Source organism: Spermophilus citellus, assembly GCF_964194105.1.
Source record: "Spermophilus citellus genome assembly, chromosome: 16".
In the NCBI taxonomy this organism is placed as follows: Eukaryota; Metazoa; Chordata; class Mammalia; order Rodentia; family Sciuridae; genus Spermophilus; species Spermophilus citellus.
This window is the reverse complement of record NC_138196.1, coordinates 47,717,821-48,871,253: the sequence shown is the minus strand read 5'-3', so window position 1 is coordinate 48,871,253 and position 1,153,433 is coordinate 47,717,821. Positions and strand designations below refer to the sequence as shown.

General features: G+C 35.1%; 1 pseudogene across 1 annotated transcript; it reads left to right on the top strand.

Moving 5' to 3' along the window:
* Window positions 1–126,201: 126,201 nt before the first annotated feature.
* LOC308635315 (palmitoyltransferase ZDHHC4-like) lies at window positions 126,202–140,768 on the top strand (annotated as a pseudogene). Its single transcript has 2 exons — window positions 126,202–126,368; window positions 139,929–140,768. The product of its transcript is annotated as a palmitoyltransferase ZDHHC4-like (transcript).
* Window positions 140,769–1,153,433: the final 1,012,665 nt, after the last annotated feature.

Below are 1,153,433 nucleotides of genomic sequence, written 5' to 3'. Positions count from 1 at the left end.
TGTGGATTCGTGAATTCTTCAGATAAAAAGGGCATTTTATATTTTTAAGTTGCCAAGCTTGATATACATCCATTAGAAAAACCATTTAAATATGTTATTTAAGTTTGGTTCACTGATGTTTTTCAGTAGTAGATTTTTAAGCACTCTTGGAAACAAAGTTCTCTTATCTTTGAAAATTCAAAATCAGTTTATGCTGCATTTCTGCTTGAATAAAAGTATGGTTTGGTACAAAATTCCTGGGTTGCTCTTTCTTGCTGCAGAAATTTCATGGATATCAACCCAGCCAATGTTGAATATGGCTAACCCACTGCCCCTGTGATTACAGATTCAACTTAGGCATCAGACTAACATGAAACAGACAGGCTTTCATCTGACAGGCATTTGGTTAGCTTTGAAGAAGGATAAAGGCTAAGAGACATCAGCTGTATCTTGGGATTCCTAGCAGCAACTTTTTTTTTTCCAAGTAGGGCTCATGGTCCATAGATGGCCAACTCCATTACTCTGACCCCATGGTGAGGCAGAACATCATGCCAGAAGGGTATGGAGTAGGAAAGGATCTCAGGACACAATGATAAAGAAGCAGAGAGAGCTCTTTTTTTTTTCTTCTGGTTGTATATAAAGTTTATTCGTACCATTCATGTCTTCATACATGCACTTAGGGTAATGATATCCATATCTCATTCCACTATCTCTTTTACCCCCATGTCCTCTCCCTTCCCTCCCACCCATCTAGTGTTCATCTAATCCTCCCATGCTCCCCCTCCCAACCCTACTAGGAATCAGACTCCTTACATCAGAGATAACATTTGGCTTTTGTTTTTTTGGGGGATTAGCTAACTTCACTTAGCATTATATTCTGCAGCGCCATCCATCTACCTGCAAATGTCATGATTTTATTCTCTTTTAATGCTGAGTAATGTTCCATTGTTTATATATACCACATATATCCTTTTGTCTCTTCCCTCCTATTTTCCAGTTTCTTTTTTCAATCCTTCCTTTTTTGAGGATGGGTAGAGGTAGAGAGTATTGCCAGAATTGTATTTTCCTAAAGCCCTTCCTGTTTCTTCTTTTTCACCCTGGATCATTGCATGTGTATTTATTAATGTGTGTGATATAACATACGTGTAAAAGAATTGCAAAAGTTGCATGTACACTTTAGTAAGTAGATGGCCAGCCAATGCTATGTAACACCTGTACAGGTGAAGTAGAGATGGTCCTCAGCTTATGTTCAACTTTATGATGCTGTGAAAACACACCCATGCAATCATTTTGGTTTTCACTTTCTGTACAGTGTTCAATAAATAACATGAGATATGCAACTTTTTATTATAAAAATCAGCTTTCTGTTAGATGATTTCTCCTACTGTAGGCTAATATAACATATCTGACCACCAGGCTAGGCTAAAGTAGGATGTTTGGTAGTTCAGGTGTATTAAGTGCATTTTTTTACATCAGATATTTTCAACCCCTGATAGATTTATTCAAACACAACCCCATCATTAGTCACTGAGCATCTGTATTGCCAACACCTCAGCATCTTTGAAGGGATCCCTCCCCAATTACATCATTCCTCTTGCCCTCCAATCCCAAAATCCCCCATGGGCAAACACTTTTCTGTCTGAAGTATAATCATTTCTTAATTTTTCCACTTATATTTTCATTACTAAAAAAGGTTGTCCTCCTTATTTTCTTGTTCTTATTGTAGGTATCTTATTGTATCTTCAAGGATATTGGAAAAAGTTTTTAAAAATGTAACTTCTGTTTCTGCAATTTCTCTTTTTCTACTGGGTACCTTACATCTCTTTGATCCTGTTCCACTTAACTAAAAGTTTGTCTCAGATGCCTATTGATTTCCATTTATAAGAGGGATGAACCAGCACATCATTGAAAGTCTAGTATGTGTGTGGATTTTTTGGTACGTGGACTCTTAAGTGGAGTGAGCCTTTTCTATAGGGCATTAGCAAACTTCAGTGATAGAGGACAATCTCTTTCTTGGGAGGTCATGTCTGACTACACCTTTCTGGGAGGAGACAGGAAAAGGCTTGTGTTCCGCCACTTAAAATGCATGTTATCTGGGGCTGGGTTGTGGCTCAGTTGTAGAGCTGCTTGCCTAGCATGTGCGAGGCCCTGGGTTCGATCCTCAGCACCACATAAATAAAAATAAAGATATTGTGTGCAACTACAAGTAAAAAATAAATATTAAAAAATAAAATAAAATGCATGTTATCTGTAGGGCACAATGATGCATGCCTGTAATCCCAACAAATCAGGAGACTAAGGCAGGAGGATTGCAAGTTTGAGAGCAGTCTCAGAAATTTGGACCCTAAACAACTTATTGAGGCCCTAAGCAACTCTCTTAAAAGCTTCTTAGCAAGAACCTGTCTCAAAATTAAAAAAAAAAAAATAACAAGAACTGGGGATATGTCTCAATAGTTAGGTGCTCCTGAGTTCAATCCCCAGTACAAAAAACAAAAAACAAAAAACAAAAATATAAAAAACCAAACCCAGCATGTTATCACTTAAGTCCTCAACTTTAGCTTCATACTTTCATAGTTCAACCATCTACTTTGGTCCTGTGAAAATCAAAGGAATGTTACAATGAAAGCAACACTGAAATAGCTTTTCAAAATTCCACAGTAGAAGGCACTATGGACACAGGACTTCTGCAATATTCTAGCGCTTACTTAAAATATAAACTTTGGTCCTTTTGCATTTTGCTAATGGTGTCTGGGAGGACATAAAGGACCAAATAATTACATGGTGCCCAGAGGCTCAAGATACACAGCAAAAGCTATCCAACTCCTTTTCTTATGGACATTGTCATTCTGTTTGAACATTCTTCTCTTTTTTTCAGGCATCTATCACCTGTTTCTTGCCAACAATCAATAGCTTGTGCAAGCTCCCACTATTTCTGCCTTCTTTGGAACACTGATTTAGAACTATCTGAAACTGTCTCTTGAATCACAATTCTTGAGTCCCCAGATAAAGTCCTTTTTACTTTTACAGTATCTGAGTTTGGATTGAGTGTCAGTCCTGGATATTTGATGGGCATCTTCTGTCTAATTGCTTCAGAGATGGAACGCTGGTACACTTGCTTGGAGAACTGAGGGTGGGACTTCTTTCATACAGATATTCAACCAACTCCCTCACAAAGTTTAGCTTCATATTTGCTGATGTATCAGTGACTCCAAGTTATAAAACTTTCTGAAATTCTCTGGGTGATTATGTTTTTCTTCTAACACTTATAGTTTCCTTTATCCCGCTAAATCAGCTACCATTAATCTTTTAAATGTCAAAGAAATATTCAATTTCTTGCCTGCTAATTTAGCCTCTAATTCTTTTTCTCCTGTGTACTTATATGTTTGCAAAATCTCCTTGCTCCCCCTTTAGTTTATTTTCTTAAAGGAGAGTACATTCACAAATGTGCTCAAACTACCACGCTTGACCCCAGTTTTAATCAGGGTAGTTGAAAAGGAAGTCTGTGAAGAGATTTCACCTTTTCATCTATTCTCTTTGTAGAATTGCTTTAATATTTTTATTACTGGTAATGTTTTGTATGCATGCCAAAATGGGACATTAGGAGTTGTCGAGTTCCAGGGTGGTGATATTGGACATTTATTTTAGTAGTGAAGCTAAATGTTCACATTATACTGTCTCTTTAGAAGGTTTCACTCATCCTTTTTTTCCCCAAATTAATGCAGAGATAACATTTATATCTCCAATTTTATGAGATTTTGCAGATGACATATGGTAGAAGAGACACTTTCAAAGATAAAGGAAGGTTATAAAATTGTAGAGCTCGGTTACCTTATTCATGAACACGGTTCTTCTAATCTAATAAACTCAATATCTTAGCATCAATAGGACTTTGAGATTTACCCATGACCAGTTTCTTCTTTCTTCCTTAAAGCCTTTGTTTTACTGTCCCATTTTTATTACTTTCAATTAATGAAGTTAAATTCTAAGACCAAGAACTCCTGAGGTGTTGGCCAATCACCGGATCCTCCCTACTGCCATTCTATTCTATCTGTTCAACCACTCCTCATGGAGACATCTCAAGTTAAGGTCATTAACCTCACATCATGCTCCCTATTTCCCTTCCATTGTCCTCATTTTTCCCAGTGTGGGTAATTCAAATGTAAATTGTCTTGGTCACAAAATACAAATTCCTTGTTCACTGAATGCCCAGTGATCTGCTTTTTGCCATCATCAGTTCTTTCTGGAGGGCACATTGACATCCTCGATTCCAAAGGCAACCAGCTCTGCCATGCTACAACCTCCTTGTAGCTTTAAACTGCAGTCTCTGAACTCCAAGGAGGCCACCAAAAAAAAAAAGGTTTTTTGCTTTTCCTTGTTTGACTACCTCTGCATCTCCTAATTATTCTAAAGTTGAAAGAGAATGGTGGTGTGAAGGACAGAGACAACTTTTCTACATCTTGATTTTATTTTTATTTATTTATTTTTTTGGTGATTTTTTTTATTGATTATTTAAAGCATTACATAGCTCATGATATATCATCTTTCATACATTTGACTCAAATTGTGTTGTGATTCTGCAATCTGTTTTTGGGGTGAAAATGGGAGTTCAAAATACATCTTGATTTTAAAATGTTAGTCCAGAATGTTTGAGATTAGAAGTGATTTTTTTTTTCCTAAACAGAGCATGGTTCCTTCACCATAAGCATCACTGCCTAGGGGACATCTTAAGAGATGCTCCATTGTAGTAAAAGAACATGTTCTCTTTTTATTAATTTTTTATTGGTGCATTATAATTGTACATAATATAGGTCATTTTGACATATTTGTCCATAAACATAACATAATTGAGTCACTTTCATTCCACAGCACTTTGAAATCTGATGGTGCTGGAGTTAAACATGGTCCTACCTCTTATTAGCTTTATATTAGGATGGTAGGAATCCTCTCTTTATTTCTTCACTTGTGGGAACCGGATCCTATCTCCAAGAGTTGCTGAAAGGATTGAATGAAAACAATGCACTTCATATTCCTGGTAGATAAGAAGCACCTTATAAAGAGTGATACTTTTTATCATCCATGGTGTAGACATTAGTTTGTGAGGATGCTCTAGGATTATGTACTCTATAATTCAGTAGTGGCTTCATACCCTCTGAAAAACTTCTCTAGGATACTGATAAAAGAGTTTTCAGTGATAGTTTACCCCATTTTAGATATTTATTTGAGCTGTCTAGCTCTGAAGAAAGAAAAAGATAGTTTAGATTTTTTTTTAAAAAAATTAGCTCATTTATTTTTCCTGTTCATATTCCATATCTGAGGGGAGACTCCATAAATCTCTCACCCTTGGCTTCCAAAACCCACAAATACACTTTTATTTCTAGGGAGGAAGAGAGTAGTAGAAATTCAGCAGAAAACTCAGGTCTTCCTGTTTTCCAAAAATTCCAGGCATCTATTCTTGTATAAAATCCCCAAGTATTTCAGTTAGTGTTGAATATTGGATTTGGGCCAATCAACTAGATCATATTCCACTGAAAGGTCACATCTTCTAATTTCAATGTTTATGATGCCAAGTGAAATCTATAAATCCCTGTTCAGAGTGTCATAAAATTGAAGATCATCTTCTCCCAGATGGATCATCAGGATCGTCACAGTATTTGGACAAGTCAACAGTCAACATTAAAATAGTAGGGGTGTGTGTGTGTGTGTGTGTGTGTGTGTGTTGAATTTTAGGTACAGCTTAAGACATTTTACAGAAAATATTCTCATGTATGAAAAACTTTTCTTCCCTTGAGATTAAAATAGTCTATTTTCTTGTAAGACATAATCTATCTTTGGGCCTTTAAACAAAAAGATTATAAATTAATGCAACCACTGTGGAAATCAGTATGAAGCTTCCTTCAAAAACTAGGAATGATGGGGTTGGGGATGTAGTTAAGTGGTAGAGTGTTTGTCTCCCATGCACAAGGCCCTGGGTTCAATACTCAGAACTATAAACAGGATAAAAGTAGACTAGGAATGGAACCACCATGTAACTCAGTTATACCACTCTTTGGTGTTTATCCTAAAGAATTTTTTTTCTTTTTTTTATTGATTATTTAAAACATTACATAGCTCATGATATATCATCTTTCATACATTTGACTCAAATTGGGTTTTGAACTCCCATTTTCACCCCAAATACAGATTGCAGAATCACATCTGTTACATATTCACATTTTTACATAATGGCATATTAGTGACTGTTGTATTCTGCTACCTTTCCTATCCCCTACTATCCCCCCTCCCCTCCCCTCCCCTCCCATCTTCCCTCTCTACCTCCTCTGCTGTTGTTCAATTCTCTCCCTTTTTTTCCCTCCCCCTTGCCCCTCATAACCTCTTATAATTTTATGTATCATTGAAGGTCTCCTACCATTTCCATATGCTTTCCCTTCTCTCTCCCTTTCTCTCCCCCCATTCGTCTTTGTTTACTATAGTCTTTTCCACATGCTCTTCCTTCCTGTTCTGTTCTTAGTTGCTCTCTTTATATCAAAGCAGACATTTGGCATTTGTTTTTTAGGGTTTGGCTAGCTTCACTTAGCATAATCTGCTCTAATGCCATCCATTTCCCTGCAAATTCTATGATTTTGTCATTTCTTAGTGCTGCATAATACTCCATTGTGTATAGATGCCACATTTTTTTTATCCATTCATCTATTGAGGGGCATCTAGGTTGGTTCCACAGTCTAGCTATTGTGAATTGTGCCACTATACTCATTGATGCAGCCGTATCCCTATAGTGCGCTCTTTTAAGGTCCTCAATCAATCAACAAGTACATGAAAAAATGCTCACCATCTCTAGCAGTCAGAGAAATGCAAATCAAAACCACCCTAAGATACCATCTCACTCCAGTAAGATTGGCAGCCACTATGAAGTCAAACAACAACAAGTGCTGGCCAGGATGTGGAGAAAAGGGTACACTTGTACATTGCTGGTGGGACTGCAAATTGGTGCGGCCAATTTGGAAAGCAGTTTGGAGATTCCTGGGAAAGCTGGGAATGGAACCACCATTTGACCCTGCTGTTGCCCTTCTCGGACTATCCCCTGAAGACCTTAAAAGAGCATGCTACAGGGATACTGCCACATCGATGTTCATAGCAGCACAATTCACAATAGCTAGACTGTGGAACCAACCCAGATGCCCTTCAATAGATGAATGGATAAAAAAATGTGGCATCTATACACAATGGAGTACTATGCAGCACTAAAAAATGACAAAATCATAGAATTTGCAGGGAAATGGATGGCACTAGAGCAGATTATGCTTAGTGAAGCTAGCTAATCCCTAAAAAACAAATACCAAATGTCTTCTTTGATATAATGAGAGCAACTATGAACAGAGCAGGGAGGAAGAGCAGGAAGAAAAGATTAACATTAAACAGAGACATGAGATGGGAGGGAAAGGGAGAGAAAAGGGAAATTGCATGGAAATGAAGGGAGACCCTCATTGCTATACAAAATTACATATAGGAGGTTGTGAGGGGAATGGGAAAATAAACAAGGAGAGAAATGAATTACAGTAGTTGGGGTAGAGGGAGGGGAGGGGAGGGGGGATAGTAGGGGATAGGAAAGGTAGCAGAATACAATAATTACTAATAGGGCATTATGTAAAATTGTGGATGTGTAACTGACGTGATTCTGCAATCTGCATTTGGGGTAAAATTGGGGGTTCATAACCCACTTCAATCTAATGTATGAAATATGATATGTCAAGAGCTTTGTAATGTTGTGAACAACCAATAAAAAAAAAATAAAGTCCTCAGGGAATAGTCCGAGAAGGGCGATAGCTGGGTCAAATGGTGGATCCATTCCCAGCTTTCCCAGGAATCTCCATACTGCTTTCCAAATTGGCCTCACCATTTTGCAGTCCCACCAGCAGTGTACAAGTGTACCCTTTTCCCCACATCCTCGCCAACACTTATTGTTGTTTGACTTCATAATGGCTGCCAATCTTACTGGAGTGAGATGGTATCTTAGGGTGGTTTTGATTTGCATTTCTCTGATTGCTAGAGATGGTGAGCATTTTTTCATGTACTTGTTGATTGATTGTATGTCCTCCTCTGAGAAGTTCTGCATATCCATCTATATAGAAGCATAATTCACCATAGTCAAGTTATGAAACCAACTTATGTCCATCAGCAGATGGATGGGTAAAGAAATGAGGTATATATACACAATGGAGTTTTATTCAGCCATAAAGATGAATGAAATTGTGTCATTTTGCTGGCCAACAAATGAAACTGAAGAAGATCATGCTGAGTGAAATAAATGCAACTCAAAAAAGTCAGGGGTCACATGTTTTCTTTTATAGATGGAAACTAGATATAAAAAAGTAAAAAAAAATGATGGGGTAAATAATGGAGAGACCAGTAGTGTAGAGGAAGTAGACAAGAACAAGGGGAAAGGGAGGGAAAAAGGAGGTATTGGTGAATGAAACTGACCAAATTAAACTCTTATATTGTGTGCATGCACGAATATGTAACAAAAAAAATCCCACTGTAATTTGTAATTATAATGTACCAATAAAAAAATCCTTTTTGATTGTTATTTTCTCCAAGAAAGTTTTTATCTTTCAAATCAGAAGAGCTGATGATTGTTTTTCCTTAAATTTGTCCTTGGTGCACTGATGTTTTTAAAAAACTCCTCAAAATTTGAAAATTTATTTAAATCATTAAACTGCCTTATTCAAAATGAAAACTTTCCATGTTCCCTATTGTGATTTGATATGTTTTGCTAATTTCTGTTAGTAGTCTCGGATGTTTTCTAAACTTGTAAGTAATGTGCACAAACTTGTCTGGGATAGTTCTGTTTTTCATAGCTGTTGTCATTGTGCCACATATTTGCCTCCCTGTCTTTTTCCAAAGAGCTGGGTAGATCTTGGCTATCCTCTAAGATTTATTGTCTTTGAACTGCCACTTATTCTGAGCTGCTCACATCCATTAATCAGTCTGACTTACTGACTCTGGTGTTATCTACAATTGTGTGCTTATCTCAGATAGGTTGTGGCTAAAGTCCATTCATTATTTCTAGACTCTAACTTCTCTGCACAATACTAGTTTAATCATGCTGGCAAATATCTAGGTAGCACTTATTCTTAAGGGGTTCTGTAAGAAAAAAAAATTCCATTTGGGCTCAGACTATACACTCTAATTCAGAGTCAAATCAGTAAAAAGGTCAGCTGTCATTTACAAGCTATAGGCATTGCAGAATTGTACATTTTAAATGGAGAAGAATATATACTGATGGCACTCTTAAAACACGAAGAATGAAAACAATGAACACACAGATTCAGTGTATCTTTGCCTTGGAAAAATAGGTAGGCGTGGGTGGTTGCTTTTTTACCTGGTCGTCTATGGTTCGTTGATTCTGACGCCTAATTAAATTGATCAGCCACAATGCTGATCAATTGCTACTAAAACAATTGTTTGTCAAATATGCTGGAAAAATAAACTTATCATGTACTTCTGATTTATTTTATGGTTTCTGTCCAGAATTAGAAGCAAAAAAGACATTTGTTTTGAATTAAAAAATGGTTTACAATTTTGCATCATGATTTATGCTGCTATAATAACCACTATATATTTGCTTGTTTCTTACTTTGATAGCCTTCATGGTATTAATTTCAGGGTTTTCCATTTTTATCGTTAATTCAATTTTGCCAATGTTTTCTTTCAACAAAGCTTGCAATTGCATTTAATTGTTTTTAAGAAAAGAAACTAAAAGTGTCAACTTTTGAAAAATGTAATGCTTTTGTTAAAATCAATCTTTGTTAAAGCAAATATCATTTAAAAAATCAAGCAATATATAACTTGCAAACATTTGATTAAAATAGTTTCAAAAATGGATTTTTGGCTTGAATATATCAAGATTATAAATCTATACATTCTCTCAAATTGTAATAGCATGTGCTAAAAAATGTCCTTCAAAATAATAATAAAAATCAAGTAAAGCCAATCAAAGAAGTTACTGATGACTTTGATTCCTAGTTGACCTCAATTTAAAAAGCAGATCCAGTAGTTAAATTCAAATAATTAGAAGGAATAAAAAAAGGGGGATTTTAATTTTTCTCAAGAAAATGCTTTCTTAGCATTGGTTAAACAGTGTGTTCATTTACATGTATTTTTATTCTATAATTCTGTGTGTTAAAATTGAGGGCTTCCTGTTTAGTTTTTGTTTTATTGAATGACATTATATTAGAATAGCCAAGATATGGTTTTGAATATAATTAAATAAATATCTGCAATAATTATCAAAAAGGTAGTCTGTCCATCAGTCAAAATGATTTTATGTGGCAGAAAAACATTTTATGTACATTGCCCTACTATCTTTATTCAGTTACTTTGGTAGAAATGTTAAGAAAGTATAAAAATGCAAGAAGAGACTTAGCTGGTATAGCACATATTAATCCCCAGACAAATTTCATGGGTGAAAAAAAATACCCATTTGTTTCTTGTAAAGTTGAATGTCATGTTTATTTTCTGTGTTCTTTTTATCCTATTGTGAAAACTTGGTCCCAATTTAGAGTCTTCTTTGACAGTGTAGGTGTCCTCTTTGTCCAGATGAAATCTAAATTCTTGAAGTCGTTTCACAAGCCACATATGTGAGGTAGAGAGGCTTCTTGTCCTTAGCCATGCTCATCTCTGCACAGTGACATCCACAGAGATGTACATTATCTCCTTTGACCTCCTCAGTTACCAATTCTCAGCTGAACCCTCTCTTCTTATCATGACTCTTTGAACCCATTCTATATCCATATCTTTCTTTCAGTTTCTTCTTTATCCTTCTTAGACAAACCAAAGACTTAGGCATTTCCCTGACTTAATAGGGTTCTCTGGTAGAGGCCTCCAAGAGCCTATACCTGGGAGCTCAGACACAACAAACAGATATTGTCATGTAGTAGAGTCAAGATAAGATCACAGAGTGGCTGCCATTTGCCCAGACTCTACTAAGGGTGAAGGCACACCATAGGCTCTTGTACCTACCAAACCTTTCTGAAGTTTCTAGTACAATAACTGGAGGAATGTGATGCCATTTTGTGGCACACAACATGGTAGAACTCATTAACATCAAAGAGAAGGAAAAACCATAAAACAACAGGAAATGAATAGCAGTGTCCATAGAAACATATGTTCTCATGCTCATTCACCATAATAGATCGTCTAAGGACAGAGAATCTACTTCTGATGAAAGTTAACTCAGGTTTTGTGCCACAGTTTGCACTCAAATTTTTTTTGGAATTGACTGTAAGAATTTTTACATTTTTTTCTTATAAAAGAACAAACACTTTTGGGCTGGGGTTGTAGGTGAGTAGTAGAGCGCTTGCCTAACATGCATGAAGCACTGGTTTCAATCCCTAGCACCACATTAAAAAAAAAAAAAAAAAAAAAAAAAAAAAAAAAAAAAAAAACCTTTCAAAATCAACATGTGTAGCTGAGCTGAGTATATGTATGTGTGCAAATACGTAAATAAATGAACTTGTTTTTCCAAATTAGGTACTTTAAGATAGCTAATTCTAAAAAACAAGTACAACTTCATTAAGTTCATTTAAATTTGTCTATATCACATATGAATATACACATATGTTATGGAGCTGGAGCCTTCCAAGAAACTGAGGCAACGTGAAGACCCCCTGTTCAAATCCTGATTCTTGCAACCAAGTCAGAAAGATTTCATACATGTTGCTCAAAGTAACCAGAATGAATTTATTGAAGGAATAGGGAAAAAAGGAAAGGAGACACTTTTAGGAGAGAGTAAGTTGTTTCAGAGAGGAGAGGGATAATGTGCCTCTCCTGCACTCCAGTGTTATTGGGGGGTCCAGAGATTTCCACCCAGGTCCACTTCTTGATTTATGACTGACAGCAGGGGATATCATACTTTCAAGTCCCCACTGTCATGACAACTCTAGGTCACCTTGGTTCATGCTGACTTTCTACTTAGAGTCTTAACCAAACAGATTTTATGGTTAGGAGTAACTATCTTTATCTCCCAGAGTTCAGGATGTGGTCACAAAAGTCTCCTCCTTCAGAGTAACTTTGGGTTCCTCTTATTAACCTTATTTTGGGCCTGCATTTCTTGTGCAGTGAACAGGTAGTTTGCTGAGGAATGTGACATCTCCTGTGTACTAAAGCCAGACAAGACAGGGCTGCAGGTAAATTGCTTCTTGAACAAGAAAACATGTGGGGTCAGCACAGTGGGCCCATTTTATAGAATTATTCTGTTAACCTCGGTTCCCACCAGTTACACCTGATATTAATATTATATTAGTAAGGATTCTTCAGAGAAACAGAACACCCCCAACATACACACAGACCCAAATATATGTATCCATGTTTCTATCCTACCCTGAATTTCTCATACTCTTATAGTCACAATTATTTTTATATTTACTTGGGAAGAGGGTAGTTATCAAGATTCCTCTAGAGGAACTGTCTGTGTGCTCCTGACTTACAAACCTTGACTCTATCTAATCCAAGTTAAACCCAACAGTGAATGCTAAACCCATTTGTATTATGTATAATATTTTAGCAGATCAAAAATTTCACTCCAAAACATTTAGTGAACACATACTATATGTTCATACATTTTTGGCTTTGCAATACATAAACAACATATATCCCAATGTGAAAAGAAAACAGATAATAATAGAGAATTATAGAGAATTTCAAAAGAGGGTAAGTGTTATGGGCAGAAAATAGGATAGGAATTATAGAGATTTGTTCCACAATTTTAAACAGTGTACATGGCTGAAAAAATTTTTTAGAGTGTTGCTAATACATTCAATGACATTTTAGAGAATATTGGACAGTCATATAAATCTAGAATTAGGAAAATAGCTATAAAGAACAGAACTGAACAGAACTGAAAATTCAAAATTAATGTACTGAGAAATATTTGAAACTTGTAAATTATGGCAAGGTCACTAAAATATATTATTTTCACAAAGACATCAATTTCATTTTGTTTTCAAGTATCAGGCCAAGGCTATTTAAATCTTCATCAGTACAGCTCACCTTTGTAGAAATGAGAAAGTGCTGCAGCTATTGGTAAGCAGGATGGAATGCTGGAAGAACAGGGATGTGAGCCAGCGCTGCAGTGATCCCAAGTGGCAGATCGATTTCGACAATGGCTTTCAATTTGCTCATACCTCCCAGTACCCATTCACTTTGGTAGTATCCTCTCAGACAGACTCTGGGATTGGATAGCTAATTGCTTTGACAAATGGGACATTAGCAAATGTGATGCATGCAGCAACTTGAAAAAGAAGGTGCATTGAGGCTTATTTGTTGCTACTCATAGAGTCCTGAGACTATTAAAAACAAAATATAAGCCCAGAATGGCCCACTGGAAGATTGCAAACACTGGATCCCAACAGCCCAGCCAAGCACCCGTCATCCACCTGGTATCTGAGAGGTCAGATTGCTGACCCACCAGCTGACCAAGGTAATCATAGACATGAGTCTACCTGAGACTGAAACAGCCAGTTATTCTCCATTCATAGAATAATGATCTAAAAAATGATTGTTATATTAAACTACTAAGATTGGATGGCTTTTTACACAGTAAAAGCTAATTGACAGTGTATTTCAGTTCTGATAGCCTGCCATTGGCTATTTTATTTCAGAACTATTAATCTTATTCATGGGCTTTTATATTTTCCTCTGTTGAAAATATTTCTTAGAAGTAAACTAGACCTATGGAAGCAAAATGATACATCATTATGCACGCCTTTTTGTAGACTATATAGATAATTAGGCAATATGATTGTTTTGAAGTCCCAGGAACACTTACAACTTCTAGGTTGACATTTATCAAAATTTATTATGTCTAAGCAGTCTTTCTCACCTTCTCCAAATAGCTACCTACAAGGTACCTATCTATCATATGCATTTTCAACCCTAAAAAACAAGGCCAGCAGTAATGTTTAATTATACAAAAGAAATACATATATGTCAATTGAAATGAGACAGGCTCGTGATAAAATGTGATGATTATTTTCATTCAAGGACAAAAATTTAAAAACTATCAATAAGAATTGAACTTGAATTTGCTAAGGTTGGAGGGAGCTAACTTCTACCCAGCAATATTTGAAGACTGAAGCTGGCAAGGCCAATAACCTGTTTGTCACTGGTGACAAAATTAAAAAGAAAAAAAGTCAATAAATTACTTTTTACTACAGGAGAAGTTTCTCCTTTATATGCCAACAAAGAGTTGAAATGCCAGAAGCTGTTGAGGACTAAATTACTAAACACTTATTTTATCACAACAGAACGCTAATGCCAGTGCTTGATTACAACAAGCAATCCAATTGCATGAATTTGGATTGCAAGGCACCCAGGCTTTTATATTCATTAGAAAAGTTATTGATTCTGGAAAGTTACCACTAATAAAACTACACTATTTTCTCAGGCCTGTTATATGAGCACAGACAGATTATTTGATCAATGATATTGAGCAAAAGGAAAAGCATTCATTGCTTCTGATCTCTTTTTCCCTCATTTCTAAATTGTACATTGATAACAGCAGAAACATGGAGAGTAAAACGTGCATCCCACCACAAGTCTAACGTCAGTAGCACTGTGCACAACAGAAATGCCTTCTCTGGATTCATATACCTATATATAATTTTTGATAAATTTATATTATTTGGATAAAAATTAGTAAACAATCTAGTTTTAAAAATGACACAATAATGTGATATGATAATAAAAATGCCTTCAAGTTTATAAGAGGGCATAATTCTCTACTGTAAATTGATTGAGCAGAACCATTCCTGAGACATACAAGTTATTTCAATTGGCAACAGCTTGAAGTTCTTTCTTTGCAGGTTAGTGTTTTGTCTGTTAAGAATGTAGTTCTATAGCTTCTATAAAACATTATTAAATTAATTTTAATCAAATAATACTGTTTCACAGTTTTCATACTGAAGGGGATTTTCATTTGTAAAATTAACGAAGATGTAATTTAAGTCACTCTTTAATTTTTTTAAAAAATAGGATGTGAGCTATTCTGTAACTATTCATGTTGCCATTTAAATACTAGAATTACTTTGGCAATTTCTACAAATAATTTTGCTGGCATTGTATCAGTTTAGGGAATCTTAAAAATACTGATTATTGAGTTTTATAATCCATGAACATAGGTACCTCACTATTTATTTAAAAATTTTATTTCTCTCAGCAAGTTTTTTTGGGTTCAGTATGAACAGTTTATACATTTTTTGTTAAATTTATCTCTAAATATATACTCTTGATGTCTTTGTACAAAGTATACATTAAACTTTTATTTTCTAATTGTTTGTCACTAATATATACAATGTATATTGACTGTTGTATTTTGGCATTGTGTCTATTGATCTTGCTAAATTCACTCATTACTTGTAATATCTTTTTTCCAGAATTTTTAGCATTTTTGTGCATAGAATAAAAATTAAAATATTTGTTCAGAAAATAAGTTAAGAAGATGAAAATTCAAACCACCATTTGGGAGACAATGTTTGCAATACATGTGTCTGACAAAGGGCTTGTTTCCAAAAGGTACAAAGAATTTACAATTAATAATAATAATAAAAAGAACAATTGGAAATAGGCAAAAGTTGTGACACTTCACAATATAAGACATATGAATTACAAGCTGATGAAAAGCTGCTTAGCATTATTTGTTTTCAGGCAAGTGCAAATTAAAACCAAAATGAGACATTAATACAAACATTAAAATGACTGGAATTAAAAACACAATAAGACTAAAATCTGGCAGAAGTGTGGGGTCAGGAGAATTCTTATATATTGCTGACAGATTTGTAAAACAACACAAATACTTTGGCTCCTTTTCTTTACTCATAGGTATTTACCCCAAGAAATAAAACACAGGCCCACAAAAGTACTTGGGAAAAGTATGCATAGCATAATGAGAGATAACCTATCTTATCCCTCACATCACAAACATGAAAAAATAAAATACAGTATGTGTGTGGGGGGGGGGGAGAGAGAGAGAGATGCAGCAAAATAGAGATTATATTATTTTAGATAAACCTCTTTGAAGCACATATGAATTTTTTTTTTCAATTCAGTAAGATAATCTTTGGTAGAAAACTGAAAAATTCAGTCAATTTATTTATGTGGTTATTTGATGTAGTTATATTCAATTCATGTTGTGATGATATTTAAAAGCAATGAATCTTAAGTAAACTGACTGATTTGACTTTTGCCTCTTTTGTTGGACAATCATTTAACCCATTATGGACTGAATGTTGCATCCCCCACCACCTCCCAAGTTTGTATGATGAAGGCCTCACTTCCTAAGAGATGGTATTTAGAGACGGCACTAGGGAAGTGATCAGAGTTACATGATATCATGAAGGTGCAGCTCTTATGATGTGATCAGTTCCCTCAAAGGAAGAGATACCCTGAGTGCTTGCTCTCTCACACACCTCGCCCATATGGTCACCAGAAAAGGTCAAGTGAGCATAGAGACGGCAGCTGCCTGTGAGCCAAGAGACAAGGCCTCACAATGAAATCCATCGAGCTGGTGCCTTTTTCCTGGACTTTCAAGGAGTGTGGGAAAAAAAAGGTTTTTTTTTTTTTGTTATTTAAGTCACCCAGCTTGTGGCATTTTGTTTTGGCAGCCTGAGGAAACCAGGATAACCTCTCTGTCTAAGTGTTGTATCTATAACTCCTAGTAATGCTGGCTCAGTGTCTGTTGTGCGGTAAATGACTTGGTACGTTTAAAAGTGATCCAAAGATTATTGAATTCAATCCCAGTGTGGGTCTTGGTTACTAGTATTACTGAAACATTTACATGCCTTGCTTTCCCTGTGTCTTGTCTCACTGCTCCTCTTATTTCTGGCTTCTTTTGAAAAGCTTGTTTAATTTTCTTCTCCTTTATTATTCAGAATTCATGTCCTATGCTATATTATTTTCATGGTTACTTTTATGGTTTGGATGTGAGATGTCCCCAAAACTCACACATAAGACAATGCAAGAAGGTTTGGAGGAGAAATGATTGGGTTTTAAGTGTCTTAACCAATCATCTGTGATCAGAGTTACATCATATCATGAGGGAGCAGCTCTCGTGATATGATCAGTGCTCTCAAAGGAAGAGACACCCTAAGGGCTTGCCTTGATAGTTATTAAGAGACACCCTAAGTGCTTGCCCTAAGTTATTCCCCTGATAGTGATTAACTGAGTGGTAACTGAAGTGATAGGGTTGCGTGGAGGAGGTGGGAGTTGGGGCATGTCTTTGGGGTATATATTTGTGTTTGGCCAGTGGGGGGTCTCTCTCTCTCTCTCTCTCTCTCTCTCTCTCTCTCTCTCTCTCTCTCTCTCCTTTGTGATCATCATGTGAGTTGCTTCCTTCCACCATGATGTCTAGTCTCACCTCTAGCCCAGAGGAATGGGAGCCAGCCTTCTATGGACTAAGGCCTCTAAAACCATGAATCCTCAAATAGACCTTTCCTCCTGTAGAGTTGTTCTGATCAGATCCCTTAGCACAGTGGTGAAAAAGCTGACTGCAACAGTTATCCTTAAAATCTAAAGATGTGCATTTGACATAAATCCTGAAGTTAATCTGTTACTTCCTTTCTTCTTGAATTCAAGATGCTTAGAACACTTTATTTCCCATCACCTCTTTCAAAGCACATTTGCAATTAACATATTTTTAAAATGTCTATCTTGTTTTCATAACCGACAAATGAAAGTTTCACATTTTATACAAAGTTCACTACACAAACCCTGATGTCTCTTCCTCTCCCTTTCTTGGTGCATTTCAGATTGTCCAGGATCCCTTTCCCTTCTTTTTTGAAGGACTCCCTTAAGGAGTTATTTAATTGGGGGCTGTTTAGAAGCAAATTCTCAAGTGCTGCTGCTTTGTTGTTATTTTGTCCTCATTCTTGACAGACACTTTAGCTGTGCAAACAATTCTGGGTTGACCGTTATTTTCTCTGAAAAAACATATTTCACTATATTCTTGGTTCATTCATCATTTTTTTTTTTTTTTGTGGACAAGCTAGCTGTCACTCTAAATGCACCTTAGTAGGATTTGTGCTTGTTTATTCTAGGTCTCCATGAGCACTACAGGCTCAGATCCACTTTATATCATATTTGGGGCTTGGAACTGAGGTCCACATAAACAATATGGATTCAGGCTGCAAGCCAAGGGCAGACCAGTGGACATCAAATTAGCAGGGAAGATGTTTGTTTTTCCTCCACCCTCATCCAAGTCGAGACAGCAGTTAGCTGGATTATTTTTCCATTTCCCTGGGTTCTGACTTTATGTAGATGGCCTCAGATCTGAACCTCCAGGCCACAGGACTCTGGATGTGGTCCAGGGTGCCTGGTGGCTTCCTTGCCCACTGTCCTTCCTGTGCCTGTGCTCCTACTTTGCTCCGGCCCATCTGGACTTCCCTTACTTCCATGCAGGCTTATCTGTTGCTTCAGAAGTTATATCTGCCGTGTGTGTCTTCATTGACCATTTTTATTTGTTATATAAACAAAAATTAGGAAAGGTGTAAAATCTCTAGTCAATCATATTTGTAAAAATAGAAATCCCTACACAAATCTACATTCATTCAAATTTTAAGTTTATGGGAAAATAATGACAAGAAAGCAAGTGTAGTGGATCTTAAAAAGTGTAGCTTTAACTTGGGAGTTACTGTGTCAATTACATAGTTAAGGGAAAAAAAAACGATTATTATCTTTTATCTTTTATTTATTTATTATCTTTTTATATTATAAAAGATTTAAAAATAACATCTTCATGTCCATTCCTTGTATATCCATGAGGCAAAACAGACAATGGAGTATTATTTAAATATTATTATCTATGAGCAAATTGAAAGAAGGATGATTTTGATATGAAAAATGTGATGAAAATAAAATCTCACCTAGACTGAGAAAAATATATTATTTTCTACATGTTCTAAGATATTCTTTTATATAAAATACAGCTAAACATCAAAGGGCCATTGACTACTGCATCAATCATTTTATTTGCTGAGGCTTAAAATGGCTACTGAATTGTTTCTGCTAATTAAATATCAAAAATATCAATGATTTTCATATTTTGTATCTTGTACTTTTCTCCTATGTCCTATGCCAGATGGGAAATCTTACAGATTGTCTCCTGACCAGATTCTTTTGTTAAATCACTTATGTTGGGATTAGCCAGTTATTAAATTCAGTAACCCCTAGTGCATCCAAAGGCTTCCTCATATCAGAATCTCATCAATAAGTTGAGGAGTAACGATGTCATTGCATGCCATAGATTATCACTGCTGAAAGTACCTTCAACAAGGAAGTCATCCACACGTGGTCTAATATCCACACAGGGGCTTTTGAGTTACCTAGGGACTAGCAACAAACACCATCACCATGCTTAAGGGATGCTTGTGGAAATGATATCACTGAAGTCCTGTGAAGTCACAGCTGAAAGAAACACATCACCACCACCAACACCATCACCTTTGCAACAGCAGTGCTTTTTATTTTTTAGCACTTTAAAGACTACAGATCATCTCACATAGATTAATAAATTTAACCTTCAATGCGACCCAGATACTTCAGTCTTAAAAATATGAAGTTTGAGGCTTAGAAATAAGTTATTTACTCAAACAGACTAGAAAGTAATCATACAAACCTGGATTCTAAATCTATATCAAGTCAATTTTTCTTTAGTATCTTAGTTTGTTCTAGTTGATTATAGTAATCTTGGGAGACTAGAAAAAATTAAATCTAAAAATAATACAACTATTCTTTCTCTATATCGAAAACTAAATAGATATAAAGATAATTATCCAAATGAGCCAAGTCAAATAAAAACATACTTCAATTCTCTAGATACTGTAAGAAAATAGGTAAGAGAGAGCTTTGTGTGTTTAATGAAGAGTGATCGAGCATTTGTAAGATATAACTAATGACATAATATTCATCACTTCTTGGGCGTCTATTGCTTGGTGTTCAATAGTCTTGTAAGATGGTTATAATTATGCCTTATTTGCACATGAGGAAACTGACTCAAAAAAGTTAAGCAATTTGCTCAGAGCCATGCAGATAGCAAGTGGCTCAGGCAGTATTTGAGCCCAGATCAGTCTCACATCTGACATTTCCTGTACACAATTTTACCTTGTCTCTGTTTGCCTTCCTTCAGTTTCACTCCCATTGTCCTATTGATTTATCTCTTTTAAAAAATATGTATGTACCTTATTTTAATAAGTACATAAAATTTGTTTCTATACATGGCATAAAGTATGCTATTTTTAATACACATGTATTATAAAATGGCCAAATCAAGGAAATTAGCATACACTTTACTTCACATGCTTATTTTGTGCCTGTATGTTGAGAACACTTAAAAATCTACTCTTTTAGCAATTTTTAAGTATATAGCATATTGTTGTAAACTATAATCACCATGATGTGCACTAGATCTCTCAAACCTATTTACCCTAACTAAAGTTGTGTATCCTTTGACCAGAGCACCTTGATTAATCTTGAGTATATTTTATTGCTACATTGCAGCAGGCAGAATTTTTGCCCTCATGACACAGCCCCTTATTATCCCATCCTTAGTGAGGTTATGTTACAAAACAAAGGATCTTCGTGGCTGTAAATACTGTTACTAGTCAGGTCTTAAAACAGGGAGATTATATTAAATTATCCAAATGGGCTTGATCTAATCCCATGGCCCTTTAAAAGTCAGATGAGGATGGCAGAAAGGGAAATAAAAAAGATTGATAAGTAAAAGGGTTACTCATATCATTACTGGTCTTGAAGACTGGGGGAGCTTTGGGCCTTGGAATGAGTGGTGACCTCTAGGAGCTGAGAATGACCCCCAATCAATAGCCAACTAGAAAAGAAAGAGGTGAGTGCTCCCACAGCAATATGGAACTGAACTCTGCCAGCTATCTGAGGGAGGCTGGAAGCAGATTGTCACCTATCCACCAAAGAGCCTAAGCCAGCTCACAGTTTGACTCTCACACCACCACAATACACACATGTACACATGTGCACATATGCAATTTCAGAGCTACTCCGACTGTAGTCCTTCAGAATATGCTCTTTTTTGTGTTTAAATCTGTGAGTCTCTGCATTCTGACTAAGCCATGTTATTGCTTTCATACCATTTTGAACAACTGTCTGTGTTGTCACCCTCAGTTTGTTTTTCCATTGTTACCTCTATTTTCCCCCCTCTCTTCTCTGTTCTCTATTAGTGTTTCAGTTCCTTGTTTATTTTACTAATTCTATGACATAATTATATACACAGCCAGTTGATTAACACATGCATATTTTTTTTCTCTTAGGAAACCAAGGAAACTCTTGGCAATATGTAAAATGTTTGCTTTCTTAATTTTCATTGTATACTTACTGAAAAGTGGTACGTGGATGCTTCTTTCCTGCTAGATATTTTAATAGAAAAATTCCTCATTCTAGGACTGCATGACACTTGAGATAGGAGAAAATTTGGCCTTAGGAAAAGTGAATCATTGTCATATTTGGTTTTAATTAGATTTGATATGGTTTTGTTATTTTATTACTATCTGGAGAAAGATTATATTAAAATAAACATTTATGATTTTAGTTAAGAGAAACAAAACTGCAATTCATCAGTCTGCATATTAATACAAATTCAACAACCAAAAATTCATGCTATTTTTTTTGTTGGTGGTGGTGTTAAATTAACCTTTCTTAGTTTCATTTATAGGTAGGTCCCAACTTACCATTGTTTGACTTATAGTTTTTCAATTAGATGATGATACAAGAGTAATACTCATTCATATATTAGATGTATATGCACATATTGAAACTGTATTTATAATTTCAGTCGCCAATCAGCCACATGATAAAAGGGTGAACAACAAATACTTGGTAGTGTATGATATGACTAAGTCATAATGCTTCATAGGTTAGGTGTACTAAGTGCATTTTTGAGCTAAGATATTTTCAATTTATGATAGGTTTATCAGGATGTTACACCACTGAAAGTTGAAAAGCATCTACACAAGTAAGTAATCAATCTTGGAGTCCCCCTGGATTCCACTCTCTCCTTTACTTCCAATGTGTAGTCAGTCCTTGAGATTAGCCCATAGTTTTTATAAATGCTTCTGAATGACTCTAAGGAGTAGAAATAGAATTGATCAGTTGGGATTTTATGATTAGCTACTGCACAGGAAAATTTTTAATCATTGACACTTTATAAAAGTCTGATTTGTCCTTTGGTGGAAAATATTTTTCCTTTAATTGGCATTTTCTGACCAGATAGTAGGACTATCCTAGGAAATGTGTTGCTCTCAAATTGTTGAAAGGTCCACTGCAAACAGGGGCATTTCTACTTCTGCAATCAGTTTCATTCTCCCAAGAGCATATTGTATGGCTGCTCTCGGGGTAGGGTCTGGACTTTGTTCAGAACTTAATCAGTTTTCATGAAGAAAGGGTCCTTAGGAAATGCTTTTGGACAAATTAAATGGATTTTAAGGCATTTTATTGATTTTTTAAGAGAATTTTTAATCTGTTGAATTACTTTGATGAAACATAATAGTAAACTTTTTACAACATTTAAACAGAATCTAATTTGTAGCTTTTTGTCACCTTGAAATTATGGTCATTACATATATATTTTCAGGAGGAACAGCATCTGTTTTTACAAAACAAGAACTTGAATTTATAGCACAATCAATGCATGATTGAGGTTGACTTAAAAAAAAAACAGCCTTATTTAAACCTGTCTAAATTTGGCTACTAGCATAGTGTGAATGACCTCATAAAATGCAATTCTGTGAACCAAAATATTTTTATAAAAACTAAATGAAGTCAAAGATGTTTGATGATTATTTTTTCCTTAAGAAAAATAATCTACTGAAATCTATGGACCTAAAATGTAGTATCTCACAGTATCAAAATAGGCTATTTTAAAACACACACACACACACACACACATCATAGCATAATTTTTCACCTAATATTTACTATTGTATAAGAATAACTCCATAGAAGTCAAGTTGTTTTATGAAAACAACTATGTAAGGAGTCAGTTTTTTCTTTCAGACAATAGTTAAATGTTGGAATCCATCTTTTTTGAATTCCATTCAGCGGGTTGCATTTATGAAGTTAATCTGTGAGATTTAAGAAAATAAAATGGAGTATATGTATTCCAGCCAGATATGGTGGTGTACACCTAAAATCTCCCCAATTCAGGAGGCTGAAGCAGGAGAAGCACAAATTCAAGACCAGTCTTAGCCACTTAGACTCTCCACAAATTAGCAAGACATTGACTCAAAATAAAATAAAAAATAAACATTAGTTTGGCTGTATCATTGAAGTATGCTAATATCGGTTCTTTGGGATAAATACCAAGGAGCAGAATAGCTGGGGATATAGTGATTCCATTCATTGATTTTTGAGAAATCTCCATACTGCTTTCCAGAGTCATTGTACTAGTTTGTAGTTGAGTGTACATTTTCCCCCACATCCTCACTGGCATTTATTATTGTTTGTATTATTGATGTTAATAGTAGTGCAACTCATAATAAGCAAGTTATGAAACAGCACAGGAACCCTTAATAGATGAATTCATTAAGAAAATGTGGTCTATATTATACACAACAGAGTTTCCATAAGCCATAAAGAAGAATGAAGTTATGGCATTTGCTAGGGAATGGGTAAAAATGCAGAACATCATGCTAAGTGAAATATGTCAGACTTAGAAAGTCAAGGGTTAAAAGTTTCTCTCATAGGCAAAAGCTAGAACAAGGTAAAGGAAAAGACAATAGGAGTTAGGTATCTTAGGGTAAAAGGAAGACCAGTGGAAAAGAAGGAGACTGAGGTAGAGAGAGGAGCAACAGGAAAGAGGAGGAGACGCAGAATGAACTTGCCAAAATTACTCTATGGGCATGTGTAAATACACCACCGTGGATTTTACTTTTTTGTATATCTATAAAACACCAATTAAAAATAGATAGATAGATAAATAAAAGGAAGTCCAGTAGAGTAGAGGAAAGGGAATAGGAAAAGAAGGTGGGGAGATGAAGAGGAATACCAGGAAATAAAATAGAGCAAATTATGTTAAATTATGTTAAAATGACTCCATAACTATAATGCACTAATAAGAGCATTTTAAAAATAAAATAAAATAATAAAAAATCAGAAAATTCCTGGTATGTCACTCATTGGTACAGTACCCCTAGGTTCAATCTCCAGTATCTCAATAAATAAATAAATAAACAAACAATCAGAAAAAAGGGGACATATAAATGTTATTAAAATGACATCATTAATGAAACCATTGATATAGTAAAAAATTATATAGATGTATTAAGTAGGTTATTATACTTTAATTATGCCCAACTTTTTATTAAACAGTATAACTGTCAATACTTTTCCCCCAAATTTACTATTGTACTGGATTCCTCTCATCTGAACATAATTTAGATAAAGCATTAAGATATTGGGTAAAAATGTCTTCTTTGATATAATGAGAGCAACTATGAACAGAGCAGGGAGGAAGAGCAGGAAGAAAAGATTAACTTTAAACAGAGACATGAGATGGGAGGGAAAGGGAGAGAAAAGGAATATTGCATGGTAATGAAGGGAGACCCTCATTGCTATACAAAATTACATATAAGAGGTTGTGAGGGGAATGGGAAAATAAACAAGGAGAGAAATGAATTACAGTAGATGGGGTAGAGAGAGAAGATGGGAGGGGAGGGGAGGGAGGATAGTAGGGGATAGGAAAGGTAGCAGAATACAACAATTACGAATAGGGCATTATGTAAAATTGTGGATGTGTAACTGACGTGATTCTGCAATCTGCATTTGGGGTAAAATTGGGGGTTCATTACCCACTTCAATCTAATGTATGAAATATGATATGTCAAGAGCTTTGTAATGTTGTGAACAACCAATAAAAAAAAAAAGATATTGGGTAAGATATCTCTTCACCTTATTCTAGGGAATATTTTCCGAAATAAAAATAACCCATTGTATATTAATTATTCTAATAAATAAATGTACATATTCTAAATTGTTACAAGGCATTATTTCATTCAACAAACATGTATTAAATGTCTATTGGGCATCAAGATCTAATATTCTGTTCTAAATATTAGAGAAAACAATATTAAAAAAAACTGTCAAAGTCCATAATATAAGAGTTCATATTATAATGAAATAAATAGATATAGTAAATACAGACTATACTGTCAAATGGGGATAATATTTTAAAAAATAGTAAAATAACCCATGGGAATGGAAAGTGATGGGGGAAAGGGTAGGAACCTGGGAGTGGCTGGGAAGACATCTTTAACGAGACACTATTTGTGTAGAGAACTAAAATGGAAGTGAAAGTCCTGCAGATATCTGGGGAAAGAGGATTCCTGGCTGGAGGAACAGTGGCATCTTAGTCTGTTGCTATGTTTGAAGTATAATAGGGCAAAGGTCACTGTGGCTGTTGAAGAGGAAAAATGTTGGCATGCAGAAGGAAGATGAGGTCAGATGAGGCCGATCAGGCATGTGAAGTTTGGCTAATCATGACTAACTAGGCTGTTGGAACTTATTTTGAATGTGTCTAGAAGCTATGGAAGGATTTTCAGCAGGAGAGTAACATAATCCTGTCTACATTTTGAAAGGACCACTTTAGTTCCTCTAAAACAGAAGCAGAAAACCCAGGTAGCAATTATTAGAGTGTCAGGCAAGAATGGGTGTCAATGGAGGAGTGAAAAGTGAAGACACTTTGTAGAGAGAAACAATCTACCTGAGTTTTTCTTTGAACCTTTTTTATTTTCTATTTTTCTTTCTTTTTCTTATGTGTGTGCACGTGTGTATATTTGTATGCATGTGGTACTGGAAATTGAATACAGGGCCTTGCACATGCCAGGCAAGCTCTCCGCTACCGAGTTACATCCCTGGCCCTTTTCATTTTATTTTGAGTTAGGTCCTTCCTAAGTTGCCCAAGATGACTTCAGAATTGTAATGTGCAATCCTTCTGTGTCAGCCTCCTGAGTAACTTGACATTACAGGCATGTACCACCATGTCCAGTTAAAATTACAGTGTACTCTGGAAACTGCAGAAATCCAGTGTGATTAAGCTAATGGAACAGGGTGGGGAGGGTGGAGCAGAGTAGTATGAGATGAGATTATAGTAATAGGTAGAATTAGGGGCTGGGGATGTGGCTCAAGCAGTAGTGCTCTCGCCTGGCATGCGTGCGGCCCGGGTTCAATCCTCAGCACCACATACTAACAAAGATGTTGTGTCCGCCGAGAACTAAAAAAATAAATATTAAAAAACAATTCTCTCTCTCTCTCCTCTCTCACTCTCTCTTAAAAAAAATTAAAAAAAAAGAAATAGGTAGAATTAGATTACAGGAGGCCTCGTAGGCCATGGGACAGAGTTCTGTTGTATTTTTTATATGAGAAGTCATTGGAGGATATGGGTGCAGAATGATACAATCTGACTTAACTTTATACGAAGTTTATTCTGTCTAGTATATGAGGGGAGGAGAGAGTAGCTCACAGGGAATGAGGAATAAAAACTGGGACCAATTTAGCAGTCACTGCCAGAAGTTAAGCAAGGGATGATGATAGTGATGGTATGGAGGTAGTAACAATAGAGGTGGAAAAAGTGAATTTATGCAAGGTTTGAAGTTGGAACAGATTAGATAATTGGACATAAGGGAAAAGGGAAATAGAAGAAAAAGATGTTCCAGTTTGGGTAACTGAGTTATAGTAGTTCAGATAATAACAAAACTATACATATAAACATAGACATATACACTTCTAAAGTCCTTTATTATTATTTTTTTTTAATTTTGACTGAACAGTATTGTATTGTACTGTACCTGTTACTCTAAAGCACACCTTTATCACTTAACATTTTAAGTGCATGGAATGTAGTAACCTTAAATAATATTTAGTTAACTGAGCATCCTATACATCTTATGCATTGAGGTAAAATCTATTTCTAGTCTATCCTTTGTGGAGAGTGAACTTCAAAAAATTTTTAAAAACTAAGTCATGCTCTTTCTTCAAAGCTGCCAGGGGCTCTTCTCTGCTGCCAGAAAAAGAACCAGGGCTGCAGCAGAACATACAGGCCCTTCTTCCACTAGTAGATTTATTTTTCACATTTTTATGATTCAACTTTTCCTTTTCCCCTTCATTCAATATTGCTGTTAAAGTGAACTACACAACTGAATTATAAATTCTCAAATGTGATGCTTTTTTAATTAGTAATTTCCTGCTGCCCCTCTTTATGCTATTATCACACTCTGAAGAATTTCTTCCTAGAAGTCTCTCCAACTTGACAAGTCGAAGTCAGGTTCCATCCTATATAGACCGTAAGCCACCTGCAACCCTCTATTATAACAGTATGTCTTTGACTTGTAATTGCTTATTTCTTTTGTGTTTTTTCCATTGAACAATAAATTCCTTAAAGCCAGAGATGTTTTCCTGTAATTTTATTCTCAGAACGTAGTACAGTGTGAAATGCTCAGAGCTTGGTAAATACAACATTGCATGAATAAATTAGAATTACTATTATAGAGCAGAGAATAAATTTTCTATGGAAAGAATGTAGAGTGTAAAGAGTATAGGCTAAGAAAAAAGACCTGGGGAACAGCAATATTTGAAAATTAAAACAAAAAAAGGAAAGTTAAGAAATAAATGGCCATAAGGCATGAAGAGAATATTCAGAGTGTTGTATCATAGTCATCCAAGAAAAATAGAATTTTAAGAAATGATCAGCAATGTCAAACATGTATAAAAATCATGAAAAATGACTGTGGAATGTTTAATAGATTTGGCCATTAAAAAGACTTTGATGCCTTTATGGTACCAATTTAGCACATTGGTGGAGACAGAGCCAGATGATAGGGTGCTCCATAATGAATAGAACGCAGTGGGTCAATCACAGCCCAGCTCCAGCGTGAACTGCAGGAACATGATGTGTTCAATGTTATCCTCACTGTCCTCTGTGGATGGTGAGTCCTGGTAACTAGTGGGTATTTAACTTCCTGAGTGTGAACAGTCATGGCTTTTCATACACCTGAAAATACTGATGGATGATGCAAATTTGCATTACCTTGCAGAAGAGAGAAGGGAAGAAGTGTAGAAAAATCACTGGAGATGATGTCTTCAGTGAGTGAAGTTTGAAAGACCACATCAAAAAGAGGTTCCTTGGGAAAGCAGGTGGAATCTCCAGTAGATTCCAGAGCAGAGACTGTGAAGGGACACTTGTGGTGGCCAACTGAATACACCTCACCTATGCAGACCTCCAGAGAGAAATACCGTATCTCACTGTTGAGCTCTCAAATGCTGTGGTCACGTTTCCCATGGGCAGCTCTCCAGTCTGTGACTAAAGGAAGCAGAGATACTGAGGCGGTTTTGGGCTTCTCTGTTGGCCCAGGTTGACTCAAGGACTCCATAGTGGCCTTGCTGACCCTTCCTTAGGTTGGGAAGTAGTTTGAGATGCTTTTTTTCCCCAGCCTTCTCCAGGCTTCACAATTTTATCTTATAGGAATTTTTCTTTTTTCTTTCTTTTGTGTTGGAAGTGGAAGGATTGTGTTTTTGATTGTTCTTTATTTTATGTTTAAAATTCATTTTTAACTGACACAAAACTATTTACGGGATGCAGTATGATAATTTGATACATGTATACAATGTATAATGATCAAATCAGGGTAATTAGCATTTCCATTTCCTTTTCATGTCATTTATGGCAAAATGGATGGAACTAGAGGACATTAAATGAAACAAGCCAGGGGCAGAAAGACAAATACCTTATGTTCTCATAAGTCAAAACCAAAAAAATGCATATCATAGAAAAAGAGAGTAGAATAGTGATTACTAGCAGGTAGAAATTGTAGAGAGATGGGGAGAAAGGGGGATTGGATCACAGGTACTATCGTTTGCAACTACCTGTTACATATTGTATGAAGAACTAGAAGAGAGGAGTTGGAAGACTCCAAACACAAAGAAATCATTACTGTTAAATATTTTCTTAATAAAATCCTTCCATGTTTAATCTTGCATTAGTACCTACTTCTCGGAGCACCCAGACTAACATAATATCTAATGGATACAGTATTCTTAATATTTGAAGAGAGGCGTATTACTGGGCTGTTTGTGATGTACCCCTGTTTCTCCAAGACACATTCAGTAAAAGATCTATTTATCACTAACACTTACTGGAGTATATTTTCTTTCCTGGGAGAAGGAATACAGTGAAATGATGTTGACTGTTCAGGGATGTCATAGGTCAAATACAGAAGCTGCCCACAGCGTACAGTCACATGTGTATATTGGGTCATGATTAAGTAGCAAGTTGCTCCCATAACATAAAACCAAGCCCATCAAGGTGAATGTTAATGCTGATGTGTGTCATTTAGAAGTTTTGCATTGTACCTCAAACAACAAACAAGCAAAACTTGACACAAATACAGGTTCCTGGCTTTGGAACATCTTTGGACATAGAATGCAGAGAATAATTATATAGAAATAAAGCAAAAAGAACAGTATAAACCAGGCTCAGGGGCACATAACTGTAATCCCAGCAGCTGGGGAGGCTGATATAGGAGAATCGCAAGTTCAAAGTCCACATTAGCAACTCAGCAGGACCCTGTCTCTAAATAAAATATAGAAAAGGGCTGGGGATATGGCTCACTGGTTAAGCACCACTGGGTTCACTCCCTTGTATAAAATATAAAAATATATATCATTATATAGGATAGAGTCTCAAGGTTTCATAGAATATTAGTGCTATATGGCATGTTAAAGATCATCTCCATTTTTTTTTCCTGAGTTTAGTTTCCACTCTTAGTTTTAAAAGTTTTGAGGGGCATACTGGTGAGAGATACTGCTGTCTGTCCACATGACCCAGGATCATATGTATGAAAAAAATAAATATGTGTAGATGAAGGCAGAAAGAATATCCCCCTGTTCTTTCCTCTTTAATGACAATTCTGTTATTAACTGAGGAAGGACTATATGCCTTATGCTTGTTTTATATGGATTTAGGAAATCTTCATAAGACTCAAGGGGCAAATAACAAAATTCTATTTTTATAAATGATAAAAATGAAGGACACAGAGAGGTGAAGTACTTGATTTTACATAGCTAATCCCACTTCTTTCAAATACCAAAACTGGAACTGTTTATTGAACCTTAAACATCTTTTAAATGCTTATAATCATCTATCTGAAAGCCCATCTAAATTGGCTTTAGATAATTACATGTACTTATTTTCTCATATAATTTGTTTATTACAAAAGAAAAAAGTAACAGATGCATTTGAAAGCTTTAAAAACATTTAAACAGGTGGACCTGAAAGTATAGGAAATGAACATATTGCTGTTTGTTTATCATAATTTTCCTTCCTTCTATTTTTTGCTAAAAATCCCTCAAGTCCTTTCAACACTGAAAAAAATGAGCATTTGTTTTATTATGCTAATATAAGCAATTTTTTAAAAAGTGTTAATTTATGCAGTGGTCAAAGTACGAAATCTGAACATCAGCAACAAAAAAGAAGATATTATAAATCCTGAGCAAATTCTGGAAATGTGTTGTGCTCTCTGGCATATGTGCTGTTCTTATATACATTTCTGATATGTGTCACCAATAAATATTGATTTTTTTTCTATTGGTCTTAATTTCACTTTATCAGCTCCTTTGATTGATATATTTATTGAAGCATTCATTGCTATCAAGAGAAAAAAAAAGGATTTAATAAACCACATATACAGAAAGGTATGGCCATAGGCTAAAAAATTAAGAAAACTAAATTTGCTTTTGAATTTTTTCCCCTCCTTCTTTGTATTATGGGTTTTTTAAATTTTAGAACTCCATTTTTCTTTTTTAAAAAATTTTTATTGGTTATTCTAAGTTATACATGACAGTAGAATCCATTTTGATATAATTATAAAAGCATGGAATATATCTTATTCTAATTAGGACCCTATTCTTGTGGATGTACATGATGGTAAAATTCACTGTGGTGTATTCATATATGTACATAGGAAAGTTATATAAGATTCATTACACTATCTTTTTGTATATAATTATTTTTTGGTTGTAGTTGCCACAATACCTTCATTTTATTTATTTTTATGTGGTGCTGAGGATTGAACCCAGGGCCTTGCACGTGCTATACGAGCACTCCACTGCTGATTCACAACCCCAGCCCTCATTACACTATCTTTCTATTATTATTCCTATTCGTCTTCCCTTCCCTGTATTCCCCTTTTGTGAATGCACTGAACTTCTCTACCTGCATGCCGCCTTATTGTGAGTTAGCTTCCAAATATCAGGGAAAACATTCAACCTTTGGCTTTTGAGACTCACTTATTTCACTTAGCATGATAGTCTTCAGATCCATCCATACACTGGCAAATGTCATAAAATCATTCTTCTTAATGGCTGAGTACTATTCCATTGTACATATGTTCAACATTTTTTTTTATCCATTCATCTGTTGAAAGGTACTTAAGCTGGTTTCATAATTTAGCTACTGGAAATTGAGCTGCTATAAACATTGGTGTGGTAGCATCACTATAGTATGCTGATTTTAAATCCTTTAAATATATACCAAAGAGTGGGATAGTTGGATTCAATGGTGGTTTCATTTCTGTTTTTTGAGAAATCTCCATACTGCTTTCCAGAGTGTTTGCACCAATTTACAGTCCCACCAGCAATGTATGAGTTAACTTTTTCTCCTGCATCCTTACCAACATTTATTGTTGTTTGTAATCTTGATGATTGCCATTCTGGCTGGAATGAGATGAAATCTCAGTGTAGTTTTAATTTGCATTTCTCTAATTGCCACTGATACTAAACTTTTTTTTCATATATTTGTTGATCAGTCATATTTCTTCTTTGGAGAAGTGTCTGTTCAGTTCCTTTGCCCATTTATTGATTGGGTTATTTTTTTTGTTTTGTTTTGTTTTGTTTTTGGTGTTAAGTGTCTTGTGCTTTTTCTATATCCTGGAAATTAACACCCTATCTGAGGAGCCAATGGCAAAGATTTTCTCCCATCCTGTAGGCTCTCTCCTCACACTCTGGATGGTTTACTTTGCTGTGAAGAAGTTTTTTGGTTGATTCCATTTATTGATTTTTTATTTTACTTTTTGCAACTCAGGAGTCCTGTTGAGGAATTCAGTTCTTAAACTAACATGTTGGAGTGTTGGGGCTACTTTTTCTTCTAGTAGGTACAGGGTTTCTGTTTTGTTGTTGTTGTTGTGTTTTTTTTTTTTTTTTTTGTCCACTTTGAGCACTCTTTCATTCTTACTTTTACAATTTGTGACATAGTCAACCATATTTACATTTTGCAGTGAGATTGGTCAGAATTTTCTTTTCCCACCTCTTTCTTCTTTCATGACCTGTTACTTTGTGTCCTAAGTTACAGATTTAAGTTAATGAATGAAATGTTTCAGAAGATGAGGGGGAAAAAAGCTAGAGAGATGATGATACCCTGAGACTATGCTGTGAATTCTGGTCCAAATTCACAAGAGGAAGCTTCTTTACTTGGTAGATATGTTGCTGTAAACTTTCAAAGGAAAGGCAGATAACTGTCACATTCTTTTCTACTCAGGATGTGAAGTTTTAAAACCATCTTCCAGGCACACCACAGAAAAGCCCACGTGAAATTGAATGACAAGCCTGATTAGATAGATTAAGAGAGAAAAAAGTAAGACCCCACAAAGGGCCAAAGAGGCTGAGGAACTCTGAACTATGGAAGCAAGAATGTAGGAGTCTAGCCTATGGTCAGTCTAGTAGTTAAAGAAAACCAGGAAAGGTCATTTTACATTATTTTCTAGATTCTATGTGTGCATTTGATCATATTATAAGGATGTATTTTTTATTCTTGGTATGGGATTTGATCTTTCTTTCCTTTAGATGTAATAGGCTGAGCTACAGAAAGTTTTCAAAATTAATAAGAAAAGAATTGGGTATTTTAAACTGCTGAATTTTGCAAACCCTCATGAAATTGAGTAGAACAAGAATTTCGATATTGCCTTCAACCCCTTGATTTTACTTGTGAAGAAACTGATGCTCCAAGGCAAAGATTTTTCCAAGACCATATTATTAATGATTAGAAAATCTAATATCGGAGCCATTTCCTGATCTCTCATTCTTATTGTCTTACTGTGATAAGGTGAACATCTTATGAGGAAAGCAACGAGATAAAGGGAAAACTATAGTTGCTTTAATGATCCACATGCTTCCTTGACACTGGAATAAGGAAAAACAGCATGGAACCACTGAACTGTACAGGTGCCTTGGAGTGGTTGTCATAATTGGTGATTACTAGTGGCTGTCCAGGAGGCATGAGGGAATTGAAGGATTGAGAATGGTAGAGAGAGAGAGAGAGAGAGAGAGAGAGAGAGAGAGAGAGAGAGAGAGAGGATGCCCACAGAAACAGGAAAGCCATTAGCAGTTGGTCTGAGTATAAATCTTGAAGGAGTGGAAGAAGTGTCCAATCAGCTTCTTACAGAGCTTTCTACTTATAGAACTTTCTGTATGTAGCTCTGGGTCAGTGATTTGTCTGTTGGTGTTCAGGCTCATTCCCGCCCCCCCTTCTGTGCTCTTTATCGTATCACAGGGGGCTGGATATCTGCAAACTACATGTTTCCCATTCTTTTGTGTTTGATTTCAAGTAAGCTTCTGACATTGGGAGTCACTGGCAAGAGATTGAAAGGTGAAACGAAGGACAAACATTTTTTAAGTTTTTATTTTTTATTTTTCTTTGCAGTACCTCAGGAAATAGTAACCAGAGTGACAAGTGAATCTGTGTCCAGGTTCCTGCTTAGGTAGCATAGTTCCAAAAGCATTAGCAGCAGTGTATGCTCCAGTAGCTTCACTAGCAGCAGGACTCCTGGGCTCTGACTCCTGCAGTATCCGGCGAGTGGGCTCCTGGCTTCCTGCATCATCAACAAGAGGGTGACGGCTTCTCAAAAAGTACAAGTGGCAGCGCTAACTGAGGCAGTGGTTGTAGGAGAAACTCCAGCATCCTCAGCAGCACCACTGTGTGGATTTAGGGTTACACCATTCCCCTACCGATTCTTTGGCCCAAGGAACAGTAGTACAGTTCTGCTATTGCCAGTCTCTGGGGGACCTCAGGGGACCTCATCTCCTCTTTGTTCCTACTTTGCTCATTTTTGTTTTTACTTTTACATCAGTTTTCAAATTTAATGTTTTAAATGCTTAGAATTGCTACTGTTTTCCTCATAGTTATGGTTAAAATATCAAGTGTCCCCTGAAAGCTCATGTGTGTGATAATACGAGAAAGTTCAGAGGTGAAACGATTGTGTTATGAGAGCCTTAACCTAATCAGTGTTTTAATCTGCTGATAGGGATTGACTGGGTGGTAACTGGGGGCAGGTATGGTGTGGCTGGAAGAGTTGGGTCACTGAGGTTGTGTCTTTGGAGTTTATATTTTGTCCATGGTGAGGGGAGCTCTGACTCTCTGTCTCTCTCCTTCTTTCTCTCTCTGCTTCGTGATGCAATTTGCTGAGTTGCTTTTTTTCTGCCAAGCTCCTCCAACTATGATGGGCTACCTCATCTTGAACTCAGAGTAATGGAGCTGGCTATCTATGGACTAAGAACTCTAAAACTGTGAGCCCCATATAAATTTTACCTTCTCTTGTCAGGTCTTTTGGTCACAGTGTCAAAAAAGCTTACTAAAACATTAGCTGAATACAGATTAATGAAAGCAATGTGTGATATGCCTATGTCATGCCCATTAAAAAAAACTGTAGAATATTACATTATTCTTCAAGAGTTCTGCTGGTTTTTGATTTGTTTTATTAAGTAACTGTGTCCAAAGTCTATTATATGTGGCTCCTTGATATCATCCTATATTTCTATTGTGCCTATGTTTTTAGAATATATAAACAGTGAGTATAAATAGCACTGTTAGGATTAAATTGCAGTGTGATTTTGTATCAGAGCTCATTACATTGCTTTCTTAGTCCCAGTTCTTTCTGTGTAAAACTTGCATATATATATGAACCAAGTGGTCATCTATGCAGTGAGATTAGTATCCAAGTAGTAATTAAATTTAAAAGGTATGTATTCTCTAGTAAAAGAAATATATATATTATATACATAGCATTATTATATTTGCTTAAATATTTGTTATAAAATTATTAGATCATAATGACAATCAAACAATTATGTGATTTACAGAGCAATAGATGGTTTCCATCTTTAGTAAATATTATAGAGATAAGAGACAACACACTTGGTTGGTGAAGAAAACAGCCTCAAACAATTCTAGCGAATGAGAACTCTGTAGACAAAATTTGAAATGGGATAATGGCAGTTACAAGGCAAATAATGGTTAAAAATATGGAGAAGAAGCAATGTAGTTTGAAATATACCACCAATCACACTGCTTTATGTTTAAAGTTATATATTTCAAGAGAGCTCTTGTTAAAATAACAAAATTTTATATTGGAAGAGCAATGTACTATCTTTATTAAATTTTATACAGAGGTAATGTTCAGGTAAACAATGTTGGACTGATTGCAAGAAATAATAGCAACCAATGAGTCTTGAGGAGTAAACACTAAAGGAAAAAAATAAATGGAAAAAAAAAGAACTAAGAAAATACAACACAATCTGATGGCTAATTTTCTTTGGTTTTGAAAGGCATAAAAGAAAATAATTTTGGTGTACTGAGAGGAAAGAAATGATGGTAGGTGGGTATTTAATTGTTTTCTAGTTTAAGATGATAGAGTAATTCTTGTTCCTGTGTTAAATTGAGAAAAATGAGGAAAGAACATTTATAGAAAAATGAGCATTGAGCATGAGTTGCAGGAGACAATAAGGAAAGCATTCCTTGAAAGCATAAAAACTATAACAGAGCAGAAAAGAGCAGAAGTCTCTTCACAGGGTTTCAAAGACAAGGAAGAATCTCTATCACTTTACTGACCCTGAGCAATATTCTCAGGTCACTTAAAAATTGAGATTTGATTTACTAAAGTGCATGCGTCCACATGTACTCAACACATGCAATCTTTATAATATGTATGTATATTTTCAGTAGTTACAAATTCCCTTTTAGCATAAAATTAAATGTGCTCGCAAGGTGTGCAAGCATGTGTGCGTTTGCCGCATGGGGGCGGATGCTAAATGAACATTGTCTTTTCAGCATAGCAGATCATTCCCAGGTGTGTGGGGGGGGTAGCTACATGCCATATGAATGTAAGGAGGTTCCTAAAAGTGTTCACATGGTCCAGACGTACACTGTAGATGAGCAGGTTGCACATTTATTTAGATACACAAATCAACCTACATCAATTAGCATTTTCTGTTGAGCCTCAGAGCAAGACAGAGTGAAGGACACTGAGGGATGGTAAGAAACACAGAGGAGGCACAGAAGGAGTCATGAAACAGCACCCAGGACAGTGGAGAGGATGAAGGAAGACTTGTTAAAGGGGGAATGATAGTGATAGTCAGTGTCTCTGTTCAATTACTATTTGGGTCTTAGCCAAATATGCACAAAAAATGTGATACATTTAAAAAAATCTGTTAGTATAGATGATAATGGTGATGTTGATGAAGATGATTTTGAATAAAAACATATCATGATTATAATTATCTATTCAAAGCGTATGTTATACAAAATTTTAAAAAAATCTGATGTTCTTCATCAATTTGAGGTTAAGAAAACTCGGTATATTTTCCAGTTTAGTTTCTCTTGATTGAACGATTGAAGAGCAATCAGTGTAAAACCTAATTTCAAAATCCTTGGCAGCTATAATGATATTTTAAATCTCACACGAGGAAATTTTCATTCTAAATTGTATTCCCTTGCTTCAGAGGAATGTACTCAACCGGTTTCAAAGATCAATGAAAATAATGACACATTTGTCACTTGGATATATAGTCTTATATTATTGTAGTTAGTCATCTTATTTCTAAAAACAAACAAAAAGCCCTAGGTGAGAGTACGTTTTTAAGCTGTTCTGAGGGACCAGGACCCTGTCAGAGACAAGATGAAACGAAAGTAAAAGGATGCATCTCAGCATGGGACACAGATGTGCCAGGAGGTAACAGCTGTCTACTAAGGACACCCACAAACTCCTTTCCTTCAACCCTGCTTTGTTCCCTTCTCCCAAACCTCTATTTCTAATGGAAAAGGTAAGAAAGAACTGAGGCCGGGACTGGTTCATATGGTAATATCAAGCTTCTTTTGTTCCCCAATCCCACGTCTCCATTATGTAATAAGCATGGTGAGTGGGGAAAACTAGAAGTGAGGAGCATGCCCACCTGTGTGTGGAACTTCCCCTCCTCCCCTGCCATCCCAGGTTATACCCAGGACCTTTCTTCCTCAAATCTACTCCTCTTGCCAGCTGTATTTTCTTTCTTTTTTGTGTGTGTGCAAATGTTGGTAAGAGTTAAAAGAGAAATTTCAAAGGAGCAGTATGGAGCAGGTTTGGGTAAGGAGTGGAAAGCTGAGATGGAGAGTTTGATTGTTCTGCCTTGGCAGAGGTCAGAGATTTCATTCCATTGGGTCTTTTAACGGATCGGGTATGGAAGCCAGCCTTCTTTGCTCCACTGTCTACTGTCCAAGTCTTTCTGTATTCTCTGAGTCCTGCAATAGTTGTGCTCCTAGAGAGTAACCACCGTATTTATCTGCTTGACCATTTCTGTCCACACCTTGTTAAAAGTGAGGTTAAAGGGCCTAATGCAGGGGTGCATGCCTGTAATCCAGCAACCGAAGAGACCCAGGGGGGAGGATCACAAGTTCAAAGCCAGCCTTCGCAATTTAGTGAGGCACTAAGTAATTTAGTGAGACGCTGCCTCAAAATAAAAAAATAAATAGGGTTGGTCATGTGGCTCAGTGGATGAGCACGCCTGGGTTCAATCTCTGGTACCGGAAAAAAAATGCGATTAAAGATTAATGTAAGACAATTAGAACCATTACATCCAGAGTTGTAAGCCTCTGGGTTTGGATGAACATTTTCTTACATTCGTCAACTCAGAACTACTTAATTTCTTTCTTTTGCTACTTCAAAATATTTCCAAGGCCAACAAAAGATCAAGAGCCTTGACTTTGTATAATATGAAATAAAGGGGGAACATTTATGTATAGATATTACACGTAAATGTTATAGGTAACACTACATTAATGCAACATTTATTTATAGGGTATTTTATGTAAAAATATACAAATGTGTATATTTATATTTAAATATATATATAAATATATTTATATTTACATGAATAATATAAATAGGTAACTATAGTTATATTTATATAAATGCATACTAATGTATCAATATATGAATTATAAAGTGTATATTTTAATAAATATTATAAAATATAATATTTGTGCATAGAGATTATATATATATATAAATATATATATATATATACACACACACACACACAATATAATATGTTTTATTTATTGTCCCTGTCCAATCTTATTGTCAGAATCAATGGCACAGCATCTCTGAAAGCTCTCACAACCATGTTGCCTGCCAAGGTAACTCACAATATACTTCTTCCATTTGTTATTCATATAGTCAGTTATAGTTGCAATTACCATTTACTGATTCCCATCTGTTAGAGGTTTTTCTTGTACCCGATGGCAGTAGAAGCAGATTGGGAATGTAACAGAAAACATTTTCTTGGCATGGAAAAGGAATATTTGTTTTAATTGACAAGGTGTAACATTTATGGGCCAAAAATGAATTTTAGCCATCTCATTTGTTTTATTTCTGTCTATTCAAGACAATTATTGCCTTTAGGTGTATATACAGCAACCTCAGGAAATTATGGGAAAGACAGAAAAAAAAACCTCCCAGAAGAGTCAATTCAAGCTCTTTGATATTAAAACTTTCAAAGCAACAGCAGATTTGGAGGATGGGGAGGAAGGATTAGGGTGGTGGTGGAAGTTCTTAGTATCTTAGGTGCTACCGTAATTATTCATTTGTACAAAGTAAGGAGTATTATTACTTTTTAAAAGCAATTTACCCTGCTTGGCAATGATAAATAAATCATTTTACTATGAATGAATCTGAAGTCAATGCTTTCAAATGAGAAAAAAAATCAATCCACTATTTATTCTTAAGAAGGATCCTATATTTGATGAATATCTTTCATCTCATATTTTTAAAAATCTTATTTCTTTTTTTTATTGGTTGTTCACAACATTACAAAGCTCTTGACATATCATATTTCATACATTAGATTCAAGTGGGTTATGAACTCCCAATTTTACCCCAAATGCAGATTGCAGAATCACGTCGGTTACACATCCACAATTTTACATAGCCATATTAGTGACTGTTGTATTCTGCTACCTTTCCTATCCCCTACTATCCCCCCCTCCCCTTCCCTCACATCTTCCCTCTCTACCTCATCTACTGTAATTCATTTCTCTCCTTGTTTATTTTCCCATTCCCCTCACAACCTCTTATATGTAATTTTGTATAGCAATGAGGGTCTCCCTTCATTTCCATGCAATTTCCCTGATCTCTCTCTTTCTCTCCCATCTCATGTCTCTGTTTAAAGTTAATCTTTTCTTCCTGCTCTTCCTCCCTACTCTGTTCATAGTTGCTCTCATTATATCAAAGAAGACATTTGGTATTTGTTTTTTAGGGATTGGCTAGCTTCACTAAGCATAATCTGCTCTAGTGCCATCCATTTCCCTGCAAATTCTACGATTTGTCATTTTTTATTGCTGCATAGTACTCCATTGTGTATAGATGCCACATTTTTTTTTATCCATTAATCTATTGAAGGGCATCTGGGTTGGTTCCACAGTCTAGCTATTGTGAATTGTGCTGCTATGAACATCGATGTGGCAGTATCCCTGTAGCATGCTCTTTTAAGGTCTTCAGGGAATAGTCCAAGAAGGGCAATAGCAGGGTCAAATAGTGGTTCCATTCCCAGATTTCCCAGGAATCTCCAAACTGCTTTCCAAATTGGCCGCACCAATTTGCAGTCCCACCAACAATGTACAAGTGTACCCTTTTCTCCACATCCTGGCCAGCACTTGTTGTTGTTTGACTTCATAGTGGCTGCCAATCTTACTGGAGTGAGATGGTATCTTAGGGTGGTTTTGATTTGCATTTCTCTGACTGCTAGAGATGGAGAGCATTTTTTCATGTACTTGTTGATTGATTGTATGTCCTCCTCTGAGAAGTGTCTGTTCAGGTCCTTGGCCCATTTGTTGATTGGGTTATTTGTTATCTTATTGTCTAATTTTTTGAGTTCTTTGTATACTCTGGATATTAGGGCTCTATCTGAAGTGTGAGGAGTAAAAATTTGTTCCCAGGATGTAGGCTCCCTATTTACCTCTCTTATTGTTTCTCTTGCTGATAAAAAACTTTTTAGTTTGAGTAAGTCCCATTTGTTGATTCTTGTTATTAACTCTTGTGCTATGGGTGTCCTATTAAGGAATTTGGAGCCCGACCCCACAATATGTAGATCGGAGCCAACTTTTTCTTCTATCAGACGCAGAGTCTCTGATTTGATATCAAGCTCCTTGATCCATTTTGAGTTAACTTTTGTGCATGGCGAGAGAAAGGGATTCAGTTTCATTTTGTTGCATATGGATTTCCAGTTTTCCCAACACCATTTGTTGAAGATGCTATCCTTCCTCCATTGCATGCTTTTAGCCCCTTTATCAAATATAAGATAGTTGTAACTTTGTGGATTAGTCTCTGTGTCCTCTATTCTATACCATTGGTCCACCCGCCTGTTTTGGTACCAGTACCATGCTGTTTTTGTCACTATTGCTCTGTAATATAGTTTGAAATCTGGTATCGTTATACCGCCTGATTCACATTTCCTGCTTAGAATTGCTTTTGCTATTCTGGGTCTTGTATTTTTCCATATGAATTTCATGATTGCTTTATCTATTTCTACAAGAAATGCTGTTGGGATTTTGATTGGTATCGCATTAAGCCTATAGAGAACTTTTGGTAATATCGCCATTTTGATAATGTTAGTTCTGCCTATCCATGAACAGGGTATATTTTTCCATCTTCTAAGATCTTCTTCTACTTCTCTCTTTAGGGTTCTGTAGTTTTCATTGTATAAATCTTTCACCTCTTTTGTTAGGTTGATTCCCAAGTATTTTATTTTTTTTGAGGATATTGTGAATGGAGTGTTTTTCCTCATTTCCGTTTCAGAAGTTTTGTTGCTGATATACAGAAATGCCTTTGATTTATGCGTGTTGATTTTATATCCTGCCACTTTGCTGAATTCATTTATTAGTTCTAGTAGTTTCTTTGTAGATCCTTTTGGGTCTTCTAGGTATAGGATCATGTCGTCCACAAATAGTGATAATTTAAGTTCTTCTTTTCCTATTTTTATGCCTTTAATTTCTTTTGTGTGTCTAATTGCTCTGGCTAGTATTTCAAGGACTAAATTAAATAGAAGTGGTGAGAGAGGGCATCCCTGTCTTGTTCCAGATTTTAGAGGGAATGCCTTCAACTTTTGTCCATTCAGAATGATGCTAGCCTGAGGCTTAGCATAGATAGCTTTTACAATGTCAAGGTAAGTTCCTGTTGTCCCTAGTTTTTCTAATGTTTTGAACATAAAGGGATGCTGTACTTTGTCGAATGCTTTCTCTGCGTCTATCGAGATGATCATATGTTTCTTATCTTTAAGTCTATTGATGTGGTGAATAACATTTTTTGATTTCCATATATTGAACCATCCTTGCATCCCAGGGATGAATCCTACTTCATCATGGTGCACAATTTTTTTGATGTGTTTTTGTATTCGATTCACCAGAATTTTATTGAGGATTTTTGCATCTAGGTTCATTAGAGATATTGGTCTATAGTTTTCTTTCTTTGAGGTGTCTTTGTCTGGTTTCGGAATCAGGGTGATGTTGGCCTCATAGAATGAATTTGGAAGAGCTCCCTCTTTTTCTATTTCCTGAAATAACTTGAAAAGTATTGGTATTAATTCTTCTTTAAAGGTTTTGTAAAACTCCGCTGTATACCCATCCGGTCCTGGGCTTTTCTTGGTTGGTAGTCTTTTGATGGCTTCTTCAATTTCATCCATTGATATTGGTCTGTTCAAATTGTGTGTATCCTCCTGACTCAGTCTGGGCAAATCATATGACTTAAGAAATTTATCGATGTCTTCACTATCTTCTATTTTATTGGAATATAGGTTTTCAACATAATTTCTAATTGTCTTCTGTATTTCTGTAGCATCTGTTGTGATATTGCCTTTTTCATCCCGTATGTTAGTAATTTGAGTTCTCTCTCTTCTTCTCTTCGTTAGCATGGCTAAGGGTCTGTCGATCTTATTTATTTTTTTGAAGAACCAACTTTTAGTTTTGTTAATTTTTTCAATAGTTTCTTTTGTTTCAATTTCATTGATTTCCGTTCTGATTTTAATTATTTCTTGCCTTCTGCTACATTTGCTGTTGTTTTGCTCTTCCTTTTCTAGGGCTTTGAGATGAAGTGTGAGATCATTTATTTGTTGGTTTTTTCTTTTTTTGAGGAATGACCACCAGGTGATGAATTTTCCTCTTAAAACTGCTTTCATTGTGTCCCATAGATTCCGATATGTTGTGTCTGTATTTTCATTTATCTCTAAGAATTTTTTGATTTCCTCCTTTATATCTTCTGTAACCCATTGATCATTCAGTAACATATTGTTCATTTTCCATGTGATGTAGGATTTTTCCTTCCTTCTTTTATCATTGATTTCCAGTTTCATTCCATTATGATCAGATAAAATGCATGGTATTATCTCCACCCCTTTATATTTACTGAGGGTTGCCCTATGGCATAATATATGGTCTATTTTTGAGAAGGATCCATGTGCTGCTGAGAAAAAAGTATATCCACTTGATGATGGTTGATATATTCTATATATGTCAGTTAAGTCTAGGTTATTGATTGTGATATTGAGTTCTATAGTTTCTTTATTCAACTTTTGTTTGGAGGATCTGTCCAATGGTGAGAGAGGTGTGTTGAAGTCACCCATAATTATTGTGTTGTGGTCTATTTGATTCTTGAACTTGAGGAGAATTTGTTTTATGAATGTGGCAGCACCATTATTTGGTGCATAAATATTGATAATTGTTATGTCTTGTTGGTGAATGGTTCCTTTTAACAGTATATAATGTCCTTCCTTATCCCTTTTGATTAACTTAGTCTTGAAGTCGATTTTATTTGATATGAGGATGGCCACCCCTGCTTGCTTACGAGGACCGTGTGTGTGGTATATTTTTTCCCATCCTTTCACCTTCAGCCTGTGTATGTCTTTTCCAATCAGATGTGTCTCCTGGAGGCAGCATATTGTTGGATTTGTTTTTTTAATCCATGATACCAGCCTATGTCGCTTTATTGGAGAGTTTAAGCCATTAACATTCAGTGTTACTATTGATATATGGTTTTTACTTCCATCCATGTTTGATTATTTATCCTTTTTTTAAAAAAAATTAGTTTGTTTCTCCATGATTATCTTTCCCCTCACCCTCTGTCTTTACCGAGGCACTTCCCACTGATGGTTTTGGTTATTGTTTTTCATTTCTTCCTCGTGTAGTGTTTTGCTCAAAATGCTTTGCAATGCTGGTTTTCTGGCTGCAAATTCTTTTAACTTTTGTTTATCATGAAAGATTTTTATTTCGTTGTCAGACCTGAAGCTTAATTTTGCTGGGTACAGAATTCTTGGTTGGCATCCATTGTCTTTCAGTGTTTGAAATACGTTGTTCCAGGATCTTCTTGCTTTCAGCGTCTGTGATGAAAAATCCGTTGTTAACCTTATTGGTTTACCCGTGAATGTAATCTGCCTCCTTTCTCTTGTAGCTTTTAATATTTTCTCTTTGTTCTGTATATTGGATATCTTCATAACAATGTGTCTTGGCGTTGGTCTACTGTGATTTTGTGTGCTCAGTGTCCTGTATGCATCTTCAATTTGTATATCTGTTTCCTTTTTTATTTCTGGAAAGTTTTCTGTAATTATTTCATTCAGCAGGTTACTCATTCCCTTGGTTTGCATCTCTGTACCTTCTTCTATCCCGATGACTCATAAGTTTGGTTTTTTTTTATGTTATCCCATTATTCTTGGATGTTTTTCTCGTGATTTTTTACCAGCCTTTCTGAGTTGGCTAGACTCTTTTCAAGATGATATATTTTGTCTTCATTATCTGACGTTCTGGCTTCTACTTGCTGCACTCTGTTAGTGATACTCTCAATTGAGTTTTTAATTTGGTTTATTGTTTCCTTCATTTCTAGAATTATTGTTTGATTATTTTTTATAATCTCTATCTCCTGATAAAGATGCTTAACTTCTTCTTTTATCTGTTTATGTAATTCATTCTCAATGTGTTCTTTTGGTGCTTGAATTTGCTGTCTCGTATCCTTTTTAAGGTTCCATTCCATCTGTCTAAGGTGTTCCTTGAGTTCTTTATATGACCATTTTTCTGATGACTCTAGGTCCTCCTGAATATTTAGGCTGTCCTGCATTGTTTGTACTCCTTTTCTTCCTTGCTTTTTGAAGCTGCTCATGTTACTTCTTGTTCTGTTTGACTGCTGAGTTAGTGTTTACTCCTATAAATTTATTTGATGCTTGGGAAGAAAGGTATTAGAAGGGAAGGGAAGAAGTCACTAAAGAGAATGAGAGTAAGCAGGTAGAATTCAAGGAAGGGGGAATAAGAAAATTGAAGAGAAATGAAAAGACAAAAGAAGAAAAAATAATAGGAAATAAAAAAAGAAAAAAAATTAAAAAATATTAATAATAAAAAAATTAACATTAAAATTCGAAGAAAAAAAATTTTAAAAAATTGTAAAAAAAATTTAAAAAAAACAACAAGAAAGGAAAATGAAAATGAAAGAAAAAACCCAAATAAAAAAAAAAAGTGAAAAAAATACTAATAATGCAGTCTTAGAGTTTGATTAACTTCTCTTCCAGTAGGTGGCGCTGTGCCCACCAGGCCAAGCTTCTCCTGTCAATACATGGGAACCAATCACTGTGCAGCAGCTCCTCCTCCCAGACTGGGCGAGTCTCCAATCCTGAGTGCCTAGGGTCTCCTCTTGTGTCTAGTCACTTCCCACTTTTCCTCTAGCCAGGCCCCTCTCACGGGTGCCGCTCACCACAACACTGGCTACACGCCAGGTCTGCTGCTCCCCGGAGCCCTGTTTTCATGAATGACTGGGCACACTCTCCCTGTTTGCCATTCCCTCAGACCCTAAGTTTGTAGAGCTTGGGGCTGAGAATCCTCAGCGAATTTTACTTGCCCTCCGGTAGCCACGCCCCCAGTAACTGGTACAAGAGACCTCAGTTGTCAGCACTGGTGGGAGTAGTAGCCGGGAGTTCCGAGCCACGGTCCCGTGCCATGTCTGATTCCCTTGGTCTGGCTATCGCGCTCATGGGAGAGCTGGAAGGGGCCCTTACGGGAGAGCTGGGAGGGGCCCTTAAGGTTTCCCTGATGTGTGGAGAGGGAAAGCTAGGGAATTACACACCTGTAGCCGCAGGTTTCAATGAAGTTATCTCCTCTGCCGCAGTCTGGTGACGTCAGTTCTCTGCCATGGTGGTATCTCTTGCAAATGGCGACAGTTTGTTTCCCTTTGCTGGGTGACCAATGCAACGGGTGGGTCCTTACTGTCTCTCCCAAGCCCCGTTTCAAACCTGTGGCCACTATCTATGAAGGCTCAGTTGGCATTTACCTCCATAGGAACAGAAGGGCCAACCAGTTGTTTCAGCCGGATGGATTAGTGCTGAGTCACAGCTGCTTGTCTGCGGGAAGCAGGCGAACGGGAGCTTGAATTCTGCCGACCTGGGCTCAGTGTGTGTTCTGAAAGGCCCAGACTGATTGCCCCAGATCCACGTCAGTTCAGCATTGCCTAGTGATCCTGAGCAAACAGAATTTAGATTGTTTATGACTCCCTATGCCCACACAGCCGAAGAGGTCAGAGACTTGATCTCTATGCGCCCGCCGCCATGTTGGAATCTCTAAAAATCTTATTTCTTAGTACTCTCATGAGCAGTAGAATATATCGAACAGTGAAATGCTAAACACTTTTTGAGATGAAGTTGCTGTTTCCATTAAACTTATCACAATTAATGAGTGAACTGAGGATTTCAGATACATACTAAATTAGAGTAGTTTAAAGAGATATTAGAAAGGTGCCAAAGAAAAGTGAAGCTGAAATTAGCTATTTTGACCAGTGGAAAGATACTATATAATCCCCACAGGAACCAAAAGTGTTGGCAATGTTCTCATGAGATCATTTTATCACAGAGAAAAAGGAAATAAAATGAAAATATTCTATCCCATTTGTAACCCAGTCTCATTAAATTGTTGTACCATACTAAAAAAAAAAAAAAAAAAAAAAAAAAGGATTGTCTGCAAACTGAATCCCATTTTTCACCTGGAAAACTATCAGGTGTAATATGAAGTATCCCAAGGGTAAATGTGCTATGGAATAGGAAGGACAATTTTAATTGATACTAGTAGTTTTAAGCCCCAAGGGACACATTAAGTATTCCTTTAGAGCCACACTGTAAGAAAAGCACTTACACTACATTCCATCTTTTTTGGATCCGTGTTATCCCTTTGAGAGGTAATTTGCCCATAACTGTTTTCCTATATTTTTAATTGATTTAGGAGTCAGGGTTAAAAGAGGAGCAGGAGAAAGGGCAATGTTTAGAAAGTGCTAAGGGTCCCCTCGGTTATCGCTCCATCTCTTGACCAAGCAGAAACATGAACTTGTGCTTTCATCTTTTCAAACTTGCAAAAGCAAAACCTCTTATACTAAAATAATTTTTGGATAAAGGTATATCCAAGTTCAGAATTTTTTTTTCTGTCAGTTTGATTAATGCTGTGTTGATTCTCATCAATTTCCTAATAAATGACTGGGGTCACAGTGTCTATAGAGATGAACTTGTGCATTCCCAAGGGGTGATGGTATTTAGAGGATGCTCTTTAAAATCTGTTTCCCATTGACCTTTCAAATCCTGTTAATTGCTTATATTGTGAGCATTAAAAGTCAAGCCTGGCAAAATAAAGAAAACTGAAGGGAACAGATGAAGTTTTCATTCCAAGGAACACAGCCCGGAAGAAGCAAGGAATAAAACCATGTCAAATGTGGGCCAGGTGGAGACCTGGATTGGGCTGTAGAGAGGAAGCAGATTTGTTCTGCTTGACCTCAAGGGTAGCTGAGGACATAGTAGTCATCTGTAGGAATCTTTTTTTTCTGAAATTACTGAGACTTCTGGACATTTCAAATATGTAAATACAGGATAAGCTATTAAGTGATTGGTATACATCTGAGAAGATTCAAATACCAAGTGAGGATGAACAAGTAAAAAATTATTTCCAATCCCAAGGTTCTGTTTCCCAGTCTGAAATTTGCATTAATTAAAAATTTATAATCTTTAAATTTCTATCTTAAAAAATAAGAAATAAGGTGAGATTTTTGTTTACAAGGAAAAATGAGGCATGTGTGTCCTTTAAAAAATCACACAGCTTAATTCATAATTTTTGTTACATAATAATTATAATATTCTTTTCTAGAGGTGTTCTTCAGTACTTTCTGCAATTAATGGAAAGATAAGCAAATTTTCTACTAAATTATTTTGGGCTTCAAGTCTATTCTGCCAAATTTAAAAAAATGTGGACAAAATTAACTTTGTCCTTCTAAAATACTTAGTTAGCTACTGATGTAAGATATGAGAAGTCAGGAAAATTCACTGGGCAGAAAAGTTGTTCTTCTTTTTATTAATAATTATATTAAAGCCTGAACTGAGGCTAATGGCCCTTTTCTCTGTGCAGGAAATAACATTTTTGTTCATGTTTTGCTTTTATACTCAGTAACACTTTCACAGTTGCTATGTGACTCAAATTGGACAGAGGGGCCTCTGGCACAGGGTCTTTCAGTCTGAAAATAATAAGTAATGTGTAGTCTTCCAAAAGTTAGTAGGAATTTCTCATTTGCATGGATGAGTGTGGCACATAAATCAGATAAGGGGAGGTGGACCAAAATCTGAAGAGGAAACAAGGGGAAAATTTCGGAAAGTTTTAATCTATGTCTAGTTCTATTAATAGTTTATCATATCATGCATGCAGACTGAGCACACATTTGTTGAGTCTAGTATTGCCGCCAAGAGAGCTGTCAATCTGATATGTATAAAAACACATAGAACCTCTACAACATGATAGAGCAACTAGGCTTGATTGATACTGCAGTTCACATAACTGCAATTATGTTCCTATTGAACATCCAAACCATAATTTTCAGTTTGGTCTTTTTGCCTTGCTATAATGATTGAGCTTTAATAATGCAAATCTACTCTTGTTATTCCCCTTAAGCACCTTCTGATGGTCTCCTAACTCCTTGAGGATACAGACGAAATCCATTCTAGAAAAGCTCCCATGTTCTAGTGCTACCCCCTGTGTTAGCCCTTTTATTTTCTGCCTTAGCTATAATAAATTCTAATGCCTTATCAGTCACTGTCTGCAGAGATCTTCTATACACTGTATTTCTCTCCTAAAGTTCCCTTTAAAGGTCTAAAACTACTTATCCCTCAATTTTCATCTTTACAGCTTTTTTCCCTCTCACAGCAGACTAATGTAGACCCTGGGTATGTACTCCTAACAGTCTCGTTTCTTTTCAACACTAATCATATTTATTTAATATGTGGCTTTCTTGCCTTAAAACCTTCAAGTTGAATAAGGGCAGGAATTTGGTAAATGTTTTTTGGGTAAATAAATGCATGGTAGATCCATATCACTTTATAACCACAGATCTAGACACAGTCTCAGAACCAGATGAAGATCCTAGTTCCATTAAATTTATTGAACTTTTTATTTTCAAATATGTGCACATTTCACTTTCAACTTCCTAAAAATAAAATTCCAGAGCTGCAGATTGTATTTTCCAACTTGTCCCATGTTCTCATATTTATCATGGCTTCCCATTGTGTGGGGATTGTGAAACAGCATACTTAGATTCACTGTTCCAATGCCAATGGAACAGGAGTTATTGTGTCACAAAGTAGATTGCTTTGTTCCTGCCAGAGAGAGGACAGACAATATGCTCATCAGGATAGAGAAGAGAATCTGGGCATTCAAACGAAGGAGTGCTATTCAAGTGGAGCTCTGAAAATAACACTTGTTGCAGAGTTATACCCTGAAGATTCTGCTGTGCATCCTTAGTTAATAATTAGTGGGACTTGTGACCTATGAAAATTATTGTGGAAAAACAAACTGTAATAACAGAACCTGAGCTCCTTGTTCAGGAAGAATGCCTTTATCCAACTAAAGTTGAACAAAATAAGAGCGAATAAGAAGTCATGGGACATTATTGTGCACAACTCACTGTTTGTCTTGAATACTTGAAAACCAGATTGAAGTTTCCTGGGGAGAAAAATTAAAGATTCAAATGTTCAGTAGATTGCAGCTACATCAGCCTTCAGCCAGGTGTGTAGCATTAATGTCTACCCTGCTCTTACCTGATGGAAGGCACCATGATAGGCATTCAGCAAATAAAGAGGAAAATGGAAACAAAAATATCAGTTTTCAATGAGTTTCTGATTAGGTGGAGAGGAGAGGAAAAACAAGACAGTAAGTGTAAGAACCAGATTAGAATGCATGCGATGATACAGGCACAGAAATATGCTTTGGGAAGTCAAAGGAAGAAGACTCGTTTGACCATGGGGAATGGTGGATACTTCAGTGACAACATGCACCTGAGGTGGTACTGGCAAGCTGATATGGAAGAAAATAGGTAAAGATAGAAGCAAGCAGGAAACATGAGCAAAGGATAAGAAGTGAAATTGTCTCAAGAGTTAAAGAAAATCAGCTCAAGGAACAAAATAGCTCTCTGTGGCCTAAGAACAGAATGTCTAGACAGAAGAGTTTGGAATGAAAGAGGTAGATTTGAGATAGATAATACAAAACCAACAGACCTTGAAAATAAGGCTAGAAGTTTTAATATTATACTATAGGCTTTTAGTTTTGATTTTGGTTTTGGTTTTGTTTTTAGGAAGATATATTTAATTTTTTTCAGATTATGTAATCTACCCATTCTATGACCATTTTCTTTTGTATGAGTATTATGGATCAGGTACTTTTCTGAGAATATGGTCTCTTCTCTCGTGGATCTTACATTCTGTGGGAGCTGACAAATAATAAACACATTAAAGGGGCAGGGTGATCATATACCATGAGTGGGGTAGTGGGTGGGGGGCAGATGGAGTCCTAGGAAAATTTAGACACTGGTTAAAATATCTTTAGGGAAGGTGGTTATTAATGGTACTTCTTTTCTACTTCACAGATCCATCGGATGTCCACTATTCTTGCAGCCATATTATTTCTTTTTATATTTACCCTGCATCATGGAGTCAGAACCACTTTAGATAAATTAGAGTAAAGCACTGTTTTTCCTTTTTGACCCAGCTTGCCTAATGTTCATAAAACCTTTTCTCCTATTTCCTCCCTACAATGAGCTATTCAGATATTATTTGTTTTTGAGAGTTTGTATCTGAAAATTAACTAAGGTCTTAAATTTGTAGTAAGTCTCACTTAAGTCAGGAAAGTATAGAATGCTTGATTCTAGTCTCAAGAAAAGCTAGGTTTTATGAAATCTTTGTGGAAACTAGTAAGGGCTGCCTACTCTCAGTGGCCAAGTCTTCTGTCCTTTGAGAGGTTAAACATCTAGAATTTCATGCTAAACTATTGAATTTCATGTGTTGTTAATCACTGTTTTCTTTTCTTTCTTTCTTTCTTTCTTTCTTTCTTTCTTTCTTTCTTTCTTTCTTTCTTTCTTCCTTTCTTTCTTTCTTTCTTGTATTGGGGATTGAATTCACATGTTCTCTGCCACTGAGCTCTGTCTCCAATCCTTATATTTTATTGTGAGACAGGGTCTTAGTAAGTTGTCAAGGCTGACCTTGAACTTGAGATTCTCCTGCCTCAAGCCTTGGTTGGTTATTTTTAAATGTAAATGTACCATGATTTTCAAAGGAACAACACAAGGCAATACAAGGCAAGCAAACTAACTTAGGGCCAGGAAAAGCCCACACTAGAGGAAGAATAGAATTGAGGGATGAGCCTAAGAAAAGATATTGGGGAAGTATTACAGTAATAGTTCAAGTAGGGTGGATGAAAGCAATGACAATGTGAGCACCAAGGAGGAAGTCAGTATCAGGCAAGTTAGAGCCAATGACATATAGGTCCAATGGGGAAGAAGTAAGGCTGAGCCTGAGTTTAACGATTGGGAAGTGGTGGTTTCCATGAATTATACCACTGAAGTCAAGGAAAGATTAAGATCAAAGAGAAAGATAACACTAAGCCCATTTCCTTCACATGATGGATCCATAAATGTGTTCAACTTCAGGTTCTTCAATTTATTGTTACCCCTAGGCAATGTGCACTGGTATTCTCTGTCAGTACGAAGAAGAACAATGATGTGGGACCTATACTTTCTGATTAATGTATGTACAACTCAAGAACCTTAGAGAAAAATGCTATTTGATAATTTGAAGGAAGAATATTCATCTGATAGAAAAGTACGAAAGTGTCCTTAGAGTGATAATACAGATGACAAAATGAGGTTGCAAATTTGTTGTTACTGAGAATTTTTAAAAAGACTATATCAAAATGATGGGCAGATCACTTCAAAGCAGAACAATAAAATGACTAAACTTCCTCCTAATAAAGCAGTTATATGATTTTATGAGAGAAGATTGAGTTTTGCTTCTAAGTAAAATTTCTGGGTAATACGAACATGAACCAATATGGAGGGTTTGAAATAAAAAGGATTAATATTCTTGTTTTTATTAAATTTGCTTCAAAATTAAATTTGTTTCATAATTACACATGCTAAGATGATTTATGCACTTTTAAAATAAGATAATTGACAGATGTAACAACTATTGTCAAATGAGTCACATTTGCATTTGGTTTCCAATTTTCAGTTCTCTTTAAAAAGTGCAATTATTCTTAGCAGTGAGGAATATAAATCTCATAAGATACATGTAAATCCTCACTTTGATTTATAGGTTTCAGTGTTAATTATACTAATGCCAACTATGCTAACAGTTTGGAAATTCTTTGACAAATACCAACATAAATGACAGGTCTAGCACATACAAATATGGATGAAAACTTGCCTGATTTTTAAAAATTATTTTACAGATATGGCCCTATAATACTTAGTCTATAACTGCTCATTTTGTTCTGGAAAAATGCCATCTGTAAAATTCTGGAGGGAAAATTATTCTGTAGAACAAATTGGATTTATACAAGAATAAATCACTTATTGCCAAAAAAAAAAATGTGGAGGATGGAGATGCAAAATGGCCAAGGCAAGCTCAGCCCCATCAACTTCACCCATCCACCCACATACACCTTGTGTAGATATGAGTCTTCCAAAGAAAGGCTTTACTAAAGTCCTTTCAAACTTGTGAGTTTCTCCTCTTCCTTGAAATGAATCAGAGTATTTTGATAATTCCTTTTATTCCAACTTTATCTTAAAAATAAACATACTTGGTAAGACTTGATTTTACTTTTCAACCTTCTACCCTATATGCCATCAGTTATATTAAATATGATATTTAAGTTTCTAACATTGGTTTCAGAAAACAGTATACACCAAACATTGGGTGAATATGTAAGTGAAATTTATGTCAGAAAATCTTGTATTTATTCCTAGGTTTATCATTTACTAGGTAATTTATTTTAGTCTATTAATGTATCTATTAATTTTAATGTATTTTAAAGCTAACAGATTTGAATTAAATCATAAAATAGTAATTTTAACATGTATCTTAATAAAGTTTTGAAACCAGGAGTTGATTCTTCAGATCATCTTGTAAGGATGTGATAAGGAATCATTCATATTCTGTGTTTATAGTCACTGGAATAGCATGTAGCTCTTGATAGATTTGCAGCAATGATTATTTCTTTACATTCGCCCCAGGTAATAGTAAAGTGTAATTGACCACAAATAGGTATCTATGGATTTAAATGCAATGATCAAATTATCTTACATGGACTAATACATTTTTATAGCATATTATGATTTACACAGGGATTTTATATTCTATTTTATTTTTAATACCTCTGGAGGTGAGCATTATCAATTTTATTTTACCAATGGATAATTTGAATGTGTGATTACATGCTTTGCTTAAAATCACATATTGCTGTGATTCAATACAATATTTCCTACTTCAATTTCATTGTTATTTATATTGTACAATCAGGAAAAAATCCAATCTTTATACTTAACTACCTCTGATAGTTTCAGAATCTTTTTAATTCTCTTTTTAAGATCTTAAAAAAATAATAGAATTTATTTGCTCATCTGGACGATTAAGCAGTTTGAAGTCAGGGATTATATCTCAGCTGTTTTTCAGTCTTACAGTTAGTCCATAGTTCAAAGCCCTGGATATATTAGGCAATAATATATTCCTAAAATCAATAACATTTGCTCAATTCGTATGATGAAAAATGAAAAACAAGAGTGACACAAACTATTAGCCAGAAATATTACATGTCAGACTTGATTCTTATTGCATCCTGTTCATATCATTTATTCATACCATTTATGTAGTATTTTAAATTTTTTTACTTGGAATCTTATGTTTTCATAAAAATTCATCCAAATGCTAAAGTTTAACATTGATATATCTTGGGAATAGAATTCAACAAACTTGTATTTGTATGGTGTCATGATCACAGCTGCATAATCTTTGACAATATGATATAATTGAAACATATGTTGGACACCAATCAAACTGACCATTCATTCTGGATTCCAAGATTAGCTCTGCTCCTAACTGTGATGGTACCCTTGAGCGAAGAACACTTAAATGCTTTCTGTCTAAATTTCTACATATGCCCAATGGAGATGATAAAGCTTATTCTACTCTTTTTCCAAATGATAAGACAGTAAAACAGTGGTTCTAATCACTTACCAGTGTTGTAATCGTAAGCAAATCTTTATCTCCTATAAATATAGCTAATAATAGTACATGCCTTCAAGTTTATAATGAAGATTAAATAAGTTAATATTTATAAATTATATAGAACTGTATGTAGTACATAATAAGCACTATGTAGGTGTTATGTAAAAATGTGTGTGCATAGTTTGAAAAGTACAAAAAAATGCATGTTAAGTCAATATTAAATAAATAGATGAATAAATCCCAAGCCTCTTCACTTGAGGCAAGTATTATTCCCCCAAAATGTTAATCTAGATAGACCATATATTTCCAGGACTTGAGTCTCATTTTCCTTATCTGAAAACTGGATTAAATGATCTTTCATTTACTTATATTTCAGATAATATATAGATTTTGTATCTCCCATGTTCAAGAAGGTAAAATTAAGAAAGCACACTTTTTTACATCAAGAACAATTTTATTTTTTTAATAATTTTTAAAAATTTATACATGACAGCAGAATGCATTACAATTTTTATTACACATTTAGAGCACAACTTTTCATATCTCTGGTTGTATACAAAGTATATTCACATCAATTCATGTCTTTACACATGCATTTTGGATAATAATTTCCATCACATTCCACCATCATTTCTAACTCCATAACCCCACCCTTCCCCTCCCACCCCTCTGCCCTATCTAGAGTTTGTTTATTCCTCCCACACTCCCACTCCTACCCAGCTATGAATCAGCCTCCTTATATCAGAGAAAACATTCAGCATTTGTTTTTTAGGGATTGGCTGACTTCACTTAGCATAATCTGCTCTAATGCCATCCATTTCCCTGCAAATGCCATGATCTTGTTATTTTTTTAGTGCTGAGTAATATTCCATTGTGTATAAATGCCACATTTTTTTTATCCATTCATCTATTGAAGGGCATCTAGGTTGGTTCCACAGTCTATTAAATTAAACCTCTGAATTTAATTATTGTGAGTTAAATTAATTAATGTGAATTAAACCTCTGAATTTAATTATTGTGAATTGTGCTGCTATGAACATTGATGTGGCTGTGTTCCTGTAGTATGCTCTTTTTAGTTCTTTTGGGTATAGTCCAAGAAGGGGAATAGTTGGATCAAACTCAAAATGGATCAAGGAGCTAGGAATCAAACCAGAGACTCTGTGTCTAATAGAAGAAAAAGTTGGCCCTAATTTCCATCTCGTGTTGTCGGGCTCCAAATTCCTTAATAGGACACCTATAGCACAAGAGTTAAAATCAAGAATCAACAAATGGGACTTACTCAAACTAAAAAGTTTTTTCTCAGCAAGAGAAATAATAAGTGAGGTAAATAGGGAGCCTACATCCTGGGAACAAATTTTTACTCCTCACTTCAGATAGAGCACTAATCTCTAGAGTATACAAAGAACTCAAAAAGTTAAACAACAAAAAAACTAAATAACCCAATCAACAAATGGGCCAAGGACCTGAACAGACAGATATACAATTAATCAACAAGTACATGAAAAAATGTGCACCATCGCTGGCAATCAGAGAAATGCAAATTAAAACTACTCTAAGATACCATCTCACTCCAGTAAGATTGGCAGCCATTATGAAGTCAAACAATTACAAGTGCTGGCGAGGATGTGGGGAAAAGGGTACACTTGTACATTGCTGGTGGGACTGCAGACTGGTACAGCCAATTTGGAAAGCAGTATGGAGATTCCTTGGAAAGCTAGGAATGTACATTATCTTCTGAGAAGTGACGGTTCAGATCCTTGGCTTATTTATTGATCAGGCTATTTAGGGTTTTTGTGTGTGTGTGTGTGTGTGTGTGTGTGTGTGTGTGTGTGCTTAGCTTTTTGAAAGAACGATTTTAATTAAGAATGAGAGAAGGCATGAACAAACTACTGAAATAAATTGTTTATTTATAGAATGTAAAGTGCAAATAATTCTCATTTTCAAGTCTTCTTAGAGGCCCTTGAAGAAGAGGAAGGGATTAATGAAAAGCTACAGCCACTGTTATGGTATGAGGAATTCTGGCAAAATCTCCCATGTTAGTGTAGGAATATTCAGTGGTAAAGTGATTGGAGGGCTGTGACCTCATCAGTTCATCCTTGTTTGAATGGACTGACTGAGAGGTAAGTGTAGGCAGGTGGGATGTGCCTGGAGGAGGTGGTCACTCAAGATCTTCCCTGCAATCCTTTCACCTTTCTCTCTCTGCTTCCTAGTTGACAGGAAGAGAGCAATGTTCCTTCACCATGCCCTTCCGCCATGATGTTCTGCCTCCCTTTGTGCCCAGAGCAATCAAGTCAGTTCATCATGAATTAAACCTCTGAAAACGTGAGCCAACATGAACTTTTTCTCTCTAAATTGCTTGTCAGGTATTTTGGTCACAGTGACAAAAAGCTGAGGAAAACAGAAAATAAAAAAAATCCACCCCATCCTTTAATTACACTCAGCCTAACTCCAGTTGCCAGTTCTTTCAACGTAGGGAAGTATTTCAGTATGGCTCAGGGAAAAGGGGCACTCTAGAGCAGAACAGAACTACCACAGCTAAAAACTGACTTCCCAGATGCTGGTAAAATGTCACCATTAGCAAATACTGAGAACAGCCACAGTGATGAACTTTTAGTAAAATTTCTGGTGGCCTGGAACCAAAGACTGGGATCATGTGAAGAGGCTTGGGATTTATTTACCTATTTATTTACTATCAAAGTACAACTTTATGGTAAAATGTGCATTTAATGAGTTTAGATGAATCAATATTAATTTGGGTGAATCTCAAATTGTTTTGTTAAAGGGTATTAAGATGGAGCTAAGTTTTGAAGCAGTCTTCTTGTGATTAGACCAAAGATGGAATGTACTCCATAGAATTCTCCCACGTTTTCAAGTGTGTCCCAATATTCTGATAAATATTCATAAAGCATATTTTGATGTTTAGTATTTTAAGTGAATATTTGGTGGTTTAAAAGAAGAAAACACAAATAAAGCTTCACTATGTAAAAATTTACAGTCAATGCTCAACACAAAGTGTGTTAAATGATACTAATTAGTAATTGAGAGGCCCAGGGTGATAAAGTGCAGGATAGATCGTGAAGTAGCTAAAGGAATAGCCATGATGTCTCTGAAAGTATGTACAGTGAAGTAGGAATAGAAAATAAAGGCAACGAGGGCTTGGTTTGTGGTTCAGTGGCAGAGCACTTTCCTCCAACATGTGAGGCACTGGGTTTCATCCTCAGCGCCACATAAAAATAAATAAACAAAATAAAGGTATTGTGTCCATCTATAACTAAAATAAATAAATAATAAAGGCGACTAAAGTATGCAGTTCCAGCAACAATGAGCATAAAAATGCTTTCACAACATATTTTGAAAACAAATTCAAATTATGTTGAATGGACCTGAAGAAAAATTAAACAGATTTTTTTTTTTTTTGTGTGTGTGTGTGTGTGTGTGTGTGGTACTGGGGTTGAACCAAGGACCTTCTGCATGATAGACAAGCACTCTACCTCTGAACAACATCCCCAGCCCTGAACTGAAATATTATTAAGTGATAATTTCATGTCCAGATTTTTCTAATTATGATATATTTAAACTCATAAAATTATCTTACTATATGAAAGAGCAGACTAAGGGACCATTAAGAAAATATCAGACACAGTTTAGATGGACAGGGATTATAGTTTGAGAGACACATACATTTCAAAGATTGAAAATTTTTCTATAATGATACTTGTTATCCAAAAAGAAAAAAAAAATCACGTGGAAATCACACTGGTCATTTACACTTAGCTCAGTTGCCAATGATGTGTATACACTGGGTGCTTTATTCATACCAAATTGCTTAATATATACTTCAAGAGAAGCATTAACTGTTACTTTATTAAAACAGTGTAATAAATTCTGATTCCCAGAAATAAACAAGTAAGTCTTTGAAGTAATAAATTCATTCTATTAAGTCACATCTAAATAGGTACTTTTTGAGAAAATCACATACCATTCACCTTAACATTTTTTTAAAAATTTTAAAAATTTATTTAAAAATTTATTTACTCATTCTAATTTGTTATACATGCCAGTAGAATGCATTTCAATTCATAGTGCACATGTAGAGCACAATTTTTCATGTCTCTGGTTGTACACAAAGTAGAGTCACACCATTTTTGTATTCGTACATGTACTTATGTCCATCTCATTCTGCCACCTTTCCTATCCCATGCCCCCTACCTTCCCCTCCTTCCTTTTTGCCCTATATAGAGTTCCTCCATTCCCCCATGTTCCCCCCACCCCCATTATGGATCAGCATCCACATATCAGAGAAAACATTTGGCCTTTGGTTCTTTTGGGATTGGCTAACTTCACTTAGCATTATATTCTCCCACTCCATCCATTTACCTGAAAATGCCATGATTTTATTCTCTTTTAATGCTGAATAATATTCCATTGTGTATATATACCACAGTTTCTTTATCCATTCATCTATTGAAGGGCATCTAGGTTGTTTCCACAATTTAGCTGTTGTGAATTATGGTGCTATAAACATTGATGTGGCTGCATCACTGTAGTATGCTGTTTTTAAGTCCTTTGGGTATAAAATGGAGGAGTGGATAGCTTGGTCAAATGGTAGTTCCATTCCCAATTTTCCAAGGAATCTCCATACTGCTTTCCATATTGGTTTCACCAGTTTGCAGTCCCATCAGCAACGTATGAGTGTGCCTTCCCCCACACATCCTCACCAACACTTATTATTTGTATTCTTAATAGCTGCCATTCTGACTGGAATGAGATGAAATCTTAGAGTAGTTTTGATATGCATTTAACATGGTGATATCAATATTTATTCATGGAACATAGAAATATTTTGTTGCAATAAATTCATACAGTTTCCTTAAAGGGAGGAGTAATAATGGACTATTTAAAGACTATTACCTAATATTCCACGATTAGGACTCTTTAAATATAAAAATCAGTGTGGATTTTGGGTGTTGATCAACAAACATGATTAGTTCAGAATTATACAAACTTTTTAGATAATAAAGTTTACTTGGAACAAATGCAATTACTTAAAAATTAGGATTAGTTAGAAATATGATTTAAAATTTTTCTCTAATTTATGATTACAATTGCATTATTACATACAAACATGCCAAAATGTCAACATCTATACTTTATTTATTCTTAAAAAAATGTAAGGCATAGTAAATAACATAACCAATATTAGAACATAAGAGACAAAAACTGTCACCAAATCAAGGAAAATTTTCTTTAAAAAACTATTAAAAGGTAAATTCATTTAGTGAATGATCAGAAAATATGTGAACATTTTAGTTTTCTTTGTTTTCATATAAATGAAAGTAGAATCTTACTGGTTTGCAGACAGAGGCTCCACCTCCATGATCCAGTGATTCAGAACATGGGTTTAGGGTCAGACAGACCAGTGCTACTGTCTATTCATTGCTATAACATTGGGAACTTGCCCAAACTTTGACTTACTTATTTTTAGGAATAGTAATAATTATTAAGACTGATGAGAAAAAAATAGGTATGTATGAATGGAATAGGAATAAATTCTAAAATGCCTTCAGTTCTCCCATATTCCTTAATAAATGTCTCTTTTGTCAATTTCAGCATTCAGTTAGTGCAGAGACTTAGAGATGCTTGTTGCCCTTGGGAACATGCAGCACGTTCTCTCATACAGCAGTTGCTGCCTAAGCCAGAGAAGTGGGAGTATCATTTTTTTTGCATCTTCTAATAACCAAAAGGACCACCCTGGGGGTTTCACTCAGCACAGCTCTTCTTGATTCTTCCCAATTCTAGTCACAATGAAAATGGTTTTAAAAAAGTAGAGGGAAAAACAAAACCTTAATCAACTACAAAAAGCTCTTGTGGCTCAGATTTCTAAAGTAATCAAGTAATAATGTTAAAGTTTCTAAAATCACCTAGCAAAGAGAGCAAGACTCCCCCGGCCCCAGCAAATCAACTGTTTTAACACCCCCCTCCCTTTAAAGTAGTGGTAGTTATTTAATGAAAGTAAGTATTTTAATTTTATGTAGTTTCATTTTCTTAAATATTTTCCTATTGAGATTTTATGATTTCACAGTAATTCATCATTACTCTGCTGTTTCCAACTTGTCCAAGCTCTACATCTGATTTTGTTTGTCTGAATATTATTTTCATGATGAAATAAGAAAACAGGCTTGTGATTGGTTCCACATTTGCAGGATATTCTAAAAAATAAAATCTTTCTTTTTATTTTTTGTTCATAGTTAATATTTTTCTTTGAGAGAAAAACATTTCTCATTTAAATGTTATCAAATGTATCCCTTTAGTTATTTACATACTTTAACCAAATTCACATGAACCCATTATTTAAATAAAGATAATTGAGCTAAACTAAAATTAATATGTTTTTGGATAAAAACTGCAACAGTGAAAGATGGTAACATTAAATGGTGCTTTCTTAAAATTTTCTTAAGAACATGAAATATTTCCAAAAAAATATTATTATTATTATTTATTTTAAGGCTACTCCATGTTGGTAAGAAATACTTGTTGAACAGAATAGAGAAAGGTTAAATGAAAATTAAATGTCCTCTTTCACTCTTGTTCTACTTGTCATAGGATTCAGCTTCTTGAATAGATTCCAGTTGTTTTCTACACATAGAAAGTACATTATATAATAATGTAAAATCTATCACAAATGAAATATCACAAACACACTTGCTGAAGGTTATTTTTAAATTAAAATATCTTTTATATCATGAATACCTACTCACACTGCTGCTTATATATTTACCTTATTTTTGGTGACATTTTACATACAATTGTAGTATTTTTTTTTTAAAGTGTCTTTGAAAGGATATCTTTCTTTGCAAGGACATCTGTATCTACCTATCTGTATATATGAAACCAAGTAGTCTCCAAAGACCATTTCAATTTGCATTCTTACATGATAATATCAGTGGGATAATATCAAGAGGCTCTTGTTACTGCAACTTGTTTAACGTTGTCATACAGCAAAATTCCAACTCTTGGTCAAACGACTCACTTAAACTAACCACAGTGGTTTCAAATGGAAATAATCATCTTTTCACAAATTACTTTTACATGTCTTGCCTCATTTTCTCCTTTGCCCAGGTTTGTAACTATTTCATTGGTTTTTCTGCAATTTTAGTATGTCAGCACATTAGTCCTGTTGTTCATATGTGTTGTACATATTTTCTCCAGTTTATCATTTTCAAAAATGCTTTTGTTTTTCACTAGGTAGTGGGAGAATTTTAGTGGGATACTTTAGAGCCCTTTATTTTGGGTTCATTTGCTCAGAACATCTCTCTCTGTAGATTTCTGCATCCCTTTTTGGTTTGTGTACATCACTCAGAGAGGATGTAGGCATGTTTCAAAATGAAGCTCTTGAATTCACAGATTTTTTTCTTTCATATCTCTCAGTTTAACTATATTAGGCCAGTACAGACTTAGATGCACTTTTCTTCTTTGTTTTACTTCTATACAATTTTCCTTCCCTGTGTTTGACCACCAGGGTTGGGATTTGTGCTGAAGTAAATAATGATAATGAGCCAGGGATCTTTCCTCTTAAATCCTAATAATCCTCTCTCCCCTCTCTTAGAGAATGTTTGAATGTTTTCTACTCCTCAAACAAAATGTTCTCCACTTCCCGTGGCACAATCACATCAGCTCGTATCCTCTCAACTTTAATCTCCCAACCAGGATCATTTTTCTTAAGTCCTCAGGACACTGAATTTCTCAGAGACACTGACATTATATTCAGAATCTAGAAGTTAGTGTTTTTTCTCTTTATCCTTTTTTAGTTTTTTCCAGAAGTCTCTGTATTCGGAAGATATCTTCCGTGTTCCCTAGATCAACTTTAACCCATCTTCATATCTGTTTTTCATTTTGCTTACATAGGAGATATCAAAGAGAGGAGATACATAACAATAGTTTAGTCTTCCAGAGGCTATAAATATATTTAGGTTGTTGGGATTTATACAGATTTCAAGGAGAAAAAATAATTTCACGACTTATGATAATATATAATCATAAATAGATATTTGATTTGGTTGCTAATATTATCACTAGAAATTTACTCATTTAATTATTGCACTTTTGGTCTTTTTTGTGATGAGATGATTTAGGAAACTAAGAGGCATAACTGGTCAAGCATGTAACTACAGTAGCAGGCATAGCTCGAAGGTGCTGGTTAATTGGTTATACTCACTTCATGCATTATTGTGAAATAACTTCTCTTTATGAGCTTGTTACATGCTGAGCTTCTTAATGATCAAAGAAAACAGGTGCTGGCTCGAAATGCTGACCCAAGCAGTGCCTGTTTTCCTGTTTTACCATATGAAGCCATCATTTAAAATGCTGTCTTCCTCTTTCAATAGTGGAGAAGCCAATGGATATATAAGCAGGAGTAGAGTTCACATAGTGTCAAATTCCAGAGGATAATAGATGATTTCTCCTCCCAATTCTGTTACTCTCAGCCATTCATGCTTATGTCAATCCATGAAGCAGGAAATGAGGGCTGCAATTTTCATTATGATCAATAATCCCTCAAAAGTGCATTTAGAGGATTGTTAGCCTTCCAGAGTCATGAATTAAGTAGAATAACAGAAGGTAGCATGTCAGAAGACCAACAGCAGCCCCCAGGCTACATTTGCAGTACCGATTCTGCATAATTTTCCAGTTGGTTTGCAATCACGCATGAACCTAAAAGAACAAAAAGCTAGAACTTTTTAACTGTAATCAAAATTGTATCTGCAGTTTCTATGTACCTGTCTTTTAAAATGGCATTTTAAAGACCCCAGATGTACATAATGATCTGTTTTCAATACACATAAACAAGTCTTATGACTGTAAATGAAGGCCTTACTGCTTATCTGCTACTGTGGGTTATGTAAACCCTGTAAAATTATATAGATGTCATCTAAACTTCAGATGTAAGATTCCTATTCCCAGAAGCAAATACACTCAACTACTCAAAGTGAATGTAACAATCATTAGAAAAGAAAAATATATTTTCCAATAAACACAGATTCTTTAGAATTGGCATTTACAGAATCAAAAAATACCAGTTGTCTAAAGTTATTTGACAGTCAGGGTTATGGGACCTAGAGACATCACAATGCTTTGAAGGTTCTCCTGATAATCTTTATGAAATACATGTCCACCAAACTTGCTGAGGCTACAGAATGCTGACAAAGGGTAAGGAACTGGAGAAGGAAAAGCTTTGAGGGCTAGAAATGTAGCTTAGTGGTACAATGAGTGCTTAGCAAACCCAAGGCCCTGGATTCAATCCTCAGCACCAAAAATAAATAAATAAATATTGAGAAAATATATGAAGGCAGGAGATCAGATGAGATGGTAACAAATCTAATGAATATTTTATTCTCAGTTTCAAAAATGCATCCTGAAAACAATTCATTTACAATAGCATTGATAACCATAGGGTGTATGCTTTGCTCTGCTTCGGCTTAGCATTCTGGAAATTAAAAAAATGAAGTAGAAAAGTGTTATTGTTTATTGAAAAGCCACCATGTGTCAGACACTTTATAATGTGTCCACAAACTCATCACAGTAATTATTGACAACACGTCTTGCAATCTATATATTATAGTCACCATTCTATGAGAAAATCAATTGAGGATCATGACAGCAAATTGTAAGACAGGTATAATCCCGGTCTAAATAAATCAAACAGCTCACATATTTTATCCACCCTGTGTTAGCTCTATGACTTGGAAATTGTCAGAAGATAGACAGTGAAGGACTAAGGACATCAATGTTGCTAACGTGTGTTTAGATGTAACTCTGGTCCAGGCAGGGTGGAGGAAAGAGTGAATCCAATATTAACTTTCCTTTCTGGATAAAATGGAGGGAAAGGGAGAGTGGAAAATTCAGTGGATTCATGGAAAAAAATGAGAATGTGGATGTTAGAAAGAGAGAAACAGTTAAGAGGCAAAGCAATAACAGGTGATAAAATTTCCAAAGTATGTTTCAGGGTTTGAATTGCTGAGGCCGAACAGATATAAAGATCTTTAACCTATATTGGGGTGAACAAGTGCTTATCCCTTGTGGCTAATTAGGGATAGAGCCTGGAAAATTATAATTTGAGTCTTTTGCATTATTTAGTGTGTCATGCCATTAAAATGCTCCGTGTCTCATAATCAGTTATGTTCATTTAATAGAATCCATTATGTTTGTTCATTAAAATGGAATTTTACATGTATCTTGTTATCTGAGCACTAGCTTATAGAATGAACATGTTATTAATAAATTATAGTCTCATCACTAATTTGGGATGGGTTGCTTTTGTTCCCAAATTTGTAAAATGGAAATCTTGTTTTTTGTTGATTAAATATTTTGGAAGATATAATGATCCAATGTAGAAAATTACAGTTCTGAAGCAAAAGTTCCTCAAAAATAACTTATTACAATTTCTTAATGAAATATTATGTGAATAAGATAATTTAAAATGAGTGATTTTTTCCATTTTGTTCAATTTATGTTTGTTCCCTAAAGTATCATTATTCACATTGAAAAAGATCACAGAAATATGCTTTAAAGATTTTGTTCACAAATATAGGCTTGGAGCATCTTATTTGCCTTAGAATTTAATGTTATGCTTGAAAAACCAGTTTTTGGGGGGTTTTTTAAGAGCTCAAGCCAATTATTTCAATTTTTTAAAATTATTAGACTAAGAAATATTTTATATTAAAATATATCTGCCCTTAGCTATTCAAAATAATATTGAAGAATAAAGTTTACATACATCTTTTTCTGTGTCAGACATATGAGTTATAAATAAGTATAATTGTTAAAGAAATTAATTCTTCTTCTCTGCAAGGGACAAAGTATACTTATTTCCATGTATAAAATATGAAAAATATATAATGTAGATTGCTATTAAATGGGGGAAATCTCACTTTATATAGTATTTTTATCTTTTTTGCCCTAAGTTACATAGTTTTTCTTCCATTCCTTATTGTGAAGTTACTTTAAAGCAAAACAGAGCAATCAGCCATAATAAGAAAACAAAGGCATAGTCTCTTCTTGATCATTTCTTCTTCACTCCATCTTGTTTTCACAGTACTTTTGTCTCCAAAAGAAGCCAAAACACCTTACATATTTATGTCAAAGGACCATGGGTCTTGCTAAAGTTAAGTTTTTTCTTTGGCCAAAGTCAGTTGTTGCTGAAAAAAAATTTCCTAATCCATGCTTCTTAGAAAATTAGACTTCTCTTTCAGGAAGTGAACGATACCTTTCAAAACATACCTAGTTCAGCAAACTTAAATATCATCAAATATCTATTCATAATGACCTCAATCATAGAAGACTATCTTATGAGACTTGTCTTCTAGATAATGAACAATGAAATTCTTCATACAGGGAATTTGTTAATCTGTGTGTATTTAGATGCATGGAATGTTTCCCACAAAATTATTCTGTAATCTTTCAGTTTAGTTTGTACCCTGATATCCTACTGGTCTTGAGCTTTGCATCTTACCTTTTCAGAACTCATATAAACATACTTTAGGACCTCTCAATATTTGCTCCTTTTGCATGCCATAATTTTATATCTTCATTTTTGGAGACAGGAGATGTCACTGATGTTTAATTGTATTTCATAAAAATCAATCAAGTTACCATTGGGAAGTCATAATGACCAGACTGTAAATACATGTGGCACATATTTAGTATTTCCCTAGACTCTGTTATTATTATTGCAAGTATTAAGACAGTTTTCTGGAGGATACACCAGTGTCAACAGGTTCTTACACATTCAAATTTCTGGGAGGACCTTCTCCTTATTACCATTCAAAAAAATCCACAAAGGACAATAACATTTTCTGACCCTGAGAGAATGTTATTATAAACTAATGTGCACCACATTGCAACATTTTTATTAGTACCAGCACCCACAGAAGAATAGCTCAAAGTCTATTTGTACATTATATAGATTCGTAATTCTTTATGCATTTAAAGGAATGATTTTTAAAGGAAAACTTCATTACTTACTGATTTTTACATTTTTGCAAAGTAGTCAACTTAACCCATGTTCTGCTTAAATCATTTTTTCCTTTTCTATTAAAGGATCCTAAAATTTCCAAGCATGCTATTTATACATGGGCTTAATTTTTAAAATGGCCATTTTAAATTCGAACTTTTTTGTCCATACCTAATGTTAAAATTCAGGATAATATATTTAGCACTTTTTGAATAATTTCTCATGTACTTTTTTTGTCTGAATATAGGCATATTTTTCATTTAATGCAAAGAAATTTCAACCTACAATAGCATATTTAATATAACAACTCTAATTTCCAATGTTTTCCTTTTGGGATGCAATTTTATGTAAAGGAATGCAGCATTTATCTCTGGCTAAAACCACAATTTTGCTTCATCTGTGGTCAGTGTGTTTAAGGAATTCAATTTATGATACCTTGTGGGATTTTTTTTTTTTTTTAGGTGAACTGTATATCAAGTAGTTTTGTGGTTTTTGAAGGAACTTCTTGGCATTCAGGGCCATTTCTTGTGCTGTACAAATCCTTCGTGCTTTCTGGGGAGCAGACTACTTAAAATTCATATGGAAACATTCGATGCAATACGTGTATTTGGAATAACCACTGAACTATTTCTCTATTTAATTGAGGTGGTCTGTGCTCATTCATGGTGTCACACTGCCAGCTATTTTCAGTCTACCAATTATTTCTTTGGGGACATGGTAAAATCTTTGCTTCAGTAAATGTTTCCACTTTCTTAATACAGCAGTTTTCCCTTCTCCTTCCAGCTTCTAGTGGGCAGACAGAACAAGAACTGCTAGCTGTTGAAACACAAGCGCAGCTGGAGATCTCACACCTTCCCCCAGGAACTGAGTGAAACTTGATGCTCAAATTCAGTGATTGCTGAATTTTAATAACTGCACCCATTCTTTTTTTCTATCATCACATTGAGGATATGTCCTTGAATATTCAGGAAATCACGGGATTGCTTACATTCTGGTTATTGTGCTAGAAATTCAGGGTTGTATCCCTGGGGCAACCATTTGCATTTCTTCCCTTAGCTCCTAGGATTCTGCTGTTCACCCTCTTCTTGCATAGTGTTTCCAGGTAGTTCCCCCAAGGGAAGGATGAACCCTGAACTAGCATGTTTTCTGTTTCTATGTTCCTCCTCCACATCTGGGATCACAATGAAAAAGGTACCACTGGCAAGAAGACCAAATGCATGTCCAAAGGTCACGGTCATGAGTTCAATGAACAGGTGTCAGCAGGTCACAACAAAGGGCTGAGGCTAATCTGCCCACCACAGTGGACACTCCAAGACTCCTGCAGGGAACCAAGGACCCATTGTCTCCTGAAAAAGACCTGGGGTGAATTCCTCTTATGTATCTTTTGGTCCCTAGAAAATCTCTGGAGGCATACAAGTAAAACAAAAATATGCTGATATCTTTCCTATTAAAAAAAAACCTCTTTCTAATTTTCTCTCCAACATTTTATAAAAGGACAGAGGCAGGTGATCTTTTAAGGGTCAGAAAAATTATTCCCAGTGACCTCCTTCGCAAGATCTGTGTCGGTGGGTTCATATCCCGCTTTGTGATGTAGATATACTTGGCAGTAACTATCTTAGAATTTCAGTCAAAACTGAGAACAGGAATACCCATTTTAACATGTACTATAACTGAAGTCTACAGAAAAGAGAGGTTTGTTATTTTCTAACATATGCCAGCTCTTCCTAATGAATTAACATTCCAGCAGAGAGGAGGATGATTTAGAAATTCTGATTAATATTTTATTTTCTTCCAGTCTCAACTGTCTCCCTTTCGTTTAAATATTGAGTCTACTTAAAATACAGCTCCCTATTACATTGTAAAAATTGCTTTGGAATAACTAAGTCTTCTTAGATAAATCCTCAATGTTTCACTTTTCTCTTGTTCTTCTTCCCCAAACAGTGGGTGTGTCTAGGAAGGGGACTCTCTCTACCTCTGCAGCGGGAGGTGAGCATGTCCTTGGATCCAAGAAGCACCCTGGGATGTCATTCTGGAGTTGCCAAGTTGGTATCATTTAACCTTTGTCACAATGTGCTGGTGCTGGCCCCTGGAGCCCATGCCACACATTTGAAGTCATTACCAATGGTACTATCTTCATCTTGACTGCCGGCTTTTTTGATTCAAAAAAAAAAAAAGCCTGGTCTCCTCTGGTCTGCACCTCTCCCTAAGATGTATGGGATTATTATTATTATTATTATTATTATTGTGGTAAAAAGCACATCACATGACATTTGTCATCATAACCATTTTCAAGTAGACAGTTTTTGTAACATTAAGGATATTCACATCAATGGGAAACAAATCTCCAGAAGCCCTTCATCATGCAAAACAGAAACTATAAACTCAGTAAACAAAAATTCTCACTGTCCTCAGATTCTGGTAACTACCTTTCTCCTTTCTGTTTCTATGGTTCTCCCCTACTTCAGATTCCTCATTTAAGTGGGATTACACAGCATTTGTCTTTCTACTGATTTCAGGTTACATGGTGTATTCAATGTTCAGGCACGTTAGAGAATATGACAGAATTATCTTTCTAAGGCTGAGTATAAATTGTATATCCTACACCAGTTTGTTTATGCCTTCAGCCATTGGAGGACATTTGAGTTGCTTTCACCTTTTGGCTATTATGAATAGTACTGCTATGAATGGGTTTAAAATATCTCCTTGAAGGCTTGGTTTCAATTCCTTAGAATCTACACCCCAAAGTGGGACTGCTATATCCTAGGTAGTTCTACATTTAATTTTTTAAGGTGCCACCATACTTTTTTGTACAGCTATTGCACCATTTTTACATTTCTACAAATGGTGTACATGGATTCCAATTTCTCCACATTCTTACAAACTTGATATTTTAAAAATAAATTGGAATTGTTTATATAAAGCAAAACCATGATAATAATACATAATGGCTATGCCATAATCTTTAGCTCACACATTTCTTTGTAGGTAAACCTCATTTAAGCATACAGAGGATAAGCTCTTTGACTATACTGCCTATTTCTTAATACTTTAGTATCTGCAGAAATAGCTTCAACCTATAATATAAGCAAATATCCTATTTAAACATTCTCAGCCTGGACTTCACATCTATACAATAAGGATTTGTAATATTGGCTTCAAGGATAATTCTGCTAGATTTTCTGGGTATTACTATTATTATCAATAGAGAAATTCAATTGCCCTGACTTCTTACAAGGACATTGTCGGAAAGTCTTAGGTCTTACAGTCTGAATTTAAGACACTTTTGCTTTAGAGCTAACAATTCAGACGTGATATCGCCTAAGCATTGGGCATTCCATGATTGCAAATCTGATGTGAAACACCACCTGATCTCTGAACAGGTCTCCACTAACTACAAAATCTATCAATATGCCAACAATGGTACCTAACACAGCCATTTTGTGTATTAGAAAAGATTCTTAAAATTATGACTTTTCCTAATTTTCATAGTACATAAATGAGACAATACCACTACATGAGTGTTTTGATTCGTTATATGGTATTCTCCACTATTTCCTACATTATACATATTTTTAAAAAAATTTATGATTGTTACTAGAGTATAAGAGTATCAATGGTACTACATGGAATATAGTACCAGTGTTTCATTCCACTGAATAAATCAATATTTTAAAATATGCATTAAAATAACCAAACTAAGAAACTTTCGTGCTTTTTCTGTTTTTCCTTTTATCAACTTTTTATTATGTGAGGAGTTTGTGGTAGGCAGAGGATGGGCCCCAAATATGGCACCATACTAAATCCTGGAATCCTGGAATACATTAGTCTACATGTCAGGGAGACTTTCATATATGAAGTTAAGGTGCTTGAAAGAGGAGATTATCCTGGATTATTTGGGTGGAAGTAATCCAATCACAATTTCTGACTTTGAAGGTGGAGAGTCCATGAGCCAAAGATTCCAGACAAAGGAAAATTTGTTTCTTTTGTATTATTACCAAGAAGGGAGTTGGAGCTCAATATCTCTACCTGCATTGTGCCTTGAATCTTCAAGTACAATGAACTTGTACTTGAAGATTCTCCCCTAGAGCCTCCAGAAGCACAACCCAATTTACTCATTCAATTTTTTTTTTTTTTGGAGGATCCCAGGGATTGAACTCAGGGGCCCTCAACCACTGAGCTACATCCCCAGCACTATTTTGTATTTTATATAGAGACAGGGTCTCATTGAGTTGCTTTGCACCTCACTATTGCTGAGGCTGGCTTTGAACTCTTGATCCTCCTGCCTCAGCCTCCTGAGCTACTGGGATTACAGGTGTCTTTCACCACACCTGGCCACTCATTGATCTTTGTTGGACTTCTAACTTACAGAACTGTCAGATGATAAAATTTATAAATTTGAGCCACTAAGTTTGTGGTAATTTGTTGTGGTAACAATAGAAAATGAATGCAGTGAGCATTACCCTAAATATCATTACATACAGGCATAATGACTTAATAGCATTTTGTACTCAAATTGTACTTCTAAACAAAATGACTCTTTGGTTTTTCAGTGCTATTGTGGGAATTCCCATAGATTCATTAAGGATTTTTTTTTTCCTTTTACTTACCTGAGAAATCTAAAGACACTGGTGTGTGATTTAGGACATATCCTCAATGCATAACCCATCAGATAAAGTACAAAGTGCTTTTGAATAAAGTAAGATTTACTGGAGGAATTATCTTGTTGACAGTGAGCTAAATGAAATTCTCTCTGAAAAGCACTAGAGTGGGCACCCTTGGGTTAGGAGCTAAAGCCTCTGATAATCATAACCTCTGGCATATAGTTACACACTAGTAATGGAAATATCCTCTTGGGAATTTCAGACTTGCTACCATGGATCTTGTTTGCTAACACTGACTGTTTTGCCTAGCTGCTTATAGAAACTCCATGCTGCAACCCATCTGTTCCCTCATCAAAGTACTTTAGGACCAGCAACTATTTCAGACAATTTCTATAACTTGTGATGTCTCATTCCGCATGTGAATGTTCATTGTACTTGAAGATTCAAGGCACAATGCAGGTAGAGATTCAGCTCCAACTTTTCCCTTCTTGGTAACAATCCAAAAAAAAAAAAAAAGATATGAATTATTTTTGTTCATTTCAGTCATTCCACAATGTGTACATGTTTTAACACATCATGTTGTACATGATAAATATATGCATTTTTGTCAATTAATAACTGTTAAAAAGTCTGATTTCTCAGACCTCGTTTTTTAGCACCCATCACACCAAAGTTTATTCCTCATTATTAATTCCTCATTAATTTTATAGGAGATATTTAATTGCTATATCCAATTGCTATATACTATCTGGTATATGAGAGATATCAAATGAATGCTATTTGAATTAATTAATGGTATGCCTCTCATCAGATCATTTATTTAGGTTTAAGACTGACAAAGCATGTATTGTTTTATCCCATATTACTAAAGAGCAGATCCTTGTAAAGATCTTATCATCCTCCTATGCATTAATGACAGATTGTTCCTCTGGTCTGATGGGGGTTGTCATCCTTCATTCTATCTTTGAGTGAGTCCTAACTCCTTTTCTCTGGTTATCTCATCTTGCCTTCCTGAGAAGTTTACCTCATTCATTACATTCTCTTTCTTCCAAATCTTCTGTCCCTGTCCCATAGCTATATTGTGCTTCTCAAAATAGAAACAAGATTGTTTTTTAATTGGTGCATTATAATTAAACAAAATGGAGGATTCATTATGCCATATTCATATATACACATAACATAGTTTGATCTATCCCATTCTGCTGTGCCTCCCCTTTCCCTTCCCTCCTCCTTCCACCACCCCCTTGTTTTACTCTACTGGTCTCCCTTCTAGTATTGTTATTGTTACTCAATGCATTACAATGATATATAAGTTTGATATTCACTCTAGTATATTCATAGATGAACCTAGGACAGTTTGGAAGACTTTGTTCTTCAGCATGGCCCCATCACCCCCACCCTCCTTCCTACCTTTCAGCATTCTTGCCTTATCATAAATGCAATCTAATCTAAAGAATAACCTTAAGGTCTTCTTCTGTCATTCCCCAGTTCTTCTAACTAAAAGAGCCCTCTTCTTCTCTGCAATTGACCTAAACCCAAGTATCAACTACTGCTAACATGCATTACTACCAATTCCCTTTCTGTAGCTTCAATATTTAACTGTCTTTTGTAGAGCAGCCAAAGGTACTTCTTTCTATATCAAAATATACAAAACTGATTTTTACAAACATTAGATTATGATGCTTATTCCTTCTTATATATTTGTAAATCAATAAATGATAGCACTTACTATCCTGTTGTTTGGGGCAGAACGTTAAGAGATAATTTCTTTCTCTGTCCTTCCTATAAAAATCATTCTCTCTCATTTACCACTACCCCCAAATCAAAATTGTGCATATATTTTCAGTGAATCATTTATTTTTCTGTTGTGTCATTTACCTATATTGTTTCCTTCCTTATTTAGATCAACAAAATCATTCCACAGATAGGTCTTTGGGTAAAAGCCAAAATGGAGAGCCAAGAGCAGCCAAATAAAACCCCAGAAGTCCTGGGCAGAGAAGCAGACACAGCACACAATATTATAGAAAGAATCACATCAAGTGGGTATTGACTGTCAGACTAAAGTCCACTTACCTGTAGCTCTGGAGAGCCCAGATGATCCACTACAGAATGTCTGCAGCCTCCAAGGAGCGTGGACCCTGTGTCCAGCTCCTGGACACTGGTAATGTTCTAACTTATCTCCTTGCTTTGTTAACTAACCTTAACTTTTTGATGTATACTCTCCCATTATTCTTTTTTTATTGGTTGTTCACAACATTACAAAGCTCTTGACATATCATATTTCATACATTAGATTCAAGTGGGTTATGAACTCCCAATTTTTACCCCTAATGCAGATTGCAGAATCATGTCGGTTACACATCCACAATTTTACATAATGCCCTATTAGTAATTGTTGTATTCTGCTACCTTTCTTATCCCCTACTATCCCCCCTCCCCTCCCCTCCCATCTTCTCTCTCTACCCCATCTACTGTAATTCATTTCTCTCCTTGTTTATTTTCCCATTCCCCTCACAACCTCTTATATGTAATTTTGTATAGCAATGAGGGTCTCCCTTCATTTCCATGCAATTTCCCTTTTCTCTCCCTTTCCCTCCCACCTCATGTCTCTGTTTAATGTTAATCTTTTCTTCCTGCTCTTCCTCCCTGCTCTGTTCATAGTTGCTCTCATTATATCAAAGAAGACATTTGGTATTTGTTTTTTAGGGATTGGCTAGCTTCACTAAGCATAATCTGCTCTAGTGCCATCCATTTCCCTGCAAATTCCATGATTTTATCATTTTTTAGTGCTGCTCCATGGTGTATAAATGCCACATTTTTTTTATCCATTCATCTATTGAAGGGCATCTGGGTTGGTTCCACAGTCTAGCTATTGTGAATTGTGCTGCTATGAACATTAATGTGGCAGTATCCCTGTAGCATGCTCTTTTAAGGTCTTCAGGGAATAGTCTGAGAAGGGCAATAGCTGGGTCAAATGGTGGTTCCATTCCCAGGTTTCCAAGAAATCTCCATACTGCTTTGCAAATTGGCCGCACCAATTTGCAGTCCCACCAGCAATGTACAAGTGTACCCTTTTCCCCACATCCTCGCCAGCACTTGTTGTTGTTTGACTTCATAATGGCTGCTAATCTTACTGGAGGGAGATGATATCTTAGGGTGGTTTTGATTTGCATTTCTCTGACTGCTAGAGATGGTGAGCATTTTTTCATGTACTTGTTGATTGATTGTATGTCCTCCTCTGAGAAGTGTCTGTTCAGGTCCTTGGCCCATTTGTTGATTGGGTTATGTGTTATCTTACTGTCTAATTCTTTGAGTTCTTTGTATACTCTGGATATTAGGGCTCTATCTGAAGTGTGAGGAGTAAAAATTTGTTCCCAGGATGTAGGCTCCCTATTTACCTCTCTTATTGTTTCTCTTGCTGAGAAAAAACTTTTCAGAGCCCGACCCCACAATATGTAGATCGGAGCCAACTTTTTCTTCTATCAGATGCAGAGTCTCTGATTTGATATCAAGCTCCTTGATCCATTTTGAGTTAACTTTTGTGCATGGCAAGAGGAGGGGATTCAGTTTCATTTTGTTGCATATGGATTTCCAGTTTTCCCAACACCATTTGTTGAAGATGCTATCCTTCCTCCATTGCATGTTTTTAGCCCCTTTATCAAATATAGTTGTAACTTTGTGGATTAGTCTCTGTGTCCTCTATTCTGTACCATTGGTCCACCCGCCTGTTTTGGTACCAGTACCATGCTGTTTTTGTTACTATTGCTCTGTAATATAGTTTGAAATCTGGTATCGCTATACCGCCTGATTCACACTTCCGGCTTAAAATTGCTTTTGCTATTCTGGGTCTTTTATTTTTCCATATGAATTTCATGATTGCTTTATCTATTTTACAAGAAATGCCTTTGGGATTTTGATTGGCATTGCATTAAACCTATAGAGAACTTTTGGTAATATCACCATTTTGATGATGTTAGTTCTGCCTATCCCTGAACAGGGTATATTTTTCCATTTCTAAGATCTTCTTCTACTTCTCTCTTTAGGGTTCTGTAGTTTTCATTGTATAAATCTTTCACCTCTTTTGTTAGGTTGATTCCCAAGTATTTTATTTTTTTGAGGATATTGTGAATGGGGTGTTTTTCCTCATTTCTGTTTCAGAAGTTTTGTCGCTGATATACAGAAATGCCTTTGATTTATGCGCATTGATTTTATATCCTGCCACTTTGCTGAATTCATTTATTAGTTCTAGTAGTTTCTTTGTAGACCCTTTTGTGTCTTCTAGGTATAGAATCATGTCTTCCACAAATAGTGATAATTTAAGTTCTTCTTTCCTATTTTTATGCCTTTAATTTCTTTCGTCTGTCTAATTCCTCTGGCCAGTGTTTCGAGAACTATATTGAATAGAAGTGGTGAGAAAGGGCATCCCTGTCTTGTTCCAGATTTTAGAGGGAATGCCTTCAATTTTTCTCCATTCAAAATGATGCTAGCCTGAGGCTTAGCATAGATAGCTTTTACAATGTCGAGGTAAGTTCCTGTTATTCCTAGTTTTTCTAATATCTTGAACATAAAGGGATGCTGTACTTTGTCGAATGCTTTTTCTGCATCTATCGAGATGATCATATGGTTCTTATCTTTGAGTCCATTGATGTGGTGAATAACATTTATTGATTTCCGTATATTGAGCCATCCTTGCATCCCAGGGATGAATCCCACTTGATCATGGTGCACAATTTTTTTTGATGTGCCTTTGTATCCAATTCGCCAGAATTTTATTGAGGATTTTTGCATCTAGGTTCATCAGAGATATTGGTCTGTAGTTTTCTTTCTTTGAGGTGACTTTGTCTGGTTTCGGAATCAGGGTGATGTTGGCCTCATAGAATGAATTTGGCAGAGCTCCCTCTTTTTCTATTTCCTGAAATAACTTGAAAAGTATTGGTATTAATTCTTTTTTAAAGATTTTGTAAAACTCCGCTGTATACCCATCCAGTCCTGGGCTTTTCTTGGTTGGTAGTCTTTTGATTGCTTCTTCTATTTCATCCATTGATATTGGTCTGTTCAAATTGTGTGTATCCTCCTGACTCAGTCTGGGCAAATCATATGACTTAAGAAATTTATTGATGTCTTCACTACCTTCTATTTTATTGGAATATAGGTTTTCAAAATAATTTCTAATTGTCTTCTGTATTTTTGTAGCATCTGTTGTGATATTGCCTTTTTCATCCCGTATGTTAGTAATTTGAGTTCTCTCTCTTCTTCTCTTCGTTAGCATGGCTAAGGGTCTGTCAATCTTATTTATTTTTTCGAAGAACCAACTTTTAGTTTTGTTAATTTTTTCAATAGTTTCTTTTGTTTCAATTTCGTTGATTTCTGCTCTGATTTTAATTATTTCTTGCCTTCTGCTACATTTGCTGTTGTTTTGCTCTTCCTTTTCTAGGGCTTTGAGATGAAGTGTAAGCTCATTTATTTGTTGGTTTTTCCTTTTTTTGAGGAATGACCTCCAGGAGATGAATTTCCCTCTTAAACTGCTTTCATTGTGTCCCATAGATTCCGATATGTTGTGTCTGTATTTTCATTTATCTCTAAGAATTTTTTGATTTTCTCCTTTATATCTTCTGTAACCCATTGATCATTCAGTAACATATTGTTCATTTTCCATGTGATGTAGGATTTTTCCTTTCTTCTTTTATCATTGATTTCCAGTTTCATTCCATTATGATCAGATAAAATGCATGGTATTATCTCCACCCCTTTATATTTACTTAGGGTTGCCCTATGGCATAATATATGGTCTATTTTTGAGAAGGATCCATGTGCTGCTGAGAAAAAAGTATATCCACTTGATGATGGTTGATATATTCTATATATGTCAGTTAATTCTAGGTTATTGATTGTGATATTGATTTCTATAGTTTCTTTATTCAACTTTTGTTTGGAGGATCTTTCCAATGGTGAGAGATGTGTGTTGAAGTCACCCATGATTATTGTGTTGTGGTCTATTTGATTCTTGAACTTGAGGAGAATTTGTTTTATGAACGTCGCAGCACCATTATTTGGTGCATAAATATTGATAATTGTTATGTCTTCTTGGTGAATGGCTCCTTTTAACAGTATATAATGTCCTTCCTTATCCCTTTTGATTAACTTACTCTTGAAGTCGATTTTATTCTATATGAGAATGGCCACCCGTGCTTGCTTACGAGGACCGTGTGTGTGGTATAATTTTTCCCAACCTTTCACCTTCGGCCAGTGTATGTCTTTTCCAATCAGATGTATCTCCTGGAGGCAGCATATTGTTGGATTTGTTTTTTTAATCCATGTTACCAGCCTATGTCGCTTTATTGGAGAATTTAAGCCATTAATGTTTAGAGTTACTATTGATATGTGGTTTGTACTTCCTGCCATGTTTGATTATTTATCTTTTTTTTTTTTCTAATTTAGTTTGTTTCTCCATGATTAGCTTTCCCCCTGTCTTCTGTCTTTACTGAGGCACTTCCCACTGATGGTTTTGGTTATTGTTTTTCATTTCTTCCTCGTGCAGTGTTTTGCTTAAGATGCTTTGCAATCCTGGGTTTCTGGCTGCAGATTCTTTTAGCTTTTGTTTATCATGAAAGATTTTTATTCCGTTGTCGTACCTGAAGCTTAATTTTGCTGGGTACAGAATTCTTGGTTGGCATCCATTGTCTTTCAGTGTTTGAAATACGTTGTTCCAGGATCTTCTCGCTTTCAGCGTCTGTGATAAAAATCTGTTGTTAACCTTATTGGTTTACCCCTGAATGTAATCTGCCTCCTTTCTCTTGTAGCTTTTAATATTTTCTCTTTTTTTTGTATATTGGATATCTTCATAACAATGTGTCTTGGTGTTGTTCTACTGTGATTTTGTGTGCTCAGTGTCCTGTATGCATCTACAATTTGTTTAATTTAGATTGTTTCTCCATGATTAGCTTTCCCCCGTCCTCTGTCTTTACCGAGGCACTTCCCGCTGATGGTTTTGGTTATCGTTTTCCATTTCTTCCTCGTGTAGACTTTTGCTCAAGACGCCTTGCAATGCTGGTTTTCTGGCTGCAAATTCTTTTAGCTTTTTTTTATCATGAAAAATTTTTATTTTGTTGTCATACCTGAAGCTTAATTTTGCTGGATACAGAATTCTTGGTTGGCATCCATTATCTTTCAGTGTTTGAAATACGTTGTTCCAGGATCTTCTCGCTTTCAGCGTCTGTGATGAAAAATCCGTTGTCAACCTTATTGGTTTACCCCTAAATGTAATCTGCCTCTTTTCTCTTGTAGCTTTTAATATTATCTCTTTGTTCTGTATATTGGATAGCTTCATAACAATGTGTCTTGGCGTTGGTCTACTGTGATTTTGTGTGCTCGGTGTCCTGTATGCATCTACAATTTGTATATCTGTTTCCTTTTTATTTCTGGAAAGTTTTCTGTAATTATTTCATTCAGCAGGTTACTCCTTCCCTTGGTTTGAATCTCTTTGCCTTCCTCTATCCCGATGACTCTTAAGTTTTTTTTTTTATGTTATCCCATATCTTGGATGTTTTTCTCGTGATTTTTAACCAGCCTTTCTGAGTTGGCTAGACTCTTTTCAAGATGATATAATTTGTCTTTGTTTTCTGACGTTCTGGCTTCTACTTGCTCCACTCTGTTAGTGATACTCTCATTTGAGTTTTTAATTTGGTTTATAGTTTCTTTCATTTCTAGAATTATTGTTTGATTTTTTTTAATAATCTCTATCTCCTGATAAAGATGCTTAACTTCTTCTTTTATCTGTTTATGTAATTCATTTTCAATGTATTCTTTCACTGTTTGAATTTGCTCTCTCGTATCCTCTTTAAGGTTCCATTCCATCTGTCTAAGGTATTCCTTGAGTTCCTTATATGACCATTTTTCTGATGTCTCTAGGTCTTCCTGAATATTTAGGCTGTCCTACATTGTTTGTCCTCCTTTTCTTCCTTGCTTTTTGAAGCTGCTCATGTTACTTCTTGTTCTGTTTGACTGCTGAGTTACTGTTTACTCCTATAAATTTATTTGATGCTGTTGCCGCTGGTTTCAATGAATTTATCTCCTCCGCCGCGTTTGGTGACGTCAGTTCTCTGTCATGGTGGTATCCCATGCGAATGGTGACAGTTCATTCCCTTTGCCGGGTGACCAATGCAACGGGTGGGTTCTGACTGTCTCTCCCAGGCCCCATTTCAATCCTGTGGCCACTGCCTATGAAGGCTCGGTTGGCATTTACTCTCTCCCATTATTCTTGTCAGAATAATGTTTGATGTAAATTTCACTCACTGCTGATCATATTAGTAAACATTTTAAAAGCTTTGAATGACTCACTAAAGGTAAAGGCCCAAATTCCTGTCTGGTGAGAAGGGTCTATGGTTTGGCCCTGCCTTTATTTCCAACATGCTTAGCTCTTCTGAAGTTATTCTGGAACTATCTCCATCCAGATCAAAGGACATTCGGTGTCCCTAGTATACCATATTTTCTCTATGTTCCTGCCATTTCTGTTCCCTTTCTCTGCAATAGTGTCATCACTGATCCTGCCAGAATCAATTCAGAAAAGCCTTTAAAGAAAGCCACTTCAATACACTCCTTGACCCCCAAGTTCATTCCCATGAGTCTGATCCCTCACTGTGTAATCTGATCTACTTATCCTATTACACTGTACAATATTTGAGCACACAGATCATACCTCATCATCCACTTATCATCCATGGATCTTATCTCTCTTTCTTTCTGTCTCTCTCTCTCTCTCTCTCTCTCACACACACACACACACACACACACACACACACATCTGTTTTGTATTTCTACTGTCCTGCACAGTACCTGGTGCACAAAATACACTCAACATGTTATTTGTAAAATGATAAGCTAACATCCTGAAGATTTTTCTGTGGAGTTCAGTCCACAGGGCATAGCAAGTTGAGCTCTTGGAAGGCAGAATAAGCCCTACTTAATTTTCTCTTTCCCATAAAGCTTGATAGCATGCCATGCTTGTAAATTACTAAACAAAAAAAGTCAGAATGACACAGATACTAAGAGTATGGGTTTTCGTGAAATAAATTTGAGTTCAAGTTCTCATTCCATCCAGTTCATGGAAAATGAACTAGAACCACAAGTTCACCACATGATTCTCTCCATGCACTTACTTCTATGTGAGTTTCTTTCTTCTTATTTATTCCTCCCTTCTTATTAGTTTTTTTTCTGTTTTATTGCTTATTTTTTCGTCCCTTTTCTTGTCCTTTCCCTTCATCTGACTGAGCATTCTGTAAATCCATATCATAGATGTTTGGGAGTTTTAAAGTGTGGATGGTTTGACAACCACAGAAACTCTTGAATATAGCTGAAAAAACACCAGAAACCCAAACTAAGGAAGAGAATACAAATTCAGGCCAATAATGTCAACATTAATTAATCTTATATGTCATAAGAACCATGAAACACAGACTAAGGCTAAAATTGTTATAATTTTTCTTTTATTTTTTGTAGATGCTTGTTCTATTTTATAATTTCCTCTTTCCTCTTTTTTTTCCTCCCTTTTCTCTTTCAAAAATCATATTTCAGTACTATTTTAGCTTAATATTTAAAATACATTTATTTTATCCTATAAATTATAAGGGAAATGGAGATATTCTCTGGAGTAGGACAGGTACAAGAAGTTCATAAAAATGTACCCAGGTCAAGTGGTCTGCCCTTCACCTTTATGGGAGCTGCAGAAGTACACAGAAGGCTAATTTGTTGTGATTCTCTTTGTAGGAATGGGAAACATGTGGGAGAAATTTGAGTTTCTCTCACTGGGTCAAAAATCTTTTCTTCTATTATTTCATCATCCCTACATTTTCTTATTTTTGTTGACTGCTCTTTAAAGCACAGCAATCCAATAGAGAATTTATGCTCCTTTTCTTCTTACTACCTTGAAGCCATTGGGGAAAAAAGTAAGAAGCCTGCTGTTGATTGTTCCCACAGGTTAAAAAAGTTCAATTGCAAATATTTTTCAGTGCATTTAGGAATCCATAAGAATTTATAGGTTTCCGTGTAACAAATGACTGGTTAGTTGAACCAATAAGATGACAGGGGAGACTGTTTCAGCAGAAGCAATCCTGGCTCATTCTGTATCATTTTCATACACTGTGAATCCCAATGTTGAGGACCTTGGAGTATTCTGCTAATTTTTTTTAACTACAACAAAATCTCCTCAGGCTATTTCTGAGATGGTTTCAGCTCTCTTATAACAATTGGTATCAACTAACATTGTTTTAGATTTAACTAATAGAATGGGGGTAGCAACATGTATCATTATTTTTTTTAACAAAGGTCATTACCTATATAACCTTTATTGAAGTCTATTTTACTTACTTTTTAATAATAATTTAAATCCCTTTCATTTCCCATACAGGTCATTTTAACTTACCACTAAATTAAAGAGTCTAAAACTTGCAGAGTGTTTACAATATCTAAGAAAGGAAGTTATTTGGAAGCACATGAGAGGTGTTGAGAAATCCTTTTCACATGAAAATCAAGTCACCCTCACTGAGAAAAAAAAAGATGTAAAAAATGAAATTTTCTACTAAAGATGAACAGAAATTGAAAGTCTACTATCTCATGACAGAACATTACTTCAAAATAAAATAAGTTTGTGGTATTCTTATATACTTGCCTTCGAGTAGCATTTTGAGCATTTGGGCATTTTCATTAAACATTGGTTCTAAAAAGAATATGGATCATCATGATGTCAGTGCTCTGAGACTTTATTTTCTTTTTAAAAATAAAGTGTATCTACAGTATATGAGCTAGGAAAGACACTAGTCCCTGAACACTTCCCTAAGATGAATGTTTCTTTGCATTTTATAGATTAAAAAACAAATTATGAAAATATCATTGAAAGAAACAGATAAAAAGTCAATTCTTCCAAGTGTATTTCTTTCTTCCTTTTTTTTAAAAGAATAAAAACAACCACTCTTATAGAGTGGAGTGGTTGCTAATTCCCTAGCTCTTCTGCTGTATGCAAAAGAAGGAAACAATTTGGTTGTGTGAATCTATTTATGAATATATTTATTCAGAAAACCTATCTGAATCCTCTCAAGAGAATATCCTGTGAAGAAGAAAGTCCACATGTATTGTCATTTCTCCCACAGGAAATTTGTCTTTCTTCCTATTAATGATAAGAAAATAGAATTGTCAATTGCTTAAAACTTTCCCCTAAGTTCAAGTAGAGAAATAGGTTTTGAGATCAGATGAGATTAGGTTGTACATTTTCTTCAATTGTAATTTTATTTGTAAGCTATATTGAGGTGTAATTTGTCAACAAAATTTTCACATATTTAACTGTATATTGTAATGAGGTCAGACATATACATATGCTCAAGTTTTACATCATTTAGGTTTTACATATTTAGTTTGAATGGTCCTTCACCATTTATTTCCATCAACTAATAGAAATAAAAATCGCACTTTCCTTAAAGTTGGTGCATTAAAATGTCACATTCAAAACAATGTCTCCTAAAACAAACAAAAAACCAAAGCCTCTCTTTCCCTGTGTTTTAATTCTTTTATTTTGGTAACATTTAAAAGACTTTAAAAGTTTCTTCTTCATATCTTTTACATTAGTGGGCTATCGGTTTAAATGAGGCAAATTGTAGCTGTTAGTCATTAGGAATAATATTTCAATTGTTAATAGTAGCAAAACATTTCCAAAATACATAGATATAGACATAGATTTGTGGCATTTTATCTTGTGTTATGTGTATTACTCTTGCTTCTCTAGCCCAGTTTTTCAAACTCACAGAAGAGAAATAGAAATGTGTACAAACCTCATGTAAGTTACAAGCTAATACTTATTTCAAATACCCCCATGTAATAATGAAAGGAAAATTCTACAACAAAGGAATTTACATAAAGCCTAGTCAAACTGAAGACATAAAAACACATCTGCTTTCATCACTTTAATTTGGAATTACTAGTCAATATTATAAAAACAGAAGTACAACGTAAAAATATTGGGAAAAAAGGCATACATTTATGATGGTATATAGGTGTGTTGAGTATGTGTTTATAAAAGTTCAGGGAATCAGTTTTTAAAATCTCCTGAAAGTAAGAGTTTGGTAAAAATAGCAATGTTGAAATAGGATTACCAAAATCAATAACTGTGCGTGTGTAAATGATTTGCTTAATATCTGTTGAACTGCTTTGTGATAGTCACCTGTACTAGGTAAAAGAGAGAGTTCTGATCTCATTCAGCTTGTGGGAGGAAAAAGATGATATGCAGGTGAACATACGATTATAAATTCTGAAAAAAAATCACTGTGAAGAAATAAATAGAGTTATAATTAACCATTATTGGGGGATGGAATTTAATGTAGACAGATGATCAGAAGAGATTTTGTTAATGGTTTACTTGTAAATTGGGACATAGTGAGAAAGAGCCAGGCCCATAAGAACTGGGAATGATCAACCAATTCAAGGTATGCCAAGTGCACAGACCCTGAGGCAGGGAAGAGCTGGACATGCCGTGGAGCCTTTGGAGGGTCACTGTGCTTGGAAGTGGTGAGCAAGAAGGGGGCAGACATCCCATGAGCATAAGGAGGTGGCAGTGGACATTTTTTTTTTCTGTAGAACAGAAACCATGATAAGGTTTTAAGAAGATAATGATGATTTTGTGGAAAGATTTAGAAAATACAATAGAAAATGTAATAGGAGATATCAAATAGATTCCATTTTCACAATAGTAACAAAATGATAAAATACACACAAATGAATCTCACAAGAAATATGTGAGGCTTACATGAAAAATATTGTCTTTTAATAGGAAATATGAGTGAGATTTGAACAAATTCAAGAAACATCAAAGTTATTGCAATGACATATTTTAAAGACTTCAGTTATTTTCTAATTAATTAATCACTTTTATCCAATTCTAATCAATACTTACACTAGATTTTTAAGATGACAAAATAATTTGAATATGATAGTAGAAAAAATAAATAGGAAAGAGTGACTGAGAAAAATGTGAAAAGGATTAAAAATAAAACAAAAATTGTTAGACATATAGGTGAAACATATCTAAATACATATTATTTGAAGTGTGACATTAGTGGCAAACTAGATAGAGTAATAGAAAATAGGATATATTCTAGGAAAAGATTAATATGTGAGTCTTATATAGAGAGATTTTACTAGAGGTGGCATTTTAGATTGATGGAAAAATGATGAAAATTTGAATAAAATATAAGTGGGCATTGGACAAATATTTGAGAGAGAGAAAGAAAGAGAGAAAGAGAGAGATAAAGAGAGAGAGAAAAGAGATACAGACTTCAAATTCCTTTCTTTATTTCACACACAAAACTAAATTAAAATCTGAGTAGCTTACAGAATTAGATATTTGTTCAACAAATTGAATAACCAAATAATATCTATGTCAAGACAAATATTATTTAGACACAAAAGAAAAAAAAACAGATGGATATAGCTAACAAAAATCATTAACTAAACTGAGTGTCTATATTCTAATCATAAAGAGCCCTTCTAAATAAATATACAAATAATTATTAGAGACTAGAATTTCCAAATCACAAACTCTTTATATGAGTTTTTTATAAATGTTGAAAAACACAACTGCATGAGAAATGAAAATAAAGCTTAGCTAAAGTGACTTCAGTTTTTACTGACACAGTTGACAAGAGCAAACCCAAATTAAAGTACACAGGAAAAAAACAGGGAAAGAGGGACCCTCATAACTGGCAATTTTGTTTCAACTACTAGAACATAATTTGTCAAATTGGTATTTCATCAAAATGCTCACTCACTTTGTAACCATAATCCCATTGTTAGAAAACTATATATAGGCAACTATTTCTTTCTCTCTTCCTCCCTCCTCCCACTTCCCTCCTCCCTCCTCCCTCCATCCTCCTCCTCCTCCTCCTTCTTTTTTTTTCCTTCGTACTGAGGATTGAACCCGGGGTGCTTAACCACTAAGCCACATCCTCAATCCTTTTCTATTTTTTTTTTTTTATATTTTGAGACAGGATCTCACTAAACTACTTTAGAGTCTTGCTAAATTGCTGAGGCTGGCTTTGAATTTAAGATCTTCCTATCAGCCTCCCAAGCTTCAGGGATTTCAGACATGGGCCACCATGTCCAATGCAACTATTCTATAAAGAGATGTTAATTACAATATTAAATATTATAAAGTTGGAAATATACCAAATGATCATTAATAGCAGCAAGGCAAAATAAATTCTGGTACTGACAGTAAACAGAACATTATATATTTATTAGAAACTGAACTGTTAGAAAATAAAGTAAATGGTATGGAAATACATTCATAATTTTTAAAAGTGTGTATTCATGATTTGTGAAGAAAAAGTTACAGAAAATGGTAATGATAATGGTGCCAGTTACCACTGGCTTTTGCAGCCAGAATTAATTCTGGAGAATTATCCTGTAATAAAACATGTGATCTACACAGGGGAAGTTCTAGTGTGAATGCTGGAGTTGGAGAAAGATGAAGCAGAGATTCAATTAATGTGGGACTTATCAAAAGGCAGAGAGAACGAATAAAGGATAATTCAAGAACAACTTTCCTCCCAGAAAGACTGCATGCACTAAAGCCCTTTATCCACAGCATTCTCATGAAATTGGAAATTACATGGACTCAGCATTGTGAAGGCTCTTCCCCAAGTCACCCTATGGCAAGACCTTCCATGATCTCCTTTACAGAGAGACTGCTAACACCCTCATTCTGCAAAGGTCCTGTGAGGAAGGAAACCTACTCAGTTGGCAAGGAAACCTGTCAGTGACAAATATGTCATTTTTTAATAACTTGGTAATAAACGTGACTGGCTAAGGCAGGAAATACCAGATGATATAGGAAAAGCAAAAGAATGAAGAAAAAAAAAGCATCACAGTTTTCTTTCTTCCTTTCTTAAGGAAATGGTGTGTGTGTGTGTGTCTTCATATATTTTTGTTTTTAATCTGTATTAAAACTGAATAGTTTTATCTAAATGTACATTTCTTGCATTGAGAGGAGGAAATACACCTTAATGACCCTTTTTCTCTTACATTCCCTCTTAATTTTTGGTCACAAGTTTAATTCCATTCAGGCTCCAAAAGTAGGTGCCAACTTCTGAGTTGCACAGATTTGGGGCAATTGGGCTCATAAGATAGTTCATGCCCATGGATTTTCAGTTTAATGCCAACTAATTGAAAAGTAAAGGGTTTTTGTTATTGTTGTTGTTGTTTCAATTCAATTATTTATTATTAACTTGACAAAAATTAGGAATTGTAAGATTTATACAGCATTCAGCCATCTCTACTGCTATAAGACACGGGCCATATATAAACCCCACACTGTAATCACTAACATTTATCTTTGTTATTGTTACCTGGTGTCTTTATCAATGTCAAAATAAGAATCTTTAAAAAAAAATGAAGCCCCACAGTTGTCCTGGACCAAGAACAGAGGTTTTACTAAATGAACCATATCTCTGCATGACAGAGAATGGGCAACAGAAGCATCTCTGACAGCTGTTGCATGATGGAGTGGGATAAAGGTCACTTCCTGCAAATGTTAGGGTTTTTAAGAATCCCAAGGGCACTGGAGGGACAATTCAACTCAACAAGAAATCAATCATATTTGAAGCATATGAAGTTTCTCCAAGGACCAAAGGTCAGCATTTAATGGCCAAATTCACCCAATTGTTCAGATGGCTTGGAATTAAACAGACTTCATTTCAGAAAGTTTACATGGATTAATTTACTTGGAGCTGAATATGAAGTCAAGAGGATTTTTCTGCTTCCTTTGAAAATCTTTAAGATGAACACTAATATGATGAATTAGAATATTGGGAATAAAAGACCCCCCCCCCCTTAAATTTGATGTCTTATTATCTAAGTAATTAATGTAGATATATTATTTTTTTTTCTTAAGAAATATTAGTTTTACAGAAGCTAAAAAGTATTTAATAATGTACTGGCTTTAAGGAATCTATGTTAATAATTTTAAGTGCTAAAGAAGTAATAAAAAGTGACATTATGATAATTACTATTTAGCTTCCTACTAAGATACTTAGTTGGCAATTTAATTTTAAATTACCTGGTTTTCTCCTAGATTCATGTATTATTAAATGCAATTTTGTTTAAGCTACTGTATTAAGTGTTAGGAAAATACGAAAATAAAAAAAATACAACCTTGTTCTTCAAGATACTAAAATACTTTTATTGAGAATGGCAGGCTCTTAATTGACCTTAAGTACTTATCGTCCCTCCTTTTTCTTAATTCCAAATGTTATTTTGAAATACGTTGCCTACAAGACATTGCAAGATGATAGAGTTATGTTTGCTCTAGTTTTAAGTCAGTGTGTCCTAATGATAGGCACAGTACACGGTCCAAATCAGGAAAATGACCTTAGGACAATAACACTGACTGATGCACACGTGTTATTCAGATTTCAACAGCTTTTAAATGCATACTTTTCTTTCTGTCTTTTGTTTTCTGTGTATATAATTCTTTGAAATTCTCTCATGCACACGCATATGTTTAACCATTATCACACAAACTGTATTGCAACTAAGATACAGAATTATTCCATCTCCAGAAAGGTGCTCCTTTTAATTACATTCTCCTCCTAACTCTAACCTCTGGCAACAACTTATTTTCAGAGGTCTCCATCACAGCTCAAGAAGGTTATATGAATGAAATAAGATAGTAGGCAACATTTGGAATTTACCTTTTCCTATTCAGTATGAAACCTTTGAAATCCATCTATATTATTGTAAGCTTCACTACTTTGTTTATTTGTATTAGAGCACAGCTTTTTTGTCTATTTAGTTCTGGAAGGATTAGAGGAGTGGCTTCCTGTCTTGGGCAGTTACAGATAAAGCAACTATGAGAAGTGGGTACATGTTACTGTGTATCGCATCTTCATTTCCCTAGTATATATACTCAGGAGGACTGAGATCTATGGTAAGTCTATTTTTAACTTTTGGAAATTTCCAAACTGCTTTCCAAAATGACCATGCCATCCATTTTGTATTTATATCAGCAGTATATAAGAAATCCAATTATTCAGCATCTTAGCACATACTGATGTCAGCGCTTTTGTTTTAGCCACTTATAATGTGCAATGGCGTCTCATTGTATGTTTAATTTGCATTTTCTTATTGCTAAAGATGATGAACATTTTGAGAGTGGAAAATTCTTTTTACATTCTTCATGAAGGTTCTCTCTCAGACATGTCATTTAAAAATATTTCTCCCAGTCAAGGGCTAGTTTTTAGTCTCTTAATAGGATTATGCACAGAGCAAAACATTTTAAGTTTGATGAATTCCAGATTATCAATCTATTTTCTTTGATTGTCTGATGTCATGTCTAAGAACTCTCTACGTAACCTTAACACTGCAAGATTTTCTACCTGCTTCCTTCTAGAAGTTTTCTATCTTTACATTGTACATTTAGACCTACACTGTGCTTTGAGATAGTTTTTGCATAATGTGTGAAGTTTAGGCTTTGGTTTTTAATTTTGGCCTGTGATGTTTAATGTTTTAAAAAACCTTTTGTTGAAAAGGCTATCCTCCCTCTGTTGAATAGTTGGACTTTTCTGAGGGTCTATTCTGGGCAATTCATCCTTGTCCCACTGATTTATGTGTCTAACCTTCTGCCAAAAACCACAGTGATGACAACTACGAACATTTGGGTTGTTAAACATCAGCTGAACCTTGGGTTGTTTCCTCAAAGTCCTCCCTCTCCACATCTCCCTGGCTGGGGTTCTTCTTTTTGGTCCTTTGGCCAGAAATCTGGGCATTTAGTTACTTTGCCGTTCACTTCCCGAAATTGTGGCTGCTCAAAGCAATAGACAAAGAAGAAAAACAAAGCAGGGGTTTTCTTCACTCTCTTACCTGGGAGGAAAATTCCCCTGCCTCATAGTTTCAGGCTCCATCACAAGCAGCAGCTTTCATCCCTCATCTGAAGAATTGCCAGAAGCTGAGAGAACAGAGAACACTGGGAAAATGGAGGCTGTCCCCACTGTCTCTGAGCTTCAGGGGTCCACTTTCCCATCCCTCAAGCCAGAACCAGAAGATCCACCTGAAGCTCTTTCTGATGTTGCAGTACCTGGTGGTCACTTCCTGTTTCTAAACTACTTTAAGCCCAAACCAGAAGAACCTGGAAGAGAAATGGAACTCTCACCACCACTCTGACACCAGTGTGTCAGCTGCTACTTAGTTTACAGAGCCTCAAATAGCTGCTCCATGCATTCCTTCCAGAATTAAAGTTTGAAATTCACAGGGAGAGGCAGAATAGGGTGTGCTTACTCCAGCTTCCTGGAGCCAGAACCCAGCACTTGTTTAATCTATCATCTACCTTTCATAATAGAGATTTGGGTTTTTTTTTTCTTTTTCCTTTCTGTATTCCCAATCATTCAAGCCATAGAAATTTAAAAAGTGAACGTGAGCCATGGGACTTAATTGCAAAAAATTACAGATTTTCAGGACTGGAGAGAAACTTAAAAGAGTTTTATAATCAAGCCTTTCAGTGAACAAGCTAAGATTAAATGACTTGCCCTAAGTCATTCTTAGCCCTATGATCTTTCTCTTGTGTCAAGTGCAATACTGACGAGACACAAGAAGTGCCATCAATTTCTCCTTTTTCATTATACTTTTTTCAACATGCTATTGAGGGAGACTTTTGCATTACCTTGACTGAGTTATATTCACAAAATCTGCCTGTTTTGCTGAGTTTATTTTTGAATTTAGATAAATCTTTATGTAGAAATATTAGTGATATAAAAATTACAAATAGTATTTGTACTCCGACATTGATTTAGTTAATTCTGTTGATATTTTGGACAGATAGGCTGTTTCTGTTGTATTTAAATTTAAATTTATATTATTTAAAACATTTTGAAATCTGAATGAAAAGATGTGAATCAGAATTAATGATTTTTTCCTTTTTGCCTCATAATTATAAGATTAATGTGAAAGCAGTTTTTTTTACAAAGAGTCAAAAAAGAAAAAAATATATTACTCTATGAAAAATAATGAAACAATAGCCCAAATGCTTATATTTTCTATTTCTCTATCTATGATCATTTGGTGCCCTTTGGCTCACTAATTAATGTACACATGTACACATACAAACACACACTGAACATTTGATATAATAATATAAATTGTACATGTAAAGTAGTAATAAGGCCGGACATGGTGGCACACGTCTATAATCCCAGCCACTGTGGAGGCTGAGACAGGAAGATCACGAGTTCAAAGCCAGTCTCAGCAACAGCGAGGCGCTAAGCAACTCAGTGAGACTCTATATCTAAATAAAAATACAAAATAGGGCTGGGGATGTGGCTCATTGGTGGAGTGCCCCCTGAGTTCAATTCCTGGTAGCCCTCCCAACCCCTGATTAAACAAAAAAAGATATAGTAATGAGGTAAGCAAATGTACTGTTGTTTTTAGCAATGAAGATGCATATTCAAAATTGTGCTGGGTAGAGATGAGATTTTAATATACAAGAAAAGTTTTCAAATTCAGAGGAGGATATAAATAAAGTGCCTTTTATATTAGATAATTTTGGATTAATGTATATAATAGTAGGGATCAACTAAGCAGAATTGACACATGATGCTTGAGTTGCAACAATGGAAGCTAAATAAATGAGCCCAATCTAAGGAAGAACTTTGAAGAAATAAGCAATAGAGGACATTAAGAACTGGAAAGTAAGCAAGAAAGACAAGACAAGCCCAATAATATATAAAAAATCAAAAATTATTGGTCAGCAAGATTGCAACAACCATAGAATTATTTTATATATATATATATATATATATATATATATATATATATATATATTTATACCTTTGTTTTATTTACTTATTTTAATGTGGTGCTGAGGATCGAACTGAGGGCCTCTCACGTGCTAGGTGAGCACTCTACCGCTGAGCCACAACCCCAGCTCCAAGAATTATTTTTTAAAAATAGAGAAATTTGAAAGATGAGATGTAAATGGGAAGGAAAAAACATGAGTTCAGCTGAGCTAGGCTAATTTAGATATATCAAGGATACGATTGCAAAGAGGCCCAGATAAAGGGTAGGATGTAAACTTATCTTAATGGGAAAGTGATTTAATTTTAAAAAATGAGTGAATTCATAGCCAAAACAAAATAAAATATTAATGATTGAAAAAAAGGGCACCTGACCAATGCCTCTGAAATTTCTCTGCATAGATTTTTGTTCAAGTGATTCTGACCCAGAAGCAAACAAAGGATAACATTCTCAATTCTGTTCTGAATCTATTAATAGCAGTGTGAAGGCAGAGAGTAACTTAGAAAACATAGGCTAAAAGGAAGTCTCTAACCATTCTTTTCATAATTTTGGAAAATGCAATAATGATGATTTCCTGGGTCAGATCCTATAAGGTTTTTAATGGCAAAAAAGAGGGCAGAACTAGTGAAATGACAGACAGATGTCAATCAAAAGCAAAGTGAAAAGCACAAAGTTCCTGAAACCAGGAAGAGAGTCATGTGTCAAAGGAGCAAGTGACTAGCCAAGAGACCTGGAGAAAGCTGGAGGTGGGGGAAAGCCCTCTCCAGGAGAGCACTGTTGGGTCTGGGAAAGTAAGAGTGACACTCTACAACAGGTGGCTTGCTGCATAATGACAATTAACTCAATGACCAACCATGTGTGTGCTGTTGGTTCTATAAGATTATAATGGAGCAGAAACATCTCTGTCACCTGGTGACATTGTAGCCATCATGATGTCATAGCACAATGCATGACTCATGTTTGTGGTAATGCCGGTAAAAATAAACCCACTGACTACCAGTCGTATGAAAAGCACATACAAGTGTGTGCTTTATGTTTGTAATACTTGATGATGATAATAAATGACTGCCACTGGCATTTACTGTACTATACTGTACTATACTATCCTAATTTTAGAGTCTACTTCTTCTACTTAAAACAAAAACATGCTAAAACAATAGGCTCATACAATAGGTGATGATCAGGCTTCTTGATTGCATAATTTTCTTTGCTTGATTTCAATTCATGTTGCTTTGCTTATCATGGCCATAGGAGACATCGGCCATGCCATATGTATGTCCATATATCCCATAAAGCTTGGGTATGTAGCAAGCTGGATTGTCTAGGTTTGAGGGAGTATATTTTATGATGTTCACATACCAATGAAATTGACTTAAGGATCAATTTCTCAGAATGTGTCCCTGTTGTTAAGTGACAACTATATTTGGAGATGGATGCGACAAATGGCTAGACCTCAGGATAAAGAACAATGGTGAATGAAGAGTGACGTCGTAGTGCACAGAGAACAAAGTTCCAAAGCAGTGACAGTGGAATTGAGGAGATAAGATGACACAGGAAGAATTGAACATTATAAAGGATGAAAGGAAAAGTTGAAGAGAGAAAGACTACCTTTAACAAATCAAAATTATAAAATTTTAAAATTCGTGTTCAAATTATCAAAAAAGTTTTTTTTTTTTAAATTCTTAGAGTTCTTCACAACTGGAGTATTCTATCTTGATTATTTATACAGATATCCCTATTATATTATCTGACCTAAATAAGAACATTCAAGAGATAATATCTCCTGTTTTCTCAAAAGCCCCACACCAATGGTGAAATTACAGACATATGCAGCAAGTTATTTTAGCTTCAAAACCACAGTAGGAGGGGAATATATTTGGGTTTCAGGATCATTTTTGATGCCTCTGAAATTTCTCTGCATAGAGTTTTGTTCAAGTGATTCTGACCCAGAAGCAAATGAAGGATGATAATATTCTCAAAACTGTCCTGAATGTATTTAATAGCATTGGGAAGGCAGAGAGTAACTTGCAAAACATAGGCTAAAAGGAAATCTCTAACCATTCTTTTTATAATTGGGGGGAGGGGAATGCAGTAATGATGATTTCCTGGGTCAAATAATCTCAAATGCAATTCATCTGGAATAAGTATAATTCTCATTCCTATGGACAATCAAGCAAAGAGATGTTGATCTGGCATCAGTGGAAAATTAATTGTCTAGAAGTTTAAGATATATGAATGTTAGCAGCTAAATTAAGAACGAGTGACATTTAAGAAGCATCAAGGTTAAATAGCACTGCAAAAAATCCTAATAAATTTGTTAAAATAGTAACAAATGTAGAAGTAAAATAACTATTTCATTTGAATTTTAGGACACACTTTCCTAAGAACCACTAGTGAATTTAAAAGTATAAAGTGAAAACTGATTAATTTGCATGAGAAATATGACAACACAATTTCTCCTTTCACCCCTCTTTCCCTCAGTACATTCATGTGTGTGTTTGTGCTTCTATGAACAGTTGCTTATCTAACAAGTTTTCTATTGACATATTAGACAGGAACACCATAACATCAGTTAGTATTAGCCCATTTCTAGAAGCTAAAACAGATAAAAATTATTAAAATTTATTCACATACCCCCCAAACACACTAAGTTTTTAAGGACTAGGTAATTGTCTTTCTGCCTATATTTTTCAGAAGAAAGAAGAAGAAAAAAGAGATACATTCTTATGAAAGAAAATCTCCTCTCTGTCAGAGCAGCAAAGAGTCAATTCTCAACCTGAAGACTTCCAAGTATCTTAAAGCAAATGATTGAAGTGGTTTCACAAAATTGCTATGTCCTATTTTTGAGAATCAAAAGCCTTTTCCATCACTTTTTTACATTTGTAATACATCTGAACTTGATATCATCCAAACTTACTGGAGAGCTAAAAGTGTAGTAGTCAAATCTCTAACATGGGTAAGTTTGAATGAATAGTTCTCCTAAGACTTTGTAAAATTTGTCCTTCTCATGGATATGAAGTCTTGAATATGCTGAGTGAAGCATAAATGCTAACAAACACTTTTCAAAATACTATTTCAGTAGGTTCCAGAATAGCTGCAATACTCAGAATTGGTCTCTTCTCGGCTGGATGTGGATGTGTTTCATGTTACTTGATGTTCTGACTTTGTCAGATTTCTGAATTGGGTCTCAGATATGTCGAGTACCAGTGACATCAATTTTATTGCTATGTTGCCCTCAGATATGGAGCACACTCCTAGAGTTGACAATAGTATAAAAAGAGATAGGAAACTTTAAAATGTTTAGTTTCCCACATTAACCAAATTTTGAAATGGGTGTTTCCCTATGTGAACTCAAATTTCCCAATGCTGACAAGCATTATTTTGGAGCAGCATTCTCCAAATAATATGGAAATGTTGTCTGTAAACGTGTTTAGTTGAAAATATCCTAACATATACTGTAATTCAATGATTGACATAAAGAGAAATCCCAGAATTTTTATTTCAGGTTTAAGTTTTCTGTTTGATAAACTTAGTTTTCATAACATAATTAAGATTCTGCCTTGACTGTATATATGACTTATGGATAGGTTGTAAACTAAATATGAACGTTGGAAATATGGTCTTTTTTGCTCACTTTGAAAAGATTTCAAGTTTTCTTCTAAAGGAATAACAAATCTGAAAGATCAAGTTATTCAAGGCAGGTACATTATTATTTTCTGCTACAGTTTATTCAAGCAGGTAGTAAGTACTCAAGAACCTGAACATTCTTTGCAAGGGTAGCTTCAATTTTCATCAGCAAAGGCCCAATTTGTGTCAGAGGGTAAAACTTGCGAGATTAGATCTGTTCAACAAAGCCATTAAACAACTTTCAATATTCTTGGTCTCTCACATTTACGACACCAAACTTTTACAGAGATAGACTGTTTGAAGGTTCCCTAATTATTTCCATTATTATCCAAGAAGGATTACTAAACCTCAACCTCTCTTGTAATTCTCAAAGTCTAAGTGCAAATTATGAGGCAATCTAAAATGTCTTTCTCTGGCTTTATGACTTATTGTTATTTAGAGTCTATCCAGCAGTGAACTTGAAGATCATGTAAATGGGTTCTTTGGGAAAGTCACTGTGTAGCCTAATAATTTGTTTTATACAAAGCCAGCTAAAATTTATCATCATTCATGAAAATTTTTATCAAAGCTTTTCAAAAGCAGGCATATTATTATACTAGTTCCACTTTAGCTCTGACAGAAAGCTTATCAGGAATGCTATTATTAAGCCATACATGCCTTCTGTAAAATACGTTGTCTTATTTATACTTCATTGTGCCATCAATTCATGTATTATTTCCCTTGGTTTGGGTATCTTGTATGTCATAATCAAAATTGAAATAACTCTGGTAAAATGTATAGCAAGTACCTAAGTTCAGACTCGGAATAAAACTACAATTTAATTTGCATAAATACATACAAATTTACATGGACAGAAGTGACCTACATTCACTGTATGCATTATCCACAATGTTGACTGCAAATGTATTTGTCAAGATATTCACAGTTCATAACATGGTGAGATAAAATGTAACTAAAGGCATTCGTTCACTAATGCAATATTTATTGAACACATTTGTTAGGTCCTAAGACATATTGATGAACAAGTCATGAGGAGTTTATAGCTCAATGGGAACAAAGACAAGCAAATAATTTCAATTAATTAAATAAATCATAATAGAATTTATTCAGGGTATTACTGGCACACCTTACCCAGCCTATATTGCCAAGGGAATATACTAAAGATTGAGCAATTCCTAAGTCAGAGTTGACAATTCCATAATGTCCTGGAAGAAAGAGTACCAGTCAGAGGAAGCCATTGTTTTAGGACTGGTGCAAGGTAGATTTAAGATCACATCATATCAAACTTCATATAGAGTTTGGTCTGCACCTTGATGTTCAGATGTATCACTGAAGAAAGAAGAAAGAATAAGATTAAGGAGGCTTGATTAGAGATGAAATGATACTGTGTTAGATTATGCTGATGGATGAAGAGGAAAAAACATAAAATATTAATACCTAAACTTATTTCCAATAGTTTTTACATGTGTTACTTTAAACATATTCTGTGGTTTGTAGATCTATGATTCGTAGCAAAGTTATATCTAACTGTTAAACACAAATTGCTCACATCACCTCATGTTCCTAGGTTGTTTGAGCTGATCACTCATTTCTCTTTGTCTTTGAAAATGTGACTAAATAGTATCCCTAATCACACTCACATAATATTCACATTTGTGCAAAAGTTTATGTGTGTTTGTGTGTGTGTGCACATGTGCACCAAAAGATTAATAAAGACAATGAATAATTTCATTAATGTTAGAAATGTGTAAGCTGCTGGATGTGGTGGTCCAGGCCTGTAATCCCAGCAATTTGGGAGGCTGAGGCAGGAGGATTGCAAGTTCAAAGCCAGCCTCATCAATTTAGCAAGGCCCTAAGCAACTTAGCAAGATCCTGTCTCAGATAAAAAAATAAAAAGGGCTGAGAATGTGAGAATGTGGCTTAGTGGTTAAGCACCCCTGGATTCAATCCCTGGTACCAAAAAAGAAAAAAAAAAAAAAGAGGGAGACAGAGGCCAACAAAATAGTGTCATTGTGAACACTAAAAATAGAGATACTGAAGGAGAACCTTGTTGTTATACAGAATACATATATGATGTTGTAATGAGAAAAAGAAAAAAAAGTGTGTCACATTAGATTGGATACAGAGAAAGGATGGGAGAGGAGGGGAGGAGTAGGGAGGATAGGAAGGGCAGCAGAATAGAATAGACAATATGATTGATGTATGTACATTCCATGTATGTATTATATATCAAAATGCATTCTACTGTCTTGTATGACTAAAAAAAATAAAAATTTTAAAAAAAAAACAGAGATACTAAGAAGTGGATCGTTAAGGGGACATTCCTGTACAAGGGAGGATGTATGATAAATGCAAGAAGAGAGAGGTGATTAAATAAAAATCTAAACTATTTAAGCTGTTGCCTATTTGTAAAAACATAGTGTTCCTATGGGAAGGCAAGAGTTCAAATAGTGAGTATGTGTGTGTGTGTGTGTGTGTGTGTGTGTGTGTGTGTAAAATGAAAAGTGGTAAAGTGTTATTATAGAAAGCAATATAACCAATGGAAAATTTATTTAGTTAGAAAAAGAGAAAATGAGGTTCTAATACCAATATTAGTGCCTGAGGCACGACATGCAACCTCTTTGGGGACCAATTTCCATATCTGTAGAATGTTCTAACACATCCTACCATGTATCTCATGTGGAAATGTCTAAAATGAGATAATAGTTTGAAAGTGGTTTTGGAAAAAATATACATACCAGGGATTCTACAATAATTCATTGTAGAGAGTGACTTTTTTTTTCTTTTTCTTCTTCTTTTTTTTTTTTTTTTAGGAGTCAATGAAAGGCAGGGGGATTAAAATTCATTTCAATTACATGGGGAAAAAAACTGTAGTGGAATGGGAGGCTTTTAAAATTTAAAAAAAAGCAATATTATATAACTACTATATGTGACCCTAAGAAACTTTATTAGATTACAGAAATCCATGAAGTTATATATTCTAGAGACTTGTAGTCAAAGTAACTCTCTTAAATGCTTCTTTCTCCACACATATGCCTCACAGATGCTGTATTTCAGACAAGGTCAATGTTTTTGTTATATACTTTTACATTGTTATTGTGACTGTTTTTCTAGGTCTGTCAATAAAATTTGGCCTCACACATTGATAGCACATTCTTGCAATTATATTGTAATTCTCACATAGTAATTCTAGCCTTTTTGAATATACAAATCATCCAAATTTATTATATCATTGCTACAGCACCTCATGCATGTCTTGAGACCAGTTAGGCCACATAAAATGAGATTTAATATTCAAAGAGCTAAATGTAAATAATGCTGAACTGTTAATGTGAGAGAAAAAAAATAATTGAAAATATGTTTTTACCGAATCCTTCTGCTATCGATATTTCCACGAGCTGCAGCTAGAAGGAGAGTTTACAGTGATGTGCTTATTTTCCTGTTTATCCTCTTGTCCAGTTGTTGACTAAATACAAAAGGATTAAAAACTCAGGGAGGACCAGTGGTTGATAACAGAGTGCCAGGATAATTCAGAAACTGAAAAAATGTGACCTTGACAACATATTAGCTGGGCTTAGTAAGTAATGTGAAACATCAATATTGGTTTTCTCTACTCACTGTGGGGTCAAACACCAAGAGAAGTAGGAACCAGCAGAGCCAGAAACATCATTAGTCAGGGCAATTTAAAGTGTGGGAGGACTCCAGGGCCAGGCAATGTCTCTCCACATTGGCTGTAATTCCCTGCCCTGTCTCACTGCCTGGGAGCTCACCCTAGACCATTCTCCTGGGCTACTAAGTGCAAGCATTCTTAGGAGGCTGCAGCAGGATACAGTCAACATGGCTACTTCAAGGAAGCTTTGTTCCCAGCTCTGGTCAAGAAGAGAGAGGTGGAGGTTACAATAAAACTAGAGAGGAATTTGGAGCACAGTAGTGTTTTCAGACACAAGGAGTTAGTAATCCATGGACAACATGAATGCATAGGTGTTTTTCAGCTTTGCAAGAAAGAATGAAAAAGGTGATACCTGGAAAAAAGTAGCAGCCAATAAACATGGAAGAGTATAGAGATATTAAACAAACAAACAAACAAACAAAAACAATCACAAAACTTCCAGCCTCTCAATGTTGCCGAGAATAAATCACACTATTATGTTCTTGGTAGAGAAAGTGAGCCCCATATGTCTGGAGATGAATTCTCCCTCCATAGAGTGCCACGATCTTTCATCCTTAGAAGTTAAAAGAATCTTTGAATGCATTCTGTTTCAGGAGGACATTGTTGTGGCACATCAGATAAGCAACATCTTCCAAACCCAGAACCCAGTAATGGATCTAGAAAACTTTTCTCTGTTACCTCCACTTTGGTCCTATTACCAAGCTCTACCAATACTGTTGCCAGAAATAAGCACAGAGAATTAGGTCAGCATCCACTCTCCATAAAAGTGGAAAAATGTGACAAAGGGGGGCTGGCTGTCAGAGTAGATCACATATCTTTATAGCTTGATGCTTTGACTCATAGTGCAACCTTGCCTTCTAGCAGGGGATACCAACTTTATGGAAAGGGATATGATGGGAAAGAGAATTAATACTATTGGAGAGAAAACACTTAAATTTATGCACAAACACAGCTTTTCTTAACCACTGTGTCATTAATAAATTAGTTATGAGTTGAGACCTTAGCCCTCAGAGTAACCAGGCAGGGACTATGGTCGACAGAGCACCCATGTCATCTCACAGGACATGAGAGCCTCTTACAAAGGTGGCAATTTTCTGGAAGCATCATAATACCACCAAAATACAATTCTGCTTCTCCCATACTATTAAAATAGGAAAAAAGAATCAATTATTATGTATAATAAACGAATGACAAATCATTGAATAAATAAATACACAAATAGCGAATTCACAGATAAATCTATGCAATGTGTCAAATTTTTTTAAAAACTTACAAAAGATGTTTAGTCTCACTAAGAAATAGAGGACTGTATGTTATAATAGTAATTGGATGTTTTTTTGACTATGAAATTACTAAATATTATTGTTTGATAATTTCAAGTATTAGTGAGGGTAGAGAGAAATGGGCACTTGTAAACTGGATAAAAATGAGACCTGACACAACCTCTGTGGAAGAGAAACTGATAAAATCTAAAGGAATGAAATCTGCATGCACTCTATCGCTAAGGATTCCATTTGTTAGTACGCATGACAGAGAAAAGAACCCTACATTTTCAAATAGTCAGAGATAGCAGGCTCTAGAGGACTGCCTGCAGAAGGATATGAATACATTTTTTAAAAAATACACCATGGAAGAAAAAAACATCATTTTAAAATAGCAAATTAATCTATATGTACTGACATGGAGTCATAATAATTGCCAAAATCAAGGTTCAAGGTACAAATGATTCAATGCCATGTAAGTGAAACACACTTTTATTTTTTGGTACTGGGAATTGAACACAGGAGTGATTTGCCACTAAAATACATATTCAGCCCTTTTTACATTTTGTTTTGAGACAGGATCTCACAAAGTGCTGAGGCTGGCCTGGAACTTTCGATCCTCCTGCCTCAACCTCCCAAGTTGCTGGGATTACAAGCATGTATCACAGTGCCTGGAAAACATTCTTTCATATACATTTCCACATAAAACAATGTAATATATTCCTAATTGTCCCTAAATTAAATAAATTTAAAGAAATTCTGGAGGATGTATGACAAATTGTCACCTGTCATCTGGAGTGAACAGAGATTAGAAAAGTTGAACAGAGAATATTTAAGCTTTATCTATAAGGTTCCTTTTGCATGTTAGTTGTTTAAAGTTAAGCTTTATTTCTCAACTGAGTTATACTTTTCATAATGAGACAAAATTTTATTTTTTTGTTTTTAATCACTTATTGTCAGATATTGAACATCCACACATTTAATATAGTGAGGGAATCTATACTGAGCTGATAGCTAGGATTATTTGCTAGCTGAGTGACTATCTTACAAAAGTCAAAAAGAAGTCAAGATTTAACGTAAAAAATTTCCACAAGACTTTAGGATTGCTGACAAAAAATGAAAAATGTGTTTATTAAGTAAGGTCAAGTGATGACTATACATGTGATCCTGCATGTTTATGTGGGTGCATGTGGTATATGAGCACTTGCTCATATTTGCAAATGACTTGCTCATCATTTACAAATTATCAAGTGAGGTCATATGTAAACAGCAAAAGAATGATTATTTTTAAGTTCTATAATAACAGAGAGAAGGATGCTGTATCAGATCTAAAAATGCACAGGACACCATAGAATTTTAGAGCCCAAAGGATATTTGATGCATAGTTTCTTGGTAAGAAAAAAAGAGACAAATAAAAAGTTCAGTACTTTGCTAGAGGTGACACTGATATTTGGTGGAAGAACAAAGACTTAGAGTCACCTCAGAAACTGAAATGTTATGCAAATATCAACCTCAAAGCTTTGGGAATATTATCAATCTTCATAGGTTTATCAATCTTTATAGGTTATAGGCAAATGGACATTATACCATTTGATAATGTTAGTTAATTAGAGTCTCAAAAGATTCATGACTCACAGAAGATACAACTGCTTAAGCTGAATGATAAAAAATAATATTAATTGTTATATTCACCTTGATTTAAAAATTAAAATTCCTTTTCTACTTTTCACAGTCAACAATGAAGTCTATGATGCAAAGAAAATTTGGATAGTATTGAAAACTTTTACCTCATAGGTTATTGTAGTAATTTCTTGTGATAATATATGTAAGTGCCTAACAGAAAGTGACACATAGGGTTGGTCTGTGGGAGGAACTCATTATATTAGTAAGTTGTACTAGGTTTCCAGTGATTCAGCATATGTCTCTAAAATAATGGTGTTTATGAACTCAAGACACTCCTGTCATGAGTAGCAAGAGTTAACCATTTAATAGCAACATACAGATAACATGTCCATGTCTCAGTTTGCTTTCTGTTGCAATAACATTTTACCAGACACTGGGTATTTATAAAGAAAATAGGTTTATTTTGGCGATAATTCTGGGTGCTTGGAAGTGCATGATTTGGACAACCATGTCTGGTGAGGGCCTCGTGTTATTTCATCTCATAGGAAAAAGTGATGGAATAAGTAGACACATGTGAAAGAGGGAGAATATGAGAGGTGAACCTGCTTTATAAAAACCCATTCTCATGTTACTAATCCAGTCCTCCACCAAAATAAGCAATTATTCATGCAAAGAAAGCCTAATCTACCTATGGCCTCCCAACATTGCTGCATTGAGGAATTAAGCTTCCAATACATGGATTTGGAGTCACAAACCATAGCATCCTTGCATCTGTTTAACCTCAACACAGTTCTTCATTCTCATAGTATGGTTGAGAGAAGAGTACACATTCATTGTGAGAGATGGCTAATGGTTCTAAGGATTACCTGGATTCTCTAGGTGAATCTATTCTAGATCACTAGAGTGATTAGAAACTAACCTGTAACATTAGATGATGAGCACAGTAACAGAAAATAAGATACAGTAGTTTGGGTAAGCAAGCCATCTGTGATCAATCAAAATTCAATAATCTAAATTTCAGGGATCAGCAACTACCACAGGAATCAGAACCATGTTTTCTGGGACAGGGTCATGCTTTTCATGTAGGATTATATAAAATAAGTGGGAGGTAAAAAAAGGCTAAACTATTCTAATCCTCAATTCCCTTTCCCTTCAAGGAACAGTTTAGCTGTATCTCCAAATATCTCTAAAATTAAATCACATAAATACTGCTTTGTTGAACTTTCTGACCTGGTATTATTTAAAGCAGTTGGATCACCCACATAAAAACGAACTAAGTACATAGCTGTAATTAGCATATGACTTCCATCATGACTGCGTGTGAAGTAGGTGAAGTGCTAATGTTAGCACTCCTGCTTTTCAGTTCTTGGACCCAAGTCTAATTGATCTCAGTGCAGGTCAAGTCACCTTGCACTTGGACACCATCACCTATCCCATCCCCAAGACTCTATCATTCTGCCCAAACAAAAATGTCATTAATCAGAGAAATGTTGCCAATCATGAAAAGTACAAATTGAATATTTACATTTCCCAACATTAATGTGCCTGATCAGTCACGTTTATTCATTTCTCAGATATATTGCTCTTCTATCTACCGAAAGTTCTATTATAGGGATTTCATTATAAACCTGCCTCTACTCACAAATTTCTATTGTTCTAAGAAAATATTCGAAAATAGTGGAAGTTGTGGTGAGACAGTGAGGCCTTGATAATATGTTCTGAATTGAAAAAAAAATAGTACAAGCAGTGTTAAAACTTTCCCTAATAAGCACTGCAAAATCACTTAGATATCATTTTATTTTAAAGACTGTGTGTGGCTTTCTCTCAGCTCCAGTGCCATTTCTAGTAAAATGAGATCTTTATGAAAGATATTAAAAAATCATGTTGTATTTAAATCGTGATATTGTTTCAATCTTTCGTCAGACTGGGTCATTTCCATTTAGAAAATTTGATATTTGCGAAGAACATTTTTGTATCAAAAAATGACACCATTTGCTTCAATTTCAAAACTTAACTACATGCATGCCAATGAAGTTTCTCTTAAGTCCCTTAAAGTAAGCACACATCTTCCTTTATTCTTTAAGACTATCCTACCTTGCTGTGAGAGGTGGTACACCCTGAACCCCAGTGATTTAGGAGCCTGAGGTGGAGGATTGCAAGTTCGAGGGCCATTAAGCACCTTATCAAGATCCTGTCTCAAACTATGAAGGACTGAGGGTCAGCTCAGTGGTAAAGCACCCCTGGGTTCAAAAAAGGCTACCGTACCTGAAATATCTCCTGGGAAAGTCGGATATAGCTATAGAAAGAACCAGAAGGTGCCTTATTAAGTGATTCAATCTCACCATCATGGATATGCACATAAATATTCCCCTAGGGTATTGAATTAACCCATCATATTTTTTCTTAACCCAGAGGGAGATAGTCTGTAGAGGTTTGAAAGAACCACAGAGGTAAAATTAATTGATTAGTAGAGCTCTTAAGACAGAAACAGGGAGAAAAAAGACAAAGTTAAATTTTTGTCTGATGCAAAACTGGTATAAGGACATTTGTTCCTATAGGCTGAGATAGGGAATTATGAAAAAGGAAAATCTTTATCAATGTTGCTGATGGTTTGTTTTAAACACATGATTCATTAAAGTTTCCTTCTTTAAAATTTACATTTTTATAGTAGTAATTTATATTTGTATGCATTTCTTTTCATCTTACAAAGAACTTTGTATACACTATGACTTTGAACTCTCATAATTTTGAGGGTAGAGAGCAAGTTTTACCTACTTAACAATAAGGGAAATTGAGTTTAAATAAATATCACAGATTAAGACCTCAGCCATGTGCCCTGTATCATGTTTTACTGAGCTATTTAGGCCTTATGTTACTGTTTTAGAAAAAAATGACTCACTATTCTATAAAAAATTATATTCTTTGATACATAAGGCTTATTAGCATGAGAATGCATCAAATTTTCTTTCCCTGTATAACAAAATAACTTTAGAACAGTGAGGATAACATATTTAAATTCTTATGGGCAATGTTTAGCAAACAATTAAAAAGAAGAATTAGAAATACCACTAAAATTCATACACAGACACATGCACACACATTCTCACACACTAGCAGCACACACTTGTAAAGACTCAAAAGCACAGACTTGAAATGTATGTTTCCCATTTATCTCAGACTGATGAGTGATCCAGCCCAGCTAGCTGATATGTCTCCCTAGAGAATGCATCTAAGCATGATTCCCTTTGTTCTCATCCTACATGCTAGCTTCAGTTTTTCTTAGCTCCACAAACAAGGACAAGCATGCATAACTACTCCATGCTTTCTCTCCTTTTCTTTACATCAGCCCTGAAAGACCTACCTCTTTTTAATGGCTATAGGAATTTAATTTTATTTGATCGATTGGACATTTAATTATTTACAAGTGAGTTTTTTTTTGTGCAGATACCATTTAGAATGTGGATGTTATGTCCATTGCATAAATTCTTAGAAGCAGAATTATTAGGCAAAAAGAATTACTTATTTTCAATTTTGAGAAATATTGCTAAATTGCTTCTATGGACATTGTATACCTTCATATTTCTACCAGCAATATATAATAGTGCATGCTTTCTTCATCCTAATAATACATTTTATTATCAAAAATTTTAATCTATACCAACCTAGTAGTTAATATATATTATATGATTTAATTGGTTGAATTTGAACTTGTATCTTTTCCACTTTGAGTGAGGCTGTGATTTCACACAGGCATATTATCTTCCAGATTGGACTACTGGTCTTTTCCCAAATGATTCATATGAAAATCTACATAAAGGCATTAATTTGTTAGCTCTTAATGGAATTATAATTTTTTTTAAGTTTTAATCTTTCTTTTGTTTATAGAATTATTTTTATGTGGATTTTTAATTTTTATGTACTTAAACTTGTTTATGTATTCATTTTGGATGTTTTTGTTTTATTACAAAAGCCTTTTTAAATACCCAAATTTAAAATTATTGTTTTATAATTTATTTCATATTTCACATTTAAATTCTGTAATTTATTTTGGTGTAAATGTGAGATATGTATCTTTGTTTTTTTCAAAGATAATTCTATTACAGTCTATCTTAAAAAATAAACCATTTCTCCACAGTGACTTAAAAAGACACCTTGATTATACAATAAACTCCCATACAATAGACCCATTTTATTGTTTATCAAAACTACATTATAATTTTTCTCTACATTTGTTCTTATCATAATATCAATCTTACTATCTGTTGTCAGCTTAATATTTCAAATTTTTTTGAGTATGCACTTTATATAAATATAATCTCTCTCTCTCTCTCTCTCTCTCTCTCTCACACACACACACACACACACACACTCATGTTTCCATAAGGTTTAGGAATCAAGAATTACATTGTATATGTCCATTTCCTAGAAAATATTAAAGTAGATTGAAAAGTTGACAGCATATATCTGAAATAATAAATAATTCATGAATGAAACAAGAAAATTTCTTTTCAAAAAAGTAGATAAATAAATTATTTTTTTGTGATTTATTACCTCATTTCATTTCAAACTAAGAACTAACATATAAGGGGAAATATGTGGAAATATCTAGGCATTACTTTAAGAGAAAGGAATTTTATTTTCTAGCAATTAATTCTAAGTAGAACAATGGGGCTCTTTAAGGGATAATAAAAGGTATAAATAAATTAGCTTTTCCTGAAAATTAAATGTTGAGAAATATTTCTAAAGGTTTATAGTTTTATGTGTCTCCTTTATGTAAGTTGAGGAGTTAACAATGAAACAGCCATTAATAAACGTTTCTCAGGCAAAAAGAACAATATGTAGGTATGTCACTTACTGATAAGAAGATGACATTATGTTTAAACTTTCCCCCAAACTAAAAAAAAAAGGGAACACCTTTCAAATATAAAATTGTGATAAGGTTCACAGAGTCTATAATGCTTGATGATTAAAAATGTAACAGCATGGCAACTTCTCCCTTAGCAGATTAATTTTATTTTTGCAGAGTGAACTATAAAGCTGCCTTCAGGTACATTCTTAAAGATTACGTAAATTTTCTTAAATGAATATTTGAAATGATGATCAGCATATGAAAGAAAAAATGCTGTCTAATAATTTCTGTTTTGGGAAAGTTTATAAATAGTTATCTTTTTCTGGTCAGTTATAACTTATTGGTTGAATTATATTTTTAGTTGAGATTTATCTTTTTAAATCACTTATTGGTATAATACAAACAAAATGTATCTTCGAGCAGATGAATGAATTGTGCCATTGGAAAACTTAATATCTCCTAGTTAAATCCGAGGGAAATTAACATTTTACTTTTTTGCATGGTCAATATTTATGTACACAGACATTAGAAAACTAGCCTATTTTTTCCAAGATTTTTCCTTATCTAAGTGATAAAACCTTGACATTGGCATAAAAAAGACTTTGTTCTCATATCTAATGGTGTAAATCCAGGTCACCTAATAGCAATGAACTCAACTGGATTCAAGAGGTAGGAGATTCAGGTTACATCCTTTTGACCAAGATTTAGAACCATAACTTTATTTGTTAAAATACTTTTCTAATGTTTATTCTGGATGCCATATTATGAAGCAGACTTTGCAAAAGAACTTGAGGTTTTGATGAGACTGTAAAAATTTCTTACAATTTCTTTGCAATGAAATCCTCATAATTAAACTATACATTAGAAAAATTCATCCCAGCAGTTTGGGAAGCCGAGGCAGGAGGATCATGTCTTCAAAGCCAGCCTCAGCAAAAGTGAGGCACTAAGCAACTCAGTGAGACTCTATCTCTTAATACAATACAAAATAGGGCTGGGGATGTGGCTCAGTGGTCAAGTACTCCTGAGTTCTATCTCAGTACCTAAATAAATAAATAAGAGCCATCACAGTTCTGAGGAGATAAGAAAATCCAGGCTCACTCGAGATAGGGCAGAAGGGTAGGAGGGGAAGGGAAGGGGCATGGGGTTAGAAATGAAGGTGGAATGTGATGGACATCATTATCCAAAGTACATGCATGAAGACACAAATTGGTGCGAATATACTTTGTATACAACCAGAGATATGAAAAATTTGTGCTCTATGTGTGTAATATGAATTGTAATGCATTCTGTCATACAAAAATTTAAAAATTAATAATTAAAAAAAAGAAAAAAAGAAAAATTCTCTATTTTCTTGCTGACATGAAATAGCATATATAAGTAATCATAAGGGAATAGCTGTTCGGAAATCTGCATGCTTTTTTTATAAGATATGAATAATATATAGATTTACTCTAAAGAATATTAGGAGAAGTATGAAACCAATGTTTTGAAGAGATATTCCACAGATTCACTGATTCGTTATTTTGTGACAATAGGTTTTCTTTTATAAACGGACTCGCACTTCCCTCTAAAAGAACTCATTTGAGCTATTAAATCAGGTAAGAACATTTGGCGGTTTGGAAAAATCATTTAGGATAGACCCTAAAATATTTTTATAGTGGCTAATCTCATGGGAGATGTTGGTAAATGTGAAACAAATATTTAAAATTCAAGAACCTAATGTGAATTTCCCAAGCAGGTTGATGCATACAAATACTTGACACAGAATAAAATAGAGAGGTTGGATTTGTCTGTTCATTAAATAGTCAGATTTTTAACATTCCAATTTAGTTATCTAAAAAGCCGGCCTGAATTAATTGAATTCTATTACTTAAAATGTGTAATTGTATCTGAAAGATAATTATTCCTGATAATTTATTGAAGTAACATAGTTTTCACCTGCCTCTGAAATAATGTGGGAAAAAAAGAGAAAAAAAATTAGTTCATTTAGTCCACATGGACTGCTACAGGAAAAATGAAAAGAAGGAATTAAAATGTCCTTTTATATAATTAGTTGCTTTAAATGAAACAAATTTCAAATGTCAGAAACAGATATAAGAAAATGTTCATTTTTGTTTCTATTTTTATTTTTTATACATAGAAAACTTTAAACAACAAAAAGGATACAATCAAATAGTTTAGAAAATGTGGAATACTGAGGAGTAATTGCAGATGGCATTGTTTATAAATTACATAGCGAAAGCAGATGAACAGGTGAGGTCAGGAGAGAGAGTTGACTGACAATTTCAGGGCAAACCCCACTCTGTGATTAAAAACTTTCAATGCAGTGGAGCTTCACTTTAACATTACATACTGTCCTGGGGCATTCATTTCAAGTTAACTTATCTTAGATTCATATCAAGAAGGTTAAATATGAATCCAGAGGAACCTTACTAGGTAGTATTTGTTAGATGATGACGATGAAGCAATTTTACCTACTTCTTCGTCACATACTTTTTATAAGCAAAATTCTCCCGAACTCTCTCCAAAATCTCCCAGGCATACAGGAGCTCCTCTATCTTGTAAGCAGCTAATAAGTTACACAAGGACAGGCACTGCATCTATATACCCTATAAATGTCTGTGTTAGCTTTCTGTCACTGTGACAAAATACCTGAGATAATCAACTTAAAGAAGGAAAGGTTTATTTTGGCTCAGGTTTCCATTCCATGGTTGGTTCATTCATTATGTGGGGGCCTGTGGTCAGGTAGGAGTATATGGTGGATTAAAACTGATCAACTCACAGTGGCTTGGATACAAAGACAGAGAAAAGATGGCAAAGGTGGATTCCCAATATTCCCTCAAAGACATGCCGGAAGGACCTAACTTCTCTCCACTAAAGCCCACTATTTAAAGGTTCCACTACCTTATAGCATCACAGGTGGCTACCAAGCTTTAAACATGTGGGGCTTTGAGGACATTAAGGATCTAAAGCATATCAGTATCCTATCATACATAGTAGACTCAGTAAATATTTGTCAAATGAAAGAATAAACTCAAAATAATTAACTTAAAGCATTAACCAAATGAAGATTAGTTTTCAAGCTGCTTAGTCCTCTTTTCATTAGGTATTTCTATGTAGTATTCTGTCATAAAATTTTTCTAAAGTATTCCAAGTAGTAGAATTGAGATAATATTAGCTAACATAAATTGAGGGCTTATTATGTCCTGGGTATTTCTCTAATAAATTTCCATAAATCTCATTTAATCTCTATAACATATGAAGGATTCACTATTAGTATTACTATTTCACAAATGAGGAAACTGAGGCACAGGAATAGTACTAACTAGAAGATCACAGCCTTTGTAAATGGAATAGTCAATTTAAAAATCCAGGAAGTTTGAGCTGGCCAAAACTACACTGTGCTACATGACACTTTCATAAAACTCCTCAAAGAAAAATCTGATTTTAAATACCAGAAAAAATCATTAATGAAAGGATAGATATATTAGATTTTTGAAAATATACCAAATGACGTTTTCCTACTATTCCAGTTCACAATACCATAATAAAGCTATATTTAAATAAAAGTAATTTTCATAAAGTCCTCCTAAAGTGAACTTCTTAAATAACCTGAGCTAGTCATCCTGTTTGGTCACTACCAGAAATCTCAATTTTAACTCATGGAAATTCTGAATGAAAATACATGTGGAAAGACACATAGAAATGAAATCCTTTGATAGTAGATATATTTCATGTTCTCTTTTTCATGAAATACCAGAATATATGTGACATATGTATGTATATGCTGCCCAATAAAAATGTTTATTTTTACCCATAAAGGATGATCATCAATATCTTTCTTCCTTTCTGTTTCTTTTAACCGATGCCCCTTTGTGGCACTAATTGAACAAATTCTGAATTACCATCGCTTGTTATCAACCACTTTGGCATTTTTACTCCTCCATCTCAAACCTCATTGTCTTTTACTGATGTCTTCTCAACTTTGCTTTTATCAGGGATCTGTAAATCAAATGCTCTAACACCAATCCATGTGAAAAAAACACAAAACCAGGAGCATGAAAAGCCACCGTAGATAAGGCTATGCCTTTTGGAAAAATAAAGGAAGGTAGGGCTGGAGCAGAGGTAGATGACAGCTACCACCCCTATTCCTTCAAATGGGAAAGATGAAGTGAGAAATGCTGTCAAAAACTATACAGAAAATTTAAAACTGTTTTAGACTGTTAAATCTTATTTAAAACATAACAAGATCCCATTAAAATTTTTCTCTTGAGAAGCCCCTGCATGTTGAAGCTCTGCCACTTAGAATTGTTAATGGAAGATGTGAGGTTGGGAGGGGTCAGGTTTACCCAGGAGCAGTCCGAGTAAGGACAAATGAACCTTGGGATAAACTAAAAGGAGACAGATTGAGGGAGATGGCAAGAAATTGCTGGACTTGTCATGGCACGTCAACTCTAGCAGGTTCAGTTTTCATCTAATCATTACTGATTTTCCCACATTTCCCTTTGCCCTGTCTTTTGTGGCCTCACTACCCATCTTCCATCCTCTAAATCCAGCCAATTTGATTGCCACACTTTCCTATTTAACCATTTTTGCAACTTCTGAGCTCTTAGACCATAAATTCAGCTGGGTAACTTCTAGATTCTCCAGTGCCCAATTGAGCCCAAGCTCCACCCGTGCACATTCCAACTTGAATTGATTCAGATCCTTCAATTCATTTTCCTGGACTTTCTAAATTTCCTGACTTCACCAATACCAAGAGAATGATGCTCTCAGAATCAACTTCAAATTAATCTCATTCTAAATCTCCTCTTACATAAGCACTTCTAGGGAACTATGGCAAGTTCAAGGGCCCAAACCATCCCAGACTCCATTTTACCTCTGAAAGGGACCTTGACCTCTCAGTAAACAACTTGGCCACCACTAATTTCAACTTAAGGATCAACAAAATTGTTCTCATGCTTCCTCTGTGTTACCTTAACCCTACTTAGTCACAAACACATATTTAAATCATGGGAGCACTTAATCCCATGGCAAGGTAGTCAACTGTAGAGAGAGGTTATACAATTTAGGGGGCCCAATTACTGCCTCCCTCCAGTTTTCCCTCTTGCCATATTTCTTCAGGTTTATTAATTTATATATTTTGCTAGCTCAAAAGTCTTTTATAATTCAAATAGTAGGACACAGAGACAAAAAATCATGAAATACAATGTGGTGAGTGTATGTACATGATGTATTTACATTTATATGCATACATTATATACACACATAAATTGAAATAAGTTGCAAATGGGGATATAAATTAAAAATAGGCTAATAGAAAGTAAATTTTCACTATGTTGGAATTTTGTCAGGAACCAACCCTGAATTTAACCATAGTGCAATATTGGTAGAAAGAAAAAAGAGAGAGAGACAGTAAAGGCAGTTCATTAGGCCCCAGGGTTCCTCAGTGAGAAGGTCTTTCAGGATTTACCTCTCACACTCTCCTTATGCATGTTAATCATATGCTACATTCTCAGACTTGCAGAAGCAAGTAATATATAGATGAAGTGGGTCAAGGAAAGAAAAATAGCAGTTCCTAACATTAGTGATAAACTAATGTGTACTTGCCAGGGGTCAGTCATTGTTCACAGCTGGAAGATTCCTGCCTTATAGAAAGTGGATTGTGTTGCCAAATCTCAAAAATGTTCAGAAGAAGCCACGTTACTGTTTGATATTTCAAAATTTTTAAATGTGAAGTATTATGGTTTAGATGTGGTAACTCCTGAAGGCTCACATGTGAGACAATGCAAGAAGGTTTGGCGGAGAAATGATTGTGTTATGGCCTTAACATGATCAGTGAATTAATCCCTGATGGGATTAACTGAGTGGTAACTGGAGGCAGCTGGGGTTCATTCATTTTAGGCAGCTAGGATTCATTGGGGACGTGGCTGTGGGGTATATATTTGTATCTAGCTAATGGTGTCTCCCCCACCACTTCCTGATCTTCATGTGAACTGTTTCCCTCTGCCACACTCTTCTACCATAACGTCCTGCCTCACCTCTACCCCTAGGGAATGGAAACTTTTGTCTATGGATTGAGACTTCTGAAACCGTGAGCCCCCAAATAAACCTTTCATCCTTTCCAATTTTTCTTGTCAGGTGTTTACTCGTAGCTGCAATGAAAAATCTGACTAAAACATTATTTGATTAAAAAAATTATACTTCAGAGGCAGTTGGCTGTGGCGGACCAAGCCTGTAATCCTAGCAAGTAATCCTAATCCGGAGGCTGTGGCAGGACGATCACAGGTTTGAGCCAGCCTCAGAAATTTAGCACAACCCTCAGCAATTAAGTGAGATCCTGTCTCAGAATAAAAAAAATAAATCTTTAGGAAACTGGGAAAGGAAAGATTCATTCTGAAGGAGCCTCCTGTAGTTTTGTAGTTTTTGAGTACACATTCAGAACATTGCCCAAGTGAGAGAGAGAAACTAAAATATATTAAGGTTAATGGCCTAGGAAGGAAAAGTTTCTCATTTGCCCTCACACAGATGTACACACATGTGGTGACTGGGTATAAGACCAAATCAGGCAACCAGAAAGAATAAATGTAGAGATACCCAACAACTAGGTCAAGAAGGGTAACATCTAATATGCACATTTTGAGTTTTTTATCAGACATGTACTGGGTACCTAGTAAAGATGATTAAAAAAAAAAAAAGGCACCAAACTTTCCTAAGTATCATACAGCAAACTTGGGTGTTAACCGGTTTCACATAAAACTATAAAAAAAAAAAATTGTAGTTTTCCTATAATTATTTCCACACTGACTGAGATTTCTATGTCTTTTTTTTTTTTTTTTGGTACAGAGAATTTAACCTAGTACCTCATTCAGGGGCACTTAGTCACTGCACCATACCCCCAACCCTTTTTATTTTTAATTTGGAAACAGGGTCTCACTCAGTTGCTTAGGCCCTCACTAAGTTGCCGAGGATGGCTTCAAACTTGCAGTACTCCTGTGTCAGGCTTCCCCGTCACTGAGATTACAATTGTGGACTACCACACCCAGCTGCCTGATTTTTTTTTTTTTTTAATTTTTTATTGATTATTTAAAGCATTACATAGCTCATGATATATCATCTTTCATACATTAGACTCAAATTGTGTTTTGAACTCCCATTTTCACCCCAAATATAGATTGCAGAATCACATCTGTTACATATTCACATTTTTACATAATGCCATATTAGTGTCTGTTGTATTCTGCTACCTTTCCTAACCCCTACTATCACCCCTCCCCTCCCCTCCCCTCCCATCTTCCCTCTCTATCTCCCCTGCTGTTGTTCAATTCTCTCCCTTTTTTTCCCTCCCCCTTGCCCCTCATAGCCTCTTGTAATTTTATGTATCCTTGAAGGTCTCCTACCATTTCCATATGCTTTCCCTTCTCTCTCCGTTTCTCTCCCCCCATTCGTCTTTGTTATCTGTAGTCTTTTCCACATGCTCTTCCTTCCTGTTCTGTTCTTAGTTGTTCTCTTTATATCAAAGCAGACATTTGGCATTTGTTTTTTAGGGCTTGGCTAACTTCACTTAGCATAATCTGCTCTAATGCCATCCATTTCCCTGCAAATTCTATGATTTTGTCATTTCTTAGTGCTGCATAATATTCCATTGTGTATAGATGCCACATTTTCTTTATCCATTCATCTATTGAAGGGCATCTAGGTTGGTTCCACAGTCTAGCTATTGTGAATTGTGCCGCTATAATCATTGATGCAGCCGTATCCCTATAGTGCGCTCTTTTAAGGTCCTCAGGGAATAGTCCGAGAAGTGCAATAGCTGGGTCAAATGGTGGTTCCATTCCCAGCTTTCCCAGGAATCTCCATACTGCTTTCCAAATTGGCCTCACCATTTTGCAGCCCCACCAGCAGTGTACAAGTGTACCTTTTTCCCCACATCCCCGCCAACACTTGTTGTTGTTTGACTTCATAATGGCTGCCAATCTTACTGGAGTGAGATGGTATCTTAGGGTGGTTTTGATTTGCATTTCTCTGATTGCTAGAGATGGTGAGCATTTTTTCATGAACTTGTTGATTGATTGTATGTCCTCCTCTGAGAAGTGTCTGTTGAGGTCCTTGGCCCATTTGTTAATTGGGTTATTTGTTATCTTATTATTTAATTTTTTGAGTTCTTTGTACATTCTGGATATTAGGGCTCTATCAGAGGTGTGGGGGGTAAAGATTTGTTCCCAGGATGTAGGCTCTCTATTTACCTCTTTTATTGTTTCTCTTGCTGAGAAAAAACTTTTTAGTTTAAGTAAGTCCCATTTGTTTATTCTGGTTGTTAACTCTTGGGCTATGGGTGTCCTATTAAGGAATTTGGAGCCCGACCCCACAATTTGTAGATCGTAGCCAACTTTTTCTTCTATCAGACGCAGTGTCTCTGATTTGATATCTAGCTCCCTGATCCATTTTGAGTTAATTTTTGTGGATGGCGAGAGAAAGGGATTCAATTTCATTTTGTTGCATATGGATTTCCAATTTTCCCAGCACCATTTGTTGAAGATGCTATCCTTCCTCCATTGCATGCTTTTAGCCCCTTTATCAAATATAAGATAGTTGTAACTTTGTGGATTAGTCTCTGTGTCTTCTATTCTGTACCATTGGTCCACCCGCCTGTTTTGGTACCAGTACCATGCTGTTTTTGTTACTATTGCTTTGTAGTACAGTTTGACCTCTGGTATCGCTATACCTCCAGATTCACACTTCCTGCTTAGAATTGCTTTTGCTATTCTGGGTCTTTTGTTTTTCCATATGAATTTCATGATTGCTTTGTCTATTTCTACAAGAAATGCCGTTGGTATTTTGATTGGCATCGCATTAAACCTATAGAGAACTTTGGGTAATATCGCCATTTTGATGATGTTAGTTCTGCCTATCCATGAACAGGGTACATTTTTCCATCTTCTGAGATCTTCTTCTATCTCTCTCTTTAGGGTTCTGTAGTTTTCATTGTATAAATCTTTCACCTCTTTTGTTAGGTTGATACCCAAGTATCTTATTTTCTTTGAGGATATTGTGAATGGAGTGGTTTTCCTTGTTTCCATTTCAGAAGTTTTGTTGCTGATATATAGGAATGCCTTTGATTTATGCGTGTTGATTTTATAACCTGCCACTTTGCTGAATTCGTTTATTAACTCTAGCAGCTTCTTTGTAGACTCTTTTGGGTCTGTTAAGTATATTATCATGTCATCCGCAAATAGCGATAGTTTAATTTCTTCTTTTCCTATTTTTATGCCTTTAATTTCTTTTGTCTGTCTAATTGCTCTGGCTAGTACTTCGAGAACTAAATTGAATAGAAGTGGTGATAGAGGGCATCCCTGTCTTGTTCCAGATTTTAGAGGGAATGCCTTCAATTTTTCTCCATTCAGAATGATGCTAGCCTGAGGCTTAGCATAGATAGCTTTTACAATGTTGAGGTAAGTTCCTGTTATCCCTAGTTTTTCTAGTGTTTTGAACATAAAGGGATGCTGTACTTTGTCAAATGCTTTTTCTGCATCCATCGAGATGATCATGTGGTTCTTGTCTTTAAGTCTATTGATGTGGTGGATAGCATTTATTGATTTCCGTATATTGAACCATCCTTGCATCCCAGGAATGAATCCTACTTGATCATGGTGCACAAGTTTTCTGATATGTTTTTGTATTCGATTCGCCAGAATTTTATTGAGAATTTTTGCATCCAAGTTCATTAGAGATATTGGTCTGTAGTTTTCTTTCTTTGAAGTATCTTTGTCTGGTTTTGGGATCAAAGTGATGTTGGCCTCATAGAATGAATTTGGAAGAGCTCCTTCTTTTTCTATTTCTTGAAATAGCTTGAAAAGTATTGGTATTAATTCTTCTTTGAAGGTTTTGTAGAACTCCGCTGTATACCCATCTGGTCCAGGGCTTTTCTTAGTTGGTAGTCTTTTGATGGCTTCTTCTATTTCTTCTTTTGTTATTGGTCTGTTTAAATTGTGTGTGTCTTCCTGTCTCAATCTGGGCAATTCATATGCCTTAAGAAATTTATCGATATCTTCGTTATCTTCTATTTTATTAGAATATAGGGTTTCAAAATACTTTCTAATTATCTTCTGTATTTCTGTAGTGTCTGTTGTGATATTGCCTTTTTCATCCCGTATGTTAGTAATTTGAGTTCTCTCTCTTCTTCTTTTCGTTAGCGTGGCTAAGGGCTTGTCTATCTTATTTATTTTTTCAAAGAACCAACTTTTAGTTTTATCTATTTTTTCAATGGTTTCTTTTGTTTCAATTTCATTGATTTCTGCTCTAATTTTAATTATTTCTTGTCTTCTACTACATTTGCTGTTGTTTTGCTCTTCCTTTTCTAGATTTTTGAGGTGTTGTGTGAGTTCATTTATTTGTTGGTTTTTTCTTTTTTTGAGGTAAGAACTCCAAGAAATGAATTTCCCTCTTAAAACTGCTTTCATTGTGTCCCATAAATTCCGGTATGTTGTGTCTGTGTTATCATTTGACTCTAAGAATTTTTTCATCTCCTCCTTTATGTCTTCTATAACCCATTGATCATTCAATAACATATTGTTCATTTTCCATGTGATGTAGGATTTTTCCTTCCTTCTCTTATCATTGATTTCCAATTTCATTCCATTATGGTCAGATATGGTGCATGGTATTATCTCCACGCCTTTATATTTACTAAGAGTTGTCTTATGGCATAATACATGGTCTATCTTTGAGTAGGATCCATGTGCTGCTGAGAAGAACGTGTATCCACTTGATGATGGTTGCTATATTCTATATATGTCGGTTAAGTCTAGATTATTGATTGTGCTGTTGAGTTTTATAGTTTCTTTATTCAGTTTTTGTCTAGAGGATCTGTCTAATGGCGAGAGCAGTGTGTTGAAGTCACCCATAATTATTGTGTTGTGGTCTATTTGACTCTTGAACTTGAGGAGAGTTTGTTTTATGAACGTTGCAGCTCCATTGTTGGGTGCATACAAATTGATGATTGTTATGTCTTGTTGGTGGATGGTTCCTTTTAACAGTATATAGTGACCTTCTTTGTCCTTCTTGATTAACTTAGGTTTGAAGTTGATTTTATTTGATATGAGTATGGCCACTCCTGCTTGCTTCCGAGGGCCATGTGAGTGGTATGATTTTTCCCAACCTTTTACCTTCAGCCTGTGTATGTCTTTTCCTATCATATGAGTCTCTTGAAGGCAGCATATTGTTGGATTTGTTTTTTTGATCCAGTTTACTAGCCTATGTCTCTTGATTGGTGAGTTTAGGCCATTAACATTTAAGGTTACAATTGAGATATGATTTGTATTTCCAGTCATGCTTCTTTATTTATTTATTTTAGTTTGGTTAGTTTTGCTTTTTGGTTATTTTCCTCCCCCTTTACTGAGATACTTCCTGCTGTTAGTTTTGGGCACTATTTTTCACATCCTCTTCTTGTAGTGTTTTGTTCAAAATGCTTTGCAGAGCTGGTTTTCTTGCTGCAAATTCTTTTAGCTTTTGTTTATCGTGAAAGATTTTAATTTCATTGTCAAATTTGAAGCTCAATTTTGCTGGATATAGTATTCTTGGTTGGAATCCATTATTTTTCAGCGTTTGAAATACGTTATTCCAGGATCTTCTCGCTTTCAAAGTTTGTGATGAGAAATCTGTCGTTAACCTAATTGGTTTACCCCTGAAAGTAATCTGCCTCTTTTCTCTCGTAGCTTTTAATATTCTCTCCTTGTTCTGTACGTTGGCTATCTTCATAATTATATGTCTTGGGGTTGGTCTATTATGGTTTTGAATGTTTGGGGTCCTGTAGGCTTCCAGGATTTGGCAATCCATTCCATCTTTCATCTCTGGGAAGTTTTCTAGAATTATTTCATTTAATATGCTGTCCATTCCTTTGGTTTGAAACTCTGTGCCTTCTTCTATCCCTATGACTCTCAGATTTGGTTTTTTTATGACATCCCATATCTCTTGAATAGATTGCTCGTGGGAATTAAGCATCTTTTCTGTGTTGACTATATTCTTTTCAAGTTGATAAACTTTGTCTTCATTATCTGATGTTCTGACTTCTACTTGATCAAGTCTATTTGTAATATTCTCGTTTGAGTTTTTAATTTGGTTTATAGTTTCCTGGAATTCTAGGATTATTGTTTGATTTTTTTTTAATATCTCTATCTCCTGGTAGAGCTCGTTCTTTGCCATTTGAATTTGTTTGTTTAATTCATTTTCAAAATATATTTTTATTTCTTGGACTTGCTGTCTCATGTCTTCTCTAATATTCCTTTCCATTCGAGTTAGGTATGCCTTGAGTTCTTTCCCTATACCTGTTTCTGAAGTTTCTATGTCCTCCTGTAGAATTGAGTAGTCTTGCATTGTTTGTAATCCTTTTTTCCCTTGTTTTCTCATGTTGTCCACGTTACTTTCCAGCTCTTTTTGATTGTCGTGTTTCTGCTCTCCTCTATAGATTTGTTTTGTTTCTGTATTACTCTGATGTCTCTCCTTTGTGTTGTTGAAGTATGACTGCTAACGTGGATTCCGCTGGGAAGGAATTCCGACGTTCGAGCTCCAGTGACGACACTACTCTGCTATGACGGGCCCCAGTCTCCTTGCTGGGGTGCCCTAATGGGGGGGTGTGACTGGACTGTCTCTGTGTGGTTTCAGCTCCCGGTCGTGGCAGGCGGGTAGACTCCAGCCGCCCAGTATCACAGGCCGCGGGCAGGTGATCCGTCACCAACGGGAGGGCGTTCTCCTACCGCCAAGTTACGCGGGCAGTGGGTGAACTGTCGCCGGTGGGCCTGCAGTTTACAGCTGCCCAGTCGCGAGGGCCTTGCCTCTAGGCTCCTGGTTTCTCCTGCTAGCCTTGGTTTCTCCTGCTAGACCAGATTTCCCCTCAGTGATGATTCTCGGCAGTTCAAACTGTACTCTGTGCCTGTTTTGTTGTTGCAATCTGTCGGACAGTGGCGGTGGATACTTCAGCTGTCCAAGATGGTGGCCGCTGGTTACCTTAGTGGAGTGTCCCTTGTGGGGGGTGGGGCTGTACCGCTTCCGTCCCCGCCAACAATCCCGAACTCAGCCCGGGGGTCAGTGCGGGCTTGGGCTTAGCTGGTGGGATACCACCGTGTCGCAGCCACTTAATTCCCTGCTGACTCGTTAACCCCTTCTCTGGGGCGCCACGCCTTCTGTAGCCTCGGGGCAGGCCGCGCGAATCAGACAGCCTGGATCTCCGGGGTCACACCGTTGGCTTTTGGGATCCCCAGCACTCTATGGTTTTGATTTTTTCTGCTTGCCCCTCCCCAGCGCTGGCTAGACAGGTTTTGTTTTGGCCGCTGATGGGAGGGGGGCGGGTTGAGGGTCAGGTGCCTCTAGCTCTCCTTTAGTCTTTATGCAGGCTCACTCTGATAGTCCCTCCCCCTGAAAGTCTAGGAGAGATTTTAAGCGAAATCCCCCTATGTATGGGGGCTGAGCTGGGTGACACACACCTGTTTGTTGTTGCAATCTGTCGGCGAGTGGCGGTGGTTACTTCCGCTGACCAAGATGGTGGCCGCTGGTTACCTTAGTGGAGTGTCCCTTGTGGGGGGTGGGGCTGTACCGCTTCCGTCCCCGCCAACAATCCCGAACTCAGCCCGGGGGTCAGTGCGGGCTTGGGTTTAGCTGGTGGGATACCACCGTGTCGCAGCCACTTAATTCCCTGCTGACTATTTAACCCCTTCTCTGGGGCGCCACGCCTTCTGTAGCCTCGGGGCAGGCCGCGCGAATCAGACCGCCTGATTTTTTTAATTAATGTAAGTAACACAAATTATTTAACTTATATATATCCTTGCTTTAAGAAATACATGAATTAAATGTAACATTACATTTGAAAAGCAAATTATGCATGATAAGTGTTGATCATATATTTGTGATTTTTATTCAAAGAGACATAGCAGAGGCCACATGAGAAATATAAATATAGTTATTGACCTATTGTGTTGGTGACAAAAGAAGATTAGTCTTTTCTCTAGGAGGTTGGAATTAGACTTGCTGAAAATATTCATTGCATACCAAATTAGGCCATACATTGTATTTCTGTCAGTGAATGTTTTCCTGGGTTGCTGTGTGAGTAAAACAAATTGAATGTGGGTTCAATGTATATCATTCAGGAACCTTCTTTCAAAAGTAATTAGGATCTTACTCACTTGAGACCAGATAATTACATTTAATGTAATCTTCAAAGAGCCCCTAAGGACTGTTCTCCATTGGTAAATGCATAAGTAGTAGAACAAATTGACTTTCACAATTACTGAAAGTTAGGAGAACTAGGGATAGAGAAAAGAATAATGAACCAAAAATTAATCTCATAATACTGATAAAGATGAAATATATTTTTCTAATCCAGCCCTTAAGGGAATTTTGTCCACTGAAAATGTTGAATGGCACATAGAAGGATGTTCCACAAAGATCCAGCAAATATTAGAGCTGAACTCCAGCTGCAGTGGTCAGAACAGGTTAATTGGGTGACCATCTCAGCCTGGCTCTACATTAAACCTTGCATAGATGACTGAACTCTACTTCATTCATGGAAAAATACGTGTCTCTCTGAGCATCATCTTGTGCTAAACGATAAGATCAGGATGTACAGCACATCACTTCTGGACTCAAAATATAGTTGCAGTCTCAGTAACGTCAGATCCAAGCCCAACTGGCTATCACACACTCATAAATTAACTACCAGACCCCACATTAAGTAAGTAGACACAGAAAAATGTTAAGAGTAATATCATAAAATTAGAACAGAAGAGATCTTGGAAGGAAAAAGAAAAACTTTGAAATTATAAATGGACCAATTTTGCTAATAATAATCAGAACAAACAAATCTAGTAATTTCTAAAAGTGAAATATCTCACTTTTGGTTATACAAAATATTTCTCAGAAATTATGCCCAGATAATGTTTGATACATATTTTAAACTGAATAACTTTGAAATCCTGTACTTAATCTATTTTTATTGTTATTTCTCCATTTTTTTGGTAACAGATAATTGATTAAATCTTTCCATGTTGTGTCTAATAATTCACATTCAATGACACATTTCACTGTCATTCTCTGAATGCACCCTTAAAAAATCAGAAATTTCGATTGAGTAAAAAACTCTATTTTAAAACTTTACTCTGTCAAATTCTAAAATGTATTAATAAATTTATATAAAATTATGTTAATGATAACTGTAACTTAACCGTTTTTATTTTCTTATTTTAAATCAAATTTATATTGTTGTGCTGCAGATGTTAATCTTTATAAATTGACCCATGGTAATATCTCTTTTATGTAGTTGTTTGAAGCATATTTCCATGCTCTACAATGACCTTTAAAATTTGAGCACATGGAATATTGTTTTGTGCTTTCAAAACTTGGGTATGTGACCCATTTTTAGCTGAGAATTTTTCAAACAGTAAGCCTGTCGTGCATCACACATGTACGTGGACACCCCATGGACAAAATCATGATGCTCTGTGTCTTCCTGACAGCTTTCTCTCCTTCCTGAGGGAGCCTTTAATGGGGTCAGTCTCTTATGAACTGTCCTTTTTCAATTTCAATTTCTTCCAGATGATGCACATACTATTCTTGTATTGTTTTGTGTTTTTGTTTTTTAAATTAGATTTAGAGTTGGGACTACTATTGTGTATTTTGCTTCTAAGAACTGTCTCCCTCCCCCAATTCTTTTTTTTTTTAAAGAGAGTGTGAGAGAGGAGAGAGAGAGAGAGAGAGAGAGAGAGAGAGAGAGAGAGAGAGAGAGAGAGAGAGGAGAGAGAGAATTTTTAATATTTATTTTTTAGTTCTCGGCGGACACAACATCTTTGTTGGTATGTGGTGCTGAGGATCGAACCCGGGCCGCACGCATGCCAGGCGAGCGCGCTACCGCTTGAGCCACATCCCCAGCCCTCCCCCAATTCTTAATTGTTTTATTGAGGTTTGGTAAATAAATCAATCTATACATGTTAGAGTGTACAATTTGATGTTTTGACACATGTAAACATAATTTTTTAAATTGATTTTTTTCTAAATACATGACAGTGGAATGCATTACAATACTTATTACACAGATAGAGCACAATTTTTCATATCATTTCACCAATTCATGTCTTCATACATGTACTTTGGATATGATGTTCATCATATTCCACCATCCATCGTTGCTAACACCCTGCCCCCTCTCTTCCCCTCCCACTCCTCTGCCCTATCCAGAATTCGTCTATTCCTCCCATGCTCCCCCTCCCTACCCCACTATGAGTCAGTCACCTTATTTCAGATAAAACATTCTGCATTTGTTTTTTGGGGGATTGGCTAACTTCACTTAGCATTATCTTCTCCAACTCTATCCATTTATCTGCAAATGCCATGATTTTATTCTCTTTTATTGCTAAGTAATATTCCATTGTGTATATATGCCACATTTTTTTAATCCATTCCTCTACTGAAGGGCATCAGGTTGGTTCCACAGTTTAGCTATTGTGAATAGTGCTGCTATACACATTGATGTAGCTGTGTCCCTACTGTTTTTAAGTCCTTTGGGTATAGACCAAGAAGAGGAATAGCTGGGTCAAATGGCGGTTCCATTCCCAGTTTTCCAAGGAATCTCCATACTGTGTCCTCACCAAAAGGTGTGTTGATCCTTAACCATGGGATCTTACTTGAAAATAGGACACGTATCTGGGAATAGGGTAATTGCAATTGCAATTTATTAAGATGAAGTTGGACTGAGGTGGACTTGATACACTCCAACCCCACTGGACATAATTTCTTTAATAGGTGATTCCTAAGTATTTTTATAGTCTGTGGCTCATCTTTTCTTTCTCTTAACAATGTTTGTGAGAGGTAGATATTATTAATTTTAATGAAATGCCTTTTTTATTTTAATGGATTACATTTTCTGTTTATGTGTTCTTTCCTACCTCAAAGTTATAACAGTATTTTCTTCTAAAATTTGATGTTTTTTGGCTTTACATACAGATATATGGTTTCCTGGAGGTTTTTTTTTAATGCTGTGCAAGTTATGAAGTGTTTTTTTGTTTATTTGCTTTTGTTTTATGTATGGATCCCAATTTTTCCCATTTTTTCTAAAGATATTATTTTCAGTAAAGTTACCTTTATATATTTGTAAAAAAATCAAGTCATGATACATTTATGAGTCTACTTTTAGACTTTCATCAATGTCTTTGTATACATTGTTGCAAACATCACAGTGCTTTGGTAACTATAATTTTATGTTCTTTATTGTTTTTTCTTTTTTGGTACTGAGAACTGAACCCAGTGATGCTTAATCCCTGAGCCATATCCCAGCCCTTTTTAATTTTTTTTAAATTTTTGGACAGGATCTCACTAAGTTACCTAGGGCCTCTCCAAATTGCTGAGCCTGGCTTTGAACTTGCAATCCTCCTACCTCAGCTTCACTGGTTTACAGGTGTGAGCCTCTGCATCAGACATAATTCTTGATTTCTATCAGTGAAAGATCCACTCTGTTATTTTGCAAATTTATTTTGACTCTTTGCATTTTCCTATGAGATCTATTTTCATTTATATAATTTTGACAAGGGAATGTTTAAACTTTTAGATTTTTGTTACAAGTAAAATGTAATGTCATTTAATGCTGTCCCATGCAAAAAATCTCATCCAACCTCACCATTCTAGAACATCAGAAATAGCACATTGTATCTCCATATCCTTATCCACCCTGATGCAGCTATACATTCTGGAACTAATGCTATAGCAGTCTTGGTATCTGAATATCAATACGTTATAGTTTAAAATATATCTCTTGATGGATGATCATTGGCAAATGCTCTTGCTTATCCACTGTCAACTGCTTCTTCCTCTAATCTCCAAAATGAGGTAAGTCCTTTGAAAGCAGCAGAGATACCTGCATTGCTGGATTAATACTCTGTTTTATTTATTTATTTTTCCCCAAAGACTTTCCTGTTCCCATGAGTCTTTCTGCCTCATTCTTCCTTGATACGAATAGAGATCTCCATCAATAAGTAGGTTGGAAGTATAGTGCCTGTCTTAGTGTACTCGAAATGGAAAAGCTTGAAAATCAATATTTAGACATTTATTTTTCTCAAATACTATCACTGTTTTATTCCAAATCTTTGAATTCAGAATGAATTTCTTTGTGATTTACTCCTTCCCTTTCCTTCCTTCCTTTTTTCCTTCCTTCCTCCACCTCTCCCTCCTTCCCTTTCTTTTCTTCCTCCCTTCCTCCCCTTATTATTTTTTCATTTCTAATTCCACAGCAGATCTCTGATGGCTTTCAACTTGAAGTAAGCTTTATTTTTAAAGTCCTATTTGTTCACTGAACTGTATATTCACACAATTATTATAGATAGATTCAAGCCATAACCCGCATGTTTTCTTCCAGAGTTTTTATTTTATTTTTCAAAATTAGATCTAAAACCTAGCTAGAATTCTAGTGTGTAGGTGTTGGGGAAGGGGGGTGGGCTCGTTTTTATTTGTTTGTTTTTTTCACATGGATATATAATTGACCTGGAACCACTTATTGAAAATACTATTCTTTCAACCACACTCAATGGACCATTTTAAACTTCCTGATATTCCTTATTTCGCTTTTCTATCTTTTATCAGAGTCTTATTGGGAGCTTAACAAAATTTATTATTTTCATACAAACAACTTTGGTCCTTGAGTTTTTCTATTGCATCCTTTTCATTTTGTCAAATTTTAATTTATTTTTTGTATTTCAACTTGTGTTTGCTTCTAATTTATTTCATAATTAACTTGTTGCTATTGTTCTAACTTCTTTAAAAAATACTTTCTTTTAGTTAACATGTGCATGTGATGTAATACCTTTGTATAAAATATAATTTTACCTATTTTTCAATACTTCAAGATGTATTTTTTTAAATTAATTTTTGGCACATCATAATTATACATAATAAAGAAACTTATTTATGTCATATTTTTGTATGCCTATTAAATAATTTGATCAACCTCATACTCTAGTACTTTCCCTTTCCTTCCCTTCTATCCCCCCTCTGGTCCACTTATTCTACTCTATTGATTTTCCTTCTATTATTATTATTTATTATTATTTTAATTGGTGAATTTTTAATTATACACGCACACACACACACACACACACACACACACATATATATATATATGTTTATGCATATGTGTGTACATGATTCATGTAGTATATTTGTATATGGGCATAGTATAATTTTTTTTTTCACCATACCAATATTTTTGTTTATTGCACCACAATCTAAAGACTATCTCTTACAAGTTTTGACACAAAAATCCTTGGCAAAATATCAAACAAAACCAAAACAAAACATCTGCACATCTAACAACATATAAAAAGAATTCTAAGTTATGAACAAATGGGATTTATTCTAGGAATGAACTGTTAGTTTAGCATTCTGAAATCAATTACTGTAACATACTGTACCAATAGAATAAAGGGCAAAAACCATGTTTATTCCAATAGACACAGGAAGGCATTTAGCAAAAATCAATACTCCTTTATAATAAGAGGACTTAAGAAACTAGGAATCACAGTGAACTTCAACTTGATAAAGTCCCACTCCTGCTCCTGGCATCAGCCAGTGTCAACAGTATCATCAGGGTGCCTTGATTCAGTCCTGGATCTTTGTCTCTGTTTTTCATTTTTTACCTCCCTGGTGTTGTCCAGCTCTCTCACCATTACCACTACAGTGCATGAAGTGGACTATAATTATCCAGTTTCAGGAGGGTGACCTGGTAAAAGGATTGTTCTCACTGGCTAGCATGGCATTTTGTTCTTGTTATTACACAATCTGGAGCTGCCAGGATGGCACTGAAGTGCCCATATTGAATGATTCTCATTAAGAGCAAGCACTTATATAGAACAAGTTCAGGGCTTTAAGCTACAAAGGTCCCCCCTGGCCACAGAGCTTGATCCACACCTATAGTTCCCCAAATTGATTCTCACTCTTTCACATTTCAGCAGCTGATGACTGCAGGTTCCATTTCTGGTTTACAGCACTCAAGGACAGTGGTAGTAGTTTCTTTACCCTGAGTTCCCCTACTGCTGGCACCTAATGCAGTCACCCTGTACTCTCTGCAGGCTTTAAGCCACGAGTCAGGCATTCCCCTCAGTAAGAATGCCCTTGTCTCCTCTGAAGCCTTTCAATGTCACTGGTTCACAATAGTAACAGACCCTTCTGATCAATATTCTCTCCTGCCTGTAATCCAAGTAACAGCATTGTGCAGTTCCTAGTCAGCCTTTAACTACACCAGAAAAAAAATGGATAGATATTTCTTGCATAAATGGGACAGTTCTTGTCTATATCTTCCCACTGTGGTGCTGTGTGGAAGGCACACTTGCAATCAACATCGAGAGAGATCACGTTCTAGGAAAGCTGTGGTTACCATCTAAAGTGTTCTAGAGAAGGTATTACCCAACATGAATACTATCAAATTATGAACAGTGAATTTAACATGACCAGGAAACAGATTATTATTCACACTTTCCTGAGTGACCCAAGAATTGTATTTGTGGGTGTAATAACCTTTGAGACTGTCATTGGAAACCACTATTCATAAGCAGCATGGCAGGGAGATGAGACGTCCTTGGATTCTTCAGTGTTCCTGGCTCCATTGCTTTGCATCTGAGGTGAGGCAGAACATTGGGTGGAAGGGTGTGGCAGAGGAATGATGGGTGCTCAGCTCACGGAAGCCAGGAAATTTGCTGCTGTGACCACATTTCCCACTACCCAGAAGATGGTAGTCTGAATATTTTTTTCACCTCTGGGGCTCTAGGTAATGACCCTGTCCTTCAAGATCTTTGTTGGGGCAGCCTGGCCCACTGAAACCAAGGATGTCAGCTCATCCTCTGCAGACAAGAAGGAAATATCTTTGCTTTTGGACCTGTGATGGAAGTGGCAGCACTGACAATCTTCAAATTGCCTTCAGCATTGTTTTCCTCCTCCTCATGCACATGCAGCTTCTTCACAGAGATGATAAGAGTGTAGCAGCCAATGAAAAGTGAGTTTCCTGTTCCCAACCCTACATCTCCTGTGCAATGATGCAGAGATCTGCTTAGGGGAGGGCCAGACCAAGCCACAGACACTGGCAATACTCTGCTTCTGCTAAGGGGCTGGATTGGGCATAGTATAATTTGGTAGATTTCATTCACCAGTACTTTCTGATGCCCTTCCTTCCTCTTAATCCCCTTCCTCTACTCTATTGGTCTTCTTTTTATTTTCATGAGGCTCTACTTTTTTATGCCATTTTTTGTCCTCTCTGTATAGCATCTACATATGAGAGAAAACATTTGATCCTTGACTTTCTGAATCTAGCTTATTCCACTTAGCATGGTGTTATTTTTTTTTCACCCATTTACCAGAAAATGACATAACTTAATTCTTGTCTATGAGTGAGTAGAACTCCATTGTGTACATATACACTGTTAGATGGTTACCTAGAGTGTTTCTATAACTTGGCGATTGTGAATTTTGCTTCTAAATCTTTCATATGCACATAGTAATATAGTATGCTGATTGTAGAGCTTTTGGATAAATACCAAGGAGTGGGATACCTGGGTCATATAATGGTTCTATTCTAGACTTTTGAAGAAGGCCAAATATTTTCTCTGATATGAAGACGCTAATTTATAACAAGGAGAGGGGGCTAGGGAAAAATAGAGATACTTTGGATTAGGCAGAGGGGAGTGAAAGGAGAGAAGGGACATGGGAGTAGGAAGGATAGTAGAATGAATCAGAGATTATTACCCTATGTACATGTATGATTACATGACTGGTGTGATTCTACATCATGTACAACCAGAAGAATAAGAAGTTATACTCTATTTATGCATGATGTGTCAAAATTCATTCTACTGTCATGAATAACCAATTAGAATGAATAAAAAACATAAATAAATAAAAAGAATTTCCATACTGTCTTCCAAAGTGGTTGTATTCATTTGCTGTCCCACCAACAATGTATAAAGTGTACCTATTTTCCAGTGTCCTCACCAGCAATTATTGTTATTTGTGTTCTTTATGATTTCCATTTTAATTGGAGTGAAATGAAATCTCAGTGTGGTTTTGATTTGAATTTTCCTGATTGCTAGCGATGTTTAGCATTTTTTCATATATTTGTTGGTCATTTGTATTATTTTGACAAATGTCTGTTTAGTTAGTTCCTTTGCCATTTATGAATTGGGTTATTAGGTTTTTGGAGTGTTAAATTTTGTGAATTTTTAAATATATTCTGGATATTAATCCCCTAATGGAAAAGTAGCTACCAAAGATATTCTCCCATTCTGTTGGCTCTCTCTCTTCATCATCTTGTTTCCTTTGCTGTTCAGAAGACTTTTAACTTGATGACATTTCACTTACTGATTTTTGGTTTTATTGCCTGAGTCCTGGAAGTCTCATTAATAAAGTCATGCATGTACCAATATTTTTGTGTTGACCCTATGTTTTCTTCTTAATAGTTTTAGTGTTTCTGCTCTAATACCAAGTTTGAACCACTTTGTGTGAGAGATATGGATCTGGTTTTATTCTTTTACATATAGATATCCTGTTTTCACAGCACCATTTTCTAAAAGACTATCTTTTTTGCAACATATGTTTCTGTCACCTTTTTCAAGGATCAGATAACTGTATCTATGTGGATTTGTTTTTTATCTTCTATTCCATTAGTCTTTTACTCTAATAATGAATACACTTAGAAGGAAATCAAGAAAACAATTCCATACAGAGGGGTTGGAGGGGAAGGGAGGGGGCATCGGGTAACTAATGATGATGGAATGTGATGATCAGTCCTATCTAAAGTACAGGTATGAAGACACAAATTGTTGTGAATATACTGTGTATACAACCAGAGATATGAAAAATTGTGCTCTATATGTGTAGTAAGAATTGTAATGCATTCTTCTGTCATATATAAATTTTAAAAATACATAAAAAAGGAAACAATTCCATTCACAACAACCTAGAAAAGTAGCTGGGAATAAATCTTTTTTTATTATTTATATATGACAGCAGAATGCATTAAAATTTTTATTATACTTATAGTGCACACTTTTTCACATCTCTGATTGTATACAAAGTACATTCACACCAATTCATGTCTTCATACATGTACTTTAGATAATAATAACCATCACATTCCACCATCATTAGTTACCCCATGGCCACTCACTTCCCCTCCAACAACTCTGTCTTATCTAGAGTTCCTCTATTCCTCCCATGCTCCCTCTCCCTACCCCACTATGAATCAGCTTTCTTATATCAGAGAAAACATTCAGAATTTGTTTTGGGGGGATTGGCTAACTTCACTTAGCATTATCTTCTCTAGCTCCATCCATTTACCTGCAAATGCCATGATTTTATTCTCTTTTATTGCTAATAAAATGATATTTCATTGTGTATATATGCCACATTTTTTTATCCATTCATCTATTGAAGGGATCTAGGTTCCACAGTTTAGCTATTGTGAATTGTGCTGCTATAAACATTGATGTGGCTGTATCCTTATAGTATGCTGTTCTTAAGTCCTTTGGATATAGACCAAAGAGAGGGATAGCTGGGTCAAATGGTGGTTCCATTCCAAATTTTCAAAGTAATCTCCACACTGCTTCTGATATTGGATGCACCAATTTGCAATCCCAGCAGCAGTGTATAAGTGTGCCTTTTTTTCCCCACATCCTTGCCAACACTTATTATTGTTTGTATTCACAATAGCTGCCATTCTGACTGGAATTAGAATGGTTTTGATTTCTCTAATTGCTATCAATGATGAACATTTTTTCATATATTTGTTGATTGTATATCATCTTCTGAGATGTGTCTGTTCAGTTCCTTGAGCTATTTATTAATTGGGTTATTTGGGGTTTTTTGGTGTTTAACTTTTTGAGTTCTTTGTATACCCAAGAGATTAATGCTCTCTCTGATGTGTGAGGGGTAAAAATTTGCTCCCAAGATGTAGGTTCTCCTTGTTTATTTTCCCATTCCCCTCACAACCTCTTATATACAAGGAGAGAAATGAATTACAGTAGATGGGGTAGAGAGAGAAGATGTGAGGGAAGGGGAGGGGGGATAGTAGGGGATAGGAAAGGTAGCAGAATACAACAGTTACTAATATGGCATTATGTAAAATTGTGGATGTGTAACCGACGTGATTCTGCAATCTGCATTTGGGGTAAAAATTGGGAGTTCATAACCCACTTCAATCTAATGTATGAAATATGATATGTCAAGAGCTTTGTAATGTTGTGAACAACCAATAAAAAAAAAGAAAAAAAAAGATGTAGGTTCTCTATTCACCTAACTGATTTGTTTCATTTGTAGAGAAGAAACTTTTTAGTTTGAATACATCCATTTATTGGATCTTGATTTTATTTCTTGCACTAAAGGAGTCTTATTTAGGAAGTTGGGGCCTAATCCCACATGATGAAGATTAGGGCCTACTTTTTATTCTATTAGACACGGATGTTTTGGTTTTATTCCTAAATCCTTGATCCATTTTGAGTTTTGTGCATGGTGAGAGATAGGGGTTTAATCTCATTTTATTGCATATGGATTTCCAGTTTTCTCAGCACCATTTATTGAAGAGGCTATCTTTTCTCCAAAGCATGTTTTTGGCACCTTTGTCAAATATAAGATAATTGTAATTTTGTGGGTTAGTCTCTGTGTCCTCTATTCTGTACCATTGGTCTACCAGTCTGTTTTGGTGCCAATATCATGCTGTTTTTGTTACTATTTCTCTGTACTATACTTTGAAGTCTGGTATAGTGATGCCATCTGCTTCACTCTCCCTGCTAAAGATTGCTTTAGCTATTCTGGGTCTCTTATTTTTCCAGATAAAGTTCATGAATGCTTTTTCTATTTCTATGAGGAATGTTATTGGGATTTTGATTGGAATTGCATTAAATCTGTACATTGCTTTTGGAAGTATAGTCATTTTGATAATATTAATTCTGTCTATCCAAGAGAAAGGTAGATCTTTCCATCTTCTAAGGTCTTCTTTGGTTTCTTTCTTTAGGGTTCTGTAATTTTCATTATATAGATCATTCACCTCTTTAATTAAGTTGATTCCCAAGTATTTAATTTTTTTCAGGCTATTGTAAATAGGGTAGTTTTCCTTATTTCCTTTTCTGAAGATTTAAAGATAAGCATCATATGATAATCTCAACATTGTAAAGGCTATCTATGGAGGATTTATCACTTATATACAGAAATGCCTTTGATTTGTGGGTGTTGATTTTATATCCTGCTACTTTGCTGAATTCATTTACGAGTTCTAGAATTTTTCTGGTAGAATTTTTAGGCTCTTCTAGGTATAGAATCATATCATCTGCATATAGTGCCAATTTGAGTTCTTTTTCTATGTGTACCCCTTTAATTTCTTTCATCTGTCTGATTTCTCTGGCCAGTATTTTAAGAACAATGTTAAATAGAAGTGGTGAAAGAGGGCATCCTTGTCTTTTTCCAGTTTTAGAGGGAATAACTTTAATTTTTCTCAATTTAGAATAATGTTGGCCTGGAACATAGCATAAATAGCCTTTACGATGTTGAGATATTCCTTTTATCCCTAGTTTTTCTAGTGTTTTGAACATAAAGGGGTGCTGTATTTTGTCAAATGCTTTTTCTGCATCTGTCGAGATGATCATATGATTCATATCTTTAAGTCTATTGATGTGATGAATTACATTTATTGATCTCCGTATGTTGAACCAACCTTGTATCCCTGGGATGAATCCTACTTGATTGTGGTGCACAATCTTTTTTATATGTTTTTGTATTCTATTTTCCAGAATTTTTTTTTGAGAATTTTTGCATCTATTTTCCTTAGTCTAAAATTTTCTGGTTTTGGAATCAGAGTGATATTGGCCTCATAGAATGAGTTTGGAAGTGCTCCATCTTTTTATATTTCCTGAAATGAATTGAAGAGTATTGGTGTTAATTTTTCTTTAAGGTCTTGTAGAACTCAGCTGTGCATCTGTCCAGTCCTGGACTTTTCTTGGTTTGTAGACTTTTGATGGTATCTGCTATTTTGTCATTTGAAATTAATCTGTTTAAATTGTGTATATCATCCTAATTCATTTTAGGCAAATTATATGACTCTAGAAATTTGTCAATGCCTTTGATATTTTCTATTTTATTGGACTACAAATTTTCAAAATAATTTCTAATTATCTTCTGTATTTCTGTAGTGTCTGTTGTGATAATTTCTTTTTCATCATGTATGTTAGTAATTTGAGTTTTCTCTCTCCTTCTGTTTGTTAGAATGGCTAAGGGTCTATCAATTTTATTTATTTTTTCAAAGGGCTAACTTTTTATTCTTTGAATTTTTCAGTTGTTTCTATTTCATTGATTTCAGGCATGATTTTAATTATTTCCTCTCTTCTGCTGCTTTTGATATTGATTTGTTTTTCTTTTTCTAGGCTTTGAGATATAATGTTAAGTCATTTATTTTTTGACTTTTTCCTCTTTTAAGGAACGAACTCCATGTAATTTATTTTCCTCTTAGAACTGCTTTCATAGTGTCCCAGAGATTTTGATATGTTATATTTGCATTCTCATTCACCTATAAAATTTTTAATCTCTTCTTGATGTCTTCTGTAACCCATTGTTCATTCAGCAGCATATTATTTAGCTCCACATGTTGGAGTGTATTTTATTTCTTATTTTATCATTGATTTCTAATTTTATTCCATTATGATCTGATGGAATGTGGTAGTATCTCTACTTTTTTATATTTTCTAAGAGTTGCTTGTGTGTATATGGTCTATGTTAGAGAAGGAACATAGACCATATACACACAAGAAAGTGTATTCTCTTGTTGAAGGGTGAAATATTCTATATATGTCAGTTAAGCCTAAGTTATTAATTGTATTATTGAGTTCTATAGTATTTTTGTTCAGCTTTTGTTTGGAAGATCTATCTAGTGATGAAAGATGTGTGTTAAAGTCACCCAAAATTATTGTGTTGTGGTCTATTTGACTCTTAAACTTGAGAATTGTTTGTTTGATGAATGTAGATGCTCTATTGTTTGGGGCATATATATTTATAATTGTTAAGTCTTGTTGGTATATGATCCCCTTGAGCATTAGTATTTAGTGTCCTTCTTTATCCTTTTTGATTGACTTTAGACTTTTGGTATTAACATGACTTGGTTTCTCCTATGATCAGATTTTCCTTTAGAGTAATACCTCTGCTGATTTTCACATGCTTTTTATTTCCTCTTCTTGAAATACTTTGCTTAAGATGTTCTGTAGTGCAAGTTTTCTAGTTGTAAATTCTTTTAACTTTTGTTTATCATAGAAGGTTTTTATTTCATCAATCTAAAGCTTAGTTTTGCTGGATATGAGATTCTTGGTTGGCATCCATTTTCTTTCAGAGCTTGGTATATGTTGCTCCACAATCTCCTGGCTTTGAGGATCTGAGATGAAAAATCTACTAAAATACGAATTGGTCTCTCCCTATATGTGATCTGATTTCTCTCTCTTGCGGCTTTTAAGATTCTATCCTTATTCTGTATGCTAAGCATTTTCATTATAATATGCCTTGGTGTAGATCTGTTGTAATTTTGCACATTTGATGTTCTGTAAGCCTCTTGTATTTGATTTTACAATTTGTTTTTCATGCTTGGGAAATTTTCTGATATTATCTCATTGAAGAGATTGTGCATTCCTTTGGTTTGAAAATCTGTAACTTCCTCTATCCCAATAACTCTTAGATTTGGTCTTTTGTTGCTGTCCATAATTCTTGGATATTCTGTTCATGGCTTCTAACTTTCTTCACTGTATGATCAACTTTATTTTCCAAATTCTGTACTTTGTATTCATTATCTTTCTTTGAAGTGATCTAGTCAGTTGGTTATGCTTTCTATTGAGTTTTTTATTTGATTTATTATATGCTTCATTTCAAGGATTTCTGTTTATTTTTTTCAGAGTCTCTATCTCTCTTGAAGTAATATTTTGCTACCTGCATTTGCTATCTTATCTCATTGTTGGAGTGGTCAAATTTTGCCTGTATTTGCTCATTTAGATCATTCTTTAATTCACAGATCATTTTAATTATGAATATTTTGAACTCCTTCTCTGACATTTCATCAACTTCACGGTCCACGGGTTCTGTTATTGTAGTATCCTGGTTTATTTGGGGAACTTTGCTCACTTGTTTTCTTCATGTTGTCTATGTGTCTTCCTTTCTTGCAGTGTGGATCTGAGATATTAGAGTTTCTTCCCTATATTCGTGTGGAACCCATGAAGATTGTCTGTACCTCTCCTTGGTGTTGGGCTTCCAGACCCTGCGGGGTGTCCCTCAGTGTATGCTACTGCATCTAAAGGTGGTGGCGGCAATAGCTGAGGTAACTGGAGATAATAGTTAAGATGGGAGCGATGTCTTACAGAGATGGAGCTAAAAGTGTGGGCCTCACACTCCCTTTGGGATACCTGTTCTGAGATGCAGCTGCTTCTAGGCCCTGTCGTCAAAATGTTAGGGGCTACTGCATGGGGAAGGCTATGGTGATGACTGCAGTGTCCTAAGATGGAAGTGGGTTAGGCTTAGGCTTCCAGGTGGGGATGGGGACTGTATGAACTCAGACCTACCCTAGACCTGGGTTCTGTGCAAGTCAGTGTGGATGGATCTGGGCTGCGCCTGGGCTCCCACAGTAGCCTACTGGTCAGAAGAGGTGGTCCTGTGCTGAGGCTAGGCTCCAGAGGGTGCCTGCCGGTGGAGGGGTGGACCCTGGCCTACTGTGAGCCTGGATCCCGCTCAAGCTGGTGTGGGCCATCTGGGCTACGCCTGGGCTCCCATGGTAGTCTCAGGAATAAATCTTAAGTAGGTGGAAGACCTCTACAATAAAAATTATTGAGCACTGAAGAAAGAAATCACAAAACACCTTAGAATATGTAAAGACCTCCAAATTCTTAGTGGCAGAATTAATTTTGTCACAATGACCGTATTGCCAAAAGTTTTTTAGAGATTCAATGCAATCTGCATCAAAACACCAATAATATTTTTCACAGAACTAGAAAAAAATCAGTACTAAAATTTATATGGAACAATAAAAGGCACAAAATAATACTGAGAAATAAGAGTGATGCTGGAGGCATTGTAGTACCTGATCTCAAATTATACTAAAGGGCTAGCGTCACAGAAACCTTACGTTGTCATAAAAATAGATATGAGATCTATATTTATGAAATTCAGTTCAAGGTTTCTTATTTACATTGGGTTTTTCTTCTTTTACTGAGGGGTTATTTAGAAACATTTTGCTTAATTTTAAGAAATATTGGCCTATTTGATCCATATTTTATTGTTGCTTTCCAGAGTAACCACACTGTAATCAGAAAACAGGTTCTGAATTATAGTACTTAAATTTTGTGGACCTTGTTTTATTGCTCAGATTACAATAAATTTGGATAAATGTCCACATAAATTTCAAAAGCACTTATTATTTTTCTACTTTGTGCTTTACTGCTTCAAATGTGTCACTGAGATCAATTTTCTTAGACCTATTTTGCAGATCTTCTATATGTTTGTTAAAATTTTTTTGGTTGGTCTATTATTTATGAGAAATGTGTGTTAAATTACTCCTATTACTGTGGAATTGCCCATTTCTCCTTTTACTTTGTTACTCTGTTATATGTACATTTGGAAGTTATACCATAAGTTTTATACAAATTTATAACTTTAAAACTCTTCTTTTGGGTTATATCTTTTTAGTTAAAAAAAAAAAGTCACTATCTCTGGTGATGCTTCTTGCCTTAAAAATCTTCCTGGTTTGGTATCATCATAGCTACACAAGAATTTTTTTTGGGGGGGTAGTGCTTAAATGGTATATTTTCTGTTCTTCTCTTTTTAGCACTTTTACTCTCTTTCACATTTATTCTTAATATCATTTCTCTTCTGTTTGAAGAACTCCCATTAGTATTTATTTTGACATAGGTCTTCTGGTGATGAATTCTTTTCACTTTAATTTTATAAAAGTGCTTTTATTTCCATTTACTTTTAAAGGTGTTTTGCCAAGTACATAGCACTATACATTAGTAATTATTTTGTTTAAAGAAGACATTCACATATCTTCCATTTTTATTCAGTATTCACTTATCAGTGTTACATAAGTCTTCTATATTTCATCTGTGGAAACTTGAATTTGTTATTTATATAATTACTAAAATTTGACTACTAAGAAGAAAAACTACCAAAATGAATGAAGAGTTTAAAGTGAAGATAAAATAAAAGATAGATATAAATTAAATTAGAATAAAATAAACTACAATTATGGACAATAATTGACAATTACGTGACAATTAATTTTTGCCAAAGTTTCAACTCCAGCTAAAATGATTTTTGGTGGATTAAAAAGAGGCAGTGTTCCACTCTAAACTTATTTATAAAAATGTTTCAGAAAATGATCTTTAGTAGAAAATTACTATCTCATATATAATGATGATTGCAGATGTAAAAAAAAAAAAGATATTAGACAAGTTTGCCCCAAATCTTCTATTTTTAAAATTAAAGTCTCTTAATTGATGGAGTTTGGGATGATTTATAGCCACGTGTTATAAATAGATTTTGCTCTTAAAGAACAATTTGAAGTCAGAAGCCAAGAACAAATATTTAATAAAAGTAGCATAATAATACATGTAGTCAGTTACATGTATGAGTACTTAATGATATTATACATATGATGAAAATTATGCTATAACTTAGTTTGAGTAAAATTTAGTACAAAAGTAAATTTTGATTCATATTTAGATCAGAAGTGAGAGAAAAACTTTTTAATAATGGCTATTTTGAGGAACATAATTACTTAATCACTGACAAAATATTTATTTCATACCAATTAGAAGAGGACAATTTACTCTCTTTATAGTTTATTTAGTAAAATTTATATTAAAGAAATTCTGAGGGATGTTTATAATCTAAACCAATGAATATCAATATAATTTGACTAACAAAAAGATATGATGTAGACATGGGTATCACACAAAATTATAAGCCCTATGAGAGTATTGAATTATTCTCTCTTGTGTGGTATTTCTTGTATTCAGACTAAGGCTTGTCTCATTGTTGGTGTTTGAGTTAGTAAGTTTTCAATTACTATAACAAAATCCTGAGGTAGCTTATAAAAACAAAAGATTTATTTTGGCACACGATTTTGAGGTTTCATCTATGATATCTTGGCTTCATTAGTTTAGGCCTGTGGGAAGGCAAGAGGGGGTTCTGGAGAAAAACCTCCTTTTTATGGCCAGGAAGTGAAAGAGAAAGAGACTAGGTTCTCACAATCTTTGTCCTTAATGACCTAAACACCTCCCACCAGGCCCCAGCTCCTAAGAGTCTCCACCATATCCCAACATTCCCAGGACGGAGGCCAAGACTTCCATGAAACATGGGTTTTGAATGTTCATTGATGTTGGCCCTATCAGTAATGTTGATAGATACATCACCACGTGGTGTGATCTCAGATGTCTGAAGATCAACTTTGCTCTACACATTACTAACATGTTCAACGTATGAATCATCTCTCAATAACTTTGAACTCTTCATCATTTGCAGCACTTCTGCTTAGGCTACTAAGGTTTGTACATCTTCAACATACTCGTGAACATGACAAAAGTTTGAAAATAAAAACATGGAAAATAAATACATACCCTTGGGAGGGCAAGGTTATCCACTGTTGGGATATCTGAGCAGCCTATATTTCTCAGCAAAAACATTTCATAAGTGTCTTCACTTCCTGCTTGGTTTGAAGTCCATTAGTGTTGAATTATTTGGTTCGTAGAATTTTTGGCTACACACAATAAGAAACTTACCTCCATATTTAGCAAATATTGTGTGTTTACACTTAGCATAACATTAAATTCTGCAGTAGTAAAAAAGTGATCAATGCTGTATTTTTTTTTAATGGAGATCACATTTTTGTTTTTGCAGGGAAAAATTAGAGCTATCTACATTTGGTAAAAGATGTGTTTAAAATCTGTGTCTGAAATCTCATAACAGGGTTATTTTCTTGAGTTCTAAATCTTCACCTGCTTTTCTAAAGATGCCCCAATTGGTGGAGCTAGATAATTCTGTTACAACATGAAGGCTTCCTGATCTTCTGGCTTTTGATTAAATTGAGAATGAAATTACTATTGGAAAAGAGGAGTCCCCCCCCGCCCTCAGAAATTGTTTTTCATTTTTTGTGTGTTGGTTTTGTCTGTTGAGATAAAATACCTTTGAGGATAGTGATAGTTTCACTTTTAAAATTAACACTAGTATTTAGCCAGTTAAGACACTGTGAAGTCCTGTTTAGGCTACTCCTTGTCTTGAGAAATAAATTCATCCTCTCATTTGCTGGTTTATATTGTCATCTGTAACTACCTACCCATCCATTCATCCTAGATTTTCTATTTATATCCATGATATGAATAGAAGTAATCATTCATCATTTCTGTATTCATTGTAATAATTGGTATTTTATTCCTTAAATACTGTGACCAAAATAATAATGCTATATACATAGCAGAGGCTGTTTATTGTAGCTCATTAGATAAACACTTTAGCTTCTTTTCACAATGATTAATTCAGTCAAGTAAATTATAAAAGGTATAAATTTCTTCTAAAACCACAGTCAAAATCAAAGTTCAAGTTCTAAGCTGATAACAACCTCATTAATAGCAATAAAACCTACAGCAGTTATTCAACTTGAAAAGTAATTGACTCATCCCAGAAAGGCTTTTATTTGTACGGTTTAAATGTCTGTTGTATCCAACAACTTGTACTTCACTTAATTACTTAGATAAAGAGACTTTCAATTTCCTTTTTATAAATGATAGCTCTAACTACTATTTAAAACAAACAAATACTACCAGCATAATATTTTATGGTAAGCATCTCAAGGTAGTTTTAACAAAATTCTTATCATAGGTAAAGTCAAAAGTGGTAAGCTAATGTTCCTAATGATGCATAGTTCCAAAAAAGGAGATAAATCCAAGGTCTTTAACTGTGATCATGGAATGGTAATGTGCTAAGTACCACCTGTAATCTAAGATTGGAAGGAACTCAGCTTCCTAAATGGCTAAATTAACATACAGTGACGAGCAGAAGACAGAAGGTGCTAATCACAGAACAGGGAACAACACTTCCCCAACTCCCCTTACCCCAAACCAGTAATCCATATTGATCAGAAAGTCATGGAAATCTTTTAGAAAGCATGTTTTTTATCCATTTTAACTTAATTACACTGTAATCTATCTATATTATATATATATATATATATATATATATATATATATATATATGATTTTTTTTAAGTTTCTGGAAGAAGAAATATGTTTACATGAATATATTTTTTCACACATAAATAATACCTACAGTGGAATGGAAATAGTCTTGTTGGTAGCATTGAGAAGTTAAATATTTTTAGTAATTTGGTAAATTTCTAAGTTAAAAATAATAGTATAGTTTCTGTGCTAACATACACTCATTATTCTCATTTTTTCTTTCTTCTTTTCTTGACTATTGAGCCTTTGCTAACTCCTTAAAGAAAGAAATATACTGTATTAGTAACCTTTTCATCGCTATTCAAAGACTTGACAAGAACAATTAGAGGAGAAAAAAATTATTTGGGGCTCATGGATTTAAACATTTAATTCATGGTCGGCTTCATTGCTCTGCACCCAAGGTCAGACAGAACATCATGGTAGAAGGTTGTGGCAGATGAAAGCAGACACCAAAGTCATATCCCCAGTAACCTATCTCCTCCAGCCACAGTCTATTTGCCTACACTTACCACTGATTAACAACTTTTCCTATTCTGAAAATTTTACCTATGAACTTCTTGTATTGTTTCACACATGAGCATTTGGGGAAGATCTCATAGCTAATCCATAATAAAATCATACAGTAGTTTCATCTTAGACTTATTCTAATAGATACATATGTCTACTGGATATCTTCACTTTTGTCCCAAGTACACCTGCAACATATTTAAAACTGAGCTCCACATCTATTCTAAAACTCCACCTGGTGCTGTACCTCCATGGAAGTGGATGTCAACAGGGCCACCTATTCATTCAGGCTAGAAATTTGAGATTTACATTTGTTCTGACATTCTCCACTCTCATCCAAATATTTATTCAGTGCACACAGATTTTACTTCCATAGATTTTTAAACTACTTTTGTTCTTCTCCTCCACTGATGACAACCCTTCTGGATCTAGCATGGAAAAAAAAAAATTCTGCTCAGCTCTTTTTTTTAAAAAAAATCTCTGGCTTTGTTTTCTTTGAATTCACTTTCTAGATACGTCATATTTATTTTATAAACTTAAATTTAATGATATCTATCTTTTGATGAAGTATTTTCATTGGCTCCATATTGTCTTCCAAATTGATTCCGATCTCCTGTACAAGAGAGAAGAACATTGAGGCATGACTGGAGGGATGGCAGAGCCTGGGTCAGACCCTGTCTCCTGGAGAAACCATGTCTCCTGCCCTTAGGTGCTGCCTATTGTTTCTGGAGCACACTGCTGCCCAAGTGGATCTTCTCTGTTAATTCTCCATGAATTAAGAGGAATTCCTGAAAGAGCATATCCCCCAGGATGAACTTCCTGGTTCTCTTCTTGTTCTACCTGGTGTTTGAACTGATTTGTGTTGTTATGATCTGCATCTGCTAGAAAACCCATTGTTTGCAAGTCTGATCCAGGAAGGAGCAAAAATTTGTTCCTGCATAATTCTAGGATGCCTTCAGAGAGCCATGCAAAAATTCCTTCATTGCCCCTGTCAGACAGGTAACATTATCTTGCACCTGATCTTTCAAGGGATGGTTTATACGGAATACACCTGGGAAATATTTGGCTACTGTCAAGAGTTGAAGTTCTCCTGGTATCACCCTCTTCTGTCCTATCAGTTGCTGACCATGAGCCTGTTTTCCCCACCCTAATTGTTTAAACTGTCTTGGCACCATAACAAAAGCAAATGGATTACTATATTTTCAACTTTATGAATTTGATGAAGTGATGTTTCCCCAAAATATGAGGTACTCAACTGTGACTTGATGAAACCAGATCCATCAAAGCACAGTTATGTGTGTAACTGTTTGCAAATTGTTTTGACCATCACTGTGTTTGGATGAACAACTGAATCAGGCTGAAGTACTGGGTACTTCTTCTTCTTCATTAATATTGAAGTCAGCTCCACCATGGCCATTGTGAGTACCACATTTCTGATCTACTTGTTGATAGAGTCAGATCTATACCAGGAAACTTACATTGATAACCTTGAATACCCCCGGGGTTTTGGACATGGTCTTTCCTACTTAGTACCTGTTCCTGAACTTTGCAATGATTATCTTTTTGCTGGGCTTTTTCGTGGTCCTGAGCTGTCTCTTGGGGGTGTTCTTTGCTCTGTACCTGGCAGCCACCAACCAGATCACAAATGAGTGGAACAGTTGCAACTGGAGCTGGTGCCAGTATTGCCATGTTGTGGCTTGGTCCCAGTTGGTGGACCCCACATCTACCAGGACATTCACTCCCCTCGCCGTTGGGGCAATCTTCAATAGATCTTTCTATCTTCTGTCCCATATGATAAGAAAAAGAAGAAATTAAATGGACAGAGTATCACTGTCTTTTAAATATAGTGAACCACATCTCTTTATACATATATTAAAAAAAGAGAGATAAGTACCTTGCATGCCCTTTCCCTCAACTGTATGCACAAGGGTAGAGGGCCAGGGGAGAAGTTTTAAATTTAAATCATACTGGGAATTTGGGGATATGGGATTGGACATTAACGAAAAGGACTGTCTAGGAAATTCATGAGAATCATTTGAGTTCAGCTATGGGCAGAGGAAGATTTAGACTCACAAAAAAAAAATGGAAAGAATATGAGAGGCAAAGTTGGACCGTGCTATGCTCTCATTGAAAACAGGATTGATTCAATATACTGGTTACATTTGTGCTTTTCTATAGCTGACACTGTTTCTATACTCCAAGTTCATGGGATTTAAAATGTCTTATCTCCCCTGATGCCTTACTTAATTCTTCATTATCATTTAGCATAAAACTAATCATCTCCCTGAGCAATTCCTGGTACTTCAAATCTTGGTTTGTAGTCTTTATCTTTGTTCATATCAGACCCATTGATTTACGATTGCCATCATGCTTGCAACAAAAGATTTTGGTCATGCGTTTTGGACTGATTATCTCATAGCTTACAAATGCCTTAAACTCAGAAAATGTGTCTCATTCATCTTTGTGTTTTTCACGGCTGAGAACTGTAAGATGATCAATAAATGAATGAATTAAATGATGCTGTAGAGAAGGAGAGAAATGGAATTGTCAAAATCAATAATAGAGAAGTAGGCACGATTATTTTCCAGGGTGGATGAGGAGCTCCATCTTGGAAAGTCCGTATTGAAATGGCAATAGACATTTTTATAGAGCTTTCCCAAGGATGTAAAGAACACAACTGTTGACAAAGAGCACAAAAGTTCAATTAGGATAATATCCTTAGAATGTTTTGAATTGTGAACACACACACACACACACACACACACCCATATATGTGTATGTATGTATATATATGAATGAATCTGCACAGGACAATCTGGGAGTTAAGAAGAACAAAAATATGGGTCCCTGTGTTTCAGAATAACTTTGTACCCATACACCAGCTTTGGGGAATAATCAACTTCTGAGGTGATTCATTTGATACTGAGATACAGAGGAGACAAGGGATTCTTTTGTGTTCTTAATAATAAAATTAAAACAAAAGTGGTCTTATTACCAACCAGGCCCATTTTCTCTAAGGAAAAAAAAAAAAGCTTTTTCTCCCAATATTTCATGTGAAAGAAAATAAAAGTGAGTTAACTGTTGTATTGTTTCAACACAAAAATAGAAAATAGAATGATTTTTGGCTATAGACAATTAAAGTATGCAGATTATTTCAGTTCCTTTAAAAAATTAATGATATCTTGATATGATTTTAAGTATTTCTCTTGAGAAAACTTTAAAAACTTTAGTTGAATATGTTTTTCATTTTTTTATTTTTTGAAATGATATCTCAAGCTAGAAGACAGAATTTTAATGATATTATTGCCAGTCATCCCTCCATATTTATGGGAATCACATCTATGAATTCAACCACATGTGGATTGAAAATAATTTTTTTTAATTTTATCTGTACTGAACATGTACAGGTTTGTTTCTCTTGTAATTATCCCCTAAACAATATTTTATAAGAACTATTTACATAGCATGTATGTTGTTTTAGGAATTATAATTTAGAGATGACAGAGTAGATAGGATAATGTCCATAGGCTATGTGGAAATACTATACCATTTTATGTAGGGACTTCAGCATCCATGAATCTTATAATCTGAGTGAGTCCTGAAACCAATCCTCTGTGTGTCCTGAGAGTTGTCTGACTGCACAAATATGTTTATATGTGTAAATGTGTCCATATAAGTATCTATCAATGATCACTCCTTTCTTTTTATTTTCTTATAGTATATATTAGTTATTTCCTTTGAACCTTATAAGATTATCTAAAGTTTTAAGAATTTCTTTCAATAAAAAGTCTCAAGTTTATCATCCCTAGTTGTTAACATAAGTATGAAGAACAAAAAGCATCTAGAGACTGATTGTAATAACCATTATATGGTCACTAGAAGGGAAATGGAATAAGAAAAGATAGAATTAGCAGTGCTTAACTAGTGTTTCGTGTTATACTAAAGGCACTAAGCTTAAAATAAAATTAAGGGGCTCAACTAACATAAAAGTGCCACCACAGTTGAGTAGCAAAATATGAGAGTCAGATTCATTAGAGCTGGCTGGGGACTTACATCTTCAGAGTTCATCTCCAAAGCCATTGTCTATACCACCTTAGTTTTACAATGACATTTTCATCCTGCAGTGCTCACACACTGGATCTCCAGCTTCTCACTGAATGGTTTACGGCAACAGGAGTCAATAGCCATGAAATTGCAGGTCCCCTAATAATATTACCACTTACTAAAGGAAACAGCTGCACACAGTTGTACAGGTTTGTACCATACCTAGTGTAAGAGAGGGCATTTCACTGGATTTGCTGAAATTCTCCTTACCCATATCAGTTTTAAAATGGAAATATTCTTACCTGGAGAGGCAAAGGGTGGATATAACTTCCTAAGTGAAAGCAAGTGTTTGTGTGAAGTCTATTTATTTGTGGAATCACTGAAGATATTAAAATATGCTCATGTGCACACCCATTTCCTCATCCAAAATAATTTTCACTTACAAGAGAAAAATTAAAAGGTTGAGCGCATGTGTACTTAGGCATGCACACAAATATAGATAGACATTCATACATACTTATATTTGCATATTTAACAAACTTAGTTGAAATCTTTTTTTTCCTTCTAAAACCAAATCTGCCTTAGAAATGAAGTCTGCATTTTGTGAATGAAAATAAAGCACTCCTTGAATATTGCCTCTTTACTAATGAAAGAATTCTGTTAAAAATGAGAAGAATGGTCTTTTGTTGGGGACCTTTTTTCTTCATTGTTGTTTTCTCTTTTTTTTAAAGTTTTGGTTTATTTAAATTTTCAAACTAGAAAAAAATGTAATTTTTTTTTTCTTTTGGGTTTCTACTTAGCTTACAAATAAGTTCTAAGACATTGTTTGAGTAAATTATGACAAACAAAAATCATCCTGATACAAACTAAAATCAATATTCAGTCATGTGCAATTGCATTTTATTTTAGTGAATGTTAGAATAATGATATGTGTGTGTTAAACCACAAGCATCTAAAGGGCTTTAAAATGTGTGGTTGGGGGATTTTCCAGCTGCTACATATCCTGCCAGATGCTTCAGTGTTTTGGTCTGTTCCACAGTTCAGGAATGGAGTAGCTTATTCTGCAGAAGTGCTGTCGCCTGCATTCTGATGGTTTCCTACAGCTGCTGCATTATGTGTGGCTCATGTCCAGGGGACCTCTGCCCATCAAGCACTTTGCTTCAGTTCAAAAATACTAATCACAGCAACAAAGCCAAGAATAGCTACTCTTTGTTGCACAAATTTATTGCTAATTTATTGTTTTTTGTTTTGACAATTCAGCTGAAATTGTATCACACACTTACCAAATTCACAAGATTAAAATTTAAATACTAAAATAATTGGAAATAAAGCATAAAACAATCATATAACCACAGAGTTATAGGCTAGTTTCCAAATGTCACCACAGAATACTGATCTCATTAACTTAAAAATAATGCCATATATATAAAGACATGCATGCACAATAAAAACTTAGATATCTCTACCACGAACATTTGTATTACAAATAACCTTTTCAGCAAACGTGTGCACAGGGGATATTTTGAAACTCATAACACTTGTCAAGAGGAAATTAATTTCGACTTGAACTAAGCTAATGTGAATGTCAAAAATGCCCTTTGGAAATTTAATCACAACATTGAAGATCATGCCCAAGGAGTAAATTTGCATAAATAAAAACAATCTACAACATGTCCTAACTGTTGTTTTAATACAACCTAGTTTAGTAAATAGCCTACTTGTGTGAACTTGGGTATGTCGTTGAACCTCAGTGTCCTCATATAAATGATTGAGTGTGAGGGTAGAGTGAGGCATGTGTTCAATGTATTTTTGAAAATAATAAAATCTGTGAGTCATTAAAGATTATTAGAAATGTTTAGATCATGCACACATATATCACATATATAAATATGAATTAGTTGCATTTCTAGTGACAGTAATACTTTCTTACATTCCTATTAAATGTATTTCTATATGTTCTTATGAAAAACTCAATTATTTGAATTGGTTTTATGAAGTATTCCTGAAATCAAAGAAAGAAACATACCACAGCATCTTTCTCTCCATCATAAGTAGAAGTGAGAAATTTGACTGAGTGTTTTCTAAATGACTGCTAAAAATGTTAAAATGATAGGAGGACTGTCACAGTAAATAAAACAAGTTAGAACATAGAGCTAGATCTCTGGGATATGTATGTAAACACAATAAACTTCTGTATTTGGGTGTCAAGCTGATGACTTCCAATAATTGTTTCTTTTTTAGATTTCCAGAAAATCATGGTTAAGAATGGGTTTGCTCATGTACATATTTATCTTTGAATACAGATCAAGCACACAGTTAGGAAAAACCAAATGAAAAAAAGTTTGTCAGGATTTGTTAAACTGTAAAATAAGACATAGTCCCAAAGAGCAGAAGAAAAATTCCATTTTATTTCAATTTGCCAAACATCTTTTCTTTCCTTTTTCTTTTTTTAAGAACTTCGTTGCAGCAGCATTCTTGTGGCAAGTAAAATCAGTATGTTGTTCAGATCTCTAGTTGGAAACTCAGAAATGAATTCTGGACTTAGCCCAATTTTAGAAGCATCAGAAAGAAAATTAAAATTAAACTTTAAAGCTGAAAGTTTCCAAAGCCTTTTAAAAAAACTGAAGTAGATTTATACATAAATTTAAAAAGATTAAAATAAGTGCTAAATTTCATGGGCATATGAATTGCATTGGCTCATCCTGACTATAATTTTGTAGAATGATAAACAAATTAATGTTATCAATTATGAGATTAATTCAAGCTATAAATATAAACCACACTGGGTGATCATTTTATGATTTAGCCCTTGGTTTCTCATTTTAAATTTGTTACCAAGTTTAACAATAACGATTGACAGTTAATGCTTAACAAAAATGAATGTATAGCCCAAATATTATTTTCTCTTTAAAAAAACCCCAAGAAATGAAAAAAAAACTTGCTTTTTTATTCCTAACAAGGTCATGCACATGGTTTATTCTCTTATCCCCTCTTTTGAGGGGAAGGCAATACCAGGGATTAAACTCAGGGGCACTCAATCACTAAGCCACATCCCCAGCCCAATTTTGTATTTTATTAGAGTCAGGATCTCACTGAGTTGCTTAGTGCCTCACCATTGCTGAGGCCGGCTTTGAACTACTGATCCTCTGGTCTCAGCCTCCAGAGCTGCTGGGATTAGAGGCGTGCGCCACTGCGCCTGGCTCACTTATCACCTTTTTAAACATTGTTTTAATATTGTCACAATGTGTCTATTTCTCTGATTTTTTGATGTTCAAGGCCATGCTTTTTATTGTATTTTTATTCTCAGCATAAAATTTTGTCTATGGCAAATAAGATTGTGAACAGTTGTGAAGATGTGACAAGAAAATTAATGAGTGAAGCAATAAGTGAATGCAGAGAAACATGCAATTGTTGTCAGTATCAATTAGATTATCAAAAGCTCAAGATCAAGTCAATATGTGAGATAAAGGAAACCACATCTGACATTGTACATGTCAATGTGTGAGGCTCCAGACTAAAGCTCAGTAGGTAGGAAGGATTTAAGGTTATGGACTCTGAAGAAACCAGCTATGATGGCCTTGTCTGCTTAAGCTTTCTGGTTATCAGTCTCCATGTTTGTAATATAAAAGGATTATTTTAGTTATCTTTATATTCCTTCTGTGTTTAGCAACTTATTATGATGGTTGATGTTTGTACTGTGGAGCCACAAGCTTTGTAGGCTCCTCCTCACCTACTGCTTTGAGGCACAGGCACGGAGTCACACAGAAAACCAGCACAAACTTCTAAAGGTGTGCTACATGCCAATTAAAGCAGAAGCAGCAGAGACACAATAAAGAATTCTGGTGTAGTCTTGGTTGATGGTGATGGTGGGGAGTGTGCATGAGAGAAACAGAGAATGGGAGAAAGTGTGAATGTTCAGGAGAATTAATTTTTGTTTTTTTAAGTGACACTAAAACTGGATTTTTTAAGGATGAGATTTGCAGGGGCACTGTAGGGGGTGTAGTGCTGTGAGTCATTCCAAATATCAGGAAATAGCACTCACAAAGAATAGAGCTTCAAAGCAGTGGGAATATAAAGGAAATTGGAAGTAGTTCAGGTTTTGTTGGAGAATTAATTTATATGACAAGTTGGACACTGGAGTTGTAGGTGAGAGCCAGACTTCAGAACCTCAGGGGTTCCATGCCTAAGGGGGTAGACTTTATTCTTTATGCAGTAGCCAACTCCTTGGTAACTTGAACAGAGGAGGAACATGACAGATGTTTACTTAGAAATGTCATGACACTTGCTGAGTAAAGTCTACATAAAGGGAGAAAAACCAGAGGCTGTGGTTCTTTAAAGAGGAAAGTTTAAATGAGATTCTGGTAAGAGAAGGTGGGTTGTAAGCTGGAGCCATGTCAGTAATACACAGAGGAGCCTGTGATGAGAGACACTGAGAAAAAAGGATCAATCAGTAGGACTTGGCAAGTGACTAGAATTGGAAATCATGGGAGAATTACAGAGAAGAGCAGAAGATCTTTTAGGAGAAGAGATGATTTTATAAACAAAGATGGACAACAAAGAAACATTAGTTTGTTGGTGGAAGGATGATGAATTTGGTTTGAGATATGCTGTATTAAAGTACTTTTGGAACATTCAGGAGGGAATAGCCCATTGAATCTAGAATAACATCCATAAATCTTACTGATCTTGCATGAGAACTCCGACATGATGCTACCACTTGTCCTTTACCTTCTACCTTAGTCACACACCACCCTTTCTATATTCTTTACACCTGAGCTTTAGCATTTTCTTCTGGCTCTGTTTGAAATACTTGTCCATGCACCTCTATAGAGCTGGTTTATGTTTATTAGACCTTAGCTTTTTATACATGTTCTCAAAGACTCCCTAGTATGGTTCATTACCCCAGTCATTTCTATCATCACCTATTTTATTTTTTGCAAAGTTTATGTGACTGCTTAAAATAGTCTTGGTTACTTCTGTATTTATTTGCTCTCAACTTGAAAGAAAATCCCTCTTAGAACAGGGATTTCTTGTTCAATATTGGGACCTGTACACCTGGAAAAGGGCTGATATTTACTAACTTCACTGATGAAATTTGTTGAATGAGTGATTGTGGGTATGGAATTACAGAGCGAGGCTGGGCTGCCACTCAGGTGTTGTGACAAAGGATTCATATAGGAAAAAATGCACATAAAACCTCAGAGAATTTCCATTACTCAAGCTCCTTCCAGGATGTTACAAACCGTCCATACTAGCAAATCATTTGCCCAATCAAGTATTTGTATAAAATTCACAAAATAAGCTATTTGAATCACAATGGATCAAAAGCACTTTTTCTACTCTGTCTTCCCTCCTCCACCCACCTTGTGTTATATGATATTGAAAAAGATATATGTGGGATCTGGCTCAGGAGACATTGAGTCAGGATACATTTATTTTAATAGGAAGAATTTATGCAGTTTTCAAACTGCAAAATTATACATAAAAATTATATACAGAAGGGAATATTTATTTATAATGAGAACTATAGTAATTAAAAGTAATTAAAAGAGAGAGAGAGAGAGAGATAATTCTATTTCTCTACTCATGTATTTGATTTTTTCCCCTTTTTTGTGGTGCTGGGGATTGAACCCAGGGCCTTGTGCTTGCAAGGCATGTACTCTACCAACTGAGCTATATCCCCAGCCCCCTCATATATTTGATTTTTGTAACAATGTTTTCGTTGTTTAGCAAATTATTTTTAGCATTGTAACTTGCTTAAGAAAAATGTAAATTTTAAGGATTATTTTCAGATTTGGGGAAAACCTCAACTTTTTTTAATATGGAAATTATTAATGTCTCATTCTCTGTTTTTTAGTACATCTTCAGGTTTGTGCTCTACCAATGTGAAATTTCTATGAATGTATAAATTCTGAGAAATTCTATTTTATGTAATTGCCTCTGAAAAAAATCGGTTCATATGTTTATCTTTGTATATTCTTCTTTACATAATATATTCCTGAAAAGAGAATTTCCATTCCTTGTGAGATAAGTTTTCTATTTATATGCTATTTATTCAACATTGGAAGATTCTTCAATTGTGTACATTTCACAGCTTTTTATTCTCCTGTTTTCCTCAAAAGCTTCTCTTACCTGGCCCCATGGAGTACAGTCATATTTTAATTCAACCTCTGACCCTGCCCCTCTCTCTCCACATTCCATTGGCTCAGGCTATCTCTTCTCCAGGAGAATTAGCCAGAAATTGACTATGTTACTACAGAGCTACATGTGACATTCATGGAGGATGGTCACAAGGAAAAGGAGATGAACAAAAAGGGCATTCCCACATGAAATGCTGAATGAAAGAACTCAGTGGAAGAATCAGAGAACAAGTGGCCAGAGAAGAAGAATTATAACAGGAAAAGACTGAGATCCAAGAGAAAATTTTCATTCTGAAAATAGATATGTTTAAACATAATGTTTGTACTGAATATTCATTATTAATTCATAATTTAAAGATTAAAATGGTATTATATTAAGGATTAGATTTTATAGCTAACAGTTTGAGCCCCCCCACCACTGCACAAATCTTTTAATAAATGCAATGAAACACTACTATTAAAGTTGGGTTTCCTTATGATGCCTTCCCCAATTTATTGCCTTTATTCTTTTTGCTTCCCGGAGGCAGCTATCATCAAGAATTTAGTGATTTTTTTTTTTATTTCAAGCCATATTTTATTACATATATAAATATCCACAAAATACATGTTATGTGTACATATGTGAATACATACATATTATTAATGTATATATGTGTAGTTGTGTGTGATTTGATAATGTACAAATGGTATAATAATTTCTGCCATTTGTGTTTTCTTTAGTTAATATAAAAATTTGGATTGATCCACATCAGCACATATAGCTCCAGTTCACTTAAATTACAGTACAGCATTCAATTTTATGAATATACCACAGTTGATTTGCCCAGTTCCCTACTGACTCCATCTTCAAGCAAGGTTACATTCTAAGGCATCAGAAGTTAGGACAACAACTTACCTTTTCTGGAAAAACAAAGTTCAACTGATAACAGAGCCAAATTTAAACTTATTATTTCATGGTATCAATGGATAATGAGTGAAACAGTACAATGATGGGAGGATTTGTCATGATTGTTTCTAATACTTTGCCTATATTTTTGTTGAGATGGAATACAGGTCACCAGGCAAGTGGCTATTGTAAGATAATACATGCATGAAAAAAAAATCCAGAAGAAAAATCTTCTACACTGTTGGGAGAATGTAGATCAGTATAGCTATTATCGAATACAGCAGGGACAGTCCTAAACGAGTATTTCACCATTTGCAAGAAGGAGCAAATGGTGAAATACTGGTTTAGGGGTACAAAACTTCAGTTAAAAGGAATAGTATCTGGAGCTATATACTGCATGGCAGCTATGGTTAATAATAACCTTCTATGACTTGAAAATTGCTGAGAGTGAATTTTCAATGTTCTACCACAAAAATACTGTAAGTATATGAGTTGATAGATATGTTAATTAGCTTAATCATTTCATAATGTTTTTATAAAGAGAGAAAGAGAATTTTTAATATTTATTTTTTAGTTTTCAGTGGACACAACATCTTTTATTTTTTATGTGGTGCTGAGGATCGAACCCAGCGCCCCACACATGCCAGCCGAGCACGCTACCACTTGAGCCATATCTCCAGCCCCTCATAATGTTTTTATATATAAAACATCATGTTATGCCCCATAAATATACATAATAAAAATAAAATTAAAAACAACCCCCCAAAATAAAGCATACAAAATTGCAATAAAATATAATATTCATAATATAAATATAAAATAGATATTTGTAAAACATTGTCCTATGTCCAAAGATATGCATTCCTTTGAATACCTCCTGTCTATCTTTCTTTCTTTCTTTTCTTCCTTCTTTCTTTCATGGTAGCCTCTAAAATAATAAGAAATTGTCCAAGCAGTAAACTCCTATCTGTATCAATTATTGTTGGATTAATAGCAGTAAATGTAAATGCTTATGGTATGGGAATTTGGTGGTTCTTAAGGATTCAGCAATAGTTACATATTCATATAATATTCATATTCACATATATACTTAGATGTATGTGTATGTGTGTATACAACTTCCAAAAGTATGTACTCTGATTATATTCTAAAACTTAAAAATCAGAGGAAAATAACTTCTGTTTAAAATAAATACATAACTACAACAATCAGATAAAAATCATAACCATTATGTGCAGAGTTAAACATAGAATTAACAGCATTGATTATAGGTTGAAAAGTTCATAGGCACTTGTATTAATATGTATATATTTAAATTAAATTATTGTAAAATTACACAGAGTTGGTAAAAGCAAAATTAGTTTATTCTAATTATGATCCTTTCAACTAGATATAAATAAAGACATAATTTTATAACAATGGCACACATTTAAAAGTAATTTTATTCTGCTCCTCAGAGTGCTCCACACTGTAGCTATTTTCTCTGTGAAATTTTTTTGGCTCTAATTCTATCACATGGGCAGATTACATTGAAAACAAAAAGAAAGGGTCATGACCTTCTACCTCACCTTTGCTATTTAGATCCAAGGCCCAAGGATTTAGAAAATGTAAATTGTCCTGGCCTGTCTCCTGACAAGAGAAGAACATACATAGATGAATTATTTTTCTAAACCTAAACCTTTTTTTCTCCTTAAGCACTTCTCAAATGTTAAATTTAAAGACAGTTAATTACCAGCTATTCCTGGAAAACAATATTGTACTCAGTAAAATGAGCATGCAATCTAGGCTATTACTTTTTTTGATTGGTGAATGAACATATATATTCATGTCAAAAGGCAATAACTTTGTATTTTTCAAAAGACCATAATAGTATGGAGGCTAGCACTTGTCAACTCAGTCTCTCTCTCTCTCTCTCTCTCTCTCTCTCTCTCTCTCTCTCTCTCTCACACACACACACACACACACACACCTGTAGATATATTTCTGATTTTCCCCTGATGAATAGTAGTGAAATTGCTAAGAAACTGGGGAAAAAAAACCTTAGGAAAACAATAAACAAAAAAACCAAAACTTAGCACCAACCATAACATTAACTTTTAAATGACACATTGGTTTATCTAACTTTTCCTGATCTATACCAAGTTCATCAAAAAATATTTTCACAAAATCCATTTCTACAAAACTAACAAGTTCTGTAAAAATATCAATAGTGTGCAAACTTATAGCTGCAAATCAATGTCCAACTCCAAAAGATCCTATTTCCTATACATTTTATAAAAATTGTAGTATTTTAAGTTATTGACACTTCTTGGAATGAGGTGTAAAACCCCACCAAACAAATCCCTGAAGGGGTAGGATATTGCAATTTCTGAATATACCTATGTATTTTACATGTCCTTTCTTTTATTTTTATAGACTTTATTTGTAGATCAGCTTTAGAATCACAGCAAAATTGAGCAGAGGCACAAAGGCTTCTCATATACCTCTAGTCCCTCTGCAAGCACAGTTTCCCTCATTGCTCATAATCTCACCAGAATGGAACATTTGATAAACTGATGAACCTACACTGACTGATACATCTTTAAAACCCCAAAGTCCATAGTTACATTAATATTCACTCTTGGTGTTATGTCTCCTATGATTTTGGAGCAATGTATGACATATATTCATTATTGTATTACACAAAATAGATTCACTTCTGTAAAAATTCTCTGTGCTCCATCCATTGATTCCTTCTTTCCCTCTAATCTTTGGTAACCACTGATCTTTTTATTGTCTCCATTGTTTAGCATTAAAAATGTCCTATATTTGGAATCATATGTAGCCTTTGCTGATTGTTCTTTGACTTAGTAATTTTCATTACTAAAAATAAATAAAGTATCAAGCTATGAAAACATATGGAGGAAACATACATGCAAGCAATGGAATTGTTTGCATTTACAATTTTTTCATCCATTTACCTCCTAAAGACAGCTTGATTGCTTATAAGTTTAGGCAATTATAAATAGAGCTGTGCTAAATATTATGGGTATAGGATTTTATGTAGACATACATTTTCCTATTCTTTAGGTAAATACCAATGGATGTAATTCTTGGCAAGAGAATGTTTAGTCTTAGAAGAAACTGCCTCACTGTCTTCTAAAGGAACTGTACTATTTTGCATTCACATGAGTGATGCAAGGCCATTCTGGTTGTTCCACATCCTCACCAGCATTTGGTGATGTCAGTTTTCTGCTCTTTGGCCATTCTAATAATGTGCAGTGATATATCATTGTTGTTTTAATTTGCATTTCCCTAATGACATAAACATCTTTTCATGTGCTTATTTGCTATTTGTGTACTTCTTTGGTTAGGTATCTATTTAGATCTGTGTCCATTTTATAATCAGGTTGTTTGTTTCCTTATAGTTGATTTTTTAAGAGTGATCTCTATTGTTTGATAACAGACCTTCATCCGATGTATCTCCTGCAAATATTTCTTTACCACCCTATGGCTTATCTTCTTATTTTACTGACAATGTCTTTCATGGAGCAGAAAATTTTAATTTTCATAAAGTTCATCTTATCACTGATTTCTTTCTAGATTGTGCTTTTTGGTGTTACATATCTAAAAAGTCATAATTAACTCAAGATCATCTAGATTTTCTCCTATATTACCTTTTAGAGTTTTTAGTTGTTCACTTTACATGTAGCTCTGTAATCCATTTTGGGTTAATTTTTCCAAAGGGTGTGAGGTCTCTGTCTACTTTTGCATGTGGATTTCTAGTTGTTTCAACACCATTGTTCAAAAGATTATCTTTGCTCCATTGTGCTGTCTTTGTTTCTTTGTCAAAAATGAGCTGATTACAACCAATCCCCAGCTTATGATGGTTTGACTTAAATTCTTATTAATTTGATGATGATGAAAAAGTGAATGTGCATTTAGTAGAAACCATACTCTAAATTTGAATTTTTGCATTTTTTTTCTTGTACTAGTTATAAACAGTAAGATACTGGAGAGCAGGAATAAGCTGTAGCTTCTAGTCAACCACTTGTACCTGAGGTTAAAAACTTGATGCTCTACAATGCACTATGTCGATAATTAGGTATATTAAGTGCACTTTAACTGACTTGTGAAATTTTCAACCTACCATGGTTTTTTTTCCTGAATTTAATCTTATCTCAGAATCCTAAGTAGCAGCTGTATGTTTGTGAGTCTATTTCTGAACTCTTATTCTGTTCCATGGATCTATGTGTTTATTCTTTCACCAGTATCACACTGTTTTGACTATTGTAGCTTTATGGAAAGTCTTGAAGTTAGGAAATATCATCCCTACTTCCTCAGTATTGTGATTATTACTATAAAGTTTTTGCTTCTTATAAATTTTACAGTTTTTCAACATCCAAAAAATAACTTGTTGGGATTTTGATTGAAATTTCATTACATCTGTAATTCAGTTTGAGAAGAATAGAAAATATTGAGTCTGTCCTTCTGGGAATATAGAGCATCTCTCTAATTATTTAATTCTTTGATTTCCTTCCTCAGAGGTCATAATTTTCTCATATAGATCTTGCATATGTTCCCTATATTTATATCTACATGTTCTATTTGTGTGTGTGTGTGTGTGTGTGTTTTAATGCATCTAGTGCAGTGTCTATTCATGTCAGGATGATATTTCCAAATACTTTCCTAGGCCTGCTCTCCATTTCATGAAGTGTTATTAATCAATGGATATAGAATTTCAATTAGCAAGGTAAGTAAATTCTAGAGAACTTTTATACAACACTACACCTAAGGCAACAATACTATATTGTATACTTAAAATTTTATTTATGGAGTAGATTTTATATTAGGTGTTGTTACAACAATAAAATATATGTATTTTTAAAAACAAATAGCTTGTAAAGTTTTTTTTTTCCCTAGTGCTCTGCATACTAACTGCCAAACATTAAGATGAATGATCTAATTTTCCTTGTCATTTAACAAGTGAAGTGGCAAGTGTTAGTATTTATGTCTAAGAAAAAAATTATGACATCAACATAGAACAAAACATTGATCCATTTCTTCAACTTTAATCTCAACTATCTCGCTGTATCCACACTGACACATTCCCACACCCATCATAAGGACTGCTACTCTGTATATTGTCCCTGGGCATGAATTTCTTGATTGTGAGTAGGACTGTGTTTAATGTCAAGCCATTCCCAGCCTACTTCATTGCCCAGACTGTCTTGCCAATTAGCTTTGGTCTGGGCTTAACTATTGTGGAGCACTGGGGACAGTTGGAAGCAGGAAGAGTGACTCCTACCTTCTCACTTGTCCATCCTGTCCCAAACTCTTTCTCAAAGAGAGGCTCAGATATTGGCTATATTTTGCTGTGGATCCCTCCAGAAAAACCCAATGTGGGTTTCGGTTTCCACCAGCTGACCTGTGCCTGTGAGCTCTTTGTTTTCAGATGCTAGCCTAGAGGGAAGCCTGCCTTGCAGCTCTTTCTGATCTTTGAATTTCCTCTTAGTAAATTGATTGGCTTCTTGGTTTATTTATCATTGTGGCAAACAATTAACAGCACTAAATTTTCTTTGTTTGAAATACAGTAAGTGGTTTCTGGGTTTTTTATTGTTGTGTTTTAGTTGGACTGTGGCAGATAAACTCTGTCGGATGATATCATAGGAATCATATTGAATATATATATTTCAGTATTATTTCTGTGCCTTGTAGACTATGATTCCTTTTATTAATTGATTTATTTTCTTAATTTAACTGATGGGAAAATTTTAAAAGTTGTACATATTTGATTCTGTTTTAGACTGAAAGTACTAAACTTATGGCTTTTATACTGGTTTAAGTATTTCTCTAAGAAAATAACATTTTCTTTAATAAAAATACACAGCAGCATTACTTTGATAATTAGTTCTAATATACTAGGAGAATATACATATAGGTAGATGACAAATTTATCATGATGTTTCATTTATATATATATATATATATATATATATATGTATTTCATTTATTCTTGCAATAATTGAAAAGGGATATTATGGACTGGGATGTAGCTCAGTGGCAAAGCGTTTGCTTTGCATTCGCAAAGCCCTGGGTTCGACCCCCAGTTCCAAAAAAAAAAAAAAAAAAGAAAGAAAGAAAAGGGATATTATGTGACATAACTTACTGTTATGTAGTTTAGAAACAAGGTACAAGCCAAATCTAGGACTGCCTGAATCCAAAGTCTAAATCACAGTTTATATTTATATAAAACTAGCACTTCTTCAAAGAAAATAGTTGAACATTAGTGAGAGAATATGAATGTTCAATATGCATAATATGGAAATTTGTCTCTTTTTTTTTTTTGCTAAATAAGAAAAACTCCTTGTAGTGATTTAAAATTAACATTTCCTTTCCTTCAAGGAAAAAATGTTTTTATTAATGATAAATGAGTTTTTGGATATAATAAGTTTAAACATACAGCATGAAATTAAGAGAAGAAAAAGATGATATATTTGGGATTAGGTTGAATCCCATAAAGATGAAAGAAAGAAGTGGGAAAAGCATGTAGTTGAAGCAGCAGCTTGGGGACTGAGGCTGGGAGAGGAGAGGAGCAGTAGTGAGTCACCTCCATGGAGCAGTTCTAGTGAAGAACAATTTACATTAGAAAGGAGGTTCCAAAGTAAATTGTATTTTCATGGTGAGGACAGAAGTTCAATTTGACATATCATATTTCATACATTAGATTGAAGTGGGTTATGAACTCCCATACATTAGATTGAAGTGTCAAGAGCTTTGTAATGTTGTGAACAACCAATAAAAAAAAAAAAAGAAAGAAAAAAAAAAAAAGAAAAAGCTATTTAGTTTGGAAAAAAAAACCATAATATTGTTTCCCACCATATATACAATTATTTTTTGCCAACTTAAAAATTAATAATAAAAGATTCAGTATTGTGGCCTTCAGTTGAGTACTCATTGCCTGAAAGAATTAACATTTTCCATACTGTTAGGTTGATATTTATCATAAGTAACTAAGTTGTGGGAAAAGCTGATTGAATTAAATCCACTTCTTTTTGTTTTAAAAATTTATTTTAGGAAAACAGATTATGACATACATATTGAGTACTATGCAAATCTTTCAATAAAGGAGATTCTTTTCTTTTGATTTAAACCTATACCAAAAGGATTAATGAGATAGGAAAGCTCAGTTTAAGAGTGTTTATGTGGATATGAGAACCTAATGAAGTAGATAAATAATAGGCAGGTAAACACCAGAAGATACATTCTAGTTGAATGATAACAGACTACAATTAAAAATAGTACTTTTCTGCAGTGCTGGAGATGAAATCCAGGTGTAAGGCATGCTGGGTAAGCTCCCTACCAATGAGTTAAACTCCACCCCCTAAATAAATTTTGAATTTGTTGATGTTTATATAGCTGCCATTATTTTGTCATCTTTATCATTATTTAATCATGGATCTTTAAGGAATAAAACATCATTTAAAAATAATTTTTAGAAGTAAAAAAGAACAAGCTTCTAGGATTTAAATAAAGCATGTGCTGAATAGAAAATTTAAAAATTTTAAACTGCCTAGAGCTTTGTTTTTTGGTGGGAAGTGGGGTAGTGGGAATTGAACTCAGGGGCACTCAACCACTGAGCCACATCCCCTAGATCCCTATTTTGTAATTTATTTAGAGACAGGGTCTCACTGAGTTGCTTAGTGCCTCGCTTTTTCTGAGGCTGGCTTTGAACTCGCAATCCTCCTGCCTTAGCCTCCAGAGCCACTGGGATTAACCCTGTTTTAAACTGGTAAAAATGTCTTATTTAGGATTTGTTGTGTTCTTGGTGGCAGGGGGAGGAGACAATGTTTTAGAAAAGAAATACAAGGCAGGAGATGCCTCAGGATCAAAGATAATAGTATTGTTACTTATATTTTAATTGTATTATTTGAATATTGGTTATCCCTCTGTGTTATACATTGATGTTCTAACTTAAATATTTAAATACCTGTATCACAATTTTCAATGTATCAATATTAATTAAAAAATGACTTAATATGTACATTTGATTTCATAAGTGGTTTTCAGCTATGGATATAAATGTTACATTTATAGAGCATCCCTTCAATATAAAGGAACTGTTACCTAGAAGTTCAATTTGAAACACATTCAATGGACTCTGTTAACTATCCTGCTCTCTGAATAAAATTTATAGAGACTTTGGCTATCTGAACATTAGACAAGGTATTGTGTTTAACTGTAGGCAGGAAGGGTATGCCTGAAAAAGGGGGCCATTTTTGTTTCTGTTTTTTATTGTTTGACCCTGGTGTGAGGAGCTCTCTCTGCATCCTTGTCTTGTCCTGGGTTGCATTCTTATGCCACATGCTTCCACTTCGATGTTTTGCTTCAACTTGGGGCCCAGGGAGTTGGCCATCTGTGGACTGAGATCTCTGAAACCATGAGCACCAATAAACTTTTCCTCCTATACATTTTTTTCATCAGGTTTTCTTCATTTATTTTTTTAATTTTTTAATTTTTTTTTTATATTGAGACAGAGTCTCACTATGTTGCCTAGGTTGGACTTGAAGTGATCTTCCTGCTTAATCTCCTGAGTCATTAGAATTATGGGCCTATAATGCCATGTCCAGGTAGAAATCCATCTTTGTTCTTTAACAAGAGTGTGGGGCCACGAGTCCACCTCAGCAGGTATTCAGCTCACAATAGTGTGGACATTAACCAGACCCAGTCCTGTGCTGGTAATGGCAGGAGACTGGGGTTGGTCCTTCCATCATGATTCTGCCCAGCTTTAAAATCCTGCGGTGCCCAACTACAGATTGGTGACTATGGACAAGGTGTCCAGTTCTGCTCCAGCTTCAGAAGAGGTTTGCGGGGACACACTGTCCTTTTCAGATACTTCCCCAGTTTATGCTGAACGGCATAGCAACTGTCTCTTTGGATGTCGGAAACATTACTAATGGGTAACTTGGATGGCTTCCAGTTTTAAATGGGGCCTAAATAGACAGAGGGCACTGCAGCACTATCTGCTCTGTTTCATGGGGCACATGAACCCCTAAATTAAATGGTGATAAATATATCTATAATTTATAGTGATGCCATATGGAATCTCTGGAAGCCCAAATATAAGGGTGACAGCATAGTAGCCTAGGGATCTGGATATAAGCCATTCCTTCTGTGGTATACAACTGCACCCCAGGAAAGATTGCGCATTTTACCATGAAACTTCAAGTGATCATGCAATCAGATGATCTGGCTTTGAGTTAGATATATTTTCAGGTTCTCCAATTTATGACACTGAGAATTTGCAACATTCGTTCATCACATAATGGAATGCACTGTGTTAATTCTCATTTGTTGTTTAACAAATCACTACAAACTTAGTATCTCATATAACACCTATTATTTCAGTTTCTGTGAATCAAGTGACTGGGCATGGGATAACAAGTTCCTCTGCTTAGGGTTTCACAGGTTGTGATCAAGGTGTCAGCAGGACTGTATTATTATCTGGATGTTTCTAGGGGGAAAAAATCCACTTTCAAATCCACTCAGATTGTTGGAAGACTTCATTCCCCTACAGTTGTAAGGAAGAGGGTCCCAACTTCTTGCTACCTAGAGGCTACCTTCAGCTTCTGGAAGTTGCTTGTAGTTTCTAGAAGTCGCCTGCAATTCCTGTCTCACAGTCATTTATACTTCATCTAGCCATCAAAGAAACTCTCCATGGCAAGTCACCTACCAAGACAAAGAAACATAATCGTGGAAGCTGCCTCCCATCTCATTTGCCAAATTATATTAGAAGCCAGTAATGGGTCCCATTGGCATTTCATGGGAAGAAATTATGCAAGGCATGAGTACCAAGAGGGAGAGGTCATTTTTGTTTTTGTTTTTCTGACCCTGGTGTGAGGAGTTCTCTCTCTGCATCCTTTCACAGGGGATAAGTAAACTACTTGCATTAGTACTCTTGGAGCTATAATATACACCTTGGTAGTACCAATACCTTTTCCTCAATTACGAAGGTTTCAGGGGAGATACCTTATGATCAAATAATAGATGAAGAAAGAATCCATGGTATTGTACAAGTTAGGAGTAAAGGAAGCATGACAACATGTGCAAGGTCATAAAACACATAGGGCAAAGAAATAACTTCTAGAAAGGTAGATAGAATAGCTGAAAATGTATTAACAATTGTGGAGCTTGGGAATGCAGCTCTGTATATTTGAAAATCTCTACTCCATTATTTTATGAAAACTATTTTATGATCCAAAAGTTACTAAATTATGCCAAGAATATGCAAGTTTAGAATATATATACATATGCACACATATATAATATGTATATGTCTCTCTATATTACACATAAGCTTTAAATAATGTAGTTCTAGCCTATATAAGTCTTAAAGCAATGGGGTGAATGTAGAATGGTACCTTCTTGCCATCATAAATAATTAAGTCACTTGTAGAATCATTTGTGCTTCCTATTTCCACAATCTGGATTAGAGATAATGGTTACCAAGGAAGACATTCTTCCATAGAGGACAAGGAAATAATTCCATTGAATTTGAAGTTGAAACTGCCAGATTATTACTTTGGATTTCTCATACCAATAACCTACAGGCAAATAAAGGAGTTAGTATAATAGAGAGGTGTTATGGTTTGGGTCCAGACTGTCCCCCAAAGTTAATGCATTGAAACCATGATCTTCAATGCAGTAATGTTCAGAAGTTAGGCTTTTAAGCAATGAAGAAAGCTATAATTTTATTGGTGGATTAATCCATTTGATGAATTCAAATAGATTACCAGATGGTAACTATATGCAGATGGGGCATGGCTGGAGGAAGTAGGTCACTGGGCATAGCCTTGGACTATACCTGTACCTGGACCCTTGTTTTTTTTTTTTTTTTTTTTTTTTTTTTTGCTCTCTCTCTACTCCCTGGCTGCCATGACCAGAGCAGCTTTCCTCCACTATGCTCTTCTGTAAGGATGTTCTACCTCATCTTGGGACCAAAGCAATAGAGGCACTGATCATGAACTGATCCTCTGAAACCCTAAGCCCAAAATAAACTTTTTCTCTTCTAAGTTGTTATGTCAGATTATTTTTGATCACAGCAACAAAAAGCTAACACAGGAGGTAATGGGGTCAGAATACCATCAAGAATTAAGGTTGTTTTTATATGATAGAATCTGTGACAAATATAGAGTGCAAATGATTAACAAGGTCATATCCCATTGCTTCTGTGCTCAATGATAACAATGAATGGACAATTACAGCAGTTATGTTCCAACAGGAAGGGAAAACTGGCTCAGATTTTTGGGCATGATGGTTTAAGTGAAACCCACAGAAAAGAAGTCCAGACCAGCCATGCATTCTGTTGTATTTCATATAACACATGGAATCTTACCTTCAATCTTGTACTTCTCACCAATTCTGGACTTGCCTATTGGCACATGGAGATGTCATGGAGAGCTATTAGATGCCCAAGAATGTGTTACCTGGAAGCATAGAGAGTTGATCCTATGGAGAAATTTTTAACCAGAGGAACTTGGGAAAACTTGGATAAATATTTTCTTAAATCTTTTCCAGACAGTCTTGAGACATTCTGTATACCCCTTTAGGAAATCTTATAGAATGGAGAAATTGGTTACCAATAGCTATACCTAAACTGAGAATCTACCTTTGTATTTGCTCTCTTTTTTTCCCTATATTCTTCCCCCACCTCCTGGATCACACTTCCTAATAAAATACTTGTTCTTAAGCCTTTGCTTTAACTCTGGTTTCTGGAGAATTAAGGCTGCTGTTCTGCTTACTATGTGAATGTCCAGACACACGCCAAGTCTGCTAATTCTAGATTATCTAAACTTTTATGGTGCTTAGAGATCCAGATCACTGGAAAATTCTATTCAAAGATGTCAAGTAAAGACATCATTGAAGCTACAAATCAATTTTGCTAATTGGGTACAGAAGCCACTGTCCTTCACAGAAGGTCTCACACATGTCCTACATAATGTGTTGGTTAGCACTTGAGGAAAATATAGCCCATCACATACCACTTTATCCTTCTCTACCCAGTTAAAATTAACACTCTGTCCTAATTATGTAGTAATTATCCCAGGTATTTGGATGAATTCAAATGACAGTGACTATCAAACATACTAATATGTATATTTACTAATCTGTACTTCACATATACTTCTCCATGTATATTTTCTCCCTCTCTTCCAAAGTTACATTTAAAGGCATGGATAACTTCATGATGTAGTAATATTGTAAATGAAACAGACTTGCAAGCTTCTCATTTGTCAGTGACACAATAAATCCTTATTATTCACTTATTAGAAAATTTTACTGCATTTTTAATTTTGAAGGCATTCATTTCATATTTGCTATAGAAAAATATGTCCACTTGAAAAAAATGTGAAATACTGAAGATGATGAAACAAATAAAAAAATATAAATGAACAATATCATTGTCTTAGAACTACCTCATTTATTATTGTTATTATGTTGTTATGACTTTTCAACTCCGTCATTAAAGTTTACCTGTAACAAAAAACAATGAATTTCGTCCTAGTTTGTAATGAATTCTAGATGGTCATTACCATAGATAATAAAGAGCCAGCTTTGTGAAAAACTGAGACAGTTCTGACTTGGCATATTTCGTGTTTTTAACATGCCTCTTCCATTCTAACAAGTATCAACTCTTCTCCTTTTTCCTGGTGAGAGTCTACTTTTTTTTGAACTCAGGCCCATGGAATTGGGATCCTTTTACCAGGTAGATAGTTTCTATCCAAAAGAAAAAATGCTCATTATTACCTGTGACCAGCATCCTCTGAATTTTCTCCTCTCCATGCACATCATATTATTATTGGTGCTCTTCTGCCCTTCACCTGACATGCTGATCTTACGACAAAGCAACTACTGAAGCCGCCATTCCTTCAGTCTTCACTAATAGGTGTGAGTTAGTTCCTAGGCTCTGCTTCCCTAGATTCTGCACATGTCCCGGTGCCTTAAGCCGAACTACAGCCTCTTAAGACCCATACACAAATGCTTTCTGTTTTGCCTAAGTTTCACTGATGTTTTCACCTTTTAATCTCTCATGGGGTTTTATTTTATAATAGCTTAAGGTGCTAGTAGTCCCAAAGACATTTATATTTTGATAGGTTTCTCCCAAATTCGAAAAACTTTCCAACTCATAAAATAAATTTCTAATGCAAGAATCTAGTAGGTATTTTCAAATTGGAGTGCATGCATCTATGTATGGGTGTCTATCTGTCATTTTTCTATTTATCATCTACCTATCACCCATTCTAAATAGATTAAATTAATTCTAGAGGAAGACAGAATCATAATGTTTAACTGAATGGCATAAAGTAAAAAATGGAGTAAAAATCCTGTTATAAGCTGAGAAAAAAAAGTTCCCATTACTGTGAAGAAAGTGTGATAGAATAGAGGTAAATTGGTTAATAAATTTTCTTTCTTTATGATCGTATTATTTTCACAGCACACAAGAGAATTTTTTACTACCCTTTACACTTTGAAGGACTTGGTTGCTTTGTTAGAAATTGGGATAAAATAAAAACAATTCATGTTTTTAAAAGCAGTCTGAAGGTGAACTGTTTAGTTCTTTGCACCTACTACTTCAATGGCCTTCTATTGCAAGTTCTGGAATAAGGTAAACATAATGTATTTGAGGATAGCCGGGTTCTAAATCTACATGAAACAGTATTGGTTTGTTTGAAGTTCAATGTGAATAAGTGGGGAAAAAATCAACAAAATCTAAGTAGCAGAGACTGTATTTTGAAATAAGATAAATACTCACTAAAATATGAATATAGCAATATTTCTCCTTCTTCACTGATATTTTTATCAAATTATGGTCATGGTAACTTCAGAATATAGTTAAATAGAGGGTACTAAAAGTATCTTATTTGATGTCACCCTTACTACCACTCCACCCCAAATCCAATGTCCAAAGGCAGTGACTTTCATTTTTGCAATATTAATAATAAAGGTACAAGAGAGTTTTCTCATTTAACAACTTAGACATTTATCCATTATGTAAATTTTGATTTTCTGTTACAGTGGATAAGGAATTCATCTCTCTTGATTGGAATTTCAAACAAACAAAAATTAAAAAAAAAAACACATCTCCCAGCCATGAGTAAGATTTGTTATTCCATAAATTTCAGTGTTGGATAAGATCTAACATTTATTCTAGTTCAGCAATCCAACTAACGCTTGAATGATGCTTGGAGTTTTTAAATACTCATTCTCAGAGGATATCAGCTTTTTGCATGAATTCCTCCAAGTTCTGTGAAATGATAATTCTTAAGGTTGTCAGTTGTCTGTTTCATAATTCCATATCGCTAAGATCTCTCTCTCTCCCCACCCTGCCCCCTGCCTTTCAAAGTAAAATCTATATTCCTGGGATTTCTCCCTCTTGATCTACAATTCCACATGCAATTACCACTATTCTACCTGATCGATCTATAAATATTTTAAGACACTATTGATTTCTTAGTTCCTTCTCTACAGTGTTAAACATTATAAATTTCTTATATCAACGTTTTTTTCAAGTGCTCTTTCCATCCTCAATGCTTCATATATATATATATATAATATATATATATATATATAATATATATATATATTATATATATATATAATATATATAATATATTATATATATATTATATATATATATTATATATATATATTATATATATATATAAAAGCATGGCATCTAGAGGGAGGCTAGTATAGTGTTATACCAAGAGGCCCTATTTGCTCCTTTTGTCACTTCCAGTCGATTTGGGGGAAACCAAATGGCCATAGTTGAAGTTATATGCAACCAAAATATTTAAAAAATATATATATTATTTTTAGTTATACATGACAGTAGAGTCTATTTTGACATCTATACAAACATGAAGTATATTTTATTCTAATTAGGTTCCCAGTCTTGTGGTTGAACACAATGGTGAGAATGGTAAGATTAACTGTGGTGTATTCATATATATGCATAGGAAACATGTCAGATTCATTTCACTTTTACAGAGTTGTGTTTGTTGTTGTTTTACTCAATTAGGCTAGCTTCTGCTGAACTCTTGAAATTGATATCTTATACCCCAAAACAGGGCCAAAATATTTTATCCCTGTTATATTTTCTATCCATTTTTGATCAGACATGTTATTAAGTTTGAGAATTTTTTGAATACTTATTTTTATCACCTGCTATTTTTAATACTTTCATGTTTGCATTACCTGCAAAAATCCCCCTCTCACCAATGTTACTCTTACTGTAGCCATTAATAAAGAATTTTAACTGGAGAGAGCCAAAAGCAGACCTCTAGACATCTCCCTTCAGGATGACATTGGTTATTTCACAAATATTTCTGGGAGTTGGATTGTCTAACTGGTCATAACATTTGTGATTTTATAAAAGGAGACATAAAAAGAGTCATATTAAGTGACATTCTAAAAATATTATTCACATAAAAAATAAGTAGTATCTGAGAAAAGTATTTTTCATGTACTTAAAAAAAATTATTCAAAAATAATTTGGTGGGGGCTGGGATTGTGGCTCAGCGGTAGAGCCCTCGCCTAGCATGGGCAAGACCTGGGTTCGATCCTCAGCATCACATAAAAATAAAGGCATTATGTTGTGTCCATCTACACCTAAAAAATAAATATTAAAAAAGTCAAAAAAATAATTTGGTGATTTTCTTACACATCAACAATTTTCTATAGGCCTTAAGAAAGTGAGTCAAAATAGAACATATTCACATTCCTATAGATAGCATAGCTTATCTATAACCCTCGGTGGATAATGGTCTTGCTTTGTTCTATACATAAGTGTGCTAAGGGTGATGAGGTCAGAGGCTTTGGCATAGAACACACTCAAAAGTGTTGTTATTATTTTTTTTAACAGAGATGCATGATAAATAAAATAACCAGAAAATAATCACATTTTGAGGTCTGTTAGAAGATGCTTTATTGATAGAGAGTTGTTGAATGGTTATACAAAATTATTTCCAGAAAACGTGTCATCTAGGTAACATCTGATTTTGTTGGCAAAGAGGTTTCCAGTCCTTATGAAGTTATCATAACAAATTTTGGCAATTTCATAGAAAGTCAATGTATAAGTTGGCATGTTTCTTATTTCTTCCTATTTCAGATGCTATTTTCATCTTGACTCGAAAATAAAGATTGGTCAAAGTCTTTGTGGTTAGAAATAGACAGCAAAACTTTCCTGGTATCCTGGGGACACTGCAGGAAAAGTCCCTTTCCTCTGGACATTTTCCTGATGGTTGCTTCATTCTTAAATGTATGCTACTAAGCTCTTGTTTCTATTTTGTGAGTAAACTGGGACAGATTTGGAATAAACTTGTGCTTCTTTGCTTATTAGCAAAATGAAGAGTTTGTATTTTACCCTTTGCTAATTAGTAAAGTTCATTGGTTACTTCTTAAAGGGAAATCACCTAAAATTGTAAAAGTTCATGAATATTAAAAACTGCAAATTATTATTTCTTTTAGGAATTCTCTTTAACTGATTTTAGAATGTAAAAACTGTGTTATTTTACCTCACTTAAGTTTTGAGACACAAACAAAGCAATATTCTGGTTGATGACAGAAAATGACATTTAAATCTCTTGATGTCACATGTAAAACTCTTGAATTTTTAGAGTTTCAAAGCCAAAAGAATATTTTGCACAAGGTATGTGGTTAAACAGAAATGGACTTCTCGCATGACATGGACCTGAAAGGCCGGAGGGTTTGTGTTAGCAAAGTGAAATGGAAAGAATTTTTGAGTATCAAAAGAATGGGTAAAAAAATTCACAAGAAAAAAAATAACTCACATGTTACTTTATATAGAAATCATTTTGAGGAGGCAAGCAAGAAAAAAAATTAATTAGGTAGAAAGGATCCTTAGAAATGTTTCCAAGACAAAGCAAGCATGCTATAGTAGAAAGGAAATTAACAGTCTAACCCAATCACACAAAACAAAATAACAAGCACCCACCTGTAATCACAGTGGTATGGAGGCTGAGGCAGGAGGATCTCAAGTTCAAAGACAGCCTCAGCAACTTAGTGAGGCCCAACCAACTTAGCAAGATCTTGTTTTAAAATAAAATATAAAAAGGGCTTGGGATATGGCTCAGTAGTTAAGTGTCTCTGGGTTTAATACCCACTGCAAGAAATAAAAAATAAAATTAAAACAAAAATACATTCACACACAATAACAACAACTTTGTGACCTAACAGTCTATTCCCAAAATGCAGAACTAATGAAGAATGTTATCAAAAGATTTTTCTCCTAATAAATATAAATTGTTTTCTAAAATACAGACTTCGTCAGATTAAAACACTCTTAGAGGTGACATAGTGTCCGTTGTCCATAAAATTTTGTGGACGGAGGCCTGCCTTATGTGCTATCGGTAAACTTAGTTCAAATTCACTTTACTTCTTACTTTTCTCTGAAATATTTTAGACAGTGCTGCTGACAATCAGTTTTGTAAGATCCCTCTATTTGAAGCAATCCAAGGGTTCTTTCAGTGGCCTGGTTTCTACTTTTAGCAAATGTGACCCTGCACAGAATTGTTGTCACGGAGGTAATCAGGAAATACAAAGTCATATTAGTTTGTGTTTTCAGGGTTACCTTTGTTAATCTCTAATGCATAGGGAAAAATACTTAGTCTCAATGAAGCTGTGTAGAAATCATAAACAAACCACACAACTTTTGTAGTTTCTATGCTATTGATATCACAGATCCATTGGGAAAAATAGCATAGTATATCAGGCTTTGACTAATATTTATGAGTCCTAAGTGTTGACTCTGTGCAAGTAGATTCTATGTTGCATATTACAAGTAAACAGGGCTTATAAAATATATATGAATAGGTTTGCTCAATAACAGTTAATGATTTTACAGTGACCACAAGTTGAATGTATATTTAAATATAAACAAAACTTATTTCTTTTTTTCTCTGCTACCCTATCATTATAGTACCTTATATGTATTTGTTTTTTATTTCCCTAAGAAACCTTTATGGAAACACTAAGTAACATAAGTCAACTGTTTAATTTCTCATACTGTTGAAACATTAAGTAGGCATAAAATCAAGTATTTATGTTTATAGTACAACAGACTCTTTAAAAGTTCTTATATAAAATCTTTAATTATGGCTTTCTCTGAATATAATGGGTTCTATTATCATAAAATAAATTACTTAACTTTACCATCTCTGAAAGAAAAGTCAAGTTCACATAGTTTCCAGTCTATTTTTTTTAACCAACAAAAAGAGTAAGCTATTTTGTAACATTAAATATAATAGACTTTAAGAACTTGGAGTTCTGTAAACAGTGGTTCATTTGAGAATACAACTGAATTTTCTTTATTGCACAGCTTTAAACACTGCAAAGAAGCAAAACCAATTCAATTACTGGATAAACATTTGTGAAAGGGACTTAACTTACTAAATCCAGAAGTTACCATAATTCTACACTAGGTTGCAAGCCAGCTAAATATCAAGAGAGATGTTGTAACTAGCTAATGATTAAAAATAATATGTGAATACTAAGTAATTTATTTTTCATGTCTGTAAGAAATCAGTTCTGTAGAAAAGTAATATGAAATTATCTTTGTCAAAATCCTTTGACTCTGAAACCTAGATAAAAGGACTGTTCATATAAAGGGAATTATAACCCAAGAGCTCACTATATGCACAGTGAAGAAAGGCAATGAATAACATTGGGGTTAAGTTGCCTTCTGAAGCTGGAGAATTTAAATCCAATGTAAAATTACTATTCCTGAGAAGAGTGTGAATGAATAGTGAGTTGGTGGTTTGACTGAACCATCCAGGAGTAATGGCCCAGTAAGACCTGTAGTGCTTTGTGCATTGAAAAGCTTCATAGATACCAGTAAGATTCAAAGAATGAGACAGCATTCTCCTGCAAGCTAGTAAGTCCAAGACAATCTGGACTACTTCACACAGAAATAACCATATTTATACTATGTTTTACTGTTCATTTACACAGTGTTTTCATTCATGATCTTTTTAAATCCTCAAAAACAATCTTGGAAAGATAACCTTTGAGGGTTGATAGAAGTTTGACTTGATGAATTCATGTGGAAGATGGTTGAGAATTATTGTGAACCAGCTATGTAACATGTCTAAAAATATGCTCATTTGTAAAGGTACTATCAATGATATTTGTCATTTGTTTCTCATTACTATTATAATCATAAAATATGTACCAATATATCTAATCAAGCAACATAAAACCCTAGGATCAAGCAGAAGCTTGGAGATGTCAGAGCGTTCCCCAAAGGTTTAACCTCCTTGAGAAAAGAGAATAATTTGATAGGAACCATCTCAATTTCACATGGGACTTTGGGTAGAGTTTCATGAAAGATCTACCATACTTACAACACGGTCTATGACTTGGTCCAGACTGAGTCTTCTATACCCAGATGAAGTAAGCCTTAGTATAGACTTAGGGAATCTAGACCTCCAGAACAAGTACTGGCCTCATCAGGTAGTATTACACCACCTCCTTCCAGAGATCAATATTGCAACCCCCACAGAAATACGAAAAAGTAAGGGGCCTTTAAGCTTTTAGCATCACTTAGTTCCTACAGCACAAATTATTCCCTTTTACTGGCCTTTTCAGTGGCAACAGGGGCTCTGTTGTCTACCAATGCCAAGAGATATAGAGGTAAGGGTGATATGCCATAAAAATAGTTTAGTGTGTGTGTGTGTGTGTGTGTGTGTGTGTGTTATCAAAAGATGTTAAGATGAACTGAGCTCCAAAATAATGTTTTGCACAAGCCAACTGTTTATCATTAAAGACTTAAGTGTTTGCTAACTTAGAGCTCAACAGAAAATATAAGCAAGCAAAACATGGACAGGGTTAGTTGTTGCTTGTGGCTGGGAGGAGTGGGTAGGGATAGTGTGTAAGCACTAGTGAACATAAAATATCTTTGGGGGTTAATAAAACATTCTCAAGTTAGATAATGGTGATAGATATACAACACTCTAGATACACTCACAGCCATTTGATTGCACACTTTAAGTTAGTGTACTTTGTGGAATGTCAACGATATCTCAACAATAGCTAGGTTGGTTCTGATGAATCAAGATGAAGTGAGGTTTTTACAAAACGTGTCATACTCTCTTTCTGTGGAATAGTTTAGATTTTGAATGGCCCCCAATGGCCCATGTGTTGAATGCTTGTTCCCCAGGATGTGTTATTAGGAGGTGGTACAATCTTTAAGAGGTGAGGTCTAGCTCATGGGGGCTATGTTCTGGAGCAGGGATTATGGGGCTCTAGCTGCTTCTTTTTCCCTGTCTTTTGATTCCTGGTCATGAGGTGAGAGCCCTTTTGTTTTGTCATGCACTCCTGCCATGATATATTGCTTTTCCACAGGCCCCAAACTAGGAGGCCAGTCAATCAGAGACTGGAATGCTACAAACTGTGAGCCAAAGTAAACATTTCTCTTTATAAGTTAATTATTTCAGGTATTGAATTATAATTATAGAAAACTAACACTCTGCAATACCTTTCCAGTCTTTTTCATTCTTTTATCCAGTATGTCTCTATTTTAGTTTAAATCATCTATTTCCTTATATAGTACTTACACAGTGATAAGAATATGTTTTTTACACTTGGTTTCTTGTTGGTTTATGGTGAGGCCTCTTACCAGGCTACTGCATTGACTTTGTAATGATTTTTCTACCCTTACTCTCTTCTAGAGAATGCACAAGTCTGTTTCCTAAAGCATGGGTCTGATCATGTCATATTCTTACTAAATATTTCACTTGGGTCAACAATGCCTACAGAATGAAATGCAAATTTTTACTTTGATCTATGATTCTCTTCTCTTATTTTTTTTTTTTTTTAACATCATGCTACCAAGCCACAATTCAGTTTGGGCATAAAAAGCAACTTGTCTTTTTTTAAAGAATACTCTATTTTTCCACTTCTATGCTTTTTTGCCCTTCTCCTAAATTCAGGCTGTCAAAATTTCACATATTCAGCTCAAATGCTTCCTCCTACATAAAATCTTCATTCACACACATCAGAATTACAGCCTCAAAAAATTATACCCTACCTTGCATTTTAATTACCTGTAGATCTGCCTGCCTTCCACTGTCCTATCTATTCAAATTATTGTTGTTGAATTTTTAAATTAATTTCATGTCATAAACCTATTATTTGCAGTAATAGAGAAAAATATTTCTGTAGAAAAAAATATTTCTGTAGAAATAATATAGAGCAAAATGCCTTCAGAGTCCGTATTGATCTTGGCCTGTAGGTGGGGGAAAGTAGTACCTTTTATTTGCTGGTCACAAATTTGCACCTGGGACCCCACTAAGAGAAGACAAAGTATAAGAAAAAGCCTTCAGGTTCTTGGTTTTAATTCTTGCACTATAGGAGTCTTATTAAGGAAGTTGGGGCCTAATCCCACATGATGAAGATTAGGGCCTACTTTTTCTTCTATTAGACACAGAGTTTCTGGTTTAATTCCTAGGTCCTTGATCCATTTTGAGTTAAGTTTTGTGCATGGTGAGAGATAGGGGTTTAATTTTATTTTGCTGCATATGGATTTCCAGTTTTTCCAGCACCATTTGTTGAAGATGCTATCTTTTCTACAGTGCATGTTTTTGGCACCTTTGTCTAGTATAAGATAATTATAATTTTGTGGGTTAGTATCATTACCCAAAGTACATGTATGAAGACACGAATTGGGTGTCAACATACTTCACATACAAACAGAGATATAAAAAATTGTGGTATATATGTGTAATAAGAACTGTAAATGCAAAAAAAACAAAGTACATGTATAGAGACATGAAGTGGAATGAACCTACTTTATATATAAAGATATGAAATATTGTGCTCTATATGCATAATAAGAATTGTAATGCATTCTGCTGTCGTGTATTTAAAAAAATAAAATCTATTAAGAAAAAACCTTCAGAATTAAAGAATAGAGAAAAATCTTGTATTTTTGTGGATAGTTGTGCTGAAGTAATGATTGCAGAACAATAACAAAAAAGATCTAATCCAGTGGTAATAAACTGAAGGGAATTTAACAAGTCTTGTTGGTTCAGATGCTTTTGAGCATTCTATGTGACATGTCTTCCTTCTGGGATTAGGGAGAATCTTCAGGGGATGTGGGGGGAGAAGGTTAGATGGCGGCCTTCCCTGCTCCATGGTCGGCTTCAGGGAAGAAGGGTAAGGAGAAGGAGGCCTTCCTGCTTCTGCTGTTTTTTCATTATATATATTTATACCCAATTAGGCCCACATTTTTTGAGACAAAAAAATGACATTGCCCCTTATTCAAATTTTGAATTAAAATAAACTGGTTTATAAAACAATCAGTTCCATCTTTCTAATTTTTGTCATAATGACTCCCTAGTGATATCAAACATCAATTTTTTTCTGATATCTATATTGTTATAACTGTATTTGTGTATCCATTTATCTATGTGTATCTGTGTCTCTCTCACTCTATCTCTATTCCTTTGATGGTAGCCTCAGGATGTGCTTAATTGAATAATCTATCACTGACATAACCTCAAGCAAAAGAGATAAGAACTGATTCTGGTGTATTTTGTTCTTCCCTGAAGGATGGTGGGGAGAAGGAGCTAGAGAGAAATCTACTTTTAGATTTCACTTTTATTGAAAAAGGCAGGAAAAAAATTCTCAATAATGAAATAGAAAATTGAATATGGGAGTCGTCATTTTGTGTTTCTAAACAATAAATATGGACTATTAAAATTCTAAATCATGTGTTGTCAGGAAAGCTTGCAATAGTTTTGAAGAAAAAAATATCTTTCTATTCACAAGAGAAACTATGATGCTTCAGAATCTATAAATTAAAAATATTTGAAAATTCTCTGTTTATTTCAATTTGGAGATCTTATGTACTACATAAATATTTTGACTAATCAAAAAGGGGCACATATTTTTCCTTTTACACATTATAAAATAAACTCACACATAAAACCAATTATAATAATCACCAAAGATTCATATTAAATAAAGGAAATCTAGACTAATTAATGGTAGGAATGAAAATTAAGTCTAAAGTCAAACTATTCTGAGTAGACTTTGGTTGTATTTCTTTTTTGATGAGATATGGTCATCTAAAGGTAAGGTGGAAATTGGTTTGGAAAGTTCATTAATTTGCCCATAGTCCTATAAGAGTTTCATATTCTAGAGGAAAATAGATTTATAAAGTATAAGTACCCTTCAATTATAATATAATACTTTAATTTATGTATTTCATCCCCTTTATTATTTTTAGATTTATCTCTTTATTAGTTAGTTTTCTCTATAAAGCAGTAGACACTAAGATACATAAAGTTGGAAATCACATTATTATCCCATCATTAATGAGCAACAGAACAACATTATATCATCAATACTTTCGTATGTGGTAAACATTAAAATAATGTAATTTTCTGAAGAAAGTATTTAATTGTGATTAAAAATCATTCCTACAGGGGCTGGGGTTTTAGCTCAGGGGTAGATCACTTGCCTAGCTGGCATGTGTGAGGCACAGAGTTCCATCTTCAGCACCACATAAAAATAAATAAATAAATAAAGGTATTGTGTCCATCTACGACTAAAAATAAAAAATAAATTTAAAAAATCGCACATACAATATACTAGTTTGTCCTTACTCCAATTTCCATATTGATTTGCATATTGGTGTGTGTTTGTATATGTGTGTATATGTGATAAGTAAGGGCATGAATCATTTTTAAGATATTTTGGGCCAGAGATTCAGGATACCACTTGATTAAAGTTCATTGTAGAATATCTATGAACCATCAAATTATTTTAGAACCCATTAAACTACATTAGAATGCCATCAAACTATTCTCTCTTCTCTGAAACTGTCAAAGAACGTGGTCCAAATCCTGTCTCTATGAAGGTTTCACTCACAAGAAATATTGAGAAGTTTTAAAATTAGTTTATGTTCCCTAATACTGGAAATTCTGGAAATAGTTGTAGAACTCAATAATCTGTATTTTAAAAACATATACAGCATGATTCATGTGTACTACTAAAGCCTGACCTTCACAAGAATCAATCATGATGAATGTGGGGATATTTAAGAAAACAAATAAATAAAAACTGTTGTTTGAACAATAGTTCTTTCTTTTTGGTAATCACTTCTCGAGCTGACTCCTCAGAAATATTCACCGTTTCCTTCCGTCATTGAACAGCAAGAGTGGAACCCAGACTCCGGATGAATTTGATGAAAGTGCACCTAGAAGGGGTAGGCAAAGGTGTCTGAGTTCTACAAACCAATTCCTTGAAGAATTTTAATACTGTGTAGTTTCCAGGGACATTTTACTTTCCAATTTTTCATTTATCCAATTTAGTTTTGGATTAAGAGTTGCTCTTGAATGGGGTAAGTTGATAAAAAGTGCATCGTATTAGATTATATTAAAGCTTTCTCAATGATGAGGACTCTGGGAGAAGAGAAACTGGTGTGGATTTGAAATGCTTAGGGAAGGAGGTAAGGATGTGGGGAGGAGGGAAAAAAAGAAACAGAAAAGTGAGGATGCATGTATTGTGAGATGAGATATGATTTTATATATATACATATATATATACACACACATATATATGAATATATGTATGTTCATTTATAAAATAAACTGGACCGTTGAAAATATGATGTCTAAAAGCATTCTATATACCTTATATAAAGCATGCCTCATTATTTCCCCTTGCCCCCCAAATTGAAATCCAAGTACTTAGCAACTTTCTTTCTTTCTTTCTTTCTTTCTTTCTTTCTTTCTTTCTTTCTTTCTTTCTTTCTTTTTTTTTTTTTGGTACCGGGATTGAACTCAGGGTCACTCAACCACTGAGCCACATTCCCAGCCTTATTTTGTATTTTATTTAGAGACAGGGTCTCACTGAGTTTCTCAGCACCTGGATTTTGTTGAGCCTGGCTTTGAACTCTTGATCTTTCTGCTTCAGCCTCCAGAGCTGCTGGGATTACAGGCATGTACCACCACGCCTGGCCAAATCTATACCTTTTAATGAAAGTATAATCTGAGTCCAGACATGAAAATTGGTTCAGGAGGCAATACAGTGATATCTGATATATCTAAGTTTCTATATTTGAAAATTGATTGTGAAATGATTTTTCTAGTAAAATTTGTTGAATAAATGTCTAAGGTTACATACTGTATGTTGTGCCAGGGACTAGAGTAACCATGCAGCAAGACAGATTTCTTCCCCTTGAACATCTCATAACTCTGTGCTTCCTTATTCTCTTCTCCAACATCAAGGCAAATTCAATTGAGACGAACACTATAAAAACATCAATTTTATGATGTTACTAATTTTATGAACGTAAGCAATCATTGTAAGAACAACCTGGAAAGCTCTTGAATAAACTTAATTATTTTTCTTTCACTCACTGAAATTATTAACTGCCTGAAAAAATAATGTATGCTCAGAGGCGGCAATATAAAGAATATTGCATTAAGTGTATATTATTAGACCAATGAGCATTAATTATCACATTTCTAGCAGTGAGGAGAATTATGGATTAGGTGCAGGTGCCCCTTCAAGAAAACTTATACTAATATTTCAGTCTCAGCAATAAAATAAACACTTCAAGTGTTACTTAGAAAGGAAGATTTATTACCTTCATATCCTCTTAATAATTTATTTCTTCCTTACATCTGATATAATCCCACACCGCAGTCTTTTGTCCTAACGAGTAATTTAATCTATTAGTTCAAAAAACCTTTTAAGTCAATCTTTGACACCAAAGAGAAGAAGGTAGTTTTATTAAGAGTCTGGTGTAATTGAAGGTCAGAATCCATGCTACACATGAGGTGCAGAGTGGGTAGAATCAAACTCCTTTGGGTTCCAATCTCCTGGTGAATAGACTTCCTTTAAATAAGCAGGAGTCAAAAGAGACAAGGCCCATACCAGGGCTTGCTGCTCAGGAAAATGTTTTTAAGAGGAGCTTCCTGTGGTCCTTGACAAAAGCCAATTTAGGTTCATTTGGGGGATGTCATATGGGAGGGGCATGCAGACTTATTTTTTTCACAAGCTGATTAAAGTAGAACACTGTGCTGTTACTAACAGGGATTCATCTTTAATTTGTCACAATCGTATTTTTCTTGAGACAGAAAGTGATAATATTATCCATCCTTTTTCTCTGTATATTTATTATGTTTGTTTAAATTAAGAGTTATACTACAGAGTTTCTCGCTGATAAAAAAAAAAAATCTGAAAAACAGTTACATTGCAAAAAGAAAACACAAATGTAACCTCCTGAAATTTTCATGAAAACTCACCCAGAGGTACTTCATAGGCTGGAATCAAATCGAATGGATGCCTTAGGACACATAAATCACATAACTGAACCAAAGAAATTCCATAAGCCTTACATTGTTACTAATATTTTTTGAAAAGGTCTGTTGAAGGCAAATAAAATTACAAAATTTGCATGAATTGAAAAATACAGTGGAATGGAAGCATAGACAGTTTATGATTATTCCTAATAAAAACCACTAAATAAAGTCTAAAAGAGAAGCATATGAATCCACTATGAGAAGATCTTTCAAAACAGGATTAAAAAAATCTTGAAGTGCTTTTTAATTTTTTTTTTTTTTTGCCTTACTTTTTTTGCAGTACTGAGTGCAGGCAAGCACTCTGCCACTGTATTACACCCTTAGCCCTTGAAGTGTTTCATCATTCATTTATTCATTCATTCAACATGGATACGTGTATATATACAGAAAATACAACATATGTGTTTTAGGCACTTCGGAGGATGCAATAATAAAGAGGTAAGTTTCTTACACTCAAAGAGATTAAGGGAGAGCAGTGGGGCTGGAGACACAGCTCAGTTGGTAAAGTGCTTGCCTCGCATGCCCAAGACATGGGTTCAATCCCCAGCACCACAGATAAAGAGAGAGAGAGAAAGAAACAGAGGGGGAGAGAGAGTGAGGGGGAGAGAGAGTGAGGGGGGGGGGGAGAGAGAGAGAGAGAGAGAGAGAGAGAGAGAGAGAGAGAGAGAGAGAGAGAGAGAGAAAGTGTAGAAATGAAAGGCAGATGTTTTGGAGGAGATCATCTTAGGCAAGAAAAAGCAGAAACAAAACTAAGAGTATACACACTCACAGTGTATGTGTAAAGAAAGAGCAAAAGGCTTTAAAATTAAAGTAAATGTAGACAAATAATTGGAAATGAGATGGAAAAGTGAATTTCTGCCAGAAATTAGTAGTCTGAAAGATGTTTGCTCTCTATTGAAAATCCACAGAAGTGCTTTCAAGTTACGAGTTAGGAAGAGAATGGCTAAAGGAAGGAGATTGGATGGGAAGTTTGGATGCAATTCAAATAAAGGAAAATGAAAAGAAAAACTTTCAGGGCAGTGAGACTGAGAAAGGAGAAAGGCTGAAAGGAAGTCATCCCAAAAAGAAACAAATATTTTTAACTCACTCATGTAGAGGAAGAAAACAAGAAAGGGGAATGAAGGATAAATTTTAAGTCGTAATTGCTGAAAGATTGTGCTGTGGATGAAAATAAAGAGAATAAAAAACTAATTTGGAGACAAGGACTCCATAGTGATGAGGTTTGTTTTGGCTGTGCTGGTCAGATCATAATACTTAAATATCTGTATGGAGCATGTTGGCAGGAGATATGTGAGTTTGGAGGTTAAGAGGCCTCTTGGGATTAGATAAAGAAAAAAGATTGACTCAAGTCATGGCAGTCCCCACTCTGTAGAAAACTGGTGGAAATTTTTCAAGTTATTACTGATGCATATGCAACAGAGAAGGGGGTGAAAATGGGATGTGGCTACCTTCATCAAATATTCAAGAGAAGTTGATAAAAGTGATGAAAGATGCTCTGTATATATTTACATTAAGTAAAAGGCTATGGGGAAAGCAACACAGCTACTCTTCAAGAGGGAAGAAGTCAGACAAAATGCCATCTTGAGAAACTTCCAGTACAAGGAAAGACTTTTTTCAGAAGTAAAAATGTAAGCATGTTTGTAGACAGAACAAATGCAGAAAGAACGGGGAAACACAGGAAATGGCTACTCAGTTGAATGAGTTTTCAAAAAAGGAAGAAAGAGTTAACATAAAAGTTCAGGTAAAGTGCTAAAATATGGTGGAACTATGTCTGTCTCTTTTTTCATTGAGAAAGGAAAGGACAAATGAAATTTCAGATGTATGAAATCTTTGTATAGAGGACAGTCAATACGTATCATTTGGGGTGGTGTTGATTAACAGACGGAAGGTGAGAATTTCAATATGAGAAGGAAAAAATACAAGCAAAGGGTTGAAATGCCTTTAGAAAATGGTGTGATACTAAACCAGGAAACAGAAAGTAGTGCAGGGACTTAAGTAGGGTTGGTAGGTAGAGATCTGGAGTTAGCACTGTTTTCGCACTGTCTTCAGCAGTGCTAAAATGATCTGAAAGCCATGGCAGGAGTGGGGTGAGGGGAAGACTCTAAGGACTGTTTAGAGTAGGGGTTCATTAGAATACAGGGAGCAAGAGTCAAATGGGTGAGAGATTAGAGAATCATTAATGAGTAGACAATTTAAACAAACTCAATAAGGACCTCACAATCTAAGTTAAGGAGAAAAATGAAGACACACAGAGGTTGATAAATCAGAAATATAAGAACGGTTCAAGGGGTTAGACCTCACAGTGAGAACAAAGTTCAAGTTAGTTGCTAATGAAAGCGTAGAAAAGGTGAAAAGTTAGATGGCTTGTTAGAAAGGAAAATCTTAAAGTTTAAGATCAATAATATTGATCAGTGACCCAGAGTGAGCAGAGTAGGCTCTTATTGATCTAGAATGGTTGAGGAATGAGATATCTGATTAAGCAAAAATGCTGACTTAGAATTAACAGTGTGTGTACACCACTCCACACACATATATACTTATTTCTACAAGTAATTAAGTTCATGAGATTCTTCCAGATGAACTGTTATTTTATTGTTAATAGTCATGAGAATATCTAAAATGTTGGACATTTCTTATTCTAATTCAATATTTTGTGTATGTTTAAGTAACAGAATATTTATATCTATTTCTTTACCTATTTTCTATAAATACCTATGCCAATCTTCCTATATCTATTTACTTATATGTATATATAGTTTGATTAATTTTTATTAGTGCATAATAATTATATTTAGTAGTGAGATTCATTGTGACATATTTATACATGCACATAGCATAATTTGGTCAATTTTGTTTCCCAAAACTTCCCCTTTTGTCTCCTTCCTCAATTCTATTGGTTTCTTTTATTTTTATGAGACTTGTCCCCTTCTCCTTCTTTTTTCTGTTTAGTTTCCAAATATGAGAGAATATACATAACCCATTACTTTCTAAGTCTGGCTTATTTCACTTTACATAATGTTCTCAAGTTCCATATACAATTTCATTCTTCTTTGTGACTGAATAAAACTCCATTGTGTATATAAACCACATTTTCCTATCCATTCATCTTTTTAAAATTTTTTTACGAGTGAATTATAGTTATACATAATATTGGAATTTCTTTTTATAGAATCCTACATGCACGGAACAGTGAATTTCATCTTTAGGTATGTCTATACTAACAATTTAAAAAACTATAAATGAATGGAAAGAAAGCTGGTAGAGTATAGAAGGGGGAAGAGGAGAGGGAGCAGAGTGCGAAAGAGGAAGTTCTAGGGACTGAAGTCGAGCAAATTGTATTCCATGTATGTATATATATTTATTCTTTATCTATAAAATATTCTGGATAGATTGTGTAGATCTTGATTTGTGACATCTCTTCTCAGATATCAACATCTCCTCTGTGTTAGACTTTACTGGGGAGTGGGGAAAATGGTAAATTGAGTCTATATTCAATATATATATATTTATATTATAATATATATATATATATATATATATATATATATCCATTCAATCGCATAGATTACATAAATTTATGCAAAACAAGTTGTAGACTAATAGGTTGTTGGGAAAGCAGTAGGTAGAAGGGTCTTTTGGGTAACCACATTAATTGGGAGAAAAAGAGACAAAAGGATAATCAATGGAAATGTTTGCTTTTCTTTCTATGAAGAGTGCTACTTCAAACATAGATGGAGTGTCAGGTAAATGCAAAGCTCAGGACCCCTCTTTTTGTCTCCCAACTATATACTACGGTGTTTTTTGTATTATATTTTTGATATACAAAGTGATATATGCTATGAGTTGAGAGTTTTTACAAGTAAATAAAACACATATTTTGAATTTTACTGAATAAATGCATTGTTTTTAATGATTTAGAAGGGCATTCATCATTTGGTTACTATTGAACATAGATTGCTTCTTAGATAACTAGAGGAAGTAACTTATTTTAATCTATTCATAATCTCTGGTTCAATTTGGCACTTAAAACCAGACACTTATATACAAAAAAAAAAAAAAAAAAGTAAAAGGGAAATAATTGAGAGCTGTGTTGGGCAAAGAAATAAGTAGCATTAATGACTCATTTTTTACTTATTTTATTTATTCTAATTAGTTATACATGAAAGTAAAATGCATTTGCATTTGACACATCATACATAAATGGAGTAAAACTTCTCATCCTCATGTTGTGCATGTTGTAGAATCACACTGGACGTGTTGTCATATATACATAGGGTAATAATTTCTGATTTATTCTGCTATCCTTCCTACTTTCATATCCCCCTCCTCTCTTCACTCCCCTCTGCCTAGTCCAATGCACATCTATTTTTCCCTAGCCCCCTCTTCTTGTTGTGAGTTAGCATCCACATAGTGAGAAAACCTTTGCCCTTTGGTTTTATAGGATTGGCTTATTTCGCTTAGCATGATATTCTCCAGCTCCATCCATTTACTAGCAAATCCCATAATTTCATTCTTCTTTAAGGTTGAGTAATATTCTAGTGTGTGTGTGTGTGTGTGTGTGTGTGTGTGTGTGTGTGTGATTGTCACATTTTCTTTATCCATTCATCTGTTGAAGGGCATCTAGGTTGTTTCCATAATTGGCTATTGTGAATGAAGCTGCTGTAAACATTGATGTGGCTGTGTCACTGTAGTACACTGATTTTAAGTTCTTTGGTTATAAATGGAGGAGTGGAGTAGCTGGGTCAAATGGTGGTTCCATTCCAATTTTTCTGAGGAACCTTCATACTGCTTTCCATAATGGTTGCACCAATGATCCATTCTTTATTACAGTGGTACATGTATTTTATTACATGGGATCTCATGCCAAAAGATGTGGTGGCTTCTCTATTAAATCACCATTTGGGTGCCTTCCCTACTCTGCATCTAAGATGTCAATCTTTCTCTATTTTCCTTTTGTTGAGAAACAGTAGCAATAGGGTTCAGTTTGGGGTGGCAACTTGGTTAGATGGCAAGCTTCAGTTATGACTATAGCAAAAAAATATAAGGGAAATATATTTCACTCTCATGGAGCATTTCAGAAAGAAGTGGTCAAATCTGGTGGGGAAATTCATCCATCTTCAACAAATGGCTTTCAAGATTTCTCACATCATCACCAAATTTAAGCCAGAGAATGAGAAGAGACCACTCAGGGGAAACATCTTTAAAGAGAGAAAGAAATTACTTAGAAGTAGCAACTGTCACTTCCATTATTGTCTCACTAGCTTTAGTTAGGTTTAGCTGCAAGGAAGTCTGGGAAATACAGTCTTAAATACAGTTCAGATTGATAAAATGACATAAAAAGAAATGATGAGAACAGGTGGCTCTTTTACTACTCTTTTACTGATTGGCCAGAAATGTGCACAAATTCTAGCAGCCCTATTCCATATTTATGCCTTGAACATATTCGTTTTGTCTTGGTTTAGTTTTTGTAGTGTTTTTTTTTTTCACTCATATTCTTTTCTGTGGGAATGGCTTTTGGTGTGATTCATTTCTATAAAACTTGTTCCATGAAAAGTTCACAATTATATTTCATTGGTTTGTTCATGCCTAACACCTATTCACACAAGGGGAATAGAAACTGACATTGACTTACCTCCTCAAATTCACCTAGGGGGAGAAATTCCCTGTGTACAAGGCATTCCGATTTGTAAAAATGATCTGTGTGTCATTTACTCAAATTAATGCATATCACTAAAATTACCCAGAAACAAAACTGAAGATATTTATATCATCTATAGTTTAAATCCTAAACATCACCCAAAGGTCTAGGTGTTGAAAATTTAATCCCCAGTCTGTAGCACTATCGGAAGGTGGTGGAATCTATAGGAGGAAGGACCTAGTGAAAGGGAGTGAAGTCATTGAAGGGGATATGGGGATTCTGGCCTTTCTTTGCTTCCAAGGGTGCCATGAGGTAAACAGGCTTTCTCTGTCACATGCTCCCACCATGATGTACTGTACCAACACAGGCCCAAAACAAGAAAGTCAAGTTACAATGGACTAAAATCTTGAAACTATAAGCCAAAATAAACCTTTGATCTTTTAAAATTTATTTGTCTCAGGTTTTGTCATGGTGACAGAAAGCTGATTCACAAAATATGACTACCATCTCGCAGTTTTCCAGTAATCAATATTTTTCAGTCACCATTTTAAAAATATTATATTGATAATCTCATGCATATGCTAGCATATAGTGTGAGACATTCAGATTGATAGATAAATAAATTTATTTTAGATACTTTTAAAGTTTTATTTTTAAGTACTCATAGAGTAACACATTAATTATATTATTTTATTCACATTAACCTGTGAGATAAATATGGGAGCATGCATTATAATAAAATCTCCATCTTCCAGAAGAAGCAATTGAAGTTCTGAGAAGGTTTAAGTGATTTCCAAGACCATCTCTCTAGCAAGAATGTAGAACTGAGATTGAAACTTAGTTCTTCTTATACCTTCTATTGTCAAAGTAATAATTTCCCTAAAACAAGAGATCTCTATCTCTATTATCTACCCTCAAAGATGATAATTTAATCACTTTCTATGACGATTTTTACTTTGATCCATTCTTATTTGTAGAGCATGTAAGATATACTCTTGTGCTCGGTGCAGTGGTACATATCTGTAATTCCAGTGGCTGGAGAGGCTGAGACAGGAGGATCACCAATTCAAAGGCAGTCTCAGCAAAACTAGGTTCTAAGCAACTGAAGGAAACCCTGTCTCTAAATAAAATACAAAATAGGGCTGGGGATGTGGCTCAGTGGCCGAGTGCTCCTGAGTTCGATCCACGATTACCCCTGCACCCAAAAAAGAATATACTCTTGTAATTAATGGAAATCTTTAGGTTGTCCAGAACCAAAATTTAGAAGATTTTATTATTTTAGTCCCAAATATATGGAGCACAAGCATTCAGATATACTAATGATATAGTAACAAGTGACTTTTAATGTTACATTCTCTAGTCAATAAATAACTCTATGCCAAAATAAATGAGATAGTTCCTAGTCTCAAAGTGCATGGTTAGGAAACCTCTATTAATTAGAACCATATACTACTGTCGTAAAATATTGTCATTTAATATTTCCACAATTCTAACAATTCCAAGCATTCCCTTACCTTTTCTTCAACTCAAAATAATCTTGGAATAAAGTGGATAGACCTTATTATTTGTAGTCTTCAGGAGCAGAAGGTTTTTCATAGCAAACATTCAGTCTTCAAACACACATTGAGAGGTCACCATCAGGTGTGATTTTGAGGTGCACTGAGAATGGGAAGCTAATACAAGTTTTGTGCATCTCAAGGGCTTCAAAAGCAGTGAAAAAGAAAGAAATACAATTCATCACTGTAATGCTGTGGTAACTGAGATCACGGGTTATACAGTAAGAAAGTGGAGGAAGAAACACTTTCAAAGCTCAACAATGGACAAGCATCCAGTTTATTTGAAAGTGTTCTTGAAATTCAGAAAAGTAAGGAATATTGGGGATATGTTGAAGCTGTCAGAGTAAGCAAGATTTAAATTTGGCTGTAGACAATGGGTCAATAGTTGGATAGGTGCAGGGGAGCAATAGAGTATACTTGCAAAGAATGGGGTCAGCAAGAAACTATGTTGATGTGATGGTTAATTTTGTGTGTGAAGTCCGAAAGAGACTCAAAGATCATTGGCAACACGCTGTCTGGATGTATCTTCAAGGATGTATCTAGAATATGTAAAATATATGTTGTCCTTAACTTGGAATGACATCCTCCCATTATTAGAGAGCTATGAGGAGAAAAAAAAAGTGGAGGAAAGATGAATCATCCTTCTTTTTGAGCTGTGACAGCCATCTTCACCTGTCCTTGGATATTGGAGATTCTGGCGGTTGGCTTCCCAACTCCAAGGCTCTCCTATCCCTTTCCCCTCATTCTAAGTCATTCTGGGAATTACATCATCAATTCTCCTAGTTCTCAGACCTATGAACTCAGACTAGATTTCCTTTTTTCCTCCAGCTTGCAGATGGTAGAAATACTTAGCTTGGTTCCATAATTCTGTAGACATCTCTCATAATTAATTGTGTGTGTGTGTGTGTGTTGTTGTTGTTGTTGTTGTTACTACTCTGTAGAACTCTGAGTAACACAGTTGGGAAGAAAGTGAGTTGCTGATTCTGATAGAGGCAAAGTATGTAGACTGAGAAAAACTAGAAAATAAAGTTTTGCTAGTAGAAGAGCCCAAGGTTACAGTAGCATTAATAATAGCTAGAAGAGTTTGGTCTTCATACAGAAGAAAACGGTGAGTTTCCTGAGAAGAGGAGCAGATCAACTTCAGTGTTGTAAGAAGATTATTACAATGGAAGCAAGGATTAAAGAAATGCATAGGGACAGGCAAGTCAGTTGAAGAGTTATAGTATTTTAAGCATGAAGTGATGAAAGTCCGGGCTTCAGTCTTGGTAGTCAGAATTGAGAAGAAAGTTACATCTGAGAGACATTTTAGAAGAAATTATGACTGAATATAGTGACAGACTCCTTCTAGCAAATTTCAAAATGGAAAGTGTCAGAATACTTTTCTCTTTGTACTTATTATAATTTTCAAATCATTCTACTCCCCATTAATTCTTTATGACCTGCCACTTAAGCAACAAATAAGCATAATTCAAACATGTAAGAGGAAATGTGTCTATCATTTTCTGAAATGTGCAATGAGTTGAAAGATGCTATGAGTAAATCGCATATAATATGTGCTCAATAAATGTTCACGAAGAGATTAGATTTTAAAATCAATATATAAAGCAAACCCTACATTCAGAAATGAGATTTTGGATCTAGGGTTGTCACAATTGAGCTATATGAAGCATGAAGTCTAGAACAAAGAGATAGAAATTTTTAAGTTTTATGCAGTGAAATGCCATCAGAGACTGCTTCAGAAATTCAAGAAAGGAAATTGACACAAGCAACTTGAAAGGTGATATATTGAAATACAAATGGGAAATAACCCCATCTAATTTTTATAAGCAAAATACTGGATCAGCAAAAGTATAGATTGGTAGTAAAAGAGTTCACTCAAAGGAGTCCAGATGTGAAATCATATCTGTTTAAGTGACAAGAAAATGAAAGGAAGTTTTATCTCTGATAATCTTTAATAACAGATCATAGTTGTCTTATTATTGTTATTATGAATAAGGAGTAGATAAGAATAAAGACACAGGTCATTTCATGTAATTAAAATTTTGAATGGCAAAAATAAATTAATTTTACAGACAAATATTCCAAAAATTTTCAACCCAGTGAGAAGTGAAATCATAGAGATATTGCTGGAATGTTAAGTATGTCATTTCACTTATTCAGAGTAACGTGCAGCTCAGTATCATCTGATATTATTACATTTGGGGGGCAGTTTTCCAAAAGCAAAATCAGCCCAATTGGTCAATAACATAACAATTTATTAATTTTATAAATAAAAACTTTGCCACCTCCTCCACACACACACACACACAAAAAAAAAAAATCCCAGCAAAATGTTTCTCTTACATTATGTATCATAAGAAAAAAAAGAAAATGTTTTAAAACATATGACGTGTGCAATGATTCTCAGGTAAACCTAGTTTATTTGGAAGATTTCAATTATGTTATTCATATGGATTACAAAATTGAGTACAGAAAAAATCCCATAAGTATGCATATCTCCACGAACTCATTAATTTTCTTCATTTGAACGCTCAGCTGAGTACAATTTTGGTGAATTGCCCAGGTATTTGCTGATGAGTGCATTCATGTCATTTCCTACCAAAACCCTTTCAGAGATTCATGGCTGAGCTTAATCCAATTTCATTTTCTTCCAGGAGCCCATTGTTTATATCTCTTTTAGGGCACTTACATAACCATTATGCTACGGATTTGTCTTCCTTGACATGTGTGAGGAACTTATTCAGCATTTGTTGAATAAGTACACCAAAACTTGCATCTCCCTTCTTCCTGCTCTGGTACCTTGACTATGAAAGGAACTCAAGAAAATTTTTTTTGAGTCTCATCAAATTTTTGCAGCTCCCTCACCAAAATTAAATAACCTGCCTAAAACAAGACACATAATTTAAGCTTTTATTACTGCAAAGTATCTCTTTAGTCCTTGAAGCAGTCCTGAGAGTTAGCAAGAGGAACTGAGTCCAAGTTGGGTGATTGACAAAGGGCATACAAAACAGCAGTGTTGAAACTTATTAAATGTCCATGTTTTTATGTTCTCAAGAGCAATTATTATACCTATATAAAACTATTCAAGCAGATTTAGTGCAAAGTTAGTGTTCAATTCCTTTAAACCCTTTTCCTCTTATGTTCGTATACACGAAGTGTTTCAAAGATGAAACAAGATGCACCTTTCAGTTATCATTGGCACAACTATCTCATTTTAAGATGGACCAAAGAATATTCAGGAGGCTGTTTCTTTATCAAAAATAGGTAGCTAGGCAGTATTGAAACCAGGGCTTGATTTTTTTTCTAGGCCCCATTGTTTTTTCTTCAATGAAAAATTCAAATTGTAATGTATTGTCTTGAATATACTCATCAATACCTTGTCTATAAAGAGAAAAAGAAAATAGAACACTTAATTTGTCCCCCAAACAACAGACTTGTTTAATACAATAAAATACACACAAAAGGTGCAATAATACAATTTTGCCCTGAATACATTCTTTTCCTATTTAAGATGAATTCAGAACCTTCAATAATTCATTCGATTGTCTTTTTTATCTTTCTTTCTTTCTTTTTTTTTTTTTTTTTTTTTTTTGGTACTGGGGATCTAACCCAGAGGAGCTTTACCACCACTTAACTACATTCCCAGCCCTTTTAAATTTAATTTTGATACAGGGTCTTATTAAATTGTAGAGGGTCTTGCTAAGTGGCTGAAGCTGGACTCCAACTTGCAATCCTCCTGTTCCAACTTCCCGAGTTGCTGAGATTAAACACATGTGTCACCAAACCTGGCTGTCTTTTAAATTCATAAATTTAAAAAAATTTAAAGCACCAATTTGATCTATAGTTTGCTTGACCAGTGAAAGAAGTAATGACTGATTTTTTTTCTCACATTTCCTTATCTCTATTTTCCTACCCTAACAAATAAATATGTACACCTACAAACAGAAATCTGCTGTTGAAACCATATTTCAAGAGTTCTAGATATGACTTCCACAAACATGTAATTTTAGATACACGCTTGCCAATTCACTTGTTATACTTTTTTCCCCAATTAATTGACAATAGAATTCTACCAGAGTCCCATCTAACTAGCCTTTATGTGACATTTCTTAACATTTCAACATTTCTTAAACTGTTTGTGATCATTTTCATCTTCACTCCTTATTATAACTTATTATGTTTCACTCAATGTCAGAGATGTTACATTATCTCACCAAGGTGGCAAGACTGTCTGCTCTGTGCCTTAATTAGAAATTCAACTGCGTTTTCTGATTAAGATCATGTGGTATGAGCAGTACTCTTCGCCAACTCACCTGTTAAGGTAACAAGAATTTGTAACTTTCCAAAAAAAAAAAAAAAATTCTCTCAAGGAGAAGCATTTAAGTTTCTAGATGAATAGGAGGTTACATCTTAATAACCTTCAAAACATATCACTGCTCCCTTAAAATAAGCCTGCAATTGTCAGACTCCTGTTGGTTAATTTCCTTTGCTGGGAAGACTTGATTCCATTTTCATTGCTTTTCTGCTAGCAAAAAGCTGCTCATGTCAAATCATATATATTAGAGGGCTTTTGATTTTCTCTATAATTCATCTATTTTTTTAATGATAGCAGTATGTGCCTATGATAAAACAGTTTCCTGTGAAATAGGAAATCAATTTGAGAACAATTTAAGAAAGCCTTTTTCTATAATTAGAGTGCTCTAACAATAGATTAGGCAATCTCTTGTATTTATTGCTGTGCTGAAGCCACAGTTGTGTGACCACAGGTCAGAAGGGCAATGAAAAATATCCTGCATAGACTTGGAGGTGGGGGGCAAATTAGTCTTTTCCAAAGTTTTTTCATCATATGAATCTTAGGGAGTTTTATTAAAAGATCTATTTTTCTTTTTTCCTGGCAGCTTTGGAAACACTGACTGCTTTAGATGGTCACTGATAAAACTTTCAACTCAGAGTAAGCGTTGGCATCAGAGCTAAGAATGTATCAAGTGAGAGAATTTTCTTTTTTTGGTTCTGCTTGGGGCATTTATTTTTTAATTAATATTAATTTTAGTTGATAAATGATAACTGTATACATTTATGGGGTACAATGTGATATTTTGATATATGCATACAGTGTGGAATGATTAAGTGAAGCTAAAATATCCATCATCTCACTGACCTGTTGTTTTTTTATGGTGAGACATTTGAAATTTGCTCCTTCCTATTTTCAAATATAAAACACATTATTTTGACTGTGGAAATTTTGCTGGGCAATAGGGGTGGCCGAGAGGGCATTCAGAGTTCTTGATCAAAGTGTAGGTAGGTAGTGAATAAGACCTATAAGTTGTGATTCAACTACGCTTCGTAAGTTGAATGTTGAAACAATTGGTGAAATACAACGAACCTATTTTGTGAAAACAAGAAAGAAAATGTAGGAAAGGAAGAAGGGGAAGGATAAAGAAAAGCTGTGCTTAAGCACAAGAGAGACATTCAATACTCGTTGAGTTTATGTACTAAGTTTCAGAAATAACTAGGAGGGAGTACAACAGAAATTAGATTTAAATTCATAGTAAAATACATACTGGGTCTCTAGGCAACTTTTTTCCCTTTCCTCTACCATCAGAAGGTGTTTGTAGAGAGAGAGAGAAAAAAGAGTTTTACAAATCTCCTTTAAAATTCATGAATTTTTGAGTTTAAAATTCATGAACTTGGAGGCCAAATACCAAATATCTAAGTCTATTTGCAATATTTTGTTTGGATCTAAGCCCTCTCTCCTCCCCCACCTTTTTCTTTTCTTCATGTCTTCTTTGTTTCTTAAACTAAAGGCATTGTATATATAATATTCAGGCCGTGTGTGTGTTGTGTGTGTGTGTGTGTGTGTGTGTGTGTGTGTGTGTATGTGTGTGCGTGTATATAAAGAATATACATGTATTTCTATTTGGTCATGACATCTTCATTTTGATAAAATCATAAGTCAGATAATTTAAATTTCAAATAATAATTTCTGTTTTTAGAGATTCCAAACAGATTTTAAAAATGATTCCATGTTACAAGAATGATATGATTACCAATCTAGAAGCATAAGTACTTAGTGTGAGTGGCTTTTAGAATGACAGTCATATAAAATAATCTGCAGGACCCTTTCTCTTTAGATACAGAAAAATGTACCTGTAAGACAAAAACTTGAAGTTGTTTTGCTCAACTTTATTATTTATGCATACTACATCATAATACAGTTTGAGTTGTGTCATTGATACAAACTTTATATTTATAGTGAATTTCCCTTCTGAAAAGACTTAATTTCAATGAAAAAAATCAGTTATCTATATACATATAGTCTCCACTTAATGCAGTTTTTCTATGCATAATTATAAAATATAATAATAATTTATTTGGCTCAATGACCTTAAAATACACCTAACTATATTATTGTGCATGAATATAAAAATTTTCAGGCTTTGCATGAGAAGATTTTTATATTAGTACACTTTTATTATGTATATATCTTATTGTACACTTTAAAAGTCAGTGCTTACCTAAAATATCCAATATATGTTACAGGCAAATAATAAAAGAAATTCTCCAGAAAATAACATCTTATTAAATGCTTTGTGATTTATAAAAACATTTGAATGGCTCTTCATAGAAAAGCTGTCTTTTCTATGTTGATAGTACTTAGGAAGTCTAAAAAATTTTCTAGTTCTCCAGGAAGGATTATTTCATTTTGTGACATTTTCCCAGATGTGGAGTGCCTATAAAAATTAAAAAATAGTATATAATATATAATATAATTATACAAATATAATTATGTTAATTAATATAATACTATACATAAGCTCTAGATTATCATTTTCAACCTATTTTAACACACAAGTGTTAATTTCATTGAAATATTTACAGAATTGAAAACTTAGGACTTATTTTGTTAAGATAGCATCTAGTAAGTTCTCTGATTTAGATATAAATACTGGAGAAATCACAGTAAACATCCTGTGAACAGCCATTTACACCAATATCTAAAATTACAGTAGATCCAAGCCCCTTAAGAATCTTTTCTCAATGGAGGTTATTCCCTTTGCAGATGGCTTTAAAACCACCTAAAGATGTTTACAGTGGAACTGGGCACCTACACTTGTTATTGTCAACATCAGGTCTAACCTCCATTAAGTAGGGTCAGGAGTTGGCTAGCAACTTCAAAAGATGTGAATTGTATCAGACACACTCTTATTAGGTTTGTAGCTAAAACTCTCCATGCACAGAATGTGAAAGTTTTCACGGTCTTGTCCCCTCAGTATACAGAAATGCATGTATCTCTAATATATGACAAAAGAAGGCACTGGGAAAAAGTACAAAATAGGTGAATTTGCTTTCAGTCTTTCTGTGCCATCCCTCTTGTTCTAGAACCATTTCTGTCCTCACATTGCTATCTAGAATACTAGTTACTTTATTTCTTATTTTTACAGAGAACTTCACAGTTGATGAAGATAATCCATATGTTAATTCATTAGTCAATGAATTAATTTACAGCTTTATCTTCATGAGATAAGGGTACAGACATGGTCAAAATGGTGAATATTTTATCATATTATATTTTATAACCATAACAATATTTAAGGTTTTAAAGAATTTATCATTGACCAGGTATAGCCATAAGTAGGTTACATTCATTGTTCCATTTATCCCTAAGGAATTCTCCTTTTTATGATGAGAAATTTCTCCTTTAAATTTCTCCTCTAAATCATTTTTCTCTATAGATAGAAAAAGCAAGGCAAAGAGATAGTAAACAATAAATAAGGCATATTACACAAGAACTCATGTGAGAGCTCCTGCACTCTGAGCCACATCATCTCCCTTGGCAAATTTTCAGGTATTGATATTTTTGTGAGGGCAATTGTATTGGACAAAGGAATGAGTAGGCTCCAAAAAATATCAGATGGGTGACTGCTTGATATTAAAACTAATTCCCTGGGAGACATTCAAGTCTTTATAACAAATTAAGGCTAACTTATTGAAACTTAAATCAATAAGAGACAGACAACACAGTGTCTTACATCAATTTAAGGAAAATTAACTAATAAAAACAATTGATCATTAAAATCATTGCATGCTATGAAAATTAGGAAATGGTAAAGGGACATAAATTACAAATATTCTATCTGAGTAAAACATATTGTAAGATTTTTCTCCATACAAAATTCCTTTACCAATGTCCACTTGCAAAGAAAGAGTTATCTTATTGTTATTCTTTTAACTTCTTCTAATACATTGTTTTCTAATAAGAATTGAAAGAAGTATTAGTTTTCCAGACAAAGTCACATATAAAAATTGGGTTCATGGTCAGTGTTTCTTCTCTACATGTTTATTGTACATAATAATATTACTCTTGGGAGAAATGTGTTGCAATATCACACTGATTTATTTTCTTGTACATATTGTTAGTGCAGGGATTCTGGTATTCAATGAAGTTGTGGCAAATCAGGATACACAGAGTATTTCAATTTTGAGTATTCCAAAAAGTTCAAAGGGAGAGAACACAAGTGAACAAAAATACAAAGCCTTCAAGGCATGACTAAATTCCTATTTTGTTATTTGGGTTTGTATTACCATTAATTGATACTAAGCCATTGCAATTAGATAGAAGAAAGTAACTAAAACTTAGAGTTGCTGAAAATAGAGATGGGAAAAAACACATAGAAAGGAAATGAATTTATTCTCTATGATCAGATAATCAAATCCCCCTGACCATTTTCTTTTCATTTATTACCCTCTTCATTAAGATATGTTCACTTATTTTGATTTTTGAATCTTCTGGTAAGAATCTTAAATGGTGAATTTATTTTAGTGAATTATTTTGCTCAGTACTCTATATACAGAGATGAATTCCTATCTTAATGAGTGTTTATTTTTTTAATTTACCATCTCCAAATGCAAATAACCAGCAGACCTCTTTAGCTCATTCTAGAATTAAGCACCCCTGATTCTTCAGCAAATTCACTCTGTTGACAGTATAGTATGTAAAATAAGTAGAGCACATAATTCTTGCTTCTTACATCTTAAAATCAGGAAACCAAGAAGGAAGACACAAGACAAATAGAAAATAATAATAAAGGCCCCCAAGTTATGTGCATCAAATGGATGTTAGAAACACTAATGCTATGAGATTAAAGGTAGAAAGGGAGAATTCATTAGGATTCAGGGAGTAAAATAGGTTCAATGAAGAAGAAGTGGACCTTCAGTTGTAGTTATTTACAAGACAAGATTTAGACAGAGAAAAAGAAAACATCTTTCCAGGAAGAGAATGTGAGAATATTAAAGTGGAAGTGTGGAGACTAGAATGCACACAGTGTGTTGTGAATACAAAAGCCCTCTGAGCAATCAGTTTAGAGGAGTTAGATTGACTCCATTCCATTCTATTCATAAAATAGAAGAATAAACCCCTCCCCCTCTCTCTCATTCAAGTTTAAAGTATCTGTGCTTTATGCATGGCAGATGCTTAATAAAAATATTTAAAAAGGTAAAAGAATTCACATGCACATACTCAATTTGAAAGACAAATAGAATCACAGAGTTGAGGACCATGACAGGCAATAATTGCAATTTTATCTTGCAACAATAGGAAACAATAGTTCAACTTAAAGTCCAACTGCAATCTTATTTTACTTTGTAGGAGGTTAGAAATGATAATAATTATTCATCTACAAAGTTTACTACACATTTATTATGTACAGGCACATATTTATTTTTTGTTTTAAACAATACTTCATTTTATTTATTCATCTTATGTGGTGCTGAGGATTGAACCCAGTGCCTCATATATGTGAAGCAAGTGCTCTACCACTGAGCCAGCACATATTCTTTATATATACTCCAGTGCCAGCACATATTCTTTATACATAGTACATGTGTGTCTGTGTTTACACACAGATACATATATATCCCATAGTTAATAAGGGTGATATTAGAGATTTGCATGGGTTGTAAAAAGCAGATGCACTAAATTTAATCTCTGTGGGAGTTGTTAGGGATGAAGTGTGATGAAGATTATATAGTTGTATGAAATGAAAATAAGAAATCTGAAGAAAAGGTACAACATCGTGTTATACGGGCAAAAATGGTGTTTATGAACTTCAGATTTGGTATTATTGAATATAAAGCAGGTGGGAAAAAGAATAAGGCAGAACTAGACAGGCCAATGAAAACCAGCTCAGGGAAACCTTTATGCAGCAGTTGAAGAGATATAACTGCTGCTAGTGGTCAATGCCTAGTCACTAAGAGAGTTGAAAAGAAGGGAATCATGATGATTTGAGTCAGAAAGGGGATGAGCCTTAGGGCCATTAAGAGAGTAGAGAGGGACACAATTGGAAATAGACTGTTTAGAAGTCAAGAAACAACAATGGTCTTGACCTGGGCCATGATCTGCTTCCTCCCTCTTGACTTTTTATTCCTCCATCTACGGAACAGATCCTGAATTGTCTGTGGTCTCTCTGAACAGATCCTGAATTGTCTGTTGCAACCAACTCTTGCATAATATTTAAGTATTTGCCCAAATATCACTTTACCAGTGAAGTTTACTCTGGGAAGCCCATTGAAAGTGTCGATTCCCTCACCCTCACATTCCCAATCCTCATTATTGTGTTCTAATATTAGTCAATAGCAGGTACCAGCTTCTGATAACTAATTTTTTAAAAAAATTATCTCCCTACCACAACTAACGTAAATTCTAGAAGGGGGGGGGAATTATTTTGTTGGCCAAAGTAATTTAGTTTGAGGAGTGCTAGCATTAGCTAGGTACTTAGTAAATATTTGCTTAATAAATGAAGGAGATAAAGATGAAATGCCAAATTTAAGAAATACTGAGACCTGATGAATTATTGAATGGTGGAGGCTGAGCAGAAAAGCCAAGAATTGCATCATTTTTCAGCATGGGTGACTAGTGGATTTTAATTTTCATAACAGAGAAAGAATGCTGGAAGAGGAACACTTTTACTGTTTCATAAATAGTAAAGTATCTTTCTCTAAGTTGATTTTGGGGATTAACTAGTAGAAATGGAACAATCTGGAGCAATTCAAAGACAGCGGGTAATTAGTTTAATTACCACACCATCATAGAACTTCTCAAAGGTTAAATGAGAACATCAACAATTATCCTGTAAGATCTAAAAAGATGTACTCCCCTGCTATGACTTAGACTGGTCTTAGTGGTTTTTTCCTGTTTTTCCAGGGCAAGGTTACAAACTCTGATTCTTTGTATTTGTTAGGAAGCATGAGACTCCATTCCTAGATTACATTTTTCATTAAATTATTCTGGCTCTCACTTATTTGATAAGCAATTGATGAATAGTCTTAAAATGACTGGGACTGTGAGACCATGTAGTAGTGTTGTGGAATATTATTATATCCAAAGCTTCATTGTCCTCAGAATTGGCTGCATTATTTTGGGATGTGGAAGAGGCTATCTATGGTTGAAGATAAAAATGAAAGTGTATTTTTTAACTTTATGGAATATTCAAAAACTAATTTACACTTTTGCTCTAATTTAGTTTGGTGATTCAAATAAGATATATTTGCCTGTAACTATTCTGAAATCAATAAGCATTCAGAAATCACTGGATTATTTTTTATTTTCCCCAATTTTTTTTTCTGCTTTTAGGGGAATATTATGACTTTCTACTAGATGTGGTTTTGACAGAGTGAGAGTGAATTCCAAAAACAATAGATAATGTGTGAAATATTAGATTTGTCTTCTTTCTGAAACAAGGACAGTGGCTACTCCCATTTGAATGAGAGCCAGTTCAAATGGTTAGATCCTGGAAGACAAGAAAGAACATGTGTCCTTGGATTAAGTAATTTTTCTATTTAATCGGACCCAGTATGTGATCTCCATCACTCCTTGATCTTTTCATGGAGGTAAAGAATGCTGATAAAAGGTAGGGCAGATTGATACTCAGTATTTTCTTATATAAAAAACAGAGGCATCCAGAGGGAAAAAAAATAAACCCAGAACTATTTGTGCCTGCAAAGAAAAGTGCGAATAAGGGTTACTTTTAGAGCTAATACCAAACTTTTGAAAGCCTGTATTTAAGAATAGACCTCACTGGGTTTTTAATATTAAAGGAATCTCATGGAAGGATGCCATCCTGAGAGCTTTTCCCATCCCCAAAGTAAAGGAACTGAGTTTCAGACTTGTGGGTTCCAAGCAGCAGAAAAGTTAACATATTCAGGACACAGGGATATGAACAGCCTGTACAGCTGTAAAAGGTTGAAAAGTCACATGACTTAAAGGGAACATTATGATTTGTATAAGTAAAAGTCTGTTTCAATCCAGTGGAGATGGCTCTGAGAGAAAGAGTGCTGGGGAGAGAACAGAACATGGGAGGATGGACCTGTTACTCCCCATGATTTATTGTCCTACCCAAAATGAGGCTGGAGCTCAACCTTAGAGTTTGATGGGGCATTGATGGAACCACCCGAGAACTCATGCCTGGGATTCACAGAGACTGTGCTGTCCCTGCTATTTTTTTTTTTTTTTTTGGTTAAGAACTTCCTATCATGGCAGCCAACAGACTGGGGATATCTCTCTCTGTACCACTTCTCAAGAGGCTAACCTAATCCAAACCTCAACAAATCCCCTCTAAGTTTTCAGAATAAAGTACTAGAAAACTTTTGCTAAACACATGAAGAAGTACATCAGCTTTCCACTTATCCTAAGTGATATGATTGAACCACTAAAAAACCACAACCAGATAATACTTGAGTTGTAGTAACCAAGCATCACGCATTCTTTACCAGGTAATAAAGAATGAGTGGATTAGAAGGAGACAAAGAGCAATTTTCATCGTGCCTCTCCTTGACCTGAGACTAAGTTATTGGAACAAGGATGATCTTTAAAATTAGAAACTGAAGTCAAAAAAGGCATTGATTGAAATATGAAGACCTAAGGTTAGCTTAGCCTAGGAAGAGAGAGTGGGAAGTAGTTACCACTTTCTTGCTGAGCAAGTAAAAAAAAAAAAAAAAAGATACCCATATTAAAAAAGCAATGAAAAAGAATCCTATAAAAATGTTATGCAATATCAGACCGATGAGATTGTTGTGTTTCTTAAACTGAGTACAAGTTGGAATGCCAGAAATAGGTCAGAATTCTGCTGAGAATGTGCTATATTGTTTGAGGTCTGTCTTCCTGGGGTTTTACAAATTCTTCTGCTTAAAAACTTTTAACTCATGGATGTTTATTGATAATAACAGTCAACCCTACCTACCATCAACAAATACTTTTATAATCAATTATTTTAGGGTTTTTGTTTTTTGTTTTGTTTTGTTGTTTTGCTGTCTCAAGCAGTGACTCTCAAATTTCTGATCACAATCTGCAACAAGACATAAATTTAAGTCCTGACAAATAAATACATTCATATATAATTTAGGTGAAAGAGTCATAAGACAATACTACTTTGGAAAGTACTTTGATATGTCCTTTTTCTATATTATTCTGTTTTATTTTAATGTTGGTCATAACTCACTCTGTTTGTTTGTGACTAACTAAAATTGTGATCCGTAGTATGAAATACACTGGTTTAGATAATTTTTTTACTTTGAATTGAAACAGGATCTCTTTATAAACTTATTTCTTATGAACAAAACAATAAAATAAAAATAACTATAGAAATATAAAATAAAACAGCCAAAGGATTTTTTCAGCATTGATCATTTATGTAGGTCATATGAAACTCAGGTTTAAATGGATTTATCAATAACCTAGTGGATAATCTATACTTAGAGTAATAGGAGGGGTCAGTCCAGCTGAGAACTTCTATTATTCTGTACTATTTTATTCTGTTTATTCCTTGTTAGTATGTTGATATATAAAATTAACATTCCTAGTATAAACTTTCTTGCTTACTGTAATTTTACATTAGGAAGGATGTTATATTGGCAGATGGACAAATTTGCTTCTGTGTACATAAATATGACAAAGGTTTATGTTCAAATAAGAATTATTTCTGGAACTCCTATGGTTTTTGCCTATAATCTCTGAAGCAAATTTTTGTGCAGTTCCTATTGTACCCGAGATACAGAAAAACACTGAGAGCTTTTAAAAATCTATTTAGCTATTATGAAATGTTTTTGTGTGCAAATTGCCCAGGGAGAAATCAAAGTATTATTTGAATAATTCAGAAAATATATTCAATTAATAATAACTGAAGAAAAATGAAATTTGAATTAGCTTTTCTTAAGTTTTGTTTGCTTGTTTTTTTGTTTTTACTAACTAGAAGCCTGAATGATTTGGTCAAGTTGCCTGGACTTGATTTATGCTAAAATAACATTCAGGGTTAAAATAAGGCTTAGTCCAAATTCCATAAAGTGGGGAAACCCCCAAGCATAACCGGATTTAAGAACCATTCCCACATACAAAACAACCATTATGGCTTCAGAGAACCAGAAATTATAGGGTAATGGAAATAGATATATAATTTACTAAGAATCTAAGGATATTTGTAATTTCTTTTTTATACTAATTAAGAGTGTATCAAAATATAACATTCTGAATCAAATTTTTCATTAAGTCATTTTATTCACGAAGAGTTAAGTGTGATTAAGTGAACTAGAGTTCATAGACAGGAAGAAACCACATAATTGAAGCAAATTAATAAATTTTGAATAAATTAAGTTAGAACTATCAGGGAAAACAAGGGCAGGAGATACTAAGACGGAATGAAAGGGGGTTGGGGGAAGCAAACAGCCCTAACATTAATATACACTAGAAAGTAAGACTTGAGATGAAAAAATTCCAGTGGTATATTCTGGTACAATTTTACATTTATAGTAAGATAAAGCCAGGAATTTGCTTGTTATTATTCAGACAGTGTCAAGATTTCTCTCCAAATGTGTTATATTGGTGATGAGAATCTCGCCTTTAAAATACCTGTGATTGTAGTAGTTTCCTGAAGTCACTGGGTATTTTCGTTTTCTCTGCACTCAAAATGATGTCCAAATTTATAAGAGAAGACTAGGTAAGAATATGCATCTAAAAATAATTGCCTTTGCCTGGATCATATTCGTCAAAGATTTTTGACTGAAGCTAAAATCAATACTTGACCTCACCTGAATTAAATTAAATATCTAATTTGTTTTTTTTTTCGTGTACATATATTTTCAAAAACAAATTAATATTTATGAAATAGAAAATAATAAAGGTATACACAAAATCAAAATAGAAATTGATACATTTTCAATGAGCTTTGCAAAAATTCAAAAATCATTTTAAAATATTTTAATTACTGTCTTCAAAAGAAAGAGAAGAAATTTTTGAGAGATAAATTGAAAATTAGTAAATTGACTAGGTGCATTATGAAGAGAGTATAACATTCATATATGACCTCAAATTTTCAAAGCTGAATATCACAAAGGAATGAAGAGTTAAAAATGAGATTACTGACCTATTAAAGTATTTAAATATAGAATATTTAGCAAGAAATTTGAATGGTTTTATCTTTGTTTTGTGTTGGTTTTCCTTTTGTAATGATCAGATTTGTCAAAAGTTTGCAGACTCAGAATTTAAGAACAGAACATAGGAAAGTTTATTGACAAACCTCATGCACATTCTATTTCTTTTTCATAAAACAAGGAATAAAGTCTACAATGAATGTCTTAGTTTTCACTGTAATAATCAAATACACTGTCATACCTTCTCTTATGAATAGAAAATATATGTCATGAAATAGAAAATAGCCAAGTGGAGAAGATATATGTCATAAAATAGAAAATATAAGATGTGTTACTTCATATACTAAATATCTGTCTAAAGACAATGCAGGAGGTTTAATTTAGTTACTAAGGTTACAGTGTTGACATTTCTATCCAATCAAAATAATTGAAATATGAATTCTATATATATTTTCTTTCAAAGTTCATGGTCATGAAAAAAAGGATAAACTATGTTCACTAATATTTTTAAAAACAAAGAAGAAAAACTGATTCATATATCCCATCCCAGATTCCAATTTTATACCCAAGAATAATATATCATAAGTTTCTTAGTTATCTTTACTATTTATAAGAATGTTAAACCATTTCTAAATATTTTATTTATTTTTAACGTTATATATATATATCTTTATATATGTATGTATGTGTGTGTATGAACACACACATCACATGAAAATATTTTCCCAGTAAATTGAAAATAGAGATTATAAAAACTCATGTATTAGTTTCCATTTAAATTTTATTTGTCCTTCATATCTTACCAACTTCTCATCAGGAATTTCATAAAATAAGCTTAGAATTTTAGTGAGTTTGTATTCAAGTATAAGATTACTTTGGGCAGAGCTGACATCTTTACAATGCTGTCTCTCCCTCTTTAGGGATGTTAGTGTTATTTTCCACTTGTTCAAGTCTTACTATATGATCAGTATGCCTTTATAATTTTCTAGATATAAATTCCAGAAACCTAAAATCATTGTATTATCAGTTCTGGGTGCCTTTAAACTTACTGCATTCATTACAAACTATAGAACAGGAGATACCTATATAAAGAATTGTGACTAGTCTAAGAGTTTACACTGCCTACAAGCTAAAAATTTAATCTTTTCCAATTTCATGAATGCTGCTAGACAATAGGAATCTCCTGGGGTCAGAGACAAAGAACAGCTTGTTACTCCCAAACATAGCCAGTCTGGACATCAATTCTAAGTCCCAGAAGCCCAGTTTCCACAGGGTGTTTTGTGAGGGAGCCAGATGACATCTGAACATGATGTAGATCACCTTACAACAAAACACTGAGCTTTGGGGTCTGTACTTTTTATTGTGGACATTGTGCACTCCTGCTCTTTGCTTTTGAAAACGGAACTCTATCTTCCAAGACTATAAACAAGCCTTTTTCACTGGAAGCAGATGTTACCTGTATCTTCCAAGACTCCTTGCTACACTAACACCCTTGAATAGATCTTCCAGAATAAAATGCAGTAATGTCTCAAAATATGTTTAGAAATGTGAGTTTTAGAATTTCCTAATTAATACCATATAGTCATGAAATTAAAACTTCCAGTTTTTAATTTTCTGTGTGTGAAAAAATATTAATTTTTTTACTATGTATGAGTGGATTGATTTCCAGGTATAAATGAATGCTTGTCTTTTGGCTACTGCTAAATCTCTAGCACCTATCATAATGCTTGATGTGCAGTAGACACTCTCTTGAATAAATATATGAATTAAACAAGTTATCCATTTTTTTCTTGCTTTCCCATTTTTTACCTTCACAATATTTTTTTAAAAAGATTTCCTTTGAATGGCCTATAACCTGGAGAGAGGGCGATTTTCAGGAGTCCGTGGTACAAGGCATCTTTCACTATATTATTATAAACACATACACACACAAATCATAATGAAAGTATGTGATTAGGACCATCACAGTTGGTATGGGGTACCATGACATATCATGGTAACATCATAATCTTTCTCAGATCATTTTACATGTAGGATAATGTAAAAAATCTAGATCATGTGATTTGTGATTTAACCTCAGATGCCATTTTGGTAGTCTATAATATAATTCTACCAAACTTCTTCTCATTCATTGAATGTAACACACCTCCTTTCCTCCCTCTCAGTTACTCATGCCTTATTTCTCTCGTTTTGTACCTTTATCCCTAGTGTTCCAAATCTTTAAATTATCTGTTCTTCAAAACCATGTTACATGTAATTCAATTTCTGAAAATCCTTCCTTTAATCCTCAATCAAAATGAGAGGAGCTCACATACCAACCCACAAATTTCCCAATCACAAAACTCACACAGTGATCATTATTGATCTGTTTGTCATACACTCTCTGGAATATTAAACACGTTTTACATCTTTAGCATTTAGTCAGTGCTTAAAGTATCAGAAGTGGTGGTCAGTATTATGAAATAAATAAATGATTTCTTTTGATAATAACATTAATACATTATAACATTTGACAACTACTAGTGACTCTTTATTGTGACTCCTCTCAGCCTAAGAACATTTACTGGGATTGGGAATGAAATTCACAATGTTTTTTCTTTTTTCCAATAATTCAGGAGACTGACACCTTAAAAGCATTTCCTTAACATTTATTAGACATTTTCCAATTACAAACTACTATGGAGGCAACAAATTGAGTAAGATTTGCTCCCTTAGTACAAGTATAAGTAAAGGAAATGGGTAAGAGGTAAAGTAAGGGTAGAGAAATACCCTGAATATTTTATTTGAGTTACAATATAAAACATCTGATGCAGGGAGAATTACAGTACGTTGATTTTATAAAAGCTCAATTAAAATGAAAATTAAAAAAATAATATAAAAATTAGATATTTGATTTGAACTTAAAGTATGATTATAAATTCATTCTTTAATTCTTATTTATTTTTAAATCAAGGATTTTCTTCTAAGGGCCCTGCACTATTTTATGGCATAATTCACAGCCACTGCAACATCTAGAATATTTCAGCTTTTTAAGAAAGATTGAGAAGTTAAAGGCTTTTATACAAATTTGTGTGAAGAAAAAAATAATTCTATCATTTTATCTCCGCCATTCCTAGAATATTAATTCCTCAATCTAGCATACAGAAATTTATTCATACATATGTTTGCTAAGTGCTTTATAGTTTTTACAAAGCACACAATGTAGCCTTAAATAAAAGTATTTCTGTTCACATTTATATTTCATCAATTTGTATACTACTTAATTGTACAATTATAATAATCAATACACTACACAAACAGATTTGGGGACATATCCAACTTAACAATGATAAGCAATATGTTGTTCCATAATATTTTCTTCTCAACCTCAAAAGAGGAAGGAAAATGGAAAGGAAGTAGAGAATAAGGAAGGGAGGAAAAGAAATAGATAAGAAGAAAGGAAAAAATAAAGACTAGGTAGTTTCTTATAAACAAAATAAATTCTCAGATCATGATGATTGTTAAAACAGCTTTCTTCATTGATACATTATAAAGAAGTTCACAACATCCAATTCCAGAGTATAAGTATTTTCCCTTAAAATTTCTATTTCTTCTTCTATGTAAATTAGGTTTTTTGTTTTATTACAATGTTGGAATTAATTAGTGGATTATCATAATGCTTTGTCCAAGGCTCTTCTGATAACACAAGATCTTTTTTCCTATATTAAACTTGTTAATTTTTTGTCCACTGAAAATTCATCCATATATGCAGAAGATATATTGCTTTCAATCCATATAGAAAAATTGTAAAATGCTGGGAGTGGTGGCACATGCCTATACTCTCAGTGGCTAAGGAGGCTGAGGCAGGAGGATCATTTGTTTGAAGCCAGCTTCATCAACCTAGTGAGGCCCTATGCAACTTAGAGAGACCCTGTATTCAAATAAAAAAAAATTTAAAAAGCTGAGGATGTGGCTCAGGGATTAAGCACCCTGGGTTCAATACCAGGTGAAAGAAAGAAAGAAAGAAAGAAAGAAAGAAAGAAAGAAAGAAAGAAAGAAAGAAAGAAAGAAAGAAAGAAAGAAAGAAAGAAAGAAAGAAAGAAAGAAAGAAAGAAAGAAAGAAAGAAAGAAAGAAAGAAAGAGAAAGAAAAGAAAAGAGAAGTGAAAGAAAAACTGCAAAATAAATACAAGTACCCACATTTTGTAGCTTTTAAAAATGAGAAACGATTTAATTAAGTAATTTAAGTGACTTACATAAAAACTGTTTCCAAATGTTGTTTTGAATCTAAATTACGAATTTTTAATTTTTTAATTTGTTTTAATTAGTTACACATGACAGTACAATGACCTTGACGTATCATACATTTGAATCAGATGGGATATAATTTCTCATTTTTTCTGAGTTTACAGGTTGCAGAATCACATTGGTCATGCAGTCACATATATACACACAGTAATAATAATGTCTGTTTCATTCTACTATCCTTCCTATCTCCCCATCCCCCCCTCCCCTCCCAACACTTCTCTCTACCTAATCTAGGGTAACGTTATTTTTTTCCTCACATCTTCATACAGGTATTTTGTATAACAATGAGGGTCTCCTTCCACCATCCATGCAATTCCCTTTCTCCCTCCATTTCCCTCCCACCCCTTTTCCCTATGTAGAGGTAATCTTCTTCCCATGCTCTCCCTCTCTTCCCCATTTTGAGTCACCTCCCTTATATCAGAGAAGACATTCGGCATTTGTTTTTTGGGGATGGCTAACTTCACTTACATAATCTGCTAATACCATCCATTTCCCTACAAAAGAATTAAAACCAAGAATCAGCAAATGGGATGAATTTAAACTAAAAAGTTTTTTCTCAGCAAGAGAAACAATATGTGATATGAATAGGGAGCCTACATCCTGGGAACAAATTTTTACCCCTCACACATCAGATAGAGCTATAATCTCTAGGGTATACAAAGAACTCAAAAAGCTAATCACAAAAATAAATAAATAAATAAATAAATAAAATAACCTAATCAACAAATGGGCCAAGGACCTGAACAGACACTTCTCAGAAGAGGATACACAATTAATCAACAAATATATGAAAAAATGCTCATCATCTCTAGCAATCATAGAAATGCAAATTAAAACTACTCTAAGATACCATCTCACTCCAGTAAGATTGGCAGCCATTATGAAGTCAAACAACAACAAGTGCTGGTGAGGATATGGGGAAAAAGGTACACTCATACACTGCTGGTGGGATTGCAAATTGGTACAGCCAATTTGGAAAGCAGTATGGAGATTCCTTGGAAAGCTGGGAATGGAACCACCATTTGACCCAGCTATTCCTCTTCTCGGACTATACCCAAAGGACCTAAATACAGCATACTACAGGGACACAGCCACATCAATGTTTATAGCAGCACAATTCACAATAGCTAGACTATGGAGCCAACCTAAATTCTGCATTTTCTTCAAAATACACCACCTCTTGAAAAGATTTAAGCAGAAACTTAGAGGAAAAACCAAATACATCAGAAAACATAAAGGCAATTACATTAGCAGAAATATAATGTGATATGAACTTCTGCCCCTAAAGGATTAGCAGCCATAGGAACTGATTTTGGAAAGTAAATGATCAGAACTTGGGGGGGGGGTGAAAAATAACAGTAATTTTCAGATTACAAAATGCCTAGGACAGAAACATCTCAATAAAAATGAAACAAATGAGGTAAGACTATGGTTGCTTCTTTTAACACCCAGAGGAGTTTTCTAGGTGATAGCAAAGCAAAGGGAGAGAAACTTGAAATAGTTCCCAGTAGTGAAAGAGTCCAGCATTTCAGGATGCTGCAGTATCTGATATGAAGAATTTGAGAAACAAAAAGGCTTTTCTAGAAGGAAACACATACAGAGAGAGCTTCCAAGATCTTCAGAGGAGAAATTTCCAGTTTTGTTTGTTTCTGTTTTCTTTTCTTTTCTTTTTCTTTCTTTTTTTTTTTTTTTTTTTCTGAGTATTGACACCGGTCTTGGAGATCTTGAACAAGTTCTTGTTTCCAGATGTTGGAGATTAAACAGACAGGAAACAATGAGGCAAACACAGAAAGCAAGTTTTAATTAAGAAAGATACAGGGACAGACTTCTCCAAAAGAAGGGGCTCCAGAGCTGAGTGTCTGTGGGGGGATGTGTTTCTTGCTCTTTTATAGACCCTAGAACCTCTCTCTTTAGTTACTGTTTCTCTTCCCTGCTTACTGACCAAGGGCAGGGATGCAAGGTTAATTGTTAGCAACTCAGAGTGCCCAGGAGCACGATCTCAGAGGTTAATAATCCATCGTTCTTTCTTTGATAACTAGTCCTCATCCTCTCTCAACCCCCATCATTCATTACCTACAATGACTGCCTGACCTTCGCCCCTGCCTAGGCCACGTGGAGCTGCAGGCAAATTGCTTTTGGGCAAAGAAAGCATTGTAGGGGGGTCAGCACAATGGGCCCATTTTGTAGAATCATTCTCTTAACCCTGTGTTCCCACCATTCTCACCTATCTGTCCCTTTACAGTATTACTCTATAAAGACATGAAAAGGAACATCATGAAGTTAGTAAAATAATTCTGCAGCATTACTGGCATAGAAATATTTCATTTCCTACCAGAGAGCATAGAACTCATACGGAAATGTTGCAAATCCAGGATAAAATCATACTTTAGTAGAAGGATTAAATTAGCAAAAATACAGGTGTTCTGGACCCATGCTAAAAAGCTCAATAAAGAAGGGTAAAGATCTTACATGTGTTTCAAAGCAAAATTCAACACTCTTTAAAATAATGTAACAAAACTTATCAAAATAGCATAAAATTCACAATGTTCTGTCATTCGACAAAAATTTACCAAGCATGAATGCAATAGCAACTTATGGTTCATAATCAGGAGAAATATGAATCTAGAAAAACATATCCAGAAATAATAAAAATTACCAAATCAGTAGAAAACAATCTTTAAAATATGTTAAAAATCTTATAAATATGCTCCAGGATATGAAAGATAGGTGAACAGGATGAGAGATTAAAGACATAAAAGATTCAAGTGGAATTTCTGAAAATAAAAAGTACCATGTTAAAAATGAAATAACACTGGATTTCATTAAAAGTATTTGACACAGCAGAAGACTAGTAAACCTGATGACTTAGCAATAGTAATTATGCCATGTGAAGTACAGAGTATAAAAGATTAAAAAAAAGTCTTCATTGAACAATATGACATGATCTAACACACATGTAATTGGAGTTCCATTAAACAAATTCAGGGATAAGAATATTTAGAGTTTATGTCCAAAATGTTATAAAATTTTTTCTAAAGCCATAGGCAGTTCTCAGAAGCTTAAAAGAACACTCACTAAGGAAATATTCTAAGATATAATTATAAAAATAAATCAAAACAAATATATATGTATATAAAAATCCTGAAAGTAATACAGAAATCTTTAAAATGACATTTATGTACATAGTAATAGGATAAAAGTCAGAGAAAATTATTAAAAATCACTTCTACCATAAGGTCAACCGAATAAGATTTTCAAAGTGGGAATAAAGCTCAAATTGTTAAGGTTAAATTCAATACCTACTGAAAATACCTTTCAAAAAGGAAAGTTTAGATTTTTGTTGTCTAGCAAAATTAATGGAACACTACTATCAATATAAACACACACTACAAATAATGTCAAAATATTTTGGGGGGCAGAAGAAATGATAATAGATTGACATTTTCATCTACACAAAGGAATAAAGAGAACTAAAATGTGGTAAGTGTGAGTTTTAGTCTGTTTAAAAGATGTTCATGACTTTCATTCTGCATATAAGGAACTTGGAGGGATCCTAGATCCTACAACAAAAGCTGAACAAACTGAAGAATCAACCACTCTTCCTAGATCCATAAGAGAGATGGAGATCACAGGAAAACCACCGCTCTCAAATCGGAGGGACACACAGGTAGGTACTGAGAATTACAACAGAACAGACACTAGTGAGGAAAAACCTCTGCACACACTGCAAGAAGTAAGGTCTCCCAAGGTGTGGTAGTATATGCCTGTAATCCCAGCTGCCTGGGAGGCTGAGGCAGGAGGATTGCAAAAATTTTAATGCCAGCCTCAGCAACTTAGGGAGGCCCTGTCTCAAAATAAATAAAAAAGGGCTGGGGGTGTGGCTTAATAGTTAAATGCCCTTGAGTTCAATGCCTGATACCAAGAAAGGAGAGAGGGAGAGAGAAGGAAGAAAAAGTAGGAAGGAAGGTAAGTAGTAAATGTCACTCATGGGTTCATTATCTTACTAACAGCATCTGTAAGAAGCAGTGGTGGGTAGGAAAGACTAAACTATAACTCTGAAATCACAGGAGGATTCATGTGGACAAATTTGACAGTTAAAATATCCCAGAAGGCACACTCATAGGCAAGCACCCCAAGTTTGTATGCCTTTTACCTCCAGGAGTTTCACCAGGTGCTGACAGTGAAGAGCAGAGAAAACATTTCCTTATACTTGCAGCCATGATAGGGCATGAGTAAAGGAATCCTTTCCAAATAAAACAAAGCATTCATTCTTAACAACATCTGCCCTCAGGAGAAGCTATTTTTTTTCCATTTTATTTTATTATTTTTCTTAATTGCTTTTAAGCCCACTCTAAAGCTACCCATCAAGGCAGAATTCATCCAATTCTTATTACACATATCGAACACAATTTTTCACATCTGTTTATATATAAAGTATATTCACACCAATTCATGTCTTCATACATGTACTTTGGATAATAATGTCCATCACATTCCAGCAATATTGCTAACTCCCTTCCTCCTCTGTTCCCCTCCCACCCCTCTGCCCTATCTAGAATTCGTCTATTCCTCCCATGCTCCCTCTCCCTACCCCACTATGAGTCAGCCTCCTTATATCAGAGAAAACGGTCACCATTTGTTTTTTAGGGATTGGCTAACTTCACTTAGCATTATCTTCTCCAACTCCATCCATTTACCTGCAAATGCCATGATTTTATTCTTTTTTATTGCGGAATAATATTCCATTGTGTATATAGGCCACATTTTTTATCAATTCTTCTATTGAAGGGCATCTAGGTTAGTTCCACAGTTTAGTTATTGTGAATTGTGCTGCTATAAACATTGATGCAGCTGTGTCCCTGTAGTATGCTGTTTTTAAGTCCTCTGGGTATAGACTGAGGAGAGGGATAGCTGGGTCAAATAGTGGTCCCATTCCAAGTTTTCCAAGGAATTTCCATACTGCTTTCCATATTGGCTGCACTAATTTGCAGTCCCACCAGCAATGTATGAGGGTACCTTTTCCCCCACAACCTTGCCAACACTTATTATTGTTTGTCTTCATAATAGCTTCCATTTGGACTGCAAATAACCCAATAAATAAATGGGCCAAGGACATGAACAGACACTTCTCAGAAGAGGATATTCAATCAGTCAACAAATATATGAAAAAATGTTCATCATCTCTAGCAATTAGAGAAATGCAGATCAGGAGAAGCTATTTAACCAGAGCTTAACCTGCTGAGTGTTTATGAGAATCTAATTGACCTATATGAAGATAAATAAATAGGGCTGGGGTTGTGGCTCCCCTAGTACATTGGAGATACTGATATTGATCCTTAGCACCATAAATAAATAAATAAATAAATAAATAAATAATAAAAGTATTGTATCCAACTATTATATATATATACATATATATATATATATATATATATATATATATATATATATATATATAATTTTTTTAGGTTTAGATGGACATACACACAATGCCTTTATTTTTTTATGTGATGCTGAGGATTGAACTCAGGTCCCATAAGTTCATGCATGCTCTACCACTGAGCCACAATCCCAGCTTTTATATATATATATATATATATATATATATATATTTTTTTTTTTTTTTTTAAAGATAAATACCAAATATCAGCCTATTGTAGCCATCCTGCCCCGCTAAGTAGGAGAAGCCCTTATGAGGCTCCTAGTGTAGCTGCGTAGCTCACCAGAAGACTAAAACCCAATCACAGAAGGGGAGAACACTCAAAGCCCATTCTAAAGCTACCCATCAAGGCAGTGTGACACAGCTGTAAGGATGACATAAAGAACAAAGGAATAAAACAGAGTTCAAATAAAGGCATATATATGGTTAATGTACTTTTGAAGGTGTTGCCTAGGTAATTAATGGGAAAGAATAGTCTCTTCAACAAATGATATAGGAACATTGGGGTGTTCACATAAGAATTATTTAACCCTTATTTCATACTATATAAAAATTAAATTAACATGGACTCTAGATGAAATATATGAACTAAAACTAAATAATTCTTTGAGGAAAATATGGTGGCCTTAATTTGGCAAGTATTTCTTCAGTAGGATACAAAAAGAACAAATAGTAGGAAATAGATTTGTCAAAAGCTATAACTATTTGCTTCTTAATAATTGCTTTTGGGTAAATGGGAAGACAAATCCCAACTGCTGCTTAGAAAATATCTGATAAAGGATCATCTTCAGAAATATAGCTAGATTACAAGAAGAATCAACTCAATTAAAAAATGAGGAAAATGCCTGAATAGATGTTTCATCAAGAAAAATATATAAATGGCAAATGAGCACAAGAGAAGATGCAGAGCATCATTAGTCTTTATGGAAAGGCACATCCGAACCACCATGGTCATCACACATCCATGTGAATGGGTAAGTCTGACAACTCCTCTCTGCACAAAGTGGAGCAACTACTACTTTCAGACAGTGTTGTAGGAAATGTTTCAGCTCCTGGAAAAAAACATCATGGTTCACAAAGAGTGAAATATTACAGAAATGTACAGATTATATTAAAGTCCCTTAATAAACTCTATATTCCAAAGTGCCAAATACTAAAAGTTTTCTTTAGTTTTGTGTGGAAAATCTGCATTCTTTAATTTAACTTATAATTCCAATATATGATATCTTCCAGATCACCACTATATTAAATATCAAATCTTGGTCAAAATGCTAATTTTTGTTTCTTCTTTTTATAATAATATGAAGTTCACTTTTCCTCCAGAATGGTTTCACTCACACCTTGTCATATAAAATTTTATGTGAAATTATATATTCTGAGAATATAGCTGTCTGAGAAATGTGCAATTTTCTTTTGCATTAGTTCTTTAACTATGTTTTTTTGTACTATGATGTAATTTATGTGAAGATATATTTCATATGTAATTGAGATTATAGTTAATAATATTATCAAAAGTCTAAAGAATCTTTATTAGTGTTTCTACATTAAAATAATATTAGACATATACATAAAATTTTCCCTTCTTAATAGTCATTTTAAAAAATATTTTCTTTAATCTTTGCATTTCTGTCTCCCCCTTTTTCTCATTTATTTATTTTAATATTATTTTTAAATTTTGTCTCCAATCTTAATAAGTAGATAAAACTTTAAAAACTGTCAGCAGAAACAAGTGACTATTATCTTCCAGAAGCTTATAAAAGAGTTTCTGATCATCATGAGATTCTTCACCATGTCATTTTTTTTGATGAGAGCAAATCCATGTACAATACAAACCACAGTAGTTCTGAATTTTTTATGAGGAATAATCAAAGACACTTTGCCAATCAATGTATCTTAAAACAAGAAAAAGAGTTGTTTCATGTCCTTTTTGTTTTGTAAAGAGGCTTTCTTAGTCATGTGACAACTAGGAACTTGGTACCACCTTGCTGTCATTTGGATCCTGAATGTCCCCCAATGGTCCACGTGTTAAGAGCTGGGTTTCTAGTCTAGGCCACTTTTGGGAGAGGGGTGGGATGTTCAGCAGATAAGAAATGGAGGAAGGAAGTTGGGTCACTGGGTATGCTCCTGAAGGGGATATTTGGACCTGGCCCCTTTCATTCTGTTTCATAGCTGCAATGAAGTCAGTAAATCTCCTCTGCCATGTGTCCCAGCCCTGATGTACTGTGAGTGACAAGGTTAAGTGGACATGGACTGCAACTTCTGAAATCATGAGCCAAAATAAACCTTCCCTCCTTTTAAGTTTTTAATCTCAGGCTTTCTGACGTAGTAACAGAAAGCTGATTAATAAGCATCCTGCCTTTTGTATTCTTCTACAAGGCAAATTTAAGGATTATTCTTTTATTGCTCATCTTTGCCCAGAATTTCTGTATATCGGATATTTATTGTCTACAAATAAAGGGAGTTAAAATAAGCAGTGAATTCTTCAAAATGATATGGTCAGATAGTCACAAATTTGGAGTAAATTCTCCACTCTTTAATTCACAATAAGCTGAGTATTATTTTATAAGATGTATAATTAATAATAAATTATAGGTGACACTGTATATATAAAAATCAAGCAGGTACAGAAAAGATAATATTATGCCCTCTACCCAATCTTGTTCTGATTATAAGGAAAGAAACCCCATGTTTCAAAATGAATAAAAAGTATTAACCATTTTTTAGTTTGTAAATTTCTAAATAAATTGGTAAAATATCTAAGTTTCTCATTTTCAACCTAGGCAGAGGCATACATATAGATATTTTATTTATGAAATGAAAATGTTGAGCCAACAAGCCAATAAGACTCATAGACTATTATGAAAAATACTGCAAGCTAAGACAAGAGAAAGAGCTTTACTACCCACCTGTTAATACAGGGAAAAAACATAAGAATAATGATTTTTGAAAATTTCTTCTCCCTCTCAACCTTTACAAAAAGCAAACAAACAACAACAACAAAAAAAAAACACTGAAACTAATTGAGAAATTCAAGGTAAACACAAACACTTCACAATCAATACAGAAAAAGTCAAATTTATAAATGAGCAAAATTTGATAGAGAATTATATTATATGATGAATCAGAATTTTCTTCTTCTTCATGGTTTTTGTCAGAGGAAGAAGGGATGTCAGGATGTGAACATAAAAAATAGACCTTTTTTTTTTCTTTTAAGATGACAGTATCTGTGACTCATTAGAATTAGAAAACAGTGACATTAACCTTATGACAATTAGAAGGGGAAAGAAAGAATGGGAAAAAAAAACTTTTACTCTCAATAAAAGCTGTTGGAAGGAGATTGACACCCGGGAGATAAGGCTGGACTTAGCAAACCCGGGCTCACTGCTATGATTACCTGCAGTGTCTATTTTTGATCCTGTCTACTTTGTGACACTCGATATCATAATGAACTGCTGATTATGTTTACAAACATTTGCAAGACGCTTATTTGCTGCTTCCTTCCAGTTGGAATGATGTGCTATGGTACTGAAAATGACTTGACCACCTGAAAATAATTCCATATCATTTTAATTTAATAGAAATAGACTTTACCTAAATACTGGTCTATAAAGATATGTTACAACTTGAAAAACACATCCTGGAAAAGAAAAAAATAAACAAAAGCCCTATTATGTATATAATTTCCTTTAAGCACTTGCTATCTCTGTATACTTGTTACTACAATAAGCTTTATAATTTGTGGTTAACAATAGCATTTGGGGGAAAAATTTTACTACTAAAAATTTCCAATAATGTTTTATCCTAAAATCTGTGACCAACTTTTTGAATAGTTTGTCCAATTTCTAGTATCTTCTCAATAAGAGTATGTGGAAAAACTATAAGTGAATTTGTAATCAAGAAGTTTTGGGCATATTCTCTTTTAAGAAAGTCCATAATAGAATAGAATAGTTATACTCCTATAGTTAACTATTTTAATTAAAATTACAATTGTTGATTACAACAGGTTATTATTAGTAAGTGATTACTGCTCTAGATGGCTCTCTCAGTCAACAGCCTTCACTCAGCAACATGTATGAAGTTTAGGAATTGTTTAAAATTTATCCATGATGAAGAGTAATATAATCGCAACAACTTGCCATTTGCTATTTACCTGACCATTAGAAACATCATATTAATAATTTATTTTTTTTCAAAAATTTGATGAGAAGTTTTTATTATGGTATTTTTATAGATGAAAAAAAATAGCATCAGGGAGATTAAGAGATTTGGCAATTGTCAAAAAAAATTAGCAAGCATAGAATAGGACTTGAACAATAGTTTATTTGATGATAAACCTACAGAACCTTCTTTTCCATTGTATTTCATTTTATCCCGGAGAAATAATAAGTAAGTATTTTCATATTTGGCAGCTTGAACTAGCTATTCCTCAAAACCAGAAAGTCCTGGAATGTGTGCTGAAAAGAACTCTAATAACCAAGCTTTGTGTTCTAGGTTTGGCCTGTTACTAACAACCCTGTGGCACTGGGCAGTTACTTCTCTTTTCAGTTTTAGTTGCCCTATTGTTTTTATTTTGTTTATTATACTTTGTTATATATGACAGCCGAATGCAATTCAAATCCTATTACACAAATACAGCACAATTTTTTATGTCTCTCTGTTGTACACAAAGTAGAGTCACACCATTAAGTACATGAAAACACACGTGTTTTCATACATGTACTTAGGGTAATGATGTCCATCTCATTCCAACCATCTTTCTTACTCCCATTCCCCCTCCTGTCCCTACCCTCCCCTTTGCCGTATCTAAAATTTGTCTATTCCTCCCATGCCCCCCCCACCATTCCCATTATGAATCAGCATCCTTGTATCAAAGAAGACATTCGGTATTTGGTTTTTTGGGATTGGCTTACTTCACTTAGCATTATATTCTCCAACTCCATCCATTTACCTGCAAATGCCATAATTTTATTCCCTTTTAATGCTGAGTAATATTCCATTGTGTATATATGCCACATTTTCCCTATCTGTTGTTCATCATTCCCTATCTGTTGTTTAGAGCAGCACAATGAACAATTCAGCTATTGTGAATTGTGCTGCTCTAAACATTGATGTTAGTTGCCCCATCTTTAAAGAGAAAATTTTGCATTAAATCTTTCTAGAACTTTTAAATATTGTCATTATTAATAATAGATAAAAGGCCAATAGCATCATCAAGAAAAATTCATTTTTTTTCTAGGTTAGATGCATTTTATCCCATAGTTTATAATGATTTTGTAGTAGTCAATATTGTGGATCATCAAAACTTATTTTATAGATCTGTTTCTCTTAAACACTTAGATTGGTTTTCCTATTTTTACTTTTATGTTTAACACTGTGAGATTATTTTCTTATACATACATCTTTGCATAATTGCTTCCTTAGTTTATTTATATTCCTACAAAATACATTATTAAAGGGCATGTTCAATTAATTTTTTTATATAAATACCTTCTTGTAGATGATATTATGAAGAAATTTTTTTCAAAGCCTTGAAAACACTGAAATCTATCCTTTATAAAATTTTCTAAAATTTTAGGTCAAAAAGAGTATAGACTATATTTGAATAGCATTTTAAAAATTTCTATTGATGACCAATTTTCATATATTTGTTACTCATTTTCCTTGGTCCTTTTAACAATTTCTTGATTGTGCTTTTGGTTAATTTCAGTTATTTGCTGATAAATAAGGTTTGAAGTATTGATATGTATGTACAATGAATGTGTGCATATATACACATGGACACACACAAAGCACAAATATAATTACATGGCACAATGACTACATTGGTGATTTATAGCTATGTAAAAATGACTTGAAAACTAAATGGCTTAAAATAACCATGTTTATTATCCTGAACTTTCTGTAGGCATTCAATGGGGCTCACCAGGATAGTTCTGGCTGAGGGTCTCCATGTGGTTGCAATCAGATTGTTGGCAGAGGCTGCAGCCATCTGATGGCTTAACTGAGGCTGTACATCCACTCACGTGGCGGTAGCATGGTGGACTCAGTGTTTTGCTGTTACCTTATTGTGTTAGCTTCTCCACCACGCTGCTTGAGTGCCTTTGGCATATGGCTCTGGCTTCCCTCAGAGTGAGAAGAATCAGAGAAAGAGGACAAAAGGCTCTCATGACCTAGATTTCCAACACTCTTTTACCTTATTCCGGTCATTAGAATCAAGTCATTAAGCCTGGCTGACAATTCAGGGTAAACATTAGCTTGTAACTCTTGAAAGAAGTATCAAGAGAATTTTTAAACATATTTTAAAATCATTATATTTTTTTTTACATATATGCGCTAGTATATCACTATGCTGATACCAGTAAAATGTTGTCTGCTTTCGTTTGGTTATATTTTTTTGGTGGGGGGGGAGTACAGGGAATTGAACTCAGGAGCACTCAACTACTGAGCCACATCCCCAGCCCTATTTGGTATTTTATCTAGAGACAGGGTCTCACTGAGTTGCTTAGTTCCTTGCCATTGCTGAGGTTAGCTTTGGACTTATGAGCCTCCTATCTTAGCCTCCTGAGCTGCTGGGATTATAGGTGTGTGCCACTGCACTGGCTTTCTTTTGGTTATTGACTGGAAAGAATATATTTTATTAACTATAACTTAACGTACTTGTGTCCATGTATTTATTTGTATCTTATAAATGGTGTACAGTCTTATTATTTTCTGTTGTCCATTACATTTTAAAAGATTTGCTAATGAAACTTAGAATAAGAACAGATTAATCAGTCACCTGTCTAAATGTTAGGGATTTTAATGGACTCTGCTAGCTTCTCCTTAAAAGTTTGTTATAAAATTAATTAAGGTGGTAGTTTTGTTGCACAAAGACTTATGGCTAAACCATTCCCTACCTGGTATTTAGAAGTGGAATTTAAATTATATAAGTCAATATACAAGTGACATATTTAAAATTCCTCAGAAAAGTAACAAAATTAAAAGCTGTATAAAATAAAGAGGTAAAAGAATGGAGTTCTTTGCAAGATTTAGTTTCATATTTTATAATCGAAAATTCTAATATACTGGTCCTAAGGTGGATATCAGAATTCATAAATTCATCCTTTGTGCTTTTTAGGCAGGGTTAGAATCTGTTCTTGAGTTCCATAGGCTGCTATTATTTATGCAACAGTTGGAAAAATTGTTTTTCAGTCCTGGGTACTTATAAAATATTTTAACCTGAAGAATGTTGGGACCTGTCTATGAATCATTCTTCTACTTTGGCAAACACAAAAATCATCAATGTAGAATTTAGTATTACAAAAGTTTGGGAAAAAAGGGTGTTTTGGTAATACTTTTACATAACATGAGCACTAGTATCAAATAGACCTAAATTAAGTATTTGAGCTATGATTCATTAGCTTAAAGCCTTGATGCACATCACCATACTGAGTCTTGGTGTCCTCATTTGAGTATAATCAGAACATATTTTGCAGCTTTATTATGAAGTTTAAGTTCATTTTATATACCATGTGCAGGAAATAAGATCTGACACATTGTAAGCATTTGATAAATAATCTTTATTACTATAATTTTCATCAACAAAAAGAAAAATCACAGTCTTCGCCTGGATTCTACATTGCAAAAAGTTGAGCATCTGCATTGTTCCCACAGGGCGAAAAGACAAGCAGAAAGTCAATTCCCATCTTTGGTATTCTATTTATTTTGAGTATTCAACAGAGGAAAGGAGTTAATGAAATGAAAAGGCCTTGGCCAGGGGAATTAACCTTTCTTAGAATGTGTCTTCTTATTATAAAGCAAGAAGGCAGCCACCTTCCAGAACTACCATAAAACAATTAAATAGCCATCTATTGTTACTGCCAGTTATTTCCAACTCTCTTCTGCTAGTCCCATATTCCATCTCCCAGCCCTGTGGGGAAAGGCTAACCCATTATAAATGTGTTTCCTACACCTGAGAGGCCACACAGGTATTCACATTTTACAAGGAGTAATATTTTCTTTTGCAGTTTCTCCCCAAGGTACTTTATATCCTTCTAGTCCATAGCAGAAATAGTAAAATTCTCAAATTTAATGAACTAAAAAAAAAAAAGTCTAAAAGCTTGAGCACTAGGTAGAATCATAAATATACATTGCTATACCATTTAAAATTGCTTTATAACATTTAATATTATTATTACATGGTTGTATTTCATAAATCCATCTATACCATGAATAAAATCACATACATAAAAATACAGGGTATATTAAATATCCTACTGATTTTTTTATACAACCAATTTGTCTGATGTTGTATTTTTCTAGAACACAAGCCAAAAATACTTTTAAAAATTCAGTGCATTCTCACAGGCGTGATGCCTAACTGAATTTCACAAATTGTATTCATTGTATTCAAAATGAAAAAAATGTGTATGTGCAGTAAACAAATACCAACGACGACAGTGATTTACCTCAGACAATTTTTGTTGTTGTTGTTGTTGTACAAATATTGAGCCTGTCAGGGAGAAAAAAGTAATATCTTTTCTTCATTCATCGCAAGGTTCATGACTGACATTGCTATTACAAAAGACAGATTAGCAAGAAGGAAGTAGTCCAACTTATTTAATGTAATTCTCATGTGACATGGTAGCTTTCATAAATGGAGATTCAAAGATGCAGGGAAGACTCTATTTTTATGGACAGTCATGTGGAAATATTTTTGAAGGAAAAAAGAATATGACCTACTTGTAGTAAACTAATGAAACCTTAGGAAGAACTTCTTTTTTTTTTTTTTTTTTTTTTTGAGTCTCTGTGCAACATTCAGCCCACTGGATATAGGTTAGAACACTTGTCAGAAGAAGGTCATTAGGAGAAAAGGGGAAAGAGAAAGTGATAGTTGCCTTCTCTCCTCTGCTCTTTTCCCAAATGTCAAGGTGCCTTATTTTGGTATATTGTATTCTGAGTCCCAGGAAGTCTTTGCTGAAATACAGTGTACCTAACTCTTTGATCCTTAACCTTTTTATATCACAGGACATTTTGTAATATAGTTTAATAAAATGACATATTTGCTAAAACTTAATAAAAGAAGTTATAGTAAATTTTTATAAATTTATTTCAAAAATAAACCTCACATTTTCCAAAATTATACATGAATATCGGTTTCATGATATAATAACAATTTTAGACAGTCTTCCTGTAGGCAAACAAAACATTGATTACTGGTAGTCTGTGCTATTATTGTTTTCTGTATATGAACAATAAATTTGAATTTTAAACAAATTCCCAAAGTGATTTTTCAGGAAGTCTTCAGATAACTCAGAAAGATGGGCTTTGAGAATTAAAATTTTATTCTGCATTTTCTAATTTTAAATAATTAAAAATGTATTTCTCAAAATTGAAATATCATGCCAGGTGCATTGGTGCATGCCTGTAAGACCAGCAGCTCAGGAGGCTGAGGCAGGAGGATCGCAAGTTCAAAGCCAACCCCAGCAAAAGTGAGGCACTAAGCAACTAAGTGAAACCCTGTCTCTAAATAAAATACAAAAAAGGACTAGGGGTGTTACTCAGTGGTTGAATGCCCCTCAGTTCAATCCCTAGTACCAAAAAAGAAAAAAAATTGAACTATTAAATCATCATAACCCCAGACTTTGGAACCAATGATCTACTCTTTTGGTGTAGTTTAGATCTTCAATATCTCCCAAATGCCTGTTTGCTAAAGACTCGGTTGTTAGCTGATCATGCTATGGAGAGATGGCAAATCCTTTAGAGGTGGGATAGTGGAATGAGGTTAGGTCACTGGACACAAGCCCTCACAGATGATATTGGGACGCTGCCACCTTCCTCTCTCTTTGTCACTTCTTAGCTTTTATGAGCAGATGCTGAGTAGCTCTCCTACCTGGCACTAACACTATGATATTCTGTGCCTCTCAGGCCAAAAGCAAAATGGCCAAGTATCCATGCACTGAAACCAGAAGCCAACATAAATCTATTCTTCCTTTAAGTTGATTTATCTTGGGTACTTGTAACAGTGACGGGAAAGTGACGAACATAACTATATTTGAATAATGGTCTCCAACATGCCAGAAAAGGTTTGGTAGGCATTATGACAATTACGTATTGAAAAATACATTTTATTTTATTTAAGTGGAACAATTACTATAAAGAAAATATATATAATTCGTTAAGAACCTTGGTCTAAAAACTACGTCTTCTCACATGGATTACTAGGCACCGAAACTTCATAAGTTAGAAAAAGAGAAAAAAATTTCCTAAAATAATAGAATTGCCAGATCTTACATGGTATGTTCACTAAATTCTATTCAAGTTATCAAAATTCAATATATTACCTAAAATCTGAAGGACTTGTTTTTCCCCCCAAAGAATAAGTACAAACTGAAAAAAATCTAAAGAGATATTTAAAATTTTGACTATTTCTGGGTGACAGGTTAAAAATGGGATACTAAGTAAAACTCAAGACATTCATTTATTTTTCAATAAATAATTGTTTGGCAATTATTATGTCTTGGGGAATTGGTAGAGGATATAAGACAAACTTTTTTTAGTCATGGAACTTCTTTTTCTTTTTGGTGGTACTAGGGATTGAACCCAGGACCTTGTGCATGTGAGGTAAGCACTCTACCAACTGAGCTATAGCCTCAGACTGTGGAGCTTCTTTTTATTGCTTCTTTTATTTATCCATGAAAATAGAAAATACTAAGGCATAATTATAAAAGCATGTAATATGGGGGCTGGGACTGTGGCTCCAGTGGTAGCGCACTTGTCTGGCATATGTGAGGCACTGGGTTCAATTCTCAGCACTGCATGTTAAATAAATAAATAAAGGTCTATCAACAACTAGAGGTAAAAATTAAAATAAAAAACATTTTATTCTAATTCAGTCCCCCAAATTTCCCCTTCCTCCCTCTTCCCTTCACCCCCTGTTCCCTTCCCACTACTCTATTGATGTTTCTGCTACTTACTTATAGTTTTTGTTTTAAATTAGTGTCTTTGGATATACATATGGTGAGATTGACTGTGCTTCATTCATAATTGTATGTAGGAAAGCTAGGTCAGATTCATTCTACTCTTTCTCTATCCATCCTGCCACCTTTCCTTTCATTCCCCTTTGTCTACTCCTCTGATTTTACTTCTGTTCTCATTTTTATCCCCCCCCAACCTTATTCAATCTTTGACTTTGGGGTGACTGGCTTATTTCACTTAACATGATAGTGTCCAGTTCCATCCATTTACTGGCAAATAAATGTCATTCTTCTTTAGAGCTGAATAATAACTCCATTGTGTATACATACCACATTTTCTTTATCAATGCATCTGTTGAGGGGCACCATAGCTTAGCTATTGTGAATTGTGCAGGTATAAATATTGATGTGGCTGCATCGATGTAGTATATTAATTTTAAATATTTTTGATAAATACCAAAGAGTGGGATAGCTAATTCATATGATGGTTCCTTTCCTATTTTTTTGAGGAATCTCCTTATGCTTTTCAGAGTAGTCATACTAATTTTCAGTCCCACCAAAAAATGTATTTTGTACCCTTTTCCTTACATCCTCACCAACATTTACTTGTATTCTTCATAATTGCCTTCCCAAAGAGCATGAAGAGAGAAACTACAGAATTTGAGAAAATCTTCACTACCTGCCTTTCCAATAGGACATTAATATCCAAGATATTCAAATAACTTAACAACTTAACACCAAAAAAAAAAAAACTACAAAAAAGCAAATAAACAAAAACTACAAATAATCAATAAATGGGCAAAGGAACTAAACACACACACTTCTCAAAAGAAGAAATACAAAGCATCAACAAATACATGAAAAAATATTCAACATCTCTAGCAATTAGAGAAATACAAATTAAAAGAAAAAAAACTTTTGAAGTCCCTGGAATTTGAGATTATTTGGAGACTGGAGACAAGAGATTTTTTTTCTTAACTATGTTATTGGTGTGTTAAAAAGACTATAGGATCTTATGGAATACAAATTTGAGTATAATTTAAATAGAAACATTATTTACAGAATAATTACCAGATTCAGACCTTAAACGTTTTAAGAATTATATGAGAATGTTAAGAAGTGTGTTTTTAAGAGAAAACCTTAGTGAGATCAGGTTACAATCAGATCAGATGTCAGAAAATAGAAGACTCTAACAACACTATAAATTACTTGGACATAATAAACATCAAGAACACTCATCATTAGCAGAATACAGATTCTTCTCAAGCAAGTATACATAGGCATTCTCCAAGATAGACCATCTGTTAGGCCATAAAAGAAGCTTCAATAACTTTAAAAAGTTTGAAATATAGTGATGTGTCACCTAATGGTGGGGATACATTCTCAGAAATGCATTATTGGGTGATTTCATCATTATCTGAACATCATAGAGTATACTTGCACAAACCTAGTGGCATAGGTCAATCACTCAACCTAGCTTCTTGCAATCAAGAGACACAGTAAACACAAGATGTATGAGGTTCTGCCAGCATAACCTAGCATACTGCTTTATAGCAAGCTTTGTTTTCAAGTTAAAGGAGTACACTGAAAGTATAAAATATAGAATAAAAAATATATGAGCCAGAAACATAGTCATTTATTATTATTATCAAGTATAATAATAAATGTTCATAATTATAGGTGCTATACTATTTACCCTGGTAGTACAATAGGCTTGTTTACAGCAGCACCACCATACATGGTTATAATGCATTGTGCTATGACACTATTGTGACTGCAACATCATTAGGAGATACTAATTTCTTCTACAATTTTTTATTTATGCATTATAATTGTACAAAATAGTGGGATTTGTTTTCACATTAGTATCTGCACACCATATAACAACATAATTTGGCCAATTCAGTTCTCCAACACTTCCCCACTTCTTCTTCCTCTCCCACTGAATAAAAATAAGAAAACTGAATAAAACTTAATAATACCACATTTTCTGTGTGCATTCAAATCCATTGATGAACACCTGGGCTGGTTCCATAGTTTGGCTATTGTGAATTGTGCTGCTATAAACACAGGTATGCACATATAGATGTTAATAATTTTTCACCTCTATTATTATCTTATAGGACCATAGTCACACATGTGCTCTTTCATTAACTGAAGCATTGCTATGAAGTATGTGATTGTAAAATGAAGTATGTTGTCCAGCAACAATGTGATGGAATTTAACCAGAAGTCAATCACAGAAACAAGTTTGAGAAATTCACAAATACGTGGAATTTAAATACCTTCCTGAATAACCAATAGAACAAAAAAGAAACCACAAGAAAATTTTTAAAAATTAAAAAATACTTTGAGATGAATAAAATCAAAAATTTACAAAATTTATGTATTATAAATGGAATATAAATACAATGTGCATAAGAGAAATTTAAAGTTCTAAGTGCCTATGTTATAGCTCAGACAAGAGATCAGAGAAGATCTATATAGATACTACATAAGAGCATCAGTATACAGGTGAGAGGTGTTTATCCTTGTGGTCTTAGGCTTGAAAGAATTTGTGAACATTCTAAATTTGAATACAAAATTTAGAGTCTGTGTGCTTTTTGTTTGAAAAAAATGCCCTTACTTTTCATCAGAGTCTTAAAGCACTCTATAACCTCCAAATTATTTAAAATATTAAAAACTCCTGAAACATAATAATTGAAGCTATCGGAGTCAACAAAGGTCATTACTTATCTCCACATTTGACCAAGAAAAATGATTAGAAAATAGTACTATAAAGAAGAAATTTTTTTTTCTTCTCCCCTTCATATTTCTCAGCTAGTGATCCTTGCAACAAAAGAGTAATTAACAAAAGAAAAACATACAGAAGTTTACTGATATGAATAATGCATGTATATATGGGAGACACCAGAGAAATGAATAAATCTCAAAGAAGTGGCTTAGAATTTAAGAATCTTCAGGAAGGTATAGTAAATTTTTAGAGAAGCAACAATAGCAAGAAATTTGGGATTCCAGGTGTGGTAATTGATGGGAAGGCCAACTAAGGGGGTTTGTTTTGTGGGTTCCTCTGGTTTCTTCCTGATGGAAAGAGGAGGAGGTATACCTTTGTCTTTGTAAATTTATAACCTGCTTTGAGGAAAACAGAGATATTTCTTGTATCTTCACCTAATTTTTTTTTTTTATGTCAGTGAGGCATACTTTGGGGTGGGTGGCACAGGCAGGTCTCCTACAACACTAAGGCAGATTAATGGAACACACGAAGCTTTAGAGCGGAAAGAGAGGGAGATTTAAAGTAGACATGTTAAAACTGGAGTAAGGGTTCAGCAAGTGGATCCAGTTATCTCAAAATGAAGGAAGAGAACATCAAGACCTCAAAGAGAATGGTCCATACTAAAACCTTCCAGAGTGAAAGAACTTAAGGATGGCAAGTCTAGATTGGAAAATATCCATTGGCTTTACCAACAAGGTGATCATGGAGGTAGCTTGGATGACAGGTATGGAAGTCACACCATAGTATACTGGGGGAAGAGGAAAGTAACAAAGTTGAAATTTGATGATTAATATATTCTTCAAGATGTGTGGTTGAGAAGAGGAGAAAAATAATAAGCAAAAACAAACAAAAAGTTGAATGAGAGCTCATAGCTTACTCTTTAACATTGTCTCATGAGTGGGCAATGGCACCCTTAATAAAATGTTCATCTGTATTTGAGGTACCACCAAGCCCTAAAATTAAGAGCAATTTCCTCATGCTGAGAGTGGAGACTGAGGGGCAGCCCCCCAGCCTACCAGATGCCAAGGAAGCTCAGAGGGGAACTTGCCCCGCCCCATCTGTCTAGCACAGGTTCACAAGCTGTGTATGTACATTTCCCACCTTTTTTCCCACTTCACTGCCTGCTCAGAGATTCTGGAGATGTAAACTTTTTGAAATGTTTCTTCTCTCTTCCCTCAAAACTGGCTTCCAATGAAATATTTTCCTTCTGATTTGACTTCAAATATTTCTGGAGCAGTGAGTGTTGTTGGTTAATCTCTTCCCTGGGCCAGTATCAGTGCCTCCCAGACACATACCTAACTGGGTGACAGAAATAAAAATGACAGAAGTGCCATGATTCCTACCTATTATGGAAATTCTCATCTTCCTTTCTTACATAAAGATGATTACAGCCTTCAAAGCTGGTGAACTTTTACAGAAGAATGTGTTTTATTTTACTTGTCCCTTGAGATGTTTGTGCCACAGAGGAGAAAAAGAAAATTCCACCAATTAAAAATATATATATAGAGAGAATTGTGTCCCCTTTTTAACTTCATTTTACATGTATGAGCCAAAATGTTGCTTTGTCCTAAAAGATATATATGCTGTGGTCTGAATGACCAGTGACCACAGGTCAAGAGGCTTTCCACTCACATTAACTAACAACTTTGAGATTCTCCTGAAATAGATTGAATAATCAGAGTGCTTTGCTTCTCATCACCTCAAATACTTAAAATTTATTCCTCTAACTGAAACATTATGTCCTTTGACCAATCTCTCTATCTCTCTATTCTCCCTATTCCCTGTCTCTGTTAACAATCATTTTGCTCTCTGCTTCTATGAGTTCAATTGATTTGTTTTCCATATATATATATATATATATATATATATATATATATATATATATATATATCATAGCATGTATCATCCATGGAAAAAAAAGGAGGACATTAAAAACACCCTGAGATCCTAAAATGTTTCTTTCTATTCATAATAAGTTAGCTAAGTTGAAGGAACAATGAAAGTGGGTCTGGATTGAGGTGATCAGGTAACTATGACCCTGAAGTACACTGACTCTCTCTCACACACATACCGGTAACTAGGAAAAACTTACATTATCTATAGAAATTGCTTTTGATGCACATATGCCAAAGCAAATGTTCCTTGGAATTCTGGTCATACAATGGAACAAAGCAAGCTAATGGTTTTACTGATTAGGAGACAAAGACTACAAAACCCTGTAGTAACTCAGTATAGAACATAGTACCATGGAGAAAATAAATGCTACTCACCTAGCTGGCTCCTGATGGAAATTTATGGAAAAGCACCCTGAGTAACAGAAGTGCTGTTTATTCATCTTATTGCCACTAAATATCCTGCATAACTAATGTTAATAAACCTTGTGTCTTGCACACCATCTCTGGGTATCTTCTTTGGTTTCTCAGCACACTATTCCAATGAACTAGCACAACTGGGCTGGGAACAGTACATAGAATCACTTTGTACTTTATAAATAAACACAATTATAATTTTCCAACATTTTAATAAGATAAATTGAAAGAGAAAAAATATTTTGGTTTCAGGAATATTTAAAATCTCCTAATTTCCCCTCCCCAAGAATTCAAATGTTTTTCTTTGGTAGGGACCATTGAAATTTTATTTGTAATTATTTCCCTTGGGCTTATTATTTTCTATCCCAATGTCCTTTCAAATTTAACAGAGAGTAGTTGATGAAATATTCTTGCTTGATTCTCTATACTGGAATAGCATGAAAGAACCTTAAAGTAGAACATAAGTGAAATTAGAACTCAACCCAGTAAAGTAGTGGGGACCACAGTAATTTCTCTTAATTCTTAAAGTTCCCAGGGCGAATTATGGCAACAGGTATAAGCATTCTGGAATGAATGAATAAACTAGCATTTGAAACTGATTTTGATTCATATGCATTTAGGTACATTTTTCAGAGGCAATATTGTTAATGACCTAGGAAGGAAGCATTGCAGTTGAACAGCCCAAGTTTAATTCTACTTGGTTCTTTATTTTCTGTGTAATGTTGGTCTGGTTTCTTAAGGTCCCTATATGTCTCAATCATCTTATTTGTAAAATAGAGATAATAATGACATCCACCTCACATGGGTAAAAATAAGTGACGTGAAGATTTGTAACAGCGCCTATGCAAACAAAAAATAACTGGTAACTAATAGGTCACAATTGCATTTAATCTTAGAGCAACCCTCCAATTAGTGCATTTTTATCTGGATGGCACAGGAGGAGACCACAGAGGTACACAAAGACTCCCCTAAAGCTTTGTAGCCTATACATGGCAGAACCAAGACCAAGCCATTCTCGTGCACTTTCTGCTAGATCTCCTTGCCTCACATATGATGAATGTGGCTTGAGCTTACCTGTCTAATTTTGTAGTTCTGATTTATGTCTTTAAGTTTCATGATGAGTTATAAGTTTAAAGAGAGTCAGAAAATTATAGCATCGAAGTAAAGCAAACCAGAAGTGAGGCAGTCAGGTGGATAAGACATATAGCAAGATATTAATGACAATTTAGCTCAACAGTTCTGCAATAGTTCCCCCATTGAGACAGAGCAAAACTTCTCATAGTTAAAAGTTGAAATCCAAGGGATTTCCAATTTATTCCAGTTTTAAAATGAGGGATTTTATCAGTGTCATATCAACATAGGCTGTCGCGACCCCCTTGCCCGCAAGGAAGACGCAACACCGGGAATCTTCTCACAGCTGTTTATTCAGGCTCTGCAGAGTTCTTCCTTCCCCGGAAGCCCCTCCCAGCCTTAATAAAGTATCCGAACACCCAATGTGAAGCTGCCACGTGGAGCTTTCTCATAGGGTGTCAAAGAACCAAGTGCCAACTCTCCCAAAGAAGGAGTTGTTTGTCACAGACCACAACGAGGCCGGCGCCATCTTGTAATGGCGACCGGTCTGAAGAAACGGCTCACCACAGTTCCCCCTTTTGTTTTCTAAAAACAACACAGGCGAGAGTAGAGGTCCTATCCCACTGTGCAGAAGTGGCTGCATAGTATGGCTCAGCACATACTTATATATTTCTTGCAGATAGAATGGAAAGTTACCAGTAGGCGGGAGCAAGGGCGGGGGGAGACAGAAAGTTCTTGTTAACTCATACCAAGCCTTCAACCAGGAACCTTATCGGACCCAAGCAGGTCAAGACGTTCCCACATGACCGTTATAGGCTGAATAATATGAAAACAGACACCACAAGTCCTTCAAGGCCTGGTGAGCTGCCTCAAGGCCTTGTGAGCTGGCCTCTTTGACATGCACAACAAGAAACCAGGGCTGGATCCAAGCCCTGGGGGCCGGGGGGAGTCCGTGCCAGCAGTTCCCCCTCTTTTGTTTGTGGCACGTCAAAGGGAATCAAGTAGCCCCTGTCTTAGGTCGTTCACTGTCCTTACAGTGCTTACCCGTCTTTGGGGAGGCCCCATTCCCCTGTCTTAGGTTGCAGTGCAAGCGTGAAAGTTGCCCGTCTCTGGGTACTACAAGATCAGCTCGTTGTTGCCAAGGCGTTTAGTGGTATCTATTCAGCCAGTCATTATTAGGTCTTTAATTGGTTCCGGTTCAACAGGGCATAGAGTCAGAGGAGAGGAATAATAAAAATAAGGAAGAAAAGGGGGCAAAAGGAGAAAGGCATGAAGCAGGAATCATTGTAGAAAAATCATCTTCGAATTGGTCGGAGACAAACTTCAGTAAGATCATCTTTGGTTTGTAGGCGTTGATAATGGACCTGTATTGGCTTAGAAGTCAGAATGTTAATTTGGTCTTTAATAAATTGTGTCATTCTCTTGACAAGGCAGGGGCCTACAGCAGCTACAAGAAGGAGACCGAAAAGCGGTCCCATTACAGTGGACATCAAAGGAGTCAGCCATGGGGTATTTTTAAACCATTGTTCAAACCATCCTTGTTGTGCTTCAAACTCCTTTTGTCTTTTAGCCAATCTTTCCGTGACCTTTTCCATAGTTTCACGGATTACCCCAGTGTGATCTGCATAAAAACAACACTGGTCCTTTAAGGCTACACATAGTCCTCCTTCCCTTGGGAATAATAAATCTAGTCCCCTCCTATATTGTAACACAACTTCTGAGAGGGAAGTGAGGGACTTTTCCAAAGCAGTAATAGACTTGGCCATGGCTGTTAAATCCTCATTCATAGCCATTTGTAGATTTAATAATTGACCTCCCTGCACATAGGCGGCTGTCCCGGTTCCTATTCCAGTTGTTATTCCACCTATGCCCAATAGGAGGGCAATAGTCATAGTTATGGGTTCTCTGGGGAGCCGAGTATGTCCCTCAAGGCGTCCCAGGACGTAGTCTGACCCATGATAAGATATCCTCGGCCATAGTTGTACCAACACACAGAAATCAGTAGTTGTATTTAAGACTGCCATGGAAACACAGGGAGTTAACCCAGTATTGCAAGCAAAATAGGACCCTTTGGGACCCCACAAATAATCAGATTGAGATTGATTTATTGGTCGGGTGATGTTGTAGAGATGTTGGTGTGAAAGCGGTACCTTTCCCAAGCAAACCCCTTGTCCCATGACCTCCGTGATAGTTAACTTACAGCTGGGCAGAGAATAACATTTAGGATCTGTAGTGGTATTAGAGGATAAATTAGACAGTATTGCTACCCCCTCATAATAGGGCGGCCTGGAGGTCAAGTATAGCCAGCAATCTTGGGTCCTGTTAGGATTAGTGGCCTTGAGAGCGAAAAAAGCTCCTCGGACCAAATTAAGAAGACGATCTCCAGTTCCAGGGTGTATGGGCTCAGGGGTATAATCAAAGGTTTGATAGCCCATAGTTATTGTTTGACCACTGGGGGAAGGTTTTAATGTTGGGGCTATGGGCTGTTTGGGTCTAGATGAGGCCTTTTGGTCTCCGAGCACCTGATTAGGTCCTATTAGACTTCCAGTAGGCTGTTCTGTGGTCAATTTGAGCCGAAAAAGCAGGCCAGGATTGTACTGTCCGGGGGTGTAAATACTCAGCCCCCAGAGATATCCTTAAGTCCAATCTGGTTGTTGTCTTCCATTGGAAGTAAACTGAATAGTAATATTTGTTTGCCAGAAATGGGCATAGTCATTCCTAGGTGAATTCTTAAGTCAATACCCATTACTAGAGGTTTCACATCCCCAGGAGGCACAATAATAGGCCTTAGGTCCCTGGCAGCATCTATATATTTTCCCCTCCTTTATTTTTTGTAGATAAATTTTTAAATGTTGATGGGCTCGTTCCACAATAGCTTGTCCCTGGGGGTTATAAGGAATACCTGTTTTGTGTTCAATCTCCCATTGGGTGCAGAACCGTTGAATTGTTTGGCTTATATATGTGGGTCCATTGTCTGTTGTGAGACAACGTGGACTGCCCATGCAAGAGAAAGCTTTTAAGAGATGTCCAATAACATCTTTGGCCTTTTCTCCAGTGTGTAATGTAACAAAGATATAGCCAAAGTATGTATCAATAGAAACATGTACAAAAGACAGCTTACCAAAACTAGGGAAGTGGGTAACATCAGTTTGTCAGATATCATTGGGGTGTAAGCCTCTAGGATTAACACCCAAACTGGGGAAATGAAGAAATGGAGCACATACTGGGCACAGGGAGACAATTTGTAAAGCTTGATCACGCGAGCATCCTGTGCGGAAGCGTAAAGATTGTGAATTTAGATGGAATTTAGCATGGAGTTGTGAGGCCTCATCATACTTGGTTATAGTGTATACTAGGCCCATATTATGAGTGGCAGCATCTGCTTTAGCATTATCCTCCGCCAGAGGCCCAGGGAGCTCTGAGTGTCCTTGGATATGTCCAATGAATAAAGGATCTCGTCTAGCCCAAACAAGGAGCTGAACTGTTTGTAATTGTTCCATAATAGTAGATTGCCTGCCAATATAAGGGGCTGTTTCAATAACTAAGGCTAAATTGGCAACATAGAGATTATCAGTATACACATTAAGTGGGATGGAATTGTATAGTTTAAGGGCCATAATTAGAGCCTCAACTTCTGATCTTTGGGCAGACAGTTTAGGAACAGGGTGTCAAATTACTTGAGATCCATCAAAAACAACAGCAAACCCCCCTTTTTGCTCCGTCTGTATAAACAGTTTGAGCTCCCGAAATAGGCTCTCTTTTAATAATTTTAGGAAAAATGATAGGACATCTCTTAAGGCCTTCTAGAAGTTTATGTCGGGGAAAGTGATTATCAATTTTACCTTTGAAAGTACAAAGAAAAAGACACCAAAGATCATGTTCTTGTTGTAATTTTAAAATCATATCCTGGGTATAAGGTTGAATGAGAATGTCAAAAGTTTTTCCAAACAATGCATCACCCAAATATTAGGCTTTCCAGATCAGATTTATCACTAGTTTATAAAAGGGAGTTATCACCCGAGAGTTAGAAGCGGGTAAATGGACCCAATAGATGGGACCTGTTTGCCAAAACACTCCAGTAGGAGTTAATTTTGAAGGCAGGATTATAAATGATAGGGGTATAGAATAATCTATCTGGGTAACCTGCATCTCTTGTAAGGCTGTTTCCATTAACCTGAGTGCCTTCAAGGCTTTTGGAGTAGGTTTTCGCAGGGAGGTGGGTGAGGGGCCTCCTCTCAAAAGGTCATACAGGGGTTTAAGTTAGTAGTTTAATATACTTAATGTTTAATCAACAATGTGAATTTATTTACCAAAATTAATCCCTATCTTAAACAGTAAGAATTGTTAGGCAACAAGGATCTTTCTGTAAAGAAATAAACTCACATTCCAATAGGTGTTTGTCATGTCAAAATATGGACAAAATTTTAGCTCACATTAGTATGGTTAAATTAGGAAAATAAACTGAAATATCTTTAAGTTAATTATAGTCAGTTTAGTATATGAAATTTTTTCTCTCTTTTTTGTTTAGATAACAATATAAAAATCTTTTTACTTAGGGAAATGAATAGAAAGACCTTATTTTACCCAAAGATGATTTCTTTCTTCTTCTTAGGATCCATGTGTGCTTTGTCTTTGTTGGAACATCTTGTTCTTTAAAAAAAATACACTTTGGAACAATTTCTGAAAACCTTAGGATCCATAAACAAATTATTATACTTTGATAAGAAATATCAATGAAAATATAGTTAAAACCCTTAGATATTTTGTAGAAATAATTATAATAATTTATCATCTTATGAGTTTAAACAGTAACTTTGAGAAGGAGAAACTACGTGATTGCATTTTCACTTAAAAGCAAATTTACAGTAAACACATTTATCTCAAATATCTGTAACTGAAAAGGCAGAGTATCTGATAAATGTAAATATAAAACATAAATTATGGGTTTCCTGTTGAAGAAAAACAATTAGGCAAATATATATTAATTAATCAATTAGGCATGTGCTAATTAATTTATAGATTAACAAATATAGGTTATTTAAATATCTAAAAAATATATATTAAGAATAAGAACTTAACTTATAATTGTATTAACTTTATGTAACCACGTGGTCTTAAAATATTTGGATCCATGTTAATTTATTTTTAACTAGGAGTGCACTCTTCTATGTGACGTCACTTGATGTACTGAAATAAGATCCTTGAGTATACATTTTTATTTTTATAGTTAGCAATGAAAATAAGGATTTTTTGGTCATCACAGGAACTTTGCCGGCTTGTTCCTGTGGCAAGCAAATGTATCCTCATAACTTCCAAAATTAAAAGTAAAATATAAAGAAGCATATTTGATATCTCTCATCAATAGAACATTATTTAGTAACACAACTACAGAGAAAAGTCAGGTTATTTAACTTGGAACTAGCTTAAATTTAGGACTGTAACATAGAAAGCTGTGGAATTAAATTTTGTCTGAAAAAGATATCTTTTGTTAGCATTGATAGGCAGGCATGTTTCAAAAATATAGGCTCTGAGTAGCTCCGGTAGAAATCTGAAACACAGCAAAACAGGTCAGTGGCTGGAAGGCGGGACTAGAAGTCCTGTCTGAGTGACTGTGGAAGAACCAATCGGCAGCCCCCAAAAGTGTGGGAGGTGGGACCAGGAAGCCGCTCTTCTGGCTAGGCACCCCATGGTTACCATGGTGATGCAAGCAACATGGAGTCCGCTGCTCATTTTGGAGGCAAAAGTTCCCCAAGGTTTCCTAGCCGATTGCATTTTGTTTGATTTTGTCTGCATTTGTCCCCGCCTGGCCAAGATCTTACTGCGGTAGCAGCTTGTTCTGTCTCTGGACCGCCCCGTACACTCTGGCTTCCGGGGCCCGGGGTGGGCCCCTGTTCCCGTTTCCCGGCTGCAGTGGGCGTCCCTGAGCATCAAACTTGGAATTACGCTCGCTGCTGTAGCTATCTGAGCATAGACCCCAGGACCATAATTAATTTGCTGATTTATGATAGCATATTGTCCTGAGCCTGTTAAAATTTCAAGGTTACACTGTGGGAAGCCGGCGTCCTGATTGACTCAGGCTAGCTCACGACACCTCTCTTGATTTTTACTTGTCCACAACAACAACAACAACAACAACAAAAAAAATCCCTCCGGACAATACAGCCCTGCAAAGTTGTTGCCAGTCACTAGGTGTCAGCTGATTGGCAGAGAAAAACTCGAAGAGAGTCAATGTAAAGGGGGCATGGGGTCTGTAATTAGTAATTGCCTCCTTTAGTTGTTTAATGTCCTTAAAGGCTAAAGAAACATACACTCTGGCCGGCTGTCCATCGGCATCCAGGTTTTCAATTACTGGAAAAGTTTGGGATATCTTAGGCTGCCACTGAACACCCCCCCTGCCTTCTGGGGTTGTCCTCGTTCCAATCGGGGTTATAAGGAGGGAGCGCAACAGGGATCGGGGCCGTAGATGCTTTAAATCTTGACTTCTTCATTCGACCCTCCAGTTCCTCTATCTCCCTTTCCAGTTCCTCCTCCTGCCAGCTGTTACCATGGAGCCCAGTTAGTAACTCCCTTATCTTAGAAATGTACTCAGCACTGTGAAGCCCAGCTCAAGGCCAGAGGCCTTGTTACATATTTGTGTGAAAAACTAGTAAGGGAGTGTCTAGCGCCTGGAGTGCTGATCTTTTCAGACAGTAGCCAAATAAAACAGGACACAGCAACAAAAGAAACACAGAAAACAAAAGTGAAAGTACACAGTGCAGCTGCAATAAAATATGAGGCTCTCTCTTTCTTAGTAGAGGAGCTGATTCCGCTTTGGTCGCGGGTCCCACTAACCGGGACTATCAGGTCCCGCCCACCGGGACTATCGGGTCCCACTCACCGGGACTGTGGGGTCCCACTTACCGGGACTGTTCAGTGCACCACCTCTGACGACTTGCAAGTTTTGATTTTCCCGGGTCTCGGCACCACTTGTCGCGACCCCCTTGCCCGCAAGGAAGACGCAACACCGGGAATCTTCTCACAGCTGTTTATTCAGGCTCTGCAGAGTTCTTCCTTCCCCGGAAGCCCCTCCCAGCCTTAATAAAGTATCCGAACACCCAATGTGAAGCTGCCACGTGGAGCTTTCTCATAGGGTGTCAAAGAACCAAGTGCCAACTCTCCCAAAGAAGGAGTTGTTTGTCACAGACCACAACGAGGCCGGCGCCATCTTGTAATGGCGACCGGTCTGAAGAAACGGCTCACCACAATAGGCTATATGGTTACATATATTAATAAATAAAATGGAAAATGCAGCACAGATTTTTTATAAACTATACTTTGTGGGGAAAATAAAATTAAATTAAATTCTCTTAAAAAATTCTTGTGTACTTTGAAATTCAAATTGCATAGTGAGCTTGGATTGCAAAGATTTTTCATACTGTTACTTTCCAAAGTGATAGCTCCTTCCATTCATTATATATAGAAAATGACTATGAAGTCTTAGAAAGTTAAATGCAGGTGCAGAGCTGTTGATCCCAGCCTAGAAGATAAAGTTTATACATTCGTGAAGGCTGTCCAAAAAATTCCAACTGTGACACCACAGTTCTAGAATAGTTTAAGAAAGATAAAGAAAGGGAGTTTCATTTTTTTTTGTATGTACTGCCAATGCTCATGAAGGTTTTAGCTGAGCAAAGCCAACAGAATAAAAATAATTAAGAAGAGATCTGAACCCAGATTTGTCCAACTTGCCTCCCAGAATAGTTAACATTGATTTTATGTTCAGATTCACTTACCTTGGCAAATGCTATGAAAACTAAACCACATAAGCTTTCATAGCCTAACACTTTTCTCTGGGCTGGGAAAAACTGAACCTAAGAAATACTTTAAATTGGGGAGTGCTTCACAGACTATGAGAAACTTAATCTTACACACAAATGCCAAACATTCTCTTTGTGTTGGTAAAAGAACCATTTCAAGAAGTAATCAATTTTAGTAAAATCAGCAACCATAACTACTAAAACCAGGCATCAAATCAATTTATTTTTGAATAAGGTAGTAATATTTAGTGCTTATTTTTGGAAAGAAACAATTTAATACACTATAATGCTGACAGAATCTAAAGTTATTGATTATGAATCAAAAATTCAATGTTTGTCTAAGTATTTATATTTTATCTCTAAGTTTTCTTATTAGAATGCATGTTCTGACACCAGTGTCCAACTGAGTGTACTCAATTCAACTTAATTCTGGCAGTAACTACACAAAGTTGGCTCAGACCCCACCAGTTAAAGGCAAAGTCCCTTCCAAGTCTTCAGACATCAGCGACAAGCTTTGGATGTCCCCAAGCCATCTACGCATGTTCCTATCTAAATGACTCATGGTATTGAGAAAAGTGCTATGTTTAGTGTTACCATTTCATTGTGAAGTATACAAACAGCCAAATAAAGAGGGGATAGGGCACGTTCTGCACACAGGAGTTTTTGTTCCTGTGGAGTCATGATGTGCCACCAATCTGGTTCGTCTATATGTTCACCAACCTGGAAGCTTCTCTCAGTCTCAATGTTCAGAGTTTCATTGGCATTTCACTCACCCAGACATGATTAATTAAACACTTGATGAGATGATTGAATTTAATCTCTAGCATACCTCCTTTCCTTAAGGTTAAGCTGGCACCCATCCGAACCCTCTAATTAAGTAATTGGTCCCTGGTGATTCCCACCCTGAAGAAGCCACATAGTCATCCCCCACCACAACCACCAGGAGTTACCTCCTTAGCATAAGCAAGACCCTCTTATTGCTCAGGAAATTCAAGCTCTGTGTCAGGAAGCAGGGACAAAACTAGATATATCATTTTATTATTCCATAGAGGACCATTTGGTCTTTATCTAGTGAAATAATTGATATAGAGTTTTAATATTTTGTTCTGCCATTTGCACTTTAACATTCTTCCATTTTTTTTAATTGTTGTTGAAATGATTTTCTAAGGTAATAAACTCCTCGTGTAAGGTTCATAAGTTTGAAATGGACAAGAATTATTTTCAGCGGGAGTCTTATCATTCAGTTCTGCCAACGATGGTTGAGAAGTGAGATGATTATGAAACTTGGTGAAGACCAAGATTCCAGGAATCTAAGTCTGTTTCAACCCTTCTGTCTCAGCTGGAAAAGCACAAGATGAAGCACCCTGGGGTGTGTCTGCTGGGCTGCTGGGTTCTTAACACACTGAAATGCTAATTCAGGACCCCATGGAGAGCATTTCAAAGCAGAAGGATGCTCACAGGCTGGCTAGTGAAGCTGGGGGTCAGGGCAAAAGGACAGTCAGTGTAGGTGACAAATGATTGGGTCAGAGAGATGGGGGCTGATTAAGAGGAAATAAAAACCTGATACCTCCAGAGCAAGTTCCTTCCCCTAATCTGTTGTCAAGAATACCCGCCTCCAGGGGATTATTCCTCCCTGTAGGGAGTTGTAGAAGTTGTTACTGCCTCTATCCTGGAAGGCTACTTCCCCAACTTTTGGCTCACCTTTTGGTTATTAGTCACATAGGCAGGATGGGGAGGAGAGAGCATGAGAACAAGGGAAATATAATATCTATAAAAGGGTCAGGATACCCATACTTCTTTGGATACCCAGCTTTGGAGGGCCCCTTTTCTTCAGCAAGATCTCTCTCTCTCTCTCTTCTATCCTTTAAATAAAACTTTTTTTTCTACACTTGCTTCTGCATTTCTCAGGTGTTCAATCTTCACATCAGGGAAACAATACTCTGCCCTGATTCTCATCACCTGTTTCCATAAGAGTGTGGGCTACTTACCAATCAGAGGTATGAACTGCCTGTGGCTAGAACTTCCAGAATAGAAGCCCTCAGTCAATCCCCTGGTAGCAGAGAAGAGGTAGTTTCTTACTGGGCTCTGTACACCTGCAATCTGAAATGTATGAGGACTGACTGATGGACCACTGCCTTCCGTGAAGGCAACTGTTCATTGCCTGGTCTTGTCTGAATCCTTCCTTCCTCTCTTCCTTTCAGTTTTTCCTGATAACTGAAGTCTTCTCTGATCCCCACATTGTCTGATTTCAACTGCCTGGTACATGGTCCTGATATATTCATGACCTACGCCATGGTACATAATTTTAGCTACATATTGGAATCCATGGGTGAGGCATTAAAAATGGACATGTCTGAGTCCACCTCTGCAGCAATTAAATCACAATCCTTGGAAATGAGTGTTGTGTGTGTGTGTGTGTGTGTGTGTGTGTGTGTGTGTGCGCGCGCATGTTTTAAAAGCTCTCTGGTATTTTAATATATGTCACTGTGCTGAAGTGACAAGGTCAAACTTTTCATGTAGTAATTATGAAAACAGCAAAAGTCAATAGCAGTTTTACAGTTAGTTTGCATTTTGTTGCAAGGTACTAAATTTAACCTCACTATTACATCTGCAGCATTTGAGAATTGAATGACCAGAAATCATCTTTTGAAAAGAACTGGATAATCTCCAAGTTGAAAATTTTTCCTTCCTTAAATTTAGGTAAAGCTATACAACATTATTTAAATCACTCTCATAAGATGTTTTATTGATGATAGGAGCAGAGAACATTTTCAGATGCCCCTACATTGCATAAATTAGTACAAAATCAACAAAGAAGAAAAGAATTAGAGCAACAGAATTATAGTTGTTAAGATCAGAGAGTCTTTATGTTATTCTGAATGATTTTTTAACAGGACCAAGACATAGAATGTTTCTCAATTTTTTGTATCATCTCTGTTAGAAAGTTGAACCAGTTTTGTAAGGTAGGAACTGGATAGGCCAATCAGGGATAGATCAAGAAAGAATGCAGATTGATTCATTAATCTTATTAATTATTCATTCATTTGAACATCTTTATTGAGTGCTTTCTGTTCCAGGGTGATATTCGTTAGCATTCTAGGCAGTGAGCATGTAATGGTTAAGATTGGAGACAGAGTCCCTGACCTTGTGGAATCTACATTCTTTTATGAAAGTTAGCTGAGAAACAAAGAATGTGAAATATAATGTTAAGTTGCAAAAAATAATATGAAAAAAAGAAAATTAAAGGGTAAAGAACAATGGAAGTAAGTGCTAATTTAGACAAGCAACTACATCTGAGCTCTACCTCTCCCAGGAGATGATAATTTAGACGCTAAAGCAGAACTGCCCAATCAATGTTCAATAGAGACCTAATTTAAATAAGAGTAACCATACAAGTAGCCAACAGAAAAGCATGTGGAGCATAAAAAGCTGTAAGTGCAAAGGTCTTAAGGGGGAATGAGCTTGGAGTAGTTAAAGGGCAACAGAACTCTGTGACTAAAATGTAGTGAGCAAGGTGGAGATTGCAAGACGTAGTTTGAGAAATAGGCGAAGGTCTTTGGGACCACATAAACCCTAAGAAAAGAAGAAAGGGATTTAGAGAATAATCAAACTCAAAGTGACTCATTTTTAATATCATTTTTATCAATTTTAATAAATACTGTGCAGTAAAAATAAATACGTGGTCAAACAGATCCAAGAAGTACTAGGTTAAAAAACATCAAGCATATATATTGTAGAACATTCTACAATCTGATTTGTGATTAATCTATAACAGTTATTGTAGTCATAATTTTTCAAACTTATTGTCCATGATAACCTTTTATTGTAGAATATTTCCCAGGATTCAAGTTCCTCATGACACCCTTAGAAATAATTGTTCTTGGCCACACACTGTATAAAGATCTGTGTAACGTGAAATGAGTAACTCACACCAAAACTAGAACTTCAGTTTCTATGTCATTCATCACCATCAAAGGAAATTACAGAGACAAGGGCACTTAGAAACTAAATTAGATTATTCAGAGGGAAGTTGGGTAAGGAGACAGGCTCTAAAGGAACTACCTTGCCAAGCAAAACAGTTCAACAGGTATTTAGCTCTTCAAATGAAATATTCTGTCCTTCTTTCTCTGGGCTTTTGATTGTATGTGTATTAGACTGTTTGGAATTATCTCACAAATTTTGGATACAGTACCCTCCCACACAATTACGGTTTTACTTTCTGCAGCTTCAGTTACCTGCCATCAACTATGGTATAAAATATTAAATAGAAAATTTCAGAAATAAACAATTTATAAGTTTTAAATTGCATGCTGTTCAGAATACCAGGTTCTACTCTGTCCCATCTGGATATAAAGCTTTACCTTGTCCAGTGTATCTGTGTTGCATACACTACCTACCTGTTAGTCATTTAGTAGCAGTCTGCTTATTAGATCAACTTCTATGGTGTTACAGTGTATATAGAGAGGGTTTGGTATTATCTGCAGTTTCAGCCTTCTTGGAAATATATCTCCCATGGATAAAGAAGGATTATTGTACTCTGTTTTATTTATTTTCTCCCTCTTTGAGGGTAATTTCTGGGATCTTTTCAAGTTTACTAATTATTTTTTAGCCATTTAACCCCCTTAATGACTAATCTTTATTTCTTTTTAGATTTTCATTTGTAGTATCTCCATTTGATTTTTTCCCCTTAAAGTCTTTACTTTTCCACTAAAATTACCCAACTGGTCTTGCATGTTATTTTTTCATTTGAGCTGTAAACAAATTAATCACAGTTATGAAATTCCTTTGTCAGATATCCCAAGATGTGTGGTATAACTAAGTCTAGCTTGAATGATTGCTTATTTCCTTGGGAGAGTTTAATTTTGTCTTGTTGCTTTCAGTGCTTACTAATCTGGGTGGACAGCAGGAGAAGAAAGTCAGACATCTCCTCTCGGGCTATGTAAATTGAAGTGATTTTTAATGCTAGGAGATAGTCATGATTTTTTCTTGTAGGTCTTTGGTGTGGAGAGATGAGTTAATCCAGCTAGGACTTGAATTGGCTTTATTTTATTGTACTATAGTTACATTTAGTTACCAGAAATATAAATTTTCTCTAGAGATACATTTTGTTTAGGGGGACAGCATGTTTATCAGAGGTCTTTTTTTTTTTAACTGTTTACTCTCTTGCTTTTGATTTTCCTGTGAGCTACAGTACAGAGAGAATCAGTCTTGATTTTGCAATTTCCACATTGCTAGACTTCTGCTAACCTGGTAAGTGGTATGCACAGGTACGTGTAATAATATTTGTTGTTCTGAACTAAGTTGACATCACATTCCTGTGTCTTGGGGTTGTAATCCTCAGTGCTTCTCCTCCAGCTGCTCTGTGTGCATCCTGCACACCTACTCCTTCCCAGCCACCAACACACAAAAATCTCTTATTCCAGAAAGTGGATAAGAAATACCTCACTTCCACAGTGGTGGCTGCATTCCTTCCCCTGACTCATCTAAGGGGCTACATCTGGACCTGGTAAGATGGTGCTGGCATTTCATATCTCCCAGCAGGTGCCTGTTTCTTCTTAAGATTTTAGGGCAGTTTGCTGTCTAGCTCAGCTCAACAATACTCTTTTGAGTTAAAGCAACACCCATTTCTGCACTGAATATGCTTATGTGATACCACTCAGCAGGCAAGGAAAGATTAAACATTGATAAGGTTACTAAGGTTCTTCCTAATTTTCTCATGGCAACAAGGCAATAGATTTTTTCATATGATCAATATTTCTGGAAGTGTCATATCATAATCATTATTGCAAAATTCAAGAATAAAGTCATTCATTTTCTTTATGGAGTCAGTATTGACAGGACTGATAGATCCAGGCCTCATCTATTTTGTGGACTAAAGCTAGGCAAGTTGACAATTTGCTTAGCTACCAGCACCTAGTAGGTTCCCCACTGCTAGCTGCGAGATGTGATGTCACATTTACTTAATTAAAGCAGGAGAAGGCAAAACATTTACTTTGACACACTTCTTGCTTCTATATAAGTCTGTGTTTTTATTGAAGATGATTTTTTAATTAACTGTTCTTATTTTATTAAGAAGTGTTAAATTCAGTTCCCTACAATCCACCCTTTCTTTCTGTTTCTAATGGGCTACAAAATATTCTGTTCAGGTTTTAAAGAAAGAGACCTATTATGGTTTAGATATGAGATATTCCCCAAATGCTTATACAGTATAAGAAATTTTAGATGTGAAGTGATTGGGTTTTGAGCCTTAACCTAATCAGTATATTACTCTAATGAATAAATTAACTGGGTGGTAACTGTTGGCAGTGGGGTGTGGCTGGAGGAGCTGGGTGATGGAGGGGAATGCCTTTGGAGTATATATTTTGTCTCTGGAGAATGGAGCTGTCTCTCTCTCTGCTTCTTGGTGGATATGTCCCTACTGCTTTCCTCTGTCATGCCCTTCTGTCATGAGATTCTTCCTCACCTCTGGCTCAGAGCAATGGATTTTCCCATCTATGGACTGACACCTCTGAAAGTGTGAGTGCCAAATAAACTTTTTCTCCTCTAAAATTGTTCTCATCAGGGCTTATGGCCACAGCTGCAGAAATACCTGATTCCTCATCATCAATCTTGAATCTACCTAAAACTGGGAAGAAAGATAAGCAGGTCAGCCTATTTATAAAGTCTCTTTGTCTCAGCTTTTCCATCCATAAGAACATTCCCAACCCATTCATTAATGAATTTCTTTATGTGGTCACAGAACTTCTCAGTGGTTAGATGCATACACTTCAAGCCTCCAGGGCAGCAGCTCTCATTAACAGAGACAGTATTTGCAGAGGCTGCATCTGCTTTTCTGTCCCACAGGCATATATGAGGCAGGCTAGAGTCCTCTTTATCTCTTCTCTATGAAAAGTCCCACCTACCAAATGCATTGTGCACTACCTCCCTCCCATTCACATCTGCTTCTTCCTTCATGGTGCATTTCTTGTTTTATGTTTTCTTTTGTACCTGTCCCATGATCTCCACCTTTCCTGACCTTCAGCAGCACTTGTTTCCTCTAATGCATCCTATGACACTTGATTATATCCTGTCTTATATCTTTCTCTAAATATTTCATGGATCATGTCTTTCCAAAATTACCAGATTCCCTAAGGGACGAAGCATGTCAGTCTTATTTTGTGTCCTCAGATTCGCATGCTCCCTTGCACACTGACAGACATAGAGCAAGCATGTGACAAATAGAAACAAGTTGGCATTTCTTTTTTGAAGAGAGAGAGGAGTGAGGCTTTGGTGACAGGTGTGGCTATCCTTTGAATATTTTTGCCTTCCCAAACTCATACTAAGTTTAGTCGGTATTGTAACAGTAGTAGAAGTTGGGGACCTTTAAGAGATGATTAGGACATGAGAACTATGCTATCATGGGCAGGATTAATGACATTGTTGTGGGGTAGGTTTGCATGTGCTTGTTCTCTCATTTTCTCTCCCTTTGTCTCCTCTCCCATCATGTGATGATGTAGCAAAAATACACTAATTACAGGCTGGAAGCTTGATATTGGGCTTCCCAGGCTCCAGAACCAGGACTCCATAAATTTGTCTTCATTGTAAATAACTCAGTGTGTGGCATCCTGTTATAGTAACACAAAACCAACTGAGACAGGTTTCAATTACATCAAGTATAATGTGGGAGGTGAACCTGCAGACTGTCAGCATTTTGGAGTTAGACTGGATTATCTGAAATTCCCCTAAGATTCCCCACCTCTGATTTCCATGCTCCAGGGTCACCTGTCTGCCATTCTGATTTCCAGAAGTCAAGGTCGTCACTGTACATTACTGATCCTGTGCTTCAGTGTCTCGTCCTCATTTCTGCGCTGCTAGTTATTGTCACAGAGCTGCTACATGTTCCTTTTCCCATCAAATCTTTCACCAGTGCTCCCTTGATGCAACAGACACCTTTACAGGGTACATAGAGCCAAGCAGAATCAACTTCAAGTGCATAATTCCATCACCAGGGAATCAACAGGCTTCCAGAAGCATTCCGTTGGTGAATGTATTCTACTATTCGATGGTAAATGTGACTCACCAATGATATGTTGGAACTGTTTGAAATGACAGATGTGACATCTGCAGCAGATCCCACCACACAGCTGTCAGTGTCATATCAGTCCAGGATGCTCTTGTGGCCAGCCTGGCACCCTATGATGCCCACCTATTAAATAACACAGTGGTTTTATCAGGTTTACTGCTTCCTGTTTCAATCAGTGCTTTATTAGACAGCATGTCCCTATGATAGTAGAAGCTGATGATAGCTTTTGACACTCTTCTGCCAGTGAACATATGTTAGTATAATGGAGGATTTGCGTATTGTAAATTGCTACATGACCTCAGGCTTCTGCAGGTTTATGATTGTTCCTAAAGTGATTCTCACAGCAATGTGGCTCAAAATTGCTGGGTGGGTAAAGTGAACATGCAGTTCTTGTCCAACACTCTTCCATGGACTACTGCTAAAATACCAGCTGATATCACAGCCCCAAACACTGAAGAGTAAAAAGTGTTATGAAATAGTAGCTATTTATCGAGGTAAGTGACCTTTTCGTTGCATATAAGAAGAAAACAAAGCTAGATCTAATTTATACCTGGCTTCGGTTTATTGACCAGAACATTATCAAGTATATTTTGATAAACAAAATCATCCATCCTTTTCAAAATATCTCTGACAAAGAAAGAAACAAAACAAAATAAACCAAAACAACAAAGAAACCTACCTGTAGCTACCAGATTTTAGGTCTAGTGCTTTTTATTAAAAGATGTGAAATTTGGCCAACTGAAACTAGATTGCATTAGTATGTATTGGAAAGAATAAAATAAATATTTCTGGTAAAAATTTGGATATGATTAATTTTAAATTGAGCCACAATTATAATACAACAACTTCAATTGAATTTTTAAGAGTCCCTAATATTTTTTGCTATTTTAAACAAATCTCCAAATATTCGTATTTTAAATAAGGTATACAATTAAATATAACAGTTCCCCAAAGAAAATGTCAGCAAGCCAAATCTTTGAAATTCGTAACATATGGTGTTTTTGAGTAGTTATAGTAGTCAGCATGTAAAAGTAATTTATGATTTCCATTAAAGCAATTTGAAATTTACTTGTTTGACACTAATATCCACATTCAGGAAATTTTAAGCCTGGAGAATAAATTATTCTTTTTCCAAAACCTCGGGCTATTGACAACCCTGCTCTACTGCAGCCATTGCTGTTATTCCATCCCTAGTGGGTGGCTGGGATGCCAAGTAGACCTTTCTTCTCGGCACACTCACTCCTTGTTGAGTCTCCTGCTTTCTGTGCAGTGGCTTTTTCTAGAGGATTCTTTCTTCCTCTTCTCCCCTCTCTTCCTATTCTTTTCTTCATATGCCCATATGTTTATTTCTGTAAATTTCATTTCATTCATTCTTTCTTAACAATATACTAAAACTCTCTCTGCTTCTACAAATGCTGTGTTATTTTCATTCACTTCATCTGCAGGACTGTGTTCCACTGAATGGAGGTGCATAATTTAGTTGCTGTTCTTTATGGAATAAACATGTTTGCATTTGTAAAGTAATGCATATTCTTAGTAAAAAGAATACTGACTATACAAGAGGAAAATGGAAAGCAATAATTTTCACTGCCAGCTGTACTTTTCAGAGACAACAAACAGTGTTAACAGTGTTTAGGTTTTATGGTAGTCAGTACTATAATAGAAACAATTACACCTGTTCATCTGTTTCCTCATTTGTCAAACTTATGCAGTATCTGTTCACCTTCAACAGACCCTACCGGGACGAGGGATTTAACACATTCACTACCTCCAGTCTCTTTCTTCTGCCTCCTGAATTTTTGCCTTTGTTATTATTATCATCATCATATTTAGTGCTTGGTTTAAGACTTTAAATTGCCCATTTAATCACTTCTGCTTGAATTATCAAATTATCTAGTGTGTTTTTCCATTAAGACAACAGTAGCTATTATTAGAGGCAAATCCCAAAACTTAGTGACTTATTACAATACAAGTTCACTTTTCACTCCCATCATTGGACAGCTCTCCTGAAAGGCATTTTTTTTCTTCTCTTTTTTGCTTTTCTATTTTATATCACAGTGTTGAAAGTTCATGATAATTTCTGTAGGAATCTTCTTTGTCTCTTGAGAGTCTTTTTTTTTTCTTTCTTCAATGGAAGCCTGTATCTTCCTTCCACTTGAGAAATATTTTTCCTGTTATTTAAAATTATTTCTTGTATTAACTCTATTTTCATTTTTACAATTTCTTGTAATTCTGGATTTTCTAAGTTTGATGGTCTTATTTTTTCTAGGTTAGTACTTTGCAAGTTTACTAAAATTTAGTTTATAAATTCAGAATTTTTAAAATAGTTTCAGAAATTGCACTTGTAAATTTTAAGTAACCGTTTTCTGACCTTTGCGTATAGTATCTCCGTTGATGTATAAAACACCCTTCTCGATCTCTGAATTGCATACTTTAAAAAATTGCTTCTTAATCTCTCATTTGTCTGATTCTTTTGGATGCAGTTTTTCTGGTGGCTTCTGGTGAATGTTCCTCACAGATCTACTTTTTTTTTTTTCTGGAATATCTGTTGATTCTCATAGTTGTACTTGCACCAGTATGAATTAAAATAACTAGATTAGTATCTATGGATTATGCTACTTACCCCCATTCTTGGGAAGTCTTAGTTTCCCAATAAACCTCTTCTTTTAAATGGGAGAAACAATCAGAAAATTAAGGTAAATGTTTTATAAAGTATGTGGCCACGGCACACTGTAAGTAAGTTTCTCATAAAGCCAATGCTGACACATAACCATGAGAAACTTTGAGGATTTCTTTTAAGATCAACTCCTGTGGGAGAAGGGGGGGGGGCAGAGCCAGAATGGGGAAGGAGGAGAAGTTGGGCCATGATACAGTCAACATAAAGCCTCGGTCAATCCCACGGCGTTTTAAAGCTAAACAGGCCCTTCACAGTTGCCTAACTTGACTAAAAGGATGAGGCTTTATACCCTTGCGGGCACCAGTTATTGGAGGAGGCGGGCTCCTGGAGGAAGGGAGATGTGACTTTATTTATTGTCTGTCTTCAATCAAATGTGATTTCTAAAAGTCCTGACAGCTGAGGGCTAATCCTGGTTAATACTTCCAGCACTGGAGGTCTAAGTCCTTCAGTCCAGAAGGGATTGTGTTAAACATGGTGTCCATGAAAGGAGCATGCAGGCTATTTGGGAGCTTTGGTATTGCCAGGAAAGGAGGGCTGGGCTGGGGATGTGGCTCAAGCGGTAGCGTGCTCTCCTGGCATGCTCTCGGCGCTGGGTTCCATCCTCAGCACCACATACAAACATACAAATAACAAAAAAATGTTGTGTCCACCGAAAAAACTAAAAATAAACATTAAAAACTCTCTCTCTCTCTCTCTCTCTCTCTCTCTCTCTCTCTCTCTTTCTCTCAAAAAAAAAAAAAAAGAGGGCTTTGGTTTGGTGTGAAACTTTTCTTTTTCTTTCCATTTATTCTGAGGAGAACTAGAGCTTTGTTAGGCTCTGCCTGTTTCTTGGGACCCATTATCTTCAGTTGGGATCTTCCTGGACAGGTAGCCTCCTTTCTTTAGACAACAAGTACTGGGCTCCTTTCTTGAGGTACTAAGCACAGCCCATCAACTATACATTCCTGGTACATGGAGAAAAGGGAGACAACTGTCTCTTTATTAAACCATCCTGTGATCACCCCCATGTCCCTCTTGCTCCTTTTAATGATTGACTCCAGAATGGGAGAAAGACGCTTTATTGCTTTTGTTTTGTGTTTGCTAATGACTTGGCTACACTGTCATCTTTTCTTTAAACATCAATCTCATCTACTTTGTCAGCTATTTTTCCTGGAAACTTTGAAAACATATAGGCTATTCCTAACACCTTTTCTTGTTTTTGTGATGATTTTTACTTTGAAACCTATATTTTCTTCTTGAGCAGGAAGCTTATGTATTAAGTTCTGACCTTGGTTGCAAATGCCAAGTCAGTCTGGTAAAATGGCATGGACACTGGTTAAGGCTTCAGGCATAAATCCCACCAAAGTCTTCAACACACCATCTGTGTGACTTAAGGTCAATAATATGTCCTCTCTGAGCCTCAGTTCTTTTTAAAGTGGAAATCATACTATGTACTGTATAGATGTAAAAATCCTTTATGGAGACATAAAAAATGCTTAGCACAATCATGGCACATAACCAGCACACACACAAAAAAATGATTGTTCTTTTATTTTGTTCACATTTTTCTTGTATTCTCATGAAAAGGCACAAGTTTGATACTTTAACAAAATCCAAAATTAATCAGGAAACTAGAGCGCAAAGAATGTTGAAGGGTGCAGTGAGGCCTAGAATATTTTTAAAGTGGTTTAGCAATATGACAGCTTAGGAAATGATGCATATAATAGTATCACCGCTGAGTACTACCTTGAGATTTTACAAAATGTCATCTGTGATGGTGACAGCATTTTACATTATATCTTCCTTGTTCAACACCTTTGCTTTTAATAATGTTTTAGCTTTTATTCTTTATAAAATTGATTGACTAAAGTAAAGATAAACTAGTTATTATCTTGAAGCAAGAGGTCAATCACAGAATACTATAAGATGTATTGAATTCAATTAGTTACTCAGTCACTGAGTTTCCTGGCATGAAGGAAGTATAATAGGGCAAGGCCTTCTATGTGCCAGATTTGACCTTGGGTTGAGCCACTTACTTTAACCTCTAGCCTCAGTGACCTCGGCAATAATAACCTTACTTCCTGTATTTTCTTCTTAGGGCCGCCATAACATAGATCCACAAATTGGATGCTTTCAACAACACAAACATATTCTCATGCAGTTGTACAGAATATGTCTAGTAACCAAGACGTTAGCATGGTCTGCTCCTTCTGGAAGCTCTGAGGGAGCATCATGCCTTATCAGCCTCCCAGCTTCCAGTGATCGCTGGCTATCCTGGTGTTCTTTGGCTTCTGGATGCTTTGCTACAGCCTCTGTCTTTGCCCTCAGATTTCTGTCCTCTCTCTGAGACTCGACTCTGTGTTTACATGGCACTCTCCTCTCTGTTTGTTCAGGTCCTACTTTCCCTCATCTCAGACAGATACTAGATGTTGGATTAGGACCCATCTTCAGTCAGTATGACATCAGCACAATTTGATGGCAAAGACCTTGTTCCCAAATTAGCATCACAGTCACAGACACTGGGGATTAGAACTTGAGCATATCTTTTTGAAGAACAGAATTTAACCCATAATGTTTCCTAAACTTTGATGTTTTTACAGTTATGGTAGTTAAGATGTTTTTGTTCATGTATCAGAAACCCGCATGAATGAAAGGTGAATTATCTTTGGAAGAATTCTGGAACATCCTGGAGTTGAGTTGAACATGCTGAACAAAAAGAAACAGATAGCAATGTTGCAGGGAGTTGGGGAGCATTTATCTTCTCATCTCTGCTCAGCTATGCGCTTCTGCTCTATTTTTCTCTCTAGTTGCAAACTAAATTTGGTTTTCATTTTGTGCAAGTTAAAATGGCTACCCACATCTTCTCAGTCCTGAAGAGAAATGTCAGTCAGAAAGGTATCTATGTGAATCCCTTCTTAGATAGGGTAGGGATGGGAAAGTAGAGAAGCCCCAGGAAACCTAGGGAACCCTGCTCACTGACCTTATTTTTTATCAGTGGAGGAAGCTGGCTTATTTTTAACAAGAAAAGAGATTAAGATGGCATTAAAAAAAGGTCAGTCATCAAGAGCTGTGGAAGTTGTTCTGGGGAAGAAACAGTATGGATGGTAGGATGATAAAGTATATATGATATATATGCTAGAATTAAGAGTGTCCTAGGCCCCAGACTGAGCCTGACATGTTTGGTGGTTGGATTCATATTCTCTTTGTATGGTTTTTATCAGCAATTGTCAGTAACTCCAATGTATCTTATGATTCTAAATTAGTGTAATAACTATCAAATGAGTCAGCATCCTTCCAGAAATAATTTGGAGGACATTTCAAGTCCATTAAGCTTGCCTGCCTTAGAATATTTTTATGGTAAAAAGGTTCATTACAAAGCTGATATATACAACTTTATCAATTTTTTTTTCACTTTTGTTTGTAGATATTTTTAACCCTTATCTTTTAAAGAAAACCAACATTATTTGTTTTGGTTTTTGTTTTGATGTCAGGGCTTCTGAGTAAATGCATTTTGAGGTAGTGATTTTACAACTTGAAATCACACAAGAAAAGTACCTCTTTAGTTTCTAAATATGGGTTTGTGTGCTTATTTCATCATTGGAGAAAATTAGGCGAAGATCTTTTGCTTTTTTATAAATCTGCTGACTTCTGCAGAATCATTCAGAGCAGGAAGTAGCTCAAATTTGCCTCACTAGTTCATTATTTTTAAAGAAGATATTTAAAAGTTACTTTCTGCCACATTGAGAAGTACTTTCTTACCAAAACTTTAGGGTTTCTTCTTCCTCCCTTTTTGTTTGTTTGATCTTTTTCAGTGGACACTCTAAATAGAATAAGGCTTAAAAATCAATTTGAAGAAAGCAGGGACATTGTAAAAATACTTTCCTTATGACCCTATCTTCTACCTCTTCTTCTTGCTTATTTTTTCTCTTCCCCTGAATGAACTCTTCTCCTCTTAAGATTTTTTTAACCTACCTACTTTGATACCATCTCCTTTTTTTCCAACGTTTCCTCTTTTTCATTCCCCAAATGGAGCTAGTTTGAGGAACATTCTTTGCAAAAGCTCTCCCACAAGTAGGTAATAAAAATCGTAGAGTTTCCTGTCTTCCTTTTCAGTGGGTATTGGTGTGATCACTGACAGTGAAAACAGTTCCCTGTTCAATGTAGTTGTTGGGAATGGAGAGTTGGAGGAACACTGTCCATTTGATAAATAGTTTTCATTGTTTTTTATTTATGTTCCCTAAAGCAGTGTTCTCCAGGCAGAATATTTGATTGCAAAACCAGGAGACTTGCATTCTTCTCCTAGATTTACATTGATTTCTTGTTCTGCTTGAGGGTTTTGTATTTATGAATATAAAAAAAAATTTAAGAGGGGCTGGGAATGTTACTCAGTGGCAGAATGCTTGCAGAGTGAGGCCCTGGGTTCAATTACCAGCAAGGAAAAAAAATATTTTAAGAAAATCTGCCTTTATTTTATATGATTATTTTGTGTCTGCCTCTTGTGACAGTTGCCTGTTTTATAGGACAGAGTTTGGATGTAGTCTCCACTTATAATTATACATGCTAAGCTTCTTAAGAAGTCCTCAGCCTAAGGATATTAAATGGAGTTATAATCATGGGAATTACTGGATTTCATTTGCCTGTGATCATAGTTTGCAGGTGCTGGAATTTTATGTAATTGTGGTCAGCTGTCATGCTACCTGTCCCGTGATATGCACCATTTCTTTTCTTCTCTTCCAGCCATTCATTAGTCACTAGATACCACTGTGTCCTCACAAAATACAACTGTTCCCTGCATTGGCCATGACTCCAGCTGCTTAAGCTGCAAAGTGTGGCAATGTGTTTGGGGAAAGTGAGGGAAGAGCCTACATTTCTTCCCTGTGTTTCTGTCAGAGCACCCTCAGTAAGGTGGCTAGGGGACCAGTATCACAGAGTGTTCTGGGACATCTGCTTTAGGTTTTTATTGGTGGCATCTCACCATCTCCCTGACCTGTCAGACCTCTATATCAAATACTGCTACAGTTTAAATAAGGTTCATCCCAATCAAAACTTACATTGAGACTCCATACCTAATGTAACAGTGTAGGGAGGTGGTGAGACCTGTAAGAGGTAATGCAGGAGGAGATTAATATAGTTCCTGCAGGAGTGTGTGAGTTATCACAAGAGCTGGTTGCTATAAAGGGAAGTTGGCACTCTTTTCTAAACTGTGACACACATGCTTCTCTCTTGCACATGCTCACATGATTTTTCCACCATGAAGCTGTCATCAGAGAACCCAAGTAGATTCTGGCATCATGCTTTTGGACTTACAGAACAATGAGCTAAAATAAACCTCTTTTATTTTAAAATTACAGTCTCAGGTATTTTGTTTTAGCAATAGGAAACAAGACGAAGACATACACCATTCTACATTCAGAATCCCTTCACAGTTTCACTTGTTAAAACTTTGTATCACTCTAAGGTTTGCATGTGCTTAGGATAAGTTATCCTCTAAAATGCTTCATAATCTCATGATATAATTTGTCTAACAGTCAAAACAGGTATCTCTTTTGTTATTGTCATATGTACAATGCTGATTATTATTAGGGGAAAATAAAAATAAATGTAAACATTTATATTGTGAATGGGTTTCCAAAATATGGTGTCCAACAGAAAATGGAAATGTTTTATTTGAAAACGATATCAAACTTATAAAGAAGATTTAAAAGAAAAAACTATATACATTTGTCTATTTTTAAAGTCTTCAACTATCATAGTGGATTCATGTATATCTCCTTGTGATTTTATTAGTTTTTACCTCTGTATCTTGATTCTCTGTTGTTAAGCACATACATGTTCAGCATTATTACATCTTCCTGAAAAACTGACCCATTTATCATTATCTAATATCTTTCTCTATCATCTCTGACAACTTCTCTTGCTCTGCAGTCTGTCCTGTCTGATTGTAACATGGCCACTCCTGGTTTCTTGGATTAGTGCTAGTAGATCTTTCTCCACCCATTCACTTTTTTCCCTCCATAGGCATAAGCAGAGGTTAATTTACGAAAGCAGACACATGTTCAAGGAAGAGTGGGGGCAATTTCAAGACAGATGCCTTTGGTGGTAAAGCAAGGAATACATATTCAAGGGAGACTGTGGGCCATTTCTAGAGGGAAAGACATCCTCTACTCACTTACTTTTAATCTACATGTGTCTACTTAAAGGAGGTTTCTTGTAGACAACATACATTTTGGGTCTTGTATTATTTTTCCCAATCTGACAATCTGGCTTTAAATTGGTGCATTCAGCTACTGATTTTCAAAGTGATTAAAGATATGGTGGGATAGATATCACCCTACTTTTACTGTTTTCTATGTTTCCTGTTTTTTTTATTTACTCTATTCTTTTTCTAACTTTCATGGTTTTAATTGATTATTTTATATGAGTATATTTTATCTCCTTCAAGTTTGCAATATATATTCACAACTGATGCATGTCTATCTTCAAACAGCACTATTCTATCTCATGGATATTGTGAGCACCTTATAACAAAATATCCTTAAATCTTTCTTTGATTCCTACATCATATGTGATTCAATTCAATTATGTGCATACATGGTCTTATGCATATGAATAACATAGATGCAGGAGAATACATTCTAAAATGCATTACTGCTATTGTTATTTTGAACAAATTTTCATTTTTGGATGAAATTAAAATTAAAAAATTAAAATTTTTCATTTGAATAGTAAGTATTCAAGATACCTAAAGCTTCTCTCAATTTGTATTTCTCTGAGAAAGTCTCCATTTTTCCTTCACTTCTGAAGGGTAATTTAAAAACATACAGAAGTCTAAATTGGTGATTTATCTCTCAATTTTCTTTAAATATGTCACTCCATTCTCTTCTTTCTTTCATGGCTTCTGAAAGGACGTTGATTTAATTCTCATCTTTGGTCTCTATAGGTAGGCATTTTCCCTCTGGCTTCTTTTCAAAATCTCTCTTCATCTTTGATTTTCAGTGATTTTTCTCAAATGATATGCCTATATGTTGTTTTGGGTTTTATATCTGTTTGTTTGTTTGTTTGTTTACATAATCCTACTCGTTGTTCTCTGAGTTTCTTCTATCTGCAATTTGGTTCCTGACATTAATTTGGGGGAGAATCTCAGTCACTATTATTTCTTTTTTTCCCTATCTCTTCTCCTGGTTTGTGTTTTTATTATAAATTTGCTACACTCTTTGTAGTTATCCCACAGTTCTTGGATATTTTGTTCTTTTTAACTTATCACTCTTGGTTTTCTTTTCTTTTTAGTTTTGAAGGCTTCTATTAATATACCCTCAAGTTTTGGAATTTTCTCCCGAGCTGTTTCAAGTCCTCTAATAGACCCATCAATGTCATCTTTCATTTCTGTCTCAGTGATCTTGATCTCGAGCATTTCTTTTTGGTTCTTGGGATTTCTATCTTTGTGCTTTCATTACTCGTCTCTTCTTTCAGGCTGTCTATTCATGAACTGTCTTAGCACACTCTTCATAATTTTTTAAAAGTTTGAAAGTTAGTTTTTACTTTTGTTTTGTTTTACTTTGTTTGTTTTAAGGTAGTCAGACATGATGTCCTGAGTATAAGAGCTTCTGTAAATGACCTTTAACATATTATGTCATGGTGTTCAGGGAGAAGCAGTGTTTTATAGTCCAATGATTAGGTCTCAGTGCTTGGGGTGAGCTTATGCTTCTAGACTATAGACTTCAAAAGTATTTCTAAGTGTTCTTTCCACCTCTGAGGAGACAGAGAGGCAAGAATGAGCTGGAGTTGGGCATTTATTTCTTCCCTGTGGAAGTCCAGGGTGAGTGGAGTTGAGCATGTCCTCTCCCCTAAGTCAATTAGGCCCTAATAAAACCCCACAAAGTTAGAATGTAGTTAACTTGTTTCTCATAGGTAGAACACAGTGTTATGGGATATTGTAAAATAATTCCTTTTCCCCTACCCCTGCTGGAAGTTTGAGAGTAAATTTTTCTCCAATATTTACTCTGAGAACCTGATCTATAGCCTGGAGGTAAAACACAGCGGAGGCTCCTCATGTCTGGGGCCCCTGGAATCTTGACACAATCATCCACACCTGCCCTCCAGCAATTCATTAATTATAGTTTAAGTTTTCTTTCTTTGAAAATAGTTGCTGCAAAGAATTTGCTCCAGTATATTGTGATTCTCTTTCTCTGCCATCTGTCTCCAATTTGGAGGCTCTGGTTTGACCTGTGATTTTATTTCCCTTGTAGATTTAAACATGGGTGTTGACTTTTCAATTTTTTTAAATCTTTTTACTTGTTATTAGAATAAAATGGTGACTTCCAAATGTTTTTTATGTGGAATCAATGGTTTATCTTGTTTTAATCATTTTCATTTTCCATTTTGTTCTTCTTTCTCTCTGAATATATGCATAATGTATATTTTATAGCACCCAAGAAGTTCTCTAACTGAACCAGCTTGTACTTCTCAACATCAGAAAACTTAGCATTAGTATGATATTTTAGCTTAATCCACTATCTGTCTTAGTCCATTTTCCATTGGTATAACAAGATACCTAAGGCTTGGTAATTCATAAAGAAAACAGGCTTATTTAGCTGTTAGTTCTGGAGCTCAAAAGCATGGTATCAGCCTCTGCTTAGCCCTGATGAAGGTATCACAGTAGGTGGCATCATGGAGGAATGGGTATGAGACAGATCACATGGCAAGAGTGTGGCCAGAGTCTTATTCTTTTATAACAGCACTGTAGTGAAAACTAGGTCATAAAATTTACATTTATTCCTTCAGAAGGCAATGCCCCCATTGACTTTCCAGGAGAGTTCACCTGTTAAAGGCTTTGCTACCTCTCACATCACCACTTTTGGACCAAGCTTCCTGGACAAGAACATTTGAGGAACACACTCAAATCATACTCCCCAAATAGCATCTATTCTAATTTTGGCAAATGACCTGTGAATGTAATTTGTGGTATTTTTCCTCTCCCTTATGAAATCTAATCTACGACCAGATATTATTATTGTTAGTTTTCACATCTCTTTACTCTCCTTTAATCTAGAATAATTAAGAATATTTCGGGGCTGGGGATGTGGCTCAAGTGGTAGCATGCTCGCCTGGCATGTGTGAGGCCCGGGTTCGATCCTCAGCACCACATACAAACAGAGATGTTGTGTCCGCCGATAACTAAAAAATAAATATTAAAAAATTCTCTCTCTCTCTCTCTCTCTCTCTCTCTCTCTCTCTTCGCTCTCTCACTCTATCTTTTAAAAAAAAGAATATTTCCACAGAATTATTTGTGTCCCATGCCTTTAGCTACTTAAAAATAGAATGTTTCTTTGGGTTTGTCCAGTGCCTTTTCATATTAGATTCAGACTATGAATTCCTGGCCATTATCAAATCTAGAGACAGATGATGTCCACATGTGCCTCATTAGTGATATTACCATTCATTACTTTATCAAGATGCTATCCCATCTCTCCACTGTGCATTATGTTTTCCCATTCAGCTAATAAGGAATCCATATGAGTATACTTTAAGCACATGCAAATACCTACTTCTCATAAAAATTGTCCTGGATTTAATATCTATTGATGATTCATGTCTTAACTAATCTTAAATGATTGTTATAAAAGGATTTTTCAGTCCAGAAATTCTTATACATTGACTAGCTGACACTCAACATCTTATTGTAAGCAAAATATGGACCTTAAATCAACTCATGTTATTGTACTGAAATGTTTGTTTACATACAAACACATATGCAAAAATGCATGTTAAAGAATTATATATCATTAATGGATATTTATATAGAGAAATGTACACATATCTATTTATACTGATAAGACTTTAATTTTTTTGGATTATATGTGGAGAACTTCTTTGTTCTTATATTGCTGTTTTGAAAATCTCAGAACATTCCTCCCAGCAGATTGACTCTAATCTTAGAAAATACTCAATAATGAAACTCTTGTGAAATTTTTATTCTTAAAACACATTAATTTTTAAAAGTTCATTCAGTTGTGGAAATGAGTTGTGGGCAGAAAAAAAATGATTAGAACTTAGATTCATCTGTCACCAGAACTAAAGAAAAAATGGCAAAAAAAAAGGTTTGTCTCTGCATCACATTCACATGAGACATAAACATGACTAATATTTGGGAGAACATTGCATAAAAAATGTAGCACTTGAAGTTGTAAAATTCTCATAAGTCAACATTCTTTTATTCATCAACTTAATTTATATTGGATCTACATGAAGGAATTTAAAGACTGATTTTAGCATTAAGTGTGTACAAGAAGAGGTGGGAAAATTACCACTAAATTAAAGGAAGTATTTCAAGTACTTGGATATATAGTGACCTCTCTCTTTTTGGTTGATGACATATAGATTTGCCTTCTGTCTTTTATCTTGTTCTTTTTTCTGTTTACCAGTCATTGAATTAAAATCAAAAGGAGGCTCTTAGTTCTACTTAATTCTATTGAATGTTTTGCCTTCTGACAGCTCAATGTCTCAAAAGACTATAAAGCATTAAGTTTTTAGCTCCTCCTGTATAACTCTTATAGCTCCAAATGGTCTCCTGTCTTATGCACATGAGTCACATAAAAATCATTGTCACAGAGACAAAAAGGAAGAAAACCCTTTTCTCTGTACATATTAGAGTTGTTTACTAATTTGAAAGTGCTTGATACCATAACTGTTTTAAAGCCAAAGAGAGAAAACATGGTGTAAAGTTACTAAAATAATCTTCATGAATAATTTAGCTAACTAGCTTAGTGGAAGTTTGGACAGTTATCACAGAATTGTACAGAAGCTCATACTCTGCATATGGTGGTGTTTTAACAGAGCACAACTGATTTTGCCTAAAGTGAGAACATGAATTCTTACTAAAAGGCAACAAGATATCTGAATCCAGTGCTATGGGAATGGGAGAAGTCAGGCAGAAGATTATGGTGAGAGCATCAGTTGCCATGAATGAGCAGCTGCATCTCTTGCCTGGTTCCAGCAAGCCGGGGAGGTTCTACAGCTGCAGAAGCCCCTGCAGCAACCTATAAGCACTGGCGGAGGAAGTAAGGAATGCTAAAGCTATTCTTGGACTTGAACAGGACAGAGGTTCTTTGTTCTCTAGCTGAACTCCATTTTCACACTGTAAAGCTGACTCTGTCCTCAGAACTCCTCAGAATGGGATCCAAGGTTTACCTTGTGTAGTTGTTGGGTAGATTCGAAAGTGTATAGTGAGCTCTCTATTAAGGCACTGTCTGCCAAGCCTGAGTTTTCACTTCTAGGCAAGTTGCTTGGTTCTTGCAGATGTTGCTAAAAGCAAGAGAAGTTTGCTCTCAGCTCACTGAGCTTGAGTTCTGATGAACTATGGCCTTAAAGATTTTTAAACATTAACATGGTTGCAGAAAAAAAAAAGAAGAAGATGATGATGATAATTTCTATGTTACAAGAGTCAAAGACTTGAAGAGAGCTTTGAAGAGAAGATTCTGCTTTTGAGGGAGTAGAGGGATGTGCCCCATGACCAAGTCCACGGGTATGCATATATACCTTAGAGACCACAACAAAAAAGGCATCTTTCTGAAATTCTCTGGTCTCAAGGAAGAAATTGCTCTGTGTAATAATAATAGAAAACAGTGTATGTGTATCCCACTGAGCTTCATTTCATTCCATTCCCTTAAGAGAGCTTTTATTTTTTCAAAAGTAAGGATTGAAATTGTTCTGAGTCTGAAAAGGGTGTTTTGAAGACATGTATTCTTTTTCTGTCAGTTGCATATAAGTGATTGGGAACAGGGGCCTGAAGATAAAGGCTCTATTTTTATGAGCACCTGTAAAACTCTGGTATTAGAAGTTCTGGGCCAGGCCCTGGTGATGAAGGCAGGCCCAAGCCCAGGGTGGGACAGCTTCATGGCATAGAAGCCATCCCCCTGGGTACCCACGATGGCCCTGGGGTCACTGCCTGCAAAAACATCACTGATCCTGCTTCTGCTGAGCATCTTCATAAAAAGTAAATATCAAACAGATGAGGACAGAACAAAAGAGTAACATAGAGGGCTTCTGCCCAGAACAAGTGTCGCAAAAATCCTGGGGACTCTAGCAATTTCAACAAAGGCACCTGAGGGCTTGAAGGCATTATAACCCAGATGTGGTGGGATTCCCACTTCCTCATTCATTAGCCTAATGCTTAAAAAGTTTCTTCTAAATGTGAACGCTTTGTCAATGTGACACCCAGAGTGAAACGGTTTACTTTAAAATTGATGCTTTGTCAACATAAGTCAGGTACCTGCTGTTTTAAACAAGTTTAAAAGTTTGGTTGAGCTATAACCTAAGAGAACTCCCAATGGATGGGACATAAAATAAATTATAAGGGAAATTAAGGAATGTTGAGGAAGAAGCAGGGAAAATATGAGAATGAAAATCAGGGTACTACAGTGAGGGAACGTCAGTGTCATAACTAAGGATTCATGTGGCAAATTAGAAAACCGAGTGGGGGAGGTTTAATTATAATATTTGGTCTTTGACTAATTTGGAATTTACAGCCACCATTAGTTTTTGAGAAAAATTCACATTTGACATAAATAAAAAACTAATGAAAATAAAGAAGGCCCCATCCACTGTAAACCTTGCAATATTTCAGTTAAAACTTAGTTCAAAGTCAAAGACACGAATATGCCTTCAGAGATATGGCCCTGCTAAAGCAGGGCAGGGGCCAAAGTGATGCTGATGCTTATGGCAGCTGAGGTGATGTTGATGGGCTTTTTGAAAGAGATTGCCTTGCTGGATCAGACCCCTGCCAGCCATAATTTAAAGGGACAGAAGTCATTAGTTTTCAATGTTACTCTCTTTGTACCAGTAAAACTTGTATTTGCCTTTCTTCGCAAGACTCATCGCTCTGTAACTCAGTGTCAGTCCGTGAGTGAGACCTGTCTTAGTCACGGTGACAACTGCAAATTTTAGCAGCATGAATATGATACACATGCATCTGGTCTTCTTAAGGATAATTAAATTGGGGCTGTTTTCCAAACTGTGCCTTTATTCTCAGTTCTGTTTGAGAAAGACAAAATATTGATGTTCTTTTATAATCCAGAAAGTTTAGACTATTTATGTTTTTTAAATAAAAGCCATCCTAAATTTAACTCAAAAAAAAAGTGAAGGTGAAGCTATAGACTCTTATTTGACCGAATCAATGATTTGAAATTAGATCACAAAGCAATCAAGCAAATCTTCCATGGATTTGTTGAGATTTAATTTAGCCATCATCTGCTAAAACCCTGGACTTTGGAGAAGAAGTTATTTTAGCTTAAAATGACTGGTTCCACAGCTTGCGCATACCTAATGGTCTCATCATGAGTTCTGTGAATCACAATGGACAAAATTTCCAAGGTCCATTTCGCCTGACTCTTGGGACTTTGGGTGTTGTTTCTGTTATATCTGATAGAACCATAATGAGAAAAAAATATTCATTAAAAAATCCACCTTCAACAAGCATTCGATGAAATCTGTGTACTTTACCAAGAGTAACACAGTACCTGATGTTCAGAGGACTCACACTGTACATACCCCTGTCATTCAGTGTCCTGATACTCTTCTGTTTTTTCTTGCCCTGTGAGAACCTTTGTCCTCACCTCTCTTTCCCTTCCCTCCCTTCTTCTTGTAAAAAACAAAATAAAATCTGTTCTCAATAATAATGCATAGAGTCCAGTAATCACCTCTTAAGATCTGAGCATTCAGTTCAGATCTCACTCTTCTTCTGATGGCTGATAAAAATATTTCACACCAAGAGCTAAACATCATGAGCCAAGGCAAATCTCTTTCCTAAGATATCCTAAAAAGCCAGTTAAGAAAATTAAATTTTCCACCTTCATATTTATATAATAATTCATATTAATTCAGTACTTGACACATTATAAAATTCTTTATATAATCTTATTTAGTCATCATAACCACCCTGTGAAGGAGATTTATTTTAGAGCTGGAGAAAAGAAAGTTTAAAGTTTAAAGCGTTGAAGTCTTTGCTTGAAATTGCCCATACAGTGGAATAATTGGACTTGGTGCCCTGTGTTTGATCTCTAAGTTCTGTGTTCTCTTTTCTGTGCCACCTGCCTCTTGTGTTATCATGGACATCACTGTTGTGCCACATATATGTGGCCACAACCCCTTCTCAGCTCACCCTATCAAGAAATGAAAAACACTTCTCTACCCCTTAAATTTGGGTTGTTCTTATAAATTGTTTTGTTATCTGCATATTTCATGATTTCCAAGTTTCAGTATCAGGATGTGTCTTCCTATTTCATGTTCTTGGAATGTTGGAATTTTATGACAGTTTATGAAGGACCCTAGAATGAAAGATGAGAGAGAGAGAGAGAGAGAGAGAGAGAGAGAGAGAGAGAGAGAGAGAGATATTAAACTGTTTCAGCCCAGCCTTCAAACAGACTCAGAAATAGGACAGTAACTCACGGAGGGCCTTCCCTTTCAACTATGATTGCTGCTCTGCTGCAGTAAGCCCAGGTGAGACCAGCCGAAGTGTGTGTTGGAACCACTGGAATTAAAAAAAAAACAAAACAACAACAAATATATATATATATATATATACACACACACAAACACATACACACATATATGGATGTATAAACATATATATATACATATATATATATGTATATATATATATATATATATGTGATATAATTTGTTACACAGCAATAGATATCTGATATAGCAATGTTATTATAAATCACTGCAGGAATGCATAGGTATATTTAAAATTTATTATACTGAAAGAAAAGAAAATTCATGTTGAAGTAGAGGAATTTTGGGTTAAGAAAGGTTATTTCATATGTTCAAGTATTATTACTTTTGTTTCCTGAATGCTATATGAATCATATTATGGGTCATAGTTTTAATAAGGTCAAAAATAACTTATTTTTCTAATATTTCAAACCACACATAATTTTGGACTAAGATAGGATTTCAGCTGCATTATAAGAATTTACCAAGTCCTATAGAATGGTTTTCTATTAATTTTCTACTGTAACTTACCATAGCTATTCTATTAGTATGAATAGCATGCATTCTTTAGAAGATTGAAACTAATAGGAAAGCACTTGGAAAATGAGAAACCAATTTTGTAAATAGCTCAAGCTTTATGCAGTTAACTGTTTTCAGTGTGATTTCAGTGCCTGTCTGACCTGGGTTCAAATCATGGCTCTAGCAGTCATTAACTTTGTGATCTTTGGCAAATTGTTTAACCTCTCTGAGGCTTGATTTTCTTAAGTGTAAATTTCTTAGTATAATGTCAAACCAGTGAGATTTATTTTTATTTAATGTATCTCTTATTTTAAAACATCTACATACCAGTGTCTCAAAAATAAAATAGTGCCAAAACCCAATCTTGGCAGTTAAGATCATAAAAGAGAAAATATTTTGCTTTGTATATAGAGGTTTCCATTATTCTCTTGGTTTTCAAAGTAAATACCAAAGTTATTTTCAAGTAATATGAATTTATTTCTTCTTTTCTAATTGTCATACTTGTTATCTTACTATGATGCTACCAAGTTATGGCTTTGATTACAATTCAAGTTTTTTAATGGTAGCTACAATGATGAGAAGAGCTTAGAAGTGGAATATCTAGAAAAATGATTATCTGAATCAAAAATCTAACTGTGAGATAATGGCAATATTTCAGGAATGAGGAGCTGTGACATGATGATGGTGACAAGTGGAAATTACTTAAGATATTCTGTTGGGCTGCCTCTGACCCACTTGACAAAAATCTTAGGTTTTTCCAGATGCAAACTATAGATATTCTAATGCACTAGTTTTGGATGGGCTTTGAAATCTGTATTTTAAAAAGCTTCTCAGATAATTCTTTGTTCAGCTCAGCTGGAAACCAGTGGTCTACTTGGCAATGGCCAGGGAACAGACAATCACTTTCGTAAATATTGAACTGCATTTTATCTTTAGTTTAAAAAGGATCCCATTTACTGTTCTCTATATGAAAAAGTTCTAATAATATGAATTCAAGAAAAATTATCCCAGGGTTTTATTTCTACATTGCTCCCTGATTTGAAAAAAAAAACTAAATGTGTATAAAATATGTTAAATATTTGTTCATCAGGTTTGAAGTTTACAGAATAACCCTACCTATGGTTTTTGATCTGCTCTTTACAGAAGCTCTCAGGAAAGAAGAGAAATGCATAGCAGTGTTCTAGTATTTTGCAGCTGGCAATGCCCCTTGACTTCCTTGACCCGTTCAATCTCATATTGTCATAATTTGTTCTCTCACAGTTCAAAATACACACTGTTTCTAGTTGCCCGGGTGTACGATGTTGAATTACATTTTTGTGTTTTTTTTCATGCTATCAGTCCCTCTGCTGAGAATTTCAGTCCTGGTCTTATTCTCATAAATAAAGACTCATCTGATAGTTTTCATGGTTTAATTGATGAGCAGAACAAACAGGGAGCCAACCACTGGGTCATGCTGCCTCCTCCAATGTCTAGGAAAGAATTTGACAGTAGTCAAGTACAAAGTATCTATACTCACCACCCCCCTCTTCCTCTGTATGGGAGGTTTCTTTATCATATTGCAAAGGAATGAAGGACTTCAACTTGACATAGAGGTCAATTTGCATTTTTAAAAAACTGATAAATTTCTTTTAAATGTTCTAGGCTTGTGCCTGGTTCTTTTGATGCTGGCACAAACTCTATCCATTTTGCCCTCTCTCTGTGTGCCCCCAAATATGTCAGTGACCATGAGTTACTTCCTAGGAACATCTTAAAATTCTCCTTTAATTAATAATTTCTAAAAAGTAAAGCACTAGCAAATTTCAGCACTTCAAATATTACTAGTGACAAATTCTTTGCTACCTCATCTTAGATCTCACAATAAGTCAGGACACCCCGGTGTGTTGTGTCAACTCACATCCCTTAGCAGTCCTTTATTCCAGATGGAGCCAGGAAAGGGCAGGCCAGCCACATTACAGGCTGCAGCTTGGGGCATTAGTTCAATGACTTAAGAACACCTCATGCAGAGTGCACCAGTTAGACTAACAATTAGTGATGGATATAAAAATAGTTGCTTTTCTCCCTGCACTGAGGTGAGGACACTAATGTCATCTAGACGGGGGCATCTAAAGATGCTATCAATGTAACTTCTGTTAAGTCATATTTCCCCTTCTCTAGAGCTTTCTCATCTGTGAAATGGAGATATATCATCATGTCAATGTGTTTTCATGATGATAAAAATCACTCTTGAGGGTAGCATACAGCTGCTCAATCTTGCTGTACTATAAATAATCAGGTCAGATGTTCCTGTTCATGTAATACTAAAAACACCTACTAATTTTATTTTCATTTTTTTATTGACAATATTAAAAAAACATTTGGTTATTTTTACTGGTTTCAATATTTGGATCCTCCTATTTTAAATTTCCATGGGGGATTCTAAATTTTATACAACACGTCACAGTATTAAATAGTATCAAATATTTCAGGATAAAGTTCATTTTCTAATTTAATAAGACCACCTTAAATGTTTTTATTTGTATAGGTTTTGTGATTGAATTGGAACAAACATAGATTCCTGTTAAATAGCACATGAGACATTTTGCCCTGAGATGTGAAAGGAATTCTTTCCTTGCTGTCCATAAGTGTTGGTGCAGCCTGCATGTGAGATGGCTAGTGGTAAACTGAGTACCTTAAATAGCTTCAGGATGAGGCTGGTCACCAGAGAGATCAAGGCACAGTAAGAAAGATGAGAATTTCATTCCCATTCCCCTAATCTCAAGGAATGGAAGGGATGTCACAGGTTGAGTGATTGCCAATGGCCAATGATGTAATCAATTAAGGCTATGTAAAGACACCTCCATAAAAACCCAAAGAATGGGGATTGGAGAGAATTCAGATGGTTAAACACTTGGAGGGGCCCAGTGAGTGGCATGCCCCTCGAGGACACCGTGGTTCCACATCCCATCTCACATGCCATGCCCTATGCATCACCTCCATCTGGCTATTCATCTGTATCCTTTGTAATACATGGGTCTATTAATTCGAGTGTTTCCCTAAGTTCTGTGAGCCAGCCTACCAAATAATTGACCCAGAAGAGATCATCATGGGAACCCCAAGTTACAGCCAGTACATCAAAAGCACAGATCCCAATTGGAGCTGTGACTAGAACCTGGAAGGCAGGATGACAATTTCTGAGACTGAGTCCTTAACCTGTGGGGTCTGATTCTATCTCCAGGTAGATAGTCTCCTGATTGAATTGAATTAGAGGATAGCTAGGCTAAAGAGTCAATTGGCCATTGGTGAGAAAAAGCCCTCACGTACATTTTGATGATCAGAGATTAAGTACTCAGGGTTGTGTGTTGTGTGTAAGAGTAAAGAAAACAGTTCATCTTTTCTTATAATTCTAGAAAACAGAGACTCCTTAAGTCTCCTAAAATTTCTGGGGTAAGTACATTAACTAAACAGCTTTATTTGATCCATCTGGTACAATGTGGCACTAACCCCAAGTAAACTATTTCAATTAAAAGTGGTGTGGTATTTTGAGCATGTTAGGGGGGAAGAGGGGAATCTCAGGACATCTTTGATAAAATAACACTTTACACTTTGGCAGGGTAACATTTGGGGAAAATTGTGGAAAAGAGGCATCCTCAGGCCACCAGGAACACTTTTCAGGCAGATTTATTGTACCAGTTTTCAAGGTAAACCAGTTTTTGTAGCTAAACAATTTGTGCAAACATATGCCCACAAAAACATGTGCCTACTGTTTATGCAGTATGTGGGATACTGAGATAAAAACAAACAAACAATAACAATCACACAATATGGTCGGCACACTGAAGGGATACATTTTATTCCCCTTTGTTGAGAATAAATGGCTTTCTCAATGCAGCCCAAACAATGGATCTTTTTATTTACACCTTATTCCTGGTCACTACTTTGAGGGCTGACTAGAGACTTGGGACTCTCTTAGGTGGAATTAAAGTTTACAACAGTCCACATTTCACCTGTCTTATAAGGAAGTCAAGAAAAAGTGGTCTTCATTAGAAACTAGCCCTAATTCCTAGAGAAATAAGTCCCCCCAAAGCAGATAAACAGAATACAGGAAGATAAAAGAGCATGAAGACGTGAGACTACTTTTTTCTAAGCTTGCTAATTTAGAGCTTGTTCTGGTATCTTATCATTGTGTTCTCCACCCTACATTCTCTCTCTCCTTTATAAAATTACATAGCATCTCTCTCTTCAGACCTCCTCTCCCACCCAACACTCCTCTCAACTCCATTTCTCCAGAGAAAATATTTTGAAGTGTAAAAGTAAATAGAAAATATACTTCAAGTTTCTTCTCCATTCAATGGTGCCTTTCATTGAACTATTATGTGGGATAGAAAACAAAATTAATGGTGTTAGGTTAGAAAGAGAGTGACCTTTCTCAGCTCTGGCAGGCCCTTCCTTTTGATAGACATTTGCTGGCTGATTCAGAAGGTATCTTATCTGGTGACTGTTGCCATTGAAATGTTCAGAGTAGAAGATCAATAAGTTGCCGAAGAAAAATGCTTGCATCCAGATTCCAGAATGTACAGGATGACATTTAAAGTAAAAAAGAGTCTTCCTGTTGGATGGTGGCTTTTTAAAGTGAGATGACACTTAGAGGTGGTTTGATACAATTTAAAAAGAGCATTACTTGCTATGTCTGTCTCCTAAGAAGGGAAATTGTAGAGACCAATAGTATCTTAGCTTTTCCATTAAGATTCAGGTGCTACTTGTTTCCTTATCTGGTTATTTGTGACCAAAGTCTCAAATTCATTCAGTAAAGAATGAATCTATTCATTTTGGGCCCTCAACATTATTTGGCTGTATGTGACTATGGCTTCTATCCAGGGTGGAAAGTCAATGTTTCTTCTTGTCTCATTATCTCAATTACACGACTAAAAATTTAAGTGAGTGGATGGAACTTTTGCCTTTTGGATTCTTATCATGGCTTAATTTTTCAATACCTCTCATGTATAGAAAATAGCATATCTATTTAAATTGCATTATAATGTATTAAAATTAAATTTCCTATCAAAATTTTGTCAAATATTAAAATTACTGAAGCTAAAACAATAGGGTTAACACTTATTTTTCTCTGTTGTTTAAAAGCAAAAATCTTAACTCATTTCATCATCTCCAACTTAATTATAAAACATGGACATTTATGTACAAAAAAATGCTTAAGCAGCATTTGGAAACAATCTAAATGTTTTTTTTTAATGGAGGTATAATTACAGGACCAGACATTTATTATTTTTAATAAGGAATACAATAAAAATCACATAGTCAGTGATAATGTTTTGGTGGTCATTTTTTTTCCTAATAACTTCAAAAAATTTTATTTTTGAAAAAATATCCACACAAATATAAACTATTAGACAATTGAGATAATGGTACATGGGGGTGGTATTTTACATTTTTTAGAAAACCTTCACTCTCTCTTCTAAATTTCTCCTTTCATCAATTAACATTTACCAGGTAGCTAGTGTAGATGATTCCTGGCTTATCATGGCTCAACTTAGGCTTTTTCAACATTTCAATAATAGGAAAGTGATATGCATCATAGAAACTGTATAAAATCAGAATGCTACAGAGTGCTGGGTTCCTGAATTAGGATGTTTTTTAGGTTATGTGAATTAAATGCACTTTTGACTTAAAGTATTTCAAGTTGTGTTGGTTAATTGTGTGCAACCTCACTGCATGTTGAGGAGCACCTGTGTTGTCAACTAATTGTGATTCTTTTCTTTCCCCATGCCAACATAGTCCTAAGAGTAAAATGTTAAATCAAAGATATATATATATATATATATATATATATATATATATATAAAAAAGATATATATATATATATATATATATATATATTATTTTAATAAACATTAATTGCATTTCAAAGCAACCAGTAGAATGCATTTTCTCAGAAAAGAGAATGTCTTTCAGTCCTCACTAAAAGTAAATATTTTTCTATTTAATGTTGCATAATCTAATGCATGGGATAATAACAACGATTATATTTGAGGATCCTTTCAAATATATACTAGAAATTAATTTTTCTAGTTTCTATGTTCTTATTTGTATCATTTTAATTTTTCTGTAGTATTCTGAGTTTTTGTTAAAATTTGTGAGATTAATCTTTATTTTAATATAAAAAATTTAGAGAAAAATATTTTACCCTTGTATCCTTGGTATCCCAGAATATAAAATTTTATATATACAATGAAAGCATTTTTCTATGCAAAAAAATTAATATTGTGTGAAAATTGCATATTACTCTTGGAAATTGAATTTTATCAGGAAGTAATAGGAACAACTTCTTAAAGATAGGAAAGAAGATGTGGCAATCACAATTTAAGAAATTTGGAAATACATCAAGATTGTCCAAAGTGAGACTCTAGAACTGAAGTAAGGGAAACATTTTTGAATGGTTTGTCCTGCATTCATAATAATATAACAAAGATTTTTTTCCTTGAATTGTAAATATAGGAAGAGCTTTCATTTATTATTTAGCATAGAATTTTTTTTTCTCCTGCAACAAGCTGAAGTTTCTTCCTTGACTAAATTCTTGAGATAAATATATCATGGTACCTCAAAGAAAAAACGAGATGCCTTTCAGCTAACCTTACTGAAGAATATCAGTGAGGAGGCCGTATACAGGTGGTACAATTTTACCCTTTAAACACTGTCCTTAATGTACCTATAGAACCATTGTACTTAATGTACTTAGAAAGAAAACGTGGGAAAACCACACAAATCACAGTTGTTGTTTTTTTCATTCCAGGCAGCAAACAAATGGTGCTTCAACAGTCCTTCTAAAAGACAGTTTCCATGAGGAGATTAAAGTCCAGGGCCATGAGGCTGTTATAAAGGCTTCATAATTTCTGACACCTATACATTTCTGAAGAAATGTACTTTTTAAAAAAGTAACAGTTATTAGTCTGATTTTTCTATTTAGGATCCCTGATTTATGGCTGGTAGGGGTAGTATACATTTATGTAAAGAGCCCTAGAATCTATTGGGAGAAAAGGAAAAGAAAGTCACCTTCTATAAAGACCATGACCCTATTTTTCTAGCATCTCTAGTACTTCAGTGCTTCTAGGATCAGGCAGCTATTTCTGCCTTTGCCTAATATTATATTTTCCTGCAGAAACGCTGTCATATTTAATGCTATGACTATGTGTAGAAGATAGTAGGTTCTCAATAAATGCATCTAGAATAAATAAATGAACAGATTGTCACATTAACTTATTTATTGAGTTAAAAAAAAAAAAGCTCAAGCCAAAGAATTTCTTATAAACTGAATTACAGATAGAAGAAAATTCTGGAAGACAAGAGTCATACCCAGGCATTATACCCTCACTAAAATAATTTAACAAATTTCTTCTACTTTTTAGCTCAGGATTATTATTTTGGACTTTCATAGTTTATAGTCTAGGCCTTCATTTCATATTACTAGAAATACATTTCATATTACTAGAAATACATTTCATATTACTAGAAATACATGTTCCTTAAGTCTCTCAAAATTTTTTAACTGATAAATTCCAGATATTACATCAGCCATATTTTAAGGTCCTCCTCATATATTTGTATTTTCCTCATATTATTTGCTAGTTTTTACAGTTGAATAGCCCAGATGCCATACTCTTATAAGGTTTCAGAATCTTTATGGTTTTAAAATATTTATTCAACTAATATTTTTGCTTGCATATTATATCTTAAATACCAAAGACATTGACATATTTACAAAATTAAAAGTAGTTTTTTGTACATTTAAATTTACCCCTAAATTCCCACTTTGCATGTCGTGTATTTTTTACTTTTATTTTTAAATGTATTTTAAACTTTAAATGGTTCTATATATTAAAACTTTTTAATAGTTTTACTTATTAAAAGTAACTTAGGTCTCATGTCTTCATAAGCCTTTTGAAAAAATTAAGAAATAAATTGCTATTTTTGTTTTTTTGAAGTCAATCAAGAGCAGATAGATAAATTTTATCAATTTTATGGAGCTAATTTTTTAAAGATCAACCGTATTTAATAATGCAGTATCAAAATTGCCATAGAATGCAGTCTTAGGGACTGGTTTGTCTTGTTTTTCTAGGCTTGGTTATTTTATCTTAGCTATTTTTGGAAAGCTGAAGAAATCCCTGTGAAAAACTATATCTATTGATTATGATTCCTACATCTTAAATTTCCCATAGGGATCTTATAATCTAGTTATGAAACCTCATCTTTCTTATTCACCTGGTCCTTGAGGACTCAAAAGCAGTCAATTTCCAGCAATTTATAGCCAAGTCTTATTGCACTTGGCTCGACAACTGTTAGCTCAGGATGTTTCCCAGAGGCATAGAAACCAACTATAGAAAATCCCAATGAGCCAAGGCAGAAGGTTATTGGAATTCAACCACTTAACTTCCCATTTCTTAAGTAAGATTTTTATTGAGCCCAATTCATAAAGTGAACTTTGTGATTGAGATAACCAAAATTAAATCAGGTTGGCTGTACTGGAAACCATGTTCATTTGCAGAAGGCAAGACAAGATTTCTGTGTGGTAGTTGTCATGCTACACCATAAAAGATGCACTTTGCAAATTTTTATTTAATATAGACTTAAAATCTGAGGCTTTAGGGCTGGGGTTGTCGCTCAGTGGCAGAGCGCTTGCCTAGCATGTGTGAGGCACTGGGTTTGATCCTTAGCACCACATAAAAATAAACAAATAAAATAAAATCATTCTCTCCATCAACAACTAAAATTTTTTTTAAAACATCTGGAGGTTTAATATATTTTAAATTACTACAGAAGCAAAGTACTGAGTCATAATAAATTTCCTGTCTTTGAAAAACATAGCATGAGCTACTTTCAGACCAAGTGTTTAATGATTAAAAAAATGAAATTAAATTTGGCAAAGAAAAATTGTACCCTTACAAAATGAGATGGTTGTTTGTGCTACTACAATCAGGAATTAAAAACTTTTATCTGAAAGCTGTAGGTATCTATTTATCTACCTACCTATCTACCCATGATTTTGTTTTCACATGTCAGAATCATTTGCTCAAGAAACTTCTTAGAACCTTGTTAAACTCCACTAAAAACAACAACAACAAAACACCTTGGGAAACATTTAAAATGCATTAAATTAGAAAATATTCCTATAGACTGCTAAGAATGAGCAGTCACGTAAAGGCAAACAGTTTAAACATCTTTTGTGTCTCCAAGAGAGCATGTTGGTGTTAAACCTTTAATTATTTCTAGAAAACCCTTTATACATTGTATTCTGTGTATTAACCCTTATGTAGACTTTATTTAAAGTTGTCATAATACTAGAGTTTAAATTATTTTAAAAGTCAACAAGAAATTTTAAATTTAATGTTTTATTTTTTTTCTTTTTATTGGATCTTTTTAGTTACCCATAACATTCAGATTTATTTTCCCATATTTATAAAATAATGAAATATAATTTGTTCTAGTTCAGTCCCCAGTACTTCCCTTCCCCACCCCCACCCCCATTCCTTCTCCTCTACTCTATGGACCTTTTGCTATTATAAGTTTTATTTTTTTTTAAATTAGTGTCTTATGGATGTACATGGTGGTGAGATTCACTGCAGTATATTCATATTGGTACATAGGAAAGTTAGGTCAGATTCATTCCACTGTCTTTTCCTTTCCCATCCTTCTTTCCTTCTCTTCATTCCCTTTCATCTACTTACCTGATCTTTCTTCTGTTTTGATGGAATTCTCATCTTTTCTTTTCTTTCAATTTATTTCAGATTAGCTGCATATAAAAGAAAGCATTCAACTTTAACTTTCTGGGTCTGACTTATTTCACATAGCATAACAGTCTCCAGTTCCACCCATTTATGGGCAAATGCCACGATTTAATTCTTCTTTATGGCTGAGTAGTACTCCACTGTGTATATATACTACATTTTCTTTATCTATTTAACCTGTTGAAGGACACCTCTGTTGATTTCATAGCTAGGCTATTGTGAATTGTGTTACTATAAATATGGATATGGCTGTATTCCTATAGTATGCTGATTTTAGACACTTTTGATATAATACTGAGGAGAGGATAGCTGGGTCATATAGTGGTTCCATTCCTAGTTTTTGAGGAATCTCAATGCTTCTTTCTAGCATGGTCATACTAGTTTGTAGTCCCATCAACAATATATGAGTGTACATTTTTCCTCAGATCCTCACCAACACTTATTATTTGTATTATTGATAATTGCCATTCTGACTGGAGTGAGATAAAATCTCACTTAGTTTTGATTTACATTTCTCCAGTTATTAGAGATGTTGGACATTTTTTTCATATATTTGAAGGTCTTTTGTATTTCTTCTTTAGAGAATTGCCTGTTTAGTTCTTTTGCCCATCTGTTCTATGGGTTGTTGTTGTTATTATTATTATTATTACTATTATTATTATTTGGTATTTAAGTTTTTGGAGTAGGTGACAAAGATTTTCTCTCTTTATGTACGCTCTAGCTTCATGCTCTTGTTTCCTTTGACATGCAGAAGCTTTTTAATTTGATGGCATCTCACTTATTAATTTTTGGTTTTATTTCTTAAACTTTGGGAGCATTATTTATCAACTCCTATGCCAATATATTAAAATATTGAGCCTACATTTTCTTCTAGCAGTTGCAGAATTTCTGATCCAATTTCTAGATCTTTGATCCTCTTTGAGTTGACTTTGCTTCAGGATGAGAGATAGGGGTCAAATTTCATTCATCCACATATGGATTTCCAATTTTCCTAGCACCATTTGTTAAAAAGCCATCATTTCTCCATTGTATGTTTTGGCACCTCTATCTCGTATCAGTTGACTGGATTTGTGTGGGTTTGTCTCTGTGTCTTCTATTATAGTTCATTGGTCTTCATGTCTGCTTTTGTGCCAGTACCATGCTGTTCTTTTTAGCTGTACCTCTGTAGTTATTTGAAGTTGGGTATTGTGATGCTTCCAGCATCACCACCGCCCCACCAACATTTTTTTTTTTTTTTTTTTTGGTACCAGGGTTTGAACTCAAGGGCACTCAACCACTGAGCCACATCCCCAGGCCTTTTTTTGTATTTTATTTAGAGAAAGGGTCTCACTGAGTTGCTTAATGCCTCTCTAAGTTGCTAAGTATGGCTTTGAACTCAAGATCCTTCTGCCTCAGCCTCCTGAGCCACTGGGATTCCATGCATGCACCACCGCACCTGCAGCATCACTCTTATTGTTCAGGATTACTTTCACTCTTCTGGGTCTTTTAATTTTCCAAAGAAATTTTAGAACTGCTTTTTCTAGTTCTGTAAAGAATATTATTGATATCTTGATGGAATTACATTGCACCTCTATAACACTTTTAGTAGTATGATCTTTTTGACAATGTCAATTCTACCTTTCTATAAGGTTTTGTGAATGGGATAGTTTTCTTACTTTCTTTTTCAGCAGAGTATAGCAGAGTGATTGATTTATGTATGTTGATCTTGTTTCCTGCCACTTTACTAAATTTGTTATGAGATCTAAAAGTTGTTTAATGGAGTTTTTTGGGGACTTCTCAATATAAGATCCTGTCATCAACAAACAGAGATCATTTGACCTCTTATTTTCCTATTTCCATTATTCTATTAATTTTCTTCTCTTGCCTGATTGCTCTTGCTAAAGTTTCAAGGACTGTATTGAATAGAAGCAGTGAGAATGGGTATTCTTTTCTTGTTACTGTTTTGAGAGGAAATGCTTTCATTTTTTCCCATTCAGTATGATGTCAACTTTAGGTTTGTCATATAGAACTTTTACAATGTTGAGGTAAGTTCCTTCTATCCCTAGTTTCTCTAATGTTTCCAACATGATTTTTTTTTTTTTTTTTGGTATTGACTGTCAAATGCCTTTTCTGCATCTGCTGATATAATCATGTGAATCTTATTTTTAACTCTATTTATATGGTGAATTACATTTATTGATTTCTGTATGATGAACCAAACTTGTATCCCTGAGATAAAACCCACTTGATCATGGTGCACTAACTTTTTATTGTGTTTTAGTATATGATTTGCCAATATTTTATTGAGAATTTTGTGTCTATGTTCATCAAGGATATTGGCTTGAAGTTTTTTCTCCTTGATGTCTCACTATCTGGTTTGGTGTCAGGGTGACACTGGCTTCATAGAATAAATTTGTCAGTATTTCCTCCTTTTCTATTTCATGGAATAATTTGAGGAGGATTGACATTAGTTCTTTAACGGTCTGGTAGAATTCAGCTAAGAATCCATTTGATCCTGGACTTTTCTCTGTTGGAAGACTTTTTGATAGCTCCTTCAATTTCATTACTTGATATTGATCTGTTTAAGTTTTCTATATCCTTCTATTTCAACTTGACTAGCTCATAGGTCTCTAAAAATTTGTCAATATCTTCATGATTTTTTAGTTTATTAGAGTATAAATTCTCAAAATAGTTTTTAATGATTTCAGTAATGTTTGTGGTTATATTTCCTTTTATATCTTGTTTATGCTTTCAAAGAACCAATTCTTCGTTTCATTGATCCTTTGTATTTTTTTAAATTCTCAATTTCATTGATCTCAGCTCTAATTTTAATAATATTTTTTTCTACTGATTTTGGTGTTAGTTTGTTCTTCTTTTCCTAGGACCCAGAGGTGTAATGTTAAATGATTTATATGTTATCTTTCTATATTTTTGATATATAAACTCAGTGCTATAAACTTTCTTCTTAAAAAAATGTTTTCATACTATCCCAGAGATTTTGACATGCTGTATCATTATTCTAATTTGTGTTTAAGAATTTTTAAAATTTCACCCTTGATTGCTTCTGGAATCCATTAATCATTTCAAATTGTATTACTTGACATCTACAGATGTTGGAGTGATTTTGTTGTTGTTTATCTTGTCATTGATTTCTAATCTCATTTCATTTTGATCTGATGGTATCCAAGGATTTATCTCTATTTTTTTTGCTTTGTTACCTAAATATAATTTCTTAAAATTTGCTTTGTTATCTAAATATAATTTCTTCTAGAAAGTGAATTCAGTTGTCAAAAGATGAAATATTCCATAGATGTATGTTAGATACAATTGATAATTAGTGTTTTTTTAGTTGTCAAGGATTTTACTTAATATATGTCTGGATAACCTATCTAGTGGCGCAAGAGGTGTGTTGACATCACCCAGCATTATTTCATTGTGATCTACTTGATTCTTAATATAGAGAAGGGTTTGTTTTATGTGTGTAGATGCACCATTTTTGAGGACACAAATATTTACAATCATTATATCTTATTGTTGGATGATATTTTTAACCAGTATGATATGACCTTCTTTGTCTCTTCAAATAAATGTTGGCTTAAGTTCCACTTTGCTTAATATAAGGTAGCTATCCCTGCATACTTATGGCTACCATTTATATGACATATATTTTCCTATCCTTTTACTCTCAATCTGTAGTTATCTTTGTCTTTAACACGAGTCTCTTGCAAAACATGTTATTTGATATATTTTTTTTTGTAATCCAATTCGTCAATCTATGTTTTTTGATTGAAGAGTTTAGACTGTTTACATCCAATGTTATTACAGAGAATATTTTTACTTCCTGCCATCTTGATTTATTTCTAATGTTTAATTCAAACTTGATTTTCCTTTAATTGATTGGTCTTCTAGTGTAATTAATCCCTATGCTGGTTTTCATTTTTATTTTTATTTCTTCTTTATGAAATATTCCATTAAGTATGTTTTCTAATGCAGGCTTTGTGGTTATAAATTCTTTTAGTTTCTACTTCTCATGTTAAGTTTTTATTCTATCTTCAATCTGAAGCCTACTTTTGCAGGGTATAGTAATCTTTGTTGGCACCCATTTTCTTTCAGAGCTAGGTATATATTATTCCAAGTCCTCCTGGCTTTTAGAGTCTGGGTTAAAAGATCAATTGAATTCTGAATTGGTTTACCTCTAAATATACCTGCTATATTTCTCCTGAACCTTTTAACATTCTATCCTTATTCTGTATATTAGGCATTTTTATTATACTATGTCTTGGAGATCTATTCTGATTCTATTTGGAGATTTGTGTGAATCTTATATTTGAATTTACATCACATTCTTATGATTTGGCAAATTATTAGCTATTATTTTATTGAAAAGGTGTTTCTTAATTTTGTATTTCAGAGTTTTCATGTACCCCAATGATTCTTAAATTTGGTCTCTGGATGGTATCCCAGCTTTCTTGAATATTCTGGTCATGGTCCCTTAACATCTTTTTTTATGGTTAGCTTTATTTTTAAGATTATATATTTTGTACTCAAGGCAAGAAAATCCATCATCAATGTGACATGATCTATTGGTGATGCTTTCCACTGGATTCTTAATTTAGTTTATTGAGTCTTTCATTTCCAGTGTTTTCATTTGGTTCACTTTCAGAATCTCCATTTCTTTCTTAAAATGAACTTTCACTTCCTGTATTTTCTCTCGAATTTCACTACTTACATCTTCCTTTAGATCCTTGAACATTTTAACTATGAATTTTCTAAATTCTTTCTCAGATGTTTCCTCCACTGTGATATCAATGGAGTTACTTATTCAAGTGTTATGGGCAGTTTGGAGTATGTGTTCCCTTGATTTTTCATATTAACTTATGTCTACCCATCTACTGGGATGATTATCAGTTTTTCTTTTATGTAAGGGACTTTTCATGAGCCTCTTTCTCTTAAGAGCCCGGAGATGGGTGAATATCCAGGTATCAATAGTTTAACTCGATATTTGGCTTCTATTGTTCCCAGTATTAGCACCACTTTGAGAGAAATCACTGAACCCAATTACTTCAATCACTTCAGAGCCATGCCACATACTATTCAACCTTATGAAAAGTGAAAAACTTGTTGATAATGTTCTACACAGTTTTTCTTATCTACATATAAACTTGTAGTAAAGTTCTAAATAGGTCAAAATCAGTTTTAAACACAGTAAAATTGCTCTAACATTATGTGGGGGCTGAAAAGGGAAAGAGAGAAAAATTGGGCAAAAGAGAGAGAGAAAAAAGAAAAACCAGAAAATAATGATACACACCAAGGTAAAAAGAAGAAAAGGATGGATGGGGAGGAACTGAGTTAGTAGAAGATAATGTGAGAGGGACAAAAGAGAGCAGGAGGAGTAAGTATAAACCTGAGTTAGAAAAACAAAGAGGGAATGATTCCAAATAATACTTTAAACTACTGGAAGAAATACATTCAAATGCTTTGAGGTAATAATGTGGGCTATTAAGGTAACAACTATCAAATCAAGAAAAATGTTATTTATGATTAAAGTTAATGTTAGAGTTTTTTAAAATAATAAACCATGCCAAGGAGAAGAAAATGTTTACTGAATCTTGGTTTGGATTTCATTAGGATTTGGGACATTCAGAAGATGTCTGTCATTCTTTGGCTTTGGATGCCTCTAGAGGTGCTGAGGCACAGGAAAAACCCCTCTAATTTCTATGAACCTTCTGCCAGCAGATTCTGGTTTGTCATCTCAGGGGCCCAGGTCTCACTGCTCAGAGGGTTATGAAGTTGTGTCCATCGGTTGTGGAATTTGGGATGCAAGGCTCTGGGCAGTCAACTGTGATTGCTTCTCTTGCTGACTGTGACTGAGGTAGTTTCTAGCCAGTATCCAAACTGTGTCCAAATATTCACCAGCTGTGACCATAAGTCAGGCTGGGTGCCATTGGTCTCTGTTTTCTTGGGTCCAGGCAACCTTCTTCTTGACCAACCTCTTGCTGGATATATTCATGATGCCAGCACTTTCCTGGAACTCCTGCAACTTATCATGACCTGCCTTCTGCTGGCTGCTGCCATGATCTGGGTACCATCCTTTTATGACCCTGGGAATAAAGGGTAGATTCCCCTGGGGGCAGACACCATGCAGACTGCTGCCACAGTCAGGAAGAAAGTCTCTCTAGGCTCCCTTCTACAAACATCAGCTGTAGCAATGATCTTGATAGCTTCCCTTTCTTCTGCTTGGGACCAAAACTGCCTTCCTGCTTGGATCCAGGGTCTCCTTTCACACTGCTGTGAATGGCAGGCATCTGTTCCATGTCAGCCTCCTGCAGAGCTGTGTGGAGTGCTGCATTAGGTAAGCACTTTCTGGGTAAGTGCTGCTACACCCCACCACTCTGGTTATGGCATGAGGGGAGGGAGGGGTCAGTGACTTTGGGCTAGTAGCAATCCCTCTACAAATCCTTTCTAGATGGATTCTTAAGAGATCTCTCTGCAAGGATTCTCCCTCTGGTTTAATTTGTTGCTGTCTGTGGATGGTAAGATTTCATGTTCATTTAAGGGGGTGACTGCTCAGCTGTGGGCTCCAAAAAAATGGCTGTGGAGCCTGGCATGGCTTTCTATTCATGATTTAATTTTAAACTGATTGATCCACTTCAAAGACACTGCTGTTCCTAACACTTTAATTTTCTCTATTTTTCTTTCCAGTTGTTGTTAAGGGGATGAGCTTATGTGTCTCTCTCCCGCCTCTTGCTCTCTCTTATTTTGTTGTCTCTTCCCTCTTTCCTCACTCTGGTCCAAGTCTGGAGTTGGGAAACTCTGGACTTATTTTTTTTACTCCAGTATTCAAACTTCAACTCTCTTCCAGGTCTCAAATTTTGCAATATTACATCACATCATAGAGTGTTTATTCTGGCACCCTCCTCTCAGTTCAGCTGTTCCATTACCACCTCCTTTCCCTGTTGTGGGGAGACTGGGAATCTCTACCTAGCTCTGTTCTGCCATCTTCCTCTAACTTAACATGTTTTTAAAAATGTGTATGGCTGAGTATTTCTTGCTCTTAATATATTTACAACATAATATATAATTTTTAACACTCAAAGAGGAGACTATTTCTTACCTAGGCACTGAAAATAAGGTGGTCCCCCACCCCCGCCAAAGTTTTAGCAAGTCTACATTTGAATGATTTTAAAGGGGAAAAAAAATGGAGAAGAGGCGATAGCATCTCTTAACCAGTATTAGAAGCAGTTCTGTGTTCTAAGAAATTTCAAAACTTATTTGATATGGAGGGAACAACCCGGCTCTGGCTTTTCTCTTGACTTTTATTTATCTTTTAATACTAATCAAATTTAGTGCCAAAATAGTCTAAGTAAGTCAGCCTTTATCCTATACTCATTCCATACTAAATATCAAATATTTACAAGCTAAGACAAAACTTTGACCATGTCTACAAGGCCGAAATGAATGTAGCATCTTGGAGTCAAGTTGGGTTGCCTGTCTTAATGTGGCTTTGCACTATTTTACCTTTAATGCTGGCCAGTAAGTATTTGGCTGCAAAAACACCTTTGATATCCAATAGTCTCTTTAGGCTCTGCTTCTTCCTCTCTTTGTTCTATTTGTCCTTTTTTTCTGTTCTTTTTCTTTCTTTAACTAGATTACACATTCACATTTTACAGGTTTCACAAGTGAAAATGAGATCTCAATCCTGACCTCCACATGTAAACATACCAGAAGATAAATTTCAAAATGTAAATTTCAAAACCCTGGACTAAATGCATATACATTCTAACTCTTATAGATGTTGTTGAATGTCCCCATATAAGATCTACTAATTTATATTCCTGTCAATAAATTATAAAACTGCTATCTTCTACACTCTTCAAGGCAAGTTATTTATTTTTTTAAGAGAGAGTGAGAGAGGAAAGAGAGAGAGAGAGAGAGAGAGAGAGAGAGAGAGAGAGAGAGAGAGAGAAAGAGAGAGAGAATTTTTAATATTTATTTTTTAGTTCTCGGCGGACATAACATCTTTGTTGGTATGTGGTGCTGAGGATCTAACCCGGGCCGCACGCATGCCAGGTGAGCGCGCTACCGCTTGAGCCACAACCCCAGCCCTTCAAGGCAAGTTATTAACAAACATTTTGGTGTTTGCCTAACAGACAAGTGAAAATTTTTCTTATATTATTATTTTGCTTTCTTGTTATAATCAGTGAGATTGAGCAGTTTTCCATATCCTCTCATTCTATTTGCATGCTTCAATATTTTTTTAAATTCAGTATCATGGAACATACTTAACTTCTCTTTAATCCCCAAAGAATCATTGGGCAGCAATTCAACTACATGACTTCTTTTTTTTTCCCCCCTTTTTTTCCTCTTAATGAAATGAATGCACTGGCCATTATGGTTTGGTACAATCCATTAACTTTCTAATTTACATTACTTTATTAATTTGATTTCTTGCAGACTATTCCATTGTCTGAGACCACAGAATATTTGCTTTCTTAAATGTACTGCTAGTTCTAAGAAACATATCTATCTCTGTGAAGATGTTGTTTTGCAGAGCCTTATGTGATGGGGAGTGGAAAGAGAAGTCAAAAGAATAAAAGTGCAAAGAAAAACTCTGATATAAAGTCAGTGGTTAGCAAATGGTATATGCCAACATATTTTACTTAAATATTTTAGAAATGACTCCACAGAGTCTTCTTGATTAACAGACATAGACACTTAGGCACTGAGGCTTGAAGGGTCTGCCAAGTGCAATCGGCTGTTTGAAATCGAAGCAAGGAAAAAGGCCGCCTTCTCCACATACTCACCCACAGATTTATGCTGATTTACAACTGAAATAGTAAACTTTAACAATACAACCTGGAGAGGTCAAAGCCTTAACATAGATTGAAAGGTAAACTATAGGAAAATTATTTTACATGTAATTCCTTCATATAATTGATTATATCACATAGTTACAAAAGTAGACAGCTTTCAAATTTTATTATGATGAGTAACTACTGATTAAACTGCATGAATCATAGCTGCAACTGAAAATGAACTATATACTATCCTATTCTTATAGGTAATTGTGTTGAAAATAAGAGAAGTGTTTCAATATTCCAATACTTATTTTTTAAGGGGTGGTAATATTACAACAGACTAAAGATTTGAACAACATGAAATTGCAACATTTCAGAGTTGTTCTGCCTGGGAAAGTGAGTCCTCTGGAACATAGTATCATGTCCAGGGAACTGAATTTGGAAAAGGTCATGAGCTGGAAATGTATCTTTTATCAATAAAAGTTCAGGAAAGTGAAATACTTTTCCACTAATATGGATCATAATTGTAGAATTACATTACTGACATTAAAAGAAATCCTCATTATAAAAATATAATCTGTATCTAAAAATTTCCTATAACCAAAGACTCAATTAATATAAATATTCTAAATGATTGTAAAAAAATGAAATAATAATCAAACTCCAGATTTGATAGTTTGAATTGGAAAAATTGTACTTGAAAAATAGAATTTTGAGGAACAACTTTTAACTCTTAAACATCATTTGTTACAATTATCTAATATTGTTTTTACCTTTCATATTTTTAAGTTCTTTCTTTCTAAGGTCTACTTGTTTCTTTTGGTCAAAAGGAAATTCTGCTTAGCCTTGAAAATTTCTGCTATTTAAAAGAATCTTTGATAAGAAGGGAAAAACTTTCCTTTTTTCTCAAGAACTGCTGGAAAAGTACTACTTAATATATATTAGCTACTTATCAGAGCAAACCAGTATATTGCTCTTCATGCTTCCTAGAAAAGTACTCAACAGATCAATCATCCAAAGGTTGTTATGATCTCTTCCTATTCCTTCTCAATAGCTGCTCTTAGAGAATAGAGCAATAATTTGGGGGTATCAAGTATATGTCAGAGCTAGATTTTATTGAAATGGGTAAAAGCTCTACTTTATCCTATGCTATATATGAAATAAAATGTAAGGATTAAAAATGTTTAGAAAATATTAAAATTTATATGTATTTTTGAAAACTATTATTTTACCTTTCAAATTACCAGAATGGCATTATTTATAATTTTGGCATAATCTATAATATAATACCCAGAAAATAAATAATTTTATTGTTTTATTATGAAGAAATATTTTTATGATGAAATGAATTTCTTTCAACTTATAAAAGTGAACTCTATTGTTATCTTTAAAAACAATAAATTGCAAATTTTGTAAACATAAAAACAAATTGGAGTTCCAAGGGCTATTTCAAAATTTCTGCTTCTGTTCTGATGGATGATATTATCAATATTAACATAAATAAAAACAAACTTTTCAAATAAATTGTTCACAACTGCAAGACAGATGAAGTCTAATTTTAATTTTTAAATACTCCTATATCTTTTGGAATTATATTAAAAATTAATCCAAAAACCATAGTAGTTTCTAAGACTGCAATCCATGCCCTACATTTACATGCTAACAAAAATATGTTAAAGTGAATCTTTTCATTTGAAAAACTTAACTTTGCTTACATGAAGTTATTCATTTGAACATATATAGAAGATACTAGAAGTTCAATGGTAGAATAAATCTATAAAACAGTATTACATCACAAACTTTTGGAAAAGACACATATTTTCAACGGCATCAGAAGTTACATAATGTTTAAACAATATGTCTGTATCTATGTGTATCTGTTCAACTTTTTAATGTGGACTTTTACTTCATTACTCATCTTATTCCTCATTTCTAAAATGGTAATGATATTCATTCACACCTCTGAGTAAGGATTAATTGAGTTATCACATTTTGAATAATGCCTGGCATATAAGAAGTACTCAAGAAAGATTTGGTGCTGTAAATATTATTTATAACATGATAAAAGAGTTCTCAAATCAATAGTGAGGATGGAGTTTCTCAAATCAACATTATAATTAAATGCATGTCAACATTTAGGCTTCTTCAAACTGCTTTACATGTGAGAAAGAAATAGCTGTATTCTTTCAGTGGTGGATTTTACTCACCACATTCAGTGACTTTCCATTGTAAGGGAAATAGCATGGATTTTTGCACAAGAAAATACAACATGTCCTCAAGATCTAGCATGCCTTGTTGCATTTTCTCAAACGCACCTAATGAAGGAGAATATGATAATGTGAAAGACATTTCACGCTTTGTAAACATCTTAAAGTGGATTTTACAGGAAGGGCTGCATGTTAAATCAAAAACAGTCATTTGAATCAGCAACCACTCAGTGAGCCATTCTAGGTGGAAAAAAAATAATTTTTGGGAAAGGCTTTGCTATGACTAATGGAGAGCACTAATGTGAGAACAAAGCATTCTCTACTTTATGATATATATATTTTAAAAGGTGTTAATATTATAGACAAGTGGCTCTTTTATAACTGTTGTCAATGCTGATAGGAACTTGGCCATATTCACTTAGATACGCTGCATTAGGGAAGTAATTCATGAGCTTTGGGATAAAAGTTGAAATTATTTGCTTTATGAAATTTTTTTAAATATGGTTTTAATAAGACATAATTTTCATGTAATAACATTTATCCATATACCATTTCATGGATTTTAAAAGTGTAAAATATGTCAAAGGAATTCTGTATTCTGGACATTGCACACAGTGAAATTATGCTATAGGTGGGCTTTTGTGACTGTTTTCTTAGCATAACATTTTAAATGTTTTTCTAAATAGTAGCATGCACTTATACTTCCTTATTTTCATTACCAAATAATATTTGGTTGTATAAATATTCCACATTTTATTTACTATTTTATTACTTATTTTATTATTACTTATTTTTTACTTATTATTTATTCCTTATTTTATTATTTTTTTACTATTAAGTAATAGTTGATGGACATTTGGGTTGTTTCCATGTTGTGCCTGTTATAAATAATTTTTATTTCTTTTGGGTGAACACCTAGGAGTGGAATTGCTGGATCATATCATAACTCTATGTTTAATCATTTAAGGAATTTGCAGAATATGCTCCAAAGTGACCACACAGATTTGTATGAGCACCAGCACTGTCTGAGGGATCCAATTTTCCATCCTCACCAACAGTTTTAAATCTTTTAAATGATTGTCACTGCAGTGGGTGTGAAGGAGTATTTTATTGTGTGTTTGATTTGCCTTTCCCTAATTACTAATGATGTCGAGCATCCTCCTCAGTGCTTTTTGGTCATTTGTATATCATGTTTAGAAAAATACCTGTTCAAAAAATACTTTGTCCATTTTATTGGGTTATTTTTCCTTCATTGTTGAATTAAAAAAAATTATATGTGGTACAAAAATTTTTTAAAAATAAGATACATGATATCAATGACAAACCCTCTGAAAGGGAAATCAGGACACCACCTCATTCACAATATCCTCAAAAAAATTAAATTTTGGGAATCAACCTAACAAAAGAGGTTTAAAGACCTTTACAATGAAAACTACAGAACCCTAAAGAGGGAAATAGAAGAAGGCCTTAGAAGATGGAAAGGTATACCTTGTTCATGGATACGCAGAATTAATAGCATTAAAATGGCCATACTACCAAAAGTACTCTATAGGTTTAATGCAATACCAATCAAAATCCCAATGGCATTCCTCGCAGAAATAGAAAAAGCAATCATGAAATTCATCTGGAGAAATAAAAGACCTAGAATAGCTAAAGCAATTCTAAGCAGGAAGAGTGAAACTGGTGGTTTAGCGATACCAGATTTCAAACTATACTATAGAGCAATAGTAACAAAAACAGCAAATTACTGGTACCAAAACAGGTGGGTAGACCAATGGTGAAGAATAGAGGACACAGAGACCAATCCACAAAATTACAACTACCTTATATTAGACAAAGGTTCTAAAAGCATGCAATGGAGAAAGGATAGCATCTTCAACAAATGGTGCTGGGAGAACTGGAAATCCATATGCAACAAAATGAAATTGAATCCCTTTCTTTCACCATGCACAAAAGTTAACTCAAAATGGATCAAGGAGCTAGGAATCAAACCAGAGAGTCTGCATCTAATAGAAGAAAAAGTTGGCCCTAATCTCCATCTCGTGGGGTTGGGCTCCAAATTCCTTAATAGGACACCTATAGCACAAGAGTTAAAATCAAGAATCAACTAATAGGACATATTCAAACTAATTTTTTTTTTCTCAGCAAGAGAAATAATAAGTGAGGTAAATAGGGAGCCTACAACCTGCAAACAAATTTTTACCTCTCACACTTCAGATAGAGTGCTAATCTCCAGAGTATATAAAGAACTCAAAAAGCTAAACAACAAAAATACAAATAACCCAATCAACAAATGGGCCAAAGATCTAAACAGACACTTCACAGAGGAGGATATACAATCAATCAACAAGTACATGAAAAAATGCTCACTATCTCTAGCAATCAGAGAAATGCAAATTAAAACCACTCTAAGATACCATCTCACTCCAGTAAAAATGGCAGCCATTATGAATTCAAACAATAACAAGTGCTTGTGAGCATGTGGGGAAAAGGATACACTTGTACATTGCTGGTAGGACTGCAAATTTTTGCAGCCAGTTTGGAGGGCAGTATGGAGATTCCTTGGAAAGCTGGGAATGGAACCACCATTTGACCCAGCTATTCCCCTTCTCAGACTATACCCAAAAGACCTAAAAAGAGCATACTACAGGGACACAGCTACATCAATGTTCACAGCAGCACAATTCACAATAACTAGACTGTGGAACCAACCCAGATGCCTTTCAACAGATGAATGGATAAAAAAAATGTGGCATTTATACACAATGGAGTATTACTCAGCACTAAAAAATAACAAATTCATGGCATTTGCAGGGAAATGGATGGCACTAGAACAGATTATGCTAAGCGAAGTTAGCCAATCCCTAAAAAACAAATGCCGAATGTCTTCTCTGATATAAGGGAGATGACTCAAAACAGAATAGGAAGGAAGAGCATGAGAAGAAGATTACCACGAAAAAGGAAAAGAGGTGGGAGGGAAAGGGAGGGAGAAGAGGAATTGTACAGAAGATGGAAGGAGACCCTCATGGGTTCACAAAATACATATATGATTGTGTGAGGGGGAAGGGAAGAAGAGAGAGAGAGAGAGAGAGAGAGAGAGAGAAGTGTCACAGTAGAATGGGTAGAGAGTAGTGATGGGAGGGGAGGGGAGGAAGAGGAGATAGGGAGGGCAGCAGAATACAACTGACATTGCTGTATGTATACACATAGATGTATAACCAATGTGATCCTGCAATTTGTACAAGTGGAAAAATGAGAATTCATACCCTATTTGAATCAAATGTATGATATGTCAAGATCATTGTATTGTCTTGAGCAACTAATACAAAAAATAAAATAAAAAAATTTAAAAAATAAGATACATGATTTGAAAATATTTTCTCCCATTTTGGGGTTTTATTAATGTTTTTGTATGTAGCACAAAAGTTTTTAATGAATTAATTTATATTTTGCTTGTGTCTTAATGTGATATTAAAAAATAAATATTTCTTAATCCAAGGTCAAGAAGACTTCTACCCAGATTCTTTTATTTCTAAGTTTTTTTATATTTTTAACTTTTACATTTAGTTCTTAGATCTGATTTAATTTTTCTATATAGTGTTATGTAAAATTTAACATCATCTTTTGCATGTGGCTATCCAGGTTATGTCACGTCATTTATTAAAAACAAAAAAGACCTTTTTTCCCCCCAATAGAGGCCCTGGTATCTACACTGCTATCTGCTGTTTTGATTATTATAATTGTGTTTCTCTCTCTTTCTCTCTTTCTCTACTGGAGGGATTGAATCCAGGGCTTCATGCATTCCAGGCAAGTGTTCTACCACTGATCTAAACTCTCAGCCCACTGAGTAGTAATTTTTAAAATGAGTACTGTGACTCTGCTAACTTAATTCTTCTGGCAGATAGTTGAAGCTATTTTAGGTCCCTTACACCTCGATATGAATTTTAATATCAGTTTATCAATATGTGAAAAAAGGAAGTGGGATTTTGATAGAGATTGGATGGATCAGCAGATGAATTAGAAACAATATCCAGGCACCCATGAACACATGTTGTCTTTTCATTTATTTAGAACTTGATTCTGTTTCCTTGTTGAACCGTCTTGTTATTCTGTCTATTGTTGAAGTGGGGTATGGAAGCCTCCGAAAAGCCTACTTCACATGACGTACATATTTTCTCTACACTAGAAGAAGCTACAAATTTTCATAAAAGGTTTCATGTTAATGCTAATACTTTACAAAAGCATTTTAAAATAACTAAGGAACAAGCCAGGCATATAATAAAACAATGTCAAAATTGTGTGACCTTTTTACCACAAGTTAATCTTGGAGTCAATCCTACAGGACTGATACCTAACCATATTTGGCAGATGGACGTCACACACTTGCCAGAATTTGGAAAATTAAAATATTTACATGTTACAGTTGATACTTCTTCTGGATTTTTGATGGGCTCCCTTCATGCCGGAGAAAAAACTAAAGATGTTATAGCTCATTGCTTACAAAATTTTGCCACTGTGGGCATTCCAAAACAGTTAAAAACAGATAATGGTCCTGGTTATACATCTGCCTCTTTTAAACAATTTTGCTCATCTTTTGGCATTACTCATATAACAGGAATCCCATATAATCCACAGGGACAAGGCATAGTTGAAAGAGCTCATCAAACTATTAAAATGTACTTATTAAAGCAAAAAGAGGGAATTGGAAAGGGGTATATATCCCCCAAAGATAAACTTAAAATAACCCTTTTTACTCTAAACTTTCTAAATTTGGATTCATCAGGACTTAGTGCTGCGGAAAGACATATGTATCCGAAAAATGTACATAAGCCTAAGGTACTTTGGAAAGATATTCTAACAGGACAATGGAAAGGTCCCGACCCAGTTATTGTCTGGAGTCGGGGTTCCGTTTGTGTTTTTCCACAGGGAGAACAGCAGCCAATTTGGATTCCAGAGAGATTAACTAAAGCAATTTCTACAGAAAAAGAAGATGATTTGACTCAAATCCATAACAGCTGATATCCAGAGCTCCAGCTTGGCTATTCTTACATCTGCAACAGTGATTAACCAGGGTGCTTTTTTCAATATCTATTTTATTATTGCATTTTTTCCACATCATAAAGTTATATTTTATTTTTGAGCGCATACAAACCTAGGTTAATGTTTTTCTGATCAGTTTTATTTTTTGACTGGAGTTTTTAAACATTGCAATGGAGATTTCACCTAGGTAAAACTACAAGGCCTTTATCATTGTCTTATGTGTTGTACGTTTGTGTGCACATTTGTGTTTTGTGTTGTATGTCTGTATGTGTGTATGTCCATATTTCTTATATGAGGAGTGCTCATGAAAAAATGGATCCTTTAATTTTCTTAACCCTCCAACAACTTTTACAGTTTGTTTTTTTGCTATTCAACCCTACTGAGCTTTCCTCAAGTTTAGCACATGAGTCTTGTTGATTTTTCTGCTATCATAGTTAATTTAACATGCATATACTCTTGTAACTAATTATAGGAAGAATTCTTGGAAAAATTATAATATAGTGTTTTATTTTAGAGGCACTATGTTGTTTTTTCTTCCAATAACTCTAAATGTATAAATTATTTATTTTTCAGTTTACCTTCTCTCTTTGAAATGTCATAGTTTTCACTTATTATTATTTTTATTTATTCTCATTTTGCTCTGCTTTTCCCCTTTAAAACTTTCCTCAAAACCTGGAGGGTTTTGGTCCTCGGTTTATATTTAAGAATGGGATAATGAAACAACAAAAACAAATGTGAACTTTGAGTGTAAGGGAGAGGCTCATAGAAGGATGAACTTTTGTATAAAGAATTTGGGAAAGTTTATACCATTGTGTTTTTGAAATCACAACTGGAACTATCTGTATTTTCTCTTGGACACGCTAATTTATTAAAGTTAAATATTTTTTCTTCTAGTATGGGGTCCTGAGTGTGGCTTCAGATACTTACTGTCCACAGGAATAATTAACTAAGTCCTCCTCAAATTTCTAATCCATCTGGCTCCAGCCCTTGAGAGAATACATTTCCAATCTTCCATGGATGTAGTTTGGTACTAGATGTCTATGAAGGAGGATAGGGATTGAGAACTCTAACTGTCTCCATAAATTTTTGAAATATTCAACTTATTCAATTCAATGAATATTCTGTGTCCAAGGTAAGGGCTCTTCCATTGTCTAAGTCCTGCTGTGATGTGAAATGGACTGGGCCAGCATCCTGGATTTCCACCTCCTCTTTTCCATTTGTTTCACCTTCTTCAGGCTTGCCAAATAAGTTACTATTTCCAACTGTTATTGTTTTATAGGTTTTATTTTTTGTACCTTCTTTCTTTCTGTCCTTATAAGGTTATTTTTTTTTTCACATTTTTGTTATAATTTCAGTAAGCTTTGATGGCTCAAAGGTAATGTGTGAGTCCAATCTGTGTTTATTACAAGTTCCTCACACTAGTATTTAACCATTCAAAAATATTTGCTATCATGCATTGAACTATTGAATTGGAATATCTTTAACTAGTAATCTAGGAAGAAGACACATGCAACTAAAATATTAGTTTACCTACAATTACTATTATTAGGAATAATACTGTTATCTTATGTGAGCTGGACGTGATTCAAAGTGATTTAAAAAATATTTAATAATTTGCCCAGATGGTACAAAGGTTTAGCATCATGTTACTCATATTACTTAAAACCTCTCTGCCTCAGTTTTCCCATTTGTATGTTTGGAGTTATTAGTAGTTCCTGCATTAAATGACTTTTAGTGATTATTATAAACTTCCTAAAGTTAATAAACTTAGGGAAATCAAACAATGTCTGATAAAGATAGAACACACATTCATTAAAAAAGAACAAAATAGATTGGGATTTTTGTTTTATTGGTTGTGGAGGCCAGGGTCTGTGACTGGGGTCCCTGATGACTTCATGGCTGTGGCATACTTGGTGACTGGGAAAGTTTCTGTGCAAAGGCATAGGATGCCTGGTTTTACTATGGAGATGTCCTCCATGCTAGAGTTTAATCAGCCTCGACCTTATTCTCAGGCACAGCAGCTCCTGCCAATGAAGGAACTTCCTCGCTAAGATAACAGCAATGTTTCACCAGTTCTGCTGCTCCTGAATCTGCCCACAAATTAGTAACTTTAAACAATGGACTTTCTTGAGAGCTGCAAGATGCTCCTAACATTGCACATTGCAACTGTAGAATGTAACTGAGGAAATAGCTGCATACTGTTGCTAACTCTGTACCTTTCATGAATGCAAAGAATAATGCTTGCATACTCTTTAATCTGATTTAGAGACATATATAATAAAGACTGCTGGTGTAATTCTTTAAACCTGCTTCTACATCAGAGAGCAGCACTCCATCCAACCCCATCTTTATCTTCAAGATCTGTGTAGGTTGATTCTTTATTTCTTCCAATCTCCTATCACCCCCAGCAGAACCTGCTAGTTTGGCCACACTGGTAGCAGCAATTGGTATTAAGTTCTTTATATATCCTGGAAATTAATGCTCTATCTTAAGTTCAGGTGGCAAAGATTTTTCTCCCATTCTGTAGACTGTCCCTTCACTATCTTAATTGTTTCTGTTGCTGTGTTGAAGCTTTTTAGTTTGATACGGTCTCATTTATTGATTCTTGATTTTACTTCTTGTGTTTTAGGAGTGTTGTTGAGGAAGTCAGTTCTTAAGCTGACATAATGGAGTGTTAGGCTGACATATGGATGATCAACAAATAAATGAAAAAATGTACAACATCTCCAGCAATTAAAGAAATGAAAATTAAAACTACGTTGATATTCCATCTCACTCCAGTCAGAATGGCAATTATCAAGAATACAAGTAACAATAAATGTTGATGAGGATGTGGGAGAAAAGGCACACTCATACATTGCTGGTGGAACTGCAAATTGGTGCAGCCACTCTGGAAAGCAGTATAAAAATTTCTCAGAAAATGTTGATTGGAACTAACATTTGACCCTGTTATCCTACTCCTTGGAATATACCCAAAGGACTTAAAATCAGCATACCACAGTGACACAGCCACATCAATGTTTATAGAAGCTCAATTTACAATAGTAAGCTATGGTACCAAACTATATGCCCTCAAGATATAAACAAATAAAGAAAATATGGTATATATACACAATAGAATATTACTCAGACACAAAAAAAGAATAACTTTATGACTTTTGCCAGTAAATGGATGGATCTGGGAACTATCATGTTAAGTGAAATAAGCCAATTCCATAAAACCAAAGGTTAAATGTTCTCTTTGATTTGTCAATGCTAACACACAATGGAGGCAGAGGGCAAGTAGTAAAATTCAGTGGATTAGACAAAGGCGAAGTGAATAGAAGGGAGAGATGACAGGCATAAGAAAGATAGTATAATGACTCTAACATAATTTTCCTATGTTCATATATGAATACACCACCAGTAAAACTCCAATCATATACAATCACAAGAATGGGATACTAATTAGTATAAGTCATAGACCATGTATGTATAATGTATCAGGATATACTCTACTGTCATGTATATTAAAAAGAACAAATAAAAATTTTTATAAAAAAAATAGAACAAATAGAAACACAAATACACAAAGTCCTACTGAGACCCCTGGGAAAACCATTTTATAGTAACCTAAAGGATAAAAGCACTCATACCTTCTCCTCAATAGTGCTACTCATTCAATGTGTTTGAAAAGATTGAATTCAACATTTCCTAGCTCTTTTCTCTTGCCTCCTTATTAACCTCATCATATCAATTATTTTATTTATATTTTAACATATAGGTATTACTTTCATTTAATCAATAAGAAACTGAAGCCCTGAGATGTTATGTGTCTGGTTCAGTATCACAAAGAGAAAACAGGATATGCATTTGTAATATTGAGATCAATTATTATTATTTAAGTACTTAACTGTAGAAAACAACCTAAAAATCACCAATACTTAGGGAAAACTAACATTGTTTCAAATGCATCAAACATGATAAAAAGAATCAGAAGCAGAAAAGACATAAGGAGGGAAAATGAAACCATTAGAAGAAATTACCTACCTACAGTTGGGGTAATTAACTGAAAAACTTGCAGAACTTAAAGAAGTTAGACAAATATTACATTAACATGTACAAACAAATAATTTCTTCTATTTGAACAAATTAATTGGGTAACATGATGAAACATTATCCCACTCACTAGAGGAATCAAGATTTTTTAAAAAATGACAATAAGCCTAACATAAAACATACCAGATAATAGAAAAAATTATGAGCACTACAAAAATCATATACATTATTGAAAGGAAAACTAACAAAAGACATTCCAAAATGCTTGGATAAATAGAGAAACAACTATTTTCTAGTTGAGAAGAAACTGTCACATCTTTACAAATTGAAATATAAATTCAGTGCAAAATGAAGGTGAAGTCCCAACAGAATATTTTATGGAACTTGACAAGCTGATTCTAACACTTATTCAGAAAATAACAAAAAGTAATGATTTTTAAAGCAGTCCAGTGAGTGAGTAATGACCCTACACGTTATTAGATTATACTCCAATAATTAAAGCAGTTGGCTTAGGTGCATAAATGTAGAAGTAGATCAAAACAATAGAACGTAAAAAAGAAACAGCAAACAAAGAAATTTCAACTAAAAGGTTTCTGAGAACTTTTTGAACCCCCTGAAGTATGTGTGCCTTGGCAGTTCAGAAGTTACATAGAAGAACTTATTTATTATTGGAAGAGCACAAAACTCAAAGAAATAGCTTCTTGTCTTGACATTTAATACTAGTGACCCTGAATTGGTCATGTAACTTCTTAGTTCTACTAGTTTTATTAAAAAATAAGAATCAATTTTTTAAAGTCTAGAGTTTTTTTCCAAATTTTCAATGTTTTAGGCAGATCAAATAAAATCTTCTATTACAATATTTTAGGATACAAAATATTAACTTCTCATATAAACAAGAAAACTGGGAGTGCATGAGAAGTAAAGATGCTATAGGAGATCATTGGCATTTGCAAGGTAAAAGTAGTTACATTTTTGTAAGCTTCCTAATCTATATATAGTGGTATGAAGTTATTTTTTTTCCAAATATGCAAGTTATTTATATATACTATTTGGGAGAGTAAAGGTAAGGCAGTTAAGAGCATATTAAGGGGCATATTAAGATTGAGACTTCTTTGGGACAACAAAGTAAAATGTTGAGAAAGAAAGTGGATATAAAACTTTAAATTAGAGATGAAATACAGTTTGAAGATATGACATTTAGGATTTATTAATATATAAGTTGGGATTGGAAGAAAACATCTAGGAAGTGAGTGTCAATAGAGAAGGAAAGATGTTGGAGGACAGAGATATAATATTTAGAAGTTGAGAGGGAAGAGATGAACCAGCAAAGAGGAAACTAATTATCCCTTAAGGTGAGAGGTAAACCAAGGAGTTGTGAATACCAGAACGGCAAATTTAAAAAATGGTTTCATAAGGGAGATCAGTAGAGTCTAAATTGGAGGACCAAGTGGGAGAAAAGATGAGAGAAAAAGGGGAACAGCTGGGTAATTAAGTTGACCAAATTCTGCTCTGTATATATATATATGGATATATCACAATGCATTCCAATTTTATATATAATCATAATGAATAAATAAGTAAGTAAGTAAATAAATAAAAGATCAATATAATAGAGGAAGGGGACCAGGGGAGAAAGGAGGAGAGGGACAGAGGAAGTAATGGGGATTGAAATGGAACAAACTGTTCTATGGTTTCACTGTGACAGAAATCATTGCTGAGTCAACTGTTGCTTTTACTACTTATGACTTGGATAAGATAATGAGGCCAAAAAAGATCTTTGACCTAGAAGGAGGCACTTTGATATGCTCACCCTTACAATTGAGGATGCTATATTTAAGATCCAGTTTACAGCTATATACACTCACTTTAGTGGGTAATCTAATTATTGATCACATTATCACCAAGTTCAAGTGTAAATTGCAAGAGAGCATCTCTGACACAGCAATGATTCTCACTTTTGTGCAGTATATAAACATGTAAACATATTTACATTCAGACTGCTATTGAGACAGATTTCCCCTCTGCATAAATCTATGCATTCTGTAGATTTCAAAACTGATTTGAACACTGGGACCAGGGACTTTATTTAAAGAAGGCTTCCTGCTTGACACATCATAGAGACAGGGTATTTTGCACATTCAGAAATTTCTGCAGGACTTCTTTGAAGGCAAATAATTAAACAAGGGCATAAATCCTAATAAGATGTGTGGATAGATCAGCTGATCAGGGGATAAATAAGAAAATGTTAGACTTTTCTGTCTCTGGGTGTCACTCATCCTTCTCTTGGTACTAAAATTAATAATGAAGATGTAGTTGCTCTGATTAAGAATAATGTCCCATTTTTCACCAAGAGAGACAGGCTTTTACTCTCCACCTGACACCCATTTGGATTTGTGAAGATGAGGAAACAAGGATGAAGGGTAAACCATGTTTTGGAAAGTTGGACATCTCAGGCTTCATTTCTCATAAGCCACATGGCAGTCTGCAGATTGAAATCACTCTTGATGCTAATACCTGTGGCAACCTTAAAGTGTCTATTGAGGATCACAGCACAGGAAATAAATCAAGAATTATAATCACTACTGACAAAGTCGGCTGGAGTAGGTAAAACATTGAGTGGATGAATAATCAAGGAGGTTGAGAAGTACAGCCACTAAATATGAGAAGCACAGAGATGAGGTAACTTCCAAGCCCTGATTGAATCTTACATATTCAATATGAAGGCCACAGGGCAAAATGTGAACTCTCAAGAAAAGAGCAATGATGAGAATCAGGAAAAGATGTTTGACAAATGCACTAAATTATCAACTCTCTGGACAAATATCAAACTTCAGCGAAGGATGAATATTAACACGAGAATGACCTGATAAAGGTCTGCAAACCTGTGATTATCAAGCAGTTTCAAATTCGGAGAATAGGTCAGGAAAGATATTTAGCAGTTTCCTTGGGAACAGAGCTCCTTCTAGTTAACTCTCTGGATCCTTTATTGATGATGACACGACAGTGTGAAAGTAGTTCTGGGAATGAGGAAATTTAGGAAGAGCAAAAAGCAGATTTATCTCTGCTTTTTAAAATAATAACATATATTTTTGGTTGGAAAAATAAATGCTTTCTACAAGCACTCCTGCAACATAATTTAATTTTTAAGAACAGCAATTACTGAGATTAAGTTATTAAAGAGAGTTAAATCAAGTTAAATACCTGTCTAGAAACTATCATGATAAATGGATGTAATATTTTCTTTCTTTTTAAGTATCAAGGAATAAAACGCATACTGTTTATTTGATACTTTCTAAAAACTATCAAGCTACATGAATGTGAAATTTACTCTTTTCAAGTATTAAAGAACACAATAATGCATACCATTTATTTGGTAGTTATTTATGGCCATCAGGTTTTGGACTTTAAAGCATCACTTAGTTTAGTCTTAACAACCTGAAGAGCTGGCTTCAAGTATGATTTCTATTTTTGAGGTGAGCACACTAAGACAAAGATTATGTGGTGCTTGATGAAAGTAACAGCTAAGAAGGATTAGTTTTATTTTTTAATTAATTTTCATTTATTTTTAATTGAAATATGAATATTGTACATTTTTATGGGGTATGAAATGTTAGCTTTAGAACATAAAATCAGGCCGCTTCATTTCCAAGTGTATACTTAATCAATTTTCTTCATTATTTCTTTTTATATCATAGCATACTTAAAAGGAGTTTTCAATAGTCTGCTGTTATTTAAAAACAGATGTTACATGATGAACATTACTATTATGGTTTGGATCTCAGGGGTCCCCCCAAAAGCTCCTTTATTGATGCAGGAATATTCAGAAATAAAATGAATGGATTATGAGAGCTGTAACCCAATCAACCATCGTAGATTATATGGACTTAATGGGTGGTAATTGTAGGCAGGTGGCATGTGGTTGGAGGTGGGTCTCTGGGGGCATCCCCTAGAAGAATTCATTTTTCCCTGTGGCCCCTTCTCCTCATTCTCTGCTTCCCAGATACTATAAATTGAGTAGCTTTCCTCTGTCACACACGGTGATGCTTCACTTCATCTCAGCCCTAGAGCAATGGAACTGGTGGACCATGAACTGAACATCAGCAACCTGAGTCAAAAACTTTTCTTCCTCTAAGTGGTTCTTGTCTGGTATTTTGGTCACAGGGACAAAAAACTGACTGATACAATTGCATTTACATAACATAAACATCTGCCATTTTTTAGATAATAAAATTGCTTACAAATCTTCAGTAGATTCATCTATGATAGTACTACTAACTACAATATAATCCAACTGATAGGCAATCACGGTTCCCTCTAAATTATTAAAAATCAAAATATCATCTTTTATACTAATGTTCTTTAAAAAGTGAGTCATGTCACATTCAAATGTACTTTATGATGACATAACCCTTATAATTTTTCAAGACATTCTTGAGAAACAGACAAGACTGAAATTAGATTTTTCCAGCAGCTCCATCCTATCTTAAGCTTGTAAGTGAAATCAAAATCATTAAATAAGTTCATGTTTCTACTGTTATTTGGAAAGACATTTTTTGTTGTTTTAATTTTTTAAAAAATTTTTAGTATGGCACAATATCACAGGATTAATAAAAACACCATGGTGAATAAAATGTTTGGAAATAATAAAAAAGATGCTCTGAATCTTAGGGAGGATTCACAGGACAATCGAGGGGCTGTCTTTTGGATAAGATTTGTAATTGAGGTCTGAACACTCTTCATTAAATAACCCTCATCAGCTATTGAACAATGTTGTCACTATTTTCATACATTTACCTAAAAAACTATGTGTATGGATGATAATATAATATCTGCCATGAGAGACATATCCTTTAGCTCACATTAAGATTAACACTCTAAATAATAAATCTACCAAGAGATGTGATTTACATGCCCAATACCTTGGGCATTATGCAGTTTTCTTTCTTCCTATGTTCTTGGATGTGAAATTAAAGTGCAAAGATATTTCCAATAAATAAGTAAACACTGCATAATGAAAACTCAAAATGTTATTTCATGTCTCGGGACTATTTTATGAAAAAAATACAAGAAACTACACAAAATTCTCAGATAAAATCATTCACTGCAAATATCAGTTATTATTAATGCAATGAAAATATTCTGGATTAAAAGATGATAATGATTGCTAGAGCTGTAGAAAATCAATGTATATATGCAATTTAAATGTAAATAGGGCACACACTTGGGACCTGTCCAGGGATACTGACTTTGTGAAAATCTGTCACTGGCTTTAAAGAAAATATGCTAGATATGGTAATGGTGAAGGTATCATCCAAGCATTTGATTTTAGGCTTTTCACAATCTATTAATTCTGAATACGGTTTAGCAAAGGAAAATGGTAATAATATCAGTATTAATGCTAATGAGGGTTTCTTTAAAGGTGACAAAAATTGCTTGAAGTTGAAAGTCTTGCTTTGTGGGTATGGCAATTAATTTATTTGAAATTACAAGAAAGATTTTCTGATAACACTAAGGACCCATATTGAATCTTTGGAAAATAAAACTGCCATTTTAGAGAATGGTCTGCTTTTAAGGGCTATTCTCTTTCACTTAGTTACCATGCATATCAATTTATTTATCTTCTAGACTTAAATGTTTTAAAATTATCTGCATTTGAAAAAATATGCTTATTGATTATATCAAGTTTTGATTAATTCTACTTAATTTCATATTTGTGTTCCTACTCATCCAATTCATTTTTGAATGGCTTCCTTTTTTTTCTTAGAACTTAGAAAGGTTTGTTTTTAAATTATCTGGGCAAATAAAATAATAATATATAATTTTAATAAAATTAACTATCACAGTTGCATTATCATTAGCTTTCAAAATTTCCCTAAAGAAGGGTCTGTCTCACACATGTAAATCCATCAGTATTGGGATTATGCCTACTTAATGGATCATAAGGTCTTACAGACTCAGACCTTATTTCTTAAAGGCTAATCAGTACTCTGCAATAAGTGTCTCTATCAACCAGACTTTGTATCTGTGGGAAATTTCAGAATGTAGAAAAAAACATGTAGCAGTAAAATAATATCATTTTTTCCTTTCTAATTAATAGTAATTTGTTTCATAAACTTAAAAGATAGCATCTTTAATAAATCAAAATGCACTCTGCTGTCATGTACAACTAATGATAACAAAAAAGTTTTCAACTGCTATAGAAGAAATATACAGATAAGCAAGAGAAAAGGGCTATAATAATCTAAATTCTTAAAATTTTTATTGCAATGAAATTTAAATACCTCATATGCAAAGACCTTAATGTTCATTTGGCTAAATTTAGATAAATATATAAAATCATGCAATCAGCAATCCAATCAAGAAGCAGAGCAGTTTTATCACCAGAGAAAGGTCCTTAATGCCCCTACTTGTCAATTTCCATCAAAGCAGCCATAGCTTTGATTTTTCTCACCACAGATTTGTTTTGCTGATTCTTACCTTCATTCAATCAGCATCAAAAATATAAGGCAATTGCTTTGAAAATAAGTTTTGTAGTTCCATTTGTCCATATTACTGAGAAATATTCCCTTGTATGAAGTACAACTATGTCTAGATAGTCTTCTATTTATCAATTTTGCAACCACTTTTAAAAAACATGAATAAAACTACTATAAACAGTCTTGAACGATTTTTTATTTTTTGAGTATCTGTATATTACTTCCTTTTGGATCAGTACCTAGGAATAGAATTGTAGGATCACAAACTAGGTATATATTTAACCATAAGAGACTACTTGCTTTCTACAGTGATTTTACCATATTATTTTCTCACCAGGAAAGTGTGACAGTACCTGCTGCTTTGTATTCACACAGCTTTTGGGGTTTTTAGACATTAGTCTTTAGTTATACTAGTGAGTGTAATATGATGTATTTACAGATTAATTCTTCGTTTGGACATTTTTAGAACAACCCACTTTAGGTTGCTATTGTGATCAGCTAGAAATATGAAATTTTATCATATCATATTGGTTTAAAAGTTTAAAGTGATAGCTAGACTTTATATTATGAATACTTTATGAAGATTTTAAATTCAAAGAATTTAAAAATTTATGCAAATAAATTTTAGGAAAATATTTAAGGACAAAAAACAACAAGGAAATTAAATGAAATAGAAACAATTGTACCCTGACTTTGAGGACATTTCCATAAATTGTGGTCTTGATAGACCAGAATTGAGGAATAAGCATGAATGAAACATTTCTGAAACAACATGAAATATAAGCCAAAGATCAGATGGGAAAAGGAAGGAACTGCAGAATGAAATTGACAGAATTATGCTATGTACCTATATGAATAAACCGCAGTGAATTCCACCTTTATGTATATCTGTAAAGCACCAATTTAGAAAAAAAAAAGTAAAGAAATAGAAGAAAGACCAGAGGAAGGGAAAAATGGGGTGAGAGGAGCGCTGAGAAAAAGGAAGTACTAGGAACTACAGTGAAGCAAATTATATTCTAAGCATGTTCATCAAAATGAACCTTTATGTTACATATAATTCACTAATAAAAAAAATTATAAATAAATAAAATAAAAATATAAACCAAGATCAGAAAATTCAGTATTCATATATGAAGAATTTCCTAAGTCCAGAAGAACTACTCTAGATGGATGCTGGTGGACAAGAAAAATGAAACAGAAGTGGGCCTGGCATTCTGAACTTGAGGTCTGGCCTAAGATGCTAAATATTGCAAAAGCTAAGTGAACTGTGAGCACAACACAGGATATTAACAGTTGACTAAAACGTGTTGTGAATAACTCACTTCCCCCCTTCGCCCCGAATGAGTATAGAAGAGAATAAATCAGCCTCTCAGCTTTTGCCATCTATTATAGAAAAAAAGTAGGAGTATCTTCAATACTCAAAGAAGCTAATATATCTAAAATATATTTTCTACAAGAAAAAGGAAAGGAATGAGAATGAGAAGAAGTTATTGTTCAGAAATCATCTGAATTACACAAGCTTCAAAAGAAACCCTTCTTACCGCTATCAAGAAGAATGAAAAAATGGTCTGAGACATATTGAGAGTCTGAATTGCCTATTAAAAATAACAGGTGGGCTGGGGTTATAGCTCAATTGGCAAAGTGCTTGCCTTGCATGCACAAGGCCCTGGGATCGATCCCCAGCACCACCAAAAAGAAAACAAAAAAAGCATGACTTTTTGGGGGCAGGGATTGTGGCTCAGCTGTAGAGTGCTCGCCTGGGGTTCGATCCTTAGCATCACATAAAAATAAATAAGTGAAATAAAGGTATTGTGTCCAACTACAAGTAAAAAAAATAAATATTTAAAAAAATAAAAATAATAGGCATTATAGGAAAATCAAAGGAGGAAAAGAAAAAAGTTTGAAGGTAATAAGAGGGCTATTATACATAAAATCAAGAGAACTGATCATGCAAAAAATCTAGTGGTTTATCAATAAACCCAGAGAAGAGCCAAAAGAGTGAACTATGTCCTAAATTATGAGATTTAGTTTCTGTTACCTGTCTGACTTCACCTTCTATGAGTCTAGTATTTTCTCTTTTTTTTTTTTTTCCTGATTTGTTAACTATGCTCTCGCCTCAGTGCATTTACATGCTGTTCATTCTGCCTTAGATACCCTCTTGCCGGATAATCCCACTGCTGAGTTCCTCATTCTTACCAGTTTTCACTCAGATTTTTTCCTTCGTTATTTCTTAAAAATCTCTAGAAATCACAGGCATCCCACATACATGCCATTTTAATTTTTTTTCTTTTTGCCTTAGTTCTTACCACTGTCTAGTAGACCTAATATTTTATTTTTTTTTATTGTCTGATGGAACCACAGTGTCTATGAGGGTAGAAATTTTCATCCTTAGTTCCTAGAAGTGAATCTGACACACAGTAGGTATTCATTAAATAAATATCAAGGAGTGGATCAATAATAATACAAGGACCCTAAACATGAATAGTAAAAACTAGAAATAATTAACTCACTCATTGGAATGTTTCTACATTCAAATATGCTTTTTGTTCTAACATTTCTTCCTCTTGCTCTATGAATCATATTCTGAAAGGAATTACGCTCTTACTAGGGGTGCTTTCATAGTAATTCCAAGCAGCAAAATTCCCGAATCATGGTCACTTCTTCCTATCCTTAAAACTGTTTGAGAAGCACTGGAAGTATGTTCTCCTCCAAAGTATCAAGGTCCAGGCCTTGTAGACACTATTAAAATAACTAAGAATATGTCCTAAATTTGTAATAATATTTTATATTGTAAGACACTGAAAGTATTCATTATGTATGGTTTACTTGGAAACTATAGCAGCAGTTAAATGCATTCGAAATTGTGTCTCATTTCATTTTTTCTCAAGCCAACTGTGTCATCCTCCACAAACTTATTCTAATCTCTCGTCATTGTATTTGTGACTGTGCATGTGTGACACAGAGAAAAAAGGAGAGAGAAAGACAGGTTGAGAAGAAACCACGCTACCAGTTGTAATTTATTCTTATAAGATTTTGTTCTCTAAGAAGCTAGTAGCATATCTCTAGGAAATCAAACATTTAAGGTTAGTTATTCAAGGGACTACTTTCAATTCTAAAATGTTAAGTATTCATATATATCTAAAATGTTTGGCCTGGCATTGAAAGCCCACATAGCAGGAGAAAAGAAGTTGAAGAGCAAGACTACTTATGGGTCACTCCTACTGTTTAAAGATTATTATTCTTTTGTACATTATGATGGTGGAATGTGATGATCATTATTATCCAAATTATCTGTATGAAGACGCAAATTGGTGTGAATATACTTTGTATACAACAAGAGATACAAAAAATTGTGCTCTATATGTGTAATAAGAATTGTAATGTATTTCACTGTCATATATAAATAAAAAATTTACACAAATATACATAAGTGAGATCATATATTGAAAAAAGAAATTTTAAAGTAGGAAAATAATCTTCAAACAAAGCATTTGCAAAATAGTAAACAGGTATTGTAGTTTGAAGAGTTCATTTTAAATGCTCAGTAACCTAAATGTATGAAATTTCAAAAAGAAATTTTAAGAGCACCATCTGAGTAACTAACATTGAAAGTTTTATTTCTTACAATTAAGTTAACAGCTTCACAGAGAACATGACCTTGTAAAAATAAATTGCAATGGATGGTATCAATCTCCCTCCCTCTCTCTCTCTCTCTCTCTCTCTCTCTCTCTCTCTCACACACACACACACACACACACACACACATTGAGAGACTGACCAACAAACACAAGAACGAAACACTAGAATAGGTTATATGGAAACTTCTTTCTTAGTACAATCCTTAAAATTTATTCTTAAGCAGATACAAGAATATAATATGTGACTTTCTGTATTACATTTACTAAAAAATCTCTAATGCAAAATGAGATACAAACTTCTTACTGAGTGGTGGTATCAAATAAGATGGAATAATTTTCAACTAGCAGAAAGACCTAACACATCATAGTTTAAATACTATGGAGAATTTATTGGTTCAGAAAACTGACAAGTCCAGAGGTTATTGTAATCTTCAAATGTGGATTAATTTGGTCTCCAGTGGCTCAGTTTCTTTGATATTTTCTTGTCTGATTCTCTTTATTCCAATAGCATCTTCAGTCTACTTTCCCCACTGATGTAAAAGACTGCAGCATTAGAGAAAAGTCTGGGTAGGTTAAATAGGTCCAGATAATTGAGTACCTTGAAAAGAACTTTGGATTGTATAATAGGTGTCAAGCATAGCACCATTACCAAAGCAGCAATCAAATAATGTTATCCTTGTTGCTTTTATTTAATGTAAGAAGAAAAATTTAAATATACATATTCTGTGCAATGTTTTCTTGAACATTTATACACACTCGTGTATTTTGGAGTTATATATATATGTGTGTATATATATATATACGCAGTGTATTAAATTCTCTTTACACAGCTTAACAATATTTATTGATGTGGATAGTAAATTTTCCAGCTGCATGCTGAGCATGGTGATTAAGTATGTAAGCCAAATTGTAAATTACTGTTTTCTAAGTTACAAAACATATATTCTCTTTTTCTTCCTGTAAAATGCTTATACAACAGTTGTTATATAGCATAGAGCCTTATGAACCCCCCCTCCCTCTCTCTCTCTCTCTCTCTCTCTCTCTCTCTCTCTCTCTCTCTCTCTCTTTATCTTGCATAGAACATTATAATTAAAGAATTATATTTCAGCTTCGGAGACTACCTAAATATTAAATTATCTTTTTAATTTCTGACTGAACCAAATCTCTGTAAGAGCAGTGACTTTTACCCTTAGCTCCTAGAAGTGTATCCAGCACGTCCTAGTGCCTCATTAATGATTATTAACAATACTAAAAGGACCCTAAACATGAATTGTCAGAACTGGACTGAATTAATTCACTAGGTGAAATGTTTTTGCATTCAAATGTGCCTTCTTTCTACCACCCTATGTCTTGCTCTATGAACCTTATTTGAAAGAGATGATTGAGTTATATTTTCATAATGTGGTGCGTTCTCCACATCCTCTTATTATGAGTCATAAGTGCCAGTTCACCACCTCTGACATATACAGAGAAGAATTAAAAATGGCTGAAATTTACCCTAACAAAACGTTTCTATTCCAAAGAAGAAACTTATGCAGAATATGAGTTGATCAGTTTTAGAAGGAACTTGTAAAGTATATAGTTCTACAACTTCATTAAGATGAGAAGATTGAGGTGTAGACCACATGCGACATTTCTGAAATGGCCCAGCTAAAATGCTTACTCAAGATTTAACCTCAGTTTTTAACTCAAAATCCTGTTGTTTTTTTTCCACTCTGTAGTTCTGCACATAGACAGTAAATGTAGATTCCAATGAGTTCAGTGAAATAAGTATCCACATTGTCTACTACAACTTTTATTGAGTACAAAGTTCTTCACGACTTATTCAGACATTCTGTGTGTAATCCCACAGAGCTGAAGGGGATATGAATTTTGTTAAGAAGTTAAAAATAGCTATGATTAGCAAGAGCCTTGGAATCCAGCATCCAGGACCAGAGCAGCTCATTAGGAGACCACACACCAGGAGGATTACTGACATTTCTTCCTCATACTCTAGGGCTCAGGCCTGTAGCACTTCCCAAAGTTGCTAGGGAACAGCTACATCAAAACAAAGCTGGCCTGACCATAAATAGCTCCACAGATAGTAACAGTCACTTATTAATAATAACCAAAGTAGGGAAAAGGCAAAATGTCTTTCCCAAAACTTAAATTTAATATCTTTTTAAAAACAGAATTACTAGTTTAATCGTTGTGAGAGAAATATTGTCTACTAGGACTTTAATTTCATTTTATTTTTTCAACTACTTTAGAAATATATTATACAGAGTAATTGCACTAATTGCAGTCCCAACAGCAATGTATGAATATAGCATTTTCACCACATCCTAGCCAACATTTACCATTACTTGTATTCTTAATTGTTGCCATTCTGATTGGAGTGTGATGAAATCTCAGTGTTGTTTTAATTTGTATTTATCTAATTGCTAGAAATGTTGAACATTTTTTCATATATGAAAAATTCTTATTTATTCTCCTTTGAAGTGCCTGTTCAGTTCCTTTGCCCATATGTTGACTGGGTTATTTTATGTGGGAGTTGTTTTAGTTCTTTACATTTCTTGGAGATTAATGCTCTATCTGAGGTATAGATGGCAAACATTTTCTCCCATTTTCTAGGCTCTCTCTTTATGCTCTTGAAAGTTTCCTTTGCTGTGAAGAAGCTTTTGAGTTTGATACCATCCCATTTATTGATTCTTAACTTAAAAAATCTAGGAATGGAACCACAATTTGACCCAGTTATCTCACTCCTCAGTATATATCCAAAGGAGTTAAAATCAGCTTACTACAGAGACATAGCCACATCGATGTTTATAGCAGCTCAATTCATGATAGCTAAACTACAGAATCAACCTAGGTGCCCTTCAACAGATGAATGAATAAAGAAAATGTGGTATATATACTCAATGGAATATAACTCAGCCATAATAAAAATGACTTTATGACATTTGCTGGTAAATGGGTGGATCTGGAGACTATCATGCAAATTGGAAGAAGCCAATTTTAAAACAAAACAAAACAAAACAAAGGTTGAATGGCCTCTCTAGTATGTGGATTTTAACACAACAAGGGGGGTGAGGATATAGAATTTCAGTGAAGCAGACAAAATGGAATAAAGGAAAGGGATCAAGGATAGTTATGGGAAAGACATTGGAATGAATCTGACACAACTTTGCTATGTACTTATATGAATACACCACAATGTATCTCCACCTCATGTACAACCTCAAGCCTAGGATCCTAATTAGAATAAGAAAGACTCCATGTTTGTATAAGTATGTCAAAATTTACTTTACTGTCATATATATCAAAAAAAGAACAAACAATATTTAAAAAGAAATGTATTATACACACATGATAGGAAGGGCTTTCAACATAGAAAGAGAATCTAGCACAAAAGATTTTTAGAAACACTTTTCATAAGAATACAGGTTGCTTGTGCAGTGAAATGACTTTTCATCATAATAGCATTTATATGTTGAATGTGTTTTATTTGCACTATAGTTGGCTCATAATTTTACTTTATCATAGCAACCATGAAAATAAACTAAGAAAATACTGTAATCCCTTGTATAAGTGAAAGTAACCAAGTCCTAAAGCAAGTGACTAACTCAGGGTACTATAGATAGAAAGTGGGAGATCTAGGGATAGGACTGAACTATTTTGGCTTAAGGTAATACTAGACTCATTGTAGTATTTTCCTCCTTATAGCTAATACTCACCCAGGTAAGTATATTTTGTCAAAAAAATTTTTTTCTAGCTAAATTTAGGGGGGAAAAAAAAACTACTAGACGGAGTTCTTTTGTGAATTTTATTCCACTTGTTGATGTATTTTTATAATAATTATATATTTGGGAGAAGTTAAAAATTACAAATTTTAAATAAAAGAGAAATTTGGTGACATGAGAGTTAACAAATATAAGCCAAGAGCGTGGTGGCACATGCTTGTAACACTAGCTACTCAGGAACCTGAGGCAGGAGAATCACAAGTTTCATGTCAGTGTCAAAAATATAGCAAAATATATCAAGACCCTGTCTTAAAAACGAAACAAACAAACCAAAGTTCTGAGGATTGAGCTCAATGGCAGAGAACCTCTGAGTTCAAGCCCTAGTACCATTAAAAATACAAGCTTCCCAAGTGATGACTTGTATTTTGCCTTCGAAAACATGTTTTAAGTTCATTCAAATCATTTTCATTTCAGTTTTAAATTTTTCAGAGAAGACTACTAAAAATCTCTTTGCAAAATCAAGGTAACTTTTTTTTCTCTAATTAAGTCATTACAAATGTGTAAAGTTTTCTGTCTAGTCCTTTCTTGCTTTCCCTTCCTGGAAAAAAAAAAAAGGTGAAAAGTTTTATCTGGTCAAAACCAGACAGTTAAAAAAAAATCAATCCAGAAACTGTGTGCTTCTATAAAAATAAGAAAATTAGCTTGAAATATTTTTAAATTCAAATTTAATTTTAATGGCCAGAGCACACATTATTTATAGTGCTATGTAGACAGTGAGGTATTTCTGAAGTCAGTTTATGTGCAAGTCGACTTAAGTCTGGATTTTGCTTTGTGTTATTTCCAAGACATCAAAGTTTAAGTATGTGGAGGATGGTGGTGAGATGCACGTTGCATTTACATCTAGGCTTAAGCCAGTGCAAATAGATTAAGTAGTTGAGGTACAAAAATGTCTAGAATCTGCTTAACAGAATCTATGAATTATTAAAAAATCATAAACTTTTTAAATGATATTACACATGTAAATAATTCTAAAATTTTCCTTTGTTCACACATTAATTCTAGTTAGATGAATCATCTTTTTCAAGATGTAAACTATATAACTAACTTGGAAAGTGTAAAACCAAATATAAGTATTTCACTTAATATAAATACTATCAGTGAAATTCTAGGCATCAAAAAGATATTTGCCAGATATAAACATGAACTCTTGTATAATTCCACTTTCATGTTATGTACTTACTTGACAGAAAGCCATTAAAGAGTACTTAGATGGAGCCGAGGAATTATGTTTTAAAGTTTTGGCAGCATTGATTATAACCAAATATCTCTAAACAAATTGAATTGATATGATTAGCTCATTCACTCATTACTGTTTCAAATGGGATTCAAATAAAATTATCTCACTATTTCCTATAGAATAACAGAAAACCAAATCTGGAAAATATGGAGTTTAGTGATTCAGCAAACATTTTAACTTAAACCAAAACCTTTCAAGATAAATTTACCTGTAGTGAATTTGGATTTCTGACTGTGATTCTCCTTCAGTTACAAGGTGGACAAACTTTTATGAAGAAAAAAAATATGTTTGGTCCAACAAGATTATGAAATGAAATTGTCTCATTGCAGAGATTCGATTGAAGAACTACTTGGGTTTTTTCATTATTTTGTTTTGTTTTGTTTTTTACACCTACTGGTGAAAAAGAACAAAAACATTTAAGAGTTGAATTTTCTTGAGGGGTTTCCTTTAGGAAAATATGGAGAGAATGTCATGGTATGACAGTATCATAAAGGTCAGTGAATCCAACTTCCTACAGGAAGTATAAAGTCCTACTATGTTCCAGACAATGATTTGTTTTCTTTGTTACTTTCAACAACGTAATATTTCCAGTTTGGAGCCTTCATTCTACATTCTCATCATCATCATTTTCTTGGTAGGTCTAGAAATCTTAGAAGCCATTTTCTAGATAATCTCTACCTAATTTCCCAAAATGGCATGCAAAACTGAACATAATATTCTAAATGAGCTCACAACCAGTGCAAGCACCAAATAACAGCCTTGGGGGAGTGGGGGGATGCATAGAATATTCATTGGTTTATGATTAACATATATACCTTTGGCATCACAATGAGTGGCTAACACCCCCATTCTATGCTTGTGTAGTTAAATTTAAATGGAACCAGAATATTTTCTATTTGCCCTAATTCAAGTTCATTTTATTTGTATATCACATTAAAATTTTATAACCCTGCTGTCTTTTCCTCATTTAGGTTTTTCCAGACAAGATCAAAAAGGATAGAAAATAGGAGATTTTGCTCCAAATTAACATTAATCCCTCAGTCATCACTCTTAGTATTAATTAATCCGTACAACTGTCTAACTCACAACTTTGATCACAAGGTTATTCATTAGTTCATTCAATAAATATTTATTTTGGATTTATTCTCTGCCAAAAACATTTATAGTTGTGTTATGTGACAATGGAAAATACTAGACTAATCCTTTATAGATTTTATATTTGAGTAAAGTTAGCAAATAAATGCCCTTATCAGCTACAGCACACAGCATATATTGTATCTGTAACATTTTTGTCTATCAGAGATCCATTTAATACTACATATTTTTACTAAATGTCAGTTCATGCTCATTTCATCAGAATTCTGTTTCATAATATTTTCTGAATTTTTAAAAATTGTATAAATCAGTATATATTTTACCTGTTTATATACTTGGTTTGCTTATTTGGGCATCTCTTGTAATCTCCTGTAAATACCAACTAACATTATTCTTCCTTTATGGTAATGCTAAACAGAACTTTTTAAAATTGAGCATATTAATACTGCTATGCTACCATAAATGCACCCTGTAACTTCCATTTAATTTCAGTATGTTTCCTAAGTTGGTTTGCTGTTTTTTTGTATGGCTGCTGTTTCAAACATTCTCTCCTCCCCTCAAACCTCATATGATCACTGCTTTACTTCTATTTCTCAGCTATTTCTTGAATAAAATAGAAGACATAAGCTGAGATGTCTTTGCAACCAATTCTATAAACTTTTCTGAATCCAAAGCTATCTCCACTCTTCCTCTTAATTCAATCTGGTTAAAATGGAAGAGGAACCGATGTGACTCTGCAATCTGCATTTGGGGTAAAATTGGGAGTTCATAACCCACTTCAGTCCAATGTATGAAGTATGTTATGTCAAGAGCTTTGTAATGTTGTGAACAACCAATAAAAAAAATAAATAAATAAAATAAAATAAAATGGAAGAGGAACATCCCCATCCATTTTATACCAATTTTCTCAAAAACTCCTGGATTCTTTCTTCCCTACCTAGAAGACATAGCTCTATTTACCTAATGTTACTTCTATATTTCAATCTTCCTTTGTATATTAAATTTTTTCTTATATATGCCAAAATTCTTCATATTGTTTTCAGTCTGGGGAATAATTCTATTCTACCTGTCTTCTCATCAACACACCAAGTTTTCCTTTACTCTCTTCTGTAATCTTGTGCAATCCACATTCTGACCTGGGACTCCATGAAGCTGCCCCACTATGGCTGTTAATGACCTCCCTGCCATTGCCTTCAGGGGAAAAGTTTCATTTTCTTTTCTAGTACTAACTAACACCTTCATCCAACAATCTCACCTTCTTAAGACATTTTCAGGTACTAGCTTCCTTGCTACTTACTCACTCTGAAATTTTTTATTTTCCTACTAAAAATTCATGCTCCTTTCCCCTGCCTCATTGCAGTATCTCTCCCTGAAACAAACATTAATAGTGACCTTAGGTTTCACTCTGTTTTAGTCAACTTTTTTGCTGCCGTGACTAAAGGACAGGACCAACACAACTGTAAAGGAGTAAAAGTTTATTTTAGAGTTCATGGTTTCAGAGGTCTTAGACTGTAGAGGGCTGGCTCCATTCCTCCAAGCTCCTGGTGAGGATGAATATCATGGTGGGAAAGTGAGGCAGAGGGAAGCAGCTCACAAGGTGATCAGGAAGCAGAGAGGGACTCTCCACTCTCCAAATACAAAATATATACCCAAAGCCACACTCCAGTTCCTGCTCCTCCAGCCACACTTTAGGACTTTAATTACCACTCAGTTAATCCCTATCAGAGGTTAATTCCCTGATTACTTTAAGATTAGAGCCCAATCATTCCTCCTCCAAACCTTCTTTCACTGGCTCACACATGATCTTTTGGGGGACAGTACATCTGAACCATAGCACACTCCTTACTTTATTTTCTCCCTTTGCTATTGAAAAAAACATTAAAAACACTAGTCTGTGAGTCTTTTTTGCATTTTCATGTCTTATAGATAATAGTCTGGTGGATTTTTCCATTTAGAATCACATAGAAATCTCTCAGATTTCATGTGCTCAATACTGAGCTCATTATCTCAACTGGGCCCTTGCTGCTGCTCACACCACACACACACCACAACTGTTTCACTTTTTATTTCATTCATTTTCGTGAAAGATATTGCTATTACATTAGAATTCTTGGAAACTTTTTCATCCTATGTCATTCTCTATCCAATATTAAGTCATACCCATTCTCTTTTATAGAAAAAGAAAAAACTTGGAATTTTTCTGTTTTACAGCTCTAGACTATCAAATCTTACCTGAGATTTTTGTAGCGACTTTTAATTAGTCCCCCATTGTCAATCTTTGTCTTCCTTCTTTCTTTACAATGATGCCAGGGTGCATGAATGTACGTGTGTGTGTGTGTGTGTGTGTGTGTGTGTGTGTATGTGTACTGTAGATATAAATTTGTCACTGTTCTATTTAGCCTTTCAATGAGTTTCCATTATAAATTGGATAAAAATTCAAATTCTTTAATGTGAACTTACAAACTACAAATTGGGAGGGATAATAGAATAGATTTAGACAGAAGATGATCAGTATATTCCAAATTTTAAAGAAAATTAGTTTTACTTATTGTTTTAAAATCCTTATTACATTGGACCACATTATCAAAAAATTCTTATGAAATAATCTCATTAATTCATTGTAGTATGGAACAAATTTAAGTTATTGTTTTTTATCTTTCGCAAAGATGGTTGCCTTTAAGCCATCTCTACTGGCACCAACATTAGGATTTTTTTCAGGAGTAGTTATAATGTTCATGAAATCACATTACGTTCTATTCTTGTTGCTTTAGAAATGAAAAAAACCATTGAACCCTGTTTGGAATGATTTGAGCCACCATAGGTCTGCAACTTCAATACCTAAAAGCTTTCTAAGTTTTTAATATCTTAATATATTTATAGTAAATCATGGCAATAAAACATTGTGATTTGACATTAAGCTATTCTTGGTCTTTATTTATCCTACCTACCGTGAATATTCATACAATTCACTGCATAAATGTTAATGTATTTGATAATGGGGTGCTGTCCCAAACCCTGGAGTATTACCTAGCACATGATATTTACACAGTATTACCTTTCTAAAATGTGCAAACCTCTTAAATCTAAAAGACACTGGCCTCAAGCGTATTAGATTAGAAATTGTGAACTTTCCCTAACCTTAATTAAGTCAATTAAAGTCTACAGAACTTCAGATTTACAACTTTTTGTTTCTATAAGAAGACTGTAGATCTTTTTCTTTAACATGGGACTCACTGAAATAATGCATTTAAAATAAATTTTACTTTTAGACCATATATAAAGGCCCACATATTCAGAATTTCTATTTTATACAGTTGGGCTGGTTTTAATGCCTTCAAGGATTTAAACTTCTCCTAGCTTGTCTTAGCCTGGCATTTGTGACTCATACAATTAATGTTGACTGTCTTAGCAAAACTCTTGTATGTACTAATACCTCTGAACAATCCAGGTGATTCTCAACAATGACCTCTCAGTTGCTAAATTACCAAAGATCAACTTATTTTGAAGTCCAGAAAGTTCTGGCTCAGTGAGGTAAACTGATACATGTGGGGGCTGAGGCACTGTTCTTGGTGCCCAGCTGGAATAACAGGGCCCTGTGAAAAGTTCATAACCCCTCTGTGTGTGGTCTCTCAGACATCAACAGATCTGCCTCTCAGTTGCTGCATTTCACTCATTACAGATAACTTTGTATATCTTGGCCCAACTTATCCCAATACACACTTTATTCTGCCCTGATGCTTACACAGCAGTCAGAATTTCTCAGGGTGATTCCTTCTATTTCCTTGACACCAATGCCACCCCAACCTCATTTTGCTTTGGGCTTGTTTTCAAGGATCTTCAAAACAACAGACATTGAGAAGCCCACAGAGATTAGCAGAGCACTTTAATAACATAATCCCCAGTAACCAAAGACCCTTAAGAAATTTGTGGGTATTGATAAAAATCCATGTAGACATTGCTGAAAAGATTTTAAATTCCTCCAATAAAAGCTTTTTGGACTTTTTTGCTTTATGGGCTTTCTTTAAAACTTAAAAAAAAGCAGGAAAATTTGAAGTGAAATCATCCATAAGTGATGTGTTTTATGCTTCTGCTTTATTTTCAATGACTTTTCTTTAAATTTAAATTAATATTCCCTTTTAAGAAAATAAAGACATTGAATTATGTAATTCTCTTATTCCTTAAATTTCCAAACTGAACTAATTTTGCTCTGATAAGAAAATCTACACACAAAAACGTTGGACTCTGACCTTAGGAGTCTAGACTTGATTTTTATGACATCATATAATTCCTTGTCCTATGAGGACTAATTAATTGCAATTATTTGTAATATATAGCAATGATTTTTTTTTGCTATTAATGAAATAATATTAACTGGTGTTTTAGGTTTTGTTTTGTATTTGTTTTGTATTATTAAGGGGAGTCAATTCCTAAAATACAAAACAACAAAATACTATGTTTCTTATGTAATGTTGCCAGTTTTATGTTTAATGAAAGAGTTTAGACCATTAATTAAGAAACATGATGTAAATATCAGAAACTGAAATGCTTCAAATGACTTAGAATTTCTAATTAATTAAATGTTCTCTGTATGAGAACACTATATGCCTCAGTTCTGAGCTGTTTGTGTCTTAGACACTTCAAAGTTTGACCTTAAAATTTTAAAATGAACTGAACTCACATGAATTTTTAAATAAAACTTAGATAGATTTGGATTCAACATGGAAAGTGAACATGGAGAAACCTTCAGTACACTTTGCCGCAGTCCGGCTGCAGCAAAATAACCGGGGGGTGATGAGCAACTTGTGTAGATTGATACAGCAGGAGTAGGAGCCGTTTATTGTAGGACAACAGAGGTATTTATACATTCCACATAGCTTATCTTAATTAACATAAACTAGATACAGCAGTCAAATAAGGAATCTCCACACTTAATAGCTCGCTGGCGTTACTTTACAAACCACTCCCTCTGCAAATGCCAGGCGCCATCTTGACTTGTTTACAGACACTTGTGGAATACTCCAAGAGATATCTATACAATTGTGTTCAGATTCACTTATTTCTACATTTGGCATCAGTTCTTAGCCCACAGTAGGATATTTAAAGTAATTTTAAAACAATTTAATTATTGTGGAAAAAAAAGTCAGATCATCTTCTTAGCTTGAAAGAGATGCAAAAATGCAAATTTAATCACATAAGGTAATTTTGTAAATATTTCTAGTTGCAGCAATCATACAAATTAAGATCAATTAAACTTCCATGATAACTGTAAGTAAAAAGTGAACTCAGGGATATAATAAAAATAATGTAAGGCTTGTGGATGAATATTGTTGAAATCAGATTTTACGTTTCAGTGATACTGGATACTGATTTAAAGAAACATTAATTGAGGAAAACCTAATCAATGGGACTAAATGACACAATCAAATTAACATAAGACCTTCAGTGTTTGTTCATAATCAACGAGTACCATATTCAAGGATTTCAGAAGCCATAACATAGACATAGTGAAATGTTTGCAAAAAGGTTTAAAATATGTTTAAATCATTTAATTATGATGAATAAATTTATATTAGGTAAAAAAGATTACATCTGTACTTCTCCCACTGACTAATTTAACCACACAAAGACAAGTAAATAGACCTCTTGCAGGTAGCAGCCGTTATCTCAGATGATGGCAGCTCTCATGGTAAGTCAAGGAAATAAGTTTTGTGGTCCTTCTTTTTTAAAAAAAATTAAGTCTATATTTTGACTCCCCTGTATAGCACTAGGAGAAAAATACTTGAAAAGGTTATGCTAGAAACTGAATAAATTCCTTATTGTTTATGCATAAGAAATCACAGGAGGAATAAGCACTATATACAGTCTAAGTACAAACAAATTTGAGTCAAAAAATAATAACAGAGAATATTGTTTAGACAAACTCTCAGTTATGAAATTTGGATATAAATGTAAAACTAGGTACTTTATCCTTTGGGGTTTGGAGCTTTAAAAATACGAGTTTATTGTATCCAGATACAGGAGTATCCAATGAGAGAAATGTTATTCATTGAAAAGCTTTGTAAAGAAAAAATATATTATGAAGCAAAAATCCCATCCATCCAAGAACCAAAGGTCAATTTCAATGACAAATGGTGTTAAAAGATAAGTTACAAAGCTTCCAAAGAGAAACAGAAAGTAAAAGGGAGATTTCCTCGTTAAAATTTCCAGGTCTATTTATCTTCTCTTCTCTAGGTCATAATTGCCACATGTGTAAAATGTACACAGCCAAAAAGATATTCAACTAAATAGAGATTTTCTGAGCAGATATACTGAGGTCCCCTTCAGTCTAAGCTATGTAATTATAACTAGGTTCTGGAATCTAGAATAAAATGAGTATTGAGGAGAGATGAATAACTGAATGATTGTTTCTGATAAAAACACAATTAAGATTAGACTGAACTGAATTCATAGAGAGAATCTTCAACTAATACACTTAAGGAGAGTTTATTCCTATCTGCCTATAAGAAGAGTTTACATCCAAGACAAAAATAAGGTTTCTCAAAATCAATGTTGCTCAGAACCCAATCTTGGGAAGCTATTAAACTAAGTCACAAACTCAAGACTGAATGAAAAATAAAGTAAGGTAAAATAAAATGAATGTACCTTTGGTTCATAAAGTTTCATTCAATTAAAGTTTTGAAATTTCATTATCACTGAAAAGAGTTATAAGCAAAAATCTGTTTACCAGTACATGCAATATTAATAGAAGAAATTGAGATGGTTAGCAACAAAGTCCCCATTCATTCCATTTGTTCTCTTAAGGGTTTAGGATCATGCCGGACTCTGTCCTAGATGCCAGGGCTTTTGGCCTTAGGGGATTTGCAGTCTCCTTAAGGAGATAGACATTTTCTTTGATAATTCAAAGAAATGTGTACTTACAAATTGTGCTAATTACTTAAAGTATAGAAAATCATAACAAAAGAACATAACATAGTCTAAGCTTTATTAAAGATGTATCATTGACATTGAAATATAGATTAAATCTGCTCTAGTGCCAGATTATGCTTAGTGAAGCTAGCCAATCCCTAAAAAACAAATACCAAATCTCTTCTTTGATATAATGAGAGCAACTATGAACAGAGCAGGAAGAAAAGATTAACATTAAACAGAGACATGAGATGGGAGGGAAAGGGAGAGAAAAGGGAAATTGCATGGAAATGAAGGGAGACCCTCATTGCTATACAAAATTACATATAAGAGGTTGTGAGAGGAATGGGAAAATAAACAAGGTGAGAAATGAATTACAGTAGATAGGGTAGAGAGAGAAGATGTGAGGGAAGGGAAGGGGGGATAGTAGGGGATAGGAAAGGTAGCAGAATGCAACAATTACTAATAGGGCATTATGTAAAATTGTGGATGTGTAACCGACGTGATTCTGCAATCTGCATTTGGGGTAAAAATTGGGAGTTCATAACCCACTTCAATCTAATGTATGAAATATGATATGTCAAGAGCTTTGTAATGTTGTGAACAACCAATAAAAAAATAAAAAAAATTAAAAAAAAGAAATATAGATTAAAGAGGTAGGGTTATGGTTTATTCCATGTTCAAGGACAATCTCATGAGAGAGAGAAGAGAGAGCATGTCTTTGAAGAATCTAAAAAAAAAAAAACATTGCAAAACACATAGTGAACACAAAGTGCTAATACATCTTAAAGATATTACTTTATGGAGAAATCAGACTTAAAATGATGTAAAAATTTAATAGAACCTAAGTGACAAATGATATATACTTTATGTTCATAGACTATATAAGCTATGCATATATGTATGCACAGAAAGACTGAAAGAACATGTAAGAAATAAAAAGTTGTATAAATATAAAATTATGAACTCTACCCACCATTTTCAAATACATTGCCCAGTGAGCTTGATTTGCAGTAATCTATACTAAAACAGGAATGATACAAAAAAGATTGGCATGACCATGCTCAAGAATGCCCCAGAACTTTGGGCACAGTGGTGCACACCTATAATCCCAGAGACTTGGGAGGCTGAGGCAGGAGGATAGCAGGAGGATTGCAAATTCAAGGTTAGTCTCATCAACACATTGAGATTGTGTCTCAAAATAAAAATAAAAAGCTCTGGGGATACAGCTCAGTGGTGAAATTCCCCTGAGCTAAATCTCTAGTACCAAAAAATATAAAGCAATTCATGAAGCATTTCATATTTTGGATTGATTGTATTAGAAAATCACCACTTGACAATCATCACAATAAAATTTGATTCAAGCAAGAATCACCCAAACATAAACTGAAATTATCAGATGAAAGTTGAAGGAATAACAAGACATTTGCACAGTACATATAAAATGTAAAGCATCACTTTACATGATGCTTACTAATAACAAAGGGGGAAAAATGTGTCTTTACCACTTTATTTTTTTTTGTTTTAAGTCAGTGGGACTTTTAATATATATATATATTTATATATATATAATTTATAAACAATTTCTGTTACATTTTCAAATATTCTTTCTTAATTTCTTCTTGATTACAGAGCAAAGAGATTGCATTTCAACTTCATGAAGATTTAATGAAAGAAATGGGAGTTTATAACCCACTTGAATCAAAGTGTGAAATATGATATGTCAAGAACTATGTAATGTTTTGAACAACCAACAATAAAAAAAAAAGAAAGAAACAGTCTTTACCACTTTAATGCAGTGATCACAGTTAACATTATGAGTAAGGAGACAAATACATATCATAAGTCTCTTGATATGATGCACTGAAAACACAGTATCACTGTATTAATATAACCAAAAAATACATGATGCTAATCTAATCAAAATGAAATATCAGTTAAAATTGAGGAAAATTCTAAAAAATACCTGGTTTGCACTCTTCATAATGTCATTTTTGTTAAATATACAAAAAGATAAAGAATTGTTTCAGATAGAATAATTATAGAGACATTATAATACATGATGTTGGATTTCCTTTTGCTAGAGAACACATTCTTGGAACAGAGTGGGAAAAGATCCTTGAAGTCCATATTTCTGACAAAAAACCCTCACATACATGATATATAAGAAACTCATAAAATTGATTTAAAAACAAGACAATGCAATAAAACTTGTGAGGAAAAAAACAAATGGGCACCTCAAAAAAGAATATTCTCTAAAAGCCAATAAAAGTGTAAATATGCAAAATATCAGAAATCAGGGATATTAAAAAAATTAAATTTAAAGTTGAATTATGACTAGCCACAATTATATTGGGGGAAATTTAGTTTGGTAATACTAAAAAGCACTGGCAAGTATTGGGGCCAACAAGGACTCTCATTCATTACTGGGAGGACCTTAAATTAATAAAGCCAGTTTGGCACATTAGAAACTGACAATGTGGACCCAAACCAACCAACACAAAACCTTTGATCCCAAAAGATTTTCCCATGTGTGTATGCAAAAACAAAAAGTGTACAAATGTGCATCAAAAGATCTGTACAAAAAAATGTTAGTTGTAGAATTACTCATGAATAGTTACAAGTCATAAATAAATCAAACAGCATAAAACAAACAATGGATAAATAAATAGCAGCATTTTCATATAAGGAAATATCACAAATAATGGATTATGATGTTGTTTTGGTCAGCTCTTTTGCTGCTGTGACTAGAAGGATCTCAACAGAACAACTGTAGGGGAGGCAGAGTTTATCTGAGGGCTCACAGTTTCAGAGGTCTTAGTCCATAGGAGGCTGGCTCCTTTCCTCAGGGCTGGAGGTGAGGCAGAACATCACGGTGGAGTATGTGGCAGAGGGAAGCAGCTTACATCATGGTGATTAAGAAGCAGAGAGAGAGAGAGAGACTCCACTTTTTGGGTGTGGGGGAGACTCCCTGCTGAAGTTAACTTTCCATCTTGGGAGAACATCATGGAACTCCTTACCCCTCCCACTCCTCTCCAAAGGGTGCCAAGCAGAAGAGCGCCAAATTCAAAGGTTTTCTCCACCAATCCCTGCAAGACAGTGTCAACTCGCTGTTCCTGAGTCACCCTGTCAATCAGCACCTGCCACGTCACCTACGCAATTCTTCTTAAACCCAAGCTTGCAAGCTCATACTCTTTGCCCTCTGCCCTCTGCCCTCTTCCTCTTCTTTCTCCCCTCTCTCTGCTCTCCTCCTCTCCTCTCTCTGCCTCTCCTTTTCTTCCCTGTTGGGCAGCCCCCCCACACACCAAAAAATCTCTTGGTTGAATCTCCATCTGGGTGATTCACTCTCCTTTCATTATATACCCAAAGACACGCCCCAGTTCCCACCTCCTCCAGCCACCCTACCACTTCAGTTACCACTCAGTTAATCCCTATCAGGGGATTAAATCACTGATTGAGTTAAGACTCTTACAACCCAACCATTTCTCCTCTGAACCTTCTTGCATTTTCTCACACATGAATTTTTGGGGGACACCTCACATCCAAACCATAACAGTTGATTCTTCAATGTTTTCTTATATTTATGAATTTTCATTCATGATTCAAGCATATTTGGGTTCCTAAATTTTCCAATCTTATTTTCTCTACCCAATCCTTGCCAGTTTGGCTGCTTTATTAAGCAAATTAACTTCAAATTTGGAATGTATGGCGGGAAAATTAATGTTGAGAATAAAAGGTAACATTGGGCTGGATGCCGTGGTGCATGTCTGTAATTTCAGTGGCTCTGGAGACTGAGGCAAAAGGATTACAGGCTCAAAGCCAGCCTCAGCAACAGTGAGGTACTATGCAACTCAGTGAGACCCTGTCTCTAAATAAAATACAAAGTAGAGCTGGGCATGTGACTCAGTGGTTGAGTACCCCTACGTTCAGTTCAATCCCTGGTACACCACCCCACATACACAAAAAAAGTAACATTGCAGTTTAATGTAAGATTGGATATAACTGTTATTTTAAAAAGATTGAATAGCAAATTTAAAATGCTGATTACTTTTGATAATCATGGTTTATAGGATGAAACATAAAACTTGATGTTGTCTAAATATATTGTATTACTTATTCATTGATGGCAATAGTTTTCCTGTTAGAGTGTCTTGCAAGAGATTTATCTATTCAATTTCCATATACTCACAAGTATTTATTTAATGATTATATTTTTGGCACTAATCAAGGTAACAAGAATATAGTGAAAAACAAAGAAGACTCCTGTCTTCACAAAATTTATAAATTAGCCAAGTGGTCTGACAATAAGCATAAAACAATAACAATAATAATAGTTTAAGCTGATTTTTTATTAGTTGCTCAAAACATTACAATGATCTTGATATATCATACATTTGATTCAAGAGGGGTATAAATTCTTTTTTTTTCCACGGATTGCAGTATCACATTGGTTTTACAGCCACATTTATACATACAGCCATATTAATGTTTAAACTGATATTGAATGATTTTCCTTTTGTGTACATAGCTGGGAGAAAACAGAAAGAATGGTGAGCAGTCCAAAGATCAGAAGGAACACAAATATATTCAAGAATGAGAAATGTCACTGTAGTCAATAGGGATACAACAAAGGGACATTGGTATACAATAATGATAAGTAGCTGTTGGGAGTAGCTCATTTCAGGCCTTATAAGACATAGTAAGAATTCAGGTTTTATTTTGAATACAGTGGAAAGTCATTTTTTAAAGTTTTGATGAAAGCTGGGCATGGTGGCACACTCCTATAATTCCAAAGGCCCAGAGGCAGGAGGATTGCAAGTTCAAGGCCAGCCTCAGCAATTAGCCAAGACCTTGTCTCAAAATTAAAAAATAAATAAATAAATAAATAAATAAATAAAAAGAGCTGGGGATATAACTTAGTGGGATCAATTTTTTCTAAAAAGATTACTCTGAATGTTGTTTGAAGTGCAGATTATAATCATGCAACTTTTAAAACAGGGAGATCCACCCACTACAATTTCTCTATTATTTCTGGAATGTATTCCATACAGATTTCTCTTTTCTACTCTAAGGAAATTTCTTTGGCATGGTCATTCATGGCCTGTACATAGCAAAATTCAATGATCATCAATCAGTCCAACCTAGCTGGACTCTCAGAAACATCATTTAACTCACCCTCTCCTAGCAACCAATTCTCTAATTGGTCTCAGGGTATTTTTCTCTGTGTGTACTCATTCTCTTGGTGATCTTATCTCATCTCTTTTAAAATAACCATCTGTGTACTAGTTATTCCTGTATTTAAGCCTCCAGCTTACACTTCCTCTTTTCCTTCAACCTCCAGTCTTGCAGATCCAAGAGCCAATAGCCACCATCTTCCTCCAGATTCTAGAATGCCTTGCAGACATTGAAATCATGACATGCACTGCTGACATCCACTTCCTTCCAAAACCTCCTTTCCCACCAACGTCTGTGCCTCAACTGATGGACATTTTAAGTCCCCAGTCCAAACTCCTACACCTGTCCATTGTCTCAGGTCCCTGTCCATTACATTATCAAGTCTAGTATCTGACATCTTTCCTCTTGAATTGGTGATAACATAACCAAAGCCACCACTCTCTCTCACTGGAGTTATGGTAATAACACTCCCAGGAGAAGATTTCTGTTCCTATCCTTCATTCACTTCAGCTTGTGCTCAGAACAACTACAAGGATCCTTTTAAAAGGAAGTTTTAATCACAATGCTTTGTTCAAGTCTTCTGAGATATCTCATCTGACTCAGAGTAGGGGAAGTCATTATGTTGGATTTCGTGGCTTCCTCACTCTGGCCTCACTGTCTTCTTAATTAACTTCCTACCAGCCAAACAAGACTTTCCTCCCCCTTTTTTCAACAGACATCACTACTTGGCACCTATAGTGTCCTCTACTTGGCATGTGACTTCCTCTTGTCTTTCAGGTCTTTGGACAAGTAATACCTTGTCAGGGAAGGACCTTTGCTGATGGCACTATTTAAGTTTTCTCACTCCTCTAAAATTCACTGTCCCTCTTTTCTACTTTATTTGAATTGTTAATATGTATTATCACATAACAGGTCACACACACACACACACACACACACACACACACATACATTGCTTGCTCATTTATCATTTATTTATTTGATATCTGAATCCATCACCTAAATCTTTGGCTTTTTAAGAAGAAAAATTTCTACTTTATTCCATATTATATTACCAGTGTTCTGAACAGTGCCTAGAAAATAGCAGGTGGTGATAACATATTTGTTGGATGAATGAATGGCTGAGAACTAAAATGATAACAGTCAAGAAAGCATTGATTAGACACATAGGTGCTATCCATCCATTGTCATGATGTCTTGTAGAAGATGAGGGGGCAGGAAGAAGAATGAGGAAACTGCCTTTTGATACTACCACTCTTTTATGAAATAAAAAGGAAGGCGGGAGATATAATCCCAAATGTAGCTATGTCTATGAATTTGGAATAGAAGGATAAAGGAATATTTCTCTGATCACTACTATTTCCTGGGGAAGTGTATGCCAAAGTCATCCTTTCAGAGAAATTATATGTAAAGCTTTATAAATCAGAGACTTGCTATTTTAGAATCGAAAGGCATGGAATAAGAAAAATTTAAATCAGTGGAGAGAATGTATTTTTAAATGAATATACTGGGGCTGGGGATGTGGCTCAAGCGGTAGCGCGCTCGCCTGGCATGCGTGCGGCCCAGGTTCGATCCTCAGCACCACATACCAACAAAGATGTTGTGTCCGCCGAGAACTAAAAAATAAATATTAAAAATTCTCTCTCTCTCTCTCTCTCTCTCTCTCTCTCTCTCTCACTCTCTCTCTCTCTCTCTCTCTCTCACTCTCTCTTTAAAAAAAAATGAATATACTGGCAAAAACTAAAATCTTTGATAACTACACACAGACTCCCCTACTTAGATTTATTATAATCACAATCACGATTATGTTTGTGTTTTTTAAACTCAGTGTGAGTATTTTGTTATTAAGTCTTTAGCTGCCTGAAAGAGAGTTTTATTTGGGATGGTATTATCTTCATAACTTTGCCAGGTATTTGGTTTTAAGACATTTATCATTCCAAGTCATGGAATACCAAGGCTTCTTCTAGGAATAGACAGGCTGCTTTCAGATGGTCTAAAATATGTTGAGAAGAGGTTAAAGTAAATGTGTTTTCAAAAAAAGAAAGTGAATAGTGTACATGTACAACTCAGAGGCTAATATTAAAATTGTTAATTATTTTCTTCATGAAGAAAAATACTTTCACTATGACCCTATGATCATAATTTGATATTGTACATAAAATGCTTTCAAATGAAATTTTTATGGTTAGATTCTTTTGACAAAATATTTTAGAATAAAAATAAAGAGATAAGTAGGAGACATGTACTAAGGAATTTTAACAAACATGACCATTGACATATTTGCTTCAGTTATTTTAATAAAAACTCAGGTATATTTCAAATCTCCTTTTCATTTCTCTCTGATCAAATTCCCTCCCTTTCTTATATTTTCAAAAGTCTTTATCAAATTGCTTTAGAAATAGTTTTATATATAGCACCTCTGGGGACTTTTACTTTTTTATTTCATTATCTTTTACTATTTTCATTTTTTAAATTAACAAGTATATTGTATATACTTACAGTGGACAACATGATGTTCTGATACATATATACATCGTGGAACAGCTAAATCAAGGTAATTTGCATATGCATTATCTTTAGTAGTTATGATTTGTGTTTTGAGAACCCTTAATCATTTTCAAGTATACACTGTGTATCTATAGTCACCATGATGTCTGATAGATATCTTAAACATATACTTCAGCAAAAGCAAGGCACTAAGCACTCAGTGAGACCCTGTCTCTAAATAAAATGTAAAATAGTACTGGGGATGTGACTCAATGGTAGAGTGCCCCTGACTTCAATCCCCAATACCAAAATAAATAAATAAATCAAACGTATTCTTTCACATGAAATGTTGTAACCTTTGATCAGCATCTGCCCAATTCCATCCTCCTCCCTCTGATGGTCACCATTCTTCTCTCGAGTTCTCTGAGTTTGACTTTTTTAGGTTCCATATGTAATTGAGATCAGGTAGAGTTCATCTTTTTACTCCTGCCATATTTTACTTAACGTATTTTTCAAATGGTAGGACGTTTTTCTTTTTGTGTCTAAATAGTATTCCCTTGTGTATATCTAACACATTTTCTTCATCTATTCATCTGTTGAAGGGCATTTAGTTTGACCTGATATCTTGGCTATTATGAATAATGCTGCAGTAAACACAGGAATGCAGATGTCTTTTGGAGTTACTGATTGCATTTTCCTAGAATATACAGAGAGTAGCAGTTTTAATTTTTTTTAAGAACCTCCATTCTTTTTCCAACAATGGGTATACTATGGAGAATTTTCTTCTTTGAATTGTGATCCCAATGTTTTGTGTCAGCTACACACATTTATGATTTTGCTTTTCTTAAAACCATGAGGGGGCTCTACAAAGGTGAGATCTTGATTCATATTGGGTCACTTCTTGATCTTTTGATTTTTTTTTCCATCATATCTTTTGGACAGGGAGCAAAATTCTTGTTGCTTGCCCAAGCCATTGTGCAGAATTTTTCTCTTTCATTTTTCACAAATTGTGAAGTTTCTTTTCTTTCTTCCTTCCTTTCTTCTTCATTTTTTTTTAAGAATAAACCTTTGGACTTCTAGAATGGCAGGCAGCATGCTGAGCTGTATTCAACCACTCCTCAGCAAAACAACTATAACTTCTATGAAAATTGTAAGAAAAAACTCAGATATTTAAAGTCTTTGAATGTTGTCCTAAAGCAAACAATAAATGAAGAAACAATATTCATTCAAGAATATTGATTCAATGTTCTTCAATATTTATTCAAGAATTTATTCAACATAATAAATCTCAGCAAGAATAGCCAGTGTTTGTTACACTTGAGCCATGATCTCTCTACCTACCCACTAATTTCCATTTCCAAATTGGTATGACTCAAGGGGCTGGGGATGTGGCTCAAGCGGTAGCACGCTCGCCTGGCATGCGTGCGGCCCGGGTTCGATCCTCAGCACCACATACCAACAAAGATGTTGTGTCTGCCGAGAACTAAAAAATAAATATTAAAAATTCTCTCTCTCTCTCTCTCTCTCTCTCTCTCTCTCTCTCTCTCTCTCTCTCTCTCTCCCCTCTCTCATTCTCTCTTTAAAAAAAAATTGGCATGATTCAAGATTCAGTCCTGTTGATGTAGCCAAGTTTTGATATCTCCCCAGGAAACACAGGCCACCAGCATTTTAAAGTGGTCACTTCTAGCTTCTTGCTGCAGAGGGCAAACTCCAAGTGAGTACAGCCAAATGTTGGTGACTCTTGTCCTCTTATCCCCAACCTAAGTTTGAGAGTATATTTCAAGCACAGTGGGTCAAAACTTTAAGGTTCCTAATTTCTCTTACCCAAGATTACTTATTGGGTAGAATTTCAAGGTGGACAAAGAAAAGTGTAGGAGACCAGAAGCTACTACTCCTACCCAGGCTCTTATTTTGAAGCAGAAATGTCACTCTAAGGCAGGTAGATCTCTGTTCTTAGCCTCAGATCAGTAGTTCACAGATTTTGCCCAGACAGTAAGTCATTCTTAAGAACTCTGGAGCTCTCTTTCAAGAAAATGATTTTATTCAAACACATCATAAATAAATTGAATCCTAAGGAAATTTTAACAAGCAGTTAAGAGAGAGGTGGCAACTCTATGAGAGCAAAGAGCTAAACTATAAGCCAATTAGTTCACTAGGGGTCCTATGGAAAGAGACAGCTCAAAGAACCCCTCCTGAAGTCAGAACAAAACTCAATAGCTGTTTTCAGCAGTTGAATCTAGAGAACTACTGGTTAATAAAATATTATTAATGAATGACTAACCAACTCTGACATTTAAGTCTTTTAATTCAGTATGCCTATTTTCATACAAATATGGTCATGTAAAACACCAATTAACTGCAACTTAAAATTTTACCTTTTAATGTAAATTACTTCTAACAAAATAAATTACTTATATGTCCAGGATGCACAAGAAGCTCAAATGAAATGGGAGGCTGCGATCAGTGAAGCAAGAACCCTGTCTTGGCAAGGATGTCCCTCTTGGCTTTTGAAAATATATGGAGTCATTCATCAGATTAAAGACTTCGTGAACAAGGCAATGCGAAAGCCACCATCGTTACCTTAGTGTCTCCAGATATTAGGAATCAGTACTTTGTGTTCAGATGCTATACTTTTATCTTGTCATGTTATCTGAGTATCCTGGTCCATTGTGTATCAGGTAGAACTACAATATGAAATTTTAAATAAGATTCAGATAGTTATCTTAGGAAAAAAAGGAAGAGGAATCACATAACTATGTTCTAAGAGTGTGAGAAATGAATTTTGCTACTAGGGAAAGTGTTTCATTTTTTTAAATAAATTAATGGATGTAAAATAGGGGAAGGTATTTGCTATATAATGTCACCTAATGTTGCTACATCATTCCTTGGAACTATGTTATTTATGTGAAAAAATATTCATATTCACCTATACATCTAAATTACTACAACTTCAGTGCTCAGCAGAATTAGCTTGATCTTTTTTTAATGGCAACTCTGTGTGGAATCAATTTAATCAGTTTGATTGAGTAGGGCCACAGTTTAGGGTGTACAATTAAAACCATGAGAATATGCCCAGCAGTTGAAATACCCTGTCGGCTTCCCCACATATTATACCAACTGAATTATGAAGGAAAGGTAGATTGTTTGGAAAATACCAATTTGCAAATTTATCACTTAAATTAAATGTAATTAAAGATTTCATGCAACTTAGTAAGTTTATTGTTTTAAGAATGAGGTAATTTGGGGTAGTAGATATCGAGTTGCCTAGATATACACCTATAATTATGAAAACACTGATGTTAAATTTTAAAATATGTGACAATAAAATTTGGAAAACACCAATATAAAATATATATTTTTTAGGGTTGGGGTTGAGTAGAGTGCTCACCTAGCACATGCTAGACCCTGGGTTTGATCTTCAGCAACACATACAAAAATAAACAAGTGAAATAAAGTTATTGTGTCCAAATACAACTAAAAATAAATATTTTTAAAAATATATTATATATATACATATATGTATGTATGTATATATATATATATATATATATATATATATATATATACACACATATATATATATATATATTTTTTTTTTTTTAAATAAAGGGCTAGTGAGAAGAAATCAGTACTGATTAATCCCATGGGGAACATTAACTTTCATATCATTGAGACTGGTATAAGTATGACAGTAACATACAGAAAAAATATTTTTACTTACTCAAACATTCATTATTATAATAAGAAAATTTGAGATGCTTGTTTTTCCTTGACGGATAAATATTTAAGATATATGAACTACTCTAGATAAATTTTAGCTTAAGAAATATTAAAAAGTGAATTATTTATAGAAGTAATTTTTTTTGATCTTTAAATATAGCCAATGGATTATTATTTTTGAAAAATAAGATTTAAATATATATGTACAGATGATTTTATATGTATATATGTAATTAATATAGAGCCTGAAATTATCATATGCTAAGACTATGGTTCAATAAACAAAATCATCTATAAAGATGACTGCAGAAATAATTATTTTAGAAAACAGTATCTTGTATAAACATTTTATTAATATAGTTAACTTAAAAATTCTTTCTGTTTTCCCTCAGGCTCTACATTCTTTTTAAAGTCCATTAACTGCTAAATTCCTGAAATTGCACAGGACAAAGTTAATTTCATTAAGAGCTATTTATTTCTCTCCAGAGTACTGGTAAAAGTCCAAGTAAATGAGCTAATGAGAGTACATATAATTTATTTCTAAAAACACAGATGCTATTTCAGATAACTTCAAACCATATAGCTTTAACCTTTATTATTTCTGGTTTATTCATTTACCAAAAGTATAATGATAGATAGTAAACATACTGACATCAATTAATAATACATAATTTGACGTCTGAGGCAGAAAAATGGACACTTTTTCTAGAGTTTGCATTGAATTAAAGTGAAATACATCAATCAATATTATTTTAACTGAATGTAAAAATTCTGAAGTAAATGTGTACTAAATTATAGTTTAAGTTTGTAAAAACACAATATATTGACAAATTCTCTAAGTTTTATACAACTTCTGGTCCTTTAACTGAATTGCTTTTTAAATCACATAGACAAAAATGTTATTTTTATTGAAAGATCCCTGGGAGGATTTTATTTTCTATGGGTATGTGTGCGGAGTACTCTCATCTCACTTGATGATCATTTGATGAAAGCCAAATGAAAGTCAATCTGAATGTTTATTAAAAATTTCAAAGTATTAAAATACAGGAGAATAACATTTGGTATAAGTCTTCTGGGGAAAATACAAGTAATTAAAATAAACTGGCTCATGACTTAAGTATAGCCAAGTAAAAATTAATGCTTACATGTAATTTGACTGGGACAATCTGTGAAAGTACCGAATACAGGTGATGACAAAACTCCTCACAACACTTCTATTCTTGAAAGCTTTCAAATTCTCATTAAACATCCTGTTGCAACTTTTCAGTTTTGTTTATTAATAGTAATTATAAAAATCATGAATCTTCAATTCATTGTATCAAGTGCTTTTTTCCTCTACAGGAGTGATTTTTCCTGACAATACAATTTGCACTTATTCTATTTTAAATGTTCAATTATTTTCCCCCTCTCTGGAATACATTAAATTTGAACATAATAGCTTACATCTTTAATTATATTTGATGAGTTAGTAAATTATTTAGAATTCTCACATACATTTTTATGTGAGAATCAGTACTATAATTTTCTTGTAATACCCTTGTTGGATTTGGATATAAAAGCTATGAATTGGGAAGTATTATGGTTTAGATGTCCATAAAATGCTCATATGTGAGACAATTCAAGGATGTTTAGAGGTGAAATGATTGGGTTATGAGAGCTTTAACCTAATGGGCACATATCTGCTCTTATGGATTAACTGGGTAGTAACTGTAGGCAGGTAGGGTGTCGCTGGGGTATTTGGGGTATGCATTTGGGGTTTATATTTTGTTCATGGTGAGGGGAACTCTCTCTCTCTGGTTCTTGCTTATCATTTTCGGAGCTTCTTTCCTCTTCCATCATGATGTTCTGCCTCATCTAGGGCCCAGAGCAATGAGGCTGGTCATCTATAGACTGAGACCTCTGAAACCATGAACCTGAAATAAAATTTGCCTTTTCTAAATTTGTTCTTGTCAGGTCTTTTGGTCACAGCAGCAACAAAGTTGATTAGAACAGAAAATATTTTGTTTCTTTTTTCCTGGAAGAGTTTGTCTACATTTATATTATTTCTAGTTTGGAAAAATTTCACCAAAAGAGGTTGCAGGCATTGTCTTGGTGATAAAACTTTTTGTTTTGAAATAATGGTCTTAATTCTTTTAGCATAAATCATCCTATGACAATTATTTATTTTTTATTTTGCCAAATATATTTTTCAAGGAATTTCTTGTTTCTATACTGTCAAGCGCATAGAAATACAATTGTTTACAAAATCCTCTTATCATCTTATTAAAGTCTGTATGTTTGCTTTTTAATTTCTGATCTTATATTCTTGATTAGAATTCCTCAACCATTTTTTTTTTAGATAAGTCTTCCTATGGGGTTATCAATTAAATCTGTTCAAAGAGCCAACTTTTGGCTTTGTTAACTTTATCTGTTGTATACTTTTTTTTTTAATTTGGCATTTTCTGAAATAATCTTTATAATTTTACTTTATTTTTGGCATGAATTTGCTCTTCTTTTCTCTTAGAGATATGGCTTTCTTCTTGTATAATAGATACATTTGATGCTACAAATGAACTTCTGAGTATCGTTTAATTGTGTATCAAAAGTTTGTTTTGATGTATCCTTAATATAATTCAGTTAAAAATATTTCTATCATTGTTTTTCTCTATTTCAGGCATCTGCCTGGGAACTGGATGGGAGAAGAGGGAAAATAGATGTCCAGTGGTTAAAAGGGTGGATTGTGCCAGGCTAGAATTTGTATAACCTCAGAATCTTTCCTCCACTCCTCTGTAATGCCCTGAGTCACTGGTATCCTGATATTATGAGTTGATTCCCAGGCTTTTGCAAGATTTGGATTTCAGCAGGTACTAGTAGGATTTTAGAGGGTGGAAAGAAGAACGAAGTCACTCCTCTTCTCCTCTCCCTGTAGTGGGGTTCCATCTCCTCCATGGTTCCCTCCTCCATCCATGCTTAGCCCTGGGGAATCACAACCTGCTTGTCCACACAGTGGCTCCCAAGAACTCTATGTTCTGGGTTGTTTCACCGTCTCTTGTTTTCTCGGCTGTTCCTTCACCAGTATACCCAGTGCCTTTCATTAAATTGCCTCTGTTTTAAATACCCATAGTGATACATTACTAATGTTTTAAAAAGCAAAGATCTCTCATTGAGGGAGAAATTAGGTTGACCTCAAAAGAGTAATCAATATAAAGAACAACCATAAGGATTATGAAATCAACTCTAGACTTTACACCTGTCAGACATATCTGGTTAGGACAGGTGTTGATTTTGCCCTTTGACTTTTTGTGGTATTGATACCACTTGAATATGGTTAGTGCCCCACAAAGGTCCAGGTGTTGAAGACATGGTCCCCAAGGTAATGTTATTAGGAAGTGTGGTGGATCTTTAGAAGATGGGGCATCCTGAGAGGTCCTTAGTTTGTTGGGTGCATGACCCGGAAGCATACTGTGGATCCTGGTGTGTCCTCACTCGGCCTGCTCCCTAGTTCAAGATGTAAGTGGTTTGCTCTGCAATGATTCTCATAATTTCTTCCTCCATGACTCATCAAAGGCCCAATGCAATAGGGTTTCCTGATCTTGAACTAGAACCTCTAAAAACATGAGCCAAAGTAGGCCTTTTCTTTTAGTGTTTATTATCTCAGATATTTATTATAGTAATTTGAAACTAATATTGGTGTTCTCAGTGAGCCAGTTTCCCAGTTACTTTAACTGTTTTCCATATTCTCAGTAATGCAAGAGGATGCAATCTCCTCAGCATTTACTAGTAAGTACCATGGTCATTCTAGAAGAAAAATGTTTTCTCAAGAAGAGGTGTCCACTTCCTTTTTATTTTATTTGACCATATTCAGTGTTACAATTCAAACTTTTCTTCCCTTTAACAACTAAGTCATAACTGCACTATTTTTTCCCCAAAGAAATTTTAACTCCTCTTTTTACTTTTAAAATCTTACCCTTGTACCTTAGGTATACATCCACTATCCTAAAGGCACTCCTTATAAATTATCTAAGAAAATTTAGAGGTCCTCATGCAAGGAGTCCTTTGTGCTCAACTCTCCTATTTCAAACCTCAGCATAGACAAATTTCAAGGTAAATTTGCTGACTATTCCATTTAGCACATTTTCTATAATGTACGTGGTTTTTCAAGTGATGAAAAAAGTATTAAAATTATTTTAACATCCATTTGTAATGTTTTTTTTCCTTCTCTTTCTATTCAATGAAGATGAATTCTGAGGTGATGGTGCAGATAAAATCACAGTAACAAAATGTGGTTGAATTTTCCACCCTAAATAATGAAAAAAAAAAAAAGAAATGCAACCAACAATAAAATAATTTAAAAAAAAAAGGGTTAGAGAAAGCTTAGAGTAAAAATGTGAGGTCAGGGAGGAGTATGGTGAATTAGAGTGAGGATCATAGAAGAAAACTCATTTTTAATGGAAGACAGATTAGAAAGTTGTTTGGCACCTCTTAAGGGTGAGGGACTTTTGTAAATGAGAGAAAAGGCTAAAGACATGTTTGGGATTTTTGGTGTAGTTTGAAGTAGAGAATGTTTCCTTTTTCTCACCACAAAATTCTTGATAAAAGATCTATGACTTTTTATCAGTTCTTTGGGAATTATATTTATATTTCTTTCTTTGTGTGATATTCTCAAAGGGAAACTAATTACATTGTCATTTCTAAAAACAGGTGCTCTACTTTTCCATTCCAACTGGTATATCTCTAGGAGCGGGCTGTTTGCCAAATAATATATTTTTTATGAGTTACTTACAAATTTCTCTTTTTTTCACTTATTTATTTAACTTATTTATTTTTTTATGTGGTGTTGAGGATCGAACCCAGGGTCTCGCACATGGAAGGCGAGTGCTCTACCACTGAACTACAACCCCAGCCCCTTAAACATTTTTTTTCATGTATTTGTTAACCATTTGTATTTCTTTGTTGAACCAAATCTTGGATAAGGAGAAATCTCTCAACTAGATTTCATTCAACAGAGAATTATGGTTAAAATATACTAATCCTTGACTCCTCAAATGCTATTGGTGATGTTTATCAGGGTATAGTGAAGCTTGGTATCCCCAAGCAATGCCTATATCCCTTATGAGAATGAAGTCTTAACATTAATTTTTAGGTATTGAGTAAAACTACACAAGTATAATGAACTTGTTATTGTTAACACCTATTTTCTTTAAATAGGCTCCACCATGCCACATACTCCCACCATGATCTACTGCCTCATGGCAGATAGCATCTTTACGTTTTTATTAGTGCATTACTGTTACATATACTAGTTGGGTTCATTTTGATATAATCATAAATGCATATAGCAAAGTTTGTGCATTATCAATCCTCAGTACTTCTGCTTTTCCCGCTCCTCTTCTTCCTCTGATCCCCTTAAATGAATAAAAGACAAATAGTATCTTATTTGTCATGACAGGAGCAATCCATATGCAGAAACAGACTTGAAGTATCGTGTCAATGTGTTATCTTATTTTCAACATAAAGCTGCCCCATATGTAACTTAGCTAAAGGAAATTTTTAGAATTAGAGAGACCTTTTCATCCCTCTGATGCCGGTTTGCCAATGTCCATACACAGAATGCTTCACTCATCAATGAAGATGATTATGTAACTTGGGTTATAGGTAACATCACCACTAAATGTTTAAATAATGAAAGCTAAAATATAGAGTAGCACAAGCCAGCCCTATGAAAAGTAAATGACTGATTTGAAGAAATATTATTCAGAAAGACAGGAACAATTTTAAAGAAGCAATTCATTTGACAACCTGATAATGAATAGCAGTGGCCTCCTCTATATTCTTATAAGCTTACAGATGCTAGTTCGCATGAGCTAGGAGAGTGTGCTGCTAGACCAGAGGAATAACTGAGAGGGAGCATTCATCCCTCTTGAGAGAATGAACTAAAAGCATTTGCATTTGGGAAAACTAAAACTGAAGCATAATAGCATCTTACATGTGTTGGGAAAACAACACTGAGAGAGTAGTTAACGAATGAAAATTAGAAATATGAGTTCTGCAACATCCATAACATTTATATTAGGGCTAGATTAATTTATTAAAACTTGCACTCACTGACAGATGTAAAGAAAAACAGAACATTATCTGTGCATGGTCCTGTATTTTCTTGCCCTGAGGCGCAACAATTTTACTTATTTAGAGATCAGCCCAGCACTTTTCCACTGCAGATCACAAATTGCTTTATAAACTTTCATGTTTATTTTAACTGGATTGCCAGATTTTCTTCACAGCTTGAAGCAAATCACATCTTCTAATATCTGATGAACAGAGGATTTTTAAAAAATAGTACATGTCCCATTTAAGGAAAATAAACATTTGCCTCAGAAACTGTCTGATCCATCTGCTAATTAGGTGATGGCATGAAATTACGAGAAACACTGTGGTTGCTTGTATATAAATGGTTTTGAGAAAATAGTCCTATAGGAGTGAGCATATTAGCTTATCAAACTTTAATAATAGAGAAATTGCAATATATTATTAAAAGCCAATTTTACATTTGAGGTCTGCTGGTTGCATATTTTTATTTCAAAGGTTTTACTTTTTTAGGACAAAGGGAAGACTATCTCCACTCAAATGTAGGATGATTTTATAACTACAATAGTAAAAAAAAAAAAAAAAATCCTATTTTTTTTTTTTGTGTGTGTGTGTGTGTGTGTAGCTTGTGAACGCACACATGGTCAATTACATAAGCACATTCTTTTTTTTTTCCCAGACTGGGGATTGAACTCAGGGACACTTGGATCACTGAGTCACATCCCCAGGCCTATTTTTGTATTTTATTTTGTATTTTTTGTATTTTATCCTTTGAGGTTCCCCATTTCCTGTGAGATACTTCTCACTGAGTTACTTAGCACCTCACTGTTGCTGAGGTTGGCTTTGAATTCATGATCCTCCTGTCTCAGCCTCTTCAGGCTCTGGGATTACAGGTGTGGGCCACTGCTCCCCTCCACACAAGTACATTCTAAAAGAAATTTAAACAATGTTTCAGTCTGAATTACAGGTTTCTAAAAATTAATATTATTCAGAATAAATTTATTAAGTAAAGTATGAAGTTCAGTATTATAGCACTTGCCTAGCATATATGAGGTTCTAGGTTTAAACTCCAGCACCAGAAAGAAATAAAGAAAAAAATAAAGAAAGAAAGAGAAAGGGGGAGGAAGGGAGGGAGGGAAGAGAGAGAGAGAGTAAAGAAAAGCAACAAAAAAGAAATTCCAAGAATGACTGTGCTTATTCTACTAACACCCTTATTTGACTATCCATGAGAGATTATTATGATAATTCAGTATGGCTAAGGACAATGTCTCCTGAATGCTTCTGTGCATTAGCAAAGAGAACTTTACATTTTATTCACTTTTTCAAGCTTGTTGCTTATATTCAAAATAACAAGATTAAAACATTTCTCTCCATAAGTTTATATTATTGAGGTATCAGTAAGAAGAGAATTAAAAATAGTAATTTCAATAGATAGATAGACCATTGAATTATACATTCATACTGTATTATGTAAATAAAAATTCACTCTGTTTCTTATGCATATTTAAATAAATGAGTTTAAAAAATTCTGTCTACCGAAAGAACTGTGGAAAAATTAGACTCTTTATCTTAAGAAATCCAGATCCTAGTGATGAAAATATTTATATTAAAAACAGAAGAGATACTACATTTCTTTTGTTGGAAAAGCCAATGATTTAATAATTGCAAATTTTACATTTATTTTCTAACAGCAAATTGTATCTGAAGTTTATTTGTCCTAAGTCATTTTGGATTTTTGGCTTAGAACTCCCTCTCAAGAGAGGGCATCAAATTGGTAAGGAACATGGCTGCTAGTGTTGCTATAGAAAAACCTTGGTCCAGTCTCAATTCAAGGAAAGGACCAGATGAGGAAATAATTTGCAGTAATGCAGAAAGTTGACTTCTTTTACCCATTATTCTCTTCTTCCTATTTCCCCTTCCCTGACCATTCCTTAATCTTCTCCAAATAATGGAAGAAAATCAAAATGCCCTGTATATCTACCAAGTGCTGCATGCTTTGCTAATCATTTTAATTGAAATATCTCCATACAGTTTTAACATACCCCATGACTGATAAAGTAATAAGTGACATTAAAGAGAAAAAAGAAAAAAAAGGCCAATGTTTCTCATCTAACACAAACATGTTTTTACATGTCTATTATTGTTCTCAATGACAGCATATAATCTAAGAGAACTGAAGTAGCTGCTCTTTGTTGAATTTTTGATTCCTTATAAGAAAAAGATATATATTTTAAATGTATTACCTTAATTAAGTATATCCTATGAGGTATAATTTTTTATTAAGGCATTTTGGACTTTTATCAAATCTATTATAGATCTTTTCAATTCCCACCCTAATAGTCCACAAAAGCAAGATGCTGAAAACACAAGATCTGCTGATCACTTCTAAACACTATGCACTGGTAGCTCAATCCATCCCAATCTGGCTCCTGAGCTGTCCTCTCTCTAGAGCTGAGGAAATTGTGTGTGTGTGTGTCTTCTTCAAGAGAGGAAATCTAAGAACATGCAGAATCTTCATCTCACTCACTCTTGGCTGCTATAGCATCTATCCTGGATAGTGCCTAGACACAAACATTTTTTTAGTTATTTCATCTCAGTTGATGTGTAGTTGTGGAAAATTCCCCATTTCCTTTGAGGAAAGGAGGGATGGAGGGATGGAAGGAGGGAGAGAGAAAGAGAGAGAGAGGAGAGAGAGAGAGAGAGAGAGAACTACAGACCTTATTAGGTTTATTAATTTCAAAATAGATTTCTGCTTCTGCTTTTGGAAAATGAACAAGATTTTCTAAAGTCTTGAAACTCTTTGTTCTGAAGACAGGTAGAGACTGACTCTAAAACAAAATGGCTCCACTTTTTCTCTGTTAAAAATAATTGGTTAATGACAAATACTAATACTTTCTTTTAAAGCACTGTCTTGATGGAAAATGTAGTGGATTTTTCTATTCACAGGCCAGGTCAAAATAAATTATAGCAACTTCAGTATTGATTTCCTTTTGTGCTGAAAATAGCTTTTGTGAAATTGAGGATCATATGATTTTACCTGAAACTATACCCGAGCATGAGACATATATTAAGACTCTGCATGTTAGAACTTTTACATCTCTTCTATAATTTTATGTTGAACTCTTTGGAAAGAAAATGATTTATGCAAATTAAATACCATATTTTTAAAATTTGTAACATCTTTCTAACTTAAATTCAGGATATCAGGATTCAAGGCTGAATTACTTTGTTTAGGATGAGCTTTGGTTCCATGAACTTGTGTCTTCAAGGCAGGGATAGCGAATCCTCCTCTTCCTCTACTTAGACTTAGTTAATTCTACATATGGGTTCCAAGAAGTTCTCTGAGAACCATGTGGAACTGAGACTTTCTGGCAATGTCCAAGGGCAAAGATGTTTGGGAAGTGCAGCTCTCTGAGGAGTCTCCTCAGAACCTGAAGTCACATCTTACAGTATCCACAGATGCCTGTCTTTCAGTTCATATTTTAGAATGATTACCCTGGGATGAAAACAGGCAAACAGCTCACTCTCAATCCAACCTCTTACAAATGACCATCAACTTCTCTGCTTTAAATCCCAGGAATGAGAATTCAGACATGGTCATTTTTTCATATCTTTCTATAAAAAAGAGTGAAATAAAATTTTTCAACTTAAAGTCACAGAAATACAACCACAAATACATTTTTCAATTAGGAACCACACAACTCTGTCAACAATGTTAATATCATTTAGATCAAATTCTTTGGCTAACTGAGCTAATTTGCATGGGCTCAATTATAGGTGTGGTACAGATTCTGATCTGGTTTTGATTACCAAGCTTTCTAGACTTGGTTTTTGTGTTTAACTATTACTGTAACTTTGACAATGAGTGTTTGCCTAACCTCTGCCTCATGAACATCGAGTTTCAATTCCCTTACATATGTCTATGCTTGTAATTTTTGTGTTATAGCTCCTTGCCAGAGTCTTGCTGTTCCTAAACCCACTCTCTAGGGTGGTGTGCCTGCATGAGGTGCTTCCATATGGATGCGTCAGTCATACTAAACTCAGGTAAGAGCCATTTTGGATGGTTTAAATTCGAGCAAAATCTCTACTATTTAACATCTAATTGTACAAGTAACACTGACTTGTAATTAGGAACAGACTTCAGGATATCCAGTATTATACATGCTGTTAATTTCTTCCAATCTGTAATTTATGTACAATAGCATTGAACAAAAAGTTAATTATAAAAGTGGGTTATTCAGAACCAAAATTAGTACCTTTACAAATATATTCTTTTTATAGTAAAAGAATTCTGTTTTTGCGAGGACTATTTTTCTAAGTTAGTATGTTGTATGTATGGAACTGGATTAAATAATTTCCTGTTGAATGAAAGATGCTTTAAAATAACAGCCCAAATTGCTTATTATGGCTTTCTAAAGTCATACCTGTTCTGCCGTAGGACATTTAAAACTACAAGTATTGAAATTAAGCATAAGCAAAGAAAATTGCTACTTGTTGACTTTGGATGATATAAAAACATAAAATTCTACCAATTGACAGATTTAGAAAAAAATTCCTTTTTGGAGGAATTTCAAGCAGTAGAAAAAATGTTTTGAAAAAAAAACCCATTAATATTAGCACCTGTTAAACAGAAATAAGACAATCTCATCTGTAATAAATGTAGAGGTAAATATTATGTGTCAGACAGTGTGCTGTTACAACATGCAATTAAGGCAAATTTGACTCTCTTTTCATTCAAGTTGTCCCTTTGCAAAAGGTAATAGCATATTATCACTGTGAATAAGAGTTCACTCTCTTCCTCATATTTGAAGATGTGCTTTATAGGTACATGTGTATTTAGATAGAGATACAAATATATAGATGTCGACACATAAAACGTTAATATCAGCTTAAGTGATTATTCCAGCAATGGCTGTAAAAATATGTAGACTACAGTAAGAAACAACAGACATAAAGGTGATTCTCCCCCTTCTAGTGCCACGCATGAGCAGCCCAGATAGACTAATTCTTTCTAAGCAAGGAAACCAAAGTAGAGTCATAATTAATAGTGAGAACTAAGACCAATTAATAAATCCACTGTGAGAACTTTAATTCTTACACAGTGAGTATCTATGTCTATCTTAACCTTGTTCCTAGTAACCAAGATACTGGAAATTCAATGACCAAAGCAGCCATTGATCAGAACAGTATTTAAGTACTTCTTACCTATGTTTTTGTGTTTCTTCTCACAGAATGTGAAACCACACCCTTTCTTCCACCTTAAGATCACTTACTTTGTTATTTTCTATCAGGGAAGAGGATATTTTTGAAGAGAGAAGTGAGAAGTAGCAGATACAGATGACTTATCTCCACTGGGGGGAAAAAATCTGTAGTTTACATGTAAGTAAATTAAAGCAAATTAGAGTAAGATTTCAAATCAGAGGTTTCTCACAATATCTTCCAAAAAAATATTAGGATGGGAAGACTTACAGAATATTTCTCACAAAATAGATAGTAAACCTCTGAGGATCATGTAGCTCCTGCCACCTGTGTTCACCCATTTTGAGATTTTTCCTTCTCTTCCTCATAATTTTGCCTCTAGCTCAAGCCAGAGGACTCTTTTCTTCTCACACTTCCTGGACATCCTGGTTTCAGTGACACAAACCTCCCTCTTCTTTGTTATTTTTTCTTTTACATTTTTGTTAAAAAAATATCCTTTATGTGGTTTTTGCTTAGGAAGAATTTCCAGATGCTGATATACTTTAAGAGTGGGATAGAAGAGGGAACAAAGAAAACAATGAGAAATTTAATAATTCTTAGTAATATACAAATACATTATGCGTAGGCATATATTTTTATTTAAGATGTGTTCTTATTTTTTAACACAAGATAGGATGATTTAAATTTTTAGACATTTTGAAGGATTCTTAAATATAACCCTTAGCTCTGTGTCTCTTGTTTTCTAAAGAAATTAATTACTAACTGTATCTTAAAGAAGCACTTTAACTATCTTCCCACAAAAAGCAAATGAACATATTTTTCATGATACTTTGAAGATGCAATAATGTGTCATCAGACTTGTAGAAATGAAGGAAGGATTTTTCATCAATTGTTCCATGAAATAAAATTGTGAGAAGGAAAAACATATACTATAGAAATAAAGAGGGAAAAACCTTCAGAGAAAAGGCTGAGCAGAAATTAATACATAATTAGAAGAAAATAATTTATACTACAACCTCCTTTGAAATAATTTATTTGGCAATATTTTGTGGATTTTTAAGTTATTTGTATTGTTGTTAAATCCATTTCATTAAAATGATTTTACACTTTTAAAGTGGCATAATGACATAATTTATATGATGCCACACTGATCAATGTCATCTAATGTTTCATTTACCTGTGACCAAGTGTTTGTAAGAAATACAAATTTCTTATGAGTGTACTAACATTTAATTTCCATTAAAATATATAAATGCTATAAAATTATCAAAAAATCATGCTGAAAGGAATCTCAATTTCTATTTCCCTTGAGCTATAACTCTCCATATAGCAGTTCATTTGAACTATGTAAGGTTTCGAACTTTTACCTTCACAATAAGGAAAGATTTAAAAAAAACATCTCATGCTATTTCTGTAACTGAATATGTCCATACAATAAAGTGATTAAATTAGCATTTCTTCAAACATTGCAAATATTATATTATCTAGTCTCTGAAACACCTACAAATTCCCTCTAAATAACTATGCATACTCTCTTTCCGTAGATGGATAGAAATTTTAAATATAAAAATCTTCAATCATAAAGCATTTTTACTGTGTTATATTATCGCTTACCATAACAAATTACCATACACTTAGTAAAACAACACAAATTTATCATCTTATCACACTGGAAGTCGGTAATCCACAATGGATCATCGATGGTGCTGCCCTCCTCTGGAGGTTTTAGGAGAGGATTGTTTCCTTGGCTTTTCACATCTCTGGAAGGCTACTGCATTCCTTGGCTATCGGCCTCATATCATGCCAACTTTCTAACATTACATCTCCTTCACTGACTCCTCTGTCTCCTCTTTCCCTTAGAAGGACCACCATGATTAGACTGGGTGTGCCCTGAATCCAAGATAAATTCCCTTCTCAGTCATATCTGCAAAGTCATTTGTCATGTAAGGTAATATATTCAAGGATTCCAGAGATCAGGATTGTCATCTTTGGGAAATTGTCATTCTTCCTACCACAATAGTGTTCTCAGTGCCCTCTTAAAAAAAAAAAACAGATTGTCAGAGCAAAAATAAGCAAATTATTAAACTGATTTTGAAAAGAGCTGTTCAGAAATCTTTAAGAAGCACCTTAAATACAGAAGAGCATTTTTATACTGCCTACATGTGAACAATATATTTCAACATCATAATAAATATAAATAATCAATCTGTATCTTGGCACTTACGAGACACATGAGAACATGACAGTAGTTACTGTACCATACAGGGATTCAGGGATTGCTCCTTATGGGATTATAGGAACTGTCTCATTTTTGTTAATGGCTGGAATTCATTAGAGTAGTGTGATACCTTTTTTTTTTTTTTTTTTTTTTTTTTTTTTAGTGTGATACCTTATACCCAGAATTTGATGATATATGTGTCTGTCAAATTCTTGAACATCTACAGGTACACAGGAGCCATTCAAATACTAGTTGTATGAGTTTATTTTTGACTGCTCTTTATCTGCAAATTTGTTTGCCTTACTAAAAGGATATTGAAGAGCAGGAATCAAATTCAAACATGATTAAGGCTTTCATCCCTCTGCAGTACAAATTGGCAGATATAAATGCTTTTTTACTCCTTACGATTTATCTACCATGACTTAACATCAGAAACACACAGATGCCAACATGTGGGAAAAAAATTTCAATATTAACATGAATGGAAGAGTCTTTTATACACTGTCTCTAGGGGAAAAGAGTGGAAACAAACATTTTATATTTCTGTGGATTCTTTCTTTTGAAAGTTGTTAATATACCCTTATTTTTCTATTCTGCACTGATTCCTAAAAGTATCCTGAGAATAGACTGCATAATCTAAAAGAGTTTTAGAAATAAACATTATGTATCTCTTTTTGAATGCTTAGGATACTGGATAAATTTTAAACTTCATGTTTTATCTAAAAGATAAAATTTTGTTCCATTTCCCAAAAGCCAAAGGACCCTCTTGTGGCCTCCTTTTCTGAGTTCAGATCAGTCATCTTGGTCTCGCTGGACTAGGTTTACTCTTAGTCTGAGGTTTTCTTGTTCCCCTTCCTCTCACTGTCCCTTAAGGAATCAAAACCATTCTTTGAGCTCACTCAGATTAACATGATACTGTAGATTCAGGATTACATATTCTTCCCAACTGAGAAGCTATTACTCATCACAAGATTGTGTTAAACGTTGAAATTGCAGTGTTTTATGATTGATGATATCCACCCTGAATCGGGGTTGAAGTAGAATGGTAATTTCATATTATTAAATAATGAACATAGAATCTCTTTCAGTCTTAAAACAACTTCTATTTTAAAATAGAACAAGTCATGTTGTAGCTGATGCAAAATCACCACATATCTTGTGTTTGTTGCAGTTGGTACAAAGTGGGCTGAAGACAAAGGAAAAAGAATGGCTTGCTGGCTGGGTTGCTTAGTAGGTGGTGGCATTTTAGCCCACAGACAGGCTTAACCTCAAGTCACAGGGCAGCATGGGGGACATTGGGTAGCTGGAATGAGGACAGGGCTATAATATGTGCATTGCAATCTTGGACCTTAGGCTCATGTTTTTTTCTCGCTCTTCTTCTTGGATATGATTTGTGATAATAGAATAATAATTTAAGTCCTTCAGGTAACATAAATTGCTTATTAAACTATATGAGATTGATGATTCTAGCCTTTAGGTCTAATGTGCCAAACTTCTTCACCAGTTCAACAATTGTGTTCCTTCCTATTATACTTTAAAAATTCCTTTCTAAGATACTTTAAATGAGCAAAAGAATCCCTAGAAGGAAGGGTCTCTTGGAGACAAATATGTATCATTTAAATCCTTATTTAGTTGTGTTTTTGTTGTTGTTTTGTTGTTGTTGTTGTTATTGTTTTGTGGTGCTGGGTATTAAACCCAGGGCCTTGTGCATATGAGGCAAGCACTCTACCAACTGAGCTACATCCCCAGCCCTAAGTCCTTATTTAAAAGTATCATTTAAAACTTTATGCATCGACTCTTTCTGTTTTTTTTTCCACTGTGTATTTTCTTTTTTTCCAAATCAAAATGAAAAGGCAGAATATTTAACATTTTTTATTTGTTTTTGGCAGCACTAAGGATAGATCTCAAGGCCTCACACCTGCTAGGCAAGGACACTACCACTGAGCGACAACCTGACCCTTTATTATTTTAATTTGAGACACAATCTCTCTAGATTGTCCAAGCTGTCCTTAAACTTGCCATCCTTCTCCTCTGGCCTCCCAAGTATCTGGGATCACAAGGCCTGCACCAACATCCCCACTTGGATCCACATGTATAAATATTTCCTTGGCATTATGAGAAATGGAATTTTAGGTGTGCACATTTCCAAGGATGTGCTATTTTGATATATGTCCCTCAAAAAGCTGTGCTAATTTACCCTCTTCCAGCAATATAAAAGAGCACTCATGTTCTGACCTTTACTAACACCAGGTATTTATTATTATTATTAAAAAAAAATTGCTACTTTGATACAAAAAATACGATAATTGTTTTTATTTGCATTGACTCTTTCTTAACCTGCTGTGATTAAATAACTTATTTCTCCCAAATCTATCACTGATGCAATTAGGAGTGAGACTACTATACAATTTCTGACCTAGGTGTGTTTTTGTACAAATATGGAAAAGCAGATTTTTTCCCTCATTTTATAGAAGACTTCAGGTCTTTTAAGAGGCTCAGTGAAGGACCAATGCTGTATCAAAAAATCATCATATTCAAATGAAAAAATGATACATTTTCAAGAAAAAAAGGCCCTGGCTCCTCAGGGGTTGACATTAGAAAACACTTATGAAATGTGGAGGTCATTTTAGTTCCAGAGGTTTAGTTCCAGATGAGCAGCAAAACATGTTAGAAACTTGACTAACTCGTTTGTATTCATTTATTCACTCTTCTTAAATGGAGACCAGCATTTACTCCAGGTGATAATCTGATTTTTTAAAGTCAGAATAAGTTCACTAATCTGATATTCTATGCTTCATCAAACATTGCTGTTATGTGGGAGAATAAAATAGTGTATCCCTCATTTCTATCCAGTAGAGTTTCTAGGTAATTCCTTTGGGGCAAGGAATGAAGAGCAGCATGAGTGTGTGTGTGTGTGTGTGTGTGTGTGTGTGTGTGTGTGTGTATTTAACCTTCACCCAAATTTTACTTTTTAAAATAAATTATCATACTTATCAGTGGTTTCCTAATCTTTTCTAGAAATAATTTCTTTTTATTACATTTTTTTGGAAAAATATATTGGTATAATTCTGGTTTAAGAGTTGACAATGTAAAATTCCCAGAGCAAAAGATCTCTCCTAAAATATATTTTATTTCAATTTCAGTTTCTGGGTTCTGGTTTAATATGCATGCTGAGTTTCAGAGCATTTTTAGTTAATTTTGCTTTGCTTAAAGCTACTAATTGGAATTATATATAGACAATTATTCATGCATTACATTTTACCTGTAGGGAGAACGGAATACTATTTTGAAGTAAGAATAACTCAAGTAGCAAACTGAAACAACCCACAGAGCACTCTAATATTCAATTGGCACTTCATTAAATCTTTTCACAATTACTTAGAATTTGTTGGATGAAACATTTGCTACAAATCATTGCTAATGCAGCATCTTAAATAACTTCAAAACGAGCTGGTACATTTCTATTAAGCAGTCTTGATGAACAATTTTAGAAGGAAAATACTACAGCATTTTATATTATTTTCTTCTTCCTTCACATTTTCTTTCAATTGTTAATAATTTAAAAAGTGCGAATTTTTACACTAGGGAATTGCTGATAATAGGATAATTTCTTAAGAGAATTTTGACCACCCTGAGGTCTCACTGGCCACACAGAAAGGAGCCTTTGTCATGCAAAATGTTCATGATACTTTCTGTAGTGTACTTTTCCTCCCTCCCTCTCCAAATATCTTCAGCACATTTTTTTGGATAACTGAGGACTGCTCAAATATAGTACAGATCTTTATTGCCTTTACAATGCCCAGTCACCCAAAGGAAAAAGGAAAAATATATGAAATAACACTCCTTTAATTAAAACATACTTTGGAATACCTACTTGATTGAATTATGTTCACTTATATAATACTGCTACCATATATGTGTCTCCAAGAGTAATTCGCTAGTCTTTATACAGAACACAAGAAATTTGATTAATTTAATTTCATTCACTTGGTTTCTGTGTACTCCAATATCAATTGAAGAAAAGCAGAACTCAATATTGTGTTTGTGTGTGTGTGTGTGTGTGTGTGTTTCATTGCTTTTGAAATTGTGTCTACAATGCAATGATCTTCACAGTTATACAAAATAGAACAAAGAACTCTAAAAGAAGCGTTAGGAGCATCTTTCTATAGGAATAGAGAAAGCCAACTAAAGGGGTGCAGAATTCTTGGGTAGAGATAGTCTCGCTGGTCTAAGAGACTCAGAAAACTTCCAGGTGAGTCTCAGTCTTCTTGTTTGCTTCAAGTAGAAATGTTACATTCTTACTGAGCATCGACTGAGGTGGTCCTGCCCCATGTCTGAAGAAAAACAAGATAGAGATTACACTCAACCCTATAATGAGTTGGAATATACAAGATCAATAGACCAATTCTGAGATGAGGCATTGTATTGGGGTGGGAGGGGGTCCTCTGTGGAGGTAGGGGATGAGTGATTGGGGTTTGGGATCAGGGAAGGAAAGAGTGTCTCAAAATCAGGGCAGTGTTCCATGCCACAAAAATGAAGGCTCTGCACTCAGAGGTAGAATTGTGTCCAGCAAAAGGAATTCTTTCAGTAGAATAAAAGACCAAGAAACTTGAATCTCATCCCATTTCCTCTAACATTGTCTCATTTGGAGCAACCTGAATCTTACTTTCCGTCATTTCTAGGATGCAGCAATTACCTGTCCTTGAAGCTCCTAGTGAGAATCTCTTGAGGATGTTCTTTCTAAAATGCTAAATACTATCCCCGAACTTGTAATCTTGGGGCTGCCAAAAAGGTCCCTAAATTGTTCATTGTATTCCTGAAGTCTCTAAAGGATCTCATGAAAAGAATGCCTATTTATGTTCCTCACTCCAATCTTAAAATACACTAACTATTGCATGAAAATGGTTTCATTAATTTCTTGTTTTTACCCTTGAAACAACCAGGGACCTGGAACCTTTTGTCTCCCTTGTAGTTAAAACATGTTTTGGTTTCCCTCAAAATGCATCTTTTCTTTTTTTTTTTAATTTTCTCAAGCTATTGAGAGAAATAATTCTCTAATTTTTTATTTTTAAAGTCTTAATGTTTGCACATCTAAAACTGCATTTAAATGTCTTCCTTTGAAAATAATTGGTTTAGTAGTTAAATTTACATTCTACTATCTAAAGCATAAAATCCCTAGATTTTAAATAATAATGTATACTCTGTGAAAATATTATTGTTACATTAGTTAAACATCATGCCTACCCTATATGGAGAACAGTTTGTGTGTACCTTCTTATTTTTTATTTTTTTCAGTACCAGGATTGAACTCAGGGTCACTCAACCTCTGAGCCACATCCCCAGCCCTTTTTTGTATTTTATTTAGAGACAGGGTTTCACTAAGTTGCTTAGCATCTCTCTGTTGCTGAGGCTGGCTTTGAATTCGTGATCCTTCTGCTTCAACCTCCCAAGCCATTGGGATTACAGGGGTATGCAACTGTGCCTGGCTTGTTTATGTATATATTTGAATTAAATAAAAGCACACTGGAAGGTACTCTGTCTGAGGTATATTTTGGAGAAGAAATGGTAATTCTATACTTATGAAAATAATACTGTTCAAGTTTGAATAGATCTGATATGTAGACTTCAGAATCTAGTATAGTCATCAAATCCATAAGAAAGAAAAAAAACACACAAGTAAGAACTTGTTTGCAAGCCTGAAATTGTGGTACAGATTCTGTAAAATAAAAACAGATAGTTTATTCAAATGCTGGTTTATTATCAGACTTTTACACATAGATTTTATAATTTGCTCCAATAATATTTTTCTCTAAGAGATTCTGCTGTGTTTATAATCACTGGTGGCCAATGATAAACTAAAATTCAGACCACATAAAAGTTTTTATTTTACACGAGGGATTGAGGATAAGTTGAATACTTCTTTTAGAAAACATACTTGGGAAAAAAGGTAAACGTGTTTAAAAATCTAAAACAAGCATTTAACTTTATAACCAATGCATGTGAGTTCTAGTTAGCTTCTTACATTAAGGAACAGCTCATAATATAGTATTCAGTCATATCCAAGTTGGCAAATCTAATGAACACTTACCATATTGGCCTCATTTAACACTTATGATTAGCACTGTGTGTTTTAAACTTCTTTGATAGCGGTATTTTCCAGACCTTTCTTATACTGGACTACTTAAATCTCTTTTGCAGACATGGGAATTTACCATTATTATTATTATTATTTTGGTACCTGGGATTTTATTCAATTGTGCTTAACTATTACATCCCCAGCATCCCCAGCCCTTTATTTTTATTTTTTATTTTGAGACAAGGTCTTATAAAGTTGCTTATGGCCTCAATAATTTGCTGAGGCTTTAAACTTGTGATCTTCCTGACTTAGCCTCCTGACATTCTGGGATTACAGGTCTGCACCACCATGCCTGGGTATCTTTATCATTAAAACTCTGTCTTTAGCTGTATTTTTAATTTTCTGATATTTTTATTTGGCTACAATGATCAATTAATTGCTGACCAATTAATTGCTTCATATTCCATTCCAAAATCTAGACTTCTAGCCTATTCTGCTGAAATTCATATCCCCATAGCTAACTGATCTCAGGTTATGTTCATTTGCATATCCTGCAAGGTTTTCAGATTCACTACTTCAAGTCTGTTCTTGACTCCATCACCTCATGTTTACATCTACCTATTCTGTCAGTATTAACAATTTTCAGAAAGTTCTCTTTCCATATTACCATTACCTTAACCATCCATTCAAATAATTGCTAATTCCCTCCATTGTGTTTTCTTGCATCTGGTGTAATACTTCCTCTCCATTCTCCCAGTTGCTGACAGACTGACTTTTTTAAAACAAAAAACCTGTGTCATTCAATGTTTTGCTTTGAAACCTCCTGAAGCCAACCTAAATGAGGTCAGGCTTTGCTAATCCTATCTGTTTTTAAACTCTTTAGATATGTGCTTTCTTCAGTAGTGTGAAGTTATCTGCAAATCTCACATCTCAGTATAACTTCATGCCTCTCTGTGTTCACAAATACTAATCCTGGTATCCACTTGTCTAGTGATGAAAAATCTCCAGTGATTTCACATAGTCCACTCGTGTCTTTCTTCAAATTCAGCTCTAGTGTGAGATCCACTCAAGGACCTCCCTATTCTTCAGTAAGTACCTGTTCATTTAACTCATCTTGCATCATATCCTGTGCATGCCACTATCACAGCACCAAGTTTCCCTGTCTCTGCATCTATTGCTATCTTCCAAAGAGTGAGGTTATATCTAAATAATACTAGTTAAAATATATAGCACTGTATTTAATCCTCATAAATTGCATATGTAGATGTTACCCTTATCATTGTGTCCCTTTTACAGATGGGGCATGGAATAAAAAACCAAAAAGTAACCAAAGCCTCACAGTGAGAAGTGAAATTCAAACACAATAAATTAGACTCTCAAAACCCCACATTCTTTTTTTTTTTTTTTTTTGGAGTGGGGCTTGAACCCAGGGGCACTTTACCACTGGGCTCCATTTCCCACCTCTTTTTGTTTTCACATTTTACCTTGTATTCCTGATACATAGCATCTGTCATATTGTACCAGCTTTATAAGTGTTGGTTAAAGAATGCGTGAACTCTCATTAGTATCACTTACAATAAATAAACATTACAATAAAATATTTTTTAGGAACTACAATGGGTAGAATCAATACCCAAAACTCATATAATTATTCATTAAATAAATTCATGAAGATTCTCATATCCAATAGTGCTGTTTATATAAAAGGTATTCATTATTCCTGGGTATACAGGTAACTCTGATCACCTACTGAAAGTATTCTTTTGGGCAGCATATAAGGGATTGAAGCCAGGGGCACTTAACGACTGAGCCACATCCTCAGTCCTTTTTATATTTTATTTTGAGACAGAGTCACACTCAGTTGCTTAGGGCCTCACTAAATTACTGAGACTGGCATTGAACTCATGATCCTCCTGCTTCTGCCTCCTGAATCAGCAGGATTACAAGGTGCACCACATGCTCGGCTACTTACTGAAAGTGTTCTTAACCTCCAAATTTCTCATGATTGTTGTTGCTGGTTAGAAAACACACAATCACTATATACGAATTTTGCTTTCTCCCTTGAATAAATAAACTGGTCCGCCATCCTTTCGTAATAATCTGCTCTGCAGAAGACAAGAATTGGTCCAGGTAAGTCACTTCTTATTTTTGTGTCTTAACTTTTTCACTAGAGAAACAAAGAAATATTTAGGAGAGAAACACTTGCCTAACACTTCAGAAGAGATCTGGGGACAGGCGGTAATGAAATAATGATTTCTAAACCCCTAGAAGGTTTGCAGATAAAAGTTGCTGTGAGATGCAAAGATGATAAGAATTTTAGGCAAATAGCTCATTTAATAGCCATTTACAAGAGAGGTTTAATTCTAAGAAGTGCTTAAAGAGTGCTTCCATTTAGCTCTTAAAGTTTAAGTGATTATTTTAGAACTTTGAAAAATGCAACTTGGGTAGAAAACAAATAAACAAGTCATAAATATGTCACCTTTGCTAAAAATCAAATTCTATTTCCTAAATTTAAAAGGTGGTAAGATTGGGTACTCTGTAAGGAAGTAAACAAAAAAGTGCCAAAGAAAGCAGAAATAAGCATGTTCATAAAAACAGAAAGTATAGTTATAGAATCATAAAAACAATCTCATGAAACACATTCCATTTTTCAAATACTTCAACATAGCTTTTAGGTAGAAAACAACATAGGTGTCAGAGATATCTGTTTCTACAGTAATTATTAGAAAAGACAATTATAAAGATGGGTAAAAAATTACCATCCTGTGTTTTTGTCATATTAGTAAAATATTGCGCTCTCCTAAATTTTACTCCTACATTCCATCAAATTACTTTTTAAAATCTAACATTAAGGCTGGGGATGTAGCTCAGCAGTAGAGCACATTCGAGGCCGTGGGTTTGATCCTCAGCACCACATAAAAATAAATAAATAAAGACATTGTATCCAACTATACCTAAAAAAATACATTATTCTTATCACTATTATTTGTTCTATTTCTGGCCAGAAACCAGACACCTTCTTTCCCTGTCACCATCTTGCTGGATGTCCACATCCTCTTCTCTGTTAACTCACAGCTAGCATTACTTCAATAACCAGCTCAGGGTCCTCCACCCCAAGAATAATTCCTGCCTGCCCTCCTACTATTCAAGTTAATCATTTGGTTTTGTATTTTATAGCACTGATGCATACATTATATATTTTTCTTTTATCACTGGAAGTGTCTTCTATTACTTTTTTGCATATTCATCTGACTTCGTGCAATAGATTAAAAACTGCAAAATTATAGGGACCATTTGTGTAATCACTTTTGAATTCCCCTTACTGCACAACCAATTACGCAACCAATTATGGTGAGCCCTAAAAATGTCTGCTGAATGTGGCCTCCTTTCAGCATTGAATGCAAATAAGACAATCATAAAAGGACATAGATGCTTATGAACCCATTTCAAGAAACACATACTTAATTGGAAATTTCAGGAACAATCTGAACTTATTTCAAAAACATTTCTCTTTAGTATAGGTTTGAAGTTAAAGAAGTAGAAAGTCAAGGAAAAAAATATAATTTTAGGAATCTGGAAGATTTGATTCTAAAACTTAAGTTGCTAAAGAAAATTAAAATGCAAAATAATATATCATGAAAGTAATAAAGTACAAAAATTTTTGGTTAAAACACAAAAATAAAAACTCTCAAAATATTCTTCCTAGTAACCCTGATATACGATGCAAAAAAGTTTACCTACTAGAATGTCATTTGATGGGTCACATGAAGGTGTTTCAGCTAATAGCCCCACCTGGGCCCAGCCTCCTATCTTCCCTGCCATGGCTTCTGACCAATGAACAGTGTTATTATGGACCCTTCAGAAGAGTCCATGCTCCAGATAAATATTCCCAGGTGATCACTATCAACATCATGTGACAAGAATAGTTTTGCTTAACTGTCCCCAAATTCTTGCTCACAAAATTGTGACAATGAAATGCTTGTTGTTTTAAGCCACTAAAATATGAAAAATAGTGGACATCTGTTTTAGCATGAGGTAACAACACAGTTTTTTCATTAACAACAAACTGTTTAAACATAACTCTGTGAATATTTCAATATTATGGTAAGGACTGGAACATGAACATATGTGTGTGTTGGTTTTTGGAAAATAATTTTAACATTGCTGAAAATCAGAAATCCTTAGTTGAAAGATTTGATGTTCAGTACATTAAAAACACAATGCAAGACAGCAAAACATTGAAAGGGTTGAACCTAGATAAGTAAACCTAGAGAAGGAATTCAAGAAAATATTGATAAAAATTAACAAATAGACATCGTGTGAGATGATCTGGTTTTAGACTGGTCTAAATGTGTATTGTTACTGAATTCAGTGAGACTGATTATTTTAATGATTTTTATATTCATAGTATACCCTATACACATATTCATATAGACTTCAAGACATATTTTGCCTTTATATGTATACACCCACTCACAGAGAACTAGAGGTTCACTGACCTGTTTTGTAACTCATGGTCTCCAGTGTTTTGGGAGGATTGTGTAAACGAGGGTTGCCAACAAAATCACTGGCTTTTCCAGGAACCTTAACTTTAATCTGATATATGTGTGTGTGTGTGTGTGTGTGTGTGTGTGTGTGTGTATAAATTTTGCCCAAATGCAATGCCTCTTGTCATTACTCTTATTTCTTTACTCAGATGGTGTCACCACTGATATGTGGCTATTTCTTCTGAGATAACTGAATCTTTGAATTTGTTTATCAATTGTCTTGCATGATAGAAATTCTATTTTTTTCAAAACACAAATATTGTTATTATAATCAACATAAATGTTTAATCATTTTTATTCAATATCAGATTATCAGTTAGTCACTGAGTCTGCATAAAAATTTAGAAATGACAACAAAGACCATTGACGTATAGAAGACAATCAAAGGACCTGAAAGACTTTGTGACTTGTCAAAGTCCAAGCAATGATAATGTTATAATTTTTAATTGAACTTTTGAAATTTTAATATCCTTTGTATATAATAACACAGGAAATAATATTAAAACCAGATATATACAAATTACTAAGGTTTTAACAAATTTATAAGAGTTTTTTACATTTATTTCACATCTGTCCTTAAGAAGAAAAGAGAGAGAAGAGGAATACTGATTTTCTAGATCAATATTCTTTCTCCATACCTTATTACTTGTCTCACAGTTTGGAATTATTGCTGATTCTTGTTTTTGTAAAAGTTTAATATTGAAGTTTCATCTATTAGCACATTCGATTCCCTCCAGATATTAGAAGATAGTTAGGGCATTTATTACTCTCTGTATTTTATAGATGAATTTAGCATAAAAATGTTCCCTGATTTGCCTAAATTGTCAAAGTCATTAAAAAAGATCCAGCCAAACTCTGGCAATCAACTAGTATGTGTCCTAAAATACCCTGCTGCATACGTCATAAAGATATAACTTGATATCAGAATATGAGAACAAAATACAGATTTGGAGGCATTTTTTTTAAGAATTCTAATTTATCAATATCTAGTCATAGTTGCAAACCTACAAAATTATAATAATATTTTTCAATTCTTAAAAAATTAATAGTTAATTCTTTATCTTCCAATATCACTTCACTCCTTTCCAAATGCATTCATACTCCGTTTAATCATCCTTACCATCTCTTCAAGGCATGCATTTGTCAGTAATTCTTTTATCAATAAGAAAGTAGAAAACTGAAAATCCACGTTATATAGTGGCTTAGGCCAGTAGTCTCCAGCATTTGGTGTACATTACAATAATCCAAAGAGCTTCTCAAAATATTAAAGCTGAGATCATGTCGTATGCCAAAGTAATCAGAATTTGAGGAACATGTTCCAGGCGTTAGCAAGTTTAAAGAGTCTCAGATTATTTCAGACTCCTAAACCAAGTTTGGGAACCTCTACTTTAAGCAGTATCTACACTACAATCATTTGGGCTCCTAGTCTACTGCTTTTTCTGTTGCAGTTTGAAACTGTACTCACAGATAGCTTTGCTACCTTTCCTTGGGGCAGCAGCTAGCAGCAGTTAAGTAATCATTTTATAATTTAAAACCTATTGGTTTAAGTTTGATTATTTTTTCCAGCTGTGTTTAGAAATATACTTTTAAATAATATTCAGTGACCATGACATTTTTTGACCCTCCATGGACTTTCAGATGAAGTCTCCTAAGCTGTCTAAGGTGCTATGTTAGTTTTTCCTCACTGTGACCCAAATACCTGACAAAAAAATTTTAGAGGAGGAAAAGTTTATTTTGGCTCATGGCTTTGAAAGGTTCAGGCCATGGTCACCAATTTCACTGCTCTATGCCCACGGAGGGGCAGAACCTCATGGTGAGAGGGCATGGTGGAAGAAAACTGCTCTGCTCACGGTGGCCAAGAAACAGAGGGTAAAGGGGACGCAGGGAAGATGTCCTTCCAGGGCACACCCCCAGGGACTCACATCTACCAGCCATGCCCCACCTGCCTGCAGTTACCACCTCGTTAGTCCATTCAAACTAGTATGGATTGAGTAGGTCTCATCTCTCATAATCTAATAATTTGAACTCTGAATATTGCTGCAATAAGAGGAGCTTTTGAGGGATAGCTCATGTAACCAAATAGTAACTGGCACTGCCCTTTAATAACCTTGATTCTACTTTTAGTTTATGGCCATAAGTATATTCTTATTCCAACAGTAATTTCTCTCTCCTTAATTTGGATTTTTAAATCAAATGAGAAACTTGGAACTCCTTCTCTACTTTGAAGTATGGAAGCAGTAAGTGGGAAGAACCCTGGAAAATTTGTCAGTGTGAAAATTATACAAGTCGTCCCTTATAGGAGCATTCATACAGTAAATAGTGGTGTGATCGCCCTCAGGTTATAATGCAAGTTCAGGAGCTGCCCAGAAATCCAGGAATCCCCAGACGATTGCTGGTCCCTTAGGGGAGACAACTCTCACACATGGGAAGCCACTGCTTATCTTTCAGTTACCCATTTAGACTTAAGTAAACATAATAGGGAGATAAATTATCACATATAAATATAATAAGACAACCCTAAGACCTTAGCATTGGAAGAAAATCAATACCAAGAATAGAATTATTAATTGAAACAGAAGAAATAATGCCCAATGAAACAAAGCCAAAAGAGATGTGAAATAAAAGATGTCACAAATCTTTAGAGATATATAAATGTATAATTTACTTCCTAATAAAGATTTAATAAAAACTGCTTTGGAAATTAAAATTTTCATTTTTAAAAAAACTTGCAGTAGAAGAGTGAATAGCAGAATGGACCAGCTAGAGAGAAATTTAGTCAACTAAAATGATTACATTTAGAAATTTTCTCAGAATGTCAGGAAAATAGTGAAAGAGACATCACATGTAAGCAATATTTAGAGATATAAAAACTCTGTCTAAATGTCTGTCATCTCAAACTGAAGTTTTGGAAAGGAAAATAGAAAAGAATGGGGGAAGACAAGAATAAAAGAAAGAATAGAAGGAAACATAGCACAAGTCTTTATTTCTCCCTTTTCTCACATTCTGTATTAACAATTTTAGCATAATTTGAAATGTTCATATAATATTTCTTCGTTTTCCTGATTTTTAAATAGTCATGTGCCTGATGAACACTATGGTAGAGCTAACATTTAAATAAACTTCAGCATTTTCATTTGCTTTCTATGAACATGGTACAACTAAAGTTAAGGAGGAAGAATTTGTTATTCAGCCAACATAGAAGTTTTCATAAATTTTTTTCAAATGTCATCACAAATGTGAAATTCTAGGTGGATTAAGCCATCCATGGAAACAATAGAATGACTGAGATCTCATTATCCAACATAAACAAAGTGTTGAGCACTGAAACGTGCTGAATGTGGGAAGCTTGCATGCCATAAGGAATGAAAGAAATTTTTTCCCCCGCATCATGTAATCTTACATTCTCACAGCATTAACAAATTAGTATTTGTCTATGGGAGGCAAATCTTCTTTGTGACTCTTAAACCTGTTTCAAATATATGTGAATAATAAGCATCACAGTTGTTTTCCCTACAGCAAAGGTAATAATTTGTTGTGCCTTTTTCCCCCTAATTACTGACATTATGCCTAATATTTCATGAACTCTATGGCAAATACTCCATATGGCAGAGGAGAATCTCGCCTGCATTGGTGGTGTTAGTACTAGAAATGCCATTTCAAGTGTGTGCACTAACGTTTACAGCACAATCAAGATTTATTAAAACTACTCCACTGAGCAACATTGTACAAAATTTATGAACTGTAAAACTGCTATAAAGGTCACTTGAGATGCAAAAGTTTAATTTGGAATATCATGTTAGGGTACAGAATTGCTACACCCAATGCTTGTTAAAATAAATGGTTTAAGGATATTTGTCTCACTCTGTGAAGTTTATGAACTTCAACAAAAATAATTCCATATTAGCTAATATTTTACAAAGCTTTGATTTCTTTAAAGTTTATTCACATATCTATATCTCATCTCACGTGTAAAATAGCAAAGCAAACAGATAAAAATTTGATCTCACTTTCAAAATTCACTGTTGTCTCATAGAGCACATTGCCCAACTTTCAACATTTATTCATGCTGTTGTCTATTCATTCCTTTTCTGGTGCCAAGATCTGGAGAAACGAGTAGCATTTCAAAAGGCATAAAGAAAGTAAACAAAACTTTAACTACCAAATATTTGTAACAGGACCATTTGTTTGTGGAAATCCCTTGATATCCAGTTTTCAAAACACCATTTACTAAAAAGGCTTTTTCCAACATGTTTTTGCCACTTTTGTCAAGTATAAGATGTCTGTATTTGTGTGGGTTTGTCTCTGTGCTGTATAGTCTATTCTATTGATCTTCGTGTCTGTTTTGATGGTGATATCATGCTGGGTTTTTTTGTTATTGTTATATTTTTTTTACTTGACCCCTATGGTATAATTAGAGATCAGGTATTAATAACTATATATATATATATATATATATATATATATATATATATCCAAGTAATCCTTGTTTTTAGGGTCTGGCTGGATTGAGGAATCAGTAGAAAGTAAAATTAGCTTATCTCTGTGACCTCGCATTTTTATAACTGTCTTTAAAATTCTAGCTTTGTTATGTATACTAGGCATTTTAATTATGATGTGCCTTGAGAGGATTCTTTTTACTTTTTTCATTTTTACATTTATTCTTTTCAGTTATATGTGAAAGTAGATCAAATTTTGACATATTTATACAAACATGGAGTATATCTTATTCTAATTAATATTCCACTCTTGTAGATAAATATGATGTGGAGATTCACTGTGGTGTATTCATAGATGTACATAGGAAAGTTATGTCAGATTCATTCCATTGTCTTGCCTATTCCCATCCCCCCACCCTTAATTTCCCTTTGTCTAATCAAGTGAACATAAATTCTTCCCCTCCCTTCCCTCTTGTTGTGTGATAGCATCCACATATCAGAGAGGACATTCAACCTTTGGTATTTGGAATTAGCTTATTTCACTTAGCATGATAGTCTCCAGAGCCATCCATTTACTAGCAAATGTCATAAAATCATTCTTTTTTATTGCTAATATTTGGAATACATACCAAATTTTTTAACCTATTCATCTGTTGAAGAGTTCCATAGTTTAGCTATTGTGAATTGATCTGCAATAAAGATTGATGTGGTTGCATCACTGAAGTATGCTGATTTACACTCCTTTGGACATATATTAAGATCAGATAAACCTGGGTCACTCTGCAAAACTTCTTAGATGCTTATTCACAGGCAACTGGGACAGTGCAAATTAGTAAATACGAAGACAGACAAATGAAACTAGAGGGATGGTAAAGAAAACACAAAACAAAGAATAGAAAGATCAAGAAAGGGGACAGAGGAGGAAAATGTTTTAAAAGAAAATTATAGTGATATAGTGATTTGTATTGTAAAAAATCAGTATCCAAGATATTCTTTTTTTTCCCATTCTACACCAAGGTTTTATTTTCATATAAGAAGAGGAAACAATAAGTAGATATCTTTTTTCACCCCAAATTTCTTTCATGATAAAAATTCTACTGAATAAATGCAAAAAAGTACTCAACTCTATGGGGTCCATGCAATTTATTTAGCAGAACCTTGAGCTTATGATATTGAATGTATCAAGATAAGGTTTATCATTAGATACCTGAAACTGCACAGATTTTTTTTTTAATTTTCATTTTATTTTTAAAATTTATTTATTTATTTTTATGTAAATTTTAAAATTTATATATGACAGCAGAATGAATTACAATTCATATAACATATATATAGAACACAATTTTTCATATCTCTGTATACATAGTATATTCACACCAATTCATGTCTTCATACATGTACTTTGGATAATAATGATCATCACATTCCACCATCATTAATGACCCCATGTCCCCTCCTTTTCCTCCAACTCCTCTGCCCTATTTAGAGTTTGTCTATTCCTCCCATGCTCCCCCACCCTACCCCACTATGAATCAGCCTCCTTATATCAAAGAAAACATTCCGGCATTTGGTTTTTTGGGATTGGCTAGCATTACTTAGCATTATCTTTTCTAACTCCATCCATTTACCTGCAAATGCCATGATTTTATTCTCTTTTATTACTGAGTAATATTTCATTGTGTATAAATGCCACATTTTTTTATCCCTTCATCTATTGAAGGGCATCTAGGTTGGTTCCACAGTTTAGCTATTGTGAATTGTGCTGCTATAAACATTGATGTGTCTGTGTCCCGGTACTATGCTGTTTTTAAGTCCTTTGGGTGTAGACCAAGGAGAGAGACAACTTGGTCAAATGGTGGTTCCCCCATTCCCAATTTTCCAACAAATCTCCATACTGCTTTCCATATTGGCTGCACCAATTTGCAGTCCCACCAGAAGTGTATGAGTGTACCTTTTCCCCCACATCCTTTCCAACACTTATGGTTGTTTGTATGCATAATAGCTGCCATTCTGACTGGAGTAAGATGAAATCTTAGAGTGGTTTTGATTTGCATTTCTCTAATTGCTAGTAATGATTAGCATTTTTTCATGTTTTTGTTAATGATTATAGATCATCTTCTGAGAAGTGTCTCTTCAGGTCTTTGGCCCATTTATTGATTGGGTTATTATTATTTTTTTGGTGGTTATCTTTTTGAGTTCTTTATATACCTAGTGATTAGTGCCCTATCAAATATGTGAGGGGTAAAGATTTGCTCCCAAGATGTAGGCTCTCTATTCACCTCACAGATTGTTTATTTTGCTGAGAAGAAGCTTTTTAGTTTGAGTCTATCCCATTTTTTGGTTCTTGATTTTAATTCTTGTGCCACAGGAGTCTTATTAAGGAAGTTGGGGCCTAATCCCCCATGATGGAGATTCAGGTCTACTTTTTCTTCTATTAGATGCAGGATCTCTGGTTGTATTCTGAAGTCCTTGATCCATTTTGAATTGAGTTTTGTGCATGTTGAGGGGTTTAATCTCATTTTTTTGAACTTGGATTTCCAGTTTTGCAAGCACCATTTGTTGAAGAGGCTATCTTTTCTCCAATGCATATTCTTGGCACCTTTGTCTAATATAAGATAATTGTAGTTTTGTGGGTTAGTCTCTGTGTCCTCTATTCTGTACCATTGGTCTACCAGTCTGTTTTGGTGCCAATGCCATGCTGTTTTTGTCTGATACAAAGAAGAGGAGTGTTATGCAAATATTATTAAACATTGCACAACTATATTTTCCCACTAATCAAAATTCTTCACTTTGAAAGGACACCGAGTTTCCATGATAATATTTTTTTAAATACCAGTTTATAAGCAAATTATGAAATTTTTGAATTATTTATGATAAATTTAAAATCCTACATTTTTGCAAGGATTGGGAGGGTTGGAGGCATATGTGAAAGAATGAGAAGCAATAACAACCAGATATCTCACCAGCATAATTGGATTCTAGAAACTGAGAGAGACCAGTGTTAAATCCCTAGAGGAAACTCTTTTCAATCTAGAATTCCATATCTACCTATCTTATCATTTAGGTGTAATATAAGAAAAAATATTTTCAAATATCCTAGGGCTATAATAATATAGTTCCTTTTATTATAGGCTATGCTTTATAGCAATTATTAAGACAAGTGGATTAGAGGAAAGAAAAAAGTCCAACAGAATATGCATGGTTAGAGTAGATTATTCTGGTTTGTTTCATCATAACTATAGTTTCTTTTAATGAGGTTTAGGTATGCTGTACTCAGTAATGTTGTGTAGAGATAGAAAGCTTAGAATAATTTTGCATTTTATTTTCTCCAATTTTGCCTCTTAAACTTCCCATTGTATTTGTTGTTGTTATTCTAATTAGTTATACATGGCAGCAGAATGCATTTTGGTTCATTATACACTAATAGAGAAAAGCTTTTTATTTCTCTGGTAGTATACCATGTAGAGATGCACCATATGTGCAGTAATACATGTACCTAGGGTAATGATGTCTGTCCATTCCACCATGTTTCCTACCCTCATGTTCCCTCCATCCCCCTCCTCCCCTTTGCCCTAAGTTCCTCCCATGCCCTTCCCTCCTGATTATGGATCAGCATCCACTTATCAGAGAGAATACTCAGCCTTTGGTTTTTCAGAATTGACTTACTTTACTTAGCATGATATTCTCCCACTCCATCTATTTACCTGCAAATGCCATAATTTTATTATTTTTAAAGTTCAATGATATTTCATTGTGTATATATATGCCACAGTTTCTTTATCTATTCATCTGTTGAAGGGCACTTAAGTTGGTTCCACAGTTTAGCTATTGTGAATTGACCTACTATGAATATTGATGTGGATGTGTCACTATAGTATGCTGATTTTAAGTCCTTTGGGTATAGACTAAAGAGTGGGATAGCTGGGTCAAAGGCTGGTTCCATTCCATGTTTTTTAAGGATTCTCCATACTGCTTTCCAGAGTGGTTGCACCAATTTTCAGTGCCACTAGTAATGTACAAGTGTACCTTTATCTCACATCCTTGTCAACACTTATTGTTGCTTATATTCTTGATAATTTCCATTGTGACAGGAATGAGATGGAGTCTTAGAACAGTTTTGATTTGCATTTCTTTAATTACTAGTGAAGTTGAACATTTTTCCATACATTTATTGATTGATTGTGTATCTTCTTCTATGAAGTGTTTATCCATTTCCTTAGCCCATTTAGAATATTCTGGACTATAGCAGAAGATTCAGGAGGTAGATCTCTAGGAAATACAAAATATACAGATAGATTCAAATATTGAGAGTAGATTGATGGTGACATGTGTAACAGTAATGAACAATTTTGAGGTATATAAAGAACTTATGGATATCATTAAAAAAATTCTCAAAAAGAAATTAAAAGATAACATTTAAATTTATAATTATTGCTATAAGCATAAGAATAATATGGAGTTAACACACCTTGAACATTTAAAAATATTTAAATTTCTTTTTAAAAAATATGCAAGATTTATTGTAGCACAGCATAGAATGATGAATGATTTTGCAGAAAGGAATCAAAATTTTGATTAATGTTTCCATTTATATGAAAGTCAACTCATTTTCTTTTCCTCTTAAGTCACTACTCAGTGATAGTGGTGAATTCCAGAGAAAATCATTTCATAAAATTTTTCATCTGGACAATTCTTTTTTAGTAATGATAGGACACATGGTCATAAATGAGATCCCCTGGTTTTGGTTTTGCCGAGATACTTCTCTCCATTATGCTTGTCCTGGTCATCAAGAACATAAAAATGAATTCTCATTACAGTCTAATCACTCCATCTTTCTGATTCATCTCTACTTTCAGTAATCAAAGAAGACACTTTTAGGAAGACAACAGTCGCTTACTGAAAAAGACTAATAGTTCTTCCTCCCAAATGTCTGCCTGATAAGTATAACTGAGTTGTGTTGTGGTATTATTAAAAATGGTCCTTTTAGACAATCTCTAAGAAAGTTACTGATTCGAGTAAAATATTAATTTAGTAATGTTTGAAAATGTATTTTGATGAGAATAAGCTTTACATTTAATATATCTAACCACAAAGCAGATTGTTCTCAGTTGTCATTTGACATGTTTCACCAATAATTTTGGTTATTTTGAAAGATCAGAATTTGAAGAAATGTAATTTAAAAATTATATTTCCTTGAGTAAATGCTGATATAATTTGGTTTTCAGTGCTGATATAATTTCGTTTTTAGTTTCTAATATAATAAGTGATGGTAAGAAGAGTCTGTATATTTTATCCTTTTTTCCTACACATTTTTAATATAATTTATTTTAAAATAATCAGAAAAGTAAGGTCATCCTCTGCCTCTTGTTCATTTTGAAATCAAATTTAAATGAAAGATACATGTTTGCAGATTATCTTGACTTACTGTATTTTATTTTTACTAATTTTAGCACACTTATTTGCATTTCTTATCTCTCACAGAGCATGAAAATCTCTTTGGGGAAGATTTTCCTTCTTGTGGATTAAAATATTTCCATTTAATGTTATAGAGTAGAAATTGTGGCTTCATTGAAACAGGTCAGTGTGAAAGAAACATCAGGAAATACAACAGTACTGGTAATTAATTTTCTCTTCATTTAAATCATTTTATTGCAAGGAAATGTTTCTTCCCTTGTTTTATGTGTTGTTTGGAGTTTTGACCCTTAAAAGTGATGAAATATATTAACAATAAAAATAAAATATAAAACAAACTTTTTTGAGAAATGGTAATATAACTGTATTAATGCCTATGAGTGACTTGTAACAAATGAGAAATTACATATTTATTTATTTTTAAAGTTGAGGAGTTTATTAAAGAAATATGAGAGTGACAGAAAGAAAACTCCGAAAATGTCGGTTTAGGCCAAAAAAAAAAAAAAATGAGGGGTGATCAATCCCCCATGCCAGGGCAAGATTGTCAAAGCCAGGACTGCCCTCCACCACTCACCAAAGATGAGAAGGAGACAAGGCCATTTACAGGGTCCATGTGGAGGCAAGGAGAACCATAAGGAAAGTTTGAGAGAGAAAGAGTGAGTGGCAGGAAGGACCTTAACAAAGAGTCCCAAGCTTTTGGCTCTGAACACATCAAATACATGGACAAATAGTTCCATCAAATGTTACTAAAAATATAAAATGATAATGTTGCTTCCAAGACTTCCAATGAATTTCTCCTATGCCACATCACATGCCCAAAGGTCTGAGGCAGAGTCCAAAGGCCATACCTTTGCAAACAGGAAAAGAAGGAAAAGTCCTGTTATTGTCTAAGGAGAGGCTTGGTAGCCAGCAGACACTGGGGCCTGTCCCACTGGTCTGGGCTCTGTAAAGCAACTTCCCATCAACAGCATGGTATAGCTCCAGGTGAGTCTCACCTTCTGTTATCTATGTTTCAATATATTCTAATCTCCATTCAAAGCCTGCCAATTTTTTTTTTTCATTTATTGTTGCAAGTCTTGAATGACAAGGCATATCTAATGAATTGAGGACATTTTCTGGGTACAGTGGTGTATGCCTATAATCCCAGTGGCTCTGGAGCCTGAGGCAGGAGAATCACAAGTTCAAAGCCAGCCTCAGCAATTTAGCAAGGTGCTAAGCAATTTAGCAAGACTCTGTTTCAAAATAAAAAGTAAAAGGCACTGAGGATGTGGCTCAGTGGTTAAGTCCCCCGGGGTTCAATCTCCAGTACCAAAAAAAAAAAAAAAGTTGTAATAGTAGTGAATACAGGGGCAATATAGGTAGATTAAAATTAATAGAGGATGGTCCAGAAGAATCTGAGGATCACAGAAAATAGGAAATTGGAGAACAGCCTGGGAGGAAATGAGAGCTCCTGTGGACACCTGAAACCCAGGGAAAGGGCTTTGCAGGCAGAAGAAATGGCAAGAGCACAAAAGCTGACCATGAACATTGTGGGTGTGTTGGAAAAAGAGTGAGGAGAAGGATGTGCCTGGAGCAGATCAAGGAGGGTGGAGCAAACAGGAGATCTCACCAAAGAATCCGTGGTGGCCAGTCAATGATAATTGGCCAGCACTCCCTGTCCTGCTCTGGGTGACATCAGAGGCAATCATAGAGTTTCAAGCAGAGGAGTCTCAGAATGGGCCAGGTTTTATAAGGCTCTGTTTTACATAATTTAAAGATTTTACAAGATTCTTCCTAGTGTTATTAAGAATGCTATAAGAAGCAATGATAAAAGAGGACCTTAGAAAATTATTGTGTAGCTATCTATGCTGTCTAGTTTGGAAGCTCCTAGCTATATGTGGCTACTGACCAATGAAACATGGCAAGTCTGAACTGAGACAGACTCTGTGTGCAAAAGTCACACCAGTTTTTAAAGACAATACAAAGAAAGGGCGAAACAACTCATTGAATTTTTTTTAATGTGGGAATGTGAATACGATCAAAGTATGCTATATATATATATATATATATTTTGGATATGCCACAGTGAAACCCATTGCTCTGTATAATTAAAATGCACTAATTAAAAACCTTAAATGGAAGAAGACAATCATTTCCATTTTTATTAGTGCATTATGTTTATTTAGAGTAGTGGGGATTCATTGTGGCATATGCATATATGCACATAATTTTCAAAATTGAGTACAGGTTAAATGCTATTTTGTGTACTTTGAGTTAAATAAAATACATTATTAAAATTAATTTGGCCTCCTTCCTCTTTTTTTAATGTGGTGTCCCCCAAATTTTATAGTTTATGTATAATTTGCAGTATATTTCTACTAGATAACTGTGGTCTACTGGGAGGTTAACAGACTCTTCATGTATTACAGTCATCAGAAAAAAAGGAGAGACAAAGATGACTACAAGGTGTTTTATCTGAATAACTTAGAGGTTGAAGTTGACATTTCAAAATCAAGAGAGAAAGGGTCTGGGGATATGGGTCAGTTGGTAGAGTGCTTGCCTTGCAATCCCCACTACCAAAAAAAAAAAAAAAAAAAATCAAGAGGGAAGATTAAATGACAGTTTAAAGAGGAAAATCAGAAGTCTAAGTTTTGGAAATCCAAAACATCCTGAATGCAAAATCAAAAAAGTCAGGACTGTATTTTATGCACATCTCTAGTTCTTTTAGAAATTGACAATTATGTAAGGAATATTTGAACCCTTAACCTTCACAAATGTAGGTACAAAAGAGACCATATTGATATGTAATAATTCTAGGTCCCCACTTTTACAGCAGGGAAACTTCATATCCTCTCTCAGTGTACTCAATTAGTTTCAGCTGCTTCAGCTATGTCGCAAAAGTGGCAAGTTAATCCATCAAATGCATGCGCCATCCTGCTGTTCTGAGCCAAAGATCGCCCTCACTACCTGGGGGATCATGGTCTGTGGAGCAGTGTGACAAGAGCACATCATTATATGTGTCAGAGCCTCACAGTGACTCATGAAAACTGTACTGTGAAATACAGTCCTGATTCCTTTTTTAATGAAGTTCAAAGTTAATATAACAGGCCAAGCAGAGCAGAGTAAGGCCACCAGAAGGGACATAGGACAGGCTCAGGGAAACAAAGTTCATTGTACTCACAGGACCTAGCGACAGGAGGCATTGCAGGCCACACAGGGTCATATAGTAAAGCCTCAGGATGGTCCAAAAGCACAAAGCTGGGGTCAGAAAAAGGGAGTTTGATCATAGATTGGTCAATTGCCATGTGACAGGAATGAGCCCAGCCAGGTAGCTCTACTGGCTATCCCCGGGAGGATTTTGTTTTGTTTTGTTTTAATGTGAAAGCAACATAACATAGGAAAAACCCAACCAATTAGATAATATAAACCACTGTAATATACTCATGCCCTCTGGAATCCCTGAGCAGAAGGCCTGCCTTCCAGTCCCACCCTGAATCCTATGTGTATCAACACAAGGAAGTACACATTGCAGGGGAGATACACCCACCAGTTCAGCAAACTGCTAGACTCTAAATGATAACGTAACACTCAATTAATACACTGTGTATTTCTTCTGCTTTTTAATTTCTTTTTTCTTCCTACATTTCATCCTCTGCTGCAGGAATTTCTCTCTCTCTCTCTCTCTCTCTCTCTCTCTCTCTCTCTGAGATCTTCCCTTCTCAGTTGTTTTATGCTCCAAATGCACAGAAGATGCATTTGAACTGAATTTATAAATAAGCATGAAGCTGAGAATTTGGGAATCTCTTCCCAATGCCTAAAAAAACTACATCCAAGAAACACATACCTTTTCAAAAGCTCTATTTGGGTTTTTAACATATTAATTTCCATTTTGGTTAAGAACAGCAAAAAAAAAAATGACTATTAAGAATGGTTTGTATCACAACATCTTGGTAACCAAAATATATGAGGTATATTTCCATTCATATGTCACAGACTTTAAAAACAGCAAAATGTGTTATAATTGAAGCTCTGATTTAGCTTCCTTGTCAACTCTGATTTAACATTAAGGGGGCCTGCCAACTTTGGGTTAGCATGGAAATTAACTTACCTTGAAGCTATTTTCCAGTGAAAGGAATTAGAATGCAAATAGCAAGCTGAATATTTAGTTCATCAGGGGTAATATTGTTTGAAATAGTTGCTCTTCGGTTTTCATGAAGTCTTGCCTTATTTAAAATACAGTTCAAGAAAATTGGCAAAAACATTTTAATTTTTTCAGTTCACTTAATTCATACTCATTTTATAGTCAAACCCCTTGATTTCTGAGGCCATTATTTGCTCATTACAAATATTTGAGTAGATTGTAAGTTTATGGTTGATATTTAATGTTTTTATTTGAATAGACTTCCCTTGTTTAGATGTTTGAAGTTCACAGCAAAATTGACAGAAAAGTACAGGGTTTTCCTATATACTCTCTGCCCCTTGTCATATGTAACTTCCCCCATTAATATACCCCACAAGAGTAGCACATAATATATGAACCCAAGTTGACATCATTTTCACTCAAAACCACAGTTTACATTAGAGTTCATTCTTGGTGTTTTACAATTCACGGGTTTGGGAAAATATGCAAAGACATGTTTTATCACCATAGTTTCATAAAAAGTAGTTTCACTGTCCTAAAAATTCTCGGCCTATGTATCTCTCTTTTTCCTTCAACCTCTGGCAACCACTGATCTTTCTACCATTTCCATAATTTTGCCTCTTTCAGAATGTCACATAGTTGTAATCATTCAATAGGTAGCTTTTTGAGATTGACTTCTCTCATTTATTAACATGCATTTAAATTTCCTCCAGGTCTTTTCTTGGCTTAATAGCTCATTTCTTCCTAGGACTGAATAGTATTTCATTGTCTGGATGTGCTAGTTTATTTTTCTATTCCCCCACTGAAGGACTTGTACGTGTCCAAGTTTGGGCAATTGTGAGTAAGTCATAAACATCTTTCAGCAGGTTTTGTATGCACGTAAGTTTTCAAATCTTTCATGTAAATGTCAAGAATCGTGATTGCTGGATCATATGATAAGAGCATGTTTAGTATTTATAAGAAATTGCCACACTGTTGTCAAAAGTGGCTGTTAGCATTGTGCATTGTAACTACGAAGAATGAGTGTACCTATGTTCCACATCCTCTACACTGGGATGGATCCTCAGTGTTAAGGATTTCAGCCATTTTAATAGGTGTGTAGAGGGATCTGATTTTTATTTATTTTGCATTCCCTTAATGACATATGATACGCAGTATCTTTTCATATCATTTTTCACCATCTGCTTATTTTCTTTTGTAAGGTGTCTGTGTGTTTATTTTTTACTCTTCTGTAAATCATAAATCTAAATCAACTTCTGTTTTAAATTCACAATAAAATTATTGTAGAATTATTACCTGTCTTTATTCTTACATCAAAACTTCAAATAAATAACAAAATCAGTAAAACCCTAGTCAAAAATAATTTGCTTAGTAAAACATAATAGTTTTATGTTACACTGTGTGATAAAGTGTGAATAATTTTACTTTTTTTCAAAACAGAATTTGCCATTCAGCTATTTCATTAATAGACATTTGTTTCAACTTAAACTTTGTGACTAATATAGACTATTTATGTAAAATATAGCATTAAGAATGGGCAGTTTCCTTTTTAAATTACTGGTTTAAATAATAGTAATGGCTTCAGAATAATAATTAATAGCAATATAGAATTTCTACAATTTTGACAATACCAGTATACCATCTCCATGGTTCTCAAGCCCTTTAGATATTTTAAGAACATTGCTTATGATGACAGATGTCTATTATAATTTATGTTTTCCATATGCAAACATGCATTTACATTTTCCAATAGGAAGCCATAACATTGGAAATTCAAATGTGCTAATAAGTAATATCTACTTTACAGTTTGATAATCCAAATACATTATTTTTTATTTGATTCCATATTAAACCACATCCCTGGAAGCTAATATATTAAGAGTTTCTTAGTTATGCAATCAGAATTCTCAACTTCATATTTTGAAATAACATCTTGGATTTTAACTTTACTAAACCAATAATGGGGATCTCATGACATTAGAGACAAATTTTTTATTGTAAGCAATACTCCACAACTCCAGATGAGCTCCTATTGTCTGGTGAAGCTGTACCCTTAACAGTTCCAGCTAGTAGTTTTTTTTCCTTTTGATAACTAATGCAATGATTAGGTCCAGGTGATCCTGTTGAGATCTCTACTTATCTTGGGTCTGGTGCTCTTCTTTAATTTCCTTGAACTAGTATTTCAGGGAAGATTTGGCAGAGAAGCAAATCCTTAGGCATCATAGTGTGGAGAAAAAGTTAGATACTTTATGTTAGCCTCATATTTCATGTATTATGCATTCTATTTCAGATATCAGTTTAGAAACTTTTTACTGAATAATATTTTTACAACGTTATTGAAGTATAATTGATATGTAAAGAACTATACCTCTACAAGGTGTATAATTTGAAGAGTTTTTGACATCTGCAACCATGACAATCAAGGTAGTAGAACTATCCAACTCTTATCAAAAGTTTCTTGTGTCCCTTTGTTTATATTTGTGTGTGTTAATAGCTCTTTTATTAAGAGTTTGACAATTTAGATATTCCATATAGATGGGTTCATACTGTATTTGTCCTTCTGTGTGTGTCTCGTTTCACTTTGCAAAGTGTCCTCCAGGTTAAGCCTTGTTGTTGCAAATAAGCCTCAAAGAAAGCTATAAGTAGAATCTAGCAAAGCCCCCTAATAGAGTTCTTGCCCTCTATAACCTCACACATCTTGTCTTCTATAGACTTACTAACAAATTTCCTTATACTCTGCTCTTTATGACACTCACAAACTCCTTGGCTAAACCAGAGAAGCTCATATCATAAGTATCATATAGCAGATCCTTATGCTTTGCTAAAATATCTTTTGTGACATTCTAGTAATTGATAGATAAAAATTGAGTTAAAGTCTTTGTTAATTTGCCTTAAAATATTTTATTTTTAAATGTAGAGTGATATTAAAATGAATTTTCAAATGAATAAAATAGTGACGACACACACACACAAACACACTTATAAACCTTCTTTTAGGAAAGAGGTGCTATAGAGTAATTTAATACACTTTCAGAGTATTCATTTCAATTTCAATGCATTCAGTTTGGATAGGTGGTATAAGGAACATTCACTTAAGGAAATTATCTGTTTTTAGTAACCTACTTTGATATTTCAGTAATATTTTCCTACCCTTTCTATTCATTTAAAGTTATACCAAAATTAATATTCTAGAAAAAGTGAATAATTGAAACTTAATATCATAAATGAAATATTTGGCCTTAGTATAATATACAACTTTGAGATCTAATAAATTATAAACAAAGATATAAGCAAGCAATAAAAGTATATGTCAAAAATGTCATTGAACTTATTTTACAAATTCAAAAATTAATTTTAAGTGTCCTATTAAAATTAAGATAAAAAACAAAATTTACTTAGTATACCAAAGAAAAAATATACTGTTGTTTGGGGGGTTCTGGGATTAAACTCAGGGGCACTCAAACACTGAACCACATCTTTGGCCCTAATTTATATGTTTTAAGAGACAGGGTCTCACTGAATCACTTAGCTCTTCATTTTTGCTGAAGCTGGGTTTGAACCTGTGATCCTCCTGCCTCAGCCCCCTGAGCATCAGGGATTACAGGCATGCACCACTGTACCCAGCAATAATTTATATTTAAAAGTATCACAGTGGAAATCTAAACCTTTACTGTATTTTGGAGCTTGAATTTCAACATAACCAGTTTAACTTATAAAACTTCAAATAATTTAATGAGAAAAATATCATTAACTTGTTTATACCATGAAAATATGTATTCACCAAGTTTTGAGGATTTCACTTTATTATCTATATTTTCCTTGTTTCACAAAAATATTAAAGTGAATAATACAAGTTGAAAATAACTAGTGATACTGAAAATTATATATGTAGATATGAAGAAAATTTGGATCAGTGAAAATGTAAACAAGACTTGAAAGGTAATACCAAAAGAAGTAAAATGGAATTGGTATATTTGAAACTTAGACTCAGCCCTGAGAATTACTAAGTTAAAGATACTCACCCAGGAGCAGTAGTCCATCAGCTAATCCCTTTAATCAGAAAAAAATGACTGACATTCTTTTCTTAGCAACTTAAGAGCTTTTCCTACTTATAAGTTCTAAATGATACTTTCCATCCAGGTCTTATACTAGAAGCATTGATCAAAAAGTAGATAACAATTTTAATCCCTTTTTTCCCACTAAATGTGGTTGGAAAAAGCCTAACACTATATCTTATCTTTCCATAGAAGACAAGAATTCTAATTGAAAAGGCAATTCATTAAATAAAATTCTGTGACTGAAGGTTCAAGCAATTTGTCATAAATATGTACTTTTTTTATAAACTAGGTTGATCCAGAAAACCCAAGATAATGGACAAAATGCTTTTTTCCCCAAAAAAAATTAGTTGTACATTGCTTGAAAAGGCCCAGGGCTGAATGGAATTCCACAGTACCTGACCTCAGACCAGTGGCTGTGGATAAAGCATGTGAGTCTTCCCAGCTCCAGACAGGCTGATAGGTTTAGCAGGGATGGGCTACTCTTTTTTGGCACTTTCATAGTCAAGCCTGAACAAGATGCCGATTGTGAATTTGTTATAAACAAATAGTGACAACCCACCAACTACAGAGTTTCCACAAACATGGATATAGGGTGTCACCCAGTAATAAAACAGTGGAATTGACTACAGACTCAGAGAACTTAATAGATACCCTACCTTAAATTGTTAGAAGCACAAGTACAAAAAGACAGGTGATGAAGACTGGAATAAATATATAATGCTTTAAGAGGAGATGTCATTGCATATCAGCAAGCATCAAGAATTTACAGGGAACCATGACCTTACCTAATGGACAAAATAAAACATTGGGAAGTCACCACAAAGTAAATCACATGTATGATCACTTAGAAAACTCAAAATGGCTATTAAGGAAACTCAACAAGCACCAATAAGATACAGAGAAAAATAATTCAATAATTTAATGAAGAAACGTATTAGAATGATTGGAATTTTTTTAAAGGGAAATGTGAATTCTGGAGCTTAAATATACAATAAAGGAAATCAAAAAAGGTGATAGAGTGCAGTCAAGTAGAATCAATCAAACAGAATAAATAATCATTGAGCTTGAAGACAAGGTATTTAAAAATATATTGAGGGGCAAAAGGAATGAAAAAGGAACAAAGTTTATGGGAACTTTGGGACAACATTAAAAAAGCAAATATTCATGTCACTGGGGTTCAAGAGAAACTTGAGAATGAGAAAGGAGTAGAAAGGTTAATCCAAGAGATAGTAACAAAAAACATCCTGAGTCTAACAAAGGATACAATTATTTAGATACAGAGAGATCAAAGATTACCAATCAGATTTGGTTCAATCAAATCTACATCAAGATTTACCATATGTTTTCAAAGCTTAAAGATAGAGAGGATTCTCAAAGCAACAGAGAATAGAAACAGCACATTAAATTGTTCCAATTCACTGACAGTTTGAGTTCTCAGAAAAAAACCTTACATACTAGGAGGAAGTAGGATAAGACATACAGTACCAATGTAAAAAAATCTGCCAATCAAGAATACTTCACGAAACAAAGCTTTCCTTCAGAAAGGAAGAAAAGATAGACGTTGACAGTCAAAATTAAAGCTGAGAGAATTTATCACCATGAGACATGTCTATACAAAAACTGTTAAAATGCATTTTTTTATATCTAAAGAAAGAAAGATTACCAAGTAAGAAGAAAATGTTGGAAGGTGTAAGACTCACTGGTAAGAGCAATTATTCAAACATATTCAGAATGCCTCAATAATATAAACATGCTCTGTAAACTACTTATATCTTCAGCATGAAGACTTAAAACCAAAATAAATATAACTATGTTATGAGATAGACATTATAAAAAGATGTTAAAGGGGATCTCAAAAAAATTAAAATGTAGGGAGGAATAGATTGCAAGTAGTTTCTTATTATTTTTCCTTTTTTTTTACTAATTTTATTGTGAAAAATTTCTCCATTAAGAATAGCTTTTTATAATCAAAGATATTTTTTGTAAGTCTCATGGTAACTACAAAGCAAAGCCTGTATTATATACCCCAAAAGTAATAAGGAATCAAACACAACCCTGTGAAAATCTCCTACCTACAAAAGAACATTGTAACAGAGAAAGAAAAAGGAATTACAAAACAACAACAACAACAACAAAAACACAACCAACCAACTATGGAAAATGACACTAGCAAAACCTTATCTACCCAAATTACCTTAAATGTAAACACATTAGATTCTCTAATTAATAAAGACATGGAATGAATATTAAAAATAAGACTGAAATATGTTGCTTAAGCAAAACTCATTTCACTTGTAAGGACATGCATGGGCTGCATTCAAAGGTATAGAAAAGGATAATACATGTAAATGGATTTTTAAAAAAGCAAAAGTAGTTATATTATTAGCAGAAGAAAAATTAGACTTTAAATTACAAGGAATAAAAAACAAGGCCAAATCAAACCCAAAATGAATATAAGTAAAGAAATAATAAAGATTGGAGAAATAAATAAAATAGAGACTATAGGAAAAATAATCCAAAGCATCAACAAAACTAAAACCTGTTTTTAGAAAAATAAACAAAATTACTAAATCTTTATACTTATGAGGACAAAAAGAACACTCATAAATAAAATAATGAAAAAGGAGATATTATAACTAACACCACAAAATTATAAGGGATCATAAGAGTAATTATAAACAACTAAATGGCAGTAAATTTCACAATCAAGACAAAATGAATAAATTCCTGGACATACCAGCTAAGTGTGACTGAATCATGAAGAAAAAGGAAATTGGAACATTGGAAAATAAAGAGTAACAAGATTGAGCCAGTGATAGACTTGCTTCAAAACAATGATTAGGACCAAATTATTTTACAGCTAATATCTACCACATATTTCAGGAAAACCTAATACTATAGTTTCCTCAAAATATTTCAAAAATTGAAGAGAAATTACTTCTTCCAAGTTCTTGCTGTAAGTATAGTACTTACTCAATAAAAAGTCAGATTAAAGCACAACAAAAAGAAAGCTATAGGACAACTGGATGAACATAGATGTAAATATTTTCAACAAAACACTAGAAAACAGAATTCAACATCACAGCAGAAACATTATTCACCATAATCAACTGGGATTATTACCAGAAATGCAAGGATGGTTCAACATGCACAAATCAATAAACATGATCACCACACACCACATCAACAGAATCAAGGAAAAAAAATCACATGATCATCTCAGAAGATGCACAAATAGCATTTCACATAATTCAATATTCTTTCATGAATAAAAAAGAAACTGCAAACAAATTTGGTACAGAAGGAATGTATCTCATCATCATAAAGGCCATATAAAATAAGCCCACAGTTAACATCAGAAGAAGTCTCCATGACCTTGTTAACTCCTGCAAAACCAGCATCAAATGGATAATGCCAAAGTCTTCTACCAGTCCCTGAGTGTCTGGTTGAGCATGGTAAAACAAATTCACTTTGTCAAAGGGAACTGAGTTTTAAAATGAGCTGAAATCTGTATATTTTTATTGGAGTTAAAAGTTTTCATATATTATACATGTACATATATATGAAAACCAATGTGACGAAAAAACACATGGTACGTGAATTCGGTGCTAATTTCTTCCCTTGATTCCATCTTTCCTTGGACATTTTAAAGAGAATTTACTAGTAGAACTGAATTTACCTAGGTACTTAGCTACTGCCTAAACTCTGTCTAAATAAATATAGTTTATATCTTAGCCAATGGAATACAAATGAATACCGATATCAATTTGGGATCTATTTTTATATCAAGAAAGTGTATCCTTTTCCTTTTGCATGAACTTAAAAGTGGTAAAAACTGTTGTAATCACCTATGGTAGTCCCAATTAGAGGTTGGAGAATTACTTTACTAACCTGGATCCCTGATTTACCTATTGGGTGAGAACAATCTACCAGGTCTTGATTACCATTTACTCTAGACTTGATATATAAGACAGTAAAATATTTTCCCATTTAAATCATATAAAATAGCTTGCTATAGCAATTAATCCTATATTGTAGGGTTAATTTTATTATGCTTTTGCTTTTTTACTTTGTTTTCCTCCTATTCCATCCTCACTCCATATCAGCACTTCCCCCATGCCATCTCTTCTACAGAATGCATGCTTACAACCTTGTATTTATTTTCTATAAATAGACTCAAACATGCAAAGACTTATATATGCAAATAGAAACATAAGCTCATATATAAACTTATTACCATTTTTTAACTAAAATAACATATAAATTGGTATCCTTTTCCAATTTTATATTTTTTCATTCAGAACACAATATGAAATTCCTCCAAGTTCAGTGATATAATTCTTTTTAATTGCACAATGATATTTGATTTTAAAGTAACACATTCTTATGATTGCTAGTTGCATTTTTTCCACTGTATATTTTTGCTACTGTAAGCATTATACAATAAATATTAAATAAATATCCCCATGAAATTGTCAAGATGGGGATCATTGGGCAAAAATATAAAAGTAATAAAGATATATTGATATAAACATATATATATATATATTAATTGAAATTGGTTTTGCCAATTTAATTTTCCAAAAAGATTATGATGATGAACATTTTTCCGGGCAAGGTATGATACTCTCCCTTTGCCACATTTTCACCAACAGAAAGTATTTTTAGTTTTACTAACATTCTAATAGGCATAAAGTAATATTTCATTGTGACTTTAATTTGCATATCATATTTACAAATGACATTTGGTATATGTCATTTTTTGTCCACTTCAATTTGTGCTTTCACACACTGAAAATTCACATACATTAACCCCTTTTTACTGGGTGATTTTTATTTTTATTAACAGTTTGTATGAGCTCTTTGTAAATACACACATATATACATGCACACTTTTGGTCAATCTTTTTTTTTGTTATATTTTCCCCAAAAAAGTATGTTTGTCTTTAACTGTATATACTTTTTAATTATCCAATCAAAAACATTTTATGAAATGTAATGAATAACATTTCCTTCATATTTTCTGAGTTTCTAGAATTATTCAAGAACACTTCTAAAAGGTTCATGTGATCCTCTAAGATTGTCATGTAAAAGTTTATTATTTTATTTTTTGCATTTAAAATTTAATGTATCTAAAATTTTTGTTTTCTTAAATGATGTAATGTGAGTATCAATTTCTATTTTCTAAACATCACAGCATCATTAAATAATTTTTCCAAAGTCATTGTTACTACTTTTTGTGTATAAAATTCTCATATAAAATTTAATCACACTCGATTTCCTTCTTATTCATTTCTTATAATTTCTATATTACTATCATAATAAATTTTAAAACTATTCTAATACCATGTGGCAAGATATTACTTTTTATGTCAATTATGTTTTCAAAATTGTCACTCATGAAAATAAATGCAACAAAAGTATCATTGATTATTTTACTCTGGCTAAATGACATTATATACTAAAGTATAAATTCTGTTGCTACAGACTTTTAGATGAAATTGCACAATTACAACAACAACAACATATATATGTATATGTATATATATGTATATATGTATATATGTATATATGTATATATATACACATATATATATGTATATATGTTTTAAAATATTTTTGTACCTGCAAAAAATAAAAAAAAAGTGAAAATGCGAGAAAGATGAAATCCCTATGGAACTGACCAAAGTCGACACAAATTGGAAAGAATCTGATTAAATAGTGTGACAGTTGGAAGAATATTGGTAGAAATAGGTCTGGAAATATTCCCCAATAGCTATGGGCTTTGTCTTTTATGGCCATAATGCACAAAAAGCAAGCTCTTGAGGCTATTTTAGGCCAAGAGCTGGAAATCAATCTCCCATCAAAAGGCAGAGCACTCAAAGGTGAAAAAAAAAAAAAGATATTCGAAAATACTGTCTTAAATACCATGAAGATTATTAAAAAAAAAAAACTTGTTTTTTCTTTATTGTAAGTGGGATGAAATTCAATTCTATCCTAATTCAAAGCCCCAGGCTATATTTGTGACTTAAAAGGGGAATGTGGTTGTTATGAAATGTGAATCAACACAATATCTTACACAAATAAATAAATGACTCTGTATCACGATCACTGTTGGGATGCCTGACTCTCCAGCAAAGAGTAAATTACCCTGAGGGATCAATTCCTCTACAAAGACTGCATGGGGTTTTCACATGACTAGCTATGGCACAGTAAGGCCATGGTGAGGTTGTGATATAGACTCTAGTGTAATAGACTGTAACATTTCCAAAGCCTAGAAGCATATCAAAAGCTCCTAACTTTATTTATCAGTGAAATATAAAACTAATGACAAGCTGAAGATGACTTTTCCATTAAAAATATATGTGTTTTTTTAAAACTATTTTTATGTCCTATTTTCTACTCTAACTCCTGCCCCAAAGACAGATAAAGTAGTCTATAATTTTCACAAATAGATCTTGTCAGTAAATGTTAAAAAATAATGCATCAGCATCAATTAAATTTAATTGGAGTCATAATTATATTTTAATAAAAGGTTTCCATTAATAAATTGCAGAATATGTTGGAAGTGGTCAATAAGGTAAGTTGGTTAGAACATGGACTTGAATGTTAAATGCCTGCTGGATCAAGCCCCAGCTGAGCCATGTCTGTACATCTATTTGAGTTCCTCCATATTAGAAATGGTATAAAACGGAATCAAAGAATTCTTTCTTAAAATAGTGGCGACCTAAAAACTGCAACCATCATTATATTCAAAGATAATTTCTATATATCTTTCCTTACAAATGCAGTAACGCAAAAAGAATGCAAACCTTTCAAATTACCAGGAGGGAATTAACAGTTTGATAAAACAAGAAATGAGTTTTCAGAAGAGTCAGATTTATCATTATTTTTGAGTAACACTTATACACCTCAGAAATTGTCCTCTCACCCAAAATACACAACAGGAAGGGACAATAAAGAGAGTCCATTTACCATAGCACAAGTAACAGGTTTGTACTATCTCAAAAAACTACTGCAAGATGTTTAGATTAAAAAGTAATCTCTACAAGAAATTTAAAAGAAGATTGTGGGCAATAAAAACATAGTATGTTTCCTACTATATTTTACTCCTTTTAACAATTTATAGATGTAAATGTAGATTTTTAAAAGTTCCAGAATTAGTTTTGGATATGGACACAATTATTATTTGTATTTTATAAAACAATAAATCTAAAAGTATGAATGGCAATTCAAAACAAATTTTTATAGCATGCTTTTGGAAAAATAACAGAGAAATACTAGATCAATCTATATAAAGATGATAGATCTCTATAACAAAATAGTCTGTATAAAAACCCACTATAGCAATTTAATATCTGGGAATATACCCAGGTAGAAGAATTAAAAGCAATTAGATGATCGAGAGTTTGGGAAAACTTCAATTTTGCTGATTTCTCCAGGCAACAGGATAATAAACAGCTAGATTAAATAACTGAATGAGTAAAAGAGTATTAGGAAAGTAAAAGGAACCTCAAACATTTTAATTAAGCATAAAAAAACTGGAGGTAAATAGCTTTTATCCATTAATCACAAGAAAAACTAACAAAGATTAGAAGACTTAAGGCATATAATTATGACCATCTAAATGAAAGATGGAAATTAAGAATTTCCACTCTGAAAAGGTAGACTAGAAGTGTTTCCCCTTATTCTTTTGAGTCAGTACAACCAGAGAACATGAAGGTTATATATAATGCACACATGAGATGATTGAAAGAAGAATTCTAACCAATTAAGAACTTCAAGATCTGACATTGTAGTGAGTAGACTGGGTTTTGTTCCCTACTACTTGACCCTAATGGAAGACCTGTCTAACCTGTGGGAGTGGTGTCAGATGGCAGAGAAAGGAGCTGGGACATTCATCTCTGCTGGAAGGCATAAAAGCCATAGTACCACCACCACCCCTAACTGAAACTATATGAAGAGTCTACATTTCCACCCCACTCAGTAGTAATGAGACATCCCTCCTGCACTTCGCTGGGAAGATTCAAAGGAGCCCTTGTAGAGAGATAGGAGTTTTAATGGGGCCAGTAGTCTAACTGGACTACCTTCTTCCCATGTTGTAAGCAAAAGTCACCTGGGGAGCATTAACAAGGCACTCCTATCAATCCCAGCCAGGGTGGTACCAGTGGTGGGCAATGGAATGAGCAGTCATGCTCACCTGATCATCGTTAGAAGCGAGGGTAGACCTTGGACTTATCCACTGCCTAATAGTAACAAGCTAACACCTACTCCCTCCTGCTGAGGCAATGTCAGTGTTGCATTATGCAATATTCACTATACTACACTGCATGACAATTACTATACTACATTTTTAAATGAAAGCTGAAAAATAAGATTTTTTTAAAGAAAATCTTGAGTCTTCTAACATAATATTCAAAATAGTCAGGTTTCAATTATAAAGCTATTTTTCACCAGAAATGAAGATGGTCTTAAAAATTATATATATATATATATATATATATATATATATATATTTGTGGGTGTGGGTGTGTGTATATACATATATATAATCAATAGATAGCAATAACAACATGACAGAGATTTTAGAAGTATCTGACAAAGATTGAAAAACAGCCGTCATAAAAATACTTCAATGAGCAATTATAAACCGTCTTGTAAAACAAAATAAAAAAATAGGGACTCTCAAAGAAAAAGTCCGGAAAATAAAAAGTAGATATAAAGAAAACCAAATGGAAATTTAAAAACTGAACTGAAAATAAAATAGCTGAAAATTAAAAAAAAAAAACAATTAGATTGAATTATAGAATAGAATGGGCAGAGGAAAAAATCATAACTGGTAGATAGAACAAAATAACAGTGTAAACCATGGAGAGAAAATTGAATTAAAATAACACAATCTCAGTGGCTTATGGGACTTCAGAAAATTATCTAAATTCATGCTGTAGAAGTTCTGGGAGGACAGGAATTAGGTAATGGGCTGAAAACTTCCCAAATTTGGTAAGAGAAGTTCATTTCTAGAAGCCAGGAAATTTGAATAGGATAAAAATAAATAAATCTACATCAAGTTGTGTCACTGTCAAACTTCTGAAAACTAAGGACCAAGAAAACATTGAAAGTAGTGAGAGACATGACACTTGACCTATAGTGGTAAATGAGAATGGATCGTGTTCTCTAGGATATCAGAAGTCCTAGAGAACAAAAGAAAGGATACATCATTATTCAAGTGCTAAATCTTATATTCAATGAAAATATCTTTCAGAATGTATCTACAATTAAGAAATTCTCAGATAAAACTGAGAACCTATCCTAAGCAGACCTATAGTAAAAAAATGCTTAAAGAGGCTTTCTTACCATAGAGGAGGTGATTTAAAACATAGAATCCTGGAACATCTTAAGGGATAAAAGAGCTCAGCAAGCAAAAATGCAGATACACACAGTACCCTTCCTGCTCCTCAATCTTCCAAATAATTGACAGTTGAAGCAAAAATGGCAACAATGTTGCCATTCTACATCCATGTAGTAAAAATATTAAGACAATTATTATGTGATGTAAAGGGAGGAAAAATTTCTGTGCTTCACTCACACTGATAAAACGGTGACACCAGGTGACACTGTCTACTGTTATGGATTACATATCAATATTTACAGCAACCATTAAAAAGGTATTCAAAAAAATTAAAATACTATAAAAATCAAAACACTATAAAAAATGAAAACAGAATCCTACAAATGTACAAGTAACCCACAGGAAGGCAGGCCAAATGAAAACAGAAAAAGAAAGAACACAGACAACAGAGGGGAAAAAGTAAACTCTAGAATATCAATAATTACATAAAATTTAAATTAACTGTCTATACCAGTTAAAAGGGATGGATAGAGTAAATTAAAAATGATGACCCAAGTTTATGCTGACTATGAGAAAATAACTTTGAATGTAATGATACTGTCAGTCTGAAATGAATGTATGGAAAAAGATATATCTTATAGACATTAATCAAAAGAGAGTCAGGAATGACTATTTTAATATTGAATAAATACATTTCAGAGCAGAGAAAATAGCATAGATAAAGCAGGGTATTATACAATGATAAAAGAATCACACCAAGTACATATAACAATACTGAATGCATATAGTCATAACAGAGAGTTTCAAAATATATGACAGAAAGAAGATAGAAGACATAAATCACCAATATCAGAAATGCAACAGTGGGTATAATTATAGACCTTACAAACATCAGAAGGATAATAACAGAATCCCATAAACATGCATAAATTTGACAACCTAGATGAAATAAGTCAGTTTTTAGAAAAATATAAACTATCATAACTCAATATAAAAGAGATCATTTGAATAGCTCTAAATTACATAAATCAAATTTAAAATAAAAACTACCAAGAAAAATATCTCCAGGCCCAGATGATTTCACTGGACAATTCTAGAAAAAGTTAAAGAACTAGCATCAGTTCTTCACAATCTTAGAGGAAATAGAGCAAGAAATACTTCTAAATTCATTTTAGGAAGCTAGTAATATGCTGACATGAAAACCAGAAAAATACAGTACTAAAGAAATGCCTTCCCTCTTAATATAAACATCATAATCCTTAACACATTCTAGCAAACAGAATTCACCTTTACATACAAAGACTTATACATCATGAGCAAGTGAGGCTCACGTGGAGGCTGGTTCAACATTTGAAAATCAAGCATGTGTTCTGCCATATTAGCAGGATTATAAAATCACAGCATAAAATAGATCAGACCAGAAAAACATTTGGCAAATTTCAACATACATTTATGTTTAAAAAATTTCAAACTATAAAGTGGAATGACATCAGTTGGTAGAGAATATATAAAAATACCTACAGTTAATGTTATGCTTCATGGTGAAAGCAATGCTTTCTCATGGACAGGAACCAGGCAAGGTTATCTGTTCTCATGTCTTTAATTCAACATGGTTATACAAGTGCCACAAAGATCTAAGGCAAAAAAAAAAAAAGGCTTGCATATAATAAAGGAGTAAATAAAAATGTCCCAATCTGCTGATGACTTAATTGTCTATATACAAAACTCAGGAAAATCTACAAAAAAAATCTTCTACAACTAATCAGTGAGTTCATGAAAGTTGCTGAATACAAGGTAAGCACTAGCAATGAATACATAGCCACCCCAGTTAAGACTGTATTACAACTTACAATTGCTCAACAAATGAAATTATTAGTATAAATGAAATCATGAGATTATTTTTCCTATTTTTAGGTTGCTTTTGCTTTTTCACGAAAGTGTATTGAATTTTGTCAAATATTTGCTCTACAATAGTCATGATCATGTGGGGGTTTTTAAACTGTCATTTCATTAACATGGCATATTATGTTGATTGATTTTAGTATGTTATGCATACTGTATGATTCTATTTATATAAATTTTATGAAATCACAAAATTATAGGAATGGAGAAAAGACTAAGGGGCTGCCAGGGGTTGATAGGAAATTGGAACGGGAGTACGATTATTAGTGGGCAGTATAATTATCCCGTGTGATGCTGTAGATGTCATGACTGTTTCAAATTCCTTATCCTGCTTCTGTGAGATGTTATAACTAAGGAAACAGAATAAAGGGCTTATTGAGTTTCTGTATTATTTCTTGTAATCTCAATTAGTTTTCAATGAACTCAAAATCATTTTTAAATAGTAAAGGAAAAACCATTGCAGGAATTTTTCTCAAGAAAACTAGGAGCACAGGACATGTAGAGCTTCACGAGAATATATTTTTGATGTACATATACACAGTAGAAATGAGTGAAAATATAAGTGATCAGATTATCTTTGTATCTATTATTGTTAGAGTCTGTAAACAAGTCAGGATGGCGCCTGGCATTTTGCCAGAGGGAGTGGTTTCTGAAGTAACGCCATCGAGCCATTTAGTGTGGAGATTCCTTATTGGTTGACTGCTGTATCTAGTTTATGTTAATTAAGATAAGCTGTGTGGAATGTATATATACCCCTCCTGTCCTACAATAAATGGCTCCCACTCCTGCTGTATCAATGTACACAAGTTGCTCGTCACCCCCTGGTTATTTTGCTGCAGCCGGACTACAGCATATTATATATATAAAACATTATATATATTATATAATATGTTTAATATTATACATATATAATGTAAGTTATGGTTCTCAGGGCTATAAAGCTAGATAGTGAAATAATGCCTTAAAATTTATTTCAATACAAACTTTGAGTCTTGCAAATATGTCATTTGGCAGTTTGGAAAATAAGATTTGGGTTGATAACTTTTGTCTTTGCTTTCCTAATTTTCTTTAGTGTTCTTTTACTTTCTTTTATAATTATTTAATTTAATTTTGATTTTTTAAATATTTGGCATACTTTGAGTAAAACTTCCCACTCTAGCTTTACTTTAATGAAAAGTTATGCAATACATTCCAATCTATTCAGTGTTCCTTATTATTAGCTACTAAGTTCTCTAGGTAACCTAATTGGTTTATTAAATAAATCTAGAGAATTACTTTCTTCTACAAATAATTACTCCAACTCTTACAAAAGAATGAACAGTTAGAGTTGCAACTACATAAGCACCAGGGCAGGCAGATACCAGAGTGATACTAAATCATTTTTCATGGCCATGCATTTCTAAACATAGTCACTACATGGGGAATTTGAATTAGCAATGGACTAAAGCCCTGCCTAGCAGAGCATAGCTTCTACCAAAGAACAGATGTTTTTAAATACACATTCCTTCATCAAAATCTTTGTAATCATCATTGGAAAAAGCTATGGGTCCTTTACTATGTATGTGGGAGAACTTTGATCTAAGAAGTCAAAGATTGGAGAAAATTGAGGAAGACACTATGACTTTCAAAAAGCAATCACAATCGCAACCTTATATCATGGTATAATTCTTTTGAAATTATATTCTTGCTCAACAAATGTATTAAATGAAGAGAGTAGCTGCATGCATTCAAAATGTGATATGAAAATAATGCTTTTGATTTGATAAACAGATCAGAAGAAGTTGAATTTATATCATATCAGATTTAAGCATTAATATACAAGACACTAAACATTACTTTTGGCTGAAAGATAATAACTAAACCCATGATAATTAATTATTCAGGTTTATCTGTATCACACATGTTCACTGATACGCATTTTAGCAAAAATTTTTGGTGGTGACTACTACTACACATCAGACCCCAAGAGTATAAACTGTAGCATCTGCTTTTGACTATGTACATTCACTTCAGGGAAATAGGGAACAGAGGCAATTATCTGAAAAAATTTCAAACCAAAACACATTTGTGATTTATTTATTCAACCATTCTTATACTCAACAGTGCATTTTTATAAACTATTGCTTTATTTTCCCCAGGATAGAAATAGATTACCTTATGGATTAAAACTCTGAAACATCACAGATTAAATATTATATACATTACATATAATATATATTAAATACTATATACATTTATACATATTTACATATATAAATAGATATATATTTATTTATTTCCTTCCTGGCTATTTATTTTCACAATGGTATTTCATTATATATATTTTTAGATAAAAAAGAATAATGTAATTGTTAAAATCTTGCTACAAGTAAGCATAAGATCATACAATATCTTGAGAGAAAAATATAAGTAAAATGTGAAGAAAATAAAGGAGAGAATCTTATTCTTTTTAACAGGGAAATTTGTCACTGAAATTCTGGAACAATGACAAGCCAGAAAGATATGGGACTTATCCTTTGCTCTATAGACTTGGCTTCATTGTAAAGGCAGAAATTCTTTTTTCAAATGCAAATAAAATGGAGGCAAATAACTCAGTTAAATTAGTAGGCTTCAAGCTAGAATTAGTTATTGTTCAGCTTATGCCTCAGTATAAAAGTGAAATTTGGGTCTGAAAATTGTAAATCCATGCTCTTGTCCTTTTTTGTGTATTTATTTATTTATTTTAGTAAGCACAAAGGAATAGTGAGGGAAACAGATTCTTCAACCTTTCCTGGTATTTCTCACATTGATGCTATTCAAAAATGTCAAAGTATTTTAGCCATGCTGACTCTTATGATATTTGGTAGAGAAAAAAAATGCTTTTTCATCAAACATTTTCATAATCAATGACAATGTCACATGAGTCCTGACAAGCCTTTCTGAGAAAGGTCTCATTACATTTCTAAGGCATTAAACATATCCTGAAAATACTCAGTTACCTACCTGCTCTTCAATAAATGTAGTTTAATAAATACCAAAATGAACCCACCATGCCATCTGTGTTCTTCCTGCTTATAATAAAAAAGGCATTTATCTGATAATGACAGACTTTTCTGAGTGCACCAAGTACTTTATTTTATGGTGGTGTTTATGCTGCTTCCTCTAAATGAAATAATGCAAGATGTTTATTATTTCAGCATCTGTTCCCATAATCTCTTAGCCACTTCACTAGTGACTTGCATTACTCCAAAAAAAAAAAAAAGAAGAATCCATTTGATGGTTTCATCTCATAATTGCACAGGTAGTCCTGCTTTCTTTTCCACACATTGTTCTCTTTCAATACACAAATGCAATAAAGAGAAATGTTGATTGTATGAATTAAGAGAATGAGAAAAAGTGAAGTACATATTAATGAAAAGTATTTATAGTGTTTATAATCAAATTCTGGAGTATTTTTCTTCTTATTATTGAAACAGCTACTCATAGCTCTCCTTGCTTTAAAGAATTTAATGTGAATGCCCTGAACTGTATTTTATATTTCATCTCATGTCATGAAAAATGGAATAGAAACATGAATGTCCGTAGTTGTTGTTATTATTTTATAATCAGAATCTCCAAACCTCAAATGCTTTACCTAAATTTATGTATCAGAAGTATGTAGTGACAAGTATTGCAAACATTTATTTTAAGACCCTACCCACAAATAAATCCTTGATTGTTCTATTACCACTTCTATATCATCTAGCCTATTACATGTATTTGTACCTACAGATTTATCATAAAACTTCAGAAAAGTCACGTCTCCATCACATGGCAAATACCAAATACAGAGCTGAGGGAGAATAAATTAATGAAACCAACTACAATTAATTGGAGTGGGAAAGATGTTGATATTTATTAAATAATACAAAAGAAAACAAATGCCATTTGAGACTATTATATATTATGTACCTCACAAGTTGGGAAGATATGCAGTTAACTTGAATGTTCAGAAGCTGGTTTGCAGGATTCTAGAGACAGGTAACGATATCACTCCAGTCTGATCTCATGGTGTCCTTGTTCCCCTAGTTGTATATCACCTTGACTTATGAGAGTTTCATTTCCCGAGAAAAAACATTCATCTTAACAAATTAAGCAAATAATGTTTTAAATTACACTCTGCTAATCCCAACTTCCATCTTTCCTTTTTTTTATTAACATAAGCTTTTCCATGTTAATCAGATACTGCTATATTCCTAGTTGTTTTACCTAGGCGATAATATTAGAAAGAAAGAAAATAAAGACTTGCTGTTTGAATGGAAAAGAGATATGTGCAGAGTTGACATTTATTTGGGGAGAATTGAGATTAAAAATTACATGTTGAAATTTGTTTAATGATAAGGCTAGTTTCTTTTTTTATTTTTTAAATTTTTATTGTTGGTTATTCAAAACATTACCTAGTTCTTGATATATCATATTTCACACTTTGATTCAAGTGGGTTATGAACTCCCATTTTTACCCCGGATACAGATTGCAGAATCACATCAGTTACACATCCATTGATTTACATATTGCCATACTAGTGTCTGTTGTATTCTGCTGCCTTTCCTATCCTCTACTATCCCCCCTCCCCTTCTCTCCCCTCCCCTCTTCTCTCTCTACCCCCTCTACTGTAATTCATTTCTCCCCATTGTATTTTTTCCCTTTCCCCTCACTTCCTCTTGTATGTAATTTTGTATACCCCTGAGGGTCTCCTTCCATTTCCATGCAATTTCCCTTCTCTCTCCCTTTCCCTCCCACCTCTCATCCCTGTTTAATGTTAATCTTCTTCTCATGCTCTTCGTCCCTACTCTGTTCTTAGTTACTCTCCTTATATCAAAGAAGACATTTGGCATTTGTTTTTTAGAGATTGGCTCGCTTCACTTAGCATAATCTGATCTAATGCCATCCATTTCAAATTCTATGATTTTGTCATTTTTTAATGCAGAGTAATACTCCATTGTGTATAAATGCCACATTTTTTATCCATTTTATCTATTGAAGGGCATCTAGGTTGGTTCCACAGTCTTGCTATTGTGAATTGTGCTGCTATGAACATCGATGTAGCAGTGTCCCTGTAGTATGCTCTTTTTAGGTCTTTAGGGAATAGACCGAGAAGGGGAATAGCTGGGTCAAATGGTGGTTCCATTCCCAGCTTTCCAAGAAAGCTCCATACTGCTTTCCAAATTGGCCGCACCAATTTGCAGTCCCACCAGCAATGTACAAGTGTACCCTTTTCCCCACATCCTCGCCAGCACTTGTTGTTGTTTGACTTCCTAATGGCTGCCAATCTTACTGGAGTGAGATGGTATCTTAGGGTGGTTTTGATTTGCATTTCTCTGACTGCTAGAGATGGCGAGCATTTTTTCATGTACTTGTGGATTGATTGTATGTCCTCCTCTGAGAAGTGTCTGTTCAGGTCCTTGGCCCATTTGTTGATTGGGTTATTTGTTATCTTATTGTCTAATTTTTTGAGTTCTTTGTATACTCTGGATATTAGGGCTCTATCTGAAGTGTGAGGAGTAAAGATTTGTTCCCAGGATGTAGGCTCCCTATTTACCTCTCTTATTGTTTCTTTTGCTGAGAAAAAACTTTTTAGTTTGAGTAAGTCCCATTTGTTGATTCTAGTTATTAACTCTTGTGCTATGGGTGTCCTATTGAGGAATTTGGAGCCCGACCCCACAGTATGTAGATTGTAGGATAAGGCTAGTTTCTATTAACTGATTAATCCAATGATTCTCTCACACACACATACACACACATACACACACAATACTGTAATGACTATGTATTTCATGTAAGAAAGCAGTACTGTTTTTCACTAAGTAAAAACATAAAAGCTAATTTTTAACAGTTTATTATGGGGAGAAAGGAAGAACCACAAAATTACCATCTTCTTATCATGTTTATCATACTGGCATAATTGGCATAAAATGTCCAAGTCAGGTACTTGGCGTTTTTCTCATTTTAAGAATTAAGAGCACAAGAATCCCCTCAGGGTGGGTCTAGATTAGAACAAGCTAAAACTTGAAACCAATTTTAAGAAACTCCCTAATTCTGTCAGGCCAGGGAAATGTGTTGCAATTTACAATTTGCTTTGCTAGTTCACAAAGGTCCCGGATATGAAATTGCTCTTATAGTATGTAAGCCAAGCTTATTCAATTGCTCAAGAAGAATACTTTCAAGCAAGGCTGACAAGAGTTTCTGGCGACCTTTAAGCTAATCTAAAATATGAAATGAAATAAAGAGAGCTAATTTGGGTAATAGAGCAAGTCCATTCAAACTCACAAGCTGTGTGCTTGTGTTTGTTCTTACTTCATTTCATTTTGGTAATGGAAAAAAAAGGCTTCAGGCAAATATACGAGGCTAATGCCTGTGTTTCCTTTTAGGTCAAAGCTAGACTCATTGTTTTAGTGAGCTTTTTTTTTTTTTTTTTTTTTTTTTTTTTTTTTTTTTTTTTGCTGCTGTGACTAAAAGACCTGACAAGAACAATTTTAGAGGAGGAAAAGATTTGGGGGTTCACAGTTTCAGAGGTCTCAGTCCACAGACAGCAGGCTCCCTTCCTAGGAATACCAGGTACGGTAGAATATCATGGTGGAAGAGTGTGGCAGAGGGAAGCTGCTCACAAGATAATCAGGAAGCAGAGGCAGACTCCACTTGTCAGATATAAAAGATATGCCCCAAAGATACACCCCCAATAATCCACCTCCTCCAGCCACCCCCTACCTACCTTCAGTTACGACTCAGTTAATCCCATCAGGAGATTGATTCACCCATTGAGTTAAGATTCTCTCAGTCTAATCACTTGTCCTCTAAACCTTCTTGCATTGTCTCACACATAAACTTTAGGAGTACTCCTCACATCCAAACCACCAAAACCAAATTCATCTCAACTTCAAAAACTGATTATTTTACTTTCAGGAAAAGATATCATTATTATTCTTCATTTATAAAACTCATCAACTTTCTAGAAAACCATCAAATTGTAATCTCAAATCTCAAATCAAAATACTATTTCTGAAATAATGAACCATACTCCTTAAATATAAATGGAGGATTAATTTTCAGAAATCCTCTTCCCAGTTTGCTGAGAAGTCTTTTACAGCTCTCATATGCTTTTCTGTCAATGTGTATTGAGAGCAAGAGGGGAAAAAGTATGAAAAAGGGATAAATATAAAATGTTTACCAATTTTGTGCCTTTTTGATGTATGTGTTCTGCAATCCTGAGAGCAGAGAGAAAACTCTTTCAGACAATTCAGTACTGACCCATGTAATAAAAGGCTGTTATTAGTGACAAGTTAAAATTGAATATAACCTATAATTACCTTAGCAGCATGAGAGACATGCTGCTTGTGTCTGCCCACTAATAATCCTAAATTACAACAAAAGCTGCTATTTTAAGTAAGCCACCCATTGTTTCACATATTGGGGCGGGGGAAGCAAAATGTGTTTAGAATGCCTTTTTCAAAATGTTGTTTTCACCCCTCATGGAGATGATAATCTAAGACACTTGACTCAAATTCATTTCTTTCAATAGTCATGCTTGAAATGTTAATAATTAACAGACACTTTTTATAAAAAATCAAATTAAAAATCTCCAGAGATCAGAAAAACTAACATACTGTAGCTCAACTACATCTACCAAGGGAAAAGGGAAAGTACTTTATCACATTTCTAATTAAAATGCTCCAACAGAGAGCACCTTACTCCATTATGAGGCTACTTCCTAAGACTGAATTTGACACTAATGTGTATTTACTGAGATAAATTATGATGCTCTAACAAATCTAACTAGGAGTGCATAGGTTAGGTATCAGGATAATTATATTCTATAATATTAATGACTATTTTTCATGATCATTCATGGAAATTACTTTTTAATTGTTTTCCTAACATTATTACCCCTTACTTATTCTGGTAAATATCTATCTACTGTATTCTAATTCTGATGGCTGGTTAAAAATAAAACTGTACAACTTAGTGAGACCCTGTTTCAAAATAAAAAATAAAAAGGACTGGGATGTGGCTCAGTGGTTAAATGCCCCTGGGTTCAATTCCCTGCTACCAAAAATAAACCAATTAAAAAAAAATGAAACTGTGATCATCTATCAGAAGACAAGTATTAATTTTTTTCACTCTTTTTTACCAGAATCAATACACATAAGCTTTTTTCATTTTTAATAATAGTCTTGTCTACATTTTTAAAAAAAGGTCCAAAATACTATTTTGTAGGATAGGTAAAGAATTCATTAGAAAATTTTCAGGTTCATTAGCAATTTTCCAAACATACTGGATGAAAATGTACCAATGTCTCATTGATTTGGCATACTCAGTGATTTTAGAATGCATGATTTTTACATAGTAGGTGTATTTTAGGGCTTTCTGTTTTGCTTTGCTAGTACTGTCTTATTTTGAATATGCTCACAGTATCTTTATATATGAGGACTTTTGATATCTTTTACCATCTCATATCATGTTTCTCTCATTGCTTTTTGTTTTTCATGTAAATTTTTTAGTTATTGTTACCTGTTTTCAAGTGTAGGTCAACATTAGAACCATTTTTGTAAATTTTTTTTTACAGCATCCAAAGGGAATATATTTTGTTTATATGTTAACTTGAGACAAATTAAGGCTTTCAACAATATTTCTTATTCCCATTCAAGACAATGTCATGTGTCTCCACATGACATTGAAAATAATGGAAATAATTTCAAATTTATACAGCATTTCAAAACTAAAATTAATAAATAATACATTTGTACACTTTTCCACAAAATTTAATATTGTAATGTCAGTATTTTCTTGCATTTGCTTTAAAATTTGATAAAGCTCTTCTCTAAATTTTTTTCTCCAAATTATTCATGAACCATATTATGGCTCTTTTCCCCTAACTTCTTTAATTGTCATTACCTAATAATAGGGTTATTATCTTGCATAATCGCAATGCAGTTATTAGCTTCATAAGTATATATAATTAGAGTAATTTTATTTACTATTTATATTTCTTTTATCCCAGTAATGTCCCTTATAGCATTTTTTTCTTTAGAATAAGTACAACTGAGGACAAGAATTTCATTTAATTGTCATTTCTCTTTAACCTCCTCAACTGTGAACATTCTCACAGTTCATTTTTACTAATTACATTTTTAGTTTTGAAGATCAACTGACCCACTTTTTAACAGAACATTCCCTATTTAGAGTTTCTCCAGTTTTTTAATTGACTTTATTGGATTATTTACTTTTGGTCCAAATATTGACTGACATTATGTCCTTCATGATGTATCACATCTGGAGGCCTATCATTTCCATGTGTCTTTGGTGATGCTATTTTGTTGGGCAAAGTGTTGCCAGATATCTCCACTATATAATTACTGTTTGATTTTTCTTCCTTGCACCTATTAGTAGACTAAGGGTAGATATTTTACAGCAATGCCAATATCCTACCCCTCATCAAATCCTTTCCCTAGGCTTAGCATCCATCAATGAGCTGAGTCTTGTACTTAGCCAAACTTGCCCCCCCTGGTTGCTGAATGATGATTTTCTACCCAGGAATTCTTCCATATTTTTAGTCTAAAAATTTCAATTGTAAGCAATAGCCCTCCTTTTTCCCCTCTTGTATTTATTATCAATATGACCTCAGGAATTTTTTTAAATACTTCTATAATTCTTATGTACTTACACAGTGAAGTCATATCCAGATTTGGCCAGTGGTAAGTCATTTGATTAGACTCCTGAGATAACCTTCTAAGTTTCAAAAAAGCCTTCCTTGTTTATTTTTGTTTGCTTGCTTTTGTTGTTTGTTTTTCTAGAACTAGATATTTCAGGCTTACATTGCACCCAGCATACCCAGTCCTGGAATTACCATTTTTGTTTGAGAAACTATGAATGTGTTATATGTGTTATGAAATGTATGCATTGGTGGCCTTTTCAGAAGCAAGACCTAAAAAATAAATATATGTATATAAACATAAACATATGTGCATATAACACATATATAAGCATAAACACACATATTTTAGAAATCATTAGTTAATAACAATACTTCCAATACCAGTTCCAATCAGGATTTTCTTTGCCTTCCTGTGTTTCAGATTTTATTTATTTATTTATTGCACTTGAAACACCTGGACTGCTAGCCCTGTCAGCATATTTTTTTATTTGTTCAATCCTGTAACATATCTCAACCAGATTTACTATTGTTTCACCAATATTGTTTTAGTAACCTTTTCCACTGCTGTGACTAAAGGATCTGACCAGAACAACTGTAGAGGAGGAAAAGTTTATTTGAGGGCTCATGGTTTCAGAAGTCTTAGTCTATAGAAATCCAACTTCATTCCTCAGGACTTGAGGTGAGGCTGAATATCATGGCCTGAAAGTGTGGCAGAGGGAAGCAGCTCACATCATGGTGATCAAGAAGCAAAGAGAGAAACTCACTCTCCAGATATAAATATATACCCCAAACTATGCCCCAATTCCCATCCCCTCCAGCCACACCTTACCACTTCAGTTAATCCCACCAGGGATTAACTCACTGATTAGGCTAAGGCTATAACCCAATCATTTCTCCTCCAAACATTCTTGCATTGTCTCACATGTGAGCCTTCAGGGGACACCTCACATCCAATCCATAACAAATATCTATATAATAATCCAATTAAATTGTCTTTATTATTTATAATTCCCCCATCACACCTCAAATTGTGCTTGTCTAAGACTGAGATAATATAATCAAGTATTTTTCTTATAAATTACTTGGTTTACTTCTCTTTGTGCCTCTGGTTTTCTTTTTCTCCTTAAGTGCTTGTAAGAATTTGAATTAGAGTTGATTGGTTTAAGTTGCTCTCATTTTAGTTTTTGCTGCTTCTTTTTTATTTTTGTTTATTTTATTTTATTTTTAAATATATGTAATATTAACATGGTATGCAATGTCAAACTATACAACAAATATACAAAGAGAAGTTTCACTCTTCCAAACATATTGTCCTCCTCAACTCTTTTTTTTTTTGTAACAAAGATTGAACCCAAGAGTGCTTAAACACTGAGCCATATCCCCAGCCATTTTTTATGTTTTATTTTGAGATAGCATCTTGCTAAATTGCTGAGACTGGCCTTGAACTCATGATATTCTTGACCCAGTGTCCCTAACCACAAGCCACCAGGATTACAGGCTTGTGCTACTGTGCCCTCCTCCTCCTCAACTCTTTAAACAGATTCATTATTTTTAATTGTATCTGTTTTTCTTTTTTTCTGCAATGATAAGAAGACATATCTGGTTTCCTTCTTTGTTACACAAGACTTAGAACACTAGATAGGGTTTTTCTTTTGTGCTTTGATTGTTTCATCTAATAATATCTCCTAAAAATAATCCCTTATCTGTTCATAGAGTGCTTTTTAATTCTTTTCTACAGCTGCAGAGTTTCCTGAGAGGAAATATACTAAAGTATATATAACAAACCTGTGGTTAGGCATTCCATTGCAGTTACAGATAATACTGTGAGGAGCAATCTTGTGCATATGCATATTCATGCGGTTGGAAGTTTGATTTTAGGATATATCCTTAAAAGTGAGAATGCTAGGTGGGAAAGTATGTGAACATTGAATTTCATTGGACATAAAAAAATTCCCTTCCACGGATATTTCATTTTGCATTTCTACCAGCTCTGTTTGTGAATGCCTATTTCTCCATACTCTAACCATCAGAGCACACTACCAAGCTTTTGAATTTGTGTTAATCTGATGAGACATGAGTAAAAAAAATGCTATCCCAATATTGTTTTAATTTATATTTCTCTTATTGTAAGTTGAATATCTTTTTACATCTAATTATTTATTTGGAGTACTGGGATTGAACCCAGGGGCACTCAACTCAGCCACATACTCAGGCCTTTTTTAATATTTTATTTAGAGACAGGGTCTCACTGATTTGCTTACTGCCTCACTTTAGCTGAGACTGGCTTTGAACTTGCAGTCCTTCTGCCTTATCCTTACGAGCAGCTGGGATTACATGCATGCACCACTGCTCTGAGCTATTTCACATCTTTAAAGAATATTTTCCTATCTTTGGGAAATTAATCATGTTTTTGTCTATTCTCTTTTTATTGGTTCTTTTAGTTATACATGACAGTAAAATTCATGTTGATACAACTATATAAGCATGGCATATATCTTATTCTAATTAGGACCCAAGTACGTAATAGCAAGTTGCCTCTGATATGGAAAGCAGTACAACAATTCAAAATGTTAAATGTAGAGATTACCATATAATTCAGAAATACCAAATTCTTAGAAGTTGAAATCATGCCTGTAAATCTTTTACATATCAAAAGAAGTATAATTGCCAAAACATGCCAACAACCCAAATGTCTATAAACTTACAAATTAATAAACAAAATGTTAAATGCATGTAATGGAATATTGTTCTTCAATAAAAGGAACAAAATACTGATACATGCTGGAACATGGATAAACCTTGAAAACATGTTAAATGAATCCAGTCATAAAATATATATTGTATAATTTCTAATATTAAACAGTCCAGAAGTCTAATAAATAATTAAGTCTAAAAGAACAAATTTATGGAGAAAGAAAGCTAATTAGTTGCTGCTTGCGTTAATGGGCCAAGTTTAGAGGAGGAAAAGAGAATAATCACTAATACTGGGGATCTTTTTGAAATGCAAAAAAATTTTCTAAAATTTATTATGAAAACTGTACTACTGGCACATTAGAAAATATTAAATTATATGTTCTAATATGATATATTTATGGTCTGTGAACTATACCTCAGTGAATCCATTAATAAAAACACAATGAGATAGACTATACCAAACAAAATGGCAAAACAATAATGACAATAAAATAAATGATACAGTGATTTTAGGAAACAGTTTGAAAGTTCCCTATTAAATTAACCAAATACCAGATTACTAGTCAATTCATTCTCTCTCTCTCTCTCTCTCTCTCTCTCTCTCTCTCTCTTTATTTTTTATTTTTTTATTTTTTTTTGTCATTTCACTCTTTTAAAAAAAAGAGAAAAGTTTTATTGGGCTCCTAGTTTTCCTAGTTTCAGAGATTGCAATTCCTGGTCAGTTGGCCTGTTGCTTTTGGGGCTTGTGGAAAGGCAGCACGTCAAGGATGGCACATGTATCAGAGGAGACTGATCAATTTTTTGCAGTTGAGGTGCAAAGAAAGAGAAAGGGCAGGGGTTCCAATATCCCCTTCAAGGATATGCCTGCAAAGACTTAAATTCCTTGCACTAGGCCTCAGCTACCAAGTGTTGTGTAATCATATATGCACATAGGGTAAGAATGTCTGATTCACTCCACTGTCTTTCTTACCCCTAAACCCTCCCTCTCTTCATTCCCCTCTTCTAATCCAAAGTCCCTCTATTCTTCCCTAGCTCACTTCCCCCCATCTTATTGTGAATTAGAACCCACATATCAGAAAACATTTAGCTTTTGATTCTTTAGGATTGACTTATTTTGCTTAGCATGATATTTTCACTCTTAAATGTTTATCCAGTTCAAATGAAAATCCAGATTCATGTAATAACCTATGTGTAAATGTTTATGACACCTTTTATTAATGTGTAACTGTCAAAACTGGGAACAATTCAAATGTGCCTTGATATGAATGAACAAACTGAAACTGGTACATTCATACAATGGGATACTGCTTTTGAACTACGGAAACTCACAATGACATGTATGCACATCAAATTAATCCTCCCAAATAAAAGAAGTCGAAAGCAAAATGCTGCATATCATATGATCCTTTTATAATGTCCTGGAAAATCCGAAATTACAGAGAAAGAGATGAAATCATTGGTTTCAGGAGATAAGGATGGAGAAAAGGATTTGATCAAAAAGAAGTAGCCCAAGAAAATTCTGTGAAGATGGTGGAGCATTATACAGTATTAGTGACCACATTACTGTTTTCATTTTTTAGAACTCATAAAACTATGCATCTAAAAAGTGAATCCTTGGGTAAAGAGGGGAGGGGAGAGGAAGGGGGGATAGGAAGGGCAACAGAATAAAATAGACACTAGTATTGCTATATATGTGTCTGTATAACCAAAGTGATTCTGCAACCTGTACACTCAGAAAAATGAGAAATTATACCCCATTTGATTCAAATGTATGATATGTCAAGATCATTGTATTGTCATGTGCAACTAATAAAAATAAATAAATAAAATTTAAAAAGTGAATCTTATAGTATGAACACTTAAAAAATTATTGTTATTTTTTAAACTGCAGGATAGATCTCTGAAGGGCCACAGACTGACCCAGTTCTCTTCCCTTTCTTACCTACAGTTCTAAAGAATCAATGTAGACTGTGCAAGCATAGTGACACATGCCTGCAATCCTAACAACTTGGGAGGCTGAGGCAGGAGGTTCGTGAGTTCAAAGACAGCCTCAGCAATTTAGTAAGGCCCTAAGCAAGTCAATGAGACCAAGGGCTGGTGATGTGGTTCAGTGGTTAAGCACCCCTGGGTTCAAACCCTGGTACCAAAAAGAAAAAAAATATATAGACTGTGCTGAAAATTCAACATTTTGAGATAAGGAATGACTGATTGGAATAGAATATTGTGTTCATATCTTCCCCAGCATATAAAACTCAGGATGGGCTGCTTTCAAGATCCTTCAGCTGTGGTATAATTGGAGCAGAGACAGACAACATTCCACTCACTGCAGGCGGCTTTGTTGAGCCTTGGGAGATTGGCTCACAGTGAACCCCAGGCTTCTGTTGTCCTCTCTTGCTAAGCTGTAAGGAGAAAACCCAATTCTTTCTGTGTGCATGGTGTTTTGCCTTACTGGAATTGGAAAAGTTGGTTACTACTGCACAGTAAAACTTCCTCATGTAAACTACATCAAGCAGCTCACACAATCTCATTGTGGATTGAGAAGATAAAATCATTAACTACAAGGAAGTAGATTCTGATTCATAAGTTGTCTAGTCCATATAGGTGTTATAACTAAGTACCACAGATTCAGCGATTTATCAACAACAGAAATTTATTGCTCAAAGTTCTGAAGGCTGAAAGCCAGATATCATGGTGCCATCTTAGTCAGGTTCTGGTGAGAGCCTAATTTGTGGGTTACAGAGAACCAGTTTACTGTAGCTTCACATGCTAGAGAGCAAACTCTCATGACTCTTATTAAAGCACAAATCCCATCCATGAGAATGCCACCTTCATGAGGGTATCTAATCATAATTCCTTTTCAAAGGCACCAGTTCTCAATACCATCACATTTTGGGTAAGGTTTCCAACACAGATTTTTTGGGGGACATAGACATCAGTCCAAATGGCATTTCTGAAATTTGAAAGAACGCATAGAATAAGTGCCTTAAAAGAAGGACAAATGTCCCCTAACATTTGTGTAAGGAACTTTTCCAAGTACACAAAAGGAATAGAATTTACAAATGCACATCAGAGTATATTGATAAATAGGGAGATGGGAAATCATGTTTTCATTAAAATGCTACTTTGTTTCATTTTAAGATGTTTCTTGAACTCCATTCTCAAATGTTACAAGAAGCTATGTGAAATCACCATATACAATAATTTTTGATGTTTCAAAATGGTAATGTCATTTGCTTAAGTCTGTACTTATATCAAGATTAATTATTCAATTTAATCTTCAAACAATCTCTCAAACAATTTTTCTACATTTATATAAAGTGTAAATTGTGTACTTGATTAAATTATTTTAAGTCCTGGGATCTATAATCTATAAAGCAGTGTTGTATTCTTTGAGACCCTTTAATTTTTGTATGTCCTTGATTTCCAACCACATAAGGGACATTCTAAATAAGCTTAGTGGTATTCTAAGAACTACAGGGGTCCATTAAACCCTGTTTTGTGATCTTCCTCAACAAACTTGAGAAAATAAATCAAGAGTTGCCCTCAGTCTAATGTTAACCAAGTTGGTTATCTCAAGCAATATTCTCATATTGCAATAGACATAACATGTCTTCCATTGTTTAATTTCTGGCAAAAGAGACCTTTTTCTAGTTATTTTCACTGACTTTTAAGGTTTAAATTATTTTCACAAATGAAATATTCTTAGTTTCATTTTTTTGACTGTGTACCTTGGTTAATCTGACTTTACATCATTATGTTGACTATAATTCATCTTAATGAGCATGAATTTACTATAAATATTTTAAAATTCTTGACTTACTTAAGACAAAATTACATTACATGAAAAGGTACTAAAATTACCATCAGCTGTCATTTATTCATTAACAACCTCATTACAAAACTATTATAATGTATAGTTCACTATAAAGATGATCAGGGCATCTTTACAACTGAGTAATTGAAAAGATTTTTAAAAGGGCCTTTAAAAGGGCCTTTGCCAAGAACAAGAACTTAGATTAGTTTTATGTTGAAATGTATGCCCATTTTAAAAAATAGTTTTATTGATGTATAATTTAAATATAATAAATGATGTATATTTAAAATGTATAATTCTATATGTTAATCATGTGCAACAACACTACAATCAAGAGAATGAAGGTTTAGCTACTGTATTTTAATATTATTTATTTATCTTCTAAGAAAGTCATAGTTATTTTTATCTTTTATTTTAATCTGCGAGTTTTAAGGGTCCATTTGAAATTGGGTAACTTTTTCAAGAATGATGGTTTATACAGATTCAGTAAGGTAAATACCACTGACCCCATCACACCATCACAGTGGCAAAAGCAGCAACACTGAAGAACCCAGAGGCCTTTGCTTGGATGCTTCTGCTCCCTAGAACAAACAAGGGCATCTTTGCTGGTAACCACAGGACGGTCCTCACAGTTAGTAAAATTGCACTGCTGCAGTTAGCTGACATTTCTCAGTGTTTATTTATAAGCAAAAGTATTTTGTGTCTCAGAATTTTTACCTACTCTGTTCTGTTCCCCAAGGTTCTGTTTCTGATGTTTTCTCATTTGTACTTTTGGGAATTGTTTTATTTAAAATTTAAAAATAGATTTAGGTAGATCATAACTTAAATGTCTCTGGTAGTTAAGTAAATAGGAACCTGGACAAAAGAATTTCAAAAAAGCTTAGAATTCTCTAGAATAATGTTCCTTACAATAAAAATACCAATATATTGAAGGCTTAAAATGAATTTTTCATGTTAAGAAAATGAAAGTTCTTGTGGTCCTGTTGAAATTAAAATATAGGTCACAGGAAATTGTATTTTTAACTTGTATGGCTTTACATGAAAAATGAACTTAATTGAAACAACTTGGAGGTGAGTCATTCCCTTTGTAGATTAGAATTAATTAGTTTCAATAAATATTTTTTTATTTTGAAAATATTCTATTGATGTAACAAATTTCTAATCTGATATCAGAGAAAAATATGGGAGGAATTATGACTGTATGCTTAGCCCATAACTTTGAGATATATTCATACAGATGTAATATTAAAAAATAAAATATCTTTTTAGATTTTTTAAAACCTCTATTTGTTCCTAGACTGCAAAAGATATTCATTATAGTGTATAATTACTCAAGAATGCTAAATTACTATCAGAGGGCAATGGGGGCAAGTTTTATTTGAAAACAATATATAATTAACTTACCAATGGATTCCCAGTAACTATAGCATAATATTATGTAATAAAAATAATATATGATATAGTATAATAAATCATCATAATAAAAAATCACATATAACACATTATTTAATAATTTAATATATAATATTTTAACATATGAATATTTATAAAAATATGTATATATTATATATTATTACATATAATCATATTGAATATAAGAATAATATAGGATAATTATATGCTATTTTATTTGATGGATCCCTAATAATTCTAATAATGCTGGGCCATAGCATACATGCATTAAATAGTCATTAAATGAGTGATATGCTAAAACAAAAAATAGATCTTAAGTGTTCTTACTATAATAATGTAAACTTTATTTTAAAAAGAAATAACATATTTTAGAGTAGTTTTTCTAAGCTAATGACACACAATGATATATTATCCAACTTGAACTTTTAAAAATATAGTATCAGTATTTGAGAAGATAAAAGTCTCGGTAACAGAAAGGTAGAGAAAAGTAGTCATTTACTATACTTTCCAAATACATCAATAATAGATGAATACATAGGTGAGTGCCAAAGCAGGAAAATAATGCAGAACATCGTATTTCGATTTCATCAAATTGGTTCTTTCTTAGAATAAGTCTTAAAATCATCTCTTTCCCCAAACGCATACTTTTTCCTTTGCAAACATTGCTTCCTCTTTTTGTCTCCCTCTTCTTTCTTTTTCTCTTTGTTTTGTGTCCTCTCCTATTTATTCTCAAAGATGTTTTTGTAGTCAATGAGTTCTGATCATGGCAGAATTCCCCAGAAAGGACTGACAGAGTTTCAACTTTCATTTTACTTTTCTCTGACCCTTTTTCCTTGTCTGTGCTGCACTTCATGGCAATTTTCTGGGATGCTGCTCTCTATCACTCAGTTTCAGAAACAGACACAGGGGAGTGAATAAAAATTGTTCTAGAAGTGGTGTTGAGGAAGAAAATGGTGATCCTTTCTTTTATTGCACAAAGGAAGTTTGGTGGAAAATGTAATCCATGATAAACTTTGAAATTTTTTAAATTTTTTTCTTTTTTTCCCATTTTATTTTATTTTATTTTTTTAAATTTTTTTATTGATTATTTAAAGCATTACATAGCTCATGATATATCATATTTCATACATTTGACTCAAATTGTGTTTTGAACTCCCATTTTCACCCCAAATACAGATTGCAGAATCACATCTGTTACATATTCACATTTTTACATAATGCCATATTAGTGACTGTTGTAGGGGATAGGAAAGGTAGCAGAATACAACAGTCACTAAAATTTTTTCTTTGTTTATCAAGACTGATTGTCTTCCATTTGGTTTTTTTATGCTCTTTTATTTAATCCTGATAGCTACCTCAAATATCATATGTTTTATTCAAGGCCAACATCATTGGCAAATGAGGTATCAACTTCCAGGATCTTGTTTTAAAACGTTTTTTGTTTTTTCAGATTTCATAGTTTTGTGACTTTATGATTAATGCGTAATTTTCTAGGTTTATATTATGCCTAGACACATATTATGCCTAGAAAAGGCATATATAAAACAGTTCAATGTTTTTTAGATAATTAGTGTCTTTAAAGATATAGAGTATTGAGTCTGCCCTTAATCAAAAGTTGATTTCGTAAATGGCCATTTTCCCCTGAAATTTGGATTCTCTCACAATAATTTATAAAGGATATGTTTGCAAAATATTTTTTGAAATATTCTAAGCTTACAACTCAAAACATTGGACTAGTAACCAGGAAAAATAATCTATACAATACACTGGCTAGAAATCTGTGGACTTTGTAATCATATAAATATGAATTTAAAAATTATTCTTTGTGGGCTAGGGCTGTAGCTCAGTGGGAAAGCGTTTACCTTGCATGTGTGAGGCATTGGGTTCAATCCTCAGCACCACATGTGTGTTCATCTACAACTAAATAATTTTTTTTTAAAAAAATCATTCTTTGATTTGTTTTCTCAAAGACCAACTACTCAATTACTACATGCTTCAGTTTATTGCTTTGTAAAAACAGGAAATCTACGAATAACTCCCTCATAATACAATTCTAAGGATTACATCATGCAACAGGAAAGTCACCATCCATAGATGTTGGCTCCTCTTAAGGGTACAATAGGTAACAGTCAATATTGTTAGTTTGGGTAGCCTTGCAGTTTAAGTTCACCTCTGGATATCTGCATTTGGCCTGATGGGTCAGTTCCTGTTAGACTAAATCTCTGATTAGTATCAACAATATATTATAAACAATAGAGACATAAAAAAGATTATGAAGAATTCACAAAAACAAGACAAGGTTTCATACTTTCACCAGTTTATTCAACAATTTACTGGAGATTCTAGCCATGGTTATAAAGTGATTAAAAAATAGGGCTGGGATTGTGGCTCAGTGGCAGAGCACTTGCCTCTCATATATGAGGTACTTGGTTCAATTCTCAGCATCACATAAAAATAAATAAATCAAATAAAGGTGTTGTGTCCATCTACAACTCAAATAAATAAATAAATAAATAGTAAAAGGAAAAGAAGTAGTGAAGTGTTTATATTTGTAAATGATATATTTATTGACGTAGAAAATTCAAATAACACATAAAACAAGCGCTAAAATACTGAAAAAAATAACATTTTATTTAAACTGATGTCAAAAATTAATTCCATTAACAATATCAATTTGGAATACATTTGTTAAAGTGTATGAGTACCTATATTCTGAAAACTACAAAACATTTTGTAGCTGAATAAGTGAAGAAGACTTAAAAACCTTCATGAAGTGGACATCTTAAGAAGGCTAAAATATATCTCACCTCAAAATAATATATGGGTTCAATTTCATTCCAAAAAAGTATTTCAGGTATGTTTTGGTAGAAATGAAAAGATAACTATAAAATGTATATACAAATGGTAAGGTCAAGAGTATCTGGAGCAATTTTTGAAAAAGAACAAAACTGGAGAATTTTTACTGCTTAATTTCAATCCTCTAAGGCTACAGTTGTCATAACAGTTTGATGCTGGTATAGTGACTGACAGATAAATAAAACAGAAGAATTAACCAGGAATGGAAACTCGCATTCCTATGGTCATTTGATTCTTGACAAAGAAAGTAATTCAATCCAGTGGTAAAGGGAAAGTTTTTCAACAAATAATGTTGGAATAACTGGATATCTATATGAAGGAAAATAAAATTCAATTCCTTCCTCCCACAATATGAAAAAATCAATTCAAGATGGATCATTTACCTAAATGTAAAAGTGTAAAAGGAGAAAAGGAACACATAAATAATAGTTTTATGACTTTGCATATAAATGTCATAGAAGCAATAAATTATATATTAGAATATATAATATTAAACAATCAAAATGTTATAAAAATAACATTCAAAAAATAAATGAGCAAGAAACTCACACTGGAAGATAAAATATCTTTTTCCAACAAATATGTAAATAAATAGAGACACACATAGTCATTAGGTGCATGAAGATGGTTAGTTTGGTGGATGATGAACTGCATAAAGATAGTAGTCCCATAAGATTGTATCACCTTATGACAGAGCCATCTTATTTCATGTAAGTCCTCATTATGATGTTTATGCAATGATGAACTAGCCTAACCATGCATTTTCTCAAAGTGGGTATCAATCATTAAAATGACAATTTTTAATATGAGCCACTGATTTACTAGACATTTCTGAAAAGAGTATGTAGGTGTCACTTAACCCAAATGTCAAAAAGACCAGTGTTGTTAGTATCAGAATGTGGTTTGGCTTCTCATTTTCTTAAAGATGAAAAGGAATTTTAATCGTGGGGAAGCTTAACTTATTGATTTTTTTTTGTAATTTTCGTGAGTTTTTGCATCATCTTTTTTTCACCTATTTCTAGTTCTGATTTGCTAATATTATTACTTCCTGATTTTTATTTTAATTGTTTATTTTAAATGTTCCTGGTATTGGAAAAATACTTGTTGGTTTACTTGGAAAAACTATGAATTTTGACATTGTTGAGTGGACTATTTTATGTTAACATGTCAAACTTATTAAAATAGAGTACAAGTCTTCTCAATGCTTACTGATTTTCACTTGTTTACCAGTTACTAAGAGAATGGACATCTTCAACTATAATTGTTTATTCATCTTCTTCTTTATTTTTCTTTTTCAAAACCAAAAAAAGTAGAAAAGAAACACAGATAAATATATCTTGAAACTCTATAATTTGATTCACACACATTTAAATAGCTTGATCTTCTTTATGCATTGATCTCATTTGACATGGCTCCTTTAATCACCAGTAGTATTACTTTTTCTGAAGTTTAGCTCATCTGACATTAGTATGGCTGATACAGTTATATTTGATTAATTTTGCATGATCTATCTTTAGAATCCCGCAACTCTTTATCACTTTAATTATGCTTAAATGATTTTTTTAGGTAGTTTATAATTGGTGCTGCTTTATATCTAGTCTTGAAAATTTTTAATTTTGATTTGGGTTAGATGATTTATACTCCAGTACTTACCAATATATTGGTATTTTCCCCTACTATCTTGCTGGGGGTTTTTTTCCTGAGCTTATTCTTCATTGTATTTTTTCTCTCTTAACTTCTTCTCCCCCACACTTTTTTTTTGATGATAACTAATAACATTTTAGAATTAAATTTTATCTCTATTATTGGCTTATTTTTTCATTTTTGGTGGTTGCTTGTTTTGCATATAAGATAAGAGTCTCACAAATAGCTTTTTCCATTTTCAATTTCTGTGTTTGGCTGTTTTTTTCCTTATACATTATATCTATATCAGAAACTTCAAAGTATATTGTAATATATTTGCTTTCAATAGTTATTTACCTTTCAAAAAACTCTAACTATAAAAAATATATTTTTATACAAAATATATATTTTTATAAAAAATATATTGGGATTCTTTAGTATTTTTAGGTCTTTGAATTTATAATTTTTGTCAGATTTGGAAAAATTGGAAGCATTATTTCCTGAAATATCTCTCTCTTCCTTTGTCCCCACGCTACCCTTTCCTTTGAGGATTTCAATTACATGTCATGTAAAACCTCTTGACATTTTACCACAGTTTACTAAGATGTTGTGTGTATTTGTTTTTTCTTTTATTTTCTGTGCTTCAGTTTGAGTGATTTCTATTTCTATATTCTTTAACTAAATAACCTTTGTGTCTCGTAGGGTCTGATTTGCTAAAAGATCCATGAATTTCTTCTTTTTTTAATTGTGTATTTTTCAACTTAAAAATTCCATTTGCTTCTTTCTCATATCTTCCCTTTTCCACTCTATATTCACATTTTTTTTGTATATTAAGACATTAAAGAAATATGAGCAGTATGAAAAATAATTGAAACCAAAGATCTCAGCCAGCAAGAGGGGAGCTGTAGACACTTTTTGGGTGAATGATGATGTTATTCTCATGATTCTGAACTTGACAGAAAGAAGGATATACATGAGAAAAGAGTTTTGTTTCAGCATTTATAGAGAAAGTAATTAAATTTGGTATTTATTTACTTTAATTAAAAAACAGTGATGTGTTCATTATCTTGTACATGGCTTTGGTCAAAACTTTACAACTGTGTATATGTTCATATATTTTTGAAAATATTAATATAAGTAAACTCCAGAGAAGCATTAAACAAATAAACAAATAATACTATATAAATGGAGGAGACTAAACTGAAAGGAAAATCAGCTTGTAGTTCTCAGTTGTTGAAAGGAACATTTGGAAGAAATGAGCTTAAAGTTTAGCTTGGGAGATTGTGTTGCTTTAGAGTCTCTGAATAGAATTAATAAAATAAGTGAAGAAATTCATTAATTATAATTTGAGAAGTCTTACAATTGAGTTTTAGGAAAATATCCTTTAAAAAAAAAAAAAATATATATATATATATATATATATATATATATATATTTTTTTTTTTTTGTACCAGAGATTCCATCCAAGGGTGCTTAACCACTGAGCACATTCCCAACCCTTTTAAAAATATTTTATTTAGAAACAAGGTCTTCCTGAGTTGCTTAGGGCCTCACTAATTTGCTGAGGCTGGCTTTGAACTCACAATCCTCCTGTCTTAGTCTCCTTAACTGCTGAGCTTACAGGTGAGCGCCACACACCCAGCTCCTCCTTTAAGTAATTTATAAAAATGTTAGGTCTAGGCTTTACCTCATAATGACTGGAAACAAGTAGAGATCAATTATTTTTTAAAAAAATCTCTGAAGGAATTTTCCAAATTGAGAATAATGCATTTTCACATTTAAACTATGTTCAACTGATTAACTCGGATATAGAAATATAGGATATAATAAATCAACAATGATTCTACATATAAAATCAGAATGTGCCCTCAACAGCAAACTGTTTGGTCCATCTTGTCCTTCAAGTCTTATTGACTTATAATCGGGGATAAGAATCAAAGGTAAGGAGTGAGATTTAGTACCAATTACCCCAACAAACACTATCCCCACAATCCTAAGGGCATGCATGGTTCCTGTTTACCTTTGCCTTGCCATATTTGATTGTTAATTAAACTTGCCTCTCTTCTTTCTTTCACATTCAAGATCAGAAATGGAGTTCTACTTTCCATTCATTTCATTTCTCTAGATGGGTTTTTGGTACCTGTCAAACATTACGTGGAGCCAAGAGGAAGAAGCTGCAGGAGTATATACACTGCCTGCATGATATACCCCCTAAATATTGCTATGCCATGTTCCAAAATCAGAGGTGACAGAGGATTGTGTATGCATGCACTTATATGTTGAAAACATACTAGATTGTGAAGCACTAGATTGATAACACATATCAAAATCCATGTATCTCTGTGTTCTGATAGTGTCACCATTGTAAATTTTGAATGTACTAATTAAAATCAACTGTTAAACCATGAACGCCACCTTGTGGAGAGATCTACTACTACTATATTACATTGTGTCACCTTGCCCACCCCAATCAGCTTCTTGGCACTTTGTAATTTTCTTTGCCAGATCATGGGGCTGTCCTCATAAACCTCAATCATCGATAAAGATGTTTTCAGTTAGAGAAAAACTGGAAATATAGGGCTCCAGATAGAATTTCACAAATTGTCAACTCTTCTATATTTTATCTGTGCTTCACATCACCTTATTCTAACTACTTTGAAAATGAACCCTCCCTATAAAAGAATTTTCAGAAGGCCAAATATCTTAAAAACCAAAATATAAAAGTATTATAAGAAAATAAAGGCAAATACTTGTGAGACTTTTAAATAAGCAAGACATTCTTCTGCTAAGGCACAATATCAAGAGAATTAGTGACAGACAATTTTTTTTCTTATTGGCAGAAGATAGCCTAAAAAAGTATCAGAAAATAATTGATTGAACATGAAAAATTGTTTTCTATATTGTTGAGATTGTTGCACCTTTCCGACATTACTTATATATCAAATAGCAAAGGGTTGACAGGGGAGGATTTGTGAATTCTCAAGTCACTTTTTTGATTCTTTCATAGAGATTTTCCTAGAAGATATTTTCATAATAAGTTACACTTATTATGAAAATATCTTCTAGGAAAATCTACTCTACAGTTGGTTGACATTACTTATATCAATAATATTTATATCAAATATCAAGTAATAAGAAGTGAATATAATATCACTTATCTCTAATCTAGAGCCAATCTGATCCTTCATCCAAGCCTCTGGGGTCAGCCATTCAGCACAGACCTAAGTTAATTCTCTTTCATTTTCTCCAAATTGCAGTGGTCCAGCAAGCATTATATTTAGCATTGATTAGAGAGCATGTCATTATATTGCAAATTGCAAATGCCAAAGTCTGATAAGAAGATTATCCAAAGTTCTGTGAATAACACTCAGGGATTGTTCTCAAAGATAATGCAGAAATAATTGTATGAATACTCTATCAGATTCTGGAATCTTTTGCTAATTTGTGTCTATGATGAACTTTTTAACTAAATATATAATTACTTATAAGAGGATTTTCAGAACTAAAGGATAAAGCAAGTGAAGCCACTTCAAATGTACTGATTTTGTTATTATCATTTTACATTTCAAGCACTTTCTCAGATTTCTTTATATTTTATGTTGATCCTCAAAATGTTCCCAAGTGAGAAGAGGAACATACTGCTCATTTTCTTAGGCAAATTTTTTTCTCCATTTAGTTTCTCCACACATAAAATACAGGAATCATTACAACTACCTACTTCATTGGAAAAATTGCAAAAATAAACAAGAAAACATGCTTAATCTGAAAGAAATAAAGGGGACCTGATTTTTATTCATATATCCTGCTTCACAAGGAATGCATTTAGTTTTGTGAGGTTCGCTAACATAGCACAGCAGGCCTCTGGGAATTTTGACATGTAGAATTCAAAACAAAGGACAGAAAACAGAGATTTTTGAGGTCAAGAAATTGAACCAGATGTATATAATATGTATTTTAAAAATAGTTTAAAGACCTTTAATAGTGGTCATATTTGATACTGTAAACTTTGTGCATTGTGATTATTACCTCAACAGAAACATGAAATATTCTTTCTCCCTTTTGTTTGTTTGTTTTTTTCCTCTTCAACATTTATTATGTCTATAGCCTGTACTGTAATGTGTGTATTTCCAAGTAATGTATATGTTTGTATCATTAGCCAATGAGTACTTAAAAGCAGAGAAGTGATGATCTAACAAAATGAAAAAAGGTTTTGAGAGGGGAGGGAGGATTTGCCACTTGTTTTTTTGTAGATTTTCTTGAAAAAAATGCTGATTTAAAGTAAATGGTATTTTCATAATAAATGTTACATATACTCTACAGTTGGCATCTGAATTTGACTTTTTATTATAGAAAATTTCAAATATATAAGAAAGCAAGTAGAATAGTTTAACAAATTGCCATGTACCAATTACTCAGACCTAACAGAATTCACAGCCATTGTGTTTGATTGTGTGATTCCTAGTCTCGCTTTCCCTACTCCAAGACAGCATAGCATTTCATCAATAGATAATGTCTTGCATGGTTTTAAGAGATAAACACAAAAAAGAGAAACACTGAAACAGCATTTTAAAAATGACTCCTTAATAAGATACCTAATTAGTGTTCAAGATTCTAAAAGCTTAGCTGGGCACAGTGGTGCACACTTGTAATCCTAAGGCCTCAGGAGGCTGAGGCAGGAGGATTGAGAGTTCAAAGCCAGCCTTAGCAATGGTGAGGCGCTAAGCAACTCAGTGAGACCTTGTCTCTAAATAAAATACAAAAAGGGCTGGGGATGTGGCTCCTTGGTTGAGTACCTCAGAGTTCTATCCCTGGTCCCCCCCAAAAAAAATAGATTCTAAAAGCTTAATATTTTATTTAATACACATTATTTTCACACAAACACACACACACACTCACACATACACGGTGTTCAATTCATCCCATTGAATCAGAATCAAATTATAGTCTATGCATTATAGTCTTAATTCTTTGCAATTTATAGGTTGCTTTCCACTGACCACCTTCCTCTACAATTTGTTTGTTGAATACATTGAATTTTTTGTTATGTGATTTCATTCTGCACTTTTTCTGATTACATCTACATGGTTTTTGTTTGGTTTCTGTTGTTGTTTTTTTTCTTTATTTACTGTGTTCCTCTATCTTCTGTATTCCCCACAAACTGTTGATTAGATCTCAAAGCTATGTTAGACATTTGATTTTAGAGAATAGTTTTGAGTACTATATTTTCAACTGATTTGATCATTTTCCTTGCAATAGAACTCTTTCTGTCCAGAGTATGTTCCTCTGGCATATTCTCTAGATGCTTTACCTACATAAAAAATAGGATGAAGAAGTATTCCTACTTGAGGAGTTCTGAATTTAATTGGATTATTAGAAGAGGATATTTCAGAGACTAATTCTTTATACTCTTAGTTCCACATGGATTATCTCAATCTTTGCTTTGATGCTTATTTTTAACTATTGCATTCTTTGAAATATACTTATATTGTATTTCAGAAAGAAGAGATGATGAGATGTTAGACCAGGTATTATCAAAGAAATAGGTTTATGTTAAAAAAAAACACTTTAATCTCAAAAAACTCATTCTAGATTTATTTCTCTTATTTAAAAGAATTATATTTTGAGAAAATTAAATTGGGTCATAAGTGTTGGAAGAGTTATAAGCTCTGGATCATGCATTTGTATGAATTACTGGCACTAGTGAATTTTCAGTTGTATGCATCTAATATTTCCTTTCATTCTTTGGAAAGGTCTTTATCATTTTCAGAGCAACCCCACCCGCCTTCACACCAGACCTGACACCTAGACTCCAATACGTACTCTCACTCTCCGTTTCTCTAGTTTAATTTTCCTCTGCGTAATAACTCATGTTTCAGCCTTTTTGCCTACTACTTTCTTCATGCAAAATACTCTGCTCTCATTCCTTATTTCTCCTTCTACTCATATAAGACCACATTAAAGAAGCAGAAGCCAGAACTTTAACTCAAAGGAATAACCAAGATTATCTTTCAGATTCTGCAAAAAATAGAGAAGACCTTATTGCCTTTACTTTTTGTTAATCAGCCTATCTAACATGTCCTGAAACCATATAAATGGTCACCATTGTTCAAGAATTCCCAAATTCCATTTAAGCTTATAGATCTTATATTCGGAATTAAAATTTTACTTTCAACCAAGCACTTGATCTGCAAAAGGTGAGAAGAAACTTCAAAGTGATTGCACTGAGCTTCCTTGGCTATCTCATGGATATTACTGAAAGCTGATTAAAGGCTGACAAGTGCTTTCATAGTTTCAAGTGTGATCTACATTCCAAGTCCCTATTAAAAAGTCATTTTTATATGCTGAACACAACCAAAATTGTGGCTAGAACAAAGAAGTGTTTAAGACCAAAGCTCATATGTTTATCCAAGTGACAATTCCCTTTGATTTGACTACCTGTCTTCTCTAATATCTGTGAAAAAGACCAGAGAACTTAGAAAAGGACATTTATGTGACGAGTCCTTCAAAGTTAATTTTAGTTAAACCACACCAAACATAAACTGTAATGGTGTTCCTGGAAAGGAAATTTATAACCATTCCACCTCTTAACGGAATTTTTAAGAAGAAAGAAATTTAGGCAGAGTCAGGGTACCACAATCACAAAAAGAAAGATTGGAAAATACCTATGGGTTTAAAACCAAAACAATTCATTCATTTAGCATGTGAAAGCTTAAAAACATGCAGTTGTCCTGAAATTTATGCACACTGATGTTATACTACAACGTAAAAGAGGCAGAAGAGAGACTGAAGTCTGATGCTTCTGCGTACACATAGAGATTGCAATGACTAAAATGACTGTTAAAAATAAGATTTGGGTATTCAAAGACAGAATAGTGAGCTTAGAAGATAAGTGGGACACTAGGAATACCATGAAAAAAAAATCTTATATTACCTGAGTTTTGAGATTAAGAAGATTTTGGAGAACACAAATCAAGCACAAAACTTTATGCATGACAATGATAAAATGGCTTTCCAACAGACACCAACTGGACAGTAAAACCTTCTGTTTGTGAATCTGTGGATAATATGCATAGTGAGGGAGTTGGCTTCTAGCACAGGAGTTGCAGACTATGTTAATACAAGCAAATACATATTGCTGAGAAAGCATGGCAGGGGGAAATAGCACAAAAGAGTTAAATACTTGAAAAGATAAATAGGACAATAATTCTCAAAAGCTATGCTATAATAAGAATATAATTATGATGGAATTATCACAAATGTACATTTTATTAGTGGAGATAAAATAAAGCTGTAACTCTCATTTTGAGGCTGCTTAGGTAGCATCATGCTAAGTGACTTGCATGTGTCAATAAATAGGATCTGAGCAGAAGTATGTTCTTGAAGCCCAGTGAGGTCTTCTGTGTTAAGAAAAAGGAGAAAGGAAAACCTGGTCATTTTATAATATAATCATTAAAATGAAATTGATTATTCACATTCACTGTTCATTCAAGAAACATATTTCCTTCAAGAATTTAGCATTGAGTCATAACTGAACAAAATATAGAGTTCAACTTGCTACTGATTAGCACAATTGATTAGAATGTAATATAAATCAATATTCCTTTGTAATAGACTGTGGTATTTCACTACAGACCTGTCAATCAATAACAGAAATAAACAGTCACTATTTATTTTTTCACACTTGACATCATTGAGTCCTGGTTGATTTTAAAGATTGTTTGCATTATATTTTCAGGGTTCCATGCCAAGTAAATTAGAATAACTTATTTGTGGCCTCAAAAAGTGCATTTTCTTGATGATAGGCTAAGTAAATGTCCATGTTTAAACCATTTCCATTTTTTGTCTTTTTCAATGATTATTTATTGCATAAAATTTTTCTCTATGTATACATTCATTGGTTCATTGATAAAATGATGTCAATTAACATGGAATTAAGGGATACTCATACTCTTTCAATTTTCTACATTCCATAATTCTTGGAAGACTTTCATGTGAGTGGCTAAGTATAGAAAGTATAGAAATAAGCTCTTTAGCCAGAAAATTCTCCAAGGCAGTCATTCTACTCTCTATATTATGGAAGGAGCCTATAGAGAGTTCCAGAATAGAAAACCCAATTTACCCGTTCATTACTGTTGTCTTGGGGAACTGGCATCTTTCGAAAATTTAAGACCCAATGAATCTCTTACATTTCCCCAAAGAAATAAGATTGAATTTTATGTAAATGTACTTTTAAGATTACTCCATGTGCCATAAAAATATAAACTAGGGTCAAATGCCTGTATTACTTTTTAAAAAGTTTTCCATACTAAAAATGAAGCAGTATCTTCTTTTTCCAGAGAAGTAGCTATTGCAGCAAAGTTATAATAAAAAGACAAGTTCTTATGACTTAAAATATTAGCATGTAGACTAAGAAATATGCAAAGGACATGTCAAAGACTAGAACAGCTCACCTTAAAGGCGATTCTATCAAAAATCTTGAATTACAATTGAATTCAGCTTTTGAACTCAAAGATGGAGATACACAGTGGACTTTGCATGTTGTTAACTTATATTTTTAAAGAAAGTCTTATTCTTTTTAAATTTCCTTCTACATGAACTTCTTGCCCTTTAGCACGCAGTTCAAATTTTTTGTCCATGATAATCTCTCTTTATTAAAATCAGAATAAATGGGGCTGGAGTTGTGGCTCAGTGGTAAAGGGCTTACCTAGCATGTATGAGGCACTGGACTGGATTCTCAGCACCACATATAAAATAAAGGTCCATCAATATATATATAATTATATATATATAATTATATATATATATATATATATATATATAATTTTTTATATACAAAAAAAATTTGCATATATATATCCAAAAATAATTTTAAAAATCAGAACAAAGTATTCTGAAATAATTTCATAACCTACAGATTCATTAATAGGTATTGGCATGAATATTATGGATAGAAATTTGGCAAAAACAATTAACTGATAATTTTAAATGAGTACTAGGTATACTACTACTTTGTTTTTAGCTTTTCTTCCTAAACTCTCAATTTATCAAAATCATTTTTATATGATATAATCTGATTTCTACAATTCTTTCTCTAAAAAATTGCTCTTTCAAAGATTAATAATGGCACTTAATTACCAAAGACAGTGACCCTTTCCTTTATTATTTTCATTAATTTATAGCATCTGAAACACTTGTTCTTCACTCTTTCTTGGAGCACTTTGTCTTCCCTTTTTGATTTTGCCTTTGCTTTCACAAACTTCCTTGAAGTCCAAAAGATCAGCAAAGATCTACATGCAAGTTGTTTGACCTTGAGCATGATACCTCATCTCACTAACTAGTGTGATATCAGATTGTGCTTCTTGAGCTTAATCAATTTAAATGCTTCTGTCACTTGAAAAAAAAAAAAAGATTGAATACAGAGAAGACAATAATGAGACTACTGCTGGTACACTCCTGGCCACCCTGAGAGGCTCCCATACTGGTAAGATGGCTCTGGGCAAGAAGTCTGGACCCATCTTCATAAATCAGTTGTCAGATATGGATCAGTGTGCAGTCTTGCTTCCCTTCCAGATTCAACAGATGACTTCCCAAGGGGTATCATCTTATGACTATCTTGCCAGCACTGTAAACTCAAAATATCCAAGAAAGCACTCTTTTCTTATTTATTTATTCCAGAAAATTTAAAGTCCTTTTTTGTTCCTCTTTGTCTTGCTTGTTGGATCAGTTACCACATCTTGCAATGCTCCTCCTTCCTAATTCTACTGTTACAACACTCACACCTGTTTGCTCTCTCTTGCACAGCTATAGCAGTAGCTTCTGGATGGTGTCTAGCCCACCTTGAATCCAGGCTCTTCACAACTAGGAGAAGGAAGACTCCAGCTTCCCTCTCTCCCTCAGGGATGCCTGCTGCCCTGGCTGAGGAACTGATCTAGTGACCTTGTCTGTCAGGCATGCTTTCTATGATATGGCCTCAAACTGTTTTCTCATCTTAATGACTTGGTCATTTATTAAATTCATTAAATGAATAAGGATCAAGGGCTCTCTGATGGCTATAGTAGTGAAATATGTAAAGGACTCCTACTCTTATTCCATTTGCAAGCAAGGAGGGTTGTTGTCAAACAGTTAAAAAATAATAAACAAAATGGTGTGATATGACAAAGGATATGTGAGCAGAGAAGGATCCATTTTACATAGGGAGTCAGGAGGAACCTCGCTCTGCTGCAGATGCTTGAGCTAAGATCTGAAGGATAAGAAGAAACCAGCCATGGGAGGTCTGAGACTTCCTAGCAGAAGGTTAGCAAAGACAAACCCAAAGCAAACCAACCTGAACACACTACATACATGCAAGTCAGAACTTGGCTTCTGGAAGATTCCTAACTTTTACATGGCAGTGTTTTTTTCCCACATTATAACCCTTGTTCATGATGGTTCCTCTGCTCTGATCTTTGCTGAAATAAAATTCATCCTTGAAGTCTTGATTCAAATGCAGTTCTCGGGTTTCCATGATAGTAATGGCTTCTCTTCCTATCCTTTAGGGCTTGTCTCTGAGTGCTTTGACTCTATTCCAACCATTCTTGAACTCATTTGTGTATTTAGTTCATGCCTTCTAATAAGTTTTAAATTTCCCAAGGACAAGATTTATAAGAAATTATGATTCTGTTCTCCACAGTATTGCATGTAATGTTAAGAACACAAGAGCTGCACAAAAATATTTACAAAATTTCAGAAAACTTACACTTTCATGTAAGCCCCAGTTTACTAACGTTGGCTCCATATGAACCATGGCTTCCAGTTGCTCCCTAGAAAAGGACCAAACTGCTTCACACATACACAAAGCTCTTTGAAATCTGGCCTCTGCCTTCCACTCTTCAGCCTCACTTATTAACAGAGAAGCCTTTTATTTCTCTATTATCTGAACTACTTTCACTCCAGGTAAAGGATCATGCCGTCTCTCAGTATTGCACACAGCACTGGTCTCCTCACTTACCCTGTGCTCCCTCCCACCTTTTCCACGTCCCACCTGCAGAGAACACTGCTGTTTCCTGTGTCAATGTAAATGACAGACCCTCCAGGAAGCAGTTTTTATTGCAGTTTCTGCCCAGATGTAAATTAGGGACCTATTTCACGTGCTTCAGCAATCTCTGTGTTTACCCCTATCAGAGCATTGAGGCACAATGGTGAATTTATTTATTTTTCCTAATATCCTACAACATCCTTGAGGTAAGAAATACTCTCTTCAGAATTCAAATACTTTCATTTGTAGCACTTATTCTTGATTCTGTGTAGACAGTCTAAAACTCATTAAAGATACAATCCTTGCCTGCTAGCAAGCATGTTTGTTTTGAGTAATAATTGGAATACTTTCAATTTCATATGAGTTAGGTGCCTTTATCCGATAAATCTTCCTTCAGAAATTGTAAGATTATTGTAATAAGGCTGCAAGGAAACAGAATGAACTACAGAACAGTATCATCTCCTTTTCTAAATATGAACTATTATTTAGATTTAATTCTTAAACAGTTGCTTATAGTTATTCTATATATGAAAAACAGAATTAAGAGATTTTAAAAAGGACTGAATGAGTGTATAGATGTACTAGGATTCTCTAGAAGAACAGAACCAACAAGAGGTGTGATTATAAAAAGGGAATCTATTACATTGGCTTACACAACAAGAAGCTGGATATTCCACAAGGGCCATCTGCAGGCTGGAGGACCGAAGGCATCATTCAAGATGCTCAGAACAAGAGGGATCAATGATGCTACCCCCAGTCCAAGATCAAAGACTTCTGAAAATTCCCTGGAGAATCACTGGCAGAGTCTACTTTGGAAGACTGAAGTAATTGAGAGTCTGATTATCCTCAGGTGATTGCAGGAGCAATCAAGATCCCATTCAAGAAGAATTGAGCTAAATCTACTGCTGCTCACCTGTTCTTCCAACTTTTATTCCATCTAAGCCACCATTCTATTGGATGGTGCTGCCCACACTTTAGACTCTCCAATTCAGTTTGCTATCCCACCTGCCAGTCATTCCTAGACACATTCTCATTGACACACCCAGAAGCTTCTTCATCTTCAGTATCTCTTAATACAATCAAGTTGACAATTCAAATTAACTATTACAATGAATGAAAAGCAATCATCCAAAGAAAGCTTGCAAGTGCTGGAATAAGCCTAGCACCTCACAAAAAGGGGCACAGTTTATTTATTCCTGGTCAATTGGAAATGTTCTAAATGACGTTATGTTATTCCTTTTTGTTTTCACTACATTTTAATTCATCACTACATATACAGGCTCAAAAATTAAGGCATGGGGTATTGTTGTTTTATTTAAGTACATACTTTAACATACTTTAAGAGTCAGATTTCATTCCGTAAACTGTCCTTTGAAAACACCTTTTATACATTATGATACCCCAAAACAAATCTTGCTCCTGTTAAGTAGTGGGGATGCTCATCAAATTGGAATAATAAAATGGCTTTGAAAGATGAATCACATGAATGTTGATTGGCAATAAAATAGGGCACTTAGAAGTATTTTTTCTTCTGTAAATCTGTTTAAAAAGTGAACATCTACTTTAAGGAGAAAAGGAATTACATGTAAATATCTGTACTTCCTATGTTGGTAGTTATGACCCATGAGTAGGAAGACTCTCTGTAGACAAGCCCAGGCAGCCAGGTGGTAGGGGGTGTGGTGACCTCTGGGTCTCAGGTCATGAGGTTGAACAGGGAGAGTTTCCACACAGCACCATCACAGAGGAGCATTCTCTACTCTTAGAATTTCTGACCTTCTCAACTGAGGCAGGTTGTTTTTATCTCTGCTGTTCTGGGCCTGCCTCCTGGCTTTCCCTGCCGTCAGTAGTCAGGGTCTCCTTTAGTGACAACCTTTCCTTTCCCCCCCAAGTTCCAACCCTCTCTTGTGTGCTGCCTCTGTGATGGGACGGGTGCAATTTTCTCCTGACTATCTTTTGGTCCATGCCATTCCTCACTATCCTTGCTAAAAAAGGTCAGTTGAATCCTATTTCCTACAGACAACATCTGTCATGTGAATTTTAGCCACACTCTGAGGAATCTTTTTTGGGGGGCAGGGTGGGTACCAAGGATTGAACTCAGTGACCACTGAGCCACATCCCCAACACTATTTTGTATTTTATTTAGAGACAGGGTCTCACTGAGTTGCTTAGCACATCACCACTGCTGAGGCTGGATTTGAACTTGAAATCCCCGTCTTAGCCTCCCCAGCTGCTGGCATTACATGCGTGCGTGACTCTGAGGAAGCTTGATTACTGCCTATCTACCCAAACAATTTGTGTAACTGTCTTAAGAGAAGAAAATCATCTCCTTCATCTCATTAGATGGATAGAAAGTATCTCAGAAGGATAATTAACACCTAACATTTTCTCAGTTTTGTCAAAAATCTATTAAATCTTGACCCCGCAAATTATAGGCATTCAGCTCGGTACCAAAGAACTAACCTGTAAGCAATATTTAGGAAAAATGGGCACAATTATAGTATTATCAAAATTTTTTTTGAAAATAAATAATTTGCACCTGAAGAATTTAGCATAACCAGCATAGTAGTGCTTACCTATAATCCCAGCAATTCAGGAGGCTGAGGCAGAAGGATCAAAAGTTTAAGGCCTGCCTCAGCAATCTATTGGGGCCCTAAGCAACTTAGCAAGAACTTATCTCAAAATAAAAAATAAAAAAGGACTGGGGATTGGGAATGTAGGTTAGAGGTTAAGTGCCCTTAGGTTCAATCCCCAGAATACCCCCCCAAAAAATTATATATGAAGTGATTATAATTAGTTTAAGACACTTTAAAATTATTATTAGTGATAGAAATCCCAGGCAAAGTAAAAGTAGCACTTATACTGCTCTCTGGAGTTAGGATATGCAAAAGTAATGTAAACCACTCATCCTGTTTTGCTCAGGACTTATCAAATATGTATCTGTAGTCCCAGAATAATTAGTTAATAATGCACACTTTCATGCACAGGTCTAAGAGTTTGCATGATATATGAAAGTTTGTTGTCTTCCTAGGAGACAGAATCAAGGAGAAAGATCCAGGGAATCTAATAATGAAGAAAACATAAATTTACTCTCATGGAAATCCAAGCAGGTATAAAAAGTGATGTTTCCTTTAGTATAGTACTGAGTAAATTGAACAGGAATGGGCCTCTCATGATTCTGGGCTTTGGACCTTCCACTATAACATGTAAATATCAGACATGGGTAAGAGACCCCAGGAATTATGATGGGGCTCTGGGAGAGGGCTGTGCACCATTCTTTAGAACAAGATTAGACAGCAAAAGCAAGGAAGGTAGGCTTCCCAAGGGCTAGACTTCTGAAGTCTATAAGGTCACAAACAAAGTATAGAATATTCAGAAGGGAAGACAGCATATGTGGTAAATTTAACAAAAACAATTAGCATTGAAAGCTGTTTGATTTAAATCTAGTATTTCTTTCAATTTCTCTTTGGAATGTAGTTTCTGTCTTGAGTTCAAGTTTCATATATCATGCAAACTACCTCATGTCACCTTTCCCAACTTAATCATAACCCAATTTCCTGATTTTTAAAGTAGAAAAAGAAATATCTCCTTGGGTAAACACAAGCATTAAAGGGGATAAATAGAAACACCTTCCCCCACACACACACACACACAGAGCCATCTGACCTGAAGTCTTTAAAAACTGCCCATGCAAATTGAAGGCACATAGTTTGGGATGAGGCTTGGGTGGTGGAGGAAAGAGGTTTTGTTTCAAATATGGGTTAAGAAGAGGCACAGAAGGCAGGCAATAAATAATCTTTGATAATATTTCTGACACATGGAGTACTTGTACTCTAGAAAATCCCTGATATTCATAGGGTATTGGTGTAACATTAAATTTTCTGTGTAATGAGTTTATCTGAAAAGCTGAAAGATGAAGCGTACACTTAAATATTCTAGAATGTCTATTATTTTCTTCCCCGGAAGCCTAATATGCTTTTAATGTGAGAAACTTGTCTAGTATATGAAAATAAAACTAAATGAATTTAATAAAATTAACAGCATCAATTTGGGTTTCAAAGAAAACTTTTTCCTTTCCTAGAAAAAAATACAAGTAAAATGGATCTGGAAAGAATATATTTCTGACACCAAATTTACTTTTAGTACACATATTGGCTTACCATGTTGAATTCTTGCTATTAAGAAGAAACTAAGTTGAATCTCATTTCTTTCCATGTTGGCAAACTCCTAGTAAGACAACAGTAAAATAAAGTATAACAGTGGTTGACTGGTCTCCAACAGACTCATAAGACACCCATTAGTTGTTGCCTGTTATCTGAAAATAAAGTTACATCTCTAGAGTCATGGTTCCAGAGACTTACACAAAGACATAAGGAGAAAATTAATTATCTTTAGAATTTAATACTTCTCAAATACTCTGTTAAGGTCAGTGTGATGTGGGATCAACCAGGGAAACTTCACAACACTAATTTGAGATGGACCTGTTCTTATTTCCCTTGGTAACAGTAAATTATTCCAAGCCAACATATTTAAACTTCATAGTAAATATAAAAATTCTTGAACTCCAACTTGAATTTGGATAGGAATTGATTTAACCATCCCACCCAGTGACCAAAGTTCTGAAACTCATTCAATAAAACCATTATTGACCAAATACATGTGCTTATTATGTTCTATGCCCAGTTCACTCTCTCGTTTCTGGGACTTGCCTTGCATTTTATTGCTGTATTTACATGTTACATTAAGAGCAGTCATGCTTTTATAAGATGACCTTATCTCTCTGGTCATGGGCAATTTGCCTAGGGATGGATCCAGACTCAATTAGTCCTTTCCAAAAAAGTGTTACATAGGAGACGAGCAAGATTTTATTGAGTGTCTCTCCAGAAGACTGAACAAAATCATGCAAACTTGGAATTTGTTGCAGCCATGTTTTCAATCATGTGGATGAAAAAAAAATGCCAATCCTAGACCTGCAGAAGGAAAAGAAGAGATAAGGTGAATCTAGAAACTATTATTCTGCTGTCTGAGTTTCCTTTATTCCTGACACACTGCAGAATTATCATCCCATCCCTTTTTTCATGTAAAACTTTGAATGTCTGTTTTTGCTATCATGTCTAAAAATGAAGGGAAGAAAAATGTTGGAAATAAAGAGAATGCCTAACATAGGAGAATGGCTATATTAACCACAGTGCATTTACACCACGGAATATTATTCTATTATGAAAAATAATGAATCAGTTCTCTCCAAGTTAACTTGGGGGGAGTTCCATGATGCATTTTGGAGTGAGAAAACCAAAATACTAAAAACTATGAGTTTGAGCCTAATTATTGTAAATTTGACAACAAAATTCATGTATAACCATCTGCTCAAGTGCATCCTATATTCTATACGTTATTTATAAATTTTATGACAAGTAATTTAAAATCTTTCTCAAAATATTGTGCTCTTTTAGTGATTCAAATACAATGTTTTCTTTTTTAATTTTTAAATATACATGACAGTAGAATGTATTTTGATATATTATGCATACATGGAGTATAACAGTCTTATTAGGATCTCATTCTTGTGGTTGTACATGATGTGAAGTTATGCTGGTGATGTATTCATATATGAACATTGGAATGTTATGTCTGATTCATTCTACTGTCTTTCCTATTCCCACTTCCCACCATTCTCCTAATTCCCCTTTGTTTAATCCACTGAATTTCTATTCTTCCCCTCCTCCCTTGTTTTGTGTTAGCATCCACATATCAAAGAGAAGATTTTTTTAAAAAACAAGATGAACATAGCTGAACGTTTTCCTTTTGGACTTCTCAGAGCCTTTAAAATGTCCCATGCATTGTGCATTTTTAAGAGACGGTATATTGTGTGATATTTTACACCTTTATATGGTCATGCCATTTTATTTACCCTAACCCAGAAGAGAACCAAGACTAATCTAGGTTTCATACTATCTTCTTCATTATCATATGCTGCCTTTCATCATAGCCAAGAGAAAGGAAAAAAGTAAACAATATAAAAATAACTTTCAAACTATACAAACCCTTTTGTATATCCCAGTCATATTCCCTAGGACACAGGTCCCTGTGAGCCCCTGCAGAGACATCTCAGGTACATGGTCAGACAGTAGACTCAGGAGCCAACGTACCCAAGATTCAAATTCTGGTTCTACTTCCTGTGATGTTGAACAAGAATGTAAACCTGTCTTGCCTAACTGTCCTCATGTATAAAATGGGGATACTACTAGTATCCATTTCTTTTGATGGTTGTAATGAGTAAATGATTTTATAACTGTACAGTAGAAACTCAGGAGTTGATCACTTGTCCTCATTTCCAACCACATCCTCAGGAGTCTTCCTGCACTCTGAAGGTAGCATTGGCAATACCGTATTTCCCAAATCCGTTTCCAGCTAACTTCTGGATGTAATTCAGAGTAGAAAGACAGAATAGTGCACTCTTATGAGTCTTGGATTTGAAACTGAGCTATGTGGGAGAAGGGTAACTTGAGGATTACCCATATTGCTGATCCATATTTTGCAAGAGATGACATAATGGTGCAGGTGGTGACCCAGTCAGTGGCTTCTCAGCTCAGCAGGCAATGCTTGAGAGTGGAAGGAGCAATAGTTCCTGCAGAGAATCCAATCTGCACTGAGTTTGGGGTGTTCCCAGAAGCAAATTCTAGTCCTCTAATGATCTTGTGATGCCTTTAATTATCATAGTAAATCCCTTTCTTCTTACACTTGCCACAGAGGATTGCATAACTGAGAAAGTAACTGATACACTAAACTATAACCCCTCCCCAAATATTCTTACAATATTGCATGGTATGAAGTGCAAAAGTACTCTTATGATTATTATTTGTGGATAACATTGCAGCAAAACTTTAGGATGTGCTAATTGCCACCTAAGTATCCCATGTTAAAAAAATGTGCTTCCCAAAATGGGAAATTTGAAAAGCAAGAGTGTGTAATACAAAGAAATAAAATTATGTGTTTGATCTTGCCATCTCTTTATTAAAAGAGCTGTGTTTCCTCTGTATTTAAGTTTGTTTACCTGAACAGTGAACTGATATTTCCAGAGAGAGGGACAGAGAAACAGATGGAGAGACACAGAGAGGCAATATGCACATGGAGCTCATAAAGAAGTTGTTGGCATGATGCAATAATATTTCTTTGTTAATTTCTACAGCATAACCTACACTGTGAATCCTACCAGCTACTTAGGCATATAGGAATCAATTTCAAAGAAAGAAATCTGTTCATGTCATCTGGAAACCATAAGAAGTAAACATTTATGGGAATCAAATTACTCTTGACTAATATGCCCTCAACTTGTACTAGATTTTGACAATATCATATCAATAGACATAAGCTTACATTGAAAATTAACTTCATGTCCTTTTTTCTTTAATATTATGATGATTTAGCTAAAAGATTGTAGGATTTATCATTATTTCTTAAAGAATACATGAGTCTTTCAAGTTTATAGAAAACAGTCATCACAATTTCTACTTGTTACTATGTTATGCATTTATTTATTTATTGGTACTAGGAATTAATTCCAGGGGTGCTTAACCACTGAGCCATATCCCCAGCCCTTTTATATTTTATTTAGAGCAGGGTCTTGCAGAGTTTCTTAGTGCCTCACTAAATTGCTGAGGCTGGCTTTGAACTAGCAATCCTCTTGTCTCAGCCTTCAGGGTTGCTGGTATTACAGGCCTGTGCCATCATATCCAGCTCCACATGCAACTTATATTCACTAAATTGGTATGTAATTATGAAGCAATTATTATAAGGGCCTAAAAGTTTCAGGACATGAACTTTAGTAAAAGCAACAAATGATAAATTTACATCGATGGCTACTATTAATCACTTTGAGTCTTCCAAAGAAAAATCATGAGAAATAAAATTATTATTTTTTATAGACACTTCTATGAAAACTTATGTATGATGTCACAAGTTTTAAATAATTTTACTAAAGTAGTATTTCTAGTTGATCATAGAAGGGGTGGCACAATGCTAATCAGAATTTGGTTTCTCTTGTTTTGTATCATTTCTTCCCCTCATACCAACCAATCAGTCATCCTATCCCAGAGTTCTACCTGCAAATTCCACAATACATGCTCCGATTAGAATCCAGTGGTCTCCCGGCAAAGACTTTTGTAAGACTCTCCTTTAGTTTAAACCTAGAAGAACTGTGATTTTTAATCTTTGTAATATTATGACAACCAGAGTAGGCACATAATAACTTCTAAATTTTCTAAGTTATGCTTTATTGAATAATGGCTATAAGCCAAGCTCTTAGTTGCAATGATTCTGAATTTGGTATCCTTTACCACACACATAGTAAACATCAGAGCCAGAATCTCAAACAAATCCTGCATCATTTTGAAATCACTTTGTAAATATTTGATGAAGATCAAATTGCTTTAATATGAGCTCACCAGTGCCTTAAGTATGCCTGAACCACGAAGTGAGGGGAGAGGAAGGGATGTGTTAACCAATATTTGACCCAGGAATTTGTTTTTCATTTAAAATCTCCATAAGGAATCAGAGAAGCAATTTTGTAGATAACAAAGTACTTTTAAAAAATAAAAAGAAACAAGAAAATGCATCCTAACCACTGGCTTAAGGCAATAATCTTAAAAGGCATGCCATCAGAAAAATCATAGTGAGAATAGAAAGCATAAAACAGTTTTCATTTATCTCTACATTGTCAGCAAAGTATGCTACGGTTTTAGTCATCTTAAATTTTAAATTTGTTTTGCACATTTACATCCATTAGGAAATGGTCAAGATGTGCTTGAATACAACCAAAACCAAAAAGAACATCAGTAACCATATGTTATTATAAGTGACTGCAGCTACTTGATGTGATATCCCATCATCCCTAGAACAGAACGTTCCAATGACCTCTCAGTAGGGATATTGGTTCACCATTATATATTTATAAGTGTTCAAACTTATACTTATTGAGGAAGAAGAGTAATTCAGTTTTGAAGAAAGTCTAGGAAATGACAAGTATAACAGTAGGGACAGAGTTTCTCACACATCCACACTGATATGCCATGGATTATGGGAGTGTGAAGGGATTTGGAATAGCTTAGCCCTTGGAGTAGTGGAACACAGCACTGCAAGAATAGAGAATGGTATCACGGGCCTCATTTGTATATCACAGAATGTTTAACAAGCTGTTCTTTCCTGTGAGTGCCAGAACATGGAAAAGATTGGAACCACTGAGTTAGGGTTTTAGTTACCGGAAACAGACACTGTTCATTGATAAAAACGATCCAAAAAATGAACTCGCTTTGATAGTTCCAACAAACTTACATATTGTATCATCCTTGGAAAAAAGGAGGAGAGTAAAATACTATATCCCTGAGATGGCCCCTCCGTTCCCAAGAGCCTAGCCAAGTCCAGGGAACAAAGAAAGTGAGTCTGGATCAGAATGCTCAGATAAATATTATCTTGAAGGACACTGACTTTTCCCTCATGGTTGCTGGAAATTAGTGAAAGTTAGTATTTTCTGTAGTTTTGCATGCATTCCAGTTATTTGGGTTCTTGGTCGTAAGATGGAACAAAACAAGTTGAGCTGGTGTTGCCACTGATTCTGTAGTATAACTTATAAAACCCTGGTCATTAAGCACCATGAGGGAAGAGGTGCTATCTGTCCAGCCTGTCACCCCTGAATCTTCTCTGTTAGCATTTTTCAGTAAAACTTATGTCTTGAGCACTACCTCCCAGTACTTGCTTTGGTCTCTATTCCAAAGCTCTAGCACAACTGGGCTGTGGACAGTACACACATATGGGTACAAATACACATTTTCAAAGGTCACTGGAGTTTTACTAGAAGAAATGGAGGCCAGGTGGTCACAAGCATCCAGATTGTCTATACTCTGGTTAAACTAAGTAAATAGGATTTTAGGCTTGTTTATTGTACTTAATTCACAGAACTTTCAATTTTCATTATAAACCATAAAAAAAGTAAGGATTTCCTATAGATGATCCAACACAATAGCTCCTGGCCCACAGAACCTTAATTCACAATTCCAAATCAAACATCTAGTATTTTTGAATCTGATTTTGTTAAACTTAACTTTGTAGTTAAATTTGCTGAAAGAATTTGGTCTTACACATTTCAAATGCATCTAAATAAAATAAAAATCACAGAGGGAAGTAGAAACGATTAAAATTTTTAACAAGTTGATGTAAATTATCCAGTCCAAAATTGGTAATTATCAAAAGTTCAATTTTGTATTCGTGTAGCTTTTTATTTCAACTTCAAGTGAGAAATTGGAGTGCAAATGAAAAGAGATGAAAACTGTAGGTGTTTGCTCAAAGTACAGCAGATGTTTCACAAATGAAACGGTTTAAATCCATTAATTATCTGAAAGACTGAGAATTCAGGTCCTACTGGAAATGACCTCCTATTTTAAACATTTATTAATAAATAATGTTCAAACACAATTGAGGTGATAACTACTTCACTTTGGCTTATGTTCCTTCCTGGTTTTTCTCATCTATATGTATGTCACCACCTTCATCCTAAGTTCATCAACTGATCAACCAATGCTGGGATGTGCTAATTCCCCCCAGACCACTCAGACATGAAGTTCCATGATGATTCCACCTTCAGTAACACTTTAAACTCATCCAGTTCCCTCTATTTCTACTTTACTCTCTTAGTCCTGAACCGTGGTGGTAACTCACTAGTTTCTTTTTTTTTTATTTATTTTTTTTATTGGTTGTTCACAACATTACAAAGCTCTTGACATATCATATTTCATACATTAGATTGAAGTGGGTTATGAACCCTCAATTTTACCCCAAATGCAGATTGCAAACTGTCTTTTAGAACATAATCGCGAAAGAAGCATCAAAATGGCAAAAACAAACAAACAAAACAACAACAACAACAAAACAAGCAATAGAGTTAAACATCTTCCTATTGTCAAACTTTCAACATCATTCCAGTAGAAATTTTTTGAATTAAATTCTGGACTTTTAAATGTGACCTCTACTGCCTTCTGTGACCCATTTCCCTGTCACATCCTTCACTTCAACCTATTGTCCTCATTCCATAATATAGAAAATTCTTTCCCACCTTAGGGCTTTTACACAAGTTCCTTACTGATTAAGAAGGCTCTTCACCTGCTGTTTGCAAATCTCTTCACTTCTCAGGTGTCAGGTCTCAACCTCAATTACTCTTCCTTTGAGAATCTTGATAGTAAATCAAAACACCTGTTCCCATTCCTTCAGGCCTCAGATATCTCTCTCGTAAGGCCCCTATTTGGTTTCCTTTATAGAATATCAGGTTTGTCGTTTATATAAATGCTTCTTTCACTTGTTTGTCTCCCATGGTAGATGACGATTCTTATGAAGAACAAGTACCTTATTTGCTTTATTCACAACCATGTACCCAGCATCTAGCAACTTGCCTTTCACATAATATACCTCAGTACATATGTATTAAATGAACCAGTGAATGATCATTGATTCTCTGTTGTCCTCATAACATTTTCAAAGGAGAATGGGCTTCTAATCTTAATGCTACTTCCTTTATTCTCCAAAGAAATGAAAAATCTTGAGAAATACATGTTTTGATCGTATCATTGACTCAAATGAAGAATTTTTTGCTAGGTGCTAAACTCCTGAGGGAGTAGGACTGTGTATCTCATGCCTTGCTATTATGTAGTAACAATGACAGCAAGGGATTTGGTGTTGTCATGATTTCAGGCTTAGAAGTAATTTCTAATGAAAAGTATTCTAGGAGAAAAAACCCTCCATTCAGGTCATATCAATGCTATATTTCAGTTGGTTTTAAATATCTTATAAAATACATATAATAAAACATGAGCCCCTTTATTGCTTTTCGTCTTGGAAAGATGTTGACATTTATACATTTGAGAGTATTTCCCTGTTGTTTTCCCCATAGCCTAACACCACTCAATTGAGAAACGTTCCCAGCTTGCATAGGCAATAAGAACTTGACTTTTTTGCTAAATGTTTTTTGGCATCTTTCCCTAGCCCCAAGGCCTCCAGTTTTAAAAATATTGCAATTCAAATGTGAGGTTCTTTTCACAGCCTGAAGTTTAGCAAAATAAATAGAATGTACATTTTTAAAATATCATAATTTTCCAGAAAGAATGTGTAGCAAAAAAAACTTACAAAGAATATGTCTTGATATGACTCAGTAATCATCTTGAAAATGTTTATATTTAAATCTATGTTTTGAAAGACAGATAGATGAGAAAGTCAATTAACTTCAGTTATAAATATTCATTCAAATTAATGAGTTGTTATTAAAAATACAGAATATCATTTCAGTTTCCATTAAAACATAATAAAGTTTTTCTGCTTGATGCTGGAGACATCTTTTCAGATACAGAGATAAAACATAAGTAAGATAGTAACATAAGAATGTAGAAACAAGAAACAAGGAGCAAGTGGAAATTCCATTGCATATTAGCAACAAACTTCTCATTTTGATGATTTTTTAAAATAATATTTAAATGTTTGTCCATACATGTTATGAACCTGAAATATTTCAGTCATCTGCCATAGCAAGGCAACCCAGCTAGGAAGCTTAACCAAAGGAAATTTCTTGTCTGACAGTCCTGAATTCCAGAAGTCCAGGACAAGCTGTTGGTAGGGTTGGCTGCTTCTGAGGATTGCTAGGGAGAATCTACTCCATGAGAGTGTGTCTCAGCTTCGGGGATTAACTGGAGATCTTCTGCAATCCTCAGCATATGGAAGAATCAACCTGATCTCTGTCTTTATCTTCACTTGGATCTCTCTTTGTGTGCATTGTTCTGGGTCCAGATTTCTCTTTTTTATAAGGATATAGGTATATTGCTTCGAGCCTACCCTCATGAACTCTGTAATAACCCTACTTCAAACAAAAGTGAGAGTTAAAACATCAATATATAAATTCAGAAAGGTCAACCCATAACATTTTCTATGTCTTAAATACTTACCTTTTATTATCTCATTTAATCCAGGAGCAAGCCCTATGAGAGGTGTTATTATTCTCACTTTTAGAGTGAGAAAACATGACTTCAACAATTTTAAATAAATTATCCATTGTCACGAACTAAACTAAAGAGACAATGCTGGTCTTAACTGATCTCACAACCGTGTTCTGAGAATGACATCTTGAAACTTCTAAAGGAAATACTACTTTCAAACAAGTTTTATAATGACATGTGCCTGAAAGTAGCAATATGATTCTTGAAAGTCATTATTCAAAATGCAGTACAACAGGGAAAAATAAACCAAAATAAGCAATAGGAGAAGAAGAAAAAAAATGACAGGGTAGAGAGATGGCATGCAGGTATTTGAGAAAAAATATTGCTATTTATCCCTCAAAACTTTTTCTGATGGCTTCTCTGTTGCATAGGGATAAGTAGTAAATAAATATCCAAATATCTATTCAAAGTTGGTTTTCATAAATCATAACTCACAAAACCCCTTTGAGACAAAGACAGGCTTACAAATGATCACATCTTACAAAAACTCACCTCTAATCTTAGATAGTTCTCTCACTGCATCTTTAAATTTGGGGTTCATATAATTTATTTCTTCTGAATCAAGTTTCTGGTATGGGAAAATATGTAACATTATAGCTCATTATAGAGCCTTTCCAAGTCATTAACTTTTATTATGAATATTACATATTCAGACCTTGTAAATAATATAACTTTGTTATGATCATATTATGTAAGTATGTATACATAAATTTGATATTTGGGGAGAGAGGAGAGGGAATGCGGTAGCAGCATCTTTGTTGCTATTACATTGGCTTTCTTTGTGTGTTTTTTTTTTCACATTTTTTAAAAAATTTCTCAACAATCCAAATTGGTAAATGTTCCTTCAAGTTCATGGTTATGAAATAACACACCTATTTCCCTAGTTCTATGTTAAAAATTACTGAAAACAATCAGAATTAACCGAACTGTTTGCTTCAAGAAATATTTGCTCTTGAGAGATAAGACTGAACCAATCGATACAGCTGACTTATCAAGACTAATGGCCTGTTCTTCAGGACTCGTTGCAAGAACTTCCCTTTGCTGTCTACCAGCTTAGGTTTTCTATCACAATTTCTCTACACTCCTCTCAAGTTTATAGCTTGTCAAGAACCACACTAAAGTCACCCACTCCAGACACTAAACCACTATACGTAAATGTCTTCTCCTGACTTCCTACTTTTGAGACAATAATAAGACTGTCAAAGTCACATTCTCTTTTTACTTCAGTGAGGTTAATGAATTTAGCACTGTTTGTAACAACTTTTTTTCTGGTAATCTTTTGCAGAGTGGGTAGTCAGCAATGGGAAAAAGAGCATCTGGATATATATCAACATCTACTTATGATCATGTAGGTGCTGGTCGTAATAGTAGCAGTAGGAGAAGCAGCTGTAGAAATAGAAATCATGTTGGCCACAGAAAATACTTCACATGCCTTCCTATTACATTAGGGATATGGGATTCATACAAGCCACAACATTTAAAACAAATATTTATTTGATCTATGTTTTCAGATTCTTAAAATATAATCTATACCCATAATTTGAAAGTTGTATTAATTCTTCTGGACTCTTAAGAGACTGTTACTACTAAAATAATAATAAACATGCATGTGAGTTGTTTTTTTTTTAAATTGTAGCATTTTATTTTTAAGAGAAGTTGACTAAGGTAGAGAGGAAACAAACATAAAGTCCTTAAAAATAAAACATAGGAAACTAATATAATAATTAGAATATATCAATCTTAAAAAAACAACTGAAAAAATGGGACAAATGAGTGTAACTATCCCTTATTAGAAATATATAATAGAAAATTCTTAATATGTTACCTCTTTTTAAAGTGTTTGGAAATATGAACCCCATTCATTAACCTTATAGTCATATAAGCTGTTTGGTGATACTTCTGTTGCATGTGAGTTTTTAAAGTATACAGAGATCCTATTTTCTTTCTATTTTTAAGATTCTTAGAAAAACCTTGTGAGTTAAGAAAATCATGCTCATTTTGTAAACATAAAACTCAAGATGAGGAGGAATTAAACTTGAAATTCACTCAGGTTTTATGTGAGTAAATCCTTCAGATTTAAAAGCTCATGTTCATTATTCTGTACCTTCAATACAATATTGAAGCAGTAATTTATACTGCCTGGAATGACATGTTATTTAATAGACTGTAGCAAAATTTATAAAATAAAACAACACATTATCACCCTCTCACATTTCATTACATTTAAAAATAAGTGTAGCATTTTCAGCACTTTCATTAGCATTTATTTCACTGTGAGAGCATTTGTTTATGTTTTTTTCCTGAATACTCTTTGTGGGTAGAGATTGTCTGACATTCGTTTTTGTAGCCTTCTCAATGAATGATACCTGGAAAAGGGACACAATAAGGAGCCAGATGTATTTGTCCAGTAAATGAGTAAATGTGAGAATGAGAGTTCTGAAAAATTGAGTGTTTAATTGCATTGTTAATTTATTGTTTAGCACGAAATTTGACCATTTTGTAAATGAAACATCTACTTGAAATATAATCCTAGTTAAATTTTTTCCTATTGAATTTTCCTACAGTGAGCTCCTCTATTTTACTGCCTTTATCATGAAACACCTTTCTGTTATATACATGTCACTTGGAGAAAAAAGAAAGTCCACCTAGGGGCTCAGAACAGCAAATGTTTTTCTCACTACAATAGCAAGATACAGCCTGCATTTTACAGAAACCTTCAGGGCACAGTACAGTAACTCTAGTTAATTTGTAAACTGAGCCTAATGAAACAAATAATCCATCATGTCTCTAAAGTTATTTTGTGAATCAAATAGATCAGCTACAGGATATTCCAGGACAGGATCTACCACAGTGAACGACCATGTACTCTAATGAGAATGTCATGTGTCCTGTTAGAAAGGATCCAGGACACTGGAAACAAAAATTTGCAAATGTTTTAATAACCAAAAGTGGACCAAGTCTCTGTTTCACAATTGTCTGCTCTCCCATGGAGTTTTATGAAGTCTAACCTCAGCAAACCAGTCTCCTTATTAAACTGCTTTGACTGCTGTTTATTCCCTTTTGCTCGGTCTCTTCCTGCGGGTGAGCTGCGGGGACTCCGGTTACCTCTGAGGTCCTGTAAAACACTTTCTTGCTTAGAGGACCATTATCACACACACACGAGTGCTTTTGTGTCTCTGGGGTTCAATAAGGAGACCAGAACCTTTCTTAACCTTTTACTAATACTCATAAACTGGTCTTGCCATGCTCTGCTATTGAGTCCGTAAGCAAATGGGTGGTCTCACTGATGTGTGTGGTTAAAACAGTGCCCAAGAGTGATTTGGAGCCAGGTCCTCCTGGGAATAAACTGCTTGCTTAAGAAAGTGGTGTAATTTCTTCCCATCACCCCACATAATTCATGTTCTCGTGGTGCCACATGAATGATTTAAATTACATACCCACTACAACCCAATGAGAGTTGTAATCACTCCACCTCTTGCCTGTTCCCAATGCCTTCCTTTTTCTAAATCTTTGTTAATTTGGTATGTCAGAATAGTAGTAAGTGGCACCCGAGTATCCTAAGATAATGAATGAAATCTTGTCACTTTATCAAGTGATCTGCTCTCGAAATATTTCCTAACTTTCTTGTTTCTTCCAATAATTCCACAAAACTCAGGTGATAGAGGCACAAAATCCTTTCTCCAATTGGTTCCTTGCCTACAGTGAGCATTTGTTTTATAATTTTTAAAACATTTTCAGTATTATAAAATTATTTTACAGCCATTGTAAAAGAGTAAGAAAACAGTGAAAACAAGAAACCTCCTTAATCAACCTAAAAAGTATGCAGTTAGCATTCTCAAGCTTATGTAAATTCAGACATTTTTCTTATGAACTTGTGGTTATATATTTTTCTTATTGAATAAAATATATACTATTTTATCCAATTAATGTAACTTAAGCAATTTCTGAAATTCAAACAGATAAGTCTGATTTGGGATAACTGAAATATATCCTTAGAAAACCCAAGTAAACCTTTCACCAGTTTGTTTCAGCAACATCTTTGTAAAGAGAATTTTTTTTTTTTAGTTCATATAGGACTCTTTCTTCATAATACATACCAGGAAGTAGAAATTGTGCTTTAAAAAACTATGTATATATTTATGAGTATTGGTAGCAACTGCCAAATTTATAAATATTGAAAGAAATACATGCCCATTACAACCCAATGAGAGTTCTAATCACTCCACCTCTTGCGGATGCTGAATGCCTTTGTTTTTCTAAATCTTTGTTAATTTGTTAGGTCAAAATAGTAATAAATGATTTAATTTGTGTATTTTTGAAGTTTCAAGAGGATGATTAGACATGGCCTACATATGCTTGTGTCTTTTTCTAAACTTTCCACTCTAAGAATCTTATGTACATTCTTACAGAATAAATATGCTTTTACAACTATTAGTTTTAGAATGTTATGTGAGGTATTTGTCTTCATTCCATTTACTCATTATTTTATCTCTTTATTTCCATTTCTTGTTCCATGTGAAATTTAGAATCAGATTCATACAAATATTAACTGTTTCCTTCAAATTCATCCTAGAATGTACACTACTTGACAATAGGAACTTCTGCCCTTCATATCTATTACTTTAACTCCAATTGCTCCTAAAAGATATTTTTAAAAGAAAAATAAATAAGTGGGCATGGTAGCTCATGCCTGTAATCCAAGCAACTCAGGAGGCTGAAGCAGGAGGATCATAACTTTGAGGCCAATCTCAGCAATTTAGCAAGGCCCTAAACAACTTAGTGAGACACTGTCTCAAAATAAAATATAAAAAGGGTGGTGATGTGCCTTTGAGGATGAGCTTCCCTAGGTTCAATTCCTGGTACCAAAAATAAAATTTAAAAATAAATAGGAAATGTATTTTATAAACAATGGCATTAAACATTGGCACTTTCAATGGCATTTTTTTTTATCAGATATACATGTTATACCTTTGGAAGATAAATTAATTCTACAATTACTCAAATCTTTTGTTAATTTCATAATAAAGTCAATTATTTTTTTACCTTTTTTTCTGTTTCCTCATTAAAATTATGTTCAAGTGTGTCTTAAGTTTATTTAGTCTCTGGTGCTGAATACTATTAGATTTTGAAAATGTTTGGATTTGTGTCTCAAGTCTCAACCTTTCCATTGAATTTCAGATTCATATTCATTGGTATAGCTAACATTATTACTTGGATACCAAATATTTATCTAAATTTAAACTAAGATAAAACCTAATGCTTTTTTCTGCACAAATGATTTTATTTAGGAAGTCTTCCTTGGCACTCTAGAATATTCCTCCACCCCTACATGAGGCACTGCTATTTACTTCCACCTTATTTTTTCATCCAACTTTTGATTTCTTCAGAGAAATATTCATTGCCTAAAACTGGATTAAATATTTACATATAGACTGTCTTGTCCAAACACATCCTACAATGTACCCTACTTGAGATCAGGAACTTCTGCCCTTTATACCTATTCCTGTAGCTCTAATAATACTGCTTCCAACCAATTTTCCCCTAAAATATATGTTTAAACAAAAAAAGAAAAGAATTTTATAATTTTTTGTCTTTTTTACTTGATACTTTTTTTTATTATTTTTTCTTTAGCTAATATTTTCACATGACAAGGCAAATTATTGATAGTTTCTGCAATTAGTTTTTAAAAGCTTACATTTCTTCAATTGTTTATTGTATAGTAGTTTTCTTACTGCCAATCTCCTATGCCTTCAATATGCTGTGATGCTGTGATAACATTGACCAATACTTACAATTTCAATTTTTTTTTTTTTTTTTGGTACTCGGACGTGAGCCGTGGGGTGTTTTATCACTGATTTATACCCCCATTTCTTTTATTTTTCTGTTTTAAGTTTTTTTTTTGTATTTTGAGAAAGAGTCTTGCTGAGTTGCTTGAGGGTCTTGCTAAATTTCTGAGGCTGCCCTTAAACTTGTGATTCTCCTATCTAGGCCTCCCCAGTCACTGGGATCACAGGCATTCACCACCATGCTTGGCTTAACTTCTCATTTTTTTCAATATTCTTATTTACTTATTTTTTTTACTAGAATTATCTTAAATTATAGTGATGATAGTGAAGATTTTGATCTTGTTCTAAACTTTAAAAAGATTGTCTTTCTATTTCACTACTAAGGATCATATTTGATTTTGTTTAATGTTTCTTATCACTTTGAGAAACTTCTTTTGATAACTAGTTTGTGAAGAATTTTAATCCTAATTAATATTGCTTACTTTTCTTCTTAAGCAAAAGCATTTTGCTATCTGTATAGATCACTCTTACTTGATGTGCCCTTGAAATGGTTTGTATTAAGATATTTCATAATTTGGAGCCATACTAACTATCCTGAGATGGATCCTACCTCTTTGTCCAAGTTGTGTGTGTTCTTGGCATGCTTCATTAGAGTTGTACTCATTTTAAATAATAAATTATATTTTGGAGTAGTTTATATTAGAGGAATTTTGTTTTCTAGTTTGGAGTAGTTTGTGTAAGAGGAATTTTGTTTTTGATACTTTGAAATTCATTATTCCCATAAAAATGCTTAGCCTTAAGCTTTCAAGTAATGCTTTGACACATCTTTGCATTGTTTTATTCAAATGTTCTAAATATTCTTGAGTTATTTTTCAATGTATATTGCCCATAAATTCACCCACTTTATCATTTCTACTATAATAGTTGTGTTTTAAAGAGTATTCTTTAAAATTTAAAGTGCTGTTTCAGTTTACCTCTTTTTTGTATTTCCTTTTGGAGTATTGTGTTTCTCTTTTTTCCTTTTGAATTAGATGGTGCCATTTTTCCTTGATTTTACATTTAATTTTTCCATGAACAACTAATTTAAAAAAAATTCCTCCATTCTGCTTCTCTAATTGGCTCATTTATTCATTTTTGTGTGTACTTAACGTGTTTTTGGAAATGCAATATGGTGTGGTTTTAAGGAGCATAGGAGTGAAGTTGAGTTTGAAATGTAGTCCTTCCTCTTGTTAGCTATGTAACTCGGATGTTACATAATCTTCCCATACCACAGTTTTTTCATTTGCAAAATAGATAATAGTATTCTTATTTTTAGTGATATTGTGAGAATTTCAGGAGACAAAATATATAAGACAATTTGACAGATGACTGTCATGGTGTCAATGGTCAACAACTTATTAACCAAACTTACCTTCCTCTTATTTTTTAAACAGTTACTTTCCAGCTTTTAGATTTGAACAATTATTTCATTGTAAATTGTTAATGTGTGTTCTTTCTTGATTTTTAATGTTTTACCCTTACTCTTCTTTAAGATTATGGCCTCTGATTCCCAACCCTTTACTCTCAGGTAGAATTCAGCACTCACTACTTTGCATCCCTATTCTATCCTATTCATACTTGAAAGAGATTTTATTTCTCTTTCAGTAAATGAGAGTATAATTCCTTTAAGTCTTTTTAGCTAGAAAGAAAATATCTTGGACCAAGAGTTTTATTTTATTGAATTTTATGACCCCACAATTTAGCCCAATGATTCATATATATATAAATGTCCTAAAGACATTATTGGTTGAAGGACCAATCATCATATACCAAACTGACATAGACATAGGTAAACTATCATTATTTTATAACAATTACTGCTGATAAAATTAAAGTTTTTTAAAGTTTAAATTTGGTATAATTTCCTACTGGTAAACAGATTTCTTAATGTTCTTTTAAAAGTATTAATTTAAAAATCTAATTAAAAGATACTGGGATATTTTGTGTAACATCTTTTATCCTTGTCAGAGAAAAAATAGCTAAAAATTAGAGAAATTTTTCATTATAGTCCTTTGAAGTCTATCAGAATGAAGTTTAAATATTTCCTAGATAGATTATCTTTGTGTTTTGCCAAACATTTATACTGTATTCAAACTTGTTTTTTCCAAATAATAAATTGAGAAGTTAATATTTCAAGATAATTATTTAGACAGCTGTTTGTTTATATTTTTTATTAATAGGAAAGTTGTTCAGAATATTAAATTTCTACATTTTGATTCAGCTAAAACTACAGAAGTTAAGTGGTAAGTCTTAGATAATATTTTGAACCATTCATTTATGTGGCTTTTGCCTAAATGACACTAAAATGCAAGTCAATAAATAGATCTGTAACTCACTGAAGAAGCTTAGTAGTTACAGATTAAACTATTTATGGATCATTGATGTTAGTTCATCCAGTTATGATGAAATATTGATTCCTTAATATTATACTAGAAACTGAAGCAGTGTCTAGAACCTAAGAAATTCTTACTTTATTTGTCTTAAGACTATATTATTGTAAAGTTATAAGTCCCGACTAATTTGTCACCTTTTTATAGAAATATGAGTATTCATTTTGTACCCTAATACATTACATTAAATTAAAAAAGCTTTAACATACCTGAGGTTTTAGAAAGCTTCTATATAACAAAATAATCCACAGTTATAAAATGCTCCTTGCTAGAATGAAAGCAGGAATGACTCATGGATTTGTATTGCATGAACTATTAAATATCATATGACAATAATATGAATTAGGATAGTTTAAAATCCATATATATACTATATATAGTGTCCTTATATTTTGTAATAATGCTATTTCTGGTATACCTTCTCACACTTATGAAACTTTAATGCTTTGAGGTGGGCTATACATCAGGATTCTCTTTGTTTGGGAAAACATTCTTTGTAAGCATGTCTCATAATGTCATTCCCTGTCCTGTTTGAGATAAAAATATTTAAAGTACTAAGGATTCATATTTCCATAACCAAGATTATATTCTGTGTTAAACAAGGGCCTTAGTTGAAAACCACAGAATTCACTTTGATTACTTTAAGCCAACGTAGAAAATTTTCAAAGGATTTTAGATAGCTTCTAGGGTCAGTGGAAGAACTAGAGAATCAAATGTGGATGGGGAGCGGGGAGGCTCCTTCTTGAGTTAAAATACTCAGAACTATGCTCAGGAAGAACTGTTATTTACACAAAATCACTACCCTGCTACAAACACTGCAAGGCTCAAATGCCAGATGTTTTAGTCAGCTATTTCGCCCTGTGACTAAAAGACCTGACCTGAACAATCGCAGAGGAGGGAAGGGCTATTTGGGGACTCACAGTTTCAGAGGTCTGAGTCCATAGAGGGCTGGCTCCATTCTTGGGGGCTCAAGATGAGGTAGAACATCATGGTGGAAGAGGGAAACAGCTCACATGATGATCAGAAGGAAGACAGAGAGGTCTCCATTCTCCACCTACAAATATATTCCCCAAAGCTACACCCCGAATGAATGACCCACCTCCTCCTGTTAATCCTTATCAGAGGATTAATTCACTTATGGGGTAAGGCTTTCACAACAGAATCATTTCTTCTCTGAGCTTTCTTGCATTATCGCACACGTGATATTCTGGGGGACACCTCACATCCAAATCATAACACCAGAAAATCTCTTTATCTGCAAACACCATCACCACAACATTCATATCATATTTGTGTCAGAAACTCAATCTTGTAACTAACTGCTGCCCACTTGGACCTCCCAGAGCCAGTTGGCCCTGAGGCCATCCATGAAAGCAAAGTGCTGGCTCTATACAGAGTATGGTGAAGCCTTAAGCTTCTTTTAATTAGGACATAGAACCCTATCTTGTTCTACCTCATGATTGGATCAATCCAATGTGTGTCATGATTTGATTGAATCCCTTACTTTTCCCAAAGTAATCTGATTTTTCTTTTTGCTATTAAACCCTCTTGGAATAAACATTACTGGATATGTATTTGAGTACATTTTCAGATACATTTTAGTGTGTTTCATAGCACATAAATTGGTAGGTTAAAATAAATATATTTTAAATTGTGAGATATGTTGCTAAATATTCTCTAAAGAGTTGCAACAAATTAATATGCACTTAAAATTTAAAATCATTAATGTTTCTATCATACCTGAAAGCATTGGTGCTAATATGATATACAAACATTTATTTATTTTTTCTAAACACTAAGTATGTCTGATTTTCTATTTTAAAAATGATTTTACTATATGTATTTACTCAAAGAAAAATAACCATATGCTTATCATGTTTTCTCAGTTGTTTAAGTTAAAGGACTTACAACTATCCCTTGGTATCAGTGAGGTATTGGGTAAAGAAACCTGTGCCAATTCCAAAGTATGTGAATGGTCAAGTTCTTTATATAAAATGGCTTAGCATGTGCATATGATCTATACATATCCTCCGAGCGACTTTAAATCATCTCTGTTACTTACCAAATGCAATGTAAATGCTATGTAAATCATTATTATACTATATTTCTTAGAGAATAATGGCAAGAAAAAAGATTGTATGTATTCAGTATAGACATATTTTTTCATTGAGTGTTTTTGATTTATTGTTGGTTGTGTCTGTGGATACAGAGCCTGAAGACATAAAGGGTTGACTATATCTGTACATTCTTATATGTAATAAATGAAGTATGGTTCTGATATTTTTCTCCTACTCAATCATCTCATTCTCATTCATTGATTACTGAAAATCTGTTCCTTAATTCATTAAAAATGATACATTTGAATGCCTTTTATGCTATTTTAACTATCTGTATGTTTATTTTCTAGTTTCAACCTTTTTACTCTTTTATAATAAAACATTGTATTTTCTCTATTCAACTGTTTTTTCCCTTTACCCTCCTTGTAATTACCACAAATAATTCTTCTGTTTTCTTTTTCAAACAAGTATGTCTTTTTTCTATAATGATGCCATTTTTCTTCCTCAGTTTCTAGCACTATGATTCCCTGCCCCTTTGTTATTTATCCATGTCAGCCTTAAACTCCCAGAGATTCAGTTTCACAGAATCCTCAAGGAAGTCATGAGCATCTGTGTCCATAAAAGTTTCCACTAAAGTTCTGCCAAGGTTAAAGACTACTGGTGAACTCCCTGTAGTCCCATTTTGTTATTTTGATACATCTTTTCTGTATGTTGATGTATATTATAGCAAAAAAGTCTGAGACTATTAATATATTCTTAGTTTTACATTGCTTTGCATCTTTTAAAATATTTTCCTCTGCTCTCTTGATCAAATTTTAATTCATTCACTCATGTTATTTGATGGAAAAAAATTATTTGACTACCCAAACCATGTTTATTTTTTATTTATTGTATTGGGAATTGAACCCAGGGGTATTAACCACTGACCCATATCCCAAGCCCTTTTTATTTTTTTTTACTTTTCTGGACAGAGTCTCAATAAGTTGTTCAGGGCCCCACTAAATTGCTGAGGCTGGCCTTAAACTTATGATCCTTCTGCCTCAGCCTTCTGAGCCACTTGGATTATAGGCATCTGCTGTTGCAATTTTTGACAAATAAAAATTATTGTTATGTAATTTTCAAAATAGCATAAATACACAGAGAAAAATTGTAAAAGTGCAAGTGCCTAGAGGAAAATTTTATATAGTAAGTGCTCAACCTCTTTCCTTAGTCTCCTATACTTTGTCCATCCTTCTTTTCCTTCCTTCTTTTAAAAACATTCCCCTTGAGATTAATTGGTGCTATTTGGCCATGGGATTTATATAACTAACTTGCCTTGATGTAATGGAATGTGAAATACATACTCAAGTATCTATTATGATGATGGAAGTTTCCTTGTTTAGAAACACCTATCCTTGTACTATAATAAAACAACATGGAGACTAAATAATGAAACTTTGGGGAACCAAGATGTATAAAGCTCAGAATTTTAAATAAATAAAGTTTATTGAACATTAAAAGTGAATATACTAGATTTTTCCACAGGGACTACTTTAGCCTTGGTTATATTGAAGATAAATATTAACAACACAAATAAGATGCAAATACACATTCTTAGTATGCAAAACATCAATTTTATTTGGCTTACAGCTTTGATGTTGTAATGTTAATGCTCACTGACATTTAATTGTTGGTATAACATTGTCCCAACTGCTTCCTGCCTTTACAATATATAATACAAACTATTGTCAATACTGATTTTTAAGAAGCCTCAAGGAGCATTCATTAAATTTATAGCAGATATAGAAAATAATGCCTAGTGAATACAAAGTGAATATGACTTATTTTTAAGTTTTCTTAGTCAAAACAACTTTGCAATACCTTCTGAAACTTTCTCTTTTCATTCTCCCACACTTATGAATATAATTAAAGCAAAATATATGAATAATATAAAAGTTATAATCTTCTTCCCTTGCTCTCCCTCCCAACCCCATCCTCTAGATAGGGAATAGGGGTAGGAGGAAAAGGGAAGGAGAATGGGAATAGTAACAATAGTGGAAGGAGACGGTCATCATTATACAAAATTCATGTATGAAGATGTGAATTTGGTGTCAACATACCTTATATACAAAAAGAGATTTGATAAATTGTGGTATAAAGGTATATTAAGAATTGCAATGCAAAAAAAATTATGAATGTAATACACTCCTCTATTGTGATGTATGTAAGAAATAATAAAAAATTAAATAAATATTTTTTAAAAAGTTATAAAATAATATGAATTTTCTATAAAATTAAAGCTGAATCATGCAATGTAGATTTTAACAAGTTTGACATGAAGAAACTTTAAATTGTTATTTTTCTGTTTTCATGTGAGTTATAACTTTCAAAAATATCTCTTATTACAGAATGCAGAATATGACACTATAGAGCAATATTAATATAAGAAGTTTCTGAATTGCTATCTTGAGTTTTTATTTCTATATTTTATCATTCATGAGGTTTAATAATTTCTTGCTAATTGAGTTTATTCTTTATTTCTAAAACTTTTTTCCACTGTATCCGTGAGGCTGAATTTTATGTGTCCACTAGTACAGTATGGTGTCCACTTATATAATCAAACATGAGCCTAGATGTCACTGTGAATGTATTTTCTGTAGGTAATGAACATTAAGATTATAGAATTTGGATAAAGCAGATTAATCTACATACCATGAGTGAATGTCATCCATCCCATCAAACACCCTTTAGAGAGAAGTCTGTAGTTTTCTGAAAAAGTGATTCTGCTTCAAGATTCCAGCACAGACACCCTGCCTAAGTGTCCAGGCTGCAAATATTAGATTCAATGCTGCACTACCAACTCTTCCCTGAATTTCTACCCTGCAGCTGACTACAGATTTCAGCATTGCCATTCCCCACAATTGTATAAACTAATTCCTTAAAATAAATATTTCTATTCCTCACTAGATGTAGAAATATAGTTACTGTTCCTGATTTATAATGGTTCAGCTTACAATTTTTGGTATTTACCATGGTGCAAAAGCTGTTTGCATTCAATAGATGCCATGCTTCAAATTTTGAATTTTGAACTTTTCCAAGGATACCAATATGTGTGCAGTCCTTCCTTGTGATGCTGGGCTATGGCAGCAGGCCACAACTTGCAATCAGCCAGAAGATCACAAGGGAAACAGCTGTTGTTAAGATGCAATATTCAGTAGGTTAGATGCAGTAAATTCAGTCTTGACTTGTATTATTTTCAACTCATAATGGTTTTATTGAGATAAGACTTCATCTTAAGTCCACAAGTATATGTTAATATGGATATAAATATAGATATGTCCCTATATGTATATATAGATCAAATATATGTAATAAGCTATGTATTACATATAATGTGTTTGTATATTACATGTATATTTTTCAAGTATATTACATGTATATTTTACATGTACATTTATAAATTATGTTATATATAATTATCATATGTAATATTATATGCAATGTTATATGCAATATTTACTATAAGCACTTTCATATTGTTTCTGTCTCTTTGGAGAACTATGACTAATACAATATTATTTACTTACTTGTCCATTGGTATATTCACCTATTTTTATTGAGACAATTTACTTAATAAAATGGTTAACTCCTGGCACAACTGTGTTCCTCACTGTGTGGTTTGACTTTTTGTTTTCTAACAATAGACATTTTCACCTTTTTATGAACACATTATTTCTTTTGGATTTGTTTCTATAAAACTCTTCCCCATCACAAGGTTGTTTATATTTCTCTGTTTTCTTCTACTTATAGTTTTATTTGCTACATTTAATCTGGTAATGCATGTGGAATTTATTTAGGTATATTGCCGGGTTTCTGTTCTTGCGACTAAAAGGCTCAGGGGTCATTCCAGTTAAACTGGGCTAACTGGACTGCACGAAATAACCACACAAGAGACACAAATACCTTTTTCTTTGGGGTCGATGTGACGGCTCCTCTGACCTTAAGGGTCCACAGAAAGAGAGAGAGGCAAGAGCACGTACTGAGCCCTTTTATTGAGGAGAAGCTATTCAAATGAGGCAAGAGGTCAGGTTTCAGGGGGCTGAGTCTATCTTCATGATGTCCACTGTCAGCAGGTTGACTGACACCTGGGTACACCACACCCAAGGGCACAGTAAGAGAAGGGGACACACACAAGGCACTTCCATGGAAGATTCTATCCTAAACAGGGCAAGGGGTTATATTACAAAGGAACAGGTGAGCATAGCTTCACCCACGGGGCTGTAGCAAGACACACCCATGCACAAGACACCAACCCTTGGACCCAAGAAGGGTGGGGAAAGCTCTGCCACATTTCTGTGACTGAACACCTCAGCACCCAGCCAGGGAGTGTGACTCAGTCACATACAAGGTTGGTTCCCACAGTATATGGTATATGATACAGATTTACACTTTTCCTTATATAATTTATCAAATATTTCAACATTGCTAAAAAATATCCTACTGTTTCAAACATCAGCTTTGGTTAGGGGTGCCAGATTTAGTAAATAAAAACACAGGACTCTGTTTTAAATGTGAATTTCAATGAAAATGGAATTTTGTTAGAATAGATACATACCATGTAATATTAAGGATATACTTAGGTTACAATTTATGTTTTTCATTTGATATTTGTAGTATCTGAATGTTTTGTATTTTATCTTGCAACCTTGAATTTAGCCTTCATGATTTTTTTTCTCTGTGCTTCCTGTGCATTCTAATGACTCAAATTGCAAGGAGGAAGATTGCTGATGGTGGAGCAAATAAAGTGCAAGGCATCAAAGATGAGGAGAACCTAGGTCTCGCTTATATCATTTAAGTCTCAGGTGGACCATTCAGTCATGTAAGCTGCCAATTCTTATTACTCTTTTTAAAAATCTGAAATAATTTTCAATTTTGGAAGTTAAAACATAAGACACATCATTTTCTTGTCTCTAAGGTTAATGTATATTTCAGTTTACTTGGGGAGATGTGGTTGAATTATTTTACAATATAATCACTTTGAGCCTCTTTGACATAAATTGCATTTTGCATGTAATTTGGATTTAAATTAAGCAAATCATTGCTAGTGTAAAATCCAGGATTGTGGAAAACAACAGTGTGGTCTTTAACATATGACAGCAAACCTTCCGTTACTCTGGTTGTTACCACCCTAGAATGGGTCTAGACAATATGCAGGAAATCCGATGTATGGAAGCATCGTGTTTCAGCATCAGTACACTTACGTTTTTTACAGCCTTAACCATTTTATTTTTCCCTCTTCTTCCCTGTGGGGGCACTTAATATTTTAAAACATGGCAATAAAGTCATTGCTGGAAGAAGGGTCATCTTGAGGGGCAGGGATAATTCAGGGAAGGTAATATTAAGCTGTTAGCCAAAGAAGTCATTACATGTGTGTGTCTACTTCTTCTTTGTCCACCTTCTCCACAAATGAAAGGGAATCTACAACACTATAGGATAAGCTGAGCTGCCTTTCACATCAGAGAGCAGTCAGTCCTCCGTAGAAAAATATGAGTTTTTGAATGTAGTAAAGAGAATGCTCCTTGAGAGGAAGTTGCAATTTCAATGTAAGAAAGTTTCAACAGAATTACCAAGAATTTTAGCACGATATAAGATTTAACGTCACTTTTAAAGGAATTTCAAGCATTTTTGGTCTTTCATTTCATCAAAAGGCAGAAGCAATCAGCATGTAATGCATTCTGCAATATCACCCACGTGAGGGTTAAATGTTTCACAGAAACTTGACATTATTAATAATTATGAATGATAATTATAATCATTATAATCGATCATCTTTCAACACAAGAGTAGTCTCATTTGGCAAAACTGATCTTATATATTTTATTTCTCAATATATTGTAACTGGTGTGTTACTGCAATGCATAATTTAAAAATTTTAAGTAAGATTATATTTTCAAGAGGCCACTGCAAGAATATCTGCCACCGAACATGCTCTTTTGTACTGTGACTTTGCCACTAATCCAACATAAGATGAAGTCTGGTTCTTATTGCCTTGAATCCTTGATTTCTGAAGTTAGATCATAAGGAGCCAAATCCTCATATCTCTGTTAGTCAGCTAAAAGGCCTGAAAAGAAGAATTTTAGAGGGGAAAAATCTTATTTGGGTGCTTACAGTTTCAGAGGTCTCAGTCCATAGACAGCTGGCTTCATTCCTCAGAGCTCAAGGTGAGGCTGAATATCATAGCAGAAGAAGGTGGTGGAAGGAAGCAGCTCAAGATATCACCCCAAGAAGCAGATAAAGAGCTCTGTGCAACAAGGACAAAGTAAATATTCCAAAGGCATGCTCCCAAGGACCCACCTCCTCTAGCCACACCCTACCTGCCTTCAGTTACCACCAAGTTAAATCCCTACCAGGGAATTAATGTACTGATTAGGTTAAGGCTCTCATAACCCAGTCATTTCACCTCTAGATTTCTTGTACTGTCTTACACATGAGCTTCTGGGAAGCACCACATATCCAAACTATAACAGACCACTTGGAATGGTCATAGTCAGGAAACTTCCTTTTGGAACACAAGGCCCATGTGACAGACCCAGGGAAGTTCTGAGATCATACCCAGCACCAACTGGCAGCAGTTCAAAGGAGCCTTCTTGGACAGAGTCAAGCTTTAAGATGACTCTAGCCCAGTCCAATCTCTGTCTGAATCTGCATAAAAGACCTCAACTGAGAACCACATAGAACTGCTCAATAAATCAGATTATGGAAGATAACAAACAATTGGCTCAGGTTACTAGATGGTGAGCCACAACAGATTAATAAAACAAATGCTTAGAATAACCCACAAGATGGTACAGGTAGACTAAGTTATTGACTCACCCCTTAAATGTGAGTCAATGTCTTTTACCCCAAATCATGGCATTAAAACTGAATAATTATACCAAATAATGGCATATAATTTCTTGTTTATCATCTAATTATTTTCATTTCATCACTGTTGTCAATATCATTGGAATTAATAGTTTTATTTCTCATTTGCAAATGAACAAGGGTAACATTAGACATGCTCCATCCTTCTATAATTATACATTTTGTACATCTATAGTAATACACAGAGGAAAAATACTTTGGTCTTTCCATGAATGTGATTGTTACAGTTTGGATATAAGTCATCCCCAAGAAGCCCCTCTGTTAACGCAGTAATACTCAGAGGTGAAAGGATTAGACTGTGGGAACTGTAACCCAATCAGTCCATCCTATTTAACTGAACTCACTGAATGGTAACTGCAGGCAGGTGGGATGTGACCGGAGAAGTGGGTCATTAGGGATGTGTCTTGAAGGGTTCATCTTTCCTGAAAAGTCTCTCCCCCCCCCCTCTCTTTCCTTCCATGAGAGAAGCCATTACCTTTCACCATGGCCTTTCATCATCATATGCTGCCTCTTCTTGGGTCTAGAGCAATGGACTCTGCCAACCATGGACTAACCCTCTAAATCATGAGCCAAAATAACCTTTCCCTCCTCCAAGGTGTGCTTGTCAGGGATTTTAGTCAGTAATGCAATTCTAACACAGTGATGTTGCTGCTTTACTTTCCTGTGTTCCAGCTTGGATTCGAAGAAACAAACAACCAGTGAGTGGGCAATCCAAGAATACTTTTATGGCTTCTCTCCCTGTTCTCAAACTAGGAGACATAGAAATTAACTGTTCCTTCTGTAGATTTTCCAAGGGACATTTGGCAGCCAGTTTCCCATAGGAAGAGTAAATGTGGAAAATCTTTACCAGTGTCAAACTTTTATAGTGTATTGGAAAGTGGCTCCCAAATAACTTACCCTGTTCCATGAGAAGTTAATTCAGTGCAATGTGATTATTTATGAGAAAAATGAAACCAAATAATTCAGATGCCTATTTTATCACACGATGAGAAAGCAGCACACCAACAAGAAATTAAGTATGTTTATGTGAATTGTGTATTTGTTAAAAGATAAAGGTTTTTTTTTAATATTTGTTTTTGTTTATGGGTAGTCAATAATACTGTGTGGTATAATATTCAATAATAGTATGGGCAAGAAGCACTACATGGCCCTAATAATTCTGAATTTAAGATTATTTTTGATACACAAGAAATAAAGTAAAGGAGAATGTTCAGAGAAACATTACTCTATGAAAGTATGCTTTAGAGGAAACTTTATCCTTTCTACTAAACTCTATGGAAAGATAGGTGCTCCTTTTATTTTAAAATAATGACATAATTAAATTAAAGCTTTTGGGGGGATATATTAAATTTTCATTAATGCCATGTTTCTTTGAACTTCAAGGTTGAAAATATATTTTATTGTTTGGCTTTTGTGTCATGATGATGGTGAAAGAAGTCACTAGCTAATGACTGAGGAATTGACATTTTTTTAAATAGTAGAGTTAAATTCTGTTCAACATGTGTCAACTCTATTTTATTTTTTTCAGAAGAGGATATATAGTCAATAAACAAATATATGAAACAATATGTGTCAACTCTATTTTAACAAAACTACTGGATAATTTGTAACAATTTATGTTTACTTTTGGTTACAGAAAATACTTTTCAAACTCTCATCTATTACATCTCTACTCATATTTGTCATTTACACATGTCTAAAGTTATCAATCTGTTCCATTACTGCTACCAAATGCTGAATTCCTTCCTTTACCTGGAGGAAGCATCATAAGGGACCATGTAACACAATTTCCTGAAATTGGGAAAGCATAATGATATACTACTACTATTTCATAATAACAAACAAAAAAAAAACTAAAGATAATGTGCTAAGTATTTTGACTATGGGTAAAAAAAGACCAATTCCATCAAAAGTGAATATTTATTAAAGTGAAAGAATACTAAGCTTCCTTTTTGCATTTTTTTCTGATTCATGTGTTCAAATTATTTTATTTTGTTCATTGTACTTTGCCATATGAAATGACTCAGAGGTTTAATAGTCATTTGATTAACATGTAAAATATTACCTCAGTATGCATGCTAATTTTTTTTTTTGGTAAACTATGTTTTTAAAAATATATTCTCCTATACTGCATTGTATATGGTAGATTAATTGACAAAGTTATGTTCATGTCAAATTTTGTCCCTTATTACTTGACAGGAGTATGTAGGCTGATAGAAGTATTGAAAGTCTTACTCAAAATCCCATTTTTCATTTTTAATTATTCTTGAGTACCAAAGTATTAGGATAAATCATAAATTAATTTAATCTTTCCTTTTCTGCAAGAGTTTTGTAAAATATATATATATATATATATATATATATATATATATATATATATAAATAATTAAGCTGAACTGACAGATATCTGTCTTCAGAAGATATTTGGTACTAATGGAAATAATTATTCTATTTCTTTCCAGAATGTCTTGATAAATTGTGAATTAAGCATAATTTATCACAATGTTTTTTTTTTTCTAAAAAAGAGACAAAGAGCACTATAATACTTTCACTTTCCATTATTCAACTTTCTTTAGACATTTTGCCACATTATGAGTTCCTACAGGGAAATCATTATCTTTCTTATAAAGAAAAAAAATGAGACAAGTCACCATTTCATTACCCATATTTCAAAAAATTAAATGATTTAAAATGTCTGTCCTGGGAGATCACTGTATTTGCTTGTCTGTGCTTTCACAAGCACTATTATTCTTAGCTATAATTCATTTTTGAAATGCCAAAAATGAGGTAATGTTTACCAGATTTAACTTTGTTCATTTTAGTGGTTAAAATGAATTCATTGAATATGTGCAAAGCAGATGGAAGTCGTATTCAGAAAAATTACAAACTTAGCCCATCCCATCTACAGATTCATGTGTACGATTAATAGTACTTATCCGAATGACTTTGGAAGGCTCTATACTTATCTCTGATAAGCACTCAATATGTAGCACTAGAAGCAGTATATGCATAATGACAGGTTAACACAAAGCTCCACTTGAATTTTAGAGAGCATTCATCATGATCTAGTAGACTTTGGAGCAAAGCAAAACCAGACTTTCAACCTTGTTTCCAACTGTGACCGTGACAGATTACTTACAGTCTTTGCCATGGTGTCGTGATTGCTTTGCTCTACTACTTAGATTCCTATTTGAGGATTGAGGTATTTTTCCCCCTAGCAATTCAGAAGGTTATCCAGCAACCAATCTTAGTTATTAGTCCTTTTCTTGGATTTACCCTTATCTGAAGATAACTGCCTTGCCTAATGCGACATCCTTCCCAAAGATAGGCCATCAAAATGTCCGATGGGTTCTGAAATGGACATAGTTGCTCACACCTGGGAATACTAAAGTGAACTACATTTGGGGTGACACCATTGCTATTAACATTGGCTGGAACCCAGAGTAGGGAAGGTTCAGTCTAATGTATAATTGGCCTGGTCTTGCATGACTTTTTATTAGGGTTATCAGTAGTGTGAAGAGATGCTTTGTGTTATTTCTGAGATGCCTAAATGGGAGGATCATAATTTAGACTCCCATGATTCTGGAAAAAGCCCATGCCATCATCAGGACAGTACTGTACACCAACTAACAAAGGTAGAAATCAAACTTGGTTCACAGAGATGTTGATTCAGCATAAATTTCCTTACAAGTAATTTGAAAAGATATTATCTAGGGGATATCCTCTTATCATCAGAGTTTTGGGTGGTGCATTGGTTATTTATTTTGTTTAGAAAGAGTAGTTTCTTCTAGTTAGAATATGTCGCGACCCCCTTGCCCGCAAGGAAGACGCAACACCGGGAATCTTCTTACAGCTGTTTATTCAAGCTCTCGAGAGTTCTTCTAATCTCCCAGAAGCCCCTCCCAGCCTTAATAAAGTATCCAAACACCCAATGCGAAGCTGCCACGTGGAGCTTTCTCATAGGGTGTCAAAGAACCATGTGCCAACTCTCCCAAAGAAGGAGTTGTTTATCACAGACCACCACAAGGCCAGCGCCATCTTGTAATGGCGACCACAGTCCGCAGAAGCGGCTCGCCACAGTTCCCCCTTTCGTTTACTAAAAACAAAACAGGCAAGAGTAGAAGTGAATCGCCATTACTCATACGAAGCCTTCAACCAGGAACCTCATCAGACCCAAGCAGGTCAGGACGTTCCCACATGACCGTTATTGGCTGAATATGAAAACAGACACCACAAAGCTGTTAAGGCCCTGTGAGCTGGCCTCCTTGACGTGCATACAAATCAGGGCTGGATCCAAGCCCTGGGGGCCGGGGGGAATCCACTGCCAGCAGTTTTTTCCTTCTGTTTATAGCACGTCAAAGGGAATCAAGTAGCCCCTGTCTTAGGTCGTTCACTGCCCTTACATTGCTTACCCGTCTTTGGGGAGGCCCCATTCCCCTGTCTTAGGTTGCAGTGCAAGCGTGAAAGTTGCCCGTCTCTGGGTACTACAAGATCAGCTCGTTGTTGCCAAGGCGTTTAATGGTATCTACTCAGCCAGTCATGATTAGGTCTCTGAGGCTGAACTGTGGCTGTATAGAAATACAACGACAAACAAGTTGGCAACACCCTAAAAGAAAGGCACGGGTCATAGAGCGATAGAAAAGTACTAGCGTGGAAACCCATCTGTGTGCAATGGCAGTAAAGCCGGTAGAGTGCAAGGGCTTTCCAACACTAGGAGAATAACAAGGAAGGACATGTCGTTCCCAGTGCAATGTCCGTAAAACTTGGGGTGCAACGACCATGTCAAAGGTTTACTGTTTAATTTGTGCAAGCCAAACTTGAGGTGAGTTGCCAGTTTCCAAAGCTGCAAGTGCTTGTATAATCATAGCTTTATCGCGAGCATTGCGGGCCTTAAGGCGGCAGAGAAACCACAAGCAGAGAACCATACCGAAGCAACACATTGCGCCAAAAATGCCTACCCCCACCCACTCTTTAAAAAAGGAAAAGGCAGAAGATATCCAATCAGTGAATTGACCCAACGTTATGGGATCAACGTGGGTACTATTCAAGACAGCTATCTGGGTTAGTTGAGACTGGATCATGTCTTCCGCTGCCATGGACCAATTTCAGGCCAAGTATTCTCCGATGATACGGGAGGCATTCCTGGAATCATTAAATCTGACAGAGGTTATGCATAAATGTGCACGTTGATCAACACAGCCCAAAAGCACCAAATCAGCCAATTCTTCTACCTGAGCTTGGAGTAAATCTATTCTTTGGTTGGCAGCTAAGATCCCTGACAAAATATGTTGATTAATTGCATTTTGGGACTCAAGTATCATAGAAGTTTGTTGAACAACTTGATTAACGGAGGCAGCAGTCTGCACTTGATTGGCCATGGCCACTCCGGCCGCGACCGCTGCAGCAGCAGATACCGCCACGGCTGTCACTATAGCAGCTGTGATTCCAAAATCCCTGCGGACTCTAAGTAGCTCAACAATGGGGAATTTATCAGGGTCCGCAATAACTGGGATTGGAACAAAGGTTGGAATTTTCATAACCACTGCTACAGCCGAAGAACCATCCCAACATTCAGATAAGAAACAATTAACATTAAAACAATCCAGCATTTCTGACGAGGTGTCATTAGCCAAAAGGAGTAAGAACGGAGATTGAACACAAACCGCTGCAGGGGGCAATGTGGCATTATCCAACAGAGAGTTGAACGAAACAGATGTGAGTCTACTACCTCGCTCACTCTCGTAAACAGTGCCAGAAACATTAGCCAACCAACTTTTGGCTCCCAGCAATTGAGCCAGTGCAGAAATATCAGCTGAAGCCCCCTTTGTGTTGGAAATCAGCCATTGAAACCAGGACCAACCCACTCCTGTAGAGGAGTTGGCACTGTTGCTAAAGTCATAAACATACCTCTTAAGAGAGGGGGAAAGGGAGAAACCTTTAGCAACTTGACGTTTCTCCCAAGAATAATCCTGACAAGGCGTGAATGTTGGGGGGAAACCAAGATTAGGGGTACAGTAAGGAGAAGCCTTAAAATGAGTGGCATAAGGAAGTCCACTAGAATATGGGGGCATTGGAATTAGTACCTCGGAGATACTAGCCAAGGTAGTTGTGGTTAAAGCAGAGCTATTTACGGAGGTTCCTGAGCCTGATTGTTCCCCTGAGACTACTTGGCCCAATACAGTACTGAGAATGCTCCCTGAGACTTGACTGGACTGCAATGGATTGTCCCAGTTAGTCAAATTCTTGGTCTTAAGACGGATACAATGAGCGTTCCCAAGGCTAAAACAAAACACTCCTGTGAGATTAACTTGAGATTGATTGTAAATGCGTTCCACGTCCCCTCTAGGAGAGGCACAGGGCGCAGACATCTCACACGAGGTAGAGAAAAGAGTGGGAAGGACACTGGAATTACCGTGAACCGGCATCGGCATTGGCCAAGCCCGTGCCACCGCCCACCATTGCATTGGTGTCGTCTGTGTCATTGGCATCAGCACCAGAGCCAGAGCACTCAGCAGAATGAAGATCCTCATCACGGGATTGCTGTGGTAATTCTTGTTGCTGAGTAGCTGGCGTCAGGACTCTTCTTGTCAGGCGTTCAGGGACCCACAATGGTTCCGTGCGATCCTGGGGAAAAACACATACGGATCCTCGTGCCCATGTCAGCACGGGGTCGGGGCCGTTCCATTGGCCCGTAAGAACATCTTTCCACTTAACATAGCCAATCACAGAGGGCTGAGGGAACACATGTCTATCGGCCGCAGAGCGACCATGAATATCCAAATTCAAAAAATTAATAGTAAAGAGAGCTAAGGACAAGCATTCTTTAGGAGTATGTCCAGCTCCTATTCCCCCTTTTTGTTTTTGTAAAGTTTCCTTTAAGGTGCGATGAGCACGCTCAACAATGCCTTGTCCTTGAGGATTGTAAGGCAGACCATGAGTAAGTTGCACTCCCATAGTAGAACAAAAGGACGTGAATTGTCTGCCAGTATAAGCAGGTCCATTGTCAGTCTTAAGGGACGTGGGCGCACCCCACGCCGCCCAGGCTTCCAGGCAATGAGTGATGACATTACGTGCCTTTTCTCCTGATAACGCAGAAGCATGAAGAACTCCAGAGTACGTATCAACAGAAACATGGACATACTTGAGGTTACCAAAGTCAGGTATATGTGTCACATCCATTTGCCAGACAACCAGTGGCTTCAACCCCCGTGGGTTCACTCCATAGGTAGGGGGATGAAGAAATGTGACACAATGGGGACAGTGCAATACTATCTGCCGAGCATCTGCTCTAGAAATGGAAAAACGCCTGCGCAGTGTTAAAGCATTAACATGGAAATTTTGGTGAAACAATTTAGCCTCTTCTAAGGAGGAAGCCAAACAGATCAACTGACCTCGAGTGGCTGAGTCCGCACAGGCATTACCCTGTGATAATGGACCAGGGAGAGAGGTGTGAGCCCGGATGTGCATTGGATAAAAGGGAGCAGTGCGGCTACAGATAAGCTGTCGAAGCTGATTAAAGTAAGCAGATACATTACGGGCATCACTAATAGCTCCCACAGCCTCTAGGATTTTTAGTGCTTGTACCACATAGATGGAGTTCGAAATGAGATTAAAAGGAAAAGAACACTGTTTAAACACCTCAATAACAATTTGCAGTTCTACCCATTGTGGATTTCCAGGAGCAAATTGATGCTGGACAGGGGGAGAATCATTAATGACATAAGCTCCCATTCCAGACTTGGAACCATCAGTAAAAATATTAACAGCCCCCGGAATTGGACTGGATGAAGTTACTTTAGGGAAAATAATAGGATGTTCCTTAACAAAATGGAGTAACGGATGAGAAGGGTAATGATTATCAATATCCCCTTGAAACGAACAACATAGAATAGCCCAGTTATCTAGAGTAGCACACAAAACATTAAGTTGAGCTTTAGTATAGGGTATAATAAGAGAAGAAGGTGATTGTCCGAAAAATTGAATGCTTTGTTGAATCCCTTTAAGTGCTAATGCTGCAACAGCATCAGGATAATATTCTAAGGATTTTCCTGGGGATACATGTGGGTGTATCCATAGCAAAGGTCCATCTTGCCATAGTACTCCAGTAGGCTGCCGCATAGTGGCAAGCACACATAATTGAAAAGGTTTATCACTCTGGAGCCTGCATAAAGTGGCATGTTGTATAGCTTCTTCTACTGTCATAAGGGCCGCTCTAGCCTCTTTGGTGAGGCTACGAGGGGAAGTAAGATCTGGATCACCTTTAAGAGTAGCATACAAAGGCTGTAGTACAACATTAGAAATATGTAAATATCCTCGTATCCAATTAATATCTCCCAGCAGTTTCTGAAAATCATTTAGAGTTTGAAGATCCTGAGTTCGTATGGTGATTTTTTGTGGTTGTAATTTGTCATACCCAATTGTTGCTCCCAAATACTTAATAGAATCTCCTGTTTGAACCTTTTCAGGTGCTATATGCAGCCCACATTGTGCTAACAACTTCACGAGGTCGTCATAGGCCTCATGAACTGTTTGTTCTGATTTAGCAGCCAATAATACATCATCCATATAATGAATGATCTTGATGGAGGAGTACTTTTGTCTGAGGGGCACAAGTGTCTTCCCTACATACATCTGACACATTGTGGGACTATTAGCCATTCCCTGCGGCAACACTATCCACTCAAACCTTTGATCTGGTTCCTCGTGGTTACACGAGGGAAGGGTAAAGGCAAAACGCTGCGAGTCTTTAGGATGTAAAGGAATAGAAAAGAAACAGTCTTTAATGTCAATAACAATAATGTGCCAGCCTTGAGGAACAGAAGAGAGCAGAGGCAGCCCTCTCTGAATGGGCCCCATAGGTTGCATTTGAGCATTAACCGCTCGTAGATCATGCAGTAGGCGCCACTTCCCTGATTTTTTCCTAATGACAAATATGGGAGTATTCCATGGAGAAGTAGAGGGTTGGATGTGACCCAAGTCAAGTTGTTCTTTAACTAGAGCATGGGCTGCTGCCAGTTTAACCGAGGGAAGAGGCCACTGAGGCACCCAAACAGGCTCCTCGGTGAGCCATGTTATGGGTATTTGAGCCTCAGCGGCCCCTAGGAAAAACCCAGACCAAATCTGTCAAGCTTTTGATGACCTTGTACAGGATGCTTACGTCCCTGTAAATGTTTTCCTAGTCCTAAACCTGGCCTATACCCCATATTGTGCATAATTTGTTGGGACACTGGGGAATAGTCATTACTAAGAGTGAACCCCATGTCTTTCATCAGGTCACGGCCCCATAAAGAGATAGGTAAATTAAGTACATAAGGCTGAAAAGTACCATGATGTCCTTCCGGGTCCTTCCAGGAAAGATGTCTACAGCTAACCTGAGGAGCCTGGGCATATCCAAGTCCTCTCAGAGATTGATCAGAAGTCTGCACTGGCCATCCCTTAGACCAGTCCTTAAGTGCAATGATGCTACGATCTGCACCTGTATCAAGTAAGCCCACAATTGATTTACCTTCTATGCTTAATTCCAAAGTAGGGCGATTACTCATATCTAGTGACAAATAAGCACAATTCCCTCCGGTGGTACCAATCTCATTCCCTGTCCGTGACTTTGAGTCTGCAGGGAAATGATCATGTAAACTAGGCAAAACCAGTAATTGAGCAATCCGATCTCCTGGGGAGATGGACACAATGCCTTTTGGAGCTTCCACCATAACCTTTACTATCCCTACAGTATCAGGACTTATGACTCCAGGGAAAACATGAAGACCTTGCAAAATGGAAGATGCACGTCCAATTAGCAAACCTACAGTGCCAGGTGGTAGAGGCCCTTTGAACTCAGTTTCCACCAATTGGACTCCCATCTTAGGTGTTAACACGAGTCTGGAGGTGGAACAGAGGTCCAATCCCGCGGCACCTGTAGTGGCTCTCCGCGTTTCATGGGATGGCGTAGAGATGGCCATGTCTCGGGTTCGGGTGTGACATTCTCCACTGCCCCATATATTTGCGGGCCCTGGGGTCGGGGGCCCCGTCGGCCGTTTTTTGGCCCAGCTGAAATAAGCTGTCCATGGATGTCCCTCACTGATGTACACTCTTTTGCCCAATGCTTCCCCCTTTTGCACCTTGGACACAATCCCGGTGATCGAAGGCCAGTGGAAGGGCCACCGTGAGGAGGTCCAGTAAAATTGACATTTTTGGGACACTCACGTCTGATATGACCGGGTTGACCACAATGGAAGCATGTTCTGGCGGCAGGATTGCCCCCTTTTGCAATCCGAAGGACAGCAGCTGCAAGACCTGCATTAGTTAAAGGCCCTCCAATCTCTCTACACACTTTCATCCATACTTCTATGCCTTTGTTCTTATAAGGAGCGATTGCTGCTTTACATTCCTTGGTGCATTGCTCAAAGACCAATTGCTTAACAAGGGGCATGGCTCTATCAGGATCCCCAAAAATCTTTCCAGCAGCATCCACCATCCTTGCTACGAAATCTGAAAAGGGTTCTGTAGGGCCTTGTAAAATCTTGGTCAAATTACCAGACACTTCTCCTCTATTTGGAAGTGACTTCCATGCCCGAATGCAAATGTTATTAATTTGATCATATACCTCAGGAGGGAATCCTGTCTGTTGATTAGCAAATCTACCTTGCCCCAAAAGCATGTCCTTATCCCAATGAGGATGTCCTGCTGCATGGTTTTGGGCGGCCTGCTCTATTGCGCCCTCTAGCATAAATGCTCTCCAGTCCAAATACTTGCCCGGAGAAACACAAGCCCGAACAAGGCTAGCCCAATCAGAGGGAGTCATACAGAATCTAGACAGACTCTCCACCTGAGTTAATGTGAAGGCGGCATCCACCCCATAAGTGCGTACAGACTCTGCCAGGGTCTTCACAATTTTGAAATCTAAAGGCTCCGAAAATCTTCCCCTATTCTCATCCTGAAAAACTGGATAAGCAAGACCCATCTCAGCGTTAACAGCCTTCCATGTTTGAGCATGGAAAGCTCTCCCCGAAACACCCCCACCATACGGCGGTGGGTCCGGAGGATCACATTTCTTGAGCCCCGGTCTATCTTCGTTCCCTTCTCCAGCAGCTAAACTCCCTAGCTGGCGAGACAGCCTCCCAAGCTCCTCCTCCTCATCCTCCTCTTCTTCTGACCCGCTTCCACATGGGGGTGTGCGCAGCGCACTGAGATCTGGATACAAGCGTTTCCTCCCCTGCTTCTCGCTCCGCACGCTCCCATCCTCCCGAGATACCTCACCTTTTGTCAGAGATAATCGTCTCCTCCCCTGTTTCACGCTCCGCACACTCCCATCCTCCTGAGATATCGCACTGCCTGCTGTCTCCGATTTCTCCTCATGTAACTTTTCTAAAACCTCCTGTCCTTTAGCAAGTGCGTCATGACATCTGCCATCCGTGAGGCAACTACGGACTATCTTCCAAAGGGGAATCACCCCACCCTCCAATATGCCCTGCTCACAAGCAAAGTCAAGATCCTTGCCCAATTTATCCCAACAAGGCATAGTAAGGCTGCCCGAATATGCAAACCACGGTGCAGCAACATCTACTTTCTGCAAAAATCTCTGTAAGATACTATGTTTCACTTTCAGGCCTTTGGAACGTAACAGGCCGTCTAGTGCCAGAAGAAGCGGGCTTGAAGATGTGACACCCATGACACAGCAACAGAACAGATACAGAGGACAAAACGAAAGTACACAGAAACAAAAGAAAAGTACACAGTGCAGCTGCAATAAAATATGAGGCTCTCTCTGTCTTTGTAGAGGAGCTGACTCCGCTTTGATTGCGGGTCCCACTAACCGGGACTATCAGGTCCCGCCCACCGGGACTATCGTGTCCCACTCACCGGGACTGTCGGGTCCCACCCACGGGGACTATGGGGTCCCACTTACCGGGACTGTTCAGTGCACCACCTCTGACGACTTGCAAGTTTTGATTTTCCCGGGTTTCGGCACCACTTGTCGCGACCCCCTTGCCCGCAAGGAAGACGCAACACCGGGAATCTTCTTACAGCTGTTTATTCAAGCTCTCGAGAGTTCTTCTAATCTCCCAGAAGCCCCTCCCAGCCTTAATAAAGTATCCAAACACCCAATGCGAAGCTGCCACGTGGAGCTTTCTCGTAGGGTGTCAAAGAACCATGTGCCAACTCTCCCAAAGAAGGAGTTGTTTATCACAGACCACCACAAGGCCAGCGCCATCTTGTAATGGCGACCACAGTCCGCAGAAGCGGCTCGCCACAAGAATAGTCATGAGAGGCTTGGACATATAGGAGAAGGAACAAGGTAGAATTACTATTGTTATAGGAATGCTCATCTCAGAGCATCCATGAAGAAAACATTACTATACAACCCAGACGGAATTAAAGATGAAAAGTGCCAGCTTCTGTTATTAACTACCACTATGGTGCTAAATGGTCCATTAGCACAGGAGTCGAGGTGAAGTGATGGAATCTATGCACAGACCTATGCACAGAAAGAGCTTCTTCTCACCAATTCCATCTATTACTGCTGATGGTTCAATATGTTAGCAAGATGTTAACCCTGAACTCCTTAAAGTATACCGTCGCTTACGGAAGAGAACCAAGTACTTGGCATGGAAGGAACTGCACCTTTCTTACCCTGAGACAGCTATTTACATTCATAGGGATTACAGCTTCTGAATAAGGCCATTATTCAAGGTCTTAAAGAGTTCTGTGATTCATCAGATATTAACCTATGTAACATAAGACCAAAGAATATACTTTGCAACAAGGGAAATGTTTTCAAAGGATGGGATGTATGGATCCTTACACTTATTGCAACATCCAGAAATGGGTAACTTGGTAAGGTGATCAAATAGCCTTTTAAGGGTGCAGTTAATGCACAGAGGGCACTATCCTCTAGGCCAAATATGCTTATTGAATTAATGATCATAATATGGTGCTGTTTCCTCTAGTAAGTAAAATCCTTGAGTTTAGAAAATCCAAAGTAAAAAAAGTTGCCGTGCACACTAACACTCCCAGTAATCTATTTTATGATTTTGTGTTTCCTTTCTGTTCAATCCAGGACCCTTAGAACTTCTGAACTTAGAGAGAGGATGCTTCCTCAGAGGAGTTCACAACAAGGACATTAAAATTAAATCTTTACAAATGTGAATAAGCCACAGTGAAACACATCATTCTGCATAATTGAGATGAATCAATAAAATAGAAACCAAAACTAAACGTAAAGCTGCCGTTTCCAAACAGGAAGTTTGGCTCCTCATGCCAAAAGAAAGACAAACAGAAAGAACCATTTTCCAAGATGAAAATGATCCTCATCATCGTAAGGGGGTAAGGCTTCTATTCTAACGTGATACGGTGATTCACTTGGGTATCCCTGATGACTCATTTATCTGATTTTTATGGTGAATAAATACCCAACCTACAGCTTTAGATAGCCATGGTAATCAGAGCTTTGGATTTCTTTGGGATTGGAATGTTCTCAGGGATTTGCCTCACCAGGTAAAATGTTTAGATCAACAGAAGCAGTAAGCCAAGGTGAGAGGAGTTCAAGAAGAGGAGAAGATGAGTATCCATTGCTGCCTTGTGCACAGGCCCAGCAAAAGAAGTTGTCGTTGGTTCCCTTAACATTCCCCTCACCAGTTTCTCCCAGAAAAGGTAACCCAGTAAGATCCCTAAAGATGGAGTGGGGTTTTTTTTCTAATTTTTTTTTCTTTTCTCAATGCACACACACACACTATATATATATATATATATATATATATATATATATATATATATAGAGAGAGAGAGAGAGAGAGAGAGAGAGAGAGAGAGTAATGTATAGAATTTACTCGAAGCAAGTGCATCTTGGCGATGCATGCAATGTTGTTTCGTGTGCTCAAAATTCTTTTATGTCTGAAGGATTTAATTTCCCAGTAACTTAGAAAGTTGCCAGTTGACAGATTTTAGCTTTTATTGCTCTACAAGAATTACACTTATCGAGCTGGGAGAGGTTGGAGCTGCCAGGCTCGGGCTCCCGGAGCTGCCTGGGCCTGAGGCTGGGGTACCTCTGTGGACCCTGCTCCGAGCAGAGTGTGGCAGGGATCGGAGAGGCTGGGTTCTGGCTCTCGTGGCTGCTTGAGCCCAGGGCCGCGGAGCCTGCAGGGACCGCGAGCTGAGGCCAGCCACAAGTGAAACTTGCGACGAGGGGCAGCGGGACTCTGTCTCCTGGAACAGTTTTGTCCCGGAGCTGGGGAGCCCACGGGAAGTGCGTCTTAGACTCTGCTCCCAGCGGAGCGTGCACCGAGCAGGGAGAGTCTGGTGTGGCCAGGCTTGGGCACCGAGCAGGGAGAGTCTGGTGCGGCCAGGCTTGGGCTCCCGGAGCGGCATTGGCCTGGGATTTGGGAACCCGTGGCGGTTGCCCTGAGGAGCCTGCTCCTAGCAGAACGTCGCGGGGATCAGAGAGACCGGCTCCTGGCTCCCGAAGCGGCTCTGGCTCAGGGTTGGGGATCCTACAGGGACTGCTTTTTGGTCCGGGTCCTGCTGGGTGCTGCGGGGGCCTGGGGGGCAGAGTGGAGCTGCCTCCTGTGCCCAGAGCAGGCTAAGGGTCCCGCCGGTGTGGTATCGCGACACCCCAACTGCAGCTGGGGCCGAGGAGAGTAGCCGCCCACGCCTGGAACAGGACCAGCGACCCGACGGCAGGGTAGCCAAGTCAACCCACTTGGAGTAGAGGCCGTGAAGAGCTGCCGTCTGACCCTGCAAGGTAGGCAGTCCTGCGTCCCACTGGCAGGACAGGCTCGGCAGCCTGCCAGTGTGGTGGACGAGTAGCATCGAGGCAGTCACGTCACACTGGTTGGAGTGGGGGTTGAACAGAGCCGCCGCCAGTGTCCGGAAGGAGCCCAGAGACCCGTTGGAGAGGCAGTTAGGTACCCCCACTGGGAGTGGGGGTTGAGCAGAACTGCCGCCCAGGCCCGCAGGGTGGGCAGATCTGAGACCCACCGGCGGAACAGGCTTGGAGGCCGACCAGCGTGGTAGACACGTCACATCAATTGGAGTAGGGGTGGAGAAGAGCTGCTGCCCACATCCGGATCAGGACCAACAATCCAAGGACCTGGTAGGAACGTCACCGCAATTGGAGTGGGGGCAGAGTAGAGCAGCCACCCGTGCCCGCAGGGCGGGCAGACCTACGACCAACCAGCGTAGTGGATAGATCACCCTGATTAGAGGAGGATCACAGCCACTACCCGCCCTACAAGAGAGATATCCCAAATATACAAGAGCAACATAAATAAACAGGGGGAAAAATTTCAAAAACACAACAGTTTCACCAAGCAGAAAGAAACACAAGCAACATGAAAAGACAAGGAAAGAAAGGACCACAAGCAATGCAGGTCAACTCAACTCTAGAAGAGGTAATAGCTGCAACAGATGGAATGTCAGATAAAGAGTTCAGGATATACATGCTTCAGATGATCTGGACTCTCAAGGAAGACATGAGACAGCAAAATCAGACAATGAAAGATCACATTGACAAGGAACTACACAAACAAATCCAGGAAGTAAAAGATCAATTTCACAGGGAGTTAGAAGTAATAAAAAACAAACAAATAGAAATCCTAGAAATGCAGGAAGCAATAAACCAACTTAAAACCTCAATTGACAATACTACCAGCAGAATAGATCACTTAGAAGATAGAACATCAGACAATGAAGACAAAGTATTTCAACTTGAGAAGAACATAGACAGTTCAGCAAGACTGCTAAGAAACCATGAGCAGAACATTCAAGAAATATTGGATAACATTAAAAGACCAAACTTAAGAGTCATTGGGATACAGGAGGGCACAGAGCTCCAAACCAGAGGAATGAACAATCTATTCAATGAAATAATACGAGAAAACTTCCCAGACTTGAAGAATGAAACAGAATCCCATATCCTAGAAGCCTACAGGACGCCAAAAGTGCAAAATCATAAGAGATCCACACCTATACACATTATAATGAAGATGCCCAACATACAGAATAAGGAGAGAATTTTAAAAGCTACAAGAGAAAGAAAGCAGATTACTTTTAGGGGCAAACCAATCAGGATAACAGCTGATCTCTCAACACAGACTCTGAAAGCTAGAAGATCCTGGAATAACATTTTTCAAACACTGAAAGAAAATGGGCTCCAACCAAGAATCGTGTATCCGGCGAAATTAAGCTTCAGGATGGAAGATGAAATTAAAACCTTCCATGATAAACAAAAGATAAAAGAATTTGCAGCTAGAAAACCATCTCTTCAAAACATCCTTGGCAAAACATTACAAGAAGAGGAATCTGAAAATAACATTGAAAACCATCAGTGGGAGGTAGGACAGTAAAGGGGGGAAAGTAATCAAAGAGGAAAACTAATCAGGTTTAGTAACATAAATAAACAAATATGACTGGAGGAACAAACCAAATCTCAATAATAACCCTAAATGTTAATGGCTTAAACTCACCAATTAAGAGACACAGGCTAGTCGAATGGATCACAAAACAAGATCCAACAATATGTTGCCTACAGGAGACGCATTTGATAGGAAAAGATATACATAGACTGAAGGTGAAAGGTTGGGAAAAATCATTCCACTCATATGGACTGCAGAAACAAGCAGGAGTGTCCATACTCATATCAAACAAAGTATATTTCAAGCCAAAGTTAATCAAAAAGGATAAAGAGGGACACTGCATACTGCTCAAGGGAACCATACACCAACAAGACATAACAATCATAAATATATATGCCCCAAAAAATGGTGCAGCTATGTTCATCAAGCAAACTCTTCTCAAGTACAAGAGTCTAATAGACCACCATACAATAATCATGGAAGACTTCAACACACCTCTCTCACCACTGGACAGATCTTACAAACAAAAGTTAAATAAGGAAACTATAGAACTCAACAACACAATTAACAACCTAGACTTAATTGACATATATAGAATATACCACCCAACATCAAGTAGTTACACTTTTTCTCAGCAGCACATGGATCCTTCACAAAAATAGATGATATATCATGTCACAGGACAACTCTTAGACAATATAAAGGAGTAGAAATAATACCATGCATCTTATCTGATCATAATGGAATGAAACTGAAAATCAACGATAAAAGAAGGAAGGAAAAATCATGCATCACTTGGAGAATGAACAATAGGTTACTGAATGATCAATGGGTTTTAGAAGACATCAAGGAGGAAATTAAAAACTTCTTAGAGTTAAATGAAAACACAGACACAACATATCGGAACCTATGGGACACATTGAAAGCAGTCCTAAGAGGAAAATTCATTGCTTGGAGTTCATTCCTTAAAAAAAGAAAAAAAACCAACAAATAAATGATCTCATACTTCATCTCAAAATCCTAGAAAAAGAAGAGCAAAACAACAGCAAAAGAAGTAGAAGGCGAGAAATAATTAAAATCAGATCTGAAATTAATGAAATTGAAACAAAAGAAACAATTGAAAAAATTGACAAAACTAAAAGTTGGTTCTTTGAAAAAATAAATAAAATCGACAGACCCTTAGCCATGCTAACGAAGAGAAGAAGAGAGAGAACTCAAATTACTAGCACACGGGATGAAAAAGGCAATATCACAACAGACACTTCAGAAATACAGAAGATAATCAGAAATTATTTTGAATCCTTATACTCCAATAGAATAGAAGATAGTGAAGGCATAGATAAATTTCTTAAGTCATATGATCTGCCCAGATTGATTCAGGAAGATATAGACAGCCTAAACAGACCAATAACAATAGAGGAAATAGAAAAAACCATCAAAAGACTACCAACTAAGAAAAGCACAGGACCGGATGGGTATACAGCAGAGTTTTACAAAACCTTTAAAGAGAAACTAACACCAATACTTTTCAAGCTATTTCAGGAAATAGAAAAAGAGGGAGAACTTCCAAAGACATTCTACGAGGCCAACATCACCCTGATACCTAAACCAGACAGAGACACTTCAAAGAAAGAAAACTACAGACCAATATCTCTAATGAACCTAGATGCAAAAATCCTCAATAAAATCCTGGCGAATCGGATTCAAAATCGTATCAAAAAAATTATACACCATGATCAAGTAGGATTCATCCCTGGGATGCAAGGCTGGTTCAATATACGGAAATCAATAAATGTTATTCACCACATCAATAGACTTAAAAATAAGAACCATATGATCATCTCGATAGATGCAGAAAAGGCATTCGACAAAGTACAGCATCCCTTTAAGTTCAAAACTCTAGAAAAATTAGGGATAACAGGATCATACCTCAACATTGTTAAAGCAATCTATGATAAGCCACAGGCCAACATCATTCTGAATGGAGAAAAATTGAAGGCATTCCCTCTAAGATCTGGTACAAGACAGGGATGCCCTCTCTCACCACTTCTGTTCAACATAGTCCTCGAAACACTGGCCAGAGCAATCAGACAGACGAAAGAAATTAAAGGCATAAAAATAGGAAAAGAAGAACTTAAATTATCACTATTTGCAGACGATATGATTCTATACCTAACAGACCCAAAAGGGTCTACAAAGAAACTATTAGAGTTAATAAATGAATTCAGCAAAGTGGCGGGATATAAAATCAACACGCATAAATCAAATGCATTCCTGTATATCAGCGACAAATCCTCTGAAACAGAAATGAGGACAACTACTCCATTCACAATATCCCCCCCAAAAATAAAATACCTGGGAATCAACCTAACAAAAGAGGTGAAAGACCTATACAATGAAAACTACAGAACCCTAAAAAGAGACATAGAAGAAGACCTCAGAAGATGGAAAAATATACCCTGTTCATGGATAGGCAGAACTAACATCATCAAAATGGCGATATTACCAAAAGTTCTCTATAAGTTCAATGCTATCCCAATCAAAATCCCAATAGCATTTCTTGTAGAAATAGATAAAACAATCAGGAAATTCATATGGAATAATAAAAGACCCAGAATAGCAAAAACAATGCTAAGCAGGAAGTGTGAATCAGGCGGTATAGCGATACCAGACTTCAAACTATACTGCAGAGCAATAGTAACAAAAACAGCATGGTACTGGTACCAAAACAGTCGAGTGGACCAATGGTACAGAATAGAAGACACAGTAACCAATCCGCAAAACTACAACTATCTTATATTTGATAAAGGGGCTAAAAGCATGCAATGGAGGAAGGATAGCATCTTCAACAAATGGTGCTGGGAAAACTGGAAATCCATTTGTATCAAAATGAAACTGAATCCCTTTCTCTTGCCATGCACAAAAGTTAACTCAAAATGGATCAAGGAGCTCGATATTAAATCAGAGACACGGCGTCTGATAGAAGAAAAAGTCGGCTATGATCTACATACTGTGGGGTCAGGCTCCAAATTCCTCAATAGGACACCCTTAGCGCAAGAGTTAACAACCAGAATCAACAAATGGGACTTACTCAAACTAAAAAGTTTTCTCTCAACAAAAGAAACAATAAGAGAGATAAACAGGGAGCCTACATCCTGGGAACAAATCTTTACCCCACACACTTCAGATAGAGCCCTAATATCCAGAGTATACAAAGAACTCAAAAAATTAGACAATAAGATAACAAATAACCCAATCAACAAATGGGCCAAGGACCTGAACAGACACTTCTCAGAGGAGGACATACAATCAATCAATAAGTACATGAAAAAATGCTCACCATCGCTAGCAGTCAGAGAAATGCAAATCAAAACCACCCTAAGATACCATCTCACTCCAGTAAGATTGGCAGCCATTAAGAAGTCCAACAACAACAAGTGCTGGCGAGGATGCGGGGAAATGGGTACACTTGTTCATTGTTGGTGGGAGTGCAAAATGGTGCAGCCAATTTGGAAAGCAGTATGGAGATTTCTTGGAAAGCTGGGAATGGAACCACCATTTGACCCAGCTATTCCCCTTCTCGGTCTATTCCCTAAAGACCTAACAAGAGCATGCTACAGGGACACTGCTATATCGATGTTCATAGCAGCACAATTCATGATAGCAAGATTGTGGAACCAACCTAGAAGCCCTTCAATAGATGAATGGATTAAAAAATGTGGCATTTATACACAATGGAGTATTACTCTGCAATAAGAAATGACAAAATCATAGAATTTGGAGGGAAATGGATGGCATTAGAGCAGATTATGCTAAGTGAAGCTAGCCAATCCTTAAAAAACAAATGTCAAATGTCTTCTTTGATATAAGGGGAGTAACCAAGGACAGGGTAGAGACGAAGAGCTGGAGAAGAAGATTAACATGAAACAGGGATGATAGGCGGGAGGGAAAGTGAGAGGTAAGGGAAATTGCATGGAATTGGAAGGTGAGCCTCAGGGTTATACACAACTACATATAAGAGGAAAGGAGGAGTAGGAGAAAAATTATATAAGTAGAAGAAACGATTTATAGTAGAGGGGATGGAGAGAGAGAAGGGGAGGGGAGGGGAGGGGAGGGGAGGGGAGGGGGGACAGTGGAGAATGGGATAGACAGCAGAATACATCAGTCACCAGAAAGGCAATTTGTAAATCAATGGAAATGTAACTGATGTGACACAGCAATCTGTATACGGGGTAAAAATGGGAGTTCATAACCCACTTGAATCAATCTGTGAAATATGGTATATTAAGAACTATGTAATGTTTTGAACAACCAACAATAAAATAATTTAAAAAAAAAAAGAATTACACTTATCTATGGACACTCACTTTACAGCCCACGATCACAACAATTCTTCCAAGAGCAGACAGCAGCCAGTGACTGGTCAGGGCAATAGTATAAGGACCCAACTCTGTGACCCAACCCAGGACACCACTGGTGTCATTTGAGGCCTGAGCTCAACTCCTCTAATGTGGGAGGCCAACCTTAAGGGTGACTGCGTTACACTCCCCAACTGGGTGCTGAGGCACTCAGTCACAGAAATGGGTGTGTCTTGCTGCAGCCCCATGGGTGAAGCTATGCTCACCTGTTCCTTTGTAATCTAACCCCTTGCCCTGTTTAGGATAGAATCTTCCATGGAAGTGCCTTGTGTGTGTCCCCTCCTCTTACTGTGCCCTTGGGTGTGGCCTACCCAGGTGTCAGTCAACCTGCTGACAGTGGACATCTTGAAGATAGACTCAGCCCCCTGAAACCTGACCCCTTGCCTCATTTGAATAGCTTCTCCTCAATAAAAGGGGTCAGCACGTGCTCTGGCTCTCTCTCTTTTTTGCGGACCCTTAAGGTCAGAGGAGCCGTCACAGTGACCCCAAAGAAAAAGGTATTTGTGTCTCTTGTGTGGTTATTTCGTGCAGCCCAGTCAGCCCAGTTTAACTGGAGTGACCCCTGAGCCTTTTAGTCGCAAGAACAGAAACCGGGCACTCTAGGAGTTTCTCTCTGCTAACCCATGTGATGTTGGTTTGCTAATCTGTAATGCAAATGCTTACATCCACATCTAGGTTGTGCAGGTTAGGCAAATGCTTGGTTATAAAGCAGTATAACTAGCCCTTGATAAAAGTGATTTTTTCCTCTCTGCATAGTTTTGCCCCTCAATACAAATAAACTAAGGCAGAAGTTATGTCAGCACTTTTCTATGCTAACCATACCTTCTTCCAAAGTTACACAGTCAAGCATATCTTGACCATACATTATCTCAGCTTTGGGCTCGTGGTTACCTCATTTATATAGTCGTCTTCCAATAGAATTTATGAGTTTGCTCAGAGAACTCAAATTATTTAGTACAATTCTTTAGTGATTTACCTTATTTTCTTGTCATGCTCTTTCTTATATGTATTTTTATCCTGAGTTACATGATATCTCTCCATATATGTAAAGGAATATTGTTTTTAAATGAAATTATTCTTTTTTCACAAAGCCATTAACGAGGTAAAGATATGGATACAAAAGATGGCATGAACTGGATTTTTGTTCAATTGTAATTAGGTGTTGATATTAGAAATTACTAAAATCATGCTAATTAACATTGATTTATTAGCATAAGTTTTCCTAAAATAAATAAATGATTTTGAAATTATTTAGTGCAAAACATTTTACTTTAAAAAAATTCAAACACAAAAACGAGAATTAGTTTTTCATACATTTTCAAATTTTCATATGCAATTTTGATGGCACTTCTCTGTGAAAGTAATTTAGTTCATTTGGAAATAAATCCTACAAGAAATTTCCAGTGTGTTTATGAAGGTCAGTTGAAGTCAAGGGTCAGAATTTAGGATTTCTCAATTCAAACATTCCTAACTTAACCCTCCTTCCTATAGTATGCTCAAACCAAAATTGAAGTCAGCAAGTAGTTTGTAAAAATAGCAAGAAAAATCCAACTTCTTACTTGATAATTTTTAAAATATATTAAATTAAAAACAAAACACAGTATATCATTAAAACCTACAATATTTTTTGTAAATAAGTCAAACAGTATTTATGAGAATTTTATTCCAACCTAAAAGATAAAGCAGACATAGACCAGTATGATAAAATGGAAACAAAAGTAGGATAATAACGGCACAGGGTTTGGTTATGAATGCCCATTGCACTATACCATGGTAACTTTGTTCTTAGTAATTTTTTCTTTTCTTTTTCAAAAATCTTTAAATCTTTATTTATTTATTTATTTATGACAGCAGAATGCATTACAATTCTTATCTTATTACACATATAGAGCACAATTTTTCACATCTCTAGTTATATACACAGTATATTTACACCAATTCCTGTCTTTATACCTGTACTTTGGATTGTAATGATCATCATATTCGCCCATCATTAGAAACCCCATGCCCCCTCCTTTTCCCTCCCACCCCTCTGCCCTATCTAGAGTTCGTCTATTCCTCCCATGCTCCCGCTCCCTATCCCATTATGGATCAGTTCAAGTCTTTATTTACTCAAACATAAGATGAAGTTAATGTGTCTATAGACTAGCTTTCTACTGATGAGCAAATATTTGAGTTGTACTTATCTGTGAAGTCTGATGATGGAATAAATAATTCTTTAGTTCTATGGTTTAGAAATCCAATAGTGGTCTTTCCTAACTTACAGACTTGGTCTAGAGGTGAGATAAATAATAAATACAAAGTGAGTTGGAAATAGGAAATACTATGCAAAAGAAATGATTGATACATATGCAAACTTTTCTCCTAAAAATAAGATAAATAAGGCAGTAAAAAATTTTAATACAGTTCTATTCAACATAGCTATTGAGTGAAAAAATATATTATAGTACTCTTGAAAAACATCATGACAATTTACAATAGAATGGCTACATAAGAAACAAAAAATTTTAAAAATAAATAAACACATCATAGTTACAGAGTCTTTGTTGTGGTAATAAAAGAAACAGTTGTTGACATGAACTTGACTTCAGGCAAAGGAGCTGATAACAACAGAAAAGACTTCTTTTTTTTTTCTTTTTCTTTTTCAACGATCTGTAGCTTAGAGGAAAAGTCTTCTTTAAAGATCTGAGCATCAAAGTCTTATTTCCAAAACTTTCTATAATTGTACTGTAGGTCTTTTCTTCAATGTTTTCACTGTTGTTTTAAAACTTCATCTAAATTTCATTTTATGAAGTCAGCTTCTTGGACACTATCCCTAAATATGGAGTGGGTTTTTTTTTCTAATTTTTTTTTTCTTTTCTCAACACACACACCCACAAAAAACATACCTCGAAAAATACCCATGTACTCTGGAATTTCTAATTAGAATTTCATACTTTTCAGTAATTATTTAACCAGTGGTATCCTTACCTTCACTAATTTTCTTGTTTGTAGGAATATTTTATTTTTATTTGAGAATCTGAAACAAAGCCACTTGACATGAGCATTTTCCTTAAGGAAAGACTTCAAATGAAAGACTAGGAATCCTTCCTAAATACACTTAGTAAGTTACTTTCAGCTTCCCATAATTTCTTTCCATTTTGTTGCTCTCTATTCTATTTTGATGGTCTTTGCTCATCTACTATTCTGATTTCACTTATAAAGAGACCAAGATAATTTGTGAATTGATATATGGATGCTGTTAGCAATTTCCTGTTAGGATTAACTATTTCAAAAGGGACTAAGGAGAAGGCAAAGCTTAACCCCAAAAATCACATAGGATGGTGACATGGCAGCTCTCAGTGAGTAATGGGACCTCTTACTCTCCTCATATTCTGCACACCCAACAGCAAGGCAGGAAATTGCTGCAGCCTGACCATTTTTTTGGAAGAAGAAATGAGCAGGATTCAAGTTGAAGACAATTAAAAAGCGCATGATTCTATAAAAATAACTTTTTATAGAAAAAGTTCTGTATAAAAAAACAAATGTTTTTATAAGTATCAAGTTTTTGATATCTCCAAATTAATAAAATTTTCTTCTCTTATTCATCTGAATTCTAAGTTTATTGTAAGTTTATACTTAGAAGGAAGGCAACGGTGACGCTAGCTAGCCATTGAGATGATATGATTATGTTAAGATTTACATTCATATGGAAATTGGACTCCTGCTGTTCACCTTGGCCTGCTCCGGGACTCATGTTACGGGACTCCTGGAGAGTTCCCATTGGTTGGGGAAGGATAGTAGGAGGGAATTCCGGGGGGAGGTTCCCCCCCCCTTCCCGGTTTTGGCTTGCCAGCATGTACGGAGTATTGGTGGCTTTTTCAAAAATAAAGTTTTGTTCCTGCTTGAGTGGCTCATGATTCTGTGCCCAGCCAGACTGAGGCAATCAATAATTTCAGTCTTATATATAATATAGAAAAAATAAAATGAAATATTATGCCTATAGCAGTACTATCCAACTAATTCTTCAAAATTTCAACTCCATTAGGAGACAACGACTGAAGTTTAAAAATATATCAAGTTCAAAACACATTCATAAACCTGGAATAACCAACCAAAAGTAACTCTTATTAAAGGCTCACTTAGAGGTGCAAGAAAAAATTGACCCCTGAAAGAAAGGTGGCGTAGAAATAAAGAAATTCTCTTGGGTAAAGGAGAAAATAAAGTCCCCCTGATAATTTATGAGAAATATCAACTCTCAAGTACGTTTGAGTTAGAATTCATATATCATCTCCTCTCTCCCCTCAAAGAATAATGTAGAGTGAAAATTAAATTTAAATATTCCCTAGTTTGATAATTTTACAATATTCCACCTGCAGTACTAAAAAAATTGTTAGACTTAAAGTATATGTATTAAATTGTTTCATAAAACACGAGTTTGCAATAAAAATTATGTAGCCTTGTAGAATCAAGTCAGTATGAGTGAAAGCAGGAAAAAAATAGTACTTCCAAAATAGCTATTGAGGAGATATGAAAAAAAAACTATAAGTATTTTTAGAATGCTTAAGTGAGTATTCAAACTAAGATGAGACATGAAATGATAAAACTACCTTGTATATTAGAATATAATAGAAAATACTTTGTAAAACCCTTCTGTATAGAAAAATATAATTATTAACAAAAGAAAATCTATGTTCAAATTAAATAGGAGATTATTACATGAAGAAGGTGGAAAATCCTTTCCCTAGATAAACTCTTCCAACTGGCAACAGGAAACAGAATGTGCACAGCAATGTTGTTTGTAATGGCAGAAGGACTTCAGTGTTGTTTGTAATGGCATAAGGCCCAATTGTCTATCAAAAGAGTTAAATAGCTTATAATCATATAATCTGGTGCTTTGCACCAGCAAGAATGACATGAATGATACAATAGCAACTGTATGTGTATGTGTATACATACATCCATATATACACACACACACACACACACACACACACACACATATATATATATAGACATGAATCAAGATAAATAAATAAATGTTATTTTCAAGAAAAAAGTGTAACTTTTGTATTTGTGATTTCTACCAACCATAGATTGAAAATATTCTTAAGTAATTTTATCAGTAATGGATATGAAGAGATATTTTTCTTGCTGTTATTTCTTAAGATATAGTATAACAATAACATTACCTTGCATTAGGTATTACAAGTAACCTAGAGAAGATTTGAAGTATACCATAAGATGTGTGTAGGTTATATATAAATATGGGTTGATCATTTTTAATTCAATAATCTTAATTCAAATGCTTGAAATTAGATACATTTTGAAGGCAGACATGACACCACAAATGGAAAATTCATACCATTAGATTCTGTAACATGTAAAAAAACTACTAAAAATAGGGTATAAAATAAATTTCAGACAATGTACATGGAAATACATGAAACAAATGAATTTCTTGTTTGGATTTGGACTCCATTCATACATCTCTCATTATGTATATACAAACATTGCAAAATCTGAAACACTTCCAGTCTCAAGCATTTCAGAAAAGGTACGCCCAACTTGCACTACACCAGTTTATAGGAGATGCTTAAGCGTCTATGTGTTTTGATATCCACTGGGAGTCTGGGAAGCAATCCCTTAAAAATACCCAGGGATAACTGAAGAGTCATTCATTAGTTATACAATCTAAACACATGAAAAAGCAGCTTATATTTTGTTGAAAATACATAAAAATGGATAAATTATAGAGAACAGCCCAGGAACCATGGGCACACATTTCAAAATCAGGATAACAGGTACTTCTAGGTCTTTATGGAGGAACACACCTGTTGTAGGTGCCAAGGGAACTTCCAGTCATTGTGACATTTTATTCTTAGGAAGCTGGATTAAAGGTATGTGGGTGTCATTTTTATTTGTTATAAAGCTCAATATTTACATAGAAATTATTTTACATAGAACTTTTCTTATAAAGCCTATTTGTTTTGGTTTTTACACTCTGATCACTAACACATGTTTGCACCTAAAAGATTCTATTAAGCTTTGCATGAGTACCATTTCTGAGGCACTTAATATATATGGTTAGAAAGAAAATAATAGTATATTATAGAAAATTTTTGTAAAAGTCTTGTTTAGGAGCAGAAAGAACCCCACAACGATATAAAATTCTGGACAAAAATCAAGTACTAAAATTATACATTGATTCATATTTTACCCTTTGCACTTTCTAGTACCATTCAAATGTAATTGGCATAATTAATGAAGAGTCTGATAGGAGAAGTAGTTTCAGCAGTAAAAAGAAATGCTTTCATGTACTCCCCCTCAGCTCTGAAAGCTCTGTAAAAATAGTGCTTACAGAAAGGAAAGGAGAAGATGAATGACCTCTGGCCTAACCTAATGTTTGCACTTGATTGCTTTATAAAAATTATACCCTTGAGAAAGGCTTAAGGTAGTCATAAAATTGTAGCCAAGCTGAAATAATTCTAAAATTAAAACATAATCCACTCCAGAAGTGTAATTGAATTAGTGATAAAACATAGCTGTATGAATCTGTACAGGAAATGGTTTTCAAAGACAGATTAAAAGAAATTCCTGCTTATAATTATGTTCTCCCAAGTCAAAAATTGTTAGTAGTATGGGTTTCTCATCTTCTCTGTCAAACACAACAATTTTACTCCAAGTTAAGGTGCAGAAGTGCTCATCTAGCTCATGTCTGTCCCTTGGGGAGGAAGCTCTTGGCGATCAGACAGAGCAAGTGCAGCAACAGAATCTATCAGATCTTCAGGAAAGAAATTTCAGCTGTTAAACTTAGATCCCTGTATGTTTTCTGATGCAAAAGTGAATCCTTTGTATCACCAACCCCACCCTTACAGATCTTCGTTTATAAAAATCTCTTGTTATCATCAACAAATATCATTGCTATGTCCAATAAAAACATGGATTGATGAATCTACAAGTAAAAAAAAAAGGTTTTATTTGGGAATAATATATGGAAATTAGGATTCCAATTCAGAACAGAAACACAGACCAAGGTGATTTCCAAGAGTCTGAAGAAGAAAGGAGGGAATTGGTATTTCTCTGGGAAAGGAAGAAAACTTATGTGGGTTGTTTTCAAAGGAAGTTAATTGGTGCTAGGGGCAGCTTTCTGGAGCTGGCCAGCCCTGATTGTTAGGTGGTGGCCATTATCAGGTGTTTCAGTCAGCTTCTTCACTGTTGTGACTAAAAGACCTGAGGAAAACAACTGGAGAGAAGGAAAAAAGTTTATTTGAGAGCTCATCATGGTTTTAGATGTCTCCCTGCATTGACAAGACAGCTGGCTCCCCTCCTGGAGGCTGGAGATGGAAAGAACATCATGGAGGAAGAGTGTGGCAGAGAGAAGCCACTCATATGATGACCAGAAGCAGAGAAAGAGAGTCTACTGGCCAGACACAAAATTTATTTATTTATTTATTTATTTATTTATTTATTTATTTAGGGTATATCCCCCAAAGCCACACCCACAATGCCCACCTCCTCCAATCACAACCTACCCCGCCTTCAGTTACCACTCAATTAATCCCTATCAGGGGATTGGGTTAAGATGCTCACAACCGTAACATTTCTCCTCTGAACCTTCTTGCATTGTCTCACAGTTAAGCTTTTGGGGGACACCTCAAATCCAAACCATAACAATTAGGCAAAGCTTGTCTCAAGGTCACAGCAGGACATTTCATTTTTTGAATTTAGGAGATAGTTCCCGGAGCAGTCTTTATGACCTGAGTGTTTCTTCTCTAACTCTATTTTGGATAAGTATGACCAAAATGAGTTCGTTTGTTTCATTCGTTTAATCAATTTTCATATCATCAATGATCATTTCTTTGGAAAAATAATGGTTCCAAATATTGCTATTCTTATATCTCTGGTCTAGGTTCCACCTGTTCTTAGTTGGAAGACTTTTGATAACTTACTCAACACAATGAGCTTGCTTCTTCATGTGGCAATTATTCATAATGTCTAATTTACAAGAATTGTGATGAGGGAAAGAAAAGCATTTGATCTTTCTCAAGTAAAAACTTGTGGAGAAGGAGGGATGAGAGAGATTTATTATAAACATGCATACCCCATGTGATTCAATGAATAAAGTACTCAAGGTAATAAGAAACTGCAATCAGAATTAGTGGATGTTAATTTCAAGGACTCTACATTGAGTATGTCTTAGCTTATTTCCATGTCTTTGTGCCTTGATTCCAAGTGACTCACTTCTCTAAGATCCAATTCCAAATTCCTAGGAGGTAAACTTGATTGTTACAGCTTGGTCGTATAAACTAGGATCATGGGGTCATTTATATAGACCTCTGAATGTTGAAAACTAAAGGTGGGAGGGAATTTATTATTCCAGCAGGGAACAACTCAGGGATTTGTAAATTCCAAGTGGTACTGAGAATTGAGTCCTAAACAGTTCCCTTACAGCATTGAATAAGAGTTCAGAAAGTGTTTCTCTCACATGATGGAATTCATTTAATGAATTCCTCACCTAGATCAATAGGTATCTATTGATTTCTGCTTTTATTTGGAGAAATTGAGGGCGAGCTTTCAAGTTGCCAATCATACTGTGGCCCTTTTCCTGATATATTGTTATCTGTAGAAGGCTGATATTGTTGCTGCCTGTCTTCCTAATATTCATGTAATATTATGATAGAAAATGCTTTTCTAAAACAGAGGTAATATTTACGTTTAGGAATGATGATTATCAGAACAGATGCTGTGGAAAATCCAAAATACTCAAATGAAAATCCCTGACCTACAGGAAATAAGTAATGAAGTTGAACTAGGGATCAAGTATTCTGATCCTTCTGATGATTTACTTCCTCAACTGAACTTTCTCAGGATAACACTAGTAAAATAATTAAATAAGACTTGTTAAGTAATATGTAGAGAAGAAACTATGTCTCTGATTTTATTAATTTATTATGTCTCTGATTTAATTAAGTTATATATTGGTTAAACGCTGAAAACTACATTTAAAAATGAATCATTTAAAAATACAAGTGTGTAATATAGTTTAGTGATATGTACCTGAGAGTCCTGAACTATTATTGTGTTCAAGTAAATATTTTCCAGTTTTACTAACAGTTTTTTTTTTTTTTTAACCAACCTTTGGCTTACTTGGTCTATGACATGATTATATAAAGAATATTTAATAGATTAATGAGATAATAGTTTTCATGATTGAAGGGTCATAATTTATGATGAGAAGACTCATAAAAATCAACATGAATTATTTAGATTTTTTAAAAACCTGACACATAAGGACACAATCATAAAGCATATGCTTTTCATATTAGCAGAAAATTAAACATGAAAAACTTTTCCCAGGAAACTTGTTTGAAATGCCCTAACAATGAAATACAAACTATTTGCTTATTACTTTGAAAACTCAAGTGATAATTGAGCAGTTACGAAGGAAATAAATCAAAGGAAAAATAAGTTAGAAACACACAGGTAAACCAATAAAATTAACTATGTAAACCAGCAGCATGTTTTAAATTAAATAGCTGTTTCTATACCACATTTAACAAAAGGGAAAAAAAAACCACCTTGTTAATTATTTGTTTTTGATTCAATACTGTCTATCTTTCTATCAGGCACTGTGCTTAATGTTAGCGCTGCAAAAATTAATAAGGCAAGCATGAGGCTTTTTCCATTGTGATAGAACAAAAAAAGGATAGAAGGAGAAATGTTACTATCAGCTTGTAATCTGTTAAAAGTTGAAGGATTTTATGTCTTGCCTTCCAGCTTTGTCTAGGACCTTCATATAATATATGATAGAAAGGTTTAAAGGAGATATTCTTTAATTTTCCCTGCTCTTGGGGAGAAATCATTTATTCATGAATGATTAATACATACCTTTTATCCATTATTTCATATTTCTAAGGGTTTTACCATGAAAATTTATTTGGTACTTATTAGTATCTTGTGAAATAATCCTGTAATAATGTGTTGACATTTGTTTTGAGAGAATGGGTCACATAGATTGATTTTTGAATATTAACTCAGCACTGTATTCCTGGAATAAAACTTACTTGATCTTACTGAATCATCCTTTTTTATATTTCTGGATTAAATTAGCTAATATTTTCATAAGAATTTTTCTAAGTAGATAAGGGATTTGGGTCTGTAGTTTTTTCTATAAACTCTTTTTTTTCTGATTTGTTTGAGTAGCACTCACCTTTTAGAATAACTTGGAAAGTCATATATAGAGAGAGTTTGTTCCTAAATCTTCTATTTTCTGAAAGAGATTATGTCAAATCACCATTCATTCAAGAACATTCTAGAAAACTTGAGGCCTAAACTTTAATGTGTGGAGAAGTTTTGAACAAAGAATTTGTTTCAATAGATTCAGTGTTGTTCAAATAATCTATTACTTCTGAAGTAGGCTTTGATTACTTCTCTTTTATCTTTTATGTAAGTTATTTTCATCTAATTTACCAAACTCAGTAGCATAAAATTGTTTTTTTGTAATATTCTCTTGGTGTCATTTGATGTCTGTTAGATCTGTAGTGATGTGTTCTCTATCATTCATTCCTGAGAAAGGTAATGTGTTTCTTTTTACTCTTTAATTTTGATCAATATAACTGAAGGTTTAAGATATAATTGATCTTTTTAAAGGACCATGTTTTTTTTGACTTGTTGATATTGTTTATATTTTTCTGATTAAAATGTTATTGTAGGAGACCTTCAATGATACACAAAATTATAAGAGGTTATGAGGGGCAAGGGGGATGGGGGAAAAAGGGGAGAGAATTGAACAACAGCAGAGGAGGTAGAGAGGGAAGATGGGAGGGGAGGGGAGCGGAGGGGGGATAGTAGGGGATAGGAAAGGTAGCAGAATACAACAGTCACTAATATGCCATTATGTAATAATGTGAGTATGTAACAGTTGTAATTCTGCAATCTGTATTTGGGGTAAAAATGGGAGTTAAAAACCCAATTGAGTCTAATGTATGAAAGATGATATATCATGAGCTCTGTAATGTTTTGAACAATCAATAAAAAAAAAAGTCTAAAATAGACTTAAGAAAAATGTGTTTTTAAAAACTCCCTGGAAACCCAGGAGAGGAGTTTGACTCTTTCCATAAACTCTCCCCACCATTTTTTTCAATCTGTTTTAATAATAATAATAATAATAATAATAATAATAATAATCATTAAAGAAAACAACAATAAATAAAATAAAATGTTATTGATCTCTGCTCTTATTATTATCATTTTCTTACTATTTCCTAAACAATTATTTAACTTTAATTTGGTTTTCTTTAACTAGTTACTTAAAATGAAATACTACATCATTTTCCCCATACTATTATACATATTTCATACTAAAAAATGTCTTGCTAGGCAGTAATTTCTTCCCTGATTTTTTTTATCAGTAGGTTATTTAGAAGTGTACTTGTACTAATTCCAAATATTTGTAACATTCCAGGTATCTTTCTGTTACTTATTTCCAGTTTAGTTTCATTTAGTTTGAGATCACCCTTTGTTTGATACTTAAGTTTTTTCAATTTTATTGGAAATTTAGTTATGGAGCAATATATAGTCTCTTTTGAGGATTGTTCTTGTATACATAGAAAGAATGTACATTCTGTTTTTATTTGAATTGGTCTATAATGTTGTTTTGAATTTCTCTTTATTTATTTACTTATTTTTCCTTATTGTTGCTATTGTTTAGATGTGAGGTGTCCCCTAAATGCTCATGTGTGATAAAATGCAGGGATTGTTTGGAAGTGGAATGGTTGGATTGAATTGTACACTAATCAAGGGATTAATCCATTCATGTGGATTATCTGGTGGGAACTGTAGGCAGATGGGGAGTGGCTTGCTGGAGGAGGTACATCACTGGGGTCATGTCTGGGGTTTCTATTTTGTCCATGGTAAGCAGAGCTCTTTCTCTCTTGGCTTCCTGGATATTATGTCCTGAGTTGCTTTCCTGCATCATGCCCTTCCACCATGATGTTCTGCTTCATTTTGGGTCCAGAGCAATGAATTTGCCATTTATCAACTGAGAACTCTGAAAATATGAGCCCAAATAAATTTTTCCTCCTCTGTATTGCTTTTGTCAGGTCTTTGGGTCATGTAATGAAAAAGCTGACAAAATACTTGCTGTATTAAGAGAAGGATGATAAGTTCTCCAATTATATTTGTGAATTTGTCTATTAAATTTTCAATTCTTCTAGGTTTTTTTAAACTGCATTTTTAAAGGCCTTTTATTAGGCTTATAGATATTTAAGGTTTATTAAACACTCTTGACAACTGACCCATTTCTAGTTATGTAATGCCCACCTTTATTCTTAAAAAGTATATCTGCACTATCAACTTTGTTTTATATAAATACAGCTATTAAAACTTTCTTATTATTAAAATTGCATTATTTTTCCAAACTTTAAGTGTTATTCCCTTTAGATATCTACATATTAAAATCTGTTTCTCATAGATAGCATGTACTTGGGCTTTACATTTTTATCAATACTGATTATGTTCAATGGGTTTTTAAAATGCATTTATACTTAATGTAGTTGCTGATTTTCTTGGAGTTTAACCTACATCTCACTAGTTTCTACTTACTTCATGTGTCTTCCCCCCCCCCCCAATTCTTTTCCTTTCTTTGAGATTAAGCACTTTGTATTTCACATTTTATTTAATTTTTTAAATTATTAGTTTTATTTTTTAAAAAATACTCATTTGTTGAGAGCCACAGCCGAAGGGGCCCCAGCCGACTTCCAGCTGCCAGCAAACTTTCAGACTGCCAGCTGATGATTGGCTCACAGCGGCCCCAGCAACATCTAGCTGATTGGCTCCTCTGCGGTGATGCTCATTGGGGGACTTCTTTGGCTCCGCCCATGCGACCCAGACAATCAGCCTCAAGAGCAGAAGGATTGTGGGAGGTGGTGAAGCTTGTGTTTGTGAGAGAGGCTTGTAGGAAGCCGGTGGTGGCAGTTGGGCTCTGAGGGTTTTTCCTGAGGAGCTATTTTGTTTGGCATATGTGGTTCTAAAAATAAAGTTCGTTTCTTTTGACAAGTGGCTCTTGAATTGTGCCCAGCCAGACTGCGGCATTTGGTGGCTTGCACGGGGAGCAACTGAGGGTAAGTGATAAGGTAAACTGCTCACCCCTGAGAGCAGGGCGAGAGGATGGGTAGCCATTTTAAGATTTATCTTTTGTTTTGCTTCACTTTTGTTTTAAGTTGCCTCTCCCTGGAGATGAGTGAGACGGAAGAAAAACCACTCACATCTGAGGAAAAACTATTTACGTCTGAGGAACAGATAGGGAGAAAGGACGGATGCACATGTCAGGAGGATAGAAAGGCTATAATGATTTTGTGTTGTTCCATTTTTATTTCATTCTCTCTCGGTTTTGTTTGGTGTTATCTTGTTGGGTTGTATTATAGTAGAAATATGGGATCAGAAATTAGTAAAAAACAAACCAAAAGAGTGTAAAGTAAATTGTTAGAGGAAGGAGGCATCCCAGTAAAATCAAGAGCAGTCAGGGCATACGTTGATACAATACAAAAATGTAGCCCATGGCTTTTTGAGGAGGAGTTGTTGAATATATCACAATGGAACCATCATGGTGAAGATTTAAAAAGAATAGAAAAGAACAGCCCAGGGACTCTGCCAGTTGGCACATTGCCATTGTGGACGTTCGTATCTGGTTTGCTTAGTCCAAAGCCTTCAGTTCAGACAAAGACAGAGGAACAAAGCTTAGAGCAGAAAAAGCCATCGAGGGAAAGTTACAAAAGGAGACTGCTACTAACAACTTTCTATCACCAGAGGGCATAAATGTCCAACTAACAAGGCCACCTCCATATGCTGGGAGGCCCCCAACCCCTGCAGTTGATAGTTCGGATCCTGAGATAGGATCTCAAGTATTAACATGCCCTGTATTTGAGGTAGGAGGGCAGCGAATTCACCATGCTTTAAATTTCAAAATAGTGAAGCAGCTAAAAGAGGCTGTAACAACCTATGGTCCTCAAGCACCCTTCACTGTAAGCTTGGTCGAATCCATTAACAACTTGAAGATGATGCCAGCAGATTGGTCTAATATGTGTAAAGCTGTGCTAAATGGAGGTCAATACCTGTTATGGAAGGTTGCCAATGAGGAATTTTGCAAGGAGACGGCTAGGCGAAATGCAGCAGCTGGTTATCCTCAGAGAAATCTAGATATGTTGTTAGGAAAGGGACCTTATGAGGATCAGCAGCAACAAATTGCATATGATCCCGGTGTATACTCACAAATTGCTGTAGAGGCGGTTAGGGCATGGAAGACTTTACAAGGACAGGGAGGTTTACAAGGTCAGTTATCTAAGATAATACAAGGAGCTAATGAATCTTATGCTGAATTTGTAGTTAGGCTTATTCAAACAGCTACCAGAGTTTTTGGGAATACAGAACAAGCAATGCCATTAATAAAACAACTGGCTTATGACCAACCGAATCGTTGGTGCAGAGATATCATTACACCATGGAAACATGAAGATTTAAACACATATATTAAATTATGTAGAGACATTAATGAACAAGAGCAAGTTGTGGCAGCTGCAGTAAAACAGGCTTTAGATGCCAGAGACATTAATGAACAAGGGCAAATTGTGGCAGCTACAGTAAAACAGGCTTTAGATGCCAGGCCAAGAACATGCTACAATTGTGAACAAACAGGACATTTTAAAAGGAATTGCCCCATAGGAGGAGGGTTTAACAAAACTAGGTATCAAAGGAGTGAGAGAGGCTGTAGAGGGTATTTGCCCATGATGCTGTAGAGGGAGACATTGGGCTAATGAATGCCATTCTCAAACCACCATAGAGGGTACTCCATTATCAAAAAACGAACAAGGACCAGGTGTTTATCCACAATATCATGGAGAAAGGCATCGGGCTCCATTGCCAAAAAATGGACGGGGGGCCCAATGCTCCGGGGCCCAAAATCACAAATATACGGAGCACTGGAGGAACCCAGCAACCCCATCAGGGTAGTGCCCAGGACACATTGTCCATCAGATCCCTCATCAGACAAACCAGAGGGAGCACAGGGTTGGACATCTGTGCCTCCGCCAGATCAGTACTAACTCCAGAGATGGGAGTTCAAATCATTCCCACAGGGGTAAAAGGACCTCTTCCCAAAGGAACAGTAGGCTTATTATTGGGATGAAGCTCTTCTGCACTAAAAGGACTTATGATAAGTCCTGGGGTAATTGATCCCGATTATGAAGGTGAAATAAAAATTATAGCCAGTTCTCCAAAGGGTATATCAATAATTTCACCAGGAGATAGAATAGCACAGTTACTAATAATACCAAGCCTACATGATAAATTTTCCAGTCATGCTGTAGAAAGAGGTTCCAAGGGATTAGGCTCCACAGGTGTAGATTGGGCTATGCTTTCTTTAAATTTAGATTCTTGGCCCATGCTAAAACTAAATATTCAAGGACATGAATTTAATGGGCTACTGGATACAGGTGCAGACCTTAGCATCATCTCTCGTCAAGAATGGCCAAAACATTGGCCATTACAACAAGCCACTCAAATGCTTCGAGGCCTAGGAGTGGCGACTAATCCCCATAGAAGTTCAATGGTATTAGATTGGAAGGATCCTGAAGGATGTGAAGGAACTACACAGCCAAATTATTAGATCATCTTCCTGTAAATTTATGAGATGTCTTAGATCAATTAGGTTTGACATTAACAAATAACATCAATCAAAATGCACCCACTATTATGACTAGACAAGGTTTTAGGAAAGGAAAAAGATTAGAAAAACAAGAACAAGGTATAGCAGCACCAATACAAACAGATCAAGGAACATACAGACATGGGTTGGATTTTCAGAAAGGGCCACTTAGACAATAAAAATTACACGGAAATCAGAAAGACCAGTATGGGTTCCTCAGTGGCCCCTGACTAAAGAAAAGATACAAGCAGCCCATGATCTGGTCAAACAACAAGTAGTGGAAGTACATATACAACCTTCTGTATCTCCCCATAATACTCCCATTTTTGTCATCAAAACAAATCTGGTAAATGAAGATTATTGCAAGATTTAAGAGACATTAATAATGAGATGGTTATTATGGGACCTGCTCAATCAGAGATTCCTCAATTGTCTGCTTTGCCAAAAACTTTGTATGTTTTAGTTATAGTTATTAAAGATTGTTTTTTTTTTTCAATTCCAATTCATCCTGAGGATAGTCCATGTTTTGCATTTACTATCCTTGCACTGAATCATGAAGGTCCTGATCAGAGATATAAATGGAAAGTACTCCCTCAAGGGATGGCTAACAGCCCAACTATGTGTCAAATTTATGTTAAAGTAATCCAGCCACTTAGAAATCAAAATCCTGAACTACAAATATTTCACTATATGGATAATGTATTATTAGCACACAAAACTAAAAACATATTGCTAGAATGTTATGCCACACTTACAAACTTATTAAAAAATTATAATCTAGAGATAGCAATAGATAAAGTACAATTAAATTTTCCAATTAATTATTTAGGAGTTCTATTATCCTCAACCATGGTCCATCCACCCAAAATTCAAATATGAGTAAATCAACTCAAATCACTTAACGACTTTCAAAAGTTATTAGGAGACATAAATTGGATAAGGCCTTATCTAGGTATACCAACAGGAGAGTTGGGACCTTTATTTGATATCCTAAAAGGTCCATCAGATCCAAATTCACCCTGAATGTTAACGCCTGAAGCAAGAAAGGCATTAAAAATCATTGAAACATATATGGAAAATATGCATTTGGATAGAATTGATATAAGTTTGCCTTTATTATTTATTGTACTACCAACAAAAAATATTCCTACAGGAGTATTTTGGCAAGAAGGTTCATTATTATGGATACATTTATCTTATTCTCCTAACACTATTCTTACTAGGTATCCTGAGGCTGTAGGACAATTAATACTCAAAGGAATAAAAACAGCAAAGGGAGTGTTTGGGATTTCTCCCAATAAAATTATTACTCCATATACTATGAATCAAATTGATGAGTTAGCTAATGAGTTAAATACTTGGGCAATAATCATGTGCAAATCTAATGTTTCATTTGATAACCACTTACCATCTAATCCTTTATTGTCTTTTTGGTCATCGCATCCTGTAATTTTTCCAAAAATGACAAGAAAAACACCTATTATGAATGCTCCAAATATATTCACTGATGGATCAAATAATGGTACAGCAGCAATAGTTACACCTGATCAAACTTTTACATTTTTAGTACCCAAACAATCAGCTCAAAAGGTAGAGCTTAAAGCAGTATTACAAGCTTTTGTGATGTTTAAAGATTCTGTATTTAATTTATTTTCCGATAGTCAGTATATAGTTAATGCTATAATATCCCTTGAAGATGCTGGTAGGATTTCCCCTTCCTCTACTGTTTTCTCTTTGCTTTCCACTATACAAAGTCTAATCTGGGACAGAAAAGATCCATTCTTTATAGGACATATCAGGGCACATACAGGATTGCCTGGAGACCTTAGTTTGGGCAATGATTTAGCAGATAAAACTACACATGACATACATATTTTCTCTACACTAGAAGAAGCTATAAATTTTCATAGAAGGTTCCATGTCAATGCTAATAATTTACAAAAGCATTTTAAAATAACTAAGGAACAAGCTAGACAAATAATAAAACAATGTCAAAATTGTGTGACCTTTTTACCACAAGTTAATCTTGGAGTCAATCCTAGAGGATTGATACCTAACCATATTTGGCAGATGGATGTCACACACTTGCCAGAATTTGGAAAATTAAAATATTTGCATGTTACAGTTGATACTTCTTCTGGATTATTGATGGGCTCCCTTCATGCCAGAGAAAAAACTAAAGATGTTATAGATCATTGCTTACAAAATTTTGCCACTGTGGGCGTTCCAAAACAGTTAAAAATAGGAAGATGGTGGCGAAGGGAGTACTTCACCCCAGTGCGCCGCATCACTGTGAGGGAGAAAGACGAGGTGAAACAGCTGAAACCTATCTTGTTGGGAATTTCCAGTGAAATTGAGGTGCTCCAGAATCTAGTGGACGGATTTCCATTGCGCGAGGTTCAGCCGTGGGGGCTCGGACGCAGGCGATTTCTCCGCACGGAGGGTCACATTGCCTGATCGGCGGATTGCCCCGCAGCTGGAGTCTGTGGCGCGCGCTGGGAAGCGGCGAGGTGCCGGAGCGGGGGTGCAGCGATGCGGACTCTGGGGCTCCTGCCAGTGGTGCAATGGCCGTGCTTAGTGCTGAGTTCCGGCTTTGAGACAGAGGAGAGAAGCGGTCCAGTTCGGTTCTCGACACCGGTCGGACCACGGAGGAGGACAGCAGCCGCCATCTTGGAGAGCTGATGTAATCATCCCTGTTTTCTAATGATCTCAGCTCATTCAGCTATGGAACAGATGTTTTCAGGCTGGTATTTGCCTGCGTCTCGCAGACAGATCGCTCAGGCTCGGGGCTAGAGAACCAGTGAAGAATACTCCAAGGGGCTCCCTCCTGGCAAGGCATGCACCAGGCTCTGAGCAGCCGGATTCTGGTTCCCGGGGCTGCTTTGGCCCAGGGCTGGGGAACCTGTGGAGACTGCGTGTTGAGGCCAGCTCCAAGTGGAGCATGCGCTGAGCTCGGGGCGGCTGGGTTCTGACTCCCGGAACAGTTTTGGCCTGGGGCTGGGGAGCCCACGGGGACTGTGTCTTTGAGCCTGCTCCCATCAGAGCGTGCACCGAGCTCGGAGAGCTTGGAGCGGCCTGGCTCCCGGAGCTGCTTTGGCCTGGGTCAGGGGAACCCGCGGGGGTTGCTCCTTGGAGCCTGCTCCTAGTGGAGCGTGAGCTGGGATTGGAGAGGCCGGGTTCTGGCTCCTAAAGCTGCTTTGGCCCAGGGTTGGGGAACCTGCGGTGACTGCTTCTCGGTCCGGGTCCTGCTGGGTGCTGTGGGGGCCAGGGGGGCAGAGTGGAGCTGCTGCCTGCGCCAAGAGCAGGCCAAGTGACTCGCTGGCATGGTATCACGATACCCCAACCGCAGCTGGGACCGAAGAGAGTAGCCACCCACGCCTAGAACAGGACCAGCGACCCAACGGCGTTGTAGCCAAGTCACCCCATTTGGAGTAGGGGCTGTGCAGAGCCGCCGTCTGAGCCTGCAAGGTAGGCAGACCTGTGACCCACTGGCAGGACAGGCCCGGTAGCCTGCCAGCGTGGTGGACACGTAGCACCGAGGCAGTCACGTCACACTGGTTGGAGTGGGGGTGGAACAGAGCCGCTGCCCGTGTCCGGAAAAGGCCCAGCGACCTGTTGGAGAGGCAGTCAGGTACCCACATTGGGAGTGGGGGCTGAGCAGAACTGCCGCCCGAGCCCGCAAGGTAGGCAGACCTGTGACCCACCAGCGGAACAGGCCTAGAGGCCTGCCAGCGTGGCAGACACATCACACCAATTGGAGTAGGGGCCGAGCAGAGCCGCCGCCCACATCCGGATCAGGACCAACGACCTGAGGGCGTGGTAGTTACATCACCACAATTGGAGGGCAGGCAGAGCAGAGCCGCCACCCGCGCCTGTAGGGTGGGCAGACCTGCGACCAACCAGCATGCTAGACAGATCACCCTAATTAGAGGAGGAGCACAGCCACTACCCGCCCTGCAAGGGAGATTTTCCAACTATACAAGAGCAATATAAATAAATAGGGGGAAAATTTCAAAAACACAACAGTTTCACCAAGCAGAAAGAAATGCGAGCAGTATGAAAAGACAAGGAAAGAAAGGACCACAAGCAATGCAGGTCAACTCAACTTTAGAAGAGGTAATAGCTGCAACAGATGGGATGTCAGATAAAGAGTTCAGGATATACATGCTTCAGATGATCTGGAGTCTCAAGGAGATATGAGACAGCAAAATCAGACAATGAAAGATCACTTTGACAAGGAACTACATAAACAAATCCAGGAAGTAAAAGATCAATTACACAGGGAGATAGAGGTAATAAAAAACAAACAAATAGAAATCCTAGAAATGCAGGAAGCAATAAACCAACTTAAAAACTCAATTGAGAATACTACCAGCAGAGTAGATCACTTAGAAGATAGAACATCAGACAATGAAGACAAAGTATTTCAACTTGAAAAGAACATAGACAGCTCAGCAAGACTGCTAAGAAACCATGAACAGAACATCCAAGAAATATGGGATAACATTAAAAGACCAAACTTAAGAGTCATTGGGATACAGGAAGGCACAGAGCTCCAAACCAAAGGAATAAACAATCTATTCAATGAAATAATACAAGAAAACTTCCCAGCCTTGAAGAATGAGACAGAATCCCAAATCCTAGAAGCCTACAGGACACCGAATGTGCAAAATCTTAAGAGATCCACACCTAGACACATTATAATGAAGATGCCCAACATGCAGAATAAGGAGAGAATTTTAAAAGCTACAAGAGAAAGGAAGCAGATTACACTAAGGGGTAAACCAATCAGGATAACAGCTGATCTCTCAACACAGACTCTGAAAGCTAGAAGATCCTGGAATAACATATTTCAAATACTGAAAAAAAATGGGTTCCAACCAAGAATCGTGTATCCGGCAAAATTAAGCTTCAGGATGGAAGATGAAATTAAAACCTTCCACGATAAACAAAAGTTAAAAGAATTCGCAGATAGAAAACCATCTCTTCAAAAAATCCTTGGCAAAACATTACAGGAAGAGGAAATGGAAAATAACAATGAAAACCAACAGTGGGAGGTAGGACAGTAAAGGGGGGAAAGTAATCAAAGAAGAAAACAAATCAGGTTTAGTAACATTAATAAACAAATATGGCTGGAAGAACAAACCATATCTCAATAATAACCCTAAATGTTAATGGCTTAAACTCACCAATTAAGAGACACAGGCTAGTTGAATGGATCACAAAACAAGACCCAACAATATGCTGCCTACAGGAGACGCATTTGATAGGAAAAGATATACATAGACAGAAGGTGAAAGGTTGGGAAAAATCATACCACTCATATGGACTGCGGAAACAAGCAGGAGTGTCCATACTCATATCTAATAAAATAGATTTCAAGCCAAAGTTAATCAAAAGGGATAAAGAGGGACACTACATACTGCTCAAGGGAACCATACACCAACAAGACATAACGATCATAAATATATATGCCCCAAACAATGGTGCAGCTATGTTCGTCAAGCAAACGCTTCTCAAGTTCAAGAGTCTAATAGACCACCATACAATAATCATGGGAGACTTCAACACACCTCTCTCACCACTGGACAGATCTTCCAAACAAAAGTTAAATAAGGAAACTATAGAACTCAATAACACGATTAACAACCTAGACTTAATTGACATATATAGAATATACCACCCAACATCAAGCAGTTAACACTTTTTTTCTCAGCAGTACATGGATCCTTCTCAAAAATAGATCATATATTATGTCACAGGGCAACTCTTAGACAATATAAAGGAGTAGAGATAATACCATGCATCTTATCTGATCATAATGGAATGAAACTGAAAATCAACGATAAAAGAAGGAAGGAAAAATCATGCATCACTTGGAGAATGAACAATAGGTTACTGAATGATCAATGGGTTTTAGAAGACATCAAGGAGGAAATTAAAAACTTCTTAGAGTTAAATGAAAACACAGACACAACATATCGGAACCTATGGGACACATTGAAAGCAGTCCTAAGAGGAAAATTCATTGCTTGGAGTTCATTCCTTAAAAAAAGAAAAAAAACCAACAAATAAATGATCTCATACTTCATCTCAAAATCCTAGAAAAAGAAGAGCAAAACAACAGCAAAAGAAGTAGAAGGCGAGAAATAATTAAAATCAGATCTGAAATTAATGAAATTGAAACAAAAGAAACAATTGAAAAAATTGACAAAACTAAAAGTTGGTTCTTTGAAAAAATAAATAAAATCGACAGACCCTTAGCCATGCTAACGAAGAGAAGAAGAGAGAGAACTCAAATTACTAGCACACGGGATGAAAAAGGCAATATCACAACAGACACTTCAGAAATACAGAAGATAATCAGAAATTATTTTGAATCCTTATACTCCAATAAAATAGAAGATAGTGAAGGCATAGATAAATTTCTTAAGTCATATGATCTGCCCAGATTGATTCAGGAGGATATAGACAACCTAAACAGATCAATAACAATAGAGGAAATGGAAGAAACCATCAAAAGACTACCAACTAAGAAAAGCCCAGGACCGGATGGGTATACAGCAGAGTTTTACAACACCTTTAAAGAGGAACTAACACCAATACTTTTCAAGCTATTTCAGGAAATAGAAAAAGAGGGAGAACTTCCAAATACATTCTACGAGGCCAACATCACCCTGATGCCTAAACCCGACAAAGACACTTCAAAGAAAGAAAACTACAGACCTATATCTCTAATGAACCTAGATGCAAAAATCCTCAATAAAATTCTGGTGAATCAGATTCAAAAACATATCAAAAAAATTATACACCATGATCAAGTAGGATTCATCCCTGGTATGCAAGGCTGGTTCAATATACGGAAATCAATAAATGTTATTCACCACATCAATAGACTTAAAAATAAGAACCATATGATCATCTCGATAGATGCAGAAAAAGCATTTGACAAAGTACAGCATTCTTTTATGTTCAAAACTCTAGAAAAATTAGGGATAACAGGATCATACCTCAACATTGTAAAAGCAATCTATGATAAGCCACAGGCCAGCATCATTCTGAATGGAGAAAAATTGAAGGCATTCCTTCTAAGATCTGGTACAAGACACGGATGCCCTCTCTCACCACTTCTGTTCAACATAGTCCTCGAAACACTGGCCAGAGCAATTAGACAGACGAAAGAAATTAAAGGCATAAAAATAGGAAAAGAAGAACTTAAATTATCACTATTTGCAGATGACATGATTCTATACCTAGCAGACCCAAAAGGGTCTACAAAGAAACTATTACAGCTAATAAATGAATTCAGCAAAGTGGCAGGATATAAAATCAACACTCATAAATCAAATGCATTCCTGTATATCAGTGACAAATCCTCTGAAACAGAAATGAGGACAACTACTCCATTCACAATATCCCCCCAAAAAATAAAATACTTGGGAATCAACCTAACAAAAGAGGTGAAAGACTTATACAATGAAAACTACAGAACCCTAAAGAGAGATATAGAAGAAGACCTTAGAAGATGGAAAAATATACCCTGTTCATGGATAGGCAGAACTAACATCATCAAAATGGCAATATTACCAAAAGTTCTCTATAAGTTCAATGCAATGCCAATCAAAATCCCAATAGCATTTCTTGTAGAAATAGATAAAATATCATGAAATTCATATGGAATAATAAAAGACCCAGAATAGCAAAAACAATGCTAAGCAGGAAGTGTGAATCAGGCGGTATAGCCATACCAGACTTCAAACTATACTACAGAGCAATAGTAACAAAAACAGCATGGTATTGGTACCAAAACAGGCGGGTGGACCAATGGTACAGAATAGAGGACACAGTAACCAATCCGCAAAACTACAACTATCTTATATTTGATAAAGGGGCTAAAAGCATGCAATGGAGGAAGGATAGCATCTTCAACAAATGGTGCTGGGAAAACTGGAAATCCATTTGCATCAAAATGAAACTGAATCCCTTTCTCTCGCCATGCACAAAAGTTAACTCAAAATAGATCAAGGAGCTTGATATCAAATCAGAGACACGGCGTCTGATAGAAGAAAAAGTTGGCTACGATCTACATACTGTGGGGTCGGGCTCCAAATTCCTCAATAGGACACCCATAGCACAAGAGTTAACAACTAGAATCAACAAATGGGACTTACTCAAACTAAAAAGTTTTTTCTCAGAAAAAGAAACAATAAGAGAGGTAAACAGGGAGCCTACATCCTGGGAACAAATCTTTACTCCACACACTTCAGATAGAGCCCTAATATCCAGAGTATACAAAGAACTCAAAAAATTAGACAATAAGATAACAAATAACCCAATCAACAAATGGGCCAAGGACCTGAACAGACACTTCTCAGAGGAGGACGTACAATCAATCAATAAGTACATGAAAAAATGCTCACCATCGCTAGCAGTCAGAGAAATGCAAATCAAAACCACCCTAAGATACCATCTCACTCCAGTAAGATTGGCAGCCATTAAGAAGTCCAACAACAAGAAGTGCTGGAGAGGATGCGGCAAAAAGGGTACACTTGTTCATTGTTGGTGGGGCTGCAAATTGCTGCATCCAATTTGGAAAGCAGTATGGAGATTTCTTGGAAAGCTGGGAATGGAACCACCATTTGACCCAGCTATTCCCCTTCTCGGTCTATTCCCTAAAGACCTAATAAGAGCATGCTACAGGGACACTGCTACATCGATGTTCATAGCAGCACAATTCACGATAGCAAGATTGTGGAACCAACCTAGATGCCCTTCAATAGATGAATGGATAAAAAAAATGTGGCATTTATACACAATGGAGTATTACTCTGCATTAAAAAATGACAAAACCATAGAATTTGGAGGGAAATGGATGGCATTAGAGCAGATTATGCTAAGTGAAGCTAGTCAGTCCTTAAAAAACAAATGCCAAATGACTGCTGTGACATAAGGGGAGTAACCAAGGACAGGGTAGGGACGAAGAGCTTGAGAAGAAGATTAACATTAAACAGGGATGAGAGGTGGGAGGGAAAGGGAGTGAGAAGGGAAATTGCATGGAATTGGAAGGTGATCCTCAGGGTTTTACAAAATTACATATAAGAGGAAATGAGGGGTAAGAGAAGAATAATACAAGTGGAAGAAATGATTTACAGTAGAGGGGGTAGAGAGAGAAAAGGGGAGGGGAGGGGAGGGGAGGGGGGATAGTAGAGAATAGGATAGACAGCAGAATACATCAGACACTAGAATGGCAATATGTAAATCAATGGAAGTGTAACTGATGTGATACAGCAATCTGTATACGGGGTAAAAATGGGAGTTCATAACCCACTTGAATCAAACTGTGAAATATGATATATTAAGAACTATGCAATGTTTTGAACGACCAACAATAAAAAAAAAAAAACAGTTAAAAACAGATAATGCGCCTGGTTATACTTCTACCTCTTTTAAACAATTTTGCTCATCATTTGGCATTACTCATATAACAGGAATCACATACCCTCCACAGGGAGAAGGCATAGTTGAAAAAGCTCACCAAACTATTAAAATGTACTTATTAAAGCAAAAAGATGGAATTGGGAAGGGGTATATATTCCCCAAAGATAAACTTAAAATAACCCTTTTTACTCTAAACTTTTAAAATTTGGATTCATCAGGACTTAGTGCTGCGGACTCGTTGTTGCTATAGTGCTTACAATATTTATCTTTGACTTACCATATTGTATCTCCAACTAATATTATACCATTTCATATGGAGTATAAGAATTTATTGGCATATACTTTAATTTCAATATTCTTTATGATTTTTGTCACATTTTATTCTCAATGTTATACATTTTCAAATTATTATTTTTATTTCTATTATAATCAATTACCTTTTTATATTAGCCCTTAATTTTTCTATTTCTTGATACACACACACACACACAGACACACACACACACACACACACACACACATACACACACACATGTTGTTTTGTTTTGTTTTTGGTACTAGGGATTGAACCAAGGGGCAAACCAAGGGGCACTTAACCATTAAACCATACCCCTAGATGGTTATTTGTATTTTATTTAGAGACAGGGTCTCATTGAGTTGCTTAGGGCCTTGCTAACTTGCTGAGGCTGGCTTCCAACTCAGGATCTTCCTGTCTCAGTCTCCAGAGCTGCTGGGATTACAGTCATGTGCCACCACACCTGTCTACTTCTTGTGATCTTTAATTCATTGTATTGATTCAGATATTCATTATGTATCATACTCTTTCTGTCAGAAGAATTTTCTTTAATAGTTCTTTTAGTTAAGGTCTATGATAATGATTTCTCTCATTTTTTGGTCTAAAATAGTATCATTGCACATTTAATTTTGAAAATCTTTTTCATTGGCTAAATATTTCTGGATTTATATTTTATAGATATCACTGTCTTCTTCTAGCCTGCATAGTTTCTAACAAAAAAGTCTTTGTTCTCTTCAGATATGCTTTCTGCCCAATTGTTTAATAGTTTATGAGAATTTAAGCTTTATTCTTTTTATCTGCTTTAATGCTGGCTACCATACCCCTTCAAGGTCTGCCAAATGTGAAAGAGTTCATGTTTTCTAACTCTTCTTCAGTGAGCTTGTCATCCTTTGGAATACAGTCCAGCTGATTATCTTATGAACTTTACTGTCTGATGTGCTCAGCAAAGAGTTCTTATGTTGTAGATTATCCAGGTTTCTGTCATTATCAGTGTGGGAAAGATGTTCTCTTTCTGCTTTTTACAATCTAACTATAAGCAAAACTCCAGGAGTTCATATTTTATGGCTTTTTAATCTATATAATTACAAGGCAAGAATATCTGTTACACATGAAGAGGTATGGAAAACATTAAGAAATGAAAAAGGCTGGACATAGCCATTTTGGATAAAGGAAGGAAAAACTAGAGCAATGTGAAAATTGCTACGTTTGATGCTGCATATTATGAAGTTGCCATGACACTGCTCTTTATCATTATAAAATTATTTCCATTTAGCTCTATTTTACAGAGGACATGGGGAGAATGAGAGTAGTGAGGAGCACTGGATTAATCTAGGCTTGATATTATGAAATATATATTTGGTTTTCAATCCTATTTCCTATCATGCACACCCAAAGTATTCAAAAGGATGTGTCTTTTGGGTTGCCAATGAGTTGACTGATGCCTACCCTCTCCTATTTAAGTTCAGAATGGAAGAAGGTCACTTGAAATACCAAAGCAGGATTAGAGGATTTGGGACTCTCAATCTCTCACTCCAACCTCTTCAGGAGGGTAAAAGTACTGCAGGTAAATTTATCACCAACGGCCAGTGATTTAACTAGTTATGCCCATGTATTAATGCATCCCTGAAACACCAAAGGGACAGAGTTGGAGAGCTTGGGTACAGCTGAACACCTGGAGGTGTCATGCCAAGTGAGGTCATGGAAACTGTGTCTCTTTCCAGGTTAATTGTCCTGTGCATCTCTTCATCCATGTCCTTTGTAACATCCTTTAAAACAAACTGGTAAATATAAGTACTGAGTTCTATGAGCCACTCTAGCAAATTAATCAAATATTAGAAACAGGATTTAGGGATCCCAATTTATAGCATGTTGGTCAGAAGCAATGAGGGATACGATGCTATCTCTAGGCAGACAGTATCAGTGTTAATTTAATTAGAGAACTATTGTGGTGTTGGTATACAGGGGGAAAAGGTGTTTTTCTAACACAGGAAGTACCTGTCCATAAGTGAATTTATTATAAATATGGGATTGCAGAACAAGAGAAATAAGAACAACATTTCAATAAATTGTTCTATGTAAATGGGATATACTTATTTTAAAAAAAACTAAACTTTATAATGAGAAGAAATGTTAAATCCAGAGTAATTGTAGGTTAAAACTTATAGATCAAAAAATCCTAAATGTAAATTTAGAAAAACAAATTCATTCATGACTCTAAAGTAAGTCAATTTTTCTTTTTCAAAATATGTTAACATGAAAAATTTATGACATGAGCTTCATTATACTACAAAACCTTTGAATATCAAAATCACAATATGTGTTGAAAACCCTGAGCAGAGGATGATGGTGTACCAGTCGATAACATGATCATTTAAACAAAGCACTGCCATTTAACAAGCTCGTCAGCAGGAACTGAGAAAGGTCAGCCACAGATTTGGAGAAGGCATTTCAACATATATAACTCACAAGATTTTGTATTTAGAAATAAAATAACTATAATAGAAATATGTGAGTTGATTTAAGTATCACTGACAAAGGGCTTGTATTCATATAGAAAAGGAATACTGATAGAAATAAATAGATTTTTAAATAAATCCTTATCAGTGAGGCTATAAGCAAAAGGACAATAAGCATATGAAAAAGTGGTCAAACCCATTAGTAATTACAGGATGCAGAGGAAACCAGAGGAGTGCTTACTTCTACACACCCACCAGAATGATAAAATGAAAAAGTGTTGAAAATTAAATGTTGGTAAAAATAGGAAGCAAGGGTATTGGGTTTAAATTTCTAAAACTATTTTAGAAAACTAAAGCATGAAACATCATACTCAGTAACCCTGGAATTCCAAATATATGTCCAGTGGAAACATGTATATATGAGAAGAAGAGACAAGTACAACATTGCTTTCGGTTAGAAGCATTATTTGAACTCGTTCAAACTGTAAATGAGGCAATGTTTCTTCATTAGAGTAGATAAATAAATTGTAGTATATTTGTAGAATGTGATACTCCTCAGCATTAAAAACTAATAAACTTCTGCAACATGCAATAACATCAGTACATCTCACCAAATAACACTGAGTGAAAGAAGTCTACCAAAAAAGAGAAGAAAATGAAAAGAAAAAAGAAGAAGAAAGAGGTGGAAAGAAAGAAGGAAGGGAATAATAGGGAAATATACCCTATGTGATTCCACATATGCACAATTTTAAACAGAACAAACTCATGTTTCCTAGCTGTGACCTTTGGAGAGAGGTGATGAGACATAAAGGAAAATTTGAGGACTGCTGCTAATATTCTATTTATTGACTTGACGATGAATTGTTCAGTTGTTTTCATTATATAATAATTCATTCATCTGTACATTTATTATGTGTCAGCTTTTCTGGATGCTATTTATCAATAAAATTTGACTTAAAATATGATGCATTTCTAAATTGTATGCTAAGTTAAAATATATGAAAATCAGGGTAAAATTTCTGGAGATTTACGTGTCACTTAATCCCTCATTATCTACATCCTCTAGGCATAGTTGAGATGGTTTATGGCTTAATTTTTAATCAATAGTTTTAATTTTGTTCTTTGCTCTTGTGATCAAATGTGGAGTCAACTACCTTCTGCTCAATGTGAGGTTTATTAAGTCTAGAGATGCTCTTTTCTCAGCATACCTGCTGATTTACAACTCTATTTCATTTTAATAAAATATCAACATTTTACTAATATTTACATAGTCTATAAGTATAATATAGTATTATAATATTTATGTAATCTAATCTAATGGCAAAAGTCTGTTTTGTAGTTGGCAACTGTACCAACATGCAATACTACAAAATATTCATGTCTTAGCTGTTACATAGTATTTAGTATATAAAAATCCTTCCAATGATATAAATGTATAACTTACCATAATGTGAGTTATTCAAGGGCAGAATACACTAAAATTAAGGACCTTTAGTGTATTGTAAATCCTCTTATAATAAATTTTACTGGAATATCTAAATGAACTAGAATATTTATCTGACCCAATTCCTGATATACTTTTTGTATTTTGTCTAAATAAGTCTTTTTAAGCATTAGAGTTTTCTGTGTCTGTGATGAATAAGTGTTATTCTATAAAGAAAATTGAGCTGTTCCTAAATTTTCCCCAATTCTCTAGTTACTGAACATTAACACTTTGTTCTGAATTGAGATGACCTTGGCTATTTAAAAAAATAACACATATGATCATTTTTTTCATTTTAATCTTCAAGTAGGAGAAATAAGTTTATAATTTTTTAACATTACCTGATCCATGTCATTATTGTGTTTGATAAAATGTAATAAAAATTATACAAAGTAAAGTCCTGCTTAATGGAGTAACATGCTGAGTTGCTTTTAGCCTCTCTGGGTTTAGCAAACGTTAAAAGTGACTGTCTCTCCCGAGTTCCTTGTGATCTTCAGTCTGTTAATATTATCTTCACTAATAAGATTTTTACTATAGTGACTATGTTCCTCTAATTCATTTCTTCTTTCAGTTTTACATCTTAAAAGTTAAACTCTCTCACTTCTCTTTCTCTTGCTCAAAACACACATACACACACATGCCCCTGCCCCACCCCACACACATTTATTTCAAGTAAATATTTTCCACTTTGTGATTCTATTTTGATTTTTCTGTCTCAATTTTTGTTGGGGTATGTAATGAGATTGGCCAATAAACTTTTTTCCCTATATCTGAACATATTATTTCATGAATAATTTTTACATATCCTCTTCCCACCCTTGTTTTGCAACATTGTCTTTACATAAAAATAGATATATCTTCCTGCTTCCAGTATTTGGGATGTTTTTTCCATTGATTTTTGAAATTTGGTGTTAAATATATCAATTTCAATTATTTTTTCTTTGAATTGTATCTTAATGTTTTCTTACTTGTTGTTGGATTCAAAATCTTCTGACTGAGTTCTTCCACTTTAATAATAAACTTTAGAATTATCTGATCTGAGTCTTATAGGATGGCAAAGATAGACAGAAAGAAGATGGTAGAGTGAATGCCAGGCATAGGCAGCCATGTGTGCGGGCACCGATGTGAAAAGCAGGGAGCTTTCCTGAACTGCAAATGGTACATTGTGCTTGGACTAGATTGTTTAGCAAGGTGAGGATCCAAGGTGGTGCTGGATAGATGGTCAGGAGCCTGTCATAGCAAAATCTGTAGAGATGTTATGCTGATGTTAATGAGTAGTTTTGAGTGAGAGACATGAATAGATTTGTATTTCTGTAAAGCTTATCTTGATTATAGCAGAAAATGAATAAACAGAAGTAAGACAGAATATTGTTGTAATCAACACAAGAAACAATTAAGACCGGTACTATGTCAGTGTGGTTGAAAAGGAGAGTATACAAGTTTTAAGAAATTACTAGAAGGAAGAAATCCAAAAGGTGAAATGGAATTACATTATCGATGATTGCAGGGAGGGGTGGGAAGGGCCAAGATCAGAGGAATGAGCACTCACTTTCAAGTTCCTGTAGAGATAGTGAAGAAAGGTGCAGCTAAAAACCTGAGTGAGGTCCTATCCATAGAAATACATACTGAAAAGAAACTTTAAAAAAAAATTTAGTTGTAAATGGACATAATAACTTTATGTTGTTTATTTAGTTTAGCTTTTTTTTTTTTTTTAATGTGGTTCTGGGGATTGAACCCAGTGCCTCACGCATGCTAGGCAAGCCCTCTCCTACTGAGCAACCCCAGCCCTTGAAGAAGAATTTTGAATTCCAGTCATCCAATGGGTTGAAACACATAGAATATTGTTAATTCATCTTAGAAACTCAGGAGAACTGTATAGACTAATGATCTACATTTAGGATTACCTGTGTAAATGGAGAAAATGGATGATATTGATTTTATTTTGAGAAAGCAGCAAAAGTTGACTAGAAAACAGAGGAAGATATCACAGAATCAACAACACAAGTGCAACACTGAAAGAGCGATGGTAAAAGAATCATAAATAAAGAGAATGAAGAAAGGGAGAGGGAGCCACCAGAAAACAGCAGCAATAAGAGCACCCTGAAGACTTGTGCCATTTCAGGAAGGTGTGACAGACACTAACACTTTTGAATGTTCCAGAGTCAGAAGACATTAGTAAAAATATACCCACCAGCTTCTTCATCTGGAACTTCATTGACCAGTTTTGTGAGAAGAACTTCAGAGAATTGGGTAAAAAGGAGGAACTCATGGTGTTCTGGAAAGAATCAATAGGAATTACAATCACGCCTCCATTCACTCTATAGACATACATATTTTGAGTACAGCCCTAGGCATGTGCCTACAGCAGTGAGCTGGACTGCACTGACGGGAAGAGGCAAGATTTTAAATATGGAAGATTTGATGAGATTGTTAATATGACAGACTTGAATATGTTCCATGTTCTAGAGAAGGAGGAGTCTGATGCAAGAGAAGCAAAGATACAGCCAAGGGAGTCTGACAGATGTAGGAAAGTGTTAAGGTGAAAGACAGATTTGAATTGGGCTAGAAGCATATAGCTCTTCCACCAAACTGGACAACAGCAAAAATAAGGGAAATCAATCTACTTAATGTTATAATGAGCTCTCGAGTATTTCAAGTCTTTGTTTATTGACATCTATTTTTTTTTCCATAACATAGGTGACTGTGTCAAGAAAAGAAAAGAGAAAAATCAAAGTGATTAGAGACACACAATGATTGCCAATTATGATTAAGGCCTAGCTGAAAAGGGAGGCAGTGTGTTTGTAACAATAGAGGGAGAAACTTATCATTTGGTATTATTATTCATTTCCACACATTTCTATTTTTATCCTGGGCTTTAAAATGTTTTCCTAGCATAAAATGTGTTTGGTCAGCATACCCAAAAAACACTCCCTATAGGTCCTACTACCAAATTCAGTTAACTGATTTTCTTCCCTAAAACATGTTTTACTGTAAAGATTGTTTTAATGAGACAATGCCAATAATTATGATTACATCAATGTTTCATTTCTGCTACAGGAAAAACATTATTTATAGAGCAGGAAAGACTGAGTCCCATCTTTAGATATCATATCAAATTTCTTAATGGAAAACATTTTCATAAATAATCTCATTATCTACAATCAATAGGTAATAAATTACTGTGAAGGCCTGAATTTTATATTTCATAAGGTCCTTTAAATTTAAACATAAATGTTTCATTGCAAGTGAGAGAAATAAAATGACATATTGGAAGAATAACTAATATAGCCAGAAATTTTCGCATGATACCTATAGTTTAAGGGTCTTAGTTCCAACAAACAAACAAAATCCTAGGCAAGGTTATCATTTTAGGGAGAAAAATATCTTCCACATTTATTCTTCTACAGGAGATTTTTTGCTCACAAATCATAGTGCATTGTAATGTTTAGTGAAACGATGGCTTTTAATTGAACGGTATTTTATTCTGATTATATTTTATATTTCTGATATATTTTATACATAAGTTCTTTGGGTTTTTTATATTTATCTTTAAGTTGTCATTGGACACAATATTTTTTATTTTATTTATTTATTTTTATGTGGTGCTGAGGATCTAACCCAGGGCCTTGCACATGTTAGGTGAGTGCTCTACTGCTGAGCCACAATCCCAGCCCTATACATAAGATCTTGAAAGAATAAATGTATATATGAAAACTTCTTGCCTAATTACTTTTACATGCATACTTCTTTTGTTAATACTATCTGAATTCGGTCAGTGTAAAAATTATTATTGATTAGGTACATAGCTATGCCTCATTCAAACTGAGGAATATTTTTTCTCAAGTCTCTCCTCTGTTGAACTACCATGAGCATGAAGAACTGGAGAACTTCCTCACTTCCGGATCATTTGGTATATTGCATTGGCAGGAACTTTTAAGAAGGAAATGATCCATGATGAAGAGATAATGCCTGAGTAGTGCTTCATTTCTGAAAAAAACAATATCAATACAATAGGCCCCTGGGTTTTTAGATATCATGTTCCAAACTATGCTATATAAATTAAAGTTTGAATTGCATGGTTTGCTCTATGTGTTTTCCTATTGTCTTCAATCATTCTCTTAAAGTTTTGGCAGCATGTGAAAGAAGTGTCACCCAGATACAGTAAGATCACCCAGGGAGCCAGATTGAACATGCACCTTCCATATGTTCAAATTCAGAGTTAATTACTAATGTAATGAATAAGAAGAACGGCCTCCGGTAGCCTTGGGAAATCAGATCAACTCCCTCAGAATCCAGGGACAAATAGATGAAAAGGAAGCTCAGTCCTAGGTCAGAGGTGGAGGTGAGTCACAAAAAATATTTATTTTATAGCATTTGTTTCAATGGTCTGCCTGCTGACAGAATGAGTAAGTCTATCTTTGCTCTTTCACCTGAGGACCACATGAACACAGTTATCCTCCCCAAACATTTAGCATTAAATATTACACAAATGAAGGGATAGTCAGACTCACTAGTTTCTGTACACACAGTGATTTGCAGGGGTTGGATAGTGATGGTTGGTCTGTGTGCTTAAGTTCTTCAGACAGCTTCCTGTGATAATTTTCGTCATTAAGAAATCCTACTCAGGTTTTTAGTATACCAACCTTGGAAACCAAAGTTATTCCTTCTTCCTAGAAATTGGATGCTTGTGGCTACTTTCTAGCATTTTGATTAAGAGTATTAATAGATTCTACAATTTTCAGAAATTACTCACTGGGTATGACGGGAGACTATACACTCTAAAGACTATATAAAGGCAGCTCCTTCATTTAGCATTGAGTCCTCTGCCTAGAGGAAAAAGATGGTCACAGAACTAATTTCCCTGCTCTTTTATTTCCAATTTGACAGTGACCTCAGTAGAAAACCTCTTGACTATTTACAAGAATTTCTTAATATCTTCATTCAAACTTTACCATTTAACTGTAAAAATTCAAGGCTGTTGTGGGAAATATTAACAAAATATTTCCTTTTTATTTTATCACTTTTGTATTTCCAAGTAAAAAACATGTTAACCGATGAACTTGACCCAAAGGTCAGAGGAAATAGCATTTATTTGGGAAACAAAGAATTGTAATTCAGAGACACTGAATCTAAATAGTCCTGAATAGTATCCTGTTAGACAAGCACAGGGGATTTCAACAAAAAGCAGTTTTTGGAGGCAGTTTATTAGCTGGGCAGAAAATCTAGAGGGCAAGCTTATTGTGATTGGTTAGTTAATTAGGCTACTCCCAGCTGAGAGATGCTGGAGGCTGGTGTGTACTGACTTGTTTCTCCAAGGCTGTGGCTTGACCTTCTCCAGGGGTGTAGGCAATCCTCTAATATCTCCTGACTCTACTTTAGAAGGCCTCACCCTGATTTCATTTTCTTTCACAATGATATAATATCTCCTTTAAAATGTAGTTCCACAACTTCTACAAATATAGGAATAAATCTCAAATATTGATTTGAACATAATTTATTCCCTATTGAAACAGATTATTTTTTTAAAAAATTATTCCTTCCCTCCCTCCTATCCTTCCTCTTTCCTTTCTTTCTTCCTTCCTTCCCCTCTCTCTTATTTTTTCTTTTGTCCTCTCTCCTTCCTGTCTTTGAGTCTTTCTATACGTGCAGATAGTTACTGAAAACATCTAGGAAATTGTCAGGCAGAATACATTTCTTCCAAATCCATATAACCCTGGAAAACTCCAGTTGAGACCTAGTCTTAATTTAGCAGGATATGATCAATCTCTCTGCTTGGAAATGCTTGAAATTAATGCATAAGCTAGTTATATAAATAACAAAACCATTTAAAATTGAAGCAGGAAATAGCCATAAACTTTGCTTTTTCTTGTGTGATTTAGGGTTCAGTTATCAAGTACGTGTCTGTCCTTTTTCCTTCCAGTATATCCTCACACACCAATGCTGATTCAAAAAAGTAATGCTAAGAAGTAAACTAAGAGGAAGGACATGGTGATATTGAAATTTATAATAAGATATATATTTTGGTTTTCTCCCCAGTTCCTGGCACAGAGCTCCTAAATCCCTTGTAGTTTTCTAAATGGTAGGAGTATAATGTGCACCTTTTGTTCTCATATTCGTCCTTTGGTTCAGAGTGCACAGCTCTAATTCCTTGGAATTTTCTTAGTAATAGGAATATCTTTTTCCCAATGAGCTGACTCTTGAGGGCTTCCAAATGGGGGCTGGTTATCAGAGACATCACGCTGTGATTTAGAAGTGTGGAACATTCATCCCCTCCACCCCCTCCATCTTCCAGGAAGTAGAGAAAGGCTCAAGTTTGAGTTAATGATCCATTGTAATTCCATGATGAAGCCTCCATGAAAATCCTCACACTATGGAAGCCAGAGCTTCTGGATTGGCAAACACATCTGCTGGGAGGACGGTAAACCCAATTCCACAGGCACAAAGACTTCTTAACCAAATCCTTCCAGACCTCATCCTCTGTATCTCTTCATCTTGCTCTTCATTGGGATTCCCCATAATATCTACTGTAATGAAATAGTAAATGTATGTGAACTGTTTCCCTGAGTATAGCAAGTTCATAGAATCCAGAGAGAGGTGTGGGAATCCCAGATTTATAACCAGTTATATAGCCAGTCATAAAGCCCTGACTGATAAATGGCATCTGACGTAGGAGGGAAAATATTTTGGGTTTTCATGTAGAAACCAGATTTGCTTTTTTCTTATGGTGGTTATTTTGATCTTCTTTGTCGTTTGCATATAGAAATGTTTTATCAGAAAGCGTATTTTTGTAACAGTTGCTCTTGAACTGCTGGGACTCAAAAGTGTATGCTCAGTTCATCTGTTGATCAATGGATATACCATTTTTTTTTAATACATAGCTCATGGGAGGAGAAGTTGGTTTGTATGTATGATTCCCAGCCTTACCCCAGTTCAACACTTCATCTCTCAGTATTACTGTTAGTGAGTTTATGACTTATCTGTAGACCAGTCAGCAAATATGAAGTATTCAATAAGGGAAACAGTTTGAAGAACAACAACAACAACAACAACAACAACAAAACAGGTGAGGGGGATCCATTATGCCTTAGATTTGAGTCACTACTTTTTAGTAACTGAAATGAAGGAACATGGGGAAAATAAACATCAATAACAGTTGAAGGATGAATGAATCAGGTAAAAATATAGCTTAGATGATGAAGATCATAGGATATAAAAAGAAGAATAGAACTCCTTTTGGATTCTGTTTGTTATAGGGAAATTAAGAATTGACTGTTGTGACGGAAGCTTAAGGTATTTCATAGGGAAATAAAAATGTTTCTGGTTGTAGGGTGTGTAAAGGGTGTGGACAAATTAAAGGTACTATATTTGAGACCTGCTAACACAGATTAGCTGAAGTGAAGGGGTTTAATAGGTCACAAATGGGAGACACATTTATTGAGTGGGTAAGCTCACATCATAAACGTCCATGAGTGGGTTGCCAAGGAATTTGGTGTAAATGAGAAATTACTGAAGTCTTTTACTGAGTGAATGGCAGGCTGGAGTCACCACCATGTTTACAGAGAGGCCTGGTAGCATATTAGAGTTTGCAGATCAGGCTGTTGTACCATGTTTGTTATACAGCATTCTCGACACTATAAAGCTTTGAAATAAGTTAAAAGTTCGCCTTAGACACCACTTGATAGCATGAGATCTGCCATCTCATTTAGCATGGTATCGGGCTTCTCCAGAGCATATGTCTCTCTTGACAGAAATCAGAATATGAAGGTTTCCTCAAAGTAACTCCACATGATCACAGCTCACCCATCTCTGCATGAGTCAGCCATACCTGGTACACTTGGCAAGATGTTCATGAAGAGTACAGTTTGTTCATCCCAAGAGGCAGGCTTCCTTCCTTCCTTCCTTCCTTTCCCTCTCCTTTTCTCTTTTCTTTCTTTCTTTCTGATACTGGGGCTACATCATGAGCTACACTGAGTTATATGCCCAACTTCTTATTTTATTTCACTAAGTTGCCCAGGTTGATTTTGAGGTTGTGATTCTCCTGCCTTCACCTCTAGAGTGGCTGATTATAGACAGGAGCCATTGCACCTGGCTTGCTGTTTTCCATTTAACCTTAACTGTTGAAGCATATGATGATGTCCTTGTTTTGTTTGAAGTTTTCATAATATTAGTGACTCCTTTATGGAGTAAGACCCAAAGTTCACCTTCCCAGATGTCATTAAAGGACATTTGTTCTCTACTATGTATTATGACAGAAGCTAGTCTCTTTATGTGTTTCTCAAATTCATTCCACTCAGCTTTATAAATAATGACCCGTTTTATGTATTTGTAATGGATTTTTTTAAAAAAAGCTATTATTTTTCCAACCAAGTGGTCTGCAACTTTAGGAAGATTTTTGCCTTAAGAGTTCATGGCCCCATAGGATGGTGTTATATAGTATAGTAGACACTATTAATTGCTGTCCAAATTTTGGATCTACTTCCTCTTAGGAACATTTATTTTCGAGTCAGCACTGAAGATACGTGAAGATATGTAGTCATGTAATCAATTGAGAGCAAACCAAAATAATGTGCCAAAATAATGTGATAGAGGGTGAGAAGGGCTATTTGAGCCTAGTCCTTAAAGTGTCCCTGTAGGCTTATCATGTTCTTTACCCTCTATGGCAAGGTGAAATGAAGGTTGACTTCAGAAATCACATATGACAGATGATGGAATATCTGTTAACCCAGATCCCAGAGACTGCACAGAGACGTTGTTCTCCATGGACTTTCCCAGCTACCATTACATGAGTAAAACAATTTCTTTATGTTTGGACCTTTTAAATATTTGGAAACTATTTGTTATAGAGTAATTGGTTTACCACAGCTAATAAGTATAGTCAACATTTGGTTTATACTATTGTGGATAATACAAATATGGTTTGTAAAAGAATTTCAAGCCCAGTGCAGTGCAGTTCACCTATAATACCAGCAACTCAGGAGGCTCACTGAGGCAGGAGGATAATAAGTTCCAGGTCAGCCTCAGCAACTTAGCTAGACTCTGTCTCAAAATAAAAATTAAAAAGACTGGGGATATGGTTCAATGGAAAAGTTCTCCTAGGTACAATCCCCAAGTACCAAAGAAACAAAATAAAATAAAGTAAATTCACAGAAAGATATATTTAATCATAAACTTTATAGTTAACGAAGCTTAAAAATACAAAAATTGAAGGGTAGTTGGGCTTACATAATTATTTAAACATTTGACATGTATGCAACATAGTTGGGCACATTTAGATGATTAATGACTATCAATAATTCTTAATTAAAGTCTGTTTGGTTGAAAATAATATTTAAAATATTTATAAGTATGATTACCAATCTCATTTTAATTTTTATTATCCTTATATTTTCTGAGAACTAAGAAAATTAAGGGGAGAAGGATAGGGGAAATAAAGGTTGAATAACAGACACCAAAATACTGTTAGAAAGGAGGAGTAATACACTATAACTTAGTAGGGTGATTGTAGTTTATTCAGCTTATTATATATTTTATGATAAAGTAGAATTTTGAAGTCTCCAGACACCAATAAATGATAAATGTGTAACAAGATAAAATATTAATGAAACTTTTTGACTACATGTTATAAAAATGTACTGAATAATATCTTTTCACATAAATATGTAGTTATTGTGTGTCAATTAAGAAATAAAACTGAAATTCTAAAAGTAAAGGAATTCTTTCATCATAATTTTAAAATATTTTGAAGAATTTTTTTATAATTGCTTTAAAAATGTAACTTCATTGTGTGGACTATACTCAGAAAGTAAATTATTCTGAGTAATTAACCAGAATTGCTTCAGATTTATATACCAGAACATGATTTGTATATTCCATAGTTAATTAGTCAGTACCCTTTTGAAATCTGTTAAAAAGGAAAAAAAAATTAAATCCAAGATGTTAAAGGAATAATTAGACTTCCAGTAGATTTCAAAGCTACCTCTACCTCTTTAAATATTAAAATGAGAATGTCAATAGTGTTATATCATGATATCAAGTTCGCATTCATAACTTCAGCCAATAAAATTTTATTAAGAACTTGTCTTTTAAACTGTTTTCCTCAAACTTCTTTAATGGTTTTGAAAATGTACACAGTTTTTCTTGCATTTTTTCCCCCATGTACAAATGATGAACATGTGGAGGAATAGAATTTAGTTCAGAGAGATATTGGGTTTTCATAGAATCTTTGACAGCTGGATCGAAAAATATATTTCCTAAGGAATTTTAAAGCTAGCCTTACTTAAGGTGGCTTTTTATTTTTATTTATTTTTGGTGTGTGTGTGTGTGTGTGTGTGTGTGGTCCTGGCGATTGAACCCAGGGCCTTGTGCATGCAAGGTAAAAACTCTACCAATTGTGCTATATCCCCAGCCCCTGAAGGTGGCTTTTTGTGGTGGTTGTCTTCTTTGCTAGTGTTTTTTTGTTGTTGTTGTTTGTTTGTTTTTTGGTTTGGTTCATAAGTAGGGGTCCCAGATGATGAATGCAGTGGCCTATAATATTTTGGGATCTCTACATTGAGACATAGATCAGACAGAGTTGTAAAATTTCATTTTGGAATAGTAGCTGATCAAATTTTCAACATCAATTAGGAATGCAAGAATATCAACACATTTCATTTTAAGATTTTAATGATAAGCTTTTTCCAAAAATAGGTGTATGTGTATGTATGCATATATGTGTGTATTTATTTGGGTTGGCCTTCATCTCAAAAATTTTACTGTATTTTTCCCAGCATTTATTCCCTATTGTGTGAGGGATATTTCCTATTCACTTCTTGGGGAATTATTTCTCCTTTTTTTGGTATTGTATCTTCCTTGTACTAATATTGATTATACAATTGATCAAGTTAAACTTCACTAATGATTGTAACCTGATTTCCACAAATTGCTGAAGACACATCTGTAATACATTGTTTCATATACATAGCCAAACTCTTAACAGTGAAGTCATCTTAAATCTATCTTGCAATATTTTTATTCATGTTGCTTGCCATTCATTTTAGTGGATTCTTATATACACAATATCAGACCTAAACCACTTGTCACTTTCATTCTAAAGCAGAGAAAGAAAATGTGAATGCAACTAAGCAATGAATCATGTAGTCATCACTGTGATTCTGGCATTCATCCTTAACAATAGAAATGTAATTGTTTCTTCTCTGTCCAGTGTTACTGATTAAAAAAAAAAGTATGAATTTCCCATTTCGTTTTTCTTTTTGTCCAATGCAAAACACTGTTTAATATTACAACTGAAAGAAAAAATATATGCAAAACCATTGGAACTCTCAGTTGAAGTTTGTGCTAGGTGAGAGATTTCAGATGGTTAAAATAAAAGGATCATGGAAGAATGCAAAATGTTGCAATCAAAGCAAAGCATTATTTTGGTCACTGTAATTTCCAATAATTCACAACACAGATGCATACTGTAAGGAAGGTAACTGGTCATGTTTTTTGTTTAGAGAAGCTTTTAAATTTAATACATATATTGTATGCCGTTTACTAGGTAATAGATTTGAAGTGTTTCAGTGTGCATTAGATATTTTAATTTTTTGAGCCCTTGGGATGAGTAACACTTTTATATAGTACTATTAATACTTAAATTGTAGGTAAATAGTAAGATCATTCTCATGTTAAATGTGAGGATTCTAGGCTACTATGTTATTAACATCTCCAAGGTAACACAATCCTTTAGGTTATATGCAATTCAAAAGCACAGTCTGAGCTGTCTTCCAGATTTTAACCCATGTGTTGTGCTGACTCATTAACATTCAATTGTAATTCTTTTTTAATTTTAACAAATATATAAATAATCACTGTGCTATTTATTCTGGTTTCTCTACTTTCTTTCCAACTGGAAGCTTGGCTTCCTCTTTTATTTTTTTTTTTAAACAAAACAAGAAAAATCAAAATCTTGGCCTTCCATCCTTTCTCACAATAAAAAACTTTATTTCTTTCCTTTGAGGTTTTTGATTTTTTTTAAATAACTGTGTGTTTTAAACTATGAAGTGAACAATACACTCTAGTCACCATCTTAACCATCTCTCCGTGTTCAGTGAGCAGTATTAGGTCCATTCTGTTTTGTTTTGGTTTTATAAACCTTTGATATACCTTTTGCCTCATCTAATGCATGAATATTTTGAAATAGAAAATTTTATCATTGGTTCTCTGTCCCCAAATTTGAGTTGCAAAATAAGTGCATAATCTGGGACTATTGGAAATTGAGTTGTTAAAAAAAATTATTCCTGCTTTTTAAATAAAAAATATTTGTGTTTAATACATTAAAAAATTTTTAAAAATACGTATTGTACAAATTTATAGAATACCATGTGGTATTTCAATACATGTATACATTGTATGATATTTAAGTCGGTTAAAGATATATTCTCAAACTTTTATTATTTCTTTATGGTGCATATGCAGTATTTTCTTTTAACTTTTTAAATTATGTGCTTGGGGCTGGGAGTAGAGAGCTTGTCTAGCATGCTCAAGTTCCCCTGATCCCCAGAACCTCAAAAAAAGAACTATGCAGTACTTTATAGTTACATATAGTCATTACAGTAACCCTATTTTGCAATACCATGCCAAGATTTCACTTACATTATTTTGTAATGATTTTAAAAGTTAAATTCATGATTTAATTAACATTTGAATAAAAGTGGTGAAATTTGTGCCACTTTAGAATAATTCACTCATAATGACTTTACTACAAATTTTTGTTTTCAGTTAAACAATAACAAGGTGGTCCATATGTCACAAGTAAACTTGTTAGTAGTGGAAATAAACAGGAATTAGGAGGGACTTAAATTCTATTTCTATAAATTCTTCAATTAAATGAATTGGAATAAATACTTAAACTTCTGTTTCTTTGCCTATAAAAGAATAAGATGACAGATTTTTTTTTTTTTTTTTTTTTTTGGCTCTCTACTGAGGGGATAGATTGAGGATAGATTCTCCCAGGTCCCAACCCACCTCTATTAGCAGAGCTGATGTGAAGCTAAGGACTTCCCTTTCATCCTGCCCCTTGTAATTATCAGAAGAGCAAACTCCCCCATAGGGGAAGGGAGAATGTCCTACTTAAGAAGTCCTACAGATTACTTGTATCTCACACCCCTAATGTAAAATGCAGAAGGACTCTTTAGTGCATACACAATAAGCATTATGGGCAAGACACAGGAATGTGTCAATCACCCCTTCTTTAGCACAAACCACTCCTAGCAAGATGCCTGCCAAAGGTGAACATAGAACTTAGAAGTACATATAAGCCAAGATCCCCTCGGAGACCTCTGGCAGATGTATTTGTCCTCTCCCTGCTGTGAGGGTGCCACATATCTTCCTCCAACAAACTCTTAACTGCTTCTCTTTGTCTTGGTGAATTTGTCTCACCACCTGTGCACTGGCCATCACCCAAGTCCTATAATATCTACTTATAAATATTTTACCCTCACCTTGAGTCATTCCTATGCTCAAAAGACAAATAAACTAAGGTGTATAGGGTCTCTGACAAACACTAAAACTTGTGAGAGTTGACATCAGTGATTCCATTTTGTTACCCTGGCTCCATCTTGTGCTGGCATAATCACTGTATGAACTTGTAAACAGGTAAAAAAGAAAGTTATTTGTTGAGAAAGAATAACCTATGGATTAAACTGAATTAAGTAAAATAAAACTTTCCTACAACAATAACATGGTCCGAACTGGTCAGTGCTGGATCAATGAGCTATAGAAGGAAATTTATCTTCTAACCATAATTCTTGACAAACAACCCATGTAAAAATAACTCTTTTTTGCCATCTTTACACTTAAAAGACCACTCCAAACTCCTCCCTAATGGGGCCCATTCTGGTTTTTACTAGAACCTTTGCTCCCCATGTTGAAATTCTAACACCCCACATAAACATCATTTTGCTTAACAGATTGAGCCTGTTTGTATGACACACTCACTTAACATCTGTTTTCTTGGAGACAAATTTTGATTTAGCAAAACAAATTTCTAAATTAAAAAGTATTTCTGAAATATAAAATTGAGTTTAGAAAATAAAAACAGGAAAAATTCAGAAAACAAGGAGTCATTGTGACACACCTCAATGTAAAATGACACTTCTTTCAAACTGAAAGAAAAACATTTTCAAATCCAGCCCTACTACTCTTCACCCCCACTTTTTGTTTGAAGTCCTTTCCCAGGTGCATCTCCTCTTCAAAGACCACATGTGTATGCTTTGGATACAGGCACCAGGTCCTAATTTGCTTTGTAATTCTAGATTTTATTTTCAAAATGGGAATTTTCAAGGGAGCAACTTGTGTGCAGTATACTTTTGGAAAGTTCAGAGGTTAAGTACAGTATCCAGGCATTTTAAAGCCAAGGGACCTCTGAGTTGTCTCAGAGTATCTATTCATCAAGAGCCTATCATTTGACCCTAGGGCTTTAATGAAACATATTGCATATAAAAAGAAATTTATTTTTCTAGCTTTGTGTTCTTAAGACCTGTTCGAAAATCCATACAGTATTTTCAAGAAACACACGCTTTTTTTCTCTTTTGCCATCCAGCTTCAGATTTTCATTTGTATGATTCCTTGCAGTCCGGAGATAATAACTTCAGAATTGAAAACTCACAAAATGCTTCTGAAATCCCAGCTTCTTTAGTCTAGTTGATACTGAGTTCATAAGAGCAAGCCAGACTTGCAAGTGTTCTGTGCATGTCAGCAATATTTCTAGTCCCCTTGGTTAACCCAGTTAGATCAAATCTGAAAGAATGTCAAGTTGTCCCGGAAGCAAACAAATAGGTAGAGCTGATCCCACGTTTCCTGCAAATTGAAGGGCTTTGCTACTTGTGAATCTCCAGCAAATAATTTGTGAGTATGTAGTGACCTGATTTGTGTTTTCAAGTTCATTTATATCCCTAAATGTACTCTTTAAAGGCACATGCAGTCATGTAATATTTTAGCACTGTAGAATGAAAGTTTCATTAATCAAAGCATAAATTTAAGCTCCTCAAATCCAACTTTTCTTTGTGTTGTTTCTGCTCTTATGAATGACTGCATTTTCTCTCCTTTTTTTTTGAGGAGCTCCTTTGTCCCTCAAAATAGCACTTATAAAATGAAACAGTTTTAAAATGCATTCTAGTTACTCATGTGCCAATAATCATGCAATTTTTCTGAATTATTTCTCAACATATTTCATCATTAAAGCATCTGCTTTGTCATTAGCTTCTGCTTGGTCAATTGTCACATAACTAATGATGAGACTGTAGCATTGCTTTATAGAAAGTGTGTGTCCCTTGAAATCACTAACATGGTGATCCAACATTTATGGTATGATAATATCAAATACTGTAAACACCCCCCCCCCAAAAAAAAAGCCTTCATTTTTAAGAATATAACAAAATTTGTATTGCTTTAGTCCAAACCAGGATCTCCTCAGAGATAATCCTATAAGTGGAGACTGATTTTAACCATATCCATCCATGAGCTAAGGATACCAACCTGATTAGAAATTGTCTGAATAGAAAAATCCTCAAGTTTACTCAATATTCATCTTTCAGGGTTAATGGTGAGGAAACGTGACTTAACTTGACTCTAAAAAGACTTTTCTGAAACCACACCTAGCTTCCTGTGGTGTCTATAGAAAGAGAGTCTAATAAGGTAGCCCTGGGATAATTTAGTAGTTAATGGAACTAAAGAGTTTCAATCAATTATAGATCTACATCAGGAAGAGTGACCCGGTAAGGCATTTCAAAACAAATGGCATTCAAATAGCTGCAGCAATTTAACAAACCACGTATTTTTAAAACTATTATAAGAAAAGTAGATCATTTCTGTGATTGACCCCAGGGCCTAATGTACTATGTGGATATTAAGGCCTGCCTCCAGGTGGAGTATTGCTATCAGTTATTAATTGCTGATTTGGTCCATGGATCTCCAGAAGTCACTTTAAACACATCTTGAGTGATAGTGCCTTCTGTCATTCATCATTACCACTACATACGACTGAATTCTTACCAAGTCCATGAGCAGTACTGTGCATGGCTTGCCATTAGTTGCTTCTACCTAGTCATTTCCAAAATGAAACAAAACCTCATTGATTGACAATGCTTCCAAGAAGGGACAAACATTTGAGTTTAATTTCAATGCAGATGCTACATTTCCTACACTAACTTCCAAGTGTCCTCATTTTGCTATATGACAATAACAAATATTTTCTCTTTTACAAGATTGAACTCCATCTATAAATGAACAAAAATGAGGGAAATCTCATTAACGAATATTATTTAAAATAATTATTTTATACAAGATGTTTTCTACAAATTTACAGTCATTAGGAAGAACATAGATTCAACCTCAATATATTCAGTTGTATGTTGAGTTTTAAAAACCATTTTTAATTTTAATATTATTTTATACAATGTGTAGACAGTTCCCTATTCGCTGCATTTAGAAGCATACACAATATAAATCTGTTAATTTTTATGTAATTCTATCCTATCCTTAAACATTTAAAATAAACCCTTTATGTGCAAAAAAAAAAATGTAGTATTAATTGCATAGGGGAAAAATACAAAACAAAATAAACAAAAAATGAAAACTAAGAAACTGAAAAATAAAATGTTGTTTCACATTAAATGATGGGTACAAGTCAAGGAATTCTACTACCACAAAACTGCCTCTGTCTTTGATTCCCATTGGTTTTAGTGATAACTTTTTACTTCTTTTTTAATGTCTTTCTATGCTGTGGGGAGAAAGATGAGTCAGAAAAAGAAAACATTGGAAATTTAAAAAAAAATTATAGAATATACACATTTGAAAGTTTATACAAGCAGCTGGGGATATAGCTCAGTTGGTAGAGTGCTTGCCTTGCATGCGAAAAGCCCTGGGTTCAATCCCCAGCACCAAAAAAAAGTTTATACAAAACACCAATCACTTAAACTTTCAAAGGTTTAATGTTCCCTAGTAATAAATAACATTTATCAAAATGAGTATACTAGGTGTCAGTTAACTTCTAATATTGATGCTTTATTGTGATCTGAGAAAACTTCAGAAGGTCCCATCCATAATTAAGAGGCCAACAGGAGAACTACTACTTGAACACATTCACTAAAATGTTCTGTAAGGGTTAATAATGCTCCCTGAAATCCAATGTGCCTTCAGAATACCTTTGTACATAAGCAGAATCCCATTCAGTGTTAAAAGAGTTAGGTTCATGACATTTCCTTAATAAAATTGGGCAGATTTTTTTTTTTTTTTTTAAGATGAGGAACTGAGACTAAAAGGAGTTTTTATTCTTAGACACATGGCAGCTTTCCTGGTAGAGCCGATGGGAACATAGTGTTTACAATCAACCTGATTCTACAAGTAATAGTTAATAACTCTTAGGAGAAATGTACATTGAAGTTCCAGACAATTTTTGTTAACACATTTTGTGTTTCATGGCTTTAACAGAGGTGGCTTATAGAATGACAGATTTAATCCCTTTCTTCTATTTTTCTGTGATTTTAAAAATAATCCTTCATGATAGGTTATTCAATTCAGCTACTTTCAGTGAATTTAAATATCATTGAGGGGGAAAACATCTAATTTAAGTGAAGTTACAGAAAAATTAGGAGAGTTAGAATTAAAATAAGAAAACCCCAACTTACGGACTGGATTATTTTCCTTAATGTGAGAATCAAGAACATTAGGTATGAAGGTCCATATTTGCTATGCTCAACAAAATACAAAAAAAGCTTAATGTATGTCTGTGATTAATTGTAACAAGAAGCAGGCTTTATCAATCTTTGGCAATGAATTTCACTGCTAAGGTGCCATTCTTAGAAACGTTCAGTAACAGCAGCAGTAATACTGAAGAAGTTTCCAAATGGAGTTTCATCTTTAGAAAAGTCAACTCTGGTACCTCATTAATGTTTTACTCCAAAGAAAATTCTGAAACTGCAGTTGGCAGAATTTGAAAAATGCTGGAGTTGCACTTTAAAAGTGTGGTTTTTAAAACCACCGCATAAATACAGATCAACTTTATATTCATCCTCTCCCGTTTACTAACTACACAGAAAAGGAGTGTTTAAAAGCCCAACAATTCTCATATTGCAGTTGTGGATACTACATTTCTCCAAGGGTAAACAAATAATTAAGGTAATTATTGTTCAGGTCCTCTGGCAGCAAAGTATGTTTATTTTAAGCGATGGATATTCAAAAGGATGTTTGAAAATGCATGGCTTTACCTGAACCACAGTTTCATAAGGAAAGAAAAAATATATATCTGCAGCAAGATTTTTACAAGCCTGCAGCAACCTTTCATGCCATGTAAATAGTTTCACCACTAAAGAGCTGAGTCATTGCTTTTTCCAACAATCGTTTCTCACTAAGCAAAGGAAAAAAAAATTTTTTTTTCTTGCAGATGCTTATACACCTAGGCCATTAATTAGTGTGTCTATGGGTGGCATTGGAGACTCTACCAGGTCAAATATACACTGGGGGTGGGGTATCAAGTTAACCCAAGTGAAGCCCCCTATGAGTTGCAGAATGCCAGCAACACCCCCAGCCCATTTTTGAATTGCAGAATGAGGAATTTGAAGGACTATTAAACACTCTGTAAAATGCTCACAACAGATCAGCATAAAGCCATATAGTGCAGGTGTTTCTGTAATTGGAAAAATGCTCTGTGTTCAATGGCCCCTCAAATTCACCCTCATCTCAAGCACTCCTTGGGGTTTTACAAAGCAGTTCAGGAAACCTAACTGCTGACTGGACTTTTCTGAAAACTTAGGCCTCCACTTTTGTGTAAAGACAAGAGATGGTTTTTGTTTTTCCACCAACTTTTAGTTAAGGAGCTGGCTTTTCTGTCAGGAAGATAGGCAGCAATTGCTCCTTGTAAAAGTCTGTTTGAAATCAAGAACACCAGATGCATGAAAAATTCACACTTGGGAATTGAGAAATATGTTGCATGCATAACATTAAAAACATGGCAAAATATTTCTGGATCCTGACATTATACATACATGGAGGGCAACCCATTCCAATTTGGATCCCATTCTTGTGGAGTTACATTGGTCATATATTCATATATGAGCATAGGAAAGATTTTCCAGTTCACTCTACTGTCTGGGAGGGTAGGGAGGTGAAGTATAGAAGTTTGTTGGATTAGACAAGAGGAATGAAGAGAAGGGACTGGGGATGGGAATAGGATGGACAATAGAATGAATTGGACATAATTTCTGTAATTTTTTAAAATGTGCTGATAGAGCTGAAAGAATATACTTTGGGCATTCAGCAGGCACAAAGTTTGCTGTTTTGTATGGCATGTAACACCTCTGTTTGGCAGTCCCTGCTCTCTGATTCCCATGAGGAGCATCTATTAATCAAGTGTTAGTGAAATCTGCAAATGTTGCATTGCTAAAAGTTCCCCCCTTTCCCAGTTACAAGTGAGGAGTCTATAAAGCAAGCCATTTACTTGAACAACTCTGTGAACCCCTTGTCTACCTGAGGATGGAGCACCTTGGTTGTGAGAAGAGGTACTCCTACAGAAATGGTACTCCTAAGGAATGGTTTCCAATTATGGAAAAGCTGCTCACCAAAAGGACCATTTGTTTAAGTACAGGATCATATTACATAATAAAAAGTACAGATCAAAGACTCCAGATAATACTAAATGGGATAGGAAAGCTGCATTGCAAACCTTTCCTACTTTCCTTTCTAGATATTAGAGAACAAAATCTAAGACCATACTTCTGATTTGCAATATAAATAATCAAATATAAACAGTGGAATAATTGGAAGTTAGTTTAACTCAGCAAAATAAAAATGAATTTTCTTTTTAAATTATCACTTATGTAATCTAGGTGTTTCAAAGAAGATGGAAAATTAGAGCATTTCCACTTAATGGAACAAAAGCTATGCAAGAGTTCTCTTTGTAAATCACTAAATATGAGAAATATGGTAAAGAAGATTAATAATATGTTTGATGTTGATAATGAAGGCTTTCACCAGAAATGCCATCTTGTTGTCTTTATGGAGCATTATGATATTACTGAAAACTCTCCTTTTATTTCATGTATCACTAGTCTATACTGTGAAAATTCAATTTAAATGCCTGAAATATGCAAAACAGACAGCGGTTATTTTAAGAGTTTATCTATCTTGGTCACATTTTTTTTATATTTTCAGTATCTCATGTACTGATCACTTTTAATTTTATGGCTAACATATACATTATATATACTTTTCCATATGAATCTTACTTTTCATGAAGATGACACTTCCAAAATAAAGTTATAAATATACAAGGGTATTTTGTACCATGTTCATTTGTTCTAAATCTCATCATTATAAATATTTTAGTACCTGTAAATTGAAGGTATATTTTTGAATATGGTCCATATTATTTTAAGGACAAAATATTAGTTTATTGTTATCAAGTCCATAAGTTTTATTTTGTATTAATGTGCTATTGCCATCTTTTTGTAATTACCAAGTGTATCTTATTTTCAATTGATAAATTAGAGCTTTATCTGAATTTATGTGCTGAGTAATAATTAAACAAACTAGGATATACACATGAGCAAGATAAATATTTCATTGTGCATAAGAAAATGTGTAGCACCAATGATAATACTAAAGTGAATGCTAAAATACATGACTTTAAAAGGATGATAAAATTTAAAACAATTGATCTTTCTATCATAATGATTTTTATAATTAATAATTATAGTAAGATTTTTAAAAGGAAAAATTAAAGTATGAAGAGTTTTCTTATGTTATACTTACAATTCAGATATGATTCATCTGGCACAATGGTTGGACTTTTTCATAGTTGTTTCTTTTATTTTTTTTCTTTAATAATTCATAAGTTATATATAATAAGGGAATATGATGGGGAAAGATTGCTAATTAAAGGAATCCAATAATTAATATTTTATTAATACAAAGCAAGTTTTCTTTTTAAACATGGGATATTGCTTGAAAAATTAATTTTAATGTTAATTGAATCACATAAAAGCATTTTTTAGATACAGTCATGTGTCACACAGTTGGTCAAAAACAGACTGCATTTTGGATGGTGGTCCAATAAGATTCTATCATCTAGTAACAGTGGTCACAGCCATCATTCACAGTGATGAAATCAACAATCCATTTCTCAAAATGCAAACACTTTTGACAAATGCATAACTGTATTTGAGTGGTCTGTATTATTCTGAAACCTCTGCAAGATGATACATAGGACACTGGTCAGTTAAAATATATCACAGTAAAAATTCCTTTAAGTTCTTTATTACCCAAGAGAGATATTCACTATGTGGTGCTGGTGCTGATGCATTCATATTTTACAAGCAGTTTTAACTAATTTTAGTTGTTGGTACTAAAAGCAAGATTTTGAAAAATAGAAATTATAAGAATTGCATACATAAACACATAATTTAAAAAGCTGAAAATAAGAGAAACTTCAAGTAACCTAGAGGATTGAAGCAGGCCCTTTAATAATAAAATTATTTCTATTTATTTTTAATTTCAAAAATGTATATCTCATCATATGTACACATATGCAAATAGAGAAATATATAATATGTACCAGAAATGTGTTAATTAATTGAGAAATCATTCTCATTTTGTATGTAAGGAGAAACAGATAAAAATATCTATTTTTTATCTTGTGTATCTTATTTAATATCATTTTTATTATTGTTGTGAGACTTGTTGAAATTTTATTGCAATATGCATACTGTAATTTTTTAAAAATACAAACAGACATAAAGACACAGAGAGGTATCACTCTAACATGGTGGTGGAATAAATAAATGGGACTAAAAATATTTGATTCTTCTAAAATAAGACAGGAAAGTAGGAACAGAACAAAAAAATGGGGAAGAGAACATATACTAAGATGGAAGACTTAAACCAGTATGAATCATTTTTTGGCATAAACTACGGTACACCGAGCACATAGCTAAAAAGAATAAATAGTTATAATAAATAGAAAATTGCTTTATAGGTTGATTTATTTAAAAAAACACTTGGCTCAGCAATATTCTATTTAAAGTAGTACACTTTAAAAAAAACAGACAAGTGGAATGTACATAGGAAAGAAAATGTAGATCAATAAGTTATTAAACATAAGAAAATCGTATAACTTTATTACTATTTTTTTTAAAAGCAGACTTCAAGACAGGCAGATAACCCAAAATGAAGATAAAAAATCTCAAGATCATTAGAGTTTAATTCAGCAGGAAGCCATGAACAATCTTAAAGATATCTGAAAACAGTGTTTCAAATAATGTGAGGCAAAATGTGGCAGAAATAAGGAGAGAAATAGACAAATAGTTTTCAGTACCTCTTAGTAACTGATAGAAACAGAAAAATAAGTAATAACATAGAAGTTTTGAACAGTATCAAAGAAACTGACCCAACTGACATATGTAGAACATGGTAACACATATTCACAATATACATTTTGCAAGTGAACATAGAATTTTCATCAAGATAGAAGGTAGGTTATTCAATAAATCAAGTCTTAATAACTTATTAAAAAGTACATGTTCTGACTCACTACAGTAGTGTTAAAGTAGATACTAAGAATAATGAAATAGTGAGAAAAATGCCTAAATGTTTAGAAAGCAAATAATAAACTTCTATATTATTCTGATCAAAGAAAAAACACAAGAAAAAATAAAATATATTTTATATTGAATTATTTTGAAACATGTAATAGGAGAGGAGTTTAAAATTAACTACCTAGGGTTCTATCTTAAATAGTTACAAAAACAAAAACCAATTAAACACAAGATAAAAGAATGGATCAATAAAAATGAAAGTGGATATAAATAAAATAGAAAAAAAAAGTGGCCATGGAGAAAATTAACAGACAGTTCTAAAGCTTTGAAACTATTAATAAAATTGATTAACAATTAGCAAGATTAATTAAGCAATAATAGACAAAATAATTAATCACTATGAGGAATGAAAAAAGGGATGTAACTTTTGTATCATTTAAACACTAAAATCATTTTGCCTCTTAGTTCAAAAAATTAGATGAAATGGAAAAAAAATTGTATCAAGATAAAGAATTAAATATCCATGAAGATTGAATCATATATAAAACAGGTATAAGTAGTTTCATCAGGAAATTCTATCAATTATTTTCTGAATAAATAATGGCCAATCTTAAAATTGTCACAGCATATAGTAAATAAAGACAAAATAAACAGTTGGTCTAATAAGCCACCAAACAACTCATATCAAAGCTCAAAAAAGACTAGAAAAAGTATTACAAACAAACATCTTTCATGAAAACAAACCCAAAGATCTTAAGAAAGAAACAAAAATTCAACAATAAATAAAAAAAAGCAGGGACAAATAAGTCTAAACCTTAAGATTAAAGTGTTGGGCTGGGGCTGTAGCTCAGTGGTAGAGCACTTGCCTAGCATGTGTGAGGCACTAGGTTTGATCCTTAGCTCCACATAAAGATAAACAAATAAAATAAAGGCATGCTGTCCATCTACAATTACAAAAACAATTTAATTTAAAATATCAATTAATATAATTCAATACATTGACACAATAAAGAAAAAATAATATTATCCTTTCAAGAGATAAAAATTTTAATCATGTTTTAAATGTCAATTTATCAATTTTTATATACTAAGCAGAGTATTAGAAATAAAAGTGAAAAATCTTTGATTTGATGAAAGGCATATAAGAAAACCCTACAATTATAATACTAAATAGTAAAATTTATACACTTAAAATTTATACAACATATTTTATGAAAATTAAACTTCATAAATATGACCAAATGGTTTGATGTTTCAAGTGTATGATAACAAATATATTTGTCTATTATGTGGTGCAAATTTTTATATGTCTGTTAAGATTATTAATAATATCACTCAAATCACCTATATCTTAATAAGTTTCGAGTGACAGACATACGATTTATCAAAAAATATTTTATATCTTCCTAACTTTATTTTAGAAATTTTAGTTTCTCTATGTAATTCTGCCAATACATATTTTAAAGGATTTTATGTATTTTAAAGCTGAATTATTGAGCACATTGTGGGTTATTGTAAATTAGCCATAAATTTTGCCATCTCTGAATTCCCACATTACAACCTGATGTCACAAGTCCTCTTAGACTTTGAGAGTTGGAGTCATGCTCCATTTCTTGAATTTATCCAGGTGACTTTTTTTTGACTTATGTGATATTAAGAAGAGTGACAAGAACAGAAACTTAAGAAACAGAAAACATGGGAAATTGAACATTTTAAAATGGCAACAAAGAAAAACAAAGCCATCGGTACAATAAACCCACTCCCCTTCTCCATACCCTTTGGATCTTTGTTAACACTATTTTATGTGAAGAAGCCTTCTGGCTGATGAAGGGTGGGCAACAGTGTCACTCAAGCTGAGAATCATAATCATAAAGACGATGCCAGATCAAACTACCAGTCCACAAAAATGTGAGCTAAACAAATGAATGTCATAAGTCACAAAGTTTCTAAGTGCTTTGTTATGTAGCAACTCTTTTTGACGCAAGCCATAAGTTTAAAATTCTAAATACCTCCGCTTGAATGGTTTATTTCCTAATTATACACACTAACGTTAATGAATGAGGGTTTTGCTAATTAACAGATTAATTGCTTTACTTTGTTAGTATTTGCCTGTTTCTTTTATCATTTTATTTTCAATGTTTAACCTTTTTTTAATGAATTTCCTTTGAGCAAAATATGACTGTACACCTTTATTAACCTCTTATCACAATAAAGGTGATTTTTATCCTGAGAATTAAATGTACATACTATGGCTTGGATAAGTGTCTCCCTCAGGTCCAAGCATTAAATGCTTGGAACTATGAGGAGGTGGTGGGAACATTAAGAGGTAGGTCTAGTGGGAGGCCTTCTGATCATTGGGAGAATTTTCTTGAAGGTGATAGTAGGACCCCAACCCCTTCCTTTTCTGATATCTCTTTCATATTTCTATAGTGAAATGAAAGTTTTTTTTTTCTTCCATATGATCCCTACCATGATATGCTGCATCAACACAGACCCAAAAAAGCAATCAGGCCGATGGATCAAGGACCAAAACGTCCAAAAGAATAAACCAGAATAAACTTTTCTCTTTATGAGTGAACAAACTTTGGTATTTTGTTACAGTAACGGTAAGCTTTCTAACACAGTTCATATGCATGTAATGTGGTACTGAAGCAAGAATTTTTTGTTGTTGTTGCCATCTTTTAGTTTTCTCTTTGCCATATTTTCTGGTTTTTTTGTTGTTATTGTTATTTTTCTCTTCCACCTGTTTTAAATTTCATTTCTGAAAATGAAATTCAGTTTAGAAGTCATGGCATTAACACCAAACTGCATAAGAAGTCAGATTTTCACTACTATAAACAAGTAGTAAGATAATAAGGGTAGTTTTACTTGATGATGCACTTGATGAAGCAATTAAAATCACTAATTTTATTGAATTTCAACCCTTCGGTACATGACATTTTTACATAATTTCATTTTCACTTGTAACAACTTAAAATTTCAATTTATTTTTAAAATATACTCTTAGTAGATTAAAAACACACACACACACAAGAACAGAATGGATCTTATGGGACCCTCTTCTATAAACTATAAAAGAATAAGTGAATTCTAACACCAAAAATGTGTTAGTTTAATCTAAAATTTGTTAGTTTAATCTAAATTAGATGCAGTGTAGGCAATTTTTAAATTCTGTTTTCATCTATTTAGATTTCTGTAATAATGTCTGCATAATTTTTTCAAAATTGTTTTCTGGCTCACTAATTCTCCCTTTAGTTGTATCTAATTTGCACTTTAATGTTTACATTGGGTTTGAAACCTCAATCCCTTCTTCTTATGAAGACATTTTAGATTTTATGTCTGATAAAGTCTTTAGTTTAATAAGTCTGATTGGTCTTAATTCATCAAATATCTGTTCAAACTTGATTTTTTGGATTCCTGGCATCTGAGATTGAGAATTCTATTCATTAAAAAGGATATTTCTTTCCTCCTCTGAAGGAACCCTGAGGTGTTGACCACCTCGAATCTCTTTAGTTAATATTTATGAATGAGATCCCCCTGATAAACTCAAACCCCACACCATATGAGAAAGGACCTACCAATTCTCAGAAGAAAATAGAATGTCATTTTTTTTCCTTACACGGAATCTACATAGATGAACTGTTTTCTATGTGGATTCCATTTATTCCCAGGAGAAAAGTTCTCAGCCTAAAACACTTATGGAGGTTATGGTACCTCAAGTGTCTTATATTTATGCAATGTCAGACTTTTTCATTTTAAGCAATGTCAGACTTTTTCAGTTTTCTTTTTTCTGGTGCTGGGAATCTAACCAGGGCCTCACTCTACTACTGAGCTACAGCCCAGCCCAAGCATTCTCAGATTTATATTCTCCTTTCTACCAGGCCCAGGTTACAGTGCTCCATTTTCCTTGAAGTTTCTGATTCCTGCTAGAATCATTTGCATCCAAGAAAGTCCCAGTTTCCATCTTTATTTACCACTCTGATATCAGCTTACTCTTTTGGGGTATGGAGACCCATAGGGCTCTCCATTACCTTCTTGTAAACTCAGAGAAGCATTTAAAAGTTTATGGTTGTAATTTATCCAGAAAGGGATTTCAGAATATTTATTCTGCCATTCAAGTTGAAATTTACACCTATATTCCATGCATTTTATTTTTTCCTTAAATAATGTCTTAATATCGAAAGGCACACATACAATGATAAAACTTGCCCTCTAATTCATGGAACATATACCTACTTTTGCAAGCATTTAATAAAAAAGATATGAGTTACCCAAGATTATCTTGTTTAGAAAATTATTTAGTGGAATCAGGCAAACTTGGAAGCTGCTTGTTTTCAGTGAATGAGCAAAGAATGGAAAAGTACTGCTTCAGGAATTTGGGCCCCAGGAATTATGGCTTATTGTGTACCTGCTTTGCAGTAAAAGTAAATGTATACAGCTGTGAAGTAAACCACTATAATTTTCAAAACTCCTTCATTTTCTGAAGTATTCTATTTCTTGGGCTTTAGTTTGCTCTGAATCGTATGGCTCATCAGAACAAAACAAACACTCAGTCTCTCCTCTCCCGTATTTTAAACTATGTGATTTGTTGGAAAATACAGTGCTGACAAGCCTGATAGGATTAGAATGCTGACACATGGATAATCCAACTGTTTCTTTTCGCCCATTCAGCTCATGCGGTTTGGTGTAAACACTGTAATATCACCTACCTCCTTCTGCATGCCCATTAAAAAATGCAAATAAATCCTGGCTTGCTTTGACTTTAATGGTTATGGCATCTGTGTTTTGTACTATCTTAGCATTGTTATATTTCCATTCAAAGCATGACCATCTGAAAATGCTAACTTTCTTGAATGCAACTTTTTTTTTCCTGTGCACAATTATGGAGGGGGTTCATCTGGTTTCAGTCAATGAGCATTGCCCATCTACTACATTCTTTGATTATATGATTTGTACAGAAGGAGTAAATAAGGTAATTTGAAGTCAGTATCCATTTTAAAATACTGGTTGCATAAAGAAACCTGGAAGTTTGAGGTTTCCTGTAACACTTATATTTCCAATGTGATTGGAAGAGGCTGAAAAAATAGAACTTTTTGACAATACAAATAATAGAATAGACAAAATATGCAGAATAATGTGCCCCAGATAAAGAACAAGATTTATTCCATCATTTAAATATTTAGATTTCATAAATATGCAGACAGCTCAAAGATATTTTTCAAAGTAGGACATGTTACACTACATGATTGTTTGACTAGAAAGTTGGGTCGGCTGAATGTTGTATTTTCATGTTTGCATAGGACAGAAGAGTCCTTGCACACTAGAATAAATCACAGAAGAAGCCACTTCTGCTTCTCCATGGGTTTCTAAGCTAGCTTTGATACAGAGGCCTTTGGGGATCTTTAGCACCTTTTTTGTGGACTCAGCAATGCATTTAAATGTTTATGATTGTAACTGATCCAGCATCTGGGTGTTTTATGGCTGAAAGACATTGCAGAATTTGTGTTCCTTCACTCTGATGGAAATGTAGTTGGGACCACACTGGGTGCAGGTAATTTTCTGAAATGATTTCTTAAATGTAATTTAAGGGCACACATGCAGTGGGGAAACTATGCATGTTATATTGATCTGTTTGCAGGACTTAGGGTTTTGTCCTTGTATGACAGATAAGCATTATGTGGAGCAAATATTCTGCAATATTCTAATAATTCTCCAGTACCAGTCAAGAAGGCATGCTCTTACGGCTTTGTCATGGACTGAACATTGCCCCTCATCCAGGCACATATTAAAGCCCTAATTCTCCCTGAAACCATATATAAAAATAGGCTTTTAGGGAAGTGATTAGTTTAAATGAGATCATAATTCAATAGGACAAATGTCCTTATAGAAAAGGGAGTGACACCAGAAATCAGTGTGAATGCAGAGAAAATGTCACGTGAGGATGCATTTAAGAGAGCAGCCATCTGCAAGCCAAGGTGAGATGCCTCAGTAGAAATCAATTTTTCATGAACCTTAATCTTAGACTTTTAACTTCCAGAACTTGAGAAAATAATTTCCATTGATTAAGCCACCAGTCTGTGGTATTTTGTTTTACCATCTTTGCCAACAAATAAAGGGATGCTCCAAAATACTTAATTGTAGTGCACAAGGATATTTTCTAATTATCTATCTGTTTCTCAACATGTGGGGATGAATAACATACAAGTTCAGATAATTTGCTCCTTTGCTAAATGATAGTAGATACAAAATGATTCCTGTAATATGTGGTACTCAATACACATTTCTTCTTCACCATAACCTGTACTCATTTCATGCATTTCTTACTATCATTAGAAACATTATCTTCATTTGCTGATGAACAAATTTAAGTTCAGAGATATTAACTAACCTGCAAATGGTCATAAAGTTAATAAATACCACAGGAATACAGCATATTCTCAGGGACCATCTGAGAGTAACTCCCAGGGGAATATCAACCATCACCTATTTCAAGGCAGAATAAAATTATGAGTTTTGTATAATTTGATTTTTAAAAAACTTCCATGGTTTTCATGGACTTGGTCCAAACTTGTATGTGGCAGATGAGTAAGCTAAGTGTCCTGATAGTTAAAGAAATATATTTAAAATTAGACATCTAGTGAGAAATAAAGTGAGAACTGAAATCTACTTTGACTAAAAAGTTATCAAAATCTTTTTCCTCTCCTCTACACTGTGAAAGTCATACAGTTTTAAAAATACCATTCAAATAAAACAAAAATCATACATGCTACTGAAAAAATGTGAGATCCAATCAAAACAAAAATCAAAACAAAAGTCAAATGACAATAATACTAAATTGTGATTCATCTTATTTCCAATTCTGATAAAATTAAAGTTCATACAATGATAATAAGAACATTTACATTTTTGAACAATATTAGTACCATCTGTGCTTACATTAAAATCAACTTAAGTCTCTGAAGAAAGGATGTTGATAAGAATGTGAGGACATAAAAACAAATTTGAAAACAAAATCTTAAAGAAAAAACCTTTCCCATGATACCTCAAAAAATAGGGGGAGATATTAGTTATTAAATACAGATTTTAAAATTGCATTTTAAGTTTTCATTTGAAATTTTAAACCTCTTCATATGCCCTAAACATCAGAGAATTTAGAATTGGAGGCATCAAATAATAAGTTTAGTTATTAAGGAATTCCTGAATTATGAATTGTTTTTATGATTTGCTTTTGCAGTTGTCTCCTTTGTTCTTGATCCACATTATCTGATACTCAAAATGTTTAGAAAGAAAAATCATATAACATCAGTATAGTCTGAATCTTCAAGTAAAAAGAAAAAGTCCCATGGGTTCATCCTAAATAAAAGCTTGATGCTCAACTTATTTAAAAAGATAAAATCTTCATCTTATTTGGAAAGGAAATAAAATCTCTACAGAAATAGACTATGCTTTTTTTGGTCATAGAAAAAGTCTCCTTATATGTAATGGTTCTCATAACACAGAAAGTTTTCTATGTATGTGTGGGAATGAATAACATACAAGTTCAGATAATTTGCTCCTTTGCTAAATGATAGTAGATGCAAAATGATTCCTATAATATGTGGTACTCAATACACATTTGTGATGATGAATAAGGATGCTAGTGGAGTTACCACTAATAATAATGACCACAGTAATATCTAAGATAATGACAAGTCTTATTAGACAAATATTAAGTTGGCAAATTCTACTCCCAGGGTCACTCTAACTGGAATGTCATGTGGAATTCATTATGTAGCTATCTGAAAGATATAAAGGAGAAGCATTTGAATTTACCTATTTTTAAACACATCAAATGGAGTCAAGTAATTGAAGTTTTGCAAATATACTTAAAATCCAATTTCAAGTCATATTGTTTTTGTATGGTACACTTTGCATAATATACAAAGAAGGTGCCTATACTATTGTACTTAAGCAATATAATACATATCCCATTAGGAGTTAATCACTTTCTAACACATTTCCAAGGATAATGTAAAAATAACATCGGTATAGTGTTGAAACATACTTAGAAAATATGTTATATAGACAAAAGAATTATATTTTAAATTTTTTGGTCTATATGTTTTTACTTCACTTAGGAATTTGTATATTGATGTCGATAACAGCAACTAGCTGAAGCAGAAAAATATGTACTTTGGATTTATGCTTTGTATATTCAAATGTTACTATTACTAAAATTGATTATCACAAAAATTTGCTAGTATTATTCCTTATGAAAGGCATCTGACATTTTCAGGTAGCAAATGGCCCCTTCAGCTTACTAAAATTAGAACACAACAAATGGCTAGATTATGTATAATAATCATCTTAAGGATTTAAGAATTGGCTACCTATCATCAATGGCTAAGTGTTATCTTCTCTAAAATCTAATTGAAAATTTAACTATATTAAAGATTATAGCCCTCAATCTTGTCAATAGTCTGCACATCAAAGTCAAGAGAAGCAGATTTGACTAACATTTCAGAATTTAGTATTTTAATAAGCAATAAGTATTTTAATGAGCATTGAAATCTGTGAATTTCTTTAATTAGGGATTTTTTTCATTCCAAGTGCTTTTGAATTCAAAAATAACATATAACTGATTGGCTTTATGTAAAGTGATTTTTTTTCCCCTAAAGAAACCAAAGGAAAATTCTATGGACATAATTTAAATTGCACTTATTAACACCACTATATACTATAAAAAAATTCAATGAGTATTGATTTCAGAAAACCTTTCATCTCAGAAATGAGACACATTGTAGCAAAGTTGCAATTCTTGGGAAATGCAGGGTACAGGAGGCAGAAGGGTAGTAGATATGGATATTACACTTTGTTTGTTTAAAGGAGTTAATACCTTTCCCATAAAGCTATTGTATAAAGAAAGATATGTAAATACACAGTATTCTATGATCATCTGTCAGTCACTGAGTCTAGATTTTTAAACTAGTTCATAAACAACTGATTTATGAAGGTTAGTTTTTGAGAAAGATTTCATCTGTAAAAGTAAAATATTTAGAGAACAAAAGTGGGGTTTTTAAAAAGATCATATTTAAATACTGAGTAAATTTAGCTCTATATGAATATCTACTTAGATAGATTTAGAAGTCACTATCACAGAATGACATGGAAAAAGAATTATCTGAGGCTGAAAATTCTATGTATATATTCTGACTTGAATTTTCAAATAATTCTATTTATATAATTCTTCTTGGAATTCCAAATTGTCAGTTCTTTTGAGTAAAGTAGAATTGTGTTTGGAAAATTACTCAGTGATGAGCTTGGGTACAACTATGCTGTGTATGACCTTGTGCAATTCTGCCTTAAGTAATTCTCTATATGTTAGATTAATTTTTTTCCACCTGGGGATGGAAGGCCAGTCATAAAATATCAGATCATCAACAATGAAAATCAACAGATCCTATTAACTCGACCATTAACTCATCATCCATATCTTATCTCATTCAATTTCTCCCACTTTCCCAAGTGCTAGTTGTAATTTTTGCTAGCAGGATTCCATTATTTATACTCCACCTCAGCACACTAACTCACACACTACGAGTGACTGCAGGATGTTGAAGTCAGAAATGATGTTTGCTTTTACTATTTCAACCCACTTCCTTTCACAGCTTGGTCATTTCTAATTCCTGCATGGTATATTCACACGTGTGTCCATTCGTGATCCTCAACCTAATATACTCCAAGCTGGTGTTTTTCAAATCTGTCTCATCAATAACTGTGAAATGACAAATTGGCTAGATTTGGGGAAAGGCTCAAAAAATGATTGTAAAAACATACCATAACCAAGCAATTGTGGAAACACTAACTACCTGTACGCTGTCTCTTTGCTGGTCAGAAAGGGAAGCCTAAGGATTGTGGGACATAAATGCCATGTGGATCACGTCGCCTGGGGCGGACTGGAGCCTATCTGACAAACAGTTTCTCAAACAATTAAAATAAATCTCTTCCATTACTATGCCTAGTCTGGGTATATTATCTTTAGTCATGGGTATAATAAAATTTCCCAGAATGTGTTAGAGACAAATGGGGAGAACCACCCTGTGGCATGCTAAGCATCTCAGGGATCGTGAATTAATACTGGATAGAGCAATCAAGCTGGCAAACACCCACAACAGCCTTCATTTTCTACTTAGAATTCTGTGTGGGTGGGAAGGTCAATCATTGCCATTTAAATCCTCACACCTGTGCATCTTCACAGTTTGGATCAATGACAAATTTAAAAACAAAAGAAAACAAGCTTTACCTCCAGAAAAACACAACCCTTGGAATGATGAGTGACAAATCCTACAAAGGCAAGTGCTGTCTTGTGGTGTTCTTTTTTTTTTTTTTTTTTTTTTTTTTTAAAGAGAGATTCGTGTTTACTGTAGGCAGGCGCACGTGTCTTCGCATACTGATAAGTTCTCAGGTGCAGTGTCATTGAACTTGAGAAAGCAAAGCTTGCAAAATGGAGGAAAGCAGTTAAGTAAACCTGTTTCAGATTGCAACCACCTGCTCTCAGCCTGGATCTGTGAGTGCTGGGAGTGCATTGCCAAGTTCTTAGAAACCAGATCGACCACCACTCTGACTCTCACAGAATATCGATGAGTGAAATTGTTCTTGAATTAACCCGAATTTCACTATCAATAGCTCTCATGAGAGTAAGACTGAAGTGACAGTCTATTTTAAAAGTCAAGATTGGGGCAAAGGACAGGCAGCATTGGTGGAAGCACTCAGACAATAGCTAAGCCATCATAAGTTAATACCTTAAGAAAAATATACTGAAAATGTTTTATCCATGTATTACATATGATTTGGACTGTAAACTCCATGAAGGTGATATGTTTTCTGTTTCATTCACTGCATTAACAGAATACAGAAAATGCCTTGCTTGTGGGAAATACTTAGTAAGTCAATGTATTCTGAGCATAAATGATTATTTTCAAATATTTTCTCTTCTAATCATATTAATGAACATTTTCATAGCTTTGTACTCAGTAGCCCATGAAGATCAAAATAATCCCTCCTACCATGCACCAATTACTTTCACAAGTAACAAATCATTTCATGTTCATTCAAGTTTATCACACCAATTCCATTTTCTTACTTTGCAAATAAATTGAGTGAGATTAAAAAGTTCAAAGGCTCCTCATCAAAGGTGGCTTAGCTAGTAAACACTGGACTTGGGTTTTGAAACAGTAGCTGGGGTTGATATGATTTAGCCATCTTATATATTGTGGCTGCTATTTTGGGTCAACTGAATTTTGTTCATCTTTTCAACTGAAGGGGTTTGTCTAGAAATACGTTTATCTAGTTTGAGTATTTTTCTCTTCTATACTAGTGATCTGTTCATTTATGCTGAATACTCACTTTCACAAAGAATAGCAATGTGCTCCCAACTCCAGAGCCTTCACCAAAGGAACTCAAAGAGCCTCTCAGGAGCAAAAGGGACAAAGTCCCAAAGATGATCTCTCTCTGACATGTGACAAATAAAGGGCAGTCCTTGAGACAACAGGAATATTTCCTGACAGCCAGGACAGCAAAAACATAGTCAAAGCAATTAACCATTACAGAAGTTCATGAATTATAGGAAAACCTTACTTGTGGTGGCAAATTTTGGTAAAAATTTTCCCATAGGTACCTAAACTTCAATGTATAAATGAAGGTAATGAGGTTAAAAATAAAGCCTTCCTCCCCTGTTCCACTGTCAGAAGAGAGTAAAATGAGTTCAAGAAGTCACTTCTTAGTCTATGTGCAAGGCACAGCAGCAGAGTACATGTGTGATGATGAAAAGGTTTTTTTTCAGGTTGACTTGATTCGTCTTTTGTCTCAAGAAAAATGCAGCAAGGGTCCATGTTGTTTTATTTACATAACACTTTACATGTACAGATGTTGTTACATCATAAAGGCATGAATACTAATGAAAATATTTTAATCCAGATTTTACTTTTGCTGGTTGGAATTGTTTCCACTTCTAGAAAACATACTCTCGATTATAAGACAGAAGTGACAATTTGAAATAGTTTTTAGCATTACATACCTATACTGGAGGGTGTATATGGGCTTCTAATGAAATTCACTTTCAGTTACACATCATTTTATGTGCTGTATCTGGAGCTTCTTCCCACCATCCAAATATTCAAATGATTCTACCACATTTGCTGGCATCACAATTGTATGGAGGGCTTGTTCAAATGTGGACTGCTGGGTCACCCCTAGAGCTCTGATTCAGTAGCCACAGCTGGGCTCCAGGAATTTCAGTTCTAATATATTCACAGGTGAGGACACTGCTAATATTCTGGAAATTAAACTTTTCCAAGCCACTGGCTGAGATTACATCTAATTATGTGTGTGCTCCTACAAGCATTATACTTTTTTTTTTTTTTAAATCTGTTTTTCTTGTTTACCATAATTTCCCTTCGGTTTTTCTGAGCACTAGATTTGGCTGCATAGTCCAAAACCAATGGCCATTTTTTTTTTTCCAATTTGGAGATGCTATTTATTGTTACTACTCCCTGGAGTGTATAACCAGAGAAATTTATATAATTCATTGTGTAAATAAAGGAACTTTTAAAAGTCTTAAAACACTTCTGTTTTGGAAAAAAAGTTAAACATAGACAAATGGAGAGAATAAGTATTATTTGCTTACAACTATCACCCAGCTTCTGCAGTTATCAGACAAGAGAGGCTCCTTGACTATCGGACTACAGAGGTTACATCCTCATAAACTCATACAAACTGAAATACTATTAATTCGAAGTGCATTTAAGACACCCAACATGCACAACTCAGCAACACAGGGCTTTGTTGGCTATTGAAGTTTCACCCTTGTGATGGTGTGGCCCACTGAGAACTGGGTATCACTGGCATTGTCCAGTATGACAAGAGAGTGTCCTACTACATACTGATAGCCTGAGAAAAGATAAAAATCCAAAGTGACATATCTGCTGAAGGTGTATCACTTTTGCATATTTTAAATTTTAAATCAAACTATTGTAAATCGAGGACTTTCTATATAGCCAATCTTATATACCCAGTCTCTCCTTTCTCTTGCTCTATGCATGTCTGAAAACACATACCCAGCATTAGGTAACTTCATTTGTAAATATTTCAGTATATATCTATAAAATTCTTCAATATAATTAAATGTGCAGGCATTTCTTATATATTCTATACTTAAGGTTATTTGAATCGGAATCTAAATGATATTAATATGTGGCAACCTGTGGGTAATTTTCTTTAAGTCTCTTTTTATCTTTAGGTTGCCCTGCAATTTTTTTCCCCTTTTCTCATGTGATTCTGTTTCTGGTTTTGCTTTTGTCTTATAGAATTTTCATCAAATGGAGTTTATAGACTTTACTCTAGCATCTTGGATCATAATCTTTATTCCCTTATTTCCTGCAAATTCTTATTAAAATCTAGAGTGTTGATTAAATTCAGGTTTGATATATTCAAAAGAAAGTTTTGTGGTTATTGTGAGTTTCCATTTTGATGAGCTTTCATCAGCCATTGGTGACTGCTGCCTAAACCATCTTTTCATTATGTCTCGAAAAATGGCAACCCTCTAATTTCCTTTAATCCTTTTATAGTTTATGAGAGTATATCTACAAAAGAAGAAACAACCCTTCATGGTCCATGTGACTACCCTGAGGAGTGGTTTATGCAGCAAAGGCAAGATTAGGTGCTTGAATGTTGCCAACTTGATTATTTGTGGAATGAAACAAGGAAGAATTAACTAGCCAGAGCAGAAGTATAAACTTGGTAAATTCTGGGCAATCTAGGACATGTCCACTGTAAATCAGAGGTGATATTCCTTTCACACACTTAAAATCAACTCACTGTTACTTTATACAAAAAAAAAACAACTTTAAAAAATTCTTTTACATACAGTATGTATACCGTGACCATAATAAATATTCAAGTGTAGCTATTTCATAACCCCTGCTCTTCAGGTATTTCTGAGAGACTTACTAAGATAGAAATATGAGTTCCTTATTGGTGTCCAAGTAGAGTATAAGAGCAACTTAGAATTTCAGGAGGCAGATAGCATATGGAAAGTTGGAAGTACTGTAAATTTCTTGTCCATGTTGCATTTGTCAGAATTCTGTCACATGCTCCCCAGTCCCAATTGGGGTAGGATGGGAAATAATCTGTTTATTAAGAAGCAAGTAATTATAGATTTAATTGTCCATTAGGCAAAATCCACAACTGAAACAGAATGAGTGCTCACCCACTGAGTTACATCCCCAGTCCTTACTATTTCTTTCTAAAGTTAAATTATAATGCCTCATTTTTAAAAGAGCTAGGGATATAGTAACATTTTAGAAATATAATCTTGATAATGTAGCAAGTCCATACATGAATTCAATTGAAAATTGTTGTGACTCATTTGGTTATTAAGAGATGAGCTTAAAATAAAACAATATTTTTTTTGTTAACTTGCAATTTCCCAAGTTTCTATTTAACTTTGTTAGTGTGGTCACTTTCCTTTTTGCATGTCTGGTTTACGTTTTTAAATCAGAGGTGATATTCCTTTCACACCCTTAAAAATCAACTCACTAAATTTCAAATTACCATCTCTTTAAACATGTTTGAACTTCAGTCAGAGTAGCTTTTGGCTAGTACATCATTAGAATCACTAATGGACATGGTACCTTTCATACCAGCTGACCTAGCTTAGTAGATCATTTGTCTTGTTTGAAACTGGAGCTATATACGATAGTTATTAAAAGTGTGTTCTATGAACATGATTCACCTTCTTTTAAGGTTTATCAAGAAATCAGTAGATTTGATGTAATTCATTGTCAGAGAAGAATCGAAGAAAAGAAGAAGAGTATGGATTGCTAAGTATGTCTCACTAGTAAAGACCCGTGGTCTACTCTCAAGATGATGATGGTAGACCAGCCACTACATTCCAGTTTGAAAATGGATTATTATAGGCCTGGGAATCTTTCTTAACTAAGTAGACTGATATTTAACTGTATGTGGGAATAGCAATAAATCATGCCAGATCAAGATGCCTACAAGTTCATAGCTAAGTAGGGATTGTAGTATTTTCTTTCATTTTAGACTAAACTCCCACTAGAGTATATGCAGTGTAATAGAAGTAGGCAACTTTGTCCATACACAAATTGCCTTGTATTTTACATCTAGTCTTTGAAACCACTGCTCAACATTTTCCTTCAAGTCCAATTTGTGAGCCTGACATTTATAAATTTAAGAGTCCAATTGCAGATCATTTTAAGCTGTATAGAATAGGCCAAATTGAGAATTCACAATGAATGTGGCACTGAGACCCACAGGATATATTTTTTCACATAGGAGAAAGTAAAACTAGGATTTTTGTCATTTTATTCAATAGGAAATAAAATATATGTTTGATTTGAAAATGCAAACTGATTTCAGTGAATATTCATTATTTCCTCCCATTAATGGAGACAACTTGGTTAGGTGATACTAGTCACTGGATTTGAAATGTTTTCTTTAAAAAATACCCACATGTAATTTGATACCTGGAAAATTTCAGAAAATTTATATTTGGAACAGTTTTGTTCACAGAGGGAGAAGGAAAACCAAGGTCATAATGAGGTAATTAATCAAATTAGAAATCATAATGCTTTCAATTCCCCATATCCCCCAGTTCTTGTGGATGCAGACATTGTCTGAAAGGACTACAGAAAAATGCTATCACTGTGTTTACAAGGGAGAAAAACATTATATAATTGCTTAAACGTTTGCAAAATCAACCCTAACATTCCAAAATAAATTGATAACATGGATTATATTTGATATAATGCCAGGAAAAAAATTTAAATTATCAAACCAAATTTTGCTCTGAGGTCCCAAATTAGCCTATGGCCAACTGTGAGGCTATCTCTAGGGTAGAAGTATCTAGGGTAGAGTATATTTAGAATGCTCTAAAATACTCTCAAAACTATTTATTTGCCTTCTTTGCTTTCTTAATGAGAGTTTTATTTTAGAAGTATGGTAGTCCAAATAATTTTCACCAATTGTTTTACCAGATAATTCCTAATTTTACAAGGAGAGTGGGAGAGGCCAGTTTATCCTTAAGAACTGTGTGCATCACCAAACAATAAATGAGCCTGACATTTATAATTTAAGAGTCCAACAGATCACTTAAAGCTGTACAGAATAGGCCAAATTGTGAATTCACAATAAATGAGGCACTGAGATCCACAGAATATATTTTTTTCACATAGGAGAAAGCAAAACTAAGAGTTTTGTCATTTGGTTCAATAGGAAGTTTATTATAATTCTCTTAATTTTTCATACTCAACTAACTGGTTTATCTCATGCTCCTAAACCCAAAATAAATCAAGAAGAAAATATTATATACCTAATAGTTGTTTAGTGTCAAGAGAGTCATGCTTTGCAGGACCAATCCTTTTGAAGGACATTAGCTAAATTACGGTGTTGGCAAAGTGCATTCAAGGATAAGGCTTTTGTCACTATTGCTCTGTAATATAGTTTGAAATCTGGTATCGATATACCTCCTGATTCACACTTCCTGCTTAGAATTGCTTTTGCTATTCTGGGTCTTTTATTTTTCCATATGAATTTCATGATTGCTTTATCTATTTCTACAAGAAATGCCATTGGGATTTTGATTGGCATTGCATTAAACCTATAGAGAACTTTTGGTAATATCGCCATTTTGATAATGTTAGTTCTGCCTATCCATGAACAGGGTATATTTTTCCATCTTCTAAGATCTTCTACTTCTCTCTTTAGGGTTCTGTAGTTTTCATTGTATAAGTCTTTCACCTCTTTTGTTAGGTTGATTCCCAAGTATTTTATTTTATTTTTTTTTGAGGATATTGTGAATGGAGTGTTTTTCCTCATTTCAGAAGTTTTGTCGCTGATATACAGAAATGCCTTTGATTTATGCGTGTTGATTTTATATCCTGCCACTTTGCTGAATTCATTTATTAGTTCTAGTAGTTTCTTTGTAGACCCTTTTGGGTCTTCTAGGTATAGAATCATGTCGTCCGCAAATAGTGATAATTTAAGTTCTTCTTTTCCTATTTTTATGCCTTTAATTTCTTTTGTCTGTCTAATTGCTCTGGCTAGTATTTCAAGGACTAAATTAAATAGAAGTGGTGAGAGAGGGCATCCCTGTCTTGTTCCATATTTTAGAGGGAATGCCTTCAACTTTTCTCCATTCAGAATGATGCTAGCCTGAGGCTTAGCATAGATAGCTTTTACAATGTTGAGGTAAGTTCCTGTTATCCCTAGTTTTTCTAATGTTTTGAACATAAAGAGATGCTGTACTTTGTGGAATACTTTCTCTGCGTCTATCGAGATGATCATATGGTTCTTATCTTTAAGTCTATTGATGTGGTGAATAACATTTATTGATTTCCGTATATTGAACCAGCCTTGCATCCCAGGGATGAATCCTACTTGATCATGGTGCACAATTTTTTTGATGTGTTTTCGTATTCGATTTGCCAGAATTTTATTGAGGATTTTTGCATCTAGGTTCATTAGAGATATTGGTCTATAGTTTTCTTTCTTTGAGGTGTCTTTGTCTGGTTTTGGAATCAGGGTGATGTTGGCCTCATAGAATGAATTTGGAAGAGCTCCCTCTTTTTCTATTTCCTGAAATAACTTGAAAAGTATTGGTATTAATTCTTCTTTAAAGGTTTTGTAAAACTCCGCTGTATACCCATCCGGTCCTAGGCTTTTCTTGGTTGGTAGTCTTTTGATGGCTTCTTCAATTTCATCCATTGATATTGGTCTGTTCAAATTGTGTGTATCCTCCTGACTCAGTCTGGGCAAATCATATGACTTAAGAAATTGCCCTTCAATAGATGAATGGATAAAAAAAAATGTGGCACCTATACACAATGGAGTATTATGCAGCACTAAGAAATGACAAAATCATAGAATTTGCAGGGAAATGGATGGCATTAGAGCAGATTATGCTAAGTGAAGCTAGCCAAGCCCTAAAAAACAAATGCCAAATGTCTGCTTTGATATAAAGAGAACAACTAAGAACAGAACAGGAAGGAAGAGCATGTGGAAAAGACTACAGTAAACAAAGACGAATGGGGGGAGAGAAACGGAGAGAGAAGGGAAAGCATATGGAAATGGTAGGAGACCTTCAAGGATACATAAAATTATAAGAGGCTATGAGGGGCAAGGGGGAGGGAAAAAAAAGGGAGAGAATTGAACAACAGCAGGGGAGGTAGAGAGGGAAGATGGGAGGGGAGGGGAGGGGAGGGGGGATAGTAGGGGATAGGAAAGGTAGCAGAATACAACAGACACTAATATGGCATTATGTAAAAATGTGAATATGTAACAGATGTGATTCTGCAATCTATATTTGGGGTGAAAATGGGAGTTCAAAACACAATTTGAGTCTAATGTATGAAAGATGATATATCATGAGCTATGTAATGCTTTAAATAATCAATAAAAAAATTAAAAAAAAAGAAATTTATCGATGTCTTCACTATCTTCTATTTTATTGGAATATAGGTTTTCAAAATAATTTCTAATTGTCTTCTGTATTTCTGTAGCATCTGTTGTGATATTGCCTTTTTCATCCTGTATGTTAGTAATTTGAGTTCTCTCTCTTCTTCTCTTCGTTAGCATGGCTAAAGGTCTATTGATCTTATTTATTTTTTTGAAGAACCAACTTTTAGTTTTGTTAATTTTTTCAATAGTTTCTTTTGTTTCAATTTCATTGATTTCCGCTCTGATTTTAATTATTTCTTGCCTTAAAAAACAAATACCAAATGTCTTCTTTGATATAATGAGAGCAACTATGAACAGAGCAGGGAGGAACAGCAGGAAGAAAAGAATAACATTAAACAGAGACATGAGATGGGAGGGAAAGGGAGAGAAAAGGGAAATTGCATGGAAATGAAGGGAGACCCTCATTGCTATACAAAATTACATATAAGAGGTTGTGAGGGGAATGGGAAAATAAACAAGGAGAGAAATGAATTACAGTAGATGGGGTAGAGAGAGAAGATGTGAGGGAAGGGGAGGGGGATAGTAGGGGATAGGAAAGGTAGCAGAATACAACAATTACTAATAGGGCATTATGTTAAATTGTGGATGTGTAACCGACATGATTCTGCAATCTGCATTTGGGGTAAAATTGGGAGTTCATAACCCACTTCAATCTAATGTATGAAATATGATATGTCAAGAGCTTTGTAATGTTGTGAACAACCAATAAAAAAAAGGAAGAAGTTTGCAAGCACAGCCATGTCTGTGCACTTTTCTACTGAGATTCTTAACACTGCAGGAACATATGGTTCAGATAGGGTTTTGCCATGCCCAGTGAAATGGGAACTGTAAACATTCAATTTTTGTGCCAAGAATTCTCACCCAAATTGATTTCATAGAATTTTACCACCAAATCACTAAAATATTAAACATGTTATCCATATTTTTAGATTTATTCAAGTTTTATGCAAGTTTACCAATTTTCTTTCTCCAAAGAGCATATAGATGCCAAATAAGCTGCCAACTGTTCTCAAAGGTGAGAAAGAAGAAAGTAGTAGCAACAGCCACTGGCCACCAAAGTCTGCACACCTCAGTCAGGCATCAAGGAGGAGATGACTGTCCCAAGTGTCCCCGGCCCTTTTTCTCTTTCCCACCTCTCCCATCCAGGGGCTGGCATTACCTCCCTATGTAGCTGGTCCTACTCTTCCCTGCCTCCCCAACTTTGTTCTAACAGCTGTGGCTCTATTTTGACAACTGTCCTCATCACAATCAATGGTATTTAAGTATTGATTGCCTCAAGAGAACTCAAATCCATTTTTAAACAGTCACCAAAATATTTATATTTCTCAAAAAAGGGGGGGGGACTTTTCCTGAAGGATCTCTTTCTGAATAGAGGGAGTGCTTTGGGAAAGGAATAAAATAAGCATTCTTATTCTTGTTTTGCAGAGTAAGGCTGAAAAAAGAATAAAGCCAATGTCATTAAAAAAAAAAGGATAAGGCTTGAGTGGAAAGATAATTTGAAGGATTTCTCATAAATGGCTTTTATCAATAAAATATTTGACATTTTTAATGTAGTTATTTATAAGAAATTCTTATGCATTTATAAGTCCAGGTAGAATCTGAATAATAAATAGAACAGGATAGTACATTCATCAAGGGAGAAATTCTTTGTGAAAATCGTCAAGCCTTTATAGAGTATATTGAGGCCTTGATTAGTAGGTTTCTATTGAAATGGAGGTTTAATTTATAATAATAATAAAATGTATATGTAAATGTTATGCAATACCACTTAAAGTTTCTGAAATCTCTTTTAAAAGAAAACAATTAGAGAGCCTTAAGAAACAGATGATATGGTGAGAACAATATTTGCAGACGAATTATCTGCAGTTTTAGGTAAAATGTTGGAATAGAAGAATCTGGAACCTGAGAGATTAGTAATCTGTTTTTACCAAAATTTAGAAAAGGAAGCATATGATATTGGTCAGGGGAATGACCAGAGTAGGGAAATGTGAGAAATATTACTAAGATTTGATGACATTTGATAATTGCATAGAGTTTAAATTTGGGGTTGATAACATCAAAATATTAATTTGCTATTAGGGGAAGTAAACTATAGACAGAATTAGTAAATAGTAAGATACGGAACACTTATAGCTAAATATTTGTCTATGGGGGCTGGGGATGTGGCTCAAGCGGTAGCGCGCTCGCCTTGCATGCGTGTGGCCCGGGTTCGATCCTCAGCACCACATACCAACAAAGATGTTGTGTCCGCCGAGAACTAAAAAATAAATATTAAAAATTCTCTCTCTCTCTCTCTCTCTCTCTCTCTCTCTCTCCCCTCTCTCACTCTCTCTTAAAAAAAATATTTGTCTATGAAGCAAAAACTAATTGGTATATATTTTGTCTCAACAGTTTACTATTGTGGAAACTTGGATGAGTTATATGATCTTTAGGAAACACTTTTTTTCTTAGATTTCTAAATTGGAATAATAACAGGACTTATCTGTCAGACTTATGTTGAAGACTAACTGCAATGATCCATGTAAAGTGCTCAACATATAGTCTCAATAAATATTAGCAACTCTAGGTATTACTGTGATAGTGATAGTTGCTGTGTTCTGAGACTAATTTAAGCATATCTGTCCAATTGAATGCTCTTTCAGGCTGCTGGAGATATATGGTTATAGTTCAGACACAGTTCATAGCTTGGGGTATGGAACTGAGAAGAATATTTAATTAAAATAGTAGTAAAAGTTCACATTATAGAATTATTTGCCTTGCCAGAATGAGGTAAAATGAAAACGGAGAAAATCAAATTGCTGGTTTTTCTTCACAAAAGAGCTGGTGAAATAACAATTGCTTCACAGAGCTTCAGACAGCCAGGTCTTAGCTTAGAAGTCTAGAAATGCAAGTGCCAATGTAGCAGATGTTTCTCCTTAAAGGGGTGAAGATACTGTCACCTCAGCATTTTCTAAGGAGTTTTGTACAGAGCACTAATTGCACCAGATATTTAATTTGGAGAATTCCTATGATAGGATATGTTTGAGAAATGTATTTAAAGCTGTGAAAAATTCTGTGGAAAGAATCTCGTTTGCTTTATTTGAACTAGAATTTCCTAAAGTGATTCAGATCAATCTTTTCTCTATCCTATACCATCTATTAGTATTCTGAGGAATTTGTGTTCCATGAGACAGACTTAACTATGTTTATTAGTCAAAATCTTTCCAAACCCAAATAGCCCTCTTGTGCAGGCAGAGATGATCAACTTGTTTTATATTTTCAAAGAAGTAGACAAATCCTTCAGAAATCCCAAACTGTTACAGAATCAAGGAACACATGGTTACCATTGATCCCAGGAGACATCTGTTGATCCCTGTCCTCTACCTTTCTGTTACTGGCCCCTTGTGACTTACAATTGAGTCCATCTATTCAGGCCTCCCTGGTAGAGCTCTGCTGTACATCTTAGTTTCACTGAATTCAGACAAACTACTCCTCCTAGATTTGTTTTTGGCTGTTTTGTATATTTTGATACAAAGTAGAAAGGGAAATATCTACATAAGTGAACAAAATTATAAGATGCATATATATTTCAATACATTTACATCTGTGATCTAAAGATGAGAAGTGGAGTGCCCAGCAAGCACTACTATCACCTGCTTGTAACTTTGTAGCTTATCTTTTGTTGTGATGCAAGGGTACTGCATATGCATGCAACCATTTTCTCTGGGAAACTCTGAAGACATCCCTCCTGTTCTAAAACATTTCCCTGTCATCTGCAAGGGATTACAATAAAGGTAGTGCCTACCATCCTAGAGCAAATGGATTTTCCTTGAATCCAAGGATAAGAACAACAACATATGGAGAAAATCTCAGAATAAAATAGTATAATACTACCCAATCAGCTTTAATTCAGATGATACAGGGAGAAAATATATATGAGTGAGAATTTAAAAATAACAATAGAGAAAAGGGGACTTCATGTTGCTCAACATAAATACCCACCCTCAAAACTCTTTAGGTTACATACTCTAGAATTACCAAATTCTACATTCAGCATATTGTTTCATAAAAACATAATAAAGTTTTAGAGGGGCATAAAATTTTGCATTACTTTTGAAAGCACAAAATAATGTGGCACTGCTCAGTTATTGCAATTTCAAATGATGGTATAAGATAGTGATCCACCCACATAGTCTTACATTAACATTTCCTAAGGACTTTTCAGGTCAACAGCACATGCTATTTCAGGTGTGTGTGTGTGTGTGTGTAGTTAGGTATCTAGCCCATAATTAATAATAAGCAATAGCCATTACTGTGAGACTCTGCTCAGAATGCTAGAATCCTGTAGTTATGATATGGAGAACACTTTGAAAAGACGTGAAACTTTATTCTCATCTAACTTATTGTGGAATGGTATCAAGACATCAATTCTTAACATTCTAAGGAACTAAAGCAGCACATCTGTGTATCAGAAGAGGGTTAGATGTGGTAAAGAATTTATATATCAGATCTTTAGATTAGTAGATTTGCTTCTTTGTCATTCAGAACACTTCCAAACACCAGAGTTTGGACAAATGCAGACTCTGACCTTTTTTTGGTAGATTGTACAATCTGACAGTCTTTTGCACTAAAAGGCCTTAAATGCTTCAGGTAAAGCATTTAGAATCACAGAGTAAGAATGCTAAAAGGGTCATATTTTTAAAACTTTATTAAGGAGTTTTCTGCCACCATTTATATGGTAGAGCAAAACTGGATGGCTTGTATGCAAGACAGTTATGATTATTATATTTGTGGAAAATCCTGCCACTGTGGGATAAGGGATGGATTAAAGTGGGAAGAGATTGGAGGTGTGCCAAACTAAATTAGAAATATTTTCTTGGCTTTGTTCAATTAATTGAAAGCAAGCCTGATAACTTGGCTAATAATTTTTTTAAAAGTTTTATCAGATAGAAAATATTGGTTGAAAGTAATTGAAAAACCAACTCAAGTTAAATACTGTAGGAATTTATTAGTTCAAAAACAGTAGGTCAGAGGTAAAATAATACCTGTCATTGTTTTTCCAGAATACCCTTTATTTGTCTGTAATTCTCCTGGCTCTGTCCTCTTCCTTCTCTTGATCTCATCTTCATGCTGAAAGCAAGAGGACAGAAGTAACTCCAGGAATCACATTTACAAACAACAGAAGGAATAAAGGGGACTATCTCGTTTAGTATTTTCTTCATCTTTTTTTAAAAAATATAGATGATTTTTAAAAAAATTTTTATTCTATTTTGTTATATATGACAGCAGAATTCATTACAATTCATGTTACATATATAGAGCCCAATTTTTCCTATCTTTGGTTGTATACAAAGTATATTCACATTATTCATGTCTTCATGCATGTACTTAGGTAATGATGTCCATCTCATTCCACCATCTTTTCTTCTTTTGACTGGGAAAACATGTTCCTGGAAGTCACTGTTCCTATTTCCTTAGATTTTTCTACAAGTTTCATTGGTCAGAAGTAAGTTAAGTGATTCACATGTCCAGGCCTACACGAGTCACTGACAAAAAGGATGGAATTACATTCATTGGCTTTGACTAAATAGAATGTTTAATCAACTGGGTTTGGGATGCCACTTTCTGAGGCCTGTGCAATAGAAAAAATGGGATTCAGGTTAGCGATGAAAGAAAGAAAGAGATACTAAGTTGGCTACTGTCATGAAAAGTTAACTGGTATGAATCAAAAACACCATCCAGAAAGATGCTGTACTAATAATGAGATCTTCTTCATTGCTATATCACGATGGTTTCCAAAGCTCTATTCTTGATGGTCTAGCACCATTCCCATTACAAAATATACTTTTCAATAGATGCTGATTCAGAGTATTTAGGAACACACCGTTTGTCTCTCTGCCCTTTATAACATCTCTATACTCCCTTTATTTTTCTTGGATACTTCTTCTTCTAAAGCATCAGGGTTGACAGGGAATAGAAACTTCTGCATTCAGTTAAAGGTGTCCACTTTAAGATAAATAATTTGAGAATCAGGGTCTACCCAATATTTCATAGGAAATATAAAGGCAAATGTAATAGAAACTTAAGAGAGTTTGATATTGTCTAAAAACTCAGTGGTGTCAAAATGGCAGCTCTTAGTTGAATTCTATCTGAAACTGACATTGACAGTGAATGATCTATTTTTAAATTTGATAAAAAATAATTCATTATTCCTCAAGTTCTTATCAATAATTATCTCTATTCAATCCAATGACATCTGTGGCATAAATTCTGAATGTGTCCTGTCAAGTGGAAAATTGTGAATGATCTTGAAATCAATATTTGTTAAAACTTACAAGAAAATATACATAGATCTTAAGAATACCTATGATACAAATATCAGTAAAGTTATTTTCAACCATCATGAAAGCTGCACTCTTCTTGAGTGTGCACTAAAAGCATTGTGACACATCTAAGTAGTTTATTTACCATTTTAGCTTTTACCACAGAATTATTATTTTTTTATTGTTGGTCATTCAAAACATTACATAGTTCTTAATATATCATATTTCACAGTTTGATTCAAGTGGGTTATGAACTCCCATTTTTACCCCGTATACAGATTGCTGTGTCACATCAGTTACATTTCCATTGATTTACATATTGCCATTCTAGTGTCTGATGTATTCTGTTGTCTATCCTATTGTCTAATATCCCCCCTCCCCTCCCCTCCCCTCCCCTTTCCTTTTCTCTCTCTACCCCCTCTACTGTAAGTCATTTCTTCCACTTGTATTATTCTTCTCTTACCCCTCATTTCCTCTTATATGTAATTTTGTATAACCCTGAGGATCACCTTCCATTTCCATGTGATTTCCCTTCTCACTCCCTTTCCCTCCCGCCTATCATCCCTGTTTAATGTTAATCTTCTTCTCAAGCTCTTTGTCCCTACCCTGTCCTTGGTTACTCCCCTTATATCAAATCAGTCATTTGGCATTTGTTTTTTAAGGATTGGCTAGTTCCCTTAGTATAATCTGCTCTAATGCCATCCATTTCCCTCCAAATTCTATGGTTTTGTCATTTTTTAATGCAGAGTAATACTCCATTGTGTATAAATGCCACATTTTTTTATCCATTCATCTATTGAAGGGCATCTAGGTTGGTTCCACAATCTTGCTATCGTGAATTGTGCTGCTATGAACATCGATGTAGCAGTGTCCCTGTAGCATGCTCTTATTAGGTCTTTAGGGAATAGACCGAGAAGGGGAATAGCTTGGTCAAATGGTGGTTCCATTCCCAACTGTCCAAGAAATCTCCATACTGCTTTCCAAATTGGCTGCACCAATTTGGAGCCCCACCAACAATGAACAAGTGTACCCTTTTTCCCGCATCTTCTCCAGCACTTGTTGTTGTTGGACATCATAATGGCTGCCAATCTTACTGGAGTGAGATGGTATCTTAGGGTGGTTTTGATTTGCATTTCTCTGACTGCTAGTGATGGTGAGCATTTTTTCATGTACTTGTTGATTGATTGTATGTCCTCCTCTGAGAAGTGTCTGTTCAGGTCCTTGGCCCATTTGTTGATTGGGTTATTTGTTATCTTATTGTCTAATTTTTTGAGTTCTTTGTATACTCTGGATATTAGGGCTCTATCTGAAGTGTGTGGAGTAAAGATTTGTTCCCAGGATGTAGGCTCCCTGTTTATCTCTCTTATTGTTTCTTTTGCTGAGAAAAAACTTTTTAGTTTGAGTAAGTCCCATTTGTTGATTCTAGTTGTTAACTCTTGCGCTATGGGTGTCCTATTGAGGAATTTGGAGCCCGACTCCACAGTATGTAGACCATAGCCCACTTTTTCTTCTATCAGACGCCATGTCTCTGATTTAATATCAAGCTCCTTGATCCATTTTGAGTTAACTTTTGTGCATGGCGAGAGAAAGGGATTCAGTTTCATTTTGATGCAAATGGATTTCCAGTTTTCCCAGCACCATTTGTTGAAGATGCTATCCTTCCTCCATTGCATGCTTTTAGCCCCTTTATCAAATATAAGATAGTTGTAGTTTTGTGGATTGGTTACTGTGTCCTCTATTCTGTACCATTGGTCCACCCGCCTGTTTTGGTACCAGTACCATGCTGTTTTTGTTACTATTGCTCTGTAGTATAGTTTGAAGTCTGGTATGCCTATACCTCCTGATTCACACTTCCTGCTTAGCATTGTTTTTGCTATTCTGGGTCTTTTATTATTCCATATGAATTTCATGATTGTTTTATCTATTTCTACAAGAAATGCTGTTGGGATTTTGATTGGCATTGCATTGAACTTATAGAGAACTTTTGGTAATATCGCCATTTTGATGATGTTAGTTCTGCCTATCAATGAACAGGGTATATTTTTCCATCTTCTAAGGTCTTCTTCTATATCTCTCTTTACGGTTCTGTAGTTTTCATTGTATAAGTCTTTCACCTCTTTTGTTAGGTTGATTCCCAAGTATTTTATTTTTGGGGAGGATATTGTGAATGGAGTAGTTGTCCTCATTTCCGTTTCAGAGGATTTGTCGCTGATATACAGGAATGCATTTGATTTATGAGTGTTGATTTTATATCCTGCCACTTTGCTGAATTCATTTATTAGCTCTAATAGTTTCTTTGTAGACCCTTTTGGGTCTGCTAGGTATAGAATCATGTCATCTGCAAATAGTGATAATTTAAGTTCTTCTTTTCCTATTTTTATGCCTTTAATTTCTTTAGTCTAATTGCTCTGTCCAGTGTTTCTAGGACTATGTTGAACAGAAGTGGGGAGAGAGGGCATCCCTGTCTTGTACCAGATCTTAGAGGGAATGCCTTCAATTTTTCTCCATTCAGAATGATGCTGGCCTGTGGCTTATCATAGATTGCTTTTACAGTGTTGAGGTATGATCCTGTTATCCCTAATTTTTCTAGAGTTTTGAACATAAAGGGATGCTGTACTTTGTCGAATGCTTTTTCTGCATCTATTGAGATGATCATATGGTTCTTATTTTTAAGTCTATTGATGTGGTGAATAACATTCATTGATTTCCATATATTGAACCAGCCTTGCATCCCAGGGATGAATCCTACTTGATCATGGTGTATAATTTTTTTGATATGTTTTTGAATCCGATTCGCCAGAATTTTATTGAGGATTTTTCATCTAGGTTCATTAGAGATATAGGTCTGTAGTTTTCTTTCTTTGAAGTGTCTTTGTCGGGTTTAGGCATCAGGGTGATGTTGGCCTCATAGAATGTATTTGGAAGTTCTCCCTCTTTTTCTATTTCCTGAAATAGCTTGAAAAGTATTGGTGTTAGTTCCTCTTTAAAGGTTTTGTAAAACTCTGCTGTATACCCATCCGGTCCTGGGCTTTTCTTAGTTGGTAGTCTTTTGATGGTTTCTTCTATTTCCTCTATTGTTATTGATCTGTTTAGGTTGTCTATATCCTCCTGACTCTATCTGGGCAGATCATATGACTTAAGAAATTTATCTATGCCTTCACTATCTTCTATTCTATTGGAGTATAAGGATTCAAAATAATTTCTGATTATCTTCTGTATTTCTGAAGTGTCTGTTGTGATATTGCCTTTTTCATCCCGTGTGCTAGTAATTTGAGTTCTCTCTCTTCTTCTCTTCGTTTGCATGGCTAAGGGTCTGTTGATTTTATTTATTTTTTCAAAGAACCAACTTTTAGTTTTGTCAATTTTTTCAATTGTTTCTTTTGTTTCAATTTCATTAATTTCAGCTCTGATTTTAATTATTTCTTGCCTTCTACTTCTTTTGCTGTTGTTTTGCTCTTCTTTTTCTAGGATTTTGAGATGAAGTATGAGATCATTTATTTGTTGTTTTTTTTTTTCTTTTTTTAAGGAATGAACTCCAAGCAATGAATTTTCCTCTTAGAACTGCTTTCAATGTGTCCCATAGATTCTGATATGTTGTGTCTGTGTTTTCATTTAACTCTAAGAAGTTTTTAATTTCCTCCTTGATGTCTTCTAAAACCCATTGATCATTCAGTAACCTATTGTTCATTCTCCAAGTGATGCATGATTTTTCCTTCCTTCTTTTATCATTGATTTTCAGTTTCATTCCATTATGATCAGATAAGATGCATGGTATAATCTCTACTCCTTTATACTGGCTAAGAGTTGCCCTGTGACATAATATATGATCTATTTTTGAGAAGGATCCATGTACTGCTGAGAAAAAAAGTGTTAACTGCTTGATGTTGGGTGGTATATTCTATATATGTCAATTAAGTCTAGGTTGTTAATCGTGTTATTGAGTTCTATAGTTTCCTTATTTAACTTTTGTTTGGAAGATCTGTCCAGTGGTGAGAGAGGTGTGTTGAAGTCTCCCATGATTATTGTATGGTGGTCTATTAGACTCTTGAACTTGAGAAGCGTTTGCTTGACGAACATAGCTGCACCATTGTTTGGGGCATATATATTTATGATTGTTATGTCTTGTTGGTGTATGGTTCCCTTGAGCAGTATGTAGTGTCCCTTTTTATCCCTTTTGATTAACTTTGGCTTGAAATCTATTTTATTAGATATGAGTATGGACACTCCTGCTTGTTTCTGCAGTCCATATGAGTGGTATGATTTTTCCCAACCTTTCACCTTCTGTCTATGTATATCTTTTCCTATCAAATGCGTCTCCTGTAGGCAGCATATTGTTAGGTCTTGTTTTGTGATCCATTCAACTAGCCTGTGTCTCTTAATTGGTGAGTTTAAGCCATTAACATTTAGGGTTATTATTGAGATATGGTTTGTTCTTCCAGCCATATTTGTTTATTAATGTTACTAAACCTGATTTGTTTTCCTCTTTGTTTACTTTCCCCCCTTTACTGTCCTACCTTCCACTGTTGGTTTTCATTGTTATTTTCCATTTCCTGTTCCTGTAATGTTTTGCCAAGGATTTTTTTGACGAGATGGTTTTCTAGCTGCGAATTCTTTTAACTTTTGTTTATCGTGGAAGGTTTTAATTTCATCTTCCATCCTGAAGCTTAATTTTGCCGGATACACGATTCTTGGTTGGAACCCATTTTCTTTCAGTATTTGAAATATGTTATTCCAGGATCTTCTAGCTTTCAGAGTCTGTGTTGAGAGATCAGCTGTTATCCTGATTGGTTTACCCCTAAATGTAATCTGCTTCCTTTCTCTTGTAACTTTTAAAATTCTCTCCTTATTCTGTATGTTGGGCATCTTCATTATAATGTGTCTAGGTGTGGATCTCTTATGATTTTGCACATTCGGCGTCCTGTAGGCTTCTAGGATTTGGGATTCTGTCTCATTCTTCAAGTCTGGGAAGTTTTCTCGTATTATTTCATTGAATAGATTGTTTATCCCTTTGGTTTGGAGCTCTGTGCCTTCCTGTATCCCAATGACTCTTAAGTTTGGTCTTTTAATGTTATCCCATATTTCTTGGATGTTCTGCTCATGGTTTCTTAGCAGTCTTGCTGAGCTGTCTATGTTATTTTCAAGTTGAAACACTTTGTCTTCATTGTCTGATGTTCTATCTTCTAAGTGATCTACTCTGCTGGTAGTATTCTCAATTGAGTTTTTAAGTTGGTTTATTGCTTCCTGCATTTCTAGGATTTCTATTTGTTTGTTTTTTATTACCTCTATTTCCCTGTGTAATTGATCTTTTGCTTCCTGGATTTGTTTATGTAATTCCTTGTCAAAGTGATCTTTCATTGTCTGATTTTGCTGTCTCATGTCTTCCTTGAGACTCCAGATCATCTGAAGCATGTATATCCTGAATTCTTTATCTGACATTCCATCTGCTGTAGCTATTACCTCTTCTAAAGTTGAGTTGACCTGCATTGCTTGTGGTCCTTTCTTTCCTTGTCTTTTCATACTGCTCGCGTTTCTTTCTGCTTGGTGAAACTGTTGTGTTTTTGAAATTTTCCCCCTATTTATTTATATTGCTCTTGTATAGTTGGAAAATCTCCCTTGCAGGGTGGGTAGTGGCTGTGCTCCTCCTCTAATTAGGGTGATCTGTCTACCACGCTGGTTGGTCGCAGGTCTGCCCCCCCTGCGGGCGTGGGTGGCGGCTCTGCTCTGCCCGCCCTCCAATTGTGGTGACGTAACTACCACACCCTCAGGTCGTTGGTCCTGATCCGGATGTGGGCAACGGCTCTGCTTGGCCCCTACTCCAATTGGTGTGACGTGTCTACCACGCTGGCAGGCCTCTAGGCCTGTTCCACCGGTGGGTCGCAGGTCTGCCTACCTTGCGGGCTCGGGCGGCAGTTCTGCTCAGCCCCCACTCCCAATGTGGGTACCTGACTGCCTCTCCAACGGGTCGCTGGGCCTTTTCCGGACATGGGCAGTGGCTCTCCTCCACCCCCACTCCAACCAGTGTGACGTGACTGCCTCGGTGCTATGTGTCCACCATGCTGGCAGGCTACCGGGCCTGTCCTGCCAGTGGGTCGCAGGTCTGTCTACCTTGCAGGCTCAGACGGCAGCTCTGCACAGCCCCTACTCCAAATGGGGTGACTTGGCTACCGTGCTGTCGGGTCGCTGGTCCTGTTCTAGGCATGGGTGGCTACTCTCTTCGGCCCCACCAGCAGTTGGGGTATCGTGATACCACGCCGGCGGGTCACTTGGCCTGCTCTGGGCGCAGGCAGCAGCTCCACTCTGCCCCCCTGGCCCACAGCACCCAGCAGGACCCGGACTGAGAAGCAGTCACCGCAGGTTCCCCAACCCTGGGCCAAAGCAGCTTTGGGAGCCAGAACCCAGCCTCTCCGATCCCGGCTCACGCTCTGCTAGGAGCAGGCTCGAAGGAGCGACCCCCGCGTGTTCCCCTGCCCCAGGCCAAAGCAGCTCCGGGAGCCAGAGCCCAGCCGCTCCAAGCTCTCCGAGCTTGGTGCACGCACCGCTGGGAGCAGGCTCAAAGACGCAGTCCCCGTGGGCTCCCCAGTCCCGGGACAAAACTGTTCTGGGAGTCAGAACCCAGCCGCCCCGAGCTCAGCGCACGCTCCACTTGGAGCTGGCCTCAACACGCAGTCTCTGCAGGTTCCCCAGCCCTGGGCCAAAGCAGCCCCGGGAACCAGAATCCGACCGCTCAGAGCCCGGTGCATGCCTTGCCAGGAGCGAGCCCCTAGGAGTATTCTCCACTGGTTCTCCAGCCCTGAGCCTGAGCGATCTGTCTGTGAGACGCAGGCAAATACCAGCCTGAAATCACCTGTTCCGTAGCTGAATGAGCTGAGATCAGTAGAAAACAGGGATGATTACGTCAGCTCTCCAAGATGGCGGCTGCTGTCCTCCTCCGTGGTCCAACCGGTGTCGAGAACTGAACTGGACCGCTTCTCTCCTCTGTCTCAAAGCCGGAACTCAGCACTAAGCACGGCCATTGCACCACTGGCAGGAGCCCCCAGAATCCGCATCGGTGCACCCCCACTCCGGCACCTCGCCGCTTCCCAGCACGCGCTGCAGACTCCAGCTGCGGGGCAATCTGCCGATCAGGCAATGCGACCCTCCGTGTGGAGAAATCGCCCGCATCTGAGCCTCCACGGCCGAACCTCGAGCAATGGAAATCCGTCCACTAGATTCTGGAGCACCTCAATTTCACTGGAAATTCCCAACAAGATAGCCTTCAGCTGTTTCACCTCGTCTTTCTCCTGCACAGTGACGCGGCGCACTGGGGTGATGCACTCCCTTCGCCGCCATCTTCCCAGCCCTTACCACAGAATTATTAAACAACAAAATAAGACATTTTGGCCCATTACAATGACACAATAATATCTGAACACAGTTCTGTAGTTGTTCAATTCAGAAGAAACAATATCAAATTGAACAAAATCAATGTCAATAGCAAAATATGATTTTAGGAATCATAAGAGAACTTACACAGACAACTGAAGATAGAAATCAACAGAAGGAGGAAAAGCCCAGGGGAGAAAGTGAAGAAAAAATGAACTTAGTTGAATGTCTGAATTCGATGGTGACATTTCACTAGCACATAGATTATAAACTACTTTTCATTAAATTATTATTATTGCATGCTTAGAATGAAACAGACACCAATATAAAGTTTGGTATTAATACTAATAAAAATATAAGCAACTTCCAATGAAAGTATTCATTCCAATAATATTCTTAATATTCAGTGGAAGTTCCAGATTAAAAATCATTGACCCTGATATCCATAGTAAATATTATAATGAGGGAAAAGAAGAAAAGATGTCTCCTGATTGTGCCACTTTCCTGATCATTGTCAAATAAAATTATTGAGCAAGCAATTGAATACAAAGAACAAAAATTTTGAGAAATCAATATACAAAACTATACTGAAATCCCATTGTTTATCATTCAGTAAATTATTCATCTTTCTTCTTAGTAGTATATTCCTTCAGTGGCTTCAGATGCCCCGCTTTTTCTAACTTCTACCTCATAATGGATGGTTTAAAACTATGGGATTTTGCCAATTTCAAGACACCTGATATTAAGAAGGCAAAAAAGAAAAGCCTAAAAAGAAGAGTTGACAGAAAGGACAAGTTTTCATATGGATACAATATCCACAATCTCCAGATCTGTCTGGATCACTGAAAAAGAAGGTTTCACACTTGGCTTTCCCTTTTTTTCATAACTCAGTTTTTCAAAGCAATCCATATTATCAATGCTAAGTATGATTGAAATTTTATGGTTGGAAGATTTTCAACATTACTCAGTAGAGATCAAGTAAACAAGAAAAATCTAAACACTATTTATTTGGTACTAGAGATTGAACCCAGAAGTGTGTGAACACTGAGCCATATCCCCGATGCTTTTAATTCTATTTATTTATTTACTTATTTATTTAATTTTGAGACATGGTCTTATTAAATTGCTTAAGTCCTCACTTAATTGCTGAGGCTGGCTTTGAACTTGTGATCCTCCTGTCTCAGCCTCTGGAGCCACCAGGATTACACACATGCACCACTCTTTCTGGCTAAAATCTGAACACTCTTGAAAGAGACTCTCTCCTTTGTGGTGGCCATCCCTAAAACTATTTGGTCTTCCACTGCATCAGAGCGATGCCGGGAATACTGTTAGGGAGCAAATCACAAAGGAAATGTCAGATCTGTGACCTTCCTTATGACATTATCACTCTGAAAAGCACTTGTTGCTCAATGTAATGTGTGGATTCACAAAGAAAGGACACTTTGGGACCCAGTGATTCATCTGGTATGGAGAATGTTTTTTTATTACACCTGAGGGTGAATAGAAACATGAAGCAAGCCAGAGGCTGGATGCCTCTCAGATAATCCCTGCCTTGAAGTCACAGACCATGACCAGGATAAAATACCTCACACTGTTAATAAAATAAAGGTTAACAGTTGACTGGAGGAGAAAGAGATTACCCGTATGCACGTCAGACAGGGAATAGGAGGACTGACCCGAATGCCACATAAATCTGAAGAATTTTCAATTATGAAGGCATTCAACAAATACTCAATGGTTTCAGGGTAAAACAAGGTTTAGAATGTATTTCCTCATGGACGGAAACCATACTTTCCAACATGAATTGCATTTTCTCCAGCAGGCAAGATTTGCTTGGATAACCACACAGTCCTTGCACTCACTTACAGCACAAAACAAATGTATGTCTGAGAGGACATTTAGCCTAGGTGAGGGGATTCTGGCACACTTAGCAGGCAGTCCTATTTCCATACCATTTATCGCACTCAGGGCAGTTTGGGGCACATGTGACAGGCAGGCAGTTAAACAGAGATTAGTGTGTTGGCTGAGCAATAATTCAAATCCAAGTGAACCTGAAACCTTAAAAGTCAAAATAACTCCATTGTCCCTGTTCTGGTTCATCATTCTCTTTTAAGTAGAAGAAAGCAACCTGAACTTCCAGAACATTCACATTAAGAAAACATAAATTGACTTCAGCATTCAAATATGATACGAGTCATGACTTTTCTGTGTAATACTTAAATATTACTCATATCAGCATAATAATACCCTACCATCTGTAGAAAGTTTTCTCATGAGATTTGCAAACTATTTTGCATACTCAGTAAATATCTTAAGATGTACTCATACTACTTGATAGTGACAGGCATTGGGGGATAGTTGCCTGGCACTTTCAAATTTCATGCAGTTTAGTGAACTTGGACAAACACATAGTTCAAATGTCCTTGTCTGAAAGAGTGGTCAAGCAAATCAAAAGTGGACTCTTAAGCTCAGGAGTCTCCACTTGACTAAGGGGACAGTAGAGAATTATTGACATTTCTCTGTGACTAACTCACACACATCCAGAGCCAGAGGCAAGTGGGCAGAAGACCATTTTTCAATACTTTCCTTTGTGTCTTGTTAGGATCTTTCAACATCCATTAAGTGTACTTTGAAACCTACAACACAGAGAGCAAACTAGCACAGTGGACCAGGATAATATTTGAGAGGACAAGAAGGTATAATAATAAACTTTATTAAATATGTCAATAGGACTTTGTGCCTTTTATATATAAGAGAAACTCTAAGCTCCACAACAAGCACCATTCACAATGTGATGTTATTGATTCCACTTGTGAGAAAATTCATAAACATGAATGGCATAGGTCAGTGATTGATATGTCAATCCTCCAGATGTGAAGAATATGTAGAATTGTTGTGGTTGGCATTGTAAAAATGATCTTCATGTATCAGAGTATGTTACCATTGATTTATAAGTCTTTCATAAAACATTATTTCAAGAAGCATTACTTCAGATTCATAGTTGCATTTATTTACATTTTGCTGATAGAGAATGTATAGGTTTATTTTACTTGAAGAATAAAAATACTATCCTTTTTATGTACAAATTACATAAATTTACTTTTATCCTGAAATCATTATTTTTGACAGGGTATTTTATAGAACAGTAATTCAGGAAGATGTTATAATCTGCACTTTACTGGCAACAAGAAAGTCTGACCAGAGGAAGTAGAAACTAAATTCCAAACATACTTAATTGGTAAGGGAAAGACCCAGTGTTTCTCAAGTGAAGCAAGGCAAGAGTGTGTTTGGTTTGGTAATAGAAAGATTCTTACAGGGACAGATTCTTAGGATGACTCAAAACTGAGGAGTCAGTCCCCAGGGGCAAAGGTTTAGCACACTAATAAATGGTGAGACATTAGGTCCAGGATCCAGGATGCCTATCTGTCAGGTTAAAATAAAATTGGTAGGAATCTAAAAAGACAAGACAGAGGAATTAGAATGGTATCCTGGCTATTATTAAAGATCTGTGCTCTGAATTTTGGAGTTCATAAGTAGAAATCCAGAAACACAGCAATTACACAAGTTGGGTAAAAAGTGGACAATAAGAATTAATGGAATAAAATAAAATAATTGATTAAAAGAAATATGAAATAGAGCAATAAGTAGATCGATCATTCTAAGGTCAGTGTAGGTCTAGGTGGAAACACTTCCGTGAAAAAAAATCAAGTAAATCCTTGCTATATCTCCCATAATTTCACCTGCTACAGGGCAAGATATATCTGGGAATATATCTTCAGTGCAGAAGAAGACATAATGTTTATGACATTATGATACTAACACATAACAACATAGGTGTGAGAATCCAAGGCAGGAGGTTATACTTGTGCTGTTCCTCCAAATGTTGCTCTTTTATTCGTCCTGTACACATGCCTGTATAGATACAAGCTATGTTTCCCAGTCTCTTGTAATAGTATGTTGATGTGACTAGGCTCAGGTCAATTAAATGTAAGAGAAAGTCACTTGAATGAAATCCATCTCCAATTTAAACTGTTATACCCCCAGGCGTACTAATGGGGTTATGCACCTGAGGGGTTTAGAGTTTAAAGTTTAAAATAGCTGGAATGTCATTTGGGATCAAACAGCTTCATTTTCTATTAACAGTAACATATCTTTTACACATAGTACAGATTATCTCTAAGTATCACTAATGTAAACCAAAAAGACCATTAAAGAATATCTGTATTCAAACAGCACAGAAAAATATGAATAGTCACAATAAATGATAAAACAATTTTGTTAAAAATGTTGAGAGTTATTCATGAACAGCACTGCAGTTTGATATTGCTGACTTTTAAAACAGTGAATTCAATGTAAAAATATCATACTTCAGTATCCATGGAGACTTTGTTCCAGCACCCATTGAAATTACCAAAATTAGAGGACACTCAAGTCCCTTGTTTAAAATGGCATGATGTTTACAGATGTCCTATACACATCCTCCTAATACTATATAAATGCTATGTTAATAGTTGTTAAACTGTTCTGTTTAAGGAATAATGATAAGAAAAAAAGTCTGAACATGTTCAATACAGGTACATTTCTTTTTTCAAATATTGTCAATCCATGGTTTGTTGAATCTGTAGAAGGAAATCACAGAGAGGGCAGGCTGTTTATTCATTTTATTCAAAAATATTTCTTGGTGCCTACTTTGTGCACTACATGATCTACTATTTGTTCGTCAGGGATACTTCAAGGTATAAAACAGATCAATATCCTTGCCTCCTGGAACCCAGCTTCTAGCAAGGGAAAGAAGGAAAAATCAGCATATAAATAACTAAGGTATATTGTAGCTTCTAAGGTGATCAATAAGGTACATAATACAGAGCAGAGTAATGGGACTTGAGTGTGGACAGTGTGCAGGTTGTAAATTACATAGGCAGTTTGTCAGGTTAGAGATCATTGTGAAGGTGAAATGTGAGCAGAAGTTGAAAAAATGCAAGCAAGTTAGCCAGATGGACATCTGGGGGAAGAGGGTTTCAGGAGAAGGAAGCATCTGTGCAAAAACCCTGCAGTTAGGGCATGTGTGGCGTGTTCTAGGACCACAAGTCACCCAGGAGGTTTAAATGGGGAGAAGAAAGGTACAGAAAAAGGGATGAGAATGCAGAGGCAGTGAGGACAGATCATGCAGGCTCTGGCAGACCACCATAAGGAATGACTCTTACTCTACTAGAAGTGAAAAATCATGGTAGTTTTTTCGCAAAAAAAAAAAAAAATGATTTGATCAGATTCATGTTGTAAGAGGACTTAAGCTATTAAAAGATTGAATTATCTCAAGAAAAAACCAATGACCATTAAAACAATCTTACCAAAAGAAGCAAAAGAAAAAAGTCAGTTTAAAAGTAGAAAAAGGGAATGTTGTATAAAAAGGTAAAAACAAAACAAGACTAATCGACTAATATATTCATTTTAGGGACAAATAGTTTTAAATCATTCAACATCTATCAAAATAGAACAATAGACAGCCAGTTTGTTATTGGGGGGTAAAATACCTTATATACTCATATGAGCCAAAAGTACTACTATATTTTATTAGATTATGTTAAGAATTATGATAGATGATCACGAGATACTATAAGCAGAATGAGGATTCCTGAATCTGTAGTGAGAGAGTATTCCATTCCAGTTCAAGTATCCTTTGTCATCTGAAGTGAAAATTTGCATGTTATACAAAATGCATCCAAGATTCCATATTTCTTCAAATCTCAAATTCCATAAAGATCCTATGTCCTTAAAAATTTTGTTCAGAAATAAATCATACCTCACACAAGCATTGACAATGTAATATCTCTTTTAACCTTGAGTCAAACTTTGTAAATGCCAAGTAGGCACTTAGAAAAGGCTGCTTCATTTTGTGTACTTCTTTGTGTTCTTTCCTTTAAATGCAGCTATTTCTTGGGAGGCTTAGCCACATACCAGATTAGAAATACCATGTCCAGTCATTTTAGTTATCGGTGCACCTATTCCTTCATAATTCAAAACTAACTGAAAGGATTATTTTTTAGAGCTTTCCAAAAGGAACACCTTATCACTTAGATGAAGTGTGGAAAAGTTGAATTCTAAATCCAAAAGAGTTATGAATGTCCAAAGCACTGAAAACCTAGGATTATAAAGACAGTCCGAATCCACACATTTTTATCATCTTTGCCATGTAAACACTCCATTTAACACTCCATTTTTATTTCTAGGTCTTATTATTATGTCAAGACCTATGCTATTTAGATATATATTAAGAAGTCAGTACCTATTTTTTTCTGGCAAAATTTAGATGAAACCAAAAGAAAATAAAAACATAATCTAAGGAAGGAGTATTAAAAAAATCAGTATTTTTTTCAACAAAAATAGATTCTACTCATGAAACAATTTACTCTTTTTAAATATGATTATATAGTGCTATCATGAAAATTGACTGGGATATGATTTTAATTAACTTGAAATGGTGCTCTTTTTAATATGTGCTACCAAGATAGAAAGATAAAATGTTAAGTGTTAGCTGTCTCATTTGCAATTAAAGATCTGCTCCCTATCCAAATCACTCATAAGTTAATATTGACAGATAGGAGGGCTCATTTCAATGCTTCAATGTGTCTCTCTGTCTCTAAGCAAATTCAATCCCCCAAATTTTCAATGTGTGGCCTCTTAATAACCACAGATTTTTTTCTAGATGTCATAATGACATCTGCAGTATTATTTTATAATTTTGAGGCAGTGACATCTGCGTTGCAGGTAATTTCAGCTTCTCTCATAACAAATATGTCATCAGTTTTACTTTTCCAAGGAAGAATGAAGTCTCAGTAGATCCAGTGAAATACACTTCCTTGTAGAGAAATTTGTTCCCTTGGTCCCTCTTCTCTTCCACCATGAAACTATGATGTCATTTCAAGGGATATTGTGAAATGAACCATGACATGGTAAAGGCTGGTTGACCTTATGAATGGGCAAGTGAAATGGAAATTATATAAAGAAAGGAAAAAGAAGACCATCTTGTGCTTAAAGGTCACATCCTTAACCTGTCATGTTATTTGAAACTCAAAAGTTTTATTTATATTTCTTAAAACTCCACCTCAACAGTGCCTAAAAATTCAAATAACTCTGAGAGTGTTAGGAAAATAAATTTAGAATAAATTTATCTCAAACGATTCCTAGAAGAGTCTGCTGGAACAGAACAGAGTAATTTACATCTTCAAAGGACTAGGGAAAGATAGCTGTAAAATCACTTTCTATACAGGTGGAGACTTCAGGAGAAGGAGATGTTAAAAAGAACTGTGTAGAGGGATGAAGATAAACTTCACTCACTTCATCTGGGGCACCAAAAGCAACCCTGGTCCAAATCTAGCTACTAGTGAGAGACAACTGACAAGGTTTTGGTGAATTATGAAGGAGATAGATGGTCTACTACTACTATCAAGGAATTCTTAAATCATCATCTCCTAAGCTAAAACATTGCCAAAAAAACTTACTTATTCATTCTTCCATATATTCAAATGTTAATACACAGAATATGCTAGACACTGTGGACAGCACTCTGATGATATGGAAATGGAGAATAAATGGCCTTTTTCTCAAGGATCTTACAGTCCAGTTGGACAGATAAAGGAGAAAAAAAGATTAGAATAAGAAGTAAAATATAATTGAAAGGGGTAGAAAGTATTATGATAGAGTACAATACAGAGAAGAAATCTTTGATAGGAGACTAAAGCAGTTCTTCATGGAGAAGGTGGTGTTTGCAATGGGTTGTGAAGATGACGCTTTCTTGTAAGTGATGCTGGAGACAGCTGTGTTCATTCTAGACAGAATGAATAAATGAATGACATTTAGTATAAAGCTAAAGATGAATAGTGTCAGTGATGTAGCATGTTCCACTGTGGTTACCTTACCAACCACTCTCCTCAAAAAAGAAAAAAAAAAATGCCATGAAACAGGGTGGACTCTTGGATTTGCGTCGTAGCCAGAAAGTTGAGATGGGATTTACTTGTTTTCAGATCCAAGGGTCCGCCGTGCTTTCTTATGACAATGTGCTTTTAACTATTAAGATTGTTTCATCATTTTTCCAATCACCTTGGGCCTAAACTATTCTAGGCATTACTATGGATGTTGAAGTAAGTTCAAGACTGAGCAACTCTAGTTAGTCAGGTTACAGCAAAACAAAGACATTTGTCCAACATTGAGAATAGCGGTCATTTTCCTCACTGGGTGTGCAAAACAAAGGTGGCAACTATCACCTGACCACAAGGAAATCGTCTTAAGGCTAAAGATTCCAGTCAAGAAATGGAGACTCAAAGAAGTCAAGATAAGGAGGTAGAGCTCAGCAGGCAATCTGACTAAAGTCCATCCTTGGGCACATATTTGGCTTCTGTTTCATTATTAACCGCAGAAAATTCCATTGTCAGTGAACACTGTGGACACTCTGCCTTCCAGGTGCACTAATTTGTGCCAACTAATTCTTCTCTTTTTACTTCCTACAAGTCAGTTTTCCTGCTCCAATTTTATAGATTGAAGCAAGCATCAGGAATGGAAGAACCCACATTAATCCAGCAAGGTGACTGTTCCAGTCCTAGCTGGGATAGATCTCACACAGAGCTCCAGGCCCCAGGCCACAGGCTTATTGCTGACTTCCATTATATCATCTCCACTCTGTGAATAGCACACCTTAAGTCAATGTTTCTGTGTGGTCGATTTATTTTTAAAAATCTGTTTTTACTAAGGACCCCTACAAATCATGTAACTGAAACATTTCCTAAATTAACAATAATGCCAAACCCTCTTTGCTAGACTTATTTTCCCTGAAGAGAAAACTGATCTGCACTCTATGTAACAAGACCCTCTCATTTTTGTAGTGCTGGGTACAGTATCATGAAACTTTGAAGACTAAGGACAAGCTAATTCTTGGCAATAATTTCTCCTATTTTTTTTGTAACAATACTCTTTGTATCAAAACAGAGAATTAGAAATTTTTAAAGAGAAATACTCCTCTCCAAAACTACATTACTGTAACATTTGCTGGCTACATATGAAAAACCTTTTTTTAATTGCACAAAGAGGCATTATTGTATAATAACTCCACACTGAAATATGATTGCATATGAGCCATCATTTCTCTTTGCCAGTGTTAATTTAAATGATTCTGGATTTCCTATAAAGCACTCCATGAGGAAAGTCCCTTATCATATATTAGTCTGTCACACACTTTGTTTGGTGGAAGAGTTTTAATTACATATTATGTATCAACACATGAACAATTTAAATTGTATAGCATGACCTAACAGTCTTTTCCTTGTGACCAAAAGTAAGTACTAGGTTTCATAAGCTCATGATAGGTATGTTCAATTGTACCCAGGTCAGAAGGTATGTTGAAATACCTGTAAAATTTTAATAAAGTAGTTACATATTTGATTGACTTGTGTATAATACCTATGTGGTTACTCCTGATAAAAGAGTCTCTGTGTTGGCTTAATTATCTTTTCAGACTATAATTATCAATGGAGAGTGGTTAATTATTTTAGAATTTATTGAGGACCATAATCACATATTAGATTAAAATAAACAGACTTTATTGCTCAATTTGCTATAAACCAGGAGGTAGAATGTTGAACTGATGTCTTTACCCTAAAACAGACTTGGATTCAACTCCTAATTACAATAATGTCTATTGACTGATGTTTCAGGAAAATCACTGAGCTATCTGGCCCACTGTTCCCTCTACTGCAAAAGGTGAATGATAATAGCTACTTCTCAAACTGTTTTTGTGAGAATAAGAGTTAATACTTGCAAGAAACAGAGTTAACAAACTGTTAACTCTCATATTCTTGAGAGTAAGAAATACTGCTCATTCTATTCACAAAGATAGTTTAATGAACCATAGAAACTCACATTGTGCAAATCTTTAAAAGTTATATTGGCTTTCATCAGTACTTACAGAAACAGATTCACTATCCTGTTTGCTTTAACATTCATTATTAAAATGTATATAGATATGTCACCTGCCTCAGTAATCAAATAGGACCAACAAATCAAATTATTTAGCAGCAATGACAAATCAGCATTTATGATTTTTTTCAGTGTCATGTCAGCTTGGCCTCAGCTGCTTAGTGGCCCCAAGACTTATTTTTTTCTTCCAGTGAAGAAGCTTCTAACAACAAACACAATTTAAAAAAAAAAAAAAAAACAGATTCGATGGCATACTGAGAATTTATCTACGTTCCTCAGTAAAAACAATAATATGTAATTAAACCACTAAGACAAGTTAACTTAAAAACTCAGAATGCTAGTGGCTTTGGTCCTTTTATCATTTGCATTTTAAGAAACATTTTTAAATTTTTAATATTGTGTTATAATCTATCACCTGTCACTTGGAGAACAATTGTGTTGAGATTAGCTTTGTGGAAATGTTGTTTTCTGCATCAGGAACGTCATGATATGCTTTAAACTACTTGCAAGAGAAGGGAATAAATTGGATTTAGTTTCCCTACATTTTGACTTTTTAAACAGTTTCTCGGTGTCCTTTTTGTACATTTCTTCTTTCATCTGTCTTTCCTAATGCTTACCCATATTGTTAGCTATAAAACAGACCATGTCATTTATTTGGCAAATGTAAAATTAAACAGTTATCATGAGAAAATTTTGCTGTAGCAACCATTTGGCTGAGATCATTCCACAGTGAGATACAAAGCAATGTGTAATAATAAAAATCACTTAAACCTGAGAAAGTTATTAATAAATCAGGAGAAATCAAGTGTGCCTAAAAAGACGGAATGTTATATATTTTGTGTCAGTTACCATCTTTATTACATGTGTAGTTGCTCTACCATGGAGGATATGCATTTGAGCTAATGTTGTAAATTATTCTAAAGAACATACAGTAAAATCTCTTCATAGTATCCCCATACTTAATGTTTTCCCATATGGAGAAAGTTCCTGACTTACATAACCCTCTTACAAAGAAGTGGTCCTCTAGGATCAAGGCTAACATCCAGGACCACAGTAACTCTCCCTAGTTATTTCTTCACTTTTAAGACATAGAAGATTTATGGGTCATAAGGATAAAAACAGGAACAAGCAGGTTCAGGATGCAAACCATCTAATTAGGGACAGGAAAAGTAAATAGCAGTCTGCCACAAGTGCTAATGCTGTTACAGCAACTGCTGTTGCTACTAAGAACAAAAATAATAGGGTGTATGTCTCATTCCAATGAGCTGGCTTGCAAATGCACGTTTTGTTTTGGTAAGGGAAACTTTAGCAAAACATGACCCTGAGAAAGTTACTTAAATATAAACCTCATTCTGTCATCTGTAAAAAATGGATGATAGCTAACCCATAGAATGAGATATGTATGGCAAGCATTTGGTTAGGCCTGAACAACTAAAGAACTCCATGAATAGGAGCTATTTATTGTTCTTATTACTATTCATTATCTACTTACTACTCTTCTCATTACTCTTACTATGGCAGGCAAAATGACATATTTAACAAAGCTCTGATACCCAAGTAGATCACAGCCTAGTTAGGGATTTAGTTTTTCAGATATGTTAAAAAAGTAATAAAATAAAAATTACATGTGATAATTGCGAATCTAGGCCAGTCAGGCAATCTGTGATAAAGATGTTATTTTCCTGTAACTGTTTTTATCCAGAAAAGAATTGAGTTAGCATAACATTCTTGTTCATGAAAAGATGAAAGAGAAAGAAAGAAAGAAAAAAAAAACAACCATATGTTTATATCCTCTTTCTGCTTGCATTAGACCCATTTCCCATAACAAGTCTGTGTCCAATGTAGAGATATCTAAATATAAATGTTTTCAAAAGCCATGATCAATCTAATCTAAAAGCCAAAGTAGCTGAATAACGTATCAGAATTATCCGCAAACTTTTATGTGTTTTTATTTACAGTTTTAAAAAACAGATAGTTATTGAATTTGTCCTGTTGGCTGTTCATTGTCTTTGTTGACAAAAGGAACTGAAACCTGCCATCAATGTAACTTTGTTCCTATCTTCAAGGTGATAATAACAATGGCCACTGTCAGGACAACTTTGACCTGGAGTGACAGCGGCTGCTGTGGCAAAAATGCTTGCTCTGGGCTAACTGGACCTTGATTGACTCCATGTGTTTCAGCTGAATCAGAGGCAATTTTGAACTGCTGAGCAGGAAATGATCTACTCCTTCAATGAATAGGTGAGACACCTGGGAATGACAGAGAACATCCTATTGACAGGTCATGGTTAGGTCTGAGACGGAAAGGGGAAGGCTTGCTGCTATTACGCCCTTGAGCTCAAATGACCCAAACAAATATTCAGGGGAGATAACTAGTTCTCCAAAGGCTTACTCTTGTCCTCATACGTGCCAATCAAACATTTTGCCTGAAAACTCTCATGAAATGATGGAAATAGTGATGCTGATATTTTAAATGAGTAATCTCTCTTCTTAGTTTTTACATATGTTACAAAGAGTAGAAATTTAAGAATTATGACTAGAATACTGAAAACATGGTGCTAGAAAACTTTCGATTTGTTCCCTTTCTCATTTTCATGACATAATTGCTTGTCTCATTAAAAAATCTGAAAATTAGCCATTGTTTTTTTTTTTTCAGACTGATTAAATGAACTACATTTGAAATGCTTAAAAAAAATTTGGAACACTATTGAAGAAGTTCAGGAACACATCGGATGATAAATTTTTCATCAGCTACTTTCATTCCAGTCTCATTTTAACTGAATATTTTATTCATTTATTTTTCTTTTAGTGGTGGTGGGGGGGGGCAGACAAGAGCAGAGTTGGTGGAATGATCGTAGTGACAGGAATAAAAGAAGTAGAAGTATAAAAAATTGAGAATGTGTAAAAATAAACAAAAGCATTAATTTTGAGTAAAAGTGCTTAATGTAGCCACTTAAATATCACTTTCTCAGTGGCATAAGGCTATCCAGTAATTATGTATTGCACATGAGAGCTATAAAATCAGTAGAGCTAAGCCATACAACTCTTTTAAAATGATATTTTGGCTTCATTATTGTTTGAGAACAATGCACTAAACTATTACTAGGAAGGAACTTGAACTTGTGATATATAAATAAAGCCTGGGTTGCAAGTACTTAGAACAAATGTAAATAATTATCTCAACTTTAAAGGTGTGCCAAAGAGGTAAAAATGGCTGAGATTTCTATGTACTTCACTTGGGGTGCAGGAGGAATATAGTGACATGCTACAAAAGGTGAAATAAGATTTGTAAAGTCCTCACATCAATAGAAATACGTGGGTGTTGAATGTGCTATGCAGGAGAACTCCCACTCTTCATTAAGAGTACAAAGTCCAGGAAAATGGAGGTCACAGGTAGTGATGTCAGGAATGCAGTGTCAGCGTGTCTAGAAAGGTCTTTGTCCACATGGAGCCTATTCCACATATATGCACAATTTAAAAAAAATTATATAGCAATTAAAAATAAATTTTAAATAAACAACTGAATAAAACAAGAGTTAACACCAAAGAAGCAAAATGGTGGTGAACAAGAACTCGTATCTATTATTATGTGTCCAGCACTGTGCAGAGTGGGAGAGCATCTATGTGCTGGGATGAAATGCTGGATTTTCTTGCTCCTCCTTGAGAAGAGGTATCAGGACCCTGTGATAACATAATACCATTAAAATCATCATCTAGGGCTGAGATTGTGGTTCAGTGGTAGAGCACTCGCCTAGCACAGGCAGGACCTGGGTTCGATTCTCAGCACCACATAAAAATAAAGGCATTGTGTTGTGTCCATCTACAAAAAAGGATATTCTCTCTCTCTCTCTCTCTCTCTCTCTCTCTCTCTCTCTCTCTCTCTCTCTCTCTCTCCCCTCTCCCTCTCCCTCTCCCTCTCCCTCTCTCCTTTAAAAAAAATGATCATCTATATATCTTGAGTTACATTGCTTTTAATTTAGGTTACCATGCAAAGATCAGGATATTCTGCTCCACAGAGATGAACAATTTATCCACATTGCAGTATTAATTTAATTTTAAGAATTGGATATTCTGAATAAATAATCTTGTGAGATAGAATATTGTGATCAGTCCTGTAAGCCTGACATACAAAAGCTGAATACAAGACACTGGATTTTGATTGTCCCATATTGGTACAATGGACCTAAGGAAATATTGCTGGTTGTACAAATAACTAGTTTATCATTAACAAGCTCTTAACTATAATGCACAGTAGATAATTGAAAGTGTGTCTATAGATAAGTGAGTCATTATATAGATAAGAAACCTGAATGGAAGAATTAAGTCAAGAGAAAATTATTTTTAAAATAATAAGGATAGCTGTTTCTTGGTGGGGGTACCTGGGATTAAACTCAGGGGCACTCTACCACTGAGCCACATCCCCAGCCCTATTTTGTATTTTATTTAGAGACAGGGTCTCATTGAGTTGCATAGCACTTGTCTGTTGCTGAGGCTGACTTTGAACTCAAGATTCTCCTGCTTCAGCCTCCTAAACCACTGGGATTACAGGTGCGCACCACTACGCTTAGCTAGCTGTTAGTTTTTTTTTATAGCTACTTTTACGTAATTCCCAATAAACAGTACCATAAAATAATAGTAATTTTTTTATTTCCTATGATTTTGTGCATAGGTAATTTGGGCAGTTCTTCTGCTGGTCTAATTTGGATTCATTCATGCAACTGCAGTCATCTGCAATTGAGGTAAGTAGAGGGCCTAGGGTGGCTTCACTCATTTGTCTAGCATTCCATGCTGTCTATTGTTTCTGGTTCACTTAGATTATCACAGCTAATCAGAAGTCCTGCCTTGCATCAAGGAGCTGGAGAAACAGACCTCACCTCAAAATTATAAGAACAGTAGCATCCTGTGGCATGGATCCAGCAATCTTTTCTTTAGTGGAGGCATAATTCATTTTCAATCCTTTCCCAGAGCTTTCTGCTCTAGAAATTTCCATTGTGCCCAGTATCTCCATTCAATACTTTATTAAGCATGTGAATAAGATCAAAGGCAGGGGAAACACAGGCAGAGGGCAAGAGGAGAGGCAGTAACTGAAGGCTTTTTCGTTGTTGTTCTAAATCCAAGTTTTTCTCTCTCCCCTTTTTTTAAAATTTAAATTTCATATTTCATGGATCTGTATTGATTTTCATATAGAACAAAATCAGCCCAAATATCAAAGACTTCAGGGAAAAATAAACCCCGTCAAAAATTCCATAAAATAAGCATTGGGAGAAAAAAAATCCTTATTTTAAAGCTAAAATGAAAAAGTTGCAATGAAATATATTTGCATACAACACAGATTTCACAAATCAATATTTTGTGAAACTCTTAGAGGACTAAAAATTATCCCTGCTAACTTGCTCATGATTTTATTGTTTCTGTTTGCTAGTGAAAAACCTTTCCCATTTCTAAATCAAAACTGGTTTGCATTAGAGAAAAAAAAAATCAAAATGAGTTTACTGTCCATGATGCAATGAAGCAAAAGTCATTTTTTGAACTCATTTTAAATAAGGACATAAAAAAAGAAGATATGGTAATGTTTTCTTAAATTGAAAGGAAAAGATGAAAGAGAAGCATTAACAAGATTTCCAAAGAAAGAGAAATATTAAGTATAAGAGAACTTCCTAACAGTAGCTAAAAGGAAAATTGATGACAGCTGAGGTTCCCAGGCCCCTGAACAACTTCTGCTGTTCTGTCCTTAAATTTCAAACAAGGGAGATGTTGGACCTCTGGGAAATTGCTGCTCAAGAACTGGCAATGGCTTCCTTTTGACCAATAAATCAAAATCCTCCTTGTGGAAACACAAGAGTTTCTCTGTGCAGCTCCCTCTGGAAGTTTCTGAGCTGATCTGTCAGAACTTGCCAGAGGAACCCTTAGTCAGTTCAGGCTCCCATCTCCCATCTGCCTCCACCCCACGACCCCTCCCTACATTCTGTAGTGCTCACTTTCTAAATGTTCAGACCCTGTTTATCTTTCAACATCTGCTTACTCTGACATCCTCTATTAAACTCTGGCCAATCCTTTTAAGGCTAGGTTGACCTTCCCTTTTCTGACTTCCCGGGGGGAATTTTGAGTCTGTACTATTCCTTGGGTCTGAGAGCATACAATGATAATTATTAGAAAATCAGCAATAACCATTAAGCTGGGTGCTTTTTATATTGCCAGTATAATGAAGGTTGTCACATTTCGGCTTCCCAGATCCCATTCTTCCTCTCAAATAGAGCAGTGATCTTGATCCCATTGTATTTGGTCTTGAATTGAGGAAAATTGTCTTCTGGGACAAAGCCAAAGTCTAGATCTTCTCCTTAGCCCAGAGCCCCTCAGGAAATGAACACACGCCCTGTAGAACAAGTGATGCAAGAACCAGGAAGGCCAGTCGTTACTCATGCCAATGGTGGTGCTCCCCGGATTGTGTCCCCAGCATCCTGTCCAGGCCCTTTCAACTGTAAGAATGCTATTTTACTTCTTTCTCACTGCTTCTTGTCTTTCTGGAACTTCTTGGTTCTTGTCATTACTCTATCTGCTCTGTACAGCTTTCTATTAATTCAGTAAGTTCCCTGAAACTTTTTAATAAATTGCTTTTTTTTTAATTAGCTTGAGTCTCTTTCAATTATTTGCAGCCCAGTACCCCGGTATGGCCAAGTACTGTAGACGGTATATTTGTAGCAACTATAATCTCAGGTCACAGACACAGAGCAGAGAAAAGCTACTTTTCTCTTTTTCTATAACAAAGTTAATGGATGTTTTTCAGGGAGCAGAAATCAATCTTAGTTAATTCAGGGCAACCTTAGTCATTTTAGTTTTTTTTTTTTTTTTAACTCCATTAAAAATATCACACACTTGCTTCTAGTTTGGGGGACTTGCAAAACATGGGTCAGAGCAGGCATTTGTTGCTTGGATGCTGTCACGTATCCATGCTGGCAGATGTTGGAATGCCTGACTTTCTTCCAGATTCTTGGCCACTGTTTGCCACTGAATTGTGTCTTTCCAAAATTCATATGGTGAAGTCCAATCCCCAGAACCTTAAAATGTCACTATCTTTGGAATTAGTGATTTTAAAGAGGCAGTTAAATTAAAAATAAGACCTTCAGGGTGGGTCCTAATCCAGGGTAGCTGATTTCCTTATAAGAAGATGATATTAGGATGTACACAGAAAGACCAGGGATGTGCACACCTAGACTTAAAACTAACAGAGGATGTAGTAAAGAATTACCACCCGCAAGCCAAGGAGAAAGGCCTCAGAAAAAAAAAAAAAAAAAATCTGCCAACAGTTTGATATTGGACCTCCAGCTTTCAGAAGCATGAGAAAATAATTATCTGCTTTGTAAGCCACACAATCTGTAGGGTCTGGTATGGCTGCCCTGGAAATTCACACAGCCATTGTCCTATGTTAATCATGACTTAATCTTACACTATTCATAACCTATGCATATCTGAATCTGAATCTACTTCGTACACTTTTGTGACCCTCTTTGGTCAATTTTATTTACTCTGAAACTCATGCAGTTCAAATTATACAGTTGTTTGATTGGTTCATACATGGATGTACATGATATTCAATATACAGCACACAGATTTACTTGAGTATTTAGATTCAAAATCATATTGACAACTGACATTTTTCTAAATTTTGGACCCAAGGTACAATTTGTAGAGACTCTCCATTTTGCTTCAGGACTCCATTTCCCAGCAAATTCACCTCCCCATGAACTGGTGAGATAATTATTGGTTGTGAGAATCACCAAACATTAATCATTATTTTAGATGAAAATATTTAATTCAAACATTTTGTCAGTTTTGATTCTCACAAAATAAAATTTATATAACTTAAGATATATATGTAATCATATTATATAAATAAAATTATTTCCATATATATTTACATAAATATGTATAATTATTTACATATATATAAATAAAATTATTTCTACATAAAATAGTGTTAATTTTTTTGTCTTATTATATTTTTAGTTTGGGATCAAATTGAATGTGGTGTAGTTTCGTACTCTGAATGGTCATTTAAGAAATATTTCTTTAATAATTGGTATGAGCATAATTGACATTTTTCATGATTTGCTGAAATTAATAAATTGTTAAATTTTGTTTCTCTCTCCTTGTTCTTTTTTGTTTTGAAAAGAAATGGGAAATTTTCATGAAGTGAGAAAAGAGAAACCTAATTTTCCAGATAAGAAACGAGAGAAATATCCCTGGACAGCCAACATCTGGTATCATTTAAGTTTGTCCTGGACAGGGAGAAAAATGGAGATTATACCAAAGGGAACAACCCTGTGCTTGCAGAGAAATGGAGATGACATGGCAGGGTTTTTTTTTTTTTTCAGTGATTAAAAACCTTCCATTTTCACATAGCCTCATGATAAATCAGACATTTGTCTTTGTTCAGCTTTTGCATTTCATTGTCTAGTATACAAATTCCAGAGGCAAAAGTGCTAGCATTCTGCTTTCCCAGAGAATGTTACCAAGTCAAGATACATCAACCTTTCCAAGTCTTTAGCAAGCTACCCTCAAAGGCTGCCATAGGTAAAAGTGCATTAAATTCAAGTGGGGAGATTGGTGATTGTTCTCCTTTTCCAGGAAAGTGAGAAAGAAATGGCATGCTCTTTTAAGGTCAATGTATATGATTACCAGGAAATTTGGTCAAATTTAATCCACTGGCATTGAGAGTACAGATGTTGTAGGTAATACCTTCCATATAAATCAGTTCTGAACTGAATGTTGCTCATTTGCCTTTTCAGCATTGTAAAAGGGACCAGAATTTAGCATATTGGCGATGTAGCCATATGGCTGATATGTATAGAAATACATAGTTCACATCTGCCTGTTGAAAGCAGTCACCACAGTGAGTCACACAAGCCTGAGGCAAGCAGAATAAAGAACGTACCAAGTCCCCTGGCCTTGCAGTAGAATCTTCTTCTTGCTGCACAGAGTTTAAGCTGGGCTTATGTATGTGATTTCCACTTAGCCAACCTACTGAATGGCCCCTTTGTGCAATGACGATTCAGTTCTTGCTTTTGTGTGACTATACTAAAAAAGCTATGAGTGATAAACTTTATAACATAGTTGCAATATTGATATTAAAATTTAAATGAATGCACGAAGGCTGAAGCTGACTGGCTGTAGATGTGTGTCTAGTTTTGGGGAAAAGCTAGACTATAAGAGTCAAAATGACAAATATATGTGACAAAAATGGAATTACTGATCTTATATACAAAATATATTTCCTATGATTGATGTCCCAAATAATTTAGGATCAATATTTCCAAGTAATATGATGTGTTTAGAGTATTGCTGGTGATTTCAGGCAAAGAGAAGAACATTTTAAGACACTGGAAATTTCAGAAATGGATGCATACATATATTTAAGGATGACAATTATTTGAAATATTAACTATTTTGCTAGATAATGATGGCCCAGATACTTACCAATTGTTTTCTTCTTGTTGAAAAATACAATATTTGTCATAACCAGTTATGTATTTATATATGGTGGCTCCAAACAAAATTATTCCCTTTCCTGCCTAATGGACAGAGAGAAGTCGTGTGGAAGGATGTGGCTGAAGTCTGTTGGCTACTTTGGTTTGCTAACACTTAGACATGATGCCCCAGCCAGGCCCAGCAATGCTCCACCTTCCCAGGAGCAGTTTCTAAATAATTCCACTAGCCCAGTCCCAATTGCAATTCACTGTCCCAAAAACAAATGGAAATACTAACCAAAGCATATGTAGTTTTCTCAAATTTTCAATAAGATCAATTACTTCAACTTCCTCGGGGAAAAGTTAGTAAAGAAAAAAAAAATACTAGAAGTTGGGCAGAAACCTAGCTACTTTAAGTTCTTCAAATAATTAATTATACTATAATTAATGATTCATGAATACATACAAGAGCAGATACAGCCTTCATCCATTGTATCTTTAGGTCAGTGCCATGCCCTCTTATAGGGCCACAGGGACTTCTGAGCCAGCCTTGTACTAGGAATAGAGTTTATTGATCTGACTAGAACTGCTGGTTTGTAGAAAGGATAGAAGACAGTGCCTGACTCTGACATTACTATGCCATACCCATCTGTGTCACTTATTCAGAGAACAGTGACAGGCACTCAATAAATGTTTTCTCAGCTAAATTAGTATGTGGCATCACTTCTAAATGTAAATTTATAATGATGCCCTTATTGTGTGGCTACCAAAGATGGTGGATCCTGCCGCAGTCTGGCTGCAGCAAAATAACCGGGGGGTGACGAGCAACATGTGTAGATTGATACAGCAGGAGTGGGAGCCCTTTATTGTAGGACAGGAGGGGTATATATACATTCCACACAGCTTATCTTAATTAACATAAACTAGATACAGCAGTCATCTAATAAGGAATCTTCACACTTAATGGCTTGCTGGCGTTACTTCACAAACCACTCCCTCTGCAAATGCCAGGCGCCATCTTGACTTGTTTACAGACTCTAACAGGATCCAAGTGTGAACTTGAGGATAATACCACCTGTGTTCAGATAGATATAGTCCACTATTTGGTGGGTGGTGACTGGGGGGAGTTACTGAACCACCTCTGGGCCTCTGTTTCCTCATAAGTAAAATGCAATTGTGATAGTACCTATCTCAGAAGATTGTAGTATGGAATATATAAAGTATTATAGACATGACATAATGACTAGCAATAGTAAAAACTAAAATATTTTATAAAATAATAAAATGATTTATGAGCCATCATATACTCTTAACTGAGGCCCATTTTTCCTTAAGAATCTTTATCACACAGAAAATGATAAGGAGATATGGATGGTAAAAAGAATAGCATTTGAGGATATGAGTTTTACAGAGCTCCTTTTCTCTAAAGCACCCAAATAACCACTGGTTTGTTTGTTTTTATATATTCACATTTATTATTTTGGTCCATATATATTCTGTTGTGCTAAATGTGGCCACTGGCTTCAGTTCCTCCGGGTAACTCTGACTTACATAAGACTGCAGATTAGGTAAATATATAAAATAAAATCAGAATGGAAAATTGAGTAATCTGTATGAAAAACATGTACACAATTCATTGGTACAATATTTAAATTTTAATATGTAGATGTATTGATTAGAGATAAAATAATTTGCATCTATGTATCTATGAAGAAGAAAACACTTTGCATAGACTAAAGTTGAACAAATTATGATTAGAAATGAGGCCAGAGAAAGCTAAGTTTCTTAACTAGAAGAATGTCTTCAAAATTGTATTAGAAGCCAGATGTGGTGGTGCACACCTATGATCCCAGTGGCTCTGGAGGCTGAGGCAGGAGAATCACAAGTCCAAAGCCAGCCCCAACAACTTAGTGAGACTCTGTCTCCAAATAAAAATATTAACAAAAAAAGAGCTGGGATGTGGCTCAGTGGTTAAGCGCTGCTGGGTTCAATCCCTGGAACAACAACATCAACAACAAAAATAGAATAATAATCCAGAAATTAAAAGAAGACTTCCAGATCTCCTTTGCCTCCAAACCATAGCACATACTCTTTCAAGTATTTTCTTCACATTGCTCTTTCCCTGTCTGAATATACATCAAGCTCCATCAATTTCTTTGAGGTAACCTCAGACTATAACTCAGGTATTTATTTTTATCTGCCATATTTCCCATAAGCCTTTTTTTAAAAAATATTTTTTAGTTGTAGATGGACATAATATCCTTATTTATTTATTTTTTTATTTTTATGTGGTGCTGAGGATCAAACCCAGTGCTTCAAATGTACCAGGCAAGTGCTCAACCACTGAGCCACAACCGCAGCCCCTCCCAGAAGCCCTCTTAGTTGTCCTTTACCTGAGGTACAATGGAGAACATTGATCCATACTTCGCAGGAAATTGATTTCTATTCTTCTGTTAACTCTAAGAGACTCTGTAAGGGTTTGCATTGGGGGTTGTGATATAAATTATATTTTTTTTCTGATAAATTCTTTCCTTCTATCTTGGTTTTCAGTCCTCACTAAATTATTGATTCTTACTCTGTGTTTTAGTCAGCTATTTTGCTGCTTTGACTAAAAGATCTGATCAGAACAATTTTAAAGGAGGCTCATGGTTTCAGAAGTCTCAATCCATAGAAAGCCCGGTCCATTACTCAGGGTTCCAGGTAAGACAGACAGGAACAACCTGACGAGGAGTGTGCCAGAGGGAAACAGCTTACCTGGAGATCAGGAAGCAGAGAGAGTCTCCCCTCACCAGATATAAATACATACTCCAAAGCCATACCCCAGTTCCCACTGCTTCCAGCCACACCCTACCACTTCAGTTACCACTCAGTTAATCCCTACCAGGAGATTGATTTACTGATTGGGTTAAGATTTTCACAACCCAATCATTTCTCTTCTGAACCTTCTTGCATTTTCTCACATGTGAGCTTTTGGGGGGCATCTCACATTCAAACAATAACACTCTGTTCTATTCCAAATGACTGCATTAGTCTTTTTCTGCATTATGTCCCAATATACTGAATCTCAAATTGCTTCATTCCCCAAATGCCCACTACCACAAAAGAGGTAGTACTACATAAAATTTTTCTGAAATGTTGATTAAGAGAAATTTCAAAGAATCAATTTGTCAGCAACAACTCATATCGGAATGTTGTTATTCTAAAGGTTTATGGACTATTACATGCAAGAGACAAATTATCCTCTTTGTTTGTCAATAGTCTTAGATTATCATGATTTAGGGGAGGTTTTTCTTCTCCTAAGACCCTTCTCCCCTTTCTCAGTGCAAATCTTAAGCCTCCACATTTCCTTTAATTTTTTGTTACAATTTGCTTTCTACTGCTTATTCCAAGCAGGTTCCGGGAATAGAATTTGCATAGGAGAAAACTTGGAAGTACTCCATTACATTAGTATCTACTCTCAGATCCCAAACCTTAGTAGCATAAGGCATTTGAAGAAAATGGAAAATAACATTTTCCTTTTTAGGATTATCAAATTTTTAGGCAGGGTTCTCATCTCCAGCCATTTATGAATACAGAAAGGCAATAGTGAAAATGTATTCTTCACCTTTCCAAAGTATCTTACTTTTTGTTATTGCTATTTGTACACACGAATTATCACCCATACTAGACTATAAGATCCCTAAAGTCAGCAGCTGGTTTTGATTGATAGCTGCATGGGACACAGTACCTAAAAGGTGAGCCAAAGTAACTTAATTTAAAAGTAGCAGAATTGTATACTTTCAATTAATACACACTCACTGAATGGCAGTAGAGGGTACACAGGTTATAGAAATGGTCAACTTATACTGTATAACTATGCATCTCTATTGAGATATACCAAAGTAATTTTTTTAAAAAGTTGAACAATAAAAATGAAGGAGTTTAACTGTTTTTGACTCAGCATTATGTATGCATCCTAAGCTAAATGCATTGTTAAGTTTTGCTGTTCCTTATGCAGAATATTCTAATGGATATCATGGAGGTAGTTCAAAGAAAGAGACAAAATTGTTTGTCCTCCTTACCCATAATAAGAAGATAATAGTGCAAACATCACAATGGACTTTCCACACCAGCAGATAATTTATATCTTACAAATGCTAACCAAGTAGAGCCCTCTCACTATATTATGCCACCAATGCCCTTCATCAGAGTTGATGGCACATCAGTTTAACAATGAAGATATTAAGGAAGTAGAGAATTGCATGAACTTTTGGCTGGATCCTTTGGTATCCTGCTACTGAATCATGCTGGGAAACTGTAGGGTAGCTCACAGAGAGTAGCACTTGCTAATCATTCTAATTAGCTCTCAGAGCAGTCATTAAAAGGACTTCCACTTCCACTTCATACTACAATAAAAGCAGAACCAAAAATTCATATTTCTCCATTTTAAATTTTATTTCATGTAACATGTTACAGTTGAAAGCTGCACTCACACATTGTGAGTGATGAGGAAAGTAGTCAAGAATAGAAGAAGGCTACTTGGCTTGGGACTAGAGACAAAGTCTTCAGGGTGAAACTCTCCACAAAGTGTCTAAGGCAATGAGTGAATAGTCTGTCCAGGCTGGGCTAAGGGAATTCATGGAACAGACTAGTTAAGCAGGTCTTCAAGAGGGCCTTGCCAGTCAACTCAGCCAGGGGAATGGAAATTTAAATGTTGCATTCGTTTGCTCATTTGCTCGGGCTGCCATAACAAATTACCATAGACTGGGGGCCTTCAATAGAAGAAAGCTAAGTTCTCGAAGTTCTGGAAGGTAGAAGTCCAATGTCAAGGTGTTAGCAGGTTCAGTTTCTTCTGAGGCCTCTCACCTCTCCTTTGTCTTCCCACGGCCTTTGTTTTGTGCAAGCACACTCATGGCATCTAAATTTCTTCTTATAAAATACAACAAGCCGATTGGATTAAGGACTGCCCTAAATACTTTTATTTTAACATTATTACCTCTATAAAGATTTCATCTCCAAGTAGGTTGTATTTTGTGAATTACTGGGGTTTAGGACTTCAACATATAAACTTGGGGGGCACCCAGGTGCCAGTAACAGAGGCCATACAGTCAGTTAATGGGACTCTTGCCTGTGATAAATTGATAAATTCAAAGTGTCATAAAATATTTATTCCAAGAAGTAGAAATCTATACAAAGTCTAGAACCTTATTTTCTTATCTTGGCAATTCACCTATTCTTCACAGATTTGTAGGAATTCAAAGAGAAGTTTCTTCAAATAATTTGGTAAAATTAATTTTTATCCTTTAAAAAACACAATATTCTCTGAAATTATTGAATAATTTTTCAAACACTAAAAAAATATGCTTAATAGACTATTAAAGGCAGAGATTGGATATTAAATCTGCACAAACTTCTAACTTTAGCATTAGACTTTAGTGTTTTATGTTCCAGATGAGAATTTTTGGGGAAAAGCAAAAGTCAAATTATGCAATCAGTACTTATTGAGTATATTCTATAACTTTTTATAAAATACCATAAGAGATACTATACAAACAGAAAAACTCTAAGGTTTAATAAATGGCTTCAATAAAGACATTTACCTCTAAAACTAAAATAAAACATGGAATAACTTCACAAAATGAATTCTAAACCCTCACACATATTCAGAAAATTTTAATCAGATGAAAAAATAAAAAATAAAAAGTTTTTCAGATACATTTATGTAGCACATAAAATTTTGTTCTATATTTTGAATAAAAGTTTTTTTTATAAATTACCAAACCTTTACAATTTTATTTAATTATAATTAATGTAATTTTTAAATTTAAGCCACTTACTAAGTCATATGACTCAATTAACTCTAAAACAACATCAATCATCAAGCTGAAATTATTATCTACTGGAATGAATATAATTTTGCTTGTATTAGAATTATTGAATGCCTACTGCTGAAGGTATGCAGGAAGATTGATTTCTAGAAAAATGACCATGAACCATTTTTAACATCCATTTTACACAATAAAAGTCATTACTATAATATGGTATTCAGTTCTTTACAAAAGAAAAAAGTCACCAGAAATAAATACATTGCAAACAATTGTTATTGATACTGATGATGGAGTAAAATGATACACTCCTAATACAACCCATAAATTGATGTTAATATTAAATTAATGTTTTAGGAAGATCAATACATTTTTATTCAATGTCTTCTACACCCAAAACCAAAACAAACTACTAGGTAAACTGTACATAGGAGGAAATCCAGAGAGTCTAAGAGGTTATAATGTTGCTTGTAAGTCAACGAATTTCATACATTGGTAAATAGTAAAATAAAACACAGTTAAGATAGTAATGCAAACATTGCACAGTTCAATTGAAGTAGATATAGTTTATTTTTAAATTATATTTTTAAAACATGCTTAGTTTTGATTCACATTTCTCTAATTGCAGAGATATTGAACATTTTTTCAAATATTTGTTGATCTGATTGTATTTCTTCTTCTGTGAAATATTCATTGAGTTCCTTTGCCTATTTATTGATTGGGTTATTTGGGGTTTTTCTTTGGTGTTGAGTTTTTTGATTTCTTTATATATCCTGGAGATTAATGCTCTATCTGAGGTGCAGGGTGCAAAGATTTTTTTTTCCTTTTTTGTAGGCTCTATCTTCAAATTCTTGATTGTTTCCTTTGTTGTGAAGGATTTTTTAGTTTGATGCCATCCAATTTGTTCATTCTTGATTTTATTTCTTGTGCTTTAGGAATTTTGTTAAATAAGTCGATTCCTAAGCCAACATGGTGGAGATTTGGGTCTACTTTTTGTTCTATTAGGCACAAGGTCTCTATTCTAGTCCTTATCCACTTTGAGTTTTGTTCAGTGTGAGAAGGGTTTAATTTCATTTTGCTACATATGGATTTCCAGTTTTCCCAACACCATTTGTTGAAGATGCTATCTTTTAGCAAGGGCGTGGGTAAAAAGGTACACTCATATGTTGCTGGTAGTCATACAAATTGGTGTAACCACTGTGGAAAGCAGTATGAAGATTCCTCAGAAAACTTGGAATAGAACCACTATTTGACCCCACTATTCCACTTCTAAGTTTATAACCCAAGGACTTAAAATCAGTGTACTACAATGACAGGACAACATCAATGTTTATAGCAGCTCAACTCACAATAGCTAAACTATAGAACAAACCTAGGAGCCCTTCCACAGATAAATGGATAAAGAAAATGTCACAGAATATTACTCAGCCTTAAAAAGAATGAAATTATGGCATTTGCCAGTAAATGGATGGAGCTGAAGAACATCATGTTAAGCAAAATAAGCCAATTCCAAAGAACCCAAGTCCCTGAATGTTTTCTCTGATATGCAGATGCTAATTCACAATGGGGAAGGGGAGCCTAGTGAAGAATAGAAGTACTTTGGATTAGACAGAGGGGAGTGTAGGAGGGGAGGTGGTATGGGTATAGGAAGGATAGTAAAATGAATCAGACATCATTACCCTATGTGTATATATGATTACATGACTTGTAATGACTTAATTCTACATCATGTGCAACCAGAAGAATAAGAAGTTATACTCCATTTATGTATGATGAGTCAAAATGTATTATACTAATGTATAACTAATTCAAACAACTTAAAAAATAGACTAAGTAGAATTAAAAGGATTTGAGCTTGTTATAAGATATACATTCAGGAACCTGTAATCCCAGAGGCTCAGGAGGCTGAGAGAGGAGGATCGCTAGTTGAAAGTCAGCCTCAGCAACAGACAGGTGCTAAGCAATTCAGTGAGATCCTGTCTCTATAAAATGGAAAAAAGGGCGGGGGATGTGGCTCAGTGGTCTAGTGCCCCTGAGTTCAATCCCTAGTTTCATATATATATATATATATATAAATTTTCAATACATATATATATATATATTTAAATCCCTGGTACCAAACATATATATATATATATATATATATATATATATATATATATATATATATATATATATGTTATTTTCAAAGAATTTATGTACTAGAAACAATTGAATGTTTATGATTTTGAACAAGGAGAGCATGTCACCTGACCATAGGGCCTGATATGTCCAGGACACTGCAGGTTTATTCTGCATTGTTCTAGGGTCCTGTGTGGTTAGTGTCTACTTTCTCTCTCAAAAGCATCACAGTATAGATCCTAATTTATTTGGCCCCCCTAAATAGAGAATGCAGAAAATTCTTACTTAATGATTATAAATGGAAAATAAGTCCAAAAGATGATAGGGAAAAGTGCATGAAGACTGAAAAATCTCAACTTTTATAGATTCTCCTAATAGTTATGACTGAGCCACATGTTACTGTATTTAGTGGTCTTCACATTTGGCCTACAGATATCTCAGTTCCCACAGGAATAGAAAAAATTGCCTCCATAACCTTTACATAAACTGAATTTCACTTTGAAATTACATTTCTTTTTTTTAACATAACAATTTTCTAATTGTTAAAGCTTACATACATTAAACTAATACCAACACAGAATAAAATAATTGGTTAGAAATTGTGAAAAATAGTGCAGGCAATAGGACTATGAGCAATTTATCATGTGGATTGTTCACATGGATATAAAAGAGAGTTCATCTATAAGAGGAAAATTATTTTGCACATATTTCTTTTAATATGATTCTATGTATTCTCATCCAATGTCTTCATTCAGTTTTAAACTTCCTGCAGCCTGTGATGATGCCTTTTCTATTTCTAACAAAATGTTTTCATATCTCAGATAAAGAGCCAGGATGGATTGGTTGACTAAGCAGTGCCATGTGTGTTCACAAGAGCAGTCATTTAAGTCCCATGAGCCATGTTGGGAGTGCCAGTGTTTTGAAAGTTTGACATTTCTACTGCTAACTAGCACTGTGCCACATTCTGTAAATTTCCTTCATCAACATCAGCACTGTTGGCTCTTACACCTCACGCTTAAGATTTTTATTATACCATATTTTCTGTACAGAAGGCTACTCTCAATGGAGAGCACTTAGAGACGAAAGAAAAAGCTTTTTATAGTAGCACCATACTTTATTAAATGTTCAGCGAATTTTCAGCGATTTAAATGCCTATTTGCTTTAACTGAAATTTACTCTTCATTGGAGAGGAAATAAGAAAGATTTATTTGGTAGAAAATATATTAAAGAACATTGATATACTAAAATCATTAACATTATCACAAATTGCCTACTAAAATATTGACTTTGCCTCTGTTTCACTGACTGCTCTAACTAAGGAGGTTATGCATAAGTACCCACATGTCCTTTGATCAAATAAGGATTGTGAAATTTCTCTGCGGCTGAGAATTTGACTTTTCAAGTTCTATCATAATAACAGCCATAAATTGTTCAAAATATTTTGTTTTTCATTGTTAGTCAATGATTGGTGCAGTTTTGGTGTATCTTTCAGAAAGAGTGACTTAGCCTTTAAATGGTCAGAGTATTCTCACATTCTTTATTTATATACAGAAGAATAAAAATAATTATATTAGTCCTTTATATAGTTTAACTTATATAATCAAATGCACAATGTTATAGTTTGGGTGTAAGGTGGATTTAAAAACAAAATCTCATGATCCCCCAAAAGCTCACGTGTAAGACAACGCAAGAAATTTCAGAGGAGAAATGATAGGTTTACTAGAGACTTAACCCAATCGGTGAATTAATCCTCTGATAGGAATTATCTGAATGGTAATTGAAGGCAGGTAGGGTATGGCTGAAGGAGGTGGCATTGTGGCTGTGGCTTTGGGGTATATATTTTGTATCTGGAAAGTGGAGTCTCTCTCTGCTTTCTGATCTTCATGTGAGATGCTTCTCTCTGTCATGCTCTTCTGTCATGGTGTTCTGCCTCACCTAGAATCCTGAGGAATGAAGCCAGCTATTTATAGATGAGACCTCTCATTATTTATTGAGCCCCTAAATAAACTTCTTTTACTCTAAAATTGTTCTTTGTTAGGTCTTTAGTCACAGCAGTGAAAAAGCTGACTAAAATACATAGAGATAGCATAGATCCCAGAAAATTTTAGACAAAAGGTGGTATATTATTCTGAATTATGAAGCAGTATAAGTCTGAGTTCCTGGCTTGGTTTCACCTACTTGAGTTCATTTTATATCTTTCTAGTATCTTATTCTTTATTACTTCATGGCTAAAATAAAAAATGTAATATTAATGTTTTTTCTTTTTAAAGATAGACTTTACATGCAAAAATATCTACCTATTTTAAATAAACAGTTCAATGGGTTTTGACAAAATATATACTTATGTAACTCCTTACAAAAACTTCAAAATGTTTTCATATGTCCCCAGAGAACTATCTATCTTCTCCACATCATTAACATTTTTCCTGTTCTAGAATTCCGTACACATACAATCTTATAAGTATTTTTGTGTCTTGATTCCTTCATTAAAAAAATGTTGTTGATACTCATCCCTGATGCTGTATGTCATGCATCCATCAGTTGTCTATTTATATTCATTGAGAATTATCATTCCATTGTCTGAATGAGCTTTTTTTTAATCCACTCATCTATTAATAGACATTTGAATTGTTGACAGTGCTTTAATATTATGAATAAACCTCTGTCCACCTCTTGTTGTGTATGTCTTTTCGTATCTCTTGGGTAAATGCCTAAAAGAATTGCTGTGTCAAACAGTAGGTGTCTATATAATTTTCTAATAACTGCTAGTTTCCCCGAGTGGTTATACATCATACCCTCCCATCAGCAGTATGAGGTTTTTTTTGCTCCACATCCTTGCCAACTTCCTGGCATTTTTTGCCCTACTTGGTTTCATCTCTGAGTGAAAGGAGCTTTTTAAAACCCATGCACAATATCCTCTTTTCTGGAGCCATACTCTGGTCACCTTCTGCTTTTTAAAAAAATTATACACAATACCATCAGAGCCTTAAATTTCTCTAACACTCTTCTTTCATCATTTTAAGGAGATCGCCTCTCTATGATTCACTAACCTGGCATTTTTAAGGATGCATTCCAGTTTGCTATTAAATACAATGTAAGTCAAACTTAAGGTATCCAACCAAATGTTCTAAGACAGTTTCATCAGCTGACCTTAGCTGCTTATAATAACAAATGTATTTATGTCCCTGCATAAAGAATTCTACATGAGAGAATGACTAAATTAGAATTTTGTAACAATCTCATAAACAAATAACCTTTCAACATATACCTCTTATTTCAATTGGAGACAAGTGGAGCAGATTTATGCTCAAAAAATGAGGTATCACTCAAATAATAATACATAAATTTAAAGAACTTTCTTGTAGCACATTGCCTGATTAGATCACTGATCATTAGAACACATCTCCAAAATTACATGAATAATATACCTAACTCAGAAGAATCTAAGAAGCAAATAATTTTGTAATTGTTATAAAAATAAGAAAAGAAATTATTTTCCAATAGTATTAGTTATTGTGATAATTGGATATGTTTCTTTATCCTATGCTCTTGGATGTTGTAATACAAGTTACTCATATTTAAACTTTAGGTTCTCATTTTTACATGTAATAATTCCCTTTCAACTTGATTAAAGTCATATATTAGTGAAACCAGACAGAATCACAAATAAACAAACAAAAATCCACCCCCCCAAAAAAAATTAAAATTATTTGATGTATTGTATTTCACATACTGTCACAGCAACTTCCATTAATGTGGTTCTGTGTAAAGTTCTTCAATTTTATTTCATACTTTTAATTCAATTACAATTCAAAGTACACCTCGGGTAGATAGATTTTGCCCAGAGCCTCTAAAGAAGAGTATGTGATTTTGAGAAAACAGATCTCCATAAATCTGCTTGCTATTTCTCTCACATTTTAAAGAATTTGTAAAACAAACTTGATTTGACATTAGTGTGAAATTAGTCCATTTTGGAACTTCAAATAAAAAAACGAACAAGGAAAAACAACTTCTAATCTGTCCAATCTATGAATAATTATTTTATTTGCTTAGCTGTTTTTTTAAAAACACATTTGGCATTTCAATTGCTAGAGCTTCCCATACTACAAATTCCACTATATTTTATGAGCATTTGTGTCAGAGAACCATGAAATGAAGTGCTATTAATGTCTCTCCAATATGTACTTTAGAGTATTGTAATTTTTCTAAAATGCAGAGATAATTACCTATTGTCTGACTGAGTTATTAATTCACTAGAAATAAATTCAAAGGACAGTATGCAGTTTTCAGATTTAAAAATTCCTATTACAGCTGATATATTTGTATCTTTATTTCTTACATGGTATTTCTCATTAACTGGATTTCAGTTAGAGAAAACAACATTTTTTCCCATTTACTTTGACAAATTAAATGAATTGGGAAAGGTAGTGAACTGGAAAAATATGAAAATTGACTATGTAAGGATGTTTAAGAAAGAAAAGAGGGTTATATGTAAATGTATATTTTATCTCCTAAAATATGTGTATTGTCTATTTTGTCTATGCAGAACACTTCCTTCTATACTTTTTTGGGGGGTTTTGGTGAAAGGAGAAACATGTAACAATGGAGCTAGGATTTAAATTCAAGTTTATGGAAGTCTCAAAAGATATAAGAAAAAAAAGATATAAGGGAAGAATTTTGATAAAAGGTCACAATTACCAAAGAACTACCAAGGTTTAAAGGTTTGTGTTTGTCACAAGGGCATACTTCTATAAAGTGGCAGAACCAGGACTGAACTCAGATATGCCATATTCCAGATCCAACATTCTTTATCCTTATACTACATTTTTTAAATACTGAACATTTCATTTGGATAAGGGAGAAACTTCTGAAACTCTTCATTATTCTCCTTTTTCCCCCAATAAGATCTCTCTTCTTTTATAGATGTCACCATTCTTTTTTTTTATTGATTGTTCAAAACATTACAAAGATCTTGACATATCATATTTCATACATTTGATTCAAGTGGGTTACGAACTCCCATTTTCACACCGTATACAGATTGCAGAATCACATCGGTTACACATCCACGTTTTTACATAATGCCATATTAGTTACTGTTTTATTCTGCTATCTTTCCTAACCTCTACTATCCCCCCTCCCCTCCCCTCCCATCTTCTCTCTCTACCCCATCTACTGTAATTCATTTCTCTCCCTTGATTTTTTTCCCTTTCCCCTCACATCCTCTTATATGTAATTTTGTATAACAATGAGGGTCTCCTTCCATTTCCATGCAATTTCCCTTCTCTCTCCCTTTCCCTCCCACCTCTCCTCCCTGTTTAATGTTAATCTTTTTCTCATGCTCTTCCTCCCTGCTCTGTTCTTAGTTGTTCTCCTTATATCAAAGAAGACGTTTGGCATTTGTTTTTTTAGGGATTGGCTAGCTTCACTTAGCATAATCTGCTCTAATGCCATCCATTTCCCTTCAAATTCCATAATTTTGTCATTTTTTAGTGCTAATACTCCATTGTGTATAAATGCCACCTTTTTAAAATCCATTCATCTATTGAAGGGCATCTAAGTTGGTTCCACAGTCTAGCTATTGTGGAGAATTGTGCTGCTATGAACATTGATGTAGCAGTATCCCTATAGTACGCTCTTTTAAGGACTTCAAGGAATAGTCCGAGAAGGGCAATAGCTGGGTCAAATGGTGGTTCCATTCCCAGCTTTCCCAGGAATCTCCATACTGCTTTCCATATTGGCTGCACCAATTTGCAGTCCCACCAGCAATGTACAAGTGTTCCCTTTTCCCCACATCCTCGCCAGCACTTGTTGTTTGACTTCATAATGGCTGCCAATCTTACTGGAGTGAGATGGTATCTTAGGGTGGTTTTGATTTGCATTTCTCTGACTTCTAGATATGGTGAACATTTTTCATGTACTTGTTGATTGATTGTATATCCTCCTCTGAGAAGTGTCTGTTCAGGTCCTTGGCCCATTTGTTGATTGGGTTATTTGTTATCTCATTGTCTAATTTTTTGAGTTCTTTGTATACTCTGGATATTAGGGTTCTATCTGAAGTGTGAGGAGTAAAAATTTGTTCCCAGGATGTAGGCTCCCTATTTACCTCTCTTATTGTTTCTCTTGCTGAGAGAAAACTTTTTAGTTTGAGTAAGTCCCATTTGTTGATCCTAGTTATTAACTCTTGTGCTATGGGTGTCCTATTAAGGAATTTGGAGCCCGACCCCACAATATGTAGATTGGAGCCAACTTTTTCTTCTATCAGACGCAGAGTCTCTGATTTGATATCAAGCTCCTTGATCCATTTTGAGTTAACTTTTGTGCATGATGAGAGAAAGGGATTCAGTTTCATTTTGATGCATATGGATTTCCAGTTTTCCCAGCACCATTTGTTGAAGATGCTATCCTTCCTCCATTACATGCTTTTAGCCACTTTATGGAATATAAGATAGTTGTAATTTTGTGGATTGGTCTCTTTGTCCTCTATTCTGTACCATTGGTCCACCCGCCTGTTTTGGTACCAGTACCATGCTGTTTTTGTTACTATTGCTCTGTAGTACAGTTTCAAATCTGGTATCGCTATACCTCCTGATTCACACTTCCTGCTTAGAATTGCTTTTGCTATTCTGGGTCTTTTATTTTTCCATATGAATTTCATGATTGCTTTATCTATTTCTACAAGAAATGCTATTGGGATTTTGATTGGCATTGCATTGAACCTATAGAGAACTTTCGGTAATATCGCCATTTTGATGATGTTAGTTCTACCTATCCATGAACAGGGTATATTTTTCCATCTTCTAAGATCTTCTTCTATTTCTCTTTAGGGTTCTGTAGTTTTCATTGTATAAATCTTTCACCTCTTTTGTTTGGTTGATTCCCAAGTATTTTATTTTATTTTATTTTTTTGAGGATATTGTGAATGGGATGGTTTTCCTCATTTCCAGTTCTGAAGATTTGTCGCTGATATACAGGAATGCCTTTGATTTATGAGTGTTGATTTTATATCCTGCCACTTTGCTGAATTCATTTATTAGCTCTAGTAGTTTCTTTGTAGACCCTTTTGTATCTTCTCGGTATAGGATCATATCATCCGCAAATAGTGATAATTTAAGTTCTTCTTTTCCTATCTTAATGCCTTTAATTTCTTTTGTCTGTCTAATTGCTCTGGCCAGTATTTCGAGAACTATATTGAATAGAAGTGGTGAGAGAGGGCATCCCTGTCTTGTTCCATATTTTAGAGGGAATGCCTTCAGTTTTTCTCCAGTTAGAATGATGCTAGCCTGAGGCTTAGCATATATAGCTTTTACAATGTTGAGGTAAGTTCCTGTTATCCCTAGTTTTTCTAGTGTTTTGAACATAAAGGGATGCTGTACTTTGTCGAATGCTTTTTCTGCGTCTATTGAGATGATCTCATATGGTTCTTATCTTTAAATCTTTTGATGCGGTGAATAACGTTTATTGATTTCCGTATATTGAACCAGCCTTGCCTCCCAGGGATGAATCCTACTTGATCATGGTACACGATCTTTTTGATATGTTTTTGTATCTGATTTGCCAGAATTTTATTGAGGATTTTTGCATCTAAATTCATTAGGGATATTGGTCTGTAGTTTTCTTTCTTTGAGGTGTCTTTATCTGGTTTGGGAATCAGGGTGATATTGCCCTCATAGAATGAATTTGGAAGTTCTCCCTCTTTTTCTATCTCCTGAAATAGATTGTGGAGTATTGGTGTTAGTTCTTTAAAGTTCTTGTAAAACTCTGCTGTATATCCATCCGTTCCTGGGCTTTTCTTGGTTGGTAGTCTTTTGATGGCTTCTTCTATTTCCTCAGTTGATATTGGTCTGTTTAGGTTGTTTATATCTTCCTGACTCAATCTGGGTAGTTCATATATCTTAAGGAATTTATCAATGCCTTCAATATCTTCTATTTTTATTAGAGTATAGTGTTTCAAAATAATTTCTAATGATCTTCTGTATTTCTGAATTGTCTGTTGTGATGTTGCCTTTTTCATCCCGTAAGCTAGTAATTTGGGTTCTCTCTCTTCTTCTCTTTGTTAGCGTGGCTAGTGGTCTATCAATCTTATTTATTTTTTCAAAGAACCTATGGTTTCTTTATTCAACTTTTGTTTGGAAGATCTGTCCAGTGGTGAGAGAGGTGTGTTAAAATCCCCCATGATTATTGTGTTGTGGTCTATTTGACTCTTGAACTTGAGAAGAGTTTGTTTGATGAATGTAGCTGCACCATTGTTTGGGGCATATATTAATGATCGACAAGTCTTGAGATGTCACCATTCTTAACCTTCAAAATATCTCTTATTCATCTTTCACATCTTTTATCAAGGGTGTTGAACTTTGTTTTAAAATATTTATTATATTCATTTTGTAGCAACCCTAATTTTTTAATGTCCAGTCTTCTCTCAACAATCTACATATTTACAATCCTGTATTTTCTCCAAAGCTACATTATTTAAAATAACATAAATATCTGTCTATAACAAAAGCTATTTTATTTCCTCCACAGGTATAGAGTCTTTGCAAAATTAAACAAAAGTTAAATCAATTAAGAGACTGGTAATCATTAGTACTAGACAATCTCTCGAGTTTCTTCCAAGTCTAACAATATACAATATTCATTTTCATTATATTATTTGCCAATAATTTTCAAGCTAAAAATGAATTACCAACGTTTAAGACACATTACCCTATTTTATCTCAAGCTAAAGCTTGAGATTATGAGAAACTTGCTCAAGGTCACAGCATTAAAAAAATCCAAAAGAGAAATAACTCATTCATCTCTTATAAGACTTTGTTTCACTAATCTATGGGGCAATAAACTATTCTGATTTTTCTTTAGACTATGGGTGAAATGATATATTCATGATTACTATAAAAACACACCACCAAAATTCTTGTTAGGATAAATGAAAAGCTTATAGCATTAGACTGAAAATTATTTTACATGTCATAAGACTTGTTCTATTAGTTTGAAATATTTGATAAGCACACAGAAATTATGCATTTGACTTAATGGATAGACAAAAGTGCAATCCATTTTCCATCATGTGAAAGCCAACTTTTATAAACAGAGTAACAATATCTGTATTTCTAATACTATATCTGTTAGGTTTGGGATATTCTATACATAACAAAAAAATCAAATAAAGTTGACTTAAACATGTAAAAGAAGTTAGGAAGTATTCAGCCTAAAGCTGATATAAAGTGTTCATGAGTTTATTGTGAAACAAGACCTTTCACTCTTTTTTTTTTCCACTTTATTCTTAGCATGTGAATCTCATCAGAAAAATTGCCTTGTGGCCCAATATAGCTACTGGAAACTGAGCAATCAATCTGATTTACAGGCAGCAAAGAGAAACACCAGATTGTTTGTTTCTTCCCTGAGTCAGCACTTGGCTAGCCTTCAGAGATGTTCCACCCAATGCTTCTGTTTATATATCATTTGCTAGAACTTAAATGCAAGAGCCACACCTGCCTACACAAGATTGGAGTATCTAGTTCATGCTGGTTACTGCAGGAAGGAAGGAAGGAAGGGAGGGAGGGAGGAAGGAAGGAAAGGAGGGAAGGAGGGAGGGAGGGAGGGGCAGTTATATTGTATAGACAAACAATGTTCTATAATTTGGTTAAGAAGGCCACAAGAAACCTTAATTTGCAGGCTTCAAATATAAGTTCATCACATTGGGGAGTAGAATAAAAAGAGATTAAAATTATATTTCAAATACTATGATATAATTTTAGATCTTTTTCTAGGAAATTAAATCCCAAATAAATCCTTACAAACATGTGTGCCTTAGCAGACTCAGTTGTAAAATAAATAAATGAAACCTAACTTTGAGATCATGTAAGATAACAGTATGAGCAGAGATACCAGATATGAAATGGTTTTGCAACATTATGTTTTTAATAATGTGCATATGAATTTTAAAAGAAACCTCTGATGCTTATTACCATTGTTATTTTTCTCTAAGATATGTTAAAATTAGAATAAATATAATTTCCCCTGAATTAAAATTATCTATGAGATGTCAGCAGATGCAAGGGCTGAGGTGGTACTCTAATTTGCCTATTTAGCCATCATTATGGTTTGAATATGAAGTGTCCTTCCAAAGCTCCTGTGTTAATGCAGGAATGCTCAGAGGCCAAAGGACTGGATTATGAGAGCTCTGACCTGGTTAGTCCATCCTAATTTGAATGAACTGGGTGGTAACTGTAGGAAGGTAGGTCATGACTGGAGGAGGTGGGTCACTGAAGGAGAACCCTGGAAGGGTTCATCTTCCCTAAAATCTCTTCCCCTATCTCTTTCCTTCCTGGCCACCATGAATGGAGAAATACTCCACCACTACACCCTCCCGCCATGAAGAGTTCCCTCTTGTTGGGACTAGAGCAATGAATTTGGCTGAGCATGGACTGAAACTCTGAAACCAAGAGACTAAAATAACCTTTTCCTTCTCTAAGTTGTTGTCAGGAATTTGGTCACAGTGACAAAAAGTCGAATAACATAGTCATGATGTACGATAATGATACCTTTTCTATGATGTTTTTTTTTTTTTGGTTAGTTTTGTTTTTCAATTTTTGAATACAAACTTTCTCAGCAAATTATTTTCTCATATTTAAAATTCAAAACACTCTATCAAAATTTCATACACATGAAATAAACAAATTTTGGGTAACCAAGTTAATCACGGACGTAATCAGTCTTTTAAAGCTAAAACCAAATTAAATGTGGACTTTTGACTCATGAAACTAGATTAAATGATGTTGATATTTAATCATATAAGACTTAGAGGGTTTCACTGTAGTAACTACAGTATGATATCATGGCTCTGTAACACATCAGCACAAGATACTTGACAGTTCATTAAATGATCTTATCATCGGAAAACAATAAGTTTCAGTACTGAGTATATTCTTTGGCCATCCATTGAATGAACAATTCCTTTGTGAATTTTATTTTATTTAAACACAGCTAACTACCTCCATGCATGACCTATCTCATGATTCTGTTTTAAAATATATAAATTAAAACTAAAATGTCCTAATATCTCTATTCAAAAGAACATACTTAATGTACCTTAAAAGATTTATTATAGGCAAAGATTATAAATATTAACCTTAATGTTACTCATTAAAAAAATAAAGAAATGTAAACACCTAGGAATTGTCTTTAGAATTAAACTAGACCGTAAAGTTTTAAGAAAATCATCAATCTTGAATCTTACTAAGTAACTTAGGATATTTAATACTGAAAGCTCTAGATATCAAATATCACCAAAAAAACTGCTCTCATTAGCTAAAACTTTTCTTCAAAAATTAGTATTGATCTATTCTATAAGTATATAAACTATTTCTATAAATATTCCATAAAAATACACTCTCAAATATTAGAATATCTTACATTCATGGTGGCTGGGTGTTTACTATATTTTCAATTTCTCAAATATCAATTTAGATAATTTATTTTCCATTTACTCCAATAGTTAACCTAACCAGAATTGTGTATCCCATGTTTAAATTTGGAACATAATTTGAAGAGTAGATGTTAATTTTATTTAAAAAATTTCTTCAGTAAATATAGCAACTCTGCATTTTCCAACACTCTGTTTATTAAATTTTAGTTGAGAATCTGAAGGTTGTATATAGAGTTAATTATTCTTACAAATGTGTTTACAGAGCTGCAGATTACAGAAAATAAACATCCTGGCCATCACTTCCCTCCACTCCACTCCAAAAAAAAAAAAGGGGGGGGTTCTAGTAAAATGCCTGCATATTAAGTGGCACATTTGTGAAAAAAAATCACCTAATTCCTCTACTTTGCTAATTAATTCTACACCACTTGCCCACAGTACTCCCTACCACTTCAGAAATTTAATTTTCACTGTACAAATGTGTAGCCCTATTTTTACTTTTGTCATTTTTTTTCTCCCTTTCTTACCCAGGTCCTATTGTCCTTTTTAATTCTTCTTCTCATCCCTGGAGATATGTTGGGTATTTGTTCATTTACTGCTTGTTCCCTCCCTCTCAACTAGAATAAAAAGGCCTTCTTCATTGTTTCCATCACTCCTTCTCCAACCCTTGAACCATTCTTATAACATGGAAAGTCCTTAGTAACTATGTGCTGAATATATTGCTAGTCAATTTACCATCCTGGGCCCTGTTCCTGGCCTTGGAATAGCTTCCCAATTGGTGCCCTTCCTCCACCTTGCCTTTATCCAAGCAATCTGCCTACATGGCCATTCTCAAAGGAAGGCCTGGTCAGGCTGCTTTTCGACTTCAAATTTTTCCAAACTGACCTGACCAGTAGACTGTAGAGGAGGAAGAGTTTATTTTAGGACTCACGGCTTCAGAGGTCGTAGTCTATAGGAGGCCTGCTCCATTCCTCTGGTTTTCATGGTGGAGGGAAGCCATGGAGAGAAGCATCTCACTTTAGGATAAGGAAGCAAAGAGAGGCTCCACTTGCCAGATACAAATATATTCCCCATAGCCACGCCCCCAATGAATCACTTCCTCCAGCACATTTCACCTGCCTCCAGTTACCACTCAATTAATCCTATTAGGGATTAGTTTACTGATTGGGTTAAGGCTATAACCTGATCATTTCTCCTTCAAATCTTCTTGTATTGTCTCACATGTGAGCTTTTGGGGGACACTACATCTAAACCATAACACCATTGCTGATAAGATGAAGGCTGGAGCCCATGGCCTGGCTCCTACATTCCCTCCTGATTGAGCCTCTGCCCTGCTTGCCCTCACTCCATGCACTTTCACTACATTGACCAGTGTCTTTTCCTCCCAAGTATTTACATCATTTCAGACCACCACCTTTGATAAGGCTCTTCTATTAGCCTAGAATACTTCTTTCCTTGGACTTAAACTTGAGATTTCAGTTTAAATGCCATGTTTTCAAAGAGACTGCAGATATTTCAGATTGCATTAAGATTCCCCAGGGATACAACCAGCTCTTTTGTTTTTCACTCTGTGTAATTATCAATTACATCATTCCTTTGTATAATTTCCCACTAAGCTCTAAAGTTCAATGGAGATAGAAATGACCTCTATTTATATCTCAGTGCCCAACATAGATCAAGTGCATAGCATAACAAATATACAATAAATTTGTTAAAGATATAGATGAATCCCATGTATGTAGACCTTTGATGCTGTAATATTTCACAGAAGCTTTGTTTCTATCTCTGTGCTGAAGTCTTTACCTTTACTTAGCAAAAAATATCTTAACTCACAGAAATTTTATCTTTATCTTATTAACACTACAAAATATTAATTTTAAGATTGCACAGTATGAGCAACTACCTTATTTTTTAGCATTAAAGAATGTATTTAACATCGCAATGAGATAAAATTCATGCAAGAACCTCTACCACATTAATAGTATGCGTAATTTTTATGTTGGTATAAGATGATCCTGCATAAATGATAAGGAACATAGATGAGCCCTAGTACATGGAATTTTTCATAGATTCACAACAAAATTTTTCAATTTTTAAAATTTTTATAGGCCTAACTCTTCAGTTTCTATCATCAGCAATAATTTTGAAAATCTCCCATTATTGAATCCCACCATACACATTAACAAATAAAATTCCTAGATATACTCTCACAGCATACCTCCAATGAATGTTCACCACTGAATTAATTAATCTCCACTGAATCCAACCATGCATATATTAACAAATAATGTTCCTACATACACTTTCACAGCGTACTTCCAATGAATGTCCCACTTCAACTCCCCAGTTGCCTTACTCAAATTTCACTGTTGAATCACTGCTCCTATAAGGAGTCTCACACTGAGAGCCCAGAAGTATATTTCCTATAGCATTATAATGTTTCCTTTTAGAAATGAATTCTTTTTAAGCATTAGGAAGGAACTTTTGATGATGTAGTAGTGATCACATGACTACATGTTCTTACGTCAAAATTCCAGTTACTATGCAATTGATCATATCTGTGGTATATAAAATATAGATCAATGAAGATGATTTAAAGAAAGAGGAATAAGAATTCTAGGCCCAAATGATATCAGTGTCTTTTCAAACAGGGACCCCCCATAAAGATGCTAACAGCTAGGAATGCTTAGAGGGGAGACTTTTTTAAAGAGGACATCTGCAGAGTCTTGTGCTTCATGGGTTGGGCCGGGAGCTTGGCTATGAGGTATAGATGTATGGTGTGTGCTGTAGAACATTGTGCAGATGTGCCAGGCACATCCTAGACAACTTAGAGCTATATTCTGATAAGCAAGTGGCAGTGGACTCTTATCTAACAAAAGAAACAGACCAATGACAGGAAATTCCACATAAAAATCCAATTCTAACAGTTATCTTATAAATTGCACTTATCTTCTGAAATGACAAACATCAGCAGGAGCTTTGTATCTGCTGCCCCTTACATGTGGTTCGTGCTCTTGGGCTCCTTCAATTTGCCTTGTCCTCACCACCCAGTCCTGTGGCAGGCTTGCTCACTGCAGACAGTGAAAGTTACAAACGCTAGACTCCACACTCTCTAAGCCTTTCCTCCCCTTTGCATCTAATCGCATGCTACTCCATCCCACTTCTACTTGTCAAAACCCCTCTGTTTTCTAGAGCAAAACTCAAATGTTACTATATTCTACAACTGTAGATTCACAGCCTCATTTGATGTAGTATTTAACATTGTTAAAAGCCTTGGTGCATGTTCTGCTTTATATATATATATATTGCATCCTGATGTCTTTTTGATCTTTTAAAAGGATGCTCCATTTTTGTACATATGACTAATGAATTTTCATCTATATCTAATGCTTAAAGACAAATGATTGAAGAAATGATCACATATGTTCTTGTGGGGCATAATTGCACTGCTTCCTTTAGTGAAATTTTATTATACCCAACTCTTAACATTTCTGTTCTAGAAAGGCATCAGAACTTTAAACCTACTATTCTCCCATCAAGAAAGAAGCCACAAATCTATTTTAGTGTTTTCTTTGACTACATAGTTTTTAGCAAGCATGCTTATCACATCCATTGGAGGAAAAAAAATAGGTTTCATTCTTGATTGCTTTCTTATCTGTGCCATGGATGATCATTCATTTTGTTCAATAAAGAAGGAAAGCGACTGTGATAAACTCCCCCCAACTATATTTATTGTGACAGAAAATGCTATTACTGGCTAAGTTTTACACTGTACAGGATGAGCAAAGGACTAGAAATTTAATTCCAGATAGACAAGCAAGGTTTCTCAAACTGTCCAAGTTCTGCTAATACCAAATGACACATTTGAGAAGAAAACATTCATTTCCTTCCTGGAGTAGTTCCACATTGTCTGTGCGGTTGAGATTTTCTATTACTTACAAATGGCCACTAATGCTTTTCAATAGCTATAGTTGGTATATAATCCCTTAGGCTATAAAAGAAGCCCTCTTATACAATGACATCCTCACAAAATGTACCTGCTCTCTATTTAAAAATGAATAGAGAGAAACAAATTGTTCACACAAGATGTAGGAAAAAGTGATGTAACAAGTTAATTATAGGAGATCATAAAATGATGTACCAGCCACAGGTATGAATAGTCCAAGGAAATAAGCAGCAAGCTACAAACAATCAGTGCAAATTTCCTACAATCAACTTCCTTTTTATTATCATCTAATGAATTAATGTAATGTGTTCTAGTGTCTACAGATGTCTATGGCGTTCTTACTCTTTGTAGTTAAATAATTTACCAACTGCACCCCAAACCATCCATCAGAATGTTTCTTTTAATATATATTATATTAATTTTTTTCATATACTTAGATACAAAAAGATTGATAAATCTGTTTAGAACACCTTCAAATGGAAGTTATAATCTTCACTATAATATCTTGGGACTTGGTGGAGAAGTTGGGTGATTTTTCCAGTGGCAAGATATAGTAAATGTGGAAGAACTTTGATTACTGGGCATCAGGCAGGCACTGATGGCAAAAGATACAGAGGATCATTAATTTAACCCTCATCTTTATATTCTATCTCCCTTTGTGCCAGGCACTGATCTTGAAATTGGATTTGGTTATAATAGAGATTTCATGTGAAAACAAGTGTTGCAAATGATATTAGGCTACTAGAAACATAATATTTGCAATAATATTTTAGTAGTGTTTTACATCCAGAATTTTTGCCTATACATCCTGGCTCCTCTATGCTAAGCCAATATCCAGGTAAGAATAGGTGGGTTCCAAGATAAATTTCTGGACTAGACATCCTGTTAGATAAAAAGGTTTTAAAATGGTCCTAAGCCATTTATTTAGCTAAGTAGGTTGTCTAGTGTACGTGGGCATCTAACTGAGGAGTCAGTGGGGCTGAAATTCAGCATCTGCACTGCTTTCCAAGTGGTGTAACTTGGCGCGAAGTTGCATTTCTGTGGAGCAGGAGGCACATTTGGCAAATTGCATAATGCATGGTGTGCACATCAAGTCACTTTCTATGTGCACAGGAAACCACCCATCCAGAGGAAGGTCTTTCTTCTGATTTGTACAAGGTTAGCAGTGTTGACTTTGTTAGTCTGGACTCAGCTTGCTGAAGATAGTTAAACTGAAGACTGAGATCCGGATAGATGCACTGACTCAAGGAGTTTAGGTTGTGGGCTCCTTGGCTCCCACTTGGAGAATAATATAGAATACCAGAACCATTCACTGCACTCAGGAGTTTCAACTGAGTTTTGAAATATGTGATTAAAAGTACTGCAAAGATCCAACACTACCACAGCTGGGGCACTACCGTATCTCAAAGCAACATAATAAAGGATGCCTCAGTATTGAACTCTGGAGGTACTTCCTGCTGCTATTCAGGATTGGTCTGGATTTGGGGCAAGGCAGAGTTGTCTATGGACAGATTTCTAACCTACTTATGGCATATTTTAGGAGGGTTGAGGGCCTATTAATAGTACCAAAAGTCCTTGCCTCTCTTTAGAATCACCTCAGACTTACTTCAACAACTGTGGGGCAACTCTGATCCAACATATAATTTATTTTTGCTATAAACTCTTTATCTTGGAGGTCCAGCAAATCTGTATGAAAAAGAATAAGGGAAAATACTTGAGAATGGGGTCGGTTCCAATTTATCACCATTCAGCTCAACTGCAAGCACTTTCACAAAAGTGTGTGCTAGAAAATAAGTCCACAGCCTGGCCTTATAAGCCATCTATAAAGTCTTTCCTTCTTCATTTACTTTTGTTATACTTGTCAACATTTGCTTGCTCATATAGAATAACTAGAAGTAATTGAAAAAATGTTTTTTTTTCATACTTGTAGGGTACGGTGACAAAAAAGCATGCATTTATAGAAGAGCCAATTTGCTTTGCTGAATATTATAACCATTGACTATATTCTATCTTGGCTGTACTCAAACTGCAATGAACCCACAATAGTAAGAGAGAACATAAACATATATTGATGAGGATGAGACAGGAGGATCACAAGTTCAAAGCCAGCCTCAGCAACAGTGAGGTACTAAGCAACTCAGTGAGACCCTGTCTCTAAATAAAATACAAAATAGGACTGGGGATGTCGCTCAGTGGTTGAGTGCTCCTGAGTTCAATTCCAAGTACCCCTTCCCCCCCCTAAAAAAAACATATATTAACGTGAATACCTCATGCCCTCAAGCATTCAGGCTATGCCTGGTTGGTGAGGCTGTTGGGATAGAATAGACAGTGCCATTCATTTTTTCACGTCATTCATCAAAAATGTTTAAACTCTTAATGTGCACTAAGTATAATCTCTGTACCTTCTGAAACGATGATATTTAACAGTATGATACCAACTCACAGTTTTCACAGGTGATATTGTCATTGCATACAAAATTGGGGGGTTTCTCAGTCACAGAACAGGCAATCCACTAGCAGAACTACATATATATTAAAAATTATCAACATGTCTACAGTGTAGATATTCAATCTCTTTCTGCCTTAAATATTCTGTTTGGGAAGCAGGAGAATAATGCCTGCGATGCAGGAGACTGAGCTGGATTCGGAGTGTCTGATAGTTATAAATTCTACCATTGTTATTCTAAGGTAGAAATTCTAAAGCAGCCTCACAGCTTCCCACTCTGTCCCTAGCACAGCTGTAAAATGTTCTTTCTAGATGGAAATGATGGCTGAGTGGAGTCTCGGGGGGAAGAACTGTGGTCTGCTCTTCAGCCAAGCAATAGCACTATCAAGATATCCCCACCAGGCATTAGCTCTTGAAGTGAGCGTGTTATGGTTCCCTGGGGCCTCCTTGACTTGATAGATGCTCTCCATGTGAAGTTGTCTCCAGAGACCTCCCAGAGGTCTAAGAATATCCCAGGGTCAGCATCTAACCCACTGGCTGCACATTTACTAGAAAAGACCCAAAACTCTCTGTGTGGGCATAGGACGTTCAGCTCAGGTAATCTTTCAAGAATGTATGTATCTCTTTGAGGTAGAGTCAGCTTCTCTGTATTAAAGTGCTGTGCAGGTTTTAACCAAGGCAAGCCCCTTCCCATTCACAACTCAGAGCCCTCCTGGAAGCACACCCAGAAGTTCCATTTGCCAAATGTGGCCTATGCCTCACTTCTGCCTTTGGTCATCTGAAAGGGAAACTTATACTCCAGATTCAACTCAATTACTAACCTCAAACTCAGAGCACAGAAAGCATAATGTTTGATGATTATTTAACATTAAGTGGATGATATGGCATTTGTGAACCACTTGTCCTTACATCATGAAATTCCATAACTGGCATTATATGTATATCGATTATTATTACATACACAACTTATTTTGTGCTTCAGGTCTCCAATATCAGTAGTGAAAAAATTCATGAATATTTCAAGAAAACATTCATTTTCTTCTAACACTTACCAAACCAGGAATGATCTCCCAAACAAGCAGATATTGGACATTTTAGACACTTCAGTAATAAATACATTTTGTATCAAATACTATATGTGTAATTAGAATTTTAAATTGTTTTTATCCATCATATAGCATTATGTTCTATTCCTTGAAACATGATAGAATACTCCCAAAACTGATTTCATGACCCACTCAAAGTTGAGACCAACAGTTTGACAAAAACTTTTATAGATGATAGCAAACATTTTCAGAATGCAGCAAGAGGTTGAAAATTCCCTCTAAATAGAGTTCTTCATCATCAGTGGTATGATGAGACCACTAGCAAAAGACATTGCCAGAAAACCACTGCTAAAAATGTGTTCCAGAGCCTAGCACAATGGCACACACCCATAAGCCTGGCAACTCAGGAGACTGAGGCAGAAGGATCACAAGTTCAAGGACAGCCTGGGCAACCTTGCAAAACCCTGTCTCAAAATCAGAATTAAAAAGGGATGGGTATGTAGCTCAGTGGTTATGTTCCTGGTTTCAACCCCTATTTTGAAAAAAAAATGTTGCAAGCTGAGATGGCCACTGGTCTTGGACCCCCAATTGTATATGTCATCTTCCATTAGCAATTATCATCATATTTTTTTCTTCTTGGGCTTAGAAAAGACTCCAGATTTATTTTCAATACTACACTCCAGGGCAATGGTTAGCAAGAGAATTAAAATCTATCTGTAGTCTGATCTGCAGTTTTGTTTTGTTTTTTATTTCACATTAGTTTTAAGTCATTTTCCCATTTGATACTTCTAAACAAATGAGTAACTTTGAGGAAGTGATAAGAAAGGCAAAGAGGGGCTGGGGATGTGGCTCAAGCGGTAGAGCGCTCGTCTGGCATGCGTGCGGCCCGGGTTCGATCCTCAGCACCACATGCAAACAACGATGTTGTATCCGCCGATAACTAAAAAATAAATATTGAAAAAAATTCTCTCTGTCTCTCTCTCTCCCTCTATCACTCTCTCTTAAAAAAAAAAAAAAAAAAAAAGAAAGGCAAAGAGAAGGGTGAGTAGGAAAAATCCCACCCAATTGGAGAGGACTCTGGGGACAGTGTTTTTAGTCTGGGCTACAAGCTAGTGCACAATATTTCTCCAAGCCCTCCATTCTATATTCTGAGATTCCTGCTCCCCTAAACTCTAGTCATATGTTATCATTTTAATTAAAAGTCTAACTTGACAAATGAACTGTCCAAGATACTTACGCCTGCTCCATAAGGATACCAGATGTTTCTCCTGTTATCTCTTTCATTCATTCCAACCCTGCTTTCCTTCTTAATTCCCTCTGATTTTGACCTCTCTAACTACCTATGATTTTTTCTTCAGGCTCTGCCTTTATGTGAAACAATGGACACCCTCTCCTCATCTTGAATAACAATATATATGTAGATACTGCTACATATCTCATTTCATTATTCCAAGGCTTAAGAACCTATTAGTCACCCTGCATGTTTATTTGTTTTATATTAACCAATTATATCTGCATAAAATTCTAAAGAGGACTAATTCCAGAAATATATAATACGATGAAATGCTTGTTGTCAATGTTGTCTGTTTATGTGTTTTTGGTTTGAGATTATTTTACTCTTGCCTTAGAGGCAGATACCATATCAATATTTTTGATGTGAAATTTCTAGATGGCAAAATGCAAAGAAATTAAGCCCACAATCCAATCAATGTTGAAAATTTATCAGATCAAATAACTAATACCTGAACAAGATATATAATATTTCCAACTCCACTGAAAATTTTTGTCTCCTTCTTTCCCCTCCGTTAGCAAACATTGTTCTTATTTCTGTCACTATAGATTAATTTTACCTTTTTTGGAACTTTAAGAAGTATAAAATGCATCATAATAATTTTTATAGTAGCTTCATCTGTATAGCATTTTTTACATTTACTTGTGTTGTACATATCATGGATTTTTTCTGAGTATTCATTTATACATTCTCCTGCCAATGAACAGTTAGTTTCAGTTGCTGACTATTTGACTATTGTTAATAAAAACCCCATGATATCTTTGTGCACATTTTTTTGTAGGCGTATATTTTCATTTCTTCTAGATAAATAAATAGAAATAAAATAGTGGTTAGATAACCAAAAAGTAAATAATTGGTGATTGTGTCATAAACTATAGGTATAACTTTATAAAAAATTGCTAAATAATTTTCTAAAGTGTAACATTTTATATTTTAAATAGCAACACAAGAGAGTTTTTGTGCTAAACATTTTTGCTAAAATTACATGTTTTCCATCTCTGGGTTTTTTTTCTACTCTGTGATACCATCTATTGATATCACTCAGTTTTTGTAGTGAGTACTGTGTGGTTACCTAGTTCATGATATTGCAACCTAGTACTCAGTTGAACATACTCGTACATATTAATGAGAGAGACCCAAGTGGTGTCAGACATGCAAATAAGTTCTTACAAGTAAAAGTGGAAATATTTTCATGTCTTCACCCCTCTAGTACAACAGTTAGAGAGGAAAGCATCTTCACTTTTACTTCCTCTTCCCTGTGGGTGGAAAATTCCTTATGATAATATAGTCTATTGATAAATTCTATACAAAGACATCTAATTCGCAGCTCACATCTAAGATTTTAAGTATTCTGTATTCTCCAATATTGAACTCACTGATCTTCTTCACCAAGCTCAAAGTAAATAACTAGAGTTGACTCAGTAAGTCACAAATATTGTTTCTAATTAACATAAAATTTTATCCCACAACTCTGATCTCAGCCAGTGATTTTAACAAGTGAAGGATGTTGGGAATTCAGTTACTGTAGAGGATTCCCACCACTTCTTTCTTTTGGGGATAGTGAGGATTGAACTCAGGAGCATTTGACCACTGAGCCACATCCCCAGCCCTATTTTGTATTTTGTTGACAGGGTCTCACTGAGTTGCTTAGTGCTTGTCTGTTGCTGAGGCTGGCTTTGAACTCGCAATCTTCCTGCCTCAGCCTCCTAAACTCCTGGGATTACAGGCACGCGCCACTGTGCTCAGCCTTACCACTTCTTTCTTAGTCAAGCTTTGAGATTAATCAGTGCTCCTGCTTTCTTGTTCAGCTTTCCCTCAAGTAGTTTTGGTGAGGATTAAAGCAGAAGCAGAGCTTTCCTTTGGACCATGCCTCTCTGGGGCTCTTCATCTCTCAACTCTTCCTGAGGGGTCTACCTCAGAGTGGTGATTCCTTCCACCCTGTCACCAAGGACCTTCTTAACTTTGTCCTCCCAGACACTGTCCACATATTCCATCGGTCTCTATTTCAGTATCTCCACCTCTTTTTCTTTCCTGATTCCACTATTTTTTTCACACATACGAAACATTACTGTTCTTAATCTCTGTCATTACATCACTGTTCTTGAACTCTCTGCCCATAAAATATAGATATATTTCTGTTTGGAAAATATATACATTTTTCATACCCTTTCCCTTCTCTCATTTTACTGCCATTTCTTACTTTAATCCTTATTTATTTTCCACTTTAGTGAATATAATTTCTGGGACTCTTAACTCTTTCCATTTTCTAGTTTCTTGTCACTACTAACATTCCCCACATGTATGTTTCCTCATATTTTTTAAATATTCAATTCTGTCCCAGTTTATAGGAAAGATTAGAAATTCCTTAGCCAAGCATAAAAATGTTGTTCTTCATTGTCATACTCCAATTTCCCAGTTTCATTTTTTCTTCTCCACACCATGTTATTTTGTCTGCAAAGGTATCTTACCTTTCAACCCATGTGCAATCCCATGAGCTATTCTTTCTACCATAATGGCTTTTTTCTCTAATCCCTACTAAGAGCCTGGCCATCCTTTGAGGTCCTTGGTCACACTACCTGCATTGGGATGCCTCTCTCTCCACTGGAGTTGGCTGCTTGGCTACTTGTTCCTCCTACCATTCCACCAGTTTCTCATTATCACACAACTTCCTACATTTAAAGTAAATTAACCTGGAACATCCCGCACTAACATCTTATTCAGTGGTTAGTTTCCAAAGTGAGATGCATAAAGTGAAGATAATAAAAAAGACAAAACTTTCACTTATAATCTATTAGGAAAATTTCCCATTAAGATTGCCACACTAACCCACAATTCTCCAATGGAGAAGATTTTCCTCCAGTGCTTTGACAAATCAGTTTTATCGTTGAGTACCATATCATGTATTTGGCTTATTCTTCGAATTTCATGGAAAGTTGTATGAACTTAGTATGTGTTTGCGTAAATTTAGCCACACCTCATTTTTGATCTTTGAAATAAGGAACAGGGAGTTATCTCTTCCTTTTAGAAATAAGAGAGTAGATTTTAGTAACTGTACTGATTTGCCTTAAATTGTTCTACTATTTACTGAGTCATGGAAATAAATTTTCCATTCTTGGGTTTACATCTGAAATATCCCATATCAAACTATTGTTGTGTTCAGACCCATGAAAGAATTTGGGTTAATGATGAAAAAAAGTACACAAAATGAATCAAAGTAAAAAATGCTCAAACATTGTGAAAAGCCTCAAAGAACTTCAGTGCTACTAATTTTCATCCCAATGTCAGAGAGAATTTGCAAGTTCCACTTTTGCCACCTTTGAACAGAAGAATGTGAATATAAAAATGATCACTGCCTTTCTGTTGAAATAACTATATACTTCTAAAAACAATTAGAAATCTGGACAAAATGTTCTAACATATTTGCATCAATATAGTTCTCCTTGATCTGTTAATAAAAGGGCCTCAAGAAAAAAAGCAGACAAAGGAGGGAGGCATTTCCTACCTCAGTCACGGTTTCAACAATATTCTAAAATCTTGGAAACCAGAGTTTTGAAATGAAACTAGATTCCCCACTTCTGCTGGCAGGTGGGCTTTAATTGCAGGTGAGGCTGCAGGCCTCGCCAATTTCCTTCTGGATTTTTGTCTTGCAAATTTGAAGAATAAAATCCATGCTCAATTAATAAACGGGAGAATGAATAAAATAGGATTTACTTAAGTGAGAAGAGCTAGAACTCCCTCATGCGGGAGGCGACCTGAGCGTGTTTTATAGGATGGATCTTCTGGGAAAGTGAGGTAGCATGAAGCCCCTCCCCTCCTTCAAACCCCAATTTTTGCCATCAAGTCAGAAAGTTTTCGGATTTGTCACTCAAAGTAACAGGCATGAATTTATTGAAAGGATAGGAAACAAGAAAGGGGACACTCTCAAGGGAAAGAGTAGGTACTCTCAGAGAGAAGAGAGACAGTGTGCCTCTTCTGCACTCCTGTTTTATTGGGGATCCTAAGAAATATTCAGAAAGTCCCGCTCAGTTCCAACGCTTGACATTCAACTGACAGCAGGATGACTTCAGACTTTCAAGTCCCCACTCCTATGACTACTCTAGGTCACCTTGGCTCATGCTGACTGGCTCTAATTGGATTCTTAACCATATATTCTTACAGGTTTTATGGTTAGGAGGAATTATCCTTATCTCCCTGAGTTCCATGATCTGATCTGTGAAAAGGGTCACAAAGGTCTCCCCCTCAGAGTTACTTAGGTTCCTCTTAGTGACATTATTTTGGGTCTACAATTATCCTACAGATAATAGGTAGTTTGCAGAGGATTGTGACATATGCTGACCACTTAAGCCAGGCAGGCTTCTTGGAAATTGCTTTTTGGCAAAGAAAGCATGCGGGCGTCAGCACAGTGAACCATTTTTTGTAAAATTCTTTCCTTGACCTCATGTTCCCACCACTCACATCTTTCTGTCCCCGTCATCTTCAGGTACTGAATTTCTTCTTTGTGTTTCTTTTTCACATTGTCTTTCTGGCTGCGATCTACAGATTCTGCTTGAGAAAGTAAAATCACATTTCTTTTAGAAACTGTGGGAGAGTTAAAGATGACTTGACCCCAAACACAAATATGAACTGTGTATTCCAAAGTTTGAGATTTCCTAGTTAAAAAAAAATCACTGGGATTTATTTAATGGGAACTTTTTTGGGGGTGTTGGGGGAAGCTAACACTTCAGAAATTTCTCCAGAAGACGTAGTGTAACTTTAAATAGTTACCCAGTAGGAAAAGAACAGCATTTAATAACCACATAGGAGACACAGATACAGAATAAAGGGGAGATGGAATTGGATCTGATCAGCAAACAGGTGTGACAGAAGTGCCATGAGATTATCAACTCCAGACAAGTGCCCTGTGATTGCAATGCTAAGCGTTGATGCTGAAGAACACAGCCCAGCAATGCTGAGATGAGGAAAAGAAGACAATTCACACTCTGTACAGACATGGAAACCTGCCCTAGAGCTCTAGGAGGACTCACTGAGAAGCTTAATCACTAGCTAACAGAGAAATCAGAGTGAGAAGAGAAAAGAAATTGAAAATGGAGAGTCTACTTTCAAGAACAAAGACCAATAATAAAGAAAATATCAAATACATAATTTAGAATGTGATTTGTTGTTGATGTTTACAAAATACTCAAATGAAGAAACTGCCTTTTACAAACTAGCAAAATAGGCTATTAGAATTTCTTATACTGGGAATCTTTAAAAAAAAACAACATGTTGGTGAATAGCTAAGGATTGGGCTTCTTCTTTTATTTCTTCTTATACTATAATCCAAATTTTATTCTTCAAGCAACTAATATTTAGAAGTCCTTAGTCAGATAGATGCCTTTGATCAGCCTTTGTGGAAAGTATGTTTGTTAGAAGATGATTTCCCCAAAACTCAAGCCTGAACTTAAGGTCTCTAAAGAAGAGTAGGTAAACATGAGCAGAGCCTCATTTCTTATCTGGATATAGTTGATTTCTTTTCTGTGCTTTGTAATTCAGCCTCTATGAATGGGCCACATCTAGAGACACAGAGCTACATACCGAGGACTCTGCTCTCCAGCTTCATAGGATCTGCACATCCCAAGCTATATGATCAGCCCTGGGTCACTTTCTGGCCTGAGAATGTTTTCTTCCCCCACTGCCCTTCTATTGTCTCATGTTAAGCCTGAACTCTGGGCCAGTTTGATGTCAGGGCCACAGTCCAGCACCCAAGAGCACACCCCTTAGCTGTATCATGTAATAAATATTACACATTCCCTTTACTGAGTGGGTCACTCACAATTCACAATAGAAATATCAAATGACAAGCTCTATCAAATATTATAGGAGGTGCAAGCAAGAAAAGAATATAGAGTTAGCAGGGAAAATTTCCCAAGAAATGGAAATGCTTACTGTGACTTTGGGACATGGATACAGAGTGAATAAAGAGGCTGAGACTTTTTGCTGAAATTTGGCAATCTAATCTCTATATTAAATTGCTTAACTCATTGACTGAATTTATTTGAATGTATTTTGGATTTATTGCTTTACTTTTGAAAACCTAGTTGGTATCATTTCATAATCAAGTAATGTCACATGTCACCCAACATTTGGCACTGCTCATTTCAAGAAGACTAAGCATCCTATGACAACTCACCACACAGTAAGAAAAGGCTTTTGTCTATGTAAAAGGGGGTGATTGGATGACAGTTTACAAACTCTGCAATTTTGAACTTTGAGAATTTGTGTGAAGAATACAGTTACTTGGAGCTCTGAAACATAAACCTATCAATCATAGACAATATAGACAATGTGCAGATTTCTAGCTTTTTGCCAGCACAAGTTCCTTTCATGAAATGCCTATGTACACACACTCCTTCAATGCATATCCCCACCATTACGCAGCTTATTGGTGAGCCTGCGCAACTACTTATTTTCAACTCATTTGAACTTCTTCAAAAAACTGCAATATTCACAATTTTCAGGAATTTTGAAACGAACCAACAAACAAAAACTTTATAGTCTTGAAATCTTTAAATCTTTGCCAGAAGAGAATACATTAGGAGATTTGAGAAAATTTCCAAGCTTAATTGGACCCCAAACAAAAACAAATAAAACAACCACAACAAAAACAACAAGGGCAGAAATTGGAACAGACAGATGGATTTCATATCTTGTGCCACTTTTGGGGGCAAAGCACAACCAATGGCTAATGTCTCTTCTGCTCTTAAATTTACCCTGACCAACTTCAGGTGTTTTCTTGCTTCAAATCTGGCATTAATACAACTTGGGTTTCTTTGAATATAAGTTTTCATATCTCCAGCTGCTATGGAATTCCGTGACTTTCAGCTTTTTCTTCATGTGGTCAACATGAACACTGGCTTATCTAATGATACACCCTTGGCATGTTTCTTAGTGTAAGTAAAAGCGATTCCAATTTTTCTAGGTTTATTCTTACTTTCCCATGCAATATAGGGCTTCATTATCTTTCAATCTTAAAGAGAGTGTAGTTAGGTATTTTCCCCCAGTGGCTTAGATAATATTAAAAAAAAGACCTGATGATGTATAAAGTTCACAAGAGAAGTATCAAATGAGAAACTCTAGCAAATACTATAGGAGGTACCTGCAAGAAGTGTGTGTGTGTGTGTGTGTGTGTGTGTGTGTGTGTGTGTGTGGTTTTCATGGAAAGTGCAAAAAATGGAGGTGCTTAGAGTGAATTTGGGATGTACATGCAATGTAAATAAAGAGGCCAAGACTGGGGAAGGGGGTGATGGAAATGGGCATTGCAATGTTTGCAGCCCAGCTGTACTAGGGAAGTGGGATTCATTGCTGAGAGAGACTTAGGGTTTATTAGGAGACGCTTATGGGAACGGTCCAGTGGTGATGGGTGGAGAGGACATTTTGCCAAGTCCACTGGCAATGGCTGGCCAGGTGCATCTCCACCCCTCATGATGCTTCCCCAGTAGTACCTCCTCTCCCCCAGGATGCTACTTCAAGAAGTTTTCACTGGCAAAGGCTGAACAGACAGCGCCTGATACCTCACGGTGCATCACCAGGCAGCAGCTCCTCTCCCTCATGACTTCACTATAGAAAATAATGCCTTTTCTGCCTCACAGCATATTCCAGTGGAAGAGTTGGACAAGGGACATGGTATCCTTTTCATAGGGCCCTCGGTTCCATACCAGCTGTCACTGGAAGAAGGGATTTATATGCCAGGCTACAGAAAGCAGTGACATCATCAGTATCAATTACTTACCTTGCTTTGCTCCTTGCATAACCAGAACTCTAAAGAGCAGCTGTCCTGTCCTACATAAGTGGGGGGGGGAAGTAGCTTTCTGCAGATAACACTAACTTGCCCAAGTTCCCAGCATACATGACAGAAAGTCAATATCCTTGAAGATACCACTATCTAGACATTTGGGACCAGGTCTGCTCTCTGTGTTCCCTAGATTACCCAGGTTTGGGGGAACTTAAAGGGGAGTTCCAGGGACATGGTGCCCTATAGTCCTCCCTTTTTTTTAAGCTGATACAATCATTCTGTAGAGAAGGAGGAGGGTCAGAAGAGGACAATGTACTGACATATTCTGCATGGTATATCAAGTATCTTGTCTTTGATGGAGTGTGAAGGTGAAATATAGAAAATATGGCAGGAGAAACGGAATTATTGTGTCACTTCTTGACTTGATTAGTTTTTGTCAAATTATATGATACATATATAATTATGGCCTATAGGCATAGTGTAATGCAAGTATCAATGAAAGACTATGGAGAGAAACATTTGAATAGGGGAGTATAACCACTCATATGTGAAGCAGAAAATGAGTAGTTAGAATTAACAGTTGCGTTGTGTGAAAAGAAAGCTGAGAACGGAATGTAGTTTCAAAAATTAAAACATGGTTGATATATGAAATGCTGTAAGTGGGTAAAATAACTTCAGAATGAAAACTGCTCAATCTAACAATTGAGAATTTTATGAATTTTTTTTACCAATAATCAAAGACAAGAACATTTATTAAGCACATGCCAAGTAACAGAACTTATGCTAACACCTAATACATACTAATACATACTTTGTCTCAGTTAATCCTTGAGAAAAGCCCATGAAACACAAATGATAAGAAATGAGAAAATGCACATTTAAATAATTATTTGGAGCCAGGCATGGTGATGCACGCCTGTAATCCCAGAGGCTCAGGATGCTGAGACAGTAGGATTGCAAGTTCAAAGCCAGCCTCAGCAGCATAATGAGTCCCTGAGCAATTTAACAAGACCTTGTCTCTAAATAAAATATAAAAAGGGCTGGAGATGTGGCTCAGTGGTTAAGCACCCCTGGGTTCAATCCCTCGTACCAAAAAATAAAAATAATAATTATTTGGTAAAAAAGAAATAAAAAGAAGAAATTATAAAACCTGAAGGAAAAATTCAGAGTGCTATGTAGTAGAAAACATGTTGACTTAAAAATATAAAATATATATGAATAATCATTAAAAATAAATTTACTTTGGCTCAAGAAACTAGAAAAAGCATATTCAAAACAATTTTTGTAGAAATAATACAAACAATTCAGTTGAAAAAACTAGAAACTATTTTTAGTATTATTTAATAATCAAATAAAGGAAACAAATATCTTCTGACAAAAAAAGAAAATATAGCTAAATTAAATTTAAATGTTATAATAGAATGCTATGGAATAGAATATGCTAATAAATTTGAGAGAGTATATGTTATAGAAAATTTTCTAGGAAATTAAAGATTCTAAAACTAGTCTAAGAAATTATAAACATACAAAAGAGAAAAAAATGATGCCTGTCAATTGAAATAATGTGGTGTTGGTTCAGAGGTAGTGAAACTGAGTAAACTGTGAGATGTGGAGAGTAATGGCAAGAATATTGTCTTCACCATGTCTGTCTATTTTCCAAGACTTGTATGTCCAGTCAGGTGTCTTCCCCAAGATTTACACACTACAAATTCATTGGTAACAAGTTTTCTTTCTTGTTTAAAGTACACTAGGGCAGTTACATAGCAAAAGACTTTATCTTTTTTAAAAAATTTATTTAATTAATATGCAGATAATTTGGAGAAACATAGGCAGTAGATGCAGAAAAAATGATTTCTAAAATTTTAAAGAACTAATTTTAAATGCATAGATAATTATTCCACACCAAATAAGGACACCTGAAATTTAAATAATTGACTTAATGAAAATTAGCAGTAAATGTCAAAGAGAAATGAGTACTTTATTTTTAGAGGTATTACCATGTCAGAGATTACATACTAGAAGCATATATTTTGTCTTGATTGCTTCAGTTGCTTCAGATGCAGGTATTTATTTGAGACTTACAACAATTCTAATTGATTTCCACTTTTCCAGGTAAATATATGCAAAGTATATACAGTAGTATATCTTGAGATCATGCTAAAACATATAGATCAAATTATTTATATATTCCATATCATCCTATTCTCTCCTTTCAAGATAGTTGCCAGTAGTCTTTTACCTGTAAGGTCTCCTACAGTTTAACTTTGAAAGTAACCAAGATATTGTTGTTTTCACACAATTTATTCTGTAGCACACCTGTAGTGATAGAAAAGAGTGATAAGCACTATTAAAAACACACATATTCTTTAATCAGAATGAATATGTCTGCTTAATCATGCAAATGACAAAAACACAATGAAAATATTTACTTTTCTCAGAAATGTCCGACTTGGACTTGCCTCAGTGAAATTGTTTTGTTCTATTCCACTTGGCATTATGTGTGACAGTTCAAATTATTTGAAGCCTCACTAATTCACAAGTCTGGCACTTGGTTCTTGGTGTGACTGGGACCTTACCTGATGCTGGTGTTCAGACATCTTTTGGTGTTCAGAACATAAACTCTAAGTGTGATCTTGGATTTTTACAACATAGTACATGGATATCAAAAGCAAGTACCAATAAAACAGAGAGGTGGGCAAAAATTGGGCAAAATTTACCTTTATTATTTAGCTACAAAAATCATATTGCATCAAATCTGCCACCCTCTCTTCATCAGAACAGTTAGAATCCCCACCCAGATTCAAAGAATCATTTGTTCATAGGATTGTCAGTCATATTATTATAAGAATGTATGGTATGACTTATAAATGCAAATGTATATATATATTTGTGTGTGTGTGTCCATGCACATAAAAGCACACACATACATGTATATAAAAACATTTGGCGGGTGGAATGCAATCTGTAACTCCTGGCACCATTTTAATTTCAGTAGAAATATAAGATTTTATTACCTTATGAAGATTCCTGGAACTCTTTTCAAGAAGTTTATTTTATTATAAGATCTATTGAATGAGTCAAGTGGGTACTACCAGCTAGTATATCTCCACAAACCTTTACATTATGTCAGTACTGTGAAAGAAAAACCCAATTAAGAAAGATAGAATAAAAAGTATCATGAAGTGGTAGAGTAAAATTGATTTGTTATTGCCATCCCAGTGTCCTTTTTTCTCAATGCATATCTATTTAATTTGGGGCAATCTAAGGCACCCAAGTAGATTGATGATATAGCTCTTAACACCTATGGTGCTAAGATCACAGATTCATGCCTAACCAATAAGATTAATTGGTTAATTAATTAATTAATTAATGCATGCTTCTGAGCATAGTGATAAACTCAGCAATAAATTACACCCATTGTTCATCATTACTGGTACTTTTGTTTACTCTTTGGGGGTAAGTATGATCGTTTCTCTTTGAGATAATTAAGCAGGTAAGATGTAAGCCTGTATCTATAGTGGTTTTCTTGCTATTGAAATGGAAGAATAAGAAGAAAGCAAAAATGGACAGAAAGAGGCATAAAATGATTCATAAAATTATGTTATCCTCTATAAGTAGCTCAGACAACCAATAATGTATGCAAATTTATTCCTTTTTGCTTGTCTGTTTATTAATTTATGTCAATTGGGATTTCTGATTTATAATCAGGATTTGATCTTGAGTAAATACTATGTGGGTGTAAATAGAAGAAGCATAAGAACACTGGATATTTCAGACTGTGAGTGGAATTAACTACATTCCACAAACAAGCAAAAAAGAAAAAAAAATCATATGTAAACCATCTCAATGATTACATTAAATGCAAATGGAATCAATTCTGCCAAAAAGTAGAGATTGTCAGCATGGACTTTTTATACATCCAACTATATACAATTATGCACATATCTATTTTTTATACAATTATTTTAAGCAAATAAAATATAGTTAAGAACTAAGTCACCAGATCTGAACTTCCTATTGGTGAGAAGTCTAACACTTAGATACTGTCTTAGTAAAGAATCAATAGTCAATTCCATTAATCATCAAGTCCTTGCTAATGTCATGTCTTTTGTGTATTCTTCATTTCTCTTCAAATTACTTCATTAGGTTGTTTCAAGAATCCTTTTGTTATGCATGATGGCCAAGTGGGAGCTCATTAAGGCTTCCCCCTAAAATAAAACAAACATCTGGAGAAAATTGTTCAACAGTCCATATGCATTGATGATCAATTGGCCTTACTGTTTGGGACTCTGTCAGTACATCATGGCAGGAGCTCATAGTAGAGAAAAACTTCTCACCTTATCATGAGCCAGGTAGCAATGTGGTGGTGGGAGGTGGTCCCACTATCCCCTTCAAAATCATGCCCCCAAGGAGTTAAGATTTCCTATACACCCCCACCTTTTCAAGGTTCCACTACCTCCCAATAACACTATGCTGGAGACCATGCTTGGGGTACACTTATCCAAACCATAGCAAATATTATTTGGCAATTAAAATAAATAAAGTACTGATATATGTTATAACATACATTAAAATAAAAAAACATTACACCACATGGAAGAAGCAAGATACAAAGGACCACACATTGTATGATTTAATTTTCATGAAAAATATAGAATCAGCTGGTCTGTGACATTGAGAAGTAGACAAGCAGTTACCTGAGATTGAGAGTGGGAATAGGGATTATGCATACTGGCAAGAAGACTCTTTTGGGGTAATGAAAATATTCTAAAACTGGATTTTGGTAATAGTCACTAAAAAATTTGTACAATTTAAATGGTAAACTCAGTAAAGTGCTTTTATAAGTATCTGTTAAATAATTTTGTTACAATAAGTTAACCTAAGTGTATTTTTAGTACTAAAATAAACAAAATGTCATATATGTTATTATACTTTGTCTATTGAGAAAGAAACACTAGTGAAAAATATTAAGGAAAACATGGTAAATCGTTGAGATGCACAACTTACTTTAATTTTCTTTAGTATGAAAATTAATTTGAAGTATACCCTAGCAAGATTGTTTGACTAATTATAATGATGGCATTAAAATAGAAAACCATGTTCCTCCCATTTATTACAAGAAAAATTGTTTTGTAATGTTTTGCTTAAAATAGGCCATTCCAAATATTTCAAGTCTATTGTAGTTTGACTTTATTTCCCTCGGGTATTTAATTTTCCTGAGTGTTTAATTTCTTATACAATAATCTTTAATATAGTCTGATACTTTGTATGGCACATAATTAAATGGTATAAATAAACAGTCTATTTATTCAGAACAAGAATTACCTTAATCTCTGTGTACATTCTTTTCCATTTTATCAATATGCAGCTAAAAAGCTCTCATACTGCTTAATTTATTCATTTGATAAAAAATTTGTTCCAGGCTCAGCGGTGCATGCCTGTAATCCCAGCAGCTTGAGAAGCTGAGGAAAGATCACGAGTTCAAAGCCAGCCTCAGCAAAAGTGAGGTTCTAAGACACTCAGTGAGACCCTGTTTCTCAATAAAATACAAAATAGGACTGGGGATGTGGCTCAGTGGTTGAGTGCCCCTGAGTTCAATCCCCATAACATGCCCCCCCCCCAAAAAAAATTTGCGAATCATTTATTATGTATCCAAGCAAATGTGGTCCATAGAAATACATTAGGAATAAAGTAAACAAAAATAGCAAAATAAAAGCAATACTGAGTAGGAAGAATTCATGCTATATAGAATGGTTGATGTGTTTTAGATATGAAAATAAGTTACTACTTGTATAAGTTAACCTCGACATAGCAAATATTCTAAAAGAAGTAACTTATTTTAAAATGTATTGAATCATCTACTGAAGAAAATATTCTGTTTTGTGAAATGATTTTTAATGCTTATTAGACTTCAATATCTAGATTTTACTTGGTGTTAAAGTGAAGAGGGCCTCTGTTTAATTGTTTGAAGTTCTACTGTGTTTCTGAAATCATCAGGTGTGCTACATATAATTAAACTGACTAGAGAATTTTGATTTACTACTCCTCTTAATTGATGCTGATCTTCAAAACTTACTGGATATTTGGAAGAGCAATAATATTTTTAGCTAAGATATTTTGGATAGTTAGTTTGCTTATACATTCTGTTTTTTGATAACTACATAAATTGTTTAATTAATTTCACAAAACCATCTGTGGAAACCATTCTTTAATGTTCATATTTAAAGACAAGAAGAAAAACTGGGGTTTGTAGAAATTCAGAAATGTGTCCAAAGCTATCCATTTAAGTAGGCAGACTAAACCCAGATCTTGCATCTAGAGTCCTCTTAAATGGAATGTCCAATGTCTCCAATGTATTTATTATTACTAAAACTCATCAGAACATGTCCACATAGGTGGGGGCATATATTTATGTACTAAGATTACATCAATCATCCATGCTATTTTAAACTTTTTATGCCAACAAGGAAAGTTGATGTAACACTTTAATATATTATTTCCATTCCATATTTATTCAAAACTGTCTACAAATTCATCTCTCTGGTGTATGGTGAGGTTTACTTTTTAAATATTTAATTGCAATGGCTTATAGGTCACTATGAAGACACTTGTGAAAAAAGCATGCTCACAATTTTAATCTGCCTCTTCTTGTCACAAGGGTTGGCACGATTTACTGTTAAGCTCCAGGGGAATTGCAGAAGTTATTTTTTCCATCTGTGTGACAGATCCTTACACGATCTCCTCAAGTTCACCATGTCTGTGAAACCAGGTCTCTTTAACCTTCATTCTTTCCAACAGAAGCATGATTTGTGCCACATCAATATTCTAGACTTTAGAAAAGGGAATGGTGTAGCGGTCTGAGAGGAGACACAAAAACTGTCCCATAAAAGTGACAGATATAAAGTGACAGGTATAAAGTGCTTAATGATTTCTGTGCAGAAGGAGAAATGGACACTTGTGTAAAATTCAAGAGTCACTAATAGGATGGAAGAAATAGAGAGCAAAGGGAAATTATCCAGAATTCCTTAAAATAAGATTTAGATTATCAAGAAAATACAGCTAGTCAACAATAGGGAGAAATCTCCCTGGCAGAGGGGTGAGCAGAGACATCTACACCAGAAGGGAGGAATCAGCTAGCAGTCCATGAAAAGATATTTTAAAATGGTAAAAAGGTATCAACAAACTGTTACATGCATGAGTATGATGTAAAGAATTCTATGGATATTTGTCTCTATGACAACTTATATTTGCTACTGAGGAGTGTGGCTTTTATAAAGTGAAAAACATTTTTTGGCTTCCAAACAGCTGAAAATAGCGCTAGGTAGTTTTTATAAAACTGGGTCTTGCCATTATGGTCATCATTTCGCTGCTGTTCTTACCATTAAAAAGAATAGTAAAGAATGAGTCAATCTAAAATCCAGGAGAGGTAGGCTCTTTTCTAAATTACAAAATAGTTTTCATAAACGTCTGTTCCTTGGTGTTGTGAGGGTATCTATCCATTATCCTTCAACCTTATAGCACAGAAGACTAACTCGAAAAACTTTGTCACAATGTTAGTTGGTGAAAATGTTAATCACTGTATTGCTCTAATATTACCTCTTTGATCATTATATACATTTAAGCTTTTTCATGTGGATTTCCTTTGTTGGACATCTCTCTTCACCTGGTACTCACAGGAAGACCCAATATTTTTATTTTCTACTTGCAAGATACTTCTTGAAGGATTATGAAAACTAAATGGATGCTTCATGTTTAAAGATAATCATTGACTTCCAAATTTGTGCCACTTTGACCTTTAATGTTATCATTTAGGAAATTATCCAAAGTTCTTTAAAAAGTGCTTAGAAGATGTGTAAAAAGAAGTAGAACATAATTGTTAAGGAAATGAATTCTACAAAGGACAGCAACATCCACTCTATTCTTTAATTTCAATCCAAATCTCTACTCCTATTATTGGAGAGCAAGAAACAGCTAGAAAATCAGGGGAAAAATGTTGAACAGTGTTGAAAGTTTTTTTCTGCACCTATTGAAGTATTATCGTATGATTTCCCTCCTTTATACTGTTGATGTGATGTATTATTTTTAAATATCTGATATGACAGTACTAATTGCTCTGATTTAGTTATTATACATTGTATTCATATAGTGAATTATCATACTGTGATTCCTAAACATGTACAAATATTTTGTGTTAATTTAAAATGTAAAGTTTAAAAAATGAAAGAGAAGGTAGACTATCTTCCACATCTGTCACATGCTATTCCTGATACCTCGGTACAGATTTTTGCACTTGAACTAGATGAAAAGAGTCTAATTCAAAATCAGGTTTGAACTTTTATTATTATCATACCAGCAAAGGACTATAGAATTGCTGAACTGAAAGTTGTTTGTGATGCACAGATCATATAATGCACAGGTCATGATACAGTGGAATACTACTGAGTGCTGAAAAATAGTGAAAATGCAATCATATGGATGACTGTCATGCGAAGAAAACCAAATTCCAAAGGCTACATACACACAACACATATCTATCTATAAGCATCTTAACTAAGGCAAAATTATAGAGTTAAGGTACTAATCAGCAGTTTCTAGGGGTTAGGATAAGGAAAGACAATAAACATGCAAGGAGAAAATTGGTGGAGAAGCATTAGAACTATTCTCTATGTTGATTTTGGAAGGGGTTACATGACTATATAATTTTTTTTTAAGATTCACACAACTGGTCACTAAAAGAGATGCATTTCACTCTAGGCAACATACACCTTAACTTTAAAAATGAAAAATATAAAATAAAATAAACAAGACCTGGTAGGATTATTATAAACAGTAGGAAAGTGCTTTGATCCGTAAGAAAAGGAAAAAATAGTAGGGGGTCCCTGACATTCCGAAGCTGGTTCAGCACTCAAAGCTGTTCTCCTGACAAACATGAAAAAGGCCACAGAAAAAAATAACTTCAAATAAGGTTACACTGCAACTGTAATCCAATGAGATGAATTAAGGACACTTCTAATTTGGTCTAAAAACAACAGCACTGTGTCACTCACAAAATATCAAACACCTCCCTGCACCAACTCCTGTAAGGAATCACTGCTTCTTTACAGTTATAAACTTAGCCCGGCTCTATTCTGCCCTCCTTACAAGAAATATTTATGACTGAGACAACTAATCATGAATCATCATCTCTGACAGTGTCCAACCCCCACGCACACACTGCCATCAGTTCCTGGAACCACTCCTAAAACACCAACCCAAACCCTGGTCCTATGATATTTTTCGTAACCTTTTTCCTGAGACATTTCGTGGTTCTCCCAGAGGGTACATTCTCCCCACGATAACAAGAACAATCCAACCCGTTCAGCAGCTGGTAAGTTCCTGGTGGTCTCTGGCTGCAAAGAACTAACATTAGATCAAAGTAGGATTTGGGGTTGTGTAGAGTGGGTTCAAGCAGGAAATACTAAAGAGGTTCTGTTATTATTTTAATTAAAACTGCACTTATTTTATTTATTTTATATTTGACCCTCAATGTGTGATTTTTTTTAAGTACAAAATGTCTTTATTCCTTACTGATTTTGATTCTATGTGTTGTTTTAAGAGCCAGAAGTTTAAATGGCAAGGTTACAAGTCCTTAATGTGATCAGTTGTAACTGCATTAATGTTTTCGTTGGTTAGTTTTATGACAACATAGAAAACTTTCTTTGAAAATAATTTACAATGAGGCTTTGTTAGGTTGACTTTAGTTTTCATCTTGGATTTTATTAAATTAAGACTATATTTTGAAATAATTACTTATGGTATTTCCTTATTGGCCTATAATGAAAAGTTATTGTGTGGAACAAATTAGATAATGTTTGAAAATGAATCTAAGAGAGATCTTGGCACACCAAGTATTCAATACAAAATCTTTCCTTTCTCCCATATCTCTTTAAGTTTAAAATAATTAGGGGTATTCCTTGTAGCGATAGTTTCTGAGGCACAAAGAGACAAAAGCTGTCATTTCTCATCAACATGAACCAAAGTATTCCAAAAAGAAATGATTCTGTTATCTTAGTTGGGCGTATTACACTACATGTTTAAATCTATCTACTACCACGATTGGAAGACAAGCATGATCTAGTATTACAAATACCCATTGCATATAATTCAGAAATCCAGAAATGTCTTGGATTTCTATTTTCCAACATCTTCTCCATGTTTAAGGCAATACTGAACTTGGTCGGATCCTCCTCCACAACATCACTCCACTTGCTCTCCTCTCAGAGATCTTACTATCTTTTGCACATTGCATTAAAAATAATTTATGACCCACTCCCTTTATGATTCCTAAAATTCTTACCCTATGACCTTTCCAAAGTCTATCATGCATCCAGTTTAGAAACCACAGTTATAATCACCTCTTCATCTTTACTCTCAACCTTCTTACCCTTTTCTCTCCCAGGTGCATTGGACTGCCAAAAATTTTACCATAGCTGGGCATGATGGCACATGACTGTAAACCCAGGAGCTCAGGAGTCTGAGGCAGGAGGATCATGAGTCCAAAGTCAGCCTCAGGAAAAGCCAAGGTGCTAAGCAACTCAGTGAGACCCTGTCTCTAAATAAAATACAAAATAGGGCTGGGGATGGGGTTCAGTGGTCAAGTGCTCCTGAGTTTAGTCCCTGGTATCCCCACCAAACCTTTACCCTGGTTAGATTCAGATCTCTTCAAGCTTGTTACCTTGAGTCAGATAAACTCAGCTACAGAAAACCATAGAACATGCTGCCTGAGCTCACTATAAATTCACAATCACAAACCTGCAGAGAGCCTCCATGCTGGTCGTAGCACATTGTCTTGATCCATTGGTTCTCTCTCCTTCTAGGCCATTCTGTGTGCTTCCCTGTGTGCACCCTGAATTTATTTTCTTTCTTGTTATTTTAATGGGAAAATCCACAAAACTCCCAACTTCCTCTTCCCCTCCCTCTCTCCCTCTAATCCTATTACAGGGGATGACCTCCCATATTCTTAGTTGAGGTAATTTCTTCCAAATAACCATTGAGTCTCATCTTCAGTGGCAGTAGACATATTCTGGACTAGATTTCCCTTAATCTTCTTCTCCAGAGAGATTTCCCAACTCTTTCTAGATGGAGAAAGAGGAAGTTAGTTATTGCCATTGCTCTTTGGTAATTCTAGTACTAGCATTTGAATAAGACTTCATTCATCTAAAATGACTTCCTACATCTGAAATGACTAAGAAAAGTTGAAATAAATGAAAATTGTATTTTCTAACATTACATAGAAAAGGATACTTGAAAAGAAAACTATGTTGAATTCTACAAGGCAAGACACAGACAATTATACTCTCCATTTTGAGGTCTGTTGATATTAAGGTTGCTAAATTTTCATCTAGTAGATTTATCATAACCTTTTTCACATTAGACTGCAATGCTTCATGTTAGATCAAACTCCTCTGGAACATAGGAATTTTGTGCTCCTAGTTTCTCTAGCCCCCCAAATTAATACATTATTTTATGATAGAAAAGAATCACCGGGTGCCACGGTCATCAGCATAGTTTTCTCCCCTTGCCTGGAAACTTCATAAGCATGAGTAGCAGTCAGGAAAACATTAGCACAGTGTAGCAAGGAGCTCAGAGTCATATTAGGGAAGAGTTGATAATTTTACAAAAAGCTAGTTATTCCTTAAAACTAGGGGAATAAATTAGACCAGGAGAATTTAAGAGGGATCATGAAAATATGAGCAGGCTTAGAAAACAAGGTAATGGTGACATACTTTAACATTTCTACCTAAAAGATGAGACTAGGTAGCAACCAAAAAGAACATTTGAAGACAGCCTAAAGCAAGCTCTATTTAGGTGTGAAATAGAAATGTCTAATAGTCAGAAAATTGCTACAATATTCTTTAAACTTTTTAAAATTTTGTACTTACTTGTCCCTTTGTTCCAGGAACCCCCACATTGGATGTGGAAATCTGGGGTCCTCAAGTCACTGATATAAAATGGTTCAGGATTTACTTAAGGCCCCACATATCCTCCCATGTACTTTATCTCCAGATTACATACAGCACCCAATACAAGCTAAATGTTGTGTAAACAATTGTTAATCTATATTGTCTAGGGAAGAATGACAAGAAAAATGTACTTTTAAAGACCATAGCACCTGGTGACTCTTTTATATCATGTACTGTATTAATTTCTGGGAGCTCATAATTCCTGATTTCTAGAGATTTCAGTCTAATATGGAGGATTACAGTCTGAAAAAAAAGTTGTAATAATTCCATTAAATTAAAATTTAGCAAAGTTAATATTGACATTTTCAGTATAGATGCAAATCATTTTAAAAGATCTATCCACAGTCAGTTGAAGTAATGGATGTGGAAACTACAGGTACACAACCACATATATGAAAAGTGAATTGTATTTTACTTAGCCATATAGTGGCGAAAGGAATAGTTTTCTTTATCTTGATAGGTTTTTCAAATACTGTTTTTCTCTACCCTCCTTAATTTTCTAGTGAGGTTCCTGAAATTAGATTAACAAAAGACAAAGGAACAAGAAAAAGTCATCCAACTTTATTAATATGGACATCTCTGAGATACAGGGGAGAAATTCAGTCATTAGTAATTCCAAAGGTGTGTTAGAATTTGGATCTATCTAACTTAATGGAGGAAAAGAAGGGAGGAAAGGGGCACTTAAGAAAAAGTAAGAAACTGCTTGGGAAGATGAAAGAGTCCTTAGGAGAACGGGTAGGAGATAAGAGAGTTGGTTAAAATGCCTGTGTGGGGCTGGTTGTGATGTCTACTGGAGAAGAAAAGATTGGAGCTGATCCCAGGGAGAGGACCATGCAGTCATTTCCAGAGGCTCTGCTTTTAAGCAGTTGAGGTATTTCATGAACCCGGATGCCTTCAGCTTAAAATAGCTCTTGTACTACAGTTAGATATTTGGAGGTGGTTTATCTTGACCCCCTTCAACTGTGTTTCTTTCATTATTTTAAATTAGGAAATGCTTTCCCAAATATTAGTGTTTTTGTGTTACCTACCTATACCTTTCTCAGCTGTCCACATCTCATGTGCTTCCAGTAATCATTCCTTCCTTTCTCTTCCCATGACTTATTGTTGACATCCCCAAATATGTAGTCAGCAGCAAGGTTTAAAAATAAGTAGAATGAATCAGACACAACTCTCCTATGTTCGTAGAGGAATACATGACCAGTATAACTCCACATCATGTACAACCACAAGAATGGGATCCTAATTAGAATAAATTATACTCGATGTATGTATAATATGTCAAAATACACTCTACTGTCATGCATATCTAAAAAGAACAAATTTTTAAAAATAAGCAAAAGATGAGCACTTTCCTAAAAAATTTCCAGGTCCAAGTCTACATTATTAGAAATAAGTATTATCAATTCCTGGGTGGAATTTACCAGATATAGTCAACAGTTAAGAACATTCATCCATCACACAATATTCAATAAACTTAAGAGAAAGTATTTTGGAAGATCAACTTTTTTAAAAAAATGATTTTCAAGTATTTTAATCTTGACTTTGTTGTTAGCAAAACGTTGTAAATCCTTCATAAACACTGAATAGTCCTCTGTGGACTTTGGGTTCCTCGGTTCTATTTTCTTCTCAGATATCATTTGTCACATTACACATGGTGACTCAGAAAGCTATGAGAACTTAGAATTTTGTCCAAAGAACAGATGACCATTGGCTTTGACATTTTCTTTGTCCCTTTCCAGTCCTCATTTCCCAATCCCTCATCCCTTAATGAGTAAGATGCAACCCGACCAGAATTACAGCAGGGGAATGTAGCAACAACTATTTTTTCAGGCACTGCAGTGCCTGTTAAACTTTAATGAACTCATGAAACTTTTATTGCTTTCTCTCCTTTTTGACGGGTGTGAGAAATAACCACCACCACAATTTTTTTTTTAAATTAAATGTAAAATAAGGCTAAGCAAAGCAGCAAAAATGTCCACAAAGACAAAAATCTCACAGTTTCTAAAACTATTATACTAGTAAAACCGGGAGAATCTGTATTCTTCCTGTGGATGACATCTAACAACACCCACACACCCTTCTAAGGAAGCAAATGTTTTGCACACTGTTATGTGTATTGTCAGTCGTTAACAATAAAAAATGCTGATTCTACTCTATTTCTTGGTTACATGTTGAAAGAGAGAAAGAAAATTCAAAATTGTCATTGAAAACTGGTTTTAGAACTTCCCTTATAAATGAGCAATACTAGAAAGTAAATATAATGATGATGATCCAAAGTTCGAATTCAACACTCAATCCTTTTCCTTCCCCTACTCTTTAATTGTCTGAAGAATCTACTGCAAATCATTTTAATGAGATTCTTTCAATCCATTTCCTTTTGTGTATTTTTAATTGAGTTAATTTTCTACATTCATAAAATTTTTATATGTCCCTCTTTTATTTAATTCATCCCTTCTTAATTTTTTATTCTTTCTCAATTTTTTCTTATATGAATTCACTCATCCCTTAACTTGGAAAAAATATTATTTAAAATAGGTCTATGTTTAAAAGAAAATAGCATTCTGTCTGATAACTGTGTAAATAGTCCCTACTTAATTCTGGATATTCTTTGCATAGAATCTGATCAGTGTGCCATGTTTGGAAAAAAGAGCAAATTCTCAGCATAGATTATTTGCATGAAATCCCTTGAACACTAAGGGGTTTGTTTTCTAAAGTGTGAACACAGTTCATCACATTTCAAATGATTTTCCATTCTGTTAATAAATATAAGACATGTATTATTATAAAGCAAATATTAAAGTAAAACATGATTTTAATATTATCCTTGGGGTGAGTTAAAGTGACAGGGCACCAATTATTGCTTTTAATAGGACATTAAAATTTGGATAACCCCAACTTTATTTTTTCAGGACACAAGCAGTAAATCCATCAAACTTTCTCAAACCTGCAATATCTTGAAGTATAGTTAGACTGATAGTACAATTTTACACTCTGTGGGTCTCTTTGTAATTCCCTTTATGATCATAGGAACACATTTGATATTCCTAAAGTGTAGCAGGCTAAAATGAGATTTCCCCCTTAAAAAACAAAAACAAACAAACAAATAAAAAAACCCAGAAAAAATAAATGAATCACCATATCAGGGGAAAAAAAGAAAGAAATTACTTTAACTACTCTATTTTACTTAGTCTATTTGGAGTCCCAATCTGAATATGACACAAATCGTATTAATTTAATATAAATATTTATTTTTCATATAGATGCTAAACTTATTTAATATCATAATGTTTATAGATATATTATACAATAAGAGAAACAAGTCTTTCTACTGTCTTTCAGCAATTCATATTTGTAATATATCCATCAATAGAAATTAACTGCACAAACCCCTGAAAAACCCAACAGTTTTTACTTATGCACAGTAGGAATCATAATACTTGCTTCTCTTGTGGGATTTAATATTTTAGTCTAGGTGTTCTTAAAACATTTCACGGTACCTCAGAAACCACAGCAATTGAGCCATGGTTGAAAACTTAGTGGGAAATTCCAATTAATTATTTATATATTATTATAGTGTTTCAAGAGAACTTCTGGTGAAGCAAAAAAGACATTATGTTTTCTACTCTTAACTAGTCTAATACACAAAGTATTTAGTTTTAGGAAAATGTAAACACTAACTAGAAAGATTTTATTTTAAAGGTCATTTTCCCACTGCAATTAATTTGGTTTTTGAAAGCAGGAACTAATCTTGACATATTGTAGAGACAAGATGAATTTATTTGAACCCTGTAGTGAAGATCACAATCAGGTAGCTAAAATTAGGCATAAATATCTAAAAATAACTTTGCCAAATAGTCCTCATAATAAGCAAAAAATAACTTTGGTACATTCTCAACATTTTTCCTTAAAATAACAGGAGTGGAAAATAAATTCATATTTCTGTATTTTCAAATGAGCATTTAAAATAACCCCAAATTCATATTCCATACATGCCTTAATTTACCAAATCTCTCCATCTTCCTTATCTTTCTGTCATAGGTCTTGGTGTATATCTCTATTCTCCCTTCTGGCTGGAGTGCTCATCTGGGTTATCAGATCTGGCACATTCATCTGCACACATCTGGAGCCACACACACAACTAACAGGCACTAATATTAAAAGCATGGAGAAGTTTTCCACACTGTTTCCTCTAAGGGTATCATCTTGCAAATAGTCTTCAATCATAAATTAAATACAATTCATATTTTCTCCCAAAGACTGCTGGAACTGGATTTCTCATGTATGATCTCACAACATTCTTTTACTTCAGCAAGATTATAATAATACAAATGAAAATTGTGAGTCTTTTTGAAGGCTTGTGATAAAAAAAAAACTTTGATAGAGATTAAACCATGACCACAGATATAACTAGATTAAGAAAGTGTCTGATATAAAATTTGGTGATTCAAAATGGTGCTAGTTGAACTTGAAAGTAGAAAATAAATAAATACTATTAAACTTAGTTCTGGAAACAAATGTAAATCAATTAGAATTTTCCACTGGATATGGTCAAAGTCAATTTTTATTAAATATACTGATCTTATGGGACAAAAATGTAATTAAGATTATAATGTTACTAGCCTAAATTATGACAGTTCACTCATATTTTATACCCAGACATTTTTATGCTTGCTAGAGCTATAATATCATTCTGTGCTAAAGTATTTTTCCTGAATAAACACTTTTTATTTCAAAGTTTCAGAATTTTAAAGTATTAAATTGGATAGAATTATATGATCTTATAATGGACCAGCAACTTTTACAGTGAACCCCAACACCCCACACATAGACCAACAGTGAAACTCCACAGCACTGCTTTAGTATATGTCAACATTTTGTTACATAAATAAACATAATCTACATTCAAAACACTTTCAAGGTGCGTGCCTGTAATCCCGGCCGAATTACAGGATTGCGAATTTGAGGTGCTAAACAACTCAAGGAGACCCTGTTTCTAAATGAAATACAAAAAATAGGGCTGGGGATGTGGCTCAGTGGTTGAGTGCCCCTGAGTTCAATTCCCAGTACTCTCGCCCTGCCAAAAAAAAAAAAAAAAGCTTTTGTTGTTTTCTAAGTATATCCTTTTCATTGTCTTGCATTTGTTCAAATTTATTACATTTAACTTAAAACATTAACATAACTAAATGGCATAACAGGCAGGAAAGGAAATTTGGAAAAATATATGTAAAAAGAATTCTTAGCTTATGAAACAAGAAAGAAGCTTCAGTCAGACTCATTTAAAATCAAGGAACAATAAATTATCCTGGCTCAAGAGGAAGGAGATTCACTCAGAGCCCCTGGGACAGGGCCCAAACTCCCCATATCCACCCAGAGCTTTGTCACTCTTTGTCACCAAGTCCCCACTCTTCCATGTTCTTATTGCCTCTTTAATAATGGCTTCCTCCTGCCCCATAATTCTCATTAGCATGTAGCTTTGACTTGACTGGCACCAACTCTAGGTTAGTTTTGCACACTATAGCCTGATTTCTTCCTCTAAATTGCTTTGCTGAAATTTTCCAGAGCAAACATTTGCATAGTCTGACCTCTGGTTCAGCTTACAGTGAGACAAAGACTCTCTTACAGGCCCAAGCAGCTAAGGTTAGGGAGGTGAAATCAAAAAGAATGTTCCTTTCTGTTTAGTCCCACCATTTTAGAAAGAGTAATGGATTAAAGATAGGATTGAGGAAAAAAAAAAACATAAGGCACAACCTACACAAATACCTCGAGTGCACCTTCTACAGTAGAAGAATAGCACTTAAAATAAAGATAACTCATAACAAAGTGCTAAAGATCATTTTTATGGGGAAAAAAGCAATAACTGAAAATTGAAGGTGGAATTCTACTACATGAATAGCATTCATGGTAGTTTACTTGAAATGTAATGATCTGGATCCAGTTTACCCCTGGGCAACATGAGATAAAATATGCAAAATAAATAGATACAGAGACACACTTACATATGTGTGTACATACTCTCTCTCTCTCTCTCTCTCTCTCTCTCTCTCTCTCTCTCTCTCTCTTTCTCTCTCTCTCTCTGTGTGTGTGTGTGTGTGTGTGTGTGTAAGTATTACATATAGATGACAGAAATACAGAAAAATAACAACTATTTGTATTTCCATGATTCTACTTTTTGGTTGAAAAATGAATTGGGATGCAATATTTTATCTGATTGATCTCTTAAGATCCATAATGTAAGTAATGTAAAGAATATAAAAGTCTTGGTACATTTCATGTTACTATTAGTGGATATTCCCCGAGAAAGGAAAAAACACTTGAGGAGGGAAACAGCAAATGTGCAAATGGATGTGATTTGAAAAATATCAATATTCTATTCTCTCTAGAATTATAACATTGTCAACAAAAACACATTTTGCATTTACTAAACTGATTAGTTAACTATGGATAGGATAGGGGATAAGAAAGTTAATATAACTAACCTTATTGAATAATTAGTTTATGACAAATGATTGCTTTACATGTATCATTTTAATTAATTCACCTGTAACTCCTTGAGTTGCATACTCTCGCTGTTACCTCAATTTTACCAAAGAGGTTAAACAGACAAAGTCATTTTCTGAAGGACACGCTGCTAGAGAATTAAATGGAGGAACCAACCTTCAAATTCAGTTTTAGCTACAGAGGAAAATACTGCTGACCTCTGACTTTAAATTACAGACAAACGAATCTAAGCAAGTTATTTCCATTCCTCTAGTTTCTCAAAATAATTCTCATGGTGTCCATATTCTGCATTATTACAGTGAATTAGTCCATGGACACTTACAGTAGAAAAAGCTAGACTTTAATCAAGAATTGTTTAAAGTTTTCATAATTTTTATGTAAAGATTTTTGGAGACAGTGTTTTAAAAGGCATTGGGAATATTGGGTCATTCTGTTTTGGCAGGGATACTTCCCCCTAAAGGAAGCATTTTGTCAGAAGATAAATTAGGAAGCTTATTGCCTAGAAGTGAATACAGAAAGATAAATTTAATAGTCTCCACAGTTTCCTTCTTTCTTTTCCTTTTATTTGCTTTGGGTGTGTGTTTGTGTGTGTGCACATGAATTTTTTTTTTTTTAAATCTAAGGATCTCCAGAGAGTGAAAAGGTAATGTGGTATCACAAATAGGTAGAACCATTATCAGTACATTATAACACCCATGACTGAAGTAGTGTGAGAAAACACATTTAAAATTGTAGTTCTTGTCCTAAGACCAATGTCAAAGTCAAAATCACCCAAATCATCAAATCAGAGTCAGGTGGTTTTCCAAGGGAAAATAAGATTTCTGGAATGTTGAAAATCAGAGGGGATAGAAAATGTTCAAAAAGACCTGAGCTCTGACTTCACTTTCTTTCCAAGAATGGAATAGGGGCTGATGGCCCTATGGTTCATTCAAAAACAGGGAAGTCCATCACCAGCAAACATGCACCACAATCAATGTGTTAGTGTGATCGCAGTGTGATATGTTGCATGGAGATTGATTGCATCTCACACACAGGAGGGAACATGGAGACAAAGAAACAGCTACAAAAAAAAGTTGCATTTGCTTCCATTAAGGAAATTCTGTGCCATTGGCTAAGTAAATAAGACACTTTAATCTTACAACCAGTGTAAGGTGATATTTTACTACCAATCCATAACCTACTTACCACTCTGACTTGGAAAGTGACAAAAAGTTGAACAAGCATCAGACAGAAAGCTCTGTTTAATGATATCATCACCAATAATATTTATAAAACATTTTAATAAAAAATGAGAGAGAAACAAAATGTTATTAATGAAACCAGGTGAGGCATTATTTGTGGCTGTAGACAGAAAGACTGTGAAGGCATTCATGTTTTCAAAGGAGTAAAGGTATACCCAAACAAAGCCCACCACTATCAGATACTCTCATAATAATATTTTGCACAAAATATTAGGCCACAGATAACATGCAGTGTTTTGCTCCATCTATCTAATCATGAAGAATATCTATATACTAATTAAAACTATATAAATTAAGATAATTATTTTATACTAATATTATTAATTACTGATAATTACAATTAGCATATGACCAACATAATCTATGTTATATAGTTAGTTAGTTCATTTACAACAATTTGGGGAGAGACTATGTTATGATTGAAAGAATAGTGAATAAAATAATAAACAAATGAATCAATATGTTCATAAGTGGCCCCTATACCATATCTTCAAAAACCTGTCAAAAGCTCCTATAGAGGTCCAACTATAGAACACAGAAGTTAAAAAATAAAGTAAGATGATTTCTCTGCACATATTTTTTCCTTCTTTTTAAAATTTTTGTCGTATAAGTATGCATTAATTGGCTTATATCATTACCCTAAGGATGTGTATGACTGCACACGTGGTACAATGCTATATCATGTACAACCAGAGAAATGAAAAGTCATGCTGCAATTGTGAAAAATAAAGCAAAATGCAATCTGTTGTCATAATACCTAATTAAAATTAATTAATTAATTAACTTTAAAAACTGTTAAATATTTTATGTAAATATACAGTTAACAGATACTCACAAATGGAAGAGAGATAATAAAGTATTATATCCTGAATACAAGGAGGTCATTAGGGAGAAATGTGCTATAAATGTATTTAAATAATTCAAGAATAAATGTCTTCCTCATATCAGAAATGTGTGAAAGAACTCATTCTGCAACCTGAAATAATTGGTTATCAGAATTACCCACAAATGTATATAATATTAGAATTTTAACTAAGAAATATTCATATATGTGTTCACCCCAGCATCTAAAGTATGAGGAAAACATTACTAAATAACCCACTGTCACTAGGACTATAGGGAAGTCAACCCTCCCCACCGTAGCCAACACCAGGCTTGATATAAATATAAAGTGGCATTAGTATAGATTGTTAAGCCAAGCTTTACATCTGAGGAGAAAATAGTGTTTTATTCATGCAGAAGAAATGTGTTGCGTTATAAAAGATGCACTGAATAAACAGGAAAATGTGCTAATAAACAAATATAATACAATTGGAAAATATGAGAAAATTAGGATCCTCAAAAAATATAGAGAGGATGGGGAAAAAAACAGATTTTACCACAGTCAGGTGAATAACAAGGTCCCAGGTTAAAGTCCTCCAAAAGTCAAAAGTTAGTACCACATAGAATTTTTACATTCTTCCAGACAATAAATCAAAAACATCATATTCATTTATAGACTTCACATTCTTACACAGAACTAGGGAAGATTAAAAAAAAAATACTGAAGCAAAACAAAAATTAAGACAGATCTCCTGAGGGTAGAGGTTAGATCAGTGGAGTAGCAGGAGCCTGATGTGGAGAGAGGAGGGATGGGAAGGAGGGGAAATGCAGAATGAATCTGACAAAATTATACGATGCACATGTGTAAATAAATATGCCACAGTGTATTCCATCTTTATGTATATCTACAAAGTACCAATTAAAATAAATAAATAGAAGGAGACCAGTAGAATAGAGAATGGGGAATAGGAGGAAGGAGGAGGAGAGGAAAAGAGGAGGGACTGGGAACAGAAATGGAGCAAATTAAATTCTGTGCATGTATGATTATGTCAAAATGAACTTGACTACTAAGTGAAACTCTAATGCACTGACAAAAAACATTTTTTTTAAAAAAAGACAATTAAAGAAAGAATATTTCTAAGAACTGAAGACAGTACCACTAAGTTCGAAATGCTACCCTTAGAATATCAAATGGCTACATGATGAAAATAGAACGGTACAATATAGAAAGAGTAAGAAAATACACACACACACACACACACACACACACACACACACACATTATTGGAATGACCCAGTTAAAAATCTAATGGAAGAACTGATAGATTTCAGCAAGTCTTTCAAAAATTACAAAAAGATTTAAATGATTTTTTTAAAAATCCCAATCGTGAATTTAAAAGTTATAAGAGATGAAATTTAGTTTTGAATGATCTGCATGTGGGGGGTAAGGAGAGCCATGGCAACAGAAGAGAGTGAATAATCAGAAAAATACCTGAGATTAGAAGAAAGGCCAAGACCAAAACTTTCAGAACTCCAAAATGTAGTGCCTCTAGAAGCAAATGAACCCACAAAGACAATGAAAAGGAAGAGCTGGGAAGGTGAGAATAAAAGCCAGGGACAGTGACATTCCAAGTCAGGGACAGGAAGGACCAGCAGGAGAAAATGCTCAAGACAGAACTACCCTCCACCCTCTTAGCATTGGGGTGACTGCCAAGGTTAGCAAAGGCTGTTTGGGTCATGGATTGAGATTAAAAGTTCCATTCTAGGAGCAGCAAGTAAGTAGAAATATGAGAAGAGGCAGCACCAGGAGGAGAAGGCAGAGCGCTTCCTTAACATACTAAAAAAGTCTACCTATTGTGTCAGAGCCATAACCTAAAGTATCTTAAAGTGAAACTCTTAGAAGTTGGCTCAATGCATCCAGAACCTATGCAACATATGTAGCCGGTTTCCTGAGGAATAGAAACTTTTGTGTATAAAGATGGAGGTGGTTTTCTCTTTTCAAAGGAATACTAAAAACCAGGCCTGGCTTACCAGGCACCTGTGCTGCTGTCAGGTTTCCCAGTTAGGAAGGCACTCACCAGGGACCTTCTTGCTGGGTGAGCAGCAGGATGCCTCCAACTCCCAACAACCACCTCTTGTGGTTTGCACTGAAAGCACACAGTGGGAGTGCAGGCTGCACCAGCAAGGCTCCTCTCAGCATCACTTCTTCTCCTTCTTACTCTTTTCCACACCATCCAGTGACACTGTGCACTCACCAGTGTAAAGCCAGAGCAGCCTGCAGATGAGACCTGATGCCATCCCCAGCTCTCAGGAAGGATAGAACAGAGCAGATGCTCCACATCTTCCAAAGGGTTCTTTGTCACCTCAGCACAAAGGAAGCAGAAGAGAGGAGACAGCCTCTCCTCCTGACTCACTGCTACTTCTCCAAAATGTGAACATTTTCCTACTCAGACTTTTACTGCCTAAGGAGTCAGGATCATGCAGGGTGGGAGACTGACTTTGCTGCCTGGCACAGCTCACCCAGCTCTAAGGGAGGAGGCCAGCTACACACAATGGCAGTTCCTAGAATCAGTCTCTGCCAATGGCAGTTCCCAGAATCAGTCTCTGCTCTAAACTCTATGCCTGAGCTCTCATTTGGCATTGACATCCATCTCATCACACTTGGTTCTCCTTAATCACTTCACACTTGTGCTTGAGTTCTGGCCAGATGAATCAGACAAGAAACACAGAAAGTTAGCATATGTGTGTCTAAGGAGAAAAGATGATTATTTTGGTAGATGATAGTTCCACTTAGAAAACACACACAACATAACAGCTTAACATTTCTCAAGTTGATACTGGTGTTCCATAAACTGGTTATCCAATGAACATAAAGAAATGACACCCCAATACTGACCAAAGTGTCTTGAATTGGAGGGTCATCAAACTTAGCTGATGACAGTGCAGGTTAATTTCAATAATTCCAAACTTCTTCACAGTACATCAAAAGTCTTAAAACGTCCATCTCTCTCAATCTGGTTATTGCACTTTAAAGAATTGGTCCTTAGTAAGTAATTCAAAATGTAGACAAGAATTTACATTCTAAAATGATTATTTAAGATCTATTCAAGGTTGATAAAAATGAAAATAATTTAATTTTAAATATAATTTATATTTACACACATAGAACATTTGGAACATATTAAATGTGCGGAATCCCTGAGCATGTTTTTACTATTTCACAGGCTTTATGCATCTTATTTTCATTCTTGAAGTGTATATATCTCAACAGTTACGTATGGAGGTAAGCATAAATAGAGAAACAATTCAGTCTGACAAAGCTCACCCTGATCTTGAATACTTTTACTTTGTTGACTAACTTTGAGTCTCATTTACAAAATTAAAATTCATAGAAATATTTTTGCTAATCACAATGATTTCTTTAATCCCCACATTTTTTCCTCTTAGGAATGCCATACTTCAATCACCAATTGTGTGCTAAATTCCTCCTGTACTGAGATGTCCTGTACAGGAAGATAGACCGTGGAAGAGGGCAGATCTGCAATCTCAGGTGTGGCCTATGCTCAGAATGTGCTACCTGTGCTTACACCAACGAAATGGCTGTGAGTGAGGTCAGGAGCTGCCTGCCAATCAGAGGAATACATAGTTAACAGCAGCACTGGGAAATGCTACTGACCTTATTTTTATTTTTACTCATTTCTGTGCTAATGAAATTTGCAGCCCTTCCAATCCCAAAACATGTAAATTAGGTCTGTATATTTGATTTGCAGTGTTAACACATCATCCCACAAATGGATGATGTATTCATGGGTGTTGAATATAGGGTGTGACTCTCTTTTATCTATCTATCTATCTATCTATCTATCTATCTATCTATCTGTTTATTTATTTATTTATTAATTATTTACATGACAATAGTGGAGTGCATTACATTCATAATTATCCATTCGTAGCACAATTTTTTGTAACTCTGTATATAAAGTGTGTTCACGCCAAATGATGCCATTATACATGAGCTGTCTCCTTTTTTTGCATTACAATTCTTAATGCACCTTTATAACACAATTTATCATATCTCTGTTTGTATATAAAGTATGTTGACACCAAATTCACATCTTCAAACATGTATTTTGTATAATGATGACCGTCTCCTTCCACCATTGTTGCTATTCCCCTTCTCCCTCCTTTTCCCTCCCACCCTATTCCCTATCTAGAGGTAATCATTCTCCCATGCTCTCCCTCCCTACCCCTCTTTGAGTCACCCCCCTTATATCAGAGAAAACATTCGGCATTTGTTTTTTGGGGGATAGGCTATTGGAATATTACTCAGCACTAAAAAGGAATACGATTATGGCATTTGCAGGGAAAAGGACGGCATTAGAGGATGTGACTCTATTTCTACCTCAAAAAATCTTCAAATTTTGGGGGATTTAATGTAGTACTATGGTTTGGATGTGAGGTGTTACCCAAAAGCTGACGTGTGAGACAACGAAAGAAGGTTTGGAAGAAAAGTGATTGGATTATAGCCTTGACACCTTAACCTAATCAGTGATTAATCCCCTTAGGATTTAACTGAGTGGTAACTGGAGGCAGGTGGGGTGTTGCTGGAGGAAGTGATTCATTGGGGGCATGGCTATGGGGTATATATTTGTATCTGGCAAATGGAGTCTCTCTGCTGTCTGATCATCATGTGAACTGTTTCCCTCTGCCATACTCTTCCACCATGATGGAGCTGGCTGTATATAGACTGAGACCTCTGAAACCATAAGCACTAAAATAAACTTTTCCTCCCCTCTGATTGTTCTGGTTGGGTCTTCAAGTCATAGCAGCAAAAGAAGTGACTAAAACAAATAGTAACATCTGCATTCTCCTTTTGCATTCAGGACCTCCGAATACTTAAGGTTTGTGTGTTCCAAAGGGAAAAATAAAATCCATGAAATATGTAGGTCCTTCAGATTGGTTCATGAAATAAGGTAGTAACACCTTGAGTTTTGTCCTATAGATAAAATTTATTTGGTATTTATGATGGCTTCAAACACCAAGCAGAGACAGTTCCAGTGGACAGCATTAATGAAGACAGTGAAGGGTGAATCATGCCAGGAATTTCTTTGAGGCAAAGCATGAAGTGCTTTGACATCATATTCTTCCAACATCTAAAACATTTTTTTTTAATGAAAACTAAGTGTCTTTTCAACAACTGATGTAATTGATTATGAGTATTACATCATGCTTTTTCTTTCCTAGACCTTATGCACATGAAGCAGGAGTTAGGATTTCAAAAATAAATGTTAGACTGTGAAGCACAGCCCACATTGAAACTCCGTGTTTTGTTTGGCTGTGTCTTTAATATTTTTGAATTCATGCCAGAAACCCAGCGTTAGCTTGACTACCTTTAGAAGATTTTGCATGATCTAATTAAGTGACAATTACTCTATCACCCCGAACTCAGAGTGAATAATGTTATCTTGCTTTCTTCAGGAAGAATAATCTATTACTTTAGAGTGTTTACACTTGATTAGACTATGTTAGCTAAAGAGTGAACATAGAGAGACTCAAAATATTCACACATAAATATATAAAATAACAGGATAATGGGTACAATATTAATGCAGATTTTTTTTTCTTGTTTAAATAGGCAATTTGCATTTTGGCTATATAGAGTTTTGCTGTTGTTGCTGTTTTAGATTAATTATGGTGCATGTGAGGTAGAAAAACAGAAATGAGATGGTGAAGAGAAGCAAAACAAGCAGTGGTGGAGAGAGGAAGATATATGATACATTACATGTCCTCTTTTGCACTAAATATTTGAGAAGATGTTGACAGCTGCCAAAAGATACCCTTAGTATGCACTTGAACCTTCTTAACTCCAGCTTAGAGTTTGCACTGCTTTTAATAAGCCATTTGCTCCACTATGTAGTAGTTATTTTCTATTTGCCAAGTTTTCAGTTTTCAGCTTGCTTCTGTTCCCCTTGCCCTGGGTCACTGAGAACACTGTATTGTGATTGGTTTTAAATGGTTCTTAGAAAATATAGGCAGAGGCTCCTGACTCATACCTGTGGTATCCTCAGTAATAGGTGAGAAGCACTTGAGAATCCTTGTTGATTTGTGAATTTGGGAAATCTTTGACTAGCCTAAGTTTCCTTCATATTCCATTACAACACATATCTAACTATGAAAATATTAAGAACAATTACATGAACAAAAGAAATCCTGGTCATAGTTCTCATTTCTTAAGTGTTAGACTTATAATATCATAGAAAGCCAAATGATGCGTCAAAAAACAAATTCTCATGTTATTTATCATTTCTACTATCAATATTTTAATTATTTACATCTCAAGTTTGATAGTCCTATTTTAAAGTATGCAAATAAATAAATCTGACTAGGTTGCAAGACATTGCTTAAAATTCAGTGTACCCAAATAGTAAAGAGGTTATTGAAAATTGAAAATTGTTATTTTTGGATTTCATTTATAGAGTTTCTAATTAGGAGGTCTAGGATAGGGTTCAGGAATTTTCCTTCTTAATAAACACCTAGATTATTCTGAGGTGGGTGGCCCATTAACAATGTAATGAGAAATATTATTTTAGGATATTCCAAAATGTTGTTAGGTTTTCCCTTTCTTCTAAAATTTAGCAGAACTATCCAGGATCATTCAATATAAAAGATTGAACTCTTTTGATTATCACAGGCAGGGAGGTGGGGACTATTATATCACCTTACAGATGAGGAATTAATGGAAATTTGAATTCCATTGCTTACTAAGTGTGATCTTTGAGAAAAAAATAATTCTAAGTTTCAAACATCAGTGTTCTGCTCTGTAAAATAGGAGCAATATAAACCACTGGGAAGATTGTTAGAAAGCACTTCAGCTGATTGGGTTCCATAGGGAAAAGGTAGATGGATTAAAAGAAAAAAAACGTTTCTTTAGGGAGCTCCTGATACCCAGAGAGCTGAGGCAAGCTATAGTGAAGTTATTCTCTTTCCTTACAGGTGAAAATTTCAATGTTTTCCCTGTATCTTGTACTTCTTTGATTAAAAAAAAAAAAAGAAAAGAAAGAAAGGAGGAAAGAAAGAAAAGAAAAATCAAACACCTATAACTACAAGTGACCATTTCCGTTTTCTTTGTATTTTCTTTTAAAATCATAATTATTTTTATTTGTCCCTTCTTGTGGGTGTTCGTTTGTTTGTTTGTGACACTTTACCACTGAGCTACATCCCTAGTCCTTTTTATTTTTCATTTTGAGATAGGGTCTTGTTAAGTTGTGATCATCCTGCTTCAGCCTCCTGAGTAGCTGGTATTGCAGGTATGCACTATCACACGTGGCTTAAATCATAATTCTTAAAAAAAAAAACCAAGGGGATAAAAACAATAACCAACCCTGAAATGGTACAATGATGTTTGTAACCAGACTATAAAAGTATGTTGGATTATTTTTGTAAAGGGGACAATGAATATTTTCATATGAATTTCTCTTTAAAATAAATACAATTATATTTTTATCTTGTATTTTTCTTTGTCCTGTTTGAAATTTGGGGGTGGGGGTTAAGAGCTGTCACAAATTAATAAGGCCCACGCTGACCTTCCAGATACACATTAACTTCAATTATGAAATTTGAGGAGTCTAATAAAAGGAACCAGCAGGAAAGCAAGATGAAAAGGAAGAAGTAATCCGTCTTGAAGCATCAATTAGTTTTAATTCTTTAAATAAATGGACAATCTCAAAAAGATTATCTTGATTTAAATTGCTCATTTAAATGTTTCTCCACTGTGCTCTAAATCTTGACAAATGAAACAATAACCCCAACTTTGGTTTGCAAATGTAATGCTTATATTGATTTTTCTTCCTTTCCTAAAGTGCCTGCCATTGAACTCCATCATGTGCCTTCCTATTACAACTTCCTCCCTTATGGACTTGCACTACCTTTAAATTTAGTCATCTGTCTTCTTTCAGTGAAGAAAGGTGTCAGCATTTCCTTTCAAGTTCTAGATCAGTCCATGTGTCCTGCATTTATTATCCATCTGTGTTTGTCTCTCCGTCTGTCTTTAAAAGTGACAATTTATTTTTTAACTACTTGTAGCAATATTTAACCACTGAACCTTTTAATTACTTACACTGCTGACAAGCAGAGCGCTTTCAGAATTGGAGAAAAGGCCTGGTGCATGAAAACTGAATTAAAAGTGCGAACAACTGCCCCTTTTGCATTAGATATCCTGCCAAATTTATAGTGCAATTAACAAACTAAGGCCAGTGTTTACTGCTATTGAGAGCACCCAGTCTGTAGGCAGTGAATAATATGACAATGTATTTGATACATTCAGTTTGAAGGAAAGTATGGACAGACAAGGGTAAATAATAAAACAGGAAACTTTTCCCTCTTCTGATTAGGAATTTCAGGCATATGGGCCTTTTCTAATGTGTGCACTCTGAAGAATGGTGGAGGTGTCTCAGATTTCTGTTTATGGAATTAATATTAAACATACATCACTCATCTAACTCTAATTAGTGAAGTGACAAGAAGTTATTTAGCATACCTTATTCATTTTAGACACACTACTTTATCTTCATTGTATGGAAAGGTAACAGTCCTAAAAAAATAATGAGTTTCATCTCTGGTTTCAGGCAGCATTTATTAATTACCTCATGTATGCACCATATTGTCCTTGTCCTTTGTGTTTGCATAATTTATTCTATTCATGTGAAAAAAATCTTTCAATATTTCTTTATTCAAATCATTGGTAAAAGTGTCCAGATGCATTTAAAAATTGGATTGTGGAAAGATTCAGAGGCCGAAGTTTATATGAGTTAAGTCCCGGGACTGGTATTTGAAACAAGGATCTTGGTTCCACCACTGGAAGTGGAGGTTAATCTGGGACTTGGAATTGTTTTTTTAAAACTTTTTTTTGGTCGCATGTGTTTTATAGTAGCCTTTGTTTGCTTTAGAGTTAGTGTTATTTTGCACAAAAATGGAATATGCACAAAATTATAAGGAAGGAAAATCACCCATAAATCTTAAAGATAATCTCTATTTTCTAAACCTCATTCCACTTTTTTAAAAAATGTATATACACACATAAGAGTGATGGATAAAACAAATAGAACTTGAGATGCTGGAGTTTTAAAATAACTAATATATATTTCAATATATCCTGTTAAATTTGCCTCTCTTGAACACTTCATTTCTCTTCCTCCAAGAGAAAACCCTAGTCTTTGTGGTAACTCCTCAATGAAAAAAAAAAAAAAATCTAATGAAACATCATAAATTCTAATGCCTGGGATCCTTCATTTTATGATATCTAGACATGTGCTATATAGAATTAGGGCTAAAATTTTAGGATGCAATGGGTATTTAAGATAAATTTGACCACAGATATCTTGAAAGAGAAAGGACCTCATTTTATGTGTTTATATGGTCATGTTTATAAAACAATATAAGTTCCCGTTTCTTCTTAACTTTGTACTGTAAGTATTTCCTATACATAAAATATAAAATCTGATAACTATGTAATAGTATATTGTAAGGAAATAGTACATTTTCTCGATTACTTCCATATTTCATTTCCATATTTTGTCAATGCTAAGTATATCTTAAGTAACCATTTTAGAATGTAAGTTCTTGGCTGATTTTTAAATTGTTTTTATTTATTGATTTGTTTATTTTTGGTACCAGGGATAGAGCTCAGGGATGCTCAAACTCTGAGACACATCCACAGCATTGTTTATTTACATCGTTTATTTACATTATTACATTGTTTATTTTTAAGTTTGAGTCAGAGTCTCTTTGAGTTGTTGAGGCTGGCTTTCTTGGGATCCTTCTGCCTTACCTTCCTAAAATGCTGGGATACATCCCTGTGCCACCATTCCCGAATAAAATTATTTTTTAAGGACAAATTCTTTAAAGATGAATAACCAGTGTTTGGTCAGCTTCTTCACTGCTGTGACGAATGTATCTGACCAGCACAACTGCAGGGGAGGCCTGCTCCATTCCTTGGAGCTTGATATGAGGCTGAACATGGTGGCAGAGTGTGGCAGAGGGGAGCAGCTCACATCAGAAAGCAGAGAGAGAGATTCCATCCCGCTCCAGATACAAAATATTTACCCCATAGCCACACCCCCAATTAACCACTTCCTCCAGCCACACCCCAGCTGCCTCTAGTCACCACTCAGTTAATCCCATCAGTGATTAATTCACTGATTGGGTTAAGACTCTCACAATCCATTCATTTCTCCTTTGAAAATTCCTTCATGTGTCTCACATGTGACGTTTTGGGGGACACCCTATATCTAAACCATAACAACCAGATTGAGAAAGATGGACATTAAGACTTTAGATGTACTGTGTAGAAGTTTGGAATTATTAAGATTGATTTGCACTGTCAGCTAAATTTAATCAATCACAACTAAATTTCATCTGCTTATAACTCTTTTAAACACTGGTCAATAGTGGGTTGTCGTTTCTTTATGTTCACAGGATAACCAGTTTATGGAGAACACTAGGGTCCACTTACAAAGTTTCAAGTTGTTATTTTGTGTGTATTTGAATGTATCATCTACTAAATTGATTATCTTTTCTCCTTAGACACACATATGCTAACTTTCTGTGTTTCTTGTCTGATTCATCTGGCCAGAACTCAAGCACAAGTGTGAAGTGATTAAGGAGTACCAAGTGCGATGAGATGGATGTCAATGCCAAATGAGAGGATAAGTGTAGAGTTTAGAGAAGAGACTGATTCTAGGAACTGCCATTGTGTGAAGCTGGCCTCCTCCCTTAGAGCTGGGTGAGCTGTGCCAGGCAGCAAAGTCAGTCTCCCACCCTGCATGATCCTGACTCCTTAGGCAGTAAAAGTCTGAGTAGGAAAATGTTCACATTTTGGAGAAGTAGCAGTGAGTCAGGAGGAAAGGCTGTCTCCTCTCTTCTGCTTCCTTTGTGCTGAGGTGACAAAGAACCCTTTGGAAGATGTGGAGCATCTGCTCTGTTCTATCCTTCCTGAGAGCTGGGGATGGCATCAGGTTTCATCTGCAGGCTGCTCTGGCTTTACACTGGTGAGTGCACAGTGTCACTGGATGGTGTGGAAAAGAGTAAAAAGGAGAAGAAGTGATGCTGAGAGGAGCCTTGCTGGTGCAGCCTGCACTCCCACTGTGTGCTTTCAGTGCAAACCACAAGAGGTGGTTGTTGGGAGGTGGAGGCATCCTGCTGCTCACCCAGCAAGAAGGTCCCTGGTGAGTGCCTTCCTAACTGGGAAACCTGACAGCAGCCCAGGTGCCTGGGAAGCCAGGCCTGGCTTTTAGTATTCCTTTGAAAAGAGAAAACCACCTCCATCTTTATACACAAAAGTTTCTATTCCTCAGGAAACTGGCTACATATGTTGCATAGGTTCTGGATGCATTGAGCCAACTTCTAAGAGTTTCACTTTAAGATACTTTAGGTTATGGCTCTGACACAATAGGTAGACTCTTTTAGTATGTTAAGGAAGCACTCTGCCTTCTCCTCCTGGTGCTGCCTCTTCTCATATTTCTACTTACTTGCTGCACCTAGAATGGAACTTTTAATCTCAATCCATGACCCAAACAGCCTTTGCTAACCTCGGCAGTCACCCCAATGCTAAGAGGGTGGAGGGTAGTTCTGTCTTGAGCATTTTCTCCTGCTGGCCCTTCCTGTCCCTGACTTGAAGATGTCACTGTCCCTGGCTTTTGCTGGTTCCTCTTCTCTTTTCAGATTGTCCTGTTCCCCCTGGCCATAGTTCTTCCTACCACCTCTATCCAGATGATTCAAAATTAAACTTCCTCTGCTCAAACCTTTTTGAAATTCAAGGTTGGGATTTATTATATTTCCACCTTTACCTTTTTTATGATAATTTAAGAAAATGTTGAAATCTACCAGTTCTTCCACCGTATTTTTATCAGGGCAATTCCACTAATTTTTGTTTGTTTGTTAGTTTTTGTGTTTTCATGTAAATTGTACCGTTCTATTCTCATCGAGTAAATGAAATATTCCTTCGATATTCTAAGGGTAGCGTTTCAAATTTTGTGATGCTCCTTTCAATTCTTAGAAATATCCTTTCTTCATTTTATTTTCCCTTTTGTTCAGATTTTATTTATTTATTTATTTTTTGCTTCAGTGAATTGTCATGGGAATATTAAATAAATTTAAATTAAAATATAAATTATGTTTATGTCATTTTAGAAAATTATAATATTATCCCTATATTTCTAGATTAAGAATTATATCCAGGAGAGATTAAATAATAAAAATTATCTCCTTATCCTCTATAATTTCTTCATTTCAAATAAGCTTTATTTTTTAATCTATGTAGAACATCTTTTCCTACATACTTTCAGAGCTGACATTCAGATTAAGTAATAGGCACAAATCATCATGCATGTTTTTAGATATTCTTTATATCAACCCTCACTCTCTGCTTACACATATCAATGTTTCTTTCTCTGTATTTGTAAGGCAATTAAATGTTTTCTATTATATCAGACATTATTAGCACATGAATAAACTTCATGTTTATCTAGGTGACCAGATTGTGGCTTCAAAAGGTAGGGATTAATTCATGCATCTCTTTATTCCCAATGTCTACAATGATACTGTGTATACAGCGGGTGCTTAACAGAAAACTGTCAGCATGCATGGATGAATGCAAGAAGTCAGTGATCCTGAGAACAGTGTTAGCCTCTTTGATTCCATTTCCTCACCTAGAATCAGGGAAGAAACAAAATGCAACATCACAAATTAGGCAAAACAGTTATGAAGATGAAATAGATCAAAAAACAAAGTGTATTTAGAAAATTCTAAAATGTTACACATATATGATAGTGATATTGATTAGTAATACTGGTATTAAATATTAAATTACTACTTCTGCTGTTTTTTCTACATTTATAACTTCTATCCTAAAACTCAATACAATTCTCTTCCATTCCAGGTATGGCCAAACCATACCAATTCCAATGAAAATCTTGGTTTTAACATGCAAAGCCAAAATACCGACTTTCTTATGTTTTCCAGGAGTAGACTTGATCAACAAAGTGAACAAAGTGAATCAATTTACCCTACACACTGGAGTACATTACAAAATCAGTTGGAGGATTTCGATTATCTAAAAACCCAACAAAGTCAGCATGCTCATTTATGAGACTTGTACCACAACTTCTCTACTACAGCTATTTCAATGACTACAAAATACAGGTGATCAGGCTCTCAGCCACTGAATCAAAATAGTTACAGAATCCTAAACAGGTTAAGTTCCATTATTCCAAATCCAACTAAAACCTATCAAACCATTTATGAATAAATATTCTGCTTCTCAAATATGCTACCTACCTTGAGTTATAACCATAATTTCCCCCCTCTTTTAAATTATTTGTGTCTCAATGATATGCCTCTGCCTTCTTATAAATAACCTTCAGAAATCTATCTGTACTCTACCAGGCTATTTGGCTCTTTGTCTGGACTCATGTAAACCATATGCAGTGTCTGTTCCACTCCAAACACTGAGATTAACTTTGGTCCAGACTAGAAAATACACATGTCAATTCATTTTAGACCTGAACACATTCTTTTCTGCATTTGGCACCTCCACTTCCCAGTTACTAGAATCCCTAATATTCATGTTGTGGTCCCATTATTTCTCAGCATCAGCCTCTTCAAAGCAAAGCATCCTGATAAAGGTCTGTGTGTATTCTGCTGACCTTCTTGAAAAGTCTGTCTGCCTGTCTACTGAACTCTTGCAATAGGAGTCACGCTGATCCCTGTGTCCAGTTGCTTGTTTTTAACAGATTATGCAAATTAAACTTATTATGAACATTCACCAGACACCCCTAATGTACCTGTCCTTCCATGAAAAGATTACTCTGTTTCAGCCATAACTGATTTTACCTGATCTCATATTGCCAACACTACATCTGTTGCTTGAGTTGATCTTTAAACTCAAATATTCAAGGTTTTGTTGACAATGAAGATATAACTTCTCAATCAATTCAGACTTGGGAGGTAGCTGGTATTCATTATGTTGGTTTTACTTTTTACCTCCTAATTTTCTTGCATTCTTGCTGTCTGTTTGGAATTCTGGTATTGAAAATCCTGTGTGCTTGAAATTATCAGTTTCCCCAAATTCCTCTCATTAGATTTAGAAAAATATATATTGAACAAAAAATTTGTTCTCAGACTGTGGGAATATAAACATGTTTATGACATACTCTTTCTCCTTGTATGTGAAATTCATGAAGATATAAACAGAAGCATGATACAAGGTCTTACCTTACCAGTGGTCTCTATGGGTTCCTCAGAGTTCCTACAACATGCTAGTCACACCCCACTTTCTATCTGTAGAGCTTTTATCCCAAATATTCACATGAGTCATGAGTCATTTCATCTCATCTTTTTCAACCTTACTCAAATGTTGTATTCTCAGTAAACATTTTCTGACCAATGTATGGCAGCTGATTTTATCTTCTATCCCCACCGCTCCTTAACATCCTCACTTCCTATATTCTTCTCCTCTGCACTGACCACCTTTACCAGACCATAACCTGTACTTGACTGATTCATTTGCTTGTTTGTCTTCTGCACTAGAATGGAAGTTCCTTGAAGGCAGGGATTTTTGGTTAATTTTATGTTTTGCTCTATTTCTAGACTCTAGAACAGGCTGACACTAAAGATTTTTTTGAATGAATAAGTGATTGAAGTGCCAGAACCCAGGAACCACATGATGATGAAGGAGACACCTTTTCCAGTTAAAGATATCAGAAAATATTCAAGAAGAAATTACATGTAAGTTGATCATTTTAAAACATGCAGAATTGTAATAGGGAAAATGTTCCAGAAACTCAAGTGGAAAGACAGATGACATTATCATACACTTACATTCTTACCAAAGAAACAGGATCCCCCACTATGCAGGTCTAGAGAATAGTGAATATGGCCCAAGCCACAGAGAGGAAGTCATCAAAACCCCCAAGTTTCCCATGGGAGACCTAGAACATTTGAGAAATGCATGTAGAATCGTCCCTAAAGGCCATGAGGAGTCACTAAGAATGTTTAGAAGAAACACTATGTAAAAAGTTGGATCCTATAAAAAGACTAAATACACTATTAGCCAAAAAAGAAGGGTCACCAAAAAATTAGAACTCAGGGAGATGCCCTGCCATGGATGTGAATGGAATGACAGGAAAAAAAAAAAGAGTTCCATGAAGAAACATTTTTAAGGTTAAAAGATTGTAAGCAATTATTATTAAGCTTATCATAATCAAGTGTGTGTGTGTGTGTGTATCTATATCTATATCTATATCTATATATATATATATATATATATATATATAGTAATAATTCTTCCTGCTCCTCTGTCCTACATCATAGAATTTCACCCAGAAACAGTTTGGGATATGAACAGACTGTGTGGTGGTTTTCCCCCAAAGTACTTATAGTGAGCAAGGTAAAACAATATCCAACATTTGGTTTCTCAACTATGGCAAGCGTAAGTGCTGCTTCCATTCCAATGATTTCCCCTGAGGATGGTGGAGGGGGAAAAAAACTTTAGCCACAGATTGCAGTTAATAAAATAGGGAGTTTTCAGAGGAAATCAATACATTTTAGTTCTCATGAAAGTGAATCTATGCACATTCTTTAATAAAGAAATAAATGTCAGGGTTCAGGAAAAGAAAAGGGACCCTCAATGATGATATTTTACCTTCCCAATGATCAATTGGATCAACCTGGTCATATAATCTGTAGGTAAATTGAAATGGTTTCCAGAATCCAAAGGGAAGACTCCAAAAATTTTTACTGGCTTGTTGACAGTTTCCTCACAATGACTTATATGATCCATGTATTAGGCTCTTTCTAGGGAAGGGAGCCCACATTTTAGGGTCTATAATGGATTTTCAATGACAGATGTCATTTATTGAAACTGAGTTTTTGAGAATCTAGGAACTCTCTTTATTAATGAAAGGACACATCATTTTACCAGGTCATAAAATATTTGCATTTAAATATTAAAGATAAAAGAAATAAACTCTGTAGTTGATAACAAATACTCTATGTTGAACTTCAGGTCAAAGATTGTATAGAGTGTATTTTTTCAAAAGTCTATTACAAGTCTCTCCGAAAAAAAATATATTAATAAAGCAAATGGGAGGGTGGAAGCTTAGTCATTCCACGCTCAAAGAAACATCCAGATCCAAGATATTTCTAAAGCAATTACGTTGACCTTTTTCAATGACTCCCAAAGGATTGTATTCTGAACAGAATGACAATTAAAGACAGTTACTGTGAAACAAATACTGCATAAAAAAATTCAAACTGCCTTCAGCCTTACCTGCTTTTACACTTCTAAAGAATGCACCAATAATAAGGAGTGTGATTCAAACTACATGATGTCTGCTGGCAGTTATCAACAGAGAGTTAGAAACTGAGACATAACAATAAGAAGTGCTTACTTCCTCAAATCAAACCTTAGTAGTTCCTCTGTCATAAACCATGTTCAAGCAAGTCCTGATTTTAACATCTGGGAGGACAAATTATAAAGTATTTCATGTATTTTTAGGATGGTCGACAAAAGTTCATATTTATTTGAATTTTTATTTACTTTCAAACTGGGGATTAGAGTAACTGGCTGAAGTGCATTCTACACAGGCTGATGCTATTACAGTTCTTGCTCAGAGAGCGTTCCTTAGATGAATTTTCCAGGATGGATGAAACTCCTAGAAAGTTTATCAAATCCTTAAAATCTTTTAGGACAATTCATGAACAGGAGAAGTTGACATATGGAAATATTAAAGGGTTGATTACCAATTTTTTTCACTTAGTTCTTTTTTCCTCAATCAAATTCACTAAATTTACCATTTCTTCCCTACAATACAAGCTACTAAACAAGGGTGAGTGATAAACCTCTGGCCCTTGCCTATTAGGGATTTCCTTCCTAATTCCTGACACCTATTCTCACAATCTAAGGCTGATGGTTTGGTGCAGGTAGTAATAAAGGCCATCTAAACTTTTGCCTCATGGGTAAAAAGTATAAAAAGTCACAATTTTAAGATATATCCTAATTTTGAACTGTTAAAAGATTTTTAAAAAGTATGCATTATAGAATTGATAGAAATTAACAGAGTCCTTAAGTGGATTCAAATGAATTTAACTATCAAAAGATCTTGGCATAGTGGCTAATGCAGGGTCAGCACACAAAAAATATTAAAAGTTGCTGGTACTTCAAGCTAATCTAGCACATTTTTATGAGCTCCAATTGATTAATTAATTCATGGACACTGCACTTCATAATTCTTTTGTATTTTTAACTCCTTCACTATGAAGAAAGTTTTTGGGAAAGTTAATACCAAATGAGCTTCTCTAATTAATGGCTCCTAAAGAAGCATTCTCTCTTTTTTTAGGGGGTGGGTGGGTAGAGAGAATTAGGGATCAAACCCAAGATCTCATGTATGCAAGGCAGGTACTTAACCAAAGCTATAACCACAGTTCCCAAAGAAGATTTAAACAAGTAGTTCTGTAAAAATGAAACATATGGGGCACTGTAATAACAAGTGTTATGTAAGGTGTCTGTAGAATCATTATGGTACTGATAAAAGTGTGAATTTTATAAAAGAATTATCATGCCTTTCTCTAATACATTATACCTATCAACCCTGAGAAAAACAAAACAGCTTTTAGTCTACACTAATACTTATCCCTTTGTGGTCTCCTGGAGCAGGGGTATGGGAAGCATGGTGCTCAGTGAGTCAGTTACTTCATTTTTGATTGGATGAAAGGAGATGAAAACTCATCAGAAGTCTTCCAAGGCCTTGGGTCAGAAAGAAGGACATAAAGTCTTACAGGTTAGGCTAGGGACTGAGGGATTTTCTTACTCACCCCAGTATTTTAAACAACATAAGCTGTTCTTTTCATAAAACTAGATGGCCTAAGCTGCAAATAGACTCCTGAGGTTTGATTTCATTTCATAGATTCATCTTCTGTTTACAAGCCAGTATATTTAAATCCACATCACTGCAAAGGTGAAGAATCGCTGCCACCTATAGACACAGATCAGGTTAGAGAAACAGTTCCATACGCAAGAAAAATGACAGTGTTTCAGAATTTAAATTAGAAATATTTCGTCTAAAGAATACCTTGGTAAAGAGAAATGGCAACTGATAAACTCACACTCTTACAGAGGCCCACTTTCTGCCTGTTGCTTTACTGCCTGATCATGTCATTTATCCAAAAAGACACCAGTGTACCTGTGAGATGAATGAGGTATGTTTATTTATATGTAAGGCAGTGAAGTTTCAAAATACTAATTTTCTACACAGTTGGATGCAGGTAGAAATAATAAATATGGCTACCTAGTTTGTCTTCCAGGAGCAGCTTGCTAAAGTGTAAAGGCAATTGTGATCTTGCAACAAACATATCCTTAACATAAGCAAAGAGAAAGGCAACAGTTGTTATTACTAAATGAAAATAGTATGCACAAACAAAGCAAGAATCCAATACTCAACCTCTACTCAAGCATTTCCTATTTCTCAAAAAGAAATAGTTCCCATATATTTCACACAGATGAATGTTTTCAGCAGATCAGCCAGATGTCCAAACAAAGAAATACCATCCTGTTTAAAATCTCCTGCTTATAGTATTTGACCTACTCGTGCCAGAGAGTGGTTTTAGCCAGATTTCTCTCTCTTATACTCTCATGTCATTTCCAGATAAGAGAGATTTCATTACATCCAGAGTGGAGTGTAAATGCCTGGAGTTTACCCACACCAATTCACACTTGGTTAATGCCAAGATTCTTTGGTCTTAACCTGGGTATTCAGTTCCACTTTCCTGCTTTTGGATCCTTGTGATCTGGGAAGAGGGTTGGCCTACAACCAAAACATGGATTTGGTAAGAACCAAGTGGGTGTAAGACCTGAGACATTCATTACCACTCAGAACAATAGAAGATATTTCTTCAAGAGTAAGAGTGGGGGTGAGTCCGTACCTTCATCTCAGTGAAGCTCCATGACCATCTTGGAAGTTAAATAGGTCAGAATTAATCTTCATGGTACATACCCTGTCATGACACAGCCTTTCCCTCAATATCACTCACAGAGCTACATGTTCCTGTGACAAACCCAGACTTCTCAAATTATACACTATATGTCAATGAAGAAAGCATCAGAGTAGCCTCAACGGACACCAGAATGAATTAAATTTCTAACAAACACTTCTGCTGATTATTAGGTTTGCAACAAAAATAACCAGTGGTTCTGTAAACAAAGGAAAGATGAATTACCAATTGTGTTTTCAAAGACAGAATCAAGGCCTTGTGTGACAAAGACCAGTGGTGGCATCTAACATGCAGGTTTTAAAGTCAGCCCTGCGGTAAGGCTAGGTATGGTTGTCATTCCCCCTGAGACAAGAGAAATCGGGAAGAAAAATAGCCATGAGATTATTTTCATAGCCATGCATTTCTCAAGTGCACTGAAGCAATGCACATGTTATGCGTGCTGGATTCTCCAAGTTCTGAAATAGTCTACCATATTATTTCAAAATGTTGGTCTTGGCTCTCTCCTTCCTGCCTATACTAGTACACAAGGAATAGGAACTCTCTGACACAAAGGAGAAAATATTCTTTACTATATCTTCTATAATTCCTCCTTGAATTAAAATTTGCTCATCAACTGCTCAAGTTTCCTGAGGCAGACAAAGAATCTTTATCAATTTGTAGATAAGTTACTATACAAAAATTTGGGGAATCTATCGCGTATGGATATTTTGTAAGAATTATCACTCCACTTAGTGAATTAGAAAATAGATGATCATTTAGACTCAGTGGCTTGATCAAGTTCAGATAACTGTTATAATAAAAGCAGGGATTTGAACTCAAGCTTGGCTTTGCCCTCTGCATTGGATTACACTTGCAAGTTGAGGGGCGGAGTTATGTTACCATAACTTTAAAACTGCAAAATTGACTGATTTGAATTACTTCTAAATTCTGTTCTAACATCATCTAGAAATTTTCTGTACAACCTATAATCATACTTGCACTTGAATACAAAAAATTAATAAGTAAGAAGGAAGCATTTTTTCCTCTCAGGGAGAATACATAGTATGTAACTATTCTTCAAGTTATAGAAATAAAAAATCAAAAGTATCACAGGCAAAAATTGTGTTAGAATATGAGAGTTCAAATAGTTTGTAGTATATAATATACAAATTAAAATAGAAGTATAGTCACATCCTGAAATATTTAAAATCAAATATTAGTATATATCCCTCTCATATAAACAATTCAAATTGCCTCTTATTTAGTCAATGAATCAAAATGATTTGAAATAATAATATCACAAAGCTTTGCTAAACTAGTGTTAAATCTATTTTTCTAAAGTAACACAGCATATACTTATGTTTTTTTAAAAAAATAATACATAATAAACAATCAAATTTTAACATCTTGCCTGGGCTGTGTGAGTGACCTTGAACAACACTTGAATTAAATGTCATAACTGGAAAAACTGATGCAGGTAAAACATTTTTCACACTACACAAGGGCTTAGAAGGAATTGGAATCCCCACTATGAGCAATTTTGAACCATAACTTGGCTTCAAATTTGTAGGTGAAAGAAACTAGTTCAAGCAGGATTTTTTTTCTTTACCAAAGCATTTTATACATCTTAAAAGACTATTATGTTTAAATAGATTTTAACATATTAGAAGAGGCAGAAAAAAAGCCAAAATTTTCAGTGTAATCATCATATAACTAATTTCTCTAATAATACAAATATGATAGTATTGAGCAAGTTATTAAATTTTAACATGCAGACCAACTCATGGTAGGCAATTCAATTCAGTTCCTCTGGCAACAAAACCACCTTGAGCATATGTTCTATAATGGCACAGAAATGAAGTGATTGCATTTTTAGAAATGAAAACATATTTGCATCAATCTAAATATCTGTCTTAAACTGTAAACTGTAATAATGAGAATACCAAACTTCCAGAGCATTCTCAGCATGTGTCGGGATTCTGGCATGAGGAAAAAGTCATTTTTAGTGGAGATCAGTCCACATTTGTTGAATCAGTAAATAGGTAGCAACTTATAGATAGGAGGATACGTGCTCTATGCCTTTCAAAAGAATGGCATGAAATTCTAAACGTGAACTAGTTTTTACAGAGTATCAAAATGAAATCTACAAAGCAGCAATTGATGTTTGAATCATACTTTCCCATCAATTTGAACCACCATATTTCCGGGTAACTTGTAATTCAAGTCCTGTCATGCCTTAGAATTAATAGCCTGTGTTCTTAATTCTTACTGAGGTTGACAAATTATTGTTTCTTATGGCACCAGTCATACTTGATCATAAGTAGCATCTCTACACATAACTCTCCTTCCATCAAATTGAACCTTGGTTTATTTGTCTAACACAAAATGCCGAAAGGGCTCTGATGTTCAATGAATCAAACGTTCTCCACTAATGAGCAAAATGTTTCATGTGTGGAAAATGATTTTTCAGCTTCCAAATGGCTTTATACATATAAAGAGCTGTTGTAGCTAAGTTATTATTTTACTTTCAGAGTAAATGTATAATATTTTTGGAAGTAGCATTAAGTTGTTTCCAAGTCATTGAAGCTGGAAGCATTGAAATGTCACAGATTACACACACACACACACACATAAATTTTCTAGGCCACAAACTAGTTTTTCTCAACATGCTGAGAATGCTCTGGAAGTTTGGTATTCTCATTATTATTTGGTATTCTCATTATTACTTGAGGATCTAAAGAGAATTGTGTCACACTTTCAATTCATAAACATTCTTTTAGAGAAGAGAATCTCCCCATCTTTAGGTTTTACTAAGTATTCTAAATATCATAAATTAATGTCTATTCTATTATTTAAATGTTCAATTAAGAGGTGCATGGAAATTTTATTAGACATAACACTAGAAGCACAAAGACAGTGTTTGAATCTCAATTTCATCCATAATTGATTATATAATCCCAGATTGGTCACATTATCAGCTCAATCCTTTACAACATGGGTTTAAGGGTACTAATTTCATTATAAAAGTTAAATAACACTATTTTTTGTAAAGTGCACAGTTTCAGCATAGTAGATGTTCAGTACATATTATTTTATTATTTCTTTTTCCCACTTTATACATCTGCATTCCAGTGCAAAATGAACAAGGAAGAAGGAAAACTTTAAAAGTCTTTAAAAGTCCTTTTCTATTTAAATGCACACTGAACCATGTAAGATCAAGGACCAAATGATTTGTTTACAAGCCTAAACGAATGAAAAGACCCAGGATGGATTTCACATTTGATAGTGTCATAGAAGGATAAATTTTATATAAATTCTTTTACTCATCATTGGGTAAAGTTTTCAAAATGTCTTGACTGCCCAAATTTCTTAGTCCCATCCCTAGCCTAACTCATTGCTTCTTCTATGGTACAAATACCTCCTTAAAGGCAGAAATGGGTTGAAATGCCAAAATGCACCTCTTTAACCTAAAGCAGCTCTTATTGTATCAGGACAGAAGTCAACATCATTGTGGGGGAATTCAGTGGTACAGATAGTGTGGACAGGCTGTGTCATTCCATTACCTGGGATGAATAAAGTAAACGTGTCTCTAGCATAAGAAGCCTCTAGTCATCAGATTAGACATCACTGAAGAAAAATAAAAAGAAAAGAAAAGAAAACCATCCACAGGTCTTGATTATGGCTTAGGAAAAAAAAAATATTTCCAAAATAACTATTTGTAATCCATAGCCTGTCTTAGGCTGGTTGCTTCTCAGTCTTTCCTCATTTTTATCAAATCCAAAGGACTACTGAATTCACGAACTATACAGAAGGCTTCAGAAAAAACTGAAGATCAAACACTGACTGATAAGAATATCATCAGTAAATCTTCATTATTGAAATCTATTTTTAAACTGATAATTCTTGTACATATAGGATTAAAGTGACTATTAATATAAATAAACTAGAAAAATTGTTGACATTCCAGATAATAGAGTTCTCAGTACCCAACTATTTCTGTACAAATGTAAAATAAATAAAAATGAAAGAAAAATAAAGTACTCCTTTGAATATCGCCATCTATCCTAGCTGGCAACCTATCCTACGCTGGATTCACAAAATCTGACTATTCCAATAACTTAAGAAAATGACAAAGAAAGCATGCAAACACACAGAAGTACCTTTTCAAAATCCATGACAACTCTCCAACCTTAAGGGTCTGTGGAAAGAGAGAGCTACTGGAAATCTTTATTCTTATATAAGGGACACACAACAGGAGATTCCATGGAACATTTTATCCCCCAAAGGGCAAAGGGGTAGGATTACAAAGGAACAGGTAAGTGTAACTCAACCCTAGTGGTGATGCCTGCACTTGGAGCCATGCCTTGTTATTTGAGCTAGGTTAATGCCCAAGTTACTGTGACCTGGCACTATTGTGCCAGACTGAAAGCAATAATTGTTCTGAACCCCGTGCATCAGGACTTATAAGCGTCTGCATCCAGGGCAACTCCCGACGTTTGAGAATAAGAAACTTTTTGTAAAAAAATCATTTATTTAACTTTTCTTGAGTAAGGATGATTGCTCAGTTTTTTTCTGCTTAGACTGCTATACTAGAATATGGTCAAATGTATTTTTAAGCTGTTTTTAGACATTAGCTCTTATCAGCAAAACAAGACCTCTCAAGGCATGACTTAAACAAAGTTTAAAAAATGTAAAAAGATTTTCTCAAGCTATACTGAAAGTTTATTTCTTAAAAAAAAAACTACCTAAGGATTAAAAACCAGTAACAGTACAAGAAGCTTTAAATTATACAATATGTATACACATACATATATATGTATAATTACATATATGGTATATATATATAATTAATACATATATACATTAGAATTGTAAAAAAAGTAAATCAAAAACAAGATCATTTCAAGATTATGCAATTCTGGAAATGCCTTTTGAACTCTTCATTGAATACCTCTCTTTTAATGCCAAACTTTCCATCTCTATTGAAAAGCTTTCAAGAATCTAATAAGTAATTTAATCTCAAACTTAAATTTCTGAGCTTAGATCATTATGGACACCCCCAACCTCATGCAATTCTGTGGCTGCTCATATTATGAAGGATGATAAAGCACTCTCAGACCCTCCAGTCTGTCTAAAACATCACAAATCTGAAGACCATTGTGAAAAACTGAGACTCCACAGTATCTTCCTCTTACAGACCTCTGCTCACTCAGAGCCTATGATCAGACTAGACTTGATCTGACAAGACAAACTCCCAACATGTCCCAAACATAATTTCAATTATTAGTGCTTTTCTGAGACAAGAGCATGACCAAGAAGAAAACTACTGAGTTTTCGAAAACTCAATTTAAAGGACACCCTTAAAGAATGAAAATCGAAATGAGGACAGCTCTGGCCTTTCACACATTACCTGGGTCAAATTCTTCCATCAGTGTCTCAGCTCTGCTTTGGAGCAAAGTGAATTCGTTTCAATGCCAATTTAGATCTTTTCTGACAAAACTACTGATATTGCAGTCAGAGTTTCAGTTTGTTTTGTTTTTAATATTATTTTGTACATTTATTTATTTTAAAATGTTACTTGTACAAATTGATGGGGCATCATAATTTGATTCATATATATAATGTGTAATTATCAAACAAGGTATTTAACGTTTTGCTCTAACATTTTCTTAATTTTTTATTAACACATAATAATTGTACTTATTTGAGTGATACAGTGTAATGTTTTAATGCAAGTATAAATAGATACCAATCATATCAGGGTAATTAATGTTTCAGTCTTCTTATCATAACTCTGTTTCTGAAGAATTCAAGGTCCTATCTTCTAGGACAAAATATACAACAGGTTACTGGGTACTCTCATCTCCCACTATGCTATACAACACTAGAACCTATGACTTCTATCTATCTAACTGTGCTTTGGTACACATTATCCAACCTTCTCTATCCCACCTCCCTCCCACCCTTCTCAGCCTCTCCTAACTTGTGTTATATATTCTGATTGACTTGATGTTATTTGTGCTTTGGATCACTGACCTTGGACAAGGTACTATAGCTTATCACTCTATAGGCCAGTGAACAGGGCATAGCAATCCTGATTTTAGAGCTCTAGTGATGGGGAGAAATATAGACTGATGACCTATGTTTGGAAGAACTGCAGATATTATTGTTAATCACCTCATCACTCCAGACTCCAGACCAATGTTAGAGTCTGAGTTTTTAATGTAGACCTCAGCTACTGCTTCTAGTTGAAAGCCAATGCATTTTAAACATTTTCTAGAAGAACAGAGCTACCAATATGCTATGTAATGAAAGCATTAAATATAAAGAATATTATATTCATTGCCTTTGCTATCTGCATGTACACATATGCAAATATACACATATATGTTCAATAATTCAAGAGCAAAAAGGAGTCATTAACAATGCAATAGAAGGGCCAGCGTTCACTGTATTAGTCCTTGAAATCCATATAAGATATTTAAAAATGTCCTCAGGATTTCCTTCTTCAAAAGCTGCATCAGTATGCTTTTCAGCAGCAATAAAGCATTGGTAATTAAGCTGAATATACAGTTTTAAAGGTTATGATCAATCATTCTGCTACGAAAATATTAAAATTATATATCCAACAGATATTCAAATATGTGTGTATTGAAAACTGAAGAAATTTATATTCTACTCTGTTCTACTGTATACTATTCATTAATAAGTTGGCTAATGCTTATGAGGTTTAAACATAAAGACATATGGGTATTTACAACTTACAGGTTCACTCTGCAACTTTAGAAAGTCCAAACTTTAGCTACCATAGATAACTTTTCTTATGACTACAAAACTTAACTCTACACATTATAGTCCATCACATAGAATAGTCTCTTGTTATTTGTGACTTTGCTTCCTGTAGTCTCAGTTAACCAACTATGGTCCAAAAATATTTAAAAGAAAAATTCTTAACAAAAATATCAGAAGTTTAAAATTGTATTACAGTAGAATGTTATAATTTTTCCATTATATTATTATTGTTAATCTCTTTCTGTGCTCAATTTGTACAATAAACTTTATCATATGTACAAATACTAGAAAATATAGAATATATAATGTTTGGAACTATCTGAAGTTTTAGACATCCACTAGAGGTCTTAGAACACATCCCTCATGGGTAAGGGATAATACTGTACTTTGTGTTACTGAATTTCCTAAAGGGTAATGAGATGAATAGTAAGTAGGAATGATATCTTTGTTTTACAATGAGGAAAGCTAAAGATACTAAATTGCTTATCCTGATGTTAATTCCTATAAGTCTTGTCAAAGCTCGAAGTTTTGTCTTGTGGCTACAATTTTAAAGAATTCTTTGCTACAGATTTCTGCACCTCACCATGTAATAGTCAATTGCCTTTGATTTTATATACCATAAATTTAACTCTGAGAAACGTAGTGGAAAATATATTGATTTATTGACTCACAAAATTGCAAATTCCAAATATATATATGATTGTAGCCAATCAGATGCTAGAACTCAAACAATTCCACTGAAGGTGCCATTTTCCTTTCTCCCCACATTTTGGGTTATTATTTATTTTTAGCACTGTATTTAAGTATATCTTCCACATTTGGTGGAAAAGTTGGAAATTGACACATCCTTAAGGTTTGTGATACCAGAGGTAAAAAGATTCTCTGATACTCAAAATCTAAATGTAACATCTTTGAAAACTGTCAGCTGCATTTGGATCATATGCCATTCTCTGAAATAAGCACTGGTCAGATAGCAGGAGACTTATTTAACCAAAACTGAGCCATAGGCCCTCTTCCAAGATGGGGAGATGGGAAGAGATGGCATGCAATTTCTCTTTACTTGAACTACAGTAAGTAGATTTCCACTGGGAAAAAAAATAAAAAAGAAAACATTTGCTATTTTCAGAAATGGGGGCATGTACCTATCTTGTCTTCACCACAGCACATACAGATGTCTGTCACACTCTATTTTAATCTCAGTCTTTATTTCCAGTTCCACCTTTGTTCTTAACATTAATTTTAAAATTTACTTTAAGTATGTTTCTGTAATTAGGTTAATATATGGATATTTTCTAGCCTTTTCTATGAAGTAATAATAGGTAACATTTATTATTTGTATGTGTCAGTCACTGAGCTGATACCTTCTTCACATTTTTTTTACTCTTTAGTATGAAATGACCTAATATTATAGATATTGTTTTTATCTTCACTTTACAATTTGAGAGCCTGAGCTCCAGGGATTACAAAATTTTTCCTGCATCAATCAGCCTGTGAGAAACAGAGCCAGGATTCCAACTAGTGGTCCGACATTGGAATTCATGCTAAAAACACCATGACACACATCCAGTAGTAGAGCTTTGGGAAGGTTTCAAACATGGGTAATGGTGTGTGTATGTGTGTGTGTGAGAGTGTGTGTGTGTGTTTTCTATTCAGGGCAGTAAATAATAACTATAAAGCCAACAGGTGTTCAGATGCAACTCCCTATCTGCATGGCTTGAAATAACTGTAAATGAAGAAAATATTAGACATGTCAATATTTTATAGTGCTATGTTTTTCCATAAACACCTGGAGGTGGAGGTGGCAACAGGGACATGGGCCAGCAAGAATTATGAGAGTTTAGCCCCATTCCAAGGTAAGCACAATGTAAAATATAGAGGGGTCCAAATTGAACTAGGTCAGTCTGAAACATTAAGGATTTTTTTCTTCATTTTTGCAATCTGTGTAATATTCTATGGAATTTTTCCTTTGGATAAAGTGTCATATAAAAATATTTCAGGAAACTTTGCTGCCAATCATAATAAATTTGTAACCCAGAAAGTAAGAAGGGCACAAGCAGCATTTATCATACATGGAACCTTTGGAGAGATAATTAAAAATCATTATAGGAGAAAATATTCTATATTGAGTACTTGGATCAAGTAATGTGATATTTTAAGATAGTCAGAAGGGAAAGTTCAATGTGTTATAGAATGTTCAGGAATTGCTTCACTAAATATATATTAAAAATATATATAAATAAAATGTACCTAAAAAAGAAAAAATAAGGCAGACTATTAAATAGATATCATGTCATTATTATATTAAGCTGTGACCAAAAAGGTTTAGTGTTCTCCACATGAATTCTTGTTGAATCTGATTAGCTTATTTTGTTCCTATATAAAATATTTTAATTGTTGTTACAATAGTAACAACATGTATTTGCATGTAGAACTTCTCATTAAATATCTGTCAAAAAGAAGGCAGAAGTCTGCAGCTTGGGGTGGGGAGGCCTCAATCTGGTCCTGTGGTAGTAATTTGGCAACAAGCCCTGAGTTGTTATTTGGCCAGTGAACAGTTGTGTGCCAGGCAATCAACAGTTTTCTAGGCATCTATTATCTTGTCATTAAGAAAATTCCAATTACTATACTTGGCAATCTTTTGTCTGTGTGCTTCCAGTTCCTGGTACCAATGTAAGTTGGATTTCTCCTGTCCCCTTAGGAGATTATGAGTGAGAAACATTATTATCTTGCTTCAGTGGCAGCCACTATATACACTATTTCCCTCGTTGACAAAATTCAGATTAATGCTTTATAATTTTATAACATTGTCCTTGGCATCCATATAAAACATAGGTAACACAAGGATTTTACTTTGGCATGCATTCTGAATATGTTATGGTATGCATTCCAGCTTTCTTATTGTTGTCACCATGCTTAGAGATCTTACTGATCCCAAAGTCAATCTTTTCTTTCTTTTTTCAATCATTCTGATGTTCTAAGTGATTTCTGAACCACTTTGGCACAATCCAGGTAAACAGCATCTAAAGCAATGTTTCTGTTCCTGGCAAGTAAACATTATTAGTTCCTCTTTTTTCTCATTGAGTTCGTCTTGTCCCCAGTACCCTTAGTATCAGCAAGCATTTATGATCATATACTATATGCAAAGAACTACATCAAGCTGAGTGTTGGCAGAGTTTCTGGTATTAACACATATTTTCTAGGTACAAACAGTAGTGTTCTCTGGCCGAGTCTCCACCAGTTTAAAGGTCAGAATCCTCACTTCCCCAAATGCTTTCTTTCTCTGAACAGCCCTGGGTTGATGTGTGCATCCCCTAAAGGACCATGATGACTCTCCTCTTCGCATGCTTTGCTCTTCCTGGGACATTCCCAGAACATTATGGGAGTTTCATCCATCAACATAACCACTTCAAGTGGCAGTTGTGGCTCCTGTTGTGATTTGGTTACATCACCCTTTCAATTACCATGAGCATCATCTCCATTCCTCAAGCTGACCCTGTAGCTGCAAGTATTATTCTAGTTACATACACACACACCTGTGTGTTTAAATTACAGGAGGGCCACTGGTACACCACCAGTATTATGAAAACTAGATGACACATACTGATTTATTTCCTCCTCAGAGTGACTTCATCCTCTGAAACATTCTCTAGAGATTACGGGCAGTGTTTACCCAGTGCCTCCAGACTTGATAGAGTTATCGTTAGGATCATTTGGTCACCATCTCCACTATATTTTACCTTGTATCTTACATGAGCTTTATCAGAATGTAATGAAAACAGAATCTTTAATAACATATCTTAAAAGAGGTACTTCAGTTACTCCTAAAATTTTGATATTTAAAATACAATCCCTTCCTTCAAAGAGATTCATCATAATGGTCCTTCAGGGGATGCATATACCAACATAAGCTTAGAGAAAGGAATGATATGGGGAGGGAAAGACAATTTTTACCAAAGACTGATTTTTAAATTTTTAAAAAATAAAAGCCAGCCTTCTAACTAAATATTGAGCACAAAAGTATTCCAGGAAACAGTGACTCAATAATCACTGGAGGAACTCCAATGAGAGGTAGAAAATGTGTTTTTTTAAATATTTATTTTTTAGTTTTAGGTGGACACAATATCTTTATTTTATTTTTATGTGGTGTTGAAGATCGAAGCCAGCACCCCGCACATGCAAGGCGAGTATGCTACCACTTGAGCCACATCTCCAGTCCAGAAAATGTGTTTTAATTATCATCTGCCCAAGACATGGAGGGACAGAATTGTATGCCTACTAAATTTTGTTTCCCATTAAAGAAGGATTTTCACAAAGATTGTTATTACTTCTCTCCTATGGTTTGTGCATGTATCAGAACATCTGAGTAGAGTCCTGTGATAGTTCCCCACAGTGGCATTAGTTGGCATTCTGTGAAACACACAAGGTGATATAGAAAATGGAAAGACAAATAGATTTTGTGGTGATGTCACACCTGCTTCATCATCACATAGATTCTTCTTTGAGATAATGTTACATTGGGTTTCATATGAAGAAGTCTTTCAATAAGTCTTCAGAGGGTGCGTTGCTAGAGGCACTGAAGGCTGCAAGGACAAATGTGATCCAGAGTGGCAGTCACTACTGATTAGGATAAACTACCACCCCTGGAAGAGTGGGAAGCATTCAGAAGTATTTAACTTGCATGCCTCGTCTCCATCTCCAGTATGGTATCTGTTCATGTCCCATTCACCAAAACTCACTGGATACAGAGAGAGTCTAGCTTCCAAACACTAGGCAAATCATCTCTTCTTCCCCATCTGTGTATTGGATGCTTTCAGAAAGTAAATATCATGACACTAAAAGATTCCAGTGAATTTTCTTCTGTCCTATAAGTACATTTTAAGTTTCTGCCTTAAAACTCTAAACCCGATCTTCCCAGATTGCTCCTTCCTGAGCAGCCCATGCACTACTCTCCAGTGATAAATCTCCCCACCTTAGGTTCTCCTTTTTTTATGAAGTTAATGCCAGAGTACTCTGCTTGAATCTCTACTCCCTGGGAGGATTTCCACCTGCCATTTAACTTCAGGGCTGCTCTTTAGGGAGTTTCAGCACACAGCTCTCTATTTTGGGCTAACATCATCCATTGGACCTATATATAAATGGAGTTCAAGTTTCTTCTCTGTTAACTGGTCATAAGATCCACTGAACAAGCTGTAGATGTTTAAAGGATATCCCCTTTGTGAAATGGTGCACCAGGAAAAAAAATGCTCTCCAGCAAAGGGGTATAACAAGGAAATTTGAGGATCACAGCCTCTGTACTTTTGGCGGAAAATAAATGCTCTCTGCTTCAACATTTTAAAACTGCAGACTTATGGCAAGCATTATTGAAAAGAGATTACTACAGAGAAATCCTTAAATGGACCTCAATGAGGAAAAAAAGATATAAAGAACAATTAGAGGTCATTTAGAGTAACTTGAATATGGACTCTATATTAGACAATGTAATAGTATTCTGAAATGTGAGAAAATTAATGTAGTTATGTTGAATATTGTACTTGCTCTTTGGAGATATATGTTAAAGTAATTAAGACAATGCATTATGATCTCTAGATTTCAACAAAGAGGTTCAGCACAAGAAAGTTAAGGTGGTGTGTGTGTGTATGTGTGTGTGTGTGTGTGTGTGTGTGTTTGTGTGTGTGTGTGTGTGTGTGTGTGTTGAGAGAGAGAAAAAAAAGCAGGAATGGAAAAATGTTACCAACTTGTAAATCTTTATGTTTTTTTTTTCTGGGTTTAAATTTTTCCAGATAAGAAACAAAAGGGAAAAAATGTAGCAAATATAAGATAAAGGACAGCAGGATGGGGAGAGATTGGTCAATAGGCACAATGCTACCAGTAGATAAGAGGAATATATCCTAGCATTTTATTGCATGGTAGGATGCTTATAAATGACAATCATGTATTTCAGAACAGCTAGAAGATAGAATTTTTTATGTTCTCACCACAAAGAAAAGGCAAATGTTGGAGGTGATAGATATGCTAATTAGCCTGATTTGATCATTATACAATTTACAGATATATTGAAACATTGAATTACACCCACTGAATATGTACAGTTATCCTTTGTCAATTAACAATAAGGTAAAACTTTAAAAAAATATATAATAAGTTGGGATGATGGAATCAAAGTGGTCTGGTTAGATATAAGATTGCATAAAGATAAAAACAGAATTAACTAATTGTTAAATATATTTAAAGAAACTACTCAAAATACATTATTTATAAGAAGATAAACAAAGATGTTGAGATATATCTCTTTCATTTCTTACATGAGTTAGTTTTTATATTGTTATGATTTTTACTGTTACATATTATATGTTAATGAACATCTATCTTGGAAGTAGAATAAAACTAATATATACTATCATTCAATGTATAAGTTTTCCTTTCTAAATAACATGAAATTTCATATCAACTAGAATTACCAATAGATAATGAATAAGTATATTTATGAAGGATACTATTAACTAAGTAATTTCTTTTGGAATAGGAGACATTATCCATCAGTAAATAATTCAGTTTGGAGCTGTTTTATAGTCAAAAATTGATACCGAGTTTCTAGTCTATTCTACAGTAATTGGAAACATTTTGGAGGCTGACCAATATTGACTTATTCTAATTGTGATTTCTTTAAGCATAAAATTAGAAAAGAAGAAGACAAAAAATTCATCCTTACTATTACTGATTTAAATTATTTTAAACAAAATGTTTTGTGAATTCTTAAATCCTGCTTGTCTAAGAAATTTTAATTTCATAAATGTGATGTATTTTATCCACATATCAAAGCAATACATCATTATCTCATGTATTTAATATACTGATAGAGGCTAAGCCAAAAACTGTCCTTAATTAACTGTGCCTGCTATTTCAGTAATTCTAAAACATTCTGATGTTAACTCCATCATTCTAAAAATTTAGTGCACTGAAACCTGACAAAAATGGGTTGCATATCTCCTGCTTCCACTCTTATGAGATAATTTGTATTTCATAGTCTTTTCTGGGCACACACTTGATTTAAAATTAATCTTTTGTCTTTTTCTATTATTGTCAGTCTCTTCAGTTACATAATAAAGAGTTTGTGCATTGTTCCTGCTGTGACACATTCCAAAATGCAAATTAGACTATATCAAATGACATTTCATGATTACTTTCATCCAGAGAACTCTCTCATCATTAATAAGATATGGGATGAAACTGGTCTTCCCTAAAAACTTCAAAATCAGAGGAAAAATTATCAAGAAGGCATTAACATTATATTTAAGCAATGTGATTTTAGTTGTTCGCTCCATATTTCCCTTTGTCTTCTCTGTAGTTTTCCATTTTCCACCAGTTTTAGGGCAATTTGACTAACATTGGTGAGAAGTCATAAGAACACAGACCTTTGTTGTGTCTAGATGCAGATTTGGGTCATCAATAGGACAGCTGACAACCAGGCTAATTTTCTCATTGTTCTATTAATTACTGAGAGAGAGAGATCTTAAAGTACTTTACTGTAACATACATGAATTTGACTATTTTTCTCTTTCATGTCTAATAAGTTTTGCTTTATATACTTTGAATGTGTTATTAAGTACATATACACTTAGGATTTTTATGAGGTTTTGTGCTTTGACTCTTCTATCATTATAAAATATGTTCAAGGGATACTTTCATACTGTCTCTTAAAAAGTACCCCATATATATATTTCATGTCACCCTCAAATTATGTTCCTGCTATTGTGTAGAGTTTGCAACACCTCGAAAACCAAACAAGGCCAAAGCTGATATCATTGGGGGAAGAGTCTTCTTCATTTGGCTTATGTTTTTCAAGTGCCTTAACACCTGCCTTGGGGCTGGACTAGTAGGACCAGGTTACTGATCTTCACTACCAGAAACCAGGTGTTCCTTCCAGGAATGTTAAAGCGCATAAACTGGGCACAAGTTCAGGGGACCCTTTTGAGTTCTGGACCAAGTGACTTGAACTGAAAACAACACCTCTCAAAACCTAACCAAAGAATTTTAAGATGTGCCATTGGTTCACTTAGTGACCCCTGTGAAAACCCTAAAATGGTCCTGCATGTTTAACTTGGCCAAGAGATGCTTCCCCCTGAATGCAGTGTTTTTAGACTCCTCAAGAGAAAGCACCATTGTATACAACCAAAGATATGAAAAATTGGGCTCTACATGTGTAATAAGAACTGTAATGCACTCCACTGTAAAATATAAATTTTAAAAATTAAAAAAATAAATAAAAAGAGAAAGCATCATAAAAAAATTAAAAAAAAAATAAAATATAACACCTATTGTTTATTGCTCTGAAACCAACTTTGGATAGTGCTAATATAGCCAATCCCCACATTTATGTTTAACCTAGTTATGTTTTTATATTAGAACAATTTTTGATGTCACTTTATAGATCTATGTCTTGTTTTGGGACATTGAAATGTTTCACCTGCTTCATAGGGCTTTGTGATTAATCAAGTGGCCTGTTGCCTTGTGTTTACCTAATCCAATTTTTTGTCAAATATATTTTTTGTTTCAATAGAAAATAAATTCAAATATGTTTTTAACATGTGAGGATATTTAAGAGAGTAATCATCAGAAGCTTGGATAATATTTTTTGTTAGTGAACTTTGGGAGTATATAAACATTTTGAGATATAATATCAAAATGTAAAACTAATGATATAGATGAGCACTTAAAACATCACAATGATTATCATATATCCAGATTTTTTCTTGACAATTTTCTTGTTCCTGACATCAAATACTTTATCAGTAATATTCACACAATGTGTAAGATTGATAAAATTGTTTCCACTTATCTTGCTATTATTTTTCTTCATCTACTAATATTGTAGACATTTTTGACAGTAGCACTGGTATACATCTTCCAACACACTACACTAAACAGGCTATTCCTTGGGGGGAAAATGCATCTTATGTCATTTCAGATAAAAATGATCATTGGAGATATGATTTGAACAACATTAAATTTATCTTCTTAAAGTACCTTAAATATTGATGAATTTTTTCATATTTGTATTCATGAAGTTGTACAAACATCACTACTATCTAATACCAGAATATTGACGTTCCTCTCCTTCTTGAAAAAACTCATACCTAGTAGCAGTAATTTCTCATTTGTCCCTCTCCTAGCCTTGTCCCTCTCCTAGCCATTAATATTTCTCTGTTTGTCTCTGAATTTGCTTCTTCCTCATATTTCATGTCTGTATAATAATTAAAAAATGGCCTTTTGTCTGAGGTCTTATTCATTTAGATTACTATTTTCAAGGTTCATCCATGTGGGAGCATAAATCAATATTTCATTCCTTTTTATGGTTAAATAATACAATATGTTGTATGGATATACCACATCATATTTACCTACTCTTTTGTTGATAAACGTTTGACTCATTTTCATTTCTTGGCTATTCTGAATAAGGCTCTGTGAACAAGCAGGTGCATGTCCTAATATAAACACGTTTTCAATTATTTTGGATGTTTACCTAGGCATGGAATTTCTAGATCATATGACAACTCTGTGAGGTATTGCCAGAGTGTTTTCCAAAAGAGATGCATCAACTAGCATTTCCACTAGCAAAATGTATAAAGGTTCTAATTTCTGTGATGGTTAATTTGAATTGCTAATTAGACTGGATTAGGAGATGCCAAGGATTAAGAGGATTATGGGTGTGTTGATGAGGGTGGGTATAGGAATGATTGGCATGTGGGACAGCCAACTGAAATGGAGACCCTCCCTAAGAGTAGGCAGCATGGGCCAATAGGATGATAGCTTGGATGGAATAAAAGTTGAAAGTACAAGGAAGCAGCAGCATATGCAAGCTGGATTCTTGAATGGGTTCTTGATTGCTCTTGCCAACCTTTGATGATATCAGACTTTGATTTCTTCACTCTTCCAAAGCAGACTCTGCCAGTGACTTCCCAGAAGCCTTCAGTCTTGGACTAGGGTCTCGCCCTTGATCCCTCTTGTTCTGGGACTCCAGCATGTTGGACTGTGAGGCTACTGGTTCTTGCAGTTCTCCAGTCTGCAGATGACCATTGTGGACTATCCAGCTTCTGGTAGCATGAACCAACCTAATAGGTCCCCTTTTCATAATTATACTTCCTGTTGATTCTGTTTTTCTAGAGAACCTTGACTAATACCATCCTAGTGGGAGTGAAGTAGTGTCTCAATGTGGGAGATCTTAAAGTTTTTCAGTGCTTTTTAGGGACATCTCATTCCCCAGCTTTTTATTTAAAACTTTTAAATTCTGCAAAACTATTTAAACCTAGGTTTTCTACACCTGTTACCCTATGCTACAAGTAGCTACAGGCTTAAACAATTGCCTCTGTTTGTTTTTGACAAATACCTCCCAGGAAAAGGCTGTTTCACCTTGAATTGTTCAAAGGCAAGCTTTGAGGGAGGCACAGCAAATGTAAACAAGGTTGTAAGTAGGGTCCTCTAGGGTATAGCCAAACCCAGGAATGAAAACAATAATTACTGGAGACTGTGGCTATAAAGGAGCTGCAGCCCTGTTCTGCCCTTTGGTGGCTGCTAGGCTGTTGGGTTTCACTGTGATTATGGGCTTTCCATTTTCAAGACTGCTGTGGAGCTGCAGAGAGCAAACAGGAATGGAAAAGACTGAACAAAACTCACTTTTCTTATTGAGCATCAGCCACTTGGCTTGAATAATTTGCTCCTTTCAATCTTGTGAGTCTTTGCTTCACTTCAAGAGTTGTGAAGAAGTAGATTTCAACAATTTTGTCATTGAATTTATGTGCAAGGAAAATTTTGGCGATGCTTACTTTGCAATTTTTTTTTCTGACATTATTGATGTTATCCCAGCAAATGAGGCTTTTGTTTGTTTGTTTATTTGTTTGTTCATTCCAGGTTTTGAACTTAGGGATGACGCTTAACCGCTTAACCACTTAACCACATCGCCAGTGTTTTTTTATTTTTTTTAGTTTGAGACAGGGTCTTACTAATTGCTTAGGGCCTCACTTAGACAAATAGGCTGGCCTTTTTTTTTTAAAATGATCCTCCATGGTCAGAATTTTCGACTGGTATTTCAGTTAAGAAATATTTCTAATGTCTTTTTGTTTTCATCAGGATTTGCATATGATACCTCATTTAACCTAAAGATGGGTTGATGGTCATCCAACTTTTCAGCTCCCCCAGTGACATCTTATATCTACCAGATACAGAACAACTTTCATACCCAGGCTCAGAGAACGTTTCTTTTAAGAACCAATGTATTCAAATTTCTTACTGTTCTTCATAGTATAAACCAATTATCTTTATTATTTTGTTCCCTCCTGTACTTCATATATTTTCCTTTCGTCATAATCCTTTTTAGAAATATTCAGTAATTCATATCTCCAAATTTCATATAGCACATATACACTGAGAAGCAAATGCAAACATTTTATAATGTCTGTCTTTGTACATTCTAATGTTACATGTATGATTCAACTAAGGTGGAATGAATCTTGAATAATTGGAAATGTTTGTTTCACAAGTTCTCTGAAGAAAGTGGTAGGTGAGCACTCAGGATATTTTTAAGGACAACCCAAACAAACTTCCACTTTGAAAATAACATCAAAAAGTCTATGAGGAGGAAGGTAATCCTTGGATGAGAAACACAATTTTAAAAACATTTACATTCATTTGTGATTATCAAGAATTATAAGACATTAATATTGAACTATTCATATTATACTTGTATGGATTAAGAAATATGCCAAACTCAAAGACAATTTGAATCCCAACTATAAAGAATACACAGTTTGTGATTTTATTTCTTCTAAATCTGGTGTACTTTGTTCATTTCTGGGATGCCAACAAGAAGTGGTACATTGGACCAGGTGCCAAAGAGAGCAAACAGAAAGATGCAGAGATTTCAGGGATGAGATATTTTATTATGTGCAGCACAGTTGAAATGACAGTTAATATATATAAGAAGAATTAATCAGGGAATCTGGGAGCTTCCTTCAAATGTATGAAAGGTTATTGTTTGGAAGAATGATTCTGAATTTATTCTATTATGTACAATAGGAAGGAGACCAATGAAAAGAAGTTTTGTTATTATTGGATCTCAGGTCAATAGGTAGAACAATATTACAATGGTGAGAGATACTCAAAGTAGAATAGGAAGCTGCGGGAGGAAGCAAATATCCAGCCCATTCTAGCTACAAAGACAAGACAAAAATCTCTGTGTAAACACAGAGATTTTAAAAACCGAATGTTAAACTAGAAGTCCTAAAATTCTGATTCATCATCCCTGATATAAGTGTTTGACTTTCCAGGTTTTCTGGCTTCCTACTATTGACCTGTTAAAAATAAAAGTAGTGGAATTTCACTGCTATAATCCCAGTGGCTTGGGAGGCTGAGGCAGGAGAATCTCAAGTTCAAAGCCAGTCTCAGCAACTCAGACATATAGCAACTCAGCAAGACCCTATCTCTAAAAAAATATAAAAAAAGGGGTGGGTGATATGGCTCATTGGTTAAACATCTGTGGGTTCAATGCTCAGTACCAAAAAGAAAAAGAAGTAAAAGTTCAAGTACACCCTCAGCAACTTATCGAAGCCATATGAAACTTAGTAAGACCCAATCTCAAAATAAAAAGGGATGGTGATATAGCTTAGTAGTTAAGTGTCCCTGAGTTCAATCTCCAGTACCACACACACAAAAAAAACAATAGTGGGCCGAAAAGTGGGCCACACTCTATAATGATCCAGTCATATGCATTTTAGTTATTTAGTCGGAAGTTTTAGGCAGAGGGAAACATGATTTGTTTTGCCTTCTTACATGTTTTTTAAAGACTGCAAACATTTTAGAAGCAGTACCATTTATGCAAGTTCTGTAAACACAAAAGGACCTAGGGAATAGCTTTCTTGCTGCTGTAATTAAAGGATCTGACCAGAAGAACTGTAGAGAGAGAAGTGTTTATTTGAGGGCTCACAGTTTTAGAGGTCTTAGTCAATAAAAGGCCAACTCCATTTCTCTGGCCTCTAGGTGAGGCTGAACATCATGGCAGTAGAGGGTGGCAGAGGCAAGCAGCTCACATCACAGTGATCAGAAAGCAGAGAGAGTCTACACTCATCAGAAAATATATACTTCAAAGCAACAGCCCAATTCCCAACTCCTCCAGCCACACCCTTCCACTTCAATTACCACTGAGTTAATCCCTATTAGGGGATTAGATCACTGATTGGGTTAAAGTTCTCACAACCCAATCATTTCTCCTCTGAACCTTTTTGAATTGTCTCACATGTGAGCTTTTGGGAGACACCACAGCTAAACCATAACATTTACCAATATTATACTTGGTAAGAAATATGCTGTATTTTTCATCTTCATTGTAACAAAATACGTGTTAAAAGTTATATAAGTTTGAAAAACACTTAACCATAGTAATTTTAATATTTAGACTTGTATAACAAAAGCTTCTTTGTTTCTATTCCCCCAAAGTTCATGTTTTATTAGACAGAAGGCAAGAAAATAATAGGAATAAAAAATAGGAAGGAGGAAAGTTTTGGCATGTGGCTTGTGATTTTGACGCATTTTATAGAGGGGAGTAGACAAACAAATTCATGGTTACCTCCCTATCCCTCTCGGAGGAAGTGCTTTTCACAACCGCAGTTTTGGCAGGACCTCTTCCATTCTGGAGATCAGAAATAAAGCAAATGTTTATTGGTAGACTCTGTCTGGCCGGGGAAATTATCATAGCAGAAAATACTCACTTTCTGTAAACATTTTATTCATGAACTAAAAGAGCATGTTGCATTATTACCCAAAATGATGTTATGACCAAGTAAAATGTTACTTGGAGACAACAGTGTGGTTACAGATGAAAGATCATAAGGAAAACACAAACTAGACACACAGTAAAGCAATCCTGTCGTGCATGAAGATTGCCCTGTAGTTTAGGATCAAGGTGATTCTGTTTGGTTGTGATTTGTTTATGATGTAATTTCAGAGGAGCAAATATTTTTCAACCAGAATTCTTGTGTATATTACATTTACTGAATTTTATCTTAGAATCTCTTCATCTCTCTATTTCTAGTGAGTAGAAGATAAAAAGAATGTTTGGCTAGTTGAGAAATTTTGAGACTAATTTATAAGATGTATAAGAAGATATTGGGAGAAAAGCAAACAAAACAAAGAAATGATCATTCATGATGGAGTCCTTTAGTTCATTTGGAATTTTTTAATATGTTTGGATTTTCTCATCAGTCTCTATTTAAAATACTAAAATTTTATGATACTGGTTGTGTATAATAAAGATTATGACCTAAGGATATAACTCTGAAGGGTATAATACTGTGAAATCTGAAATTTCTGGAACTTTTTTATGGATTTTACTGAGCATGTGTGATAATCTGGATTCCCATATTATGGAAACTTGTCAATTAGTAGAATATTTAATAGAGATAAGCATGCATCTTCTCATTCTAGTCTCCAAAGATTAAGAGCTCTTAACAACAAATAAAATAAAATTTCTAGCCACTTCACAAAACAGGTATAGATTACAACTATACTTAATCAGTCATATTTTTCACATTAACAAAAACGCTTTGCAATAAACTCAGAATCAAATTTAGGTAGCAGATTTAAATGCAGCTAATTGTGTTAATATTGTTATAAAACAACCCTTACGGAGTTATCACTCTGTAGAACTGGTTCAAATTTGGTATAGATTGAAAACAGTCTTTCACTTAGCATGTTTTTACATTAAAGATTTATAATTATTTTTTTTTCTTAAAATTTGTAGTGTTGTTTTTGTACCACTTAAAGGAACATTTCTTGGAAAAGTAGTCAGCATGCACATATTTCTTAAATAGCATCAACCTTAAATTTTTGAATATTGATCATAATTTTTGGTTAAAAAATACAAACATGAGCATGATATGCAGCTAAAAGCAATGTCCAAATTTTGATTAAGCTGGTGAGATGTCTTTAATTACCTGTCCCTACGGTCTGAGAAACAAAGAATGTTTTCTGTTTTACATATGCCAATTTCTAGCTGTTTATTAATGTTGAACTTTGGAAATAACAGGAATTTAATATTATTGTTATTGAAGGAACTTGCAAAAATCATGATTGAGAAATGTAAATTGTCATTTTATTTAGACAAAAAAGAATTTCTTATTTAACTAGGTTGAAACAGTATGTGTTTGCTTTGATTTGTCTCTGCTGCATTTCAATGTGGAACATGTTCAGTCGTACTTTGGTTGGTATATTTAAAAAAAATCCTTAGCCATGTTGCAATAAAAAATAAATCTAAAAACCTGTCAAATATCTGTCCCAAGCAAAAGTATCCTAACTAATCCTGGCTTTGCAGTGCCGCTCATTATTGCATGTTCTCTGAATTGATTTCATTCTCCAGAGTTTCAGAGAAGTGTTTTCAATGTTATTTACCGTTATTCCTATGCAGATTTGCAATATTGGAAAACTAGCTGCATGATTTACTGTTGTTTATTTGGAATCCTTTTAAGAGAAAGGCACTGCAATAGATCTTAATAGGAACATGTTTACAGAAAATTTATCCTGAAGAGTACAACTAAGATTTTTACTTTTTTTTAACATTGGAAGAGGAAACCCATAGGAATTGGCTTGTGTACCAATACATGCCTCTCCTAATACAAAGAAAATTTAATTGCCAGAAGGCAACTTTATAGAAACAACTTACTGCTTCTTTGCTAAAGCTTTCCTTTTGTTTTACTAAGAAAAATAATACAAAGAAGATATGCGGTGTCAAGTTAATGACAAGTTAGGGGATAAAAAATAAACCAACTGGGTTATGTCTAGAACATTGTATGTCATGTGATATTCTATTTTCTGAAAATGTATATGAATTTTCCATGTGAGTTCCACTCAGATAAGGCAACACATTGCCTTAACCTTAATTAAATACAAATCTTTCTCTTTTTTTATTGATTGTTCAAAACATTCCAGAGCTCATGATATATCATCTTTCATACATTTGACTCAATTGGGTTTTGAATTCCCATTTTTACCCCAAATACAGATTGCAGAATCACATCTGTTACACACTCACATTTTTACATAATGGCATATTAGTGACTGTTGTATTCTGCTACCATTCCTATCTCCTAAATACAAATCTTTCTTTAAGGCACAAGTACAATAGATCATTAAAAAATATAATGAAAGAGGAAGTAGATCTTTTCTGCTATTTAGAGGCCCTTAAATGGCTTATAGTTTTTAAAACTGCTTCAAGATTTAGTAATAATTAGGTGACCATGTTTTCTGAACCAAAAATTGGGACACATAACCTCACATCTTTAATCGCCCTGATCCAGAACTACGACTTGTGCTTGGAATCTTGTGCTGTAAATGTGGAACATGACTAACATGAGCAAAATGACTAGAAATAGAGCCCTAGACATTGAAGGTGTGGAAGCTGACGCCAAATAATGAGCCCTTCATCTAATAAAGCACTGATTTAAAATCTTTTTGCTCTTTTCCCTTCCTGTCTGTTTTTCTTTCCTTCCTTCCTTCCTTCATTCCTTCCTTCTTCCTTCTTTCTTTCCCTCTTTCTTTCTTTCTTCTTTATTTTTTCTCAGCACCACAGTACAATTTAGGAATATAAACAAGATTTTTCAGGCCCTTTGCTCTGAGGAGATCATTTGGGCAGGACAAGGGCAAACATGTGAACCATGTACGAGTTGTAGATCTGTTAAACAGAAGGAAGGTGAAAGTCCCTCAAAAGTAGTATTTTTGTGAAATTACATAAATGAATCTTATCATTGATCCCAAAGTACCTCTTTGGAGTACCATCAGTGCTGAAAAAGCCTCTTCAAATACACAAGTAAAAATTTGAATGCTAAATTTACAAAAAAAAAAAAACTTATATTTTCACATATGTTGATATTTATAATATAATTAGTTTATTATTTTTTGTTGGTTATAATTATTAAGGAGTTAGTTTCAGCCATTAGGGAATTTGGCAATTGTAAAAAAAAATAGAGCCTTTAGTATTGCTCCTTAGAAACTATTTTCAATGAAATTGATGATCAAATATCTTTATTGAAAAAGAGGATATCTGAATTCTACTTTTCCTAAGGGCAATATTAAGAATCAGACAACCTCAATCTTTAAAATATAAATATAAAAATATGTAAAGGTAATACCAAGAACCAAGGAAATTGGAAAATGACCATAGGTCAGCAATCATGTGACATGTATTTATTCATGAAAATAATGCTGCCATATCAAGTAAAAGGGTCAGTTTTATTGTCGTGTTTTGCTCTTTGTATTCATTTTTTCTATTTATTTTATTAGTTTAGTTTTAAATTTTTATTTATTTATTTTATTTATTGTTTTGTCTGTTTTTGCCTAGGAATGTCCCCATCCTCCCCAATGTTGGGTAGCTCAAGCCCATCAGAAATGGTAGAGTAGATCTGGGGTAACCAGTAAAGCTACTAAACATTTAAGGTGATTTTTCTATATATTTTTTATTTGTTCTAGTTAGTTTTACATGACAGCAGAATGCATTTTGATTCATTGTACACAAATGGAGTACAAGTTTTTACTTCTCTGGTTGTACACGATGTAGAGTCACATTGTTCATGCATACATGTACCTAGGGTAATGATGTCCATCTCGTTCCACCATCTTTCCCAGAAATAATTAAGGTGATATTTTTGAAGTGAGGAAGTTTCATATGGAAAAAAAATCACATACATAGGTTGAGATAATAGGTACATCACTGAACAACTGTTTTCTATACTTGTGTGCAAGAGATGGAAGGGAACACAGTAAAACTGAAACCCTGGGAAGACCTGTGAATATGCCCTATCTCTGAATATATTCCTCAACCTAAACAATACTGGGGTGGCAAAGAGTGGACATATTTCTGGCTTTGGGTGTCTCAGCATGACTTGTGCATAAATTGCTTAAATAATTACATACAAACAATGCAGATGCCAGAATCTACGCATAGACACATACATAGGTTAAAAACCTCCTATGAAGCATTAGTGCCTGCACACAATTTTACAGTTAGAGTCCAGCCCACTTAGTAGATTATTAAAGCAAATCAAAACAAATTAATAGAAAAACTAACAACTTCATAATTAATTAAAGAAAATAATATTCAGAGTTACTGAAATATATTGCCTACTATGTTCAATTTTTAACCAAATGTACTTATATGTCTATATATACACATATATACACTAACATATGTATATACTTACATATGTGTATCTATAGAGGCATACGTACTTATGTATGTACATATAGCTATATATATTGACATATATAGAGAAAGAAATATAGATAAAAAGTAATATCAGAAATGTGCCAGTCATATTTAGAAAAAAAGACATGGCTGATAGAATCTGGATATGCACAAATGTCAAATTATCAAAACATGATTTAAAATAAATTTTATAAAGTTCAAAGATTCAAAGGAGATATTTTTAAGTAATAGGAAAAATTGCTAAAGATAAGTCAGTAGGGAAGCTCAATTTGAAAATGGAACTTATGAAAAAGTAGAAATTCTGGGGTTTGAAAACTAAAGTATCTGAAATGGAAAAAAAAAAAGAGAAGACCTAACAGAAGATTTGAGATGACAGAAAAAAGAATCAGTGGAACCAAAGTTAGATGAATAGAAGGCATCCAATGCCTGTTATTAAGAATTGACAGCCAGATGCGGTGGCACATGCCTGTAATCCCACATACTCAGGAGGCTGAGACAGGACAATTGAGAGTTCAAAGCCAGCCTCAGCAAAAGTGAGGTGCCAAGCAACTCAGTGAAACCCTGTCTTTAAATAAAATACGAAGTAGGGCTGGGGATGTGGCTCAGTGGTCTAGTGACCCTGAGTTCAATCCTCAGTAAGCCCCTTCCTCCCTGTCCCCCCCCCAAAATATTGACACACCCGTATGAACATGGACATTATCCATTAATTAGGTAAAATTCCATACTTCAAGTGAAATGTAAGTATTTTGACCAAAGAGTTGTGGACATTGCAAAAAAGAAAGCTGAGGAAAGGTAAGGAAAAACTATGCACAAGAAAATGTACTTAAATTGAGCACTGAAAACTACTTTGGATAATCACAAGCTGATAAAAGAGTATATCTTTCAGAACAGAAACAAGGGGATAGGCAAAATTACAGTGTATTAGTCTGCTATACAATTCAGTCCATAACACACAGATGTGTGCACTGGAGCCTTTGAGTTAATAGCGAGAACTTAATTTTAGCTAAAATATTGATCTGAGAAGAGGTTTAAAAATTAAGTTGAAATATGGTCTTTGTAAAGGTATGTTTATGGGTTTATTTTGCGGGAAAATATAAAAGCAAAAACCTGCAAGTTATTGGTAGTTGGGAGGCCATATATAGCCATGTTAAAGCTATTTCTTCCTGGAGGTAAGTTCTGAGGCCAAGTTGGTGTGGTTGAAATTAATACAAGGCTAAGTGAATAATTGTTCAGAAAAACAGAAAAGATAGTGAAGGGGAAGAAGTACTTAGATGATTATTACTTTTAGGATAGGGAAACATCTGATGCATACAGATGGACAAATTAATTTGGCCCAAGAGGCAGAGATGGAACATAATCAAATGTCCAGAGAAAGAGTTAGCTGTTTACAGAAGGGGTCATTTGGGGAAGAAGGCTTTTCTCTGTAAAAGAAGGGTAAGAATAGCACTGATATGCACACAGCTCCTGCTGGTCCTGCCATGACAGTTTTTGAAATATTTTAGTATTTCATGCAGTAGTTTATGTGTGGCTGCTGTTTTGAGAGCTCAAATCCCCACACTCTCTCCATAGCCACTTATCTGCATCTTAACCAAGCCCCAGCAGAAGTTTTCAAAAAACACATTTTAGTTCTGATCATTTGATGCCTGTTCCCTCCAATTGTTGAATGTTTTGAGTATCACCCCTGAATATTAAGCAGTGAATGTAAATTCTGTGTTTGAAGTAAGAGAAACCAGGAAAATCCATGCCTCAGAATTTCAGTGATTTATATGTTGAAAATCATCTGCTGAAAGAGATAAAGAAAAGAGGATTTAGAGGACCTGAGAAGAAAGAATAGTCTGAATAATAGTACTGAGATTTCTAAAAAAGTCTTGAGAATCAGGTTGAGTTGGAACATGTACAAATATCGCTATGCTATCACCATTATCAAGGGATGTTTTCTAAGAAAATAGAAGGGCTGTAAATTCTGTTTTAAACTGACCAAATCATGGAAGTAGAAGGACAACAGAGCCGGAAAAAATAGTGTGGAGAGAGCTATAAGTGATTGTGGGTTACAGGCTAGATAGGAAAGGAATAAGGACCAGTGACCATGAAAAGAGGTGAGACTCAAGTGCCTGAATATCACTACAGAGCCATCACTTTGTGAAGAAGATCAAGAGATGAAATGATGAGATAGAGAAAAGAGGCAGGAACAAAATCTCAGGACTTACAGTCGCACAGAATGAATAGGTTTGCAAGGTGATGAGGTCAGAGCACCTGTCCTGAGAGAAGGTTCATTGAAGCAGAACAGTCTCCTGAGTCAGGAAGCATAAGTTTATGTGAGGCCAGGGTGGTGGTTGTCAATGTGTGTAGTGTGAGGTAGCAAGGAAAAGAGAAGCGACAGGAAGGAGGAGAAACAAACAGAAGCAGGAGTTAAATGAAATGGATATGTGGCCAATGATAATATTGGGTGGTGTTGTCTAATCTTGAGGAATTTAAAGACAGAGGGGAAATGTGACCAATTCATAGGCTACTTCTTTGATGTTTCTAGCACGATTCAAACAGGGATGCTGGCAAAGAGTAGTATTATTGTTCTTGTAATAAAAGTTATGTTTTTTCTAGCAACATTTGCTAGAGAAAAGTAAAGTGTGCCCCTGCAGGACATAATCACACAAGCTTAAATCTGAAGTTTCAGTGTTTAAAACACACTGGTAAAATCTCTTCACCATAGAAATGTATAACACTACCTCACCATTCTGGGCTCCAACATAATGCTTTGCAGTTATGTGAAATGAACAGTGGATTGCCATCCTCAAAAGATTTGCTCTTGGGTTGAACCTGTAATGATCTGCTTGGCCTTTTATTACTTGAGAGAGGAAGGGCCGTGGGACTGCTGAGTTAGTATAATAAGAATGTTTGCCCTGGGAATTTCTGCAGTCACCAACCCGACTGACAGGTTATATTCTCTAGTTCAGCATTTGCCTTTTTTTTATAGTGATTTTCTTTTGTGCATGGCAATAATAAATAATACATCTTTCAACACATCATCCATAGCCATGGAATTCAAAAGCCATTCAACATCAAACTCTCCCTTTGGAACTGGATGTGTGGAACTGCAGGTTGAGATGGCCACATCCCCAATTTTCAGAGATAATACAAAGTTAGAGGTTTAAAACACCAGTGTTATGATATAAAGCAAAGGATATACAGCCATGCAAGGGCAGCATAACTCAAAACAGGGTACCTTTCTCAAGCAGTAAAAATCCCCAACCTATTAAAATGACTAATAATATTGCTCTGTATTTATATAGTGTCTTCTTACAAAGGAGCTTAAAATGCTTTACTAACATTTTCTCATTAACTCTACCTTCATCTCCATGAAATACACAGTGAGAGTTGTTATTGCTGTTTTTTCTTGCCTTACCTGTGGTTAATGTGATATCTGACACAGTGAGGCCACAAACCCAAGGTCATTCTGTGGGTTGATGATGAAAATAATTCTTTTTATTTATTTTTTCCCTCTTTGCTCTATGTAGTGATTATGTCTAAATTCAGATTTTCAGTCCTCTTTGTGAGATGGTATATCGAGTGAGGGTATTTGAGTAAGGTTATATACAAAATTGATAACAGTATTGGCAAACTTCCATTTATCTATGTTCTTTGCCATTATTTACTTTCACAATAACTACCTGCCATTTCTCTGATAGGCATTGAAAAAGAGATCATTGTGAAAAGTAAAAGAACAAATTTATTATTCAGTTCTGATATTCTTTCTTTTGAAAAATATTAGAATTCAGGGGAAAGAAAAGCACTGAAATCTACTACAATTATACTTTTAAAAATTCTTCTTACCTTCATGGATTCATTTCCTAATTCTTCTGTGACCCCAATAATATTTCTAAGAAAAATCATCCCAATATTATAAGGGGTAAACTAAAGACAGTAAAGTGTGTATTTTAATTACAATTAAAATATTTTCATTCAAAATGAAGTGGCAAAATAACTGAATTGGTTTGGTTATTTTGATGACTTTATATTTTAGTGCCTTAAATTCATTTTTTACAGTATCTGTTAGTTACAAGAACGCTTTCTTAGATATCTTTACCCTAAATTAATCATAATTATATCAACTTTTGAAGCCTTTACTGAACCCATGAAAATATAGTTCTCTCCTTCCACTGAACTGTATTCTGTTTGAGTTACTCTTAAGGTATCTCTGGTCTCATTTTTTTTTCAGATGCTTGTTTATACACTCATTTGGCTCTTAGACTGTGAGCTGCCTAAAGGCATGTGAACATAACTTATCAATCACGGTTCCAGTATCTGGCTTATGATGTGCACTTTAAATATAAAGAATGAATGATTTAATCAGTGTTTGCTGATTTCACTGTATCTTACTGACTTACTCCATTTATTTGCTGAATAAATGGAGTCCATAGCTAGATAAGTGATAAATGAATTAAGTAAGAAATGAAGGCAGTCAACTGATCAATAAGTGTTTTGTGATAAACTTCAGCCTCCCTCAGGCAGCTTTTATCAGAAGGGCACTGTACTTTTACAGAAGCTCATTTTTCAGTACCTTGGAGTCATCAAGTCATGTACAAAGTCACTTATTCACCTGGGCCATACAATGAGTTTCTTGGTCTATACAGTTTATTCACAATGAAGAAAGAGAAGCTACTGACTACATTTGATTTTTACCGGTATTCAGGGATATATCCACTTTATGTTTTCTTATTTTCAAAAATTCATTGATGGCTATCTTGGGTATCTTCCATTAATCAATTATTAATACAGAATTTAAAATTCTTCTTTTCACCCTAGTTTCCTCCAGTCCCCAGATGTCAGCAGAACCACAACAATCCTAACTAATGAAAGTCATTGTATACTTGAACATCAATTGAACAGTTTAGGTCCTCAGAATAGGTAAGTCCATGCTCCTCCAACGATCTTCATCAGGGCCTCTTCCTCATGACCCCAGGACCACTTTTTTGTTAGAGTCTGTAAACAAGTCAGGATGGCGCCTGGTATTTTGCTAGGGGGAGTGGTTTGTGAGATGGCGCCAGCGAGCCATTAAGTGTGGAGATTTCTTATTGGTTGACTGCTGTATCTAGTTTATGTTAATTAAGATAAGCTGTGTGGAATGTATAAATACCTCTGTTGTCCTACAATAAACAGCTCCCACTCCTGCTGTATCAAAGTACACAAGTTGCTCGTCACCCCCCCCCCCCCCCGGCTATTTTGCTGCAGCCGGACTGGGGCACTTTTTAATCATTCTTTGGATTTCTCTATCACCACACCCCATGTTCTCTTCTCTCTCTCTTTCTCTCCCTCTCTCCATCCAAACCTGCACAACACCACACACAAATGTACGCATAAATACTATATGCGTTTTTTATGTATATACTGATTGTAATATGCTTCATTTAAAGCAGAATTGTGAGTATAAGGATCACTGAACACATTTTAAGATGCATTATTAAAACAAGAGGAAAAGGTGATTGTCAAAAGTCATATAACTCCATTCGACCTTTGGTCTTTTGGGATTGTTTTACTCAATTAGTATGATATAACTAAAAGGAACCAATAAAAAGAAAACTCATATGACTCCAAATAGACAAAAATCATTTATTTTCTGTGCCCTTCATACAGAGCCTCTTCATTATACAAGAGAGACAGCTGAAATATTCAGAAATATTTAGGTTCAAGAAAATTTACACACAAAATAAACACACATATATGTTTGTCATAACAATAGTATCTCACATTTCATAAATTAACAATTTAAATATTTTGGTGTAAAATTCAGAAATTATCTTAGTCCTGTTAGAAGTTATCATTGCTGATAGATCATTTGGTGTTAAATCATGTAATTCATAACTTTAAAATTTGCTGTTACAAGGCACTGCAATAAGAAATATTCTCAGCTAATTTACTAACTGAGACACCATTACATATTGCCCATCAAACACAAGGACCAGTAATCTGCAGATTAAGGAAAGTATCTTTGATGGTATTTGAATAAAGTCTTATAACTCAGTATCTCACTCAGCTCAGGAGGCACGAAGGTGTCACTTGAGCTTTTGAAGATACTATTATCATAATTGTGCTAATTCTCATGAAGAAGCATTTGGTGTCATCAAATACAGAGCAAAGAAATACAGCTGTGAAAGTTTGCTGACCTAGAAAAGATTATGTGCAACCATCTTAATCACATGCAATGATTTTCTTAGAATGGATGAAGTCTCCGTGATGGCACTTTCCAGAAATAAATTATCTACAGAGTTTATTTATTTAGGATTTTAAGGGTTTCAGAGGGGCTCTTTTTTAAAGTACATCCTAAGTTCTCTAAGGATCAGGTAGATAGAGAGTGTAGATACTTCCTAAAGTGTTTGATTTTGCTGTAAATGGATACAGAGATAGAACCCAATAGGAACACTATTTTAGAAAGTGGTGAGGAAAAGCTCTCCAAGGAAGAGATTTTTCAACAGAGATTGCAATGATGTTATGAAGTAAGTCATGTGAAGATGGAAGGATGAACACTTCAGGCAGGGTGAGAGACCAACCCACGAAGCTTTACTTGCTTCACTTGCTACAGGAAAGTCAGTGGTGAATAGGCCAGAATAATTGAGGGGAAGAAGGGTAAAAGAAACAGTTTTCAGAGAGAGACAGCCAGGTCTCCTGTGATGTGAGCCATATAGGCCACCATACAAACCTGGAATTTCATCCACAGAGGTAGTAATCCAAAACTGTCATTCTCATCTAGCCTCTTTTTGCTTATAGACAAACCCAGTTAACCCAATGTGTAATTATATACTATTTGATCATATATTTGTAATGCAGTGATCTATATTGCTGCCCTCTTATTGGTGTACATGGAGGTTCTGCACACTTTTCACAAAACTGAGTTATTGTTATTTGTGCTGCACATTTATGCCTTAAAATAAGAATTATTGATTTATTTACTATGACTGATATTGCAAAATAGTTTGCATGATTTGATTTGGGAGTTTCTAGTTTGTCATATTTTTGCTTTGACTCTAATTTCTCCTTTTCCTGTCCTTTTCTTAATTCCCACATTGTTTTTCTCTGGTTTGAAATTAAAGCAGCACAATTTTATGTTTATTCCTAAGTGCTTAATATGCATGTTTATCTTTTAAAAGGCCCAAATTATTCAATATCTTTGTCATCTTCTGAAACAATGCAATTCCATTCCCTTCCCATGTTTTATATATTTAAAATCTGATATTCAATGTTCATCTTTCTAGAAAGTCATCAAACCTATCATTGTGTTTTTGTTTTTGTTTTTTTAATTCCAACCAGTACTCTTTTAAATGTAACAACTTTTACTGGTTTCCTTGTGTATAATTACTTTCTACTTCTTCATCTATTTTTTTTTTTCTTTTTGGTTGTTGCAGTGCATTTTGGGGGAGAGTTTCAATAAGCGTTTGTGAGCAGTAAACTCAGTCTTTTATGTCTGAAACCGTCTTTGTTTTTCTTCACAATTACTACAGTGTTATCTGCAATTCTCTGATGTTAGCGAAAAATTTCCCATCTTGTTCCTTTGCAAGTGACCTGCAATGTCTTCTTGTCTTTGATGCTGGCCTCTGTACCACAGTGTGTCTGAGGAGGAAGTTGTTTTTACTTGTGCTGTGTGGAGCTTAGTATAATCCTTTAGTCTTTAATTCTGGAGAATTCTTAACAAATCTTTTTAGAATACTGTATCTACACCATTCTCTCCCTACTTCTGCAATTTTTAATAAATATGAGCAGGAGCTTTGACTTCACACTTCCATTTTTTTTAATCTCTTTTGCATTTCCTATCTTTCCCCCTCATTATACTCAATAATTTTCTCATATTTACATTCCAATTATCTGAACCTAAAAACATTTTTATTCAAATTTAGTACACCTATTGGTCTTTTTAAATCTGCAACTTCTCTTTCAAGTAAGTCTTGTTCTTATCTAATGATTTCTTTCCTTTCCCTGTGATGAATTCAAATAACTTCAAAAGTTTAATTTTTGGCATATAAGTCTGTTTTTATATCAAAACTCACTCATAGCAGTTTATTTCATGGTGGTACTTTCAATTTGTTACAAGGATCTTTATATGTGTGGTCTTGTCTTTGAATCAGAAATGCCCTAGTCTTAGGATTTGCTTCTATTAGGGTTATAAGCTTTCCGCAGAATCAGGATTAATTTTGTTTCTCATTAGGAATTGTCTCCATCTGTGTCACATGAAATTGAACCCTGCAACATTACTTGACCCACATGGCATTACAGCTTTGCATGGATGACATTGTACTTCTGGGATAATGGGCAGGTAACAGAAGCAGCATCTTGTTTCAGTTCTTGGATTTATGTAGGGAGTTTAGTTTGAGTTTCCACTCAAATGAATTTGTAATCTCAACATCTTTTCCTGAAGCTGGTAATTAAATCCTAAACCCTAAGCCTATAACTGGTTCTAATATTTACATGAGCCATTTGGGTTTTGGATACCTTGCTATAGCAGTTAGGTGTTTTCCTTTATTTATTTATTGCTTGCAAAGCTTGCTTTGTTTGTTTGTAGTGTATACTCTTTTAAAGAAGCAATATCTTTTTCCTAAGCATAATTCTAATATTTTTCTCATTGAAGTGGCTATACCTAAAATTCTCACTCTGAAACTAGAATGCATATTTAAGAAACAGATTTTCATCAGTAAATCTTATTACAAAACATAGGAGTTCAAAGTTTTGTTCATTCACCAACTAGCAGGGTAGGGCTGGGCAAACTGCTAAAATTCCCTGGGTTTCATTTTCTTCATCCCTACTCTGCCATGCTTTCTTTCGAAATATCTGTCTCTTGTCTTTTGTTTTTGTTTTTGTTTTTAACCAAGTAAACCACATAAATTACTCAAAAGTGGGGTTGCTTTGCCTATCCTTTTTTTCTACTCATTTTCACATTAACTGGGTATTTAAAAATGATTTTTTTTTTCTTTAAAAATCTCTAAGTGTTAGGTGTGGTGGCACACACCTATAATCCCAGCAGCTTGGGAGGCTGAGGCAGGAGGATCTAGTTCAAACCAAGCCTAAGCAAAAGCAAGTCACTAAGCAACTCAGTTAGACTCTGTCTCTAAATAAAATACAAAATAAGGCTGAGGATGTGGGTCAATGGTCAAGCGCTCCTGAGTTCAATCCCTGGTACACCCCTCCCTCCCAAAAACATATCTAAGTCATAAAGACTGAAATGGAGGCTCCATCTCTTTGAAGTTCTTTGATATGGTGCTTTGATATCACTGGCCTTCATTGACCTTTGTGAAGTTGACTGCAGGCGGTGTTTGAGGAAACAGTATCTGCCTGTATGGCTCCCTATTAGCCTTGGAGACTTGACCATCAACCATGTCAACAGGAAACCTGATTGAGAATTACAGATGAACAACGAATCAAATAGCTTATTGTAACCAAGGTTCTATATTCCTGAAACAATTTTAAATCCCTGAATCAAAATTTGAAGAAACCCTCAGAATGATATAAAGTCACTTCAATAGAAGTAGAGATAAAATTTAAATTTTCTTGTTTCCAAAGTTTCACCAGAAGTATCATGGAAAACTGGGATAATGTTAAATTTAAGAAAAAGATTTTGAGTTTCCTCATCTAATTCTTACCCACACATAATAGGACAGTTTTTAATATTAGATATTTGAATTCTTTGTTTATTTCTAAATGGGTGACTAACATCTCCATATAAATACTTATTTAGAAGTCCCAAACCTAGGGGAGTCACACATCAATCTTTGGCATATTATGACATGATGCCACAGAGTTGGGTAACATTTGGAAGATTGTGAGAAGAAATAAACCACAATAGAATAAGTAGCAAAAAGAAATGTATTGTCTGTGTTTATCAAAGGAGTACCTTTATTTGACTTATGTTTCCTCCAAAGTATTGTTGGCACTGCAAGTTGTTATAGAATATATATTAGATAACTGTTAGATATTTTCATGTGAAACAGTAGTTTCTTTATGACTTAATACTTGAAGAATTATGAATTAAATCCATAGGCATTTGAATCTATCTCAACCTAGGGTAGTGGCAATTTTTAGTCCTCCTATGTATGAAAATAAATCATAATTTTGAAGCATTAATCCACTTTAATAAGACAATTTCTATCAAAAAGAATATTCTTAACTGGGCATGGTGGCACACTCCTGTAATCCCAGCAACTCAGGAGGCTGAGGCAGGAGGATCTCGAATTCAAAGCCAGCCTCAGCAAAAGAAGGAACTAAACTACTCAGGGCTCTAAATAAAATAAAAAATAGGGCTGGGGATATGGCTCAGTAGTTGAGCACCCCTGAGTTCAATCCCCAGTACCCAAAAAGTATATTCTTTCTCAGTTGAATGAATAGCATCCAAAGAACTAGTTGTAAGAATAAAACAAAAGAGAATAATTTTGGTAACAAGTTGCAAGAACACTTGGTTGGCAAAATATATATATATATATAATCAAGCATTGATTTTTATGTTCTACAAAACTAAAAAGGTTACTTTCAACACATTTTCCCATATCATGAAAAAATCATTCTTTGTCTTTCATTATTTATAACTGCCCTTTGAAAATTTGAAACTAGTCTGTCTGGGGTCGTTCAGGAACTGAAGGAATTCAGATGAAGTTCTTCACACTTCAAAAGAAAGAGATTGAAAAGCAGACTGAAGGACTATCTAGAATTATTCGATAAACTAAATATATTTTACATACAAATAAAAAGATGGAAAGCTTGTTAAGTAATATTTCCTTTAAAACTGTTATATGTAACTAACTACTTTCATGTAATCTGATACAAGCCTCAAGAGAAAACAATATCTTAAAATACAAAGAAATTCCATTTGATCCTACACTATTTTTTATAGTTTCTAATATTTTATTAGAAATTTCCAAGCAAAAGTCTGAAAAATAGCAAATTTCCTTATGAAACAAATAAAAACCAGAGGAACTTGATTTTCACATTGACATTGTTTTATAGAATAGGTGAGATGCATGTGTTTGGGATAATTTGCAAACCACAATCCACAGACCAAAGCTTAAAGGATTTCAGACACTTCACAGAGCTTCAAGCCAATGTCAGGCTGAAGAGGAGAGAGCCTGGTCATAAGTTATTGAGTGAATGTAGTGATAGAGGTACAAGAAATTTGAATAACTGGGAGAGATATAAGTGGATAGGTGTGTTTTATACATATACCTACATACATAAAAAATTGAAAAAATCTGTCCCACTAATGAATTTTTATAATAACAAAAGATATTGTCATTCAATCGAGGTAAAGTGTGTCAATATTGTACATATGCTTTCTGCTTATAGCTCCTCTTCTAGAATTTTGCATTTGTTACATATTCCAGATAATGCTATTAAGAAGGAGACTTTTTCTGCATTTCTTCTGGGTTTGTCTCACCGTTTTAATGTTTACAATTTCATTTTCAGCAATGTACATAATAAAGTGTTGGTGTATGGGACTCCAAAGCAGAGAAAGACATTCATGATTACTTTGATTGCTATAAAAATATATCTTCTTTGATGTACATATGCTATGTGTGTATGAGAGAGAGACAGATAGGAAAAGAGAGAGAGAAATAGAAGGCAGAAATATAGATGCTTATGAAAACCTCAGGATAAAACCTTGCCATTCAGGATGCATATTAGCTCAAAAGTCTGCCTGACCACATAAGAACTCTCCATGGGACAGACAGCCTCTAAAACTCTGGACCAGAGTTTATATGTATACATGAGATATATACATATGTATATGTATATATAATCTCCATGTTTGTATATATGCATATGTGTATGTACACATGTATACATACAAATATGAATGTATATATTTTTATATAAATGGATATATACACATATTGAGTGACACTTTATGCATATATACACGTAAGTGTCACTCAATTATTTTTATATTGATAAAGATGGTCACAAATAATATAATGATATGATTTGTTTGTTACCTGACATAGTAGTTAAGATAATCCCATTGTTAGTGATATAAATTAGACAAGATTTTGGAGAATTATTTCATGTTGAAGTGCAGGAAATCACAGAATGTGTGCACTCATTGAGAAATGCATGCTGCTTTGGAAAGTTTCACACTGTGCCTTCAGACCCAGGAAGAATGATACTCCAGCCAAACCTACAGTTCTCAGGACAGAGTGTAACTAGTTTCACTTCTTCTCTCTCTTTAATTTAATAATTGATCTTTCCATTGATTTCTCATTTCTTAAGAAATATAAGGGTACAACAGGACTGTAGAATACTAACGAATCTATTTGTTTGCAAAAAGACATTTATTGATATAACAGAATCACTGTGGTTTGGGTTTTGTGTTGTTTTTACTTGGTCTCAATCCATTTGGGTCTCTTGTTTAATCTTTTTTCAAATATCCAAACTCTGAATATGATGACATCCTGGTGGTAGATACTGGAGCTGCTTGGGGCACTCTTCCCATTCTCTATCTCTACTTTTTTTTTCTGACAATAGCTATGCTCAGCTCCTTTCTTTATTATGGCCATGAAAAAATAAAGTTTGTGATAGATGATTATTCAATAATGATCATTGATTTAAAAAAAAAAACATCATTCTTAGGCTATTAGAAACATAAAATTTAGCCAATCCTGAAATCATTGCCAAACAAATTTTTAAAAATCCAAAATTTACCTCCATAGACTCAAAATTACATTAGATTTAAGTGTATAGTCAAATTATTTACCTTCTGGTAACAAAAGCAATTCCTGCTGTATAAAGATATTTTATATAAAATATCCAAAAATTAAGAATATAAAATTTTAGGTATTAAACAATGACCTTTAACATAGCTACTGGGTAAATTCTTAAATAGTTAAAAGCTTAGAAAAACTTTTAAAAATAGTACATGAAGACATAACAGTGAAAAAACATATTCCATGTCTGCATTTTGAAAAATTGATTATTTACAAATTTGTGAAAGTGAAACATCTATTGTTCAGTGAACTTAAGAATTTTATCATTATTGTTATGTATTAATTTTGTTACTCCACTGACTTCAGAAAGAGGAAACAAGAACAGTACCCTCTTTACATAAGGTTTCTTTCTAATAAAGGAAGTTAGGTAGGGAGAATTTGGGTTCTCCTTTCCTAGTGAAGACATTAGTGTCATTTTGTATTAGAGATCTTGAATTTGTCTTCTCATCTGCATAAAGTAATCTGGCATTGATTCAAGTTATTGTTTATCTCCTTTCAGTATAAGGTATATTAAGTAGTATGTAAATAAACATATCAAGCAAAACCTATTTATCGTCACAAGAAAGTCATTTGGTAGACAGACTGTTAGAGACTGAAAAATTAGCATCTTTCCCAAATACTCTTTCTTCTCAACAGGTTGAACATTTAAGACAAATATATAACATATATTATATAGCATAACCTGATTTTACTAAAGGTCTAACTGTGCTTCCTGTGTCTGAAGTTTAGTAGAAAGTACTTAAGCAAATTTCAAATTTTATTAGTGCTAACACCAAAGAATGTTGTCTTTTAACTTTAGCTGAATTTTAATCATCTCATAATGTATGTTCAGGCCAGTTTTTCATTACTATACAATATAGAAATTAAACCTTGAAAAGACTTGTCCAAATCACAGAAAGAGAAAAAGATATCTGCAGAACTATTCCCACCTTTACTTTTCATTTATTTGGCTGCCCACTCTTCTTGTTCTGCCCCAGGAAGGCAGCAGAAAGAGAGGACTTGTTTCAGAGAAGCACTTGCAAAATCTCTCCTGGACTGAAACTTTTGGGATATCTTCTAATGATTTGAGAAAGGAGCTAAAAGTTAATTATTTAGTCCAATACCCATTGTCCTATAGTTAATAATATCAGTAACAGGGCTGGGAATGTGGCTTGGTGGTAGAGTGCCTAGCATGTGTGAGGCACTGGGCTCAATTCTCAGTACAAAATAAAAATGAATAAATAAAATAAGCATATTGTGTTCATCTACAACTAAAATCACTTTTTAAATAATAGCAGTATCAATAAAAACACGAATAGTAAGTACAAAGAACAATGAAGGATAATTTAAGGACTTCCAAATTCTTGACATTCCAAAAGCCTAAAAAATTCTATATTAAAGTAACACCTATCTTAAGGTAAATCCCAAGACAAAGAAAATCTTTATTCAACATTTAGTTGCATAGTATTTATAGTGGCATAATAATGTTGACAGATGCATTGAAGTACTAAAATCCCAGTGGTAAACCTCAAGATATTGCTCTGAGATGATGATGAGGAGGAGGAGGAGGAGAAGGAGGAGGATGATGAGGATGATGATGATTTGAAGTATAGTAGAAACAGTTTTGGATTTGGGATAATTCATTAGCACCAATTTTTAGAGTCCAGTTTTACATCTACATACAGAAAAGCTCACAGAACTTAGCAAAAGTTGACTTAATTTCCTCAGAGAACAATTGTGTTTTTTCCTCAAAAGAATATGTTCTAAACTAACAGAAACTCTCTGCTCAAGAACTTCAATCTTTTCCCTTTTTCTAACAAATTAAATGCAAAATCTTTAACCTGTGTAGTGGCCTGATCTAAATAATTTTGGCTTTTCATTCATTAGGGTTTTGGGGGGAAATGATAATCCATATCCAATAGATAGACATTTCGAGAACTACAGGATGTCTCTCTCCATCTCTATCACTTGGATATAAAATCAAGTCTCAGACTTACTATACATACATACACACACACACACACACACACACACACACAATTTATGTATGCACAACCTGTCATACATAATCTGTTGGTATTTAATTCTGCTATTACCTAATCAATAATATCTCAAATCTTTCTTACCTCTTAGCACTCGAGCTATGGTCTTATTTATGAGATACACTTCAGGCAAATGGAACACTTTGCAGTTTGCAGAACTTGGCTCTTTCTCATGGGAATTAAGGGGCCAAACAGGCAAAGTAGGATGGAGCCTCAAGCCAGGAATGTGCTGCTGAACTCCCTAGACTCTAATGCCTTGTCTGTGCAAGACAATCAACATTTCACCAGTGATAAAGTATTTTCAGCAATCCTTATGTTGCATAAAAAGAAGTGAACAATATTGATCAAAACAGGAGATAGTGGAACAACTGATGGCAGCTCTGCTTATAGAGTGGAATCCATATTAAAGTCTTAAGTGCCAAATAACATCTTCTGGATTGTGTGTATTCATGGTAATTTTCCAGCATTTCAAATATTACTAATATTACTAAGATGTAGATGAAAGCTAACATCTTTTCTAGCACACATTTCCTGTGCTAAAGCTGTGTTTGGTTTTGTTTAATCAAAGAAAATATAACATATTCAAAGCTCTCCATGATTGTTTCTCTTTACTTTCTTTACCTTAACTTCTTCCCCTATGTGTTCCCATTTAATAATTCGCTGAACTTGAACATATCCTGTGCCATTGTTTGTGCTACTTTCACTATGTGCAAAATTTATTTCTCTTCATCTTCATTCCAAAATTGTTATTCATCTTTGAAATCTCACTTTTAAAACAAGTTTAATATTTTTATTTGCTAAGTATTTAATATTTACTAATAAACTTATTATACTGTCAATAAGAAATCGCACTAACTGTAATTTTGCTATCCATTCATTAAACACAGATTATATGCTAAGTAATGGGACCATATGACACATTTTGTCCCTGGATACAGGGAGCTTTCCAGCCTGAAAGCAAAGCAGGGGATAACAGTGTGATGAGTACTCCAGCTGAGAAATATAAAGGCAGATTTGCTGCTAATACAGCCTGAGGAAGGGATCCTCTAAGTTCGTTTCAGAGCATCTCAAAGGCTTTTTTGAGCAAATACTGCTTGAGGTGAGATTAAAGAAAAAAATAAAAGCTGTTCCATCGAAAAAGGCAAAGCAGAGAAGCAGGGGAGAGCAACATCTGACATTACAAGAACAGATTGTACAACTGTTTTTCTGCCTGGTTGCTTCTACATAAGTGTGCCATGGTAGGAAGTTTGAGTCGTGTATTGTAGACTGTGGCAGCTCTTGAGATTGGAAATGTCAGGGATGGTTTCAAATAACCATTTTAGAAAGCTCACTCCTACTGACATGTGGAAGATGTATCGGAGAGGGCAGGACAGGAGAGAGGGCAGTGAGAATCATGGTTCAAATGAGTAATGAGGGGGGCCTGAAGGAAGGCATTGCCAATGTGGATAGAGGACAAAAATGTGACCAAATATGACATGTCAGTAAAAATCATTAACAGTAGGACTCAGAGCAGAAGTACAAGGGAGAATCAAGAGTCAGTAGCTAAGAAGAATCTCAGGCTCATTGTATATATGGCTGGGCCACAAAATGAGAGAAGAAAGACAGGAGCATCATCTCAGTGGAAGGGGAAATCATTATCCAGATTTTAAATATGCTGATTCTGAAGGGTATATGTGATACCTAAAAGCAGGTTTATATGTAGTTCTAGAACTATGGGGCTATCGTTACAAAGTAGCAGATGAAAAGAAGAAATGAACAAAGATACCCGAGATACCAGAGTAAAACAAATGAATATATGCATGTATGTTATTATATATATAATATATTATATGTATGTTATTATATACATATATATATATATATATATATATATATATAGAGAGAGAGAGAGAGAGAGAGAGAGAGAGAGTGTCTAGGCTTTGATTCTTGGGAATGGAATATTTAAGAGGTGGGTGAAGAGAAATGAATCTATTGAAGACATATGGGACATATGGGAAGGAGTAGTCAGCGAATAATTGAACCAAGAGAAATTGAGGAAATGAGAAGAAAGAGAAAAGAGTTTCAAGACTGAGTGGGCACACTGTCAATTTTTTTCAAGAGAATAAGAAAAAAGAGAAGGAAAAAAAAACAGAGAAGACATCATAGAAGCATACCATAATAAAAATATGTTCAGTGAATTGGTTAAATGTTATATAGATTTAGTGCTTTTACTCATTTTATTAATAAGTCATAGTGACTAACCTTGGTGCGAGGGAGTGAACTGTGATTCCTATGTGGATAGCCCAAACTCTGTGTGACTGCATTAGTATACAGAGCCTTTAGATAGTAATTAAGGTTAAATGAGGTCATTAGGGTGGATCCCTAATCCCACTAGGATTAGTGCCCTGATAAAAAGAGGAAGAGAGAGGAAGGGAGAGATACAGGGACAGAGCTTCTCTCTCAGCAGGAACACATAAGAACAGGTCACCTGGGCATGCAGCAAGATGGCAGCAGCCTAAAAGCCAAGAGAAGAAAGCACAAAATGAAATCTCTCTTGCTGGCAACTTTTCTGTAGTTCCCAGCCTCCAGAACTGTGATAAATAAAGTTCCATTGTTTGAGCCACCCCGTCTATAGTATTTTGTTATGGCAGCCCAAGCTGATACACTTGGCTTCCACCATAGCACCTGGGGCTATACCTTGTTAAAAAAAAAAAAAAAAAAAAAAAAAAAAAAAAAAAAACTTCTTGATTTATTTTGACCTTGTGCATGATATTCAAAACAATAAACTTGTGCAGAAGCCCAAATGGAAAAATTCATCTCCAAAAAATATTCTCCTATACATAAAGCCCATGAATTATATTTTCTAGAGAAAAGAAATATAAAAGCTTCATAACCATAATAGGGCTGCTCATATATTTTGTATTTATACAGAGAAAAAATCCTGATATAAAGGCCTACTATACCAAGAGGGAATGTGAATCTTGAGTATTCCTTGTGGATAAAACTAAAATATTTTAAATTCTTCTATTGTAGATTTCATAACCTCAGGGACATATAGGAGGCCCGAGGAGTCACAGATTCAGCAGGAGGAGCTAGTGATGGCTCCATGAGCAATTTGAGACAAGAGAAAGAAACGAGGGAGCCAGTTCAATTGCAGTTGTGGTCTGTTATCGACAATAACTGTCTTTGGCTCACTGATGGACTTTGGCTCCTAAGAGCAGATAGAAAAAAAATGCTTTCTCATGACCAAATTACAAAGCATTAGTCTTCTGGCATCCAGACAGCTTAAAATTCAAGACCCTGTAACAATCAGCTGCACAGTTTGCAGTGATTCTCCCAAGAGCCATCTGGAGCCTTTCTGCCACTTTCTACACTGTGTTTGCTGCTCTTATAATTTTATGCCTCTGGACCAGAATGAGAATGTACCACCCGTGACTCTGGACCTGAACTAGATAAATAATTAATTCTAAACTCAGCCAGAAGCTACTATTGCTGGCTTCAGTTGACAAAAAGCAACTATTACCCCAACTCCAATGCTGAGTGCACAGCCTGGGAAAAAGCCCTGGAGTGTCATGATATTTGCAATATGTGTGAATGACGATCTCCTTTTAATATAGTTTCTTACCGTCTGTTTTCCCCAGTGATATCTTAGAAACCAAGAACAGCCTGAGAGAGTCTACCATTCTCTCTTTTTTTCTTCCTTACTCTTTTATAGAATGATTTATACTGTTCATGTTATGTGTTCTTTATTGGTTTTAAAATCAAGGGAACTGTTTTAAATGTATTAAATGTTCGAGATTGGCAGAAATTTAGAACTCACTTCCTTAAAACCAACTTAAAATGCAAATCTTTGTATCTAGCCTTAGAGATTCCACCGTATTCAGAGGACTGATAAGACAAACAGGTCAATGTAAAATGTCTAGTCCAAGTGTAAAATTGAGAACTTCTCCTTTAAAACTCCAAAACCATGGAATTGATAACTCATTTACATGTTTTTTACTAGTACACAAAATGTGGTAATTTATGTTAGCAAAATAACCAAAAAGTAATTTGTTGTTTATGATGAACTATCCTCCCCCACATGGATTAGACAACTGCATCTGTATAAGTCAAGAATAACAGAAAAGTCTATATTTCCTTATAATTCCTTATTTTTTTTTTTTTAGAGCAACGATTTTGACTAAAGTAGAGACAAAAAAGTCAGGACAACTGCTTCAAATAATATAGAGGTTGGAATAATACACATAGATAAAATGAAAGTCACTAAGCATCCATCCAACATATCCACTGATGATATCTTCAGTCACCAAGGCCATAGTGGTCACTTGAAGTACACAGTGTACTTTTACTTTCACTCCAGGAATATGTACAAAGTCTGTGAATATCAGGGTCATGGGTCCAACAATCTTAATTTTACCAAAATCACCCCCATGGAAGTCTGGCCACCATTTTCAAATATGCTCTGGAGCTAAGAGCAAGCCCTTAATAGGTCTGAAATCTACCAACAATCTTCCACTCACCAGCACCTGGGAAAATCTCTACTCCTGCTATACTTAGAAATGTTTTCTTCTCTCTCCTTATGTACAGCTGATTTCTTCAATGTCTATCTTTTCACAAGAGGGGAAAGAAAACCACAAAAGAGCTGTGTCTTTCTGGAATTTTGATTGAGGGAGTAAAGGTTCCCTGAGACATATTTGTTAAATAAAAATAAAATACATCTTTTAGAAAAATTAATGTTTTAGTATAAGGTGTATAACCTTAACCCTGTGCATTATGATTAAAATAGTCCAATTGATGCATGATAAAGAAAATGATGATCTACCTTACACAAACCAGAAATCAATTTCATAAATGCATTTCACTCTTACACAGAAACTTAAAATAATGTGTAAGTTTTAAGTTTTATTGAAATAAAAATATATGCATGTATACACACACACATACAGTGATTGAATCCATCATTTTTCTTGTTGTTTTACACATCCTATGTTACTTTAAACAATCTTTAAATTTTGTTCAAGTTCATATGCAAACATTATTAATTTGAAAAAAAATAAACTTAATACAGTTGCAAATCTCTGATTCAAGTAGATGTAGATTGAATTTTAGAAATATACCCTTATTAAAGAGAATGTATGCAGAAGACATGAACTGCCATCAGATTAAAGTGGTTTACTCCATACCAAAAAGGGCATGAGATCAACATTAAGAATCCTGTTTCATTTATCACTATTTCATGGAATTGATTTTTTGTCCTTAGAAAAGAGGACATTTTGCAACTGAGCCACCAGAAGGCAACATGACTTGACTCCAAACACATTTTTATAAAGGAAAAGAATGAAAAAAAGCAGAAATTTTTCTCCAACTTAAATGAATAATGTTTAGATTAGAACAAAATTTCATGTAAACTTTATGACCTATTGTTTTCTTATTTTCTGTTTATTATTGAACACCTATTAAATGGTCGCTTTAATTTTCTCAAAATCTTTACACTTCCCTTATACTTTATGTTTTTGGATATTCAATGATATTGTATAGCCATTTATATTAGAAGACTCAATATCCAACAATTTAGATTTTTATATTTAAAACAAATGCCCTAATCCCCAACAATACTTAATTTCCAAGGTATGAAATTGGGAAAATGTTTAATCAACAAACTTGAAAGCATATTGTGTCAAGTTCATAAGTGTCCTTTACAGAAGGTAATACTCCAAAGTGAAACTCCAATAACTATGAACTATATTGAAAGCCCAAATTTGCAAAGAAAAGCAGCAGCACATCTTTGGCAAGCATCCTGTTGTTTGAGGAGATTTGATTTTATGTAACTGGGAGAAAATATTTGGACTCCTTCAGAGAGTAGGCCACATTGTGCCTGTGAATTTTTGCTATAAAACTCATTTAGGTTATTGGACAGGGTGCTGGTTCATGAGTGTGCTCACTATAGAGTCAGATGAGCCTCAGAAGAGCATCACTCATGTGTTCTACTGGGGCCATCTTGAAATTCTCAAAGCTGTTTGAAGAAGGAGCCTCCATTTTTCTTTTGTACTGGGCCTGGCACTTTATATAGTCTATTCTGATTAGAGTGCTGATCAGTACCCCGGTTCTCTTTTATGTTTACATTATTTCCCTCATGACCATCAGAAAAAAACTCCTGAGCCTTTCGAGTGCCTGTGTAAATGAGCTACATGCTTTGGTCCTAGTCTCTCTGTGTCACCTGGCACTGTTGTTTATTATTTATTTATTATCAATGATGTCTTTTTTTTCTGTATCTTGAGATTCACCCTCCTTCACACTAGTTTACTTTCAAGTAAAACATGTCCGAATGTTGTCTACATTTAGGAAAAATGTGTCTTTTATTAAATGTTTTTCTTTTCAACATAGAAGCATATCATTTTACAGCCAAGAATGTGAGGCATGAGTAATACTCACAGTAAAACATTGGGGAAAAAAAAACATAAAATATTTTTAAGACATAAAAATTCATCCAAAATTTTACCACCATGAGAAAATGTTGTTTAGAAATATTATATTTCTTTTCATTTTCCTATATTTTTAGCATAGCTAAGCCTATCCTCCAAATCAGTTGGTCCCAAAGTTTATGTAATCCATGAGAGGAACAAAAGAGGTCTTCAAGATTCATAGAGTTCATGAGGTCAAAATTACTTTTTTAATTTTAAGATATTATTTTCTATTTTTCAACATGCTCACATTTTCACACATGGTGCAATATCAGGGGTAAGTAAAAATACAGTCTTCTTTTCTTGAACTCAGCAATAGCACTTAACCATAGCAGTGCTCACTTAGTATTTACTGTCACATCCTCAGAGAGAAGAAGTCCATTTTTACTCAAGAATGCCCTTAATGAAGCAGTGATTTTTATTAATTCAATTACATTTTAACCCTTAAGTACATGTATTCTAATATTTTGTGTGTTGAAATGAGAAATAGTCACAAAGTACTTACTCTGTTTGGGAACTGTACTGCTATCGCTTGAGATATGAACTGAACCAATTATCTTTTTCATAGAGCACCATGACTGACAGGAAACTGAACATTTTTATACTTGAGCATTTGACAGAGTATTTTTAAAAACTGAACACAGTAATTCTATCATTTCAAAGGAAACAATGGACATGCTAGTCAATGTTAAATGCAGCTTTCAATTGAAAATTAGCATTCTGAAGAATATATATCACCACTCTGAGCATTAAGGCTTTAGAGTACAGACTTTTCTGATGAGATTGGTGATGTTATTCATAAATGAAATATATTGATACTGTGTGATTAAATGAGTTATTTGGAACATATGCATAATTCAATAAACAATATTTTCCCAAATCATGCATGGGTAAATGATCCACTCAAAGTAAGAGATAGAACAATGAATTTTTATATAATATCATAAAAATAATTCATATGATTTCATATTACATATTGTAACTAACCTCTCAGAAATTATAATTTTAGTTATAATGTAGAATCAACAAAAAGTAATTGAAAATTATCTTCAAATATTACTTACATATTTATCTAATTTCCACATACATATTTGTTTGAGGCTAATATTCTTTATATTTTTCAATACAAAAACAAATTGCAACAGACTAATAAAAAAGCCAAAATAAGAATTTTCATAAGCAAAAGCAATTTGGGTTCCTCAGTAATTTTGATGAGTATATATGCTTCTTAAAATGAAATATATTGAGAAAGTTTTTAAAAATTTGCTGCTCTATGAAATATTTTGAGTGCTGGATTTAATTTTAGTAGCATATGTTAACTAACATTTCTTAATTTTAATTGTGTTTTCTCCAAATTAGACTGGCAATTATTTGAGTCTGAGCTTTATTCATATTCTGAATTTCTAGCTTAGTGATTGTATATATATATTCAATAATTTTCATCAACTATATCAGCTACATTGAGTTTCATTAAACTTTAATTAATTTATTATTAATTATTTGGGGTAACCTCAGAATTCAGAAATGATTATTATACTTTTTAAATACTCACCACATTTATGAATTACTCTTTGAGAAACACCTGGACAAATCATTTGGCCACAAGTAATTTTATTGAGGGAAGATCTCTAATTGGAACATCTGTATTTCTAATCGTTTTTGTGGCAATACTGATTTGAGATATACTCGTAAAAACTTTATTCACTTACAAAATTTATTCTTATACATCACACATGGATATTTTGAGATAACAATATTTATAATATTAAAAAAGCATTATTATAAGACAAAAAGCCACATAGGAGACATCAGTGTACAATCTTGTACATGAATATGTTGGGGTTATATTTTTGTTTTGCCTTCAGGGTAGGTGCTATTAGATCAGAAAATTAGTGACAGAAATTTCAATAACTATCAAAGGGTATAAACAGATTCTATATAGAGTTCTGTAAATAACATGTGTGGGATATTGTCAACATTCCAGAAATGAATTCAAAACTCACTTTCAAAAAGTATGAACTAAAGTTAGTTTTAGATATTTAGAGGCAAAAATTTTATTATAGATAGGTCTTTGTTAAAAATAATATATAGATTGGAAGTTTTGACTGAAATGGATAGAGTAGAATAGAAAAATTATGAAAATCTTAATAAGAAAAAAATTAATAAATCTAAGTTGTTACTAATTATAAAACCAGAAAACAATAATAATAAAATTATAAAAAATTAATTGGGGAGATAAAATCTGGGCCAAATTAAAATATATGACTAATAACAGAGATGGGCAAAAAGGATTCCATATAGTGTGTGGAAATTTTATCATCTTTTACACATTAAGAAAATTTAATTTTAAGTCTGTATTTTTAAATGTGAGTAATAATAAAACCAATGTGCAAAGAATGCACAAACTTTGGTAGTAGCACAAGAAATTAAGTTACATAAAAATCATCAAATTCTTGTAATGAAAGGCATAAAATGAGAAACAAGAAGAAAAAGAGGACTCAATAATATAAAAATTAGTTGAAATAAACCAAAGTCTCCTAAAAATTCCTTGGTTTGTTTCAACTATCTTTTATGTTATTTAGTTCTGCTTTTCTTCTTGTTTTTCATTAGATAGATAGGGAAAAGAAGGAGAGAAAGAGAGATATTGATTATAAGTAATTGGCTCACATGATTATGGAAGGTGAGAAGTCCCAAAGCTGAAGTCAACAAGTAGGAAACGTAGGACAGCCCATGGTACATTTCCAGTCCAATTCCAAACACCCGAGAAATAGGAGATTCAGTGATATAAGTTTTCGTCAAAGTCCAAGTCCAAAGACAAGAGAAGATCAATGTCCCAGCTCAAAGATGTCAGGCAGAGGCAAAGAGTTCTCTCAATTAACATTCTATATGATTCAGACCTTCAGAGGATTTGATGAAGACCACACACACTAGGAAGAAAAAATCTGCTTTCCTTCATCTACTAATTCAATTATTAATCACATCCAGAGACACCCACACAGATATGCCCAGAAATCATGATCAATCAAATATATGGTCATACTATGACCTGATCAAGTTTATATCTAAAATTAGGCACCATAATTATGATTAAGGTAATTTAATTAAATTTATCTCTTAAGCAAGAATCTCTGTTAATTACATCACAAAAAAGAAGAAAACAAAAACAAACGAAAATGCGACCTAATCATCATTTACAAGTTTTTCACCCTAAAATAATGGCACAAACTGAATATGTGATAAAGATACTCCATATAATATTAAACAAATGAAAGCATATTTAGAAGTATTGATATTAGGGGGAAAAGGCATAAAATTATATGATATATTATAAACACTTATGAACAATTTTAGAAATTTATCTCAAGTAAAAATGAACTACAGATGCATTTTTCAAAATGTCAAAAGATAGATAAACTTCTATTAGAAGTTAATTCTGATTAAGTTTCAAGTTCTCCAGATTTCCAGATGCTATAGAGCATCAATCTAAATTAAAAACAATAACCAACACAATTTATCCTTCTAAGAGATGTCACAGTACTACATCATCATTATCATCATAATCATCTTCAAATCAAAACCAATTAATAAAAAATTATCTTTAAATAGCATAAAATAATCTCAGCAATTACTAATCTATGTCTTATTTGGTTCAAGCTAAAAAGTTTCTTCTCAGCAAAAGAAACAATAAGTGCAGAGAGAGCCTACAGATTGGGAGAAAATCTTTACCACATGCACCTCAAATAGAGCATTAGTCTCCAGTTTATGTAAAGAACTCAAAAAACTTAACACCAAAAAAACTAAAAAAAACAAATAACCCAATAAGTAAATGGGCTAAGGAACTGAACAGACACCTCTCAGAAGAAGAAATACAATTGATAAACAAATATATATAAAAAATGTTCAACATCTCTAGCAATTAGAGAAATGCAAACCAAAACTACTCTTTCTATCTCACTCCAGTCAGAATGGCAATACAACAGTCACTAATATGGCATTATGTAATAATGTGAGTATGTAACAGTTGTGATTCTGCAATCTGTATTTGGGGTAAAAATGGGAGTTCAAAACCCAATTGAGTCTAATGTATGAAAGATGATATATCATGAGCTCTGGAATGTTTTGAACAATCAATAAAAAAATAAATAAATAAATGAAAAAAAAAAAAGAATGGCAATTATCAAGAATACAAGCAACCATAAAGTTGGTCAGAATGTGGGGGAAAAGGTACTTTTCATACATTGCTGGTGGGAATGCAAATTGGTGCAGCCATTATGACAAGTGATATGGAGATTCTTTAGAAAACTCGGAATCACCACTTAACCCAGCTATTCTATCTCTCGGTTTATACTCAAAGGACTTAAAATCAGCATAGTACAGTTTTGTGCCCAGGTCAATGTTCCATCAGCTCAATTCACAATAGCTAAACTATGGAACCAACCTAGGTGCCCTTCAACAGATAAACAAAATGTGGTATATATACACAATGGAATATTATTCAGCTTTAAACAAGAATGAAATTATGCCATTTACTGGTAAATGGATGAAAATGGAGAATATCATGCTAAGTGAAATAAGCCAATCTCAAAAAACCAAATGTCAAATATTTTCTCTGATACACAGATGCTAATTCACAAGGATAGAGGAGAGCTCCAAGGGAAGAATAAGGTTACCTTAGATTAAGTAGAGGGGAATGAAAGGAGGGGAGAGGGTATGAGGGTAGGAAGAATAGTAGAGTGAATAGACATTATTACCCTATGTACATACAACCACATGACAAATGTGATTCTACAACATGTACAACTGGAAAAAATGAGAAATTATACTCCATGTATGTATGATGTATCAAAGTGCATAAATACATTCTACTGTCATGTATAGCTAATTAAAACAGACAAAATCAGTATTTATTTACATTGAATAGTTTACCAAAGATAACGGAAGGTTTTTTGTTTGTTTTATTGGCATCAGGGATTAAACCCAGGGGTGCTCAACCCCTGGTTTGAGCACATCTCCAGCCCTTTTTAAATTTCTTTTTTTCTTTCTTTCTTTCTTCTTTTTTTTTGTGTGTGTGTGTGTGTGTCAGGGTTTCACTAAGTTTCACTAAGTGTCAGGGTTTCACTAAGGGCCTCACTAAGTTGCTGAGTCTGGCTTTGAATTTGCTTTCAGTCCTCCTGCCTGAGCCTTGTGAGCTACTGGGATGATAGGCATGTGCCAATGTGTCCCGCAATAATGGAAGTTTAACATGATAAATCTGTAAAAACATCACCATTTCCATTACCAGTCTAGGTTTATTGCCACCCAGGAAAATGTAACTGGCAATAATTTAGAGAACAATTTGATTAATAATGAAGAGTCCAAGGATTAAATGCATTTAATGATTCTCAAAATGTATTTTCTCCTCCATAAAATAATATATTAAGTAATTGTATTTTTAAATTAGTCATAATAAAAATAATGTATTAGAAACAACATAAAAGATTTATACAGACTTGGCAGGGACAATTGGACTCTTGTCCACATATATCCCTCCCGTGGGACAACCAGGCAGCACAAGGAATTTAAGAGAGAAAATAGAAACCTGGAAATTCAGCATCAGTAGGGTGCATATTATCGAAGGGTATTGGTAAAAAGCAGAGAAAATTTGTGGAACTTGTAGCTATTATTGTAACCAAATACACAACAGTGTTCACATTCTATGTTCATGTATTACACATAGATTTGCAATTATTTGTCAATAATCTAAATATGTGGCCAATAATTTGAGATATTATCAACCTTTTGATAAAAGCTCAAAGCCTGTTCTTTGAGTAAATGTTTTCTGACCTAAATTTGTTTTGTTTTATTTTTCCTTAAGCTACATTCATAAAGTGCCCTCTCTTTTCAAGTTTTAAATTAAATTTGATTTTTAAACTGATACATTAAAATGAAAAATTTTACTCTACCAACTGAGCTATATCCCCAGCCCCTGTGTGATGTTTTGATACCTATATACATTGTATAATGAGCTTAGACATATCTATTTCCTTGAACATTTATCATTACTTTATGGCAAAAACATTAAAATCCTTTCTTCTATTGTTTTGATATGTGTTACACAATCATTATATATATATATATATATATATATATATATATATATATATATATATATATATATATAGGTCCCCTATGGCATAATAACATATGAGAAATTTTTACTCTATTTAATTGTAACTAGGTACCCATTGATGAACTTTCCCCATTACCCCTGTTTTCTACTCTCCCAAGCCTCTGGTAAACAGCATTCTATTTTCAACTTTATGTCAATTTTTTAAATTCCATGTATGATTGAGATCATGTGATACTTGTTTTTCTGTATATGACTTATTTCACTTTACATAATAATTGTTAGTTCTAGCTATGTTGTCACAAATGACAGGATTTCAATAATTTTAATGACTAAATAGTACTCTACTGTGTAAATGTGTGTGTAAATGTGTGTGTATACACACACTTATATACAGAGAATAAAATTAAAATTATATATATTATATATATATATATATATTATATATATATATATAATCTTTCTTGCTCATTTATCAGTTGATGAATACAGGTTGTTTCCATCTCTTGGCTGTTATGAACAGTGATACGAAAAACATGGAGTGCAGAAGTATTTTCAACATACTGGCTTTATTTCCTGTAGATATATATCCAGTAATAGAAGTGAGGTATCATATGGTAGCTCTGCTTTTAATTTTTGAGGAAACTCCACTTGTTTTTCACAATGACTCCACTCACCTATACTCCTACCAACTGTGTGAAATAATTTCTTTTTCTCCTCAATTTCACCAGCACTTGTTATATTTTCCCTCACTAGTATAAAGTGATATGTCATAGTGATATTGATTTGCATTCCCCTAATGATTAGTAATATTGAACATTTTTCATATCAAATTGTTGCCTATTTGTATGTCTTCTTTGAAATATGTCTATTTAGATCTATTGCCGTTTGTCCAATGTATTTGGTTTTTGTTTTTTCTTTTTTTTTTTTTTTTGAGTTCTTTATATATTCTGGATACTCACCCCTTTTCAGATGAATAGTTTGCCAATATTTTCTACCAATCTATGGGTTGTCTCTTCACTCTGATAATTAATTGTTTACTTTCCTATTCAGAAGCTTTTTAGCTTGATGTAATTTCCATTTGTCTATTTTGGCTTTTGTTTCCTGCGTTTGGGGATATTTTCTAATAATCTCTTGCCTCTTCCAATGTCCTGAAGACTTCCCCTTCTTTAAGTGGCTTCAAGTCTCACATTCAAGTCTCTAATGCATTTTTATTTTTTATTTTTTATTTTTTTGGAGCTGGGGAGAGATGAGTTCTAGCTTCGCTCATCTTCAGTTCTATACCAAGTTTTTCCAACACCATTTACCAGCATAATGTTTCATCTGACTTCCAATTTTGCTATATTAGGAGAGATAACATAAAGACAGTTATTTAACTGCCCTAGCACTCATATGAACTTTTCAGATTTTTATTGTTATCTTTTTCAAGTTTTATAATCATCTCCTGGAGATGTTTAAGATCAATTAGCCTTTTTAAGCATTGAACCAGTTCAATTATTTATTTTTATTTATTTATTTTCTCTGATTTATCATCTTATGTATTATTAGAAATTACATAATTTTAAATATTAAATGGCACATACAGGCCTGTAACTGCAAACACAAAGATGGGTATTCCTTAGTGCATACTCCACAGACATGAATTGAAGTGCTAAGGTACAAATTTAAGAAAAAGAAACATGCTTCCTGGCTGTTGGCATGCAAGGCTGAAAGTATCAGCCAGTGCAGTCACTGAGGAAATGGGAGCTACAAAAAAGTTCAGTGAGCCAATTAAATCAGTTAATAGATCTTTCCATGCATTCATGAAAGCACAAAACACACAGAGAGAAGAACAGATTGATGAACTTCCAATACCCAGGAGGAACCTAAGAACGAAAACCCTGCAGAAAGGAATGTCAAAGATTCCCACAAACCCATTGCTCATTCTGTCTCAAAGCTAAGACCCTGCATGATAAGCCAGTCGGTGCTAAGCAGACACACCTCTAAAGATGCCACTTCTGCCTACCTACCACTGAGTGATTTCATTAATGTATAATGAGTGTCACAATCAATGATGAAGTGGAGGCATTTTGGAATTAGGATAGAAATCTAGAGTTTGAGAAAACTGAAAGGATAGAATTCTTGGTGCTGCAGATTTAGTCTGCAATTGATACCAGGGGAAGCTAAAAACCATGTAAAATAAGTTATTTGCCATTCAGTAAGCCTAAAAGGAAGCAGCACCTGGAACTTCCTCCTCCGTTCATTTTAGAGAAGTGGCTGCCACACAATAGAAAGCACCATGGGAGCAACACATCTTCAAAGTACTAGTTCACCATCTGAGAAAAGGATGCTAAAATTAATCAGGCATAGGAGAATCCAACTCCCCTTTCAGTGAGGCAAACACTTGCTGACTATAGACTTTTCCATGTTCAAGGGAAATAATCAGAAAATAAATAAAAGCACAGAGCATGGTCACAAGCATGTTGTTGAATGGCATTTCCCAAAGCCTTAGCCTAAGAATTTATTCCAAAGCTACTAACAGGAAATATAAGGGAATGCAGCCCTATTATAAAGTGTTTTTACAATTGTGACTTAAATATTAAAATTTCTGTATTTTAGATCTCTTGGTACTTTATTTATTATTACACATCTATGATTAATGAATATTTGCTGAGAATTCTTCATGAAATTGGTCTTCTCTGGTACAGCTTGGAAAATGTTTCTGTGGTAGTACTTCCATTGATACATAAATACCTGCAACATGTTTTATGTTATTATAAAATACAGCTGTGAAATTAGTCATACAATAATTTTTCCCTCAGATAGATAGCTAGAGATATACCCCATTTGGTAAGAAAGCACACACAAGTATATACATATATCAATCTGTGTAAGAGAAGGATAGGCAATGGACCATTTACATGCACCATTATGAATGGTAGGGCCACTGATAGCACATGGCTTACTGTATCCATAGGAGAGTATCTCACTCAGAGAGGCTTATCAAAAAGTCTTTTGGAAAGAAGAGGACTCTAAGATAAGACTATCAAATTTATATATGTCTGATAGGGGAAAATAGCAAGGAAAGAGAGGCTGGAAATCTGGAGATAATTTAATTTTACATTCCAGACTAAAAGAAGACATGGTCATTGAACAACAATGATACTTGTTCAATAATGCAGAATATAATCATCTCTCCAACCAACCATAAATAGACAATATCAGCAAAAAAAAAATACATACAGTATAACAACTAGTCACACAGTATTTGCATTGTATTCAGTATTATAAGTTATCCAGAGATGATATAAAGTATTTGGGAAGAGGTGCATAGATGATATACAACTACCATACCATTTTATTTAATGGGATTGAGTATCTATGGATTCTTGAATCCACAGAATGACTTGGAACACATTTCCCATGGATTCCAAGGGCTGACATTTTAGTATGGTTGGAGTTTTGAAGTATGTGGTAAGGAGCAGCAAGATAGCCTGCTGGAAAGGTAAGAAATTGTGACATTATAAAAAGTCCACAAAAGGTACATAAGTAATGTAAATTTCATTCCAGAGTCAATGGAAAACTAAGAAAAAAGTTATATAGGTGAGAAACCAAATCCCACTTTAAAAAGATTATGCTCCATTATGAAACATAATGAAATGGGACAAGAATGGAGGAAAGAAAACCATCTTGAAAGATGAATAAAATGATAACAGAAAATTCAAAACAGAACTGAAGGATCTCAGAAATGAAAATTAGGAAGGGCATGGATTTGATCAGCTTCACTAAAAATGAAGCATCAATAAGACATCTGGGTTTTCAAGAGGCTTGGAAAATCTGTTGAATTCACTCAGTACCCTGGATAGCAGAAAGCAAGGACACAGCATGGGCCAGTGATGTGATGGGTCCCATTTTGATTATGCTACATTTTCTGAGAAGTTCTTGGAACTGCAAGCGGATTAGTAGTTAAGAGATCTGGGCTGAGATGAAGATTTGGTTATCCTCTGTGTAGAATTACAGTCTTTCAAATATTCAAAAACTAGATAACATCTTTTCCACCAAAATTATTCTATTGTGCACAGAAAGATGACTTTTACCTTATGAACTTTATGAAGCTGGCCCAATGTTTGCGCTGAACCTTAGAAATGCAGCAAAATAAAAGAAAAATCACAGATAAATCTATCTTATAATCAAAGAAGGAAATATTTTAACCTTAGCACTCTATTGGACCAAATACTGGAAATTAGTTTTTTCCAAATACTGGAAATGTCAGGAGTAACCTGATTCTAGAGATTCTAGAGGAAACATGATGTGCAAGTTTGTGATGTTTCCAAATGCATTGTTAGGGAACTTGAAGCTGGAGGTTCTCAGGTGCCTTGCTCACAGAGCACAAATATTAATAGGAAAGAAAAAAGGAAAAAGACTTGACACCCCATGCATGATCAAAGCAAATAGTGAGAATATATGGGAAATGTTATCACTTAGGCCAAATGTCTGGAGTCTTTGGGAAAAAAATAATAACAAAATCAACAGAATATAAAATAAGCACAAGCATGAATGTACTTAAACCAAAAAGATACAACAAGCAAGAGTCTGAAGGTATTAAGGTTTCAAATTACAGCAACTGGCAATTTACCTTGAGAAGAACTAAAAAGATGAGAATAGAGGATTGATTGGCGAGGATGTGGGGAAAGGGTACACTCATGCATTTCTGGTGGGACTGCAAATTGGTGCAGCCAATATGGAAAGCAATATGGAGATTCCTTGGAAATCTGGGAATGGAACCACCATTTGACCCAGCTATCCCTCTCCTTGGACTATACCCAAAGGACCTAAAAACAGCATACTATAGGGACACAGCCACATCAATGTTTATAGCAGCACAATTCACAATAGCTAAACTGTGGAGCCAACCTAGATGCCCTTCAGGGGAGGAATGGATTTAAAACACATGGCATATATACACAATGGAATTTTACTCAGCAATGAAAGAGAAGAAAATCATGGTAAATGGATGGCCTTAGAGAAGATAATGCTAAGTGAAGTTAGCCAATCCCCAAAAACCAAATGCCAAATGTTTTCTCTGATATAAGAAGGCCGATAGTGGGGTAGGTAGGGGGAGCATGGGAAGAATAGATGAATTCTAGATAGGGAAGAGGGGTGGGAGGGGAAGGGAGGGGGCAGGGGATTAGCAAGGATGGTGGAATGTGATAGACATCATTATTCAAAGTACATTTATGAAGACTCAAACTGGGTATCAAAATACTTTATATACAGAGATATGAAAATTTGTGGTATATATGTGTAATAAGAAATGTAATGCATTCCACTGTCATTTATTTTTTTTAAATCAATTTTAAAAAGAGAGAATTGATCTCCCAAAATCTGTAACATGATTTAAAAGAATTATAGAGAAGGGGAACATGAAATAACAAAACTCTACCTCCCTTTTCTCTCCACAACACCCATGGTTTTTTGGAAAAAACTGAAGCCATTTGCAATCAGACTGCTCTATCTCTGTAATAAAGAATCAAAAAGTGAATGGCTAAAATGGATAAGGAAAATATTTTCCTGATAATTTGAGGAGTGAATCCAAAACCTAGAGGAAAAATATACAGTTGTAAGAATATACAGAAAATAACCAGATCAGTACAAAATATCTGAAACAAAATTGGCCCCTTAAATTTGTGTGTATATGTATCAGAGGAGTGTGTGTGAGTGTGTATGTGTACACACATATACAATATAAGATAGAAACATTAAGAAAGGACCGTGTTGGTAAGACAACTACATCAACCTCCAGATGTGGAAAATATAGAGATTCACACAGGGTTTTAAATTTTAATTAATTTATTTTTAATTGACACAAAATTATGCATATTTGTGGAATAGCATATGATGATTTGATACACATATTTTAATGTAATATTTAAATTTGGATAACTATCTTCTCAAATATTCATCATTCTTTTCTTTGAGGTAAAAACATCCAAAAATATTTTTTCTGGCTTTTTTTGAAAACTAGAGCACAGGCCAGGTGCTGTGGCATATGCTTTATTATCCCTGCAACTCAAGCAGGAGGATCAGATGTTCGAAGTCAGCCTTAGCAACTTAGCTAGACCCTGTTTCAAAATAAAAAATAGAAAGGGCTGGGGATGTAGCTCAGTGGTAAAGTGTCCCTGGGTTCAATCCCCAGTACAAAAAAAAAAAAAAATACAATATAATATCATTATTCCTGGTTACCTTCTCTGTAGTAGTTTTAACTACTTAGAACTTTTAACTAATGTTTTTGGATGATGAGACTATATATTTTTCATTTCATTGTTACATTATTTATGCTTCCCGAATTTCTACAATAAATTAATTAAAAGCTTAATTTAACTAAGGTTGATTAGAACCTTCTATGGATCAGTCACTACACTAAATAGACACTATGGACGTATCAGTAAGCTCACTGAATAAGGTCCCTACCTTTCATGCACTCAGTAGAAAGCATTGAGAATTAGAGAAGCATAAGGGAATATGGTAAAGTGTTATGATATATAAAATTGTATAAGGGAAAAAGTAAAATACACAAAGAACCTTTGAGAGTTGGAGAGCAAGAGATAACTAGGCACAGAATACTTTACATAGGAAAACAGTTCCTGATAAAGTGAGTTGTTATTTAAACAATAGAGAAACAGAATATACCTTTTGAAAATTTATTATATATGATACGGACTTTTGCAAATACAGAAGTAGAATGCTACCTGAAAAGCAACATAGAATTTTGTGTATTACATGGATTGTGCAAGAGTGTATTGATGAAAAGAATAAGAGGGAGAAATAGAGAGAGAGAGAAAGAGAGAGAGAGAGAGAGAGAGAGCGAGCGCAAGAGACAAGGAAAAAGTGAACTCTTTGGTAGTGTAAGGGTCTAGGTATCCTCATTTTTTTTTTTTTTTGCTCAACTTAATTTGATTTGCTAATGTATCTCACTGAAACACACTTTATCCCAACTTCTCGGGTCCGTTTCTTTTGCCATTTCAACTCACAAGCAAGCTGCCCCTAGTGATTTGTCATTAAGGTCACATAATATCTCTGCAGTCTTTACCTGGCTAAATTTAACTTCTAATGGCTCTCATTATAGCATAGCCTTTACCTGTGACAATTACATCTGGACACAGGGACTAAATATAGTAGTTTCTTATTTAGTTACATTGAATATTTTTTATACTAATCTCTTATTGACTATGTTGAAAATGCAATAACATTTTGAACCAAGTATATTTTCTGAAATTACAGGATAGTAGAAAAAAGGAAAAAAGGAAAAATAATATGTGGATATATTCAAAGTCTTCTTTCCTTCTATTTTCTTTCTTTCTTTTTTTTTTTAAATAAATAGAGTGGGGGTGTCATTTGAAAAGAAGTCTCTGTGATATTTTTACCTTCTTTGCAAGGATATTGGTTTTGAGAGCTGAAAGGAGTTTTTAATATGTTCCCAAACCAAAAATTCAAAACTCTAAAAGGATTTCTTGTCCTTTATGGTTGCAATTTTAGAACAACAGTCTATGGAACTATTCATTATTTGGTGATCCACAATGATGGTATTTTGAGCCAGATTCTTGACAATATCAATAAACACAATTTCTATCAACCACACTTTTCACTGCCTTGGACATTATGACATAAACACCACTTGGTTAAACTCATCTCAGCAATTCTCTGAGAATGTCAAACTTAAACCATGATTGTGTGTACACTTACAACACTGCCCCCAGGGATTTGAGTCACTGCACCACCATGCGGATCCTACTGCAGTTCAAGGATGCTACCAGTAGTGTAGACACAGAGGAGCAGAGAAAGGAGATAACCATTCTAGCTTCCTTCTAGTTTAATGACATTTATTTTCAAATAAACAGAGGTATTTTCTTCTACAATAATATGTCACCCACTAACTGTTTAATGATAACTTACTAAAATATTAAAGCTTATTTATAGAATATAAAACTTCATAAACATATGAGTTGGGGGATAGAGAAAAGGAAGAAATGAAGGGAGGAAAGGAGGGAGGGAGGAAGGAGGGACATCAAGCCGGCCTTATCCTCATAAAAAATCAAATGCTCAAATGCTATTCATCATTTTTTTTTCAAAAATATCCTTAAGAAATGTACGATTCTAAAACCCTGAAATAATTTGCATTGTTGTGGTTAAGCACAGCAGTGTGAACTCTTTAAATAAATCATAAGGGCTTTGTAACTTGGACTGTAACATCCAGGTTGTGCTTGATCATTAAAGAGGGTTTCAACTGTGGTTTGTGGGCTCTTGTAAACGAAACCTCCTGGAAAGAGCCCCTGTTTACAGCTCATTTGTGAGCCATGAGGATATAATGCATCAAACTGGCTCTGCTGCTTTATGAAAACACTCTTCTCATTTTTAAATCATCTCTTCCACACATATACCCCATGTATAGGAACATAAAGGCATCCAAAACACCCAATTCTCTGCAAGCTCTTTCTGCCATGTAAACTCAGAGATGTGAGCCAAAGTCTCCAATGGAGCTCTCTGGCCTCTGTTCCATGAGCCTGCCTACCTTCTGCCCTGTGTCAGGCCACATTTCTCTCCACCTCCCTCTGCAATTACCCTCTTACCTAGACCTTCTGGCTGGTCCTCAGACCCAATTCATTTTGTTTTTTTCCTTTTTCAAAACCTCTGCACTTCCTGTTCCTTTGGCCTGGGGGCAGGATACCTGGCTTCTTCTCATCTAACAAGTCAAGGCTTACAAAACACTGCAAACAGGCCAAACAGGCTATTTTTTTTTTTTTTTTTTTTTTTGCTTCATGGAACTTGCAACAAGCAGCAACTACTTAAGATTCCCTTCTACTCATTTCCTTGTTTATGATGTTTTTCCCTCTCTAAACTATAAACTTGACCAAGAAAGCCATCTTAACTGTCTTATTTACCATTTTTTGTCCAGGATATAGTACCATGTTTGAGGGAGAAGTGAGTTAAATGAATATTTCTAGAATGCTCAGATGAATATTCCCATACCCATCAAACTACATACCGTGTCTGAGCTTTTTTTTTTTTAAAAAAAAATTTTTTGATAGACATAAACAGATGTAAATAACTTGATTTTATCATTCTAGCACCATCTGCTACGTGGCAACTAATGGGCTATAAAGGGATGGAAAAAGTAACTACTAAATGTTATAAGTTTGGTAAATAATATACTTACAGACAAAGGTTTGAAACTTTCCCTGAAGTTCTCTGTCATTGAAGAATAAGTGAAAGAAAAATACCAAGTGGAAAATGTTTGAAGTGACTCAATACTTGGCTAACTGAATTTACTAGTCTAGGTATCTAACAATCCCATAAGATCTTGATATTCTGTTCTTTTTAAACATGGACCAAATAAAATTGGAATGACTTAAACTTTCATTCTTACTCCTCTGTAACTATGACTGTGTAGTTACTGTGTAATCCAAAGAAATAAATATTTCTTGAATATTGTATTCAGACTTCTTTGTTACCAATTTTATGTCAATTTTTTATGTCCTGTAATTACCAAGACTTTCTCACTGAAACAGTAACCAATTAGTTTCAATTAGGATTGTTTATTTACAAAAATTGTCTAACTGCAACTCTCAGAGGTGCCACCAAGAAGGAGCCTACAGATTGGTTGGATAGAAATAGTTTCTCATGGAAGAATGAAAGTGAGACATTGTTTGCTAGAAAAACAATTATGGAGAGACAGCTAGTGAGAGAGAAATCCAAAATCACAAATGTAAAAGGAAACAGATTTTCCTCTCCCTAGGAACATTAATTGTCTTCTAGACCATGGTGAAATTAGAAACATGAGGAGATAAATACAGGTAAGGATTTTAACATTAGGAGAGAAGAATTGTTTGATTTAAATTTTAGTATTCTAACTTTAAAAATTAAAAATAAGATAGCATTGTCTTGACATTCTAATTTTTTTGTTCTGAAACTTGACCGAATTTAAATCCCCAAATCTAGGAACAAATTAATGCTAAAATAGATAGAAATAATAAATAAATGAAAACTGAGGCAGAGATATCAGGGAGATACATCATCAGATGATAGCCAATGACACAGCATCAGAAGACAGACCACCTGTTTAATCTCCTTAAATCCTGAAAGAGCCAGTGGAGACAGAGTGTGACATCATAGGAAAGTCACCTTTGCTAAATTTGCTGTCAACCATTAAATCAGTGTTGGCCTTCAAGAGATAATTGGGTTAATATTACTCCAGCAAGAGGGTTAATTAAGCAAGAGGATCAGTTAACTGGCTAAATATTACTCTAGCAGTTGTTCATATATTCCAGGAATTTTTAGAAGGTAAATGTTTCAAACAAGAAATATTCTATAAACTATCACTAAGGAATGTCACACCAAGTTGAAACAATATAACTCTGTTCCAACAGTGATACTTCAAAATTATTCAAGAATTTTTATAAGTAAGGTTCATGGCTATAGAACTTATAATGAATTTTTAAAAATATTGTTTATAATTCTATTTAACTAATATTCACAAATCAAGGGAAAAGTAGGAAAATAGATTTATAAAGTGTGCTTAAAAGCTTGGATTTTCATGTTTTTAGGGGACACATAATAGTAAAAAAAATATAAATATTCTGGAAATAAGAATAATAAAAGCCTGAATTTCCAAATAGCCAGGTTCAGTTGACTTGATTAAAACGCCACTTAAAGAAATCAAAAGAAGATGGTTCAGTACACAGAGATAAAAATTAATAAAAAAAAAAAACAGAACGGAAGGGAGGAATGCAAAAATAAATCACAAGAGACATCACTCTCTGGGGCAACAGTAAGTTAATTTGGGGAGCAAATGAATTTCTGGTTCTGGTGGGTACAGGTGTGCCTCTATTTGCTTATATGAATAATATGTGCTAAACAAAACTTGAAAAATGTCTGACATCATGCATAAAAATGAAAATGCATAATTTTTCACTTTAACAAAAAATTTAAATTTCATTAAAAATGAGAAGAGTGTTTTATGTATTATTGTAAACCAATTTCCGAAAGCTCAAGTAGTGGTAGAAAAAGTATTGTCTTAATTTGGCCCTTCTGTTAAAGACCTGTTACTGATTATTGAGCTAAGAAGTTATAAAATAAATGTGCAGATCATTACAGAACTTTGCACACTGGGTGTTGTCAGGCCTGTCATGATGGTAGGGGGAGGAGGTGACGATGGCCCAGGAACCAGGACTAGTCTCCTCAGATGTAAGGCCTCAAATATAGAAGGTTGATGTCATACAAAAGTGAGCTTCTTGCATTTGAAGTTTTAACAATAAGGTACAAATGAGTAGGTAATTTTATAGAATAAATACTGAAATGCAGAAAAACACATAAAAGGCAAGACTGAATTCAGGTCAGAAGATAAAGATGTGAGTCACACTACTGAGGTCATTTGAAGCCAAGCAAGTTGACAAGGTTCTGAAGTGAAGGATGAACAAGAGGAAAACCAGGGGCAACAAATGAATCACAGGCTGTACATATTTCGGAGACAAAAAGAACAAGAATAGAAACTGGAAATTGAGGCAAGAAAATTCATAGATTAAATTTTCACAGAGACAAGAACTGCCTGCCTTTGGATAGGAGAAAATATATACAAGCCTCTCATATCAACCCTTTAGTTATTTTGCTAATGTAAGTCCTTCTCTTTTTAACTAGGCATTCTGAACAATTATCAAACCACAGTGGGCCATCGTTGATTTATTTTTTCAGTTTTGGTTGAGAGCTCTTAATTGCATCAGATATTAGGATCATCTTTTTGAGGCCTCTGAGGAAACATGAGTCCCACAAATTTTATTTTAAAATGCTATATTAACTAAGCAATTGTGATTTATTTTCTATTTTGAATCTAACATATAGATGAACACTCCAAGGACAAAAACGGTAGCTAATGAGTATAGACCCAAGAGAGAGCAGCACTCATTGGAAACAAAGAAGAAAAAAAGAAATCTAACTGGCCAGCAGAATTAATTTTGCAGCATTTCCTACCTCCTCAAGACAGCTTTTCTTCAGAGTGCACTGTAACCTACTTACCTCTTTTACACCCGCCTTGGCACTAAGAGCTGCAAGAACAATCTTCCAACTACACCCTTTCCTCTATGACCAGAATCTTGGAAGTTAAATTGGTTCCTTTAACTGTCTGTTACATGGATGGGAGCCAAATAAACCATTTGCTACACGTGTTAATCAGCCAACACTTGCTACCAGGTCCAGACCAGTTTTCCAACAGAAACACATCATGTTATGAAAGGCAATGCATAAAGTACTTTCTAAGATTTAGGGAAGGCCAGGTGAGGTGGCACAACCCTGTAATCCCAGCGGCTCGGGAGGCTGAGTCCAGAGGATCTCAAGTTCAAAGCCAGCCTCAGCAATGGAGAAGCGCTAAGCAACTCAGTGAGACCCTGTCTCTAAATAAAATACAAAGGGGCTGGGATGTGGCTCAAGTGGTAGCGCGCTCGCCTGGCATGCGTGCGGCCCGGGTTCGATCCTCAGCACCACATACCAACAAAGATGTTGTGTCCCCCGAGAACTAAAAAATAAATATTAAAAAAATTCTCTCTCTCTCTCTCTCTCTCTCTCTCTCTCTCTCTCTCCCCCCCTCTCTCTCTCTCTTTCTCTCTCCCCCTCTCTCACTCTCTCTTAAAAAAAAAATAAATAAATAAAATACAAAATAGGGCTGGGGATGTGGCTCAGTGGTTGAATGCCCCTGAGTTCAATCCTCAGTACCAAAAACAAAAACAAACAAACAAAAGACTTAGGGATGATTACAAATGTACAACTAAAAATAACTCTTAATGAAGTTTTCAGAAGATAGGAGGATCCTAACAATTAGTCCTAATTTTCAGAAATTCTCTTAAATCATTTATTTTTTCCTTTTTTTTCTTATCAAGAAATTCATTTACTAGTAATATTTTCTTTTCTTTTCTTTTTTATTTTTTTAATTTTCAAATTTTTCTGAATACCTACTCTGGGACCCACCTAGACCCTGTTTTGGGATGTACTGCCTTGCAAGTAACAGACATAGTCCCCACTCATGTGGAGTTTACTTTCCAGTGAAGGAAGAAAGAAAGGTAGCAAGCAAATGCAGGCACCTAAGTACAGATAGTCTTCAGTTCTAGGAGAGAAATAAAACAAGGTAAAGACAGAGAAAATGATTAATACAGGGGTAGAGGGAGTGATTTTAGTGAATAAAGACCTATTTAAGAAACCAGTATTTGAATATAACTGTACACAGTGGGAGTAAACTAGCTAGCTAGGTGTCTAAGGTGACAATTCCAAACACAAGAAAAGCAAGTGAAATCCCTGAGGTGAAAAAGAACAACAACAACAGATATTCTGGTTGGCATCAAAGGATCCGTGGAGGAACAGTAATGATGATGCTGAGAAAGGAGGCCAGGATGGGATTATCTACAGCCCCGTGGGCCATTTGAGAACATTTCAGTTTTACTCTATGGGCCAAGGAAAATCCTTCAAGTGTCCTCAACAGGGTAATGCTATAAACTGATTGACACATTAAACCTACTCAGTAGCTACATGGAGGATTCACTGTAGGAAAGCAGAATTCGGGCTGTTTTCCTGGATTGACTGCAGGGAAAAACAGTACTGCTTCCCCACACCCCTGCCCAAACAGCAAGGCATGAAAAATACCTCCATGTTCAATAGGTCAAGTTGTTCCACCTAGGGAAGAGGTTTTCTCTAAAATAGCAATCACTGGTTTCCACTAGACTCCAGATGAGGTCTTTGTTAAGTGAAACATATTTTCTCAATACTTACACCTGAACAGATCTCCTCTTCCTATTATTTTAGCTAGAAGCAATAACAATGTCTGAAGATGTGCAGTTTTAGCAGGAGTAATAGTGTTCATGTTCTCAAGTAGAAGACCTTTTGGAATGATTCAGAAATTGCAGCCAGTTCCGCAGCAGTGAGAAATGGATATGGCAGCCCTCTGTAAACAATAATACATAGTGCAAGTAAACATTATTACTAGAAGTGGAATACCAAATGTGCTTTAACTGGGGCAGCACCTGCACTAAACTACCATTTTTCATGTCTCAGCCCATGCAATCGCTATTTATAAGTGAGTATCGAAAAAAGATGTTTGGGGGCTGGGGATGTGGCTCAAGCGGTAGTGCGCTCGCCTGGCATGCGAGCGGCCCGGGTTCGATCCTCAGCACCACATACAAACAAAGATGTTGTGTCTGCCGAAAAATAAAAAATAAATATTAAAAATTCTCTCTCTCTCTCTCTCTCTCTCTCTCTCTCTCTCTCTCTCTCTCTCTCTCTCTCTCTCCCTCCTCTCTCACTCTCTCTTTAAAAAAAAAAAAAAGAAAAGAAAAAAGATGTTTGGTGCTGCAGCAATGACTAGTCTATCAAGGTTGGAAGCTTTGAACTCCAAATTATACACCAAAATATAAACTGCAAGGTAGACAGAGTTGTATTAACCTGGGGCAATTCTATAAAAATTATTTAAATATTATATAAAAGAGACAATGGATGTAAGGTTGATATATTCTTTTCAAAGGACTTTCAAAAGACATTTAAGATACGCACAGATGAATTTTCATCTTGTTTATATTTATGTCACTGAAATTTAATAAACAAACCCTAGATGCAAATATGGAATCAGTCATTTGTTCTTTAACACAGAAGTCCAAGGTCATTTCATGAAAAGGGGGAGAATTAAAACTACATTAGAGTAGCAGTCCAATGCCCCAGTGACTTTAACTATTCAGATTAAAGCAGGTGTTTCAGTGACTATGAAAAAAAAAAAAAAAGAAAAAAAGGTATGTTTTTCCATTTAAACTTATCAGACTGATAATGCCCAGGGAGAAACACAATTTTCTCTTCTGGTATGATTACTATGATGGGTAAAAAATGTATGGATGGTTTTTCAAGGTTATGGAAGCCATAGACATACTGATTCCATTGTACTGCAGGGGCTGAGATCTGGGATCTGAGGAGGTACTGCAGAGTCTTCTCAGCTAGATGAATGTGCTGATCGTGTCTTTGTTTGCTAGCTGAGTGCATAGATCAAAAAGGTGGCATGTCTTTATGGAACCCAAATTAGACTCTTTCTCATCCTGAAGATGCGTCAAAACTTATGATGACAAATATTCTATAATCCAAGGCTACCAAATCCAAAAGTTTACATCCCTTTCAGTTTATCAACTTAGATGTCTTTGCTGTTACTTGAAATCAAAGTAAATGTAGTTTTGGAAAGATAAATAAGTTATTTGTTCTACAAAATACCCAAGAAGTACTAGGCTTTTTAGTTGCCTGCAGGAAATATTTAAATTGGATATAAATTAAACATTCTATAATTACTGAAGTTGTTTTCCACACAAAATTAGTAACTGACCTTGAAAGATAAAGAATGAATTAGAATCTGGTCAAAGTAGGTAGGCATAAAAAGTTAATGAGAGGAATATTATTTACTATTACATAAGATAAGTATAATGTCAAAATACTCTTGAAAACTTGAATAAGGTAACTTTTAAACAAAAGATGGTATTTATTTGTACTTATCTTTGTAAAATAATATGGATAAATACCTGTAATAATTTATTTATGCACAGTAGTTTTTTAAGCATTTAAAAATTTACATACATGTCCTACAAGGATGATAACAAATTTTTGTTCTGGCTCTTATTTTCTGGGTTAGCCATCAGCATAAGGCACAATGGGCCTGCTTTTCTCCATATTCCTCTTTCTAAGACATTCAACAGCCCAGGTTTCAAGTAACCGTATAATATTGTGCAAAGTTGGCATTGCTAACCACTGGTGCAGTTCAAGCAGACAAGATCAGGGCTCCACGGTTGAATTATCTGGATAGAATCCTGGCTACATTTCTCTTGTATGACTTTAAGCAAGTTATCTGAGTCCTCTATTTTGTTTTTTTCTCCTTTAAAGGAGAATATCAATATCACTCACCTTGAAGGATAATGATGAGAATGAAAGGACACATATGTAAAGTGCTCAGCATGGTGGCCAGTACACAATACTGATGAAACAATGTTACAGTGGTGGTTGCCAGGCAAAGTGGTGCATGCCAGTAATCTCAGCGGCTTGGGAGACTGAGACAGGAGCATCTTGAGTTCCAAGCCAGCCTTAGCAACAAGGCACTAAGCAATTCATTGAAACCCTGTCTATAAGTAAAATACAGAAAAGGGCTGGGGATGTGGCTCAGTGGTTGAGTGCTCCTGAGTTCAATTCCTGGTACCCACCCTCCACCCCCACCCCCCAAAAAAAACAAGTTGTGGTGGTTGGTGGTGGTGGCAATGATGGTAATAGTAGTAAGAGAAGAATCCATCAATCATTCAATACACATATAAGAAATTAGATACTATTTTAAACCTATCATGTTACCTCCAATTTTAAGCAGTATTTAATGAAAATGTATACACTCATTTGATCTCTGGAGGAAACTGGTCATAAATGAATACCCCTATATGTTAGATGAAGATACTAAAATGAAAGGTGATATGATAGTTGACAAATCATGTAAGTTTTTGGTTCCTTTCATGTTACTTCTTAAAGAAAATAAATATCATCAGTAAAGAACCCTTTTAGGGCTGGGGATGTGGCTCAAGCGGTAGCGCACTCGCCTGGAATGCGTGCGGCCCGGGTTCGATCCTCAGCACCACATACCAATAAGATGTTGTGTCCACCGAGAACTAAAAAAAAAAAAAAAAAAAAAAAAAAAAAAAATATTAAAAAAAATCTCTCTCTCTCTCTCCTCTCTCACTCTCTCTTTAAAAAAAAAGAACCCTTTTAGATGTCCTCTTATAAATTATAAAGCCTCAATTGAATTTTCCCCTCCCTTTCTTTCTTCCATCATTGTTAATTAGAAGTATTTCTTCTCATGCATGGTTAATTCCTCTTTCTTGACTCTGCAACCTACCTCCTCCTGTCTTCTCAGTTATTTCAATTACATTCTATCATTCTATCTGCCTCTACTATATTTTCACACTCCCAAGGCCTTGTCCCAACATCATTTCAATTGTTTCACGTCTCTCTCAATTGAATAACCCAAACTGAAACAAGATTACATAATTCTTTTGATTAGCTCTGCCCTTTAGTAATTACGCCAACTTTCCCTTTAACCTTCATGAATAAACATATTCAACCCAATTATCTGCTTGTGCTACCTACATATTTTCACCTCTAAACTAAAATGTCCTTAGCATGTTGCAATTAAGCTTTCCCCCAAACATCCTCTGCAAGTGACCTTATATATGACAAATGGACTTAGTGTTGCTAAATCATTTTAACACATTTTCTGTCTTATGGTGCTTGATTTCTTGGGACCATTTTATGTTGTTTACTACTCTTCACATTCTGAAACTGTTTTCTTTTCATGATCCTTCCGTTATGGGTTTCCTCCTTTATCTCCTGCCAATCTTTCTCAATACCCTCATCAAGGCATATTTACAATGTTTTATATATAGTTCTTTATATATCTCTCTTGCTGGTTGATTTTGTATTCGTGAGTTTAAGAATTATGTCTGATCATCTTTATATCTCCAGCAACTTAAGAAAGTTGAATCAACAATGAAATAATGAACCAATGAATGAATGATTGCCCTATGCATTCAAGGGCATAAAAGGAAAATATCATTAGGACCAACATTTTAAAAGGTGTCTATTCACACTCAGTGTCATCCAGGGTAATAAGGGAATTATGAGTTGAGAGTAATATTAATTAATTTCATACATAAAATATTGTAATGTATATTAGTTTAATAAATGTAAGAGTATACTACAGCACTGTGGAAATAAATAAGTTCATCAAATCACAGATCATTTGTATCCCTTTATTTCCACTATCTTCATGAAATCTTAGCTGTTTAAACCTACCACTCCCATCCTAGCTTCTCTTTACTTAGAAGCAAGAATTTAACTCCTGTCATAGTTTATAAATTAAAGCTGTTATTTGCAAGCACAAGAAACATCATTCAATGGGTACTTGTTGAAACTACAATGCCCCAAGCATTATAGTTGCTGAGAAGATTAAAAGAACAGTGAGACATTGATCCAGACCTTGCCCTTCAAGCATAGCCAACAAACATATTCAAAGAATTACAACAGCACATAGACAGTGAAAGCTACCACTACGAAGTTTCAAGGTGAAAAGTCATTGGTTGGTAATGAGTAGAAAACTTTATAAAGATGACATTATTTATATGTAGTTCAAATAATTGTACATTAAATTATGTGTAGAAAAATCTAATTTGGATGGCGCACAGATACATGAGGGTAAAAATGAAAATCCAAACTTGAAAGCAAAAAAAATAGATTTTAAAATTTTTATTTCAATCCTCACTCAGTTAAATGTGTCCCCCAAATATCTTTCAAAACAGGCTCAAATGGGTCTATATCTTTATTTTCCTTTTTAAGTAATTAAGCACAGTTTTAGTTTTCAAGTGTTATTATAGTTAATTTTAAAATTACTGAGTTGCTTTGTTATCTCTCACGTATAATTTTACTAGTAATAAAAAATGATTTTCTGGTTGCACCCAATGGTACATATTTGCAAATCCAGCAACTTGGGAGGATGAGGTAGAAGGATCACACATTTGAGGACAGTCTCAGCAACTTTATGAGATCTGCTTCAAAATAAATAATGTAAAAAGCTGGAGATGTAACTCAGTGGTAAAGTGCCCCGGGTTCAAGCCCTAGTACCAAGAAATAAAAATAAAATTCTGCCAATTAGAATTAATAACATATTTCAGACTCAAATACCACATTACATTTTCCACTCTAGCATATTTGGCCATCAGCCTTATAGTGAAATTATTTCTCTCTGTGTGTTCCCTTCACCATGTGTCAAGCTCTTGATGTCTACAATTACATTTTTCATCTTTGGAATTCATGCAATAGCTTTTAAGGCATTGTACATAGTGTACACCCAATAATATTTACTGCATAGAACTGGGAGAATGCAATAATGAAATGCAACAGTTAAAATGAAGTGATTAAAAAATACATTCAAATTTAAAAAATAAATAAAAAGGCAAACTTTTGTAGTATAACTCATTCATAAAATGGAGATTTCCTGGATCTCAGAATTACAAAACGTAACTATGAATCCAAGTTTTATGTAGTATCAGAACTGGAGAAATTTTTAAATTTAAGCTATTTTTATGTGGAGATAATAAACACTTTAAAAAATATATTCCTCGCATAAACTTTAGAGGATATTTTTTAAAATTCTCTAATGAGACTCAAATTGTTCATGCCTCTATTATGGGAGTCTGCTTCAGATCAATAAACATTTTATTGAGTATTTAACTATGCATCGGGTACTGAATTAGATCTTGGGGATATATCAGTGAGTGATATATAAGGCCTAACCTCAAAATAGATGGAGACAACAATTTTGACTACACTCATATGTTACCCATTATTTCTACTGGGGCATTTGGCCTTTGGAGCTTAACACCAGAAGCCAGAATACCTTTTTGCCTGAGAAAAAAATAGTACCCAAATTTCTGGGTCATACTATCATCACAAACTTCTTCTCTTCCCTGAAGTGTTTCTCTCGAATTATTCATAAAGATTTGATATCTTGCAAGTTTATAAATAAATGTGTCAGAATATTTGGGAATTTCTGTTTGAAAAAATAATTTATCACTTTTATCTATTCCCATATACTTCTAATATTATATTACAGCTATCCAGACATGGTTTTATTATTTTTGATTTGTTGGAATTATTGAACACAAATTAGTAATTTCATTTCTTCTTTCTTTTTTTAGTATCCACATATCAGAAAGAATCTTCAGCCTTTGGTTTTGGAGGAATGGCTTATTTCACTTACCATGATAGTCTCCAGTACCATCCATTTACTGGCAAATGTCATAAATTAATTCTTCTTTATGGATGAGTAATATTTCATCAAACATACATACATACCACATTTTCTTTACTCATTCTTCTGTTGAAAGGCACGTAGGTTGTGCTCTTATGAATTGAGCTGCTATAAATATTGATGTGGCTGCATTCCTGTGTATGCTGATTTTAAGTCCTTTGGGTATACACAAAGAATGGGATAACTGGGTCAAATAGCAGTTCCATTCCAAGTTTTCTGAGAAATAGCCATATTGCTTTCCATAGTAGTTGCACCAATTTATTGTCCCGCCAGCAATATATGAGTGACCATTTTTTTGCCACATTTTGACAACATTTACTGATAATTATATTGATAATTTCCATTCTGACTGGAGTGAGATGGAAACTCAATGTATTTTTAATTTGTATTTTTCCTTTTTTTTAAAGAGAGAGTGAGAGAGAGGGGGAGAAAGAGAGAGAGAGAGTACTTTGTATTTTTCTTATTGCTAGAGATGTTGAACATTTTTTGGACATATTTGTTGACCATTCATGTTTCTTCTGTGAAGTCTCTGTTCTGTTATTTGCCCATTTATTGGTTGGTTTATTGTCTTTTTTGTTGTTGTAATTGTTGTTATTAAGTTTTTTGAGTTCTTTACATATCCTGGAGATTAATGTTCTATCTGAGGGGCAGGTGGTAAAGATTCCAAATCTTTATACTCTCTCTTCACATTCTTGATTGCTTCCTTTGCTGTGAAGAAGCCTTTAAGTTTGATACCAACCCATTTATTCATTCATGATTTTACTTCTTTCGCTTTGGGAGTCATGCTGTGGAAGTCAGTTCCTAAGCCAACATGATGAAGAGTTGGGCATACATTTTCTTTTAGTAGGCATAGGGCGGTGGGTCTGATGCTTAGGTCTTTTAATTCACTTTGAGTTGAGTTTGGGGCAGGGTAAGGTGGTGGAGGTTAAATTTCATTCTGTTCATATGGACTTCCATTATTCCCAGTACCATTTGTTGAAGATGCTATCTTTTCTCCAATGTATGTTTTATGGTTCCTTTGTTTGGTATGAGACAACTATATTTATGTGGCTTTGTCACTGTGTCTTCTGTACTGTTGGTCTTCATGTCTGTTTTGTTGACAATACAATTCCATCTTTTTTATTGTAACTCTGTAGTATAATTTAAGGTCTGGCTTTGCTTTTCTCTCTAAGAATTGCTGTGGCTATTCTGGGCCTCTTGTTTTTCCAGATAAATTTCATGACTGCTTCTTCTATTTCTTTGAAAAATGTCATTAGAATTTTAATAGAAATTGCATTAAATTTGTATAACATTTTTGATAGTGTGGCCATTTTGACAATATTAATTATGCCTATACAAGAACATGGGAGATCTTTTCATTTCCTAAGGTCTTCTTCAGTTTCATTTTTTAGTGTTCTGTGGTTTTCCTTGTAGAGTTATTTTACTGTTTTTGTTACATTTATCCCAAGGATTTGCTGTTGTTGTTTTATTTTGTTTTGTTTTGTTTTGTTTTTGAGGCTATTATAAACGGGATAGTTTTCCTAATTTCCCTTTAGCTGATTCATCCTTGGTGTATATGAATGCAATTGATTTATGGGTGTTAGTTTTATATCTTGCTACTTGGCTGAATTCATTTATAAGATTTAGAAATTTTCTGGTGGAGTTTCTTGGGTCTTCTGAATATAGAATCATATCTTCAACAAATAGTAATGTTTGGGTTCTACTTTTCCTATTTGTATCCCTTTAATTTCTTTCTTTGACTAATTTTGTGGTTGAAGTTTCAGGGACTATGTTGAATGAAAATGGTGAAAGAGGGCATCCTTGTCTTGTTCTGGTTTTTAGAGGGAATATTTTCAATTTTTCTCCATTTAGAATGATGTTTTCCTTGGGTTTAAACACATATAGAGTTTTTACAATGATGAGATATGTTCCTATCATCCCTAGTTTTTTTCTAGTGTTTGGAACATGAATGGATGCTGTATTTTGTCCATGCTTTTTCTGCATCTATTGACATAATCATATAATTCTTGTCTTTAAGTCTATTGATGTGGTGAATTGCATTTATTGATTTCTGTTTGTTGAGCCAACCTTGCATCCCTGGAATGAATCTCACTTTTTAATGTTTTAGTATTCTATATGCCAATATTGTATTAATTATTATTGCATCTGTGTTCATCAGGGATATTATTTCAATTTTTTTTCTTGATGTGTCTTTGTCTGGTTTTGATATCATGGTGATACTAGCTTCATAGAATGAATTTGGAAGGGTTCCTTCCTTTCCTATTTTATGGAATAACTTGAGGAGGATTGGTGTTTATTCTTCTCTGATGGTCTGGTTAAACTCAGCTGAGAATTTGTCTGGTCCTGGGCTTTTCTTTGTTAGTGGGATTTTGATGGCATCTTCGATTTCATTGCTTGAAATTGATCTGCTTAGATTTTCCATTTCTTCTGGATTCAATTTGGGTAGGTCATATGTCTCTAGAAATTTGTTGATGCCTTCAAGATTTTCTATTTTATTATAGTGTACATTTTCAAAATAATTTCTGATTATCCTCTGTATTTCAGTAGTGTCCATTGTGATATTTCCTGTTTCATCATGAATTTTAGTAATGTGAGTTCTTTCCCTTTCTCTTGGCTAGTTTGGCTAAGAGTTTATCAATTTTATTTATTTTTCAAAGAAACAACTTTTTGTTTTGTTAATATTTTGAATTTTTGTTTCAATTTCACTGATTTCAGCTCTGATTTTAATTATTTCTTGTCTTCTACTGCTCTTGATGTTGACTTGTTGGTTTTTTTTTTTTTCTTTTCTAGGGCTTTGAAATGTAATATTAGGTTATTTATTTGTTGACTTTCTATTCTTTTAATGAATGAGCTCAATGCAATGAACTTTTCTCTTGGAATTGCTTTCATAGTGTCCCAGAGATTTTGATATGTTGTATTGCTACTCTCATTTACCGTAACTATTTTTTTTAATATGTCCATGATTTCTTCTAATATATTTTGGCAATTCAATAACAAGCTATTTAGTGTCCAGAAGTTAGAGTAACTTCTATTTTTTATTTTATCACTGATTTTTAATTTCAGTCCATTATGACCTGATAGAATGTAAAATATTATCTCTAATTTTTGTATTGGCTAAGAGTTGCTTTATGGCCTAAGCTATGGTATATAATAGAGAAGGGTCTACATGCTGCTGAGAAGAAAGTGTATTCACATGTCATCCATCAACAGATAAATATTTTTTAATGTCTCTTAGGTCTAAATTATTAATTGTATTTTTTTAGTTTTATAGCTTCTTTATCTAACTTTTGTTTGGAGAATCTATCCAGTGGTGCAAGAGGCATGTTAAAATCATCCCATATTACTGTGTTGTGGTCCATTTGATTCTTGAAATTGACAAGGGCTTTTTTTGATATATGTAGGGGCTCTATTGTTGGGAACAAAAATATTTACAACTATTATGTCTGTTGATGTATTATTCCCTTAAAGAGTATGAAATGACCTCCTTGGTCCCTTCTGATTAACTTTTACTTGAGATCCACTATATCAGATATGAGAATAGAGACTCCTGTTTGTTTTCAAGATCAATGTGAATGATAAGTTTTTTCCCCCACCCTTTTGCCTTCAGTCTGTGATGTCTTTGCCTATGAGGAAAGTCTTTTGGAGACAGCATATTTTTTTGATCTTTTTTAAATTCAACACTTTTATTAATTACAAATATATCAGACTCTAGATTAATTATAGAGATAATTTTAATTAGTTTTAATTAGTTAAACATGACAGTAGAATTCACTATGAAACATCACACATAAATGGAGTATAATCTCTCATTCTTCTGTTTGTAAATCCCACCAATTGTGTAATCATATATGCACATAGAGTAATACTATCTGATTCATTCTACTATCCTTCCTACTCTCTTAGCCCCTCCCCGTCCTTCACTCCCCTCTATCTTATCTAAACTAACTCTATTCTTCCTTAGCCCCCTCCCCTTGCTGTGAGGTTGCATGCTCTACATATCAGAAAAAAACATTTGGCCTTTAGTTTTTGCTTGGTCCTATTTCACTTGGTCCTGATTTTTAATCCAATCTGCCATTCTATATCTTTTGATTTGTGATTTTAGGCCGCTGACATTCAATGTTATTGAGAAATGGTTTTTGTTCCCTGTCATTTGGATTTATTTCTGATTTTCAATTTGAAAATTTTCCTTTAATTTATTATCCTTCTAGTGTAGTTTTTCCCTTTGCTGGTTTTTACCTATATTTTTCATTTCTTTTTCATGAAATATATTATTGTGTTTGTTTTGTAGTGCAGGCTTTCTAGTTACGAATTCTTTTGTTTATCATGAAAGATTTTTATCTCATCATCAACTTTGAAACTTAATTTAGCTGGGTATAATGTTTTTGGTTGGCATCCATTTTCTTTCAGAGTTTGGTAGATACTATTCCAAGACCTCCCAGCTTTGAAGGTATGAGTAAAAAATTAGCTGATATCTTGATTGGTTTCCTTCTAATTGAAAAGTGTCATTTTTCTCTGTCAGCCTTTAAAATTCTAAGTTTATTCTGTAGAGTAAGCATAATAATGTAACTTGGCGTGGGTCTGTTGTAATTTTTTTTATTTTTGGAGTTCTGTATATATACTGAATTTGATTTTCCATTTCATTCTTGAAGTTTGGGAAATTTTCTGATATTATTTTTTTGAAAAGATTGTGCCTTCCTTTGGTTTCCAAATATGAGTCTTCATCAATCCCAATAATCTTAAGTTTGGATTTTTCACATTATCTCATATATCTTGGAAGTTCTGTCCATGGTCTCTTAACATCTTTTCTCCATGGTCAACTTTATTTTGAAGATCATATATTTTATTTTTATTTCCTGAAACTCTTTCTTCCAAGTGGTCTAGTCTGTTGATGATGCTTTCCAGTGGATTTTTAATTTGGTTTATTGATTCCTTCATTCAAGTATTTCTGCTTGAATTTTTTTCAGAATCTCTGTTTCTTTATTGAAGTGAGTTTCACTTCCTGTACTTTTTTTCTGATGTCATTCCTTACACCATCCTTTATGTTGAAGATAAATTTAACTATGTATATTCTAAACTCCTTCTCTGACATTTCTTCCACTGTAGTATCAATGGATTCTCAAACCAAAGTATCTTGGTTTTTTGGGTATGATTTGTTCCCTTGTTTTTTTCATTTTGTTTGTGTGTCTACACATCTAACAGTATGGATCTGAGGCACTAGAGATTTTACCCTGTGGATTTATAGTGTCCCTGAAGTTTTCCAGTCCCTCACAGTTTAAAGGGAGACAGATAATAACAATGAACAATGTGAACAATTACAGCATTAAACCAAAAAGTTTCTGCTGTTTCATCTACAATATTATTTGTCACAATAAACATAAATGATATGATCTGTTTTTCTCATTGTAAAAACCATATGTTTAGAAAAGGGTTTACAATTCAAGTGATGAACAAGGATAGATAGAAATGATGAAGATGTGATGATTATGAGGGGGGAGGAGAGAAAATAAATGAAAGTAAAAAATGAAAGGAAGGGTGAAAGAGAACAATAGAGTTTGTTTGTTAGCAGAGAAAAAATTATCCTGGAAAACAGTAAGTGAAAGAAAAAGTGTCTAAAATAATTTTTTAAACAAAAAAAGAATACAGGAACAAAAGTTAAATATACTAATCAAATATTCTAGTCCTCAAAATACTCATGCATGAAGAACAACTGCCTTTTAAAAATGCTAGAAATGAGAAAAAAAGAAACAGACATGAATATATTTGTGTGTGTGTGTTCATGAACCATTTGTGTCATAATTGAACAGAGAAAAGAAAAAAAAAGATATCAATTAAAAGTTAAAGAATTTTTTTCTGTTGGAGTTCAAAAGATCCCGGCCTCTTTTATTCATTGACTCATCTGAATACAAAGGGCACCTACTGTATCTAAGGTAGAAATTGTACTGGGCACTATCATAGATTGCTAAATAGGTACTCACAGTCCTGTAATATGGAGCTTTCTTTAGTTTTACACTTTCCACTAATAGGATAAACAATATTGGAAAAGGAATACACAAAAAGGGAAAACATTATGGAGTGGAGAAGTTCAGTATGAAGTCTCAGAAGAGATAAGATTGGAGTCCACAAAACTTCAAGGAGCAGTTCTCATATTTTTCTTAGATGTTCTAAGGCATAAAGGTTGATGCAAGGCTTGTAAATCTGCATTTTAAAACAGCCATCAAGGTTCAAGGTTTTTTTGTTTGTCTGTTTGTTTTTGTTGTTGTTGTTGTTTTGATGCACACAATTTATGGACCAAACTGTGATCAAAATTGACTGGCAGATGAAACAAATGTAAAAGGGCAAAAAGGAGTAAGCAACCTTTACTACTAACAAGGTGATGGAGTGACCAGAAGATGTAAAAAAAAGGAAACAAAGTAGAATTTCTAACTTTAAAAAAAAGAGGGGTTTTGGTACAAAGAAACCTGCTTATTCTTTAATTAGAATTTATTTTCTTTTGCTCTGGATTCATGTGAATAGTACCAGCAACAACAACAATTAACTCATGTAAAATAAAATTAAAAGGGAGATCAAAGTGCAAACTAATTTTATTTTTATATGCTTGCTTTCAAACTACTTAAAATGCTCTTTGTTTTATTATTGTGTTCATTAGGGAATAAAACTCTGAAAACTGACTCAAACTTTTTGTTTTATTTTTCTTGTATTTTTAAAGAATCCTATCAGATTTAGAGTACCTAGGACTATGCTTTTAATATATCTCTTTGGTTTTGTTTCATCTGTTGAATATGATAAAAAAAAAAGTTGCGGCATTGGTAACATAATCCTCAATTGAATCTCAAATTGTTCATATATAAGTAACTAGAACAAATTTAAAATTGTTTAAAAAAGTTAAAAATAAATAAATCTCAAATCATAATTGAGTACCACAAGTTCACACTATGGACTGATCACACTATGATTATGTGCAACTAAATGGATGCATCTGTTGGAATATTTTCACCTACATGTAGCAGGACATCCAATCATATTTTAGACAGTATCAAAGCACATTATTTTCCTAACAAGAAGTTAAAGGCAGGCACATATTCAAGCCTGAGTGATTCAATAGCTTAGTGTTACCATCAAAGATCCAGGTCCTGGCACTCTGTCCTGCCATCCCCAGAGAGTCACCTTTGCCCTCAACTTCACCCTTTTATGGTTGTAGAGTTGCTATAGATGCCACACATCACTTGACCCTGTCCAGAGAAAGAACCTTTTATTCAAGAAGGATAAAACCTTTTTAAGAAGCTCTGCACTAGAACTCCTGATAGGATATAATATCATCTCTAAAATAATCTTTGGCAAGGAGGATTGCACTGATTACATTGAGTAGCTTATAACATCTGTAGCAGCTGTTTGGGAGCCATTGACACTGATCATTCTAATGAGTATCTCTTTGTGATAAACAATCAGTTTTTATTATTTTTTAAAAAATCTATTGAGTAAAGTATTAGGAATAGTCTGTAAAAAATATTGAATACTATCTCAGGTTTCACACTTATATATAATGTATGCATTTTAATAACACAATGATATTACATTATATACAACACAGTGATATTACATGTAATAAAATATTACATTTTCTAAACAAAATTTAGAAAATTCTTGTAGCTAATGTTGATGTGAAAAATTCAAGTTAAGCTTAATTGACTTTTATGCTGTATTTATTGGGAAAAATTGATATAAAAATTAGCAAAAATTAAATACACTAATTCACTAATTGTCACATTGAATAGATGAGTATTTTCAACTGATACCTAATGAGCATATCATTAAAATAAATAAAATTGAACACAATAGAAGGTATTTTTTCTTTTTACCTCATTTTTTTTGGGGGGGCAAGAGGCTGGGGATCCAACTCAGAGCCTGGAACGTGCTAGGGAAGGGCTCTACCACTGAGTTAAAAACCCTTCTTCTCTTTGAAGACCTATCTTTACTGCAATGGATCATTCATATACATTGTTTTATTCTAGAAATAAAAAGAATCACATATTAATAAGAAAAAAAAGTCAGGTGACTTCATGCCACTGGAACAAAATTATCACTTCAGGCTGCTGTGGTAATTCGTGTTATGACTTCCTTGAAAACCTCCAACCAAAGATTATCTTCAGAAACAGTTCAACATCCATTATTTAGGCATAGGATTCTCAATAATAGTTTAAACTTATGAGAGTTTACTTTTTAATAAATGATTTACTGGATATTTTTATTCCAAATATTTCTAAAAATTAATGCATTTTCAATAACAAAAGGTTTAAGATCATTCATTTTTTTGTTTTCTTAATTCTCTCTTGACCTCATATTTCTGTGCCTTAATCATAGAATCTTACTAGCCTGGAATGAAATAGAAACAGAAAGAAGCTGCTTGAATCTGAGTAAGGGATTCGACTGCTCTAAATCATAATTTTCTGTGCTTGGAAAACAGGCACATAATCTGAGTGATTAAAAACTATACGTATATCCAGCATGTTAGCTTAATAAGTCATGGTTACAATTATCGACATATATTGTATCTACAGTGTCTTGCAAAGTAGACATTTAATGAATACTTTTTAAATAGATACATACAACATCTCTTTTGCTTGCCAACCTTTATATTTTTATCTATGTGTATGTGTGTGTGTGTGTGTGTGTGTGTGTGTGTGTGTAGATAATGTTACGATTTGGATAAGTGGTATTCCCGAAAAGCTCATGTGTGAGACAACGCAAGAATGTTCAGAGGTAAAATAATTACATTATGAAAGCTTTAACCTAATCAGTGGATTGATCCACTTGAATGGAGTAACTATGTGATAAATGTAGACAGGTAGGGCATAGCTAGAAGTAGGCTATTGGGTGTGTCTTTGGGGTTTAAATTTTGTCCCTGGTAAGTGGAGTTCTCTCTACTTCCTGGCTATCATGTCCTGAGCTGGTTTCCTCTGCCAAGCCCTTCTGCCATGTTGCTCTGCCTTACCGTGAGCCTACAGCAATGGAATCTGCTGACCATGAACTAAGCCTCTGAAACCTTGAGCCCAAAATTAACTCTTTCTCCTTTAAGTTGATCTTGTGGTTTGTTGTTTGTTTGTTGTTGTTTTGAAAACTAAGTGGATTTTGACTTTTATATGTTCCTGCAGAAAACCATTCATATGTAAATGTTTGACATTTGATATCCAATTTATTCATTCTTTATTTTACACACAAATTCCTCAATTTGTGAGACAGACATGATTTTTCAGTTTGGGACTTTCACATGATTGCAGTCACAAAACTGGAACATTATTTTTAAAAATAAACCAAACAGGCAGGACAAAGTGTGCAGCTCAATGCCAATTCAAACCGCAACATGCACCTTCTTCTGTGACTTTGGAAGCACCAGCTATGAGCCTACTATAAAATACCAACCCCAGCATGCCTCAGGTGACAAATAATTGCTTACAAATTAAAATCTCTTTCCAGGGGCTACTAGTTTTATAGAAAAATATGACAAATAAAATTTAATGCTATTCAAGGTGTTTATTTCAAAGTCACATGATATACAGACTCAAGCCATGTCCCCTCACACAGACATCACCACAGACTCTGTGAGACTGAACTACTGATTGAAACACCCTGTCTGCCATTAGCTGAGCATCAGTACACCACTTGCTGTGCTGATTAAAAAGTGAGGGAGAGCTAAAATCTTCAGGTGTGAAGGATAATTGTAATTTGTTCCTAGTTTGAGACAGAAAAAAATGCTCTAGAAAGGTGACAAAATTTATATATCTTCCTAATACAAAAGAATTTGTCAAAATATGTAATTACAAACAGATTTGCTTTTTAAAAAGCAATGGCTAGGTGTTTTTCATGGTTAGAATCTTATTCAGAGATGATTTCGATTTTAATCTGGAAGGTGGCGAGAGGAGGCTGAGTATCATGCGGCTGTATCATGAGGCTGTTTGACAAGCCCAGGAGGACACAGGACTGCTGTAACCAGCCAGACTGCAGTAGTCTCCTTTCTTGGCATGATGTAAATTTTAAAGAAAAGAGGTCTCTTATAAGCTGTTACAGCAGCTTATCACATGATTCACGTGGGCACATAGGAATTCTCTGGGTGTACTATAGGGGTGAGGTCTTCAGTGGGATCATGATTCTGGATTCCATTTCCTGAATGAGTTGGGACTGTGAAATGCACCAATTCTTCCCAGCCATGTTTGTGTCAGGCTGCATTCTCTTTATCTTTCCTAGTCTGGAGATTCTTGTAAGTGCAAAAATGATGCACCATGAATAGCTGCCCAATCTGTGAGAAGACCCTCAGACTGCCTCATGGGTTTTTTTTTTTTTTTTGACATAGAGACACAAGGCTGACAGAAATGTATATATAAAAGATGCTCTTTTACTTGTGATGTGATTATGCACCAATTGACATGTTGTAAGTTGAAAATGTTGAGCATCCAAAATACTTTGAGTACACTTAAACTCCTGCACAAAATATCTCAGCATAGGCTGCCATAAGTAAACTCAAAACAACGACATTAGTCTATGTTTGGACAAAATCATCTAACATAAGCCTATTTTACAATAAAGAGGTAAATGCCTTATGTAAACGTGCAGAAGGGAATTTTGCAGACATGATATACAAAACACAAAATCCAAAAAAAAAAAAAAAATGTTGGCAGCACAGTGCCCTGTAGAGTATCAGTGGTCTACTTTCATGATTGCACAGGTTACTGGATGACTGGGAGCTGCAGCTTACTGCCACTGCCACACATCACAAGAGAGGATGGTAGGACCTATTGCTAGCCTGGGAAGAGATCAAAATTTGAAATATGAAAAATCATAAGGAAAAAAATTGTAAGGTGACGGTTATCTGTGTTGATGTCTATAGATTATATATGTATGTATGTGTGTATGTGTGTGTAGTGTATGTGAGAAAGTTTATATGTTTACTATCTAGATGGAGTGTTAATTTACAAATGAACCAATAACTTACAACATTTGTCCTCAATGTGATCTCACCCTTGCTTAAGAACAGGCTGTGTTCTTCTATGTCATAGATACTGGATATTGCAAAAATTTCAACTAAAAATAACAATTTAAAAATAGTCAAATAGTAATATTATAAAACTTCCAAGATATCAGGATTTTATGTATTTAAGATAATGATTTTAATAATTGCATTAACCAAATGGAAACAAACAAGTATTGGAAAAGATAAAATTAAAATATGGTTATTTGAATAGATCAAGAAAAATGATAAATCTTGAGCTGGCTAGATCAAGGCAAAAAGGATAAAACACAAATAACCACTATCAGCAATGAGGTAAGAGTAATGCCTGCATTATCTCACTTAAAACTATACTATGCAAATTAGATAAGCAACTACATGCAAAAAAATGAAACACTTCCAAGAATCTGAACAAATTAGTTAAGACTACAATTTAACAAAGCTGATATAAGATAAAAAGATAATCTAAATTTATTATTAAAATTTCCCCACAAAAAAATCTCTACGTCCATATACCTTTACTTATGAATTTACTCAATTTCTACACAACTTTACAAAACACAAAGGAGCAAGATTCCCCAACTCATTTTATAAGACCAAATCATCCTAATTCCTGAATGGGAGAAAGATAGTACAACAAAACATGAAAGGAAAATATCTTTCAAGCACATACAGGCAAAAATAAAACATCCAGCAAATTTAATTTAGCAACATTTTACAAGGATAATAAAACATGATCTACCAGGTTGAATTTCAAGAATGCCAAGTTACTTTGATATTTTTAAATCAATGTCACTCACAATAGTAACTAACCAAAAAAGAAAAAAAAAAGAGACACATGACTATCTCAGTGTATGCAGAGAAAGTAAACAACAAAATTCAATATTCTCAAAACATCTGGAATAGGAAAAAACATCTTAAATCTAATCAAAAGTAGCCATAAAGCACCCACTGATGGCATCCCATTTATTGATAAAATACTGAAGTTTCTCTTAGAATGGGTGAAAAAAGAAATATGATCACTCTCTGCAACTCTATTCAATATTTTACCAAAGGCCCTAACTAGTCAGTGCAATATACTAAGAAAAGTAAAGAAAAATAAAGAGAAGGCACAAAGTTCAGAAAGCAATAAACTCTCTTTGTGATGACATGATTGTTTACATAAGAATTCCTAAGGAATCTATAAAACAACTAGTAAATATAGTAAATGAATTAAACATAGGTTCAGGTTTTAAGTTTATTTATTAAAAATCAGTTGCATTTTATATAAAACAGCAAACATTTGGAAAAAATAAAAATTTTAAGATACTACTCCTAATGGCACCATAGCTCATAAAACTTTTAGAAATAATTTCAACAAAAAGTGGGCAATATTTTTACAAGAAACTTGCAACTCTGCTTAAAAAAATCAAATGATGGTCTCCCTTCATTTCCATGCAATTTCCCTTTTCTCTCCCTTTCCCTCCCATCTCGTGTCTCTGTTTAATGTTAATCTTTTCTTCCTGCTCTTCCTCCCTGCTCTGTTCATAGTTGCTCTCATTATATCAAAGAAGACATTTGGTATTTGTTTTTTAGGGATTGACTAGCTGTGAACAACCAATAAAAAAAATAATAAAATTAAAAAAAAATCAAATGACTTCCAAATAATTGAGAGCTATACATAGTTCTTCAACTGTTAGGACTCAATACTTACATGTTAATTCTCCCCAAATTAATCATGGGTTCGATGAAATCCCAAATATCAATCCTATCAAGTTTTTTTTTTAACTACAATCAAATTCTAAAATTTACATTTAAATGCAAATGAGCAAATATAGCAAAGCAAAATATGGTAGGAGAAGTCATAGGGCTCACTATATGACTCCAAGACTTCAAATAGAACTGTCATCAACTCAGTGTGGTACTAGCTTAAAGGCAACAGATGGAACAGAATGAAAACAAACTTAAATTCTAGTCATGTGATGTACACAAAGGTAAAGGAAAACTTGAAATATTTTTCAACAAATACTAGTAGAATCACAAGATGCCCATAAAGAAAAAATAAAATTAAATGTTAATACTCATGTTATGCTATACACAAGAAAGTAATACCACAAAAAATGCTGAATTGGAATCCACTAAAATTAAAAAATTTTGCTCACAGAAAACTCAACTATAAAAGTGAATGCACAAGCTGGGCGAGATGGCGCATGCCTGTAATCCTTACAGCTCAGGAGACTGAATCAGGAGGATCTCAAGTTCAAAGCCTGTCTCAGCAATGGTGAGGTGCTGAGCAACTCAGTGAGAACCTATCTCTAAATAAGATACAAAATAGGACTAGTGATGTGGCTCAGTGGTTGAGTGCCCTTGAGTTCAATCTCTGGTACAATATGCACACACACACACACACACACACATATACATACATACATACATACACACACACACAAACAACTGATTGGGAGAAAATATTGATAGATATATATCTTTAACAAAGGGCTGGAATGCAAAATTTTTATTTTCCTATAACTAACAATAAAATGGTAAACAACCTTAACCTCATATGAAAGATCTTAGCAACCATTTTAGAGTAAGATTATCAATGCCTTTGATATCTACATGGAGAAATGCACAGTATTATGTATTGTGACAATTCCATATGTTATAAGAGAAAGTAAATGAAAACTACAAAGAGATATAGAAGAGATAAAAAACCATTAAGATAGAACATGGGCAGAGATGTAGAACTAGAAGTCTCATATATTGTTGGTGGGAAAGAAAATAATAGAAAAAGACTTTGCAAAATAAATTTTATTATATAAGTAAAATCAGACTTACTCTAGAACCACCCAATTTCTATTGTAGGTATTTTCCCGAGAAAAATAAAAACATATGTCTACAAACGCCTATGTAAGAGTATTCATAAATATCTGAATTTTTCAATTGGTGCTTCATGGCAAATATTATTATTTTATTAAACCCATACCTATAATTTTTGGTGAGGAAAATAGAATAAAACTACTTATACCTTGACTAAATAGCATTTTTGTGTTAGTACAACATAAGAAAATACAAATTAAAAATATAAAATTTCACTTATTTTTGTTGTTTATTCTTTGTATAAAAATATATAGGTCACCTTTTTTGTTTTTCCTTGATTTCATCAAAAACCCAAGAAAATATTTCTGTTGAAAAAATTACTAATTAAACTTTATAGCAGAATATAAAATTATTTTAATGAATAACCAACCAGTCTCTTCAGTTTACACAAAAGAAAAAAAAAATGAAGTTAAAAAAAAAAAAAAAAAAAGGTAAGTGGCCTGGTTTATCCCAGCAGAAACAAAAGAAATGGAACATAGAAAATAACAAGGTATCAAAAACTAGAACTTTTTAAGTTGAATCTTTAAAATTTATTTCTGTTAGTCCAACAGAAATGCTGTCCATATTTAATTTTAGGATTTTTTCTGTATTTCTTTTGATCACATAGAAAGTCCATTGACCTTCTTCAACATGCATTACATAAGGTAGCATGCCTGACGGGTCACCCAACTCTAGTATTAAATCACTGCTTTACCCAACACCGCTCACTACTAAAAGTCTACTATCCTTTCTTGTTTTCCATTATAATTTTTAAAAGGTTAGCAACTTCCAGTTTCCTGATTTTTTTCAGGAGAGTTCACATTAGACGAAGTCTTTTACTATCATAACTAAAAAGTTGGTTTGAGTACAAAGCAGAGATCTAGTAACATAGATTTTGATTTGTTTCTTCTAGGTAGCATGTGTATCAATTATTTTCATAGAGTTGGATTTAGCTTTTCTGTGATGTGGTATTTTGTTGCAAAATGTTTAGTGGGTGTTGCTAGCCACCAAGTTCAGCTGCAGTCAAAGGACAATTTGACTTGTATTGGGGAACTAACAAGATTTGAATTAAAAAGGCTACAATGAAGCCACTGACAATGGAAAGGACTTAAATAAACAAGCAATGTCTGTTCTTGAACATTCTCTCTGTGCCTTTCTGAACACACACTAAACAATTTGGCTTCCGTTTCCTATCTGAGTATTTAAAAATCATCAACAAGGTGTCACAAAGTTTCTAATGTGATGCCCAGGTGAACATTTGAAGTGCCATTTTCTCCATCTCTTTATTTATAAAATATACTAGATTCAACAGACGGGAGTGAAAGGAGGGGAGAGGGTATGGGGTAGAAAGGACAGTAGAGTGAATTGGACATTATTATTCTATGTGCATACATGATTACATGTCCGGTGTAACTTTACATCATGCACAACCAGAAGAATGAGAAGTTATACTTCATGTATATATAATGTGTCAAAATGAATTTCTACTGTCATGTATAACTAATTTGAACAAACACACACACACACACACAAACAAACACACTAGAAATGTTTTCTCCATGTCAATCAGTGAACAAAATATGTGTAATTTGCAATTTGTCTTTGCACAAGAGAGTCCTCTGCTTTCTGTTCAGTTGTTCAGCTTGGATGTGCCAGTTCTCTAGTGGATTGGATGACCACATACTCTCTTCAATTCAAATCTTCCCTTCAAACACTGAGCTGAGACACATTAACTTTTCACTGATTTTTTTTTTCATAGCTATAAATCTATATAATTCTTTTTTTTTACATTTTCTTTTTTTTATTGGTTGTTCACAACATTACAAAGCTCTTGACATAACATATTTCATACATTAGATTGAAGTGGGTTATGAACTCCCAATTTTACCCCAAATGCAGATTGCAGAATCACGTCGGTTACACATCCACAATTTTACATAATGCCCTATTAGTAATTGTTGTATTCTGCTACCTTTCCTATCCCCTACTATCCCCCCTCCCCTTCACTCCCATCTTCTCTCTCTACCCCATCTACTGTAATTCATTTCTCTCCTTGTTTATTTTCCCATTCCCCTCACAACCTCTTATATGTAATTTTGTATAGCAATGAGGGTCTCCCTTCATTTCCATGCAATTTCCCTTTTCTCTCCCTTTCCCTCCCATCTCATGTCTCTGTTTAATGTTAATCTTTTCTTCCTGCTCTTCCTCCCTGCTCTGTTTATAGTTGCTCTCATTATATCAAAGAAGACATTTGGTATTTGTTTTTTAGGGATTGGCTAGCTTCACTAAGCATAATCTGCTCTAGTGCCATCCATTTCCCTGCAAATTCTATGATTTTCTCATTTTTTATTGCTGCATAGTACTCCATTGTGTATAGATGCCACATTTTTTTTATCCATTCATCTATTGAGGGGCATCTGGGTTGGTTCCACAGTCTAGCAATTGTGAATTGTGCTGCTATGAACATCGATGTGGCAGTATCCCTGTAGCATGCTCTTTTAAGGTCTTCAGGGAATAGTCCGAGAAGGGCAATAGCAGGGTCAAATGGTGGTTCCATTCCCATCTTTCCCAGGAATCTCCAAACTGCTTTCCAAATTGGCCGCACCAATTTGCAGTCCCACCAGCAATGTACAAGTGTACCCTTTTCTCCACATCCTCGCCAGCACTTATTGTTTGACTTCATAGTGGCTGCCAATCTTACTGGGGTGAGGTGGTATCTTAGGGTGGTTTTGATTTGCATTTCTCTGACTGCTAGAGATGGTGAGCATTTTTTCATGTACTTGTTGATTGATTGTATATCCTCCTCTGAGAAGTGTCTGTTCAGGTCCTTGGCCCATTTGTTGATTGGGTTATTTGTTATCTTATTGTCTAATTTTTTGAGTTCTTTGTATACTCTGGATATTAGGGCTCTATCTGAAGTGTGAGGAGTAAAAATTTGTTCCCAGGATGTAGGCTCCCTATTTACCTCTCTTATTGTTTCTCTTGCTGAGAAAAAACTTTTTAGTTTAAGTAAGTCCCATTTGTTGATTCTTATTATTAACTCTTGTGCTATGGGTGTCCTATTAAGGAATTTGGAGCCCGACCCCACAATATGTAGATCAGAGCCAACTTTTTCTTCTATCAGACGCAGAGTCTCTGATTTGCTATCAAGATCCTTGATCCATTTTGAGTTAACTTTTGTGCATGGTTAGAGAAAGGGATACAGTTTCATTTTGTTGCATATGGATTTCCAGTTTTCCCAACACCATTTGTTGAAGATGCTATCCTTTCTCCATTGCATGCTTTTAGCCCCTTTATCAAATATAAGATAGTTGTAGCTTTGTGGATTAGTCTCTGTGTCCTCTATTCTATACCATTGGTCCACCTGCCTGTTTTGGTACCAGTACCATGCTCTTTTTGTCACTATTGCTCTGTAATATAGTTTGAAATCTGGTATCGCTATACCGCCTGATTCACACTTCCTGCTTAGAATTGCTTTTGCTATTCTGGGTCTTCTATTTTTCCATATGAATTTCATGATTGCTTTATCTATTTCTACAAGAAATGCCTTTGGGATTTTGATTGGCATTGCATTAAACCTATAGAGAACTTTTGGTAATATCACCATTTTGATGATGTTAGTTCTGCCTATCCATGAACAGGGTATATTTTTCCATCTTCTAAGATCTTCTTCTACTTCTCTCTTTAGGGTTCTGTAGTTTTCATTGTATAAATCTTTCACCTCTTTTGTTAGGTTGATTCCCAAGTATTTTATTTTTTTTTTGAGGATATTGTGAATGGAGTGTTTTTCCTCATTTCCGTTTCAGAAGTTTTGTCCTGGTATACAGAAATGCCTTTGATTTATGCGTGTTGATTTTATATCCTGCCACTTTGCTGAATTCATTTATAAGTTCTAGTAGTTTTTTTGTAGACCCTTTTGGGTCTTCTAGGTATAGAATCATGTCATCTGCAAATAGTGATAATTTAAGTTCTTCTTTTCCTATTTTTATGCCTTTAATTTCTTTCGTGTGTCTAATTGCTCTGGCCAGTGTTTCGAGAACTATATTGAATAGAAGTGGTGATAGAGGGCATCCCTGTCTTGTTCCGGATTTTAGAGGGAATGCCTTCAACTTTTGTCCATTCAGAATGATGCTAGCCTGAGGCTTAGCATAGATAGCTTTTACAATGTCAAGGTAAGTTCCTGTTATCCCTAGTTTTTCTAATGTTTTGAACATAAAGGGATGCTGTACTTTGTCGAATGCTTTCTCTGCATCTATCGAGATGATCATATGGTTCTTATCTTTAAGTCTATTGATGTGGTGAATAACACTTATTGATTTCCGTATGTTGAACCATCCTTGCATCCCAGGGATGAATCCTACTTGATCATGGTGCACAATTTTTTTGATATGTTTTTGCATTCAATTCGCCAGAATTGTATTGAGGATTTTTGCATCTAGGTTCATTAGAGATATTGGTCTGTAGTTTTCTTTCTTTGAGGTGTCTTTTTCTGGTTTCGGAATCAGGGTGATGTTGGCCTCATAGAATGAATTTGGAAGAGCTCCCTCTTTTTCTATTTCCTGAAATAACTTGAAAAGTATTGGTATTAATTCTTCTTTAAAGGTTTTGTAAAACTCCGCTGTATACCCATCCGGTCCTGGGCTTTTCTTGGTTGGTAGTCTTTTGATGGCTTCTTCAATTTCATCCATTGATATTGGTCTGTTCAAATTGTGTGTATCCTCCTGACTCAGTCTGGGCAAATCATATGATTTAAGAAATTTATCGATGTCTTCACTATCTTCTATTTTATTGGAATATAGGTTTTCAAAATAATTTCTAATTGTCTTCTGTATTTCTGTAGCATCTGTTGTGATATTGCCTTTTTCATCCTGTATGTTAGTAATTTGAGTTCTCTCTCTTCTTCTCTTCGTTAGCATGGCTAAAGGTCTGTCGATCTTATTTATTTTTTCGAAGAACCAACTTTTAGTTTTGTTAATTTTTTCAATAGTTTCTTTTGTTTCAATTTTATTGATTTCCGCTCTGATTTTAATTATTTCTAGCCTTCTGCTACATTTGCTGTTGTTTTGCTCTTCCTTTTCTAGGGCTTTGAGATGAAGTGTGAGCTCATTTATTTGTTGTTTTTTTCTTTTTTTGAGGAATGACCACCAGGCGATGAATTTTCCTCTTAAAACTGCTTTCATTGTGTCCCATAGATTCCGATATGTTGTGTCTGTATTTTCATTTATCTCTAAGAATTTTTTGATTTCCTCCTTTGTGTCTTCTGTAACCCATTGATCATTCAGTAACATATTGTTCATTTTCCATGTGATGTAGGATTTTTCCTTCCTTCTTTTATTATTGATTTCCAGTTTCATTCTATTATGATCAGATAAAATGCATGGTATTATCTTCACCCCTTTATATTTACTGAGGGTTGCCCTATGGCATAATATATGGTCTATTTTTGAGAAGGATCCATGTGCTGCTGAGAAAAAAGTATATCCATTTGATGATGGTTGATATATTCTATATATGTCAGTTAAGTCTAGGTTATTGATTGTGATATTGAGTTCTATAGTTTCTTTATTCAACTTTTGTTTGGAGGATCTGTCCAATGGTGAGAGAGGTGTGTTGAAGTCACCCATAATTATTGTGTTGTGGTCTATTTGATTCTTGAACTTGAGGAGAATTTGTTTTATGAATGTCACAGCACCATTATTTGGTGCATAAATATTGATAATTGTTATGTCTTGTTGGTGAATGGTTCCTTTTAACAGTATATAATGACCTTCTTTATCCCTTTTGATTAACTTAGTCTTGAAGTCGATTTTATTCGATATGAGGATGGCCACCCCTGCTTGCTTACGAGGACCGTGTGCGTGGTATATTTTTTCCCATCCTTTCACCTTCACCTGTGTATGTCTTTTCCAATCAGATGTGTCTCCTGGAGGCAGCATATTGTTGGATTTGTTTTTTTTAATCCATGATACCAGCCTATGTAGCTTTATTGGAGAGTTTAAGCCATTAACATTCAGAGTTACTATTGATATATGGTTTTTACTTCCATCCATGTTTGATTGTTTGTCCTTTTTTTAAAAAATGTAGTTTGTTTCTCCATGGTTATCTTTCCCCTCGCCCTCTGTCTTTACTGAGGCACTTCCCACTGATGGTTTTGGTTATTGTTTTTCATTTCTTCCTCGTGTAGTGTTTTGCTCAAAATGCTTTGCAATGCTGGTTTTCTGGCTGCAAATTCTTTTAACTTTTGTGTATCATGAAAGATTTTTATTTCGTTGTCATACCTGAAGCTTAATTTTGCTGGATACAGAATTCTTGGTTGGCATCCATTGTCTTTCAGTGTTTGAAATACATTGTTCCATGACCTTCTTGCTTTCAGTGTCTGTGATGAAAAATCTGTTGTTAACTTTATTGGTACCCCTGAATGTAATCTGTCTCCTTTCTCTTGTAGCTTTTAATATTTTCTCTTTGTTCTGTATATTGGATATCTTCATAACAATGTGTCTTGGCGTTGGTCTACTGTGATTTTGTGTGCTCGGTGTCCTGTATGCATCTTCAATTTGTATATCTGTTTCCTTTTTTATTTCAGGAAAGTTTTCTGTAATTATTTCATTCAGCAGGTTACTCATTCCCTTGGTTTGAATCTATGTACCTTCTTCTATCCCAATGACTCGTAAGTTTGGTTTTTTTATGTTATCCCATAACTCTTGGATGTTTTTCTCGTGATTTTTTACCAGCCTTTCTGAGTTGGCTAGACTCTTTTCAAGATGATATATTTTGTCTTCATTATCTGATGTTCTGGCTTCTACTTGCTCCACTCTGTTTGTGATACTCTCAATTGAGTTTTTAATTTGGTTTATTGTTTCCTTCATTTCTAGAATTATTGTTTGATTATTTTTTATAATCTCTATCTCCTGATAAAGATGCTTAACTTCTTCTTTTATCTGTTTATGTAATTCATTCTCAATGTGTTCTTTCACTGCTTGAATTTGCTGTCTTGTATCCTCTTTAAGGTTCCATTCCATCTGTCTAAGGTGTTCCTTGAGTTCTTTATCTGACCATTTTTCTGATGACTCTGGGTCCTCCTGAATATTTAGGCTGTCCTGCATTGTTTGTACTCTTTTTCTTCCTTGCTTTTTGAAGCTGCTCATGTTACTTCTTGTTTTGTTTGACTGCTGAGTTACTGTTTACTCCTATAAATTTATTTGATGCTTGGGAGGAAAGGTATTAGAATGGAAGGGAAGAAGTCACTAAAGAGAATGAGAGTAAGCAGGTAGAATTCAAGGAAGGGGGGATAAGAAAAATGAAAAGACAAAAGAAGAAAAAAATAGGAAATAAAAAAAGAAAAAAAATTAAAATAATAATAATAATAAAAAATAAAATTAAAATTAGAAGAAAAAAATTAAAAAAAATTTAAAAAAACAAGAAAGAAAAATGAAAATGAAAGAAAAACCCAAATCAAAAAAAAAAAGAGAAAAGAAAAAAAGGAAAAAAAAAACTAATAAATGCAGTCTTAGAGTTTGATTAACTTCTCTTCCAGTAGGTGGTGCTGTGCCCACCAGGTCAAGTTTCTCCTGTCAATACGCGGGAACCAATCACTGTGCAGCAGCTCCTCCCAGACTGGGCGAGTCTCCAATCCTGAGTGTCTAGGGCCTCTTCTTGTGTCTAGTCACTTCCCACTTTTCCTCTAGCCAGGCCCCTCTCACGGGTGCCGCTCATCACAATACTGGCTACACGCCACGTCTGATGCTCCCGGGAGCCCTGTTTTCATGAACGACTGGGCACACTCTTCCAGTATGCCATTCCCTGGAGACCCTAAGTTTGTAGAGCTTGGGGCTCAGAATCCTCAGCAAATTTTACTTGCCCTCCGGTAGCCACGCCCCCGGTAGTTGGTGCAAGAGACCTCAGCAGTCAGCCCTGGTGGGAGCGGTAGTTCCGTGCCGCGGGTCCCGCGCCACATCTTATTCCCTCGGGCTGGCTGTCGCACTCACGGCAGAGCTGGGAGGGGCCCTTAAGGTTTCCCCGATGTGTGGAGAGGGAAGGCTAGGGGATTACACACCTGTAGCCGCAGGCTTCAATGAAGTTATCTCCTCTGCCGCAGTCTGATGACGTCAGTTCTCTGCCATGGTGGTATCTCTTGCAAATGGCGACAGTTTGTTTCCCTTTGCTGGGCAACCAATGCAACGGGTGGGTCCTTACTGTCTCTCCCAAGCCCCGTTTCAAACCTGTGGCCACTACCTATGAAGGCTCGGTAGGCATTTACCTCTGTAGGATGAGAAGGGCTGACCAGTTGTTTCAGCCGGATGGATTAGTGCTGAGTCACAGCTGTTTTTCTGCGGGAAGCAGGCGAATGGGAGCTTGAATTCAGCTGATCCGGGCTCAGTGTGTGTTCTGAGAGGCCCAGACTGTTCGCCCCAAATCCACGTCAGCTCAGCATTGCCTAGTGATCCTGAGCAAACAGATTTAGGTTGTTTATGACTCCCTATGCCCACACAGCTGAAGAGGTCAGAGACTTGATCTCTCCGCGCCCACCACCATGTTGGAATCCCCACTTTTCATTGATTAATAGGATTTTTTTCAAGCTCACAAATTATTATCTTGGAATTTTCATCACCTTTGAACAATTGAATGTCAATTATTCAAATTTTACAAGAGGGACTTTGGCAAAATTGATACACTTATCATTGTAGGATCTTATACATCAGTAAATCTGTCTTACTGTCAGTGATGGGAAGGGAATGAGAACAGGACTTCTTCAAACCTACAAGTTTGTGTATCTTACAAATCCAGAAACTCTACTGTCAGCAGCAGACTTAGTTCATTGAAATAAAAATAGAATATTGTTTCAAATAAAATAAGATCATTTCTTATAAATATTTAGGTAATAACATTTAAGAAAATTTATATTTTTATTTTATAATTTCTCTTGACAGTGGATGGTTAGATATGAAATGTTACCCCCATTTGGGGAAAATTTTATCGATTTAAATAAATTTCATTTATTTTTCAAAATACATGTGAGTTTTTTAACCTAAATAATGGAGCTTTCAAAGACATAAGATAGTTTATATCATTTTGTTTCATCTAACTAGATATTTTGTATTCTGGAGATTTATTAAGTCAGAAATGTAATATAATTTCCCAAATTGTGGAAGGTGTTGGAGAATAAAAAGAGAGACACTTACAGGAGTTTTATAATTGTTTTGAGAGATTATTTTTAAAAAGATGAATCATCTTAAGAAAAATGTCAAGATGTTGTTATATTATAGACCGAATTGTGTACTGCCAAGGTGAAGAGGACAAATATATTGTTAGAAGCACTTATCACAAAAGCAAAAAGGGGTAAACTCACTAAGACAGAAAAGGAGTAGGAAGAAAAAATAGTTATGGGCAGATAAAAAGAATGAAGAAGTATAGAAAAAATGTTACAAGAAGGAATAACAGGCTAGATCTATATAGAGGATAGGATCCTTTCAGTGAATTGGATACAAAAGAAGAATGAGAACATCAAGAACCTGGGATCACCTGGCATGGTGGCACATGCCTATAATTTCAGCAACTTGGGAGGCTGAAACAGGAGGATCACAAGTTCAAAACCAGCCTCAGCAACTCAGCAAAGCTCTAAGGAACTTAGTGAGACCCTGTCTCAAAATACAAAGGTGGGGGTGCGGATCGGGGGAGGGGGGTATTGGCTGGGAATGTAGCTCAGTGGTTCAGTACCTATGAGTTTGATCCATGGTCTCCCCCCCCAAAAAAAAAAAAACCTGGGGTGCCAGGCCAGAGGTTTTTGAATTGGTTCTGACAGAGAAGTAAGTCTCAGAGCCTAGAAGAAGCATGAGGAATTCATTTGCCCTTCGAGGATGTGTTGGAGGATCCCACCAGTTCTTGAAGCAGCACTGATGTTTGCTGCTCTGTTTTTGAACGCTGGATAAGATGGTACCTATAACCACGGCACTTGGATGTTAAAAAGAGATTATGATGTTTATTTGCACGAAGAAAGCAATCAGAATATAAACTGTCACTTGGGCTCCTCACAGCTTATGAACACATCAAAGGACATGGTGTGCTGTTTTCATAGTCATTTCACAATAAAAACTAAGCTGCCCAAACTTTTTAAAGATCATTCTAGAAAAGATCACACTTTGACTCAGTTTCTGAGTGAAATTATATATGAAGACAGATGTCTATTGAGGGTTTCAATGTGATGATGGTGGGGATAAATTCTAAATTACAGATGATAAATAATAACTCCATAACACCTTTGGTTAATTTTTTGGCTGGGTTCTTGCCTTTGATGTTTAATATGATCATCCTAATTTAGCCTCTGAAAGTAGTTTACATTTTTGTTGTCAATATTTTCAATTTTAGCAGTTGTTTCTTTTAATTATTTAATTTTTATGCATGTAAAAATTTTTGCATAACTCAAAGGCAAAATTTTTCCTTAAAAATAGACTTAGAAAAGTCTTACTTCTAGTCTAAACTCATCTGTCCTATCTTTACCGGTCATTTGATGACCCCTAGTTTATATTCAGATATATGTCTGGTGCTTGGATATAGTCTTCCTTCCCCTCTTTTAAGCAAGATATATACAATATCCTGCATCCATTTTTGTAATTACTTACAAAAATATTCTAGTGGTATTTTATTCTATCTGTGTGTGTTGATAGTTGATAATATTCTACTTGGAGGTATGGATAAGTATTCCACTTGTGGAACTTTTCCCAAACTTTTTTTTTAAATAATGACACACCAAATAAACTTGTGCATTTTCCCCATATTTGTGGAAGCAAACCTTCCATCCATACTTATAGATAATAGATTGCTGAGTCAAGAAGCACATGAATAGAACATTTTTTGGATATACCAAATTAGTCTCTCCGATAGGGGTTTTATCACTTTGTACTTCAACTAACAATTTATCAGAGTAACTGATTCTCAAAACCTTGCCAACAGAGTGTATTTTCTAAGTTTTCTATTTTTGCCAAACTAATATGTGAGGAATAATACTGAGTTCTAAAAGTTTTCTAATTATAGCACATTAAGCATTGCATAAGGAATAATAACTTGTTCTCAGTTTTACAGTTTTGGAATTGTCCTATTATTTAGAAATAGCTCTTTAATGTCCTCAATTTACAAAACAACTTTTAAAATATCAGTAACAGGCATTTTGTGTTGGTTCATTTTCCAGCCAGGGAGAATGCTGAATCTTTTTATTCTCTAAAGGGAAAATTTATAAAGTAAACCTTATATATCATTTTGGGAAATGAAAAATGCTGTCATTTGAATTCTACTACTGCTCATAATATGATTTTTATACAGCATAACAGTCATATTGTTACAACTTATGTGTATAAATGCTTCATTCATTTTTATAAATAAAATGACTTCAAGATTTTTTTCTAAATTGTCAATCTAATATTTGACACTGAGTCCACCATCCATTCAATTAGTCAAGGAATTCTTAAAAAATATTATTTCTTTTCATGGGACAATGGGATTTAATCTAAATTTTCTTATTAATTTGATATTTTGCCATTATAATTCAATTCATATAACTTTTCAGTCCATTCCTTGAAGGCATTTTTATCATTCATGAAAATCCAAAATAAAAAAGAAATATTTCAATATTCATTTTCCCCACAAGGATCTTTGTGCTACTGAACTGCAAATAACTATTAAGAACTGGCAATTTCAATGTTTTTAAGTGCCAGAAAGCAAATTTCTACTTTTTAATTTCATTATTTTTATTCCCCATAAAATAAATGAAAGTAAACCCAAATTACTTTTATCATTAATGGATCCAAAATTTTCCAACCACAAAAACATAGTTAACAATTTCTTGTTGTTATTTTATCTTATGCTAGAAAACAAATTTTAATATATTATTAATATTCCTGTGAATAAAAACCCATTGTGTTTTTGGTCACGTTTAAAGCAAGAGCATTTAGATATCAATTTATTTTATTTCACACTAAGAAATTATTTTATTTCTTAGCAATGTAGTTTTATTCTTACTGTCTTTATATCATTTTTTTCTGAAGAGAAGCAGCACTCCACAAAAATGTAGCATCATCTCCATCATTAACTTTTTAAGGAAAAAACAATGCAATAATAATGTGTTCTATATGTCAAGTAATTATTGCAATTTTTGCCATAAATCCTTTCTAACTTATAAATTCAGTATGTTCCAGTGAGTCTTTATAGTTATAGATAATGTTTTACTCCAGAAGTAAAATAAATTCAGAGAAAAAGTTTTAAAATAGGCAAGTGATGCATTATAGGCTAATCACTGTAAAGGTTAAAAAAATCATAATAGGTAATAAGTATAAATTACCTACAAATGCATTGTAGAGGTAATAGGTAGAGGTAATAGGTAAAAATGAGGTGAGAAAATCCAAGTGGGTGAGACCAAAATGTTACTTCCCAAGACCATGTGTACATGTATAAACACATGCATATGTATTTACAAAGATCTGTAGAGCGTCCTGATAATACTGAAATGATTAACATGATTTGGTTTATTACATGGTCCAGCCCATACCCTTTTCTAGATCTCTGTTTCCTGTCCTGGGTGTTTCTGTGCTGAACTTAGCCTAACTCTCAGATATAAGGAGACCCCAAAGTGCCTTCCTCTCCTTTTACCATAACACACATGAGACCTACCTACTCTGCCCATGCAGTAGCTTGGCTTCTGAACATATTTCTCTAAGCCTCATGACCCAATCTTTAACAAGGCCATAATAGACATTGCCTTTCAAAATACAGACCGCAAAATATACCTCCATTCCCTTTTCAAGTTCTTTCACAGTTGAGTTTTTCTTATCTTCAAGTCTAATTCCTATCATATAATTTTTATATAACTTTCTATCACCTAATTCTGAAGTTGCAGCAGAGGAAAGTAGAACAGACACAATATTTCTTTTTTTCATATTTTACTGGTGCATTGTAATTGTGTGATGCACATAATTACATAATGATGCATAATGGTGAGGTTTGTGGTTACATATTCATACATGCGCACAATACAAGAATATTATTTGGCCAATATCATTTTGAAGTACTTCCCCTTTCCTTCCTGTCCTCCCTCCCTTTGGTCCCTTTCCTCTATTCTACTGATTTCCCATTGATTTTATTCAGATTCCCCCACTTTTCTTTTCCTTTTTCCTCTCTAGCTTCCAAAATTTTCACTAATTTATATGATAGCATTTCTTGGATAGAGATGAAATAATTTGATGATGTGAAAATAAACATATATTAGGTGCTAAAAAATAAAGCAAAAGTAAGAAAAAAATCTATGAACATAATGCCTAAACATGCATTCTATTATGAGTTTGAGTCTTCTTTTTCATGAAAAGGAAAGAAATTCTTTTCTCTTTTTTCACATCTTCATACATATATTTTGTACAACAATGAGGGTCTCCTTCCACCATCCATGCAATTCCCCTTCTCCCTCCCTTAACCTCCCACCGCTTTTCCCTATCTAGAGATAATCTTCTTCCCATGCTCTTCCTCCCTACCCCATTTTGAGTCACCCCCCTTATATCAGAGAAGACATTTGGCATTTGTTTTTTTTTTTTGGGATTGGCTAACTTCACTTAGCACAATCTGCTCTAATGCCATCCATTCCCCTGCATATGCCATGGTCTTATGCTTTTTCAGTGCTGAGTAATATTCCATTGTGTATAAATACCACATTTTTTTTATCCATTCATCCATTGAAGGGCATCTAGGTTGGCTCCACAGTTTAGCTATTGTGAATTGTGCTGCTATAAACATTGATGTCGCTGTGTCCCTATAGTATGCTGTTTTTAGGTCCTTTGGTTATAGTCCTAGAAGAGGAATAGCTGGGTCAAATGGTGGTTCCATTCCCAGTTTTCCAAGGAATCTCCATACTGCTTTCCAAATTGGCTGCACCAATTTGCAGTCCCACCAGCAGTGTATGAGTGTACTTTTTTTCCCCTCATCCTCACCATCACTTGTTGTTATCTGTCTTCATCATGGCTGCCATTTTTACTGGAGTGAGATGATATCTTAGAGTAGTTTTAATTTGCATTTCTATGATTGCTAGAGATGATGAGCATTCTTTTTGTATATTTGCTGATTGATTATATATCCTCTTCTGAGAAATGTCTGTTCAGGTCCTTGGCCCATTTATTGATTGGATTATTTGTCTTTTTGTGCTTAACTTGTTGAGCTCCTTATATACCCTAGAGATTAGAGCTCTATCTGATGTGTGAGGGGTAAAAATTTGTTCCCAGGATGTAGGCCCCCTATTCACCTCACATATTATTTCTCTTGCTGAGAAAAAAACTTTTTAGTTTGAATCCATCCCATTTATTGATTCTTGGTTTTAATTCTTATGATATAGGTGTCTTATTAAGGAAGTTGGGGCCTAGCCCAACATGATGGATTGGGGCCAACTCTTTCTTCTTTTAGACTCAGAGTTTCTGGTCTGATTCCTAGCTCCTTGATCCATTTTGAGTTACTTTTGTGCATGGTGAGACATAGGGATTCAATTTAATTTTGTTGCATATGTATTTCCAGTTTTCCCAGAACCATTTGTTGAAGATGCTATCCTTTTTCCAGTTCATGCTTTTAGCACCTTTGTCTAATATAAAGTAGTTGTAATTTTGTGGGTTAGTCTCTGTGTCCTCTATTCTGTAACATTGGTCTACCAGCGTGTTTGGGTGCCAGTACCATGCTGTTTTTGTTACTAATGCTCTGTAGTATAGTTTAAGTTCTGGTTTAGTGATACTACCTGTTTCAATCTTCCTGCTTAGAATTGCTTTAACTATTCTAACTATTATTTTTCCAGATGAATTTCATGATTGCTTTTTCTATTTCTATGAGGAATGCCATTGGGATTTTGATCAGAATTGCATTGAACCTGTATAGTGCTTTTGGTAGTATGGTCATTTTAATAATATTAATTCTGCCTATCCAACAGCAAGGTAGATCTTTCCATCTTTTAAAGTCTTCTTCTATTTCTCTCTTTAGGGTTCTGTAGTTTTCATTGTAAAAATCTTTCACCTCTTTTGTTAGGTTGATTCCCAAATATTTTTTTGAGGATATTGTGAATGGAGTAGTTTTCCTCATTTCCTTTTCAGAGGATTTGTCACTGATATACAGAAATGCCTTTGATTTATGGGTGTTAGTTTTATATTCTGCCACTTAGCTGAATTCATTTACTAGTTCTAGAAGTTTTCTGGTAGGAGGAAATTAAAAAATTCTTAGAAGTAAATGAAAACACAGACACAACATATCAAAATCTCCAGAACACTATGAAAGCAGTTCTAAGAGGAAAATTCATTGCATGGAGTTCATTCCTTAAAAGAAGAAAAAGCCAACAAATAAATGACCTCACACTATACCTCAAAGCCCTAGGGAAAAAAAAAAAAAACAAATCAGCAACAAATGCAGTAGAAGGCAAGAAATAATTAAAATCAGAGCTGAAATCAATGAAATCGAAACAAAAGAAACAATTGAAAAAATTGACAAAACTAAAAGTTGATTCTTTGAAAAAATAAATAAGATCGACAGACCCTTAGCCATGCTAACAAAGAAGAGAGAGAATCCAAATTACTAGCATACGGGGTTGAAAAAGGCAATATCACAACAGACACTACAGATATACAGAAGATAATTAGAAATTATTTTGATACCTTATACTCTAATAAAATAGAAGATAGTGAAGGCATCGATAAATTCCTTAAGTCATATTATCTGCCCAGATTGAGTCAGGAAGATATACACAACTGAAACAGACCAGTATCAAGTGAGGAAATAGAAGAAGCCATCAAAAGACTACCAACCAAGAAAAGCCCAGGACCAGACAGATATACAGCCAAGTTTTACAAGATGTTTAAAGAAGAACTAATACCAATACTCTTCAATCTATTTCAGGAAATAGAAAAAGAGGGAGTACTTCCAAATTCATTATACGAGGCCAATATCACCCTGATTCCAAAACCAGACAAAGACACCTCAAAGAAAGAAAACTTCAGACCAATATCTCTAATGAATATAGATGCAAAAATCCTCAATAAAATTCTGGCAAATCAGATACAAAAACATATCAAAAAGATCATGCACCATGATCAAGTGGGATTCATCCCTAGGATGCAAGGTTGGTTCAACATACGGAAATCAATAAATGTAATTCATCACATCAATAGACTTAAAGATAAGAACCATATGATCATCTCCATAGATGCAGAAAAAGTATTTGACAAATTCAGCATCCCTTTATGTTTAAAACACTAGAAAAACTAGGGATATCAGGAACTTACCTCAAATTGTAAAAGCTATCTATGCTAAGCCTCAGGCCAACATCATTTTAAACAGAGAAAAACTGAAGGCATTCCCTCTGAAATGTGGAACAAGACAGGGTTGCCCTCTCTAACCACTTCTATTCAACATAGTTCTTAAAATACTGGCCAGAGCAATTAGACAGATGAAAGAAATTAAAGGAATAACTATATGAAAAGAAGAACTTAAACTATCACTATTTGCTGATGATGTGATTCTATACCTAAAAGACCCAAAAAACTCTACCAAGAAACTTCTAGAACCAGACCCCATATTTCTATGTCTCTTTCCTTCTAGCTTTGATTTTAATCCTTTTCATTTATCCTCTTCACTCCCCACCCCTCTCCTATTTCTCTGCCTCCCCATTGCAGTTAGTCATGGCCATCAATTAGTTCCAGTCAATATAACTCTAGAGTAATAATTTTGAGTGTCTCTTCTGTACCTACACTTTAAGAGGTAGTTGTGCCTTTCCCACACACTTTTAGTCTTGTTGGGTAGATACAGATGTTGATGAGGACCTAGGAAAACAGCAAAGCTATAGGAAGGAAGGAATTTGTGTTCCAGAGTCCCTGTGTGCAAGATACCTATCCATTGATGTAATGCCTACATTGATTGTTGCATGTGCAATAATAACAAAGCATTTGTTAGTAAGCCATTGGCATTTTGGAGTTGATTAACACATAACATTATTAATAATTAATAATTTCACATTGTTAATGATGTTAGATTACTAAATATTGTAGGTCCTAAGAAAGAAAGAGCATTCTGCAATTTAAGCTGGGTAGCTTGTCTCTAATATTCTTTCTGTTAATTCAAGAAAAAATATTTATTAAACACTAATTTTGATTAAAATACTATGTTAAACTCTCTTGGGAATGTTATTATGACCAAAGTATGGTCTTATTCTTAAGAAAATTAATATTATAGTTTTCCCTATGCTATAACAATATCTTTCTTTTTATTATTCTAACTTATGTATATGTTCTAATCAGTTATACATGACAGCAGAATGCTCTTTGATTCATTATGCACAAAAGGAGCACAATTTTTGACTTCTCTGGCTGTACCCAAAGTAGGGTCACACCGTTTGTGCAATCATACATGTACCTAGCGTAATGATGCCTGTCTCATTCCACCACCTTTCCTACCCCCATGTCCTCTCCCCACCTTTTAAAATTTTAATTTATTTATGTGTTCTAATCAGTTATACATGACAGCAGAAAACAATATCTTTCTTGCTTAATGATTGTCTTGGAAAATATGCTGTGTGTATAAAGAAGCAATTGTGGAGGAGCTGAGTTCGATCCTCAGCACCACATAAATATAAAATAAAGATATTGTGTCCACCTATAACTAAAGAATAAATATTTAATAAAAAATGAAGCAATTGTGGATAAATTTTCTGAAGTTAGTTTATACAGATGAAATAAAAATTTCTGTCAAATGTTACATATAAAGCATTTGTATGAATTTTTATTAAGACCTTACTATGTGTAATATACTGTGCGAGTTACCATAGAAAAAACAAGAGGATATGGGATGTGCAATAAATGAGTTTGATATAATTATAAGCAGTAAGTTGGATCATTTTATTCTCCTATTTTGTAGAAAAATTTTAGTTCTATAAAAGGAAACTGTTTTTTTTTTTCAATATCAAATAGTTAAAGTAATAAAGAAATCAATTGGATGAAAGCAAAATGGAGATAATTGAAACACAAGATAACAAGATCTTAACTAAATTTATTTTTTGGTGAAGAAAAAAAGTTTCTTCACAACTAAAATAATTCCTTTGTTAAGAGGCAAAATAGAGTTTAAAAGAATTTAATTTAAAAAACAACTTTTTCTCAGAGGCAGTGTTCTCTTATAGTAATATGACGTCAATATAAAATTCACAGAACTCTACTTGAAGTTTTTACTTTTATTTATGCTGTTTGGGATTAACAGTGTTTCTCTGTCCTAGCTCTGTAGCCTACTATTATATAAACATAACAGTCCAAACACAATATGCTAAATAAAAGATATAACTTGGCTTCAATTGCCTACCACCCTCCAGATTGGCTCATGGGATTAGGGGCACATGTGGCAATGGGACAGTAAGGACATTCCTGATTTCCAAAGTCATTCTACCTACAAATCATTTATAAGAAGTTGTGTAATGCCAGGAAGAAACTTCATGTTTTCACTTGGGAAATATGGCTCCTGGATAAGGAAATCACTTGTGTCTGATTAAAAACAAGCGCCCAAGCAAGTCCCTTAAAGAATCACATACTGCACTCCAGAATAACAACTACTTAATAGGTACTCAGATTTTTCCACTGCATTTTTTCACCTTAAGTCACATGACACATTGTTTAACGTGAACAATTAAGGAAAACATCCATTGAGGGAAAACGCTTTTATAATACACTTAAATGGAACAGGTGTTTCATCCAGTATGGTATTTCTTTAGTGAATGTTCAATATTTGCTTAAATTAAGGCTTATTTTTAATCTAAGTGATACTCAAAATTAATGTGGCTTAATTTTGAGTTGTTAAAGGGAAATCTAAAATTATCTGAAGCAGTGATGGCTCTGGATATGAAAACACATTGTGGTTTAGGTTGTAGTGTAAACCTACACATTCAAAAATGCCATCCCCACCAAATCTCTCTGCTGCAGACAAAGGGACAATGTCCTCTAATCAGCATGAAAAGTCTCACTAGAACATGATGGTCCCATATCATATCCATATATAGTTTAGCAAAGAAACAAATCCTATTATTCACTGTTAAGAGCTTACTATTTCTTCTGTACGTTTAATTTGTTGTTTTTTTCTGTTGGTGCAAATACTTCTATTGACCTCAATTCTCTCTTATATTTAAATATTTACATTGAGATAGCTATTCTTGACCCATGAAAACTTTAAAATACATAAACATACATAAAACATACTGTACACATAAACATAAAAATGATAACTTTAGATAAAATTATTTTCTTTAACATTTTTAGTAATGGTTTTAAAGTCATATAAAACTTTAAATAACAATCAGCATTTATAATAAAGACAGGTAGCTATTAAACTCTGACTAGAAAATATATTAATAAAAAGAATAATGGATTAAAGACACAATTACTCTCCTAAGTACTAATATTTTCCAAACCTTTGCTCTAATTGATTTGTCTTAAAATATACTATTCAATATGAAAAACAATTAATCCATTAAATAATTTTATTAATAGAAACCACTTTTGTAAATATGTATTAATCTTTCTTTTGATGTTCAAAAATCTAACTTTCTAACCAAAGCAGTGACCTTATCTCTTGAGAAGATATTCCAAGAAATAACTCTAAAATGAAATAGGAGCCAAGTATGGTGTTGCATGCCCGTAATCCCAGATAGTCAGACTGCCAGTGCAGGAGGATCATAAATTCAAGGTCAGCCTCAGCAACTTAGTGAGAACCTGTTTCAAAATAAAAAGTAAAAAGGACTGGGATGTAGCTCAATAATAAAAATATCCCTGGGTTTAATCCCCAGTGTTATATAAATATAAATAGGATTTTCTTTTATCAATTGGTCAATAATTATACATCAAATTAAGTCACAGATATGCATAATCATTTTATATTTGATACATTCAAATTTGCAATATTGTATATTAGTATAATATAGTAACATACGGTTCCTTCTCTATAAATTTACAAAGAAGTAACTTAAACAAGGCTACTGGCAATAATTTTTTTTTGCATAAGATCATCTTCTTAATGAAAAATTCTGTATATTGTGGTTTAGTGTCACACTTACACTAACTAAGCCACCCAGCTTCTGTAGAGCTGCCTTACCGTAAAAATGCGGGGTGGGAGGGGGAATAGTCAGTTTCTTTTTTTTTTCTTTGATTTTTTTGGTCTCTGATTTGTACTTATGTTTCTTTCTAATCTCCTCTTGTTCTTTCTATCACATGTTGCATTTATTTTGTACTCACTTGCTAATTTTATAATAGTGATTCTGTCAGAGACTGAAAACTCTTCACCAAAATGTATTCCTCCTGAGCACCCATAGACCACATTTCCCATGTTCCTTTGCAGTTAGATGAAACCATGTGACTATTTAGCCAGCAGAATATAAACAGAAATGATATGTGCCAATTGAGACTGAGGTCTTCAAGATAGTAGGGTAGATGGTGTCTGCTAGCTGGAATGGAAATGAGCAGTATGACCTTGGAGGTGACCTTGGAAACTGTGTTCTATGGATTGCTGAGTCGCCAGGCCTGGGTACTTGAATAATCATCTGAAATCAACTTGCTGCTTACCTGAAACACACTCCCAGATTAATGGAGGTTATCAAATCATTGTTAATTATCTTGTGACCGAAGTTAGTTATGTGTACTAATATAGACTTCACGAGTCTGGTGCTATAATATTAAACATGTATGACATTTTCCTATCAGTTAGTTAGAAAATGGGTGCAAGAGTCTAAAAAAACCCAATAGCCATTTTATGCCATGATAAACTTTCTGGTAAACTGCTCATGTGGACTAAAATTAGAAAGGACTTTATTTGCCATGAGATCTTATGTCACTATGATTTGTGATTAGAAAAAAATCAGAATATTAGAATATTAGTGTTTCCAGCAAATGAGTCTTATTTACATATTTATTTATTTTGATGTGGCAAGGCCTAAGGGAAAAACAAGGACTAAGTTCACACAAAAGAGCATTTGACAATCATTAGTGATAATAAGAACCTTCAGAAGTAACTTTCTATATAAGATGAACCAGTTTCTTCTATACCCCAAAAGAGTACAAAATCTGAAAAGTTCTTATTAAAAAATCAAGGCCTGTGCAAGGATTAAGTGTGTTGTCTTCTTACCCAATCATATAATTTCAAAAGTCCTCAACACAGTTTCTATTCAGCTCCAAGCAAAATTTAGTTGTACATGAAGAAATATTCAGTGTCACTAATCATCAGGGTAATGCAAATCAAAATCTCAATGAGAAGTCTCTTCACCCCAATAAGAATTTCTATCATCGAGAAGACTAAGAATAACATGTGCTGAAGAGGATGTCAAGAAAAGAGAACACTTGAACCTTGTTGGTGGAAATGTAAATTCATACAACCATTATAGAAAATGTATGAAAAATAGTATGGAGGTTCCCATTAGAACTGTCATACAATCCAACAATCCTTGTTATATATCCAAAGGAAATGAAATCAGTATGACAAAGGGACATTTGCACCCTTTTGTTCATTGCAGCAGTACTCACAATAGCCAAGAAATGGAATCAACCTATGTGTCCAATAGAAGACGGATAAAGAAAATGTGGTACATATACACAATGGACAGTTGTATGCACAGTTGTCAAAAAGAATGAAATCCTGTCATTTGTGTAAACATGGATAGAACTAGAGACCATTATGCTAAGTGAAATAAGCTAGGCACAGAAATAGTAGTACCACACAAACTCAAAGTATATGTGGAATCCAAAATGTTGGTCTCATAGAAGTTGAGAGTGGAATGGTGTTTACAGAAGACTAGGAAGAGAAACAGGGGAGGGAAGCAGCACCTCTAACAATATTCTTTGTTTCCTTTTGATATTAGTGACTTTTTCTTTTGTAAGTACTGCAAGAGGAAAGGCAATATATTATCTACCTGTTCAAAGTATCAACTTCTAGTTTCATTGATTTTCTCAACAGATTTTTGTTGTTTGTGTTACAATTTATTGATATATGCTCTCATCTTTATTTAATTTTCTTCTCTCTTCTTTTTTGAGGGTATGTTGTTCTTTTTCTAACTTGTAGTGTTGTCAGCTTAGATCACTGATCTGAGACTTTTTCCCTTTTCTAATGTTTACATTTGGTGCTATGCTATTCCCTTTCAGCACTGTTGAAGGTGTATTCTACAAACTTTAATATGCTGTATTTTCATTTTCAATTCATTCAAGGTACTCCTAATTTTATTCACCTAATTCTTATTTTATATTATTTTTATTTGAAAGTGTGCATTGAGTTTTCAAGTGTTTGAAGACTTCCCTGTTGTTTTTCTTTTGATTTCTAGCTTTATTCACTTGTAGTCAGATAACACAGAGTGAATGATATAGTATTTTTAGAATTCACTGAGGTTTGTGTTCTGGCCAAGACATGGTTTATTTTGATATCTAAATTTGAACTGAAGTGTATTGTTATTGTGGGTGGCATATTCTAAATGTTCATTATGTTGAATAAATTGATGAAGTTCTTCTAAATCCCTGTTGATTTTCTGTCTAGTTATTTGTTGTGAAAGGAGGTTAATTTCTCCCGTTACAATTCTTTCTAAAACATGCTTTTAACTAGCCATTTTGATTCATCTATGAGAAAATGTGTTATGAATAAAAAAATAGCGCTCTTTCAGAATTTTCCTTTGCTTATAAAACAGCTACAATATTTTAACCAATCTTATTCTCTTAGTAATTCACTTTTTATTTTTTCATACCTTTCCCTATGGATAGCACTCATTATCTACCTCTGAGACAGGAGGTTATACTAGAATTATTCTTGGCTCTTTGTTTTCTTAAGTAAATGTGGGAAACTCACTACAGAGACATTATGCATAGAAAACACTGTTTTTCAAGTCTTTTTGAGAAATAAATACTAGAACCCTGAAGGATTCTAGAAATAAAGTGCACTTATAAATAATAGATTAGTAGATTTGTATGACATATTGAAAATCAGTTTTCCTGCCCCTAAGGAAATAAAGATTCTTATACTGGGGATGGAGGAAAAGTCATAAAGCCATAGAGTTGTGTTGTGGAAGTTACTGACCTCTGTACCTGGTATAATAAAAAAGACTGGTTAAACAAAGTAATCAAGGACAGACAAGAAAAATAATATTTCTGCTAACATGAAGAATTAGCTTCTTCACTACTCCAACTGTTAATAATTTTAGTAATGTTCTTCAAAATTTCAACACAATATTAAGGTGTTAAGGAAATTGACTGGATTTATCTAGGATTGCATGAGATTAATTTATAAGCCACCAAAATAGAATCACAATTCATTCTATAAGTCAAACTTAATCATGAAAATAAAATCTGCATTTTTCCTATTTCTACGTTAGTGAACTATGAAATATGTAACAAACTAAATTGTATGCATCATCACACAATCAGACCTGAACATTCTGAATATTGCTTGTAATCATGTTACCTGACTCTGAAGGATATGATGAGATTCAAAGATTATGAAGAGAGAAATAAGAGGAGGAGAATTTCAATTGGGAGAAGAATCATGTATTCCAAAAAACTTATTTCAAAGTCAAGAGTGTTGATATGTTAATGATTTGGAAGAAGAATATAAAAGTATTTGAAAAGGTTAAAAAAAATCTCCAAATTCTTACTCATATTTAAATGGTACTTGTCAGACTATTCTATAAAAAAAGTTCACATGCTGGGGTCCAACCCTTGGATTTTAAGAATACACAATCACCCATCTTTTACATGGCTAATGAACCCCAAGTTATAACCCAAGTTTATACATGACAACTTTAACAGCAAAGCGAAAGTATTTTTTTTAGAAAGAAAATCAGTGAAGATCAGATAGAGATCTCTGTGTTTAAATACTGGTTCCATCACTCAGCTAGGTAAAAATGTCAATGGGAATAATCATTATGCCATCAGCATCACAGTGAAAGACAGAGCCCATAGTACATGCTCAACATACTTCAGTTTTTTTAATTAATTTAACTGAGTACCATATCTTTACTAATAGTGAATTGGTTAAATCATACAATCTATCTGAATAAATTCCTTAAAATTATGGGTGGTTGTCATGCTTACATTAAAATGTTTTAGTGTTTAAAAAAATGTGTGGTGGCCTTTTCAATTCTAAAAACTATACCATACAAATAAAATACAATTTTACAATCATCCCCATTATCTTACCTCATCCTAAATTTTACAATCTCAATTGATGGGAAGCTTAGCTTTTTCATTAAATGTAAAGTTTTTTTTTTAGGAAAAATCAGTTTCAAAGTAATGGATTTCATGCAAGAATTGGTACAGAATTGATATATATTACACATATAAATTAACCTTGAAAATTATAAGGTAGGAAAATCACATGTGATATCCGTCTGACTAAGCATTATTTGAAAATGTCAAGAAGTTCAACCTTCTATTTTGAATATATCTTTTCAAATTCTTTTTCAATCATATTTGCACATATTTTGCCAACTGTGAGGTTAAAAGGGATCTATAAATATTTACATCATTTAAATTTTCAGTTCAGTGGTGAAAAAAAATATTACTGTTTGCTTCCAACATCAGTGTTCTGGAACAGATTATAAATCAAACAAGTACATACTTATGGTATTGTCAATTCCCTCAATCCAGCATTAATTATATTCATCTGCTTTGTTTCTCAGATTGGGATCATGATAACACAGAAACCATAACTCTTCAAGACACATACATTAAAATGTGATAAACATTAATTAAATAGATGCATAAAACACTAGTTTTATTATTTGTACTCTACCTGTGTAATTTATATGTGTATACACCTAAATTAATTAACATAAATAATTGATCTACAGTAATGCATTTTTTGATTGATTATACTATCATCTACCATTAGCTTGTTACCATTGGAAGGTTGTGTTTAACTCAACATCACCACAGTGAATTTTACTAAATACAGCTCACACAATTCAGGAAACACTTAACTTCACATATGTGAACTTTTTTTGCAGTCACTTAAGTTAATGATTGAAACTCATAATCTCCTAGGTACAAAACACATAGACCTTTATCTTCAAAAGAAAAGAGAACAATTAGAATAAAACTTTCAAAGCAAGACTGTGCCCACTATCATTCTCACTCAGCATATTCCTGGCCCACCATCTGCTGCTGTTTGAAGTGACCATTTGGAAACCGTTTCTATACAGTCATCTCTTTTGCTCGCAAATGATTTCACGTTTAGATCAGGGTGTTTCAAACCTAGCAACACTTTCCTTCCAGAAGTAATAAAACTGCTGTGGGTACAAATAATGTTCTATACTATTCATTATTCTGTGAAAGAGGCCAAATCCTAAACAGCTATGCTTGCAGGTGGTGTTGATTTTGTTGTTGTTTTGGGGGTTTTTTGTTTTTTGTTTTGGAGAGACTATAATTTCTTTTGCCTAAAGGGAATAAAAGAAAGACAAATTATACACTAAATGATAGCTTCCACAGAATTACAGATACCTCTCAATTATCCATGCAAAGTTTTAATTACTGCCAGAGTAAGGTTAAGACCCTAAAACTGCAGGACACGTGAGCTCTAGGTGGTGGAGTCTTTGTACAGATAGCTGGGCACCATAATCCTGACCCATCCATTTCCTTATTTATAAAACAAAAAGGGGAGGTCTCATTGGCCCTATTTCATCTCTCTTTGAAGAAATGCTCTCTCCATTATTAGTCAGCCATAGAGGAAATGGGTTTGGTTTTATTCATTCATTCCGAAAATATTAATTGAACAGTTACTATGGGCTGGGACATGCTCTAAGTGCTGGAGCTACAACACTTAAAAGAAATTACTGCCTATCATGGAGCTTTCATTCTATTTTCCATCATTAAAGGAACCAGCATTTTCTATTCTTATCTTACCCATCAGCCTATGTTCTCTGGAAACAACCCATCTTTGTTTTAAATAAACTGTTCCAATGTGGAAAGCTCATAATTTGTTCATCTAGAATCTACACAGAAATTATAATATTTCTTGTGATGCTTATTTTTCTCTTATGTTTATGTAATGGAGATTTCCTCATAATAGTAAATGTGATCCAGGATTTTAGACTGATTAAATAGAGATATTGATAATGACACGACACATTTGTTCTTAGGCTTACTCTCATATTTTACATTGTTCTCATTATCAATGATATTTTCTTTGATTAAAACATTCCTTGGGTTATATTGTTTATATTTTCTTCAACTGTTTTCTTTTGATAAGTGAAATTTTTCATCTAATTTATAATTATTTTAGTGTTTATATTTATAGCTTTATGCAGTAAAATTAAGCTTTTTTATGTTGATTTATCAACTTGACACTGTGTCCACTGAGTTTTCACAATGAAGCATGCAAAAATTAGAACACAGAAACCCTCTGCACTACCATTAAATTTGTTTTGGTTATATTATATTATTGCTCTTTTTCCTTTTATTTTCTAATATTGTATATTTTGGTATAATGGGTGATTATATTTGTGAAAACATACTCATTATATATTGTAAAATTTTGAGATCAGTTTTAAGTTTACAAAAAATTGTGCAAAACCTTTAAAGTTTACAAAAACCTCATAGATGCCCATCCATGCATGCAGTTTCCTCTCTTCTTAACATCTTATATTTGTGCAGTACATGTGTTATAACTGATGATTTTATTAGTATTTATTCTTTATCTGCTACAATTAAATTTTAGCAAATGCATAATATCATATCAATCATTACAGTATCATACACAATAGTTTCATTGCCTTTAAAATCCCCTGTGCTCCAACAGTTATCTCTCCACTCCCACAGAAACCTGGCAATCACTGATCTTTTCAAAATTTCTAGTTTTGCCTCTTCCTGAATAATCGGCATCATAAAATATATAGTATGTTCAGATTGGTCTCTTTTGCTTAGCAATACTCAGTTAAGTTTCCTCAATGTCTTTTTCATAATTTGATATCTCCTTTCTTCTTATTACTGAGTAATATTTGATTTCATGAATATTACCACAGTTTTCTTACCAAACATACATTGAAAGGCATCTTGGTTGCTTCGTATTTTTGTCAATTATGAATAAAGTTGCTATAGATATCTATGGGCAGGTTTCTGTGGGGACATAAGTTTTCACCTCATTTGGATCAATATTAAGGAGCACGATTACTGAAATCTTATGGTAAGTGTAAATTTAGCATAGTAAGAAATTGCCAAACTATCTTCACAAGTGGCTATAACATTTTGCATTTCTACTAGCAATTAACGAGAGTTTCTCCTCCTCCATGTACTCAAACAGCATCAGTATTATCAGACTTTGCACTATCCTAATAGGTGTGAAGTGGTGTTATGATTTGGATCTGGAATGTATGCCAAAGGCTCATGTTGAGGGCTTGGTCCCCAATGCAGCAATGTTAGAGGTGGGGCTTTTGGAAAGTGGTTAGATCATCATGGCTCTAAATTCATTAGTGGATACATCCACTGATGGATATACAATTTGATGGCATTATGAGAAATGCTGGAAAAGTAAGAAGGTGGGTCCTACTTAGAATAAGTAGATCATTGGGGGAATTCTTAGAAATACATATCATCTCCCCAGCCCTTTCCTGTACTGAAACTGTGAGCCTAAATAAATTTTTCCTTCCTTCATTTATATTTCTCAGGTATCTTGTCACAGCAACAGAAAACTAACACATATCAAAGTAGTTTAAAACTCTCTAAGAGCATTCAATAATTTGATATTGAACATTTTTCATATACTTGTTTACCATCTGTTTATCTTCTTTGAGGAGATTTCTAGACCTTTCCTCTTTCTTTGAGGACAGGGTCTCGCTAAGTTACTTAGGGCCTAAGTTGTATACGAAAAAATCATTACCAAACCCAAATATACCTCCATTTTCTCCAGTGTTATTCTAAGTAGCTTTATACATTTGTATCTTAAATATAAATCTGTGTTTCATTTGAGTTAATTTTTGGTGATTGGTGTAGTCGTCATCTACATTAATTTATTTTGCTCATGGGCGCGCAAATGTTTAGCACCCTTGTCAGAGGACTAGTCTTTTTTCACAAAATCACCCTGCTTCTTTGCCAAAACTCAGTTGAATGTGTTTCTGAGTCTAGTGCTGGGTTTTCTATTGTTTTCTAATGGCTGTTTGCTCTTCTTTTACCAATACCATGCTCTCTTGACTACTGCAGCTGGGTAAGCAGTAAGACTTGAAGCTGGGTACTGTCAGTCTAACTTTGTTCTTCTTCAGTATTCTGTTGAGTATTCAAGGTCTTTTCCCTTGCCATATAAGCCTTATAATCAGTGCGCCAACATCTACAAAATAGCTTGATGAGTATTTGATTATGATTCTGTTGAACATACAACTCAGAATAGGAAAGAATTGACATCTTGACTATATTACGTCTTCTTTTCCATGAATGAGGAATACCTTTCTATTTATATGTTTTTTCATGACAGCTTTGCACTTTTCCTCATATAAGTTTTGTACACATTTTGTTATATTTATACCTAAATGTTTCATGTTCTTCTTGTTCTTAATGTAATGGTGTTCTGTTTTTAATTTAAAGTTCTACTTGTAAATTGCTGGTATACAGGAAAGCAAATGACTCTTGTAATTAACTTTGCATACAGAAACTTATTATAACCACCTAGTTCCAGAATTTTTTTGTTTTTGTTGGTTTTGGAAGGATGGGTACCAGAATTGAACTCAGGGGTACTCTACAACTAAGCCACATCCCCAGTCCTATTTTGTATTTTATTTAGAGACAGAGTTTCACCAAGTTGCTTAGTGCCTCACTGCTGCTGAGGCTGGCTTTGAACTTTCAATCCTCTTGCCTCAGCTTCCCAAGCTCCTGGGATTACAACATGGACCTCCACATCAAGCTTGTTTTATTTTTCCCCGGTTCTTTTGGATTTTCTACTACATAGTTATGTAAAGACAGTTTTTTTTCTTCCATAACTCTATGAATCTCTTTTATCTCCTTTTCTTCTCATTATATTAAGTAGGTTTTCAATACAATCATGCATAGGAATGGTAAGAATGACTATCTTTACATTACAACTAATGTCAGATGAAAATTACCTAGTTTCTTACCATTAAATCTGACGTTATCAGAGATTTTTTATAAATTTTCTTTGCCAAATTCGGGAAGTTCCCCTCTAAGTTAGCTCAGAGCTTTTTTCATGAATCATACAAAAATTTTGATCTGCAGTGTCCACCAAGGGCCCATATATTAAATACTTGGGCCCTATTCTGCGATGCTATTGGGAGATGGAGGAAACTAAGAGGTGGAGCTTTGTGGGAGGTCTTCAAGTCTTTGAAGGTATTTCTGCAAAGGGGATTGTGGGTATTTTGTCTTTTTCTTTTGCTTTCTGATGATAAGTTGACTGGCCTTTCAACACCATGTGCTTCAGCCATGATGTGCTGCCTTGCCCAGGTCCAAAGCTTCAGGGTCAACTGATCATGGCCTATAGCCCTATTATGGTATCTATTCATGAGTTTTGAAAGATTTTGTTTTTTAGAGAATTGATCTTTAAATTATCAAATTTGTGGGCACAGAGTTGTTAATGAAATTGTTTAAATATTCTTTTAATGTCCATGGTAATTTGTGTGTGCTCACTCGCTCGCTCTCTCTCTCTCTCTCTCTCTCTCTCCCTCCTTATTTCTACCTATCTCTCTCTCTCCCTCTCTCTCTTTTCAGTATCACTGAAAGTTTATCAATTTTATTGATCATTTCAAAATACCAGCTTTTGGTTTGGATGACTTTCTTTATTGAATTCCTGTTTCTATTTTCTTAATTTCTTCTCTAATTTTTATTATATTTGCTTACTTTAGATTTAATTTGTTTTTCTTTTCTAGTTCCAGGATGCATTTAGTTTCACCTCTAGTCATCTGTAATCACTAGCCCTATTGAAATCTTACTTATATATGATTGAGATCAAAACAATGATTACTTGTTTCTAGGTATAAAAGTAAGTGTGAAATGGACACAGACTGATCTAATCTGGATACACAATGATCTAAAAGCTAAAAGCAAGTAATCTGGATTTTTAGAGGCCAGAATTTATTGTAAGAAAAAAGAATATTCTTGAAACTTTCAAATCTGAAATTGAGATATCAATAGGAAATCCTCCAAGATTAGAGGTTACAGGTTCTGTAGAGGAATACAGGGATGAGATGTAAAATGATAGAAAGGTTGGTAACACAGTCAGAAGAAGGCAAAATCCTTTTTGGGGCTGAAGGAAAAAAAGTTGTGTGGAAAAGATTGAGAGAAAGAGTTCAGATTCAAAATCCTGACCACCCCATCAAATTAATACAAAGTCTTGGTGGAGGAAAGTAACAAAAGATAGGAGGCTAGGATCCAAGAAGTCCAAGACACATGTGTATATTTCATCATTTCCAAAGGCAGAGCCTTGGGAAACTGAAGCATTTCAAAAATACATATTCAGAAAGGCTCATGATCAACATAGTGCCAAAAGGTGTAGAAATCTTTGTCTAGGAGACTTCCTGGACTCCAGGACAAATTGGCTTGCACATAGCCTCACAGAAACCAGCCATCTGCATGGGGGATTTCTCAGTACTCCCCAAGGGATTGGAAATGCTGAGCTAACTAGTGGACCTAAAGAAGCTAGGGACCAGCAGAAGAGAAAGCAGCTCTCAGGAATATCCAGGAGCACATTTCTTTGTGGCAGAGGCCAGAAAAGAATATGTAAAAGGTCTGTTAGTCATCTTTTCACCATTGTGACCATAATAATTGACAACTAGAAAAGGAAAAGTTTATTTTGAGTTCAAAGTTTTCAAGGGATCAGGCTATATGGTTGGCCAACTCCATTGCAGTGGGTCTGAGATGAAGCAGAACTTCATGATAGAAAGGCAAAGCAGAGGGATGCTGCTCAGCTCTGGAGGACAGGAAGCAGAGTGAGCAGGAGGAGCCAGGGACAAGACATATAATCCTCAAGGCCATACCCCAATGACCCACTACCTCCAGCCACAACCTACCTGCCTATAGTTACAACTCAGTACAGTAGTCCTTTGAAATTATTAATCCATCAAGTGGATTAATCCACTGGTTTGGTTACAACTTTCATAATCTAATCATATCAGCTCTGAATATTCCTATATTAATACATGAGCTTTCTGGAGGAATTCTTCATATCCAAACCATAACAAAAGGCCAGCCACACCTCAGCAAGTATTACAAGAATAGAGGCCAATTACACAAAAGGTGGCGTTAGAAACAAGGGAAGGCCTCAAAGATCTAATCCTAATTTCTTGTTGCAAGAATAAGATATAAACCATGAACAAACTTGGTTTACTACTGGAAAGAAGAGTGAATCTTAAAATAAGATTTACTCAAAGCAACTCCACTCTGTCAGTCTCTCCCATTGACTTGTATTATGAAGGTATATGACTATCTTTGGAGATGAATAAGTACAAATGGCATCACTGTATCTACATAGAAGGTATAATAGCTACTGTATACTTACTTCTATTATCACACCTGTGCTTTTGAAATAAACATGATAACATTTTAGGAAGAGGAAATTTAAAAATTGTCACTCTTTTTCACAAATTACATTTCTTTAAGCTGAGTGAGTTCAATGATTGACAGAAACTCACATAGATACTAGGTAAAAGAACAGCACATGAAATATAAAATTTCAAAATACGGAATTGCAAGTCCTGGGGTTGTAGCTCAGTGGTAGAGCACTTGCCTAGCTGGGTTCAATTCTCAGGAACACATATAAAGAAATTAAATAAAGGTCCATCAACAACTAAAAAATAAAAATAAAAATGCGGAATTGCAGAATTAGTTAGAACTTAGACATAATTATTTTAGTGAATAGAAAAAGCAACAGACAATTTTTACTAACTTGCCAAATAACTGTGGTTCTCAGGGGAATTAACACCAACATTTAAGGTCCAATGTTTTTGCACTGTAACATAATGCCCAGAACTCTGACCTTGATACCCCAAACCATAGGCATTCATTAAGAAAGTAAGTACTTCCTTAACTCGGTGCTTTTAGATTAGTTATCCTCATCAGACAATTACTTTTCAAATTTCTCTCCATCAACATAATTAAATATTTCAAAAATTTCCCATATACTATCCAGGGAGGACCAAATTAATTAATTAATTCACTCTATTATTTATTGATTGATTTCACATACTCATCCAGTAAATAATTTTTGCCTGTCCACACTATGCCTGCACATTTTCAGAATTCAGGATACAGCTATAAACAAAACAAGTAAAATACCATCACAGAGGTTATATTCCAGTAGGGAAAAGAATACAATCTAAAAATAAAAAGTAAAGATATAATTGAGCAGTATGATGATAGCTCATGAAAGGATAAAGGACATAGGATGTCGTGGGCCAGCCATGGGCTGTGTGTGTGAGCTGGGAGCATTTTGAGCCACCTGGATTGACATTGCTGCTGTGTCTGGGCTGTGCACTGTTCACTTGTTCTGCCTTTTGATCCCACACAGCACCTGAAATGGGTGCGGCCTTCCAAGATGTCAGTCAATCTGCTGACCACAAGACATCACAAAGCTAGACTCAACCCTCTGAAACCTGACCTTTTCCTCATATGGGTGGATCTTTCTCGTGTCTTTCCCTCCATAAAAAGGGCTTCAGAACGTGCTCCTCTCTCTCTTTCTTACCTGCTTTTCTCCCCTTGTGGGAGCTGTGGCTGAGGAGCCATCACTGAACCCAAAGAAAAAGATACTTTCTGTGTCTGTGTCTTTATTTAGTCAGCCCAAATTCACCTGGAGTGACCCTGGCTGATGTAGTCATGTGGCCTAGCAACAGGAAGCACTACATAACAACGTAGTAAGGCAAAACTCTCTGATACGGTAACATATGAGCAGGAAAATTTAAAAAAATGAGGAAGACAATGAATGGCCACTTTTTTTTCCACCTGGATAATTGCAACAGCTTTTTAACTAGTGCCCCTGCTTTATAGGCTCATCAACAGATTTCTGTCACCTTCAGAAAATCCCCAAACTTTCACATTTTTACTGGGATATCCCAATTGTCATTGCTATGTATCTGATCTCATCCCTTATTACTCTGCCCCTGTTTCCTGACTTCTTTTCTAAAACATCAAGAACTATTGTACTTGGGCTTTTGCAAGTTCTGTTCCATCTTCCTGGAATGTTCTTCCCACAAATGTTCAAATCCTTCTCACATTTGATCACTTTCTCCTCTTCAAAACATTCTTGGAACTTCTGAGAAAGCATTTCATCTTGATTCTCTATCTTCCTAACTGACCACTTATTTTCAGATCCCGACCTGGTTTATCCACCTCTAATTTTGTAGTTCTCCAGAGTTTGGTCCTCAAAACTCTCTACCTGTACTCATTCTAGAGCCCAAATGACATTAACCCAACATGGGACATAAAGTAACAAAGGCCAGGTAATAACTCCAAAAATTTTATCTCTGGCCCAGACTTCACTACTTGATTTCAAATTTGTCTATACACCTCCATGTGGAAATATGGGGGATGTGAAGGCAGCCAGGGCAAGATGGCGAGTGAGGAGGCTGGGGCAGGGCCAGAACAAAGGAGTATGGAGAGGGTCTTCTAACGAGATCAACTTCCTAGTTGACAAAAGTGCTCATGGTCACAGGTGGGGGACTCAATCAGACAGACACTTCTGTATTCATGCTCTTTATCACGGGATCCAATAGAAAAACTAAAACAGATGCAGGGACACAGAGGGACCAATGAATGATAGTGAAGACAGCATAGACAGGGGAGAAGATAAGAAAAGGAGGAAATTCCAGATTTCATAAAAAGAAAAAATTAAAATTCCCCCATGGGACACTGGGTTCTGGGCCACGTCAGAGAAATTGGTCTCTGTAATTTTTCAATAAACTTGATACTTGCTTGCTATCTCTGTGTTCTGTTCCTCAGGACCCAACACCCCTAGACAGTAACAGAAATTCAGAGACATCTCAAATATTGCCCATCTGAAATCAAACTCCAAGGTACACATTCCCAATCTTTTCCTTTTGTCCTTAAGATATCAATAATAGCAACTTCATTGTTACAATTGAAAACAAAAATGGGCTTGAAATGGGCTATGTTTTATTTGCCAGTCCACCAGCTAACTGTGTCTGTCACACTTCCATATGCCTAGAATTTCATCATCTCTTCATTTGTATCATTACTGCCCTAACATCATTTCATCTTGGATCATTGCAATAGCCTTCTGTTCTTCCTATTTCAGCATTTGTGCCTGCACAATAGAGTGATCATTTTAAATGATAGAAAAGACATTACCTCTGCTCAGAATCTGTTGGCTTCCCTTATCACTCAGAGTAAGCCTGTGCCCATGCCATGGCCCGTGATTGCCCCATGCCCCATGCACCCCACTTTAATTTTAAGCTCTTCACTGGCTTCTTCTCACACTATAGCCACATTGACTTCCTACTGGTCCTATCCCAGAGTTTGTTTGGAATATTCTTTTTCCAGATATATACTTGGTTTATTTCCTTATCCCCTTCATTCTCAATTTCAGCCTATCAAACCTCCCTTGACTATTCTTTAAAAAAAAAAAAAAAAAAAAACACTTAATTCCCCACCACCTCAGCCCAGCCAGGTATCTCCCTGTTTATTGCCTTCTTTTTATCTCTGTACTCTTAGAACAATCTAACATACCTTTTTTTTTTTTAACATATGTGCAGTGTATCTGTTCTTTCTACTAGAAAGTAAACCATGCAAGGGAGGTGGGTGCTTTGCTTCTTTCTTGTTATATTTTAACACCTAGATTTGTGCCTGACACGTTGTTTGTGCTCACTAAGCAGAAAATCTAAATCAAAGACAAGATGCAATACCACTGTTGATAGCAAAATTTAGATAAAATTCATTTTCTTAAATACAAGAGTTCATTCCCAAACTTGAGGGATCTATGTAACAAGCCACATTTGGGTGGTGTAAATCTTTATTTTCACTCTTTTATGGACTTTAAAATAGTTATGGTATTTTTGAAATGCACAATTCATACTGAAAACCAATTGGGAAAAATATGTTATGAAAGTTTTCTAGGGTTTATTCTTGTAGTAAAATAAATTTTAGAGTACAGTCATAACTCCTATCTCCTGACAACTGCCATCTCTATAGAAATCTGTTTTAGAAAGAGGCCAGAGAATTCATTGCAGAGTATCATCGTGAAATTTGACTCAAAATGGTTTTTTATTAAACATATTTCTAAGACTATTTCATTTTGACTTTTATACTATATTCTTAAATCTTTTATCAGTTAGACAACTATGTGTTAAATCTACTATTTTAATGTGCAATTAGGCAAAAACTTAAAAAAACAAAATGACACATGGTGTGAGTTTAAAATTATGTCAAATGAAGGCTTGTTTGTCTTGGTTGACATAAAATTCAATGGAAACATAAAAAGATTTTCATCACTAGAATAAAAAATATGAGCTCTTCAATCTTGATTTCTGGAGCCCAAACCATACAGGCTTGGTTGTTGATAGTGAAAATTTAAAGCACTTCCAAATTTAAAATATCTCTGTGGCAGATTTTGTGACTATGAAATGAATCTATTTTGAAATATTTAGTTCCATAAAGACCAGATTTGTAAATTTGAAACAATTTTTTGATTGCCTTAAATAAATTGAAAATCATTTGTGCAAGAATTTAATATAATTCCTTGAGGAACTTAGCAAAACCAGTGAAGTTGGTAGGGCTGCTTTCTCACCAAGGCAGCAGTTGGAGTGGGTTCACCTCTGGTGTGGAATGTCAGCTGGAGAGGCTGCACCCATATGGAATGTGAGTTACATGGGAATTCTTGGTATTTTCTGCTCCATATAGCTGCCAACTTATCCTTGCTCTAAAAAATAAATTTTATTATTAAAAACAAAAAAAAATATTTTAAATAAATTTTCAAATAATGAATTTTTAAAACAATTTATTTTATAATTTCAGTGCACTGCATAGTTTCCAAACCATAAGACAAGGAAGCAATAACCCCCCTCCCCCCCAAAAAAAAAAGCATTGAAAAGAATAAAAATAGAGTGAAATACAGATAACAGAAAGAATAATACAGGAAATAATGGAGCTGAATATATTATTTTATTAATTGTAAATTACATTAACTTATATTAATATAAAATAGTAATTTTGACTAAATGTCATAAAGAGGGGCTTGAATTAATGGATGTACAGATCACATTCTGAAGTCAAATAATAATATTAATATCTCAATATTATTAGCTCTGATTTACTATAAATCAATTTTAAATATGCTTGCATTCAAATAAAAATCCCAAGAATAATATTTTGAAAAGTGAAAAATTAATTTTAACTTCACCTGATAAACAAATGTAAGATGAGGACAAAATTGCAGAAATAAAACTAAAAGGTATTTAAAACCATTGTCTTTCAGAAACTAAACAAATTTCAAATGGCACAAGAATTAACACATAAATGGAAGCAAATAGCGCAGAAACAGGTGTAAAAGGTTAATGTAACACAGAAAGACATTTCAGAACTGTGAAACAAGAACAATTATGCTGTGTGTGATGTTAGCATATTGGTTAATGATTTGAGACTAAAACACAACTAGAGTTGGATCACGATCCCACACTCAATACAGAAATGAATCCCAGCCTCAAACATACAAAAACGTAACGAGAGAGGAAAATTAGTTTGGTGCGTGTTTTCTGAACATGAAAGAGAACGTCTTTTAAAATCACTTCAAAGAAAAACCATAGTTTTTCTAAAAAAAGAGGTGATAAACTATTTAAAAGGTAGAATTTGTACACATTACAAACACCATATACAAAGCCAAAAAAAACGATTGAGGAAAATTTTACGATAATTATTTATTACAAAAGAATGAAATCCTCATATTGTACAAAATATATAAAAATTATTATTAGTAGTAGTCTCCATCGTCTTTGGCCAACCAGGACGTCTTTCCTTTATTGGTGCTCTGTGGTAAAACATGGCTTTCCCTCTCCAGCCCTAAATTCTGCATTCAAAAAGGGTGTGAGCCAAGACAGGACTACATGTCTTCTTCTGGAATGTCTCAAACTTGCTAATGCCAAATGAGGACAGAAATTCAGTCCCTCTTTGGAAAAGAATGGGTAATGCTTATTAGAGGGACTGTCATTTTTTATGTTCCCAGACACATGAAGAAAGCTGCTCTGAGAGATTGACAGTGACATGCCAAGAGCATCCCCGCCACTCTCTTCCTCTCTCCTTCTCTGTCTCTTACACACACATAATACATACACAGGGCATACATACATACCATCCTTGCTTTTAGAAACTAATCTGGTTCTTGGAAAGCCTGCATAGTAAAATACTGTACTGTTGTTTGAATAAGCCGAGAGTATATATATATATATAAACAAAGAAAACCACAAGTTTCAAAGTAGCACTGTGAAATTCTAAATTCAATTATATTAAGCCATGTGGCCATGTGAATTATTTAATGCTTTAAAAGATCAAGGCTTCTCATTTTACTGAAAATATTCGCCAGAATAAGTTAAGAAGATTCTCAATCAGGTCAAAAAGCTTTGGAGGAAATTTTCTGTCTCATGAAATTGTGCTTAAGAAACTTCACTTCCATCATGAAATATTTCTTTGAGATATCTTTGGTCCCTTTCTTGTTATATTGGACTGTCACAGCTAGTTTTATGGGAAACTTTGAGTTATTTTCCGTCTATTATTTTTAAAATCTTAATGGGCAAATTTAATGTTCATAGTCTCTGATTAGGGTGTATAAATCAAATACTTTATACTGACAAGATTTTTCTTCTGAAGCATATCTACTGTCATTTTTGATACTGATTGAAGATTTTCATTCCATAAAAATCTAAATGATATGCTTTATAAAGGATGAAAATTTAATTCTCGCTCTAAAGACAGATAAAAGTAATCCTTTTGACATATAGGTGTCTAAATGATTTACCAAAGCATTTTGATTTTAAATTGTCTTTTATCCACTGTATCTATATTTCTATATAAATTTATACAAATATATAGTTTAAATCACAGCAAACCTTGTGATGCTAATATTGATAGTCATTAATATTTTTATCACATTTCCCAAAAGGTAGCCTAATTACAGTTATTTCACTATTTTTGATGACTTTGAAACATAATTGTGTGAAAACTGTGAAAACAATAGTCTGTCAAGCAGTATGCATTCTTCCTTAATTAAAAATTTCCTTTATAACGCATCTATCTTCTGTTACTGGTGGGCAAGTAAAAGTCAAGCTTTCTAATAATGTTAGATATTATTTCTTTTTTAAGATATTATTTCTATAGAACTTATGCCAACTTCAGGTATAACAGAAACTATCATAGAAGAGGCCATGAAGCACACAGACACACACATACAAACTCTGAAGAGGCAGGTAAATATATTAGCCTTCTTTAAAAAACCTTTGTGGTCCTTTAGAAAATATGACTGTAGTTTGATTGAGATATCAATAGGAGAGACCCCATATCAATGTAGTCTTTATTTATTGAGGATTCAATTTTGAAAATACTAACAGGAGGGTCCATAACATGGAAATTTCTATCTAAAGATATAGGAATGAGGTATTTTAACAAAATGTCCTGTAGTAACTTATAAAGTGTATCTAAATATCTACAACTTTTTTCCCATATCTGAAGTCCATATGGAGTAATTGTGCATATTGGTTTGACTCTTTCCATGAACAAAAATTAAATAAATAAATAATAACCCTATCCCAATAAAATTAACAATTAGCTCTGGTTCATCAGTACTATACATTTCTTTTAATCGGTGTTCACTTTAAGATTGGATTATTATACTTCTGATTTCATATCAGCATTGAACGCTATGAGGTGATCAATTTTTCTAGAACCTGCTAGAAGAATTGATTTTGTTTTCAGAGTTATCAAGCTCCCTGTGGCATATGAATATTTCATTGACATTTGTATGTAAGACAGAAACAATTTCAGGTATTTTTCTAACCCCCTTATTTCAGAGTTTTGCTTCAAGTTGGTCTTTTTGAGCTGTTTTATAATCCAGTTTTAATCTACAAATTTGGATTCATGCTTATTTTTACAGATTTACTATTCTATTTCACATAATGCTCAGTCTTGACCCATTACACTAGCTACTTTATCCACCCCTGTCGTCTAATTAATAAAAGCTAGAGGAAAGGATTGTTAGCCACCATGAGTCCAGATTACAAGTTTTATAACATTATGTGAAATTTTAAAATTGTTCAGAGAGTACATAATGAAGTTCATAATAAATATACATGGTTAAAGTTCATTTTTGTTTTAACTAGTATATTCTAAAAATTGGAAGAAAATTTAAATGTGTTAAAAGCAATGAGCTTTCATTCATCACAAATACATAATTAATATGTCAAAATGTGGTCTATGTTTGTATCTTTTTTGTAAAATTTAGGGACATTTAGGTAAAAGGAAATATTTAAAATCATGGAGAAGGTATATAATTCTGGAGGATGGTTTCTTATAAGAGGGATGAGTCATATGGTGTAGTTATGCTTGTCTTAGCTGTGTGGGAGCACTGTTAACTAGGGTGGGCCTCCTCAGGCTCATTGGACAGTGTTCAACACTGAGACAAAATTCACCCCCTCTGGTCAGAAGGGAAGCTGCACATGGCTTTCAGAGTCCACTGTGTAGACAGTTCCTTAAAGTTAGAGACAGTGGATTATTTGACATTTTAAAGTTAGTGCCTAGTATGATGTCTATAATACAAACAATGTTTTATATAGATATCCATATACAATGTACATTTATTTTCCTGCCAGGGGCAGAAGTCCTAAGCTTAGTTAATATGGTGAGCCAGTGCCCAGATTGGTAGTAGAATCAGTGCTGTCATCTAGACACTATTTCAATGCTCTGAACTTTTACCTTGTGGTCAAAGCATGTCTGTGGATTTGCATTTTAACAAGATGTGCTGGTGTTTCATGTGCACATTAAAGTTGGAGATGCACTGTCATACATCATATGTGGTGGGCTCTCTAGGAGTCACTGTAAAGAGAGGTTATATTTATAGCATTTAAGTATGTGGATTCTTAAATCAGATAAAGTGGGTTTGAACTTGCTTTTACATACTAAGTAGGGATTTGGTGGTAAGTTACTTAACTTTGCCAGGCCTCAGTTTCATCACCTTGGATCTTGATATAGTGGGTAATTTTAGTATTCTCCATATATCATTGTTTTAAGTATTAAATAAAACAGCACATGTGAAGCTTCTGACTTATATTAAGTATACAATAAATCTTAGTTATTATTAATTTATTTAACCTTAAATCTTTTTATACAGAGATTTCTTTTCTGTGAGTGCATTGTATTCCAAAATTAATTCGGATTTAAAATCAAGTATCTCTATCACCACTGGCTGTCAATCAATTCAATATGTAAGAATTATATATATTATTTTTGGTGGGGAAATAAAAGGAAGGGTAAACCATTTTTCTAGGTCAACATAAAGTTGTCTCCAATGTAAAGGCTGCAATTTCTTGGCAGGAGGAGAGAAAGTTGACTGCTAAAATAAAAATCTACCATACAGCTTTCTGAAGCAACATCAAGAATAAATTCTTATCCTAAACTTTTCAACAATCTTTAAAAATTAATCAGATGGAAACTACTGATAATCAAGTTAAGGAAGAAGAGAACACTGATGGCACAGGATAAAATCCTGTCATTGCTATGAACAATTTTATGATTTAGTGTTCCCTCATCATCTTCTGAAACTAGGGATGGATTAAATTTCTGTGACTGGTCTCAGAGAATAGAATGAACAAAGAACCTAAAAAAAATCATGCATTACATAAATAAGGGTGAGAAGGGATTTTTAAAAAGGATCCTGTTTTGTTGGCTTTCGCTATGCCCTAATGGTAAAGGAGGAAGTCTTACCCTTGATCCCTTATGGTATCTGAACACAGAACATGCAACACTGAACAGACGAAATGGACAAAGTCACTCATACTTACAGTCCAGGGGAGGACAACACACCACATTATGCAGGAATACGTGAGAGTCTCACTTGGGAACAGAATGAACATGTGCACGATGTGGGAGACAACTTTATTTTTTTAAATTTAATAATAAATATATTTATTCTTGGAAGTTTTTAGTTTGAAGTCATCTAATCTATTGACTTTTTTAAATTTATTTGCTGTAATTTGTTATACATGATAGCAGAATACATTTTCAATTCTAGTACATAAATGGAGCACAATTTTTAATTTCCCTGGTTCTACACAAAGTAGAGTCACAACATTTATGTCTTCATACACGTACCTAGGGTAATGATGTCCATCTCATTCAACTCTCTTTCCTCCCCCCAAACTCCCTCCTTCCCCTTTGCCCTATCCTAAGTTATTCCATTCCTCCCATGCTCCCCCACCCCTACTCCCATTATGGATCAGCAACCACTTATCAGAAAAACCATTCAGCCTTTATTTTTTGGGGATTAGCTTACTTCACTTAGCATGATATACTCCAACTCCATCCATTTACCTGCAAATGCCATGATTTTATTCTTTTTTGAGGCTAAGTTATATTCCATTGTGTATATATACCACGGTTTCTTTATTCATTTATTTGCTGAAGGGCATCTATGTTGATTCCACAATTTAGTTATTGTCAATTGTGCTGCTATAAACATTGATGTGGCTGTGTCTCTGTAGTATGCTGTTTTTAAGTCCTTTGGGTATAAACCAAAGTGTTGGATAGCTGGCTCAAATGGTGGCTCCATTCCAAGTTTACCAAGGAATCCCCATACTGCTTTCCAGTTTGGTTGCACCATTTGCAGTCCCACCAGCAATGTATGAGTGTGCAATTTTCCCCACATCCTCGCCAACACTTACTGTTGTTTCTATTCTTATTAGCTTCCATTCTGACTGGAGTGAGGTGAAATCTTAGAGTAGTTTTGATTTGCATTTCTCTAATTGCTAAAGATGTTGAACATTTTTTCATATGTTTGTTGATTGATTATAAAACATCTTCTGAGAAGTGTCTGTTCAGTTATTTAGCCCACTTATTGATTGGGCTATTTTTTTATGTTATTTTTTTGAGTTCTTTATATATCCTGAAGATTAATGCTCTATCTAATGTGTGGGTGATAAAAATTTGCTCCCGTTCTGTAGGCTCCCTATTCACTTCTGATTGTTTCTTTTCCTGATAAGGAGCTTTTCAGTTTAAACCCATCCCATTTTTAAGTTTTATTTCTCATGCTTTAGAAGTCTTGTTAAGGAAGGAGGGGCCTAATCTGGCATGATGAAGACTTGGACCTACTTTTTCTTCCATTAGGAGCTTTATAGTAACCAGAGGGTTACCCTGATTCTCCCCAAGAGGATGAGCTTGATTAATTTGAATATTTTTCAGTCTGGCAGGGAGATACAAGCTGTTAGGTTGAACACCAAACAACCTGACAGCATATGAAGTTTTACAACTCAAAATACAATTGATCCCCTTGATTCTTTGACCTCAAGTATCAACCCTATTGTCCCATTTGTTTAAAGCCCATATAAACCTACTGTCCTATTTGTTTAAAGAAAACTGAAAAGGATATCTGAGGACTCTGGACCCATAAGCATGCTTTTAAATGTATGGAAAACATGATGTATTATTCATACATTGGCTGTCATTATTCTGATGAGTTATTTGACTAGTCTGGGGTTTTGATTCTTATGCAATAGGAAACTTCAATATGGAGGATGCCTCTTATTCCTGGGCAGTCCAGGAGTTAGGTGGTGGTCAATAATGTGAACTTTAGAGATGTCCCTCTTCATTGCCAATCAGGGCAATTAAAGAACTCTTGGGATTGATGTAGAGAATGCATGTATCTAGAGCATATGAATCTAGATGTATGGAAGCCAGTGGTGATACTGAAACATAGCAGAGAAACCACTTGCCACCTTTAAGTTAAAATAGGAGTTCTTTGAGGAGGTCTTTATGCCTCTTGACTAAACTCACTGCCAGAAGGCTGTAAGTTCTACGGGGTGCCTTCTTGCAAAGTACCATAGTGTATGTTCTGAGAAGCAAAAGTAGTATCTTAGTGACTCTCAGTAATGTGTGGCTCTGAAGTGGAGAAGAAGTGTGCCTATGAAATCTTGTTTTATGTTCTTAGACTAGAGAGGCATTTATTATTTTGATTTGACTTCTGGGTCCCTCAGAGTCAAGAGATGCAGAGTTCTTTATCCCAAAGTGGGGAGCAATTCTTTAAGAATTAGGCTAAGAGTATATAAAAATGTACAGGTGGGACAATTTGCTTCCCAGGGCTAAGATGACTACCTGTATTTTGGCCAACTGTTCTGATGCTTGGGTCTCATCCATTATCAGGGATATGTTAGTTAAAGGCAGAACCTTCCATAGAGTTCCATCCCATAATGATAGCAGGTCCATCTGTAGAGTTTATGAATTCCCACTACTGATCACTCAGCTAATTTCAAAAAACACCTCATGTAGGCAAGGGGTGTGTGTGTGGGGGGGGTGACCTGTGTCATATGGAAGAGTACTGAAGAAAAGGAGGCCATCCATTCCTGCAAATGAGATGTGTCACAGGATCCAGGTTTGCTCCTTCTGAAGCAAAGAAGCCTCTGTAGCATGCTGAGTTTGTGAAGTGTTGCTTCCTAAGGTATATGGACAGCGGGGTACAGAGGGTCATGGGCTCAGGATCTGTTAGAGCCTCTATTTCCAGAATATCCTAGGAACTGGCCAGCAATTGCCACTCGGATGACACAGGGCTAAGAAGCTGTTTCTTACATCAGAAGCCTGTGGACAATTTATGGAAACCACAGATGGTCCAGAGACTTTGGGAGGCACAAGAAGGTAAGAAGAGTAAATACCGGCTTCCTCCATTATCATTCTAGTTCTAAAAAAGAATGAAGAGGAAGAAAACCTTCATTTGGTCTCTATGACTCGTATATCTATAAAAATAGGGAAAGACACATGTCCTTGGAGTACATTTCCTAACAAGTAAAATAAATAAGAGTTTTGTGGAAAGCCAGGGCTGACATCAGTCTTTGGAAATTAGGCTCCTATTTATATTAGTCTGACATAAAATAATAGATAAAGAAAATCATTCTTTTTATGTAGATTACTAAAAACTAGGATCATCTTTGGGATTTTTATATGTCAAGATGTATGTGAAGGAAGCAGGAAAAGAAGAGGAAGAATAAAAATAACAGAGAAACCTTAAATGTATGCATATAAAGTATTTTACATCAACCTGCTATTAATGACCAGTTTTTCCACACTATGATCAAAGAATATGACAACTATAGTTTGTGCTTAAAAAATTAGGTTCCAATATTGTACTATGTGCTATGTTTTCCTAAAGAAGAACTAATAAAGTTTAAAAGACCATAAAATACCTTCATGGGCTGTTAAAGCTGTTTTGGCAGATTTGAAGATAACTGACTTTGTTTTTGTAGGTGAAAGCCAATACAATGTATAGGTTGAAATCTTTCACAGTTTGTCTCAGTGAGAGGAGCATTATGGGAATATGGTTGCAACAAAGTTTGGTTTCAATGTGTTAGTAGCATCCTGAAGTACTTCCCCCACATAAATCTCCAACACATTTATAGGTAAGCTGTAGAGGAGGGGCAGAGCTACAGTGGCCCATAAATGTATAAAAGAATATGCTCAACAGCACTATCATCAGCAAATTCAAACCAAAATTACAATGATATATCATCTTCTTCCAAGTGTTATAGCTATTATCAGAAATTTTAAAAACATAACAAATGCTGGAGAACATGTGGAGAACTATTTTTAGGAATATAAATTAGCACAGACATTATTGAAAACAGGATGGTGATTCCTCAGCTAAACTAAAATTAGAGCTACTGTATGATCCAGTTATCCCACAGGTAGGTACACACCCAAAAGAAACAAAAATCAAAGAGATACTTGCATTCCTAGGTTTATTGCATCACTATTCACAAAAGCCAAGAGAAATAATCAGCAAAGATGTCCATCAATAGATGAATAAGCAAAGAAAATGTGGTATATAAACATGATGGGATTTTATTCATCCATTAAAAAATGAAATCCTGTCATTTGTGGCAATATGGATGGCTGTTAAGCAAAATAAGCCAAACACAGAAAAACAAATACCACATGTCTCATATGTGTGAACATTGAAAAAGTTCATTTCCCAGAAGTAGAAAGTGGTTACTAGACATGAGAACGGGTAGAGAAGGAGGGACAAAATGAGGCTTGAACATGGGTACCAAAATACAATGAGCTCAGAAGAGTAATTTCTAGTGGTGATCGTAGTTTATAACAATTAATTATCTATATTTGTGTGTGTGTGTGTGTGTGTGTTTGAAGAACTAGAAGAGAGGCGATAAAGCTTCAAGCACTAAGAAATGATAAAATATGTAATTAGATAAAAATGCTAATTATCCTGTTTGGATCACTACCCTTTGTATACATGTATACAATTATCACACTGTACCCCATAAATATATACAATTTAATAACTAATTTTGAATGAAAAATAAGTAGATTTACCAAGATTTACCAGAAGAGCCAGCAATTCTACTCGGAGGTATATAAAGAAAGTAGGTACTCAAGTACTTGTTCATAAATGTTCATATGAGCACTATCCATGACAACCAAAAGGTAGAAACATTCCAATGTCCTTCAGCAGATGAAGAGATATACATAGTGTATATGGAATGTCATTCAAATATAAAATAGAATAAAGTGGTGATCCATATGTTAACTTAGTTGAACTTTGAACACATTGTAAAAGAAGAAGCCAGACACAAAGTTTAAATAAAATGTGATTGCTGGGGGTGGGGGTGGGGGTGGGGGTGGCGGGTATCCATAATAGCCAAATTAATAGAAAGAGAAAGCAGATGAGTGATTTGCTAGAGTATGGAAAAAGGTTTAAGGGAAAAATCATGTAATGTTCTCCTAAATGATTTTTTTAAGTTTTGAAATTACAGATTGGTGGTACTTGCATAATATTCTGAATGCATTGATGATACAAATTGCATGTGATACAAATTTCACATCAATACAAATAATTTTTGAAAAATTCCATTGTCCAGAGCCACTGCTTTGCCTCAAATTCCTTTTGGATATTTTTGTTTATTTGTATTTCTCATAGTTAAGCAGACTGTAAACTGATAAGCCTAGTTTATGGTCCTGTTGCAAATTTACCTATCTTCTAAGTTTCCATATTTCAGTGAGAAAACTAGAAATTTCAAATTGGTTGTCTAAAGCTAGCTAACCAGTGAATCAAGAAACCTAAAAGCCTAAGAGAAATTCAGGCACTTACTAAACACAACTAGTAACAATGCTGTAAGAAAAGGCAGGATTCATCACTGTTTAATAGTTCCCTGTAACAAAATACTGCATCTTCAGTGAAATGCTGAGCTTTCAGAGTAGATGTCTTAGAATGTTTGTAAATAATATTCGACCCCTTCTATATGAGATCCTTTACAGAATTGAAAGGTGTTTTATTAAAAGCTCTATTAATCTTTATGTCCCATAGAAGCATCAAATTGCATAAAAAGTGAGTGCTAACATGTTCTTAAGTTAGATCTAAGGTTTGCCATGTGAATTCAGTTTGGATAAATAAACTAAACTGGATATTTTCATTATCACATTGTAGTTATCTATTGATTCAACAAACACCTTTAGATGCCTAATTTTTGCCAATTTAAGAAGAAAGAAAATTATAGTTTTGTCGCTTGTTTCCTCATACCACTGACATTGTTATTATTCTATAAATTAATGATAAAAAGAGTAATGTAGTTTACAGTAACATGAAGAAAGGTGTCCCCGTTGTCCCCATCCCCAAATTCATATGTTGAACTCTTAACCCCTAGGGCCATGGCATTCAGAGGTGGGACCTTTAGGAAGTGATCAGTCATGGTCATGATGCCACCTCATGAACGGAATCAGTGCCCTCATAAAAGAGGATTGAGAAAGATCCTTGTCCCTTCGGTCATGCGAGGATAGGTCAAGAAGGCACCATCTGTAACCTGAAAAACCAGACCTCAGCAAACATAAAATCTGCCAGTGTCTTTATCTTGGACTTCCAAGCCTTCAAAATTATGAGAAATAAACTTATATTATCTATAAGCCACAAAGTTTATAGTATTTGTTGTAAGAGTCATTTTTCTATGATACTACTATGTAGTATTAGAAAAGCTCTTTTAGTAAACGTTATAAGGTTTGAGGCTGGGATGATTACAAAATGAGACATATTAATAATGGAGTTTTCACTAATGTCAAAGAATTAATGACACCAAATAAAAATTTAATTTTTAACTGTTTATGTTATGTTCCTACTGAATTTTCTGTCTCCAAATTTACTAGTTCTATTTATTTCAACATGTGTGCATTCAGTAGAAAACAGATAACACCGTCACAATAGTTCTTGTGATCTAAAATAATATGATGAGATCATATTTGCTGAGCCTTTTGACCTTAAAAATCTACCAACCCCAAAAACTATACCAAAGGTTTTCAATATAAATATGAAAAAGGCTTATCTTGGTGTTTATTTACATGGTACCTGATTATTTATGATCTCTCCATAAACCAGGCTGAAGAAACCAGAACAATGTGGGCATATTTTGTTAGGTGCAAGCACAAATGCGTTTTTCTTACCCATCAAGATCAGCATTGTGCGATTAAAATGTAATTTAAGATTTTCTCATAGCTACATTAAAAAATAAGTGATAGGTGAAATTAATTCTAATGATATATTTCATTCAGTGCAACATATCTATAATATTATCTTTCAATTGATAATATATATGTCACAGTAATTTTAATGAGCTATTTTAATGTTCTTTCTTCCTACTACCTTTGAAATCCATTCTGTATTTTTCACTTAGAATACACCTTCATTTGGACTAGTCACATTTCAAGTGCTCACATGTGGCTATTGCTACCATATTGGATAGTGTAGCTTTAAATGGTATTACTATAAAAGAGAGGAAAAAGAAACCAAAGGGCAAAACATAGAAAAAGGGAGAGCAATTAACTTGCAATGTCAAATATATTGCTGATGTTCACATCACTGAAAGTATGCTTCAATTTCCTGTATAGACTTGATCTGATTAAATTAGAACACCTTTTCTTAAAGAGCTCAGGAGATAATGAGTAGGACAAACACAGAACTAACAGGCAACATACTACACTAAATATATTTGGGGGCTCGAGGTTTACCTCAGTGGTAGAGCTGGAGCTTAGCACGTGCTCGAGCCCCTGGTTTTGATCCTCAGTACCACACAAAGAAATAAAAACACTAATTAAATATTTAGATAACAAGGCACACTAACAGTCTCTAAGAGATCACCTTCTGAGATTACTTCAGTTAATTTATAACGAACTGAAACTTCAGTAATAAGAATTAATTCAGTTTCAAAGCTCAAATATAATACCTACAAATTTTAGTCATAATTACATAACTCAAATGTCAAAACACATTAGCATGAGAAAATAAAAACAAAATTTTGCCTATTTACATTCATGTTTAACAGAAATTGGATAGAAGAAAATTTGCACTAGTAGTTTTCTGTTGGGACCCTTAACCATATAGAATTAAATTCCCATATTTAATCACCTTGTTTCAGCAAGGCGTAATATATATTTTAGTTTGGCAGTTACAAGAATGAGAATCTTAAATTGAGACTTTACTGATTTATCTTTGCAGTTTTCACCAAAGAGCAATAGATCTGTATTCTCCAAATAGTTACAATTTGAAGCAGTGCCAAATTTGTTTTTAAATTTACCAAGAAACATATCTGGGAACATAATCCAGTGCCAGAGAGTTTTCTCTTTTTTTAATTTTTTATTGATTTTTTAAAAAAAATAAATGACAGTGGAATACATCACAATTCTTATTACACATATAGAGCACAATTTTTCATATCTCTGGTTGTATATAAAGTATGTTCACATCAATTTGTGTCTTCATACCTGTACTTTGGATAATAATGATCATCACATTCCACCATCCTTGCTAACCACCTGCTCCCTCCCTTCCCTCCCACCCCTCTGTCCTACCTAGAGTTCATCTTCCTCCCATGCTCCCTCTCCCTACCCCACTATGAGTCAGCCTCTTATGTTTCAGATAAAACATTCGGCATTTATTTTTTGGGGGGGATTGGCTAACTTCACTTAACATTATCTTCTCTAAAGCCATCCATTTACCTGCAAAGGCCATGATTTTATTCTCTTTTATTTCTGAGTAAAATTCCATTGTGTATATATGCCACATTTTTTAAATCCATTCCTCCCCGAAGAGCATCTAGGTTGGCTCCACAGTTTAACTATTGTGAATGGTGCTGCTAAAAACATTGATGTGGCTGTGTCCCTGTAGTATGCTGCTTTTAAGATCAAAAGATCCAATATTGAGGTAGGCATCATTACGTCATTACCCTAAGTATTGACTGAATACTTGGGAAAGACTGTATAAATCCAGAGTCCTGAGTGACTTGGGATAGAAAGAGCAACTGTAATGCTGGATTTGGGGGACCCCGAAAGACCACCAGGAGCTGAATCCGACGCAAACACACAAGAGTCTTTATTGCAAGCTCGAGGCTGGACTCACAATCGTTTCCAATGTAGCGGTCCTGAGGGATGAGTCCAGGTCCTTTGTTCAGTGAGATTTTATAGGTTTTGGGGGGATACTCTATGCGTCACAATATCACACAGCAAATCAGTCCACACTGCAGGAAAGTCAAACAACAACTCTTAGCATTGATCAGCACATTCACTAGCAGGAACAGGTTGGGTAGGGGTGATTGGTTAGTACAAGAGGGGGATTCATTTGAACTGATTGGTTTAATCCATGAGGGGTGTACGTGCTAAACTCTATGGTTTCCTAACATGTTATCAATCACTGAGACTACTAGGAGGATCACCTGGCATTCCAGGTATTTTCCCTGTCTCACACTGATTGGTGATTGGTGTAGGTCTTCATGGTCAGGCATTAGGCCTTAAACATTCTTTGGTCTTTCGAGGAACTAGGATCACTGAGTCAGGGATACCTAGTACCTCAGAGCAGAGCTCTCCTGTTATTTACAGACAAACAACTCAGCAGGGTGGCTAAGTTCCTAGGAACACTCTGTGGGTTTTTTCAAGGACAAGGGTCACCCCCCACTTTGGACAGGCTTTGCTCTGGGGTAGAGGCTGGTTTCTCAAAAATGGAGTCACATGAGTTGCTCACAACAAAAACTGGAAAATGCCATTTTGACTTGAAAGAATAACATGCAGTTCTGAATACAGAGCACATATTCAACTTGATAGGAAGAATTACCATATATCCCTTATACAATTACTTAAATAATCACATTTAGAAGTATCAGAATAAAATCACGGCAATAATGATCAAAAAATCTTTTTTTTTTCCAAAAAACTCCTCCAAAATATCAAAATTAAAATATGATTTTAAACACAACAAAACAAACACAAAGCAGCTCTTTGGCTTCCATAGATTACAGGAAATCCCCTAAAGTCCCAGAGTGCAGAGTGACTGTGTTTGACTAAGCACTAGTATGAAGAATGTGGAGATCAAGTGGTGAGTGGTCGGAGGAGGTAAGAAAAGCACAGTACTGAGCTGCCTTACAAACCCAGGAGAAAAAATACCTGCAAGTGTTCACCCCGCCCCCCCCAAAAGGGAAGACCCCTTCCTGATTCTAAAAGCGACCAGACAAATTCGAGAAAATATTCCCCAACTTGACAATGAGGGCCAAAATCTTTTTGTGGATTTGTGAGGTACATGTTGTGGGGGTTAGTGGAAGATTTGAGGAATATCACGTGAATACCACCTTGAGGAGAAAAAAAAAAGTCTCACTTGAAGGAAATACGACCTGGAATTAAAATGCAACTAAGCAGGGCAGAGCCCTGCAGGAGAGGAAACAAGAATGTGTGAAGAACTATTCAAAGGAGAGAGTAAGAGAAAACAAATCCAAAAACATGGAAAATTCCACTGTCATTTATTTTTTTTTAAAAAATCAATTAAATAAATTAAATAAATAAATAATGTTAAGAAAAATTAAAAAGTGCTTTAGGCCTCCAGACCACAGAAAAGCAAACTGACATTGCTTATAAGGGACAGAAATCAAATTGGCATCAGAATTTTTACAACACAATCCATCCTATACATCAGTGGATTCAACTAACTGCAGATGAAAATATTTTTTTAAAAAATTTTGTTATTAGTCCCTAAACAATACAGTATAACATTGATTTACACGTATTTATATTGTATTGGGTATTACAAGTAATCTAGAGATGGTTCAAAATACATAAAAGGCTATAAATAGATTATACACAAATACCATGTCTTTTTTTTAAAATAATATTTTGTTAGTTGTTGATGGACCTTTATTTTATTTATTTATTTATATGCAGTGTTGACATCCAACCCAGTGCCTCACACATGCTAGGCAAAAGTTCTACCACTGAGCTACAGCCCCAGCCCAAAAATTGTGTCATTTTTTATAAGGGACTTAAGCTTCTACAGATATTGGTGTCTTTTATAGTTTGGATTTATATTATCTCCTAAATATGTATGTGTTAATAGGTAGGTACCCACTTTTATACTATAGAAGCTTACAGAGCCCTTAAGAGATGGGACATAGAGGAAGGTTTTATGTCCCTGGGAACATACTCTCAAAAGGAGCTTATAGGATCCTGGTCTCTTTTCTACCATGCATTCCCCACCCTTATGAGTGTTTTGCCACAGGCCCCAAATCAATAGGACCAACCAACCATGAACTGAATCTTCTGAAACTGTGAACCAAAATTAAACTTCTCTCTTTATAAATTGATTATCTAAGTTTACAGAAACAGAAAGCTGACTCATCCAATATACATAGGAGATCTTAAAACCAATCCATCATAGATACTGACCATTCTATTCTGTGCTAAGAAATGATGAAACAACATTTTCAACCTTCACAAGCAATGTTGAAAAGAAAAAGAAAAAAGAAGCCCAGAATTTTTGTATCTAGCCAAACTGTCCTTGAATTTTTCCACTAAGAAACTATGAAGAACATGTAGCAACTCAGGGAATGTTGTATTTAACAGCCAATTCTGAAAGTTTATTTTTAAAAAGAAGCCTCTAGATAATTCTCATAATCCACCTAATTTGAGAACCTCAATTCAAGCTTTCAGACCTAGGAAAACTAAAAAAGTAAATACTGGGCCAGTTTTACTTGATTTGTGTTCTATAATCTTTCTGTAGCAGAGTAACCTGAGGTGTTTACTTTCTTTTTTTTTCCTTTATACATAATTTTCTGACCCATTCCAGAACTGCTAAAGCATACTTCCATAGATGTTACTTGAAAATCTGTCACATTAAGCTCTTAAGTGAATCACAGGCACTCGGGTATCTAAGATCCACTGTTATAATGGAACTAAAGGCCCAACCCAACCATGAGATCACATCAATAATCTCACCCTAAGGAGTACAGGAACTTCAACCAAAGCCAATGGGGGGGGGGGATGGTGCTATTAGAGTGGAGCATGCGTAGTGAGGAGGGATCTTCCTTTTAGATGACAACCCTTCAGTCCTTCTTGTAATTCCATATTATTTGGGAAATCTTTGATCATCTGTTGATAAAAGTCAAACTTCAAGGCTTAAATCCAATGAAAGTTATTTTAATTTTTTTTTCAATTGCAGGTGTTTCCAACCAGAAGTGACAATTCAACAGGCTTATATACCCCTTCAGGAGTCAATGTCCACATACATCTGCTTTTATTTGTTTATATGTAAAGACTTAATCTAAGACTGGTATGTCTTCCAAGAGTTTCAAAATGACTCTATTTCTATTTCCACTTCTTTTTTCATGAATTATTGAGCTTCATTTTTATGGAGTCATATAAAGCAATGGATGTTTAATATGAAAAAAACCCATTACAAAACAGTGTGCTGGTCTAATGAAATACAATTGGAAAAAAAAAAAACACAGTGCAGTGCTTGACAAGTTAAGCCCATTTACTGATAACACTGACAACTTAGATTATAATGTACTGTAACATGGAAAATATTATTTAAGCCAAGTAATGTATTAACACTGCTGGGTAACTTGTAAAAGCAATAAATTATAGTTTTTTTTCTGAAAAAGGAGGGGAAAATAAAATTATTGGCCCATCCCATTATATATATAAATAAAAGTATATTTTCTAATTTACAAATGTTTAATATAGAAGTAGGAAAACATATAGAACTTGCATTTCAACAGTTATAGTAAGAGATACTCTCAACTTGGGATATTTGTCACATACTCTTGTCTTGTGGTTCCTCATTGAGCATCCTACTGACATCAGTATCTCTTCTCTAGTCCAGGAACTTAACTCCCTCTCTAGAAATTTTATTGTTTTCTATATGTGAGATAATTCAAGGTCATTCCTTGCTCTAGTGTTCCCAGTCAAGAGAAAACCGTTGTAAGAAACTGATTCATAGTTACTGAGTCTGACTCTTGAACCTCTGAGGTGTCAAGATTTAAAAGAGAACCTTCCAGTTAGAGATCAGAGAATGCTCTTCATAAAGGACAAGCTTTTTCAGCACTGATTTATTGGGCTAAGCTTAAGTCTCTCTTTGATGAGAGCTGTCCCCATGTGAGAAGATTGTCTATGAAGGTGATTAAACTTCTGAGAGACACTGGAGGTTAAAAATACGATTTCCCAAGTAAAGTCTTGGTTCCATTTCCACATATATACACCATGTAGTTCTACTCTGAATATAACTACAAATTTAGCATCTGTAACCATCTTCACTGCTGTATGTCCTGATCTGAGTTAACCATCATCCTCACTTGGCTTGTTGAAGTCTTTTAATTAATTTTCTTGCAGGTACTCAAAATGCCCTAAAATCTACTTTCAACACAGCATTTAAATGACTCTTTTGAAAGCTAAGAACATTTACATCATTTCTGTGATCAAAAACACCCACTTTACTGAGAATTAAGAGCCAAGGATATAGCGGTCTCTCTTTCTCTGCACCACACTGTTGCCCTACCTCATCCTCTGCCTTATTACTTTTCTCCCCGTTGTCCCTCCACTCTCAAAACATGGGCCTCTTTTTACACTGCACCTTAAATACACAAGAGTGCACTCCCATCTTAGGACCTTTCTACTAGCAGCTTCTTCTGTCTAGAATACTCTTCCCATGCTTATATGCATGGCTAATTTCCTCACCAACTTTAGGTCTTTGCTTAAACATCACCAAACAAGGCCTACCCTGCACATTCTATCAATATTGCACCTGTCCATCTCTACCACTGATCCTCTTGTAGGTTTTCCATAGTTCATGATACCTTCTAACATGTTATATAGTAGTTACATAGTAATTATTAATTTTTGTTTTTGTATGTTGTCTTTATTTCATTGGCAAGACTATAAGTTACATGAGACCTGGGATTTTTTTGTTTAAACAGACTCGGAGAATCCTATTATTATTTTTCATATATTTTGTAAACTTTATATCTTTTCAGAACTGTTGATATCCAGGTACTCTTGCAAACACTAACCATTATTTCATATAATCCTAAAGTTTTCAGTTTATGTTCACCTCTATATAACAATTAAAATCTAATTTAATAGGAAGATATTAATACAGTCACTTTTAGTTTTCTTTCATGATGCTTTAGTTTGAGTAAGTGTCCTGCAAAAGCTCCAGAGTTAAATAAAGGCTTGGTCCCCATCCTGTGGTACTATTGGGAGTGTACAATCTTAAGAGATTGGGCCTTATTAGAAATTTCAGTTTTATGGGGGCATGCATCTGAAGTGGATATTGGGACCTCAGCCCCTCCTCTTCCTTTTTTTCACTTCCTTATCTTGGGGTGAAAAGCTTGCTCCTGACCATGATGAATTACTTTGTTGCAAACAAAAATGTAATAGGACCAAGAAACCATGAATTGAAATCTTTGAAACCATGAGCCAAAATTAACAATTCCTCCTTATAAGTTAATTATTTCAAATATATGTTTTTATGTATTTATTTATTCTTGGTACTAGGAATTGAATCCAGGAGAGCTTAACCACTGAGCCCCATCCCCAGCTCTTTTTATTTTTTATTTTGATACCGGATCTCATTACGTTGCTTAGGACCTCGCTAGTTGCTGAGGCTGGCCTTGAACTTGCAATCCTCCTGCTTGAGTTTCCCGAGCTGCTGGGATCACAGGCATGTACCAACCTATTTCAACCTATTTCATCCCTATTTTGTAACAGGGATGAAAAGCAAACCAACACAAATGGTTTCCTTTTCCTCAGTGAAATTATTGTCAATTTCAACATCAATATTATGCTTTTGAATAGCTTCTCATCTTTTTTAGCTGTCTGACAGAGAGACTCACTTTCTTAAGATGACTTTCTAGTCTAAGTCATATAACTAAAATATATCCTTCCTCACTTAAGCAAAGTGGAAGGACTCCACAATTATTTCATTTTTATACCTTAAAAAGAAGTTCTCTTTTTTAACTAAAGGTGCACATGGAAGCACAGAATCCTCATTGCTCTTCATAACCAAGGAAGGACATTGTCACAAAGGCAGGGCAAATATCCCTCATGTGTTCTGTTTTGTCAGAATAAGAGTGCAGGAGATGTATGAATACCTGAAGTTAACAATAAGCACAATATTTCCCTGTCTTTTGAATCATGTTTAAAAAAAAGCTTTAAGCTTCTCCTCCATCTCACTACGCAACCTTACAACAATGCACTGTGTTTTCTCCTTTCATGATCCCTCAATCACAGCTGGTCCTTCAGGGTTCTACTTGTATTTGTACCTGCCACCCCATGCTCCCATTATGTCAGATTCTTTTGAGAAATGATTATATCCTTCTGCTGACATATCATCACCGTGACTTTCATCTCAATATGTATCTGTGTTACCTAATATATCATGTTCATTTCCTTTTGTTAAAATTGAATGCTTTCTCACACGAGGAGAGGCTAAATTCTCTGTAGTGTCCTCCTGAAAATTATTGGGCACTGCCTTACCAATTGTGCTCCTTTCTGTAAAGCAGATAAGAAATTTCACATTAGAATGTATCTCTATCTCTTGCCATGAATCTATCCTCTGTTTTAAAATATCACAATTTATATCCAGATAGCCAAATTATTCATATCTTGTATGCAGAGATGTTTAATTCTAATGTCTTCCTTAACATTTCACAATGATAAACTTGAAATTATATTGCAATATCATCATTTCCAGCTTCTTTCAATGCTCATTTCAAAACATCAAAAAGAGGTAGAAAAAAAAAGACAAGAAAAATGTCAACACCACATAAATGTATTCAAAAAAGTAAAAAGAAGAAGAAGAAGCGGAAAGATGTAAATACAGTATTTTTGGTAATTTTCAAACTACTCTACTATCAGAAATGGAGTGTCTGTGCTAATGGAAATATTTACACTATTAAAAGCCTTTTAGAGATTTTCATGTTACTGAGACTAAAGCATGGTGCAACTATCAAACGTAGGAAGAAATTAATTCTGGGAGGAGAGGTATAATACCAATATTTAAACAATTTTGTTTCAGAGAATAATGAAGCAAAGATCATCTTTCATAAAAATCAGTTTATTATTGACATGCTTTGGCTTCTTACATGAGAAAGAGTGAGTGATAAAACGGCAGGTTTATAGTTATCTCCACCAATGTTCACCTCAATTCCCAAAGACCTTCAATTTTCAAATCTAGCTTCTCAAGCACATTGCTTATTTCATACTATTCAGAATTCAGCAAGCTATATTAAACATTTTGTTCTGCTTTATTGAGTTGAATACACTAGTTTAATTAGTTTGATAATAAATTGTATAGACTCATAATTCTGGAAAGAATCAAATACATTTGTCTACTCCACCAAAATGTGTCTTTGCTAAATATATATTGTATCTTGACAGTTACATGTGGTGTGAATAAGGGGAAAGAGACTCATGGGTGACCTTGAGAGGCTACTCAAAATAGCTTGCACAATTTAATTTTAGAGCAAGTTAGAGACCAGCATGCTTCAAGGGTCCCTCAGTCTTTTCCTGTTGACGGCTGTACCTTTCTGCCTGCTATATACTGTGAGCTTTGAAAGTACACAGAGACTGGAATCCTTTTGCTACCAAACACTGGAAACCGACAGACATGATTAGACTTGGTGGTTTTATGTGTTTTATCAGTCAGTGACATCATGACAGATGAGAGTGTTCTGCCAAGGAAAGTCAAAATTTCCTAACACTAAGGTATCCACAGACAAATCCCATGTACTAAATGTCACTTAATCTGTACAATGATTTGAACATAATCCAGACCCAAAGCAAGAGAAGCAAATTCACAACAGCCAAGCTTATTATAACAAGACATTTTATTTGGAACAAAACACTATGGGGATTTACAAACTATTATAAGTTAAATAAGATAGTTTGATGTCTACGGCAAGGGATATATTCTTTTGTTTTTCCACTTCTATCTCATTTGATGAGGCATCAAATATCCTGCTGGGAAAAACAAGCAAAGCAAGTAAATAGTACCTTGATTTTAATGTTTGTCTTTTATCTGTGAAATACAAAAGTAATATAGCAATAAGTAAATGAGTCAAATGATGTATACAGAGAATAGAGCATTCTACCAAAACTGCTTCTTTTAGATTAAAAAAAAAAAAAAAAAAAAAAACCTCTGGGATAAGTGTGTCCCAGGAGAGATTAAAGAAAGTTGACAGAGTTCCTCTGAGACAAATTGGCTTCATACTTCACAAGGGCTTTTTATCAAGCACAGTCATTTATAAAGTCACTGATAAAGTATAATCAAAAATTGTAAGCTAGATATGCACTTTAAAATTTTTCTAATTCTTTAGTTCTTTAAAGGATCATATTCAGTAACAAGTTCCTTAAAGGCCATACTCTATGGACAATCGCCTGAGAGAACAATGACCCAATCTCATAAATTGGATTTAATAAAGCAATGAAGTCATGATTTGGTTCTTCATTTATGAGACATGGAGGAGCAGCTGCATGGCATGTGCCACTTTCTAAATGGATTCCGCCTCCAGCAGTTGTCTAGACCAGATGGAAAAGTGACAAGCTCCACTTAATGTGTCACAGCATCAGCATGGCCATAAAAGAGTCCCCAGCAATTCTCTTTTGAACAGAAGCCACCTGTTTACTATAAACACTCCTCTTATTTCTCAAACTGCAATTTTAATTTGCAACTTGCACCTGAAAGGTAGCACACCTTTGAGTTCAATGCTGCCAGGTTGCAAATCAATCATCAGTGTTTGAAGAGTCCAAATCTCTGCGGTAGGATTTGGACAGTTTTATAACTTTAATGTGTCCAAAGCTTACTTGTAAATGATCCAATCCATCTTCTCTTAGAAGGGGGTTTAGTTATAATTATACTTTCAGATGGCATCTTATTTGGCTCTTCCTTTATTCGAGAACTGTCCATTAGAAACAGACTCAGTAACTCTGGTTATTAGAAACAGACTCATTATGCTTTCTACTTTATCTCAGTAGCAAAGATCTAGGCTGGAAAAACTAAAGATTTGGCTCTAGCCTGTAGCTATAACTTCTTCACAGAAAGAAGGAGTGTTTCATCTGGCATCTGAAGCCCCTTGCTGTTCATTATGGGAGATCACTGGTGTCTCTGGATGTCTATGATGGTTTAGCAATAATCATATGTCTCCTAGGAGGGAAAGAAAAAAATATACTTTAAAATATTGGAGCTAATGCATAAATCTAAAATCAAAGATAACAGACATCCCTAGAGCATCAATTCATATTACTCTGCTATAAATCTATTACAATGGACATAATCTCTCTCTCTCTCTCTCTGAACCAAAACTTTCAGCACAGAAATGAAGCAAAAGCAGAAAAAAATCTTATTTGGATGATGAATTCTATAGGAAATTTATGATATAGCTCAGTTTTTCTATTACACATTTTATTAGGAGCCTGGGATTAAACTTGGATCCCTTCAGGATCTAATGTACAGATAATTTTTCTTGCTCTTTTTCATTTTGGCTACAAAATTACCCTCTGAGTTAACAATGCTAAAAGCCAGAACATGTAAAGGATTCTTCTTATAGCAGTATTTTTCAAAGGAGCTATGAGGGGGCCTTCAACAAAATTGGAGCATAACATAGGTTAATAGTACATTTCTATAGTTGCCTAGGGAAAATATTTAGGAATCATGTTACACCACTTCATCATGTTGATGAAGTGCTGGGTATTAAAGGGTTCATTAGTCATAAATATGTAGATATGTTGTTTCTCTTTTAAATTTTATATAAATGTATTATATATTATATTTTATATCTATGTTTTATCACTTTTTTTTTATAGGTCCAAGTTGTCCAGTTTAGCTTAATGAAGAAAAAAGGCAGTGAAATCATTGGCACTATTAAAAGGATAACTGATTGCTTAAAATATGGGCAAGGCAGTGCTGGATAGTCATTATATTGCTGAATTCCACATTATCAAGTAATCTACATCACCAGGTCATACATATTATTCCATTCATATACACAGACATTTCTTGCTGTACAAATCAACTGCAGACAATGTGTTTTAGAAGATTTGAATGGATCAAGTTTAATGTGAATTATTACAATGATCAAGCACACAGCATAAAAACAGCAAACCACAATTTTACAATTTTTTTTTTTTTGGCTCACTCCCTCCCCAGATTTCCCAATACAGGTATTCTGAGGTCCAGGATAAAAGAAAAATTTGCAGTCACTTCTAATGAAAGCATGCAAGTCACATAGTAGTTTGCATTTTGATCTCCCCATCCAGCAGCTTCCTATGTTTGAATGTATTTTTATCTCCTAAACTAAGAAACTCCTATGAGGAGCCACAGTCATCATTTTGCACAAATAGGCTGGCAGTAACCTAACTTGCCATCATTTTACAGCAAGCCCTATTATGATATTTCATAGTTTATAAGAGACAAAGGATCTTAACAGACATATATTCAGAATAAGTGGTGAAAATAAAATATTCTTGACTTATGCATTCTATCAAATAACACTGAAATCTCTCTGAATAGTTTATCAGATGAATTCAAAGAACAGAATTAAAAGAACATTTCTTTTATGGGAAATAAACAATCACACACTTAGAGAAAAATAAAAGAACACTGTTTCTTCTTAGAAAATATTACTTTAACATTTGGTAAGGTACTCAGAAAGTTTTTCATAAAATATATAAAATGAGTTCATCGTTTCTTAGAACATTTCCAACAAATATTTCTTCAAAAGGAACTTGCTCTCACAATTAAAGAAGCATTTGTTTGTTAATGCATCTATTTTCTCAACTTCTGAAAATGAGATTGGGACAATTTGTGCTTCTCAAACAATAAAAGCTGACGATCTTATTTTTATAACATTTTATTGTTTGATTGTTGCAAGGTGGTTTAGAAGTCATTAGCACATTCTCCTGTATCTGTCACTATCAACATCCCAATTTTACAGCTGAGAAAACAGAGAATAAAAGATTAATACAATACAACTGATTAAATCTGGTCTAGTGCAGGATTATTTTAGAAGTAATTCACTTTCACTTCAAAATTTTATCAACATGGATAAGAAATAGCAAATACGGTCATAGCTTTATTTTTTTACCTCATTATTACAAGTTTATAGATAAAATAAACTTTTTAAAAAATCATATTAAAGTATGTTTTAAATTTGGTCATTTACATAAAGTCTTTACTATGTTGTATATTTTTGTATAATTAGAAATAAACATTGTATTCCCATTTAACTATTCATGCCTTTCTGTTGTTTTGAAGATATTAAATGAATTCAAAATAGTTCATCACATTTGCATTTATACAGTGCCAATTTAAGAGTCTTTAGTGTTTCATAATTCAACAAAGTTTTCTTTTATATTACTGTTTAGATCAACTAATATATGCAGAGTCAAAACAATTAAAATTGTGAAATATTCATTTTCATTACTATAATCATTTAATTAATAAGTCTTATAAACATTATTCACCAAGAATATTTATAAATTAACATGTTGCTTATTATTTCATGCAACATTCTTCAACTAATAAAGGTTTGCTGTCAACTGCATATTATATAGAAAGAGGAGGAGTAGGAAATGCAGATTGTTGATTCAGATAGTTTAGCTACTAATCATAAAACTATACTATTTTTAACATTTTTACTCTATGGTAAAATTATATGTTAATGTAAGCATTAATTATGGTTAAGATTTTACCCAATAGAGAATGGCATAGAGTAGGCTAAAATAATGGCCACATTCCATTGACATTTCACATTAAACTCAGCAAACTCATTAAGTAGATATTATTTTGCAGATTCAGAAACTGAGGCACTAATTGGTTATAACACCTGCCTAAGAGTATCATGAGTGAACAGCAGATTTGTGACACAAACTAAAGTTATGTGAACTTATTTGCTTAAAGTTGCATTCATGAACTTTATTTTACACAAAAGACATCCACTTCTGACAAAGATGGAGTAAAAGGTTTCAGATTATTCTCCTGCCTGAATCAATTAAAAACGCAAAGTACATGAATCAACATGTTTCAAGATACTAAACTGTTAGAGTCTGTAAACAAGTTGGGACGGCGCCTGGCATTTTGCCAAGGGGAGTGGTTTGTGAGGTGGAGCCAAGGAGCCATTAAGTGTGGAGATTCCTTATTGGTTGACTGCTGTATCTAGTTTATGTTAATTAAGATAAGCTGTGTGGAATGTATATATACCGCTCCTGTCCTACAATAAACGGCTCCCACTCCTGCTGTATCAATCTACACAAGTTGTTCGTTACCCCTCCCCCCCAACCCCCGTTATTTTGCTGCAGCCGGACTGCGGCACTAAACATCAGGCAATAAAGGACAATGATCCTTAAGAGATGAGAAATGTATGTATGAGATGGGCCCTGAACTTGTCTTAGCTTGCTGCCAGAAAGTGTTTCCAGGGCGATTGAAAGGAAGGGAATACTGCTTAAGGTCAGCAGTCTCCTACATCTGAGGAGACAGAACTGGGGGAATAGAAATGCCAAGACAACTGGAGTTTGCAGGACACATGACAGGAAAGATCTACACAGAATTCCAGACAACTTTAGAAACTATCTCTTTTACATTCTGCCACTTACAGGCTAATGTATGCGTGTGAAAAAAAGTTCACAAGACCAGGAATATATCCCCCAGAGATAAGAACCAACATGCACAAAGGAATGGAAATCTTGCCCATTCCAACCAACCAGTTTGGGAACTTTGTATTTCACAGTTCATTGGGTAGACTTCTCAGAAGGATTCTTACTTTGGTAATGGGACAAGAATCGCCTTAGATTAGATGCTGTTTATGTTTGGATAGGAGGTGTCATCCCCAAAGCTCACATATTAGTCAATGTAGGACTGTTCAGAGGTGGAATGATTAGATCATAAGAGCTATAACCTCATCAGTGGATTAATAATTTGGACTACTGTGTGATAACTGTAGGCAGGCAGGCATGATTGAAGGAAGTAGGTCACTGGGGACATGCCAGTGGAAATTTTATCCTGCCCTGGCTCCTTGTTTGCTCACTCCCCCTGCTCCCCTGCTGGTATGAGCAGAGCAGCTTTCCTCTTCCATGACCTTCTTCCATAATCTTCTGCTCACCTCAGGCCCAGAGTAATGGAGTCAAATGACCATGAACTGAATCTCTAAAACCACAATCCCAAATAAACTTTTCCCCTTCTAAGTTGTTCTTACAAGGTATTTTTATCACAGAAACAAAAAGTTGATTAGCATAGTCTCAGCTAAAACAGCTTTAAGAAGAGTTCTAAAAGGATTATATTCTTTCCATGTACATGAACTGTTTCAGAGCAAAGTTTAAGAATATCTTTAAAACATCTGGTAGCCAAGAAAAGTAATGGCATCCAAACAAGTTCTGGTACTAAAAAAAAAAAAAAATTGAGACATTAGAAGAAACAAAAATATGCCAGCCATTATCATGAGGAAATCAATCATTTAAAACTGAATCATAACGGGCACCGATAACAACATTAATAGAAATAGATTTTCAAACTCCAATCTACAAAATTAATCTCATTCTTAATGGGTCTAAGTAACAAACAAGGCAAGGATATTTACTATTACCACTTCTACTGTATACACTGTACTGAAGTTTCTAGCCAAGGTAATTAGTCAATAAAATAAATAAATAAAAGTCACCAGATTGGAAAAGAAGAAATAAAAATATTTACTCATAGATTACATGATCTTTATGCTTAAAATCCTAAGGAATCTGCCAAAAGGTTATTAGAACATATAAATGAATACAGCAAGGTTGCAGGATATAATACTGATACAAAAAAAATCAATTCTTTATCTATACCCTTGCAACGAACAAACAAAAATAAAAAGAGGCAGACAATTCCATTCATAATAGCATCAAAATGTCTTTTAAAACTTAGGAATAACTTTAACAAAAGAAATGCAAAACTTAAACCCTGCAAACTCAAAACTTTGCTCGAAGAAATCAAAGAGCTACGTAAGCAGCAAAGTTCCCATGTTTGTGGATTGAAAGACAACATTAATATAAAAATGCTCCCCCACACTGATATACACAGGATTCTCTAACATATTCCAACCTGATTTTTTTGTATTAATTGACATGGTGATTCTAAAATTCACATAGAATTGCAAGGGACTCAAAATAACCTAAACAATCCTGAAGAAAAGAATAATTAAAATAGGAAGATTCAAATATCCCTATTTCACAACTTACTACAAATAAATGTTAATCAAGAGAGTTTTGTAAATGTATAGCAACAGACATATAACACAGCAAAAAAAGAAGTAAATAAATTAAACTTCATACAAATGAAAAACCTTGTGCTTCAAAGAAAACCAGCAAGAAAGTGAACAGATAGTACAAGAAATGAAAGAAAACTTAAGTAATATAAATATAGCAGAATCATATCTATAATGTATAATAATCTTTATAACTCAATAATAAAAGGACAAGTAACCAAATTTAAAATGGGCAAAGAAGCCCAGTGTAGTGGCACATACCTATAGTACCAGCTACTTGGGAGGCCAAGGTAGAAGAATTACCTGAACCCAGGAGTTGGAGACCATCCTGGGCAGTATAGTGATACCCTTTCTCTAAATAAGAAAATTTAAAAAAAAAGACTGGGCATTAGGGGTGTAGCCACTGGTAGAGCATGTACAAGGAACTGAGTTTGACTCCTCAGCACTACACACACACACACACACATATACACATACACACACACACACACACACACACACACACACACACACGCTAAAGGATCTAACTAGACAGTTCTCCTTACAAAATATGCAATGGCCAAGCAGCACACAAAAACATTGCTCGACATCATTAGTTATCAGGGAAATGCACATCCCTTTCTAGGACTCTTCATAGGAAACTTTACACTCTTGTTATATCTCATGGGATACTTTGGGAGTACTCCTAGGGCTAGACCACTAGAGGGTCAGTTTGAAACAGACAAATGTAAGGGATATGGAGAAGGTATTGGTGAGTGGCTCAATATATTAGTTCATTCCAAAATTTCTACAGGTATCCACTGCCAAAATTTTTGGTACCAAAGAATAAATGGTACCTAAATATAATTTTTATTGGGCCTAGTATACAGTCACAAACTGAGCAAGCAGAGTCACTTTTCAGATGTCTGAGCAACTAAATGAAGGACAGAATCTCCAGAGAGGGTGCCCGTACTGAAAAGCTCAGCCTATCCAACGGCTATGCTTCTCTTTCCTTGGTCTAGGAAGGACAGAGAAAAAAAAAATTCTACATATATTTTCCAGATTTTTTATAGTAAAGATTGGTAGAAAATCTTAGTAAAATCCTGCCTTTCTGCTGTTATACCAGCTCTTTCCCAGGCTCTGTAATTGATTCCTTGGGGCATGCTAGAATCTGGAAGCAATGAAGTGTGGTTGTACAGCACATTAGGAGAAATTGCTTCTTCTTGCAAAGTTGCTTTCTCCTGCCAGGTTGTCGCAGGATTTTGAGTAAAGTAGAGAACAGTTTCATCAGACAGGGAAGGAAGGGATCCTTCAGTGTGCAGAGGAGGTTTGGTTGGGCTTAGGACTTCCAGCTATCCCTGTTCATTTGGACCAACCCAAATGCACATTCTAATCATCAAATGTGTACTCTTTCCTAAATAATATCTGGATTTGATATATCCATCATTCTACAAGAAATAGGAAATATTACGGAATGCTTTTAGAAACTTTCTGCCTTTTTCTTTTTGTAATGAGAATCTCGATTCTAAACCTTGCTGATTTATTTCCAATACAGTAAAACATGGCTAACACACCCTACATTCCTGGTATTTCTCATGCCCTTCACATGAACTGTGATTCCAGTAACTGCAATTTGCCACTTCACGTTACAGACAATCCCATTCTATGGAAAATAACAAAGTTCAAGTTCCCAGTTCCTTCAAGGTCTGTTACTGCAATGTGTAGGGATCATGAATATAAAACCAAAATACAGTGCTGGGATTGTGGCTCCATGGCAGAGTGCTTGCCTCGCATGTGTGAGGCACTGGGTTCAATCCTCAGCACCACATGAAAATAAATAAATAAAAGTATTGTGTCCATCAACGACTAAAAAACTATTTTTTAAAAAATGAAGTTATTAAAAAATACAAATTAGTTCACATGATTCCTGGGAGGGCTTGGGTATCAGCTGGGAGACACAGGTAGGAACAATTCCCAAACTGCCCTGCTGTCCTGGTTGCAGGTTCTAATCTACCCCTTTTGTCACCAATATCACTGCTGCTGGGACATCTTCCTCAGATGCCTCGAAAAGTTCTTTGTCTCCCTCTCCATCCTTTTTTTTTATGCTAAGCAGAAAGTTTCAAGGTTTTTCTTTCTTCTGAATCCAGGTTTCATGTTGATGCTTGTATTCATCAGAAAGTAGATCACATTTTAGCCTTCAGGTTGCTAGGCAGGCTGAAATATTGAGTTCTAGCATATATTGGGGTGACCATGAGAAGTTGCAAAGTAAAAATGCTCCACATATGAAAAGCAGCTCAAAGGTATGACACATGATATATTCCTCTCATCTGTATGTCTAAATAATCTTATACTTCAGTTGCTTGATTTATCTGTTTGGACAGTATCTTTAGAATAAGAAAACACGGTAGGAAGGCTCTGGCCAGCTTCCACTATGGAGGTGGAGGCCGTAAGTTTGCATTTTTTATACCAGATAGTCTTCTCCTTTTTCTTCCGATTTCTCCTACCTGTCCCGTTGATCTCCCATTCACTGTGCCCTGCTTTTCTTATTATCCCTAGGCGAGTGGTTCCCTTGCTTTAAATTGTATCTCTGGGTCTGATGTCTGACCAATCCCAGGTGTCCCTGCAGGTGAGTGGGAAGACCCAAGGTGGAGAGAGGGTAGGCACTGACTAGCCAAGGTGATCCCAGTGTCTTACCTGACTACCTAGCTTCACCTTCGGGTCTTCATTTTTTTCACTCCAGTTTTGATGACTTGCTAAATAAGGTCTGTCTTTTACTCATATAAAACATAGTTCTCTCATGTATTTCATTTGTTTGAAGAGCACATTTGTTTCCTCCATCCTATCTCCAGGCTTTCTATCTTCCCGAACAGTTTTACAATATTTCTACTGAAGCCACCCTTTCTCACATCTTGAGTTATGTATTACTATTGTCATTTTACATAGAAGAAAACTCGGGTTTAGTTAATTTAAGCAATTTGCTAAAGGCTGATAAGAAAATAAAGGCAACCCATCATTATGTACAACTGTAATGCACCAATAAAAAAAAAATATGGGAAAAAGAAAGGGAAATAAAGGTAGGATTTTAACTCAATGTTGTTTAATCCAGAGCCCAAGATCTTAACTCTTGTGGGAGATCCCTCCCCTATATTACATAATAATATGTTGCTCTTAACAAATCATTATTTTCTCTACCATTTTCATCGCACATTCTAAAAAATTCTATTTTAGAAATTTTCTATATTTTGGAATCATGAGCATTCTTACAATGTGAGATTACCAGAATTAGTATTCTATCCAGTTAATTGTGGTAGGCACCAAGTTCATATCCCAACAGCAGACCTTTGATTTCTCAGAGAATGATACTGCCCAAATATTGGTTTCACTGTTCTCAAACCATCAGACCAATTTTCCAGGTCTGTTCTCAATTATGGAGAATCAAAATGTGATCCTCAAATATGCCAGTTTGGATATTAGTAATTTTGAGTTAAAGATGCTTGAAAAACAGCAAATAAAAGAAGAGCACTCTGACCTTCCTTTATGTTTGTGAAAACAAGAAATAATACTCCCGTGTATAAGATTCCTTGCCTATGCCAAGAGGAGGAAGGACATTCCTGTCACCAAAAATAAAAAGTCAAGGTCAAGAGAAGTCTGCATAAATAGACTATATGAAACTAGCCCTTATCTTCCTAGTCACTTTTCCAATTAACTTACCTACCCAAACCCCTTTTCTTGTTATGTTTTCATAATTTTCAATTATCTATCCAGCCAAGTGTGTAAGTGTTCAGCTCTTACTTCATGTATGAGTCCCCATTTTTTTTTTTTTTTTTGGTGAAGGCTCTCAGGCACATCTTACAATTACCAAATAAATTCTGTAGGCTTTTCCATTATTAATCTGTTTTATGTCAGTCCCACTGGAGACCCAGTGAGTAGAGAAGAAATTTTGCCCCCACCAACTACACTATGATTTTTGAATTAGAAACTTGAATGTAATGAAGGCAAAGTAACAGACTGTCCTAACTCCAGTATCAGAAGAAAAATGCCACCTTCCTTTCTTACAGGAAGAAAGCATTCTATAGGAGTCCAGTGTTAGTAGGTAGGGTCACTAGAAGGAGAAGACATCCTCTAAATTTCACTATCAGGAAGACTTAATTACTGCATTATAAGGTAGTAAAGCCGAGAGGAAAATGGTATTCTGTTTCTAAACCAGGATAAACTTCAAAAATAAATTGGCTTGGAATGTACTGAGTACTGGGACCTTAAGTATACAACTCAAGGCACAATATCTTGTCAAGCAGGGTGTGAAGATATAAAACTCTTTAGTTAATGTTTTTATTATTAGAGATTCTAATATTCTTAATAGCTTGAATGTAATCTCTCAAAGTCCTGGAGATAAGAAGGAACTTGAAAAGGGCCCTTCTTGAAAATCAATTGTCATGAAAAAGCAAATTCCCTGTTCAGCTATATTTAATATGCAAATGAATACATTTCTTAAATTTGCTTGCAAATTTCTACTAAACCTTTTACCCTATTTATCTCCCTTTCAAACATGCATACAAGCCAATAAAAAATATTTATGTCCAAATTAATAGAGTATATTAAACATTCAAATAACATTTATTACCTGTAATCCCAGTAACTCCAAAGATTGAGGCAGGAGAATTGCAAATTCAAGGCCAACTTAGTGAGACCCTCTTCAACTTAGCAAGATCCTGTATCAAAATAAAAATAAAAAGGATTGGGGATGTAGCTCAGTGGTAAAGTGCCCAGGATTAAGTTTCAATCCTCAGTACAAAAGAAAAGCAGTATTTTTGCAAGTTATTCTTAGCAATATAAATTACATTCAATAGCATAGGAGAATTTTTTTAAACTTTCAATAACTTTATTGCTTCACAAAAACTGAAATGACTCAAGTATAAAAATATCACAATTAACTAATGAACTAATTAAAATATCACAATTAACACAATGAACTTATGTATCTCATTTCAAGAAAACAGTAGAAACCAAAAGCAAAAATTAACAAAAAGTAAAATAATTCTGTAAGATAACAGTGAAAAGGAAAATATTTAAGTGTTTAGAATCTGTTAGTTAATGTGTTAGTGAAAAGGAAAATACTTAAGGGTTTAGAACTGTTAGTCACCTTTTCATCACTGTGACCAAAATATCTGACGAGAACAACTTAGAGGAATAAAGATTTATTTGGGCTGACAGTTTCGGAGGTTTGAGTTATGGTTAGCTGGCTCCATTCCTCTAGACCTGAGGTAGAACATCATGCCTGAAGGGCGTGAAAGAGAAAAGCTGATCAGCTCATGACAGACAGGAAGGGTTGGGAAAAAGATAAACCCTTCCAAGGCACACACTCAGTAACCTATTTCCTCCAACCAGGTCCCACCTCCCAGTACTCCATTCAGCCATCAATGAATTAATCCACTGAAGTCATTACAGCTTTCATGATGTAATCACTCTCCAAGAGCCCCATGAGACTTTGGAGAACATTCCAGATCTAAGCCACAATAGTCAGCCTTCCTTTGCTGTGACAAAATACCTGAGATAAACAACTAATAAGAAGCAAAGATTTCTTTTGGTTCAGTTTTGGAGGCTTCAATGCATAGTCAGTAGGCTTATTGCTTTGGGGCCTGTGACAGCAATTCATTCCTATGGCAAGAAAGCATCATAAAAGAAGCTTCTCAGTTCATGGCAGCCAGGAAGGGAAGGAGAGAGACAGGAAGGGGATAGGATCACAGTATGCCCTTCAAGGGTACACCCCACCCCCAATGATCTAACTTCCTTCTGATAGGTTTTACCATTTCCTAAATGTTTCACCCCCTCCCAATTGTGCCATGGGTTGGGAATCAAACCTTTGGGGGACATTCAAGATCCAAACAATACAGAACCAGAGAGATAAACATGCTTAACATTTAACAATTCTAGAATATTCTGAAATTTTGTAAAACATCATTAAAACTCTCAAGATTAAAGTTTATGAACTTAATTACATCAAATGAGAGGATACAATAAAAGAACAAGAAGAGAGCTCATCCAAATTCATACATTATAGCCCCTCTGTTTAAATGTCCCAACCTAACTCAAAAAGAGCCTTCAAAAATATCTTACACATGAGAAGAAGCTTATTTCTTCACTTCAAAGAAAAACAGATTGTTAGATATAAAAGCGCACTAATAGTTTTGATCTAAGGTCTTTCTCAAAATTTTCAGCTATCAAAATTTCTCATAGCTTCATGCATGCTAAATTCATAGCATGGTATACATTATGTTTTTCTCCCAAATAGCCTTCAATGCATACACTTAAGATATGCAACATGATGTTATGAGACACATGCAAACAGCAAAATGAGTACAATAGTGAAGCAAATTAACATTTCCATCATATCAGCTACCCATTTGTGTGTGTATCTGTGAGTGTGTGTGTATGTTGAATAGTTAAAATGTACTTACTTAACCTGAATCCCAAATATATTACAATTTTATTACCTATAGTCCCCCAATTGTACACTAGATATCTAGGATTTTTCATACTTCATATCTTATATTTTATATCCTCTGACTTGTACCTCCCTAACTCACTCCACCTCTACCTCTGGAATTCACTCTTTCTTTCTCCATTTCTGTACATGTGATTTTTTTAAAAAAGATTCCATATATAAGTTAGATCCCACAACATTTTTCTTTCTATATCTGGCTCATTTCTCTCAGCATAATGTCTTCCAGTTTCTTCCAAGCTGTATAAAATGACAAAATCTCCTATTTTAGGGTTAAATAATATTCCACTGTACATGTACTCACCATAGTTTATTCACTTGTCTGTTGATGGACACTTGGAGTGTTTTATAACTTGGCTGTTGTGAATAATGCAATAATGAATGTGGGAAAGCAGATAAATTTACAAGGTGATGATTTCAGTGTCTTTGGGTATATTCCCCAAAAGGGATTACTGAGTAATATGGCAGTCTATTTTTATGTTATTTGGAAACCTCTATTCTTTTTTTCCATAATAGTTGTATCAATCTCCATTTTTATTAATAGTATACAATAGTACCCTTCTCCTCATATCTCACCAATATATTATTATTCTACTTTTTAATAACAGTCATTTATAATAGATAAGGTCATATGTATTTTTCTGCTGATTAAAAATAATAAGCAACTTTTCATATGAATTATGGCAATCTTTATGTCTTCTTTGGATAAAAATCTATTTGGGTCTTTTGCCTATTTTTTAATCAAGTTATTCATTTTTTGACTATTGAGTTGTATCTGTTCTTATAAATTTTGGGTACTGATCACTTATCAAACATGTGGTTTGTTGTAAACTTTATTCCAGCCTGAAGGTTAGCTTTATATTTTGCTATTTTCTCTGCTGAATGGAAGGATTTTTTTGTTTCATTTTATTTTGTTTTACTTTGATGTAGTATCATTTATTTATTTATTTATTGCTCTAGTAATCTGAATTTTTTATGCAATATCAAATTTCATTTCCAAGATCTATATCAAAGAACTTTTCTTTATTTTCATACAGGGGTTCTCTGGTTTAAGATTTTGCTTTAGATCTCCATACATTTTGAGTTGATTTTTGTTTATGTTATAAGATAAATGCCCAATGTCACTCTCTCAGATGTAGAATCCAGTTTTCCCAGTGCCATTTATTAGAAACTGACTTTCTCCTGTTGTGTCCTCTTGATGTTCTGATTAAAAATGAGTTACCATATATGTTTAGGTTTATTCTGGGCGCTCTATTCTGTTCCATTACTCTATAATTCTCTTTTTATGCTAGTACTATACTGTATTGATTATTATAGGTTTTAATCAGAAAATATGGTGCCTTCAATCTGATTTTATTCCTTAGAGTTATCTTAGTTAGTCAAAGTCTTTTATTGTTTCATATGAATTTTAGGATTCTTTTCCTATTTCTGTAAAGAATACATTGGGATTTGACAAGAATTTCATTAAATACATATATTTATTTGGGAAGCATAGACGTTTTGACAATATTAATTCTTTTACACTATTAACATGGAATATATTTTATTTGCATCTCCTTTGATTCGTCTATCAATGTTTTTTTAGCTTTTAGTATACAACTCTTTAAATTTATTTCTAAGCATTTTATTTACTTTTTGAAGAAATAATTAAAAGACTTGCAAAAAAGAAAAACCCAGGGCCAGATGACCTCACAGTTGAGTTCTACCAAGGAAGAATAACATTTCTTCAACTTTTCCAAATAATAGAGTTAGAACTACCTTCAAATACAGTTAATGAGACCAAACTTGCTTTGATACCTAATCCAAAGTGACCTTAAGAAAAAACTAGAGGCTTATATCTATAATGAGCATTGATGCTACATCATGCAGATCAATCACTGTGATGCATCATATAAACAGAATGAAAGACAAAAACCACATGGTCATGTCAGTTGACATAGAAAAAACATTTGACAAAGTCCAATGTCCCTTTCTCTGATAAAAGTTCGCAGCACAGCTGGTACAGAAATTTCCTTACCACAATAAGTCCATGTATAAAAATCCCATAGATAACATTAATAAAGCTTTTCCACTAAGATCAGAATAGGGCAAGGGTATCCATTTTCACCACTTCTGTTCACCATCTATCAAAAGTGCTATTAAGAACAAACAGAGATATGATAAATTGTGGTATAAATATGTATTAAAGAATTGTGATGCAAAAAAAAGAGAACTCATGTATAATGGCATAATTTGGCGTGAACATACTCAATATACAGAATTATGAAAAATTGTGCTGTGAATGGATAATTATGAATGTAATGCAATCCACTATTGTCATGTATGTAAGAAATAAAAAAAGAAAAATCACATAAGAAAAAAAATAAAAGGTCAAAAGATTGAAATACTGGCAGCATTAAAAAATATTGAATGCAATAAAATTGTAGAATACAAAAACTACATGAAAAAAAGAGTAACATTTTTATGCCCAAATAGTGACCTAATTGTAAAAAAGTCAACAATCTAATTTATGATAGCATAAAAAAATAAATAAATTCATAATACTTGGAATACCTAGAATAATACCCCATAGGGCATGTAAATACTGACGATGAGACAACAAGGATTACTGTAGTCTTCTCCCCACTTGATGCCAAATCTACAGGAGTATTTGTGCCTATAGAGGAATTTCCAAATTTAGCAAATAAAAATACAGAACACTAAATTGTATATTTATTCCAGCTTAACAATAAATTTTACTATAAGTATGTAATATTGTGGACTTACCACTAATAAATAAGCTTTTAGTACAATTATATCCCATATGTTTTATACTTATTCTAAACTTAACCATTGCTTAAATCAAATTTAATACTTGTATTTTGTCTGACAGCTGTAACAGATCAATCATTTTCACAAACATTTATAATTTTGGTTCAGAAATGGATGCATGACATTATTAAATTAGTACTTTGAGATATATCTCTGATCCTAATTGTATCATCATATTGCTAATATTTGACTGTTTAGAATACTGATGTCTACACTATTTAGCAGGAATTACATAAAGCCCTGTAGTGATTTCTGAATTTATCACTCCAAAATTCTGTGATACTCATCAATTTAAGTAATGAATATGAGCATAGACTTATTCATTTTGAAAATAAGACTAGATAAAATCTACAATCTTTTATGTAGGATTTAGTAGGCAATTATGTAAAATGTTTCACACAATGACTGTCCAATGGCAAAGCTTCCAATTTTCTTTTTTTCTCCAACCTCTCTCAAACATAGGACAGTCTCTGAAAACAGCACCTGCACTGCCTTTGAAATTTCAGTTACAATTCGCAAAGGCGAATCTTGCAAAGGTGAAACTAACAGACTGATTAAATAAATTAAAAGCTAAGAGAGAACAAAAGAGAGAGGTTGAAAATAACTCCAAGTTGTGGATAATGAAAAGGAAAACGATTAAAGTCATTGCAAAAGGAGAGAATATGAAAGAAAGCAGGTGTGTACAAGCAGTGAGTGTTAGACATAACGAGATTGAAAGAATGGTGAATTTTTGTGAAAGTCTCCAATGCTGGTCTCTTAATGCTTTCATGCCATTATCATCATTCATCAATAAATTAACTAACTAATGTAAGGCATTGAAAATAGTACCTAGGACACAGTAAGCCTCAATTAATGTTAACCATTACTTAATTTCTGTTAGCTGTTATTATGTTTACTATCTTTTCATTGACCAATTTAAAATTATAAAATCATACTTATTTCTTACCCCAAACTTGTAATTACAAAGAAAGGAGAGTCAGTTTCTCAAGTTTATTCTGGTTAAGATAGAAAACCCCAAAATTCCCTCCTATACCCTTTTGATTCTTACCAAAAGAATATTGCTTTTTGATCTCTTATTCTGAATAACAATGTGTGTATTTAAAGAAACGTAAACTTACTATTCAAATGTATTACATAAATATGTATGTATATTATTTATAATTAAGGAATTTATGCTTTTTATTTGGACTTCAGAAAAGTAGAAAGAAGATAAAAATCACACTGTCGGGTGTGTTCATCATGCCTGTAATCACAGTGACTCAGGAGAATGAAGCAGGCGGATCACAAGTTCCAGCCCAGCTTCAGCAATTTAACAAGTCCCTAAGCAACAAAATGAGACCCTGTCACAAAATAAAAAATACGAAGCAAAGGAGGGCTGGGGATGTAGCTCTGTGGTAAAGCACTTTTGGGTCTAATCTCCAGTACTAGGGGAAAAATTACATTACTAAATCACAATATTATCATTTAACATTTTCAGTATTTTTGAAATGAGAGCTTTATTAAGATTGCTTCTACAGTTTTATGGCTACATTTTTTTTTGCAGGGTGGGGAGGGTACCAGGGATTGAACTCAGGGGCACTTGACCACTGAGCCACATCCCCAGCCCCTTTTTTTTTTATTATTTTATTTAGAGACAGAGTCTCACTGAGTTGCTCAGGGCCTCGCTTTTGCTGAGGCTGGCTTTTAACTGTCAATCCTCCTGCCTCAGCCTTTGGAGCCGCTAGGATTACTGTCCTGTGCCAAGCATCCGGCTTCACCACATTTTTATACCTTAGGTTTTATGCATTCTCCTCCCTGGTCACTGAGGGACATCTGTGGTTGGTTACTTATATGTATTTATAAAATGTGAGTTTGTACAATCACAGGATGTTAAATATAAGACCCAATTGAACTGGACATTTACAGAAGCTTCTAGAAACCAACAGCCTTTATGTGTTAGCATTAGAACACAAAAATATATTCAGGAAGACTGGACCCTTCCCCTTGGAGCCCACATAATTAACACAGATTATGGCCAACACCTTCCAGAAAAAATAGTCATCTACATATCCATCTAAGTTTTGGACTTCTCAAGATCGTCCACTTGGCCTTGAATTAACCCTGTTGCCATTAGGGCACTGCCTCTGCCCTAACAGCCACTGGAAATCACTGATTATTTTGCAAACTCACTAGCTGAAATCAAGACATAAACCAATCCTTTGAACTCTTATCTGAGATTTTCATTCTCTTGACTCAACTTCTCATCTGCTTCCCAAATTCTTCCATTGGAATTAACACCCCATGGACAGAAAAATTGCCTAAACTCTCAACTGTTTTATGAAAAGTATATTTTATTCTCTCAACTCCAAAGGAATCTTTGCCCCAAGGATATCCCTTCCCCTTTTGCAAAAGCTGTTCAGTACTGTACTGTCGACCTACTGCAGAGTTGGTAGGTAGCATCTGTGTCCTTCTCATACTAAGGAACAGCTTCCTGTTTACTGTTCCTCCACTGATGGACCAAACCCTCTGTTCAGAAAGATTGTGTGTGCAACACATGCCTGTGCTTCCTGTCATCTTCTAGTCATATTCCATTTTCCATTTCTTTAAAACAAAATGTGGCATTTAAATTGTACCTTTCCTCAGTATTCATTTAAAAAAAAATCCAGAATCTCCCCAATCTCATGACTTTAAAATATACCTATTTGACTCATGTACTTCCCTCGACAGAGAGAGGACAATAACATATTTGAAAAATGATAAATCCTTACAACCCACCTTCTGAGGGGTCCATCTCACTTTCCTGGCTCTCTCATTTAGTTACTCTCGATATTCTTGACCACATCAGGATTCCAGTCACTAAATACTCCATATTTTCCCAATTGTATCAGATATCATTGAACTTCTGTCCCATCTATGTTAGATTTCAATGGGAAAAAGTCCCCTTCATTCATTTGACATCCTCCTTATACGCTTTGCTATATGTTCATTTCCCTGAGCACACATGGAAAACCAAACCGTTAATGAATCCAACTGCTTGCTTCTCTAAATCAAGACCAATGGTAATGCTACAATAAAATGTAACCCATATGCACAGATTGGTGCGAACATAAATCTATGATCTGCAGTCTCATCTGGAGTTTGAACATGTCTTATAATTATTCTAACAATTCTTCTTCAGAACTTTCTCTCATTTTCTGCAAAAGGTATCATGAGTCTCTGTTCTCCTCAATTCTCTTTCCTTTTGGCCTTATTACCTCCATGTTACTTTCCATGTTTCCTCCCTCCTCACTTTCAGCTTCTTTTCACCTACTTTAAAAAAAAAAATAAGAGTCATCAGTACCAAAATGTATAGAAAATTCCCTAATTAAAAAAAATCCCCTATTTCCTCTCTCCAAAATTCTTGCTTTATCAAAGACTTTGCTCTCTTCTTATGCTCAAAAGCATCCATTTCGCCTTCTATAGATTCATTCTAAATTTTTCAACCCCTTTCTTTTTAACCTATCCCTCAGTACTAGTTTCACTTCATTAATGTAAAAATTTACTTATCTCTTATTTTTTAAAAAAAAGACATGTCCTTTTCTGTTGATTTTGCCACCAACCAATAATACATTTTTTTTAATATGCAAACCTGATTCAGTCACAATCTCCTCATTGGCTTCCCTAGTCTTTTAGGAAATGGATGAAACTTTTAGATGGCCGTGTAAAGCTTTTTATGGTTTGGTCCCTCATTAGGTCTCTGAATCTATTACAACACCCTTAACAAACATACTCCAGTCCAAACATGGTAATTTAGTTTTAATTTGTTAAACAGACTCTGTTCTTTTTTGTCTCTTCAATCTTATAAACAGTCCATTTCCTGAAAGCAGGAGCCTGCCTCTATCACCCAAGAAAGAATGTCATGTAACTTCCTTTCCTGCTGAATCACAGCTTATAACAGCTAAATTTCATCTCAAATAATTCCCCCTCTTCTGAGATTTCTTTAACCACCCAGTTTGTATAAATTGTTTCAGTTGAACTCACTCTTACCACCCCATAGCACATAGAGGGTATTGGTTTACTGTATGACTGTTAAAGTATACAGGGAATTCACTGAGGACAAGAACTGTGTCTTATTTTTCTATATATTTTTAGTATCAAAATAGCAGCTTTGTTACAAAGGACTTGTTCAGTAAATGTATATTTGATAAATCAATGAGCAAAAATCATTTCACGGAAACTTCCTCTCCATTAAAGCTGAGGCAGTTACTATACATCATGGATTACTTATTGATCCTTCTTCCATTCAGTGTCATTTCAGATTCACAGAGGAGATGCCTAGAGAGGAGACTTGCAAGAGATAAACTGGGGGAAATGCACTGAAGAATAAAGGAAGAGGAATAAAAAGAGAGGAGGAAAAACTTCAGACTGTACCATCTAGGTCTTATACTTATGGAAGGAGAGAGAGAGAGATTGGGTGGGAAAAATAACTGATTTTAACACAGTTACAAAATACTTTTGTCTAGGTTGATAGGAAGTCCTTGAGTCAAAGTCATCTGTTGGAGAATATTCTAGTCTTGCAGAAATAGACCTCCCTGAATATCCTTGCCTAATCATCAGCTGTAAGCAGCTCTGGGGAAGTGGGGCCTTAGCATAATGCAATGATGGACCCAGAGAGACAGTGGCTGAAGTGAGTCAATTATGATCCCAGTGCATATTTAGAGCCACCACACATTTTTTTTCATTCCATCAATCAACTTTATTACCAATTTTTAATCTTTATCCAAAAATAAAGTATCTATGGCTTTCCAAGTATAATCACATATATTTTCCTTTTAACATAGTACCTCTCAAACAGAGAGGAGGATCAATTTTATTTATAATCCATTACAAACTGATAATAGTACAAAATAGGATGACTTATTAGGAAAATTATTTTTTAAAAAAATTGCGTACAAAAGGGCTGGGGATATAACTCATTTGGTAGAGTGCTTGCCTTGCATGTACACACCCTGGGTTTAAACTCCAGTACCCCCCCCAAAAAATTATATATATTATATAAATTTTAAAATGACCCTGTTGAACTGTTTTGAAAGTTGTTACACTGATAATTTTTATATTCATTTCATGGAGAAATGTGATGTTTGTCCAAGAGGCACAAATCATGGACTTCATTTTGAGTACCCACACCATCTTAGGTATCGCCAGTGCAGTGTGAAGTCATATATGTTGGATAGTGTATTAGTCATCTTGTTGTTGCTATAACCAAAATGCCCAACAAGAACAACTTAGAGAAGGAAAAGTTTATTTTGGGCTTGGATTCAAAGGTTTTGTGCATGATGGAGCAACTGCATTGCTCTGGGCCCAAGGTGAAACAGAACATCATAAACAAAGGGAGTGATGGAGAGGCATTGTTCTGTTCATGGAGGGCAGGAAGCAGAAAGATAGAGGATAGGGGCTGCAAGGAACCTTTCCAGAGCATTCCTCCAGTGATCTACCTCCTCCAGCCACAACCCATCTTTCTGCAGTTATCACCCAGCTAGTCCACTTAAATGAGGATGAACTTATTAGGTTACAACTCTAACAACCCAGTCATTTAACCTCTGCATTCCTACATTAACAGGAACTTTTGGAAGACACCTTATATCCAAACTATAACAGGACATTTAATTATAAAGCTTATTCTTTGATAATTTATTCATTTGAGCTAATGAAAATATGCATCACTTTTATGTGTTATGTAATTTACAGCATCATAACAGGTACTACACAATACATATGCTAAATAAATGGTGAATGACAGGTCTATGACTTATACTATCAGGCACACTTGTTAAATTATTCTTTGTTCCATGCTTTAATGTAGAAATACAAAATCTTAGAATTAACTATAAGATAGTACTAAGCTAAATATGGCAGTCATGTGCATGATATTTTCTTTAAAATTCTTAAGTGGTTGCCCTAAATTGTATTTCCAAAAAACAGACTCTGACACCCAAAACTGCACACAGAAGGTTTCTTGGAGCACGTAGTTGGACAATATACTTATGAGGATGCAAAGAAGGTAGGATTATTCTGAAAGAAAAGGTGACCCACCATGTTACAACTCAAACCTCAGTCCATCCTACCAGAATCCAAGATTGAAATGGCTCTTAATAGCTGTCTTGTAACTTGGCAATGATGCTGGTCTCATACCAGCCAATTATTGTCACAGTCTATGAAACTGTAATTGTTGGAGTGTGTTTAGTCTGAGGAATGGCCCGAAACTCTTATGTTTAAAAGAGCACTGCAATGGATGTGCTGACAATAGGCTGTTAGGAGAGGAGGCAAGTGTGGAAGCAGAGACAGTTAGGAGATATAATAACCTAGGATTAAGATAATTTTCCTGTGTACATATATGAATACACCACAGTGAATCTCAACATTGGGTACATTCACAAGACTGGGAGCCTAATTAGAATAAAATATACTCCATGTTTGTATAAACATATCAAAACAGATCAAAAGATTCTAGTATCATGTATAACTAAAACAACAAAAGCAAAAAGATGCCATGGATTGGCCTGGTCGTGACTGAGTGGGGAAGAAGTGGTCAGGATCTGCAATGTATTATCAAGTTATAACCACAAGCGTTTGTTGATGGGTTGGGTGTAGAGGGTCAGATAAAGAGAGAAGACTAATAAACTTTGAGCATAAACAACTAGAAGAAGAGATTGGATTTTGCTAAAATGGAAAAGATAGCATTTTGGGCATCTGTGGTAGGAGCATCAGGATTTAAATTTTGAAGTGTTAAATTTGAGAGAACTGTAAATAGGGACAGCATAAAGTTTAAGTAGGCCAGTGAATATAAAAATTTAGAGTTCAAGAGAAAAACTCAAATTACAGGAACAAGGATTTGAGGAACAATGATGATGTCTAAATCATGAGATTTAATATGGTCACTTAAGGAGCACAGAGAAGAGATCTAAGCCTTAGAATCTCTGATACTCCAAGTATTGGGAAACTGAGAAGGAACCAGTAAAAGGTCCAAAGAAATGAATTTAGTGAAGTAGAAGAGCCAAGAGCCACTGGTTTCATAGAAGCTAAGTGACAACATATTTCATAAAGAAGAAAGTGATCATCTGGCCAAATGCTACTAAAATGTCAAAGCAATCAAGGCTGGAATTTTATCATTGCATTTGGGAATATGGAATTTATGGATACTCTTGAGTGAGAAGTTCTGTTGAAGGAACTGGAAGCAAACACCACAGAGGCATTAAATAGGAATAAACAACTTTTTCAAAAACATTTTGCTATATAGATATCAGACAGGACAGGCATGGTGGCACATGCTTGTAATCCCAGTCATTCGGGAGGCTGCTGAAGGAGGATCACAAGTTCAGGGCCAGCCAGGCAATTTAGCAAGACCCTGTCCCAAAATAAAAAAAAAAAAAAAATTAAAAAAAAAAGGGCTGGGGATGTAACTCAGTGGTAGAGTACCTTGAGTTCAATTCTCAGAATTAGGGGAAAAAATTGACAGATATCAGACAAATAAGTCCCAAACCAGGAGAATCAAGTGAAGTAGTTTGTTCGTTTGTTGGAGGGTAAGTTTGTTTAAATTATAGAACTTAAAATACGTTTAAATTTGATGTAGAGAGGGGGAAAGTTGATAATATAAGAGAAGTAAAAGGTAATTGCTAAGTGAGTTTACTAGTAAACAGGAAAATGTCATTAAAATTGTATTGAAGAACTGTTTTACACCAACCCATCTGGCAAAGTATACAGATTTGGGGGGATACCAAATGTCAGTAAGAATGTAGGAAATAACAAATGCACATAACACTACTGGTAGGGTTATATATGGTAACATACATGTACTTAAAGAAAAATATTTGAAAGTGTCTTTTTCCCCAAAAACCTAGTGATTTCACTTTCTAATATACCTTCTACAGTGATGCACTTTAAATTTTATCTTGTACACTGATCACTGGGGATCTTGTTAAAATGCAATTCTGATTGAGGAGATCTGGGATGAGGGCTGAGGTTTTGCATTTCTAACAAGCTCCTATGTGATGCTGTCCCTGCTTCTCTGTGTAAATACATAGAGTAACAAGTCTCTGTGAAAACCTTTGCACATATACCAGAAGACAGATGAGTGATGCTCACAACAGCATGGAAACACAGAAAAGCTGCTGATGGACAATTCCTTAATATAATAGATCAATCACTTTAATATATTCAAAAGAGAAAACACCAGGCTCTCTCTATCCTTAACAACGTTGTGTTAAAATGAAAAACAAAGACTGATGCCTATGGTTTGTTGCTGTTTATGTGCATTTTATTTCTGAAAAAAAGAAATTCATATAACATAGTGGAAGACGACACATGAACATTCATAAAATAGTTGCCTCTGTTGAGGAAAAGGAATGGGATGGAATGGATGAGACTGGGTTGTTCTAATGTAAAAGAAAACAGGTAAAATATTAATATGCACTGAGACAGTATGGTGAATATTCATTGTGCTATTTATTTTTTAATTTTATGGGTTTTAAAATTTTAATTTTTAAACTTATATAAATGTTTGAAATAGAAATCCTCAGAAGAGGAGTCATTTATGGAACATTTATGGGACTGGTTCTGTAAAACCAGAGTAGTTTTTAAAATAGCCCTCCATGTGCATACACACACATACACACACACACACACATACACACATATACACACAAACATATTATATAAGTTTTTGTGAATGAGTAACCTGGTAGAAGGATATAAATCAAACTCAAGTTTCATAAATGGAGTGGGGATAGTAGAAAATCCCTTACCTTTTCATTATGTGTCCTTTGTTTGTTTGTTTCAATTCAACAATAAGCTTGCAATAGCTTTAACATAAACAGAGAAAATATAAAGTAAAATAAATTTAACATGAAATTGACATGGCTCCCCAGTTGCCAAACCAAAATCAGCCTACTAGTTCCTGCTGAGACGTCAACAGAGAAGTGGAGTGTCAGAGTGGCAGCCCAGGTAGGTTTTCAAGTACAGGTGGCAAACATGGCCTGTGGCTATGTGGAGCCCCATGCGGACATGGCAGTTCTAAGGCACTGTGAGCCAAGGCGCGCCAACCTGTCACTCTTCAGCAGCCAGGCCTAAGCATGTACAGACACCTGCTGTTACATAGTGCTGTAACCCAGAACTTGCAATCTTAGACCACATTACAACCTTGACCTCCTGCTTCCTGACCTAACAAGAAAATGGAAGTAGGACAGACCTGAATGGAAGCTGGGATTCAAGAGTTGACCAAGAGCTTTAGTATGTTTGCAAAACCTAATTAGCATAAATTTGGACCAATAATGTTAGCATGTTTCCAAAATGTAATTTGCATAAGTTTGGACCAAACTTAGCAGTGACCCAAGTGCTATATAAAACCCTAAACTAGCATTCTCAGTGGGAGAAAAACCTGCTATCTGGGCCTCTCTTGCACTGCAAGAGTTCTGTTCCTGTTACTATTCTTCCATAAAACCTACTCTCACACTCACTCATCCTGGTCTGTGGGTTTCATTTTTTTTAATTCATAAGACAAGAATCCAGAAAGAAGAAGAAATTGATGGTGAGCTGCTGGGGTCAGTTGCAACACTGGAGGGCTCATCATTAAGAGCTGCAACACATCTCAGCTGCAGAGGCCTGCTGTTATCTTACACAGACCTCACCCACCAGCAGAACCAGAGAAACCCCAGTCTCACCTGCCAGCAGAAGCAGAAAATCAAGTTGCAAATCAAAACTTCAGTTTCAAACTAAGTTCAAAAATATTAGAGAAAATTTACGTAAGAATTAAGATGTAGAAGCTTAAGAGACAAATAACTGAGGAATTTTTCAAAAAAATAAAAACAAAAATAGGTAATCAGTATGAAGTACTACACAGTGTACAACTTATAAAGAATCATGTCATCTCTAATCAAAAGACTCTTAATCATCATCAGATATGATACTTAATTTCTACTTTAAAACATAATAATGAACATGTCAGTTCCCCTCTTCCTACTTCCTGTTGATCCACCTTCTTTACTTGAATAACTTCTGGGTCCCACTCTGCATCACATACTATCTTACTTCTTTGTACCCCCTGTCATGATTAAATCACAAAAGGTATGTCTTTTTCATAATTTAACATGCTCAAATCAACTTAACATATCATTGAAATTCTCTTGTAAAATCTCCGCTCTTGAAGGAATTGCATCATAATCAGCATAAAAAATAGAATCAATGCTGGTCTCCATTCTTCAGAAAAGACTAAATGCTACCTAATGGCCAGCATTCTACAACAATCTGGGCTTCAAGTTCATTCATGCAGATCCAAAGTAGCCTCTCATGTGGAAAATAACAGAAATGTAAAACATTCATTCACTTCCAAATATTTTCTTCTCCTTTTGTGTTCCAGGCCCTGTGGTAAGTTTTAAAAAAATAAAAAATGTAACTAAATAGTCAGCTTCACATTTTACCTTTCTATCAGGCACAGGCTATGTTCTGATGTGTTCTATGGTTTAGACAAGTTCCTCAGATATGTTGAGCACCTCTGTGTGTGAGAGATAGTGAGCATCAGACCTTGATGAAATACAATATGGTACTAATGAAATTGATGGTCCCATTTAACTTCTTCAACGACTTCCTTAGTTCTTTCTTTTATAGTCTCTTCCACTCAAGCATCTGCTTCACAAACCTTGTCATTGTTCAATTTAAATTTTTCCAAATGGAGTTAAACACCACTATGGATTGAAAATGGCTATATGGGCCAGGTGAAGCAGGCTTTTTGTTTGAGCTTCTGCTTTTATTATCTCCATATAGCTAGGGTCCCTATATAGCTATCACCATATAGCTAGATGGGACTATCTAAAAGTGGATAATAACACAGAAAACTGAAGAGAGGGGAAATAAAAGAGCGTTGTATTCAGCAAGTCTGCTAAAAATGAAAGATGCATCAAATGAGTACACATTTTCAATTGTGTTCATCTTTCTTCAGTTATAAAAGAACTTTCTCCTAATTGTGGTGATGACCTTATTACTTATATGACTGAATCTGCAGGAATTCTCTTCTTTTCTTTAATTGTAAGACATTAGGAACACTGCGTTGGCAATTTGGAGTAATCTTTGCCCAAAGTGGAGGTTGGCAGGGCTCCCTACTGATGACTCAGAATCACTAACATCTATTCAACAAAGACTGTTTTGCTTTATGAACCTATCAGCAAAATGACCACAATTTAGTTTATCAGAATCACAAAATATAAGAAAGCAATTAAAAGCAAAAATAAAAGAGGCCTCTCTTCATATTTTAACTTCTTCATGTTCTACTCCCCATGTAAGTCCAAAATGAGAAAAAAAAAAAAGAACTTTAATATTAAACCACGTAGGCTATGTTTAGCCCTCCCAACTGGAATGCCTGGAAAGGGGAAGGCCCTCATTCTATGACCATCTTTGCTGAATATCAGTGTGTTAGTCCCTGTGATTCTTTTGCCCACAGACCCAATCAGTTAGTGTTTCAGTCAGTTATTTTGTTGCTGTGACTAAAAGATCTGACCAGAACAATTATAAAAGAGGAAAAGTTTATTTGAGGACTCACGGTTTCAGAGATTTTAGTCCAAAGAAGGCCAGCTCCATTCCTCCAGGCTTGAGATGAGGTTGACCACGATGGTGGAAGAGTATGGCGGGGGAAGCAGCTCACATCATAATCAGAAAGCAGAGAGAGAAAAACTTGACTTGCTAGGTACCAAATATGTACCCCAAAGCCTCACCCCAATTCCCACCTCCTCCAGTCATACTCTACACTTCAGTTACCAGTTAATCCCTATAAGGGGACTCATTCACTGATTGGGTTAAAACCCTCACAATTCAATCATTTCTGCTCTGAATCTTCATGTGTTGTCTCATACATGAGCTTTTGGGGGACTCTACCACTAAATCATACCAGTTAGTCTCTCATAAAAGCTGTTTGGTTAATAAGACCTCTGCTTCTGCTAAAATCTTCAGTCAGCGTCATTCAGCCTACAAAGCCCAGTAACTAGGAAATTTTACAAAAAGACCACACTTATATACCATTCTATTAAATATTTCCAAGATGTTTAAAGACTTGCAACCAAGAGGTTGTGTAAGTAACTCATAGTCTAGAAAGAGACAGACATAACAAGGGAGGGTTTGCAAAGCACTGTGACTAGTATAACCAGAAGCTTATACAGGGTGGAAGAGGTTGAGGAGAATGTGAGGAATCAGAGAACTTCTCAAAAGAATTGCCACCAAACCTAAGTTCTGAAGGATGAATAAACATTTAGGAGGTCAGGAAGTCACTGTTCTTTCAAAAGAAAAGCTAGTTCAGATGCTTTTTGCCTCACCATGGAGCTAAATCCCAATAAACTCATCTTGAATTGAAAATACTACAACTTGGGCTGGGGATGTGGCTCAAGCGGTAGCGCGCTCGCCTGGCATGCGTGCGGCCCGGGTTCGATCCTCAGCACCACATACAAACAGAGATGTTGTGTCCGCCGAAAACTAAAAAATAAATATTAAAAAAAAAATTCTCTCTCTCTCTCTCTCTCTCTCTCTCTCTCTCTCTCTTAAAAAATTACTACAACTCAAAATGCATTTATTACACCTAACCTGCCAAATGTCATAACAAGTATGGTTTAGCCTAGTTAGGCTAGGTTGTCTAGCCTCGCCTAACTTCAACGTGCTCAGAACACTTACATTAGCCTACACTTGGGCAAAATCACGAAACACAAACCTATTTTTTTGGGTGCAGCCACATGATAGCATGACCGACTGTGCTGACTGCCACTGCCACTGCCCAGCATCTCAAGAGAACATAGTGACCTCATATGACTAGCTCAGGAAAAGGACGAAAGTCAAAATTTGAAGTACAGCTTGTATTGAATGCCTATCATTCTTGTACCATCATAATGTCAAAAATGGTTAGTTGAAAAGTCATTAACCAAAACATTATAAGTTGGGGACGATCTATACTTGAGTAAACACTATAACCACTGAATCAAGGATGCACTGATTTGAACATATGTCATTCTTTATTATACTAAAGAAAAATACCAATGAAGCTATTACACATGAGTGATTGTATTTTAATTTCATAAAATATAAAAACATTTTAAGAATTTTGACTTAGAACTAATTTAAAGATTGATAACATAATGCAAATGGATTGAAAAAGCATAAATTATATCAGGGAGTGCAAAGATTTGGATCATTAAAGTAATATAATGATTTAAATTTCCTGCATGGTTATTAGACACTGGTGGTTATAAATGGTTTGTTTTTTTTCTAAAGGTGACATTTAGGCAGACAGTAAAGAGACCAGAGACCTGAAGATGAGTTGAACACCCCGAGCACCAGCAATGTCTAATGAAAAAAATGTCTGATGTACCAAGGGAGAAGTAGGTTTGTCATTGTGAGGGACAGAAGGAGTTCAGAGTCACTCCGAGAAGACAGTGAAAGAAAGGAGAGTGTTGGCCGATGAGATCAGAATGCAACGAAGATTTCATCTTATGTGATGATTTCTTTTTCATAAACTTAGGTTTATTCCAAGAGGAGCTACTGGAAGGTTTTAAAAAATAGACAGTATGAATCATTGTATCTTTTAAAAAGATAATCCCAGCACAAATGGATTTAGTTGAATGAGAGTAGAAAATGCAAGACCACTCACAAGACTATGATAGTAGTCATGTGGCTTGAGATTAGGGTGCTGGTAGGTCTCAATGTTCTTTTGACATTAGAGTTGACAGGACTTGCTGAGGGAGTGGGAGGTGGATGAAAGAAAGTAAAAATTAAAGGTCCGATCTCAGATTTTTATCTGCACAACTAAGTTGAAGGCAATGGTATTTTCTGAGATGAGAGAGATGTAAGGAGGGAAATACCTAAAAGAAAACACATTTTTAAATGTCCATAAAAAACATGAGATGGCTGTGAGGTATCCAAATTGGAACACAAGTTAAGAGGTCAGAGTTCAAAGTATGGGGCTTCAGATTGACATGAGGATAGAAGAGAACTTGGGGCATTTTATCAATATTTAACACAAACATAGATGATATGATGATATATATCAAATGTACATATTTGAAGGTATTGATTAAATATAATTACCTAAAAAGTGAGTAAAGAGAGAAAAAAAGAATCTCAGTTTTGAAACATGGAAATCTCGAACCTTAAAGACCAAAAATACCCATGAAAGGATGCTGAGCAGCCGAGAAGACAGAGCCAGATCAAAGAAAGACCAGTAGTCACAAAAAGCAAATTAAAAAAAAAAAAAAGAAAAGAAAAAGAAAAAACAGCCATCATCTGTGTTGAATGAGTCTGAGAAAATAAGTAAAAAAAAAAAAATGTTTACAGAAGTATGGTTTAAACCTAAAATTAAGATCCAAAATTATGTGCTGTCTTGACTTCTGAAAAAACCAGAATGGCCTCAAATGGCCTAACTGCCAAGTAAAAAAAATGTTTTCTCCATTCCCATGGATAAGGTCTCCCAGTCAAACAGTCCCCTTTTCCAAGGGACCAAGCACAATTTTGGCTTATCCCCGAGTATCAGGTTTCTGTTTTCTGCCAGCCCACAAAATTATTTAAACAAACCAATCACAGCCAATCTGGTGGGAACCAGATGTCACCAAACACTCTGCAACCTGCTGTCCATCACCCCTCCTGTGGCCATACACAGAACATAGCTTCTTCCTCTGTAAAACTAGGAATATATGTGTGAATAAACTGCTGCCAATCTCATCCATCTAGTGTTGGGTGTTATATGTTCAAAAATTTCCATAACCCTAGGACAGTGAGATGTACACAAGGTGACTAAAACAAAAGTGACCACTGGCTTGGGCAACAGGCATGACTCTTGAAGTCATGAATGAAATACAGTAATAAGGAAACCTAAGGAGAAGAAGTAGAGATGAGAACCATAAAGATATCCAGAAATTCCAGTATATATGGGAGCAGGGAGATTTTGTAGTAGCTGGAAAGAAAAGGGATCTCAAGGGTGGTTTTCTAAAATGGGAGATGCTATAGCACATATATTAAATGGAAATTAAGCACACATTGATGGTCCAAGGGGGAAGGCCAGTGATTGCAGAAGTAAAAGTCCTTGGAAAAAGAGAAGTAAACAGCTCCCATGTGCAAGAATTTTCATAGATAGGAGCACAGAGATTTCATCTATAGTAACAGGAAAATGGAAGAAAGTATAAATGAGCACAAATATGTTGCATTAGTAGATACTACAATAAAGATGACAGTCTTGAATTGCATGGATGTCTGATTTTCTTTTTGTTCATCTTCTCTAGAAGGGACAAGTTGGATTTAACTAAGATTGAGGATTTATCCAGAAAGGAAGTCAAAATGTATGATGAAAATAAACTTTTAGTTCTAATTAATTAGGAGGTAAAGATGGATAATTTTTAAAAATGGGAAGAGGTATGGAATTGTATCTTTTTTATCAAAATCATTACATTGTCTTTCCACTTTCATTATAAAGCATCATGATTTTCTTAACTTTAAAAAAAAGTAAGTAGTTTTAAATATTTTTCTGAATATTCTGGGTTTTAACAAAATTACTGAGCTTAATGCTATACCTAAAGATAAAATGTATTCATTCTTTAACAATTTTATATTATTAAATAAAGGAAAAGGGCCATATCTCTGTGATAATAATGTGAAATGTTTAGTACCAAATAAGTTTTTAAAAAGCTGTAACGATGGAAAATTGAACATCAGAGTAAAATTGCTACCTCTGGTTCATGTTCAAGTTGTTTTAATGTTATACCAACAGAAGAACCAACATTCCTGGGAAGTGACATTTCTGGGAATTTACATTTTGGTAAATTCTAGAAAACCAGACTAACTACATTTAATTGCTATGTTCTCCTTAATCTAAAACATGAGCAGGATGTTTCAATGCATATCAAATTAGAACTCGGAATATGATATAATATATGTAATACATTTAAAATAGGATTTGGCATAAATGAACAATGATTGTTAATTATTATTTTAATATCAGTAATGCTTGTTGAATATAAGAATGTTGAAAAAGTTGCTACATAGTATCTATCCATCATCTGAAGGTATTTTTATCATATTTGTGAGGACAAAGCAATAACCATTTCCCTCTTAAATTTGTTTCCTGTTGGCTTTTGAGCCTGTGATTAGAGAATTACTGCAAACCCCATGATGACAAGCCTGGTCATCCTACCAAAATAACTGTTAGGAAATTCAGTTATCCATACTTCCTGACAGGCTTGGGATGACCCAGATACATGTCTGTCTTTTTTTGTGAGTATTAGAAATTTTAAAACAGTTGAAACACTATTCATATGTTCTATATTGTCCTTAAAAGTGTAAAATGGGAAACTTCTGTGTGTGTGTGTGTGTGTGTGTGTGTGTGTGTGTGTGTGTGTGTTTCTGGGATTGATCCCAGGAGTTCATTTCATTCATGCCCAAAAAGGGCTCTACCTCTGAACTATATCCTCAGTCCTTGAATAATACTTCCATTAGGCAGTTTGGCCAAACTTTAAATTTTTGGATACTTTACTGGAACTAACAATTCTCCTTCTTGGAACCATGTATATAAAAAATATATTTATCTGTAAAGATATCATTAGGACAAGAGCAAAAAAAGTTAAAGAATTTAAATGTACACTGATAAAGCAATCATTTAAATTATGTCAATAATATAAATATAAATTTAATTTATGAATTAAAAATAATGTTGCATAATACTATCTAGTGTGGCACAGAGACTTTCCATCTATTAGGAAATATAACTACTACAGGCTAAGCATACCTAATCTAAAGTCCAAAATGTTCCAAAATCTGCAGCTTTTGAGCACCACTATGATATAGAGAATTCCACAGCAGAAATCATATGACCACTCACAACATGTAGGCACCCTAAAAGTACTGTATAAAATTATCTGTAGGCTATGTATATGGTATATATGATACATAAATAAAATTTGTGTTTAGATCTGGGTCCCATCCCCAAGATATTTCATTTTTTATATATATGTGTATATATATATATACATATATATATATATATGTATATATATATATAAATATTTCAAAATATGAAAAAAATATTCAAAATCCAAAACAATCCTAGTACCAGCATTTCACACAAGGGACTCGACCTCTATTGCCAAAAACTAAGTGACCCTATATTTTTGTAAAATATAAAAATAAGAAACAGTTATTTATACAAAAATACTTGAAAGACATACAGTTGAATAATGTCAGTATTATATCTAAATTGTGGTGCTAGAGATAATTTCTATTTTTTTTTCTTTTCTAAATATATTTTATAATTTTTTAATAAATGGTATTCTTGGATTTGCTTAGAAAAAAAAATGTAACAGATAAAGTGACACATCAGCAGAACTACTTCTGACAACATTAAAAGATAATTTACTGATGCCTTGCATACTAATAAATGTTCAAAACCAAGAGAAAAAAAAGAAAAACTAAATATATTTTAAAAATAAAAATATACAATTTATGGTTGTTCACATACAGTCAAATATTTAAGACAAATTTCAGGTTGGGAATGAAAAGGACATTTATATCAATTATAAAGACAACAGATGGGTTTATAGCTCTGCTACAATCATCATCATCATCATCATCATCATCATCATCATCATCAATTAACATTCATTCAGTCTTTTCTCTAGGGATCTCAAAAATTGGGCACATCTGGAAGTAAAATTTACTTTTTGAGGGTTCAAGAGGAAAACTTAGGAAATTCCAACTTCAAAACTTTACATAGTATTGTCTCCTGAAAGAGTTAATGCAGTTTCCAGAACAGTCAGCATATTAAGTAGTGTCAAAAGAAAACAGCTGGATTATAAAACATAATCCCTGAACAACTGCACTGGGAATAGCATTGCTCAAATGATCTATTACCATTGGAAAAATGCCACAGGCTCACCCTACGGCTGATGAGCCCATATCCCAGGACAGCACTGCCCTCAAAATAGAACACCTGACAAGGTCCAAAGCAAAATTTAAGACATGTCAGTTGACATCCAACATAAATAATATGCTAGAAATTAAAACAAAAGAAAAATTAAACCAAATATAAGAGAAGCTTTAAACTTTAGAAACTCTTCAAAAAAATATTTATTCTAAAAGACAGTTTCAGTCTGAAAATGTACATAAGTATATAAATAAGCTTTGTGGCCTTTGAAATATGTCTTCTCCAAATGGTCATTTTTTAAAAACAGTAATAACATTGAAACTTAAATTACCTGGAAATTTAATTAAATTGCCCCAGTTAAAGAAATAATGTGACTCATTCTCAAAGAATAGTGTCCATACTCTGAAAAAAAAAGTGTTGAATTTTCTATGGTAACTATGCAATGGAATATATTTGTTAAGAATACAAGATCTAGAGTCAAACTGCTTGAGGTCAAATAACAGCTCTGTCAATCATTAGCCTCATGGCCCTCGTTTAGTTATTTAACATCTCTGTATTTCAAGTTCTTTGTAAAATGGGTATAATTAGCCAGTCACAGTGGCACATGTCTGTAATCTCAATGACTCAGGAGGCTCTGCAGCAGGAAGATAACAAGTTCAATGACAGTCTTAGCAACTTAGGGAGACCCTGTCTCAATTTTCTTAAAAAAATAAAATAAATACAAAGGGTTGGGGAGGTAGATCAGCGGTAAAGTATCCTAAGTTTATTCCTCAGTACCACAATAAATAAATAGATAGATACTGATAATAGATCAATCGATAGATAAAATGAGTATAATTATTAATTATAATGAATATTCATAGATATACTAGGGGATTATTGGACTCATAAAAGTACTTTAAAAAGTGCCTGGAACATAACTACCCAACTGTTTATTATTTGTATTCTAAAATATGTAGTCATATGAACATAATAAAGTTGTTTTTAATTATTGTCCTCAATGATCTGCTGTATGGAGGATTTAATAACTCAGTTTCATTTATTGTGAGGCTTTGGGTATGCTCTCTCCTAGTCTTCTTTCATTTTGCACTTAATTCCAGTAAAACCAAAGTCATACTTTTCAAATTTTCATGTCTCTTGCCACTGAGAGATGGGACCTTGTTGAATGATAGACTCAAGATTCAAAATAATCTCCATACTTCAAGTACATAGATTTTAAATACCATTTACAATTAACCATGAATAAATAGGATATTTGGGATCATAAAAATCAAATGTACAAACAGAAGATAATGGAGATCTAGATCTTAAAAGTTTAGATTTACCTGGGAATTCCAATCATACTCTTCTAAAAGCAAGTCTGTTTTCATCAGTATGAAATTATGATTCTAACAAAAGCAGGAAATCAAAACAACTAAGATACAGAGAAGTAGGCGCAGCTCAAATTCATCCTAAATTTTCAATAAAGGAGGAGTATTATTTAGCTTTTCACCAGTGTGACCAAAATAACTGATAAGAACAATTTAGAAGAGGAAAAATGTATTGGGGAGTTCACAATTTCAGAGGTCTCAGTCCATGAGCATGGACTCCATCACTCTGGGCCTAAGGTGAGATAGAACATCATGGTGTAAGACACAGTGGAGGAAAACTGTTCTGCTCATAGCACCTGGGAAGCAAGACAGAGAGGATGGGGCTAGGAACAGATACAGTCCCCAAAATTATAGGCCCAGTGACCTACGTCCTCCATCCATGTTCCACGTATTTAAAATTAGCACCCAGTTATTCCATTCAAATTATTAATTTATCACACAGATTAATGCCCTGGTGAGGTTACAGCCCTCGTGATAATGTGATAATTATTTTACCTCGGAACATTGCTGCATTGCTTAATCCATGAGATTTTGGGGGAACTCCACATCCAAACCATAACAAAGTACATCCTATGTTTTCTATCAAAACATCTTTAAACATGTGTACACAATTAATAATATCTTGCAGAATAATTATAAACCATGAAGAGTTCTGAGAACTAATCCCTGAAGATCTCCAATATCTAGGAATAAGATAAAGTAGCTGACAAAGAACATTAAATCAACTAGTCAAATTAACAGAAGAGAAAGATAGTAGAGGGTTATGCATGCCGAGAAGAAGATGTTGTAAAGAGAAAGTGGTTAGGGCTGAGGATGTACTCATGGTAGAGGACTTACCTAGTATGTGTGAGGCTCTGGTTTCCATTAGTATTACGTCAAAAAGAAAAAGAGAGATGGAAGGCAGGAAATGGAGGCATCATAGATGAAGTTAGACAGTTTAAGAATCTTGGCTGTAAGAGAAACAAAACCTTCTTCAGAGGAACTTGTGCCTTCTCCAGGGGAATAATTTTCTCAGAGAGAATCTAGAGTGTTTTGAATACTAATTAAAAAATCTGTTAGAGAAGAAAAAATTAGGATATAATCAGATCCCTGATGCTCCTGAATAGAAAAGAGAATATGGAATTATCTGGATTATTTGGGTAGGAATTCTAAAGGAGACTCAAATGGCTTCCCCAAACCAGGATTTGTCAGGACAGAAAGAGTTTTGATATTTCATGATATTTCATGATACTCTAATGATCTAAACTGATGTCCTACAGTTTAGATCATTAGCGCTTCTTCAGAACAAAATAACAGCGATATAAACAAAATATAAATGTGAATAGGAAAGTACAAATAGACTCAACCTTCTGTGTGAAATGAAATGTAGTGCTTCCTCAATCTACAGGATTTCAACATTGGAACATTTTTTTGTGTTTTATTATTCGTTGTCAACCTCTTAATAAGAATGACTGCCATTTATTTAAACACTATCACATCCCAGATGCTATAATAGACACTTGACAAATATCAATTTGAGTCCTACAAGCAATTTTAAGTTATGAAAAAGAACAGAAGATCCCGACCAGAAGTAAATTGCCATCGATATTCTTAGCCTCTTAGTACAAAATATCAAGAAAGAAGGAAGAGCTGAGAATTTTAAATTATCTAGATCAAATCTTAAAGTGCACAGATAATAGTTTCAGTGAGGAAAATTCTTGCAGTTGGTTCATTTGTCATGGTATTTATGGATTCCCTACTTTTCCAGAGTCTGTTTGAGGTGCTAGAGATTGAGTCAACAGTAAATCACTAATGTCCCTGCTCCATGGTTGGTACTTTAACAATAGTCATTCCACAGTGTCCTCAGAGGATTGGTCCAGGACTTCCGAGGATACTACAAACTATGTTTGTCCAAGTCCCTCAAGTAAAAAGGGTTTAGCCTTTCCCTATAGTCTATCCACATTCTCCCATGTGCTTAAATATCTCTAAATTCCTTGTAATCCCTAATACAACATGCATGTGATAGAAATAGATTTTACACTTTATTGTTTAGAGATTAATGACAAGGAAAACAACCTGCATATGTTTGGCAGTCCTTAAGTTTGGACACAGTTCGAGTATATACTCCAAGGCTCATGGGTTGGAATTTAATTCCTAACAAGAGGAATCAAGAAGGTATAAATAACTTAACATGATGTTTATAGGAGGGGTCCTTTGGGAGGTGAGGTCCAATATATGAACACCGATAACTTTATAAGAGGAAAGAAGCCAGAAGAAACACCCATGCTATCCCTGTCTTTTGCCATGTGATGACCTATATGACCTTGGAACTTTGCCAGCAAGAAGGCTATCACCAAATGCAGGCAATTGAACCTCCAGAATTGTAAGCTAAAACAAACTTCTTTATAAAGTTATCCAACTTCAGCTATGTCTTTATAGTAATGAAAAACAGACTAATAAAATACAAATGCACTGGGCACAATGGCACATGCCTGTAATCCCAGAAGCTCCGGAGGCTGAGGCAAGAGAATCGCCAGTTCAAAGCCAGCCTCAGAAAAATTGAGATGCTAAGTAACTCAGTGAGACTCTGTCTCTAAATAAAATACAAAAACAGGGCTAGGGAGGTGGCTTAGTCTTCAAGTGCCCCTGGGTTCAAGCCTCGGTACCAAAAAAAAAAAAAAAAATACAAATGCAGTTTTTAAAAAATATTTTTGATCCAGTTGGTTGAATTTGTAGATTAAGGAACCATGAATATGTAGGGCAGACTGTGTTGTACCCACTTGAGGAAATACTACAAGAAAACTTTTTTTGACTGAGTAGAAATCTATTAGTTATGGATATCAGAGGAGAAAAAGTTCTCCCAGAAGTCAATTTAAAATAATAATCTATGAGGAATATGTATGCAACAATGCACAAAGACAACCCAGCTTAAACATTTGTTGTTACCAAAGAAAAGGTTATTATTTTACTGTTTTCCTATTTTCTCCATAATTGTTCTCATTTGACTTAAAAAAAGATAAAGAGATCGTAATTGAGATAAAACCATGGAGGAAAGGTAAAAGAGTTAATGAGAAAATTTGTTTAGATTATAAAAAAAATAGTTTACAAATGAACTCACTAGAAGCAAACATTTCAGTTTAAAACCCACTCCACACACCTGTCTAAACACACACACACACACACATACACACACACACACACACCAATTTAAAGTACAGGAAATCCTGAGTACTAATATAGACTACTAGCTGGAGAGATTAAAGAGGATGAGGTTTTCTGGGTCCCTTAGCATGGATATCAAGGAGGGGTTGAATTCTGAAGTCAGAATCCTGTTTCCGCCTTCTTAAAGTGTGATTTGAGCAAGTTCCCATGCCTGTATATGAGAATACATGGGATCCATGTTATTGGAAGGGTTGTGTTTTAGTCAGATGTTTTGCTGCTGTGACTAAAGGATCTGACCTGAACAAGATTGTAGAGGAGGAAAAGTTTATTTGAGGGCTCACGGTTTCAGAGATCTTAGTCCAGAGAAGGCAGGCTCTGTTCCTCAGGGCTCAAGTTGAGGCTGAACATCATGGTGGGAGAGTGTAGCACAGGCAGCTCACGTCCCGGTCACCAGAAGGCAGAGTGAGAGAGAGGTCTCTACCTGCCAGATATAAAATATATACCCCATAGCCACGCCCCAATTCCTACCTTCTCCAGCCACGCCCTACATCTTCAATGAATCCCACTAGGGATTAATTAACTAATCAGGTTAAGACTCTCACAACCCAGTCATTTCTCCTCTGAAGCTTCTTGCATTCTCTCACATGTGAGCTTTTGGGGGACACCTCATATCCAAACCATAACAGGCTGAGAGGGTTAATTCTAAAGATAGCTCAAAAATGTGCCTGGCATATTACAAGCACCCACGTTATTACTACTGCAATTATCACTGTTTTGTTTAACTTCATTTCAAATTACTTAGCCGTTTAAATGCAATTCAAAAGGTTTTATCATTTTAAAAGATAGACATGTTCCAAATTGCATAAATTGTGTTCTTAAACACACACACACACGCACATGCACACACACACACACGCACACACACACTTTGAGTGATCATATTAATTCCATATGATATCTAAGGAATATATAAATTCCAGTGAGTCACCATAACTCTTGCTCCCCAGGAACATTTTTCTAAGAGATCTATTTCCACTCTCAAGAAATGAGTCCCCACATGATATATTATTCCAGCTTCTGATTGAAAAACATTGTTATATTTAAACATGAATATGTAACTTGTGGTAGTGATTACGAGGAGAGAGGTGACTTCTGTTTTTATGAAAAAGCACCCCATTATTTTGTTTCCATTTATAAAGAGTTCCTGAAAAGTCAGGGACCATTAAGTGAAATGTAGAAGACATAAACTTCACCCTGTAAAAAATATAATATATTATTCACTGTTTAATATTTATTGAAACAATTCCATCAGCTCAAGGACTACACTGTGTACTTTCTGTTTCACTGTTGGCATCGTCTTTTGTATAGAAGGAGCCACAAGTTACTGAGAACACTATATTTACAGTTTGTTGAAGAGATTTTGGAAAAGAAAATTATTTCTTTAATTCTTTATATTCAGATTTGTCCTTTAGGTTTGTCTCTTAACTTTTGATTAGAAATAAATATTCCACTGGGAACTCTCCTTGTGTGCAGCATATCTGGTGAAAAGAAAGGAAAAATATGATCCAGGAAAAGAATTGGTTTCCATTTTTAGCCAATAGCTGGCTGAGTGAATATGCTTCTTGCAACTTAATTTTTTGACCTCATTTCCCCGTCTGTTAAATTACAGGGTTTGACCAATTGGCTTTTAAGATCTCTTCAACACAATCTATAAGGTGTGCATTTTCAGAAACTCTAAAATACAAAAGCATATGATATCCAAATTCCATAACTTTGCTAACTTCCATTCTTTTTGAATTTGTCATGATTTAAGTAAAATATTTATTTTCCAAATTTTGGAATAATTATCAATTGTCAACTGATATTGACGAGTTGGGATTTCTATAACCTTCTAAAACAACACAAGGGTGGAATTAATAATGAATAATAGATAAAATATAGCTTAGTATAATGGTAATACATTTGTCATCTTTTATTGAGCAAGAATAACTCAAGACCTTGTGGATTAGGCAAAAAAAAAAAAAAAGGATCTGTTGAGAATAACTAAATCTTAGTTGTAAATGAGAAACACATGCATTTACCTTTAGCACAAATACATACAGCAGTGTTTGGCATTAACTCCCAATTCTTTGCCTCTAACTTTCCCTAATGATTTGAAAGCACAGGATATGTTTTAGGATAGGGCTTGGATTCCTGTAAAAATGTAGATCCTCCCAAAAAAACAAATACTTAATCTTTGATTAGTCATTTAGAATTGAGGATAAATGATTTTTGAGAGTCATGAATCTTCTAGAGTAGGAGAAAATAAACAGAACCTGGTAACTTGAAGAGATGACTACAAACTTTGTCTAAACCCCAATTTTTCTCTGAGCCACTTTCACAAGAAACGATGCATAACTCAAAGGTATACTGCGTATTTATTTCTGTTGCAAATTCAAGAGAGAAACAGTTGAACCAAGAAATCAGATGGAGCATGCTATTTCTATGCTACTTCTCGTGAAATAGCAGAAAACATGCATTTTTTAAAAAGAAGAAAAAAAATAAACCCATTGAGGTTACACATATCTGAAATCCCAGCAACTCTGGAGGCTGAGGCAGGAGGATCCCAAGTTCAAGGCCAACCTCAACAACTTAAGGATAACTTGTCTCAAAATAAAAAGGGCTGGTAATCTAGCTCAGTGGTAGAGCACAACTGGTTTTAATCTTCAGTACTGCCAAAAGGAAAAAAAAATCAATAAATGAGAATGAGTATTGGGTGCCTTGATCAGCTTGGGCTGATATGATAAAAATACCAAAGATTGTATGATTTAAACAATGAATGTTTACTTTTTCAAGTTTGGGAGGTTGAGAAGTCCAAGGTCAAGGTGTCAACAGATCTGGTGTCTGATGAAGGCCTGTTTCCTGGTTTACAAACTGCTATCTTTTTACTGTAGACCCATAAGGCAGAGAGCAGAAACAGCAAGCTCACTCCCAGTGTCTCTTATAAGTTCACTAATACACATGAATTCTGTGCCTTCATGACCTAATTACCCACCAAAGGCTCCATCTTCAAATACTATCACATTGAGGATTAGGTTGCCAATGATTAAATCTTGGAGGGAAACATTCAATCCATAGCAAAAGGTATGCAGGAAGTAAGGTTTCCTGAGCAAGTAAATGAGGAATGTGCTCAAACAGCTACTAATATCATAGCTACTACACCCAAAAAGTTATTGCTTACCTGCTGACACTCCTCCTGACCTATTCCTATAGACCAAAAGGACTAACATCCAAGGATTCCAAAATGAATAGAATACAAAAGCAAACTCCTACAGGAACAAAATATACCAGTCTCAACCAAAAGAGCAACTAACACTAAACACTAACACAACCTAATAAATTCAACTGGTAATGACAAAGATAGTAAAAAAAGATTGCATGGTGATTTCAGAAATTTAAAAACATGATTTTTTTTTAAAAAACAATGAGTTAAAAAGCACAATGCTCACAACTGAAAAGCAAATTAGGTAGTTGAACTATTATGAAAAAGATTCTCCCAGGAAATGTCCAAATATGGAAAATATGTGAGAATTAGAAACATGAAGAAAGCCCCAAATTTTAGAAATGGCTGTGGAAAGAGTAGAAATAAAGGGGTATATATAACTAGAGAAATGACAGAGATCAATTTCTAAAGATTAAAAAACAACCCAAGGACCCCATAGGTGCCAAGAAGGATAAATGAAAAAAGAAAAGGGAGTCCTTATTTAATCCACATCAAAATTTTACATCAAACATAAAAGGGAGAGGGTGCTAGAAATCTATGTAATTATATGTGTTTATGTATGATATAAATAGCCCAGTTCCATACATTATATGTTAGGAAAGGGTTCAAAGAGATACACATGAAATTATGAATTGTAGTACTTGTGGGAAAATCAGTAGGTTAGAAAAATATGAAAAGAAGGTTTTCATCTTTAAGCAACACAATATATGTATTGCTTAAATCTTTAATTAAAATACACGTGTTTGGCTTAATTGCTGCAGTCCAGCTGCAGCAAAATAACCGGGGGGTGGCAAACAACTTGTGTATGTTGATACAGCAGGAGTGGGAGCCCGTTTATTGTAGGACAGGAGCGGTATTTATACATTCCACACAGCTTATCTTAATTAGCATAAACTAGATACATCAGTCAACCAATAAGGAATCTCCACACTTAATGGCTCCCTGGCATTACTTCACAAACCACTCCCTCTGGCAATATGCCAGGCACCATCCAGACTTGTTTACAGACTCTAACACTTAATGGAATATCTAATAAGAAAATATTATTTTTCATTGATAGTAGTAGTTTAAATGTCAACACAGTATTTTAAACACAGAAGGTTTTGCTATCCTTTCTGGAAAAGAAGACACAAAAGATCACTCAAAGTGAAAATATTCATTAGCTAAAATATTCATTAACTTTCAGTGGGATACAAGAGCATAGTTCCTCTTTAAAATTTAGAAACTTAAAAAAAAACTAGAAAGACTGTTAGAATTCGTCAATTAGACATAGGAATTCAGTAATATTTGGGGCATGAACAAGTAAATGAACTAGTTCTAGCAAAGAACTAAGATAACCAGTCTGGATTCTCATATGCTTATTGATACAGCACAAGGCAACATCTTCACTAAAAGTATACAGTATTTTGCTCTCAGGACTACATCCTCCACACACCATTATAGATGCTGATTAAGTCATTAATTTCCTAATTGTATAGCATCAATAATTGTCTTGCTTCCCTTTCCCAGTTCAAATTAGATGTTCAAAAGAGGTACAACATTTAGGTAAAAGGGATGCTCATATAAATCATTTCAGAACAATACCATAATTTCCATGTAATGCTCTTCTTTTTTTAAAAAAACCTCTCATTTGTGTTTTTGTTAGTGCATTATAGTTGTATATAACATTTGGGTTTATTTTGACGTAATCATACACGCATGGAATATAATTTGCTTCACTTCATTCCCCAGTACTTCATCCCATCCCTCCTCCCTCCCCCTGTTCTTCTTCCTCTATTCTACTGGTCTTCCTTCTATTTTTTATCATTCTTTTAATTGGTTCCTTATAGACACACACAAACGTGAAATTCACTGTGCTACATTGATACATATATATAGCATAATTTGGTCAATTTCCTTCTACTGTTCTTCCCCTTTCCTGTCCCTCCAGACTCCCCCTTGATACCTTCCTCTACTGCACTGATCTGTCTTCTATTTTCATGGGATTTCTGCCCTCCTGGTGTGTGTGTGTGTGTGTGTGTGTGTGTGTTGGTCTAGCTTCTGCCTATGAAACAAAACATTCAACCCTTGATTTTCTGAGTCTCCTTTTAGTTTATCTCAAAAATAAAATAAATTTTTAGATGATTTTCCATTATCAGTGAAGGTCAAGGTCACAAGTTTTGAGCTTTCCATATATCTGTGACATCTAGGGTCACATGAACAAGGACCTCCCTGCCTATCACTTAAGCATGTGTGTCAGCTGACATGGCACACCCGAAAAACCGCCTGTAGGCCAGATCTTTCACCATTTATGTTAGTCTACAATCTTAAAAAGACATCGAAAAAGAAAAAGTTAGTCACAAGCAGTGGATGCAGTGTGACTGGGCCACTGGTAAAATAAGGGAGATTTAGCAAAAGGTCAAAGGCTGCCATTTGAAGCAAATGGAAGGTTTAAATCTGAACTTCTGAATATTAACTCCTCTCTTCACTTCCTGTATACTCTAATTAAGGAAATTAATCAGATTTTTAGTGCAAAATTAGAAAATAGATAGCTATGCAAAAGGAAAAAGGAATGCTATTCAGTCACTAGGCAACTTGATTTTTAAATTCCAGTGTTGACAAACAAACCCTAGCTGGGCCTGGTGGCACCTGACTGCAATCCCAGCAACTTGGGAGGCTGAGGCTGGGGGATCATGAGTTAAAAGCCAGCCACAGCAATTTAGCAAGGTCCTATATAACTCAGTGAGACCTGGTGTCAAAATAAAATATAAAAAGGAATGGGAGATGACTCCTTGTTTAAGCACCTCTGGGCTTAATCACTGGTTCAAAAAATTTAAAAAAAAATTCAAGCAAACCATAATTCATTCTTTCACATTCATAAGCGAATACACATTTCTAAGTATACCTAAGTTTGAGAAATAAAGCAGATAAATTTTGTGCTCAAGTGGAATCAAAGCTGTATATAAATGGTTTCTTTTATATGAAATTAAACTTATTTTAAGAATTATATTAAAGGCCTGATTACTACTTCTCAAGGAAGTGATAACATGCATTCACTCAATTTTAGTGATGTTTTTAGCATAGACACTAACTTTCAGAGATGACTAATATGGTAATAGGCAACTCAGTAAGTCACATATAAAAACTGATAACCATAGTAACCATAGTTACCATAAGCACTCCTCCAAGTACTTCACATACTAATTTATTTATCCCTCACAATATCTCTATGAAGTATTTGCTATGATTATCCTCATTTTAAAATAAAACAAAAATTTGAGAGAGGTACATATAAATTAATATTTTAAAGTCTGAAAAAGCCAAGCACAGTGACACACACTGGTAATCCCAGCAGTTTGGGAGGCTGAGGCAGAAGGATCAGGAGTTCAAAGCCAACCTCAGCCAAAGTGATGTTTTAAGCAACTCAGTGAAACTCTGTCTCTAAATACAATACAGCAAAAATAGGGCTGGGGATGTGGCTTAGTTGTCGAGTGCCCCTGAGTTCAATCCCTAGTATCCCCCCAAAAAAAATCTAAAAAAAAAAGAGCCATAAAGATGCAGAGTCTGGATTTTTAACTATAAACTGAGCTATTAATCACTGCCTCCTATTTTGTCTTATGCACTAAAAAAGCATGCAACCTATTCACATATATATTTCACACCATAAACCATCAAGATGAGTGTTTAATAGGGTAGATAGGGTTAAGACCTTGAGAAGGACCACTGATCAAAGAGTGATGTTCTGCACCCAGTAAACATGGGAAGGCTTTCTCTGATGTAAACAAGGTTGTCAGTGGGTCTTATGTAGAAGTCAGCAAGAGTAGGATGAGATTCAAATCCAAGCGGTGACACTTTGGCACTCAGAAAGGGTTGTCACTTTTAAAAAGTTGATCCTAAATTCAAATACTTGTAAAAGACTTAATTTGTAGCATATTTTAACACTGAAATTTCAAATAATTTGTTAAATTACTCATTTAAGTATATTCAGGAAATTTAAGGACTACCTGAAATGCATACTCACAAATAAGCTTTTTTTTTTGTAATAGCTAAGAATTTTATGTTGCTTTTATCCCTTTAAATTTATTATTATTCTCAATAGTATTCTCACAGAACATAATAAACTTGTGCTTAAAAACCTTTTATTGATAACCCAATCATATTTTTCAAATAATGTTCTCAATATAAATTGAATTTTGTGCTTTTTTCATGTGACCATAAGTCTCCAAGCATATAAAAAGAATTTCAGGAATGAGTTATTATCACTACAACTATTATTAGACCCAAATGAAAGAAATAACATAAATATTTTTAATTTTTAAAAGTAATTAATAAACCTAAAGTCACTTTTTATTGGAAATGCATCTTTATAAGATGAATAGAGCTGTTTACATATATATGCCATATATCCATGGATATTACTGCTAGAATGAAATAGGATTCCGTATCAATTTTATTCCTACTTTTCATTTTTATAGACACAATCTCTGAAAACCTTTTTCACATAAATAAGCAGATGGAAATTGAGGGAGTTTGGTTATAGCAATGTGACTCAATTTTTAAATCCTTTTGAATTATATGTTAGAAATCCCATAGTAACTTATCATTAAAAGTGATCATTGCTTAACAGCTTCTCCTTCCGAGCAAACCTGACTTACGAAACTATTTTTCCTCAATCATCCAGGTCATGAACTCTCCCATCAAAAACAGTATTCCAAATCCTCCTTTTATGGCTACGCCAAGATTTCTTACATGTATGTGGGGAGAGATGTGTTTTACGATTGGGTAAGGGAGATGTGGGAAAGAGTGCCAGCTCTTTCATTGAGGCATGTTGTCAAGGAGATCAATTTTAGGAAAAACTAAATACTAAATTTAGGATCTAGTAATTATTTCTTCTAATGCCACCCAAGTCTGGTATTTCTTGGAAAGTCTTTATTCATATTCAGGAGAAGCTTTCCAGTTTAGATACCACTGACCTAAAATGCAAGGAAATATTAAGATGGAAATACATTGATGTGTGTGTTGATGTGAGTGTATGACTCTGAGTTTGAGAGTGTGTATGGGAAAATCTTCACCAGTCAGCCAGAGTCTCCTCATCTGTAAAAAGGGTGGTAGCTTTCTCTTGGAGTTGCAATGAGAATAGAGATAATATATGCCAAGAGCCTACACAGAGAACTTGAGTCCAACCACCCATTCAGTGAGTGGTAAGTTTGCATATTCGGCATCTGTGGCTCTCACTACCTAGAGTCCTCTTTCCCTGGATCATCTCAAGGCTGGCTCCTTGCTGGGACTGGGGGTTCAGCTTATATATCTGCTCAATGTTTTCCTGAACACTCATTTCAGAGTTGCTCCCAATCACTTACTCTCGTGTTAGCCTGCTTTCTTTCCATCGTAGTTGCTAATGCTCCCTGGTATTGTCTTGTTTTGGTTTTGCCTTGTTTGCTTCCATGTATCATTTATTTTCACCCACTAGGATTTAAGCTCTGTGATAGCAGGATGTTCTGTATGCTTTCTGCTTTGAGAAATGTCTAGCAAAGGGCAGGCTTGCTGCAAATGGTTGTCTCATAAATGAATATCTGAACAAATATGTATATATCAATATTTATATCAGATATTTATAGATATTTATATCAGCTATAGATATAAATGTATATTTATGTATTTATATATTTATTTTATTCTTTTTGCTAGAGATGCCATCACAAAGAACCACAAACTGGGAGGTTTAAACAGCAGACCTTTATTTCCTTACAGTCCTGGGGCTAAAATTCAGAAATCAAGGTGTCAGCAGGTTTGGTCTCTCTTGGGTCCTCTTCTTGACCTTCAGGTGACTGCCTTCTCATGGGTCCTTACATGGTTGTCCCTCAGTCTGTTTTGTTTCTGTTTTAATCTTGACAGTACCAGCCATATTAAATCAAGGCCTACCCGTAAGACCACAGTTTACCTTAATTACCCTTTTTAAGGCCCTATCTCCAAATACAGTCACATTCTAAGGAACTAGAGCTTAGGACTTCAATATATGAATTCAGAAGGATACAATTTAGCCCATAACAGAAAATAAATACTTTAGTTTCAGACTCTGTCCTAGAGCAGCCAAACCATTAGTCATGAAAACTAATTTCAGGCACTTCCTTTCACCAAATGACAGGTAATACCTGGGAAAAATCTAATAAGGAAAGTCCAGGTTAGAAGCAGAACATTTTCTATCCATATAAAGTCTTATATACAAACATTAATAGCAGCTTTATTCATAACAACCAGGAACTGGACACAGTCCAAATGTCCATCTGCTATTGAGTAGATTAATACATTATAATATTTCTGTACAATGATATACCACTCAGCAATACCAAAGAACTACTGATATATAAAACAACATGGGTAAACCTGGAAGGCAAGATGTTAAGTGATAGAAGCCAGAAACTAAAGACTCTATACCATATGGATCCATATATATGACATTCTACAAAAGGCAAGATTTTGGGGACAGAAAACAGATCAGTGGTTGTCAGAGGCTGGGAATGGAAAAGGGGGTGACTTCAAAGGAGTAACAGAGAACATAATGGGGTGATAGAAATCTTCTATAACTTAATTGTTTTTGTGCTTACATGACTACATAGCATTGTCAAAATCCATCAGCTATACATTTTAAATGGGTGACTTTTTATAAACTGTGCTTCAATAAAGCTTATTTCTCAAAAATCAGAGTGTAGTTTTCTTTAAGATTCATATTTCCATGTGATAGCCTACCATAGGGTATTTGCAAATATATTTTTCATATCTATTTTTGGAAAAAAAATGTGTACACATGCAAACACACATTGGCTTAAAAATAAAACTAGACAAACTGAAATGTATATTATCCTTTTAAAGTTCTAGAGAATGCTAAAGGAATAGAAAGTTGTGTCAGTTCAAACCTAAAATTCTCCCTGACAGCCCTGGAGAAAATGCTTCATGCTTCCTCTTGTTTGACTCCCCAAGCCCCAGAGAGTCCCCTGAGCAGTCAGTGAGGATGTTGGAAGAATCCCTCCAAGCCATCATTATTCATCCCCACTGACTGGAGCACACTTAAAGATTCTTATGCACGTTTCCACTTCATATCATCTAATAATTCTAGTGAAGTGTTTCCTCAAACAATAAAAAAATTGCTAATGGTATAGACAAAGTAGCACTCAGTAGGAAGGAAAGCAATTTGAAGGGCTTAGAATATTTAAATGTTCCAATGGAATAAAAGTAAGAATTTTTTTTTCTGGAGGGGTGGATGCAGAGAGTTTTATCTATAAGAGCTCATTCCATATAGGACAGATGGAGAGGATATTTGTGTTTAAATATTCTGCAAAAGTTAACACTTCCAGCAGCACAGCAACACCCCCAGGTTTCTGGCAAATGACAGGAACACTTGATCCTGAATCCTCAGAAGGATCTGAGACCTATGGATTTTGAACCCATCTGGAACTAGAGTGATCTCTTTGCAATGAGGCAAACCAGGGCAGGGCTCTGAGGAGACTTGTACATGTCCATCCAAAACACACACGCTACGCTAATCCCCCACAGTTTTCATGTTCTGATTAATTAGAGGTACCAGGTTTTCATAATCACTGACTTCTCTTTCTTTGGGGGCTGATTCCGTTTAACAATTCCTGACATTTCATCCGGTACATGGAGATTTTTTTTTTTTCTCAGCAATAAAAATAACAGCTTCTCTCCCTGACAGCAAAGAAGGTTTATTCAGTGCTGTCAAGTAGATGAACAGTTATGGCTCTCCTCTGTACTAACTCACTGCACAATAGGTGGAACATCAAGAATAATTATATCAAATGGCCACGGAAACCGATTCACAGGATGTACAGGTGAACCCCGTTTCAAACTTGACACTCCAGCATCTTGCGCAGCTTCCAGCAGTGAAGGGGTTCTCCACACTTCCCTCTGCTCCTCATTTGAGTGTGAGAAGCTGCCAGAAAGGCTTCTTTTGAAAAGCTGTCATCTAAGGGACCATCTCAACCCTGAGCTTTAAGGACTTTCCCCCAGAGAGTGGCCCTTCAGAGTCTGAATGGAGGCAGCTCTCAAGATAAGTACTGCAGTGAGCGGAAGGGACACCTGGTGACAATCTGATGTTTGGGGCCAGCATGGAGTTGTTGAGATCAGCAGTAAGAAATGTGGATAATGGTACAAGCGGCTACCCAGGGGAGTCTGAGGGAGGAAAAAGGATTAATGACCTCGGAGACTTGTTCACTTTCCGCTCTTTTCCTGAAACGCCAAACCATGGAGCTAGTTATCAATCAAGAGAATGAAATACATCAGTGGATGAATTCGCTTTGCTACAGTGACAGCCAGCTCCACTTTTGAATACTCTTTGAAAACAATTTTTACTGTGCAATGCTGGAGAAAGCCAACAAATAATAAACCTGTCGCAGGACTCACCAAGTGCTCGTAAATACAAAAGTCGGCCTCACAGCTGCAAAGGGAAACCATTCTTAAGCTTGAAAAATTGTCAATTCTTAATCATTGCATCTGATATCAATTCTCATTTAGGTCTGTGATTTGGGGTGACTCATCTTCAGCACTGGAGAGGAGGGAGCCTCCTGTTTCAGCCCTGTTGGTCAGTAGTTTAGAGGAGAGGTCCAGCTCTCCGATCTCAGAAGGAATGTCACACCATCCTTTGAGTTCTGTTCATGTGTCTATCTGTAGTTACAAACCAATAAGTTCAGCCTTTTGTTTAATTCAAAACTTATACTAAATTGTGCCTATCAGGAATTTCTATTGATAGAATTTCAAAAGCAATAGAAATCCATTTAATGAAAACCATAGGCCTCTGGGGTCTTTCCAGGTCTGCCTGCTCAGTGGCACCACCGTGGTCCTGTTTTGTCATGTCCCCAGAAGTCTGTCCCTATCTATCTGCCTTCCCCTTTCCTCTCTAAAATGATCAAACAAGCCCTTGGGGAGTGGAGGAGGGGCATTCTCACAGGAACTCTGCCGTAAGCAGTATGCTGAGTGGACGTTTTTCAATAGTATCTGAGAGCTTTAGTGGGATTCAAAGGAGCAAATTTTGTGGACCAAATTCTTCAAAAGAGGATCAGGAAGCTGCCTGCTGGGTACTTGGGAGGCTTCCCTGTGAGCAGGAACAAGTCACTTTGACGAAGAAAAATGCTGTTTCTAATTAAGGTAAAGCTTCTAGGTTTTTAGAAAGTCTCCATTTCCTGAAAGGAGCCAGGTCATACATTTTGGTGTTGGAACTAATAAGTTACTGGATTTGGAAGTGACAGCTCTAAGCATATATCCCTCAGAAAAGGAGTTTTCCAGTAGTGAGAGGTGGGTTATTAAATGAGCTAGTTGTCTTTTTTCCACATTAAACTTTCCTGTACCTGGACTGTATGGCAGGTACAGAGGTACTCAGGACCTCTGCTGGATTCATTCTTCTGTGATATTAACGCAGATCATCTCCAGTATTTCCCCAGGAGCATCTCCTTTGTTGAGACCCCCCATTAGCGGTTATTTATAGAAGATCTCCCTCTCTTGAACCCCTCTGAATACAGTAAGCCATTTATGTACAAAGATGATTTGTTAGTATGGTTAAGCAACCATGTCCAAATGGCAACCCAGGGTTAAGAACAGATCAATCTCTCTCAAGATCAGGTATTAAACTACTCCTGGTAGCCCACCTGATAACAGACAACAGGACCCCTAGATTTACAAAAACTTTCTGCAGCATCCCCTGCTGACATAACAGAAACCTGATTGCTCATCCTAAAGAAACATCGGACCATTTTCAGTGAATAGTCCAACAAATGAATATTGAACTCAGCAGATGAATACTCAGCAACAATATACATTTCTCTTATAGAAAAAAAGTAATGCTTCTTGCCCAGACTGTCTTTGGAAATCCTGGTTTAAACACTTGTTGCCGGGATCTCATTTCATTAGAAAAAAAGTGAAATAGAGCTATATGTATATCAAAAACATCCCTTTTTGACAGTCCCAACATCAAAATTACTCAGCATCCATTTATTGGCCAACTTCTTCATTTGCTGAAACCAAAAAGAATTTGGATTCATCTATGAACTTTCTTACATCTAATCAGTCTAAAATTCTGCCAACTCTGCCTTCAAAATATATCTATCATTTGACCAGTTTGCACAATCTCTACAAATTTTATTTAGTCGACCACAACCTTTTTAGTAGTCCCCTTGCTTATCTTTCCTGCACACAGCAACCAGATGATAGTTATAAAACCTAAACCACATCATAGCAGTCTCTATTCCATCAATAGAATGAGTTACAGTGATCTGTAACAGGGGTCAGCAAACTTTTTCTGAAAAAGGCCAGGTAGTAAATAACTTACATATATTTTGTGGGTCACAAGATTTCTGTGGCAACTACTTAAATTTGCTACTCTAGCATGAAAGCAGCCCTAGGCTATGTAAAAATGCATGGGTGTGGATGTGTGCTAATAAAAATTTTATTTCCAAAATCTGTGCAGATGCTTGAAGGTCAAGTAGTTGTCTGACTCCTGGAATATAAGACCATGCATGATCTGGCTTCCAGCTCTCTGTGCTGATAGTGTTCCATTTAATAACTTCACTTTAACGAGAATGATCTCCTAACTGTTCTAGCAATATGCCAAACCCACCTTGGGTCCTCTGCACTTGCTGCATGTTTACTTATGTTTCTTGATTTATGATACAGATTGCTACATAACAAACCATACCAAAACTTAATAGTTTAAAACAACAAAAGTAATTTATAATATTTCATGACTCTCTGAGTAGGCTGGGCTCAGCTGGGCAGTTGTTCTTGTCCATGTGATATCAGCTAGGGATGCAGTCACCCAGAGCTCCACTGAGCAGGACCATCTAATATGTTTCACTCACCTGCTGGCAGCTGGTGCCGGCTGGTACCTGGGCCTCAGCTGGGGCCAGGTTCTCCTCCATGTGGTGGTTCCCTGTGGCTTGAGCTTTTTTCAACATGATGGCTGTGTTATTAAGAGAGAATGTTTTAGGAGCACAGAAGTAGAAGTCGCAGATCTCCTAAGTCCCTGTCTTGGAACTTACATAGCATCACTAATTCTATAGACCACTGATCAAAGGAAGTCATAGAGCAAACCCAGATAGGCTGAGGGAAAATTAACCACATCTTTCAGTGAGAGGAATATGAAAGGATTTTCAGCCATCTTAAAGCACTACAATGCTCTTCCCTGCCTATCCACTTTTTTGCTTCATTTCATTGTTTGGTTTTATTATTTTTAGATCTTTGTTCAGGTGTTATTTTCTTAGGCCAGTTCTAGCCATGCTTGCCCTGTGCCCAAAACACATGCGCGCGTGGGCGCACTCGCTCGCTCTCTCTCTCTCTCTCTCTCTCTCTCTCTCTTTTTCTCTCTCTCTCTCCTCTCTCTCTTTCTCTTCTCTTCTCTCTCTCTTTCTCTTCTCTTTTTTCTCTCTCTCTTTCTCTGTCTCTCTCTGCTTAATTTTATTTTATGATTCCTATTGCACTTGGGCATTTTATAAATTTACTTATTCATTTGCTTATTTTCTCTCTTTCCACCATTAAAATGTTGAGTGTTTGCTTTTGATCTACTTAGTCACTAGTTTTAGGCCAGTCTCTAGAATAATTCCTAACACAAAGAGGGCATTTACTGTTTTCCGAATGAATGAGTGTTGACAATATACAATGCATGGTGCTAGCCATTGAAGATAAAAAGACTCATCAGATACTATTTCTGCTCTCAAAAAACTCAATCTAAAACTGTGAGTCTATTATTAAGAAATTGGTAGTACGGATCCCCAACTTCAATAATGAGGAATAAAATCACAAAACTGTGTAATATATAAGAAAAATTTACAGTGCTCAGAAATGAACTAAGAATATTGACTGTTCAAATGAGTAAGAACACATGGATTCCCCTCCTATTCAGTTCTAGGAACCCTGATAAGAGATAACTTTTGAGGCAATTTCAAGTTGAACAGTGAGGAATGTCAACAGACTCTTGCCAAAATGATTATATGGGCTATTTTCCAGAAATTTTAAATTTATATTAAAATTATTAAATAGAAGAATAAGAAAACTTTTGACAAAAACTGGCTTAAAATAGCCTACATATTTGTTAATCTACTTGTATATCTTAATATTTACTCCATTGTTTATAACCTGAAAGGTGTCAGCGAGAGGGAAAATAAAAACTAAGAAAACATATTAGATGATGTTTGGTACTTTCATTAATATTTGAAATAATTCGACTTACTGAATAGTAAAGCACATAGAGCAATACAAACAACAACAATGTATGTGACATTTACTGAAATCTAGATGTATCATCATTCTTCTCTAATTTCAGCAATTCCATAATATTTAAGAGTAATGGAAACATGTTCACTTTGTATATGTGGGATGTTAGAATAGATGACACAGGCTCAATTTTTAAAATGTTTATATTCAAGGTTCAGTTTTGTGCCAGTGTTCAACTTTGCTCGTAAGTCTCCCTCCTCAGAGAGAAATTATCTAAACAGTTATTACAGTCCTAAAAATGCTGCCAATCTCTCTCAAATGGGTCAGAGGTATCTTGGTAAACCTAGCTTATATCTTCCAAGAATAGAGAAAGGTTATGGGATACCAAGTATAGTTAGAATGCTGAATATTAGAATAAAGCTTAATTGTGCAATAAAAAAACTTGATAATAAAATAATTCAAACAAGATAGAAGTTAATTTCTCTCCCATGTAACAGTCTAAAGTTGGCAGGTGGTCCAGGCTATTGAAGTGTACCTTCAGATGATGTGACCCATGCATGGACTAGGTTAGGCTAGGTATTGATGTTGAGAGATAATCAGGAGAAAACAATTATGTGTTTTTACAACTGCAACATGAAAGAGGTAGGAGTAAAAAAAATCAAGCCAGAGGGATACAGATGACCACATTTTCTCATAGGAAAATAAGCTAAATTTGAACTTCCGCTGAAGAAATACATCCTGAGTATATTGAATGAGTATATGGACTGAGTGTATGTGATGTCACCAAAATAAAAATAAAACATTTTGCATTTAAGGAGATAGTTACAGAGGTTGTGAAATAAAAACACTAATACTTTTATCTTCAAAAAAGAATCTAAGAATAGTTTATACATGTCAGAATTTTCAAGGGAAAAATGAAAACCGGAAAACCCAAGAGGATGACAGGTACAGACTGAAGAAAATACAAAACAAATAATTAACGTTGTAAAATCAGCTTCCCAGATACACCTGTGTAATTTGTTGACTTGTTTTACAATTCTGTTTTGTTTTTTCAATAATACATTACTTCACATAAAAGAACAAAACATTAGACATTAAAAACTTCAAAGTACTATTTGTTAAATGTTATTGGATTTGTTCTAGAACAAAATATTTTTTAAAATGCAAGACATCTATTCCCATGAACTTGGGAACACTCTATTCTTACAGACTTGGAAGTTGCTCAGAAATCAAAAGGAGGATAAAACAAAAGGAAGAAAAAGAATGAAAGCTAAATGAATTTATTATAAAAGTGTTGATAATAAATGTATAGTACCATCATTCATTAGTGATCACATTTTTTAAGAATTTTTCTACAATTATATATTAATAATCTATATAAGAAGGGATTAGCTAAAGAAATGATTCAGTTGTCAGAACTGACTAGAAAAGAGAAACATTTAAAACTTGAAAACATTCCTTAAGATTTTCTCCATATTTCTGTTATGACTCTATTTGGAAATCTGTGAACTGGCAAAGAAGCTTGTGTTGGCTCTTTTATTGATTTATTTTTTTTCTGAGGCTGGCTTTGAACGCACAGTCCTCTTGCCTCAGCCTCTGGAGCCACCACCAGGATTATAGGCATGTGAAACTGTGCCTAGCCACATTGGTTCTTTTTATAGTAATACTGAGCAGAGCCTCTGCTGACCACAATCAGTAATTGCCTGAAATGAGCAGGTTACCCTTAGGAGATTAGACAAAGTTAAATTATCCCAACTCAAGGATGAGCACAATTTTTCTATAAAAGGTCAGATAATAAATATTTTAAGTTTTACCAGCCACATATAGTCTCTGTTACACAGATTCCCTTTTTTTTCTTTTTACATCCCTTTTTAAATGTGAAGCTTTAGCATGAAAATGAGCCAGAAGACTTGTTTGCCAATCCCTGTGTTAAACAATTAGCCCTGCAATCAAAATAACTCTCAAGTCGTATCCCCTCTGTTGGTGTGTAATTGCCTAGACTCATAGTTACATACCCTTTTTTTCTCTTTAAAATCCTCATGTCCATTTCTTAGCATTCATTTATGATATTTTTAACAAGGCTTCCATCTTCTCACCTTTGGCTCAACTGTTAACAATCCTTTGGGAATAACATTTGATTTTATTCTAAAAGCTTAATAATTTGTCAAAAATACCAACATTCATGCATATTGTATTACAAAAAATACAACTGTATTTATACTGAAGGAAAATGAATCCACCATATGATGTTGACTGATACCCTTATACTACCCAAATTCCAATTGTTCTCTACAACCATGCTATATGGTAGGTACTTATAATCCACATAAACTGGACCAAAAACAACTCCATTACTTTCTCAAGTTCACAGGGCTACTGTACTGTAAACCCAGAATTTGAACCCTTCTCCTAAATTAAGGCTAATCACCTCTACCTCTTCTTTGAAAAATCCCAGCCCCACTCAACTCCTTAGGAACTTTATAATTTATAACCTAAGAAGTAGGCCACATCTGGTTTTCACCTGTTTTTATGTGGCTCAGACCTAAGAATGGGTTTTACATTTTTAAATAATGGGAAAATAATTTTTAAAAAGCACTATTAATTCGACTGGAGAATTTTCAGTATTTCTCTCTATTTCCTCACTTCTCACTCATCCATGTACCCATACTTCTTTGGACTTGGACACTATCACTTTAACAAATAAACTTTCCTAATGTCACCAGAGAAATAGATATGCTTGAGTTCTTGTCTCTTTTGTCCTCTCAGAAAGACTCTACAGGATTGACCATATTTTTCATTCTGATGAAAGTTTTTTCCTGTACATCTATGTGAAAAAAAAAATGAGGCGGCTTTGCCTCCAAACTATGTGGCCACTTCTCATCTGTTCTCTATTAGACTCACTCTTCTCTTTCCCAGAACTTAGGTAGTGTCATTCCTCTGGCCTTAGGTAGCCTTCTCTCTTTCCATTCTCTGCAACCCCTAGACATGTATTATATAATTACAATTTCTATTCTTACCTAAGAACAAATAGCCCAAAAAATTAGATCTCCAGTTCAGACATCACTTTTTTGCTCCATACCCATATTTCTAATTTGCTATGACTCCTTAGGTGTCTCAAATGATGGTTACATTCACTATCCAGCTATGTCTTTCTGCAAACATCTATTCCTGTACCATCCCACTCTTTAACTTCTACACAGGCCTGAGCACCAGAAATTTTAGTACTGAACACCATTTGACACTGCCTCTGTCAAATGTCCCAAATCCAATCAACCACAGATCCTAAATCCTGGAATCCATCTTCTTCTCTTTGTTTTCACCAGTCCCTGTGTTCAAACCAACATAACCATTCACCTAACCATTTTGAAAAAGTCAATTCTCAATTATATTAAATACAACTGCCAAAGGCAGAAGGTGCAGAATGATAGAATAAAGGTGCAGATAAATCCTAGAAATACATAAAGTGCAATTTATTAGGGACTTAAGGACAGAAGCACATTTGGGTGGCAGCAAGACAGGGGGATCCTCCAATCTGAGATAAGACATGGGGTTTATATGCTAACCTAGATAAGGGTAACCTGCAGTCTGGAGCTTTCCACAAAACTATTAACATATCAATCACAAGGTAAGAAACTGAGTCTCTTAAGGACTTTGCTTATGCTTTGGGTTTGAAATGCATGCCAGGTTAACAGGCAGACAAAATCTGGGTTTACAACCAAGGTGACAGTCATCATGTTAGGCTGGATCCCTACTCCTAACTAACCACAGAAACCTCCTCCTACTTGCTCTCAGCTCCCCCTCTGTTTCCCGCTAGTCTCATCTCTAACTCAGCAACCAAAGTAAATTTGGTACCAGGACAAAAGTTGCCAGAAAGAAAAAAAAATAAAATAAAAAATATACTGACGACATAAAAATCAACTTAACATTTACAATGAGCAATGTGGAAAATACATTTTCAGTCCAGCAGACTAAATTTAGCCAAATATTACTCTAGCTTATCTGGGGGGAAGGGAGAGTTGGATACTCAAAATGCATGAATCTTATTTTCCAAACAATTTTGGCAACAAAAAAAATTACTTAATGGTTTATTACAAGAATATAGAAAAATAATCCAAGAGAGAGACAATATGGATACCAGAAATAATGGATTTAATGCAGGGGCACAATGCCATCTAAGAGGCTGTCCAAGTTGAAAGAATCAGAGGACTCCAAGAAGGATAACTTCAAAGAGACAGTGGACTGTCTTTAATCAATTATTTGATGAAGCAATCAGATGATATTAGTTATAATGTAAAGGCATATTGTTACTTTGAAACAAAAAAGGAAAGAAAAGATGTGATTAAAAATTCCAGGGATCACAACAATAAGATTGTCTAGAAATACATGGTCTTCATGTAATAGAATAAACTGTAATATGATTTTTTTTAGAAATTAGCTAAGAGAGAGCAAGAGAGCACCTATTTAAATGTGGCACTTGGAATATTCATTCACTTTTGAGTGACCCAATTTACCTTTCCTCATATATCCATATGTGGTAACTGGCATGGAAAAATAATGTTTGGAAATGCATATTACGAGTTTTGTATTTACTTACTTTCAGTTTTTATATCAATCTGCACACAAAGAAGACAATATAATGCTGTTTTTATAAAACTTTACCATGGTAAATTAAATTGACAAATGGCAAAATTTCAGTGATGAAGGGTTGTGGCACATTGGGGAATGTTAAATCCTGAACTCACATAGGGGCATGTTGTTTGCAGCTGAAGAGCAAAGAAATTAAAATTTCAATGCATTCATATTGTAAATACATCATATGAAAGAAATTGAGTACTATTCTATCAACTACAGAGGAACAGAGGGATGAGGAAATAAGTTAGGATTAAGCAAATAAGCTAAACTTGTCACCTGTTATAATAAAGAATCTCTAAACTCAGCATGTAGTAGATAGAACAAGATAATAGTGTGGAAACTGCAGTGTTTGGAGTGTAAATGTGACTACCACTTCTCAATGGGGTGGGAGAGACCTATGGATGAACTTTGCTTCTTATTTTGTCTTCAGCATTGTTTCAATTATTTATTGTGTCAATATTCTATTTATATAGTGAAAGAAAGAGAATAACTTACAAGAGCAAATTTCAAGTTTGAAACCATTCAAATATAAACATTTAGAAGAAACAAGACTGAAAATTCATAGAAGAACAGAAACCATAAGAAAATAGAGAAACTAAAACAATATGGAGATATATTTATATGCTTGGGTATAAAACATCTTAATCTCACTGCCAAAAGAATATGACCCTTAATATATCTCTCATAAAAGAAATAATAAGAAAAGGCTATTAAACTCAAAGATCCCTCAACATGCACTGGAGTCAGAAATAGACAAACTCACAAGGTATTGGTTATTTCACATCAAACAACAAAAATAAAAACAACAAAACAGTAAAGCTTTCTTAAGTTTTAGACAAAATTCTTCCAAATAAAATAGCATGAGGTAAGAAATGTTACATGCTGTGTATCCTTAGCTTATGTAATCCCTTTGTACTACATAGGGTTCGATGGGAAAGTCTTTCCTCTGCTGTATCCTGGCTTGGCAGCAAAATTGTAATGCATATCTTTAATATTTAGTAATAGGGAGGCACTCAATAGATTCCAGCAGGTGCCTTCTCTCCTCCCAAAAGCTAAGCACCCATTCTTTCTAGTCTCCTGCCCTCATGAATATCATATTCAGTATAGCTGAAGAATGATAAAAGTATCATAATTATACTTAAGTATTCAAATAATGTTTTATCACAAGTATCTACTATGGAATTTGAGGGATGTTTAATGCAAAATGGTACATGTTCTCCGTGGTCATTTTCTTTTTGCAGTTGAGTTACTTCGACTTGCTTAGTCATGAGAAGTCCATTTTCAACATATACACAAGCCTAGAATCTAATATTCCAAAAGCCACCCAGGGAACACAGTTTAAATCATACGAGGTTCATGAACTGCTTCTCTTTCAACACTGAAAGATGATTGGCCAACATCTGCTTGGTTACTTCCAGTTACTTCAAAAAAACGTCTTGATTTGTTGTTGAAAACATGCTAGTTATTAGAATATTCTATCTTATATTGAGTTGAAATTCATTTCCCTTTTTTACCCTATTGGTTCTAGTAAGGTCTGACCTTTAAAGCAACATAGATGAATTCTATTTTTTCTTGCAAATTACTCTTCTTCAAGTATTTCAATTTACCCATACTGCTTTGAAGTCAGCTCAATAAAATGACTTTACACTTTCGTTCAAGGTACATTGTTTAAATCAGACCAGAGTTCTTTATATCTGTCGTTCACTAGCAATGAAGTTTTGGGCAAGTGACTTCGGCTCTTCAAGTCTGTAATGTAGCTAGATAATAGTACTGGAAGACTATATGTTAGTTTTGAGATAACACACATTAGGCCCTAATAGTTAATATGTTTGAGTTATTTATAATTTTTCAAGATTAATCTTTCACAGGGTATTATGCAACTCAAATGTTGTAATCCACAGAGCATTCTAAAATTCATCAGTTCTAAAACATTACATAATCAAAATTGTATTTCTAATTATGTTTGACTTTTTAAGTTGTAATATCCCATCCAAATTAAGAGAAAACAGCTTATTTCACTTGTGAACTAAATGTAACAACCCAAAATACTTGGTATACAAATTTTGTGCTAGTGACTTCTAAACAGGCCTTAGTTCTTTAAAAAATGCTTATTCTCAACATACATTAATTCTTTATATAAATGATGATGAAACTAGTCATTCAGAATTAAACATTCAATATAAAAATTTTGTGAAGTCAAACAATTCTTGAACCAGACAATAGGACAAATGTAGAATAAAAACAAATGTTATTCTGGGAAGGGGATGTTATTATTTTGAGTATCTACTCCAAGACTTCATGATTTTCAACCTTAAGCCTGTCATGTTGTGTCTCTTTCCTTGGAGCTGAACAGGCTAGCCACAGCCCATTGACATGGGAAAGGGCCACTAGTTCATGTTGTTTTGTAATTTTTACCACATGACTAAGGATCTTCTTAAAGAAGAATAAACAAGATGAATTTCACCACAGCACATTTTATCAAAATGTGGTTCCTTATTTTAATATGAGTATTAGTGACATAACATACAAGAAGAAATATACCATCCGGTTTATAACCTGAGAAATTCACATGGAGTTATGTGTCCATAGGAAAAAATGAAAGAAAGGAAAAAAATGAAAGAGGAATACAGTGTTTTCCCCTAAAATGAATGAAGTGTCTTGTATCTCAAGGCATTATAGTTATTCTTAAATAAAAATTATACTTTTGTAGTTTTGTATTTAGCTTAAGACTTTATGGAGACATTGTGAAAAATTTCTCCAATCATCAATTATTTACTTCTTTGGGGCTTAATTATTTGATTCCAAATACACAATAAAGCAAACATCAAATACAGAACACATACAACCACCTTCCCCCTGTAGAAATTATATTTCAAAATTTTCTGATCCATCTAAGGTAGACAGTGATATGGTCTCTTCCAGGTATCATGAAGTATGTTTTAAACCACTGGAAATGCTCATGTCCTTTTTATGAATCTTTGAAAACTTAGTATTTTATAGTCTTAGTTAAAATTGGAAGACTACTCAGAAAGAAAACTATAATTCAGACATTATTGTTTGTATTGGTTACATTATATCACCCATTCTTTGTCTTCTTGTAATTAAATACTGAAGGCCTACCAAAGAGACCCCTCAACTGATGGGCCCTTTATATCAAATTAAGATATTTCATTTTGGAAATCCTTTAGCGCATGATAACAAAATAAAGTAAGTTTTAAGATATAGAGTATAAAGTATAACTTCCTCCTAAATTAAACAAAAATGTGAACATGACTATATTCACGAGATATACTTGTGATTATGTACAGAATTATTCTTTACGGCAAGCAGAAAAGTAGAGGAAATAGCTGGAAAATTGTTCTTTACAAAATATGTGAACTTTTGAAAATGGGGGCAAATGACCACAAAAAACATTAACTAATGCTACAGACTGAATTACGTTTCCCCCATCAGACCCCAGGGTGAAGGTATTTGAAGATGGGGCCATCAGGAGGTAATTAGATGAGGTTGCTGAGGGTAAGGTCCCATGATGGGAAAAAAAAAATGCCTTTATAAAAAGTGACACTAGAGAGCTTATCCCCCTTTCCACCTGTGGAGAAAGCAGTTCTATGGAAACCAGGAAGAGAGCCCTCACCAGTAACTTACCTTGCTCAGACCCTGATTTTAGACTCCAGCCTCCAGAACCAACCAAAAGAAATAAGTTTCTACTTTTAAGCCAACCACTCTATGGTATTTTGTTATAGCAGCCTGAGCAGACTAGACATAATATTTATAACACATTTGTTATGTCCCATGCACTGTGCTAAATGCTTTACATACTGTTCCAATTGAGTTTTTTTGAAAGCTATTTGAGGTGATTGCTTTATTAATATATGTTAGAGATTATTAAAAAGATATTTTGGAACATGCCTTAGTCTTTTTTGTGCTTGGATTACTGAATACCATAGACTGGAAAATTTATAAAGAACATAAATGTGTTTCTCACACTTCTGGAAACTGGAAAGTCCAAGGTTAAGGTACAGGCAGGTTCTATCTCTAGTTCTAAGATGGCCTTGTGGCTATTATCCTCTGGAGAGAAGGGATGCTTGATGCTTCCATGGCAGAAGATAGAAGCAGGTGAATCCATTCCTAAAGCCTTTTTTTTTAATGCAAGCATTAATCCACTAATGAGGCAGAGCCTTCAATACCTAAACGCTGCCCCTCAGACCCTACCTACCAACACTGCTGCAATGGAGATTAAGTTTCCATTTCTAAATTTTGGAAGACACATTTAGACCATAGCAAAATGTAAAATAACTTTTCCAAATTCAAATAACTAGTAAATAACCTTGAGAGAGGATTCAAACCCAAAACTATTGAAGTAAAATGCTGACCTGTAGCTACTATTATATGTATCAATGATTTTCAAAAATGAATGGGAAAAATCAATGTAGTTACTAATGTTATAGAAAGATGCAATAGAGTAGAGTAGAATATTAACGATCAGGATACATTACAGAAAGGCAAACACCATTTCAGAAGATTTTAATTTCAGAAGAGAGATGCTGTTTTGGTTTAAATATGAAGTATCTCCCAAAAGCTTATGTGTGAGACAACACGAGAACTTACAGAGTTGAAATGATTGGATTATGAGAGTATGACCTAATCAGTGCAGTATTCCACTGACATGGATTATCTGGGTATAATTATAGGCAGGCAGGGTGTAATTGGAGGAGTTGGTTCATTGGGGGTGTGTCTTTGGGGTTTATAATTTGTCCTTAGTTAGGAGGAGTTCTCTCTCTCTCTCTCTGCTTCCTGCTCCTCATGTCCTGAGTTGCTTTCTTTTACTGTGCCCTGCCACCTCAATGTTCTGCCTCACCTTCTTCTGTTCAGAACTATGCAGTCAACCCACCATGGACTGAACCTCTGGAACAGTGAGCCCTCCTCTTCTACATTGTTCTTGTCAGGTCTTTTGGTTACAGCAGCAAAAAAGCTGACTAAAACGAGGCCAAAATTTAGGTATAAAAGAATGAGGAGTAGTGGAATACCAATAGCACTAAGCCAATCTATTGCTCTACTTGATCACACAGTTTATATCATTACTTGATTTTCCCTCTCTCTTGCTCTCTCTCATTCACCTTTCCCAACTGCAGGACCAAGAACAGATACTAAGTCCATGAAAGCAGAAATTAATCTCTCTTTCTCACCACCCAGAACCATTCCTGAAACATAGGAGGCAATCAGTAAATATTGGTTTGTCACTTACAGACAAACTCCAGAAGTCAATAGAACTTGGTTGCCATTCAGTCTTCCTTTGATCCTCTAATCCTTGTTCTAGATCATTGGAATTCTCATCATGAGATAACCAATATTATTTTAAGGTGTCCACTCTTAGTTATATTCAAATTTTAGAAGGAGATTATTGCTGATTGGCACTATGCCCAGCACCCAGAAAGGGTTGGCTGATAAGAGCCAGGCACAGTCATTATTAACAAAACATCATGAACCAATAAGTGCTAAGGTAAGGCTGCCATGTCCCCTCTTTCTTTCCCAGTATTTTCCCAGCTGTGTTGACAGTGTAATTAGGTCTGTGTCAGATCCAAGATAAATGTAACCAAAAAGAAAAAACAGTAATGTGAAAATATGACTCTTTGTATTAAATGAGGAATAATAATATACAACATGTAACAATAAATGTTAAATGTTTAAATAAATGCATCGTTTGTACTTTATATGGAGTTTTATTTTATACTTGTGAATAATGTCTGTCAACCAAGAGGTTATAAAATCTCAATGCAGTTTGAAATTTGTTGAGTGGTTCCCTGAATTCTCTGATAAAAATAGCATTATATTTAGAGAAGAACTTTTATAATTATTTTTCAAAAAAAAAAGTGCCGAGGAAGGACTTAATCCTTTATCCTTGGGAAGTATATGTGGGGAAAGGAAATATTTAGTTTTTTCACATAGAAACAGTCTCTTTCTTCTCTTACCTTTATATTCTGGCATTTAAAAGATGGCCTAACCTCTGAATGGAATACACATTTTAATGGAATATGCAAAGCTAAGAGTTCAGAATAAAGAAAAAAATAATGATTCAGAAAAATCATCTTAAGTCTCCATAGTCTGTCCTTGGGTGACCCACATATCAATAGCCAAACAGAGCCTGCCCTCAGCTCAGAGCTTAAATAAAACCCTGCTCTGAAGATAAATGTCACATTTCCTACAGACAAGCAGAATCTAAATTTTCACTCCCAAATATTCTCCCTCTCTCCCTCTCTTTCCCTCCCTCCCTTTCTCCCTCCCCCTCCCCTCTTTCTCAAAATTTATTTCCTCTCCCTTTTCTCCTTCTTTCTTAACTCTGTCATTTTGGTAATAGACCTATCCCTCCGTCCCTTTCACTCTAAATTGAATTAGTCACTTAAAGATCTACAGTGAAGGGCCTCAGATCCCTAGGGCTATATGCAATTTTATCCCTAGCTGAATTATTTGCTGTTGTTTAGACATGACCTACAACTCAGTTTCTACAGTTCTCTCTAACATCATAATTACAATAATGGGTATGATCCTAAGGTAAGCAAATAATTTTTTCAAAGGGCATATTTCATTCCTCCAAGGAGCAGAAACTCTTCCAGGCAAATGGGATCTCATTAACCAATTTAAGTGAGAACACATGCATAATGGCATTAGCCATTTTGGTTGGCAAAGCACCAACCCAGCATTCCAGAAGAATCTAAGAAACAACATAGTAGCTTCCCTGCCAAATTTAAACTACATAAAATATAAAATAAATTGAGAACACAGCAACTAGGGCTCTTTACATAGGTATGGGAAGGTACATTAAAAATCAAAAATCTTTGAATTCTGTATATAGATTTTCAAAAACTGGAGTAAATTTCAAAATGGTGGTCAATGTTGGTAAAGTGGTTTTCCTCTTTAATTAATTTTCCCTCTAATTTCTAACAGGTAAAATCCTGCTGGGGTCCAGCCCCCACGGGGGATTCAGGGGTCCTGAAGGAGGAGTGGCGCCCGTGAAAAAAGAGTCGGGAGACAGGTTGCAAGTTATGGGTAGCTTCCAGAAAGAATCCTTCTGCCTCTAGAGGGGCCTTTATTTTTACACCTTTTTTACAGGTGTTTTTTCAGGTAGTTAATGGATAACTTCAAAGCCCGAAACTTCTTTGATGTACATGATTTTCAAGAGTACAATCTTTTCTGACATATATTGATTACCTACGATATTGAGTACATTGTTCAAAACATTTTTCTATAACCTTAGCCAATCATGATTAAGCTTTTACATTTTTACCTCAATCACTAGGTGCTAGACTATGCAACTACATGAATTCTGACCTATTATTCACTTTTAACTTTAAAGCATACCTATAATTATTTCATTAACCTTTAACTTTAAAGCATATTTATGATTATTGGTAAGCTTTCTTACTTCTAAACTAAAATCCCATTAAAACACACTTAAAATAGTGAAAGTCTATTACTTAAAAGCCTACTACTCTTAAGTGCCTCTAAAATATATCTATATTAATTTTATATTATTCTATTTTTAATTTCCAAGATAATTTCCTTTTTTCATATGACCTATTTAACTGCTTTCTTAAAGAGTTTCCTTGATCCTTGGTCAAAGCACACCAATTCTTAAAGTCTTTGTAATCTTTAACTAAAGGCAGGCTTTGCTCCTCAACACATTTGTCATCTATATGAACTATGTGTTTTCCATTCTCATCATGAATTCCTGTGTAAGGCAAAGGAGCATCTGTTGGTAGGGGGAATGTATGTTGCACAGGTTGTGGCTTTAGAATGGGGGGTTTAATGTAAATGTAATGGTTAAGCTTTTCTCAATCTTTTTCCCATAAATTTCTTGAAGAATAACCCTATTGTTTGTATCCTGAGAGATATTGAAACACACCTTATGCATGTCTTAACTGTATCCTTAGTTTCATTCTTGGAATTTTCCTGAAATCTCAGGCAACACATACTTTATTATTGATTGACATATGCCCTGTTATCCATATCATGAGTATCACAAACAAAACACTTAACATTCCCCATGGTTCCGGTTTCCAGATGGTGCGGCCCTGCCATAGCATCCCCCACATTGTGACCCTGTCAGACAGCAGGTGCAGAAACGCCTTCATCAAAATCCTAAAGTTGAGATATTAGATTTTTATACCAAGATTTTTATTCTCCCATAGTCAACAAAGGAAGTAAAAATATCATTTACTGTGTCACAGATTTTTAGTTGGGAAGGCCTTGGAAGAGAAGCTAGTCTATGGTTCAGTATTTAGAAGAAGAAAGGATACCAAGAAAAGAAGAAAGTGTCACCCAAGACTGTATTGCTAATTAGAGGCCATTCTCCCCACAAGTGCTCTCTTCTCACTCAAATCAGATTTAAGCCACTATGTAAACAGCTTCATAGTTGTTACAACCAAATAAAAGTTACAACCTACCTAAACTCTGCCCAGTGTCAGAGTTGTATGAGTTTAAAAGAGAGGAGAAATGAAAATTATGAAAAGACATTCTCTTCTTGAAACTTCTCAAATATCCTCTCTCAGCAAACAAAGTTCAGACCCTGAGAATAACAGGTTATTGTCTCTGAAGTTAGTTAGAAATCTATTGATAATATTTCATTACCAATAAAACACTGAGACCTTTTTCAGATTCTGGCTCATGAATGTGAAGAAATTGGATTCTTGCCGGTAATGATTCATTTACTTCTACTCCTCCTTTGCCCTGTTTCATTTGGTGGGATTGATTTCCTTTCTCCATATAATTTCACTTGTCACTACTCACGACTTGAGAATTGACCCTCTCTCTTCTCTTTGTACTTTCACTTATGAGTCAACTTCTATTCTTAAAAACAATTGAAATTGCACATTAATGAAACAATTATTATAGATGACATTTACAAAAAATGTTTGCTTCAGATTATTAATACAATGTGCTCCTTTTCAGATACACCTATAAAGGAACATCCAATTGCCACCAGTAGTTAATTAATGGGGGAAAAATCATGCATCCAATTCTAGCCCCATCTCAGTCCACACACACCCCCAAAAGTGCATTTAATCTTTAGCTTCCATTTCTTCTGCAGAAAGATAAAATGGGAAATAATGGTGTCTCTGCCTCCCAGTTTCCAAAGTGATGCTCAAGTTAAAAGAAAGAGAAAAAAGAACTAAGACAAAGTTTCCTTAGAAGCTGCAGGAAAAGAGCATTTCTAAAGTTTTGGCAAGCTGGAGGATGTCTGCTGTCTCCTCTTAGATGAGGAAGATGCTTTTTTGGAGTTGAGTTTGGTTAAAATAACATAAAAAGCTCAATACTTGCCAGGCATGGTGGCACACACCTGCAATCCAACCAGCTTGGGAGCCTGAGGAAGGAGAATAGCGAGTTCAAAGCCAGCCTCAGCAAAAGCAAGGCACTAAGCAACTGAGTAAGATCCTGTCTCTAAAAAGTACAAAATAGAGCTGGGGATGTGGCTCAGTGGTTGAGTTCCCCTAGGTTCAATATTAGGTACAAAAAAAAAAAAAACCCTTCAGTATTTATGAAGACTTCCTAAAAAACAAGCATCGCTAGTGAATATTGTTCTAAACTGATGATGCAGGATCTGAGGGTATCAGAGTCAAACCAGAGTAAGAGCAAATTGTACTCCCTACCATTGTCCTTATGGTCCAGGGAAGATACAGGAAGATTAACTGCTTCAATTGTGACAATTGCCTTCTCTTTCCAACTAGACATACTTTATCAGCCTCCTTTTTCTGGTACACAAGTTCTGATGGTTTTCAGAAGTAGAAATTCTGGAGACAGTTATCTACTGCCTTCATATGTGAAAACAAACAAATCAATTGCCTCTTTTCTCATGAACATGAGGTGCAATAGAGAATAGTTACCTGAAATATATTACAGAGATTTTAATATTTTTCCAAATTGCCTCTTGTAGACTGATCAATTTTCAAAAGCATAGTCTTACTCCCTGGGAAGCGTTCATTTTCACACAATAATGAAATATTAAGGTGGTAACCCAAATTCTAACATATTTGTATGCATTTTTATTTTTTATTTTATTTTTTTAAAGAGAGAGAGAATTTTTTAATATTTATTTTTTTAGTTTTCGGTGAACACAACATCTTCATTTTATTTTTATGTGGTGCTGAGGATCGAACCCAGCACCCCGCGCATGCCAGGCGAGTGCGCTACTGCTTGAGCCACATCCGCAGCCCAATTTCTAAGCATTTTTAAATGCATTTTCCAAACTTCAAGCAACTTGAAGATAATTTTGTGTCCTTCAGAACTTGAGAGTAATTTATCTCAAGGAAATGGTCTATCAGAAAGAAGATTTCTGGCATGCCAGATCAAAAATCAGATTTGGCAAATATTTGCTATAATTTGGGTGTATTATTCAAACATTGTGTGACTCACCTTCTTCACTGGCAAAATATGAATATGATACCTACCTTTAGACTCTATGAGAATTAGAGAGAAAGCTTATAATGTCCTAGCAAGATGCTATCCACTAAAGGAAAAACATCATATTTGGAAATTTTATAGAAAGAAGGGTGAGTTCAAGGCACAGGATGAACACATGGAAGTTAGGTATTGTATCCTTCTGGAGCCTGCAAAGAAAGGACGGGCTGGAGCCAGAACCAAAGTGAAGGGGACCAAATGCAAATCTAGATTCTTAAACACTAAGGGACATCAGAATTTAAAAGTGCATAGCAATTTCTTGGTTTGATGGCATCACAAGGAAAAGCATTCAGCTCTGCTTCTAGGTCCCCAGGTAAATAAAGTGACCAGGTAAATAAAAAATTGTGTAAAATTGTCAACTGTGAAGGAAATAAGAAATGCCAGACACATACTATATATATATATATATATATATATATATATATATATATATATATATATAGAGAGAGAGAGAGAGAGAGAGAGAGAGAAGGAGAGAGAGTATATATATATATATATATATATATATATACGTGTATATATATATATATATATATACGTATATATATATATATATATATATATATATATATATAATCTGTCCGAAGTAATGAAAATATTAAAAACAAAAATGTTAGAAAGGCTCCTCCCCCATTCTTCATGAGAAAGCACAATAATCCAGAACTACTGAGGCTCCTGAACACCCTGAAACCTCCCCTTACAACCCCAGTGCAGTCAGAAAGCAGGTGTCTGGAATCCTTGCTCATTGGTGGAGTCAGGTGTCTACAGCAGGAATTTTCAAAATCATCAGGGTCTCTGTGAATGTAGACAACATAGAACTAGGCAGTTACCACAGTTTGGGCCTGGCCTAGGGACATGAACTTTGGATTTATCAACATGGGGGTTTCTGGAGATTTCGATCAGAAAAATTACATTTAAAATAATAGTATTCATCTGTTAAATTTAAAATTACCTTGAGACCATCTAGTAGATGTGAACATTATCCTGTTCTGTTGAGAGCAAGAGAAATTGGAACATTTGATCCTCAAGGTGGGTAAGGAATTTGTAGAAGGTGATTTAGCCTAAAAACTGCCTTTGAACTAATGAGTTAAAATTTTCAATGTTTTTCAAAGGATACAGACATAGAAGTACACAAATATTGACATATAAGACATGTTCACCTTAGTCTTACTTAAATGAACCCACAAATAATAAATTGGATATGATCTGCCTTCTCCCTCCATTGATTTGTACCAGGTATACTATTTTATCCCCCTGAAACACCTTTGGTCTTCTCTTCCTTATCTTATGATTTGCTTCTTCCAGATTCAGTTCATGCCTCACCTCTTCTAGGAAGCTTTTCTTACATTCCTAGGCTAGATAAGATGTTCCTCCTCAGATTCCCACAGAGGTCTTGGCATGTTTTTATCACTGTGCTTATCACATCACATTAAATCTGTTTGAGTGACTTTCCTCTATACCAAACCACAAAACCCTGAAGTCCTCAAACATAGTTTTGGAAAGGAATGCGTGTGTGCTGCTTAATTGAATGGGGAATATAGAAGGGACAGTTGAGAGGAAGTCATATGTTCAGCTTGGGATATACTGAGTTTGCAATAGTAATGGAACACTCAGGCAGAAGTTTCCAGAACAACTGTTCAGAAAATTGGAAAGTGGGAATTCACAATTTGGAATCAAGGGAAAGGCCAAGATAAGATATATGCGGACACTAACTATTTATTTAAAGATAACATTTTTAAATATGGATGAGCATGTCAAGGAAAATTTTTTTTTTAATTTTTTTTTATTGATTATTTATCGCATTACATAGTTCATGATATATCATCTTTCATACATTAGACTCAAATTGTGCTTTGAACTCCCATTTTCACCCCAAATACAGATTGCAGAATCACATCTGTTACATATTCGCATTTTTACATAATGCCATATTAGTGACTGTTGTATTCTGCTACCTTTCCTATCCCCTACTATCCCCCCTCCCCTCCCCTCCCCTCCCATCTTCCCTCTCTACCTCCCCTGCTGTTGTTCAATTCTCTCCCTTTTTTTTTCCCTCCCCCTTGCCCCTCATAACCTCTTATAATTTTATGTATCCTTGAAGGTCTCCTACCATTTCCATATGCTTTCCCTTCTCTCTCCGTTTCTCTCCCCCCATTGGTCTTTGTTTACTGTAGTCTTTTCCTCATGCTCTTTCTTCCTGTTCTGTTCTTAGTTTTTCTCTTTATATCAAAGCAGACATTTGGCATTTGTTTTTTAGGGCTTGGCTAGCTTCGCTTAGCATAATCTGCTCTAATGCCATCCATTTCCCTGCAAATTCTATGATTTTGTCATTTCTTAGTGCTGCATAATACTCCATTGTGTATAGATGCCACATTTTTTTTATCCATTCATCAATTGAAGGGCATCTAGGTTGGTTCCACAGTCTAGCTATTGTGAATTGTGCCGCTATAATCATTGATGCAGCCGTATACCTATAGTGCGCTCTTTTAAGGTCCTCAGGGAATAGTCCGAGAAGTGCGATAGCTGGGTCAGTAACAAAAACAGCATGGTACTGGTACCAAAACAGGTGGGTAGACCAATGGTACAGAATAGAAGACACAGAGACTAATCCACAAAGTTACAACTATCTTATATTTGATAAAGGGGCTAAAAGCATGCAATGGAGGAAGGATAGCATTTTCAACAAATGGTGCTGGGAAAATTGGAAATCCATATGCAACAAAATGAAATTGAATCCCTTTCTCTCGCCATCCACAAAAATTAACTCAAAATGGATCAGGGAGCTAGGTATCAAATCAGAGACACTGCGTCTGATAGAAGAAAAAGTTGGCTACGATCTACAAATTGTGGGGTCAGGCTCCAAATTCCTTAATAGGACACCCATAGCCCAAGAGTTAACAACAAGAATAAACAAATGGGACTTACTTAAACTAAAAAGTTTTTTCTCAGCAAGAGAAACAATAAAAGAGGTAAATAGAGAGCCTACATCCTGGGAACAAATCTTTACCCCCCACACCTCCGATAGAGCCCTAATATCCAGAATGTACAAAGAACTCAAAAAATTAAACAATAAGATAACAAATAACCCAATTAACAAATGGGCCAAGGACCTCAACAGACACTTCTCAGAGGAGGACATACAATCAATCAACAAGTACATGAAAAAATGCTCACCATCTCTAGCAATCAGAGAAATGCAAATCAAAACCACCCTAAGATACCATCTCACTCCAGTAAGATTGGCAGCCATTATGAAGTCAAACAACAACAAGTGTTGGCGGGGATGTGGGGAAAAGGGTACACTTGTACACTGCTGGTGGGACTGCAAAATGGTGAGGCCAATTTGGAAAGCAGTATGGAGATTCCTGGGAAAGCTGGGAATGGAACCACCATTTGACCCAGCTATCGCACTTCAAGGAAAATTTTTTGAAGGTAGAAGAAAGAAACCTAGACATGGAGATGACAGTGTGGCCAACACTAGATCCCAGAGTCTCAAAAAGGAGTGATCATACATCATTTTTTGTTGCTGTTGGTTAGTTGAAGAGCAGTGGTTCTCAATCTGGAACAATTTAGTCCCAAACAAAATTTCTAAAGATATTTATTATTTTTGTTTGTCATAATTAGGAAAGTAAAGAAGGGGAGGGATGCTATTATAATCTAGTGGGCAGATGCTGGGAAGGCTACCTGTATTTGTTTGCTAAGGCTGCTATAACAAAATATCACAGATGGTTGGTTTATAAAAGAGGAATTTATTTTCACACAGTCCTAGAAGCTAAAAGTTCGATATCTAAGAGATAATGGTTTGGTTTCCCTTGAGACCTCTTCCTTCAGCTTATTTTATCTGTGCCTTTTATCTGTGTCTCACATGGACTTTTCTCTGGGCATACACATCTCCAAGTGTCTCCCCCATTTTCTGTGAACACCAGTCAGATTGGATTACAGCTCACTCTAATAATTACCCCATTTTAACTTAATTACTTATTTAAAGGCTTTGTCTCCAAAGGCTTTATCTGAAATACTGGGGTGAGGGTTTCAGCATACATTTTATAGTTTGGATATGAAGTACCTTCAAAGACACATAGTTGAGGGTTTATTCCCCAACGCAGCACTGCTCAGAAGTAAGGCTCTAACCTCATAAGTGCATTAATCCATTTGGTGGGTTAATAATTTGATTAATCACTGGGAGGTGATGTAAGCTGTAGGAGGTGAGACTTGGTTGGAGGAAGTAGATCACTGAGGGCATGTCCCAGAAGGATGTTTCTTGTGCCTGGTCCCTTCTTCGATCTCTCTGTTTGCCTCCTGGTTGCCATATGATGATTAGCTTTCCTCTGCCAACCTGTCTGCCATGGATGCCCTGTCTCACTTCAGACCTAAAGCAATGGTGCTAACCATGGACTGAAATCTCTGAAACTATAAGCCAAAATAAGCCTGTCCTCCTTTTAAGTTGTTTATTTCAGATATTTTTGTCACAGCGATGAAAAGCTGATTAACACAATATGAATCTAGAGGAGAACAATGTAGTCCATAGCACTCTTTCCTCTGGAACCCCCAAATCTATCCATGCCCTTCTCATAAACAAAATACATTTACCATCATCCCAATAGTCCCAAAGCCTTAACCCATTCCAGTTTCAACTCCATGTCCCAAATAGCAGCTGTATACCACCTGAATAAAATGTGTTACTCAAGATATGATTCATTCTGTGGTAAAAATCCTGTCCAGCTATGAATCTATAAAACAGATAAGTTATGTGATTTCAAAATATAACAGTGAGATAGGGATGGGATAGACATTACCATTCCAAAGGAAGAGAAGAAAGGAATCGGGAGTTTCTGTCAAATTCAAACCCTAGCAGATGAAATTTCACTAAATTGAAACACTCAAGAATGTCCTTTCTGACTTGATGATTTGTCCTCTGGGCCAGCTAGATCAGCATTCCTGTCCCCAAAGCCCTGGGTAGCAGTTTTACACTCACAGCCTTGAGCATTAATCCTACTTCTGCTATCCAATGCAGTAGCTTGGCCCAAGACCTTTGGGTGCTACTATCACCAAAAAGGAGACCACCTTGGCTCCTTAGGGCTATGGTAGGAATGGAAACCCTGCACAGTTCTGAATCACCTTCAGAGTTATTCTTGCCTTTTTTTTTTTTTTTTGAAGAATAACAAATTTTTCTAGCTGGATAGTTCTATCATCTAATCCTGAAGAATTCCAGAGTGTGATGAATCCACAGAGGTTTCAATACACTATCAATGAAGTACCAATGATATCTCAAAAATATTTGTGAGGCTATCCATGGTGCTTTATAGTGACAAATATACTGTCACTTTATTTTCTGAGTAGTAAGCACTTGTTTCTAGCTGTTCAACTCACCCTTTAGTCCAGGAATTCTGCAATTTACTCTTTCAGAGAAATTGAACAGCTGACCTTCCTTTAGGGACTGATTATTGACTGTAACTGACTAAATATCATCTCCTTAATATCACCTCCTTACTATATACCACAGTGATCCTCAGATTCATACCTTTTGAGATCAATCTTAATTTTGCAGGCCACTCCTCAGGCTGGTCAGTCATGTCTAAGTGGCTCCTCTTTGGGCTGAGCAGTGTTAACCAGTGGTGATAACCATTGCCACTATTTTATTGTTGTTGATAAAATGAACAAACTTGCATATGGTGTGTTGCTTTCAGTTAAACTGAAGAAAATAAATTTTGCCTCCTGGTTATCACTATCACTGTTTAGAATCAGAGAAACATGACAGTGTAAATTTATATTCAACTAAAGATCCAGTGATGTTTTGTGTAAGTGCTGCTGATGGCACTGTTTAAGACCCATCACCTTATGTTGGTCAATGACAAACCAAAAGAAAATTACCCTAGCTTTGAAACCCAATGGAATCCAATTCTGTGAATTTATTGTTTCAAACTTGGCATCTGTCACATCAATGTTTCCCAATAGAAATGTGTCTTTTCTAGAAATCTTTATCTTCATTTATAAAATATTTAGTGGCATAATAGTCACACTATCTACAAAAACATTGTCTGACTCATACCAAAGAAGAGGAAAAATCTATACCTTTCTTTGAATTGAATTGTTTTAGTAATAGACTTTTTATGTTGGAATAATTTTAGATGTACAGAAAAGTTGCAAAAAAAAATACAGAGAGATTGTTATGCCCCCGTTGATATAATTAAATGAAAAGCCACTACATCAGAGTGGTTCTGATGCCAGAGATCCTTTGTAAGAAAAAAAAAAAAACTATGTTCAGGCAATAACAGGTAGACAACTGGACATTCGCTAAACTTTAACCTACCAGTTTCTCTGCTTCTACATTCATCCTATAGGAGCTTCCTCCTTGACCCCATTGGTAGATCCCTGAACCACTTGGTGGTTCGATGCTGCCTGATATAAGAATTCCTATCTGCTCAAATAAATTCTTTGGAAGTTTAATCTGCCTCAATTTATCTTTTAACACTTATTACCTAGTTTCCCTTGTTATCACTATAGCATATTTATCAAAATAGGAAATCAGCATTGGTACTTCATTACTAACCCAGGGTTGCTTCATTGAGATGTTAATAACTTCTTAATAATTGTCATAATCTTTGTAAGTAAAAATAGCATCACAATTTCATGAAGAAATGGCTAAACAAATAGCCAGGTTAAGGAGTCATGAGACTTAGTTCCTTATAACTAAAATTCCCAGGCCTCGGGCAGGACACCAGGCAGTAACACTGAACTCTAACGTGGAGTTAACAACTTTTACTCCAACACAACCTCAGCAGAGATTACCAATTCCCAGCTGGTGCAAACCTCTACTGCCTGTAGCCTCAAAGCTCCCTTCTCATTTGCTTTCAACTTCGGTCCATGTTTGTAAACGTACAGTTGGTGCTCTCTCATAAAATCACCAATTGAATAATACAATACACTGTATGCATGTAACAGTGTTGGCCCTAAAGACCTTAGAAAATTTTACAGCATAGATGTAGGTCACTTACCACAGAAGTGAATTGAAAAAAGGTACCCATGGAATCCTGTGAGTACACATTTGGAATAAATATCACCTGAAGATTCTAAATTGTGTACTTGTTTACATTGCCTTAAAAGAGGGAAGCTAAGAGAAATTTTCTAGTTATGTTGAACTTCTTGAAGACAGGCTAGATTTATCTCACACTGCTTGGTTGACAGCACACAAATCCAAGTTAGAACTAAGATGTATAACTGAAAGATAACTTCAGTAACATCTTCCATTTGGCTACTCTCAGATCACTCACGTACAGGTTCTTTACATGAATAAAATAGTTGTAGCAGATGCCCAAGGAAAGTATTCTGAATGTATTATCTCTACTCTGTGGATTAGGCGGTCTGAATAAATGTAGCTAATTTTCTTTTGTAGTTAGATATCTACTTGCAGACACAAGAATTTAGGAATATTTTGGAATCTTTCCTGAATCCTTACATATTAACAATATAAGTGAAATAAATCTCATAATATTAGTTTATTGAATATGATGTTTGATGTTCTTATCAAATATAATGAGGCCAAGCCCAATGAGAAATTTAAAAAACAATTACAAAGCAAATCAGATTTCTTCCAAACTCAAGCTCCATTTATATGACCCAACTTGTTTACAGCCTGATTAACCAGGCTCTTTTCCAAAATTTAGTCTAGCAACAACAAATATTCTAAGTCCTTAAAATTCAATTTCAAGGAAATATGTGAATATTAAAGTCAAGGTAGAAAAATAAATGTGGATTACTTCCTCTAAAACAAGGAGTCATTTCAATAAAATATGTTTTAGCAGGATATGCATTGCAAGATTATAAATGAAGAGATATGACATGATGTGCTCTATTGTTTTTTCGCATGAAAAATTTTTTAAATACTGTATTTTGTCTCGTTATTTCCACAAAAGCAGTTAGGAACCTTTCATGTTTTCACCATTACTTTTTGACAAGATAAAGAAAGGAGTAATCTGTGGGTGGCAGTCTGTAATAATAACCAGAGGAGTGTCTTAAGAAAGAACATCATGTCAACTGCTAGAATGTTCACTGACTATGCTTCTCTGAGAATCAGGATGAACGTCTTCATGATTACTTAGGGTACAGAGTGATTTTACTTTTGAAATCCAAATGAAGTCATTAATTCCAAAGGGTAGAGCTTCACAAGAACTGTCATCACCTTTGTAAGAATAAAGGAAGGGGGAAATTAAAGAGCCAACTAATGTTAGATATTTTTTTCTGCTTGTCAAATTAATCTTCTTTCATTCTTCCCTTTAAGACAAATATGATATAAAATATCACTGAATATGAAAGTTGCATAGTATGAATGGAGTCTTGTCTGCATGTGCCCCATTTGCACTGTAGCCAGAGACCCTGGAAAGCAGCCCGCTCTGGGCTTTGTACCCCAGGTGTCACATGATATGTTGGCTACAGCACTGGTAGACATTCTGCTTCTAGGAAGGAGAGGAGGGACTAGAACAGATCCTGGAATATTATAGTCATTCCTTCCTTATATCAGAATGTTACATTACCAGTACATTCTCCAGTTATCCTTGCTTGTGAATTACATGCAAGAGCAGAGGAAGACTGGCTCAGTCCTACCTGGAGGAGTGTCCTGACAAGTAACGAGTATTTCCAACTGATCCACTCCACTCCTTAGGACATGGTGGTCATTCATTTCACTGATCCATATGCTACTATAATAGTCATGATTATTATTAGTACTTTAATTTTTAAAATATTTTTTAGTTGTAGATGGACACAAGACCTTTATTTTATTTATTTATTTTTTATGTGGTGCTGAGAACAGAACCCAGTGCCTCATACGTGCTACGCAAGTGCTCTACCACTAAGCCCCACTACTAGTATTTTAAATAGGTTCTCTTTTAGATCAATTAAGAATATGAAAAGTAACTGATTCCATGTTACCTTCATTTATTCTTTTCCAATGCCCTGCCTTTTTTTATGCAGATTCAGGTGTCCAAGCAATTTGATTCTTCTTCCCGAAGAACTTATTTACCTTTCATTTCTAGGAAGCCATTCTGGAAATGTATACCTTCAGGCTGTTTGCCTGGTTTTTATTTCTCCTTTATTTTTAAAGGATAATTTCTCATGGTGTAGGATTTTCAGTTAGAGGGGTTACTTTCTTGCCATTTCAGTGTCCAGTCTCTTCTTGCTTGTTTGATTTCTGGTGAGTTCTCTCTAACTCTCATCCTTGTTTCCTTATAGATAAAATGGCAGCCTGCTCCAGGCTCCTTTGAATTTTCTCTTAATTGGCCTTCTGCAATTTAAATATGAGAACACCCGATGTATTTGTTTTTCGTATTTGTCTTTGTAGAGTTCTCTGAGCTAGCTGGATGTGCAGTTTTGTGTCTGCCATATATTTTAGAAGTTCTAAGCCATCATCCCTTTAAATGTTTCTCCTGATAATATTCTTTACCCTGCTAATCCAGCTAAATATGTATTACACTTTAAACAATTGTACCACGGTTGCTAGATATTCTGATTTTTTTTAAAAAAAAATTCTATTTGCATTTCAGTTTGGAATGTTAACATTGCCATGTATTCAAGTTCCCAAGTTCTTTCCTGGGCTGTGTCCAGTCTATTGATGAACCCATCAAAGGCATTCTTCCATTCTCTTAGTGGATTTTTGATTTGTAGAATTTCCTGTTGATTAATTTTTTTGGAATTCCTATCTCTGAGATAGAATTATTTATACATATATTCTTGCTCAGTTTTTTGTTGGATACCTTAAGATATTAATCATAGATATTTTGCATTCCTTATATTTTAATTCAAAAAATTTGTCATTCTGACACCGATTCTGAGGTTTGCTTTGTCTCTTCAAACTCCATTTTTTATCGGCATGCCTTGTTGTATTTATTGCAAGCCAGGCAGATCATTAGACAGATACATAGACAGAGATATAGATACAGATATAGATAGACACAGATAGTTGAAAAGCAATATATATACTGATATCTATACAGATATAAACATCTATGCATATAAAATACAAACACACACTCAAATATATATATATATCAGGGGTTAATCAACCATTAACATGAGAATATATGCTAACCTGGTGGGGCTGGACTTAGCTTGGAGTTTATAGGTAGCAGGGGCTTTTATTTCTTCTAGTAATTTTGTTTTGCATCCTTGTTGTCTTTGTGTCCCCTAAGAACTCCTCCTCAGACACTCAGTGCCCCTCAGCTCTTTGAGCTATGATCTCTTGTTGCTACCCCAAAGTCCTCTTAGAGTAGTAGCAACACATGGAGAAGGAGAAGCATTCAATAGTCTCACGATTAAGTCTCAGTGTTTTAGTGTTTTAGTGTTCTTGTGTCCCTGGGATGTGGCCTTATAAAATGCTTCTGAGCTTTTCTTCCCTCCTCAGTGGTGACACAGGAAGGCTGGAGGGGGCTGGAGTCATACATAAAGACATCCCCAGGTGCAATAAGATTCCAGTAATCTTTTCCCCTGGGGAGTGGGCTTTTATTATAAAGAATACCCTGGGCATAATTTCAAGGATGACTTCCTTCCACTGCTGGAGTCAAAGGGAGCTCTCAGCTCTTTTCCTTGAGATGCTGGTAGATACCAGGATCCATCTGGAGTGCAAAGGGGAGATCTAACACCAGGTTCTACAGGAGTTTCTCACTCAAGTTTGCCCATACTCAGCCTCTAACAATTCATAAAAACTACCTTTTAAGCCAGTACCATGGCATACACTTCTAATCCCAATTATCAGGAGACCAAGACAGGATGATCACAAGTTTAAAGCCACCCTGAGCAATTTAGAGAGACTCCACTAATGACTATACTCCACCTAAGAGTAAAATATCATTGGATTCATTTGTTCATTTTGTTTCCCTGTGAAACTTTGCATATGCAAAGTGCTCAAAATATGTAGAAGCAATTAAACATTAATTAATTAAATTGCAATTAAAAACTAATAGGAAATATCTAGATTGTCACAGAGCATCTAGAACATTCCACCAATACCATCTGTTTTCTCAAAATTTTAAAAAGGGAGGGGGCTGGGGATGTGGCTTAGTGGTAAAGAACCCATGGGTTTGATCCCCAATACCATTTTTGACTCCAACTGCTTCTGCTCCAGGTAAAGCTGACATAGACTATGATTCTCTAAATTCACTCATTGCTCCAGATTTGAGAATGATGGTTGACATGTGCCCACAGTTCTCTAAGAAAAACTGTCGCTGTTCACTTTTTTAAGTTTTTTATTATCATCAGGACAAATTGATGACTTTCAAATTCTTTAAATATCAGAGGCAGATTGTAACAAGTCTCCACACTTAACACATTAGAAATTTGTTAGCTGGTAATTTCCTTACTCTGGACAGTTCATGAAACACACCACTCTCTTCTTCATGACTTCAGGCTCACAGAACTAATAATGTACTCACTAGGCAAAACTTCAACACTACGCTTGAAGATTATTTTGAACAGTGAAATCACTAATAAGCGAAAAGTAAGCACATGAGACTATGAGGTCTTTAATTTAAGGGGACCTGATAAAGCACCAAGATTCGAGGCTTTCTGGAAAGAGTGGCTTATGAGCTGCAACCTGTAGGACAATTACAGATGAACTCTTTGGTGCTTTGTTCTGTGACATCTAGTACAGTGACTAAATACAGTACAAGTAAACACTAAAGACAAAACCTTAATTTGCAAGGTCTACTAACTTAGAAACATAAAATAGAAAAAGTTTTACTTAATTGAAACTGGGATTATATAATGAATATATAATTACTCCTAAGATCTTGGACATCCATTTCAGCCACCGTGATTCTCAAAACACAGAACAGCACTTTCCTGTTGGATAGATGTCTTATGTGAAGATAGCAGGCATGACTAAACGGGGACAGAGCACTGAACAGATTGAGAGCAGCCAAAACCCAGGGACACTTGTAAATCATGCAGAGAAAGAGTAGCCTAAGAAGACATCATGAGGGAAGTAGCAGGATGATCAGTTGTAGCATCCTAAAATTAAAGTAGTAGTTTCATACTGAAGAGTAGTAAGCATTGGAAAGAGTCCAAGGAGTTTGAAGAAAGAAGAGCATCCATTCACCGAGTTTCACAGCTAGAAGGTCATTGTTGACCTTGACAGCATCGACTTTAGTGAAAAATAAGAGGTAAATTACAATAAACTGAAGAGCAAAAATAATGTTCTTTGTGTACCTTATCCCTTCATTCTAACCACACTGGCCTTTTCCAGCTTCTCATACATGTCCTGCTCCCTGTGGATGTGGGTCTTAATGTTCTCTGCCTTTTAAATAGGTAATTCCTTCTGAGATTTAATCATCTCAGACATATTTACTATACAAGGTTTTCCGTGAATAGCACATCTGCTGTGTCAAGTCTTCCTGTTACACATTCTCATAATATCCTAGCACAGATTCTAATTCTACATCTATTTGATTATTTGAATAACACCTGTTTCCCCTCTCCACCATGAAATGCAGACTGAAACTAGGTCTTATTTTCCTGACAATAGTATCCCTATCACCTAGTGCTGTTCCCACACATGGTTTTTACTCAACTAATAACTATACTCCTCCTAAGACTAAAACATCATTGGATTCATTTGTTCATTTTGTTTCCCTGTGGTACTTTGCATATTCAAAGTGCTCAACAATAGGTAGAAGCAATCAAACATTAATTAATCAAATTGCAATTAAAAACTAATAAGAAATATCTAGATTGTCACAGAGCATCTAGAACATTCTACCAATACTGTCTGGTTTCTCTTTTTTTGTTCATCACTATATAGCTTTTGCCTAAAATAATGCATATACAGAGTTAGTACAAAACAATTAATCAATAGGTAAATAATTAAATGAAGGTAAGCTTATAATGAGTTACAGTCTAATATTTACCTTATATTTATAAACTTACAAGGCAAATTTGTTAGAATAAAGCAACAGCTACCAAGATGATCCTCCAAGACAGAGAGATCATTTTCAAAGAAATTCTGGCTTTAATTGTGACCTATACTACGAGGAAGAAAATTAGGAGGTACTTTCAGAAACCAAAATACCATAACAAGGATCATTCTTATAAACTGACTGAAAAGCTATGAATAAGAAATGTAATACTTGTACATTATCAAGAGCACATCCCAAAAAATGTATGAGTATCATCTAAGATGATAATAAAATAAAATGAAAAATAAAGTGAACAGTTTTAGGTTATATATACAGCTATAGGAAACAATGACTATTATAGAACTTAAAATTAACAATATCAGACGAGATCGGGCGCGTTCAGGGTGGTATGGCCGTAGACAAAGATGGGAGGGGAGGGGAAGGGGGATAGTAGAGGATAGGAAAGGTAGCAGAATACAACAGTCACTAATATGGCAGTATGTAAAAATGTGATGTGTAACCGATGTGATTCTGCAATCTGTATTTGGGGTAAAAATGGGAGTTCATAACCCACTTGATTCTAATGTATGAAATATGATTTGTCAAGAGCTTTGTAATGTTGTGAACAACCAATAAAAAAAAATATCATTTAGATATCAAAGAAATTCAAAATTAAAGCCACAATAAGGTATTATTATATACTCACTAGAATGGCTAAAAGACTGACAATACCAAGCTCTGGTGAAGGTAAGGAGCAATTGGACTTGTTACAGACCACTTATGGAAACATGAAATGGTGAAGGAACTTTGGAAAATTTTGACTTTTTTTAAATGAAATTAAATGTAAACTTATAATATGACTCAACTTTTCTCATGAGAAATGAAAACTTATATTCATACAAAGACTTATACTTGAATGTTCCTGGTAACTTTATTCATACTAACCACAAATGGAAAAAACTCAAATATCCTTTATAGGTCAATGGATAAACAAATTATGGATACAAAAATAAAACAGAAATAGATTACATATCACAATATGGATGAGCCTCAAAAATACTTAAGAAGACAGAATATAAGACTACATACTTGTGATTCTGTGCACATAATGTTCTAGAATGGGTAAAACTAATGTATGAAGATAGGAATTAGATCAGGGGTTTTCTAAGGAGAATGATAGGGAAATTCATTCAAACGGGATGTAATCGAATGTTTTAGGGTGAGGGTGGTTGCATGGGTGTATTTAAACAAACATGGACTTGCAACTGTCATTGGCAAATTTTCATCAAATGTATTATGCTGCACATTTAAAAATGGGTACATTAACTTCTTACTGTGTGCAAACTGCATTACAAAAATTTCAGAAAAATTTTCAAACATACAATTGGGGGAAAAGATAGAAAACAGAAATCTTCAACTGCTACTTTGCTTTTACTTCTAAGGCTAAGGGAAATTTACTAGAAATAATAAGGAAAGAAAAGAACTAAGGCCAAATTTAAGAAGACGATTATATGGTAAATCTAGATCTTCTAATTTAATCCAAGTTTTAAAACACAGAAATTATATTCCATATGTTGATCAGGATTCTTTGTTTCCATGACTAAAATTCTCTAGAGGCTTAAATTACACTATAGGGACTGAATTATCCCTACCAAAATATACATAGGTAGAAACTTCTAATATGAATGTATTTGGAGATAAGGATCTTTGGAGGAAATAATTAAGAATAAGTGATGATGTAAAATGGAGTCTAATCCAATAGGATTAGGGTCCTTATAATAAGAAATACCAAAGAGTTCACTCTCCTTCCTCTATCTAAGGATACAAGAAGAAGGAAGCCATCTGCCCAACAGGAGAGAACCTGAACCAGAAACCAAACCTTGCCAGACCTTTTTCTAGGACTCTGTGATGTCCAGAATTGTGACAAAGTACATTTCTATTGTTTAAGTGACTCAATCTGTAGTATTTTTTATGACTGTCTGAACAGGCTAATATAAACAGAGATTGCTTTATTATAGCGTACTAGATGACTCATAGAATCTCGAGGAGGGCAAAGAAACCAATATTGGTTCCACTCAGGGAGCTGCCACTTTCATCCCTACCAGAGCATCCCAGATGAACCAAGCACCTTCAGCACATGCTCACAAGAGGAACCAACATTTCTCCACTTGGTCACTGCTTCAACTGCCTCCCCCCATTCTTGCAAGTCTGTCATTGGTGAGGTTTTCTTGGTAGAGCCTTGGTGGGCCAGCCCACAACATCTACTCCATCAGAGCACTGAAATCCCTTGCTAATAAGACCACTGAGCTGCATTCAGGAGACTTTAAGGGGTTCTTCAAGGAGAAGATGAAGAAAGACTGAAAATATTCTGCAATCAAAAAGGGCACTGAAGAATCATAGACAAGACCAGTGAGGCCGATACTCCTTAGCCCAATTTCAATGCAAACTATTAAAAGAATAATTTTTGATCTATTACAAAAAAATAAAAAGCAATCAAGGAAGGTAGCATAATTTTATTATGAACTATGTCTCAGATTGGTATATCCCACTGATCTCTAAAAGACAGAAAGTCCCCCATATTATATGAAATCTACCAAACTATGATATATATATATATATATATATATATACATATATATATATATTGCACTATATATAATGCAATAAATGAAACAATAATAATAGAATAGAGCAAGTAGATCAGGGGAAGGAGAGGGGTAGGGAAAGGGAAGGTACTGAGGAATGAGATTGATCAGAATCTATCAGGTTCCCGTATGACCTATGATATAATGAATATCACTATTATGTATACATATCATGCACCAATACATTTTTAAATCATATGCAAATAAAAAAATTAAAAAGAAATATTAGACAGGTTAAAAAGTGAACATGATTAATTGATCAATAGCATCCTAAAAGGAAGTTCCTAGGTACTTACCATGAGAAACATTTTTCAAATGAACACACAGGCATCCTCTTATCAAGCTTGCCAGTGACACAGTATCCAGACCTGGGTTAAAGAGACTGCCTGACTTCATGTCTAAATTTATTCCTGCTTCTTTCTCTAGTGCACTTCCTTTGACTATGTGACCCCACACTGTCCACCTTGACCCTTGTTAAGACATCTGAGCTGGGATGAAAAACTTGCTTCCACAATTTATCTCTTTGATCTGAGGCACTCATTTCACCTCCCTGGGCCTCCAGTTCATCATTTGAACATAAGGATCATTTCCAAGGCCCACTGCAGTTCCTAATCCAGTGATTTTTAGGAAGCCTCTTGGGTTTGGCAATCCTTTGGGGTTTTCTCAAAAAAGTTTTTAATGTGCTCTTACCTATGGCTTTTTTGAAGTTATCCAGTTGATATGTTAGTAAGCATTTGGAAATTGTTAGCTATAAATGGACAAATAAAGAATAGGGTATTTTACCCTAAACATTTCTATTCAAGACCCCAGTTCATCATGCTGTTCCTCTTAATGTACCCAGGGAGTTACTTGAAAACATACAAAAAGCTGGAGGAAGGTTATAAATTGCATTTGAAGTCATCTAATGATTGGCTTATTCCTCAAATTTTTGAACAGGAATGATCTTTAAATATAACTATGCACTCAAATCCCTGTGGTTGAAATACCAGAAAAGATATAAACTGAAATGAGTTTAATGAGAATGGAAGAAATGTTGGCAACCTCTCAGTTTGCATCCATGCCTGGCAAAAAGGGGAGGGGGGATGCCCTCCAATTATCCCTTCTTTTTCAATACAGTCCTCATCACAAGATATTTAACTAAGTGCAAACTCCTCTGAACTTTTAAGCCTACTACAATCAAATCAGTGGCTATTTTTATGGCTTCGTTTTATGGCTCTCAAAAAAAAAAAAAACAACTCACCTGTGAAATGTGGAATTTTGAAAGGGTCAAAGCAGTATATCATATGGGAAGGCACGTTAGATATGAAAAATTTACATCTTAATTTTATGTATACAAAAATAATTAGAAAATTTTATTAGGAATGCTAGGTGGTGAGAATACTGTCTTCTTTCAGTCTCACTTTCATTTCTCCCGCAGATTCTAAATCTTAGGCTGCTCATGAACACAGTAATAAGCACCTATGATGTAGCAACATTTATTCAAAGGATACATTAATTCTCAGGTACTTTGTAAGAATGTTGATAAACCTCATTGGATAACCCAGCAAAGTCTAGAGACTGTGAGAAAAATAAGAACAGATGGAAATACTGTACCCAAATTTGTTTTTAAATTTTAAAAACCCATAATTTATACATCATATTAGTGTGCTTTCTAGGGGAAAAAAAGCTTTATAAAATAAATGTATAAGTAATTATCTCTATGCAAAGTCTACCAATACTCTATCTTGAGGCCGTTGGGCTTCCCAGGTTCACAGATGGAAGAAGTAATGGATATTAATAGAGAAGTCCTAGGCTTTGGGCACAGTGTTTGTGAAGAGCTCCGACTCATTTGTCCACATTTCCAATAGGGCTCTTTCCCACAGACTTGTGAATCAATGACAGCTGAGAATTCACCTGGAACACCAAGCTCTCTGATCAAGCATAAACATCAAATTCTTTCCCCCAGAATGCTGCACGTTTTAATGTAAGATCTCTTCTCACTGGAGCATGCTAAAACTGTCAATTCCCTTGCTGTATTACCTGCTCTTCATATTCTGCTGAGGCCAAAATGTGTCAAATGGACAGATTGCTCTGCCAGAGACAGTCAGATTTTGTCAAACTAAGAAAATTAAACCCAGGCCCTGTCATAAAAACACAGCTCTGGAGTCTGCCGGATGCTCCCATGAAGCTGGTCTTGCTCCCAGCTGCACTCCCTCCTGGCATTTCCACACTGGCCAAATGTTGATTCAAAACATAACGAAACCAGCAATCTCTCCAGCAACTTCTGCTTCCACTGACACAGCTGACTGGCTTTGGGTAAGTGGTGTTTGTCAACTGCCAGTCTGAACTGCTGACCATAAAACATGAGATAATGAACAAAAATTAGCTCCAGAAGAGAAATTTCAGCCATCTGAATTTGGCTTTTCCAGGTTTTTGAAGCCTTTTTTTTTTTTTCTCTCTCTTGGGAAAGACACAATTTTTTTACTTCATCTTTCATCATGTTTGAGTATTTTAACACTACAATATTCTCTGAATTGGCTTGGTTTTCATTTAAGATTAGAGTTCTAGTTGTATTATCCTTAACAGTGTGATTCTGCCAGTTAATTTATGATGGTTAGGAATTCCCTATTGAAAAAGATAGGCAAAACCTAGACACATAAGAGCACAGGCAGATATTCAGAGGAGATCTACCTGGATAAACCCTGCAGTACTTTCTTCTGGGTGTTTCTGTCTGTCACTGCCTCTGGCATCTGATATCTATGTCTGATGTTCTCTGAAGTCTTTTGGAGGAACTCTGGATGCATTCTAAGATTTTCACATATATTCCCAAGTTCTTCATTTCCTCTGCCTAAATATTCCATAGAACAGATGGCTGGGAAATTATTGCATCATGAATTAAAATAGAAAGAGGAATGACTTTCTTGCTCAATGACTAATTGTCACTTGATGATGGCTAATTTGAAAGTAGCAATATGATTGTCCTTTAGTGATACAAATTGTAATTTCCATACAAATTACATAGTGTCATAAAGGTAAAACTTAATACTTAAACTCTTGTGTATGAGACCAAAATTGAAAACACACACACACACACACACACACAGAAAAATAATGACAATTTTTAAAGTAGAATTTTCACCAATTCTACCTGTGTTTACCCTTTGCTACCAACCAAAAAGTTAATTTGAATTAAATCTTTTGGATCACTGAAAACTGAACCTGTAATTATATTTTGCTTTTTCTACTTTTAATGTGTCAATCCCAATCCCTGCCCCCATGGTGGCTCTACTATTTGTTTGTTTGTTTGTTTGTTTGTTTGTTTGTTTTGCAATCAGCTATTGGGAAAAAAAAAGAACGGTCCCTATAGCCTGAAACTATTCATGCCTTGCCTATTATAATTTACCAGCATTTAGTATAAACACATATATAGAAGTGTCATGTTAAATAGCTAAGAAATGTTTATAGAATTGGCATGAAAAGTAAAAAACATAGTTCTTCAAGTATCTCTCAGAGTTCGTTCTTCCAAGAATATTTCTGTTTAACTAATTGATAAGGTGCATATTTAAATCATTTCTTTACATTCCAGGGCAGAGGCATTAATTTATGTTCAATTTGTTTTCTCAAATGTAAGTGGATTTGAACTAGAAACTTAGAGGTGAATTGGAGCTGTCAAACCTATTTTAAGATGACTCGCAATTAACATAAATTAAAAGAACACAACAGAATTTTTTGGCTCAGCTATTACTGAGAAACGTATATATTCATATACGTTTGCTAATTTTCAATTTATTTTTGATCCCTATATAAATTTACTTTCCATTACTTAAATCTTCTTTTTCAGCCCGTTAAAGTAGTATAAAATTTTTCTTCTGAAATCTTTTCTGTTCTGAAACTTAATCTAGCCATCTCCTAAATGTTGCCTTTTTTTTTTTTTTTTTTGTCCCCTACACTTTGCCTTATAATTCTCTCAAGGTACCTATGTAATTACTTTTTTGTCCTTTAAGTTTTGACAGTTTTTATTTGTTATGTGCCTCTGAATTCTACATCTAGGAAGACAGTCATTATCCCTACATTATAGCCAACTATGTTACTAGAGCAGAAGTGGTAAATATAATACACACGGAGCACTGAGAGGGAGAAGAACCTTGAAGTGGTCGTGGATGCAAAGAATATATGTGAATATAAGCTCTGATCTATGGCAGCTGAAGGAATGAGCAAGGACATATCCTGATTTTATTGCTTGAGCATTTAAGGTGCAGAAGATAAAACAGAAATGTGACTGGTAGCCACCACAACACACACCTTCCTTGCTAATATCTGCCATTTTAACAGCCTTCTTTTGAAAACATTTTCTGCACTTCGTATTTGTTGTATTTCTATGCTATTGACAATTGGGTGAATTGTTTTATTAACTTCCTAGGAAAAGGATTCAACCTGAGTTTTAATTTTTAGCAAGATAGCTGTTAAAGGGATACAGTAAGATGGTGTGCTCAGCTCTCTGGTTCACATAACAGAGTGCATGACTTAAATATTTACCTTAAGAAATCTGTAAACTGGGCTTGGGTTGTGGCTCAGTGGTAGATGCTTGCCTAGCACATGTGAGGCCCCGAGTTTGATTCTCAGCTCCATGTATAAATAAATGAAATAAAGGTCTATTTACAACTAAAAAAATATTAAAATGGAAAAAATTTAAAAGAAAGAAATCTGTAAGCCAATAAAATGTCAGTCAATCCAGGCAATTTGGATGTTGTTCTGTCCAGTTTTTTTAATAATTCCTATAGCAACTGAGTCTTTTCTTCAATTATATCACACAGAGGAATCTAGTATACAGAACTGATTAAAATAAGGACAGTGCCCAAAGCACCCCTGTCTCTTGTAGGACTTGCATTGAACACACACATACACACATTGTGCCATGAACCCTGAGGAGATCCAAGGGATACATTTTGAAAATAACCCTGCTAATTGGTCTCTCAAGTCCTCTTCCAGGCATTTAATAAATGTTTTGTTTACCGAAAGTGCTACTGGGGCAAAAGAAAAGAAAAAGAAAAAATATCATAGAAAAGGCTAAATGGACAGTACTTTCAAAGTGTGATTTTGTTATCACCTATTTTAATTTGTTCTCCCAAAGGCACTATTCCACGTTCTGCACTCTGGTACTAGGCTGCTCAGGTGACCTTTTTGGGTGACTTTGAGAAAGCTACTTAACCTCTCTGCAACTGTGTATTCTCATCTATAAAGTGATACAAACATCATAGCTACCTCATTGAACTATCATTTGCATTAAATGTTTTGGCCCATGGAGAGTCCTTTACAATAGAGCCTGGCACATGTAAGTGCTTAATAAGTTTAAGCTATTTTTACTCAGTTCAATAAAATAAGTACCTGAATTGAATAAGGCATAAAGAGTTTTAGGGGATAAAGATAATTGGTTATATGTAATCCTAGCCCAGAATAAATTTACAACCTCCTTCGATAAGGACCCACATAAGTTCATAAGACTCTCAATTTTTTGGAGATCCAGATAGCCCACACTTCTTCCAATTGATCCACTTGGATCCTGCCAAAAGAGAATAGATGCAAGCTGCTAAATGTAGGTCCAAGTACCCATCTCATTAATAATGGGAAGCAAGTGCCCGACTGCTCTGGTAGACTAGAATGTGGAGTGAAGGTTACCATCCTCTTGGAAGCCTAGAAACAGAATTTGCATGGACAATGAGCTACCTGGCCATCTAATACCTGTAATACTGGAAAGGTTTCAATGGCTCCACTGAAGTAGTACAAGAAAAAGGAAAGGATGAATAGGTCTGGCCTGAAAGTGAGTCTTCACCCTGCCTTCTAGAGAACTTTGGCCAGTGAATGGCCAGCTCTCAGCCTCCCTACATAATCAGTCTGTCTTGCAAGAGCAAGAGCAGGAAAAGGACTCAGTGGTTCTAAAGGAGTTCAGATGGCATGGCTAGGGTGAACGAGGGACTGGAAACCAAGGAGATATTTTGAGTTTCCCCAATGACAGGGATATTAAAGTGTCCTGAGATGACAGGCACAGTCTTTTACAATGAAAAATCTCCATGCCCAATGCACCAGTAGGGCCCCTAATAAGAAATGGTAAAAAGAATAGCAGAAACACTCTCCCAAAACTTCTACTACAGACTAAAGGTAATGGCAGAAATTCCTTTCTCTGACCCCAAGTGAAAATATGTGAAAAAGTGGGAAATAATTCTCAGCCCAAACCTAATGCACACACAAAGGATAACTTCTAAATGGGATCATGAAGGTCTCTCCCCAAAAAGTCAATGTCCTAGAAGTAAGACATGGACAAGGAGCAGGGACCAAAAAGTAAAGGGTTCAGTGGGGGGGGGGGGGAAGCAAATAATGAATAGTGTAGATGTAGGAGTGAGAACTGGAGAAGCTCAGGAGTTCAGTCTTTCATGTGCCTGGGCCAGAATTCATGGGCGATAACCGCTCTGTGAAGTTGGAATTCAGCCTGTAGACAGTGGGGAACCACTGTGCTCTTTGGGTTGAGGGAAGCATGAAGTACCAGATAAAAGATTCAAATAGTATCAGAAACAATTTGGAAGGCTACAGCTTTTCCTCTTGGTTTTCCAACTCCCATCATATACATCCTTTAGAACTTAGATTAACGCAATTTTCATATATACAATTTTATGATTTTATACAACACATCTTGGCATAAAAATAATTTTTCTTATTATTACTTTGTCTTTATTTCTCAGGAATTTCCCCCAACTCTGAATCTTTGAACTAAGTAAATCTTGCCAGTCATTTGGTCTAAACCTCTCCATTTTTCAAGGGAGGAATCTGAAGATGAGAAAAATTGAAAGTGTTTGTATCAGGGTCACACAGTGAATGACTTCATGTTCATCAGTTTCATCCCCAATTAGTTAAGTTTCTTGTAGAGAAGCACTGTCTTGAGGTTTTTGTTACTAAATTTCTAAAACATGATTTGATCCAGCACTTCAAAAGTAGTCAACTTTGAATGGAATATACATTGTCCATAAAGTTGAACTTTGGTGATTGACATCTTATTAAAAAACAAAAAGGTCTCCAACAACATCTGAATTTTAACAAGATTCCAGCTCAACTTCAAAATCAATCCTTCAGAAAATTCTAAATCTATTTGTTTTTTTCATGGAATCATTTAAGGACACTTCCTGAATGAGCTAACTAGATTGTCATTTTCAAACATCATAGTTACAGATTATCAAAAAAAGTCATCACAAGGATTTGTAGCACCAAAACAAAAATTTTCCACAAATATGAAAAACTGTTGAATAGAATTGAAATTGTAAACTACAGTCATGAAGCTAGACTATTAAATCTTAAGAAAATTAGTTCTATTTGGTCATTTGCATGTGAGAAGGACTACTTTTCTATCCTTTGTGTATCCTTCTGGAAATTCCATATTACTGGTACTTAGCTTCAAGAGGGAAGTTCTTGTAATAGAAATATAGCAATAAAGTCTTCAGTAAAATTTTCAGAGGCTTTGGGAGTTTTCCATACCCCAAAGATAGCTCAGGTTATAGCCCTATCAAATGACTAGATTAAACCTTCCATTGAATAATCATGCTTCTTCCAGAATAATCTCTCTATACTGTGCCACACACCTTCTCTGTTGACTTCAATAAAGCTTAACTAGAAAGGTTCATTAAGTACACAAAATGTTTTAAATATCTGCCTTGACTTTATTCCATCTTGAAAATGACCTCTAAGCAGGATTAAGTCAATGCTTTTTAAAATGCTAATTATCTGACACTTGAATGCTTTTAACTGGCTGCCAACATGGTTTGGCAAAGAGAGACAAACTTTTCAGTTGCTTTGGGGCAAAGAGTCACTTTTCTCTAATTTTCAAAGTAAAATCCTTCTGATTCCTTCAATGTCTCTAATTCTCTATTTAGGATTGAAGATAATTTGGAATAGCAACATCATAATCTTTTTCCTCTTGTTGATCCTGATTTAGCTTACTTATGAATAATATTTCATATATTCCTCAGTTTAAAAGATGGAAAAAAACAATGATTTTTTCACCTGTAAAGTTTTCCAAAGAAGAATGAAAACTTCTCCACTCTCAGTTGGGAATAATGTGAAAACAATGGTGGTTGCCTCTCTCCAAATTCTACTTTCCCCCAGGGAGGCAGGAATGACTATTCAATAAGGCTTTAGGAAAGTAACCCTCTGGGTTCAAGATCATGGTGTTTAAAAGAGAGCTGAGAACTTCTCTGTCCCTGCTGGTTAATTAGCATATGGATATTTTGATCTCAAGCTGTATGATTTCCCCTCCTCCCCCTACTTCTAATTTCAAATGGTTTAGAAATAGAACAAAGGGAAATCAATCATAACTTTACAAATAAAAATAAGGTACCACATTAATGATCTACATTTGTTGTAAGATACACACCAATCTAAAAATGTCCAAATGTGGGAAATGGGAATACATAAAGAACAGCAGTCTGGAAAATACTTATCAGTCATATTAAGTTTATTTTTTCATCACAGTGAAATATCCAATAAAGGTAATAAAGTTTTATCTGAAGGAAGATTGCACTTGAATTTTAGTGTAATGTATCACTGTAATGGAATCTTCTCTACTGAAAGAAGTTACAGGATTTCCAGCATTGTCTTTTTCCTTTCTTCATGGCCACAACTTTGAACCCTTCTCCTGGTTATCCATGTGTTCCCTAGTGCCACTCATCATAGTACCATGATTGTTCAGCTAACATAGTGCTGCCCATTAGGTGACATGACGATTTTTCCATCTTCATTGTGGTCTTCATTGATTCCCCATTCCTGGGATGTCAAACTTCCTGGAGTCTCCATTGCAACTTCAGATTCTCTTTCTTAGCTTTATGCATGGTGCTCTCAGGTGATGCTTGCAGGGACTCCAACTGTGCTACACAATTGCCTTGTTTCTCAGGCTTTCCATTGAAATCTCCATGAAAGCCTCTGTGATCCTATAATTGTTGCATTCTGCATGCTGAAAAAATCAGCATATAAGTGTTGCCAAGGTCCTCCACTAGCAGGAGCAGTAACCAGGCCCCCATGAACCATGCATCAGGGGCCTCTGAATGTCTATATGGCTGGACAAGGGGAAATGAATCTGGGAAAAACAATTCTCTAGGTAGCTTTGTGTGAGAGCAGGGTTCCCCATAACTCTCTTCTCAAAGTAAAGTATTTCAAATGTGTTCACAGTATTGCACCCTTGAGCGTGCAATGGTTATGGCCTTTCTGATTCCACTCCCCTACTTTTTTTTTTAAACTAAAATAATTTTTGTTTGTCCTAAACAGTTACATAGGACAGTAGAATGCATTTTGACACATAAATGGAGTATAACTTCTCATTCTTCTGATTATACATGTTGTAGAATCACACTGATTATGTAATCATATATGCACATAGGGTCATAATGTCCAGTTCATGCTACTATCCTTCCTACCACCAAACCCCTCCCCTTCCTGCACTTACCTCTGTCTAATCCAAAGTACCCCTATTCTTCCCTAGCTTCCTCTTATTGTGAATTAGCATCATCTTCATATCAGATAAAACATTCAGCCTTTGGTTTTGGGGAACTGACTTATTTAGCTTAGCCTGATATTCTCCAGTTCCATGCACTTACCTGTAAATGACATAATTGCTATAGTCACAGCAATAACCTCACTTCTTGGCATCAATTTTCTGGGTTACTCAGCTTTCTATAACTACAACAAAATCTATGACAAATCAACTTATAAACAGGTTTATTTTTGCTTATACTCTTCAGGTTTTACTCCATGGTTACTCAGCCCAATTGCTTTTAAACCTTTGATGAAGCATTACATCATGGAGGAAACACAGGACAGGAAAAAAAAAAGCTACTCACCACATGGTAACCAGGAAGCAGAAGAGATAGGTGGGACAACATCCAAATGTCTCCATCAAGAGTACACGCCCAGTGACCTCACTTCCTTTCAGTTGGCCCCACCCCCTAAAGATTGCATAACTCCCCAGTACCACCACAAGCTGCCAACCCAGACATTAACACATGGCCTTTGAGGGACATTTAAAATCAAGACCATAATACAACTAAAATTATGTGTTTCAGAAAAGGATTTAAGATTGCTCACAATTATAGTTGATTTCAGAAAATAAACAAGTAAACAGAATAATAAATGCTGCCAATTAATGACCCCACAATAAATAATCTACAGTTGAATAAATAATTCTTTAGAAGTATCAACATTGGCAAACTTAATGAATCTTTTATAAACTGTTGTTAATAGTAGATTTTAGACCTGACAAGTATGTGTTCTTGAAATATGCAGAACCACGTATCATAGGACTCTCAAACCCCTCTTCACTGATATTATGTCAAGTATGGGGCCATTTTTCCAACAAAGATAGCAGCGCATCTTTTGATTAGACTTAAAGCTTTTTAAACTCATTTGTATTTATGGGTGACCCAAAATAGTTATGTCAGGCTGAAAAAGAGAAGACTCATAATGTAGCAAGTGTTCACAGCTATACAATTTGTTTGTTGATGATTTGGGCTACAAAAATCAGATAAATTAGATTAGCATTCCTGCTCTGACAAACACAACCCTGGGTCTTTGGACAAACTAATGTCTCTGACAAGGTTTGCTCATCTCTAAAATGGTTAAAATAATCATTTCTACCTCAGATCAGAGAACTGAGCCTAGCACATATTAAGTCCTCATATAACACTGGTAAATCAGTTTTAGATTTGCTATAACTCTTGCTTAGCTAGAAAGCAACAAATAAGAAAAATAATTCTATCTGTAATCAACCTCAGTTAATTTAAGGCAGAATTCATCACTTAGAGTCATAAGTAGTAAAGAATATTAAACTAACTTAACTCTGAAGCATTTAAGACCCTTCAGTCAAATATGTCAAAAATGATCTCAATAGTATTTGAACACATTATTTTCTTTAATAATGCAATCAAGAAGTAATCATTTTAAAACTACAACAATTTAAATTAAAAGACCAAGCTTTTCAAAGTACATTTATTCTGGCCTTTCCAGGAACACACATTTCTCTGCTCGATAGCAGTGTGATTTCTGTTTTGAACATTCCCATGCACACTTTGACTTGTGGCCTTCACTCCTTGTTAGGTTTGTTGTTTCAGTTTTTATTATTCCCTGTGAGCATGTTCCTGACAAAGAATACAGGTCTGGACCATTAACCTAGACAAGGATACTGGGCCACATTTTAGAGATTTTTTATTTGAACACCTTTGATCCCAAGCAAAACTTCTGAGCTGACAGATTATTCGGAATTTAATGCATATTAAACAAGGTACAGAAACATTCACCCTACTTGTCCTCAAAACTATTCCCTACACCAGAGATTCCAGCCAGTTCCAGAAAAGTCCATATAACCTACAATAGGATTCAATGGTGGCTCAAGTATATTTATTTTCCTTGAGTAGATTACATAAGTAATAAAAGACAAACAGAATAGCTTCTATGCTGAACTAGCTTATACCCTTTGTCATTATCTTTATACTACATCTCTACTCAAAACTCAAAGAAGGACTCCTCTCTTCTCTTTTGTTAACAATTTGAGAAGAGATGGATTGAGCTTAACTATGGAGATTAGCCCAGCTGTTTGGAACTGTATCTGACATTTAGTTGTCCAAAATTAATAAGCAATCAGAAGTCACTAGATCCATTCATTCAAAACACTGAATACCTGCTATGTGCCTCACTGCTGTAGAGGCTAGGGATATACCAATAAATACAAAGGGCTTTTTAATGCATGTGCCTCCAAGAATTGGGCTTTATAGTTCTAATATTTAAGCCTTTAAAAATTCTAACAAGATTAGATCTTATAGAAAAAAAAAAAGAAAACAGAAAGAAAGAAGCTTAAAATAAGCAGCCAGGGTTGTGGAGTGTTTGTTTGTTTTGTTTTTTTCTCATGCTGTTTCTTTACCCCCCAAAATAAATAAGTAAATAAAAGAAGAAAATAGAAAATATGAAAGGAAGGAAGGGGGGGGGAAGAGGGAAAGAAGGGGTATGAATGAATGAATGGTGGCTTTTGGATAACAAAAACACATTCTACATTCTACATTTTACAAAGAATAAATAACCACGATCAAAAATACTACTTATAAAGAGAATTAGTTTCAGGTAAGGCTGAACATTGGGAAATTTAGTACTTGGCACAAATTCAATATTCACAATAGTGAATTCAATGAGTAGAGCACTATTTTCTTCAAAGTTTCTAAAACAATAAGCAACAGTCTATCATTATGAACAGGAGTCAAAATGAGGTGGGGTGTTATTTACACATCAAATTTGTTAAGATTGTGGAAATCTAGAGAGTGTTTTCATTGTTATCCCTGCAGAGACAAATGCCAAAGGAAAAACCCTCAAGTAAGATGTGATTAGAACATGAGCTTGTCCATCAAAGAAGCCCTTATGTGTTGTACCTGTAGGTAGCTATACCATGCTTGCTGCTCAGAGAGATTGCTTTCAACTTCAGGTTAGGCAAATTTAAGAACTGCAGATGAAGAAAACAGATGTGGACAACAATACCCCCAGTTTAAATCAAACAACTGTTACCATGCCCTCCTGTGAGGGAACAGATGGTGGTAGGTAACAGATTTCCCCATAACCATTAAAAGGAGGGCATGGAGCCAGATTGCACTAATTGAAGAAAAACATACTAACTAAAAGACAGTAACTTTTAATTGTTATACCATCTACTCTTTCTTAGAAGCTGATTTTTCAAAGGGTTGGGAGATTTTGGAAAAATTATTTTCTTAGCTCAACAAATAGCATCATAAACTACAGAGATGTCTGAGCCAGAATTCTGACAGTCCCACCCATTCTCTTATAGCTAGAGGCCCAAACTGCAATGTCATTAAGTCCTGTTTATTTTATGTCCAAAGAGCACCTTGGGTTAATTTATTTTTCTTCACCTCTATTGTCACCACTTAGCCAGCTTCACCTTGCAGAGGAAAGAGTCATCATCTTTGGGGAAAGCTAGCATCATTACAATTGTTTTATGCACAATGAATGACATTCAGTCTGAAAAATATTAGGAAAGGCAAGATTTTCTAAAATCCAACAAAACAAAAACAGACAAAAGAGGGGGATCTACAGATAAGATGTTGGGCTTAGAAGATGAGAAAGCTGAAATAACTATGATTAACATATACCAGAAAATAAGAAAAAGATGAAGGAAAGCAATTAAAAGAAAGAATTTCTTCAAACTCTTGGCATTGCTGGTTAAGAATCAAATACAGGATGGCACTAGAGCAGATTATGCTTAATGAAGCCAGCCAATCCCTAAAAAACAAATACCAAATGTCTTCTTTGATATAATGAGAGCAACTAAGAACAGAACAGGGAGGCTGAGCAGGAAGAAAAGATTAGCATTAAACAGAGACATGAGGCGGGAGGGAAAGGGAGAAAAAAAGAGAAATCACATGGAAATGGAGGGAGACCCTCATTGTTATACAAAATTACATATAAGAGTTTACGAGGGGAATGGGATAACAAACATGGAGGGAAATGATTTACAGTAGATGGGGTAGAGAGAGAAGATGGGAGGGAAGGGGAGGGGGGATATTAGAGGATAGGAAAGGTAGCAGAATACAACAGTCACTAATATGGTAGTATGTAAAAATGTGATGTGTAACCGATGTGATTCTGCAATCTGTATTTGGGGTAAAATGGGAGTTCATAACCCAATTGATTCTAATCTATGAAATATGATTTGTCATGAGCTTTGTAATGTTGTGAACATCCAATAAAAAAAAAGAAAGAAAAAAAAAGAATCAAATACAAATTCTAAAAATGAAAAATACTATAATTAAAATTAAAATTTTAATTGATGGGATTGTACATTAGGCATACACTTTTAGTCTGTTTGCTGCTGCTATAATAGAATACCACAGACTGTTTACAATATAAAGAATAGACATTTATTTGGCTTTTACTTCAAGTCTAAGAAGTCCAAGATCAAGGAGTCACATCTAGTGAGGGCCTTCTTGCTTCATCATAACATGGCAATATCATCACCGGAGAGAGACTCAAGAGAGAAAAAGGGGGCCAAACTCCCCCTTTTTATAATAACATACTACCACAATAATGGCCTTAATCTATCCATGGAGGCAGGGCTCCATGACCTAATCACCTTTTATAGGTTCTGTCTTTATAAAATATTTTTATTATGCATTGTAGTTATATAAAATAGTAGGATTTATGTTGACATAATAACATGTATGGAATGTAATTTGCTACTCTTAAGTGTCTGGTACTTCCTCTTTCCCTCCTCTGCTCATATTCCTTTATTCTACTGGTGTTCTTCTGTTTATATATTTTTAAATAGTACTTTATAGGTATATACAAAGGTAAACTTCACTGTGGTTTATTCATATATGTATATAACATTATTTGGTCAATTTCCTTACATAGTTTCTCCCTCTTTCCATCTCTCCTCCCTCCCCCTCTATCCTCCTTTCCTGGACTACTCATCTCTTCTATTTTCATGGGATTTCCCCCACCCTTTGTCCTCTTATTTTTATCTATCTTCCACATGTGAGAGAAAATATTTGACCCTTGACTTTCTGAGTCTGGCTTATTTTATTTACCATGATATTCTCCCATTCCATCCATTTACCAGCAAATATCATAATTTCATTCTTCTTTATGTCTGAGTAAATCTCCATTGTGTACCACATTTTCTTTGTCCATTTATCTGTTGATGAGCACCTGGGATGATTCCGTTACTTGGCTACTGTAAATTGCATGGCTATAAACATTAAACATTATAAATATAAGCATTGATATACATCACTATAGGATGCTGATTTTAGTTCTTAGTTCTATTCATCCTTAAATATCAAGAAGTGTGATAGTAGGGTATATGGTGGTTTTATTCCTAGTCCTTTGCGGCATCTCCGCACTGCTTTCCAAAGTGTTTGTACTAATTTTTAATCCCACCAAAAATGTATGAGTATACCTTTCCCCCATATCCTTACCAGCATTTATTATTATTTGTATTTCTGATGATTGCCATTCTAAATTGGAGTGAGATAAAATCTCTATAGTTTTGATTTGCATTTCTCTGATTGCTAGGAATGTTGAACATGTTTCATGTGTTTGTTGGTGATTTGTATTTTTTGAGAAGTGTCTGTTTTTTTTTTCCTCACTAATTAATTGGGTCATTTGGGGGTTTGGGTTTTTTTTCAAATTCTTTATATATTCTGGATATTAGTTGCCTATCTGTAGGTTCTTCCTTTAAACTCTTGTTTCCTTCTGTGCTATCACGTTTAATGATTCTTGGCTTTATTTCATGAAATTTAAGAGTCTCATTAAGAAAGTTAGTGCCTACATCAATATGTTGGAATGTTGAGCCTATGTTTTCTTCTAGCAGTTTCAAAGTTTCTGGTCTAATCCCTAGGGCTTTGAACAACAGCACCAATATTCATATTATCTTTTTTTTAAAATTTACTTGTGGTACTGGAATTGAATCCAAATCCTTGTACATACTAGGCCAGCACTCTACCACTGAGCTGCATCCTCAGCCCCTAATTCCTAGGTCTTTGATCTACTTTGATTTAACTTTTATAAGGGTAAAAGGGAACTAGTTTCACTATCTACATATAGATATCAAGTTTTCCCAGCACCGTTATTTTAAAAGGCTATCTTTTCTCCAACATTGATTTTTGGCAACTTTATGAAATATAAAATAGCTATGCCTATGCTGGTTTGTCTCTGTATCTTCTATTCTATTCCATTAGTCTCCATGTCTGTTTGGATACCAATACCAGGCTGTTTTTGTTACTCTAGCTCTGTGGTATGATTTAGATATTGTCATTTCTCCAATATCATTTTTTTTACTCAGGATTGTTTTGGCTATTCTGAATCTATTATTCTTCCACATAAATTTTAGGACTTTTTTCTGCTTCTCTGAAGAATGTCATTGATATTTTCATGGGAATTGCATTGAATCTATATAATGCTTTTGGCCATTTTGACATCAATTCTGCCTACCCAAGAACTTGGGAGATCTTTCCACTTTCTAAGGCCTTCTTCAGTTTCTTTCTTTAGTGTTCTATCGTTTCACTCTACAGGTTTTTTACCTCCTTGATTAGATTTATTCCCAAGAATTTTTTAGATTATTGTGAATAGGATAATTTTCCTGATTTCTTTCTCAGCAGATTCATTATTGGAATATAGGAAAGCAATTGATTTATGTGCATTGATTTTGTATCCTTCTTCTTTACTGAATATGTTTACCAACTCTAAAAGTCATGGAGTATTTTGGGTGTTAGAGTCTGTAAACAAGTTAGGATGGCGCCTGGCAAATGTTAGAGTCTGTAAACAAGTCTGGATGGCGCCTGGCATTTTGCCAGAGGGAGTGGTTTGTGAAGTAATGCCAGCAAGCCATTAAGTGTGGAGATTCCTTATTGGTTGACTGCTGTATCTAGTTTATGCTAATTAAGATAAGCTGTGTGGAATGTATATATACCCCTCCTGTCCTACAATAAACGGCTCCCACTCCTGCTGTATTGATCTACACAAGTTGCTTGTCACCCCCTGGTTATTTTGCTGCAGCCGGGCTGCGGCATTGGGGGTGTTTTAGGTATAGAATCACATCATCAGCAAACACAGGTGATTTGACTTCTTTTCCTATTTATATCTATTTGATTTCCTTTTCTTGCCTAATTGCTCTTAATAACATCATAATGGCAATTAAATTTCAATATGATTTGGGGGGACACATTCAATTATAGCAAAAGAAGGAAACAATATTAGTGAACTGAATGGTCATTAAAAACTATCCAAAATAAAACAGAGAGGAAAATGAATGAAGAGTATGGATCAGACAGTAAGCAACACATTAGACACCATGGGAAAATTTCAGGGGAGTAGAAAAATTCCAGGGAGGAAAAAAATATATACTTAAGAAAATTTTGACCAAGAATTTTCCAAAACCAAAAGAAAAGATAGATACAGATTAAATGAGCACAGATAGAATAAATTTCAAGAGAAAATGCAGCTTCACACACTACACTAGAGAGAAAAAAAAACAGAAAAGCAAAAACAAAACTTCATTTTTAGTGAAGGAAACTTATGACTATGGTTAACTTCTCAGCAGAAATTAATATAATTCAGATGAAGGATAGAGTGCTATCTTTGAAATGTGTAAAATAATAACTACTAACTAGTATTTAGTACTCCATAATAATATCTTTCACAAATTAAGGTGATATATATATTATAAAATGTAAGATTGTCAAGTTGGTTGAGAAAATAAAATTTAACTTATGCTATTTATAAAAGACATGCCTTAAGTTAAAAAATCTAAAAGAATCAAATTAAATGTAGATTAAAATTTATACCATCTCAAAAACACTAACCAAAATAAAATGGTGGAAATACCAATATCAGATATGACAGATGATAAGGCAAGAAACATTCTTGTCTTAATGAAAAGGGAGCTAAACCACCATAATGATATAACAATTATAAGCTTATGTGTACTCAGGATAACTGCACAAGTTAACAAAATTAAACAAGAAAAAATTATCCAAACTGTGAATGTTACATTTTAGAGTACATTACCAATAGCAGATAGAAAAAAAAGGATTAAAATTTAGTAAAGAAATAAAGATCTGAACACAAAATAAGCAAACTTGACTTAACTGACATGTGTAACATAACATCCACAACTAAGCCAGAGATCACATTTAAGTGCATATAGAATGTTTAAAAATTTGCCATATATTAAGGTATACATTAAATAAATCAAATTATCACCATGATACTGAGCTTCAAGCAACTGTCTAGATCTGCATATCTTAGAAAATTAAGCAATACCCATTTAAAATAACATTGATCAAAGAAGAAGTCACAACAATGACTTGGAAGTAGTTTGAACTGGATGAAAACAAAGAAAATACCTGTTAAAACTTGTTGCTTGTATAAAGTACTAATGAGAGAGGAACGCATAGCCCTAAATATGTATAAAATCACACACCAAATAACAATGTTTTGGTCAAAAATGAATTGCATATGTGACATAGGTCCCCGAAGACTGATGGACCTGAAAAATTCCTATTGCCTAGAGATGTTGTGGCATTGTAATGTCATAGGGTAATGTGTCAATCATGGTTTGTTGTGATACTTGTGCAAACAAATCTTCACAAAAACCACATAAATTATATCACATACAATTATGTATATTATAAAACACTTGATAATAATAATAAACAACCATGTTACTGGTTTACATATTTACTATACTCTCCATTGTTATTTTAGAATATATTCCTTTTATTTATAAGAAGTGTTTCCTGTAAAATTGTATGTTATGATATGCTGGCAGCAGCCTCATGTATCTTGTGTTTGTTTAAGCCCACTCTGTGATGTTCACATGATAAAATTGCCTCTAAGGTGTTTCTCAGAAGTATTTCATCATTATGTGATACCTATATCAAGACAAATGAAAGGTAATCTAAGTCTCCAACTCAATAGGAAACAAGTATTGAATAAAAAACAAATAACATAAAAAGAAGCTATAATAAAAACTGAAATTCAATAAAAGTAATCATTGATATTGTGATTTTGGTATAGATTGTCCCCAAAACCTCATATATTGGAAACATGACATCTGACATAGTAATGTTCAGAAATGAAATAGTTATATTCTGAGAGCTATAACCTAATCAGTAGACTGATTCATTTGATGGATTAATAATTTGAAAGAACTACTGTCTATGGGTGTTTACTGTAGGCAGGTGTGGTATGATGGTTGAAATAGGTCACTAGATGTGTCTTTGGGGGTTTTGGCCTGACACCTGACTTCCTCTCTCTGCTTCCCGGATGCCATGAGCTGAGCAGCTTTCCTCTACCATGCCCTCTGCCATGATGTTCTGCCTCACCACAGGCCCACAGCATTGGAGTCTGCCTACCATGAACTAAACCTCTGAAACTGTGAGCCAAAAATACTTTCCTCCTCTAAATTGTTCTTGCCAGGTGTTTCACAGTAACGAAATGTGGACTGATAACAAATATTTTGAAAAAAAAATTATAAATCATCAGCAAGACAAAGTAAGAAAATGTAATTTGCCAATATCAGAAACAAAAAAATAGCATAGTCATACACTCTACAGACATTACAAAGACAATCAAAAGGTATTACAAAGAACTTTATGCCAATATACAAGATATATTAGATAATCCCTGGAAAAACAAAATTTCAAAGTCTTACATAGGAAGAAATAGAATAACTGAATGTGCTCTAATAAAGAAATTTATTAAAAATTATTAGAAATTTCTCTATAAAGAAAATTCCAGTCCATAATCTTTGTAATCATTTAAGGATGAATAAATATGAATCTTACACTACATTTTCCAAAGAATAAGGAAAAACTGTAAAATTATTTCAGCTCATTTAATTGAATATATATTATATAATGTAATATTTATATACTACATAGTACATAGAGTATACTATAGTACAGTATATAATACTATATATATAGTATAGTATATAGCATAGAGAATATATATAGTACACTATAGTACAGTATATGATACTACACATTGTTTATATCATATAAAGTTATATCATAATATATTTATACCATATTATATATATATATATATCATATATAGATTTAATATATATTCAATTAAATGAGCTGAAATAATATACATATTATATATTATATATATGATAGATATAATAATATAATACATAATATATTTTCTATAATAATCTGATATGATATATAATGTATTATATGTAATATATAATAACACATGATATATAATACTGATGTAATATATATTTTCTATGTTATATCTGGCATAATGTATAATATATATTACTATCTTATATATAATATATTGTATATATGTAATATAATATATATATATATATAATTTAGAAAATTAAACCCAGTAACATATAAAAAAGCCAATGTATCACACACAAATGGAACTTATTCCAGGAATACAAGGTTGTTTAAAATTTTAAAATCAACTAATGTATTTTACCACATTAGGAGGTAAAAAGAAGAAATTACTATAGCCATATCTAGATATCCAGAAAATATTTATGTTAAAAACAGTAATTTAGTAAACCAGGAATAGATTCTTCAGAAAATCCTATAGGAAAGAGTACATTTCATGGTGACTATAAAAAAATGAACTCGATCAGTTTGGCTTCTGGCATTTTTAATGCATAGTTCATCCTACAGAAAATTCATTACTGAATCAAGTTTCTAAGAAATATATTGCTGCTCAATTTAAGGAGGTGGGTTTTAATATTTTGCAAATCTAGATAATAATGAACCATAGGATATTGGAATTTAAATTACAGTAGTCTTTAATATATACATACAGACAACACATTAATGTTAAAAAAAAGTTCATTTTCTTGCAATCATAAGAAGAAAAACTTGAAACAGTTTTAGGAAAAATAAAATAGGTATATGAGAAGTAATATTAAAATTTGTATAAAATTTTACCCTTTTTTAATCTTTTGGAAAATTAATTTTCTATACTGTACTTTACTCTTAAAATCACTACATGTAACTGCTGACAAGACTTTAAAACAGCCAGGCACAGTGGCTCATGCCTGCAATCCCAGCAACTCAGGAGATTAAGGCAAAAGGACAACAAGTTCCAAGACCATCCTCAGCAACTTGGTGAGGCCCTAAACAACTAAGACCCTGTTTCAAAATAAAAAACCAAAAGGGCTAGGGATGTGGTTCAGTGGTTAATTACCTCTGGATTCAATACTCAGTACCAAAAAATAAAATAAAATAAAATCTTTAATGATCTCTTGAAATCCCCATTTATATTCAAAAAGTAAAAGTTTTTGCACAAGTTGATGATTTTAAAAATTTACATAATTTTATAATCGATCAGTGTTAGAGTCTGTAAACAAGTCAGGATGGCGCCTGGCATTTTGCCAGAGGGAGTGGTTTGTGAAGTAACGCCAGCGAGCCATTAAGTGTGGAGATTCCTTATTGGTTGACTGCTGTATCTAGTTTATGTTAATTAAGATAAGCTGTGTGGAATGTATATATACCCCTCCGGTCCTACATTAAACGGCTCCCACTCCTGCTGTATCAATGTACACAAGTTGCTTGTCACCCCCCCGGTTATTTTGCTGCAGCCGGACTGCGGCAGATCAGTAGTTGAATTCTATTTAAATATATATTTATACAAATATACACAAAATTCATATTTATCATCTTTTTATTCATTTGAAATATATCAAATTTCTTATGATAATGCAAATGGATATCAAATATAGTCAACATTTTTAATATTAATTATTAAAAATAAAATATTAGAACCTTACATTTATGGCGACTATGCATGCTATATTAGAGCAGTCACACTGAAGGACACCACAAAAGTGAACATCAGCTATCAATTATCTTTAAGATCACGTAATCCTTCCAGACCTGCAAAAATGCTACTTGAATTATGCCCTGAGTTACTCCAAGACCTCAAATGCATTTTCTTCAAGAGCTTCATAGGCAGGACCATGTGGGCAACACCACCTGGGGGCAGGACCCCTTCTTGGTCACATTTGACATTTGGTAGGTCTCAATGGAACAAAGAAGGCTAATGTCACTGTTACTCTTTCAGCCTGAGAGGACCTAAGGAGCATATGTTACAGTCACTCTTCTCAGACTTTCCTCTGAGATGTACCATATGAATGCCCCAAAGAGGACATTTCAAGATCTAAGGAATTCACTTGGCACATCACTGGTGAAGCCCAGATCTATCTGCATGCAAAGTCTAGTTGTACAATTCCTGCCCATACAAACTGACTCTTTAACATTGGTTCAGACAGGAAGTAATGGTTCTTTGTACAAAGAGGAAAATATGCTAATTCAATGGAAGGAATACTCCATTACTGATACCAAAACTATTGAAAAATTTCAAAAAAAATCTAATTGAACTTAAATTTGATAGAGGGCATTTTTCTTTTTGCTTGTTTGCTTGGTTATTTATTTAATTACAGTTTTACCTGTACTTAAATAGTAAATACTTTGCCATTTGCTGGTGGTCTCTGCAACTGGTTATGCATCCAAACTAGATTCCAGATTCCTATAAAAATGTAACTGTTTGAGCCTTCATGAGCCTCAAAAGAATAAAACTAAAGCCTGCACAGCCAAATAATTTATTCACACAGTTCAAAATCCATAATGACAGAATAAAAGAGCATGTATTTCTTGAAGAGATTCAAGTTATGCATGCTCAACTCCAAACCAACAACCCTTACTGGTGTAAGGTGCCACCAAATATTCTATGCTCACCACCTACCAGGAGCCAAAGTGGAAACCATGACTAAGATAGAATGAATGAGGCAGAGGACAGGATCTTAAAGAAGATACCATGGAGAAAATGTGCTGCATATTCACACATAAGGAGGGATAAAAGGTCAGAATAAGGAAACTCTTTGGTGTCAACAAAAAGGAGTAAGACATGGAAACAAACCATTTCATCCCATTCTGTTTGCTAGATCATTTCATCCCACTCTGTTTAATCAAAGAAATGTTTTGTTTTCAAAATTTTGAATATAATAACAATATTCAAAATGGCTAATATTGAACATGGCCACTAAGTTTTGATGTTGTTGATGCCCTAAAACTTTGTTAAGTAATAGGAAAGTTAAGTTTTCTATACTTAAATTTCCTATTACTCCCTCTAGGTATAGGAGTCTCAAGTCTTGATCAATTCTTTGAAATCTCTAAACTTTAATATGTATGTCATGTCATCAAATTCTTAGCCAAGCATTTATTCTTATTTTATATATGTCTAAAAAAGTCAGACAGAAACAAAATATTTTATCCTGGGTGTGCATTCAGAGTTGTATTAGTCTATTTGGGCTGTTATAATAAATTAGCATTGATTGGGTAATTTAAACAATAAACATTTATTTCTCACTGTTCTGGAAGCTGAGAATTCCAAGGCCAAGATGTTAGTTGATCTGGTATCTGATGAGGCACCACATCCTGGTTTGCAGATGGCCATATTCTCTTGTATCCTTACAAGACAGAGAGCAGAAAGAGAAAAAGCAGTCTCTCTGGTGTCTTTTATAATGGCATTAATCCCATTCAGGAGGGCTTTATCTTCATGATTTCTTTTATAGCATAAGCATTTCTGCATTCTATTCTTTTTTTCTCCATGATTCAATCTAGATTTTTTTTTAACTAATCTATCTTCCAGTTCACAATTAATTTCTTTGGTTGTTTCCAACTGCTAGTAAATCCATTTCTGGTATTTTAATTTTGGTTATTACATTTTTCAGTTACTGAATGTCTACTGGGTCCTTTTATGAAAGCTTCAACCTTTCATGTAAAATCTTCCATCTTATCCCTTTTATGTTGAACATGTGAATCAGTTATTTTAAAATTCATATCTAATAATGTCAATATCTAGATCACCTTCAGATCTGTTTCTACTATCTATATTATTATCTAGTTCTGTTCCTTGGATATGCTTTTTTTCCCTTTGGATATAGGCATTTTACAATAGCAAAGTATACAGGCTTTGAATATTTTTCAGCAGAGAGGATCCACCCTCTCTTCGGGCAAAGAGCTGACACTGAACATGTGAAATATACACATCAATCTCCTCATAGACAGACTATGCTGTTTTGAGGAGGGTTTTCAGTCTTTTTAAGGGGCCCTATTAGCGATTCCAACAAGGAGTTCAGGTGTATCTTAGGGCCCTTCTTCCTTGGCAGTACCTGAATTACAATTTCAGTTTCTGCAATACCTCATGATTGCAAAAACCCTATTCTATTTTCAGCTGCTTTGTTACTGGCTTTTTATTTTTCTACCCTATACATGTTAGGAATTCAGCAAATGACTCAATGGAAAAAACAAGTGTCAAACTTACCTTTTCTATACTCCTTTCCTTCAGGGTTTTTGGCATCTCTAATTCCGATTGCCTTGACAGCCTCAAACTTCGATTTTCATTTCCTCATTTCAGTTCAATTCCATGACATTGCCCAAAGCTTTTCTGGCTTCTCTCTCTCTCAGAAGCCACCCTCTTCATGACCTGCCAGACCCAGCCCAACCCTCTACCTGTGCTCACTCCCAATCCAGGAATCAGAAAGTGACTTCAGGTAAAAAAAGCACACAGAATATTGAATTCATGCCCCAAATCTCTCTTCTCCCTGGATCCTTGTTCTTCAAAGCCCACCCATCTCAGTGGCATTCTGGTGCCTTCAAAGAGATGGATTTCCATCCCATCTCAGTGGCATTCTGGTGCCTTCAAAGAGATGGATTTCCATCCTTTATTCAGATATTCTAGTTGTTTTCAGAAGGACCATTGCTATATTGTTTCTACTCCATCATCACTAAAAGGTAGAAGTCTATCATATTCAAATTTTGCTGCATTCTTGAAAGTAGCCTTTCCTTGGGAATGCCACGAGCAAATGAACAAATTTTTATTTGTTTGTCATACACTAAATTCCAAAAGAGAATTTTAAACAACACAATATTATCTATAAGAGAAATTTTCCTTATATACTATCTTGTTCAAGAAGTTTCATATAATTTTGCTCCTTTGAAATGTCAATCTCAAATGAGATCATAAAAAGAGGCAAACCTCTGCATCTCTCTCCATCTCAGAAAAGCCCCAGCTATGCTCTGTCATCCACCATGATAAACAGTAAATTTCACTAAAGCAAATTGTAATTTTTAGCTTTTAAAAAAAAACTCTTCTGATTAGAATTAAAGACTGTGTTCCAGGATAATATCTTTTATTATCAGAGTGTATTTACCTTATTTTTTTAACTAGGAAAATTAAACATATTTGATAGTTAATGATTCTCACCAAGAAAAACATTCAGGAATCATCTATAATTCCTTTATAAATAAGCAATCTTCCTAGCTCATCCTTAGAGCAAGTAGTCTTGAAGTACAGATAAATTTCTTCCAGAACTACAATGAAATAAGTGAAATAAGATCTCAGCACAAGAATTTCTAATCTTGAATACAGAAATTTAAAAAGCACATCTGCATTTATATTACTGTCTCTTGAGGATTTTCTCTTATGTTTCCATGCAATTAACCTTTTCCTACCTATGTTTGCATATATTTATTGATTTTGCCAATAGATCTACTACTAAGTAGTTTTGTGAAAATCAAAACACATTGTAAACTCTCAAAATGGGGATTTTATTTAAATTAACCATATGTTAAATCATTTTCAAAATGGAAGAAACTCTCAAATTACTTTTCAGACATGTAGATGGCCAATAGCATATCGGATAATAGTCACATTTATTAATTCTAAATTTCCTTTAACTCTTTCTTTCTCCATCTATTAGGATTTATTCAAAGGGTTTATATGGATTGATTTCTTATTAACTCTTTAAAACTAGGCTGATAGATAACACTCCAGGAGAATTTAATTTCTGTGTTTCTCACTAAAATACACTTTGCTAGAGGATCCCAGAAGATAAATCATTATTAAAATCTGCAAAAATGAATAAAAATACTTAATCTGTGTGTGTGTGTCACACACACACACACACACACACACACACACACACACACACTCACCAGATTAACCAGTCTGCCTGCCTTCACTCCAGGAATGCATAGAATGTCAAATTAGAGAATGTTAAAGACTTCATATTGGTCCAGCAAGAAAAGTAGTAGACTTAATTAACTATCCACAAGTGAATCCATCAGGCTGCCTTTTGTAAACAACCCTCCCAAAGTGGTAGGCATTAATTCAAGAATACATAGACTAATAGGACCAATGCAGGCTAGAAAAGTTGGTCAACCAGATTCAGATATTCCCTCTGTCACTTACAGACTGAGTGGTCTTGGGAATGCTTCTTAATTTCCTAGGGCTGTTTCCTTAGTACCAAAATAAATATCATAAAATTTTTGAGTATTATTTAAAATTATATGTCATTAAATAATTATTATTTTAACTTATTTTGAAATTGTTTTCACAAGTACTAAAATAATGTAAAAAGGTAAACAATATTATTTATGTTACTTTTAAGGTCAGCAAACTCAATATAAAAATAGTGCTGTTATCAAAAAGTGCTATACGGTATAGCTATTTTGGCACCACAATTTTCCTCTTTTTTTCAAGAAAAATACTTGTGAAGTGTTGGGACCTTTTACCTCCCTTGGGACCTTGGTCATTATTGGGTGTTGGCTGAGGCGGTCTCATGGGTTAGCATTTCTGTATATGTGACCTGGCTGGATTGGCGTTGGCGGGTTTTTAGCCCATGCGCCGGCTTAATCTGAAATCTGCCTAGGCCCCATGTACCCTTGTCGCAGGAAGTGACAGTGAAGTATAGTTCATTGAAACAATAATTCAATTCCTATAAGCTGTATTCAAAGTATATTTCTATTTATAAACTTAATTTAAATTCTGCTGTATTTAAACTGTAATTAACTGCATTCCCAGAAACAGCCACTTTGAAGGGAGGTAGATGTTCCTTAAGAAAACAAAATTGTATCAATCTCATCATTATTTTTACACTGATTTCCTGTCAGTGTTCAAAGCTATATTCAAAGGGGAACAACGTGGTGAAAATGTGCTATAGAGTGAGAACTAAATAAATCCGTTTCTATGACTCAATCCATGGCTGTATATGTGGGTTAAGTTGCCCTATACTAAGAAAGTAAATTCTAGGATCACAAATTAATGCTAAATTATGTGCATTATGGAAAGGTGCTAGTTTTCAGTAGCACCTAACTGTCTTACCTTCTCTTCAACCACTGGCTGTGATTTTCTTTCTTTTCTTCATTCCTTCCTTTTTTTTTTTTTTTTTTGTCCTAACGGTTTTATTTACTGGAGGTAATTAGCTCAATTGTTCATTAATGAGCTGTTTTCTTTGAAGTTATGCTTGACTTCACAGAGTACAAGTGCTGTACATTATAAGAATCTGACTTTGAACAAGGGATTTTTTCTGGGGTAGTAACAGATAACAGGTTCCAAGATACTGACCATTGATAAACACCAAAAAAAGAGTTGGAGGGCTTGCCTTACATGTGGAAGGCATTGAGTTCGGTCCTCAACACCATATAAATATATAAAGGCATTGTGTCCATCTACAATTTTAAAAATTTTAAATTAAAAAAAAGAATGGAATCAAAGCCTGAACTACATAATTTTACCTAGGAATGTTTATGTCTTATCATCAGACCATAGATTGTTAATCAGAGTTGAACAACATACTATGTATAAGAACTGCTTCTTTGATCCTTGGTTTGCCTCTTCGTGAAAGATCTCCTGCAATGTGTTCCATGTGTAGAGCACCCCACGTGCCTTATCTCATCTGGTATCCTCCCATCTATTTAGGGCTCCTTGGGAGAGTTAAATGAATATGGTGGTATACATTCTTAACTGGCAAAGAAGAATGGGGATGAAGCAAGGTTACCAGCTGTTGTGGATTGGATATGTGCTATCTCCCAAAGCCTTGTATGTGAGACAATGCAATAAGGTTCATAAATTAAATGATTGGATCATGAGAGCTTTTATCTAATCCGTGGATGAATCCATTGAGGTGGATAACCTGACGGTAACTGTAGGCAAGTAAGGTGTGACTGGAGGAAGTAGGTCACTGGGAGGGTGTACCATTGGGGCTTATATTTTGTCCCTAGTGAGTGGAGCTTTCTCTGCTTCCTGGTGGTCATCTCCTAAGCTGCTTTCCTCCACCACATCTTCCACCTAAAAGTTCTGCCTCACTTTGGGCCCAGAGCTATGGAGTCAGACAACCCTGGACTGATCCACTAAAACCATGATCCAACATAAACTTTTCTTACTCTAAATTGTTCTTGTCACTTACTTTGGTCACAGTGATATAAAGGCTGAATAAAATACTTGGCTATTAAAATATTGATGAAATGATCACTTTTTTAAAATTTAGTCTTACCAAGATATAAAGACCCCATGTAATACATGGGGTAGATCTCTATAGATACTTGTGAATTTACTTACATATATACATATGGGTTAGTGAGTATAATACCTGGTCAAATATTTCAATAATAAAGAAAGACACCAGTTACGTCTTTTATGTATAACTAGTTAGTTCAAATATTGGTAAGTATTCCTCAACAGAGTACGCAAACACTATTACCCAGATCTATGAACACAAAAAAACCTCTAATATCTGTAAAACATTTCCTAATGTCAATGGTGAGAATTTCACGAGTCCACTTCACATGGCATTCAACATATAATCACCAAACTGATGTATTATCAGGGATTAAGGAGCTTTAAACATTTGTCCTCTATATGTGTGTCCCAGGGTCAGAGATGGAACCCTGGGGAGATGTTTTAATGTTTAAAGCTGAATGCTTCAATTACTGTTTTAATGAAAATTAAACCTTCCATTCCATACTTTAAAAATATGGTTTGGGCTGGTGAAATATCTCAATAAATACAGTTCTTTCCCACCATGCCCAAGGCACTGGGTTTAATCCTCAGCACCACACAAAAAGAAAAACCAAAAAACTAAAAAAAAAAAAGTAATATGGAATTAATTCCATAGGACATAAGTTACTAAAATCAGTGTATTTATAAAATCATCATATGAGAATTATTCTCTGCCTCAGGTTTAGAAATTAGCAAATACCCTTCTGGTAACAGAGACCTCATCGGTCACAAGACAAATATAAAGAGAATGTGTTTGCATTGTGTAAGCTGCAGATATAAAAATATACTGCAAAATAGTCTACTAGGAGCAAAAGCAGTAATTGAGCACACAACTTTACAAAACAAATGTAGTTTCCAGTCACTTTTTCAATATACGTTTAGAAAGGAACCCACAAAAGCAAACATGATTAGGGCTCCCTTTTGGGAAAAAAAAAATAGCTGTAGCATGATCAGTTTCCAAAATGAAATATAAAGAATTAATATTAACTTGGTGGAAACTGCTCCTAAAGTAAAATTAGTACAATTTGAAGAACAAGAATTAACCATTCGACACCCTTTATATGAAGACTCATTAATATTCACAGCAAGTAGGTGGCCCCAAATCTTAAATACCTCATGCAAAGCCATAATAATGATTAGAAAATCAGGCTGTGAATTGAGGTTCCTGTAATGACAAAGCCCAAAGTCATTCACAGGCCACCAATCCTTGAATCGGTGTTTGCAAGATTTGGATTTGTTTTTGCCTTTTTATTGTCTTACTTCTACAATCTGTAGAAATACCAAGGATATGTCTTCAATTGTTATTTTCCTCATTTCAGATGCTATTTTTATTTAAAATACATATATATTTGAAAAATACAAAAAAATGGAACAGCAAAAATCAGAAAACCACATGATAATGCCATTACGCACATATAATTACTAACATTTCAGCAACCATTTTTCCATTCTGATATATATATATATATATATATATATATATATATATATATATATATGTTTATGTATATATTTATTTCTTTAAAATATTGAGACCATCTTATTTGCACTTTTGTTTGTCATCACATTTTTTAAAACAGAATTACCATTGGTTACCTTTTTTCATTTTTTGTTTATGTTAACATTTCTTTAGTCACTTTCTTTTAGTTTTGTTGTTTACATTAACTATATCCTTTTTTTCTTTTTTAATGTTTAGCAAATTTATTTTTTTACTGATGCAAAAACCTAAAAATTGTACATATTAATGAGGTAATGCATCATATGTCAATATATGTGTAAAATGTATACTGTTTAAATCAGTTTAAACACATACATCTCCTTAAACATGTATCATTTCTTTATGGTGAAAACTTTCAAAATCCGGGCTGGGGATGTGGCTCAAGTGGTAGTGCGCTCGCCTGGCATGCGTGTGGCCCGGGTTCGATCCTCAGCACCACATACAAACAATGATGTTGTGTCCGCCAAAAACTGAAAAATAAATATTAAAATTCTATCTCTTCTCTCTCTCTCTCTCTCTCTCTCTCTCTCTCTAAAAAAAAAAAAAAACTTTCAAAATCCTTTCTTCTACTTTTTGAAATGTGCATAGTACTTTGTTGCTATCTGTGGTCACCCTGCTGTGCAATAGCATACCCTGCTGTGCAATAGCACACCAATAGCTTTCTCCTAACTCACTTCATCTTGCTACTTTTTTCTGCATATATTTTCTCATCTGGAAGCCAGCAACTGAGCTATTTAATCTATGAACTGTTTTTGAAATAATTTCTTTTGGGAAAAAAAAAACTTGTGGAAAAGTTTGTCCTAGATGAAAACTGATTGTCACCTTCTCAGAACTCATTGGTTGCAAGTTTGCTGAAGAAGGCATGTGTATTTTAAGCTCAGATACAATCAGGCAAATATTTCTTTCTCAAAATGTGTGATAATCATTTCTTCTCAGATTCTTTCGATTCTCTTGCTGTTGTTAATTTCCTTTTATACACTTTCGAGTGAGTCAGCTAAAGAAAATAATCACAGAGTGATATGATCAGTAGGGGGAAAAAACTCTCTCAAAAAAATACTTGCAAAAATTGCTACTTGCTTGGTGTTCCTGACATCCAAAGAATAATCAGACTAAACACTGGAACTTTAAAAGGGTTATGTGATGGTATACTGTCTAAACATTTATGATTGTCAAAAACATCCTTGAAAGTTTAAAATGTAAAGCAAAAATGGATAAATGTGAATAGTTTCACCAGACGTGAGTGCATCAAACCCAATTAGGTTCTTTCTTGAAAAGCAAGAAATACCAATTTATGTTAATTGAGAGATTTCATTTCTTATTAAATGAGAGGGAATTGATGAATCAATGAATCCATTTGAGGAAATATGTAAATAAAAATTGGCAGATGACAATGCTATATGTGCAAGGAGAAAGGGGGATAGTGAATATAGCTCAGTAGTTGAGCATGTGCTTAAGAATGTGTGAGGCCCTGAGTTCCACCTCAGAGCCCCCAAACCCCCCAAAACTCAGGTTTAGTGAATGAAAGCTTTATGGTGGCCATGTTAGTTCATCATGGTTAAAACATCTCCCCAGGATTCCATCTCTGACCCCAGGACACACCCTAGACATGGAAGAAGAGGATACAACTAACATGGAGGAAGAGGCTATAACTAAGAGTTGAGAGCAAGAATGCCCAGGGACTCCAAAACAAAGGAATCCGAGGCTTCTGCCTCTACAGAAGCTGAAGCACCAATGTCATTTTATTGTACACCGGGGTTACTTCAAGGTTTCTCAAATATTTCTAAAAACACATATCTCTTTTAAGGATTTTTTAAAAAATACTAGAGGTCTAACACCTAAATAAAGACCAAGGCAAAATGAAGCTAAATGACCAAAGCTGTACTTTAACTGCTATCTTGTTTCGAATATTCACCAAGAAAGCTCTCAAGAACAGCATAAAGGAGAATGTGTCTCAGGGACCCACAGGGGCAAAGGAAAAATTTCCAAAGCTGAATTTGGAGAATGTAATATTTTTAAAACAATATTAAAAAACAATGACTATTTTGGCTTGGGCTGTAATTTATTTTACTACTAGATCATTTTTTAATAAAACACAGCACTTTTTTTTCACCTCACATAACATTATTTTTTCTTCTTTTCTCCTTCTATTTCCTTTTCTCTCTCATCTTTCTCTTTTTCTTCCTCTTACTTTCTCCTTCACTTTCATCATCTTTGTCTTGTCATATTTATTCTCCTTCCTCTCCTACTGTGTCTTCTTTTTCTTTTTCTTTGTTAACCCCTCCTCCTCCTTGTCCCCATCCTCCATGCCAAAATTGTACCCAAATGGGCAAGAAGTTCATGTTAATATTAGGTAAGATTTTGACAGTTATCTGTTCTGGAAAGATACTTTATAGTAGATTTGAAATTGGGGCTGTGGTTACAGAATTCCAATTTAACAAATCAGAAATAAGTTTTTCTTCTGGCCAAGCCTAGAGCTGGGAACAGTGATCACAATGCCAGATAATGCCATTCATATTGTTCCCAAAAGGATAAGAATTTACAAACATTAGTATTGTACATTTCCCTAAGTTTCCCTTACTAGCAACAACATTTTTTTTCCAAAATAAAATCACCATAATCATTAGAAAATACTATATGCAAATAGCATTCAAGAAGAAACACTTATTATTCAACTTCTGAATGTATTATCCTGGGGAAAGAAAAATGTAAATCAATTGCAAATGAAGCTGCCAATTAAACTTAGGAAATTTTTGTTTTTAAATATTCCTGTTACGACAGAGGCATAGGAGTTTTGTTTTCTCAGACTCTGAATGCAGTAGAGTCCATATTAAAGAGAAACTTCAAGCAATACTACCTAAGAAAGACATGAAAGGTAAAATTGGGGGTCTTAAAATCAAACTGTTTCTTTCAGGGATTACTGATTTCCTTAGTATACATGCTGGAGGGGGAAAAGTACATTTACACTGAACTAACAGAGCTACTTGTAATTTGTGAAGAATGACAATATTTTATATTTTAACTTCACAATAAAAAGGAAAGCTCACAGTGAAAATCAAATCACAGGGTCAAAATTTAGCAGGATTTTTGTTGCTAACATTTACTCAACTATCTTTTCCTTTTGAAACAGGTGTCACTCATTTTGAAGAGTGTTTCCAGGATTGAAACACTTTTGCCTTTTTAATCCTGGGTCAATAGTAGAAATGTTAGCATGAGGAAAGTTAATACCGATTTTCTCGTCTTAGGGTAACAAGATTTCTGGACTGCATTGGCAAACAATTCCATAGAAATTTAGAAAAGATACTTTAAGAGCAGGAAATCCTTTGTCAGGAAGAAAAAAAATTCCAAGTAGACAATTCTCATGTTCGATGACTTCTACATTAAAAACAAATGTTTTGTACTATTGAAATCATTTCATTACCCAGCTCATTCCTCTTATCTGGAGGTAAGCTTTAACAGATTCCAGCCTACTTCGCACACACAAATTTCCAGCCACTCTCCTTCATATCCCAAGAGGCCATTTCATAAGTAACCTAACATCAACTCAAACAAGATTCATTTTTCCATCACTTTACACCCTAGAAAACTGATACAGACTTCCCAGATGAAGTTTAATACAGAACATAGGTTTATGAAGTGTGGAACCTCATTTCAAATGTACACATAATATATTGATATAGACTCTGGGAACATTTTCAAAGAATACAAATATACTAGGTCCAAAGCATAAATACTCCTTTTCACTGAAATACAGCTCATAAAGGATTTCAGAAGGCAAAAAATCCCTCTAAAATTTAGTGCCCCAGATTGAGATTTCCCAGAATGCTCTAATTTAGAAATTAAATTGTAATGTCCAGCATGCAAATGTGTAATATAATCAATTCATTAGATTAAATCAACTTGACAATGAAGGTCCTAATTATGAATTTTAAAGCCTAAGTATGTAAAGGTGCATGAATAAAAACCAGGATGACAATATATAACATAAGAACAACAAAATGTCCCCCAAACTTAAAATTGTTATTATTCTTAGTAAAAATGTCTGCAGGATCATAGTTATTAAAATGATATATCCTGCTTGGGAAATGTCCATAAGAGATATGATGTCATGAACAGAATTTTCTCTTCTAAGGCATCTTTTTAAAAATTTACGTTTTTAAAGATATACCCTTATTCTCAATCATCCTATGGGTACTAATCTGTTATCATATCCTTCCCACATAAATTTATGTTTTCATCTGAAGTAATGAGCTCCACAGTTGAATTGGACTATGCAGAGTTGGACCGTGCAATTTTTACTTTGCCCAAACTGACATATTTATTTCATGGTTTGCTCATTTCAGAATATGTATCCCATTTAATTCAACAAATGTTTACTAGGTGCATATTTTATGCTAGGATCTAAGATGAAAAGCTAGGTTTTTTTTTTTTCCTTCAAATGCTAAAAGTTGAGACATTTGAAATAAATTTTAAGTTAAAAAAAGGTTCTGTTCAACCCCATCCATCTCTTTCATGATATTTTGACTTTATTTACTTCATTAGTTTTTATGTCATGCTTGCTTATAAGTATGATTACCTTTATAAACAGACAAGTTTCAAGAAGATATGATGGTTAATTTTATGTGTCAACTTGACTTAACTGATGGTTACCAGATAGCTAGTAAATCTGTTCATATCTGAGCAGGTGTTCTTGTAAGAGGTTAGTCATCATCTGGTCCATCAGGGGCTCCTAATAGAACAAAACAGAGTGTAAATGTGCTCTCCCTTGAGCTGTGGCACCTATCGTCTCTGGCCCTCAGACATTGGCACTATTGGTTCCTGGTCCTTTGGGTCTAGATAGTACATTGGTTTTCTGGCTCTTCAAGTTTTCAGATGGTAGACTCTGAGATTTTTCAGTCTCTAAATGTCTGAACCAATTTCTGTAGTAAATATGATTGACAGATCTCCTATGTATATTATATAAGATATAGATATAAATTTTTTCTACTGGTTTTGTTTCTCTGGAGAACACTAACAAAAGAGAAAGCAATCTAGTACTCCACACCTCAGAGATAATCTCTACAAGTGCTTTGTCTATTCTCTTCCAATGTTCCTTTCATATTGCCATATTTCTAAATCTAATCACATGATCAAGATGTGAATATGACTGAAATATGACTATTCTTTTTTTAATCATTTTTTAAATTTATACATGACAGCAGAATGCATTACAATTCATATTACACATATAGAGCACAAATTTTTCATATCTCTGGTTGTATACAAAGTATGTTCACACCAATTTGTGTCTTCATACCTGTACTTTGGATAATAATGTCCATCACATTCCACCGTCATTTCTAACCTCCTGCCCCCTCCCTTCCCTTCCAACCCCTCTGCCCTATCTAGAGTTCATCTATTCCTTCCATGCTCCCCCTCCCTACCCCACTATGAATAAATCTCCTTATATCAGAGAAAACATTTGGCATTTTGGGAGGATTGGCTAACTTCACTTAGCATTATCTTCTATAACTCTATCCATTTACCTGCAAATACTATGGTTTTATTCTCTTTTATTGCTGAGTAATATTCCATTGTGTATATATGCCACATTTTCCATATATCAGTTGGCCATTTGTATTTTCTCTTTTGAGAAAAAGCTATTCTGTTCTTTAGCCCAATTTTAATTGAATTATTTGTTATTGAGTTGTTTTAATTCCTTATAAATTCTGCATATTAACCCCTCATCAGATGGTCATTTTTAACTGATTTTTTAAACTTTTTGCTCTTCAGACAGTTTCCCATACAGGCTTCTTTGGAAACAAAATATGTTTTCTATTTTCCTCATTATTGATGCTGGATCATTCTCCTAAAATCACTGAACACTATTGTCCTGTAATTAGACATAAGAGTATGATGCACCTCCAAAACTTGAGTCACTCCCTCACTCCTGGAACAGTTTATTCTTTGACCTCTACTTCATCACATGTTCTAATCATTGGCCTCTTCTAAGCTGATTTTGCTGGTTTGCTCTGTCTCTGATCTCTAAATGTTGGAAGGCTTTGGAACTTAGTACTATGATCCAGGTTTAATTGGGTTTCGAAGTCCAAATTATCTCCTTCTCATTTTTGCTATCTAATTTGAAAGTGATTTCATTCTTTCAGTTACTCAGACAAAAATTAAAAATATCATTGTGGAGTTGTTCTTGACTTCTCTATTCCTCTTTTAAACTCATTCAATGTATTGATAAATTTACATCCTAAAAAAATTTCTTTATCATCACTATGTGTACCATTTTTCAAATTTTAAGATATCTGAATTTGGTAAATGACAAAATGAATTGTGGCCATAGACTAATTGGAAGTTCTAATTGAGAACCTAAACTGTATATTTTCTTTCTTGGTTAAAATGTACTTTAAATCATGCTACTACTTGTCTTAGAACCTTCCAGTGTTTTCTATTTCCTGCTACATAAACCCAGAGTCATTACCATAACTTAAAAGGTATGTTTCTGTCCTCATACCTCTGAATTAATTTTAATTTTTTCTTTGCCCTGTCTATTCTGTCATATTTTCCTCTGGGCACACACCCATCTCCAATACTTTGCACTTACCAGTATTCTCCAGCTTGGAAGGCTTTTCCTTCAGATAATCATATGTCTTTCTCCGTCTTTTTCTTCAAGTCCTTCAACAACCATCACTTTGTCAAGACAAGCCTTCCCTGCCCAACATAATATAAATCACAACATGGATCCTTCAAACTCTCTATTGCCCTTCCTTGTAATATTTTCACCACAGCACTGATAAACTCAAAATATATTATATATTTGTCTTATTTTTATTTCTTACTATCTATCTCTAACTAGAAAGTGTCATAAAGAGGGAAATTTCCTTTTTATTGTTTTTTGAGTTTTGTTGTTTTGGTTTTTTTTTTTTTTTGCTTTTTTGTTTTTTAATTATTTTATACTCTTCATGCTAGAACTGTATCAGGCCCCAAATTGGTGCTCAGTGATGACTTTCATGAATGAATGGTTATACGACATAGATGTAAATTATCTTTTATAAAAGTAGACCAAAGTAGAAAATAATAGCACTCCTTCTTTTTAGCAGCTCATAGCCCTCACTGTTTTTTAAGCCCCAGCCAGCACTGACTTGCCAGCTATGCTGGGAAGACATCCAGAAAGGGAATATTCCAAGTCACCTGACAGTCTTCCTCAGAAAATGCCATTTGGAACAAAGACAAACTGTCCCTATCACACCCTGCCCATATTGCAAATGCATAAGTGTATTAGTCTGCTTTCTGCTTCTGTAACAGAATACTACAGACTAGGTAATTTATTTAAAAACAAAAAAGAAGAAGAAGAAGAAGGAGGAGGAGGAGGAGGAGGAGGAGAAAGAGAGGGATGGAGGAAGGAAGGGAGAAAGGAAGGAAGGGAGGGAGGGAGGGAGGGAGGGAGGAAGGAAGGAAGGAAGGAAGGAAGGAAGGAGTTTCTCTCCCATTATTCTGTAGGCTGGAAATCTAAAGAGTTTGCTTCTGGTGAGTGCCTCCTTGCTGTATCCTAACAATGGCAAAGGGTATCACATGGTAAGACAACAGGAACATGCAACTTCAAGACCTTCTTCTTTATATAAAGCCACTAATCCCATCATGGGGCTCCACTATTATGACCTCATTTAACCATTACCTCCTAAAACCCCCTCCAAATACTATCAACAAAAGAATTTGAGGATTAAGTTTTGAACATGTGAATGTTTAGAACATCGTTCAACCACAGCATGAGCCAGATAAATATTAATGTAGTTTTGGCCTTTAAGTTTTGGGGTGGCTTGCAATATATAACTGGTACAAACCATATTGTCTTACTTCTACCTAATTATAGATCAAATATATATAATCATGAAATATTACATATCATTTAAAAAGTCAATTATTTCACTTTCTGCTCTCCTTCTAGTCCTTAATCTTCTTCAAATGAAAGATCTACAAAAAGGAAGAGCCAAAATTTAAGGAGAACAAGGCCGATACAAAACAGAGGTAAACCATAAATTGGATGATCAGTGTTTTATTGTTGATATAAAGCATAATTATCAGGAAAGTTTATGTGTGAGGAGTTAAAAGGACACTCTTTGGCGTTGGCCAAATTTCAGAAGAGCATAAATTTTACAGCAAGATTTAGAAATGAGCTGTGTTCTTAGTGTTGTCAGAATACCCCTTAGAAGCAGAATAATGGATATTGGTCAATAAAACTCAAGCTATTAAGCTGGACCCTTTACTCCAAATAGATAATAGAGCTAGAGGTTTGATTCATAAAATATACTAAACCATACTCTGTGCCTGGTAGTGGACCATGTGCTTTCACATGATCTTTGCTATATTGTTTTTCCTTAGAATATTGTTACCATCTCACCCAATCTTTTCTTTCACAGAGACATTTTCTCTTTCTTACTTTGAAACTTCTTGGCATTGGAACCAACATGTTGGAACCAACCAGCGTGTTTCTTTTCTTTTATTTATTTATTTATTTATTTTTTAATTTTATTTTTTTATTAGCTACACATGACATTACAATGATCTTGGCAATTCATACATTTAAATCATTGGGGTATAATTTCTCATTTTTCTAATTGTACAGATTGCAGAATCACACTGGTCATAGAGTCACCTATATACATACAGCAATCATAATGTCTATTCTATTCTGCTGCCCTTCCTATCCCCCCTACTCCTCCCCTCCCCTCCCATTATTTCTCTCTATCCAATCTAATGTGACACACTTTTTCATTCGTAATTAAAGAGTTTTGTTTTGACAGTTACATAACTGTGACAATCATTCTGCCATTAAGTACATTTGAGCATCATTTTTAAATAGTAAGTATAATAAATGACTAAATGGCTAGAAAAGAGACATTTCTATATTTTATAAAATGCCATCCTAATAAACTCTGTAATTGCAAAATAGAGGACTCAAAGATGGTCTATTACTCTCTTCAACACACGAAGCTTCATTCAAAGTGTGAAATATGGTAATGGCAATAGCCAATCAGTGGTAATTATAGAAATAAAATAGTTTTCTCACAAACATAAGAATAAAATAGTTAAAAAGTAAACATTAATTTTAAAGCAACTCAGATATTAGCCTCTAAAGTGTTTTCAAATAAAGGCACTAGCTGATAGAAATTCAGGCCACCTTTTGAAAGTGTGTTTAGGAATTTATGGAAGCCAATTGCATCTTATTCCTAAGAACATAGTCACAACCCCTGAAGTCTAAGGGTTTCCCAAATTTTGACTAAGGACAATAATATTCAGCAAAGATAGTAAGTAAACAGAATTTTCACATGGACACTCTGGGAGTTAATAATAGAGTGGAAATTACCAGGTCCCACCTGCATTACTTTTAAAATCCTTATCTAGAGACTATGCTTATTTTTAAAAAATGAAATCCAACTAGCATCTCATTTTCCTTGAGTTCTCATGAGCTGTGTGTTTTCTGTGTATTATATATAACAACTCTCCTTAGTTGATTTTAAAAGACCTTCATGTTCAACATAAAACGTTGGAGAATACTTGAATCAGCAGCCTTCTTGACAAGACAGCTGGAAAAATAAAAGATGATTGATGAAGTGATGTCACCCATTTAAGTCACTGGCAAATAGCATGTTATCCCTAAAGATAAGTGGCATTACCACCTTTCGCACAGGTCAGTACAGACACATGTCCACAGTGAAAAACTAATAACATATATACCAAAAAAAAACCCCAAAACTAATTCCTTATGCGTGTCATTAAGTTTAAAAAAATAGTCCATTACACCACAGAACGGAAAATAATTAATTCTGTTATTTATTAGTAAGCTTTCAAACTGGCAAGATATGATTCTGGCTATCATCATTTAGAGTTAAAATTAATTGGAGAAGCCATTTATCAAGACAAATTTTGAATGAGTAACAATAATAGATTTGTATATTTTTGAAACATAAATGCATATACATGTGCTTATTTTGAAAATAGCTTAAAGAAAGAAAACTTGGTGGTATTGATTATAATTTTTCATTATTTAGCTCGGTGCCTATTCTTTGATGAGTTGTTTTTCATTTGATATTTATTGCGATTGATATCACTCACTGGAGTCAAATTTTGTTACTTTATTCATTCCCTTCTTAAAGTAATGCTAGTTTAGTCTTGCTGCTGTCCACATTCTCATGAGTATTTGATGTCCCTAATGCACAGAACCCACACAAAAACAATGTATAAAGAGAAACTCAAAGACAATATTATATGGGGAAAATAGTGTGAGTCTTAAAATCAGACAGATCAGAATTGAACTCATTATTCATCTATTAATTTTGTGAGTTTGGAAAAGTTCTTTATCTCCCCCATTTCATCTTTCTATCTCAAAAATGTTTTCTCTAAATACCTAATCTCCTCTTCCATTAAATGAGAATAATACCTTGGGAGAGTTTATAAAATAATTAAGTCTGCTAAAAACATAACCCAGAGACTTGCTCACAGTAGTTGATCAATACCTTTAATTGCTAACATGTATAAGATGGTGTTTCTTATATATGTTGCATCTTATATCATACACACACACACACACACACACACACACATACACACACACCATACACACACACACACACACACACACACACACACACACACACAGTTCAAGGCATGGATTCTGAGGCTAAGCTGCCTGCATTCAAATTCTGGATCTACTACTTACTGTGCAGACATGGGAAATTCACTTGTCCCCTCTGTGCCGCACTCCCTTATCTATAAAAGGAGAATAGCAATATTATATTACCAATGTCCTAGATTTTCTTTGAGGCTTAATGAATATTATAATATAAGCAAATGCTTTAAAAGATTGCGTACTGTATGCATGTTATTGCCAGACACTTCAGCTGAGAGATTGACTACAAAGGGGCAACAGGAGGAAATTTTGGAGTGATGCGCCCATTCTCTATCTCAGGTATGGCAGGGATTGCTCTAGGGTATATAATTTTCAAAATTTACATGCAAGGTGAATGTACCATGTGTAAATTACTACTTAATAATAAAAGAGAAAAAAATTGTTGAGAACCTGATAAAAGATAAAAGGAAAGAAGAGTAATGAAAGAAAAGAAAGTATTTGTGGTAGTGTCCATTACAAAATAATCCTTATAAAAGTGTTTCTTTTATTATTAAGTAACTAAGGCTAGTTTAATTATGATCTTGTAGATTGTCAACTGACTAACTAGGTTTCAATTCTAGTTCTTCTACTTACTAAGTAGATGACCTTGTAAATTTTTTACTATCCTATGATTCAGTTCAGTTCTATGTGTACAAGAAAGGTTTCAGGGATATTTATATATATATATATATATATATATATATATATATATATATATGTATATCATATATATATTGTGAGCTATTTATATAAAATAAAAGGAAAAGAAGAGTAATGAAAGAAATGTATATGTACATATATATGCATACATGTATACATGTATATAGCTAGGTATAAATACATATATTCTAAGACAATGCCTGGAAATAAGAGGTATACATTAAATATTAAGTTATTATTACAAAAATAAAAAAATATATTTTTAAAATATTTATTAAAATTATAATATACAAATTAAACCTCTCTTGTAAACTTAAAGAAAATAAACATCTTTGTTAATAATATTACAATAATAAAGTAAATAATTTGGTTTGTCATTTGTTTGAGGCAGGTTTTAGCTTCCATATTTCCCTACATGAGAAAATGTGTTAGAAATTAAAATGTAGATTTATGTCCAAATAATTCCTTATGTTCAGGAGCAAATCCTGCCAGCCTCTTGGCAGGTATTAATTAAGAACAAGACAAAAATGATTTCTGTAAGCTTAGCCCAAGTTTAAGTCCTGGTTGATTATAGCATTGACAGTTTAATCCACCTCCTAAGGTCATGTAGAAATCCAGTGCAAGTGTCGGGATCAGAAAGCCAGATTAACTGATTGCCTGGGCTAACCAAACCCTTTCATTCAGAGAATTTTGTCCCCATTGTGAGAAATACCACATGCCTAGAGTAAATATCAATTAGCATAAGAAATAAGGGATCAAATTTTATTAATGATCTAAGAATCTCCAAGGCCTTTCTTAACATCAGTGGAAACCATGATTCCAGAGCTTAGGACATAGCTGTGAACTACAGAGTAAAACAATAAGAAAATAAAAACCAGATCCTGACAGTCAAGTCTGAATGCCTGTTCCACACAGAATCCTAAAAACCAACCACTGTGCCTGGACCCTCTTACTAAACTCCATCTGAGAATGCTAAACATCCAAATTTAAAAATGGACAGGTTCCTTCAATGGTTTTCTGTGAATAAAATTTTAATTTTTTTTCTTTAGCTTTTTAACTTTTTAAGCTTCTTGTCTGAATTCTTATTTTGGGAAATATGAGCAGTTTCAGAAATACCTATTTCTGCTAATGAGAACCTAAGAATAGAGTCATTCAGAGTTGCTGGAATATCATTACTACCTGGAGTGTAAATTATACTTGTGGAAAATTTGAAGTGTGTGTGTGTGGGGGGGGGGAGAGAGAGAGAGAAAGAGAGAGAGAGAGAGAGAGAGAGAGAGAGAGAGAGAGAGAATCAAGTAATTTCTTTACTCGAACAATATTAAAAGTGTAATACTTACTGTTCAGACTTATTGAGCCTTTATGTTTATCTTTAATAATTTAATTATTATAATAAAATAATAATACATAATCATCACTGAAAAGAACACATGTCAACAACTATCATAATGTACTTCCTTTCAAACCTGATTGAGTTACTTTATTTTTTAACCACTTGTTAAAGCTCATGACTCTGCTTTGATCTGTAAAGTTCTCCTCAAGCATGTTAAACTTAATGTTTGGAAGCTTCCATTTCGGAGTTTTCTAACAATTTTAACAATTTTAAAATGATGTAAGATACGCAATCTAAAGCTCCTGGCCTAAAAAGCTTAAAAGCCATAACAATGTCCTCTGCTACCCTTAAAAATAATCATATGTCATTATTTTGTCTAACATCACCAGCAGAAACTCTAAGTGGTCAGATTTCAAAGGTATAAGTCTCCCAATTCTAAATATAACCTTAGTGATGGTTTAGAAATAGATGATATACCATAGATAGATTGAGGGATTAATGAGACATAGTCAGACAATAAATGAAATAAAGAAGAGGAGAAGAAAGGAAGGGAGGGAGGGAGAGTGGGAGGGAGGAAATTGATTCAATGCCAAGAAGCTGAACACCAAACCTTTCTAGCAGCTCTGGCTCTGAGGAGCTGACTACAGGAAGGATCTTCACCCCCCATACTAGAGCTTTCAACTGTATAAATTCAAGGATGGGTACATGAAGGCTTCCCCTGTGGATGTCTGGGTTCTAGGAGGATTATAAATCCCAAAATGAAACAAATTGGCCCTGAATTATCTGATTCATATTAGCGTATATTTCAATGTGGAGATTATGTTGCACAATGAATGTGATAAGAACAGAAATACTCTTTTCACAACCAAGTTTTCTCATTTGAAGTTCTTTGAACAAAACTCAAGAAGTAGCTTGCATGCAGCATTGGAGTTAAGATTAAATTAGGGAAGGAAATGGGTAAGCTTTGGAGCGTGAATTCAGATACCTGCAGGACTTGAAGGGCAAGGCCAATAGTGATCTAAGTATGAAATATGGCCTTAAGAAAAGACAAAGAATAGCATTCCCTATACAAGGAGACTGAAAATGTTAAATCTTGGCATTTCTATTAATTTCAGAATACAAGCTATTTGCCCGGTGACCATGTAAGGCCAAAGAGAAATGTGCCACTCCATAAAATGAAGCACAGTTCTTTAGGGGCCAGAGGGCTGGGAAAGTACAGGGCAGGGTTTCCTGCAAGTTTTAAATAACTCTTGCTTCCTAATAATAATTCTCAAGGCCAACAAGTGTGGAAGAGGAGCGTTAACCACACAAAGTTTGGGACCAGAAAAAAGAATTTAGGAGTGAAATGTTTTAGAATAGATGTACAAGTTAATAAAATATTTTTCGGGGTCCAGGAGGACTTTAGGTAGTGAGATATATTTTTTTGCAAACTTAAATGTGCCTTTAATCTTGTTTCCTGAAGAAAAGACATGCTTTTATCTCCCTTGCTCAGAGCACATCAATTTCCTGTGCAGAGTACATCTAAGTTTCTAGAAGTGATACACTATGAAAGTCTTAATAGAGAATTAAAGCCTTCATGAGGCTCTATAAAATATGTCACCTACCTTGCACATTGTGGTACATCAGAACAGGCCATATGCATCCTTCTTTGTATACTGTAGTACTTCCTACACAGTTTTTCTTATTGAATGGGTATATTATACACACTGGCCATTTTCACAAAACATTTCATTCTGCCTCTACCTGCCCACAGTCCTAGAAGTTGTGACTTTTCTCAAAAACAGTCATGTAAATTTTTCACCTTTTAAAAGTAAAGAACTCTGAAGGCTTAGTGGAGTGGACAATCTTCAGGAAGAATACAAACTTTGGGGTCTTCTTACCCCAAAGGATCAAAGCTCTCCATGTGGCATTAGGCATCTTGGCTCTCAACCCCTCAGTCAATTCTGCCCCCACTCCCAAGTTAAGTCCTATCCTCCATGGGTGAGAAAAAAAAATCTACATCCAAGCTTATATGAGAGGGGGAAAGGCCTTGTCAACAAATTGCTAACATCTATTTAGTAAGTCTGCATGGACAGATGGAGCTGCTGTCAAACTCAAACAAAGCCATCTACCATTGATAAAGTAAATGCTCATTTAAAATATGATTCATCGCATGCACTTTCCACTCCTTTGAGTTGAATTATATTAGAATTTCATTCTTATTATCATCCTTTATAGTAAAACATCCTTACTATCATCCTTTAATGACAGATCATGGGAATAAAAGGACTCAATAGTCCAAAACTCAAGTTTTCACTGTAATATTGAACAAGTCTTTTAACCTCAGGTGAGGTTAATTAGGAAATGTAATTAATTGTAATTTTATGACAGACTTCCATTCTACTCCCTACCAATCATCCCTTCCTTTTCTTTTAAAGAATCAAGCATCTAATCTCCCACTTTCTGTCTCTGTGGAACTGACTTCCCCTGCTGCTCAACATGTCCTGGCCACAGAGACAGGTTGGGATGGACACATATCCCTGGCCTGAACTATGAGAAAGCACCCTGAGCCTGTGCTGCAGCTATCAGGAAAGAGGCCTTTTCTTCCCACCGGTGAGCTAGGTTGATTCCTAACCATGCTTGCTACCACACGAGGAAAGCATTAACTGAAAAGAAAAGCTATGAAAAGAAAACAGGAAAGAAACAGGGAGAGACAGGAAGACAGTATTCTGGTGCCATTAGTTAGCCTCTGGATCTCTTTCTGCCTGAAATTAGAAAATTCCAAATTCTTGTGTAATGACATAAGTTTCTATTTATTTGCCTTACTTACATAGTAAATATTCTTCTTCTATTTGCAACTCAATCATTTTAGGGCTATTGCTAAAACTGCTATCTGTCAGAACATATAATCATGAATATAAAAGGTCTTTGCAAACTCCACAGTGCTATATGGAAGTGAGGGGTCATTTCTCTAAAATAGAACATTCATCCCACATAAAACTGTCAGTCCTACCCTGAAGGCATGTGTCCTAGTATTAAAGGGTGGCAAATTCTAGCCCATCATACAAATGAGTAATTTATTTCCTACATTTTTTTCAAAAACAGTACATAAGGCAAACTTCTGTCACAAATGGCAGATGACAGGTTTCTATAGTTTTAAAGTTGCAATAGTTGCAATTACTATTGCCCAGAATGTTGTTCACACAGAGTTTTTTTTTTTTTAACATGACTAACTTGTTATCCTCACTGCTAATGTCACATCCTCATATGGTGCCCTTCTGAGGAGTCTCTCCCATATAACTGTGCTATAATTTTCCTTAGTTCTTGTTACTATCTAAATTTCCCCAATTTTTCCGCTTACATATGTATAGTTCACATGATACCAAATTCCATGATAGCTGAAACCCATCTCTCATCTTCACCTCCAGTCCCTAAAATTGTGCCTGGCACATAGTAAATACTTAATAAATATATGAGAAATAAATTGACATAGTCTCAAGCATGCCATTACCTCCACACTCAGGATTCCAAGGACTAAATCTCCATACTACCAATGAGAGGGGGAAAAAATGTCCAGGGTACCTCACTATTCCAGTTATCCCCTGCTTTCTAAGAGACAGTCTAACAATGCAGATCTGTAATGATACATGATACCCTCACTGATCCGCACGGAAATCACACTTAGCAGTTAACACCTCCAATTTAGTTACTGACAGATACTGTTTTAGTCAGCTTTTTCACTGTTGTGACCAAAGTCCTGACTAGAACAATTTTATAGGAGAAAAACTTTATTTGGGGCTCACAGGTTCAGGTCTCAGTCCATAGACGGCCAACTACATTGCTCTGGATTTGAGAAATGGCAGAACATGATGGGTGGTTGAGTAAGGCAACTCAGAACATAGCCACCAGGAAGCAGAGAAAGACTTAAGTTCAGCTCACAGACTATATATCCCAAAGGCACTCTCCCAAAGACCCACCTTCCCCAGGCCCATCCTACCTGTCTACAGTCACCACCCAGTTAATCCATATCAGAAGATTAATGCACTGATTAGGCTAAAGTTCTCCTAACCCAATTATTTCACCTCTGAACTTTCTTACATTGTCTTACACAAGAGCTTTTGGGAGACATCTAATATCGAAACCATAACAGGTACCATAGGTTGACAAACTTTGTCAATCTTGCTTACGTTTTAAATGTTTTAATTTGAATAAGTATTTAAAGAAAGAAAAAGAAGACATATCAAGGTGACCAAACAACCATATTTTCCCAAGACTGTCAGATTTTATTCCTAAGTATCTGATACCCCAAGGAAACCCCTCAACCCCAGACAACCCTGGTAGTTGCTCATTCTAGTCTTTCACCAATTTTGTTATCTTTCAGTCTTTCAAGTTGATTTGTACTTAATTGTTTCTAAGGGTAAAGGTCCAGTATTTAATTTATTCGTTCACTTGACAAGCAGTTGCTGAGCCAGCCTACCAATGTGGCAGTTTTCCTGGGTACAAAGAAGAATAAGGTTTATTCAAAGAGCTCGCAAACCTAGAGAGAAAACCTGACTTTAACACATTATTTTAACCATAGTAACACCACTTCAGATGGACTCAAGAAAGTATGGCTGTTAACAACTGAGGGGTTCTTTCAGAAACATCTCCAGCAATGAGATGCACATAAAAACTAATTTTTTAATCAGGTAAAAAATACAATAAAGATCTAACTTTTAAAAATACAATAATGGTCTACAGTTGTAGACAAAATCTGCCACAAATTCAAATAATCGAAAGCAAAGATGCCTTAGAATAGTCACGCAATGTACTTTTTTAAAAAACTTAATGACATTCCTGTGCTCTGTTCTAAACATTCTGACAAGCACTTGGCAAGGGGTTCTTACTGTAGGAGAACCATTACATAGTCATGGCTGGATGTGCTAACCTTTGTGTTCGAGTAAACAGAGCAGTTCTAGTTAAGAGTGGGGTAAAGGACCACGTGGGCATCTAGAATATAGACTCAACACTGGAACTATGATCCTGCTATGTTTGCCCCATTCCATCACTTACTCACACAGGGGCAGCACATAGTTTGTCTAGACAATATTTCATAACTTAAGAACTATTTATTTCATCAAGAAAAAGACTATTTCTAACATTCTTCATGCTTATTAACAAATCCTCCATTGTGTGTTTAGCTGAACTTGAGCTATTTGCCATCAAAATCTCTAGAGTGTGGAATTCTTATTAAACTCCTTCAAGTGCACACTAACAGTCCCTAGAATGTGGATTAAATTTAATTTGTACATACACAGACATATGATATTAAAGTATTCTTAAATGAATTACCTTGGAACCAATTATGATTATTTCAATGATAATGAAATAATAATAATGCTAAGAATTATAATAATAAGCACACACTGAGAATTTTAAAACAGCCACAGTTATTTTGTCTCCCTCTGCTTGATAAGGACAATTTTATTTTATAAATAAAGAATACCAGCATTTTCTCATTCTTAGTAGAAAAAATAGCATACAATATTTATAAATGGCATTGAACACATTAGTACTGATACTGGTAAAGTACTAGTCCTAGAAAAGTACAGTAAACTTCAAGCATTGTGTTGGTAGCTTCAGAGGCAGTTCCTTCTTTGCAAGTAACATTATCATAGAGATACAAATGAGGATAACTTTGGAAAGATATGTCCATTCATTCTCACTTAACTCAGCTATCTTCCAAACCAAGGGAAGAAGAGATTTTTTTATTGGAAAACCCTGAATTGCACTTATGATGAGTCTCTACTTACTAATTTGGGATTGGAAATAGGATCTTTGTCACCAGAAGAGTTTAAATCTCTTTTGCAAGTCAGACTTTGTGCTTACAAAAATGGGCCCAGATGATTTATCTACGCTAGTTTACTTTTTTAAAGTGATTTTTAAAGACTTCAAATCCATGTGGAGGGTATCTCCACTGTTCAGTTCCAGGACAGGATTTTCTCTGTTTATTGATGCATTATAATGATACATAATATTGGGATTCATTGCTACATATTTATGCATGCACACGATAAAACAGTGTAAATTGTCAATTTCCTTCTGCAGTGCCTCTAGGAGGGCAGGGATTTTTAAACACAGTTTCTTTACCACTTTGGGTCTGCATAAGAGCTGCTGGCAAACATGGGTCCCTCCAGGATCGAGCTTCCTAGAAGGATTTTCACAGTGGAATGGAGAAGACCGAATTATACCAAAAAAGTGGTCTATGGCTCCCATAAAGGACTGTGACTTGGGTAAATTTTTCAGAAATTAGAAACAAAAATCAAATTCACTGAAGCCCAAAATGCCAAATAATCTTTAAGAAGTTTTATTCTTCATGCACTGTCAATCAACTCACATTTTATTTTCAGGTGCTATCATTTTAAAATCAGAAGTCCCAGTTTGGGGACAGCAAAGTAACCTATTAACAAATATAATCTAAAACAAGCAATATAAACTCATGTAGCTTTAGAATTAGAAAGACCATCAGAGACTTTCAATGGGCATGGTACCTAGAAGAAATCTAAGAACATTTGAATGAAGACTGCTTATTCTTAAAGTTTGTCATTGTTGTCAATTATATGCTTGTGTGTCCTGGTTTATGGGTAAAGTATTATTTCCTTTGATTCCAATAATCATTCAAATGGAATATTTTTTATTTCAGTTTTAAATTGATGATTGTGGGGGGAGAGGCTGGGGATATAGCTCAGTTGGTAGAGTGCTTGCCTTACATGCACAAGGCCCTGATTTCAATCCCCAGCACCATAAATAAATAGATAGATAGATAGATAAACAAATAAATAAATAAATAGATTCATGGTTATGGGTTTTTTTTTTGAAAATTCATATGCATGAAAACTCATGCATATCAAAATTCATATGCTGGTCTTACCATGAAAAAGCAACTCCACTATAATACATCATTGATGTATGTTCCACATACAAGCCAAGAAAAAAGTGTGGATCTTCATCCCCCAAAATAAGGAAAATGAACCAACCAATAAGGCCACTTGAGCATAGCAGTAGCAGTCATCATACCCAAAATGCTTTGAGAACTATGTTAAAAAAAAAAAAAAGTCATTTGACAGCTTCAAGTTCAGTATTGCTACAAACTCCATGCCACATTTATGATTGATGTTTTGTATCTCAAAATGCAATTACCTTTTAGCCAGCTCTCTTTTATCAAGGTAACAATGATTTGCATTCACAAAAGCAATTCATGTTTCAGGGCTGGGTTTGTGGCTCAGAAATACAGCACTCCCCTAGCATGTATGAGGCACTGGGTTACAACCTCAGCACCAGATAAAGTAAAATGAAGACATTGTGTCCACCTATAACTAAAAAATAAATATTCTTAAAAAAAGCAATTCATATTTCAAAAACCCCACATTACAAATATCTTCTGAGTAACCTTGTATGTTTTACAGGTAACTCCCGCCTACTTGCCGGGTTCAGGTTGCAAACTTTGAACAAAGAAGTATGAGTCCTTTGGCTCTGCATTTTCATTGACTTTCTTTTTCTAACACTTTCCTTCCACCCTTTTCTGTGGATCCTGTGTATGTACTGACTACTCCCATTTAATCTGAGCCTCTCCTGATGACCCTTAATGCTGATGGTGAGGATGTGGTCACTGGAGCTCAGGAGATGTTTGGAAAGAATAATATTCACCTGGAATGCTAGTGCTAAATTAAAATTACCTTTTAGCTAGCTCTATTTTATCAAGGTAACAATGATTTGCATTCACAAAAGCAATTCATGTTTCAGGGCTGGGTTTGTGGCTCAGAAGTACAGCACTCCCAAATATTTATCCCAAGAAATTTCAGGATCTGTACTTACCTTATAATTGTTTTTTCTGCCCTTTGTTTATATTCCAACAGGTTCTGCTTTTGCACACTATGGCATTTGCCTTTACCCACTGATTCTTCTTTCTGAAATGCCTTTCTGCTTGCTTGCTGAGGAGTCCCATCCACTGCTTAAAAAATCAGCTTCTCTACATATTCCATCTCGCCCTCAAGTTGTTGGTATTTTCTGTGTTCATAGAACCCTTTGGAATTCATACTTTTATAATAGATTGTCGCATCTTAATTTTTGTAATTGTAGCAAACATATATAAAACTTAACATCTTAACCATTAGTACGTATAAGTTTAGTAGCATTGTGCAATCTCCAGATTTTTCTTCTTGTAAAATTGACACTCTACCCACTAGAAAATTTTCCCACTTCTCAATTCAATTTTCCCACTGTGTATCAATTTGACTACTCTTCCTATGTGATATGCAAGTGGTACCATATTTTTCTTTTGTGACAGGTTTATTTTACCTAGCCCCATATCCTCCAAGTTCATCCATGTTGCAGTATGTATCAGAATTGTCTATCTTTTGGACTGAAAAAATATGCCAATGTGTGTGTATACAACATTTTTTTTTTTATTCATCCATCAATCAATACATGGGTTGCTTCCATCTTTGGATATTCTGAATAATGTTGCTATGAATATCAGCATGCAAATCTCTCTCTGAGACTCTACTTTCAATTATTTTGCACATATGTCCTGAAGTATGATTTCTGGATCATGTGGTAAGTCTATTTGTAATTTTTTAAGAAGTTGCCTTAATGTTTTCCATAGTGACTGTACCTTTTACATTCCCACTAGTAGTGCACAAGTGCTTCTGATTTTTTTATATTCTGGTCGGCACTTACATTTTCTGATTTCATTCTTTGTTTTGTTTCTTTAAGTGGCAGTCATCCTACGGATATAAGAAATTACCATGTTATTTAAATTATGTTTTTTCCTCTGGCACTAATTTTCTTCCAGAAAAGAGAATTGTGCCTTTTCAACTAGACAGACTTGTTTTTATGTTGCTACTGTCTAATTGTGTGCCTGGAACAGCACATGTCCTCCCTCAAAAGTACTATACAAAAAAAAAAAAAAATGAAGGTGGGCTACTGGTCAAAATTAATCTAAAATTTCAAAAGAGCTTTATGTTATTCTGAGTAACAAGAACAGGTTACTTACTGGATCCTTCCTCCAAAGGGTAAAGGAGGGTAGAGAAGCCATGATGGGAAGTTTCAGATGCCCATGGTGGAAGAGGAGCAGGCAAACTAGCCACATGACCTTTATTTATTTATTTTTTTAAAGAGAGAGAGAGTGTTAATATTTATTTATTTTTTAGTTTCAGCGGACACAACATCTTTGTTTGTATGTGGTGCTCAGGATCGAACCCGGGACGCACTCATGCCAGGCGAGCGCGCTACCGCTTGAGCCACATCCCCAGCCCAACCACATGACCTTTTAAAGGAAAAAAAAGAAAATGGAAGAGGGAGAGAAAATCTGAGTTGCCACAGGACTGAGATGTAGCCTGAGAGGTTTTTTTTTTTTGACACAAAATACTATGTGCATAATCCTCAGCATCTAAGTTAAGAGTCCATCTCCACTCACCTGGGACACTTCGGGTTCTCCTCACCTAAGCATGGATGTCATTTGATACAGAGCACTTGGTGTGTTCCCAGCAACCCAAGTCAAAACACAACCCAAGAAAATGTGCGAATCCCTTTAATTGGGTTTTAGTGATCCAGACAAATCCTGGCCCGTAGCCTACTGGTAATTTGGAAAATGTCAAAGTCTTTATCACAATTTTATTTATGACAAAACCAAGATTCATAAAGAACATAAACAATGGTTCGAGATCAAAAATTATATCCCCAAGGTCCTGATTCCTGCTCTGTTACACAGCTTGGCCTTGTGAACTCTATCAGCAATTTAAGGATACATTTGCATATTTCATTGTCAAGCCATTAATATATTCCTTTTCCAGAGCTCAGCTTCTAAGGGAGTCTAAATTCTCCTTTATATTCCTTCTCTTATTACTATAGTATCAGCAGGCCCGGAATTTCCTATTGCTCAGCTCCCCACACTTTTAAAACACAAGTCTTTCTATTCAGAACATTCTTTAAATAATTACAGGTCTCTTTTATAATAAACTCTTTCCAACTTGTTACCGGTCTACATTTTTATCTTCTTTTGCTTCTGCCTTTAAAGTTGTTTCAGCAATGCTAATTATAAAGAAAAAGATAAGGTCGGATTGCTTTTCTTCCCCAATCATAGCAGCTCAGAAAATGAATTGTGGCATTCTACTTTTTTATTTGTGCAGGTAATGATGTATTCATTGTGGTAAAGTCTTCACAGATAATAAAAATTATGTGCTTTTTACAGATGTGCTAATTATCTCTTCTGGATCAAGAAAAAAAATATTGAATTGGCTCCCAACTATGCCATTTAATTTACACCCATATTTGATGCTGGCAAGAAGCCTGCATTATTTGATGTTACTTTATTTTTTGGCTGGGAAACAAAATCATTCTGGAAAATTGTTATTAAGAAATACTTAAAACAACAAATATATATGATTGATTTGGAAGGTCAGCACCAGCTAAGTTATAATACAGATGTAAATGCAAAGGCTTGGCGAGGAAACCAAAGACAAACAGGATAAATGGTTTGCAGTATCCAACTTGAGTAATGGGGACTAATTCAATCTATTTTGGACATGCAGAGATAACTCTGTTATTAAATGACTATTTGCACCAGAAGAGGAGAAAACTATATATTTTTAAGACATAAAAACTACATCATTTGCTGGCAACTGAAAAAGGCCAACATTTTCATCATGTTTCCATTCATTTATTTATACTTGTACAGCAATATGACCAGGATCATTTGCAATTGCAAACCAGTTATACTAAATTCTGTTACCTGTGATCATAATTCTTTGTAATATTCTGAGAGCATATTTAGTTGTGAAATTTTATTTAAGACTATATTCTTGGAAGGAAAAATACTGGTACTTAAATTTAATTTATACATTTTATCCTCAAGCAATCACTCAATGGGATGCACGCCTCTAAAATAATAATGTCAATTATTTAAATTATTGCAACTTAAAAACCAAAATGATCTACTGTCAGGCGAGACTAAATGAGAATAGGAAAGATCTTGTCTTTGTGTGTTTTGTTTTGCTTTGCTTTGTTTTGTTTCATTAATGGGAATCAATTGCTCTTCAATTTCAACCTGTGGTTATTTTCAAAATAAACAGAGATAACTGGCTTGCTTTGCTTCTAACACATAGAAGTCATAAGCCAACCAATTCACATTTTTTTCTCACTCCTTTTGTCTCCTGATTCTATTTGTCCAGATATACAAACATCCATAAAATGTGGTTGAGGTGTTTAATGAGCCCAATGGAAATCAAAGGATCACTTCTTCTGTCAGCTTTTTCCCTGCTGTGACTAAAAGACCCTACCAGGACAAGTGTAGAGGAGGAATAGTTTATTTGAGGGCTCGTGGTTTCAGAGGTCTCAGTCCATGGACAGCCAGCTCCATTCCTCAGGGCTTGAGGTGAGGCAGAACACCAGGTGGAAGAGTAGGGGATGGGAGAACTAGCTCACATGATGATCTGAAAGCAGAGAGACTCCACTTGCCAGATACAAATATATACCCTAAAGCCATGCCCTCAATGCCCCCCTTCCTCCAGCCACACCCCACCTGTCTTCAGTTACCAGTCAATGAATCCCACCAGGTGATTAATTCATTGATTGGCTTAAGGCTCTCATAACCCAATCATTTCTTCTCTGAAACTTTCTTGCCTTATCTCACACATGAGCTTTTGGGAGACACCTCACATCCAAACCATAACAATGGCCAAGTCCATCACTCTAAGTTGGTCTGGATAATAATGCTTCTGAGTTTAGGAAATGACAATATAGAAGAAAAATACAGGACTAGAATTAAAGTTCAAGGCTTTTGGTTCTAAACACAAGTTCTATTCCCTAAAACACTCAAACCTATGACTCTGGACAAAACTTTCCACTTTTCTGAGTCTTTGTCTCATTTTCAAAATTAGTATAGTAATATTATACAAACCTACTCATGGAGTTGCTTTGCCAAAAAAGCTCACATTCGAATGCGAATATAATATAAAATATAAATATAACATATCCTATCCTTTAAAATAATAAAAAAATCTCAGTAACAAAAAAAATCACGAATATGCCACTCATAGCTAGTTTGCAACCCAGACTTCCCTTTTACCTGATAATACTAGTAATAATAACTGTGAAAACTTCTATAGGGAATGAAAGTGACAGCCTAATTCATGTGCCAGCCTGGATATGTACACTTGACTCGTGTTCTAGTCAGAGAATCCCCAGCCATAGCTCGTGCTATTCTCTTGATGGTAGGGCCAGATTGTTGTAGCTGCCACTACAAGATAGAGTCATTTCACACAGGAGCTGCACCAGGTCTCACATGTCACTCATGAACTACACCTGTTGGTATCTACCTGGACCTGTACTCATGAACTACACCTGTTGGTATCTACCTGGACCTGTACTCATGAACTACACCTGATGGCATTTACCTCTTACCAGGACTTTTTCTTGGTGCTAAAGTGCAAGATGCCATAGGACATTCTCAACATCATTATGGATAGAACCCAGAAGTGTGAGGGAGACAGCACAGTGGAAGGCAGTTACTAGCAGATAAAATGCAGGTACACTCCATGCTCTGGATGGATTATTTGGAGAAGAAGCACTCGGTGTTGGTTTTCAATGACATCTGTGAGACATTATTGTGACCAGCTCAGCAACAACTCTTCTAGATTTGCAGATCCTTCTCCCCTGCTTCACTCTCCTCTCCCCTCGACTTTCTTGAATTGAACTCATAATAAATAGAGCTCCTAATATTGGCTTCAAACATTTATTTCCCATGAAACCCAGGAAGAGACAATATGCAACAAGGAATAAGCAAAAAGATTGTGACCAAAGGCTGCTTGAAAATAGAATCTGTAAATTGTCTGAAGGTTATATGACTTCAGTATCACAGAAATAGAAGTACAGAAACAATTAGTTGTGTTCACCTATTCATTTAATAAACTGAGTTTTTTCTATGTGTCAATCATTAGACTAGTGATTAGGGATTACAAGATTTTTTTTTTTTTTTTTTTTTTTTTTTTTAATGGCAGGGCTGGGGATGTGGCTCAAGCGGTAGCGCGCTCGCCTGGCATGCGTGCGGCCCGGGTTCGATCCTCAGCACCACATACCAACAAAGATGTTGTGTCCGCCGAGAACTAAAAAATAAATATTAAAAATTCTCTCTCTCTCTCTCTCTCTCTCTCTCTCTCTCTCTCTCCACTCTCTCTTTAAAAAAAAAAAATGGCAATCCACTGGACTCTAATTGGTCCTTCTTCAGGAATTAACATTATATACTGAAATTTCAAGTCAAAATAATCCAAGATTCAAGTGAAATAGCATTTGTAAAGAGAGGGAAGTAAATAATACATTAGAAGACTAAGAGTGGTAAAAGAACTGAAGATCCAGGTGAGATCAGAGAACAAGTTATTAAATGAGGGAAATACAGACAGTAAAGCTCAATTGGAAAATGTGAGAACATATTTCAGATATTAAGCTATTCTGGGAACAGCCAAGTTCAGAGTACTGCCATAAAGAGACAATGGTGCTTAGGGAGCAGATATGAAGATCGTGTAAGCAAAAGAACTCAAAGAAAAGTAAGATAGATGTGGTGGATGAATCACATCTAAAATTTTGCAGGAGAAAATCAATGAATGTTGTACCTCTTCCTAGCCTTTGCTCTTCCCAAAACTTAACTGAGGTAGAAATCACCAGCAACCAAGAAGGGAAGAACTCAACTCACCAACTGCCCAATTACAATGTCTGGCATCCATCCAGTAATAGGTGAAATAGTATTTCACAGATCTTTCCCGAATATGAATATCTTAACCATGACCATGGTGTTAAGTCAATTACCAGGGTGAGAAGGGATACAAATGGGAGAAAATTCCACATAGAAATGAGAGAAATGCAGGAAAATAATTATTAGGAAACAGCAGAAGATTCAGCCCTATATAACAATTGCAATATTTGTTAAAGTGCAGTAAAGAGGTAAATAAAAGTGTGAAAGATACAGGAAAAAGTAGATGTACAGATTACGGTGTTCTGCAGATGGTGAGAAATTCAGACAATGATAGCTACCATTGTAAAAATGCTGAGTGGGCTTTCCTTCTCTGAGTAAATTATGCTAGTAATGTGGTACCAAGCAGGGTTAATGATATTGCTTTATTTCATTATACAATTTGCTTTTTTGATAAGTATTGTCCAATATCTCAAATGGAGAGATACCCTGTCTTAAAAAGAGACTCGGGAGCATTCATAACAAATCATGCTGCTTCTCCTTATCTTTTGACCCCACAGCATTACTGTGCCTCTTTTTACCCTCCTGGCATCACAGAGTTTAGAAATCTGGGAAATGTCTTCACCAGCAGCCCTGGCTAGTAGAGTTACCAAGAAAAAATCTCTGGTGAACAATAGGGGGAATGGAGAAGCCATACTAACATTTCTCTGGACTGGTGAGTAAACATGTGGCAAAAATGAGGTTTTTGTGGTAGCCTCTGAGTATTCTCCTGGAAATACAGTATTGAAGAAAATCTAGTCATGGGCACCTGATCTATGACTCTTTGTTTACCTAAAAGCTTACAGTGCATCTGAGAGTTCTCACAGCTTGCCCTGACCTTGTTCCCAGCACTTCACAGTGTGTAAAAAAAAAAAAAAAAAAAAAGCATTTTATTCCCTGGATTAGATACCATCGTGCTTGAAAAACCTATTGTGATTTCGCTTTTCGGAGAGGATTCTTGTCGAATACACATTTTTCATCTTTCTATGACCCGTCTTAACCTGGAAACTATTTTTTTTTAATGTAATAGCAAGTTTTTGAAACTTTGTTTTTTCATTAACTATAAGGTATTTTTTACTACTTCAAATGAAAATGCTAGAACATAAGCATAAAAATAAATATCTCTGAAATATAAAAAATTGTGTTATCAGAACTTGTTGAGATGCTGTTCCTGCTATTACCAAATCAAATAAATTAATAATATTCTTGTTTCCTGGGAGTATATCCAACTTTATAAGCTTTGGACCTGATTTCTTCACTGTATAAGTTAATAGAAGCCATAAAATTCAAGAACTGGTTCTTTTGCAATAGGTGAGAGCAAAAAGTTAATGGCCTGCTCTGGCATAAAATAAATACTTTCTGCATGTTTTCAGGAACCATTGCTGAATTCAGGAAATAAACACTTCGTTATTTGATTAAAACTATAATGAAAATTGTTAATTGATGCTATGATAATCCATATATTTTAGACATAATTTTAATTCATTTCCATTATCTAAGCTGGATATTGCCAAATGGCCCTGTAAACACTTCTTCATTTTCTCATCTTTCTATTAGAGGAATGTTAATTATCTTTACTATTGGTTCTGATATTTAAGAAGAAACAGCAAGTGTTTAGAGGTTCACAAGCATCTTTAAAGCTACAGACAAGAGAGTTTTACCCAATTCAAAGAAGTTCAGAAGAAGAAGCTCCAGAGAAGAACATGGACAATGTACACACAGCAGCTCTAGAGGACCAGTCTTCAGACTCTGGTCTGATTGCTGTCAAGGTGGACCCTGGGAATCCTCTCTTGAAAAGATTCAGTAGCCTCCTCAGTTTTGCCTCTCAACTGAATGTACCAGACCTAGTATAATAGTCATTCCACTTTTCCAAGTACATTTATTAATAAAAACTTAAAGAATGCAGTTGGCATAAGGGAATGGGGGGAAAGCTTCAATAAGTATTTCATTTCTGAAGAGGAATCCAGGGGCATCTAGAGAGGGAGGAAGACACATGCTGACCTGCCATGGATGCAACAGCCTTGACGCCATCACAGATGGTCTCATGAAAAATGTCAGGGCTTAGGCTGAGGCTGGGCCTCAGTCGTCGTAGAGTACCTGCCTAGCACATGTGAAGCACTGGATTCGATCCTCAGCACCACATCAGAATAAATAAAAATAAAGGTATAAATACCATAACATTATTTTTTAAAAAGAAAAATGTCAGGGATCAACACAGACATGAAGTGATCATTTCGGTGACTATCTGTGTGTTCAGGGCTATAACATTTGCATAACTCCAAAAATTAACCTGTACCTATACCTGTACTACCTACAGAAAGAAGGGAGAGAAGCTCATCACACAAGTTCAGACAGTTAGAGAGATATTTCACCAACATCATGTGTACTCCCCTAATCTACTTTGGAGAGCAGTCACTATGAGAGTGTTGTGCCAGCAACATCAGTAAAACCAATGACCTGGTCATCAGAGAGTCTATGGTACTATCAGGTGAAGTGGCCAGTAGCCACTTGTAGGAGTGAGGTCTTTTCTCCCAGTAAGTGTTGTTGACCGAGGCAGGATCCTTCCTGTTTTATTTAGTCCATTATCCACTTAATTGCACATTCCTTACAAAGTTGGTTTTAAAAGAACTAACAATCAGAAATTGTTATCATAGCTAAATAATCTGTAAAAGAATAAAAGTGTCCTACAGAGAAAGAATAAAGGAGCCACCAAAAGAATGAACTTTGAACTATTAAGTCTTTTTTTTATACAAAATGTGTATGTAAACCATAGTTCATCCCTTCATATGATATCATTTCACTCCACAGTTAAGGCCAAGGCACAATGATACTATTCTCCATCTCTTGAGATGCTGACAGGTGGAAAGCTGGGCTGAGCAATATCATTCATGAGCACAGAGGCTCCCTCTCAAATATAGGGTGCTCTTGGGATTTGCCATACTGTTTTCTTTTCTAAAGATTGAGTACACTAGAGAAAAGGCAAGCTAGAGAGGGTTACATAGATTCTATACTCACTCCAAGAATAATCTTTTTTCTCATCAACGATTAAAGTGTATTAAATTAGTGTCTATTATCAGAAAGATAGAAGGAAGTTCAAGAGACCTAGTATCAAAGGATGTGGGGATTTTTTTCTTCCCTTAATTCTGTTCAAATATGAAAGGTGCCTCCAATAAACCACAGTACATAATCAATCATAGTTTAACATACGTGTATTTACCCACTTTTGCACATAGATTTTTGCCTTTAATTAAAATGCTAGTAAGTTAGAACAACTCTTTTATTAAAATTGAACTCTGCATCTGGGGGTGTGACTCAGTGGTAGAGTACTTGCCTAGCATGCATAAGGTCCAGGGTTTGATTCCTAGCATTGGAAGGGGGAAAAAAGTAAACTATAGTTAGCTTAGCACTCCATAAAGATGAACATTCAGAAGGCATATTTGACAGGGACTGAGAATATTAAACTTCAAGATTTTTATGGTCAGACTTAGAATATTAGTCTTCCTTATCCTCAGCCTCTAGCCTAATAGCCTAGCTCAATCCTTCCTCTTCCTTATCACTTACTTCAATAAATGTTAAATAAATATATGAATGAACAGTAGAGTCTACTTTTTCTAATCCCATCTTACTCAAGCAGACTCAACTCTTTATTTCTATGACTAATGTGATATCCTGGAATAACTCTAAAGATGTCAGACAGAAGTTCCCTATTTATCAAAAGTAATTCAGACTTCCCTGATATACCTTGTACTTACTCTGCTTAAGTTCAGACTATCTAAAATCCATCACATCACATTCAATTGCATATGATTAATTTGATTAGCTGAGAATAAGTTGAAAGCCCATGGTAAAATTTTTGACATCTTCTAAATCTGACATATAAAATCTTATAATGCTACTACTTTAAATTGTACTAAACATTATTAAATTAGTTCAACTAGCATTTCCAAAAGTACTGACAATAAATTGAATGGGCTACACCTCTTTTCTATTCTGGATTTAGCTGCCAGATTTGCTCAGCTTTCTGTATCTAAAACCCTCACCAGATACTACTCCATTTTGATTAAATTCTTCCATTCCAGTGGACTGTATTAATTTAGAATATAAGATAGCTACAACTATCTGAAGGATACAAATAAGAGCCAATATATAATTAGCCTCTTTAAACCAGCAGGACATAAATAGGTCATATTTCTACAGTGACAGAACAAGTGAAGGATTTTAAAGATGAACCATGAAAACAAAAGTTAACTAATAAATGACATTCATTCATTAGCAAATGGTGTTTACAAATTATTTAAAATAACTCAATTGCTAAATAAGTCATGGGCTAAGTTTCTGTTCTGAAACTAGTTGAAGACAAGGTGATGAAGTCCAGATGAAAGAGTCCAACCAAGTCACCATGATTCACCACACATCTTTAGAAGACTGAGAATGAGAAAGATAAAGAGAATTAATCCCTGATTTACATATTCTGCTAATAAAGTGGCAAGGTCTTATGGAACAAACACAACAGCTGCAAATTATGTAATTATGTATCTGTATGCAAATTTGCAGACATCTCATAAATGCTGGAACACCATTTGCAATGCTAATTAAGTGGCTTTTATTGCGGCTGCATAATTCCTACATGTGATTTGGTTCCAGATGTCATTGTAGCTTGTGAAACCTTTATTGTCAGGTTAGCTGAGGTAGCACACATTAACACTGCTCATAAAACCTCTATTTATAATTAAATTACTTGCAGTGACTCAGTGATTTTTCATCCTCCTCCTGTCGAACCCTGTTACTCATACTGTGCATAGATTGAATTGCAACTGGAAGCTTGGGCAGAAGGAAAATTTTTCTGCATATGCATCCCCATGCAAGTGTCTAATCTGTTTAATCTCATCCACATAAACCAAGTTCAAGTGTCTAATGAGCATGGGAAAGTTCAGACAACAGACCAAGGCCAATATGGAATTGTTGGCAGATGCTATAAGGTTTTATTTTAAACTGTAAAAGAACAATAATTCCTTTTACTATAATCTAATATTGGTATTTTAATAGCCTGAAGAATTGTTCTTTCTTTTAAAAAAAAATACAAAATGTTTTAAGAGACAGTAAGAAATGGGTGTCATACATTTAATTCACAAGTAAGAAAAAATATGCCATGAAAAATAAAAACATTTATTGAGCACCCACTATGTTCACCACAATGAAGGAGCTAGAAAAAAAGTATAATATGTGGGCTCTCAAATAATGCAGAATTAGTTTAGAAGACATGATGCACAAAAAAGTGTTACAGCATAAGACAAGAATACAAGACCTGATTGTTTACTTGGAACCAACAGATACATGAAATCAGAGATACTGAATAAAGTAGCAAGAATATATTTCAATGTCCTCTCCATAATCTTGGTGGAAAAGCATCCACTCTTTCATGAGTATGATGTTATCTGGGTACTTTCCATAAATGCCCTTTATCAGATTGAGAAATTCCCCCCTTATTCCCACTTAATTGAATGTTTTTAGTCACAAAATGATCTTGATTTTTGTCAAATTATTTTTGGTATCTGTTGAGATAATCATGTAGCTTTTCTCATTATTATTTTAATATAATGTATTATGATTAATTTTTGAATGTTGAACCAGTCTAGCATTCCTGGACTAAATATCCTTTGGTCATGGTATAAAATCTATTTTACATGGTGCTGGATTCAGCTTGCTAGTACATTGTTAAAGATTTTGCATCACACTCCAAAGGGATATTGTTCTACCAGCCTTTCCACCCCCCTTTGATAATACTTTGTCTAGTTTGAGTATCAGGGTAATCTCAATTCACTTAAGAATTAGTTGGAAAGTGTTCCCTCCTATGTTTTTGGAAGAGTTTGTAAAGGAATTGGTATTCATTCTTTATTAATATTTCATAAGATACATTGAAGTCAGCTTGACCTGAGTTTTTCCTTATAACATTTTAAAATTACTAATTAAATCACATTACTTGTTAAATGTCTATGTAGATTTTCCATTTCTTCTTGAGTTAATTTCAGTAATTTACATCTTTCTAGGAAGTTAACACTTGTCTCTAAATTTTATAATATTTTTGCAAAAGGTTGCTCACAGGTCAGGTAGAGGGAAAAGATTTGGGACCTTTCAAGTGTGGTATGCATACAGATCAATACAGGTGCTGCAGGGTTTTCCAGATCCCCAGGGATATGGCAGAGTTGTTCAAAGGGCCCTGTGGATATCTCATTCCCCAAATGTTTCAAGGTTTTGATCAAGCTCTTGGCTGTGCCAAAGTAATGTCAGAATCAGTCAGCTACAATTCTAAGCCATTTTGTTGACTGTTTTCAACAAACTCCTTGAGGATAGGCCTTTTCCCATAAAGGGAAAACTGAGTCAGGTCAAATAATAACAACACCCTGTAAATGTAGATTTTCAGAGAGATGTAAGACAGATCAAAAAGTGGCATTGCTCTGGGAATGAATTTGTGGATGGCACTCCTAGTTTTTACTGGCTCAGTTGTAAGATTGCTAGGTCTCAGGCTAATGCAAAGCTGAAAAGTAGAGTAGATTGCAATGTCACAACCTGCTGTTTTTACTAAACTTCCAGTTTTTCTTCAGTAAATACTCCTCAGACTGTGCAAGCCTTTAGTTGTTTTCCAGATTTCTAAGGGTTGGCCTTGCCAGTTTTCATTGCTTTTATGTTAGAGTATATTTATGGAGATTCTCAATCCAGTATTCTGGAAGTTCTGCCTTTGTTAGTATAGTTTTATTTTTTAAATTTTGATTATGAGCATTTGAAATTTATTAGGAGTTCTATAGGTTTTCTACAGATTATGATGGCATATAATTATGTAAATAGAACTCCTTAAAAATAGCCAGAATCTTCTGAGAGAAGAAACATGAAGTTTAAAAGTTTCGAAGCTACCTTTACAACAATGAAATTTGTATTTAGGAAATGTCGTTTTTTAACTGATAAAAATATGACATGAAATCTAATTTTTATCAAAGAAGAATTTGGATTTAATTATTGTTGATTAATACTGGTTCAGTACTTATCCAAGATTACTATAATCTGCTAAATAAAAGACAATGAACTCATTCATGATTATAAAACTAAAAACCCATATGTTAGAGAAAGACTTGATGTCCACATTAGGGCCATTCTCCTTTGCTGATTTGGATGGATTTCAGCCTCGCCTTTGCTTCCTACAAACAAGAAGTTCCGGACTTGTCAGTTGGACAAGCTGTAAGGTGTTTATGTAAATCACACGGAAGTGTGCCCTTCCAATATTTTCCTATAATATACTTTTGGCTTCTACTTTCCAGAAGATTTTGTTACTGCTTAGCTCTAAGTTAGTGAGGACAAAAATCAGATGCTTTAAAAGAAAGGAAAATAAGGGATGGGGGTATTGGTAGATTATGAAAATTGAATCCTTACCATTTTAAGAAAGGACCCTGACATTTGAAATGTGGAGTTCTGTTAGCCTTCTCTTCCCTGTTTTTTGGCATCTTGCACCAGCAGCAGACAACTCTTTAATATAAGAATATAAGAAATAAATCCTGGTTGAAGACAAAGTAACATTGATCAGTGCATACTGCTTCTGTCAAAGACATAGTATGATTTGTGAGAGAGTATGATTGTGGTTCTCCATGATGCTGAGCTTCAAAGATCAAGTGGTCTCCTGAGTATATAAAATGAATCTTTAAAAACTCAAATGGGTTATTAAACTCATCCATGACTTTATTTAAACTTTCTTGAAATACACACACACACACAAATATATATACCTTTATGAAGTAAAATCCAAATAAAATAAAGATTTTATCTTTGTCATTCTTTTAACTTTTAAATTCCAGTATGTCTCAAATGTGAAATATGACTTTGTATAATAACTATAGATGTCTGTTATCCCCTAAGAAAGGGAACAATTATTTAGGTCCTGAACTAAATCCTCAAGGACTGTCTTTAGCTATAAAAATCATTTTTCAAAAATGTCACTGAAAGTGAATAACCACAGAATTGCCAGATTATCCAAATTGTATATTTCAATCTTATTTATGTTTCATTCCCCCATTATTTGTTTTATAAATATTGTCTTTCTTTTTCCAGTCCCTGAAGAAGGACGAGTCCATTGGATGTGCTATGTAAGCTGATTTGCTTGCCTTTGCTCTAAGGATGCTTTTGTGGGTACCTTGGGCTCCACTGTCAGTGGTTCTAGTCTAGAAGCAGTTTCACCTGTCACTCCAGTGACTTCCAAGTACTTATAGCAGTGTTTCACCTCTCACATATCTGTTCAGAAAACTTCAATGACTTTCTCTTTCCTACTGTATCAGCTCAGACCCTGCAAGGCTTTCTAAGGGTTCCAGCATAATTGGACCCCAGTAATACAACCCGATTGCTTATGACTCCACAGCTCACATAGCCCAAGGCAGATAAGTTGATCTCTCCTTATCTCCCTACTGACCTTAATACTAGGTCTTATTTATGTCCCAGTTTAAACTAGTTTTCTCCTTGTGACTTTATAAATACTGTTTTTCTATCTCTTTGTTATTGGTGTTGATATTGGTTTAGAATTTCATCTACGAGTGACAGGTAAATGTGGTGGCCATATAATTTATTGTTTAAACCAGGACGCTTCTGGAAAGGGGTGATATTAATGATTCACCTAGATAAGAAGCATAACCCAGAAGGCTTCAGGCAATCAGAGACATTCCCAAGCAAACCAAGTCTCACAGGCTCTTTATAAGACAATTTTTGTAGAAAATTTTAAGACTAATATTGAACTTCTACAAATTATAAAACCATTGATCAAATTATAACTCTTCTTTGGATTTAGCTTTAGTTGCCCAGGGAAAGAAAAAACAGCTACAATCTTAATTTAGAGAAATGCAGACCTGATGTTTGGTTACTCCCCCCACCATGAATATTTTGTGTTTGGCTCATCACAGTAAACCACTGTCTTTTAAAAATAAATTCAATATATCAGCAATTTCACAGTAATTTGGACATGGTTGCTGTTTTTACTATTATTATTTTGTGAACTAGTTTAAGAAACTACACTAATTTCATTCTATCTCATAAAATTTGGCTGCTCATAGAAGTTCTTCAAAGTTCTCTGTATAACCAGACATAAATTAACCAAATATTAATATAAATTTTGGGGGTCTTAAAGGTTATTTCGATTAATCAAAACTAATCCAATCTATCTAGTTAAATTTTTAAAACACTGATAGAAATCTCTCCATAATTAATCTTGAGACATTAGGCATTCTTACTCGGCAATAAAAAATATAGTGATTTGTTAAAAATCTCACAAAAGATAACCACATAGCTCTCTCTCCTCACAAGCCATACCCAGAGAATGCTGGGAGGGGAGCACTCCCCAATGAAGGGCAGCTGAAGGACTTCTCTTCCCAGAAGAATTCCAAAGCTGGGAGGACAGAGATTACCTTGTCTGTGGAGCCAAGGGTCCCCCTGATGGAAGTGATAAGTACATCAACAATAACATTGTTTAACATACCTTCAGCAGTTACTATGTATTTATATATTAGGGAATGCTAAATCTTCAGGGTTTTTCTTTCTACCATACCTAATTATCATCTGAAATTCTGATTTATTGCAGCACAATCTGGAGAATTCCTTGATCAACAACTATGTTAACAGACCAGTGGAAATGAGTTACTGAGAACTCCAAGGAACACCTGTTTACGCCGCTATTTAAACAGTGTACATAATCACATGTCCTCAGGCTTATTAGTCACTACCCAGTAGGGATGCATTTTAGAGAAATTATGACTCTGATATAAACTGGTTTGAGATGTTTTATAAATAGCCTGGGAGTTCCTTTCACTGTTACTCAGGCACTGCACAGTGTCTTCATTTCTGTGATACGTGCAGCTCTCACTGTCTTTCATGTTCCAACAGAAAACCAATTTTCCCTGTTGTGGGAGAAATGACCAGGTGGGAAATGCTATTAATTCTGCATGAAAGAAAGGAAGGTTTAAAAAAAAAAAAAACTTGGGCTTTTAAAAATCAGTGCTTTATATTCCTCTGGCACATCATACAAGTTTTCAGGCATCCCCAGAGAAGAGGCATTTTCTTGGAGCTTCTTCATGCAGATTCATTTTCACTGAACACAGCAGAGGAGAGATGCCATTCTTTTTGCCAATGCACATTGGCTTCTTTACAAAGGAGCCCAGTCACCAGCCCACAGGACATGCCTCAAAGAGCATATGCCCCTCTTGTCTCACACAGCAGCCACTCTCTTTCTTTGTTCCAAGATAGGTGCACTGCGATGACACTATATTCTATTAAATTCAGCCAGCATCTGCCTTTGGAACTCAGTTTGTTGTCTTGGAGTTTATAAATCTCAACTCTGGCCCAATCTGTATGTTAGGGCTGGAAGAAATTAGGAAACAGAAAGAAGAACTGAAAAAAAAACAGTCACTAGAATCCTACTCTCATTTTCTAAATTCACACTAATCTACAAAGGAACCAAAGCCAAAGCAATCATTATTAGACTTTACCTTGCATAACCACCTTGGGAACCCTGAGATTCCCAAAGTTGGTTTTAGGAACTGATTTGCATATCTATTCTTAAGCACGATGGGGAACAGGCTTAAAGACAGTAGTACTGCCAGGTTCTTCAACCCCCTGAGTTTGCCTGCAGCTAGCTGCAAGTTATAGTTGCTACCATGTAACAATCTAGAGATGTGGCAGCCTGAAAGGCAGAAGAGGAAGCCATGCTACTGGGATGATCGAAAGGAGCTGAGCAGGAAGGAAAGTAAAGGAGCAGGCTAAAAGTCTGCATACTTGCTTCCTCAATGCACCTGGCAACTATACACAGGCTTCTTTGGAAGACCCACTCCCTGGAAGACAGAGCATTTGGTCACTGCTGGAACATTGCTGAGACTGCACTATCCAGAGATAGGCAGCACTAGCCTGCGCTTAGTGAGATGCCAGAGATCAAGAGCAGAAAATTCATGCTTCAACAACAATACCAGCACTCTAGCTTCTTCTTGGAACAATGTGAATAATCTACAATGTCCTTAAACCAACAGGTCACATGCAACAGTAAAACCTATCTTGGCAAACATTGCTCTCATCAATACTAACACAGTCACAGCAGAATTCTCCAGCAATTTGTAGGATATATCAGGCTCACCTGACTCCAGTGATCCCTCTGGGAGCTTGATGCTGCTTTTCTTGAAGACCTCCATCCCTGAAGAAGCTTAGACATGAAAGTTGCTGATTGATTTTCAAAATATACAAATCTTGTTGATTAGCCCCTTCCACAGTCATCTACCATCCCAGCCTCTGCAACTGTCAGTCTTCCATTCATTCTTTACTGAGCACCTATGCAGTGCCAGGTGCTATGGGTACATGGGAACAAGTTAGGCATAGTTGCTCTCTTGATGTGTGTGGTAGAAGTACACAAGAAATAAGCAAGAAAATCAAATTACATATTGCGATGAGAAGTAGAGCATTAAGGGGCTGAGATTATGGTTCAGGGGTAGAGCACTTGCCTAGCACATGCAAGGCCCTGGGTTTGATCCTCAGCACCACATAAAAATAAAATAAAGATATTGTGTGCAACTAAACTAAAAAAAAAAAAATATTTAAAAAAACAAGTAGAGCATTAAGATTTAGATGAAAGGGGGGCAGGGAATATCTACTTTAGATAGAGTGGTCAGGAGGAAGTCTCCTGGAGTAGATGAGATTAGAAAGGTGAGAATGACCACATGCAGGACATGCAGTGGGTGTCAGTGGTGGGGGTATAATGGGTTGGAGCATTTCCTATAGGGAGAAACATTTGAATCTGACAGGAAAACAGTGTGTCCAAAGAGGAGACTAAAGGATGAGAGGGCATAAGATGAGGTCAGGGAGGGAGGGAGGAACCATATCATTATGGTCACAAGCATCTGAGAAGTTTGTTTTATTTAGTGTAAATAATTGCAGAATGAAGGAAGGAATGGTAGGTGAATGGACTTCCTGCCAATCCTAAAACTTCCGCCATAGCTTGCGTCTCCTTAGTTCCATGTCTTCTGCGCTCCCTATTACTATCCTTTCCTCATCGCCTTAGAGTAAGAAACTCGGCCCCTTTGGTCCTTTGCAACTGCTTCTTTCCTCGTGCAGAACTCACTGACAGAAGAGAGCCATGTGCCAACTATCCCTTGAAAGCTACCGCTTGAAATGTATGGCAAGACACAGAATTGCTGCCAGAATTTTGCATTTGATTTTTCAAAAAAGAAGAAGATCTAATTTGCAACTCGCTCATCTCCTCCTACAAGTCTTCTCCTCCATCATGGGAATACTTCTTACAGGAGTGGAAACTCCATGGGAGCAGGATGTCCATTTCTTTACTTCAGTTGTGTGTGCAAATATGTTACACAGTTCTGCAAACCCAGCAGCAGTGCCCCTCTGTGCCTGCTGACAAGGGTACCTATGGCTGCCAGCAACTTCCTAACACCTCTCTGAGGGAAGAAAGAACAGCAAGCCCTCACTAGGAGCTGATTTTTAATTGGTAAATAAAATTGAAGATTACTAGTGTAGGTACCAAATTTCCCCAGAAAAGCCATGGCGAAGACCTATTGCAAGAGATTTGAGGAAATGAGTCTTGAGAAAAAATACTTTCCTTCGCCAATAGGGAAAGGGCTTTGACTTATGCATAAGTGTTTATGGTTTCAAAAGGATTTATTTTTGCCCAAGTTTGCTTCACAAAATTGATATGGAAATCTCATCTGATCATAGCTTTCCGCATTTTTAAAGTATCAAAGGTCTGACCTTGTTTTTTGAAGGCCCAAGAGAAAGTCTTGTAAAGCAGTTCCTCACACAGTGCATATTTGCATAAGTTAAATCATTAATGGGCTACTCAAGGGTTGTATAATGTTCTGCATTTGTTTTTCTTCTCTTTACCCTTTTTTTAAAAAAATCTCCTCTAGGTGATTCATCAAGCATATTTTTTGAACCAGATGTGAGAGATTAAGAAATGTTATTTGCATTCAAGGAAAGAATTCTCAGGCAAGGAACAATCTGCCTGTTGAATACATTCATGTAAATAGAACAAATGTTTTAAAGCTGAGCAAAACGAATGCAAGGGGCACATGGGAGATGAAGGAAAAAAAATCTCTCAGCACGAACCATGAAAAACTTTGATCATAACTTCAAATGAGACTAGATCTTACCACGTGTGACAAGGTGCTGGACCCGAGACGTTTGCAACACTGATTAGAGTTTAGGCTCACACTAACAAGACCCCTGTATTTAAATTCCACCACTCCAGCTTTGGAAGGCCCTGATTTCAAACAAGCACACATCCTAAGTGATGAGACTACAAAATGTAAGGGAAGTGCCAGGGAGTAAGTAGAGGACCAGCCTGGAGTCAAAAGTTCTATGTTACTACTTTGAAGTGAGCTAATGACAAATGTAATTATGATTAATAAGATTAAAACTCAAGCCACAATCTGAACAACAACTATAATAATAAAGCCCACATTCATTGACTGCTTCATAATGTCTATCACTGTACTAATGTTAAGAGAAAACTTTATACAAATTAAATTTAACAGCCTATTTGAGCACAAAGTGACTTGAGACTTTGTGGCACTCTACACCCAAAGGCATGCAGAGAGCTCTGCTCTGGAAGGTGGTAGTAAGGGAAGAGAAGTGAATTATTAGAGGCAAAAGAGAAAAGTAAAGTTTAGTTATGGCTTGTAGGTTATTATCAGGGCCAGACAGATGACGATGGTGGGAACATGAGGTTAAGAGAATAACTCTATAAAATAAGCTCACTGTGCTAAGCTCCATTTGCTTTTATTTGCCAAAAAAAATAAGAAATAAGAATAAAAAATAAAAATTTATCTGCAGCCCTGCCTAGCCTAAGTGGACAGGATACGTCACTTTCCTCAGCAAACTACCTGTTATCTGCAGGAGAAATGCAGGTCCAAGATAATGTCAATGGGAAGAACCCAGGAGACTTTTGTGACCAGATCTTGAAACTCAGGAAAATCAGGGCAATTCCTCCTAACAATAAAATCTGTAAGAATGTCTGATTAAGAATCCAATTAGAGGGGCTGGGGTTGTGGCTCAGAGATAGAGCGCTTGCCTAGCATGCATGAGGCACTGGGTTCAATCCTCAGCACCACATAAAACAAAATAAAGATATTGTGTCCACCTATAACTAAAAATATTTTTTAAAAAAAGCAATTAGAATAAGTCAGCATGGGCCAATGTGACCTAGAATTGTCATGGCAGTGGGTACTTGAAAATATCATGTCATTTTGCTGTCAATCAAAAGTCAATAGGTGGATCTGAGTGGGACTTTCTGGAAACTTCTCTGGGATCCCCAGTAAAACTGGAGTGTAAGAGAGGCACATTGTCCCTCTCCTTGAGAGGACTCACATTCTCCCTTGAGAGTGTCCCCTTTCCCTTTTCTTTCAATAAACTCATTCCTGTTAATCTGAGCAATAGGATTGAAATCTTTCTGACTTAATGGCAAGAATCAGAGTTTGAAGGGCTGGTCTTCGCACTGCCTTAGTTTCTCAAAAGGCCCCAGCTCTGCAGTATTAACACTAAACATTTGGTTATTTGGACATCTCTGATCAGTTGGCTGCCATTATTGGCTGAAGCTTGACTGCAAGGTTCTGGCCCTTCATCACACACACACACACACACACAAAAAAAAAAAAAAAAACAGTGTGTATGTGTGTGTCCAAATTAGTTAGAATTCAGTTTGCTTGCATATTAACTGCAATTGCTGTTCATTACATAGAAACTCAAAGTATAGAGATTGCCTTAGACCAAAATTTAATTCAGTACTAAGTGTTTAATAAACATGATCTTTTAAAATTTTTCCAACAGGCCTGTCCATCTTTTCAACATATAAGCAATCTAAGGTTTAGAGAGATTGTTGCCCAATTGTTTTGCTATGAGATTTTGACCAACCATAAACTTTTCTGGACCTATTTGTTTGCTCTTGATATTTGATTTTAAGCTGAAAATGAAGGGTTGAAATAGGTGAGTGCCAAAGTGCTTTCTATTTCCACCATCACTGGATTCCACAAGTTCTCTCAGCCCTAAAAGATGTGTTGTCACTCTGCAGTTTCAGTTCCAACATAGCAGTTTTGCTACCCTTTTTTGCCCAAATCAAAGAATTGGGCAAGATAAAATGGAGGAAACAACTTCGAATGCAACTTTCAGACTATACCATCTGATATTAAAAAAAAAAAAAAAGTCTCTGGCTCTGGTTCTTTATATTGGTTCATTTGTGACTCCAGTTAATTTTCTCACTCTTAATTTTCCACCTAGTTCGTCATTTATTCATTTCCTGAAGATGTAAATGATTATCTTTAGAGTAGTTATAAGCCCTAGTATTTTAAACCTAAGACAATCAAAATGCCAAGCATGAATTACCCAGTTACTGGAAATCAAGGGGGAAATTTATTTATACTGTCTTTCCTTTCTAATTTCTTTCACCTTTTTTTTTTTTTTTTTTTTTTTTTTTGCTTTTGAAGGGCATCTATACGCCACAGATGTCCATTTTTTTTTCTTCAATGCCTAAAAATGAAGGAAAACTATAGAAAGGAATATACAGTTTGGCAGGTGCAACTGATCAAATAGAATTTTTGAATGATCTTTGAAATCTACTTAAAAGGTAATAAAAGTGTGTAAATGCAGAGATAAAGAAGAGGGCCCAGTTCACCCTTAAATTTTCAAGGGACTATAGAGCAACTGGATCTGAATTCCATTCATAAGTAGCTTAGAAGAAAATGGCAATTCACAGAGGAAAGAAAAATAATATATGCATAATTATTTATATATTAATAATATATAACTAAAGATATGACAGTGAGATGAGTTGACTATTGCAAATATCACCATAGGAAAATCAGAGAGGTTTTCTCTTTTCTTTTGCTGTTTGTTTGGTTTCTTTAAGGAAACACTTTAGATGTCAAACAAAAAAAAAGATTTATGCAAATTCTAAAATACACTGGAAAAGAAGAGTTTTATTTTCTTGAAATATAGAATAACTCATACTCTCAAAGACCAAATTTAATCTTTGATTTGCTGAAACCTTACCCAATAGTTGAAGAACAATATGTTTTGAAGTTCTAGGTTGAGCCTATATTGAATTGCTGTTTGCCAGGGTTCAGAGTAGAGTTAGGATATCATCAGAGCCCTGTTCATTTTCTATTGACCCATGCTTTCTCTCATTGCTCCATGACCTCTGCCTGTCCCTCCCACCACCAATTTTCTGCCCTGATGAGAACACTCTGTCTAAATATTTAGCAATTGTTTATACCGTAAAAATACACTGAAAGATGAAAATAATACTAGAAATACATTTATTAACTAAAAACTATTTTTAAGCATTGTGGAATATTCAAATTTGTTCCCAGGTATTTTCATAAACCCTTAAAACTCCAGTTCTGTGGCTCAAATATTTTAATAAGAAATAATTTTAAATTTAAAGAAATAACTGCAAGAATAATGCAAAGAACACTCATACTCCCTTAATAAAAATCATCTACTACTCAATAATTCTTCAACTTATAAAAACATTGAAACATTGAGTAAGACTGTTATTTGAAACACACATACACACACACACACACACACACACACACATCTATCCAACAAAATGAGATTCCAGGGAATCCTGAAAGGATGGAGAAATCCTACCAAGAAGCCAGATACCCTGGTTCCTCGGAGTGGGGAAGATATCTTTAGACTGACCAAAGATCCTTAGATTGGCCTCTAACCTTGGGCTGGTCAAACTGGATGAGTGGAAGTAGAAAGAATTAACTGAATTGAACATCAGGTTTCCTGTATAATCAAATACACTGTCTCCTCATTTGATGTTGGCAGTAGGCACAAAACCAAGCATTCAACAAGTTGAGTGACACAAGTCTCTCTCTGTGACACAAGTCAGGATGAATAGGGTTTCAAGGGAAAGCACATTACTCCTACCTCCACCTTCAATCTAAGGTGGTACAGGGCTCCAGCAACTTGTCCTTGCTTACATCAACGGAGCAGAACATTCTCTGTGGCACAGGATTCTCAAAACAGCTAGATCTGCTTTTCTTCAATTATTTCAGCTTGTAGGCTAGAGAACTTTCTAGAGCATTGAATCCCAGATTACCTGTAGATTCTGGTTTCAGAGGTTCAGTCTATCATCCACAGACTCCACAGTTCTGGACCTAAGGTGTGTTGAATAAAAGTTGCTCAGTTCATGACAGTCAGGAAACAGAGAAAGCCCTCTTGTTCAATTTTATCTATTTGCTGTTCTCTGTCCCTTTCTTTCTCTCTCTCTCTCTCTCTCTCTCTCTCTCTCTCTCTCTCTCTCTCTCTCTCTCTCTCTCCTCTCTCTCTTTCTCTCTCTCATTTATACATATACATAATATATATCAGACCCTCATTATCTGTTTTCATTTATTTACTATTCCATGCTTTTAGTTACTCCAGACATTTTTTAAATATTGGCTGTTGGAAAGAGTGTTGTTTAGTTTCCACATATTTGTAAATTTTCTAGTTTCCCTTATGCTATTAATGTACAGTTTCATTCTATGGTGGTCAAATGATATTAGACATGATTTCAGTCTTCTTAAATTTGCTCAGACTTGTTTTGTTACATATTATCTATTCTGGAGAATAGTGTGTGTACTCTGGAGAAGAATGTATATTCTGTTGCTATTGGTTAGAAAGTTCTGTGCAGATTTATAACATACATTTAGTCTATACAGCTGTTCTAGCCCACTGTTTCTCTGTTGATTTTCTGTTTGGCTGTTCCATCTATTATTGAAATGGGGTATTCATGTCTCCTACTAATATTGCACTATTTATCCTTTCAGTTCTGTCCATGTTTATATATTTTCTCATATCCTAATGTGAATATATGTATATTCATAATTGATAAATACAAATTTCTGTGGATTGACATTTTTATCATTAGGTAATGTCCTTCTTTGTGTTTTGCTGTAAATAGTTGTTAAAAGTCTATTTGTATGATAAAATATAGCAATCCGTGCTGTCTTTTGATTACCATCTACATGTAAGATCTTTTTCTAATCCTTCAATTTCAATTTAATGTGTGTCTTTAATGTGATTCTTTTGTCAACAGCACATTATTGGACCCTTTTTAAAAATCTACTGAATATATTTTGATAGGAGAGTTTATTCCATTTACTTTTAAAGTAGTTATTCATTAGCAAGGATTTACTATTGGTACTTTCCCACCTTGTTATGTTTACTTTTTGGTTCGTTTTTTATTTTTTTCATTCTTACTGTACACCTTTGTGTTTCATTGATTTTATTTTTGTATGAATATATTTTGACTCCTTTCTCTTTTGTATAACTACTATAGATATTTCTTTGCAGTAAACATGGTGCTCACTTTAGTTATTGCATTCTTCAACATTACCACTTATGTATTTTTAAATTGTATAATTCTTTCTTATAACCATTAATTTGAACACAGTTCTTCTAATACCATTGAGCATTTTATGACAATTAATTTTAATTCTCTGTTAGGTGATTGACATAGCTCCACTTTATTAAGGTTAGTTTCGGGATTTTTACTTTGTTCTTTTGTTTGAATAATGTTTCCCTGGTTCTTCAATTTCCTTGATGTTTTATGTTGGTGTCCACATATTACATGAAACCTCTTCTAGTCTTCAAGGGTTGGTATAGTACAGGAGAAAACCTTTACCAATTAACCTCAGACCTTCTTTGGGCCTCTCAAATCTTCTTGCTAGTCCAAGATATTATCTTGATATCTTCATTCTTAGCAGTTTCTAGGTATCTAGAGCATTTGAGTACTCCAAAATCAGAAAGTCTTTAGAGAGGCTGGAATTTTGGATACATGGTCTAATTCTTTTCCGACCTATGGAGAAGGTAGGGGCTGGAGTTTTTGTGTGCCACTGCTCTGCACTGGGACAGAAGAGAGGTTGTGGCAAGAATCTGTGTGCTATTTCAAACCATCTTCTTTTCATCAGTAATCCCTAGCCATATAGTGCATGCTGGGTTTCATCAACAACCTAAGACAGGGAAAATAGAATCTCATCCCTAAGTCAGCCTCAGAAAATGTTAGAATATTTGTCGTGTAGTCTACCTTTTTCTTTCCCTGGAAAGAGCTGGGAGGAGCTAGGAACTTTTCACACACTTATTTTGTACTGAACCATAAGAAGATTGTGATGAATGTCCACCTATTAGTTCAAACACTATCTGTATTCTTCGTTGCCTCCCTAGGTACCTAGCTTATGCTGGGTTTCATTATCACTGTGAGACAGTTGTAAGAGAAGCTGGTCCCTTGGTAGCACTTGTTTTCCTCCCAGTTACATGGTACTGTGCTGGGGGCGGGGGGATTATGGTGGGAGGGTGACTCTACTTTTTTAGCTGTTTCTGATGTGGCTGGTTTCACACTCCGCTGTGTTGCAACAACCTCTCAACTAATTCCTGGACTTCTTACAAAGGGAGCTGAACCACATATTGCTATTGAATTAGTGTATCCACAAGAAGACAGTCTAAAGCTTCTATTCCTCTATCTTACAGATGCCCTGGCTAATGTATATATAATTAATGCAGTATCAGTGTCTGTTTGCCAATTATTTTAAGAGTTTTACAACATTACTCATGAGTTATGTTAAACTATCGGTTCCTTTTTGTATATTTTTAACTTTTTTTTAACCTCTTTTCCTTAACTTATCTAGTAATTTGCCTACTTTATTGAATTTTTAAAGCACCAGGTTTTGGTTTAATAATTTAGCCAAAACAAATATTGTCACATTGATTTCTACTTTTATCCTTATAATTTGTTTCTTATTTTTCTTAATTTTGTTTTCTTTGTTTTTGTTTGTTTAGGTTCATTTGTTTGTTTTATATTTGGGGCTGGCTGAGAATTCCACTCTTTCATCATTTTCTTTTTCTTAAGAACTGTTTAGGGTTATGAATACTGCTGTGATAACTGCCATAAATTTATGAATTTTGTAGACTCTCATATCTGTAGTACTTTCATTATTATTGCATTTTGGGAATTCTTAATACTTACATTTCTCTTTCCATGTAATAGGTCTTTCAATTTCCAGGTGATAAGCCCTTTTTAAAAAAAAAAAAATTGTTTGGGGATTCATTTTTAGTTTCAGGGTTATTTCATTGTGATCAGAAACTGCTATTCAGAAAATTTCTGCATTCTGGAACCTACAGATATTTTCTCATAGGTCCCAGAATATGTTCAGGATTTTTTGGACAATCCATATATGCTTAAGAAGATGGATGATATTTTCTTTTTCATGGTGTCTTGTTCAATACATACCTGGAAGTTCTGCTTTGCCTTATTGTATTGTTTTATTTTACCTTATATCCTTATATTTTGTCCACTTACTTGTTTGTACTAGGGGTGGTATGTTTTTAAAAATCTACTAAATAAACATGTTTTTATCTATTTCTCTTTGCAGTCTTTCAAATTCTTCTTTATTATGGATATTTGTTATATTATTTGGCATGTAGAAATTGATGACTGTTATATTTTCATTGACAATGTAGTTTTTAACATTATGAAGTATTTTTTGCCTTATTCAGTGTGGCTTAAATTCTGCCTATGTAGTACCACGATTATAACCCTTGCTTTCTTACTGTTTCAACTGAATTGGTAGATCTCTAGTCTGCCTTTTATTTACATCATTTTAAACCTTTGAAATATAAGTAGACCTCATATGTAGCATGGAATTGAGTTTTGTTTTGTGAGTCAATTATAAAATATTTTATTTTATAAAAGAAGTCAGGCTCATCCATACTTATTAATGCAGCTGCTATATTTGCTCTCATGTCTGCTTCTCTTATTATTTAATGTAACTAAATAACAAGAGAAGGGTCTATTAGATTTAGTGTGTCCTCTTTGATCATCTTAAAATTTCTTCTGGTGTTTAAGAAGATTTGAACCTTAATTTTTGTTTTACTAGCTAAATTTGAATTAAATTTTTTATAAGCCTTCAATTCTCTTTTTCTTCTTATTTTATTATTTGATCTACTGGTTTCACATAGTGTCCACTGATTTCAATCTGATAAAGAAATCAGTAATCTTATTCTATTTCTCTAACTTCTCCCATTCATGGGTTTTATTTCTTCTACTTTGTCAGAACACATAACATGTAATGGATGCATATAATTCTTCTACCTCACAGTTATGCTACTCTTATATCTGCAATTAGATACAAAACCTACTCAGTCTTCTTTCTAAAGTTTCCCCAGAAGTTTTTGCATTAGATGAGGCATATCCTCTAGTAAATGCCCATGGAAGGACAATTTTGCCTAGTATTCCCTGAGTTCTTGTGAACCGAAAAGTATGCTTTGATATAAGAAGGACAATCCAGGCAGAGATGTTTTAGCTTTGATTCACACATTCCTTAAATTTCTTAAAAATAATGCTCCATTGGTGACTTCCTTCCCATGCTGTTTTTTTTTAAATCATGTTTGTCTAGTTATCTTGATTTCCATGTTATTCCATCTTTCTTCTTAGAAATTCTAAGAATTCTGTGTTTATATCTAAAGTCTAACAGCTTTATCAGGGTATACCTGGAATATGATTGCTTCAGGTCATTATCTTGAAAATTAAAATTTTTCATTGTAGTGTCAAGTTTTATTTTTGAAATTTTTGTTTAGATAGCTTTAAGAATAAGTTCTGTGTCATGGTTTTGATTTTCTTTTTCAGAGTCAATAATTATATTGACTGTATACAGTCAATAATAAGTCAACAATTATATGTATGTTGGACTTTCTTTGCTGAATACCATTCCTTTTAATTTTTATGTCTTCTTTTATATCATCTTTATTTTCTTAGTTTTTTTCCTTGTCTACAGTTGCCAATTATGACATTTCCTTTTAAATTAATTATCCTGTTAGCCTTTTTAAATTTAGTCTTCATTTATAATGTGACTTTCATCTTTTACTTCTTTCAAGTTTAATCAACTTTTGTTTCATTTCCTGTGTTTTTATCATTTTAGGTCAGTTATTATTGTGTGTGTCTTTTTTATGGTTCAGAGTTCTTTTCTGCCATCTTTTATCATTGTTTTCATGTTTTTTTTTCTTTTTCTATTCCCAAATGCTTATTTGGTAATGTGTAATTCAGCTTGGATTATTGTGTTACAGTTTTGTGGGTGATTTTTAATCAGAACTGAAGCTTTTATTTGTACATGCTGATTTAAATAGGATCTGTATGTAATATGCTTCTTATCTATTCTTACTAATTTCATAGCCAAAGTCCCCAGATTGAAAGTTCCCTCTCTGGCAGTTCTGCATTTTGTTAGGCAAATTCTTTTTGTGGGCATTGATGGAATAGGGAGAAAAAAAGAACTGACAAAATTCTTAGGTTTTTTTTTTCTTCTGATCCCTTATTTCTCATCCCTTTCTTGTCTTGTCTCCAGTGGGTCTCATACGCAAATATCTGATTCTCCATCAGGATAAATCCTTCTCTGAGGCTTTAGTTCTTTGTACTCCAAGCTCCTTTTCCATAAATTTCACTGAATTGTAAGTCTCAACCTTTATTCCATATTTTGCCATAGATTGTTGCACTTTTCCTTGTTGAGAAATATTTTTTCTTGTATTTTATGCACATCTTTCTCTTCCATCTAACCTTTTATTACAGAGTCTTTAAGCCCCTCCACTCTGCATCCTTAGATTGTAATGGGGTATCTGAGAGCTCTGTTGGCACTTGTTTATTTTATTCTCTTTTATGGTAATTTGAAGGTTTTAATATGTATATTCTTTGTATACTAATAATGCAGAATGCATGGATTCTATGTTTATAATTGCTCTCCATGTGAATTTTATGAATATTTGGAGAAGGTCTACAAGAGGCTTAGAATCAGCCTGCTACAATTATTTTCCAAACTCAGAAATTTGAGATAATTTTGTAAAATAAATAAATAAATAAGAACTCTGCCATATATAGGCTCTCCTTAAGTGAAAGCAACAAAAAAGTGACTTCTTTCCAAAAAGTATAGTAGAGTATAGCATACTCCCAAGAGTACAGTATATAAAGAGGAAAAACAGGATTACTTCACAGCAATGAATTCTGATGAACTCCACTTCAGCCAAGTGATTAAGTTTAAGATTTATAGCCATGAATCATTTTGATACATGTGCCCTTGATATGATGTGATAGATATGATACTATATTCTGTGATCTTCACCCCAGAACACTTAAACCTAGACTAATGATGAGAATGGCATCTGATGTCAATGAAAGTGTATTGATTAACATACCTAACCAATATTTCTGAAAATTGCAATGGTCATAATAAACAAGGATGTGCACATCTGTGATCCCAGGGTCCCGGGAGGATGAGACAGAAGGATCTCAAGTTCAAAGCCAGCCTCAGCAAAAGCGAGGTGCTAAGCAACTCAGTGAGACCCTGTCTCTAAATACAATACAAAATAGGACTGGGAATGTGGCTCATTGGTCAAGTGTCCCTGAGTTTAATCCTTGGTACCAAAAGAAGAAGAAAGGAGAAAGAGGAGGAGAAGGAGGAGGAGGAGGAGGAGGAGAAAAAGAAACAAGGAAAGTGTGAGAAACACTCTCTTATAGTTTGGATACGAGGTATCCCCCCAAAAGCTCCTGTTAATGTAGGAATGTTTCAAGATGAAATAATTAGATTATGAGAGCTACATCCTAATTACTGCATCAATCCATTTAATCCATGTCAACACAGCTCCTAACAGAAGAGATTACCACAATCTGTTAGGTCTCAGTTCTCAACACATCCTCATTTTATAATGTCTATCTATGAACAAGAGAGAAAGATGAAGCAGAAGAAAATTACTTTCAAATCTGCAAACTTCATTTGGTCTATATAAACATTAAATTTTATCCACAATTATATTATGTTGCCAAATATAAAAGAGGACAGAACTAACCTCACATTAATTACTGTATACACTTTTTCTCTCCCTATCCCTCTTCTTCTCAACAAATTACAGAGTGGTTTGGTATTTTTTACATTATGCTCCTTACTCTCTTGATTCATTATTTCATGCTGAGCACAGACTGAATGACTGACTTTCATGTGAAGGTTTTGTGTATTTAAATTACCAGAGACTAGAGACTAAAGGTGTTATTTTCCCAGCATCACTCCAAATTCACTTTAGCTTTGGATCTCATTTCCAGTCTTATAATCTAAGTAGAAGTTAAGCCCAAGCAAGGCTGTTGCCTTCATTAGATATGAAGAAAAGTATATCATATTAAAAATCTTTTATGACTGTTTGGAGATGTGAGATTAAATAGAAAATAAGAAATAATTCCATATATGGCACATCTGGATTCAGAAATCTATGATTCTGCAGGAATGAAGAATTTGCCTTTCACTTTGTCAGTAAAATCAAAATTCATTAAAATATTTTTGAATTTGAATTCATGATTAATATTTTCAACAGTTATTGAATTGAATTCCTTCTCTTCAATCATTGAGAGTAATAATCCCTCTTCACACATCATACCTATATTATTTTAATTACTTTTTTGGGGGGGAGGAATCTTCCATAAAAAAATGAATAGGGGCCTCCATGTGTGAAACTCCATAGAACTTTCTTTCTGAAAGGGTAAAGTAAGGGCCTTTTGGGGGGATTTTTCTCACAAAAGGGCAATACATCACAGCTACCAATACTCCTGGCACAAGTAATCTGCAATATGGATACAAAAACATTCAATTTAGAATGCAACTTAAAGGGTTCTACTTAGAAAATTTAAAATCTGAAGAAGTCTCTTGTCTGTATAGGTATGCATTATCTACAAGTTATAAAATTAAGAAACAGCAAAAGCTAAAATTACATTATTTATAATGTAATTTTACATTTTTCTCTAACTCCAGGAGAAAGACCCTTCATCTGTTCTGATTTAGTATCTAATAAATGGCATTGACTTACCTTATAAATTTCAATGATATGGACCACCTGCTCCATATGATAAAATCATGGTTAGAATTTACTGCTCTTCCTTTTTCATAGGAATAAAATAAAACTCATATTTGTGTGAGAAAAAAAATAATACATTGAAATGAATTAAACACAAACTTTCCAACATCTTCATGAAGGAGTAGTAAGTAGGTCTCAAGTAATCACAGTTCAAATCAAATTCAAGTGAGATATATTATGGTTTTTGTGACATATGCAATTAAAATAAAGAACTGAAAATTCTCATGAGAGTCTCCAAAAGTATAAAGTATTGGCCCCAATCCATGCAACAATTCTTAGGTTAATATTGGATGTCAATAATCAAATTAAAATCTTATTTAAAAATACCAATCTGGTAAGATGCAAGGAAGGATATTTACTGAAAGAATTGGATGCTGCTCTGAGAAAGAAAGAAAGAAAGAAAGAAAGAAAGAAAGAAAGAAAGAAAGAAAGAAAGAAAGAAAGAAAGAAAGAAAGAAAGATGGAAAGAAGAGAGGGAGGGAGGGAGGGAGAGGAGGAGGGAAAATATGTAGAAAAGGAAAAGAATTTCATTTCAAGATGCAGACTATTTTGAACTTTTCTAGACATTTAAGGAAACTATGACTGCATTTCTTTAACTTTGACTTTGACATGTTTTTATATTTTTCAGATTCCCCAAACACCTGCACGGTTGAATCATATCAAACCATGAGATATATACACTTTTGGAAATTTCTTCTATCTTTTATATGTCAATAAGCTAAATGAAGTAAACTTAGTGGTTTTGTTCTGGCTTTCTCCCTATTTGTCTCTAGTTCAAAGAAACAAGTAAGAAATTCCAGGAATGTAAAAGTGAATTATTGGTCTAGTGCTGACTTCATGATTATAGTCTCCAGAGATTCCAGTGAAAAATCATTTTGGGTGGAAGTTCAATCATCTCAGACTTTCAATGTTTAATGTGCTTTCTTTTGTATAAGGAGATCACAGTCGATGTATCAACAGGTCATATATTTTTGAGTTGCTCCTTCAGGTAGGTGCACAGCCAGCACATTCCTTTTGGTTGCTCCCATAAAAAATAACTTACTTTAGGGAAATGGCTACAGTTAAAATAGCAAACTAACTGGACCTCTTGAAGATCAATATCCTCAGGATTTTAGTGGCATTCTTTGGCTAAAATTTAAATATTAATGTCTAACACAAATATTTACCTGCATGAAATCAGATGTATTAATGTATAGACCTAGAAGTTAGACCAATGCATAGCACAAAAAACCTTGTTGGACATGAAAGTGTTGGTCTCGTTAATATCTGCACTCACTATACAATGAAGCTGACAAAAGAAAACAATTTCTTACTGAACATAGATTATCAGTTTTTAAAGGCAAGTATAAGAACGGTCTTTAGTTCTTTTAGAATTTAGAACCAAGCTGGCCTTAAAAAGAACATGGAATTAATTGTTGTTCATGTTACTGTGACAAGTTATTGTTTAGAAGAAGGAAATCATAGCTTCAGTCCAAAACTGAAGACCAGTTACTAATCAGCACACACACAGAGTTTGGATTCTGATGACAATTTGGCAATGGTTAAGACTGGTATTGCCCAGTTTACTGAGAAGTTTCAGTTTAATCTAACCCCAATAACAAACACCATTGTTCACCAAAAGAGATGAAGAGATGAATTTATAGCTAGAGGTATTGTTAGAATAAAGTTATTATGGAAACACTCTCCATACTCCTCCAAAACTGGAAGGAAGACTCCAAAATAATCATTTGCAAACATGGATGAGACCTACAAGAAAGATTAGCACTTCATTCTCTATGTTGGCTTAGCCAAATGACTCACCAGTTACCTCCTGTCTCACTAAGTGTGACAAAGGAGGATCTTAGAAGAAGAAGAAAAGAAAGTGTGAGCACTCTATGAGGATGGTAGAACCATACAAAGATCACTGAGTAGTTCACTCAAGATGTCACATTAGATAAAGGATCCCAGTAGCAAGAAGATGATGGCAGCAGAAGGATAGATGAAGAAGAGGGAGGCTGATTGTGCAGAGGTGAAGGGCAGTGTAGCAAAGGTTAATTCTGAGCTATACAGTGGAGAGGTCCTCATCCCCATGTGGCCCTATGATGAGCCTATACTTACCCCAGTGGAAGAACCAGTATCTAAATACCTTCACTTAGAGACCTCAAAGTCCAAACAACACTCACTGAGAAATAAGAAAGAGAAACAGGCAATCAAAAGAGAGGACAACAACTAACAACAAGAACCCATTCTTCCTGGCTAATTAATGAGATGTTTTCAATTTCATTTTTTTTACACACTCCAAGCCATAGCAGTATTAGATTGGTTTAATTGTATTGGAAAGAGTTTCTTTGCCAGAACATCACAAACCAATTTTAAAATTTATATGCAAATACAAAGGACTAAACACAGTCAAGATAATCTTGAATAAGAACAAGGATGAAAAAGGTATACTATCAGAGTTCAAGACTTTCTATAAAGCCATAGTAATTAAGACTGTGTTGGTGCTACAAGCATTAGTAAATGGATCAGTTAAACAGAATAGAGGTCAGAAATAGACTCACATAGATAACATCAATTGATTTACCACAAGTAATGATATTGAAGCAATTAAATATCTATATGGCAAAAAAAAATGACTTTGACACCCATTTGTCATGATGCACAAGAAAGCTGTTTGAGATGGATTATAAAACTAAATGTGAAACCTTAAACAATAAATATTGAATTAACTAAATGCCAAGGTACCATGCTATGTGCAGCAAACTCAAAATATTCATGGGATATTTTACATTTATAAAGGAAACAGAACGATATAAACTTCTGTCAGATCCCTCCCAAGCTACAAGGTGCAGTTTGTTCACAGTTTCAACACTAATTATGCTACATTTTATTCTACACCTATCTTTACAAAATTAGGATTTTATGTTTACAATTAAAAGCGAGTATTGTGCAAACAATTAACATGGAACAGAATATGAGAGTGATGATGGGCAGCACAATTTCAAGGTTTGAGAAATTATGCAATGCAAACGTATACATATTCCACGAATAAATAGCTGTAGTTGTTTAAGAATAAAATAAAATACTAGTTTTCTTTAATTTGTACTATTTTTCTAAACACCTGCCATGCTTTTAGGACATAAATCCTTATTAAGTTCTTTGGACTTAACTACTTAATAAAAAAAACATCAGGTAATTCTTTTGATTTAGCAGCTCCATGAAAAGATTTTTAAAAAGTAAAGTCTCCATGAAACAAGAAATTTGAAAAACTATTTAAGAAAGGATTGGAGGAAATTGTATATGACCTAAGGGTAGGCAAAAATTCTTACACAGGAACAAAACCACCAAACATAAGAAATATTTAATAAAATGGACTGTGTTGAAACTAGGAACTTCTATCTATATAAAGCATTAAAAGAGAAAAAAGGCTAGAAACAGACTTGGACAAAATATTAACAACACGTATACCTACAAAAGAATTCATATCTAAACTACATAAATAATTCCTACAAGTCAATGAGAGAGCTTGATTGGGGGGTGGGGGCAGTACGAGGGACTAAACTCATGGGGACTAGACCACTGAGCCACATCTCCAGTCCTATTTTTATATTTTATTTATATTCAATGTCTTGCTGAGTTGCTTAGCACCTGGCTTTTGCTGAGACTGGCTGTGAACTCAAGATCCTCCTGCCTCAGCCTCCTGAGCCACTGGAATTACAAGCATGCACCACTGTGTCTAGTGACAGCTTGATTTTTTAAATAGGCAAAGAAGTAAAATAGACATTTGAGCTAAGCAATTGTTTAAAAAATTCAATATGTGTACAAAAAAAGTAAGCTTCATTACTTATAAGAGAAATGCATATTGAAACCTCAGTTAGACATTATTACACACCTACCAGGATGTCTAAAATAAAAATGATTGTCAATGTCAATTTGTAGTTAATAATGTGACACAATAGAAATTGTGATACATTCCTGGCGGGAATACACTTGGTTTGACCACTCTGTTAGCAATATATGAGAATATTAACGCACAGCTACATTTTGACCTACCAGTTTCATTCCTCACTACACACCCAAAAAGAGCTAACCCAGGAATCCATCAGAAAACATCTTTCAAAAACATTGATAGCACCTTTATTCATAACAGTCTGTTGCAATGTTTATTTTTATGGTTTCTTTACATTGGGTTGAAGTCTCTCTCAAGAGCTGGCATAAGCCAAGACAGCCACTCTCTAGAAAAGCCTTGATAAGAATGTATTAGTCAGGGTTCTCTAGAGGCACAGAACCCACAGGATATTTTTATGTCTGATTATAAAAAAGGATTTATTAGATTGGCTTACATAATGAGAAGCTGGATAGTCCCACAGTGACTATCTGTACATCAAAAAGCTAGAGAAATCAGTAGCTGGTCAGTCCAAGTAAGCTAGAGACTCAACAAAGGGACCACTGTTACAGCCCCAGTCCCAGACTGAAGGGCTAGGAACTCACCTGGAGAATCACTGTTCAGAGTCCACACTGGAAGACTGAAGGAGCCAGAGTCCACAGTTCTCCAGCAACGCAGCAGCAGTTGGAGCAGCCACTCAAGAGGAATCAAGCTTACGTCCACCTTGACTCCCTCCCTTTTCTGCCTTTTGTTCTATCTGTGCTCCAGCCTATTTGGTCTGTATTTCCCACATTCAAGGAGGGTCTCCCCGCTCCGTTTGCTGTTGTACACACCAGTCTTCTCATAGATCCACACAGAAGTGTCTTAATCCAAGGCATTTCTCAATCCAATCCAATTGACTATCCAGATTGACCATCACAATGGGTTTGGGAGTTAGGTTTGGATGTGTATCAGGGAGATACAATGAGAAAGTGAAAACCAAAAAATCACAGAAGATATGTGCTGCTCAGAGGTCCCAGGGAGGTTAAAGATGCCTATAGAAGTCCATCATGAAGTCTAGAGGAGGTAGGGAACTCAATCAGTGGGTGGAAGGAGAGAGGATTATCCTGTTAGTAAGGTCCATGAGCATTGTCACTGAGGTTTTCCTGTGGGGACTGTGGATTGATCAGTTTTGGAAACAAAAATGTTATAAAAGGAAACACTTAGTGACATAACTCTGGTGTTCACCATTAGGCCATTAGGCCTCATCATGGCCAGCAGTTGTAGGGTGTGTGTGGGGTTTGGGGTAGTGAGGTGAGGACCAAGTGGGCTATTTCCCAAACAACCACATGGGGTGGAGAGTTTTGACTAATCCCAAGTTGACAGGGTCTAGTAGGACGAGGTTTAAGGTAACAGTTATAGAAGCAAATTTGTGACAGTGCTATAAACCAAATCAATGCAAATATTCATCAAGAGAATAGTTAAAGGAGTGAAAGAATTCTCAAACAGTAGAATAAAAACGAACTAACTACTGTTTCACAGGAGAACATAAATGATTCATAGACTTTGCATTGCAAGAAAGAAGCCAAGCACTACAGAATACGTGCTCTGTGATTCCATTTACCTGATGTTCAAGATTTGACAAAACTAACATGATTATTAAATTCAGAATAGCAATGACTTTGAAGGGAACACTATTGACCAGGAAGGAACCTAACAGTGGCACTATAAGTGTTCTATATGTCCATCTAGGTTTTATATGTACTTATTTTGTACATATAAAAATCTGTTGTGCTGCCATTTTACACATTTTTCTGGGTTTATATTATATCTCAAAAAGCAAATAGCCCAAAACAGTTTTGAGAAACACAATAGGACAATTCTTAACTTAAATGACAAGACCATTATGTAATCTGACCAAAACATTTCTTAGTATCAAGGTATTGTTCCTAGTACACTTAGAGGCAGTTACTTACAGATTTAAAATGTCCCTATTTTTATTTTCCACAGTTTGATATTTCTCCACATGCAGGTTGGTAAGTATGATATAGCATGGTGCTATAAGTATGAGTTGATGTTCTCTGTGTAACCTGGATAAGTGACCTAGCTCCCTTTAAAACCAAAATGAAAATATCACTGGCATTGGTACTTTTTCAGCAAACCTTACTGGATTGCTGAAAAAATTAAAAGGGGACAATATGTGGCTGACAGAGGGTAAGAACTAAACTCACGTCCTATTTATTATTAGCATTATTCTCATGTCTCACTAGTAAACCCAAGTATGTTTCTGCAACCACAAAAAAATATCATTTTCAATAAGTATGCAATTTGAGTCACTCCAATTGATAAAACTGTAAAGCCAGAAAACTAGGCAGAAATTGAGGGTGGGGGGAGAAATGAGGGAACATTGAATAGATGAGGATGAATGAAAGAGAAGATATAAGCTATGGAGCTTGGAGGAGAGGGAAATGCTGGTACCTAATAACCTCACTCCTCCAAGCAGCACTGGAGTGTCTGTGGCCAAGATACCTAGAGTCACCAGGGCAGAACTAAAGCGATGTGCCCCTATCTATAAGACATGAGGGTTCTTAGAAACCGCTATTCAGCTGCACCAACATGACTCAAGAATCCAAGTCATTCTATGTCTCTGGCACCAAGATGGTCCCAGAAAAGTGAAAGGAGAGGGGTAATCATTTCACAGTGGTGGAATCACTATGGCAATAAACACCTGACTCAGGAGAAAACAATTTTGGCTGCATCCAAGCAAAAATTAATTCCAATCATATTTCTGAAACTGCAGAAGGAGATCCTGAAAATTATCTAGTGATTCTGGGATGATAAATGGAAATCAATCACACTTCTCATTAGTTTAAGATTGTAAAATGTTTTTGTAGTCCAATCACTGTGCTGTTTTATTGATTTTCATAAACAGAAGAATTATTCATACCTTCACTCCAGACCTTGGCCTTTCAACCCTATTTTCTGCTCATGCTGTGTTAAATTTATCTATTGGGAATTCTCCTATCATATGATTGTTTTAGAATATTGATTCTCAAAAGGGGGCACAAATAATACTTTAACAAAACATCATCTTGAAAAAATACCTTCAAGTCTATTTCTAAGTCCACTTGAGAATCTACAGAGTATGTTTTTATTTCCTTATTATTTGTCTTGAAATAATGGACCTGATTGTCTTTCTGTTTGACTATTATCAGTAATGCTTCCTCAATTTCTCCTCCTAGGCTGAACTAGTTTTCAATGACCAACATTGCCAACAACTGTATTTGTCAGACTTAAGAGACAAACATTTTAAAGAGATGCTTTGTTCATGGTTTTAGAATTTCATAAGTAGTAATCATGATTATCTGATCTACTTTTACCTACGTGCAGGTGAAAAGTGGGTGATTATATTGCCCTTGCAAATTCCTCTCTTCATGACCATAATCTTGTCCCCTTTGTATTCTGGTGTGTAGTCATTAGGATTGTATCCAATTGAAACTGACCTCTAAGGCAAACACAGACAAATTAAAGGGAGACATTTGACACATGCTTCGTGGGCCCTGAAATAATAATAATAATTTAAAAAAAAGAAACCTAAGAGACCAGCTATTCCGGAAAGAAGGTGAGGAGCATTTGACATTGCCCAGGATGGCACAGCTGAAATGAATGCACTCGCTGTTCTGGACCAGGCAAAGTGGGATTGCAGCCCCAGCTGTGATAATAGGAGCACAGTGACCCGTGACTACATCTTGCCTGAATTGCAGGCCTTGAATCTAGTCATTATGTTAAAAAGAGGTGTTGAGCCTAAAGGAAGGCAAGTCTGGAAAAAGAGACATGGCAATATGTTAAAGCCAAACTATCACCTAAAATCCACAAATACATGTCATCCCACCTGCTATTTGTTTCTGCCAGAACTGTCATCCAGTGATCTAGAGATGAGAAGGGGGAGCAACAGCTTTTGCAAGAAGTAATAATGTATGGTGTGAAATTGTGTCTGTTGCTGAAAGGCCATGTCCCTGGGCAGCGTGATTTCCAGCCCTTTAGGAGGTGCTCCATGAAGCTCATCACACATCCGAGAAACTCACTGGCTCGTCAAGCCAACAGCATGCAGATTTCTACTCATTTCTGTTAGCCACAAACAAGAAAAATCATCAAACAGTGTTCCTTAAATCTCTAGCAATACAGCACATCACACACTGAAAATCTATGTGCTACTAAAAAGGAAAACTTGTTTTATACTGCATGGTTATTTTTTTCATGTGTCTAATGTATGTCATATCTTGTATTAAACCAGAATCTATACATTATAATACACTTACAGAATATTTTGCATTTTTAATAAACTTTTCATACCAATTATCCCACTTGAGACTCTGTGTCTTACATGAGGTTATATCACTTAATTCTTTCAAATCAGTGGGGAAATTGAAATCAAAGAACTTTAGAGATTTGCTGAGAGTAAATATTGGAGGCTAGACTAAAATTCGAGCTTCCAAATATTCATCTAATCCTCACTCCACTACGGCACAATCCTTTCAAGGACAATGGAGGGGGAGAACTAAGAAAGTCAAATGTCTCTCCAGAGGAAGGCAGTCAGAATAGGATTTTGGAGCATATTATCAAGGAACTAAGCAAGCCAACCCACTATGACCAATTTAAAATCTAATTCCAATTATTCGAATCATTATATAATAAAAACTTTTTTCTTTCCTTTATATTTAGTTCACCAAACTTAAGTAGCAACATAAGCTTTAATTTTCTCAGAACTAGGAACAAGTGTCTCTTCTATCATTCACAGGGCCAAATCATATTTCTAAAATGAAACCACTAAGAACTTTCCAGTAAAATATCCTTCTGTTTAGGTAATTAAAAAAAAAAAAAAAAGCTTTAAGTGAAAAACTCTGAGCATCATTTCTGAACATGGTCTGATATTCTCTTTAGTCACTGTCATAGCTAAGAAAGTAACACAAATCCAGAAACTGAAAGTGTAAAAGAGAATAACTTAACAGTGTGTATGATCTGATTTTCAAGAAGAACAACCATGTTCCCAAGTATACATAAGGACCATATAAACATCCCAGAAGACACTCACCTGACTTTTTGTCACCTAGTAATGTTCAAATTTTCTTCCATTTAAGTCCTTAGATGTAATTTGTGTGACTTATTAACGTTAGTGATTTTGATAGGAGATAGGCAGATATGAGTAATGGAAACACAAGGTTAAGGGAATGATTCTATAAAATGAGCTCACTGTGCTGACCCCCACATGATTTCTTTTCCAATAAGCAATTTAACTGCAGCCCTGTCTGGCTTAAGTAAGCAAGACATGTCACATTCCTTGGGAAACTACCTGTGACCTGCAGGTCCAAAACAATGTTGATAAGAGGAACCCAAGTTACCCTGAAGGGGAAGAATTTTTTGATCCTTTTTACAGACCCCATCCCAAAATTCAGGGAGATAAGAATAATTCCTCCTAACCAAAAAATCTGTAAAAATTTATGGTTAAGAATCTAACAGAACCAGTCAGCATGGGCCAAAGTGACCTAGAGTTGTCATGGCAGAGGAGACTTGAAAGTCTGATGTCATCCTGCTGTCAGTCAAAAGTCAAGAGGTGGACTAGGCAGGACTCTGGAAGCTTCTCTGGGATCCCTAATAAAATTGGAGTGCAGGAGAGGCATGTTGTCTCTCTCCTCTCTTAGAGGACCCACTCTCTCCCTTTAGACTCTTCTCTTTCCCTTTTCCTATTCTTTCAATAAACTCATTGTCTGTTACTCCAAGCAACACATCTAAACTCCTTTTGACTTTATCGCAAGACTTAAGGTTTGAAGGGGGTCTCTGAACTGCTTCAGGTTCCTGGAAGGTAACAGGTTGAAATGTAGTAGTAAGCCCAGGTTCTAGTTTCAATTCTTGTGTTGATGAACTTACTACAGACATAAAATTAAGTCAAGTGTTAAACAGCCTTGCAACTTCACACCTTGCTTGAAGGTCACCTTAGGGATAGCACCTGTAGGAAGCAAAACAAATGCACACCCGCCACCTGCTACCTCTCCCATCCCTACCCCTGTGTAATGGAAAAGACCATGCCCATCACAAGGCCAGATGGGGAATGATGTCAGGTGCACCACTCACACCTGAACTTGAATTTACACAATTACCTTCTGCCTCTTAACAAGCTTCTCCAGAGTCAACTAAGCGTGTGTATCCTGCTGGCAGAACTTGATGCCAGGAGACCCATTATACTTGGAAACTCATTGAGGTGAAACATTGCGCCTTATTCAGTTTCAATTCCAGCAATCAACATAAGCCTGCATACAAAAGAGTGCTTCTCCAATAAATAATCCTGGCTGAAATTAACATTTGAAGTAAGAATATATCCAGACAGAACAGAAAATATACACTTGACATATTTTAGGTGGTTGAGATTTTACAGAGGGAAATAATGAGATTTTACAATTGAATGGTCATCATAAATGCCTTGGATCTAATATTTGATTTTTCCCTCATCACAAAGAAATCATACAAGCAAAACTAGTCTCCCTCAAATGTCCTCCCAGACATGGAAGCAAATCATTTACTACATAGTGCTTCTTTTTTTATTTTTATTTATTTATTTATTTACTTACTTTTTGCAGTTGTAGATAGACAGCATGCCTTTATTTTATTTATTTTTATGTGGTGCTAAGGATCGAACCCAGTGCTTTACACTTGCTAGGCAAGTGCTCTGCCACTAAGCTACAGCCCCAGTTCTTCACAGTGCTTTTTTTCCCCAAAATCTGGTCTTTACACTAACATCGTCTAATGTTGAATAGAATAGAAATGGCTGCGCTGAAATTTACTAAACATTATTTTTGAACATTGTAGTTTCAAAATCTAATATAGATTTGCTTTTTCCCCTCCTGTCAGTAATGATTAATGTCTAAGAAGCTTAGAAGAGGAATCAAGACCATATACAATATACCAAAGGATTTTCAAATAGACACAGAATGTGACTATAATAAGATAATAAAAAAATTAAATATTTTAGACCGTGCCTGTCTTTGTGAACCAAATATCAGAGGAGCAGATTTGCACATCTAAGTATAATATTGACATTGTAGCACCTACAAAAGAAACTTTCTCCCATAGGTCACTTGTCCAGCACAGGTGAGTGATACACACAAGCCAATCATTCCTTCAATCCCTTTTAAATAATCCAAGAGAGTGCTTCAAACGCAAGCATGCACAATTGGTACTCATTTTGTAATGGACAGCAGAGAAACGACCTTACAAGAAACTAATGGACCTTGCTTCCTGAGAATCTCCATCAGGGCATGTAACATAAGATAAATCATAGTCAAGGATTTCTCAAAAGTTTCCTGATGAGAGAACCATGACCTTTTCAAGTGTAAAATGATGGATTGAACAGGGCAAGCAATATTTAGATTTTTAAAACCAAGACTGGTGAAAGAAAAAAAATAAATAAAACAATGATGGATATCCCAAAGTCAAAGTCAGCTGGAATACCTGGCTGGCATCCTCAGTCAAAAAGCAAAAGGTTACATCTGCTTGAAACACAAGAAATTATTTTGTAAAAAAATAAAGTTAAAACCTGAGATCACTGTAAGAAATGTTATTTGGACTTGTGCTAATTGCCACATCAAAAAGTCTGGGTGTTTGTGAAAGGTGGATTGCCAGGTGTTAGTAATGTGCTGCCCGTCTTCTCCAAGGAGGAGCCTCCGGATAAGAGGCTGAGTGGAGCCCAGGGAGTAGGAGCCTTTGAAGCCCGTGTTGAATAGGCAGCAGTGAAGCCTTTAGAAACCTCTCCATGGTGTGGATTTATGAAGCCCCATTCAGACTGTGATTTTTGTAATTGTCACTTATTTGGTTTCATGCACTCATCACAAATTTCATTACTTGCTGGACCTTAAAGAGCTCTGTAATTTGAAAAGAAAAAAAAAGAATCCAAATTCTTTAGTTACCACCTGACTCCAAATTCACTTTCATAGCGTTCAGAGGGGAGTTGGAAAATAAGAACTGAATTTATTTTTACACAGAAAATAAACACTCACCCAAGGCACATCTGCTCTGTTTTTGCATTCCTCACTAAGACAGTTGATATAATTGTTGGTTGCTTATTTTTTAACTTCCCCACAGGATCCAATCACAGTTTTCTGCACATTCTAATCACATGGACAGAGTGAGATCAGACATTCCAAACAGACATTAGACACAAACTGAGGATGGGGGACAGGGTGAGTGTGCCAGACACAGCTCTGGTGAACTAGAGTAGTTCTTAAAAATGCCTGCCTTGGTGCTAAGGTGAAATGAGAAGGCTAGCCAACAAAGGCGTTCCTTCTCTTCTGAGAAACCTAGGCTTCCCAGTACACAGTCTTCTTGGGGGTCCCTCACTCTGGCTCCCAAAAGAGTGCCCAGACAGCTCTATTTTGAATGGACATGATCCTTCTTGTTCCCTGGAGTTGGTTTTACCTACCCATATGGTCATCTTAGATAATGTCCTTGCCTTAGATTCTCTACTAGGAGAGGCGAAGATTACTCTCCTCCAAATCCTTGGATTGTTTGTTCTCAGATTCAGTTTGTCCCTCAACCCCAGCTGTGCTCTGCATCTTTGGATATGAACCTTGCTAGCTGCTGTTTCCCAGGCTCAGTGGGCTTCTGGCTGGGTTCAGCAAATGGAAAGCCCAGACAGGAGATTGCAGAGCAGAAGTCAGGGAGGACAGGGAATTTCTCCTCTTCTCTCCACTTCATGCAACTTCCCCAGCAGCATCTGCATATGCTGCACAGCTAAATAGGAGGAAATAACTTAAATTCTGGATCTCCTCCTGGGTTGCCAAGGAATCCTTTCCTTTGACATGCAAATACTTGATATATTTGCATTTTTTTAGTTGGCCATTAAAAGCTTCAACTGTGGGAAGATTTAACATCAGAAGAAACAAACGCAAAAATATGGAATTCCAATTCACTGAGAGCTATGATTAGGAGAGCAAGTATTTGAAAACAGCTCCAGCAACAGTCCTTTCTGAAAACACCCCAGACTCTTAAGAGTGTTCAAAATGCCTGGAGCCACAGGCATCACCATACAGTGTATCTCCAGAAGGAACTGATTCCTGGGAGCCAGGTCTAGGGATATACTTTTTAAAAAGCCCCAGATGATTCTTCTGACCACAAAAATGTGAGAATGACTTCACATCTCACTAGAGACAAAAGCAGTAGACAAAAAATAATAATAGTAAAAATTTTCCTTACCACTTTCTGCATACTCATTCCTACCTAATGACATATTGTCTTAGAAACAGGGGAGGGAAAAAAAAAGGTACTTGTATTGGGTGTAAGCATGAAATATATCCAGGCCTTCTTTTCGCTGGCTTAGTAGAGGAAAGTATAAGGAGTAAAAGAAATATGCAATGTCCTAAAAAGAGGAACATTACACTTGGAATACTCATAGGCATTCCAAAACTTCATTCCCTTTTGGAGTCATTACTTAGATCATTGGAGGGAATAAAGCACTGTCTCTCTTTTCTAGAACTTCTTTTAAGGAAACCTTCAGTTATTTTTGCTTTCAGTTTCCACAATTCTGAATCAGATGAAATACTGTCCTACTTGTAAGAGACTTTTATTTTTATGGCTTTCTCCTTTCAACTGTTATAGTAAATATAGCTACCTACAATCAACGTGTTTCAAAACGGGATGAAAACACGGTCTACATTATGATCAAACAAAGTTGGCTTCTAGAAGAAATGTAGCTATTTTGAACACAGTCATTTGAGTTGAAGGCAACCTGACAGAGGACTCTATATAAAGCTTCTTCATAGTATTTGCTGCTAAAGTGGTCTACATCTCAAAGTGGGAACCAAATCTTCATTGAAACTAGAATCTTATTGTTTCTTGGATTCTCAAAAAAGACTTGTATCTAACACAGGAGAGCTGATAACTTGAATTAGAGTTGAATACTAATTCTGCCACAAAATAGGTGTAAACCCCCTACTCTTACTTAAGAGTCTCGAATTTCTCATTTTAAAAAAAGTCTTGAAACTTAAGGACCCTTCCAACATCAAAATACTTAATGCCTTGTTACAGAGGGGCAACACATGGACCAGACTCCTGCCCCAAATCATATTCTATCTTGTACTTTCTTATTAGTCTATAAAATTATAAGTACCCGACAACCCAAATTATTGACTACAAAACAATGCCAGGTTACTTTTCATACCAAGTGGTAAATTACAGAATACCTGGTAAGAAGCCATGAAGCTTGACTGATAATAGAGGGAAAGAAAGACAATGACAGAATTCACAAAGGATGGTTGCTCTGACCTGGGAAGCTTAGTGATTCACAATAGGCCCCCACCAAACCTGGAAATTATTGTCAGTCTTTCATTCTTTCATGATTACCTGAGGAATCAGCATATTCTAGTGCTCTGAAGAATTATCATATACTTGAGATATACGTCAAATGCACCTAGATCCCAAGAGTGCAGTTTAGAACACACACACACACAAAGGGAAAAAAAACTAAAAGAGAGAGAGAGAGAGAGAGAGAGAGAGAGAGAGAGAGAGAGAGAGAGAGAGAAGGGGGTGGGGCGGGGGCAGGCTCAGGACTTCCAGGGTTGGGGCTTTACCTGTGGCTTAGATGTGAAGTGGGAGCAGCTTCCAGAAACCAAACTCTGGCCTAGAGCGGCCCCTAGAGGTCATCTCTGAAATTACTTTACAAATCCATACCCTGTCTATCCACCAATTTTCATGAAATAGAATACAGGAATTTTCATGTAAATCCATTAACATCCTTTCATGTAATCCAGAAATGCATATCTGATAGTATACTTTGATATAAAGTAGCAGCATTTAAACTAACATCTTCTTCACTTGCCTGAATTTCTTTTCCAGATAGTGTCGTATTCAGTGAGGAAGGGCACAGAGAAAGCAGGGAGAATATGTCATTTAATCTTGAGAAATAACAATGGCATTAATGTGTACAAGAAACCTTACTGTTTTAACTATTATTTTATTATTTGTGCTTGGGCTTAATCACTTTTGAAACAAATTAGTCAAAAAAAGGACAACTGATGTTATTACTTAGAAATATATATGTATACATTTGTGTGTGTGCATGTGTGTGTGTGTGTGTGTGTGTGTATGAATGCAGTTATATATGAATAACTGCATTTCAACTATCATAAGGACAAGAACAAGCTGTAGATCATACCCTTGATCAACTCAAACTTTGGCTTAGTTCTTCACTGCACATTTTGTTTAAAAGAATTTTTTAAAAAAAGAAGAAGAAGAAGATTCTGTTCTGCCATGTAAACTAAACGCCACCCAGTAGTTGAGAAATTGGAAACCACAAAGCTTGGGAAGAAAAATGAATGCTTTGGAGCATAAATTTTTCCATTAAATTATGCCAATAAACTTAAGACCTTGAAAGTTATTGTACTCAAAATTTTTTTTTGTAAAAAAAGAAAGGAATCTTTGCTGCCTTCAAAGTAGGACCAGAAATTGAAAGAAATAGCAAGATTTTTTAAAAATTCCCCTAGGAAAAATAGATCAGTTTATGATCTATTATGATCTGTTAATTTAAGATTGATCCGTTTGAATTAAATATAAAATTATTAATGTAGGAGATTACTTTTTCAATTCTTCAATTAAGAAAAAAGCCTAGGAGTATCTCTAATTGTATTTTTTCCTACACTTTCCACATGGATATTAGTTTTTCCACTGGTTGAGTAAGAACACCAAGATGAATTAGAAGTTGTTATATTAAATCAGAGTAGGAAAGTCTCCTAAGATTTAAAAGCCAAGGAAACTTGCTGAGCTTGAGTATCTTTCTCATACTAAAGTTAGTAATAGAAGAGTATGTCTAGTTTAGGGTTGGATGAAAGTGCAGGGTGTCATGTCATTGCAGTCTCTGAGCCTAAACCAGAGAAAGCCTGGATGAGGCACAAGAAACTAACTGCAGTGACTGCAGCTTCCATTATCTCTTCCTTCTCTGCCTGTCACTCTCACTCTGTCTTTCTCTATTGAAAAAAAAAAAAACACAGCCAATTGTAGGACTCAGTGAGCAAAATGTGGGTTGATAATCAGGTCCTGTGGGGTCTAAGTTAATTTTCACCAGGAATTAACAAAGTACTTATTTAAGCATTTAATTTCAATGTAAAGGATAGCAGGTGAAATATGATTTCATAGCTCTTGCTTCTAAAATTAAAATATACTATTGTCCAATTTCACTTGAAGGAGAGCTTTTTAAAAAAGAGTGCAAATATAAAGCAAAGGAGAATCCAGAAAGAAGCTTAAAATTAAATTTGAGACACAATCTCAGTATTAATGTCAAAAGATTCAAGTCTGGGATTGGTCATATACAGATGAATCTATGTAGGCCCTCCTTTTGGGATTTTCTTATCTATAATAGAAATATTGATTCTACTGTGACCTCTGTCTCTCTTGCCTCTTAAAAGTCTAGATGTCAATAATGCAGGAAAAGTCATAAAATTACAGCATGTGAACTGGTTTGCTCAAGAGGTAGGCAGACAGAGACCTTTCACTGATGTGACAGAGGGAGCATCCCACTCTGTAGCTAAGGGATGACTCAATTTCAAGGTTGTTATTTGCATGCGAATAGCACATATTTCTCACCTTTCCCGCCACCCACTCCCACCTCTGTGCAACTTATGCAAATTTGAGCACCCTGAACCAGCCCTCTCTTCCCACCCTGCTCAGTCTTTTCTTAAGTGCACTTATGGGGTCTTACTCATCCTATGCCATGCTGTATTCCTCCCCCTCACACTGACTTAACAACACAGCACCCATTTTCTTTTACATGCACCAATCCTTCCCCATGCCCATGTCTATCAGCCTCAATAATACATAGAAGTTACACAGACTGCTGGACACACCATGAGCAAATATACAACATTAATATTTAGGTAGGACACATCAGTGAGATTCATTGGAGAATAGTTCAAGAAGAGGAAGCCATGGGAACTTAATCAGTAAAAACATTCCAACTTGGAAATATGTCATAAATGGCATCATACATGGAATGACGGTATTTACAAAGCTACCGATTAAGATGTAGTTTTTCTTAGACATGCGGGGACTTAATATCCTTCACAATATTAGTATCTACCATATCAAAAATATCAATTACCTGACTTTGCAATCCTTCATCATCATCATACCCAAAACAACTTCAAAGAAGGTTCTGCTCTGAACTGAGTTATTTTCCCACAAAAATGAGGCAAAAAGGCATTTTATGAAGTTATAGAACAGGAGCAATTACCTTTGGTCTGACACTTCTGTTGGGTTCCATTGGTTGCTTTATCCCATTTGCAACTACAAAACAGAGCCAGCCTGGGAGCTTCAAAAGGACACCCACTGACCTACAGGACTGTTTGGCCAGTCAACTTTCTCAAATGACACCAAGAGGAAAATAAAAAAAGATAACATGCTTTATCATTGTCTAGAGCAATGTGAGGCATTATTCTCAGAAGAAAAAGAAAAAAATCACAAATGCCTAAAGCAATTGTAACAAAAAAAATTAATGGAATATTTTGCTTCAACATTTACTAAAATGTTTCCACTAATCGCAGCTGGAAGCGTCATGAAAAATATAGCAAAATACTTTGGCCACAGAGCATATAGTCCAAGTCCTTTGGAAATAGTGTGATAAGTGAATAGCAATGTGAGCCACTCTTTGCATCAAATGTTATCTTTAATTAGCAATGATCATCATACACATACTCACACGCTTATCTTCTACATTGAGGCCTCTGTAATAGTGCTTTTATTTCAATTCATTTAACTGAATAAGAAAACAGTTCCTTCTACAGTGCTCAAAGGTGGAATATATGTTTTCTGCTAGATAAGGCATTCCTTCGAATGGAATGTTCTTGATGAAAGAGCCCAGACAATACAATTCATGTTAAGGGCAGAAAATTTAGCTTTAGAACTTAATGAGAATGGGTTCATTCTGCAGCTTCCTCCTCTGTTCTCATTATAACCCTGGCTGTGAGCATAGATTCATGTTGTGGCTTTAGCCATTCTTATTATCATCTTGTGCCACAAGCATGAGGTATTAGAAATTTAATGCCTAATAAGTTCTGATCACAGAAACCTCCACTAATATGTTCTGCTTGTGGACAGGGAAGGTATTCAGATCTCTTGGGATGTCCCATTGGCCACAGAGCTGTAAACAGAGAAGAATTGTGATGGCAGCCCATCAGATCAGCAGGTAGGGTTTTAAGCACTCTAAGAATATACCATTTCACATTTTAGAACATAATGGCCATTAAAATTCTAATCATGCATTCTGTAACAAATAAGAACAATGAATGTTGCACCCTAAAAATCAGCCAAGATACCTTTTAAATTCTGGAAGAACATCACCCCATGGCCTCTAGAGTAGGAAGAAGTGATGTCGTCCTCCTGATAGAAGGGCATAGAGCACATTGATATTGATGTAAGGGACAAAACAGATGCCAAACAGTCTCTCCCCATTCCTGCCAAGAAACCAGATGTACTGTTGACACCAATTTTCTTTCCAAAGATATGATTTCTTTTATATATCAGAATTCAAAAACATTGGGACCAACGCTGGCTCCTCTAATTATTACCTACTGCACTTTTTTTTTTTCCTGATTTGCATAGGAGAGATAATAGTACCTTCCTTGCATACCAAACAAAATCATGACAAGAATTAAATGAGATGATGTAAATACAAGTCTGAAGTATTTTTTTACCTACATGAGCTGGTCATTATTAAACCATCTTTAAATTGGAGATATACTGACAGAGAAGCATAGCCTCAGTTTAGGCTTTTATTATTAAAGCCTGAACTGAGATCTCCAATTTTGAAGCAAACTGGCAGCCTCAACCTGTGGCATACAAAATCATGGAGAATCAAAGTGCTGGAATAGGATAGAAGGCTTTATGCATTCCTCTGGGCATTTCTCAGCTCCATCTGCAACCCTTCAGAGTATGGGACAGGAGCCCTTCTCATTTTCTCTGTGAGTATTCCTTCCAATCACTTCTTCTTTGACATGGTTGAAAAATGTGCAAGCTAAGGAAGATAATGCAAATACTGCAACGTTGTCACCTACCATCGTAGCCAGCATTGGCACCGAGAAAATGAAAAAGCCTCCGACATAGCAAAATTTAACAACACCATTCGAACTGGGGTGAGAACAATATTTTTAATCCTCCCTGGAAAGATCAAATTAAATCAGTGGCAACCTCCACCTGATACAGCTCTATGTCACTGACTGTTCAGATGAGAAACCCAAAGAAGTCAGCAGCTCTTGACTTTGTAGCCCATGTCTCTCTGTAGAAATCCAGGGAGCAGCGATAAGCCATTCTTGCATAAAGATTAGCCTCAAGACAGTGAAATGGTGTCAGAAAGGAGGGGAGAAGAACACAGACACACATTTTGCCAGGCATTTAGATTCAGCTATAAGCCATCAAATTCCACAGCTGAACTTCAAATGAGTCAGAGGATTGACTTTCTTCCTCTTTTCTGCAAGGCAACACATCTGTATATTTCAGCTCATGCAGCTATGTATTTTACTGAGTGTATATTAAAAGCAGGTCCTCTTATTCAGAAATTATGGTTATATTCATTAAAGGTTCTATTTAATGGCAGTTAAATTTGAGGGCAATAATTTTCAAACTTCAGTATGTGTAAGAAACATCTGGAAAGTGTAAAAAATGCAGATTCTAGGGGTCTGCCTGCAGAGTCTCCTTGAATGGATCTGGAATGAAACACCAGAAATTGCATTTTTTAACAAGCACCCCAGGTGAAACTTATCCTATAGTCTTTCAATCTTAATGTGATTTTTATAATCCCAATTGCATTTAAATCCTTTGAAGAAATGAAAAAATGGAAGGAGAGAGGCAGCCCCAAATGCATCTTGACAGTTTTGTAGATAGTCTTATTCTGGCTTTTAAAGATTTAAATCAAAGTTTTATGGCATATTAACCCATAATAGGAATTCTCTTTTTGAACCAAACAAATCAAACAAAGAAAAGATGTGCCCAAGAAAATTATTTAGCTCCCCCAAAGCAAAGATCTTTCATGTGGAATATTTCAAGGAGCCTAGTTTCATTTGTTCAAGTTAATAGTCTTAGCCATAGTATTTAAATTTAAAGCTTTAAATTTTTGTATTTGCTTTGACAGGATACAAAATGGAAATATAAAAGTAATGCAACCCATTTAAGATGCTCGAATATCCATGACATATGCGATCAGCAGTGAAAGATGACTTCAAGTCTTCTCCAAATATGAAGCCCAATATTTGCCATCAAAGTATCCAGTATCTTTTACTTTAAAAGTCTAAGACATCAACTATTAACTTTGCATAATCCTGGTATTAAATATAGCAAATCTGACCAGACTTCTATTTCCAAATCAACTCCAACCCTGGGCAATTTAGAAATCTATGCAGTATTGTTTGTTTTGTTTTGTTTTGTTTTTGTTCTTTGAACTTGAAAAGGAGATTTACCTTTTATAGGTTAATACTTCTTAACAGGACCGACTTCATGGGTATAGAATCTCTGCAATTGCACAGAGCAAGGTACTTGGTTTAATGCCTCACTGTCATTGTCTTAAAATGACATCATAAATTTGAAAAGGTGCCTCATATTTTCATTTTTTCACTGGACCCATAACCCTTCTCCTTAATAATAGTTAGGTGTGACATATAATGCTCCTCTCAGTGAACATTACTTATTGCTTTGATTGACCATAACCCATGAATGTATTTGTTCATTTTACAAATATTTATCATCAAAAATGACTAGACTACATAGAGAATTAAATATGCAGTCCATGTATTTGTAAAATTCGAAATTAAATGAGTATGACAGGTAGCATGCATTAAATATTCCCCAAGAATAGATCATAATTTTATATTAATTTATTTATAATATAACAGACACACAGCACCTACTGTAAAGGTAAAATTTCTAAGCTGTTTCTAAAGCCACAAAGCCTGATTTAAAACGTAAAAGACCGGGCATTGTAAAGTTTCTAAGCTGCAAAGCCTGAATTAAAATGTAAAAGACTAGGTATTGTTAAGTTCCTCTGCTACACCCAGAACCTGAAATTCCTGAGATAGTTAAGACAACGCCCTGCTGGCCATTTAGCCTAGGGCCCTGTGCAGTTTGTCACAGGGTCCGAACCAATCAGTTTGAATGTGTACCCCGCTTAGGAGTGACCAATCACTCCTGCCCAGCCTGTTCCCGTCAATGAATGTACTAATCATGTCTCAGAGTTGTTGTTCAATTTTCCCGCGCCTCATGGTGATTCCTTCTGATGTATGCAAAGCCCCCCGCCCTCCCCAAAAAGTGTACTTAAGCTCTGTTTGACCACTGCTCTGGGCTCTGGGCTGCTCTATCTTCCTGAGTGAGCCTGGAACCTCAGCATGCTGAATCAATAAATCCCCTTATGCCAATTGCATGAAGCCAGTCTCTTGTGTGGTCTCTTCCTCCGACGCTTCGCTGGACCCTTACACTACTATTCTAGCTACAAGAAGATTTAGATTAATCTAAAAATAAGGCACTCTCAGGCATTTGCACCATGAAAAACACAGAACTGTTGACAATTTAGTTGACTCTAGTGAATTAGGTGGAACCTAGCTACAGTCATTCCCAATGGCCCAAAATACTCTGTGGAAGTATTTCTCCTTAACACCTATGGACAACCCATTTTATCTCCTTCCACTTGATTATGGATACAAGTCTCTTTGCTAACTTGATGCAGGAAATAGGCAGAAGCATGTCTGACTTCAGTTTTACATTATCACATGTGCTGATAATCCAGGCTGAAGCTCTGAGAAAAAGGGCACAGATGAAACCAGTATGGAATCTGTAAAGGCCACACAGTACAAGTCAGCTGCAGTTATTCCTGAAGCTTCATTTGTAAAAGTAAGAAATAAAAGCTACTGAGCTCCACAGTGGCCACGTGTACATCGAAGAGAAAATGCATATTAATGGATCTCCCAGGAGTTTTCCTGCCTACGAGTTAAGGGTTAAAGGATGGTGTACATATTCTCAGAGGCTGAGCCCACCCACACAGTGCATTTTCTGGCCATGCTTTTTCACCCCCAACTGCCATTCTGCTGAATTCTACTTATTAAACAGAAAGCATTTCCCCTAAAAGACACCTACATACCAACTTTCCAAATACTGCAATTGTGTTATTATTGCCCTAGATAATCTCCACCTCCAAAACCCTTTTAGAATAAGTTATAGATCAGACTTCCAAATATTTGAGGTTTTAAAATTCTATGTGTTATTTTTTAAAATTTTGAACAAGGATACAAATATTTTGTAAAATATATTACCAACTCTTTTCTTTATAAACACTGTATTTGTTGGAAAGTGTTTTTAGAGTTTTCTTGTTGACTCTTAGTTATAATTTATATTGATCAAAAATTTATACTCCTAGCCAAGATGAACTAGGTTTGCCTTCCCACCTAAAACAAGCAAAAACCTTAAAAGGAAAGAAAGAAAAAAAAACTACATAAAACAATTTTCAGGAAACCGAGCCAGTTAAGAAATCATAATGATACTCAAGAGATGAGCTCTCAGGTAGATTTCAGCAGAATCTATGAGTTGAAGAGGAATCTAAGAGTCTGTGCAGATCAAGGTGCTGGAGAGGAGGGTCACGGAAGGAACTCTGTTGTGTTGGGGTTCTCCAGAGAAACAGAGCAGTAGAGAGAAAGAAAGAGAGGAGATATTGGTGTGTGTTCTATTATAAAACAGAGAGCAGAACAGAAAGGGACATGGTGTGTATGTTTGTGCATTATTATTAGAAGTTGGCTCATGTGCATATGAAGACTGAAAAGTCCACAGATCTGCAATCTGTAGGCTGGAGACCCCAGGAGAGGTGATGTGTGGTCTGAAAACAGCAGACTAAATGTCCAAGAAGAGCAGAAGTCCAGAGGTCAGAAAACTCCAATGTACCAGCTTCAGCAGTCAGACAACAAGAATTTCTTTTGTTGGCCTTTTTGTTCTATTCAGTTTTTTAATTGATCAGATGACACCACCCATATTAGGAAGGACAATCTACTTTTCAATTCACAAATTCATATGTTAACTTCACCTGGAAACACCCTCACAGACACTCCCAAAATGGAGTTCAGTCAAATGTCTGGGCATCCGGTGGACCACTCAAGCTGACCCACAAATTGAACCATCACATCCTCTAGAGCTATTCAACAAAATACTAATCCATGTATTTGTGAAAGGAAATTACCTGAGATAAGAAAAAAGAATTGCCCAAACAAATTGCAGGGAACTCTTATAGGGATGAGAAGTGTCCTTTTTCTACAAGCCAGAGCAGGAAACTCGTCATTCACAGAGTATTGAATAGATTGAAATTGGATTAAATCTGTGTAATGCTTTTGGTAGTCTGGTCATTTTGACAATATTAATTCTGCCTATCCAAGAACAAGGGAGATCTTTCCATCTTCTAAGGTCTTCTTTAATTTTGGGGGTCTTCTAGGTATAGAATCCTATCATTGGCAAATAGTGCTAATTTGAGGACTATTTTTCCTATCTGTATCCCTTTAATTTCTTTCATCTAATTGCTCTAGCTTGTGTCTCAATAATTATGTTAAATAGAAGTGGTGAAAGAGGGCATCCCTGTCTTGCTCCAGTTTTTAGAGGGAATGCCTTCAATTTTTCTCCATTTAGAATGATGTTGACCTGAGTATTGAATAGAGAACTCAGTGGGAATTTATCTTAGTATTATGGGATAATTAGCCCTAGGCTAAGTGCTGCTCTGTTCTCCCTTAACAAATCTTGAAATCAAGATCTGTTTTTAAAAAAACAATTACACTATTTCTAACTACTATAACTGTGTCCTAGGATAAAAATCAAGAATATTTGTAAACTAAAAGATAACATTTACAATGTCTGACATTCAAAAATCACCAAGCATTCCAAGAAGCAGGAAAATACATCTGAATGAAAAAAAAAAATTAAACAAATGCATCTGACCCAGAATTTATAAAGATGTTAGAATTACTAGAAAATTTGATTTTAAAAAGTTATTATCAATGTATTTCAGATATTTAAAACATTAAGTAGGGGCAATAGGTCAATAAGAAATGCCCAGATTGAAATGGTAGAGATTAAAATCAAAATCACAATTTTCTGCGGAACATTTTTTAAAAAAATTTTTTTAGTTGTAGACAGACCCAATATCTTTATTTTTATTTCTTTATTTTTATGTGGTGCTGAGGATCGAACCCAGTGCCTCACACTTGTGAGACAAGTGCTCTACCACTGAGCCACAAACCCAGCCCTTCTGAGTGGCTTTAAAAAGGAATAGGCTAGGTGGTTTGCACAATGGTAGAGTACTTGCTTAGTATGGGTGAAGCCCTGGGTTCAATCCCCTACACCACACACACACAAACACACACACACACACACACACACAATGTACCACACGATACAAATAACAGTATATTGGACATTACAAAAGAGAATGTTAATAAATTTAAAGGCAGGGCAGTCAAAACTATGTGACATGGAGGCAAAAAATAATAATATTTTTTTAAAAAGAACAGAGCTGTGGGACAGGACTTCTTCAAGTGGTCAATGTACAAGTAATTGAGGTCCCAAAAGATGGGAATAGAAAACTATTAAGTCCACAGATCTCAGCAACAAGAACTACACCAAGGCATGTCATAACCAAACTGTTCAAAATTAATGATAAAAATAAAAATTTTAAAAGTAGCCAGGAAATTTGGGAAGGAGGGAAGTCATACACAGAAGAACAAAGGAGAGGATGAGAGTTTCTCACTGGAAATTGTGTAAATGAAAAAACAGTGGAGTAAAATTTTTGAAGTGTAAAAAAAAAAAAAAGCAGCCTAGTTTTCTCCATGATTGAAAATATCTTTTCATGTCTGAAAAGATTTATCAAGACATGCAAAAGCATAAATAATTCATTATTAGCAGATCACAGCACAAGATTACATATGATTGATCAATATACATTATGACAAAGTGGTCCTCAAGGATTATGGAATTAATAATTTATTTTACTCCTACACTAGGTGGTTTCAGTAGGCTCTTCTTGGCTTTGTTTTAGAATTTTATGGTTTTATTGTTTTCAGGCTTTTAGCTATCAGTTCTCAAAATTATCACTGTACTTTTATGTAACAAACCCCTTCTATATTCTAATTTTCTTCTTCTGATCAGCAGGCTTACAAACTACGTAAGAAATGTATTAGAATTGTGATTAGATGAAGTTAAAATAGGTTTATAAGCTTTAAACCATTTTCTGGAATCAAATAATATAGCTCTCATTGAAAGGAAAGCAATAACATATCAAATATCCATTGTGTACTACCCATTACTTTTAAACCTTTTATATATATTATTTCTGCCCTTTCCATAGCCTCCAGAATCTGCTTCCAAACTAGATGAGTTAATGAATACAGAGGCAGAATGATAACTTGATTCAAAGTGCCAGCATTTAATCTAGATATTCCAGATGAAAATCATAGCTCAGGTCACTTCCCAGCAGTAAACCTGTGAGCAGATCATTTAGCCTCACATTCTTTATAGAGCCAACTCCCGACCCTGAGATGAGTGGAAACACGGTACACCAAAGAGATTCAAATAAGACATGGACTATATATGTTTAGAATTTATCTAATGTTCATAAAATAAACACAGGATCACTAAAAGTTATTGCTATATATATCTCCTAACTCTTGTTACCTTGAACTTATTCTACCAAATCATGAGGCCCAGGAAATAGAAAATTCCAAGCACATAAATCAGATATCTCAGGGATAACTAGATTGATCAGCAACCTCTAATAATCGCCCAAGGATAGCAAGTGTCACACAGTTTCCTTAAGGGAACCCAGAGTCTGCCAAGGAAATCAGAAAGGAAAATTGGGCCTAGCAGCATGATAGATGGGTTAGATTCAGCCTGCCACTCCAAAGTATGCTGCCAGAATAATCTGCAGGGACAGTGACTTTGCAATGAACCATAACTCAGGTATCACAACCGGCATTCACACTGCTAAAACAACCCCTATTTAGGTCTGATCCTCAAGACAGTGAAAGGTCTGTTCTCTTTTGAAGGCACATTAATTCTATCAATGTTCGCTGGGTATTCGACTGGCAGCAGTAGACAGCAATGTCATTTCTTTTTTTTTTTCTTTTCAGATATCTATTGAATTTATAGAGACGACTTCTTGTACAAATGATCAATAAATTCCAACTCCAGAGTCAGAATAGGAAACCTTCAGAACATAGGTAGAACTAACCCTTTGTTTGCTTTCACTTGGACCTCCAATTAATACTGCTGTCGTCACCGAAACTGCTGCTCATGGAGTAATTTCTACTCTGTGGGATTATCATGACATCCCATTAATGCAGCACCTCTGAAAGTTAAAGAATGAAGAGCCATAAAATATCTCTGAAAACAGGCCAAAGAGTTCATTATTTCAAAGTGTCTTGGGAGATATGTAATCGACCAAAGGCCAAAAGCCAGGTGAACGTGACTCTATGCTGAACACTCAATCACCTTCTGCCACCTATACCCAACTTCCCTCTTCTACTTTCTTTTTCCCTCTTCCTGTCTTGTGTCTCTTTCTTTTCTTTTTTTTTTGTTATTATTATTTTTTATTTTTTACTATGTCCTCATGTAAATATAATGACCAGTATAAAACAAAATTGAATGCATTCCCTCTAAAATCTGGAACAAGACAGGGATGCCCTCTTTCCCCACTTCTATTCAACATAGTTCTCGAAACTCTGGCCAGAGCAATTAGACAGACGAAAGAAATTAAAGGCATAAAGATAGGAGAAGAAGAACTTAAATTAGCACTATTTGCAGATGACATGATCCTATACCTAGAAGACCCAAAAGGTTCTACCAAGAAACTTCTAGAGCTAGTAAATGAATTCAGCAAAGTGGCAGGATATAAAATCAACACACATAAATCAAAGGCATTCCTATATATCAGCGACGAATTCTCTGAAATGGAAATGAGGACAACTACCCCATTCACAATATCCTCAAAAAAAATAAAATTCTTGTGTCTCTTTCTATTCATCCATCCTCGTTTCCTCTTTCCATTCCTTTCTCCTCTTTTCTTCCATTTCTTTTGCCCTTTCCCTTCTCTTTTCTCCTTCATTCTTCCCACTACTTTTTATGTAACACAGAACCTAGAGTCTAGATGTCGCGTTTTTTGGAAGTATATTATAGAGTCCAACTCTTTTAAGAATTGAAATAAATGAAAACGTTTACATATCTCAAGAATTAAGCAACTTTCCCTGAGGCTTTTGACACTATTTCCCTAGAGTTAATGATTTTTATTGGAGGAACCACCAATCTGAAGCTAATTTTTTTTAATTCAATGCCCTTAGAGAATCAGGACTTCACTTTGTCTTAATTGACATCAACCAAATGCTTTCAGCACCTCTTTACCATCCGTCTCCCTCCTTTCCTTTTATAATATACTATGCCTAAGAATCAATTCTTATCTTTGATGCACATCTCATCTCCCCATCTTTTTCTTAAAATATGAAATGAAAATATTTTAAAAGCATTTCTTTTAGAAATACAAGCTTGCTCAAGAATTACCTGTTTTGATAGCCTCAAAGAATTCTTTGCTTTTCTTCTGAGAAGCTGATAATGAATCCGAAATAAGAAAAACTAATATGAGGTCAAGTAGTTAAATACAAGTCTTTCATGATATCAAAAATTTAATATAATCTTTGAAAAAAGGAATCATGTATTATACAGCCAAAGGGGGATGTTATTTGTAAGTATAGAAGTATCCAAGGTCTTTACATGGAAATTACCAGTGGACAGAGCAGTAAAAATGTAACGTAGATTGTAATGTTTGATGAGGATGTCAACAACCTTGAAGAGAGACTTAAGGGAAACAGGAAGCAAAATACTTAGAAACTTAAATAAAAAGGGATAAAACCTAAAAAGAAATAAGACCATGGATGAACCAAAACATCCACTTATTCCTAGTATAACCTCATATTAGAGGGAAAATGTATGTGAAAGTTCTGGCCCATAACAAGTCCTCTGCCAGGTGTTAAAGCACACAGGAGTGTGCATGTTCTGGTGGAATAGACAAGAAATAAAAATTTGAAGTGCAACTTAGTGATAGGAACAGGGTGCAGTGGAAATTTTTAGTAATTCAGTACTCCCAATTCAGAAATGTAGGGGTGACATCCCAAAGGAAGTTATGTCTATCCAAATTTCAAAAGATAGATTAGGAGCTCAAACAGAAGGATGAAAATACTTTTGGAAATAAAGAGATACAGCTCAAATATGAGAAGTCAGGAGTACACAGACATCTGGAGACACTGGACATATGGGACTTTCATTAGACATTTGAATTTCACAATTTTCTAAATATGTGAAAATAAGGGAGTTATTTTTAGCCTCCATTTTTTTGTTTGTGTAGGGGACCTTTAATGAAGATAAAATAAAATTTCTAGACCATATCTTGGATAGAGTAAAGCACAGAATATGGCACAAAACAAGTGTTCGATGTAATTGAATTTCAACTAGTCTAGTACATCAAAGACAGTAAGATACCCTGTTATTTTATGCAACATGGAGGGGAAAAAAACACAGCAATTAATATTAAATTTATAATCAGTTGTAAGATGCATCCAAATTACAGAAAAACTGAAATGTGAGAGAAAGACCATGTAGTTTGTTTAAAATGCGCAAAATATGGTAAGCAGTTTATTCCCCCAGTTCTTGAGAAAAACCAAGACCATTGTCAATTGTCAGAAAGGATGTGAAAATTTAAACCAAGCTTACCTGAAGGGTGCTTGCTCCTGGCATGGTAGTTAGTTCTTTGTGATGCCAATTTGCTTACTTCTTCTCAAGAGTCAATATCATATTAATTAATCAACAAATAATTATGGGGCCACTATTGTTATAATACATTGACCAACATATTAACATCTGTATTTCTTCCTGCAGCAATTCCTCTTTCCAGTTCATGCCATGCTACAATATCAAATATTATTCTAACCCTTCCTTATCTGTAGAATTCCTGGGCTATTGCTTACCAATTTTTAGATGTATTAAAAATCATTCCAGGTTTCTTTCTAGTTAGCATTATCAAGCAATCTCAACCTTGTTTAGCTGGATGCAGCAAGAATTTTTGTTTTGATTTGTTTTGTAAGACACTGCCCAAGTTGCTATGATAGAATGCTAATTTTTTCAAAATAAATGAGAACTGCAAAAGAGAAATGGGATTTTTAGAAGAAACTTCTTTAATGCTAATTAAAACCACTGTTGAGGGTGTTCTTTGGATTCTATATAAAGAATATCAAGGAAAAACACTAGGCTACATTTCAAAAATCAAGCTTGAAATGTTATCAATTGCTAGAGCAGCAGATTGTGAGAAAGGTAAGAGGCAAACTTGGTGCCTGGACTGGGTTCTAGAATGTTTGGTCCAGGGTTGGGGATGTGGCTCAGTGATAGACTGTTTTCCTGCTGTTTTAATCAGCTTTTTCACTGCTATGACTAAATGACCCAACTAGCACAACTGTAGAGGAGGAAGAGTTTATTTGAGGGCAAAAGGTTTCAGAGGTCTCAATTCATAGACAGCCAGCTCCATTCCTCAGGGCTCCAGGTGAGAAAAGAACAACAGGGTGTAAAAGTGCGACAAAGGGAAGCAGCTTACATGGTAATCAGGAAGCAGAGAGTCCACTTGTGAGGTACAAATATATTTTTATAGAAGGAACCACCCAAAGCCACACCCCAATTCCCACCTCCTCCAGCCACACCCTACCACTTCAGTTACCACTCAGTTAATCCCTATCAGGGGATTGAATCACTGATTGGGTTAAGACTCTTACAACTCAATCATTTCTTCTCTGAACCTTTTGCATTGTCTCATCTGTGAGCTTTTGGGGGACACTTCAGATCCAAACCATAACACCTACCATGTATAAAGCCCTGGGTTCAATTTCCAGCATCTTACAAAAAAAAAAAAAAAAAAAAAGGAGGTAATAAAACTCCCTGTCCAGTATAGTCATGGGTAACCTACAGAGGTTATCAAGTGCTTAAAACATGCTCAATCTAAATTGAGAAGTGTTATAAATGCAAAACACACACTGTGTTTTGAAAATTTGATACAAAAAAGAGAGAACAGCTTATATTAATTTCAGTATACATTTTTCTAATATGTACATGTTGGAGCAAAAATATTTTCACTATATTAGGTTGAATAAAATATGTTATTGAAATTAACTGCACATGTGCTTTTCACTTTTATTAATGTGAGTATTTGAAATTTGTGAATTATACAGAGGCTCATGTTTGCAGCTTAAATATTTCTATGGGACTATGCTGTTCTAGAGGTGGCCCCATGCAGACAGACACAGGCAATTTGCCTGGTGGGTCCCCAGAAGAATGTTGGGAGGTACAGGCTCACATGACTTCACTTCCTAATCATTCCATGTGGAGCAATGTATTGAAGGGATACACAACACATATTTGTAGGGGAGAAACTACTCATGAATTTAACATGCATATAACAATGCATAAGAAAGACCACCAAAAAGTCAGCCACATTACCCTCAGGAGACCTCTTGGTGCACTTCCAACAGAAACCTTCTCCAATAAGAACTTTTGTTCTTATACATATACAACCATTCTATAAAGCTAGAGGTTTCTCTTTATCTTCTACTTTTTTACTAGCCCTCTGAAGCATAGTCTCAAGTGCCAACAAAGAAAGTCTCAAATCTGGATTCCTTTCAAAGATGTAAGAAATCATTTAAAAATACAGTAGTGGTTTCTGCCTACTTTGGATTTTTTTTTTAAGTCTTGAAACAATGCAGTCTACATTTTAAGTGATAAGTTTAAAGATGTCAGCAATGGTGAGTTTCCTGTATTTGAATTACTCACTATGGCACTTAGTCACTGGATACCACAAGGTGGTCAAGATTGCATCTCTGGCAACTTCATATGGTCACAGTGCCAGGTACTGAGATGGAAGCTAAGAACACCCAAGTGGCAAGAGTGAGAATTTGAAGTCACAATCAGCCTTTGTTCTTTGTGATGTTTCCCAGAACTCCTACCTCCAAGATGTGACTCAGGTTTCCATCGTTGTGACAAAATACCTGAGAAAATCAACTTCAAGGAAGAAAGGTTCATTTTGGCTCCTGCTTTCAGATATTTTGGTCCATGGTCAGTTAGATCTATGACTTTGGCTCTGAAACAACACCATATGTTTCATCATATGTTTTATAGATTCATTACCATAAGTTTATAGGCAATATTAAACCACAAAACTAAAGTCATCTTTTCCATCATGAGTAGAACTTTTTAAACATTTGAAGCCAGAACATTATGGCAGAGGAGCTGTTCACCTGACCGTAACTAGGAAGCAAAGAGAGAGAGAGAGAGAGTAAGGGGCCAGGGTCCAAATATCCCTTTCCAGGGCATGCCCCCAATAACCTAATTTCCTCTAACAAGACCCCCACCTCTTAAAGGTTTCATCATCTCTCAACAGAGCTATGAGCTGGGGACCAAGGCTTTAATACAGGAGACTTTGGGGAACACTTCCCAACCATAGCACATGGCTTGAGCTGGAATGTGCACTAACCCTCAGCCCTGCCTGCACATCATCTTCAGAGCTTTCAAAACTTATAAGTCCCCAAAGCCATGTGCTAAGAGATCCTGATTTACAACATTGTCCTGCCCATGGGGACCAAACATGAATAATTTTTAAAGTTCACAAGAGATGCTAATGTGCAACCAAGAGCTAAGGAACATTGAGTCAAAAAAAAAAAAAAAAAAACAGTGTTTAAACTTAAGTTACATCAGAATAGCCTTGAAGTCTTGCTAAAACACAGATCTCTGGACCCCCACAGCAGTGCAAAGTTTGGAATGTGGCCTGGGAGAAGGAGAGATGGCGCTTGGGAGAAGAAATTGAGCATGCTCTGCAGAGCAACTTCCTCTCTCTCTTTTCAGATGTGTGAACCTGGAGAGAGGATGACTTTTTATCCACTGTGACAGTAGCTTATCAGGGCAGGCTCTGTCTGCATGTGCAAGGGAATAGTTTCCCATTTTGTGTGTGTGTGTTTTTTTTTTTTTTTTTGGTTTGGGGATTCATTATCATAAGTTTATAGGGAATATTATTAAACCACAAAGCTAAAGTCATCTTTTCCATCATGAGTAGAACTTTTTAAACATATGATGTATATTTTTAAACTTGGGTCTCTGTTCATCTGTCTTCTGAGCCCTTTCTCAATATATTCTGAACTCAAGATTTAAAAAAAGGGGGGGTGTTATATATTAGCTTTCTGAAATCCCAATATAATTCTTCCCCTTTTCAAATAGTTTCTCTTCTCAGCCCTCAGAAAGCAATATAAACAATTTCACTGACTTAGTAAACAGGGCTGTAAAAAGCTGAAGTGAAAACATGACCCGTGCTGGATGGGATCAATTCTTTGAAAAGAGAAGACGACAAACAGACGTGACTCATCTGCAATAAACAGTCACTAAAATGTGTACGTGAGCTCAACATACTGTACTCCATAAACATTCACTTATTTAGCTCGAATTTTCTAAGACTGTTATCATAGAAAGTACAAGAGAGGCATCCTGGACACTAACAGATAAGCAGCTGATAAAACAAATATTTGTTGAATCATAATAATAACAATAATAATAGGTGCTTTTTTAAACCTCTGCTGTGTGCTAGGCACTGTCTTGACCACCTTCTATCTGGTATCATCCCACTAAAGAGCTATGAATAAGTAGATACTGCTTGATAAGGAAACTTGCATAGCTGACCTAGATTGAAATGTTGAAAATGAGAAGCAAAGGCAGAATTCATACCCTGGTCTATCTGGGTGGAGAGTTGATGCTCTTACCATTAAACTGTGTATATATACTTACAGAAAAATCACAAGAGCTAACAAATATGCAAAGAACTAAAATATTTGACACCAGTTCCCTAACCTTAAAAAGTATATTGTCTAGTTGAGAAGATAAAATTATATGTAAGAAAAATTGAATCACAACACAAGATCTCAAGATTTAGGATTATTATTTATCCTACTCTGAAAAATATTCCCAAACTGGTGAACTGACTAGTTGAACTACAAATGCATAAAACCCCAAGTGATATAGTCCCTCATAAGATATTCTGCTTCAGGGGGCAGAAGTTGGGGGGAAGAGCTGTATTTAATTAGACTCTCTTAGAGATTGAGATCCTTTGAGCCAAGCAGAATCTACCCTTCTCTGGTTTCACAATGACTCACTCAGATGAGAGAAGACAATTTCTGTCTTCAAAAATCTTTATTAATGTGACTGATCTCTTCTGTTCCCTCTGTAAGTATCATATCTTGTAAATGCAATCTAGTAAGCTCAGACTCACACTGCCCAAAAGAAGGATGCTCTTCCTTTTTTCCCCTGTGATTATTTGCTGTAATTCTATGTATTTCTGTTTATTTGCTATTATTCTGTTTATTCTGTTTATAGTATGTTGATGGATCACAATGAAAAAAAATATTAGAGAAGCTGCCATCATATTGTTAAGGTGCAATTCTAAAAAGTCCCAAATAAAACTACATGTCTTTTTGAAGTAAAAGACAAAGGATTTATTCTGGCCAGGGTCTATGAAGTAGAAAGCAAAAAGTTCTGCCTCCTCGACAAAGAGTGCAAGTGGAGAATCAAGCTTTAAGACCAAAAACAAAACAACAACAACAACAAAAAAAAAAAAACCACAAAGGAGGTGGCAGATGAGGCAAGTACAATCATAAGTCATGAAAGTACAAAGTTCCAACTAACAGAACATTCTTAAAATTCATACTTCTTGTATCTACTCAGAATAGCTCCATAGTTTAAAGGTATCGAGGTCTAGGTGCCAGAGGGTGAGGGTAGGGTGTTAACTTCTATGAGTGATCTCTCATGAAGAGTCTGAGAAAATTGGAGACAGCTTGACTTAACTGTTCATATCAGCCCATAAAAACATCCTGAGAGAAAGAAAACCGAGTTTGTCATTCACACAGCACTGGTGTTCAAACAATATCGAGGTACTGCATTGAAAGGGAGTTGTATGGAATTGCTAAAGTCAAATGTAACAGAGAAAACTGAACTGTGGGAGAATCATAAAGTGGAATCCCCAATAAAGTACATCTTCTAATTCAGTAAACAGAAGCCATGGAGCATAGCAAAAACAGAAAGAATTAAGGGGATCCAAGAGTGAATCCCACTTGGCCAAGAACCAACTTTGTGATCTTGGAAATTCATTTAAATCTCCAGGGCCCTTGTTCCTTGGTAAAATCCATGGGGGAGACAAAAGACTTAAATAGGAAAATGTATATCTGTTCTCTATAATCTCCAGCTAAAATTTATAGCACTTCTTCCAATTATGAATATGTGATAAACCACAGAGTTATTAGCAGTACTTGTGATTTTGTTTCAATATAAATTACAGACATTTTTACATTGCGGTACTGTTTTTAAAGTTACTTCAAAATATTATTTATGATCACCAGCTCTTCAAATTCTACAATAATCATCAAACTTGTGGCTGTTTTTTGTTATTTAATGTATTAGCAAAGAAGCAGATACATTTCTGCATCATAACAGTCTTAAAATGTTTTGATAAATGTTTGAACATAATCAGTTTCCTTTCTAGCCATATGTAGGTTAGCTTATGTTGTGTGTGTGTGTGTGTGTGTGTGTGTGTGTGTGTGTGTTGTCTCCCTGCAGTCATTTGAAAATATAGGAGAGAAAATGTGATCAGGCCAGAGGAGTGCATTTAGAATCTTGGAGGACCCCTGATTTCCAGGCAGGATTGCCAGGATCTGGAGGCTGTCACACTCCTTTGAGTACTTCTGGCCTATACCAGGGGCCCTGAAGTAAGCCTCATCCTTAGAGATTGGAGAATCAGATGGATTGGACACAACTAGAGAGCAGGGGCCAGAGTAAGGCCCTTTCCCTGCAGGAACCACTAGGAGAAGTAGGGTAAATCTGAGGAAAAGTTTTCACCAAAGATGGGACACTCAGAATGCAAAGGTGACACTCATAGGCAGCCTGAGGCCTTTTTTCCTACTTTTTTTCAGGAACAGGGAGAAAGAATTTCCTAGAAGGAGAATTTGTTCTCCTTTGCTATGGGCATAACCTCAGCTTACACTTCTTAAGAATTTTTTTTTTAAATGAGAGTCATTATGACATCATGGATGGTCATTTTGACACCATAAAAGGTCATTATGACATCACAGCAGTAAATTATGGCAATATAACAAGTTATTATGACACCATAGCCAGTCATTATGACATAATGGCTGGTCATTATGACACCACAGCAGGTAATTATGATACCATAGAAGTTCATTATGATACCACAGCAAGTCATTATGACACCATGTGAGGTCATTATGATACCACAGAATGTCATTATGACACTAGAGCAATACATTATGACAACAGCCCTGTTTCAGCCTTGTCACAAATTTGGTTAAACCAAGTACAACATTGAGTATTGTTTATCATTTGGATCTGGAATGTTCCCCAAAGTTTCACATATTGAAGGCTTGGTCCCCAGTGCAACAATGTTCAGAGATGGGGCTTTGGAGAAATTATTGGATCACGAGAGCTCTAACATCAGTGGAATAACCCATTGAGATTCATTATTTGACCCTAGTTATTGACTTACTATTCTTGGGAGGTGATGGAAAATGTAGGAGGTGGGGCCTATTTGGACAAAGAGGATCACTGGGTATTATGTTTTGGATATGAAATGATCCCCCAAAGCTCCTGTGTTCATGTAAAAGGGTCAGAGTTTAAACGATGAGATTATAAGAGCTGCAACCTATCTATCCTAGTTTGAATGGACTAACTGGGTGGTAACTGTAGGCAGATGGGGTATGGAGGTAGGAGGTACATCACTGGGACATGCCCTAGAAGAGTTCACCTTCCATATGGCCACTTCCATATGGCCACAAACACCACATGGAACATTAACTCCTGGCCACTACGAATGCGGTGGCACTCCTCTACCATGCCCTTCCACCATGATTTTCTGCCTCACCACTGGCCCAGAACAGTGGAGTGGGCACATTGACTAACCCTCTGAAAACATGAGCCAAAATAAACAAACTTTTCTTCCTTTAAGTTGTTCTTGTTGGGTATTTTGGTCACAGTGACAAAAAGCTGACTAACATACTAGGGCATGCCCTGGAAGGCTGTGTATTTTCTGCAGCCCCTTTCTTGATCTCTCTCTTTGCTTCCTGGTTGTATGAGCTGAACAGTTTTCCTCTGCCATGCCCTTGTGCCATGATATTCTGCCTCACCATAGGCCCAAAGCAATGAGTCAGATCAATCCTGGACTGAAATCTCTAAAACCATGGACTCAAAAAAATATTTCCTCCTATAAAATCATTCTTCTTGAACATTTTTATAGCAACAAAAAGCTAACATAGTACATTATTAATATTCTCTTCACATATCACCACTATTGAAAAAGATCTTCCTACTCACTATCCGATCATTTAATCACCACTTTGGTTCAGAGCATAGATTTAAAAAAAAGAAAGAAAACTTTCAAATCACAGCTGTGCGTGTGTGTGTGTGTGTGTGTGTGTGTGTGTGTGAGAGAGAGAGAGAGAGAGAGAGAGAGAGAGAGAGAGAAACTGCAAAACAGGAATTCAGGAATTCTTGGGAACAAATAAATTGACAAATCTACCCATTCTGTGGCTTTCTGGAAGAGGACCTGTATTTAGAACTTAGAAAAAGGAGACAATCATGGGCTAGCATGTTAATTAGATCTTCAGACTCATACATTTGAATTTAAAAGAATGGCCACTAGATAATGCCATTAAGCAGGGAAGATGTTAGGCATTAACATTTATGGACCACTTAAGTGTCAAGTTCCTAGATTAGTGCTTTGCTTGTGGCACCTCATCTGATAGTACTAACAATTTGGCAAACAGGGTAGTAAAGACTCACAGCATTACATTGTCAGAGTTCGATCCTTGGAGATCATTTGGTCCAAACCTTCATTTTGCACATTAGAAACTGAAGCCAAGAGAAGATGAGTAACAGACAGTGACTAAATCTTTTGAGTTTCCCTGTCTAACTCCTAGCCAATGTACCATGCAGCCTTCCATATGAGTCATTAGATATGTACATCAGAGACCCTAATGAATTAAATTCTTTATTGAAAATCAGAACTTTTGTAGTGAATATAAACCTCAGCCCATAAACTAATTTGGGAGCTATATTTCGTATTTTAAAATTCTTTTTTGATATCCAAATTTTATTGGAATGAGAAAGAAATTAATGTCATTTTGCTTTTTCTCCTCCTCTTCTTAAAATTGTATCTAAGTTCCAGGGAACTATGACGTTGGGAAATATCTGGTTCTAGATGACGTGTGTCCATTCCAGCATCATATGAGATGTCTGTCCATCTTTTGGAGGTACTCCATCATCCGTATATACATTCATGTCATCATTGGCCACATACACATTTCTGTCCAGGCATCCACTTTCTGGTTGGTGGTTCTCTTATATATAGATGGAGTCCTAACATCTGATTCCAGATTTCTGTGCTACCTGATATGATGGAAAATTTAGTGACTTTATCTATAACACTGCATTCTCAGACTCTACCTCTCTGGAGCCATTTCTTTCTGTTACCTCTCATGGCTATCTCTAACACTAGCCCACCCTACCCCCATCCAGATGAACTTGTATAGTCTTGGAGCTTTTCTAGTTTTTCCTTTGCTTCCTGGAATCTTCTCTGATTCCCTAACAGTATTGACATTTAGGAAAAGAAAAAAAAAATTAAAGAAAGACCAGATTTTTCGCCCTGTCATATCTTAAAACTGAGGCAAAGAGCTCAGATTGATCCCAAGGCTTGGATTCAGCAGAAGTGGGGAAGAGTCTATAAAGGACATAAATGACTACATGTATTAATTCCTGCTGTGGCTTATCACCAAAAATAAAGTCAATGGAAAATGAGAAGGAAGTGTAAGAGACTCACAGAAAGGTAAGTATTATAGTTAAAAGTAATTCTTTTTTACTATATTAAGAACATGATGTAGAGCAGCATTTTAAACAAGTATCCATAGTTCACATTTAATAGCATATGAATGCTTTGGTTCTTGTTTACGAAACTTTCCTAACTTTTTTTCTCAAATCAGTCATGCTCTACCTGCAGGCCTAGTTATTCTTGCTGACCTGAACTTTGGGAAGCCAAAGATAAGTGTGAAGCAACTTGGTATCGATCTAATCTATTCAACAACTTCCTAAGGCATTGGAGATCCCTTTAGAGCAAAGATTATCACTTAGTTTAACACTTACTCAACTCAAATCTATAAAAGAGTTACATTTTCACCAACTAGAAAATATTATGAGCAAACTTCTGAATCTTGAAATTTGTTCACAAATCATCATAATTAATTTAAATAAATTTAAAAATCTCTATTTGCTTTTATGAAAACGTGAGTGACCTGATAGTCTTGGAGATGTTTCATATCTATTTGTTGATAAGTTTAATAATGAAGAGACAAATTGGGATTTTCTGATGATGATTTCTAGAATTTTACAAGAATAGTTTAAAAGGCGGCACTCATTTTTTTTTTCCTGGAGGACAAAATAGGTTTTGCAGAGGCAAATGAAGAACATGTTTAAAAGACTCATCTTGTGCTAACTTCTCTGAAGGTCATTTGAGAGACCACACCACTCCTGTTCATTTGATAGCAACAACAAATTTTCATCTAACTCCACATTCATCCTGACAAGTCCTTTGGGTGTATTTTTTAAAGGTGAAACTTGCATTTCCGTGACTTTTCCTTTCTGACAAGCATTTTTTGTGGTGCTAATCATGACCTAAAGAGACTAATTATTCAGCACCCAGAGAGCCTGGTGTCATGTCCAAAGTTAGAGAGGCAGAGTTTGAAGCAAAAGTTTACTTCACACAGTTCCTACTTCTTCTGACTATTGGATTTTTATTTATTACAGCAGATTTATCATGTGCTAGATAATTTCACATTCATGGCTTTTCTAGTGCTCAATTTATCAAGGAGAGTGGTGCCACATCCTCCTGTATTTTATCGCAAGTACCATCAGGGTAAGAGAGACAGGTTCTCTTTCTCCAGCAGTGACTTTGCTGCTAAATCATAATTCATAACGATGCATCTTTCTTGGGTTCAATTTTTAATGTTGTTTCCCTTTTTGGAATGTTTACATAACGGGGGAAAAAAGAGGGCATTATATATGAGTCACATCCGCATCACTCATGTGTTTTCTACTGAGAGGATGAAGCCAGATAGCTGGAAAATGCTCACTGATTCAGCTACTCACTTTGGACATTTTTTTTTTGTGAAGTTGCATGCTTTTTTATTATTAAAGACAAGAAAAATGAGGCGAAATGTGAGGTGGCCTGAAATCATGACTTTCACTCTCCTTCTAAGTTTAAAAAGTGAGGTGGCTAGTGATATTGCCCATTGATTATACAATGCACAGTCCGATCAGAACCATATGAATTACCAAAGGGCCCTTATCCATCAGCAAATAAAACTATTTTCTTTTTTATGCTATTCTTCACACTGTGAATATAGTTACTAATAAAATCCATCTTATTTTAGACAAAAAGCAAGAAATTCCTCACTTTCCCTTGAGAATAATGCTTGGTCTTTCTTAATTCCTTTCTTTTTGCTCCTATGTCCTACAGAGGGATCACCTGTGCAGGAACGGCTTATGATGCCACTATCACCACATGGAACATTAACTCCAAAGAGCTCCAGTTTCAGTCACATGGAAGTTAATGCAGGTTTTCCAAATAAAGCCATTTTCAATAAGGGTAAATATTAGAGAGCAGTGATCTTTTCATAAAAGTTTAAAATTTCTCCTTCGAATGGCCTCCTAGGTATCAGAAGTCAATGTACAAAGAGCCAAAAGTCATTGGAACAATATCCTTGTGTGACTTTCTAAACAATATTTCATCTCTCTGAACCTCCACTGTCTCATCTATAAAGTCAAGGATAATTCCTGTTGTTACATTCTGTGGTTCCTTAACTAACAAATCTCATTTAATTTTGTTGAAAAGAACAAAAAGTTTACAATATCTGTTTGGATTTGATGGCTCTTTTTCCAATTAATATAAAATGCAACTATCCAGAAGCCCATTCCAAAGTTTTTATCAAATCCACTTGGCCTCCCTCTATCTCTAATGTGTATAGAGCTCTAATACTCAGATATTTTCTCAAAACTTCACAAGTTTAAATGAGATGGTAGTTTTATATTCTTATTAGTTGTGAATAAGTTACTCCCTTGAACATTTGCCTAAGTGCAGTGACTTATTAATAGTTTGGTAAAGCTTTCAGCATTGTATTAAAAAGTTAATAGCTGTTTATAAGCATCCTAGAGATCAGATATTATCTACTCACTCTTTAAGTTAAATTCTTATCTCACTCTAATGATGCCCTAAATTGCTCATTGAAAGTAATTGAAGTCCTGAGGTAAAAATGAACTCAATATTACCATCTTACATAAGAAGAAATTACAATAATAAAGATCAAATGACTAGGATCATCCAATAGGTCACGAGTTGAAAAGGAAAAAAAAACAATGAATAAAATTGAGTTTCTAAAATACTCTTTCAAAAGGAAAAGAAAAACCAGATCTAAAGCAATCCAATGTTTTTAGGGAGTTTAATGAGCAAATTTGATCAACTAAATGCAGAAATTAGTTACTGTAAAATGAACCAAAATGTGTTTTGGAAGGGGAAATGATTTATATACATAGTATATTCTCATAAAAGTTAATTCTCATAAGTATAGCTATTACTGCAAAGCCCAAGGCTCTGTTTTCCTGCTGGAGAAATTTTTACCTTTGGCAAATAAGCAATTTGTATACATTTGTAAATACTTTTAGTTCTTGTTTCTTCTCTGTTCTGCTTTAAAAAGTAATTACTTATGAGGAAGATATTCCCCTTCCTCAAAAACTCTTCAAATGAGGCATATTGAATTTCATGGTGTGGGTTGTTGTTTTGGTTTGGTTTTATTAACACAGTAGCCACTATTATGGTTTGGATCTGGAAATTCCCCCAAAAGCTCATGTGTAAAGGTCTAGGCCCCAGTCCAGCAATATCCAAAGGTGAGGTTTTCAGGAAATGATTGGATCATGAAGACTTTAGCCTTGTCCATAGATTAATCTATTTAGTGGATGAATAATTTCAATGAACTACAGGAAGGAGATGGAAACTGTAGGCAGGTGGGCATATGGTTAGAGGAAGTAGGTCACTGAGGATCTAGACTGAGGAATATATCTTTCCTTGCCCCCTCCCCTTCCTCTCTCTCTCTCTCTCTCTCTCTCTCTCTCTCTCTCTCTCTCTCTCTCTCATTCCTGGCTGACCTAAGCTGAGTAGCTACCCTCTGCCTTGCCATTTTGACATGATGTTCTGTCTCACTTCAAACCCAAAGAAATAGAGCCAAAGAACTGTGTACTGAAATCTCTGAAACCATGAGCAAAAGTAAACTTTTCCTCCTTTTCTCCTTTAAGTTGTATGTATCAGGTGTTCTGGTCACAGCAATGAAAAGCTAACACAACCATCAAATCCCAAAACCAGTGTTTTTCTTAGAGTCATTGGTGTCTCTCCTTGAAAGACCCTTTCCATTCAAAACCAAAGACAATTAAAAGTTTTATGGTAAGTAGCATAATGAGAAAAATGTCATTACATAGCATGTTTCCTTACACAGAGTTTTGTATATATGTTAAAATATATAAAAATAAATACATATGTACGTATTCTGTGTATATAAATCTACTTGACAAACTTGGTGTGTTTGAGGGTCAGTCACCTAAAAGCACATTACCCAGAATTATTTTCTATTAATATTTGAGAATTCTTTCTATAAACTTGAGTTTATACCATGTATATGACTTCGTGGTCTCTTTCCACTATGAACAATTTCAATTTCATTAAATATTTATTTAAATAATATTTTATAGCTGTCTACAGATGTATCAAATTACTTAACAAATCCCTATGTTTAATCTTTTAGATTATTTCCATTATTTCTCCATTACAAATAATACCACCATGAGCATCCTTATATCAACATCTTTTTTATGTCAAAGACATTTTCCCTAAGATATGTCTCCTGAGGTGGAATTGTTGGTGCAAAAGTTATGAATGTGGAAGGAAGTTTTACAAGTATATTTTGACTGTCAGCTTCTCCCTAAATGTAAGCCCTGAAACATTCTTCTGACATGAAACAGTAATTTGGAGTCAGACAGACATGGTTCAGATCCCATCTCTGGACTTCCTATTCCTAGCTTGAGGACACCTGTACCGTGTGGCCTCTAAACTTCGATTCCTTCAGAAGAAAAATGGGCATGACAGACTTCTTAAATGGCTGTTCTGAGAACCAAATGAGGTCATGTGCATACCTTCTTAGCAGAGTTTTTTGTATTTACATCAAGAGTCAAGAGCTAGTTCATCAAGAATTTACTTGAGGCCAAGACTATAAAAATCTAAGAAAGTCAAACTTCTGAAAATTGGGGCTCTTTTCTGACATTTTTGTAAAATATACAAGTATGAGCATATACCTGCGGAGGATGAAACAGCCTGCTTGGACCTCAGAGATTGTCAACTGGGTACTCAGGCCCTGTAACTCAGTGCCCATGTGATCAATCTATTTGGACAACTCTGATGTGATCCATGGAATAATTCCAACTCAATTTACCCTCCCTTCTTCATTCTGATTCAGACTGTCTCTGGGTAAAAATGCTTCCTCTTCCTCACTCCCGTGGACTTTGAGCTTAGTTTTCTGGCACCTGAGCATACCGTAAGTATATCATGTCCAATCAGAAGCTCCAAATGAGCTCACAAGGTTTCCTTCCATTTCATGAGAAGAACATGTCTCTCTGCTGCTTCTCTTTCACCTGATCTGGAAATGAAAATCATGCACAACTGCTCTGAACTCCACCACAGCCAAATGACACACCACCTTAGGAGAGCATGGTGGTTTTTGTTGTAAGAGAGAAGATCTCAGGCCCTTGGTGGTTGAAACACAGGACTGTTAATTTCTACTAACAGAGGCATGCTTGACGGCAGAACAGAAGCATCAAGGGAGAGGAAATGACCTCTGGAGAGGCCATATTTGTCCTGAGATCTCTACTAAAATGGGACCACCACAATACTCCTTTCTCCACAACAGAGGCACAGTACACAGAGACAGTCTGAATGCTAGCAAAGACGAGGTGTTTGGAAAACTCAAGCCAAGGTCCCAAGGTGGAAAGGCTGGTTATGGATGTCTGCCCTCTCTCACTTTGGTAATTTCTCTCCAGGGGTGATTTACAAGGTGATAAAAGACCTCAAGCTGCAAAAGGTACTTAGGCTGTTAAAAACCAGCTTTTTATGATCCCTTCTTCTTTATAGTACATGTTGTTTCATTAATCAAATGCTTATCCTATTAGAAGTTCCAAACCTTTAAGATGGTGGGACATTTCATTTTTATGGCCCTCAAGTGGCATTAAAACCCGCATGCTCCCTGGCAGACCACTAGTGAATTCTTAGTGTTCAGACTCTTTCCGTCCTCCATTTTCTTTGATCCTTTCCATTTTGTATTAATCTTTTGGACTTCTTTTTTTTTCTTTTTTCTTTGTGTTGATACTGGAATAGAGACTGAACTATTAGCCAAAAACCTTCTTTTTCTTCCATAGCCATGCATTTGAAGTCCAGAGCCAGTCATTGATGTCATAATCAAGTCCATGGGTTTGTACCGCATACCTCATCTCTTTTGGCGTTAGCTTCTGCTGGCTCTGTCTTCCATGGGCAAAATCAGATGCTCCTATTCAATCAACCTAGAACGAAGCCTGCTCTTATCCTCTGTCCGCTGTCTGTAGTAGGTCTTATACTATTGTCTCAGTCTGCATATTTTCATCTCCAAAATTGGTTAATTTGTCATTTTCTAGCTTTTAGTTTTACATTATTTTGAGAAAACAGAATTGTTTATAACTATGAATCTATAATTTATCATCAGTGAATAGTAGCACCTCAAATCAATTTTAGAAATAGAATGTGTACTAAATAGGTGAACTGATAGATATATAAGCTGTCACTAAATTATACATAAATACTTCAGAGCCTTTGGAAGAAGTTCCTAGGAAAAAAAAAATATGCATTCCCTGTATTAGCATTTAGACTATGAAAGCAACTATCTAACGGATTTCTAAAGAACTGACAGATTACAACTTTTCAAACTGCCAGAACAATATTTAATAAACAGATCTTACAGGGAAGAAGGAGGGAAGGCAGGCTGGCTAATCTGTTCAAAAAATAGATATTGAGAAAAGAAACAGCACCAAGAATCAGAGACTCCCTCTTATTTCCATGTACTCTGGGAAGGGGAACTTATTATTTCCCCTTCTAATTATAAGTGCCACTCTGCACTTATTATTTTTAGTATGTCTCCCCTAGTTTCTTTTCCGTGCCTTCAAACATGCACATTGTCTCCCATGGCGGAAAATGTGTATTTGATGATATTCCTTGTATTTTTCCCTTTCCTTTTACAACAAAAACTTTTAATGTTTATGAATATGACTTTGTCCCCTACTCTACTGAAATAGCTTCTCAAAGCAAGCACTATATCATTGATCCAAATTCACTGATCTTTTAAGTTTCCTCCCTTTGCTTTCTAAGATTTGATTGAAATTGTCCCTTCTTTATTAAAACTTTTCTCTGATAAATGTTTCTCGTGGTACTGCTGTGACCAACCTTGCTCTTTGCTTCACTAGATCTTCCTCTCCCCTCTCTGGCATGGAGTCACAGTCTTTATCCCTCTCTTCCACTGAGTACTCACTGATGTTCATGTTAAATATGGGAATGATTCCAGAACATCTGTCTCTAACTCAGTCTTCACACCCTTGTGTCACAGCCTGCGGTGAATTTCCACTGGAATGAATATGTATATTTATTCACTCCAATCCCAAATTCCCCAAATATTTACTGTGTGATTCTTTGGATCAGACCAATCAAAGCATCGTCCTTTCCATTTCCACTGCCAATTTCTAATATAGCCCTCCATCGATTCTTTCTTGCACTTAAGTGGTCGGAGTCCATTCTATCATGAAGACCAGTGGTTCTGAAACAACTGTAGGCTTAGAACCAACTGTGAAACCCATAGTGTTTTTATTTATTTTTCTTTATTTTAAAGCATATTCCTAATTCCAATGCATAAATATTCTGACATAATTGGTCTTAGGTGGGGCACCAAGTTTTATATTTTCATTTTTAAAAATTCACAGGTCGTATTAGTTTTCTAGGGCTGTCATAACAAAGTACCACACACAGGGTAGCTCAGAACTACAGGAATGCATTGTTCAGGAGGATAGATGTCTGAAATCAAGGCATAGGGAAGATATTAAATCACTAGGAAAGAATCTATGCCAGGCCTCTTTCCCAGGATATAGTAGTCTAAGGCTTTTTTGGCTTGTAGATAGCTGTTTTTTCCCTGTGTCTCTTCATATTAACTTCCCTCAGTGTGACACCAATCATTTTGCATTAGGGTGCATCCTAATGACTTCATTTAACTTTATTACCTACCTCTATAAGAACCTTATAGGGTCATGTTCTGTCACACGAGGGGTTAGGACTTCGATATACCTTTTTGGAGGGACACAACTCAGTCCACAACAAGGAAACTCTTACCTACCAAAAATTTGGAAGCCACTGATAGAGACTGAGGGTCAACAAACTAGATCCCATAGGCCATGTATCCTGCCAGGTTTTAGAAATAATGTCTATAGATGCTTTCACAAATTAGCAGACTTAAATTGTTGCAACAGAGTCAGGGGCCTGCAAAGCCAAAGATATTTACCAAAGTTCTCAGGCTCCTGATGTATCCCATTGCTTCCCAAAGTCAGGCCAAGTAACTCTGTTGGAGCGAAGATGGTTTTATGTGGTCCCAAATATGGGACCAAATGATGTCTAATAATCGCAGTGAGAAATGCACTCTCTTTTTAATTTTTTGTATCATTGTTACATGTAATAGATGATATGTTTTGGTAAGGATCTTTATTACTTTTTAAAAACTTGTTTATCTCTTTATAACAAAGAGAGAACAAACCTCAAACTTAGAAAGTTAGGCAGAAAACAATACCAATCTAGAATTCAACAGGTTCTCATTACATTACATTTATGTCTCAATTAATGACACATGCTATTGGTTTTTCATGTATAATAGTGATACAATTTCCTTTTTTTAAAAGACCATTTAAATTGAATAGTCATTTAAATAAAAATATAAAGTAATGTGTAGTAAAAGTAGTACTCAGATATAGAAAAATCCTGAAGATATTCACAAATAGCTGAAGATTCAGAAAAATTAAGCAAACACTGTATCAATCTTTCTAAAATATTGTATCACTAGCTTTATGTCATTCCCTTGCTCAAAGAACTGCAGCGGCAGCCCTGTTCACCCTCTTGTTCAAGGCCATTTTGCCTGGTGTCAACAATTCAGCCAATCCCTCCTCTACTAGATATTAACCTCCCACAACCCCCAGGATCTCTGGTGTCTCTGCTACCCAAGGATAATATTTTTGTCTTTTCTCCTCTAATAAGCTCACTTTCCCTAGATTTAATACTATTTTCCACATACCCCTTGGGCTGTGTGTGTGTGTATGTGTGTGTTTTCTTGTTGCTGTATCTCACCCATATTTTCAGAACCAAACTGTAGCCCTGCTTACTGGGTGATGAGTATAATCAACTTCATAATCCTTTTCAGATCTCTAATTGTACTTCACTGTTCCTTACATACTGATTTCTCTTCCTCCTCCCCCAGACCCGCCTCTCTCACAGGGCTAAGCAATAAATAAGTAACTGGTTCTGAATTCATCACCATGTATGTAGAGAGCACTGAGCCTTATCCTGGATGCTAGGAATATGATAGTAAATGTGACAGATGTGAGCCTCGCCCTCAGAAGGCTTGCAGTCCTTGAAGGAAGAAGAGCAAACACATAAACACTATTTAATAAATTCTGGACATGCAAAAAGGGGAGGTGCTATGAAAGCCTGTAGAGCAGGAGATATTAGCTATTCCAGGAAGTCAGATCAGCCTTCTGCCAGGAAGTGGAAGCTGAAAGATGAACAGCAGTCAGTCTGTCAACTCAGGAGAGTGGGGGATAGGGAGGTTGACGTAGAGGAGGATAGAGAAATAGGGGTGGGTGCAGAAGAAGGGTGGACACATGTTTCAGGGACCAAGATAGGAGAGAGTATGGCATGTTTGAGTAGAATAGAAAGTGTCTGTCCAGAGAGGGTGAGGGATTATAGCAAGTCATAATACTGGAGAAACAACATAAAACAATATGCAAGAAGCTCTGTCTGTGATTCTGTTGATATGTAAATCTGGATCTTGGGGATCCACTAGGGGCTTCTATGCCTGGCAATGATGTACTCAAATTGTATTTTAGAAAATGCACTCGAAATAGGAAAGATAGTAGGTTGAATCTGACATAACTTTCCTTTGTTCATATATGATTACATGACCAGTGTAACTCCACAAAAATGGGAAGTTTTACTCCATATATGTATGATATGTCAAAACACATTCTAGGCCGGGCACACTGGTGCACACCTGTAATCCCAGCGGCTCAGGAGGCTGAGGCAGGAGGATCACATGTTCAAAGCCTCAGCAACTGGAGGCACTAGGCAATTTAGTGAGACCGTGTCTCTAAAAAACAGTACAAAATAGGACTGGGGACATGGGTCAGTGGTAGAATGCTCCTGAGTTCAATCCCCGGTACCTCACCCCCCCCCAAAAAAAAAAAAACACATTCTACTGTCATATATAACTAAAAAGGACAAATAAAAATATTTTTTAAAAAATTTAAAAAAGTAAAATACACTCAAGTCCCAATATAGAGAACAAATTGTGGTGAAACTAGATGAAGATCAGCTGGGAGGCTACTGTTTCAGCTGGGTGAGGTGGTGGCTCTGGAAATAGACTAGAGAGAGGCTTAAGAGGTGGAACCCACAGGACTTAGGTTGGCTATATGAAGTGAGGGACAGGAAAAATTCTGGAAAATTCCTGGATTCTGGCTTTGTCAACTTGAAAGAGAAGGATGTTATTGACTATGATAAGAACACAAATGGAGGAAGGGCAAGATGTTTGGAAGAATTGGAAAACTGGGATCAGGCAGGTATTGTATGTTTTAAGCCTCAGGCAGCTGTGAGATCTTGGGGTATCTTGGAAGTAGTCAGATTGAGCCTCAAGTGATGAGGGAGATACAGACCTGGGAATCATCTCCATCAATGGAGCTTTGAATTCTGAGACACCTTTGCAAACTGGAAAAACAATATGATATATACCCCAAATTTGTATATAATTTTAGGAGAGTCCCCCAAGGTTTGTTTTAGACTATAGTTAATTTCTGCTATGGATGATAAGAAAAACTATAGGGCTTGGAGAAGTTGAAGGATTTGATGAGACAATTATGGAAGAGATCAGAGTGAATTAAGGAAGGGTCCTAAGGAACCCCAATGTTTAAGGATCCAGTAGAGGGAGGACTGAGTAGACGGAGAAAGAAGTAACCTAAGTTGTGAAAGGAAAACTAAACAAACAAAACCCCAGTATCCTAGAGGAAAAGTATCTTTCAATCAGCACCAGTTGATCTGTTCTTTCTATAATGAGTTGGAAAAATTATTTCAAGGTGTCTAATAATTTATTGCTATATGGGAAACACTCCACTGATACACAGAACCTCTAATTAAATTTATACATAATGAGAAATTGGTAGTCTAAGCCTGACAGGACTTCAAATTAATGAAAACAGCAATCAACCTAAAGAATATGTATGTGTAAACTGAGAAAAGCCACAAAATCCTGAGATGTCCTAAGTTACAAAGCATTATTCACATAGCATAAAGGGAGGGAAGTTAATCAGTTAATACCTGCTGGAAAAACCAGCCAAAGGATTGTGTATAGTAAAACCTGGACTTGAAGTCCATCGGAGCAGACCACCAGGACCAACCAACCCAGAAGTGACCGTTACTTTTCCTGATAGACTACTGACCTATTCCAAAGCTCCTCCTCGTCTTCCTTGTCATGCCTCATACATATATCTGTGGCCAGTGTAGGTTATGATTTCCTTCCCTAACACTTACAATCTTAGTTCTCTCTGATTCTTGCAGGAATTTTCCAATTGTCACAAATCCCTTCCATTGGTGGCTGCCAGAACTTCTCCTAGGAGTGGGTCCTTCCCTTTTCTGGCTAACATTCATAATGGCTCAATAAACACTTTTATTCCAGAGATCTCTTGTTCTCCAGAGTTTTGGTTTAACAAAATCATGAAGCAGTTTACCTGACACAGCCTAGAATAGTCTTCTCTAAACATGTTTGTGAATTTGTGTGTGAAGCCCCTCATGAATTAATATGAGTGGCATCCCTTCTAGCAAAGGGCAATGGTGACTACGCAGAACACTCATGGTGCCGTCATTGAGCTGGATGTAAGGCTAGATTCTGTCTCTAAGCTTTGGTTTTACTTTGGATGGATGGTTCTGAAGTTCCGTATTATTCACTGTACACCTTGATTGCTGAATATCAGGGATTCTAAAGATGTTAAAAGTAGATGGATACTGGTTGCAAACGATCTACAAATTCTATCTGCTAATGCACCCCTTTATGTGGAAGAACAAAAGCTATTGTAACCAAACTTTGCAAACCTGCCAACATATTATTAGGTTTACAAAAGATGGATTCTTTCTTTTCTGAGTAGTATTTTACTGATTATTTTGGCCAACGAGCAACGTCTAAGAGTGGGCGACTGTGATTAATTGCCAAATGGTTCTAATCTATTATCTAACACCATTCTACTACTAATGGAAAGGGGGAAATGAGTAGATTTATCACTAGTGTAAGCCTAGCATAAAAAACAATTAATTTTCTTTATAGAAAGTGAGGTTCATTGAATATATTGAAAATATAAGCAGGAAAATAAAACATGACCCTAACAACAAACAGATGGCATTCCCCTTTCTGTGATTATGTACACTTTTGAAGTTTTAACAAAACCACACAACACTCATGCTTTCAATTATTTTTCCAACAGAGACAGACACCAAAATATTTTTTTTCTTTGTTAACTCATTGCTCTTCCATTCCAACCCATGTGCCTGTGCTGGAAATTCACCTCAGTGAAGGAAAGAGAAATAAACTTTAGCAACTTCTTGCCTTGGCATTTCCAGAAACACTTGACTAAATTTAAATCATTATTTGGCTAAGTCCCTTTCTCCCTCTTTCTTTTCTTCAGGGGAGAATAGACAAAAGGCACTCAAAGAGACTGGATCCAATTAAACTAACACAGTCTTTTTTCTATTGGAGAAATTTACTATGCTGATAAATATTGAGTGCACATGGACTTTTCTTTTGTTCCTTCTTCCATATTTTCTTGGCCCTATCTGTTCTAGCCACACTGGGAGAACCCCACAGATACAGATGGGGCTTGTTTCTTATCCTTGCCTGAAGCATTCTAAATTGTGCATATCATCTGCTGAGAGTTTTCTGCAAGCAGAGGAGATGCAGCATACAATCACTAGAAATGCAAAAAAAAAGAAAATTCCAAGTGTCAGTAAGAAAAAGCATCAATTAGGTTCATTTACTTATTCATTCAAAAAGCATTTATGAAGTGCTTCCCATGTCCTGGTCCATTTCTAGGGCTTGGGAATATGGTGTAAGGATGATAGACAAGATACTTGTCTTCAAGCACCTTCATTCTACTAGGAGTAGAATGAAGAAAAACAGGCAAGCAAATATAATAATCAAGGGGATATTAGTTGATGGAAAGCATGGTGGAGAAAGTAAAAAGGGTAATGTGATAGCAATTGCAAATTTAGGTAGGGTAGCTGGAAAGCTCTCTTTCGAGGTCATGCTTGAAGCGAGAATTGAATGAGTTAAGCACACAAAAGCAGGGTAGGCTACAGGTAAAGAGAGGAGCAAATGTAAGGACATATGGCAGGAAGAGCATCATGGACTTCTAATATGCATACTCAAAGATGATACTGACTCTTTTTGAGTGATTCCAGACATCGATTGTTTCAGCTGTTTAGCATGTCTGAGTCTCCTAAGAACTTCTAATATCCCTATTTTACAAGACAGGAAATTGATTGCCAGTGAAGTACCTTCCCCAGATCACCTAGGAATGAATGGTAGAGCTGAGATTACGACACTTTCTGACTATAAACTTTAACTCCTTGGTTTCTTATTAACATTAAATGTGTTTCTTTATTTCTAATGTGGACAACTGTACAACAATAGGTCTAAAACCTAGTCAATGATTATGCTTTACACAATTAATATTGCCTTAGTCCATCTGAGCTGCTACACCAGAATACCTCCGACTGGGTGGGTAGTAAACAACAGAAATTTTTTGCTCACAGTTCTGGAGGCTGCATAGTCCAAGATCAAGGCACTGGCAGATTCAGTTTCGTTTGAGAATCCCCTTCCTCTTTTACAGACATTGACTTCTCACCACGTCTTTACTCGGCTGAAGAGGTAAGGGAGCCCTCTCTGAAATATCTTAGAAGAGCACCAATCTCATTTAAAAGACTGGATGCAATTACACTTACTTTGTCTTTTGTTTTTCTTTTGGAGAAATTTACTGCACTGATAACTAACAGTTACCTCCCAAAGTTCCATCTCCTAATTCTATCACATAGGATTAGATCAGGATTTCAGCATATGAACTTCGTAGGAACACAAACATTCAGTTTATAGCAGAGAATCCTGTTGATGGGTACTGAACCACGTGACCTGCCTGGTTTCCCTACCTTCATGGCACAGGCCTGGACCAGCCTCTGATGGGGCTTGCTGCTCTCTGCATGCTAGCCTCACCATGTTTGATGATACAAAGCAAATCCCTCTGTCTGAGCAAGCATGAAGTGCATACTTTTTTAACAGACACCTTTTTTCTTTTTTAACAGGCACAGTTTTTCATCTTGATTTATTACACATTTGATTATCAAGATATTCAAAATCACTTAAACCATTAAGAAGGAAAGAATAAATTGTAAAATACTTTTATTTGATACCATGAGCTGAAAGCCCTCAACTCCTAATCAGAAAAGTAAATAATGCTTCAAAGTAAAGTCCATCCTAAGAGGAGGCATTGCTTCCTATCTGCTAAGGACTCTATCTTCTCTAGCTTCTGTAGGCTGCCTGGCATTAACCTCTAGCATTTGTGTCTTGTTGGTTCCTAACCTATCGCAAACATCAATTGTCTTTCTTGATTAAATCTTCCTCCAGGTTTTACTAATGGTTTATGCATGCAACATTGAGACATTATGTGCCTTCTATAGGCAAGGTACCATAAAAGCAAACATAGATGCAAACTCAAATAAGACATGGCCCCTTCCCTCGAGTTTATAGGAGGAGATGGTGTGTTAGTCAGCTTTTCATTCTGTGACAAAATATCAGAGGAAAACAATTTAACAGAGGAAAGATTTATTTTGGCTCATGGTTTCAAAGGTTTCAATCAAAGGTCGCCTGGCTCTATTGCTTTGTGACTAAAGTAAGACAGAATATCATGGTAGAGAGTGTAGCAGAACAAAAATGCTCACTCCATAGTACCTAGGAAACAGAGAAAGAGAGGGTATGGGGCCAGGAATAAGATACAGTCCTCAAGGGCACACCCCCAGGACTCACTCCCTTCAAATAGCTGCATCTCTTATAGTATCTGCCACCTCCCAGTAATACCATCAAATCACTAATTCACTGAGGATGTCAGAGCCTTCATGATCCATTCACTTCCCAAAAGCCCAAACTCTGACTATTGCTGCATGAGGGACCATACCTTCAATAAATGAGTCTTTGGGGGACACTTACTCCAAACTATAACAGTATCATAAAAAGAGGTTTTTGTGCTGGGCAAATAATCCCAGCAACTTGAGAGGCTGAGGCAGGTGAATTGCAAGTTTAAAGTCAGCGTGGGAAACTTAGCAAGACCCTGTCTCTAAATAAGTAAATAAACAAATAGGGCTGGGGAGGTGGCTCCGTGGTAGTGTCCATTGCATTGGGTTCAGTCCTCAATACCAAACAAACACGAAGAGTCTTTTGTAGTGAATCAATGCTCCAATCTAAGAAGCATAGGGAGCCATGAGACTGAGAAGGCAGGGGAGAATGCTATTCCTCATCACTTCACTTTTTAAAAAAAATTGTTTTTTATTCTAATTTGTTATATATGACAGCAGAATGCATTACAATTCATATTACACTTATAGAGCACAATTTTTCTTATCTCTGGTTGTATATAAAGTATATTCACACCATTTTTGTCTTCATACATGTACTTAGGGTAATGATATTCATCTCGTTCCACCATCTTTTTTATCCCCATGAGCTCTCCCTTTCCCTCTAACCCCTTTGCCCTATCTAGAGTTTGTCTAATCCTCTCATTCTCCCCCTCCCAACCCCACTATGAATCAGCCTCCTTATATCAAAGAAAACATTCAGCATTTGGTTTTTTGGGATTGGCTAACTTCGCCTAGCATTAGATTCTCCAACTCCATCCATTTACCTGCAAATTCCATGATTTTATTCTCTTTTATTTCTAAGTAATATTCCATTTTGTATATGTACCACATTCTCTTTATCCATTCATCTACTGAAGGGCATCTAGGTTGGTCCAACAGTTTAGCTATTATGAATTGTGCTGCTATAAACGTTAATGTGGCTGTGTCCCTGTAGTATGCTCTTCTTAAGTCCTTTGGGTATACATCAAGGAGAGGGATAACTGGGTCAAATGGTGGTTCCATTCCCAGATTTCCAAGGAATCTCCATACTGCTTTCCATATAGAGGACACAGAGACTAACCCACAAAATTACAATTATCTTGTATTAGACAAAGATGCCAAAAACATACATTGGAGAAAAGAGAGCTTCTTCAACAAATGGTGCTGGGAAAACTGGAAATCCATATGCAACAAAATGAAATTAAACCCCTCTCACCATGCACAAAACTCAACTCAAAATAGATCAAAGACCTAGAAATTAAACCAGAGACACTGCACCTATTAGAAGAAAACGTAGGCCCAAATCTTCATAATCATGTCAGATTAGGCCCTGACTTCCTTAATAAAACTCCTATAGCACAAGAATTAAAATCAAGAATCAATAAATGGGATGGATACAAACTAAAAAGCTTCTTTCTAGCAAAAGAAGCAATCAGTGAGGTGAATAGAGAGCCTATATCATGGGAGCAAATTTTTACCCCTCACACATCAGATAGAGCACTAATCTCTAGGATAAATAAAGAACTCAAAAAGCTAAGCACCAAAAAAACTAATAACTCAATCAATAAATGGGCCAAGGACCTGAACAGACACCTCTCAGAAGATGATACATAATCAATTAACAAACATATGAAAAAATGTTCAACATCTCTAGCAATTAAAGAAATGTAAATCAAAACTACTCTAAGATTTTATCTCACTCCAGTCAGAATGGCAGTGATTAAGAACACAAAAAACAATAAGTGTTGGCGAGGATGTGGGGGAAAAGACACATTCCTACACTGCTGGTGGGACTACAAATTGTTGCATTACTTCACTTTTGTATCATAACTTGTGGCGCTTTGATACCTAGCCTTGGGATAGCCTAGTAACTGGTTCTCAGTGAGCCAAACTTTCCAAATGAGTGGTCATTTTGTTCATTAGGAACTCTACCACTTTACCCAGAGTGATGGTTCTAATAGGTCTGTTTCCCAGTTCTTCACAGAGATTTCTTGTTTCCAGTCCACCAAATAATTAAGACCAATGGTTTTCTCCTTCATGTCCTTGTTAAGAAGGTTGGTTTTTGTTGTTTGGTTTCTGTTTGGGTTTTTTTTTTTTCTCTTTTCATCTCTTTTGCTATCACTTGCTCTTAGAAGTGCATCTTAGCCATCCTTTTCTCTGGGTAACTCATGGTTCATCCCTCCCCCACTGTACCATAGTTGTGCCTTGCCACACTTGATGATGCACTTGCCCCACGATATGGAAATGATTGTTCATAAGGCCGTCTCCCCCATTAGCTTGCAAAGTCTTTGAAGACAAGGTCTACATTGTTTCTACCTTCAGGATCAATATTAAAGCTAGCAAACAATAAACATATAATAAATGTTTGTAAAATTAAAATATATATCAACATCCCTGTGGACCAAATAATGAATTGTTTTCTTCAAGATGTAAATACTCAAAACACATAGGTTTTTATCCATGTTCCTAAGTTGTGGCCTCCATAACACACCCAAAGCATCTTTCTGCATTTGGGTCTAACAGTAATAGTAATTGCATATTCCCTCAGGGTTAATTGTATATATTCACATCCACAGTGAAATAAATAAGGTTTACTAACATCCTAACAGCTTGCCTTTGCATGTCAGGATGTTCTGCTCCACGTGGATGCTGTTTTAGGATATCTGACTTGACTGAGAGTTTTCATGATATATATATATATATATATATATATATATATATATATATATATATATATATATTTACATTCTTCTAGAAATGACTAAAAATTCTATTTGGAAATCTCAATTAACACATGTGGCAAACTTGTATCAAGACTTCTGTTTAATTCTATGTTCTACTGCTGAGGTTTGCAATGTCAGTGTCTCTGAATGTCTTGTCCAAGAGTTAACCATAAGACAGGAGCCTCGTCTTTGATCTTTGTCTACTCAATTATACTGTACGATTCTCAGCACTTTGAAAGGTCAATATGTGACCCATTACGTGTAATATTTTGTTATAAATCCAAAACTCTCAGGTTATTTTAACCAATAAAGTCAAAAACAATTTCCAAAAGAATAAAAGATTGCCTGTTTTTGAAAAGCAATATACTACCAGGAAAGTCTGCTTGTACTGCTATAAAAGCCTCTTGCAAAGGTTGTCACCTGTGTGCATGGGTTGGGAGTGGAGGTCAATTGTCACAGAGCAATCACACGGAGAAGGCTTCTCAATGTATACATGCTCAGAAATCACTAAGCCTATCGCACCAGACCTCAGTTAGAATGTGAATTGAGGCTTAAAGATATTTTTAAAAAATCCTCCCTTATAACTTGACCCTCTCCCTCCTTGACTCTGCCTCCATCCCTGGCTGTGCCTCAGTGTAATCCACTGTCTATTCTAAAGTACATAATCCTTACAACATTTGGATTTTAAAGTGTCTGGAGAAAGCTAGGACGCAGTCCAGAATTAAGACCTATCCACTAAAGGGAGAGCCTCCATCTGGTTTTCATATTTCAGACACCCTTTTCATTAGGCTGAAAGTCACCAAGGGAACAATGGGGCGCCGGACTCTGCTAGTCCCTGTGAATTTGAATTGATGACTTAATAGAGTGCTTCTTGCACAGATGTGGAGAATGGTCTCCTGATTCATTAGTAATAATGGTATGAGCAGCCATTAATTAGAGAGAGATTAGTTTAAACAAAAAGGGATTAAATTTAGATTCACTTATTATCCTTTCCATTGTTAGTACTATTGAACCTTGTTGCAGGTGGGATAAGAACAAGAGAGTTGATGATTGAGCAGAATACAAATCAATTAACAAATATATTATATGCCTGCTTTGTACAAGTATTGCTGTTTAAAGCTGTAAAAAAAAGACAAGTTATGATAGGATAGAATTTTTACACATGAAAATAAAGGAGGAACAGAGAGGAGGAGATCTACATTCTCCTTTTTTTCTTTCTTGATCATGGAACTTTGTTTTTTCTCTATATTTACATGCAGTTCTTCCCCGTCTACATAGATTCTTTTTTTCTTCTTGCCTTAAAATTAGTGGAGTCTCTGATGACAATCTTTAAGTATTAGATTTTATTTAATAAGAATCGTTCATAGCATAGCAGTGTGGTTCTCAATTCTACTAGACCAAAGCTTTCTCTTTAAAAAAAAAAAGGTGCTTTAATACCCCATTTACTACTTTGAAATGAAATTTGTAGATAATATAATCCACCTGAACACCTACATGTACAATAGTAAGCATAGCTGCCTTCAAAATTACCCAAAAAATCAATATAATACCATACCAGTATTATAGAAATGAAATAGAAGAAAATAAAGAAAAAAGAACCTTTAAAGGATAATCAGTTTATTTTATTATCTGGATTCATTCCCTCTTCCATACAAAATGGGTAATTTTTAGATGATCTCTTATAATGGTAAGTAGGTTACCTCTTTTGAAAAAAAAAATACTCTCAGATGATCATAACTAACTTCTGCCCCATTATTCTAAACCTTTGCTGGAACACAGGCTCTTTTGTCCATTTGATGGACCTTTTCTCAAGAAAAATGTACAAATGTGCACATACACACACACACACACACACACACACACACACACACACACCAACACACAGCCATTTCTGAAGACTCTAGGACCCCACAAGTCATGAGTCTCAGATTCGGATCCCCTGGCATCCTAATGGCAAAGAGTTCAGCATCACTTTCAAATGCAAATTTATTAGCCTCCATACACCTCTTTCCATATCATTGTCTTGTCATTCAACTCTATACATAGTCAAGTATTTATTTATCTCTAAAGGGTTAATTTGACAAAAATGTCTCTACATAGGCAGAGCATTAAGAAATCAGTCATCTATTACTCATATTTTTAAAAATAATTATAAAATATAATTCTATAAGTGCACCAAAATACAATATTCTCTTTGTATCACGGTTGCCTTTATACAAAATTTGAAGAGAAACAGATTTCTTTTTGTATACCTTTTCTGCAAGTGTGGAAATTTTAAATATGTGTTAAATAAATGTGTTAATCAATTCAAGTTGCTACTGCATCATATCACTGAATAGCTCTCCAGACGGAAGACATCTCTGGCTTTTCATCTTTACCTTCTTTCTCTGCCAATTTTGAACCAGGCCTTTGGCCACAGCAGGCCCTAGAAACCATTCAACAAGCCACAGTTTTGGTACTGCCTTTAAAACCTTTAGAGCCTGCACACCTACTGGAATTATAGGCATCCACAATCTCCATGCATGCTGAGTAGGGTCTATAGAAAAAGAAAATTGTCACTGGGGCACATGGCCTCTCCAGTTTGGATACATAAGTTGTTTGAAACAGCAGACAGATGCATTCTCCACTTTTGTATGACAATTTCTTGCCTGCCTTTGTGCACTGGTGAAGACTGAGCATCTTAAGGTCCAAGAGCTACATGTGAATCTAGGACAGAAATGGCCATTCTTACTGAGTATTCACAAACCACACCAATAAACCTGGGCTGGCTCAACAAATCAAAACCCCACCAAAAAACTGGACTAACTCAACATATGTCAAGTGGAAATGGTTCGTTCAAGATCAAACCTAGCCAGGACCATAGACTCCACAAACAAATAGCTGGCCAACCAGAAGGATCAAGGAACACAGAATGCTTTGGCTCCTCCTGTAGTTCCAGGGGCCCAAGACTCAGGGATGTGTCTACTGATGGCATAGCACAGTTTCAGAAGGCTCTGCCAAGCAAGCTTGGGTTGCATAGGGTTGCAGACACCATCTACACTGTGATGGCCATTTTTTTGACAGAGATCCGATGTGGATTTTTCACTAATGGGTCAACATCCTTTTAGTGGTGATAGCAGGACTTCTCTATGGTCATACCTTGCTACACTCTCACAGATTCCTGGGCCATTGCCAACAGCTTAGCCAACTGGTCAGGAGAATGACAACAGAGTGACCCGAGACTGCCCCGAATAGATTTCTGAGCCATGGGGGACTCTGTTGTCCCTTGCCGCCTATCTATAATCACTCCTTCGTGTAACTAATTGAGTGAGTGACAACTGTCTCACTGAACGGACAAGTTAGTAACCAGAGGACAATGAATCTTCATAGTCACTTTTTTCATATGTAAAATGAGAGTACTTCTATCTTCTTTTCAGGATACCATGAGGATTACATATAAAAATTCACACAAAGCCTATAAAACACAAATGAAGACATCAACAAACATTGATTCCCTTCACCACTACTCTCACCCTAGGCCATGCAAATTTCCCTGGTTTTATTTGCAAAACAACTAAAATACACATTGTAAACTGACAGAATGATTAAAAGTGGCTAGTAAGTTTTTAGGCTGTCTAGAAGAACACCAAATTAATGATTCTATGGTTTAAAACTCATTTTCAAATTGCTGTGAATGGACAGATGGGAAATTCATAGACTAGAGTTTGGGATAGACACCAAATTCAGTATATAAATGACTTTAATTATTTCCATCAATTTAAACCATAAGTGAGTTCCTTTAATGAAGATAGAAGCATGCATGAGTGTTCTTCTGCACAAACACAGAATGAAGTCAGGGCAGTCATATCAAGTCAACAAGTTTTTTTTTTTTTAAATACCACAGAGGGAATCCCTAGACAAAAAAGAAAAAAAAAATAGTCTTAGAATAGAATTGATGGAGACAGGACAATCCAGTTGGCAGTGCTATTTATCCAGGGCCTGAGGATGGAGAAGCTAACTAAATAAGGTATGCGAGCACCAGGGAGAAGGTCTCTACACAAGACCAATTCATTCATCCTTGCAACTCTCACAGGTAGTATGTCCTGCAACATTTAGTTTTCATATTATTTTCCCCTTGTTTACAAAAGCCACTTCTGGGTCAAATTGTGAATGGGGGAAGAGATAAGAGAAATAACATAAAGTCATTTGTACACATTATTTTTAATTGAATATGAATTTCTCTTAATTTTCTAAATATTCACATTGAAGAAATAAAGGGAGAGATTGTAGAGAGACATCAAGAAAGTTTACAGGACTTACCCTTTGCATTCCATTGTTTCTTTTGGTAAACATAACATTTTTATTGAGTATAAGAGAAGTATACAAATTGAAAGTGGTATAAATCAATGAATTCACACAAAGCAAACATAACTATCTAAATCAGCACCTGGATCAAGAAATAGAGAACATTACCATAATACCAGCAGTCTCTCCAAGGCCAGTTCCAATTATTACTCCAACAACCAGGGATAACAGTTATTCTGACTCTCGTGTGGTGTGCATGTTAAACATCCCCTAAAGGCCCTTTTGTCAAAGGCTTGATCTGCAAGGTGGTCCTGTTGGGAGATGGTGAAACCTTTGAAAGGTGAAGCCTAGTGGAAGACCATTAGGTCACTTGGGAAGGGCTCCTGAAGGGGATTGTGAGACCCTGAACACTTCCACTTCTCATTTGCTTCCTGGTGATAAGGTGAGTGGTTTTGCTTTGCCATACATTCCCACCATGATTTGCTTGTCTCTCCTCAGGCCTGAAGCAACAAAGTCAACCAATTGTGGACTGGAACTTCCAAAATTGTGAACCAAAATAATCCTTTTCTCTTTATAATTTTATTATCTCAACTATTTCATTATTGTGACAGAAAGTTGACTAATACACTCAACATTTTAGATTAATTTTGTCTGTTTCTAAGTTTAAGGAAATGTGATCACAGTATTTACTGTTATATATGCTTCTTGTATTCAAGAAGCATTCATGGCATTCATCCATGCTAGAACATAAAGTTGTAGTTTATTCATTCTCATTTCTGTATATCATCCCAATGTTATAAGTACATTCTACTGTTGATGAGCATTGAATAGTTTCTAGTTTGGGGCAATTAAAATGAGTGCTATTATGAGTATTTTAATGTCTTTTAGTGAATGCATGTACACATTTGGGTTTGGGGTTTTTTTTTGGGGGGGGGACGTGGGGGCAGCTGGGAAATTGCCTAGGATTATAATCCCTGTGTCAAAAGCAATGTTCAGCTTTAGTAAATACTGTCAAATAGTTTCATCAATGTACACTCCCAGGAGCTGTTTCATGTTCTAACCAACCCTTCATTCTGTATTTTCCCTTTTAGCCATTCTAGTCAGTGTCACATCTACAATATTTTAAAAGAACATAATCAACAAATACTCTCAAAGATAAAAATATTACTGATTACTGCTTGTGGTGAGATTGAACACCCACTTTTAAAACATGAACTCCAGTTGATTTTTCATGCACAGTGTCAGGGTGTAACAATTGGAAAAACACTGCACCCGAGAGAATTTGCAGTATTTGAAAATTACTATGCAGTAAATACTAGTTTGGGTAATTTTACTGTGTACTTCAAAATAATCTACCTTGGTTAATATTACTAGTCTCCATTTATGGAGAAGTGAAGATTCAGAAAGTTAGGCACTTCTCTCAGGTCATAAATCTAGTCAGTGGTGAGACTGATAATTCAAACCCAGCATCTCTTTACCTGTGTCTCTTATGATTAAAAATAAATAAAAATCTTCAACCTAGTTCTTTTTAAAACAATCAGTTTTTTAATATAAGACTTAGTTTCTGGATAAAAACAATCTATTTTGGGGGTGTTATATTCTCTTAGAACCAAAAACATTCATAGCCAATCTTTATATTGCCACAGCACAATTTTCATCCAGTTTTATTAATTATAGAAAAATTCTTAAATGGCCTGGAGAGGGGTATTTACTGATGTGCCACTTTATTCTGTCCAAGCCCTCACATTGTTTATCATCTTATGATGTGTGGGATGACCACATACAAGAAAAGCTCATCAAAATTGTAGATTAATCAATTACCTAATATTGCTTAACAAAACACAGCAAACCTTTCTGAGCCAAATTTTTCACAATTTCCTGGATGCAGCAGCTACTTTTCTTGGCCTTGGATAGGTGTGAACTGCATTGCCCTTGAGCTGGACAGCTCAGCCTTTCTTGCCATGTGATTGTTCATTCTTTAGGAAAACAAATTGACTTCCTCACATGGAGGAAGCACTGTTTAAAGAAAGAGTAGGCAAAGCCTCTTAAGCCTAGATTCTTCCAGTATGTTCTACTAATCAAAGAAAGTCACCAGTTCAGCCCAGAGTCAAGAAGTAGAGAAACAGGAAAGCTGTAGAATCATATGGCTATGTTTTCAGTCTACCAGAGTAGACGAGGGTCTAAATATCCTAGCACACAATGTGACCTACCCAAACATTAACATTTTTGTTAGCATTATAATTACTACTAAAACCATTCAATTTACATTAAAGAAACCTCCAAATTATATTTTCCAACTTCAGTAAGGCCTTTAAGCTAACATCTGCCCAGTGTCTAACACATTCATATTCATCTTCAGGTACTAATATTACTACAAATTCAAAATAAAATTCCCAGGATTCAGTTATAGAACTACTTTGATACCCTTTCTATTCCTGTCTATTATCAAGGTACCAGTTGCCTTATTAAAATATCATTGGTACCTGTTCCACTGTATCAGGAATTTTCCAGTTTTCATCTCTGCTTTCCTTTCAACCCTCCTCTTCCCTCTCAGCTGTCTACAGTCATTGTCTCATTGCTTCAAACTGGTTTCCTCTCCAGCACCCAACCCTTTGAGAGATGATGTTTGGCATTATCTTTCTCTTTCATTACAGACTGCCTGTCTACCTTTACCCACATCTTCATTCCTTCTCTCTAGATGTGGACCATCCCACTCTGCTCCTGCACTTGACCTCAGTTTCCATACCTGGCTCAGAGCTCAGCATCAGACACCTGCCAAAGATGGATCTTCAGATCCCATTCTTCTGTAGGACCAAGTTATCAGGATTTCTCAGGTTCACTGCACAATGGCATAGAATAATACCACAATAGAACAGCGCACAACAATTCCCTAAGTGAGAAAGCTATGACTGTTCCCTAGAAAAAGAACCATATTCCCATGAATATATGTAATCTAAGTCAAAATAGTGATTACAGTGAAAAGTGTGCTTCAAATCTTAGGATATTTTTGTTGTTGTCTTGGTTGTTTATTCCTTCAGAAGTGCTTGGTTTGGATGATGTTTTATGAAACAAGAGGGTGTAGCTTAATTTAATCCAGGTGGGAACTAATGGACTGTGATGGAAAATAGCATGGGAGAAGAACTTAGGAAGATGAACCTCACTGCTATGCACAGGATAGATTGGAGGGGGGAAAAAAACACAGAGAAATATGAGGGAATCAGTAAATGGAAATAAATCTGAAAATAGAAAAGCAAAAACAGAATTTAATGACAAGATATGCATGAGTGGAAAAGTAGAGAAACAAGATAAAAATGGTCAAAGTTTGCATTTTATGTCACTATTAGTAATCATAAAAATGTTGGAAAAGGGATAATGGGCGAAAACGTTCTGCTTTTGGTGATGATTAAGTGAGATGTCCTTTTGAAATCTGAAAAAATAAGAAATCAAACTAAAAAGATTTCAGTCTGTGAATCCATTGCCTAATATTTAAAATAAGATTTCTCAAATGCATATTATATTTTAATTGAATACCCCAAGATACTATCACTCAAGGAACACAAACTTCATGGTATGTTGTTAATACTCTTCCTCCTTTCCACAATTAGATCCTAAAAGATGCAAATGAGACCTTATTTGTAAAATAAGAACTATCTATTTTCTCTGATATGTATATCCACATTCTCTAATATGTATACATTCTCTAAAATATATTCAAAATGTTTCAATGATGTGCGAGAAAGTTAAAAGTGGAAATTGGCCATTAATTAGCCTAACACTCATTATAATTTTTTATGGAAATCTTAACTTTCTAGACAAGGGCTACACATTTTGCATTGCATATTCAGCTTCGCAAAGCTTCTATCATATTTATTCCTCATCTATGCGTTGTGATAGTTGCTGTGTTTTTCTAATCATAACATTTTCATACCATTCCTCAAAGTCACAAAAATAATGAATTCAATATGATATTTGCTTTATCTATATCTTGATTGACATTTGAAACCCCTAGCCAAGATCCATAAAATACATTTTATCCTAAAATTTCTCAAATTTTAATATTGAGTTCTTATCCAGAAAATAATATAAAAAATCTGCTGTATTTGTAGGTTTAATCATATTGCTTTATACATCTAGAGATGGGAGAATTGATCAGTTCATGCTTTCTACTGGAGCAAAACCAGTGATGGAAATTCAATAGTTTAAAATGTTTCAACTAACATTTAAAATACTGCCTTGCATAGGAAACAGAATCCAGGGATTCTGCACCTGCCTCATATCAACCATAAGAGGTGCATAAATCCATATTTGGAAATATGTGAAAGTGAAGGCTTTGTTAGACCATTTTTTATGGATATTTATCAAGCCCACAGTAAACATCAGGCCTTTTCTTTGGCCTCAAATGCTAGCAAGACCTTCAAAACAACTGCACAATTTTCATCCTGAGCCAACTCTTTCTCCTTTTAAGCCAGTGGTTCTCAAACAAGCCTGATTCTGCCCATAGGAGAAGAATCCAGGATGCTTGCATGTCTCCCTCTTGTTGTTTTTCTTGAAGGTGAGCACCAGTCACGGAGCTGAATCTGTAGCAACAGTTCAAAAAGCTCCAAGTTCAAGAAAAACCTGGCTACACTTTGATTTCAAACTTCAGGCCTCCAGAAATGTGAGAGAATATACCATTGCCTTTTTTTTTTTAACCTACTAAGTTTTTGGTAATTTGTTGTGCTACTATTGGAAACTACAAAGAAAACTCTATAAATAACCTAAGTGTGGAGGCCAAAATGCCAGGGTGATGTGCTAAGATCCAACAGTGTTCTTTCTTCCCAGAACAGGTAATGAAGACAAGTTAGTTCAGCTAGGGTTCAGGTAGCAATTGATCCCAGATCCTCCATAAGTAATATCCACTCTAGGGGAAATGTCTAGACTTATTACAGTCTTCTGCTCTGAACTCATGAGTAACAGAATAATTCATTCTCTTTCTTCTGTTTTCCTTCTTGTCCATGCACCTAATAAATAAGCATCTCTCCTTTGAAGTACTTCCTTACATACTGCCTACTGAAATATTACTTCCTTTGTTGAAACATCGTAAGAATTGGAACAGGTTATTTGTAAGATTCGGGAGTTCTCTAGAAGCCATTTTTCAGCAATGTAAATTCCCTCCCACTCTGGAAATCTAACATAAAATCATAGTGCAAAAGTACCCAAAGTTGATGCGTTAAAGTATCTGTGCAGTATTATATATAGTAGTAAAAATATTTAATGTAAACTAAATAACCAACATGGAGAATAGGCTAACTACATTTTAGTAGAACCATACCAAAAGACACTATGGTGCCATTTTAAAAAGTATGCTGCTAGTGATGTATTTATTGACAGATAATAAACTATACATAAGTTATATAGTTTATTGCCACAATTTTATAGTTTATTGCCATTATAAAATATTAAAATTTTTCCCCATGTTGTATAAAATATGCAAAGAGAAGAAATGTTTATCTGATTAAAGTCTCTCAATATCCATGGGGAATTGGTTCCAGGATGCCCACAGATACCAAAATCTGTGGATGGTCAAGTCACTTACATAAAATAATGTAGTATATCATTTACATGTATCCATCCTATATTTTAAATTATCTCTATATTACTTATAATACCTATTATATTGAAAATCTATGCTATTTTTAATACTATATTGTTTAGGGGGAAATTACTAGAAAAAAATCTGTGCATATTCAGGACAGCTGCAATTTTTTAAGAAAAATATTTTTGATTCACAGTTTATTGAATCCAAGATGTATGTGGTTACAGAGAATCAACTCTCTGTAACAAAATATCAATAGTAATTTTGTCTGGGTATAAAATTATAAGTGATTTTTTTGATTCCTCTACACTTTTCTAATATTTCAAAAATCAACATATATTGCTAATATAAATGAGGAGTTATTCAACAAACAAACCCTGTGAGAAAACTGTGAACACATGAACTATCATGCATTTTTCCAAAATTTCTTCTATTCATTTAATGACACTAAATGTCATTAGGTGATTTTTTGATACTTTTCCTCTGGGCAACTAGAAATGTCTTCCCAGTTTTACCAACCCCTTGTTAAAATAGTAGCTCTATGCATTTGCTGTTCATTAAGTCCCTTATTTTAGAAGTCTAATGCTAATTCACTGAATACCTTGGAATAAAATAATCAGAATAGTTAGTAGGCAAAAAGCACCCTCAGTAGTTTTTCAGAGAAATCTGAACGGTTTTCCCTTTTAAAAATTACATTATATAACTCAAATTAAGCATGTGATTTATAGTAAGGCCCACTTCAGATCACACCATTAAATGATACTAGTCACCCACTATTTTCAATCACCATGCACATCACAGAATTATTTACTTTATTGCCACTGTTGTATCAATCTCAAGGATTAAGATGATTGAGACTCAATCTCCAAGTCAATGAAAATTTAGCAAATGCAAACACACATCATTTTAAAAACTCACAGTATCTTTAACTAGGGAAACAGTAAACAAAATATTCTTGAAGGATTTCACTTTGCTTTTTACATCATTACAAGTACCAAAACTCCTCATGAGAAAAGTTTAAAAGTTTACAAATAACTGGCAGATGGGGAAACTTTTCATTGCATAACTTCACACAAAACAAATTAATGAGGAAAGATTCATAATAAATTAATATATTGAATTAGGTCTAAACTCAATGAGATTACATTAAAATCTCATTTCATTCTATTAAAAATTCAATAAAAGAGTGCCAATTAAATGAGGCAATCGGCAAGAACAAAGAGGTTTAGTGGATGTTTCATCTATTCTTCTTCATTATTAGATTTCATTTTTAACAGCTTGTTGACAATGAGTCTCTTCTGACAGGCCCAGCACTGGAATCATGAGTCAGCTTTGCAGAAAAAAATAATCCTCAAAATTTGTCATTTAGCATATCTGCCTGTCCAGGTAATTGAATTCTCATTGAAAATACATCATTGGAGATGTATATTAGAAACAGCAGGAGAGAGAATGATGTTAGTAGGTGGAAACACTAAAAATACAGATGAAAAAACAGCATGAAGCATGAGAAAATAATTCAGAAAGTTGATGCATGCTAAAATTTCTATTTCATTTCAACCTGGAGATTAGTCCCCCAAAGACTAATTCATTCTCATTTTTATTTTTCCACCACAGGCTGCAGTATAAAGAGGTATGGTATTCTTCATGGGCCTGCTGATTTTAAGTGTCACATCCCAGGGCTTCGTCTATTCAAACACCCTGGTAATGGATCTAACCACACTTTTGAAGGGTCTACCCACGAAGTCTCAGCTGGTTTAACTCATTACAAAATTCATAATCATTCTGAGTATGGACTTACAGCCTACCAGCATTCAAAGTGCCAGCAGAAAACAACATCATTTTGCTAGTCTCAAAAGCAAATGTCAGTACAGATATTCCATAGTTTTAAGTCTTCGTTCCATTCTCTTGACATCTTGAATTTGAGGGTTTGAGCCTCATGGACTAGACACTGGATTTTGAGTCCTTTGAGATAAATCCCAGCCCTAACCAGTAACTACATTTATTTTAATAGTTATTCTAATCAATCAAGTTCCTGAAAATTTGGCTAAGAAAAATGTAAAAAGATCCTGGAATATTTTGTAGTGTGTAGCTCAGAACCAAACTGGCAGTTGTTTATGCATACAGTAGCTATGCAATTAAGATCTGTGCAATGAATAAATACCTAATCAGCAAACACAGAAGAAGGCGACCTTCCTAAATCAGTTTGTTATGATAGGGATAGAGCCATTCTCAACTAATTACAGTTCTGCCCCACTTCCACCTAGAAGTTACCTGTCACCATCTAGAGACTGGGGTTATTGTCACAGCTGGGGGAGATGTTACTGGCATCTAGTGGGTAGATGCCAGAAACACTGCTAAAACATCCTACAATATCCAGGAAAGCCCTCCAGACCAAGAGTCATCCATCCCAAAAATGTTAGCAGTGCCACAGTTTGCACAGAGACGTAAGGAAAACACTAACCCAGGACTGGGGAACACTGATACAGTAACTAGAACAGTTGTGAGGGAAGTCATCATCCTCAGTTGAAAATTGTGGAACAGGAAGACCTGAACCCATGGAGAAGAACTTGTGGTTATAATGGGATGCTTACAAATTGGAGGGTTGAGAGAGTGGATACCCACACTCATACTCTTTGATACCCACACTCACAAGCCTGTTGCTTGCAACTATAACATGGAAACACCTAGCTGGAGATGCAATTCAAACCCTAGCTGTTCCATACATCCAGAGCTTACAGAAAGGCCTTGCTCAGATTAACAACTGCAATCATTTCCTTTTAAAAATAGGACCAACCAACCTCTTCCACCTCTTCCTATCCATCTCTCCCCTCTGTTATCCCCAGCCTCTGGTAACCACAATTCTACTCTTAACTTCTATGAGATCAAATAAGTTACAGTGAAGAAAAATTTAAATTATATTGCACAGTAGGGTGAGACTGTACATAATGTCAATGAACAGTGTCTTTAAAAAAAATCTAAAGGAAAGGTTTTGAATGTTATCACCACAAAGAAATGATAAACATTTGAAGAGCTAGGTATATTTATATATTTATCCAGATTTGAACATTACAAATGAATACATATATTAAAAGATCACATGGTTAAACCCATAAGTGTATACAAACTTTTGTCAATTAAAATATAAATAAAAATATGGAAACATTTTGAATTACACAAATAACTTTTTATCACTTCCACCTATCACAGAAAAGAAAAAAAGAAGAAACGTCTAATTTTTCCCTTTTAATTTTGTTGACAAATTTCTCTTTGTTAACATAAAGACCCCTTTGCTTGTCAAAGTCATGGGTGTCAGAATTACCCATACTTGGTGTGGGAAGTTAAAGGAAAATTGGAGATAACATTTTCATCAGTGTTTTCTCAACATCATGGTGTCACTGGTTTTTCTAGGGTTTCTTACAGAAGGCATTGAGCTGTCCTTGCCAGCTCTAGCCCTCCTCCCCAGAGCTTCTAACAAAAGCTGACTATTCTATCAGACATGCCTGAGTAAGGCTGGCTTCAGAAGTCGTGATAAGAGGGGCTGATAGGGGCTTAGCATGTTTCTCATTGCAAGTGTATCTATGTAGTGAGAGACTTGAAGGAACTCGTCAATCATACATACTATGATTGGCATGATACCAGAGTAGAGAAAAAACTATATGATGGTTAGGGGAAAATATGTGATCACTACATCTGTTTATGGATGTCCATATTATACCAAAATTGCAGTTGTGCTGCTAGGGGAGACAAGTCCCAGACCTAGCTGAATATGCATTTTACATTCCCTCTCCATCGGAATGCAGAGGCAACTCAGAAAGAAAGAGGATGGTGTGGACCACACATCACACTGTCACAACATCTAGCTTGGAGGTATTTTATATACATAAGAAAAGATGCATTTTATCTAGCATTCTTCAAAGATTCCTGTAGGCCCACAGGGTTTTGGGTTTTTGTTGTTGTTGTTGTTGTTTTTAAGGAGTTTCTTAAAGAATATGCAACAAGGGATCAGAAATATGCACAAGGGGGAAAAGTCTCTGAAATCACAAACCCCTATGGGGGAACTGCTAGAAGCAACTTACTCATGCTCTTAAGGCAGGGAGCAGGGCACCTCTCCACAATTTCTTCCTCTCTTTCCTCCTTTTCTATCTTTTCTTTTTTCCTCTTCTTCTCCCATTCCATTTTGTCTTCTTTATCCTATTTATCTAACTTTGATCCACCAGGAACTCTCAGGGCTCCCAGAAGCACAGCTTATCTCCAGAGAGAGCTAGAAAATACAGGGATGCTGATCATGTAATAGGGAGAAAGGAAAATCTGATTTCTGCATTTACTATAACATGGTTCATCATTTAAATAATCACCAAATTTTGATTAAGCATTTAGTTACTGCCAAATAATGACTGGAATAACAAAGATGAGTTAAAGTATGACCCTGAACACAAGGACTTCATACTGAAAAGAGGAACATGAAAACAAAAATGGTTAGAATGAAATAAGGACAAAATAGAGGAGTGTCTGGTGGCATTTGAGAATCTGTCTTGGAGAATGGGAACATGTCTGCTGAACTAAGAACCTGCAATAAGAAACTAAAGAAGGAAACCTGGTCAAGGGATATAAGGACACCATAGTTACTAAAACATTAGGCAGCAGGCTCATTATAGGGAAGGGGACACAGCCTCTTTTGGAACAACTTTGGTAATATCATGAAGCTAGAAGAAACAATAACAATAAACAATGTTTATAAAATACATAGGATTAAGATGAATACCAATTACTGAAGGCAGAGTTCTGTCCATGGGTTCATCAATGGTACATAGGTACCAGGTAAATTTCCGCTACCTGGAATGCAAGGTTAACTTACAGGCTAAGAAATGAGAAGGTGTGCTCCATTTATGTACAACAAGTTGAAATACACTCTGCTGTCATGTGTAACTAATTAGAACAAATTAAAAACGAAGAAATTGATGATGGGCACATAGAAGTAAAGCACTTTAGAGGCCACTGCTATTATCCAACCCATGGAAACAGCAGCTGGTGCTTACTTAGGCTGTCCAAGAACAGAGCAAAATGAAGGCCCTTGGAACTGAAAAACAAAAATTAAGACACAAGAAGTAGTGTTTGCTAGATGAGGAACTTGTGTCTGCTCCCTCTCTAAAAGACTTTAATTTTTTTTTCTCGACAGGGTCATTCTCATATCATGGAAACCCTCTCTTCAATGATCTGAACTAACCACATGCATGAGTCTGTTCAGTCATCCTCCTCCTTCACTCAAGAACTTCTCTACTTCTGAAATAACATTTAATGACTAGCTCACAAATCAATTTTTGTTGTTTGTGCCTTGCTTATGAGTAACCCAGACTCCTCCAGGCTTTGAGTTTGAAAGAAAGTAAAATGTCAAAGGCCCCTCCACAGATGCCAAAGAAAAGTGTGGGTGTCTCATGAATTATGATCGCAACTAAGCAGCTAATAAACCACCAGACTTGCCTTAAGGGTACCTCCTTCTCAACACTACCCCTATATATTTCAGGACTCAAAGACCATTTCTGGGAATGTCTGAGAAGCAAGTCTGATTGCTCTTGGAGCCAAAACTTTGGGGAAAGTTAAGTTAGCAGGACAGGGGAAAAAATGGCTCATGGAGAATAGTATAAGGAACAAGTACCCAGCATCAAGCAGAGACTTATGAAGAATGAGAATCTGTCCCTTCCCAGATGCTAGAGCTCACAATGAACTGTATGTGGCCCTATTTCTCCCAAGTCACTTACAACCAATGGAAATCAAGAAAACTAGGTTGCTGTAGGTACCAGGGGAAGATCACTCAAAGAAGAGCACTTTCTTGCTTAAAAAAAACTTCAACTTTTGTCCCTGGATCACTACAACCTGTGAACCGTGATCACTGCAATTACTCAACAGTTTTTTGTTGGTGGTGTTTGGTACCAGAGATTTAACACAGGGGTGCTTACTTTTCTTTGATCACACGACACTCCTAAGCATCATCCATGGATTCCTGTGCAGAAAACTGCAAATCACAGAGTACATTCAATTGGGCAAATCACAATTTTAACAGTAGCTTCACTGAAAAATCAGTCTGCTAGTATCCAAATGGATAGTCAGCTACAGTACTAAAAGGTTATAAGGTTTTTCAACTGTTCCTGAGGAAAGAGATGCTAGAGGATCTATGGAAAGCAATAAACAGTTAATGTGTGTTTACTGTCTATTTAACAAATTGGTATATGGAGCAACAAATCTAGCATCCCAGGAGTGCACAAACTAGATGCTGTATCTCCCTGGTGATGTGACATAGTTGTTACATTCAAACTTTGTGGTAAATCTGCTTTGTGTTGATGATGCTTGATGGGTCACCCAAGACAGGAATCCTCTTGGTAACATTTTGATGATTTTACATTCCACATAAGAAAAGCACATTAATGAAAACAGGTGGAATGAGATGAGTTTCGATAGAAACTGGGAACCATTAGCCCATTAATAGATAACTTGGAATTCATCTCTGCAAAGATGTTTCTGACTTGCAAAGAAAGAAATAAAGAAAAGAGAAGAACAGAACAAGAAGCTGGACAATGATTCTCTTGTGATTTAACATTCAAGACCCTACCAAATGTACTCAGTGAAAACCCAGCTTTGTTACACCTTCCTGATTTTGATAAAACATTCCTGGTTCAAATAGATGCCTCTGACTTCAGATTTGAGGCTGTCTCTGATAATGAAGGAAGAGAAAAACCCAGTGATGTATGCACACTGGGAACTTTTAAATGGTAAACTTTTTTTTTTTAAGATAGAGAGAGGAGAGAGAGAGAATTTTTTAATATTTATTTTTTAGTTTTTGGCGGACACAACATCTTTGTTTGTATGTGGTGTTGAGGATCGAACCCGGGCCGCACACATGCCAGGCAAGCGCGCTACCGCTTGAGCCACATCCCCAGCCCTAAACTTTGTAACTTTCTATTTCAAGGAAAGGCTTCATCTTCTAAGAAGTTGGTTTATTGAGCAGGCCTGTTGAAACTTTTCTCCCGAACAAAGTTCCAAAGGAGTAAAAGCAGCATTTGTATTTAAACAATGTTCTATTGGAAAATTTAATCAATTATGATAACAATCATGAGACATTCACATATATACTAAATGTAATACAGTTGTTGAATATAATGTGTCCATAATATATGTGAATGATAAAATGTTATGACAAATATATGAAATACAGATATATATGTACAGATATATGTAAACATATAAACATACATATTATGAATATACATATATATATACCAAAAATTTTATAGGACTTGAGCAAAAACCTAGTCCTTAAATTATAAGAACTAATATAGAGTAATACATAGACATTTAATTGTTGTTCAAAATGGAGAAGAAATTTGTTGCCAAACAAATATACCCAAGTTTGACTTCTGCAATTTTTTTCATTAATTTCTCATTTTGTTTTTCTTCATGTACCTTTGAATGTGTTTTCTATGTCTCACAACATGTTTACTACTTATTGCTCTTGACAGCTTTTGGTATTTTATGAATTGCTCTATATTTTAAGGTTAAACATCCACTTCATAGTCTATTTTGATCATTCAAGAACTTGTCTCCTCCCAGAAGCCACTGTACCTGATGGGGTCTGCCAATCTTTTTGTTCAATCACCCACACTCTACTCCCCACAAGGCAAGTGGGATAAATATACTGAGACTATGAGTATTCAAGTCTTTCCTATTAGAACCATTCTTAGTAATTGGCTTAATGATGGTGTTTTGTAATATCTGTGATAAAGACTAATTTATTATATCACTCTACAAATCAGAAAAAAATGACTCTATTAGACATGGTTTCTGAAGGTATAGACTTTCGAGAGGAATTTGAAATTATTAAGGAGCTTCAAGGGCATTAGCGCTAAAAATAAAACCATTAAATTTTCTAAATAAATGGAGCCAATATTGGTAGACGTGTGTGTGTGTGTGTGTGTGTGTGTGTGCACATGCAGTTTGTCTTTCCCCCACAGTTCCTAAAATTGGAAACACACACTAAGAGGAAGCAATAACACTGCTGTCAAATATTCGAAGTCCAATTTTTACCCAGGTTATTTCTAAATTTTGAAATACATTTTTATGCCTCCATCTGAAAGTAGTTATATGACTTGAATTTCAGGGCTGTATTCTCTATAGTGTTTAATGAAAGCAATCTTTTTCTTAGTTATCTTAGGGGGATATAAAATGAAAAAAGATTATGATAGGGATAATTTTCTATTCACTTTCCAAATTAATAATCAACATTCTTGTATTAACTCTCACCAGTTGGAAAACATGAACTTCCCCTGAAGGATTATCAGCTAGTAAATATAATATAGGAAGAAAAAAAATCTCCTTCCAACTTAATCCAAATTATTTGAGTTTTTACCTTGCTTTTCTCAATTTCTATTTTTTCTCATCTCTGAACTCAGAAAATGAGATATCATCTTTGTAAAAGGGAAAGCCTGAAGCCACTTCCCTGTCCTTGAAACTCTGAGTTAATTCCTTTCTGAAACAGATCAATGCCCATCAACATTGCTGGCCCCATCACACCCCAGTCATTCTCGATGATAAAGCAGAAGAGGTGACACACATGGTCAGCTGCCCCTTGAGAGAGAGATATGTTATCTTAATAGCATTCATTCCAATCTACAGTGTATGTCATGGTTGTTTGGCTTGAAATGCTCTGTATCTTCCAATATCATTCAGGAAGTTGTCAACAAAATATGGTATTTGAACCCTATCACAGGATCCCAGCAAGAGGCTTTCAGACCTCCCAGAAGTTGGTTTGGCATTTTCTTATTATTGTTTATTTTCACCTTTATGATGTTAAATGTTAAGAACAACAAATTGTTTCAAAAATCAAACACTAGAGAAGTATAAGTACATAGCACTAAGTGGATAGTGGCATGTCTATTTCAGCTGAATTCTAAACTATTCTAAAACTTTTAAAACTTTCAAAATATTATCCATTTTGGTATTAATTATCATCTTAGAAATTATGTTCTAAATCTATTAAAAACATTGGAAAAATCATGAATTGTGTTATTTTATGATTATAATATTATGTTGATATACTGATGACATTTGCAGATGCCAATACATCAGTAAGAATTCTGTGTGTATTAACATAGTGACTTTGGAAAATCACAGATAGTATAACCCAGCCCATCAAGAAGTACTGCACACTTTTTATCTGTTATCTCTGAGCAAAGGATTAATTTTTCTGAAGCTATTTGGGCTAATATCTATTATGACTTTCCATATCCTACTGATATTAGAGTTAAGTCTATGCCTTCTGCCAATAAACACCATTTAAGTTAATGGTAGCATTCAATGGAATCAAGAAACACTGACATTAAAGTCAAAAGTGAATCTTGGATATTTCCCCTTTCACAGTTGAATCTATCTAGTACTGACCTTTGAAATGTACTACAATTTTGGGGACAGAATAGAAGCTAATTCTACATAAACTCATGAACATTGTAGGATTTCAAATCACATTTCCCAATTTCTTCATCAATGGCTCATCTAGTAATGGTAGTAAAGCAGAAAAGATGAGTTCTCAGATGAGACTACATTACTGAAGAAACTGTCTAGATTAAACTTGTTTTATTACTGAAATAAGTCATTTTAAAATTATCTTGCCATTTAAATTGGGCTTAGTTTCTTTCCATGTGCAACATGAATTATCATATTTTACTCTTCAAAATACTGAACAGAGAATCAATGCCAAAACAAAATTACACTTAAAACACTGCCACTTTTTTATCTTTGGCAATTAGACATGTCTTAAATAAATAACTCTTCTAGCATGCTAATGTATAACTAAGAAAATATGTGTAGTCCTTAAAGAAATATAAAAGTTATAGGAATTGCTATTGACTCAAGAAACCAGAGGTGATGCCTGTGTGGAATGATTATCTCCACAAGAAAGTAATATTCACTTATAGAAATATTTGGTTAACAACTTAGGTAGCCAAGATTTACATGCAAAACAAAGCAATCTTTGAAAGCCATTTAGTGTTGAGGGAAAAGAAAGCATCAAATAACTTAGCCATAACAGGGACTTAGAGAGTCTGCCTTTGCTAAAAGCAGGGACTCTTAGGCCTGAGAATACCCAAAAGGTAACTGAAAATCGGATGAACCTTGGCATCTCTGTCTTCATTTTGTATCTATCTCCTTAATTACCTTAAACTTTGTGTCAGGTCCCTGCTCAGCATGTTAATCATTTAAGGAGTGTTCATCTATAAAATAGTACTACAAGGGTTTATTAGACCCAAATTTATCTAAATCTCATCCCCCTTCAACACTGAGATAAGATTTGCAGGGACATTCTAATGTCAGATTTATAGCATCAGACTCCTGGAGTGGTCATCGCCCACTACCAGGATCACAGGTCTGATAAAATAAAAAAAAGTTTTAAAAAGCAGGGCACAGTGGTGCATGCCAGTAATCCCAGTGGCTTGAGATGCTGAGGCAGGAAAATTGAGAGTTCAAAGCCAGCCTCAGCAACAGCAAGACACTAAGCAACTCAGTGAGACCCTGTCTCCAAATAAAGTACAAAATAGGGCTGGAGATGTGGCTCAGTAGTGGCATGCCTCTGAGTTCAATCAATACCTAGTACCAAAAAAAAAAAAAAAAAAAACAGGAAAAAGCCCTGAACAACACATAGAAATTGCCCCATCAGATGATAAAGACTTCTCCAGAGCTACCTTGCAGAAGCAAAACTGAGAATCATCAACCAGACCACAGTTGGACCAAGGCTGCTGAATTATGCATACTTCTTACCTGCTGCCTCAATTATTGCTCTATTGAAACCTGAAGCTTGTGTTTGCAGCCTGAAGGGACACGGACGAGATGCTGGATCTCACTTTGCCTTCCAAATGTTGACTTAAAGTTTCCTTTCCTGCTTTTACCATTATATTTTCTGCTTTGTTTGCGGGGTGGGCAGTGGCCATAACATTTTTTTTTTTTTGGACTCCCAGAGTCAAGCATCTGGCCTAGAACCCTGGTAATATAGCTAGTCCTAAAATTATTAGATGTCATTGTATTCTAACATATCACAAATAGCAACTCTTTGAAGAATATCAGCAAACTGAATCTCCTCTCATTTAAATAAGCATGCTCTTCTATGTATTTCATGAAGGTAGCAATCCTGCATTCAATAGTTCAAAGAATCTCAAAAACACTAAAATATTGACCCTCACAGAATATCAGATGGTGACACCAATAATTTCCATTTGCAGATATAGAAAATAGGACAAGGAGGTGAAATGAATAAAATCTAGGCATTTAGTCCTGTACTTTTTATTGCAACAGTGACCTCCTCTTGTTTCTTACTAAAAAGGAATCTATTCTCTTTAAATCATATAATCTCTTAGAACAGAGAAACTGCCAGAAATTAAAGTGGCTTTGGGTCTTTGTTTTCATGACCATGTTTCTCTAATGAGGTTATAATTGTCTTCTTCAAGGCCTTCCTTAAACACTTTATGGATTTTTTTTTCCATAAGACTCTTTCTCAATCTTTATTTCTTACCATATATTTTAAGAGTTCCTGATCAGATTATCATGGAGAACCGCCTGGGCAATGGGATTTTTTTAAAAGCTCCCTAGGTTATTCTATGTGCACAAAGTTTGAAAACAGCTTCTGTATACTGTATATTCTGTAGAAAACTAAAAATAGACACAGTCTAGATTGTTCCAATAATTGGCCTAATTCTTCACAAAGTAATATAATCTTAGAGACTTACATAGTTGATAATGGGTAGGAAATGTAGTTTCTGTAAGATATCTATCATTTCTTTATAGTTGAATCATATATGTAATAAACAATAATAAAAATCCAATTTTGCAAGATGAGGTTGTTCATGCTCCTTGAAACTCAAATGGGAACACACTCTTCCTAGACCTAAACAACATCATCTTTAGGCTTTAGCCCAGCTTTCCCACCCCTCCCCAGCTAGTGACCTACTCCTAAACATGACTTCTGCGGCATGCTAGGCAGTTGAACCTTTCAGTGTTTGCGGGGGCGGGGGGGGGGGAAGCACTAAGTTTCTTCAGTCTCCCACTCAAGAGCCCTTTATATTTTAGGATAATTAGCATATTCCACCCCCCCCCCCTTTTTTTGGCTTTCCTAGAAAAAGAGATGGATTTCATCTGAATCATTGTCCATCTAGATTCTAATTACAGTTATTTCTATCATTCAGTGTTCCAGTTATCTACTTCTATATTAAAAATGATTACCAAAGTTAGTAACTTCAAGCAACAGTTTATTCCATAGTTTGGTGGTTTGACCAGTTTTATTTCGTGATACAGGTCTCTCGGGTGATTACAAGTCAAATAGCAGTAGGACTAAAGTCATCTGAAGGCTCCTGTGGGATGTCCACATAAGGTGGCTTCATTACTCCTCTCCCTCTTTACTTGTCTTTTCAGCCTCTCAGGGAATTGCCACTTGGCTTGGTCACATCATAGTTTAATGACTCCAAAATAGTTGCACTTCTGTGAGAGATGACTTCTAAGAAGCAGGAAGTAGAACCCTTGATTAGTATTTAAGTACTACACCCAGAACTTAAGAGTGTCATCAGTGTCTTAGTTTATGGGTCAAAGCAGTTAGCATACATATACATATTCACCAAAGCTACAGTGAGTGTCCTTCATATCCCAGATACCAGGCTAGTATATAGTGATTACAATACAAGTAAGATATCTGCCAGTGGATACTTTCAGAAACTGAATCACATCCTGTTTCATTCTCTAAGTCTTATTCACAAGAACTGCTGTTAAGCTACTCTTTGATATTTACATTTATATTTTTAACTATATCATAACTTTGCTTTCATTCCAATAAAACACTAATTGATGTCAACATACTTTATATACAACCAAAGATAAGAAAAATTGTTCTGTATAGGTGTAATAAGAATTGTAATATATCCAATGTATTTTTTTTAAAAAATCAATAAAAAATAAAAAGCCTTAACCATAAAAAGTGAAGTACTAGTAAATGATATACATTCATGAACCTTAAAAATTGTAAGTTAAACCATTCATAAAAGAGTATATACTATGTTATTACATTTAAATAAAATATACAGTACAAGCAAATCCACAGAGACAGAAGGCAAATTAGTGGTTGCCAAGGCTGGAGGAAATGAGTATTAACTATATATTGGATTTAGAATTTCTGTTGTGTTAATCAAAAGTTCTGGGACTAGATGGTGTTGATGGTTGCAGTAAAATGGAAATATGCTTAATGCCATTAAGTAGTATACTTTTAAAAATTGTTTATATGATACACTTTGTTTTTGTATTTTATATCACAATAAAATATAGTAAAAAGTGAAAAAAAGAATTATAATATATTCCGCCGTCATATATAAATAAAAAAATTAATTAAAAAAAACAAATACACCGAATGGAATATATACCACTTTATCTTACTACTGGACACCTTCTTAAGGCTAATGTTGATTCATCAATACATCCCCCCAAAAGTTGTTCAAACCTCTGTAAATCTATTACCTCTCGTTCATATTTCTTGGAACTAGTTCACAAGAAAAGCATAGAAGACTTTCTCAGTTATGGTATTTGTCATATCTGATCTATGAAAAACTGAAATAAATTACTATAAATACAAAATTAACATAAGTGCAAATTGACTAGTTGATCACTTGTTTCTATTTTAGAGCTTTACAAGAAAATTTGTTTTATAACATTTTTGCATTTTGCAATCTTTTCAAAAAATTTCACAGACTTCTAATTGATACAAATCAACAAACAAAAAGGAAGTTTTCTGTAAGACAAGTTCTCCCATATTTGAACCCAACATAAGGGTTTAAGGCTATAATGTCTTACGTGAAAACTTTTCAGATGAGACAAATACTTGACTTCAACTTTGAAAGCACATAATTTCCCAAGATACAGACACACATATTTGGTTTCTGGTAGCCAACTTTACTTTCTATTTATTTCTACACTTGTGAATTATTATTTTATTTTTCCATTTACTTCTGCATACTATATAATATGACCAGCATTATAAAAGCAAATGAACAATGTTATTTCCAAGTTTAACACCACCAAAAGCGATACAGCTTCATTCCTCTGCTGAATCAGCTCATTCTACGGTACAGCTTGCAATTTGGGGATCTGGTACTTTAGAATTCCACAGAAGCTGCCTGGATGAGCATTCATGAAGTTCTCTGCTGTTGGGGATTTTCACACTCTGTAATATACTTCTCAATGGGAAAAACAGAAGACTATTAGAGCCTGTTTTGCTGTAGGGCCTGGATAAAATTATATCCTATTATCCATTCCATCTCTAAAGTATCTCTCAAATATAAACTAATTAAAACAGACAATTTCATTAAGTAACTTGCTTAGAGATAGTAACTGTATTTTTTCCGAATTATGTGAACCCACTACAGACTGTTAAGAACCTTGATGGCACCTGGTAAATTTTACCCATCTGTAACTTTATGAGTATTCATGTATTTTACTGCATTGTGTGCTCTGTAACATGTGGGGAAACTAAGTCACAAGACTTCACCCCGTAGATCAGGGATGACATTATCTGCAGCACTGAAGTTAAAGGTTTTCCAGATTCTACTCACGACTCCTACCCACCAGACCATAAATTCTACTTTTAAAAAATCATTAAATTCCCCTTTAGTTCAAGTGAAAGAACAGTTCTTTTTAGACACAGAGGTCTTTGGTTCAAGTGCCAAAATGGAAGGATTTGTCATAAAACTACAAAAGGAACTTTGATTAAAGAACCCCTAATGAAGATCTGACATTTAATCTGCTCTTTTATTGGATAAGATCTTTAAATATTCTCTCCTTATGATTTCAATTCATATTCATTTGAAATAGTACTTGATCATAGGAACGTGACTGTACACTGCTACTAAAAGATAATTAAGCAATATGCTCTGCCAAGGACATCACTACCCTGTAACATCCGTCATCCCACTCGGATAGTTAATAATTTCAGTAATGTTGCCATGACATTATAATGAGAATGTTTCATATCCTGCAGCTCCTTTGTCAATTGGACCTGCGCTAAGGTCAAATGCTGGCAGCTTTGTAATAAAACTTTCATATGTTCACCGTGCCCCTTCTGAGGGGTTTCCTCTCAACATTAGTAAAGAAAAATGCCAACAGAGCTTACTTGGTACTTAGGCTCCTAAGGACTGTCTCCTCACCCTCCAATTACCCTCGTGAACACTCTACCGACTTGTGTGAAGAAAAATAACAATGGTGTGAACTTATATAAAGTACCAAGTAGACCACGTGCATTATCTATTAATACAGATACAGGTTTAGTAACACAATATACAAAGAAATGGAGATGCATTTTAAGGGATAGTTTTAAAATAAATAGTCCCGTGAAACTGATTTAGGGTTGAAACTAAGCACTTTTTCTTTTCGCTTTTTTTCCTTTTTGCTGTTTCCCGTTGGCTAGAAATTAATACAAAGTCAAGGAGAATTCCAAATTTGAAATTCTTCCTTAAACTAAATTAAACTCTCAAACATCAAAAGTAGTGATAGCAATAAGAGAATAACAATGAGAATTTGATCTTCCGAATTCCAGTCAACTGCTGTGTGTGTGTGTGTGTGTGTGTGTGTGTGTGTGTCTGTACACACATATGTGTGTGTTTATTTGCATGAAGATGACAGGAAGAATGTATCAGAAAAAAAACTTACTTCCATAGTCTAAAAGAAAATGCGATTCATATTATTAGTATTTTCCATTTACTGATAAAACAGTACTACTAGATGTTAATCTGCATTTGTGTTTTTAAATTAGCCCATATTTGGAAGGATCTGAGCTTTTTGCAAACTTTTATGAGGATAGAAAAGACCCCAGGATTTACTTGAGGACCTCTAAACATACAGGGTATAGATACTGGCATTCAAAAAGTACCATAGATGGGCTGGGGTTGTTAGCTGGGTGGAAGAACATTTGCCTAATGTCTGAGGCACCAGGTTCAATTCCCAGCACCACATATAAATAAGTTAAATAAAGGTCCATTGACAACTAAAAAATATTTTTTAAAAAAAGTTCCATAGAAAAGACATTCTATTGACTCTATGGGAATAGAAGTTCCTATCCTAAGATTTTTCAACTACATATTCAGCTGTTAAAGTCTCAGGCATATGACCACGAAACATTAGATAAATATATATATATATATATATATATATATATATATATATATATATATATGAAAAATGATTTAATTGTATTGCATTTTTGTCACTGAGAAAATAAAGAAAAGAAGAGCCATCAACAGCATTTTCTTACTAAGCTCAATTTTTCTTCACATAATAAGTCATTGTTGTCTTTCCAGGTTAGAATGGAAGTGTGGAGTTTTTTCTTATTTTTTTTTCTCTAAGAAGAAATGGAATCAAATTGAACATCACTTAGATCGCTCATAGCGCATATCCCAGGAAATTGTGTCAGAAAAAAAAAAAAAAAAAGATTACTTCTCTCACCCATTCCTGAGTTCATGGTAGAGGCCCCTATTCCTTAATGAAGGCGAAGGGGAGGGAGTAGATGTGCAGACTAGGACCCAGATGTCTTTCACCACTCCCTGTTTCTGACATCCTTTGCGCTGCCAAGGGTGAGGGGCGCAGGGGAGACTGGAAGGCAGGTTACTCAGAACGTGCTGTGTCCACGAACCTCTTCGACCTGGAGGGAGTGGTGTGCCAACTAGACCTGCTTGTTCAGATGTATTCCTGTGTCTTCAGAGATCTGGTGGCACCTTTAACTACAGGGTGGCACCTTTCACATGAGGTCTTATTGTTGCCTTGGAAGCTCAGAAAATTCTTGTCTAGGTTTTATTGCATAATTGAGGGGAGAAGGGCAAATGAATGTCAGAGTAACCTTCCTGCTTCTGCTGTTCTATCCCATACAAAGATGCCAAGCTTGGGGATAGCATGTCCTGAACCTAATCGACTGTATCTGATTTTACTTTCTACCCTCCTATCAGACTCCATGTCCCATGAAGCCCACTCATCTCTCCTATGAATCCTACCTCCAGACACAGAGGTTGGTGCAACCATCAGGAATAAGTGTTGTACATTGGGAACCAAAGATGGAAAATTTCTCAAGGTCAGACTCTGAATAAAATTATAAATATATAAAAACCAGAAGAATTAGGCAAAAGCAAAACTCTTTTAAAAACAAGAATCACTTCTAATAGAAAAAATCAAATCAGTCCTTCTTGGTGCAAGACAGAATTTTTCACTTCATTTCAGCAATCATCAGGATGTTACATGAATCACATAAAAGATGTCCCCAGAAACCTTGAAGAGTCCCCTCTCTAAATAAAGGCAACTATTTTCCTGTGAAGCCCATTACATCATGGAAGTATGTTTGTCCTTTTTATGAAAGATGTATGAATGTTCCTGTTAATTAATGTGGTCTCTTCTAAATTGTAAATGAAATATTTTCCTACACTTAACCTGATTGATTTTTAGTCCTTTTTTGGATGGATTTATCTTGGATACTCAGTTTTCTTGTTTTATATAAATTCCTTGATTTTTTTTCCAGAAACTTAGTCCCATCTTCAATTTATTAAAATATGTTTTGAGATGATGCCCGTTTCATGGCATAGAAGGGAAACGTAAATTTGAATACTGAAATTGTTTTTGAATACCTGAGTTACTTCTTCCTTTATTTTAACATTGAAATAAACAAAAGCCCTTCACGTTGACATGATTGATTCTGTAAGTTAACTCTATCATGGAATAAAGTCACCTTTAGAACATGACATAAAAAAATAAATGGAAGACTGTTTATTCTCTGATATTTTTAACTAAACCCCAAAGGAGGAAAAAGGGAAATAATTTGTGCTTACCTTTCTCTAAAGCAACAGCTGTTTCTCCCAAGTATAACAACAAAAAATGCCGCTGCTCTTGAGTACCTAACCTGCCTTAAAATTCTTTCCTTTTCACATTTTGCTCTGACTCTCCACTCTAACATTTGCAAACTTTCCATATGGCAATGCAGATGAGGATCCCTTTGGGTATATCTTGTAAATACCAAATGAAATATCATACATGATAAAAATGTTACAGCTGTCTAATTCTTAATGCTTCAAATGTTTCCCGTGGTCTTTCAACTGTGACCTCATCTGTGTAGCTGCAAAACCTTCCTCTTTCTTGTTGAGCTGGAATACTTTACAGTTTCTTTCCTGAATTTCAACCCTCAATTTAAGCAGTGATGAACAAAACAGAGTTACTTCTTCCTCTATTTTAACTTAGAGATTTCTAAGAGATTTGTTCTCCAATTATAAGAAAGAAGGAAGTGACAAGGGAGGGAGGAAGGTGGACATTTCACTTGGAAAACAATGGCTGTTTTCTTTGTGGGGGGGATTAAATACAAATAAACCAACACTCAGGGAAATTTCATCTAAATTTAAGGAAGAGGAGGGTGAACACCAAGAGCAAACTTATTGTCAGTGGACTTGAGGGAAAAAAAAAAAAAAACTTTAAAATAAATCTCTGATTATCAGTTTGTGTCCTTGACATTTAAGAACTATCATCAAACAAGTAAGCACAGGTAAGCAAATAAGTCATTTAAAAGAAGGCTTTTCAATTAAAAAAAAAATTGGAAATGCTTGTTGACAAACCTCCGAAGTTGAACGCATATATTGCATGGAGGAAAAAAAAAAACGTGGGTAAAATGCCATGATAAATGTCCCTACTGCTTTTACTCAAATCAACTCTGTGGACATAGAGAAGCCACTTGGTCCTGTGATAAACACACCTGGTACATTATAGAAAATCTATAAATGATGCTGAATTAAGCAAAATGAAATCATAATCATAGAGTAGAACCCATCAGACATGAAATCTGACAAATATTATTTTCTGCCTATAAATACAAGCATAAATATAAAATAGTAATATAAAAGAAAAAGTTTAAATCCACCTAAGAGATTTGTCCTCAAATTATAAACTGTTTTGTAAAGTAAAACAAAAATGCCCCGTGACCCTTCCTGTTTCTTCTTCTGGTATTGCTCCTCTGATCATTGTTTCACTTTTCACTGGGTTTTCCTATCTGAGCAAAGTAAATAATTGAGGTGTTTTAGATGAAAAGAGTATTTTTGCCTAAATTATCTAAACAAGGATCTTAGACTTTTGCTTTCCTATTGTTATCCAGACTTATCTTCTATGCACTAAAGTCTCTTGAATCATTTGAATTATTTTAATCCCTGGTAATATAAATCACCAGTTCTACTTTATAGAGAAAGAAATTGATGCTAATTTCATTTAGCATATTTTTTATGATGGATAATTTACTGAATGTGAGGATAAAATGATGTGATTCAGTCCCTGCCCTAAAGGAACTCACACGGTTTAACATATGGATTTTGATATAAAAACACATTAATAGTTACATTCTACAATAAAGCTACCACAAAGGTCTATGAGCACAGAAGCTTGGGGAAAGGGTAAGTGTCACAATTAGATGAGAATACATGTGCAAATTCTTTATAAAAGTTACCAGTGTCATGCTTGAATTTAGAGAATTCATGGTCAACCTAGAAGCCCACTCATTCCAGTGCACACATACCATCCAAAGGTGAAATGGGCTCTGGCCAAATGCCTAAAACCCTGGGGTTAAATAATGACAAAGATTCTCTGATTGACCATTCTGTAGTCAGACTTCCCTGTGCTACTTTAGCCCCATCCTTGGACCTTGTCAAGAACCAGAATCCAGGCAAGGGTCCGGGCTCAGTGGTAGAGTGCTTGCCTCACACATGTGAAGCACTGAGTTCAATTCTCAGCACCACATTAAAAAAGAAAACAAATAAATAAAGATATTGTGTCCATCTGCAAATAATAATAATAATAATAATAAAGAACCAGAATCCTACTAAATCAGTTTACATAGAATCCCCCAGTCTGAATATATGATCTGGTCGATTTCCTCATGCCCGAACATACCCAGGTGATACCAGATCACTTTTGACTGCCTTCAGCAACAATTCCATTGTGTAGGTTTAGCAAGAATTCCCTATACCACCAACGGGGTTTTTTGGTAATTTTTCTATCCACTCATCTTCATTCTTGGTCAGAAATTCCCACCTATACATACTATATTTGGAGCCAAATATCACCTCTACTGCAAAATATCAATGCAGAAGTCCCGAAACCTATTAAGATAGTTCCCCTGAATAAAGTCTGAATTACTGTTTTGTTATGAATAATTGTTTTTGGTTTTTTTTAACAATAAGCTTTACAACTGTGGTTATATATATATATATATATATATATATATATACTTAGTATTTCATTCTAGTTTCTTTCTAAAATCCCTAGAATTTCTTGAATGACAGATGACAGGAGTGCCTTTTGTTATTTATATTGAGCCCCTTTCAATCATACCTGAGTTTAACGAGTTTAATGAGATGATCCATGGGGCCCTAGATAGCTGAAAGACAGAGACAGGTTGCCAAAGGAAAAACTACATGATTATAGTACCAGAATTTTTGGTCCCACTTCCCCTACCTCTGGGAAGAAAGAATGGCTAGAGATTTAATTCAATCATCAAAGGCCAAATATTCGATCAATCAACCTTAGCTTCCATTAAAACTCTTTTAAAATAAGGTTTGGAATGTTTCCAGGTTGGTGAACACATTGGGGTATGGGGAAGATGGAATGCCTACAGAAGGTATAGAAGCTCCCTTCGTACAAATCCCTGCTCCAACACATGGCCCTGTGCCTCTCTTCCTTTTGGCTGTCCCTGAATTCCATCATTTATGATAAAACAGTTGTAGTTAAATAAAGTGTCTTTCTGATTTCAGGAAGTCATTTTACTGAATTTTTGAACCTGAAGGAGGCAGGGAGAATCATAGGAAACCCTCACATGTGTACTCAGCCAGACAGAACCATGGGTAGCCCATGCATCCTGTGTGGCCGGCATCTGAAGTGGAGGCAATCTTGTGGGATTGAGCCCACCTATGGGGTCTGAACTAACCCCAGGAGTTAGTGTCAGAAATGAATTGCTGGATATTCAGTTGGTATCAGAGAATTAGAGAATTCACCATGGAAAAGATACCACATACTTAGTGCCAAGGGAAGAATCTCTCAGGCACATACATGAATTTTAGCCCTTGCCACTCCAGAGTCTGTTCTGCATCTAGTTAAAAATAATACTATCAATAGCTAAGGATTATCACACTAAATTTATTAGCCATCCCTCCTCTGAGATTTAGTATCTATCATACTATCTTATAATTTTTTTCATTTATTGGTTCATCTCCTGCACAGGACCAAGAATTCCTAGAAAGTAGATGTCATGGTTTGGGAATAAAGTGTCCCCTAAAGACTCCGGTGTTGAGGACTTGGACCCCAGTGCAGCAATGTTCAAAACTGGGGCTTTGGGGAGTCATTGAATCATGAGGGATCTAACCTCATCAGTGGACTAACCCATTAATAACTTAATGAATTACTGAGAGGTGGTAGAAACTAGAAGGCAGGTAAGGCATGGTTGGAGGAAGTGGTCCACTGGGGGCATACCCTTAGGGACTATATATTGTCCCTGGCCCTCTCCTTGTCCCCCACCCTCTCCCAAAGCAATGCATCCAGCTGACCATGGTCTGAAACTTCTGAAACCATGAAACAAAATAAACCTTTCTTCTTTAAGTTGTCATATCAGATATTTTGGTCAAAGCAACAAAAAGCTGACTACCAGCAGGAATTGGCTGTTATTACATTTGTCACAACATAGGCAATCAATTAATATTGGTTTAATGAAAGCAAGAAAGAAAATTCTAATCAGAAGATAATGTTTTGGCTCTAGGAAGAAGTAAATAATAACTTCCATGACATTAATCTGCCCTTTGAACTGAAATGAAAATTAAACTAGAGAAAATTTGTCCTGGTTACTGTAACTCTTTGCACTTGGATAAGACCAATGGGACTATTCCTTATATTTGAAAAAGGCTTAGAACATGAATTATATATTTATCCCAAGAAATAAAAACATAAGTACACATAAATATTTGCATGCAAATATTAACACAATTTGATTCATAATAACTAAAAACTGGAGGGGGAAGCAACACTGAAAATGAATGAAATTCAGATACAACCAACAATATGGATAAATATCAAAAATACTAGTCTAAGAGCAAGAAACCAAGCTTACAAAAAAAAGATTCACACTGTGTGATTACATTTATATGCCCTACAAAAAAATTGCAAAACTAGGAACAGAAAACAGGTAAGTGGTAACTAGAGGCTAAGCACCTAGGCATCTGGAATTGCTGAGAGGCATGGAAAATTCAGGAGCTAATAAAAATGTTCCATATCTTGATTGTGGTAGTAGTTAAACTCTCTGTACCTTTATCCAAACTCATCAACATACTCACTTGAGAAGGGTGACTTTTTACACTGCAGGGAAGAAAAGATCTTTTTCTCACCCATTGCTGAGTTCATGGCTGAGACTCATACCACAAAAGACAGACAAATAAGACGAAAGCATACAAACTTTAATATAAGTTTTACATAACAGGAAGCCTGCAGAATTAAAAATTCACAGAAATGTGGAAATTATCATATTTCATGTCAAGTTTAATGAGAAAGTGGATAACTGTGGAGAAACGTGATTACAGGCCAATAGAGGTAACCAAAGAGAATTTAGCAAGTCCTGTTTGTTCAGATTATTCTTGGATCTCTATGTATTCAAGGATAAAGATATCCTTTTCATTGAGTATAGAAGGGCAGCTGTAGAATAAAGGTGTTATGACTTACTTTGAAGAAAGATTAGAGAATTATTCCATCTTCTGCTCTAGGGTAGAAGGCAAGGAGAAGAGAACTGTGACCTTCCTTTTCTGCTGTTTCCTCAAATGCTTAAGTACCCTATTTTGGGGTAGCAGGTCCAAAAGCCCATCACCCATAACTAAATTATTCTTTAATAAACCCTAACTGTAAAACTTACAATGCATCCATGAAAAATCTTATTTTAAGATGGAAAATGAAAAGATATATATATATAATAAATGATTTAATCCTGCTATTAAGTCAAAAAATTTAAAACCTAAACATTGCCCCTCATTTTTTTTTCTTTTGCTACATGTTTCCAAGACATGCAACAGCATAGAAGTAGGAATTTCTAATAGTAGGAATTTCCAACTCTTTTTTTTGTGTGTGTCTGTGTGTTACCTGAAATTTGAAGTTAAATTCTTTGTTGTTGTTTTATTTATAATTTCCTTGTCCATTTCAAATTCGTTGTAGAGGAAGAAGCAATTAAAGTATATCCACTTTGTAATTATGTCACTCTTGGTTCTTCACAAGGGGGTAGAAATGTCCAGTGGGAAATAAAAGCAGGATGAAAGCTTGGCATATTCACCTTCGGTTTGTATCTGTCCTCTGTTACCTTAAACTTAGGTCATACTCTTGTTTAACTCTGCACATAGACATAGTAAGCACTTAAGGGGTACTTGCATGAAAACTGATAATACAAGGTTGGTTAGCTCTAAATTTATTTGACCTTCCTCATCTCCCTTCAAGACTGAAGATCCTAAGATAAGAGTAACTAAGATTAAGTTTTCAATAATTCCAGGAACAGTGAATCTTTCAGGCAATTTTCCCATGATAGTACTGACTTCCTCAGTGGGAGAAAAGGCCCCATGACAAGAACTGAGGCTGCCCCCTTTAAGCAGGAGCAACCATATTATGTACCAAATTGCTCCCATAAGAAAATGACAATTTCCCCGGAACAAGAAGAACCTCACAGAACCAGGACTGAGACAATGATCAACCAGACTGCAGTTTTACTAAGGCTGCTTAACTATGCATGACCCCCTCCCCCGCACACACACACACAACCCAATTTTGTTCTCCCTATATAATCATAGAGCTTTTGTCAGTACTTCTGAATACAGGGCTTGAGACACTCATCCAGTTGCTTCTTCTCAGTGTGGCTATATGAGTAAATAAATTCCTTGCTTGCTTCATTATCTCTCATGTCCCTGGATGCTGGAGGTGACAGGTGGCAGACCCCAGTGTGTTGGAACCTCACATTCAGATATCTGGCCTATGTTTCCCATAACAATACTTTAATTCTAGTAAATAAAATCAGAATATTATAGTTTAACATGTAACACCATAATTAACACCATATGAGCTTTGGTGCATAAGTATCATTATTCAAATCAGTTTTATCCATTAACAAGTAGAAGTAATGGAAGGAACCCTCCAATGGTAAATACATAGAACCTTCAGAAAGTATAACCAGCCATTAGAAGCAGCATTCAGTTAGGGAATCTCTACCAAAATTTTAAATAGCTGTTTTGTTATTTTAAAAACTACCAGAATTCCACAACAAATATTGCCAACACAGACAAGAGGGGAACCATGCCGGAAAACTAAAATGGTCATAACTGTTGTTTTTGAGTGACTAAGCATCAATTTTTAAAGACTATTAGCCCTAAGGACCTGCTATTAAGTCGAAAAACCAGAGTAGAATGCATAATGCATGAGAGAGACAGAAAGAGAGGAGAAAAGGGAGGAAAGAAGGGAGAAAAAGAGGGAGGGAAAGAACAAAAAGGAAATAGTTTGTTCCAAGTGGAAAAAATACTGCTATAGAGTCTAAATAATTACCCAAGAGAATTCATGCTTCTCTGAAATTCTGAACATGGTCTCTCTATATTTCAGAATTAATAGGGAAAGGAAAAACATGGATACCTAAAACCCAGTAATAATGATGTGCCACCATTATTTATGTCCCTGTCCCTGATAGATTTTATAAGACTTATTAGCAAGTTAAAGTAAGGCGATATGCTTTTCACTTTATTTTTTTTTCTTTGCCTACACAAAACAGATCATTTATTTTCGTTCTAACCAACTTTTCTTTGTTTTTAACTGCCCTATTTCTGCCAATAATATCATTATTCAAAGTATTCTGATCTCTGCCTCTTGCCATCCCAAATCAGCTCCCCAGCCATTCTCCAGGAATGTCTCACCCAACCCCCTTACACCTCACCACAATTCACCAGGTCAATGCTACCATCTCTCATTTGCCTCCCTTATCTCAACTTTTTGCCTCACTCAGTCTCCCTAACCACTGCTGCTGTTAATGTAATCCCTTCACAAAAATAATTTGCATATGTCAATTGGTTACAGAAAAACTTGCATTGACTCCTTAACACCACAGGTTAAAACAGAGTTAACAGGTCAAAACCCACAACACTTTAAAACACAGCTCACTATTGCTGAAATGTTACCACTATTCACCTAAATGAAGGCCCTCTCCCAAACTAGCTTATTCTCTTTAGAATATAATATGTTCATTATTTCCACTTGATTCTTTGGAAAGAAATTTTTTCTGGAGAAAGCAAGTGCTCAGAAACAAGTTGGTTGAGCTTAAGAATGACCTCTCTTAGGCTGGGGTTGTGGATCAGTGGCAAAGCACTTGTCTGGCATGTGTGAGGCCCTGGGTTCAATCCTAAGCAACACAGAAATATAAATAAATAAATAAGGTATTGTGTTCATCCACAACTAAAAAAAAAAAAAATTTTTTTTTAAAAAGAATCACCTCTCTGCCTCTTCACCTGTAGAGAAGTTGGTTCCTCAGTGCTGAGTGAAACCCCATGTACTTGATAAAGTCTGTGTTTAGCTTCTACCATCCTCAGGGTGCTGTCTATGTACCTTGTCTGCACAAATCTGCTGGAATTTAGCATATATTATGACCCAGCATTTGTGTGAGTATACATATCAATATGTACAGGCATATGTACATCATATTGCCTATATGATATGTTCATATTATATATACCATGTTTATATGTACATGATAATTTCATGTATCAACCAATCATTACATTTATCTTATATTCTATGTAATTTACTAAATAATTATCTATAATTAATATACTATCTGACATATAATTATAATTTATAATATTAGATATCATACAATATTTTATATCATATAATTTTAGACTAATATAATGATAGATTGCTAAATATGTATTTATATGTGCCATATATCATTATTTTATACATACTTTACATATAATTATAAACAGTTACGTGCATAACTGTCTATATATACACACACATATATATACAAGAATACATGTAACAGATAATTTTTTCTCCCTACCAGACCATGAAATTTATTTCTTAATCCTTTCTTTATGTGTCATGTACAAGTTTGTTTTTTTTTTAAAGAAGATAATACTGTAACAAAAGCATAACAAACAAAAGGAGAGATCAGGGAACCAAACTGGGACTACTGGTAGCTATGTAAGAGTACTAAATGACTTTCCACCTCCAACTCGCTTTCCCTGCCATTCTAATGATCCAGGATCCCTAGGAGTCTGTCAGATGTTCCTGTGATGTTTTCATCCTTCCAAGAGCTCAGGAAAGAGAGTACAAAAGCTGGTACGGTGTGCAAGCGACCTCTCTAGCCCAGTCAAGGGACGGGCAAACAAGAGGACACTTTAACAGAGTAAAAATTAAAGTAGAATGCAACTGTCACAGAATTAATATTTTAATACATAAAATTTATCTAAAAGATAAAAATGAACAAAGGGATTGAACTAAAAACTCAGAAAAAAATTAGTCTCATAACCCAGCAGGCAAACTTAGATTAGGGCACATTTTTAAATATCTATCAAATTATTGAGTGTTTTTGTCGTTCTTTTTTTTAAAATATTTATTTATTTTTTTTTAGTTCTCGGCGGACACAACATCTTTGTTGGTATGTGGTGCTGAGGATCGAACCCGGGCCACACGCATGCCAGGCGAGCGCGCTACCGCTTGAGCCACATCCCCAGCCCTTTTGTCATTCTTAATACTAATCAATATAAATTATGATTTAGTGAAATGTTCACTCACACACTGCCAGTAACAGGTCGTAATAAATTTGAAGACTCTGAAAATATGTATAACTTTGAACTTACCATTCTTCCTTTTAGAAATTTAGCCTAAACAAATTTATGCCAAGACAGATATCACAGCAAAATTTAAAAAATACCAAACCTTTAAAAATAGGAGAATGGTAACGTCAAGTACAGATCCATCAGTGATGAAATATAAACTATGCAGCAATTTAAAGTATTGGCTTTGACAAATATTTAATAACAGACACTTTTCACAATGTCATGTTAAGAAAGAAAAGACACAAGTTGGTATCTATATTATGATTCCATTTGTTTTCAAGTGTGCACAATAAGACATTCTAGAGAAAATAAAATGTAATAATAAGGATAGTAATAGATGTTTTCTACTGTGTTTTATATTTTCCAACTTCTTTATAATTGAACATATGTTAATTCAATAATCCAAAATAAAGATGAAAGTCATTAAAATCAACTGTTCTAAAGAAATAATGGATCTCTGGGAGGAAAAAACAAAAAAAGCTTGCAATAGAAGTTGCAAAATAGCCGATTACTAAAGAGATCATTAAGTGCAAATCTCTTATAAGCACTCTAAAGGGCAGCTTGTGCTTGCTGGGAACAAGATACTTGACTCTGATTTAGGAAATTTGGTGAAAAGAAGCCCCTTATGATTGGAACCAAGGACACAGATAAAGACCACAGAATTTTGGCCTGTTCATACTTTCCTATTCTGCCCCTAGCAAAAAAAGGAAGAAGAGAGCTGCTAGCAAATAATAGAGAGGCTGGCAGACCTACCCAGGGAGTTTTATCCTAAAAGAGAAGACATATGAAAGAATTTTAATGTAAGTTAAAAGAATCTGGTTTAGATGTTAGGAAATATCTCAATGAATTTCTGATTACAATAAAATATTTAAGAATTTATCTAAAAGAAAAATAACAAGTAATGGACCTTTATGTTTGTTTGTTTTGCTTATGCACAGTTTTAAATATATGGTGCTGCTGCCATCAGCTAGCTAGATGACCTCACCAAGCCACCTCTGTTCTCTGCACTTCGGTTTCCTCCAAGGCTGTAGACTGCATTACCTCTGGAGGTCAACTGTCTGAGTTTGTATTCTAGTTCTGCAACCTTCTATCTCTGCTGAAGGGGAAAAAAGGACCTTCTCTAGGCTTAAGTTTCTTATCTTTAAAATAAGAATAACAATCCTAACTACTTCATCAAACTAAGAAATAAATGAGTTAATACAACACTGACGGCAGGATACTTGGGCTGTATCACTGTTAATTATATTATTTTCACCCTTAGAATAAGAAACTTTAGGTAAGAGCTACTTGTTGGTTCTAAATTTTTCAAATTTGAGGGATTTTAATTATCGATGAAGGCTATCATGTTTAGATAACTTAATAATGAATTACATTTTTCATTTTCATTTAAAAATTGAGATGAATATTTGTGGTACTATTGGTAAAGAGATTAAAACTTAGAACTTAAACTAAGGATAGTCCTCAGAATATAAAACAAATGACAACCAAAGTACTCATTGATGCTCACCTCCAGACAATTTACCCAAAGTAAAGAAAAAATGGCTTAAAGGAAATAATCAGCCTTACTAACTGGCCTTATAAACCTAAAAATGGTCCATTGAACAGACTTGAATCAGAATATTCTCTATATTGTGTTTCACACCTCAGATAAATTGCTTTAGTTCCATAAATCTATAAAACTAAAGAAAATCAATTCTCTGGCTTACCAAGAAGAGAGGAGCTGGTTGGTACATGCAAGTATTACCTATCCCTTTGGCTGCCATCATTCTTATAACATGTGAAAATATTTTCAAAATGGTTGATTGATTATTCAGATATTTTAGTTACTTAAACTTTATATATGAATTAAAAGCTCACTCCATTTAACTTCTTTCATACATTATATTTTCTACCCCCAAGCTACAGCCATAGCTATAAGACATGCTGATTATTTATTTAGGGGAACAGGGATGCCCAAATATTACTACGTACTTAAACCAGAAGAAAAGAGGGTATTTCAAAAGAACTAGAAACAATCGAATGTCTGCTCTGGTAAAGAAAGAACTTTTTACCCCAAAATACTCTTTTTTGTCCTAAATTCAAAGTCAAGTATATGTCCTTGGTGCCTTGGCTCCCTTCTTCTCCCCAGGTTACCCCCACATCTCCTGGCCATAAACATATGGATGCATGGTGCACCTACACATACATGCATGTGCATACACACACACACACACACACACACACACACACACACACACACACGTCGATGGTTTGGCAATACAAAGAAGGCAGAAATTGAAGGAGAAGTTTTGAAATATGTCATCTCAACACTATTATGTTGTTACTCCAGATAAAGGGAGGTAGTAGAGACAGAAAGGGCGCTGCAACCTATCAAACTTGAGACTCTGTCATCACAGGTAAGTCTCAGAGAAGATGCTTCCCACAGCCAACACCAGGAAACAATCAGAACCTCAATGAGCACGGAGCGCTTCTTGCTACATTAATCTGTCTCAGAGCCCTTTTCTTTGTGTGTAGAAACCCTTAGTAAAGAACAACAATGAAAAGAAACATACCAGGGTTTTACAGTCTGTTGTATCATTTGGTTCTTTGGCAATCAGTTCAAAAACAAGACGGAAAAATCACCTTCTTTTTCTTTTTATCAAAATAACACTATAAAAAATGAAGAAAAGAGACAGAATTCTCTCCAGGATCCCACAAGAGTCAGTAATGACTGTTGTGGTAAATTATTCTACGGAAAAGGTACATACTGTGGCGCAGCATCTCCAGAAACTCAGTCCCAGAAAGTTTTTCTCAGGGGAAATCACAGGGGGAATATGAGTGGATTACAGAGCACAAAAGATATTACAGCCTCAAAAATGTTTTCGTGCATCAGAACAAGTGACATGACAACACAGTTGTTGAAAGCTTTGGAATCGAGTCTGGATTCAAAACCATGTAATACATAAGCTGTAATGGGAAAGGGCTCTGTCTCCACCAATGGTTAATGACTTCCAACAGAGCACAGCACTCCAAGAACCAAACTGTAAAAGCCCTCTTCCTAGCAAGTTTTTTACATTTATAATAAAACACTGTCTTTGCCTGGAGAAATGGCTACTTCCACAAACTCCCATAACAGAATTGCCTAAGGCCACATTCATTTGGCCATGAACACAGCTTATACCAGTGTATATTAATTGGAGAGGGGTTTCTAGCCCAACTGAAAAGTGGATAATGAGTAAAGGGATTGGAAGTAATATACTAGAGTTCTCTCCCCAGACTTATAGACCAAGAAAAACTCCTTTCCATTGGGTAAAGATAACAAGATCAGTAGAATACCACTGGCTCTCATGCTTCAGGCAGCTTCTAGATGATCAGATACTATGTGTGAACTGAAATCTGAAAGAAATTGCAGTAGGTCTGCCTTTCATTCATAAACGAAGAAAGTGACAATGCTATTGATTAGAACTCTAGGGAAAATTCTCTACCAAAAATGAACATAATAAAAGCAGAAGAGAATATATGGGCTCAAGAAAGGAGTCCTAAGGACCAATATGAGGGAGAATTCTCTATCAAATAGGATGAATGAATTGAAAGAAATAGAATAGGATAAAATAAATAGAACAAAAAATATACTTAAATGGTATGGAGAGAAGAAAAATCAGCTAAGGAGAAGTGAAAGAGGGAAATACAAGCAGTATCACATAACTGTGATAATAATGCTGAAATGAGAAGAGTTTTTGTAAGCTGTCCAAACACAATGGGTCCTAATAAAGACACGGAGCTGATCAAAGACAGACGTATCACCATAGAAGTGAGCACAGAGAGATGTTTCAGAATAATGACTATTCTACCTTTGAGTCCATAGTTATTTTGGTAACTAAACTATCTCATTCAAATGCCCAGGAAGCCATGCAGCTGCTCATTTTGAATTCTACTCTTATAAGAAAGAGGCAAATGAAATGAAACTGATCTGGAAGTTATTTAAGGGAACACATTATGGCAGACTCAGCCAAAAATCTACATCTAAAGTACAGAAGGATAAATGGTGATGGTGAACCCAAAACACCCAGAAGAGTTTAGATTAACCTCTTTTTACTAAGGCAGATACTGTGTAATAATAGTTTTTAAAATGTCCATCAAAAATAGTGGGAAAAGTATTGATCCTTTGTATTAAAATGTAATCAGAAAAGTAGATCACCCATCTAATAGGCACACTGAACTCAAAAATAGGGAAACATTTGTAATCTAATAAAGTATAGAAGACAAAATGCTTTCTATATTTAATACTATATGTATGTGTGAGTAAAATAAGGTATATACATATATACACACATTCATATATTTTATGTGCATATGTATTATATATCATACCTTATGTTCTGTATCTATAAAGTGGGAGAAAGGCATTAACCCTTTAGGCTCTTAAAGACTTAACCAGGGTCTCCCAGATGGTAGTTGGTGAGGTGATTGGGAGGATGGAGTTCAAGAAAGGAAGTATCCGACAATTTGACACAAGAGATTAAAAGATAGCAGGTATTATGGTTTCAATATGAGGTGTCCCCCAAACATTCCTGTGTTAATGCAGGAATGTTCATAGGTAAAATGATTAGATTATGGTAGCTTTAACCTTACCGAATGCATTAACTGGGTGATAACTGTAGACAGGTGGGGTATGGCTAGAGGAAGTGGGTCACTGGGGTCATACCCTGAAAAGGTACATCTTCCCTGTGGCCTTTTCCCCTCTTCTTTTTCTCTCTCTGCTTCTTGGCCACCATGAACCAAGCAGCACTCCTCCACCACACCCTTCCACCATGATGTTCTGCCTTATCTTGGGCACAGAGCTATGGAGTTAGCCCACTATGGACTGAATCTCTGAAAGTGAGAGCCGGAATAAACTTCTCCTCTAAATTGTTTCTATTGGGTATTTTGGTCACCATTATGAAAAGATGAATAATACAACAGGTAATATTAAGGGAAAATCATTATTGAAATATATTTAATACTAAATTGGAAAAAAAATGCCAAATATCAAAAGATCCATAAAAGAAAAGCCAATCCAGTAGTGAAGTGCTGCTTCCCCTATGAGGCTATAGGGCCTTCTCTTTTTCATTTTCTATCTGGTGGTCTCTTGAAAACATGCCCACTTCCCAATTCTTCCCACTCCTAAAGGGCACCACCAGGGTGGGAGTGCTAGGACTATACCTGTACATTTGCAAAACAAGTAGAAACTTCTCTCCTTCCTCCCCCCACCAGCTTCTGAACAGTGCTCAGATTCCTGATTCTCATCACTAAGGCATGGCATAGGCTCTCAGATTGATGGACTTTATATTCAAGGTTCGAGAATATTAACAGGAACAGCTTCCCAGTCTGTAATATCACATCATAAGTTAATTTAGCATTTTACCTTGTTATTAGTTATTTTTAATGCTCCTTCTATCATTTTTATGAATATTTGTGTTAGCATTAGCATTAGCATGAGAGTATTCCTCTTTCTTTATAGTAATCAAATCCTGTGTTTTGAAGTCTGACATATCTGTTTGAATCTCGCTCTGCTGTTTTTTAACTATGTAGCCTTGAGCAAGTTGTTCAATCTCTTAATTCTTAATCAGTTTTCTCAACTGATTTTAGCCTGCACAGTAGTAATAAGAATTAAATGAGATCATCAAAGGGCAACATTGTGCCTGTCACCCAGTATGTATGAGTCTCATAATAGTTTGCTTCTTATTCCCTTCCTTCTCCTTTTAGATGCACTCCCTCCCAGATCATTCAGTAAGAGTCACTGTGTTACTTTTGTGAGATCTCCAGCTTTGTCTCTCCAGGGAAAGATAATCTCAGTGGTTAAGATGCTTGGTTAGGTAAGATGGAAGCTTGATTTGAAAGAAAATTGTACCAAAGTCCCCATAGTGGAAAAATAGGTCAGAGAAGCTGCTAATTAGCAAGCAGTGCAATGATGAATTGTGAGTGTCAAAAGCGAAGCAGCAAAGTCAGTATAATTTTTGCTGTTGAGATAGCCAGCCTTCAGGAAGGCCATATTTCCTACTAATTTAATCTTAAAGATATAAATCATGACTGAAAAGCTCCCTGCATCACTAATAGAAATACCTACATTCTAGTAAGGTTTTCATGATAAAAGACAGGTTTTCATACATACAAGATCAAGAAAAACAATTATCAATCAAAGATAACCCCCTTGATACCTGTTTGAAATTGGAGGTCAGCCTAGATGGAAAAAAGAGAAACAGAGAGAGAGAAAAAACTGGATTATCTCGGCAATTTTAAGGAGTCATCACTAGAAACTCTGTTTTACAAAGTTTCAGCTGTATGTGATTTTGAAACGTTAATGATTTAATGCCTGCCAGACAGAGAAAGAGAAAGGATGTCAAAAATCAAAGACAGATATAACTGTATCATCAGCATAAAAATGGAGGCTGACATCATAATGATAAAAAATCAGTCCAGGGCAAAAGTATGCAAACTAAAATAATGGTCTGACATGTAGTCTCATGGTGCTTTGGAAGAACACAATTGGTAACTGGTTTAAAAAAAAAATGTAATCCATAACATCTGATAACCAGAGAATTGAGACTTCACAGAGCACAAAGTCAGATACCCCAGAATGGCCCTTCTCTAGGAAAATAATAAACAATACTCATTTAAATTCATTCTCTAAATTTAAATTATCTGCAGTTCTGTGCTGCAGCCTATAGGGTTGTAGAAGCTTAACCATATTATCTGACCAAGACTATCTGGGATATGTGAGTACAAAACAAACTTTGGGCCCAACCCACCTTTCCTACATCACTCAAGAACAGTGAAGTTTTGAAAACCTGGGATGCCCTGATGTGTAGTCAGTGACTAGTCACTGAACATCTGTTTTTTTCAAGAAAATTGAGTTAAGTTTTATGCAGAAACATAAATCTAAATTATTAGCAACTACTAGACTGTAAGATTCTCATCAAACAATTACTTTCTTGAGAGTCTAGATCAAGTTTTATTAACTCTCTACAATCACCATAGTCCATCTTCTAGTGGTTTGCCAATTGAGATTAAATGGAAACTTCGATAAAGCCAAAAAAAAAAAAAACAAGAATTTTTTTTTAAAAAAGATGAAAAGTGGAATGAAGAAAACAGGGAGGAAAAGAAAAGAAGGGACCAAGAAACGGGAAGGAGAAAAAAGGCAAAAATTAAGTAGCATGCTAATTCTTAACTCTAAAATCTGGATGGGGATATCCAGATATATCCATGTCATAAAAATCACACTGAATCATGCTGAATTAGCGCAGTACTCACCAGTTGCTATAACAAGCAACCCCAAATTCTCAGTGACTAAACAAAATAAAAGCTCATGTCTTGTTTATGCAATGCTGTTCTTTTCCATGACCCTCCATGGTAGGTCTCCTTTGAATGGTAACCAGAGATCTGAACTGATTCCTTAGTATGACTATACCATCTGTAACAGAAGTTTCTAAGTCGCTACCAAAGAAAAAGAGAGAGTACTATCGTATGGTCAACAGTGGAAGGAGCATACATCAGTTCCACCCACATACCGTTGGCCAGAATACAGTCACAAATCCCAGTACAATGCTAAGGGAGTATGAGCAATGTAGTGTTGCCATGTTTCCAAAAAGATACAGATTGAGGAGTCACACTAGTCCCAAAGCAGCATATAATCTATATGAGCAGATGTGAAAGGTCTTAAGGTTTGGATCTGGAATGGCCACCAAAAAGCTTATGTGTTAGGCAATGCAGCAATGTTCAAAGGTGACATAATTGGATTGTGAGAGCTCTGAATTCATCCTTGGATTAATTCATTTGCAGATTAATCATTTGAACGGACTCCTGTGTGGTCACTGTAGGCAGTTGGGGTGTGACTAGAGGAACTAGGTCATAGGGGGCATAGCCTTGGGGAATCTACCTGGTCCCTAGTTCCTCTTTCTCTTTCTGATTTCTGGCTTCCAGGAGCTGAGCAGCTTTCCTTGCCATACCCTTCTCCATGATGTTCTGCCTCACTTGAGGTCCAGAGCAATAGAGTTATTCAATCAGACTTCTAAAACTGTGAGCCTAAAATAACTTTTCTTCTCTAAGTTGTTATTGTCAGGTATTTGGGCCACAACAATGAAAAACTAACACAGAAGACTACATTAGGAATATGGGATTTGAGCAGGAGGAAGAAAGGCATTTCAGGCACTGGGAACCAATGATCAGAAATTTAAAAATGTATCCAGAGGGTGCTTAAGGAAAAAGGCTTAGGTTGATCTGGCTGAAGCAGTTTTGCAGTAACTGAAAAGAGTGAGAGATAACCAGATACATAAATTTCATAAGTTAGGACGGATATTTAATGTCAACCAAAGAGCTCTTAGGATCAATTTACACAGGAAGAGTTAAAACCATAACTCTCCCTTTAGGTTATAAAACACCTTTGTCCATAGCTTCTGGTTATGAAGAATAAAGTACATGAAGGGTACTCATTGTCCATTGTAGAGTAGAAACTACTGGCAACAGGTTACTTTTGGAAGAGTTGGGCACCTGGTTTGGTTCCAATACTTAACTACCCGTGTGAATTTTGACAAGTCTAGCAAGCCCTTGTGCATCAATTGAATTACCTATAAAATGAGGAAAATAATGCTCAATGCATAAGAGAGCTGTGTGGGTCACGTTTTCCAAAAAAAAAAAGAAAAAAAGAAAAAAGATACAATAAATATACGCCCAAACATGGGCAATTATGGTAGGGCAGCCGTCAGTCAAAACTAAGATGGTGTTATGAGGATGAAAACAGTAGGCAGGACACAATACATGCAGTAACAAGATTTGGAAACACAAATGCATTTTAGAGTAGGAAAAGGAATCAAAATATCTCCAATTTTTTAATCAAGGTAATTGGGAGAAGGATGGTGTCACTAAAAGAAATGAGGTAGCTGGGTGTGGCCCACTTGATGGGGGAGGACAAGGAGTTCAGTTTTGAACAAATGAATTCCAGCTGAAGCCAAGAAACCAGTGCTCTGTGAAGTAGAAGAGCCAATCAAGTTCAGGAAGTGACTGTGACTGAAGATCAATTTAGGATCAATTTACACAGGAAGAATTAAAGCCATAAGAGGAGTAAACACTATGATCACTTTCAGAGTTTTGAATTACTCTAATATAGATTTAAATTAATTGCAAATAATGGTTTTGGCATCTTAGCTTATTTATCCTCTTCTCTTCTTCATACATGTAAAAATCAAAACTCTAAATGAATATCAGCAGTTGAAGAAAAAAACTGAAAGGAAAGAAATGGTCCAAGTCTACCTGAGAAGCAGAAAACCAAAACTAGTTCTCGGTTTTTTTTTCTCTAGCAAAACATTTCTCCTTACATAACTAGCTCAAATATGCAGGGTTCAGTCTCCCCTTGGAACATTCTAGAACTCAAGTTCCTCTGTTGCCTTCACCTCCCAATGCCACCCACTTTCCTTGGACGATTTCCTGTTTGAATGGGCCCTGCTGTTTTCTGCTTTCTTCTTAACATGTTCCAGGCTTGGTTGGAGTAGGAGGGACTTTCCTAATGCACAGTGGGATCTCTAGGACAGAAAGGCTCTGCAGGGCAGGACAGAAACACCTCTTTCATGGAATCATACATATCTGGACATTCCAGTCAGTGGCAGAGCTCACTGGTCTGTCTGAAGTACAAGTTTGAAAATAAGATCAAAAGAAAAATAAGGCCAGGTCCAGGAAAATGCAAAAAAAAAAAAAAAAAAAAAACACACATGGAGGGAGCCGGGGTGATGAAATTTCACAGGATTTTGCAAACTCTGTTAAGCATCCAAATTTCAGGACACTCAACAAAACTTTTTCACAGCTATTTGTGCCTCAGGCTTATTTCCTAATTCAATACTGTAATGGGATCAAGTTAGTAAAAGCCTACAATGGAAAAGCAATATACAATGCAAATTGATCTCTCACACTGTAGCTAATTCATCTCCTAAGACATTTGCAAAAACTCTTTTCAGTGACTCTAAGAATTGTCTATCTGAGTGCTTAGCGTCACACTGTGAAATGGCTTTGTGAGTAAGAAAAGCAACTAATAATCTTGGAAGAGTGAGAGTAACTGAGCCAATCTGTACAGAGCATTTAACACAGTGCCTGCTACAATATAGGCACTTCTCTTCTCTATCTTATAAACAAGATCCCGAAAAGAACAGCTTGCCCTGAAAGCACATATATTCCAATGAGAGTTTCACTCAGCCTTACATTTAGCATCCTTTGCAAGAGGCATTTGGGAGATGCACATGTCCTGGCATGTGCCCAAAGAGGGGTTTGGGCTGAAACATGACTTAGCTGGGCTGAATCGTGGCATATACTGAGCAGATCCAGCCAGGAGCCAGAACAAGGGCAAAGGGGCACTTTTCATGGTGGTCTGGAGTAGACAAAACCAGAGTGGCTGAGTCCAAGTCACATCAGATTAGGTCAGGCTGAGTTACAGCCAAAGAAATAAATCACAGACCAGCACCAAGTTCAAAGACAGCAATGTTGTTGCTATAGACTGCAGGTGAGTCCAAGACTGAGCACCAGGCAGAAACTGGAACATCACCAGGCAAGTCGGAATCAAGTGACAAGTGTCCTGAGCTGCAAAGACTGAGAACACCACTGGGCTTTCCTTGCCTTCTTCATTTTTCAGAAGGCACAAAGGTGTAGGATCAGGGCAGACACAAAGGAAATGTTGGGCTACAGTTCCATGGCCTGTCTTTTCCATTCCCATGTCACTTGACCTACCAGAATCCCTCAAAACTCATTTAATCTAAGACACTGCTCTTTCAATAAAATGTTTACAAGAGACTAAATGGATCAAAAATAAATAAATTTGATGAATGTTCTATGTAAAAACAAAATGGGGACTAATGGAGAATGGTAGGGGACAGCAGGAAAGGTCTCTCAGAAACTCAGGTCTAAAGAATGAGGAGCATGTTATTGAAATTCCAAAAAAGGGACAAATTGGAAGCTGAGGAAATAGCATGAAGGAACAGCCCGGAAATGTGAAGGGACTTAGTGTCTTCATGGACCTGTAAGGCCAGGGGGGAAAGACTACACAAGATGATGCTATAAGCAGAGAACAGGAATTTGACTCCAAAGATGGTGGTGGGCTAGGTAATGTCATAGTGCCACAACCTCCCACACTTGTCCCTTTGTATCCACTCACCAATTCCAGATTTCCCCTGAATATGGGTTGGAAGAGAAATTTCCCATTCTCAATGACCTTAAAAGGGACCGATTCTTACAGAAGAGTATTCCTCACATTCCACATCCATGGCAAACAGGGCCTTCTCCATGCCTACGTGCAAGACTCCCTATAAAATTATCACAGTGAAACAACAAAGAGAAATGTTTATCAAAATGCCAGCTGTACTTCAACAGGAGGGATCAAGCTCAAAGCAAATCATAGTAGAGTTTTAGAGAATTATGACAAATTCAACTGTTGTTGCTAAAAGTTGTATGCATTTCTGCAATGTAGTAACTTCCTGTGTTCCTAGCCCCATGCGTCTTTGCCTTTGACTAAGTGATGTTTTATACAAAAGTCAAGGAGGAGATGGAAGTTTTTATCTGGGTGAGTGCCATTTGGAACAGAATTAGTACACTTAAGAAAATAACACAACTATAAACTAAAGATCTACAGGAAGATGCATGTTTGTTAGTCCCTTCTTACCTAGGTCACAGGAACATGGAAATCGCAGCAGATACCTGGATTCCATAAAGGAATTTACTTGGCAGCCAAGCCACCATCTCAACTGCTGCCACCAGCAGCCAGACCAGAGAACTCACTCACTCTATGGTACTTCCTAAGAGGCGCTAAAGCTTCTTTTGTGGAGACAAGCTGGGAGGCCCATGACTCCAGCTCCTACTCAGCAATCATGATCCAATCAATAGTTTTCATTGGCTGATCTGAAAGCTCTTCATCACAAGCCATAGAAATAGCCCCTGACCTGAACAGGTTAAATCACTTCCCCAAAGCCATACAGCCAGGTATTTTCTAAGCTGAGACAGTTGTTCTGCACCCCCACAATATGCACATTCTATCACCACATGCTACCTGGCTTGAAATAAAATTTTCAAAATAAATAAATAAATAACCTGGAAAAACAAAGCATGATTTAAAGAGTAAGGAAACAAGATTGTCTTGTGTTGAGTTAGGTGTTGAGTTTTGCAGAAACCAGGACTGAGGTCTTGCTTCAGAACAATTGCCGTCATCCCTTGATGAAATAGGAAAGATTTGGCAGCAGCTTCCTCTTAAGAAGTAACTGAAGAGAAGCCGCCCTGGAGGTAAGCAGGGGAGAAATATGCAGAAGAACTCTGTAGGGAAGACAAAAAAAAGAGGGAGGAACCTGGCCACTGAGGGATAGAAACAAAACACAAGATTTGGCCAGTGTCTCTGTTGTTGAACCAAACCCAAGAAAACTAGTATGGCTGACGAAGGTGCATAGTTCCATATAAAGCCAGAGGAAAGTGTGACTAACAGAGTAACTGAATACTGAGTGCCTGACCCTAAGCTATTTTTTATCTGACTGCTGTACATAGGGCTTCTCCTTAGACTCTTCTGATGCCAAGTAAACCTCAGAGTTTTTAACCTTAGAGTCAAATTAGTTCTTTCTAGAATCCAAGTTACTTTCCAACCTGAGAGTATGTGTAACAAGGCAGATGAAGAGATAATTGACTCAATGCTCCTGAAATATTTTTTTCTCTTGAAATTTTTATTGTATCAGCAGAGATAAGTGTCTCTTTCAAAGAAGTTTTCCTTAAGTCTTGAAATCAGGAGTAATTTTAAAGAATCATTTGTAAAATCTGTATTAGAAGGAAAGTCCAATGAGGATCTAGGGAATAATGACTGCTTTGCAGACATTTGGAACTTCAAGGGAGCTGTTGCAGGTTTTCAGATACTACTATATCATTTCTGCAAGGACAAAACTAGTGACACCCTTCATTTGCAGAAGAAGCCCTGTAATGACTAACTCCAGGTTGGGATCTAATCTAAAGCATTCAATAAATGTAAAATGCTCCAGACACACAAAATCCTTGTGTACTATTCATCAGTCATGCTCTGTGCTTCCACTAAATATTTTTTACTTTACCAGAACTTGGTAGCCCTATTTTGGGTTTCTCCGATAATTTAGAAACTCTGCTATAGAGAAGAACAGAAATCTTATCTCCAGTGTTTTTGAGAACATTCATAACCAAAAAGGAAAAAAAATAATATTTTCTTTGATTTGTGATCTGGTTCTATAAATGAAAGACTGCATACTTTTGGAAATTATGTAGATATTAACATGTATGAACTACAAAAAGCTAGCACTGAATTGGGATGTTTTTAAGTTTTTTTTATCCTCATCTTTTTAAAAATTAAATCACAGAATTTTATTCTCTTCTATTCCCTCTAGGGAAAGCAATCTGCCAATGCTTTTCTGAAAGATGCTAACAATATGAAGAAATATTGAAAACAATTAGAGGAAAATGGTGCTCTGAACTTAGTAGAAAGTATACATCAAGTCTCACAGGAAATCTCAGAAACGGTATTAAAAATTCCAGTCGTTTCATTTTTCAGAGAGCAGAACAGCATGTAGTTTATTATTGAGCACACTTTGTGGGGGGCATACAAAGCACACAAAAGGCTTCTTTTGTTTAAGCCATGGATTTGCACTGTGTTCAGAAGGTTTTCTTCCAACCACATCATCACAGTTTGTCCAAACTTCTTGTAAAAAGCAACAGGGCCTCTATTTAAGCCTCTTTCGAACAGATCCACTAGGCCAAGGTCATGTTGCTTTTCCCCTAAGAATTAGAGCCCTGTGGATCCTATTCTCTCTATTCTCTCCCCAGCCTCCTGTTCTTTCAGCAGGGCAGATGCCTCCCAGAAGGAAACCAGATGCCAAGACTGTGGGGGACTCTTGAGCAATGTAAGCCAAGCTGCAGGAGTTGGGAAGAGAAGGCTTTGTACAGTCCAACCCACACCTAAAGATGCCTCTAATGTCAAGAAGGCTGCACATGGAGAATGTGGAAAAACGTCCATGCTGAAAGAGGGGGTTGTGCAGACAGGGAGCATTGCCAGACTTTTGAGAGTATCTCTTCTGTGGATAGACAAACAGCTAGTTTGTTCATTATTCAGACTTTTTTGCTATTGGCAATGTTCCATCAGTAATCTGTGGTGTCCTGAAGGCTTCTGAATTTTCTACAAAGATGTGGGTCCTGGAACAGCCTGTGAAATATTTTTTCTAGCTCCCCCAGACTCAAAATCAGTTATGTAGACTTCTCAGTTTGACTCAAAGCTTTGAGAAATGTCATATTTTTGCACTGTTAATATATTTGTCTTCCTAAGCTATCTCAATGTAAAATAAATGTTGGCATTTAGGCCATTAGCCCTTAGGAGTCTGAATACTTCTATTTTGATCCAAATGGTGTTAACCTCCTGGGACCATAGTTTTATGAAGATGCCACTATAAGATCTGGGACTTTGGACTGGCCTAGCAGTAGATAGTCATGGGATAATGGAGCAAGGTCTCTGTGTTTCAGTTCTTGTCTTTTCAAAGAAGAAGACCTAATATCATACCATTTTGCCTTCTCATGAAAATTAATATACATCATAGTGTCTCCATTTTTAAGAACATGACAAGAGAGCAAAGTGGTTAAAGAAACCCCTGCTCCTAACAGTATCATAAGCTTCTGCCATTCCAGGTGTGGCAAGCAAAGGTCATACATTAAGGTCAAGGCCCAGCAAGATCAGTAGTGCACCCGGAATGCAGCAGAAACCAAGTGTGTTAGCTGTGAAGATGGTCCTCAAGCCTTCCATTTCTCCTCGCAGTTATACACTAAGATTGCATTTCTCATGTTTCAAGATCTGTACCTGGGATTTGTTTCAATTGTGTATTGGAATGTGACAGAAATAGAAAACAACCTTGTTAGAAACCAGAGTTTATGGCTCACACTTCACAAGAAAAGAAGCATGGCAGGCCATTCAGAGCTGCACGGAGAAGAACCAGAACCGGGGTTCTCAGGGGAAAGAAGGTGGGGGAGTGGGAGGGAGCACCGCTAAGATCCTTTATTACTACAGAGGCAGGGAATTGCTAGGTGGGGACAGCTTTATCGGGCAGAAAACAAAGCACAAATGTTGGGGATAGTACTTGGGGAAAATTTGTAATATGACTTTTGTACGATACCTCAAAAGCCAGACTGAGAATGGCATAAACCACTTTGGCTGTTAGTTTGGCCCTGTGATTAATGAATGCCAAAGCCTCAATTATAGAAATCTACAGAAGTGGTCAGAACACCCCACCTTGTGAAGACAGGCTGTTCATGTAACAAGGGGAGCCTGATTCATGAGGGGAAGTGACACATATTCACCTCCTGGCAAAGGACCATCTTTCCCCTGTCACAGTGGTCAGTGCCTCCATAACCCTGTATCCCTGATGGACTACACAGAGCAGGGGATCTACCGACCAATGTTGGATATATAGCTTTGGGGTTAAGCCATCAAGTTATTGATGTTTATTCCACAGCAAAATCCAACTATCCTGGCTAGAATGACTTTGGCCAGGTTTTGAAAGTTCAAGTGCTTTGAAAGTGAGCTCCTGGCCTTTCCTCCCCTTTCCGTACTCCCTGCCCTTCCCTGGGCCGTGTCTCACTTTACTATGGAACATGGCTGAAGTTCCCCGCAAAAAACAGCACCCTCTGCATCAACAGAGATATGAAGGTGAGTTTGTCACTCTTCCGCTTTGTGGCAGCTACTGGTTGTAACACAAGAGGATCTATGTAAGTTGATGCAATTAGAGAGATTGACAGCATGGGGTGAGGCTGACTAACTCGCTCTGGCAGCTAGAACTAGTCCAGAGTTCATGAAGATAACAATGAAGTTGCTAACCTTTCTCCCCTGGGTTTCAAATAAACTACTTCAGAAATATGTATTCAAACATTCATTTACTCATCTTTAAAATTTTTACTCCTTACCCTCTTACTTCAAGTTTTATTCTCCTCTGCTGGTGCACATTTCTCCAAGTTGGATTAATTCAGAATAGAGTGATACATGGGCAGAGGAGGGAACCGGTGGAGCCTCAGAGGATAAGTGATTTCTGCAATTATTTCAAGCCCTAAAGAACTGTTCAGGGGAAGAGCCATTGTTTCACCCAGTTTTGTCAGACTGCTCAGGAAAGACATAGAACCTGCAAGTAAGGGCTGCAGTCAGTCCACATCAACGGTGTGCCCACCTAGTTACGTACCTGCCATACTTCCTAGGACAAGTGCCTATGCACATCTCCCCCCACTCTAAAACAGCATTGTTCTAAGGGACTATATGAAATAAACCCTTAATGAGGAAGAAAATCTTTTCCCTAACTGTCTCCTGGCTTGCACAGCACTTGCTCCCATGGTGTCAGCGAGTCCTGTTATCATGCAGAAGGTACCTGGCTTCCTCCTGCTTTTAGAAAATAATAAAGGAGAAGAAGGAGAAACATGCCTCACACAGGGTTAGACAAACATAGCTCCTTTGGAGAGCCAGACAGTTCAATCCTTGGCTAACAGTACTTATTCTCCTCAACTTGCATCTACAGGAAAGAAATACAGTAGTCTGTCATTCTGGCTACACCATCACCTTTGTAATCACTGCACTACGACAACTGTAAGCCACCATTTGATATCTATGTCAGTATCTCAAACATTGTCACTACCACCATAAAACCACCCACCACACCTAACCAACAAGAGAAAAGTCCTGGCCTCAGTCAAGGTGGCAAGAGGTTCTGTTTATTAAAGAAGCTTGTTTACATGGCCAGGCATTTTATTTAATGTATTATGTATGTTTTTGTACCAGGGATTGAACCCAGGGGCACTTGGCCACTGAGTCACAGCCCTAGCCTTTTAATTTATATTTATTTATTTGTTTTTACATTTGAGACACTGTTGTTTAGGGCCTCACTAAGTTGCTGAGGCTGGCTTTGAATATATGCTCCTCCTGCCTCAGCCTCCAAATCTGCTAGAATGATAGGCATGTATCACCATGCCCAGCAGCCTTGCATTTAAAACCATTAATGCCACATGCTTTATGTTTCTCCTTCCACAATGCACAACCCTCTTCCTGCCTCCTACTCCTCACCTACCAGTAACAGGGCATGCTTGAGTGGCAGTCAGCTAAGGAGTTTCACAAAGACAATGCATGCATATAAACATGGAATTTTCCAATGTATACATTTTTTAAGGAGGAAAGGTTTGCTTGTTTATTTGTTTGTGGTGCTGGGGATTGAACCCAGGGCCTTGTGCAAGCAATGCAAGCACTCTACCAACTGAGCTATATCCCCAGCCCCCAATGTATCTATTATTGATTGTCAAAATAATTCTGGGATTATTAAAAATCTCAATGACATGTGACAATTAACTTTCATTGTTAGTATATCTGGGTGATTGGCCAGGACATTCAACCTATCTTGGCTAGCCTGCAGGTTATCTTAGAATAGCCCCTGCTAGAGCAACTGTAATGGCTTAGTTCTCTTCTATCTCACCAGCTAGCAGTTATTCTGGGGATGGATGTTCTTATAGTCAGCAGAGGCTCAAGAGGCAAACTAGTCCAATGGACCAAAAATCTATTAAAGCTCTGTTTGCATCACATTTGCTAACATTCCATTGTACAAAACAAATTATATGGTATGATGGTTAATTTCATATGACAACTTAACTGGGCCACAGGGTGCCCAGATATTTGGTTAGATTTAAAACAAACAAACAAAAAAAAAAAAACCAGCTTTTCCTAGAAAGACTGCCAGCATTTGAGCTGGAACTACATCAGTTCTCCTGAATCTCCAGCTTGTTGACTATAATCTTGAGATTTCTCAGACTCCTTAATCACATAAGCCAACTCCTCACAATATATGTTTATAACATAATATACTATAATATCATTAATGTTTTTCTGGAGAATCTTGGCCCATTCACAGGGCTAAGCTCAAACTTGGAGGGCTTTATAAAATTACATAGAAAGGCTGTATATACAGGAAAGAGTAAAAAAAAACTAGAGCCATATTTGCAGTCTACCATGGATGTTGAAAACATAAAACCACTTTTCCCTTTACTTCCAACTATCCAAAGATTCCTAAAGATTAGTAAATACCTTGGCCATTGTGGCAAAAGGCAGGCAGACAGCCAGCCCAGGGAAAGAGGAGATGCTGGGATCATCATTTTTATCCCTAGGAATAGCAGTGGTTTCTGTGGACACAAGTAAAGGCTTGACCTCCATGAGATGTCTGCAGCTGAGGGATATAGCTTGTATGGAACCATGGTTAAGAATTTTATAACATGTTTTTAGTTCTCTGGAAGTGTAACCCCCATTTTTAGGTGTTATTCAACTTTGAAAAGAGTGGAAATCTCCTGTGTATGGAAACAAAGAACTAACTATAACATTTAACAATGTCTGGGTCACACTAATACATTCAAGTTGGACTTTTAATGTTCTTGGTGTAGGAGAAATTTTTGGTAGAGTAAATAAGGCAACTATGAGCAATCCCATTTTATAGATGGGGAAACAGAAAGATTAAATTATTTGCCCAAAGTCCTGAAAGAGCCTTAATAACAGAACTAAGAGGATTGCAGGCATGTACCACCATGCCCAGCAGCCTTGCATTGAAAACCATTAATGTCACATGCTCGATACTTGAGCAGGATGCTTTCTACAGCATCACTTGGCTTCTCACAGAATCACTTAAAGATGGACAACCCAAACCCTGGAGAACACCAGAGTGTCCCGAGGCTCATCTGTGCAGGGAGGGACAGAGCAATCCTTCTAAAGCATTTTCTCAGGTTTTGGCTCAACAAATGTCCGTTGAGCATTTTCTCCTGTCTGTGCTGAGCACTGTGCTGTTCTGGAAATACACTGGAGAGCTAAACCTACTCCAGCACCTACCCTGGGAATATGTGCTATAGTGGGCAGGAGTGGGAACAGATCTGAACTAAATAGTTACATAAACAAGTAGAGATGGGTAACAGCTGCACACCATGAAGGACAGGCCCTGGGTGCAATGAGTGCCCATATCAGGGGGCCTGGGCCAAGTAGAGATCAGGGAGGAGTTTCCTAGAAAGCTTTTTGTTGCTGGAACAAAATACTTGGGCAAATCAATGTACAGGAGGAAATTTTTATCTTGGCTCCCAATTTCAAAGGTATCAGTCCATGATCAGCTGGCCCCATTGTTTCTGAACCTAGGGTGAGAGAGCTTACATCTTGATGGAAGGTCATGGCAGTAAAAAGCTACTCACATTGCAATAGCTAGAAAGCAAAGAGAGAACAAAGAAGGGACTGGAAATAAGTTATATCCTTCCAGGACATGTCTCCAGTGACTCCAACTCCCACAGTTTCCACTACCTCCCAATAATCCATTCAACTGTGAATCCCCCTCATAAATTAGCCCACCCAAGAAATCAGGACATTCATGATTTAAGCACATCCCAAAAGCCCCACCTCTGAACATTCCTTCATTGGAGACCAACTCTTCAACACACCAGCCTTTTGGGGAATTCCAGATATAAACCATAACAGAAGCAGTGCTTGAGATAAGATGTCCAAAGGAGTTGGAGTGAATGTGATAAGAAGAAACAATGCTTTAGGCAGAGAGTCAAGAATGTGAAAAGTCTTTATACCTAGGAAAAAGGAAAAGACTATGAGGGACAAAGGGTAAATCCAACAAGATGGCACTGCAGTGAATAAGAGCAGCTCATTCGAGGCTGATAGGCCATTTTAAGGAATTATTTTATCCAAAGAGAAATGGAAAGACATTTAAGATCTGTAAGCCATGATGGTCTGTTCTCCTGTCATTATACCTGAGCCAATCACCCTCCTTGAAAAGAAGCATGCTACCTCTGTGCAGTCTGTTCCTGGAGAAGAGCAGAAGGGCTTTTTTACATTTGCCATAAAACTCCTGCACTTCACTAAAATGTCCACACTTCATGTCCACCCACTTGGAATCTTCTCTATGTCATTCTTATCCCCCTGAAATGGTTCAAGAGGCCAAGAAACACCATGTGGAGTAGAGTGAAGAGGTTGTGCTTCACGGATACATGAAATCTGAATCTCAACTCTGCCACACATTGCAAAATTGAGCACATTGACCAAGTTCTTACCCCGCCTCCCAGGCCTGTGTGCAACAAGGCAGCTCACCTCTAGGGCTGGAAACTGTTCTCTGCTCAAGGTGGCAGCAGGAGTTTCGAACAAATTGCTAATCCATGCAATCAAATTTTTAATTATTATAGTCTTTCTCTGATAATTGAATCAAGCCTTTCATGTAAGTTGAGTTTCTGTTTAGAATTTTAACTTGTGAGGGAGAAAAAAGTCCTTGAAAGTCCTATGATTCATTTGTAAAATAAGAAAATGCCAATGAAATATGAGAAACAGAAAGAAATTAAAGGACATTAAAAAATCTATTGTCTATCCTGCACTCCACAATAATTTTTAAATGGTAATTACACCTTTGAAGAGTATCTAATTAGTATTAAAAAGAACTTTGGACAAATGTAGAGCTCTTCAACTAACTTCAATTGATACACAGTGATAATATTCAAGACTAATTTCTGAAGCTTTTATCGCTTGACTGAACACTGCTCTGATTCTGAAGTTTAAAAGGGTTTTCCAATATTTTGCTTATCAGATGCTAAGCAGAGGACCTGTCACAATTTATGGAAGAGACAGAGGAGCAGTAAAAGTTTTTAAGTGCCCTGTGAAAAGTGCTGTCAAGTCTAGACTACCTTCGGCTTATGGTGTGTGTTGAAACAAGGATCTGAGCCAATCACCCTCCCTGAAAAGATGGACACTACCTTCTAAGCCATAAACCTCCAAAAAAAAAAAAAAAAAAAAAAAAAAAAAGCTGCTCATCTCTTTCACCTGGATCATTAAGTAGCATCTGGTGGTTCCTTTGAGTGATTGAGTGACACCTTGTAAGAACCATCATCTTCATCCCCATTTTCAGTAACAAAATATACTTAGTGCTCACTGTGAGTTTGGCGTGATGTTCAGAGCGATTCCAATTAAATGATTAGCAACATAAAATAGTTTTAGAAAAGACATTTGTGGTCACTCTCAAGTAAATGTCCAAATGTTCTAAGCAGCTTATTAAGCAGGATCATTCATTACAAATCTATTAGATTTGCATAAAATACACTCTGAGTGCCACTCTCTCAGATACAATGGCTACAACCCTTTGAACTAAGGCCCGTAAGTTGCCTTAATGGGTTACATCAAAATTTTAATGGCCCAGAACTGGGCCACTTACATTTACTGCTTATACAGATGTTGAGTGCTACTAATGAGAGGGTTGTCAGGTACTGGCTTCATAATGCCCTTCCTTTAAATTCTGTAATTGATACACATGTCATGTTTAACATTTTTGATCCCTTCCTCAGGAGAAAAAAAAAAGAGCTTTATATCAAGTCAACTATTTTTCTTTGCAAGGACTTCATCTCCCATCTACTCTCCTCCTGCTCACTCCATTAAAGCCACACCTACCTTTCTTTCCTTCCCCCACCTCTTTTTTATTTCAGTGCCAAGGATCAAACTCAGGGCTATGTAAGAGCTGTACCATTGAGCTATACCCTAGCCCCTCCTCAGGACCTGTTATACTCATATAAATTCTACCTGGAACATTATGTGCATCAGGGTCTTCAGAGCATCAGATACCAAAATGGTACCCAATGGTACTTAACATCTAAAAAATACATTGACAGAAATGCCTGTGGGAAAAATCAAGGAGGGGATGAAGGAAGCTTAAGAAGTAAGAAAGGTTGAGCAGGAAGAGTCTTAAAATGTAGTGCAATCCTGGGAAACTTTGACAAGGCTAATAATGAAATCCTCCAGCCTGGGTTGCCCAACAATGGATCTGCCTTTGTATCCTGCCATGATCATTCACTAGCAGACAATGATCGGTTTCAGAGCAGCAACTGGATTTTGGTCAATTTACAACAATTATCAGTTTCAAGCAGACCATCATACTTTGAAGAAGCACTTTTCTCGGCCATTACAAACTCTCTTTCTCTAGATATCTCACAAGAGATTCTATACATCCTCAGGTTCTCTCAGTGTGGTCTGCCCAAACCATCCCATATAAAGAGCAATTCCTCACGTTCACTCCCCTCTTACCGTTTCTTTTTCATCTCTCTCTGCTTTAGTTACCATGTCAGAAATAATATATATTCAATTGTTAATGTGGTACATTATCTTCCTTCACTAGACTGTGAGTTCCATGAAGGCAACAACTTTGTTAATTCTTACCATCTGCATGCCTAAAAAAGTATCTGACATCTAGTTAGCACAGGATATATATCCATTAAGTGAGTAAATGAATAAAAACTTGAGCAAACCAGCATGTATTAAGCACTGACTATATAAGAAGTACTGACCATACACAGATATAGAGTAGAAAATTCTTGATCCACTATTCCATTACATACTAGACGTGTTACTTGCAAACATGGCATCTGGTCATAATTCAGTAAGTCTGTTGGGAAGCCAGTGTGGTAGACTGATTCTAAGATGCCCTTCAGTGATCCCCAACACCTGACATCCATGCCCTTGGGGAATCTCCTCACCTTGAGTATACACTGGCATAATAAGTCTTTTCTACCTAAATAATCAAATGGTACTTCAGTTACTAAATCACACAAGAATGTGGTTTCCATCTTGCCAGTAGACTTCCTCTCCTGCTGATACTGAAGAAGAAAGATGGTATGCTGGAGAGGCCTACCTGGCAAGGAACTTGAAAGGGTAAAGTTTCTAAGCCGCAAAGCCTGAGTTAAAATGTAAAGGACCAGGCATTGTAAACCTGCTTCTAAACTGCAAAGCCTGGGTTAAATTCCTGAGGCAGTTAAGGCAATGCCCTACTGGCCATCTGGTTGTTCAATAACTTAGGACCCTGTGTAGCCCAGCACGTAGGCATTCAAGGCCCAAAACCAATCAGTTTGAATGTGTACCCCGCTTAGAAGTGACCAATCACCCCTGCCCAGCCTGTTCCCGCCAATGAATGTACTAATCAAGTCTAAGAATTATTGTTTGATTTTCCCGAGGTGTATGGTGATTTGTTAAAGGAGACTATGATGTGTATAAAGCCCCCGCCCTCCCCAAAAAAGTGTACTTAAGCACTGCTCAACCCTTGCCCGGGGCTCTGGGCTACTCTATCTTCCTGAGTGGGCCTAGAGCCTCAGCGCACTGAATTAGGATCCTCAATAAAAATCCCCTTATGCTTATTGCATGAAGCCGGTCTCTTGTGGTCTCTTCCTCCGACGTTTCGCTGGTCCCTTACAAACTGAAACCAGAATCCAGCCCACAGTCAGTTAGAAGTGGGGCTTCCACATGGAATAGGCCAGGAACTACTGAATCCTGTCAGCAACTAGAAGGAAGCAGATCTTTCCCCAACCAAAACTTCAGCTGAGACTCCAGCCCTGGTCAACATCTTGACTGAAGGCTTGTGAAAGACTGTGGCAGAGGGCTCAGGTAAGCCATGCCCAGAATCCTGTCCACGAAATTAGGAGATAACAAACATGTATTATTTTAAGCAATAAGTTGTGGGTAGTGTTATGCTCGAATTCGGGACCCCCAAAAGACCACCAGAGACCCAAGATCCATGTAAGCAGCAAAGAGGTGTTTATTGCGAGCTAGCTCAGTCCTCCGCGCACACACACACAGCAACTGCTGACACTGAGAGGCCCCGAGCCCAGGGTTTGCAGCAGTTTTATACAGTCTTTGGAGAGGGCAGGGACTTCACATACATAATAGTAAATCATCACACACCGCAGGAAAATCAAATAACAACTCTAAAACATGATGAGCACATTCACTGGCGGGAACAAGTTGGGTAGAGGTGATTGGTCAGTACAAAAGGGGTATTCATTTGAACTGATTGGTTTAAGCCAAGAGGGGTATACGTGCTGAACTACATGGTTTCCCAACTTGTTATCAACCACCATAAAATACTGGGAGGGTCATCTGGCATCCCAGGTATTTCCCTGTCTCATGCTGATTGGTGGCTGCTAGGGGGTTGCTGTGGATCCCCACCTAGCCTGACTGAGTCAGGGACACCTGGTGCTGCAGATCTCTCCTGTTATTTGTAGATAAACAACTTAGCAGGGTGGGAATGTGCCTAGGAGTGCTCTGTGGGTTTTTCCAAGGACAAAGGTGATGTCCCTTCCTTGGACAGGCTTTGCTCTGAGGTAGAGGCTGGTTTTTCAGTAGGTAGTTACAGAGAAATGCAGTCAGCTTCTGGGATCATTTATGAACCATGTGTGAACTGAATGATATTCAAGACTCCTCCCACTGAAATCTTATCCCTGCCTTTGATGTACTCCCCCTTTTCCAGTCCTGTTAGGACTGCTATCAGCAGCTCCACTTTTTAAATTTAAACTTTGGCTTTGCCTTATTTCTTTTCTTTTTCTTTTTTTTTTTTTTTTTTTTTTTTTGCCTTATTTCTTACTGATTGTTTCAGACTTTTTTTGTTTTCTCAGGTGTCTCACTCTTCTTGGGCAGGAATCTGCTCCGTCTGGGTGCTGGCAACCCCATCATAGTCAGCTTTCCAGGAACCCCAACAGAGGTTCCTCTGGTGAACTGTGTAAACAAAGGCACTCACATGTGGATGGCTCTCTTCTTCTATAAATGAAAATGCTAGACAGGGAACTTCAAGGGCTCGCCTTCAACTGCAGACTCACATGATTCTATTCTTAAACTCTTTTGAGTTGAAGGCAGACCTCATTCATAATCATATCAAAGGTAGAATATTCTTAAGAGAGGTAAATTAGCACCCAAATAGGAAATATCTTTAGGCTGTCTGCACTTTCCACCACAGTATAAAACGAATATTTACTTTCAGCACAGCTTCTTTTGAACTACAAAAATAATTTAGAAAGTTCAGTAAATGATAAGATTGAAATCACTCTAATTCCATCACTGTTAGATTATTGCTGGTAACACTTTTATGATTTATTTCTCATCTTGGTAAATATATAGATAGAGAAAGTATACAGATAGAGAAAGATATATATATTTTACAAAATTCAGATTATTCTGCTCATTCAATTTTGTATTTTTAGTTTAATTAATAGTATGTCAAAAATTTTAATGTAAAATTAAAGTTAGATGCATGAAGTACAGAATAAATCTGTTTCCACAAAAAATATGTGATGAATATTTTTCATGTTCTTCCAAAACATGATTTTAGTGATTGTATAATATTTGGTTGTCTAATGTGTCCAATGTTTCACTATTATAATTAGTGATATAATTAGTACATTAATATATATTAATTTTACATTTAGATTCAGTTTATTAATCTTTATTAAGCTGTATGTTAACAATATATTAATAGATATTAATTTCTGCTGCATTCTGCCACCTGCTTCTAGGAAGGCTGCTCAGATGGCAATCTCGCCACTGGTGTTTGGAAGTGCCTGTCTCAGTGCATCCTCAACAACTTTTTTTTTCCTAATTACTATCATTTTCACAGGCACACATATTGGTATTTTATGATTTTTATATGTAACTTTCAATTTTTATTCAACAGCTGTATGAGGGCATAACTATAATACAAAAATGCATATTTAAGTGTATGTAATTTTATGAGTTCATATGTGCAAACACTTGTGAAACCAGTACTATAATTAGGATTCATCCTTTTTGCTTCTGAACCTAGTTTTCATTTTTTGTTAACCATTTAGTATTTATTTTCTAGTGACCTGTCTAGCCTTCTACTTGATGGATTTTTCTAAAGAAAAATCAAGTGGTTCGTTTTTTTGTTTGTTTGTTTGTTTTAACAACTTAAAGAATAGGCAGGGAGAAATCAGTTGATAAGGAAAGAGGAGTGATTAGGTAAAGGAAGGTCAGAGGAGGTACGCATAAATCGGTGTTAGTAATGATTTTACAATGATCAATTATATAGATAAACAAATACAACACAAATAAACATAAATATACACACATGCATTTATATATAGTGAGATGAATTGTGTTTCACCCCTCCAAATGATATGCCCACCCAGAACCTGCTACTGTGATCCTATTTGGGAAAAAAGCCTGTATAATGTGATTAAATTAAGGATCCTGAGAGGAAAATATCCTGGGTTATCAAGGCTGGCACTACCTCCAAGTATCCTTATAAGAGAAAAGTAGAGGAAGCTTCATGATACACAGATCCACAAAGAGGCAATGGGAAGATGGAGGCAGAGGTTTGAAATATATTTCTTGAAATCCAGTCTCATACTTCCATGAGTATCCAGTGTGCCATGTACCTTGGGACATAATTGGTACTCAACCAGTACTTAGTAAATAAATCCATAAAACCCTCAAGTAAATTAATTGCTTTTCCATTAAAACATTCCCCAAGAGCTAAAAAATCAGACTATACTACTCAGCTGAGAAGAGCACACCTGCAAATACATAGTATTATAGATAATTTGCAAAATATTTGTAGGCAAAGAGCACAATCAAAGACCATGTAGACATCTCTGACAATTGCAAGTGAAATTTAATAATCATAGTCTACACTAAGTATAAGCCACATGAAGTGTTTTTCATACTTGCTTTGCACAAAGTCTTGTCAACTCTGGACCACAGTTTGCATTTCTAACAGTAAAAATCTAGGGAAGAATCACAAAACTGAGTCCCTATTCATGCAAATCAAATACAGAAAAGCAACTATGTCAATAGTATGACAGCTGCTTGATTATGAGATAAAAAGCCCTGTAGAAGAAATAGAAATAAATCTTGCATGTGTACTTTATGAGGAAACTGTTAACAATGAATACAAAAAAAAAATTTCAATAGTTACCATGTACCACAATCTTCACAGTGTTGCCTTCCACTAATCTTCCAGAGAGGTTACTTTGGGATGATATGTTCAAAGTAGTTAAAGCCATTCATCTCAAAGAAGTTGTGACAGTTTCTTTGCTGTATTCTTTCTACTCCTCAAGGGGAAATTTAATCAAGATTGTCAATGCTTAAAAGAAAAGGAGGAAAACACACACAACCAAGCTACACTTCAATAACCAAACAAAACCACACAAAAAAATTAATCAAAACTTGAAACTTTTCCAGAATGGCGAAGTTCTACAATATCCCAGATAGAGATGGTATCATGCATTCTGATGTACACAGCACACCACTGGATGAAATGGTGATGTTTTCCTGCCATTAATGGCATAATTATACTATGCATCATATGCATGCATTTAATAATACCTGCTTCACGATCAACTGGGTATTTCTCACCAATTGGAGTTTTCACAGGCCACACATTCTGCAGATTCTACTCTCCCTTATAAGAGTTGGTCAGGCTGCAGCCACTATTTTTTCAGGAGGCAAGCTAATGATCTAGTGCTTTCTTGCCTGTTGAGGTTAATAGATAACTAATATATTTTAGCACATTCATTATAGCCAGTTTTTCACCAAGAAAAAAAATTGCACATTTGGGTCTTCTGCCTTGACAAATGTGATGCTACATCTTGAAAGTTGACTAAAATCAATACCTCTGTGGGAAATTACATACACAATGTATTAGTATCTGGGATATTTTGATAAGAATGCCTCTCACTCTCTGTCATCACCCCCAACACACAACACACCAAAATCATGCTAAAACTGAATATGGGTATTCAGGAGGAATTTGTAGTGCTTTTTTTTTTCAACTAACAATTAATATTACTCATCAATTAAACCATCATTTGCAAAAGTTCAATGTCAGTTGTGTTTGGAGAGTGGTGACTAACTAATGGGTAATTGTAAGAACTTTCAAACATCCTGAAGTCAGGTGTCAAAATTTTAGAAGGCTACCCAAACTTCAATGGCATAAACTTTCTCAATTTAAAAGATATGTAGTTTTTAAACTATTCTTCCAAACTACCAATTCCAGTAGACTGGGAAAAAAAAATTACCTGTGCTAATGAATAAGTACATCATGGTTTTACTATACCATCCAGCATACTTCCTCACCTTCTTATTTCCCATCTTATCTTCTGATTCTCTCTTACAACTTCATATATTTATCACACTGAGGACCTCACATTTCTCATGAAAAGTCAAGCCTTTTGCAAACAGTTTTGCCTAAAAAATCCCCATCTGTCTTTTTTGGGAGCTCATATGTTGCATAACCAACATTCTAGTTACTAATGGCTCTGTAACCGCCCTGAAACTCAGAAACCTAAAGCAATCACAGTTTCTGTTGGTCAGGGATTTGCCCAGGGCCCAGGAGGAATTGCTTGTCTCTGCTCTCTAGCATCTCAGACCCAAAGACTCAAAAGCTGGGATAAGCCCAAGACTGACTGCTGGAATCTACTGGAAACCTCATTATTCCGTTGTAGTAGAAGCTGGTGTTGACTGAGACCTCCTCTGGGACTTCTTAGTTGAGAACTCTCATGCAGCCTTTCCATGTAACCTGGGCTTCTTTCAGCATGAAGGTCCTGAGATATTAAGATTTTTTACATGGTGACTCAAGACTCCAAATCTGAATCCTTCAGGAGGTAAAGCAAAATTTTTTTTCTCTACTCTGTTATGTTGTGTGGCAGGGCCTGTGAGTCAAAGTGTCAAAAGAAAAAACAGATTAACAGAAGAAAAATATAGAAATTTTGTTTAATGCTAATATTTTTATGTACTTGAAGACTTATTAGAAAAGAGCGGGGGTTGGAGGGAATAGCTAGATTCTGGAGCATATATCCCATTTTAACAAAGGGCAAAAAAATGTAGAAAAGTGACTAGACAAAGGAAGGGTGGTTGAGGATTCTAAGAGCAGTAAAATGTAGGAAAGAAAACATGTGGAGGAAACTTATTGTAAATAAGAATTATTTAGTAAGACTTGTTGGTGTAGACCCATCTCAATGCTATTGCTATCTCAATTGATAAGGGTTCCTCTTTTTAGTACAAAAGAAGGGGGGGCACTTTCACAAGGGAATTTTATGTCCTGTTTTTAGGAATTACCTTTTCTTACTTACTTCAGCTCAAAATAATCCATATGCCAATGAGGTATATATTTGAAGAAGCATCTTCCAATCCCCATCAACATTTCTTTTTTTATTATTATTGGTTGTTCAAATCATTACATATCATATTTCATACATTTGATTCAAGTGGGTTATGAACTCCCATTTTTCCCCCGTATACAGATTGCAGAATCACATCGGTTACACATACTGCCATACTAGTGTCTGTTGTATTCTGCTGCCTTTCCTCATTTCTGTTCTTCTTTGAAGTCACTCAGCTTCACCTCCTCTACATTATATTGGTTATTTGTCACCAAAAAGGGGAAAGGATGAAAATTGCTGATGCTCATATTGTTGATGCTACTTGATATTGGTGTCATGCATTTGGCTCCTAAAAAGCAGAAGAAAAGAAGAAAGAAGAGACAGATCCAATATCACAGAATACACAGTAGACTTTAGATTAAGGATATCTAATAAGCCATCTTAATTGATTTGACTTGCTGCAGTATCTTATCTCCTTCAGCCTCTGATAAAATCTTCTGTCAACTGAAAGACATAGAAGAGTGTTTTTTAGGTGGAACAGTATGAGTTCCACATCTGGGTGGAAGCTGAAAACAATGTCAATCTTAAAATTGGAATGAATCAGAGAAAAAGCAGAGAACAAGAATTCAGTGGAGGAAGAAGTGTTGGAAATGGCCACGGAATGCTAAACCTCCACAGATCTGTAGACATTTGAGGAAGGACTTTGGACTTTATACTGGCAAAGAAGAGTGATATGCACAAATCTTAGCCAGATCTTAAGGGGCCGTGCCACCCCAATTAGAAACACAATTACATGTGTCTTAAGGCTCACAATGCCCTGCACAATAAATATAAGTAAATATTATTATCCCAATTTTACAGAAGAGGAAACGCAACCATGGAGGATCAGTAAGTGTCAGGAGTAGAATTCAAGCTCAGATCTGCCTGACCCAGGATCTGGCTCTTTCCTCCTTCCCTCCACCTGCATTCCCCAGCACTCATTGGAAGAGTTGTTGCTCTCTGCTCTTGGTCCCCATGATGACTTGGGGTTTTGTTGGTTGATTGGTTGGTTCAGTGTTTTTGTTGGTTGGTTTCTTCACTTTTTGGTTTTTACCTCTCTACATCTGTTCTTCCCATCTGTGTGGCAATTTATCCCCTTCTGTGACTATCTCCCTTTTGAGGTTGAGCTCCGTGACAGCAAGAAACATCCTTGGTGCATTCTCCCCATTTAGTGGTGTCCGCCACAAGTAGACAATCGATAAAGGTCTTCGATTCATTCAGTCCTCTAAGCATTAGCATTTCCTGAACATTCACAAGTGTTCAAGACAAGGAATCAGGGGCCCTCTGAAGCTACAGCTACAACAAAAAGAGGCTGAGAAAGCAAATCTGCCTCATCCTACAGATGAGGCTGAGAGGAAATGCCTTTCCTATAATAGGATATGAAGCTATACACACAAGTGATTAACCAATAAACAGATGTTGGTTATCATTGGTACAAAACAGATTTTTCTTAAAAATCCTAGAGAAACCAGTTAAATACTTTAATGGGTATGTTTTTTTCCTGATATGTCATGTATCCTTAGCTTGTACTCCTTGTTAAAAGGCATTTTTCCAAAATTATGTTGTATTAGAAAAATTTAAATTATGAGTATTCCAGTTGATATCCTTAATAATGTTAGTCATCAGGAAATAACATTGGTTTGAATATGGTAACATGGAACCATATGGCACAGCTGGCTCAGCAACATAATTTAACATCACAATAGTTGGTTCTCCCATTTGTTGTTATCACTAGCAGGCCACCCTAGCTTGCACTTGATCATCATTCTCTCCTTTATTTATATCCTGCATCCAAAATAATTCTGCCTCCAAGCTCCCTGCATCTATTTTTTTTTTTTTTTTGGTGGTCATAGTGGTACCAGAATTGAACTCAGGGGACACTCGACCACTGAGCCACATCCCCTGCCCTATTTTGTATTTTATTTAGAGACAGGGTCTCACTGGATTGCTTAGCACTTCAGCACTTTTGCTGAAGCTGGCTTTGAACTCCTGATCCCCTGTCTCAGCCTCCCACACCACAACATCCTGCCCCATGCACCTTCCTTAATCTTATTCTTAACCACTCTCCTGTCTCTGATGCGAATCACTTCTCCTGACTAAACTTAGGTACTTCACTCAAACTATAAATTGAGCCCAATCACAGCCTGATTGTATGGCCCAATCTCGGTAGATTCCTCCCAGTTCAGGAACCCATCCCTCCACAGCTGGGATCTCATCAGATTAATCCCACCAGAGAGAAGGCAGTTTTCTCCTCAGAAGGTGCTTGCTACAGACAGTCCAGGAACAAATCAACACTTCATATGCAAATACGTGAATATTCAGTGGCTAGTTTATCCCCTCCCCCATTAAGCATGTTTATAATTCCATCTGCAGAAACTACAAGTAAACTGAATTAACATGCATCACCTGATACTATTGTTCCATTTTCCTCTGTTAACAAAGACTAGAATTTAACATCCAAGAATATCTCAGCACAAATGCTCAAATTGAATATGTACTTTCTTAGGAATAAAGAAATGGCCTACATGTTCCTAAAGATAAGTCATAATAAGGGGGGAAATGATTAATGAAAATGTACAGAGGTAACTAAGACAAAACAAGGCATTTCTATATTTAAAGGAATCTGAAAGACAAAATAGGATGAAGACATTAATAAAGAGCTTCCTGTTGTAAGGGTCCAGCGAAGCGTCGGAGGAAGAGACTACGAGACTAGCTTCATGCAATGGCAAGGGGGATTTATTAGGGATCCGTTCCAGCGCGCTAGGGCCCCGTGCTCACTCAGGAAGGGAGAGCAGCCCAGAGCCCAGAGCAGAGGTCAAGCAGAGCTTAAGTACACTTTTTGGAGAGGGTGGGGGGCTTTGCATACATTAGAACAAATCATCATGAGGCGCGGGGAAATTGAACAACAATTCTGATACATGATTAGTCCATTCATTGGTGGGAACAGTTTGGGTAGGGGTGATTGGTCACTTCTAAGTGGGGTACACATTCAAACTGATTGGTTCTGGGGCCTGGATGCCTACGTGCCATGTTACCTGGAGCCCTTAGCTATTAAACAACCAGGGAATAAATAGAGATATTTACTGAGCAGCTCTCTCATTGTCCTAACAACTTTACAGAGATAACAGGTTCCGGGGATAGCAGGGGAATTGTAACAATAGGCTTTTACCTTTTAGCCCAGGCCTTGTAATCTAGAAGCTTTACAATGCCCTAGTCTTTTACACTTTAACTTTAACTTTAACTCAGGATTTTGCAGCTTAGAAATTTTACCTTTACACTGTACGGTTATCAATAAAAAATATTTTTTCATAGAAATTAGTGGCATTTCGAGTGGCTTTTTATTAATAGTTGTACTTTTCACTTCCTAAATCATTGAGTCCAAAATTGGAAGTTAGCAGCCATTGAGTCTGCAGTTCAGGTAACTTTTGAAGATAAGTAATTAAAATAAATTAGGCAATGGTCTCTGTTCATGCCTGTGAGCTAAGAATCCAGAATGTACCTGGCTCCCAGGCTATGCTGTGAAATACAAAAGATGAACCTTCAGTTAAAGAGAGAGGTCTTTTTATTTTTTTAATTGATCTTAATTTTTAAATACATGACAGCGGAGTGCATTACAATTCTTATTACACATATAGAGCACAATTTTTCATATCTCTGTTTGTATATAAAGTATGTTCACACCAATTCATGTCTTCATACATGCACTTTGGAGAGGTCTTTCCAACCCTATTTGTGCCCCTTCTCCTTTCTCTTTCCTCTCCTTTCTGTTATCCTGAACTCTCAAGTTGAATGAATCAAGTTTGTTCACACTAAGGTATTAAGCTGTTAGCAGTTGAATGCATTCTCTCTCCCACTGGTATTTCCACTCTGAGAGAAAATACTGCCTTAACTCAAAGAATGAACTGCTTGTGTGACCTAACAGAAGAGATGAGGTTCTCAGTCACATGTTGTTCAATCTGCTAACTTAGATAATTAGTTCAGAAAGGACCTAGACCAATGGGCTTGTCAGCTTTCCCTCAATGTGACAAAATATGTAAGATAATCCACTTTAAAAGATTTATTGTAGCTTACAGTTTTCAAGGTTTAGTCCATGGTCACTTGGATGCATTGTGTTTGGGGTTGGGGTAAGGCAGGGCATCATGGCAGGAGCATTCAGTAAAGTAAAGCTGATCACCTCATGACATATGGAAAGCAAAGACAGACAGGAAGGGGCAAAGGCCTCAATATCCCCTTCCAGGGCACACACATTCCTCTGGCCCTCCACCCCCACTAGGACATCTCCCAATAGCACCCAGCCTGGAGACCAAGTTTAAAGCATATGGACCTTTGGGGTAATTTAAGAGTGATAATAACCATCAGTCCTCAAAGTGCAACCTCTACTGGACCCTAAGATTATTCCAGTGGTGACTTGAGGCCAAAACTGCTTTCATAATAACACTACAATGTCTCTTGCCATTCTTACTCCCATTCTCTCAACAACCATAGAGTGGAGTTTTCCAAAAATTCATCATGGGGACTAACACAACGTATTGAAATCAGAAATAGGAAAATACAGACAGTGTCTATTAAGCCACATGCTAAGGAAAATTTTTTTAATATTTATTTTTTAGTTGTAGTTGGAAACAATATATTTAATTAATTTATTTATTTTTATGTGGTGCTGAGGATCAAACCCAGGGCTTTGCCTGTGGTAGGCAAGAGCTCTACCACTGAGCCACAACCCCAGCTCAGGAAATTTACACAAATGTAAAACAATTCCTCTCTTCTCAATGTTCTCTTGGTGTTAATAAAAAATTTAAAATAACTTTTTAATTTAACTTAAGATTAAATTAATTCAACTTTAAAATTACATTTAAAAATCAAAAGTTTGAAATATTTTCACCAAAATGTTTGTTATAGCTTAAATTAATCCACAAATATTTTTTAATTTCTCCATTTTAAATTTTAATAAAATAAACATCTATTATTTATAAATCTATAAACTGATACGAAATTTGTTTTTTCATTTAGACAATTTTATTTATTTATTTAGATCTTTAAAAACAAAATCAGTTTTTACGATATGCAAAAAAAGTTCTGAAACCAAAAATCTGAGAACCACCAAATAGCATTCTTGCTCTAACCCTGACAGTCTTCTGTGGTTTATCTGTTTAATACTACTTGGGAATCTTTAATTTACATAACATTTAGAAAAACTGCATTCATATTTAATGAGCCAGGAAGAAAGAGAGAAAAAGAAAGAAAAAGGGGAAAAATGAGACAGGCGGGAGAGAGGAGGAAGTCAGGGAAAGAAGTATGGAGAAGAATAGGGGAAAGGAAATCTAACAAAATATCCATAAGGAATGCCCCATAAGGACCACAGATTTGGTTATTTAATGCATACTGACCTGTACACACTGTAAAATTTGCTTTGACTTTTAAGGATATAAATAAATAAATATATATGTATTTATAAATACTTAATAGATGTTGATTTCATTAGAATTTAAAATGGAGAAATTTTTTAATTTCAATAAAAAAACTTATTATTAAAATATCAAACAGATAGACACTGAAACCTGGCCTCATAAACCTGACTTCTGTTTGTTTACCCAAAGAGTTGTAAATAGATTTGCCCTTAAGACATGTTTAATTTGGCCTCCCCTTCGCCTACAAAAGAGAGAGAGAGAGAGAGAGAGAGAGAGAGAGAGAGAGAGAGAGAGAGAGAGAGAATATGACTTGTCAACAATTAAATTTAGAAAGTTTTTAGTACAAATCTGAATTTCTAGTTTCTCTTGGAATTTGAAAACAACTGGTAAGACAAGTTATCAAGGACCTGTAATGCAACAACCTGCTGGACCCAAGGGTCCTCAATCCCTCCCAGCAGACACCCACTCAAATTCTCAAGCCCCTGTGCTCCTTCCAAGCTAAGGACACCTCACCTGCTCCTTCACTGTTACTTAACTCACCTGGCATATATCTTTCTCAAGTTGACCTTTAAATCTCTTCAGGTACATTGCAAGAATGTTCTATGTGCCAAAAAAGTTATGTTAGTTAAAAAAGTAAAAATATCACCCAATATTACCAAACAGGAGCATCCTTTCACATATTGGTATGATATTTATTTATTTATTTACCAGCATTTTCTCTTAGACTTAGTATTAAACAGCAATGATTGTGTATGATATATAATTATGATATAGAAAAATAAAGACTTTTGATATACCCATTGAGTCATTTTGTTACTTTGCATTCTAGAATAAGTATTTGCCATGTCACCCTTTTAAACACAGTATTAAACATATTTCAAGTAGAACATTTTAAATATATTGAACTGTCTATATTACCCTACACAGACTTATCAAAAACATGGATTTTGGTCCAAACATTTGGGTAACACCATTCTGTGAAATGGTGTTCTTATTTTGAAATTCTTGGGATATTTTCAAGATTTTTTTTGCAAAAAAGCATTAGGGCATTTTAGATGATTATATCAAGGCAACCTTCCTAACATACTATGTTTTTTATGCAATTAATTGATAGCTATTTAAGTGACTTTGTAGACAATTCAGACAAAATTCTCACTTAAAAATGAGTAGCAGACACTAAATGAATATTCACATTGGTTGATTAGCTTTCACCCATGGTGGAGCAGAAGAGCAAGAAGTAGAATAAAATCACTGAGTATATGAGAAATAGGAAAAAGCCAAGCACAACCTGGTAGGAAAAAAAATAAACAGCAATTGAAACCATTCATATCCCAGGAAAGCAAAGACAACCATATATAATATTGCTCAACAAAATGGACATATGATTAATGTGACATACATATAACCACATTTGCATTATCTTCTATCCAGAATAGAAATGCATCGCCAGAGAAAAGAGATTCTAAGATACGGAGTTTAAAAAAGAAAAAGACTTAGAATAAGAAATACCACATCAAAGTGATCCAGACTGACAGTCTGAGCCTTGTGGCCAACTTGTGTTGAACACAATGCAGCACAGCCAAAATGACTCCAGGAAAGTAAGAAGAAACGGGGAAATGAGACGGTTTGGTTATCATTTCTCTTGGAGAAACAAGGATGCATGATGTTTTATTAATAGGCACAATTCCTTTATGTAAGTAACCTGATAAAAGGTAATGGGGTGATTTCATGCTCTGTTGAAAAGAAGTGGGATAGCTTTCTACCCTAAAGCCCTCGGTGCTCTTTCAAGCACTGCATGGAGCACATTTGCTATTTCTTTACAGCAAATAACATCTTAGTGATATGAAAGAGTTTCTTTGGCTTCCTGCAGAAATGCTGTTTATGTCCACTGTGGATTTCATATGCTCCAGAGCCTGCTGGCTCATAGAATCAAACCCCACATGGTCATTGACTATCAGAGTTCTTTTATACCATTTGGTTTTAGCATGATGCACTGATTAACACAAGACAAATAGTGCATTTTCAAATGGAACTAATACCTTTCACAGTATAAAATATCCTAAGAAAAATTCTATGACACATTTTCCAAGGAATACAAAATTTTGATTTTTTTTAAATGGAATCTACTTATTGCAAATTTCTAGAGATATATGTGCCATCCCGTATCGATTCACATTCAATTATCAAATCTATACTGAAGGCCTAGTATGTGCCAAACTCTGAAAGGCTCTGAGTACAAAGTAATAAATAAAACAAACAAAAGCCCTGACTTCACCAAGAAAAGTAAAGCCGTGCGGAGAGACAAAGAGTTCAATTCACTGTTTTAAACCCCAGTGATCAGGGAAGGACTCACTTAGAAGAAGGCCTTTAAGCAAGATCTAGAGAAGTGAGGGAGCAATCTGCCAGGGTATCTGGGGAAGAAATGGTCCAGGCCAAGACCCAAGGAAGGTGTGTTCCCCAACAAGTCAGAGCAGTCTGGAATCTAGAGAAGGGGATCAAGGATCAAGGAAGGGCATGGATGCAGGAGGAAGGAGCTGGAGCACACCAGAGGGTGGAGCCTTGAATGCTATGGCAGGTTCTTTGGTTTTTATTGAGTTAGGTGGGAAACCATCGGGTGTTTTGTACCAAAAGACTGATATTACAAGATCTGCCTTTCAAGAGAAGCCCTAGATAAAGAATACACTACTCAGAGGTATAAATGGAAGAGGGAGACCCGTGAAGACACTATTGCAGTAATCGGAGCACAAGACAATTTGGACCAGGCCATAGCAGGGTAAGTAGTGAAGAACAGTCACACAATTAATCTGTTTGGAAGGAGACACCACAGGATTTGTTAAAAGTTTGAAAACAGCGCATGGGAGAATAAAGGGAGAGCAAGGATTCCTCCAAGGTACATAGGATGGGGTCTGGGAGTCATCCCTGTATGGAGAACACCCAGAGCCAAGACACGGTGAGATTCCTAAGGGAGGGATCCTGAAGGTGGAGGAGAAGTTAGAGGACCGAGCTCTAAGACACTGCAGGGCTTAGAGGACAACAGAGAGAAAGTGGGACCGATGAGATAGTGGGGTCAAAAACCAAGTTTGAAAGTACTTCAAGCAAGAAGCAATGAATGCCCCCTTGTGCCAATGCTATCAGTGATCAAAAGGAGACAAGGATGAAGAATTGACCACGGGATTTAACAACACAGAAGTAGCAGCCTTGAAACCAGCAGTTCCTGTGAAGTGCTGGAGGCAAAAGTCAGAAGGAAGTGGGTCTGAGAGAGAAAGTGAAAAGGGAAAGTGGAGACAAGAAGTGTGAATACAGTTGCAAAATATTTCACTGTGAGGAAAGGAGAAAGGGCGTGTCTGTGAGGGTATTCCAGCTGGAGGGGAATATAGGATCAGGAAACACTGCCTAGGAGAAATGTCACTGTGGTTTTTGGTAGGATCATTGCAGTGGGGAGGTAAAAATGGATGTCACAGAAGTCAGAGTGGAGACTTGCTGGAAAGGGAGTGGGATGTTGGAATTTAGTACTCAAGTAACATGGGAGGAAAGAACATTTAAACATAGGTACAGGTAGGGGGTGATCAGCAAGTAGATGTTTACAGACACTATCGTCTTGTGACTCCTGGTTGGAGTTTGGACTTGTTCAGTGAAATCTGCCCGAAGGTCAGCAACTGGGAGTAAGGACATGGAGAGGAAATGTTGGAGGCTTAAGAAAAGGAAGAGTATAAAGTAACCTTCCAGAGACACAAATGGGCTACAGGGAGGAATGGAATGGCAGGGTACATAAGAAGGCTACTAGGGGTTAGTGGCAGAGCCAGCTTCATGGACGTGTGAGCTTGTTGAGTCACGTGTTGAGTCATATTAATTTCTTTTTTGCAATTATGCTATTACTTATGTATTGCTGTTACTTGTACTAGGGTTTATAAGTCAAAACGTACCTTTAAAATGAAAAAGTTTTACACTTCACTGCATTTAATGGTAGCTTTTTCCCATCTTTTGAACAAAGAGCCTCACATTTTTCACTGGGCCCTGAAAGTTTTGTAGCCAGTCCCGGCCAGCTGAACAGAAAAGGAAAATAATCAGCATGGTTGTGGGGTTTTTCCCAACCACATCCAACTGGAAAAGGTTTAAGCTATAGTTGCACCAGGTAAGTACCAGGAGGTGAGAGAGGGACAGGTTTGTTGCAAATGAATGAAAATAATGACACTTCAGATCGCTCAAGAGTGAATAGACTCCATCTTGCTCTAACTTAGGACTAAATAAAGACATCAGTGTATGTTATACATGTCATATAATACCTCAGAGAATGTCCATTCTCCAGGGCTTTTGCACAGGACCCAAGGGTGTCTGAATCCTGAAATTTTATTCATGGATGCTGGTAACACACAGACTTCCTATCAGTCACTAATTGCTTTCAGAAGATCCAACACCTGAGGTAATGAGAAAATCACCTTGGATGAGTAAATATGTCAAAATTCTTCTTCAGCTACCGAAATCCCGTACCATGTGCATGCTCGCCCCTTTACAAATTTCCATACTCCTTCCACACGTTTGCCTTCTTTGTGTGACCCTGTTAACAACCAATCATTTTCTAATCCATCAATAATTATGCTAATTACTGTATGGGATAGTTAATATAATGTGTCAACACAACTGAGGCCCAGGATGCCCAAATATTTGGCTAAAACTATTCATGCCATGTCTCTGTGAGTATTTCAAGATGAAATTAACATTTGAATTAAGTGACTAAAGCAGATTGCTCTCTCTACTGTGGGTGGGTGGCATTCAATCATTTAAAGGCCTAAATAGAGGAAAAGAGTAGACCCTCTTGTCAAAGAGTGAACTCCTACGTGAGTGCTCAAGCTAGAACATCCTTGGTCTTTTCCTGGCTTCAGGCTCAAATTGAAACACCACTTCTTCTTGGATCTTGAGTCCACTGACTTTCAGACTGTGATTATACCATCACCTTTCCAGATTCTTAGACTTCAGATTTCGATGAGAATTACACCATCATCTCTCCATGTCTCCAGCTTCCGACTGCAGAGCTTCAGACTTCTCAGCCCCAATAGTTGTTGTGAGCTAATTCCTTAGAATAGCTTTCTTTCTATGTATACTCTCCTCACTGCTGAAATAATTCAAACATCTGCTGTGCTGATAGCTGTACAAGGTCATTGTCATGCTTTCCTATTGAACAAATAGGTAAAAACACATGGCTCTATGAAACACTTTCACAATGATTAACTTTTGTAATCTTTAAATATTCCTTTGAAGCTGGTATTATCATGTTAATGTTTAACATGAAGCTTGGAGAGGTTATGTAACTTAATCAAGTTGATGTGGTTAAGTATAGAAGAATGGACATGAGCTTTGTAATTATCTCTTTGCCTTCCTTCTTTTGTATATTACCTAAGCTCTCTGAGATTGAAACTTGTCATCTATTCAATCTGGATAACACTGCCTATCACAGTTGCTCATTGCAGCAATTTATGCAATCACGTATATTCAAATGCCTAATATTTATTGGGTCTTCAAGAAATATTTTTTTCTTTTCTCCTTTTCCTCTCCCCTCTAGGATCTTAACTCCCTGTCTTATAAAAGACTATAAATCACATGGATAACTCTGAAATAGTAATTGATATATTTTCTAAACTCTATTCGGAGCTAATAATTTATAGCAGGGTTTTTGTTTGGTGAGCATGATACTTGTTTTTCAAGTTGAAATTTGAAAACCTTTAGAAGAATATATCTCATAGTTTTACACAGACCACACTCATCCCAATTGTCCCATATCTAGTTTGATTCACACCTCACATTACCATCCTATTCCCGATTAGGTTTGAAATTTCAGCCTCTCCAAAGGCACCCTGCAATTCTGATACATCAACAGCTTTGTACATCTTTCTTTGGACACAATTATCTATTTTTTGAAAAACTTCGGACAATTACCCAAAGAAGTGTTATTTTTAACAGATCAAGAATCTGTTTTGATGGTCAAATCAAAGTTGTTTTCCCTACTTCACCAACAAACATTGTCATATGGGTACACATAAAAGTTAGAGCTCAGCAATCATTTGTACTGCCAATATGTCTACCAACTCTAAAAAATAAAAATAAAAAATTTTAAGTTAGAGGGGGGATTTAAAATTTACAGCAAGATAACCTAATTTTCAAAGTATTATTAAATCTGCATATCTAAGTTATGTGTGGAGTCTTTATTTTTCCCACCCCTTTTCTTGGAATGTCTTCAAAATAACAATTGTAATTTGAGAAGTGGACCATATAAAATGGGCCAAATGATAAGATAATGGGCAAAAGCATTTCCAAAATGAGACCAGCTGTCAACCCTGTCTTTGGAAGGGAGGTTCTGGCAAACTGCCATTGGCCACCAGCCTGGTCTTGTTTCAAACTGATTAGCAAACATTGTAGTCAATCAATCTTGTCCCAAATTAAGTTGTTGGTAAGAAGAAAAGAGCAGGATGATTTGCATTACAAAGCTCTCAGGCATCTGATAGATGAGAAGTGACTTCCCTAAGGCTTCTTCATATTGAGTAAAAATAAAGCTTCCATTCTTCCACATCAAGAGGCAGGGACAAGTAAGCCCAGAGCATATTACATACCAAAGAGTGGACTAAAACGGAGCCTTCAGCTATGTCCATATTTGTAGGCAGATGTAAGTGAATTCTTTTCACATAAACTGTATCGCTGTCTTCACTGGTAGCTTGGCCCATGTGCAGAAATACTAGTGAATCTCTACCTGGTTCTAAAAATTCCTATTATTCTAATGACTAGTGTTCTAAGACAGGACTCTGTCTGTGACTCACTAATCATACGTGTTCAGCCATGTGTTTTACGAGGTTTCAGGAATTATAATGCAACCTAGGATATATTCTAGTTGTCAGGACCACAGTGCTGGAGTAAAATTCTCTCTTTTTTTCCCATTTATCTGGAGATATTTTTTAATTAAATTTTATTCCAAGTTATTACTTGAAAGCATGTTATTACCAGAATAATGAACTAAAACATGGCCTTAGAGCATGTGGCAAACTTTGTATTCAGGAGAGGACTGCAAAACTATCTAGTTGAATGCTGTAGCTTGGAGCTCAGGATGTTGGGGCTCAGAGACATTAATTGATCTGCTTAAGATCACAACACCAATTAGTATCAGAGTTTGAATGAAAATGTAGGTTTGCTGTGTCCTCGACAAATGCTTTTGAACTACAAGAGTGACAATTTGTGTCCTCGGTAAGCCTAAGGTATTGTTCCGAGAATCTTAGAAGAAATGGGCTCCTTATGAATCATTTAGTAATAGAGAAATAAGCTGGTTTTTAGAATTTCTAGAACTGACTGTGCAACCATGAATATAAAGTATAAAACCAGTAGACATGTGTGATGTGAATTTTACAATAAACCATGCCCTGCCACTCACACCCACGCCAAGAGACAATATGATTTCCACCTTAGCTACTTTACGGTAGTACAGGTTGCCTGTGAGGGTTTGCATCCTACAGTGCTGGCTACATTCCAGGGTAGCTGTATCAGAGTGCTTATAAGTTCAAGGACTCATTAAGCTACAGAGCCCTCAAACTGTAGGAGTATAGAAGGGAGGAAGAAAAAGAGTTCCAGTTATCACCGATGTAAATCAAAAAAGAAATATTTTAATTTTTTAGGATATTTAAAAAAAACTTTTCCTCTAACATCTTAGATTTTGTGAGTTAAACTTAATTTTTGTGAAATAAGCGAGATTAAAACAGATTAACAGGAGGAAAAAACATACAAATTTAGTTTCTTTTTAAAATCTGTAACTACCCAGAAAAGAGATTAAAAACTCAATCAAGCAGAGGTCAGAAGAGAAATTTACCAATTTACTAAAAGGCAATAAGTGGAGGGGAAGTGACTAGACAAAAGAAAGAGGGTTGGGGGTTTCTAGAAAAAGGGAAGTACATAGGAAAACTAAAGAAAGACAAAGTAATTTTAGTAAAGTTCGCTTGCACAGACTCATCAATGGCTGACTTCTCTTCTTCATGACCATAAACCTCCCCTGGATAAGTGATTTTTCAGAAGTTTCTACTCTTAGTTAAATAAGGAAAGCTCTGAAAAAGGCTACTTTGTGCATCTGTTAATTTTCAGTTGCCTTCAGCTCAGAATAATCCATATGACAAAATGGCATATAGTGGAGAGACATATTCTGATCCCTTTCAGCTCCATAGGAAATGGGAACTTCTATCCAGAAACTCTTCTATCCACAGAGAATGAATCTGGTGGACAGTCGAACATGAGGTCTCTGTTGCTGGAAGATGGCTTGACACCCATCCTATACAACTCACTGTTTCTACAGGTAAGTGACCTGAGGCTGTTGTGGTTTCCTCCCGTGTCTTTAGTGAACAGGTAACAGAGAAGAGTCCAACTCAACACTTCAATAAAGTTGATAAACCAATCAGATTTGCTGGCAGATGTGCCTTATAATGTCACACAGGTGGCCTCCCCCTTGAACATAATCTAGATCAATACAAACAGAATAGCTGCAGCAGTTTCTTAAAAGCAACTGTATCTCTGATGCTAAGTGGTATATGAAAGATTGCTCTCAAGGTAAGTATAATCTAATACACACAGTCAATAAGTCTCAGACCAAAACACTCTAAAGAAAAATGCATGGACTGGGGTTGTAGCTCAGTGGTAGAGCACTTACCTAGCATGTGTAAAGGCCTGGGTTTGATCCTCAGTACCATATAACACTAAATAAATATAATAAAGGTATTATGTCCATCCAAAACTAAAAAAAAAGAAAGAAAAATGCATTTCAGTATTCCTTTTCCACCAATCTTATAGAAGCAAGCTATACCTGAAAACTTTTTTCAATGTAGAAATTAAATAGTTCCAATTTCCTAATGAATATACATGGATTATTTTCAATGGCATCTTCAAAATATAGACTCCATATCCTTCCATGTGAGGATCCCCCCAAAATGATATATGGATAGAAAAAGAGTTTATTTAAAAAAAAAAAACATAAGAGAAAGAGCATTTGTGGCTGAAGTTTCTTTTCCACTTGGCCTCAAATGTTGAAGCTTGTTTTAGAGATGCTCCAAAAATGTCTTCTTGAAATGATCCCTTTCTCTTTCAATGTGAAAGTTTACATTTTAAGACTACTCTGAACATGACAAAAACAAGACTAGACTTTGACATTTATTAACACTTTACAGCACAGTTCCATTTTTTCCAATCACGTAATAGCTCCTCTCACCTCATCAGAGTATGATAGGCACATACATGGGCACTGAAAGGTAGAAAGTGAAGTGGCTTGTAGGGAGGAAATAGCATAAGCAAATGTATAGAAATGGCAACTTAATGGATATATTCTGGGAATCACAAGTGAATTTCACTGCCAGTTTTGGCTATGGCTTCCAACAGATCTGAATCTGAATTACTACTCTGGCATTGATATATTTTGAATGTTTGTGTCCCTTCAAAATGTGTTTATTGAACCATAATACCATAAGGCAATAGTATGAATAGAGATGAGTAGGGTCTTCAGGATGTGAGTAGGTCATGAGGGTTGAGTCCTTGTAAACAGAATTGCTGCCCTTATTTAAAAAGAAAAAAGGCTTGAAGGAGCTTGTTGTGTTTTTTCTACTATGTGAGGATACAAAGAAGTTACCGTCTATGAGAAATACTTCCTCATTAGACACTAAATCTTCTCGTGCCTTGATCTTGGAGTTCCCAGCCTCCAGAATGGTAAGTAATAAATTTCTGTTATTTACAAATTACCCATTCTAAGGTATTTTGGTATAAAAGCTAAAACAGACTAAAACTGCTTTCTATTAGAGAATTTACCTCAATTTTTATTTTATGAAATGAGAATAAAAATAAACTCAAACATTGTGCAAAGACAAAATGAAATAAATGAATATAAATCTCTTAGCACAGTGCCTGGCGAATAATAAGAGATCAACAAATGTTAGCATTTATAATAATAATCATTATTAGTTGCTGCAGTAGAGAGTTTACGTAGAGAATTTAATGATTTAGGCTAGCAAGTAGCAAGCCAATCATGGAATATCAGTTATAATGTATGGTATTAAATCTACTGAAACCTCAGGTACATGTTTCAAAAATTCTCTGAAGTCAAGCCATTCCAAGAGAAATCAATAGCTCCTATCCTTAGCATGTCATCATGGGCCCTTCAACAAGCTTTTGCCTCATCTGGAAATATTCTATCTGTGGGAAAGTGGGACCATTTCATAATGGAAAACATGCTATGGATTAGTGATTGAAGGAAGGCACTGAATACTAATGAATTTTGTTTTATGCTCATTAAAAGTGAAAAGTTAACAATGTTAGCATGGATTCACTTCCTACTTGGCAAATAACTATGAGTATCACAAGTATTATTAAAGCATTTTAATGAATGTATACAACAATTGTTAAAAATGTCTTCTAAATAAAAATGACTGTGTATCTTTTCTGTAAAAATGTCATTCTGAGAGTTTCTTTAATGTGGAAAAGGTTTTAAGGTACAAGAGAAGCCCACAGGCTTGATATGCATGTAGTTACATCCACTTTTGTTAGTTGTATAGGATTACTGATAATTCCTAGTAAATGTGTTTAACTTGTATGATGTAACATTCAAGGTTTTATGAAGTTGCTTTCGTCATTGTTGTTTTAACCTAGATCCCAAAATACCAGCTCTGCACAAGCAACACAGCTATATTTTGTTTCTCTGCTTCCCTGAAGTAGCCATCACAGAATTCATTGCACATACAACAAATGATGGTTGAAAAAATTACACCTTTATCCAAAAGAGTCAAACATCCTTCCCACTTATAATGCTACCTTTATAGTGTATTTTGCATGTTGAGTCACTAAGAATTAATAACATTAGTTAAGAGACCTTGGAATATTGGATAACTGAAATAACCTCCAGCTACTAAATTCTTAGTAAGTCCATGCAACGAAGAGTGTTTCGAGAGATCCTTCACAGAGATTACACAAAATGACCACTAAGGTCACTCAACCCTCTATAATTCTGTGATATCCTACCAATGCTATATTCACAAATATATATTTTAATGGTTCTTACCGGATTCTGTTTTACTCACTTTTGAAAGGTCATCTAATTTTTTCAAGTGAGCTAATTAGTGAGTAAAGTAGTCTTGAATGATTGCAGGTGGCAATACTAGCCTATTACCCTCCTAAAAGCTAAGGTGACACCAATTAAATTAAGGGTGACTGATAATTCTCCTTTATTACTACACCTGTATTCATATTTATATACTTTTCATTAGTGCTCTTGGGGTCAGTTAAAAGATAAAGGGGAACTAAACTCAGCTCATTAATAAAATTTAAAAGTTGAGTTTCCAAGCTCTCGATGCTAATTACCCTCTGCTACCACTAAGGCATTTTAAATCAGCACAGATGAGCACATAAGCAATGAAAAGAGACTGTCCAGAAATGAACCTGAAAAAGAGAAAGAACTTAAAAATAAAGAAATAAACAGACTGAGCACGATCAGCAACGCAGCAGTCCTGCCAATTCCTCCCAGTCCCAGTGGAACTGTTATTAATGTTGGCTGGTGCTGTTCTCAGATGCCTCCTTGTTTGGTAACCAAAGGGAACAGCATGCTTATTGCCTGTAACTTGATTAAGGATGTTGAAAACAAGAGGCATAGCCGCTAATGATGTTTCTGCATGGGACCTCTGCACTCCGCAACCACTCAAGCTTTCAGAAAATAAAGACATGACCTTTACAGTCCTTGTGCCTCCTACGTTGTGCTGTGCTGGTTGGTACAAGGAAAATGCAAATAGACGCCCCCTAAGTGGCGCCCAACACAAATGGAGTGCTCACTGTGCAAATCATTAATCCGACTCATTTCATTTACTCTAAATAAAGGAGCATTAACAAGTCCTGTCTGTTGAATGTCTCTTTTGTGTGTGTCTGTGGGCTGGTCTGTCAATTAATACTATAAGCAGGTGCAATCTCATAGCCTTTTCCCAGTAATATAAACTGTTGTTCATTTTTGGCTTTATCCTGAGATTGGCCTTCGTGATCATGAAATCAATGTTAATGTCATAACTTAAAGCATTCTATGATCCCAGTTTTTGAAAGGTAGAGTACACATGAATATTTACCTGAAGATGCAGGTAACTGGTGAAAATACTCTGTGAGACCCTGGGTGCAATCTACAACACCCTCCTCTCCTAAAAAAGGAGGAGGAAGAGGAGGAAGGAAAATAAAAGTACTATTACCCTAACAATTCTCTATTTAACAGCAAAGCAAAAGCTACAATGTTATTGATATTTTTGAATACTGTGTAGAAGATGATTTATCATAGGACAGTTGACTACACTTATCTGTTCTGCATATTATTAAAGAAACTTGTTTCTCTTTACCTAATCTTTCTTTTAAAAGAAAATTTCATTTATTCTCTTGATATCAATATACAATATGTAGCCTCCAAATAATGCCTCCTCTGGGAGGACTTTCCTTGTATCCTCTTAAGTGAAATAATTTTTCCCCTTTTATGTCACTTACTATATTCCATTTTGTGCTCGCTTTTCTGCATTTGCATTCTTTTTTATATCAGTCCATGCACACGATATTAAAGATGTTTGTAAATTCTTGCCTAGTAAAATGAATAAATGGTCTGATGCCAATTTCATTCAAAACTACATTCACTTTCAATTTGAGAAAGGCTCAGTACTCTTCACACTTTCCTGACAATTGAGCACAGGGAACCTTCAGATCATTCATAAAACCTGTGATTTGGGTAGTTTTACTTTCAGATTTTTCCCAGCTATCATTCTACAGGGGACATAATGTCTAACAGCTGTTCTCCCAAATCTCATCTAAGTGCTTACTCTATCTCCTAGTGAACTAGTAACCAGCAATGACTCGTTAGTTAGGATCCAAACAAAATTAATTACCCTAGATTGATGTCTACTAACATAGAGGAGTCAGAATAAAAGAATTGTTATACATGTGGAGTTTGGGTACTTTTGATTGGGGTATCTTTCTTAAACATCCCATATAAAACATAATAAGAGTAAGAAATGTAACAAACATTGACAAATACATATTTAACCATTTTAACATAAGCCTCAGGAAATGTGTTCAATTAGAGATGTGTGACCAGAGCACTGTTAAGTGACACACTGATAGTAAGTTATGACCATAGTTGCATAAAGAGCATCTCTCAGAATTGTTCCTGAAAATGACACTAAAAACAGAAAGAAATTTTTTAAGTACAAATTTTTTTTCAGCAAATTTAGGAGAAAATGGATTAAAAGCTGTAACATGATAATACTTGCAGATACACAAAATGGTAGAAATCAAGTAAGTCATGTGAAAAGAAAGGAAAAAAATACTGGTGGATGAATAAAGGGCAGAGAGGTGTTTGATTTCAGAAATGAAATTATACTTCCTGAAGCCCAGGGTCTCAGTCTAAAGTACAAAAGTTGGGTCACTTATTTTCAATAATGACTTCAAGAGGGACAGAAAAGTCACCAGAAGTCTCCTGGGCCATTTGATTTAGAAACAGTGATGCTACACAAAGAATCCCACTAAGTAGCCACATTTGAATGAGTAGTTTCTGTGGTGCCATATAAGAGAGTTTGGGGGTTGTTGAGTCTACAAGATAACTTCATCCCCTCCCCTGTCCACTATAGGAACTTATCACATATTGCTTATTTTTTATATAAAATGCTATAGAATAAACTACAGAAAATAAAATTAAAATATAAGAGATAAAGAATGCACAACAAAAATCATTGCCAAGGACAAGGTCAAGTTTTGAATCTATTACATCCAAACTGAAAGAGCATGGAGCAGAAATGCAAGAACTTGGGGGGAAAGTAGTAATATGATGTGTGAGTCAGCTTTCTGTTACTATAACAAAACACCTGAGATAAGCAACTTTAAAAAAGGTAATTTTTATTTTGGCTCATAGTTGTGCAGGTTTTAGTACAAGTGTTTTGCTTTCAGGTCTATGGTGATATAGTATCTCATAGTAGGAGCATGTAGCAGAAGAAGCTGCCCACAAAAAGACAGTGGGGAAGCAAAAAGAGGGGAAGTGATAGGAATCCCACCCCCCAGGGTTACATCTCCAATGACCTAATTTCTTTCCACTAGGCCCCGGCTCTTAAAGGTTTCACCACCTCCCAATAACATCATAGGCTAGAAACTAAGCCCTTAACATATGGGGCTTCTACACTTCTACAAACCACAGCAAACAATAAAAAAGAAAAAGTATGGCAACAAATACCAGAAAAGAAGAAGAAAAACTAAAATCATCACAGAAATGAAGATAAAACATGGAAGAAGTAGAGAGATGAAAAGAGACTATAGAAAACACTGTAAGGAACATAGATGATAAAAAGTAAACAAAATGAAATTGAAAGAAAGAGTCTAAAAACAATTAGAAGAAAAATGATAGCCATAAAAGACAAACTAAAATAAATATACCCAAAAAAGTTGGTGGGGGAATTATTAAAAGAAGAAAATTAAAGCATTGAAACAGTACAATCCCTTCAAGAACTGATTCAAGAAAAGTGCTCCAAAATAAAAATTAGATTCCCATAAAGGAAAACACTAGAAACATTAAAGAAAATAATCCTTTAGACTTCCAGGAGAATTAAGTCACTTACAAAAAAGGGAACGTAAGTTTGAGCTTGGTAGCACACAAGATAGTCCCGGCACTCAGGGGGCTAGACAGTTGCTTGAGCCAGGCAGTTGGAAACCAGGCTGGGCACTATTAATGTGACAAAAGAGAAAGAGGGAGAATTTCACTGATTGGGCTCATTTTCTTCACCAGCAACACTCAGTGCCAATATACAGTGGAACAATACTTATAGGATGTTGAAAATGAGAAACTGAGAAAGAGCCAGAGGGGTTTTTTATGTTTGTTTGTTAAACGTTGAGTTTTTTATATTTGTTTGTTAAAAGTTGAACAAATGAACAACAATAACAAAAAAAAAAAAAAACCACCAAAAAATCCAAATCTTCCGTGGAAAACTCAAAAGTGTGTTGCTGCTCTGGTGAACAGGGGAGCTCTGGTGCTTTCTTCTAATCCCTCTCACCTTCCAGTACACCTGGAGCACCTCTGTGATGTCCAGTTCCCAGGAACACATTTGGAAACCTCTAGCTGCCTGGCCAGCCCATATACACGGACTTTGACACTCCTTGGTATCAGTAGATTTCCCTGGAAGACAATGGCTTCTAGGTGCATGCATTGAAACTTCTGGCTTGGTTCTTCCCTTTAGACTCCCGGAACCCACTTCTGGTGCCATCTCAGGGCACCTCCACAATTTTCTGCAAAGGTTTGGAGGCTGGCCCACCTCCTGAAGCCCAATTTCTCTACCTCATCCAACATTATTAGCCAGGGCTTCATGGGGCCAATTTTTTTCCCTTTTTTTTTGTATGTAATTTCTTTTTTAAAAAATCATTCTTCTTATTTATACATAACAGTAGAATCCATTTTGATAAAATTTTATAAGCATGTAATATTATTCTAATTAGGACCCCATTCTTGTAAATGGGCAAGATGGTGGGATTCACTTAGGTATTTCCATTTGTGTACATAGAAAAATATGTTAGATTTATTCTTCCTTCTTTCCTATTCCTATTCCCCCTCTCTTCCTTTTGTTCTTCTTTGTCTAATCTACTGAACTTCTCTTCTTATTGTAGTGTAGCTTCCACATATCAGTGAAAATATTTGATCTTTAGGGAATTTTCTTGAGATTGACTTATTTCACCTAGCATATTCTCCAGAACCATTCATTTACTGGGAAATGTCTAGGGCTGAGTAAGATTTCATTGTGTATTTATACCACAATTTCTTTATACATTCATCTGTTGATGTGCATCTAAATTGGTTCCATACCTTAGTGCAGCTATAAACATTGATGTGGGTGTACCACTGCAGTATGCTGATTTAAAATCCTTTGGATATATGCTGAGCTGTGGGATAGCTGGGTCAAATGGTGGTTCCATTCCTAGTTCATTGAGGAATCTTCATATGGCTTTCCCAAGGGGTTGCTCCAATTTGCGGTCCCACCAGCAATATATTAGCATTCCATTTTCCCCACATCCTCACCAATTTATCGTTACTTGTATTCTTGATAATTGACATTTTGACTGGAGTAAAATGGACTCTCAGTATAGTTTTAATTTGTGTTTCTCTAATTGCTGGAAATATTGAACATTTTTTCATATATTTATTGACCACTTATATTTCTTCTTTGAGAAGTGCCTGTTTAATTCCTTTGTCCATTTATTGATGAGGTTGTTGTTGTGTTTTCTTTTGTTTGTTGTTATTGTTGTGGTTTGGTTTGGTTTGGTGTTAAGCTTTTAGAGTTATTTATATATCCTGGAAATTAACATCCTGAGGTGTAGGTGGCAAAGATTTTCTCCCATTCTGTAGGTTCTCTTTTCATGCTGATTTTGCTGTGAAGAAGCTTTTTTAGTTTGAGGCCATCCAGCTTATTGATTTTTGAAATATTTCTTGTGCTTTAGGAGTCTTGTTCAAGATGTCAGTTTCTGTACCAATATGTTGAAGTGTTGGCCTGACTTTTCTTCAACTAGGTGCAGGGTTTCTGTGTAATTACTAGGTCTTTGATTCACTTAAAGTTGATTTGTGAGCAGGGTGAGAGATAGTGGTTAACTTTCATCCTATTATGATTCTATTCTGTATCAATTTCCAGATTTCCCAGTACCATTTGTTGAAAAGGCTATCTTTTCTCCAGAGTGTGTTTTGGGCACCTTTGCCCAGTATGAGATAATTGAATTTATGTAAGTTTGTCTCTGTGTTTTCAATTCTGTTTCATTGGTCTTCTTGTCTATTTTGGTGCCAATACCATGCCATTTTTGTTACTGTAGCTCTGTAGTATAATTTAAGGTCTGCTTCTGTGATGCCTCTTGCTTTGTATTTCTTGCTAAAGATTGCTTTAGCTATTCTGGAGCTCTTATTTTCCAAATGTCTTTCATGATTGCTTTTTCTATTTCTTTGAAGAACATCATTGGGATTTTGATGAGAATTGCATTGAATCTGTATAAAGCTTTTGGTAGTAGGCCATTTTCACAATATTGATTCTGCCTATCCAAGAATATGGGAGGTCTTTCCATATTCTAAGATCTTCCTCAATTTCTTTCTTTACCATTCTGTAATTTTCATTGTAGAGATCCTTCTTTGGTTAGATTTATTCCTAAGCATTTTTTGAGACTACTTTGAATGAAATAATTTCCCTAATTTCTCCTTCAGCTGATTTATCATTGGAATAGAAAAAGGCAATTGATTTATGGGTCTTGATTTTATATTCTACTACATCGTTGAATTCATTTATGAGTTCTATATGTTTACTGGTGAAGTTTTTTTAATAGTCTAAGCATAGAATCATGTCATCTACAGAGATAGTTTGCACTCTTCTTTTTCTATTAATATCCCTTAATTAATTAATTAATTTCTTTTTTATTTATTTATTTAAATTTTTTGCCTAATTACACTAGGTAGTGTTTCAAGGACTATGTTGAACAGAAGTGGTGAACGTTTGCATTCTTATTTTGTTCCTATTTTTAGAGGGAATGACTTTTGGTTTTTCTCCGTTTAGAACAATGTTGGGCTGGGTTTGTCATATATAGCTTTTACAATGTTGAGGTACGTTCTTACTATTCCTAGTTTTTCCAGTGTTCTAAACATGAATGGATGCTGAATATCAAATGCTTTTTCTGCATCTAATGTGATAAGTATGTGGCTCTTGTCTTTAAGTCTATTTATGTGATGTATAACATTTATTGATTTCCATGTGTCGAACAAACAAACATTGCATCCCTGGGATGAAACCCCTTTGATTGTGGTATATTATATTTTTAATGTGTTTTTGTATGCAATTTGCCAGTATTTTTAAAGAATTTTAAACTTTATGTTCATCATATTGGTCTGAAGTTTTCTTTTCTTGATTTGTCTTTGTCTGGTTTGGGATCAGGGTGATACTAGTTTCATAGAATTAATTGGAAGGGTTCCTTCCATTTCTGTTTTATGGAATAATTTGAGAAGGATTGGTGTTAGTTCTTCTTTAAAGGCCTGGTAGAACACAGATGAGAATCTATCTGATCCTGTAGTTTTCTGTGTTAGTAGGCTTTTGATGGTTTCTTCAATTTCATTACTAGAAATTGACCTGTTTAAATTTTTTATACCTTCCTGGTTCAATTTGGGTAGGTCATATGTCTCTAGGAATTTGTCAATATCTTCAAGATTTTCTAGCATATTGGAGTATAAGTTTTCAAATTAGTTCCCAATTATCTTCTGTATTTCAGTAGTGCCTGTGGTGATATTTTAATTTTCATCACAGATTTTAACAATTTGAATTTTTTCTGTCTTTCTTTTAGTTAGCGTGGCTAAGGGTTTATCAATTTTGTCTATTCTTTAAAAGAATCAACTTTTTTGTTTTGTTGATTCTTTGAAATTTTTGTTAATTTCAATTTTATTGAGTTCAGCTCTGATTTTGATTATTTCTGGTCTTCCATTGATTTTGTTGTTTACTAGTCCTTCTTTGCCTAGGTCTTGAGTGAAATACTAGATTATTTATTTGGTGTCCTTTTATTCTTTTAATGAATGAGTTCAATACTATGAACTTTACTCTTAGAACCATGTTCATAGTATCCCAGAAGTTTTAATATGTTGTATCACCATCCTCATTTACTGCTAAGCATTTTTTAATTTCTTCCCTGATTTCTTCTGCTATACATTCATCATTCAATAGTAAATTATTTAATCTCCAGGTGTAAGAGTAGTTTCTACACTTTGTCTTATCATTGATTTCTAATTTCATTCCATTATAATCTGATAGTATGCAGAGTGTGGTCTCTATTATTAGTAATTATTTTTGTATTTGCTAAGCATTGCTTTTTGACTTATTGTCTATTTTAGAAGATATTCCATATGCTGCTGAGAAGAAGGTTCATTCAGTCTTCATGGATGAAATATTCTATATATGTCTCTTAAGTCTAGATTATTGATTGTATTTTGTTGTTGTTGTTGTTCTGTAGCTTCTTTATTTAGTTTTTGTTTGGATGATCTATCTAGTGTTGAGAGAGGTATGTTAAAGTCACTGAGCATTATTGTGTTGTGGTCTATTTGATTCTTGATATTGAGGATGGTTTGTTTGATGTCTGTAGCAGCTCCATTATTTGGGGCATAAATATTTGTAACTGTTATTTCTTCATGCTCTAAGATTCTCTTAAGCAGTATGAAATGGCATTCTTTTTCTCTTCTGATTAACTTTGGCTTGAAATCCACCTTATCTGATATGAGAATTAAAAAACCCTGCTTGTTTATGTGGATGATGTGAATTATATATTTTTTTCACATCTTTTCACTGTCTTTGTCTATGAGGTGGTCTCTTGGACACAACACATAGTTGAGTCTTGTTTTTTGATACAATCTGCAAGCCCATGTCTTTTGATTGATGAGTTTAGACCATTTACATTCAGTGTAATTATTGAAGGATGCTTTTTATGTCCTGTTATTTGGGGGGTTTTTCCTAGTTTTTAAGTTGAATTAAATTCTCCTTTGAGTATTCTTCTGGTGATGTTTCTCCCTCTGTTGATTTTTGTTTTTATTCACCATTTCTTCTTTATGAAATATTTTATTGAATATATTTTGTAGTGCAGGCTTTCTAGTTATATATTCTTTTAACTTTTGTTTATCATGGAAGGTTTTTATTTCATCATTGATTCTGAAGCTTAATTTTGATGGATATAGTATTCATGGATGGCATCCATTTTCTTTCAAAGTTTGGTATATATTATATAGTATATATATTTGGTATATATATAGCTTTCAGGGTCTGGGTTTAAAAAATGGCTGAAATTGGATTGATTTACCACTGAATTTTTAATTTGGTTTACTTATTTCTTCATTTCAAGGATTTCCAACTGATTCTTCTTCAGGATCTCTAGTCCTTATTGAATGATATTTCACTTCTTGTATTATCTCTCTGATTCCATTTCTTATATCATCTTTTACCTCATAGATCAAGTTAACCATGAACTTTTAAAAATCCAATCTCTGAAATTTCCTCCACTGTTTTGTCAACGGTGTCTGTTGTTGAGGTATTCTGTATTGTTTGGGATAGTTTGTTCCTTGCTTTTTTTTTAATTTGAACATGGTTTATTATAGACCATTAAAATCATTACAATCATTACATAAAATCATTAATAAAGAAATTGATTCCTCATTAATTTTTTTTAGTTGTAGTTGAACACAATACCTTTATTTTTTATTTTTTATTTTTATGTGGTGCTGAGGATCAAACCCAGCACCTCGCACATTAGAGGAAAGTGCTCTACTGCTGAACCACAACCCCAGCCCCACCCCATTACTTTTTAAGAACAATTAATTTTCAAATAAGATAAATCTCAGACAAGAATTTAATGTGAAATGATATGCATGCTGCTTCATGACACAGCTGGTCCATTACAAAGCTTCATTTACCTCTCACCATAATAGAAGATTTATTGAAGGTGTCATTAATGACCTCCAAAATATCTCTCCCTCTGGCTTAAAAAATTACAAAAAGAAGGAACTATGAAATGAAATGTAAAGAATATCATTTGGGGTTCAATTGGCTAAAATGCACCTCCCTCTTTGGTCAGTTAGGATAACAAAAGGGACCAGACCTCACTGAACAGATATTGTCATTGCTCACAAATGAATGATGGACATGTCTTTAATGACCTGTGCAAATCTGTTAACAGGGCCTCCCAGAAGGAATTGTGCAGTTGGAAAACCACAAATCATAAACTTGAGTCTTTTTCTATTAAGGAATTATTTCCCAGACATTATGTTGTTCCCTTGCTTTTTCATATTTTGTGTCCAGCCACCTATCTGGATGGATTTGGATCTATAGAATTTCTACCTTGAGAGTTTATAGTGTCCCCCTATATTACTAACACCTCCCAGATTTGGGGAGGGATCCCAATGATAACAAGTATCTGTGCAAATAATAGGTGGCAGTAAACTGGGTACTTAATTCCTGTTTTGACATCTACAGTATTAATTGGTACAATATGCAGGAAGAGTGGGATCAGCAATTTCCATCGGTTAAAAACAGTAAATAATCATAAATTATGTCTGGCATAAAATAAAACAATGGGTGTTGTCTATGACTATTGTATTAATTATTGCTGTGAAATTGGTATAGGGGAAGACATTATATACATTAATTAGTATTAAGAGGTGTTGAGGATAGAGTGTAAGGAAAGAAGATGAGAGAGGAGGGTAAATACGAGTTTGCAGTTTCAAAGGGTGAATAGGGAGGATGCAATGGTAACTTAAGAAATATTGTTAATGAGAAAGAGGAAGAAAAATAGAAGAATATAAGGAGGAGATAGAGAATGAAATTTTGCTGTCAACAATAGAAAAAAGAAAGCGGGGGAGAAGGGAAATAAAGTAGTAGCAAAGACTATACAAAACAAAATTTTAAAATGCTAATCAAAAACCCTAACCCTCAAAAACCAGAGCATGGAAAAATAACTACTTCCAAAAAGAACAGGCTAGAAATGAGGAGAGAGAAACCTATATGTCTCTGTGTAGGTGTCTTTGAATCAATCCATGCAAGTTCAAATAAAGCAAAGAGAAACAGATAACAACAACCAAAAAAAAGTGAAAAACCTTGGTGAAAATTTAAGAAATTAAGGAATCATTTCCACTGTGGTGGACAAAGTAGTCAATGAGCATATTTGTTCACTGTCTGTGCCCAATTGACTTTGTTTCTTTTTGAGGTATGCAATGAGTGGGGAATATGGCCTGTGGGCTGTTGAGTCCTTTCTTGTGTTGCTCATCAAGTTGCTGGTTGGGGTTGAAGACTTTCCAACTTCCCTTCTTGGGAGATTGGTGGGGAGTGGAATTGGCAGAACTGTCTGTTCCCTCCTGGGTGTGTTTCACAGAACCCACTGGGTTCTGTGAGAGGAGTTCTAGTAGGTGAAGTTCCTGGTTGCAGAGACTTAGATTTAGTGAGGTTCCAGTTGTTTATTACACAGCGAGTTGCTGGCAGTGTTGGATCAGGTACTTCTAGAGCCTGGTAGATGCCAACCTACAATGGACTGGTGGGTCAAGCGAAGCGGCCAGCTGGGCATGTTGGGCTGTAGGCCAGGTGGCAAGACCACTGGCTGGAGCAGACAGGCCTAGATGGCCAGGGTCAGGTAGATCAGGGCCAGTCAACAGGCTGATTGGTGAAGCTGTGGCACTAGTGGAGCTGAGCAGTGGGCTGGGGGTTCAGGGAACTCAGGGCTGGGCAGCCTGGGCAGACAAGGATCACCAGGACCAGGAAGGCCTGATGGTCTGGGACCAGACAGATGCCAGACACCCAGCAGACATTGGGTGGGCACCAGGGCCTGAACACCGAAAGTTTTATACTCAGCCAAACTATCCTGCAAATACAGACCTCAGGCAGTATTAAATGCCCAAAACTCAGAAAAAATTTTTTCCTACTTAGGGAAAGTACTAGAAAATAAACTTTGCCTAACCAAGAGCAGATAAGGGAAACTAGGGCAAAAGAACAAGAAACAGTATAGACTAAAACTAAAATAAATAGGAAAATCAGGATAATAGAATGAATATAAATGCCATATGCCCTGGAAATAAATAAATATTATACAAACAAAAACTGGAAGAGGAAGGAGGAAAGAACATAGACTAGATTGACAATTGCTACATGGAAACGTGAAGTTCATACAATTTACAGTTTTGAGAGTTATCATTCACATCAATTCTGATGTGAATAACCAGCCTGTAACTATGCAGTGTGCATACACACAGGTAGTTCATAGGAAACTTACCTCACTCAGTTTATCTATAATATCCAGAAGTCATTTAAAGAAATAAATTTCATTTTAGAACTACAGCAGTAAAATTTCAAATACTAAAACATCAGCAATGTTGAGAGATGAAAAGAAAGAGTACAAAGAGAAAGTACCTAATTTTAATACTATAAAAAATAGAGAAATAATAAATATTGAGTAAATGAGTGGATTATTAAGAATATGGCATAAAGTTATTATTGAAAAAGTAACCACTGGGCAGGGGAGAGCACATGCTTAGTTTTTAGTTTTCTGAGGCCTTAGGTTTGACCCCAACACCACCAAAAATTAAATCAAATAAAAAGTAACCATACAGCAAGTCCCAAACCTAGCTACCAGAAAAACTGTTCACAAAGAAACAAACTGCATAGTGAAACATTTCTAAAAATGTATAATAAAAACATGAAATCTAACATAAAAAAGATGAAATATCTTACTTATATTGACAGCATAAATATTATTCAATAAATATAAATATAACTTGTATATATGATGAGTGTGTGTGTTTGTGTGTGTATATTTGAAACTGAAAGACAAAAGAAAAAAAGAATTTGACCATATTTCCAAAATAAATGAGCTCCACATGCCCTTCTCTCCTTATCAGAACAATCATTTAACTGCTGAAAATTATGAAACACAACATTTCAAGTCTCTGGAAATTGACCTAAGGGCAGACAGCAAATCAATAAACGTTTACTCAAGAAAATCTCCTAAGTGTCTATGAAAACAGTAGGAGTGTGTGATAGTTGAGTCAGAACCAGCTTCCATTCCCTCCCTCAGCTACATGTTACAGATCCACTCCTTTACCCTTGATCCCACTCAAAAGGCCATGACCTTACTCTAGGAGAATTGAGTCGCCAGCACATCTACTCCCTATGATTCAGCCTCTAAGCCAAGGAGATAAAATGATATCCCAAACCATGGTGGATAGCTGGGATATTTCAATAGCTTAAGTGTTCAGACTACTGTACAGATGGATATTTTTTCAAAGTTGGAAACATTTTCCCTCTAACATACTAGAAAAATTCTAAGACAAAAATTAAAATATAAATAAAATGAAACAATAAAAGTAACACTTAATAACATAGAACAGTTCCTGGAAGTGAATAAAGGCTTCTGAACTACTTCTAAAAACCCAGAATTCATGAATACTTTCCTACTTAAAAGCAAAAATTTTCTACATATCAAAAAACTAATAATAAGTCAAAAGACACGTGACAAAAGCAGGGGCATTTATAATTATATCACAGATAAAGAGCAAATTTCTCTATGTTATAGGAAGCTCTTAGAAACTGCAAGAACGATTACAGTAGATTTTCCAGATATAAACAGATTTCAGAAAAATTCAAGTGACACTCTGACAAATGTCAACCTCAGTTGTAATATGAGAAAGGCAAATTAAATTACCTAGAGATATTAGTTTTCAATTTTTTAGATTGACAAAAACTCATTATAAGGATCTAAGCTTCTACTACCCTTATAAAAAAAAGAGCAATTAGTAGCTATAATCTTTAATATAGCAATTTCATTTGGGGATTTATAAACAGATATATGTACTACAAGATAATATATGCATAAGTGTATTCATTGAAGCATTACTAGCAAAGGATGGCTTTTTAACATTCTTCAATCTTGTACTAATTAAGCAAATTATTCTATCTGCCCAGTGGAATGCTATTCTATCATTCAAAACATACATGAATTCTACATATTGACTGACAGAAGAAAAAACAAGATTTAGAGTATGTTTTATATACTACCTTATATATAGAAAATAGAACATAGTGGTAACTTTTGCTTGCATCTGCACGTAGAAACCCTAGAAGAATGTATGAAGAACTACTAACAGTGTAATATTTCAGCAATGAGAACAGGGTTAGTGACAAGTGTATGATTCAGAAGAACACTCTTCAATATTTATTTAATTTATTTTTTACATTTAGCCATGTGCACTATTTCCTAAAAATAATCAAATATTAAAATATTGAATAAAAATTAAAAATTATGATGATACAGTTCAAATAATCCATTCACCACTCCTTCCCATAAAATCCTCCAGAGAACTATGCCCATGTAAAAGAATTGGAAAAAAAAAAAGGTGGGGGTGGTGCAAGATGCATAGTAACTTTCATTACTAGCTGAGATTTGAGCACTGAATCCCACAAGCTAAAAGCCGCTAGAAAACTCATATGGTCCTGTACTTAAATGGACTCCTTTATGAAAGTAAATTTAAGCACGGCCAGAGCCAGAGCAAGCAGAAAAAGAAAGATCAGAGAAGTAATGTTTTCTCCAAAGCCCAGGGTCAACCTAGTCCTTCTCAAGCTAGAGCAGAAGCTGAACAGAGGGCAGCCACACACCCAGGAGATGCAGGCCTCAGCCCCTGAAGCCCTCCTGCTCTTTCCTGGGAACATGGAAGGCAGGTAACTCTCTGCTCAGTGATCCTGCCCTTCATCTCTGAATTAGAAGGTTCTGATTTTTAGTCTTTCAAGTCCTCACCTATAGAAAATGTGAAACAATCTGTATTGTGGAACCTCAACCAAATTTTTCTTTTGGGGAAATGCACATTAGGGCTGTTGATCAAGACTCAGCTCTTTGAAGAGGAGTGGGGACAAGGAAGAGACAGGTTATTAGAAGAACAGCTTTGTGCCCCCCCAGAAAAGCTAACTGGATGTTTCCAAAGATAAGCTTACAAGTTTATCAGTTACAGAAGGCAGGGGGTTAATAATTCCTTTCAATAAACACTTCTACATATACAACCCACATGAATGGAGTATATAATGTGCATATATTCCTTGTAACTTGAAAACATCTAAAATTAAACCAAGTTGAGATATTATTTTAGGTAATATAATACATGTGGTTACAGCTTAAATATTCAATGAAATGTTTAGCTTGCTAGTGTAGACTATTTTCTATGAAAGCCCTGCATCACTTTCATACTATTAAATAAGAGTTTTCTAGTCTATCTAGAAGACATTCAACCTGTATCCATGGATCTTCTAATCTACCTGAACAATGTTGCCATGTGAGGTTTAGAGATTGAATATTTCCAAGTATGGCTCCCAATTTTGTCCACAATTTACATAAATTAGAAGTTTAAATGGAGAGAAATGATAATAATTTACATGAAATAAAACACAATTAGCTAAAGTCTTTAGAATTGGAGAATTCTGGACAGCCAAAAGTTCTAGACAATGGAGGATTCTTCCTTTAATCAGGAATTGATTTATTTTAAATGAATTTAAATATTTTGGGTAAAAATATTTTTAAAGAATTTCCAAAGCTGAAAAACAAATTGTACAATATCTTAGAATAAGCTGTTTATATTTTCTAAGATGTTTTTATGACCACTATATTATATGTAATAAATATAATTTGCATTTTATATACATACACATAAGAGATATAAAACCTATGAAAATATGTGGGAGTATTTGCATTGGTTACCTTTCTTAATTATTTTGTAAGTTTTTCTCTCCTTCCATTGCTGATAGTGCCCCATAGAGCACCTTTTCTCCATATTTCTAATGTTCTTATTTTACATCTACTGTGGGTTTAGAAATCATGGTGAAGAGTCTTTTTAAAGTATGTAATTTTAAGATCAGGCATTGAAATAAGGGCTAAGGGTATCACTTTGAATCTGTGTGCATGAGATTTTAATTTGGGCCTTTGAGACATCTACTTTAGGTGCATACAGTGTTTATTGCTTACTGCTCTGGGTTATGGCAAAGTGGAGAGTTTGTTCTATATGAGATTGGCTGGATTAAGCACTACTTCATAAGAAATACCTACCTTATTTCAATTATGATTTGCTTTTCTTATAAAAAGTAATTTTTAAAAAATACATGTAAAATCATAAGATAAAATATTTTTAACAAAATAAGGGGAGAAGGATAAGGTCTTCAAAGTGTATATGAAACAAAGAGAAAGAAAAGACAAAGCCAGCTATAAGACCCATCACATAGTATATGACAAACAACTCTCTATATTTGCCAGAAATGAGTAGCAAATTTGTTTTTATATTTTGTATTCTACACAAGGGGATAACAAAATTCATATCGTCTAGTTGTTGTTAATAAAAAAAAAAAACTTGCCTCATTAAAGCAAAAGTTGTTTTTTTTTCTTTTTTTCAAATAGTCCAGAAAGTAAATTTTCATTAGTTCTTCATCAAGAAGTCACTGTGAAATGTAAAAATAGCAACCTCAACCACAACTTTACTAGAGACTCAAAGTTGAGCTTTGCTGGACAGTCTTATATAAAATCCTACAATGTTAGTGAAGAGTACAACTCAATGAAAAACGTTCTCTGAGGAAAAGATTAGAGCTCATTAAAAACACATGAAATGACTGATTCCAAAACACAAGGGTTAATTGTCTGTGGCTGCTCCTGGTGGCCCACTAGCAGGGTCTTTGACAGTGTTGGGGGCACACACTTTGTCACCTCTCATGAGTCTAGTACCTCAAGTCACTGAAGGATGCTTGACAGGCCTCTTAGGTCCCACAACTCTGTCCTGGTTCCTGAGCAGATCAGCTAAGTCTTGATTTAAGACATTGAAGATGCAAGAGAACCCTGCATTGCTATTTAAAATATTTAATTAAGTATGGTTGCTCACTACGAGAATTAGTACAAGGAAATATAGACAAATTAGTCAAAAAAAAAAAACCAAAAACAATATTAAAGGCATTATTGTCAGTGGTTAGTGGTCAATGCCTGAAGTAACATGGACAAAGTACTAGATAATTGCTGAAGGAATAGTCCAAGAGGGGGAAAAGTGAAAGAAATTCAACAAATGAATACAGTACTACTCTTTTGTGCCCGTGAAAGCAAGCCCAAATGTCAACACTGACTGCTTCACTTTACTTTCTATATAAATAAACAGCATTAGCATTTCCCCAGAGGAGAGGGTAGAAAATTGTTCATAATGAAGTAAGATTTGGAATTAAAAACACAAACAGTGGTGTGCTTGAACAAAGCCAGATTATATAGTGCAAACAATGGATCAATTGTCAGTTGAGTGAAAAGATAACCAAATCTCCAATGCCCAGGGGCCTGGAAGGATAGCAATTACACAGAAAATTTTTATGCAGCAATGTTCCTATGTGTTAGAGAAAGGAATAGTTTAACCTTGACACCAAGAGTTCTGTACATGAAAATTCCTGAAAGTAAGTTAACACTCAATTGGAGAAGATGCAAACTTCTTGGAAAGACGGGAGACCTTTAACTATTAACATTAATTTTTAAATATATACCCAAAAAGTGGGTATTAAAGATTCATTGAGCATTGCTGGTATAGTTCTAGAGAACAACTGGCAGATGCAAAGCTCTTAAATTGTAAGCCACTGAAATGTAGAGATTATATCTGTGTAAATCACTTCGTTTAGCACTAAAACCATGTCAATAAGTAATGAAGTTATTATAAATGTTTTTCTCAATAAAGATGATAAGAAATCAGGGCTTTTGATTGAAAGAGGTAGCTAACTTAAAACAACTATCTCAAGAAATGTACGTGCAACTTCCCTAACCAAATTTCAGAAGAGCATGGGCAAAGCTGAACCTCAAGCTAGGGTCAATACCCGGAAAGGGGTCAGGACCCCTAATCCCCAGGTCGTTCATTCCTCTTTCTAATGTGTTGGCTTCATCTTCTCCAACCTGAGATCCCTTCTTCCCTGCAGCACAAAATATAAACCCATTTGTTCTCTCTAGCATCATTCTCAGATGAGATGAAAAGACTCTTTTTTTACTTAGTTCTGTGATTGGTCCAGCTGAATTGCTTGACCACACAAACCAATCTGGTAAGCAGCGTTGTGACTTTTTGTGATTGGTTCAATTTGGTCATGTGCCTATCCTCAATATTGGGGGGCAGGGATTTTATTATCATTAAGTAAGTGAAGGAAGAGAGGTAGCTTTTTCAAAACCAAGGAGAGTACACTGAACTACAGAATTAGGCGGAAATAATTACTTAAGTCAATCACATCAAATACAATGCTGCAGAGGTATTTTCATCTCTTGTTAAGGAGAACATGAGATGGTACTACCAAGTAATGTAGCTAATTTTAAAATACATATATCAAAAAATAAACTAAAAATAAAATACATATATAAAAATATAATACATACATATCAAATCAATTATTTCAATGGACTTTATTTTTAAAAGCCATATTTCGGAGATCCAAGATGGCCGAATAGAGGAGGTACTGTTTCTGGCTGCTCTGTTGCATGAAACCAAGAAAGCAATCAGGCAGCTTCTCCACAAGATCTCACCTGGATGGAATACAACATCTCAGAGTAAGCAATAGGACCCCTATACAGCAGATTTTCGAAGAAACCATCAGCGCTGTGACCACCCCCACAGAAATCAGAGCCTCTGTGTTCCAGTAAGACTTCGGACTTTGCACCCAAACCCCACAGTGCTAGCGCACACATAACATATCTCAAGCAGCATAACAGAAACACCTAATCAGCACCTCTGCAGAACTCCAGACTGTGCTCTGCTCCCACACAGGTCACTGGGCTGCTATCTAGCCACAGCACAAGGCCATCCCAGCTCCCCACACCTCATCAGACACCTGGGCGCTGGAAGCAGACAGACTCCATCTTGGAAAACCTTTCTCACCATTTTTGGTGGGCGTGGCTATCAGAATGGACCTCTGTCTGAACAGGTACCTGGTTTCCAACTCCCCCCCACTTCCCTCTCCAGCTGCAATAACCACACAATGACTACCCAGCACAAAAATGGCTCTCAGTTGAACAGGAGCACAGTGTGACCAGGACACTGCCCACCCGGTGCAAGCCTGAGGGTGAGAGGTCTTGCAGTTGGGATTTGATAAGCAAGAGAGGGGAGGGGTCTAAAAACCTGGAGCAAAACAGAGAGACCAGGATCGGGGAAGCTCCGGGCAGGAGAGGGAGACAATACCGGGGGCTCAAGTCATCTCACCTGGTTACCAACACCACCCTGAGGACAGAGACTTAAGCTTAAAATAGACAACTCCACCTACTGGAAGAGAAGGGAAGCAAGAAAGAAACAGAATTCTAAGGTATTTCCTTTTCTTTTTTTTTTTCTTCTTCTTCTTTCTCTTCTACTCTTCTATCCTCTGGCCCTCACAACCCCAACATATGTGAAACCAAGAACTTGTCATGAAATAGAACTTTGAGAACGGAGTCACCTGAATAATATAATATAGAGGAAAAGCCACCCACCTTTTTTTTCTTTCTCTTTTTTCTTCTCTCTTTTTTTCTCTTTCTTTCATTCTTTCACTTTTTTATTCTTCTCTTTCTTCTTTCACCCTCCAAATTTTACTATTTTTACATCCTATGATTTTCTAAATGTGTGTTTGTTTTTATGTGCTCTACTGTCCTCCCATGTACTTGTCTACCCTAAGTTATATCCTTGAAATGAAAAAACTAATAAACCAAATTAAAAACTCAAATGAAAGCATCACCAACAGAATAGACCACTTAGAAGATAGGACATCAGACAATGAAGATAAATATATCACCTTGAAAAGAACATTGACAACACAGTGAAAATGATAAGAAACCACGAGCAGAACATTCAAGAAGTATGGAATAGCATAAAAAGACCAAATTTAAGAGTTATTGGGATAGAGGAAGGCATAGAGGTCCAAACCAAAGGAATGGGCAATCTATTCAATGAAATAATATCAGAAAACTTTCCAGATATGAAGAATGAGACAGAAATCCAAATCCAAGAAGCCTACAGGATGCCGAAGGTGCAAAATCACAACAGATCCACACCAAGACACATTACAATGAAAACTACCAACATACAGAATAAGGAGAGAATTTTAAAAGCCACAAGAAAAGGAATCAGATTACATATAGGGGTAAACCAATTAGGATAACAGCAGATTTTTCAACATAGACCGTGAAAGCTAGAAGATCCTGGAACAACATATTTCAAGCTCTGAAAGATAATGAGTGCCAACCAAGAATCTTGCATCCAGCAAAATTAAGCTTCAGATTTGAAGATGAAATAAAATAAGAAATTAGCTACTAATAATTATTATATTTAAAGAGAAACACACTTTTCGATATTGAAGACATTGGCTTGTTATCTTTTAAAAAGTCATATAATGCACATCACTATAGCTACTGCCAAACTAGAAGATAAACTTAGTTGTAAAAAGCCTGCTTAGATGTTTCTAATGTCCATAGATACCCTGGAGAATACTACAGGCTTGGTTTACATCAGCCATCAGGTTATTACACTTCATAATAATAAGTGTAATAACCTGATGGCTGGTGTAATATGAAGTGTAGATACACCTCTCATGGCTTGGTGTGTTTCTAGAGATCCTTTTTTTTTACATTTTCCTGATAGTCACAATGGGAAAATTCTCATATATTCACTGCTTCTTTGATAACTTTAAAATAAAGATAACCAGAATTTACCCTGCTGAGGATGAAGCACTACTGAAGAATCCATGAATGAAAACACAGACATGATAATAACAAGGAAAAAAATGAAAAAGGAAGGAAAAAAAAGAAAAGAGGGTGAAAAAAGAGAAGGATAGACACACATGTTAACATAACTCTCCATTACAAATTAGATGACCACGACTACCATCATGGTTTTCACTTTACACCATTATGACACACACATTGTTGAGGACACATTCAGCTTGCCATGAGTAAATTCTTCCTTTTCCAAGCATTTATTGTGTTTGCTCCAGGTGCAAGAGTCAAAGAAAACTGTGACCCAAGAACAAGACTGACCATTTAAGCTCTGAAAAATATACCTGAAAGGTACTTTGCATAGCCTGCTATGAATCAGCCATTTATGAGAACATGAGGCTGACAACAGACAATGGCCAGGCACTAACCAGTCCACAAAACCACTGTTATATCCATCTACAGGAAACTGACCTCATTTTGTTTTACTGAGCATTTTGACCATTCTAGTCCGGGCAGAAGTTGTCTACTGAATGGAGAACAGATCCATAATACTAGATACATGATCTCATTAGTCATTAAGTTCTCAAGTAATCTTAATTCATACCCACCCTTAGATCAGTATGGATTTAAGACTGATTTTAATATTGCATGACACACTGCAAGAATCACACTAATGTGTACTGATGGTAATAGAAGTCAAAATTGCACAAGAAACCATCAAAATTATAAAACTTATTAAAATAAGAACAATTTTATTTATAGAATATGGTATACCTAGCAGGAGTTCTTGGGAGCCCTATGTGTTAATAGGTAAGAATGATTCTTATATAAGATGCTATTTGTATGAAATTGGGCATTTCTAAGATACACTAAAACAAACCTCTTCTTTTAGCAGAAAGGTGAAATGGATATTCTGGAAAGCTTTTACTGTGAACACACAGAAATGGCAGATAAAATACCACAAGCATGCATTTAAATGCATAGTTCTGCTTCGAGAGAGAATAAGAGAAATACCCAGGGGAAAATGACAACAGGACAAAGCAGAAACCCTGAATGGTCAATGAATACAAAAACCATGACTGTTATGGAAGCTGTTGCCAATCCCAAGTATGTACAGACTTGAATCTTATGATTGTTCAGAAACAAAGATGAGGCTTGGGTGCCTTCGAGGTGGTAGAAGTGAGACCTCTGCATACATTCAGATCTCATGAATTTGGAACTAAAAGCTTGCAACAAAAGTGAGAAGGTAGAAAGGAAACCTGTTTATCTCAACCTGAGTCCTGAGAAAGGAAAACATTTCCCCTTCAGAATGCAAAACCACACTCCTACCCTGAAAGAGGTTGGGATTTTGAATTTATGCTTAAGCAGGGTTCAAGAAAAATCTAAGCCAAAAAAGAAATGTGAAGAAATCCCAGGTAGGGAATGTTTTAGAACATTGGACTGAAGCAATACTAAACTTCTTGAGTGACCTACCTACTCACAACTGGAGACAGACTCTCTACCAACTAAGAATAGATAAACAAGCACCCACAAATCCAAATTGCAAAAACACATAAATTACTTGTTGGTTCTGCAGGCTCTGGCTCATGTTATCTTATTTAATTATGTAGAGGTACAAGGGGGTCAAAGATTTTTAAAACTTCATTAATCCCAAAGAAGTCAAGAATGGAGAGAGAATAAAAGCCCCCCAAAATTGTGGCCAAAGACACCTATAAAATTGCAGTATAATATCTATAAATATGGTATAATATTACATTTATACTATGCATAGATGAATGGATAAAAAAAAAATGTGGCATTTATACACCATGGAATATTACACAGCACTAAAAAATGACAAAATCATGGAATTTGCAGGGAAATGGATGGTACTAGAGCAGATTATGCTTAGTGAAGCTAGCCAATCCCTAAAAAACAAATACCAAATGTCTTCTTTGATATAATGAGAGCAACTATGAACAGAGCAGGGAGGAAGAGCAGGAAGAAAAGATTAACATTAAACAGAGACATGAGATGGGAGGGAAAGGGAGAGAAAAGGGAAATTGCATGGAAATGAAGGGAGATCCTCATTGCTATACAAAATTACATATAAGAGGTTGTGAGGGGAATGGGAAAATAAACAAGGAGGGAAATGAATTACAGTAGATGGGGTAGAGAGAGAAGATGTGAGGGAAGGGGAGTGGGGATAGTAGGGGATAGGAAAGGTAGCAGAATACAACAGTTACTAATAGGGCATTATGTAAAATTGTGGATGTGTAACCGACATGATTCTGCAATCTGCATTTGGGGTAAAATTGGGAGTTCATAACCCTCTTCAATCTAATGTATGAAATATGATATGTCAAGAGCTTTGTAATGTTGTGAACAACCAATAAAAAAAAAGAACCAAGTGGGGTGGGATGGGGGGTAAAAACATAGAGTGGATATCTGCTTTTAGGGAAAGAGTTTAAAGGCTCTAAAACAGATTTGCCTTTGCTGAGTTCTGCTAGACTGAGACACATGGGGATATACAGCTTCCTTCTAGGCCAGCCAGACAAATACAGACTCCTTTGTTGATTGTCATTTAGAGATACATCATCCCTTGCAAATTGAAAATTATCAATCAAGATATTGATTTCATTGGTGTTATTGATATATAGTACCCATGAAATCCTAGAAGAGGAATCTGTGGCAGGGTATAGACTCTTTTAATGGAGTATCCATAGCCTTTTAGAATCTGGCCTCAAATTTTTTACCTTGTTCAACTTTATGCCCTCACTATGCCCCCTCCCCTGCCTCATCATCTCAACTCCCACATCTTTTCCTGGGAGAGATTAAGCAGGTAAGTTAGGTGTATATTTTTTTAGTTCTTCTGTGCTCTTATATAGATGTGTAACTCTCACATAAATTTATACTTTTTTTATTTTAAAAAGATAAAAAATTACTCTTTATAAGGAAGACACATTTTTGGAATTTACATCCCAATACCAGCACATATGATAACAACAGTCTATAATTACAAAATCTCCTTCAAACTTCTGTAAATGCTTATAAAGTATACTACATGTAACTTTGGAAGATATTACATATGATTTAGCATATACAGTATATGTAAATATAGTGATTTATATAGTTGTATAATTTTATAGAGATGGTTAGTGCATTATTTAGGTATTGCTTATGTATTGTAAGAAATTTATTAACATTCAAATTTACAAAAAAAAATAACACATTAGGTTCAGGTAGTCTTGCAGGTGAATTCCAAACTCCAATCCAATTCAAGCTGTTCTAATGATTAGAAACAATGGAGACCTTCCAAAGTAACAGGTGCAAACCAAACATTCTATACCTAGCTAAATTGTCATTCATACTTGAAGACAAAACAAACACAAAAAAAAGATTCTCAAACATGCAGGAATTTATGACATATCATCATTTATATGCCTTACTGAAAATCTGCTGATTTTAAATAAAGTTTAAACTGGTAAAGAATCAATCACTACTAATTGCAATAGCTATCATTTATTGAGTGCCTAATTTCCACAAGGATTTTTATTCAATACTTATGTGTTACCATTTATAACATTTATAAATGTTACTTCTGTGCCTCTTCCAATTATTCTGTAAATTAGATATTCTAGCTCTTTTATTTATTGAGCAGAAATCTGAGAGTCAGAGAGCTGCAGCTATTTGCAAAGGTTCACATATTAAAATTGGAATTCTATCCTGGATCTTTTTGGTCTTTTGACTTGAAGCTCATGTTGCATTGTGTTGAAATGAAAGAAGACAATTTTTTTCTTTTCTTTTCTTTTCTCTTCTTTTCTTTTCTTTCTTTCTTTTTTTTTTTTTTTTTTTTTGTGTGTGTGTGTGCATGTGGTGGGGGGTAGGGGAATACCGGGCACTCAACCCCTGAGCCATATCCACAACCCTAGATTGTATTCTATTAGAGACAGAGTCTCACTGAGTTGCTTAGCACCTCACTTTTACTTAGGCTGGCTTTCAACTCATGATCCTCCTGTCTGAGCCTCCTCAGCCACTGGGATCACAGGCAGGCGCCACCCTGCCTGGCAAGAAGACAATTCTTAAACTCACCAAAAAGTACTGTGGCACATTTCCCTAGTGGTAAAGGAAACAAAGCACTAAAATAATCATTCCTGTGATTCTTCTATAGGAGAACTCACATTTTCAATAGTTTATTAGCTCTTAGCTTGATATTATGGACGCACGAAGCATCAGTGCACATTGTTAATAAAAATATGAACTTGAGGAGAACTACAGCCATAGCTGAAATCCTGTTGTTTCTTTCTTCAAGGTTTCCACCTTCCAATACCATGATGTCTACCTCCCTGTTCTTTGTTCCTCCTTATTTATCTGATCTAGTTACTGCTTTCTTGTCTTCCATTTAGTCTCAACACTACAGGAAGAGGAGAAAATCACAGACAATTGGAAAGACTTTGAGGAGTCGACACCAGAAAACCTTTCGGGCACTTTTGCTTAGGGCTAGCTTCCATCCTCAGATGCTGATTTTCTGTGCTAGACCTTTCTTGTTTTTTTCCCTTCATCCAATGTATCCCTAAGTGCACCTCCTCTGACTTAAAACCCTGCTTCCAACACCTGTGATGCAAAGGGATCACTGAAGCACTGAGGGTCCTAGAGGTCAGCGCTAGATATTTAAATCATTTGACTTTAAGCAAATATTGAAGAATTCATCATCCTCAACATGGCACCTGTATGCATGTGGAGAAATTCATTCCATGACACTACAAAAGTAGCAGCAGCCTTTACCAGGAATCTTGAGACTCTTTTCCTTTTTCCTGGCTTTAGAGGATTGACAGACCTGCTTTGTCAGGAGTGATGTGTGTTTTGTAAGAACCATAGCTGAGTGGGTCTGAGTTGTGTTACAGTACATAAGGGACAAGAGTGCAAACCACTCCTTATTTCAATGTATGTTCTTTATCATTCAAAGTCTAAACACACCCTTCTCAATTGTTTTGTTTTTGGTTTTTTTGTTTTTTTTTTTGTTTGTTTGTTTGTTTGTTTTTTGATCAGGGATTGAACTCAGAGGCACTCAACCATTGAGCCACATGCCCAGCCCTATTTTGTATTTTATCTAGAGACAGGGTCTCTCTGAGTTTCTTAGTGCCTAACTTTTGTTGAGGCTGGCTTTGAACTCAATTCCTACTGCCTCAGCCCCCAGAGCTGCTGGGATTACAAGCATGTGCCACCATGCCTGGCTCAATTCATTCTTTTACACAAAATCTCACTATATCATCAATGGAGTTAACTCCCTGTCTCCATACTGTCATAATTCAATCATCTTTAACCTAATTAAACATGCAATTGTATATTTTTCAAAAAAAAAACTAAAGAAAACTGGCTTTCATGCTTCAGCAAAGAGTTCATTACCAATGCAGTTTGTATAAAGCCGATTTTATTTCAGACATAAAGTAAGTAAAGGATAGTGTCTACAAAGTTGTTTTGTATTCTCACATCTCATTGGACTTATGTCCTGAGACCAATTTGCTACTGTTCTTTCCTTTGTGACTGGTATTGCAGAATTAATATTTTTATCACCATTAGAGAATAGAATTTGCCATTGATTCAAAATTGCAGTCCTATTCCAACACAATTTCAAGTCAGTACATTCTTGTAGCCCCCTCTGAAGGTCATTAAGTGTCACAAAGTGAATCATGATATGTTTCTTTGAACAGCCAGCAAACAGAAATCACAACACTTGGATTGACCCTCACTGTATTTTGAAAATGCTGTTTTGGAACTACAGTTCATTAGCAGTGAGTTCATAGGGGACTGGTTTCACAGAACATCACTTACGTTACTGACTTGGGGCCTTTGGGTGATAGTTATTAGGATGGACAGCCGTGCTGTGGGTAAAAGGACTGAATCAGAGAGAGTCTGTGCAGAGCAATATGGTGAATATATTTTCAATCACACAATCTCCACAACAGATCAACTGTAATTTCCACAAGCTAACCAGTCCAGAAGTGAATATTGAGTTACAGCAACCATATCTTTCTTCCAAACCACCTGAATTCACTGATTTTTATGAATATGCTATTTAATCTGTCAAATAAATTCTACACCTTGATTCCTTAAAACAACTTTCACAGTGCTTTGTAAGTAAAACTATAAATTTGCATAATGACTTCATTTGAAGTTAAACTGCTAAGGCTGCAAAATTCACTAAACTGATTTTCACTGAACTCTAATCATTAACTGAAATAATACCTTTTCCCTCAAAAAAAAAAAAAAAAAACACCAGTTTCCTGGAAATTTACATCATGGTTTCATTTCCTTTGTTAATTGATCCTGGCCATTTAATTCAATAACTTTTATAAAGTTAAATTTATAAAGATTTAATTGACTTTTGCTTAGCTTCCAATTATGTCTAATTTGTTTCTATTCAGTCTCATTAAATTCAATTACAGTTAGACTAATCCTAATTACTCTGGATAGTTCATTTACTTTAAAATAAGGACTCTGTCCTCTGTTATTTTTCATCAGAGTTAGGTAGGGTCTCTTAATGATGTTAATACAAATGGTTTCGTATATGCATCAATAAGTTTGCATTTACAACTTAGGCAATCTCATGTAACAGAGCAAAGTTATCAAGCCCCTAGATACGGTAGAGCAGCCACATAGGAGATTCACAGTGACCATCATTAATATCAATTGTAATAGGTAGACAATCACTTGGTTTCACATTTCATTACCCTAGATATAGAAACCTGCAAAAAAATAATAATTAAGTCTGAAATACAGAGAACAAAAGTAATATGAGCAATGTTCACGGACAACATTTGGAGGTAGCACTTTCTCAGAAATGGTGAGCTCCTTGAACAAGTTCATTTTGCATTTTGTTTTCTAGGTACCTATTTCTACTTTGAGAAACTATTGTAGAGGCTCAAGTTAACAAGGATTATTCATATTAGCAACCATACAAAGGTACACCTAGAACACACAGGCGCACACACACTTGCACACACACACAAAATCTTGCCCTTACATTAAAGATTCATTAGTAAGCTTTCTTAGAAAATGCAAAAAGCATGAAGATCCTTTCTTTTTTCCATATTTTTATTGGTGTATTATAATTATTCACATAGTGGAATTCATTGTAACATATTCATATATGCATAAAATATACCAATATAATTTGGTTGATATCATTCCTCAATATTTCCCTTTCCCTTCCTTCTTTTCTCCTCCCCTTGGTCCCTTTCCTTCACTCTACTAGTCTCTCATGAAGATTCTTTCATATAATGAAAATCAGAGCAAGAAAGAAATAGAACAAAAATGTCTGGAAATAACAGTGAAAAACAAGTAGTGGGAAAAAAATGAATAGCCTGATTTTATGATTTGATACTGATTTTTAAAACTGATATCAAGAAGTGTGGGAAAGAACAAAGTACATAATACTTCAAGACTTCAAGGACTGGATATCAACATAAGTGATTATTGAAAATTAGTTTGCATTGCTAAAAATTTGTGACTTGCTTTTCTTGCTTAAAAATAAGACTATGTGATTCCATTTATATAAATTCTCAAAGTAAAATTATGAAGATGGAGAGCAGAGTAGTAGATACCAAAGAGGACTGGAGGGAAAAGGCATAATTGTGATTGCAAAGAAATGACAAGGGGAACCTTGTACTGATGCTACATCTTGATTATGGTGGTGGTAGTTACCTAGATCTATTTATGTGATGAAACTGCACAAAACCAATGTATACACACACACACACACACACACACACACACACACACACACACACATACTCAAACACACATAAGCAGGTAAAATTTCAGATGGGTGGTACCTATGTCAATTTCTGCATTTTGATAGTTGCAAGCAAGATGTCACCTTTGGGATAAAATGAATAAAAACTCCATAATATGTCCCTGTACATTTTGCAACTTCTTGTGAATCTATATTTTAAAAGAAACTATAAGATATAAGTACAGAAGGACAGGATCTTTGTAAGAGCAATGGCAAAATATAAAGAAGAGGAACTAAAGGAGTTGAGAACATAAGTAGCTCAGTATTGTGGAAAACTCCTGCATCTGAGAAGCAGGAGAGATGAGATTTTATTGCTTCTGCCTCAAACATGCTGTATAAACTGATATGCAGTCCCTTTCTCTGCATCTCAGTTCTCTTTCCTGTGAAATAGAGTGAATTAACTAGATCATTTCCCAGGTCCTAAAAATATTGACAGGATTTGACTCTAAATGGAGTTTGACTGGATCTAATTTCAGTTTTGATAATGTTTGTGCACTGTCCTACAACAGTACATCTAAACCCTCACGTTGGTCCTGATAAATAATTAAATCTAGCATTTGGCAGCTGCAGGTTATTACACTCTGTAAAGTATTCCTGAAGCTTATACTATCTGGATATCAAGATAAAAGACTAGCAACTTAATAGGTTGAAAGCCTATTAGCAGCTATCAGTGCTGTGTTATCTCAGAAGACATTATAAGGATAATGCTAAGAAATGGATCATGCAAAAATTAATCTGATTCTTCTCCCAAGCTGCACTAAAATGATTAACAATTCCATTCATGAAAATTCACTGCTTTCAAATACCCAAAACTCTTCTATCACCTGCAGTTTTAGGGATGACATTATTCTAATTGTATATGCAAGTGTTAATTGCATCTTCATTTGGATAAGCATCTTGAATAACAGCAGACTTACAATTCATTGCAACTTCTTTATATACTTGTACACATTTTGATCATAATAATGTCAACTTTAATACTCTCATCAAAAATCCAGGAGGAAAAACATATAAAATGGAACTAAATATCTAGGGTAGTCATAAATAATCAAAAACTAAGAGGCAATATCAGTAATCTCTTGCAGTGCTGTAGAAAGACATCAAGTTTAGCATGATCAAGATAATAAAAAAAAAAAAACAGTTCTTAACCAGCTGGTGAACTTTAAAGTTATCATGTTGCTTGCAACCAAGATATAAACCTGTTCATGAATATAGACAATATTCACATGAACATCTCTGCTAAACTCTATCTGACCTCACCATGAGAGGAACAGGGAGGAGGGGTAGTAGGGATGATAGCTCTCTCAATATAATGCTTGAATCTCCAGGAAGCAAGGGAACAGCATTATCGCCCCACCATGGCTTTTGCCCATCTATTTTGATCATCCAGGCAGACCTATAGTGAAACAAAATGAAAGCCCTATCCTATAGTTTCCTTTGCTGTATTTTTCTTAGTTTCACATAGAGAAACACCTAATCACACTGCCACAGACTGCACTCCTCACCCCAGAATTTTCATTTGCGTGCTATCGGTCACAAGATGGAAAAGGCAGTGCAAATCCATCACAATAACTGGAAATACTGTACAAAAGACAAATGTTACGGATGGCTGGTCAGAGCAGCAACGTGACTCTGGGGCATCTAAAACCCTACTTGACTCACACATTCTGATTTCTCTGTGGGCTGTCAGTTGACCTCCTCCCCACTTTAGGCACAACAGAAAATAATACAGTTAGGCTAAAATCTGTAGATGCATCAGCAGGCCAGGAGATGGCCTGATGTGAAAAGTTCTGCACAAACAGGAAAAAAATGAGCCAGTGGAATTCTCTTCCCTGGCCATTTAAGTTGGGAATGTTTATGTTATGGCTTGGATCTGGAATGTGCCTCAAAGTCTCCTTTATAAAAGACTGGATCCCCAATGGAGCAGTGTACAGAGGTGAGAATTGTGGGAATTGATGGGAATATCAGGGCTCTGGCCTCATTGGTGAACTATTAATTTTATGGCATTTATTGGAACATGGTGGAAACTGTAGGAGGAGAGACCTAGTTGAAGGAGTGGGTCTTTAGGGACATGTGTCTTTCCCTGGTCCCTTCCATTGTTTCTGCTTCCACATGGCCATAAGTTAAGAAACATTCCTCTGTCACACCCTTCTGCCATGATGTTCTGCCTCATCTTAGGCCCAAAGCAATGGATCCAGCTGGCCATGGGCTGAAACCTCTGAAACAACAAGCAACTATAAATCTTTCCTTCCTGAAAGTTGTTATTTTCAGGTATTTGTCACAGAAACCAAAAGCTAACAAAGTATAGAAATTAGGCACTTGGCAACAGAAGCAGAAATGGAAAAATTATGAGATAGAGGGAAGTTATGAAGGGTCTTTAGTGAGCCAAAGTTAACACAGGAAGCTGCCTAACTTCTGGCTCCCTCATGACCCCCAGTTTGGAAACTGAGCTAGAAATGCAGGGAGGGATTCCGTGTAGAGAGTTTACAGCTCAGATCAAAGAGATAATATTTTTAACTGGCAAGTTCAAAGGGAGCTATATTCCTCACGCCAGACTCTCTCAAACAATATCAAAGCCAGGAGGAATTGGTTTAGAGATTTTTTTACCCACCAAAAATATATAATAAAGGACACAGAGAGTTTTGAGAGAGAGTACTGAGAAAGCTGGAAAATTCTCCTCCTACACCTTCTTCCAATTTGAGTGACAGAGCAAAATCACTCACCAGTGAGTCCAGGAAGTAAAGACAGCAAGGAAGGGGCAGGGCACAAAAGATACCCTTGATAGTCATGCTTCTAGTGGCAGACTTCCTTCAACGAGCCCCCAACTCCCAAAGTTGCCTCTACCTCCCAACAGTTCATTCAATTGGTGAATCCATCAATAGATTAATCCATTGATGAGTCCTCATGATCCAGTTGCCTCTCAAAACCACACCTTTAAAAAATTGCTGCATTAGGAACCTTCAACACATGAGCCTTTGGGGAATATTTCAGATCTAAACCATAACAATGCCCTCAACCATATTAATTGACTATCTTCTTACCAAAAATAAATGCACATTATTATAATCATTAATTGTAATAGTAATAATGAGGAAATCTTAAAATCAACTAGAGATTTTAAAAAGTCACATATGCAAAGAGAAATACAGATTAAAAAATGACTGTAGGTTCCTTATCAGGAAGAGGGCTAGCCAAAGACAATGGTAAAGTGCTAAAAGAAAATAATGTTGGGTCAGAATTCTATAAACAGTAAAATTAGCATTAAAAAATAAAGGTAAAAGAAATATTTTTCAGGCCAGATATGCAAAAACCTACAATACAAAAAAATGTTAAAGAATTTTCTTCTGGATGAAAGAAAATTGTCATCAGAAAAACTTGGATCTATGCCAGAAAATAAAGAGCTCAGAAATTTTTGTGTTAAGTGTACACTTTTTCCTCATATTTTTTAGTTTACTCAAAAGACAATTGACTGTTTTAGGCAAAAACAATAATGCTTTACATAAATAAAATATAGATGTCATATGTCAGACAAAAATAGCACATAAATTGGGAGGGAAGTTGGAAGAATCTGTTTTCCACCCTCATGAAGGACTGTTGAAAACAATCTTTCTAATCAATAGGAATAATTATGATTTTTCTATGACCGTTTAAAATGTTGCCAAAACAGTTAATTATATCTTACTGTTGATTACAAATGTACAGGGAAGTGAAAAAATAGTAAAACTATGGTTATTTAGTCCACTGTAATTTAAAATAGAAACATTGAAAATTAAAGTGGTTTGTTTTGTAAAATAAACTGATTTAAGAGTAGTTTGAACAGTGCTGTCATCTTCTCAGGTCAAACTTTCAACATGAAACAAACATCTTTTCTATGCATTAGAGAAGTCTCAAAGTCCTTTCTTCGCCTGTATCCAGTACTTTTTTGTGCTTTCATCGTGGTGGAATACTTCTAAGATTTCTTTTCATGTGAAGTTTTCTGCTGATATTACTACTTTAGGCACCTCTTCATCCTTTTTTGTCGCATCCTCTTATTTTTGTCAACAGATTCACCTTCACCAACTTTCTCTTCAATGGTGGTGTCAACATTTTCACGCTCAATTATTGCTTCCCTAATTTCATGTACACTCTCTCTGAATGCTCTATGTTATTTTCACAGTGCAATAAAAGTCTCTGCCACGCTGCATGCATAATTACTTATTTTCCTTCCTGCATAATGCTTGAATATTTCAATTGCATTTTTAAGTAATACTTCTTCCAAATTATAGCTAAAGAAATTGCACACTCTCCACTTGCAGAATAAACAATGTGTCCAAAAGTTCATTCTATAAGGCAGGCTTTAAAAGTTGAAACAATTCCTTTGTCATTGACTGGATTAATGAAGTGGTATCTGTTTAGTAAAAAACAACATTTTACATCTCCCTTTAATTTCCCAAATGAACAAAGATAATCTGAACTATTATTCAATAATAATAATCTTTAAAAGTTAAATTATGCGAGCTTATCTCTAGAAGACAAGGATTAAAACAACTACCCACTTTGCCATCTGTACAAACTTAATTCACACATACACACAATGACAGATAACTATCAGAATACAACAAAAGTAGCATGATTACTCATTGATCATGATGCATATTTGTTCATTACTCAGAGTCAAAGACCACATTAGAAAGATGCTCCACATAATTAATCATCAGTGAAATTCATAAATAAACCACAATGAGATTCCATATCACACCTGCTAGAATAATTAAAAAGGCAGAAAATACCAAGTGTTGATGAAGAATGGACAATGATCAAATGATCAAATATTTGCACTGTTTGGAAATGTTTGGAAAACATTTGGAAAAGTTTTTGGAAAACAGTTTGGTAGTTTCTTACACAGTTAAAAATAGCATATGGCCCAGCAACTCCATGACTTAGATATTTACTCAAGAAGATGAAAACATGTCTACACAAATACCTCATAATGTCCATATCGTCTGCTTTCATAACAGCTAGTAATTGGGAAAAAATCCAAATGACCATCAGCAGGTGACTTGGGGGCACATCTGCTACTCATCAAGGAAAACAACACTAAATAAAATAAATAAAATGGAACAAATTGCTGAGGCATGTCACAACTTGTATGAATCTCAGAAACCTTATGCTGGTGCTGTGAACTGAATGCTTATTCTTCCATACCCAAATCCATGTGCTGAAATCCTGTTCCCCAAAGTGATGATACTTGTATGTAGGACCTTTATGAGGTGATTAGTTCATGAGGGCTCTTCCCTCAACAATCGGATTAGTGCCCTTTAAAGGACAAAAGAGAGCACATTTATTCCTTCTCTATATGAAGACACTGAAAAAAGATGGCAGTCTATCTACCAGATATAGAATCTGCCAGTGCCTTCCTCCAGAATTATGAGAAATAAATTTCCATTATTTAGAGCTGGAGGTATGGCTAAGTGGTAGGGAACTTGCCTAGATGCACAAGGGCCTGGTTTCTATCCCCATCAAAGACAAATGAACAGAAGATATGTTATTTATAAACCACCCAGCAGGGAAGTTTTTATACCTTGATTGTGATGTTCATTGCACAGATCTATTCATTTGTCAAAATTCGTTGAGCTTTTCCTTTAAAATGGATCAATTTTAATGCATGTCTAGGATGTCCCAATAAAGTTGATTTTTAAAAATTACTTAAAAGTATTTAAGCATTTAACACTCAGAATTGTATACAATTCTTACAAATTCTTCTACAGTGTAATAAACACTATGCTTCAATTACCTATTAAGTTTTAAAATTAAATAATACATGTGTTGAAATGTGAATGACTCCTAAGTATACATTATCCTAAGCTGAATCAAGAAGGGACCAAGATGTCTCCAAATGGGCAAGAAAGGCTCTTTCCGTATACTTGAGTGAGACCACACAGAGACCCTGCTTTGGCTCCACTGGAGATCTTATACTCATTCCAATAATTAATAGACTGTAAAAGAGCACTAGGGGACAGACCACAGAGGGTGGAAGGATTGCAATTGAGGATGGAGGAATGAAAGAAAAGTGTGAAATGATACACTGATATCACAATAATGGATGTCAATGTAATTTTTTTCCTTTTTAGTGGTTCTTTTAAATTATACATAACATTAGGATTCATTTTGACATAAAGGCATGGAATATAATTTGCTCTAATTCAGTACCAGGTACTTCGCATTTCCCTCATCTTTTCCCACCCCCCATTTCTTTTTTCGGTGTTCTATTGTTTTCATTGTAAAGGTCCTTCACATCCTTCATTATATTAATTCCCCAGGGGTTTTGCTGTTGCTTTTATTTTTGAGGTTATCGTGAATTGTACAAGTTTTCCTTATTTTTTTTTCAGAAGATTCATTATTGCATTATAGGAAAGTGATGGCTTTATATATGTTGATTTTTACTGCTACTTTACTAAATTTGTTATTGGCTCTATAAAATTTCCAGTGACATTATTTTAGGTCTTATATATATAAGATCCCATTGTCAGGAAACAGAGATAATTTGTACTCTTCTTTTTACATTTTTACCCCATTAATTTCCTTCTCTTGCCTGATTGCTCTGGCTAGAGTTTTAAGAACTATGTTGAATAGGAATGGTGGGAGTGGGCATCCTTGTCTTGTTCCTGCTTTAAGAGAAAATGCTTTCAGTTTTACTATGTTCAGAATGATATTGGCTTTAGGTTTGTCATGGATAAGTTTCTTCTATCCCTAGTTTCTCTGTTTTAAACTTGAATAAGTGTTGGATTTTGTCAATTCCTTTTTCTGCATCTGTTGAGATAATCAGGGAATTCTTGTCCTTACTTATATGGTGGATTAACCCTATTTATGTGGTAAGTTACATTTATTGATTTGTCTATATTGAACCAATCTTGCATCCTGGAATTAAACCCACTTGATTACAGCAGACTATCCTTTTAATGTGTTCTTGTATGCCATTTACCAATTTAAAAATTTTGCATCTATGTTGATCAAAAATATTGGCCTGAAATTTTCTTTCCTTAACATGTCTTTGTCTGGTTTTAGTATCAGGGTGATACTGAATTCAACAGAATGAACTTGGCAGTGTTCCCTCCTTTTCTATTTCATGGAATAATTCGAGGAGGATTACTATTAGGTCTTCTTTAAAGGGGTATTACTAGGTAAGAATTCGTCTGGTCCCTGGCCTATCTTCATTGGGAAGGCTTTTGATAGCTGCTTCGATTTCATTACTTGATAATGAAATCAGGTTTTCTACATCCTCATGTTTCAATTTGGGTAAGTCATATGTCTCTAGGAATTGTTCCATATCTTCAAAATTTTCTAGCTTCTTGGAGTATAAATTTTCAAAAGAGCTTCTGATGTTCCTCTGGATTTCAGTAATGCCTATGAGAACATTTCTGTTTTCACCTCTAATTTTATTTATTTGGGTTTTCTTTCTCTTTATTTTGATTAAATTAGCTAGGATTTATCAGTCTAGTTTATCCTTTTGAAAAATCCACTCTTTGTTTCATTAATCCTTTGTATCTTTTTTATTCTCAATTTCCTTTATTTCAGTTCTGATAAAGTCTTCTACTGATTTTAGTGTTGGTTTGTTCTTCTTTTTCTAGGGTTATGAGGTGTAATGTTAGATTATTTATTTGGTATCATTCTAAATTTTTAATGTTTGAACTCAGTACTATAAACTTTCCTCTTAGAACAGCCTTCATTCTGTTCCAGTGATTTTGATATATCAGTATTTTCATTTGTTTCTAAGAATGTTTTATTTCTTCCCTGATTTCTTCTGCTATTCATTCCTCATTCAAAGGTGTATTATCTAGTCTCCAGGTGTTAGAGTGTTTTTTTTTTCTTGTCATTGATTTCTAATTTCACTCTATTATGATCTAATAGAATGCAAGAAATTATCTCTCCTTTTTTGTATATGCTAAGATTCATTTTGTGACCTAAAATATGACCTGTTTTAGCAAATCTTCCATGTGGTACTAAGAAGAAGGTGAGTTCAGTTATTATGGATAAAATATTCGATTGATGTCTGTTAGGTCCATTTGGTTCATAGTACTTTTTAGATCTGAAGAATCTTAACTTAGTTTATGCCTGGATGGCCTATCCAGTGGTGAGAGAGATGTGTTGAAGTCAACCAGTATTGTTATATTGTGTTCTACTTTCTTCTTCATATTGTAAAGTGTTTTTTATGTACATAGATACACCATGTTTGGGGCATAAATATTTATAATCATTACATCTTGTTGAATGTTTCCTCTAACATTATGAAGTGTACTTCTTTGTCTCTTTTGATTAATTTTGACTTGATGTCCACATAGTCTAATAGGAAAATGGCTAGTCCTGCTTCTTTATGAGCAAAAATTATAAGATATTATCATTTCCCATTCTTTGACCTTCAGTCTGTAGATATCTTTGTCTGTAACCTGTGTTCCTTGCAAACAACATATTGTTAGATCTTGTTTTTAATCCAATCTGCCAATCTATGTCTTTTGATTTCCTGCCATTTTGATTTATTTCTTGATGTTTAGTTCAGACTTGGTTCTCTTTTAGTTAACAATTCTTCTAGTGTCATGCATTCCTGTGTTGGTTTTCATTTTCATTTTTCTTTTATTTTTCATGAAATATTTTATTGAGTATATGTTTAGTGCAGGATTTATAGGGGCAGACATTATATAGTATTAAGAGGTGGTAAGGTTAGAGTTGAGTATGAGGAGAGAAGAAGAGATAGGAGGGTGGATATGCATTTGCAATTTCAAAGGGTGAATAGGGGAGTTGCAGTGGTAACTTAGAATATGTTGTTAATGAGAAAGGGGAAAAAATAAAAGACTATAAAGGAGGAGAGAGAGAGAGGAATTTCACTGTGAGCAATAGAATATATAGAGGAAGAGAAGGGATATAAAGTAGTGGCAAAAACTATACAAAACAAAACCTAAATATACTAACCGAAAACCCTAACCCTCAAAATACAGGGCTTTGGAAAATAACATATTCAAAGAAAAAAGGACAGGGGCAAGAAATGAGGAGAGGGAGAGAGTATGTATATGTATAGGAGTCCTTGAATCAATCAGTACACATTCAAATAATATAAATATATAGAAAAACAAAAAGCAACACACACACACACACACACACACACACACACACACACACAAAAGAAAAACAGGGAAAAAAAGAAGGAAAAATCTTGGTGAAATGTTAAGAAATTAAGGAATCTTTTCCACTATGGTACACAAAATAGTCAAGTGAGCATATGTGTTCTTGCCCAACTGATTTTCTTTTCCTTTTTTCTTGAAGTGTGAACTGAGCATGGGCTTATGGGCTGTGGGCTGTTGAGTCCTTCTTTTTACTGTGTTCCTCACAGATTTGAAGGTTGGGGTTTAAGACTTTCCAGTTTCTTTTCTTGGAAAATCAGTGTGAGTGGGCCAGGATGTGGGTGAGGTGGCAAAGCCGCTGGCTGGGACAGGTGGGGCTGGCCGTGGATTGGTGTGTCAGGGAAAGCTGAGATGCAGCTGGAGGAGGAAGCTACTGGCTGGGCTCGGCAGTGCAGCAGCCTGTTGGATGGGCACAGCTGGGCTAGGCCAGGTGGGCCAGGGTGGTAGAGTGGCAAGCTGGGTCTGATGAGCCCAGTCATGAAATGGTGGGCCAGTTAGGCTGGGTTGCAGCTGGTAGCAAAACAGTTGACCATGTTCAGTGGGCCTACCTGTCCTGGGCCAGGTGGATCAGGGCCAGGCAATGGGTCCTGAGGCCATGGCAAAGCTGTGCTCTGGGTCTGACCGGCATGGCAGGGAAGTGGCTACCTGGCAGATTGGGCTATAGGCCTGCAATGAAGCTGTAAGACTAGTAGGTGGAGGAGTTCACTGGGTCAGGGGACTAGGGGCTGAGAGGCTGAGGGGCCCAGGCAGTTGCTGGACCTTGCTGACCCTAGGGACCCAGGAACCAGGTAGGTGCATCCTGGGGAAGGAGCTGGGGACAGGGTTGTTGCCAGGACACACACCCCACACATACAAGTGCCAACACAGGTGGACCCTGATAACCTGGTGGGTGCTGGCCGGCTGGGCACAATAAGAGCCACCCTTCTAACCTCCTGACCCGCCACAGGACTCACAGGGCTGGGGAAGAGCTGGGCTGTCTCCAGCCTCTCCAACCTGTGTTCCTTGGGGTGAAATTCTCCCAGTTTCTGACTTTCCATGGGTTGGCTAGGCCCAGCCAAGTCCTTTCTAGGCTCAGATAGGCCCATGTGGACCTAGCCTCAAACTTATCATCTGGGTTTCTCCAGGTCCCATTGGCCCCACCACTCTGAAGTCCCAAGATTGGTCCTGGATCAGCTCTCTGCAGATGATTGATAAACTCAGGGTGACTTTTTTTTTAGACCTGTTTAATGAGTCAAAGAGACTCTGGTTCTTCTAAGGCAGACTGTCCCTCCAGTCTCAGGATTTTTCACTCTTTCTCAGGCGGAAGCAGTATTCCCACTGCTTGAGTTTAGGTAGCTGAGCTAGGAGAAAGGCTGCCTCCCTCTAATCTGCCATCTTGCCCCCTCCATGGTAGGGTTTTCTATTCATGTTTGGTTTTATACTATTTGATCTGCTTCCAGGACTTCGTGGTTCCTGTCATGTTTTAATTTTTTCTGGCTTTCTTTTTAAATGTTGCTAAGGGGGTGAGCTTATATGCTTTTCTGCTCCCTATTTTTCTCTCTCTCTGTTGTCCTTCTGCCCTTTCCCCATCTAGATCCAAGTTCAGGGTTAGGGAACTCTACACTTATTTCTACTCCTATAACCAACCTTCAAGTCTCTCTGGATCTCAGACTTTGGAAGATTGGATTTTAGAACAGTTACTTTGTCACCACCTCTCAGATCTGTTGTTTCTTCACTGCCTCCTTTTGATGTTGTGGGGGATTGGTAATCACTGCCTAGCTCCCTTCTGCCATCTTTAATCCTTAGTTCAGTGTAGTCTTCAATCTCAATTACATTGTGTAAGTCTGTTTCCATCAACTGAGGGAATATTTAAGGCTGACCATTACAATTTATCTAAAAAAGACTAATATTCAAAAATGGAAGTAAATTTAGGACACAAATCAGGTTCTAATATGAATGCATTGTCTCAGAATACCTGCCTTTGGGGTATTCAAATATAAGCTGGAAAATACATCATGAAGTGTGGAAGGAGAGTTCTTTTGCATCTTCTAAGCATGTGAAACAAACACTATTCCCTCTATACCTTTTTTTTTTAAAGAGAGAGTGATAGAGGGAGAGAGAGAGAGAGAGAATTTTTTAATATTTATTTTTTTTAGTTATCGGCAGACACAACATCATTGCTTGTATGTGGTGCTGAGGATCGAACCCGGGCCGCACGCATGCCAGATGAGCGCGCTACCGCTTGAGCCACATCCCCAGCCCCCCTCTATACCTTTTCAAGAGGAATAAAAAGTAAGTCACCTTACAGATATTAGCTTTATGCTTTTCTTCCTGGTCTAGCCAGTGTTCATTCTGAGAAGCAGAGCCAGAGATAAGGGCCTGGATGCAGGTAAATTTCTTTTGTAATTAATCCTGGGTAATAGGAGTGTGAGTCTTAGAAAAGTAAAATAGGGAAAATAAAATCAAAGGTTCATAATCTGATGACTTGTAGTAAAGTTTATACCACTGGGATACTCTGAGGAGTTGTGTAGAATCCACCTGTGAATTTCCCACCCAAGAGATACATTTCCCCACCAGCTCCACCCACCATTAGTGAAGGGTTGCCCTGATATGCAATGAACTCAATCATGGCTGCTTATCAGAACCACTGGGGAACATTAGAAAACTTAATTTAATTTAGGCAGCAAAATAAACAAATTAAGTCTAAATATTTACAGATGGAACCCAGAAGTATATATTTTTAATCATCCCTAAGCAATGCCAATGTTTTGTCATTCTTGGGAGTCACTTCCCAGGAGGATAACACTCTTGCAGTTTCAGATATGGATATGGGTGAGTGCCAGGAAGATTCCCTCAGGTGTTCCCCACCAGAGCATTGGGAATTCTCACACACAGGGACAGAGTGCCAACCTATAAAAAGTGGACAGAGAGGCAGGGTACAAGAGAAGTTTGAAACACTGCCCCATTTGTGGCTATCTGACCACTTCTAATTTGAAATGTAACAGAAGGTGGGCTGAGATAGAGTGGCCTCCCTCACTGCTCCTGAGGCAGGCCAAGCTAATTGAGAGCCACAGGATTCTCAGTTGTCCTCAATCACCCCAAGACTGTATTAGTCATGCACACTGCACATAGCTCATGTTGCATAAACATTTGTCTAGCAGAGCTAAAGCATTCTCAAGGACACCTATAATGTGACCTAAAGACAGAAGAGAACACATCATCGCAGGGGTGGGGGAGTATATTGACATTCTTCCCACCTATCCAAAAACAACACACCAATGTCATTTATATTATGTGTAATATCCTGGAAAAAAAATCTCATAATCCCAAACATATCCCAATAGTTTGAATATGTCTTCGGTTAAATTAAAAGAAAATACATGTTGTCATAATACTTTGTGGGAAGACTTTAACTTAGCATCTGTAGGGCTAGAATCTATAAAGACAGAAATTTTCCTTTTGACTTAAGGAGACACCTCCACCCCCACCCTGTTTATTTCTAGAAATGTCACTGTTATGGTTTAGATATGAAATGTCCTTCAAAAGCTCATGTGTGAAACAATGCAAGAAAGTTTAGAGGTGAATGGATTGTCTTATGAGAGCCTTAACCTAATCTGTCCATTAATCTGCCAGTATGGATTCACTGGGTGGTAACTATAGGCAAGTTAGGTGTGGCTAGAGGAGGAGGCCACTGGGAGATGCCTTTGGGGTGTATATTTTGTCCTTGTTGAGTGGGGTGCTATCTCTGATTCCTGAGTGCCATGTTCCCAACTGCTCTTTTCTGCCACACACTTCTGCCGTGATGTTCTACCTCACCTCGGGTACAGAACAATGAAGTTGGCCATCTATGGACTGAGATCTCTGAAACTGTGAGCCCCAAAAGTAAACTTTTCCTCCTCTGATTGTTCTTGTCAGCTCTTTTGGTTACATCAGTGAAAAACAGCTGATTAAACTCACAAACATCTTTCTGGACACAAAGGGGACACTAAGGAAATTTCCTTCAATACCTCTGATATGCTGTGTGACTTTGGGACCTCTCTGAATCTTCTCTGTGTGTGTTTTTAAATCTTCATATCAAAGTATTGAACTTGAATTTCAGCAGATTACTAACCTCTGAAAATACTATCCAAGATGATTTTATTTTGAATTTCCTTGAAGGGTATCTATTAAGGAAAGAGTTATTATTGCTCTTGTCACCTCAATTAATGACCTCTTCTCAAAAAGCTGGCAGGGTGTCAGTTTGGCAAACACGTGCATATCATTGTCATGGATTTTAAATTTACTCTCCCCACTGAGATTCCATGAATTTTATAGTCTGTGCCAAGTCTAGTCCAAGTTTTATAATTTTTTTTCACCAATTAGTCTAAAAGCTACTTGAGTATAAAGCTGAGTATGGACATCTTTGCAGTTCTCTCTAATGCATATAAATTCCTCTCTACACTGGAGTGGCTTAATATTAATTATTAAATTGAATAGGATTGAAAGTGACTTTCCCAAAAGATACAGCAAGTTAATGGAAAATAAAAACAGGAAGAATAACAAGTCTACCAAGTTTTTCCAAGTTTTCTTCTTTCCCCTACTGAATTCCACATTTCATTCAATACATTTACTGAACAATGTTGGATACTGGTCATCAAAAAAAAAAAAAAAAAAAAAAAAAAAAAGTTCACTGTACTGGCAGAGTTTTCATGGTAAAATGTGTGAAATAAACATAACAAGTTGTGGTATTAAAACTATAACCTCAATATTTTGAATATGTCTTGAGTTAAAAGATTACATATTGCAAAATGTGTGAGGAGAAGACTTAAAAAGAAATAATCATGTTAACCACAATTGCTTTGAGACTCTCCCGTGCCATGAGGGTTATAGTTCTCAGCAACATAAAAGAAAGAAGGGTGAGCCTGTTTATATTCTGGTCATGGAAGACAACCAACTATGGAAGATCAACCAGAGGAGAATTCATTCAACTTTAAAACTATGCATGCTTTATTTTATTTTTCATTGTAATTACAGTTCTCCTTTATGTTCCCTTCATTTGAGAAGAAATAAGTGTTGCTTGCTTTGTTGTTGTTATTGTTGTTTTCTCCTTTTTGTTTTTTCTTTTTCTTTTTTGTTTTTGTTTCTGGTTTTGTTTTCCTCTCCCAGGCAAGCAGGGAAGTCATGCATAGGCATAAGGTTCAGCCCCATGTGATATGTCCCATGATAACCACTGAGTTTAGAAAACATGTTTGTCAAAGGAAACAGGTTTGTTCATCAGGCTATAGGATATGTGTTTCACAAGAAATTGAATTTTATCACTTATCCTATAAATCAATTTGTGAGTTTTATTGTGACTCTTGCTTTGTAAAAAAAACTCACCAACAATACTCACTTAAGTTCTAATTAATTCACCCCAATCTTTTTATATAAGAAACAATTTTTTGTCAAATTGTATCCCTACAGGGCCACTTGTAAAGGTTACCTTTAGCAGATTATGATGCAATCAAAATAGAAAGCTTTTTCCTTATATTAAAAGGGAGGCCCTTAATTTTTGATGGGATCCATATTTAAAAGTACAGTATTTTTATAAAGCAAATAAAAGTATCAATCATCTTCTTGGAGGTATTTTATTAATAACAATATTTGACCTTGATTCCTTCAAAGTGCTGTCAAATTTGTCATCTCACTTGACTTTCATGATCATACTGTGAAATAATACTAATATTACAATTTTATAAATGTGGAAACTGGGAAAGAAAGAGGTCAGAAACACACTGAAGCCTGTTCAACTTGCCAGTCAGGAGTTAACAGCCAAGTCTTCCCTGTTCAGAAGCTCTGTCTGAAACTGCCCCACGAATTCAGAGTCAATGCTGCAAACCGAAAATCAATGCCATCAGTGCTGCCCACCCTAGCACCATAAATCCCCTGATTCCATCTCCAACCTCGAGTGTTCCTTTCATCTCCTTTACCTGATTCCTCCCTCAGGCTACCAAACAAAATGGAAGAAAATTATCTAAATAGGCATAATCATTCGCCATTTACTGGCCCTCACATCCACTTAGCAAAGACTGTTGACCATCTAGTATATCAGAACCATTTCTAGGTGCTGCTGATATACCTGTTAACAACACAGACAAAATTCTTTTAACTCTGCCAGAGTAATATTTGATTTTTATTCCTCTACCATTTATAAGATTTTATTTTATTTTTACCTTGTATTGCATTTTGTTATATTGTATTCCTCTTAAATCCTTTCTGAAGGACATATAGTTGAAATAAAAATCAAATTGAGACCATGATCATGTATTGATTTACTTTGCTTGCAAATTCACAATAATCATGGTGAATATTTGTCTTATTTTTGTTGTTCAGGAACTAAGAGATAGTTCTTGCTTTGCTACTTTTCTTCCTTCCTAACAGTATGCTGATTTAAGTACCCTTTTTCATTGTGTTAACTATTTCATACTAGAACCAAAAGGGGATTTCTCCTTCCTGCTCTATGCAGCCAGAGGCAGGCATAAGACCTGACATTGGCTCTTCCTGAAGGAGTAGAATCTGCATCCCATGCTAAAAAGATGCAGAAGCACAAGCTGCTTATCACAGGAACAGGATGTGATCAGACTCTTCCTCTTCAGAGATGAATGCAAGGATTTCTGCCTCCTGAGTTCTTTTGATTTTTGTCTATTCTCTTTTCAACTGTCTGTTGATTCTTTGAAACTTGCTCCCATCACTACCCCCAATCTTTGCAATAAATCCCTCTTTCCTTTCATGTTTTTTTTTCAAATATTTGCAACCAAAAAGCACTAAGGGGCACACCAGCCAAACTTAAATGAGTCCTCCTGTCAATCATGTTCCCTGCTGGAAAGATAGCTATATGTTCTGCAAATGGCAGGGTCAGGTCTCCCTTAACCAGTGTTGAACACTCAGATTCTAGTTTGTAATAAGTCCTATATAAATGTTTGTGAAAGGAAAAAGGAAAGATGGTGGGATGGAGGAAAGAAAGAAGAAAGGGAGGAAGAGAAGGAAAGAGGGAAACAGGAGGAAGGAGGGATAAATACAAGGGCTTGTGGAGAAAATGTATGGGAAAGCAAAATTTGATACCTAAGTTCAGAAAAACTGGATGGAAGTGTGACTTAATATGCAGACCTGAAAATATATTTAAGTGTTATTTATTTTTTATTATTAATTTTTTTATTTATATATGACAGCAGAATGTATTACAATTCACATTACACACATAGAGCACAAAATTATCATATCTCTGGTTGTATACAAAGTATATTCACACCAATTTGTGTCTTCATACATGTACTTTGGATAATGATGTCTATCACATTCCACCATCATTTCTAACCCCATGCCCTCTCCCATCCCCTCCCACCTTTCTGCCCTATCTAGAGTTCATCTATTCCTCCCATGCTTCCTCTCCCTACCCCACTATAAATCAGCCTCCTTATATCAGAGAAAACATTCAGCATTTGGTTTTTTGGGATTGGCTAACTTCACTTGCCATTATCTTCTCCAGTGCCATCCATTTACCTGCAAATGTCATGATTTTATTCTATTTAATGCTGAGTAATATTCCATTGTGTATATATGCCACATTTTTTTCTGTCCATTCATCTATTGAAGGGCATCTAGTTGGTTCCACAGTTTAGCTATTGTGAATTGTGCTGCTATAAACAATGATGTGCTGCTGTAAAAATTGTGCTGTCCTAATCTCTAGTGTCTATAAAGAACTCAAAAAGCTAAAGACCAAAAAAAAAAAAAAAACAAATAACCCAATCAATAAATGGGTCAAGGACCTGAACAGACACTTCTCAGAAGATGATATATAATCAATCAAGAAATATATGAAAAAAATGTTCATCATCGCCAGCAATTGGAGAAATACAAATCAAAACTACTCTAAGATTTCATTTCACTCCAGTCAGAATGGCAGCTATAATGAATACAAACAACAATAAGTGTTGGCGAGGATGTGGGGGAAAATGTACACTCATACACAGCTAGTGGGACTGCAAATTAGTGCAGCCAATATGGAAAGCAGTATGGAGATTCCTTGGAAAATTGAGAATGGAACCACCATTTGACCCAGCTCTCTCTGTCCTCAGTCTGTATTCAAAGGACTTAAGTGTTATTTTAAATCTAACCAAAGGACATTGATAAGGGGTAGAAATCTACAGGATTTTTGTTTTTATACTTAAGAGACATTGATTGGCAGTATTGTACATGAAAGAGGCAGGAGGTCTGAGAAAATCATGGATGATTCTTTCAGATTAAATTAAATTTTATCCAAAACCAAAAAAAAGGAAAAAAAGAAAATGAATCTTCTCTTTGGGTCTCCTACTGTGGAAATCCTTCTCTATAGCCATTTTATATGTCCTTTGAGTATTTGCAAGTTAGATCTCTATTACTTAAAATGATTTTTTTCTCCATTTTTGCTACTTTCTAACTGAGGTCTCCAATAAAGACCCCTTCTATTCCCTTATTAACAAAACCTGGTTAGTAGAAGGATTCCATCTCTCAACATTGTAAACTCTGGATTTTATTGATGCCACTTTTAGCATGCATCAGTTATGTAACCTGGCCCCTGATTGGCACATCTGTTTTCATTTTGTGATGTAGAAACTTTACATGTTCAGTCACTGCCAAGCAGAAACATGGATAAGTAATTATGTGTTAAGTCAATATTTCCCAGATGCAAGTTTTTAATGTTTTTATTAACCCTTCGAAAGGCACCATTATTCAATCTCTGCATGAAGTGACTATTCAGTAGGAAATTCAACTACTATAGACACATGATAATTTAAAACTAAAAGGAAAAATCAAAATATCTTTCCAGCCAAATAAGCCCCCATTTAACATTTCTATATGTTATATAATATAAATATGAAACAATTTTAGGTCATTTACAGAGAAAAATGTCACTCTAAATTTTGGTAATTAAAATGAATGATTAGGGAAAAATCTACCCAAAATGAAATGCTAAGGAAATTATGCATAATTAGTGCCTAAAGAAAATCCTTACCTTACTCCATAAAATAAGAAAATATAAATATTGAATGGGGGAAAAATCAATCTTCCCTCTCTAATCTCTTTTCAAGAGCACAATTAAACTCTTCATCTTTCCTGTCTCTTCAAGCACAAACCAAAATACACACAAAAGTTTTGCTAATTATAAGGATAAGAATAAATTTTAAATCTTCATTCCAAAAATCATTTACCTATACTGGTTGAAGAGAAAAAGACAGCATCTTCTGTCTTTTTCCACTGTACATTTAGGGTACAATTACTAAAGTGTTATACCAGTTCCTAGTACAGCCCAAGGAAGCAATGAATAGATATTTGCCAGACAGATTACTTCAGTCCAAACTTGTGCAAAATGCAATACTATTGAAGACAGATCCCTTTCCACTATTGTTTTATACAATCATGTTCTTCATCTTATTGCTCCATCCCTTTCCCTTGACTTTGCCCCTACAGCTCACATGAACTTTTCCCAAGCCAAAAGCCATGATTTCTAGTCCAGTACGAGCCTTCACCTGACAAGGGTCAGGGCAGGGGCATCATGAACCAAAGGTCATATGGCAAGGGCTACAGTTTAAATACTTTGAAAATGAGACTTCTGACCACATAGAGAAAATTTAGCACCTACCTAAAGCGTATGCACAAAGGGCAAAGCAGAGCTACTAAGTTATGGGAATGATCCACCACCTGCTCACTGGATGCCATCACCCACCCAAACACCACACATACCTCGTCATCTCAGGTCCTTCATCATTGTCCACCTCTTTCCATTGTCTTCATCCTCTTTCATCATTCCTTCTTCTTAGTTCTCAAGAACGATGCCTTTACAAACTAAAGGAGAGAGAAATCTTCAGCCCTCCATCTTCCTCTGTATTATTGGTTTCCAAACAGGGGCAATGATCCACCCACTATAAGACATTTAGTAATTCTGTTTGACACAACTAGATGAGACATTGCTATTGGCATCTAGTGCATACAGGCCAATGATGCTGATAAACAACCTGCAATGCACAGGACAACTCCCCACAACAAAGAATCATATGACCCAAAATGTCAGTGGTACTAAACTTAGAAAATGTTGCTTTAGACATTCCTTTTTAAAGTTCATAGGTAAACTTTGCATGTTGTTTACACTTTTTGACTTCTACCTTCTCCCTTCAAACTGACTACTGGACCCATAAGGATTTCTCACTTGCCTTCTCTGATCCACTCACACTGATCACATTTCTCAAACAAAAATTTTCAACAGAAATTTTACACAGAAAATTTCAATCTTAGTTCTCTCCTCTCTGCTTTTGTGCAAAGATAATATTCTTTTCAAGACAATGTCCTCAGAGTAATTTCAAAAAGTAATGGCAGAATAGGAGCTCTCTGGTTTCAGTCCCAACAGCAGGAATACAACTAGCAAGTATTCATAGGTGAGAATACCACTGTGCATATCCTGAAACTTGGGACCATTTAACCACAGAGCTGAGAGAAGTATCCTCAAATGGTAAAGTAATGGCTCTTTTTGACCCCCATCACCACACCTCCACTAAAGCTGGCACAACACAACACATAAGATTCCCATGGATATATGGATTCTACAATGGGAAGTGTACTTTGGAGGTGGAAATTTGCCCTCCCCAACATTTTGAGACCCTTCATAAAAGGCTGATTCCTGTTTTGTACCACAAGAAACACTGGGAGTGCTGGAAGGACTAGATAAACTGGAGCAGGTTAGAAACAAAGAACAGAGATAGGGCTTAAAGCAACCAGTGTGTGTGGATTGGTGGATGCACTGCCTTCTAGACAATTGAGGTCACACAATAGGGAAACTAGCTAATAGTGTCATGCTGCAGGAAACATGATCAAAAGGTCTTTAGGCTCAAATCCCCTGCCAGCTTCCTTCCACAATTAGGATACTCTTGTTATGTCTCCTTCTGGTTGACAGGCAAATCGGGAATAACCACAGAGAAAGCATATCAATCCTCAGTGCTCTGTTAAGGGATGCAAATCACAAAAACAAATACAAGTTTTGAAATCAAAATCATAAAAGGTGTGGGACAGGGAAAGAGTGAAAGTATAGTTTCCCTACATGATTAAAGAGTAATTGTTATGAGTTGAGGCAGTCTATTATGATGATGATGTATTTTATGTAATCCTTATGGTGACCACAAAGCAAAACCCTATAGTAATTCCACTGTATAATCAGTATGTATATTGATTCCAAGCATACAACCAGAGATAAGCATCAAACAACAAACAAATATAGCAGGATGGGAATTAAAAACAAAAGACCTAGAAAACATCAAAAATCAAAGTAAAAAATGGTAGCAGCGGGTCCTTACATTTCCATAATTATTTTGATGTAAATGGATTAAGTTCTCTAATAAAAAGAGCAGCTGAATGAAAAACAAATGAACAAACAAAACCAACCATATGCTTCTAGCTACTAAGGAACCAGGTAGACTAAAAGTGAAGGGGTAGAAATGATATTCCAAAGAAATGGGGAATAAAAGAGGTAGCCATACTTATATCAGACAAAATATAAGTGAAAAACTATAAAAAGTTTTTAAGTGAAAAACTATAAAAAGAGGCAAAGAAGGTTATTATATAATTAAAGGGGTAAGTCAACAGGAAGATAAAATTATAAATAAATATGTACCCAACATTGTAGCATCTAAATATATAAAGTTATAATTAAGTGATCTAAAGGGAGAAATAGTCTATAATAATATAATGGTAGGGGACCTCAATACCCCACTTTCAACTGTGGACAGATCATGAAGAAACCTTGGACTTGAATTACACTTTAGATCAAATGGCCCTCGAATACAGAGCTTTCTAGCCAACAGCAGCAGAATACATATTCTTCTCAAGTACACTTGGAACATTTTCCCAGATAGATCATATGTTAGGCCACAAAACAAATCTTAACAAATTTAAGAGGACTGAATTCATATCAAGTACCTTTTTGGATTACAATAGCTTGAAACTGGAGATAACAACAGGAGAAATGTTAGAAAACACACCTATATGTGTGAATCAAATAATATACTCCTAAAAAGTCAATGGATCATAAAAAAACTCAAAATGGAAATAAAGCAAATAAAACAAAAATGGAATTTCAACATACCCAAACTTCTGGGATATAGCAAAAGCAATCCTAAAAGGAATCTTTATAGTGATAAATACTTATTTCAAATAGAGTAGGAAAAACAAACAACAAAACTCATAGTTGACTTTTTCAAAAAATAAAATTGAAAAACCCTTAACTAAGAAAAATAGAAGAACAAAATAAAATTAGAAATTAGAAAATAGACATTACAACTGATATAACCAAAATACAAAGGATTATAAGAAACTCTATGAGCAATTACATGCCAAAAAAGGGATAATCTAGAAGAAATGGATAAATTCTAAACATATACAACCTACAAAGACTGAATCATGAAGAAATAGAAAATCTGAACAGACTAATAATGAATAAGGAAACTTAATCAATAATGAAAAGTGTCCCATCTAAGAAAAGACTACTATTGATTTCTACCAAATATTTAAAGAACTAATACCAATCCTTCTCAAACTCTTACAAAAAAATTGAAATGGAAGGATGACTTGCATACTCATTTTACAAGGTTAGCATGATTACCTGATACCAGAGATACTACAAGAAAAGAAAATTAAAGGCCATCGACCCTGGTGAACATAGATGTCATAATCCTCAACAAAATATTAGAAAACAAATTCAAGAACATATGAAAGAATCTTTCATCACAATCAAAGATGAAAGGATGGTACAATACATACAAATTATAAATGTGATGCACCATGTTAACAAGATAAAAAATAAAAGTCATATGATCTTCTCAATAGATGAAGAAAAGGCATTTGACAAAATTCAACATGCTTTCATAATAAAAATTCCCAATAGATTAGGTAGAGAGGGAATGTACCTCAACAAAATAAAGGCCATCTGCAACAAACACATAGCCAACATCATTCTCAACGATGAAAAGTTGAAAGATAGGGACAGAACAAGACTAGGATGCCCATTCTCACTACTTGTATTCAACACAGTATTGGAAAGTCTTTGCTGGGGCAATTGGGCAAGAAAAAGATTCTATAAAAGGCTTCCAAGCAAAAGAAAGTAGAAGTAAAATTGTCACTGTTTGCTAATTACACAATTATACGTATAAAATTTCCTAAAGATGCCACCAAAAAAAACTCTTAGAACTGATAAATAAATCCAGTAAAGTTGCAAGATACAAAGTCAACATACAAAAATTTCCTAAAATGGAGATTATGACAGCAATCCCATTTTCAATAACAAAAAAAAAATTAAATACTTAGATGTAAATTTAATCAAGGCAGGAAAAGTACTGAAAAATATAAAACACTGATTAAAGAAACTGAAAACACAAATAAATAGAAATATTTCTCATGTTCATCAACTGGAAGAATTAATAATGTGAAAATTTTTCATATTATCTAAAGGAATCTACAGATTTAATGCTGTCCTTATCAAAATTCAAATGCCAAAATTCCCAGATATAGAAAAATAATTCTTAAATTTATAGAAAATCACAGAAGACTCCAAGTAACCAAACGGATTTGATTTTTTTTTAAAGAGAGAGAGAGAAAGAGAGAGAGAGAGAGAGAATTTTTTAATATTTATTTTTTAGTTTTTGGCGGACACAACATCTTTGTTTGCATGTGGTGCTGAGGATCAAAGCCGGGCTGCACGCATGCCAGGCGAGCACGATACCGCTTGAGCCACATCCCCAGCCCCGGATTTGATTTTTGTGAGCAAAAATGAAAGGTGTAAGTATCATGGTACCTGATTTTTAAACATACTATAAAGCAATTTTAATTAAAACAGCATGCTACTAGCATTAAAAACAGACATATCAACCAACGAAAGAAACATAAAATTCAGAAATAAACCCAGACATCAATGGTCTCAGTAGTTACTTGATTTTCAACAGAAGTGCCAAGAAGGCACAATGGGGGAAAGTCTATTTAATAAATGGAGTTGGGAAACTGGATATCCACATGCAGAGAATAAAGTAGCTCTTTATCCTATACTGTATTCAAAAACCAACAAAAATGGATTAAAGACTTAACAAAAAGACCTGAAACTGTAAAAGTACTAGAAGAAAATATAGGGGGAAACTTGGCACAGCCCTAGTCTGAGCAATGTTCTCTGGATATGATCTTGAAGGCACAGGCAACAAAAGTAAAAATAGATGAAGGGATTACATTGAATTCAAAAACTTCTGCACAAGAAAAGGAATAGTTAAAAGTAAGATACAACCCACAGAGTGGTAGAAAAAGAATTTCAAACTATACATCTAAAAAGGGTTAATAATATACACACATAAGGATCTCAACTTGATAGGAAGAAAACAAGTAATCCAATTGAAAAATGGGCCAAGGAACTGAATATATCATCCCACATTCCTAAAAGAAAAAAGAAAGAAGGAAGAAGAAGGAAGAGGAGTAAGGGATAGACAAATAGCCAGTAGGTACTTGAAAAAAGGCTCAGCATTATTTATTATTAGAGAACTGCAAATTAAAACTACAATGAGTTATCACCTCAGAAGAACATTAGAAAGATTTTTATCAAAAATATGAATGATAACAAATATTGGAGAGGATATAGGGGAAAAAAGAATTCTTATATATTGTTGGTAGGAATATTAATTAGTAAAGCCACTATGGAAAATTAAATGAAGTTCCTCTAAAAGCTAAAAATGGAACAATCTTATGATCTAGTAATCTCATTACTGGATATACAGCCAAAAGAACTGAAGTAAATATGTCAAAATTATATCCCTCACTGACATGTTCACAGCAGCAGTATTAACAAGAGCCAAGACATGAAATCACCCTAAGTGTCCATCAATGGTTGAAGAAAATATGGTATACATACACAATAGAATACTATTCAGTCTTTTTAAAAGGTTGGGGCAGTAGCCTACGATTTGTGACAAAGGGTGATGAATCTGCATGACGTTATGCTCTGTGAAAAACCACACACAGAAAGACAAATTACTACATGATCTCAATGTGTGAAATCTAATAAAGTTGAACTCATAGTAATAGAAGAATGATGGTTTCAGGGACTGGGAGAATGGGAAAGGAGAGAATGGGGATTTTTTGACCAAAGAATATAAACTTTCAAATAGAAGAAATAGATATTGAAATGCAATGCATATTAAGGTACTATAGTCATTAATAATAATATATATTTCAAAGTAACAGTAAATTTCAAATGTCTAACCATAAAAACTTATATGAAGTCAAAGTGATAGATACGTTGGGGATTTAGTCATTCCACATTGTATACCTATGTCAAAACATCACATTCTACCCCATAAATATAAACAATTATGATCTGTCAATCAAAAATAATATTAATAATATTTTTAAATGATGTGTTTTCTATTGGTTTTTTAATCACATCATTGCCTGAGTCTTAAGACCTTTGTCTACATGTCCACCATTGAATCCCAAAAGTCCTTCCCTCATGCCTAACTTTCCAGCCACAAAAACTACCTATTGATTCCTAAAGATGCTGGGCACACTCTGAGCTCTCCTTTTTTGCACTGCTATTTACTCTGCCCAGAAGTCCTTCCCACTAACCCACCTAATAAGCTTTTATTCAACTTTCAAAATTCAGAGAAAATTTCTTTCCTCTCTGACAGAATTCTATGCCACATCCAGTGCCTCCCTTTGTCTGACAAATAACTCAAAACATTTTAGTTTACAAACATGCTATACCTATTTTTTCATATATCTATTGCAACCCTCTCCCAATTATATAGCCTCTGAAGCTGATTCCCAATTTTTGTATTCCCAGACCCCAGCACAGTACATGGAAAATAACTGGTACTAAACAGTAAAAGTTGTTAATATGTACGAATAAAATGCATTATTTCAAAATTGACAACATAATTGTCATCTAAAAATGACCAATAACCTTATCTCATTACCTTTAAATTCTGTTTTTCCCTCTTTTCCCCATCATTTTCAAATAAAAACACTCATGCTCTGTAAACTTTCCTATCAATGCTGGAGGTTTTAATGCATTACTATAACAAATTAACCTTTTGAGATGAAAGAGCTGAGACACAAAGAGGCTAAGTAACTTACCCAGTAGAAGTTGTGACCTAAGGTCTGTACATTAATACTGCACTAATACTTATTTAGCATTGGACAATCCAGGGAAATAAAATAGAAAACATTAGACCATGTAGTGCCAGTGGGAGAGCAAACTGGGGAAAACACTAGAGCCCAGTGCGCAGGGCAGGCTCTTATCCCTGCAAGATGGTGAGTGAGCTGGCCAAACTTGTAAAAGCAGAAGTGAAGAAGGCATTGTGATATCTACATGTAACAGACTAGACCGCCATGTCAGCATGTTCCAGGCAGGAACCTGCCTGTCAGGTAGGTGTAGCAGATATTTTGCATGTCTCTGGTGGTGTACTGTTTCTAATTTTTTTCAACTGGTGTTGTTGACTCATAGTCAAATATTACTGGATGACCCTGGCTCTCAACTACCACAGTTGCACTAGTCAAATGTTCCCTAGAGAGAAATGGCATGTTTTATGAAAAACAAAAACAGAGAAATGAATTACAGTAGATGGGGTAGAGAGAGAAGAGGGGAGGGGAGAGAAGGGGAGGGGGATAGTAGAGGATAGGAAAGGTAGCAGAATACAACAGTCACCAGTATGGCAATATGTAAAAACGTGGATGTGTAACTGATGTGATTCTGCAATCTGTATATGGGGTAAAAATGGGAGTTCATAACCCACTTGAATCAAATGTATGAAATATGATATGTCAAGAGCTTTGTAATGTTTTGAACAACCAATAAAAAAAAGAAAAAAGAAAGAAAAAAAAAACCTCCCCAGGTACAACCCCTGTTTCTAATTCTTACAGAAACATTTGCTTCTTTTTCAATCAGACAAGGTCATTCTTGGGCTTAAATGTTGAATTGATGCATTAATGACCCTAGCTTGATCAAAATAAAAAATGTATTCAAAAATATCTATGCTGGTTGTTTTGATTTAGATAAGGACACCTCAAAAGCTCATATGTAAGACAATGCAGGAAGGTTTAGAGGTGAAATGATTGGATTTTGAAAGCCTTAACCCAATCAGTGAATTAATCCCCCATAGGTATTAACTGAGTGGTAACTATAGGGGTTGAGTGTAGCTAGAAGGGGTGGGACCCAAGGGGGCATACCTTTAGGGCATATATTTTGTCCTTGTCGTGCAGATCTCTCTCTCTCTCTCTCTCTCTCTCTCTCTCTCTCTCTCTCTCTCTCTCTCTCTCTCTCTCCTTCCTGGGTGCCATGCTCCCAGCTCTTTCCTTCACCACACTGTTCCACCATGATGTTCTGCCCCACTTTGGACCTTGAACAATGGAGTTGACCATCTATGGACTCAGACCTCTGAAACCATGAGTCACCAAATAAACTTTTTCTCCTCTAATTGTTCTTGTCAGATCTTTTCATCACAGCAATGAAAAAGCTGACTAAAACACTGGTTTAAAAACTGAAGGTTTTGGAGCACAGCTGTAATCCCAGTGGCTTGGGAAGCTAAGGCCAGCAGGATCATGAGTTCAAAACCACCCTTAGCAAAAGCAAGGCATTAAACAACTCAGTGAGACTCCATCTCTTTAAAAAAAAAACAAAACAAAACAGGTCTGGGGATGTGGCTCAGTGGTCAAGTGCCCCTGAGTTCAATCCTTGGTTTAAAAAAAAAAAAAATCTGAAAGTTTTCAGCTAAGGCAACTCAATGGAAAACAAAGGGGAAATTCTATTTGTCCAAATTTATTTGACCAAAGGGCTGTGTCCTGTCTTAAAGATAAATATTAATTAAAAAGTAACACTTATGTAAAATCTCAACTAAACAGGTGGCATTCTACCAGAAAAAGGAGCTCCTGTAAAATACTTTGTGTATTCACATGTGAAATGATACATAATATATGCTATATTTGTATGCCATAGATTATAATATATACTATCTATATATGTGTATTTTATTAATATGTGTATAAATTTTTATGTATATAAATATATACATAATTTATAAAGAATTATGTTGATGGGACATAATTTTGTTATAATTATGAAAATCACAAGTATTACCTAACCATGTCAAAAATGTTGAAGTGATACATCAATGGCAGTTTTATCTTTCCACAACAAAGATTTAGTTTTGGCACTTCTACATATCCCCAAGTAAATGAACTTTCTCATTTTCCAGCAGTCTGTTGGCAAAACAAACTTAAAAGAAACAACTTCTATTTAAGGATATTCCATAAACTGCAGACAACTTATCTAATGTACACAAAGTTCCATGATTTATAAAGGTTACTGGTATGTGAACTTGAAATTCTATCTTATTTTAATGACTATTAAAAATGAAGAACTGTCTTAACCATATTTTGATTAATATACAATGGGTAATAATGTGACCGTATCTTGGATGTACTCAAGGGACGATTTGAATTCTCTTTAATGGAGTTGTGAAAGCAAAGTAAAAAGCTGCTCTGAAAAAATAATTAGGACTTTGAAACTTAGATGATTATTATATTAGGTCAGAGAGATTCATAGTTAAATTTATCATTTTCATATGTCTCTTTTCATCTGCCAAATATAATTGCCTTGTTAGTTGCCTTTTTTTAACCATAAAATAAAGTGCAGTGCACAAATAAAAATTCAGTTCAACTCAACACATAAAAGTTGTTTTTACAGTGGTTCAAAATCAAAGCCATCCTGTCCCATCCTGGTCTTATTTAGAATGGTGTTAGTTGGTGCAGAAAAGTGGCATGGGTAATAACTAATTTGCAGTGAAATAAATACAAGGCTGTGAAGCAGAAGGCACCAGTATTCACAGTCCTAATTACTCACATGTCAGAAGTGCATGACTACGTGCTTTTATAATGTCAGGATAATTAAGACAGTTCACAAAACTTCACCCCATGAGTTTTAAAACTGGCTGACCCCGATGGTGTGTTTTAAAAAATGTAGAGGCCCTCACTAGTCTCCTTCCTGCATTTCAGTAGTACTTTCCTTGTAATGCACACTGGGATTCCATACTACACCTACAGAGATGGACAGACTGCACAATAGTCCAAAAACTCAGACAAAGAAAAAAAAAAACACAAGCCTATGCTGTCCGCTGCTATGACCCATGCTTTCTTGGACACTGAACTTCACTTCAACCCATTTTGTAGCAAGAGAATATGGAGACACACAGAGGCTGAATAAATTCGCCCAATTTAATAGCAAAACTGGGGTTTGTTACATCATCTGTTGATCTGGAAGATTGTTTCTAAATGGCTTCACTGGCACAAGCATGATTAAAAACTAACAACATGGCATGGACATAAGCGAGAACATCAACATCCGCTCTTAACTAGGTACTTAAATAAAAGAATTCAAATGAAAGAGGGCAATCTATTAATTACTATTACATTGCAATAGTTGTCGTAGAAGAAGCTCTTTATTTTCCTTATGTAGACCCCATGTTATATGATTTCAGGCATTTATTCAAAATGAGCAAATGCCACTATTCAAAGCATGTGCTGAGATCCTAATGATAACCCTCTCCCATCAACTCCCACCCGTATGGGCTGGCCCATCCTACAAGACGCATTTTCACCAGCTATAAATAAAACAGCCATCAGAGCTGGCAGGAAGTTGTAACAGCAAAGTGTCAATCATTCCCTGTCATGATTTGAAGTTTAATTTTTTTCAAAGTAAAGGAGTACAAAGGTAAAAAGGTATCTTACTGAGTCCCTTTTTGTCTTGCAGATTCAAAAGTCTTTTAAAAGAAATTCCAGTTGAATTTAGCACCTAATATCAAACACCCTACCACATAATCTTTATTTTTATTGATTCCTTTTAGTTATACATGACAGTAGAATCCATTCTGATATAATTATACAAGCAAGGAATGTATCTTATTCTAAATGGGACACCAGATTAGTGGGTGTACATTATGGTGAGAGTTCTCATCACAGCATGGTATATTCATATACATACAGAGGAAAGTTATGCAAGATTCATTCCATTGTCTTTCCCTTTCTCATTCCCCTCCCTTCCCTTCATTCCCCTTTGTCTACTCCACTGAACTTCAGTCCTCCACCCACACACACACCCTTATTGCAGGTTAGCATCCATATATCAGCAAGAACTTTCGACCTTTGATTTGGGGACATTAGCTTGTTTCACTTAGCATGATAGTCTCCGGGTTCATCCATTTACCAGCTGGGTCCAATCTCATCATCTTTACACTGACTCAGATCAGATGGATGTGGCAGTAAGATTGGAAGCTTTCCTAAGAGCTTTTGTGTATAGTTGTATCTTGAGGGAAAAAAAGAGAGAACAAATAACCTGAAGTTCACTAGCAGTTATTTGATGCAGTCATGATATCTCAAGTACCTTAGTGGTTAGAGATGTGCTGTCCAATTCAGCACACTTACCACATGTGGATCTTGACCACTTGAAGGGGGCTGGTAGAAAACGCACACTGGATTTCAAAAACTTAGAACAAAATAAAAAATTGCAAAATAGGCCATTAATTTTTTATTATGTTTAAATGATACTTTGGGTACACTAAGCTAATACATAAACTTAAAATTAATTCCAACTGTTTACGTTTTACTTTTTTAATGTGGCTACTAAAAAAAAACTAAATGTCTTAAAGTCCTAATTGTTCTTATATTTCAAAGAATAAAAAGCAGAATCTAGAAGAGATATTTGCACAGGCATGCTCATAACATCATTATTCACAATAGCCAAAGGAGGAAAACTACCCAAATGCTCATAAACCAATGATGAATAGACAAAATGTGGCATACATACAATAGAAAATAATTCAGCTACAAAAAAACAAATACTATGAATACATGCTGAAACATGGCCAAAATTCAAGGACATTATGTTAAGTGAAAGAAGCCAGTCACAATAGGCCACATGTTATATGATTCCATTCATATGAAAGCTCAGAATAGAGAGATCTATAGAAACAGAAAGTAGATTAATAGTTGCCTAGCTCTGGTGGTGTGGAGATAGCTAAAGAAAGGGATGATAGCTGAAGGGTATGAGATTTCTTCTTGAGGTGCTGAAAATACTCTAAAATTAACTGTGATCATGGCTGGGAATATCTGTAACTATAACTAAGAACATTGAATTGCACATTGTACATGGGAGAGTTGCACATATGTGAATTTTATCTCAATAAAGGTTTTTTTAAAAGCAAGAAATGTGGAAAAAGAAAGGAAGGAAGGGAGGAAGGAAGGAAAGAGGGAAGAAGGAAATAAGTTGAAAGAAGGGAAAAGAGGATCCCAGGCAGGCAGAGGGAGTGGCACTTGCAAACAGAGGAAGCTATGAAAGGGCAGATTTGTTCTCTCCCTTTGGATAGTTGCTCCCCCATCATCCTTTGTTCTTTATGATCCAGTCTGTATTTTCATTGCCCCCATGGCGCAGGAGCCCAGTCCTTACCAGGTGAAGCCCTCCATGTTCCCTCTGCCCTGCCCACAGCACTGCTGACTACTCTGAATGTGCCTCCAATGCAATCTCATTAAAAAATAGTACTCACTCATCTAACGTCGCGATGGGCAAAAGTGTGACATCTGCAGTTGAGGGGAGAGGTAAGGAATGTCCACGAATTTCCGCCCTTTTCAATGCTTTATTCACTCAAATCACTTAATAGGTTCTTAATCAAGGAATGACAATCCTTAATGCTGGGCATTGCAATAGACATGAACAATTCAAAGCAAACAATTCTAAGTTAACTCTAAGCACTGCAAACACACTTGATCATGACAGACCTATTACAGACATCCCTCTGCGTGCTAAACTTAAGTGCTAGATTTAAAGTCTTAAGTCTTGGATCATAATCCAGAAGAGGCACACTCAATCAGACCACAGTGACCAGGTTAGGAACTGATAGAGGCTTCTCCTGATATGGAGTTGACAGCTGGCTGAGGAGATGGCTATAAGAAGTCCTTTTCCCACCAGAGTCAAGAGGTTGCTGTAGAGTTTGAGAGCAGTGAGGACGATGCAGAGGATCAGGCAGATGAGAAGAGTTGGGATATCAGTCCAGGACCTCATTAGGTTCTCAGGCTTGTGTGCATCAGTGTCGGATGGCTGAATATCTGTTCATTTGTCCCATTATTTATACTAAATTTTGGGAGCTTCTGCTCGCCCTTTGGGTCCCTATCAGCTGTTACCAGGTTTCTTAGTGACATCTTACATCTTAGAGTGGTCTGGTGGTTTCTGCCCTGATACCCTTCTGGCTCTTATCAGGGTTGGGGAAAGTGACTTGCTTTTATCAGGCTATGCCTGATTGACATATCGGAGAGCTCTGTGGCTTGCCTGGTGAAATTGCAGGGTTTTTTTTTAAATGGAGTTTTAAAATGGAGTTACTTAGGCTAAGGCCTAAGACCATCCTTACATCTAAGAATTGTTAAGGAAAGAAACTACACATCAAGTAAATTAGAAAAAAGTCCCTCATAGAATTCATTATCTTGTTAGCAAAGCTGTACAATTATAATGTTTCTAAGAGCCACAGAATTTGCTAGATAAAAATAACGTAACTTCTCAAAGTAACAAAGCAAATGGGCATATTTATGAAAAGAGAAATTGTGTAAGTTATTTTTTTTTTGAATTGCATAGAATATGTTGTATTTGAAACAAAGGAAGATGATTCCATCCAACAGCACTTCAGAGAAAGCCAAAAACATAACTAATGTCATTTCATTAAACAACTGAGATACTTTGTATTGTTGTTTAAGTCTGAAGACTCACACATGGAATAAAGAGACTGCCAAAGGGCTAAAGTGAAATGAAATTTTTGACCTCTCATTCATTTAACTGGCAGAATGATGGGAAGACTGACCTTCTTAGCCTGCAGGTGACTTAAGGAAATTCAAGCCCCTGGCCAAAAGAGGAAAAGGGGAATCCAAGTCCCTGGAAAAGAGAGGAAAGAAAGGCATAGGGTCATGTGACCCATTCTGCCTATGAGCTTGAAACAGGAGGAAGACAACAGGATTTACCCCAAAATTAGGGAAATGCTAAAATACTTCTTTTCTATACTTCTATTCTCCCAAATAGAAGCAAAAGAATATGTGATACAAACAGCACTTGCCATATAACTCTCAAAAAGAGGAAGAGAATTACATGACACTGTTTAGTACTGAACTTTCAGGGCCACCCTGAACAGGAGCTGAGCGTGACCCCTTAGCCTTGAGTAATGGGGGTGTGGAACTGGCATCACGTGCAGTGCAAGGCAGGTAGGCCTCACCTTCGCTCAGCAAGGAAGTGCAGCTCTGGGATTGGGTGTCACCCAATGGGACTGGGCTACACACTCATGTTTGCTGTAACATAATCCCTTGCCTTATTTGGGTGGAACTTTCTATTGAATGTCTTTCCCCTAAATAAATAGAGGGGTTCGGGGTGTGCACGCTCCCTTGCCTCTTGCCTCCCTTGCTCCCCTTGCCCTCCAGCGTGGGAGCGGATACCTGAGGACTCAGAGCCGACCCTGACCCCAGCTATTGAAAAAAAAGTATTTTCAAGTATGTGTGGATAATTCACCATTTTCATAGTTATTGCTACAGCCAACTCCTTTGAACCCAGCTCATCTCATCATCCTGGCCACCTGGCGACACTGGCCATCTCGTCAGCCTGGCCAGCTGGCAACACTGAACTTTGTTGTCTAAGCCCTCAGGTATTATACCATCCATGAAACACTGAATTTCCTAATATAGCCTTTTCTACATTTTCAAAATATATCCTACTATTGGCCAGGAATATTTTAGGGTCCTAAATGGTAATTCATGTGGTCCTCTGAGGTGCCATAATAAGACTGGCATACAATTAGAGTAGGTTCAAAATCAAAACTTGGGACTCATAATGTAGTTTTAGGACCCAAACAGGGTGGAATTTATTTATCTTTCACATCACCTTCTAGAAGTGGACAGGTGATTTAGGTTATATAAGTGACTCTATTCCATGAAGCTATCCAGGGCTTCTGACTTCATATATATATATATATATATATATATATATATATATATATATATATATATATATAGCAGTGAGTATTGGAAAAACAAGAAGCTAAAAGAGAATATTTTAGAAAAATACCCAACTTATACCTAAGATAATCACATTTCAAACCATCCATAAAATATGACTATGCAATTCAAAGATGTACTGTTTCTTTGAATAATATATTTGTGAAATCCCTGGAAGAAACAGGGTGACCCTGCCAAATAGAAGCCTCCCCATTGAGGTTGCAGCTGGTTTTTCTCCTATAATATTCCTACATGACTGTACAGGACATCCAAGAATAGTCCTCCTCAAAAATAGGGACCATTTGTCTTTGTCTTCCTATGGCCCTGCATCCTTCTGGGCATATCATAGGCTTTCAACAGTCATTTAATCAATCAGTCAATCAGTCTTTTTATTCTCCAATGTCAAGCTAATCCTGTTCCTAACACATAGGAGGCACGAAATCAATAAGTTGTTGAATTAACAAGTTACAAAGACGTCGTTCACCTAAATCTCTGAGGTTGGGAGGCAGTAAAATCAAAAGAACATCAGCTTTGGAGACAGACAAGGCTGGAGTCAAGGGAGTCCTAGCCCCCCTCCTTGGTATCTGTTTGAACTTAGGTTAAGCACCTTGTGGGACATCAGACACATCATCTGTTAGAAAAGATCAATAGCTTGCAAGGTACTATCCTGATTTAAAAGACAATGTGTGGGGCTAGGGGTGTAACTTAGTGGTAGAGTATTTGCCTGACATGCATGAAGTCCTGGGTTCAATACCTAGTACCACAAATACACAAATAAAGATATGCAATAGTGCTTCCTGCTTTGTGTAGGTACCTATGAGTAAATGAGCAAAAATTTTCTTTTAAAAAGATAATATGTGGAGTTCTTGGCAGGGTATGTGGCCTTGAACAGTAAGAGTGGATATAACAATGATCTGATTTTTAAGTATCTTGCACATACTTACACTTTAGGTGCCCTTGGATATAACTAATAATGACTGTTTTGATCATTGCAGGCACCAAAATGCTTTCTGAGGTTTCTCCCTAAGCAAAGCAGAAACAAGATATTATTCCAATGCTCCAAACACTTGTTCTCGTCCTATGAGGCTTAAGAATCAGAGCCATCTATTTGGTTATGTGGCTCTGATAGAAGCAAGCTGGCAGGATATGCATAAAAGTGAATCCTTGTATCAGAGAACCAAAACTTGCAGATAGGTTTTGTAAGAAGCTATTAGCCTAAAACCAGAAGGGATATTCTTCTGGCATTTTCCAATAATAGTATGAAATTGCAATACAAAAACTGGGACTGTTGTTATATCATTTTGAAAATTCTATTTTTTATTTATGTAGATAAGGAATTTATATTAATCCATAACTTAGGTCCAAAACCTGAGCATCAACCTTGACTCTCCTCTTTCTCTCACAATCTACATCCAATCCCTAAGGAAATTCTGTTGTCTGTACTTTCAAAATCTTACTGGAGGGTTGGGGAATGTCGCTCAGTGGTAGAGCATACAGTGTGCAAGACTCTGAGTTAAACCTCCAGCATCACTGAAATTAAAAAATAAATAAATAAATAAATCTAACGGCAATCTAACTTTTCTGACCACGTCACCCCTCTCAGCATGGTTGGAGTCACCATCGTTTGCACCTGGATGTCTGGCCTCTAACAGGTGTCACTGTCACCACCACTGCCTCCTAGAGTCTACTCTAGGCATAGAAGTCAGAAGTGTCCTTTTAAAATATCTCCTCATGGCACTCCTCTGATCACAGCCCTACAATGGCTCTTGAGAGTAAAAGCCAATGTCCTTGGAATGGATTTAGTGGCCCCCAGTCCACTGGCCCCAACACTAGTCCTACTGCCTCTCTTATAGCTCCACCCTCACCCACTGCTGCCGCCATGTGGACTTCTTGCTTGTCCAGGAAGGCAAAAGACAAGAATCTGCCTTATGGTCTGGGCTCTGCCTGGAAGTACTCATCCATTCTTTCACCTCCTTCAAGTTTTGCTCAAGCTGCATCTTCTCAATGAGACCTGACCTGCAGCCCTGAAAAACCTACTTAACACTAAAACCTCTTTGCCCCAAACACACCCACACACACACAGCACCACTCTCCATTCCTCCATGATTCTTATCTTCTAACACTCTACACAAACTGCTTTACTACATTAATTTTTTATTACTTTTCTCTTCCTGCTAAAAGCAAGCTCCTTGAGGACAGAGATCTGATTTATTCATTGACTTACCCAAGCACCTAAAATTTACTCACAGACAGTGCTTGGCTCACAGCAGCTATTTAATAGTACTAAATCCATGAATATAAACCAAGAGGGTAAAAAAATGCCCTGCCATTAGCAGAGAGATGCATGTTGTGCAAAAAGCAAGAGAATCTTTGTATATCCAAAGTCACCTGGTTTGAGTCACCACTTCTGCCTCTGTTTAGGTGCATCAACGGGACAGGTATTCAGCAGAGAGTATAATCAGTTGAGTTCTCAGAGCAGACAATACAGAAAGGTTCTTCTCGCATGGGTTAGGAAGTGTTGAATCTAAGGCTCAGGATTTAGACAAAATTAACATCAATGAGATAGAAAAAAGTAATAAGGCAGCAATTAGTATCTACTAATGTCACTTTTTCCATCTACAAAACAAATATAGTAAAAATAATTTTTCATTTTTAAGTTATGAAAGTTGTCACTATTATTTGTCTATAATTTTTATATCCTATATGATTTTCACTAAACTGGGCACTTGGTTGTCTGTTGTTATTTCTACTTAGTTTACCTGTATATTCTGAGAATAAACTGCTTAACATATTTTTCCTTAAATTTCATCCTCAATCAAAAAGACTTTTTCTAGATAACCATGAACTCTAAGGTGAAACAAAGGTATTTAAAAAGGTTGTGTTAGACTGGAAACCCACAGTTTGAATGCCAAATTTGGTTCAGTTCTGTTTTCATGAAGAAAGATAACTGAAAGAGCTATGCTCATTCATTTATACCTTATTTATGGCTGATTTTGCACCTCAGCAGAGTCAAATAGATGTGACAGAGAGGATATGGCTCAAGGCCAAAAATATTTACTATCTGGCCCTTTGTAGAAAACCTTTGCTGACCCTGCATGAGGTGATCAAACTTCCTATTGATTTTTCACAGATTGCTGTTTAATGCCAGATGAAGTCATTTATTGAGAACCAGTTGTGTGGCATGACTCTATATTTAGTGTATTAGGATGGCACTCACCAACATCAATGATAGTTGCCAGACAAGTATCACTTCCTTGTTTCCATTTTAGAAAGAAGACAAAAAAGTAAAAGTGAGATAAAATTGTTCATATCCAAAGGGTAGATATCCTTCACTAATGAGCAGAACTTAGCCCTTAACTCTTAAGAAAATATAAACAAAGATTAAGACCATAGGGATAAGAAATAGTTCCTTCCTTTTCTAATCACTCATGGTATTACAAGTAGCCAGAGGTAAACTTCATCATTATATCATAGCAGAGCAGGACAAAATGGAAAACTCTAAAGACATCAAGCAGCAGTTTGATTCTAGTTGATGTCCAGCGGCAGCAAGCAAATGCTGGGACTGCGTTCAGGCCCACCTGCTGGTAGGAGCCAACAGCAATACCATCTCCATGTCACCTGTTACTGCTCTCACAGTAATGTCAAAAGGGGCCCACAGGATCTGAACGCTGACTATACCCCAGGATTCAGTTTGCTCTACACCTTGGCATTCCACAAGCTGCTTCTCACCAGCAAAAGCTTCATAGAAATTGTTAGCATCACAGGGGCCCATTTATCCCTAAGTGTCCTTTGATGTTCTCTTCAACAGACATCTGAACAATAGCTAGTTAGGAAAAAAATTCCTTATGCTGAGTTCAGTCACAATCCATTAGCTGAAAATGTGTACTCTACCCCAAGAAAAATTTTACAAAGCACTGATCCTCGGAATTTCTACTTGAGGTGTTTATAAGCACTGTGAGTTATTTGCAGAATAGATAGATCTGGTCTATGAATAAAATTCTTTTAATTGACTTTTTATTGTGGTAAAGTATACACACCTAAAATGTGCTGTTTCAATCATTTTTAAATGTCCAGTCCAATGGAATTAAGTGTCCTCAGATGGTGTAGCCATCACTATTTTCATCTCTAGACCCTCTCCAGCATCCATCCTGAAACTGTGTACCTTTTAAACAATAATTTCCCGTTCCCTCTCCCTGAAGTTCCTGGCAAAACCATTCTACTTTCTGTGAATTTGACTATCCACAGTACCTTGCATGAACAGAATCACAGAGTTTTTGTCATTTTGCAATAGATTGATTTCACTTAACATAACGTCTTCAGGGTCCATCCATGCTGTAGCATGAGTCAGAATTTCACAGCCTCTTGCTTCTGAATAATATCTCCTTATATGTGTATATCACATTTTGCTTATGCTTTTATCTATCAATGGACACTTGAATTGCTCCCATGTTTAAGCTATTGAAAATCATGCTGCTATTGAAAATCGTGCTTTGCTTTGCTGACCCAGATTTCTCTTGGCATTCCCGCTCTCGATTCTTTTGGATATATACGCAAAAGTGGAATTGCTAAATGATATAGTAATCTTATTTTTAATTCCTTAAGGAAAATCTATACTATTTTCAGAGCAGTTACACCATTTTACATTCCTACCAGCAGTGCACAAATGTTTCCATTTCTCATGTTCTCACAAACGTTTGTTATTTTCAATTTTTTTTTTCAGTAATAATCAAAAACTGATTGGGCTGGCTCAAGCGGTAGCGCGCTCTCCTGGCATGCGTGCGGCCGGGGTTCAATCCTCAGCACCACATACAAACAAAGATGTTGTGTCAGCCAAAAACTAAAAAAAATAAATAAATATTTTAAAAATTCTCTCTCTCTCTCTCTCTCTCTCTCTCTCTCTCTCTCTCTTTAAAAAAAATGATGAACATGAAATGGTATCTCACTGATGTTTTTCATCTCCTAATAATTAGTGATATTGAACACATGCACATTTTCTTTTTTTAAAATATTTTTAGTTGTTGATGGACCTTTATTTATTTATTTATTTGTATGTGGTGCTGAGATTTGAACCCAGTGCGTCACACATGCTAGGCAAGTGCTCTACCAATGAGCCACAACCCCAGCCTGAGCACATACACATTTTCTAAAGTGTCCAAAGAATGAATTTGATAAGCCATGGGGAATAAATAATAGATTCAATGTTCCTGTATAATACTTACTGCTCTGTAATATTTACAAGTATTTTGGACATATAAACATCTAGCAAATATTTTAAGAAAGGAAGTATATTTTTTCTCTAAATACTGAGGATTGAACCCAAAGGTACTCTACCCAGTTCTGTTTATTTTTAATTTTGAGACAGGGTCTCCTTAAATTGCTGAGGCTAGCCTCAAACTTGTATTCCTCCTGCCTCAGCCTCCCAAGTTGCTGGGATTATAAATGTATGCCATCACACCCAGAGGAAGAAAGGACTTTTTTACATTTTCTATTTTCTGTTTAATTTTTAAATAATATTAGATTTACAGAACAGTTGTAAAAATAGTGTAAAGAGTTCCCTTGCAGGATAGGAAAGGTAGCAGAATACAACAGTCACTAATATGGCATTATGTAAAAACGTGGATGTGTAACCGATGTGATTCAGCAACCTGTATTTGGGGTAAAAATGGGAGTTCATAACCCAATTGAGTCTAATGTATGAAAGATGATATGTCAAGAGCTTTGTAATGTTTTGAACAACCAATAAAAAAAAAGAGATTACACATGAAAAAAAAAGAGTTCCCTTGCACCTTTTACTCAGCCTCTCCTAATGTTACCATCTTATATAAGCACGTATACTTATCAAAATGAAGAAATTAACATTGGTACAACACAAATGAACTACCGACTATCTTTGGATTTCACCAGATATTCCAAGAATGTCCTTCTTCTTTTCAAAGATCCCATCTAGCATACCACATTATATTTGCTTTCTGTGTCTCCTTAGACTCTGCCAACCCATGACAGTTTCTCTCTCCTTGTTAGTCATGAACCGGACACATCTGAAGCATACTGATCAGTTATTTTATAAAATGTTACTGAATTTGGTTTGCTGATGTTTTCTTACGATTAGACTGACATTATGGATTGGGAGGGAGATAACTTGGAGGTGAAATGCCTTTCC